The sequence below is a fragment of the Ranitomeya imitator genome, chromosome 6 (assembly GCF_032444005.1).
Source record: "Ranitomeya imitator isolate aRanImi1 chromosome 6, aRanImi1.pri, whole genome shotgun sequence".
In the NCBI taxonomy this organism is placed as follows: Eukaryota; Metazoa; Chordata; class Amphibia; order Anura; family Dendrobatidae; genus Ranitomeya; species Ranitomeya imitator.
The window spans coordinates 177,331,212-178,484,644 of NC_091287.1; the positions used below are offsets into that span (position 1 = coordinate 177,331,212).

At 44.1% G+C, this 1,153,433-nt stretch overlaps 3 protein-coding genes, 1 long non-coding RNA gene and 1 pseudogene across 7 annotated transcripts in view; 3 read left to right on the top strand and 2 right to left on the bottom strand.

Annotated features, from left to right (window-relative positions):
- The first annotated feature begins 916 nt into the window (after window positions 1-916).
- On the top strand, window positions 917-642,538 carry COBL (cordon-bleu WH2 repeat protein). 4 transcript variants are annotated; one of them, XM_069730332.1, is made up of 16 exons: window positions 917-1,060; window positions 4,271-4,422; window positions 182,965-183,165; window positions 211,371-211,581; window positions 240,821-241,049; window positions 299,233-299,327; window positions 332,497-332,580; window positions 376,319-376,513; window positions 397,174-397,291; window positions 408,663-408,836; window positions 516,850-517,117; window positions 565,550-565,659; window positions 569,113-571,208; window positions 573,964-574,071; window positions 577,470-577,712; window positions 637,317-642,538. In XM_069730332.1, exons 2-16 carry the CDS (start codon window positions 4,394-4,396, stop codon window positions 637,341-637,343), a joined length of 4,188 nt encoding a protein of 1,395 aa, XP_069586433.1. In that variant the 5' UTR covers window positions 917-1,060; window positions 4,271-4,393; the 3' UTR covers window positions 637,344-642,538. The 4 variants fall into 4 exon arrangements, with proteins under 4 accessions (XP_069586433.1, XP_069586436.1, XP_069586432.1 ...); XM_069730335.1 differs by lacking the exon at window positions 408,663-408,836; XM_069730331.1 differs by lacking the exons at window positions 917-1,060; window positions 4,271-4,422 and adding an exon at window positions 173,915-174,164.
- LOC138642268 (uncharacterized) lies at window positions 416,513-418,917 on the bottom strand. The gene is made up of 3 exons (XM_069730336.1): window positions 418,346-418,917; window positions 417,788-417,944; window positions 416,513-417,697 (listed from the first exon to the last, which is right to left on the bottom strand). The coding sequence occupies exons 1-3, from the start codon at window positions 418,524-418,526 to the stop codon at window positions 416,713-416,715; spliced, it is 1,323 nt and encodes a 440-aa protein (XP_069586437.1). The 5' UTR covers window positions 418,527-418,917; the 3' UTR covers window positions 416,513-416,712.
- A 71,204-nt stretch (window positions 642,539-713,742) lies between the features above and the next one.
- Window positions 713,743-715,141, top strand: LOC138643334 (piwi-like protein 1 pseudogene; annotated as a pseudogene).
- A 38,817-nt stretch (window positions 715,142-753,958) lies between these two features.
- LOC138643632 (uncharacterized) lies at window positions 753,959-754,436 on the bottom strand. The gene is made up of 3 exons (XR_011314221.1): window positions 754,367-754,436; window positions 754,219-754,287; window positions 753,959-754,094 (listed from the first exon to the last, which is right to left on the bottom strand). It is a non-coding gene; the product is annotated as an uncharacterized lncRNA (long non-coding RNA).
- Window positions 754,437-1,083,808: 329,372 nt separating this feature from the next.
- The window catches only part of GRB10 (growth factor receptor bound protein 10), a 424,392-nt gene continuing 354,767 nt past the window's right edge, over window positions 1,083,809-1,153,433 (top strand). Inside the window, exon 1 of the mRNA XM_069730339.1 lies at window positions 1,083,809-1,084,024. The gene's annotated coding sequence lies outside the window, so the exon portion shown is untranslated. The remainder of the gene's footprint in view (window positions 1,084,025-1,153,433) is intronic.

A 1,153,433-nucleotide genomic window follows, 5' to 3' on the forward strand; every position in this document is an offset into this window, starting at 1 on the left:
GCGGCTCCGCAGCGTTTTTGCTGTGTTTTTTTGGCGGATTTGCTGCGTTTTTTACCCCTGCGGTTTTCTATAATGGAATGGGTACAAAAACGCTGCAGATTCACAAAAAAGTGACATGCTACTTCTTTTAAACCACAGCGTTTCCGCAGCGGATTTTCTGCAAAGTGTGCACAGCATTTTTTTTTCTCATTGATTTACATTGTACTGTAAATCAATTTCGGATCTGCAGCGTTTCTGCACCTCATATAATGCTGCGGATCCGCAGAGAATCAGCAATGTGCGCACATAACCTAAATGTGCACACGTAAGAAAAGAGGTGCAGAATTTTCTGCACAAAATCCGCACCTCCTGGCAGAATCCGCAGCTGCAGATTTGCTGCAGTTTTTATGCGGTTTCGTTTTTTGTGCGGAATTGATGCGGATTTTGTGCAGTTTTTGTGCAGATTTTACCACTGCGGATAATGGAGGGGTGCAGAAACCCTGCAGAACTGCACAAAAGAAGTGACATGCACTTTTTTTGAAAACTGCAGCGTTTCTGCGCGGATTTTTCTGCACCATGTGCACAGCTTTTTTTTCACATTGATTTACATTGTACTGTAAATCACAGTGCAGTTCTGCAGTGTTTCTGCGCGGAATAAAACGCTGCAGTTCTGCAAATCTGCACTAAATCTGCATCGTGTGCACACAGCCTAACGCTGACGGCGTCTTTAGTTTCCAGTCTTTGGTCCAGCAGTCAGCTAGAGTGGGGCTCGTTCCAGTGCAGGGACACGGGGGGCTTCTCAGCGTGGTGCTATCGCCCCCCATACCATGCCCCCGTACCCTGCAGGAGTCACCCTCACACGGTGCAGCCTGGAGGGGAGGGCTTGGGAAAGTAAGCTGCTCTTCCACAGGGCTGGCAGCTGCTGCCAAGGGGCGGGGGAAGGGATACAGTCTCCGGAGATTACAGGGAGACAACAGTACGAGGAGGTCTGATAATAACACCGAGCAGGAGCCGGTGCCCCGACTGACAGCTGACGGCTTCCAGCAGCTCCCTCTCACACTCAGTGTCCGGCTGCTGCCAGGTAAGCTCCTCGCCCCTGAGGCTGTGGGTTGGCAGGGACACCTGTTGCCCGGCCGTGTGTGAGCTGGGTGTTCTGTTACCATGTGCCTGTGTTGTCTGCAGGTTGCTGGGGGCAGGTCCTGTGCAGGTTCTCAGGGCACCTGGTGGTCAGTGCAGACATGGGGCAGCTCTGTGACTGGCACCACCTCTGCCAGTGTGACTGAGGGAAGTTTCCAGTGCTGTGAGCAATGCCAGGTATCGGTAGCACCTTGTGCCACATCACAGATGTTTCTCGGGTCCTCATGGCATTTTTGTGGGCACATTTTCAATTTTCCTTTATTTTTCATGCCCAGCCCCCAGTGTTATCGGTGGCGGGCGTCTTTACGCGTCATTCTGTCAGTGACATATTTATTATTTATGTTATATTTGCTACAGATACAATAAAGAATGAAAAGCAAAGACTGGTGCTGTGCACCTCATACTGATGGCTTCCGGCCTGAAAGTTCTCAGTATATGTTCCTGTCAAGAATTCTTGGTGCCATACTTGTGCACCACTGCAGCCCTCTCAGGTTCTCTAAGACCCCCTGAATCTTAGGAACCACCTCCACACTGTGACCCACATTTCCAAGGAATTGGAGTCCATGTACCAAATGCTGTAAAGCATTCAAAGTGAATGGAGCTTTTCTGTGCCCGTCATTAGGGACCCATAGGCATCCACCACAAGCCTCTCAGGAAAACGGAGCCGTTCATCATAGCCACCAATCAGATGTCAGCTTTCATATTCCTAAAGCACATTAGAAATGAAAGCAGAGCTGTATTTGGTTGTTGTGGGCAACTGCTCATCTCCTTTTTGATACACCTTTTTCTTTCTTCTCTTCACCTTGCAGCACTTTCAGTAAGGCCGGTTTCACACGTCAGTGGCTCCGCTACGTGAGGTGACAGTTTCCTCACGTACCGGAGACACTGACTCACGTAGGCACATTCAAATCAATGTGTCTCTGCACATGTCAGCGTGTTTTCACGGACCGTGTGTCCGTGTGCAAAACACGGAGACATGTCATTGTTCGTGGGAGCGCATGGATTACACGGACCTATTAAAGTCAATGGGTCTGTGTAAAATACGTACCGCACACGGACGTTGTACGTGTGCAGTCCGTGTGCTGTGCAGGAGACAGCGCTACAGTAAGCGCTGTCCCCCAACATGGTGCTGAAGCCGCGATTCATATCTTCTTTCCAGCAGCGTTCGCTGGAGAGAAGATATAAATAATCCTTTTTTTTTGTTTTTCTCGTGTTTAAAATAAAGATCCCTGTCACCACCCCCCTCCCACCCTCTGTGCGCCCGCCCGCTGTTAATAAAATACTCACCCGGCTCCCTCGCAGTGTCCTGTCTTGGCCACAGCTTCTCCTGTATGCGGTCACGTGGGGCCGCCCATTACAGAAATTAATATGCGGCTCCACCCTGTTTCGCAATGAAATGCTTTGTCCCCTTGACCCCTGGACGAAGCATTTCATTGCGAAACGCGCGTCGGGTGTGGTGGACTCCTGGCTACTCCTCCATTGTCTGGTAAATATGTGTTGGTGTGCTATATAATATGCTAGATGAATGTCTGTATAGCTAACTATAGTCTTTTGGACACTGTTTTTATGTGGATTTACATGGCATATTAGCCCCTTATACTGAGACCATATACTGAATCCTTATATAATACTTCATTAGGCTTTTTTGTTAGACTGCCACGCTATATTTAACCATTTCTTGAAATGTTTCATGTAATTTGTATGCAATGTGAGCTTTATGGATTTACCAGTATATTTATGTATATATCTCTGTGACCTTTTGCCAGGTGTCTACCTTTTTTTCTGTGTTTACCTTTTTTTCTGTGTTTGTCGTCTCTCACCTGCTGCCTATTTAGGCTCTTTTATGACCATTTATGGTTTTTCTTTGATACTAATAAAGTGGTTTTTCATATTATCAATGTGTGGTGCCTTTTTCTATAGGTATATATTTGATGTGCAGCTAACCACCGTAGGGTATATTATTGGTGTTGTGACTAATGTGAACGTAGCCATAGGACTCTGTCAGAGGGACGTGCAAATTGGCCCGAGATCGGAACGCAGTGCACAGGCTGGCGGCTCTCCTGACCGGAGTGTGAAAGCTTCATATATTACTACACAGCTGTCACGTTTGGGTCGGGAGACCCGTGCACTGCGTTCCGACCTTGTCTGATTTATATACCTATCTGACTGCTCCCTTAGCCTGAATTCTGGTGTAAAAATATTTGAAATGTTGCAAAAATGTTGTGACTTGTAGCATTATTATGCCAGTCCCATGACTTTTTAAAAATGTGGTGGATATTAGTTGAGAGTTCTGAGCTGAGCACCGCTGACCTGCTCATTACTGGAGTGGCGTAAATTACGACTGAAATGCCCTCCAGACTTCTCCTTCCTGCACATTTGTCAATCGTGCCCCTGTGGGGGAGCTATCAGCAGAGATGAGTGATGGCGCCCCTAGACTTGTCACCAAGATTAAACATTATTTTTACTGCAGTCACAGTTGTAATGAAGGTATCTTTAAAAAACATTATTAGGAGCCTGTTAAAGCTCTCCTAATAATATTATATGGGTAAATCCCATTGACCGGTTCCCTTTACGTGTTTGTCAGAAATAACCTGATCACATGGTGTGACTCCCAGAGATCATCTGTAATCTGTGGGGAAAGTGAGCAGCAAGTGTTTAATTGCCCTGCAGACTCAACACAGGGGAAATTAACATTAAATGATACCATCCATGTAATGTGATTCTCCGGAGAGTCGGAGACTTTCCCCACTCCATCTAATTGATAGATCCCCTATAAAAATCCCAATGCCTCAACGGGGTACTTCATAATGTTTCCATCTTGCAGCATACTAGGTAATCCTACTGGGTGATGGTTGTTCTCACGAATGTCTAGCTTTATCTATTTTCCTGTGGCAGATATCACATGCTGCTGTGCCGCACAGAATTCTCCGCATGTGTATCTGTATTTTAAGTAAAGCATGTGATCCTCTTATTCAGAATAACCGGTCATGGCGTTCTGAGTTTAGAGAGGAGGTAATGAAGCATGCCAAATTGACTATTTTAACTTGTGCAAACATTATATAACTGAATGTGCCTTTGTCTTACAGATGTAGGAAGATGAAACACTCATCAGAATAAAAAGCCTCACAGCTTTCTCTATACTTTTCTGTTTCAGCTCAGGGATGTCCCATAATTTCAGGTGACAAGCCACAGTCGCTGGGAAGGAATACTATGGTGATTGTATGCTCCTCGATTTGAAAAAAAAGGATTTTATAAAAATATTTTCCAAGAGATCATCATGGAAATGTCACAAAAGCAGCCAGTTGGGTAAGTAGCACATCTGCTCTCACAGCATTCATACCTGGCTGGATAGCAAAGAAATAGACGTGATGTCCTATATCACTGGTGCTATAAACCGGTGTATAATGCTGCATGTGTCTGACAGCTAGATAGGTCTCATTTGAGTTTATTATCTAAGAGAAAATGTAAATGTTTCTTGCAATGTAGATGAGGCAACAATCATGTATCAATTGGCTCTCAATAACACTGTGTCCAATACGCGGTACTTTAAGTGGATTGTCTTTACATGAACCTTGCAATAAATTCTTTTTAGTGTTTTTATATATTGTACATTTATTACACCATTGAAATGCATTCCTGATGTGTTTAGGATCTGTGTGATATGAGCCTGAAATACAGTCATGTACATGGGGCCTTACATTTGAGTTTATATTTGCCAATGAAGCTGCTTAATATATGGTCAATGTGCTAAACATTATATTAGCATAATAGGTGCTGGGATCTATTTTGTGGCCACAGTGGTAATTCTATCCTAATCAATGTCATAACTAAAGGTGGGCAATGATTGTTGTTCAGATATGTGTTAACAGATTTCTTAAAGGGGTTGTACACAACTTGGGAAAAACTCTTCTCAATCCACGTTTACAAATAACACTTCTACTAACCTCCGTTCGAGCGGTGTCGGCACTGTCTCTCCTGGTGATCACGCATCAGTATGATGTCACGCAAACACTGTGGCCAATCAGAGGCCATTTCTCTCTAACCGCCTTCAGAGATATCACATACATCCAGAAGAAGATAGAGAGCAGCAGCGCTCACTTCCTCTGGATGTAAGCGATGTGTCCTAAGGCGGGAAGATTAGCTATCATCTATCGGTAAAGATGAAGGTTTGGCGTGCGGGCCCACTTGAAAGTCTGGGTCTCCATGTATGACTTAAATATACATTATATGTCATGAATGGGTGAATGGTATGCAAGTGATAAAAAAATTAAATCAAAATTTAGAGTATTAAGTATGAGCTCACAAATACATGCACTTTAACTGTTTGACATGCTATAAATTAGATTATTAATGGTTGTCTGAGGACTGTTCTGCCATGCTAAATGAATTTGGGTTTGCAGATCATCAAGGTCCGCTGCTGGCAGCTCTCTTTGCAATTGCTGGAGTTCGGAGATGTTGTAATCCATGATAGCATGTTTGGACCTCTCAGTCTGCTCACAGAAACATCAGCAACATGCAGTTTTGGTTTTGTCTTGTTGGAAAACAGCTCCTGGAGCACTGGAGAAATGGCCACACAATTTTGACAACTAAATCATTTTAATGCCTTTACAATGGAACGTCACACAGGTCCTGCTCCTTGGATTATGGTCTGAGGTGGCATACTTTTAACACCAAGTACTTCAACAGCTCTGCACTACATTGACTGGGTATAGCCATTTCTCCAAAGTGTCCAAAGAGCTATTTAAAAAAAAACAACCCCAGACGATATGTTCTACTATATAGCCCGCAGTGTCTCAGGCTTGTTTCCCATCAAACACATCTGGGAGCTGATAGGTCAACAATTTCAGGAAGCTACCAACATTGGAACGTGATCATTTGCTTGCCTAGGTGCATTCAATGTGGCAGAATATTCCTCGGACAACAATTAATACCCTCACTGATAGCAGCCAAGGCCAAGGCGTGTAAGTGCGTGAATTTCTGCTTGTGGCTCAAAACTGAATAAATTAAGATAGTTTGAAAATGTTTTCCCTGTTTATTCATCATTTGCATATCATTAACATGTCTAATAATCCTTTGATTTTCATTCCTCCTTGACTTTTCCTTCTTGGTATAGCAATTTCAGTGTTGAGGAGTGTAAATAACAAAAATTCCCCTTACTTCTGAATATTGTGATCTTACTGATGGATAGGGCTGGCATTTAAGGTGCCCATACAAATTAGACTAAGACTGGCTCAACCCTCAATTTTTGTGAAAACTTCAACATGCTTGATCCTTTCATTCTCAATGGACATAATCTGCTATCAAAGTTGTCTGGCAGTGGCTTTCTTCCCTCTCCCCATACAGAAAACTGTGCATTCATATGCATTGAGAGTTCAGTGTTGTATTTAAAAGTCGGCTGCTCATTTTAGTGCAACGATACCTTTCATTACATATTTTGTTAGTGGCAGAAAACTGCACCTATGTATGAATACAGTTGCATACATTTGACTGAATGCAGCGTGAATTTAGCCTAAAAGAACATTAGTATCTGCACTGTTTTTGAACTGTGCTCTGTGCTCCTATACTTACTTGATTACTGGTCATTCCTACTATTTTATGGATTCTACAAAATGTTTCCTGTACAGTCTTTGGCCGGCGTCACACTCAGCGTATGAAAATACGGTTCGTTTTTTACGGCCGTAATACGCAGACATGTCCCCAAAATAGTGATCCGTAGGCAGGGTGTGTCAGCGTATTTTGCGCATGCCATCCTCTGTATGCAATCCGTATGGCATCCGTACTGCGAGATTTTCTCGCAGGCTTGCAAAATGGACACATACAATGGATCCATGGGCTCAAATATTCGTTAAAACATATATACTGTCTATATATATATTACGGTAATAGGGTTGAGCGAAACAGATCGTTCATTTTCAAAAGTCGCCGACTTTTGGCAAAGTCGGGTTTCATGAAACCCGACCCGATCCCTGTGTGGGGTCGGCCATGCGGTACGCGACTTTCGCGCCAAAGTCGCGTTTCGTATGACGCGCTTGGCGCCATTTTTTTCAGCCAATGAAGGGGCATGGGCAGAGTGATGACATAGGTCTTAGGGGCGTGGACGCCTATCGCCATGTTGTTGCTTGTGCGCTGTAGCGATTTGCACTGTGTAACACCAGCTTTTCAGTTCAGGGACGGACGGAGGGGAAAATTCCCATTGGCTTTGCATTGGGTTTCGTGTTTCGGTCGATCCTCGACTTTTCGCCATAATCGGCCGATTTCACTCGACTCGACTTTTGAGATAGTCGGGTTTCGCGAAACCCGGCTCGACCCTAAAAAAGTCAAGGTCGCTCAACCCTATACGGTAATATTTCATACAGAGCTAGATAGCTGAAAAGCCGGTAATTCAATCGCCGCCTTTTGCTATCTTCTTCCAAAACCCGACATGATATGAGACATGGTTTACATACAGAAAACCATATCATATCCCTTCTTTTATTACATATTCCTCTTTAGTAATGTAAGGAATGTCTTGGGTTAAATTTTGGGGACTCTAGCTATTAAATTAAAAATTAAATCGCTGAAAAAAATTGGCGTGGGCTCCCGCGCAATTTTCTCTGCCAGTGTGGGAAAGCCAGTGACTGAGGGCAGCTATCAATAGCCTGGAAAGGGTCCATGGTTATTGGCCCCCCCCTGGCTAAAAACATCTGCCCCCAGCCACCCCAGAAAAGGCACATCTTGAAGATGCGCCTATTCTGGCACTTAGCCTCTCTCTTCCCACTCCCGTGTAGCCGTGGGATATGGGGTAATGAAGGGTTAATGTCACCTTGCTATTGTAAGGTGACATTAAGCCAGATTAATAATGGAGAGGTGTTAATTATGACACCTATCCATTATTAATCCAATAGTACGAAATGGTTAATAAAACACACACACATTATTATAAAGTATTTTAATGAAATAAGGACACAGGGTGTTTTAATACTTTATTATACTCTTAATCCACCTGAAGACCCTTGTCACCTGAAACAAAGTTAAACAAAACAAACAACAATGTTCCATACCTTCCGTTGTTCAGTCTTGTCCCATGCTGTAAATCCATCTGAAGGGGTTAAAACATTTTACACCCAGGAGCTCTGCTAATGCAGCTGTGCTCGTGGCTGTAAAAACCTGGGGAATGAATGGAATGCAGGGAAATGACCTGTAGTTACCTCGAGTCGCAGTGATGCGCCCTCTGCTGGATGTCCTCATATGAACTCGAGCGTGGGAAAATATTCTGAAAAGTTCCCAGAATTCCCAATTACAATACTTTGTAATAATGTGTGTGTGTTTTATTAACCATATATATATATCTACTATATAATTGTCTAAGGGTCACTTCCGTCTTTCTGTCTGTCTGTCCTGTCTGTCACGGATAGTCATTGGTCGCAGCCTCTGTCCGTCATGGAAATCCAAGTCGCTGATTGGTCGCAGCAAAACAGCCACGACCAATCAGCGACGGGCACAGTCCGGAAGAAAATGGCCGCTCCTTCCTCCCCGCAGTCAGTGCCCACTCTGTACTCCCCTCCGTTCAGCGCTCACACAGGGTTAATGGCAACGTTGACCGCGGTGTAAAGCACTCGGTTAACGCTGCTATTAACCCTGTGTGACCAACTTTTTACTATTCATGCTGCCTATGCAGCATGAATAGTAAAATGATTTAATGTTAAAAATAATTAAAAAAAAAAAAAATAGTTACATACTCACCCTCGGTTGGCCCCTGGATCGAAGCGATTAGTTACCGATGCTCCTCGCGACGCCCCGGTGACTGCTCCATGCATTGCGGTCTCACGAGATGATGACATGCGGTCTCGCGAGACCGCTACGTCATCATCTCGTGAGACCGCAATGCACTCTTCAGACCAGAGCGCGCGAGGAGCATCGGTAACCGGCCGCTTCGATCCGGAAGGTGAGTATGTAACTATTTTTTATTTTAATTCTTTTTTTTTTTAACAGGGATATGGTGCATACTACGTAACTGGCCAATATACTACATAACTGTGCTGTATACTACGTGGCTCTATGCTGTATACTACGTGACTGGGCAATATACTATGTGGCTGGGCAATATACTATGTGGCTGGGCAATATACTATGTGGCTGGGGAATATACTATGTGGCTGGGCAATGTACTATGTGGCTAGGCAATATACTATGTGGCTGGGCAATACACTACGTGGCTGGGCAATATACTATGTGGCTGGGCAATATACTATGTGGCTGGGCAATATACTATGTGGCTAGGCAATACACTACATGGCTGGGCAATATACTACGTGACTGGGCAATATACTACGTGTCTGTGCTGTATACTACGTCACTGGGCAATATACTATGTGACTAGGCATTATACTACGTGGCTGGGCATTATACTACGTGGCTGGGCAATATACTACATGGCTGGGCAATATACTATGGCTGGGCAATATACTACGTGGTTGGGCAATATACTACGTGACTGGGCAATATACTACGTGGCTGGGCAATATACTACGTGGCTGGGCAATATACTACGTGGTTAGGCAATATACTACGTGGTTAGGCAATATACTACGTGGACATGCATACTGTATTCTAGAATACCCGATGCGTTAGAATCGGGCCACCATCTAGTATATATATATATATATACCCCTATACTATGTGTAGACTAGACATTTATTTTAGCTATTCTAACCTGTCAGTGTGATTTTACTGTACACCGCACTGAATTGCCGGCTTTTCTCTAGAACACCGCTGCGTATTTCTTGCAAGTCACACTCTTGGTCCGTGTGTAATCCGTATTTTTCTCGCCCCCATAGACTTTCATTGGCAATTTTTTTTTTGCGCAATACGCTGACAAACGCAGCATGCTGCGATTTTCTACGGCCATAGAAGACCGTATAATACGGATCAGTAAAATACGGCAGATAGGAGCTGGGCCATAGAGAATCATTGTACCGTATGCAATCCGTATTTTCTGCACCTCTCATACGTCCGTAAAACTCGCTAGTGTGACGCCGGCCTTTTACTGTTAGCACATTTGTTTTAAACACCATAGGTTGTTTTTTTTTTTAATTTTAAGACTGTTTCAACTTTCCAGTGCTTGAATTGCACATTGACTGAGAGACACAAAAATAACTTGAAGCTCTTTAGGAAACAAAGCCGACATTGTATAGAGAACTACATTCATATAGATGTTGCACCTGCTCCCCACAGTTCATGGGTTCTTAGCCCTCCCAAATATAGAATCAATATGTCAAAGTCTCTACGTAAAAGGTCTGAGCTAGACATTCTGTAACATTGATATAATTAGTTGCATGCTTCTCAAAGTATGGTAACATTTTCAGAATATTTTAGCTTACTAAAGGACCCAAAACCAAAGTTTGAAAACAGATAAAAGTGTAGCTGTAAAACGAGCAAATACGATTTCCATGTATTGCCAAAGATTTTCAGCAATATAGATATTTGTATGAAAGCATGGTGGCATTAGCGCACATATCAAAGAGGAACCCAATGTAGCTGCTATGAGATGGAGGCCCATTCCAGACTGGCCTCTGCACCATTTATATTGCTACATTCTCTAGTTCAGTAGTTGTTATGTTGGAAGGCCTTTTTTTCCCAGACAGAAAGCATTCTTGTTATGAATAGTGGCCTCAGCAATGAGACCGCCATCGATCCCACTTTTATCATCTATCCTATGGATAGGAGATACATGTTCTTAGTGGACCAACCCGACAATGTGAGCTGTCTGGAGTTTATGGAGTTTATTAGGACCGAATACTAATATCAAATAAATTACAGGCTGCAATCTCTTTAATGCTCTTTAAAGGGGTTTCCACTACTCGGACAACCCGTTTTTAATTGTTATATTCCACTTATAAAATAACATCAGCCTATACTCACCGCCATTGCCGTTCCTGCACTTTCTTCGGACATAACAGACATTCATCCCGTTGTCAGTTTTGTCCAAAGAAAGTGAAAGTGGTGCAACTGCTAATTAGCTGCAGGGCTCACATGACATAACAACGTCACGCTAGTCAGTGCCCTTATTGCTGGAACGTGCCGAAACCGGAGGTGAGTATTGGCTGTTTTTATTTTAGAAGTGTCAGAGTTGTCAGAGAAGTGGACAAACCCTTTAATGCTGGCTGCAGACTAGCGTATGAAAACTCGACTGACATGAAAAAACCGACATGACTGGCTCAGAGTGCAGATCCGTGGGCTCTTCTGACTATATCAAACAAGTCCAGGAGCTGACAGTCATTTACATGCACTATTCTGGTACGTAAATAGGACTTAAGTAATGAATGCTGTAGTTTTTTTTCTCACAGATGGTTGGAATGAGAGAAAAATCATTCAACTGAACAGCCCCATTGAATGCTGTGGTTATAATGAGAAGCCCATTTATTTCTGTGAGGCTGCCATCCTGAGAAGGCAAAAAAAGTAAATAATCTATTTTCGTTTCACACCGGTCATGCTGACATTTTTGCTAGTCTGTCAGGGGATCCAAGATTTCTGACAGTAATAATAGTAGTCTGCAGCAGTATTCTTACCATCAGAAATACCAGATCTCTCCACCCCCTGACTTCAACTGGGGTCTATCAAGGCTTGAAAACATGTCTGGAATACAGTAGCTGTCATCATTTTTTGGCACTGACTGGGTCCTCAGAGAGTAACGGTCGTTTTATTATTTCGTTTTCTTTCATAAATCAATAGTGCGTGACTAGTGTTGAGCATTCCGATACTGCAAATATCAGGTATCGGACGATATTCGCTGTATCGGAATTCCGATACCGAGTTCTGATACTTTTGTGATATCTGATACCGGAATCGGACGTTCCCATAGTGCAATGATGCACTATAATGGAGTGTGGGCGGTGCGTGGGCGGAGACTGTTTGTGTGTGTGTGTGCGGGCAGGCTCTGTGCATGACCGTGGGGGGGTCTGTGCGTGCCTGCCGGGGGTCTGTGCGTGCCTGCCGGGGGTCTGTGCTTGCCTGCCGGGGGTCTGTGCGGGCCTGCCGGAGCTCTGTGCGGGGCTGCCGGGGGTCTGTGCGGGCTGCCGGAGGTCTGTGCGGGCCTGCCGGGGGTCTGTGCGGGCTGCCGGGGGTCTGTGCGGGCCTTCCGGGGGTCTGCGGGCCTTCCGGGGGTCTGTGCGGCCTGCCGGGGGTCTGTACGGGCCTGCCGGGGCGCTATGCGGGCTGCCGGGGCTCTATGCGGGCTGCCAGGGGTCTGTGAGTGTGTGCAGGCATCGTCCGATGGGACTACAAGTCCCATCGGATGATGCCTGGTACAGTGACAGTGATTGACACATTAGCCAAGGATGGGAGAGTAGTAGTCCCATCATCCGGCTAATGTGTTGAATGTACAAAAAAAAATACTATACATACTACATACATACATACAACATACTACATACATACTGCATACATACATACATACATACATACTACATACAGTACATACATACATACATACTACATACATACATACTGCATACATACTACATACATACTACATACTACATACATACATACTACATACATACTACATACATACATACTACATACATACTACATACTACATACTACATACATACTACATACATACTACATACATACTACATGCATACTACATGCATACTACATATTACATACATACTACAGACATACTACATACTACATACATACATGCTACATACATACTACATACATACATACTACATACATACATACTGTATTACATACAATCTACATACTACATACATACTACATACATACTACATACAATACATTCATACATTACATACATACAGACATACAGTACATATAACATAGATTACATACTCACCATCACTTGTCACTTTGTTCCCCAAAGCCAGTGTCATCTGTAAAAAATATTAAAATAACAAGCAACCAATATACTCCCTGATCCGCAGAAATCCACGAGTGTCCCACAACGATCTCCCGTGGAGAACGGTATTTAATTTGTTTTATTTTTAACAGGAGAAAATGGACCCCAAAAGTTGTACAATTTGTCCTGAGTACGCAGATACCCCATATGTGGGGGTAAACCACTGTTTGGGCGCATGGCAGAGCTTGGAAGCGAAGGAGCGCCATTTGACTTTTCAATGCAAAATTGACTGGAATTGAGATGGGACGCCATGTTGCGTTTGGAGAGCCCCTGATGTGCCTAAACATAGAACCTCCACCCCAAGTGACAGCATTTTGGAAAGTAGACCCCCTAAGGAACTTATCTAGATGTGTGGTGAGCACTTTGACCCATTAAATGATTCACAGAAGTTTATAATGCAGAGCCGTAAAAATAAAAAATCATATTTTTTCACAAAAATGATTTTTTTGCCCCCAATTTTTTATTTTCCCAAGGGTAATAGAAGAAATTGGACCCCAAAAGTTGTTGTACAATTTGTCCTGAGTACGCTGATACCCCATATGTGAGGGTAAACCACTGTTTGGGCGCATGGGAGAGCTCGGAAGAGAAGGAGTGCCATTTGACTTTTCAATGCAAAATTAACAGGAATTGAGATGTGACGCCATGTTGCGTTTGGAGAGCTACTGACGTGCGTAAACATTGAAATCCCCCACAAGTGACACCATTTTGGAAAGTAGACCCCCTAGGGAACTCATCCAGATGTGTTGTGAGACCTTTGAATCCCCAAGTGTTTCACTACAGTTTATAACGCAGAGCCGTGAAAATAAAAAAAAAATTTTCCCACAAAAATTATTTTTTTGCCCTCAGTTTTGTATTTTTCCAAGGGTAACAGTTGAAATTGAACGCGAAAAGTTGTTGTCCAATTTGTCCTGAGTACGCTGATACCCAATATATGGGGGGGAACCACCGTTTGGGCGCATGGCAGAGCTCGGAAGGGAAGGAGCGCTGTTTGACTTTTCAATGCAAAATTGACTGGAATTGAGATGGGACACCATGTCACGTTTGAAGAACCCCTGATGGGCCTAAACATTGAAACCCCCCACAAATGACACCATTTTGGAAAGTAGACCCCCTAATGAACTTATCTAGCTGTGTTTTGACAGCTTTGAACCCCCAAGTGTTTCACTACAGTTTATAATGAAGAGCCATTTGGAATGCAGACTTAGATGGATTGGTCTGCAGACGTCACGTTGCATTTGCAGAGCCCCTCATGTAACTAAACAGTAGAAACCCCCCACAAGTGACCCCATATTGGAAACTAGACCCCCCAAGGAACTTATCTAGATGTGTTGTGAGAACTTTGAACCCCCAAGTGTTTCACTACAGTTTATAACGCAGAGCCGTGAAAATAAAAAATCTTTTTCCACAAAAATTCTTTTTTAGCCCCCAGTTTTGTATTTTCCCAAGGGTAACAGGAGAAATTGGACCCCAAAAGTTGTTGTCCAATGTGTCCTGAGTACGCTGAGACCCCATATGTTGGGGTAAACCCCTGTTTGGGCACACTGGAGAGCTCGGAAGGGAAGGAGCACTGTTTTAATTTTTCAACGCAGAATTGGCTGGAATTGAGATCGGACGCCATGCCGTGTTTGGAGAGCCCCTGATGTGCCTAAACAGTGGAAACCCCCCAATTATAACTGAAACCCTAATCCAAACACACCCCTAACCCTAATCTCAATGGTAACCCTAATCACACCCCTAAACTTGACACACCCCTAACCCTAATCCCAACCCTATTCCCAACCGTAAATGTAATCCAAACCCTAACTTTAGCCCCAACCCTAGCCATAACCCTAATTGGAAAATGGAAATAAATACATTTTTTTAATTTTTTTATTTTTCCCTAACTAAGGGGGTGATGAAGGGGGGTTTAATTTACTATTAATAGCGGGTTTTTAGCTGATTTTTATGATTGGCAGCCGTCACACACTAAAAGACGCTTTTTATTGCAAAAAATATTTTTTGCGTTACCACATTTTGAGAGCTATAATTTTTCCATATTTTGGTCCACAGAGTCATGTGAGGTCTTGTTTTTTGCGGAACGAGTTGACATTTTAATTGGTAACATTTTCGGGCACGTGACATTTTTTGATCGCTTTTTATTCCGATTTTTGTGAGGCAGAATGACCAAAAACCAGCTGTTCGTGAATTTCTTTTTTGATGGGGGAAGGGGGGGCGTTTATACCGTTCCGCGTTTGGTAAAATGGATAAAGCAGTTTTATTCTTCGGGTCAGTACGATTACACCGATACCTTATTTATATCATTTTTTATGTTTTGGCACTTTTATACGATAAAAACTATTTTATAGAAAAAATTATTATTTTTGCATCACTTTATTCTGAGGACTATAACTTTTTATTTTCTCACTGACGATGTTGTTTTTTGCGGGACAAGATGACGTTTTCAGCGGTAGCATGGTTATTTATATCCGTCTTTTTGATCACGTGTTATTCCACTCTCTGTTCGGTGGTATCATAATAAAGCGTTTGTTTTTTTTACGATGTTCACTGAAGGGGTTAACTAGTGGGACAGTTTTATAGGTCGGGTCGTTATGGACGCAGCGATACTAAATATGTGTACTTTTATTGGTTTTTTTTTAATTTAGATAAAGGAATGTATTTATTGGAACAATATATATATATTTTTTTATTTAGGAATTTTTTTTTTCACACGTGTAATTTTTTTTTTTAACCTTTTTACTATGTCCCAGGGGGGCACGCAAGGAGCCGAAACACTGCGATCATGTTTAATCGCAGTGTGCCGGGGGTTAATGTGCCGGGGGCGGTCCGTGACCGCTCCTGGCACATAGTGCCGGATGTCAGCTGCGATAGTCAGCTGACACCCGGCCGCGATCAGCCGCGCTCCCCCTTGAGTGCGGCTGATTGCTCTGGACGTACTATTCCTTTCTTGGGAAGTAGGGCCCACCCCACATGGACGGAATAGTACGTCCAATGGTAGAAAGGGGTTAAAATAGGGGGACCCCAAAAAAATGACGTGGGGTCCCCCTATATTTTATAGCCAGAAAGGCTATGCAGACAGCTGCGGGCTGATATTCATAGCCTAGAGAGGGGCCATGAATATTTCCCCCTCCCCCCCGGCTACAAATACCAGTCCGTAGCTGCCCCAGAAATGGCGCATCTGTAAGATGCGCCAATTCCGGCACTTAGCCCCTCTCTTCCCACTCCCGTGTAGTAGCATATGGGGTAATAAGGGGTTAATGTCACCTTGCTATTGTAAGGTGACATTAAGCCGGGTTAATAACGGAGAGGCGTCAATAAGACGCCTATCCATTATTAATCCAATAGTAATAAAGGGTTAATAAAACACCCACATTAGGACAAAATATTTTAATATTCTTCATTTAACCATACTTACCATACTTCAGCGCCTGCAAAAAAAGTAAAATAATAAACCGTATACTACCTGTCCGCCGTAGTCCAATTAATAATGAGTGTCCCACGACGATCTCCCCTATAGAACAGTGACATCGGGTGATGTCACTGCTCTATAGGACCCTCAGTGACACACTGACAGGAGACAATGGCTCCTGCAGTGCATCACTGAAGTTACTATAGTTCAAAGTCTCACTTTATGGCAATTGCTGTGTGTGAAAATTTCTCACACAGCAATGCCAAAAGTGAGACTAGGGACTATTTTTTTACAGCGGCGGAGGAATACAGTGCGGAAGGATACCTTCCTCCCGTCATTGAATTCCTGGAGCCCCTGGGGAGCAGTCGCATCAGCTGATGCTGCCTTTCTCCATGGGAGATCGTCGTGGGACACTCGTGGATTTCTGCGGACAGGGAGTATATTGGTTGTTTGTTATTTTAAAATTTTTTACAGGTGACACTGGCTTCGGGGATCAAAATGACAAGTAATGGTGAGTATGTACTCTATGTTTAATGTACTGTATGTCTATATGTATGTATTGTATGTAATGTATGAATGTACTGTATGTAGTATGTATGTATGTAGTATGTATGTTTTTTTTTTTTTTTTTTTCAACACATTAGCCGGATGATGGGACTACTACTGTCCCATCATTGGCTAATATGTCAATCACTGTCACTGTAGCAGGCATCGTACGATGGGACTTGTAGTCCCATCGGACGATGCCTGCACACACGCACAGAACCCGGCAGCCCGCACAGACCCCCGGCAGGCCCCCACAGACCCCCGGCAGGCCCGCACAGACCCCCGCAGCCTGCACAGAGCCCCGGCAGGCCCGCACAGACCCCCGGGAGCCCGCACAGACCCCCGGCAGGCCTGCACAGACCCCTGGAAGGCACGCACAGACCCCCGGCAGCCCGCACAGACCCCCGGCAGCCCACACAGACCCCCGGCAGGCCCGTACAGACCCCCAGCAGCCGGAACAGACCCCCGGCAGTCACTCACAGACCCCCGGCAGCCTGCACAGACCCTCGAGAGGCCCGTACAGATCCCCGGCAGGCACGCTCAGACCCCGCCTGCACACACAGACACGCACAGTGTCCGCCCACGCACCGCCCACACTCTTACCCCCTCCGGAACAGGATGTAAAAGGACAGAAAGGGCTTATTTACATTCCGATATTTGTGTCCCATTGACTTGCATTGGTATCGGGTATCGGTATCGGCGATATCCGATATTTTTTGGATATCGGCCGATCGAATCCGATACCGATACTTCTGGATATCGGAAGGTATCGCTCAACATTTTACGTGACTAATAAGAAACTTTGTAATATATCTTATCAGAGAAATATGCTTATTTCTCCTCCAGGACTGATCAATCATAGTTTTCAATTCACAGGTAAAAATCTCTCTTCAGTGAGCGCAGATTTTCCCATTAGCGAGAGAGAAAATGATAGTTGGTGCTTATTAAATTCTGCACAGACGGCGACAACCCTGGCACACGCTGCAAACACGTGCGAACATCTGTAGAGAAAATCCAATGTACCCGAAGATGTCATCCACTATAAGTTTATGCTTAAAACATACAACACTGCCCTTCACCTCTCCAAACAAACCTATTTCAACACCCTCATCATCTCACTATCCAATAACCCTAAACGTCTCTTTGACACTTTTTGTTCCCTAATCAATCCAAGAGTGCAGGCCCCAACCATGGATCTCCGAGCTGAAGATCTGGCTAATTACTTCAAAGAAAAAATTGACCATATCCGACAAGAAATTTTCCCCCAATCTCCTCATTCCAAGCACTGTCCTCCCTCCCCCACTGCATCTAGCTCACTCTCTGATTTTGAACTAGTCACAGAAGAAAAAGTAATCAGGCTCCTTGCATCTTCTCACTCTACTACTTTCACAAATCACCCCATTCCGTCACATCTCCTCCAGTCCCTTTCCCCTGCTGTCACCACTCACCTAGCAAAAATATTCAAACTCTATCTTCTGGTATCTTTCCCTCCTCATTTAAGCATGTCATCATACATCTATTACTTAAAAAACACACCTCAGCCAAAACTGTGCCGTTATCTATAGACCTGTCTCTAATCTTCCCTTAATCTCAAACCTCCTGGAACGCCTGGTCCACTCCCGTCTCATCGCTATTTCTCAGATAACTCTCTTCTCGACCCTCTACAATCCGGTTTACGCTCTTTACACTCTACTGAAACTGCCTTCATTAATGATCTACTAACAGCTAAATCTAATGGTCACTACTCCATGCTAATTCTCTTGGATCTCTCTACAGCATTCAACACTGTGGATCATCAGCTCCTCCTCACTATGCTCCTCTCCATCGGCCTTATGGACACCTTTCTCTCCTGGTTCCCCTCCTATATCTCTGACCGCTCCTTCACTGTATCTTTTGCTGGCTCTTCCTCCTCTCATCTTCCCCTTACTGTTGGGGTTCCTCAAGGATCGGTCCTAGGCCTCCTCCTCTTCTTTTTGAATACTGCCTCTGTTGGACAAACAGTCAGTAGATTTGGTTTCCAGTACCATCTCTATGCTGATGACACCCAATTATACACTCTTCCTGATATCATGCCTGCCTTTTTAGAAAACACCAGTGATTGTCTTACTGCTGTCTCTAACATCATGTCCTCCCTCTATCTGAAACTGAACCTGTCAAAAACTGAACTCCTTGTGTTTCCTCCCTCTACTAACCTACCCAACATTTCCATTTCTGTGTTTGGATCTATCATTACTCCCCAGCAATATGCCCGCTGTCTTGGGGTCATACTTGATTCCGATCTTTCATTCACCCCCATATCCGATCACTGGCTCGCTCTTGTTATTTGCACCTCAAAAACATTTCTAGAACTCGACCCTTTCTTACTTTTGACTCTGCAAAAATTCTCACTGTTGCTCTCATTCATTCTCGCCTGGACTATTGTAACTCTCTACTAATAGGTCTCCCTCTTACCAAACTCTCCCCTCTCCAATCTGTCTTGAATGCTGGAGCCAAGATCATATTCATCACCAAACGTTATACCGACTCCTCTACCTTGTGCCAGTCATTACACTGGTTACCCATCCAATCCAGAGTCCAGTATAAACTTATTACCCTCATACACAAAGCACTCCATAGCTCAGCATCAACCTATATCTCCTCCCTCATTTCAGTCTACCACCCTACCTGTGCCCTCCGTTCTGCTATTGACTTGAGGTTAACATCCTCAATAATCAGAACCTCCCACTCCCGTCTCCACGACTTTTCACGTGCTGCGCCAGTTTTTGTTATGCACTACCCAGGTTAATTCGATTAATCCCCAATACCCACAGTTTTAAGGGTGCCCTAAAAATGCATTTGTTCAGACTGGCCTGCCGCCTCAACGCATTAAACTAAATATCCCTGTGTTGCCCATTCAAAATTTTTACCATAACTAGGTTCCTCGTATCATGTTACTACATGCTTTGTGCATTTAATAGCCCTCTGTGTCTGTACTGTTACATACTTAGGCCGATAACCAGTTCATTCAGAATTACATGAACACCTGATTCTTACACTATGGCTGGTCTGAACAAAGAAAGCAATTGTTGCCACCCTCCTTTTGTGTCTTCCCTTTTTCCTCATAGATTGTAAGCTTGTGAGCAGGGTCCTCATTCTGCTTGTATCTGTTTTGATCTACCGTATATACTCGAGTATAAGCCGACTCGAGTAAAAGCCAACACCCCTAATTTAGCCACAAAAAAACTGGGAAAACTTAATGACTCAAGTATAAGCCTAGGGTGGAAAATCTGCAGCAGCTACCGGTAAATGTCAAAAATAAAAATAGATACCAATAAAAGTAAAATTAATTGAGACATCAGTAGTTTAAGTGTTTTTGAATATCCATATTGAATCAGGAGCCCCATATAATGCTCCATAAAGTTCATGATGGGCCCCATAAGATACTCCATACAAAATATACCCCATATAATGCTCCATAAAGTTTATGATGGGCCCCATAAGATGCTCCATATTAAAATATGCCCCATATAATGCTGCACAAATGTTGATTATGGCCCCATAAGATGCTCCATACAGAAATTTGCCCCATATAATGCTGCACAAATGCTGATTATGGCCCGATAAGATGCTCCATAGACACATTTGCCCCGTATCATGCTCCACAAATGTTGATTATGGCCCAATAAGATGCTCCATAGACTATTGTGCCCCATAGAATGCTGTACAAATGCTGATTATGACCCCTTAAGATGCTCCATAGACTATTATGCCCCATATGCTGTTGCTGCGATTAAAAAAAAAGACATACTCACCTCTCGTCGCTCAGGCCCCCGCCACTTGCTATAGTCACCTTTCCCGTTCCACCGCCTGGCTCCGCTGTGTCTTCCCCATCCTCCACACTGACGCTCAGGCAGAGGGAGCGCACTAACCACGTCATCGCGCCCTCTGACCTGAGCGTCACAGGCAGATGACGCGGAAGACGGCGCCCAGCGGTGGAACGAGGACAGGTGAATATCTCCGTTCTCCACCTCCCCATTATACTCACCTGCTCCCGGCGCGGTTCCTAGCAGCTTCTCTGATGGACTCTCCGAGCGCGGCAGCTCTTCCAGCTTTGAGCGGTCACTGGTACCGCTCATTACAGTAATGAATATGCGGCTGCACCCCTATGGAAGTGGAGTCGCATCCATATTCATTACTGTATTGAGCGGTACCATGTGATTGCTCAAAGCTGGAAGAGCTGCCGCGCCAGAGAGTCCATCAGAGATGCAGGAACCTCGCCAGGAGCAGGTGAGTATGTCACAGCCGCCGCTCCCCCTCCCCCGCCGACCCCCCAGGGACAATGACTCGAGTACAGTTAGGTCCATATATATTTGGACAGAGACAACATTTTTCTAATTTTGGTTATAGACATTACCACAATGAATTTTAAGTTTAAGTTAGTTGAAGTTCAGGCTTTCAGCTTTCATTTGAGGGTATCCACATTAAAATTGGATGAAGGGTTTAGGAGTTTCAGCTCCTTAACATGTCCCACCCTGTTTTTAAAGGGATCAAAAGTATTTGGACAATTGACTCCAAGGATATTTCATGGAAAGGTGTGGGCAATTCCTTCATTATGTCATTCTCAATTAAGCAGATAAAAGGCCTGGAGTTGATTTGAGGTGCGGTGCTTGCATTTGGAAGGTTTTGCTGTGAAGTAAACATGCGGTCAAAGGAGCTCTCCATGCAGGTGAAACAAGCCATCATTAAGCTGCGAAAACAGAAAAAAACCATGAGAGAAATTGCTACAATATTAGGAGTGGCAAAATCTACAGTTTGGTACATCCTGAGAAAAAAATAAAGCACTGGTGAACTCATCAATGAAAAAGACCTGGGCGCCCACGGAAGACAACAGTGGTGGATGATCGCAGAATAATCTCCATGATGAAGAGAAACCCCTTCACAACAGCCAACCAAGTGACCAACACTCTCCAGGAGGTCGGCGTATCAATATCCAAATCTACCATAAAGACAAGACTGCATGAAAGTAAATACAGAGGGCTCGCTGGACGGTGCAAGCCACTCATAAGCATCAAGAATAAAAAGGCTAGACTGGACTTTGCTAAAAAACATCTAAAAAAGCCAGTACAGTTCTGGAATAATATTCTTTGGACAGATGAACCCAAGATCAACCTCTACCAGAATGATGGAAAGAGAAAAGTATGGCGAAGGCGTGGTACAGCTCATGATCCAAAGCATACCACATCATCTGTAAAACCCGGCGGAGGCAGAGTGATGGTTTGGGCATGAATGGCTGCCAGTGGCACTGGGTCACTAGTGTTTATTGATGATGTGACACAGGACAGAAGCAGCCGAATGAATTCTGAGGTATTCAGAGACATACTGTGCGCTCAGATCCAGCCAAATGCAGCCAAACTGATTGGTTGTCGTTTCATAGTACAGATGGACAATGACCCAAAACATAAAGCCAAAGCAACCCAAGAATTTACTAAAACAAAGAAGTGGAATATTCTTGAATGGCCAAGTCAGTCACCTGATCTCAACCCAATTGAGCATGCATTTCACTTGTTAAAGACTAAACTTCAGACAGAAAGGCCCAAAACAAACAGCAACTGAAAACAACCGCAGTGAAGGCCTGGCAGAGCATCAAAAAGGAGGAAACACAGCGACACAGCGTCTGGTGATGTCCATGAGTTCAAGACTTCAGGCAGTCATTGCCAACAAAGGGTTTTCAACCAAGTACTAGAAATGAACATTTTATTTAAAATTATTTAATCTGTCCAATTACTTTTGGTCCCTTTAAAAACAGGGTGGCACATGTTAAGGAGCTGAAACTCCTAAACCCTTCATCCAATTTTAATTTGGATACCCTCAAATGAAAGCTGAAAGTCTGAACTTCAACTGCATCTGAATTGTTTTGTTTAAAATTCATTGTGGTAATGTCTATAACCAAAATTCGAAAAATTATGTCTCTGTCCAAATATATATGGACCTAACTGTATAAGCCGAGAGAGGCACTTTCAGCCTAAAAAAATGGGCTGAAAATCTCGGCTTATACTCAAGTATATACGTTATGTGTTTTTTTTATGCTGTAATGTCTACTGTCTGTACAGGTCCCCTCTAAAATGTAAAGTGCTACGGAATATGTTGGCGCTATAGAAATAAAATTATTATTAAAATTATTATAATTATGGGCAACTGTCATTTAAAGGGAATCTGTCATATTCATGAGCTCTGTATAACCTCATCCACACCACTGATTGACAGCTCTCTGCCCATATAGAAAGAAAGCTACCAACCAGTGGTAGTGGCTGGGTTATACACAGAAAGCTGCCAACCAGTCGTAATGGCGGAGTTATACACAGAAAGCTGCCAATCAGTGGGCGAGTTTATACAGAGTTCAGCTTTCAGAAAACTGAATCTGCAGCAAGTAAAACAGGGATTTTATCAAAATTGCAGCAAGTAGCTTAACAATTGACACATCACTGGACTCATGGTCTCTGCCCCTACATCAGGCTGCTCTCACATCGGTGGCAAAAACCTGCTGCTAGATTCCCTTTAAGTAGAACTTACAGCAGAATATCTGTGTCTTCTGATACTTTTCAAGTCTGGTCACTCTTTAAGAATTTTGTTATGTGTATATTTATCCTAAGCTGCTATGTATATTTTCTTCATCTTTGCACACTCCACATAGAGTTTTGATGACTATGTAAGGTGCCCGAGCAGGGTAGTTGGGGGTGAGCGGCTGCTTCTGCATGTTCTGGCACCCTACAGGAAAATTGTGTCCCATACCCAGTGTGCTGTTAGGTATGGGGTGCACTCACTTGTGGGCTATAGGCCTCCACTGACTCCTGGCTTCCATCTTCAGGAACCACCGCACACAATACAGGGATACCAAGTGCTTTTCAACAGTCAAACTTTTACTGAACAGTTCACAGTCATTACAGTGGAACATGTTGGATAGGGTCAGTCTTTCCATCAGGTACCTGACATAATTTCAGTCCTAGCACTCGTCCCGAGAGAGCATCTCTTTTCCTCCTGTCCCCACTACCTCTAGGGATCCTTCTCAAACGGTGGCAGTGCATTTGAATTCCATCATCCTCTGTCTTTGAGGATCCATGTCCATTTTCCAATTTAGACCTGCAAATGCGATCTGCCCAATGGCCCCAGTGACAATCTCGAGGTCCCAAACCTGATGAAGGGATCCGAATGGAGGAGTTGTATGGTAATCCACTGCCCCGAGAGATAGCCCCATGTTGAACCTAGCAGCCCACTATACTTGAACTCCACAAATAACTTGCTTACACCTTCCTCTGCTCCTAACCACCCATAACCAGGAAGTTCTTCTCCTTTTATTAACACTCTGCCCCTCCCAACTGTGGGCCTGTACCTAACATTAACTATTTCTTATTTATTTCCTATCTTCTACAGTATATTTATAATAATCCGTGCTTCCTTTTCTGTCTGTCTGTCTGTCCTGGAAATCCCGCGTCTCTGATTGGTCGAGGCCGCCAGGCCTCGACCAATCAGCGACGGGCACAGCATGGCGACGATGATGTCATAAAGGTTGCCTCGACCAATCAGCGATGGGCACAGTCTGCCGCGAATTCGCCTCGACCAATCAGCGACGGGCACAGTATCGACGTAGATGTCATAATGGTTGCAGTGGCGACGATGATGTCATAAAGGTTGCCTCGACCAATCAGCGACGGGCATAGTCTGCCGCGAATTCGCCTCGACCAATCAGCGACGGGCACAGTATCGACGTAGATGTCATAATGGTTGCAATGGCGACGATGATGTCATAAAGGTTGCCTCGACCAATCAGCGACGGGCACAGTCTGCCGCGAATTCTGGAATCATCATTGTCCATATACTACAGGGACATGCATATTCTAGAATACCCGATGCGTTAGAATCGGGGCACAATCTAGTATATATATATATATATATATATATATATATATATATATATATATAAACTTATGTTAATAAACACTAGCTTGGGGTTTCAGCATTTGGCCTGCTATTCTACACGTTACCATAACATATTACATAGGGATTATACACATATTAAATACATAAAGCGCATGACACTGTTCACAATTCAGGGTAGGAACAGCGTAAGACAGTCCACATCGTCACAACTATACATGTACTCATACTTGTGATAAACAGGTTTATAAATGGATATAGAAGAGATGTTTTGGGGGTTCAGTATGTGTCATACACCACGTGTAGTATTGACCTTGCTCTGGCATAGAAATTTATGATCTCCCCTGTGCATTTTCTGCCAACAGACTCAAATGTAAAGTTGCTGCATGAATGCACACTAGCTGAGGATAAAGGAGCCTTGTTTAGTACAGCAGGTGGAGAGGTGTGTTGCCATCATTCGTTCTGCAAAGGAAAAACCTTTTTAAATTTAATTTTGTTTTTATAGACAGTAAGCCAGAATCTTCCTGTAGTCCCTTTCATAAAATTGTAAAACGTCTTTTGAGTTTCATGGCACAAGACCAGATGCCATTAATGAGCATAGTTGAAATTGGCACAACAATTCATCATTGAAGACATTTATTCTAATGTTCAAGGGGAACTGTCCCCAAAATCTAACAGCTCATTGTTTTTTCAAAGCTGTTTTTATTTTCAGGAAATGTTTCTTTGCTTGACAATTTACGGTATATTAATATTTGTTCAAAAATTGTTCAGGGTTAACACATATAAAGGGGTAACCTATTTTAAATATGGCAGATTTTCATAGACACTTCTGCAGCTGTCCCCTTCATTTAACTGGGTTGTACATAATTCTATTCACCATGCTCCATTTAGATCTCTATTTTGATGTAGGCAATGGAATTTTCGTTAGTCGAAATCTCTGAAACAAGTCTGCCATGAGAGAACACAACCTTAAGGCCGGCGTCACACTTGCGAGTTTTACGGACGTATGAGCGCAGAAACTACGTCCGTAAAACTTGCAAAACATACGGCACAATTATTCTCTATGCCCCTGCTCCTATCTGCCGTATTAAACTGATCAGTATTATACGGCTTTCTACGGCCGTACAAAATCGCAGCATGCTGCGTTTGTCACCGTACTGCGCAAGAAATACGCCAATGAAAGTCTATGGAAGCGTGAAAAATACGGATTACACACGGACAAGCAGTGTGACTTGCGAGAAATACGCAGCGGTGTTAGAGAGAAAAGCCGGCAATTCAGTGCGGTGTACAGTAAAATCACACTGACAGCTTCCAGTCCAGTAGGTAAAATAAATGTGTACACATAGAATAGGTATATATATATATATATATATATGTATATATATATATATATATGTCAGTGAGACACATATATGTATATATATTAATATTTTTTCCAGCGCTATACAGCTTGAAAGCCGGTTATTAAATTACCGGCTTTTTCTTTCTCCTTCCTAAACCCGACATGATTTGAGACATGGTTTACATACAGTAAACCATGTCTTCTCTCCATTTTTTTTGCAGATTCCACACTACTAATGTCAGTAGTGTGTATCTGCAAAATTTGGCCGTTCTATCTACTAAATTAAAGGGTTAAATGGTGGAAAAAATTGGCGTGGGCTCCCGCGCAATTTTCTCCGCCAGAGTAGTAAAGCCAGTGAGTGAGGGCAGATATTAATAGCCTGGAGAGGGTCCATGGTTATTGCCCCCCCCCCCCGGCTAAAAGCACCTGCCCCCAGCCACCCCAGAACAGGCACATCTGGAAGATGCGCCTATTCTGGCACTTGGCCACTCTCTTCCCATTCCCGTGTAGCGGTGGGATATGGGGTAATGAAGGGTTAATGCCACCTTGCTATTGTAAGGTGACATTAAGCCAAATTAATAATGGAGAGGCGTCAATTATGACACCTATCCATTATTAATCCAATTGTAGTAAAGGGTTAAATAAAACACAAACACATTATTTAAAATTATTTTAATGAAATAAAAACAATGGTTGTTGGAGTATTTTATTCTACGCCCAATCCAGTCATTGAAGACCCTCGTTCTGTAACAAAAAAAACATAATAAACCAACAATATCCTTACCCTCCGCAGATCTGTAACGTCCAACGATGTAAATCCATCTGAAAGGGTTAAAATAATTTGCATCCACGAGCTTTGCTAATGCAATGATGCTCATGGCTGCAAAAACCCCGGAAAATGAAGGTAAAGTAGGTCAATGACCTATATTTACCTTCATTTGCGGTGAGGCGCCCTCTGCTGGATGTTTCTAGATCGTGGGAACTTTCCTAGAAAGCTCCCAGGCTCGAGTTCATATGAGGACAACCAGCAGAGGGCGCCTCTTATGAACTCGAGCCTGGGAGCTTTCTAGGAAAGTTCCCACGATCTAGGAACAACCAGCAGAGGGCGCCTCACCGCAAATGAAGGTAAATATAGATCATTAACCTACTTTACCTTCATTTTCCGGGGTTTTTGCAGCCATGAGCATCATTGCATTAGCAAAGCTTGTGGATGCAAATTATTTTAACCCTTTCAGATGGATTTACATCGTTGGACGTTACAGATCTGCGGAGGGTAAGGATATTGTTGGTTTATTATGTTTTTTTTGTTACAGAACGAGGGTCTTCAGTGACTGGATTGGGCGTAGAATAAAATACTCCAACAACCATTGTTTTTATTTCATTAAAATAATTTTAAATAATGTGTTTGTGTTTTATTTAACCCTTTACTACAATTGGATTAATAATGGCTAGGTGTCATAATTGACGCCTCTCCATTATTAATTTGGCTTAATGTCACCTTACAATAGCAAGGTGGCATTAACCCTTCATTACCCCATATCCCACCGCTACACGGGAATGGGAAGAGAGTGGCCAAGTGCCAGAATAGGCGCATCTTCCAGATGTGCCTGTTCCGGGGTGGCTGGGGGCAGGTGTTTTTAGCCGGGGTGGGCCAATAACCATGGACCCTCTCCAGGCTATTAATATCTGCCCTCACTCACTCTCACTGGCTTTACTACTCTGGCGGAGAAATTGCGCGGGAGCCCACGCCAATTTTTTCCGCCATTTAACCCTTTAATTTAGTAGATAGAATGGCCAAATTTTGCAGATACACACTACTGACATTAGTAGTGTGGAATCTGCAAAAAAAATGGAGAGAAGACATGGTTTACTGTATGTAAACCATGTCTCAAATCATGTCGGGTTTAGGAAGGAGAAAGAAAAAGCCGGTAATTGAATTACCGGCTTTCAAGCTGCATAGCGCTGGAAAAAATATTAATATATATACATATATGTGTCTACTGACATATATATATATATATATATATATAGACAGTATATATATATATTTTTTTATTTTTGGGACACATGGATCACTTCTATAGCGGTATGTTGGTTTTGCAAGCCTGCGAGAAAACCACGCAGTACGGATGCCATACGGATTACATACGGAGGATGCCATGCGCAAAAAACGCTGACACACCCTGCCTACGGAGGAGCTACGGACCACTATTTTCGGGACTTTTCAGCGTATTACGGCCGTAATATACGGACCGTATTGTTTTACGCTGTGTGTGACGCCGGCCTAAGGCTATGTGCACACGTTGCGGATTTGCCGCTGCGGATTCGCAGCTGATTTCCATGCGGTGTACAGTACCATGTAAACCTGTGGAAAACCAATTCCGCTGTGCCCATGATGCGGAAAATACCATGCGGAAACGCTGCGTTGTATTTTCCACAGCATGTCAATTCTTTGTGCGGATTCCACAGCGTTTTACAACTGCTCCTCAATAGGAATCCGCAGGTGTAATCCACACAGAAAAACGCAGGAAATCTGCGGTAAATTCGCAGGTAAAACGCAGTGTGTTTTACATGTTTATTTTTCAAAAATGGTGCGGAAAAATCCGCACACGAATCCGCAACGTGGGCACATAGCCTTAATGTTCAGTTTCTTTACAATTTGACATGGTCACTACTGAGTAAACTGTGTCAGTGCGTGAAGAGACTTTTCCATTGGCAATGGGAATGATAATACCCAGTCATCAATGTATTAATACATCTCCTGGAGGAAGACACAGATGTATCCTTCCTTACCTTTCCTCTTGGCTCAAGAGATCTCAAAATGTCCATTAAAAAATTGCATTTTTTTTTTGGTGAAGCTGGTATTCTTGGACAACTCACCTATTAATGCCTCTAGCCAAGAGGAAATCTAAGTACCATAAGGACACATATAGAATCCACACCTGGGCACAAATTATTGTAGTCCCTAGAAGTCAGTGAAGCCATTTGAGAAGCCAGTTTAAATTTAGTAGCTAACAAAAGCTTCCATAGACAATTACGAAACACAATGAAAGAAAATCAAAGTCCGCGCCAAATTTCTAGGAATGTTGGATGTGAGCTCCTGGGATTAGTTCAGCCCCTACTGGCCCACACACTACAAAATTTGCTAAAATCTTATTCTCGTGGTACATTGATTGATGTTTTAACACCTTTAAGCCAAAAAGGTGGGTCTTTAATTGATCAAAATGCCTAAATTCTGCTTCTTCTTTTGTGACTTCAGAAATATGGCATTCAGTATGATCAAGAGCGTAACAATTGCAGTCGGAGAGGTTACGACAGTGACCAGGCTTGTGGAGTCAGGGGGCCCACTGATGTCAACGTTGGTTTCAGCTGAATATACGTCCTCAAACACCTATTCAACTGAAATGTATTACAGCAGCTATGTTCAATGCAGGCAAATCCAGGGCTGGCAGCTGACTTCAGCATGTCCGTCAGGGATGGCGCATGATGTCACTGCCATGTGCCATCCACCTTACTGCTCTGACTACAGATAAGAAAGAGGATGCTGCAGTGCTCACCGCGGGAGCAAAGACAGGTTAAGAAAAGTAGTTTATTTAAAAAAAAATCTTTTGGAGAGGCGCACCAGGCAATGGGACATTATTAGAGGATAGGGGGCAGCATGTTTGTCATTCTTAAATTGGGGACATAACAGAATACTTTATTGCAGGATGAGGGACATTATTACAGGAAGGGAGCCAGGATCGGGGACATTATTACAGGAAGCACCCATGATAGGGGACATTGGTATAAGAAAGGGCCCAGAATGGGGGATATTTTTACAGGATGGGGACATAATTACAAGAAAGAGCCAGGATAAAGGTCAGTATTACAGGAAAGGGCCAGAATGGAGGACATAATTACAGGATGGGGTCATGATAAAGAGAATTATTACAGGATTGGGAACACTATTGCAAGATGAAGGACATTATTACAAAATGTGATTTTGGCTAATAGACATTATTATATGATGTTGACATTATTGCAGGATGGAAGCCTGGATGGGGAACGTTATTACAGGATAGGGGCCAGGATGGAGAAATTATTATATAAAGGGACCAGAATGGAGGACATTATTACAGGTGACATTATTAAAAAGTGGGTCCAGGATGGAGGATATGGCCTGTGCCATTTACTGAAACGATGAGTAAGAAGGGCTTCCGGGAGGTTGCTTTACTGAACAACTTTAAATCAGCACCATTTCCACAGAATTGCTGCTTTTATCTTTGCACGTACATGCCCAGACAGTGACATAGATAGTGCTCAATAGAATAATTGAAGTTAATGCTGTAAACATTTATTTTCTCTGATTTTTCTCAGTCACTTTTGAAAAGTAGGCAAGGTCCTGTAAAGCAAAGCTTGTGGCCAAGATGAAAGATTTCATACCCTATAATGTGCTTGTGACAGTCTGCTTTATCAGCGGTGTGAATGAAGAGTTGTCCAGAAAGCAGGGTGCTTTTCTTTAACCCCTTCATGACCCAGCCTATTTTGACCTTAATGACCTGGCCGTTTTTTGCAATTCTGACCAGTGTCCCTTTATGAGGTAATAACTCAGGAACGCTTCAACGGATCCTAGCGGTTCTGAGATTGTTTTTTCGTGACATATTGGGCTTCATGTTAGTGGTAAATTTAGGTCAATAAATTCTGCGTTTATTTGTGATAAAAACGGAAATTTGGCGAAAATTTTGAAAATTTCGCAATTTTCACATTTTGAATTTTTATTCTGTTAAACCAGAGAGTTATGTGACACAAAATAGTTAATAAATAACATTTCCCACATGTCTACTTTACACCAGCACAATTTTGGAAACAAAATTTTTTTTTGCTAGGAAGTTATAAGAGTTAAAATTTGACCAGCGATTTCTCATTTTTACAACGAAATTTACAAAACCATTTTTTTTAGGGACCACCTCACATTTGAAGTCAGTTTGAGGGGTCTATATGGCTGAAAATACCCAAAAGTGACACCATTCTAAAAAATGCACCCCTCAAGGTGCACAAAACCACATTCAAGAAGTTTTTTAACCCTTCAGGTGCTTCACAGCAGCAGAAGCAACATGGAAGGAAAAAATGAACATTTAACTTTTTAGTCACAAAAATTATCTTTTAGCAACATTTTTTTTATTTTCCCAATGGTACAAGGAGAAACTGAACCACGAAAGTTCTTGTCCAATTTGTCCTGAGTACGCTGATACCTCATATGTGGTGGTAAACCACTGTTTGGGCGCACGGCAGGGCTTGGAAGGGAAGGAGCGCCATTTGACTTTTTGAATGAAAAATTGGCTCCACTCTTTAGCGGACACCATGTCACGTTTGGAGAGCCCCCGTGTGCCTAAAAATTGGAGCTCCCCCACACGTGACCCCATTTTGGAAACTAGACGCCCCAAGGAACTTATCTAGATGCATAGTGAGAACTTTGAACCCCCGGGGGCTTCACAAATTGATCCGTAAAAATGAAAAAGTACTTTTTTTTCACAAAAAAATTCTTTTAGCCTCAATTTTTTTCATTTGCACATGGGTAACAGGATAAAATGGATCCTAAAATTTGTTGGGCAATTTCTCATGAGTACGCCGATACCTCACATGTGGGGGTAAACCACTGTTTGGGCACATGGTAAGGTTCGGAAGGGAAGGAGCGCCATTTGACTTTTTGAATGAAAAATTATCTCCATCGTTAGCGGACACCATGTCGTGTTTGGAGAGCCCCCGTGTGCCTAAACATTGGAGCTCCCCCACAAATGACCCCATTTTGGAAACTAGACCCCCCAAGGAACTTATCTAGATGCATATTGAGCACTTTAAACCCTCAGGTGCTTCACAAATTGATCTGTAAAAATGAAAAAGTACTTTTTTTTCACAAAAAAATTCTTTTCGCCTCAGTTTTTCATTTTCACATGGGCAATAGGATAAAATGAATCCTAAAATTTGTTGGGCAATTTCTCCCGAGTACGCCGATACCTCATATGTGGGGGTAAACCACTGTTTGGGCACACGGCAGGGCTCGGAAGGGAAGGCGCGCCATTTGACTTTTTGAATGGAAAATTAGCTCCAATTGTTAGCGGACACCATGTCGCGTTTAGAGAGCCCCTGTGTGCCTATGCATTGGAGCTCCCCCACAAGTGACCCCATTTTGGAAACTAGACCCCCCAAGGAACTTATCTAGATGCATATTGAGCACTTTAAACCCCCAGGTGCTTCACAGAAGTTTATAATGCAGAGCCATGAAAATAAAAAATAATTTTTCTTTCCTCAAAAATGATTTTTAGCCTGGAATTTCCTATTTTGCCAAGGGTAATAGGAGAAATTGGACCGCAAATGTTGTTGTCCAGTTTGTCCTGAGTACGCTGATACCCCATATGTGGGGGTAAACCACTGTTTGGGCGCACGGCAGGGCTCGGAAGGGAAGGCACGCCAATTGGCTTTTTAAATGGAAAATTAGCTCCAATCATTAGCGGACACCATGTCACGTTTGGAGAGCCCCTGTGTGCCTAAACATTGGAGATCCCCCACATATGACCCCATTTTGGAAACTAGACCCCTAAAGGAACTAATCTAGATGTGTGGTGAGGACTTTGAACTTCCAAGTGCTTCACAGAAGTTTATAACGCAGAGCCATGAAAATAAAATAAAAATTTTATTTTCTCTAAAATGATTTTTTAGCCTGCAATTTATTATTTTCCCAAGGGTAAAAGGAGAAATTTGACCCCAAAAGTTGTTGTACAGTTTCTCCTGAGTACGCTGATACCCCATATGTGGGGGTAAACCACAGTTTGGGCACATGTCGGGGCTCGGAAGTCAAGTAGTGACATTTTGAAATGCAGACTTTGATGGAATGCTCTGCGGGCGTTACGTTGCGTTTGCAGAGCCCCTGATGTGGCTAAACAGTAGAAACCCCCCACAAGTGACCCCATTTTAGAAACTAGACCCCGAAAGGAACTTATCTAGATGTGAGGTGAGCACTTTGAACCCCCAAGTGCTTCACAGAAGTTTATAACACAGAGCAGTGAAAATAATAAATACGTTTTCTTTCCTCAAAAATAATTTTTTAGCCCAGAATTTTTTATTTTCCCAAGGGTTACAGGAGAAATTGGACCCCAAAAGTTGTTGTCCAGTTTCTCCTGAGTACGCTGATACCCCATATGTGGGGGTAAACCACTGTTTGGGCACACGTCGGGGCTCAGAAGGGAAGTAGTGACTTTTGAAATGCAGACTTTGATGGAATGGTCTGCGGGCGTCACGTTGCGTTTGCAGAGCCCCTGGTGTGCCTAAACAGTAGAAACCCCCCACAAGTGACCCCATTTTGGAAACTAGACCCCCCAAGGAACTTATCTAGATATGTGGTGAGCACTTTGAACCCCCAAGTGCTTCACAGACGTTTACAACGCAGAGCCGTGAAAATAAAAAATCATTTTTCTTTCCTCAAAAATGATGTTTTAGCAAGCAATTTTTTATTTTCTCAAGGGTAACAGGAGAAATTGGACCCCAGTAATTGTTGCCCAGTTTGTCCTGAGTACGCTGATACCCCATATGTGGGGGTAAACCACTGTTTGGGCACATGTCGGGGCTCGGAAGTCAAGTAGTGACGTTTTGAAATGCAGACTTTGATGGAATGGTCTGCGGGCGTCACGTTGCGTTTGCAGAGCCCCTGGTGTGCCTAAACAGTAGAAACCCCCCACAAGTGACCCCATTTTGGAAACTAGACCCCCCAAGGAACTTATCTAGATATGTGGTGAGCACTTTGAACCCCCAAGTGCTTCACAGACGTTTACAACGCAGAGCCGTGAAAATAAAAAATCATTTTTCTTTCCTCAAAAATGATGTTTTAGCAAGCAATTTTTTATTTTCTCAAGGGTAACAGGAGAAATTGGACCCCAGTAATTGTTGCCCAGTTTGTCCTGAGTACGCTGATACCCCATATGTGGGGGTAAACCACTGTTTGGGCACATGTCGGGGCTCGGAAGTCAAGTAGTGACGTTTTGAAATGCAGACTTTGATGGAATGGTCTGCGGGCGTCACGTTGCGTTTGCAGAGCCCCTGGTGTGCCTAAACAGTAGAAACCCCCCACAAGTGACCCCATTTTGGAAACTAGACCCCCCAAGGAACTTATCTAGATATGTGGTGAGCACTTTGAACCCCCAAGTGCTTCACAGACGTTTACAACGCAGAGCCGTGAAAATAAAAAATCATTTTACTTTCCTCAAAAATGATGTTTTAGCAAGCAATTTTTTATTTTCTCAAGGGTAACAGGAGAAATTGGACCCCAGTAATTGTTGCCCAGTTTGTCCTGAGTACACTGATACCCCATATGTGGGGGTAAACCACTGTTTGGGCACACGTCGGGGCTCGGAAGGGAAGGAGCACCATTTGACTTTTTGAATGAAAGATTGGCTGGAATCAATGGTGGCGCCATGTTGCGTTTGGAGACCCCTGATGTGCCTAAACAGTGGAAACCCCTCAATTCTAACGCCAACACACCCCTAACCCTTATCCCAACTGTAGCCGTAACCCTAACCACAACCCTAACCGCAACACACCCCTAACCACAACCCTAACCCCAACACACCCCTAACCCTAACCACAACCCTAATTCCAACCCAACCCTAACCCTAAGGCTATGTACCCACGTTGCGGATTCGTGTGAGATTTTTCCGCACCATTTTTGAAAAATCCGCGGGTAAAAGGCACTGCGTTTTACCTGCGGATTTACTGCGGATTTCACCTGCGGATTCCTATTGAGGAATAGGTGTAAAACGCTGCGGAATCCGCACAAAGAATTGACATGCTGCGGAAAATACAACGCAGCGTTTCCGTGCGGTATTTTCCGCACCATGGGCACAGCGGATTTGGTTTTCCATAGGTTTACATGGTACTGTAAACCTGATGGAACACTGCTGCGGATCCGCAGCGGCCAATCCGCTGCGGATCCGCAGCCAAATCCGCACCGTGTGCACATAGCCTAATTCTAAAGGTATGTGCACACGCTGCGGATCCGCAGCAGTTTCCCATGAGTTTACATTTCAATGTAAACCTATGGGAAACAAAAATCGCTGTACACATGCTGCGGAAAAACTGCACGGAAACGCAGCGGTTTACATTCCGCAGCATGTCGCTTCTTTCTGCGGATTCCACAGCGGTTTTACAACTGCTCCAATAGAAAATCGCAGTTGTAAAACCGCAGTGAAATGCGCAGAAAAACCGCGGTAAATCTGCCATAAATCCGCAGCGGTTTAGCACTGCGGATTTATCAAATCCGCTGCGGAAAAATCCGCAGAGGACCAGAATACGTGTGCACATACCGAAACCCTAACCCTACCCCTAACCCTACCCCTACCCCTACCCCTAACCCTACCCCTAACCCTACCCCTAACCCTACCCCTAACCCTACCCCTACCCCTAACCCTACCCCTAACCCTACCCCTAACCCTAACCCTAGTTCTAACTCCAACCTTAGTGAAAAAAAAAAAAAATTCTTTATTTTATTATTGTCCCTATCTATGGGGGACAAATGGGGGGGGTCATTTACTGTTTTTTTATTTTGACCACTGTGATAGATTATATCACAGTGATCAAAATTCACATTGGAACGAATCTGCCGGCCGGCAGATTCGGCGGGCGCACTGCGCATGCGCCCGCCATTTTGGAACATGGCGGCGCTCGGGGAAGAAGACGGACGGGACCCCGCCAGGATCGGTAAGTATAAGGGGGGGAGATCAGGGCACAGGGGGGGGAGATCAGGGCACGGGGGGGCGTCGGAGCACGGGGGGGGAGGGATCGGAGCATGGGGGAGAGTGATCGGTGTGCGGGCGGGTGGATCGGTGTGCAGGGGGGGTGGATCGGTGTGCAGGGGGGGTGGTTCGGAGCACGGGGGGGGATCGGAGTGCGGGGGGGTTTGATTGGAGCACGGGGGGGTGTGATTGGAGCACGGGGGGAGCGGGCAGGAGGACGGCGGAGCGGAGCACAGGACGGAGGGGAGCGGGCCACAGATCGGGGGGCTGGGGGGGCGATCGGAGGGGTGGGGTGGGGGCACATTAGTATTTCCAGCCATGGCCGATGATATTGCAGCATCGGCCATGGCTGGATTGTAATATTTCACCATTTTTTTAGGTGAAATATTACAAATCGCTCTGATTGGCAGTTTCACTTTCAACAGCCAATCAGAGCGATCGTAGCCACGAGGGGGTGAAGCCACCCCCCCTGGGCTAAACTACCACTCCCCCTGTCCCTGCAGATCGGGTGAAATGGGAGTTAACCCTTTCACCCGGCCTGCAGGGACGCGATCTTTCTGTGACACAGCATATGCGTCACAGGTCGGATTGGCACCGACTTTCATGACGCATACGCTGTGTCACAGGTCGGGAAGGGGTTAACAATCGTATCTTGTTAGTGCCACACACATTAAATTCCATTAGAACAAGATAAAATTCATAATTTATTTGCAGACACGTTCACACCTCATTCCAAGGCCAAAGTTGTATATGTTAAAAAAATATGTGAAAATACATGCAACCATTTTCAATAAAAACTAGATTTTATTGTTAAGGTTCTCCCACTTAACTTTTTGTATTTTGCATGGTTGAATTTCATACATTTTTGTGATTATTCAGCTATACATTTCTGTGTTGTTTTTTTTTATTGTGTAGCAAAAACATGGCATGAAAGAGTCTAAATTCCAGATATTAGTTCAAATCACTAGAGGAATAGTGATAATATGGCCAACACCCAGATCCAGATCTATTGCCAAACCCGCCAATGCAAATAAGATAAATGCAGGGTGTAAAAGGCAACTTCTGCTGTCTGTTTGCAAATCTCGCACCTGATGTCTAAGGCTGCCGTCACACTATCAGTATTTGGTCAGTATTTTACATCAGTATTTGTAAGCCAAAACTAGGAGTGGAACAATTAGAGGAAAAGTATAATAGAAACACATCGCCTTTTCTGCATTTATCACCCACTCCTGGTTTTGGCTTACAAATACTGATGTAAAATACTGACCAAATACTGATAGTGTGACGGCAGCCTAACTGGGAAGCTGCTTTCTATCTCAAGGCCTAAATGCTCTGAGATCATAACATGCTTAGCAAAAGCTTGCTCTCTGCAAATATGCTTGTGACTTTTGTCTTTTCATGTCTGTGTGCAATGAAGCTAGGTGTATGTTCCCCCGGCTTCATAGACTCACTATGCATGGACAGGGAGAATAGCTATGCTTTCAGTGTTCTTCTTCCAGATAGTCTCTTCGGCTACTCCGTGGACTGCATACTATGTTCATCCCAGACATGCGAAGTCTGCCTATGAAGCCAGGGAATGTAGACTTGGTTTCATTGCACACTGACATGAAAGGACAAAAGTCGTGAACAAGCACAATATTTGCAAAGGTCACTCAAACAAAGTTTCATGCCCACAGGAGAGTGATAACATGATGGGTGGGAAGACTATCCAAGCAGCGACTTCAGTCGCACTATACATGCGCCGACGTGAGGATTCCCTGCTTCATCCAGGCTACTCTATCGCTATTGGAACCTATAGAGCCAGGATATATGTTTTTCCCTGCACCAGTATATTTGTTCTGATGAAGGACCGGATGTGGACCGAAAACGTTCAATTTAACTTGCCTTTATGGATGCACATCAATAAAACTTTTTCTGCATATGACAATCCCTCAACCAGAGTGCCAAGTTTTTTCTCATTTGGATTTCTAATCTGGGGAAACACACAGCTCCTCGACTAACCTAGCAATAATCAGTATGTCAGATTTATTAGATAAACAAATTTATTAAATACACGTTTCTAAAATCCAGTCTTTATTGTGACGATTTAAAACATCTTCAGCAGGGGGAGTGTAGAACGGGAAGAAAAAAATTGAACAACGGCCGTTTCGCGCTCCCTTGTGCTTCTACAGGTCCTGTTGGTACTGGGAAGTGACGAGGCAGAACAAATACCCTATGGCAAATAGGGTCCTCCCCCATTTTTTTTTCTCTCTCTTCTCCACCCTTACAGTGACCCTTACAATTCCCAATATACCTGTAACATACCTAGTGCAATAAATATATACTATTTCACATTTAAAATAGCAAGATCGATACACAAATCCTCAAGGGACCAGAGCTTATAAATTCTTCAGAGAAATTCACCCCAAAAACTTTTTTCAAAAAACTTTTCAATTTTTTCTTTCAGTCAAAAAAACCTTTTCACAAAAAAACAGACATGTCTAATTTATCATTGAAGCCTGTAGCTTCTAAAGCCCATGTACTCATTATCCACCTGGCTTCTCTTTTCAGGAGTAATATATGTAAATCTCCCCTTTGCGGTGGTGGAGTAACCCTTTACAAACCTGCAAAATGTAGGACACCTGAATCCCCTTCATGTTGTTCTCTAATATGTTTAATAAGTTATGGAACTCCTTTACCTGTACGAATTGAATTTACGCGTTCCCGAAATCTAATGAATAAAAGGCAACATGGGCAAAATACATGGGCAAAATAAATCATAAACTACATAATTAGTCCTGCATGAAATAAAGTCCCGTACAACATGATGAATGGAACCTATTTGCAAAGAATGACCTACAAGGTGTTGAGAACAAAAGGAACAATGGCCACATTAAAAATTACCCTAAAGGTACCGTCACATTTAGCGATGCTGCAGCGATATAGACAGCTCTCCAGCGACCAACGATGCCGAAGTCCCCGGGTAACCAGGGTAAACATCGGGTTACTAAGCGCAGGGCCGCACTTTGTAACCCGATGTTTACCCTGGTTACCATTGTAAAAGTTAAAAAAAACAAACAGTACCTACTTACATTCCGGTGCCTGTCACGTCCCTTGGCGTCAGCTTCCCTGCACTGTGTCAGCACCAGCCGGCCGTAAAGCAGAGCACCTGCTCCATTGCCTGTTTTTCAAAGTCCCTATCATCAGAGCATAGCCTTCGAAGGCGTAAAAATTGTCCTATAGGGATGGATTTTATCATTGCTGGGGGGTGTGATGAAGTGGCGTGTAACAAAGCGTTAACTGAGGTGGATTTACGATATAAATCAGTTTGCAAACAGTCATCCTCTCCTCTTTTCACCACAACATCTAGGAACTCAATCGTATTTTTGTCAAATTTTTATGTTAGATGTATATTTTGACCATTCTGATTCAGAAGGGACATAAAGGAATGGAGTGCCTCCTCTGAATCCTGCCAAATAATAAAAATATCATCTATGAATCGCACCCACAATGGGATGCGATCCACAGACGAAAATAAATCAGATGAGAAGAGGTCCCTCTCCCACAGCCGCAGGAATAAATTAGCGTAAGCGGGCGCAAAGGACGCCCCCATAGCAGTGCCCTGGAGCTGTAGGTAGAGGGACCCCTTAAAAAGAAAAGAATTTTTATCCACGCCTAGGAATTATGGACCCTCTTCATCACTATATATATATATATTTTTAATATATTTCCACTTATTCTCTACATAATTATTGTGCTATTTTTTAATTATTTGTACTCAGTGATTGCGCGTTCCGGGTTGTGCGCATGCGTGGTCTGTGCCCCCGATGCCCTGGAGTGTAGCGTCGCTGTGGCCTTGGTTACGCCGGCTCCACAATGCCGTGCGTCCGGTCATGTGACGTGGCGCTCCGGGACTTCCGGGACCTCCTGGCTGCGCATGCGCCGTGGATACTCGGACCGCGGCTAATCACGAAAGTGCACACGTTATAAAAACCTGGCGTTTTACTGTTATTTACTCCACCTGACGAAGGAAATGTTACCGAAACGCGCGTCGGGGCGCGTTGTGCACTAGGACAGTAATCCTACTAAGGTACCTGTATGCTCTTAACTACTTTTTTATCACTTTTTTATTCACAGTGGTGTTCTGATATTTATACTGGCCCTGGTATATAATATATTGGACCAGTGCAAACATTATTTATTTATCACAGCACTTGAGCACTTTATTCATTTATTGATATATATATGTGTATGTGGTTCATACAGATATATATATATATATATATATATATATATATATATATATATATATATATACCGGTATGTGTTTTTAAAAAAAATTTTTTACACAAAAAACATTTTTCTTTTTTCAGCATCAGGTTTTACCTATTGAGGGTTACTACTTTATACATATTTATATAATGTTTATAGCAGTATATGTCCTGCAGTGCACATCTTTTTAATAATTTTATATTTCTGTATTATCATTTGTTACCATAATAAATAATTAAATTGAATATTTGCACATCCTAGCCTGGTGGTACTTCTTTTCTGTGATCCTTGCTTTAGGTTTGGTGTTCTCTATATATTGAGTGGGCTCCACTTCTTCTGTGTCACACACCTTGTGCACTATATATATCGATTTTATAGAAAGTATTTTAATGTTCTATAAATTTTAGATTATTATTCTATTTCTTTATTTTATGTATACTGTGGATATAGTGTATATGTGTGCCTTTTTGACTATTATAATGTAGAATGGAGTTCGTCAAGGTAGGCTTGCAATAAACTTCCGTGGTTATTGTACCCTGATTAATGTGAATTGTAACATCCAAAAACTCAAGGAATAAACCTCCAAAATTGGAAGTGAATTTCATGTTCATGTTCTTGGATAGATTGAGGAACTCCACGAATCCCTGGAAATCCTCCCTGCTTCCATCCCACACCATGAACACGTCATCCACAAATTGCATATATAATTTGATATGTTTCAAAAAACTGTTTTGTTCAGAATAGACATATCTCTCTTTGAAAACTGCCAAAAAAAAGATTAGCAATAGTGATGAGCGAGTATACTCGGTACTCGAGATTTCCCGAGCACGCTCGGGTGTCCTCTGGGTACTTGTAAGTACTCGGAGATTTAGTTTTCATTGCCGCAGCTGAATGATTTACATCTGTTAGCAAGCTTGATTACATGTGGTTGATTCCCTAGCAACCAGGCAACCCACACATGTACTTATGCTGGCTAGCAGATGTAAATCATTCAGCTGCGGCGATGAAAACTAAATCTCCGAGTACTTACAAATATTCGGAGGACACCTGAGCGTGCTCGGGAAATCTCGAGTACCGAGTATACTCATCACTAATTAGCAAACGTACATGCTGCCTGAGTTCCCATAGCAGTACCGATTCTTTGGAGGTACCACTTGTCCATGAACTGAAAAGCATTATGTTTCAAAACAAATTCTAATCCCTCATAAATAAAATCAACAAAAATAGAAGTTTTGCCTGTGTTAGATAATACTTCTCTAACTGTTCTTACCCCTATATCCTGTGGTGTAGAGACTCTCAACATCTATGGATACTAGATGGAAACCTTCCTGCCATGTGAAATCTCTCAAAGAGTCCAAAAAATATTTTGTATCTTTTATATACGAGGGAACATCCTGTAATAATGGGCGAAGAAGCCAGTCCATGTATCGGGACAGGTGTTCTGTCAAGGATCCTATCCCTGATACAATGGGGGCATCCTGGTGGTAAAGTGCGGGATTTATGAATTTTAGGAATATGGTGCCAATGCGGTTTACGGGGTAACTCCGGTAGCAGTTTTTCTCCCTTCTTTTTGGAAATGATCCCCATTTCCACATATTTCCTCAAAAAAGTGTGCAATTCATTTTTAAATTTAAATGTGGGGTCCTGTTGTAAAGTCTGATACCTAACCTCATCCAATAGCTGTTTAAAGGCTTCGGTAAGGTATTGTTCCCTAGACAGCAAAACTGTATTCCTGCCTTTATCGGCGGCTCTGACGACCGTGTCTGACCAACCCTTTATTTCCATCAAAGCCTGTTTCTCCTGCAAAGTCAAATTAGAGGGTAATCTTTGATATATCTGCACCTCTATATCTTTGACTACTTGAGCCTCAAATAAATCAATCACATTCACCGGAGATATCGGTGGCATATAAGAGGATTTTACTCCTCCTGTGAAGGGGGAAAAATCTTTTTCCTGCTGTATTATATTTTCTCACTCACATGTGGAGTAGATAATTCCGATAGTAACGTTGCATCATCTCTTGTGTCAGCTAGGGAATTAGTGCCTGCCATAAATCCTAAGGGACCCACTGTGCATAGACAATCCCTTTCTAACTGCAAATCTGTTGATACTTTGGTGGAAGCAAAAGATTTATAAAGATGGATTTCCTGATAGCTGAAGATATTTTAAATTGTCACAATAAAGATTGGATTTTAAAAACGGTGAGTGCCACCCTTTTTTCTCTTCAGTATATGGATAGTTTACCTAGGGGCGGTTTCACAAGTCCAGATATTTCTGATACCGGAAAAATTGGTACCGGAGATGTCTGTGTGCTCACCTGGTCCATCCATGCAGCAGCCGTGTCCCGCCCGTGTGCTGCATCAGGACCACACGGACAGCCGCCGGGAAGCAGCGCTACAGTAAGCGCTGTCCCCTGCTTGTGGTTCAAGCAGCAGCGCGAGCAAGGGACATTGAATGAAAGAAAACCTGACGTGCAGCCTCCCTATATTTTCCAACCACCCCGGCAAAACTCACAGGTGCGGGCTGCTATCCTCAGGCTGGTTAGGGGCCGTGGCCCCCAGCTTTAAAAAAGCAGCCCGCAGCTGCCCAGAAAAGGCGCATTTATTAGATGCACCAATTCTGGAGCTATGCCCGATTCTTCCCACTGCCCTGTAGCATTGGCATATGGGGTAATAAGGGGTTAATGTCACCTTGCTATTGTAAGGTGACATTAAGTCGGCTGTTGTGAATTCTGTTGTCGAACTCCCTCCTGTGGTCGTGAATGGTACTTCGGCGAGTTCTGTCTATGGGCTCCCTCTGGTGGCTATGAGTGAAGCTGCTGCTTCTGAGGTTCCTTACACAGGTGACGTGGTTTATCCTTTGGTTGGCTTCTCTATTTAACTCCACTCAGATCGTTACTCCATGCCAGCTGTCAATGTTTTAGCATTGGTTCAGTTCGCTCCTGGATCTGCCTGGTGACCTGTCTTCTCCTGCAGAAGCTAAGTTCCTTATTGTTATTTTTGCTCATTGTTTCTTTGCCCAGCTGGTTATCCTGATTTTGTCTTGCTAGCTGGAAGCTCTGGGATGCAGAGTGGCACCCCGCACCGTGAGTCGGTGCGGAGGACCCTTTTGCACACTCTGCGTGGTCTTTTGTAGGTTTTTGTGCTGACCGCAAAGATTCCTTTCCTATCCTCTGTCTATTTAGTAAGTCTGGCCTCCCTATGCTGAAACCTATTTCATTTCTGCGTTTGTGACTTTCATCTTTACTCACAGTCATTATATGTGGGGGGCTGCCTTTTCCTTTGGGGAATTTCTCTGAGGCAAGGTAGGCTTTATTTTCTATCTCTAGGGCTAGCTAGCTCTGAGGCTGTGACGAGGCGCCTAGGGAGCGTCAGGAGCGCTCCACGGCTATTTTTAGTGTGTGCGATAGGATTAGGGCTTGCGGTCAGCAGAGCTCCCACATCCCAGAGCTTGTCCTGTATGAGCTTAACTATCAGGTCGGGTGCTCCTAACCACCAGGTCATAACAGCCGGCTTAGTAATGCAGAGGTGTCAATAAGACACCTATCCATTACTAATTCCACAGTTGTTAAAGAGTTAATCAAACACACACACAGTAAGAAAATAGTATTTTAATGAAACAATGAAACACACAGGTTTTTAATATCTTTATTGCACACTCAATCCAAGCAAAGCCCTCATTCTCCTGTAAAAAAAATCCGAAATTAAAAAGCAACAATATCCCATACTTGTCCACTGTACAGTCAAGTCCCACGCAGTAATCCATATCTGGGGCATTTACATTTTACAACTGGGAGCGCTGCTAGTGCTGCCGCTCCCGGTTGTAAACGACTACGGAATGAATGAAATGCAGGGAGCAGAGCTTCGGTGACTAGTGGTGCCGTCACCGAAGCTGCGCCCCCTGGCGGCATGAACTCAAATTAACTCTTGAGCATGGGAAAGTTTCTGAATATTTTCTCACGCTCAAGAGTTCATATGAGTTCATGCCGCCATTTGTTCTCATGGCAATTGCATATGCAGATTGTTGATTTGTCGCCATTGACTTTGGCTCATTTGGATGAGGGAATGACTCACAGACTTCCAAAAACTCTGACATGGGACAACAATTGTATGGGAATGATTTTAATTTTCCACCACCACAACCTCTTCCTAACACTGAAGGACCACCAATGCCGTTTGTTATAGTTGGGGATGAAGCCTTTCAAATGTGGGCCTACCAAATAAAACCGTACTCAAGTCTGGACTTGATTCACACAAATAGGATATTCAACTACCGACTGACAAGGGCACGAAGAACTGTTAAGTGTGCCTTTGGTTTGCTGGCATCTAAATGGCGCATTTTGGGAACACCAATCAATCTTACAATAGAGACAATTGATGAGGTTGTGAAAGCATGTGTTGTTCTGCATAACTACATCCTGTCAAAAGAGCAACCCCACTTTGAACTTGAGGAAACTGTTAATACCACATTGCAGGATTACCAACATCACCCTCTGACGACTATAGTAGAAGTTGCCCAAATGAGGGATAAATTTGCAGCCTATTTTGTATCTGATATTGGACGTGTCATGGCAAGATGAAATGGTTTAACCTGTAACTAAAATGTACCTGTAATGTTGTGTACCTGTAATGTTATTTACCTGTAATGTTATGTACCGGTAATGTTTTCTGACTCTAATAATAACACCTTGAATGTAACTTGTATAATAAACACCTTAACTGTTACACCCGTTTATACTTCACTCAACAATACGCACGTGGTTAAATAAAGAGATAAAGAAAACACAGTGAGACCGGTATTGTGAATCAAGACAAATTTTACTAACAAAAATAAAAAATGTACAATTTTTATAAAAAAAGCAAAAAATGATTTAATGAATATTTACTTTCGGGGTCTGTCGGAGGAAGTAACATGGTGGACCAGGGGGGGTGTTGGGCTGTGATGATAGGTTAGGAGTGGTTGGGGAAGTTGTAACAGGGGAAGTGCAAGACAATTGGAGGATTGGCCAATATTGGGTATATTACTAATATGAAAAAATCTTTATTGGTACAAATATACATACATTGATATAAATACAATAAAAATGAGAGAACACACAGATCCCTGGACTACAATGATACAGGTAGAAAAAATGGTGGCGGCAACTGCAACAAATCGCCACTATACAAAAGAGGACGCGCAGACCGGAAAACCCAGACAGCCATATACCATCTAATGTCGACATACGTCAGTAACTAAACACATGTTGTAAACAGATAGCTAGCTAGTCAGTACATGGAGCACCTGCATAGAAATAAGTAACACATGCAGCGAGTAGAAGTCAAACATAAGACTGTATACCACCGTGGGTTATTATAATGCTACACTAAATTAAGCAGGGCCGAAATCTAGCAAAGTGCTGAACAACAGCGGCTAAACCATATACATGAGAGTTACTGTGTTAGAAAAAATGTCTAAGTCCCCCTGAACACACATAATCATGCAGCTGATAGCTTAAATGTCAGGAATATAGTCCGGCAAAATTGCCGTGGACTCAGCTCGTAGTTACCTGAAACGTAGGGGCATAGCATGTATCTGGGTCCGGCGTGCACGTCCGCCCGACGCGCGTTTCGGAGCGGAAGCTCCTTCTTCAGGGGGCATGCCGGCTAGTACTAATGACGGGGTTTAAATACAGGCGAGACTAGTGATCGCTGGGGCGGCAGCCGGAAGTGACGCAGGCGCTACCATGGATACTGGAGACGCCAGGCGGCGGCGGCGTCATGCATAGGCGTCACCAAGCATGGTAACTGTCCACGCATAATGACGCCACGAGCCGCCAGGGGTCGCCGATCCAGGTGCGCATGCGTACAAGCAGCGCTCCAGCGATCAGACCAAACACATCATAGTGAGGATAGATCTTCGTACAAAATAGAACAGTGCATACGCGTGAGTAAGAATTAATACAGAAGGACATATAAGAAAAAAAGAAAAAGAAAGGGGACAAATAGCATATTTAACCCCTTCCCGACCCATGACGCCACGTCATGGAAAGATCGCGTCCCTGCAGATCGGGTGAAAGGGTTAACTCCCATTTCACCCGATCTGCAGGGACAGGGGGAGTGGTAGTTTAGCCCAGGGGGGGGGGCCCGTGGCTACGATCGCTCTGATTGGCTGTTGAAAGTGAAACTGCCAATCAGAGCGATTTGTAATATTTCACCTATTATAACTGGTGAAATATTACAATCCAGCCATGGCCGATGCTGCAATATCATCGGCCATGGCTGGAAACACTAATGTGCCCCCACCCCACCCCACCGATCGCCCCCCAGCCCCCGATCTGTCCGGTACACTGCTCCGGCTCCCCTCCGTCCTGTGCTCCGCTCCCCCGTGCTCTTGTCCGCTCCCCCCATGCTCCAATCACCCCCCCGTGCTCCAATCACCCCCCCTGCACTCCGATCCACCCCCCCGTGCTCCGTTCCACCCCCGTGCTCCGTTCCACCCCCCGTGCTCCGTTCCACCCCTCCCGTGCTCCGTTCCACCCCTCCCGCGCTCTGATCCACCCCCCCATGCTCCGATCCCCCCCCCGTGCTCCACCCCACCCCACATACTTACCGATCCTGCCGGGGTCCGTCCGTCTTCTCCCTGGGCGCCGCCATCTTCCAAAATGGCGGGCGCATGCGCAGTGCGCTCGCCGAATCTGCCAGCCGGCAGATTCGTTCCAAAGTGCATTTTGATCACTGAGATACATTATATCTCAGTGATCAAAATAAAAAAAAAAAATAAATGACACCCCCCCCTTTGTCACCCCCATAGGTAGGGACAATAAAAAAATAATTTTTTTTTCCCACTAATGTTAGAATAGGGTTAGGATTAGGGCTAGGGTTAGGGGTAGGGTTAGGGGTAGGGGTAGGGTTAGGGGTAGGGTTAGGGCTAGGGTTAGGGCTAGGGTTAGGGGTAGGGTTAGGGGTAGGGTTAGGGATAGGGTTAGGGTTTCGGTATGTGCACACGTGTTCTGGTCCTCTGTGGATTTTTCTGCTGCGGATTTGATAAATCCGCAGTGCTAAACCGCTGCGGATTTATGGCGGATTTACCGCATTTTGTCTGCGCATTTCACTGCGGTTTTACAACTGCGATTTTCTATTTGAGCAGTTGTAAAACCGCTGCGGAATCCGCACAAAGAAGTGACATGCTGCGGAATGTAAACCGCTGCGTTTCCGTGCAGTTTTTCCGCAGCATTTGTACAGCGATTTTTGTTTCCCATAGGTTTACATTGAACTGTAAACTCATGGGAAACTGCTGCGGATCCGCAGCGTTTTCCGCAGCGTGTGCACATACCTTTAGAATTAGGCTATGTGCACACGGTGCGGATTTGGCTGCGGATCCGCAGCGGATTGGCTGCTGCGGATTCGCTGCAGTGTTCCATCAGGTTTACAGTACCATGTAAACCTATGGAAAACCAAATCCGCTGTGCCCATGGTGCGGAAAATACCGCGCGGAAGCGCTGCGTTGTATTTTCCGCAGCATGTCAATTCTTTGTGCGGATTCCGCAGCGTTTTACACCTGTTCCTCAATAGGAATCCGCAGGTGAAATCCGCACAAAAAACACTGGAAATCCGCGGAAAATCCGCAGCTAAAACGCAGTGCCTTTTACCCGCGGATTTTTCAAAAATGATGCTGAAAAATCTCACACGAATCCGCAACGTGGGCACATAGCCTTAGGGTTAGGGTTGGAATTAGGGTTGTGATTAGGGTTGGGTTGGAATTAGGGTTGTGGTTAGGGTTAGGGGTGTGTTGGGGTTAGGGTTGTGGTTAGGGGTGTGTTGCGGTTAGGGTTGTGATTAGGGTTATGGCTACAGTTGGGATAAGGGTTAGGGGTGTGTTCGGGTTAGTGTTGGAGGTAGAATTGAGGGGTTACCACTGTTTAGGCACATCAGGGGTCTCCAAACGCAACATGGCGCCACCATTGATTCCAGCCAATCTCGTATTCAAAAAGTCAAATGGTGCTCCCTCACTTCCGAGCCCCGACGTGCGCCCAAACAGTGGTTTACCCCCACATATGGGGTATCAGTGTACTCAGGATAAACTGCGCAACAATTACTGGGGTCCAATTTCTCCTGTTACCCTTGTGAAAATAAAAAAATGCTTGCTAAAACATCATTTTTGAGGAAAGAAAAATGATTTTTTATTTTCACGGCTCTGCGTTGTAAACGTCTGTGAAGCACTTGGGGGATCAAAGTGCTCACCACATATCTAGATAAGTTCCTTGGGGGGTCTAGTTTCTAAAATGGAGTCACTTGTGGGGGGTTTCTACTGTTTAGGCACACCAGGGGCTCTGCAAACGCAACGTGACGCCCGCAGACCATTCCATCAAAGTCTGCATTTCAAAAGTCACTACTTCCATTCTGAGCCCCGACGTGTGCCCAAACAGTGGTTTACCTCCAGACATGGGGTATCAGCATACTCAGGAGAAACTGGACAACAACTTTAGGGGTCCAATTTCTCCTGTAACCCTTGGGAAAATAAAAAATTCTGGGCTAAATAATTATTTTTGAGAAAAGAAAACGTATTTATTATTTTCACGGCTCTGCATTATAAACTTCTGTGAAGCACTTGGGGGTTCAAAGTGCTCACCACACATCTAGATAAGTTCCTATCGGGGTCTAGTTTCCAAAATGGGGTCACTTGTGGGGGGTTTCTACTGTTTAGCCACATCAGGGGCTCTGCAAACGCAACGTGACGCCCGCAGAGCATTCCATCAAAGTCTGCATTTCAAAACGTCACTACTTCAATTCCGAGCCCCGGCATGTGCCCAAACAGTAGTTTACCCCCACATATGGGGTATCACCGTACTCAGGAGAAACTGGACAACAAATATTGGGGTCAAATTTCTCCTGTTACCCTTGGGAAAATTAAAAAATTCTGGGCTAAATAATTATTTTTGAGGAAAGAAAACGTATTTATTATTTTCACGGCTCTGCATTATAAACTTCTGTGAAGCACTTGGGGGTTCAAAGTGCTCACCACACATCTAGATAAGTTCCTTTTGGGGTCTAGTTTCCAAAATGGGGTCACTTATGGGGGGTTTCTACTGTTAAGCCACATCAGGAGCTCTGCAAACGCAACGTGACGCCCACAGAGCATTCCATCAAAGTCTGCATTTCAAAACGTCACTACTTCACTTCCGAGCCCCGGCATGTGCCCAAACAGTGGTTTACCCCCACATATTGGGTATCAGCGTACTCAGGGGAAACTGGACAACAACTTTTGGGGTCAAATTTCTCCTGTTACCCTTGAGAAAATAAAAAATTGCAGGCTAAAAGATCATTTTTGAGAAAATAATTTTTTATTTTTTTATTTTCATGGCTCTGCGTTATAAACTTCTGTGAAGCACTTGGGGGTTCAAAGTCCTCACCACACATCTAGATTAGTTCCTTTGGGGGTCTAGTTTCCAAAATGGGGTCATTTCTGGCGGATCTCCAATGTTTAGGCACACAGGAGCTCTCCAAACGTGACATGGTGTCCGCTAATGATTGGAGCTAATTTTCCATTTAAAAAGCCAAATGGCGTGCCTTCCCTTCCGAGCCCTGCCGTGCGCCCAAACAGTGGTTTACCCCCACATATGGGGTATCAGTGTACTCAGGACAAACTGGACAACAACATTTGGGGTCCAATTTCTCCTATTACCCTTGGCAAAATAAGAAATTCCAGGCTAAAAAATCATTTTTGAGGAAAGAAAATTTTTTTTTTATTTTCATGGCTCTGCGTTATAAACTTCTGTGAAGCACCTGGGGGTTTAAAGTGCTCAATATGCATCTAGATAAGTTCCTTGGGGGGGTCTAGTTTCCAAAATGGGGTCACTTGTGGGGGAGCTCCAATGTTTATGCACACAGGGGCTCTCCAAACGCGACATGGTGTCCGCTAACAATTGGAGCTAATTTTCCATTCAAAAAGTCAAATGGCGCGCCTTCCCTTCCGAGCCCTGCCGTGTGCCCAAACAGTGGTTTACCCCCACATATGAGGTATCGGCGTACTCGGGAGAAATTGCCCAACAAATTTTATAATCCATTTTATCCTATTGCCCATGTAAAAATGAAAAAATTGAGGCGAAAAGAATTTTTTTGTGAAAAAAAAGTACTTTTCATTTTTACAGATCAATTTGTGAAGCACCTGAGGGTTTAAAGTGCTCACTAGGCATCTAGATAAGTTCCTTGGGGGGTCTAGTTTCCAAAATGGGGTCACTTGTGGGGGAGCGCCAATGTTTAGGCACACAGGGGCTCTCCAAACGCGACATGGTGTCCGCTAACGATGGAGATAATTTTTCATTCAAAAAGTCAAATGGCGCTCCTTCCCTTCCGAGCCTTACCATGTGCCCAAACAGTGGTTTACCCCCACATGTGAGGTATTGGTGTACTCAGGAGAAATTGCCCAACAAATTTTAGGATCCATTTTATCCTGTTGCCCATGTGAAAATGAAAAAATTGAGGCTAAAACAATTTTTTTGTGAAAAAAAAGTACTTTTTCATTTTTACGGATCAATTTGTGAAGCACCTGGGGGTTCAAAGTGCTCACTATGCATCTAGATAAGTTCCTTGGGGTGTCTAGTTTCCAAAATGGGGTCACTTATGGGGGAGCTCCAATTTTTAGGCACACGGGGGCTCTCCAAACGTGACATGGTGTCCGCTAAAGAGTGGAGCCAATTTTTCATTCAAAAAGTCAAATGGCGCTCCTTCCCTTCCAAGCCCTGCCGTGCGCCCAAACAGTGGTTTACCCCCACATATGAGGTATCAGCGTACTCAGGACAAATTGGACAACAACTTTCGTGGTTCAGTTTCTCCTTTTACCATTGGGAAAATAAAAAAATTGTTGCTAAAAATAATTTTTGTGACTAAAAAGCTAAATGTTCATTTTTTCCTTCCATGTTGCTTCTGCTGCTGTGAAGCACCTGAAGGGTTAATAAACTTCTTGAATGTGGTTTTGAGTACCTTGAAGGGTGCAGTTTTTAGAATGGTGTCACTTTTGGGTATTTTCAGCCATATAGACCCCTCAAACTGACTTCAAATGTGAGGTGGTCCCTAAAAAAAATGGTTTTGTAAATTTCGTTGTAAAAATGAGAAATCGCTGGTCAAATTTTAACCCTTATAACTTCCTAGCAAAAAAAAATTTTGTTTCCAAAATTGTGCTGATGTAAAGTATACATGTGGGAAATGTTATTTATTAACTATTTTGTGTCACATAACTCTCTGGTTTAACAGAATAAAAATTCAAAATGTGAAAATTGCGAAATTTTCAAAATTTTCGCCAAATTTCCATTTTTATCACAAATAAACGCAGAATTTATTGACCTATATTTACCACCAACATGAAGCCCAATATGTCACGAAAAAACAATCTCAGAACCGCTAGGATCCGTTGAAGCGTTCCTGAGTTATTACCTCATAAAGGGACACTGGTCAGAATTGCAAAAAACGGCAAGGTCTTTAAGGTCAAAATAGGCTGGGTCATGAAGGGGTTAAGTACCGCATCCGCAGTATCCGGGGGCAAATCAAGCCTACCACATGTATTAACCCTGATCTCGTGGGGTCCGCCACATATGATCCAAAAGAATATAGGGTCACTGCACATAAATCTAAACGGCGTCCTCCACCAAAAGGGTGCCCATATACCAGGCCTATTGCCGCAGGTAATGCTATATGCGGAATAAAGCAATCATAATGAAGGAAAATAAAAAATAAAAACAATTGTGATGTAGTGGCCTGAAAGTCAAAGGAATTGATATGATAGAAATGGGGATTAGGGGGGGCAATATCTCCCAACGGTTGGCACAGCTCGATTCGAAGTGGATGTGGACTCTAAATACTGTCCACCCCCATGAATTAAACGAAACTATAAGTTTTGCTCCTTTTCTGTGATCCTGGTTTCGGTATGGGTGGTGGTGGTGTCCTGGACAGTCGCTCCTGTCTTTGTTTTTAATTAATTTTTATTGTTTTATCCTTAGAAATTCTTTCTGTCCAGCTATGTCGTTATGACGTGATAATGGTATCCAAGTTTTTCTTCCTCTGGAGACTACCGAAGATATATGAAGATTGAGATCAGAAGGATTTGCTGTACACAACTATTTTATTTGTTTATTGTATTGTGTTGTTATGTTCACATTTTGATTTGCAGTGCACCTTAGTGTTTGTGTTTTCTTATCTTTAGTCTTTTCATTGTGTTTTTATTTTTTATTCTTTATTTTCCTTCATTATTATTGCTTTATTCCGCATATAGCATTACCTGCGGCAATAGGCCTGGTATATGGGCACCCTTTTGGTGGAGGACGCCGTTTAGATTTATGTGCAGTGACCCTATATTCTTTTGGATCATATGTGGCAGACCCCACGAGATCAGGGTTAATACATGTGGTAGGCTTGATTTGCCCCCGGATACTGCGGATGCGGTACTTAAATATGCTATTTGTCCCCTTTCTTTTTCTTTTTTTCTTATATGTCCTTCTGTATTAATTCTTACTCACGCGTATGCACTGTTCTATTTTGTACGAAGATCTATCCTCACTATGATGTGTTTGGTCTGATCGCTGGAGCGCTGCTTGTACGCATGCGCACCTGGATCGGCGACCCCTGGCGGCTTGTGGCGTCATTATGCGTGGACAGTTACCATGCTTGGTGACGCCTATGCATGACGCCGCCGCCTGGCAACTCCGGTATCCATGGTAGTGCCTGCGTCACTTCCGGCTGCCGCCCCAGCGATCACTAGTCTCGCCTGTATTTAAACCCCGTCATTAGTACTAGCCGGCACGCCCCCTGACGAAGGAGCTTCCGCTCCGAAACGCGCGTCGGGCGGACGTGCACGCCGGACCCAGATACATGCTATGCCCCCACGTTTCAGGTAACTACGAGCTGAGTCCACGGCAATTTTGCCGGACTATATTCCTGACATTTAAGCTATCAGCTGCATGATTATGTGTGTTCAGGGGGACTTAGACATTTTTTCTAACACAGTAACTCTCATGTATATGGTTTAGCCGCTGTTGTTCAGCACTTTGCTAGATTTCGGCCCTGCTTAATTTAGTGTAGCATTATAATAACCCACGGTGGTATACAGTCTTATGTTTGACTTCTACTTGCTGCATGTGTTACTTATTTCTATGCAGGTGCTCCATGTACTGACTAGCTAGCTATCTGTTTACAACATGTGTTTAGTTACTGACGTATGTCGACATTAGATGGTATATGGCTGTCTGGGTTTTCCGGTCTGCGCGTCCTCTTTTGTATAGTGGCGATTTGTTGCAGTTGCCGCCACCATTTTTTCTACCTGTATCATTGTAGTCCAGGGATCTGTGTGTTCTCTCTTTTTTATTGTATTTATATCAATGTATGTATATTTGTACCAATAAAGATTTTTTCATATTAGTAATATACCCAATATTGGTCGTCTTTTTGTGTGGTTTCCACACCCCTCTTTTGTGTTTAGCTGTCTAACGACTGGGTGCATATATATCCAATATTTGGCAACGGAGATATTATACTGGTGTTATTTTGTGATGTTGCTGTTTAATACCTTTATTATTCAATTGGAGGATTGGGTCAGACACATTGGGCAAAGAGGTCACAGGAGTGGAAAACAAGTTGGAAAAGATTGACACATTGTAAGGGAAAGAACCAAGGGAAGGTGTGGACAGACTAGTAAACACAGACACGTTATGAGGTGAGGGTTGAGGGGAGTGTATTTTTTTCCTGGTTTTTCTCCTCCGGGACTTTGGTTTTGCCGCTTGTTTTTCCTGGTGCTGCGTTGGTGTAGTAGACGTGTGGGCTGCTGCACTCGGCTTGATGGTCAAACATGATGGCTGGGCTGCTACACTCGGCTGCGTGGTGGTGGATGTGGATGGCTGGGCTGCTGCACTCGGCTGCATGGTGAAGCCGGGTATTCTTGGAAATGTCGTAATGTTCAGCGGTGGTGGTGGTAGATAAGTCCCTTGACGAGTCGTTGCTGGCTGATTCTGCCACAGCTGCTGTCCTGGAGCTTGTTGCCCTGTAGGGAATGAAGTTTGTGCCTGCTGCTGATATTGGGACCTCTGCATGGCCTCGGTATAAGCATCCAGACAGGCCTTCATCACAAACCGCTGGAGATCAGGACTAAGGTTTTCCATCACGCCCCATTCTTTAGTGGAAAAATAATGTCGCGCCAGTCTATTAAGGTCGCCTTCCAGGTGGTCAAGGCATTTGTGAACTTCCTCGAAACGTGTGTTCATACCAGCCTGGAAGACCGAGCTTAAGTGAATAAACTCGGGCATGACTGACCTGTCCCATGCCCTCAGCCGCTGGCGAGCAGACCCAAGTAAAGTAGTGGCAGAGGGCTGGGAGAGGGGAAAGCCAGAAGGACCGGCTTCCTATTCAACTTCTTGTGAAGCCTGCTTGGCTGCTCCATCGCTGGTGGATGATTGAGATGGTGCCAGTTTGTTGGCTGGTCGATGAGGAGCAGCTCCAACAGAAGATGATCCAGGTTCTTTGTGGAAATGAATTAAAAAAAAATTATTAAAAAACAAAAAATTTAAATAATAGTAAAAAAACAACACAAAAGATTTTCACGTTTGCTGAGCAACCGCTGGCTTCAGAAAAGAAAGCTGGTTGTGGTATTTGTATTTTCTGCTTTTTCAAGCTGCACCACTTCGAACCCGAAACTCCTCTCTCATGTCCTTATTGAAGCGATCCTTCAACAAACTTTTCCTCTTTTCTCTGTGAAGGGGGAAGAAAAAAAATTGTTAAAAGACAGCAAAATTTAAAGAAAAACAGATGCTTCCAATATTGCTATACTTACAAAAATCCTTTCTGACTTTTGGTGTTGCATGGTCCCAATCATCCAGCAGCGATCTGGCCACTTCTTCCCAGAGTCGTCAGATCAAGACTGAGTCGGAATGATTCTGATCATGGGGGTCCCACAACGCTGCTTGGTCTTGCACAGCTTGAATAAGTAAATCTTTATCTAGGTCACATTGTGAAACCTATAGATGAAATACAAAAAAATAATTTGTTAGTAAAAATGAAAACAAATTCAATTACAACTCTGATAAACGATACTTACACCCCGTCTTTCCTCCTCAGCAACTTGAGGCCGACGACCCTGGGAAGAATCATTTCCACTTGACTGCTCCTGCTCTTTTTGTCAGGAATCTGCAAAGAAAATATATGATTTAACACATGTATAGTATTGCCAGTCAATACATACCAATCAGTCAATCAAATGTGATTACATAATCTGTGTCATGTCCTGTCTGTGAAGCCTCATTGGAGGACATCTTGGAATCACAGGCAGCAGTCAAGTGAAACACTAGAGAAAAGAAAAAATATACTTGCTTTAGAACGCACACAATGTAGGCCAAAAGAAAAAAGGGACTCATATACTTATTGTACAGGCAGTAGTCCAACCACACATCAGGCAGGCACTACACAACAGGAACTGAAGCATAGCACCAGGAAGGACTGAAGAACAGCACTAGGACAGCAGCATCGGGACCAAATCAGCAGCACTGGGACCAAGACAGCAGCACTGGGACCAAGACAACAGCACAAGGACCAAGACAACAGCACCAAGACCAAGACAGCAGCACCAGGACCAGGACAGCAGCATCTAATCTACAAGGAGTGGAAACAAAAATCTGTACAGAGTGCAAAGACAGAAAGATATTTTCAAATCTATGCTTACATAAATGGCAGCATCAGGACCAAGACAGCTGCACCAGGACCAAGACAGCAGAACCAGGACCAAGACATCAGCACCAGGACCAAGACATCAGCACCGGGACAAAGACATCAGCATCGGGACCAAGACAGCAGCACTGGGACCAAGACAGCAGCAATGGGATGGCAGCAACAAACAGTCTAGAAGCAACAGAAAAAAACCATAAGTACAGAATGCTTTGAGAGACAGACAGACATTTTCAAAGCTTCTAAGCTCACATCCAGAGTCTTCTGCCTTCATCCAATGTCCTGTGCTCACATCCAGAGTCTTCTGCCTTCATCCAATGTCCTGTGCCTGCATCAAGAGTCTTGAGAGTAATAGACTACCTGTCTCCACACCCCTTTTATACATCAGTGAATTTGCAGGTGGTAACAGTTTCCTGGACATGATTAGTGTGAAGTACGCATTGCGTTTCGAATGCATTCGTATGCATGTTCTTGCGTACCAATGCATTCCCATAGACAGTAATGCATTTTTTTTTACGCAATCATCCACAATTGTCTGCATGCGAACGATTCCGCAATATTTGGGGCCTCAAAAAATGCAACATGTTGAGTTCGCCGGTCCCCGCCTCACACCTCAAAACGACGCATGCGTACGCATTCGCATGCGAACGCATGTCCCTGCGTACACCATGTTAAAGATATGTACGCATGACACATGCAGATCGTACGCTGCGCACACAGACGCAAATGTGAACCCGGCCTTAGTTAATTAAACTGTACTAATTCCAAGTGCCATTCTCAGGTGAGGAGACCAAGACATTATGGTTTAAACCTGGGAAAATAACAAAAATAAATGGGTTTCACATCCTGCTGCACGTTATTTTTTCCACTTAAATGAGCAAAAACTAACATCAATGTTTTTTGCTGCTTTTTTGCACGTATTCATTGCTTTCTCTGGGTGAGAACAAACTGCAAAGCCAAAAACTCGTAAAGAAGTGACATGCTGTATTTTTCAAAAACACAGCAGTTTTCCAATTCAGTCAGGGAAAAAAATACAATGTGTGTGCATGAGATTTCTGAAATATCATAGCTTTTGCTAGTACTGTAAAATGCAGCATTTAAATTGCATAAAAAATGCAGCAAAAACACAACATGTGAACATGGAATTAGACAGTTTTGTTATTATTAGTTATTGTTTAGTTCAGTGCTTAATTTTTGATTCTTATAGACAGTAAAAAAAATTAGCATAATTTAATATTGTGAAATGTTCTCAAATATAGCACTTTGGAAACATTTCTACTTTTCCATTCATTAACTATACATATTACTCAGTGTGCAAAACCCTGGCTGCATGGTAGAGAGTGAAAGGAGACCACAGGGGATAGATGGCTGAATATGTTAAATATTAAAATATTTCGAATTGAGAGTCCTCAGTGGTTGATACCTTTTAATGGCTAACTGAAAAGATGAGGACTCTCATCTTTTCAGTTAGCCATTAAAAGGTATCAACCACTGAGGACTCTCAATTTGAAATATTTTTCTATCTACTGGCTAACACGGTACCAAGATATATTTCTTTCCTGTATGTTAAATATTGTCATTTATTATTGTTATAACACATAAGCCATGCATTAAATTAAATCAAGCATCAGAAAACCACTTTTGCCGTTTAACCCTACGTGACTTGGCAATTTTCTGTTTTTCACTTCAGTTTTTTCCTCCCTTCTTAGAAGAGCCACAACTTTTTTTTATTTTTTTTCTCATACGTATAGTACTATATTAGCTAGTCTCATTGTGGACCCACTGCGCCAGGCTTACCCTGGATGACTAAGGGACTATCTGGTGTTCACAAGAGCCTCTGATAGTGAGGTTAGGCTTGGCCACAGTTAGTCACCATGTACCACTCCAGGGCAATCCCCAGGTTGTAGCAGCTGGCTGCAGGATCAGAGGCACTGTACAGGAGGGCAAATGCAAAGCATGGTCAAACGGTCCAAAGTCATCAGGCAACACAGGATCAGTATGAATTGCCAGGGTCAGGAGTGGAGAGGTCAGACAGTATGGGAAAATAGCCAGGTCGGTAACAAGAATCAGAATACAGTCTAGCATACCCAGGTACAAACTGGGCAGGAACTAATGTTCAGGCAATGAGTGGTGGAAAGAACTGCCAGATATAGAGCTTGCTGACATGGGATAGGCTGAGGAACCTAATCTCTGCAGGACACAGCAGGTTTAAATTCCTGCAGAGCCTGGTCACACCCCCAAAGACACAATGGAAACCACCCAAACATGCAGAAGTGCTGAAAAAGGCACACTGAGGAGGCATACAGGTTACCACTGTGACAAGTATGTAGGGAAATGACTTTCTTGAATGAAGTGCAGTCTGTCTCTAGTAACTGGGCTTCAGAGGAGGTCTAAAATGACAGAGACTGGGGTTGTTAACCTATAAGCACCCCCAAACTCATACTGAGGGAAGAGATAGGTGCAGGTGCATACACCCATCGGCAAGCCAGTCATTTAAATTGTGCTGTCAGTGTCTGACCGCAGAATATGCCAGCTGCTGTTACTCTTGTTACAGCCTGCTGCCTGTGGTGTCCCCTGCACTCATGTAATATATATTTGTTATTTTGTCGCAAAGGTATAAAAAACCCTCCAACATGCTATAGTGACTTAATAGAAATTTTGATTAGCATGGGCTCAAGAGAAGCAAGATTCACAAACTGTCACACATTTATCGCAACCTGTGGGATATGCTATAAATACCAATTATTTTTTATTTAAGAATCTCCTCTGGGAACCACCATACTTGGAATTGGGTAAAAAACACTTCCTTCTTGCCTTTCCTGTATAGTGTGCACAGAAGAGTGTGTGAGCTGTATGACAGCTGAAATGAATAGGAGTCAAATGATATGGAAATGTAATTCTCCAGGAAGTGATTGAATACAGCCACATTCCCCAGAGGCTAGGGGCTCAGATAGGTGTCAGTGATTTTCTCATAAGAGGAAATCAGTCCTAACTTAATCAGTTTTTTATTAGAATGTCATCAGTTTGGTCTGTATCAGTTTTCACCATCAGAGATTCAGCTGATGAAAAATGAACTGATGTAGGTTTTTCAAGTTTCTCCCATTGAACAGTCCGTAAAAAACAGCACACGGATGACATGTGAGTGTTGTCTGCTTTTTTACGGACCCATAGACATGCATTGGCGAGTTTGATCCTACACTCAGATCAATATTGGACAAGTCACCGTGCTGAGCACTTTGTTCTAAAAACATGGATAGCACTCGTACGAGAAAAATGATGACTGAATGATCCCTAAAGGAGTTGCATAAAGAGCCTACTGTTTACATGCCAGTTGCCACCAGTCTTGGCTGCTGTGGAAGAGGGTAATGGGACAGCATCACTGCAGCCATGTGAGCAAAAACTGTTCGAGACCATCAAATCAACAAGGCTTCATAGGAGAGCTGTAAAATAGCAGAAGTGCTGAAGTTCAAGGGTATATGCACACAATCTGGGGTTGCTGCGGGTTTGACGCTGCAGGCTTATGCAGCGGCAAACCCGCAGCGGCCAGCTTTTACAGCATAGTGGATGGGATATCTAGAAATCCCATGTCCATTATGCATCAACAGATGTTCGTAGATCACCTACGGAGACTGACGCGTGGCGCGTCTTTCCGACTGCAGTATGTCAATTTCTCTGCAACAGAAATTTCACCTATAGAATGCATTGAACGTGGTGAATCCGCACAGTTCAGTGAACACACGCGGATTCACCTGCGTTAAATAGACGGCAGCGCTTTGAATGCAGCGAACATGCAGTGCATCCAAAGCGCTATCCCCTTGACAAAGCTGGTATACTAAAAAGCGAAACGTACGTTGGGGCGCTCTTGGATGCGATCTAGTGCCACCTTCCCCATCTATCTTTTGGTGAGTGTTGTTCCTTTCGCATATTTGCACATTCTGACCACTTGGTCTGGACATAGATACTTTGTATTTGGAACATACTTTCCTCTGTACCTCTCACTATGTATTATATATTATTGGGGCATAGGTGGCGCTATTGATCTGGCACATCATCCGGTTTTAGTATTATATGTTTTTGGAATACATTTATATAACTTTATATGTTTTTGTAATAAAGCTTACTACTTTTTAACCCTAAATACTCCTGTTTCCTCCGATTTTCTACTTCTGGATCTTGTGCACCCAGCCATAGTGATTGCAGATTTAATTCCCCAATAGGGACTAATTCAAATTGTAAAAAAAAATAGTTAAAGACATGTAAAGAGAAATGCAAAAAATTAAATCACACCCTTTTCCCATTAGCTAAAATTTTAAAAAATCTACCCCTTCCCCCCATATTTGGCAAAAGACTATACAATTATGGTATCACCATAAGAGAACATTTTGAAAGCAAAAAAACTATTTGATGTTTTTTTCTTTTAAATTTAGCCATATAAATAATATCTCTTTCTGATTTCCAATACATTATAAAGTAAATTACCGTAAGTGATGCAACTAAATAATTCAACTTATCTTATAAAAAAACAAGCCTTCATAAAGCTCTCTCAACAAAAAATGTTATGACTTGAAAAACAAGTTCTTTTGTTGTTTATACTGTTCCCTCCCTCTAGCCATAATTTTGGAAATTTTGGAAAAACAAAACAAAAAACCTTTAAGGTCAAAGCTGTTTACCAAGGGGTCCTCATTGTTTAATGAAGGCATCACGAGAATCTGCTGAAGTCCTATTTATGATAGCCTACATATAGTATGAGAGAAGTCTGAGGCACTCTGATATCCACCTAAAGTCTCATCAATGTCTTACCATGCTGCTCTGTCCCCCTTCCAGGTTGCTCATTCTTTGTAGTTAAAAAATGCGTTGGAGACATAATTTTATGGAACTTACTAATTTATACTGTACTAGATGGTGGCCCAATTCTAACGCATCGGGTATTCTAGAATATGCATGTCCACGTAGTATATTGCACAGTATATTGCACTATATTGCCCAGCCACGTAGTGTATTACCCAGTGACGTAGTATATTGCCCAGCCACATAGTATATTGCCCAGCTACGTAGTATATTGCCCAGTCACGTAGTATATTTTCCAGCTACGTAGTATATTGCCCAGCCACGTTGTATATTGCCAAGTCACGTAGTATATTGCCTAGTTACGTAGTATATTGCCCAGTGACTTAGTATACAGCACAGAGCCAAGTAGTATATTGCACAGCGACGTAGTATACAGCACAGAGCCACGTAGTATATTGCCCAATGACGTAGTATATTGGCCAGTCACGTAGTATATTGCCCAGCTACGTAGTATATTGCCCAGTCACGTAGCATATTGCCCAGTCACGTAGTATATTGCCCAATAGAATAGATAGCGGCTGACAGCACTCTCAATAGGGGCGCCCGTTCAACATCCAGGGAACCGTCCCGGATCCAATATAGTCAGAGAAACGTAAAAAGAACAGCGCGCCATCCGGGTGTAGATTTTCTTAGAACAAATTTATTAAAGCCATAATCCAGCAACGTTTCGACCGGTATGCGGTCTTTGTCAAGCATGGCTTTAATAAATTTGTTCTAAGAAAATCTACACCCGGATGGAGCGCTGTTCTTTTTACGTTTCTCTGGTAGTATATTGCCCAGCCACGTATATTGCCCAGCCACGTAGTATATTGGCCAGCAACGTAGTATATTGCCCAGTTACGTAGTATATTGCCCAGTGACGTAGTATACAGCACAGCGCCACGTAGTATATAGCACAGTGATGTAGTATACAGCACAGAGCCACATAGTATACAGCACAGAGTCACGCAGTATATTGCCCAGTCACGTAGTATATTGCCCAGCCACATAGTATATTGCCCAGCCACGTAGTATATTGCCCAGCCACATAATATATTGCCCAGTTACGTAGTATATTGCCCAGTGACGTAGTGTACAGCAAAGAGCCATGTAGTATACAGCACAGAGCCACGTAGTATATTGCCCAGTGACGTAGTATATTGGCCAGTCACGTACTGTAGTATATTGCCCAGCCACGTATGTCACAGGTTAAAAAATAAACATATACTCACCTTCCGAAGAAGCCCTTGTAGTCATGTCGCCTGTGTGCGGTGCACTACTCAGCAGCTTCCGGTCCCAGGGTTGGTAGCGCAGGACCCGTGATGACATCGCGGTCACATGACCGTGACGTCATGGCAGGTCCTTCTCGCGCAGGCGCGCAGGACCTGTGATGAGGTCACGGTCACATGACCGTGACGTCATGGCAGGTCCTTGTCGCATACCATCCTTGGCACCAGAGCTTGCCGCTTGCATGGAGCGGTTACCGGAGCGTGGCGAGGAGCGGGAAAGGTGACGGAACGTGAGTATATAATGATTTTTTTATTTTTTTATTATTTTTAACATTAGATCCTTTACTATTGACGCTGCATAGGCAGCATCAATAATAAAAACTTGGTCACACAGGGTTAATAGCGGCGGTAACGGAGTGAGTTACCCGCGGCATAATGCGGTCCATTACCGCCGGCATTAACCCTGTGTGAGCGGTGACCGGAGGGGAGTATGCGGGCGCAGAGTAAGGAGCCGCCATTTTCTTCCAGACTGTGCCCGTCGCTGATTGGTCGTGGCTATTTTGCCGCGACCAATCAGCGACTTGGATTTCCTTGACAGACAGAGGCCGCGACCAATGAATATCCGTGACAGACAGAAGGACAGACAAAAGGACAGACAGACGGAAGTGACCCTTAGACAATTACAGTATATAGTAGATTACAGATTCTCGTACTTAGTGAAGCTAACCTGCCTTGAGAGAGGAAAAGAGGGTCAATTGATGACTAGTACATACAGAAAGCCAACAGCACCCAATTCTTTCCTGAGGTGGTAGTCCAACCATCCGGCCCCCCTCAGGAGAGACATTCCCAAAGGTCAGTATCTCCAGAAACAGAGAAATTGTTCGGACCCCATGGTGTATAAAAACAAGCAAATGATCTGATAGCGCGCGTTCACGAGCGTGGCTATCCAGATAATGTCTTGAAGGAAGCTTACAAATCTTCACTTGTGAGAGAGAGAAAGGAGTTACTCACTCCGGTTCAAAAAAGAGAAGACGATAATACCATTAGATTCATCACAAGGTACACGAATGGAGCAAAAGATCTAATAGAGATCATGCAACGGCATTGGTACATCCTTCACATGGATAATGATCTCAAAGATATCGTGACAACCACGCCAGAGATCACTTTTAGGAGAGGTCGTTCTATTAAAGATAGGATTGTCCACAGCCATTTTACCCCCTCTCCATCCAACCAACTCCACTTGGTTAGGCAACCAGACGAAGGGCTGCTACAAGTGTGGAGGTAGCAAATACTGTGGATCCGTGTACCAGGGAAAGGAATTCATAAGTAATGTGACAGGGAAGACGTATTATATACACCACTTCATCATTTTCAAGACTAGAGGAGTTGTATATAAAATGACCTGCGAATGTGGCCTAGAGTACATAGGTAAAACTAGTAGAGAACTTAGAAGAAGGGTGGGAGAACATCACAGAGACACCATAAATAAGAAGGATACCCCAGTGGCAAACCATATAAATAAGATACATAACGGAAACCTGATAGTTGTTAAATTTATGTGAATTGACAGAATTTACCAATCCCAAAGAGGAGGAGACTGGGACAAGTGCATCCTACAGAGGGAAAGCATGTGGATATTTCGCCTACAAACTACGGGTCCTAAAGGTCTTAATGAACAATTGAACTATTCTTCCTTCCTTTAGTCATAGATACACAGTAGGGCTCTAAAGAGCAAGGACATATGTCGTTGAGTGGGGGCGCCACTGCGCAGGTTTTAGGGTGCCAACCTCTGCGCCAGGTAGGATTTTTAATAGTCAGGGGTTGTGTAGGGAAAGAGGATAGTTTCACCCTTTTCTGTCTTTCCTCATTACATAAACTGTTTCAAAGGGGTTTGTCGTGTCGTAGCTGTTATTGTTCTAAAAAATTTCAATAATAGTATTAGAGATGAGATTAAGGAGATATCCCATAGATGATCTTTCTCTGTATAAACATACAAACATGTATTTAATGAACTGTGGAATATCTTAAGGACTTTTGTTCTTGATCTGCGTGTTTATGAGGTTGAATAGACTTCTAATAGGTCTTTATCCATTGAGGTATAGGAAAAATGTGGATTTTAACCCCTTCATGACCGGGGGATTTTTCGTTTTTCCGTGTTCGTTTTTCGCTCCCCTCCTTCCCAGAGCCATAACGTTTTTATTTTTCCGTCAATTTGGCCATGTGAGGGCTTATTTTTTGCGGGACGAGTTGTACTTTTGAATGACATCATTGGTTTTAGCATGTCGTGTACTAGAAAACGGGAAAAAAATTCCAAGTGCGGTGAAATTGCGAAAAAAGTGCAATCCCACATTGGTTTTTTGTTTGGCTTTTTTGCTAGGTTCACTAAATGCTAAAAATGACCTGCCATTATGATTTTCCAGGTCATTACGAGTTCATAGACACCAAACATGACTAGGTTATTTTTTATCTAAGTGGTGAAAAAAAATTCCAAACTTTGCTAAAAAAAAAAAAAAATTGCGCCATTTTCCGATACTCGTAGCGTCTCCATTTTTCATCATCTGGGGTCGGTTGAGGGCTTATTTTTTGCGTGCCGAGATGACGTTTTTAATGATAGCATTTCGGTGCAGATACGTTCTTTTGATCGCCCGTTATTGCATTTTAATGCAATGTCGCGGCGACCAAAAAAACGTAATTCTGGCGTTTCGAGTTTTTTTCCCGCTACGCTGTTTAGCGATCAGGTTAATACTTTTTTTTATTTGATAGATCGGGCGATTCTGAGCGCGGCGATACCAAATATGCGTAGATTTGATATTTTTTTTATTGATTTATTTTGATTGGGGCGAAAGGGGGGTGATTTAAACTTTTATGTTTTTTTTATTTTTTTCACATTTTTTTAAACTTTTTTTTTTAACTTTTGCCATGCTTCAATATCCTCCATGAGAGGCTAGAAGCAGGCACAACCCGATCGGCTCTGCTACATAGCAGCGATCTGCTGATCGCTGCTATGTAGCAGAATTGCACGTGTGCTGTGAGCGCCGACCACAGGGTGCCGCTCACAGCGACGGGCAATCAGTAACCATAGAGGTCTCAAGGACCTCTTTGGTTCCAATATACAAGCATCGCCGACCCCCGATCATGTGACGGGGGTCGACGATGACGTCATTTCCGGCCGCCCGGCCGGAAGCGGTAGTTAAATGCCGCTGTCTGCGTTTGACAGCGGCATTTAACTAGTTAATAGGTGCGGGCAGATCGCGATTCTGCCCGCGCCTATTACGGGCACATGTCAGCTGTTCAAAACAGCTGACATGTCCCGGCTTTGGTGCGGGCTCACCGCGGAGCCCTGCATCAAAGCAGGGGAGCCGGCATCGGACGGTATAGTACGTCCGATGCCGGTAAGGGGTTAAGATAAACCTGTATGCTTGTCCGTAAAATATTTAAATCCCGCGCCAATGTCGCTGATTGGTTGCGCGCGCCGGCTGGGCACGACCAATCAGCGAAGCGGGATTTAAATCCCGCGCGGCAATGTCGCTGATTGGGCTCGACCAATCAGCGAAGTGGGATTTAAATCCTACGGCAATGTCACTGATTGGTCGCGCCGGCTGGGCGCTACCAATCAGCGAAGCGGGATTTAAATCCCGCGCCAATGTCGCTGATTGGTCACGGGCGCCGGCTGAGCGCTACCAATCTGCGAAGCGGGATTTAAATCACGCGCCAATGTCGGCTGGGTGCGAGCAATCAGCGAAGCGGGATTTAAATCCCGCGCCAATGTCGGCTGGGTGCGAGCAATCAGCGAAGCGGGATTTAAATTCCGCGCCAATGTCGCTGATTGGTTGCGCCGGCTGAGCGCGAGCATTCAGAGAAGCGGGATTTAAATCCCGCGGCAATGTCACTGATTGGTCGCGCGGTGCCTTGCGATCTCGCGAGATGATGACGTAGGGGTCGAGATCGCAATGCATGGAGCGGTCACCGGAACGTCGCGAGCAGCGGGAGAGGCCTGTTGTGGATCCGAGGGGCCGACGGACGGTGAGTATATAATGATTTTTTATTTTTTTAAATTATTTTTAACATTAGATCTTTTCACTATTGATGCTGCATAGGCAGCATCAATAGTAAAAAGTTGGTCCCACAGGGTTAATAGCAGCGTTAATGGAGTGCGTTACAGCGCAGTATAACGCGGTGTAACGCAGCCATTAACCCTGTGTGAGCGCTGACTGGAGGGCAGTACGGAGTGAGCACTGACTGCAGGGAGTAAGGAGCGGCCATTTTTCCGCCGGACTGTGCCGGTCGCTGATTGGTCGTGGCTGTTTCTATGACAGACAGAGGCCACGACCAATGAATATCTGTGACAGACAGACAGACGGACGGAAGTGACCCTTAGACAATTATATAGTATATATATATACTGTATATGTTTTCACAAATATTTGAGCCCATAGATCCATTATATGTCCATTTTGCAAGCCAACAAGAAAATCTCGCCATACAGATGTCACACGTTGCTTATATGCGAGAAAATCACATCCTCGCACTGCACACGGATGACATACGGATCGCTGTTCAGGGAACATTTATGTGATTCTTGTCCATGTAAAAGGACCAATTTTTTATATGTTGTGTGTGACTCCAGGGTAATCCAGATAGTCATACCACACAAAAACAATAATAAGTAACATTTCCCTCATGTCTCCTTTATATCAGCACCATTTATAAAATGTTGTTTTTTTGTTTTTTTAGCATTATGGAAGGTTTAAAAATGTAGCAGTCATTTTAATTTTTTTAGGGAACTATTCAGTTTTGAAGTGACTTTTGGGGTCCTATATATTGGTAAACCCCCAAAGTGATACAATTTTTTAAAACCACAAACCTTATCATGTTCAAAATTGCTTTCAGATAGTTCATTAACCCTTCATGTGCTTTTCAGAAATTATTGCAAAGTGACATAACAAGAATGAAGAAGTTTATTTTTACCACCTATATTTCGCTAACTTCTGAACAGGCCAATGTAGCCGGCAGACTCTAAGGCCATTATTTGACCGTGATGTTCCATGGGAAACATCAGCACCACACAATCTCAGGGTGACAATGCGGTTAAAGAGGAAGCCCCACACTCTGTTAACCTTTTAGGTACTGTAGTCACTATTGACAGCAGCATTTAATGGGTTAAACGGCCAAGGTTGGTGCCAACACTGATCGTGGGTGATGCACCAAGTTGTCAGCTATAGTTTACATCCGACAGTTGCTGGATTATCACCTGTATGGGGATGCTAGTCTCTTATATCTCACATACTGTAGGTAAAAAGACGTATTGGTGATCATTAAGGGGTTAAAGTCTGGAGGAGGGAAATTTAATTTTTTTTTTTTTTAAACTCTTGACCCGGCTGCTGGCCCCTTCAACACATCGCTCTAGGCACCAGACATCCAGTGACTAGTGGCAAATACCGGCTTGGTTTTAGTTAAACTTTAGGGTTAAGGTTATTATGGCTGTAATAGAATAATGTAAGTGGCGATATTACAGCTGCATAAGACCACTCGAAAAATAAGTGTAAACAGTAATTGGTTCTACTACATGACCACTGTACTCCAGGCCATACAGTACTAACAGTTTTGGAATGTGAACTTAGGAACTGGTTGTAACGTTCATCAAAGTATTATCTAAGGTCAGTCACTGACAGGCCATAACCCATAAATATGATCTGTGTGGTGTAGATTTAGCATCTGAACTGTGTATGCCTGGTATTATGTGACATTCATTGAGTATTTTTAGGGCTCAGTCTCAGTAATGGGAATACTCGGATGACTCTGTGGAGTCTCATTATAAAATCTTCACTCCTAAATAGTCACTTAATTTAGGTTATTACAATTATCACTGGATGGTGGCCCGATTCTAATGCATCAGGTATTCTAGAATATGTATGTAGTTTATTTATGAAGATTTCAGAACAATGCAATGAATACACAGGATTCGGCCAGCCGGGCGCGACCAATCAGCGAAGCGTGGTTCATTTCCCGCGCCAATTCGCGGTCGGACTGCGTCTGTCGCTGATTGTTCGCGGCCGGCTGGGCGCGACCAATCAGTGAAGCCAGGGCGAGCTCCAGATTTTTGAGGGCCCCGGGCGAAAGAGTCTCACAGCCCACGTAGTATATAGCACAGCCACATAGTGTATAGCACAGCCACGTATTATACAGCACAGCCACGTTACACTATAGCTGGTCCGAATAACTAAAGCAATTGTTACCATCCACCTCTCGTGTCTCCCCTTTTCCCCATAGTTTGTAAGCTTGCGAGCAGGGCCCTCACTCCTCCTGGTATCTGTTTTGAACTGTATTTCTGTTATGCTGTAATGTCTATTGTCTGTACAAGTCCCCTCTATAACTTGTAAAGCGCTGCGGAATATGTTGGCGCTATATAAATAAAAATTATTATTATTATTATTATTATTATTATTATATAGCACAGCCACGTAGTATATAGCACAGCCACGTAGTATATAGCACAGCCACGTAGTATATAGCACAGCTACGTAGTATATAACACAGCCACGTAGTATATTGCACAGCCACGTAGTATATTGCACAACCACGTAGTATGTAGCACAGCCCGCGTAGTATATTGCACAGCCACGTAGTATATAGCACAGCCATGTAGTATATTGCACAGCCACGTAGTATATTGCACAGCCCACGCAGTACAGTTAGGGCCAGAAATATTTGGACAGTGACACAATTTTCGCGAGTTGGGCTCTGCATGCCACCACATTGGATTTGAAATGAAACCTCTACAACAGAATTCAAGTGCAGATTGTAACGTTTAATTTGAAGGGTTGAACAAAAATATCTGATAGAAAATGTAGGAATTGTACACATTTCTTTACAAACACTCCACATTTTAGGAGGTCAAAAGTAATTGGACAAATAAACATAACCCAAACAAAATATTTTTATTTTCAATATTTTGTTGCAAATCCTTTGGAGGCAATCACTGCCTTAAGTCTGGAACCCATGGACATCACCAAACGCTGGGTTTCCTCCTTCTTAAAGGGAACCTGTCACCTGAATTTGGCGGGACTAGTTTTGGGTCATATGGGCGGAGTTTTCGGGTGTTTGATTCACCCTTTCCTTACCCGCTGGCTGCATGCTGGCTGCAATATTGGATTGAAGTTCATTCTCTGTCCTCCATAGTACACGCCTGCGCAAGGCAAGATTGTTTTGCGCAGGCGTGTACTATGGAGGACAGAGAATGAACGTCAATCCAATATTGCAGCCAGCATGCAGCCAGCGGGTAAGGAAAGGGTGAATCAAACACCCAAAAACTCCGCCCATATGACCCAAAACCAGTCCCGCCAAATTCAGGTGACAGAGTCCCTTTAATGCTTTGCCAGGCCTTTACAGCCGCAGCCTTCAGGTCTTGCTTGTTTGTGGGTCTTTCCGTCTTAAGTCTGGATTTGAGCAAGTGAAATGCATGCTCAATTGGGTTTAGATCTGGAGATTGACTTGGCCATTGCAGAATGTGCCACTTTTTGGCACTCATGAACTCCTGGGTAGCTTTGGCTGTATGCTTGGGGTCATTGTCCATCTGTACTATGAAGCGCCGTCCAATCAACTTTGCAGCATTTGGCTGAATCTGGGCTGAAAGTATATCCCGGTACACTTCAGAATTCATCCGGCTACTCTTGTCTGCTCTTATGTCATCAATAAACACAAGTGACCCAGTGCCATTGAAAGCCATGCATGCCCATGCCATCACGTTGCCTCCACCATGTTTTACAGAGGATGTGGTGTGCCTTGGATCATGTGACGTTCCCTTTCTTCTCCAAACTTTTTTCTTCCCATCATTCTGGTACAGGTTGATCTTTGTCTCATCTGTCCATAGAATACTTTTCCAGAACTGAGCTGGCTTCTTGAGGTGTTTTTCTGCAAATTTAACTCTGGCCTGTCTATTTTTGGTATTGATGAATGGTTTGCATCTAGATGTGAACCCTTTGTATTTACTGTCATGGAGTCTTCTCTTTACTGTTGACTTAGAGACAGATACACCTACTTCACTGAGAGTGTTCTGGACTTCAGTTGATGTTGTGAACGGGTTCTTCTTCACCAAATTAAGTATGCGGCGATCATCCACCACTGTTATCATCCGTGGACGCCCAGGCCTTTTTGAGTTCCAGAGCTCACCAGTCAATTCCTTTTTTCTCAGAATGTACCCAACTGTTGATTTTGCTACTCCAAGCATGTCTGCTATCTCTCTGATGTATTTTTTTTATTTTTTCAGCCTCAGGATGTTATGCTTCACCTCAATTGAGAGTTCCTTTGACCGCATGTTGTCTGCTCACAGCAACAGCTTCCAAATGCAAAACCACACACCTGGAATCCACCCCTGACCTTTTAACTACTTCATTGATTACAGGTTAACGAGGGAGACGCCTTCAGAGTTAATTGCAGCCCTTAGAGTCCATTGTCCAATTACTTTTGGTCCCTTGAAAAAGAGGACGCTATGCATTACAGAGCTATGATTCCTAAACCCTTTCTCCGATTTGGATGTGGAAACTATCATATTGCAGCTGGGAGTGTGCACTTTCAGCCCATATTATATATATAATTGTATTTCTGAACATGTTTTTGTAAACAGCTAAAATAACAAAACTTGTGTCACTGTCCAAATATTTCTGGCCCTAACTGTATATAGCACAGCCCATGTAGTATATAGCACAGCCCACATAGTATATAGCACAGCCGATGCAGTATATAACACAGCCCACACAGTATATATCACAGCCCACGTAGTATATAGCTAATGTGTGCAACCTGTAAAGCGCTGCGGAATATGTTAGTGCTATATAAAAATAAAGATTATTATTATTATTATTATTATTATTATATAGCACAGCCCAAGCTGTATATAACACAGCCCACATAGTATATAACACAGCCATGTAATATATAGCACAGCCACGTAGTATATTGCACAGCCACGTGTATATAGCACAGCCAACATAGTATATAGCACAGCTACGTAGTATATAACACAGCCCATACAGTATATAATACAGCCCACATGGTATATGCCACAGCCCACGTAGTATATGCCACAGCCCACTCAGTACATAAAACAGCCCACGCAGTATATAACAGCCCACATAGTATATACTGTAGCAATGTGAGCACCATATCCCTGTTAAAAAAAGAATTAAAATAAAAAATAGTTATATACTCACCTTCTGGCGGCCCCCGGATCCAGCCCAGGCCTTTAGCGATGCTCCTCGCGACGCTCCGTTCCCAGTAATGCCTTTCGGCAATAACCTGTGATGATGATGTAGCGGTCTCGCGAAACCACTACGTCATTTGGGGTCATTGCCGCAATGCATTCTTGTGACCGGAGCGTTGCGAGGAGCTGGAAAGGCTGCCGCCGACACCGGAAGGTGAGGATATAATGAATTTTTTTAATCATTATTTTTAACATTATATGTTTTTACTATTGATGCTGCATAGGCAGCATCAATAGTAAAAAGTTGGTCACACTTACAGGGTTAATGGCAGTGTTAACGGACTGCGTTACACCGCGTTATGCCGCAGTGTAACGCAGTCCATTTATCGGACTGCTGAAACGCTATGTGGGCGCTGACTGGAGGGGAGTAGGGAGGGGGCACTGACTGGAGGGGAGTAGGGAGGGGCCAATTCGCGACCGGACTGTGCCTGTCGTTGATTGGTCGCGCCCAGCTGGCTGCGACCAATCAGCAACGCGAGATTTCCGTTACAGACAGACAAACAGACAGAAGTGGACCTTAGACAACTATACAGTTAGGTCCATATATATTTGGATAGAGACAACATTTTTCTAATTTTGGTTATAGACATTACCACAATGAATTTTAAAACAAAACAATTACATGCAGTTGAAGTTCAGACTTTCAGCTTTCATTTGAGGGTATCCACATTAAAATTGGATGAAGGGTTTAGGAGTTTCCGCTCCTTAACATGTGCCACCCTGTTTTTAAAGGGGCCAAAAGTAATTGGACAATTGACTCCAAGGCTATTTCATGGGCAGGTGTGGGCAATCTCTTCATTGTGTCATTCTCAATTAAGCAGATAAAAGGCCTGGAGTTGATTTGAGGTGTGGTGCTTGCATTTGGAAGGTTTTACTGTGAAGTAAACATGCGGTCAAAGGAGCTCTCCATGCAGGTGAAACAAGCCATCATTAAGCTGCGAAAACAAAAAACCCATCCGAGAAATTGCTACAATATTAGGAGTGGCAAAATCTACAGTATGTTACATCCTGAGAAAGAAAGAAAGCACTGGTGAACTCATCAATGCAAAAAGACCTGGGCGCCCACGGAAGACAACAGTGGTGGATGATCGCAGAATAATCTCCATGGTGAAGAGAAACCGCTTCACAACAGCCAACCAAGTGACCAACACTCTCCAGGAGGTCGGCGTATCAATATCCAAATCTACCATAAAGAGAAGACTGCATGAAAGTAACTACAGAGGGTTCACTGCACGGTGCAAGCCACTCATAAGCATTAAGAATAAAAAGGCTAGACTGGACATTGCTAAAAAAAACACCTAAAAAAGCCAGCACAGTTCTGGAAGAACATTCTTTGGACAGATGAAACCAAGATCAACCTCTACCAAAATGATGGAAAGAGAAAAGTATGGCGAAGGCGTGGTACAGCTCCTGATCCAAAGCATACCACATCATCTGTAAAACACGGCGGAGGCAGTGTGATGGCTTGGGCATGCATGGCTGCCAGTGGCACTGGGTCACTAGTGTTTATTGATGATGTGACACAGGACAGAAGCAGCCGAATGAATTCTGAGGTATTCAGAGCCATACTGTGTGCTCAGATCCAGCCACATGCAGCACAACTGATTGGTCGTCGTTTCATACTACAGATGGACAATGACCCAAAACATAAAGCCAAAGCAACCCAGGAGTTTATTAAAGCAAATAAGTGGAATATTCTTGAATGGCCAAGTCAGTCACCTGATCTAAACCCAATTAAGCATGCATTTCAATTGTTAAAGACTAAACTTCAGACAGAAAGGCCACAAACAAACAGCAACTGAAAACCACCGCAGTGAAGGCCTGGCAGAGCATCAAAAAGGAGGAAACACAGCGTCTGGTGATGTCCATGAGTTCAAGACTTCAGGAAGTCAATGCCAACAAAGAGTTTTCAACCAATTACAAAAAATGAACATTTTATTTAAAATTATTGAATCAGTCCAATTACTTTTGGTCCCTTTAGAAACAGGGTGGCACATGTTATGGAGCCGTAACTCGTCCTAAACCCTTCATCCAATTTTAATGTGGATACCCTCAAATGAAACCTGAATGTCTGAACTTCATCTACATCTGAATTGTTTTGTTTAAAATTCATTGTGGTAATGTCTATAACCAAAATTAGAAAAATGTTGTTTTTGTCCAAATATATATGGACCTAACTGTATATATAGATTATTATGAGGGAACTGTTCAAATTGATTGCATGTGGGTGAAATTATATCTGCTAGAGATTATAAATCATATCATGAAACATTAGATTAACTCTTGCCTTCGTAGCCATTTTTAATTTTTGCATTTGTATATTTCAGTCCCTTTCTTCAAAGAGTTTGCGCTTTTCTATCAATACAGATATATGAGCTTTTTTTTGACAGAACTAACAGAACAAGTTGTAGTTTTGAAGAACACCATCCATTTTACCATACAATGTACTGAAAAACATAAAAAAAACTTCCAAGTGAGAAAACATGGTGTTAAGGTTGGCAGATTGCACTGAATAAAAATAAATAGAGAAGTGCATTCGCAACCCGAGGTCCACCGTGCGGAGATTTATAACTGCTGCTAGAGAACAATGGTGGAACTAAACAGTGACCGATCGACAAAAACGCACTTTGTTAAACGCCACACAGTGTGAACAGGACTCAGAGTACCCAGCTCAATTACTGCACAGAGTACTACTTTGAGAAGTAATTACCTTACTAAACCCTGTTTAACGTCACAGGGGAAGTAACACAAAGGTAGAAGCTGCTCTGCAAGTAAGTTGTGCTAACCACGCACGGGAAGCAGAAGTGGAGAAACAGAAATTAACTCAAGTGGCGCTAGGTGCAAGATCCTGTCGCGTTCTCAGAGAAGTCTAGCCTGAGGGTTGGATTTACTCTGTAACTCAACTGTGCTAACTGAACACTTGAAGGAAGCAGATGCTAAGCCAAGGGATAATTACCCAGTCCTAACCCTACTTGCCCACATAGTACTCTCTGTGTATAGAACTACACACTCGAACATGCAACCAGAGTGGTAGATTATCCACTCACGCACACCACACCTTAGTGATACTAGCGCACCCACGTGCGCCGCTGGGGGCCTTTTATACACTAGACTCCACCCCAAACACTCACAACCCAGTCGGCCGAGTCATTGCCCGTGGGCCAATTCGGAGCTGCCACCTCACCGATGCAACAACTGTCTGACCACCAATGAGCAGACACCACATCACAGACATGCTCAGTAGGGAGATCTCTGGAATTAGACTCCCAAGCATTAGGCTGAACCTGCCTATCGCTGGTTACCATAGGCTTGACTGAAAAGCCTGAAGTAATCAAACGAATACCATTAGCCTGCTCAAGATGTTGGGACTGACGTCTGTGCTGAGCAGCACTTGCAGTGGCCGGACCGGAATGGAAGACCACAGCACCAGGCAATGCTTGGGATCTATCACATGCAGCGGGAGAATTCCGACACCTAACACATAGTGTAAAACCTGCAATTCCACAAATGTTTTTGTTTTGTTTCTACAGTATTCATTTTATGGAAAACATAACCTTGAAATATGATTCTACATACCAATATGATTCCAAACTTGTTTGGAATTTTTAAAATTTAAGTGCTAAAAACATTTCCAAATTTTGTAAAATTTTGTATTTTTATTAATTAGAATTTGGGGTACACATGACTTTTTGGTCATTTTTATTACATTGTTTTGTAGAGAGGTGTAGTGATCGAAAAGAGTCGGCATCTACAGTTTGTGGAGAGCTCAGCTTCTGAGACTCCTCCATACACGGTGATACCAGCATTGACAGACAGAATTTGCCTTCCCCACTTTGGATAACTTTGATTGTAAGGGAAACATAGTCTAAGAACAAAATAGTCTATTAATGCATTATAATCGGTTCCATCAGCTGGAGTCCTAGCCATCATAATGCCATTTGATCTTTTTCTGATCTCCAATGGGACCCACAAGGGGTGTTCTCCATTCCCTTTGTCATTCCCAGTAGTGATGGAGCAAAGACCAATTGGATGTAAGCAATATAAACTGGACCTATTTTTTCCTTTTTTTTCAAATCATGAACTCTATTAAAAATAAAATTAGAAATCTTGCAATTTTCATACTAGCAACCGGGGCTATTTTAGATTCATACCTGTCCTATCAGTAAAAGTTTTTAACAGGCGCTGCTTATCATCAGTGGCATCATAACAATGACAGATAACACATTTACAAGCAGATGATAACTAAGTAAGTAAGAAGTAGGAGACTAAAAAAGCTCCAGTGACCAGTGTGAAAATTGCCAAATTTCTGATTTTTCTTTTCAATACAGATTATGATATGGAAAATAATGTTTCCGAAATTTACCACAGAAGCTGATTTAAACAATAGACCTTTTTGCTGACACAATGCCTACAACACTATTCAAATTTTAATTCCTAACATGAATCTTTTGTCGTGAAGATTAGGAGTCATATATTAAGTTCAAGGTTTGCTTGAAACTTTATCAAGCCTTTTGCAGAACTAATTAAACGTTTTAAACTATAAGAGGAGTATTACAGATAGGCTCAAAATAAAAATTGCTTGCTTTGACAAGTATCCAGTTTACAAACAGTATTCTATTTCTTGAATAATGCCCCAAAATAAATACTTATATACATATGGAATATACACCAATGCATTGGAAAAGTTACAAGTTTTGTAAAATAAATAAATAAATTAGTAAAGTAGCTCACATTCTCAACTGGGAAAAGTATCTGTGCATCTCGATTAATACAGCGCAGTGGAGGTCTGCCATAAGGTCTGCATAAGGTCTGCCACAAAACTCTGAGGGTATGTGTCCACGATCATTCATTGTTGTGGGTTTGACGCTGCGTATTTATGCAGCATCAAACCCGCAGCAGACAGATGTTACAGCATAGTGGATAAGATTTCAAGAAATCACATGTCCACTATGCGTCCACAGATGCCTTCAGATTGCCCATGGAGACAGACATGTGGAGCGTCTTTCAGGACCGCAGCATGTCAATTTCTCTTGCGGGGACAATATTTTCCACAAGAGAATGTATTGGATGCGGTAAATCCGCACTGTTCAGTGAACATATACAGTACGGATTCACCTGCATTCAATAGAGGCAGCGCTTTGGACAAGGGGAAAAGAGCTGCCACTTCTGGATTTTGTGCACCCGACCTAACAAGTTGGTATATGATGACACCACATTAGCTATAATATATCCAAATGTATCTATGGCTTGCAGGAGGTATTATAAATAAGAAGACTCAATTTTCTCTATTTTCTGGGCTAGTCCCAATCTATCCTCATTTTGCTGAGATTTTTCTTCAATATAAAATAAATACATATGTTCAAACCAAACAATGCGTGTGATTTTGCTTGCCCTTGAATCTGTACCCACTATGTGCATGCTCAGACAAAGTGGCATTTTTAGAGTCTAATGGGCGCCCCAGTGCAAGATTTGCAAAGGCCCCCATCCTGGTATATATACATATGTCCCTTATCCTGGTATATGTACAGTCGGGGAAATTAAGTGCACTGTTCGTGCAATAGTAAGAAAACGGAAGAAATATAAAATGACTTTCAATAAACATTGATCTGGGGCACCATGCAAAATCTCACCTCCTGGGATATCCTTGATCATGAGGAAGGTGAGAGAGCAGCCTAAAACTACACGATGGGAACTTGTTAAAGATCTCTAGGCAGCTGGGACTACAGTCACCAAGAAAACCATTGCTAACACATTTCGCTGTAAAGGTTTAAAATCCTGCAGCGCCCGCAATGTCTCCCTGCTCAAGGAGGCACGTGTGTAGGCCCTCCTGAAGTTTGCCAATGAACACCTGGATGATTATGTGAGTGATTGGGGAAGGTGCTGTGGTCAGATGAGACAAAAATTTAACTTTTTGGCATTAACTCAATTCGCCATGTTTGAAGGAAGAGAAATGCTGCCTATGACCCAAAGAACACTTTCCCCACTGTCAAGCATGGAGGTGGAAACAACATGTTTTGGGGTTTTTTCTCTGCTAAAGGCACAGGACTACTTCACCGCATCAATGAGAGAATGGATGGAGCCAATAAAAGCCTGAGTGACAACCATCCTTCCCTCCACCAGGACATCAAAATAGGTTGTGGTTGGGTCTTCTAGCAAGACAATGACCCAAAACATACAGCCAAGGCAACAAAGGAGTGGCTCAAAAAGAAGCACATTAAGGTCATGAAGTGGTCTAGCCAGTCTCCAAACCTTAGTCTCATAGAAAACTTATGGAAGGAGATGAAGCTCCAAGTTTCCAAGCGACAGCTTCAAAATCTTAATGATTTAGAGATGATCTGCAAAAGAGGAGTGGACCAAAATTCCTCCTGACATGTGCGCAAACCTCATGCTCAATTACAAAAAAACATCTGACTGCTGAGTTTAGCCACCAAATATTAAGTCTTCTTTGCCAGAGGGATCAAATACTTATTTCTCATTGCAAAATGCAAATAAATTTATATTTTCTGGATTTATATATATATCCCCCCATCCTGATATATATACAATTGAAACTAATGGTTTACATACACTGTATAAAAAGACACATATGCAGAAGAAGCGAAGGGCCAGGGGACAGAGATAGAGGAACTGAAGGATGGCAGAGGTATGATAACCCTTTTGGTGCTTCACAGGAATTAAAACAATGTGAAAGTAACATTAAAATTAAAATTATCCTCACAAAAATGTTGTTTTAGACCCAAAGTTATTATTTTCACAGAAAGGCTGAGTCACTTCTCACAGACAAGCCGTGAGGTGGGGAAAGTCAAAAAGTCTGAGGTCAAATGCCAGGAGGGTACGTCATAGACAAAGGTAGTAAAATAGTACAATCTGGTTAGTCAAAGCTAAAGTTTCGGGTCAGGAAACCAAAGTCAGAGTGTATCAAGGAAAAAGGGGTAATACAAACGAGTAGTCAAAAATGCAAATCCAAGGACCAGCAAAAAAGATCAGAATACAGAGGAAACACACCATTGAGCTAAAATCTACAACTGGCATGGTCTGATAATAGTCAGCTGAATAGCCAGGTAATCATTCAGATCAGGTGACACCTGGAAGAGCCTAAAGGCCTGATACGATTTGACAGCTAAGCTGTCAATCACAATATCTACAGCCCAGCACGCTCCTGCCACAGATTGGCCGATTGGGTTGTCACTGCCAATACTGAAATCTCAGCACTCCCCTATCTTATAGAGCGGCTAAGCTGTCACTCACAGTGTGGTGGAATCATGAAAGGTAACAGCTTTTATTTTTTCACTTTTTAACAATTTTTATTTCACTTATTTTTTTTTTTAACTTAGTCCCAGGATTGGACATGAACTTTCCATCTTCTGATCACAGATCAAATACTCTGCAATGTTTTAGCATTGCAGGCTTTAGAGGTGTCAATCAGATTCAGAGAGGAGCTCAAGGCAGGACCTTACAGGAAACCATACCTGGGTCACCCGGCGCCAATTTTTTGGCTTTTGGTCACCATGTAGACCAACAGCACAAAGCGACTGCAATCGCACTGCGCCGATTGGAGCAGAGAGGGAGCTCCGTCCCTCTACATGCAGATCGATGTCACTGTCGCTATTGATAGCTTCCTGCTTGTGGGTGTTATTGCAGGGTGTCAGCAATCAGGGCCGGCTCCAGGTTTTCATGGGCCCTGGGCGAAAGAGTCCCAGTGGGCCCCTTTAACACATACCACAATTCATAATACACCGATACGGCAGAGAAATATAGGTATACAGTAGTACAATGCCAAAGATTTCACTTACGGTACTTCTTACATTAAATGAGTGATATCTATTGTACATTCTACATTAGCTCAGAAACCGGACAGTATAGTCCTCTATACAGAATAATGAGCCCCATATATTGCTCCAAACAGAATAATGAGCCTCATATAATGCTCCATACAGTATAATGGGCACCACAGAGTGATCCATACAGAATGAGCCGCATATATTGCTCCATGCGTAATTGGCCCCCTATAATGCTCCCTATAGAATTGGCTTCATAAGATGCTCCCTATATTATTGGTCCCATAAGATACTCCATAAAGAATTAGCCCCATATAATGCTCCATATATGGGCTCCTTCTGATGGTCCACATATGTTGCTCCAAATATAAAAAAAATGAAATACTCACCTCTCGTTGCTTGACGCTGCTCTGCTCTGGACTCCTCACGTCGGCGTCTTCCCGCTCTCTGTGCTGCGACTGCTCAGGCAGAGGGCGCGCACTGGTGACATCATTGCACCCACTGACCTGATCGTCACAGTCAGAGGATGGAAGACGCTGCAGCGCTGGAACCGGGAGAGGTAAGTATCGCAAGTGCCAGGGCCCGGAGCATGCACGCCAGTGTTCCTGACGGCGAGTGGGCCCCCTGCCTGCTCAGGGCCCCGGCACTTGACCGGGTGCGCCGAGTGCTGACGCCGGCCCAGTCAGCAATGATGTATCGCTGACACCCACTGATGATAGTGCAGGCTCTACTAGTGAGACAGCGTGATCTGCAAGCTGTGCATGTACAGCGCATGAAGAATGAGAAGCTTTGTAATTTAGTTATTTATTTATCCATACCAGAAAAACACTTATGACACAGTTATGGTAAAAACGGATCCAAAGATGTCACACACGGATCACACCTCTACCAGTTTTTTACATACGTGTTTAATACGGAAGCGTGAAGGTGACCTTAGTGGACACAGTAATTTTGAACAGTAAAACCATTATTATGCATATTAAGGTTCCCTGCTCTACAGCTGCTGCAGCTCCTCTTTTATGTGTGGCTGCTCACATATAGTTTACTTGTAAGACAAACACAGAATGGCAGGTAAATGGCATGGAGACCCTGAGCCCAGCTTGTGGACCTCTGATGTAAGAAAAATGTTGCAAATGCAATCAACTGAAAAAATAAATGCTACTAAAGCCTTGTGATAACACAAAGTAAAACTCTTGAAGATGAAAATAAAACCTGAAAGAAGGTGTGAAGGAGGCTTTAATGGGGCTGGCCACTTTATCCTTGATTTAACAGATGTGTTGAGGACACATATTATAGCTTCTGTTGGAGGAACATGTGACCAGACATGTCCATCAGTTTCCTACAATTGGAAAGCAGGTTTCCCATGTGAGGTGTTTAATTGGACGAGGCTGATGGACAGGTCTGTTCACATTCTCCGCCATCAGCTGCCTTTTTGTGATTAGACTCTTGGATGATAGTTGCACTAATAAGTGCAGGAGGAGAACCTGTCATTCCTATATGATAGTAAATGTACACAAAATTATGTTGTCAACACATCTGTTAAAATAGACCCTTTAACAGAGCTTGGGATGTTTTTATCTGAGCAATTGCAGCTTTTGAGAATAACTGTATTTTTCATGAAACAAAGCCAGATTGATTATGAAACAGTCAAATTAGGAAACATCTGATAACTTAGAAGCAGGAAGACAAGAATATAATTTGAAATCTCTGTGGTTAAGCCACAGTTTCCAAGATGTCTTTGTAACTTGCCTAAGGAATCCTACTGGAGGAAATCAATTTATACAGAGAAGCAAATTTATGCATGAAAATAACATTTTAGGCCAGGTTCACACACTTTTCAACACTGTTTTCATTTTATGCAATTGGAATCACTCCATTGAGCACCTGCTAAATAACTTGTAGCGTCCTAATGTTTAGACAGGAATAGGTGAGGCAGTTTATGCTGCCCAAGCTGCGGGCCACATGAATCGCAGCCTGGCTACACATTTGTAGTCAGGTACGGTATATTATGCTCTAGAATGCTCCAACATTTCTGAGAAAATGTACTTTGAAAATCCTGAAATGAGACAAGACTAGTCCGGCTCCGACCATCTCCCGCACAGCTGCAGATGATTGACTGGTCTCTCCCTCGTGACCTGTCAATCATCTGCAGCAGTGTTGGTTATTTTATTTCAAATTCTGGAGCATTTCAGACAATAATATACCATATTATGCAATCATATAGCCAGGCTGCAATTCAGGCCTGTGAAATGCCACACAGGTCTCCGCTGAATTGGAAGCCAGGCTGTGATTATACCCTTTCTGAGGAAGCTATTAGTGACATGTATGTTAGAGGGTTCAGGCTGGTAACTATACTTTGTTATATATTTCTGAAATGCTTTATATGTTCCTTATGTTGGGGAAGTGCCTTTTCTGAGCATGTGATTCATGCAGTCCGAGGTTACGCAAGAAAGAACCTGCAATGGATAATTCCTCTCTGTCCCCTGCGGAGTCTATACTTCTCCGCCGATACGTATGGGAATCTCTTGAATTCTCCCCTTTTCTTGTACAGAACTTTTTCCATTTTATTTATTTCTAATTTAGCTCCAACCACATATTCCTTGCATGAATCCTGCTCATATTTGTTTAGACTTTGGAGGTGCATCTTTCCTTTCAGTTAAGTTCTGTGCACATGATGTGGTTTTCAGGTGGGTGAACCAACTGTTTTAAGAAGAAGATACTTTAGGAAACACTAACATTCCTGAAGCGATTTTTGGGTCGTTTCCCGGTTTTCTTTTCAACGTTTTTGACTGCTGGTGTTTTTTTCTTAATGTTTTTCCAGCATTTTTGTGGCGTCTTTTCTACTTCCGTTTTTTAACAATGAAAATAAGACTGAAAAGGTGCTCAGGAAAACGATGAGCCTTCCTATTGCCTTCCGTTATAAAGTATACAGCATCTTCAGAGCTTACTTCTGATGTCTTTGGCAACCTGAAGCTTTTACCAAACTGTATGCATAAACAGCAAGTTATTCTCCAACAAAAATGCATATGTTCATTTTGGGGTGTTTAATTAGCGCATTTCAGATTGTTTGTTTTGTTCATGTGTTCTCTGTATCTGTCGCTGTATAGCATCCTGGCAAATAAAGGTTTTGGGAGGGGTTGTAGCACTCTGTGGGTTGTGCCCCATTTTAGCTCAAACCTGTTTGTGAGTTTTTGTATCCAATATGGAGCACTTTAAATCTAATTGTAATTTATTGGTTTCACCATTGTTGAAAATGCATAGTGCTGGTGTGGCACTCACCAGTACTGACTGTGCTTAGTATTGTGCCCTAGCTTTGAGAAATCCTAGAGCAGGACCTGTTTTTAAGTAATATATTTAAATGGAGTCCAACACCACCAAAATGCATTTTAAATGGACTAATGTACCTGTTCCTGACACAGAACATGAGAAAATTTTTTTTAATTCATATTCTAATGAGGGGCCTGTGCTACGCCTTTGGTGTGACCAATAGTTTGCTGTACCATTATGCCTCTTTATTTGCATATTGGGGGCCTTAGCCAACTTCTGATTGACAGTGCTGGCTTCACACAGTGAACACTGAATACTGCTGGCATGTGTGCGCATGTGTACTGACATTGCCTGTCCCCCGACATGCCCCCACATGCCCTCATGTTCTTTCTGCTGGTGCCACTTGCTACATTAATACAGATAGAAGTGCAAGTGCAAATGAGGAAGTGTAACGTCTAGTGGCACCGAACTGTGCTTAGTTTCATATGAATTAAAAGTATTTTTTCAGGCACTATTTCAGTAACAGGTATAGTGCTAGCCTGGTTGTTATAGAGGCTAAGTCCCCTACAAGACTGTATAGCCCATTGAAAATGCATTTTGGGGTGACCCTCCATTTCATTTAACATATGCTCTGTTAGCAGATTCTCATGCAGATCAGGCCCATAGCTTGGAACAGCTCATTTACATATAGGAAAAATGTGAATATCTCTTGAACAAGACATTGGATCTCCGATATCAAGGTATTTTATTCAGCTTCCTACATGTCCATATACAAAAAGCACAGGCCTATTTATGGCACTTCCTAAACTTCAATATAATCCTACCAAAAATGGGAAGTAAATGCCAAGCATTGAAAAAATAAAATGTACATCTTCATTAAATAATCACATTAAAATAGTAGTTAGCGGAGGTACAAGTGCAAAATATACTTCTTATTGCAGGTCAATAGCAAACCTATTGCATAGGGTCCTTGTATCAACAAATCACCATATCATATTGGTTTAAGTATATGTATACAGGAGATTAACCACCTATGAATTTACTATATATATATATATATATATATATATATATATATATATATATACAGTACAGACCAAAAGTTTGGACACACCTTCTCATTTAAAGATTTTTCTGTATTTTCATGACTAGGAAAATTGTACATTCACACTGAAGGCATCAAAACTATGAATTAACACATGTGGAATTATATACTTAACAAAAAAGCGTGAACCAACTTTAATTATGTCTTATATTCTAGGTTCTTCAAAGTAGCCACATTTTGCTTTAATGACTGCTTTGCACACTCTTGGCATTCTCTTGATGAGCTTCAAGAGGTAGCCACCGGGAATGGTCTTCCAACAATCTTGAAGGAGTTCCCAGAGATGCTTAGCACTTTTTGGCCCTTTTGCCTTCACTCTGCAGTCAGGGTTCAGGTCTGGTGACTGTGAAGGCCTGGTCATCTGGCATAGCACCCCATCACTCTCCTTCTTGGTCAAATAGCCCTTACACAGCCTGGAGGTGTGTTTGGGGTCATTGTCCTGTTGAAAAATAAATGATGGTCCAACTAAACGCAAACCGGATGGAATAGCATGCCGCTGCAAGATGCTGTGGTGGCCATGCTGGTTCAGTATGCCTTCAATTTTGAATAAATCCCCAACAGTGTCACCAGCATAGCACCCCCACACCTCCTCCTCCATGCTTCATGGTGGGAACCAGGCATGTAGAGTCCATCCGTTCACCTTTTCTGCGTCGCACAAAGACATGGTGGTTGGAACCAAAGATCTCAAATTTGGACTTATCAGGCCAAATCACAGATTTCCACTGGTCTAATGTCCATTCCCTGTGCTCTTTAGCCCAAACAAGTCTCTTCTGCTTGTTGCTTGTCCTTAGCAGTGGTTTCCTAGCAGCTATTTTACCATGAACGCCTGCTGCACAAAGTCTCCTCTTAACAGTTGTTTACTACAGCAAAAAAGCGGAGTAGAAAAATCCCAAACAACATAATAAGATAGATAAATTTTATTAATACAGAAATACAAAAAATATAAGACCAATTAAAATTACAAATATGCACCACAACTGGTGGAAGATAGAGAGGATGATCCCCTTTTGAAAAAGCTTGGCGGCGAAACGTGCGTCAAGGGGCTCCTGGTGCACAGTGGGTGAGCTATCCGGTTACAATATGGGTAAGCATGCATAGGCCATTGTTTATTTATATACTGATCCAGAATCTTTTCCATGAGGTATTATCCCTGACATGTAGGGACTTATGCAGGAACTATCTTGGTATGATGTGATAATGCATATGGCCATTTTTTGCTAGCACCTTTACCCCCGGAAACATTTAGTGCTCCCCGTGTACACCAGTTCATCTAGAGTTCTCTCTCTATCTTTTACCTGTTGTGGTGCATATTTGTAATTTTAATTGGTCTTATATTTTTTGTATTTCTGTATTAATAAAATTTATCTATCTTATTATGTTGTTTGGGATTTTTCTACTCTGCTTTCTTGCTGTAGTACATGACTTTTGGAGTGGCCCTGGTAAACCAGTTTATCTGGATATTGTGATTGGGAGAGTTATACGATATTACTCTCGGCCATATACTACATGTGTGCTTCATGATTTTTTCTTAACAGTTGTTGTAGAGATGTGTTTGCTGCTAGAACTCTGTGTGACATTGACCAGGTCTCTAATCTGAGCTGCTGTTAAACTGCGATTTCTGAGGCTGGAGACTCGGATAAACTTATCCTCAGAAGCAGAGGTGACTCTTGATCTTCCTTTCCTGAGGCGGTCCTCATGTGAGCCAGTTTCTTTGTAGCGCTTGATGGTTTTTGCCACTGCACTTGGGGACACTTTTAAAGTTTTCCGGACTGACTGACCTTCATTTCTTAAAGTAATGATGGCCACTCGTTTTTCTTTACTTAGCTGCTTTTTTCTTGCCATAATACAAATTCTAACAGTCTATTCAGAAGGACTATCAGCTGTGTATCCAGCAGACTTCTGCACAACACAACTGATGGTCCCAACACCATTTATACGGCAAGAAATCCCACTTATTGAACCTGACAGGGCATACCTGTGAAGTGAAAACCATTCCCGGTGACTAGCTCTTGAAGCTCATCAAGAGAATGCCAAGAGTGTGCAAAGCAGTCATCAAAGCAAAAGGTGGCTACTTTGAAGAACCTAGAATATAAGACATAATTTCAGTTGTTTCACACTTTTTTAAGTATATAATTCCACATGAGTTAATTCATAGTTTTGATGCCTTCAGTGTGAATGTACAATTTTCATAGTCATGAAAATACAGAAAACTCTTTAAATGAGAAGGTGTGTCCAAACTTTTGGTCTGTACTGTATATATATACAGCCGTTGTATATATTATGATACTCAAATGGACCAACAGTGAATGTCTTTCCAAGCAACAGATTTACATATAGATGACTCTTTCATATATAGTGCTGCACGAGTACTCAGTGCTTATACACACATAAGAGAGTGACTTATTTTACTTCTTTATTAATAAAAAGTAAATTTAACCAATTTCTAAGTCCTAAATAATTGCCCTATAATCATAGGTGCACCCTCTTCAACTACCAACTGAATTAACCAACATTTCCCAGTCTAAGTATACCCCAAGAAAAAAGAGGGTTGCTCACAAAATCATATAGTTTTAAATTAGTTTTATTAAATATCTTTAAAATATAGTCAATAAAAAAATTCAAGAGAAGATACACAAACAGAAAAAAAGAGGGATGAGGGAGTCAAAAAAGTAATCAACTGCTACATTGCAAAGGAAGAATCATGGTCCCACTAATAGTAAAGATTGCATTCATACATAGCTCTCTTTTGTATGGCAAAGAATAAATCACACTTATGAGAGGAGTACTCAGCTCGTTGAACAATTAAAGTGCTAAGTGCTTCACACATATATTTATGAATAGGGAGTTGAATTTCTCCTAAAATAGATTTACAGGTGTGTTTATAGTAGCTCAATAGATACAATCAATACATTTCTATCTCATAAAGATTAACCAGTGCACCAGGGCTGAGAGGCAAACATACCATTGTGCATAGTCACTAGCTGCAACAGCATAATTAGTAAAGCACATGTGCCTGTCAAGCCACTGCAAGGTAATCAATATGAGAAAACAGCTGAATTAACATCCAAATCACCTAATTTTGTTAGTTGCCATTACAATGTACTTGGAGCCAATTAAATGTAATGTAAATGAAGTAAATCAACAGGGGGCATGAAGCTTCCTTACCTGCATCCTATTAGCATGTAAGTAGTCAGACTCCTGTTCCTCTGCCTCGACTTGCACGTTTCGCCCTGCTTCTTCGGGGGGGGGGGGGGGGGTGATTCTTCCTTTGCAATGTAGTAGTTGATTACTTTTTTGACTCCCTCATCCCTTTTTTTCTGTTTGTGTATCTTCTCTTGAATTTTTCTATTGATTAAATTTTAAAGATATTTAATAAAACTAATTTTAAACAATATGATTTTGTGAGCAACCCTCTTTTTTCTTGCGGTATACTTACACCTGGGAAATGTTGGTTATTAATAAAAAGTGCCTAGTGCATAATCAAATTCTGGTAGGCGGTGTGTCTCCGTGGTAACGCGTCCAAAGCGTTGCTGACTCCGCCCCCTATCCTGACGTGTCAGATGGGGGTGTGGTCCAGTGACGTGGAATGCCGACCTGCGCTGAAATCACTTCCCCATGCATCGATGTGAGCGCCATCATCATACCGCTGCCACCACTGTAAAGACAGGACTATAAATAGACCCAACATCAATACCCCTTACAGACTCATCCACCAGGAAGAAGCAAACGCAAACAGGCGTTGAGGCTCTCGACTTAGTTTTAGGTAATATATCAACACGTGTGCTTTCTTTATTTTTTATGTATAGTTAACTTCAGCTGGTGGCTTTCACTCTAGCTCATGTCTTTAAATATCTTGGTGCTATAAACACTCATGCACTTTACTAACAGTCTGTACTGACCGCCACTGTTGTATCTACTGGTGAACTTTAGTATCTAGTATGCACTATGCAATATATATAACCTACCAGAATTTGATTATGCACTAGGCACTTTTTATTAATACCAGTTAAAGGGAACCTGTCACCCCATTTTTTCAAGAAGAGCTAAAAATAGCATTAAATAGGGGCAGAGCTGTGCTTTACATTAGTGTATTTTGGAGCCTTTATTCCCCACCTATGCTGCCGAAATACCTTTGTAAAGTCGCCGTTTTGGGCTGTCACTCACGCTGGTCAGGTCATATGGGCGTGGTGACAGCGCTGTTTCTCCCCCAGATCTCCGTTGGTGGCGTAGTGGTGTGCGCATGTCCAAGTGGCGAATCCACTGCGCAGCTTGAAGGAAAATAGCGCGATCTGCGCTATTCAGCCGTTTATCGGTGGACGTGGCCATCTTTGTGAGGCCGCGCGTGCGCAGATGGTTCTTCTCGGCTTCCCGGGTCTTCAGGAATATGGCCGCGGGATGCCGCGTGTGCGCAGATGGCGATCGCAGCAGCCATTTTCCTGAAGCCGAGTTCGCACCACTACGCCACCAACGGAGATCTGGGGGAGAAACAGCTAGGTCACCACGCCCATATGACCTGACCAGCGTGAGTAACAGCCCAAAACGGCGACTTTACAAAGGTATTTCGGCAGCATAGGTGGGGAATAAAGGCTCACAAAATAAACTAAAATAAAGCACAGCTCTGCCCCTATTTAACGCTATTTTTAGCTCTTCTTGAAAAAACGGGGTGACAGGTTCCCTTTAAAGAAGTCACTGTCTTATGTGTATATAAGCATGGAGTACTCATGCAGCACTATATATGAAAGAGTCAGGGGCGGACACAGACAGCTTGGGGCCCCTGTGTATGAAATGTGTCTGGGCCACCCTCCTTTTAAGGTGGCAAAGATATATATATATGTATATATTACATAGTCTTCGTTATTATGTCATATCTGACAGACCGAACATTCAGTGTCTCCCTTCCCCACGCCACCTCCTCACTTCGCTCCTTGTCTGTCGGTGTTCCTCAAGGCTCTGTTTTAGGACCCCTACTCTTCTCCATTTACACCTTTGGCCTGGGACAACTCATAGAATCCCACGGTATGCAGTACCATCTCTACGCCGATGACACTCAGGTCTACCTATCCAGACCTCCTTACTTACCAAAATCCCACACTGTCTGTCTGCTATCTCAACCTTCTTCTCTGCTCACTTTCTAAAACTGAGCATGGACAAAACAGAATTCATCATCTTTCCCCTATCTCACTCTACTCCTCCACCAGACCTATCCATCAACGTCAATGGCTGCTCACTTTCCCCAGTCCCACATGCCCAGGGCATCGGGGTGATCCTAGACTCTGCCCTCTCTTTCAAGCCACATATCCAAGCCCTTGCCTCCTCCTGCCATCTCAAACTCAAAAATATTTCCCGGATCTGCGCATTTCTTGATCGCAACACCACAAAAACACTGGTGCATGCCCTTATCATCTCCCTCCTCGACTACTGCAACCTCCTACTCTCTGGCCTCCCCTCTAGCACTCTGGCACGACTCCAATCCATCCTGCTGCCCGACTAATCTACCTGTCTCCCCGCTACTCCCCAGCCTCTCCCCTATGCCAAGCCCTTCACTGACTTCCTATCGCCCAGAGACTCCAGTTCAAACCCTCACAATGACATGCAAAGCCATCCACATCCTATCTCCTCCATACATCTGTGACATGGTGTCCCGGTATCTACCTTCATGCAACCTCTGATCCTACCATAGATACCTTCAAAAAGAACCTGAAGACTCACCTCTTCCGACAAACCTACAGCCTGCAGTGATCCTCAACGTACTGAACCGCCGCACAACCAGCTCTACCTTCTCCTAGTGTATCCTCTCCAATCCCCTGCAGACTGGGAGCCCTCGCGGGCAGGGTCCTCCCTCCTTATGTACCTGTGTGCCTTGTTTTTTGCTCATGTTCAATGTACTTGTCTATATTTGCCCCCTATTCACATGTAAAGCGCCATGGAGTAAATGGCGCTATATAAATGTATAATAATAATAATTATGTATATTGCCGTCCCTTATTTTACAGTGCCCTCTTTTGTAGGGACTATGTAATAAAATAGGGCACTGTGAATAGCAAAAATAACAAGAATACACTATGTAAGAGACAGCATTGTACATAACAGCAGAGGAAGCTATATAATAAGGGAGGGTATCATATATAACTAGAGAGGATGGTGCGTAATAAGGGACGGTGTTATACATAACAAATGGAAACTATGTAACTAAGGATGGTGTAATACATAATAAGTACACTATACACTAAGGGACTGTGCTATACATACGTGAGTACACTATATACTAAGGGACTGTGCTATACATAATAAGTGAGTTCACTTTATACTAAGGGACTGTTAGACATAATAATCGATAATAACATCTTCCTCCACCTCCACGTGTTCCTAAATCCATTATAAATCCTCCTTCCTCCCATCTCAATCCCCCACACCCCTCATTGTCCTCCTCCCCCCCACATCCCATTATTGCCCTCTCCCCCACCCCCATGATTGCACTCTTCACCACCTCCATCATTGCTTTCTCGCCAACCCATTATTGCCCATTCCACCACCTCCATCATTGCCTCCTCCTCCCCATCACCCCCATCATTGTCCTTTCCACTGCCACTATCTTTGCCCTCTCTCCCACCACCCCATCATTACTGATTCCACCAGCTCAATCATTTCCTCCTCCCCTACTCCCCCATCATTGTCCTTTCCACCGTCATCATCATTGTCTTCTCCCCCACCACCCCCATCATTACCCATTCCATGACCTCCATCATTTCCTTCTTCCACACCATCCCCATCATTGCCCTTTCCACCACCACCATCATTGTCTTTTCCCCACCACGCCCATCATTACCCATTCCACCACCTCCATCATTGCCTCCTCCCCACCACCCCATCATTGTTCTTTCCACTGCCATCATCATTGTCTTCTCCCCCACCACCCCCATCATTACCCATTCAATGACCTCCATTATTTCCTCCTCCCCCACCATCCCCATCATTGCCCATTACCCCGCCTCCATCATTTCCTCCTCCCCATCAACCCATTATTGCCCATTCATCACCTCCATCATTTCCTTCTCCTCCATTATTGCCCTTTCCACCATCCCCATTATTGCTTTCTCCCCCAGCACTCCTATCATTGCCCTCTCCTTCAAACCAATCATTGCCTTCTGACCCATCACCCCCATCATTGCCCTCTCCTCCACCTACACACACACACACACACAAACACTTCACCTCTGCACACGGTATCCTGAAGCCGCACCATCGCTGGCAGCTTCCTGTCTCGCACATCAGCGGTGCTGTATGAAGATGTCATTCAGCCGCTGCTTTGTGAGACAGGAAGCAGGATGGATCCCTGCAGCTCCGCTTCTCTGCCTTTCTCTCTTGCAAGCAGCGGAGCTGCAGGGATTGCTTCCTGCCCGCCGCACCTGAGGGCAATCTGGCCAAGGGACCCCCGGAGCCCCAGACTGGATAAACTGGCCAGATTGCCCTCATTATTAGCCACCCTGCAGGGGCCCCCCAGGAGCCTCCAGATCCAGGTGCAGCCGCATCGGTTGAACAGGCAACCGATGCCCAAGGAAAGAGTCCTCTGTATGTAAATCTGTTACTTGGAAAAGCATATTCACTGTTGGTCCGTTTGAATATCATAATATATATATCATGTACATTCATAGGTGGTTAATCTCCTGTATACATACAGCTATGGCAAAAATTAAGAGACCACCACATCAAAACCCTGTCATGGGCAGCCCAATCTCCAGACCTGAACCCCATTGAAAACCTATGGAATGTAGAAAAGAGGATGATGGATACTCACAAGCCATCAAACAAAGAAAAACTGCTTAAATTTTTGAGTCAGAAGCTGTGAAAGACTGGTGGAAAGCATGCCAAGATGCATGAAAGCTGTGATTAAAAATCATGGTTATTCCACAAAATATTGATTTCTGAACTCTCCCTAAGTTAAAACATTAGTATTGTTGTTTCTAGATGATTCTGAACTTGTTTTCTTTGCATTATTTGAGTTCTGAAAGCACTGTTTTTTTTGTTTTTTGTTTTTGAACCATTTTTCTTTGTCAGAAAAAAATACAAAATGTATTGTTTGGAAATTCAGAGGCATGTTGTCAGAAGTTTATAGAATAAAAGAACAATTTACATTTTACTTAAAAATATACCGTACCTATAAAGAGAAAAATCAAACAAACTGAACATTTTGCAGTGGTCTCATAGTTTTTGCCAGAGCTGTATACTTAAATTAGTATGATACGTTGATTTGTTGATACAAGGACCCCATAAATAGGTTTTATATTAACCTGCAATAAGCAGTATATTTTGAACTTGTGCCTCTGCGGACTACTATTTTAATGTGATTGTTTAATAAGGATGTACCTGTATATACTCGAGTATAAGCCGAGATTTTCAGCCCAAATTTTTGGGCTGAAAGTGCCTCCCTCGGCTTATACTCGAGTCACGGTAGCGGTGGGGTCGGCAGGTGAGGGGCTGAGGGCGCTGAGGCATACTTACCTAGTCCCAGCGATCCTCGCGCTGTCCCTGCCGTCCCACGGGCTTCGGCGCTGCAGCTTCTTCCTCTCTTCAGCGGTCACGTGGGACCGCTCATTACAGAAATGAATAAGCGGCTCCACCTCCCATAGGGGCGGAGCCGCTTATTCATTTCTCTATCAGCGGTGCCGGTGACCGCTGATAGAGAAAGAAGCTGCGGCACCGAAGACAGGAGGGGACAGCGCGAGGATCGCCAGGACTAGGTGAGTATGTTATATTCACCTGTCCTCGTTCCAGCCGCCGGGCGCCGATCCATCTTCCCGGCCGGCGCCTCCATCTTCCCGGCGTCTCTGCTCTCTGACTGATCAGGCAGAGGGCGCGATGACGCATATAGTGTGCGCGGCGCCCTCTGCCTGATCAGTCAGAGCAGAGACGCCGGGAAGATGGAGGCGCCGGAACGAGACGCCGGGAGCTGCAATCAAGGGAGGTGAGTATGTGTTTTTTTTTCTTTATTGCGGCAGCGGCGGCACAAATTTATGTGGAACATCTATGGGGCACAGTGAACGGTGCAGAGCACCGTATATGGCACAGCACAGCTATGGGGCACAATGAACGGTGCAGAGCACCGTATATGGCACAGCTATGGGGCACAATGAACGGTGCAGAGCACCGTATATGGAGCACAGCTATGGGGCACAGTGAACGGTGCAGAGCACCGTATATGGCACAGCACAGCTATGGGGCACAGTGAACGGTGCAGAGCACCGTATATGGCACAGCACAGCTATGGGGCACAGTGAACGGTGCAGAGCACCGTATATGGCACAGCACAGCTATGGGGCACAGTGAACGGTGCAGAGCACCGTATATGGCACAGCTAGGGGGGGCACAGTGAACGGTGCAGAGCACCGTATATGGCACAGCTAGGGGGGGCACAGTGAACGGTGCAGAGCACCGTATATGGCACAGCACAGCTATGGGGCACAGTGAACGGTGCAGAGCACCGTATATGGCACAGCACAGCTATGGGGCACAGTGAACGGTGCAGAGCACCGTATATGGCACAGCACAGCTATGGGGCACAGTGAACGGTGCAGAGCACCGTATATGGCACAGCACAGCTATGGGGCACAGTGAACGGTGCAGAGCACCGTATATGGCACAGCACAGCTATGGGGCACAGTGAACGGTGCAGAGCACCGTATATGGCACAGCTATGGGGCACAGTGAACGGTGCAGAGCACCGTATATGGCACATCTATGGGGCACAATGAACGGTGCAGAGCACCGTATATGGCACAGCTAGGGGGCATAATGAACGGTGCAGAGCACTATATGGTTCACACCTATGGAGAAATATGAACGGTGCAGAGCACTATATGGCACAGCTATGGGGAAATAATGATCTATTTTTATTTTTGAAATTCACCGGTAAATGCTGCATTTCCACCCTAGGCTTATACTCGAGTCAATAAGTTTTCCCAGTTTTTTGTGGCAAAATTAGGGGGGTCGGCTTATACTCGGGTCGGCTTATACTCGAGTATATACGGTACATTTTTTTTTCTCAATACTTTGCAACTACTTCCCATTATACAGTACATGCCCATATAATCGGCTCAGGAGGGTTCATCCTACTGACAGATTCCCTTTAAGAAAGCCATCTCTGCCAATTGTTTTCTTATATGTAAATATAAAGTACGTAGGTTAGATAGGATAATCAAGCAAAACCTGGCAACATAGTAATCCAAGAAGGGGAAAACATGTACTTATTGTGGAAAAGATGTTTTCCCCCTAGACACAAATGAACCAGTCAGTAATTCCCAGCTTACTATCTCCTTCAGAGTCCCCTGTGACATCTAATGATTACCTTTATATTTCCACACGGACCACTTATTACAATACTACACATGAGACTTAGCTTCCACGAATAATGCAATATATGTGGTATACTTTCACAGCTGTCACTTTACTTTTACCACATCTTTCATTTTCATAGCTGTGTATTATTTTTGTGGTTATCTTACTTATTGGCCACAACTAGTGAATGGTATTTTTAAGAGGATCATCATTAGCCAATTCCTGTACCTTACAACTACCAATTGTCACAGCAGTGATTTAGAGGCCCCCTATTAGCGCCACTCTGCTCACCATGCAGTTTTTCTCATGGCTGGCTGTCCCACATAGGCTACGTTCACATTTGCGTTGTGCGGTGCAGTGTCGGCGACGCAACGCACAACGCATGCAAAACGCAGCTTTTTGTGACGCATGTGTTCATTTTTTCATGATTTTTGGCGCAGAAAAAACTGCATCATGCAGCGTTTTCTGTTGCGCCAAAAAGACGCATGCGTCACAAAACGCAAGACAACGCATGTCCATGCGCCCCCCACGTTAAATATAGCGGCGCATGGTGCATGCGTCGCCGTGGCCGCGCCCGACGCAGCTCCGCACAACGCTAATGTGAACGTAGACTTAGTCTGCTGCATTCAGCAACGCAGCACCAGCCTGGTGTTTCCATGTGACCTTAAGGGGCATGGCAGGTCTCTGCAGGAATTTAACCATGCTGCGTCCTGCAGAGATTAGGTTTCCCGGCCAATCACATGTCTGCAGGCTCTTTATCTGGCCTCCTTGACTCCTTTCCCGAAAGTTTAACAAGAACAAATTACACAGCACTCTATAAATTTGTGAGTAGAGGTGCTCAAGTAGGGTTTCCAGCCCCTTAAATCAAATGTATCAAAAAGCTTGGCACTCAAAATTGCTTGTAGAAAATAAAGTCAATTATTTTACATCTGAACAAACAGATCAGCGGTAGCTCGTTTCTTGCTAAACGTTTTCGGTCCTTTGTGGACCTTCCTCAGAGCAAGTTTATCTGGAGCATAGGATCTGGACTTATAAGCAGATGTATGAGTATATTTGGCAATATATGTGGAGGCAAATTTCAAATGCAGTGATGGAGACTGGTGACTGAGCAGAATAAGCTGTTTGGACATGCTGTGTGTCCACACTGTGTGCGTTCTGTTGTTATTACCACGTATGTGTACATATGTACAGCACGTTTATATCATATATTTACACTATGTATTTATTTTTCAGTGAGGTTTTGACAAAGACCATCCTTGGTCAAAACGTTAACCCTAACTTATTGTCCGTCAAACTCTTCATACGCTATTGAGCACCTGGTGATGACTGTACGCACAAATAAAAGCATAATTTTTGCATAAACCTTCAAGTTTCATGTGTGCGGCTGTTTCACTGTAAACATTGAGACTATTCATTCAGCCTGCACCTTTCGCTCCTTGATACAGAGTGCACCACGTTTTTTCAGACTGAAAGACACTGCTTAGGCACCCGTTTGGCCAGGGTTGATACCATTTTCTTGCCGGAATACCCATCTGATTTTGAGGATGTGTTCTCGGAAGATGAAGATGGGTGTCAGGAACCTCTTCCTCATCATCCTCATGATTGCGCCATTAATTTAATATCTGGGGCCATATTGCCTAAGAGTAGGTTGTATAATGTTTCAGGTCCGGGGAGGCAGGCTATGAAGGACTAAATCTCATAAAGATTAAGGGTCATAGCAGACCTTCCTCGTCTCCTATTGCAGAAGAGTTTTTCTTTGTTAAGAAAATAGATGAGGGGTGATGCCCCTGCCTAAATTTCCATGAACAAAATTGAATCATGGTTCGGGATCGTCAGAGCTAAGTGGTTTTCTAAACTGGACCTCAGGGGTCATATAATCTCATCCATATAATGGAAAGGGATGAGTGGAATACTGATTTTAATACACCAGAGGGACACTACGAAAACCTTGTGAGAACCTGGGTCATCATGTCCAACCCCATGTTCAATGCCGGATTCACTAAACACTCTCAGACAGATGTCTATCCAGCCTCTGTTTGAAGACTTCAATTGAAGGAAAACGCACCACCTCTCGTGGCAGCCTGTTTCACTCATTGATCACCCTCACTTTCAAAAAGTTTTTTCTAATACCTAATCTGTATCTTCTCCTTTTCAGTTTCATTCCATTGCTTCTCGTGTTTCCATGTGCAAATGAGAATAAGGATGATCTCGCTACACTGTGACATTCCTTCAGATATTTGTAGACAGCTTTTAAGTCTCTTCTTAGCTTTCTTTTTTGCAATCTAAATATATCCAGATCCTTTAACCGTTCCTTGTAGGACATACTTTGCAGTCTGCTTCACCATCACTCACCATCACTAGCACTCCTCTGAACTTGTTCCAGTTTTTTAATTTCTTTTTTAAGATTTGGTGCCCAGAACTGGACACAGTATTCCAGATGAGACCTGACCAAGGAGGAGTAGTGGGGGGGGATAATTACGTCACGTGATCTAGACTATATGCTTAGTATATCCCAGAATTGTGTTTGCCTTTTTTGATGTTGCTGCACACTGTTTACTAATGTGTAGTCTGTGATCTATTAGTATACTCAAGTCTTTTTTGCACACGTGCTGTTGCTTGGTTCTATTTCTCCCATTATGTAGATGTAATTTTCCTTTTTATTGCTCAGATATAGAATCTTACATTTCTTCCAGATAAATAACAGTTTATTAGTCGCTACCCATTGGCTTAGGGTACCGTCACACAGTGGCACTTTGATCGCTAGGACGGCACGATCCGTGACATTCCAGCGATATCGTTACGATCTCGCTGTGTCTGACACGCTACTGCGATCAGGGACCCCGCTGAGAATCGTACGTCGTAGCAGATCGTTTGAAACTTTCTTTCGTCGCTGGATCTCCCGCTGACATCGCTGAATCGGCGTGTGTGACGCCGATTCAGCGATGTCTTCACTGGTAACCAGGGTAAACATCGGGTTACTAAGTGCAGGGCCGCGCTTAGTAACCCGATGTTTACCCTGGTTACCAGCGTAAACGTTAAAAAAACAAACACTACATACTTACCTTCAGCTGTCTGTCCCCGGTGCTGTGCTTCTCTGCACTCCTCATGCATCCTGTGTCAGCGCCGGCCAGCCGGAAAGCACAGCGGTGACGTCACCGCTCTGCTTTCCGAGTCACCGGCGCTGACAGTGCAGAGGAAAGCAGAGTGCCGGAGGACAGACAGCTGAAGGTAAGTATGTAGTGTTTGTTTTTTTAACGTTTACGCTGGTAACCAGGGTAAACATCGGGTTAACCCGATGTTTACCCTGGTTACCGGGGACCTCGGGATCGTTGGTCGCTGGAGAGCTGTCTGTGTGACAGCTCTCCAGCGACCACACAGCGACGCTGCAGCGATCGACATCGTTGTCGGTATCGCTGCAGCATCGCTTAGTGTGACGGTACCCTAATTCAGATCCTTCTGAATCCTTTCTCTGTCTTCCATATAGTGTTCTCTATCCTTCCTAGCTTTGCATCATCTGCAAATTTGATTAGTTTACATTCAATTCCCTTATCTATGTTGAACAACACTGGGGCCAGGACAGAGCTTTGTGGTACTCCACAATGTGCAACCATTTATCACCACTCTTTGAGTAGATCATTGAGCCAGTTATGAATCCACCTAACAGTATCCTTGCCAATATAATACTTGGTCACTTTTTCAATAAGGATAGTATCAGGTACTTTATTAAATGCGTTGCTGAAGTCGAGATATACTATATCTACAGCATTTCCCTGATCCACCCAGTCAGTTATTCCGTCATAGAAGGAAATTAGATTAATCTGGCATGACTTGTTTGCTACAAACCCATGCTAGCTCTATTTAATTACTGTATTCTTATTGAAGTACTTACATACATGCTGTTTAATAATTTGATCAAGGATCTTTCCTGTTACAGAAGTAAGGCTCACTGGCCTGTAATTTTCTGGCTCCATCTTTCCTTTTTTGAACATAAGGGCAACATTTGCCCTTCTCCAATTTCCTGGGACTTCTCCTGTTCTCCAGTATTTTTCAAAGATTCTGGCTAGTGATTATGCAGTACCCTCTGCTAACCATTTTCAGTACCTTAGGATGTAATTCATCTGGACCAGGAGATTTAAATTAGCTAAGTGTTCCCTCACCATCTCTCTGTTTATAGATAGTGAGGATTATTTTATTCTTTTGATAGCACTGTGAAGATCAATTGATGTTACAATTGCTTTCTTAGAGAAGACTGATGCAAAATATGAATTTAAAAGCTTTCTCAACCTAATTATTTACCACTTCACCTTTTTCATTTTGTAAAAATCCTATAGCGTCTTTTACTTTTCTTTTGCTTTTGAAATACCCCCCCCCCCCAATCCTTTCTTATTGCTTTTGGTCCTGCATTACCTGCAGACAGTATTATAATTGGGATTGTTACTGAGCAGTGGTGAGAATTTCATTTAGCAAAATCTCCCATCCTATTTGGACATTTCTGTCCTTTAGAGCATACAGCCATTGGACCTTTCTTACCCTCTTTCTGAGTCCATTAAAATCTGCCTTTCTGTTATCCAACCTTAAAGTCTGAGTCCTCGCTGGTCTTCTTCCTCTTGTAATCCAAAATTTGATGATAGCAAGATCGCTGCCTCCTAAATTACTGGCCACCTTTACTTTTTCAACCTTTCCTTCCCTGTTGGTAAGAATTAGGTCCAAGAATGTTCTCTCTTCTACCTTTTGAAAAATAAATTTGTCAGCAAGAGAAGATAAGAATTTTCTAGACCCATTTCCCTTACCTTAAATAGATTCCCAACAAATATCTGGATAGTTAAAATTTCTCATGATTACTATGTCATACTTTTTTGATAATAGAGACGTCTGATGTGAAAACAATACATCCATACCTTCAGTTTTTCCAGGTGGCCTATAGTAAACACCTACAATAGTGTTCTTTCTGTTCTTCTCTCCTTGTATTCTTGCCCAAACAGTTTTTGCCGAGCTACCATTCTCTGAAGATTGGATCTCTGGAAATATACTTTTTCATAACATTCAATGAAAGACATCCTCCCCTGTTGTTAATCCTGTTTCTAAGAAATAAGTTGTAGCCTTCAAGGTTTCTATTCCAATCATGTGTATCATCCAACCAAGTTTCAGTGACACCTATGACATCATATCTATCTTCCTGTACTAGCAGCTCCAATTCTCCTTGTTTGTTTCCCTTGCTCTGTGCATTTGTATAGACGCATTTTAGTTTGTAGTTGGTTTCTCTTCATTTAGAATTTGATGTTTTTGGGTTCACTCAGTATTTAACTAATCCATTAATATTTGGCATCATTCAATATCATAGGATGCTATATCCCCTCGCCATCTTCCCTTTGGTCACATGTTCAGCAATATAGGTCATCACAGTGACCTTTTTTTTTTATCATCCAGACTTCTGTAGAAAGAGTGTCTGATCTATTTGACGACTGGGCTAAAGCACCCATTATGGTAACAGCTACGAGCTATAATTGTGGCTATATTAATAAACACTTATACTCTACCTCTGAGCATGGAAACGTGTTGATGTTTCTGTCCTTTCCTATCCATTCACCCTTTCAGTCCTGTTCTTGCCATTTAGTCTTCACTTCTGGGCATTAACCCATTTTATGATAATCACTTTATCCTCTTCTATGTATCATCTGTCTTTAAATATTTTTATTTTAGCAAAATTCTATACACTTTTATTCATGCAAAGAATGAATATTTTTTTAAATAATATATTTTATAAATGCTTTTATGGCAAAAAATTGGTGTACTCCCAGTTTTATGTTTGAGCACTTTTCATGTCTTTAAAACGTCTGTTTAATGTATAGTTATATGATGTATTGTTTCTGACAAAGGGGTCAGTTTGACACAGAAACAAGTGGTTTTATACATCACAATAAAGGTTCACTGTGTAAACCATCTTTCCCTGGGCTCATTCACCACCACTATAGCAGCCAGAACATCCTATCTCATCAGCAATTCTTCAGTAAATGCACTTTGACTAATCATTGCTTTCTATAAGTATTGTGTCTTGCACACAACATGATAAGGTGAGCATGCAATTTTCAAAAGGTATTTTAAGCTACAATTTTTAGTCCCTCACATTATTTCCCTATGAGCTCTTTCTTCTACTAGCATTTAATGTCTGTAGTTATAAGTATATAATATATATATATATATATATATATATATATATATATATATATATATATATATATATATCCCCTTTACCCCCAAGGGTGGTTTGCACGTCAATGACCAGGCCAATTTTTACAATTCTGACCACTGTCCCTTTATGAGGTTATAACTCCGAAATGCTTCAACGGATCCTGGTGATTCTGACATTGTTTTCCCGTGACATATTGTACTTCATGGTAGTGGTAAAATTTCTTTGATAGTACCTGCGTTTATTTGTGAAAAAAACGGAAATTTGGCGAAAATTTTGAAAATTTCGCAATTTTCAAACTTTGAATTTTTATGCAATTAAATCACAGAGATATGTCACACAAAATACTTAATAAGTAACATTTCCCACATGTCTCCTTTACATCAGCATAATTTTGGAACCAATTTTTTTTTTTGTTAGGGAGTTATAAGGGTTAAAAGTTGACCAGCAATTTCTCATTTTTACAACACCATTTTTTTTAGGGACCACGTCTCATTTGAAGTCATTTTGAGGGGTCTATATGATAGAAAATGCCCAAGTGTGACACCATTCTAAAAACTGCACCCGTCAAGGTGCTCAAAACCACATTCAAGAAGTTTATTAACCCTTCAGGTGTTTAATAGGAATTTTTGGAATGTTTAAATAAAAATGAACATTTAACTTTTTTACACAAAAAATTTACTTCAGCTCCAATTTGTTTTATTTTACCAAGGGTAACAGGAGAAATTGGACCCAAAAAGTTGTTGTCCAATTTGTTCTGAGTACGCTGATACCCCATATGTGGCAGTAAACCACTGTTTGGGCGCATGGGAGAGCTCGGAAGGGAAGGAGCGCTATTTGACTTTTCAATGCAAAATTGACAGGAATTGAGATGGGACGCCATGTTGCGTTTGGAGAGCCACTGATGTGCCTAAACATTGAAACCCCCCACAAGTGACAACATTTTGGAAAGTAGACCCCCTAAGGAACTTATCTGGATGTGTGGTGAGCACTTTGACCCACCAAGTGCTTCACAGAAGTTTATAATGCAGAACCGTAAAAATAAAAAATCATATTTTTTCACAAAAATTATATTTTTGCCCCCAATATTTTATTTTTCCAAGGGTAAGAGAAGAAATTGGACCTCAAAAGTTGTTGTCCAATTTGTCCTGAGTACGCTGATACCCCATATGTGGCAGTAAACCACTGTTTGGGCGCATGGGAGAGCTCGGAAGGGAAGGAGCGCAGTTTGACTTTTCAATACAAAATTGACAGAAATTGAGATGGGACGCCATGTTGCGTTTGGAGAGCCACTGATGTGCCTAAACATTGAAACCCCCCACAAGTGACACCATTTTGGAAAGTAGACCCCCTAAGGAACTTATCTAGAGGTGTGGTGAGCACTTTGACCCACCAAGTGCTTCACAGAAGTTTATAATGCAGAACCGTAAAAATAAAAAATCATATTTTTTCACAAAAATTATTTTTTAGCCCCCAGTTTTGTATTTTCCCTAGGGTAACAGGAGAAATTGGACCCCAAAAGTTGTTGTCCAATTTGTCCTGAGTACGCTGATACCCCATATGTGGGGGGGAACCACCGTTTGGGCGCATGGGAGGGTTCGGAAGGGAAGGAGCGCCATTTGGAATGCAGACTTAGATGGAATGGTCTGCAGGCGTCACATTGCGTTTGCAGAGCCCCTAATGTACCTAAACAGTAGAAACCCCCCACAAGTGACACCATTTTGGAAAGTAGACCCCCTAAGGAACTCATCTTGATGTGTTGTGAGAGCTTTGAACCCCCAAGTATTTCACTACAGTTTATAACGCAGAGCCATGCAAATAAAAAAAAATTTTTTTTCCACAAAAATTATATTTTAGCCCCCAGTTTTGTATTTTTCCAAGGTTAGCAGGAGAAATTGGACCCTAAATGTTGTTGTCCAATTTGTCCTGAGTACGCTGATACCCGATATGTGGGGGGGGGAACCACCGTTTGGGCGCATGGGAGGGCTCGGAAGGGAAGGAGCATCATTTGGAATGCAGACTTAGATGGATTGGTCTGCAGGCGTCACATTGCGTTTGCAGAGCCCCTAATGTACCTAAACAGTAGAAACCCCCCACAAGTGACCCCATATTGGAAACTAGACCCCTCAATGAACTTATCTAGATGTGTTGTGAGAACTTTGAACCCCCAAGTGTTTCACTACAGTTTATAACGCAGAGCCGTGAAAATAAAAAATCTTTTTGTTTTCCCACAAAAATTATTTTTTAGCCCCTAGTTTTGTATTTTCCCAAGGGTAACAGGAGAAATTGGTCCACAAAAGTTGTTGTCCAATTTGTCCTGAGTACGCTGATACCCCATATGTTGGGGTAAACCCCTGTTTGGGCACACAGGAGAGCTCGGAAGGGAAGGAGCACTGTTTTACTTTTTCAACGCAGAATTGGCTGGAATTGAGATCGGACGCCATGTCGTGTTTGGAGAGCCCCTGATGTGCCGAAACAGTGGAAACCCCCCAATTATAACTGAAACCCTAATCTAAACACACCCCTAACCCTAATTCCAACGGTAACCCTAACCACACCTCTAACCCTGACACACCCCTAACCCTAATCCCAACCCTATTCCCAACTGTAAATGTAATCTAAACCCTAACCCTAACTTTAGCCCCAACCCTAACTGTAGCCCCAACCCTAACCCTAACCCTAGCCCTAACCCTAGCCCTAACCCTAGCCCTAACCCTAACCCTAGCCCTAACCCTAACCCTAGCCCTAACCCTAGCCCTAACCCTAGCCCTAACCCTAGCCCTAACCCTAGCCCTAGCCCTAACCCTAGCCCTAACCCTAGCCCTAACCCTAACCCTAGCCCTAGCCCTAACCCTAGCCCTAGCCCTAACCCTAGCCCTAATGGGAAAATGGAAATAAATACATTTTTTTTTATTTTTCCCTAACTAAGGTGGTGATGAAGGGGGGTTTGATTTACTTTTATAGCGAGTTTTTTAGCGGATTTTTATGATTGGCAGCCGTCACACACTGAAAGACCCTTTTTATTGCAAAAAATATTTTTTGCAATACCACATTTTGAGAGCTATAATTTTTCCATATTTTGGTCCACAGAGTCATGTGAGGTCTTGTTTTTTGCGGGACGATTTGACGTTTTTATTGAAAACATTTTTGGGCACGTGACATTTTTTGATCGCTTTTTATTCCGATTTTTGTGAGGAAGAATGACCAAAAGCCAGCTATTCATGAATTTCTATTGGGGGAGGCGTTTATACCGTTCCGCGTTTGGTAAAATTGATAAATCAGTTTTATTCTTCGGGTCAGTACGATTACAGCGATACCTCATTTATATCATTTTTTTTATGGTTTGGCGCTTTTATACGATAAAAACTATTTTACAGAAAAAATAATTATTTTTGCATCGCTTTATTCTCAGGACTATAACTTTTTTATTTTTTTGCTGATGATGCTGTATGGCGGCTCTTTTTTTGCGGGACAATATGACGCTTTCAGCGGTACCATGGTTATTTATATCTGTCCTTTTGGTCGCGTGTTATTCCACTTTTTGTTTGGCGGTATGATAATAAAGCGTTGTTTTTTGCCTCGTTTTTTTTTTTTTTTCTTACGGTGTTTACTGAAGGGGTTAACTAGTGGGACAGTTTTATAGGTCGGGTCGTTACGGACGCAGCGATACTAAATATGTGTACTTTTATTGGTTTTTTTTTTTATTTAGATGAAGAAATGTATTTATGGGAATAATATTTTTTTTTTTTTCATTATTTTGGAATATTTTTTTTTATTTTTTTTACACATTTGGAAAAATTTTTTTTTTACTTTTTTACTTTGTCCCAGGGGGGGACATCACAGATCAGTGATCTGACAGTTTGCACAGCACTCTGTCAGATCACTGATCTGACATGCAGCGCTGCAGCCTTCACAGTGCCTGCTCTGAGCAGGCTCTGTGAAGCCACCTCCCTCCCTGCAGGACCCGGATCCGCGGCCATCTTGGATCCGGGGCTGGAGGGAGCAGGGAGGGAGGTGAGACCCTCGCAGCAACGCGATCACATCGCGTTGCTCCGGGGGTCTCAGGGAAGCCCGCAGGGAGCCCCCTCCCTGCGCGGTGCTTCCCTGCACCGCCGGCACATCGCGATCATCTTTGATCGCGGTGTGCCAGGGGTTAATGTGCCGGGGGCGGTCCGTGAGCGCGGCCGATCGGCTATGACGTACTATCCCGTCCAGGGTCAGATAAGCCCAGGGCACCTCGACGGGATAGTACGTCTAAGGTCACAGAGGGGATATATATATATATACAGGTCCTTCTCAAAAAATTAGCATATAGTGTTAAATTTCATTATTTACCATAATGTAATGATTACAATTAAACTTTCATATATTATAGATTCATTATCCACCAACTGAAATTTGTCAGGTCTTTTATTGTTTTAATACTGATGATTTTGGCATACAACTCCTGATAACCCAAAAAACCTGTCTCAATAAATTAGCATACTTCACCCATCCAATCAAATAAAAGTGTTTTTTAATAACAAACAAAAAAACCATCAAATAATAATGTTCAGTTATGCACTCAATACTTGGTCGGGAATCCTTTGGCAGAAATGACTGCTTCAATGCGGCGTGGCATGGAGGCAATCAGCCTGTGACACTGCTGAGATGTTATGGAGGCCCAGGATGCTTCAATAGCGGCCTTAAGCTCATCCAGAGTGTTGGGTCTTGCGTCTCTCAACTTTCTCTTCACAATATCCCACAGATTCTCTATGGGGTTCAGGTCAGGAGAGTTGGCAGGCCAATTGAGCACAGTAATACCATGGTCAGTAAACCATTTACCAGTGGTTTTGGCACTGTGAGCAGGTGCCAGGTCGTGCTGAAAAATGAAATCTTCATCTCCATAAAGCATTTCAGCCGATGGAAGCATGAAGTGCTCCAAAATCTCCTGATAGCTAGCTGCATTGACCCTGCCCTTGATGAAACACAGTGGACCAACACCAGCAGCTGACATGGCACCCCACACCATCACTGACTGTGGGTACTTGACACTGGACTTCAGGCATTTCCTTCTCCCCAGTCTTCCTCCAGACTCTGGCACCTTGATTTCCGAATGACATGCAAAATTTGCTTTCATCAGAAAAAAGTACTTGGGACCACTTAGCAACAGTCCAGTGCTGCTTCTCTGTAGCCCAGGTCAGGCGCCTCTGCCGCTGTTTATGGTTCAAAAGTGGCTTTACCTGGGGAATGCGGCACCTGTAGCCCATTTCCTGCACAAGCCTGTGCACGGTGGCTCTGGATGTTTCCACACCAGACTCAGTCCACTGCTTCCTCAGGTTCCCCAAGGTCTGGAATCGGTCCTTCTCCACAATCTTCCTCAGGGTCCGGTCTCCTCTTCTCGTTGTACAGCGTTTTCTGCCACATTGTTTCCTTCCAACAGACTTACCATTGAGGTGCCTTGATACAGCACTCTGGGAACAGCCTATTTGTTGAGAAATTTCTTTCTGGGTCTTACCCTCTTGCTTGAGGGTGTCAATGATGGCCTTTTTGACATCTGTCAGGTCGCTAGTCTTACCCATGATGGGGGTTTTGAGTAATGAACCAGGCAGGGAGTTTATAAAAGCCTCAGGTATCTTTTGCATGTGTTTAGAGTTAATTAGTTGATTCAGAAGATTAGGGTAATAGGTCGTTTAGAGAACCTTTTCTTGATATGCTAATTTATTGAGACAGGTTTTTTGGGTTATCAGAAGTTGTATGCCAAAATCATCAGTATTAAAACAATAAAAAACCTGACAAATTTCAGTTGGTGGATAATGAATCTATAATATATGAAAGTTTAATTGTAATCATTACATTATGGTAAATAATGAAATTTAACACTATATGCTAATTTTTTGAGAAGGACCTGTATATATATATATATATATATATATATTCTGTGTACACAATGTGCAATATTATGTGTACAGTGATTAGATGTTATAAACTCAGGATAATAAGTGACTGATATACCATACCATATACTGTGACCTTTTTTCATTGTTGTGCAGTTCAGTTGTACATTGGTGAGTTGGTTGAAGTACTATTGGCTGGAAAAATCACAGCAAGATATTTAGACGTAACAATGTAGTACCCCTTTGTTTTTTTGAAAATGTTTATGCTTTGTATACACTTTACACTTAAAACTGTATACCCAGATAGTCATACATAAGCATAGGTGTACTACTTCTAACCACTACAAGTTATGGCTCTGCAGAGCGATACCTTTCAATCACTTTTTTGTGTTTTGTTTTTCACTTGTACTTGCTTTGCTAATGCTGAGTTGTTAACACGAACAACCCTTAATCTGGATTTGTACCATATTTCTAATTGTAACCAGGTCTACCACAAAGGAAGACTATAACTATGTAATTTATATTCTGCGGTTCGGTCCGAGGGGCGTTGCTGGTCATAGTCTGGCTTGTCCCTTCTTCTTGCGATTCCATTCTCCTTCCTACGTCATCCACCCAGGGCAGAGCAAGGTACTGCAGTGTGGATGCGCCCGGAAAGGTCAAAGTGCTCCGTCCCCTAGTCTTGGTAGAGAAGTACAACTGCGAAGGAGCACGATTTTGGGGAGACCGTGTGGATGACCTAGGGATGGGTCCTCCACGGGTCATCCACACAAAGCAAGACGAAAAACGGCATCGAAAGAAGAAGGGAGGCGCCGGACCAAGACCAGTGACACTCCTTGGACCAGACCACCCCGCAGGTGAGTATAATAAAAGGTCTTTTTCTTTTCTTACAGGTCAGGTTGTATATCAGCCCTGAAAGGTGGTGGCCATGTTTCATATTGTCCAAACCTGGTGACAGGTTTCCTTTAAGTGGATTATTTTGTCTATTTTACATTGGAGGTGAATGCATATGAATGAATACCATAACATATTTTCCAAGCCACATGCTTTTTTTAATGCTTTGCATGTATCTTTGCAGTATTTTCGCTTTTCTTTCATAGAAGTATTAAACTTAGAAGCAGTAGAAAACTTGGTTCTGTTACTATATCTGTAGAAAGCTTAGATCTGTTATTGCACCTATTACAGTGGCTTTCTGGGCTTTAGAAATATCTGCAATCAATTTGTGTGACTGCAGATTAACAAATAGTGACAGTATGCATTGCACACACTGTCACGATTTCTCTGTATTTCCAAGGTGAGTTACCGCAGTTATGCAATTTGCATAATTGCGGTCACGTGACAACTAGAATCTTAGCCAAGCAGATGCGAATCTAGATGGCACATGACTTCAGAAATGAAAATTACATACTTGTGGTCATGTGATCATCTGCTCACGCTGAGGATATAGGAGAATCATGATAGTGCATGAATAATTGACAGTGCAAAGAAATCTTTTAAGCTTGGATTTGGTGCCATGTTTATGTGGTAAGCTTGGTTCTTTTACTGCTTTTATGTAGGTAGTTTGGTTTTAGTACTGTATCTGTGTAGTGAGTGTCAGATTTTGGTGCACATGTCTCTATGTAGAGTGTGATGTTTTGAGCTCCCTCTAGGGTGAATTTCATACAGTGGTCAACTATGAGATTTCTCTTTTGGATGCTGATGTTCTACATCTTAGACAACTAGTTATAAAGTTATTATGATCTTATTTCATTGAACACTGCACCACCTTTACAATTATGATGGTACTTTCAGCTCAATGAATCTGGATTTGCACAAGCGTACGCGATTCCATCATCACACCAACGTTCGTCTTTTTAAAACCTTATATCCAGGGTAAGCATAATCTGGGTGGATCACTACTTATGGGCCACCACTTTGTGCTTCCCCCCACCTACATTTTTCAGCCATCCCTTGTCCATAGCAACTGAAATGGAAATCACCTTTAATTCTAAGATGACAGGAAACGTAAACTGTAATTATAGATGAAAAGCTGTGATAGCACGTAGCCAGTATAACTGCTTACAATTTGATTAAGCTTTGGAGTTTTAGAAACTTCTTCATGTGAAGTTGCATAAGATAGAAAGCAAACACGATTTGTGGAGCTCTCTTAACCCTTTTACCCTTTACCTTAGTTTGTTCATTCTCCTTTTACACAAAGTTTTAGTATATAGACGCTATAAGACTCATATATGACTGTGCTGTATTTATGCATTATTAAAATGTACAACAAAACTAATAAAAGCAATTAAAACTAATAAAGCAATTTTAAAAGAAATTAGGGAACCTGTGACAAGCTCAAGGGTAAGCAGTACATTCATTGAGGTAAAAACCTGCAGTGAGCTGGTTACATGTTTAGCCAAAGTACCACAACATGTAACCTTTTCACTGCTGGCTTCTTTCAATAAAATCTGAGCTCTTGCTCCTGTGCTGTGTAGTCCTATGGATGATGCAAAGGGTTAACAGCATTCCATCAGATAGCGAACACTGAGAGGGACAAACTGGGTAATGTACAAATTCCTCTCTGCACTCTGGGATGATAACCCAGGATGGTCAGATGTCCTTATGACAGGCTGTGAACTCTCACCTTACATCTGCAGAACTAGGCACAGCTCAAGCTATGCTGTGCATTTGAACCAATCAGCCACTTGCTGTTACCATGGTGAGATATACAAGAGGAAGGGGCTGGTTAGAGGAGGGACATGATCAGAGTGCAAAAGTACCTAAGTCAGGGGTGAACACTGACAGTCAAAGACAATGTGCCAAACACATGCCTGCCTCCATTATACCACATGTACTGTATATATAAAATATTTCCATGCAGTAAAAAACACATTTCCCTACGCGTTTCGTTGTATTAAACTCATCAGGGGAAATTTATGTACTGTCCCTCCAGCTCTGTGGGGGGTATAGAGGCAAACCTCTATACGAAACGCGTAGGGAAATGTGTTTTTTACTTTGGGGTTAAGTGAATTCTTTTGACAGCGTGGGCAGGTATGTGTGTGGCCAGAAGCGTGTGCCCCCCCCCAATATTGAGCGGTCTTACCCATACCAGAAAAAGGAAGTCCAGAGGTGAGATCGTTCCGATTTTATATAATAATCACTGTTACTGCAATTTCATCTGACGGATGGAGACAAGAGATATCTTGCCACGTGAGCACACGGACACGGATAATTCCGGTACCGATTTTTCCGGTATCGGAATTATCTGGACGTGTGAGACTGACCTTATGGGCAGCCCAATCTCCAGATCTGAATCCCATTGAAAACCTCTGGAATGTAATCAAGAGGATGGTGGATAGTCACAAGCCATCAAGCAAAGAAGAACTGCTTATATTTTTGCGCCAAAAGCAGTGTTAACCCCTTCATGACCCAGCCTATTTTGACCTTAAAGACCTTGCCGTTTTTTGCAATTCTGACCAGTGTCCCTTCATGAGGTAATAACTCAGGAACGCTTCAATGGATCCTAGCGGTTCTGAGATTGTTTTTTCGTGACATATTGGGCTTCATGTTAGTGGTAAATTTAGGTCAATAAATTCTGTGTTTATTTGTGATAAAAACGGAAATTTGGCGAAAATTTTGAAAATTTCGCAATTTTCACATTTTGAAATTTTATTCTGTTAAACCAGAGAGTTATGTGACACAAAATAGTTAATAAATAACATTTCCCACACGTCTACTTTACATCAGCACAATTTTGGAAACAAAATTTTTTTTTGCTAGGAAGTTATAAGGGTTAAAATTTGACCAGCGATTTCTCATTTTTACAACGAAATTTACAAAACCATTTTTTTTAGGGACCACCTCACATTTGAAGTCAGTTTGAGGGGTCTATATGGCTGAAAATACCCAAAAGTGACACCATTCTAAAAACTGCACCCCTCAAGGTGCACAAAACCACATTCAAGAAGTTTATTAACCCTTCAGGTGCTTCACAGCAGCAGAAGCAACATGGAAGGAAAAAATGAACATTTAACTTTTTAGTCACAAAAATGATTTTTCAGCAACAATTTTTTTATTTTCCCAATGGTAAAAGGAGAAACTGAACCACGTACGTTGTTGTCCAATTTGTCCTGAGTACGCTGATACCTCATATGTGGGGGTAAACCACTGTTTGGGCGCACGGCAGGGCTTGGAAGGGAAGGAGCGCCATTTGACTTTTTGAATGAAAAATTGGCTGCACTCTTTAGCGGACACCATGTCACATTTGGAGAGCCCCCCGTGTGCCTAAAAATTGGAGCTCCCCCACAAGTGACCCCATTTTGGAAACTAGACGCCCCAAGGAACTTATCTAGATGCATAGTGAGCCCTTTAAACCCCCAGGTGCTTCACAAATTGATCCGTAAAAATGAAAAAGTACTTTTTTTTCACAAAAAAATTCTTTTAGCCTCAATTTTTTCATTTTCACATGGACAACAGGATAAAATGGATCCTAAAATGTGTTTGGCAATTTCTCCTGAGTACACCGATACTTCACATGTGGGGGTAAACCACTGTTTGGGCACATGGTAAGGCTCGGAAGGGAAGGAGCGCCATTTGACTTTTTGAATGAAAAATTATCTCCATCGATAGCGGACACCATGTCGCGTTTGGAGAGACCCTGTGTGCTTAAACATTGGAGCTCCCCCACAAGTGACCCCATTTTGGAAACTGGACCCCCCAAGGAACTTATCTAGATGCCTAGTGAGCACTTTAAACCCTCAGGTGCTTCACAAATTGATCCGTAAAAATGAAAAAGTACTTTTTTTTCACAAAAAATTTATTTTCGCCTCAATTTTTTCATTTTCTCATGGGCAATAGGATAAAATGGATCCTAAAATTTGTTGAGCAATTTCTCCCGAGTACGCCGATACCTCATATATGGGGGTAAACCACTGTTTGGGCACACGGCAGGGCTCGGAAGGGAAGGCGCGCCTTTTAACTTTTTGAATGGAAAATTAGCTCCAATTGTTAGCGGACACCATGTCGCATTTGGAGAGCCCCTGTGTGCCTATGCAATGGAGCTCCCCCACAAGTGACCCCATTTTGGAAACTAGACCCCCCAAGGAACTTATCTAGATGCATACTGAGCACTTTAAACCCCCAGGTGCTTCACAGAAGTTTATAATGCAGAGCCATGAAAATAAAAAATAATTTTTCTTTTCTCAAAAATGATTTTTTAGCCTGGAATTTCCTATTTTGCCAATGGTAATAGGAGAAATTGGACCACAAATGTTGTTGTCCAGTTTGTCCTGAGTATGCAGATACCCCACATGTGGGGGTAAACCACTGTTTGGGCGCACGGCAGGGCTCAGAAGGGAAGGCACGCCATTTGGCTTCTTAAATGGAAAATTATCTCCAATCATTAGCGGACACCATGTCGCGTTTGGAGAGCCCCTGTGTGCCTAAACATTGGAGATCCCCCAGAAATGACCCCATTTTGGAAACTAGACCCCCAAAGGAACTAATCTAGATGTGTAGTGAGCACTTTGAACCCTCAAGTGCTTCACAGAAGTTTATAACGCAGAGCCATGAAAATAAAAAAAAAAAATTATTTTCTCAAAAATGAATTTTAGCCCGCAATTTTTTATTTTCCCAAGGGTAACAGGAGAAATTTGACCCCAAAAGTTGTTGTCCAGTTTCTCCTGAGTACGCTGATACCCCATATGTGGGGGTAAACCACTGTTTAGGCACATGCTGGGGCTCGGAAGTGAAGTAGTGACGTTTTGAAATGCAGACTTTGATGGAATGCTCTGCGGGCGTCACGTTGCGTTTGCAGAGCCCCTGATGTGGCTAAACAGTAGAAACCCCCCACAAGTGACCCCATTTTGGAAACTAGACCCCGAAAGGAACTTATCTAGATGTGAGGTGAGCACTTTGAACCCCCAAGTGCTTCACAGAAGTTCATAACACAGAGCAGTGAAAATAATAAATACGTTTTCTTTCCTCAAAAATAATTTTTTAGCCCAGAATTTTTTATTTTCCCAAGGGTTACAGGAGAAATTGGACCACAAAAGTTGTTGTCCAGTTTCTCCTGAGTACGCTGATACCCCATGTGTGGGGGTAAACCACTGTTTGGGCACACGTGGGGGCTCAGAAGGGAAGTAGTGACTTTTGAAATGCAGACTTTGATGGAATGGTCTGCGGGCGTCACATTGCGTTTGCAGAGCCCCTGGTGTGCCTAAACAGTAGAAACCCCCCACAAGTGACCCCATTTTGGAAACTAGACCCCCAAAGGAACTTATCTAGATGTGTGGTGAGCACTTTCAACCCCCAAGTGCTTTACAGAAGTTTATAACGCAGAGCCGTGAAAATAATAAATACGTTTTCTTTCCTCAAAAATAATTTTTTAGCCCAGAATTTTTTATTTTCCCAAGGGTTACAGGAGAAATTGGACCACAAAAGTTGTTGTCCAGTTTCTCCTGAGTACGCTGATGCCCCATGTGTGGGGGTAAACCACTGTTTGGGCACACGTGGGGGCTCAGAAGGGAAGTAGTGACTTTTGAAATGCAGACTTTGATGGAATGGTCTGCGGGCGTCACGTTGCGTTTGCAGAGCCCCTGGTGTGCCTAAACAGTAGAAACCCCCCACAAGTGACCCCATTTTGGAAACTAGACCCCCCAAGGAACTTATCTAGATATGTGGTGAGCACTTTGAACCCCCAAGTGCTTCACAGACGTTTACAACGCAGAGCCGTGAAAATAAAAAATCATTTTTCTTTCCTCAAAAATGATGTTTTAGCAAGCAATTTTTTATTTTCTCAAGGGTAACAGGAGAAATTGGACCCCAGTAATTGTTGCGCAGTTTGTCCTGAGTATGCTGGTACCCCATATGTGGGGGTAAACCACTGTTTGGGCACACGTCGGGGTTCGGAAGTGAGGGAGCACCATTTGAATTTTTGAATACAAGATTGGCTGGAATCAATGGTGGCGCCATGTTGCGTTTGGAGACCCCCTGAAGTGCCTAAACAGTGGAAACCCCTCAATTCTACCTCCAACACACCCCTAACCCTTATCCCAACTGTAGCCGTAACCCTAATCACAACCCTAACCCCAACACACCCCTAACCACAACCCTAACCCCAACACACCCCTAACCCTAACCACAACCCTAATTCCAACCCAACTCTAAGGCTATGTGCCAACGTTGCGGATTCGTATGAGATTTTTCAGCATCATTTTTGAAAAATCCGCGGGTAAAAGGCACTGCGTTTTACCTGTGGATTTACCGTGGATTTCCAGTGTTTTTTGTGCGGATTTCACCTGTGGATTCCTATTGAGGAACAGGTGTAAAACGCTGCGGAATCCGCACAAAGAATTGGCATGCTGCGGAAAATACAACGCAGCGTTCCCGCGCGGTATTTTCTGCACCATGGGCACAGCGGATTTGGTTTTCCATATGTTTACATGGTACTGTAAACCCGATGGAACACTGCTGCGGATCCGCAGCGGCCAATCCGCACCGTGTGCACATAGCCTAATTCTAAAGGTATGTGCACACGCTGCGGAAAACGCTGCGGATCCGCAGCAGTTTCCCATGAGTGTACAGTTCAATGTGAACCTATGGGAACCAAAAATCGCTGTACACATGCTGCGGAAAAACTGCACGGAAACGCAGCGGTTTACATTCCGCAGCATGTCACTTCTTTCTGCGGATTCCGCAGCGGTTTTAGAACTGCTCCAATAGAAAATCGCAGTTGTAAAACCGCAGTGAAATGAGCAGAAAAACCGCGGTAAATCCACGATAAATCGGCAGCGGTTTAGCACTGTGGATTTTTCAAATCCGCTGCGGAAAAATCCGCATAGGACCAGAATACGTGTGCACATACCGAAACCCTAACCCTAGCCCTAACCCTAACCCTAACCCTAGCCCTAACCCTACCCCTACCCCTAGCCCTAACCCTACCCCTACCCCTAACCCTACCCCTAACCCTACCCCTAACCCTAACCCTAGTTCTTACCCCAACCTTAGTGAAAAAAAAAAAAATTCTTTATTTTTTTTATTGTCCCTATCTATGGGGGTGACAAAGGGGGGGTCATTTACTATTTTTTTTATTTTGATCACTGAGATAGGATATATCTCAGTGATCAAAATTCACTCTGGAACGAATCTGCCGGCCGGCAGATTCGGCGGGCGCACTGCACATGCGCCCGCCATTTTGGAAGATGGCGGCGCCCAGGAAGGAAGACGGACGGACCTCGGGCGGCCAGGTAAGTATAAGGGGGGGGAGATCAGGGCACGGGGGGGGGCGTCGGAGCACGGGGGGGTGGATCGGATCATGGGGGGTGGTGGATCGGAACACGGGAGGGAGGATTGGAGCACGGGGAAGGATTGGAGCACGGGGTGAGGGATCGCTGTGCGGGGGGGGTGGATCGGAGCACGGGGGGGGGGGGTCGCTGTGTGCGGGGGGGGGATCGGAGTGCGGGGGGGTTTGATTGCAGCACAGGGGGTGTGATTGGTGCACGGGGAAGCGGACAGGAGGACGGGGGAGCGGAGCACAGGACGGAGGGGAGCGGACCACAGATCGGGGGGCTGGGGGGGCGATCGGAGGGGTGGGGTGGGTGCACATAAGTGTTTCCAGCCATGGCCGATGATATTGCAGCATCGGCCATGGCTGGATTGTAATATTTCACCAGTTTTTTAGGTGAAATATTACAAATCGCTCTGATTGGCAGTTTCACTTTCAACAGCCAATCAGAGCGATCGTAGCCACGAGGGGGTGAAGCCACCCCCCCTGGGCTAAACTACCACTCCCCCTGTCCCTGCAGATCGGGTGAAATGGGAGTTAACCCTTTCACCCGGCCTGCAGGGACGCGATCTTTCCATGACGCATATGCTGCGTCATGGGTCGGAATGGCACCGACTTTCATGACGCAGCGTATGCGTCAAAGGTCGGGAAGGGGTTAAAGCATGCCAAGACGTATGAAAGCTGTGATAAAAAATTATGGTTATTCCACAAAATATTGATTTCTGAACTCTTCCTGAGTTAAAACATTAGTATTGTTGTTTCTAAATGATTATGAACTTGTTTTCTTTGCATTATTTGAGGTCTTAAAGGGAACCTGTCACCTGAATTTGGCGGGACTGGTTTTGGGTCATATGGGCGGAGTTTGGGGTGTTTGATTCACCCTTTCCTTACCCGCTGGCTGCATGCTGGCTGCAATATTGGATTGAAGTTCATTCTCTGTCCTCTGTAGTACATGCCTGCACAAGGCAAGATTGCTTTGCGCAGGCGTGTACTATGGAGGACAAAGAATGAACTTCAATCCAATATTGCAGCCAGCATGCAGCCAGCGGGTAAGGAAAGGGTGAATCAAACACCCCAAAACTCCGCCCATATGACCCAAAACCAGTCCCGCCAAATTCAGGTGACAGAGTCCCTTTAAAGCACTGTTTTTATTTTTTTTATATTGACCATTTCTCCTTTTCAGAAAAAGAATACAAGATGTATTGCTTGGAAATTCAGAGACATGTTGTCAGAAGTTTATAGAATAAAAGAACAATTTACATTTTACTCAAAATATAACTATAAAGAAAAAAATCAGACAAACTGAACATTTTGCAGTGGTCTCTTAAGGCTGCTTTCACATTTGCGTCTGTGTATGTCTCGTTTCATCCTCATACATCCGCATGCGTCCCGCGTACATATCTTTAACATGGTGTACGCAGAGACATATGTTTGCATGTGTTCACCTGTGGATGCGTACGCATGCGTCGTTTCGCGGTGTACGGCGTGGTCCGGCAAACGCAACATGTTGCATTTTTTAAAGTGTCAAAAATTCCTCAAATATGCGCATGCGGATGAGTGCGTTAAAAAATGCATTACTGTCTATGGGAACGCATGCACATGTCCAGGAACTGATTGAGACATGCCCTACTGGAGATATCGAACGCATACGCATAAAAAACGCAAACACAGGCAGAAAACACATACAAACGCATGCACACGTAGCGTTTTTTTTGCCGTGATGCATAACGTGATGCTGATAAAAAACGCTGCGTAAGCATGCGTTTTTGAATGCGTTTGCGCATGCGGATGATACACTGTGGACTCAAACGCTAATGTGAGCTTAGCCTAAATTTTTGCCAGAACTGTATATGGAGCCTTTTGCGGCCAGCAAAACAATTAAGAGCACTTTATATGCAAAAAAAATGTAAAAATTATTATAATTAAATGCACTGCACTTTATTTGGCACATATTTAGCTTTTTTTCTTGATATTTTTGATTGCAAATTTTGGAATATTTATTATATATTTTTTTAATTAACTCCTTGATCATACAAAAAATGTGTGTGATGGCCTGCTTCTTTTGCCTTTTTAAATATATTTTAAATTGTCTAATATGTCTTGTCTATTTTTGGTATTAGTATGTCATGCTTTGTGTCTCTAATACTATTTATACATTTCTCTTTAATTTATATTTTTTCCTTGGTTCATGTGGTTTTTCTCTTGGTTAAATAGTACTTTTTGACCAGTTGAACCCATTATAGTATGATATTTTTTGTTACTCGATTACAAAAATTACTCCTATAGCTTTTGTTTGAAGTAGAGCTATGCAAGAGGCAGGAAGAGTTTGCAACTCTTTTGTAAATAATTCACAGACAGGCAACTCATTAATATTCAGGAGGAAATATAGTTTTGTATTTTGACAGTCAAAGCACAATTACTTGTTCGATCCTGACAAGATTAGTCTTTACATCTTTTAAGAATCCATTAAAATCATCTCATCTCCTGAAGATAAAGAAAATAAAAATAGTAGTGATTGGACTAAAGGAAACGCTATCAAGAACAATGTTTTTTAACCCCTTCATGACCTTGGGATTTTCCGTTTTTCCGTGTTCGTTTTTCGCTCCTCTCCTTCCCAGAGCCATAACTTTTTTATTTTTCCGTCAATATGGCCATGTGAGGGCTTATTTTTTGCGGGACGAGTTTTACTTTTGAATGACATCATTGGTTTTACCATATCATGTACTGGAAAACGGGAAAAAATTCTAAGTGCGGTGAAATTGCAAATAAATTGCAATGCCACACTTGTTTTTTGTTAGGCTTTTTTGCTAGGTTCACTAAATGCTAAAATTCATCTGCCATTTTGATTTTCCAGGTCATTATGAGTTCATAGACACCAAGCATGTCTAGGTTCTTTTTTATCTAAATGGTGAAAAAAAATTCCAAACTTTGCTAAAAAAAAAAAAAAAAAAAAGTGCCATTTTCTGATACCCGTAGCGTCTCCATTTTTCGTGATCTGGGGTCGAGTGAGGGCTTATTTTTTGCGTGCCGAGCTGACGTTTTTAATGATACCACTTTTGTGCAGATACATTCTTTTGATCTCCCGTTATTGCATTTTAATGCAATGATGCGGTGACCAAAAAAACGTAATTCTGGCGTTTCAAATTTTTTTCTCGCTACGCCATTTAGCGATCAGGTTAATCCTTCTTTTTATTGATAGATCATGCGATTCTGAACACGGCGATACTAAATATGTGTAGGTTTAATTTTTTTATATTGTTTTATTTTGAATAGGGCGAAAGGGGGGTGATTTAAACTTTTATATATTTTTTTTTTCACATTTTTTTAACTTTTTTTTTTTTTACTTTTGCCATGCTTCAATAGCCTCCATAGGAGGCTAGAAGCTGGCACAACTCGATCGGCTCAGCTACATAGCAGCGATCATCAGATCGCTGCTATGTAGCTGAATTGCAGGCTTGCTATGAGAGCCGACCATAGGGTGGCGCTCACAGCAGGCAGGCATCAGTAACCATAGAGGTCTCAAGGACCTCTATGGTTACTATCCTGACGCATCGCTGACCCCCGATCATTTGACGGGGGTCGGCGATGCGCTCATTTCCGGCCCGATGGCCGGAAGCGCCGGTTAAATGCCGCTGTCAGAGTTTTGACAGCGGCATTTAACTAGTTGATAGCGGCGGGTGGATCGCGATTCCACCCGTCGCCATTGCGGGCACATGTCAGCTGTTCAAAACAGCTGACATGTCCTGGCTTTGATGCGGGCTCACCACCGGAGCCCGCATCAAAGCGGGGGTTCTGACCTCAGACGTACTATCCCGTCCGAGGTCAGAAAGGGGTTAAACTTTGTTTAAAAGTCATTATACCGAACAAATGAGTTTTTTACTTGTTCATGGTTTTACTGGCTGCCTTTTTTTTATCAGACAAGTATTCTTGTTATGTCAGTATTAGGAGAGCAAGCATCCTAGCTAATGTCCACTTTTACCTGAAAGATATTTTTTAAATTAGTATTATGGGACTCAGAGGCCTGTCACTCAACCTAATCAGACCTCCTGTTTTGCACTGATGAGGGGTAGTGTTGAGCGACTTTTACTTTTTTAGGGTCGAGTCAGGTTTCGCGAAACCCGACTATCTCAAAAGTCGAGTCGAGTGAAATCGGCCGATTATCGCGAAAAGTCGGGGATCTACCGAAACACGAAACCCAATGCAAGTCAATGGGGAAGCATAGTCGGCAGTGAGTGGAGGCCATGAAAACACCTACAGTGCCCATTTTAATGGCAAAAGCATCCATTCTTGGTACTGAAGCTTGTCAATCTTAATTTACCTTATAATAATAGTTATGCATTGGACATTGGGGGTCATTTGGCTAAAGTTGTGGGGGTTATGGCTGGGTCAAGTATTTAGTGGGCCCAGGAAACGTGGACCACGTCACGGCAGTGGAGCAGGGAGAGGTAAGTATTTCAACTTTGCAAGTGCTGTGGTCCTGAGCAAGCAGGGGGGCCCACTCATTCGCATTGGCACTGGCACAGGGCCCCTCAAAGTACGGCGGTGTGTTTGCACTGCAGGGGCGCCTCCCACCGGCAGAGACACTATTGCGTACTATGAGGGGCCCTGTGCCAGTGACGTCGCCAATGAGTATCCCCCCCACCTGATGAAGGAACCTGCACTTTCATCTGCACCTTCCTCTTTGTCCCCGTGTAAGGTGGTATAGTATGCGGGAAGGGGAACCTCACTTTCAGCAGGGTCAGAATCTGGCTGTGTAGCGTGCAAGGTGAATGTAGCGGTCTGGGTCAATGTACCAGCAGAGTCATCTAGCACTGGCTGGGCAATGGGCAGGATGAGGAGGAAACACAGATATAGTCCCAAATACAAAAGTAGGCTAAAAACAGTTAAAAATTGGTAACAGGACTAAACAGGCGGCATTGCTTTGTTCAGTGGAGGACAACTGTAATGAGAGGCTGACACAGTGAGTAGGCTCAAATCAGTAAGTAGTCTAAATGCAGTTCAAAATTGGTAACAGTAGTAAACAGGCGGCACTGCTTTGTTCAGTGGAGGAGAACAGCAAGGAGCGGCAGACACCGTTAGTGGGCCCCAACCCAACTAGTAGGCCAAATGCAGTGTAATATTAACAAGTACTTAACGAGAGCCTGAAGATCGAAGTTCAGGACAGGAAACCAGGAGAACAGCAAGGAGCGACAGACACCGTTAGTAGGCCCCAACCAAACTAGCAGGCCAAATGCAGTGTAATATTAACAACTACTTAACGAGAGCCTGAAAATGGAAGTTCAGGACAGGAAACCAGGAGAACAGCAAGGAGCGGCAGACACCGTTAGTAGGCCCCAACCCAACTAGTAGGCCAAATGCAGTGTAATATTAACAACTACTTAACGAGAGCCTGAAAATTGAAGTTCAGGACAGGAAACCAGGAGAACAGCAAGGAGCGGCAGACACCGTTAGTAGGCCCCAACCCAACTTGTAGGCCAAATGCAGTTGTTCCATTTAACAACTTTTTACCAAGAGCCTGAAAATAGAAGCTCAGGAAAGGCAACCAGGAGAACACCTTGGAGCGGCAGACACTGTTAGTAGGCCCCAAACAAAGTGGTAGCCCCCCTGCATTTGTTCCATTTAACAACTATTTAACAAAAGCCTAAAGATAGAAGCTCAGGAAAGGCAACCAGGAGAACACCTTGGAGCGGCAGACCCTGTTAGTAGGCCCCAACCAAACTAGTAGCCCCACTGCAGTTGTTCCATTTAACAACTATTTAACAAGAGCCTGAAGATAGAAGCTCAGGAAAAGCAACCAGGAGAACACCTTGGAGCGGCAGACACTGTTAGTAGGCCCCAACCAAACTTGTAACCCCACTGTAGTTTTAAAATTCCGATAGGCTGAAAACCTGATAATTGCAGGTCATTTTTTAAAGAGGACAGCTGTATTGAGTGGTGCAGCCAGACACTGCTAGTAGGCCATACACCACAAAGTTGGCTCGATGCAGGTTTAAAAAAGGTTACATGGGTACACGGTCAGCATTGGTGTGGTCAGTGGACCACAATTGGAAGGAGGGACCACAGACAGACTTAGTAGGCCTAAAAAAAAATACGCTCAATGCAGTTTCAATTATCTTGGAGGGGTACACAGGCAGCATTGGTGTGGTCAGCGTAGGACTATTAGAAAGAGGGACCGCAGACAGACTTGGTAGGCCTAAAATAAAAAAAGGTGGCTCTATGCACTTTTAAATAGGATCCATGGGTACACAGGCAGCATTGGTGTGGTCAGTGGAGAACTATTGGAAGGAGGGACCGCAGACAGACTTAGTAGGCCTAAATTAAAATAAGTAGGCTCTATGCACTTTTAATTAGGTTCCAGGGGTACACAGGCAGCATTGGTGTGGTCAGCGGAGGACTATTGGAAGGAGGGACCGCAGACAGACTTAGTAGGCCTAACATACAAAAAGTAGGCTCAATGCAGTTTCAATTATCTTGCAGGAGTACACAGGCAGCATTGGTGTGGTCAGTGGAGGACTATTGGAAGGAGGGACTGCAGACAGACTTAGTAGGCCTAAAATAAGAAAAAGGTGGCTCTATGCAATTTTAAATAGGATACAGGGGTGCACAGGCAGCATTGGTGTGGTCAGTGGAGGACTATTGGAAGGAGGGACCGCAGACAGACTTAGTAGGCCTAAAATAAAAAAAGTAGGCTTTATGCACTTTTAATTAGGTTCCAGGGGTACACAGGCAGCATTGTTGTGGTCAGCGGAGGACAATTGGAAGGAGTGTCTGACACAGTTAGTTGTTCTGAACAGGTAATTCAGAACCACAATGGACATTGAAGTTCAGAGCACACAAAGTGACCTGACAATTACCAAAAACATAGGACGAGCTCTGAGACGTGGGAACTCTGCTGACCGCAATCCCTAATCCTATCACACCACACTAGAGGTAGCCGTGGATTGCGCCTAACGCTCCCTATGCAACTCGGCACAGCCTGAGAAACTAACTAGCCCTGAAGATAGAAAAATAAGCCTACCTTGCCTCAGAGAAATTCCCCAAAGGAAAAGGCAGCCCCCACATATAATGACTGTGAGTAAGATGAAAATACAAACACATAGATGAAATAGATTTAGCAAAGTGAGGCCCGACTTACTGAATAGACCGAGGATAGGAAAGATAGCTTTGCGGTCAACACAAAAACCTACAAACAACCACGCAGAGGGGCAAAAAGACCCTCCGCACCGACTAACGGTACGGAGGTGCTCCCTCTCAGACCTTCCAGCAAGCAAGAAAAACCAATATAGCAAGCTGGACAGAAAAAATAGCAAACAAAAATAACACAAGCAAAACTTAGCTTATGCAGGATAGACAGGCCACAGGAACGATCCAGGAGGAAGCAAGACCAATACTAGAACATTGACTGGAGGCCAGGATCAAAGCACCAGGTGGAGTTAAATAGAGCAGCACCTAACGACTTAACCTCATCACCTGAGGAAGGAAACTCAGAAGCCGCAGTACCACTCTCATCCACCAAAGGAAGCTCATAGACAGAACCAGCCGAAGTACCACTCTCGACCACAGGAGGGAGCTTGGCCACAGAATTCACAACAGTTAGTACTCCAAAATAATACATAGATGTTAATGTATCGGAAAAAAACAAAACAAACAAAAAAAGGGTGGCATACTTAGGTACAGGGGTGGGCTCCTCTGCTGACTTTCAGACATTGTTATTTGGCGCAAGGTATTTACTGGTGTAAATGTGGGACAGGGCCACTGAATATTTTAAGTAGCATCATACATGTCAACAAATTGGTATTGTCAGTGCCAGGCATTGATGGATTTCACCGCATAGACTAAACAGCGGTGGAGCAGTGACAGATAATTTTGCAAGTGGTAGAGCACAGTTTGAGCTGGTGGGTGGGGGCACTCTCTCGTGCCCGGCGGTACTGGCCCAAGGCCCCTCATGTTACAACGGTGTGTCTGACGTTGGGTGCGTGCCACCACCGCCAGACACTTCATTGTACTATGAGGGACCCGGTGCCAGTGCCGTCGACCAAAAGAGGGCACACCCACCTCTTCAGACAAACGGCACTCTCACGGGTGCTTTTGCCAAGTGGCAAGACCTCGGCCACGTGTGGGGAGTCAGCCCATTTAGGGAGGTGTAAACATGTCGTATGCTGGACATACAGCAGCTGAAAATGGAGAAATTGGAACACTCAGTAAGACCAGTCCAAAAGCAAGACCTTTTTAAAGGAAAGCTAGGTGTCAGCTGGGAAAGGTGGGGCAAAATAATTAGAAATCCATGAGTGGTTCATTTTAATGAAGGTTAGATCATCAACATTTTGGGTAACCAAACGAGTCCTTTTTTCGGTCAGTATTGAACCAGCAGCACTGAATACTCTTTCTGATAGCACACTGGTTGCTGGGCAAGCGAGCTCCTGCAATGCATATTTGTACAATTCAGGCCAGGTGTCTATTTTGGATGCCCAGTAATCAAATGGGAATGACGGGTGAGGGAGAACATCGATAGGGGAGGAAAAATAGTTAGTAACCATACTGGACAAATGTTGTCTCCTGTCACTTTGAATTGATGCAGTACCTGTCCTGTCTGTGGTCATTGCGAAATCACTCCACAACCTGGTCAGAAAACCCCTCTGTCCAACGCCACTTCTGATTTGTGCACCTCTAACACCTCTGCCCTGTTGCCCCCTGCAGCTCGTGTGAGAACCATCACCGGCGCTGTGTGCTGGGAATGCCTGAATCAAACGGTCAACAAGAGTTGCTTGTTTGGTTGCCAATATTTGTTCAAGGTTCTCATGTGGCATGATGTTTTGCAGTTTCCCCTTATAGCGTGGATCCAGGAGGCAGGCCAACCAGTAATCGTCATCGGTCATCATTTTTATAATGCGGGGGTCCCTTTTTAGGATACGCAAGGCAAAATCCGCCATGTGGGCCTATGTTCCAGTTGTCAATTCACTGCTTGTGCTGGGTTGAGGAGCACTTTCGGGCAAATCAACGTCACTTGCCTCCCTCAAAAACCCTGAACCTGGCCTTGCAACGCCACCAGTTTCTATTGCCCCCTGAGAAGCTTCCTCATCCAAAAAATACTCATCCCCATCATCCTCCTCGTCCTCCTCCTCTTCGCCCGCCACCTTGTCCAGTAGACTTCCCTGAGCAGACAATGGCTGACTGTCATCATGGCATCCCTCGTCCTCGGCTGCAGACGCCTGCTCCTTTATGTGCGTCAACTTTGCATCAGCAGACGCATTAGGGGGATGCTCATGCTTATTATGGCGTTGTCTGCACTAACCAGCCGTCTGCATTCCTGAAAACACTGAAGGACTTGACACAGATCTTGTAGCTTCGACCACCGCACACCTGACAACTCCATGTCTGCCATCCAACTGCCTGCCCGTGTATGTGTATCCTCCCACAAATACATAACAGCACGCCTCTGTTCGCACAGCCTCTGAAGCATGTGCAGTGTGGAGTTCCACCTTGTTGCAACGTCGATGATTAGGCGATGCTGGGGAAGGTTCAAAGATCGCTGAAATTTCTGAATACGGCTGGAGTGTACAGGCGAACGGCAGATGTGCGAGCAAAGTCTGCGCACCTTCAGGAGCAGGTCGGGTAACCCCGGATAACTTTCAGGATGCACTGCACCACCAGGTTTAAGGTGTGAGCCAGGCAAGGAATGTGTTTCAGTTGTGAAAGGGCTATGGCAGCCATAAAATTCCTTCCGTTATCACTCACTACCTTGCCTGCCTCAAGATGTACACTGCCCAGTCATGACTGAGTTTCTTGCTGCAAGAACTCGGACAGAACTTCCGCGGTGTGTCTGTTGTCGCCCAAACACTTCATTGCCAATACAGCCTGCTGTCACTTGCCACTAGCTGTTCCATAATGGGACACCTCGTGTGCAACAGTGGCAGCTACGGATGGATTGGTCGTGCGACTGTGGTCTGTGGACGAGCTCTCGCTTCTGCTGGAGGACGAGGAGGAGGACGGGGGGCGAACGCCTACAGCCAACTGTTTCCTAGACCGTGGGCTAGGCAGAACTGTCCCAATATTGATGTCCCAATATTGCTGTCCCCTGTGGACCCTGCATCCACCACATTAACCCATTGTGCCATGATGGACACGTAACGCACCTGGTCCATGCATCTGTTGTCAGGTGCACCTTTCTACTCACAGATTGCCTGAGTGCATGGACAATGCGGTCTTTTACATGCTGGTGGAGGGCTGGGATGGCTTTTCTCGAAAAGAAGTGTCGACTGGGTAGCTCGTAGCGTGGTACAGCGTAGTCCATCAGGGCTTTGAAAGCTTTGCTTTCAACTAACCGGTAGGGCATAATTTCTAACGAGATTAGTCTAGCAATGTGGGCGTTCAAACCCTGTGTACACGGATGAGAGAATGAGTACTTCCTTTACCTAACGAGAGTTTCTTGTAGGGTGAGTTGGACTGGAGAGCTGCATATGGTGGAACTAGCGGGGGTGCCGGTGGACATGGCAGACTGAGAGAGGGTTGGTGATGGTATTCTTGCTGTTGGCCTACATACAGTGTTTCCTACCAAGAACCTGGTGATTCCCTGACTGCTTTTGGCCTTGCGACGAAACCTCCACGTTTGCTGCATGTGGTGTGGTAAATGGTGGGCTTACAGTGAGGGAAGGGATGTAGCGTTGCTGACTAGCTTCATTGTGAGAGGGTGCAACAACGTTAAGGGACGTTTGGTAGTTAGTCCAGGCTTGCAAGTGCATGGTGGTTAAATGTCTACGCATGCAACTTGTATTTAGATTTTTAACATTCTGACCTCTGCTGAAGGTCCTTGAGCATTTCTTACAGATGACTTTGCACTGATCATTTGGATCTTGGTTAAAAAATGCCAGACTGCACTCTTCCTACTATCGGATACCTTTTCAGGCATTGCACACCGAGCTACTTTAACCGGATGGCTACGCTGTCCTACAACTGTTTTTGGTTTTGACACACGTTTTTGGCCAGATACGGGCCTGCCAGATGGAACCTGTTGCGATGTTGATGCCTGCTGCGGCTCCTCCTCCTCCGCTTTAGAGCTACTGCCGGCTGCACCCTGTTCCCCCAATGGCTGCCAATCAGGGTCAACAACTGGGTCATCTATGACCTCCTCTTCTATGTCCTGTGCACCTTCCTCTGTGTCACCGTGTAAGCTGGTGCTATAGCAATCGTGACGGGGCTCCATAGTCTCATCTGGGTCAGATTCTGGATCAGTACACTGCGAGGGCAATGTTGTGATCTGAATCAAAGGAACAGCATAATAATCTGGCTGTGGCTCTGCATCTGTGCACTCCATGTCCGATTTATCTTGTAATGGGCATGGCCTGTTAACAATTTCCCTTTCTAACCCAGGAACGGTATGTGTAAAGAGCTCCATGGAGTAACCCGTTGTGTCGCCTGACGCATCCTTCTCTGTTGTTCTGGGTGAAGAACGCAAGGAAGCGACTTGTCCCTGACCGGGAGCATCCACTGACGACGCACTGCTTTTACATTTTGCACTTTACGAAGAGGAGGCAAAAAAGAGAGAGAGAGAGATTTCTCCATGCCAGAATCAAAAACAAAGCTTCTGGGCATGCTCAGTGTGTTAAAAATGGATTCGGTCGCCGGAAATGTTCTTTCACACATCAGTTCCATGCGTTTATTGCCGGCACAATCTGGCAGTAATACAACTCTATGGGGAAAAAACGGATCAGGCATCAGAAAAAAACTGATCCAGATTGTGCCTGAAACCAAAAACCTGATGTGTGAAAGCAGCCTTAGGTGCTATATTGCTTTTCCCACGACCACCTGATGCTCCACCACTACGATCATTACCAGCTGGCAATGACCGCCCACGGCCACGACTGTTGTGAATTCTGTTGTCAAGCTCCCTCCTGTGGTCATGAATGGTACTTCGGCTGGTTCTGTCCATGGGCTTCCTCTGGTGGTTGTGAGTGGGGCTGCGGCTTCTGAGGTTCCTTCCACAGGTGACGAGGTTAATTCGTTAGCTGGCTGCTCTATTTAACTCCACTTAGATCATTGCTCCATGCCACCTGTCAATGTTCCAGTATTGGTCTAGTTCGCTCCTGGATCGTTCTTGTGACCTGTCTTCCCAGCCGAAGCTAAGTTCCTGCTTGTTTTTCTCTGGTTTGCTATTTTTCTGTCCAGCTTGCTATTTTGATTTTGTCTTGCTTGCTGGAAGCTCTGGGACGCAGAGGGAGCGCCTCCGCACCGTGAGTCGGTGCGGAGGGTCTTTTTGCGCCCTCTGCGTGGTCTTTTTGTAGTTTTTTGTGCTGACCGCAAAGTTACCTTTCCTATCCTCTGTCTGTTCAGTAAGTCGGGCCTCACTTTGCTAAATCTATTTCATCTCTGTGTTTGTAATTTTCATCTTTACTCACAGTCATTGTATGTGGGGGGCTGCCTTTTCCTTTGGGGAATTTCTCTGAGGCAAGGTAGGCTTTGTTTTTCTATCTCTAGGGCTAGCTAGTTCTTTAGGCTGTGACGAGTTGCATAGGGAGCGTTAGGAGCAATCCACGGCTATTTCTAGTGTGTGTGATAGGATTAGGGATTGCGGTCAGCAGAGTTCCCACGTCTCAGAGCTTGTCCTGTATTATTAGTAACTATCAGGTCATTCCGTGTGCTCTTAACCACTAGGTCCATTATTGTCCTAACCACCAGGTCATAACACACGACCTCTTCCACCAGACTTCCTCATTCTTGGAAATATGTAACCAAACTAACAAACGATATTTGGTACTGTAAAACCAGTTACAAGGTGGACGCAAAATTGTTGTGAATTTAAATCTCCCTTCATACGTGTGTGAGACCGCAGGGAAAATCAGGCCCACTGTATTACAGTACACAGTTTCAGTGGCAGATAGTGGCTGACAGATATGCCACTAACAGGACTGGCGCAGATGCACACACTGGAAATAAAAATCTCCCCTTCTTTTTTTTTTATATGGAAGACTGTTGTGAATTCTGCTCTTGGGCTCCCTCCGGAGGTTGTGAGTGGTAGTGCGGCGGTAGTTGGATCGCAGCATTTATCAGGTGTATCTATTTTTTGCAATTTGGGCTGGGCTATATAGTCTTGCTTGATCCTTTAGTCAGTGCCAGTTGTCCATTGTTTTTGGAGGATTCTCATCCCTTCTGGTCTCTCCTCTTTGCTGTGCTTTTCTACAAAGATAAGTCCTGGCTTTGTTTTTGCTGTCCACCTGCTGTGGACCTTATAGTTCTGTGCATTTTTTTATGTTTTGTCTTGTCCAGCTTTGTCTGTGAAGGATTTTTTGCAGCCAAGCTGTGTCTCTGGAGATGCAGATATACCCTCCATGTCTTTAGTCAGATGTGGTGATTTGTATTTTCTGTGGTGGATATTTTCTAGTGTTTTAATACTGACCGCATAGTTCTCTGTCCTATTCATTCTTTTTAGCTAGTATGGCCTCCTATGCTAAATCCTGATTTCATGTCTGCGTATGTTATTTCCCTCTCCTCTCACAGTTAATATTTGTGGGGGGCTGTCTATCCTTTGGGGATTTTCTCTGAGGCAAGATAGGTTTCCTGTTTCTGTCTTTAGGGGAAGTTAGTTCTTAGGCTGTGTCGAGGGGTCTAGGGAGTGTTAGGTACCCCCCACGGCTACTTCTAGTTGCACTGCTAGTTCAGGGTTTGCGGTCAGTACAGGTACCACCTTCTCCAGAGTATGTCTCATGCTGCTCCAAGGCCACCAGATCATAACAGTACAACTGGCCTACAATGAGTTAATTGCATCTCAGAAGAAGGGAGGAAAGGTTTTGAGCCATTTTTTTTCCTTAGCCTGTTTGGTCTGTTCCTTTGTCTTAATCTCTGGGTGACTACGGAACCTAGTAATGACATGGATGTTCAGGAGTTGGTTTCTCGGGTGGATCAGCTTGCTGCTAGGGTACAGGGTATTGCAAACTGTTTTTTGCATTGAGACCCCGGTCTTATGGTGATCACATTCAGCAGGTTAAAATCATCATATCTCTGCTGCGTGGTGACCCACAGGATTTGGCATTTTCCCTGGAATCTGGCAATCCTGCTTTGTTTAATGTTGATTCTTTCTTTCAAGCATTGGGGTTATTGTATGATGAGCCTAATTCTGTGGATCAACCTGAGAAGATCTTGTTGGCCCTGTGTCAGGGTCAAGAAGCGGCAGAATCGTATTGCCAGAAATTTAGAAAATGGTCTGTACTGACTAAATGGAATGAGGATGCCTTGGCGGCAATTTTCAGAAAGGGTCTTTCTGAATCTGTTAAAGATATTATGGTGGGGTTCCCCACGCCTGCTGGTCTGAGTGATTCTATGTCTCTGGCCATTCAGATTGATCGGCGCTTGCGCGAGCGCAGAGTTGTGCACACTGTGGCGTTGTCCTCCGAGCGGATCCCTGAGCCTATGCAGTGTGATAGGATTTTTTCTAGAGCTGAACGACAAGGATTTAGGCGTCAGAATAGGTTGTGTTTTTACTGCGGCGATTCTGCTCATGTTATTTCTGATTGCCCTAAGCGTACTAAGAGAATCGCTAGTTCTGTTACCATCAGTACTGTACAACCTAAATTTCTATTATCTGTGACCTTGATTTGCTCATTATCGTCATTTTCTGTCATGGCATTTGTGGATTCAGGCGCCGCTCTGAACTTAATGGACTTAGAATTTGCCAGACGCTGTGGTTTCCCCTTGCAGCCTTTGCAGAACCCTATTCCTTTAAGGGGCATTGATGCTACACCGTTCTGCACCGTTCTACACCGTTCGTACACAGGCTAAAAATAAACCTCAGTTTTCGACACAGCTGACCATGCGCATGGCGCCAGCCCATCAGGAAGATTGTCGTTTTCTGGTGTTGCATAATTTGCATGATGATATTGTGCTGGGTTTTCCATGGTTACAGCTACATAATCCGGTGTTAGATTGGAAATCTATGTCTGTGACTAGTTGGGGCTGTCAGGGGGTTCATGGTCCCGTTCCTTTGATGTCAATTTACTCTTCCCCCTCTTCTGAAATTCCTGAGTTTTTGTCAGATTTCCAGGATGTATTCGATGAGCCCAAATCCAGTTCCCTTCCACCACATAGGGACTATGATTGTGCTATTGACTTGATTCCAGGTTGTAAGTTCCCTAAGGGTCGACTTTTCAACCTGTCTGTGCCAGAACATGCCGCCATGCGGAGCTATATTAAGGAGTCTTTGGAGAAAGGGCATATGCGGCCATCTTCTTCACCATTGGGAGCAGGTTTTTTTTTTGTTGCCAAGAAGGATGGCTCCTTGAGACCGTGTATTGATTATCGCCTCTTGAATAAGATCACGGTCAAATTTCAATAACCTTTGCCTTTGCTTACTGATTTGTTTGCTAGGATTAAGGGGGCTAGCTGGTTTACTAAGATTGACCTTCGAGGGGCATATAATCTTATTCGTATTAAACAGGGTGATGAATGGAAAACTGCATTTAATACGCCCAAAGGCCATTTTGTATACCTTGTGATGCCATTCAGACTCTCTAATGCCCCATCTGTGTTCCAGTCCTTCATGCATGATATCTTTCGGAGTTATCTTGATAAATTCATGTTGTATATTTGGATGATATTTTGATTTTTTCCGATGATTGGGAGTCTCGTGTGAAACAGGTCAGGATGGTATTTCAGATCCTCCATAATAATGCTTTGTTTGTGAAGGGGTGGAAGTGCCTCTTTGGAGTGCAGAAGGTTTCTTTTTTGGGCTTCATTTTTTCTCCCTCATCTATAGAAATGGATCCAGTTAAGGTTCAGGCCATTCATGATTGGATTCAGCCCACATCTGTGAAGAGCCTTCAGAAATTCTTGGCTTTGCCAATTTTTATCGTCGTTTCATTGCCAACTTCTCCAGTGTGGTTAAACCTCTGACCGATTTGACGAAGAAAGGCGCTGATGTGACGAATTGGTCCTCTGCGGCTGTTTCTGCCTTTCAGGAGCTTAAACGCCGATTTACTTCTGCCCCTGTGTTGCGTCAGCCGGATGTTTCTCTTCCATTTCAGGTTGAGGTTGATGCGTCTGAGATTGGGGCAGGGGCCGTTTTGTCTCAGAGAAATTCTGATGGTTCCTTGATGAAACCGTGTGCCTTCTTTTCTCGGAAGTTTTCGCCTGCGGAACGCAATTATGATGTCGGCAATCGGGAGTTGTTGGCTATGAAGTGGGCATTTGAGGAGTGGCGTCATTGGCTTGAGGGGGCCAAGCACCGTATTGTGGTCCTGACCGATCATAAGAATCTGATTTACCTCGAGTCTGTCAAACGATTGAATCCTAGACAGGCTCGATGGTCCCTGTTTTTCTCCCGTTTTGATTTTGTGATCTCGTACCTTCCTGGTACTAAGAATGTTAAGGCGGATGCCCTCTCTAGGAGTTTTTTTCTGATTCCCCTGGGGTTCTTGAGCCGGTCGGCATTCTGAAGGAAGGGGTGGTTCTTTCTGCCATCTCCCCTGATTTACCACGGGTTCTTCAGGAATTTCAGGCTAATAAACCTGACCGCTGTCCAGTGGGGAAACTGTTTGGACTAGTAAAATGATTTCTGAGGTTCATTGTTCTGTGTTGGCTGGCCATCCTGGGATTTTTGGTACCAGAGATTTGGTTGGTAGGTCCTTTTGGTGGCCTTCTTTGTCGCGGGATGTGCGTTCTTTTGTGCAGTCCTGTGGGATTTGCGCGCGGGCTAAGCCTTGCTGTTCCCGCGCTAGTGGGTTGCTTCTGCCTTTGCCGGTCCCTGAGAGACCTTGGACGCATATTTCTATGGATTATATTTCAGATCTTCTGGTTTCCCAGAGGATATCGGTTATCTGGGTGGTTTGTGACCAGTTTTCTAAGATGGTTCATTTGGTACCTTTGCCTAAATTGCCTTCCTCTTCTGATTTGGTTCCGTTGTTTTTTCAGCATGTGGTTCATTTGCATGGCATTCTGGAGAATATTGTGTCCGATAGAGGTTCCCAGTTTGTTTCTAGGTTTTGACGGGCCTTTTGTGCTAGGCTGGGCAGACCGAGCGAACTAATCAGACTTTGGAAACTTATTTGAGATGCTTTGTGTCTGCTGATCAGGATGATTGGGTGGCTTTCTTGCCATTGGCCGAATTTGCCCTTAATAATCGGGCTAGTTCTGCTACCTTGGTTTCGCCTTTTTTTTGTAATTTTGGTTTTCATCCTCGTTTTTCTTCTGGGCAGGTTGAGCCTTCTGATTGTCCTGGTGTGGATTCTGTGGTTGACAGGCTGCAGCAGATTTGGGCTCATGTGGTGGACAATTTGGTGTTGTCTCAGGAGGAGGCTCAGCGTTTTGCTAACCGTCGTCGGTGCGTTGGTTCCCGGCTTCGGGTTGGGGATTTGGTCTGGTTGTCTTCCCGTCATGTTCCTATGAAGGTTTCTTCCCCTAATTTCAAGCCTCGGTTTATTGGTCCTTATAGGATTTCTGAGATTATCAATCCAGTGTCTTTTCGTTTGGCCCTTCCAGCCTCTTTTTCCATCCATAATGTGTTCCATAGATCTTTGTTGCGGAAGTATGTGGTGCCCGTTGTTCCCTCTGTTGATCCTCCGGCCCCGGTTTTGATTGATGGGGAGTTGGAGTATGTGGTTGAGAAGATTTTGGATTCTCGTTTTTGGAGGTGGAAGCTTCAGTATCTGGTCAAATGGAAGGGTTATGGCCAGGAGGATAATTCTTGGGTTGTTGCCTCCGATGTTCATGCTGACGATTTGGTTCGTGCCTTTCATTTGGCTCGTCCTGATCGGCCTGGGGGCTCTGGTGAGGGTTCGGTGACCCCTCCTCAAGGGGGGGGTACTGTTGTGAATTCTGCTCTTGGGCTCCCTCCGGTGGTTGTGAGTGGTAGTGCGGCGGTAGTTGGATCGCAGCATTTATCAGGTGTATCTATTTTTTGCAATTTGGGCTGGGATTTATAGCCTTGCTTGATCCTTTAGTCAGTGCCAGTTGTCCATTGTTTTTGGAGGATTCTCATCCCTTCTGGTCTCTCCTGTTTGCTGTGCTTTTCTACAAAGATAAGTCCTGGCTTTGTTTTTGCTGTCCACCTGCTGTGGACCTTATAGTTCTGTGCATTTTCATGTTTTGTCTTGTCCAGCTTTGTCTGTGAAGGATTTTTTGCAGCCAAGCTGTGTCTCTGGAGATGCAGATATACCCTCCATGTCTTTAGTCAGATGTGGTGATTTGTATTTTCTGTGGTGGATATTTTTTAGTGTTTTAATACTGACCGCATAGTTCTCTGTCCTATTCATTCTTTTTAGCTAGTATGGCCTCCTATGCTAAATCCTGATTTCATGTCTGCGTATGGTATTTCCCTCTCCTCTCACAGTTAATATTTGTGGGGGGCTGTCTATCCTTTGGGGATTTTCTCTGAGGCAAGATAGGTTTCCTGTTTCTGTCTTTAGGGGAAGTTAGTTCTTAGGCTGTGTCGAGGGGTCTAGGGAGTGTTAGGTACCCCCCACGGCTACTTCTAGTTACGTCTCATGCTGCTCCAAGGCCACCAGATCATAACAGAAGACTAGTGAGTAACACTAGATGCACAGATTTGCCAATATTAATCTCCCCTTTTTGTTTTTATATGGAAGACTAGTGAATAAATCTGGCCCACTGTTTTTCAGTATTGTTTCTGTGGCACAAAATGACAGACCGATACCACAGACTGGACTGGCACAGATGCACAGATTTACCAATATTAATCTCCCCTTCTTTTTTTTTTTTGATGGGAGACTAGTGAATAAATCTGGCCCACTGTTTTACAGTATTGTTTCAGTGGCAGAAAATGACAGACAGATACCACAGACTGGACTGGCACAGATGCACAGATTTGCCAATATTAATCTTTCCTTCTTTTTTTTTTGGATGGGAGACTAGTGAATAAATCTAGCCCCCTGTTTTACAGTATTGTTTCAGTGGCACAAAATGACAGACCAATGCCACAGACTGGACTGGCACAGATGCACAGATTTGCTAATATTAATCTCCCCTTCTTTTTTTTTGATGGGAGACTAGTGAATAAATCTGGCCCACTGTTTTACAGTATTGTTTCTGTGGCAGAAAATGACAGACAGATACCACAGACTGGACTGGCACAGATGCACAGATTTGCCAATATTAATCTCCCCTTTTTGTTTTTATATGGAAGACTAGTGAATAAATCTGGCCCACTGTTTTACAGTATTGTTTCTGTGGCACAAAATGACTGACAGATACAACAGACTGGACTGGCACAGATGCACTGATTGGCAATATAAATCTCCCTTTTTAGGTGTGGGACAGTGCAGAAAATACAGGCCCACTGTTTCACACTACACAGTTTCAAGGGCAGAAAGTGGCTTGAAGATATATATATATATATATATATATATATATATATATATATATATATATATATATATAAAGGGACTGTACTACAATTACTATCTCCCTACAGTAATCTCAGAAAAGTATGGCAGGCAGCAATAAAAAGGACTGCTGCACACAAAGGTGTGGACAAACAAACAAGATAGCTGTGCAGAAAGGAAGGAACAACAGGATTTGTGCTTTGAAAAAAGCAGTTGGTTTGCACAGTGGTGTACACACAGCAATGCAGCTATCAGGGAGCCTTAGAAGGCAGCCTAATAAGCTACAGAGCTGATGCACAGAAATCTAGCCTCCACTGTCCCTGCAAGGAAAAGGCGGTGTTGGACAGTGGAAATCGCTACAGTACAAGCGGTTTGGGGGTTTATATTCCCTGCCTAACGCTATCCCTGCTTCTGACGACGCGGCAGCAACCTCTCCCTATGCTCAGATCAGCAGCAGTAAGATGGCGGTCAGCGTGCACGCCCCTTTATAGCCCCTATGACACCACAGAAAGCAAGCCAATCACTGTAATGCCCTTCTCTAAGATGGTGGGGACTGAGACCTATGTCATCACGCTGCCCACACTCTGCGTCCACCTTCATTGGCTGAGAAATGGCGCTGAACGCGTCATATGAAACGCGACTTTGGTGCGAAGGACGTGTACCGCATGGCCGATCCCACACTGGGATCGGATCGGGTTTCATGAAACCTGACTTTGCCAAAAGTCGGCGACTTATGAAAATGACCGATCCGTTTCGCTCAACCCTAATGGGGGGTAAAATCCTCAAAAAAAGTCTCTACAAATCCAGTGTCTAGTGTTAGGGCTAGCTGAATGCACCGAGTATAGATAGGTAGCTACAAGGTGCGTTCGCAGCACGGGTCCACTGTGCAGAGATATCTGCTGCAAAGTAATGGCGGATAACCTCTGAGCTCACAAGTGGGTTAAGCTTCACCCCGTGTGAACTGGAAGCGATCTCTGTTGACTCACAGAGTCGCGCTGTACAGAAAACTATTACCCTAACTAAGGGTTGTGCTTTATCTGGAACTCTTCTGTGCTAACCGCACACATGAAGGAACCAGATGCTAAGCCAAGGCTAATTGCCCCCACTGACGCTAGCTGCCTGTCTGAGTGTACAGTCCCAAAGCTACAGCCTCACACCACATATGAATAGAGTGGTGTAGTATCCACTGGCATAAGCCAAACACATTTGATACTAGCGCATGGCCGTGCGGCAATGCAAACCTTTTATAGTTGCAGCTCTACAGGACCTTCCTGGTGGACCAATAAGAGCTGCAACAGGGCCTGAGCGTGTGACCCCGACTTAGTCCCAGAACAGCTTGCTCGCCACTGACCAGTGCTCTCTACAAGGGCAAAGCCTGGAAAGGCAACAGTAACCATTTGCACAGTATCAGGCTGAGCCAGATGCTGGGACTTATGTCTCTGCTGAGCAGGTTCCACTGTGGCTGGAGGAGAATGGGAGACTGCAGCAGACATTCCCCCTGTGCAGCGGTGGGAACTCAACACCTAACAGATAGTTTGTCTTTTTATCCTAAGGATTGCTAAAGGGTTGAAATTGAGTTCTAAGATTGCTACCCCCAATAGGTGGCACTAAAGTTCAAGTTTTCTTCTTCTCTGAGGCTATTTGCATATTAAAATTCCCAGAGAAGCATTGCATGGCCTAGAAGTCTCCTTACGCCGACTTGGCACTTCTCATAAAGAAAAACATTATCCCTTAGAACTTACTGCAGAGTAAGTTCATAGAATTAATAAAATATAAATGTAATTGAATGAATAGTGCAATACTGTACAATAATCATGTATAAAATACATTAGTAACATTTCTGAAAACAGCAGCAATTTGCATAGGAACTAGCTGAGCATAAATTATCACATCATTTAATTTCTCATTTGGTCAGTGCACTACAGTTTCCCGTGGGATGCTGAATTCACACTTCATCTTCGAAATACCGCCATATTTACTAATCAGGTTATTTAATTTTGGCAGATATTTTACAGTTTCAAATATCGCTAAGTTATGCATAATTGCTTGATTTTTCGCTAAAATTTGCAGCACTTGTCTTATCACACTAATAAGGCTTCCTTAACATGTCCTGGTGATTTCTGTACTTTAAAAAACAGAACTGGTGAGATCTGTGGTCCTTGTCCATTTGCTATCATTATATATATATAACGTATGTGACATCCATGTATCCGTTTTCTCTCTGTGTGCCAGAGATCAACACGTCCACACGACAATGATGAGAGTTGTGTTATGCATCCGCAGTGTGCGTCTTGTGTAAAATTAAGAATTAAATAGAAAAAATAGCATGAGCTCCTGTGTAATTTTCATAACCAGCAGAGGGAAAGCCCATGGCTGGGAGCTGATGTTAATAATCTGAGAACGGGAACAATATCCCAAAAGGCTAATAACAGCTCACAGCTATTTGCTTAGTCTTTTTTGGTAAGTTTACGGCGGTCCCCATAAAAAAAAGAAATAAGGTCCTCCTATAAATTCAAACCAGCAAAGAGTAAACAGACAGCTGTGGGTTCATACTAATAGCCTCGGAAAAGTCCGGAAATATTTCGCCCTTCTCAGGCTACCAATATCAGCCCACAGCCGCCACAGAAATGGCGCATTCATAAGTTACACCAAATCTAGTGCTTTGACTCGCTCTTCCCACTTGCCCTTTAGTGGTGGCAAGTGAGGCAATATGGTTAGAGTTGATGTCAGCTTTGTATTGTCAGATGACATCATGCCCATGGCTTAGTAATGGAGAGGCATCTATGAGATGCCGCCATTACGAACCCTATAGTAAATTTTGAAACACACAACAAGAATAAAATCCTTTATTTGAAATAAAAACTCCCCAACCCTCTTTTTCTGTTTATTACTGAAAAAAAAGAATATAATAAACAACTATATTCCTCACCTGTACGATGAGAAGATAATCCATAGTTCCCTGTAAAAGATAAAAAATAATAAAACACCATGTCCCTCACTTGTCTGACAAGTGGATAATCCCATTGTTCCACTCCATAATCCATCTCTGCTACATCTGGATGTCTTGATGAACGGTGGCATGATGTGACCATTCAGCCTGATATGCATAAGATACTGAGCTAAGCTTGGGGCGCAGCTTTGATGACGAGCGGTAGCGTCATAGAGGTTACGTACGATCACTAAATTTGCGGTTCCCATACTCAGTTCACTGTGAGCCAGCCAAAGAACTGGGGTAACCATAATGTCACCGCTAGCTCTGTGCTAGTGGTGATCTCCTTGAGGTCATCATAGTTCATCGAGCTGGTTCACAGTGAACTGAGTGTGGGAACCGCAGCTTCAGTGACCCCCTGTAACCTCTACAATGTTACAGCTCATCACTGAAGCTGCTCTCCAAGCTCAGAGCTGTCTTCAGAAGCTGTCGACTGGGAACAGCGCAAACTGTACTGATTTTCTGAGGCGCTGATACATGTCACGCTGATGACACACAGATGTCATCCGTGTGTCATCAGTGTGCGGTATGCATTTGTTGTGTGTTGTGCATAAAAAACTGACATGTATGCTGGTTTTTCACATGGACACACGGTCTGTGTGAAAAACCTGATGTGTGCACCACTATTGAATACAATGGGTGTGCGTGTGTCCTTATTTGCGGTCCTTAGAAAATGGACTGCATAGGGACACAAAAAAGTGGATGTGTGAAGAAGGCCTAAGCAAAACAGGGGAAAAACTTGGGTGTAGTCATGCTTGAAATATATTTTTAGCTTCATTTATCTTAGGAAAATAAGTGTGGTTAGAATTAAAAAAATTCAGAGACTATTCCACGTGCTTCAGATTGGTGACGAGAGGGGTTTGTCTTTTTATAAATCAATATAGTAGCCCTTATTCATCAAGGATTTTTTTTGACAGTTTTCAGACTTAAAGGGAACCTGTCACCTGAATTTGGCGGGACTGGTTTTGGGTCATATGGGCGGAGTTTTCGGGTGTTTGATTCACCCTTTCCTTACCTGCTGGCTGCATGCTGGCTGCAATATTGGATTGAAGTTCATTCTCTGTCCTCCATAGTACACGCCTGCGCAAGGCAAGATTGCTTTGCGCAGGTGTGTACTATGGAGGACAGAGAATGAACTTCAATCCAATATTGCAGCCAGCATGCAGCCAGCAGGTAAGGAAAGGGTGAATCAAACACCCGAAAACTCCGCCCATATGACCCAAAACCAGTCCCGCCAAATTCAGGTGACAGAGTCCCTTTAAAACACTTTCAAATGTCACCACATGTTTGTGCAACTCGAAGTCGAAATTAGCGTCATTCCCGTTGGTCTCTGCTCAAAAGGCATGGGCAGGTGGCTTTGCCCACCTATCTATTTCATGAAAACGCACAATTTTGTCTAGTTTTGTGTGTTTTGCTAATTTTTCTTGGTTGCACTCATTCCATTATTCTATTTGCTCATTTTTTTTAAAGTCTATTTTATATGTGCACCGTCTGTTATTTTTTTGTTCTCTGCTTTACAGGCGACGTTTAGCTGTTCTAGATGTTGATGCCTAATTCATCAGTTGCAATTTTTTCAAAAGTGGCAAAATTTTGCGCAACTTCGCTTCAGTTTGAGCTGCCACAAAGATGCAGAAACAGCTCCACACCTGTCCAAAGGTTATAACTGTTGCATCAGCCTGGCTCAACTAAAGTTAATTGGAGTAATAATAATAATAATCTTTATTTATATAGCGCCAACATATTCCGCAGCGCTTTACAGCTGTAATACCACCCACAAACCATTTTAGAAGAATGTAGCCAGGTTTTTCAATTTCTGTATATTGCCTTTTTTGTCAGTTGGTTACATCAAATGTTTTTTTTTATTATCTATTATTTATTATGACCAATTTGTGTGTTCCTGAGAGCCATGACAAGGTGACTTTTCTTTTGATGGGACTCTAAGGCTGCCGTCACACTAGCAGTACTTGGTCAGTTTTTACATCAGTATTTCTCAGCCAAAACCAGGAGTGGGTGATAAATACAGAAGTGGTGCATATGTTTCTATTATACTTTTCCTCTGTTTATTCCACTCCTGGTTTTGGCTTACAAATACTGGTGTAAAATACTGACCAAATACTGCTAGTGTGACGGCAGCCTTACCCTTTTCCCTCAGGCCTGCCTTTTCCTAACCAAAATCCGACAAATTTAAATGGCCTGTAAGATCCAATTAAAATCAGCCTTTGAGCTTATTTACTGTATATGTCAGTTTGTCACGTAACGAGTTCTGCACAAAATCTTAGTGGCAAGTTCGATTTTGACTTGGATTAATTTAGCTAATGCACGTCCATGTGTTATTCATTTTTATCGTACTGTTTGATAGTAGTATTTGGTTAGTTTTTTGATGCTACATATGTTCTGCAGCATTTCTACACCTACTAGGTAAATTAGGTTAATTGCATTTTTTTCATTGTGTTTTTAGTGCGTTTTTTTACATGCGTTTTCGACTTTTTTTTTTAATTGTCATGTTTTAATTAAACTTTTTTGTTTTAGATAGTTCCTGGTATTTGAATTTGACAAAATGTTATATATAAGTGAGTAAAATAAATAAATAATAATTGATTTATCATGTGCGGATTACATGACTTGAATTCATTTTTGCAGTAGAAACGTACCATAATTACATATGTGGGTCTTATCTGCGGATTTTCCACATTTTAATGTAATTCTATGGGGAAAATCCGCTCATAAATCTCAACTTACCCACAAGAGAAATTTATATTCTCTGGATTTAAAACATGCACTACAATTTACCGTAGTTTACGTAGCATATAAAAAAACACAGGGGCATGAGATTGCAATAAATGTTATCCAGTTTGCTGGAACTATTATACACTATTTTTATGTGCAACAAAATTAAACAAAGTTAAAACTTCATCATAGCAACCTAACCTTACTTGTCAAAATATTCTCTAATGCCCACAGCAGGGACTTAGAAATGTATAGTCATATGCAAAGGCTATTATTAAAAAAATGGAGAAGGATCACTTAACAAAAGGGTTGCCTGTTTTACATTTTTTATGTCTACATAGTCTTGTGGCCTTTGCTGAGAGGCTTCAATGGGAACGTCACGGCTATGGCACACGTTATCACTTCAGACAATCCACAGGCTCAACACTGAAATTAATGTAGCTGGTATTAATTACTAAGCCTTGCTGTTGGCTGTAAAGACCATGTGCTTTGTAGTCATTATTACAACAAATCAACCTGCCAATAAAGATCTTGGTTAGCAGTTTCAAGAGCAGCGGTGAGGGGGAGTAACTGTAAGGCCATGTTCACACCATCCTTTTTTTCATGCGGAATCGCTGTTTTCCATGCAGGGTACATTACAATGTACCCTATGGAAAACAGGAACTGCTGTGCCCACATTGCGGAAAATCGCGAAAAAAGCCGCACTGAATAGCCGCGGTAAAAAAGAAGTACCATGTCACTTCTTTTTGCGGAACTGCAGCGGTCCTGCATCCATAGACCTCCATTGTGAGGTCAAACCCGCAGTAAAACCCGCAGATGAAAAAAATATCTGCGGGTTTTCTGCGGTTTGTGGTGCAGAACCGCTGCAGTGTGGCTGCCCCCCGTGCCCCAATCCCACCCCCCATGCTCCGATGCCACCCCCCGTGCTCCGACGCCCCCCCGTGCCCTCATCTCCCCCCCTTATACTTACCCGGCCTCCCGGTGTCCGTCCGGCCGTCTTCTCCCTGGGCGCCGCCATCTTGCAAAATGCCGGGCGCATGCGCAGTGCGCCCGCCGAATCTGCCGGCCGACAGATTCGTTCCAAAGTGCATTTTGATCACTGAGATAGGTTATATCTCAGTGATCAAAATAAAAAAAATAGTAAATGACCCCCCCTTTGTCACCCCCATAGGTAGGGACAATAAAAAAATTAGGAATTTTTTTTTTCCCACTAAGGTTAGAATAGGGTTAGGGGTAGGGTTAGAGGTAGGGTTAGGGGTAGGGGTAAGGTTAGGGTTAGGGGTAGGGTTAGGGGTAGGGGTAGGGTTAGGGGTAGGGGTAGGGTTAGGGTATTTTCAGCCATTTTAACCCTAAAAAACTTCCTAGAAAACACACCGACTCTGCATAGTTAACTGCATAAAAAACGCATCAAAAAACGCACCAAAAAAGCACCAAAAAAGCACCAAAAAAAGGACTTGCATTTTCTACCAAGAGCTGCGGTTTTTAGTCCTGAAAAAAAAAGGAGGGAAATCAGGAACGTGTGAACATAGCCTAAGTAATATCCCATCCGTTTTTTGTCCCACATCATCTATTGTTTGGAGGCCCCCATAAACATAGAGGTTGCCTGTAACCTCCAAAATGGTATTCCCTTGTATTTACAGCGGGGGAAATAAGTATTTGATCCCTTGCTGATTTTGTAAGTTTGCGCACTGACAAAGACATGAACAGTCTATAATTTTAAGGGTAGGTTAATTTTAACATTGAGAGATATAATATCCAAAATAAAATCCAGAAAATCACGTTGTATAAAGTATATAAATTTATTTGCATTTTGCAGTGAGAAATAAGTATTTGATCCCTCTGGCAAATAAGACTTAATACTTGGTGGTAAAACCTCTGTTGGCAAGCACAGCAGTCATTTTTTGTAGTTGTTGATGAGGATTGCGCACATGTCAGGATGTATTTTGGTCCACTCCTCTTTGCAGATCATCTCTAAATCATTAACCCCTTTACCACCAAGGGTGGTTTGCACGTTAATGACCGGGCCAATTTTTACAATTCTGACCACTGTCCCTTTATGAGGTTATAACTCTGGAACGCTTCAACGGATCCCAGTGAATGTTTTCTCGTGACATATTGTACTTCATGACAATGGTAAAAAACGGAAATTTGGCGAAAATTATGAAAATTTCGCAATTTTCCAACTTTGAATTTTTATGCAATTAAATCACAGAGATATGTCACACAAAATACTTAATAAGTAACATTTCCCACATGTCTACTTTACATCAGCACAATTTTGGAACCAAAATTTTTTTTGTTAGGGAGTTATAAGGGTGAAAAGTTGACCAGCAATTTCTCATTTCTACAATACCATTTTTTTTAGGGACCACATCTCATTTGAAGTCATTTTGAGGGGTCTATATGATAGAAAATACCCAAGTGTGAAACCATTCTAAAAACTACACCCCTCAAGGTGCTCAAAACCACATTCAAGAAGTTTATTAACCCTTCTGGTGCTTCACAGGAATTTTTTGAATGTTTAAATAAAAATGAACATTTAACTTTTTTTCACAAAAAATTTAATTCAGCTCCAATTTGTTTTACCAAGGGTAACAGGAGCAAATGGACCCCAAACATTGTTGTACAATTTGTCCTGAGTACGCCAATACCCCACATGTGGGGGTAAACCACTGTTTGGGCGCATGGCACAGCTCGGAAGCGAAGGAGCGCCATTTGGCTTTTCAATGCAAAATTGACTGGAATTGAGATGGGACGTTGTTTCGTTTGGAGAGCCCCTGATGTGCCTAAACAAGTTTATAATGTAGAACCGTAAAAATAAAAAATCATATTTTTTCACAAAAATTATATTTTCGCCCCCAATTTTTTATTTTCCCAAGGGTAAGAGAAGAAATTGGACCACAAAAGTTGTTGTACAATTTGTCCTGAGTACGCTGATACCCCATATGTGGGGGTAAACCACTGTTTGGGCAGATGGGAGAGCTCGGAAAGGAAGGAGCGCCGTTTGACTTTTCAATGCAAAATTGACAGGAATTGAGATGAGACGCCATGTTGCGTTTGCAGAGCCCCTAATGTACCTAAATAGTAGAAACCCCTCACAAGTGACACCATTTTGGAAAGTAGACCCCCTAAGGAACTTATCTGGATGTGTGGTGAGCGCTTTGACCCACCAAGGGCTTCACAGAAGTTTATAATGGAGAGCCGTAAAAATAAAACAAACATTTTTTCCCACAAAAATTATTTTATTATTTTGTATTTTCCCGAGGGTAACAGGAGAAATTGGACCCCAAAAGTTGTTGTCCAATTTGTCCTGAGTGCGCTGATACCCCATATGTGGGGGGGAACCACTGTTTGGGCGCATGGGAGGGCTCGGAAGGGAAGGAGCTCCATTTGGAATGCAGACTTAGATGGAATGGTCTGCAGGCGTCACATTGCGTTTGCAGAGCCCCTAATGTACCTAAACAGTAGAAACCCCCCACAAGTGACACCATTTTGGAATCTAGACCCCCTAAGGAACTCATCTAGATGTGTTGTGAGAGCTTTGAACCCCCAAGTGTTTCTCTACAGTTTGTAACGCAGAGCCGTGAAAATTAAAAAAAAAATCTTTCCCCCAAAAATTATTTTTTAGCCCCCAGTTTTGTATTTTTCCGAGGGTAAGAGGAGAAATTCGACCCCAAAAGTTGTTGTCCAATTTGTCCTGAGTACGCTGATACCCCATATGTTAGGGGGAACCACCGTTTGGGCGCATGGGAGGGCTCGGAAGGGAAGGAGTGCCATTTGGAATGCAGACTTAGATGGAATGGTCTGCAGGCGTCACATTGCGTTTGCAGAACCCCTAATGTATCTAAACAGTAGAAACCCCCCCAGAAGTGACCCCATATTGGAAACTAGACCCCCCCAGGGAACTTATCTAGATGTGTTGTGAGAACTTTGAACCCCCAAGTGTTTCACTACAGTTTATAACGCAGAGTCGTAAAAATAAAAAATCTTTTTTTTTTTCCACAAAAATTATTTTTTAGCCCCCAGTTTTGTATTTTCCCAAGGGTAACAGGAGAAACTGGACCCCAACAGTTGTTGACCTATTTGTCCTGAGTACGCTGATACCCCATATGTTGGGGTAAACCCCTGTTTGGGCACATGGGAGAGCTCGGAAGGGAAGAAGCACTGTTTTACTTTTTCAACGCAGAATTGGCTGGAATTGAGATCGGACGCCATGTCGCGTTTGGAGAGCCCCTGATGTGCCTAAACAGTGGAAACCCCCCAATTATAACTGAAACCCTAATCCAAACACACCCCTAACCCTAATTCCAACGGTAACCCTAACCACACCTCTAACCCTGACACACCCCTAACCCTAATCCCAACCCTTTTCCCAACTGTAAATGTAATCTAAACCCTAACTATAACTTTAGCCCCAACCCAAACTGTAGCCCTAACCCTAGCCCTAACCCTAGCCCTAACCCTAACCTTAGCCCTAACCCTAGCCCTAACCCTAACCCTAACCCTAGTCCTAACCCCAACCCTAGCCCTAACCCTAGCCCTAACCCTAGCCCTAGCCCTAATGGGAAAATGGAAATAAATACATTTTTTTAATTTTTCCCTAACTAAGGGGGTGATGAAGGGGGGTTTGATTTCCTTTTATAGTGGGTTTTTTAGTGGATTTTTATGATTGGCAGCCGTCACACACTGAAAGACGCTTTTTATTGCAAAAAATATTTTTTGCATTACCACATTTTGAGAGCTATAATTTTTCCATATTTTGGTCTACAGAGTCATGTGAGGTCTTGTTTTTTGCGGGACGAGTTGACGTTTTTATTGGTAACATTTTCGGGCACATGACATTTTTTGATCGCTTTTTATTCCGATTTTTGTGAGGCAGAATGACCAAAAACCAGCTATTCATGAATTTCTTTTGTGGGGACGCATTTATACCGTTCCGCGTTTGGTAAAATTGATAAAGCAGTTTTATTCTTCGGGTCAGTACGATTACAGCGATACCTCATTTATATAATTTTTTATGTTTTGGCGCTTTTATACGATAAAAACTATTTTATAGAAAAAAAAATAATTATTTTTGCATTTTTTTTTCATTATTTAGGAATATTTTTTTTTATTTTTTTTTTACACATTTGGAAAAAATTTTTTTAAACTTTTTTACTTTGTCCTGGGGGGGGACATCACAGATCGGTGATCTGACAGTGTGCACAGCACTCTGTCAGATCACTGATCTCACTTAGAGCAGTACAGCCTTCACAGTGCCTGCTCTGAGCAGGCGCTGTGAAGCCACCTCCCTCCCTGCAGGACCTGGATCCGCGGCCATCTTGGATCCGGGTCTGGAGCAGGCAGGGAGGGAGGTAAGACCCTCGCAGCAACGCGATCACATCGCGTTGCTGCGGGGGGGGCTCAGGGAAGCCCGCAGGGAGCCCCCTCCCTGCGCGATGCTTCCCTGCACTGCCGGCACATCGCGATCATCTTTGATCGCGGTGTGCCAAGGGTTAATGTGCCGTGAGCGCCGCCGATTGCGCTGGACGTACTATTCCGTCCGTGGTCATAGGGGCCCACCCCACCTCGACGGGATAGTACGTCTGATGTCAGAAAGGGGTTAAGATTTTGAGGCTGTCGCTTGGCAACTTGGACCTTCAACTCTGTCTATAAGTTTTCTATGGGATTACGGTCTGGAGACTGGCTAAGCCACTTCATGACCTTAATCTGCTTCTTTTTGAGCCACTCCTTTGTTGCCTTGGCTCTATGTTTTGGGTTATTGTCTTGCTGGCAGACCTAGCCATGACCCATTTTTAACCCCTTCATGACCTTGGGATTTTCCGTTTTTCTGTGTTCGTTTTTCGCTCCCCTCCTTCCCAGAGCCATAACTTTTTTATTTTTCTGTCAATTTGGCCATATGAGGGCTTATTTTTTGCGGGACGAGTTGTACTTTTGAACGACATCATTGGTTTTACCATGTCATGTACTAGAAAACGGGAAAAAAAATTCCAAGTGCGGTGAAATTGCAAAAAAAGTGCAAAACTACACTTGTTTTTTGTTTGGCTTTTTTGCTAGGTTTACTAAATGCTAAAAATGATCTGCCATTATGATTCTCCAGGTCATTACGAGTTCATAGACACCTAACATGACTAGGTTATTTTTTATCTAAGTGGTGAAAAAAAATTCCAAACTTTGCTAAAAAAAAAAATTGTGCCATTTTCCGATACTCGTAGCGTCTCCATTTTTCGTGATCTGGGGTCGGGTGAGGGCTTATTTTTGCGTGCCGAGCTGGCGTTTTTAATGATAGCATTTTGGTGCAGATACGTTCTTTTGATCGCCCGTTATCGCATTTTAATTCAATGTCACGGCAACCTAAAACCGTAATTCTGGCGTTTCTAATTTTTTTCTCGCTACGCCGTTTAGCGATCAGGTTAATGCTTTTTTTAGTTGATAGATCGGGTGATTCTGAACGTAGCGATACCAAATATGTGTAGGTTCGATTTTTGTTTTATTGATTTATTTTGAATGGGGCGAAAGGGGCACAGGGGGTGCACAAGATCGATATCGATTGACAGTCATTTTGAATTTCTTCCATTTTTTTTACTATTGCACCAACAATTGTCTCCTTCATAACCAGCGTCTTACTCATGGTTTTGTAACCCATTCCTGCTTTGTGCAGGCAGGTCTTTGATCTTGTCCCTGACATCCTTATAAAGCTCTTTGGTCTTGCCCATGTTGTAGAGGTTAGAGTCTGATTAATTGATTCTGTGGACAGGAGACTTTTATAAAGGTGACTATGTAAGACAGCTGTCTTTAATGCAGGTAACGAGCTGATTAGGAGTGTCTAACTGGTCTATAGAAGCCAGAACTCTTAATGGTTGGTAGGGGATCAAATACTTATTTCTCACTGCAAAATGCAAATAAATTCATATAATTTATACAATGTGATTTTCTGTATTTTATTTTTTTATTCTATGTCTCAATGTTAAAATTAACCTACCCTTAAATTTATAGACTGTTCATGTCTTTGTCAGTGGGCAAACTTACAAAATCAGCAACGGATCAAATACTTATTTCCCCCACTGTATATGGTTAATCTGCAGGTAAATGGTGCTGTAATGCTGCCCAGCGACCTAAAAGTGAGGTTACATGAAGAAAGTTTCTCCCTGGAGCTGTCGGCTTTCAGTCATAGGGGATGGTGCAGGGAGCGATTACAGTCATTGATTACAGCATCGCTCGGTGTACTGTGAGCGGAGGCTGGAAGCACGTTTTGATGTACAGCCATCCCAGCAGCACATCTGTGCAAGACAACCTGTCAATTAAAGTGCTGCTGAAAGTATCAAAACTTTTCTCTTTAACAAAGCCTAGAAATGGTGCTATTTTTGTTCCATAGGTATTTGTACAACACACTATGGATATGCGTCTCCTGTTTACAAACTTGATTATACAATTAATTTTAAAACTGGTAATTCCTTATGATCCTCAAAAGCAAAACTTAAAGAATCAGGGCTGCAAGACAAAATTTAAAATGAGCCCGCCTACTATCATGTGTAATTCTTGGTGGGCTTATATGATGCGCCCTGAAACTCTCAGGCCCAGCTACTTCTGCACTTCCTATAGCTACGTCCTTACCAAACTGGTGCGGATTCCAGATAAAGAAGAAAAGCATCTAGTGAACTAGAGGAAATATAAGCAGAATATGCTTATTATATTCAACATCAGAAAGACATGGTTTTTTATACATTGCAGCACTGTATCATAATTGCTTTATATAAAGATTACCCTACTTCAAGTGCAGTCACACCCGCAGCAATACATTTATCTGCCAAGGGACTGAAGCTCTCTGATTCATAGTTCAACCATCGCAAATCTCTCATCACGCTGCTATGTGCACGTCTAGTAAAATACACAGCATCTATTATTTCAGTAGAAACTGGTACCAGCAGTTCACAGAATGTTTTATATGTGGCATATATTGGGATCATATTCCTGCATGATCTCACAAAGTATTAAAATAGCCTGGGTGTGTGATATATGTTTACTCTGATTAAATTTAGAATGACTATTAATATCGTAGATCCAGGTTCACAAGAAAACTATTAGGCTACGTTCCCACGATGAACTTTTGGTGAGTTTTTGACACTGTTGAATTTCTGTGCCTATTATGTAAATTAGGTAACTTGCTGTTTTTAATTGCATTTTTTAGTGCATTTCTTAACATGCGTTTTTATTGCATTTTTGACTGCGGTTTTTGCCTTTCGCGTGTCATCCTTTAAAATAAATCTGCTTTGCTTTTTACATTTTTTGGTATTTGGCTATGACAAAACTTTATTGATATAGTTAGGTGAGGTATTACGTGTGTTTTTACCATCAACATTTAGCTAGTTTCATTTGTTTTTCTCAAATGAAAAAATGAACTGATAAAAGTTTCCCAAACGTCTCCTATGAAACAGTTAACTGTAACTAAATAGCACGAGGAAGGAATCTGAGTGTTGCCAGAACTTTTCCTCAGAACCATAGACTTGAATTGGCGAGTTTGAGCTGAGACTTGGATTAAAATTGGACATGTGTCCTTGACTTTGTGCGTACAACTCGGGTGCAAAAATATATGGACATGATAAATGATCCTTAAACTATAATAGGTCTGAGTTCTATTTGTGAAAACAGTACATTGAACTTGTATGAGTAAAATGTACATCTGAATGAGCCCTTATAGTGCAAGAGGTTTTTTTCGAATCTGATCATTTTTATTAAACATTTTCAAAGAAAAAAAAAGGTAATACGATACAAACATGACTTCAAACACCCTAACCCAAACCTCCCCACTCCACTCTCAGATTCAAGAAAAAGACTTATGTTGTTCCCTATACCTCCAGATGCCATTCATTTGTTATATTGGAAAGATCCCTTCTCATCCACTGAACGGTATTTATACCATGATGGAAAATAAGATGAAGTTATACATAGCTTCTTCGTTCATATACAAATTACATTCTATCCGAAATCTTCATTTACCGTATATACTCGAGTATAAGCCGACCCGAGTGTAAGCCGACCCCTTTAATTTTGCCACAAAAAACTGGAAAAACCTAATGACTCGAGTATAAGCCTAGGGTGGAAAATGCAGCAGCTATCGGTAAATGTCAACAGTAAAAATAGATACAAAATAAAAGTAAAATTAATTGACACATCAGTAGGTTAAGTGTTTTTGAATATCCATATTGAATCAGGAGCCCCATATAATGCTCCATAAAGTTTATGATGGCCCCATAAGATGCTCCATATTAAAATATGCCCCATATAATCCTACATAAAGGTTAATAATGGCCCCATAAGATGCTCCATAGACACATTTGCCCAATATAATGCTGCATAAATATTGGTTATGGCCCCATAAGATGCTCCATAAAGATATTTGCCCCATATAGTGCTGCACAAACCTTGATTCTGGCCCAATAAGATGCTCCATACAGACACTTGCCCCATATAATGCTCCACAAACATTAATTATAGCCCCATAAGATGCTCCATAAAAATATTTGTCCCATATAGTGCTGTACAAATGTTAATTATGGCCCCATAAGATGCTCCATAAAGATATTTGCCCCATATAATCCTGCACAAACGTTGATTATGGCCCCATAAGATGCTCCAAACAGACACTTGCCCCATTTCCTGTTGCTGCGATAAAAAATAAAAATCACATACTCACCTCTCCGTCGCTCAGGCTGCCGTCACACTAGCAGTATTTGGTCAGTATTTTATCATACACACCCTTGAATAACCTATTAACCCAATCATTAATGGATGAGACCTCTGCTATGATCAAGCTATTATACCCCGACCCTGATTCTGTCAACTAGTTTTGACCTGATATTTACCCTGAGGCCACGTTCACACATTCACTATTTGGTCAGTATTTACTGCCAGGGTGTGCCTACAGTCATTGTTCATTGTGTAGTAAGCAGTGATTGAAGCTGCTTTGGACATGTTTCTGTGACTGACAGCTGGCAGCTCCTGAGGGGAATAAAGTTCACTTTCTCCTGCTAGCAGCACTTTCAGTCAGTGTGGCTGGCTGCTGGCCTGGTAGGCTGTGGTTGGCTGCGGCTAGCTGCTGGCCTGGTAGGCTGCGGCTGGCTGCTGGCCTGGTGGGCTGCGGCTGGCTGCTGGCCTGGTAGGCTGCGGCTGGCTGCTGGCCTGGTAGGCTGTGATTGGCTGCGGTTAGCTGCTGGCCTGGTAGGCTGCGGCTGGCTGCTGGCCTGGTAGGCTGCGGCTGGCTGCTGGCCTGGTAGGCTGCGGCTGGCTGCTGTCCTGGTAGCCAGTGGTTGGCTGCTGGCCTGGTAGGCAGTGGCTGGCTGCTGGCCTGGTAGGCTGTGGCTGGCTGCTAGCTGCTGACAGTCTGTGGCTGGTTCCAGCTCTGGTGGCAGGTTTCTTTCAGCTCTGGTGGCAGGTTTCTTTCAGTCCTGGTGGCAGGTTTCAGCTCTGGTGGCAGGTTTCAGCTCTGGCACAAGGTCTGTGTCTTGATTGTATGCTGTCTGGCTGGTAAATGGATGAGAGAAGCTCTATTCGCAGACTTTATATACACCTTTCCTAATTGGGGGCTGGCCAATTGTATCTGAGCATACGCAGTTAAAAAAACGCCTTGCGCAGGCGTGTACTATGGAGGACAGAGAATGAACTTCAATCCAATATTGCAGCCAGCATGCAGCCAGCGGGTAAGGAAAGGGTGAATCAAACACCTGAAAACCCCGCCCCTATGGCTGAAGATTGTTCCCTCCAAATTCAGGTGACAGAGTCCCTTTAACTACATGTGCAAACAAAGCCTCATAGATCATCAATATCAAAGTAGTTGCCAACCCTTTTAAATAGTGATCTACATACCTGCTGTGTAAAACAATGTGCAATGTGCTTGGACATACTTGCACCACTATTTTATTAAACTGTGGTACCTAGATTGTTTATCTCTTGCTCAGGAAGGAAGGTCATTTAGATTTGCTTAGAGCTTTAGGGTATGTGCCCACGCTGCGTCAAGGTGTGCGGATTTTTCCGCACTGATTTTGATAAATCCGCAGGGCAAAATCACTGCATTTTTCTGGCGGATTTATCGTGGATTTGCTGCGGATTTTCAGCGGTTTTTGTGCGGATTCTACTGCGGTTTTACACCTGCGTTTTTTTTAATATGGAGCAGGTGTTAAACCGCTGCGGATTCCGCACAAAGAATTGACATGCTGCGGAAAATAAACCGCAGCGTTTCCGCGCGTTTTTTTCCCGCCCATGTGCACAGTGGTTTTTGTTTTCCATAGGTTAACATGGTACTGTACACCGCATGGAAAACTGCTGCGGATCCGCAGCGTCAAAAACGCTGCGGATCCGCAGTAAAAAACGCAACTTGTTCACATACCTTAACAAGCTTGCATAGTTTCAGATGATTTCACACATTGCATTCTCTGGGATATGCTATAGATCAAAAGCAGCTCCAGTTAGTGTCCCTTTCCTGGAAAAAAAACCATACAAATGCCCCTTAGGCCTCTTTCACACGTCAGTGTCTCCGGTACGTGTAATTACAGTGAGACACTGACACACGTAGACCCATTCAAATGAATGGGTCTATGCACATGTGTCCGTGTTTTCACGGACCGTGTGTCCGTGTGCAATACACGGAGACATGTCCGCTTTTCTCCGGCAGCACGTACCGCAATACACACGTGCACACGGAGAACAGTGTGCACTCTCCTCTGTGTGCACGTACCACCCGCAGGAGAGACAGCGCTACAGTAAGCTCTTTCCCCCATGCGTGTGGTGCTGAAGCCGGCATTCATTCCTTCTCCCCAGCTGCGTTCGCTGGAGAGAAGGAATGAAAAATCAAGGTTTTTTATTTTTGGTGTTAAAAATAAAGTTTGTGGGTCCCCTACCGCCTCCCATCCCCTGTGCGCCCGCCCGCTTGCCGAGAAATACTCACCCAGCTCCTGTGATGTATGCTCTCAGCGCCAGCAGCAGGTCCTGTGTGAGCGGTCACGTGGTACCGCTCATTACAGTGATGAATATACACAGTGATGAATATCACGGACTACAATGCATGTAGAAAAGCCGCGGTGACACCATCACGTGTTTCTCAACGCAAGCAATAAATAGCCAGGTCTTTCACCGGGAAGGAACAACCATGGGAAGGGCAGCATCCAAAAAAGGAAAACCACCTTTGCCAAAACATGGTATCCATCCACAGACAGCTGTTTCGGGGTATTTGCCCCTCATCAGTGTGGAGTAGGAAACTGGCTATTAGGAGCAGTGCCTAGTGAAAGGACTATAAACATAAGGATGAATGACCTCGGGGAGATCAAAACATCCAACACCGCAGAGACCCCATCACGTGTTTCTCAACGCAGTGATCCAGAACACTGCTCCCATCCCTTATGGGAAATATGCAAATGAATATAGAAAAGCCGCGGAGACACCATCATGTGTTTCTCAACGCAAGCAATAAATAGCCAGGTCTTTCACCGGGAAGGAACAACCACGGGAAGGGCAGCATCCAAAAAGGAAAACCACCTATGCAAAAACATGGTATCCATCCACAGACAGCTGTTTCGGGGTATTTGCCCCTCATCAGTGTGGAGTAGGAAACTTGCTATTCGGAGCAGTGCCTTGTGAAAGGACCATAAACATAAGGATGAATGACCTCGGGGAGATCAAAACATCCAACACCGCGGAGACACCATCACGTGTTTCTCAACGCAGTGATCCAGAACAATGCCCCATCCCTTATGGGAAATATGCAAATGCATGTAGAAAAGCTGCGGAGACTCCATCACTCCTATTTCTGATGCCTTTGTGAAACCCCCTCCTCTGGGATTATCTAAAATCTGACCTCTGGATAATCCTTTCATCTCTGCTACATAAGGTAATCCATGTCCTATTAACACCTTATCACCCTGGTTTAACTTCATGTACTTAAACCTTTGAACCTTATTACTGTAGTCCACCCCCTGAGGGGAATACATATCCAGCGCAAATACACGGTTTTGCATTGTATATATATTTATTTGCATATTATTTGGATAATTTTGCCACAATTACAAGTGCTTCTCACAAAATTAGAATATAATAAAAAAATTAATTTATTTGATTTCTTCAATACAAAAAGTGAAAGTCATATTATGTAATCATTACAAACAAAGTGATATATTTTAAGTGTTTATTTCTATTAATGTTGATGATTATGGCTTACAGCAAATGAAAACCCAAACGTCATTATCTTAGTAAATTAGAATAACACCAGCTTGAAAAATGATTTTAAAATCCAAAATGTTGGCCTACTGAAATTTATGTTCAGTAAATGCACTCAATACTTGGTCGGGGCTCCTTTTTCATCAATTCCTGCATAATTCCGATGTGGCATGGAGGCGATCAGCCTGTGGCAGAGCTGAGGTGTTATGGAAGCCCAGGTTGCTTTGATAGCAGCCTTCAGCTTGTCTGCATTGTTGGGTCTGGTGTTTCTCATCTTCCTCTTGACAATGCCCCATATATTCTCTATGGGGTTAAGAGCAGGCGAGTTTTCTGTCCAATCCAACACAGTGATACTGTTGTTTTTAAACCAGGTATTGGTACTTTTGGCAGTGTGGACAGGTACCAAGTTTTGCTGGATTATTAAATTTCCATCTCCAAAAAGCTTGTCGGCAGAGGGAAGCATGAAATACTCTAAAAATTTCCTGGTAGACGGCTGTGCTGACTTTGGTCTTAAAAAAAAAACACAGTGGACCTACAACAGCAGATGACATGGTTCCCCAAACCATCACTGATTATGGAAACTTTACACCAGACCTCAAGCAGCTTGGATTGTGTACCTCTCCACTCTTCCTCCAGACTTTGGGACCTTGATTTCCAAATGAAATGCAAAATTTACTTTAATCTGAAAACAAAACCCTGGATCACTGAGCAACAGTATAGTTCTTTTTCTCCTTGGCCCATGTAAATCGCTTCTGGCATTGTCTATTGGTCATGAGTAGCTTGACTTAAAGAATGCGACATTTGTTGCCCATGTCCTGGATATGTCTGTGTGTGGTGGCTCTTGAAGGAATGACTCCAATAGCCATTCACTCCTTGTGAATTTCTCCCAAATTTTTGAATGGTCTTTTTTAACAATCCTTTTAAGGCTGCGGTTATCCTTTTTCTACCACACTTTTTCCTTCCACTCAACTTTCCTTTAAAATGCTTGGATACAGCACTCTGGAACAGCCAACTTCTTTAGCAATGACCATTTGTGGCTTACTCTCCTTGTGGAGTGTGTCAATGACTGCTTTCTGGACATCTGTCAAGTCAACAGTGTTCCCCATGGTTGTGGAGCCTACTGAAACAGACTAAGGGACCTTTTTAAACACTTAGGAAGCCTTTGCAGGTGTTTTATATTAATCAGAACGTGTCAGCAGGATTGTGCATAGTAACCCACAGTGTCAGGTCGGCGCTGTTATACTGATTAAAATGATACCTTCGTTGATGAAATCCGTCTTGGTTGTTTTTTAATCTTTATTTTCAGTTTTGTGTTAATGATATGCTTGTGCCCTAAGACGGGTCTGGAGGGGGAGTCTGCATGTGGTGATCTGATTAGGTATTCATAATGCAGACTGCTGACAGGTCATTGAACCCTCAGTGACCTGCCACCTAGTTTGCATAATGAATACCTGTACGACTGAAGAAAAAAACAAAAAAAACGCTTCGTTGCACCTGCACTGCAGCATAATCGCATGTTTTGTGTCCAGTTAATAAGTATTCTTGATGTTATCGAGCAAGTGTAAAAAAAAATCAATTTGAAAATGGTGCATGCCACGCCTGCGCAGTAGCACCTATTGGTGTGTACAGCGATGCTATAGCTACTATTGCACAGGCGCTGGCAGTGCAATAAATAGCGGTCAGAGGTGACCGATGCTGCTTAAAGGGGTCCTCTGGGGGCGATATTGCTGCAGCAAAGATGGTGTCACTTCTCACAGGGGAAGCGGTGTCCCCAGGGCTCCTGGTGCGCTTGGCAGGAATGGTGAATGCCGGCAAATAAATGGAAGACACATGGTTGCAGTCTTTACCTGGTTTACTCTTGTTAAACAGCCTCCGTCCAGGGGACCGGCAACATGTAAAGATGGAGTCCAGGCAGCCCGAAGACAGGTGGAAATCCCCTTGACAGGTCAGTTTGGGGGCCTTCCACTATGCGCTGGTCTGTGGTCCCTTGCTCTCTAACAAGGCCCTCTTTCTTCACGGTCCAAGGACAGTACCTGCATGGTAGGCAACTTGAGCCATCTATTTGGGGTTTCTGTCCACGGTGACTCTGGACTCTGATTGCTGCTGTACCTCAGGTATTATGTGGGCAAGTCCCTTTTAGTTTCCTGCCCTCTGGTTCTGCCGTAGGACCTGTAATTCCTCATGACTGCGGGCTCACAATGCCCGGTTTCTGCACTCAGCTTAGAGAGGCCCAGTAACAGTCCTCCTCTAGCTCCTAAGTCCTTCTGTGCTCCTTCACTGTCTGCTACCAACTGTCAACTCTCTGCTTGTCTGCACCAGACTAACTGACTCCTCCTCCAGACCAGGATGTATATATAAAAGTTCCCTTTAAACCGGGATTAGAGCTCCCCCTTCTGGCCTGAAGTCAGAAAATGTTGCATGTAAGATTACCTGCCAAAAGGATCCCTCCTGTCTCCAGGCATGGCATTACCCTCCCCGAGATGAAGACAATACCACTGTGGTACCTGAACTCCTGGGGTACCACAGATCAGTGTCCCTATGTGCAAATATATCTACCTATATCTTGATCCAATAAAGCTTAATATATGTTTTACCGCCATATTGGCCTTTTGTCGGTTTTTCTTTCTCTTGTGGTTTACTATAGGTCATCTAAGGAAATTTAATGGATGTCCAACACTCAACACCCCCACTGATCAGCCGAAAACTGCTCTGACATCAGCCTTAACCCCACAAATTTCACATTGATGACCTATCCTATGGCTTGATTATCAATAGTTCAGTCCTGGACAACCCCTTTAATGTTTAAGTTTCACATCCAGCGTTCTGGACAATTGACTCATGTATAAGCCGAGGGGACGTTTTGCACCACAAAAAATGTGCTGAAAATAAGTATATACGGTACTTACGGTATATACTTTACATATGCTTTACATATGCTTTTGTAACGCCTTCAACACTTTTGTTCACATGTTGGAAACCTGCTCGGCAACTTAAGTATGTGCGACATGAACCTAATGGGAGGGTTGGAATCTGTTTGGATTTGGCATAGATTGTTAATAGATAAATGGTGTATCTCTTTATGACATGTTTTTCTATACAACATATTTTATTGTCTGCCTCCTTTATTTCACTGTTCACATTTTTATGCTTTCAAAATGTATTTTTGATCAGAAAGCTCTTTAAAATAGCTTGTAGGTTACAATCAAAAGGATTTTAGGTGTAATTACATAATGTATACAAAAGATATTTTTCATTTGTTGCATGTAAAATAGCACCTTTAGTATACGTGACGCCACATTGTCTCAGCTACCCTGGCATTTGTGCAACTGTATGATTTTTTTTAAGGAACAACAACAAAAATGCTAGAACACACAATTTAAAGGGGCTGTCCGGTCCAAATTAATAAGTCTGCAGTCACTGTGTGTGTGACTGCAAACTTATGAATCCCCCCAGAGCACGCACTGTGCACTGCGGGGATTCACCGGTTTATGTCCTGGGACCGGAGGGTTTATATGCATTATACATACTTTCGGCCAGAGGGCGCGACCTTGCTTCATACACTTGTATGGAGCGAGGCCACACCCTCTAGTCAACAACGCCCATTGGCCGGCCACGTCACTAGTCGGGGTGTGGCCTCGCTCAATACAAGTGTATAAAGCAAGGCCACTCCCACTGGACGGGCTCTGGCTAGGATTATGCATAACTCATACGTACCCCCGATCATGTCTCAGAAACCGCTGAATCCCTGCAGCACTCTGTGTTGAGGGGAGTCATAAGTCTGCAGTTACACAGAGTAACTGTAGACTAATCGATTTGGACCAGACAACCCCTTTAAGCAAATCATGATTGGTTTACTGAACTGTCTTTTAATATCAGAAGAAAAGAGCCAATACAAAGAGGAACCTCTGCTCTGGTGGTCTGCACAGTATTATATGGTTAGCTTACTGTTTTACTGTAAACAATGTATATCCTTTGGAAGAGCATGAATTTCTGCATTGATTACAGGTATCGACAAAGTCTAATGAGACTAATATGAACAGGTAAAACACTGAGAAAATGGAGTAGCCATAAACATCCAATGAAGTTAAAAAAATCTTTTTTGAAACAATTCATTTAAAAATAGTTACCATTAATTACAAATATATCAAATGAAGAGGAATAGAGGATGGAGAGGAGCAAATAGATTCAACATGTCAAACAGCACTCAATATATTTGTTGATATTTATACCAGTGCTAACTCTGTCCACAAACGCTGGCACTGGTGCCAGGACATAATTTCTCATTGCACACGCCTCATCGTTTAGTAGTGAACGTGCTCACAGAGTGAGAATAATGTAAAGCGCTGGTACAAGCACTATGGTCCCCGGAAATCGGCACTGGGGCTGGATAAAAGGTTATGTGGACAGTAATTGGCCCGCCGGCCTGCGCTTCCCCACCCCTGCACTCTCCGTGCAGCAGTCATTATTGGCACTGCTAAGGAAGCATTGTGTTGTGGGTAGGACCGTGATGCAGAAAGCAGTCAGGACAATTTGTGCTGCAGGATGAGACCTGCGGGGGTTAAGCAATATATTGGTTTCATTTTTATGTATGACAACATATTAGAACTACAGTCATGGCCAAAAGTTTTGAGAATGACACCAAAATTATATTTTCACATGATTTGCTGCCCTCTGGTTTTTATTAGTGTTTTTCTGATGTTTATATCACATACAGAAATATAATTGCAATCATATTATGAGTACCAATAGGTTATATTGACAGTTAGAATGAGTTAATGCAGCAAGTCAATATTTGCAGTGTTGACCCTACTTCTTCAAGACCACTGCAATTCTCCCTGGCATGCTCTCAATCAACTTCTGGACCAAATCCTGACTGATAGCAGTCCATTCTTGCATAATCAATGCTTGCATTTTGCCAGAATTTGTTGGTTTTTGTTTGTCCACCCGTCTCTTGATGATTGACCACAAGTTCTCAATGGGATTAAGATCTGGGGAGTTTCCAGGCCATGGACCCAAAATCTCTATGTTTTGTTCCATGAGCCATTTAGTTATCACCTTTGCTTTATGGCAAGGTGCTCCATCATGCTGGAAAATGCATTGTTGGGCGCCAAACTGCTCTTGGACGGTTGGGAGAAGTTGCTCTTGGAGGACATTCTGGTACCATTCTTTATTCATGGCTGTGTTTTTAGGCAAGACTGTGAGTGAGCCGATTCCCTTGGCTGAGAAGCAACCCCACACATAAATGGTTTCAGGATGCTTTACAGTTGGCATGAGACAAGACTGGTGGTAGCACTCACCTCTTCTACTCCGAATAAGCTGTTTTCCAGATGTCCCAAACAATCGAAAAGGGGATTCATCAGAGAAAATGACTTTGCCCCAGTCCTCAGCAGTCCACTCCCTGTACCTTTTGCAGTATATCAGTCGGTCCCTGATGTTTTTTTCTGGAGAGAAGTGGCTTCTTTGCTGCCCTCCTTGAAACCAGGCCTTGCTCAAAGAGTCTCCGCCTCACAGTGCGTGCAGAAGCACTCACACCATCCTGCTGCTATTCCTGAGCAAGCTCGGCACTGCTGGTAGTCCAATTCCGCAGCTGAAACAGTTTTAAGATACGGTCCTGGCGCTTGCTGGTCTTTCTTGGGCGCCCTGGAGCCTTTTTGACAACAATGGAAGCTCTCTCCTTGAAGTTCTTGATGATGCGATAGATTGTTGACTGAGGTGCAATCTTTGTAGCTGCGATACTCTTCCCTTCCTACAAAAATCCATGGAGTAAGAAAGTCCCATATACTCATATTAAGAAAATCAATAATTTTATTAATAATAACACATACGAATTAAATAACTACAGACTAATGACACAAAATCCAGAAATGATGCTAATACATAGAATACAGACAGCTGTAGTAACACCATGGGCTTAAAGAGCTATTAGCCTCATAATTAGATGAAATACGGTATGAAACGGAAAAGTGCTTAGTGCAGTAATAAAGTGCCAGAATATATATAACTGAAACCCTATCTGGGGTAAACGGCTCCGTATGCAATGTATCACCTATAAGGCCAACAGGTAAAAGATTGGGCAAAGTGCACCGCTCATCTTACCCATATCATCTGTGCCAGTGTCTGTCTCTTCAGCAGCCCCGACGCGCATTTCGCGTTGGGCTTCCTCGGGGGGCTGTAGAGATGTGTGTGCTGAGCGTGTATTTATGTAGTGTAGACACCTGTGTATGATAATCAGCGCCATTGTCGGCGCATGCGCGGCGTCACGCAGGCCCGTGCTCTCCGCATCAAGTCCTGCTCTTCCTGTGACCAGGCGGGGGGAGGGAAATCCCTCGTGACGTCACTACCCCGTCTCGTCTCATCCTGGATGCAGGAGAGGATGCGTGCCGGAGTCTGCCACACTGCGCATGCGCGCGCGCCGCGGTGGCCATTTTGGAAGAGGGCGAACATATAGGATGATAGGTATATAGTGTGTGATATGAATAGAAGAAGAAAAAAGGAAAAATAACAAGTGAATGTACAAGTGTTATCTCACTAACTTATCTATTAAGCTGGCAGACTAAAGTGACGTTGTGCCTCATGAATAACCCACAAAAAAAAGGGGTTACATGCTACATTTATAAACTTGCAAAAACTGGCATACATATTACTGATCAGCCAGACAAGACTTGGTGTAATATCATAGTGGTACTAAAGTGCATAAGGGGACATTCCCCAAAAGAATACATTATAAGGGGGTAATCAGACCCCAAATATAGTGCACCCTAGGTATAATTAAGTATACTAAAAAGAGCATGCTAATATAATACTCAAAAAGATGAACAACAACAAAAATAAATCATGAGAGACAAACAAATAAAGAAACATAAAAAACATAAATCAGTGTCCAGCTTCATTCCAATATTGGATCTTGAAAGATTATCATATGATGTCCCGCTCAAGGTGCCTCTTGATGTCATGCCGAAACACAAACACTCAGGAACTGAATTATTGGTGAGGATGTGATAATGGAACAACAATACTATAACGAAAAAGATTAAAACACACAAAATTAAAATCCAGAAAGAGACAACAGAAGACAATAAACAGACCATAATATCTTATAGGAAAGATGAAAAACTAAGTTGTTCATTTAGACCATGTGGGGACATGGTACCCAGAGTAGCTATCCAGCGACATTCCAATTGCGCCAATGTACGTTTCAAATCTCCCCCTCTAATCCCACCTCTCACATGGTCAATGCCACAAATCTTTAAGTCCTTAGGATTGCAGCCATGGTATGATCTAAAATGGCGGGGTATGGTTTTTAGAGAGGCAATGTCATCCACTCTGCCCGCCGCCATGATGTCTCGTATATGTTCACGTGTCCTGACCCTCAGTTCACGTGAAGTGAGACCTATATAAGCCAGGTTACATGAACATTTAGCCATGTATACCACAAATGTGGTGCTGCAACTGATGTAATCAGTGATTTTGAACTCTTTCTGGCCATCGGCCGAGTTAAACGACAACGCCCGTATATGGTTTCGACATGCCAGGCATTCTCCGCAGGGGTAAAACCCCCACCTCTGTCTGCCTGCCCCAAAAATAGTCGGGGTCTTAATGGTGTAGTGGCTTCTGACCAATATATCTCTCAGGTTCTTACCCCTCCTTGCTGTCATTAACGGTTCATCTGAGAGATATTTTGCGAGTGTGGGTTCAGTTTTGAGGATTGGCCAATGTCTGCTTAAGATTTTCCTCATTACTCCCCATTGGTGGTTAAACGTTGATATGTAACGAATTCTTCCTTCCTCCTCTTTCCTACTCTTATGAGATTGAGATAGCAGATCACTCCTTCTCTGGCTTCTAGCACGGCCCAGGCCTCGTCTGATACTCCTATTACTGTATCCGCGTGCGCGGAATCTCTCCCCAAGGTCCACAGACTGCCTGTCAAAAGCCTCCTCTGTAGAACATATCTGTCATGATCCCAATGGCAGGGGATCACTAAAGGACAAGCACAGATACAAACAAGCTCTGGGGCGATGGAACCTGAGCTGACCGCGACCCTGAACCTAACACACAAATAAAAGTAGCCGGGGAACGTGCCTACGATGATCCTAGACGTCTCGCTCCAGCCAAAGATCTAACTTCCCCTATTAGAAGAAACACAGACCTCTCTTGCCTCCAGAGAAATACCCCACAGAAATAGCAGCCCCCCACATATAATGACGGTGAAATGAGAGGAAAGCACATACGCAGTATGAAAACAGTTTCAGCAAAATGAGGCCCGCTAAAGCTAGATAGCAGAGGATACAAAAGTGAACTGCGCGGTCAGCGAAAAACCCTTCAAAAAACCATCCTGAAATTACTTGAACTCATGTGCCAACTCATGGTACATGAGGAGCAATTTCAGCCCACTAGAGCAACCAGCAGCAAAGAATCACATATCTGCAGGCTGGACTAAAAAACCAAATAAAGCAAAACACCAAAACAGGAAAATCCAAACTTAGCTTGACCAGAAGGTTCTAGGAGCAGGGAGCAGAGGTAACAAGACACACTGGATACATTGATAACCGGCGAGGAAATGCCAGCAAAGCCAGGTTAAATAGGAAACTCCCATATCCTGATGGAACAGGTGGAACCCAGAGACCCAGGAATGACAAGTCACCCAGTACCATCAGTAACCACCAGAGGGAGCCCAAAAACAGAGCTCACAACAGTACCCCCCCCTTGAGGAGGGGTCACCGAACCCTCACGAGAACCACCAGGGCGATCAGGATGAGCCCTATGAAAAGCGCGAACCAAATCATCAGCATGAACATCCGAGGCAACCACCCAAGAATTATCCTCCTGACCATAACCCTTCCACTTGACCAAATACTGGAGTTTCCGTCTGGAAACACGAGAATCCAAGATCTTCTCCACAACATACTCCAATTCTCCCTCCGCCAGCACTGGAGCAGGAGGCTCAAGCGAAGGAACAACAGGTACCTCATACTTCCGCAACAACGACCGATGGAACACATTATGAATAGCAAACGATGCCGGGAGATCCAAACGAAACGACACAGGGTTAAGAATTTCCAAGATCCTATAGGGACCGATGAACCGAGGCTTGAACTTAGGAGAAGAGACCTTCATAGGAACAAAACGAGAAGACAACCACACCAAGTCCCCAACAAGAAGTCGAGGACCCACGCGGCGATGGCGATTAGCAAACTGCTGAGCCTTCTCCTGGGACAACTTCAAATTGTCCACCACATGACTCCAAATCCGATGCAACCTATCCACCACCATGTCCACTCCAGGACAATCAGAAGGTTCCACCTGACCAGAGGAAAAACGAGGATGAAACCCCGAATTACAAAAGAAAGGAGAAACCAAGGTAGCAGAACTAGCCCGATTATTAAGGGCAAACTCGGCCAGCGGCAAAAAGGTAACCCAGTCATCCTGATCAGCAGAAACAAAACACCTTAAATAAGTTTCCAAGGTCTGATTAGTTCGTTCAGTCTGGCCATTCGTCTGAGGATGGAATGCAGACGAAAAGGACAAATCAATGCCCATCTTAGCACAGAACGTACGCCAAAATCTAGACACAAACTGGGATCCCCTGTCAGAAACGATGTTCTCAGGAATCCCATGCAAATGAACCACATTCTGAAAAAACAGAGGGACCAACTCAGAGGAGGAAGGTAACTTAGGCAAGGGTACCAGATGAACCATTTTAGAAAAGCGATCACACACAACCCAGATGACGGACATTTTTTGAGAGACAGGGAGATCCGAAATAAAGTCCATGGAAATGTGCGTCCAAGGCCTCTTCGGGATAGGCAAAGGTGACAACAATCCACTGGCCCGAGAACAGCAAGGCTTAGCCCGAGCACAAACCTCACAAAACTGCACAAAAGAACGCACATCCCTCGACAAGGAAGGCCACCAAAAAGACCTGGCCACCAAGTCTCTAGTACCAAATATTCCAGGATGACCTGCCAACGCAGAAGAATGGACCTCGGAGATGACTCTACTGGTCCAATTATCCGGAACAAACAGTCTCTCAGGCGGACAACGATCAGGTTTACCCGCCTGAAACTCCTGCAAAGCACGTCGCAAGTCTGGGGAGACAGCAGACAAAATCACCCCATCCCTAAGGATACCAGAGGGCTCAGAATTTCCAAGGGAGTCAGGCACAAAACTCCTAGAAAGAGCATCCGCCTTCACATTCTTTGAACCTGGCAGGTATGAAACCACAAAATTGAAACGAGAGAAAAACAGTGACCAACGAGCCTGTCTAGGATTCAGACGCCTGGCAGACTCAAGGTAAATCAAATTTTTGTGATCAGTCAAGACCACCACACGATGTCTAGCACCCTCTAGCCAATGACGCCACTCCTCAAATGCCCACTTCATGGCCAAAAGTTCCCGATTACCAACATCATAATTCCGCTCAGCCGGCGAAAACTTTCTAGAAAAAAACGCGCATGGCTTCATCACTGAGCCATCGGAGCTTCTCTGTGACAAAACCGCCCCCGCTCCAATCTCGGAAGCATCAACCTCAACCTGAAAAGGGAGCGAAACATCTGGCTGACGCAACACAGGAGCAGAAGAAAACCGGCGCTTAAGTTCCTGAAAGGCCTCCACAGCCGCAGGAGACCAATTAGCAACATCAGCACCCTTCTTAGTCAAATCCGTCAAAGGCTTAACAACACTAGAAAAATTAGTTATAAAACGACGATAGAAATTAGCAAAGCCCAAGAACTTCTGTAGACTCTTAAGAGATGTAGGCTGCGTCCAGTCACAAATAGCCTGAACCTTGACGGGATCCATCTCAATAGTAGAAGGGGAAAAAATATACCCCAAGAAAGAAATCTTCTGGACTCCAAAGAGACACTTTGAGCCTTTTACAAACAAGGAATTGGCCCGCAGGACCTGAAACACCTTCCTGACCTGCTGAACATGAGACTCCCAGTCATCAGAAAAAACCAAAATATCATCCAAATACACAATCATAAATTTATCCAGATATTCACGGAAAATATCGTGCATAAAGGACTGGAAGACTGAAGGAGCATTAGAAAGTCCGAAAGGCATTACCAAATACTCAAAATGGCCTTCAGGCGTATTAAATGCGGTTTTCCACTCATCACCTTGCTTTATTCGTATAAGATTATACGCACCCCGAAGATCAATCTTAGTGAACCATTTAGCCCCCTTAATGCGAGCAAACAAATCAGTCAACAATGGCAAAGGATACTGATATTTTACGGTAATCTTATTCAAAAGACGATAATCTATACAAGGCCTCAAGGAACCATCTTTTTTGGCCACGAAAAAAAAACCTGCTCCCAAAGGGGACAAAGATGGACGGATATGTCCCTTTTCCAAGGACTCCTTAACATAATGCCGCATAGCAGTATGCTCTGGCACTGACAGATTGAACAAACGACCTTTAGGAAATTTACTGCCTGGAATTAAATTTATAGCACAATCGCAATCCCTGTGAGGAGGAAGCGAACTGAGCTTAGGCTCCTCAAAAACATCCCGATAGTCAGACAAAAACACAGGAATCTCAGAAGGAGTAGATGAAGCGATAGAAATCGGAGGTGCATCATCATGAACCCCCTGACAACCCCAGCTTAACACAGACATCGATTTCCAGTCAAGGACTGGATTATGAGTTTGTAACCATGGCAGACCAAGCACTAGGACATCATGCAAATTATACAGTACCAGGAAGCGAATCACCTCCTGATGAACAGGAGTCATACGCATGGTCACTTGTGTCCAGTACTGAGGTTTATTCATAGCCAAAGGTGTAGAGTCAATTCCCTTCAAAGGAATAGGGACTTCTAGAGGCTCCAGACTAAACCCACAGCGATTGGCAAATGACCAATCCATAAGACTCAGGGCAGCGCCTGAATCCACATAGGCATCGACTGAAATGGATGATAATGAACAAATCAGAGTCACAGACAGAATGAACTTAGACTGTAAAGTACTAATGGCAACAGACTTATCAACCTTTTTTGTGCGTTTAGAGCATGCTGATATAACATGAGCTGAATCACCACAATAAAAGCACAACCTTTTTTTCCGCCTATAATTTTGCCGTTCACTTCTGGACCGAATTCTATCACATTGCATTATCTCAGGTGACGGTTCAGGCGACACCTCCAAATGATGCACAGGTTTGCGCTCCCGTAAACGCCGATCAATCTGAATAGCCATAGTCATAGACTCATTCAGACCAGTAGGCGCAGGGAACCCCACCATAACATCTTTAATGGCCTCAGAAAGGCCATCTCTGAACTTTGCAGCCAGGGCGCACTCATTCCACTGAGTAAGCACCGACCACTTCCGAAATTTTTGACAATAAATTTCTGCTTCATCTTGCCCCTGAGAGAGGGCCAACAAAGCTTTTTCAGCCTGAATCTCTTGGTTAGGTTCCTCATAGAGCAAACCCAATGCCAGAAAAAACGCATCCGCATTAAGCAACGCAGGGTCCCCTGGTGCCAATGCAAATGCCCAATCCTGAGGGTCACCCCGCAGGAAAGATATAATAATCTTGACTTGCTGAGCAGGGTCTCCAGAGGAGCGAGATTTCAAAGAAAGAAACAACTTGCAATTGTTCCTAAAATTCAGAAAACGAGATCTATCTCCAGAAAAAAACTCTGGGACAGGAATTCTAGGTTCAGACATAGGAGCATGTACAACAAAATCCTGTATATTTTGAACCTTAGCGGCAAGATTATTCAGGCTGGAAGCCAAACTCTGGACGTCCATGATAAACAGCTGGGATCAGAGCCATTCAAAGATTAAGAGGAGGAGGAAGTAGCCAGGCTGCAATAAGGCTAGGCAGCAAACTGAGGGAAAGAGAAAAAAAAAAAAAAACTTCCTCAGACTACTTATCCTCCTACTTCAGCCAATACAATTAACACTTTGTGGGCCGGTTATACTGTCATGATCCCAATGGCAGGGGATCACTAAAGGACAAGCACAGATACAAACAAGCTCTGGGGCGATGATCCTAGACGTCTCGCTCCAGCCAAAGATCTAACTTCCCCTATTAGAAGAAACACAGACCTCTCTTGCCTCCAGAGAAATACCCCACAGAAATAGCAGCCCCCCACATATAATGACGGTGAAATGAGAGGAAAGCACATACACAGTATGAAAACAGTTTCAGCAAAATGAGGCCCGCTAAAGCTAGATAGCAGAGGATACAAAAGTGAACTGCGCGGTCAGCGAAAAACCCTTCAAAAAACCATCCTAAAATTACTTGAACTCATGTGCCAACTCATGGTACATGAGGAGCAATTTCAGCCCACTAGAGCAACCAGCAGCAAAGAATCACATATCTGCAGGCTGGACTAAAAAACCAAATAAAGCAAAACACCAAAACAGGAAAATCCAAACTTAGCTTGACCAGAAGGTTCTAGGAGCAGGGAGCAGAGGTAACAAGACACACTGGATACATTGATAACCGGCGAGGAAATGCCAGCAAAGCCAGGTTAAATAGGAAACTCCCATATCCTGATGGAACAGGTGGAACCCAGAGACCCAGGAAAGACAAGTCACCCAGTACCATCAGTAACCACCAGAGGGAGCCCAAAAACAGAGCTCACAACACATATCCTCCTCATCCTCAAAAATTGCCCAATTGGTATTGCTCCAATTGTGGAGTCAAGATGGGATGAGGAGGCATGGAGGAGTGCGTTGACAGAGGTTTCCTTTCTAAACACATCTGTGTGTATATATCCGTTCTCCTGGACCAGCAGCATTATATCAAGAAAAGATATATTCTTATTACTATAGTTATAGGTGAGCCTGATGTTGAGGCTGTTGCGATTCAAATCCTGCATAAATGATTTCAGTTGTTCCACTGAGCCATGCCAAATAAACAAAATATCATCAATATACCGATACCACCCCAGAATCCGCGAGGCGGCGTGGTCGCCCTCCTGAAAGATGCCCCTCTCCCAGTGACCCAGGAAGAGGTTAGCATAGGAGGGCGCACACGCCGCCCCCATAGCTGTACCGCGGCTCTGGAGGTAGTATCGGTCCTTAAAAGTAAAAAAATTGTGTGTAAGGATGAATCGCAAGAGCCTCAACACCAGGTCACAAATATCCCGATCAATGCTGCTGGCCCTAAGAAAGAAATCAGATGCCAATAGACCATCCTCATGGCGGATAGAGGTGTAGAGTGTCTCTACGTCCGCCGTGACCAATAGCATATCAGGTTCCAGTGTTAGGCCATCTAGTCTCCTCAGGACGTCCGTAGTGTCCCTGACATAGGAGGGTAAAGTCTCCACCTGTGATCTAAGGTAGTGATCTATAAATTTACAAATCGGATCACACATCCCTCCTATGCCAGAGACAATCGGACGCCCAGGAGGATTGACAGAATCTTTGTGGACCTTGGGGAGGAGATAGAAGGTAGGCACTACCGGGTATTTGATCACCAATCCATCAAACAGTTTCTTACTGATGGTCCCCGCGTAAAGTGCCTCCTCAAGTACCTCGACCAGTTCCGACATGAAACCCGGAAGCGGGTTCTCAGTGAGCAACGTATAAGTTTCTCTATTGCGTAATTGTTTAAATGCCTCCTTCTCATATTTATCGGAGGGCCAGACCACCACGTTTCCACCTTTGTCAGAGGGTTTGATAACCACACCTTCTAATGCCTGAATCTCACGCAGTGCCTTCCTCTGATGCCCCGTGAGATTATCCTTTTTATTTTTGTTGTTGATGGTTTTCAAATCTGTGGCAACAAGGTTCGTGAAAATTTCCACCTGTGGACAAAGTGCCAAGGGAGGAAACGTGGTGGACTTAGCTGAAATGGGTGGAGGGGGGATACCTGTAGATGGACCAGCTGACTCACTCTCCAACTCCTCCAGAATAGAGATAGCTTCTTGTTCGGTGATATAATTGCTCTCCGTTACAGAACGGGAATGGAGCTTTTTCAAAACAAGTTTTCTTGAAAAAAGATGCAGGTCTTTCAACGCTGTAAAGTAATCAAAGTTATTACAAGGAGAGAAAGATAGACCAAGTCCTAACACCTCAACCTGTGCCTCCGTAAGTGGAATTTGAGAGAGATTAATTACCTCTAAATTGGCGTTTTTAGGTCTCTTTTCTTTCTGTGGTGACGTAGGAGTTTTCCTTTTATTGCCAAATCGAGTCACCTTCTGCCACCGGTCCCTATGTGTATCCTCTTTGTCAAGTCCATTTCTTCCCTTATCATTTACGGCTATTCTCTCCTCCACAGATGAAACTGATGAGAAGGATACTGATCTAGCCCTTGACATAGTTCTCTTATTAATCTGGTTCGTCCTCCACCTGTATACTCTATTGTTCTGGGCATCCGATACATCTCTTTGATATTTCTTGGTTTTAATAGTCACAATCTCCTTCTCCCATTTCTGAATCTCTGCGTCCAGATCACTTTTAAATGCAGTCCCATTTTCAGAAGTAAGCATGCTATTAATTTCCTCCTGAATATCGCCCAGATCTTTATCAATCTCATTCATAGTTGTTTCATTATTTTTAATCAGGAGTGTCATAAACCCTTTTGAACATGTGGCTGCAATCTCCTCCCATTGATTTTTAAATGTGTCATCTTCAATATAAAAAGAAGGAAAGACCTGGATACGGAGTCCTCTGGGAATCAACCCACATGCAATATATCTTTCCAAAAAGGACTTATTCCACCATAGGCCGGTCCTTTTTTGTAACAAGTCTTTATATTTACTGGTCAAATCAGATAAGTCTCTGGATCTGGAGTCTAAAACTGTACAAGCACCACCGCTGAAAACCTTGTCCAGCTGTAAAAGCCACGTCTTTTCACGTGCTTTGAAGTCCATTTGATCAATGGAAAAAGCTGTGGACACACAGAAAACTACTAAGAACAAGTACCACTGATGCATATCTTAGACAAACGTGGCGGGATAACATCCCATATAGGTTAGGACATTAGTAACCAGGACACTCCGAAACTACCAATCCTACAAAACTCCATGGAGTAAGAAAGTCCCATATACTCATATTAAGAAAAGCAATAATTTTATTAATAATAACACATACGAATTAAATAACTACAGACTAACGACACAAAATCCAGAAATGATGCTAATACATAGAATACAGACAGCTGTAGTAACACCATGGGCTTAAAGAGCTATTAGCCTCATAATTAGATGAAATACGGTATGAAACGGAAAAGTGCTTAGTGCAGTAATAAAGTGCCAGAATATATATAACTGAAACCCTATCTGGGGTAAACGGCTCCGTATGCAATGTATCACCTATAAGGCCAACAGGTAAAAGATTGGGCAAAGTGCACCGCTCATCTTACCCATATCATCTGTGCCAGTGTCTGTCTCTTCAGCAGCCCCGACGCGCGTTTCGCGTTGGGCTTCCTCGGGGGGCTGTAGAGATGTGTGTGCCCGTGTATTTATGTAGTGTAGGCACCTGTGTATGATAATCAGCGCCATAGTCGGCGCATGCGCGGCGTCACGCAGGCCCGTGCTCTCCGCATCAAGTCCTGCTCTTCCTGTGACCAGGCGGGGGGAGGGAAATCCCTCGTGACGTCACTACCCCGTCTCGTCACATCCTGGATGCAGGAGAGGATGCGTGCCGGAGTCTGCCACACTGCGCATGCGCGCGCGCCGCGGTGGCCATTTTGGAAGAGGGCGAACATATAGGATGATAGGTATGTAGTGTGTGATATGAATAGAAGAAGAAAAAAGGAAAAATAACAAGTGAATGTACAAGTGTTATCTCACTAACTTATCTATTAAGCTGGCAGACTAAAGTGACGTTGTAGACACAAAAGAGAATAGTAAAACCAAAAACACTCAGTTTGAAAAAATGTTGCAGTAATCCGCCAGTGCTAGTAAAAGATGTAAAAAACAGGGTATTTGGTTGATACGTTTTTTGCAAAAAATGTATACTAAGCTGCTCTACCAATCTTCACGGTATACCCTTATCAGAGCAGTCCTAACTAATGTATGCAATCCCTATCTGATGTATTTAAATACTTAATTTGCAAAAAATTACATTTTTTGCAAAAAACGTATCAACCAAATACCCTGTTTTTTACATCTTTTACTAGCACTGGCGGATTACTGCAACATTTTTTCAAACTGAGTGTTTTTGGTTTTACTATTCTCTTTTGTGTCTTCAGGTTTCTTGGTGGTGTGTGAACATGATCATACAGACTTGTTCACTGTGCAAGTAGCCCATGTGTTCCTGTTTCCATAAAGTGACGTTGTGCCTCATGAATAACCCACAAAAAAAAGGGGTTACATGCTACATTTATAAACTTGCAAAAACTGGCATACATATTACTGATCAGCCAGACAAGACTTGGTGTAATATCATAGTGGTACTAAAGTGCATAAGGGGACATTCCCCAAAAGAATACATTATAAGGGGGTAATCAGACCCCAAATATAGTGCACCCTAGGTATAATTAAGTATATACTAAAAAGAGCATGCTAATATAATACTCAAAAAGATGAACAACAACAAAAATAAATCATGAGAGACAAACAAATAAAGAAACATAAAAAACATAAATCAGTGTCCAGCTTCATTCCAATATTGGATCTTGAAAGATTATCATATGATGTCCCGCTCAAGGTGCCTCTTGATGTCATGCCGAAACACAAACACTCAGGAACTGAATTATTGGTGAGGATGTGATAATGGAACAACAATACTATAACGAAAAAGATTAAAACACACAAAATTAAAATCCAGAAAGAGACAACAGAAGACAATAAACAGACCATAATATCTTATAGGAAAGATGAAAAACTAAGTTGTTCATTTAGACCATGTGGGGACATGGTACCCAGAGTAGCTATCCAGCGACATTCCAATTGCGCCAATGTACGTTTCAAATCTCCCCCTCTAATCCCACCTCTCACATGGTCAATGCCACAAATCTTTAAGTCCTTAGGATTGCAGCCATGGTATGATCTAAAATGGCGGGGTATGGTTTTTAGAGAGGCAATGTCATCCACTCTGCCCGCCGCCATGATGTCTCGTATATGTTCACGTGTCCTGACCCTCAGTTCACGTGAAGTGAGACCTATATAAGCCAGGTTACATGAACATTTAGCCATGTATACCACAAATGTGGTGCTGCAACTGATGTAATCAGTGATTTTGAACTCTTTCTGGCCATCGGCCGAGTTAAACGACAACGCCCGTATATGGTTTCGACATGCCAGGCATTCTCCGCAGGGGTAAAACCCCCACCTCTGTCTGCCTGCCCCAAAAATAGTCGGGGTCTTAATGGTGTAGTGGCTTCTGACCAATATATCTCTCAGGTTCTTACCCCTCCTTGCTGTCATTAACGGTTCATCTGAGAGATATTTTGCGAGTGTGGGTTCAGTTTTGAGGATTGGCCAATGTCTGCTTAAGATTTTCCTCATTACTCCCCATTGATGGTTAAACGTTGATATGTAACGAATTCTTCCTTCCTCCTCTTTCCTACTCTTATGAGATTGAGATAGCAGATCACTCCTTCTCTGGCTTCTAGCACGGCCCAGGCCTCGTCTGATACTCCTATTACTGTATCCGTGTGCGCGGAATCTCTCCCCAAGGTCCACAGACTGCCTGTCAAAAGCCTCCTCTGTAGAACATATCCTCCTCATCCTCAAAAATTGCCCAATTGGTATTGCTCCAATTGTGGAGTCAAGATGGGATGAGGAGGCATGGAGGAGTGCGTTGACAGAGGTTTCCTTTCTAAACACATCTGTGTGTATATATCCGTTCTCCTGGACCATCAGCATTATATCAAGAAAAGATATATTCTTATTACTATAGTTATAGGTGAGCCTGATGTTGAGTCTGTTGCGATTCAAATCCTGCATAAATGATTTCAGTTGTTCCACTGAGCCATGCCAAATAAACAAAATATCATCAATATACCTATACCACCCCAGAATCCGTGAGGCGGCGTGGTCGCCCTCCTGAAAGATGCCCCTCTCCCAGTGACCCAGGAAGAGGTTAGCATAGGAGGGCGCACACGCCGCCCCCATAGCTGTACCGCGGCTCTGGAGGTAGTATCGGTCCTTAAAAGTAAAAAAATTGTGTGTAAGGATGAATCGCAAGAGCCTCAACACCAGGTCACAAATATCCCGATCAATGCTGCTGGCCCTAAGAAAGAAATCAGATGCCAATAGACCATCCTCATGGCGGATAGAGGTGTAGAGTGTCTCTACGTCCGCCGTGACCAATAGCATATCAGGTTCCAGTGTTAGGCCATCTAGTCTCCTCAGGACGTCCGTAGTGTCCCTGACATAGGAGGGTAAAGTCTCCACCTGTGATCTAAGGTAGTGATCTATAAATTTACAAATCGGATCACACATCCCTCCTATGCCAGAGACAATCGGACGCCCAGGAGGATTGACAGAATCTTTGTGGACCTTGGGGAGGAGATAGAAGGTAGGCACTACCGGGTATTTGATCACCAATCCATCAAACAGTTTCTTACTGATGGTCCCCGCGTAAAGTGCCTCTTCAAGTATCTCGACCAGTTCCGACATGAAGCCCGGAAGCGGGTTCTCAGTGAGCAACGTATAAGTTTCTCTATTGCGTAATTGTTTAAATGCCTCCTTCTCATATTTATCGGAGGGCCAGACCACCACGTTTCCACCCTTGTCAGAGGGTTTGATAACCACACCTTCTAATGCCTGAATCTCACGCAGTGCCTTCCTCTGATGCCCCGTGAGATTATCCTTTTTATTTTTGTTGTTGATGGTTTTCAAATCTGCGGCAACAAGGTTCGTGAAAATTTCCACCTGTGGACAAAGTGCCAAGGGAGGAAACGTGGTGGACTTAGCTGAAATGGGTGGAGGGGGATACCTGTAGATGGACCAGCTGACTCACTCTCCAACTCCTCCAGAATAGAGATAGCTTCTTGTTCGGTGATATAATTGCTCTCCGTTACAGAACGGGAATGGAGCTTTTTCAAAACAAGTTTTCTTGAAAAAAGATGCAGGTCTTTCAACGCTGTAAAGTAATCAAAGCTATTACAGGGAGAGAAAGATAGACCAAGTCCTAACACCTCAACCTGTGCCTCTGTAAGTGGAATTTGAGAGAGATTAATTACCTCTAAATTGGCGTTTTTAGGTCTCTTTTCTTTCTGTGGTGACGTAGGAGTTTTCCTTTTATTGCCAAATCGAGTCACCTTCTGCCACCGGTCCCTATGTGTATCCTCTTTGTCAAGTCCATTTCTTCCCTTATCATTTACGGCTATTCTCTCCTCCACAGATGAAACTGATGAGAAGGATACTGATCTAGCCCTTGACATAGTTCTCTTATTAATCTGGTTCTGGGCATCCGATACATCTCTTTGATATTTCTTGGTTTTAATAGTCACAATCTCCTTCTCCCATTTCTGAATCTCTGCGTCCAGATCACTTTTAAAATGCAGTCCCATTTTCAGAAGTAAGCATGCTATTAATTTCCTCCTGAATATCGCCCAGATCTTTATCAATCTCATTCATAGTTGTTTCATTATTTTTAATCAGGAGTGTCATAAACCCTTTTGAACATGTGGCTGCAATCTCCTCCCATTGATTTTTAAATGTGTCATCTTCAATATAAAAAGAAGGAAATACCTGGATTCGGAGTCCTCTGGGAATCAACCCACATGCAATATATCTTTCCAAAAAGGACTTATTCCACCATAGGCGGGTCCTTTTTTGTAACAAGTCTTTATATTTACTGGTCAAATCAGATAAGTCTCTGGATCTGGAGTCTAAAACTGTACAAGCACCACCGCTGAAAACCTTGTCCAGCTGTAAAAGCCACGTCTTTTCACGTGCTTTGAAGTCCATTTGATCAATGGAAAAAGCTGTGGACACACAGAAAACTACTAAGAACAAGTACCACACTCTTCCCTGTTAGGCCATTTTTGTGCAGTGCAATGATGGCTGCACATGTTTCTTTAGAGATGGTTAACTGAAGTTAACATGGTTAACTGAAGAGAAACAATGATACCAAGCACCAGCCTCCTTTTAAAGTGTCCAGTGATGTCATTCTTACTTAATCATGACTGATTGATCGCCAGCCCTGTCCTCATCAACACCCTCACCTGTGTTAATGGATCAATCACTAAAACGATGTTAGCTGCTCCTTTTAAGGCAGGACTGCAATGATTTTGAAATGTGTTTTGGGGGTTAAAGTTCATTTTCTGTGCAAATATTGACTTTGCAAGTACAGTAATTGCTGATAAACTGATCACTCTGACATTCAGGAGTATATGCAAATTGAAATTAGAAAAAATGAAGCTGTAGACTTTGGAAAAATTAATATTTGTCTCATTCTCAAAACTTTTGGCCATGACTGTATATTCCCTGGAATATCCTGTTACACAAAAGTGAGGATTCGGATGGCTTTAGTTGAAATGTAATTGTTTGCATAGTCTTATTAGGCCCACTTTTACAGCCAGATTTGAGAGCGCTGGCTGGATGGCTTTTCATAGCAAACTATCATTTAATAGCTCTTGAGAAACTGTGGGTTGTGATAACTTTATGTACTGCAATGTAATTATAATAATTAGAATTAAACAAATTAGTCATATAGTGTTACATAAGAGTTAGCTAACGCCTAAGAATAAGGAGGGCTGCAGTCACATCATTTATAAGTCAATATTAATGAGTAACCATCCGACACAAACACTCGGAGGACTTTGACTTTCCTAATTCAGCAACCTGCCGAAATGTCATGTGTGGTAGTGTGGCAGCCTGCACAGGACTATGTCTACTCGGACTCTGCTGGGCCTGGATTATCTGCTGCCAAAAAACTTTCCTTTTCACTGGGAGATTTAACTAAGGAGACAAAGAAGACTAGAGACATCGGGGTTACTCTAGGAACGTACTTTATCAATGCCAGGTATTTGTATGCACTCTATCTATTTCAGTGTATTGTCTGAGCAATGATGCTTGTAAATTACTGGGCCAGGTTACAAGCTGGCAGACTGGCTACTGGCTACAACAAGGGAGATTATATCTGGTGTGATAACAAGTTACATATATCAGCCCTGTTAGCAATGACCTTCACTTTGTCACTGAGTATTTCACACAGGTAGAATGAGTTCTGTAAATTCCTTACCAGCCCATAAAGTGTTCTATGGAAAGTTGGTGTTTTTATTACATATTTTTGGTTGTTCCCTTCTTTTAAATGTTCTTTCAAATCAAATGTTCAGAACCAGATGTAGGGATGGCGTAGAAGTGTCAGGGACTGTGAGAATGTCAGGTTGTGCACCTACTGTATGTGAGCTATAATAAGCTTGTTAGAACATAGATACCTTCTGTTTCCAAATGGTCAAGATATGTTAAGAATGTAAAGAATTACACTTAAGCAGGATCCATTGGCAGCAGAGGTTGTCCTACTGCCACTGATAGGAGTGGCAGTATGTAGTAAGTAAGTATGTAGTGTTTTTTTTTTTTTACATTTACAATGGTAACCAGGGTAAACATCGGGTTACTAAGCGCGGCCCTGCGCTTAGTAACCCGATGTTTACCCTGGTTACCATTGGACTTCGGCATCGTTGGTCGCTGGAGAGCTGTCTGTGTGACAGCTCTCCAGCGACCACACAGCGACGAAACAGCGACACTGCAGCGATCGGCACCGTTGCCTATATCGCTGCAGTGTCGCTTAATGTGACGGTACCTTTAGTTTATAGGCCGTTTTTGGGGTGAAAGATTCCCTTTAAGGCTCTCATAGAGAAGCTTTAAAAGACTTTTCATCTGAGTTTCTACTTCCACTACCTATTCAAGATGCTCAAAAACTGAATATCTGCGGTTGTCACCAAACTGAAATAAGATCTTAACAGAAAAAATGTCTGTTCATCTTTAAAGAAAAACAATAGGAGTAATTAAGAAATGTAAACTTCGTTTGCAGTTGATTCCATTTTTGATCCATTTGTAAGGATCTATTTTCAGTTGTAATACTGGATGTATTGCAAACCTATTACAAATGGACTTATGAACATCACATAAGAATTCTCTGAGACATTCAGTGCAGAGTGACATGACGCTGAGACATCATGGGTGCAGAGCTCATTTCTATTAACACCTAGCCCTTGTGGATGCACTCATACTCCCTGATTCTAACAATCTAAACTGATATATGCAAATGGTTATTTGATCATATTTGAAATTGTGTTTCTGCCTGAAAACTGATATTCTTTCACCCATAAAGGGGTTGTTTGTTACTTTTATATTAATGACCCATCTTTAGGCTAGGGTCACTCTACCATTTTTCTTTCTCCTGAGAAAATCGATCTGATTATGCTAATCAGTGGAACAGTACAGCTCCATCAACTGCACAGTGGCCACAGCCAGGTACTGCAGAACCACCCCTTAGCCTTAGGCTATGGTCCCACAATGGGTATTTTGTGGGGTTTTGATGTTGCAGATTTTCTGCAGCATTTGTGCAACTGTTGGCTACATTAGGTTTCTTTTATGTTTCATTGAGTTTTTGAGTGCATTTTTTTCTTGTGTATTTAGTGCGGTTTTGATTCCGTAATTTTGGTGTCATTTTGAAATGTCATGTTTTAAATATAGCTGGTTTGTTTGTGATACTTCTTTGTATTTGGCTTAGACAAAACGTAATTGATAAATAATAATGTGTAAATGTGCTAAAAATGCTCTAATGCAATTCTATGAGAAAAATCTGCACGTAAAACTCACAAGAGAAACTACCACATTGCAAATTCCGAAAATGCTGCAAGTCAGTTTGCAACCTAAAAAAAAATTCAAAGTAGGAATGAGATTTCTAAAACTTCCACCTATTTTTCTGGAAATGTAAAACCCTGAGATTTTTGCGTAGCGACAACACGGACAAAAACTCCTTATGGAAACTTAGCCTAAGGAGCCAATATGTCAGTAAAAACATCCAAACAAGACTTCACTGCATCTCTCAAAGCATGTAATACTGCATTCAAGAGGTTTCTCTTGACCTTTCTGGTGCTTCACAAGAACTGATGCAAAATAAAATTAAGAAAATAAATAAAATTGCATTTTTTTCCACTTAAATTGCATTAGTCTCAATTTTTTTATTTCACAACAAAGCAAAGGGAGCGGACATCGCAGTGTTAGGCCGGTTTCACATGTCCAGATAATTCCGGTATCGGAAAAAATCGGTACTGGAATTATCCGTGTCCGTGTGCCCCCATGTTTCTGTGGCACATCAGTGTGGCACACGTGCAGCACACGTGTGCCGCCCGTGTGCCCACTGGGTACCACACGCACCGTGCTGGGTACCACACGTACCCGCATCTGGTGCTGAAGCCGCGATTCATATCTTCCCTGCAGCAGCAGAGAAGATATAAACAATAGTGTTTAAGATAAAGATCTATGTGCCCTATGGGAGGTGGAGCCGCATATTCATTAGGCTTGGGTCACATTGCGTTAGTGCAATCCGTTTAGCGCTAGCGGATTGCGCTAACGCAATGTTTTTAACGGGGCCGCGTCCCGGGGTCGCGGTAACGTCCCCGCTCGCGCATATCCCCGATCTGCGAGAGCGGGGAACGGACCGCGGGCGCGCCTCGGACGCTGCAAGCAGCGTCCGCCGCGCGCCAGGAAACACCGGCGCGTCGCTAGCACATGCCGAACATGGCACGCGCTAGTGCTGCGCGTTCCCATTGCCGTGAATGGGCGCGCTAACGGACGCGTTGCACGGCGTTAATTTCGCCGTGCAACGCTGTCCGTTAGCGTGTTCCCATTAACACAATGGGAACCTAGCCTTACTGAAAATGAGCGGCCCCACGTGATCGCATACAGGAGAAGATGCGGCCAGAACAGGAAGCAGCGACAGCCAACGAGGGAGCTGGATGAGTATTTTCAGAACAGCTGGGGGGCGCACAGGGGGTGGGAGGGCACATAGATCTTTATTTTAAACACTATTATTCATATCTTCTCTGCAGCAAACGCTGCTGCAGGGAAGATATGAATCGCGGCTTCAGCACCAGTGGGGGGGGGACAGCGCTTAATGTAGCGCTGTTTCCTGCACGGCACACGGACTGCACACGGACAACGTCCGTCTGTGGTACGTGTTTTACACGGACCCATTGACTTTAATGGGTCCGTGTAATACGTGCGCTCCCACGAACACTGACATGTCTCCGTGTTTGGCACACGGAGACACGGTCCGCAAAAAATCAATGACATCTGCACAGATGCATTGATTTTTATGTGTCTACGTGTGTCAGTGTCTCCGGTACGTGAGGAAACTGTCACCTCACGTACCGGAGACACTGACGTGTGAAACAGGCCTTAGTGACGTCCATTTTGTTTTGCAGAAAAAAAAATAATAGTTACTACCGAGTAGCTTTATAGTTAGGGCATTAGTGTAGTGAACGTCACTGTAATTATTTTATACAAAGTTTTTTTTAACTTCTCCTGATTTTCTTTTTCTTTTTTCTTCTAAATTTTTCCATTTTCCTTTTTAACTTTTCTTTTCTACTTTTCTCTCTACTTCTTATAGCAAATGTAATAATAAATAGTACTTTTTATACAAGCCCCACACAATACACATATAAAAGCACCACTTACACACACATCCCCACTGTTTAGAAGAATAAAATAAAAATGGCCCAGTCGTCAAAAAGATGCTATTCAGCATTCTGTTTCGTTGCCTCCTACACAAATTCAGGAGGTGAGGAAGATCCCACATTCCTCTTAATTTTCTTCCTCCTTCTCCTCTTCTAGTGAAGAGAGATCCCCAGCAACGCGCCCTAGGTCTGAGGCAACCCCCTACAGCAATGGAACCCATCTGGACTCCACCCCCCGAAAATTATCACTCTCTTATTCTGGATTTCATGGGCAGCTCAGGAATCCAATTTGACAATACAGGCCTAACTGAAATTGACTATTTAAAATTATTCTTCAGTGAGGAAATAATAAATGTGGTGATGGCCTAGACAAAGTTATATGTCCATCAATTTTTCACCCAAAATCCAATGTCATCATACGCCAGATAGAACCCTGTAAATGCTGCAGAAATTATGACATTTTGGGGTATTGTGCTGCATATGGGCATAGTGAGAATACCAGAGCTTCGGCAATACTGCAGTACTGGTTTATTATACAGCATGCTAGTTTTCGGTATGGACATGAGAAGGATACAATTTGAAGCAATCTAAAAATGTTTGCATTATAGTGATAATATGCTTGATCCCAACTTTGGTCATCTATACAAAATTTGGCCAGTAGTAGTGATGAGCAAGTATGCTCATCACTCGAGATTTCTGAGCATGCTCGGGTGACCTCAGTATTTGGATGTGCTCGGAGATTTAGTTTGTGTCACCGCAGCTGCATGATTTATGGCTGCTAGACAGCCTGGACACATGTGGGGATTCCCTAAAAAACAGGCAATCCCCAAATGTATTCAGGCTGTCCAGCAGCCGCAAATCATGCAGCTGCGGAGATACAAACTAAATCTCCGAGCACGCCCACAATACTCAGAGAACACCCGAGCATGCTCGGAAATCTCGAGTAATGAGCATATGAAGCGATGGCCGGGGAACCACCACGGTGACAGAAGACTACTGTACACAAGATGAGGTGCAAACAACAAAGGGTTGATTTATTGGAAGGGAAGCATTGAAGTGGATGAGGAAGATGCAAACGGGTATGGCAAAAGATAATTTACAAGAGTTATATTCTTTAGCTTGTCCGTAAAATAGCACGGTGCTCCAACTGTTACAGACTCAATATATGTCACACAAGTAAATGCAAACAATAAACAAATATTGATGCTACTCTACGTATAACCTCCCAGGCCTTTACTAAGTAGGCCTCACGGCTACCGTGTTCTGACTATTGAAGCCTACACTAGGCCCTGACTTGTGCACACAACAGGAACAAACTCAGGGTGATGTTGGGGACTCAGATCCCATCCCGGGGGCCCCCTACAGTCTAGTATGGTGGTGCGCACAGCTTTCTACCAGCTCCGTGAAACGTGGTCTTCTCCTTGCTTCGGGGTCCTGGAGGTGCTCCTGGAAACTGTAAATCCCTTTCTCGGTATCTTCGTTGCTCCCCGAACTAACACAGCCACCCTGGCTGCACCCAGAAAAGTCTGTGAAATCTCACAAGTCCACTCCATTACAGGCAGGGGGTCCTCTCTTGCAGCTATATCAGGACACAAAGCTCTCTCTGCAGCAGCCTCAGCTCACACACGCTGTTCAAGCTCCACCCCTGCCATCTGCACAGTTCAGTTCATTCACATAGTATATACCAGGGGAGAAGCAGAACATTCCATCCTGCCAGACAAGGGGTGCAGTCTCTTAAAGTAACAGCATGTTCCTTACTGTCCCTAACTGCACCACCCTTCTACACATACTTGGTCATCACTAGCCAGTAGCTGAACACTTCAGCAGAAAATTTGCTGGGGCGTACAACCCCCAAAGGAACATCTCTATGGATGAATCTCTGGTTCCTTTCAAATGGAGGCTAAAATTCACAATACCTGCCCAGTAAGAGGGCCGGGTACGGAATTAAACTGTACAATCTATGCAAGAGTGCTTTAGGGTATAGGAACAGATTCAGGGTTTATGAAGGGAGGGAGACCCGGCTTGACCTCTCTGAATGCCCCCTGTCCTGGGTGTGAGGGGGAAAATTGTGTGGCAATTGGTGCACCCACTGCTGGATTAGGGTTATCACTTCTATGTAGATAACTAATACACCAGCATCCCAGACTTTAAAACCCTCTCTGCCAGAGGTACTGTTGCATGCGGCACCATGCGAAAAAATCAGAGAGATGTCCTTAACCCCTTCATGACCTTGGGATTTTTCGTTTTTCCGTGTTCGTTTTTCACTCCCCTCCTTCCCAGAGCCATAACTTTTTTATTTTTCCGCCAATTTGGCCATGTGAGGGCTTATTTTTTGCGGGACGATTAGTACTTTTGAACGACATCATTGGTTTTAGCATGTCGTGTACTAGAAAACGGGAAAAATATTCCAAGTGCGGTGAAATTGCACAAAAAGTGCAATCCCACACTTGTTTTTTGTTTGGCTTTTTTGCTAGGTTCACTAAATGCTAAAACTGACCTGCCATTATGATTCTCCAGGTCATTACGAGTTCATAGACACCTAACATGACTAGGTTATTTTTTATCTAAGTGGTGAAAAAAAATTCCAAACTTTGCTTTAAAAAAAAAAAAATTGCGCCATTTTCCGATACTCGTAGCGTCTCCATTTTTTGTGATCTAGGGTCGGCTGAGGGCTTATTTTTTGCGTGCCGAGATGACGTTTTTAATGATAGCATTTTGGTTCAGATACGTTCTTTTGATCGCCCGTTATTGCATTTTAATGCAATGTCGCAGCAACCTAAAAAACGTAATTCTGGCGTTTCAAATTTTTTTCTCGCTACGCCGTTTAGCGATCAGGTTAATGCTTTTTTTAATTGATAGATCGGGCGATTCTGAGCGCGGCGATACCAAATATGTGTAGATTTTTTTTTTTATTATTGATTTATTTTGATTGGGGCGAAAGGGGGGTGATTTGAACTTTTATATTTTTTTTATTTTTTTCACATTTTTTTTAACTTTTTTTTTTTACTTTTGCCATGCTTCAATAGCCTACATGGGAGGCTAGAAGCAGGCACAACTTGATCGCCTCTGCTACATAGCAGCGATCTGCTGATCGCTGCTATGTAGCAGAAATGGAGGTGTGCTGTGAGCGCCGACCACAGGGTGGCGCTCACAGCCACCGGTGATCAGTAACCATAGAGATCTCTAGAACCTTTATGGTTACCATCCTGATGCATCGCCGACCCCCGATCATGTGACGGGGGTCGGCGATGACGTCATTTCCGGCCGCCCGGCCGGAAGCGGTAGTTAAATGCCGCTGTCTGCGTTTGACAGCGGCATTTAACTAGTTAATAGGTGTGGGCAGATCGCGATTCTGCCCGCGCCTATTACGGGCACATGTCAGCTGTTCAAAACAGCTGACATGTCCCAGCTTTGATGCGGGCTCACCGCGGAGCCCTGCATCAAAGCAGGGGATCTGACCTCGGACGTACTATCCCGTCCGAGGTCAGAAAGGGGTTAAGCTGCTAATTAGGCAGCTGCTGGGAAAGGGTGAGGGCAGAGCTGAATGTAGTGGCAACAGTACAGTAGTTTTCCACCATATATGGGGCATCTGCATACTCAGAAGAAATTGAACAACAAATCAGGGTGGATTTGATTTAAATCTAACTGATTTAAATCACGATTTAAATCACGATTTAAGTCACTAGTCAGTAAGGCTTGATTTAAATCAGTGATTTAAATCAAAGTTTCTACCTAACTGAATTTGACTCCGCAGAGGTCCCAGCCTCTTCTTCACGGCAAAAATGTTACAACATGAACAGAGTTGAGAAAAAGACCTTAATCCTATTGTTCTACAAACCTATGAATACAGAATCAACCCCTTCAGTGCCAAATCCAAGAAGTTAGACAATATGTTTCTGATTGTTTGGAGTGGAATAGATCTGCACATCACAAGAAGAATGTGAATCTAAGTGTGAGGAGGAGGAAGGGCAAGCAGACAAGAAAATGAAAATGAAACTTTGAGCACAATACTGCAGCATAGCCACAGACAGACAAGTCTGGATCTGTTTGTGTGTACGATCTGAGGTTTATTACATTCTTTCCTTATAATGGCAGCAGGCCGTAAAAGAGACCCAGTTTGGGAATATTTTAATGAAGCTCCTTCGCCTATCAGTAAGGCAGGCATGCATGCAAAATGCAAACGATGCAACAAAGAGATGCAAGGCCTGGTGGCGCGAATGAGGCAACATCATGAGAAGTGCAGTGATGAAGATGACTCATCTTCATCACCGCACTTCTCATGATGTTGCCTCATTCGCGCCACCAGGCCTTGCATCTCTTTGTTGCATCGTCATCTTCATCACCGCACTTCTCATGATGTTGCCTCATTCGCGCCACCAGGCCTTGCATCTCTTTGTTGCATCGTCATCTTCATCACCGCACTTTGGATTTGAAGTGCCTTTAGGGGTCCAATATATTGGGAAACCCCCAAAAGTTATACCATTTTAAAAACAGCACCCCCTGACATTGTCAGGTAGTTTATTAATCCTTCAGGTGCTTTTCAGGAATTAATGCAAAGTGGCATTACAGAAATGAAAAAGTGTATTTTTACCACCTAAATGCCTCTAACTTCTGAACAGATTACTACAGCCGACAGACTCTAAGGCCGCTATTTGGTTGTGAATTGCCATGGCAAACATCAGGACCACAAAATCATGATCTGAGGACACCAATTGGGATAAAGAGGAAGCCCCCACACTCTGTTAACCATTTATAATGATGTAGTCACTATTGAAAGCAGCATCTAAGGGGTTAAACAGATTTGGATGGTGTAAACACTGATCGTGGCTGATACAGCAAGTTGTCAGCTATAGTGTATAGCCTTCAGCTGCTGGATTGTCACCTGTATGGGGAGGATATTCTCTTATATCTCAGGTCAGTTAAAAGACGTATTGGCTGTCATTAAGGGGTTAAAATATTAGCACATTACTGAATATAATTACAGAAAATGCTTACCTTATTGAGTGCCTATATATTCTGACTGTAGAAAAGCTATTTTATTTAAAGGATGAGGGCTATATTCAGCATAGCATAAAATGATTACCAATACAAATGTTATATTTAGAAGTAACTTTCTTAAAAAATCTTTTCTTGTAGTAAGAAAATAAAGGCCCCTGCTCCTCCTCCACCAATGCAATCTACCTCCAAACCACAAATGGAGCACATGTCATCAACAGAGTCTGAGGGGACGGGAAATGAAATCTCAGAAGAATCTAAAGAAAATCTTCTTCATAGAAAGGTGGATCTCACAATATATTTTCCAGATGGGCAGGAAAAACCAGTCACTGTTGATGGCAGGTAAGTCAATGTGCCAACTAGATTTATGCAACTTGCTTAAAATAACAACCCCTGCTGTGTTTACATCCACATCATATTCTTGAAGAATGATGAATAGTTCTGTGACCAGCTCAACAATGGAATTTAACAAACCTCATTATAAGTTAAAAAATTATAAGAGAAAACTCCAAAGTCAGCTCACCATTTGGGAGTCCACTGCACGGAGGCTACGGTGCATGGGGGGGATTTCAGAAAAGACAAATGATTTCCAGCAGCAGAAGGATCCAATAAGAAATCTAATATTTTATTAGAGTAAGTATAAAATCCCAAAGCAGCTATTTTCACAACCATGTATAAATTTAAAAAGTCTGGCAGACACGTTTTGGACACATGTCCTTAGTCATTACACTAGACTAATTCAATGACTAAGGACATGACTCCAAAACACGCCTGCCTGACTTTTTAAATTTATACATGGTGGTGGGAATGGCTACTTTTGATTTTTTATACTTTATCTAATAAAATGTTGGATTTTTTACCCAATACTTCTGCTTCTGGAAATCGTTTGTCTTTTCATTATAAGTTAGTTTGGATAGTGATGCACTGGTGGTATCAACAAATATGGCAGTGGTTTTCATTATAAGCAGAAACCACAACTTTTAGGGAACCTGTCACAGGTTTTTAGCATGTAAAGTAGGACCAGCACCTGTAATCCTTAAGGGACAGAATTCTAGAATGCTGTGTATATATGCCCCCAAAAACTCCCCATAAAAATAACTTTTATTATACCCACCTAGGATGCGGTCTGGTCCGATGGGCGTTGCTAGTCTTGCTCTGGCACCACCTCTCTTCTTGCTTCGTGTGAATGATAAGTTGTACGTCATCCACGCAGGGTCCTCAACGTTGCACTACAGCACGCAAACTACTGTAAGCCGCATGCTTGGGGAAAGGCCAAAGAACGTAGTCGTATGCACAGCACAATACTTTGGTCTGAACTCATAAGGGAAGAGAAGTGCACCTGCTTAGGAATGCAATGCCAAAGACGCTGCATGGATGATGAAGAATGCGTCGTCCACACAAAGCCAGAAGAGAGAATGTGCCAGATCAAGACCAGTGAAGCCCACTGGACTGGACCGCTCCATTTGTGAGTATAATGAAAGCTATTTTTTGTTTTATAGAGAATGCATTAGGGCATATAGACAGTGTTCCAGAATGCTGTCACATAGAGTTTACAGGTGATGTCCCTATTTTATATGGGAAAAGCTTTGTGACAGGTTCCCCCGGTTCCCTTTACTGCGGAAACCTTGTCTTATCATATATGTGTTCCAGCCATACATTTTTTAATATAGCACAATCTGTACAGAAAACATGCTAAAAATGTTCAGAATTTTCATAATCAGGTGTTTTCATATATGCAGCATATCTGGGTGTAAAATCAAATGCATATTACAGTACTGAATGAGAATAACTGCAGTTAAAATAAAATGCCTCTGTAGATTGAACATCAGAACTCTGTCAAATTTATGGTATGGATCGCCTCAGTACATTTTTCTAGTGAAATCTTCAGCTAAATCTTCACAATTTAGTGAATTCTATATTCTAGATTTGATCTTCCGCTGTAGAACATTTGCAGTAGATAAGTCCGGTGTGAACGTCTTGTTAGGCTACATTCCCAAAAATGAGCATTTGGTGAGTTTTTCATGTTGTAGATTTTTTGCTGCATTTCTGCACCAAGTAGCTAAGGTTAATTTCCCATGATGAGCTTTTAGTGAGCAGATTGTTTCCCTAAAGCAGCTTCACTGGGGAAAACTGAGCGGCTTCACTGGTGTCTAGATATCATCATGTGCTCATACCCTAATAAGCTTTATGTGGTGAATATTAAATGTCTTTGTCCCATTGGTTAGTGTTATGGTGCAACAACATGGCAAACGGAATAAGATTAGTCATTTTAATAATAGTCAAAGTGTTACTCTTTGCATAATTATCCCTATAAAAAAACACTATCATATCGTTAAAACAGCGTTCCCATTTATGTATATCCAAACATAGGACCCACACCCATCATCGAGGCATGCAATAAATATAGGGATAGCGTAGAACTCACACATCTTACTCAGTCCATTTATTAAAGGGAATCTGTCACCCCAAAAATCGTATATGAGCTAAGGCCACCGGCATCAAGGTGCACAGGCGCCGGGAAAAGTCAGAGAGGCCCGGCGCCTGAGCACTGCAGTACTTTGCTCTGCCCTCAACAGGACAGACAAAGTACGCCTGCGCCGGAGCTGCAGCAGGAAGACAAGAAGAGGACGTCATCGTATGAAGTTAGGAGGCGCCGGACCCGAACCGCAACGCCTATCGGACCCGAAACGAACCGGGACCGCCCCTGGGTGTGTATAATATAACCTGTTTTTCTTACCTTTCAGGTTACATCGAGGGCTTATCTACAGCATTACAGAATGCTGTAGATAAGCCCCTGATGCTGGTGGCCTTAGCTCATATACGATTTTTGGGGAGACAGATTCCCTTTAATGGCAGTTATGGAAACAAGAGTAGTGGGACTCATTCTTAAAAGTCTAGGAATTGATAACCTCGGGTATGTAGCTAAAATGCTGCCATGTTGTATACTTAAGATAAAATCATAAAATTTGATTTGACTTGGAAGCTAATAACTTCTTTTTATGCAGCACTTCTCCACCTTTTTTTATTCAGCCTGACTAGTAAACACGTGGCGAACCTGGGAAACATTGGAAAAAGTTTCTAAATTAGCTGGTTACGCAACCCAGAGCATGGGTGCTACAATACCACACCTTGTTTCCTAACTTAATTTAAGATCTGTGCAATCACAGTGTGCATTCAGTTGTCACATTGCAGCGTTCCATGGATGTCCTCTGTTATGTAAACCCAAGTCTAAGTTTGAAGCTTAGACAATAATATCAATGTCGTGTCCTGGCACATTATCCAATTGTAAGTACTGTATGTTTGGTAAAAAAAAAAATTCTGTGTTTGAAAAATGATTATTGCCCACTTAGTTACCTGTATATTAAAATGACACCAAATAAGTATGGCAATTTGTACCACACTCAGGATATATTAAAGGGGTTGTTCTTAAATTCTATAATCCCTCTTGCAAAATAAAAACATCACATCTCACCCAAACCGGCGGCATTCCAGTGATGTCAGGTCTACCGAGACTCGCGTAACATGGTTATGCCATGTAAGTGCTGCAGCCAACTTTGGCTGCTATGGAGTCACTGGGTTCTCACTTCCTTCTCACACACCTTGGGCTTCCAAGGAAGGTGTGAGCGTTGCATCCCATTACAAGCTGGCAATTGGCCACAGGACTAACATGGCATAATAATGTCACACGAGTCTTGGGAGACCCAGCGCCAACATTGCTAGTGTGGTAGAGAAGTATAAAGATTTTTACTTTACAAAGCGTAATATAATACTTAAGAAGGGATTGTCTGAGTAGTGGACAACTCCTTTAAGGCAATGTTCAAACTTTAATCATATAAAGCAGACCATACATGCACCACCAACCAATATACCAGGGGTGCTCGGATATATATTAGAGGTTCAGTGCGACGAAGAATGAACAGAAAAGCCTAAAGGAGCAGCACTACAAGAACCAAGTAAAAATATCAAAATCTTTATTAAATAGCTAATAAAAACACATCATGCGTATGTTGAAGGGATTACGAAAGATGACAAAGATCACCAAACAGAAAGCAGTGTAGAGACCAACAGGTAAATAGTATTCCAAAGGTATATACCGGATTATAGCCACAAATTTAATATAAAAGGTGCAAGTGCATTGTGCTATATAGTATACCAATCACATTGGCCCATTGTAATGCATAGTGTCACCCCCGAAAGAAGGCACCGCGCCGAAACGCGCGTTGGGGCTCGTGCCAGTGTGGTTTCCCCAGGTAATATGACTAATTAGTTTACATTTACTTACTTACTTACATTTCTGGCTTTGTTTTGCATGTTTGGGCAAATGTTAAACACTTTGCACTCATGCATTTTCTGATTATACATATCCCTATGCATTACAATGGGCCAACGTGATTGGTTACTATATAGCACAATGCACGGCTATAATCCGGTATATACGTTTGGAATACTATTTACCTGTTGGTCTCTACACTGCTTTCTGTTTGGTGATCTTTGTCATCTTTTGTAATCCCTTCAACATACGCATGATGTGTTTTTATTGGCTATTTAATAAAGATTTTGATATTTTTACTTGGTTCTTGTAGTGCTCTTCCTTTAGGCTTTTATGTTCAAACTTTGCAGCATGTTAAAAGTGCAATTGTGTTCACAGCAAAAAAAAAATGCTACGTGAGTATAACATTTGAATGTAGCCCCTAATATATCCTGGATGTGGTACAAATTGCCATACTTGTGTGGTGTCATGGCAATATACAGGAAATTATGTGTGCAATATGATGTGAAATTCTAACAAAATTAGGGAATCATACCCAATGTGATCTCAAAATATGGATTTATCAAAAAGAATAAAATGTAAGTATATGTATTTGCATTTAATGTATTCCATTAGTAAGTGGTTCCTGCACAGTGGAAACAAAATAATCCTTTAGTAATCGAGGTAATCTAAACTAGAGATTCTTTGTTTATGGATTGATACTGTCAGTTAAGATACAGTCACCGTGCATCCATTGCTTTAGAACACGTCATTCATGCAAAAGAATGAAGTTCTTTTTCAGCCTGGCTTCTGTCTTGGCAGAAATATCAGCTGTATCCTCATTTATTCAGTGCTTCTGGCTTCATTCCCAGTTTTCCCTGTTGAAAATGTGAGGATTCCACTGTGATACTTTCAATTCAATCTGATATGTGTCATTTTAACAGCTCAGGTCTTTTGCTTAGTTTTGTGCAAATAAAAATATAGCCAGTTTAAAAGTAAATAAAAAAGAAATAGAATTCCTTATGTGGCAGTTCTGTGGTCTTATGGTATGATTTTTGCAGACAGTTCTTTAATTTCCAGTCTTAGTTTTAAGTATCATCCTGTAAATAATGGAAGCAGGGCTCAGAGGCTGATTACAGAATGTTGCTAAGAATAGCTGGCAGACTATCTAGATTTTAATCATTATGTAGTTTCTCCTCTAGTCTCTAGCATTCCCAGTGAAAGTCAATATAACTATATCACAAGCTTGTTGGTTGTATTTAATCCTTTCACTGCCAAGGCTTTTTTTACATTTCGCTCATCTCGAGGCCAGAACAAATTTCATACTTTTGACATGTACAAGTAAAACTTGTATCATTAAATATTAACTTTATATTAACTCCTAGTAACTTCCTGCAATGTTGTGTCAAAGTGATCTTTTTTTAAATGTATAAAAAGTGAGAGTAGTGCTAAGAGTTTTACCCCAACAGAAAATTACATACGCCAGTGGAATGTGTCATCAACATTTATTTAATGATAGAAAAAATAAAAAATGGTTTAAAAGGTTTTGATATTTTCAACTTTTAAACACCGGGAGAGCAGCTGCTGAAATTTGCCATGGAAACCTAGTGTACTGTTAATTTGCATTACATCTGCAAAAAAGGTGAGCATAATCTGCTTGTCCATGTCTGATGTGACTCCTCCCCGCTCTGCAGACTGCATCACACATGCACATGTCTGATGTGACTCCTCCTGCCTCTGCAGACTGCATCACACATGATAAATTAAACATACGACTCTGTAGACTGTATCACACATGATAAGACTAGGTACTGTACACAGCTCTGCGGACTGTATTTCACATAGGTTTAAATACACAGCTCTGTGGACAGTTGCAGTGATCTGAGTGGAGCCCTCATGTCATTGCGGTGCTCAGATCATAGTGATAAGCATTGAGCGCTCACCAAGTGGGCATCAGAGCTGTGGCAGCGCTTCACAAGAATTATTGCAATGTGAAAGGAAAAAATGAACATTTTATTTTTTTATAACAAAAATTTAACTTAAGACCCACATGTTTTATTTTCACAAGGGTAACAGGTGAAAATGGACACTAAAATTTGTTTTGCAAATTCTGGGGAGTATGCCGATACCCCATATGTGGGGGAAAATTACTGTTTGGGCAGATGGCAGGGCTCGGAAAGGAAGGAGTTTGACATTTAGAAACAAAAATGGCTGGATTCCAGAGCAGATGCCATGTCGCGTTTGGAGAGCCCATGATGTGCCATTTTGGAAACTAGACCCATCAAGGAATTTATATAGATGTGTGGTGAGCACCTTGAACCCCTCAATGCTTCAAAGAAGTTTATAACAAAGCTGTGAAAATAAAAAAAATCTAATTTTTCCCACAAAAACATTTGTTTAGTCCCACTCCACTAGCCGCCACCGCATTCGTCCCACCGAATGCCCGCCCTCCTTTTAACGTGAGCATAACGCTACTCAGACAACACAGGGTGAGGGTAAAACAGTGTGTCAATACTTCACTGATCCATAAAACAGGCTGATAACACATAGAGCAGTCCCAGCACAGTAAACAAGATTGTGCACATTAGAGTCTCACCCTTCCGCTGCCTCACCAGGATAATAGCAGCTGTTACTTCAGGTCTTCCAGAGCTGATTACCCCACCTGTGGCACGCACACAGAGAGGAGGTAACAACAAATGTAGGAAGATGACAGTCCATTCCAGTGACCGAAGGGTCACAAACTGGCTACTCCGAACACCTCCATGGAGCCAAGCAACTAACGGGTCCCAATCCTGGCTTTTTCCAAACATATCCATGGATTCGCGATGATCAATTGAGCAGATCTGTAATCTTCCAGCCGGGGCCGTGGTCCCCTAAGCTGGATTCCTGTAGAATGATAAATCTGTGTCCCTTGTGATGGAGCCATGATGTCTTGGCTGCTGTCTTGTCTCTGGTCCTTTTGATGTTTGGATGTCTTGGCTGAATCTCTGTCTTTCTCTGTGTCTCTATACAGAGGCATATAACCTCTTTTTATAATTGTGTCCTTCATTCAGTATTTACAGGTAAATATTTGCATGGATTTTCTTCCTCTGTTTTGAATGCAATGCCAACAAACTTGCTGACTGGTACAATGTATAATTATCATATCAGCAAACATCACTAGTCATTAAGGATGCAATTCAAGGATAAAAGTACAATATGTTACATCAGATGACCACTTACAAGTCAATATTACAGGCTTATATAAGCAAAAGTTTGTTTTCTTGACCAACCAGAAAGAAATACATAGAGTAAAATACCCCTTCAAGTGACCTCATTTTGGAAATTATACCCCTTTGGAGTGTAGTGATGATTTGGGTGTTTTCCAGAAACAAGCAGCAGTTGATGTTGTTGAGTGAAAATTGCAAATCTTCTATTGTAGTGCCTGAACATTGTAGTGCTCTTACATTGTAGTGCCCAGTATGTTGTAGTGACCAGTACATTGTTATGGCCAGTACATTATGCCCAGTTTGTGCCTCTGGAGACATGCACCTGTAAGTTAGACAAATTTCTTGTGTATTGAGTTGAAGCTTTTATTGGGAACATTTTACATAACATTTTGGATCAGTTACCCTGTGCTCTACACTGAGCACTTACATTGGGATTTCCATCTAAATCTCTGAGTCATATCGTTCCGATGAAACCCATGAAATCAGAGAGGTCCATTCACTATAATGAGTCACCAGAGTTACTGTGGACTCTTTCTGGCCTCTGTTCAGCGTCTCCTTTATTCAGAAGTGTACAAAACTGTGGCACACCACGCTTTTATGCACGTTTAAAAAGATGGACACCTCTGGATTACAAGCTAGACGTTGTCCACAGTGCCTCTGTCTGCCTCATTATTGGGAATCTTTCATTGGGTGTTCAGTCTGAATCATGCATTTCAGAAATTAACACAGAAAACCCCGTATAATTGCTCAGCGTAGAGCACAGGATTTACGTTATTCGAGCATTACTGCAATCTTTGGGGGTAGAATGAACAAATCAATAGTAGACAAAGAATTGGTTTTATTTTATATTTTATTTTTTACTTTTTACGTTGTTCTTCTTGCGGTATATGTGATTAGCGACTTTCTTCTTCGGGACCGTGCTATTTTAGTGATACTAGATTTATATTTCTTTTTCTGTTTTGCTGCTGTCACACACTAAAAGATGCTGACAAACACCTCTCAATTACTACTAACACCAGGGCTTGATGTCAGCCAGATGCTGACATCAAACCTCAAAAACATTAACCCGATTTCCACCGCTCTAGGGCAATCGAGAAGAGCCAGGAAAAGCCCCAGAATTGGCAAATCTAATATGATGTGCCACTTCTGACCGGCTGTGGGCTTTTATTTTTAGGCTGGGAAAGGCCCAATTGCCAGGGACATTCCAAGCCTCATAATTTAATCCCGCAGCTGTCTGTTTTCCTTGGCTGGTTATTAAAAATGGAGGGGGACTCTACGTTTTTTTTTTTACTTATTTGTTTATTTAATACGCTAAAGGAAATCTGTCTGGTGATTTATCTTTTTAACTAAACTAATGGTATCCTGAAATATTGCTTGGGCAGCCCTTTCAGGATATGTAATGTTTTTTGCTCTCACTTCTCTGGTTTTGTTGATGTCAGAACAGGAGAAGTGAGTTACGCGCTGTCCAGTTAAGCAGATGTAAAATCAAAATATATTCTTACTGCTCCCCACGCTCATTTCTCGACGCTGGGTCAGTGATAGTAAAAATCTTCACAGACGCTGAGAGGTGGGCATGATTATGGGTGAGCGTAGCATTGAATATTCATTTTGAATTTACATTTGCTTAACTAGCACGGCTGCGTACTGTATCCAAACATTTCAGTGATTTTCTGCCGTCCCAGCTTGCCAGGTTAGCTCTGGCAGAAAAATGCTTGATTTTCACATTGTCTTCCATTATACTTGGTACTCAAGTTGACCCTGCTCGAGCATTCGACCTGCTAGATTCGAGTATCAAGCACTCAAGCATTTCAGTGCTCGATGATCACTAGTCACTGATGATCACTGTATTATCTGTACCCTTACACTACTGTATATGCTATGTACAGAACTTCTTTTTATAATGATACTGCTGATCACTGTTACCTGTACAATTACACTATATACAGAACTCCTGTGTATAATGTCACTGGTGGTAGTATTAGTGTTGCCCTGTATTGTGTTTTATCTTAATTATCAGTATTGTAGTATTTTATCACTATGTGGTAGAAATATGTAGTCTGGTCATAGTGTATGTGGTATTATTTGGTCACTATTTGGTGGTAATAAGTGGTCCGGTCATGGTGTGGTGTGGTATTTGTCCCATATATGTGGTATTATTGGTACATTGATCTTGGTTTTGTGGATTGTATAGTGTAAGGAGATCACTTGTTATCACTGATATCACTTTGGAGAAGATTCTTTATTTCTTTATTTTGATAAGAGATTAATACTTGCAAGTTTAAATTCTGACTGTTCTGTAACGTACTGTTGCACAGTGGCAAAGATGCACTTGCAGGGATTCTCCAATGAAAACAAGTAATCACCTATCCACAGAAGCTTTTGTCCCCATTAGAATGAAGCAGCATGTTTGACTTGACCACTAATCCTTTCATCCCCTAAATGGATGCGAGCGCTGTGCTAGGCTTTTCTGGCAGCCCCAGAGAGGATGACTTGATCGTTGGTCACATATCCGACCTGTTGCTCTATTTTAAAATGGGGATAAAAATGCACAGTCAAGGATAATAGTTCCCCCTTTTTCCTATTCATATGGTTCCCAATGGTCAGACACAACTGATCAATAAGATATCACCTATCCTGTAAATACTGTCACTAGGTGATAACTTGTCTTCACAAAATAACACCTTTAATTCAAACTACCATAATTGCACATCACTGCTATGGTGCACGCACAATAGAACAACCTGTATTTTATAGTAAACTCTCTACTATAACGTGGCTAATGTCTAACAGGTATTTTCATATACAGTGGGGGAAATAAGTATTTGATCCCTTGCTAATTTTGTAAGTTTGCCCTCTGACAAGCACATGAACAGTCTATAATTTTAAGGTTAAGTATAACATTGCGGGATAGAATATCAAAAACAACATCCAGAAAATCAGATTGCCTACATTATTTAAATGTATTTGCATTTTGCAGTGAGAAATAAGTATTTGATCCCTCTGGCAAACAAGACTTAATACTTGGTTGCAAAACCCTTGTTGGCAAGCACAGCAGTCAGATGTTTTTGGTAGTTGATGATGAGGTTTATGCACATAGAGAAAGGAAGGAGCAGCATCCATACCAGGTGAATAGTGTCCAAAAACGGTCTTTATTCTGCCATGGCAGAATAAAGACCATTTTTGGACACTATTCACCTGGTATGGATGCTGCTCCTTCCTTTCTCTTTGTGACTATGGGTCCTATTGGATCCTTGGACTTTTGAGCGTGCATCCTCTATCTGAGTGCTGGTGGTTGACTTTTTCTATATAGCTGAGGTTTACGCACATGTCAGGAGGAATTTAGGTCCACTCCTCTTTGCAGATCATCTCTAAATCATTAAGATTTTGAGGCTGTCGTTTCGTAGCTCAGAGCTTCAACTCCCTCCACAAGATTTCTATAGGATTAAGGTCTGGAGACTGGCTAGGCCACGCCATGACCTTAATGTGCTTCTTGTTGAGCCACTCCTTTGTTGCCTTGACTGTATGTTTTGGGTCATTGTCCCATTTTTTATGTCCTGGCAGAGTTAAGGAGATTGTCACTCAGGATTTTACTGTACATGGCTCCATCCATTCTCCCATTGATGCGGTGAAGTAGTCCTGTGCCCTTAGCAGAGAAACACCCCAAAACATAATGTTTCCACCTCCATGCTTGACAGTGAGGACGGTGTTCTTTGGGTCATTGGCAGCATTTTTCTTCCTCCAAACACGGCGAGTTGAGTTATTGCCAAATACCTCAATTTTTGTCTCATCTGAACACAGCACATTCTCCCAGTCACTAACAGAATCATCCAGGTGTTCATTGGCAAACTTCAGATAGGCCTGCACATGCGCCTTCTTGAGCAGGGGGACCTTGTGGGCACTGCAGGATTTTAAACCTTTACGGCATAATGTGTTACCAATGGTTTTCTTTTTGACTTTTGTCTCAGCTGCCTTGAGATCATTAACAAGTTCCCCACCGTGTAATTTTAGGCTGATCTATCACCTTCTTCATAATCAAGGATACCCCACAAGGTCAGATTTTGCATGGTTCGCCAAATCGATGTCGATTGACAGTCATTTTGTATTATTTCCATTTTCTTACTCTTGCACCAACAGTTGTCTCTTTCTCACCCAGCGTCTTACTTACTGTTCTGTAGCCCATTCCTGCTTTGTGCAGATCATAGAATCATAGAATGTTAGAGCTGGGACCTCCTGGGTCATCTGGTCCACCCCTTGCTCAAAGCAGGATTCACTAATTCATCCCAGACAGATGTCTGTCCAGCCTCTCGTGACAGCCTGTTCCACTCATTGATCACCTACCTATCAAAAAGTTTTTTCTAATATCTAATCTGTATCTCCTCCCATTCAGTTTCATCCCATTGCTTCTAGTCTTTCCTTGTGCAAATGAGAATAAAGATGATCCTTCTACAATGTGACAGCCTTTGAGATATTTGTAGACAGCTATTATGTCTCATCTCAGTCTTCTTTTTTGCAAGCTAAACATTCTCAAATCCTGTAAATGTTCCTCATAGAACATGGTTTGCAGACCAATCACCATTCTGGTCTCTCTTCTCTGAGATGTCTTTTTTAAAATGTGGTGCCCAAAACTGGACACAGTATTCCAGATGAGGTCTGACCAAAGAGGAGTAGAGTGCAATAATTACTTCACATGATCTAGACTGTATGTTTCTGTTAATACATCCCAGAATTGCATTTGCCTTTTCGCTGCTGAATAACACTGTTGACTCATGTTCAGTATATGATCTATTAGTATACCCAAGTGTTTTTCACATGTGCTGTTGCCTAGTCCTATTCCTCCCATTCTGTATATGCTTTTTTCATTTTCATTGCCAAGATGTAGTACTTTGCATTTTTCCCTGTTAAAAATCATTCTGTTAGTTGCTGCCCACTGCTCCAGTTTATTTATATCTGTTTGAATCCTCTCTCTTCTCTAGTATTAGCTATCCCTCCTAGCTTTGTGTCATCAGCAAATTTAATTAGTTTACCCTCAATTTCTTCATCTAAATCATTGATGAAGATGTTGAACAATACAGGACCTAGGACATAGCCCTGCGGTGCCCTACTTGAGACATTCTTCCAACTGGATGTGTAGCCATTTACAACCACTCTTTGGGTCCGATCACTAAGCCAGTTATGAATCCACCTAAGGCTACGTTCACATTTGCATTGATGGGCGCAGCATCGTCGACGCATACCGACGCATGCGTCATGCGCCCCTATCTTTAACATGGGGGGGCGCATGGACGTGCGCTAGTATGCGTTGTATTGCATTTTACGACGCATGCGTCATATTGACACACATACAGGGCGCAGAGGACGCTACTTGTAGCGTTTTCCCTGCGCCGAAATTCCTGCTCTGTATGATCTTATGACAACGCATGCATCGCAAAACGCTACGTTGTGTAAATGCGTTGTTGGTTGCATTGCTGATGCTGCGCCCAACAACGCAAATGTGAACGTAGCCTAACAGTTGCCTTGTCCATTCCGTACTTAGTCATTTTTTCAATAAGGGTTGTGTGAGATACTTTGTCAAATGTTTTGTCAAATGCTTTGCTGAAGTCAAGATATACTATATCTACAGCATTTCCCTGATCCACCCAGTCAGTGATTCTGTCATAGAAGGAAATTAAGTTAGCCTGACATGACTTATTAGTTACAAACCCATGCTGACTATGTTTAATCACTTTTTTCTTATCCAGGTACTTACATACATGTTGTTTAATAATTTGTTCAAAGATCTTTCCTGGTATAGACATCAGACTCACTGACCTATAGTTCCCTATAGGTCCACCTTCTTCCCCTTCTTGAATATAGGAACAACATTTGCTCTTCTCCAGTCTTCTGGGACTTCTCCTTTCCTCCAAGAATTTTCAAATATTATGGAGAGTGGTTCAAAAATTTCTTCTGCTATCTCCTTCAGTACTCTGGGGTAATTCATCTGGACCCGGAAGCTTTAATTCATTTATGTTAGCTAAGTGTTTCCTCACTATCTTTCTGTTTATAGATATCCTGGATTCTTCCATTCCCTTAATAGGACAGTGAAAATCAGTTGATGTTAGATTTTCTTTCTGAGAGAAAACAGATGCAAAATAGGAATGTAAAAGTTCAGCCTTCTCAACATCCTTTCTTACCATTTCATCATTTTCATCCTGTAAAAATCCTATAGCATCTTTGACTTTTTGTTTTACTTTTGACATATCTACAAAATCCTTTTTTATTGCTTTTGACGTCTCTTTCAAGCCTTAATTCATTGACAGCTTTAGCTAATCTGATTTGAGCCCTGCAGGTTCTGCAGACAGCATTATATTCTTCTTCTTCCTTTTTAGCATGCGTTTAAATTCTGTGTTCATCAATCCTGGTTTCCTTTAATGCTTCCTATTCTTTCCTCTTTTCGGAAGTGTTAACGATTGTGTTTTGAGAATCTAATTTTCAAGGTTTCCCATCCTTCCTGGACATTTTTGTCCTTAAGGATTTCCAGCCATTGGATCACTCCGATTCTCTTTCTGAGTACCTTAAAATCTGCAGATCTATGATCTTGTCCCTGACATCCTTATAAAACTCTTTGGTCTTGCCCATGTTGTAGGGGTTAGAGTCTGACTGATTAATTGAGTCTGTGGACAAGAGTCTTTATAAAGGTGACTATGTAAGACAGCTGTCTTTAATGCAGGTAATGAGGTGATTAGGAGCGTCTAACTGGTCTGTAGGAGCCAAAACTCTTAATGGTTGGTATGTGTTGTGAATTCTGTTATCGAACTCCCTCCTGTGGTCATGAATGGTACTTCGGCGAGTTCTGTCCATGGACTCCCTCTGGTGGCTGTGAGTGGAGCTGCTGCTTCTGAGGTTCCTTCCACAGGTGACGTCGTTTATTCTTTGGCTGGCTGCTCTATTTAACTCCACTCAGATCGTTACTCCATGCCAGCTGTCAATGTTCTTGTACTGGTTCAGTTCGCTCTTGGATCTTTCGGGTGACCTGTCTACTCCAGCAGAAGCTAAGTCCCTGCTAGTTTATTATTTGTTTTTTGTTTTCTTGTCCAGCTTGCTATTATGATTTTGCCTTGCTAGCTGGAAGCTCTGGGATGCAGAGTGGCACCTCCGCACCGTGAGTCGGTGCGGAGGTCTTTTTGCACACTCTGCGTGGTCTTTTTGTAGTTTTTTGTGCTGACCGCAAAGATACCTTTCCTATCCTCAGTCTGTTTAGTTAGTCTGGGCTCCCTTTCCTGAAACTTGTTTCATTTCTGTGTTTGTGACTTTCATCTTAACTCACAGTCAATATTTGTGGGGGGCTGCCTTTTCCTTTGGGGAATTTCTCTGAGGCAAGGTAGGCTTTATTTTCTATCTCTAGGGCTAGTTAGCTCTTAGGCTGTGAAGAGGCGTCTAGGCCGTGTTAGGTACGCTCCATGGCTATTTCTAGTGTGTGTGATAGGATTAGGGGTTGCGGTCAGCAGAGCTCCCACTTCCCAGAGCTTGTTCTGTGTTAGTTTAACCATCAGGTCGTTCCAGGTGCTCCTAACCACCAGGTCCATAACAGGTATGGGATCAAATACTTATTTCTCACAGCAAAATGCAAATAACTCATGTTACTATTCGAGAGGCCTGGATCTCTTCCTGGAGCGTAGCAGTATTGTATATTACAGTTATTAGGTTCTTTCGAAGGATGTAGATCTGGGGATTTATTCTAACAGAATATAGGCTGAACTGGATGGACAAATGTCTATTTTTGGCCTTGCTAACTATGTTACTATGTTCTATAATTTATACAATGTGATTTTCTGGATTTTATTTTTGATATTCTATTTCTCAATGTTAAAATTAACCTACCCTTAAAATTATAGACTGTTCATACATTTGTCAGTGGGCAAACTTACAAAATCAGCAAGGGATCAAATACTTATTTCTCCCACTATATCTGTATTGTGGGCGCTTGTAGTCAATTCCTTATGTGGGCCCCAGACACCCCAGTGCAACCCTGTGTAGAATAACTTTTTCCATATGCACTATTTTATAATTATTGTTCAAATAGGTAGTCTTTTTGAAAGTTCTCACTGCATAAGTAATGTGTAAAACAAGCAGACATTGTGCCATCTAAAACTTTTCCAGTAAATTACCTAATTTAAAATTGCTGTAATTATTGGCACGTTTGTCCTGTATAGATATTAAAGCAGATGTATCACTGACTTTATTTGTAGTTAACTTTAAAAAATGATTTCTGCTATTTATTTAATTACCGTATTTTCCGCTTTGTAAGACGCACTTTATTTCCCCCAAATTTGGGGGGGAAATGTGGGTGCGTCTAACAAAGCGGATATACCGCTTACCATTACAGGCTGGGAGGAGGGGGTGTCCGCCGCCGCTACCGCCTGCCGCCGCTGTCGTCCGCCGCCACTGCCGGGGTTGTCCGCTGCTGCCCCGGGTGATGCTGAAGGCTCCGGTGCTGCGGGGGGCTCTGGCGACATTTTGTGAAAGACCAGAGCCCCCCGGCAGTTCTTCCATGCGTTCCAGTATGACTAATTCCGGGAAAATGGCCGCCGGAATCTCGGGAGATGAGATTTCAGCGCTGAGATCTCATCTCTCGAGATTCCGGCGGCCATTTTCCCGGAGTTAGTTCCAGTATGACTGACTCCGGGAAAATGGCCGCCGGAATCTCGGGAGATGAGATTTCAGCGCTGAGATCTCATCTCTCGAGATTCCGGCGGCCATTTTCCCGGAATTAGTCATACTGGAACGCATGGAAGAACTGCCGGGGGGCTCTGGTCTTTCACAAAATGTCGCCAGAGCCCCCCGCAGCACCGGAGACAGCCCTACAGCACAGGAGCCCCCTGCAGACCCCTCATCCCAGCCTGCAGCAAAGGAGCCCCCTGCAGACCCCTCATCCCAGGCTGCAGCACAGGAGCCCCCCTGCAGCACAGGAGCCCCCTGCAGACCCCCTCATCCCAGCCTGCAGCAATGCTCCACTCCTGCCTCCGGCAACGAGCCTGGGACCCTGATCCACCACAACCACAACCCCTGGTAAGTAATAAGACGCATGGATTATAAGACGCCCCACCAATTTATTAAAAAATAGTTTTTTCCTATTTTTCTCCTCAAAATTTGGGGTGCGTCTTATAATCCGGAGCGTCTTACAAAGCGAAAAATACGGTAGTTGTTCCTAGCCCTTATTGAAATGTGTATGTTATCCTATATTAAATACTTAAAAAAATAACGAGTGTAGAATAGATCACTGTGAGTCATTTTCACATTTTCTCCTCTTCAATATATTTTCTATGTTGTGCAGAGCCATGCTTTAACCCCTTCGCGACATTGGATGTAATGGTACGTCCTATTTGCAGGGCGTTCCCACAAATGGATGTGCCAGTATTTTCTGGCGAGCTATGCCTGCACAATCGGCCCTAGAAGATTAGCCTAAGTGATAGCCGAGCCCTGGCTATCACAGGCAGGGGAGGTGCCCACGCCGGCCCCAGCTGTATAGCCCTCTAAATCGCAACATTTAGAAGACTAAGGGGGCATTCTTTCCCCTTGGATCGGCACCCCCCAACTTAATTGCGGACTACTGATGGTATTCAGTGCAAGTTCCATCAATAAACTAAGTAAAAAAGTTTTAAGAAAGTTGGTAAACTATTTTTAAAAAATTACAATATAGTGAACAAAAAAAATGGAAAAAGTTATACCAATAAATACACATATTTATGCAAGACTAAACATATAAAGTACACATATTTGATATCGCTGCATGACCCGACCTAGAAAACTGGCCCACTAGTTAACTTATTCAGTGAACACCGTAAAATAAAAAAGTAAAAAATGTGGCAAAAGCTATGTATTTTCATCGTACCGCCTGAACAAAAAGTTAAATAAAGCACAATTAAAATTTCAAATGGCATCACTGAAAATGTCATGTTCCACAAAAAGCACCATCAGCAGAGAAAGAAAAAAGCTATAGCTCTCAGAATACAGCGATGGAAAACAATTTGTTAAAAGTGACAAAACATAAAAAATGATATAAGGCGGCATCGCTGTAATCATACTGACCTAAAAAGTAAGTCTGAGTTGTTATTACTTTTACCATACAGAGAACGGCATGAAAAAGCAAACAAAAACAGTTCCTGTATTGCTGGTTTCGTAATTCAGAGTTTTAACTGGAAACCCTGATGTAAGTTCTCTGCATAGAGCACAGGATAAATGTGATCCAAAATGTTATGTAAAATGTTCCCACCTTAAGTTTCAACTCAATCCACAAAAAACAAGTCCCCATTCTGGTCTGTCATCTGTTAATGGAAATATAGGGAGCTTAAACGTTACTGCTAGCACAAAGGCTCTTTAATGTGTCAGATGGAGTCACTTTTGACTCTCTGGTCTATGATCTGGCGGTGTTCATCTTTTTAACCCCTTTCTGCCATCAGACTGAATAGTACGTCCAATGGCAGAACCCCCGCTTTGATGCGGGCTCCGGTGGTGAGCTCGCATCAAAGCCTGGACATGTCAGCATGTCATCTGTCAAACTCTGATATCTGCATTTAACCCCTTTACCCCCAAGGTTGGTTTGCACGTTAATGACCAGGCCAATTTTTACAATTCTGACCACTGTCTCTTTATGAGGTTACAACTCTGGAACGCTTCAACGAATCCCAGTGATTCTGATGTTTTCTCGTGACATATCGTACTTCATGATAGTGGTAAAATTTCTTTGATATTACCTGCGTTTATTTGTGAAAAAAACAGAAATTTGGCAAAAATTTTGAAAATTTCGCAGTTTTCCAACTTTGAATTTTTATGCAATTAAATCACAGAGATATGTCACACAAAATACTTAATAAGTAACATTTCCCACATGTCTACTTTACATCAGCACAATTTTGGAACCAAAATTTTTTTTTGTTAGGGAGTTATAAGGGTTGAAAGTTGACCAGCAATTTCTCATTTTTACAACACCATTTGTTTTTAGGGACCACATCTCACTTGAAGTCATTTTGAGGGGTCTATATGATAGAAAATACCCAAGTGTGACACCATTCTAAAAGCTGCACCTCTTAAGATGCTCAAAACCACATTCAAGAAGTTTATTAACCCTTCAGGTGTTTCACAGGAATTTTTGGAATGTTTAAATAAAAATGAACATTTAACTTTTTTTCACAAAAAATTAACTTCAGCTCCAATTTGTTTTATTTAACCAAGGGTAACAGGAGAAAATGGACCCCAAAAGTTGTTGTACAATTTGTCCTGAGTACGCCGATACCCCATATGTGGGGGTTAACCACTGTTTGGGCGCATGACAGAGCTCGGAAGCGAACGAGCGCCATTTGACTTTTCAATGCAAAATTGACAGGAATTGAGATGGGACGCCATGTTGCGTTTGAAGAGCCACTGATGTGCTTAAACATTGAAACCCCCCACAAGTGACACCATTTTGGAAAGTAGACCCCCTAAGGAACGTATCTAGAGGTGTGGTGAGTACTTTGACCCACCAAGTGCTTCACAGAAGTTTATAATGCAGAACCGTAAAAATAAAAAATCATTTTTTTTCACAAAAATGATCATTTCGCCCCCAATTTTTTATTTTTCCAAGGGTAAGAGAAGAGATTGGACCCCAAAAGTTATTGTACAATTTGTCCTAAGTATGCTGATACCCCATATGTGGGGGTAAACCACTGTTTGGGCGCATGGGAGAGCTCGGAAGGGAAGGAGCGCCGTTTGACTTTTCAATGCAAAATTGACAGGAATTGAGATGGGACGCCATGTTGCATTTGGAGAGCCACTGATGGGCCTAAACATTGAAACCCCCCACAAGTGACACCATTTTGGAAAGTAGACGCCCTAAGGAACTTATCTGGATGTGTGGTGAGCACTTTAACCCACCAAGGGCTTCACAGAAGTTTATAATGCAGAGCCGTAAAAATAAAACAAAAATTTTTTCCCACAAAAATTATTTTTTAGCCCCCTGTTTTGTATTTTCCCGAGGGTAAGAGGAGAAATTGGACCACAAAAGTTGTTGTTCAATTTGTCCTGAGTGCGCTGATACCCCATATATGGGGGGGAACCACCGTTTGGGCGCATGGGAGGGCTCGGAAGGGAAGGAGCGCCATTTGGAATGCAGACTTAGATGGAATGGTCTGCAGGCGTCACATTGCGTTTGCAGAGCCCCTAATGTACCTAAACAGTAGAAACCCCCCACAAGTGAAACCATTTTGGAAAGTAGACCCACTAAGGAACTCATCTAGATGTGTTGTGAGAGCTTTGAACCCCCAAGTGTTTCACTACAGTTTATAACGCAGAGCCGTGCAATTAAAATATATTTTTTTTCCACAAAAATTATTTTTTAGCCTCCAGTTTTGTATTTTTCCAAGGGTAACAGGAGAAATTGGACCCTAAATACTGTTGTCCAATTTGTCCTGAGTACGCTGATACCCCATATGTTGGGGTAAACCCCTGTTTGGGCACACGGGAGAGCTCGGAAGGGAAGGAGCACTGTTTTACTTTTTCAACGCAGAATTGGCTGGAATTGAGATCGGACGCCATGTCGCGTTTGGAGAGCCCCTGATGTGCCTAAACAGTGGAAACCCCCCAATTATAACTGAAACCCTAATCCAAACACACCCCTAACCCTATTCCCAATGGTAACCCTAACCACACCCCTAACCCTGACATACCCCTAACCCTAATCTCAACTCTATTCCCAACCGTAAATGTAATCCTAACCCTAACTTTAGCCCCAACCCTAACCCTAACTTTAGCCCCAACCCTAACTGTAGCCTTAACCCTAGCCCCAACCCTAACTCTAGCCCCAACCCTAACCCTAGCCCTAACCCTAGCCCTAACCCTAACCCTAATGGGAAAATGGAAATAAATACATTTTTTAATTTTTTAATTTTTCCCTAACTAAAGGAGTGATGAAGGGGGGTTTGATTTACTTCATAGCGGGTTTTTTAGCGGATTTTTATGATTGGCAACCGTCACACACTGAAAGACACTTTTTATTGCAAAAAATATTTTTTGCATTACCATATTTTGAGAGCTATAATTTTTCCATATTTGAGTCCACAGAGTCATGTGAGGTCTTGTTTTTTGCGGGACGAGTTGCCGTTTTTATTGGTAACATTTTCGGGCACATGACATTTTGTGATCGCTTTTTATTCCGATTTTTGTGAGGCAGAATGACCAAAAACCAGCTATTCATGAATTTCTTTTGGGGGAGGCATTTATACCGTTCCGCATTTGGTAAAATTGATAAAGCAGTTTTATTCTTCGGGTCAGTACAATTACAGCGATACCTCATTTATATCATTTTTTTATGTTTTGGCGCTTTTATACGATAAAAACTATTTTATAGAAAAAATAATTATTTTTGCATCGCTTTATTCTGAGGACTATAACTTTTTTATTTTTTGCTGATGATGCTGTATGGCAGCTCGTTTTTTTGCGGGACAAGATGCCGTTTGCAGCCGTACCATGGTTATTTATATCTGTCTTTTTGATCGCGTGTTATTCCACTTTTTGTTCGGCGGTATGATAATAAAGCGTTGTTTTTTGCCTCGTATTTTTTTTCTTTTCTTACGGTGTTTACTGAAGGGGTTGACTAGTGGGACAGTTTTATAGGTTGCATCGTTACGGACGCGGCGATACTAAATATGTGTACTTTTATTGTTTTTTTTTTTATTTAGATAAAGAAATGTATTTATGGGAATAATATATATATTTTTTTATTTATTTAGGAATTTTTATTTTTTATTTTTTTTTTACACGTGGAAATTTTTAAAATAAATTTTTTACTTTGTCCCAGGGGGGAAATCATAGATCATTGATCTGACAGATTGCACAGCACTCTGTCAGATCAGCGATCTGACTTAGAGCACTGCAGGCTTACCAAGCGCCTGCTCTGAGCAGGCACTTGGTAAGCCACCTCCCTCCCTGCAGGACCCAGCCATCTTGGATCCGGGGCCTGCAGCGAGGAAGGAGGTAAGAGAACCTTGCAGCAACGCGATCACATGTTTGTCAATGTGCCGGGGGCGGTCCGTGACCGCTTCTGGCACATAGCGCCGGTTGTCAGCTGCCATAGGCAGCGCGACCGATCGCGCTGGACGTACTATTCCGTCCTTGGGAAGTAAGGCCCACCCCACATGGACGGAATAGTATGTCCAATGTCAGAAAGGGGTTAACAAGCGCTTCTGGCCATCCGGCCTGAAATGCGCGCATTGGTGACCCCGTCACATGATCGGGGGTCATCGGTGCGTCGGCATAACCACCAGCGGTCTCCTGCAGACCTCTATGGTTGTTCATGCCGGATTGCTATGAGCGCCACCCTTTGGTCGGCGCTCATTGCAATGCTGTAATTTTACTAAATAGGGGGGATCTGAGCATAGCCTCTATGTAGTAGAGGCAATCGAGTTATGGCAAAATTTAAAAAAAAATGTTTTTAAAAATATGAAAAAAAGTAAAATAATATAAAAGTTTAAATCACCCCTCTTTTGCCCCATTCAAAAAAAAACAATAGAAAAAAAAATCAAACCTACACATATTTGGTATCACCGCGTTCAGAATCGCCCAATCTATCAACAAAAAAAAAGGATTAACCTGATCGCTAAATGGCGTAGCGAGAAAAAAGTAAAAACACCAGAATTACATTTTTGGTAGCTGCAACATTGCATTAAAATTCAATAACGGGCGATCAAATGAACATATCTGCACCAAAGTGGTATAATTAAAATCATCAGCTCATCACTCAAAAAATAAGCCCTTACCCAACCCCAGATCACGAAAAATGGAGACGCTACGGGTAACAAAAATTGCGCACATTTTTTTTTAGCAAAGTTTGGAATTTTTTTCACCACTTAGATAAAAAAGAACTTAGATATGTTTGCTGTCTATGAACTTGTATTGACCTAGAGAATCATAATGGCAGGTCAGTTTTAGCATTTAGTGAACATAGCAAAAAAGACAAACAAAAAAACAAGTTTAGGATTGCACTTTTTTTGCAATTTCACTGCACATGGAATTTTTTTCCTGTTTTCTATTGCACAGCATAGTAAAACCAATGATGTCATTCAAAGTACAATTTGTCCTGCAAAAAATAAGCCCTCACATGGCCATATTGATGGAAAAATAAAAAAGTTATGGCTCTGGGAAGGAGGGAAGCGAAAAATGAAAACGCAATACCGAAAAAAGCTCTGTTCATTAAGGGGTTAAGCATCTTTTTAGGAGTGCACAAACGTGTCATTAGCACTCGTTTTGTATGCCTCTGAAAAGAAGGACACTACTGAACAGAGGCCAGATGGAGTCCATAGTAACTTTGCTGCCTCATTATAGTGAATGGATCCCTTGGGAGTTTCATCTGGAACACATTATTCGGAGAGTTATATGGAAACCCTGATGTAAGTGCTGATCAAAGAGAGCATTATAAATGTGATCCTAAATTTAATGTAAAATATTCCCCCAAAACACTTCAACTGAATCCACTGCTATTACCGCTATATGATGATCATATAGTGGTAAATATCAGTCCTGCAGAACATACAGGTGATTACATAACAGCTGTATAGAGTGACTTACAGATGACATTTTTTCTGATGATTGTGTCCATTTTTCCTGTCTTTTCCTTCTGGCCCAGACCGACATGACAATTTCTTCCAGCCATGACTCATCTACAGAGATTGCAACAAAGACACATTTGACTTCTTACATTTCCAGCACCGTCCCCGTCCATTTCCAACCTGTATAAATGCCTCATCCTACTGTTACCCCAATACTGGGCCACTGCTGCCATGTGTCCCTTTTACTGCCCCTGCTGATTGGCACAATAACAACACTCCTCTTAGTGCCCCACATAATAATACCCACCCCTGTTAACCTTACATAGTAATAATGCCTCCTTTGTGCCCTCTAGATGGATAATTTCCCTCTAGAAAATATGAAAGCCCTGTGCAAGTGCCCTAGAAAACAGTGTCCACATTTTGCCCCTTTGACGGCCAAAGCACTCTGAATGCCTCTATAACAATAATGCTTCTTAAGGGCCCACTTAACATTTAATAATGTCTGAGTCCCCCAATGTACAGCTCCTCTAAACACAGTATGATGGATAAGCCCACAGCTTCCCTATGCCCAGTATGATACCCCACAGCTCCTCTATACATAGTATGATGTCCCCACGGTTCCCCCAAAGCATGGTATTATGACCGCCGCAGAAGCCTTCACACTGTATAATGGACGACACAGTAGAACTCACACTGTATAATGGCCCCCACACTGTATTATGACCTCCACAGTCGTCCCCATAATGTGTATAATGGCCCCCACGGTAAGCCCCAAACTGTATAATGACCCCCCACATTAGCTCCCATGCTGTATAATGGCTCCCACACTTTGAGGACCCCCACAGATGTCTCTACTATGCATGGGGATCCCCACACTGTTTGTGATTACCCCCATTGTAGGACCCCAAACGGTGTAATGGCCCCCTTATTAGCCTCCAAATTGTATAATTGCCCCCACATTATCCCGCAAACTGTATAATGACCCCCAAATTATCCCCCAAACTGCATAATGGCCATCGCATTAGACCCCAAACTGTTTAATGGCCATCGCATTAGCTCCCATCCGTATAATGGCCTCCAGGTTAGCATCCATACTGTATAATGGCCCCCGCATTAGCCACCAAACTGTATAACGATCATCTCAATAGCCCCCAAACTGTACAATGGCAGACACATTAGCCCCCAAACTGTACAATGGCCCCACATTAGCTCCCACACTTTGTAGTTGCCCCCACATTAGCTCCCACACTGTATAATTGCCCTCACATTATTCCCCTAACTGTATAATTGCCCTCGCATTAGCCCCAAACTGTATAATGGCCACTGCATTAGCTCCCAGCCTGTATAATAGCTCTTGCATTAGTCCCCAAACTGTATAATGTCCACTGCATTAGCTCCCACACTGTATAATGGCCACCACATTAGCTCCCAAACTGTATATTGACCTCCGCATTAGCATCCACGCTGTATAATAGCCACCCAAATTAGTCCCCAAACTGTATAATGACCACCGCATTAGCTCCCAAACTGTACAATTGCCGACACATTAGCCCCCAAACTGTACAATGGCCCCACATTAGCTCCCACACTGTATAATGGCCACCACATTAGCTCCCTCTGCATTAGCATCCACGCTGTATAATAGCCACCCACATTAGTCCCCAAACTGTATAATGACCATCGCATTAGCCCCCATACTGTACAATTGCCCCCACATTAGCCCCAAACTGTATAACTGCCCTCACATTATTTCACTAACTATAGTTGCCCCCACATTATCGCCCAAACTGTATAATGTCCACTGCATTAGCTCCCACACTGTATAATGGCCACCACATTAGCTTCCAAACTGTATACAGTGCCTTGCGAAAGTATTCGGCCCCCTGGAACTTTTCAACCTTTTCCCACATATCATGCTTCAAACATGTACATTTTTGGTGAAGAATCAGCAAGTGAAACACAATTGTGAAGTTGAACGAAATTTATTGGTCATTTAAAATTTTTGTGGAAATTCAAAAAGTGAAAAGTGGGAGGTGCAATATTATTCAGCCCCTTTACTTTCAGTGCAGCAAACTCACTCCAGAAGTTCATTGTGAATCACTGAATGATCCAATGTTTTCCTAAATGCCTAATGATGATAAATATAATCCACTTGTGTGTAATCAAGTCTCCGTATAAATGCACCTGCTCTGTGATAGTCTCAGGGTTCTGTTTGAAGCACAGAGAGGATCATGAAGATAAAGGAACACAACAGGCAGGGCCATGATACTGTTATGGAGATGTTTAAAGCTGGATTTGGATACAAATTGATTTCCAAAACGTTAAACATCCCAAGGAGCACTGTGCAAGCGATCATATTGAAATTGAAGGAGTATCATACCACTGCAAATAATAATAATCTTTAATAATCTTTATTTTTATATAGCGCTAACATATTCCGCAGCGCTTTACAGTTTTGCACACATTATCATCACTGTCCCCGATGGGGCTCACAATCTAGAATCCCTATCAGTATGTCTTTGGAATGTGGGAGGAAACCGGAGTACCCGGAGGAAACCCACGCAAACACGGAGAGAACATACAAACCCTTTGCAGATGTTGTCCTGGGTGGGATTAGAACCCAGGACCCCAGCGCTGCAAGGCTGCTGTGCTAACCACTGCGCCACCGTGCTGCCCAAAAAATCTACCAAGACCCGTCCGTCCCTCTAAACTTTCATCTCAAAGAAGGAGAAGACTGATCAGAGATGCAGCCAAGAGGCCCATGATCTCTCTGGATGACCTGCAGAGATCTACAGCTTAGGTGAGACAGTCTGTCCATAGAACAACAATCAGTCATACACTGCACAAATCTGGCCTTTATGGAAGAGTGGCAAGAAGAAAGCCATTTCTCAAAGATATCCCTAAAGAGTGTTGTTTAAAGTTTGAAACAAGCCACCTGGGAGACACACCAAACATGTGGAAGAAGGTTCTCTGGTCAGATGAAACCAAAATCGAACATTTTTTGCAACAATGCCAAACGATATGTTTGGCGTAAAGGCAACACAGCTCATCAGCCTGAACACACCATCCCCACTGTAAAACATGGTGGTGGCAGCATCGTGGTTTGGTCCTGCTTTTCTTCAGCAGGGACAGAGAAGATGGTTAAAATTGATGGGAAGATGGATGGAGCCAAATACAAGACAATTCTTGAAGAAACCTGTTGGAGTCTGCAAAAGACCTGAGACTGGGACGGAGATTTGTCTTCCAACACGACAATGATCCCAAACATAAAGCAAAATTAACAATGGAATGTTTCACAAATAAACGTATCCAGGTGTTAGAATGGCCAAGTCAAAGTCCAGACCTCAATCCAATCGAGAATATATGGAAAGAGCTGAAAACTGCTGTTCACAAACGATCTCCATCAAACCTCACTGAGCTCGAGGTGATTGCCAAGGAAGAATGGGCAAGAAATTCAGTCTCTCGATGTACAAAACTGATAGAGACATGCCCCAAGTGACTCGCAGCTGTAATCGCAGCAAAAGGTGGCGCAACAAAGTATTAAGTTAAAGGGGCCAAAGAATATTGCACGCCCCACTTTTCAGTTTTTGAATTTCCACAAAAATTTTAAATAACCAATAAATTTTGTTCAACTTCACAATTGTGTTCCACTTGTTGATTCTTTGCCAAAATTTTACATTTGGTATCTTTATGTTTGAGGCATGATATGTGGGAAAAGGTTGAAAAGTTCCAGGGGGCCAAATACTTTTGCAAGGCACTGTAATGACCTCCACATTAGCACCCAAACTGTATAATTTCCCCTCACAATATTCACCAAACTGTATAAATGCCCCCGCATTAGCCCCAAACTATTAACTGTCCACTGCATTAGCTCCAATGCTGTATAATGGCCTCCACATTAGCATCCTCGCTATATAATAACCATGCACTTCAAATTTATAATCTTTTCAAGATGAGGACTCTCTTCTATTGTTGCAGGGCAAAGAAAAGCCTGCATGGGTAGTATTCAAATTATTAGTGGTAAGTCATTTTTTGGGAAACTCAAGAGCATATAAATTTGAAGAATTGGTGGGAAATCTTGTCAAAACATAATAGGATCTTAGCTGCACTATGTTCTTAAAGTTTAATTTCTTACATTCGCATCTAGACTTTTTACCACCAAACTGCAGAGCAGTAAGTGACGAGCACGATGGAAGATTTCACCAAGATATTGTGGCTATCAAGAAAATATATCAATGAAAATGGAATCTATCAATGCTTGCAAATTACTGTTGGACAATTGTAATAGATGATCCTATGCAGGAGTACAAGAGACAAGCAAAAAAGAGTTGTCGCTGAATGAGGGCCAAATTTTATAGTAGTGCAATTTCTGCAACTGTTTATAATTTGCAATAATGCGTGTTTTAGTTACCGTATTTAAAATGTTGCTAAGTTGCCTCTAAAACATATCAGGAAATTGGTATAAAAAATGTTCTGCTTCTTTATATTTGCAAAAATAATAAATGTTTCAAACTACTGAAGCTTTTATGCATTAATTATATGTAGCAGCAAAAGGAAAACTTTGACTGCATAGAAACCAAAGCCGACTAAATATCGTTATTGTCATTGTTTGAATTCAGGAGGTCAAAATCATTGTGAAATGGCTCATTTCATAACTGAACCTGACAACTTTTGAAAATTTCTAGAACAGTAATATTTCTGTAGAAAAAAAACAAACAAACCGTTGCAATCGGAGTGCCTGAGAGGGCAGTTTAAAGGGAATCTGTCACCCCATGGGACACTTTTCAGCTGCTACTATGGGCATATAAGTAATAGTGTATGTGACGTGCAGCTGTGGTTCCGGAATCCCACACATACGCCCGGCACCTGCACAACAATCTGTACCATTTTCTTCTCTCTTTGGTGAGTGTATTCAGCGATCCTGTGCGCCTGAATACACGGACCATAGAAAGAAGGAAGAGGTACAGGATAGCGAGCGAGTACAGAGCGCATGCGCAGGATCCCGGTGCGGGATTCATGCACCACAGCTGCACGTCACAGGTCAGTGTGACGTGCATGGGAGGAGGGTGATAGTATAATGAAGAGAGGAGGCAGGGATATCTTCCAGGCAACGCACGCCCCGGAGCCTTAAAGAAATCATTAGCATAATGAATTAAAAGTCTATTTCTCTACTTCTAGACAGCAACTCTGAGGCATACAGGTAAGACTAGATTAACATTTCTGTTACCTGTATGCCCATAGTAATAGCTGAAAAGTGTCCCAGGGGGTGACAGATTCCCTTTAAACTTGCTGACAGATCCACTTATCTTTTTTTAGATTAAGGATTTATTCACTCTAGAGCCATTCTCTTTTCCTGAGGGTTTCTGCTTCTTTTTTAATGTCAAAAGTTGTTTAGTCAACAGTTCTGTAATTCAATAAAAAGGTAAACATGTGGGAACTGAATTAGATTTAAACACATCCTTATTCTTGAAGTAATTAAATACTTATATTTTATTTGGTAAATAGATAAATCCATTCTTTCTTTTTTTCTAGTAAAGCAGTGATGGACTTCTTGGTGGATCTGTGCAGTCAACATCATTTGAATCCCGTTCAGCACACTCTTGAGGTGCGCTCCGGTGTATCACAGCAACCCTTGACATTAAGGCCAAATACCCTCATTGGAATTTTAGACGTAGAATCTATATTTCTGAAGGAGAAAGTTACAGAAGTAAAAGTCCGAAAGCCACCTCCAAAGATTCCCGAGGTTAGTTAAGGAGACAATTTAAGCAAGTGTAAATGTTTCTGTGCTACATTTCTATAAGGCTAGTTTCACATTTGCGTTAGAATCCACAGCGTTTAATCCGCAACCGCAAATGAAAGAAAAACTGCATGGAAATGCGTACAAACGCAGCATTTTTTAGACGCATACGGTAACGCATGCGGTTTAAAAAACCGTGGCGTTTTCATGCTTTTGCATGTGTTTTGCATGCATTTGCGTTTTTTGTGCGCATGGTGGAAAATGTTACAGGAGAAAAATCTAGATAACCAGACACCGCCAATGGGACTACAGAGGGCGTGTATTATGGGATATCTATATTGTGATGCAGTGATCCCTGTAACAGATAGGGGGCGCTGCATGATCTCCCCAGCATGCGCACAGAGGTGTATTGAGGCCATGAGAGTGCATGGCAGTTGCATGCATGGCTGTGGTCATAAGACAAAGTCTAGCATTGTGATGAATGGACGATATGTGTGTCACAGAGGAGAAGACTCTGCGCTGCCATCCTGAAGTGATGTAGTGTTCTGAGACCTATAGTCCCACAAGTATGTTGCATATTGTGTAATAGTCATTGGAGGCTGGCTGGGCTAGTTATGTGAGATGGGCGGGACAAACTAGCCACACACACCAACACTCCCACCCAGGGGAGTGGTTAGTGATAATGTGACCAGGGTGTGGGTCACGTGGTCCTGTGCATGTTCCTGTGTGGTTCATGTGTTGGAAGACCTGGGAGTAGGCTTCCTGAAAAGCACATGCTGGTGTTGGGAGGTCCTGGGAGTAGGACCGGATCCCTCAGCTGCACTTAGTGAAATTGTGGACCTGGATAATCTGTGTTGGGGAAGCTACCGACCTTCGGTGGGTCTGGACTAACTAATATGTGCCGCCCAGGCAAGTTGGTGATCCCCATGGACTGTTTTCCCAGAAGAGTGTACTGACGAGGAGTCAGCAGGTGGAGCAGGAGCTCCCGTAAGGTACCTCCATAGACTGTTGGTCCTTATTGTTTCTATGAACTGTGTGGTAACCCACGGCAACTGGTCAAAGGAGGACCAGCGTGTTTAGTTGCTGCAACCAAAATGTCGTATGTTGGTGCCTGTTGTGCTCCATGGACATTAGTGAACTGTATGGCGTCCGGTCACCCACGATAACTGAACATAGAGGTTCGGTGTGTTTAGTAACCGTGTTTCAAAGCCGTGTACTGTGATGTAGAGACTGTGTGCTTGCTGTGTATATTTCTGTGGTTTATGATGCCATAATAAACGATGTGGACTGTTTTGTTTGGAAAAACCGTGCCCGTGTGCTTAAATCCCGCGCCAAGCGAGTGTCCCCCAATACACTCAGTAAGAGCAATCTTACAATATTAGCATGGAGAGCTTTTATTTCAACCTGGATTTAAGCATCAAGCTGTTTCTTGCCTGTGCGTTTGCTTGGGAGCAACAAAGAAATCGAGAAGGACACGGCGTCGGCGTTTTTGGCGACACCCCATTATCGAACTCCGGGAGAGCCGTGGAGCCCATCACATGCTATATGGCGAGCTTAATGCCAACCCGGACAAATTCTCGCAATACACCCGGATGTCGCAAGACTCTTTTCGGGATTTGCTTGGTCATGTCCAAGGAGCCATCCGGAGACAGTACACCCAGCTCCGTAGAGCGATTCCTGCAGAGGAACGTCTGCTGGTTACATTAAGGTACGTAATAATTCTAAACAAATGCCAGTCATATTTATTGTTGGTCTGACATTTATTCTTTGTATTTTCCATTATGTCTTTAGCTGAACAACTCGATAAATAGAATTGATTGTAATTTTTTTTTGATTTGTTTTATTACAGATTTCTGGCAACCGGAGAGAACTTATCATCCCTGCTCTTCCAGTACCGGCTTGGAATTTCCACCCTGTCTGGAATAATTGAGAACACCTGCTGGGCTTTGTGGAACGTTCTCCGGGATGAATTTATACTCCTACCCACCGAGGACATGTGGATGGTAATTGCAGAGAAATTCTAGAGTGTGTGTGATTTCCCCAACTGTTTTGGTGCAGTTTATGGAAAGCACATACACAGTATCAAACCCGCCAGAACTGGATCGGAGTACTTCAACTAAAAAAAAATATTTTTCTGTTGTGCTCATGGCAATAGCAGATGCGGACTGTCGCTTCATCGCCTTTGACATTGGAGCTTTTGGCCGTGGCAACGATTCCCAGACTTTCAAAAACTCGGAGATGGGCCGACGTATGTACGGCAAAAATTTTAATTTTCCACGGCCACAACCTCTCCCCAACACTCAAGGCCCACCAATGCCATTTGTTATGGTTGGGGATGAGGCCTTTCAGATGTGTGAAAACCTACTGAAGCCATATTCCAGTCGGGACTTGAACCACACTAAAAGGATCTTTAACTACAGACTGACCAGGGCCCGAAGAACAGTAGAGTGTACCTTTGGGATTCTAGTCTCAAAATGGCGCATTCTTGCAACAGCCATTAATCTAAAAATGGAGACAGTCGATGAGGTGGTCAAAGCCTGTGTGGTTCTCCACAACTACATTATGGCTAAAAAGCGACCCAACATTGAACTGGATGAACCAGTTGCAAATCCATTGCCAGATTACCAGCATCATCCGCTGCGGTCAACTGTTGAATTTGGCCACATGCGGGACCAATTTGCTGCCTTTTTTTATTCTGATATTGGACGTGTGGCATGGCAGGACAATATTGTGTAAAATGTCCTGTTGGGTTTGGGTCTGTACCAGTTATGTTTTAAATGTTACTATTATTTGTTGTTAATAAACTACGTGTTTTGTTATCTTGACCATGTCGCCTATGTATTTCCTCTACAAACCACTTAGGTTGTTAGTGGTAAGGTTGTTGACGTCATTGCGTCCTGATTCTGTTCTGCAGTATCTATTGGACGCAGACTGAAGAGATGATGGCTGTTTACAAAACAGATCAATACTCATCAAGTCAGGTGTCAGAAATAATGAATTCATGATGCACAAATAACAGCCTCATGAATTCACTATTTCTGACACATGTCCAGGTGAGTATAGATATGCCTTGTATGACCTCCACCGTCCCTTCACTTTGTGTGAAATAGATTACATACACAGAACAGAAAATGGAGGTTATACAAGGCAGTTCTCTACTCACCAGGTCAGGTGGCATAACTAATGTGTTTTTGGACACATGACCTGTTGAGTATGGTTCTGCTTTGTATTACCACCATTTTCTCTTCAGTCTGCAAAACAAAGTCACAGAGTAAGCAGAAGGAAGAGATTATGAAGAAAATACAAGTATTATTTTTTTGGGCCACCTCATATCTCTATACCAAACACACACAAAGCTGCAGTGTTGTACTTACTAACTACTGGAGCTATGAGGTGGCAAAAAAATAAAGTGTGCGGCCAGTGTTTTATTCGGTGCACAGTGTGTGTTGCCGGCAGCAAAATACACAATTAACCAAACATTATTGGGGGCAAAAAACATTATTATTTATATTTACACAAAAAAAATTAACTGCGCCTGCTTGGGGTAGAGTGCCGGAAATGGGGGGTATGTAGCTGTGAAGCTTGACTAACTGTGGACGACGCAGGGTGGCAGGAGAAGGGGCAATTAAATTACTGGGGTCTGGAAGTTCGGGGATGGGGCTTGACGCATGAGAGGGCAGAGTCAAACTGGAAGGGTGAGACAATCCAGACATTACAAACACATTGGGAGGTGAGGGATAGCGATAGTCCTATGTTTCTTCTTTCCTTTCTCTTTTTGGGATCGGTGCTGCGGTATGGAGAGCCTCATTGGACTCATTTCTAGCAGCCTGGCCGTGGTAGCCGACCTGTCAGGGTCTGTGTGCCGCTGCATGGTTGTGGTGGGGAAGGCCATGCCAGGGTCAGTGTGCCGCTGCTGCTGCATGGTTGTGGTGGGGAAGGCCATGCCAGGTTCCGGCTGCGGCTGCTGCTGCATGGTGGTGGTGGGGAAGGCCATGCCAGGGTCCGGTTGCTGCTGTTGCTGCTGCTGCATGGTGGTGGCAGTGGAGGAGGTCCAAGCAGGAGCAGCAGTTGTCATGGTGGTGGTGGTGGGCTGTCCAACAGCACTCGGCATGGTGGTGATGCTGTAGTGGTGTCCGGCAGTGCTTGGAATGGAGGTGGCCATGCAGTGGTATGCAGCAGAGCTCGGCATTGAGGTCAAACGTGACAGTGTTGGCACAGGTGGATATGCCGCCACTGTCTGCTGAAAATACCGACTCTGCTGCATAGCCTGCTCGTATGCAGCATTGCAGGCCTGCATGACACTAAGCTGGAGTTTAGGAGTAAGGTGTTCTGACATGCCCTGTTCAATTTGATTACAAAAATGATGTGCTGGATTGTGGAGGTCGGCTTTCACTTGATCAAGTGTATACGTGTATTCATATGGCTAATGGCAGTATCCAGTCGGTCACCCATCGCCTTGAGTCCATCATGAAAGACCGAGCTCAAGTGCAAAAACTCGGGCATGTCCGAGGCCCTCTGCCGCTGCCGGGAAGAGCCCCAAAAAAAGAGGCAGAGGACTTAGACAGGGGAACACCTGATGGACCAGCTTCCTGGTCTCCAGTCTGTGTGGCAGGCCCACTTGCTGCAGCGCTGCTGGAAGGCTGGGACGAGTCCGTGGCTGTTTGATGAAGGACCGCTCCAGAACCAGGGTCAAGAGTGCTTCTCCATGTGCTGTGAAAAAAGAAGAAAACACACATTACTATCAAACATTTACAAAAGTTAAGCGCCAACTCCTGTGGAATAGAAACATACGGATTAAGGCAATACAACCTAATACACCAAAAAATACTTACGTTCTCTGGGCAAGGACCAATCTCAAAAATGCCAGAATGCGGTGATATTTATATTTTCGGATCCTTGCTCCAGAACCACTAGGAACCCGGCTCTCTTGACGAAGGTCCTTGTTGAAGCGATCCTTCATCGAACGCCAACGTGTTTTGACTTTGAGCACTGTTGAAAAAACAAAAAAGAATGATTAGACAATGGACTTTTGGCCATGATCACACAACTGTGTGGGATGAGAGAAACTCCTGAGAGTTTCTCTCATCACACATAGTTGTGTGATCACGGCCAAGGTTACTGCTGCATCACATTGCATTGCAGTACTTACAAAATGCATTTCGAACCCGAGTTGGGGCGTTGTCCCAGCCATCCCACATCGCTTTGGCCACCTCATTCCTTAGCCATAACTACTGCAACATCCTTTTCTGCGGCCTCCCTGCTAACACCCTTGCACCTCTCCAGTCCATTCTTAACTCTGCTGCCCGATTAATTCATCTCTCTCCTCGCTACTCCTCTGCTTTCTCCCTCTGCAAATCTCTTCACTGGCTCCCATTCCCTCAGCGTATCCAGTTCAAATGACTAATACGGACCTACAAAGCTATCCACAACCTGTCTCCTCCATATATCTCTGAACTAATCTCCCGATATCTTCCCTCACGTGATCTCCGGTCCTCCCAAGACCTCCTTCTCTCCTCCACACTTATTCGCTCCTCATCCAACCGCCTCCAAGACTTCTCCCGAATATCCCCCATCCTCTGGAATTCTTTGCCCCAACACGTCCGACTATCAACCACATTCGGATCCTTCAGACAGAACCTGAAAACCCATCTCTTCAGGAAAGCCTACAGCCTGCACTGACCCCGCTGCCGCCTCATCACTACCGAAGCTACCGCCTCACCGACACCGGAGCTCCTGCAACCCTCAACCTACTGTCTTCATCCCCATAATCCTGTAGAATGTAAGCCCGCAAGGGCAGTGTCCTCACCCTTCTGTATCAGTCTGTCATTGTTAGTTTTTTTACTGTAAATTATATCTGTAACTTGTATGTAACCCCTTCTCATGTAAAGCACCATGGAATCAATGGTGCTATATAAATAAATAATAATAATAATAATAGCCGCCGGATCGTCACGTTGTCCGAGTGCTGCGGAGCCCGAGTGTCCCACAACGGGACTCGCTCATGGACCAGGGAGATAAGGAGGTCATTTTCAATGAGTTCCTCATCTCGTTCTGGAACCTAAAGAATAAATAAAGACATTAATGTTGGATACATTAACATAAGGAAAAGAAAGAATACAGAGACAGAAAACTAGCATAAGTATTAAAAGTCAAGAAACAAAAGGAGTCAAAAAGAAAAAGGGAAAGAAAGAGGAAAGTAAAGAAATAAACATCCAATAGTAAGGTGAGGATACAATAAACAGTCAGCCACGTATACGTACACGCTGCCGCCTTGCCACACGACCGTGACCCCGCTGCTCCTGCTCAGCCTCTGCCGCAGTGGAAGAAGTGCTCTAAAAAAAGGAAAAAAAATTCTCATATGATATGTGTATTTGTGACAGTAAATACTTACCAATCTGAGGAGGTGAGTACTCACTTCACTGACATGTTCGGCTTGTGCAGGCCCAGGCCGTTGCTCCTTTTCAGAAGAAGATGACATTCAGATGCACGCAGAAAGTAAGAAATGGCAGAAATTAGGACATATAGAGACAGAAAATAGAAAATAAATAAAATAAAGACATTGGCTAGGATATACTCACATTGTTCAGAGTGTAGATTCCCTCCTGTGTCTGGTCTGCTGCATCTGCTCTTGATCCCAGTCTGCTGAGTAGTGACCTGCAAATGTCCACTCCCTCCCTTTATCAGTTTGTATGTGGGGGGTTGCTAATCAGTGTCTATGTAAAGAAGCTGCGGAGACACCATCACGTGTTTCTCGACGCAAGCAGTGAATAGCCAGGCCTTTCCCCGGGAAGGAACAACCACGGGAAGGGCAACATCCTATGAAGGAAAGCCACCTATGCCAAGCATGGTATCCATCCACAGACAGCTGTCTGTGGATGGATACCATGCTTGGCATAGGTGGCTTTCCTTCATAGGATGCTGCCCTCCCCGTGGTTGTTCCTTCCCGGGGAAAGGCCTGGCTATTCACTGCTTGCGTCGAGAAACACGTGATGGTGTCTCCGCAGCTTCTTATTTACATGCATCTGCATATTTCCCATATGGGATGGGGGCAGTGTTCTGGAATTACTGCGTTGAGAAACATGTGATGGTGTCTCCGCGGTGTTGGATGTTTTGGTCTCCCCGAGGCCAATCATCTGTGCCTTTATAGCCTTTTTACTAGGCACTGCTCCTAATAGCCAGATTCCTACTCCACACTGATGAGGGGCAAAAACCCCGAAACAGCTGTCTGTGGATGGATACCATGCTTGGCATAGGTGGCTTTCCTTTATAGGATGCTGCCCTTCCCGTGGTTGTTCCTTCCCGGGGAAAGGCCTGGCTATTCACTGCTTGCGTCGAGAAACACGTGATGGTGTCTCCGCAGCTTCTTTACATGCATCTGCATATTTCCCATGAGGGATGGGGGCAGTGTTCTGGAATCACTGCGTTGAGAAACACGTGATGGTGTCTCCGCGGTGTTGGATGTTTTGGTCTCCCCGAGGCCAATCATCTGTGCCTTTATAGCCTTTTTACTAGGCACTGCTCCTAATAGCCAGATTCCTACTCCACACTGATGAGGGGCAAAAACCCCGAAACAGCTGTCTGTGGATGGATACCATGCTTGGCATAGGTGGCTTTCCTTCATAGGATGCTGCCCTTCCCGTGGTTGTTCCTTCCCGGGGAAAGGCCTGGCTATTCACTGCTTGCGTCGAGAAACACGTGATGGTGTCTCCGCAGCTTCTTTACATGCATCTGCATATTTCCCATAAGGGATGGGGGCAGTGTTCTGGAATCACTGCGTTGAGAAACACGTGATGGTGTCTCAGCAGTGTTGGATGTTTTGGTCTCCCCGAGGCCAATCATCTGTGCCTTTATAGCTAATCAGTGTCTAGACATGTTTTCCTGTGGTGCAACGCATGCGTTCACAAACGCAAGCAAATGCATATGCTTGCGAACGCATGCGTTCACATAGACAGCAATGTATTTTTTTGCCGCATTCCTTCCGCTAACAACCGTATACATTTCTAGGCGTTTCTTTGGTAGCGTTTACTGCGCCAAACTGCAGTTGAAACGACGCATGCGTCGTCAAACGCGGCAAAACGCAACCGATCGCAGACACATGCATCCCTAATTTTAAATATAGGAATACACGACGCATGCGGATAATTGCGGAAAAACGCTGCGTACACAACCGCAAATGTGAAACCAGCCTTACTCATTTCCAAAACTGAGTTCACACTTCTTAAGCGATTTCTGATGAAAATTAATAATAAAACATAAATGCGTGATGATAAATTTGGCAACTTTGTGTTATATACACCTCGTTTCAATTACTGGGAATCACAATTTTTAATATTTTTTTTTTCCGTCAGCGATCAAAACAGTCATGATGGTGTCCAGGGCCGGACTGGGACTAAAATTCAGCCGTGGCATTTGAAGTTACACAGGCCTACTTGTCACATGGTGACTGTATAATATCTTTGTACACTTGTAGGCAGGGCCGGTTTTAGGCAAAGTGGGGCCCTACGCCTAGGCAAAGTTTAAAATGGGGCCCCAAATGCGAATATATTGCACATCACACAAAAGCATTTCGGTTGTATTTACAAGCGCTGAGTTCAGGCCACTAAATGAGTTTGATCAACAATACTGAAGTTGTTCAACACTTGTTTCCCGGCCTCTTTCCACCAGCTGAGGAACAATGATGGGACAGAACATTCACTAACAGATCACCATACAGTATCATGTTCTCAGCAGCACATCTACAGTTTACACCGGCAATGTTCTGCTGAGAACAATGATTTGTGTTCCAGCAAAAACAATCTGAATATGCAGCATTTTACTTGTTTAGTAAAATACACCCCATAGTCCTCCATATATTATAATGTGCACCACATTCCTCCATATAGTATAATACACTCCCTATAGTCCTCCATATGTTAAAAAACACTGCTCAGTCCTCGATATAGCATAATACACTCCTCATAGTCCTCCATATAGCATTACACTCCTCATAGTGCTCCATATAGTATAATGCACCGCCGTAGTCATCCATGTAGTACAATTCACTTCCTATAGTATAATGCACCCCATAGTTCTTCATATAGTATAACGTATTCCCCATAATCCTTGATGCAGTATAATGCAGCCCACATATAGTATAATGCAGCCACCACCCTACAGAATATAATGCAGCCACCCCAGAGTATAATGCAGCCACCCCAGAGTATAATAGAGCTACCCCAGAGTATAATGCAGCCACCCCATAGAATATAATACAGTCCACCTCCCCATAATATATAATGTAGCCCCATTGAATATGATGCAGCCCCCCATAGTATAACACAGCCTCCCCCATAGAATATATACTATTGCGGGGGTATATTATAGCAGCCACATAGTATATAACACAGCCTCCTCCATAGAATATAGTATACCCCCCATAGTATATAGCACAACCCGCATAGCAGATAACAGCCCACGTAGCAGTATACAGCACAGCCCATGTAGCAGTATACAGCACAGCCCACATAGTAGTATACAGCACTGCCCACATAGTAGTATACAGCACTGCCCACATAGTAGTATACAGCACTGCCCACATAGTAGTATATAGCAGAGCCCACATAGTAGTATATAGCACAGCCCACATAGTAGTATACAGCAGAGCCCTCACAGTAGTATATAGCACAGTCCACATAGTAGTATACAGCACTGCCCACACAGTAGTATATAGCACAGTCCACATAGTAGTATACAGCACTGCCCACATAGTAGTATATAGCACAGCCCACATAGTAGTATACAGCACTGCCCACATAGTAGTATGCAGCACTGCCCACATAGTAGTGTATAGCACAGCCCACATAGTAGTATACAGCAGAGCCCACATAGTAGTGTATAGCACAGCCCACACAGTAGTATACAGCAGAGACCACATACTAGTGTATAGCACAGCCCACACAGTAGTATACAGCAGAGCCCACATAGTAGTGTATAGCACAGCCCACATAGCAGTATACAGCAGAGCCCACATAGTAGTGTATAGCACCGCCCACACAGTACTATACAGCAGAGCCCACATAGTAGTGTATAGCACAGCCAACAGTAGTATACAGCACTGCCCACATAGTAGTGTATAGCACAACCCACATAGCAGTATACAGCAGAGCCCACATAGTAGTATACAGCAGAGCCCACATCTCCCCTCCCCCCTAGAATGGCCCCACAGTCCAGTAAAAAAAAACACTCCTCACCTCCCCTCGTGCCTGCGGTGCTCCCTGCTCCTGTCTCGGCAGCTGCCGCCGCACTGCCTGGGACAGAGTGAGTGCGGGTGCACCCGCAGTGTCAGAGACAGAGCGGGGAATGATGGGAGAGGGAGCGTCAGGTGACGCTCTCTCCTCCATCAATGCATTCAACTGTACAGGCGTCTATGACGCCGGTATAGTTGAATGCGACAGTGGCGGCACTGGGGGAGGGGAAGGGTGAGTCGGCGCGCAGCGGCCCACTACTGCCACCGGCCCTTTTGGCATTTGCCAGAACTGCCCGATGGCCAGTCCGGCCCTGATGGTGTCTAACCGACAAGAGAGAGATCTGATACTCCTAAATGGGTTTACAAAAAAGGATGGCCAAAACAAGGCAATGTTATCATATGACAGAGTTATATGCACCATTCCATTCTTTTGCCTATCAAGCACAGGCCACTGTGGTGGTCTATGCTGGGATTGTGTCATGCTCCTGGATTCGAACCGATAGACTGTGTTTTGTTGTCGGCTTCTCTGCCTGAAGTGCGACAGCAGACACACTTTTTCTAAGTTTTCTAAGTTTTCAGGTTCTGTTATTCTGCTGATGATAGTTTATTGTGGATATTCAGCCTTTGTGCTATAGGTTAAAGCCATTCAGTAAAATTCCAGTTAGGGTTCATCTCCTTGCAGTTTCTGTTCCTTACTTTGCACCTACTTTCTGTCTCTTTTTAGGAAGTAGGCAGCATATAATCTAACAGTTTGTACTTTATATTTTATTTTGCATTTTGTGGTTTACTGTACTCACTCTGGGATTTATCCAGCACACTTTCCCTTTTGTAGGTAGTTTACACTCTGCACTGCCCACTGGTTATTAAGGAGGAAGGAGTTTATCAGCCTTATAGGCAGTTTAGGTCCAAGTTTCCATCTTCTAGTTTGTTGTTAGGGTTATATCTACTCATGCAGGAACCCTTTTAGGGACTGCTGGATTGGGATTTCTTGTCTGTACAGGAACTGGCAGGGTCAGTTGCAGTTTTTAGTTTGTTGCCTATTTTCCCAAGTGAGTTCTTACACAATCATAACAGACTGGAGTTGATGATGTACCATTTTATAGTCCCTGACTGCTGAGGCTATTTATTGGATGTAGAAGTCAGGTGAATTGTATTCTGCCAGTCCTGACAGAGAATGCCGGTGCAGTCTGTGCTTTAGCAACGACACTTTAAATAGCATTATCTGCCTTAAATCCAGATGTTATAGTTGTTTGGCAACTACTTAGAGCTGCATATCTGTATTTTCAATCTATTTATGAACATCAAGAAGACTCTTTCATCATACATTGATGTTCAATTTCATCAAATCCTTTAGATCTGAGCTACAGTCAACATCTTTTGATACTAACACCTAATGTACGACAACATTTACTTTGACAACATTCTGACAACTTGTAAGAGACATGAAGCTGATTGTAAACTGCTTATTTACTTTAGTTTAATAGTTTTCTAAATCTTTATCTTGAAGTATATAGTGCTATTTCATCCTCCCAAATCCCTAAATTGCTGTTTTAAAATGTGTAATGAACGTGATCTTAGTGCCATTTTTCTTTTCTACAGATGACAGGTGATATAATGTGTATCTTTGATTAAAGTTATGAGTAATGTGTTAGTATTGTTTACCATCATAGGAGGTAATAGCATACAAAAGACATTAGAAATAATTGGCCATGTACCCTTCAGCTTACCATGACTGTGCAAGTAGCCAATCCTAGGAGTGAGTTCACATGTAGTGACGCTATAGAAAACCGTGCTGAAATGCAGTTTTGCCACACTGTTGAAATTGGTATTGATTGATTCCTTCCTACACAATTGCATAACAATCAACAATATTCTTAAATACTGCCACAATTTCTGCTAAAAACACTAAAGAGCTCCAGTCATTTTGTTTCTTATACAGTGGGGAAAATAAGTATTTGATACACTGCCGATTTTTCAAGTTTTCCAATGTGCAAAGAGTGGAGAGGTCTGTACTTTTTATCATAGGTACATGTAAGCTGTGAGAGACAGAATCTTAAAAAAAATCAGAAAATCACATTGTATGATTTCAAAATAATTAAATTGCATTTCATTGCATGAAATAACTATTTGATCACCTACCAACCAGCAATAATTCTGGCTTTTAAAGACCTGTTATTTTTTCTTTAAGAAGCCATCCTACTCTGCACTTATTACCTGTATTAATTTAACTTGTCCACACAGTCAATCACACTCCAACCTCTCCACCATAGCCAAGAGCAAAGAGCTGTCTAAGGACACCAGGGACAAAATTGTAGAACTGCACAAGGCTGGGATGGGCTACAGGACAATAAGCAGCAGCTTGGTGAGAAGGCAACAACTTTTGTCACGATTACACAATTATTAGAAAATGGAAGAAACACAAGTTGACTGTCAGTCTTCCTCAGTCTGGGGCTCCTTGCATGATCTCACCTCGTGGGTTAAGGATGATTCTGAGAAAGGTCAGGAACCAGCTCAGAACTACACCGGAGGATTTGGTCAATGACCTGAAGAGAACTGGGATCACAGTCTCAAACATTGCTGTTAGTAACACACTACGCCATCATGGATTAAAATCCTGCAGGGAATGCAAGGTCCCATGCTCATGACAGCACATGTCCAGGCTGGTTTGAAGTTTGTCAATGAAAATCTGGATGATCCAGAGGAGACATGGGAGAAGGTCATGTGGTCAAATGAGACCAAAATAGAACTTTTTGATATCAACTCCACTCGCCATGCTTGGAGGAAGAAGAAGGATGAGTACAACTCAAAGAACACCTTCCCAGTCGTGAAGCATGGTGGGGTAAACATCATACATTGAGGGTGCTTTTCTGCAAAGAGGACATGATAACTGCACCATATTGAAGGGAGGATGGATGGGGTCACGTAGTCCCTTACAACACTGTATAGACCATTTAAAATGCATTTTGTGGGTCATGGACTCCCTTTGAGTGTGAGTGAAGAAACCTTAAAATACAGCAAACATTACAAAACTAAGTCTAATTTAAAGGGTTATTCCCAAAATAAAACATTTACCTTACTAATCGCTGGAGTCTGACTCCAGAAACGGCTCGGATCCTGGAAAGCAGACTTTACAAAATCCACTTGAATGGAACGGAGGAGTGCATATTTGATATCTGCTTCATTCATTGCATAACGGAAGACTGAGTACAGCACTCGGCCATTTCTGGCAACCCTATGAATAGGGTATACATTTGGATTCTGGAAATAACCTTGTAAGCAGCTAATCAGGATAACTGTAAAATATATTGTCATTGTAAATTATATTGGCATTGAGTTGCAAAACATTTTAAGTGTTTGCATGCCAGTCTCAACCACCTCCAGCAAAGTGGGTGGAAAATGGACAGGGCGTGGTGACATTGTCCAATTTCCTTATAAGGAACCATCATGGGGACTCGGTGGTTAGCACAGTTGTTTTGCAGGGCTGGTTTCCTGGGTTCAAATCCCACTAAGGACATCTGCAAGGAGTTTGTATGTTCTCCCCTCATTTGCGTGAGTTTCCTCTGGGTTCTCCAGTTTCCTCCCACACTCAAAAGACATACTGGTTGGGAATCTAGATTGTTAGCCCCAATGGGGACAGTGATTGCCTGTAAAACTCTATGGAATATGATAGCACTATGTAAGCAACGTATAATAAATAAATAAATAAGTTATGCCACTTAAGTGGCATAATTTACACCAGAAACTATACTCCAGTCTCTGATTGAAGTAGCATTTTTGGCTTGACACACCCCACTTAGTGCCATACGCCTTTTCATAATTTGGCACATCTTATCCTACCCCCCATTTTTATTAATACTGATGTGTGCAATGCTACTCTTAATGAATCAGCCCTTCATTTTTTTTCATAAAATGTCTTCGAAAATAAAACATACATTTTTTCAAAGAGAAGCCCTTTACGACCTATGATGTACAGGTATGTCATAGGTGGCTTCCCCCTGTTTGATGCGGACTTAGGCAATGCGCCCGCAACTTTTGGTTTTGATTTCATCAGCTGACATGTACCCTTAACATGATACATGCCGCTGTCAATCTCGGAAGCACGTCATTAGCTGAAGCCTTGCTATGTGTAGCACAGTGATTGAATTATTGCAGGTTGTAATCTCCCATGGAGATTATTGAAGCCAGTAAAAAGTAAAAAAAAAGTTTGAAAAAATATTTATAAAAGTTTTTAAAAAATATAAAAGTGTAAAATCAACCCCCCCCCTTTGCCCCATTCAAAATAAAACAATGAAAAGAAAAAAATGCACATACTTAGTATCGCCGAGTTCTGAATTGCCCAATCTATCAGTAGATAAAAAGAACTAAGCCGATCAGTAAATGGGGTAGTGAGAAAAAAAAGGTAAAACGCCCAAATAACTTTCTTTGGTCACTAACATTGCAATAAAATGCAATAATGGGTGATCAAAACATCATATCTACCCTCAAATGGTATCAATAGAAATGTCAGCTCTGCACGCCAAAAAATTGCATCTTTTTTTCACAAACTTTGGATTTTTGTTACCACTTAAATAAAAAAGAACCTAGACATGTTTGGTTTCTAATAAATCGCAATGACCTGGAGAATCATATTAGCAGGTCAATTTTAGCATTTAGTGAACATTAGAGTTGAGCGACCTTGACCTTTTTAGAGTCGAGCCGGGTTTTGCGAAACCCGACTATGTCCAAAGTCGGGTCGAGTGAAATCGGCCGATTATGACGTAAAGTCGGGATCGACCGAAACACGAAACCCAATGCAAGTCAATGGGGCAGCATAGTCGGCAGTGAGTGGGGGCCAGGAAAACACCTAGAGTGCCCATTTTAATGTCAAAACCATCCATTCTTCTTAATGAAGCTTGTCAAGCGTAATTTACCTTATAATAATTGGAAGGCATTTGAAATTGGGGGTCATTTGGCTAAAGTTGTGGGGGGTAGGGCTGGTTCAAGTAATTAGTGGGCCCAGGAAATCTGGACCACGTCACGGCAGTGGAGCAGGGAGAGGTAAGTATTTCAACTTTGCAAGTGCTGTGAACCTGAGCAAGCAGGGGGGGCCCACTCGTTGGCATTGGCACTGGCACAGGGCCCCTCAAAGTACAGCGGTGTGTTTGCACGGCGGGGGCGCCTCCCACCGGCAGCAACACTTTTGCGTACTATGAGAGGCCCTGTGCCAGTGACGTCGCCAACTAGTATTCCTCCCCCCACCTGATGAAGGAACCTGCACTTTCATCTGCACCTTCCTCTTTGTCCCCGTGTAAGGTGGTATGGTATGCGGGAAGAGCAACCTGACTTTCAGCAGGGTCACAATGTTGTTGTGTAGCGTGCACGGGGAATGTTGCGTTATGGGTCAATGTACCAGCAGACTCATCTATCACTGGCTGGGCAATGGGCACGATGAAGTGGAAACACAGATATAGGCCCAAAGAAGAAAGTGGGCTAAATGCAGTTCAAAATTGGTAACACAGGAATAACCAGGGGGCATTGCAGTGGAGGACAACTGGAATGAGAGGCTGACACAGAGAGTAGGGCCAAATCAGTAAGTAGTCGAAATGCAGTTCAAAATTGGCAACCGTAGTAAACAGGCGGCACAGCTTTGTTCAGTGGAGGAGAACAGCAAGGAGTGGCAGACACCGATAGTAGGCCCCAAACCAACTAGTAGGCCAAATGCAGTCTAACATTAACAACTACTTAACGAGAGGCTGAAAATGGTATTTCAGGACAGGAAACCAGGAGAACAGCAAGGAGTGGCAGACACCGATAGTAGGCCCCAAACCAACTAGTACGCCAAATGCAGTTGTTCCATTTAACCACAATTTAATGAGAGCCTGAACATAGAAGCTCAGGAAAGGCAACCTGGGGAACACCTTGGAGTGTAACACACCATCTCTCTCCACCCCATACCCATTTTGTAGGCCTAATGCTGTGTACTTTTCTACAACTACTAAACGAGAGTCGGAAGACCGAAGCAATGGCAAGGAAACCTGGGGAACACCTTGGAGTGTAACACACCATCTCTCTCCACCCCATACCCAATTTGTAGGCCTAATGCAGCCTACTTTCCGACACCTACTAAACGAGAGCATGAAGATCGAAGCTCAGGAAAGGCAACCTGGTGAAAACCTTGGAGTGTAACACAACCTGTCTCTACACCCCATACCAAATTTGTAGGCCTAATGCAGCGTAGTTTCCACCAACTACTAAACGAGAGCCGGAAGATCGAAGCTCATGAAAGGCAACCCGGGGAACACCTTGGAGTGTAACACAACCTCTCTCTACACCACGAAAGGGCTGATTCTTAGGAAGGAAGGCTGTTGTAAATAAGCATTGCGCGTCCGAGGGTGATTATATTCTTATTCGGTATCTACTCACCCTCGGACGCGCCATGCTTCTTGATTTGTAATTAATGTTTATTTGCAATGTGCTTTTGACTTACTCAATTATTTTTTTAATTATTGATTTTATTAAATTAATAGTTTAACATCTTATTGGAAATAATTTAAAGGAGACGCGACAGGACAACACTCGGTGGATGCCATATCTGTGTTAACAACTCCAAAAAACTTTCAGTTAACTTCTTGCAGGAGAAAGAAATTGTAGCTGTTGGACCTTTGTAGTACAGTTCCAGATATTTGTTGTGTGTTTGTTTTGATTGTTAAAATGTCTGCATTTGAGATCTCAACACGATCTTATTTTTTATAATCAAATTAATTTTTTAAATATTTTATTAGGTTGGTTCAAGGGGTACACGGGCCGCAGTAGACAGGTCAGTGGAGGCCTAGTGGAAGGAGGGACCGCAGATGCGCCACTGTTTCACCCATACACAATTAGTAGGCCTAATGCAGCGTAGTTTCCAACAGCTACTAAACGAGAGCCGGAAGATCGAAGCTCAGGAAAGGCAACCTGGGGAACACCTTGGAGTGTAACACAACCTCTCTCTACACCACGGAAGGGCTGATTCTTAGGAAGGAAGGCTGTTGTAAATAAGCATTGCGCGTCCGAGGGTGATTATATTCTTATTCGGTATCTACTCACCCTCGGACGCGCCATGCTTCTTGATTTGTAATTAATGTTTATTTGCAATGTGCTTTTGACTTACTCAATTATTTTTTTAATTATTGATTTTATTAAATTAATAGTTTAACATCTTATTGGAAATAATTTAAAGGAGACGCGACAGGACAACACTCGGTGGATGCCATATCTGTGTTAACAACTCCAAAAAACTTTCAGTTAACTTCTTGCAGGAGAAAGAAATTGTAGCTGTTGGACCTTTGTAGTACAGTTCCAGATATTTGTTGTGTGTTTGTTTTGATTGTTAAAATGTCTGCATTTGAGATCTCAACACGATCTTATTTTTTATAATCAAATTAATTTTTTTTATATTTAATGATGTTGGTTCAAGGGGTACACGGGCAGCAATAGACAGGTCAGTGGAGGCCTAGTGGAAGGAGTGACGGCAGACAGGCATCAAAGGCCTAACATTGGGCTGGCTGTAGGCAAGTTAAAATTGGTTCCAGGGGAACACGGCCATCAGTGGCCTGGTCAGTGTAGTTGTAGTTGAAAGAACGGGGCGCAGACAGGCTTCGAAGGCCTGACATAACAAACTTGGGCTGGCTGTAGGCACTTTTAAATTTGTTCCAGGGGTACATGGGCAGCAGTGTATGGTCAGTGGAAGTCTAGTGGAAGGAGTGACCGCAGACAGGCTTCGAAGGCCTAACATAACAAACTTGGGCTGGCTGTAGGCACTTTTAAATTGGTTCCAGGGGTACACGGGCAGCAGTGGTCTGGTCAGTGGAAGTCTAGTGGAAGGAGTGACCGCAGACAGGCTTCCAAGGCCTAACATAACAAACTTGGGCTGGCTGTAGGCACTTTTAAATTGGTTCCAGGGGTACACGGGCAGCAGTGGTCTGGTCTGTGGAAGTCTAGTGGAAGGAGTGACCGCAGACAGGCTTCGAAGGCCTAACATAACAAACTTGGGCTGGCTGTAGGCACTTTTAAATTGGTTCCAGGGGTACACGGGCAGCAGTGGTCTGGTCAGTGGAAGTCTAGTGGAAGGAGTGACCGCAGACAGGCTTCCAAGGCCTAACATAACAAACTTGGGCTGGCTGTAGGCACTTTTAAATTGGTTCCAGGGGTACACGGGCAGCAGTGGTCTGGTCTGTGGAAGTCTAGTGGAAGGAGTGACCGCAGACAGGCTTCGAAGGCCTAACATAACAAACTTGGGCTGGCTGTAGGCACTTTTAAATTGGTTCCAGGGGTACACGGGCAGCAGTGGTCTGGTCAGTGGAAGTCTAGTGGAAGGAGTGACCGCAGACAGGCTTCCAAGGCCTAACATAACAAACTTGGGCTGGCTGTAGGCACTTTTAAATTGGTTCCAGGGGTACACGGGCAGCAGTGGTCTGGTCTGTGGAAGTCTAGTGGAAGGAGTGACCGCAGACAGGCTTCGAAGGCCTAACATAACAAACTTGGGCTGGCTGTAGGCACTTTTAAATTGGTTCCAGGGGTACACGGGCAGCAGTGGTCTGGTCAGTGGAAGTCTAGTGGAAGGAGTGACCGCAGACAGGCTTCAAAGGCCTAACATAACAAACTTGGGCTGGCTGTAGGCACTTTTAAATTGGTTCCAGGGGTACACGGGCAGCAGTGGTCTGGTCTGTGGAAGTCTAGTGGAAGGAGTGACCGCAGACAGGCTTCGAAGGCCTAACATAACAAACTTGGGCTGGCTGTAGGCACTTTTAAATTGGTTCCAGGGGTACACGGGCAGCAGTGGTCTGGTCAGTGGAAGTCTAGTGGAAGGAGTGACCGCAGACAGGCTTCCAAGGCCTAACATAACAAACTTGGGCTGGCTGTAGGCACTTTTAAATTGGTTCCAGGGGTACACGGGCAGCAGTGGTCTGGTCTGTGGAAGTCTAGTGGAAGGAGTGACCGCAGACAGGCTTCCAAGGCCTAACATAACAAACTTGGGCTGGCTGTAGGCACTTTTAAATTGGTTCCAGGGGTACACGGGCAGCAGTGGTCTGGTCAGTGGAAGTCTAGTGGAAGGAGTGACCGCAGACAGGCTTCCAAGGCCTAACATAACAAACTTGGGCTGGCTGTAGGCACTTTTAAATTGGTTCCAGGGGTACACGGGCAGCAGTGGTCTGGTCTGTGGAAGTCTAGTGGAAGGAGTGACCGCAGACAGGCTTCGAAGGCCTAACATAACAAACTTGGGCTGGCTGTAGGCACTTTTAAATTGGTTCCAGGGGTACACGGGCAGCAGTGGTCTGGTCAGTGGAAGTCTAGTGGAAGGAGTGACCGCAGACAGGCTTCCAAGGCCTAACATAACAAACTTGGGCTGGCTGTAGGCACTTTTAAATTGGTTCCAGGGGTACACGGGCAGCAGTGGTCTGGTCAGTGGAAGTCTAGTGGAAGGAGTGACCGCAGACAGGCTTCCAAGGCCTAACATAACAAACTTGGGCTGGCTGTAGGCACTTTTAAATTGGTTGCAGGGGTACACGGGCAGCAGTGGTCTGGTCAGTGGAAGTCTAGTGGAAGGAGTGACCGCAGACAGGCTTCCAAGGCCTAACATAACAAAATTGGGCTGGCTGTAGGCACTTTAAATTGGTTCCAGGGTTACATGGGCAGCAGTGTATGGTCAGTGGAAGTCTAGTGGAAGGAGTGACGGCAGACAGTCTTCGAAGGCCTAACATAACAAAATTGGGCTGACTGTAGGCACTTTTAAATTGGTTCCAGGGTAACACGGCCAGCAGTGGCCTGGTCAGTGTAGTAGTTGTAGAAAGAAGGGACCGCAGACAGGCTTCGAAGGCCTAACATAACAAAAATGTCAAAACAATGGTATTGTCAGTGCCAGGCATTGAAGGATGTCAGCGCCTAGACTACACATTGGTGAAGCTGTGAGAGATAATTTTGCTAGTGGTAGAGCACTGTTTGAGCTGGGGGGGGAACTGTCTTGTGGCCGGCGGTACAGGCACAGGGCCCCTCATATTACAACGGTGTGTCTGACGTTGGGTGCGCACCACCACCGCCAGAGACACTTTATTGTACTATGAGGGACCCAGTGGCAGTGCCGTCGACCAAAAGCGGCCACACCCACCTCTTCAGACAAACAGCACTCTCAAGGGTCCAAGCGCAAAGTGGCGATAGCACGGCCCCGTGTGGGGAGTTTGGCCATTTCGTGAGGTGGAAACATGTCGTATGCTGGACAATCAGGTGAAGAAAATTACGAGATTGGAAAAGTCATTCAGAATAGTCCACAGGCAAGACCTTTTCATAGGAAAGCTAGGTGTCAGCCGGGCAGGGTGGGGCAAAAGATTTTGAAATCCAGTTGTGGTTCATTTTAATGAAGGTTAGATCATCTACATTTTGGGTAGCCAGACGAGTCCTTTTTTCTGTTAGTATTGAACCTGCAGCACTGAATACTCTTTCTGATAGGACACTAGCTGCCGGGCAAGCAAGCTCCTGCAATGCATATTCTGCCAATTCTGGCCAGGTGTCTAATTTGGATGCCCAGTAATCAAATGGGAATGACGGTTGAGGGAGAACGTCGATAAGGGATGAAAAATAGTTTGTAACCATACTGGACAAATGTTGTCTCCTGTCACTTTGAATTGATGCTGCAGTACCTGTCCTGTCTGCGGTCATAGAAAAATCACTCCACAACCTGGTCAGAAAACCCCTCTGGCCAACGCCACTTCTGATTTCTGCCCCTCTAACACCTCTGGTCTGCTGGCCCCTGGAGCTCGTGTGAGAACGATCACGGGCGCTGTGTGCAGGGAATGCCAGAAGCAAACGGTCAACAAGAGTTGATTGTTTTGTTGCTAATATTAGTTCCAAGTTCTCATGTGGCATAATATTTTGCAATTTGCCTTTATAGCGAGGATCAAGGAGGCAGGCCAACCAGTAATCGTCATCGTTCATCATTTTTGTAATGCGTGTGTCCCTTTTGAGGATACGCAAGGCATAATCCGCCATGTGGGCCAAAGTTCCCGTTGTCAAATCTGCGGTTGTGCTTGGTTGAGGGGCAGTTGCAGGCAAATCTACGTCACTTGTGTCCCTCAAAAAACCAGAACCCGGCCTTGCCACGCCACCAATTTCCCGTGCCCCCGGGAAAGCTTCCTCATTAAAAATATACTCATCCCCATCATCCTCCTCATCCTCCACCTCCTCTTCGCCCGGTACCTCGTCATGTACACTGCCCTGACCAGACAATCGCTGACTGTCATCAAGGCTTTCCTCTTCCTCTGGTGCAGACGCCTGATCCTTTATGTGCGTCAAACTTTGCATCAGCAGACGCATTAGGGGGATGCTCATGCTTATTATGGCGTTGTCTGCACTAACCAGCCGTGTGCATTCCTCAAAACACTGAAGGACTTGACACATGTCTTGAATCTTCGACCACTGCACACCTGACAACTCCATGTCTGCCATCCTACTGCCTGCCCGTGTATGTGTATCCTCCCACAAAAACATAACAGCCCGCCTCTGTTCGCACAGTCTCTGAAGCATGTGCAGTGTTGAGTTCCACCTTGTTGCAACGTCTATGATTAGGCGATGCTGGGGAAGGTTCAAAGAACGCTGATAGGTCTGCATACGGCTGGAGTGTACAGGCGAACGGCGGATATGTGCGCAAAGTCCACGCACTTTGAGGAGCAGGTCGGATAACCCCGGATAACTTTTCAGGAAGCACTGCACCACCAGGTTTAAGGTGTGAGCCAGGCAAGGAATGTGTTTCAGTTGGGAAAGGGAGATGGCAGCCATGAAATTCCTTCCGTTATCACTCACTACCTTGCCTGCCTCAAGATCTACAGTGCCCAGCCACGACTGCGTTTCTTGCTGCAAGAACTCGGACAGAACTTCCGCGGTGTGTCTATTGTCGCCCAAACACTTCATAGCCAATACAGCCTGCTGACGTATGCCAGTAGCTGCCCCATAATGGGAGACCTGGTGTGCAACAGTGGCAGGTGCGGATGGAGTGTTTGTGCGACTGCGGTCTGTGGACGAGCTCTTGCTTCTGCAGGAGGACGAGGAGGAGGAGGAGGAGGAGGGGGTGCGAACGGCTACAGACAACTGTTTACTAGACCGTGGGCTAGGCAGAACTGTCCCAAACTTGCTGTCCCCTGTGGACCCTGAATCCACCACATTTACCCAGTGTGCCGTGATGGACACGTAACGTCCCTGGCCATGCCTACTGGTCCATGCATCTGTTGTCAGGTGCACCTTTGTGCTCACAGATTGCCTGAGTGCATGGACGATGCGCTCTTTAACATGCTGGTGGAGGGCTGGGATGGCTTTTCTGGAAAAAAAGTGTCGACTGGGTAGCTCGTAGCGTGGTACAGCGTAGTCCATCAGGTCTTTGAAAGCTTCGCTTTCAACTAACCGGTAGGGCATCATCTCTAACGAGATTAGTCTAGCTATGTGGGCGTTCAAACCCTGTGTACGCGGATGCGAGGCTAAGTATTTCCTTTTTCTAACCATAGTCTCATGTAGGGTGAGCTGGACTGGAGAGCTGGAGATCGTGGAACTAGCGGGGGTGCCGGTGGACATGGCAGACTGAGAGACGGTGGGAGATGGTATTGTTGCCGCCGGTGCCCTAGATGCAGTGTTTCCTACTACGAAACTGGTGATTCCCTGACCCTGACTGCTTTGGCCTGGCAAAGATACCTGCACAGATACAGCAGGTGGTGCGCTAAATGGTGGTCCTACACTGCCGGAAGGGATGTTGCGTTGATGACTAGCTTCATTGGCCGAGGGTGCAACAACCTTAAGGGACGTTTGGTAGTTAGTCCAAGCTTTCAAATGCATGGTGGTTAAATGTCTATGCATGCAACTAGTATTGAGACTTTTCAGATTCTGACCTCTGCTTAAGGAAGTAGAACATTTTTGACAGATGACTTTGCGCTGATCAATTGGATGTTGTTTAAAAAAATGCCAGACTGCACTCTTTCTAGCATCGGATACCTTTTCAGGCATTGCAGACTGAGCTTTAACCGGATGGCCACGCTGTCCTCCACCAGGTTTTGGCTTTGCCACGCGTTTTGGGCAAGATACGGGCCCGGCAGATGGAACCTGTGGCGATGTTGATGCCTGCTGCGGCCCCTCCTCCTCCTCTGCTTCAGAACTGCTGCCGCCTGCACCCTGTTCCCCCAATGGCTGCCAATCGGGGTCAAGAACTGGGTCATCTAATAACTCTTCTTGTACCTCCTGCGCAACTTCGTCTGTGTCACCGTGTCGTTCGGTGGTATAGCGTTCGTGATGGGGCAACATAGTCTCATCAGGGTCTGATTCTTGATCAGCACCCTGCGAGGGCAATGTTGTGGTCTGAGTCAAAGGACCAGCATAGTAGTCTGGCTGTGGCTGTGCGTCAGTGCACTCCATGTCAGATTCAATTTGTAATGGGCATGGACTGTTAACTGCTTCACTTTCTAAGCCAGGGACGGTATGTGTAAAGAGCTCCATGGAGTAACCCGTTGTGTCGCCTGCTGCATTCTTCTCTGTTGTTGTTTTTGCTGAAGAGGACAAGGAAGTGACTTGTCCCTGACCGTGAACATCCACTAACGACGCGCTGCTTTTACTTTTACCAGTTTCACGAGATGAGGCAAAAGAGCTAGAGGCTGAGTCAGCAAGATAAGCCAAAACTTGCTCTTGCTGCTCCGGCCTTAAAAGCGGTTTTCCTAATCCCAGAAAAGGGAGCGTTCGAGGCCTTGTGTAGCCGGACGACGAACCTGGCTCCACAGCTCCAGACTTAGGTGCAATATTTTTTTCCCCACGACCACCTGATGCTCCACCACTACCACTACCCTCATTACCAGCTGACAATGAACGCCCCCGGCCACGACCTCTTCCACTAGACTTCCTCATTGTTTTAAAAACGTAACCAAACTAACGTTATTTGTTGCAGTCACACAACTTACACGGTGAGCTATAACTTCAGTATGATTTAGCTACCCCTTTACAGGTTGGTGAGACCACAGCGAAAATCAGGCCCAATGTTACACACTCTTTTTTTGGTGGCTGCAAATTAGAGAGATGCCCCACACGCAGGACTGTCACTGAAGCACAAATGTTAATATTAATGTCACACTATTATTTTTTTTTAATTTTTATTTTTTTCAGGAACACTTTAGAAACCCCCCAAAAAAAAAAAAATAGATTTTTGCAGGGAGAATTTAGAAAACAAATGTAAAAAACTATATGCTTTCTATGGGCCACTGAGTGAGAGATGACGCACACAGGAATCAGGAGTGGCACACAAGCCCAGAGGCCAATATTTTTCTACCAATGATTGATGGAGTTATTTTCTCTGGTAGATTTTGGAACCCAAATCAAGGAAAAAAAATGTAGGCTTTCTATGGACCACAATTGGAGAGAGAGAGAGAGAGAGAGAGAGATGGCACACCCAGGAGTCAAGACTGGCACACAAGCAGAAAGGCCAATATTAATCTCCCATTTTTTGGGGGGTTTTGTTTTTTTTTTTTGTTTTTTTTTTTTTTCAGGGAGACTTTAGAAAAAAAAATAATAAAAAAAATATGATTTTATCAGGAAGAATTTAGAAACCAAATAAAATAAAATGATTTTTCCAGGGAGAATTTATAAAACAAATAAAAACAAAAATAGGCGTTCTATGGCCCACTGACTGAGAGATGACGCACACAGGAGTCAGGAGTGGCACACAAGCCCAGAGGCCAATATTTTTCTACCAATGATTGATGTAGTTATTTTCTCTGGTAGATTTTGGAACCCAAATCAAGGAAAAAAAATATAGGCTTTCTATGGACCACAATTGGAGAGAGAGAGAGAGAGAGAGAGAGATGGCACACCCAGGAGTCAAGACTGGCACACAAGCAGAAAGGCCAATATTAATCTCCCACTGTTTTTTTTGTTTGTTTTTTTTTTTTTTTTTTCAGGGAGACTTTAGAAAAAAAAATAATAAAAAAAATATGATTTTATCAGGAAGAATTTAGAAACCAAATAAAATAAAATGATTTTTCCAGGGAGAATTTATAAAACAAATAAAAACAAAAATAGGCGTTCTATGGTCCACTGACTGAGAGATGACGCACACAGGAGTCAGGAGTGGCACACAAGCCCAGAGGCCAATATTTTTCTACCAATGATTGATGTAGTTATTTTCTCTGGTAGATTTTGGAACCCAAATCAAGGAAAAAAAATATAGGCTTTCTATGGACCACAATTGGAGAGAGAGAGAGAGAGAGAGAGAGATGGCACACCCAGGAGTCAAGACTGGCACACAAGCAGAAAGGCCAATATTAATCTCCCACTGTTTTTTTTGTTTGTTTTTTTTTTTTTTTTTTTCAGGGAGACTTTAGAAAAAAAAATAATAAAAAAAATATGATTTTATCAGGAAGAATTTAGAAACCAAATAAAATAAAATGATTTTTTCAGGGAGAATTTATAAAACAAATAAAAACAAAAATAGGCGTTCTATGGCCCACTGACTGAGAGATGACGCACACAGGAGTCAGGAGTGGCACACAAACCCAGAGGCCAATATTTTTCTACCAATGATTGATGTAGTTATTTTCTCTGGTAGATTTTAGAACCCAAATCAAGGAAAAAAAATATAGGCTTTCTATGGACCACAATTGGAGAGAGAGAGAGAGAGAGAGAGAGAGAGATAGATGGCACACCCAGGAGTCAAGACTGGCACACAAGCAGAAAGGCCAATATTAATCTCCCACTGTTTTTTTTGGTTGTTTTTTTTTTTTTTTTTTCAGGGAGACTTTAGAAAAAAAAAAAATAAAAAAAATATGATTTTATCAGGAAGAATTTAGAAACCAAATAAAATAAAATGATTTTTTCAGGGAGAATTTAGAAAACAAATAAAACCAAAAATAGGCGTTCTATGGCCCACTGACTGAGAGATGACGCACCCAGGAGTCAAGACTGGCACACAAGCAGAAAGGCCAATATTAATCTCCCACTGTTTTTTTTTTTTTTTTTCAGGGAGACTTTAGAAAAAAAAATAATAAAAAAAATATGATTTTATCAGGAAGAATTTAGAAACCAAATAAAATAAAATGATTTTTTCAGGGAGAATTTAGAAAACAAATAAAACCAAAAATAGGCGTTCTATGGCCCACTGACTGAGAGAGAGAGAGAGATGGAACGCTTAGTACTGGCACACAAGCCCAAAGGGCAATATTAATCTCCCTTTTTTTTTCCAGGGAGAATTTCTAAAACCCAAAAAAAAAAAAAAATAGGCTTTCTATGGCCCACTATTTGTGAGAGAGATGGGACGCTCAGGACTGGCACAGATGGCACGCTCAGGACTGGCACAGAAGCCCAGAGGCCAATATTAATCTCCCTTTTTTTCTGGGAGAATTTATAAAACCAAAAAAATATTTAAATAGGCTTTCTATGGCCCACTATTTGTGAGAGAGATGGCACGCTCAGGACTGGCACAGATGGCACGCTCACAACTGGCATACAAGCCCAGAGGCCAATATTAATCTCCCTTTTTTCAGGGAAAATTTATAAAACCAAAAAAAAAATTAAATAGGCTTTCTATGGCCCACTATTTGTGAGAGAGATGGCACGCTCAGGACTGGCACAGATGGCACGCTCACAACTGGCACACAAGCCCAGAGGCCAATATTAATCTCCCTTTTTTCAGGGAAAATTTATAAAACAAAAAAAAAATTAAATAGGCTTTCTATGGCCCACTATTTGTGAGAGAGATGGCACGCTCAGGGCTGGCACAGATGGCACGCTCAGGACTGGCACACAAGCCCAGAGGCCAATATTAATCTCTCTTTTTTTCAGGGAGAATTTATAAAACCAAAAAAAAAAATAAATAGGCTTTCTATGGCCCACTATTTGTGAGAGAGATGGCACGCTCAGGGCTGGCACAGATGGCACGCTCCGGACTGGCACACAAGCCCAGAGGCCAATATTAATCTCCCTTTTTTTCAGGGAGAATTTATAAAACCCAAAAAGAAATAAAATAGGCTTTCTATGGCCCACTATTTGTGAGAGAGATGGCACACTCAGGACTGGCACACAAGCCCAAAGGCCAATATTAATCTCCCACTGTATTTTTATCAGGGAGAATTTATACACCCCACAAAAAAAAATACAGAAAAATGAAAAGGCTTTCTATGGCCCACTATGTGAGAGAGATGGCACACACAGGGATGGCACTCTAGCAGAAATGCCAAATTGCCAATCTTAATCTCCCACCAAAAAAAAAAAAAAAAAAAAAAAACAGGGAATGTCCTACAATTACTATCTCCCTGCCTGCAGTAATCTCAGCCAGGTATGGCAGGCAGCTACTATCTCCCTGCCTGCAGTAATCTCAGCCAGGTATGGCAGGCAGCAATAAGGAGTGGACTGATGCACAAATGAAATAAAAAGTGTGGACAAACAAAAAAGATAGCTGTGCAGAAAGGAAGGAACAAGAGGATTTGTGCTTTGAAAAAAGCAGTTGGTTTGCACAGCGGCGTACACACAGCAATGCAGCTATCAGGGAGCCTTCTAGGGCAGCCCAATGAGCTACAGCGCTGAGGGGAAAAAAAAAAAAAAAAAAACTTCCACTGTCCCTGCACACCGAGGGTGGTGTTGGACAGTGCAAATCGCTGCAGCACAAGCGGTTTTGTGGTTAATGGACCCTGCCTAACGCTATCCCTGCTTCTGACAAAGCGGCAGCAACCTCTCCCTAAGCTCAGATCAGCAGCAGTAAGATGGCGGTCGGCGGGAACGCCTCTTTATAGCCCCTGTGACGTCGCAGACAGCAAGCCAATCACTGCAATGCCCTTCTCTAAGATGGTGGGGACCAGGACCTATGTCATCACGCTGCCCACACTCTGCGTTTACCTTCATTGGCTGAGAAATGGCGCTTTTCGCGTCATTGAAACGCGACTTTGGCGCGAAAGTCGCGTACCGCATGGCCGACCCCGCACAGGGGTCGGATCGGGTTTCATGAAACCCCGACTTAGCCAAAAGTCGGCGACTTTTGATAATGTTCGACCCGTTTCGCTCAACCCTAGTGAACATGGTAAAACTTGGTAAAACTTTTTTGTTTTACCATGTTCACTAAATGCTAAAATTGACCTGCTAATATGATTCTCCAGGTCATTGCGATTTATTATATTCGTCCCTCAAAAAAAAAACAAGCCCTCACATGGCCATATTGACCGAAAAATAAAAATGTTGTGGCTCTAAGAAAAGGGAGCAAAAAATGAAAACTCAAAAACTGAAAAATCCAAGTTGGTGAAGGGATTAACATTACCACTTTCTTTTTCAACTGTAAAATACTGTTTTTTTTAATTACAGTAATTAACCCCTCAGCTTAAGTCTTATAGGATTTGTCTGCAGTATATAGGTCAGTTGTACACACAGAAGTAAAGAAAATAGTGTAAGCAGGATTTCGCAGCCTATCAGATGCTAAACTGTTTTCTTTTTTGTCTATTAAAAAATGTAATACATGACTATTGTCCATCATGGGGTTGCCAAAAGCTTGCCTTAGGAGACATATTTAGTGTGTATGCTACTGCTGAAGTAATTTACTATTGTGTCAAATTCATTTCACTTTATGTAAGCAGCAATGCCTGTCAAGAATAGCTTCTGTTTCATGCTCTGTCATTTGTTTTCTTCTGGTTTAGTCTATTCTTTAGAATCAGTGAACCATTGACATTTTCATACTCCACTTCCACTCATGCGAGACTTTATTCTAAACCCTTTGTCAACTTGTCACAGTGTAACAGATGTAAAAAAAAACCCAGGTGTGATTGTACTTTTCAGCTGTTTGCTGAGCCCCTAGCAGTTGGCTGCTGAATAAGTCAGCTCCTTTTACAAGTCAACTGGTCCATCCCTTTTTTCAAAGCAAAATGCTAATGAGTCACTAGATCTGGATGACAGGGATCAGGTGAAACTAGGAAGCCCATTCTGCATTCCATTACAGTGCATGGTAGCTAAGCCTTGGCAAAGAGGACTGATTCCAATGGTTCGGCCTTTCATTTTTGTCTTCACCAGAAAACAATCCGACTTGTTGTCAACTTCCTTGGCACTCAGAAAGCTGTTGTGAGAGTCAATCCGGCGGTGCCCTTGAGGAACATCCTCCCAGCTGTGTGTGAGAAATGTGAACTTAGCCAAGAGAATGTGACTCTTTTAAGAGACGCAATCAGCAAAGAAGAGCTAAACATGTCCCGGTCACTAAATGAGCTGGGTATCAAGGAATTGTATGCCTGGAGCAGTAAACAAGGTAACTACCAATCTTTAATCATTGTCCTTCTTATAAAGTTGTTCAATTAAATAATTAATAATTAGTTCATGTTAATTTCATTAATAGATGTCACCTTTGTAGCGCAATGATGTGCTATGATGCTGCTGGTTTTGCATTCCCTATCCTCTAAGTATCCTAAGAGATATGTCACTGGCGATGTGCACTATACACACCAGTATGCCATGTGCATAAGTCAATAATACAAGGAAATATCTTATCAGATTTTTTTTAACTCCACTGATGAGCCACTTCTTATTTTCCTCCTGCCTCCTGAACTGATTTACAAATACAGCTAAACTCCATTTTGCTCATGTTAAGACAAACCCTGGCCTCACTAAGGGATCAGATTAGAGCTGGTTATTGAACCGTATAGAGACTGATGGGGGACAGGAGTTAGGAGCAGTAAGTGCTATGCTGCTAAGCACTGATGTACTTCACTGATGCATATGATGCTGTCTATTGTAGGTGTGTACAATATATTATCAAGACATTTTGGCAATGCTTGTAGATGTGCTGTGATTTTGGCAATCCTCCATCTTTTCTTGTAATCAGTTTGAATCATATTCTAAATGCATGTATTTTTAATATGTACTTTCTTTGTTTGTGGTGACTCGAGGAGTCATTTTGGTAGGAAAGTACTGCGGTGTTATGTCTTTCACACCTGCTGCGGTTTCTGAACATGTCCTGTATTGAAACAGGAAAGTAGGAATCCCTTATATCTGTGTATTCGTATGGGAGACATGACAGCATCTGCTCTCCAACCACCAGCTCAGAGACAGAGTGTAAAACTGGTGAAAACCGCAGGAACGTGTAAGATAATAGCCAGACATTGTGGTATTCCTTGTGTACACACATGACAGCTTACTCTGAAAAGTCTTCTAAAAACACAGGTATTATTTACATTCTCTCCTCTCAGTCCATGGAAAAGCCTGTAGCGTGGTGAAGGGAGAACCATAAAAGCAAACACACTTATGTGATTTTGCTCCAAAATGCCTTTTTTATTCTTCTTATGTAAATATAAATACTCCCCTACCTGGTGCTTTCATTTATCTCTTTACAACAAAACATCAAATTCTAAATACCTGAAGTGAGAAAACTCCAATCCCGGTTTAATTGTAAACATTAGAATTTGTAATGACGACATTGCTGACAAAGTGAGAAATACCTCATGGTTCAATACTGACCTGACAAAGGGGCCTCAGGGCTTCCCCAGTTTCCTCTAATAGATGCAATGATGGAATTTCATGTACGAATATAACAAAACAGAGTGTTAATAATATATACAATTCACCTGAGGTTTCAGGTAAGTAATTTTTTAGAATAAGCTGTCCTGTATTTACAGATGAAGAATGACACTATTTCACTTTTCACATTTTTCACTAATTATTCTCTCTGCTTGCTCTTTCTTTAACCCCTTCCTCAGAAGGTGATTTTTTTGTTTCTGCCCTTTAGGTTTCTGTCGATACATCTGTACAAGGTTTTTTTTAGTTTTACATTTTGAATGGCACCATTCTTTTTACTATTCAATATTCTGGAAAATGGGGAAAAATAGAATAACAGTGCAATTGCATAAAAAGCATAATTCCGCAATTGTTTTTCAGTTGTTTTTTTTTTACTGTGTCCATTGTACTATAAAAATGACCCAAGAAACAGGATTTACACCATTTACCGATTGGGATAATTAATTTTATATTTCGATAAACCTGACTGTTACGAAGGCGATGATGCAAAATATGTTTACTTGTTTTAAAAAAATTCTTTGTTTTTAATAAGAGACAATTGGGAAAAAATTGAATCTTTATACAGTGTCCATAAAGTCATGGTGCACTTTTATAGTTTACATTTTGGCGCCCTTTCTCTGGCCCAATCATATCAGACCTGTTCATGATGAGAGATAACAAGAACCAATCAAACAACACAAGCTCATTTAAGCTGTTGCTGAGCCCCCAGTCAGATAAACCCCTGATAGACTGAACTCTGATTAATACACTGCCAGGTCTGTGACATCATGCAACCACAAGCTTATGCTATCGTTTGGATGTGTGTAAGGCAACAAATGGAGCCCACATCGAACTGCACTGAATAGGTATGAAACTGGGAGAGAGCAGATTTCACATTTCTATTATTTTTTGTTGTTTTCCAGTGACTTCAAAAGTGCACCATGACTTTACGGACACACTGTATTTCATTGTTTTAATTTTATTCTATTTTTAAGTCATTTTAAGAGACTTGAATCTACGGTTGATAAATCACTTGTTCTGTATACTGCAATTCCGCAATGTTGCTGTCATGATCCGTTCCGCGGTTTTGTCCTGTCTTCCCTTTTGCCAGTGGATCATGTCAAGGGTTAACTTTGCTCTGCCTCATTCTGGGTTTAGTTTTGCTATTTAGCTCCGATACATCCTGCTGGCAGTGTCAGCTATAGTTCTGCCTTCGGCATGTGTAGCTGATTCTGGTAGATCTTGATTTGTCCTGCTGTGATCCCTGACTTGCTCTGTGTCTGTTGACTCCCTCTGTCTGCTCTTTCCCATTGTTCCCCTGTAAGTTTGTTTGATTCCCTAGTTTTGACTTTGCTTGTATTCAGACTCGCTTCTGCCTTCTGTCTTTGTCTTATCCGCTTCCAACCGTTGCTGAACCCCCTGGCTTGTTCCTGACCACGTACTGCTGCAACCTGGTACTTCTGCTTCTGACTGTGTTTTGACTCGGTTTGTCTGACCACTCTCTCGCCACCGGGTGGCGCCTGTGCTGCTTCTCTGTGGAGCTACTCTGTGTGTGCAGCCTCACTTCCGTCATTAGCTCCTTCTGGTGGAGGTTGTGCTCTACTGCACTGCAGCAGCATGACAGTTGCAGTATATGGTGAAAAATCTGTTCTATGAGATCCACCTATAGGTTGGGCTTCATTAACAGATCAAAATGGCTGGCCATCGGTTCCTCACGATTGCAAAACCGGGGAAATGGTGCAAGGGATTGACTATGGCATTTAAAGGGACTCTGTCACCTGAATTTGGAGGGAACAATCTTCAGCCATAGGGGCGGGGTTTTCAGGTGTTTGATTCACCCTTTCCTTACCCGCTGGCTGCATGCTGGCTGCAATATTGGATTGAAGTTCATTCTCTGTCCTCCATAGTACACGCCTGCGCAAGGAAATCTTGCCTTGCGCAGGCGTGTACTATGGAGGACAGAGAATGAACTTCAATCCAATATTGCAGCCAGCATGCAGCCAGCGGGTAAGGAAAGGGTGAATCAAACACCCAAAAACCCCGCCCCTATGGCTGAAGATTGTTCCCTTCAAATTCAGGTGACAGAGTCCCATTAAGTAGTTATACGACAACTTTCAGAGCATGATTGGTCCAATGTACCATATTTTTCTGATTATAAGACGCACTTTTTCCCCCAAACTTGAGAGGGGAAATGGTGCTGTGTCTTATAATTCGAATGTAGTTTACTGGCTGCGGTGAAGCGGGGTCCCAGAGTCGCTGCTACAGGAAGCTTCTGGAGGCCGCAGGAGTGGGGTGATGCTGGAAGCCCCAAGCTGGTAGGGAGGTGGTGATCAGCAGTGCCGGGGCTCTGCCAACATGTAGTGAAAGCCCGGAGCCTTCGCGCTTTCCATGCTTTTCAATGCAATGGACTCCAGGAAAAATGGCCGCCAGAGACAGCGCATGTGCAGATTGAGATCTCGGCACCGAGAACTGATGTCCCAAGATCTCAGCTCCGAAGGTCACAATCGCAGATACTTCGTCACCGGCGGCACACCACATTAAAAAGCATGAAAAGTTCAGGGGCTCCAAGCTTTTGAAAAATTTCAGGAGAGCTCCTGAACCGCCAAACACCACTTCCTACCAGCCTGGGGCCTGCAGCATAACCAGACTCCTACCTTCGCTGAACACCACCTCCTACCAGCCTGAGGCCCGCAACATCTCCTGCCTACACTGCTGCTAGCTTCCTCCAGAAGCTATCCTACCAACTGGGACCCCGCTCTACTACTGCCGCCCACCCAGGTAAGCAATTGTAAAAGCAGATTATAAGACTCATCACCATTTTATTAATAACATTTTTTCCTATTTTCCTCCCCAAAATTTGGACTTATAATCCTCAAAATATGATAGTTATAAGTAGTTGCCAATTTCATATTACAACTGGCATCTACCTTGTAGGGTGCATGCTCAGCTCCTGACCCAACATTAGACATAATATTATGCATTGTGTTAGGAAGGAATACATTTTAAGTTGTCTCTGACCTCGTCGGTGACTATCTGCTATGATGTCTTCCATAAAAAGTAGAGAATAGTGGATAAATGAACATATACCTGACCACGCTGCTGTTATAGAAGAAGTGGTTCCAAACTTGGAGTTTTCTTGAAGTATTTTTATTACATGTTTTTAGTCTGTACTGGTCGGTTTCCCAAACCAAACTGCATATTGTCATGACTCTATTGACAGGCTCCTTCCCTGTCCCTAGCGCTAGGGGATGCCCTATCTATCTTTGCTCTTTGGATGACTTTTAAGGCTATTTTCACACGGTGCATTTTTGATGCATGTTTTTCCTCAGGCAAAAGTTGCTCATTTGGCAGTAAGAAACCTGCATCAAAAAAGGAGGTTTTGCTTAGTTTGTGTTGCGTTTTTGCTGTTTATTTGCCAAGTTTTTTTCCTGTGTTTTTGTCATGGTACATTTGTCTCTTGTACATGCTGATAAGGTTTAGTGCATAAAAAAAAAATCTTTATTCTACTTCATCAGGTGTTTGCACAAAAACGCAGCAAAAACTGATACCTGCATTTTTGAAAAAATACTGAGAGAAGTGACATGCTGTATTTGGCAAAAACCAAAGTATTGCACAAAATACTAAGGATAAAAAACAAGCTGTGTGCATGAAATTTCTGAAATCCCATAGACTTTGCTGCTGCTGTAAAATGCAGCTGAAAATTTGCATTAAAGGGACACTGTCACCTGAATTTGGAGGGAACAATCTTCAGCCATGGAGGCGGAGTTTTCGGGTGTTTGATTCACCCTTTCCTTACCCGCTGGCTGCATGTTGGCTGCAATATTGGATTGAAGTTCATTCTCTGTCCTACATAGTACACGCCTGCGCAAGGCAAGATTGCCCCCGTGCAGGCATGTACTACGGAGGACAGAGAATGAACTTCAATCCAATATTGCAGCCAGCATGCAGCCAGCGGGAAAGGAAAGGGTGAATCAAACACCCGAAAACCCCGCCTCCATGGCTGAAGATTGTTCCCTCCAAATTCAGGTGACAGTGTCCCTTTAAAAAGTGCATTAAAAAAACGCTGAAAAAACACCACGTGTGAACATCATACTTAATGGTGAAGACGCCGAGGCCACGTGCCATTCTGAGCTCCTGAATCAGCCCTTAGTCTATTGTCTTCTCCTACCCAGAGTAGCGGGGAGTAGTAGTGTATGCAAATGCACCAACCAGAGAATACATACAGGGAATCAGACGAAATGAACACACCAACAACACAGGGGAGTGAAGGATGGGAAAAATAAAAGTAGGAGAAGAGAATTTGCGAAAATCTAAAACCAAGCAACAGTCTCTAGATCAATTCACCAAATGCCTCCTGAAACCACAAAACTCCAACTCCTGAACCATGCAGCATGAATGTAACTCTGGCAAAGCATGCTTTACAGAGGCCAGTATCAATAGAAAAGGGGAGTGGCCAACCCTGAACAGCTGAAAGTATAAAGCAGGTAAGCCTCCAGGAGCTCTCAACCGAAATAGATTAACCCCTTCACTGCTAGAAGAAGCATACACTGTTTAATATGAAGGTGAAGTGCTTCTAATCAGTGCAGGAGCAGGACAAATCAGACAGCGCGGTCTTCTGGCTCCTCTCTGTCACGGTAAACCCATAACACATATGGTGTATGTAGTTTGGTTTGAGAAAGAGGCCAGTGCGTACTCTAAACGTGTAATTTAACTAATTTAAGCACAACTACAAGTTTGGAGCCACTTCTACACAGCAGTGCGGTCAGGTATATGTCAATTTCTCCACTATTCTCAACATTTATGCAGAAGAGGAACCACTTCTTTCAACAGGCGTGACTGTAGCAACTTTATTTTATATAGGCATTTATTGCAGTTGTGACATACACCCCAAACAGGTGAGCATCATGCTCACCCCCCTACCCGTTGTTACTAAATGTTATTTTCCCATGAGTGCTTGTCTTCATAAAAAGTACAGAGAGACATGATAGATTTCTGGTCTTCTTTCTCTGTGGCACACAAAGTAACATCATGGAAAACATTATACAGCAGTATTGAACTGTATGGCTGTGAATCCAGCACTAAAGTGAAATACATTTACTAGAAACTCCAGCTCAAACTACCTATGACCACCTGTTTTCTCACTGAGCTGAGTGCTCCTCACTTCTACTTCATCTTTCTCTTTTTATATAGTCCCAGCTGGAATTCTTTGTACAAGCATGTTCAAGTGGAGAAAGAAGCAAATTTTGCTTATAAGTTAAATGTGATAGTTTCTTATATCCACTTGTACTAGTGATTTTTGCAAAGTTTGTTTAAACTACAGGGTTGTGCATTATGAATCAATACAATAAATACATTTTTTTTGTTAATCAAAATAATTTGATAGTGTGAAAAGGCAAAACTATTTTTTAGGGGTATACTTCTCCTTAAAGGGACTCTGTCACCTGAATTTGGCAGGACTGGTTTTGGGTCATATGGGCGGAGTTTTCGGGTGTTTGATTCACCCTTTCCTTACCCGCTGGCTGCATGCTGGCTGCAATATTGGATTAAAGTTCATTCTCTGTCCTCCATAGTACACGCCTGCACAAAGCAATCTTGCCTTGTGCAGGCGTGTACTATGGAGGACAGAGAATGAACTTCAATCCAATATTGCAGCCAGCATGCAGCCAGCGGGTAAGGAAAGGGTGAATCAAACACCCAAAAACTCCGCCCATATGACCCAAAACCAGTCCCGCCAAATTCAGGTGACAGGTTCCCTTTAAAAGGGTTTTTAATTCTCATAAAGTGATAAATAATGGGTAGGATGTTCAATCAGTTTATGATTGGTGAGGACCAGCTTCTGTGTCATCCACTTATCCTAAAAAAGGAACAGGACACATTTACGCCCACTGTACTGTTTATGCGCTACACAGTGGCCTTAGTATACCAGGCTATATGTTATGATAAGATAATTCAGTACCACAATGGACATAGAGGTCAGAGCACATACAGTGACCTGACAATAACCCAAAAACATAGAACGAGCTCTGAGACGTGGGAACTCTGCTGACCGCAATCCCTAATCCTCTCCAACAACACTAGAGGCAGCCGTTGATTGCGCCTAACGCTCCCTATGCAACTCGGCACAGCCTGAGAAACTAGCTAGCCTGAAGATAGAAAATAAGCCTACCTTGCCTCAGAGAAATACCCCAAAGGAAAAGGCAGCCCCCACATATAATGACTGTGAGTTAAGATGAAAAGACAAACGTAGAGATGAAATAGATTTAGCAAAGTGAGGCGCGACTTTCTGAACAGAGCGAGGATAGGAAAGGTAACTTTGCGGTCAACACAAAACCCTACAAAAACCACGCAAACGGGCAAAAAGACCCTCCGTACCGAACTAACGGCACGGAGGTACACCCTCTGCATCCCAGAGCTTCCAGCAAGCAGGAAAAAACAAATAGACAAGCTGGACAGAAAAAACAGCAAACAAAATAGCAAAGCAGAACTTAGCTATGCAGAGCAGCAGGCCACAGGAACGATCCAGGAGGAAACAGGTCCAATACTAGAACATTGACTGGAGGCCAGGATCAAAGCACTAGGTGGAGTTAAATAGAGCAGCACCTAATGACTTCACCACATCACCTGAGGAAGGAAACTCAGAAGCCGCAGTACCACTTTCCTCCACCAACGGAAGCTCACAGAGAGAATCAGCCAAAGTACCACTTGTGACCACAGGAGGGAGCTCTGCCACAGAATTCACAACAGCTATACAGGGAACCGCAAGTACACTGGTTCCCTTCATTAAGTTGGATAAACCCTTTTAAACGCTTAATAATGAACACCATATGTGTGCTACACTTGTTGTGATCTGGCTTAGAAGCTGAACCTGCATCTTTACTGGCAGATGATGATTGTATAATACAGTCATTATCTATCTCTAAGGCTCGTTTCACACATCAGTGGCTCCGGGACGTGAGGTGACAGTTTCCTCACGTACCGGAGACACTGACTCACGTAGACACATTAAAATCAATGTGTCTCTGCACATGTCAGCGTGTTTTCACAGACCGTGTGTCCATTTGGAAAACACGGAGACATGTCAGTGTTCGTGGGAGCGCACGTATTACACGGACCCATTAAAGTCAATGGGTCCGTGTAAAACATGTACCGCACACGGATGTTGTCCGTGTGCAGTCCGCGTGCCGTGCAGGAGACAGCGCTACAGTAAGCGCTGTCCCCCCAGCGTGGTGCTGAGGCTGCCATTCATTTCTTCTCTCCAGCAGCGTTCGCTGGAGAGAAGATATGAAAAATCTTTTTTTTTTTTTTTTTGGTGATTAAAAAAAAGATCCCTGTCCCCAATCCCCTCCCGCCCCCTGTGCGCCCCCTGCTGTTAATAAAATACTTACCCGGCTCCCTCGCTGCTTCTTCTCCTCGCCGCAGCTTCTCCTGTATGAGCGGTCACGTGGTGCCGCCCATTACTGTGATGAATATGCGGCTCCACCTCCCATAGGGGAGAACACGATCAGGGCTGGTTTTTCTGGTCCTCGATCACGTGATCGCTGTTATTCATTGAATAACCGCGTTCACGTAAATAAAAAGTGTGATCAGTTATTAAAATAAATTCTCTATCTTCTGACATGATATAGCATGTCATAGGAGAGAGAAATGATGTCCCCAAGCCACCCACCGGATCTGCCATCCCCTGGTCCGCCTTCTCCATGCCCTGGCCATCCACCTACTCTCCATGCATGCTCAGTGTGCCCGCTGAGATCCGATGGCCCGCACTCAGCAACGGCAGGAATTTTTCTTATTGGTTCCTGACTTTTGATCACTGTGATAGACTATCACAGTGATCAAACACCCAATAGTTAGTAAATCATCCCCCCTATGTAATCTCTTTAGTCAGCTTAAATATTTTTTATTATATAATTTTTAATTTCTTTCATTCTTGTATGTTAGGGTTAGGCTTAGGGTCAGGCTTAGAGTTAGGATTGGTCTAAGGTTAGGGTTAGGCTTAGTCATAGGTTTGGGCTTAGGGTTAGGCTTAGGGTTGAGATTTTTTTCAAAAGTAAAAAAATGATGACCATATGATGACATTTTTAATATGAGACCTACCTAATGTTATCAAATTCTGTGTAGTACCTTTGGGTTCAAAATCTTCACTATACCACTGGATAAAATCCTTGAGGGGTGTAGTTTCCAAAATGGGGTAACTTGTTGGAGTATCTGCTGCTTAGTCAACTCAGGGGCCCTCAAACTTCATCATGGTGCCCGCAGTATATATTTCAGCCAAATTTGTGTTCCAAAATTCAATTATTGCTCCTTCTGTTCCGAGCCCTGCCGTTTGTCCAAAGAGAACTTTTTGACTATATGTGGGTTATCCTTGCTCTCATGAGAAAGTGGTTAACAAACTGTGGGGTCCACTTTTTGGTGTTACCTCTTGTAAAAGTGAAAAAATTGGGGCTAAAGCAACATTTTAGAGCAAAAATTATTTTTTCATTCTCCTTTGCATTAATTCCTGTCTAGCATGTGAAGGGTTAAATAATTTCCTGACACCAGTTTTAAAGTGTTTGAGGGGTGCGGTTTTTAAATTGTTATCACTTTTGGGAAGTTTCCAATATATCGGCCCATTGAAATCTGAGTAGGTTCCTAAAGAAACAGGTTTTGTAAATTTGTTGAAAAAATAAGAAATTGCTCCTAAAGTTTTGACTCCTCTAGTATCCTAACAAAATAAATTGATGTTTAAAAAATGATGCAGATATAAAGTATAAATGGGAAATGTTATTTAATAATTAATTTGTAGAGCATGACTAACTGGTTTAAGGATATAGGGATTGAAAGTTTGAAAATTGCAATTTTTTTTTTCATTTTAGCCAAAATTTCTGTATTTTCACAATTAAAATCGTCATATTGAACAATTTTTACCACTAACATGAGTTACAATGTCAGGATCAGTGGGATCAGTTGAAGAGTTCCAGGGTTATTACCACATATAATGATTATGGATTATCTTAGGACAGTATTTAGTGCCTTTGTTAGGCCCAGGACTACCCATGAGCATATACATCAGACCAGTGTTATCCAATGTTTTATCGGATAGCATGATGGTCAATCTTATTCAATGAGACAATGCTAATTCCAGATTTTTTTCACTGACATAATTTGTCAGTTAAATAAATGGCAACATGCTGCAGTTTGCCACACAAATCAGATGCCACTCACCCACTCAAGTCTATGGGTGCATGAAAATCATCAGACTGCACTCAGATGACATTTGACTGCAGTCCAATTTTTGTGGGCTCTCAAAGTGCAGAGGATGGAGAAATATTGTTCTCCATCTTCTGACTTTTTGCTCCTATTCTCTAATCTGAGAGAATCGGAGCATACTAAGCTGATACTCGGATAAAACTGTGGTCAGAGTTTGAAAAGTGTCATTTACATAATTGATCTGATTCTCTTGGAAAAGAGACTCTTCATTCGAGCGACTGTAGACTTATGCCGGGATCACACACAGCGAGATACGGCCGAGTCTCACAGGTTAAAACCAAGCTCTAGCACCGGCACTCCGGAGCGGAGCGTGCGGCCGCACAGCAATACATGGAGCTGCACGCTCCGCTCTTGAGTGCCGGTGCCAGAGCTGGGTTTTAACCTGCGAGACTCGGCCGTATCTCGCTGTAGTGTGACTCCGGCCTTACAATGTTTGTTGGAGCTGACATATTGACAAATGGACCTCTTTCTCTTTTCTGCTCATTAAATACCTCAGTTCTCTATGTATTTTAATTTATTGGGATATTTTCTATAAAGGACTAGTTATTTGTACCCAGTGCAGCCACAATGAAGAGTTGTAGATATGGGGTAATGGTTTGGAAGATTTCTGTAGTGACTTCACACATGTAAGAAAGCAATGGATTCAATCCCAGCAATTGTAATTCCTTTGTGTTTGCTAATAAACGTGACACGTCAGGCATGCAGCCAGTGTGGGCGAACAGCTGTCTATGAAATGTGCTGTGGACTTTGTATATAAGGTGTGTCCGTGTACGGCAGCCAGCACCCTGCACCTCCTTGGGTGTCTCCCTAACGAGCATCTACAGATTCCTTCAGCTGTGTGCGCCACTTTCATTTTAATCCAGCTGTCTGCCCTTTTATCCATCCATCTCACTTTTTTTTGTAATAGCTTTGTTTTCCATTATATCTTATTCAGTTTGTTAGCTTATTTATAATATAAATGCAGATTTCATTACCTTTAAGTGTACCGTAATTATATTCCTTGAAATTTATAGTATGAACTTTTAAATTACGCCTTATTCCCTTTGCTCTTGAGCACCTCTAAGTGTTAAAAAGTAAATAGAGAATATAGTGACATGTATGAAAGCTTTCCTTTCATGACTTTTTAATATGTCACGGAGAGGAAAGTACACAGGATTTATGAAGGTTATGTAAATATTAATAGGAGACTTGGAACACAAAGCTTCTTAATCTTTTGTCTCCAATTTCAGCTTTAGGCTGCCGTCACACTAGCAGTATGTGGTCAGTATGTTACATCAGTACTAGCTGAAGAGCCCGGCGTTGCCTGGGCATAGTAAATATCTGTGGTTAGTTATAGCACCTCACTTCTCTTATTTTCCCATCACGCCTCTCATTTTCCCAATCACATCTTTCATTTTCCCCTCACATCTCTCATTTTCTCCCTCACACCTCTCATTTTCTCCCTCACTCCTCTCATTCCCCCCTAACACTTGTCATTTCAACCTCACATCTGTCATTTTCTGATCACTCCACTATTTTTCCTCACTCCTCTCATTTTGCACTCACACCTTTTCATTTTCACCTCATCACCTCAGTATATACATGTTTGTCATCTCCCTTATATATAGTATACATCTGTATGTCATCTCCTGTATATAGTATATACCTGTATGTCATCTCCCCTGTATATAGTATATACCTGCTGTGTGTCATCTCTCCCCTATATATAGTATATACCTGAATGTCATCTCCTTCTATATATAGTATATACCTGTATGTCATCTCCTCCTGTATATAGTATATACCTGTGTGTCATCTCCCCTGTATATAGTATATATCTGTGTGTCATCTCCTCCTGTATATAGTATATACCTGTATGTCATCTTCTATATATAGCATATACCTGTATGTCATCTCCTCCTGTATATAGTATATACCTGTAGGTAATCTGCTCCTGTATATATATATACCTGTATGTCATCTCCTCCTGTATATAGTATGCACCTGTATGTCATCTCCTCCTCTATATAGTATATACCTGTGTGTCATCTCTCCTGTATATAATATATATCTGTGTGTCATCTCCCCTGTATATAGTATATACCTGTGTGATCTCCTGTATTAGACCTCGTTAACACGTTATTTGCTCAATATTTTTACCTCAGTATTTGTAAGATAAATTGGCAGCCTGATAAATCCCCAGCCAACAGGAAGCCCTCCCCCTGGCAGTATATATTAGCTCACACATGCACATAATAGACAGGTCATGTGACTGACAGCTGCTGTATTTCCTATATGGTACATTTGTTGCTCTTGTAGTTTGTCTGCTTATTAATCAGATTTTTATTTTTGAAGGATAATACCAGACTTGTGTGTGTTTTAGGGCGAGTTTCATTTGTCAAGTTGTGTGTGTTGAGTTGTGTGTGGCGACATGCATGTAGTGACTTTTGTGAGATGAGTTTTGTGTGGCAACATGTGTGCAGCAACTTTTTGTGTGTCGAGTTGCATGTGACAGGTTAGTGTAGCAAGTTGTGTGCAGCAAGTTTTGCGCATGGCGAGTTTTGCGCGTGGTGAGTTTTATGTCTGGTGCCTTTTGAGTATGTGCAAGTTTTGTGTGAGGCAACTTTTGCATGTGTTGCAAATTTTGTGCATGTGGCAATTTTTCCACGTGTGCAAGTTTTGCGTGTGGCGAGTTTTCCATGAGGTGAGTTTTGCACTTGTGGCAAGTTTTGCGTGAGCCTAGTTTTTGCATGTGGCGAGTTTTGCGCGTGGCGAGTTTTGAGCGGCGACTTTTGTGTTTCGACTTTTATGTGGCGAGGTTGGTGTATGTGTGGTGAAATGTGTGCTGAGGGTGGTATACGTGTTCAAGCACGTGGTAGTGTTTGGCGCATTTTGTGTGTGTGTTCATATCCCCATGTGTGGTGAGTATCTCATGTCGGGGCCCCATCTTAGCAACTGATCGGTATATACTCTTGCAATCGCTCTCATTCTTTAAGTCCCCCTTGTTCACATCTGGCAGCTGTCAATTTGCCTCCAACACTTTTCCTTTCACTTTTCCCCATTATGTAGATAGGGGAAAAATAGTTTGGTGAATTGGAAAGCGCGGGGTTAAAATTTCACCTCACAACGTAGCCTATGACGCTCTCAGGGTCCAGACGTGTGACTGTGCAAAATTTTGTGGCTGTAGCTGCGACGCCTCCAACACTTTTCCTTTCACTTTTTTCCCCATTATGTAGATAGGGGCAAAATTGTTTGGTGAATTGGAAAGCGCGGGATTAAAATTTCACCTCACAACGTAGCCTATGACGCTCTCAGGGTCCAGACGTGTGACTGTGCAAAATTTTGTGGCTGTAGCTGCGACGCCTCCAACACTTTTCCTTTCACTTTTTCCCCATTATGTAGATAGGGGCAAAATTGTTTGGTGAATTGGAAAGCGCGGGGTTAAAATTTCACCTCACAACATAGCCTATGACGCTCTCAGGGTCCAGACGTGTGACTGTGCAAAATTTTGTTGCTGTAGCTGCGACACCTCCAACACTTTTCCTTTCACTTTTTTCCCCATTATGTAGATAGGGGCAAAATTGTTTGGTGAATTGGAAAGCGCGGGGTTAAAATTTCACCTCACAATGTAGCCTATGACGCTCTCGGGGTCCAGACGTGTGACTGTGCAAAATTTTGTGGCTGTAGCTGCGACGGTGCAGATGCCAATCCCGGACATACACACATACACACACACACACACACACACACACACATTCAGCTTTATATAGTAGATTTGTAGCCAAAACCAGGAGTGGGTGATAAATGCAGAAGTGGTGAATATGTTTCTATTACACTTTTCCTCTATTTGTTCCACTCCTGGTTTTGGCTTACAAATACTGATGTAAAATACTGACCACATACTGCTAGTGTGATGGCAGCCTTAGACAGTTATAGAAATATGTGACTGGATCTATGATAGATAACAACGATCTGGGCACAAAAGCCTGGTGCAGGGCAGTTGGTCATCTCAGCAAGCAGTTAATGGAGTCCAGGCAAGTTCAAACATCATGTTATCCGATCCCTGGTGCCTTAGGGGTCACAAAAAGATACCTACGGTATATTATGAAAGACATATTACATATATGTATGCGCTTTCTTCCATGAAAAAATAATTCTTTTTTTTTTTTTTTTAGTTAAATTTAAGTGCCCTTGTCTGTTTGGATGATTGACACAAAGGGAAAGAGGAACACAGTCGTAAAGATAGCGCATGTAAGGGTAGAGGGAGTATGAAGCTCACACACACTAAAGGTGACAATTAGGGCAGCCCCACACGTCCAGATAATTCCGGTACCGGAAAAATCGGTACCGGAATTATCCGTGTCCGTGTGCCCGTGCGTTTCTGTGGCACATCAGTGTGGCACACGTGCGGCACACGTGTGCCGCCCATGTGCCGACTGGGTACCACACGCACCGTGCAGGAGACAGCGCTAGAGATAAGCGCTTTCCCCCCCACGTGGTGCTGAAGCCGCCATTCATATCTTCTCTGCAGCAGCGTTTGCTGTAGAGAAGATATGAATAATCCTTTTTTTTTGTTTCTCGTGTTTAACATAAAGATCCATGTCCCCTCCCCCCTGTGCGCCCGCCCGCTGTTATTAAAATACTCACCCGGCTCCCTCGCTGCCGCTGCTTCCTGTCCTGGCCGCACCTTCTACTGTATGAGCGGTCACTTGGGGCCGCCGATTACAGTCATGAATATGCGGCTCCACCTCCCATATTCACCCATTGACTTTAATGGGTCCGTGTAATCCGTGCGCTCCCACGAACACTGACATGTCTCCGTGTTTGGCACACGGAGACAAGGTCCACAAAAAATCAATGACTTCTGCACAGATGCATTGATTTCAATGTGTCTACGTGTGTCAGTGGCTCCGGTACGTGAAGAAACTGTCACCTCATGTACCGGAGCCACTGACGTGTGAAACCGGCCTTAGCTATAGAGCTAGAATAATATACTTGATACAAATAATTGAAATGAAAGAAGATAACAAAGTATCAAGTGTAGAGGCGAAACAACCAGTAAGGATGGAAATAAAAGTGCAACTAGGTAATCTATATAACTAAAGGTAGGAAATTTTCATTTATTTTCAAGTTATGTCACAGATGAAGAGAAGAAAGCCATGTAATACTCCATGTGCCTATAATAAATGAATTCATATGGTGGTTGTGAAAGACATAAACTGGCAATTAAACAAGAAGGTGTAGCAACAGAACAGTGCAATATATTAATTATATTTTATGCAAAGATATTTTTATGATGCAACATAATGTTTATAGGATAATTATTAGTTTAGTTCTATAGGGACATGAAATAATTATAACATTTAGAGATGCCACATAATTTACTCTGGGCCACTCATTTGTGCTTTTAGTTGCAGGGCTGAGACTCATAGCAAATTCTTATATCCTATAACTTTGTGACTTCACATTTGTTATACACAGTGACATAAATATCAATGTCTACATAAAGTGTGCACATTATTGTGGCTGGTGATTTGCACACTCAAAATGACCTACTAGTATGGCAGCAGTGTCAGACTAGGGTACCAAGGGCCCACCAGTAACATTGACTTTGAGGGCCCACTTTTTACCTGCATATAAATATTACACTACCCTTGTTCACAAATTTACCTATATCTCTATATAATAATAAACTGAGTAGTTTGGTTAATGAATAAAGGGATGCTTCTTTTTTCTGTACAGAGTGAATGAAGTGAATTATGCCAAGTACTTCCCATGCAGTGGGGATGGTGGCCCAAATCTGCACAGGGGCCCACAGGGAGATTGCCCTGTTACCTTATGGGCCAGTCCGAGCCTGGCAGCAGATATGTTTTTGCATTGGGATTTTAACTTCTGGTAGTTCTTCTCTAGAGCTACAGCAATGTGAAAACAACTAGATGATGGCCCGATTCTAACACATTCTAGAATATGTATGTAGTTTATTTATGAAGATTTCAAAATAATGCAATGAATACACAGGATTCGGCCGGCCAGGCGCGACCAATTAGCAAAGCGTGGTTCAAATCCCGCGCCAATCCGCTGCCGGACTGCGTCTGTCGCTGATTGTTCGCGGCTGGCTGGGCACGACCAATCAGTGAAGCTAGGGCCAGCTCCAGGTTTTTAAGGGCCCGGGGCGAAAGAGTCTCACAGCCCACGAAGCATATAAAACAGCCCACGTAGTATATAGCACAGCCACGTAGTATATAGCACAGCCACGTAGTATAGAGCACAGCCCATGTAGTATATTGCACAGCCACGTAGTATATTGCACAGCCGCATAGTATATAGCACAGCCATGTAGTATGTTGCACAGCCACTTAGTATATTGCACAGCCACTTAATATATAGCACAGCCCACGCAGTATATAACACAGCCCACGCAGTACATAACACAGCCACATAGTATATAGCACAGCCACGTAGTATATTGCACAGCCACGTAGTAAATAACACAGCTCACGCAGTATATAACACAGCCCATGCAGTATATAACACAGCTCACGTAGTATGTAACACAGCCCAAGTAGTATATAGCAATGTGGGCACCATATCCCTGTTAAAAAAAGAATTAAAATAAAAATAGTTATATACTCACCTTCCGGCAGCCTCTGGCACCAGCCCAGGCGATGCTCCTCGCAACGTTCCGTTCCCAGTAATGCCTTGCGGCAATAACCCGTGATGATGTAGTGGTCTCGCGAGACCGCTACGTCATCTGGGGTCATTGCCGCAATGCATTCTTGGGCCCGGAGTTTCGCGAGGAGCGGAAAAGGCTGACGCCGGAAGGTGAGAATATAATGATTTTTAAAAAAATTATTTTTAACATTATATGTTTTTACTATTGATGCTGCATAGGCAGCATCAATAGTAAAAAGTTGGTCACACATAGGGTTAATGGCAGCGTTAACGGACTGCTAAAACACTATGTCGGCACTGACTGGAGGGGAGTATGGAGGGGGCACTGACTGGAGGGGAGTAGGAAGGGGCCAATTTGCGGCAGGACTGTGCCTGTCGCTGATTGGTCGTGCCCAGCCGGCTGCGACCAATCAGCGACGCGGGATTTCCGTGACAGACAGACAAACAAACGGAAGTGGACCTTAGACAATTATATATATATATATATATATATATATATATATATATATAGATAGATAGCTTTCTGCACCTATACGATGCTGGGTACTGGTATTTGTAAGTAGAAATTCTTTAGAAAGAAGTGATAAAGCCTTGTCATCAGTTCATGGCGCTTCTGCATTATAGTGGATGGCAAGTGTGGGGCCTGAAGACCCAGGATAGCAATGCAATTCCCAAGGCTTCTATTGCTCCTTGCATCTCTACTTATTTGGCGCTCGTGGATGTGTTCACCTGGCCTTAGTAATGAAATGTTAACTTCACAAAAGAGTTTATGATGCTGCTTATTTTCACTTTGTAAAAAACTTGGCATTTTACAGTTCCAGCAAAGTGGATGGGATTTATAGAAATCTCCTGACCATTGTGCTTTTTTTACTCAGGATAAACTGACTGCAAGGAGGGTAATCATCACCCTCTTCTCTTAATACCGTGGAGCTGCCTTAATGACACCAAATACCCATATGATCTCCTCTGAATAAGAAAAAACACTCTTCTCCATTGATGGGTTATGTGGGTTTGCCACAGCTTTTATTTAACCCAAAAACCAAAACACAGAATCATCCCTCGTCTATGGTCATTTTATGCTCAAACAAAAAATACCGACCGCCAACCGCTGCAGTACAGCGGGCCTTGTGATTAAAAACTTATTGAGCATGGACGAGAACCGTAATGCAGTACCAACTACCAAACATACTTCTGTAATAAAAAACATTTATTTCACTTTCTTCTCCTCACCATAAATAAGGCAGGGTGGGTGAGATCTTCTGCTCCAGGTACCCGCTGCCAGAATGACTGTTAGTGCCTTTTCCTTTCTTGTCCTCCCCTATCCAACACCCCAAAATCGTAGTGCAGCCCCATTATTTCCCCGCACGTTTAGTAACCTGTTATGATCTGGTGGTTAGGACAAATAGTGGACCTGGTAGTTAGAGCACCAGGAAAGACTTGATAGAACATTAACATAGGACAAGCTCTGGGAAGTGGAACCTCTGCTGACCGCAATCCCTAATCCTATCACGCACACTAGAAATAGCCGTGGAGCGCTCCTATCATGACCTAGGCGCCTCGTCACAGCCTCAGAACTAGCTAGCCCTAGAGATAGGAAAAATAAGCCTATCTTGCCTCAGAGAAAATTCCCCAAAGGAAAAGGCAGCCCCCCACATATATTGACTGTGAGTTAAGATGAAATCACAAACACAGAGATGAAATAGATTTAGCAAAGAGAGCCCCGACTTACTAAACAGACAGAAGATAGGAAAGGTCACTTTGCAGTCAGCACAAAACCCTACAAAACCACACAGAGAGTGCAGGGAAAAATACCTTCCGCACCGACTAACGGAGCGGAGGCGCCCCTCTGCGTCCCAGAGCTTCCAGCAAGCAAGGCAAAATTCACATAAGCATGCTGGACAGAAAAAAATAGCAAACAAGAAAAAAAGCAAAGCGAAACTTAGCTACTGCTGGAGGAAACAGGTAACCAGAAAGATCCAGGAGCGGACTAGACCAATGCTACAACATTGACAGCTGGCATGGGGCAAAGATCTAAGTGGAGTTAAATAGAGCAGCCCACTAACGAATTAGCCTCGTCACCTGTGAAAGGAAACTCAGAAACACCCACAGGCACCAGAGAAAGTCCATGGACAGAACCAGCCGAAGTACCATTCATGACCACAGGAGGGAGCTCGACAACAGAATTCACAACAGTAACCCTTAAGGGCCCAAAACACAACTCCCACACAGTCCAAGGCCCTTATTTAGTTCAGGGCCATATAGACCTGCGGTGCGCATTTGAGTTCCGCACCATGTCAGTTTCTCTTCAGGTATGCTGAGTTTCATGTGTGGATAGAATGGCATTAGATGCGGAAAATCCGCAGGTAAAAAAGCGCATTTATGTTTTTAGTGAGTTTCTCCTGCAGAAGTGCACTACAATGCAGGCAATCCTGACAAGACTGTAGTGATAAAGTTTTGTCAAAGCCAAATATCAGGATGTATCAAAAATAGTGATGAGTAAGTGTGCTCAGATAAGGTGTTATCTGAGCATTCTCGGGTGCTAATCCAGTATCTTCTGCGTGCTCTGATACTATGTTTGATTCCCGCGGCTGCATGTCTCATGGCTGTTATACAGCTGCAACACATGCAGGGATTCCATGTATGTTAGGCAATTCCTGCATTTGTTGCATCTCTTGAACAGCCACGAGACACGCAGCCACAGGGAGTCGAGCATAGTATTAGAGCACGCCGAAGATATTCTATTAGCACACGAGCATGCTCAGATAACACCTTATCTCAGCACACTCGCTCATCATTAATCAAAAACAAAGCAACTTTATTTAAAACATCGGATAAAGAATACCCAGAAATACTAATAGAAACCAGCACTGTCAAAAACAGGCATAACACATACTCCAATAAGGATATAAACATAAAAGAGAAAGGAGTACAAGACCACCCGTAAATAAAATCTAATATTTATTGATAATAAATCTAAAAATATGTAACATACACTATAGTACAGGATAGTATCAAAAATTGTATATTTCTTATGGACAAACACATAAAATTGTGAAGGACACAAACAAGAACCAACCACATTTCATAGTCTACACAGGACCCTATATATCTGGTATTACATATAGCAGCATCTAACACTAGTTAAAAGGAAAGATCCAGGGAAAAACCACATAGATCACCACAGTTGTGGCCCAAAACTAAGTATCCCAGACTGAGTGTGATGTGTGCCAATCAAATGTACAGATATCTCACCCAGATGGATCCATGTGTGTGGTCAGACGTAGCCCCAACGCACGTTTCGCGTGGGCTTCCTCAGGGGGCCGTGCTCGCACATGTATGTCTCCGCTCTTTATATACCTTACACACCTGTCCCAAATGTGGATACAATCAGCGGCGCATGTCGGCGAAGTCCGCAGGACCGAAAATGACATCACCGCAAAGTGTCCCGTGCGACGCGTGCTGGCCCCGGCCATTGCCATGGTAACCGCAGCCAGCACGCGCCGCAGTACAGACGCCGAGGCAATGCCACCGCCCGCACACACCGCAGACATGTCTCCACACAAGATCAGCGCCGCATTATCCCACATCAACACAGTGATCGCCGGACATGACGCACCACCACAAATCCCGTCGAGGTGCGTCCTCAGGACTTCGCCGACATGCGCCGCTGATCTGTACATTTGATTGGCACACATCACACTGAGTCTGGGATACTTAGTTTTGGGCCACAACTGTGGTGATCTATGTGTTTTTTCCCTGGATCTTTCCTTTTAACTAGTGTTAGATGCTGCTATATGTAATACCAGATATATAGGGTCCTGTGTACACTATGTAATGTGGTTGGTTCTTGTTTGTGTCCTTCACAATTTTATGTGTTTGTCCATAAGAAATATACAATTTTTGATACTATCCTGTACTATAGTGTATGTTACATATTTTTAGATTTATTATCAATAAATATTAGATTTTATTTACGGGTGGTCTGGTACTCCTTTCTCTTTTATGTTTTTATTTAAAACATGACCAAATTCCATGGAGACACACTTTGCAGCATCACATATGTGATAAAACCGCGTGTAAAGAAAAAACGCACTCTAAAACACAATGAAAAAAAAAATCCAAGCAACTTAATTTACCTAACAGGAGCTAAAATCTGCAACATCAAAAACTTACCAAACACTTATCGTGGGAACGTGGCCTAATAGATTATTCTGGAGAGGTGGCAATGTTTTCTCTTTTCTGTTTTGTTTTTTACAGTACACAAATAATGTGATAAAGAAAATGCAATCCTGACACTGCATGAATTACTCTGTGGGTGCTGAGCACTTTCTGTACATTCCTCTGTCGAGATGGTTCACATTATATGTATGATATTTACTTAGTGTGCACATGCCACATCAGCTGTCAGGATTCTTGCCATTATGTGCCTGCTCTGTAATCAAGATACAGCTTGCCAAGGAAACACTTGCCAGTTGGCAGGAGCCTTTGGATAAATGTATTTCTTAAAGAAACTATTTGGACTGCTAAATTGCTGCATTTAATAGTAATGCCATTGTATGTATGTGTGTGTGTGTGTGTGTGTTTCTTTGTGTGTATGTGTCTGTGTTTCTTTGTATGTGTCTGTGTGTTTCTTTGTAGGTGTTTGTGTGTGTCTTTGTGTGTATGTGTTTGTTTTGTATGTGTTTGTGTTTCTTTGTGTGCATGTGTTTGTTTCTTTGTGTGTATGTGTTTCTTTGTGTGTATGTGTTTGTATGTCTTTCCTTGTGCTTTTGTGTTTGTAAGTGTTTGTGTTTCTTTGTGTGTGTGTATTTTTGTGTGTGTATGTGTGTTTCTTTGTGTGTATGTGTTTTGTATGTGTTTGTTTCTTTGTGTGTTTGTGTTTCTTTGTATGTATATGTTTGTGTATGTTTCTTTGTTCGTATGTGTGTTTCTTTGTGTGTATGTGTTTGTGTATGTTTCTTTGTGTGCATGTGTGTTTTTTGTGTACGTGTTTGTGTTTATTTGTATGTATATGTTTGTGTATGTTTCTTTGTGCATATGTGTGTTTCTTTGTGTGTATGTGTTTGTGTATGTTTCTTTGTGTGTATGTGTGTTTCTTTGTGTGTATGTGTTAGTGTATGTTTCTTTGAGTGTATGTGTGTTTCTTTGTGTACGTGTGTGTTTATTTGTATGTATATGTTTGTGTATGTTTCTTTGTGCATATGTGTGTTTCTTTGTGTGTATGTGTTTGTGTATGTTTCTATGTGTGCATGTGTGTTTCTTTGTGTGTATGTGTTTGTGTGTTGGTGTTTTTGTGTGTGTGTGTGAATTATGCTAATTATGCTGTGCTTCATAAGAGACCATACAGCAATTTGTGTTATGTACTGTAGTACAGATGCTTTGCAGTATATAGAACAAACTATCAAACTTTAACCCCTTAACGACCACCGATACGCCTTTTAACGGCGGCAGTTAAGGGTACTTAAACCACAGCGCCGTTAATAAATGGTGCTGTGGAAAAAGTGAATAGTGCCCCCCAGAGTCGGATTTTCTCTGGGGTCTCGGTTGTCAGGGGTAGCCGAGACCCCAGAGAACATGATTTGGTGTTTTTTTTACCGACCCCCGAGTTGCGATCGCCGGTAATTAACCGTTTACCAGCGGTCGCAAAAAAAACCGCGATTTACCATTTAATTTCTTTGTCCTCCGATGTGATCGCACATCAGAGGACAGAGAAATGGGTTCCCCGATAGCCCCCCGATACTCACCTGTCTCCCTCGGTGCTCCTCGTGGCTCCCGATGGGCGCAGCCATCTTTTCCCGGCCAAAAAAATGTACATGTGCCTGCCGGCTGGCACCCCGAAGATCTTTGGGGTCTCAGCTGCCGGGGGTAGCCGAGACCCCAAAGAACATTATCAGGGTCGGTTTTTACCGACCCCTGTTTTGCGATCGCCGGTAATTAACTGTTTACCGGCGGCCGCAAAAAGAAAAGTGATGTGTTATTCTCTGTCCTCTGATGTGATCGCGGATGCGACGTCCAAAAAAGTTACATTGAACGTTTTTTTGTGACGACGGTCTGCCAAAACACAATGGATCCAGTGCACGACGGACGCGACGTGTGGCCATCTGTCGCGATCCATCGGCAATACAAGTTTATGAGCAAAAAACGCATTCTGCGGGCACATTTGCAGGATCCGTTTTTAGTCCAAAACGATGGATTGCGACAGATGCCACACAACGCAATTGGGAAAGTAGCCTTAGGGTTGGGGCTAAAGTTAGGGCTAGGGTTAGGGTAGGGTTAGGGCTAGGGTTGGGGCTAAAGTTAGGGTTAGGGTTGGGGCTAAATTTAGGGTTAGGGCTAGGGTTAGGGTTGGGGCTAAAGTTAGGGTTAGGGCTAGGGTTAGGGTTGGGGCTAAAGTTAGGGCTAGGGTTGTGGCTTAATTAAGGTTAGAGTTGGGATTAGGGTTAGGGTTTGGATTAGGGCTGGTATTAGGGTTAGAGTTGGCATTAGGGTTACGTTTGGGATTAGGGTTAGCTTTGGGATTAGGGTTAAGGTTAGGGTTGGGATTAGGGTTAGGGGTATATTGAGATTAGGGTTAGGTTTGAGGTTAGGGTTGAGATTAGGATTCGGGGTGTTTTGGATTTAGGGTTTTGATTAGGGTTATTGTTAGGGTTGTTTTGGGGTTAGGGTTGTGATTATCGTTAGGGTTGTGATTAGGATTATGGATCGGGTTGGGATTAGGGTAGGGGTGTGTTGGGGTTAGGGTTGGAGTTAGAATTGGGGGGTTTCCACTGTTTAGGTACATCAGGGTGTCTCCAAACACGACAGCCAATTTTGCACTCAAAAAGTCAAATGGTGTTCCCTTCCTTCTGAGCTCTGCCGTGCGCCCAAACAGTGGTTTACCCCCACATATGGGGCATCAGCATACTCGGGATAAATTGGACAGCAACTTTTGGGGTCCAATTTCTCTTGTTACCCTTGTGGAAATAAAAACTTGGGGGCTAAAAAATCATTTTTGTGGAAAAAAAATATTTTTTATTTTCCCGACTATGCATTATAAACTTTTGTGAAGCACTTCGGCATTCAAAGTTCTCACCACACATCTAGATAAGTTCCTTGGGGGGTCTAGTTTCCAAAATGGGGTCTTTTGTGGGGGGTTTCTACTGTTTAGGTACATCAGGAGCTCTGCAAATGCAACATGACGCCCGCAAACCTTCCCATCAAAGTCTGCATTCCAAGCGGCGTTCCTTCCCTTCTGAGCCCCGATGGGTGCCCAAACAGTGCCTCCCCCCACATGTGGGGTATCTGCATACTCAGGACAAACTGGTCAACAGATTATGGGGTCCAATATCTCCTGTTACCCTTGAGAAAATAAAAAATTGCAGGCTAAAAAATAATTTTTGAGGAAAAAAAAAGGATTTTTTATTTTCACGGCTCTACTTTATAAATTTCTGTGAAGCACTTGGGGCTTTAAAGTGCTCACTACACATCTAGATAAGTTCCTTAAGCGGTCTAGTTTCCAAAATGGGGTCACTTAGGCACATCAGGGGCTCTCCAAACGCGACATGGCGTCCGATCTCAATTCCAGCCAATTCTACATTGAAAAAGTAAAACTGCACTCCTTCTCTTCCAAGCTCTGCGGTGCGTCCAAACAGTGGTTTACCCCCACATATGGGGTATCGACGTACTCAGGAGAAATTGCACAACAACTTTTGTGGTCTAATTTCTCCTGTTACCCTTGTGAAAATAAAAATTTGGGAGCAAAAATATAATTTTTGTAGAAAAAATGCGATTTTTTTATTTTCACGGCGCTACATTATAAACTTCTGTGAAGCACCTGAGGGTTTAAAGTGCTCACCACACATCTAGATAAGTTCCTTAAGGGGTCTAGTTTCCAAAATGGTGTCACTTATGGGGGGTTTCCACTGTTTAGGCACACCAGGGGCTCACCAAACGCGACATGGCGTCCTATCTCAATTCCAGCCAATTCCACATTGATAAAGTAAAAGGGCACTCCTTCTCTTCTAAGCTCTGCGGTGCGCCCAAACAGTGGTTTACCCCCACATATGGGGTATCGACGTACTGAGGAGAAATTGCACAACAACTGTTGTGGTCTAATTTCTCTTGTTATCCTTGTGAAAATTAAAATTTTGGGGCAAAAAGATCAGTTTTGTAGAAAAAATGCGATTTTTTTTATTTTCACCGCTCTACGTTATAAACTTCTGTGAAGCACCTGGGGATTTAAAGTGCTCAGCACACATCTAGATAAGTTCCTTAAGGGGTCTAGTTTCCAAAATGGTGTCACTTATGGGGGGTTTCTACTGTTTAGGCACATCAGGGGCTCTCCAAACGCGACATGGTGTCCGATCTCAATTCCAGCCAATTCTACATTGAAAAAGTAAAACGGCACTCCTACTCTTCCAAGCTCTGCGGTGCGCCCAAACAGTGGTTTACCCTCACATATGGGGTATCGACGTATTCAGGAGAAATCGCACAACAACTTTTGTGGTCTAATTTCTCCTGTTACCCTTGTGAAAATAAGAATTTGTGGGCGAAAAGATCATTTTTGTGTAAACAAATGCGATTTTTTATTTTCACGGCTCTACATTATAAACTTCTGTGAAGCACTTGGGGGTTCAAAGTGCTCACCACACATCTAGATAAGTTCCATAAGGGGTCTAGTTTCCAAAATGGTGTCACTTGTGGAGCGTTTCCACTGTTTAGGCACATCAGGGGCTCTCTACGTGACATGGCATACGATCTCAATTCCAGCCAATTCTGCATTGAAAAAGTCAAACGGCGCTCCTTCTCTTCCAAGCTCTGCGGTGCGCCCAAACAGTGGTTTACCCCCACATATCCTAGGGATCCTAGTTAATGATGAACTTACCTGGGCAGCCAGTGCCAGGCAGCAGCTGCCAAGGCAAACAGGATCATGGGGTGCATTAAAAGAGGTCTGGACACACATGATGAGAGCATTATACTGCCTCTGTACAAATCCCCAGTTAGACCGCACATGGAGTACTGTGTCCAGTTTTGGGCATCGGTGCTCAGGAAGGATATAATGGAACTAGAGAGAGTACAAATGAGGGCAACAAAATTAATAAAGGGGATGGGAGAACTACAATACCCAGATAGATTAGCGAAATTAGGATTATTTAGTCTAGAAAAAAGACGACTGAGGGGCGATCTAATTACCATGTATAAGTATATAAGGGGACAATACAAATATCTCGCTGAGGATCTGTTTATACCAAGGAAGGTGACGGGCACAAGGGGGCATTCTTTGCATCTGGAGGAGAGAAGGTTTTTCCACCAACATAGAAGAGGATTCTTTACTGTTAGGGCAGTGAGAATCTGGAATTGCTTGCCTGAGGAGGTGGTGATGGCAAACTCAGTCGAGGGGTTCAAGAGAGGCCTGGATGTCTTCCTGGAGCTGAACAATATTGTATCATACAATTATTAGGTTCTTTAGAAGGACGTAGATCTGGGGATTTTTTATGATGGAATATAGGCTGAACTGGATGGACAAATGTCTTTTTTCGGCCTCACTAACTATGTTACTATGTTACTATGTATGGGGTATCGGCGTATTCAGGAGAAACTGCACAACACAATTTATGGTTACATTTCTGTTTTTACACTTGTGAAAATAAAAAAAAATGAAGTAAAATGTTTGCAAAAAAAAGTTAAATGTTCATTTTTTCCTTCCACATTGTTTCAGTTCCTGTGAGGCACGTAAAGAGTTAATAAACTTCCTGAATGTGTTTTTTTTCAGTAAATATATTTATTGAAGTTTTAATGAAATTTTAAACAGGAAAAACAATAAATAGAATCATTACAATGTCCAGAGCTATACATTACGCCTCTGAGAACACAGCACAAGTGTAGTTGAACAAGGACTCTGGCACATAAAGGGTACATGCTTCTCATCTTGAGAATCACCTCTGGACATGGACCTTATACACAGAATACAGAACCTGTAAGAAAAGCAATTGTAGAGATAGGAGAAAAGGAAAAAAAGAGAAGAGAAAAAAAAATGGGGGGGGGGGGGGGAGTGGGGGAATGGGGGAGAAGGGGAGTAAGGAGGGGGGGGGGGGTAAAGGGAGACCCAGCAATGTACACGCCCATGTATTGAGAATTATGAGTATGTACGCAGCCAAGTCAGGAACCCTGTGCTCTCCTTGAAGGATTGCCAGAGGAACTAGGTGCGTCCCTGGTCATATGCAGCATCACCATCACCCGCCACCAGCGACTCCAGACGATGTAATCTATCCATTTCAGCTATCCATTCCTCCGTGGAGGGGACCTCAGTGGACCTCCAATGTCGGGGAATAACTGCCCTGGCAACTATGAGGTTAAATCTCATGATCCCCTTTTTAACGGAAGCTATCGAACTGGGTATCAGGGACAATAGGGCCATTTGGGGGGAGGGCTCGTGGTGGACCCCAGTCATCAAATGAAAGGCATCAAAAACTGAGTTCCAGAAGGGTTGCAGGGGACCACAGGACCACCAAACATGAAGCATAGAGCCTGTGGCGGAGCCACATCTCAAGCAGGCGTCCGAGATCTCCGGGTTAATCCTGTGGAGAAGGGTGGGACACCTATACCAGCGAGCGTGTCAGTAATTTATAATTCCTCTCCTGCGCCTGACTGGACATCGTCATCTTATGTGCAAGAGTGAAGATTTTCAGACTATCCGCCTCAGAAAAGGTGATCCCCAGGTCCCTCTCCCAAGCCTCCATAAATCCAAGTGGAGTAGGGAGAAGTGAATTCATGACCAGGCCATAGAGCACCAAAACCACGTGGGAGGGACCCTCGGTAGGGAGCATCAGGGACTCAAATGGCGTCAGCGCCCCCATTGGCACACTGGAAAGAAAGCTCTGCAATTGCAGAAACTCTAGCCAGGACAGCGGTGTCATAAGACCAGAACCTTGTAACCCCCGCACGCCGGAGAACCCCGCAAGCTTATCCTTCACCTGACCCAGTCACACCCTGTCAAGTCATGACTAACACAGATACGTAGATCTATTCATTGCTGGGGGAAAGGCCGGATTGTCAAAAAGGGGACTCAGTCTGCTCAATCGGGAGGTCAGGCGTAAGTTCACATAGGATCTATCCTAGAACCTCAAAACAATCTGTGTGAGTGGAGCAAAACTCGACACAGGTGGGCGTCCGGTCCCCCCCAGCCAAGGCAGCCAGTACAAAGAAGAGGGCGAAAAAAGTTTCTCCAGGAGCACCCACTGTTTATGAGAATCACTGAACCTCCAGTCGACAATTCTAGAGAGCAAGACTGCCTGATAATAACGTTTAAAATCAGGAAGGCCAACCCCCCCTTTAGTCTTGGGTCTCACTAACAGTGAGAATCGAGTCCGCGGCTTCTTAGTTCCCCAAATAAAGCTATTGATGGCCGACTGCAGGCGCCTGAAAAAGCAATCCGGAACCTGCACTGGAGCAGTCTGAAAAAGATAGAGGAATCGGGGTAAAATATCCATTTTGACCACTCCCACCCGTCCGAACCAAGATAGCTAAGGTCTACCATACTGTTTAAGGTCCGAGATAGTTTTCTGCAGGAGCGGGACGTAGTTCAGAGCATATGTTGTGCTAATGTCAGCAGGTATCAATACTCCTAAATATTTTAAGGCATCGGTCTTCCACTTAAAAGAGAAAGACGCCTGGAGCTGAGAGACTAGATCATCAGACAGGGAGATATTGAGCGCCTCCATCTTGGAGTAGTTGACTTTAAAGTTTGAAACCTCCCCGAGCCTACGGAACTCTCGGAGGAGTACAGGAAAAGCCACGGTCGGGTTGGTAATGTACAGCAATAAATCATCCGCATACAGGGATATCTTAAACTCATGTTGGCCAATCCGCAGACCCTCAAAATCAGGTGTCTTCCGTAATGCCACTGCCAGATGCTCCATCGCAGGGATATAAAGTAAGGGGGAAAGGGAAGGGGGCAACCCTGACGGGTCCCGTTTCTTATGTCAATGGGCGGGGAAAGTGTTGTGAATTCTGTTGTCGGGCTCCCTCCTGTGGTCATGAATGGTACTTCGGCAGGTTCTGTCCATGGACTTCCTCTGGTGGGTGTTTCTGAGTTTCACAGGTGACGAGGTTAATTCGTTAGCTGCTGCTCTATTTAACTCCACTTAGATCTTTGCTCCATGCCACCTGTCAATGTTCCAGTATTGGTCTGTTCACTCCTGGATCGTTCTTGTGACCTGTCTTCCCATCAGAAGCTAAGTTCCAGCTTGTATTTCTTTGGTTTGCTATTTTTCTGTCCAGCTTGGTATTTATTTGTTGTCTTGCTTGCTGGAAGCTCTGGGACGCAGAGGGAGCGCCTCCGCACCGTGAGTCGGTGCGGAGGGTCTTTTTGCGCCCTCTGCGTGGTCTTTTTGTAGGTTTTTGTGCTGACCGCAAAGTAACCTTTCCTATCCTTGGTCTGTTCAGTAAGTCGGGCCTCACTTTGCTAAATCTATTTCATCTCTGTGTTTGTATTTTCATCTTTACTCACAGTCATTATATGTGGGGGGCTGCCTTTTCCTTTGGGGAATTTCTCTGAGGCAAGGTAGGCTTTATTTTTCTTTCTTCAGGGCTAGCTAGTTTCTTAGGCTTGCCGAGTTGCATAGGGAGCGTTAGGCGCAATCCACGGCTATTTCTAGTGTGTTTGATAGGTTTAGGGATTGCGGTCAGCAGAGTTCCCACGTCCCAGAGCTCGTCCTTTATTATCAGTAACTATCAGGTCATTCCGTGTGCTCTTAACCACCAGGTCCATTATTGTCCTGACCACCAGGTCATAACAGTACAGGTGGCCCAAAGTACTAATTCATCTCAATAGAGGGATAAGAGAAGTTATGAGACCATTTTTTTTTCTTTGCAGTGTGTTTTGTCTCTATTTTCCCCTTTACCTCTGGGTGGTTCAGGACACTGGTGTAAACATGGACATTCAAGGTCTGTCCTCTTGGATGGATAATCTCACTACAAGGATACAAAACATTCAAGATTTTGTGGTTCAGAATCCGATGTCAGAGCCTAGGATTCCAATTCCTGATTTGTTTTTTGGTGATAGATCTAAGTTCTTGAATTTCAAAAATAATTGTAAATTGTTTCTTGCCTTGAAACCTCGCTCCTCAGGTGACCCTGTTCAACAAGTAAAGATCATTATTTCTTTGTTACGTGGTGACCCTCAAGACTGGGCATTTTCCCTTGCGCCAGGAGATCCGGCATTGCGTGATGTTGATGCGTTTTTCCTGGTGCTTGGATTGCTTTATGACGAACCTAATTCAGTGGATCAGGCAGAGAAAATCTTGCAGCCTCTATGTCAGGCTCAGGATGAAGCGGAGATATATTGTCAGAAGTTTAGAAAGTGGTCTGTGCTCACTCAGTGGAATGAATGTGCCCTGGCAGCAATCTTCAGAAAGGATCTCTCTGAAGCCCTTAAGGATGTCATGGTGGGGTTTCCCATGCCTGCTGGTCTGAATGAGTCTATGTCCTTGGCCATTCAGATCGATTGACGCTTGCGTGAGCGTAAAGCTGTGTACCATTTGGCGGTACTATCTGAGCATGGGCCTGAGCCTATGCAATGAGATAGGACTTTGACCAGAGCTGAACGGCAAGAACACAGACGTCGGAATGGGCTATGTTTTTACTGTGGTGATTCCACTCATGCTATCTCCGATTGTCCTAAGCGCACTAAGCGGTTTGCTAGGTCTGCCACCATTGGTCCGGTACAGTCTAAATTTCTATTGTCTGTTACTCTGATTTGCTCTTTGTCATCCTATTCTGTTATGGCATTTGTGGATTCAGGCGCTGCCCTGAATTTGATGGGCTTGGACTTTGCTAGGCGCTGTGGGTTTTTCTTGGAGCCCTTGCAGTATCCTATTCCATTGAGAGGAATTGATGCTACGCCTTTGGCCAAGAATAAGCCTCAATATTGGACCCAATTGACCATGTGCATGGCTCCTGCACATCAGGAGGATATCCGCTTTCTGGTGTTGCATAATCTGCATGATGTGGTCGTTTTGGGGTTGCCATGGCTACAGGTTCATAATACAGTATTGGACTGGAAATCTATGTCGGTGTCCAGCTGGGGTTGCCAGGGGGTACATGGTGATGTTCCATTTTTGTCTATTTCGTCTTCCACTCCTTCTGAAGTTCCAGAGTTTTTGTCGGATTATCGGGATGTATTTGATGAGCCCAAAGCCAGTGCCCTACCTCCTCATAGGGATTGCGATTGTGCAATTAATTTGATTCCTGGTAGTAAGTTTCCTAAGGGCCGATTGTTCAATTTGTCTGTGCCAGAGCACGCCGCTATGCAGAGTTATATAAAGGAATCCTTGGAGAAAGGCCATATTCGCCCGTCGTCATCACCGTTAGGAGCGAGGTTCTTTTTTGTGGCCAAGAAGGATGGTTCTTTGAGACCTTGTATTGATTACCGCCTTCTTAATAAAATTACAGTCAAATTTCAGTATCCTTTGCCGTTGCTGTCTGATTTGTTTGCTCGTATTAAAGGGGCTAGTTGGTTCACCAAGATAGATCTTCGAGGGGTGTATAATCTTGTGCGTATTAAACAAGGCGATGAATGGAAAATAGCATTTAATACGCCCGAGGGCCATTTTGAGTACCTGGTTATGCCATTCGGGCTTTCCAATGCTCCATCAGTATTTCAGTCCTTTATGCATGACATCTTCCGAGAGTACCTGGATAAATTCCTGATTGTGTATTTGGATGATATTTTGGTCTTTTCGGATGATTGGGAGTCTCATGTGAAGCAGGTCAGAATGGTGTTCCAGGTCCTTTGTGCGAATTCCTTCTTTGTGAAGGGGTCAAAGTGTCTCTTTGGAGTTCAGAAGGTTTCATTTTTGGGGTTCATATTTTCCCCTTCTACTATCGAGATGGACCCTGTTAAAGTCCAGGCCATTTACGATTGGACTCAGCCGACATCTGTGAAGAGCCTGCAAAAGTTCCTGGGCTTTGCTAATTTTTATCGGCGCTTCATCGCTAATTTTTCTACTGTTGCTAAACCGTTGACTGATTTGACCAAGAAGGGTGCTGATGTGGTCAATTGGTCTTCTGCGGCTGTAGAGGCTTTTCAGGAGTTGAAGCGTCGTTTTTCTTCTGCCCCTGTGTTGTGCCAGCCAGATGTTTCGCTTCCGTTTCAGGTTGAGGTTGATGCTTCTGAGATTGGAGCAGGGGCTGTTTTGTCGCAAAGAAGTTCTGAGGGCTCGGTGATGAAGCCATGTGCTTTCTTTTCTAGAAAGTTTTCGCCTGCTGAGCGTAACTATGATGTTGGTAATCGTGAATTGTTGGCCATGAAGTGGGCATTCGAGGAGTGGCGTCATTGGCTGGAAGGAGCCAAGCATCGCGTGGTGGTCTTGACAGATCACAAGAATTTGACTTATCTTGAGTCTGCCAAACGGTTGAATCCGAGACAGGCTTGATGGTCATTATTTTTCTCCCGTTTTGACTTTGTGGTTTCGTACCTTCCGGGCTCTAAGAATGTGAAGGCTGATGCCCTGTCAAGGAGTTTTGTGCCTGACTCTCCGGGTGTTCCTGAGCCGGCGGGTATTCTCAAAGAGGGGGTAATTTTGTCTGCCATCTCCCCTGATTTGCGGCGGGTGCTGCAAAAATTTCAGGCTGATAGACCTGACCGTTGCCCAACGGAGAAACTGTTTGTCCCTGATAGATGGACTAGTAGAGTTATCTCTGAGATTCATTGTTCAGTGTTGGCTGGGCATCCTGAAATCTTTGGTACCAGAGATTTGGTGGCTAGATCCTTCTGGTGGCCGTCTTTGTCGCGGGATGTGCGTTCTTTTGTGCAGTCCTGTGGGACTTGTGCTCGGGCTAAGCCCTGCTGTTCTCGTGCCAGTGGGTTGCTTTTGCCCTTGCCGGTCCCGAAGAGGCCCTGGACGCATATTTCTATGGATTTTATTTCGGATCTCCCCGTCTATCAAAAGATGTCGGTCATTTGGGTGGTTTGTGATCGCTTTTCTAAGATGGTCCATTTGGTACCTTTGTCTAAATTGCCTTCCTCCTCTGATTTGGTGCCATTATTTTTCCAGCATGTGGTTCGTTTACATGGTATCCCGGAGAACATCGTTTCTGACAGAGGTTCCCAGTTTGTTTCAAGGTTTTGGCGATCCTTTTGTGCTAGGATGGGCATTGATTTGTCTTTTTCCTCGGCTTTCCATCCTCAGACAAATGGCCAAACCGAACGAACTAATCAAACTTTGGAAACATATCTGAGATGCTTTGTTTCTGCTGATCAGGATGATTGGGTGTCCTTTTTGCCGTTGGCTGAGTTCGCCCTTAATAATCGGGCCAGCTCGGCTACTTTGGTTTCGCCGTTTTTCTGCAATTCTGGTTTCCATCCTCGTTTCTCTTCAGGGCAGGTTGAGTCTTCAGACTGTCCTGGTGTAGATACTGTGGTGGATAGGTTGCAGCAGATTTGGACTCATGTGGTGGACAATTTGACATTGTCCCAGGAGAAGGCTCAACGTTTCGCTAACCGCCGGCGCTGTGTGGGTCCCCGACTTCGTGTTGGGGATTTGGTTTGGTTGTCGTCTCGTTATGTTCCTATGAAGGTTTCCTCTCCTAAGTTTAAGCCTCGTTTCATTGGTCCGTATAAGATTTCTGAGGTTATCAATCCTGTGTCATTTCGTTTGGCCCTTCCTGCTTCTTTTGCCATCCATAATGTGTTCCATAGGTCGTTATTGCGGAGATAGGTGGCGCCTGTGGTTCCATCCGTTGATCCTCCTGCCCCGGTGTTAGTTGAGGGGCAGTTGGAGTATGTGGTGGAGAAGATTTTGCATTCTCGTGTTTCGAGACGGAAACTCCAGTACCTGGTCAAGTGGAAGGGTTATGGTCAGGAAGATAATTCCTGGGTTTTTGCCTCTGATGTTCATGCTGCCGATCTGGTTCGTGCCTTTCATTTGGCTCATCCTGGTCAGCCTGGGGGCTCTGGTGAGGGTTCGGTGACCCCTCCTCAAGGGGTGGGTACTGTTGTGAATTCTGTTGTCGGGCTCCCTCCTGTGGTCATGAATGGTACTTCGGCTGGTTCTGTCCATGGACTTCCTCTGGTGGGTGTTTCTGAGTTTCACAGGTGACGAGGTTAATTCGTTAGCTGCTGCTCTATTTAACTCCACTTAGATCTTTGCTCCATGCCACCTGTCAATGTTCCAGTATTGGTCTGTTCACTCCTGGATCGTTCTTGTGACCTGTCTTCCCATCAGAAGCTAAGTTCCAGCTTGTATTTCTTTGGTTTGCTATTTTTCTGTCCAGCTTGCTATTTATTTGTTGTCTTGCTTGCTGGAAGCTCTGGGACGCAGAGGGAGCGCCTCCGCACCGTGAGTCGGTGCGGAGGCTCTTTTTGCGCCCTCTGCGTGGTCTTTTTGTAGGTTTTTGTGCTGACCGCAAAGTAACCTTTCCTATCCTCGGTCTGTTCAGTAAGTCGGGCCTCACTTTGCTAAATCTATTTCATCTCTGTGTTTGTATTTTCATCTTTACTCACAGTCATTATATGTGGGGGGCTGCCTTTTCCTTTGGGGAATTTCTCTGAGGCAAGGTAGGCTTTATTTTTCTTTCTTCAGGGCTAGCTAATTTCTTAGGCTTGCCGAGTTGCATAGGGAGCGTTAGGCGCAATCCACGGCTATTTCTAGTGTGTTTGATAGGTTTAGGGATTGCGGTCAGCAGAGTTCCCACGTCCCAGAGCTCGTCCTTATTATCAGTAACTATCAGGTCATTCCGTGTGCTCTTAACCACCAGGTCCATTATTGTCCTGACCACCAGGTCATAACAGGAAAGGGTGCCGTTCACTCTAAGACGGGCCGTAGGCCTATGATACAGAGCAAAAATCCTCTCCAACATGTTAGGTCCCACTCCCAGTTGCTTCAGGGAGGCACGTAGAAAGGTCCAGCCTACGCGATCAAACGCCTTCTCAGCGTCAATAGATAATAAACATGCTGGTATTTTTCCTGTGCGCATGTATGAGGTCAGAAGCAATGTCTTCACCGTGTTATCCTTGGCCTCCCTGTGCGACACAAAGCCAACCTGATCACTATGGATGGACCCAGGGAGAATAGGGTTCAGTCTACCAGCTAACCCTTTCGCGAACACCTTCACATCCACATTAATGAGGGATATGGGCCTATAGCTTGCACACAATAGGGGATCTTTTCCCGGTTTAGGAATCACGGTGATTGTGGCCATCAGTGTTTGGGGGGCAAAGGGGCAGCTGGCCGAGATGGAGTTAAACAGTTTGGTCATGAAGGGGACCAGGGAATTCGCATATAACTTATAGAAGGTGGCTGAGAATCCGTCAGGACCAGGGCTTTTACCATTAGCCAAAGATTTTATCGTGTCTAAAACCTCATGTTCCGAGAGAGGACTCTCCAGGGCCTCAGACTCCTCCACCGACATAGACGGGAGCTCAGTGTCCCGGATGTAGTCGTCCACCTGTGCTTGAAACTCAGAAGGGGACATATCAGACAACAGGCAGCTTAAATTGTAGAGAGAGTCGTAATATGCTCTGAATGAGTCCACAATCTCCTCAGGAAAATGGACCAGTTCACCCGTAGCAGACCTCATGGTAGGGATATAAGTGGTGGGGGCATGGGGGTGCAAAATCCTCGCTAGAGCTCTCCCGGGTTTATAACACAGGCCACGCAGTATCTAACACAGCCTGCATAGTATATAACACAGCCCACATAGTATATAGCAATGTGGGCACCATATCCCTGTTAAACAAAGAATTAAAATAAAAAAGTTATATACTCACCTTCCGGCAGCCCCTTGGTCCAGCCCAGGCCTTTAGCAATGCTCCTCGCGACGCTCCGTTCCCAGTAATGCCTTGCGACAATAACCCGTGATGATGTAGCGGCCTCACGAGACCGCTACGTCATTTCCGGTCATTGCTGCAATAGATTCTTGGGACTGGAGCATCGCAAGGAGCGTTAAAGGTGCCGGAAGGTGAGACTAGAATGATTTTTTATTTTTTTGTTATTTTTAACATTAGCTCTTTTTGCTATTGATGCTACATAGGCAGCATCAATAGTACAAAGTTGGTCACACAGGGTTAATAGCAGCGTTAAGGGACTGCGTTACACCGCATTATGCCGTGGTGTAACACAGTCTGTTTAACGGACTGCTAAACCGCTATGGGGGGGCACTGACTGGAGGGCAGTAGGGAGGAGGCACTGACTGGAAGAGAGTATGGAAGGGGTATTTGCCGCCAGACTGTGCCCATCGCTGATTGGTCGTGGCCAGCCGGCCGCGACCAATCAGCGAATGCGAGATTTCCGTGACAGACAAACAGACGGAAATACCCCTTAGACGATTATATAGATACAGTCATGGCCAAAAGTATTGACACCCCTGCAATTCTGTCAGATAATACTCATTTTCTTACTGAAAATGATTGCAAACACAAATTATTTGGTATTATTATTGCCATTTAATTTGTCTTAAATGAAAAAACACAAAAAGTATTGTCCTAAAGCCAAATTGGATATAATTCCACACCAAACATAAAAAAGGGGGTGGACAAAAGTATTGGCACTGTTCGAAAAATCATGTGATGCTTCTCTAATTTGTGTAATTAACAGCACCTGTAACTTACCTGTGGCACCTAACAGGTGTTGGCAATAACTAAATCACACTTGCAGCCAGTTGACATGGATTAAAGTTGACTCAACCTGTGTCCTGTGTCCTTGTGTGTACCACATTGAACATGGAGAAAAGAAAGAAGACCAAAAAATTGTCTGAGGACTTGAGAAACCAAATTGTGAGCTTGAGCAATCTCAAGGCTACAAGTCCATCTCCAAACACCTGAATGATCCTGTGTCTACCGTGCGCAGTGTCATCAAGAAATTTAAGGCCCATGGCAATGTGGCTAACCTCCCTAGATGTGGACAAAAAAGAAAAATTGACAAGAGATTTCAATGCAAGATTGTGCGGATGTTGGATAAAGAACCTCGACTAACATCCAAACAAGTTCAAGCTGCCCTGCAGTCCGAGGATTGTTGTGAATTCTGTGGCCAAGCTCCCTCCTGTGGTCGTGAGTGGTACTTCAGCTGGTTCTGTCTATGAGCTTCCTTTGGTGGATGAGAGTGGTACTGCGGCTTCTGAGTTTCCTTCCTCAGGTGATGAGGTTAAGTCGTTAGGTGCTGCTCTATTTAACTCCACCTAGTGCTTTGGTCCTGGCCTCCAGTCAATGTTCTAGTATTGGTCTTGCTTTCTCCTGGATCGTTCCTGTGGCCTGTCTGTCCTGCATAAGCTAAGTTTTGCTTGTGTTATTTTTGTTTGCTATTTTTTCTGTCCAGCTTGCTATATTGGTTTTTCTTGCTTGCTGGAAGCTCTGGGACGCAGAGGGAGCACCTCCGTACCGTTAGTCGGTGCGGAGGGTCTTTTTGCCCCCTCTGCGTGGTTGTTTGTAGGGTTTTGTGTTGACCGCAAAGCTATCTTTCCTATCTTCAGTCTGTTCAGTAAGTTGGGCCTCACTTTGCTAAATCTATTTCATCTCTGCGTTTGTATTTTCATCTCAACTCACAGTCATTATATGTGGGGGGCTGCCTTTTCCTTTGGGGTATTTCTCTGAGGCAAGGTAGGCTTATTTTTCTATCTTCAGGGCTAGCTAGTTTCTCAGGCTGTGCTCGAGGCGCATAGGACTGGTCAGTAGCGCTCCACGGCTACCTCTAGTGTGGTTGGATAGGATTAGGGATTGCGGCCAGCAGAGTTCCCACGTCTCAGAGCTCGTCCTATGTTTTTGGTAATTGTCAGGTCACTTTGTGTGCTCTGAACTTCAAGGTCCATTGTGGTTCTGAATTACCTGTTCATAACAGTACTGGAGGCCCAAAGTACTAATGCTTCTCAATAGAGGGAAAAGAGAAGTTCTCAGACCATTTTTTTTTCTTTGCACTGTGTTCTGTCTTTCTTTTCCCCTTTACATCAGGATGGTTCAGAATACAGGTGTGGACATGGACATTCAGGGTCTGTTTTCTTTGATGGATAATCTCGCTATAAATGTACAGAATATTCAAGATTTAGTGGTTCAGAACCCTATGTTAGAACCTAAAATTCCTGTTCCTGAGTTATTTTCTGGAGATAGAGCTAAGTTTTTGAATTTTAAAAATAATTGTAAACTATTTCTGGCTTTGAAACCCCGCTCCTCTGGTGACCCAGTTCAACAAGTTAAGATCATTATTTCTTTATTACGTGGCGACCCTCAAGACTGGGCATTTTCCCTTGCGCCAGGAGATCCTGCATTATGCGATATTGATGCGTTTTTTCTGGCGCTCGGATTGCTGTACAATGAACCTAATTCAGTGGATCAGGCAGAGAAAAATTTGCTGGCTCTGTGTCAGGGTCAAGATGAGATAGAGATTTATTGTCAGAAGTTTAGAAAGTGGTCCGTGCTCACTCAATGGAATGAATGTGCGCTGGCAGCTATTTTCAGAAAGGGTCTCTCTGAAGCCCTTAAGGATGTCATGGTGGGATTTCCTATGCCTGCTGGTCTGAATGAGTCTATGTCTTTGGCCATTCAGATCGGTCGACGCTTGCGTGAGCGTAAATCGGTGCACCATTTGGCGGTGTTATCTGAGCATAAACCTGAGCTTATGCAGTGCGATAGGACTTTGACCAGAGCTGAAAGGCAAGAACACAGACTTCAGAATGGGCTGTGTTTCTACTGTGGTGATTCCACTCATGCTATCTCCGATTGTCCTAAGCGCACTAAGCGGTTCGCTAGGTCTGCCACCATTGGTACGGTACAGTCGAAATTTCTTTTGTCCATTACTTTGATCTGCTCTTTGTCTTCCTATTCTGTCATGGCATTTGTGGATTCAGGCGCTGCCCTGAATTTGATGGACTTGGAGTTTGCTAGGCGCTGTGGGTTTGTCTTTGAGCCCTTGCAGTGTCCTATTCCATTGAGAGGAATTGATGCTACGCCTTTGGCCAAGAATAAGCCTCAGTATTGGACCCAGCTGACCATGTGCATGGCTCCTGCGCACCAGGAGGATATTCGCTTTCTGGTGTTGCATAATCTGCATGATGTGGTCGTGTTGGGGTTGCCATGGCTACAAGTCCATAACCCAGTATTAGATTGGAAATCTATGTCTGTGTCCAGCTGGGGTTGTCAGGGGGTACATGGTGATGTTCCATTTCTGTCTATCTCATCATCCACCCCTTCTGAGGTCCCAGAGTTCTTGTCTGATTACCGGGATGTATTCGATGAGCCCAAGTCCAATGCCCTACCTCCGCATAGGGATTGTGATTGTGCTATCGATTTGATTCCTGGTAGTAAGTTTCCTAAGGGTCGATTGTTTAATTTATCTGTACCTGAGCACGCCGCTATGCGGAGTTACATGAAGGAGTCTTTGGAGAAGGGTCATATTCGCCCGTCATCGTCGCCATTGGGAGCGGGGTTCTTTTTTGTGGCCAAGAAGGATGGTTCGCTGAGACCTTGTATTGATTACCGCCTTCTAAATATAATTACGGTCAAATTTCAGTACCCCTTGCCGCTGCTGTCTGACTTGTTTGCTCGGATTAACGGGGCTAGTTGGTTCACCAAGATAGATCTTCGTGGTGCATATAATCTTGTGCGTATTAAGCGGGGCGATGAATGGAAAACAGCATTTAATACGCCCGAAGGCCATTTTGAGTACCTGGTTATGCCATTCGGGCTTTCTAATGCTCCATCAGTGTTTCAGTCTTTTATGCATGACATCTTCCGAGAGTACCTGGATAAATTCCTGATTGTATACTTGGATGATATTTTGGTCTTCTCGGATGATTGGGAGTCTCATGTGAAGCAGGTCAGAATGGTGTTCCAGGTCCTGCGTGCTAATTCTTTGTTTGTGAAGGGGTCAAAGTGTCTCTTTGGTGTTCAGAAGGTTTCATTTTTGGGGTTCATTTTTTCTTCTTCTGCTGTCGAGATGGACCCTGTTAAAGTTCAGGCCATTTATGATTGGACTCAGCCAACATCTCTGAAGAGTCTGCAGAAGTTCCTGGGCTTTGCTAATTTTTATCGTCGCTTCATCAATAATTTTTCTAGTATTGCTAAACCGTTGACTGATTTAACCAAGAAGGGTGCTGATGTGGTCAATTGGTCTTCTGCTGCTGTGGAAGCTTTTCAGGAGTTGAAGCGTCGTTTTTCTTCTGCCCCTGTGTTGTGCCGACCAGATGTTTCGCTTCCGTTCCAGTTCGAGGTCGATGCTTCTGAAATTGGAGCAGGGGCTGTTTTGTCGCAGAGAAGTTCTGATTGCTCGGTGATGAAACCATGCGCCTTCTTTTCCAGGAAATTTTCGCCTGCTGAGCGAAATTATGATGTTGGCAATCGAGAGTTGCTAGCCATGAAGTGGGCATTCGAGGAGTGGCGTCATTGGCTTGAAGGAGCTAAGCATCGCGTCGTGGTCTTGACTGATCACAAGAACTTGACTTATCTCGAGTCTGCCAAACGGTTGAATCCTAGACAGGCTCGTTGGTCGCTGTTTTTCTCCCGTTTTGACTTTGTGGTTTCGTACCTTCCGGGCTCTAAAAATGTGAAGGCGGATGCCCTGTCTAGCAGTTTTGTGCCCGATTCTCCGGGTTTGCCTGAGCCGGCGGGTATTCTCAAAGAGGGGGTAATTTTGTCTGCCATCTCCCCTGATTTGCGGCGGGTGCTGCAAAAATTTCAGGCTAATAAACCTGACCGTTGCCCAGCGGAGAAACTGTTTGTCCCTGATAGGTGGACGAATAAAGTTATCTCTGAGGTTCATTGTTTGTTGATTTGGTGGCTAGATCCTTTTGGTGGCCGTCTCTGTCGCGGGATGTGCATTCTTTTGTGCAGTCCTGTGGGATTTGTGCTCGGGCTAAGCCCTGCTGTTCTCGTGCCAGTGGGTTGCTTTTGCCCTTGCCGGTCCCAAAGAAGCCTTGGACACATATCTCTATGGATTTTATTTCGGATCTCCCCGTCTCTCAAAGAATGTCGGTCATTTGGGTGGTTTGTGATCGCTTCTCTAAGATGGTCTATTTGGTGCCCTTGTCTAAATTGCCTTCCTCCTCTGATTTGGTGCCATTGTTTTTCCAGCATGTGGTTCATTTACATGGCATTCCAGAGAACATCGTTTCTGACAGAGGTTCCCAGTTTGTTTTGAGGTTTTGGCGAGCTTTTTGTGCTAGGATGGGCATTGATTTGTCTTTTTCCTCGGCTTTCCATCCTCAGACAAATGGCCAGACTGAACAAACCAATCAGACCTTGGAAACATATCTGAGATGTTTTGTTTCTGCTGATCAGGATGATTGGGTGTCCTTTTTGCCTTTGGCTGAGTTCGCCCTTAATAATCCGGCCAGCTTGGCTACTTTGGTTTCGCCGTTTTTCTGCAATTCTGGGTTCCACCCTCGTTTCTCTTCAGGGCAGGTTGAGTCTTCGGACTGTCCTGGTGTGGATACTGTGGTGGATAGGTTGCAGCAGATTTGGACTCATGTAGTGGACAATTTGACTTTGTCCCAGGAGAAGGCTCAATGTTTCGCTAACCGCAGGCGCTGTGTGGGTCCCCGACTTCGTGTTGGGGATTTGGTTTGGTTATCATGTCGTTATATTCCTATGAAGGTTTCCTCTCCTAAGTTTAAGCCTCGTTTCATTGGTCCATATAGGATTTCTGAGGTTCTTAATCCTGTGTCTTTTCGGTTGACTCTTCCAGCTTCTTTTTCCATCCATAACGTGTTCCATAGGTCATTGTTGCGGAGATACGTGACATCTGTGGTTCCATCTATTGATCCTCCTGCTCCGGTTTTGGTTGAAGGGGAGTTGGAGTATATAGTGAAGATTTTGGATTCTCGTGTTTCGAGACGGAAACTCCAGTATCTGGTTAAGTGGAAGGGTTATGGTCAGGAAGATAATTCCTGGGTCTTTGCCTCTGATGTCCATGCTGCCGATCTGGTTCGTGCCTTTCATGTGGCTCCTCCTGGTCGGCCTGGGGGCTCTGGTGAGGGTTCGGTGACCCCTCCTCAAGGGGGGGGGTACTGTTGTGAATTCTGTGGCCAAGCTCCCTCCTGTGGTCGTGAGTGGTACTTCGGCTGGTTCTGTCTATGAGCTTCCTTTGGTGGATGAGAGTGGTACTGCGGCTTCTGAGTTTCCTTCCTCAGGTGATGAGGTTAAGTCGTTAGGTGCTGCTCTATTTAACTCCCCCTAGTGCTTTGATCCTGGCCTCCAGACAATGTTCTAGTATTGGTCTTGCTTTCTCCTGGATCGTTCCTGTGGCCTGTCTGTCCTGCATAAGCTAAGTTTTGCTTGTGTTATTTTTGTTTGCTATTTTTTCTGTCCAGCTTGCTATATTGGTTTTTCTTGCTTGCTGGAAGCTCTGGGACGCAGAGGGAGCACCTCCGTACCGTTAGTCGGTGCGGAGGGTCTTTTTGCCCCCTCTGCGTGGTTGTTTGTAGGGTTTTGTGTTGACCGCAAAGCTATCTTTCCTATCTTCGGTCTGTTCAGTAAGTTGGGCCTCACTTTGCTAAATCTATTTCATCTCTGCGTTTGTATTTTCATCTCAACTCACAGTCATTATATGTGGGGGGCTGCCTTTTCCTTTGGGGTATTTCTCTGAGGCAAGGTAGGCTTATTTTTCTATCTTCAGGGCTAGCTAGTTTCTCAGGCTGTGCTCGAGGCGCATAGGACTGGTCAGGAGCGCTCCACGGCTACCTCTAGTGTGGTTGGATAGGATTAGGGATTGCGGTCAGCAGAGTTCCCACGTCTCAGAGCTCGTCCTATGTTTTTGGTAATTGTCAGGTCACTTTGTGTGCTCTGAACTTCAAGGTCCATTGTGGTTCTGAATTACCTGTTCATAACAGAGGATACAACAGTATCAACCCATACTATCCGTCGGCATCTGAATGAAAAGGGACTGTATGGTAGGAGACCCAGGAAGACCCCACTTCTTACCCCAAGACATAAAAAAGCCAGGCTGGAGTTTGCCAAAACGTACCTGAAAAAGCCTAAAACGTTTTGGAAGAATGTTCTCTGGTCAGATGAGACAAAAGTAGAGCTTTTTGGGCAAATGCATCAGCGTAGAGTTTACAGGACAAAAAAAGAGGCATTCAAAGAAAAGAACACGGTCCCTATAGTCAAACATGGCGGAGGTTCCCTGATGTTTTGGGGTTGCTTTGCTGCCTCTGACACTGGACTGCTTGACCGTGTGCATGGCATTATGAAGTCTGAAGACTACCAACAAATTTTGCAGCATAATGTAGGGCCCAGTGTGAGAAAGCTGGGTCTCCCTCAGAGGTCATGAGTCTTCCAGCAGGACAATGACCCAAAACACACTTCAAAAAGCACTAGAAAATGGTTTGAGAGAAAACACTGGAGACTTCTAAGGTGGCCAGCAATGAGTCCAGACCTGAATCTCATAGAACACCTGTGGAGAGATATAAAAATGGCAGTTTGGAGAAGGCACCCTTCAAATATCAGGGACCTGGAGCAGTTTGCCAAAGAAGAATGGTCTAAAATTCCAGCAGAGCATTGTAAGAAACTCATTGATGGTTACTGGAAGTGGTTAGTCGCAGTTATTTTGGCTAAAGGTTGTGCAACCAAGTATTAGGCTGAGGGTGCCAATACTTTTGTCTGGCCCATTTTTGGAGTTTTGCGTGAAATGATCAATGTTTTGCTTTTTGCTTCATTCTCTTTTGTGTTTTTTCATTTAAGACAAATTAAATGAAGATAATAATACCAAATAATTTGTTTTTGCAATCATTTTCAGGAAGAAAATGAGTATTATCTGACAGAATTGCAAGGGTGCCAATACTTTTGGCCATGACTGTAGATATGTGGAACATATGAACATAGCAAGGTAGCTTCTATACGATGTCCATATGTTCTACATATAGTATGCCATCTTTTATTGATGTAAATGCTTTTTCTGGCTAACACTGTACCACAATATCATTTGTCACTGTACATCATATACTGTAGTTTATAATAAAGCCACCACTACGTCTCTAATGTGCTGCCATCTAGTGATTAAGCTTGGTATTACAGCATAACATAACTAGTTTGTGTTTCAGCTTCAGCCTTTTCCTGTTTGTATGCTCCTACATGCATGTTTTTCATATTAATTGTGTCATGTTTTTAAATAAACTGTTATGTACTTTTCTCCATGTATTATTGGAGTAAACTTTATTTGGTTTATAGATTGGTTCTGGTTGCTCCTGTCTTTATTTTGGATTAGCTTTTTGGTATATGGGTTTAATGAACTAATTTAGTAGCCTGTGTTTCTGTAATGTTCTAAATTGACATGCAACATTTCCAGGGCACATTAACTAACATCAGCACATCATTTACACTGCATATACTGAGCAGACATACCCACTAGGTAAATATTGAGCCTCTGCAAATGTAATGTGGATCTAATGAGATACAAAGTATACAAACATATTGTAGCATATACGTAGCAGGATCACCTTGGTTTTGTTGCCCTCTTCTGTCCATTGTGTATAATATTCATGCCTTCTGAGCAGTGCCAGCACACTAGGCTATATACACGGATAATAAAGATGAGAAAATTTATGCAAGTAGAATTGAAATCTACACAAATCTTACAAAACTTTGTATTCTCAGGATACAGATTTGTTTGTAATTCGATCGTCATAAATTAAAAAAATAGCATCCAGCTGTAGCTGCCATTTTGCTGAGACATAGAGGGCCAGGCAAATGGTTAAAAAAAACCCTCACCTCATTTTTCAACTGTCCCGCCATTCACGCAGCTCACTGTTTGGTCAGCCTTCCTATTCTTTTCCCCTTCTTCTGTCGTACTGATCCTCTTTGGCCTCTTCACTTAAATGGAATCTATCTGTTGGATCAAATGTCCTAAGCCATCTACATGGGAATGTAGGTCATAGGGAGCGGGATAGAATGTTATCTTGATATCTCTGATCTGATGTCTTATTCCAGAGAAATCCACATTTTTCTTAATATGTAAATGGGCTGTTAAGATCTGTGGGCATAGAATCCCATAGAATCCCCCAAGAATCTGCCTCCAGAGCTTATTTTAACTAAAAAATGGAGTTACCAGTGTGGGACATGTAGATCAGGAGAGTAGGCTGTCAGTCATTACATGTCTCACACTGGTAATGCCACCTTTTATTTATAATAAGCTCTTGAGGCAGATTCTCAGAGAGATCTATGTCTGGTCCATAGATCTTAACAGCTCATTTGCATATTAAGAAAAAGGTGAAATTTTCTGGAATAAGTCATTGGATCACAGATATCGGTATATCACAGATATAAATGTATTCAACTTTCAGTGACCTGAATGCCCATGATAGCTTGGAAGGGTTGTCCCTACTGTCAGATTCCCTTTAAGGCCACAGTTTCCAGCATAAATAGGCCTTTAACGTTCCTGCACCATCCTGGCACATACCGTGATGTTAAGACACACGTCTCCTGACTGACTGCATGGCGTGCAGCAATGTTAAACACATAGTTGTCCTGGCTAGGTGTGAAGAGCTGAAGAGTATCTATGCAATGGCAAAGAGGAAAAGAAAAGACATGGAGGACCAGATAAAAAGCTGCGGGAAAGGGAGGGACAGGTAAGTGGTGAGGTAAATATTCTCCGTATATCAAGCTCTGGAGTCAGAAGAAACCCCAGAGGTCTACTATAGGTGTTAAATCATCATGGAAAAATGTAAAAAACAACGGAAATAAAAAAAATAAAAGCCACTACAACCCAAAAAATAGTATAACCTAATAATACTACAATAGCATTTTATTATATAATAAATAACAAAAAAAATATTGATATGTATATCAGCATTACACACCTTCATCCACTCTAGTGCTTGATCTTTCTTTACAGGCTGCAGCAGTAACATCATCTCTATAGTTCATGTGACCGCTGCAGCCAATCGCAGAGCTCAGTACTGATGCTGCTGAGCTCACTGAATGGCTGCCACAGTCACATGCGCTCTAGATTTTACGTCATAACCGCAGCCTGTAAGCAGAGACCAGAGCAGTGGCGGGGAACTGGCACTGGAGCATCGGAAGGTGAGTTATGCTTCTGTTTTAACACATGCACATAATATATAGAAAGTTGAAAGGGGAAAATCTCTTTAAAGAGTTGTCTATGATGACAGCTCATTTTAAGATGCTCCTCTCTGCTCTTGGTCCACGGCCCAGTATGATGCGACGTGACTTGGCCAAAGGGCACAGAGGAGCAATAAGGAGAGGAACTCTAAGGAGACAATTCGGGCACAGATGAATACTGAGGAGTTGGCCTGAGCAGGGACGTATAAGAGCAAGAACTTACTTTGGAAATATGATGGGAATCTTGGCAGAAAGTTGACTGCGCTCATTAAAGTCAGTGGGAACAGTTAGGCTTTGCTGCTGTGCATATAATACTGAATCTGTCTCCAGCTGCTTTCCATTCCTCTGGTCCTGTAATGGGACAGGACACCAGAAAGATTTAGCAGTAGTTTGAATACAGTCTTAAAGGGGTTGTCCCTCACTTTCTAACATTCTATTTATATGACAAAGGGAGACTGAAATGGTTCATGGGTGTGGCTATGAATGTGGTTAAGGTAGTGGCTTAAAATTTTGCCATGTGCTTTGCAAATCCTTTGATCCTTTTTCTCTTCTTTGATAGTTGGGACATATGAGTATGATATCCCCCCACAGTACATCTCCTCTAACACAGCATACTGTCTCCACAGTACATTGCCTCTCAAAGTGTAATGCCACCATAGCACATTCCCCCACACATACTGTAGTATGTTGCTCACACAGTTCACTCACGCACCCCCAAAATTATGTCCTCACAGTATATTCTGCCACACATTTTATGATGCCCTCTACAGTACATTCTCCTGCACACAATATGATACTCCCCACAGTGTACACACTATGCATCAACACACAGATTGACTACATCAAAACACTCAAAGACAACACACTCTGCTTCATGGACACTCAGTGCTGCCTATCATCACCACACAGATACATGCACAGCGCTGCTACATCAACATGCAACTCTGCTACATAACCACACTCAGAATTCTGCTACATAAATAAACACAAGTCTGACACATCAACATATCAATCCTGTTACATCAACATATCAATCCTGTTACATCAACACACATACAACTTTGCAACATGAACTATGCTACAGCAAATCTAAATTGGATCTAATGATAAAATGTATCTTTATAGTAAGTAGACTTGCATTGATCTTTTCAGCACAATGACGAGTGAGGCCGGTAAACACGGTACCGAAGATGTCCGTGTGATACATCCGTGTGGCACATGTGTGGCAACCGTGTGCCGCGCGTGTGCCACATCAGGACCACACGGACGGCCGCCAGGAAGCAGCGCTACAGTAAGCGCTGTTCCCGTGTGTGGTGCTGAAGCAGCGCAAGCAGGGAGAAGGGATGAAAGAAAAAACTGATGTGGGGTCCCCCTATATTTATACACCAACCCGTCAAAACTCACAGGTGCAGGCTGCTAATCTCAGGCTGGTAAGGTGATGCCACCGCTATTCACCCAAGCTCCGCTCCCAGCATTTCATTCATTCACCAGTAGTTTACAGCCGAGAACGGTCGCATTAGCAGCGCTCCCGGTTGTAAACTGTACATTCCCCTAGATATGGATTACGGCGTGGGACTGACTGTACGCCAGACAGGTATGGTATATTTTTGGTTTATTTTGACATTTTTTCCAGAAGATAGCTTGGAATGGCAGACTAATAAAGATGGAAAAAATGTGTATATTGTTTTATTTAATTAAAATAAAATATTTTTTTCTGTGTGGTGTGTTTGATTAACCCTTTAACAACTATAGGATTAGTAATAAATAGGTATCTTATTGACACCTCTCCATTACTAAACTGGCTTAATGTCACCTTACATTAGGAAGGTGACATTAACCCCTCATTACCCCACTTGCCACCACTACAGGGCTCCTTTTCTGGGCAGCTGAGGGCTGCTTTTTATAGCCTGGGGGGCCCATATCCATGGCTCCTACCAGCCTCATCATAGCAGCCCGCACCTGTGAGCTTTGCCGGGTTGCTTGTAAAATATAGGGGGGACCCCACATCGTTTTTTTCTTTTATTCATCGTCCCCTGCTCGCACTGCTGCCTTTGCATTTACTGCACGCCATAGTGCCATGTTCTTCACAACTTCTTGCAGTCATTGCAAACAAATTTTGTCTTTTGTCCTTCGATCGAGGATAAACATAGCACCATTTGCGCTGTCCTGTAACACTGCTGGTGTCACTTGGAAGTGACTAGCCATTGTTTATTTACAATTATATTACAAAACCTGTGAATAAACAGAAAATATTAATAAAAAAAAAAGTCAGACAATAAATTACTATGGGGTCAGGAGTGTCCCAAAAACAGAAAATTGAAAATAACTTTGAAACAAATTTGAAAAACAAATTCAAAATATAACCATAAGCAGAAATATGTTACTTAAAAATACATAGAAGGTTAATGTCTTAGATGGACCAGTTTTAGAAATATTTCAATTTATTCAGCACTGGGGTCTATATGACCCCATGGTTTCACAGCAGGGTTAAAATATTGTTCTCGGCAGCACATTGTCTTGTGTAAGCTGTTCTATGCCCAAGCATCAACTTATTATCAGTTGTTCTGTGCCCATGGAAGTGCAAATTGCATGACTAAATAGACTATGAAAAGCTGTACCTATCGGATTACATTTAGTCGATCAGTGGGCATTTAACCCCTTTCTGACCTCGAACGGGATAGTACGTCCGAGGTCAGAACCCCAGATTTGATGCGGGCTGCGGCGGTGAGCCCGCATCAAAGCCAGGACATGTCAGCTGTTTTGAACAGCTGACATGTGCCCTCAATAGCGATGGGTGGAATCGCTACATACAGTATGAGCCACCACATAACCTCCTGTATACAGTGGGAGCCCTCACATAGCTCCCCATGTACAGGCTGAGTGTTGGTTCGTGAACTTTGGGTAACAGCTGGGAGATAATTGTGTGCTCTCCCGGCTGTTGCTTGACAGCATATCACATAAAATTAAAATAAAAAACATTTAACCCCTTCCCGACCTTTGACGCCACGTAGGCGTCATGAAAGTCGGTGCCATTCCGACCCATGACGCCTATGCGGCGTCATGGAAAGATCGCGTCCCTGCAGATCGGGTGAAAGGGTTAACTCCCATTTCACCCGATCTGCAGGGACAGGGGGAGTGGTAGTTTAGCCCAGAAGGGGTGGCTTCACCCCCTCGTGGCTACGATCGCTCTGATTGGCTGTTGAAAGTGAAACTGCCAATCGGAGCGATTTGTAATATTTCACCCATTATAACGGGTGAAATATTACAATCCAGCCATGGCCGATGCTGAAATATCATCGGCCATGGCTGGAAATACTAGTGTGCCCCCACCCCACCCCACCGATCGCCCCCCCAGCCCTCCGATCTGGCCGGTACACTGCTCCGGCTCCCCTCCGTCCAGTGCTTCGCTCCCCCCCGTGCTCTTGTCCGCTCCCCCCGTGCTCCAATCACCCCCCCGTGCTCCAATCACCCCCCCTGCACTCCGTTCCACCCCCCCGGTGCTCCGTTCCACCCCCCCGTGCTCCATTCCAGCCCCCCCGTGCTCCGTTCCACGCCCCCCGTGCTCCGTTCCACCCCTCCCGCACTCCGATTCCCCCCCCCCCCGTGCTCCGATCCCCCCCCCGTGGTCCCCCCCCACCCCATCATACTTACCGATCCAGCCGGGGTCCCGTCCGTCTTCTCCCTGGGCGCCGCCATCTTCCAAAATGGCGGGCGCATGCGCAGTGCGCCCGCCGAATCTGCCGGCCGGCAGATTCGTTCCAAAGTGCATTTTGATCACTGAGATATAATCTATCTCAGTGATCAAAATAAAAAAAATAATAAATGACCCCCCCCCCCCTTTGTCACCCCCATAGGTAGGGACAATAAAAAAATTAAGAAATTTTTTTTTTCCACTAATGTTAGAATAGGGTTAGGGTTAGGGTTAGGGGTAGGGTTAGGGGTAGGGTTAGGGGTAGGGTTAGGGTTAGGGCTAGGGGTAGGGTTAGGGCTAGGGGTAGGGGTAGGGTTAGGGTTAGGGCTAGGGGTAGGGGTAGGGTTAGGGTTAGGGCTAGGGTTAGGGTTTCGGTATGTGCACACGTATTCTGGTCCTCTGCGGATTTTTCCGCTGCGGATTTGATAAATCCGCAGTGCTAAACCGCTGCGGATTTATGGCGGATTTACCGCGGTTTTTCTGCGCATTTCACTGCGGTTTTACAACTGCGATTTTCTATTTGAGCAGTTGTAAAACCGCTGCGGAATCCGCACAAAGAAGTGACATGCTGCGGAATGTAAACCGCTGCGTTTCCGTGCAGTTTTTCCGCAGCATTGGCACAGCGATTTTTGTTTCCCGTAGGTTTACATTGAACTGTAAACTCATGGGAAACTGCTGCGGATCCGCAGCGTTTTCCGCAGCGTGTGCACATACCTTTAGAATTAGGCTATGTGCACACGGTGCGGATTTGGCTGCGGATTCGCAGCAGTGTTCCATCAGGTTTACAGTACCATGTAAACATATGGAAACCAAATCCGCTGTGCCCATGGTGCAGAAAATACCACGCGGAAACGCTGCGTTGTATTTTCCGCAGCATGTCAATTCTTTGTGCGGATTCCGCAGCGTTTTACACCTGTTCCTCAATAGGAATCCGCAGGTGAAATCCGCACAAAAAACACTGGAAATCCGCGGAAAATCCGCAGGTAAAACGCAGTGCCTTTTACCCGCGGATTTTTCAAAAATGGTGCGAAAATATCTCACACGAATCCGCAACGTGGGCACATAGCCTTAGGGTTAGGGTTGGAATTAGGGTTGTGGTTATGGTTAGGGGTGTGTTGGGGTTAGGGTTGTGGTTAGGGGTGTGTTGCGGTTAGGGTTGTGTTTAGGGTTATGGCTACAGTTGGGATTAGGGTTAGGGGTGTGTTGGGGTTAGTGTTGGAGGTAGAATTGAGGGGTTACCACTGTTTAGGCACATCAGGGGTCTCCAAACGCAACATGGCGCCACCATTGATTCCAGCCAATCTCGTATTCAAAAAGTCAAATGGTGCTCCCTCACTTCCGAGCCCTGACGTGTGCCCAAACAGTGGTTTACCCCCACATATGGGGTACCAGCATACTCAGGACAAACTGCGCAACAATTACTGGGGTCCAATTTCTCCTGTTACCCTTGTGAATCAAAAAAAATGCTTGCTAAAACATAATTTTTGAGGAAAGAAAAATGATTTTTTATTTTCACGGCTCTGCGTTGTAAACGTCTGTGAAGCACTTGGGGGTTCAAAGTGCTCACCACATATCTAGATAAGTTCCTTGGGGGGTCTAATTTCTAAAATGGGGTCACTTGTGGGGGTTTCTACTGTTTAGGCACACCAGGGGCTCTGCAAACGCAATGTGACACCCGCAGACCATTCCATCAAAGTCTGCATTTCAAAAGTCACTACTTCCCTTCTGAGCCCCGACGTGTGCCCAAACAGTGGTTTACCCCCACTCATGGGGTATCAGCGTACTCAGGAGAAACTGGACAACAACTTTTGGGGTCCAATTTCTCCTGTAACCCTTGGGAAAATAAAAAATTCTGGGCTAAATAATTATTTTTGAGGAAAGAAAACGTATTTATTATTTTCACGGCTCTGCATTATAAACTTCTATGAAGCACTTGGGGGTTCAAAGTGCTCACCACACATCTAGATAAGTTCCTTTCGGGGTCTAGTTTCCAAAATGGGGTCACTTGTGGGGGGTTTCTACTGTTTAGGCACATCAGGGGCTCTGCAAACGCAACGTGACGCCCACAGAGCATTCCATCAAAGTCTGCATTTCAAAACGTCACTACTTCAATTCCAAGCCCCGGCATGTGCCCAAACAGTAGTTTACCCCCACATATGGGGTATCACCATACTCAGGAGAAACTGGACAACAAATATTGGGGTCAAATTTCTCCTGTTACCCTTGGGAAAATTAAAAAATTCTGGGCTAAATAATTATTTTTGAGGAAAGAAAACGTATTTATTTTTTTCACGGCTCTGCATTATAAACTTCTATGAAGCACTTGGGGGTTCAAAGTGCTCACCACACATCTAGATAAGTTCCTTTGGGGGTCTAGTTTCCAAAATGGGGTCACTTGTGGGGGGTTTCTACTGTTTAGGCACATCAGGGGCTCTGCAAACGCAACGTGACGCCCACAGAGCATTCCATCAAAGTCTGCATTTCAAAACGTCACTACTTCACTTCCGAGCCCCGGCATGTGCCCAAACAGTGATTTACCCCCATATATGGGGTATCAGCGTACTCAGGAGAAACTGGACAACAACTTTTGGGGTCAAATTTCTCCTGTTACCCTTGGGAAAATAAAAAATTGCAGGCTAAAAGATCATTTTTGAGAAAATAATTTTTTTTTTTTATTTTCATGGCTCTGCGTTATAAACTTCTGTGAAGCACTTGGGGGTTCAAAGTCCTCACCACACATCTAGATTAGTTCCTTTGGGGGTCTAGTTTCCAAAATGGTGTCATTTCTGGGGGATCTCCAATGTTTAGGCACACAGGGGCTCTCCAAACGTGACATGGTGTCCGCTAATGATTGGAGCTAATTTTCCATTTAAAAAGCCAAATGGCGTGCCATCCCTTCCGAGCCCTGCCGTGCGCCCAAACAGTGGTTTACCCCCACATATGGGGTATCAGCATACTCAGGACAAACTGGACAACAATATTTGGGGTCCAATTTCTCCTATTATCCTTGGCAAAATAGGAAATTCCAGGCTAAAAAATCATTTTTGAGGAAAGAAAAATTATTTTTTATTTTCATGGCTCTGCGTTATAAACTTCTGTGAAGCACCTGGGGGTTTAAAGTGCTCAATATGCATCTAGATAAGTTCCTTGGGGGGTCTAGTTTCCAAAATGGGGTCACTTGTGGGGGAGCTCCAATGTTTAGGCACACAGGGGCTCTCCAAACGCGACATGGTGTCCGCTAACAATTGGAGCTAATTTTCCATTCAAAAAGTCAAATGGCGCGCCTTCCCTTCCGAGCCCTGCCGAGTGCCCAAACAGTGGTTTACCCCCACATATGAGGTATCGGCGTACTCGGGAGAAATTGCCCAACAAATTTTATGATCCATTTTATCCTACTGCCCATGTGAAAATGAAAAAATTGAGGCGAAAATAATTTTTTTGTGAAAAAAAAGTACTTTTTCATTTTTACAGATCAATTTGTGAAGCACCTGAGGGTTTAAAGTGCTCACTAGGCATCTAAATAAGTTCCTTGGGGGGTCTAGTTTCCAAAATGGGGTCACTTGTGGGGGAGCGCCAATGTTTAGGCACACAGGAGCTATCCAAACGCGACATGGTGTCCGCTAACGATGGAAATAATTTTTCATTCAAAAAGTCAAATGGCGCTCCTTCCCTTCCGAGCCTTACCATGTGCCCAAACAGTGGTTTACCCCCACATGTGAGGTATTGGTGTACTCAGGAGAAATTGCCCAACACATTTTAGGATCCATTTTATCCTGTTGCCCATGTGAAAATGAAAAAATTGAGGCTAAAAGAATTTTTTTGTGAAAAAAAAGTACTTTTTCATTTTTACGGATCAATTTGTGAAGCACCTGGGGGTTCAAAGTGCTCACTATGCATCTAGATAAGTTCCTTGGGATGTCTAGTTTCCAAAATGGGGTCACTTGTGGGGGAGCTCCAATTTTTAGGCACACGGGGGCTTTCCAAACGTGACATGGTGTCCGCTAAAGAGTGGAGCCAATTTTTGATTCAAAAAGTCAAATGGCGCTCCTTCCCTTCCAAGCCCTGCCGTGCGCCCAAACAGTGGTTTACCCCCACATATGAGGTATCAGCGTACTCAGGACAAATTGGACAACAACTTTCGTGGTTCAGTTTCTCCTTTTACCATTGGGAAAATAAAAAAATTGTTGCTAAAAGATCATTTTTGTGACTAAAAAGTTAAATGTTCATTTTTTCCTTCCATGTTGCTTCTGCTGCTGTGAAGCACCTGAAGGGTTAATAAACTTCTTGAATGTGGTTTTGAGTACCTTGAGGGGTGCAGTTTTTAGAATGGTGTCACTTTTGGGTATTTTCAGCCATATAGACCCCTCAAACTGACTTCAAATGTGAGGTGGTCCCTAAAAAAAATGGTTTTGTAAATTTCGTTGTAAAAATAACAAATCGCTGGTCAAATTTTAACCCTTATAACTTCCTAACAAAAAAAAATTATGTTTCCAAAATTGTGCTGATGTAAAGTAAACATGTGGGAAATGTTATTTATTAACTATTTTGTGTCACATATCTCTCTGGTTTAACAGAATAAAAATTCAAAATGTGAAAATTGCAAAATTTTCAAAATTTTCGCCAAATTTCCATTTTTATCACAAATAAACGCAGAATTTATTGACCTAAATTTACCACTAACATGAAGCCCAATATGTCACGAAAAAACACTCTCAGAACCGCTAGGATCCGTTGAAGCGTTCCTGAGTTATTACCTCATAAAGGGACACTGGTCAGAATTGCAAAAAACGGCAAGGTCTTTAAGGTCAAAATAGGCTGGGTCATGAAGGGGTTAAGTTTGTGGGTGTAATATGAAAAACTGTGGAAAAGTTCACCGGGTATTAATACTTTTTTTAAAGCATTGTAAATAATATTTATTTTTATGCAATTATAGGGTGACTTCTTTGACCCATTTTTTTCATTCTGTAAGACCTGATTTAGATATTGGTGATGTTTCTCTTTCTCAAAAAAATAGTCCAATTTTCATCATCGTATTTTGCGTCTGCTTTTTATCAATATCTGGTCAGCATGTCAGTTTTTCCTTCAGTGTTTCGTCAATCAATTTCTTCTATGAAAAAAAAAAATCACAAAGCTTCTTCTACCCAATGCAACGGTTAAAAATGGCATACGGATTGCACATGGATGTATACATTCATCGGTGTTTTTTTACGAACCCATGGACTTGCATGGGTAATAGTGATCCGTGACTCAAATCACAGATCTCAGATCAAAAACTGACACAGCTTTTGCTTTCTGCTAAAAAAGTACAGACATGTAATGGGTATATTTTCTATCTGTGAAAAACATAGATAGAACATAAAAATAGAAAAAGGACTTCTAAATGAGACCTAATCATTGTTTGGTTCTGAAATTGTAGTTGTCAGTACCTGTGATTATAGATTATCTGGAATGATTATGCTTACAGTGCTTGAAATCTATGTAGAAATGTTAACCATCTTTTTAAACATCTACTATATAAAGCTGAATGTGTGTGTGTGTGTATGTGTGTGTGTATGTCCGGGATTGGCATCTGCACCGTCGCAGCTACAGCCACAAAATTTTGCACAGTCACACGTCTGGACCCCGAGAGCGTCATAGGCTATATTGTGAGGCGAAATTTTAACCCCACGCGTTCCAATTCACCAAACAATTTTGCCTCTATCTACATAATGGGGAAAAAGTGAAAGGAAAAGTGTTGGAAGCGTCGCAGCTACAGCAACAAAATTTTGCACAGTCACATGTCTGGACCCTGAGAGCGTCATAGGCTACGTTGTGAGGTGACATTTTAACCCCGCGCGTTCCAATTCACCAAACAATTTTGCCCCTATCTACATAATGGGGAAAAAAGTGAAAGGAAAAGTGTTGGAAGCGTCGCAGCTACAGCAACAAAATATTGTACAGTCACACGTCTGGACCCTGAGAGCGTCATAGGCTACGTTGTGAGGTGACATTTTAACCCCGCGCTTTCCAATTCACCAAACAATTTTGCCCCTATCTACATAATGGGGAAAAAAGTGAAAGGAAAAGTGTTGGAGGCGTCGCAGCTACAGAAACAAAATTTTGCACAGTCACACGTCTGGACCCTGAGAGCGTCATAGGCTACGTTGTGAGGTGAAATTTTAACCCCGCGCTTTCCAATTCACCAAACAATTTTGCCCCTATCTACATAATGGGGAAAAGTGAAAGGAAAAGTGTTGGAGGCAAATTGACAGCTGCCAGATGTGAACAAGGGGGACTTAAAGAGTGAGAGCGATGGCGCCAAAGAGTATATACCGTACAGTTGCTAAGGTGGGACCCCGACATGGGATACTCACCACACACGGGGATATGAACACACACACAAAATGCGCCACACACTACCACGTGCTTGAACACATATTACCCTCAGCACACATTTCACCACACATACACCAACCTCGCCACATAAAAGTCGAAACACAAAAGTCGCCGCTCAAAACTCGCCACGCGCAAAACTCGCCACATGCAAAAAATAGGCTCACGCAAAACTCGCCACAAGTGCAAAACTCACCTCATGGAAAACTCGCCACACGCAAAACTTGCACATGCGGAAAAATTGCCACATGCAAAAGTTGCAACTCGACACAAAAAGTTGCTACACGCATGTTGCCACACAAAACTCATCTCACAAAAGTCGCTACATGCATGTCGCCACACACAACTCAACACACACAACTTGACAAACGAAACTCGCCCTAAAACACACACAAATCTGGTATTAGCCTTCAAAAATAAAAATCTGATTAATAAGCAGACAAACTACAAGAGCAACAGATGTACCATATAGGAAATACGGCAGCTGTCAGTCACATGACCTGTCTATTATGTGTATGTGTGAGCCAATATATACTGCCAGGGGGAGGGCTTCCTGTTGGCTGGGGATTTATCAGGCTGCCAATTTATCTTACAAATACTGAGGTAAAAATACTGAGCAAATAACGTGTTAACGAGGTCTAATACAGGAGATCACACAGGTATATACTATATACAGGGGAGATGACACACAGATATATACTATATACAGGAGAGATGACACACAGGTATATACTATATAAAGGAGGAGATGACATACAGGTACATACTATATACAGGAGGAGATGACATACAGGTATATACTATAAACAGGAGGAGATAACACACAGGTATATACTATGTACAGGAGCAGATTACCTACAGGTATATACTATATACAGGAGGAGATGACATACAGGTATATGCTATATATAGAAGATGACATACAGGTATATACTATATACAGGAGGAGATGACACACAGATATATACTATATACAGGGGAGATGACACACAGGTATATACTATATACAGGAGGAGATGACATACAGGTATATACTATATATAGAAGGAGATGACATACAGGTATATACTATATATAGGAGGAGATGACATACAGGTATATACTATATATAGGAGGAGATGACATACAGGTATATACTATATATAGGAGGAGATGACATACAGGTATATACTATATACAGGGGAGATGACACACAGCAGGTATATACTATATACAGGGGAGATGACATACAGGTATATACTATATACAGGAGATGACATACAGGTGTATACTATATATAAGGGAGATGACAAACATGTATATACTGAGGTGAAAATGAGAGGTGTGAGGTGAAAATGAAAAGGTGTGAGTGCAAAATGAGAGGAGTGAGGGAAAATAGTGTAGTGATCGGAAAATGACAGATGTGAGGTCGAAATGACAAGTGTTAGGCGGGAATGAGAGGAGTGAGGGAGAAAATGAGAGGTGTGAGGGAGAAAATGAGAGATGTGAGGGGGGAAATTAAAGATGTGATTGGGAAAATGAGAGGCGTGATGGGAAAATAAGAGAAGTGACGTGCTATAACTAACCACAGATATTTACTATGCCCAGGCAACGCCGGGCTCTTCAGCTAGTATCTCTATAAAAACCTGCAGTGAGAATAAACATGAGCTGTAAATTATTTTATGGTATCAGGACCTTGCACATCGACTATGCACCAATTGTAGCTAATCTGTCTTGCAAAGTCCACCTTGTAAAAGTAAAGTACAAGTTTCCAATTAGATCTGTTTTAGTTGTTCCGTAACAAAGGTTTAAGGTACACACGAAGGTAGGCAGTGGGGAAGAAATCATGTTTTATAGGAATGCTGCAAAAGTGTTTTGTATTCCTCATTTTACCTCAACACTTATAATTAATACAACATACTGTATATTTGTAATATTGTTTGATCTGTTATTATGCATCAATACTAACTGTATTACTCTTTTCAGAAAAGAATCGTAACCTTTCCTCAAACAGCGACACAACAGAAAAGGAGAAAAAGGGAATCTTTGGATTTTTCCGAAGCAATAAGAAAGTAAACAAGGTAAATGATTCCAGTCTTTATTGTTTGCTTTGCAAGAGAGAGCTTCTATCGGCATTATATCCATTCTAATGCTGTCATACATGGATTGTGGGCGATGGATTGCTCGGAAAAGACTGTTCCTGATCAATTCCTGTTGGTTTTCCTCTAGGTGTTTACTACTTGTAAGTTAGGTTCTAGTATTCTTTTTATAGTTTATGTACTAGTGCCACCTTTAAGTTCTGAACACTGATGTATTCACACAGTGTTTTTGCCATCTTGAAGAGTGCATGATAGCTTGCTAAATGTTTAGTTCAATACCTTGTAGTGAAGATTTTATAGACATCTAAGCTCAGTGATAGTGACGTCAATTTGGCCAGTATCTTAGAAATGTAAAATCTGTGACCTCCATAAACCCTTTGAATAAGCCTATAGTGAGACGTGTTGTCATTAAGGTCCTTCTGGCTTCAGTTTATACTCTCCTACTATAAAAAAATAGGTTTGCTTTTTGCTGACAAATCTCCTTTTTTGGTTGAACATTTATTGTATATATGAAGACATTTTGGTCAATTTACACTTAAACATTATTTGTCTGTCCCGTAACTATTAACTCGTGGTGTAGTTTGTTTATTTTGTAAGGCAGTTTGTATTAGATTGTAGACATTGTAGACAATAGCTTCCCTTGATAGGTGGTCAATATTTTCATCATTTTGTATTTCAGACTACACTTTCAGGAAATTACCTTTTATATGAATAATTGATAAACCTTTAATTTTTATGTTCAGGTAATTCATGTTTCTTTGTATAGTTTGTAGGCTTTTTTGTTTTTTGAAATCTTGTACTTTTTTCTACCTCTTTGTCAACTTTAATAACTTATGTCTTGCATTATCAGCTTACCTGTGCCAGCTTCAGTTTTTTTTTCTGTTTAGCAAATTCAATTTATCATTGACTAGGATAACCTAGTACTGCAAATATGGCTGGTAAATGTCAATTCAACAAACTTAGTATAGTATGAGTGTAACATAGTAACATAGTAACATAGTTAGTAAGGCCGAAAAAAGACATTTGTCCATCCAGTTCAGCCTATATTCCATCATAATAAATCCCCAGATCTACGTCCTTCTACAGAACCTAATAATTGTATGATACAATATTGTTCTGCTCCAGGAAGACATCCAGGCCTCTCTTGAACCCCTCGACTGAGTTCGCCATCACCACCTCCTCAGGCAAGCAATTCCAGATTCTCACTGCCCTAACAGTAAAGAATCCTCTTCTGTGTTGGTGGAAAAACCTTCTCTCCTCCAGACGCAAAGAATGCCCCCTTGTGCCCGTCACCTTCCTTTAAAGGTTTATATTTAGAGTGAATATAAGAAACTTTGTTAAACATCTTATGAAAAAAAAATTAGACTTTTTTTCTTATCAGCACTTAATCTCTAACCCCCTGTCTCCTTATGTCATCATTGACTCTAAAGGTACCTTCACACTCAGCGACGCTGCAGCGATACCAACAACGATGTCGATCGCTGCAGCGTCGCTGTTGAGCTGTCACACAGACAGCTCTCCAGCGACCAACGATGCTGGTAACCAGGGTAAACATCGGGTTACTAAGCGCAGGGCCGCGCTTAGTAACCCGATGTTTACCCTGGTTACCATCGTAAAAGTAAAAAAAGCAAACACTATATACTTACCTTCCACTGTCTGTCCCCGCCGCTGTGCTTTCCTGCACTGACTGTGAGCACAGCGGCCGGAAAGCAGAGCGGTGACGTCACCGCCCTGCTTTCCGGCTGGCCGGCGCTCACAGCCAGTGCAGAGAAGCACAGCGCCGGGGACAGACAGCGGAAGGTAAGTATGTAGTGTTTGTTTTTTTTACTTTTACGATGGTAACCAGGGTAAACATCGGGTTGCTAAGCGCGGCCCTGCGCTTAGTAACCTGATGTTTATCCTGGCTACCAGTGAAGACATCGATGAATCGGCGTCACACACGCCGATTCAGCGATGTCTGCAGGGAGTCCAGCGACGAAACAAAGTGCTGGACTTTCTGCAGCGACCAACGACATCACAGCAGGATCCTGATCGCTGCTGCGTGTCAAACTGAACGATATCGCTAGCCAGGACGCTGCAACGTCACGGATCGCTAGCGATATCGTTCAGTGTGAAGGTACCTTAAAAAAGCAGCTATAATCTGCCTTGATCAAAACAAGATTTTCTACCAGTTTACTGAAAGATCAGATTACAGCTGCCTAATGTATTTTAAAGAGATAGAGGATTATAGGAGGAAGACGTAAAATAAAAAAAGAGCACTGTTGCTGCTTTCTAATACGTTTTTTCGTTTTTTATATCACCATAGAGCTACATTGCTCATTAATGCTGAATAATGTGCTCAATGTTTCTGTTGCTTCTGCACATGTGCTACATAGAGACTGGAGAATATGGATCCCTCTTCTCTGTGTGCTTTGTTTTAGAGACTTTAATTTAGCAGTTAGTCTCTAATGACAAGCTTATAAACCACTGAAAATTAAAGTCAGATAATGCAGATGACAAAACTGATGAAGACTGCTAAATGCATTCATGTAAGGCTGGCGTCAAACTAGTGAGTTTTACGGACTCCAAACTTCCAGATTTGGACAAAGTACAGGAGGAGAAGTACAGGAGGATTGTCTCCCAAGTAGGAAGGGAAAAGATTGTAATGCAGAGGAAACTAGAAGGAAAGAACGGCCAGCAAGCAATGAGGAGAATAAGAGAAATCTTTGGAAGTTTAATTTTATAAAAACTTATAATAAAGGGAATGTATTGATAGGAGAATTTAAAAAAAAATATTGGTATATTTTAAAAAAAGATGTGATTCTTGGGAAAATGCTTCCAAGGGAACCGGGGGTAACTTTTAGGAGAGGGGCGACAGTGAAAAATATTGTAGCTCTGAGTAAATTAAGAGAGGTTCCAAAAATAGAAAATAAGATTGGAAACAATACCAATGTGAATGGAGGGAAGGTAAATACAGGAGTATACAGATGCTCTTTAAACAAATGTAAATGTTGTAAGATCATTAACCATGGAGCTAGGAGTATTCAATCTAATACTACTGGGGAAACAATTAAGATTAAGTAGAAATTCACGTGTAGAACGGATTTTGTCATCTACGTAGTGCGGGCTCCAATGCGTGGGACGAACTTCCCAGGAATTGAGTGCCCGGATGAATAATCACCGCTATAATGCAAAAAACAGGCAGACTAAACATAGTCTGTCCCGTCACCTCCTGCTGAAGCACAATAAATGCTTCTGCATTATGGTCACACCGTTGGAGCATATACCAAACGGGGCTAATAACAGGAACAAATTATTAAACCGTAAGGAGTCATATTGGATATATAGCTTACAAAGCCTTTATCCAAATGGACTTAATGATGTAGTAGAGAATGTGTAAGGGTTTGTCATAAATAGCTCAGTCGTTTGCACATGGGTTAACATAACAACTAAATCCTTTTTTTTATTATTATTATTTTTTTTTTAAATTCAAATTTTTTCAATTTTTTTTTTATTTTTTTTAATGTATTTTTTATGGGATGAATTGATTCATGTAGAGACGATAGCAGTAAAATTGATAAAGTATTAGAGTGAATCATATTTATAATTATGTGTATACCTATACCTATACTTACATTGTTACGAACAAACATAACATTATAACACCATGTATTTAAAAGCTCATTTTGGATAGAATAGAAGTACTAAATTGTTCTATTATTTATATAAGAAAAATGAGTCTCTTTAGAGGCTACCATGTAGTTAAAGGAGAACCTGATCCCCGGTCCCGCCCTGCTAATCCCTTCTAGGAACCCTCATGAATAAGAAAACTTGGAGGTTGTAACATCACGTTATAGTGCTTATTGTATGCCTGTTCTTTTTGTTTTTTTTGTTGTTTTTTTTGCTACCTGATGAAGGCTGCACTGTAAAAATAGCAGCCGAAACGCGTTGTACTGTATTTTAAAAGTATTTTACAAATATATTTATTTTTTTATTTTGAGAAAATAAATGAATTTTTATTAACATTTTTCACTGGAAGTGGATGCATTCGAAAAATCTGTAGGTGCTTAGCGCCACATTTGCTTGGAGTTTATTTTCCCATTGAAACCAATGATAGGCAAGAGTTATACATATTAAATGGGTTGTTTCATCTTCTTAAATGGGTAAAATTGCAAAGTGCCTATAAGAACAAATAACTTTGAAGTTTAAGATATGTTAAAAATCCTATCCTTTCTCAAGAACAGTGGGGTTTTCACCTCCTTACTTTACTTCTCATTGTCTAGTTTATCAGCCACTTCTGCAATTTATCAGCAATGGCCGGTCTCTGAGGAAAAAAGGTCAGTGCTTGCAAGCTGTTTGCTGTAGATCATTGGATCACGCCACCTTTTGGTGACCCTGCACTCCTCCATTGCTGCAGAGGCAAAGCAGTCTCAGTACCAGAGATACCACAGTTTGGGACAATGATGCAGCCATGCTGTTGGCCCAAACTTGTCATTCAGCGTGAGTGTATCCACCCATCCCACCTTTCCAAGGCTGAGGAGCAACGTACTCCTGAAGATAAAAGATGAGACATCTACCTTAAATGTCAAGACAGATAAGAGAGGCATATAATGAATGGTGATATATTAAGAGTTAAATGAAAGAATTTTCAGATTCATATAAAATTCCTGAATATATAATGTGACATCAAAGGAAATAGTATGTTTATGATTAAGATGATAAGGAAGTGGCCTTGCAGATTCTATTTATGGAAACTTTAAGGAGTGGCTTTTCTTTATTTCTGACATAGTATTCCTTTGCACACACTATCTTTGCACATGAACAAATGTCAAAAACAGAAATAATTCTATAGCTATTGGGTAGTGGAGAACACTTTATACTCAGCGACCTTTTGCATGTTTAGAGTGAAAAAATGGGCCATATTGCTCACGGTAACCATGAGAGGCCATGCTTCATTTTCTTTGGCTGTTTAAAGGGAACCTGTCATATTGAAAATGGTATCTGATCTGGCCGGATGATATAAAGAACGTGAAGATGAAAAGATAGATATACATTTTTGTGGGAAAATTCTTCTATGAGGCCAGTAGGTGGTCCTATTCAGTGATTGTCAGTCTGCCCTGTATGCCTCTGCATGAGTGAAATGTCAATCATTGGCTAGAACTACCCATTGTCCAATTTTACATGCAAACCCTAGGCATTTCATTGAATAAAATTCAGATTGTACTGAATTTCTTCCACCAAACCTATATGCCATTCTATTCAGCTTCTTCTCTATACCATACTGTCCAAAGATCAGACTGCATGTGCAGCGCCAAAGATTTCCATTTAAAAATGAAACTGAACTCCAATGTACAGTGGGTATGGGAAGTATTCAGACCCCTTTAAATTTTGCACTCTTTGTTTCATTGCAGCCATTTGGTAAATTCAAAAAAGTTCATTTTTTTCTCATTAATGTACACTCTGCACCCCATCTTGACTGAAAAAACAGATATGTAGAAATTTTTGCAAATTTATTAAAAAAAGAAAAACTGAAATATCACATGGTCATAAGTATTCAGATCCTTTGCTCTGTAAAAGACGGATTGTGACTGATTCTAAAAATCTGATGTGTAAAAGAGCCCTTAGAATCAGTCACAATCCGTCTTTTTTAGAAAAAAACGGATCCATCAAATGTTGCTGCTGGATCCGTTTTTTTCACATAGACTTGTATAAGCAACGGATTGTTGACAGATCCGTCGTATAGTCTTTGTCCGTCGTCCGGAGACAACAGACAAAGAAACATTTTTTGTGTACATCGAAAAGTCGGACAGCGACGGATCCTGCGCCATCCGTCTTTGGCCATAATGGAAGCCTATGGGCGCAGGATCCGTCGCTGTCTGTCAAAAGACGGAATCCAGCGACGGATTCCGTTTTTTGAAACTGAGCATGCCTGGAAGAATTTATGTTCCTTTAATTTTACTAATTTTTCCATTCAGGGAAAATCCCCCCCTCTCTCTCTTTTCAATTAAATTTCTCCTGCAGCTGCTTCGACAGATCCGTAAAAAAAATGGATCCAGTGCATCAGTTTTTTACAATGTGCACAGGGTCCGTCTTTTCAACACTTTGACGGATTGTGACTGATTCTAAAAAAATGATGTGTGAAAGAGGCTTAAAAAACTGATGTGTGAAAGAGGCCTAGCTGAAAAGATGGTAACAAATTGCAAGGGACCACTCAGGTCCCTTCGTCAGGCATAGACTAATAGAAGTTCAAAAGAATCACATATTTATACACAACACAGAACAGAAATAATGCCATAGATTAGACAGGTGGTGTGAAGCAGAACTACCATTATGTAAGTGATAAACAGTTATGTCCATAAATATTGGAACAGTTCATAGATAAGGAGTGTGAATGGTTTATTGTCCTCTGATTGGGGTCTGGTTCTATGTTATGATGCCCTCACATGGTCTGAGGAGCAATTTCCTTATTTGATGTAAAAAGACATACATAATTCTGCTTCCACGGTTACCTTCTGCATGAGCTTTAGCGGCATTGTTCGTCAAACATGTTTTTCGTCTACATCGCATGCCTGACAAAATTGTCAGTGACCGTGGTCCTCAGTTTGCATCTCGGTTTTGGAGAGAACTATGTCGTTTACTCAGCAGTGAGCTGAATCTCTCTTCTGCATACCATCCCGAGACGAATGGGTTGGTAGAGAGGGCCAACCAAACTCTGGTCACATACTTACGACATTTTGTCTCCACTAGGCAGGATGACGGGGCATCTTTGCTACCTTGGGTGGAATTTGCTTTGACCAACGCCGTGGGCGACTCTACCGGGCAGACTCCTTTTCTACTTAATTACGGCGAGCATCCGCATGTTCCTGTGCCCATGCCCGTGTCATCCACTGATTCTAGGGTGGCAGACTGGGCGGTGGAGGCACATGACATTTGGAACTGCACACAGGATGCCATCCGGGCCTCCAAGGAGAGAATGAGGGTTTCTGCTGATGCACTTCGGCGCCCTGCTCTGACCTTTGCTCCTGGCGACTTAGTGTTGCTCTCCGCCCATAACATCAGGCTGCGAGTTGAGTCCACTAAGTTTGCGCCTCACTAAATAGGCCCTTTCAAGGTTCTGGAACAGGTCAACCCTGTGGTGTACCGTTTGGCTATTCCTCCTCACCTTGGTATCACCGACACCTTTCATGTCTCTCTCTTACAGCCTGTGTATTTGTCCCAGTTTTCCGAGTCATCTGCCGGGACATCGGGTTCATCCATGGATGAGTTTGAGGTGAATGCTATCGTGGGGTGCAAGGTGGTACGTGGCAAGAAATATTATCTTGTGGACTGGAAGGATCACGGCCCAGAGGACAGAACCTGGGAACCTGTGCAGCACATTCGGGCTCCGCTCCTCACTGCAGCCTTTGAGCGTAGTGAGGCCCAAAGAGGGGGGCCCTAGGAGGGGGGGTAATGTTAGGAGTCGAGTTCCTGCCGCTGCACAGGGGGAATCTCTAGCCATGTCTGCTGCGGTCTCCCATTCTACATCGACCGCGGTGGAGCCTGCTCAGCGGAGACGTCGGTCCCAGCGTCTCGCTCAGTCTGATACTGTGCAAAGGGTTACTGCTGCCTTTCCAGGCTCTGCTGTTTGTAGCCTGCACTGGTCAGCAGGGAGCAGGCTTTTCTGGGACTAAGTCCTGCATTGCACACACTGAGCATGCCCAAGGTATGACCTCTCATTGGAGGTCAGGGTTCACATGCTCAGTTACTGCAGCAGCTATCATTGGTCCTCTAGGAAGGTCCTGAAGTTGCTCAGGTACTGTAGCATCCTCCATTGGTTCCCTAGGAAGGTCCTGAAGCTGCTGCAGCTATAAAAGGTTCGCATGGCAGCACGGCCATGGGCTAGTATCACCTCATGTCTTGAGCTTGTTATTTGTGGTCGCGCCTATATGTGTGTATTCAGGTACCCGGCTGAAATAAGCCCATAGAATATCGGCACCTCCGGTGAGGAGTTTGCATGTATGTATTCAGGTACCCGGGTGAAATAAGCCCCTAGAATACCGGCACCTCCGGTGAGGAGTGTTTCTGTGCTTTTCTGGGTGCGTGACCACTGACTGCCATCAGCTCAGCAGTTAGCTGTGTTCCCCTGTGACACTAACAGGGCACAAGATCTTATTTCTAGCCACTCTGTGGAGTTAAGAGTTCACTTATACCGCCATATAGCGCCGCCATTTGCCAGCAGCAGGTTCCTCTCCTGCACGGTGGACCCCGGGTTGTGAACGCACCTATTTATACATATATATATATATATATATATATATATATATATATATATATATACTCGGTGCGTTCCTCCAACCCTAACATAATACTAGTGCCAGGGTCTGGCTAGTAAATGGCGGACAAACAGCAATCCTTGCTGTACATCCAGCAGCTGGAAGGTAGGGTGGCGGCTCTCGAGTGCACAAACTCAGCTGTGGATGTTACCGCAGTTGCTGTTCAGGCTGCTAGCGTGGCTGCAGCAACCTTGTCTATGGCCACCCCTGTTCCGACTCTATCTCGCCTCCCGCTGCCAGGAAAATTTTCTGGTGATAGTAAATCTTGTAGGGGTTTCGTGAGCCAGTGCTCTATACACCTTGAGCTCCTGGCTGCACGTTTCCCCACAGATCGGGCAAAGGTGGGATTTATTGTGTCTCTCCTGTCGGACAGGGCCATGCATACAAGGGCAGGGATGGGTAGCCATGCATACCAGGACAGGCAGGGATGAGGGGACAATGCATATCCGGCTTATACTCGAGTCAATGCGTTTTTCCAATTTTTGTGGCAAATTTAGGTGACTCGGGTCGGCTTATACGATATTTTTTCATTTTAACGGCTCAATGCTATAAAATTCTGTGAAGCACCTGTTCAAGGTGCTCGCCACACCTCTGGATAAGTTCCTTAAGGGGTGTAATTTCCAAAATGAGGTCACTTGGGGATTTCCACTGTTTAGGCACATCAGGGGCTCTGCAAACGCTTTTGATTCCAGCCAATTTTGAGCTACAAGAATGAAACGGCACTCCTTACTCCTTCCCTTCCAAGCCCCGTGCATCCAAGCAGTAGTTTTCCACCACATATCAGGAGAAATTGCACTGGAAATTCCATTCTCTATTTTCTCTTGTTACCTTTGTGAAAATGCAAAATTTGGAACTAAATCAATATTTTGGTGGGAAAAAGTAAAATTTTCATTTTTTCCTTTTTACACTGCTTTAATTTTGGTGAAGCTTTAAAAGGTTGAAAAAGTTCTTGAACATGGTTTTGAGCACTTTGGGGGGCATAGTTTTTAATATGGTCTTGTTTGGTTATTTTTGTCACATAGGGCCCTAAAAGTCACTTCAAATTGGATATGGTCCCTAAAAAAATGGTTTTGTAAATTTTGTTGGAAAAATAAACAAAATGCTGATAAACGTTTAACTCTTCTAACTTCTTAAGAAAAAAATATGTTTCAAAATTGATGTTAATGTAAATATAAAGTATGGTAAATGCTATTTATTATCTATTTTGTATGGTATAACTTTCTGGTTTAACCCCTTTCTGACATCGGACGTACTATCCCGTCGAGGTGGGGTGGGCCCCTATGACCACCGACGGGATAGTACGTCCAGCGCGATCGGCGGCGCTCACGGGGGGAGCACGGCCGATCGTGGCCGGGTGTCAGCTGCCTATTGCAGCTGACATCCGGCACTATGTGCCAGGAGCGGTCACGGACCGCCCCCCGCACATTAACCCCCGGCACACCGCGATCAAACATGATCGCGATGTGCCGGCGGTGCAGGGAAGCATCGCGCAGGGAGGGAGCTCCCTGCGGGCTTCCCTGAGCCCCCCGCAGCAACGCGATGTGATCGCGTTGCTGCGAGGGTCTTACCTCTCTCCCTGCCTGCTCCAGACCCGGATCCAAGATGGCCGCGGATCCGGGTCCTGCAGGGAGGGAGGTGGCTTCACAGTGCCTGCTCAGAGCAGGCACTGTGAAGCCTGCAGTGCTGCAAGTCAGATCGGTGATCTGACAGAGTGCTGTGCAAACTGTCAGATCACCGATCTGTGATGTCCCCCCCTGGAACAAAGTAAAAAAGTTAAAAAAAAAAATTTCCAAATGTGTAAAAAAAAATTTAAAAAAATATTCCTAAATAATGAAAAAAAAAAATATTATTCCCATAAATACATTTCTTTATCTAAATTAAAAAAGCAAAACAATAAAAGTACATAAATTTAGTATCGCCGCGTCCATAACAGCCCGACCTATAAATCTGGCCCACTAGTTAACCCCTTCAGTAAACACCGTAGGGAAAAAAAAAAAAAACCGGGGCAAAAAACGCTTTATTATCATACCGCCGAACAAAAAGAGGAATAACACGCGATCAAAAAGACAGATATAAATAACCATGGTACCGCTGAAAACGTCATCTTGTCCCGCAAAAAACGAGCCGCCATACAGCATCATCAGCAAAAAAAAAAAAGTTATAGTCCTGTGAATAAAGCGATGCAAAAATAATTATTTTTTCTATAAAATAGTTTTTATCGTATAAAAGCGCCAAAACATAAAAAAATGATATAAATGAGGTGTCGCTGTAATCGTACTGACCCGAAGAATAAAACTGCTTTATCAATTTTACCAAACGCGGAACGGTATAAACGCCTCCCCCAAAAGAAATTCATGAATAGCTGGTTTTTGGTCATTCTGCCTCACAAAAATCAGAATAAAAAGCGATCAAAAAATGTCACGTGCCCGAAAATGTTACCAATAAAAACGTCAACTCGTCCCGCAAAAAACAAGACCTCACATGACTCTGTGGACCAAAATATGGAAAAATTATAGCTCTCAAAATGTGGTAACACAAAAAATATTTTTTGCAATAAAAAGCGTCTTTCAGTGTGTGGCGACTGCCAATCATAAAAATCCACTAAAAAACTTGCTATAAAAGTAAATCAAACCCTCCTTCATCACCCCCTTAGTTAGAGAAAAATTAAAAAAAGTATTTATTTCCATTTTCCCATTAGGGCTAGGGCTAGGGTTAGGGCTAGGGTTAGGGCTAGGGTTAGGGCTAGGGTTAGGGCTAGGGTTAGGGCTAGGGCTAGGGCTAGGGCTAGGGTTAGGGTTAGGGCTAGGGTTAGGGCTAGGGTTAGGGCTAGGGTTAGGGCTAGGGCTAGGGTTAGGGCTAGGGTTAGGGCTAGGGTTAGGGCTAGGGTTAGGGTTAGGGCTACAGTTTGGGTTGGGGCTAAAGTTAGGGTTAGGGTTGGGGCTAAAGTTACAGTTAGGGTTTAGATTACATTTACAGTTGGGAACAGGGTTGGGATTAGGGTTAGGGGTGTGTCAGGGTTAGAGGTGTGGTTAGGGTTACTGTTGGGATTAGGGTTAGGGGTGTGTTTGGATTAGGGTTTCAGTTATAATTGGGGAATTGGGGGGTTTCCACTGTTTAGGCACATCAGGGGCTCTCCAAACGCGACATGGCGTCCAATCTCAATTCCAGCCAATTCTGCGTTGAAAAAGTAAAACAGTGCTTCTTCCCTTCCGAGCTCTCCCGTGTGCCCAAACAGGGGTTTACCCCAACATATGGGGTATCAGCGTACTCAGGACAAATAGGACAACAACTTTTGGGGTCCAATTTCTCCTGTTACCCTTGGGAAAATACAAAACTGGGGGCTAAAAAATAATTTTTGTGGAAAAAAAAAGGATTTTTTATTTTCACGGCTCTGCGTTATAAACTGTAGTGAAACACTTGGGGGTTCAAAGTTCTCACAACACATCTAGATAAGTTCCCTGGGGGTCTAATTTCCAATATGGGGCCACTTGTGGGGAGTTTCTACTGTTTAGGTACATTAGGGGTTCTGCAAACGCAATGTGACGCCTGCAGACCATTCCATCTAAGTCTGCATTCCAAATGGCACTCCTTCCCTTCCGAGCCCTCCCATGCGCCCAAACGGTGGTTCCCCCCAACATATGGGGTATCAGCGCACTCAGGACAAATTGGACAACAACTTTTGGGGTCGAATTTCTCCTCTTACCCTCGGGAAAATACAAAACTGGGGGCTAAAAAATAATTTTTGGGGGGCTTTTTTTTTTAATTTTCACGGCTCTGCGTTACAAACTGTAGTGAAATACTTGGGGGTTCAAAGCTCTGATAACACATCTATATGAGTTCCTTAGGGGGTCTAGTTTCCAAAATGGTGTCACTTGTGGGGGGTTTCTACTGTTTAGGTACATTAGGGGCTCTGCAAATGCAATGTGACACCTGCAGACTATTCCATCTAAGTCTGCATTCCAAATGGAGCTCCTTCCCTTCCAAGCCCTCCCATGCGCCCAAACAGTGGTTCCCCCCCACATATGGGGTATCAGCGCACTCAGGACAAATTGGACAACAACTTTTGGGGTCGAATTTCTCCTCTTACCCTCGGGAAAATACAAAACTGGGGGCTAAAAAATAATTTTGGGGGGGAAAGATTTTTTTTTTAATTTTCACGGCTCTGCGTTACAAACTGTAGTGAAACACTTGGGGGTTCAAAGCTCTGACAACACATCTAGATGAGTTCCTTAGGGGGTCTAGTTTCCAAAATGGTGTCACTTGTGGGGGGTTTCTACTGTTTAGGTACATTAGGGGCTCTGCAAATGCAATGTGACACCTGCAGACTATTCCATCTAAGTCTGCATTCCAAATGGAGCTCCTTCCCTTCCAAGCCCTCCCATGCGCCCAAACAGTGGTTCCCCCCACATATGGGGTATCAGCGCACTCAGGACATATTGGACAACAACTTTTGGGGTCGAATTTCTCCTCTTACCCTCGGGAAAATACAAAACTGGGGGCTAAAAAATAATTTTTGGGGGGAAAGATTTTTTTTTAAATTTTCACGGCTCTGCGTTACAAACTGTAGTGAAACGCTTGGGGGTTCAAAGCTCTGATAACACATCTAGATGAGTTCCTTAGGGGGTCTAGTTTCCAAAATGGTGTCACTTGTGGGGGGTTTCTACTGTTTAGGTACATTAGGGGCTCTGCAAATGCAATGTGACACCTACAGACCATTCCATCTAAGTTTGCATTCCAAATGGAGCTCCTTCCCTTCCGAGCCCTCCCATGCGCCCAAACAGTGGTCCCCCCCCACATATGGTGTATCATCGCACTCAGGACAAATTGGGCAACAAATTTTGGAGTCCAATTTCTCCTGATACCCTCGGGAAAATACAAAACTGGGGGCTAAAAAAATAATTTTTGTGGGAAAAAAATTTTGTTTTATTTTTACGGCTCTCCATTATAAACTTCTGTGAAGCACTTGGTGGGTCAAAGTGCTCACCACACCTCTAGATAAGTTCCTTAGGGGGTCTACTTTCCAAAATGGTGTCACTTGTGGGGGGTTTCAATGTTTAGGCACATCAGTGGCTCTCCAAACGCAACATGGCGTCCCATCTCAATTCCTGTAAATTTTGCATTGAAAAGTCAAACGGTGCTCCTTCCCTTCCGAGCTCTCCCATCCGCCCAAACAGTGATTTACCCCCACATATGGGGTATCAGCGAACTCAGGACAAATTGTACAACAAGTTTTTGGGTCCAACTTCTTCTCTTACCCTTGGGAAAATAAAAAAATTGGGGGCGAAAAGATAATTTTTGTGAAAAAATATGATTTTTTATTTTTACGGTTCTACATTATAAACTTCTGTGAAGCACTTGGTGGGTCAAAGTGCTCACCACTAGGGTTGAGCGAAACGGGTCGTTCATTTTCAAAAGTCGCCGACTTTTGGCAAAGTCGGGTTTCATGAAACCCGATCCGACCCCTGTGCGGGGTCGGCCATGCGGTACGCGACTTTCGCGCCAAAGTCGCGTTTCAATGACGCGAAAAGCGCCATTTCTCAGCCAATGAAGGTAAACGCAGAGTGTGGGCAGCGTGATGACATAGGTCCTGGTTCCCACCATCTTAGAGAAGGGCATTGCAGTGATTGGCTTGCTGTCTGCGGCGTCACAGAGGCTATAAAGGGGAGTTCCCGCCGACCGCCATGTTACTGCTGCTGATCTGAGCTTAGGGAGAGGTTGCTGCCGCTTCGTCAGAAGCAGGGATAGCGTTAGGCAGGTTCCATTAACCACCAAACCGCTTGTGCTGTAGCGATTTCGACTGCCCAACACCACCTTCGGTGTGCAGGGACAGTGGAAGCTACTTTTTTTTTTTTTTCCCCCTCAGCGCTGTAGCTCATTGGGCTGCCCTAGAAGGCTCCCTGATAGCTGCATTGCTGTGTGTACGCCGCTGTGCAAACCAACTGCTTTTTTCAAAGCACAAATCCTCTTGTTCCTTCCTTTCTGCACAGCTATCTTTTTGGTTTGTACACACTTTTTATTTAATTTGTGCATCAGTCCACTCCTTATTGCTGCCTGCCATACCTGGCTGAGATTACTGCAGGGAGATAGTAATTGAAGGACACTCCCTGTTTTTTTTTTTTTTTTTGTGGGAGATTAAGATTGACATTTCTGCTAGAGTGCCATCCCTGTCTGTGTCATCTCTCACTCAGTGGGCCATAGAAAGCCTATTTATTTTTTTGCTTGATTTGGGTTATAAAATCTACCTGAAAAAATCACTACATCAATCAGTGGGAGAAAAATATTGGCCTCAGGGCTTGTGTGCCACTCTTGACTCCTGTGTGCATCATCACTCACTCAGTGGGCCATAGAAAGCCTATTTATTTTTTTGCTTGATTTTGGTTCTAAAATCTACCTGAAAAAATCACTACATCAATCAGTGGGAGAAAAATATTGGCCTCAGGGCTTGTGTGCCACTCCTGACTCCTGTGTGCATCATCACTCACTCAGTGGGCCATAGAAAGCCCTTTTTTTTTTTTTGTGCTTTATTTGGGTTCTAAATTCTACCTGAAAAAATCAATAAATCAATCAGTGGGAGATTAATATTGGCCTTTGGGCTTGTGTGCCAGTCCTAAGCGTGCCATCTCTCTCTCTCAGATAGTGGGCCATAGAAAGCCTATTTTTTTTTTTTTTTTATTGGGTTTATAAATTTTCCCTGGAAAAAAAAAAAAAAAGTGGGAGATTAATATTGGCCTCTGGGCTTGTGTGCCAGTCCTGAGCGTGCCATCTCTCTCACAAATAGTGGGCCATAGAAAGCCTATTTATTTTTTTTTTTTTGGTTTTATAAATTCTCCCTTAAAAAAGAAAGGGAGATTAATATTGGCCTTTGGGCTTGTGTGCCAGTCCTAAGCGTGCCATCTCTCTCTGTCTCTCAGATAGTGGGCCATAGAAAGCCTATTTATTATTTTTTTTATTGGGTTTATAAATTTTCCCTGGAACAAAAAAAAAAAAGTGGGAGATAAATATTGGCCTTTGGGCTTGTGTGCCACTCCTGACTCCTGTGTGCGTCATCTCTCACTCAGTGGGCCATAGAAAGCCTTTTTTTGTTTTATTTGTTTTCTAAATTCTCCCTGAAAAAATCATTTTATTTTCTTTGGTTTCTAAATTCTTCCTGAAAAAATTATTTTATTCTATTTTTTTTTTTTCCTAAAGTCTCCCTGAAAAAAAAAAAAAAAACAACAAATCAGTGGGAGATTAATATTGCCCTTTCTGCTTGTGTGCCAGTCTTGACTCCTGGGTGTGCCATCTCTCTCTCTCTCTCCAATTGTGGGCCATAGAAAGCCTATTATTTTTTTAGCTTGATTTGGGTTCCAAAATCTACCTGAAAAAATCACTACATCAATCAGTGGGAGATAAATATTGGCCTCTGGGCTTGTGTGCCACTCCTGACTCCTGTGTGCGTCATCTCTCACTCAGTGGGCCATAGAAAGCCTTTTTTTGTTTTGTTTTCTAAATTCTCCCTGAAAAAATCATTTTATTTTATTTGGTTTCTAAATTCTTCCTGAAAAAATCATTTTATTCTATTTTTTTTTTTCCTAAAGTCTCCCTGAAAAAAAAAAAAAAAACAAACAAATCAGTGGGAGATTAATATTGCCCTTTCTGCTTGTGTGCCAGTCTTGACTCCTGGGTGTGCCATCTCTCTCTCTCTCTCCAATTGTGGGCCATAGAAAGCCTATTATTTTTTTTAGCTTGATTTGGGTTCCAAAATCTACCTGAAAAAATCACTACATCAATCAGTGAGAGATAAATATTGGCCTCTGGGCTTGTGTGCCACTCCTGACTCCTGTGTGCGTCATCTCTCACTCAGTGGGCCATAGAAAGCCTTTTTTTGTTTTATTTGTTTTCTAAATTCTCCCTGAAAAAATCATTTTATTTTCTTTGGTTTCTAAATTCTTCCTGAAAAAATCATTTTATTCTATTTTTTTTTTTTCCTAAAGTCTCCCTGAAAAAAAACAAAAAAAAAAACAAATCAGTGGGAGATTAATATTGCCCTTTCTGCTTGTGTGCCAGTCTTGACTCCTGGGTGTGCCATCTCTCTCTCTCTCTCCAATTGTGGGCCATAGAAAGCCTATTATTTTTTTAGCTTGATTTGGGTTCCAAAATCTACCTGAAAAAATCACTACATCAATCAGTGGGAGATAAATATTGGCCTCTGGGCTTGTGTGCCACTCCTGACTCCTGTGTGCGTCATCTCTCACTCAGTGGGCCATAGAAAGCCTTTTTTTGTTTTATTTGTTTTCTAAATTCTCCCTGAAAAAATCATTTTATTTTATTTGGTTTCTAAATTCTTCCTGAAAAAATCATTTTATTCTATTTTTTTTTTCCTAAAGTCTCCCTGAAAAAAAAAACAAAAAACAAATCAGTGGGAGATTAATATTGCCCTTTCTGCTTGTGTGCCAGTCTTGACTCCTGGGTGTGCCATCTCTCTCTCTCTCTCTCTCTCTCCAATTGTGGGCCATAGAAAGCCTATTATTTTTTTTAGCTTGATTTGGGTTCCAAAATCTACCTGAAAAAATCACTACATCAATCAGTGGGAGATAAATATTGGCCTCTGGGCTTGTGTGCCACTCCTGACTCCTGTGTGCGTCATCTCTCACTCAGTGGGCCATAGAAAGCCTTTTTTTGTTTTATTTGTTTTCTAAATTCTCCCTGAAAAAATAATTTTATTTTCTTTGGTTTCTAAATTCTTCCTGAAAAAATCATTTTATTCTATTTTTTTTTTCCTAAAGTCTCCCTGAAAAAAAACAAAAAAAAAAACAAATCAGTGGGAGATTAATATTGCCCTTTCTGCTTGTGTGCCAGTCTTGACTCCTGGGTGTGCCATCTCTCTCTCTCTCTCTCCAATTGTGGGCCATAGAAAGCCTATTATTTTTTTAGCTTGATTTGGGTTCCAAAATCTACCTGAAAAAATCACTACATCAATCAGTGGGAGATAAATATTGGCCTCTGGGCTTGTGTGCCACTCCTGACTCCTGTGTGCGTCATCTCTCACTCAGTGGGCCATAGAAAGCCTTTTTTTGTTTTATTTGTTTTCTAAATTCTCCCTGAAAAAATCATTTTATTTTATTTGGTTTCTAAATTCTTCCTGAAAAAATCATTTTATTCTATTTTTTTTTTCCTAAAGTCTCCCTGAAAAAAAAAACAAAAAACAAATCAGTGGGAGATTAATATTGCCCTTTCTGCTTGTGTGCCAGTCTTGACTCCTGGGTGTGCCATCTCTCTCTCTCTCTCCAATTGTGGGCCATAGAAAGCCTATTATTTTTTTAGCTTGATTTGGGTTCCAAAATCTACCTGAAAAAATCACTACATCAATCAGTGGGAGATAAATATTGGCCTCTGGGCTTGTGTGCCACTCCTGACTCCTGTGTGCGTCATCTCTCACTCAGTGGGCCATAGAAAGCCTTTTTTTGTTTTATTTGTTTTCTAAATTCTTGATGCCTGTCTGCGGTCACTCCTTCCACTAGGCCTCCACTGACCACACCACTGCTGCCCGTGTACCCCTGTAACCAATTTAAAATTGCCTACAGCCATGTGTTATTATTTTAGGCCTTCGATGCCTGTCTGCGGTGACTCCTTCCACTAGGCCTCCACTGACCACACCACTGCTGCCCGTGTACCCCTGGAACCAATTTAAAATTGCCTACAGCCATGTGTTATTATTTTAGGCCTTCGATGCCTGTCTGCGGTCACTCCTTCCACTAGGCCTCCACTGACCACACCACTGCTGCCCGTGTACCCCTGGAACCAATTTAAAATTGCCTACAGCCATGTGTTATTATTTTAGGCCTTCGATGCCTGTCTGCGGTCACTCCTTCCACTAGGCCTCCACTGACCACACCACTGCTGCCCGTGTACCCCTGGAAGCAACATCAGAAAATATAAAAATAAGTATTTTGCTTATAAAAAAGAAAATACTGGAGAGATATCAAATGCAGACATTTTAACATTAAAAACAAACACATACAACAAAAATCTGGTACAGTACTAAAAATGGCCACCAGCTACAATAACTTTCTCCTGCAAGTAGTTAACTGAAAGGTTTTTTCAATTTTAAACACAGATATGGCATCCACCGAGTGTTGTCCTGTCGCGTCTTCTTTATATTATTGCCAAGAAGATGCAAAACAATGAAAATAATAAAATCATTATTTACCAAAAAAATAGAGTAAGTCAAAACCACATTGCAAATAAACATTCATTACAAATAAAGAAGCAGGGCGCGTCCGAGGGTGAGTATATACCTAATAAGAATATAATCACCCTTGGACGCGCCCTGCTTCTTTCCGACAGCCTTCTTTCCTAAGAATCAGCCCTTCCGTGGTATAGAGAGAGGGTTTGTTACACTCCAAGGTGTTCCCCAGGTTGCCTTTCCTGAGCTTCGATCTTCCGGCTCTCGTTTAGTAGTTGTTGGAAACTACGCTGCATTGGGCCTACAAATTGGGTATGGGGTGTAGAGAGATGGTGTGTTCCACTCCAAGGTGTTCCCCAGGTTGCCATTCCTGAGCTTCGATCTTCCGGCTCTCGTTTAGTAGTTGTTGGAAACTACGCTGCATTAGGCCTACAAATTGGGTATGGGGTGTAGAGAGATGGTGTGTTCCACTGTAGAGAGATGGTGTGTTCCACTCCAAGGTGTTCCCCAGGTTTCCTCTCCATTGCTTCGATCTTACGGCTCTCGTTTAGTAGTTGTTGGAAACTACGCTGCATTAGGCCTACAAATTGGGTATGGGGTGTAGAGAGATGGTGTGTTACACTCCAAGGTGTTCCCCAGGTTTCCTCTCCATTGCTTCGATCTTCCGGCTCTCGTTTAGTAGTTGTTGGAAACTACGCTGCATTAGGCCTACAAATTGGGTATGGGGTGTAGAGAGATGGTGTGTTACACTCCAAGGTGTTCCCCAGGTTTCCTCTCCATTGCTTCGATCTTCCGGCTCTCGTTTAGTAGTTGTTGGAAACTACGCTGCATTGGGCCTACAAATTGGGTATGGGGTGTAGAGAGATGGTGTGTTCCACTCCAAGGTGTTCTCCAGGTTGCCTTTCCTGAGCTTCGATCTTCCGGCTCTCATTTAGTAGTTGTTGGAAACTACGCTGCATTAGGCCTACAAATTGGGTATGGGGTGTAGAGAGATGGTGTGTTACACTCCAAGGTGTTCCCCAGGTTTCCTCTCCATTGCTTCGATCTTCCGGCTCTCGTTTAGTAGTTGTTGGAAACTACGCTGCATTAGGCCTACAAATTGGGTATGGGGTGTAGAGAGATGGTGTGTTCCACTGTAGAGAGATGGTGTGTTCCACTCCAAGGTGTTCCCCAGGTTTCCTCGCCAATGCTTCGATCATCATGCTCTCGTTTAGTAGTTGTTGGAAACTACGCTGCATTAGGCCTACAAATTGGGTATGGGGTGTAGAGAGATGGTGTGTTCCACTCCAAGGTGTTCTCCAGGTTGCCTTTCCTGAACTTCTATCTTCAGGCTCTCATTAAATTGTAGTTAAACGGAACAACTGCATTTGGCGTACTAGTTGGTTTGGGGCCTACTATCGGTGTCTGCCGCTCCTTGCTGTTCTCCTGGTTTCCTGTCCTGAAATTCCGTTTTCAGGCGCTCGTTAAGTAGTTGTTAATGTTAGACTGCATTTGGCCTACTAGTTGGGTTGGGGACTACTATCGGTGTCTGCCACTCCTTGCTGTTCTCCTCCACTGAACAAAGCTGTGCCGCCTGTTTACTACTGTTGCCAATTTTGAACTGCATTTCGACTACTTACTGATTTGGGCCTACTCTCTGTGTCAGCCTCTCATTCCAGTTGTCCTCCACTGCAATGCCCCCTGATTAGTCCTGTGTTACCAATTTTGAACTGCATTTAGCCCACTTTATTCTTTGGGCCTATATCTGTGTTTCCTCCTCATCCTGCCCATTGCCCAGCCAGTGATAGATGAGTCTGCTGGTACATTGACCCATAACGCAACATTTCCCGTGCACGCTACACTGCAAGATTGTGACCCTGCTGAAAGTCAGGTCCCCCTTCCCGCATACCATACCACCTTACACGGGGACAAACAGGAAGGTGCAGATGAAAGTGCAGGTTCCTTCATCAGGTGGGGGGAGGAATACTAGTTGGCGACGTCACTGGCACAGGGCCTCTCATGGTACGCAAAAGTGTTGCTGCCGGTGGGAGGCGCCCCCGCCGTGCAAACACACCGCTGTACTTTGAGGGGCCCTGTGCCAGTGCCAATGCCAACGAGTGGGCCCCCCCTGCTTGCTCAGGTTCACAGCACTTGCAAAGTTGAAATACTTACCTCTCCCTGCTCCACTGCCGTGACGTGGTCCAGATTTCCTGGGCCCACTAATTACTTGAACCAGCCCTACCCACCACAACTTTAGCCAAATGACCCCCAATTTCAAATGCCTTCCAATTATTATAAGGTAAATTACGCTTGACAAGCTTCATTAAGAAGAATGGATGGTTTTGACATTAAAATGGGCACTCTAGGTGTTTTCCTGGCCCCCACTCACTGCCGACCATGCTGCCCCATTGACTTGCATTGGGTTTCGTGTTTCGGTCGATCCCGACTTTACGTCATAATCGGCCGATTTCACTCGACCCGACTTTTGAGATAGTCGGGTTTCGCGAAACCCGGCTCGACTCTAAAAAGGTCAAGGTCGCTCAACTCTACTCACCACACCTCTAGATAAGTTCCTTAGGGGGTCTACTTTCCAAAATAATGTCACTTGTGGGGGGTTTCAATGTTTAGGCATATCAGGGGTTCTCCAAACGAAACATGGCGTCCCATGTGTTATGTTTGCTAATGACAGGTGTTATGAAGGCAATCCAGAAACACAGTGTGCTTAGCGATCAGAGCGCACACAGTGATCTGACAAATACCCAAAAATACAAGAACGAGCTCTGAGACGTGGAAACTCTGTAGACTGCACACCTGATCCTATCCTAAACACAACTAAAAGCGGCTGTGGATTGCGCCTAACAACTACCTAGGCAACTCGGCACAGCCTAAGAAACTAGCTAGCCTGAAGATAGAAAAATAGGCCTGACTTGCCCCAGAGAAATTCCCCAAAGGAAAAGGCAGCCCCCCACATATAATGACTGTGAGTAAGATGAAAAGACAAAACGTAGGGATGAAATAGATTCAGCAAAGTGGGGCCCGATATTCTAGGACAGAGCGAGGACAGTAAAGCGAACTTTGCAGTCTACAAAAAACCCTAAAGCAAAACCATGCAAAGGGGGCAAAAAAAAACCACCGTGCCGAACTAACGGCACGGCGGTACACCCTTTGCGTCTCAGAGCTTCCAGCAAAACAAAAGACAAGCTGGACAGAAAAAAAGCAACAAAAAAAACAAAAAGCACTTAGCTATACAGAGCAGCAGGTCACAGGAACAATCAGGAGAAGCTCAGATCCAACACTGAAACATTGACAAGGAGCAAGGATAGCAGCATCAGGCGGAGTTAAGTAATGAAGCAGTTAACGAGCTCACCAGAACACCTGAGGGAGGAAGCTCAGAAGCTGCAGTACCACTTGTGACCACAGGAGTAAATTCAGCCACAGAATTCACAACAGTACCCCCCCCTTGAGGAGGGGTCACCGAACCCTCACCAGAGCCCCCAGGCCGACCAGGATGAGCCGCATGAAAGGCACGAACAAGATCGGAAGCATGAACAGCAGAGGCAAAAACCCAGGAATTATCTTCCTGAGCATAACCCTTCCATTTAACCAGATACTGGAGTTTCCGTCTAGAAACACGAGAATCCAAAATCTTCTCCCCAATATACTCCAATTCCCCCTCCACCAAAACCGGGGCAGGAGGCTCAACAGATGGAACCATAGGAGCCACGTATCTCCGCAACAACGACCTATGGAATACATTATGTATGGAAAAGGAGTCTGGGAGGGTCAAACGAAAAGACACAGGATTGAGAACCTCAGAAATCCTATACGGACCAATAAAACGAGGTTTAAATTTAGGAGAGGAAACCTTCATAGGAATATGACGAGAAGATAACCAAACCAGATCCCCAACACGAAGTCGGGGACCCACACGGCGTCTGCGATTAGCGAAAAGTTGAGCTTTCTCCTGGGACAAGATCAAATTGTCCACTACCTGAGTCCAGATCTGCTGCAACCTATCCACCACAGAATCCACACCAGGACAGTCCGAAGACTCAACCTGTCCTGAAGAGAAACGAGGATGGAACCCAGAATTGCAAAAAAATGGAGAAACCAAGGTAGCCGAGCTGGCCCGATTATTAAGGGCGAACTCAGCCAACGGCAAAAAGGACACCCAATCATCCTGGTCTGCAGAAACAAAACATCTCAGATATGTTTCCAAGGTCTGATTGGTTCGTTCGGTCTGGCCATTAGTCTGAGGATGGAAAGCCGAGGAAAAGGATAGGTCAATGCCCATCCTACCACAAAAGGCTCGCCAAAACCTTGAAACAAACTGGGAACCTCTGTCAGAAACAATATTCTCAGGAATGCCATGCAACCGAACCACATGCTGAAAGAACAAAGGTACCAAATCAGAGGAGGAAGGCAATTTAGCCAAGGGCACCAGATGGACCATTTTAGAAAAGCGATCACAGACCACCCAAATGACTGACATCTTTTGAGAAACGGGAAGGTCAGAAATGAAATCCATCGAAATATGTGTCCAAGGCCTCTTTGGGACCGGCAAGGGCAAAAGCAACCCACTGGCACGAGAGCAGCAGGGCTTAGCCCTAGCACAAATCCCACAGGACTGCACAAAAGTACGTACATCCCGTGACAGAGATGGCCACCAGAAGGATCTAGCCACTAACTCTCTGGTACCAAAGATTCCAGGATGACCAGCCAACACCGAACAATGAAGTTCAGAGATAAGTTTATTAGTCCACCTATCAGGGACGAACAGTTTCTCTGCTGGACAACGATCAGGTTTATTCGCCTGAAATTTTTGCAGCACCCGCCGCAAATCAGGGGAGATTGCAGACACAATGACTCCTTCCTTGAGGATACCCGCTGGCTCAGATAAACCCGGAGAGTCGGGCACAAAACTCCTAGACAGAGCATCCGCCTTCACATTTTTAGAGCCCGGAAGGTACGAAATCACAAAGTCGAAGCGGGCAAAAAATAACGACCAACGGGCCTGTCTAGGATTCAAGCGCTTGGCAGACTCGAGATAAGTCAAGTTCTTATGATCAGTCAATACCACCACGCGATGCTTAGCTCCTTCAAGCCAATGACGCCACTCCTCGAATGCCCACTTCATGGCCAGCAACTCTCGATTGCCCACATCATAATTACGCTCAGCGGGCGAAAACTTCCTAGAAAAGAAAGCACATGGTTTCATCACTGAGCAATCAGAACCTCTCTGTGACAAAACCGCCCCTGCTCCAATCTCAGAAGCATCAACCTCGACCTGGAACGGAAGAGAAACATCTGGCTGACACAACACAGGGGCAGAACAAAAACGACGCTTCAACTCCTGAAAAGCTTCCACAGCAGCAGAAGACCAATTAACCAAATCAGCACCCTTCTTGGTCAAATCGGTCAATGGTTTGGCAATGCTAGAAAAATTACAGATGAAGCGACGATAAAAATTAGCAAAGCCCAGGAACTTTTGCAGACTTTTCAGAGATGTCGGCTGAATCCAATCCTGGATGGCTTGGACCTTAACTGGATCCATCTCGATAGTAGAAGGGGTAAAGATGAACCCCAAAAATGAAACTTTCTGCACACCGAAGAGACACTTTGATCCCTTCACAAACAAAGAGTTAGCACGCAGGACCTGAAAAACCATTCTGACCTGCTTCACATGAGACTCCCAATCATCTGAGAAGATCAAAATGTCATCCAAGTAAACAATCAGGAATTTATCCAGATGCTCACGGAAGATGTCATGCATAAAAGACTGAAACACAGATGGAGCATTGGCAAGTCCGAACGGCATCACTAGATACTCAAAATGACCCTCGGGCGTATTGAATGCAGTTTTCCATTCATCTCCTTGCCTGATTCTCACCAGATTATACGCACCACGAAGATCTATCTTAGTGAACCAACTAGCCCCCTTAATCCGAGCAAACAAGTCAGATAACAATGGCAAGGGATACTGAAATTTAACAGTGATCTTATTAAGAAGGCGGTAATCAATACACGGTCTCAGCGAACCATCCTTCTTGGCTACAAAGAAGAACCCTGCTCCCAGTGGTGAAGACGATGGGCGAATATGTCCCTTCTCCAGGGATTCCTTCACATAACTGCGCATAGCGGCGTGTTCGGGCACGGATAAATTAAATAATCGACCTTTAGGGAATTTACTACCAGGAATCAAATTGATAGCACAATCACAATCCCTATGCGGAGGTAGAGCATCGGATTTGGGCTCTTCAAATACATCCTGATAATCAGACAAGAACTCTGGGACCTCAGAAGGGGTGGATGACGAAATCGACAAAAATGGAACATCACCATGTACCCCCTGACAACCCCAGCTGGATACCGACATGGAATTCCAATCCAATACTGGATTATGGGTTTGTAGCCATGGCAACCCCAACACGACCACATCATGCAGATTATGCAACACCAGAAAGCGAATAACTTCCTGATGTGCAGGAGCCATGCACATGGTCAGCTGGGCCCAGTATTGAGGTTTATTCTTGGCCAAAGGTGTAGCATCAATTCCTCTCAATGGAATAGGACACCGCAAAGGCTCCAAGAAAAACCCACAACGTTTAGCATAATCCAAATCCATCAGATTCAGGGCAGCGCCCGAATCCACAAACGCCATGACAGAAAACGACGACAAAGAGCATATCAAGGTAATGGACAGAAGGAATTTGGACTGTACAGTACCAATGACGGCAGACCTAGCGGACCGCTTAGTGCGCTTAGGACAATCAGAAATAGCATGAGTGGAATCACCAGAGTAGAAACACAGACCATTCAGACGTCTGTATTCCTGCCGTTCAACTCTAGTCATAGTCCTATCGCACTGCATAGGCTCAGGTTTAACCTCAGGCAGTACCGCCAAATGCTGCACAGATTTACGCTCGCGCAAGCGTCGACCGATCTGAATGGCCAAAGACAAAGACTCATTCAAATCAGCAGGCATAGGAAATCCCACCATGACATCCTTAAGAGCCTCAGAGAGACCCTTTCTGAACAAAGCTGCCAGCGCAGATTCATTCCACTGAGTGAGTACTGACCATTTCCTAAATTTCTGACAATATACTTCTATATCATCCTGACCCTGGCACAAAGCCAGCAAATTTTTCTCAGCCTGATCCACTGAATTAGGCTCATCGTACAGCAATCCGAGCGCCAGGAAAAACGCATCGACACTACTCAATGCAGGGTCTCCTGGCGCAAGAGAAAATGCCCAGTCTTGAGGGTCGCCGCGCAAAAAAGAAATAATAATCAAAACCTGTTGAATAGGATTACCAGAAGAATGAGGTTTCAAGGCCAGAAATAGCTTACAATTATTTTTGAAACTTAGAAACTTAGTTCTATCTCCAAAAAACAAATCAGGAATAGGAATTCTTGGTTCTAACATAGATTTCTGATCAATAGTATCTTGAATTTTTTGTACATTTATAACGAGATTATCCATTGAAGAGCACAGACCCTGAATATCCATGTCCACACCTGTGTCCAGAATCACCCAAATGTCTAGGGGAAAAAAAAAAGTGAACACAGAGCTGAGAAAAAAAAAAAAAATGATGTCAGAACTTTCTCTTTCCCTCTATTGAGAATCATTAGTAGGGCTCCTTGTACTGTTATGTTTGCTAATGACAGGTGTTATGAAGGCAATCCAGAAACACAGTGTGCTTAGCGATCAGAGCGCACACAGTGATCTGACAAATACCCAAAAATACAAGAACGAGCTCTGAGACGTGGAAACTCTGTAGACTGCACACCTGATCCTATCCTAAACACAACTAAAAGCGGCTGTGGATTGCGCCTAACAACTACCTAGGCAACTCGGCACAGCCTAAGAAACTAGCTAGCCTGAAGATAGAAAAATAGGCCTGACTTGCCCCAGAGAAATTCCCCAAAGGAAAAGGCAGCCCCCCACATATAATGACTGTGAGTAAGATGAAAAGACAAAACGTAGGGATGAAATAGATTCAGCAAAGTGGGGCCCGATATTCTAGGACAGAGCGAGGACAGTAAAGCGAACTTTGCAGTCTACAAAAAACCCTAAAGCAAAACCACGCAAAGGGGGCAAAAAAAACCCACCGTGCCGAACTAACGGCACGGCGGTACACCCTTTGCGTCTCAGAGCTTCCAGCAAAACAAAAGACAAGCTGGACAGAAAAAAAGCAACAAAAAAAACAAAAAGCACTTAGCTATACAGAGCAGCAGGTCACAGGAACAATCAGGAGAAGCTCAGATCCAACACTGAAACATTGACAAGGAGCAAGGATAGCAGCATCAGGCGGAGTTAAGTAATGAAGCAGTTAACGAGCTCACCAAAACACCTGAGGGAGGAAGCTCAGAAGCTGCAGTACCACTTGTGACCACAGGAGTGAATTCAGCCACAGAATTCACAACACCCATGTCAATTCCAGTCAATTTTGCATTGAAAAGTCAAATGGCGCTCCTTCGCTTCCGAGCTCTGCCATGCGCCCAAACAGTGGTTTACCCCCACATGTGGGGTATTGGCGTACTCAGGACAAATTGTACAACAAAGTTTGCGGTCCATTTTCTCCTATTACCCTTGGTAAAATAAAACAAATTGGAGCTGATTTAAAAAAAATTTTTAAAAAGTTAAATGTTCATTTTTATTTGAACATTCAAAAAATTCCTGTGAAGCACCAGAAGGGTTAATAAACTTTTTGAATATGGTTTTGAGCACCTTGAGGGGTGTAGTTTTTAGAATGGTGTCACACTTGGGTATTTTCTATCATATAGACCCCTCAAAATGACTTCAAATGAGATGTGGTCCCTAAAAAATAATGGTGTTGTAGAAATGAGAAATTGCTGGTCAATTTTTCACCCTTATAACTCCCTAACAAAAAAAAATTTTGGTTCCAAAATTGTGCTGATGTAAAGTAAACATGTGAGAAATGTTAATTATTAAGTATTTTGTGTGACATATCTCTGTGATTTAATTGCATAAAAATTCAAAGTTGGAAAATTGCGAAATTTTCATAATTTTTGCCAAATTTCCGTTTTTTTCACAAATAAACGCAGGTACTATCAAATAATTTTTACCATTGTCATGAAGTACAATATGTCACGAGAAAACGATGTCAGAATCACTGGGATCTGTTGAAGCGTTCCAGAGTTATAATCTCATAAATGGACAGTGGTCAGAATTGTAAAAATTGGCCCAGTCATTAACGTGCAAACCACCCTTGGGGGTAAAGGGGTTAAGGGCATAAAAATTAAAAGTTTGAAAATTGCTGAATTTTCTAATATTTTTCAAATTTCTCATGCATTCATAAATAAGCGCAAATAATATCGACATCAATTTGCCACTAATATGAAGTACAATATGTCACGAAAAAACAGACTCAGAATCACTGAGATATGTTGATGCATTCCAGAGTTATTACCTCATAAAGTGACACTGGTCAGAATTGAAAAAATCGGCCTTGTCACGAAGACTTAAACAGGTGGGGGGGGTGAAGGGGTTAAGGTGCTGTACAGCTGCATATCACAGATCAATTATTTCTTAGTCACACAGGCTCTGCTGCTCCTGCTCTTCAATATCACTTGAATCTGTAAATTATTATTTACTGACTTTCACTTCTGGATTCTATGTTGTTTGGCTGCAATATTGCACCACACTCTGATTTATCACTTTATAGCTCTAAGGGTATGTTTCCACGTTCAGGAAACGCTGCGTGTTTGACGCCGCGTAGAGCCGCAGCGTCAAACACGCAGCGTCCAGATGTTACAGCATAGTGGAGGGGATTTCATGAAATCCCGGCTCCACTATGCGGTAAAACACGCAGGTGGCAGACCCGCGTAAACGGCGCGCCCCTGGCACATTAACCCCCGGAACACTGCGATAAAATATGATCGCACTGTTCCGGCGGTACAGGGAGGCATGCTTCCCTGAGACCCTCAGTACAATGCGATGTGCTCCTCCTTGCAGGCCCCGGATCCAAAATGGCCACGGGGCTACATCCGGGTCCTGCAGGGAGGTGGCTTACCAGCGCCTGCTCAGAGCAGGCGCTGGTAAGCCTGCAGCCCTGCATGTCAGATCGCTGATCTGACATAGTGCTCTGCAAAGTGTCAGATCAGCAATCTGACCCTATAATATGATGCCCCCCCCCCCCCCCCCTGGGGCAATGTTATAAAGTAAAAAAAAATATTCACATGTGTAATAAAAAAATAAAATTCCTAAATAAAGAAAAAAAATATATTGTTCCCATAAATATAAGTCTTCTGGGTAATTTCGCAATGCATCGCCGGGAACAGAAGATGGCGGCATGCGCGTGCGGCTCGGCAGACTATGGAGGGTGAGAATAGCAGGTTTTTTTTTATTATTATTATTTTTAACATTACATTTTTTTACTATTGATGCCGCATAGGCAGCCTCAATAGTAAAAAGTTGGGGACACACAGGGTTAATAGCAGTGGTTACGGAGTGCATTACCCGCGGCATAATGCGGTCCGTTACCGCCAGCATTAATCCTGTGTGAGCGGTGACTGGAGGGGAGTATGCGGGCGCCGAGCACCGATTGCAGGAAGTAAGGAGCGGCCAATTTCTTCTCGACTGTGCCCGTCGCTGATTGGTCGTGGCTGTTTTGCTGCAACCAATCAGCGACTTGGATTTCCATGACAGACAGAGGCCGCGACCAATGAATATCCATGACAGACAGACAGAAGGACAGAAAGACGAAAGTGACCTTTTAGACAATTATATAGATTATGTAGATGAGGTGATGAAGGTGTTGATGTTTGGAGAGGTGAAGGGCAGTGTTGTATGTTTTAAGCATAAACTTAAAATGGATGAAATCTTCGGGTAGATTAGATTTTCTCCACAGGCTTTCAGCGCACCTGGAGCACCGCTGCAGGAAACGTGTTTGCAGCGTGTGCCACGGTTGTCACCGTCTGTGCAGTTGTTCTATGTATTGGAGGTGCAATTTCATCCAGGGCACTTTGCAGGGTTTTATTGTAATGCTTCAGTGCAGAATCAGGACATGAGAGGGAGGAGATTTGGGCCAATGATGACTTCACGTTCTTCATACGTGCCTGGGTGTTAATGGCCTGTATGTTTCTATAAGTGTGAAAAGTGGGGGTGACCTGAGCGGGATGGTAATTCTTGATAGAGAATGAAAGAATGTTGTGGTCAGAGAGCAGGAGAGGGGAGTTTGTGAATTCATCCACTGAGTAAAGCTGGGAGAAGACCAAGTAGAGGGAGTTTCCATCTTCATGCGTTGGAGAGTTAGTGTGCTGCGAGAGTTGAAAGAGGAGGTTACAGATAAAAGGTGAGAAGCAGATGGGAAGAGGGGAAAAGCAATGGGGATGTTGAAATCACCCATGATGAGAGTGGGGATGTCACTGGAGAGAAAGTGTGGAAGCCAGGTGGCAAAGTGATCCTGGAACTGATGGGAGGGGCCCGGAGGACGATACACCACCGCAACTCGCATGGAGAAGGGGATGAAGAGTCTGACCGCATAGACCTCAAAAGAAGGGAAGACAAGTGAGGGTACTTGGGGGATAACCTGAAAATACTTTTGGGTGAAAGGAGCAGACCAACACCTCCACCTGCTCTGTTGTCCGATCTTGGGGTATGAGAAAAGTGTAGTCCACCATATGAAAGAGCAGCGGTGGCGTCTGACTGCTGGATCCAGGTTTCAGTAAGAGCTAGAAGGTTAAGAGAATTAGAAAGGAAGAAGTCAGAGTTTATTACACACTGAGCAAGAATTCCAAAGGGCACAATTGAAAGAGACAGAAGGCATTCCGGGGATATTAATAAGGTTAGAGTGGTTTCTGAGTGTAGCAGTTGAGAGGTTTCACTTGCTATAACATGGGGGGCTGGGTTTGGGAGAGATGTCTACTGCGACTAGGAGAAGGAGGATAGAAAAAGTGAGCAGATGGATAAGTGATTTGTGAGAGTGTCTCTTGTGTTGGATGGTGGGACTGAATGGATCTGCGCTGTTTAGCAATGTGAACAGAGCGTGAGTCCTATACATAGAGGAGAGGAGTGAGGGGCCAATATGGATGGAGTGTAAAGAGTTAGTGCAAGGGCAGTGAATGTGAGTGAATGCAGCAGCCAAGATATAGATTATACAAATGCATATGGTGCATATTTGTTATGTTCCAAATGAACAGGGAATAGATTTATTTAATTGCCAGTACTTCGATAAATGTACTTTGATTAAATGAACAGAAATGCTAGCCCCCTGCATAAATGCTTCCCCAGGCTATGTCTGAATACATAGGAGACTGAAGTTGAGGCAGCAGGACACAATAACATGTTGTCAGAAGTTTATAGAATAAAAAACAATTTACATTTTACTAAAAAATATATCTATAAAGAGACAAATCAGACAAACTGAACATTTTGCAGTGGTCTCTTAATTTTTGCCAGAGCTGTATATGTGTGTCACTGACATCTATATACAGTCATGGTCAAAAGTATTGACACCCCTGCAATTCTGTCAGATAATACTCATTTTCTTCCTGAAAATGATTGCAAACACAAATTATTTGGTATTAATATCTTCATTTAATTTGTCTTAAATGAAAAAACACAAAAGAGAATGAAGCAAAAAGCAAAACATTGATCATTTCACACAAAACTCTAAAAATGGGCCAGACAAAAGTATTGGCACCCTCAGCCTAATACTTGGTTGCACAACCTTTAGCCAAAATAACTGCGACCAACCACTTCCGGTAACCATCAATGAGTTTCTTACAATGCTCTGCTGGAATTTTAGACCATTCTTCTTTGGCAAACTGCTCCAGGTTCCTGATATTTGAAGGGTGCCTTCTCCAAACTGCCATTTTTAGATCTCTCCACAGGTGTTCTATGGGATTCAGGTCTGGACTCATTGCTGGCCACCTTAGAAGTCTCCAGTGCTTTCTCTCAAACCATTTTCTAGTGCTTTTTGAAGTGTGTTTTGGGTCAGTGTCCTGCTGGAAGACCCATGACCTCTGAGGGAGACCCAGCTTTCTCACACTGGGCCCTACATTATGCTGCAAAATTTGTTGGTAGTCTTCAGACTTCATAATGCCATGCACACAGTCAAGCAGTCCAGTGCCAGAGGCAGCAAAGCAACCCCAAAACATCAGGGAACCTCCACCATGTTTGACTGTGGGGACCGTGTTCTTTTCTTTGAATGCCTCTTTTTTTCTCCTGTAAACTCTATATTGATGCCTTTGCCCAAAAAGCTTTGTCTCATCTGACCAGAGAACATTCTTCCAAAACGTTTTAGGCTTTTTTAGGTAAGTTTTGGCAAACTCCAGCCTGGCTTTTTTATGTCTTGGAGTAAGAAGTGGGGTCTTCCTGGGTCTCCTAGCATACAGTCCCTTTTCATTCAGATGACGACGGATAGTACGGGTTGACACTGTTGTACCCTCGGACTGCAGAGCAGCCTGAACTTGTTTGGATGTTAGTCGAGGTTCTTTATCCAACATCCGCACAATCTTGCGTTGAAATCTCTTGTCAATTTTTCTTTTCCGTCCACATCTAGGGAGATAAGCCACAGTGCCATGGGCTTTAAACTTCTTGATGACACTGCGCACGGTAGACACAGGAACATACAGGTCTTTGGAGATGGACTTGTAGCCTTGAGATTGCTCATGCTTACTCACAATTTGGTTTCTCAAGTCCTCAGACAGTTCTTTGGTCTTCATTCTTTTCTCCATGCTCAATGTGGTACACACAAGGACACAGGACACAGGTTGAGTCAACTTTAATCCATGTCAACTGGCTGCAAGTGTGATTTATTTATTGCCAACACCTGTTAGGTGCCACAGGTAAGTTACAGGTGCTGTTAATTACACAAATTAGAGAAGCATCGCATGATTTTTCGAACAGTGCCAATACCTTTGTCCACCCCTTTTTATGTTTGGTGTGGAATTATATCCAATTTGGCTTTAGGGCAATTCTTTTTGTGTTTTTTTCATTTAAGACGAATTAAATGAAGATAATAATACCAAATAATTTGTGTTTGCAATCATTTTCAGGAAGAAAATGAGTATTATCTGACAGAATTGCAGGGGTGTCAATACTTTTGGCCATGACTGTATCTATGTATTCTATCCTATTCTAACCTGTCAATGTGATTTTACTGTACACCGCACATGAATTGCCGGATTTTCTTCTATCTATCAATCTATCTATGTAACATTAATACATATATACAATATATATGTGTGTCACTGACATATATATACATATATATATATATATATATATATATATATATATATATATATATATGTATATGCATTCTATGTGTATATATCTATTCCATCTATTTTATTCTAACCTGTCAATGTGATTTTACTGTGCGCGGCACATAAATAGCTGGCTTTACAAAGGACACCAGAGCGTAAAAATCGGACAGCATTCGCATAGTCTTAGGGCTGTACGATTTATTTTCTCGCACCCATAGGCTTGCATTGGCGAATCTTGGCTGAGTCTCAGTGACAATCGCAGCATGCTGCGATTTTACACGCACGCTGAATGCGGCTGAGAAAATAAACGGTGATGTGAGCTGCCCCATAGATTAACACTGGTCCGAGTGCTATGCAATGTTTTCTCACATAGCACAAACCCATATTCTACGGTGGTGTGACGCCGGCCTAAGCCTTGTTGTTCTAATTGGACAATTAATACTGTTAAAATAACCAAATAACCGTTCTTTTTTTTCAGAATGAGGGAAGCATAGGGAATGTCGAAAGTGATGATTATGAGGAGGTTTTCAGAACTGCATCTATTAGTGGAAACAGATGTGAGGTGAGTGTGACATTAGTCTACCTAAAACGTTATACTATTAGAAATAAGGAAAATATGTAAATTAAAAGGCTGATTTGCGAATAACAAAAATTGCTGACCTCACCTGAAATAGTTTTTCGAACTCTCATACATCATTGACATATAGCTAGTTATGCCCCATAATGTATTTTATAAGCATTGTTCACAGGTTTTTACCTTAAGTGTATATATGGGTGGATAGAGAGAATATTTACAAGCGAGTGCATAAAAAACCCTAAAAATTCATAGCCCCAATGGGATTGATTCTGCAGTTTGTAGAAGTATTTGCATTGATGGAATTATATATACATTTTCCTTTCACAATTTTGAAATTCGTAAAAACTGCGGTATCCGGTTGATACGCAATTCTAAATTAGAAAAATGAATGCTCTCTGAAAGAACTTTTCTAAATACAGATTTAAACTGTGCACACGTTGCAGAATTGCCGCGGAAATTTCTGCGGCAATTCTGCAACTCCCTGCTGCGGGTATAACGCATGCGAAATTGGCATTATTATTCCCGCTAAACACTAGCGTTTTGCAAACGTAATTAGCTTGCAGAATGCTAGCATTTTCCAAGCGATCTGTAGCATCGCTTGGAAAAATGATTGACAGGTTGGTCACACTTGTCAAACATACTGTTTGACAAGTGTGACCAACTTTTTACTATTGATGCTGCCTATGCAGCATCAATAGTAAAAATATATAATGTTAAAAATAATAATAATAAAAAAAATCGTGCTATTCTCACCTTCCGGCGGCCCCCGCAGCCTTTCCGCTCCTCACGATGCTCCCGGCATCTCCCGTTCCCAGTGATGGCTCGCGACAATGACCCCAGATGACGCAGCATCACGCGAGACCCGGGTACCATCCGCACATGATCCACTTACTTCCCGCATGGTGGGCGTAGCCCCATGCGCGAACTAAGTGGATCAATGCATTCCTATGTGTGCGGAACCGCCACAATTCCGCACAAAGAATGGGCATGCTGCGTATTTTTCCGAGATGCGATTCCGCTGCGTAAAAATACGCAGCTTTAGCACAGCATTGCGGAATCCCATTGAATTCAATGGGCTGTGTTGTGTATGTGTTTTCGCAGCGAAAACGCATACAATCTACAACGTGTGCACATAAGCCTTATACAGAGGCGTCGTCATTCCCAGGAGCATTGCTTCTAACCAGGAGGATGATGCCACACAGGGAGCATAGTGCTCTGCACACTCTTCATTCACTCGACCTTGCTCCTCTGCAAGAGACCTTAGTATGTAACATGTTGTCTTCACTGTACACATTTTGTAATTAAATATATTTAATGTTTTATGTTTATGTCACTTGTATACATTCATTAAAAATTGGGAGCTTTAGTGGATTACAAGATAAAATTCTGGAGATGTGGGCCTACAAAGCCTGGATACTTACAATTGAAAGTCTTGTTGTAAAATGGCATTACAGTTCTATTCGCTACAGCATATCAACATTAATAAAGATCACAGGGGATAAATATAATAATCTGGCTAGTAGCATGTTGCAAAACAAGATGATCCCCCTTATTCTCAAAGATGAATATAACAATACACTCCGGCAAATACTCAACCTGCAAGTGTCCAACAGACTGAAGTACTGTATTCAATTAATGTAAAAAAAAAACAAACATTTTTATTGGTGTACAAAAGATAAAAATTTACAGAAATAGCAAACATTACAAGGGTTTCTAAGGAGGAAACCAAGAAACCCAGAGTTGCACAAAAAAACAATGAGTAAGTATATAGCAATAATGGTACATATATAGCAAAGTCACATAGGATATGTTGTCTCACAGTCAGCAATGAAATATAAAAGTGCTAAATACAATGAGAACCATAATGACATGGACTGTAAAAACTACATCAAAATATATCTGTGACAAAATAAATGCAGGACCATTAATGAATGGGAAGCTGGCCCATAGAAATGATGAATAGTAGCTAATGTTAAATAGATATATATGGAACAGAGGGCATAGCAACAGTGATGGAAAAGTGAATAAAATGGAAGGCTTACCCTTAATGATAAAGTGCTGGTGCAAGGTCTAGGGTAAGACCCCAACACTCAGTTCTCAAGGGAAAGCACAAGAAAAACTTGCATTGGGGCCTCCTCCTGGACCTCGCACCAGCACTTTATCATTGTAGCATCATTATAGTCAATGGCCATGTCGGCGCATATTCCTGAATCCAATTTTTGGACATAAAACACGAGAGAGCCACTGATTGTAGTTGACTACGTGAACCCAGCCCTAATAATTTAGTCACTGTGTTTCCCAAATGTTTCAAACAATATTACTTATGTGCCATAACTTTTGTCCATGCTTGCAAGAAAAAGCAGCTGTTCTCTAGATAGCTAACTTAGTATTGAATTTCTCATTTTTCCCTCCAAAGTCCATGTGTTTTGTATTTATACCTCTTGCCACCAGAGGGCGGCCTACTATTACAAATAGCCTCATTGTTGACTGCAGTAAAATGTGTTGCTTCATTTTAAAGGAAGGCGCACTCAAGCAATATATCAAGGCTATACCAGGACAGCAGAGGGGCAGACTTCTCCTACATAGATGTTTGTCATAAATCAATAAAAGTACTTATTCAGACAGTTATTTTTGGTCGTACTCCTGTGATGTAAGCCAAAACTACTGAGACAGGATACTCAGAGTCAACGTGTTTATGATTATGCTACTGAACTAGAAGTACTGAGAACTGAAGGCTGCTTCCAGGGATTAAATACTTGGATTTGCGTCTACCATATTGTATGATAACACTAGCGCTGATTGCTGCTTTATTGTGACGTTTATTAAAGGCATACAATTATTAACATGGTTAAAAATGATTATTAATAACCCTGTTAGCTTACAACCCCGAGGCCCTGGTTCAGGCTGACTAAGAACAGCAGGTATACGGAGTTTGTGTGTTCTCCATGGTAATATTCAGTTTCCTCTCACACTCCAGAAACATAGACTAAATGATAAGCTGTTACTGTATTGTAGAATATACTATTGCAGAATACATTGATCAGCCATTATAGGGACTTTTTTCCACTACCGTATATGGTCTGCACAAACTTTTTTGTGTTGTCCGATTTGACTCTACCACTCAAATAACAGAGTCTGTGAAAAAGACTGTGAAAATTTTAGCAGCTGATTCTTTACGTTTTTGAGTTGCGAAGTTTAGCCTTTATGACTGGTCTTTACATATTATGCAGATGCTTAAAAAGATTGAGATCTAGGGAAATGGGAAGCCAAATCAACACCTTGTAGTTGTTGCTAAACTAGACAATTTTTGTAGTGTGGTTGAGGTCATTATTCTTCTTAAAGAGAAAAAGGAACGACCTTCTGGAATCCCTGATGAATCAGTAAATCTCTAAGTCCCGCCAAAATCCGCCAGAAATAAGGGATTCTGGAAGATTTCTTGAGCCATGGCATCTAATTGCATATTTGGGGAGACCTAGGGAGTGGAGGGGTGAGAATGTGCAAGTAGAGAGTGAGTCTTCTAATTAAAGGCATCAGAGGCGTAGCTAGGGTTTTGGTCCAGGGGGGCAAAGCTTCTGAGTGGGCCCCTAAACAGGTAACCTTGATTACAATTCGGTGACGCACCGTAATAGTGGAGGAGAACCTCAGCAGATGGCCGCGCTAATGCTGAAGATAATCTTTATATAAAGACCAACATTGATATTACCGCCATATGGTCAGTTGGAGATACCAGCCCTACAGAACATATAAGAGATCACAGTACAGTTACAGATAATGTCTTACCGCTGACATTCTCTGATGGAATCGTCACTTTTTCCGTCTTTTCCAGCTGGCCCAGACCGACATGACAACTTCTTCCAGCCACGACTCACCTGCAGAGAATATAACAAAGACACATTTCACTTCTCATATTCCAGCCCCATCACCATCTATTCCCAACCTGCACAAATTCCTCATCCTGCTGATACCCCAATACTGAGCCACTGCTGCCGTATCTGTCCTTATTACTGCCCCTGTTACCCCAATACTGAGCCGCTGCTGCCGTATGTGACCCTATTACTGCACCTGATACCCCAATACTGAGCCGCTGCTGCTGTATGTGTCCCTATTACTGCACCTGATACCCCAATACTGAGCCGCTGCTGCCGTATGTGTCCCTATTACTGCCCCTGATACCCCAATACTGAGCCGCTGCTGCTGTATGTGTCCCTATTACTGCACCTGATACCCCAATACTGAGCCGCTGCTGCTGTATGTGTCCCTATTACTGCCCCTGCTGTGTAAATTCTAAAGCACCCCTCTATAATATAGTAATGCCGGGTGCAAGTGCCCTAGAAAACATTGCCCCTATTTTGCCCCCTAGAAAGTAATACTGCCCTGTGGGCCCCTTTGATAGTCACAGTAACCCGAGTTCACCTATAACGATAAGTGCCCACTTTACATTTAATAATGTCCCGAGTCTCCCCCTGTACAGCTCCTCTATACACAGTATGATGCCCCCTCACTGTATAGTATCACCCACACAGTATACTGACCCCTTAGTAGACTCCCAACTGTTTGATGGCTCCAACACTGTATGATGGCCCCTTCACTGTAATCCCCACACTGTATGATGGCCCCATAGATAACCTCCATATAGTATAATGTGCCAGATAGTCCTCAATATAGTACAAGACCGTACCCCTATAGGCAGACCCTGTAGCATAAGGCAGTATCCCTAAAGGCAGACCCTGTAGTATTAAGCAACACCCCATAGTCAGACTCTGTAGTATAAGGCAGCACCCCCATAGGCAGATCCTTTAGTATAAGGCAGCACCTCCCATAGGCAGATCCTGTAGTATAAGACAGCACCCCCATAGGCAGATCCTGTAGTATAAGACAGCACCCTCCCATAGGCAGATCCTGTCGTGTATAAGGCAGCACCCCCCATAGGCAGATCCCGTAGTGTATAAGGCAGTACCCCCCCATAGGCAGATCCTGTAGTGTATAAGGCAGCACCCCTCCATAAGCAGATCCTGTAGTGTATAAGGCAGCACCCCCCATAGGCAGATCCTGTAGTGTATAAGGCAGCACCCCCCATAGGCAGATCCTGTAGTGTATAAGGCAGCACCCCCCCAAAGGCAGATCCTGTAGTGTATATGGCAGCCCCCATAAAAAAAACACAATAAATATATACTCACCTTTCTTCCTCCTTGTTCCAGCGGTGCTCCCTGCTCCCGCTCTTGTCTTGACAGTGGGTGCCGGGCGGTGACATCATCGCGCCTGCTGTCAGTGTCGGCGTCTGCGACGTCAGGCACTGACAGGGGAATGATGGGAGAAGGTGCGCTGCGCAGTGCTCCTTCCCTCATGAATGTGGTGAGCTGTATCGGCTAGTGAGCTGATCGCTGCACCGATGCAGTTACAGTAGCGTAGCTCCAAATGGGGGCCCCATCAGAGCGCGGGGCCCGGGGTGCCCGCACCCTCTGCCCCCCGGTAGCTCCGCTACTGAAAGGCATGTATGGGACCTAGTTACCGTTCTTAGTGTAATTATCAGAGTTCTAAGGTTTTTACAGTGCATCAGCCAAGAGACAAAACACACTCTCAAGTAAGTATGTAGGAAAGTCCAGATTTCCCTTATCTCCATGTTTTATTATATAGTTCTATAAATCCAATTAGCAAACAGTGAACAAGTCATTGCTTCCAATTATATTAATATCTGAAGAATGAGTTGGGGGTCACATAATGATTACAAGCCCCCCAGGACATACTGTCAGTGACATTGTATGTTATTTAATTTCACCTACTGTATCCTCACCCATCCCCTGTACATTGTGAGCCCTAGCGGGCAGGGTCTTCTCTCCTCCTCTACCAGTTGTGACTTGTATTGGTTAAGATTACTGTACTTGTTTTTTTTTTATTATGTATACCCCTCCTCACATGTAAAGGGCCATGTAATAAATGGCGCTATAATAATAAGTAATAATAATAATTTATAGACACCAGAATCTTTAGAGTCTGAACAATATGTGTACTCATGTATGACTTCTACACATAATGGTGTCTTTATACAAAATGGATCCCGGTTCTCATAAAGGGGAGCGCTTGATTTGTAGTGTTTAGCTAGTTGGTATGTGTCAGAGTAACCATCATATTTTGGACTTTGGTGTCTTAGATCTTTCGTCAATTTCCTGCTTTCAAAGTATCAGCTTCCGCACAGATGACGTTAGCTAATCTGCTAGTAACCACTGATACGGAGCTGACAGGTTGATACCTGGTGCTGTACATACTTTCTAATATTTTATAAATTAATACAATCCTTGTCTGTTCCTGCCACCCTGTGTAAAGGTCTCTAATCTGCAATTCTGCATATGTTTCAGAAATATTTCCCCTATATGTACCCTCCTGGCTCCAAAGTCTGTCTTTGTTGTCCATATCAACCAATCACAGTGCAGCTTGCATTTTACCAGAGCTATTTAAAAAAAAAAATTAAGTTGAGCTCTGATTGGTTGCTGTGGGCAACACAGTTTCTATTTTAGGCATTATAATATGGTCTAGCTGTATTTATATTGCATTTATGGATAGAAGGTGTCCATTATAACATAAATAGTCAAGCTTTTAAGGGGTTTCCCCACAAACAAAGTATATTTTAATCAACACATCTTGAAATATTAATAATTTCCACAACTGAATGTGATTAAGTAAAATGTTTTTGTGCTGAGATAATCTAATAACTGTGCCCCTGCTATCTGACTGTGATCATACCACAGCTCCTGGGCAGTGGGGGACACAAAATAGAGTATACAGACATTACAGCATGGGATCATACAGCTCTGGCAAAAATTAAGAGACCACCACGTCAAAACCCTGTCATGGGCAGCCTAATCTCCAGGCCTGAACCCCAATGAAAACCTCTGGAATGTAATCAATAGGATGATGGATAGTCACAAGACATCAAACAAAGAAGAACTACTTACATTTTGGCGCCAGAAGCAGTGTGAAAGACTGGTGGAAAGCATGTCAAGACGCATGAAAGCTGTGATTAAAAATCATGGTTATTCCACAAAATATTGATTTCTGAACTCTTCCTGAGTTAAAACATTAGTATTGTTGTTTCTAAATGATTATGAACTTGTTTTCTTTGCATTGTTTGAGGTCTGAAAGCAATCTGTTTTGTTTTTATTTGATTTTGACCATTTTTCTTTGTCAGAAAAAAAACAAAAATTATTACTTAGAAATTCAGAGATATGTTGTCAGAAGTTTATAGAATAAAAGAACAATTTACATTTTACTCAAAAATATACCTATAAAGAGAAAAATCAGACAAACGGAACGTTTTCCAGTGGTCTCTTAACCCCTTTCTGACCTCGAACGTGTGTGAGCCCACATCAAAGCCGGGACATATCAGCTGTTTTGAACAGCTGACATGTGCCCGTAATAGGCACGGGCAGAATCGCGATCTGCCCGTGCCTATTAACTAGTTAAATGCCGCTGTCAAACGCTGACAGCGGCATTTAACTACCGCTTCCGGCCGGGCGTCCGGAAATGATCGCATCGCCGATCCCCTGTCACATGATCGGAGGTCGGCGATGCTTCTGAATAGTAACCATAGAGGTCCTTGAGACCTCTATGATTACTGATCGCCGGTAGCTATGAGCGCCACCCTGTGGTCGGCGCTCATAGCACACCTGCATTTCTGATATATAGCAGCGAACATCAGATCGCTGCTATGTAGCAGAGGCAATCGTGCTGTGCCTGCTTCTAGCCTCCCATGGAGGCTATTGAAGAATGGCAAAAGTAAAAAAAAAAGTAAAAAAAAATGTGGAAAAAATATATAAAAGTTTAAATCACCCCCCTTTCACCCCATTCAAAATAAATCAATAAAAAAAATCGAACCTACATACAGGTCCTTCTCAAAAAATTAGGATATAGTGTTAAATTTCATTATTTACCATAATGTAATGATTACAATTAAACTTTCATATATTATAGATTCATTATCCACCAACTGAAATTTGTCAGGTCTTTTATTGTTTTAATACTGATGATTTTGGCATACAACTCCTGATAACCCAAAAAACCTGTCTCAATAAATTAGCATATCAAGAAAAGGTTCTCTAAACGACCTATTACCCTAATCTTCTGAATCAACTAATTAAATCTAAACACATGCAAAAGATACCTGAGGCTTTTATAAACTACCTGCCTGGTTCATTACTCAAAACCCCCATCATGGGTAAGACTAGCGACCTGACAGATGTCAAGAAGGCCATCATTGACACCCTCAAGCAAGAGGGTAAGACCCAGAAAGAAATTTCTCAACAAATAGGCTGTTCCCAGAGTGCTATATCAAGGCACCTCAATGGTAAGTCTGTTGGAAGGAAACAATGTGGCAGAAAACGCTGTACAACGAGAAGAGGAGACCGGACCCTGAGGAAGATTGTGGAGAAGGACCGATTCCAGACCTTGGGGAACCTGAGGAAGCAGTGGACTGAGTCTGGTGTGGAAACATCCAGAGCCACCGTGCACAGGCGTGTGCAGGAAATGGGCTACAGGTGCCGCATTCCCCAGGTAAAGCCACTTTTGAACCATAAACAGCGGCAGAGGCGCCTGACCTGGGCTACAGAGAAGCAGCACTGGACTGTTGCTAAGTGGTCCCAAGTACTTTTTTCTGATGAAAGCAAATTTTGCATGTCATTCGGAAATCAAGGTGCCAGAGTCTGGAGGAAGACTGGGGAGAAGGAAATGCCAAAATGTCTGAAGTCCAGTGTCAAGTACCCACAGTTAGTGATGGTGTGGGGTGCCATGTCAGCTGCTGGTGTTGGTCCACTGTGTTTCATCAAGGGCAGGGTCAATGCAGCTAGCTATCAGGAGATTTTGGAGCACTTCATGCTTCCATCGGCTGAAATGCTTTATGGAGATGAAGATTTCATTTTTCAGCACGACCTGGCACCTGCTCACAGTGCCAAAACCACTGGTAAATGGTTTACTGACCATGGTATTATTGTGCTCAATTGGCCTGCCAACTCTCCTGACCGGAACCCCATAGAGAATCTGTGGGATATTGTGAAGAGAAAGTTGAGAGACGCAAGACCCAACACTCTGGATGAGCTTAAGGCCGCTATTGAAGCATCCTGGGCCTCCATAACATCTCAGCAGTGTCACAGGCTGATTGCCTCCATGCCACGCCGCATTGAAGCAGTCATTTCTTCCAAAGGATTCCCGACCAAGTATTGAGTGCATAACTGAACATTATTATTTGATGGTTTTTTTGTTTGTTATTAAAAAACACTTTTATTTGATTGGATGGGTGAAATATGCTAATTTATTGAGACAGGTTTTTTGGGTTATCAGGAGTTGTATGCCAAAATCATCAGTATTAAAACAATAAAAGACCTGACAAATTTCAGTTGGTGGATAATGAATCTATAATATATGAAAGTTTAATTGTAATCATTACATTATGGTAAATAATGAAATTTAACACTATATGCTAATTTTTTGAGAAGGACCTGTATATTTGGTATCACCGCGTTCAGAATCACCCGATCTATCAATAAAAAAAAGCATTAACCTGATCGCTAAACGGCGTAGCGAGAAAAAAATTCGAAACGCCAGAATTATGTTTTTTTGGTCGCCGCGACATTGAATTAAAATGCAATAACGGGCAATCAAAAGAATGTATCTGCACCAAAATGCTATCATTAAAAACGCCAGCTCAGCACGCAAAAAATAAGCCCTCACCCAACCCCAGATCACGAAAAATGGAGACGCTACGAGTATCGGAAAATGGCGCAATTTTTTTTTATTTTTTAGCAAAGTTTGGAAATTTTTTTCACCACTTAGATAAAACATAGTCATGTTAGGTGTCTATGAACTTGTAATGACCTGGAGAATCATAATGGCAGGTCAGTTTTAGCATTTAGTGAACCTAGCAAAAAAGACAAGCAAAAAACAAGTGTGGGATTGCACTTTTTTTGCAATTTCACCGCACTTGGAATTTTTTTCCCTTTTTCTAATACACGACATGGTAAAACCAATGATGTTGTTCAAAAGTACAACTTGTCCCGCAAAAAATAAGCCCTCACATGGCCAAATTGACGGAAAAATAAAAAGGTTATGGCTCTGGGAAGGAGGGGAGCAAAAAACGAACGCGGAAAAACGGAAAATCCCAAGGTCATGAAGGGGTTAATTTTTGCCAGAGCTGTAATTAAATCTTTCTGTGAGATAAAACATTTCCCTGCTTGTTTAAAAACCTTATTACTTAACTTTAAAAACAGGCAAGGAAATGTTTTTCCTTAGGCCGGGGTCACACTAGACCGTAATACGGACGAGTGCAATGCGATAAAAAATCGCATAGCACTCGTCCCAATGTTAATCAATGGGGCAGCTCCCATCATCCGATATTTTCTCGGCCGTATTCAGGATCCGAGTGAAATCGCAGCATGCTGCGATTGTCAGCGTTTCTCGGCCGAGAATCGCCAATGAAAGTCTATGGAAGCCCCAAAAATACGGATTACACACGGACCAGCAGTGTGACTTGCGAGGAATACGCAGCGCTGTTAGAGAGAAAAGCCGGCAATTCAGTGCGGTGTACAGTAAAATCACACTGACAGCTGACATTAGAATAGGTAGAATAAATGTGGACACATAGAATAGGTATATATATATATATATATATATATGTCAGTGAGACACATATATATATATATATATATTAATATTTCTTCCAGCGCTAGACAGCTTTAAAGCCGGTAATTCAATTACCGGCTTCTGCTTTCTCCTTCCTAAAACCCGACATGATATGAGACCTGGTTTACATACAGTAAACCATCTCATATCACCATTTTTTTGCATATTCCACACTACTAATGTCAGTAGTGTGTCTATGCAAAAATTGGCCGTTCTAGCTAGTAAATTAAAGGGTTAAATGGCGGAAAAAATTGGCGTGGGCTCCCACGCAATTTTCTCCGCCAGAATGGTAAAGCCAGTGACTGAGGGCAGATATTAATAGCCTGGAGAGGGTCCATGGTTATTGCCCCCCCCCTGGCTAAAAACACCTGCCCCCAGCCACCCCAGAAAAGGCACATCTGGAAGATGCGCCTATTCTGGCACTTGGCCACTCTCTTCCCATTCCCGTGTAGCGGTGGGATATGGGGTAATGAAGGGTTAATGCCACCTTGCTATTGTAAGGTGACATTAAGCCAAATTAATAATGGAGAGGCGTCAATTATGACACCTATCCATTATTAATCCAATACTAGTAAAGGGTTAAAAAAATACACAAACACATTATTAAACATTATTTTAATGAAATAAACACAAAGGTCGTTGTAGTAATTTATTCTACTCTCAATCCACTCACTGAAGACCCTCGATCTGTAAATCAAAAAAACATAATAAACCAACAATATACTTACCTTCCGAGGATCTGGCACGTCCAACGATGTAAATCCATCTGAAGGGGTTAAACTATTTTGCAGACACGAGCTCCGCTAATGCAGGATGCTCATTTCTGCAAAACCCCGGCGAATGAAGCTAAATATAGATCAATGATCTATATTTAGCTTCATTTGCGGTGAGGCGCCCTCTGCTGGCTGTTCCTAGATCGTGGGAACTTTCCTAGAAAGCTCCCTGGCTCGAGATCATATGAGGACAACCAGGAGAGGGCGCCTCACCGCAAATGAAGCTAAATATAGATCATTGATCTATATTTAGCTTCATTCGCCGGGGTTTTGCAGAAATGAGCATCCTGCATTAGCGGAGCTCGTGTCTGCAAAATAGTTTAACCCCTTCAGATGGATTTACATCGTTGGACGTGCCAGATCCTCGGAAGGTATGTATATTGTTGGTTTATTATGTTTTTTTGATTTACAGATCGAGGGTCTTCAGCGAGTGGATTGAGAGTAGAATAAATTACTACAACAACCTTTGTGTTTATTTCATTAAAATAATGTTTAATAATGTGTTTGTGTATTTTTTTAACCCTTTACTAGTATTGGATTAATAATGGATAGGTGTCATAATTGACGCCTCTCCATTATTAATTTGGCTTAATGTCACCTTACAATAGCAAGGTGACATTAACCCTTCATTACCCCATATCCCACCGCTACACGGGAATGGGAAGAGAGTGGCCAAGTGCCAGAATAGGCGCATCTTCCAGATGTGCCTTTTCTGGGGTGGCTGGGGGCAGGTGTTTTTAGCCAGGGGGGGCTAATAACCATGGACCCTCTCCAGGCTATTAATATCTGCCCTCAGTCACTGGCTTTACCATTCTGGCGGAGAAAATTGCGCGGGAGCCCACGCCAATTTTTTCCGCCATTTAACCCTTTAATTTACTAGCTAGAAAGGCCAAATTTTGCATAGACACACTACTGACATTAGTAGTGTGGAATATGCAAAAAAAAATGGGGATATGAGATGGTTTACTGAATGTAAACCAGGTCTCATATCATGTCGGGTTTTAGGAAGGAGAAAGCAAAAGCCGGTAATTGAATTACCGGCTTTCTGCTATATCGCGCTGGATGAAATATTAATATATATACATATATGTGTCTACTGACATATATATATATATATATATATATATAGACAGTATATATGTTTTTTTTTTTGTCACATGGATCCCTTATATAGCCGTATGTTGGTTTTGCAAGCCTGCGATAAAAACACGCAGTACGGATGCCATACGGATGTCACACGGATCATTTGATGCGAGAAAATCGCATCCTCGCACTGCACACGGATCAATGTTTTGGTAACATTTGTGCGATTCTCGTCCATCAAAAACGGTCCGTTTTTTTATACGTTGTGTGTGTCCCCGGCCTTACAGAAAGAATCAGCTGTGACACCATGCTGTAATGTCTGTATACTCTCTTGCTTCCCCCCCTGCCCAGGAGCTGTGATATGATCAGACCAAGTCCCTGAATGGTCAGACATGGCCATTACACAGTACACAGCAGGAGCACATTCATAAGATTATCTCAGCATGGGAACATTATTTTTTAACACATCCAATTGTGGAACTTATTTTTCTTAAAAATATAATCGAATGATTAAAATGTACTTTGTTCGGGAGACAACCCCTTTAATTTAAGTATTTCTGTGCATGTGTGGGCCCGGTCTAGCACACTGCTGAGGAGAGGATTTATTCCCCTCCTTTTACAGTATTGGGCACACAGTACTTATGGCCACCATGTACAGAGCAGACGATGCAATCAAGCCTGTGCTGTCTCACTGCACAGTAAGGAAATCCTTCCCACTATATCAGATATCTGTGCTGTCTAGACAGTCTTAGGATATGTGCACACGTCAGGATTTTTTCCTGACAAAATCCTGAGAATTCTGCCAGAAATCCGCGTGCTTTTTTCGCGCGGATTTCCCACGGAATTTGCGCATTTTTCGCCGAATTTTTTGCGGATTTTTTTTTTTTCCGGAATGACCTTTTTGATAGGAAATCCGCAATAAATCCAGAAAAAGATAGAGCATGTTCGGATTTTTTGCGGGATGCGTTTTTTTTGCGGAGAAAAACGCTAACATCTGCACAAAAAATGCGGAATGCATTCTAAAAGATAGGATGCATAATGTTAGCGGTTTTTTACCGGATTTATAGCGTTTTTATGGCGAAATTCCGCAAAAAAAACGCTAAAAATCCTGACGTGTCCGCACGAAAAAAGCACGCGGATTTCTGGCAGAATTCTCAGGATTTTGTCAGGAACCTTAGGGTATGTGCACACGTCAGGATTTTTAGGTACCTTTACACTGAACAACATTACAATGATAACGATAGCGATCCGTGACGTTGCAGCGTCCTGGATAGCGATATCATTGTGTTTGACACGCAGCAGCAATCAGGATCCTGCTGTGACATCGCTGGTCGGAGCTAGAAGGCTAGAACTTTATTTTGTCGCTGGATCACCAGCTGACATTGCTGGATCGGCGTGTGTGACGCCGATCCAGCAATGTGCTCACTGGTAACCAGGGTAAACATCGGGTTACTAAGCGCAGGGCCGCGCTTAGTAACCCGATGTTTACCCTGGTTACCATTGTAAATGTAAAAAAAAATGTAAAAAAAAAACACTACATACTTTCCGGTGTCTGTCACGTCCCTCGCCGTCAGCTTCCCGCACTGACTGTGAGCGCCGGCCGTACAGCACAGCAGTGACGTCACAGTGACGGGAAGCTGACGGCGAGGGACGTGACAGACACTGGAATGTGAGTATGTAATGTTTTTTTTTACATTTACAATGGTAACCAGGGTAAACATCTGCCGCCGCCACAACACTGCCGGTAAGCCTGCATTACGACTTTAAGATGCACCCCCCATTTTCCCCCCTTTTTTGGGGGGAAAAAGTGCGTCTTATAGTCGGGAAAATACGGTATTTGCCAAGTGTTGTGAGCATCCATGTGTCTCATCACAAATCTTACTCCAGTCAGAGACTTGAGTAAGATTTCTGGTATATCTTACACCACAGCATGTCATCAATAACTTTTTGTTTTTCCATCAATAAACCTATTTGTGGGCTTCTTTTTGTGCATTGATAGCTAACATTTTGATACTGCTGTGGAGTATATGAAACTTGTTGATAATTTTTTAGTGAATTTTTTTAGGAAAATAGAGTGACCGAAAAAGGACAATTCTCACATTTCATTTTTTTTTTCCTTTTTTTTAGCGTTCACGATATGGGATAAATATATTTATATCCTATTAGTTCAGGCAATTATCCATGCAGCAATATCATATATAATATTTTATTATTATATTTTTATTTTATAATATAAAATTCCTTAAGTAATTATGTTTGGGGAAAATAAGGTATGATTTGAACATTTCCATTTTATAAAATATTTTTACATTTTTTTTTCCCTTTTTAATTAGTCATCTTAGGGGATTTGAACCTGCAATTTCTTGTCGCCATTGCAATACACTGTAATCCCATAATATCGCAGTATATTGTAAAATAGATGCTCTCCTATTAAGCCTAGCCATGGGTAGGGTTTCCTTTGATTAAAACCATGGCAGACATGGAGGTCTTCATTAGGCCGCCATCTGCCATGACAACGATTGGAACCCTGTGAGTAAGGCTACGTTCACACTTGCATCGGGCCGACGTACCGACGCACGTTGTGAAATTTGTGCACGACATGAGCAGCGGATGCAGTTTTTCAACGCATCCGCTGCTCATTCTGAAGTCCGGGGAGGAGGGGACGGAGATCCGGCCGCGCATGCGCGGTAGAAAATGTCGGACGCGACATACAAAAAAACGTTACATTGAACGTTTTTTTGTGACGACGGTCTGCCAAAACACGATGGATCCGTTGCACGTGTGGCCATCCGTCGCGATCCGTCGCTAATACAAGTCTATGGGCAAAAAATGCATCCTGCGGGCACATTTGCAGGATCCGTTTTTTGCCCAAAACGACGGATTGCGATGGATTAAAAAAAATGTTAGTGTGAAAGAAGCCTAAGTGTGGTTGGCCATCAGGAGGTGAAGAATTGTAAATGTTAAACGCATGCGATCAGAGAAAGTTCTTATTGAACCAGTACAGTTGGGTGCCAACAAGGTATGTACCTGTAACCAAAAATAGGTATATACCTTTGCGCTAGTATGTCTGTCCCAGGAACACGTAGGACCCACAGCTAGTGTGCTAAATTGCAAAAAACTTTATGTATACATCAACAGCACAATAGGTATTTACTGTATGTAAATGAACACCAATAAAAACATAATAAAAAAGGAGGGCTAGAGGAGCTATGAGGGAGATATATCGTAGCTGAGGGACTAGAGTATAATCCCTCAACAGATTTAAAAAAAGGGCCTTCTATGCCATATGTCCCAAGGGCTTTACGCATAAAAAGCCAACTGAGGCGACCAAACGGCTTCTCGGTGTCCAAACTCAGGAGGACTTTAGATTCTCTAGATTTTTTGACTATTACTATGAGATCAATTGCCCTTCTGCTGCTGTCACTGCCTTGTCTAAAAAGGAGAAATCCCACTTGGTCTTTGTGGATCATATAAGGTAACCATTGATAGCAAACTAAATTTTAAAATTTTCTTTTTCACAAATATGTCCTTATACTATGCATAACAATAAAAACAATATTGTACTTGCAGAAAAATGCTCTAAAATGTAATAGAAACAATTTCATTCCAATTATGGAACCCTATAGGTTCCCTGGGACTTTTTGGAGAAGACAAATTTAAATGTGAAAGCTGAAATTTTAAATATTTATTTGAAGTTCTGAACACCTTAAACTGGGTGATAGGTTAAAAATATCTGGATTATACAAGGTCTACCTTTACAGATGCGCAATTCAATTTGCACTGCCCTGGCCACAGTCCGCTCCTCTGTAGCAGTGTTTCTTCACTTCTGCAGATGGCATCCTAGGCCCTCCAAATATTGACTCCAAGGGACCGTTAGCTTGTCAATATTTTAGGAATGAGGACTGGTTAAGTGAGGGATGGATCTTCCCATAAAACCATGTATTGGAAAATGTGGCTATATGGACATTAGATACTGCCATGCTTATTGAGTGGATTGACTTTGCCCTGTGACCTGGGGACGCTATGTAACCCAATAGAAACCATAAAAATAGGATCTATAATAAATAGGGTAATTAAGCAAAAAGACAGTGGCCATGCAATGAGAATTTCTAATTACTACTCCGAAGGGGTTCTCACCACATAAGTCTTGCAGGTTCTTGATTATAAGCCTAAAGTATTCACAGTGCAGTTTGTACATATAAGATTTATGTCATTGAGGTTCCATGACTGGCATATAAATGAGTCAATAATGAGTCACATCCTCATTAAAACTGAACTGCTTAATGCCTGGAATATCGTAATGAGGTACAATAATCTTTTACAGCCCTGAAAATTGAGATATTTTCATTCAGGTCAGTGATGAAGTCACCGTCAGCTGTTCAATAACCTGTCTCACCTTCATTTTCTCTTGGCATCAGGCATTCGCAGAGATGTATGTTTTGTCATGGCCTTAACTGTAAATGGATAAAGATCAGCAATTAGAATTATAAGAGCCTTAGTTCTAGTCCTTCTGACTATAAGAAAAGGGTGGGGATAAAGGTCACTTAAGATATAGGTTATAGCTTTGTTAGCAAGAAATATCAAAGGCTAACAACAAATATTTCACATATGTAACAATCATAATGTAAGCATTTTAGGAATGCTCTGTACCTATCATAATCATAAAGATCTCTAGCTCAAAGCTAGGGTTTCCAGCCATCATTGACCAGGTATACTTACTCAATTATTCTTACAGTGGTTTTACACTTTTCTGCCCTTAGTCATAAAAGCAATTTGAAAAGAATTCTGGCATAAATTTATTTTGGTGTTTTCATGCCAGTTTCTCCCAGCTGTTCCAGAATGATGGAGCAAGGTGCAGGACTCCACAGATCGTTTAATTCATGATGACCTGGGGCTTATTTTGTAAAGTGACCTGAAAGTGCAGTTACACTTTAAGACTTCCATGTTATAAAAGAATTTCAAGACAGGGCTATGATAATAATTAAAACCGTTTCATTAAAATTTCTCCACTTTTAGTTAACCCCTTTACGACCTTTGATGTATATTTACGCCAAAGGTTGTGTCCATGCCTTTGACGAGAGCTCACACGTTGAGCCCACATCTTTCCCTCAACATCATGGCTCATTTAATTGTGTGCTCCACCCATGGCTCTTAACCAGTTAGGGTACCGTCACACAGTGGCATTTTGATCGCTACGTCGGCACGATCCGTGACGCTCCAGCATCGTAACAATATCGCTCCAGCGTCGTAGACTGCTGTCACACTTTGCAATGTACAATGCTGGAGCGATAATTTCATGACGTATGTGCGATGTAGAAGCCGTTGGTTACTATGCGCACATCGTATACAATATCGTGCACACCTTTGTTACACCATGCGATCATGCCGCCACAGCGGGACACTAGACGACGAAAGAAAGTTTCAAACGATCTGCTACGACGTACGATTCTCAGCGGGGTCCCTGATAGCAGGAGCGTGTCAGACACTGCGAGCTAGTAACTATATCGCTGGAACATCACGAATCGTGCCGTCGTAGCGATCAAAATGCCACTGTGTGATGGTACCTTTAAATCCCACTTTCAATCACAGACAGGAAAATTTAAAAAGCACCTTCAGGAAGCGCGTCATACATCCCGCCTATTGGGTTGTGATTGTGGGACACTGATGGGTTGTCATGACAGCTGGATATCTGAAGAAGACCTCCATGCCTTTCATTATGAAACTCCTGTGAACGCCTGCTCGTGACCGGTGTTCATAGGAGATAGTCATTTATGCTGTAAATTGCAGGGCTGAAACACTTCTATGTATAACACGGGTGATCGGATGATCAGCAAAAAGTGAGAAAATTAAAAGAATAATATGAAAAAAGTTAAAATCACCCTCCTTTTGTTCCATTAAAAACAAAACGGTTAAAAATAAAAAATACACATATTTGGTCTTGCTGCTTTCAGAAATGTCAGATCTATCAAAATATAAAATAAATTAATCAGATCAGAAAACTGTGTAACGTAAAACAAAAATCAAAATGTCAAAATTAAGGTTTTTTTAGCAACTGCAACATTGCAATAAAATGCAATAAGAAGCGATTAAAACATTGTATCTAGTCCAAAATGGTATGAATAAAACCGTCAGCTCAGGGCACAAAAATACTCAATCACCCAGCCCCAGATCAACACAAAATGAAAATGGTCTTGGAAAATGGCGACATAAGCAAAAACATAATTTTTTTCAAATTTCTGAATTTTTTTTTCATTAGTTAAATTTAAAAAAAAAACTACATGTTTGTAGTGCATACTCATACTGACCTGGAGAATCATATTGCCACATCTGTTTTTCCATATAATGAACATGGTAAATAAATAAAAAAAAAAAAAAACATTGTGGAATTGCACTTTTTTTTGTAATTTCATGCACTTGGAATGTATTCCCCCTTTCCAGTACGCTATATGGTAAAATCAATGCTGTCATTAAAAAGTACAACTCAGCTCCTGGAATAAGGGGAGGAAAAAACAAAATCGGAAAATCGCAAGATCATGAAGGGTTTAACCCCTTAGTGACAGAGCCAATTTGGTACTTAATGACCGAGCCAATTTTTACAATTCTGACCACTGTCCCTTTATGAGGTTATAACTCTGGAACGCTTCAACGGATCCCGCTGATTCTGAGATTGTTTTTTCGTGACATATTGTACTTCATGATAGTGGTAACATTTCTTCAATATTACTTGCGATTATTTATGAAAAAAATGGAAATATGGCGAAAATTTTTAAAATTTTGCCATTTTCAAACTTTGTATTTTTATGCCCTTAAATCAGAGAGATATGTCACGAAATATAGTTAATAAATAACATTTCCCACATGTCTACTTTACATCAGCACAATTTTGGAAACAAAATTTTTTTTGTTAGGGAGTTATAAGGGTTAAAAGTTGACCAGCAATTTCTCATTTTTACAACACCATTTTTTTTTAGGGACCACATCACATTTGAAGTCATTTTGAGGGGTCTATATGATAGAAAATAATGAAGCGTGACACCATTCTAAAAACTACACCCCTCAAGGTTCTCAAAACCACATTCAAGAAGTTTATTAACCCTTTACGTGCTTCACAGGAACTGAAACAATGTGGAAGGAAAAAATGAACATTTCACTTTTTTTTCCAAACATCTTAATTCAGAACCATTTTTTTTATTTTCACATGTGTAAAAACAGAAATGTAACCATAAATTTTGTTATGCAATTTCTCCTGAATACGCCAATACCCCATATGTGGGGGTAAACCACTTTTTTGGCGCACCGCAGAACTTGGAAGTGAAGGAGCGCCGTTTGACTTTTTCAATACAGAATTGGCTGGAATTGAGATCGGACGCCATGTCGCGTTTGGAGAGCCCCTGATGTGCCTAAACAGTGGAAACCCCCCACAAGTGACCCCATTTTGGAAACTAGACCCCTTAAGGAACTTATCTAGATGTGTGGTGAGCACTTTGAACCCCCAAGTGCTTCACGGAAGTTTATAACGTAGAGCCGTGAAAATAAAAAAACGCTTTTGTTTACACAAAAATGATCTTTTCGCCCACAAATTCTTATTTTCACAAGGGTAACAGGAGAAATTAGACAACAAAAGTTGTTGTGCGATTTCTCCTGAATACGTCGATACCCCATATGTGAGGGTAAACCACTGTTAGGGCACACCGCAGAGCTTGGAAGGGAAGGAGTGCCGTTTTACTTTTTCAATGTAGAATTGTCTGGAATTGAGATCGGACGCCATGTTGCGTTTGCAGAGCCCCTGGTGTGCCTAAACAGTGGAAACCCCCACAAGTGACACCATTTTGGAAACTAGACCCCTTAAGGAACTTATCTAGATGTGTGGTGAACACTTTGAACCCCCATGTGCTTCACAGAAGTTTATAACGTAGAGCCATGAAAATAAAAAATCGTATTTTTTTCTACAAAAATGATCTTTTTGCCCCCAAATTTTTATTTTCACAAGGGTAACAGGAGAAATTAGACCACAAAAGTTGTTGTGCGATTTCTCCGGAGTACGTCGATACCCAATATGTGGGGGTAAACCACTGTTTGGGCGCACCGCAGAGCTTGGAAGAGAAGGAGTGCCGTTTTACTTTTTCAATGTAGAATTGTCTGGAATTGAGATCAGATGCCATGTCGCGTTTGGAGAGCCCCTGATGTGCCTAAACAGTAGAAATCCCCCACAAGTGACCCCATTTTGGAAACTAGACCCCCATGGAACTTATCTAGATGTGTGGTGAGAACTTTGAATGCCCAAGTGCTTCACAGAAGTTTAGAATGCAGAGTCGTGAAAATAAAAAATATTTTTTTTTTCCACAAAAAAGATTTTTTAGCCCCCAAGTTTTTATTTTCACAAGGGTAACAAGAGAAATTGGACCCCAAAAGTTGTTGTCCAATTTGTCCTGAGTATGCTGGTACCCCATATGTGGGGGTAAACCCCTGTTTGGGTGCACGGCAGAGCTCGGAAGGAAGGAGCACCGTTTTGGAATGCAGACTTTGATAGAATGGTCTGCGGGCGTTATGTTGCGTTTGCAGAGCCCCTGATGTACCTAACCAGTAGAAACCCTCCACAAGTGACCCCATTTTGGAAACTAGACCCCCCAAGGAACTTATCTAGATGTGTGGTGAGAACTTTGAATGCCCAAGTGCTTCACAGAAGTTTATAATGCAGAGTCATAAAAATAAAAAATATTTTTTTTTCCACAAAAAAGATTTTGTAGCCCCCAAGTTTTATTTTCACAAGGGTAACAGGAGAAATTGGACCCCAGAAGTTGTTGTCCAATTTATCCCGAGTACGCTGATGCCCCATATGTGGGGGTAACCCACTGTTTGGGCGTACGGCAGAGCTCAGAAGGGAGGGAGCACCATTTGACTTTTTGAGCGCAAAATTGGCTGTCGTGTTTGGAGACCCCCTGATGTACCTAAACAGTGGAAACACCCCAATTCTAGCTCCAACCCTAACCCCAACACACCCCTAACCCTAATCCCAACCTGATCCATAATCCTAATCACTAACCCTAACGATAATCACAACCCTTACGCCAAAACAACCCTAATGTCAACCCTAACCATAACCCTAATCAAAACCCTAAATCCAACACACCCCTAATCCTAATCTCAACCCTAACCTCAAACCTAACCCTAATCCCAATACACCCCCAATCACAACCCTAACCTTAACCCTAATCCCAAACCTAACCCTAATCCCAAGCGTAACCCTAATACCAACCCTAACCCTAATACCAACCCTAATCTAAACCCTAACCCTAATCCCAACTCTAACCCTAACTTTAGCCCCAACCCTAGCCCTAACTTTAGCCCCAACCCTAACCCTAGCCCTAAGGCTACTTTCACACTTGCGTCGTTTGGCATCCGTCGCAATCCGTCGTTTTGGACAAGAAACGGATCCTGCAAATGTGCCCGCAGGATGCGTTTTTTGCCCATAGACTTGTATTGCCAACAGATCGTGACGGATGGCCACACGTCGCGTCCGTCGTGCACTGGATCAGTGTTTTGGCGGACCGTCAGCACAAAAAAACGTTCAATGTAACGTTTTTTTGTACATCGCATCCGCCATTTCTGACCGCGCATGCGTGGCCGTAACTCCGCCCCCTCCTCCCCAGGACATAGATTGGGCAGCGGATGCGTTGAAAAACTACATCCGCTGCCCACGTTGTGCACAATTTTCACAACGTGCGTCGGTATGTCGGGCCGATGCATTGCGACGGCCCCGTACCGACGTAAGTGTGAAAGAAGCCTAACCCTAAATTTAGCGCCAACCCTAACTCTAAATTTAGCCCTAACCCTAAATTTAGCCCCAACCCTAACCCTAAATTTAGCCCTAACCCTAGCCCTAATCCTAGCCCTAACCCTAGCCCTAACCCTACCCCTAACCCTAACCCTAGCCCTAACCCTACCCCTAACCCTACCCCTAACCCTACCCCTAACCCTAATTTTAGCCCCAACTGCTCTTCTCCTGCCGGCCGGCAGATGGAGACAGATGGCGGGCGCACTGCCCATACGCCCGCCATTTTCTTTTCCCCAGAAGACGCCGGCGGCCAGGAGGAGCAGCAGGAGGACCCAGGGACACCGGTAAGTATGATACGGTCCCCGAATCCCCCTATTTCTCTGTCCTCTGATGTGTGATCACATCAGAGGACAGAGAATTACACTTAGCTTTTTTTTTTTTTTGCGGTCACCGGTAAACAGTTAATTACCGGCGATCGCAAAACAGGGGTCGGTAAAACAGACCCCGATCATGCTCTTTTGGGTCTCGGCTACCCCCGGTAGCCGAGACCCCAAAGATTCTCCCGGGGCCGGCCGGCGGGCGCACTGCGCATGCGCCTGCCATTTTGAAGATGGCGGCGCCCACCGGGAGCCACGAGGAGCACCGGGGGAGATAGGTGAGTATCGGGGGGCGATAGGGGACCCCTTTTCTCCCCTTTTCTCTGTCCTCTGATGTGTGATCACATCGGAGGACAGAGAAATTAAAAAGGAATTGCGTTTTTTTTTTTGCGATCGCCGGTAAACGGTTAATTACCGGCGATCGCAAAAGCGGGGTGGGTAAAAAAAACCCCGAATCATGTTCTCTGGGGTCTCGGCTACCCCCGGCAGCCGAGACCCCGGAGAAAATCCGACTCTGGGGGGCGCTATTTACTTTTTCCACAGCGCCGTTAATTAACGGCGCTGTGGTTTAAGTACCCTTATCGGCCGCCGTTAAAAGGCGTATCGGCGGTCGCTAAGGCGTTAAGCATATTATGTGTATCACAGTACCAGATATTGTTGCCTGCAGTCATCTGTAGTGCCATTTGTGGAAATATAATTGATTCGCTATAAGTCTTGAGAGTCCACTGGATGAGACCCTTGTTTATTTTTCTGCTGTAATATTTTTTGGGATTCCAGAATCTGTTGCATACTTCATGATTTCATACCAGTTTGGATTCTTCATTTTCTAGGAAAGGTGGAAATCTAGTGTTTATGTGAGGGAATATGCATCTATTAATGTTAGTTTGTTGCAGTGTGCTCTTTTCAGAACTAGCATGTACTTCCATACATACTAAATTATGTATATTATATACAGTAGCTATTGCAGTGTATTGTTCTTTAACTGGCTAATCTAATTGCTTTATGGGAAATACAATGCTTTTGGGAATATGGTTTCACTTGGCACATGTAAGCAAAATATAAATCAAGTCAAAATCTGTTTTCTACCATATTCGAGGTTTAGTGTATAATGCCTGCTAGAAATTTACTCAAAAATACTGGAGTAACCTTATTTTAGAGTCATGTAAGGTCTCTTCCTTATTCTGAGACCTCATATGCTCTCAGGGTTTTGTTTGTTCAGAAGCATGTCTGTCATTCTTATTGCAGTGACTCTTAAGATAAATTTAGTTGCTGACTTAAAACTTAATGTGCACATGAGCTTTGCCATCTTGCTGTAAAAGCAGATCCTTTCGTGACCACATACAGTACATGTTGCTGACATAATAGTTCTCAACCATCCCAGGTGTTCTGCTAAGGGTTATTCACCAGAAGGTTGTATGTCTCTTTCTAAAGATTATTTAGTCAGTAGCCAACCACCTGCAGAGTGAAAGCCTTGATAGTTATGAACCCTAAAACTTATCCAATAATGCAAACGCAGATTCCACCCTTACCAACAGCTAATTTGGCAATACATTTGTTAGAAATTGTACTTTTATAGGTTAAGATGCCCCAGTGTGTCAGTTTTGCTCTACCTTCTCCTCTTGTGCAGTTGCTAGCTATTGGTGTAAAAAAAATAATCCACCAAATAATAGCTTAACATGCTGAACAAATTTGTCTAAATGTTTAGATCAGTGATGGTGAAACACCCAACAATAAATTGATCATTCAGAAAAAAATAAAATTTAAATTATTGTAGTAGAGTGGAACCATATTATTATTATTACTATTACTATGTTACTCACTGAGGCCTCCTTCACACATCCTGGTGATTCCTGGTGAGATCCCTATCTGTGTGCCATTCGTATGTACATATGTGACATCTGTGTGACATCTGTGTATCCGTTTTCTGTCTGTGTTTCACATCCGTGTGCTGTACATGTGACACATACAGGGCTGGTGTTAGGGGCAGGCAGTCAAGGCAGCTGCCTAGGGCCCCCGCTGTCCTAGGGGCCCCCAGCCAGGGGCGGACATACCGCTGGTGCCACTGCTCTGGGGCCGAGAGGTGGAGGGTGGTCTCTGCAGGCAGGCCCCATATCATGTAGCATCGGGCCCCTCTCACTCCCTCCTGTAATCATGCTAACACCCAGTGCCAGGGAGAGAGCGGCGCGCGGAGTGCAGGAGTTCAAAAGGGGGGCGTGTAATGCAGGGAGAGACGCTGGCCAATGAACGCTTTCCTCACCAGACTGAAGAGAGCACTCATTGGCTGCTGTCTCTCTGTTCTCCTGCATGGCGTGTCCCAATGGAGACTGGTGAGTACTCACCTACAGTCAGAGGCCCCGCCGCACAGCAGCACATAGGGAGTCAGGGACAGCAGTGGAGGAAGAGCAGGACTTAAGTTGTATATCTGCTCCCTCCACTGTTCTGTTCCCAGCAGGCTGTGGCATCTCCTCACTGTGAAGAGATGGGGAGGAGGCTCACTGCACGGGACAGCACGGCAGCACCAGGGGGCTAATATCAGTCCTGTCTGCTCTGTGCCCCATCCCCCACAGTGAGTTCTGCAGCCCTCTCCAACTGAACTGACCTCCTCCAGGGCTCATCTGATCACCTGATATACAAGATTAGTATGTGTGTATGTATATGCTTGTAGATGTATGTATGTGTATCTGTGTATGTACAGTGTGTGTGTATCTATGTATATGCATTTACAGTATATGTGTATGTCTGTGTGTATCTGTGTATGTTCGATTTATTTGTATGTATATATGGTATATATGTATGTTTATGTGCATGTATGTACAGTATATGTGTATGTATATGTGTGTACGGTATGTGTATACTATATGTGTATATAACTGTGTGTGTATGTACAGTATATGTGTATGTATATATGGTATATGTGTGTATATGTACGATATGTGTGTATATGTATGTACGGTACAAGTATGTGTATCTGTATGTTTGTGCGGTATATGTGTGTATGCATGTATGTTATATGTATGTGTATCTGTGTATGTACGTATATGTGTGTATGTACAGTATATGTATGTATGACAGTATATGTAGGTGTGTCTGTGTGTATGTATAGTATGTGTGTGTTTGTATATGCTTATATGTATGTATGGTATGTCTGTATGTACGGTATATGTGTGTGTATGCATAGTACATGTATGTATGACTGTATATGTATGAGTATCTGTGTGTATGTATAGTATATGTGTGTGTTTGTATATACGGTATATGTGTGTGTATTTTCAGTATATGCATGTGTGTATGTACAGTATGTGTATGTATGACGGTAGGTGTATCTGTGTGTATGTATGGTATATATGTGTGTTTGCATGTATGGTATATGTATGTGTATCTGTGTATGTATGTACGGTATATGTATGTGTATCTGTGTGTATATATGTACAGTATGTGTTTGTATGTATGTACGGTATATGTATGTGTATCTGTGTGTATGTATGTACAGTATGTGTGTGTTTGCATGTACAGTATATGTATGTGTATGTATGTACGGTGTAATGAGCATTTATATATATATATATATATATATATATGTTTATTACAAACACAGTATTATATCATGTTGGGGACTGCTTTATATTCTATGGGGGGCTGCATTATATGCTATGGGGGGTTGCGTTATACTATATGAGGTCAGAATTATATTCTATATGGGGACTGCATTATACTCTATGGAGGACTATGGGAGTGCATTATACTCTATGGAGGACTATGGGGAGTGTATTATACTCTATGGAGGACTATGGGGGTGTCTTATACTATATGGAGGACTATGGGGAGTCTATTATACTATATGGAGGACTATGGGGAGTGAGTTATACTATATGGAGGACTAGAGGGAGTACCTTATACTATATGGAGGACTATGGAAGTGTATTATACCATATGGAAAACTAGGGGGAGTGCAAAATGCTAGATATTTATCGAGTGATTGGATTGGTTATGCCGCAACAAAAATCATTGTTCTCAGCAGCACATCGCCCGGTGAAAACTGCAGATATGCTGCTAAGATGGTACTGTATGTGGACAGATTGATCTACTAATGATTATTCTGTCCCCATCATTATTCCTCAGCCGGTGTAAAGTGGCCGGAAACAAGTGGCGAATGACTTCAATATTGTTAATCACACTCGTTTAGTGGCCTGAAATCGGCGCATGTAACTGCAACCGAAATGCTTCTGTGTGATGGTGCAATTTGTTAGCATTTGGGGCCCCATATTAAATTTTTGCCTAGGGCCCCACTTTGCCTAAAAACGGCTCTGGACACATACTGGCCCCTGGAAAAAGCAGTACAGTGATCCCAGGCGCCGGCGGCAGCTCTCATGATTGTCGCCTGGTCTCCCTGTGATCAGCACAACCAGGCAATAATGATGGGAGTTTTATTTAGCAGCAGCTGCATGACTCCTGTGTAAAATAAAGAATTGAATGCAAAAACATAATCCTTCTATGCAATATCTGGTTTACAACCTGAACGGTGGCATAATGTGACCTTCCAGGCTGAAAACCGTGAGACAATGAGGTGCTGCGAGCACAGCTTCAGTGATGGGCGGTGACATCATAGAAGTTACCACCGGTCATTGAAGCTGTGTTCCCACAATTTACTGTGATCAGCCCAATGAACTGCGGTGACCTCAGTGAGATCATCATAAGCACTCAGAATCTGCTTTTGTTACTTTCCTCACTGCCAGGATTATGCCCTTATGTTTCAATCTGTCGTGGTAAATATTCCATCTTATAGCAGTTTATCTTCTCTCTTTTGGCAAACACACATTTCACTGGCACGAATAAGCCTCTGTGCTCCCTCTGTAATGACTAATTTCTTACACATGTGGAAGACTACATCGACTGCAGTGCAGGCTGGAGCATTTTACATGCTCCTTTTTGGCACACCAATTGGCAAGTTTTATACTCCTCTTACTTGCTAGCTTAATATGTTTTAGAACACCTCATGAATACGCATATCACAGTAGTAATAACATAGATATTAAATATTAAAATAACTGTGATTGCTTCTGGACATAACAAGGAATGTCGCAATATGGAACACAACAAAGAAAAAACATACGACAAAAGACTTCCAAAGTACAATGTATGAAAAAAATATAAATTTTATTACTAAAATCCAATACAGGTACCACACGGAGGAGGGGAACAGAACACCCACTCGCACGTGTTCAGAAAAAGACGCCCACAGTAACGCAATTATAAATAGATATACCCTGCACAAGTAGTGACATCCTTCTATTGCGCACTCAACCCAATAGGTCTAAAGCATAATATACCCCATGCACGGTATAATAACCACCTAAGTTGGAGCAGCCATAATAGCTGTATAGTTACCTATGGAGTTAGTAAATGCTGCGGGCGTCCTCCCCGACGCGCGTTTCGGCGATTCATCGCCTTTCTCAAGGCGAAGGGGGACTACTTGTGCAGGGTATATCTATTTATAATTGCGTTACTGTGGGCGTCTTTTTCTGAACACGTGCGAGTGGGTGTTCTGTTCCCCTCCTCCGTGTGGTACCTGTATTGGATTTTAGTAATAAAATTTATATTTTTTTCATACATTGTACTTTGGAAGTCTTTTGTCGTATGTTTTTTCTTTGTTGTGTAGCTTAATATGTTGCAGATAATTCTTTTTCTATTTTTTTTTTCGCCTGGTTGCTCATCTGCATGAGTCTGTGCTCTATAGGCACAGAAGAATACAGCTCTCTGTACAAACATATGGGATTTGGGTAACAATGCTAATGATTAGTGATGAGCAAATATACTCGGTATTCGAGATATCCCGAGCACGCTCGAGTGTCCTCAGAGTATTTGTAAGTACTCGGAGATTTAGTTTTCAGCACCGCAGCTGAATGATTTAAATCTGTTAGCCAGCATACGTACATGTGGGGGTTGCCTGGTTGCTAGGGAGTCCTCACATGTAATCAAGCTGGCTAACAGATGTAAATCATTCAGCTGCGGCACTAAAAAACTAAATCTCCGAGTACTTACAAATACTCAGAGGACACCCGAACGTGCTCGGGAAATCTCGAGTACCGAGTATATTCGCTCAGCACTACTAATGATAACTCCACCATCCTCATGACTCATCATCTCACACAGCAATCCAACGCATTCATGGTTTCACAACTCATTAAAACTACTCAGTAGCACCCTCACTAGGCATGTCAAAACCAGGATTTTTCTAACAAAATGGATTCATTCAAACATCACCAATCTCCTACATGCTGGATTTCTAGCACATTGGTCGCATCATACATATACAGTTGGGTAAAATAGTGTTTGCCCCCTTCCTGATTTCCTATTCTTTTGCATGTTTGTCACACTTAAATATTTTAGACCACCAAAGAAATGTAAATATTATACAAAGATAACACAAGTAAACACAAAATGCAGTTTTTAAATGAAGATATTTATTACTAAGGGGAAAATAAATTCAAACCTACAGGGCCCTGTATGAAAAAGTGATTGCCCCCCCCCCCCCACCCCTTAAAGCATAAATTAACTGTGGTTTATCACATTTTTGGGAAGCTGACTTCAAATTCCCTAGCCAGATCCAGGCATGACTAATGCCACACCTGTTCTCAATCAAGAAATCACTGAAATAGGACCTGCCTGGTGAATTGAAGTAGACCAAAATGTTTTCAAAAGCTAGATACTTATGCCGCAATCCAACAAAATTCTGTAACAAATGAAAAACAAATTAATTGAGATATATCAGTCTGGAAAAGGTTATAAAGCCATTTCTAAACCAAACCATTTCTAAAGCCATTTATTTGGGAGTTGGCTTCTGGGAAGGAAAAAATGTATTTCCTGTTTGCAGATAGGGTACCTGCACACAGTCAGTAAAACGTGTACATCTGCAGCGTCCAACTTGCAGCGGTCAGATGTTACAGAGTACAGATTCTGCATTTCTTGGCAGAAAATGCAGGTCAGAATCTGTGCTTTTTTGCATTTTCTGTGCTTTTTTTGCGGATTTGCTGCGGATTTTGTGCAGATTTCTTCCTTTTTTTACCCTTGTGGATTTCTACTATGGAATGGGTGCAGAAACGCATCAGATCTGCAAAAAGAATTGACATGGTCCTTTTTTTAATCTGCTGCGTTTTCCGTGCGGATTTTTCCACACCATTAGAACAGCATTTTTTTTTTGCCATTGATTTACATTGTACTGTAAATCACTTGCGGATGTGCAGCGTTTCTGTGTGGGAAAAAAACGCTGAGGAAATCTGCAACGTGTGCAGATACCCTAAGACCACTGTTGCATTTTTAAAGAACAGTGATTTGATGTTCAAGTATGTCTCCTAATCTGATCCCAACTGAAACACCTCTGGGGAATTCAGAAGGGTCAAATTGAGCATCACTCTCCATCTAGCATCCAAGATCTAAAAGAAGTCATTCTTGAAGAAAATGGAAAAAGACAGATGTTGCAATATGTTGCAAACTTGTTCATTCCTTGTCTAAAAGACTTTCTGCTGTCCTTAAAAATCACAGAGGTCATGCAAAGTACTTCGTGCAGTAGTATTTGATGTGGGGTGTATTCATATCTGCATCAACTAATTTGAGTAAAACTAAATATTTTGTAATGAAAGTTATATTATTAACCTTACTTTCAAGTTATGGTTTGAATAATGTTCTATGGAACTCAGTCTTGTCAAAATTTTGGAAATTGGTCGTATGTTCAGTGAGATATTGATTAAAATATTTATTTTCAAACGATGACTATATGTTTGCATCCACCTTATATTGACTTGAATTCTAAGATTAAAAATTTCAGTTAAGCTATTAGATTTTTCATAATCACAAACAAGGATTAAGTATGCTTACTACTAGTTTTAAAAAAGTTATCCCGATGTAAACTTTCAAATATATACTAAAAGGACAGGTTCTTCCCACCAGAAATGTGCGGAAACTATGTATACATCTTCTTGGTATGCATACACACACATACACCTACTATAGGTCAAAAACATGGTGTGAACAGAACGTGTGGATCATGAACCAAATGTCAAATTTAAGTAGACTTCTTGCTTATGTGACACAACAGCTCTGAGGGTGCAGACAATGTTACCTTGCTTTAGGACAGCATGAAAAATAGACTCAGGTTAAATAGGGGTGCCGAACACATTGCCTTAAGCTGAAGCTTAGTTTATTCAGCAGCTGTTTACCTACAATAATTCTCATGTACTCTCAGGAGTTGTTCAGTCAGTCAGGAATGTCACTGTTTTAATCTCTGCAAGAGTTCATTCACTTCTAAATCTCTTCAGAGCTTACATTTGGCTGCCATTAGCAGAGCTACTTGTCTATAAGCAAATAATGAACTTCGCTGAATAGCATACTTTGTTCTGAACATTTTTTTTATTGTAGCTCCACTACACAAAAACTACATCTTGTAGTAAATAAATGTATTGGTTCAAAGGGCATAACCTTTGCTGTGAATTCACAAAAGAGACTTTGTGTGTTTTAGGAACGTGGCAAAAAGGTAAAGATGTTTACTTCTCTTCTAAAATTCTCAAACCTTAACCCCTTTCTGCCATTGGACGTACTATTCCGTCCATGTAGGGTAGACCTTAATTCCCAAGGACGGAATAGTACGTCCAGCGCGATCGGCCGCGCTCACGGGGGGAGCACAGCGGATCGCGGCCGGGTGTCAGCTGCTTCACGGACCGCCCCCGGCACATTAACCCCCGGCACACCGCGATCAAACATGATCGCGATGTGCCGGCGGTGCAGGGAAGCATAGCACAGGGAGGGGGCTCCCTGCGGGCTTCCCTGAGACCCCCGCAGCAACGCGATGTGATCCCGTTGCTCCGGGGGTCTCCTACCTTCCTTCCTGCAGCAAGGCCCGGATCCAATATGGCCGCGGCATCCGGGTCCTGCAGGGAGGGAGGTGGCTTACCAAGTGCCTGCTCAGAGCAGGCACTTGGTAACGCTGCAGCGCTGTTTGACAGATCGGTGATCTGACAGAGTGCTGTGCAAACTGTCAGATCACCGATCTGTATTGTCCCCCCCTGGGACAAAGTAAAAAAGTTTAAAAAAAAATTTTCAAGTGTGTAAAAAAAAAATATATATATTATTCCCATAAATACATTTCTTTGTCTAAATAAAAAAAACAAACAATAAAAGTACACATATTTAGTATCGCCGCGTCCGTAACGACCCGACCTATAAAGCTGTCCCACTAGTTAACCCCTTCAGTAAACACCGTAAGGAAAAAATAAAACGAGGCAAAAAACAAAGCTTTATTATCATATCGCCGAACAAAAAGTGGAATAACACGCGATCAAAAAGACAGATATAAATAACCATGGTACCGCTGAAAGCGTCATCTTGTCCCGCAAAAAACGAGCCGCCATACAGCAACATCAGCAAATAATCCTCAGAATAAAGCGATACAAAAATAATTATTTTTTCTATAAAATAGTTTTTATCGTATAAAAGCGCCAAAACATAAAAAAAATGATATAAATGAGGTGTCGCTGTAATCGTACTGACCCGAAGAATAAAACTGCTTTATCAATTTTACCAAACGCGGAACGGTATAAACGCCTCCCCCAAAAGAAATTCATGAATAGCTGGTTTTTGGTCATTCTGCCTCACAAAAATCGGAATAAAAAGCGATCAAAAAATGTCACGTGCCCAAAAATGTTACTAATAAAAACGTCATCTTGTCCCGCAAAAAACAAGACCTCACATGACTCTGTGGACTCAAATATGGAAACATCATAGCTCTCTAAATGTGGTAACGCAAAAAAATTTTTTTGCAATAAAAAGCGTCTTTCAGTGTGTGATGGCTGCCAATCATAAAAATCCGCTAAAAAACCCGCTATAAAAGTAAATCAAACCCCCCTTCATCACCCCCTTAGTTAGGGAAAAATTAAAAAATTTAAAAAAATGTATTTATTTCCATTTTCCCATTAGGGTTAGGGCTAGGGTTAGGGCTAGGATTAGGGTTAGGGCTAAAGTTAGGGTTAGGGTTTGGATTACATTTGCGGTTGGGATTAGGATTAGGGGTGTGTCTGGGTTAGAGGTGTGGTTAGGGTTACCATTGGGATTAGGGTTAGGGGTGTGTTTGGATTAGGGTTTCAGTTATAATTGGGGGGTTTCCACTGTTTAGAGACATCAGGGGCTCTCCAAACACGACATGGCGTCCGATATCAATTCCAGCCAATTCTGCGTTGAAAAAGTAAAACAGTGCTCCTTCCCTTCCGAGCTCTCCCGTGTGCCCAAACAGGAGTTTACCCCAACATATGAGGTATCAGCATACTCAGGACAAATTGGACAACAACTTTTGGGGTCCAATTTCTCCTGTTACCCTTGGGAAAATACAAAACTGGGGGCTAAAAAATTATTTTTGTGGGAAAAAAAGAGATTTTTTATTTTCATGGCTCTGCGTTATAAACTGTAGTGAAACACTTGGGGGCTCAAAGTTCTCACAACACATCGAAATAAGTTCGTGGGGGGGTCTAGTTTCCAATATGGGGTCACTTTTGGGGGGTTTCTACTGTTTAGGTATATTAGGGGCTCTGCAAATGCAATGTGACGCCTGCAGAGCATTCCATCTAAGTCTGCATTCCAAATGGCGCTCCTTCCCTTCCGAGCCCTCCCATGCGCCCAAACGGTGGTTCCCCCCCACATATGGGGTATCAATGCACTCAGTACAAATTGGACAACAGCTTTTGTGGTCCAATTTCTCCTTTTACCCTCGAGAAAATACAAAACTGGGGGCTAAAAAATCATTTTGAGGGGAAATTTTTTTTCTTATTTTCATGGCTCTGCGTTATAAACTGTAGTGAAATACTTGGGGGCTCAAAGTTCTCACAACACATCTAGATAAGTTCCTTGGGGGGTCTAGTTTCCAATATGGGGTCACTTGTGGGGGGTTTCTACTGTTTAGGTACATTAGGGGCTCTGCAAACACAATGTGACGCCTGCAGACCATTCCATCTAAGTCTGTATTCCAAATGGCGCTCCTTCCCTTCCGAGCCCTCCCATGCGCCCAAACGCTGGTTCTCCCCCACATATAGAGTATCAGCACACTCAGGACAAATTGCACAACAACTTTTGGGTCCAATTTCTCCTGTTACCCTCAGGAAAATACAAAACTGGGGGCTAAAAAATAATTTTTGTGGGAAAAAATGTTTGTTTTATTTTTACGGCTCTGCATTATAAACTTCTGTGAAGCTCTTGGTGGGTCAAAGTGCTCACCACACATCTAGATAAGTTCCTTAGGGGGTCTACTTTTCAAAATGGTGTCACTTGTGGGGGGGTTTCAATGTTTAGGCACATCAGTGGCTCTCCAAACGCAACATGGCGTCCCATCTCAATTCCAGTCAATTTTGCATTGAAAAGTCAAATGGCGCTCCTTCCCTTCCGAGCTCTGCCATGCGCCCAAACTGTGGTTAACCCCCACATATGGGGTATCGGCGTACTCAGGACAAATTGTACAACAACGTTTGGGGTTCATTTTCTCCTGTAACACTTGGTAAAATAAAACAAATTGGAGCTGAAGTAAATTTTTTGTGAAAAAAAGTTAAATGTTAATTTTTATTTAAACATTCCAAAAATTGCTGTGAAGCACCTGAAGGGTTAATAAACTTCTTGAATGTGGTTTTGAGAACCTTGTGGGGTGAAGTTTTTAGAATGGTGTCACACTTGGGTATTTTCTATCATATAGACCCCTCAAAATGACTTCAAATGAGATGTGGTCCCTAAAATGAAATGGTGTTGTAAAAATGAGAAATTGCTGGTCAACTTTTAACCCTTATAACTCCCTAACAGAAAAAAATTTTGGTTCCAAAATTGTGCTGATGTAAAGTAGACATGTGGGAAATGTTACTTATTAAGTATTTTGTGTGACATATCTCTGTGATTTAATTGCATAAAAATTAAAAGTTGGAAAATTGCGAAATTTTCAAAATTTTTGCCAAATTTCCATTTTTTTCCCAACAAAAGCAGGTAATATCAAAGAAATTTTACCACTATCATGAAGTACAATATGCCATGAGAAAACGTAGTCAGAATCACCGGGATTTGTTGAAGCGTTCCAGAGTTATAACCTCATAAAGGACAGTGGTCAGAATTGTAAAAATTGGCCCGGTCCATAACGTGCAAACCACCCTTGGGGATAAAGGGGTTAAAGGGACTCTGTCACCTGAATTTGGAGGGAATAATCTTCAGCCATAGGGGCGGGCTTTTCGGGTGTTTGATTCACCCTTTCCTTACCCGCTGGCTGCATGCTGGCTGCAATATTGGATTAACGTTCATTCTCTGTCCTCCATAGTACACGCCTGCGCAAGGCAAGATTGCCTTGTGCAGGCATATACTATGGAGGACAGAGAATGAACTTCAATCCAATATTGCAGCCAGCATGCAGCCAGCGGGTAAGGAAAGGGTGAATGAAACACCCGAAAACCCCGCCCCTATGGCTGAAGATTGTTCCCTCCAAATTCAGGTGACAGAGTCCCTTTAACCGCATTGTGCATCCACGCTGGTGTGATAAAGTGTTTGCACCCTTCCTGATTTCCTATTCTTTTGAATGTTTATCACACTTAAATGTTTCTGATCACCAAACAAATTTAAATATTAGACAAGATAACACAAGTAAATACAAAATGCAATTTTTAAATGAAGGTCTTTATTTTTAAGGGAAAAATAAATGCAAACCTACCGGGCCATGTGTGAAAAACTGATTTCCCCCTAAATCTAATAACTTTTTGAGCCTCCCTTAGCAGCAACAACTGAATAGGGGGACAAAGATAGATGAAAAAGAAGTAGGTTCGAAGGTCCACTTAAATGTTTGGTTCCTTCAAGGTGCTTCGATCGACTGTACTTGGTTTGAACAGTCATTCTGTGCTGACAGAGTCCCTTTAAATGGGTAGTCTAGGGAAATAAAAAAAAATTGTACTGTCCCTGTCCTCATAAACTATAAAGATGAGATGTCCAGTTCAGTTCTATTATCTTTAATCCCTTCACGACCTGTGACGCCACGTAGGCGTCATGAAAGTCGGTGCCAATCCAACCTGGGACGCATATATGGCATCAGGGATGGATCGTGTCCCTGCAGATCGGGTGAAAGGGTTAACTCCAATTTCACCTGATCTGTGGGGACAGGGAGAGTGGTGCTTCAGCCCAGGGGGGTGGCTTTTCCCCACGTGGCTACGACCACTCTGATTGGCTGTTGAAAGTGAAACAGCCAATTAGAGCAATTTGTAATATTTCACTAACGAAACTTGGTGAAATATTACAATCCAGCCATGGCCGATGCTGCAATATCATCGGCCATGGTTAAAGACCCTGATCTGACCTCCCCACCGACTGACAGCGGTGATCTGAAGCTGCTGTCAGTGTTTCCTACCCCTCCGTCCAGTCCTCCGTGCCCTCCTCTCCCCTCCGTCCTGTCTTGGGCCCCCGCTGTCTGATCCCACCCCCGTACCTCTGGGGCCCCTCCCGATGTCCGTTCGGCATCTAGGATGGGCGCCACCATATTCCAAAATGGCGGGCGCATGCACAGTGCGCCCGCTGAATCTGCTGGCAGATTCGTTCATTAATTTTGATCACTGTGATAGGTTCTACCACAGTGATCAAAATAAAAAAATAGTAAATAGCCCCCCTCTTTATCACCCCCATAGGTAGGGAACATAATAAAATAAAGAAAATATATTTATTTTTCCACTAGGGTTAAAATTAGGGTTAGGGTTAGAATTAGGGTGAAAATGAAAAAATTGAGGCTAAAATAAATTTCTTGGGAAAAAAAAAGTACTTTTTCATTTTTGCGAATCAATTTGTGAAGCACCTGGGGGTTTAAAGTTCTCAATATGTATTTAGATAAGTTCCTTGGGGGGTTTAGTTTCCAAAATGGGGTCACTTGTGGGGGAGCTTCAATCTTTAGGCACACAGGGGCTCTCCAAACGCGACATTGTGTCCACTAACGATTGGAGCTAATTTTTCCAAAAAGTCAAATGTGCTCCTTCCCTTCCGAGCCTTGCCGTGTGCCCAACCAGTAGTTTACCCCCACATATGAGGTATAGGTGTACTCAGGATAAATTGGCCAACAAATTTTAGGATTCATTTTATCCTTTTGCCTATTTAAAAATGAAAAAATTAAGGCTAATAGAAATTTTTTGCGAAAAAAAGTACTTTTTCATTTTTACGGATCAATTTGTGAAGTACTTTGGGGTTCAAAGTGCTCACTATGCATCTAGATAAGTTCCTTGGGGGGTCTAATTTCCAAAATGGGGTCACTTGTGGGGGAGCTCCAATCTGTAGGCACACATGGGCTCTCCAAACGCGACATGGTGTCCGCTAAAGATTGGAGCCAATTTTTCACTCAAAATATAAAATGGCGCTCCTTCTCTTCTGAGCCTTGTCGTGCACCCAAACATTGTTCCCCCCCCCATATGGGGAATCAGCTTACTCAGGACAAATTGGACAACAACTTTTGCTGTCCACTTTCTCCTTTTACCCTTGGGAAAATACATTTTTTTTTGCTAAAATCATTTTTGTAACTTTCATGTTGCTTCTGCTGCTGTGAAGCTCCTGAAGGGTTAATAAACTTCTTGAATGTGGTCTTGAGCACCTTGAGGGGTGCAGTTTTCAGAATGGTGTCACTTTAGGGTATTTTCAGCCATATAGACCCCTTAAACTGACTTCAAATGTGAAGTGGTCCCTAAAAAAAATGGTTTTGTAAATTTTGTTGTAAAAATGAGAAATCGCTGGTCAAATTTTAACCCTTATAACTTCCTAGCAAAAAAAAAAATTGTTTCCAAAATTGTGATGTAAAGTAGACATGTGGCAAATGTTGTTTATTAACTATTTTGTGTCACATAACTCTCTGGCTTAACAGAATAAAAATTCAAAATTTGAAAATTGCGAAATTTTCTAAATTTTCGCCAAATTTCCCAAATAAACACAAAAATTTTCGACTTAAATTTACCACTAACATGAAGTCCAATATGATGGGAGACTAGTGAATAAATCTGGCCAACTGTTTTACAGTATTGTTTCAGTGGCACAAAATGACAGACCGATACCACAGACTGGACTGGCACAGATGCACAGATTTGCCAATATTAATCTCCAATTAATTCCAAAAACAATTGTGGAATTGCACTTTTTTTTGCAATTTCACCGCATTTGTATTTTTTTCCCATTTTTCAGTACATGATATGGTATCACTAATACCATTCGAAAGTACATGATATGATATGACTACTACCATTCGAAAGTACAACTCGTCCTGCAAAAAACAAGCCCTCACGTGGCCATATTGATGAAAAAATAAAAAAGTTATGGCTGTGGGAAGAAGGGGAGCAAAAAATGGAAACGCAAAAACAGAAATAACCCTGGTCTTTAAGGTCTTTAAGAGGTTAACTGTACGGTCCAGCCTAATGTAATAAATAGGGTGTTCATGTAATGTTGCATGAACAGTAACCAACTAGTATGTATAAAAATACAGACACAAAGGGCTAGTAAATGCACAAAGTGTGTGAGAACAGATTATACAAGGGTCCTAGTTTTGAAGAAAATTTTGAATGGTACGCACAGGGATAGTTAGATTAATATGTTGAGGCGGTAAGCGAGTCTGAAGAAATTTGTTTCTAGGGCACGCTTAAAACTGTGGGTATTGGAGATCAATCGAATTGTCCTGGGTTTTGCATTCCAAAGTATTGGCGTAGCACGTGACAAGTCTTGGAGACAGGAGTGGGATGTTCGGATTAATGAGGATGTTAATCTTTGGTCATTAGCAGAATGGAGGGCATGGGAAGGGTGGTAGACTGAGACAAAGGAGGAGATGTAGGGTAGTGCTGAACCGTGGAGTGCTTTGTGGGTGAGAGTGCTAAGTTTATATTGAACTCTAGAGTGTATGGGTAACCAGTGCAATGACTAGCACAGGGTATAGGTATCAGTGTAACGATTGATGAGGAATATGATCCTGGCTGCTGCATTAAAGACATATTGGAGAGGGGAGAGTTCAGTAAGAGGGAGACCGATTAGTAGAGAGTTACAATAGTCCAGACGATAATGAATAAGTGCCACAGTAAGAGTTTTTACAGAGTTGAACATAAGAAAAGGTCAAATTCTACAAATGTTTTTAACGTGTAGTTGACAAGAGCAAGCCAGTGATCAGATGTGAGGAGTGAATGAAAGGTCTGAATCAAGTATGACCCCAAGACAGCCGGCATGTTGTTAGGGGGTAATGGTAGAACCACAAACGGAATTGGCAATGTCGAGTATTGGTAGGTAGGTAATGGAGGGAAAAACATAAGGAGTTCAGTTTTTGAGAGGTTCAGTTTCTTCGTTGTTCAGCTGAGTTCAGAAGCCAGGGTGCGTAAATGGATGGCGTTTTGGCCTGCAGACAGACTGTCCTGTTTCATAAAATACTTTGCCAGGGCCTCCCCTCCAAGATGAGACATTTGAAAGGCTACCTTCACCCGATCGAAGGGAAACTGGTGGGCCAACAGTTCAAAGTGCAGTGAGCACTGTTTGATAAAACCACGGCATTGTTTTGGGCCTCTATCAAAATGTGGTGGTGCAGACAGACAGGGTCTAGGAATTGAAGCTTGACTTGTGTATTGAATTGTTACTGCCGAGGTTGCCGCAGCTTGAACCAGAGTGGATGTAGCTGCTGATGTCAGAGCCTGCAGACAGGTGTTGACAATCCGCAGGTAAAATAGGATGTTGCCTTGCTGACCTTTTTGAAGGGTCATCTTATGGTACAGGTCTGAGACGGAAGGGGCATGAGAGTAAGCGGGTTCCTTGTCCTTAGCAAAAAGTTATGCATGTGGTTTTTGATTGTGGAACCACTGTGCCACGGTACGAGGAGAGTCTAGAGGGATATAACTCAGCGTCCACCTGACTCTTCGCTAGAACCCCTGATGGTGAGGTTAAATTTGGCACCAGATGGATGCCAGGTACTACTTTAGGATGGATCCACAGGCTGCTGACCCCCAAGGGGGACAATGAGGCAGGACCAGCCAGGAACTTGTTAGCAGGAGATTACAGCTGGTAGACAGGTGCAGGATCAGAAACACAGGATGACTACAGGTATGGGATCAGGTGCAGGATCAGGCAGATCAGGATCAGGACTAGGCAAGTCATGATGAATATGGGTATGGGTTCAGCAGGATGTATTGGAACCAGTGCAGACAGGGTGGACAGGATCAGGTAAGCAGGGAAGACAGGATCAGATGTGTGGGGACCTAACAAATAGCTAGCAGGAGAAATATTGATTACTAAAGTTGCTAAGGCACCTCCCAATAGGGGAGAATGCCATGTATACCAAACACCTCCCATCTATTGGCTGGGGACGTTTTTATCAGCTCCCGTGCTTGCCCTTTAAGGGACAGAGAGCGCTCGCACTAAGCAAACTCCCAGGAGGCCTGCATGCCGTACACATGTCCTGGGAGGAAGCATATGCCCGAGAAGTGCAGATAGGTAAACTAACATGCTGGCTTCCCTGCAGGGGGGAGGAATAGGACCCATGAGGTTTTTTAAATCCCAGACTACTATAAAGCAAACACAGGTTTAGGAAAATTATTTCTTCGGCCTATAAATGGTAACATGATGGCTGATGCAAATTATTTATTTCCCAAACTACTAAAAAACACAGTTTTCTTGAAAAATTATTTCCTCGGCTTATATAAATGACAGCAAAGATGGCTGATAACAATATTTATTTCCCAGACTACTAGAAAACACTCATAGGCTTAAAAGCACAGTGGTCCTACAGGCAGGGATGCAGTGTACACACATCGGCTTAAAGGCACAGAACTAACACAGGCAGGGGGAGGCAAAGTACACACAGTCGCTTAAAGGCACAGTACTCCCACAGGCAGAGTGTGCAGAGTACACATAGCAGCTTTTTGTTACAGTACCCTAATAGATAGGTGGGGCAGAGTACACACAACGTTTTAAAGGCGTAGTGCTCCCACACATGGGGATGCAGAGTACATACAGCTTCTTAAAGGAACAGTACAGATATGGGTTGCAGAGCACATACAGGGGCTTTTAGCCAGGGCTGTGGAGTTGGTAAGCCACAGTTGCGACTCCGACTCCTGGATTTTATCAGGTTCCGACTCTGGCTCCGACTCCGACTCCTTCATAAATGGCCAATTCGTAACAATAAATTTACTGTTGTCAAATATTAACATTATGCTTATTCAGTTTCTCACCTGTTATGATCAGGTAATTCAGAACCACAATGGACATTGAAGTTCAGAGCACACAAAGTGACCTGACATTTACCAAAAACATAGGACGAGCTCTGAGACGTGGAAACTCTGCTGACCGCAATCCCTAATCCTATCACACCACACTAGAGGTAGCCGTGGATTGCGCCTAACGCTCCCTATGCAACTCGGCACAGCCTGAGAAACTAACTAGCCCTGAAGATAGAAAAATAAGCCTACCTTGCCTCAGAGAAATTCCCCAAAGGAAAAGGCAGCCCCCCACATATAATGACTGTGAGTAAAGATGAAATACAAACACAGAGATGAAATAGATTTAGCAACGTGAGACTTACTGAATAGACCGAGGATAGGAAAGATAGCTTTGCGGTCAACACAAAAACCTACAAACAACCACGCAGAGGGGCAAAAAGACCCTCCGCACCGACTAACGGTACGGAGGTGCTCCCTCTGCGTCTCAGAGCTTCCAGCAAGCAAGAAAAACCAATATAGCAAGCTGGACAGAAAATATAGCAAACAAAAATAACATAAGCAGAACTTAGCTTATGCAGGATAGACAGGCCACAGAAACGATCCAAGAGGAAGCAAGACCAATACTAGAACATTGACTGGAGGCCAGGATCAAAGCACCAGGTGGAGTTAAATAGAGCAGCACCTAACGACTTAACCTCATCACCTGAGGAAGGAAACTCAGAAGCCGCAGTACCACTCTTATCCACCAAAGGAAGCTTATAGACAGAACCAGCCGCAGTACCACTCACGACCACAGGAGGGAGCTTGGCCACAGAATTCACAACACTCACCATCATATAAGTAATCAGACCACTTAGAGCAAAAACTATATTTATTAGAATACAATTATAATAATAACTGTTATAAACTTTTCTATACTCTTGTAAGTAAATATGCAATAAACACTGTTATGCAGTTAATAAGAAGAAATCTATACACTGTCAGACATAATGTTTTCTATCTTGAGTGATGGTGAAATGTTCAAATACAGCTGATTTAATGTGACGCTTCTTTGACATTCTCAGGTTTTTAATTCTGCATTCACAATCCAAATGACAATTGTTTTTCCTAAAATCCTAATTATTGCCAGGTCGTACAACTGATATAGTGGTCAGTAATACTGTTATTCCTCATGTACTCACAGTTAACTGATGCAAAGTTTGTTGAAAGGATAATACTTCTTACAGTCTTCCTCTTCTGAGTAGCAGCTGTGAGATGCTTGGAAGACGCACACCAAACATCTAGTCTAGAGGAGGAGCTTTGCTACTAAGAATTTGCAACACATTTTCACTTTCAGTTTCATACATTATAAGTAGGGGGGTTGGGGCAGCATGAGGTTAACCAAGTATAAGATTAGATAAGGGCAGTGGAGAACTGTGACACACAAGAAGTAAGAAATGTCTCTAACTCCAGCAGAACTGCTTATCACTGTTGTTCATAGTTTGATAGAACATATATATTTGAGTAACATTTATAAAATTCATATGAAAGTTCAATTATGAAATATTAATACTTTTTTTTAAAGCTGGAGTCGGTACATTTCTAACGACTCCGACTCCAACCAAAACTAACTCCGACTCCTACTCCACAGCCCTGCTTTTAGCGCAGTACTCCCACAGATATGGGTTCCAGTTTTTTGCTGAATGCACAGTCCAATCTGTCCCTCACTCTTGTTGCGTCCTATCCCTACACTAATGAGAACATGGTGGCGACACTCAGGTGTCAGCCTGTATACAGGATGAGTTACGTGCTCCGCCTGTCAATCACTGGCTTTGGAAGTGTCCACAGTTTAAAATCTTGTTGATTGAATACGCATCAGCCTTTCAACAAGCTTTAGTAGACTGGTGACTAGAACAGGATACTGGATGTACAGTAAGAGGTCTGTGTACAGTGTAATAATAATAATCTTTATTTTTATTTTACATACAAACTCTTTGCAGATGTTGTCCTTGGTGGGATTTGAACCCAAGACTCCAGTGCTGCAAGGCTGCAGTGCTAACCACTAAGCCACCATGCTGCCCCTGACCCAGAACTTTACCATTTGGGATTGCTCATCTCTACCAGCCATACCCCTTGCATAAACTGGTTAATTTTTCACAGCACATGGGTAAATTTTTCACAGCACAGTCGCATACTTCTTATGAAGAAAAAATTGTACAGATAACAAAAATACATCAATGTAAATCGGTGAGACTAAGAACCTACATCAGAAATTCGGTCAAAAAAATTGAGTATAGAAGTTCTATTACTATTGTGGTTAAATTTGAGGTTTTATATGGTAATATGCATGAACCTTTGATCACATGGTGGCTATGTGCAGTCAAGATGTTTCCAATAAAAAAAAATTAGTAATAGCCAAAAAACTGCTTAAGCAGGTCTTGTTTTCATTTTCCAAAATGGCATTTTAATACTATTTTTTATGGACAGAACACAACCTGGGTAGATCGGAATGCTTCCAGCTTCACAGTATTAGTCGATAAAGTGCAGAGATGCAGATCAGTAATGTTTTTATGTTAAGGATGGTATATATGTAAATGACATTAATAGTTTAGACAAACATTATAATTAAGATAAGTAATGCATATTGGTTAATATGAATTTTGCTAAATAATAACTCCATGTAAAAATTCCTTATAAATTACAATTGAAATAATTTACCATTCATATTATTTTTTTACCATGCTGTCAGCAAAGTAAATGGCAATTGTTTTAGAGCTGCATGCTGTTTGTTATAATGTAAAATGTGTCACCAAGAGCAGTGAACAATATTTCACGTCTTGCTTATGTTCTCATTTTCCTTTACAGGGCTTTTCAACCGCTCCAAGCTCCCCATCTTTGAATTCACATTCTAGTGTACTTGGTGCTTCATTGTCACTGAGCAATATTTCTGGGATTGGTGCTAGAACTGAGGTAAAGAAGCGTAGAGCACCTCCTCCTCCAGAACCAACATCCCCAATAGTTGCTGTTGAGAAAACTCCTGAAGATATGTCAACTGGGCCGGTATGCTATTATTCACTATAGAACTGGTGTACTGCAAAGTATTAAGAAATTTATAACAAATATCAATATTCTGACATTTCGGAAAGATGCGTGGATGTCAATCATCTGATCAAATTATGCTTAAAGAGGTTTGCTTGTCTCGGTTTGAGGATTAAACTCCATGGTCGATTCTCCGGTCTTCTGAGCTGTTGCCCTTTTCTTCCCTGTCCTTATGCTGATGGTTCCTATTGCCTTTATTTTTATTTTTCCTTTCTGGGACTGTTCCTTCAGGTGTTTCCCATTGTCCTGTTTTGGTTGCCCTATCCCATTCTGGGTTGGGCTATATACATTTTCCCTTCACTACAGTTCCTTGCTGTCTATACTTCTAAGTGGAGTAGTGCTAAGGAGTACCAGCTCTTCAGATAAAGGATTTTCCCTCCTAGGCAAACACTGTTTGTATTTCTGCTGTGTTTTTGTCTGTCTGCCAGCTCCTTTCCTTTCTCCTCAATTTGGTTGGTGGGAGATTATTCTTGTTTCATTTATTATGCTCCTTAGTTCTCTTTATTTCCCCTTCATGCACATGTTTAAAGTTTCCTCACTCTGGGCCTTCGTATCCCTCTGCACACATTCCCTCTCCTGTGCACAGCGGTGCCCCCTCCGGTTCCTCAGGAGGTACGAGAAACCACTCGACAGCCTTTTTGGGATCCAGGTCTAAGGAGCTGTTTTTAAGTTGTGCATTTGGGTATAGTCTAGTCTGTACAGGAACCAGTGGGGTGTGGATGTGGTTTCTCTGTGTTGTAGACTATATTATTCCTGTTACCCTTGCATGAGTGTCAGAGGCATAGCTAGGGTTTTGGTTCAGGGGGGGCAAAACTTCTGAGTAGGCCGCTAACTAGGTAACCTTGATTACAACTCGGTGACGCACCCTAATAGTGGAGGAGAACCTCAGCAGATGACCGCACTGTTACTGAAGATAATCTCTAAATAAAGACCAATATGGATATTACCGCCATATGGTCAGTAGTAGATACCAGCCCTACAGGACATATAAGAGATCACTGCACAGATACAGATAATGACTTACTGCTGATGTCCTTTCTGATGGAATCATTCACTTTTTCCGTCTTTTCCATCTGGCCCATACCGTCACCGCTCTGCTTTCCGGCTGCCCGACGCTCACAGCCAGTACAGGAGGAGTGCAGAGCACAGCGCTGGAGGACAGACAGCGGTAGGTAAGTATGTAGTGGTTGTTTTTTTTACTTTTAGGATGGTAACCAGGGTAAACATCGGGTTACTAAGCGCGGCCCTGCGCTTAGTAACCCGATGTTTACCCTGGTTACCAGCGAAGACATCGCTGAATCGGTGTCACACACGCCGATTCAGCGATGTCTGCGGGGAGTCCAGCGACCAAATAAAGTTCTGGACTTTCTTCCCCGACCAGCGACAGCACAGCAGGGGCCTGATCGCTGCTGCCTGTCACACTGGACGATATCGCTAGCGAGGACGCTGCAATGTCACGGATCGCTAGCGATATCGTCTAGTGTGACGGTACTTTAAGTGACATTTTTATGAAAGTAGAGAAATAAATCTTACGTTCTAATCAATCTTTCAATCTTGGTGGCGCTTGGATCCTGGCTTAGTTAATGCAGATTGAGCAGGTGGCTGTGTGCTCCTGTCCATGCATAATAAGACATACAATACATACTCTTCCATTATTTTGCCAAAGTTTTTTTAATATAAAAATTAGCACTTTTCTTGACTGACTGGTTTCATACTAATGATTGATGGTATTTTACTATGATGTGACATGTATGGCCTCATTTACATGTTCAGCATTTGGTCAGTATTTTATATCAGCCTTTGTAAGCCATTTGAAAGGGCAGGAGTTGTGCATATGTTTCTATCATACCTTTTCTCTGATTGTTCCACTCCTGCTTTTAACTTACAAATATCGATGTGAAAAACTGACTATATACTGAACATGGCCTAAATGTGATTACCACAACTGTAGAGCTCCACTGCCCTTTCCGTTTCTAGCAAGAACAACTCCATGCAAAGTTCAAGCAAACAGGTCCAAAGACGTGTTACAACAATGGTGGAAGCTTTTCAAGCTCAGAGCTTATCAGAAGACACTTTAACGAGAATGTGTCAGCAGGATTTTGGTATATAAACTACAAACAGGGCCATATTAGTGCTGTACTACTGATTAAAATGATACATGTGGTGAAGAAATCAGTTTATTTTTTTTTGTGAGTGTAATAAGTGGCAGACCAGAGCAACAAGAAAAGAGGCTGCCCATAGTTCCACCCCAAAGCATGAAGACATGATTACAACAAAACTTTAAACACTCATTACATAAGAAAAACAAAATGGATTTCCTCACCGCAGGTATCATTTTAATCAGCAGGACAACACTAATATGGCCCTGTCTGTAGTTTACATAGCAAAATCCTGCTGACTGATTCTCTTTAAAAGAAGTGACTTAAAGAATATAAAGTAAGGGTACCGTCACACAGTGGCATTTTGATCGCTACGACGGCACGATTTGTGACGTTCCAGCGATATATCCGTGACGTTCCAGCGATCTCGTTGTGTCTGACACGCTCCTGCGATCAGGGACCCCGCTGAGAATCGTACGTCGTAGCAGATCGTTTGAAACTTTCTTTCGTCGTCTAGTGTCCCGCTGTGGCGGCATGATCGCATGGTGTAACAAAGGTGTGCACGATATTGTATACGATGTGCGCATAGTAACCAATGGCTTCTACATCGCACATACGTCATGAAATTATCGCTCCAGCGTCGTACATTGCAAAGTGTGACCGCAGTCTACGAAGCTGGAGCGATATTGTTACGATGCTGGAGCGTCACGGATCGTGCCGTCGTAGCGATCAAAATGCCACTGTGTGACGGTACCCTTAGAGGCTTAAATAATTTAAAGTTTTGTGATTTAAATATGTTAGGTCGGGTGCACACGATCCAGACCTAGCAACACATTGGAAGCATTGCATATTTGCTGCATCCAAAGCGCTGCAGTTTATTGGACGCTGGTGAATCTGCATGTGTTCACTGAACCATATGGATTCACCTTGTCCAATACATTCTATGGGTGAAATTTCTCTTGCAGAAACTAGTGTCTCCGCAAGAGAAATTGACATGCTGCGGTCTGGAGAGACGGGCCCCATGTCAGTCTCATTTGTGGATGCATAGAGGACTTGGGATGTCTTGAAATCCCATCCACTTTGCTGTAACATGTGGATGCTGCGGGTTGGACGCTGCACAAGTACTCAGCATCCAACCAGCAGCGTTTACTGATCGTGGGCAAATACCAAAAAGTTGTAAATAAGGTTCAAAGCAAAGTGGTTTCATAGAGGAATTAACCACAGCAGGGATCACACTGCTGTAAAATTACATAGTTGGAAAACAGGGACATAGTTGGGGGAGACAACTAGGGCATGTAGGCATGTATCCCAGGTGCTGAGAGTGCTGTGACAAGCCTATGGCTAGTATATTTACACACAACAGGTGAAAGAAAGCTTACCTACGGCTCTAGGAAACATCGGGAGAAATCAGAAAATTGTGGATGCTTAGAACAAAGTGACAGAAGATGTGGCTTGAAAATCTACAGAAACTGAATTTAAACCCTTGTCGGAAAAACATTTTCAGCATCAAAATAAAAAAGGGAATATTATAAGATGAATCATGGGGTCTTTTTGGCCTTTAGTCTTATGTTTATATTTTGTGGTTGGTATTTACATGTATCTTTAATATTTTTACTCTTTAGTATAGCTAGTGCACCTGTGACAAAAAGCAATTTTATGACATTTTAGTTGATATTTTTTACATAGCAAAAAAATGTTCATGTAGATTTGACCTTCAACTTTTGATTTGTAGGAAGTCAAATGCTTATTTATCAGTAGGGAAGAACGTCAATTCCTCCTTAGTGGAGCTTCCTAAAAAAGATAACATGTTTGTTTAGTACGTTTTACTGCCACTGTTGCTAACAGGAAAATCCTGTAAGAGAGCAACTAGTTTATATTTGTAGTGACGCATGAGTAAAGCCTGCTTTTCAAGATTCGGTTTTTTTTTAAATTAGAACCAGGCAAAATGTTCCCATGCAGCTCCCAGTTTGACAATGTATAAAAGTTGTCATACTGTGTGATGAATGTACTGAAGAGCAGCTGGCAGCAAACTGTTGTCAGAATCCAAAGGGTGATGTAGTGTATTATTCATTACCAATGACATATAAAAATAGCGTTCTTGGTAAGGCCTGGGTCACATACACCATGTTCCAAATTATAATTCAAATGACATTTTTCTCGGATTTTTTAAATGGTCGGTACATCTGACAGACAGTCTAATAAAAGTCATCACCTATTAGAGTATACATCGAATTTTATTGAAGAAACCTCCCAATGATAACAGTATAATCTACAAAATGAATAAAAACTCAAAATGCGATGTTCCAAATTATTAGGCACAGTAGAATTTCTAAACATTTGATATGTTTTAAAGAACTGAAAATGCTCTTTTGTGGAATTTGCAGCAATAGTAGATCACATTCACTGAACAAAAAGCTATTTAACTCCAAAACATCCTAACAGGCCAAGTTACATGTTAGTATAGGACCCCTTCTTTGGTAGTAGTTTTATGCACCACAGCTAGCCTTTGAAGGATCCTACACCTTGAAGTTCGAGGGATTCCAGAGGCACCAGCAGCTTCAAATAACTGTTTGCTGCTTTGTAATGGTGTTTTGGCAGCTGCTCTCTTAATCCAATGAATTTGTCTGGCAGAAACCTTCCTCATTGTGCCTTTATCTGCATGAACTCTGTCTGTTCTCTGTTTCAGTCACAAATCTCTTCACAGTATGATGATCACTCTTAAGTTTTCATGAAATATCTAATGTTTTCATACCTTGTCCAAGGCCTTGCACTATTTAATGCTTTTCAGCAGCAGAGAGATCCTTATTATTTCCCATATTACTTGAAACCTGTGGCCTGCTTAATAATGTGGAACATCATTTTTAAGTAGTTTTCCTTTAATTAGAGTCACCTGGAAAACTAACCACAGTTGTAGATTGAATTCAGTGATCCATTGAGCCCTAAGAAACAATACCATCCACGAGTTTATTTGAAAAACAAAACAATTAAATCTTTATGACACTTAAATCCAATTTGCATAATAATTTGGAACATGGTGTGTAAGGTTTTAAAGTTTTTGTATTATTATTCTAAAGAAGATTTAGAAAAGGTTTAAGGTATCACCCATTCATGTTTCAGCAGCTAAAAGTACAGTAGAAGTCTAAAGGCATTCACACAAATTAAAGTCGGCCAAACATGCCGGCCATCTCATCTGTATCAAAGCCCGATCTTTTCCTGTCATGTCTCTGGCAGCGGCTATGGTACAGCTCACTATTCTTTCCCCATAGAGAACATAAGAAGGTTAAGCCATGTGTTGATGTATATGGGAGGGATAGCTATTGGCCAACAGATATCTAAGAAGTATGGGCTTTATAAAGAATCTCATACACATAAGTTTAACCCCTTCCCGACCTGTGACACAGCGTATGCGTCATGAAAGTCGGTGCCAATCCGACCTGTGACGCATATGCTGTGTCACAGAAAGATCGCGTCCCTGCAGATCGGGTGAAAGGGTTAACTCCCATTTCACCCGATCTGCAGGGACAGGGGGAGTGGTAGTTTAGCCCAGGGGGGGTGGCTTCACCCCCTCGTGGCTACGATCGCTCTGATTGGCTGTTGAAAGTGAAACTGCCAATCAGAGCGATTTGTAATATTTCACCTAAAAAAATGGTGAAATATTACAATCCAGCCATGGCCGATGCTGCAATATCATCGGCCATGGCTGGAAATACTAATGTGCCCCCACCCCACCCCTCCGATCGCCCCCCCAGCCCCCCGATCTGTGGCCCGCTCCCCTCCGTCCTGTGCTCCGCTCCCCCGTCCTCCTGTCCGCTCCCCCGTGCTCCAATCACACCCCCCCGTGCTCCAATCAAACCCCCCCGCACTCCGATCCCCCCCCGTGCTCCGAACCACCCCCCCTGCACACCGATCCCCCCCCCCTGCACACCGATCCACCCGCCCGCACACCGATCACTCTCCCCCATGCTCCGATCCCTCCCCCCCCGTGCTCCGACGCCCCCCCGTGCCCTGATCTCCCCCCCCTGTGCCCTGATCTCCCCCCCTTATACTTACCGATCCTGGCGGGGTCCGTCAGTCTTCTTCCCCGAGCGCCGCCATGTTCCAAAATGGCGGGCGCATGCGCAGTGCGCCCGCCGAATCTGCCGGCCGGCAGATTCGTTCCAATGTGAATTTTGATCACTGTGATATAATCTATCACAGTGGTCAAAATAAAAAAACAGTAAATGACCCCCCCATTTGTCCCCCATAGATAGGGACAATAATAAAATAAAGAATTTTTTTTTTTTTTCACTAAGGTTGGAGTTAGAACTAGGGTTAGGGTTAGGGGTAGGGTTAGGGGTAGGGTTAGGGTTAGGGTTAGGGTTAGGGGTAGGGTTAGGGGTAGGGGTAGGGTTAGGGGTAGGGGTAGGGGTAGGGTTAGGGGTAGGGTTAGGGGTAGGGGTAGGGGTAGGGTTAGGGGTAGGGTTAGGGTTAGGGTTTCGGTATGTGCACACGTATTCTGGTCCTCTGCGGATTTTTCTGCAGCGGATTTGATAAATCCGCAGTGCTAAACCGCTGCGGATTTATGGCAGATTTACCGCGGTTTTTCTGCGCATTTCACTGCGGTTTTACAACTGCGATTTTCTATTGGAGCAGTTGTAAAACCGCTGTGGAATCCGCAGAAAGAAGTGACATGCTGCGGAATGTAAACCGCTGCGTTTCCGTGCAGTTTTTCCGCAGCATGTGTACAGCGATTTTTGTTTCCCATAGGTTTACATTGAAATGTAAACTCATGGGAAACTGCTGCGGATCCGCAGCGTTTTCCAAAGCGTGTGCACATACCTTTAGAATTAGGCTATGTGCACACGGTGCGGATTTGGCTGCGGATCCGCAGCGGATTGGCCGCTGCGGATCCGCAGCAGTGTTCCATCAGGTTTACAGTACCATGTAAACCTATGGAAAACCAAATCCGCTGTGCCCATGGTGCGGAAAATACCGCACGAAAACGCTGCGTTGTATTTTCCGCAGCATGTCAATTCTTTGTGCGGATTCCGCAGCGTTTTACACCTATTCCTCAATAGGAATCCGCAGGTGAAATCCGCAGGTAAAACGCAGTGCCTTTTACCCGCGGATTTTTCAAAAATGGTGCGGAAAAATCTCACACGAATCCGCAACGTGGGTACATAGCCTTAGGGTTAGGGTTGGGTTGGAATTAGGGTTGTGGTTAGGGTTAGGGGTGTGTTGGGGTTAGGGTTGTGGTTAGGGGTGTGTTGCGGTTAGGGTTGTGGTTAGGGTTACGGCTACAGTTGGGATAAGGGTTAGGGGTGTGTTGGCGTAAGAATTGAGGGGTTTCCACTGTTTAGGCACATCAGGGGGTCTCCAAACGCAACATGGCGCCACCATTGATTCCAGCCAATCTTTTATTCAAAAAGTCAAATGGTGCTCCTTCCCTTCCGAGCCCCGACGTGTGCCCAAACAGTGGTTTACCCCCACATATGGGGTATCAGTGTACTCAGGACAAACTGGGCAACAATTACTGGGGTCCAATTTCTCCTGTTACCCTTGAGAAAATAAAAAATTGCTTGCTAAAACATCATTTTTGAGGAAAGTAAAATGATTTTTTATTTTCACGGCTCTGCGTTGTAAACGTCTGTGAAGCACTTGGGGGTTCAAAGTGCTCACCACATATCTAGATAAGTTCCTTGGGGGGTCTAGTTTCCAAAATGGGGTCACTTGTGGGGGGTTTCTACTGTTTAGGCACACCAGGGGCTCTGCAAACGCAACGTGACGCCCGCAGACCATTCCATCAAAGTCTGCATTTCAAAACGTCACTACTTGACTTCCGAGCCCCGACATGTGCCCAAACAGTGGTTTACCCCCACATATGGGGTATCAGCGTACTCAGGACAAACTGGGCAACAATTACTGGGGTCCAATTTCTCCTGTTACCCTTGAGAAAATAAAAAATTGCTTGCTAAAACATCATTTTTGAGGAAAGAAAAATGATTTTTTATTTTCACGGCTCTGCGTTGTAAACGTCTGTGAAGCACTTGGGGGTTCAAAGTGCTCACCACATATCTAGATAAGTTCCTTGGGGGGTCTAGTTTCCAAAATGGGGTCACTTGTGGGGGGTTTCTACTGTTTAGGCACACCAGGGGCTCTGCAAACGCAACGTGACGCCCGCAGACCATTCCATCAAAGTCTGCATTTCAAAAGTCACTACTTCCCTTCTGAGCCCCGACGTGTGCCCAAACAGTGGTTTACCCCCACATATGGGGTATCAGCGTACTCAGGAGAAACTGGACAACAACTTTTGGGGTCCAATTTCTCCTGTAACCCTTGGGAAAATAAAAAATTCTGGGCTAAAAAATTATTTTTGAGGAAAGAAAACGTATTTATTATTTTCACTGCTCTGTGTTATAAACTTCTGTGAAGCACTTGGGGGTTCAAAGTGCTCACCTCACATCTAGATAAGTTCCTTTCGGGGTCTAGTTTCTAAAATGGGGTCACTTGTGGGGGGTTTCTACTGTTTAGCCACATCAGGGGCTCTGCAAACGCAACGTAACGCCCGCAGAGCATTCCATCAAAGTCTGCATTTCAAAATGTCACTACTTGACTTTCGAGCCCCGACATGTGCCCAAACTGTGGTTTACCCCCACATATGGGGTATCAGCGTACTCAGGAGAAACTGTACAACAACTTTTGGGGTCAAATTTCTCCTGTTACCCTTGGGAAAATAATAAATTGCAGGCTAAAAGATCATTTTAGAGAAAATAAAATTTTTATTTTATTTTCATGGCTCTGCGTTATAAACTTCTGTGAAGCACTTGGAAGTTCAAAGTCCTCACCACACATCTAGATTAGTTCCTTTGGGGGTCTAGTTTCCAAAATGGGGTCATATGTGGGGGATCTCCAATGTTTAGGCACACAGGGGCTCTCCAAACGTGACATGGTGTCCGCTAATGATTGGAGCTAATTTTCCATTTAAAAAGCCAATTGGCGTGCCTTCCCTTCCGAGCCCTGCCGTGCGCCCAAACAGTGGTTTACCCCCACATATGGGGTATCAGCGTACTCAGGACAAACTGGACAACAACATTTGCGGTCCAATTTCTCCTATTACCCTTGGCAAAATAGGAAATTCCAGGCTAAAAATCATTTTTGAGGAAAGAAAAATTATTTTTTATTTTCATGGCTCTGCATTATAAACTTCTGTGAAGCACCTGGGGGTTTAAAGTGCTCAATATGCATCTAGATAAGTTCCTTGGGGGGTCTAGTTTCCAAAATGGGGTCACTTGTGGGGGAGCTCCAATGCATAGGCACACAGGGGCTCTCTAAACGCGACATGGTGTCCGCTAACAATTGGAGCTAATTTTCCATTCAAAAAGTCAAATGGCGCGCCTTCCCTTCCGAGCCCTGCCGTGTGCCCAAACAGTGGTTTACCCCCACATATGAGGTATCGGCGTACTCTGGAGAAATTGCCCAACAAATTTTAGGATTCATTTTATCCTATTGCCCATGTGAAAATGAAAAACTGAGGCGAAAAGAATTTTTTTGTGAAAAAAAAAAGTACTTTTTCATTTTTACAGATCAATTTGTGAAGCACCTGAGGGTTTAAAGTGCTCAATATGCATCTAGATAAGTTCCTTGGGGGGTCTAGTTTCCAAAATGGGGTCATTTGTGGGGGAGCTCCAATGTTTAGGCACACGGGGGCTCTCCAAACACGACATGGTGTCCGCTAACGATGGAGATAATTTTTCATTCAAAGAGTCAAATGGCGCTCCTTCCCTTCCGAACCTTACCATGTGCCCAAACAGTGGTTTACCTCCACATGTGAGGTATTGGTGTACTCATGAGAAATTGCCCAACAAATTTTAGGATCCATTTTATCCTGTTGCCCATGTGAAAATGAAAAAAATTGAGGCTAAAAGAATTTTTTTGTGAAAAAAAAGTACTTTTTCATTTTTACGGATCAATTTGTGAAGCCCCCGGGGGTTCAAAGTTCTCACTATGCATCTAGATAAGTTCCTTGGGGCGTCTAGTTTCCAAAATGGGGTCACGTGTGGGGGAGCTCCAATTTTTAGGCACACGGGGGCTCTCCAAACGTGACATGGTGTCCGCTAAAGAGTGGAGCCAATTTTTCATTCAAAAAGTCAAATGGCGCTCCTTCCCTTCCAAGCCCTGCCGTGCGCCCAAACATTGGTTTACCCCCACATATGAGGTATCAGCGTACTCAGGACAAATTGGACAACAACTTTCGTGGTTCAGTTTCTCCTTGTACCATTGGGAAAATAAAAAAAATGTTGCTAAAAGATAATTTTTGTGACTAAAAAGTTAAATGTTCATTTTTTCCTTCCATGTTGCTTCTGCTGCTGTGAAGCACCTGAAGGGTTAAAAAACTTCTGGAATGTGGGTTTGAGTACCTTGAGGGGTGCATTTTTTAGAATGGTGTCACTTTTGGGTATTTTCATCCATATAGACCCCTCAAACTGACTTCAAATGTGAGGTGGTCCCTAAAAAAAATGGTTTTGTAAATTTCGTTGTAAAAATGAGAAATCGCTGGTCAAATTTTAACTCTTATAACTTCCTAGCAAAAAAAAATGTTGTTTCCAAAATTGTGCTGGTGTAAAGTATACATGTGGGAAATGTTATTTATTAACTATTTTGTGTCACATAACTCTCTGGTTTAACAGAATAAAAATTCAAAATGTGAAAATTGCGAAATTTTCAAAATTTTCGCCAAATTTCCGTTTTTATCACAAATAAACGCAGAATTTATTGACCTAAATTTACCACTAACATGAAGCCCAATATGTCACGAAAAAACAATCTCAGAACCGCTAGGATCCGTTGAAGCGTTCCTGAGTTATTACCTCATAAAGGGACACTGGTCAGAATTGCAAAAAACGGCCAGGTCATTAAGGTCAAAATAGGCTGGGTCATGAAGGGGTTAAAGGGGTGTTCTAAAGATTAAAAGTTATCCCTATCTAATGGATAGGGGATAACTTTCCAATCACTGTGCGTCCGACCGCTGTGACCCCCATTGTTCCTAAAAACCAAACCCCTAAAAAGTCACGACTGAATGGAGTGAAGATTGATCATATGCACTACCGCTCTATTTATTCTTAATGGGAGTGCCAAAGATTGCTGAGTGCAGCGTTAGACTGATCTTCTTAGCTCTTATTGGAATGGATGGAGAGGCAGTGTGCATGATTGACTTCTGCACCATTCAGCTGGGACTTTAAAGAATCCCGATTCTTGAGATCAGTGGGGACGATTGTGGTCGGACCCTCAGCAATCAGAAAGTTGTACCCAATAGGATGGATTGTGTAAAACTTTTAAATTTCAGAACACTCATTTAAAATCGGCCAAACCTGCTGATATTGGTGGGATCTCCATACAGTCTAATGTGGGGGATTTCAACTCTCTCTTGTCCAATAGAGAAGGATCCAGAACTTCCAATTTACAACTGCCAGTCGTTTTATTTTATTTTCTGTGAGATAAAATATTGCCAGGGGAGTCTGACTGTGGCTCGCTCCAGAGAACGCAGGAGCACTTGGCTCTCAGCCACTATATTGTGTCACCTCTGAACTGTGCTGCCTAAATCGTGACTAGATTGACTCTCTGGTCACTGTGACCACATAATTTATGTGTGTTCATCATAGGGAAGAGGGCATTTTTAAAATAAAAAGTGGGATCAGTATTGAGAAACAGTGCTATCATTGTAAAGGAGGGCATTAAGCATGTTGTTTGCACATCTACCATGCACAGTTACATTTTCAATATGGACAATGGGATCACTTTTAGACTAAGGACCAGACTTATTGTTTATCCTCATTGTACCAAAAGAGAATTATGATCATACAGGACAGCTTTTCCATATGTGCAGGAAACAGTACTTGTATCGGCTGGCAGAGTAGTCAGACATCTCGAGTCAGATTTCATGCTGAAGATCAACAGCATCATAACAGCGTGACACGAAATTGTGATATGGCAAGGTAGGAAATTAATAACCAAGGAGATCCACAGTGCTAAGAATAAGACAACTCAAGTCAAACTTTACTCAGGGCTAAAGCTGAAGAGTAGAACCTGTAAACAGCAGTGTATTGCTATACTGATGATAGAATTTGGCTTATTGTGTTAGATGTCACCTGATTGATTAGTGCATGTGGTATCTGTTATAAAGCCATCTCTTGAGCATACAGCCAGGGGCAATGATAATTTTCAGATTAGTAAAGTTTATTAGAATAGTGATTATGATTGTTTCATAGCTTTTATGATATCATGTGCCATAGGGAATTTATTGAAAGGTCAAGTGCTCTATCATTTTGTCCTGAGCATTATATTTCTTAATTCATTTCCAGCACAGGTTATAAACTCTGTGATGAGATCAGTGCCATTGGCCGCCATGATGTCACCTCTATTAATAGCCTCCTGATATACAAAGATATTACAGAAAGCATTGCCAACTTTTTAGAGCGATAATACATAAATCCTCATAATAAGTGTAATTTAAATTGCATTGATTATTTTCTGCAGCATATGTAAGAGGGACATCTACAGGAGAGCCATTTATCATATTCTTAGGAGTACGTAACCTAAGAACTCTGTAAAAGCAAACTGAAGTGGACAGGCAGTTAGTCAAGGAGACAAACATCATCTTTAAAAAGACAATGAACTCATTTAGTAGAAAAATTGTATAACATTTGTCTCTCTATGGATGATGCTATGGTTTTCTTTAAGTAATTTTAGAGTTAAAAGGTTTTCAGATTGGTTTACGATTAGCAAAGGGAAAACTGGACTTTTCTAGAAATGGTTATGGCAAGTGAAATCCTACTAAGGAATAAAAACCACATCTGGACGTCCAATATAAAAGATGGAAATCTTAGGATGATAATTTTGTTTATTGGACTGTGACTGTGACTGCACACAGAATGGCCTGTCTTGTGGAGCACATCATGATGTGTGTGAGAGGTTATCAGACAGGTGGAAAACAAGCTAAATTTATGGTACTGGAAACATTAGAGGAAGCCAATGCAGTTGTCAAAACAATCATTCATGACTTCCTGTCAATGAGGATGTGAAAGAACAGCACAGACCGATTTCCTCAGCTGAATGGAGACGGCGGGGAAATAGTGAGACGCATGAAGTATAGGAAATCTCAGTTATTTTAATCATTTAATAGCCTGTCTTGTTTATGGGCAACTTCCTACCTGACACATCCAGTACTTGGTGAATTGTTTGATAAAGATTACGCACTTATTAATGTTTAACAGCCACTGACCTTGACATTTCAGCAAGCATGAATGGAATGAGAACATTTGTGACTGAAAGGAAATGAACCTTTTCCTTCATTTTTAGTCTGAACGTGATTTGGGAGGACTGACATAGTAAAGGCCAAGGATAAAACAGTGTAAATGTTCTCAAAGTCAGAATGTATACATGTGATTGTGGGGGCAAAAGTAGTGGTAATTGGGTATCTTCTGAGATGTCATGTTCTGCCTAAGTACACATACATTTTTCAGCCCTCCTTTTTTGTGACAGTAATGGGGCACGTCTTTCTGTTTCCACTATGTGTCACAGATTAATTATAGTTTTCATCACTTTTCCATTTAGAGAAAAAAAACTATACTCTCCCTGCTATGACCATGTCATTAAATTTGGCACAATGAATTTCATCTTTTATTTAATTTATTGATATTTTATGTACACATTTGTCATTAAATTGTCTAGCTGTTCTTCATTATTTGTGACATTTTTTGCATTGAGCAAGGCCACAGCTATCTAGTCTGAATATAATAATAATCTTTTATTACATAGCACCAACATGTTCCGCAGCACTTTACAATTCAACAGTTCATATACAAGTAACAAGTAACTATATTAAAGATAATACAATAATTAAAGCAAAATTATGACGACCCTGCTCATAAGAACTTACAATCTACAATGAATATGGCCAGGAGTACACATATCGCATACTTGCTTTCACATGATGGGCTTTTCCTTGCACTGACACTGAATAATCCTCACAGTGCACATAATATGAGAATTCACAGGTCTGCAGTCATATAGAGTGACTGCAGACTTGTAGTTTAAGAATGGTCAACCCCTTTAACCCCTTCATGACCTTTAAGGGCCATATGCTGTACGTCAAAGTTGTGTCTCTGCCGTCACATGCCAAGCCCGCATCTTTCCCGGCAGATGATGGCTGATTTAATCAGCCATTATGTGCCATCAACAGCCAGTGGTGGAGCAGAGCTGTACCTGCAGCTGCTAACATGGCAAATGATGCTGTCAATCTCTGACAGTGGAATTTAATACACACCAGCAGGGAGCACATTCATCCACACACCTATGATTGTGTGTTGCCACAATGGATTGCTACGACAGTTAGGGGTCTTATGAAGACCCCGTGCCTATCACTATGATACGCCTGTGAATGCCAGTGTTTTTCTGGCGTTCATAGGAGATCGTGATCTTAGCCATACATAAGAGTGCGCTGATCAGCTTTACTGAGGTGACGAGACTAAGGAGAACTGCACGCCTGGTTATATGCAGGTCAGCCAGGTGATCTAATCAACACCTGTACAACTAGGAATTAACCCTAGCCTACCTGTCTTTGCTACCATATATATACAGTGTGTATATATATATATATATATATATATATATATATGGTATATATATTGCCAAGCAAGTGTAGGGAAAAGAAGGGGGTAGTGGAAGCTACTGATTTCAGGTCAGCCTCTGTGCTGTTGCTGACTATTGCCCGTGAAAGCCACTAAACATAAAAACACCTGCGCTTGCAATGGTCGCTGTTTCCCTTATAACCACCCAGTATGGTTAACCAAAGAAATATGTGTATGAAAAATCATATACTAAGAACCTATGGAACACACCTATAGGGAAACCAAAAAAATATATAGTGTGTGAGGAGGCAAAAACTTACATTTGTTCACTAGATGTGCAGAAATGGCTGCAGGCTGGATTAGTGTGCAGTTTGCGCTTCACAAGATGCCCTCAGTCGATAATTGCGCTGCTCAGCTGGAGGAGTGAGTCCGGTGGAACACCAGGGAGCGTCCTCCCTGGTTGATGGATCAAGCCTCCGTGATTGCAGAGCAGCTAGATGACTGTGCGGGAGCGTGCTTCGGCCGAGAGACGCTGCCGTGAGATCGCATTGAGTGTGGGGGGCGGGGCTTAATGGTAGTGACGTCACCGAAAGACAAGCTTAGGGATAAAAGGCAAGACATGTACTAGGTCAGTATCCCTGATGAAAAAGGTCCGAGTACCTTGGAAACGCATCAAAAATCTGACCTCTCTGAGAGCTTGTCTTTCGATGATGTCACTACCATTAACCCCTTAATCCCATATGATGCACTATCCCGTCGAGGTGACCTGGGACTTAATTCCCAGTGATGGGATAGTATATTATATGCGATCAGCCGCGCTCACGGGGGGAGCGCGGCCGGGTGTCAGCTGACTATCGTAGCCGACATCCGGCACTATGTGCCAAGAGCGGTCACGGACCGCCCCTGGCACTTTAACCCCCAGAACACTGCGATCAAACATGATCGCAGCGTTCCGGCGGTACAGGGAAGCATCACGCAGTGAGGGGGCTCCCTGCGTGCTTCCCTGAGACCATCGGTACAAGGCGATGTACTCACCTTGTACCGAGCGTCTCCTCCCTGCAGACCCCGGATCCAAAATGGCCGCGGGGCTACATCTGAAAATGAAATTCATGAATAGCTCATTTTTGGTCATTCTGCCTCACAAAAATCAGAATAAAAAGCGATCAAAAAATGTCAGGTGCCCAAAAATGTTACCAATAAAAACGCCAACTCGTCCCACAAAAAACAAAACCTCACATGACTCTGGACAAAAATATGAAAACATTATAGCTCTCAAAATGTGGAGACGCAAAAACTATTAAAAAAAAAAAAACGCTATAAATAGTAAATCAAAACCAAAAAAGTCTGGCTGGTATATAATGGTACAATACTACTTCACTCTTCCCTGGGTGGGGGAAGGATACAGGCTGAGCTAAGGAAAGGTGCATGGCCCTGGCATCTTCACGATCAGAAGTAATCTGGGGAACAGGGCAACCTAGGGCACCCCTAGAGTTAGGGACAGGAAAGATGGGCATTGTTCTTCACTAGGTTTAACTTTTTTGTTACATATAGGCCGGGGAACAAGAACATTAAGGCGAATGCCTTATCTTGCTGTTTTCCTGGGGGTGAAGATAATTTTGGACCGGGGAGGTTATTGCGTCTATATGCTCCGATCTTGAAAAAGAGGTTGTTGATTCTCAGGGGGTTGCACCAGCTGCCTGTCCATTAGGGAAACTGTACCTATGAATCTCTGTCTGAGAGTTCTTAGTGAACATCATAAATCAGTCTTGGCCGGACATCCCAGTATTAAAGCCACCACGGATCTTCTTGCTCAACGTTTTTGGTGGTCATGGGTACATCAGGATGTCCGGGAGTATGTAGCCACCAGCAGTGTCTGTGCGCGCTCTAAAACCTATCATACCCGTCTATCTGAGTCTCTCCAACCATAGGCAATTCTCAGTAGACCTTGAACTCATGTATCGGTCAATTTTATCACTGATCTACCTGTGTAATTTGGTCCTGGTGGACAGATTCAGTAAGATGTCACATTTTATTATGCTACCCACTTTACCTAACGCTAAAACCTTGGTACAAATTTTCATCAGTGAGATTGTAAAATTACATGTGATCCCTATCGATATTCTGTCTGATCAGGGGGTGCAGTTTATTTCCAAATTTTGGAGGGCGTTTTGCATTCGTTTGGTGATCTACCTGTCATTCGCTTCAGTATTTCACCCGCAGTCTAATGGGCAAACTGACCAGAATCTTGAAACTTGCTTTCTGTCTGAGAAGCAGGAGGATTGGGTTACCTACTTACCTCTAGCTGAATAGGTAAATAATCGTTGTCATGAGTCTACTGGTAAGTAACCCATTTTTCGAGGCATACGGGTTTCATCCTCAGTTCAGCTCATTTAATAGGAATCGTTCTTCTGGAATACCTGAAGACAGTGCCAACATTGCTGAAAAGGCGCTGTTAAGGAAGATGAGCATAGATTGTATTTATTTTTTTAGAGGCTCCTGAAGTGATACTATAGAAGAGAGAGAGGATTCAAAAAAATATAAATAAACTGGAGCAGTGGGCAAAAACTAACAAGGAAAAATGCAAAGTACTACATCTGGGCAATAAAAATGAAAAAAGCATATACAGAATGGGAGGAATAGGGCTAAGCAACAGCACATGTGAAAAAGACTTGGGTTTACTAATAGATCATAAACTGAACATGAGTCAACAGTGTGATTCAGTAGCCAAAAAGGCAAATGCAATTCTGGGATGTATTAACAGAAGCCTACAGTCTAGATCACGTGAAGTCATTATTGCCCACTACTCCTCTTTGGCCAGACCTCATCCGGAATACTGTGTCCAGTTTTGGGCACCACATTTTAAAAAAGACATCACCAAACTGGAGCAAGTTCAGAGAAGAGCGACCAGAATGGTGACCGGTCTGCAAACCATGTCCTATGAGGAACAGGATTTGGAAATGTTAAGTTTTCAAAAAACAAGACTGAGAGGAGACTTAATAGCTGTCTACAAATATCTCAAGGGCTGTCACATTGTAGAAGGATCATCTTTATTCTCATTTGCACAAGGAAAGACTAGAAGCAATGGGATTAAACTGAATGGGAGGAGACACAGATTAGATATTAGAAAAAACTTTTTGACAGGGTGATCAATGAGTGGAACAGGCTTCCACGAGAGGCGGTGAGTTCTCCTTCCATGGAAGTTTTCAAATAAAGGCTGGGCAGACATCTGTCTGGGATGATTTAGTGAATCTTGCTTTGAGCAGGGGCTTGGACCAGATGACCCAGGAGGTCCCTTCCAACTCTACCATTCTATTCTATGATTCTATAATTGGCACCAAAAGATTAAAAAAATCATAAATGTGATATCGTTGTAATTGTATTGACCCAAAGAATAAAGCTCCCTTATCAATTTTACCACATGCGGAATGATATAGAAAAAAAAATGAAAAAAAAAAATCTGCAATTGCTGGTTTTTGTTCATTCTGCCTCCCAAAAATAGAATGCTATCAAAAATGTCATGTGCCATTTTTGATAGCTTTCATGTGACCGAGAATTGTACCAATAAAAACGGCACTCATCCTGCAAAAATCAAGCGTTCACATGTCTGTCAGACGAAATATGGAAAAGTTATAGCTCTTAAAATATGGAAACGCAAAAAACTTGTTGTTGCAAAAAATTTGTCTTTTAGTGTGTAATAGCATCCAAACAGAAAAAAATATAAATTTGGTATAGCTGTAATCAAACCAATCCGAATAAATAAATAATCACAAGGAAAAGTGTAAAAAGTAAATAAAACCAATTATTAACCTACTACTGATTTGGTCATTCTGCCTCCCAAATGATCGCAGTTAGGCTCTGCTCACATTTATCCTGTGCACTGCACTGACGCTTACACCGGGTTTAGTTATAAGACAATCTACAAAATTTAAAGTTTCGACCCTGGGTCTTTATCAATCTCAAATTGCTAATGTGGATAGATATGGTTAGCATTTTGTGGATTGCTGTATAAATAAAATATTCATTTGATTGGCGTGCCCAGTACTTTACATTTTATCTGAATCATGTCATTCGGAGATTTAGATGGAAACCCCAATGTATGTTCTCAGCATAGAGCTAGAGCCAGTTTTAGACAAATTAGGGCCCTAGGCAAAATTCAAAGTGGGGCCCTTAATCTTGATATATTCCACAAACACTGTTTGGCCCCCTTCACATGTCCATAGAAAACAAGTACGTGTTATCGGTGTCACCAGTGTTTTCAATCAGTGTGTCGTCCATGTGCCATCTGTGTTTTTCCGGTATGGATATGGGAAATTAAATTACAAAGTTTCTCACATATTTTCCATGTTAAACACGGACGGCACACAGACGATATTTCAGGCCGGTGTCTGTGTCTGGCTGCTGTACTGGGATAACGTGGAATAGTATAATAGACTGCATTATTCCATACCATAGTATATTAAGCCCTGTTCACACTGCGCTTCTGCCTGAATCCCCCTAAAATAGGATTCATTTAAATCCCCGACGGTGCCACAGACTGCACTGACACAAGCAGAGTTCAAATGAATTTGAATTTTTTCTTGAAATTCACCGTTTGATTTATTTTCTAAGGGTATGTTCCTATGGTCAGAAATCAGCAGCGCTTTGGATGCAGCACGTGTCTGCTGCGTCGAAAGCACGTCCATCTATTGAACGCAGGTGAATCCTCTGTGATCATTGAACCGCGGGGATTCACCACGTCCGATAAATTGGACGGGTGAATTTCTCTTGCGGAGGCTCGCGTCTCAACAAGTTAAATTGACATGCTGCGGTCTGGAAAGACTCTGCAGGCGTCTGTGGACATAGAGTGGACATAGGATTTCTTGAAATCCCATCCACTATGCTGTAACAGCTGGACGCATTCTGTAATGTTGTAGATAAGTCCCCGATGTATCCTGAAAGGTAAGAAAAACAGGTTATATTATACTCACCCAGGGGCGGTCCCGGTGCGGTCCAGTCCGATGGACATTGCAGTCTGGGTCCGGCGCCTCCCATCTTCATACGATGTCATCCTCTTGTCTTCCTGCCGCAGCTCCTGTGCAGGCGTACTTTGTCTGCCCTGTTGAGGGCAGAGCAAAGTACTGCAATGCACAGGCGCCGGGCCTCTCTGACCTTTCCTGGTGCCTGCACGCTGCAGTACTTTGCTCTGCCCTCAACTGGGCAGACAAAGTACGCCTGCACAGGAGCCGCAGCAGGAAGAAAAGAAGAGGATGACATCGTATGAAGATGGGAGGCGCTGGACCCGGACCGCGACGCCCATCGGACCGGACTGCAGCGGGACCGCCCCTGGGTGAGTTTAATCTAACTTCATTTTCTTATCTTGCAGGTTACATCGGGGGCTTATCTACAGCATTACAGAATGCTTTGGATAAGCCCCTAATGCCGGTGGCCTTAGCTTATAGGCCAATTTTGGGGTGACAGATTCCCTTTAAATTCCCAACTAGGACTATATTCTGACTGACATGTGTTGACTACTTTGCCAAGCATCTTTAATTTGATAGAAGTCAATTTACCAACTGTACTGTTAAAATGACTGCTCTTGATTCATTGCTTTGAGGAACCCATAGCCAGGCTCTACGAAATGTCAGGATTTCAAGAAGCCCCGGTCTAGAAACACAGGGCTAAACACATCTTTGGTCAAGTTAAAAATCATGAAAAATATCACATTGAATGCAGTAGCTTAAGAGCTGTTAGAACAGAAGAGAGGAATGTATTACATACACTAATAGATTATACAGGTTGTTGTAACACTTAAGAGAATACAGTTATTTGCAGTTACTTTAACATAATTTAATTTGTTTTTATTATTTTTGAATAAAAATGTCAATGAACAATTAGATGCTTATAAGTGAGTTCTCAAACAATGTTTCTCTTCATTCAGCTATATGCTGCAGTTCAAAAAGAAGAGCAGAAAAAGAAAAGAAGAGCTCCACCACCGCCAACCTCTCAGATGCCAAATCAAAAACATAAAGATTTGGAAAACAGAAAAAGCTACACTGGTAAGTAGTAACAGTTGTGAAGACAGCATGTTCTAACGATTGGCTGTAAAAATGTACTGCAGTGTTGTTTGCCCCCAATTTGTAGAGCATGCAGTGAAATGACCTGTATATTGCATGTGATTACAGATTGTTCAGATTGTTGCCAACCTATAGGTTGGATGAGTGACATAACTGCATTTTAAGATGTATTTTTGTACTCTTCCTCCATGTTCAGACTGCTTTATTTTAGAGCATTTACTACTATTTTTTATAATGTAGCAGTGCAGGTGCTTTTTAAATTTGGGCACTAATGTAGGTTAAGTTTAAATTAGATTAGTGTACAGAAGACTCCCAAACTATCTGTGATCTGAAGTCTATAAGAAGCTGCTGTCTTGTTACAGAAGATCCTGCATTTATAGTACAAGTCCTAGCTTTATTGGCTTACATCCACACATTGCAATGAGGAAATGTATTGCTCAATATGGCTGTTTGTATTGATCACATTAGATAGGCATGTATGGTTTATGCATAGTTTTGCATAGTTTCAAAACTACATTTGAATGTGTCTTGAGACAAATTTCAAAAAAACTTTACCTTTAAAAAAGAAAATCGTCAACCGTATATAATTGCACCATTTTTTCCTGATAAGTCATATCAGAAAGTACCATAAGTGTATTTTTGTAATAGTTAAAGGGTTTAACCAGGATTTTTTTTACTGTGGCCCTAAAAACTAACAGGCAGGTAACAGGCTAACTACCTGCCTGATCTGTCTTGCACAGAATGGTCACCGACCGCTGCTATCGCCGATTCAGATCCTCCACCTCTCCAGAGCAGCCCTTCTTCTTCTGGACTGCTCTGTCGACATAGCAGGCACTGGGGAGCTGGCTGTCAGTCAGCATGACGTTAGCAGTCACAGTTGTTGGGACATTAATGTAAGCTGCTAAATTGCTGGCAGGCGCGGTCTATGACTGTACTGAGCTGGCAGAGATCAGCGCCTGGCAAAACAGGCTGGTAGTATGCCACTACCTGCCTGTTAGATTTTAGGCCCATAGTAAATTAAAAATGGCATTGATAAACACTTTACGTTATACATCTTTTACAGTTAATGGACTTTTCACTAAATTTTACATGTTGAACTGGACACTTTTGTCTAGTTTAACATGTAATGTCTAAGGCTGCGTTCACATTTGCGGTGCGTCGGGAGCAACTGCGGCGACGCATGCGCCATGCGCCCCTATATTTAACATGGGGGGCACATGGACATGCGTTTAGTTGCGTTTTGTGACGCATGCGTTTTTTGGGCGCAAGCGTCAGGGCGCAGAGGACGCTGCTTGTTGCATTTTTTTTGCGCTATAAAAATGAACGCATGCATCACAAAACGCAGCGTTTTGCTGTGTTTTGCATGCGTTTTTGCGTGCGTTGTGCGTTGCATCGCCGACGCAGCACACAACAACGCAAATGTGAACGTAGCCTAAATGGGTGTTTTCACTGGGGCCGTGTACATACTCTGTGTATGAGTTGCTATCTAATAACACTCACTTGGACTTAATAAAAGTTAATGCATTAGGTGCCAAATAGTTTCATTGCTAATATTTTCACAAACGTAGAGGCAATATTAAAAAAACACAAGTTTTTGCTCCGCTTTGCAGCCACTATTACATTATGTGTCCAGTACAACATGAAAAATTTGATGAAAGGTGACTTTTTCTTCAACCCCCGATTAGATTCCCGTTAACCGTACTGCTTGGGCCAGCAGTTGCATTTTTAACTGATTTCTGCTTGCTCTGCAAGAAAATGTAGGTATAATTCAAAGCTGAATGCTGCGGCACATGCAATGAAACATTATGTCCCCATGCTGGCCAGTGACAAGATGAACTTTGTGGGTGGAGTTACCACATATTGTGCTCCCATCTCACAGAAGATGACAATTGCTGCAAGCCCAACGTTTCCCATGATATCTGTACCACAGCTCCAGTGTCTGCTGTAATGTCTATACCACAGCTCCAGCGTCTCATGTGATGTCTATATTGCAGCCCCAGCGTCTCTTGTGTTGATTATACTATAGCCCCAGCGCTTTCTATGATGATGATTATACCGCAGCCCCAGCATCTCTTGTGATGATTATACCACAGCCCTAGCATGTCGTGATAATTATACCCCATGTCTCCTCTGATATCTATACTGCAGCCTCATGTCTCCTGTGATGTCTATAATGCAGCCCCATGTCTCCAGTGATGTCTATACTGCAACCCCATGTATATTCTTCATCTCCCATGTCTCCTGCAATGTATATACTCCAGGCCCAGTGTCTCCTATGTGATGTATATACAACAGTCTCAGTGTCTCCTATGTGATGTATATACTCCAGCCATAGTGTCTCCTATGTGATGTATATACTCCAGCCTTGGCATCTCCTATGTGATGTTTATAAAGCAGTCACAGTCTCCCCCTGTGTGATGTATATACAGCAGTCTCAGTGTGCTCTATGTGCTGTATACTGCAGATCTCCTGCTACTTGAGTTCTATAAATGTTTTATGAGCAGTGATGATTTTCCCACTGTGAAGAGACTTGCATTTGTGTTCAGTACCACTTACTGCTGAGAGTTCTTTACAAAATTTATCATCGCAAGAATTCACCTGTTCTCCAGACCAACTCAAATCTTGAAAAGAAGTTACATGTAGCAACATCATCAATATGACCCAAGATCACAGCCACACCTAAGAGCTAATTGTATTGGATTGACAGAGAGTGCAGATAAAAATGACATATTTGGAGTCAGCTTTGCTTCAACTATGCAGCCACAACAGCTGCTAACTGGGGTGTAACCTAGTTTAAAGATTTCCTTATACAACTCTATGTGACTTCATACTTCTGAATCCTGACAGCTTGCCGTGTGCATTCTGTCAAAATTCATCGAGTGTTACTGATGAGAGGAAGTGGTCACGTGACCACATGTATGCAATTTGCATACTTCTGGTCCCATTCCTACCAGATGTGCTCGGCTTCTCTCAATCAGCACATATAGTTGGAAAGTGACTGCAAGTATGCAAATTGCATACATGTGCTCACGTGACCACCCACTCTCATCAGTAACACCAGTATATCTTAACAGCGTGCACACCTCAGTCTGTCAGGATTTAGAAGACTTAAGTTACTTAAGGTACCTTCACACATAACGATATTGTTAACGATATCGTTGCTATTTGTGACGTAGCAACGATATCGTTAATGAAATCGTTATGTGTGACAGCGACCAACGATCAGGCCCCTGCTGGGAGATCGTTGGTCGCTGAACAAAGTCCAGAACTTTATTTCGTCGCTGGACTCCCTGGAGACATCGCTGGATCGGCGTGTGTGACACCGATCCAGCGATGTCTTCACTGGTAACCAGGGTAAACATCGGGTAACTAAGCACAGGGCCGCGCTTAGTAACCCGATGTTTACCCTGGTACCATGCTAAAAGTAAAAAAAAACAAACACTAGATACTTACCTACAGCCGTCTGTCCTCCAGCGCTGTGCTCTGCTCTCCTCCTGCACTGGCTGTGAGCCGGAAAGCGGAGCGGTGACGTCACCGCTCTGCTTTCCGGCTCACAGACAGTACAGGAGGAGAGCAGAGAAGCAGAGCGCAGCGCTGGAGGACAGACAGCTGTAGGTAAGTATCTAGTGTTTGGTTTTTTTTACTTTTAGCATGGTATCCAGGGTAAACATCGGGTTACTAAGCGCGGCCCTGCGCTTAGTTACCCGATGTTTACCCTGGTTACCGGCATCGTTGGTCGCTGGAGAGCGGTCTGTGTGACAGCTCTCCAGCGACCAAACAGCGACGCTGCAGCGATCCGAATCGTCGGTATCGCTGCAGCGTCGCTTAATGTGAAGGGGCCTTTAGAGTGACTGCCAAATTGGTGCTCAAACCAAGGATTTTTCTAGGTAGAGTTTCCAGGAGAAAATAGCTTACTCGAGGGAGGCCTATCTTCTAGCATGTAATAACTGTAGATATAAGAGGGATCTGTAGGATATATTACCGTTTTTGTGTAACAAAAGAATGTGTTGTCCTTAACCATATTGACCTAGTGAGGTAAATGGAGTGGCTGCGAATAAAGGCATAGTTTTGCACTGTAGATTTAGATAATTATCTGGATATCAAGTTACATTATCCATGCTATCCTTAGTTGAACTGCTTTTGAACAAGCTAAATACATTCATTAGAACACATTAGAGATACCCATGTGTGTAGCAAACAATATGTAACAGCTACATGTTAAAGATGATGACAACTATTTTGTCACCTATTTGTTTTACATTTTCCTTTTTACATTTTTAATTACATTTGAATCGTGAAGATCAAAGCAAAACTGCAGTTATTCATAGCTGTGGTGTAAATCAGGGGCATGATAAGCCAGAATTCCATGCAGACTGGCTCCACTTTTATACAACAGCTTTATTAATAGGGCTCTGAACACACTATTGCTGGGTCTCCCACAGTGTTTTGCAATGGCAGAACAAGGAAGTGTTTACTACTATTCTTGGATTAAAAAAATACAAAACCTTATTAGAAACTTGATGGATAGATCTGTTATAAATGGAAGCTATAGTGTCTAACTGTTGTAAGACATTTTTGGGGTTGAGGTGTGTTGTGTTTTCTGGTTTGCAATGTATTATAGTTATGTACTATAAAATTAGTTTTACTTAAAGATAACCTATCACCAGGTTTAGCATGCTAATCTGGACAAATCATGGAATTGTGACTACAGTGCTCAATAAAACGTAATTTTTATTTTTTAATTTCCCATCTCCGTTGTGGATATATTAGCTTATAAGGTTTATATGCTAATTTCCACTACAATGTATGTACAATTTTTACCATGCTTGACATTGACTAATTATAAGCAGGCAGCATCATGCTGGAAAACAAGAAAAAACGCCCCAGAGAATGTCAGAATCTGCTTTCTCTGTGTGATATGGAAATGTAATAACTCACAGCTTTGCTCTTCTCAATGATCTTCCAACGCCTACTGTAATTACAAGAGTAGGAGATAATCAAGTAAAGCTGTATCGTTACAAACACTTCTACAGCTTTCATTCCACAGCACTGTCAGTGTGGTGGTAGGGATAGTAGAGTATGATGGTGCTGTGGGATGAAAGCTATTGATGCAGAGGTGTTAGGCTACGTTCACATTTGCGTTGTGCGGCGCTGCGTCGGCGACGCAACCCACAACGCAAATATGAACGCATGCACAAACGCTGCGTTTTGCGATGCATGCGTCGCTTTTTGCATGGTTTTGGGCGCAGGAAAAACTGCATCATGCTGCGTTCCCTGCGCCCTGACGCATGCGCTGCAGCGTCGCATGCGTCGCAAAACGCAAATGCAACGCATGTCCATGCGCCCCCATGTTAAATATAGGGGCGCATGGCGCGTGCGTCGCCGCGGCTGTGCCCGACACAGCCGGGAGCGGCGCCAATGTGAACGTAGCCTTAGTAATGACACAGCTGTTTAACTTCTCTCCCCCACTTGGAATCACAATAGACTTCCAGCAGTAAGATAAGTGAAGACAGCTGAGCTATGAGTCTTTAAATGTCTTTCCATATCACACAGAAAAAGCCGATTCTGACTTATGATGAGTCAACTTTATGCAGAGGAAAAAGTAAATGCCCCCAGAAAAGATTTTATGCTATCTGGCTTATAGTGAAAATTAGCATATAACATTTACCAGCTAATATCTCTGCAATGGAGAAGAGAAATCAAGAAACAAAAACTGTTTTATTCAGCACTGTTCCATGATGTTGCCAGTTTAACATGACAAAACTAGTGAAAGGCCTTCTTTAAAGCAATAATTCATATTGCCATTGGAGAACATACATACCGTATGTAAGATATGGAAAATTTACTATTAATAGACAAGAAAAAGTCTATGTGAGATCTCACTAATTGGCAGTCTTCGTTTATGGATTTATTGTTTTATAAACATTCTCACAACTTTATTAGACTAATTTTCTATTCATTAGATTTTTCATAATTTTCTAAATCATATTGTAATCTTGACTCAATAACTGAAATCTCAGTTCTGCCCTTATTATGGCGTCATGTTTTGGCTCATCTTGCACACACTTTAATGCCTGCTTCCTACATACACATTCATTGCTGAAATTGCTGGCATCACGGACATGGTAGAAACATTAATAAGAAAACTTGTTTATTATACTAATAAAATTCGGGAAAGAATGCTACCTATAGAAATGTTTAAAGGGACACTGTCACCTGAATTTGGAGGGAACAATCTTCAGCCATGGAGGCGGGGTTTTTGGGTGTTTGATACACCCTTTCCTTACCCGCTGGCTGCATGCTGGCTGCAATATTGGATTGAAGTTCATTCTCTGTCCTCCGTAGTACACGCCTGTGCAAGGCAAGATTGCCTTGTGCAGGCATGTACTACGGAGGACAGAGAATGAAATTCATTCCAATATTGCAGCCAGCATGCAGCCAGCGGGTAAGGAAAGGGTGAATCAAACACCCAAAAACCCCGCCTCCATGGCTGAAGATTGTTCCCTCCAAATTCAGGTGACAGTGTCCCTTTAAAGAGAGTCGGTCATTAGGATCAACCCCTTTAAGCCGTTTATATTTGCATGTATGTCATGAATAAAATGATACAACAGAGCTGAGCCTTGGCCCATAAATAACAATAAATAATAGTAATAATAATAATAATAGATCTGAACAGTTCAACTACCTTACCTCAGCTTCTTGGTACGTTGCACAGCTTTCCACACTGACTTTCCCCTACCTCATCTTGGTATGCTTTTCAACTAACCCCTGCTATGCCCCCAATGTTATTTATGACCTCCTGTTTATCCTGCCTTGATCATCCTGGATCCGGCTCACTCTTAATTATCTGACCAAGATGAGCACAGACCACTCTCCTCAGCTCCACACCTGAATGCATTCTCAAGCAAATATATTGCAAACCATACGTCTGCAAGACGTCAGTCTGCCTAGTTCATCTTAGAAGTGTGAGCTATGAAATAATCCAGAATTGACCAGAAGGGAACTGAAGGTAGCTGGATACTTAGTCACTGTAAACAATGTTTCTGTTTGTCTTCACTCTCACCCCTATAATCCTTCACTTTTTTTCTAACCCCCTAATCCCTGCACCTAATAATGAACTGGTCATTGCTCCCTCCATCCTCCCATCCATCTCACCTCCTCCTCAGAACTGTCACTCAACATCCAATCCTTTGTCTACAAACACAGACAGACCTCTCTTTCCTGCTCTCCTGTTATCACTATCTCTGTTCCTCCTCACTGCCTGCGATATCTCTCCAAATCCTGGTCCTCCTCACCACATCCCCACAGTCATTTCTACCTCCCATCCACGCTCTATCACACATTTCCTTAACCTCTATAACCTTATACCCATTTGCCCAGCTCCCGCTTCCCAAGTCCCACTAACAGGAGCTCTATGGAACGATCGCTCTGTAACAAACTTTCCTACATCCATGATCTTTTTATTGCTAACAAACTTTCCTTCCTCACCATCACCGAAACCTGGCTCACCCCATCTGACACAGCCTCTCTTGCTGCACTTTCATATGGTGGATTCCACAAACAGTCCCTCACTGCTTTCAAGGCCACACTCACCACAGCAAAACAAACTGTCTCATCTCTCATTTCCTCCCTGTCTCACAACCCTAAACAGCTAAACCTCCTCCCTCTCTATTCATCTCACCTGAAGACTTTACCTCATTCTTCAAGCAGAAGATTGATAACATCAGAAAAAGCTTTGGCCTGCAATCACCACAGACCCCCCTCATAACTGCTCAACCCTCCTCTTCCAAAACCAACTTCTTCATCATTACAGAAGATCAACTTTCAGCCCTGCTCAAGATCATATCTCACCACCTGTGCACTGGACCCAATCCCAACCAACTTCATCCCAAACCTCGCCACAGTCTTCATCCCAACCCTAACCCATCTTTTCAACCTATCACTAACAATTGGTGTTTTCCCCTCATGCTTCAAATATGCCTCAATCACACCGAGCCTCAAAAAGCTCTCTCTTGACTCATCCTCTATATCCAGATATCGCCCTATATCACTTGTCCCCTATGCCTCCAAACTACTGAAACAACACGTCCAATTTGAACTGTCCTCCCACCTCTCTTCCTTCTCCATCTTCGACCGCTTACAATCTGGCTTCCAACCGCTTCACTCCATTGAAACTGCCCTAACTAAAGTCATTAATGACCTACTAACTGCCAAAGCTAAGCGACACTACTCTGTCTCGCTGCCTTGGGGTAACCCTTGACTCTGATATCTTCTTCAAACCACATATCCAAACCCTTTCCACTTCCTGCTGACTTCAACTCAAAAATATTTCCTGGATCTGTACATTCCTCAACCAAGAATCTGCAAAAACCCTAGTCTATGCACTCATCATCTCAAACCTTGACTACTGCAACCTCCTGCTCTGTGGCCTCCCCTCTAACACTCTCTCACCTCTCCAATCTATTCTAAACTCTGCTGCCCGACTAATTCACCTGTCCCACCCGCTAATTCACCAGCCTCTCCCCTCTGTCAATCACTTCACTGGCTCCCTATTACCCAGAGCAGGGCCGGCATCAGCACCCGGCATACCCGGGCAAGTGCCGGGGCCCTAGCGAGACAGGGGGGCCCATTCAAGGCCGGCGTTAAGGGCAGGCAGCTGCCATCCACAACCTGTCTCCTCCATACGTCTGTGAGCTCATCTCCCGGTATTTAGCTCCCAGCTTTACTTGTCACTTATGTCCTCTTCCCACAATCGCATACAAGATTTCTCCCATGCATCCTCCCTACTCTGGAACTCTCTACCCCAACATATGAGACTCGCCTACCGTGGAAACCTTCAGAAGGAACCTGAAGACCCACCTCTTCCGACAAGCCTTCAACCTACAGTAAAAACCACTGCACCACAAGCTCTCCCCTCACCTATTGTATCCTCACCTATCCCTTGTAGATTGTGAGCCCTCGTGGGCAGGGTCCTCTCTCCTCCTGCATCAGTCGTGACTTGTATTGTGAATATCAACACATCCCAAATAAATTACTTTAGGAAAAGAGGATCCATTCAACCAAAATCATTTTAAAATAAATCTTTATTCCAATAATTTTAAAACAATATTAAAAATTCAAGCATGAATTGCAAAAGTGACAAGTGCAAGTCTATGTATTCATATTCAAAATCAAGTTTAGCCAAGTGGGTATTAGCTCCTTGGCATATCAAATGTATCAAATATTATTGAAAACTGTCACCAAAAGTCCATTTGTAGAGTAGATGAATATAGGTAAAGCTAGTGATTTTTATATATAAAGTGCATGTGCCAGTATCAGAGAGCTTAGTGCAGCCTATACACTGTTATGTAACAGAATATCTACTCTAAAGTAAATAGGACAGAAAGTTCAGTTCCGATATAAAAGTATTTACATAAGGTGCCGAGCGCTTCTATGAGGTAGACTAGCTCAGTGTCACCACCCCGTTTCGCCATATGCTTCTTCAAAAAAGGGGGCAATCTTCAAAAGGAACCTGAAGACCCACCTCTTCCGACAAGCCTACAACCTACAGTAACCACTGATTCACCAAACCACTGCACAACCAGCTCCCCCCTCTCCTATTGTATCCTCACCTATCCCTTGTAGATTGTGAGCCCCCATGTGCAGGGTCCTCTCTCCTCCTTCATCAGTCATGACTTGTATTGTGTAAGATTACTTAACTTGTTTTTTATTATGTATACCCCTCCTTACATGTAAAGCACCATGGAATAAATGATGCTATAATAATAAATAATAATAATAATTTACATATTTAGGGCTCACTCACACTACAGTATAAATTGGACTTGTGCAATCCGATAAAAGTTGGATTGCACACAGACTAATTTTATTCAGTGAGGTAGTGCAGATCTGTGTATTTTTTCCCAGCTGTATTCGGCATGAGAAAAACAATTGTAGCATGCAATGATTTGACTGTGAAATTGGTAGAGTGCGAGAAAAAAATTGGTTACCATACCAGTATGGTGTCCGATTTTTAGGGATACATTACAATTCTGTAACATAGGAAACTGTAAATAGTCCTGTAAATGATGAATAGCTGCTGAGTAAAAAAACGGATTGTATTCAGACAGCTAACGGATGAGAAGGGAGAAAAAAATCGGCCAACTTTTCTGGATGAGAATGGGGCCAATTTTTATATACTAGTGTGAGCATACCCTAGGAAAAAGTGGTTTTCTCTGGAATTACAGACATCAAAGCTATCATTTTATTCAACTTTCTATGACCTGCATGGCCATATAAGCAGGTTAGGAAGGTTGATCCTACTGCTAGATCTCCTATAAAGATGCTGTATTTCAATAGTACCTCACATTTCTGAGATTTTTTTTTTATTTCAGCATATTCTAAAAATTTCATTAAAACGTTTGTATATCTAAGAGCTCAGATAAGCGTATTTTACTTCCTGATGTTGTCCTTATGGAAAACGGAATGTAAGTAAACCTCACCACAGTCAATGAGGTAATTCACATGAGCACTTTAACACTCAGACTGAAGATCTATGTGTAAATAATCGCAGCATGCACTACTCTGATTCTTTGGGTCAGGGTCACCCATTGAACTCAATGGGTATATTAAAAACCAGACGCCATATGGACACCATTCCTAAGACATCCACTTTTAACTGATCCTTTGCAATTAATAACTTAGGAAACTGTATATAGTAACTTAATTTAATTGTTGATGTATAAAAACAGAATCCTTATAGATGTACATTTGTAAAAAAAAACACTGACAGGCTGTGTACTTCCTCCATTAAGCTCCGCCTACTTCCGCATACTTCTGCATGTGTCCTGCGTACCTGTCTTTAACATTGGGTACGCATGGATATGCGGATGTATGCAGATGCGTCTGCACAAAACGCAACTTGTTGCGTTCCCGCGCGGTCCGAGGGTGCGTCAAAACAACGCATCCGCATACATTCGCATGTCCTGCGTACCCAATGTTAAAGATAGGTACGCAGGACGCATGCAGAAGTATGCGGAAGTTGGCGGAGCTTAACAGTGGAAGTACGCAGCCCTCCACAAAGCCCTCGAATGCTAATGTGAACTTAGCCTTATGAATGGCATAAGAATGACATCACAGATGAAAAATTGTCCATTTTTTTCTGGAAGATTTTAAATATGCTCGGATAATCAAATCATACTACAATTGCCCCAATTACTCCTCACCTCACTTTAATAAACTATTTGATCCAGATTTCTTATTGAAATAATGATGCCCATTTTCTAATCTAAATGAGTTTGTCTCATTACAGTACAGTAGAAATAAGTTACAATTAATATATTCTGCATAAAATAACTTGTGTATCTTCATATAGGTAATGGACGGGAGGTACCACAAAAGCCCCCAAGAGGAAACTCCCGAAGCCCACCCCAGTTAATGATACCCCCACCCCCTCCCTACCCTCCTCCTGATCATGACATTGTGGACCCACCAGTGTTTGAAAATGGAGCTCCTCTAACAGGACCAACTAGACCCATACCTGCTAAACGTAGGTTCTGAACAAATCTAAATTTTGATATGCTCCTGTCAGCTCCACTTTTCCTTTGATATGTCCTGCTTCTCTTATAAGTGTCTATGCCCTTTCTCTTTCCCTTCACATCCTTCCTTTCTGGGGTCTTAACAGATCACTGAAATTTCTTATAGAACATAAGAAGCAGATATGTGATTGTCTGGCCACCTCTCATGGAAAATGCCAATAGCCAAAGTGATCTTGGAAGACTGCCTAGGTCTACATTCTATTACTTGGTGTCACTTTTTGTATATGCTTTTACCTTAATACTTTCTTTTAAAGGTTTAGTCTTGCTCTGCTCATCTCCACATCAACATGTGGACTGGGCAGGTGACGTCACATCTACACTTGCACTATCTGTAGATGTCTTGCACATTTCGTGTTCTAATGAATGGAGCAGATGCATGATACCTGCTAAATAGGACACGCGTCCTGACAAATACCAATAGCCATGATGTCATCTGTCCCAACTCACTAGCAGTACTAACTCTTTAAATAATTTTAATATATATTACTTTTTATGGTATTGTATATTTAGTTTATTACTTACATTTTGAACAAGTTCAGAAAAGAAATGTCTGATCTTCTAGAAAAAATTAAGAAATGTACAGTGTTGAGCACAAGATGATACAATAATTGTGTCTTGTATCAAGACACAAAAAATTATTATAAGCATCAACCGCAATTTCAGTATAACATTTCGCAGCAAATATAAATCATATTATGCATCTATGGAAACATTTTCAGTGATCAATATTAGACATTATATAGTCTACAATAAAACATACAGGGAGGATACTGGATGGAGTGTAAATCTCTGCCAAAAAATTAAGCTGGGCGAGATATTAAAAGTTGGGTAGTATTGGTTGGTGCAGCAGCTTAGGTGCTGAGCCATTTTATTTATGGTAGTTCCAGGAGGGTTTTACTAGAGTGATGAAGAAGATTTAGTTGTGTGACTCATCACTCCCATTCTCACTCCAGTACGGGTTTTGCTGAGGCTTAGCCAGCTCAGCTGAGATAGGTCGCCTCATTACAGACACAGAAAGGACTGAAGGAAAAGCTCCAGATAGCGAATGCCTCCAAACTGATATGGTGTGTTTCTGAAAAGGATATCCACGGCGGTTAAATGTGCTATACACTGATTTGCTGGAGACTGAAGATATGATGTATTAGCTAGCGCTTAGCCGAGCAAATTTTTGTTGTTTTTCGGGTGCTTTATTGTTTGCTACATTTTGGCTGAAATTTATATAGACTGTGTCTGCCTATGTCACTGCCATGCCGCCATACAATGTCATAGCGCATTACAATATATACACTTAAAAATATCAGGATGAAAAAAAAAATGCAACACTGGCATTCATGAGAAGTTCTTCGAGGGGTACAGTTTATGGTATATTTTTTTGATCGGCAGCATGTACAGCTGTGTGAAAAAGTGTTCACCCACTTCCTGATTTCCTATTCTTTTGCATCTTTGTCACACTTAAATGTTTCAGATCACCAAACGTATTTAAATATTAGACAAAGATAACATAAGTAAACACAAAATGCAGTTTTTAAATGAACGTCTTTATTATTAAGGGGAAAAATAAATCAAAATCTACAGGTCACTGGGTGAAAAAGTGATTGCCTTCCTCTCTAAAACATAAATAACCTTTGGTTTATCACATCTTTGGTAAGCTGAGATCAAGTTCCCTAGCTACACGCAAGCCTAATTACTGCCACACCTGTTCTCAATCAAGAAAACACTTAAATAGGACCTGCCTAACAAAGCTAAGTAGACTAAAAGATCCTCAAAAGCTAGAAATCATGCCGCAATCCAAAGAAATTGTGGAGAAAATGATAAAGTAATTGAGATCTATCAGTCGGGAAAAGGTTATAAAGCCATATCTAAAGTTTTTGGAATCCAGCAAACATTGAGAGCCATAATCTACAAATAGCGATAACATGGAACAGTAGTGAACCTTCCCAGGACTTGCTAGCTGACCAAAATTACCCGAAGAGCATAGTGACGACTAATCCAAGTGGTCACAAAAGACCCCACAACAACATTCAAAGAACTGCAGGCCTCCCTGCCTCAGTTAATGTCAGTGCATATGAATCTGCCATAAGAAAAGGACCGAGCAAAAATGGCCTGCATAGCAGAGTTCCAAGACGGAAACCACTACTGAGCAATAACAACATAAAACCTTGTATCAGTTTTGCCAGAAAACATCATAATGATCCTGAAGAGTTTTGGGAGAATACTTTGTGGACTGAAAAGACAAAAGTTTAACTTTTTGGAAGATGTACCGTATGTCCCATTTAATCTATTGTAGAACTAACACAGCATTTTAGAAAAGGAACATCATACCTGAAGTAAAATATGGTGGAGGTAGTGTGATGGTCTGGGGCTGTTTTGCTGCTTCAGGACCTGGAAGACTTGCTGTGGTAAATGCAACCTTGATTTCTGCTGTCTTCTAAAAAAATCCTGAAAGAAAATGTCTGGCCATCTGTTCGCGACTAAAAGCTGAGGTGCACTTGGGTTATGCAGCACCAACAAGTCCACCTCCAAATGGCTTAAGAAAAACAAAATTAAGACTTTGTAGTGGCCTTGTCAAAATCCTGACCTTAATCTGATTGAGATGCTGTGGCCTGACCATAAAAAGGCGGTTCTTGGTCAGAAATCCTCCAATGTGGCTGAATTACAACAATTCTGCAAAGATTAGTGGGACAGAATTCCTCCAGAGAGTTGTAAGAGACTCATTGCAGCTGTTGTTGCTAAGCGTGGCTCAACCAGTTATTAGGTTTAAGGGCAATCTTTTTTCACACAAGCCTCTGTAGGTTTGGATTTATTTTTCCCTTAACAATAAAGACCTTCATTTAAAAACTGCATTTTGTGATTACTTGTGTTATCTTTGTCTAATATTTAAATTTGCTTGGTGAGCTGAAGTATTTAAGTGTGAAAAACATGCAAAAGAATAGGAAATCAGAAAGGGGCAAAAACTTTTTCACACAATTGTATCAAGAGTTTTGTGTTTGCAGCATGAAAATTGTCATTTATCTGAGTTATTGTTCCTTGCTCATTGTACATATAGCATGTATATTTGAACACAAAATCCCCTTATTTATCCAAACACAACAACATGTACATGTGTCAGTGCTTTGCGTTCGTTGCAGTTCATCCATGTGTTTTCTGAAGATCAGTATTGATCATACAATGATCACTGTATATTCCCGGAAAAAAACATCAGAATGAAAATATTACATGCAAAATAAGCCACTGACAGGTTCAGTGGATAATATAATTATCTCATTACCATGGCACCTGTTAAGGGGTTAGATATATTAGGCAGCAAGTGAACAGTTAGTTTTTGATGTTGTCTTGAAGGCAAGTAAAATTGACAAGTGTAAAGGATATGAGCAAGTTTGACAAGGGCCAAATTGAAATGGCTAGAGGACTGGGTCAGGACATCTCCCAAACTAGAAGGACTTTTGGGATATTCCTGGTATGCCGTGGTAAAAGCCCATTAAAGGGAAGGTATCATCTAGATTATTTTTTAAGAAATAAAGAAAACATTGGGGGTGATGCATCAAATCTTTATCTCCAGATTTCTGTCAAAAATTGCTTTGAAAATGCAACGCTAGGCTGCGCAAAAAGATAGCAACTTTTTTGCTTGGCTCTGATAATGTGGATGTGATAGGAGCATGACAGCACTGCAATAAGATTTGTTCAAGGCACTACTATGCACCTCACCTGATTCATTAAGAAGCACTTTGTTGGTTTAAAGCTGTAGTGCACACTTTGTTTTGTTCCAAGGACCAATTTGCCATATAGAACCAATCCCAAGGGCCTCAAAAGAATATAAAGGGGTACTTAACTGAAGAAATCACTTAGATCACCATCAGTACATGAATAGATTACCAGAGTCAAGTTTTGAGTATTTGTGTATGATTTTGAGAGATCCAATGCTGCAAAAAAACACCCTAACTTGCATTGAGATTTTGGAAAAGAAACTCTCCAAATCTCAAGACTCCAAGTTTTGAGGATTTTTGAGCTTTAATAAAGTTGTATATTATGTCATCAGACCAGTTATGGATTACTTGTGTAGAATACTAGGACCACTGTCAGTACATGAATCCATTACCAGAACCACCATCAGTACATAAATGCTGTATCAGAACCACCATCAATTTGAGTACATCCGCACATGAATGCAGCAAGTTGGTATGCATGCTAAATAAGAGCATGTTCACAATGACCATCAAACAGACAAAACCCAAGACAGAAACAAAATGAACAAATTATATTATAAGTAAATAAGTAAAAGCAATACTGCATATCAATGTAGTGAAATATGTATATGTATGGATGTATGAACAGCAATAAATTAACATCTGTCTTAAGGTACCGTCACACTAGACGATATCGCTAGCGATCCGTGACGTTGCAGCGTCCTCGCTAGCGATATCGTCCAGTGTGACAGGCAGCAGCGATCAGGCCCCTGCTGTGCTGTCGCTGGTCGGGGAAGAAAGTCCAGAACTTTATTTCGTCGCTGGACTCCCCGCAGACATCGCTGAATCGGTGTGTGTGACACCGATTCAGCGATGTCTTCACTGGTAACCAGGGTAAACATCGGGTAACTAAGCGCAGGGCCGCGCTTAGTAACCCGATGTTTACCCTGGTTACCATCGTAAAAAAACAAACACTACATACTTACATTCAGCTGTCTGTCCCTTGCCGTCTGCTTCCTGCACTGACTGCTGGCCGTAAAGTGAAAGCACAGCACAGCGGTGAGTCACACAGCGGTGACTCACCGCTGTGGCTGTGCTGTGCTTTCACTTTACGGCCAGCAGTCAGTGCAGGAAGCAGACGGCAAGGGACAGACAGCTGAATGTAAGTATGTAGTGTTTGTTTTTTTATTCTGGTAACCAGGGTAAACATCGGGTTACTAAGCGCGGCCCTGCGCTTAGTTACCCGATGTTTACCCTGGTTACCGGGGACCTCGGGATCGTTGGTCGCTGGAGAGCGGTCTGTGTGACAGCTCTCCAGCGACCAAACAGCGACGCTGCAGCGATCCGGATCGTTGTCGGTATCGCTGCAGCGTCGCTAAGTGTGACGGTACCTTTAGACTGCAGCTCTCACAAAGGGTCATGACCTATGTTATCCTCAGCAGGCAGTCTTCTGGTCCTGTCCTGAACACACAAGTGGAAACATTTCACACCTTCTGACTCCTTTGAACAGACACGCCAATTGCAATATGACACTATTTACTGTGAGAAAGGTCACACAAATAGTGTTCAAAGAAAAGTAATGTATTCATTGGTAAAATATCCAGGATCCAGTCACAAACCAAGCATTAGAATATTAACCTGAAGTGCTGGTCTAGAAATTTGACCTCCACGTTGACTCTATAAATTAGGCCTTTGCACATAGAAAGCTGTTCACAGATTGAGGGGCAGCCAACTGATGTGAGCCATTCCATAGTCATTCCCCCTCAGGGAGCAGAATGCCAGACTGCAAAGTTTAGATATTTCTGTAAGTTTTCTCCCTTTATTTTTTATAACTATTTTGCATATTTGTATGTCACTTTTTATTTCCAGATTTGTATATCTTTTATTGTAAGCACTGTACCTTTTCTATTAAAGCTTAAAACTTCAATAAGTTTGAACCTTGTATGCTCTAAATAATCCATAGCCTTAGGCCGGCGTCACACTTGGCGTAAGACATTACGGTACGTTTTCTACGTCCGTAATACGCGCGTGATACGCCAAAATGTCTCCGTAATCTCTCTCCGTAGTTCTTGCGTCGCCTAGGTGTGGTCGCGTATTTTGCGCATGTACTGGTCCGTGTGTAATCCGTATGTGATCCGTATGGCGTTTTTACCACGCACCATTCCAAAATGGACATTTAACGGTTTTCTGGCCTGCAAATCATTTAAACCATCATTAACAACACTATTTAAGCCCTCGACAACAGGTGTACCCCTCCCATATGCCCTATATGTTCTCAAGCATATTTTGGCTGTGGTACTTGGAGCTCCCAAACATGTCTGACCATGTGTATTTAAGCACAACTCAGCGGGTGTTGCTTCACTGGGTGTTGTCTCGTCGCTTTGGCCAGCCATATACGGTCAATGCAGATCCGCGAAGGAGGAGACAAAGATTGTGGGTCCATCCTCTATTGACCCAACGCCCGAGTAAAGGACATTTCCAGAGACTCTATTCATCTTTGAGGGCCCATCCAGACAAATTTTTCCTGTATACTCGCATGTCCATCAGGACTTTTGACATGTTGCTGGAGATCTTACGTCCTGGACTCACCTATCAGGACACCTGGATGAGAAAAGCCATCTCTGCTGAGGAGCGTCTGCTCCTAACCTTACGGTATGTATTTAGACCTTTTAGATTTTGTTGTGTTGGCCAATGTGTTTTGTCCTACTATGTTTCAGTTCCTTAACTTAGACATGAGGCCACAAGCACATTTCTAAAAATGTGTTTAATATTTGATTAGAGTAATACTGTGAAATGTCCCTTTTTGCTTACTCAATAATCACAGAGAAAATTTACTAGACACTTGTGTTTCGTCCTGTTTTCATATTCCTCATGTTCCTTTATTTTGTTTTCCTTGTTTTTCAGCTTCCTGGCCACAGGCTTGTCCTATGCGGGTCTACACCTGGAGTTTCTCATTGGGCGTTCTACCATTTCAGTCATTGTTAGGACAACCTGTTCCCAAATATGACTGAAACTTAACGAAGTTGTGATGCCAGAGCCAAAAATGGATGATTGGCTCAAAATCGCCACTGGATTCCAAAACACTTGTGACTTCCCTAACTGCATTGGAGCTGTGGATGGGAAACATATCAGAGTGCGTAAGCCGCCGAACTCTGGTTCCCAATTCTACAATTATAAGCAGTTTTTCTCTGTAGTTATGTTAGCAGTTGCTGACAGCAACTACAGGTTTATAATTGTAGACATTGGGGCCTATGGCCGAACTGGAGACTCTAGGGTCTTCAATTCGTCCATAATGGGTCGCCGGCTACGTGACAACCAGTTGAACCTCCCACCACCACAACAACTCCCAGGCTCCAATGCGGAAGCAGTGCCTTTTGTTTTGGTTGGAGATGAGGCCTTCCAACTGACGAGGCACGTCATGAGGCCTTACCCCAGGCGCAACCTTGACCACCGGCGGAGGGTTTTTAATTTGAGACTTACCAGGGCACGGAGACTGGTTGAGTGCGCCTTTGGGATTCTTGTAGCCAAATGGCGTGTTCTTCAGTCTGCAATTCAGCTGAGTGAGGCTTCAATCAATGAAGTGATCAAAGCCTGTGTAATTCTACATAATTTCACCAGAATACATGATTGTTTGTCTACTAATTTGCAAAATCACGTCATGACCAATCATAGTAGGCCTCCCCCATATGTCCCTCCTCGGCGACGTCCCCTTTCTGGCCTAAAAGTTCGGGATGTGTTCACCAATTATTTTTTGAGTCCTCAGGGTGCCACTCCCTGGCAAGACTATGCAATTTTGCATGTGTAATTATTTATGTACCTAAATTTTGCCATTATCAAGTTTGAAAATATGTCTGCTGTGTTTAATTTGTTGACATATGGTTCTGATCATATCATGTGTGTGTGAGTTAAGAAGAATGAACAGAGTGCATACATAGTTTTTTGTTAAGTAAAGGCAATTTTACTTCTTAAACTTGTTTTTGGTTTTTTTGTTTGTTTTGGCATAACCAATCTTTGTGCACAAAAAAGAACAGCTTTTTTTTAACAAAAAAAAACAACAAAGTAAAATAAAAGCATTACAGCTTGCTTTTTAAGCACAAACCAAACCAAATGTCTTAAACAAATTAAAAAAAAGTTGTACCCAACATTACAAGTCCTGGTACGTAGGAAGGGGAGAAGTGGATTGGTCTGGGTCACCATCAGATGGCCTTTGCAGGCCCAATTGTCCAGCAGCCTGTGCGGCTGTTATAGTGGCTTGCGGGAAATTCTGCCTGCTCTGATGCTGGCCACTTTGATGAGTGGGGCCTGGATTTGGGAGATAACCCTGATGTTGCAGCCCATATGTGCGGGAATCATACCCCAACCCAAAATGACCATATTGTCCAAACCCAGGTTGGGACCAGCCTCCAGCACTGGGTGCGGACAAGTGGCCATATTGGGATGGTTGATGATATCCTGCAATATGGTGCTGATGTTGCCATTGTTGGTTAGTTGGTGGTTGGGGTGGAGGTGTTGGCTGACGTGGAGGGGGTGCTTCAGATCCTTGGTGCGCATGCTGGCCTTGTAGTCTCGGAGGCCGCAGAATATTTTCAGGTGACATCTGCCACTGTTCAATCATCTGCATCAGATTGTATGGGTTATTTGGGGGGGTGCATGCGTCAATAAGGATCTGAAAACACCCTCTCAAACGCAGCCTCAACTCCCGCTCTATGGAGCGTAAATACTGGGCAAGGCTCCGTGTGAATCCCTCCTCCCCATCATCCTCTCGAACCCGGGCCAAATAGTTCATGACCCCAGCATCCACGTTTTGCCTGCTTTGGCGAAGCTCTCTCCTGCGTCGTGCACGCTGGGGTCTGACTGCAGCCTGTGGGGATCGGTCCAGGGCAACAGTTGGGCTGCTGCTATTACCAGGGTCATCCTGGCTAGGTGCTGCTGCTGCAGAAGAGAACTGTGGGCCCTCTGGGTTTTCTTCAGAAGCAGCTGGAGCTGGGTGGGCAGATGATGAAGATGCTGTAGGTCTTGCGCAGGAGGGAGCAGCAGATGGACCAGCCACCTCTTCACCTTCTCCAACTGGGTCAATGACCAGTTCTGAGTCCGACCCTGTCTCCCTGTCAGTGAGGTTAGACTGAGTTCTGCAAAGATAAATTTGACCAGTTACTATGTTTTTTGGAATCATCTCTCAACATTCAAAAATTAACCCATTTTGAGATGTTTTTACTTACGGCCTGAGGTCCATGCTGGGGTTAAGGAAGGTTAGGCGGTCAAAGTAGATGTATTTTTTTTTTTTAGGAGGGGCCCCGGCTCCACTTCTCTCCCGCTGCTGCCTCTCCCTCCTATACTGGTCCCGGATACTCCGCCACCTTGTTGTAACATCATCCACTGAAACAACAAAAAATACACACATTGCTTAGACCATTATGCAGAGTGCTCACACAAGATGTAATGGAGTACACAGATTGCAATGTAGCATAGAAAGAGGCTTTTGTGGCTCACATTAAGCCAGAATTTCCTCAAAAAAATACAAATTAGGAAGAAAGGCCACAAGGACAGAGTCAGCTAACCTCTATCACAGAAAAACAAATTACTGGAAAACCATGTTATTAAGGGAACACCTGTTCTAAACCTTAATCAAATCCATTTATCATATCCAGCACCATGTATATACTGCTTGGATATATATAACTTTAAGGATGAATTAATAAATTAAGGTTTAGCAATTCAAAGTAGTAAGGGCCTGCTGTTTAGCAAGAACATTACATTGCAAACATGGGTGTACTTACTTATTTGTCGCTGGGCCGCACGTGGCTGCTGGTCATACTGGGGGAAGAGGGACCCACACACGCTCCTCCATGCAGCTTGTTTTACTGCCCTGTTGGCATAGTTGGGGTCTCTTTGGTCCCAGATTTCTGGCCTCTCCTGGATCAAAATGATCAGCATGTCAACATTAATTATGCGGGCCATGCTGAATCTCTCACTCCGTGGAGGCGTGCAGCAGACTTCCGGGTTCACTGTCTGGCTTTTTCAGCTAATTAGCATGTCTCACCTGCCTGATTGATGGCTTTCGAAAGTTCAGGACATCTGCCAGTGAGGTGCGTATTTCTCGCAATGCACACGCATGGTCCGTATGCATTCCGTATTATACGCTCTCCCATAGACTTGCATTGGCGTTTTTTTTGCGCAATACGCTGACAAACGCTGCATGCTGCGATTTTGTACGGCCGTAGAGGAACGTATAATACGGATCCGTAATATACGCCTAAAAGGACTAGACCCATTGAGAATCATGGTGCCGTATGTTTAGCGAGTTTTACGTACGTAGATTATGCGCTCTTACGCACGTAAAACTCGCATGTGTGACGGCGGCCTTAGAGTGTATTACCCTGCTGATTGGCAGACAGTAGCAATATTATTTCTGTGACTCATCGCCAGTGTGTTCGGTGAGTGGTGGCAGCATGTATGAGCGGGGTGCCCGATCTGTGTCGGGGTATGAGTTATGCTCCCATTGCAGCATAGGACATAGGCTGAATGCTGGACTGAGAAAGAGGAGATAGATTAGCCCTTGCAGGCGCAACCGCCAGTCATGTGCTGAGAAGCAGGTATGTGACAAATTGGTGGCAGAGCGGTGGGATAGAATTATATCTATTAGAGCATTAGTGCATGGTTTAAGCAATTATTACCCTGTACTAAAGAATTGTTATCGAGGAGTGCACCAGTTCTACAAGGTTCAACTCAGTGCTGTTAGGGCTAGCGGAACACACCAAATACAAAGACAGATAGAGTATGGTGCGTTCGCAGCCCGGGGTCCACCGTGCAGAGATGGAATCTGCTGCCAAGTAATGACGGACTATATGGCAGTACTCATAAGTATACACACGTGGGTTAAACTTCACCCAGCGTGAATGAAGCGATCCTGTTGCGTCACAGGATCGCGGTACCGCACATAGAGCGCGAGCAAGTAGTCAGCGAACTCAACCCCAACTAGGATTGAAGTCCGATTAGACCCTTGCTGGCACAACACCGCAACTGGGTGTGTAAGGAAGCTGAATAACAATATTAGGGCACAAGAGTGCATGCGGTGCCGCACTGACGAATGCCACTAACCACCCAGGCTTGGGTAAGGAAAGCACAGAGGAAGTGCACGGTGCCGTACTGGCGGTCACAGCAACTGGACGCTGTAATGTGTGATTCGTGCTGTAGGATAAGTCGGACGCTAGATAGCAACCATACACCTTCCGCGAACAGACATTCAATAGGGAAGGGGTATCCAAGGACGGCTTGCACTCACAACAAACACACATATGCAAATGTACACTAGCGCATGGCCGTGCGGTCATGCGCAGTTTATATAGTTGCAGCACAGGAAGTGGCCACAGAAACTTTGCCCTTCCAAGACCTGCCAAGAGGACCAATGGAATGTGCTGCAGGACCTGAGCACATGACCCTCGATCTCCAACGGGAGATCTTGCCCTGGGCATGCTCAGTGTGTGCAGACAAGGACTTAGTCCCAGAGAAGTCCGCTCGCTGCTGACCAGCACTGGCTTTAATGGCAGAAGCTGAAGAAGCAGCAGTAACTCTCTGTACAGAGTGAGACTGAGCAAGACGCTGGGACCGACGTCCCTGCTGAGCAGACTCCACTGCGGCTGGATAAGAATGGGAGACCGCAGCGGAGATGGCTCGAGATTCCCCCTGTGCAGAAGCGGGAACTCGAGACCTAACATTACCCCCCCTCCTAGGGCCCCCCCTCCTTGGGCCTCGCTACGCTCGAAGGCAGCAATGAGCTGTGGGGCCCGAATGTTTTCAGCAGGCTCCCATGACCTGTCCTCTGGGCCATAACCCTTCCAATCCACCAGATAGAACTTTTTGCCGCGTACCACCTTGCACCCCAAAATAGCGTTCACCTCGTAATCGTCCGTAGACGAACCCGATGTCCCGGCAGATGACTCGGAAAACCGGGACATGTATACGGGTTTCAAGAGGGACACATGAAAGGTGTCGGTGATACCCAAGCGTGGAGGAAGAGCCAAACGGTAGACCACAGGATTAACCTGTTCGAGAACCTTGAAGGGACCCAAGTAGCGAGGAGCAAACTTAGTGGACTCAACTCGCAGCCTGATGTTACGGGCGGAGAGCCACACCAAGTCGCCAGGAGCAAAAGTCGGAGCGGGGCGCCGATGAACATCGGCGGAGGACCTCATTCTCTCCTTGGAGGCCCGAATGGCATCCTGCGTGCGGTCCCAAATATCCCGTGCCTCCACAGCCCAGTCTGCCACCCTGGAGTCAGCAGAAGACACAGGCATGGGCACAGGAACACGCGGATGCTGGCCGTAATTTAGGAGGAATGGAGTCTGACCGGTGGAGTCAGCTACGGCATTGTTAAGTGCAAACTCTGCCCACAGTAGCAAGGATGCCCAGTCATCCTGCCTGGCAGAAACAAAATGTCGTAAATATGTGACCAAGGTCTGGTTGGCCCTCTCTACCAACCCATTCGTCTCGGGATGATATGCCGAAGAGAGATTCAACTCAATACTGAGTAGACGACAAAGCTCTCTCCAGAATCGAGACGCAAACTGGAGACCCCGGTCACTAACAATTTTGTCTGGCATACCGTGTAGGCGAAAGATATGCTTGACGAACAAGACAGCCAACGCCCGTGCAGAAGGTAGCCGTGGAAGAGGCACCAAGTGCACCATTTTGGAAAAATGGTCGGTGATCACCCAGATAATGGTGCAGTTACGAGACTTGGGTAAGCCCACCACAAAGTCCATCCCGACCATCTCCCAGGGCCTGTCCGCCACCGGCAGAGGATAAAGCAAACCAGCTGGCCGTTGCCGAGGAGTCTTGTTCTTGGCGCACGAGACACACGCCCGAACATACTCTGCGACATCACGAGCCATATGCGGCCACCAGTATGTCCTCGCCAGTAACTCAGATGTCCTTTTGGTACCAAAATGTCCACCCACCCTGGACGAGTGTGCCCAAGAGAGAACCTCCGGTCGCAAACTGGATGGTACAAAAGTCTTGCCCGGAGGCACAGACTCTAGCGAAAACGGGGCTACAGTTCTCAAGCTCTCGGTGGAGACAATAAGCCGAGGCTCCTCCTCCTCCGCAGATGACACAACGGAGCGAGAGAGAGCGTCGGCCCGAATGTTCTTCTCCCCAGAAAGAAAATGGAGGGTGAAATGAAACCGGGAGAAGAATAAGGACCATCTGGCCTGGCGAGAATTCAACCGCTGGGCTGTCTGCAGGTACACCAAATTTTTATGGTCTGTGAAGACTTGGAAGGGAAAACGTGCTCCCTCCAAGAGATGTCTCCACTCCGAGAAAGCCAACTTCATGGCTAGCAACTCCCTGTCCCCGATGGAATAATTCCTCTCTGCTGGTGAGAAGGTCTTGGAGAAAAAGAAGCAAGGATGCTTCCGACCTTGAGCATCCTTTTGGAAGAGGACTGCTCCAGCACCAACAGAAGAGGCATTCACCTCCATGATAAATGGCTTATCAACATCGGGGCAATGTAGGATGGGAGCGTGTTGTGGATTCTGTTTTTGGGCTCCCTCTGGTGGTTACAGATGGTACTGGGTGACTTGTGTTCTCTGCGGTCTCTGGTGTCCACCTGTTCTATCAGGATATGGGAGTTTCCTATTTAACCTGGCTTTCTTGTCATTTCCTCGCCGGCTATCAATGTAATCAGTGTGTCTTGTTACCTCTGCTTCCCGCTTCTGTATTCTTCAGGACAAGCTAAGTTTTTGATTTTCCTGTTCCACGTTTTGCTTAATTTTTGTCTTAGTCCAGCTTGCAGATATGTGATTCCTTTTTGCTTGTTGCTCTAGTGGGCTGATATTACTCCTCATGTTCCATGAGTTGGAACATGAGTTCAAGTAATTTCAGGATGGTTTTTTGTAGGGTTTTTCGCTGACCGCGCAGTTCACTTTTGTATCCTCTGCTCTCTAGCTTTAGCGGGCCTCATTTTGCTGAATCTGTTTTCATAACTACGTATGTGCTTTCCTCTCATTTCACCGTGTTGAGTCCTCTTCCGTCCCTGGCTTCCTGGATTGAGGAATCCAAGTAAATGACACGCAGCACAAAGGTTGTGTGTTCATAAACAGGGGTAGCCCCGGAGCACGCCTGCCTCACTGGGCGCTGCCCCTTCTTTATATAGTAAGAAGTTAGGCATTTACAGACATGCGCACATATTTCACAATCTCTTACAAAACAAGTCTATATTAGTGAAATGTTACAATATCTGGTATGTGGGTGAAGGACTATGATAACAAGAAGGAATGCGCGCGTGATTACTTCCATAAAAGGAAATGTCAAGTTTGCTGTTTAGAAGCAGATTTCTCAGGAGGAAGACAAGATGGATTCTTTGGTTCAGTCTGGTCTCCACAATTCCCCCCTTTGACATATTCTTTTATAATCTATCATAAATTCTTGCATGAAGTCTGTGCATTCTCTTCTTTATACGGCAGTATACTAAAACATAAAAGAAAATTAGTACGGCAATAATAAACTTTATACTCTTGCATCTATTACACAAAATTTATTTGTGCATACTGAGATACCCTTGAGTACAATCTTGAATAACACATATATGATTACAATAATCATAACTATATGTATTATGCTCTGCATAATCCCGGCAACCCACCCACCGATCCCTCTGAACCAGTTGGCTGGGTTAAGAAAAGAAAAGGTATCTGACCACCAGCTATCCTTATTCTGGTCATTGTCTTTGTCATACTGATCTCTGAGTCGTTGTACGTCCTTTAATTTGAATGTCATACTCATAGTACTATTCGGGTCTATATAATGACAGCAGGTGGGTCCAATGATTTGACACATACCCCCTTGTGAGGCAGTTAGGTAATCCAATACCAGGGTATGTTGGTTGACGACTATTATAAGCTGATTCTGTACAGCTACACTAGTGTTTAGTATATCTAATATATCCCAGATCTGATCATCTAGATAATCCGTGGCTCTAACTAATTTATCCCACATTTGTGTTAACATAGGATAAATAAAAATGGTACTAGCAATTTTGTTGGGAATTCCCATTTGTACTATATGTGGCCTCCCCGAGGGACGTGGTGAGTTATCTGCAGCTCTTTTATACAGTGTGTGCTTGGGCACGGCTTGCATATTCACTTGTTTATTTGAAATTATGAAAGTAGTCGGGGTTAGGCGTCCCAATGTACAAGTACCCTTTATACCTACGGGAAGCCATTTATATGCTCCTTCTCCGCATATCCAAAATGTACCCTCAGGCAGATCCCACAAAGCTGAGTGCTGCAATACCAATCTGTGAGCCAAATCCACAAAACTAGATACATTCTGAAGCATACACCAAGAGGGTTTTTGTCCCAAGGGGCTACAGTACCCGGCTGCGGGATTACCACATACATGCATTCCGTTGACATACTCATTGGATTCATTACAAACCAGGTTCCCCGGCTTACTTGTACAACTGTTATCATCACCTTGGGGGAACAACTCAGAATGTTCCCATTTTCTATTATGTATGTATCTTTCCAATACTACAGGTTTGAAAGCATCAGAGGGAGGGGCGGTTGTACTGAAACTGAGCTGTAGATTTTCTGTGGGGACCTGTCCTAAATTAGTTAATCCAGTCTTATTCCTAGGGACCCAGGCTCCACCCTTATAGGCCAAATATTGTAGATGTGTACTACTCCCTGAGAGATTACCCTGCCACCAAGGAAATTCTACCCATCCCACAATTGGTATGGCGATTGTAGTATTCCATAGTCTAGTATTGCCAGGTTGGTTGTTGGCCAGGTTGTCTGAACAATTAGGCCAAGCGAATATCTCTTCAGCTGACACGGGAACTGCTAGAAAAGGTATACTTGTGGCTGATACTGGTGAATGGATACAGATCCAACAATCTGCCAGGGGTTGCGTATTATTTAACAAGTCATGCACTAATTTTCTATGATGTTGCACGAATCTATTGTTAAAAGGGGCTAGAGAATTCAGTCTTTCCCATGCCTCCATTGAGGTTAACATTATTAACATCAATATCATGAGTCTTATACTGCCTTTTTGCAATGACTTGCATGTATCCATGATGCCTTTCCTTCAAGCTTGACTGATGTAGGTGTTGTCAATAGGACTTGGAAGGGTCCGTCAAATCTTGGTTCAAGAGCCTTTCTGGTGTGTCTTTTTACATAGACTTGATCACCTGGTTCCAACTTGTGACTTCCTTCAGTGTTGTCAGGATCTGGAAGGGAAGCAAAAACTTGTGCATGCACCTTAGTTAATTGTTTCTGAAGATTTTGCACATAAGAAGTCAATGACTCAATATTTAACACAAGTTGCTGTGGAAAATAACATCCTAAATTGGCAGTCCTGCCAAACAAAATTTCATATGGAGACAGTTTAGTCTTACCCCTTGGGGTATTGCGTATTGAGTAAAGGGCCAGTGGAAGGCATTCTGTCCAAGGCTTTCCTGTTTCAGCCATGGCTTTCTGTATTTTTAATTTTAAAGTTCCATTCATGCGTTCCACCTTACCAGAACTTTGAGGATGATACGGAGTGTGTAACTGACTTTCAACACCCAACATTTTCAGTACATTTTGAAATATTTCTCCAGTGAAATGAGTACCCCTATCTGACTCGATCACTTCAGGGAGACCATAACGGGGCACCAGTTCGGCAACTAGCTTTACAGCAGTGTTTTTAGCTGAAGCCTTCCGAACTGGATAGGCCTCTGGCCACCCCGAGAACATGTCCACACACACCAACACATACTCATACCCATTACTCTTTGGCAGCTGGATAAAGTCTATCTGTAACCGTTGAAACGGGTAGAGAGGTCGGACGTGGTGCTTCATAGGGGTCTTTGCTGTCTGTCCGGGATTATGTGCCAGGCATATAACGCATGCAGCACAATAGTCTCTTGCGTAGTTGCCAAAACCTGGAGCCAACCAGACTTGCTTTGCCAGTAGTGTCATTGCATTTGCAGACACATGCGTAGGGTGGTGCAATCCACCAACTACAATCGGGTACCAGGCTCTAGGTAGACATATTAGTCCATCTTTCTTCCAAATTCCCGCTTGTTCTTCTGCCCCTTCCTTTTTCCACCTGTCCCTCTCCTCTTCTCCTGCATCTTCCTGTGCTTGTCTCAGTCTATCTTCAGTATTTTCCGTGGGATTTACAGTATGGACCTGTTGTAAGGGTTTGACTGCTGCTGCTTTGGCTGCTTTATCAGCCCTATCATTTCCCCTAGATTCCCTAGTGTCGAGTCTCACATGTGCAGCTACCTTGATTACTGCTACTTCTTTTGTTTCTTGTGCAGCCTCTAAGATCTGTTTGATCAGAGAAGCATGTTTTACAGGTTGTCCTGACGCTGTCATGTAACCTCTAGCTCTCCAGATTACTCCAAAATCAAACACAATACCATGTGCATACCTAGAATCAGTGTATATATTAGCTGTCTGATTCTCAGCTATTTTTAGAGCTTCAATCAATGCTGTTAGTTCTGCTTCTTGTGCAGATTGTTTCGGTGGAAGCGGTTCTGCTTTGAGAGTTTCAGATTCTGACACAACTGCATACCCTGTATGGAAGTTACCTGTGTCATCTGCAAACCTATTACCATCTATAAACAGCTCTAAATCTGGATTTTGAAGTGGTGTTTCGGATACATTGGGTAAGCCTACCGTTTCTTGTAAAATGAGCTCTGTACAATCATGTGTGTCTGTAGGGAAAAAATTTGTGTGTGTATCAGTGTCCTTATTCCCCCCTTCAGACTCGAGAGGTAGCAGTGTAGCTAAATTGAGAGTCTGAAGCCTTGCAAATGTGATAGTGGAGGGTAGCAGCAAAGAACACTGAAGCCGCAAATGTCTGGCCATGGAGATGTGTTTTGGTTGGACCTGGTTTAATATCCCATAAACATCATGTGTAGTTTGAACTGTGAGTGGATGCTCTAGGACAATTTCTGATGCTTTGTCCAACAATAGTGAGACAGCAACAACTACACGTACACAGGTTGGCGCTGCTCTAGCTACGGGATCTAACCTTGCTGAAAGATATGCAATTGGTCTTTGTTTCCCTGCATGCTTCTGGGTAAGAACTCCTGTAGCATGGGAATCAACTTCTGCAGCCATAAGCTGAAATGGTTTGGTGTAGTCTGGTAGCCCTAACGCTGGAGCTGAAACAAGGGCATCTTTTAATTGTTGGAACGAAATCTGACCTTCTTTTGTCAACATGTAAGGTTCACTTTTTACACAGTCATACAGTGGTTGCATTAGTTGACTGGCATGTATAATCCATTGTCTACAATGAGACACTATTCCTAAAAATGCTCGTAGCTGTTTATGATTTCTAGGCTCATTCATCTGTCTTATTGCTTCAGTTCTTTGAGGTGTAAGATGCTTTTTACCTTGAGAAATACAATGACCTAGAAAGACCACTTTGGTCTGACAAACTTGTAGCTTTTGTCTATTCACTTTACACCCTTCTTTTTCTAGAAAACATAGTAAACTCACAGTGGACCTTTCTGCAGTTTCTAGATCTGGGCAGCAAAGTAGTAGGTCATCCACATACTGCAAAATTACTACCTGTGGTTCGGGTTCAAACCTCTGGAGGACTGTTTGTAGGGCATTTGAATAAAGAGTAGGGGAGTGTATCATTCCCTGTGGAAGGCGTGTCCACGCCAACTGTTTGCCCTTAAATGTAAATGCAAACAAATGCCAACTGTCTTGGTGTAAAGGAACCGAGAAAAATGCATTTGAAAGATCTATTACAGTAAACACTTGAGAACTGGCTGGTATCTGTGATAGTAACGTATGAGGATTGGGTACAACTGGGGTGATTGGATCTAGAACTTTGTTTATTTCTCTTAGATCATGTACCATACGATATTTGGGCATAGAACCCTTATCAAGAGTTCTCTTCTTGACTGGATACAGAGGAGTGTTAGCAGGTGATTGTATCTCTACCAAAACTCCTTTCTCTCTATATCCCTCTATCTGTTTTGTAATCGCTAGTTCCTGCTGGGCACTCACAGGGTATTGTCTGAGCTGTGGGAGAACAGTTCCTGGTTGCACAGATAGTTTTACAGGAGAGATATGCAATAATCCCACATCAGTGTCAACCTGTGCCCACAGTGTTTCTGGGACCGTTGAGAGGTCTAGATCTGTGGTGTACTCTTTTTCTTCAGTATAATCCTCAAAAGCCTGAATTCTGACATATTGTTCTAATGTTTCTGCATCATCAGGGATAGTCAGCATGACTGTGCCATCTTCCCTAAAATTGATGTTAGCTTCTAATTTCTTCAAGACATCAGTTCCCAACAAACATGTTGGGGCACCTCTGGCATACAAAAATCTGGATGCAAAACATTTAGGTCCTAATGAGACCTCTAGGGGCACAGTGTATGGTAGTGTTTGAATTACCCCATCATAACCCTCAGCAAAAGTTGTTTGTTGTGAAATATCTTCCGGGTTTGGAAGAAAATCTTGATTCAAAATTGAGGAAGTTGCACCTGTATCTATTAAAAATGGAATCTCTCTTCCCCCCACATTCACCTGTATTATAGGTCTTCTAGCTGGTAGGGAAGTTTGTAACACATTGAGTCAATCTGAATCTGGTATGGGACCATCCACTATGGATGTCTGTTGGATGTCTGAGGGCTTATTCTTTGGTACAAATTTTCCTGATTTTATGTCTGCCTGCTTCTTTCTACATTCTTTCTGGAAATGTCCTGGTTTCTTGCAGTAATGACAGGGAAAATTATGTCTTGCCCTTCCACCTGTTGTGTTTGCTTGCGCTATTCTGACAGGCTTATGATTTTCTCTTAAATCCAACTCTATCCCTACGGCTTTTTGCCTGGCCAAGTGTGGGTCTTCCAAGGTTCTCCAATCAGGAGTTGCAGCCTTAAGTTTTTCCTTTACTTTTGGAGACAATCCATCTATAAAGGTTTTTGTAATTAACCTCATCATTCCTGGAGCGGTTAGATCTATTCCTTCATCTCTAAAATTATTCTCTACCCCTAGATAATATTCATCTACCGATTGTCCAGGTCTCTGAGCCACCACTCCCGTTGTTCCTCTCTGCCTCTGTTTCTGCCTCATGAAAACTATTAAATGGTCTACAAATTGTGTTCCTGATTCTATCGTTTGTAAGGCACCTTGTCCCGCTTGTCCCTCTTGTAGCTCCTGTCCCACCTGTGGCCTGTGTCCCTGTAGATGTGTTAGCAGTTCCTGGAAGAGACCAGGAGTCATTTTCATTCTACATAATTCCTCTCCATCTGCCCAGACTCCTGCATGAGTCTGCATAATTTGCTGTATATACTGTGAGAATCTAACTGGGTACTGGGTAGGATCTGGTGCATTATGTAGAAGAGACATTCCTTCAGCGGGGGACCAAGGGAAGTATTGTCGGGTTTGGTGATATCTAGTTGCCATTGCTCCATCTACACCAGTTTCTCTGAAGGGTTTCGGTACTATCCTAACAGGAGCTAACAATTGATGACCTCTGGGGGCCCCACAGGCAGAACATTCAGTTCTCCAGTCTGGATTCTGCTGGCCACAATTTTTGCACACCCATCCTTCCACCCCATTTAACCCAGGATATAAATTTGGTTTGGTTTGTCCTCTTTCAGAAGGTACAAATGGTTGAACATTCGGATCTAGGTAAGGAGGAGGAACTGAATGAGTCGTGGCACAACATTTTCTCGTACCCATACTCCATTTGGAAGTGTCTGGATCATACTTCCAATTCTCCTCTTTAGCTGTTTTTGAGACCTTTATCATACAGTGTATGATTTCTTCCCACCCATTGTCTTTGATAATTCCACCTCGTTCTTTACTCAGTCTTTCCCATTCAGTGCTAAACATAAGTGCTTCTGAAATTCCCAATTTTTCTCTTACCCTTCTGATCTGCCTTCTGACTGTCTTTCCACATCTTTCCTGTATGATATCTTTTGCTTCTACTTGTCCTAAGACGGATTTTGTCTGTTTATTTCCCATTTTTCTTTTCAATAATAGCTACACTTATCCTAGGTGACGTTTGGACAACCACCTCTCTGGAGTGATGTCTCGTTGCCTTCTTCCTAGGGAGCTAAAATATTGAAGGGCTGATCTGCTCCGTTCTTTCTAATATGCAGAATAAACTTGATTCCTACAATGCATGCAAACAGGATCAGCAACACCAAACAGATCACCAAACTCTCCGTCTCTGTTATCATACTTGTCCCAGGCTCATGGACCCGTGTCCTGGGCTCATTCTATCAAACTCTTATCCAAAAATGAAGGAACAAGTTTCTCAAAGAGAGTCAAGCATGGGCGGAGGTCTCCCCGAAAGGACGCAACCACATGACCCAGTTAGGCTGACTTCACTAATAAGACTTGTCCTAACAATTTCGGCTTATTGTTCTACGTACTTTTATCCTTCTTTCATAACATGCCACAACCTTCACACTTGTTCACACACTGCCAGGGACAGGACTCATAAATCTATACAATATGGTAACCCGAGTTTTATAGGTATCTACTCACTACTAGACTAACCCAGCGTGACACGGCTCGTAGAGATCTTTCGGATAATACAGGGCAGATAAAAGAGAACTAATAATGTCTCTTACCTGGCCAGGTTTTTCAATTCATTTGCCGTCCATTATCCCAGATCTCCGTTGTCCGTATCCGCAGGTGAATCTCGAGTAGACACTCTCGCCTCGGGTCCCTGTTTCGGGCGCCAAGAAATGTTGAGTCCTCTTCCGTCCCTGGCTTCCTGGATTGAGGAATCCAAGTAAATGACACGCAGCACAAAGGTTGTGTGTTCATAAACAGGGGTAGCCCCGGAGCACGCCTGCCTCACTGGGCGCTGCCCCTTCTTTATATAGTAAGAAGTTAGGCATTTACAGACATGCGCACATATTTCACAATCTCTTACAAAACAAGTCTACAGGTCCTTCTCAAAAAATTTGCATATCGTGTTAAATTTAATTATTTACCATAATGTAATGATTACAATTAAACTTTCATATATTATAGATTCATTATCCACCAACTGAAATTTGTCAGGTCTTTTATTGTTTTAATACTGATGATTTTGGCATACAACTCCTGATAACCCAAAAAACCTGTCTCAATAAATTAGCATATTTCACCCATCCAATCAAATAAAAGTGTTTTTTAATAACAAACAAAAAAACCATCAAATAATAATGTTCAGTTATGCACTCACTACTTGGTCGGGAATCCTTTGGCAGAAATGACTGCTTCAATGCGGCGTGGCATGGAGGCAATCAGCCTGTGACACTGCTGAGATGTTATGGAGGCCCAGGATGCTTCAATAGCGGCCTTAAGCTCATCCAGAGTGTTGGGTCTTGCGTCTCTCAACTTTCTCTTCACAATATCCCACAGATTCTCTATGGGGTTCAGGTCAGGAGAGTTGGCAGGCCAATTGAGCACAGTAATACCATGGTCAGTAAACCATTTACCAGTGGTTTTGGCACTGTGAGCAGGTGCCAGGTCGTGCTGAAAAATGAAATCTTCATCTCCATAAAGCATTTCAGCCGATGGAAGCATGAAGTGCTCCAAAATCTCCTGATAGCTAGCTGCATTGACCCTGCCCTTGATGAAACACAGTGGACCAACACCAGCAGCTGACATGGCACCCCACACCATCACTGACTGTGGGTACTTGACACTGGACTTCAGGCATTTTGGCATTTCCTTCTCCCCAGTCTTCCTCCAGACTCTGGCACCTTGATTTCCGAATGACATGCAAAATTTGCTTTCATCAGAAAAAAGTACTTGGGACCACTTAGCAACAGTCCAGTGCTGCTTCTCTGTAGCCCAGGTCAGGCGCCTCTGCCGCTGTTTATGGTTCAAAAGTGGCTTTACCTGGGGAATGCGGCACCTGTAGCCCATTTCCTGCACACGCCTGTGCACGGTGGCTCTGGATGTTTCCACACCAGACTCAGTCCACTGCTTCCTCAGGTTCCCCAAGGTCTGGAATCGGTCCTTCTCCACAATCTTCCTCAGGGTCCGGCCTCCTCTTCTCGTTGTACAGCGTTTTCTGCCACATTGTTTCCTTCCAACAGACTTACCATTGAGGTGCCTTGATACAGCACTCTGGGAACAGCCTATTTGTTGAGAAATTTCTTTCTGGGTCTTACCCTCTTGCTTGAGGGTGTCAATGATGGCCTTCTTGACATCTGTCAGGTCGCTAGTCTTACCCATGATGGGGGTTTTGAGTAATGAACCAGGCAGGGAGTTTATAAAAGCCTCAGGTATCTTTTGCATGTGTTTAGAGTTAATTAGTTGATTCAGAAGATTAGGGTAATAGGTCGTTTAGAGAACCTTTTCTTGATATGCTAATTTATTGAAACAGGTTTTTTGGGTTATCAGGAGTTGTATGCCAAAATCATCAGTATTAAAACAATAAAAGACCTGACAAATTTCAGTTGGTGGATAATGAATCTATAATATATGAAAGTTTAATTGTAATCATTACATTATGGTAAATAATGAAATTTAACACTATATGCTAATTTTTTGAGAAGGACCTGTATATTAGTGAAATGTTACAATATCTGGTATGTGGGTGAAGGACTATGATAACAAGAAGGAATGCGCGCGTGATTACTTCCATAAAAGGAAATGTCAAGTTTGCTGTTTAGAAGCAGATTTCTCAGGAGGAAGACAAGATGGATTCTTTGGTTCAGTCTGGTCTCCACAACCGTCATTACATGTGGGGGGCTGCTATTTCTGTGGGGTGTTTCTCTGGAGGCAAGAGAGGTCTGTGTTTCTTCTAATAGGGAAAGTTAGTTCTTCGGCTGGCGCGAGACGTCTAGAATCATCGTAGGCACGTTCCCCGGCTACAGCTAGTTGTGTGTTGAGGTTCAGGATAGCGGTCAGCTCAGTTTCCATCACCCTAGAGCTTGTTTTGTTTTTTGTGCTTGTCCTTTTGTGATCCCCTGCCATTGGGATCATGACAGGAGCGCTAGCGAAGTGTGACTTTATAGAGTTAAAGGCCTTGGAGACCTCCTCAGACCAGAATTTGGGATTCACCCCCTTCTTGGTGAGGGCAACCAAGGGAGCTACCAAAGTTGAGAAGTGCGGAATGAACTGGCGATAATAATTAATGAACCCCATAAAGCGCTGCACCGCTTTAAGAGAATGGGGTTCCTGCCAGTCCATCACAGCCTGTAGTTTGGCAGGATCCATAGCCAATCCCTGGGCAGAGATGATGTAGCCTAGGAAAGGTAAGGACTCCTGCTCAAACATACACTTCTCCAACTTGGCATAGAGGGAGTTTGCCCGTAGGAGGTCGAAGACTTTGCAAACATCTCTCCGGTGGGAGTCAATATCTGGAGAGTAGATGAGAATATCATCCAGATAGACTACGACCGAGGTGGAAAGCATATCCCGGAAGATATCGTTCACAAAGTCTTGGCATCACCAGATATTCATAGTGCCCATCCCTGGTGTTAAAAGCCGTCTTCCATTCGTCCCCCTCACGGATGCGAATCAGGTTGTAAGCACCCCGCAGATCTAGTTTAGTAAATACCCTTGCTCCCCGAAGCCTATCGAAGAGCTCAGATATCAAGGGCAAAGGATACTTATTTTTAACGGTGATGGCATTAAGACCCCTGTAGTCTATGCATGGACGCAATTCCCCATTCTTCTTCTGCACGAAGAAGAACCCTGCCCCAGCAGGTGACACTGACTTCCTAATGAATCCTCTTGCCAGATTTTCCTGGATGTACTGTGACATTGCCTCCGTCTCCGGGAGAGATAACGCATAGACTCGACCCCGGGGAGGCTCAGCACCAGGCAAGAGATCAATAGGACAGTCATAGGGGCGATGGGGCGGAAGGATCTCCGCCGCCTTTTTGGAGAACACGTCTGCATAAGACCAATACTGCTTGGGGAGAGAGGAAAGATCTGTGGGTACCTCTGTAGTAGCAACCTGAATGCACTCCCTGTGACACCTACCCCCACAAGATTCGCCCCATCCCAGGATTCTGCCAGAGGACCACTCAATATGAGGAGAGTGGTACCGTAGCCAAGGTATTCCCAACAGGACCTCATCAATTCCCTCAGGAATGACGAGCAGAGATATAATCTCCTGATGAGATGGTGACATGGACAGAGTAAAAGGGATGGTCTGGTGTGTAATCTGTGAGGGCAGTGTCGACCCATTCACCACTCGTACTGTTACTGGTTGAGCTAGCATAACCAGGGGTATTGCGTGACGTTGGGCGAAGGCAGAAGACATAAAATTGCCCTCCACCCCAGAATCCACGCAGAGCTCTACCGAGTGGGAGAATGAGCCTATAGTAATTGTCCCCTTAAAGGACAATTTAGAGGCAAACGTCGCCGTGTCTAGTGTACCTCCACCTACTACCACTAGACGCTGATGTTTCCTCGACCGCTGAGGACATCTGGTGGCTAGATGTCCTGACTGCTGGCAAACATGACAGACCTTGAGTGCACAAGCGGTCCGGGACTTAGATCCCGCTTGTGACACTTCCCTGGCCTCATGTGACTCAGGAACCAGGACCGGAGATTCCAGAGGTTTGGCGAAGGTAGGAGCCAGCCGAAACCTCTGCCTACACTGGGCTCGCTCTAACCTCCGCTCGTTAAAACGGAGGTCAATTCGAGTGGAGACAGTTATTAACTCCTCCAGTGTGGCAGGAATCTCCCTAGTGGCCAGAGCGTCCTTAACGTGGTCAGCCAGGCCCCTCCAAAATATGAGGATAAGAGCTTTATCCGACCAATCCAGCTCAGAAGCTAAAGTGCGGAATTGGACGGCAAACTGACTGACCAAGGACTCACCCTGAGTTAATGCCAGCAGTTGGAGCGCAGTATCATGGGTGACTTGAGGTCCTAAAAAGACCTGTTTCAGAGTGCTCAGAAACAGCGGAGCACTCTGCACCACATGATCGCCACGCTCCCACAGCGACGTAGCCCATTCCAACGCCCTGTCCGACAAGAGAGACACTATAAATCCCACCTTAGCCCGCTCTGTGGGAAAACGTGCAGCCAGGAGCTCGAGGTGAATAGAGCACTGACTCACAAATCCCCTACAAAATTTGCTATCACCAGAAAATTTTTCTGGCAGCGGGAGGCGAGAAAATGTCGGAGCAGGGGTGGCAATGGACAGGGTTGCTGCAGCCACGCTAGCAGCCTGTACAGCAACTGCGGTAACATCCATAGCTGAGGTTGCGCTCTCAAGAGCCGCCAACCTACCCTCCAGCTGCTGGATTGCTGTTTGTCCGTCATTACTAGCCAGACCCTGGCGCTAGTGTAATGTTAGGGCTAGCGGAACGCACCAAATGCAAAGACAGATAGAGTATGGTGCGTTCGCAGCCCGGGGTCCACCGTGCAGAGATGGAACCTGCTGCCAAGTAATGACGGACTATATGGCGGTACTCATAAGTATACACACGTGGGTTAAACTTCACCCAGCGTGAAGGAAGCGATCCTGTTGCGTCACAGGATCGCGGTACCGCACATAGAGCGCGAGCAAGTAGTCAGCGAACTCAACCCCAACTAGGATTGAAGTCCAATTAGACCCTTGCTGGCACAACACCGCAACTGGGTGTGTAAGGAAGCTGAATAACAATATTAGGGCACAAGAGTGCATGCGGTGCCGCACTGACGAACGCCACTAACCACCCAGGCTTGGGTAAGGAAAGCACAGAGGAAGTGCACGGCGCCGTACTGGCGGTCACAGCAACTGGACGCTGTAATGTGTGATTCGTGCTGTAGGATAAGTCGGGCGCTAGATAGCAACCATACACCTTCCGCGAACAGACATTCAATAGGGAAGGGGTATCCAAGGACGACTTGCACTCACAACAAACACACATATGCAAATGTACACTAGCGCATGGCCGTGCGGTCATGCGCAGTTTATATAGTTGCAGCACAGGAAGTGGCCACAGAAACTTTGCCCTTCCAAGACTTGCCAAGAGGACCAATGGAATGTGCTGCAGGACCTGACCACATGACCCTCGATCTCCAACGGGAGATCTTGCCCTGGGCATGCTCAGTGTGTGCAGACAAGGACTTAGTCCCAGAGAAGTCCGCTCGCTGCTGACCAGCACTGGCTTTAATGGCAGAAGCTGAAGAAGCAGCAGTAACTCTCTGTACAGAGTGAGACTGAGCAAGACGCTGGGACCGACGTCCCTGCTGAGCAGACTCCACTGCGGCTGGATAAGAATGGGAGACCGCAGCGGAGATGGCTCGAGATTCCCCCTGTGCAGAAGCGGGAACTCGAGACCTAACAAGTGCTTACTTAGACATACTTGCAGTTTCCCATCCCCATTTTTCTTATCTATCTTTATTTGGCAAAAGCTGTTCATTGATATGGCAGCCCTGTACATGAAGCAGAGCAAAGAGGCTCTGATCGACCTCTGTGAGCAGAGATGAATAGAGACAGCCGACAAATCCATGGAACTGCTGATACATGCCTTGGTCGAGCAGGACATAGAGAACAAAATACTGAAGCATTTGGCCAAGGAGAGAGTCCACCTCAGAGAGACCCAGCAATGCCAGCTCTTGAATTGGAGATACCTTCTGGAAGCCTATGAGGAGCCTATGGACTTTACTTTACAAATGGCCTTACAACAGCTGGGAACAAGTGATCCCAATCTGCACCTGCAGCTCATTCTACAGTACCGACAGGCTGAGAGAGAGGCTTTAGAACGCCAGGCTGCTGCTGCGTAATTCTGGGAGGAGAGAGATTTCAAGCTTCAGATGGCTCAAATAGAAAGGGGTCACATCCCGCAGCTAACCCCCTCCCAGGACATAAATCCAAGGAAACCACATCTGGAAAACTTCCCTGTGATGGAAAAGGATACAGATTTATATACTTTCCTTCAGGGTTTGGAAAAACCTGCAGGCAAATCCATCTATCCCGTGAGCAGTGGGCACAGTATCTAAATCCAGGGTTGAGACGCAAAGCCCTGGAAGTTTTTGCTGGCCTCCCACCAGACGTAGATGGGAACTATGAGGCCATAAAAGAGGCCCTAATCAGGAAACCTAAACCTAACCTAACTTTTTTGAGGACGCTCATTCCAAGTCCAGGGAACCCTCCTAAAGAAACGTATATTCAAAAGGTAGAAAAAACAGCGCTCCAACCGGGTGTTATTGTCTAGTAGAAAAAGTCTTTATTCCTGCCATGGTAAGATAGCAACGTTTCGGCCGCACATCTGGCCTTTTTCAAGCATACAGCATAGTGCCATGGGCTGTCTTAAATAGTGTGTACTCCATGCAGGGAGCCAATCACCATCCAGTGTCAGCCCACTGCATAGGTAACCGAACTGCATAGGTAACCAATCCAGACTTTCCATACAATGGCATGTGGCTTAAGCTGCCAATACACTGCGGTCATTCAGCAAGACATACTTACATCATCATCGGTTGTCCCAGCCCTGGCATTCCCGCCGATCCCTCGGTCTCAACGCAGGTCGCGGTGTACGTGCATCAGCGCCCCACGTCATCGCCAAGCCCCCCGTCTAAACAGGGAGGAGCCCAGCGCAGACACGACGTGCATCAGCAACGCCCACCGTCGGCCCCACGTGACCGCAGATCACGCTGGTTGCCTAGGAGACACCGACGCTCCGCTCTGTTCAGCCATAGTGACTATCTCTTTTATTTAATGCAACCACATTTCTTAGTAATGCACCACTAATGGCTTGCGATTATATAACGTGATCAAAATCTGACCCGCATATAGAAGCATTCAGTGCAGAGGATATGACTAACCTATATGAAATCTCTATGTGTACATATATCTGATGTCTATTTCTGTTTTTATATTATGTTGTATATTTTAATAGTGGGCTGACACTGGATGGTGATTGGCTCCCTGTGTGGAGTACACACTATTTAAGACAGCCCATGGCACTATGCTGTATGCTTGAAAAAGGCCGGATGTGCGGCCGAAACGTTGCTATCTTATCATGACTGGAATAAAGACTTTTTCTACTAGACAATAACACCCGGTTGGAGCGCTGTTCTTTCTACCTTTTAAATATTCGTTTCTTCAGGAGGGTTCCCTGGACTTGGAACGAGCGCCCTAAAAAAAATGAGTGCTGTTGGTCATCTGTATATTATACATGCTAGATTGAACCCAGACTGGCGTGCACCTGAACCATAAAGATGGATACTGCAACTAATTCAGAGATGGGTGACTCGCCATGACTTTTTCATACACTGACGATGACGCTGTACGTTTATTGGCTGGCTCTAATATGGACATTGCGTTCCTGAGTAAACCCACTAGTGAGATGCTGAGGAAAAAGTGGGAGAATGAGAGGAGGAAATTGATTTCATCTGAACTCCATGCCATGACTCTGACAGAGTATTTTAAGGTCAGAAGGATCCCACGTGGATTACGCCCACATCTAAGGCCGACCCTTTTTCCTGATAATACGCAATTTTGTACAAAATTCGAAGCTATCTCCAATAAATTTGCATTCGATATTATGCTACTCAATATTGAGTTTTTGAACAAAGAATTGGACACTGTTAAGAAAAATATAGTCGAGTGGGAGAATCAACTAAAGGCACAGCTCACTATACAGGAGTGGGGATCCCTTAGGACTAAGACCGATGAAAATTTGGCCAAATTTAGAATGGACATTGAAACTACTAAGAGGACTAAGTGGTTCAGAGATATGGAGGACTACAAGGCAGGTCGTGTTTTCTCCTGGCATATGGGCCCTAATCAACTCTCTAATAACATCAGGAGGGGTGAACATCAATCATCAAAAAGACGGAGGAGACCACAGGAAAGGAAACAATCCAATTTTGGTTTCACTACAGCAGAATCTGATTCTACGGATGACTCCACCACTGGAGGAGTGAGAGGAGCTCATTTTTTAGAGCCGGGAAGGTTAGACAAAACTACCCCAGGAGACGTGGCCGGAGAGGGGGACGGAAACACAGGAGGAGCACGCACCAAAGAACAGAGACAAGACAAAACAACTACAATGAAGACAAGGAATACGGGGAACAACTAACAGAAAATAAAGAACTAGTGCTAAATATCTCTTCACCGTACTTTCTGATATTGAACTTAATATAATATCTAACGGACTGTCATTTTGTCCATCAAATAATCCAGATTGGTTTGAGATTGAAATAGCCTTCTATAGGAGGTTGAGATTGTCGTCCTTTTTCTCTGAAAAAAACAAATAATACCAATATAGATGACAGAGATTCAACGCAAGGCTTTTCTCTAAAAGAACTGGGTCTCTACAATAAGAGCAAGTTTCAACCTCCGATCAAAAATCATTTTGTACAGTCATATATTGAGTTGATACAAGGTGAGATTGAGAAACTGAAAAGTTCTTATAAACCTCCTCTGCACCAGAATATGACACTAGCCGAGAGGAAGGCGGTTAATGATTTGGCAAATAACACTGCTTTAACTATTAAAAGGGCCGATAAGGGCGGGGCAGTTGTTATAATGGACAGTCCCAAATACAAAGCGGAGATTGTTAGACAATTAGGAGATCATTTGGTATATGAGAAATTACCCTGTAATCCAACCCTACATTTTCAGAGAGCTGTCTGAGTTTCTAACTGTGGATGCACCAATTGTGCCGGTGCTATATGTGCTACCAAAAATCCACAAAGATCTGTTTAAACCCCCCGGGTAGACCGATAGTCTCTGGGAGGGGGTCTCTGTTCAATAAAACTGCCATTTTCCTTGATCGGGTACTACGTCCCTTGGCAATGTCTGCAAGGTCCTATATCAGGGATACAAATGACTTTTTGGATAAGATTGAGAATATAACGATTTCTGAGGATATGATCCTGGCGTCGTTTGACGTTACGTCGTTATATACATCAATCGAACATGCGAAGGGCCTTGAAGCAGTTCGGTGTGCGCTATCAGGCTCTGATGTGGCCCCGGAGTGTGCACAGCTTGTCCTCACACTGTTGGAGCTCATCCTCAGGAGAAATTATTTTCTCTTTGGGGATGAGTACTACCTACAGTCGAGGGGTACCGCCATGGGCATGGGGTCCAATGTGGCCCCCACTTATGCCAACATCTATATGGCGGTATTCGAGGACAGGTTTATGTACCAATCCATCCTCTGGCGCCACGTCAGAGCCTGGTGGCGTTACATTGACGACATTTTTGTGGTATGGGATGGGAGCCTGACAGCATTAGATGATTTTCATAAGAACCTGAATGGGGTGTACCCAGAATTACAATTTACGCTAGTACATTCAACCGTTCAAATACAATTTTTAGATACTTTGGTGTACAAGGATGGAGAAAGATTAAAAACTGGCATATTTGTGAAAGAGACAGACAGAAATAGTCTGTTACTATATGACAGTAATCACCCAAGGAGGATGATTGATTCTCTTCCTTGGAGTCAATTGCTAAGAGTACGGAGGATTGTATCCGATGAGAATGTAGTAAATAGACGGTTGGATGATATGTGCGCTAAATTTGTGATGAGAGGGTACCCAAGGAAAGAAGTGAACAATTTCAAAATGAAGGCTCTCAATGTCTCACGTGAAAGTGTTAGAAAGAAAAACTCTTAAACCCATATGTGAACGGGTCCCGTTTGTTTCCACATTTAGTTCAGTGAGCAACCGTATTGGTGGATTTATAAAGAAGCACTGGGCCCTTTTACAACGAGGTTTACCCCAGATCCCTAGTTTTAGATCATTTCCCATGATGTCTCATAGGAGGCAATGAATCTAGGTGACAAATTAGTTAAATCTGATTTTGGCACCTCTAAGGTGTCATACCAGCAAACTCTTAGCGCACCAAGACTTGGGAATTTCCCATGTCTTGGTTGCGCTTGTTGCAATAACATGCTAAAAGGAGATTTCTTTTGTCTCCCTTTGACGGGGAAGAAATTCTATCTGAAAGAGAGATACACCTGTGCATCGAGTTACGTCATCTATATGATCACGTGCCCGTGTGGATTGGTGTATATCGGTGAGACTACCACTGAACTAAGAACTCGTATCAGTAAAGATAAAAGCACAATCAGAACGGGGCTTACAGAGTTGCCGGTTCCTAAGCACTTTTTAGAGAACAAGCACTCAGTGAACCAATTAAGATTTAGAGTCATTGACAATGTTCCAACCTTGAGAAGGGGAGGGGATAGGTTGAAAATATTAAAAACTAAAGAAATGAGATGGATCTATACCCTGAATTCATTGCAACCCAGGGGTTTAAATATAGATTTTAATCCACATATCTGTACCCCCATATAATTTGATATTCCCCCTCTGAGGATTGAGGATTGTTATCGTCTTTGTTTTTATTATGTATAGACATGGTTTTTAATATGTTTTTTTGCTTCTGTGTCACCAGATGGACAGCAAATGTGACAGTCGGTGCACGAAAGATTGGGATACCTTATCACTATTAAGTGCTGGATTGGCACAGTACAATATTGGGTATATTAATATCTTAATTTCCATGCCCGGGATGTACCCCGACTGTCCCATTTGAACTGTCATCTTGATGTATATACTGATGTTTCATGATATCTTATATGTGTCCTATTGCTTTATGAATATATTATCTCCTTAGATACTGTATATGCTATTATTGATATAATGGCGTTTGATGAGATCTACTGCTATAGGTTCCGGTTGCCCCTTGAGAGGAGTTGCGTTTCCATTATAGATTACAGTTAGTCATATCCTCTGCACTGAATGCTTCTATATGCGGGTCAGATTTTGATCACGTTATATAATCGCTGATGCACGTGCACCGCGACCTGCGTTGATACCGATGGATCGGCAGGAATGCCAGGGCTGGGACAACCGATGATGATGTAAGTACGTCTTGCTGAATGACCGCAGTGTATTGGCAGCTTAAGCCACATGCCATTGTATGGAAAGTCCGGATTGGTTACCTATGCAGTTCGGCGCCATTAACTTTGATTGGTCAGTATAACACAGGAAGTCCACCGTGGAGCTGGATTTATTGGCGAATGATTGCCATGGAGATGAGGACACATCGTGGAAGCATATGGATAGAATTAGATAAACATCGCACATTTCTGTATTTATGGAGTGATTATTACACTGGTATATATGGCGGTGATTCACTTATATGAAATATGTATGTGTATATATATCTGATGTCTATTTCTGTTTTTATATTATGTTGTATATTTTAATAGTGGGCTGACACTGGATGGTGATTGGCTCCCTGCGTGGAGTACACACTATTTAATACAGCCCATGGCACTATGCTGTATGCTTGAAAAAGGCCGGATGTGCGGCCAAAACGTTGCTATCTTACCATGGCTAGAATAAAGACTTTTTCTACTAGACAATAACACCCGGTTGGAGCGCTGTTCTTTCTACCTTTTTAATGGATCTTATGGTCAAGGATCAATTTCTTCATATGTGCTCCACTGATGTAGGACAATTTGTGTGTGACCGAGATCCATAAACTGCGGATCAGGCTGCAAAGATTGCTGACGGTTATGTGGCTAACAGGATGCCTGACGTGTGGAAGCCATCGGTATTCAGCTGGAAGGGAGGTAAGCCAAACAGGGACCCTTCTCCCTCTGGCGGCCGATCATCAGTGCTGTCCAAGCCCACCTCATATAGGGTCCTGGGGACTAGACATTCTTTAGGTGATGCACGCTGGTACTTCTCCTGCATCAAATTGGGACATGTCAGTGCAGTTTGTCCTGATAGGGAGAAACACCCAACCACAACCACAAAGCCGCCTGGGCCCCCACCCTCCGTCCTCTTTGTGGCTGGCTCTGATGTGAGGACCAATGAGATCTGTCAATCTGTCTTTGTTGGCAATAAAGTCAGCATTGGCCTCAGAAACACTGGGACAGAGGTGACTCTTGTCCACTCGGCAATGGTAAACCCTGCCGATATCATACCAAGAATCTATAACCGGATTGGAGCGGTGAGCCCTTCTGTGCCCATGGCCCGTGTGTACCTGGATTGGGGAGCAGGAAAGGAGTGAGAGAAGTGGGAGTATCAGAGGCTATTCCCACCAATGTGTTGCTAGGCACAGACTTGGGGAGGATGGTGTCCCACTATGTCTCTCCCTTACAAGTAAATGCTACAGAGAAGGTGGAAGCAAGTAACCCACCTGAGATCTCGTGCGAGGAGGGAACATGTACCAATTCACAGGACTGAACGTATGTGGCAGCTGTGACCCGGAGTCAGGCTGTGGCTCAAACTCAACCCCAGAGGTTAGAGGATGAGTCTCAAATAGAACTGCCAGATCAGGAGACACATACTATGGCCTGGGGGCCTCCTCACATGGCAGACCCACCAAGGTCCCTGATAACTGACACTGGAGACTCAGCTTCAGACCAAAGAGTGGCAGTCACACTAGGCCGGCACCTGCAGACTGACAGTCAGTTTCCATGAGGCCCTGCGGACAGATGTCAGTCTGGAGAAGCTCAGATGTCTTGCAGACAACCCCCTGCTGCTTCTGATAAAGAGAGAATATACTGGGACCAGGGCAAACTGTAGAAAGAGACTCTCCCCATGGATACTACAGAACCGTGGGACTGTGAAAAGCAGCTGGTCTTTCCTTTTCTATTTAGGGAACAATTATTGAGAATTGCTCATGAAATTCCTCTGCCTGGAGACCTTGGAATACAAAAGACTGAAGCTCGCCTGACACATAACTTTTATTGGCCCAAGATGGGAACAGATATAGCCAATTACTGTCGATCCTGCGTAGTTTGTCAGAGAGTTGGAAAGTCCAGGAATATACAGAAAACCCCATTGATAAAACTGCCAGTGATGGATGAGCCTTTCCAACGAGTGGCCGTGGATATCATAGGGCCACTCTCAATACCTAGCAGCTCTGGCAAAAAGGTCATCCTCACAGTGGTGGACTATGCTACACGATACCCGGAAGCTGTGGCACTGTCCTTTATCCGAGCAGACAAAGTGGCGGATACTTTACTGACTGTTTTCTCTCGTTTAGGTTTCCCCAGGGAAATGTTAACCGATCATGGAACCCAATTCATGTCCAGTCTGATGGAAAGGCTCTGCGAAAAGATACATTTACAGCATTTTGTGGCCAGCGCCTATCGTCCCCAAACCAATGGACTACGCAAGCGTTTTAACGGAACATTAAAACAAAAGCTCAAAATGCTGGTGGATACTGAAGGGAGAGACTGGGAGCGGTACCTCCCCATCTGTTGTTTGCGTGCAGAGAGGTACCCCAGGCATCTACAGGATTCTCCCCTTTGATCCGGTTTATGGGAGGAGGGTCAGGGGGCCACTTGATTTGATTAAGGACTGTTGGGAGGGTGACCACAAAACTACGGGCGTCTCGGTGGTCGAATATGTACTGTGACTCAGAGAAATACTTAGCAACCTGGCCCGTGAGAACATGACCCAGGTGCAAATCAGCCAGAAAGTCTGGTATGACCGTAATGCCAGACTGAGGGCCTATGAGGAGGGGCAGAAGGTTTGGGTGTTGGTCCCTATGTTGCAGAATAAATTACAGGCCGCATGGGAGGGACCATACACTGTACACAAGCTGCTAAATGATGTTAATTATGTGGTGACCCTAGATGAACATGCAAAGCGTCAGAAAGTATTCCATGTAAATATGCTGAAGGCTCATCATGACAGGGAAACCTGTGTCTTACCTGTCTGTTGCATGCCTGAAGAGGGGGAGGCTGATCTGTTACTAGATGTGGGGGCTGGGACTCAGTATATAGAGCCCCTGGAGTCAGCAGAATTTAACCCTGAGCTATCCCACAGTCAGAGGTCTGAGCTGATAGGGGTGCTCTGCGAATTCACAGAAGTCTTCACAGGGCAGCCTGGGAGGACTCACATAGCAACTCACCATGTGGACACTAGTACTAATCCTTCAGTTCAGCAGTCTGCATACCTGCTCTCAGCAGAGGTGAAGGCACACATGAAGGAACAGGTACAGGAGATGCTAAACCTCGAGGTAATACAGATATCCCGGAGTGCCTGCGCCTCGCCTGTGGTTCTTGTCTCTAAAAAGGACCATACCACCAGGTTCTGTATAGACTATAGGAAATTAAATCTACTGACTACATGTGAGGTCTACCCCATGCTGAGGATAGACGAGCTGTTAGAGCAGCTAGCTAAAGCATCGTACCTCACTATCTTGACTTAGGGGATATTGGCAGATACCCCTGACCAAAGAAGCTCAGGAGAGGTCTGCCTTTACAACGCCACTCAGGCTGTTTGAGTTTCTGGTGATGCCATTTGGTATGAAGAATGCCCCTGCCACCTTCCAGAGATTGGTCAATCATTTATTGGAAGGATTTGATGGTTTTGCTGTTGCTTATCTTGATTATATAGTCATTTTCAGTAATTCTTGGGAGGAACACCTTGTACATCTTTCTCAGGTGTTACAAAGGCTTAATGCTGCAGGTCTTACTGTTAAGCCGGGGAAGTGTCAGGTAGCATGTGAGAAGTCCAATACCTCGGATACCGGGTGGGGAGAGGACTGCTAAAACCTGAGCCAGGGAAGGTAGAAGCCATTACAATCTGGCCCACCCCACAAACCAAGATGCAGGTACTGTCCTTCCTGGGTGCGGCTGGCTACTGTAGGAGGTTTGTACCAAACTACAGTGGTCTGGCTAAGCCGTTAAGTGATCTGACAGGAGGAAGCTTCCCCAAATTGTTTCCAGGACTCCTGAGTGTAAGGAATCATTTTCTGCCCTAAAGTCAGCATTGGATAGTTCACCCGTCCTTCAGACCCCAAATTTCACTCGCAGGTTTGTAGTGCAGTGAGGAGCACCCAATTCTCTACCTAAGCAAGAAACGTCTACCCAGAGAAGTGGCTTATGTCATCATGGAAAAGGAATGTTTAGCAATTGTGTGGGCTCTGCAGAAACTGAAACCATACCTCTATGAACGCAACTTAACCGTGATAACAGATCATACCCCATTGAGTTGGCTCAACAGGGTAGTAGGGGACAACGGGAAATTGCTTAAATGGAGTCTGATATGACAGCAATATGATTTTGCAATTCAGCATAAGAAAGAATCGATCACGGCAATGCTGATGACTTATCTCGCCAAGGCGGGGCGGAACCAGATATGTGCTCGGGAGCTGACCGGTAAGTCATCCCCCATGCACGTTCATAAGGAGGGAGGTGTAGTGAAATATGTATATGTATGGATGTATGACCAGCAGTTAATTAACATCTGTCTTAGGCTATGTTCACATTAGCGTTTGAGTCCGCAGCTTGTCATCCGCATGCGCAAACGCATGCAAAAACGCCTGCTTACGCAGCGTTTTTATCCGCATCATCTTCCGCATGATGGCAAAAAAAACGCTGAGTGTACAGGCATTTGCATGCGTTTTTGCATGCGTTTGTGTTGTTTATACGCATGCGTTCGATATTTCCAATGTTTTTAATAGCTTTTCCTTGATATCAGACACCCAATGGGCGTGTCTCATTTGATTTCTATATATATAGACACGTTGCACTGATGAAATCCTCATCTTTTGCTGTTGTATCCTGCTGCAAGATGAATCTTGACATGGAGAACTTCTATGCTAATCTGAATTTACAATTGAAATTGGCTGTTGCCTTTGCTTTTGCTTGTGAAGAAGAAAGAAGAAGACAAAGACTGAGAAGACGTCGTCATCACTACTGGCAACACCCTGTCCTTGAACTCCGAGAGAGCTGTGGAGCCTACCACTCGTTATACACCAAGCTGCGTGCAAAACCTCAAATTTTTTTTACTACATGAGGATGACTTGCTGCAACGTGTCCGATGATCCATTACCAGGCATAACACACAACTTCGTAGAACAATTCCTGCTGAGGAACTTCTGTTGGTGACCCTGAGGTACATAATTGTGAAAACAAACACATGTTCATAGTATTATTGTTAGAAAACCCATGTATTAATTTTTTAATTTCCTTTTTCTGTTCGACAGATTCCAGGCTACCGGAGAGACCTTATCATCTCTGCAGTTCTAGTCCCGGATTGGAGTGTCCACTCTTTCTGGGATTGTTGGAGACACCTGCAGGGCTTTATGTGACATTCTGCATCAAGAATTCCTCCCCCAACCCACAACTGAACTCTGGTTTGAAAATGCTGAAAAATTCAAGGACATTTGTAATTTTCCTAACTGACTGTGTGGGGACTGTGGATGGCAAACACATTCGGATTATGAAACCGCCTGGAAGTGGAACTGAGTAATTTAATTACAAAAAGTACTTTTCTATTTTTATGGTGATTGCAGATGCTGAATGTCGATTTGTCGCTGTGGACGTTGGCTCATTTGGACGAGGAAATGATTCTCAGACTTTCAAAAACTCTAACATGGGCCAACGTTTGTATCATAATTCAATTTTCCACAGCAACAACCTCTTCCCAACACTGGAGGCCCGCCAATGCCATTTGTTGTGGTTGGGGATGAAGTCTTTCAAATGTGTGCCAATCTCCTTTAAACCTTACTCAAGTAGGGACTTGAATCACACCAATGGATTTTCAATTACCGACTGACAAGGGCACGAAGATCGGTGGAGTTTGCCTTTGGCTTGCTGGTATCTAAATGGCGCATTTTTGGAACAGCCATAAATCTAAAAATTGAGACCATTGATGAGGTTGTGAAAATGTGTGTTGTTATGCACAATTACATCCTGGCAAAAGAGCGACCCAACTTAGAACCTGAGGAACCTGTTACATTGCATGATTACCAAGATCACCCTCTAAGGACAACAGTTGCCCAGATGAGGGATAAGTTTGCTGCATACTATATTTCTGATAATGGACGTGTGGCATGGCAAGACGGAATGGTTTAAGCTGCTAAGTATGTTCCTGTAATGTAAAAATGTACCTGTAATGTAAAAATGTACCTGTAATGTTTAAATGTACCTGTAATGTTTAAATGTACCTCTAATGTTTGCTGAATTAAATAATAAAATACCTGTAGTAAAACACCCGTTACAAGTTCCCTCAACAATACAATACATACAGGTGTGTGTTTGCGGTGGCGGCACTTAAAGAGACAAAGAAAACACAGATATTGTGTAAAGAAAATAAACATTTATTTAACAAAAAAATAGCTGGGTTTAGGATCAGGGTCTATCTGAGGGTGAGATGTGGTGGACCTTGGGGGTGTGGAACTGTGAGGATTGGGTGGTAGTTGATGAAGGGGTTACAGGGGAAGTGGCAACAAATTGAAGGATTGGATAATGGATGGGACTGGACACATTTGGTGTGGACAACACAGTGGAATCATGGGAATAGATTGACAAACTGGAAGGGACAGACACAAGGAAAGGCAGTGACACATTTGACAACATAGACACATTGGTAGGTGAGGATGGAGGTGGTGGGTCCAATTTTAGCAGGGCTTTTTGACTCTGGGTCTTCGTCCTGGTGGGAATGTTTTTAGTTTTGGACCTTTGCTTTTTTGGCCGAGTGGGAGTAATGGCCTCTGTAGCAGTCTTCTGGCGTGCTGCTGGACTGGGCAGCGTGGTGGATGCTGCTGTCTGCAGGGGTGCTGAGCTTGCAAAGTAGTGGTGGATGCTACTGGCTGCAGGGGTGCTGAACTTGGAAGCTGGTGGATACTTCCAGCTGCAGGGGAGCTGAACTTGGGAGCATGGTGGATGCTGGTGGCTGCAGGGATGATGAAGTCAGCAGCGTGGTGGATCTGTGAACTGGAGATGGTGGTGGATAATTTGGTGCTGTGGCAGTTTGAAAATTGAGGTTCGGCTGCTGGTAATATCCTCCTGACTGTGGATTGTAGCCTTGAGACTGCTGCTTCTGCGATGCGTGGCTGTTAGCAGCCTGGCAGGCCTGCATGACGTTCATCTGAAATTGAGGCGTCAGGTTTTCCGAAACTTCCTGCTCTTTTGAAGAAAAAAAATATCATGCTGGTCTCTTAAGGTCTGCTTCCAGTCAGTCAAGGCGTTTGTTGACATCCTGTAGAAGTGTGTTCACATGGATTAACCCACTCTTTAGTCTATAACCAAGCACCTTAATCCCATACCGGAAGACCGAGCTTAAGTGCATAAACTCGCACATGAGTGACTTCTGCCAGGCCCTTTGCTGCTGGTAAGACCCAACCAAAGTAGCGGCAGAGGGCTGGGAGAGCGGAAAACCTGATGGACCTGCGGCTGCCTGTTCCTCAGCCTGTGAGTCCTGACAGGTTTCTTCATTGCTGGTGGATGATTGGGATTGTGCCTATTTGTTTGCTGGTCGATTAGGGTTCGCTCCAACAAAGGACGATCCAGGTTGTGTTGTGCTGCACCAGGTTCTGTGGTGAAAAAAAAAATAGTAAAAACAAAAAAAGGTTAAATAATAGTAAGACAACACAAAAGATACTCATGTTCGCGTAGCAAGCGCAGGCCTCAAAAAAGCAAGGTTCCGGTGGTATTTGTATTTTCAGAGTATCCTTTGAGCAGCACCACTTTCAAACCTGGTTCTCCTGTCTCATGTCCTTGTTGAAGCGATCCTTCATCAAGCGCCAACGCACTCTTATTCTCTTCACTGTGAAGGGAAAAAAAGGAAAAAAATAATTGTAAAACAATGCACCTACATTTACAGCTTCACTGGCGCACCACACCACATTGCAATAATTACCAAAATCATTTCTGGTACGTAGCGTGGCATGGTTCCAATCATGCAGCAGCGATCTGGCCACTTCTTCCCCGAGTCTCCAAATCACAGCAATGTCGGAGTGCTGACGATCACAGGTGTCCCACAACGGTACTCGCTCTTGCACAAAGTGAACTAGTTGCTCATTTTCAATGTCCTGTTTGGCTTGTTACCATTGTGGAACTTATAGATCCAATAAAACAAAATAATTTTAAGTAAAATGAAAAAAAATCAATTACAACTCTGATGAAAAGAATACTTATACCATGTCTTTCCTCCTGAGACACATGAGCCCGATGACCCTGGGAAGAATCATTTCCACTCAACTGCTCCTGCTCTTCATCCGTGGAAGGTATCTGTAAAGAAATTACATGATTTAACACAGGTATAGTATTGCCAGTCAATACATACCAATCAGTATAGCAAATGTGATTACATAATAGGTGTCATGTCCACCCTGGGAAGCAGTCAGTTCTTCACTTGAGGACATGGTTGAAGAGCAGGCAGTAGTCAAGTGAAACACTACAGAAAAAAAAGAAAACAAATTTTAAACTTGTTAAGAGCCAAACACAATGAGGCCAAAAAAATGGACACCAATACTTACATTACAGGCAGTAGTCCAACAGCACAGCAGTCAGCACAGGACAGGGACAGATGGCAGCACCAGGACAGATGCCAGCACCAGAGACAGCAGCACCAGAACAGATGGCAGCACCAGGAGTGATGCCAGCACCAGGACAGATGGCAGCACCAGGAGACAACCAGTCTAAAGGAACAGAAAAAAACAATTAAGAGACACAGACATTTTCAAAGGTTCTATACTTACATAGCCAGTGTTGTCCTCACCAGGAAAGCAACACCAGGATAGACATCAGAACCAGAGACAGCAGCACCAGAGACAGCAGAACCAGGACAGATGGCAGCACCAGGAGAGATGCCAGCAACAGGAGAGATGCCAGCACAAGGAGAGATTGTAGCACCAGGAGACAACCAGTCTTGTGCTTCCGTCCAGAGTCTTGTGCTTCCGTCCAGAGTCTTGTGCTTCCGTCCAGAGTCTTGTGCTTCCGTCTGGCGTCTTCTGCTTCCGTTGAGAGTCTTGTGCTTCCGTCCAGAGTCTTCTGCTTCCATCCAGAATCTTGAGAGTAATGGACTACCTGTCTCCACACCCTCTTTTATACAGTAGTGATTTTGGAGGTGGTAACATAGTTTCCTCGACATAATTAGTGTGAAGTACGCATTGCATTTCGATCACATGTGGACACATGTCCTTGCGTACCAGTGCGTTCCCATAGACAGTAATGTGTTTTTTGATGCAATCATCTGCATGCACAATATTTGATGCCTCCAAAAAGGCAACATGTTGCATTTGCCGCACTCCTCCGCACACCGCGAAACGAAGCATACACAAAAGCATGCGAACGCATGCAAACGTATTTCCTTGTGCATACGATGTTACAAATATGTACACATGACGCATGCAGATCTATGCAGATCAAACGCTGTGTGCACAGATGCAAATGGTAAACCAGCCTTAGACTGGAGCTCTCACAAAGGGTCATGACCTATGTTATCCTGAGCAGGCAGTCTCCTGGTCACCAGTCACCCCAGGGGAGATGTTGTGGAAACATTTCACACCTTCTGACTCCTTTGAACAGACAAGCCAATTGCAGCATGACACTATTTACTATGTGAAAGGTCACACAAATAGTGTTCAAAGAAAAGTAATGTATTCATTGGTAAAATAGCCAGGATCCAGTCACAAACCAAGGATTAGAATATTAACCTGAGAGGCTGGTCTAGAAATTTGACCACCAGGTTGACTCTATAAATTAGGCCTTTACACATAGAAAGCTGTTCACAGATTGAGGGGAAACCAAACTGATGTGCAAAGTTTAGATATTTTTGCAAGTTTTCTCCCTTTATTTTTATAACTGTTTTACATAGTTGTATGTCACTTTTTATTTCCATATTTTTATATATTTTATTGTAAGCACTGTACCTTTTCTGTTGAAGCTTTAAACTTTAATAAGTTTGAACCTTGTATGCTCTAAATAATCCATAGCCTTAGAGTGTGTGACCCTGCTGATTGCCCGGCAGTAGCAATAGTATTCCGGGACTCATTGCCCGTGTGTTCTGTGAGTGGTGGCAGCGTGTATGAGCGGGGTGCCTGGTCTGTGCCGGGGTATGAGTTATGCTCCTATTGCAGCATAGGACAGAGGCTGAATGCTGGACTGAGACAGAGGCGATAGATTAGCCCTTGCAGGCGCAACCTCCAGTCACATGCTGAGAAGCAGGTACGTTACAATCAATAACATTGTGTACTTAGTAAACATGTTTTTTGATCAAAAAAGCGTAAAAGCCATACCACCAATGTCAAGTTGTACCCAATTTCTAGATGGTCCTAACCTCTAGCATTAAATCCTTACCATGTGTCATAGTGATGTCCTGTATAAGGGCAGAACAGGGCAGGGTCCCATACATGGACACACAGCTAGTGGGGAGTTTTTTAAATGTGATATCAAGCTCAAAGGAAGGGAGGCCACACCGTTACCTGCACTAAATGCAGAACTTTAGAACTAAACTGAAAAAAACTGAAGTACAAGTTGGTATGCATGCAAAATAGAAGCAATACAGACAAACCCCAAGATAGAAGCAACATAAACAAATACCTTACTGTCAGTAAGTAAAACAATAGTGCATATAAATAACATTGGGTACTTAGTAACCAATGTTTTTGATTAAAAATAGCGTAAAAGCCACTTGTGTATTTGAGTAGGATTTCGAGAGTTTTTGCTGCAAAAAAACAGCCTAACTTGCATTGAGTTTTGAAGCAGAAACTCTCCAACTCCTCATAATCTCAAGACTCCAAGTTTTGAGGATTTTTGAGCTTTAAAAAAGTCATATATCACATCATCTGACCAGTTATGGATTACTACATGTGTAGAAGATTAGAAGCACTGTCAGTACATGAATCCATTAGCAGAACCACCATCAGTACATGAATGCTGTATAAGAACTGCCATCAATTTATGAATACATCACCAAAATAATCAGTATATGAGTACATAATCAGAACCACCATCAGTACATGAATGGGCTACTGTAACCATGTCATTGTATGAATGCAGCACCAGAACCACCATTAGTACATTCATGCAGCAACAGAAACACCATTAGTATGTGAATCCTTCACCAGAACCACTGCTAACACACAAATGCAGCACCAGAACTCCTGTCAGTAAATTAATGCATCACCAGAACTATTGTCAGTACATGAATACATCACTAAGCTTAGTACAGTGATCAATTGCAATGTCAGATCAGCCCAATATACAGGTGCTTCTCACAAAATTAGAACATCAAAAAGTTAATTTATTCTAGTTCTTCAATGCAACAAGTAAAACTCATATATTATATAGCGTTATTACAAACAGAGTAAAGAGCGCCAAACTTGCAGGACGGCGACCCGAGCTTCCGCCGAGCAACCCCCGAAATAAATGGTGAGCTCCAAGCATCTCGAGCAGTGAGATGCTTGGGTGAGTACCGAGTAGTGGCGAGCATGCTCGCTCATCACTAGACTGCAGTAAACGTACATTATCTGTACTCACAGTTTGTGCTAACTGTGATTTTACATAGGACTGCAGTTAATATCTGTACTCAGACATTTATCACTGGTAATTGATGATATTTTATAGCTATCATCATAGATAGATAATGTTGATAACTGATTAGTTTTCTTTGGGGGTGGAGATAATAATAACAATAATAAATTTTATTTATATAGCTCCAACATATTCCGCACCACTTTACATTATAGAGGGGACAATAGACATTACAGCATAATAATAAACACAGATCGAAACAGATACCAAGAGGAATGAGGGCCCTGCTCGGAAGCTTACAAACTATGAGGAAAAAGGGGAGAGGTAGATGGTAAGGTAACAGTTGCAAAACTTATGCCTTGAGGCATGTGTCCATGATTTTCTCTGACCCTATCAATGCACTAACAATACTAATATTATCACAATAACAATCTGGAGAAGGTTTCAAAAGGAGGTCCAAACAGGAGGTTGTCTCTTCTAAAATGTCGTGTACTCCAAATGAAATAACAATTCTTGTATCTTTTTGTAAGACTCTAGATTGTACTGTTCCTATGTTATTCCACCTGAAAATAAATAAATTGACAACTCGATATTATCCACCAGGAGTGTTCAATTTATTCATAAATATCCAGGAGGATTACCAGGGTAAAGGTACAGTATAAAGTTCTAGGAAAAGTAGTTTAAGCATTATTTTATGACACATATAAATATTTACAAAAACAGATATTTATAGATAGTTGACAGTTGTGCTTTAAAGAAAAATATTATTGTTCGAAAAAAAATCCATATTTAAACATTTATATTGTAGTTTTTCTTTTTAAAGTAAAAATCTTCTGTTTCATAAATTTGTTTTACTTATACACAAATATAAGTTTAAACGTGTAAAGAATAATTGTAGCCAGGAAAACGTATTATTTAGCTAAGTAACATTGTAACTGTTTAATGTTATTTCTCACTTGTAATCCTGGCTTTACCCTTAAATGAGCACTTGCTGAATTTAATAAAACCTCCAAAAGGAATTATTGAGCAATTCATGCATAGCTTTCATGCAAAGTTGACCAGTCTCTATAGCATTTTTTCTTACACATCTGGTCACAGTATCTTTCGATAGTTGTCTAAAAACAGTGGAGTCTGGAAACAGTTAAGGCTACTTTCACACTAGCGTTTTTTTAAATCCGTCACAATGCGTCGTTTTGCAGAAAAAACGCATCCTGCAAAAGTGCTTGCAGGATGCGTTTTTTCCCCATAGACTTCTGTTGACGACGCATTTGCGACGGATTGGCACACTTCGCATCCGTCGCGCGACGGATGCGTCGTGCTTTGGCAGACCGTCGGGAGAAAAAAACCCTACATGTAACGTTTTTTTCTCCCGACGGACCGCTTTTTCCCACCGCGCATGCGCGGCCGGAACTCCGCCCCCACCTCCCCGCACCTTACAATGGGGCAGCGGATGCGCCGGAAAAATGCATCTGCTGCCTCCATTGTGCAATGCAGCAAACGCTAGCGTCGGAATCTCTCCCCGACGCATTGCGACGGGGAGATTCCGACGCTAGTGTGAAAGAAGCCTAAGTAGCCATTAGATATAACCCATGACTGGACAGTGGATAAAAAGAAACTGGAAGCTATACCTATAAAAACAGGAGTTGAGTTACTGGTTTACTAAGGTCTGTGGTCTATGTTACTAAGTCACTATTACCTGCACACTGTACTGTCTGCAATTTGACAATCTAATGTTTGCAAGTACAATGTTTGGGTGTAGAATACACCGTGATGTATTGACCTGCAGGGGGACAGCACGTATTACTAAGCTAAAAAAGACCTGATTCTTAATGTAAACCTCTCATATGTTACATGATAGTTATTAAAAAATTCCTGTCTAGTCTTGAAAACAATGTTAGGAAAATTATTTAAAATTATTGAAATTGAATCATTTAAATGGGTATTCCCATCTCAAGGATCCTATCCCAAAAATTAATAGCTGTATAATCATAATATTAGCAAATGCCTCCAACTACAAACATGTTTACTCCAGCATACTGTTTTTCAAAAGTGCCATGCAACGCTCCAGTCTTGATGAATCAGGGCCAAAGAAATTTAAAGGGGTAATCCCATCGCCAAGATCCTTTCCCAATTTGTAGCAGGTGTAATAAAAATAACATTAGCAAGTACCTCCAAATAGAAATGTAGTATAGTTTTTCTGATTCTCTGTGTCTCTTTCCTCTTGTTAAGGCATTGCAGGACCTTGTTGCTTTGTGTCCTCAGATAACTTTGACCAAGGATTTAGACCATATTTAACCTGTTAGGGTTATGGCTTATTCACTATTATCGTTAGGAAAGGCCAGGTGATGCAAATTTCAAAGCTTTATAAAAACTCAGCCTTCTTTATCCTTGTACCAAAAAACAGCAGCCATAGATGCTTCTAAGCAGCTGCCTAGCACGCTGAAAATGAAAATGGTGGAGACACACAAAGGAGGAGAGGGCTATAAGAAGATATCAAAGCATTTTCAAATTGCCCTTTCCTCATAACGAATTGTAATTAAGAAATGGCAGTTAACAAGAACAGTAGAGGTCAAGATAAGGTCTGGTAGACCAAAATTTCAGTGACAGCTGCTTGTAGGATTGCTAGAGAGGCAAATCAGAACTCCCGCTTGACTGCAAAAGACCTCCAGAAAGATTTGTTCTATTATATACCTGTACAAATATGACCTTGGGTCATCAGAAGTAAACCTCTCCTGTGTCCACACCATAAAATTCAATTTCAGAAGTATGCAAAAGAACATCTAAATAATCCTGATGCATTTTGCAAACAAGTCCTATGGACCAATGAGGTTAAAATAGAACTCTTTGGCCACAATGATCAAAGGTATATGTATAGAAAAAAGGGCTTAGAATTTCAGGAAAAGAACATCTCGCCAAACATTAAGCATGGGGGTGGATCAATCATGCTTTGGGGTTGTGTTGCTGCCAGTGGCACTGGGAACACTCAGGTAGAAGGAAGAATGGATTCAATGAAATTTCAAATATAACACCATCTGTAAAAAAGCTGAAGTTGAAAAGAGGAAGACTTCTACAAATAGATAATGATCCTAAACACACGTCAAAATACACAATAGACTACCTCAAAAGTTTCAAGCTGAAGGTTTTACAATTGCCCCCACAGTCCCCTGATATGAACATCATTGAGAATGTGTGACTAGACCTAAAAAAAAAACAGTGCATGCAAGACGACTCAGGAATCTCACAGAACTAGAAGAATTTTCCAAGGAAGAATTGATGAAAATCACTGAAACAAGAATTGAAAGACTCATAGTTGGCTACAAAAGGCATTTTCAAGGTGTGATACCATCAAAAGAAGGTACTACTAGGTACTAGTAATGCAGGGTACCCAAACTTTTGCATCAGCCCTTTTTCCTAGTTGTAATTTTTAAAATGTAAACAATGAAAATCTATTTTTTTTTTGCATAAAATGCAAAGGAAGTGTGTCATCTTTAACTTTAGGCCTTTTAGAGATAATTTCATATTATACTTAACTGTTCACAATAGCAGTAATTTTGACTAGGGATACCCAAACTTTTACGTGCCACTGTATCACTACCTACATATGTGACATTGTGATATTTATTTGTTTTATCATTGCTGTAATTTTTCTGTCAGCTTTACTAAAAACACTTTGGCCATCAAGACTGGAGATGTTCACTCCAGTTTTGTTGAAGGAGCGTGTTGGAGTCAGATGCTCCTGATTCATTAAAAGGCATAGGCCTCTTAATAAATTAAGGGTGTCTGACAATTGGCGTGCGCCTCACCACTAATTTCAATTCCGGTCAGGGACTGAAATAGGATTTCTACCGTAAGGTACACCACAGATCATCATGAATTAGATGAGCTGTGGTGTCACAAACCCATTGCCTCCCAGCTCCTCTCATTATGGTGTAGTTGAGCAAAAATTGTGTAAAAATGCTAAAAGTTGCATCATTTTTGCGCAGTTCCATGTTTCGCAAACATTTTTTGACTTTTCAAAACAATTTGCAACAAAATTCTGGCAAAATTACCTTAATGAACCAGGGCCTTATATTTTACAATCAGAACAAAATGTACTATTGTACTAAAAGTGGCTTTTTGCTCAAAGGAAATGAATGAGAAAGTGCCACCAGTTCTGCTGAGAGCCACATGTCATTCCAGTCCCAAATTTGTATTCTGTATGTTTGAGGTCTTGGGTAGTGATGGGCGAGTGTACTCGTTGCTCGGTTTATCCCAAGCAAGTTCGGGTGATCTCTGAGTATTTGTAAGTGCTTGGAGATTTAGTTTTCATTGCCTCAGCTGCATGATTTACAGCTGTTAGCTTGAATACATGTGGGGATTCCCTAGCAAACAGGCAACCCCCACATGTACTCAGGCTGGCTAGTAGCTGTAAATCATGCAGCTGTGTCAACAAAAACTCAGTCTCCACACAGTTACAAATACTCGATGACCACCCGAGCATGCTCGGGAAAACCCAAGCAACAAGTACACTCACTCATCACTAGTCTCCAGCCTTGTGAGATTGCTCTTGGCTTCTGTATGTGTGTTCTTTTGTACTTGATTTTGTAAGGTTATTGCATGTGTTTCACTTCCTGTAACTCATTGTGTTTTTGGAATGTTCTGATTTCAATACCAAAGCCTAACTAACCATGAGTGGTTTGCTGATGATGGCCTGATGTGACCCTTACAGTTACTTATTTTGCATTCTATCTTGTTTCTCTTCTCCACAGTTTACTGTTGTGCATCATTCCCTTCACAAACCGAGCGCTGCTGAAAAGGCTCTATCCATACACTTCCCATTTTTCACCTGATCTCTACTGTTCCTGTCCTGTTCTTTCAGATTTATGGGCTACAAAGAATATCTTGGAATGAATGTGTCCTTTCTTTATATCACACTTTCTTATGTAACTTAATCACACAAATTTTCTTGCACCGTAAAAGTTCTGAAATGTATTTGCAAAGTCATATACCAAAGTTGTTTTATTTTCTAATTTCACAATATATAGATATGATGATTTTTTGATGTGGTGGTCACATTGTAAAACTTCCTAAAAGACTGAGTGATGAAGTAAAGTTATATACTCTGCACCTAAGAGTATTAATTATTATTTTCACCAGAAAGTTCGTAATTTAGCTGCTAGGAACTTTGTTCTAAAAATAATAAAGTAATAAATATGGTGGGTGACGTTAAATAGACCTGCTTTACCATTTCTGAATTCTAAAGTGCTTTTTCTGCATTTATTTTTAAAATGATACATTATGATATTTAATTATGTGTATATGAATGCAGATGTGTATACACACACAAAAAGTAAAAAAATCATATTAGCGCTCACAAAGAACAAGAACTGAGAATAGTTCTGTACATTTATAAAACAACTAGATGGTGGCCCGATTCTAATGCATCGGGTATTCTAGAATATGTATGTCCACGTAGTATATTGCCCAGCTACGTAGTATATTGCCCAGCCATGTAGTATATTGCCCAGCCACGTAGTATATTGCCCAGCCACGTAGTATATTGCCCAGCCACGTAGTATATTGCCCAGCGATGCAGTATATTGCCCAGCCACGTAGTATATTGCCCAGCCACATAGTTCACGTACTATATTGCCCAGTGACATAGTATATTGCCCAGTTACGTAGTATATTGCCCAGCCACATAGTATATTGCCCAGCTACGTAATATATTGCCCAGTCACATATAGTAGATAAGGAGTCTAAGGGGTTAATGGTGGGGCGGTGACGTCAGAGGACGGGGCTGTGTGTCCGCCACTCCCGTCTGTCTGGGATCACTGATCGTTGAGGTCACGTGGTTACCTGGGGAGGAGGCGAAGTTCCGGCCGGCGCCGCTCACAGCCTGGATGTGTAAGTGTCGGACGTGCAGGGTGATGTCCGCCTGCAGCCCCGACCCCCACACCAGGCTCCGCTCCGGGCTCACAGCCTCCGGACACCCGGCAGCGCAGAGGCTCCCTGCACAGAACAACAGGAGCAGCGGCGCCATCCTCCTCCTGGTTGCATTGCGGTCTCGCGAGATAATGACGTAACGGTCTCGCGAGACCGTATGTCATCATCTCGCGAGACCGCAATGCATGCAGCGGTCACCGAGGCGTTGCGCGGAGCAGAAAAGGCCGGTTCCTGATCCGGGGGGGCCACCGGAGGGTGAGTATGTAACTTTTTAATTTTTTTTATTATTTTTAACATTAGATATTTTTTCTATTCATGCTGCATAGGCAGCATGAATAGTAAAAAAGTGGTCACACAGGGTTAATAGTGGCGGTAACCGAGTGCGTTACACCACGATCAACGCTGCCATTAACCCTGTGTGAGCGCTGACCAGAGGGGAGTATGCGGATGCCGGGCACTGACTGCGGGGAGGAAGGAGCGGCCATTTTCTTCCGGACTGTGCCTGTCGCTGATTGGTCGCGGCAGCCATGACAGGCAGCTGCCGAGACCAATCAGCGAATGAATAACCGTGACAGACAGAAGGACAGACAGACGGAAGTGACCCTTAGACAATTATATAGTAGATAGCTTTTCATTTGTATATACAGGTGCTTCTCACAAAAATAGAATATCATCAAAAAGTTCATTTATTTCAGTATTTCAATACAAAAAGTGAAACTCATATATTAGATAGTCAATACAAACAGAGTGATCTATTGCAAGTGTTTGTTTATGTTACTGTTGATGATTATGGCTTACAGCCAATGAAAACCCAAAAGTCATTATCTTAGTAAACTAGAATACTTTATAACACCAGCTTGAAAAATGATTTTAAAATCCAAAATGTTAACATACTGAAACGTATGTTCAGTAAATGCCCTCAATACTTGGTCAGAGCTCCTTTTGCATCAATTGCTGCATCAATGCGGTGTGCCTTGGTTTTCCTCCCTTCTTATGTACTCGTGTGCCTTGTTATCTGCTCATGTTTAATGTATTTGTCTATATTTGCCCCGTATTCACATGTAAAGCGCCATGGAATAAATGGCGCTATAAAAATGTATAATAATAATAAAAAGGTGGGGTGGGCCCGTATGACCACCGACGGGATAGTACGTCATATGCGATCGGCAGCGCTCACGGGGGGAGCGCCGCCGATCGTGGCCGGGTGTCAGCTGCCTATCGCAGCTGACATCCGGCACTATGTGCCAGGAGCGGTCACGGACTGCCCCCGGCACATTAACCCCCGGCACAACGCGATCAAAGATGATCGTGATGTGCCGGCGGTACAGGGAAGCATCGCGCAGGGAGGGGGCCCCCTGCATGCTTCCCTGAGCCCCCCCCCGCAGCAATGCGATGTGATCGCGTTGCTGCGAGGGTCTCTTACCTCCCTCCCTGCCTGCTCCAGCCCCGGATCCAAGATGGCCGTGGATCCGGGTCCTGCAGGGAGGGAGGTGGCTTCACAGAGCCTGCTCAGAGCAGGCACTGTGAAGCCTGCAGTGCTGCATGTCAGATCGGTGATCTGACAGAGTGCTGTGCAAACTGTCAGATCACCGATCTGTGATGTCCCCCCCCGGGACAAAATAACAAAGTTAAAAAAAAATTTTCAAAATGTGTAAAAAAAAATAAAAAAAAATTCCTAAATAATGAAAAAAAAAAAAAATTATTCCCGTAACGACCCAACCTATAAAACTGGCCCACTAGTTAACCCCTTCAGTAAACACCGTAAGAAAAAAAAAAAACGAGGCAAAAAACAACGCTTTATTATCATACCGCCAAACAAAAAGTGGAATAACACGCGATCAAAAAGACACATATAAATAACCATGGTACCGCTGAAAGCGTCATCTTGTCCCGCAAAATCGAGCCACCATACAGCATCATCAGCAAAAAAATAAAAAAGTTATAGTCCTGAGAATAAAACGATGCAAAAATAATTATTTTTTCTGTAAAATAGTTTTTATCGTATAAAAGCGCCAAAACATAAAAAAATTATATAAATGAGGTGTCGCTGTAATCGTACTGACCCGAAGAATAAAACTGCTTTATCAATTTTACCAAACGCGGAACGGTATAAACACCTCCCCCAAAAGAAATTCATGAATAGCTGGTTTTTGGTCATTCTGCCTCACAAAAATCGGAATAAAAAGCGATCAAAAAATGTCACGTGCCCGAAAATGTTACCAATAAAAACGTCAACTCGTCCCGCAAAAAACAAGACCTCACATGACTCTGTGGACCAAAATATGGAAAAATTATAGCTCTCAAAATGTTGTAACACAAAAAATATTTTTTGCAATAAAAAGCATCGTTCAGTGTGTGTCGGCTGCCAATCATAAAAATCCGCTAAAAAACTCGCAATAAAAGTAAATCAAAACCCCCTTCATCACCCCCTTAGTTAGGGAAAAATTAAAAAAATGTATTTATTTCCATTCTCCCATTAGGGCTAGGGTTAGGGCTAGGGTTAGGGCTAGGGTTAGGGTTAGGGCTAGGGTTAGGGCTAGGATTAGGGTTGGGGCTACAGTTAAGGTTGGGGTTTAGATTACATTTACAGTTGGGAAAAGGGTTGGGATTAGGGTTAGGGGTGTGTCAGGGTTAGAGGTGTGGTTAGGGTTACCGTTGGAATTAGGGTTAGGGGTGTGTTTGGATTAGGGTTTCAGTTATAATTGGGGGGTTTCCACTGTTTAGGCACATCAGGGGCTCTCCAAACACGACATGGCGTCCGATCTCAATTCCAGCCAATTCTGCATTGAAAAAGTAAAACAGTGCTCCTTCCCTTCCGAGCTCTCCCGTGTGCCCAAACAGGGGTTTACCCCAACATATGGGGTATCCGCGTACTCAGGACAAATTGGACAACAACTTTTGGGGTCCAATTTTTAATGGTACCCTTGGGAAAATACAAAACTGGGGGCTAAAAAATAATTTTTGTGGGAAAAAAAAGGATTTTTTATTTTCACGGCTCTGCATTATAAACTGTAGTGAAACACTTGGGGGTTCAAAGTTCTCACAACACATCTAGATGAGTTCCCTGGGGGGTCTAGTTTCCAATATGGGGTCACTTGTGGGGGGTTTCTACTGTTTAGGTACATTAGGGGCTCTGCAAACGTAATGTGATGCCTGCAGACTATTCCATCTAAGTCTGCATTCCAAATGGCACTCCTTCCCTTCCCAGCCCTCCCATGCGCCCAAACGGTGGTTCCCCCCACATATGGGGTATCAGCATACTCAGAACAAATTGGACAACAACTTTTGGGGTCGAATTTCTCCTCTTACCCTCGGGAAAATACAAAACTGGGGGCTAAAAAATAATGTTTTGGGGAAAGTTTTTTTTTTTTTATTTCACGGCTCTGCGTTACAAACTGTAGTGAAACACTTGGGGGTTCAAAGCTCTAACAACACATCTAGATGAGTTCCTTAGGGTGTCTAGTTTCCAAAATGGTGTCACTTGTGGGGGGTTTCTACTGTTTAGGTACATTAGGGGCTCTGCAAACGCAATGTGACACCTGCAGACCATTCCATCTAAGTCTGCATTCCAAATGGAGCTCCTTCCCTTCCGAGCCCTCCCATGCGCCCAAACAGTGATTCCCCCCCACTTATGGGGTATCAGCGCACTCAGGACAAATTGGACAACAAATTTTGGGGTCCAATTTCTCCTGTTACCCTCGGGAAAATACAAAACTAGGGGCTAAAAAATAATTTTTGTGGGAAACAATTTTTGTTTTATTTTTACTGCTCTGCATTATAAACTTCTGTGAAGCCCTTGGTGGGTCAAAACGCTCACCACACATCTAGATAAGTTCCTTAGCGGGTCTACTTTCAAAAATGATGTCATTTGTGGGGGGTTTCTACTGTTTAGATACATTAGGGGCTCTGCAAACGCAATGTGACACCTGCAGACCATTCCATCTAAGTCTGCATTCCAAATGGCGCTCCTTCCCTTCCGAGCCCTCCCATGCGCCCAAACAGTGGTTCCCCCCAAATATTGTGTACTAGCTGAAGAGCCCGGCGTTGCCTGGGCATAGTAAATATCTGTGGTTAGTTATAGCACCTCACTTCTCTTATTTTCCCATCACGCCTCTCATTTTCCCAATCACATCTTTAATTTTCCCCCTCACATCTCTCATTTTCTCCCTCACACCTCTCATTTTCTCCCTCACTCCTCTCATTCCCCCCTAACACTTGTCATTTCAACCTCACATCTGTCATTTTCTGATCACTCCACTATTTTTCCTCACTCCTCTCATTTTGCACTCACACCTTTTCATTTTCACCTCACACCTCTCATTTTCACCTCATCACCTCAGTATATGCATGTTTGTCATCTCCCTTATATATAGTATACATCTGTATGTCATCTCCTGTATATAGTATATACCTGTATGTCATCTCCCCTGTATATAGTATATACCTGCTGTGTGTCATCTCCCCTATATATAGTATATACCTGAATGTCATCTCCTTCTATATATAGTATATACCTGTATGTCATCTCCTCCTGTATATAGTATATACCTGTGTGTCATCTCCCCTGTATATAGTATATATCTGAGTGTCCTCTCCTCCTGCATATAGTATATACCTGCATGTCATCTTCTATATATAGCATATACCTGTATGTCATCTCCTCCTGTATATAGTATATACCTGCATGTCTTCTCCTCCTGTATATATATGTACCTATATGTCATCTCCTCCTCTATATAGTATATACCTGTGTCATCTCTCCTGTATATAGTATATATCTGTGTGTCATCTCCCCTGTATATAGTATATACCTGTGTGTCATCTCCTCCTGTATTAGACCTCGTTCACATGTTATTTGCTCAGTATTTTTACCTCAGTATTTGTAAGCTAAATTGGCAGCCTGATAAATTCTTCTATATATAGCATATACCTGTATGTCATCTCCTCCTGTATATAGTATATACCTGTGTGTCATCTCCCCTGTATATAGTATATATCTGAGTGTCATCTCCTCCTGCATATAGTATATACCTGCATGTCATCTTCTATATATAGCATATACCTGTATGTCATCTCCTCCTGTATATAGTATATACCTGTATGTCATCTCCTCCTGTATATATATGTACCTATATGTCATCTCCTCCTCTATATAGTATATACCTGTGTGTCATCTCTCCTGTATATAGTATATATCTGTGTGTCATCTCCCCTGTATATAGTATATATCTGTGTGTCATCTCCTACTGTATTAGACCTCGTTCACACATTATTTGCTCAGTATTTTTACCTCAGTATTTGTAAGCTAAATTGGCAGCCTGATAAATCCCCAGCCAACAGGAAGCCCTCCCCCTGGCAGTATATATTAGCTCACACATACACATAATAGACAGGTCATGTGACTGACAGCTGCCGTATTTCCTATATGGTGCAATTGTTGTAGTTTGTCTGCTTATTAATCAGATTTTTATTTTTGAAGGATAATACTAGACTTGTGTGTGTTTTAGGGCGAGTTTCGTTTGTCAAGTTGTGTGTGTTGAGTTGCGTGTGGCGACATGCATGTAGCGACTTTTGTGAGATGAGTTTTGTGTAGCAACATGCGTGTAGCAACTTTTTGTGTGTCGAGTTGCATGTGACAGGTTAGTGTAGCAAGTTGTGTGCAGCAAGTTTTGCGCATGGCGAGTTTTGCGCGTTGCGAGTATTATGTGTGGTGCCTTTTGAGTATGTGCAAGTTTTGTGTGAGGCAACTTTTGCATGTGTTGCAACTTTTGTGCATTTGGCAATTTTTCCGCGTGTGCAAGTTTTGCATGTGGCGAGTTTTTCATGAGGAGAATTTTGCACTTGTGGCGAGTTTTGCAAGAGCCTAGTTTTTGCATGTGGCGAGTTCTGCGCGTGGCGAGTTTTGAGTGGCGACTTTTGTGTTTTGACTTTTATGTGGCGAGGTTGGTGTATTTGTGGTGAAATGTGTGCTGAAGGTAATATGTGTTCAAGCACGTGGTAGTGTGTGGCGCATTTTGTGTGTGTTCATATCCCCGTGTGTGGTGAGTATCCCATGTCGAGGCCCCACCTTAGCAACTGTACGCTATATACTCTTTGGCGCCATCGCTCTCATTCTTTAAGTCCCCCTTGTTCACATCTGGCAGCTGTCAATTTGCCTCCTACACTTTTCCTTTCATTTTTTCCCATTATGTAGATAGGGGCAAAATTGTTTGGTGAATTGGAAAGCGCGGGGTTAAAATTTCACCTCACAACATAGCCTATGACGCTCTCGGGGTCCAGACGTGTGACTGTGCAAAATTTTGTTGCTGTAGCTGCGACGCTTCCAACACTTTTCCTTTCACTTTTTCCCCATTATGTAGATAGGGGCAAAATTGTTTGGTGAATTGGAACGCGCGGGGTTAAAATTTCACCTCACAACGAAGCCTATGACGCTCTCAGGGTCCCGACGTGTGACTGTGCAAAATTTTGTTTCTGTAGCTGCGACGCCTCCAACACTTTTCCTTTCACTTTTTTCCCCATTATGTAGATAGGGGAAAAATTGTTTGGTGAATTGGAAAGCGCGGGGTTAATATTTCACCTCACAACGTAGCCTATGACGCTCTCAGGGTCCAGACGTGTGACTGTGCAAAATTTTGTTGCTGTAGCTGCGACGCTTCCAACACTTTTCCTTTCACTTTTTTCCCCATTATGTAGATAGGGGCAAAATTGTTTGGTGAATTGGAACGCGCGGGGTTAAAATTTCGCCTCACAATATAGCCTATGACGCTCTCGGGGTCCAGACGTGTGACTGTGCAAAATTTTGTGGCTGTAGCTGCGACGGTGCAGATGCCAATCCCGGACATACACACATACACACACACACACACACATTCAGCTTTATATAGTAGATAATCGCACTCAGGACAAATTGGGCAACAAATGTTGGGGTCCAATTTCTCCTGTTACCCTCGGGAAAATACAAAACTGGGGGCCAAACGGCGCTCCTTCCCTTCCGAGCTCTCCCATGCGCCCAAACAGTGGTTTACCCCCACATATGGGGTATCAGCGTACTCAGGACAAATTGTACAACAACTTTTGGGGTCCAATTTCTTCTCTTACCCTTGGGAAAATAAAAAATTGGGGGCAAAAAGATAATTTTTGTGAAAAAATATGATTTTTTATTTTTACGGTTCTGCATTATAAACTTCTGTGAAGCACTTGGTGGGTCAAAGTGCTCACCACACCTCTAGATAAGTTCCTTAGGGGGTCTACTTTCCAAAATGGTGTCACTTGTGGGGGGTTTCAATGTTTAGACACATCAGTGGCTCTCCAAACGCAACATGGCGTCCCATCTCAATTCCTGTCAATTTTGCATTGAAAAGTCAAACGGCGCTCCTTCCCTTCTGAGCTCTCCCATGCGCCCAAACAGTGGTTTACCCCCACATATGGGGTATCAGCGTACTCAGGACAAATTGTACAACAACTTTTGGGGTCCAATTTCTTCTCTTACCCTTGGGAAAATAAAAAATATGATTTTTTATTTTTACGGTTCTGCATTATAAACTTCTGTGAAGCACTTGGTGGGTCAAAGTGCTCACCACACCTCTAGATAAGTTCCTTAGGGGGTCAACTTTCCAAAATGGTGTCACTTGTGGGGGGTTTCAATGTTTAGGCACATCAGGGGCTCTCCAAACACAACATGGTGTCCCACCTCGATTCCAGTCAATTTTGCATTGAAAAGTCAAACAGCGCTCCTTCGCTTCCGAGCTCTGTCATGCGCCCAAACAGTGGTTTACCCCCACATATGGGGTATCCGCATACTCAGGACACATTGTACAACAACTTTTGGGGTCCATTTTCTCCTGTTACCCTTGGTAAAATAAAACAAATTGGAGCCGAATTAAATTTTTTGTGAAAAAAAGTTAAATGTTCATTTTTATTTAAACATTCCAAAATTCCTGTGAAGCAACAGAAAGGTTAATAAACTTCTTGAATATGGTTTTGAGCACCATGAGGGGTGCAGTTTTTAGAATGGTGTCACACTTGGGTATTTTCTATCATATAGACCCCTCAAAATGACTTCAAATGAGATGTGGTCCCTAAAAAAAAATGGTGTTGTAAAAATGAGAAATTGCTGGTCAACTTTTAACCCTTATAACTCCCTAACAAAAAAAATTTTGGTTCCAAAATTGTGCTGATGTAAAGTAGACATGTGAGAAATGTTACTTATCAAGTATTTTGTGTGACATATCTCTGTGATTTAATTGCATAAAAATTCAAAGTTGGAAAATTGCGAAATTTTCATAATTTTCGCCAAATTTCCGTTTTTTCCCACAAATAAATGCAGGTACTATCAAAGAATTTTTACCACTATCATGAAGTACAATATGTCACGAGAAAACAATGTCAGAATCACTGGGATCCGTTGAAGCGTTCCAGAGTTATAACCTCATAATGGGACAGTGGTCAGAATTGTAAAAATTGGCCCGGTCATTAACATGCAAACCACCCTTGGGGGTAAAGGGGTTAATGAATCAGTAGCATCTGACAAGTGACCTGCAGCGCGGTGTGCTACCCACCACAAATGTTACTACAATAACTACACAACAGCTTGGTATGAATTTGACAAGCTGTGACATAACGTCCACCCATTTTGGCAGAGCTAGAAAAAATTGATGTAAAACCACCAATAGTCATAGTCATGTTTGTACAACTTTGAGTTGCACAAAAATCTTGCAACTTTTCAAAGTAATTTATGTCAAATTTGGAGAAATATCTCTTATGAATCAGGGCAATAGACAAGAGCTGTTACTGAAGTTGTAGTCACTTTTTCTGCAATCTCATTTCACTTCCAGTTGCTCCATCATCAGCCCATTTACACTACAGAAACTGCTAACATGGATTACGAATGAGGCTGCTTTGATCACAAAACTTTTAACATGCTGTGACGGTCTTCTGTAAGGAAGGGGGTCTCAAACTGTCCCTGAAACTGGGACCCTAACTATTCCTGTCCTGAGTGTACTCTGGAAGGTAGAGAGGCCTGAGTCTCAGACCTTTCTCTGGTACAGTTAAATCCTGATCTGTCCGCTCACCCACCCCATGATGCAAGGGACAGAAATGTAAGGTAAACAAGACGCAAAGACAAAACAGGGATAACAGAAAGCCTCTATCATATGAAAGCACCAACCAACAATAGAGAGGAGGATGGGGACAGGGAGGAATTAAATGGGAACAAGTACCAAGATATAAACACACATGTGCTACAGCAAACCACATATCACTACTACAACAACTCCCCTCCAACCACTTAGCTTTAGCACACAGCACAGGAAGACAAATCTTTCACAGGCAGGAACAAGGAGATCTGGCCAGTTTTTATAGGAAGAGGTCTTCATAGGAGAGCATCTATTTTACAATATACTGCAATATTACAATATTACTATGTATTGCAGTGGTAATCAAAAGATTGCAGGTTCAAGTCCACTAAGTTGACTAATTAAAAAGAAAAAAATGTAAAAATATTTGTAAAAATTTAAAAGTTTAAATTCATTAGTTTCTCCAAACATAAATAGTGAAACATAAGGAAATTTGTATATTTGATATTGCTGCATGCGTTATTGCCCGAACCAATAGGATATAAATATATTTATCCCATATCGTGTACACTAAAAAAAGGGGGAAAAAATTGAGATGTGAAAATTGGCATTTTTCAGACTCTGCATTTCCCTAAAAAAATGCAATAAAAAATTATCAAACAGTTTTATATACTCCACAGTAGTATCAATAAAAATGTCAGCTATCAATGCACAAAAACAAGCCACCAAACAGGTTTATTGACGGAAAAATATAAAGTTATTGGCCTTAGGCATGCAAAATATTATTGCCATGATCCCAGAGACTTTGCCCTAGCAGGGTCTTATAACATAAATGCTTCTGGAGACTAAGGGCCATACCTGAGATCGTTGCCCCTCCACACCAGGGGGCAATGCCATAGATGGTTAACCTTCACACCAGGGAGCCATACCCAAGATGACCCCTCTACACCAGGGGGCCATACCTGAGATGGTAACCCCTCCAAACCAGGGGTCATACTGTGATGGACACCCCTCCAAACCAGGGGGCCTTACCCGAGATAGTTACTCCTCCACACCAGAGGGTCACACCCAAAGCGGTCACCCTTCCATACCAGGCAGTCAAAGTGTGGTGGACACCCCTCCAAGCCATACCTGAGATGGTTACCCCTCTATTGAACAAATTATAAGTACCTTCTAGGACCCACTAAAAGGGTTAAAAGCAAATAACTTTTTTTTTCTTTATATATATATATATATATATATATATATATATATATATATTATAGATACGTATAATGACCAGTAACTGTGTATTAACATGACAGTCTATTCTGAAGTTTAATTGAAAAAGTAGGTATCTTTCCCTAAACATTAATTTTGAGGACTCTTTATAAGAAGTGGGATAAGTGAGGATGAAACACCATGTATGATGTACATATAAGTTAGAGTTCACAGTCAAGCCATACAACAGGTTGATACTGTGAAATATCCCATCATAAGGTCAGATATAGTCAGTGGTGGGCAATGCTGTGCTATATGCTGTAACAATAAATGAGAAGCTGCCTGCTCTTCCACAGCAGTTACAGACAGGCTCGCTAATCACCAGCTGCAATAGTAAATAATATAATATGTAGGTCTAGTATAAGCTGCCTGGGGCCATAGGTGTATGTGCAGAAGACTGAAAGGTCTGTACCCCAGTCAGTTACACTACCTACATATAGTACACAAGAAATAGGGCTGAAAATATTTTATATATGATAATAAAACATATACAATAAGGCTCCAGGTAATCCTCTCAGGCCTGTGCTATCCACCATCTTAGGTAATATAAAACAAGCACATGGTGGGTATACACCGATCCTGCAAATATATGAGGGGGACAATATATAGAAACAGAATGGATATATCAAGCAGGACAGCATGTAATATAAGATGGCTAAAGGCTGCCATAAACTACAGAAATAAAGCACTGAGCTGGAAGTCATGTACAGATTATATGTACAGCCAGGAAAATAACCTATTTACACAGGAACTTTATACACAGCATCATTCATAATTCATATATAGAAGACATGGGGGTCACATACTGATGCCACATATAAAGTAAGGAGTGATAACCTGTACCACAGGATCTGTATGCATAATAGGTATACAGCACAGGTATGGAGCCTGTACCCAGATACCACATACATACAGTGGGTACAGAATGTATTCAGACCCCTTTAAATTTTTCACTCTGTTTCATTGCAGCCATTTGGTAAATTCAAAAAAGTTCATTTTTGTCACATTAATGTACTGGGACCTACTCCTTCCTGAGTGCCAAATATCAGGGCCTTAAACCACTACCTCCTGGAACTGAAGGTACGATGTATCGGTGTGGTGTGCACATTGTGACATCAGGAAAGCGTTGAGCATTGCCATTTGCACAATGTGCACTGCCAGCTTTTTGTACCACACCCTGGCCTTTCTCAAAGCACTGTACGTTTGGAGTTGATCGGAGAGATCAACACCCCCCGTGTTTTTATTGTACCCCAGTACACAGTCCGGTTTGCTGACATGTGTAGAGATACCTCGTACAGTGCTGAGGGCGCTGCCATCACCATGTATCGTGGTCAAGAGAAGGACATCCCTCTTGTCCTTGTACTTGACCACCAGCAGGTGGTCACTACTATGGGTTCTGCTGTCAGCCCTTCTGAGCATCTGCCCAAGTAGCGTTTTCGGGAGGCCTCTGATTTTTGCAGACAGTACCGCAGACTGCGGTACCTTGTGCAGAGAGGGATCTGAAGAGTGGGATGCTAGAATAAAAGTTATCGGTGTAGAGGTCAGAACCTTTATCCAGCAGTGGGTGCACCAAATCCCACACAATTTTCCCACTGACTCCCAGGACAGGGGGACACTCAGGGGTTCAATCCTGGTGTCCTTTCCCTCGTACACTCTAAAGATGTAGGTGTACCCTGAGGTACCCTTGCACAGCTTATAGAGTTTGATTCTGTACCTGGCCCTCTTGCTGGGCAGGTACTGACGGAATCCGAGCCTTCCCTTAAAATGAACCAAGGACTCATCCACGCAGATGTCCCTTTGGGGCACGTACACTTCAGCAAACTTTTTGCCGAAGTGTTCGATGATCGGCCGAACTTTGAACAGTCAAAGTTGGGGTCATCTCATGGGGGACACTGTGCATTATCGGTATAATGCAGGAATTTGTGGATGTCCTCAAAACGCGTCCGGGCCATGACCATTCGAAACACTGGAGTGTTGTATAAAATATCAATACTCCAATATTGCAGCCGAAGTTCTGGCTTCTTCAGGATCCCCATATGATGGACCAGGCCCCAAAACTGCATCATTTCAACTGCGTCTACAGGAGACCAGTTAGAAAATGATGAACCGGGGTTTTGCACCCAAAATTTACGAGCATACAAATGTTTGCTCCACCATGTGGTTAACAAAATCCTCAGAAAAAAAAATTTGAAAAAGTCTATTTCTGTGAGGCCGGTGGTGTCAAACTTGATTCCTGATTCTGCCACAAAATCAGGAATCAGTGTGTTAGGGTTGGTGGAATGCACCGAATATATTTATTAAATGAGATTGGTGCGTTCGCAACCCGGGATCCACCGTGCTGGAAAGAACCTGCTGCTAAGCAAACGGCGGCACTATATGGTGGTATGAACCAGCTCTGTTAGCTTCACAGAGCAGCTGAGAAGGCAAGGCTCTGTGCCCTGTTAGACTTTCACAGAGGCACAGGCTAACTACCCAAATGAGAGCAGTCAGTGGTCATGCATGCACACAAAACTCCTCGCCGGAGGTGCCAGCATTCTAGGGGCTTATTTCAGCCAGGTCCCTGAACACACATAACACAATCTCCTCGCCGGAGGTGCCAGCATTCTAGGGGCTTATTTCAGCCGGGTCCCTGAACACACATAACACATGACCACACTGGCGCAAAGCACATAACCTATGAAGATACTAGCGCATGGCCGTGCGGCCATGCGAGTCTTAAATAGCTGCAGCACGTTCAGGACCTTTCAAAGAAGGAACAATGGAGTTGCTGCAGTACCTCAGCATGTGACCCTAGATCTCCACTGAGAGATCTTGCCTTGGGCATGCTCAGTGTGTGCAAAGCAGGACTTAGTCCTAGCACCTAAAGGACCTTTCAAAAATGACCAATGGAAGTTGCTGCAGTACCTGAGCATGTGACCCTAGATCTCCACTGAGAGATCTTGCCCTGGGCATGCTCAGTGTGTGCAAAGCAGGACTTAGTCTCAGAAAAGCCTGCTCGCCGCAGATCAGTGCAGGGTACAATAACAGAGCCTGGAGAGGCAGTAGTAACCCTTTGCACAGTATCAGTCTCAGTGAGACGCTGGGAGCGACGTCTCCGCTGAGCAGGCTGCACTGCGGCCGATGCAGAATGGGAGACTGCAGCCGACACAGATCGAGATTCCCCCTGTGCAGCAGAGGAAACTTGACTCCTAACATTACCCCCCCTACGGCCCCCCCTCCTTGAGCCTTGCTACGCTCAAAAGCTGCAATGAGCAGCGGACCCCAAATGTGCTCCACAGGCTCCCAGGTTCTATCCTCTGGATCGTGGCCCTTCCAGTCCACCAGATAAAATTTCTTGCCACGTACCACCTTGCACCCCACGATAGCATTCACCTCAAACTCATCCGTGGATGAACCTGATGTCCCGGCAGATGACTCAGAAAACTGGGACAAATTAACGGGCTTTAAGATGGAAACGTGAAAAGTAGTGATACCAAGGCGTGGAGGAATAGCCAAACGGTAGACCACAGGGTTGACCTGTTCCAGAACCTTGAACGGGCCAATGTAGCGAGGCTCAAACTTAGTGGACTCAACTTGCAGCCTGATGTTACGGGCAGAGAGCCACACTAAGTCGCCAGGTTCAAAGGTCGGAGCGGGGCGCCGGTGTGTATCAGCCGAAACCCTCATTCTCTCTTTGGAGGCCCGGATGGCATCCTGTGTGCGGACCCAGATGTCACGTGCCTCCACCGCCCAGTCTGCCACCCTAGAATCGGTGGATGACACAGGCATGGGCACAGGGACACGCGGATGCTGGCCGTAATTAAGTAGAAAAGGAGTCTGACCAGTGGAATCGGCTACAGCGTTGTTCAATGCAAATTCCGCCCAAGGTAGCAAAGATGCCCAGTCATCCTGCCTAGCAGAGACAAAATGTCACAAGTATGTCACCAGAGTCTGGTTGGTTCTCTCTACCAACCCATTCATCTCGGGATTATATACAGAGGAGAGATTCAGCTCTATGCTGAGTAAACGGCAGAGCTGTCTCCAAAACCGAGACGCAAACTGGGGACCCCGGTCGCTGACAATTTTATCAGGCATTCCATGTAAGCGGAAAATATGTTTTATGAACAACTCCGTGCAGAAGGCAACCGTGGAAGCGGCACCAAATGCACCATCTTAGAAAAATGATCGGTGACTACCCAGATAATGGTGCAGCTACGAGACTTGGGTAAGCCCACCATGAAGTCCATCCCGACCATCTCCCAGGGCCTGTCTGCCACCGGCATGGGGTAAAGTAACTTAGTGGGCCTTTGTCGAGGAGACCGATTCTGGGCGCAGGAGACACACGCCCGAATATAGTCCCCGACGTCACGGGCCATATGCGGCCACCAGTACGTCCTCGCCAAAAGCTCAGATGTCCTCTTGGTCCCAAAATGTCCACCCACTCTGGACGAGTGAGCCCAAGAGAGAACCTCCGGTCGCAAATTCGCTGGTACGAAAGTCTTGCCCGGGGGCACGGACTCTAGCAAAACCGGAGCCACAGTTCTCAGGCTCTCAGAAGGGACAATAAGCCGAGGCTCCTCCTCCTCAGATGACACTACGGAGTGGGAGAGAGCGTCGGCATGAATGTTCTTCTCCCCAGAGAGAAAATGGAGAGTAAAATGGAACCGGGAGAACAGGGACCATCTAGCCTGACGAGAATTCAGCCGCTGGGCCGTCTGTATATATACCAAGTTCTTGTGGTCAGTGAACACTTGGAAGAGAAAGCGAGCTCCCTCCAAGAGGTGTCTCGACTCTGAAAAAGCCAAGTTTATGGCTACCAACTCCCTGTCCCCGATGGAATAATTCCTCTCCGCTGGTGTGAAGGTCTTGGAGAAGAAGAAGCAAGGATGCTTCCGACCTTGAGCATCCTTTTGGAAAAGGACTGCTCCAGCACCAACGGATGAGGCATCCACCTCCATGACAAATGGCTTATCTACATCGGGGCGATGTAGTATGGGAGCGCTAGCGAAGTGTGACTTAATCGAGAGAAAGGCCTTGGAGACCTCCTCTGACCACAACTTGGGATTTGCTCCCTTCTTGTTGAGGGGAACCAATGGAGCTACCAAAGTTGAGAAGTGTGGAATGAACTGGCGATAGTAATTAATGAACCCCATAAAGTGCTGCACCGCTTTAAGAGAATGGGGTTCCTGCCAGTCCATCACAGCCTGTAGCTTTGGATCCATAGCCAAAGCCTGGGCAGAGATGATATAACCAAGGAAAGGCAAGGACTCCTGCTCAAACACACACTTCTCCAACTTGGCGTAGAGGGAGTTTGCCCGTAAGAGGTCGAAGACTTTGCGAACATCTCTCCGATGGGAGTGAATATCTGGAGAGTAGATGAGAATATCATCCAGATAGACTACGACCGAGGTGGTGAGCATATCCTGAAAAATGTCGTTCACAAAGTCTTGGAAAACGGCTGGAGCATTACAGAGCCCAAAGGGCATCACCAGATATTCATAATGCCCATCCCTGGTGTTAATTGCCTCCATCTCCGGGAGAGATAACGGATAGACTTGACCCCGGGGAGGCTCAGCACCAGGCAAGAGGTCAATAGTACAGTCATAGGGGCGGTGAGGCGGAAGGGTCTCCGCAGCCCTTTTGGAGAACACGTCCGCATAGGGCCAATAGTGTTTGGGGAGAGAGGATAGATCTGCGGGCACCTGTGTTGTAGCAACCTGAACACACTCCCTCTGACATCTACCCTCGCAGGATTTACTCCATCCCAAAATTCTCCCTGAGCACCACTCTATATGAGGAGAATGATAGCGTAGCCATGGTATCCCCAATAGGACCTCATCAATTCCCTTAGGAATGACTAATAGGGAGATAATCTCCTGATGTGATGGAGACACAGAAAGCGTGATAGGAATGGTTTGGTGGGTAATCTGTGAGGGTAGTGTCGACCCATTTACCACTCGAACAGTTACTGGTTTGGCGAGCACAACCAGGGGTATTGCGTGACACTGGGCGAAAGCGGATGACATAAAATTTCCCTCCGCCCCAGAGTCCACGCATAGCTCTACCATAAGTGTGGATGGGCCTAAGGTAATTGTCCCCTTGAAGGACAACTTTGAGTCAAACGTCGCCGTGTCTAGTGTACCTCCTCCAACTGCCACTAGACGCTGACGTCCCAGACCGCTGAGGACACTTGGAGGCAAGATGTCCTGACTGCCGGCAAATATGACAGACCTTATGTGCACGAGCGGACTGGGACTTGGATCCTGCTCGTGTCACCTCTATGGCCTCATGTGACTTGGACGCCTGGACTGGAGATTCCAGAGGTCTGGCGAAGGTGGGAGCCAGCCGAAACCTCTGCCTACACTGGGCTCGCTCCAACCTTCGCTCGTGAAAACGAAGGTCTATGCGAGCTCCTCCAGTGTGGCGGGAATCTCCCTAGTAGCCAAAGCATCCTTCACATGGTCAGCCAGCCCCCTCCAAAATACGGGAATGAGGGTTTTATCTGACCATTCCAACTCAGACGCTAATGTCCAGAAGTGAACAGCAAAATGGCTGACCATGGTTGAACCCTGAGTCAAAGCCAGCAGTTGGAGCGCTGTATCGTGGGTGACTTGAGGTCCTACAAAGACCTGTTTCAGAGTGTCCAGAAACCAAGGAACACTCAGCACCACATGATCGTTGCGCTCCCACAGCGGCGTAGCCCACTCCAACGCCCTGTCCGACAAGAGAGATATTATGAATCCCACCTTTGCCCGCTCTGTGGGAAAAGATGCAGCCAGAAGCTCGAGGTGTATACCACACTGGCTCACGAAACCCCTACAGGGCTTACTGTCCCCAGAGTATTTCTCAGGCAAAGGGAGGTGAGATAGAGTCGGAATAGAGGTGGCAGTGGGTAAAGCTGCTGCAGCCACGCTAGCAGCCTGAACAGCAATTGCGGTAACATCCACCGCCGAGGTTGCACGCTCAAGAGACGCCAACCGGCCCTCCAGCAGCTGGATGTACCCCTGCAATCGCTGTTCATCCGCCATTACTTAGCCAGATCCTGGCGCTAGTTTACTGTTAGGGTTGGCGGAACACACCGAATATATTTATTAAGTGAGATTGGTGTGTTCACATTTCGGGATACACCGTGCAGGAAAGAACCTGCTGCTAAGCAAACGGCGGCACTATATGGCGGTATGAACCAGCTCTGTTACCTTCACAGAGCAGCCGAGAAGGCAAGGCTCTGTGCCCTGTTAGACTTTCACAGAGGCACAGGTTAACTACCCAAATGAGAGCAGTCATTGGTCATGCATGCACACAAAACTCCTCGCCGGAGGTGCCAGCATTCTAGGGGCTTATTTCAGCCTGGTCTCTGAACACACATAACACATGACCACACTGGCGCAAAGCACATAACATATGAAGATACTAGCGCATGGCCGTGCGGCCATGCGAGTCTTAAATAGCTGCAGCACGTTCAGGACCTTTCAAAGAAGGACTAATGGAGTTGCTGCAGTACCTGAGCATGTGACCCTAGATCTCCACTGAGAGATCTTGCCCTGGGCATGCTCAGTGTGTGCAAAGCAGGACTTAGTCCCAGAAAAGCCTGCTCGCCGCAGATCAGTGCAGGGTACAATAACAGAGCCTGGAGAGGCAGTAGTAACCCTTTGCACAGTATCAGTCTCAGTGAGACGCTGGGAGCGATGTCTCCGCTGAGCAGGCTGCACTGCGGCCGATGCAGAATGGGAGACCGCAGCAGACACGGATCGAGATTCCCCCTGTGCAGCAGAGGAAACTCGACTCCTAACACAGTGGCTCGTAATTTTTTGGAGACGTGGTCCATACAGGGTCCGAAGAGGGGTGCGCTGGTTCATCTTCAGGAGTGGGTGCTGCCTCATCTTCTGTCCTGGGATGTCTGCATGGTGGACCCGAGGAGGAAGATGAGGAGGAGGAAGAGGAAGAAAAGCATGATGAAGAATCTGAAAAGTATAAAAATCTGGGATTCTCTCCCTCGCTATCAGTGTTGGAGGCACTCCTCCAATGAATAGTTCTGTTGGAACCAACGTGATGCGTGGGACTTTTTTGTGAATATGGTGCTTTGTGTGTACTTTATTTATAACTGTATGTGTATGTGTGGGGGGGATAGTGATTGGTGCAAACTATTATGTGAAAAGAAAAAGCTAAAAGAAAAAATGCAAATAGGGAGAAAAAAATTCCTGTGAAAAGAAAAGTCTAAAACAGCAGGCCCTAGCTCTGATAAGTAAACTGCATCACTTATCAAAATTCAGCGGCTGCTGAAGAGGAAGAGTGATGGGGGTGGATGAAAAGAGATCGGGCAGGGATCAGGGATCAATACTTACAGTTGTAGTCAGGTGGCGCAAAGGGGTATGAAAAAAAGGGAAACGGCAGGCACGAGGAGTTCTGATAAGTGAACTGTGTCACTTACCAAAGCTCAGCGGCTGTCGGATGTGCGTACGTAGTTGGCACAAAGGGGGCTGAGAAAAAAAGCGAGCATGAATGTTGATCGGTGAACTGCATCACCGATCAACGCTCGGCGGCTGCTAAATGTGCGTACGGAGGTGGCGAAAAGGGGGGAGGAGGGGGGTAAAAAGAGGGGGATGGGGGATTTGGGTGGATGAAAAGAGATTGGGCAGGGATCGGGGAACAACACTTAGGATTGTAGGCTCTCCTGTCTTTCTTATTTCTTCAGCAGGAATCGCGGTGTCACAGGCCACTGTAGCACCCCAAGTCCCAGCACATGAGGAGATCTAGCTGTGTAACCGCTCTGCAGGAATCCTCAGCTAGTGTGAGGTTTCCTGCAGAGCAATCAGAAAGGTCACACACAGGTGACAGACAGGTCACAGAGTGGTCATACTGCTGCTGTGACCTGACATTGGTGGGATCAGTGATCACATCGATCCCACCAAACATAGGTGGCCTTGGTGATGAAGGTGTTGCTAGGCACCAGCCTAGGATTGGAGCTCACAGCTCCGATCCTAGGCAGGTCGCCAGCAGGTGACTGGCAGGTCACCGGCAGGGTACAGCACGGTCACACTGTAGCTGTGCACTGTGATTGTCGCGATTGACGATTACATCAATCGCGCCAATTAGCAGCTGGAGGCCATACTAGGCCTGTCCTCGATGCTATTACAGCACTGATCCAGGCCGATACAGGCAGGGCACAGTGCGGTAGCACCACTGCTGTGCCCTGTGATTAGCGCAATCAATGCGATAAGTCGATCATGGCAATCTAAGCAGTTTGGGATTATGTACGGCATTGCCAGGAACCGGCCTAGGATCAAGTACATCGGTACTTGATCCTAGCCTGGGACCTCACTGTTTCAGCTAATCTGATTGGCTGAAACAATAAGAAAGGCTGCGATTGGCTGTTCAGAATTGAACAGCCAATCACAGCGATTGGGGGGCAGGATGGGGAGGATGCAGCCCGGGATGCTGACACCATCTTCCCTGAGGTAAGATGGCGTCGGAATTTTAATGCGATCACCGTTACTTAAGTCACAGTGTCACATTAAAGGGCATGATGTACTATTCCATCTATGGGGATTAAGTCCTAGGTCACATGGATGGAATAGTACATCCAATGCCAGAAAGGGGTTAACTAATAGAGGATTTAACAGGCTCGGCTTTGGTGGCCAGCCTCAAGGTCATTGTAATGGTAACATCAATCAGTGGCGGGAACAGTGGTTAAGCACAGGAGTGAGGATAATAGGGTCATTGGTACCCTGAAAGTTTACTGGCTCTGCTTGAATGGCAAGCCCATTATGGCTGTCTATCCTGGTGGTGTATGTCAGACAGTTGGGGATATCACAGTACTTGTGAATCCCAATGTACTAGCACTTCACTTGACTCCTACTGTGATTATTTTAATCCTGTGATTAAAAAAAAAAGCTGAGGCCATTTTGACAACTAAAATAATGTGTTTTGTGTATTTATTCCAGTTTCTAGGTTTACTGTATTTATGGTTGTTTTAAAGATGTATTCGGGATCCGTCCCATATCCAAAAGTCATGCATCACTACTCCATGAGCATTTTAGTGTAGCAAATAAGTGGTACAACATTCTACTGTGTATCCCTGTATGCACTATCTGTTTTCTCATCAGTGTTCTGTCAGCCCATGGAGGGCATGGGTGGAGAATTGTTTTTCAAGTGCCTAGAGCAGTCTTAATTGTGGTCTTGTGGACAGCTACTTCTTGTCAATTTACAGATTGTGAAAGTCTATTGCTACATTGGCATTCTTTTCAACGTTTTACTGTTTTTGAAGACAAGTTCAATGAGCTAGAGATATTAAACATTTCTTGGTTCTGAAATAATCTTCTCTTATTAAGTATTATCTTTAAGATATAATCCCACTAAATACATACTTAAAATAACTTCAGAATGAAAAAAAATTTAAGAATTTTCAGATAGTTGTCAACATAAATGCTTCAATATTATTTTTTTCATGCATTGTTTTTTACATCAGTGTTATTTAAAAAAATAAATGTCCTCCATAGTTGATATGCTCCATCCATGAATCTGCTGGTACAATAGATTTGTGGTCTTGGCTGTTTCTTTTTGGTAAAATAAAAAGCCAAAGCAATAAAAGGAACTTTAAAAATTACCAAAATAATTCAATTATTGACGTAGCAAAAAGGCAGGTGGGTTACTGCATAGTATTAGAATTGCACATAGATGAAGCTTGCAATTAGGCGCATGTCTCACACATTTGTAGCACAGTGCCCAGGTAACAGCCTACTACATGCCCCTACTACTCATTTTGGCGGACTGCCCAGCACTCTACCAGTGCATCCCAGGAGGTGCAAGCCATTACTTTAAAAGGTCACCATTGATGGGCTTGGCTGCACCGTGTAAAGATCAACTGTGCAAAATAATTTATATAATATAATATTTTACCAAAATATGCATGCTCTGCCCATGTCAAGTGTCCTCAATGTCTTGCAAGTCCTTACAGTAAGTTAATTTTTTGCTTTGTGTTATGCTAGCGTAGCAACTCACTCGGGATAATAGGTAAAGCTAAAAAACTGCAACTGAGCCTACCTGTTTCTGTACAAACTACGATCTTAGCGCTTCAGTCCCTAATAGTTTCTGCTTGAGCCAAGATAACCCTAAACTCAGACCTATGCTGCCTTGAAGATCGTTGAGCGCTTCACATTCCTCCTGAAGAACCAGAGGGTAAAGCAGAGTGTGAATTAACCAACGAAAGGGAAAGTGTGCTGAAAACGGAAAGATCCCACAGTGAACAAAATAAACCACAAAATACAAAATAAAGTATAAAATGCGTTCTGATAGATAATATGCAACCTACTTCCTAAAAATAAACAGAATATAGGTGCCGAGTATAGAAAAGAAATAGCAGAGAGATAAACACTAGCTCCATTTTCACTGACTGGCTTTAAACTACAGCAGCATGCCTGAGCATCTAAAGAGACTATCGCCAGCAGAAAACGCCAGCAGGGGGAAAAAATACAAAGCCGGACGCGACAGGTGATAGGGTAGACAAATGAAGACACCTGTGTGACGCTAAACAGACTGCAGTCAGAAAACACCAATTGAAAAGGTGTCTGCTGTGGCTCAGCGGGCAGAGAAGCCAACCATGAACATAGGCTAAAATGTTTGAACCCAGGAGCATGACACTTTAGCTGTGATTTTTGTTTTACTGTAGTATAGGGACTCGCAAGACAATCACAACAACTGACGTGGGTTGCAAGCGCTGCTGCTGCTTCTCTTCCCTCTCCTCACAGGCCACAGCCTGTCTCCTGTCAGTGATTTGGAGCGTCGGCTAGTGCGGTGTGATAGTCGGTACCAGGCTGGTTTCTAAAAGGGATGTGTCATGACAGCAATGACCCGGTCCGTGGCCCTGGGCATCCAATAAAATATGAAAAAGGGTAATAAAGTTTATGGGATAAATGTTCATGACACCACATGTGGTACTCAGCAAATAGGAGATGTTAGCCGATGCTGCTTGAAGGGACCTCTGGGGCTGATGGTGACGCAGCAGAGTTGGTACAGCTCTCCACAGGTAGAGCTTAGTCCTCAGGGCTACCGGTACAGTTGGTAAGAGGGATGATTCACGGTGGGGTGCAGGAAATAATGGAAGGACACAGGGATAGCAGTTTCCTTTACCCTTTACTGATGAAATGCAGGTACAGTACAGGGTACAGGTAGCAGGTGGTGATGGGGTCCGGGCAGCCTGGAAACATCTTGCGATCCACCTAACTAGGTGGGTTTGGAGGCCTTCCTTCTGCGCTTTGTACTCTGACCCTTGCTGCCTGAAGCTCTGCACAAGTCCTCTCAGTGTCTGTACTTCCAATCCGTTTGGCTGACAGCCTGAGCCTGTCTTGGGCACTGCCTTCTCACTGACAGCCCCCGGCTCCTGACCTGCTGTGTTGCCTCCGGATGTCAGTTGGGGCCAGGAGACTTGGAATCTCCTGCCCTCTGGATTCGGTGGCTGAGTATGAAATCCTCTCACCACCACATACTCCGGTGTCGGTCTCTTTGCGCTTTATCTTGGAGTGAGCTCAATCGCAGCTCCAGACCCCAGGCTCCTCTCTTGCTTCCTTTCTCTTCAGTGCCTCACACTCAACTCACTAACCCCGCCTCCAGACCAGAACTTATAGGGAATCAACCCTAAAACCGTGTTTAGAGCTCCCCCTTCTGGACTGGAGTTAGGAAGGTGTTATATGCTTGTATTACCTGATTAGGATATCCCTCCTTGCTCCCAGGCATCACCCCCCCCCCATGAGAAAGGCAGTGCCATTGTGGCACCTGGGCTCCTGAGGTGCCACAGATTGACAGGTCACTTTTCTATCTGTGACCTAAGTCGCATGCCTGCAATCTACTTCAAGTTCCGTCATTCCCTCTGGTGTGACAGAAAGTTATTGATGAGGAAGACTGTCAGTGTCTGGTGCAATCTGCATAGTTTTTAGATCTTGAGAGAAAGTGACCATTTTTTTAACTAGGATGACCAGTGTCGGAGTGAGCAGCAAGAGTAAAGAAGACTGTTTGCGTGATACCACATTGGTCATGCTACTGAAAATGAAGGTGAGTGTCTGGCATGATTTATAAACTATGCAAGTCACACCAGACACTGACAGTCTTTCTCAACAGGAGCATTATGTGCATGCACTGCCCCATGGATAATGACAATGTGAGTGTGGGAGACAGGACACTGAAGTAAAAGTTGCCTGTCAATGTCTGAGATGCAGTTGCAGTTCATTTGCCTGACTATTCAATAATTAATTTATCTGAAACAGCACAAACTTCTAAAGTAAAACTATAGATGTAATCAGTCTTACAGTACCTATAAGTAGTTTGGGGTAGAAAAACCTGATGCCAGGTTCCCTTTAAGTAAATTTATTTATTATGCTTTACTTATATAGCGCTATCATATTCTGCAGCGCTTTACAGACATTATCATTGCTGTCCCTGATGGGGCTCACAATCTAGGTTACCTATCAGTAGGTCTTTGAAATGTGGGAGGAAACCAGAGTACTCGGAGGAAACCCATGCAAACAGGGGAAGAACATACAAACTCCTTGCAGATGTTGTCCTTGGTCAGATTTGAACCCAGGACTCCAGCAGTGCATGGCTGCAGTGCTAACCACTAAGGCACCGTGCTACTTTAGTATGTTTGGAGGTCCATTCAAAATGTCCATAATAGAAAAACAAGTGCCGCAAATGTCTATGTCAGCATAATGCTGAATTAAAGCTAATACCTCTCAGAATAGCACCATCACATTGTTACTGCTGAAGGGTAAAAAGCTGGCTTTGTCTGTGTGCAATATTTAGGCCATAAATGTTGGATTTTTTCCCACCACATCCCACCAAAATTACGGCCCTAAAGAGTAATCCTTGGTTTTTATGGGGGGTTTTTTCTCATCAATCAATATTACATGTGAAAACTACTATGAAATATACCTACACAGAACCAAAAACAATTCTCAAGAGGGTTTACTTCAAAGAAAACACCAACCCAAAAGCCAAAAAAAACCTTAAAATTTAACTTTTAATTATTAGGTTAAAATTAGATTAGATAAACAAAAATAGATGAACATAACATCTCCAAAAACCCTCAGAAAAATAGGGAAGATATCTTAGTAGTTTTTGGATTTAAGGTAAAAAAATGGTATGATGTGAATACAGTCAAACCTCCACTGACCCTATTGGGTCCCTTAAATCTGTCACATTACCTGACTGCGGAGGTTGGCACCCTAAAATTCAACATGGCGCCCCTCACTCAAGGTCGGCAGTCCCTTCAAATCCCTACTTGCCACTAATTCTAGAGATATATAAATAATTCAAACCTGCATCCAATACCATATAACTGCATCACATCATACCATTTTTTTGTACCTTAAATCTAAAAACTGCTAAGATATCTCCCCTATTTTTCTGAGGGTTTTTGGAGACATTATGTTCATATATTTTTAAGGTTTTTGGGTTGGTGTTTTCTATTAAATACTGTATATCTACCGTATATACTCGAGTATTTCAGCCCATTTTTTTGGACTGAAAGTCCCCCTCTCGGCTTATACTCGGATCATACCCGGGGGTCGGCAGGGGGGGGAGCGGGGGCTGTCTAGTTATACTTACCTACTCCCGGCGCGGTCCCTGCAGTCCCTGCTTCTTCCAGCGCAGCAGATTCTTCCTGTGCTGAGTGGTCACATGGTAAAGCTCATTACAGTCATGAATATGCGGCTCCACCTCCCATAGAGGTGGAGCCGCATATTCATGACTGTAATGATCGGTAACTGTGATCGCTCAATACAGGAAGAAGATGCAGCAGTGGAAGAAGCAGGGACGTCCAAGGACCGCGCCAGGAGCAGGTAAGTATACGGGGAGGGGAGCTCTGGGCGATATTTACCTGCTCCTCATTCCGATGCGGCTCCGTCTCCAGCGTCCTCTGGCTGTGACGCTCAGGTCAGAGGGCACGGTGACGTAATCAGTGCGCGCCCTCTGCTGAGCGTCAGTGCTGGAGACAGAGACGCACGAGGAGCAGGTAAATATTGAATGCGCCGGCGTCCTGAGCAAAGAGAGGTGAGTATGTGATTTTTTTTTTGCAGCAGCAGCAGCATTATATATGGCACAGCTTTATATGGAGCATCTATGGGGCCATAATGAAGAGTGTAGAGCATTATATATGGGGCACAGCTTTATATGGAGCATCTATGGGGCCATAATGAATGGTGCAGAGCATTATATATGGGGCACAACTTTATATGGAGCATCTATGGAGCCATAAAGAATGGTGCAGAGCATTATATATGGCATAGCTTTATATGGAGCATCTATGGGGCCATAATGAACAGTGCAGAGCATTATATATGGGGCACAGCTTTATATGGAGCATCTATGGGGCCATAATGAACGGTGCAGAGCATTCCATATGGCACAGATTTCTATGGAGCATCTATGGGGCCATAATGAACGGTGCAGAGCATTATATATGGGGTACAGCTTTATATGGAGCATCTATGGGGCCATAATGAATGGTGCAGAGCATTATATGTGGCACAGATTTATATGGAGCATCTATGGGGCCATAATGAACGGTGCAGAGCATTCTATATGGCACAGATTTTTATGGAGCATGTATGGGGCCATAATGAATGGTGCAGAACATTCTATATGGCACAGCTTTCTATGGAGCATCTATGGGGCCATAATGAACGGTGCAGAGCATTCCATATGGCACAGATTTCTATGGAGCATCTATGGGGCCATAATGAACGGTGCAGAGCATTATATATGGGGTACAGCTTTATATGGAGCATCTATGGGGCCATAATGAACGGTGCAGAGCATTCTATATGGCACAGATTTTTATGGAGCATGTATGGGGCCATAATGAATGGTGCAGAACATTCTATATGGCACAGCTTTCTATGGAGCATCTATGGGGCCATAATGAACGGTGCAGAGCATTCCATATGGCACAGCTTTCTATGGAGCATCTATGGGGCCATAATGAACGGGGCAGAGCATTCTATGTGGCACAGATTTTTATGGAGCATCTATGGGGCCATAATGAACGGGGCAGAGCATTATATATGGCACAGATTTCTATAGAGCATCTATGGGGCCATAATGAATGGGGCAGAGTATTATATATGGGGCACAGCTTTATATGGAGCATCTATGGGGCCAAAATGAACAGTGCAGAGCATTATATATGGCACAGCTTTATATGGAGCATCTATGGGGCCATAATAAACGGTGCAGAGCATTCCATATGGCATAGATTTCTATGGAGCATCTATGGGGCCATAATGAACGGTGCAGAGCATTATATGTGGCACAGCTGTATATGGAGCATCTATGGGGCCATAATGAATGGTGCAGAGTAGGGTTGAGCGAAACGGGTCGTTCATTTTCAAAAGTCGCCGACTTTTGGCAAAGTCGGGTTTCATGAAACCCGATCCGACCCCTGTGCGGGGTCGGCCATGCGGTACGCGACTTTCGCGCCAAAGTCGCATTTCAATGACGCGAAAAGCGCCATTTCTCAGCCAATGAAGGTAAACGCAGAGTGTGGGCAGCGTGATGACATAGGTCCTGGTCCCCACCATCTTAGAGAAGGGCATTGCAGTGATTGGCTTGCTGTCTGCGGCGTCACAGGGGCTATAAAGGGGAGTTCCCGCCGACCGCCATGTTACTGCTGCTGATCTGAGCTTAGGGAGAGGTTGCTGCCGCTTCGTCAGAAGCAGGGATAGCGTTAGGCAGGGTCCATTAACCACCAAACCGCTTGTGCTGTAGTGATTTCCACTGCCCAACACCACCTTCGGTGTGCAGGGACAGTGGAAGGTACATTTTTTTTTTTTTTCCCCCTCAGCGCTGTAGCTCATTGGGCTGCCCTAGAAGGCTCCCTGATAGCTGCATTGCTGTGTGTACGCCGCTGTGCAAACCAACTGCTTTTTTCAAAGCACAAATCCTCTTGTTCCTTCCTTTCTGCACAGCTATCTTTTTGGTTTGTACACACTTTTTATTTAATTTGTGCATCAGTCCACTCCTTATTGCTGCCTGCCATACCTGGCTGAGATTACTGCAGGGAGATAGTAATTGAAGGACACTCCCTGTTTTTTTTTTTTTTTTGTGGGAGATTAAGATTGACATTTCTGCTAGAGTGCCATCCCTGTCTGTGTCATCTCTCACTCAGTGGGCCATAGAAAGCCTATTTATTTTTTTGCTTGATTTGGGTTATAAAATCTACCTGAAAAAATCACTACATCAATCAGTGGGAGAAAAATATTGGCCTCAGGGCTTGTGTGCCACTCTTGACTCCTGTGTGCATCATCACTCACTCAGTGGGCCATAGAAAGCCTATTTATTTTTTTGCTTGATTTTGGTTCTAAAATCTACCTGAATAAATCACTACATCAATCAGTGGGAGAAAAATATTGGCCTCAGGGCTTGTGTGCCACTCCTGACTCCTGTGTGCATCATCACTCACTCAGTGGGCCATAGAAAGCCCTTTTTTTTTTTTTTTTGCTTTATTTGGGTTCTAAATTCTACCTGAAAAAATCAATAAATCAATCAGTGGAGATTAATATTGGCCTTTGGGCTTGTGTGCCAGTCCTAAGCGTGCCATCTCTCTCTCTCAGATAGTGGGCCATAGAAAGCCTATTTATTTTTTATTTTTTTTATTGGGTTTATAAATTTTCCCTGGAAAAAAAAAAAAAAGTGGGAGATTAATATTGGCCTCTGGGCTTATGTGCCAGTCCTGAGCGTGCCATCTCTCTCACAAATAGTGGGCCATAGAAAGCCTATTTATTTTTTTTTTTTTTGTTTTATAAATTCTCCCTTAAAAAAAAAAGGGAGATTAATATTGGCCTTTGGGCTTGTGTGCCAGTCCTAAGCGTGCCATCTCTCTCTGTCTCTCAGATAGTGGGCCATAGAAAGCCTATTTATTATTTTTTTTATTGGGTTTATAAATTTTCCCTGGAACAAAAAAAAAAAGTGGGAGATAAATATTGGCCTCTGGGCTTGTGTGCCACTCCTGACTCCTGTGTGCGTCATCTCTCACTCAGTGGGCCATAGAAAGCCTTTTTTTGTTTTATTTGTTTTCTAAATTCTCCCTGAAAAAATCATTTTATTTTCTTTGGTTTCTAAATTCTTCCTGAAAAAATCATTTTATTCTATTTTTTTTTTTTCCTAAAGTCTCCCTGAAAAAAAAAACAAAAAAAAACAAATCAGTGGGAGATTAATATTGCCCTTTCTGCTTGTGTGCCAGTCTTGACTCCTGGGTGTGCCATCTCTCTCTCTCTCTCCAATTGTGGGCCATAGAAAGCCTATTATTTTTTTAGCTTGATTTGGGTTCCAAAATCTACCTGAAAAAATCACTACATCAATCAGTGGGAGATAAATATTGGCCTCTGGGCTTGTGTGCCACTCCTGACTCCTGTGTGCGTCATCTCTCACTCAGTGGGCCATAGAAAGCCTTTTTTTGTTTTATTTGTTTTCTAAATTCTCCCTGAAAAAATCATTTTATTTTATTTGGTTTCTAAATTCTTCCTGAAAAAATCATTTTATTCTATTTTTTTTTCCTAAAGTCTCCCTGAAAAAAAACAAAAAAAAACAAATCAGTGGGAGATTAATATTGCCCTTTCTGCTTGTGTGCCAGTCTTGACTCCTGGGTGTGCCATCTCTCTCTCTCTCTCTCCAATTGTGGGCCATAGAAAGCCTATTATTTTTTTAGCTTGATTTGGGTTCCAAAATCTACTTGAAAAAATCACTACATCAATCAGTGGGAGATAAATATTGGCCTCTGGGCTTGTGTGCCACTCCTGACTCCTGTGTGCGTCATCTCTCACTCAGTGGGCCATAGAAAGCCTTTTTTTGTTTTATTTGTTTTCTAAATTCTCCCTGAAAAAATCATTTTATTTTATTTGGTTTCTAAATTCTTCCTGAAAAAATCATTTTATTCTATTATTTTTTTTTCCTAAAGTCTCCCTTAAAAAAAAAAAAAAATCAAATCAGTGGGAGATTAATATTTACATTTGTGCTTCAGTGACAGTCCTGCGTGTGTGGCATCTCTCTCATTTGTTGCCACCAACAACAGAGTGTGTAACATTGTGCCTGATTTTCGTTGTGGTCTCACTCACCTGTAAAGGGGTAGCTAAATCATACTGAAGTTATAGCTCACCGTGTAATTTGTGTGACAGCAACAAATACCGTTAGTTTGTTTACGTTTTTAAAACAATGAGGAAGTATGGTGGAAGAGGTCGTGGCCGGGGGCGTTCATTGTCAGCTGGTAATGAGGGTAGTGGTAGTGGTGGAGCATCAGCTGGTCGTGGGAAAAAAAATATTGCACCTAAGTCTGGAGCTGTGGAGCCAGGTTCGTCGTCTGGCTACACAAGGCCTCGAACGCTCCCTTTTCTGGGAGTAGGAAAACCGCTTTTAAATCCGGAGCAGCAAGAGCAAGTTTTGGCTTATCTTGCTGACTCAGCCTCTAGCTCTTTTGCCTCCTCTCGTGAAACTGGTAAATGTCAAAGCAGCGCGTCGTTAGTGGATGTTCACGGTCAGGGACAAGTCGCTTCCTTGTCCTCTTCAGCAAAAACAACAGAGAAGAATGCAGCAGGCGACACAACGGGTTACTCCATGGAGCTCTTTACACATACCGTCCCTGGCTTAGAAAGTGAAGCAGTTAACAGTCCATGCCCATTACAAGTTGAATCTGACATGGAGTGCACTGATGCACAGCCACAGCCAGACTACTATGCTGGTCCTTTGACTCAGACCACAACATTGCCCTCGCAGGGTGCTGATCAAGAATCAGACCCTGATGAGACTATGTTGCCCCATCACGAACGCTATACCACCGACCGACACGGTGACACAGACGAAGTTGCACACGAGCTACAAGAAGAGGTAATAGATGACCCAGTTCTTGACCCCGATTGGCAGCCATTGGGGGAACAGGGTGCAGGCGGCAGCAGTTCTGAAGCGGAGGAGGAGGGGCCGCAGCAGGCATCAATATCGCAACAGGTTCCATCTGCCGGGCCCGTATCTTGCCCAAAACGCGTGGCAAAGCCAAAACCTGTTGGAGGACAGCGTGGCCATCCGGTTAAAGCTCAGTCTGCAATGCCTGAAAAGGTATCCGATGCTAGAAAGAGTGCAGTCTGGCATTTTTTTAAACAACATCCAATTGATCAGCGCAAAGTCATCTGTCAAAAATGTTCAACTACCTTAAGCAGAGGACAGAATCTGAAAAGTCTCAATACAAGTTGCATGCATAGACATTTAACCACCATGCATTTGCAAGCCTGGACTAACTACCAAACGTCCCTTAAGGTTGTAGCACCCTCGGCCAATGAAGCTAGTCAGCAACGCAACATCCCTTCCGGCAGTGTAGGGCCACCATTTTCCGCACCACCTGCAGTATCTGTGCAGGTTTCTTTGCCAGGCCAAAGCAGTCAGGGTCAGGGAATCACCAGTTTCGTAGTAGGAAACACTGCATCTAGGGCACCGGTGGCAACAATACCATCTCCCACCGTCTCTCAGTCTGCCATGTCCACCGGCACCCCCGCTAGTTCCACAATCTCCAGCTCTCCAGTCCAGCTCACCCTACATGAGACTATGGTTAGAAAAAGGAAGTACTTAGCCTCGCATCCGCGTACACAGGGTTTGAACGCACACATAGCTAGACTAATCTCGTTAGAGATGATGCCCTACCGGTTAGTTGAAAGCGAAGCTTTCAAAGCCCTGATGGACTACGCTGTACCACGCTACGAGCTACCCAGTCGACACTTTTTTTCCAGAAAAGCCATCCCAGCCCATCCACCAGCATGTTAAAGAGCGCATCGTCCATGCACTCAGGCAATCTGTGAGCACAAAGGTGCACCTGACAACAGATGCATGGACCAGTAGGCATGGTCAGGGACGTTACGTGTCCATCACGGCACACTGGGTAAATGTGGTGGATGCAGGGTCCACAGGGGACAGCAAGTTTGGGACAGTTCTGCCTAGCCCACGGTCTAGGAAACAATTGGCTGTAGCCGTTCGCACCCCCTCCTCCTCCTCTTCGTCCTCCTGCAGAAGCGAGAGCTCGTCCACAGACCGCAGTCGCACAACCACTCCATCCGCAGCTGCCACTGTTGCACACCAGGTCTCCCATTATGGGGCAGCTACTGGCAAACGTCAGCAGGCTGTATTGGCTATGAAGTGTTTGGGCGACAACAGACACACCGCGGAAGTTCTGTCCGAGTTCTTGCAGAAAGAAACGCAGTCGTGGCTGGGCACTGTAGATCTTGAGGCAGGCAAGGTAGTGAGTGATAACGGAAGGAATTTCATGGCTGCCATCTCCCTTTCCCAACTGAAACACATTCCTTACCTGGCTCACACCTTAAACCTGGTGGTGCAGTGCTTCCTGAAAAGTTATCCGGGGTTATCCGACCTGCTCCTCAAAGTGCATGGACTTTGCTCACATATCCGCCGTTCGCCCGTACACTCCAGCCGTATGCAGACCTATCAGCGTTCTTTGAACCTTCCCCAGCATCGCCTAATCATAGACGATGCAACAAGGTGGAACTCAACACTGCACATGCTTCAGAGACTGTGTGAACAGAGGCGGGCTGTTATGTTTTTGTGGGAGGATACACATACACGGGCAGGCAGTAGGATGGCAGACATGGAGTTGTCAGGTGTGCAGTGGTCGAAGATTCAAGACATGTGTCAAGTCCTTCAGTGTTTTGAGGAATGCTCACGGCTGGTTAGTGCAGACAACGCCATAATAAGCATGAGCATCCCCCTAATGCGTCTGCTGATGCAAAGTTTGACGCACATAAAGGATCAGGCGTCTGCAGCTGAGGAAGAGGAAAGCCTTGATGACAGTCAGCCATTGTCTGGCCAGGGCAGTGTACAGGACGAGGTAGCGGGCGAAGAGGAGGAGGAGGACGAGGAGGATGATGGGGATGATTATATTTTTAATGAGGAAGCTTTTCCGGGGCCACTGGAAATTGGTGGCACGGCAAGGCCGGGTTCTGGTTTTTTGAGGGACACAAGTGACGTGGATTTGCCTGAAACTGCCCCTCAACCAAGCACAACCGCAGATTTGAGAACTGGAACTTTGGCCCACATGGCGGATTATGCCTTACGTATCCTCAAAAGGGACACACGCATAACTAAAATGATGAATGATGACGATTACTGGTTGGCCTGCCTCCTTGATCCTCGCTATAAAGGCAAATTGCAAAATATAATGCCACATGAGAACTTGGAACTAATATTAGCAACCAAACAATCAACTCTTGTTGACCGTTTGCTTCTGGCATTCCCTGCACACGGCGCCCGTGATCGTTCTCACACGAGCTGCAGGGGCCAGCAGACCAGAGGAGTTAGAGGGGCAGAAATCAGAAGTGGCGTTGGCCAGAGGGGTTTTCTGACCAGGTTGTGGAGTGATTTTGCTATGACCGCAGACAGGACAGGTACTGCAGCATCAATTCAAAGTGACAGGAGACAACATTTGTCCAGTATGGTTACAAACTATTTTTCATCCCTTATCGATGTTCTCCCTCAACCGTCATTCCCATTTGATTACTGGGCATCAAAATTAGACACCTGGCCAGAATTGGCAGAATATGCATTGCAGGAGCTTGCTTGCCCGGCAGCTAGTGTCCTATCAGAAAGAGTATTCAGTGCTGCAGGTTCAATACTAACAGAAAAAAGGACTCGTCTGGCTACCCAAAATGTAGATGATCTAACCTTCATTAAAATGAACCACAACTGGATTTCGAAATCTTTTGCCCCACCTTGCCCGGCTGACACCTAGCTTTCCTATGAAAAGGTCTTGCCTGTGGACTATTCTGAATGCCTTTTCCAATCTCGTAATTTTCTGCACCTGATTGTCCAGCATACGACATGTTTACACCTCACTAAATGGCCAAACTCCCCACACGGGGCCGTGGTATCGACACTTGGCGACAGCACCCGTGAGAGTGCAGTTTGTCTGAAGAGGTGGGTGAGCCCGCTTTTGGTCGACGGCACTGCCACTGGGTCCCTCCTAGTACAATAAAGTGTCTCTGGCGGTGGTGGTGCGCACCCAACGTCAGACACACCGTTGTAATATGAGGGGCCCTGGGCCTGTACCGCCGGCCACAAGACAGTTTCCCCCCACCCCAGCTCAAACAGTGCTCTACCACTTGCAAAATTATCTCACAGCTCCACCAATGTTTAGTCTATGCGCTGACATCCTTCAATGCCTGCCACTGACAATACCATTGTATTGACATTTTTGTTATGTTAGGCCTTCGATGCCTGTCTGTGGTCACTCCTTCCACTAGGCCTCCACTGACCACACCACTGCTGCCCGTGTACCCCTGTAACCAATTTAAAATTGCCTACAGCCATGTGTTATTATTTTAGGCCTTCGATGCCTGTCTGCGGTGACTCCTTCCACTAGGCCTCCACTGACCACACCACTGCTGCCCGTGTACCCCTGTAACCAATTTAAAATTGCCTACAGCCATATGTTATTATTTTAGGCCTTCGATGCCTGTCTGCGGTGACTCCTTCCACTAGGCCTCCACTGACCACACCACTGCTGCCCGTGTACCCCTGGAACCAATTTAAAATTGCCTACAGCCATGTGTTATTATTTTAGGCCTTCGATGCCTGTCTGCGGTCACTCCTTCCACTAGGCCTCCACTGACCACACCACTGCTGCCCGTGTACCCCTGTAACCAATTTAAAATTGCCTACAGCCATGTGTTATTATTTTAGGCCTTCGATGCCTGTCTGCGGTGACTCCTTCCACTAGGCCTCCACTGACCACACCACTGCTGCCCGTGTACCCCTGGAACCAATTTAAAATTGCCTACAGCCATGTGTTATTATTTTAGGCCTTCGATGCCTGTCTGCGGTCACTCCTTCCACTAGGCCTCCACTGACCACACCACTGCTGCCCGTGTACCCCTGTAACCAATTTAAAATTGCCTACAGCCATGTGTTATTATTTTAGTCCTTCGATGCCTGTCTGCGGTCACTCCTTCCACTAGGCCTCCACTGACCACACCACTGCTGCCCGTGTACCCCTGGAACCAATTTAAAATTGCCTACAGCCATGTGTTATTATTTTAGGCCTTCGATGCCTGTCTGCGGTGACTCCTTCCACTAGGCCTCCACTGACCACACCACTGCTGCCCGTGTACCCCTGGAACCAATTTAAAATTGCCTACAGCCATGTGTTATTATTTTAGGCCTTCGATGCCTGTCTGCGGTCACTCCTTCCACTAGGCCTCCACTGACCACACCACTGCTGCCCGTGTACCCCTGGAACCAATTTAAAATTGCCTACAGCCATGTGTTATTATTTTAGGCCTTCGATGCCTGTCTGCGGTCACTCCTTCCACTAGGCCTCCACTGACCACACCACTGCTGCCCGTGTACCCCTGGAACCAACATCAGAAAATATAAAAATAAGTATTTTGCTTATAAAAAAGAAAATACTGGAGAGATATCAAATGCAGACATTTTAACATTAAAAACAAACACATACAACAAAAATCTGGTACAGTACTAAAAATGGCCACCAGCTACAATAACTTTCTCCTGCAAGTAGTTAACTGAAAGGTTTTTTCAATTTTAAACACAGATATGGCATCCACCGAGTGTTGTCCTGTCGCGTCTTCTTTATATTATTGCCAAGAAGATGCAAAACAATGAAAATAATAAAATCATTATTTACCAAAAAAATAGAGTAAGTCAAAACCACATTGCAAATAAACATTCATTACAAATAAAGAAGCAGGGCGCGTCCGATGGTGAGTATATACCTAATAAGAATATAATCACCCTCGGACGCGCCCTGCTTCTTTCCGACAGCCTTCCTTCCTAAGAATCAGCCCTTCCGTGGTGTAGAGAGAGGGTTTGTTACACTCCAAGGTGTTCCCCAGGTTGCCTTTCCTGAGCTTCGATCTTCCGGCTCTCGTTTAGTAGTTGTTGAAAACTACGCTGCATTGGGCCTACAAATTGGGTATGGGGTGTAGAGAGATGGTGTGTTCCACTCCAAGGTGTTCCCCAGGTTGCCTTTCCTGAGCTTCGATCTTCCGGCTCTCGTTTAGTAGTTGTTGGAAACTACGCTGCATTAGGCCTACAAATTGGGTATGGGGTGTAGAGAGATGGTGTGTTCCACTGTAGAGAGATGGTGTGTTCCACTCCAAGGTGTTCCCCAGGTTTCCTCGCCAATGCTTCGATCATCATGCTCTCGTTTAGTAGTTGTTGGAAACTACGCTGCATTAGGCCTACAAATTGGGTATGGGGTGTAGAGAGATGGTGTGTTTCACTCCAAGGTGTTCCCCAGGTTTCCTCTCCATTGCTTCGATCTTCCGGCTCTCGTTTAGTAGTTGTTGGAAACTACGCTGCATTAGGCCTACAAATTGGGTATGGGGTGTAGAGAGATGGTGTGTTACACTCCAAGGTGTTCCCCAGGTTTCCTCTCCATTGCTTCGATCTTCCGGCTCTCGTTTAGTAGTTGTTGGAAACTACGCTGCATTAGGCCTACAAATTGGGTATGGGGTGTAGAGAGATGGTGTGTTCCACTCCAAGGTGTTCCCCAGGTTGCCTTTCCTGAGCTTCGATCTTCCGGCTCTCGTTTAGTAGTTGTTGGAAACTACGCTGCATTAGGCCTACAAATTGGGTATGGGGTGTAGAGAGATGGTGTGTTCCACTGTAGAGAGATGGTGTGTTCCACTCCAAGGTGTTCCCCAGGTTTCCTCGCCAATGCTTCGATCATCATGCTCTCGTTTAGTAGTTGTTGGAAACTATGCTGCATTGGGCCTACAAATTGGGTATGGGGTGTAGAGAGATGGTGTGTTCCACTCCAAGGTGTTCCCCAGTTTTCCTCTCCATTGCTTCGATCTTCATGCTCTCGTTTAGTAGTTGTTGGAAACTACGCTGCATTAGGCCTACAAATTGGGTATGGGGTGTAGAGAGATGGTGTGTTACACTCCAAGGTGTTCCCCAGGTTTCCTCTCCATTGCTTCGATCTTCCGGCTCTCGTTTAGTAGTTGTTGGAAACTACGCTGCATTAGGCCTACAAATTGGGTATGGGGTGTAGAGAGATGGTGTGTTACACTCCAAGGTGTTCCCCAGGTTTCCTCTCCATTGCTTCGATCTTCCGGCTCTCGTTTAGTAGTTGTTGGAAACTACGCTGCATTAGGCCTACAAATTGGTTATGGGGTGTAGAGAAATGGTGTGTTCCACTCCAAGGTGTTCCCCAGGTTGCCGTTCCTGAGCTTCGATCTTCCGGCTCTCGTTTAGTAGTTGTTGGAAACTACGCTGCATTAGGCCTACAAATTGGGTATGGGGTGTAGAGAGATGGTGTGTTCCACTGTAGAGAGATGGTGTGTTCCACTCCAAGGTGTTCCCCAGGTTTCCTCGCCAATGCTTCGATCATCATGCTCTCGTTTAGTAGTTGTTGGAAACTACGCTGCATTAGGCCTACAAATTGGGTATGGGGTGTAGAGAGATGGTGTGTTACACTCCAAGGTGTTCCCCAGGTTTCCTCTCCATTGCTTCGATCTTCATGCTCTCGTTTAGTAGTTGTTGGAAACTACGCTGCATTAGGCCTACAAATTGGGTATGGGGTGTAGAGAGATGGTGTGTTACACTCCAAGGTGTTCCCCAGGTTTCCTCTCCATTGCTTCGATCTTCCGGCTCTCGTTTAGTAGTTGTTGGAAACTACGCTGCATTAGGCCTACAAATTGGGTATGGGGTGTAGAGAGATGGTGTGTTACACTCCAAGGTGTTCCCCAGGTTTCCTCTCCATTGCTTCGATCTTCCGGCTCTCGTTTAGTAGTTGTTGGAAACTACGCTGCATTAGGCCTACAAATTGGGTATGGGGTGTAGAGAGATGGTGTGTTATACTCCAAGGTGTTCCCCAGGTTTCCTCTCCATTGCTTCGATCTTCCGGCTCTCGTTTAGTAGTTGTTGGAAACTACGCTGCATTAGGCCTACAAATTGGGTATGGGGTGTAGAGAGATGGTGTGTTCCACTCCAAGGTGTTCTCCAGGTTGCCTTTCCTGAGCTTCGATCTTCCGGTTCTCGTTTAGTAGTTGTTGGAAACTACGCTGCATTAGGCCTACAAATTGGGTATGGGGTGTAGAGAGATGGTGTGTTCCACTGTAGAGAGATGGTGTGTTCCACTCCAAGGTGTTCCCCAGGTTTCATCGCCAATGCTTCGATCATCATGCTCTCGTTTAGTAGTTGTTGGAAACTACGCTGCATTAGGCCTACAAATTGGGTATGGGGTGTAGAGAGATGGTGTGTTCCACTCCAAGGTGTTCCCCAGGTTTCCTCGCCAATGCTTCGATCATCATGCTCTCGTTTAGTAGTTGTTGGAAACTACGCTGCATTAGACCTACAAATTGGGTATGGGGTGTAGAGAGATGGTGTGTTCCACTCCAAGGTGTTCTCCAGGTTGCCTTTCCTGAACTTCTATCTTCAGGCTCTCATTAAATTGTGGTTAAACGGAACAACTGCATTTGGCGTACTAGTTGGTTTGGGGCCTACTATCGGTGTCTGCTGCTCCTTGCTGTTCTCCTGGTTTCCTGTCCTGAAATTCCGTTTTCAGGCGCTCGTTAAGTAGTTGTTAATGTTAGACTGCATTTGGCCTACTAGTTGGGTTGGGGCCTACTATCGGTGTCTGCCACTCCTTGCTGTTCTCCTCCACTGAACAAAGCTGTGCCGCCTGTTTACTACTGTTGCCAATTTTGAACTGCATTTCGACTACTTACTGATTTGGGCCTACTCTCTGTGTCAGCCTCTCATTCCAGTTGTCCTCCACTGCAATGCCCCCTGATTAGTCCTGTGTTACCAATTTTGAACTGCATTTAGCCCACTTTATTCTTTGGGCCTATATCTGTGTTTCCTCCTCATCCTGCCCATTGCCCAGCCAGTGATAGATGAGTCTGCTGGTACATTGACCCATAACGCAACATTTCCCGTGCACGCTACACTGCAAGATTGTGACCCTGCTGAAAGTCAGGTCCCCCTTCCCGCATACCATACCACCTTACACGGGGACAAACAGGAAGGTGCAGATGAAAGTGCAGGTTCCTTCATCAGGTGGGGGGAGGAATACTAGTTGGCGACGTCACTGGCACAGGGCCTCTCATGGTACGCAAAAGTGTTGCTGCCGGTGGGAGGCGCCCCCGCCGTGCAGACACACCGCTGTACTTTGAGGGGCCCTGTGCCAGTGCCAATGCCAACGAGTGGGCCCCCCCTGCTTGCTCAGGTTCACAGCACTTGCAAAGTTGAAATACTTACCTCTCCCTGCTCCACTGCCGTGACGTGGTCCAGATTTCCTGGGCCCACTAATTACTTGAACCAGCCCTACCCACCACAACTTTAGCCAAATGACCCCCAATTTCAAATGCCTTCCAATTATTATAAGGTAAATTACGCTTGACAAGCTTCATTAAGAAGAATGGATGGTTTTGACATTAAAATGGGCACTCTAGGTGTTTTCCTGGCCCCCACTCACTGCCGACTATGCTGCCCCATTGACTTGCATTGGGTTTCGTGTTTCGGTCGATCCCGACTTTACGTCATAATCGGCCGATTTCACTCGACCCGACTTTCGAGATAGTCGGGTTTCGCGAAACCCGGCTCGACTCTAAAAAGGTCAAGGTCGCTCAACTCTAGTGCAGAGCATTATATATGGCACAGCTTTATATGGAGCATCTATGGGGCCATAATGAATGGTGCAGAGCATTATATATGGCACAGCTTTATATGGAGCATCTATGGGGCCATAATGAATGGTGCCGAGCATTATATATGGCACAGCTTTATATGGAGCATCAATGGGACCTTAATGAACGGTGCAGAGCATTCTATATGGCACAGCTTTATATGGAGCATCTATGGGGCAATAATGAACGGTGCAGAGCATTATATGTGGCACAGCTTTATATGGAACATCTATGGGGCAATAATGAACGATATGGAGCATTATATGTGGCACAGCTTTATATGGAGCATCTTATGGGGCCATAATGAACGGTGCAGAGCATTATATGTGGCACAGCTTTATATGGAGCATCTTATGGGGCAATAATGAACGGTATAGAGCACCTATTTTTATTTTTGAAATTCACCGGTAGCTGCTGCATTTCCTACCCTAGGCTTATACTCGAGTCAATAAGTTTTCCCAGTTTTTTGTGGCAAAATTAGGGGGGTCGGCTTATACTCGGGTCGGCTTATACTCGAGTATATACGGTAATCAGAAAAATCTGCTCCTTTATCCTCTTTACTGATAATTCATTCTTATAATTCTCTATTCACAGGAAAAATCTGTTTTCATTGAATGTAGATTTTTCCTTTACTCTGTGGAGACCTGTAACTAGCATTTCAGAAGAACTTGCAGCAGAATGTCTTTGCCTCTAGCTCTTCCCTCTTCCTCCAACCTAGATAGATTTTTAAAAGCTCCACCTCTTCACTGAACACAAATTTTACAAATTATACCCATGGATTGCGATGCTTCTATATGAAACAGCTTTGCCTCTGCAACATATGAGGAGAGAATTAGCACTGAAGATTGCCAGGATTGGGACCTTAGAGTGCTCTCCATTAATCCCAGCTAATTGAGTGAGGTGCTTACAAGCTCAATATAAAGAACTTGTAAGCACTGTACATGTTTGGCTGCTTGGCAATCCTTGCCAATGAGCAGTAAACAAATAAAAATACAATTTTCATTGAAAGGGGATGTGAGATTTAAATGAATATTAAATTGGAATGTTGCTTGATTTTGCAAACACTTTTCAATTATGCCATCTTTAAAGATAAAAATAATCCCTTACCGCTTATAAGCACCTTGTAATTTACGTTCACTAGCAAAGCATGTCAGTGTTGCACCCACTGAAACCTTACATGGTATGTGCATTTAGTGTAAAAATTGTGCTGAAGATTGTTCTTGCTTGGCACAATAACTCTCAAAGGATCTGAAATGACCCCTGTGTAAAAACCTCATCTTACAAGCAGAGCCACAATGGAAATTGCCTAATGTTCTCATTTATATCAATTCTTGTCAGCCTTTACAGCTGTAGTGGTGATTTACAACTGAATACATTTCATTGGTTTGCTGTCATAAAAAAATTTGCTGCCAAAAGGCAATGTATAACCTCTGCTGAATTTTCTAACTTTCTTAGTGGAATGTAATACTTTCAATTATTAAGCACTTATAAAATTGCCTTTACATAACTTGTGTATTGTGAACATGTGTTTCACAAATAGTTTTATACGGTCAAAAAATAGCTGCACAGTCAATATACAGATGTTGTTTTAAATTCCCTGATGATATTTGTCTTTATTTGGCCAGAATAGCAGAAAAATGCCTTTAATTCTTGTTTGTAGCGCAGTTATGCTAGAGATTGTCTTTTTTTATAAATTATTTGACATGTGTAATAAAAATTTTGTACGTATGTTCAGATCAAGGGTTCATGGATACTAAAGAGTTAGTGTATATCTCTGCAATTCCATGTTGAAAACTCTTAGGCCGGCTTCACACTTGCGAGTTTTACGGACGTAAGAGCGCAGAAACTACGTCCGTAAAACTCGCAAAACATACGGCACAATTATTCTCTATGCCCCTGCTCCTATCTGCCGTATTAAACTGATCAGTATTATACAGCTTTCTACGGTCGTAGAAAATCGCAGCATGCTGCGTTTGTCACCGTATTGCGCAAATAAAACGTCAATGAAAGTCTATGGAAGCCCCAAAAATACGGATCACACACGGACCAGCAGTGTGACTTGCGAGAAATATGCAGCGGTGTTAGAGAGAAAAGCCGGTAATTCATTGCGGTGTACAGTAAAATCACACTGACAGCTTACAGTAGAATAGGTAAAATAAATGTGTACACATAGAATAGGTATATATATATATGTATATATATATATGTCAGTGAGACACATATATATATATATATATATATATATTAATATTTCTTCCAGCGCTAGACAGCTTTAAAGCCGGTAATTCAATTACCGGCTTTTGCTTTCTCCTTCCTAAAACCCGACATGATATGAGACATGGTTTACATACAGTAAACCATCTCATATCACCATTTTTTTTGCATATTCCACACTACTAATGTTAGTAGTGTGTCTATGCAAAATTTGGCCGTTCTAGCTATTAAATTAAAGGGTTAAATGGCGGAAAAAATTGGCGTGGGCTCCTGCACAATTTTCTCCGCCAGAGTAGTAAAGCCAGTGACTGAGGGCAGATATTAATAGCCAGGAGAGGGTCCATGGTTATTGCCCCCCCCCCCCCCGGCTAAAAACACCTGCCCCCAGCCACCCCAGAAAAGGCACATCTGGAAGATGCGCCTATTCTGACACTTGGCCACTCTCTTCCCATTCCCGTGTAGCGGTGGGATATGAGGTAATGAAGGGTTAATGCCACCTTGCTATTGTAAGGTGACATTAAGCCAAATTAATAATGGAGAGGCGTCAATTATGACACCTATCCATTATTAATCCAATACTAGTAAAGGGTTAAAAAAATACACAAACACATTATTAAAAATTATATTAATGAAATAAAAATAAAGGTTGTTGTAATATTTTATTGAACGCCCAATCCAATCACTGAAGACCCTCGTTCTGTAACAAAAAAAACATAATAAACCAACAATATCCTTACCTTCCGCAGATCTGTAAAGTCCAACGATGTAAATCCATCTGAAGGGGTTAAAATATTTTGCAGCCACGAGCTTTGCTAATGCAACGTTGCTCATGTCTGCAAAACCCCGGAGAATGTAGGTAAAGTAGGTCATTGACCTATATTTACCTGCATTTGCGGTGAGGCGCCCTCTGCTGGCTGTTCCTAGATCGTGGGAACTTTCCTAGAAAGGCTCGAGATCATAAGAGGGCGCCCTCTGCTGGTTAAGGATATCGTTGCAACATCATGCTTTTTTGTGACGTAGCAACGATGCTGCTAACGATATCTTTATGTGTGACAGTGACCAACGATCAGGCCCCTGCTGGGAGATCGTTCGTCGTGGGGAATGATCAGGACCTTTTTTTGGTCGCTGATCACCCCGCTGTCATCGCTAGATCGGCGTGTGTGACGCCGATCTAGCGATGTGTTCACCTGTAACCAGGGTAAACATCGGGTTACTAAGCGCAGGGCCGCGCTTAGTAACCCGATATTTACCCTGGTTACCATTGTCAAAGTAAAAAAAAAAACACTACATACTCACATTCTGATATCTGTCACGTCCCCCGGCGTCCACAGGGTTAAAACTGCTTTCGGCAGGAGCGCTGCTAATGCACGCGCTGCTGCCGAGAGCTTCCCTCCACTGACTGTCAGTGCCGGCCGTAAAGCAGAGCAGAGCGGTGACGTCTCCGCTGTGCTCTGCTTTACGGCCGCCACTGACAGTTCCCCTGATCGTTGGTCGCTGGAGAGAGCTGTCTGTGTGACAGCTCCCCAGCGACCACACAACGACTTACCAACGATCAAGGCCAGGTCGTATCGCTGGTCGTGATCGTTGGTAAATCGTTTAGTGTAACGGTACCTTTAACTAGGCCACTCGAAAGTCTTTTGTTTTTCTTAAGCCATTCAATGGGGATTTGATATGTGCTGGACCCTGAGCTGCATGACAATCAGCTTCAAATGATTATATTTAATGAAAGGGAGTGTTACCAATGTGAGATATGCAATGACTAACAGTCTGCTTTTTCTGATCATGTTTCGCACTGGTAATGCCCCCTTTCATTTAAAATAATCTTTGGAGGCAGAATCTCATACAGATCAGTGTCCAACCCATAGCCTGGTACAGCTGATTTAAATATAAGAAAAACGTGAATTTGGCTGGAATAAAATACAATTGTGCTGAAAAGTTTACATGCCCTGGCAGAATTTTTGCTTTCTTGGCCTTTTTTCAGAGAATATGAATGATAACAACAAAACTTTTTCTCCACTCATGGTTAGTGGTTGGGTGAAGCCATTTATTGTCAAACTACTGTGTTTTCTCTTTTTAACCCAATTCTGCCATCTGACGTACTATGCCGTCAAGGTGACCTGGGACTTAATTCCCATGGCCGGGATAGTATGTCATGGGCGATCGCCGCCGGCTGTCAGCTGATTATTACAAACATGATCGCAGCATTTTGGTGGCATAGGGAAGCATCACGCAGGGAATGCAATCGCGTTATTCTGAGCATCTCCTCCCGTCCGGATCCTGCAGGGAGTTGGCTTGCCAGCGCTTGCTAAGAGCAGGTGTCGGCAAGCCTGCAGCACTGCCTGTCAGATTGCTGATCTGACACAGAGCTTTGCAAAGTGTCAGATCAGCGATATGACACTATATAGTCATGTCCCCCCCTGGGACAAGGTAGAAAAGTAAAAAAAAAATATTTACATGTGTCAAAAAAAATAATAATAATAATAATTCCTAATTAAAAGAAAAAAAATATTGCTCCAATAAATACATTTCTTTATCTAAATAATAAAAAACAATAAAAGTACACATATTTAGTATCGCCGCATCCGTAATGACCCGACCTATAAAACTGTCCCACTAGTTAACTCCTTCAGTGCACACCATAAAAAAAAACCAAGGCAAAAAACAACGCTTTATTATCATATGGCCGAACAAAAAGTGGAATAACATGGGATCAAAAAGACGGATAAAAATAAACATGGTAACGCTGAAAACGTCACCTTGTCCCGCAAAAAAACGAGCCGCCATACAGCGTCATCAACCAAAAAATAAAAAGGTTATAGTCCTCAGGATAAAGTAATGCAAAAATAATTATTTTTTATATAAAATAGTTTTTATTGTATAAAAGTTACACCAACTTGAGTGAAGTTGCCATTCCACCTGTGAGATCTTCCCAAGTCTGGCTATTTTTTAAAGACTCTGCCGATAACCCCAAACAGGCCATTTGCAGCACCTGCCATGCCCACATCAGCAGGGGTAACAAAACAACCAGCCTGACCACCACCAGCATGATCAGGCACATGCAAGCAAAGCACCCAACTTTGTGGGCTGAACCCCAGGCTCCAGGATCACTGCCTGCTGGTCACACCACTGCTTCTTCCCCTGTTTTGCGTAGAAGCCAATCCCCAGTACACCGTGCATGTGAAGATGCCTCTAGCCCTGCACCTGTTGTGGCCCACAGTGAAGCAGCACCATCAGCAAGCGCGTCCACGTCCTTGTCCCAGCACAGCGATCAGCTGTCTATAACCCAGAACGCATTCAGAAATACCCCGCCAATGCCCCACAGGCCACAGTCCTCAATTCTAATATTTCTCTTCTGCTTGCGCTAGAAATGCTGCCTTTTAGACTTGTTGAGATGAAAGCTTTCTGCAACCTGATGGTGGCGGCCGTCCCAAGGTACTCAGTCCCCAGTTGCCACTATTTCTCTCGTTGTGCCGTACCGGCATTACAACAGCATATGTCCCACAACATTAGCCATGCCCTCAACAATGCTGTTAACGGGAAAGTCCACCTAACCACGGACACGTGGACAAGTGCTTGTGGGCTGGGACGGTACATCTCAATGACTGCACACTGGGTTAACATAGTGGAAGCCGGGTCCCAGTCCGACCTTGGGATGGAACACATTCTCCCCACGCCGAGGATTGCTGGCCCTACATCAATCAGGGTTGCCCCCACAGTCTACAGCTCCTGCACCTCCTCCTTCTCTTCATCCTCCATGTGTGAAATCAGCACATCAGTCAGAAGCTGGAAGCACTGCAGCACTGCCTCAGCCAAGTGGCAACAGGCTGTGCTGAAGCTAATCTGCATAGGTGACAAACCGCACAATGCAGAAGAGGTGTGGACAGTGCTGAAAGAGCAGTCAGATGTTTGGATGACACCGCTGAAACTACAACCAGGCATGGTCGTGTGTAACAATGGCCGTAACCTGGTGGCGGCTCTGAGGCAAGGTGAGCTCACACATGTACCTTGCTCATCCTATGTGCTTAACCTCGGGGTTCAACATTTTCTGAAAAGCTACCCGGAGTTGCCGGATCTGCTAGTGAAAGTGTGCCATCTGTCTGCCCATTTTAGAAAGTCAGCTACAGCTTCAGCCGCACTTGCCGTGCTTCAGCAGCATTTTCAGCTTCCAGCTCACTGACTGTTGTGTGATGTCCCCACTTGCTGGAACTCTATGCTGCATATGTTGGAAAGGATTTGTGAGCATAAGAGGGCCGTTGTTGACTATCATCATCAACAAGGCCGTCGAATTTCAGGTCAGACTCCACACATAAGGAGTGGACATGGATGTCAGACATATGTAACATCCTCCAAAACTTTGAGGACTGCACCAAGATGGTGAGTGGCGATGACGCCATAATTAGCATCACCATCCCGCTTCTCAGAATTCTGAAAAAAGCTCTCACAATCAAAGAGGATGCATTGCAGGCAGAGCACGACGACATGGAGCAAGGAAACATACAGGTGGATTACACTCAGCCCAGCCTCATGTCTGCTCAACGTAGATTGGTAGGCAATGAGGAGGAGGAGGAAGAACTGGAGCTACTTTAATGCGCTATAGACGGTACTACAAACACATCTATATTAGCTTCTATTCAGGGGGATGGCCTGAGGACAGGGAGGAGGAGGATGAGGAGGAGGAGGACAGCATGGTCAGTTATTCTGTTGGTGAGGACACGGAAGTCTTGCCTGTTAGCAGTCTGGCACGCATGGCTGACTTTATGTTGCGCTGCATTTCACATGACCCTTGGATTATCAAAATTTTGAGTGACACTCATTACTGGTTGGTGACACTTCTAGACCCACGCTGCAAGGAGAACTTTCAATCTTTTCTGCCTGAGGCAGAGAGGTGTACTAAAATGTTGCAGTACCACAGGGCCCTTGTAGCGGAATTACTTAGAAAATTCCCATGTGAGAACGCTGGCAGCAGACATCAGAGTTTGTTATACAACCAAGGACTCCAAGCGAGAGAGACAGAAGTACAATCCAGCTCAGGCAGGGGAACAATGGCCAAGTTCTGGGACAGTTTTTCCAGACCCTCCCATCGTGGCGGCACAGAGGTAAAGGATGCTGTCACAAGCAGTGCAATGTTTGGGAAAATGGTGAGGGAGTACCTTGCAGATCATACAAACGTCCTCAGTGATTCCTCTGTGCCTTTTAATTATTGGGTATCCAAGCTGTACACGTGGCATGAACTGGCTCTCTACGCCTTGGAGGTCCTGGCCTGCCCTGCTGCTAGCATTCTGTCAGAGAGGGTTTTTGGTGCCGCTGGTGGAATTATAACAAATAAGCGCATCCGCCTGTCAACTGAAAATGCTGACAGGCTGACTCTTATAAAAATGAACAAGGCCTGGATTGGGAAAGACTTCTGTACATCACCAAGTGAAAACAGCAAAACATGTCCTCAAATACATTCTCTCTTTTGGGGAGGTGTAGTCTTATGCACCTCTTCACAACCCCACATGGGTGTATGCTTCCACATTTGGTCTGTTTGTTGTTCTCCTCCTCCTTATCCTCATCCTCATCCAGAACCACTAGATGACCAGAGTGAACATGCTCTGTACTGTTATAGGCCGGTGATTTTTGGGCACGGGGGCTGTGAAGGCATTATTTTATTTTGTAAAAACAGGACCCCACATTGGGGAATCGGGCATTACATAACATTGGGCCTACTTCTTAAGTCTGTCTCCTGCAATGTGTCCTTTAACTGCCATTAGATGACCAGGGTGCACTTGCTCAGTACTGCTATAGGCCGGTGAATTTTGGGCAAGTGGGCTGTGATGGCACTATATTTTTAAGTCCAAAAAGGACAACACATTGGGAAATTGGGCATGCCATTTCTTTGGGCCTACTTCTTAACTCGGTCTCCTGCAATCTGTCCTGTACCTGTCACTAGATCACCAGGGTGAACGTGCTCTGTACGGTGCATTTTGGCCAAGGGGGCTGTCATGCCACTCTTTTATTTAAAAAAAAAAAAAAAAGGATTTTACATTGGGGAATTGGACATGACATTACTTTGGGCCTACTTCTTAACTCAGTCTCCTTCAATCTGTCCAGTTCCTGCCAGTAGATTACCAGGGTGAACGTGGTCTGTACGGGGCATTTAGAGCTAGGGGGCTGTGATGGCACTATTTTAATCAGTCCAAAAAGGACCCCACGTTGGGGAATTGGGCATGGCTTTCCATTGGGCCTACTTCTTAACTCTGTCTCCTGCAATGTCTCTTGTTTAACTGCCACTAGATCACCAGGGTGAAAGTGCTTTGTACTGTTATAGGCCGGTGAAGTTTGGTCAAGGGGGGCTGTGATGGCACAAGTCTATTTTTACAAATGGTACCCCCCATTGGTGAAACCACATCCTTGTTGGCAAACACTTTATAACATTTGTGTACGTTAAAGAGCTCACTTGAAAAGCTCCTTTTTGTGTTGCCTGGTTGCGAACATTGAACACAATACAACTCATATAAATTTTATAAAGTAATGCTGTTACTTTGCCTCAGTAGTTCATTAAAAATATAGCTTTGTCCACTATATTAGTTTCTCTCCTTGCAAGCCTTAACTTTGTCTGCCTCAAATGTACAAATGGAGAATATGTAAATGGTGATTTGTAAATTGAAATACTGTATACCGAATGCATTCAGAAATTCACATAGCTGCATTTCGTGTAAAACATTTAGAGATGTGACAGACAATGCTCATTGTGACACAATCTTGATAAATGTTTGTTTATTCACTTCACAAACAGTTCTAAGCTTCTATATGTTTGCTGTTTGTCATTGTAAAACATTAAGGTTTACTGAAACTATGCCAGTGGTGGTTTGATCTAAATCCTTGCGGCTTTTATTTTCTAGGAGATTATGGCCCCTCGTCTGATGACTCCATGATATGTCAGTTTCATCCAACTTTGAAAAGTGGCCACTTGAAGGTGTGGGTGAAACTAGAGTTACTACATAGTGTTATTCACTATATAAGACCAGAGAAACATGACTAAGACAGATGCCAAAACTGGGGTACATGTACATGTACAGTGTGCTGATACCTACATAATTGGGGACGCCTGTGCAGTGTAGGTAATCTCCCAGGGGTTCTCTGTCTTGGTGTTGCTTCTCTGATATTCCAGAGGGATGATGTTTAAAAGCCTCTTGGTGATGATCTAACTATACTGTATGTAGTTAGTCTTCAGATATACGTAATCACTATATTTATTTAATCCTTATATGTACGTATTAACCTGTGTATGTTAACACATACAAAAGTGTACACACTCACACTATTCAATCATACTATTCCTTGAATTTTGTAGTTTGCAATAAAATTGTCTTGTATTGCAAGTATTTGCCTTTTTTAAAGCCGTATCTGAACCTTAGTGTTAAAAACATGTCAAATAAAATTGCAAAAGTCTCCTCTAAATAATTGTGCAAAGAGGGAGCCATCATACCATTAAAAAATATGAGTGAATTATCCTGGGCCCATCCAGTATGTGGGTTCCAAGGTCTAATGGGGTGCATAGAATATAAAGTGACTAGCACACTCCAGGGTGTTGTGATGCAAAAAAGTGGGGATTTATTACATACAGTAAATCACAAACGTTTCGGTCGATACTGGACCTTCATCAGTGTGCTAGGTATAATTGTATACTTGTATGGCCCCAAAAACAATAGACTACTCGGATTTGCATCAATCAGACATGCTGGAAAAAAAGCAACAAGCCGGGAAGAAACAGAACCAGGCTGGTCAACTGACGGTGAGTCAGAATAATGGGTGGCGCTGAGGCTCAAAAGAGCTGTCAGTACGCCGGGACACTAGGGATAAATGCGGTATCCACCGCTAATAGAGTGTCACTGACACTCTGACACTGACACTCTATTAGCGGTGGATACCGCATTTATCCCTAGTGTCCCGGCGTACTGACAGCTCTTTTGAGCCTCAGCGCCACCCATTATTCTGACTCACCGTCAGTTGACCAGCCTGGTTCTGTTTCTTCCCGGCTTGTTGCTTTTTTTCCAGCATGTCTGATTGATGCAAATCCGAGTAGTCTATTGTTTTTGGGGCCATACAAGTATACAATTATACCTAGCACACTGATGAAGGTCCAGTATCGACCGAAACGTTTGTGATTTACTGTATGTAATAAATCCCCACTTTTTTGCATCACAACACCCTGGAGTGTGCTAGTCACTTTATATTGTATACGTTCAGGTTTGGGCACCTATGACTGTGCACCTCCCCTATTTAGGCTGTGCTTAGCATCTTCTATATCACAGTAATGGGGTGCATAGGACTGACTATGCAGCAGGGCAGGCCTTGCTGGCAATGTGTAAAACTAAGGAGTACGGGAGTACAGCATGCATATTGTGAAGTGGATTTTCATGGGCCCATGCACTATGTGGGTTCCAAGACCTAATGGGGTGCATATGACTGACTATGGCTGACTATGCAGCAGGGCTGGCCTTGCCACCAATATGTAAAACCAAGGAGTACTGGAGTGCAAAATGCATATTGTGAAGTGAATTTTCCTGGGCCCATCCAGTATGTGGGTTCCAAGGCCTAATGGGGAGCATATGACTGACTATGCAGCAGGGCAGGCCTTGCTGGCAATGTGTAAAACAAAGGAGTATGGAGCACAAAATGCATATTGTGGAGTGGATTTTCTTGGGCCATCCACTATGTGGGTTCCAAGGCCTAATGGGGTGCATATGACTGACTATGCAGCATAGCTTGCCTTCCTGCTAATGTATAAAACAAAGGAGTAAGGAGCACAAAATGCATATTGTGAAGTGAAGTTTCCTTGGCCCATCCAGTATGTGGGTTCCAAGGCCTAAAGGGGTGCATATGACTATGCAGCAGGGCTCGCCTTCCTGCTAATGTGTAAAACAAAGGAGTAAGGAGCACACATTGCATATTGTGAAGTGAATTTTCCTCGGCCCATCCAGTATGTGTGTTCCAAGGCCTAATGGGGTGCATATGACTATGCAGCAGGGCTCGCCTTCCTGCCAATGTATAAAACAAAGGAGTATGGAGCACACGATGCATATTGTGAAGTGTATTTTCCTGGGCCATCCACTATGTGGGTTCCAAGGCCTAATGGGGTGCATATGACTATGCAGCATGGCTCGCCTTCCTGCCAATGTATAAAGAAGGATTATGGAGCACAAAATGCATATTGTGGAGTGGATTTTCTTGGGTCCATCCACTATGTGGGTTCCAAGGCCTAATGGTGTGCATATGACTGACTATGCAGCAGGGCTCGCCTTCCTGCTAATGTATAAAACAAAGGAGTAAGGAGCACAAAATGCATATTGTGAAGTGAATTTTCCTCGGCCCATCCAGTATGTGGGTTCCAAGGCCTAATGGGGTGCATATGACTATGCAGCAGGGCTCACCTTCCTGCCAATGTATAAAACAAAGGAGTATGGAGCACACGATGCATATTGTGAAGTGTATTTTCCTGGGCCATCCACTATGTGGGTTCCAAGGCCTAATGGGGTGCATATGACTATGCAGCATGGCTCGCCTTCCTGCCAATGTATAAAGCAAAGGAGTATGGAGCACAAAATGCATATTGTGAAGTGGATTTTCCAGGGCCCATCCACTATGTGGGTTTAAAGACTTAATGGGGTGCATATGACTGACTATGCAGCAGGGCTCGTCTTCCTGCCAATGTATAAAACCAAGGAGTATGGAGCACAAAATGCATATTGTGAAGTGGGTTTTCCTGGGTCCATCCACTATGTGGGTTCCAAGCCCTAATGGGGTGCATATGACTATGCAGCAGGGCTGGCCTTGCCTCCAATGTGTAAAACAAAGGAGTACGCAGTACAAAATGCATATTGTGAAGTGGATTTTCATGGGCCCATCCACTATGTGGGTTCAAAGGCTTATTGGGGTGCATATGAATTAGCAGCAGGGCAGGCCTTGAATTCAATGCAACACTTTTTCAGGAGTTCCCCCTGGACATCTTATGACAGGGTATTGTGATGCGTCGTAATTGTTGGCAGCCCATCCACTCACAGCATAGGCTACAACAGCTTAAGAGACCCACTGTTTCACAATGGCTCTTTAAGAAGATTAATGCCGCCTGATGCACTAGTAAAAATAGACTCTCTGACTTTAAGGGTAAAGTAAATGAAACAAGATGGGTCTGCTTATGTGTCACACACCACATGGCCAGCTAGCGTTGTTAAATGTTACAATGACATTTCCCAGTGAATGCATTCATAGTGGTTGAAAGCAATGTTAAAGTTGAAAAACGCTTCAAAAACGCAGCGTCTGAACTAAGCCTAAGTGGGAGAGGAAATTTTTTGTTCTGGGGTTAAATATTTGGCCTTACAGGCAAGTCATTAACCTGCAAAAGATGTACCTTGACATATTTCCAAGCAAAACCCGTTTTGGTTTTGTTTTCATGTGTTTTTTTGTGGCAACTGGAAAAATGGCATGAATCTCGGAAAAAAATGATTAAGGCTGTGAACTAGGAGTCAGGAATGCTTCCAGAGGCGATCTCCATGATGTCCCTGTGTCATTTGAGCAGTGTTTCCATTATTTTCAAACGTTTTTAGACCTTAAAAGGACCCCTGGAGGGGATCGCGGTAAAAAAACTCGGGTCTCCCATAGACTTACATTGGGTTCATTGTTCTGTCCGAGTACCCGAGTATTCCAATCTGCTCGACCCGAGCAACGAGCACCCGAGCATTTTAGTGCTCGCCTATCACTAGTTATAAACTGTAGTGAAACACTTGGGGGTTCAAAGTTCTCACAACACATCTAGATAAGTTCCTTGGGGGGTCTAGTTTCCAATATGGGCTCACTTGTGCGGTGTTTGTACTGTTTAGGTACATCAGGGGCTCTGCAAATGCAACGTGACGCCTGCAGACCAATCCATCTAAGTCTGCATTCCAAACGGAGCTCCTTCCCTTCTGAGCTCTGCCATGGGCCCAAATGGTGGTTCCCCCCCACATATGGGATATCAGCGTACTCAGAACAAATTGGACAACACTTGGGGTCCAATTTCTCCTGTTACCCTTGAAAAAATACAAAACTGGGGGCTAAAAAATAATTTTTGTGGAAAAAAAAGAATTTTTATTTTCACTGCTCTGCGTTATAAACTGTAGTGAAACACTTGGGGGTTCAAAGTTCTCACAACACATCTTGATAAGTTCCATAGGGGGTCTACTTTTCAAAATGGTGTCACTTGTGGGGGTTTCAATGTTTAGGCACATCAGGGGCTCTCCAAACGCGACATGGCGTCCTATCTCAATTCCAGTCAATTTTTCATTGAAAAGTCAAAACGGCGCTCCTTCTCCTCCGAGCTGCCATGTGCCCAAACAGTGGTTTACCCCCACATATGGGTTATCAGCATACTCAGGACAAATTGTACAAGAACTTTTGGGGTCAAATTTCTTCTGTTACCCTTGGGAAAATAAAAAATTAGGGGAGAAAGCATCATTTTTGTGAAAAAATATGATTTTTTATTTTTACGGCCCTACATTATAAACTTCTGTGAAGCACTTGGTGGGTCAAAGTGCTCACCACACATCTAGATAAGTTCCTTAGGGGGTCTACTTTCCAAAATGGTTTGTCGCTTGTGGGGGTTTTTAATGCTTAGGCACATCAGGGGCTCTCCAAACGTGACATGGCGTCCTAACTCAATTCCAGTCAATTTTGCATTGAAAAGACAAACGGCGCTCCTTCCCTTCTGAGCTCTGTCATGCGCCCAAACAGTGGTTTACCCCCACATATGGGGTATCAGCGTACTCAGGACAAATTGTACAACAACGTTTGGTGTCCAATTTCTTCTGTTACCCTTGGTAAAATAAACAAATTGGAGCTGAAGTAATTTTTTTTGTGAAAAAAGTTAAATGTTCATTTTTGTTAAACATTCCAAAAATTCCTGTGAAACACCTGAAGGGTTAATAAACTTCTTGAATGGGGTTTTGAGCACCTTGATGGTTGCCATTTTTAGAATAGTGTCACATCTGGGTATTTTGTATCATATAGACCCCTCAAAGTGATTTCAAATGTGATGTGGTCCCTAGAAAAATGGTGTTGTAGAAATGAGAAATTGCTGGTCAACTTTTAACCCTTATAACTCCCTAAGAAAAAAAAATTTTGGTTCCAAACTTGTGCTGATGTAAAGTAGACATGTGGGAAATGTTACTTATTAAGTATTTTGTGTGACATACAGTAGAGAGCAAAAGTTTGGACACACCTCATTTAAAGATTTTTCTGTATTTTCATGACTATGAAAATTGTAAATACACACTGAAAGCATCAAAACTATGAATTAGCACATGTGGAATTATATACTTAGCAAAAAAGTGTGAAACAACTGAAAATATATCTTATATTCTAGGTTCTTCAAAGTAGCCACCTTTTGCTTTGATGACTGCTTTGCACACTCTTAGCATTCTCTTGATGAGCTTCAAGATGTAGTCACCAGAAATGGTCTTCCAACAATCTTGAAGGAGTTCCCAGAGATGCTTAGCACTTGTTGGCCCTTTTGCCTTCACTCTGCGGTCCAGCTCACCCCAGACCATCTCAATTGGGTTCAGGTCTGGTGACTGTGGAGGCCAGGTCATCGGGCGTAGCACCCCATTACTCTCCTTCTTGGTCAAATAGCCCTTACACAGCCTGGAGATGTGTTTGGGGTCATTGTCCTGTTGACAAATAAATGATGGTCCAACTAAATGCAAACCGGATGGAATAGCATGCTGCTGCAAGATGCTGTGGTAACCATGCTGGTTCAGTATGCCTTCAGTTTTGAATAAATCCCCAACAGTGTCACCAGCAAAGCACCCCCACACCATCACATCTTCTCCTCCATGCTTCACAGTGGGAACCAGGCATGTAGAGTCCATCCGTTCACCTTTTCTGTGTCGCACAAAGACACGGTGATTGGAACCAAAGATCTCAAATTTGGACTCCTCAGACCAAAGCACAGATTTCCACTCGTCTAATGTCCAGTCCTTGTGTTCTTTAGCCAAAACAAGTCTCTTATGCTTGTTGCATGTCCTTAGCAGTGGTTTCCTAGCAGCTATTTTACCATGAAGGCCTGCTAAACAAAGTCTCCTCTTAACAGTTGTTGTAGAGATGTGTATGCTGCTAGAACTCTGTGTGGCATTGACCTGGTCTCTAATCTGAGCTGCTGTTAACCTGCGATTTCTGAGGCTGGTGACTCGGATAAACTTATCCTCAGAATCAGAGGTGACTCTTTGTCTTTCCTTTCCTGTTTCATGTGAGACAGTTTCTTTGTAGCGCTTTATGGTTTTTGCAACTGCACATGGGGACACTTTCAAAGTTTTCCCAATTTTTCAGACTGACTGACCTTCATTTCTTAAAGTAATTATGGCCACTCGTTTTTCTTTAATTAGCTGCTTTTTTCTTACCATAATACAAATTCTAACAGTCTATTCAGTAGGACTATCCGTTGTGTATCCACCAGACTTCTGCACAACACAACTGATGGTCCCAACCCCATTTATAAGGCAAGAAATCCCACTTATTAAACCTGATAGGGCACACCTGTGAAGTGAAAACCATTTCCGGTGACTGCCTCTTGAAGATCATCAAGAGAATGCCAAGAGTGTGCAAATCAGTCATCAAAGCAAAAGGTGGCTACTTTGAAGAACCTAGAATATAAGACATATTTTCAGTTGTTTCACACTTTTTTGTTAAGTATATAATTCCACATGTGCTAATTCATAGTTTTGATGCCTTCAGTGTGAATTTACAATTTTCATAGTCATGAAAAAACAGAAAAATCTTTAATTGAGAAGGTTTGTCCAAACCTTTGCTCTGTACTGTATCTCTGTGTTTTAAGGGCATAAAAATTCAAAGTTGGAAAATTGCGAAATTTTCAAAATTTTCGCCAAATTTCCGTTTTTTTCACAAATAAGTGCAGGTAATATAAAAGAAATTTTACCACTATCATGAAGTACAGTATGTCACGAGAAAACTGTGTCAGAATCATCAGGATCCATTGAAGCATTCTAGAGTTATAACCTCATAAAAGGACAGTGGTCAGAATTGTAAAAATTGTCTGGTTATTAACGTGCAAACCACCTTTGTGGGTTAAGGAGTTAAATCATAATGACAACCCAAAACATCCAAATGACTCTGATCAAAAGTTTATTTTAGTGATTTGGGCCTGATAAGATGCACAGAAGTTAACACAAATGGGTTTGAATGTCACCTGTGACCTGTTTACTTGTAATCAGTGTGCATGCATAAAAGCTGAGTGAGTTTCTGGTATTCAGACAGACTCTTGCATCTTTCATCCATTGACTGATTTTGCTGGATTGTGAGTCATGGGGAAAGCAAAAGAATTGTCAATGAATATATGGGAAAAGGTAGTTGAACTGTATAAAACAGGAAAGGGATACAAAAAGATATCCAAGAAAGTGATAATGCCAATCAGCAGCGTTCAAACTGTGGTTAATAAATGGAAAATCAGGGGCTCTGTAAAAACAAAACCACAGTCAGGTAGACCAACAAAAATGTCATCCACAACTGCCAGGAAAATTGTTCGGGATGCAACGAAAATCCCATATATAACATATGCTGAAATACAGGACTCTTTGAAAACTAGCGGTGTGGCTGTTTCAAGATGCACAATAAGGAGGTACTTGTAGAAAAATGGGCTGCATGGTTGAGTCGGCAGAAGAAAGCCATTATTGTGCAAATGCCACAAAGTATCTCGCCTACAATATGCAAAACAAGAGACAAGCCTCAAAACTTCTGGAACAAGGTAATTTGGAGTTATGAGACCAAAATTGAACTTTTTTGGCCACAACCATAAACGTTACATTTGGAGAGAGGTCAACAAGGCGTATGATGAAAGTAATACCATTCCTTCTGTAAAGCACAGAGGTGGATCGGGGATGTGTGAGCTACAAAGACACAGGAAACTTGATCAAAGTTGAAGGAAAGATGAATGCAGCACATTATCAGCAAATACTGGAGGCAATTTTCCAATCATCAGCCCGGAAGCTGTGCATGGGACGTACTTGGATGTTCCAACATGACAACCATTCAAAACACAAGGCCAAGTCGACCCATCATTGGCTACAAAAGAACAATGTGAAGGTTCTGGAGTGGCCATCTCAGTCTCTTGACCTCAATATCATTGAGCCACTCTGGGGAGATCTCAAGCGCGCAGTTCATGCTATACAGCCAATTAATTTACAAAAGCAGGGGGCTTTTTTGCTAAGAAGAGTGGGAAGCTTTACCATCTGAGAAAATAAAGAACATAATCCACACTACCACAAAAGACTTCAAGCTGTCATTGATGTTAGTTAGTTGATGTTAATACACGGTATTAAGAAATGGGGTATGTAAACTTTTGATCAGGGTCATTTGGATGTTTTGGGTTGTCATTATGAGTTAATAAGAGAAAACACAGTAGTTTGACTATAAATGGCATCACCTAACTACTATCCATGAGTGGAGAATAAGTTTTGGTGTTACCATTCATATTCTCTGAAAAAAGGCCAAGAAAGCAAAAATTCTGCTGGGGTATATGTAAACTTTTGAGCACAACTCTATCAACGTATATCAAGCAGATATACAGATATCAACGTATATAGCAGATATCAACGTATCATGTTGTTCAGTTTCCTATGACCAATATACCCAAGTAGACAGCGTTGGATGAATGATTATATTGACAAATTCACTTTAAGTAACGTAACAAACCATAAAAAAACACATTATTTATATGTATCACCTTTAGATTGCTTTGTAAATTCTATAAAAAAATATTGTAATATACAAAACATTATACAGTGTGTAATAAACCTTAAAACTTTAATTTAATACTGCAGTTTTATATCAGGTTGCGTTCTCAATCAGTGATTATGTAACAGCTTTAGATCGCAGCAGTCATGTGCCGTTGTGGTCTTTCCACGGTTTTCCTGCACAATCACTTGCAGATGAAACAGCTCTTTCCTTTGAGGATTAAGTGATTGTTCAGGAATACAGTGGAAAGACCACAGCAGCACAAGACTGCTGAGATTTAATGCTACTAAATGACTGTCTCATAAGACCCATTAGGACTTCATCTGTAGCCATCTAAGATCAGATTTATTACACACAATAGAAATGAACAGCTATTAGATGTAATGTAATTTAGGGTACTAAATGTTGTGTGTCTGCAGGCCTCAGCTGTATGTGTTCATCCTTACAACTAACCTTTAAGTGTATATGTAAGAAAAATGGGGAAAATGGACCAAGTAGAACTATGATTTGATATCATCATGCTTGTGTAGGTGTAATTGAACACAATTAACCAGATAATTGTTATAATTGGTGTATTTTACATGTGTTGCATTTCTTTTAGAAACAAATTATGATTAGATATTGCCTATGGTAAATCCATTGCTTGCCTTGTTCTCCAGGGCTGGAGATGCTCTTTGTAGGCAACCTGCACTATGGTTACTAGATAAGGCTAGGTTGACATTGCGTTAACAGCAGCCCGTTCAACACATACGTTAACGGGCTGCTGTTAACGCAAGTGCCGATATGTCCTCGCGCTAGCGCAGATAGAGCTAGCAGATGCTCTATCTGCGCTAGCAGTGATGGACCCGGAAACGCAGCAGCCCGCGTCCCAGGGTCCGTCACTCAATGACGGCACATCACTAGTGCACGCCCATTATGCGTCCAACATAGGACTTAATGGCGGTGTTAATGGACTATGGTTATGCCGCGGTGTAACGTAGTCCGTCTAACGGACGCCTCTAACGCAGTGTGAACCCAGCCTAAGGGTTCTGAAGGATGGAGTCCAATCTATTAACTGAGAATGCATTGTAAATATCTGAAGTAGTAAAGACAAGTTTGTACTCACAATTGTTCTATTTTTGCTTGTCATATAGTCCAATATTCTTCAAATATTTTTATTTTTTCAAATATTAATCAGCATTACTAACATTTTCTTTAATTAAATCAACATGCAGGTGAAAAACACTTATCTCTATGCAACAGTGTTTCATCAGAGGAACTTTTGACAACAGATGATGCTGGATCTGTAAATAGTTACAGAGAGGACTCAGGCATTGTGAGCTCCCCATCAGACAACACTTCACTAGATTTGCAAATTCATAGTAGCAAAAGAAAAGATAAAATTGAGAAACAGTTGAATGAATGCAAGACCCCTACAGGCAATGTGCACCCTGCCAGAGCTGGATCTTTTAACAGTGACGACTCATGGAGACTAAATACAAGGTAGGTATTTTATGCTTTAAAAACATCTGATGGTAATATAAGATATTGTATTTAATTTTGTATGATTTTTAAACAGAATGTTGCACACTTTGCTTAAATGGGTTATTTGGGAAAAGAAAAAAATGGAATTATAGAGTGGATATAAAAGGTCTACACACCCCTGTTAAAATGACAGGTTTTTGTCATGTAAAAAATAAACATACGAAAAAGATTTTGTTCAGAACATTGTCCTCCTTTAATGTCACCCATAATCTGTACAAATGCATTGACAAACAAACAAATCATTTTATGGGGAAAGTAAAAATAACAAAACTTTAATAATGTGGTTGTATAAGTGTGGACACCCTCTTATATTTGGGGATGTTTTTGTGTTCAGAATTAGGCAATCACATTTATTATACTCATGTTAAATAGTAGTCAGTACACAGCTGCCATAATGTAAAGTTATTCTGCTTAATCAAATATAAAGTTCAGCTATTTTAGTAGGATTTTCTTGACATTTTCTTAGTTGCATTTTACAGGAAATGCCATGGTCCATTAACATATTATAACACAACATAGGGATCTGATTGTTAAAAGTTATGTCAGGAGAAGGATGCAAAAACATTTCCAAGGCATAAGATATATCTTGGAATACTTTGAAACTGGTCATCATGAAATTGCTTAAATTTGGCACAATAGCTACGTTATCTAGAACTGGATGTCACTCAAAAATTTATGAAAATACAATTAGGCGATTGGTATTGGAGGCTGTCCAGAGGCTTGCAGAACCATTAAACGAGCTGTAGGAATTTTTGGCAAAGTTGTGTTCTGCATGTGACAACCATCTCTGATATTCTTCATTTGTCCGACCTTTGGGGTAAGTTGGCAAGACAAAAACCTTTATTTTTAACAAAGAAAAACATCCAAGTCTGGCTATGTTTTGTCAAAACCAACATCAAGTCTGCCAAAAGCATGGTCTGATGAGACTAAATTTCAATTTTTTGGCCATAATTTCAAAAGGTATATTTGGTGCAAAGCCAACACTGTGCATCACCAAAGGAACACTATAATCACAGTGAAGCATGGTGGAAGCAGCATTATGCTTTGAGGTTGTTTTTCAGCAGCTGTAACTGGGACTTTAGTTAAGGTGTAAGGAATTATGTATGAACTGTTCCAAATATCAGTCAATTTTACATCAAAACCTTCAGACCTCTCCTAAAAAGCTGAAGATGAAAAGAAATGTCATCTTTTAGCATTACAGCAACCCTAATCATACCTTCATATCAGCTGAATAATGGCTTCACCAGAAGAAGTTCAAAGTTCTGAAATGTCAGTGCCGGGAATGGCTGTCATGTGACCATAAGTATGCGATATACATACTCCCTGTCAGAATCCGACTAGACTGTTTCCAGCGCGCTTAATGTAAGTGAAGTGTGTTGCGCAAGACCACAAACAATCTAGTCAGATTCTGGCTGGGAGTATTTATGTCCCATAGTTGCGGGCACATGACCGCCGTTTCCAGCGCTGATACTGGGGAATCCTCACAGTCCGACTGTAGACTTGTCCTTTTAGACCGGACAACCCCTTTAAGACACACCTTCAGGAAATGTCTTTTTTAAAATAGATGAGCCATCATTACACAAGCCCATATATATTTGTCTTTCTCTATTTTTAAATAGTTATGTCATACATATTTAACTTTTACATTACTTAGAAATAGTGATGAGCGAATCTACTCGTTACTTGAGATTTCCCGAGCACGCTCGGGTGTCCTCCGAGTATTTTTTAGTGCTCGGAGATTTAGTTTTTATTGCAGCAGCTGAATGATTTACATCTGTTAGCCAGCATACTGTAAGTACATGTGGGGGTTGCCTGATTGCTAGGGAATCCCCACATGTACTTATGCTGGCTAACAGATGTAAATCATCCAGCTGCGGCAATAAAAACTAAATCTCCGAGCACTAAAAAATACTCGGATGACCCCCGAGCGTGCTCGGGAAATCTCGAGTAACGAGTATATTCGCTCATCACTACTTAGAAACAATGTTTTATATATTTGGAATGAAAAGTAAGAAAAACAAGCAAGCAGGATTCCCACCATAAAGATTCCCACCATTCATGACAAATCATTAAGCTCTGCCATCAATGTTTATGCAGTCCAACCAATATGTCCCTTGTTTTATGGCAGAACAAAGTGTTAACAGTGCTAGGAAAGCAACTTGGCATTTTTGATTGTGTTTGATTCCCTTGTCTATTTAAAGAGGCTTCATGTCTTACTTTTTCTAGTGATTACTGTGTGTCACATTGGCTGAACATCAGCAATCATTTGTAACGTTCTTTCTCAAATAATTGTCAGCAATGTTGGATCACGAAGAGTCTGCCGCACTGGTGTAGAAGTGCCTACGCCTCCCTCTGCAGTGAAAATTTAAGATAGAAACAAAATGAATATATAAGTAAATAAGTAAAAGCAATAGTGCATATAAATTACAGGGTACTTATTAAACACCATTTTTACTTTAAAAAAAAAAAAGCAGAAAAGCTAAAATCAAGGTGTACCCGAATCCCGACGTTCCTAACTTCTAATATTAATTTTAAACCTTACCATATGTCACAATGATGTCAATGTAAATAAGGGCCGAGGAGGGCCGAGTCCTGAATATGGATAACCAACAATGGGAAGCTATATAAACGTAATTCCTAGCTCAAAGAAAGGGAGGTCACACCCTTACTTGCACTGAGTGTATAAATCTGAAACTTAACCGAAAAAAATGAACTGGAGTATAAGTTGGTATACATGCAAAATATAGGAGCATGTTCACACTGGTCATCAAACAGACGAAACCCAAAGCAGAAACAAAATTAACATATACCCTGCAGTAAGTAAATAAGTAAAAGCAATAGTGCTTATAAATAATGTAGGGTTCTTAGTAAACCAGTTTTTGATTAAAAAAAAAAAAGTGTAAAAGCCATCCCACAAACGTAAAGGTGTGCTCAAATCAGGACAGTCCTAACGTACAGTCATGGCCAAAAGTATTGATACCCCTGCAATTCTGTCAGATAATACTCATTTTATTCCTGAAAATGATTGCAAACATAAATTATTTGGTATTATCATCTTTATTTAATTTGTCTTAAATGAAAAAACACAAAAAGAATTGTCCTAAAGCCAAATTGGATATAATTCCACAGCAAACATAAAAAGGGGGTGGACAAAAGTATTGGCACTGTTCAGAAAATCATGTGATGCTTCTCTAATTTGTGTAATTAACAGCACCTGTAACTTACCTGTGGCACCTAACAGGTGTTGGCAATAACTAAATCACACTTGCAGCCAGTTGACATGGATTAAAGTTGACTCAACCTCTGTCCTGTGTCCTTGTGTGTACCACATTGAGCATGGAGAAAAGAAAGAAGACCAAAGAACTGTCTGAGGACTTGAGAAACCAAATTGTGAGGAAGCATGAGCAGTCTCAAGTCCATCTCCAAAGACCTGAATGTTCCTGTGTCTAATGTGCACAGTGTCATCAAGAAGTTTAAAGCCCATGGCACTGTGGCTAACTTCCCTAGATGTGGACGGAAAAGAAAAATTGACAAGAGATTTCAACGCAAGATTGTGCGGATGTTGGATAAAGAACCTCGACTAACATCCAAACAAGTTCAAGCTGCCCTGCAGTCCAAGGGTACAACAGTGTCAACCTGTACTATCCGTCGGCATCTGAATGAAAAGGGACTGTATGGTAGGAGACCCAGGAAGACCCCACTTCTTACCCCGAGACATAAAAAAGCCAGGCTGGAGTTTGCCAAAACTTACCTGAAAAAGCCTAAAACGTTTTGGAAGAATTATATCTGGTCAGATGAGACAAAAGTAGAGCTTTTTGGGCAAAGGCATCAACATAGAGTTTACAGGAGAAAAAAAGAGGCATTCAAAGAAAAGAACACGGTCCCTACAGTCAAACATGGCGGAGGTTCCCTGATGTTTTGGGGTTGCTTTGCTGCCTCTGGCACTGGACTGCTTGACCGTTTGCATGGCATTATGAAGTGTGAAGACTACCAACAAATTTTGCAGCATAATGTAGGGCCCAGTGTGAGAAAGCTGGGTCTCCCTCAGAGGTCATGGGTCTTCCAGCAGGACAATGACACAAAAAAGCACTAGGAAATGGTTTGAGAGAAAGCACTGGAGACTTCTAAGGTGGCCAGCAATGAGTCCAGACCTGAATCCCATAGAACACCTGTGGAGAGATCTAAAAATGGCAGTTTGGAGAAGGCACCCTTCAAATATCAGGGACCTGGAGCAGTTTGCCAAAGAAGAATGGTCTAAAATTCCAGCAGAGCATTGTAAGAAACTCATTGATGGTTATCAGAAGTGGTTGGTCGCAGTTATTTTGGCTAAAGGTTGTGCAACCAAGTATTAGGCTGAGGGTGCCAATACTTTTGTCTGGCCCATTTCTGGAGTTTTGTGTGAAATGATCAATGTTTTGCTTTTTGCTTCATTCTCTTTTTTGTTTTTTCATTTAAGACAAATTAAATGAAGATAATAATACCAAATAATTTGTGTTTGCAATCATTTTCAGGAAGAAAATGAGTATTATCTGACAGAATTGCAGGGGTGTCAATACTTTTGGCCATGACTGTATAATATTATACCCTTATCATGTGTCATGATGACTGTTTCTAATATTAGAGATTAGGACCGTCCAGATTTGGGTACACCTTGATGTTGATGGGATGGCTTTTACACTTTTTTTTAAACAAAAACGGTCTTTCCTAGGTGCCCCATGTTATTTATATACACTATTGCTTTAACTTATTTACTTACAGCAGAGTATATGTTCATTTGGTTTCTATCTTAAGTTTTGTCTGTTTAATGGCCAGAGTGAACATGTTCCTATATTTTGCATGTATACCAACTTATACTTCAGTTAATTTTTTTCAGTTAACTCCCTCTGCAGTGAATTGTAGTTCAGCACCATTCAAATGGTTCTGGTTGCAGTTCCCAGCACAGACAGGTTTCCAGGAACACCATTGTGCAGGGAAAAATTAGAAAGGTACAAAATGCTAAACCAGCACTTTAGCTTCTACATTTCAAGCAAGTGTTTATAGAAAGCGATCCTAGGAAAATGCTATCAGCTTATTAGATGGGGTAAAGCCTTAAACAGAACCTTGTTGTCACGGGGCTCCGCGACAGAGAGGTTCCAGAGAACCGCAGCGCTCTGCGCCTCGTTCACACACAGTGAACAGAAGCTCTTCTCCTGTATTCTGACCTGGCTGCTTTGTGCCAGCAGTGCAGGAGTTAACCCTAAGTCAAAGATTAGCAGGAACGTACAGTTTACCTAAAGGACAGGCTGCTGGGGCATCCCCCTGCGCCTCTACCACCTCTCTCTCAAGATCCGAATTAATTGCGGTGACAATTACACCCTTCTGCAGTATAGGACCTGGCTCACAGTTATCCCCACCTCCTGGAAAACAACGGGATAACACATCGGCCTTGACATTCTTGCTTCCCGGCCTATACGTAATGTAGAAATTGAACCTGGCGAAGAACAGAGACCACCTAGCTTGCCTAGGTGTGAGACGCTTCGCAGGTTCTAAATACAACAGATTTTTGTGATCTGTGATCACCATGACTGGGTGAAGTGCTCCCTCCAAAAAATGGCGCCATTCTTCAAATGCCCATTTAATTGCCAACAGCTCCCTGTTACCAATATCATAATTCCTCTCAGTAGGAGATAATTTTTTCGAGAAAAATGCACATGGACGCCACTTACTCGGAGAAATCCCCTGAGACAATACAGCTCCCACCCCCACCTCAGAGGCATCCACCTCTACCACAAATGGCTGCGTGATGTCAGGCTGTATTAGGGTACGTTCACATTTGCGTTGTGCGGTGCTATGTCGGCGACGCAACGCACAACGCAAACCAAAACGCATGCAAAACGCATTGTTTTGCGACGCATGTGTCCTTTTTTGGCATGATTTTGGACGCAAGAAAATGCAACTTGCTGCGTCCTCTGCGCCCAGACGCGTGCGCCAAAAAAGACGCATGCGTCACAAAACGCAATGCAAAGCATGTCCATGCGCCCCCATGTTAAATGTAGGGGCGCATGACATATGCGTCGCCGCGGCTGCGCCCGATGCAGCCCGGCAGAATGCAAATGTGAACGTAGCCTAAGTATGGGTGCAGTGGAAAAACACTTCTTCAAAGTCTCAAAAGCCTGGCAGGCAGCACTGGACCAGGCAGAGAAGTCTGTGCCTCTCTTGGTCATATCTATTAAAGGTTTGGCTACTACTGAAAAGTCTTTAACAAATTTGCGATAGTAGTTTGCAAAACCTAAAATCCTCTGTAAGGCCTTAAGGTCCTCAGGATGCTCCCACTCCAGGACCGCCTTGACCCTAGCCGAATCCATACGAAATCCTGTGGAGGATAAAAAATAACCCAAGAACGGAATCTCTTTGACCGCGAACATGCATTTCTCAAGTTTGGCAAATAGTTTATTGTCCCTGAGTACCCGAAGGACCTGCCTTACATGAACCTGATGGGACTCAAGGTCAGGAGAATTAATTAAGATGTTATCGAGATATACCACCACAAACCTACCTATCAGATGACTAAGTATATCATTGACAATTCGTTGGAATACCGCAGGAGCACCACACAACCCAAAAGGCATGACCAGGTTCTCGTAATGTCCCTCTGGAGTATTAAACGTTGTTTTCCATTCATCCCCCTCATTCATCCGAATGAGATTATATGCCCCCATTATATGCTGGGTCTATATAGAAGAGGAGATTACAAAATCCACTTCAGCTGAGAGACCCAGCTCACAGCAACTCAGCAACAAGGTTAACTCCTGCACTGCTGGCACAAAGCAGCCAGGTCAGAATACAGGAGAAGAGCTTCTGCTCACTGTGTGTGAACGAGGCCCAGAGCGCTGCGGTTCTCTGGAACCTCTCTGTCGCGGAGCCCCGTGAGACTTGTATTCTGGTGACAAGCTTACAAGACAATGGTAAAAGACGTGGATTCTCTGTTTTGCTTATTTCATAATAGACATCTGTTATTACATACTGCAAGTAGGTTCCACCAAGAGAGACACAGCACTTTAAAGACTTTCTAGTTGCTGAGATTTTTTTCACAACATATAAAAACTTAAAATTTTCTTCTTAGCAACAAACTTAAAACTGCTATATTATCAGTATCCACTGTTACTAAATAGTGTCATCTATTGATAATCCCTCCACACCGGATAGTAAATGTGACCCTACATTTCTAAGGTTCTCTGTTCTGCTGCCTCTATCTCCCTTTCTGTTAGGCTCTTCATTTTTTCATCTCAAAGAGGTATGTGGATCATGACTCCCCTGCCCTTCCCATTCTTGCGATGGACACAGCACCGTCACCATCACTGCTTGTCCATCCCATTGCAATAAATAGGCATGGGAGGTGTGGTTCAAACTTTCCTCAGTGCTCCCCATGCTTCTGCTATCAGGCCCATGCCTCTTTTGGAGATGAAGAAAATGGGGCTGACAGCGAGGTAGCGGCAGCTGAGCAGGAGACCTTTAACATTTGACAGAAATTCTTTATTAAATGAAAACAAATGTCAGAGCTGATCCCTAAAGGTCTTCAGGGTCTGTAATCTCACCACTATTGAAAATATTGTAGAAATGTACTGATATATAAAAAAAATGTGAGTCAACTAACTCTACAATTCTACAGCTGTGTACGTTATCAGACATTACAACCATGAAAGATACAGAATTACCGTATATACTCGTGTATAAGCCAAGTTTTTGAGCACATTTTTTGTGCTGAAAATGCCCCCTCGGCTTATACACGAGTCACGATACAGAATGCCAGCAGGGAAGGAATGGGGGAGGCATGCAGATGGGCAGGGACGAGGAGGCATTCATACCAGGACAGGGAAGAGGGAGGCATGGATACAGGGACAGGGGAGGCATGGAGACAGGGATGGGGAGGCATTCATACCAGGACACGGAAAGGGGACAATGCATACCCGTCTTATACTCGGGTCAATAAGCTTACCCAGCTTTCTGTGGCAAAAGTAGGTGCCTCGACTTATACTCGGGTCGGCTTATACTCGAGTATATACGGTATATGTTTGCCAAACAGTAGGATATTATTATTCACTCTGTTAGACATGAAGCATTTAGGAGACAAGGTCCTTTGATCTCATGATGATAGAATATTTCAGAAGGAAGTGACATTGAGGATAAAGTTTATTACCGTAGATATTTCAATATTTTGTTCCTCTCAAACAATAGCGTAATCATAGAATAGTACAATTGACTGATCAGTTGTTCTCTGACCAAATAGAGAATGTTCTGCTAATGTTCTGACGAAGTAAAACATTTATTGGTTGTGTACTGTAGATATTGTGCGTAATCTTCTTATCCAAGTGCGGTTTGTGTCTGGAAAAGCCACCCTCTGCCTCTGTCTAGTTTCTGGCAGTCAGTATGGTAATTTTAAGTCTAGACAGACGCAGGGAAGAGAACATCATATCTTCATAACATGAACAACATACTCTTGATCCTGAACTGAAGCTCTATAAATCAGGTGTTTCTATACAATCTCTTGATTTTTTTCTTTTTGCCTTCTCATTTTTGCGTAAAAATGCCTTTGATATTACATTATTTGCTAAATGAGATCAATGAAAAAAAGATAATTAGTAAAATAAAGGAAGAGCAATTCATTTGACTGGTCTTATACTGTCAAATGTTAAAGTATTTTCCTTTTTCAGATTCTATTCAAGGCTACCACTCCTACATATGTTCTCTTTCTTCATGTCATAGAAGTACAGATACTAAAAATAATTCAGGATTGTTTTATTGCAGTCATCCTTGCAAAGCATTTGAAAATAAAAATCTTTTTCATTTATTTCTATTCACTTTGATTTACAGAAAAATGTAATACAAAATAACATTCCACTTACATTTAGATCCAAAAATAATTGGACAGTGACACAAGTTTTGGATTGTTATCTGTTTATCAAAACATATTAACATATTCAAGGTACAATTATATAATCAATATTGCCCTAAAGTGCAGGCTCTTGGCTTTAATTTGAGGGTATTCAGATTACAGTTCAAGAATTACAGTTATTTAAAATGCAGTTGCCTCTTTTTAAAAGGACCGAAGGTAATTGGACAACTATCTCTAAAGCTCTTTAATGGGCTGCTTGGGCTATTCCCTCATTAATCCATCATCAGTTTAGCAGGTGAAAGGCCTGAATCTGATTCAAGTTGTGGCATTTCCTTTTGGAAGCTGCTGCTGTGAACTGACAACCCAGTTTTGGAAAAGCATTCTTTGGACAGATGAAACTAAGATAAACCTGTATAAGAATGATGGGAAGAATAAAGTATGGCGAAGGCTTAGAACAGCTCATGAGCCAAAGCATACCACACTGGCTTTGAATAGCACTGGGACACTAGTGTTTATTGAGGATGTGACTGAAGACAGAAGCAGCCATATTAATTATGAAGTGCACAGGGTGATACTTTCTACTCAGATGTCAACCTAATACAGCAAGGTTGGTTCGACAGCTCTTGACAGTACAGATGGACAATGACCCAAAGCATGCTGCAAAAGCAACCCAGGAGAGTTTTAAGGCAAATAAGTGGAATATTCTGCACCAGATCTCAACCCCATTGAGCAGCATTTCACATGCTTAAGACAAACCTTAACGCAGAAAGACCCACAAAAAAGCAGCAAATGAAGTCAGCTGCAGTGAAGGCCTGGCAAAGCATCACAAAATAGGAATCCCAACGTTTGGTGATGTCCATGGCTTCCAAACTTCAGGCAGTCATTGCTTACAAAGAATTCTCTATAAAGTATTTAACATGAACATGTTATTTATGGTAGAGTTAATTTGTTTAATTAGTTTTGAACCCCTGAAATGAGGAGGCTTTGTATAAAAATGGTTGCAATTCCTAAACATTTCACAGGATATTTTTGTTCAAACCTTTAATTTAACCCTGAAAATCTAAACTTCTAGTTGTTTTTTGTTAAATAAAAATAGTGGCATGTAGAGACCAAATCAAAAACGTTTGTTCACTGTCCAAATATTTCTGGACCTAACTGTACATCTACATATTAAATAATGGTGAACTCCCTAGTCTAAAGCTGATATTACAATTTATTGCTCACAATTCCACTCTTAGAACTACTGATCTTTCTATGAGTAACCAAACTTCCTCTCTGGCTCTTAACAGTCAGTAGTGTAATGAAAATTAGCAATTTAATGTAAAATACACATAGTTACATGTTTTTGTTCTTAAGGGAACATTGTAAATTTAAAGGGCTTTAACAGGACTGTCATCTTAATGACTGATCCACTACATAGGTCAGTGTTCCCCAACTCCGGTCCACAAAAGCCACCAACAGGTCATGTTTTCAGGATTTCCTTAGTATTGCACAGGTGATAATTGCATTACCTGGACAGGCAAGCATTCAATCACCTGTGCAATACTAAGGAAATCCTGAAATCATGACCTGTTGGTGGCTCTTGAGGGCCGGAGTTGGGGAACACAGACATAGGTCATCAATATCATGTTAGAGGAGGTCTGACATGGGAACAAACATACTTGTCTTCATGCAAGCAAAACATGCAATGACTAGGCTGCTCAAATGATTTTCGTGCAAATTAATTATTGGGATGTCCATCTGTTCAGAACCAAGATGTGAACTGTGATATGGCAAAACTGTGGTAGCAAAGATCTGGTCTACACAAGTGTCTTGAATAAAATGGTACCGTAATTTATTTAGAGTAAAAGTTGCAATGAAAAAGGGATAAAGACAACACATAAAAAAATGTATACAGAAACTCCTATGAATATGAGACACAGGTTTTTACCTGTTTCAAAAGGTTGCAGTATTTCCATATAAATTCTGACTCACATCCCTGGAGTTTATACACATGCTCACATCAAAAAATGTTGAACATCAGTAATAATGAAAGAATTTGTAAGCAAAACATAAGCAATTTTTAGTTTTCAAAGATAATTCTGTCATAAAAGATTTTCAAGTTGTCTCATTTCCATGAGAACATCTTATCTATTGAACAGCTTCATCCAGAACTTTCTAAGAACAGAAATTTCAGGACAGTCCCTAAAAATAAGGCACTTTTGACCTGTCTGTTAAAAAATTGAAGACGTTAGTAATTTTTTTTATCTGAGTAAATTTACAGATTGTTTTGACTGTAATTATCAGAATTATGGGCTGTAGACAAGGGACACTTATAATTATAAAGGTTTATTATGTTTTTTCAAAGTGTCTATAAAAATATTGTCTCTCTGGGATTTTTTGATAAACTGACCAGAAAAAAATTAAAAAGTCAAGTTGGCAACCCTGCTGCTAATGACAGTTTAGCAAAAGTCTGGATTCCTTGATTGCAACCATTCTGGTTTGCTGTGCTACTTCCTGATTCATATTGATTTTATTCTACTTTAAATAGATTTGACATATGGGTTTAATGTTTAATTTTAACAGTTAATTAATATGCAAATAGAAACTAATATTTTTGCCAGGTCATGTTTACCAATAACTTTCAAAAAACCTATGACAGCTTTGCAATGCAAATTACTATATACTGCTGCAGAGACATACTAGATACTGTAGAATTCATGATAATCTTCATGCACTGGCACTTGTGAAGTAGCTATTTTAGGGAAAAGTTTATCAAACACTGAAGCAGACCATAATCAGTGGCTGGCTTCCAAGCCTGGCACTCACCCAAAGTATGCACGACTAAACAGAGCTTATTATCTGGCCCTGAAAGCTTACTAAACTAGGATCTAGTTCTGCAAAACGTCTCCTTACTGAGCACAAGTCCCTTAACTTTTAGGCTGCCGTCACACTAGCAGTGTTTGGTCAGTATTTTACATCAGTATTTGTAAGCCAAAACCAGGAGTGGAACAAATAGAGGAAAAGTATAATAGAAACATATGCACCACTTCTGCATTTATCACCCACTCCTGGTTTTGGCTTACAAATACTGATGTAAAATACTGACCAAATACTCCAGGCATGATGGCAGCCTTACTCTCAGCTTCATTCTGTGATTCAATGAACCTCCTTCATCTATCCAATGTTAGATTTATTTGGAAAAAGACTTTTTAAAAAACGAATATCCACCTTGTGTAGGAAGCCATATTTGTATCATTTGACTATATGATCGAAATAGGTGACAGATCTCTTTCATAGTGTTAAGACCCCTATAAAAATATGGTATTAAGTTTAAAGGGTTATCCGGGATTTTAGGAAATTTGCCTAACAGCAGGTCAAGTTATAATGTAATAAAATAACATAAAAATAGCATTTAATTTCACCATTAAAGAACTGTCCTTCTGATAGTCCTTAATGGTCCTGCAGCTGATCACATGCCATTCATCATTCGCATGAGTGATGCAGCCAATCACTAACCTCAGCAGTCATGTGACTGATGCATGGCATGTGACCAGTTGCAGAACTGGGACCACTGGACCACCAACTCTAGAGCAAATGGAAGTTATGTTATTGATTTAATGCTTGATTTTAGGAAATTTTCATAAAATCCAACAAAATCCTTTTAACGATCAACTTTAGTTAAAAAAATAATATTCAAAAAATAAAAACAGTATAAAAGTACATCCAGACACACACATTCAAATATAGGGAATTCTTTGGGCTCTCAAATATAATCCCTTATGTGTATGCACTAAAACGAAGCCTAAAATGATGAGAAACCACAGAGACAAGGGCCAGACGAAGTGCAAAGTGAGTGATTCCATTGGGGTTTTCATCTGAATTGGATTTTTTGGTGATTAACACGGAAACCCCAATGTAAGTGCTCAGTGGAGAGCACAGGATAAACATAAGCCAAGCTTTATTCCGATTTTTGAGAGGCAGAATTAACAAATAAACAGCAGTTAAAGAATTTATATGTTTTTTTAATGTGTTCCTAATTTTACACTCTAAAAATGCTTTTAACCCTTTTCCGACATCGGGCGTAATACAACGCATAATACAACGCCAATGTCAGACTCCCTCTCTTTGATGTGGGCTCCAGCACTGAGCCCACATATTTTCTGGCACATGTCAGCTGTTTTGAACAGCTGACATGTGTCTCAAACAGCCATGGGTGGAATCGCGATCCACCCGTGGCTGTTAACTAGTTTATTGCCGCTGTCAATCTCTGACAGCGGCATTTATTTCACGCTTCTGGCAAACATGCCGGAAATCCTGCCCATCGGTGACCCCGTCACGTGATCGCAGGTCACCAATGGGTTGGCACGAAAACAAGAGGTCTCCAGTAGACCTCTATGAGTGCCACTGCCGGATTGCTATGAGCGCCACCCGGTGGACGTCGCTCATAGCAAGTGAGCAATTCTGCTACATACAGGCGATCTGATCTTCGCCTGTATGTAGCAGAGCCGATCAGACAACTGCAGCTTCTAGTCTCCCATAGAGACTATTGAAGCATGCAAAAAGTAAAAAAGTTTTTAAAAATATAAAAAAAATCTAAAAGTTCAAATCACCCCCATTCAAAATAAAACAATAAAAAAAATCAAACATACACATATTTGTACTGCTGCATTCAGAATTGCCCAATCTATCAATATAAAAAAGAATTAACCCGAACGCTAAACAGCGTAACGAGAAAAAAGTAAAAACTACTGAATTAAGTTTTTTGGTTGCCGCAACATCGCACTAATAAAATGAAAAAAATGAAAATGAAAAACAAAAAATACCTCTGGTCGTTAAGGGGTTAAAAAGATTGTCAACATATCCTGACAGCTATCATTTTTTTTTAGATGAACAGATGTAGGAGAGCTTATTTTGTAGATTTTTCTTGGGGCACATTTTTATTCACATTTTCCAACTGTTGAAAGAACAAAAAACATCAATTCAGTTATTGTTTTTATATTGTTTGGGGGTGCAATTGTTCCTCCATGTGGTATGAATAAATAGCAATATCAGATTTATAAGACTTTTAAGTCTCTGCTACTTTTGCATACTAAAAACAATATTTTACAAAACAATTTCTCCAAAAGAGCCATATTAGGGTTTGTTTTTTGTGGGATGATTTGGCATTTTCATTATACATCTTTCTTTAAAATGACTTTTTGATCGCTTTTTATTTCTTTATTTACATTTTTTGTGAGTCAGTATGATGAAATTGCTACATTTTATGATTTCTTTTCTTACTTTTTTTATGAGTTTTTCTTACACATTTTGTTTATTTTTTTTTTTAGGCCACATTCACACATTCAGTATTTGGTCAGTATTTTACATCAGTATTTGTAAGCCAAAACAAGGCATTGAACAATCAGAGGAAAAGTATAATAGAAACATGTCACCACTCCTGTTTTTCTCACCCACTCCTGGTTTTGATTCTTAAAATATGGATGTGACCCAAGTCTCACTGTGTGACATGAATTTTTTTAAATTTTATTGCTTATCTCATTAAACCTGTCAGTTTTTCACTGATACATACAGTTTGACCCTTATTGCAGGGTCTAAAAGGCCACCATTCCCCGAAGTTATCAGATGATCTCTCATTTTGATAGCAGATATCAGCACCCACGATGACGTGGAGCCAATAGTGTTAAAAAGGGAGCTCTCTTTTAACCATTTGAATGCCGCTGTTACAGTTGACAGCGGTATTTAAGGGGTTAATCAGCAGTGTTCGGTGCCAAAACTGGTCTAGACCAATGACGTAGGGTGTCAGCTGTCATATACAACTGAAACCCACTGCATTTTTGCTTACTGAGGAGCACTACCCACTTATTCCCCACTGAGGAATAGGGCTACTTTATGACCACCGTGAAAAGGCGTCTCAGCGGTCGGTCAGGGGCTAATAATGCTATCCTGTTGTAACCCTTATACTGTCAATTTACTATACTTGCATCTCTTATGCTCCCAATAATGTGCTACTTCATTCTTGATACTGTACTGCAGAAATAACAGTGCCCCCACAAGCATAGAAATCTTACAGATAGTGACCTCATAAGATATAATGCCATTACACATAGTGCTCTTACACATAGTGACCGCAAAAGCTATTATGCCTTCACTCAGGGCCCCAAGTTAGGGTTACTCTAAGTAATAGAGTAATGTAGACTCCAACATGGTATGTCACAGGCAATAGGTCAAATAAGGCCTACTGCAACATCTTTCTTCATCTTTGTCTCTGTTTCTTCCAATGTTCTCAGGATTCCTAGTCGATGAAAGCAGGCATTCCTAACAGTCTCCCATGCTGGTTCTTGCCTCAAGCTTTGTAATGTCTGCGATCTGATGAGGGCAGGTATATTCAGTTTAGTATGGTGTTGTGAATTCCGCTCTTGGGCTCCCTCCGGTGGTTGTAAGTGGCACTTTTGTGAGTTCTGCTCTTGGGCTCCCTCTTGTGGTTTCTAGTGGTATGGCTGCTCCTTGGAGTTAGCAGTCATCAGCTGCCTCCACTTATCGTCCGCTATTTAAGTCTGGCTCTTTCTTCACCCTGTGCCACTTGTCAATGTTTCCTGGCTGGATTCACATCTCTGCTTGGATTCTCCTGGTTTCCTGACCAGTTCTGCAAAGATAAGTTCTGGCTTTGCTCATTTCAGTCCACATGTTGTGGACTTATTGTTCTGTGCTTTCTATATTTGTCCAGCTTGTCAGTATGGATTTTTTTCTGTTAGCTGGAAGCTCTGGGAAGCAGATTTACCCTCCACACCTTTAGTCAGGTGTGGAGATTTTGTAAACTCTGTGTGGATTGTTTTGTAGTTTTTATACTGACCGCACAGTATCCTTTCCTGTCCTATCTATCAAGCTAGACTGGCCTCCTGTGCTAAAATCTGATTTAATTTCTGCGTATGTTATTTTCCCCTCCTCTCACCGTCAATATTTGTGGGAGGCTATCTTTCCTTTGGGGATTTTCTCTGAGGCAAGATAGGTTTCCTGTTTCCATCTTTAGGGGAAGTTAGATCTTAGGCTGTGCCGAGGGGTCTAGGGAGCGTCAGGTACCCCCCACAGCTATTTTTAGTTGCTAGGTTCAGGGTTTGCAGTCAGTACAGATACCACCTCCTTCAGAGCTTGTCTCATGTTGTTCCTAAACCACCAGATCATAACAGTATGGCCATCCTGGTGTGTTTACTGTTCTGGTTAGCCTCTCTTCATACACATGGCATGTTTACATTGGATATTTGTATTGTATTACTGCCATGTGATTTTATTACACTATAATATGTAGGGCTTTACATTTTCTATTAACACTATGTGTCTAATGCACAGCCAGTTTATTTGCTGAAGAATTGAATACAAATCTTTTATACCATACCCATATCTGATACGTTTTCCATGAACTTTCTTTGGTATGAAGTTCCTCACATATTTTAATGTAATTCTTTTCTGATATTTAATACTTTAACTCCTTAGTTACTGAGCAAATTTTTTACCTTAATGACCATTCCACATTTTTGAAACCTGACCAGTGTAACTTCATGTGGTAATAACTCTGGAATGCTTCATTGTGTGCAAGTGATTCTGAGATGGTTTTTTTGTGACACATTGTACCGTATGTTAGTGGTAAATTTAGGTCAATATGTTTTGCATTTATTTGGAAAAAATTGGACTTTGCAATTTTCAAACTTTCAATCTTTATATCCCCAAACCAATAACAAAAAAATGACTAGCACTTCCAAATCAGAACACTGGTGTTTACAGGTGTGAACTAAGAGTAGCTATCTCTATGTACAGTTGCGCTCGAAAGTTAACATCCCCCGGCAGAATTTTTTCTTTCTTGGCCTCTTTTCAGAGAATATGAATGATAACAGCAAAACTTTTTCTCCACTCATGGTTAGTGGTTGGGTGAAGCCATTTATTGCCAAACTACTGTGTGTTCTCTTTTTAAATCATGACTACAGCCAAAAACATCCAAATGACCCTGATCAAAAGTTTACATGCCCTGGTGATTTTGGCCTGATAACATGCACAGAAGTTGACACAAATGGATTTGAATGGCTACTAAAGTTAACATCCTCACCTGTGATCTGTTTGCTTGTAATCAGTGTGTGCCTAAAAGCTGAGTGAGTTTCTGGGATCCAGACACAGTCTTGCATCTTTCATCCAGCCACTGATGTTTCGGATTGTGAGTCTTGGGGAAAGCAAAAGAAATGTGAATAGATCTACGGGAAAAGGTAGTTGAACTGTATAAAACAGGAAAGGGATACAAAAGATATCCAAGGAATTAAATGCCAGCCAGCAGCGTTCAAACTGTGAGTAACAAATGGAAAATTAGGTGCTCTGTAAAAACAAAACCACGATCAGGTAGACCAACAAAAATGTTGTCCACAACTTACAGGAAAATTGCTCGGGATGCAAAGAAAAACCCACAAATAACATCAAATGAAATACAGGACTCTCTGAAAACTAGCGGTGTGGCTGTTTCAAGAAGCACAATATGGAGGCACTTGAAGAAAAATGGGCTGCATGGTCGAGTCGCTAGAAGAAAGCCATTATTGCGCTAATGCCATACAGTATCTCACCTACAATATGCAAAACAGCACAGAGATAAGCCTCAAATCTTGTGGAACAAGGTAATTTGGAGTGATGACACCAAAATTGAACTTTTTGGCCACAACCATAAATGTTACATTTGGAAAGAGGTCAACAAGGCCTATGATGAATGGAACACCATTCCTACTGTAAAGCACAGAGGTGGATCGCTGATATTTTGGGTATGTGTGAGCTACAAAGGTACAGGATACTTGGTCAAAGTTGAAGGAAAGATGAATGCAGCACGTTATTAGCAAATACTGGAGGCAAATTTGCAATCAGCCCATAAGCAGAGCATGGGACGTACTTGGACGTTCCAACATGACATTGATCCAAAACACAAGGCCAAGTCGACCTGTCATTGGCTACAGCAGAACAAAGTGAAGGTTCTGGAGTGTCCATCTCAGTCTCCTGACCTCAATATCATTGATCCACTCTGGGGAGATCTCAAGCGTGCAGTTCATGCTGGACAGCCCAGGAACTTACAGGTACTAGAGGCTTTTTGCCAAAAAGAGTGGGCAGCATTACCATCTGAGAAAATAAAGAACCTCATCCACAATTACCACAAAAGACTTCAAGCTGTCATTGATGTTAGAGGGGGGCAATACACAGTATTAAGAAATGGGGTATGTAAACTTTTGATCAGGGTCATTTGGATGTTTTGGGTTGTCATTATGATTTAAAAAGAGAAAACACAGTAGTTTGACAATAAATGGCTTCACCCAACCACTAACCATGAGTGGATTAAAAGTTTTGGTGTTATCATTCATATTCCCTGAAAAAAGGCCAAGAAGGCAAAAATTCTGCCAGGGTATGTAAACTTTTGAGCACAACTGTATAACAAACAAGTAAAGTTGCACTGTAGTGCTAAAGCATTTAAATATGAAATATATTTAAAATACTGTTTTAGCACAAAATGTATAATTTTATAAAAATTTTTTACCAAACTTGATAGTACCCCATATGTAACCACATATGTGACCTCATATGCACACTACTGTTTCAGCACACAGCAGGGTCAGATGGGTAGGAGCACTACTTGGCTTTTAGAATGCAGATTTCATTTGAATAGATTGTGATCTCCATTTGCTGAGCCAACTTCACTGTTTAAGAATTTCATCTGGGGTTTAGTGAATAATAATAATAATAATTAATAATCTTTATTTTTACATAGCGCTAACATATTCCGCAGCGCTTTACAGGTTGCACACATTATCAGCGCTGTCCCTGTTGGGGCTCACAATCTAAATTCCCTATCAGTATGTCTTTGGAGTGAATATTTTGAACCCACAGGCACATCACAAAATTTTATAATATTGGGACATATAAATCTAGCATTTTGGTTATAAAAATGTAATTTTTGTAGTTGCTGCAAATTTGTCAGGTACACAAGGATTTATAGTTGTAACTGGACCCCACAATTTATTGCGCAATTTATCCAGAACACAGTGATGCCCCATATGTCATCAGAAGCTACTGTTAGGCCACATGTCAGGGCTGAGGCGGAATAAGCGCTATTTGGCTTTTGAAGAACTGATTTTGCTAGAATAGTTTGCGGCCTATATTTGCTGAGCTGTTTTTATGCCTCTCGGTGGTCATTAAAGGATAACTTATTATTTATAGGTTTTGATGGCTATATTTGTGTCAAAAAACCTATAAAGAGTTCAGCACAGTCCTAGGAAACTAGAATTTAATAACAAGTCATGGGAATAAAATATAAAGAGGTTGCTCTTGTTCATAGGTTTAACCCCTGAATCCCATATCACGTACTATCCCATTGAGGTGACCTGGGACTTAATTCTCAGTGACGGGATAGTACGTCATAGTCGATCGGCCGCGCTCCTGGGGGGAGCGCGGCCGTTCGCCGCTGGGTGTCAGCTGATTATTACAGCTGACATCCGACACTACGTGCCAGGAGCAATCACGGACCGCTCCCGGCACATTAACCTTCGGCACATTGAGATCAAAGATGATCGCAGTGTTTCGGCAGCACAGGGCAGCATCGCGCAGGGTCTGCGTGCTTCCCTGAGACCCTCGGAGCAACGCGATGTGATCGCATTACTTCGAGGGTCTTCTACCTCCTCCTCCCTGCAGGCCCGGATCCAAAATGGCCGCGGGGGCCTTCTGAGTCCTCAGAGCAGGCGCCGGAAAGCCTCCCTGCATTGCCTGTGTGATCTCTGATCTGACACAGTGCACTGCAAAGTGTCAGATCAGCGATTTGTCACTATACAGTGATGCCTCCCCCTGGAGCAATGGAAAAAAGTAAAAAAAAAAAAAAATTACATGTGTTAAAAAAAAACCTAAATAAAGAAAAAAATACATATTGTTCCAATAAATACATTTCCTTATCTTAATAAAAAAAACAATAAAAGTACACATATTTAGTATCATCGCGTCCGTAACGACCCGATCTATAAAACTGTCCTACTAGTTAAGCCCTTCAGTGAACACCGTAAAAAAAGAGGCAAAAAATAACGCTTTATTATCATACTGCCGAACAAAAAGGGGAATAATACGCGATCAAAAAGACGGATATAAATAACCATGGTACCGCTGAAAACTTCATCTTTTCCCTCAAAAAACGAGCTGCCATACAGCATAATCAGCGAAAAAATAAAAAAGTTATAGTCCTCAGAATAAAGTGATGCAAAAATAATTATTTTTTATATAAAATACTTTTTATCGTATAAAAGCGCCAAAACATAAAAAATGATATAAATGAGGAATCGCTGTAATGGTACTGACCCGAAGAATAAAACTGCTTTATCAATTTTACCAAAGGTGGAACGGTATAAACGCTCCCCCCTCCCCCCCAAAAAAATCATGAATAGCTGGTTTTTGGTCATTCTGTCTCACAAAAATCAAAATAAAAAGCGATCAAAAAATGTCACATTCCCGAAGATGGTACCAATAAAAATGTCAACTCGTCCTGCAAAAAAACAAGACCTCACATGAGTCTGTGGACCAAAATATGAAAAAATTACAGCTCTCAAAATGTGGAGACGCAAAAACTATTTTTTTGCAATAAAAAGCGTCTTTTAGTGTGTGACGGCCGCCAATCATAAAAATCCACTAAAAAAATCCGCCATAAAAGTAAATCAAACCCCCCTTCATCACCCCCTTAGTTAGGGAAAAATAATAAGGGTTGGAGCTAAAGTTAGGGTTAGATTTGGGGCTACAGTTAGGGTTGGGGCTACAGTTAGGGTTGGGGCTAAAGTTAGGGTTAGGACTAAAGTTAATGTTGGGGCTACAGTTAGGGTTGGGGCTAAAGTTAGGGTTGGGGCTACCGTTAGGGTTGGGGCTACAGGTAGGATTGGAGCTACAGTTAGGGTTGGGGCTAAAGTTAGGGTTAGGGTTGGGGCTAAAGCTAGGGTTAGGGCTAAAGTTAGGGTTGGGGCTAAAGCTAGGGTTAGGGTTGGGGCTAAAGTTAGGGTTTGGATTACATTTACGGTTGGAATTAGAGTTGGGATTAGGGTTATGGGTGTGGATAGGGTTATGGTTGGGATTAAGGGTAGGGGTGTGTTGGAGTTAGGGGTGTGGTTAGGGTTGGAATTAGGGTTAGGGGTGTGTTGGGGTTAGGGGTGTGTTGCGGTTAGGGGTGTCATTGGGATTAGGGCTAAGGCCATGTTCGGGTTTAAGGGAGTGGTTACGGGTTATGGTTAGGGTTGGGTTTAGGGTCAGGGGTGTGTTTGGGTTCGGATTTCAGTTAGAATTCGGGTGTTTCCACTGTTTAGGCACATCAGGGGCTCTCCAAACGCGAAATGGCGTCCGATCTCAATTCCAGCCAATTCTGCGTTGAAAAAGTAAAACAGTGCTCCTTCCCTTCCGAGCTCTCCCGTGCGCCCAAACGGGTTTACCCCAACATATGGGGTAAGAGCGTACTCAAGACAAATTGGACAACAATTTTTGGGTCCAATTTCTCCTGTTACCCTTTGGAAAATACAAAACCAGGGACTAAAAAATAATTTTTGTGGAAAAAAATTAGATTTTTTATTTTCACTGCTCTGCATTATAAACTGTAGTGAAACACTTGGGGGTTCAAAGTTCTCACAGCACATCTAGATAAGTTCCTTGGGGAGTCTAGTTTCCAATATGGGGTCACATGTGCTGGGTTTCTACTGTTTAGGTACATCGGGGCTCTGCAAATGCAACGTGACGCCTGCAGACCAATCCATCTAAGTCTGCATTCCAAACGGCGCTCCTTCCCTTCCGAGCTCTGCCATGCGCCTAAAAGGTGGTTCCCCCCACATATGGAGTATCAGCGTACTCAGGACAAATTGGACAACAAGTTTTGGGGTCCAATTTCTTCTGGTACCCTTGGGAAAATAAAAATTTTGGGGCGAGAAGTTAATTTTTGTGAAAAAATATGATTTTTTATTTTTACGGCTCTACATTATAAACTTCTGTGACTCATATGTTGGGTGAAAGTGCACACCACACATCTAGATAAGTTCCTTAGGGAGTCAACTTTCCAAAATGGTGTCACTTGTGGGGGGTTTCAATGTTTATTCACATCAGGGGCTCTCCAAATGCAACATGGCGTCCCATCTCAATTCCAGTCAATTTTGCATTGAAAAGTCAAACGGCGCTCCTCCCCTTTCAAGCTCTGCCATGCACCCAGACAGTGGTTTACCCCCACATATAGGGTATCGGAGTACTCAGGACAAATTGCACAAAAATTTTTGGGGTCCAATTTCTTCTGGTACCCTTGGGAAAATAAAAAGTTGAGGGCGAAATATTCATTTTTGTGAAAAAATATGATTTTTTATTTTTACGGCTCTGATGTGTGCACAGTGCGGTACGGACCTCTATCTTACGCGTTTCAGAGACACTGGTCTCCTGAGGAAGGAGACCCGTGTCTCTGAAACGCGTAGGATAGAGGTCCGTACCGCACTGTGCACACATCACCGGGTTGTAGTATCGGTCACGTGGGTCACTACGTCAGACAGGTCCTGCACACCAGCCGGAACTGCCGCTCGTACTACACGCGGCGCCGGCATTACTGGACCCCGCTATCATCTGCAGCCTGGTGAGTGGTGTCTGCTACCGGCCGGGGCAGACACTAATTTTGCTAAAGACTTTGCTTGATCGTATATTTTACCGCACTGGAGACTTACCTGCATCCAGGAGAATCCCAACACGGCGGGTAAGAGCAAATTTTCCCACCAGCATGCACTAACACTGCCTGCAGGTTAATTACTGTCAGCCAGCTTTTAGGGATATACTTTTTGCCCGATTTTATGGATACCTTTTTATATATTGGAGCTTCTGTATACATGAACCATTTAGATTGAATGATTACAGGCACTACTAAATTATGGATACCTATCTAACACATTAGTGGCTTTTTCCTTAGCGCGAACCTTATATACTTACGTATATTTTTTGGAGTATTGAAGTTCCTTAGGGGGTCTACTTTCTAAAATGGTGTCACTTGTGAGGGGTTTCAATGTTTTGGCACATCAGGGGCTCTCCAAACGCGACATGACATCCTATCTCAATTCCAGTCAATTTTGCATTGAAAAGTCAAACGGCGCTCCTTCCCTCCCGAGCTCTACCATGCGCCTAAACAGTGGTTTACCCCCACATATGGGATATCGGCGTACTCAGGACAAATTGTACAACAACTTTTGTGGTCCAATTTCTCCTGTTACCCTTGGTAAAATAAAACAAATTGGAGCTGAATTAATTTTTTTGTGAAAAAAAGTTTTAAATGTTCATTTTTTTTTTTTAAACATTCAAAAAATTCCTGTGAAACACCTGAAGGGTTAATAAACTTCTTGAATGAGGTTTTCAGCACCTTGAGGGGTATAGTTTTTAGAATGGTGTCACACTTGGTTATTTTCCATCATATAAACCCCTCAAAGTGACTTCAAATGTGATATGGTCCCTAAAAAAAATGGTGTTGTAAAAATGAGAAATTGCTGGTCAACTTTTAACCCTTATATTTGTTATAACCCTAACAAAAAAAATTTTGGTTCCAAAATTGTGCTGATGTAAAGTAGACTTGTGGAAAATGTTACTTATTAAGTACTTTGTGTGACATATCTCTGTGATTTAAGGGCATAAACATTCAAAGTTGGAAAATTGCAAAATGTTCACCAAGTTTCCGTTTGTTTCACAAATAGACGCAAGTAATATCAAAGAAATGTAACCACTATCATGAAGTACAATATGTCACGAGAAAACAGTGTCAGAATCATCAGGATCCGTTGAAGTGTTCCAGAGTTATAACCTCATAAAGGGACAGTGGTCAGAATTGTAAAAATTGGCCCATCATTAACATGCAAACCACCCTTGGGGTTAAGGGGTTAAAGAGATCTTTTAGAAAGATGAAACATTTACAAGTTCTCTGCTAAGAAAAAGTCTCATTAGACATGGGCAACTACTTCCTCTTTTGATGCAAGCTCTGTTTTTGAATATTAGTGCTCCCTTTTTTGTCATTTAAAAATACTACTATGGGTCAAATCGATCCAATATCACTCCCACTGCAATGCAAATCAGTCAGGCTGGGAGTGCATAGGTAAAATAAATTTGTAATAGTTCAAATGGTGGCTAGAAACTATGTAATGTAATTATATGCCCAAATGGTTTATTCTGAAAAGTTATGTGAATTGACAGTTATACTTTAAAGTGAATCTATAGATCACCTATAGAAAAGTCCTACAATTTAAGATCTGGAAGTAAAACTATAATTTCCTGGTAGACGGCTGCGCTGACTTGGTTTTCATAAAACACTGTTTACCTACACCAGCAAATGATATGGCTCTCCAAACCATTGCTGATTGTGGATATTTCACACTAGACCTTGGAAATCAAGGTCCATGAGTTTGGAGGAAGAGTGGAGAGGCACACAATCCAAGCTGCTTGAGGTCTAGTGTAAAGTATCCACATCCATCAGTGATGGTTAAGGGAGCTATGTCATCTGCTGGTATTGGTATACTGTGGTTTATCAAGACCAAAGTCAGCGCAGCCGTCTACCAGGAAATTTTAGAGCACTTCATGCTTCCCTCTGCCGACAAGATTTTTGGAGATGGAAATTTTATTCTCCAGCAAGACTTGGCACCTGTCCACACTGCCAAAAGTACCAATACCTGGATTAAAAACAACAGTATCACTGTGCTTGATTGACTAGTAAACTAGCTTGACCTTAACCCCATAGAAAATATATTGGGTATTTTAACCCCTTAGCGACCGCCGATACGCCTTTTAACGGCGGCCGCTAAGGGTACTTAAACCACAGCGCCGTTAATTAACGGCGCTGTGGAAAAAGTAAATAGCGCCCCCCAGAGGCCGATTTTCTCCGGGGTCTCGGCTGCCGGGGGTAGCCGAGACCCCAGAGAACATGATTCGGGAGGTTTTTAACCCACCCCGCATTTGCGATCGCCGGTAATTAACCGTTTACCGGCGATCGCAAAAAAAAAAAAAAAAGCGATCTCTTTTTAATTTCTCTGTCCTCCGATGTGATCGCACATCGGAGGACAGAGAAAAGGGATCCCAGGTGGCCCCCCAATACTCACCTAGCTCCCCCGATGCTCCTCGTGTCTCCCGGTGGGCGCCGCCATCTTCAAAATGGCGGGCGCATGCGCAGTGCGCCCGCCAGCCGGCACCGTGAGAATCTTTGGGGTCTCGGCTGCCAGGGGTAGCTGAGACCCCAAAGAGCATGATCGGGGTCGGTTTTACAGACCCCTGTTTTGCGATCGCCGGTAATTAACTGTTTACCGGCGACCGCAAAAAAAAAAAAAAGTAAAGTGTAATTCTCTGTACTCTGATGTGATCGCACATCAGAGGACAGAGAAATAGGGGAATTCGGGGACCCTACAATACTCACCTGTGTCCCTGGATCCTCTTGCTGCTCCTCCTGGCCGCCGGCAGAAGAAAATGGCGGGTGCATGCCCAGTGCGCCCGCCATCTGTCTCCATCTGCCGGCCGGCAGGAGAACAGCAGTTGGGGCTAAAATTAGGGGTAGGGTTAGGGGTAGGGTTAGGGGTAGGGTTAGGGGTAGGGGTAGGGTTAGGTTAGGGTTAGGGGTAGGGGTAGGGTTAGGGTTAGGGGTAGGGTTAGGGGTAGGGTTAGGGGTAGGGTTAGGTTAGGGGTAGGGGTAGGGTTAGGGGTAGGGTTAGGGGTAGGGCTAGGGTTAGGGCTAGGGTTAGGGCTAGGGTTGGGGCTAAATTTAGGGTTAGCTTTGGGGCTAAATTTAGGGTTAGGGTTGGGGCTAAATTTAGGGTTGGGGCTAAATTTAGGGTTAGGCTTCTTTCACACTTACGTCTGTACGGGGCCGTCGCAATGCGTCGGCCCGACAAACCGACGCACGTTGTGAAAATTGTGCACAACGTGGGCAGCAGCTGTAGTTTTTCAACGCATCCGTTGCCCAATCTATGTCCTGGGGAGGAGGGGGCGGAGTTACAGCCACGCATGCGCGGTCAGAAATGGCAGATGTGACGTACAAAAAAAGTTTCATTGAACGTTTTTTTGTGCCGACGCTCCGCCAAAACACAACTGATCCAGTGCATGACGGACGCGACGTGTGGCCATCCGTCACGATCCGTCGGCAATACAAGTCTATGGGCAAAAAACGCATCCTGCGGGCACATTTGCAGGATCCGTTTCTTGTCCAAAACGACGGATTGCGACAGAATGCCAAACGACGCAAGTGTGAAAGTAGCCTTAGGGCTAGGGTTAGGGTTGGGGCTAAAGTTAGGGCTAGGGTTGGGGCTAAAGTTAGGGTTAGAGCTGGGATTAGGGTTGGGGTTTGGATTAGGGTTGGTATTTGGGTTAGGGTTGGCATTAGGGTTACGCTTGGGATTAGGGTTAGGTTTGGGATTAGGGTTAAGGTTAGGGTTGTGATTAGGGGTGTATTGGGATTAGGGTTAGGTTTGAGGTTAGGGTTGAGATTAGGATTAGGGGTGTGTTGGATTTAGGGTTTTGATTAGGGTTATGGTTAGGGTTGACATTAGGGTTGTTTTGGGGTAAGGGTTGTGATTATGGTTAGGGTTAGTGATTAGGATTATGGATCAGGTTGGGATTAGGGTTAGGGGTGTGTTGGGGTTAGGGTTGGAGCTAGAATTGGGGGGTTTCCACTGTTTAGGTACATCAGGGGGTCTCCAAACACGACAGCCAATTTTGCGCTCATAAAGTCAAATGGTGCTCCTTCCCTTCTGAGCTCTGCAGTGCGCCCAAACAGTGGGTTACCCCCACATATGGGGCATCAGCGTACTCGGGATAAATTGGACAACAACTTCTGGGGTCCAATTTCTCTTGTTACCCTTGTGAAAATAAAAACTTGGGGGCTACAATATCTTTTTTGTGGAAAAAAAAAATATTTTTTATTTTCACGACTCTGCATTCTAAACTTCTGTGAAGCACTTGGGCATTCAAAGTTCTCACCACACATCTAGATAAGTTCCTTGGGGGGTCTAGTTTCCAAAATGGGGTCACTTGTGGGGGGTTACTACAGTTTAGGTATATCAGGGGCTCTGCAATCGCAACATAATGCCCACAGACCATTCTATCAAAGTCTGCATTCCAAAAAGGCGCTCCTTCCCTTCCGAGCTCTGCCGTGCGCCCAAACAGTGGTTTACCCCCACATATGGCGCATCAGCGTACTCGGGATAAATTGGACAACAACTATTGCAGTCCAATTTCTCCTGTTACCCTTGTGAAAATAAAAACTTGGGGGCTACAATATCTTTTTTGTGGAAAAAAAAATATTTTTTATTTTCACGACTCTGCATTCTAAACTTCTGTGAAGCACTTGGGCATTCAAAGTTCTCACCACACATCTAGATAAGTTCCTTGGGGGGTCTAGTTTCCAAAATGGGGTCACTTGTGGAGGGTTTCTACTGGTTAGGTACATCAGGGGCTCTGCAAACGCAACATAATACCCGCAGACCATTCTATCAAAGTCTGCATTCCAAAACGGCGCTCCTTCCTTCCGAGCTCTGCCGTGCGCCCAAACAGTGGTTTACCCCCACATATGGGGTACCAGCATACTCAGGACAAATTGGACAACAACTTTTGGGGTCCAATTTCTCTTGTTACCCTTGTGAAAATAAAAACTTGGGGGCTAAAAAATCTTTTTTGTGGAAAAAAAAATATTTTTTATTTTCACGGCTCTGCATTATAAACTTCTGTGAAGCACTTGGGCATTCAAGGTTCTCACCACACATCTAGATAAGTTCCATGGGGGTTCTAGTTTCCAAAATGGGGTCACTTGTGGGGGATTTCTACTGTTTAGGCACATCAGGGGCTCTCCAAACGCGACATGGCGTCCGATCTCAATTCCAGCCAATTCTACATTGAAAAAGTAAAACGGCACTCTTTCTCTTCCAAACTCTGCGGTGCGCCCAAACAGTGGTTTACCCCCACATATTGGGTATCGACGTACTCAGGAGAAATTGCACAACAACTTTAGTGGTCTAATTTCTCCTGTTACCCTTGTGAAAATAAAAATTTGTGGGCAAAAAGATCATTTTTGTAGAAAAAATGCAATTTTTTTTTTTCACGGCTCTACGTTATAAACTTCTGTGAAGCACATGGGGGTTCAAAGTGCTCGCCACACATCTAGATAAGTTCCTTAAGGGGTCTAGTTTCCAAAATGGTGTCACTTGTGGGGAGTTTCCACTGTTTAGGCACATCAGGGGCTCTCTAAACATGACATGGCGTCCGATCTCAATTCCAAAAAGTGGTTTACCCCCACATATGGGGTATTGGCGTATTCTGGAGAAATTGCATAACAAAATTTATGGTTACATTTCTGTTTTTACACTTGTGAAAATAAAAAAAATGGTTCTGAATTAAGATGTTTGCAAAAAAAAGTTAAATGTTCATTTTTTCCTTCCACATTGTTTCAGTTCCTGTGAAGCACGTAAAGGGTTAATAAACTTCTTGAATGTGGTTTTGAGAACCTTGAGGGGTGTAGTTTTTAGAATGGTGTCACACTTCATTATTTTCTATCATATAGACCCCTCAAAATGACTTCAAATGTGATGTGGTCCCTAAAAAAAATGGTGTTGTAAAAATGAGAAATTGCTGGTCAACTTTTAACCCTTATAACTCCCTAACAAAAAAAAAATTTGTTTCCAAAATTGTGCTGATGTAAAGTAGACATGTGGGAAATGTTATTTATTAACTATTTTTCGTGACATATCTCTCTGATTTATGGGCATAAAAATACAAAGTTTGAAAATTGCAAAATTTTAAAAATTTTCGCCATATTTCCATTTTTTTCATAAATAATCACAAGTAATATCGAAGAAATGTTACCACTAACATGAAGTACAATATGTCACGAAAAAACAGTCTCAGAATCAGCGGGATCCGTTGAAGCGTTCCAGAGTTATTACCTCATAAAGTGACAGTGGTCAGAATTGCAAAAATTGGCCTGGTCATTAAGTACCAAATTGGCTCTGTCACTAAGGGGTTAAAGAGGAAGATGAAAGACACCAGACCCCAGACAAGCTGAATGCTGCTATCAAAGCAATCTGGGCCTCCATAACACCTCAGCAGTGTCACAGGCTGATCGCCTCCATTCCACGCCACATGGATTCAGTAATTGATGCAAAAGGAGCCCTGACCAAGTATTGAGTGCATTTACTGAACATACATTTCAGTAAGCCAACATTTTGGATTCTAAAAACATTTTTTCAAGCTGGTGTTATAAAGTATTCTAATTTACTGAGATAATAACTTTTGGTTTTTTTACTGGCTGTTCTGTTAGCCATAATCATCAACATTAACAGAAATAAACACTTAAAATAGATCACTCTGTTTGTAATGACTCTATATAATATGAGTTTCATTTTTTGTATTGAAGAACTGAAATAAATTAATTTCTCGATGATATTCTAATTTTGTGAGATGCACCTGTAAACAAGACAGCACAGTGCACAATATAAAATCAATTAAATGAAAATATATAAGGCAAAAATAAAAACTGGTTATGGGAGATTAATACAGTTAATAGTAATTAAACATAATGTTAGGACTGATCACACATATCCAGAATTTAATAGTACAAGGTAATGATTACATATCCTAATAGATGCTAAGTGAGGTAATTCAAGTAAATGAGATATCACATGTGCCATTAAAGTGCAGCATGCCATGCAAAAGCTTGTAGAATTCACATATAAATACAACAGCTGTTACCAAAGTCAGTATATCTCCTGTGCGATTGGTTGGCTGTTCCTTAAATAGCCAACTGACCAGCGTCTAACCACCCCTGGATGAAGCAGTAATTGCGAACCGTATGTCGGGTGTGGTGGATGCTTGTACCGGTGGCACGTACGTAGTTAATAACTGTTGTACATATATGTGAATTTTATAAGCTTTTGGACAGGACTATGTACTTTATTGGCACATGTGATATCTCATTTACTTGAATTACTTCACTTGGCAGCTATTAGGCTATGTAATCATTACCTTGTACTATTAAATTCTGGTTGTGTGTGAGCAGTCCTAACATTATATTTAACTGTATTCCTAACACATACTCCATTTTTATTTTTACTTTATATATTTTCATTTAATTGATATTACCGTATTTTTCGTTTTGTAAGACGCTCCGGATTATAAGACGCACCCCAAATTTTGAGGAGAAAAATAGGAAAAAACTTTTTTTAATAAATTGGTGGGGCGTCTTATAATCCATGCGTCTTATTACTTACCAGGGGTTGTGGCTGCGGTGGATCAGGGTCCCAGGGTCGTTGCTGGAGGCAGGAGTGGAGCATTGCTGCAGGCTGGGATGAGAGTGGTCTGCAGGGGGGCTTCTGTGCTGCAGGGGGCTCCTGTGCTGCAGGCTGGGATGACAGGGTCTGCAGGGGGGCTCCGGTGCTGCAGGAGGCTCCTGTGCTGCAGGCTGGGATGAGGGGGTTTGCAGGGCTGTCTCCGGTGCTGCGGGGGGCTCTGGCGACATTTTGTGACAGATCAGAGCCCCCCGGCACTTCTTCCATGCTTTCCTGTATGACTGACTCTGGGAAAATGGCCGCCGGAATCTCAGGAGATGAGATCTTCCATTCGTTCCTGTATGACTGACTCCGGGAAAATGGCCGCCGGAATCTCGAGAGATGAGATCTCAGTGCTGAAATCTCATCTCCGGAGATTCCAGCGGCCATTTTTCCAGAGTCAGTCATACAGGAACGCATGAAAGAAGTGCCAGGGGGCTCTGGTCTTTCACAAAATGTTGCCAGAGCCCCCCGCAGCACTGGAGCCTCCAGCATCACCCGGGGCAGCAGCGGTGGCGGGCGAGGTGACAGCGGTGGCGGGCAGCGGCGGCGGACACCCCCTCATCCCAGCCTGTAAGTGGTATATCTGCTTTGTAAGACGCACCCCCATTTCCCCCCCAAATTTGGGGGAAATAAAGTGCGTCTTAAAAAGCGGAAAATACGGTATATGGTGCACTGTGCTGTCTTCTTTACTTATTATTCTATTTTTGGTATTATTATTTTTGCTAGTAGTTTTTTTTCACATCTTGTAATTGTTATCTGGTCTTGGTCTACACCTTTTTTCATCTGTGATTTCTCTTGTTTTTAATATATATATATGTATGTATAATATGTATATATATATATATATATATATATATATATCATGTTCATATTTTTAGATTATATTCAATAAAAAATTATTTTAGCGTACTATGGTACAATTATGAAGTATTTCTAACTTGGTGTTTTTAAAGTGAATCTGTCAACAGGATTTCATCCCCCAAACTATTTATATGTGAATGTAGCTCATTCAAAGACTAGCCCAGCAATACCTTTACAAATCAGTGTTTTCATTAATATGCATCTGAGGCTGAAGAGCTATTGTAGCTCTGAAGCCTCTGTCACTCCAGTTCTATTCCCTGTCATATGCTAGTTCAGTGAGTTCCATGTCACACATTGTGCCGACCTCTTCTCCCTAAAGATGAGCTTGACAAAGACAATTTGTGGTTGAAGCATTGGAAATTGATGTCTACATACACTTGTCAGATTAAATAAATGTCACTTATGCCACAATATTGAATTTGTTCATATTTCAGTGCCAAAGTAGCCTCAGAGAGCTTTAGACTTATGTTTTTCTTCTAAGTACAAGCTTATGCAGTAGAGCAGGGGTCCCCAAACTGTAGCTTGAAAGCCACATGTCGCTCGCGGGTCCATCATGTGTTGCTCGCGGTTGTCTGTCAGCTTGGTGTATTAGCACCAGGTGTAGCAAAAAGCTATGAGTATATCTCTAGATGGTGACTTTTGTTTGTAGACCAGTAATAGAGGGGTCTGGGAGTCACTACTGTGAGTGGGGCAGGAGCTGGCAGAATCCTCTCTCAGAGCTGAATGTGGCCCACTACCCTTTTTCATAGCTGAATGTGGCTCTCAAGGTCACAAATGTTAGTGACCTCTGCAGTAGAGTATACTTGTCCATTATTATTTTTATTCCCTGCCCAGTGCTGCCTCCAACTGCTTGACTAACAGCCTCTATGCTGTGTGACTTCAGGCAAAGTAGCTGTCAGTCAAGCAGGAGGAGACAGCAACAGGTGGTGTATAGAGCTGCAGTGACAGAGACTTTGGATCTACAGTAACTTTTCAGCCTCATTTTCATATCAATTCAAATGCTTATTTCTTAGTAACAAAGGATGGAACTGGCCACCTAAAGGTATTGCTGGACTTGTCTTTGAAAGAGCTAAATGCACATATAAATAGTTTTGGTGGTAAAATGCTGCTGACAGATTCTCTTTAAATGTTAACTCTTCTTACTAGACAGTTACAGTTGTGCTCAAAGGTTTACATACCCCAGCAGTATTTTTTATTTCTTGGCCTTTTTTCAGAGACAATTAATGATAAAACCAAAACTTTTCATCCACTCATGGTTAGTGGTTGGGTGAAGCCATTTAGTGTCAAACTACTGTGTTTTCTCTTTTTAAATCTTAACAACAACCTAAAACATCCAAATGACCCTAATCAAAAGTTACATACACCATTTCTTAATTTCTTATATTGCCCCCTCTAACATCAATGACAGCTTGAAGTTTTTTGTGGTAGTTTTGGATGAGGTTCTTTATTTTCTCAGATGGTAAAGCTGCCCACTCTTCTTGGCAAAAAGCCTCCAGTTCCTGTAAATTCCTGGGCTGTCCAGCATGAACTGCGCGCTTGAGATCTTCCCAGAGTGGCTCAATGATATTGAGGTCAGGAGACTGAGATGGCCACTCCAGAACCTTCACTTTGTTCTGCTGTAGCCAATGACAGGTCGACTTGGCCTTGTGTTTTGGATCGTTGTCATGTTGGAACGTCCAAGTACGTCTCATGCGCAGCTTCCGCGCTGATGAGTGCTAATTTGCCTCCAGTATTTGCTGATAACGTGCTGCATTCATCTTTCCTTCAATTTTGACCAAGTATCCTGTGGCTTTGTAGCTCACCCATCCCTAAAACATCAGCAATCCACCTCCATGCTTTACAGTAGAAATGGTGTTCCTTTCATCATAGGCCTTGGTGACCACTCTCCAAATGTAACTTTTATGATTGTGGCCAAAAAGTTCAGTTTTGGTCTCATCACTCCAAATTACCTTGTTCCAGAAGTTTTGAGGCTTGTCTCTGTGCTGTTTTGCATATTGTAGGTGAGATATTTTGTGGCATTTGTGCAGTAATGGCTTTCTTCTGGCACCTCGACCATGCCACCCATTTTTCTTCAAATGCCTCCTTATTGTGCATCTTGAAACAGCCACACTGCTAGTTTTCAGAGAGTACTGTATTTCAGCTGATGTTATTTGTGGGTTTTTCTTTGCACCCCGAACAATTTTCCTGGCAGTTGTGGATGATATTTTTGTTGGTGTGCCTGACTGTGGTTTTGTTTTTACCCAGAGCCCCTGATTTTCCATTTGTTAGTCACAATTTGAACGCTGCTGACTGGCATTAGCAATTCCTTGGATATCTTTTTGTATCCCTTTCCTGTTTTATACAGTTCAACTACCTTTTTCCATAGATCCATTGACAATTATTTTGCTTTCCCCCATGACTCACAATTCCGAAACGTCAGTGACTGGATGAAAAATGCAAGAGACTGTCTGGATCCCAGAAACTCAATCAGCTTTTATGCACACACACTGATTACAGGCAAACCGGTCAGAGGTGAGGATGTTACCTTTAGTAGCCAGTCAAACCCATTTGTGTCAACTTCTGTGCATGTTATCAGGCCAAAATCACCAGGGTATGTGAACTTTTGATCAGGGTCATTTGGATGTTTTGGGTTGTCATGATTTAAAAAGAGAAAACACAGTAGTTTGAGACTAAATGGCTTCACCCAACCACTAACCATAAGAGGAGACAAAGTTTTGTTGTTATCATTCATATTCTCTAAAAAATGCCAAGAAAGGAAAAATTCTGCTGGGGTATGTAACCTTTTGAGCACAACTGTAACTGAAAATCAGTCCATGGTAGGACTAAACCCTATACAGGTATGATGAGATGGAGTCCATCAATCTAAGGGTACCGTCACACAGTGCCATTTTGATCGCTACGACGGTACGATTCGTGACGTTCCAGCGATATCCATACGATATCGCTGTGTCTGACACGCAGCAGCGATCAGGGATCCTGCTGAGAATCGTACGTCGTAGCAGATCGTTTGGAACATTCTTTCATCACTGGATCTCCTGCTGTCATCGCTAGATCGGTGTGTGTGACACCGATCTAGCGATGCGTTCGCTTGTAACCAGGGTAAACATCGGGTTACTAAGCGCAGGGCCGCGCTTAGTAACCCGATGTTTACCCTGGTTACCAGCGTAAATGTAAAAAAAAAAAAACAGTACATACTTACATTCCGGTGTCCGTCAGGTCCCTTGCCGTCTGCTTCCCGCACTCACTGACTGCCGGCCGTAAAGTGAAAGCAGAGCACAGCGGTGACGTCACCGCTGTGCTGTGCTTTCACTTTACGGCCGGCAGTCAGTGAGTGCGGGAAGCAGACGGCAAGGGACAGACACCGGAATGTAAGTATGTACTGTTTGTTTTTTTTTACGCTGGTAACCAGGGTAAACATCGGGTTACTAAGCGCGGTCCTGCGCTTAGTAACCCGATGTTTACCCTGGTTACCCGGGGACCTCGGCATCGTTGGTCGCTCGAGAGCTGTCTGTGTGACAGCTCTCCAGCGACCACACTACGACTTACCAACGATCACGGCCAGGTCGTATCGCTGGTCGTGATCGTTGGTAAATCGTATAGTGTGACGGTACTCTGATGGTAAGCTTTCTCTTGGTTTATCTCTTTACAGACAGTCGATGTGACAGGTCATTATTTTTTTATATTCGAACAGTAAAGTCTGAAGGAAAAGATATTGTACTTTGTCATACATCCATTCACTGCACATATTTTCCAAATTTTTAAAGTGTCTATACAAATGTAGCAGCTAAGATGTATGCTTCTTTTGTATAAATCTTATTAGATAAACTTAGTGAATACAATGGCAGTCCTTTATTGGTGCCAGTAGGAAGATAACCATAGTACTTATACAGCAGTCAATAAGATTGGCCCACATTATTGTAAGAACCCACCTCTCATCTATTGAACTTTTCTGTAGAAAGCTAGTGCCCATATTTTGTCTGCTTCTGGCAGTCGGAGCCCCCTACATAAGACCTGGGTGTTTCAGACCATTAATTCAGTCTTTCTACTAACCTAAGAAAGCTCAATTTCACAGAAATTAGACAAAAGTAACTTGAGAAAGTGTGATCATAGTGGAGTTATTATTTAGTAATATTGTTGGCAGTTTGATACGTTAAATGTAACAGTAGCCTAATAGTAAGTAATAGTAGAGTAAAGGACATATTTTTCCTCAGAGCAAACCAAAGATACACTGTCAACTCAGATAACCACTGCAAAGTGTTCTGCATAGAAAAAAAACATACTTTCCTGTGGTTTTCATGGAAGCCTAGACTTGCATGAAATGGAATGTTAAATTGTGTTTATGAAATGTGCTGAAATTTGAAGCCAAAACAATGTTTTGCTGCAGTATAGTCTGTCAGAATTTATCTTAAAAAGAAGTATATTTTAAAGGGAACTTGCTGTCATTTTGCCTTACTAAACTGCCCCCCAACTCTGTAGCAAGTTATTTAATGTGTCCACATAAAGCTAAGTGCTCCTGTATATAAGTAGAAAAAAACACTTTTAATCTTTACTCCCCTTCTATGTAAATCCATGGATGCCAGGCAGAGTGGCTGCGCTGGATGTTGGTTCAGTCCCGCTCCAATAGCAAACAGGCATCGGGTATTCTAGAATATGCATGTCCACGTAGTCATATTGCCCAGTCACGTAGTATATTGCCCAGTGACGTAGTATATTGCCCAGTAACGTAGTATATTGCCCAGCTACGTAGTATATTGACCAGTCACATAGTATATTGCCCAGCCACGTAGTATATTGCCCAGTCACGTAGTATATTGCCCAGTCACGTAGTATATTGCCCAGTCACGTAGTATATTGCCCAGTCACGTAGTATATTGCCCAGCCACGTAGTATATTGCTCAGCAACGTAGTATATTGCCCAGCCACGTAGTATATTGCACAGCCATGTAGTATGTAGTATATTGGTCAGCTACGTAGTATATTACTCAGTCACGTAGTATTTTGCCCAGTCACGTAGTATATTGCCCAGCCACGTAGTATATTGCCCAGCCACATAGTATATTGCCTAGCAACGTAGTATATTGCCCAGTAACGTAGTATTTTGCACAGCCACGTAGTATGTAGTATATTGTCAGCTACGTAGTATATTGCCCAGACACGTAGTATATTGCCCAGTCATGTAGTATATTGCCCTGCCACATAGTATATTGCCCAGCCATGTAGTATATTGCCCAGCAATGTAGTATATTGCCCAGCAACGTAGTATATTGCCCAGCCATGTATTATATTGCACAGCCATGTAGTATATTGGTCAGCCACGAAGTATATTGCCCAGTAATGTACAGTCACGTAGTATATTTTGTTGTCACTGCTGAGCGAGGACCAACTGCTTCAAAAGCTCCTCTATCTTGTCAGCAGGCTTGAGCTGTAGCACTGCAGGATTGATTACTGACATGCAACACGCTTTGGGGTATGCCTCAGTTCACACTGCCGCATTCTCCACCATATGTGGAGCAGCAGTGTCTACACTGTGCAGTGATGAGGCAGTGACCAAGGAAAAGTTCAAAGTAAGGTCTCTTTTAATCATCAGCGTACTCACAAACTGAAAGTAAATTGGATCTTCCGGATCACAGCTGGGAAAGCAAAGACAGTCCGTGATCAGCTGACGTGGGCGACTGTACCGCCGTGTACGCTGAGGATGCCAGGCCTTTTGGCTCTGCTTGGCGCTGTGCTGCCTCACACAGGTTGAGCTCTGCAGAGCCTTATGCTCTGCCTGCTTGCAAGATCAAAACGGACACACCCAACCCTCTGCTGCAGGAGTTTTTACAACAGAACCTGTGGCCATCAGCCACATGGAAAACCCGGGTCGGGGGAGGAAATGGACTGCCCCACTAACATCCTGTAGTCCGTTTCAAAAATAAAAGCCCTGAGCAGGTTTTCCTAATTCTGCCTTGGACATATAGCTTGCCCCAAGACCAGCACTAACTTTTATTTTGCATTGCAATCACAGCTATGCCTTTGACTGCAATGCACTCCCACTGCCTCAGTATGCTTGTGAGCGCATCCTGGGGGACACATAGCAACCCACACATATGACCTCGGCCACTGCCTCATAATATATATTCAGAGAGAGAGATACATTTCTGGTTAGCAAGGGATTATTAGAAACCCATTATGGGTTGCTTGGTTTGGTCTTACAGTCATGGGCATTTTTAATTTTTCTTAATCATGTTTTTGCTTGTTATGTACCAAATAAAAATGTTTTATTATGTGATCCATGAATTTGCATACTTCTTTCTTTCTTTGGATGTATGTCTAAAGGCTCTATTGACATGAAACTCTCACCAGACATAGGTAAAAAAACAACTAATCTACACAGGCAAAGAAATCTAACCATAAACGTCCATAAATTAAGTTAGTAAACTGGTGACGTGTTTAATACTTATTTCACCCACTGCATATGAGGTAAGTGAGGAAAAGCAGCGGTGCACTAAATAAAAGCAAGTATCGTTTAGAAAATAAATGAGATAGTGCAGGGCAATCATCATCTAAAACAAATCCTTTACTCCATTACATTAAAAACCGTAGAAAGCAGCATTGCATGGGAGAGATCCAGAAACGGTCGTTTCGCTTCACATAAGCTTCAACAGTTCTCTGAATCGAAGCTGAGTGTACATCTCCAGCTTCATTTACAATCTGTACACGCTCCAGAAGTCGCTGTTACTCTGAGGTTTTATGAAAGCTGTGAGTGCGCAGAGCGATGTAATGACCATCAATATGACTAGAAGAAAGGGATGGGGGCATGGTTTGCAAGGGGAAGGGAGCAGACCTGTTTCACAGGAGCTCCTGAGAATCCCCTTAATTAAGCAACATTAGCTTACTTTAAAGTGGACTTTTATAAGCTTATTGAAGCTGAAGACCTGTGGGAACATACCTAGAACATTAAATAAGAACCAAAACATGGTCTTAACTAAGAAAAAAACATTTCCAGAACAGAGATCATTTCCTGCTTTGTCTATGGGGAAGAAGACAACTAAAATGGCCGCTGATGCAGGACCAAAGATGAAAGCCCACACTAGACTCATCACCTCCAGCCTGACTGGACGTAAGATGCCCGGAGTGACACCGACTGAGCCAGCAGGGAGAGAGAAATCCGACTTACAAGCGGCTCACACATTAGCCGCTGAAAAGGTTCCAGACAACCGACAGACAGCAGCGTTTCCGGGGACGACAAGGAGGAGCGATGCGACATTATTGCGGAAAGACACCGGGACTCTCCTGAGTCACCGAGACCTGTAGAGTTCAAAGACGAATACTCTGACATCCTCTCTGCCAGTTGCCAGAAAGGAGGACAGACGCAGGGAAATCGCCGCGATGACGAAGCAGAAAATGAAGATGGTGCCGCTGCTGAAAAGACAAGGAGAATCACTGCGGACTCCGACAGAGGCGAGTCTCCCCAGAGCCTTGCTATACTGCCGGGTACCCGGGAAAGAAACACTCCAGCCTGTGACACCCACACTGAAGAGGAAGCAGGATGAGAGCTGCGCTGCCATTCAACATGTCTCTGATGCAGTGAGTACAATCCCGCTCCAACACCGCCATGGAATACAGCAGTCCCACTCATTTCAAAAGAGCTGTGCCACCCCTAAACCCCCTTATAAAAGCCTAAAAACTTTGGGGCATATGCAGGGGGATAAGGACTATCCAGTGCCACCAGATAGCAGCTTAATGGATGCAACAGATTTATTTGAAAGCTATGGCAGCTGGATATCATTCTCTAAACTAGAGTCAAATAACGAAAAGGATCTATATGATGTCTCAGTAAATGTCACTGCTGAGAAGTATGACAAAAAAAGGATTATGTAATGTCTCCATAGATGACACTGCTGAAGAAACACAGCTTATTGACACCATGGGTCCTTCTGCAGAGACCAGTGAAATTGCTGACAAAAATGCGGTAATATCTCTTGATAATTCCCCTTACCCTAATGGGTCAAACACCATTGATTTCTTAAAGCCTTTATTGGACGCACAAAGATAATGGCTGGATTATTTGAAGCATCTTAATAAACTTTCTATTATACCACTCCATAACATAAATACAAAATTTACCTCTACTATATATAACAATAATGACATAGAGGATCATTCAAAACCAGCAGTTTCCCTCCATGTCTCAAATTCTGAATCAGATGCCTTTTTAGGCTCGCATGAGGAACTAGAGAGTGTCCACTCGGAAGACTTTACTGATGTGGCAGAATCTTCCTCTCTTGGGAGGAGGGACTCTATGAAGGAGATTGTTCTAATACCTCATCTCTCCATTCCTATTCAGAAGATTCTAGTGATCCCAGTGAGCCCGATCTCCCAGAAAATTTTTGATACCCCTTAAATACAGATGACTCTAATTTGAAGTAAATTCTCACGGAGTCTGAGATACGCCACTCCAACCTACCTTTAGTGGACAATATTCCCGCCTCTGAAGATTCTCCATCTGAAGGATTTATAATCAAAATTTGTAAAGCCTTTCTAACATCGGTGGACATTTCAGGAAGGGGATTAGATTCTGATGTTGATTTGACAGTTTTATCTGGGACTAATACAAAGATTTCTGACTCCCAACAAACAGATGAAACAAAGGCCCATGAGTCCTTTATCAAAAAACTACTTTAGACACTCTATCACATATTCTCAAAATTCTCAAACCGAATTCTATTACGTCCCCTAACACTTCGCTACCCTTCTCAAAAACAGACGATTAGACAATCAAAAATTCAACATCTACACCTTCAAAAGATGTCAAAAATTATTCTCTGATCTCAGACTCCGTAGAAAAGATCAAAAAAGATATTCACTCTTTTAAGGACGGCTTAGCTAATTACGAAGATTTTAAAAGGAAGAATAACCTAAAAATTAGAGGAATTCCGGAATCGGTCCAGCCATCTCAATTAAAAGATTATATCTCTACAATGATATTTAATCTGTTACCTAATACCAAAGTAAAGAACTTGGTTGAGAGGGCTTTTAGAATTCCCAGACCACTCTCTCTCCCTCCAAATATAGCAAGAGACGTTATTGTGTCCTTTTACCATGGGTGGGTGAAGAATGATCTTCTCGCTCTGACTAGAAATTCAAAAATCCTCGCATCTCCATACGACAAAATAACTCTGTTCAAAGACTTTTCCAAGGCCACAATTCAAAAAAGGAAATAATTCCAATACACGACTCGAGAACTCCTACGCGCAGGAATACCCTATAACTGGACCCAGACTTCCACCATACAAATAAAATATGCAATGAAACGAATAGTTATCTCTTCACCAGAGGAAGGAATTGTCTTTTTGGAAAAACCGGAATAATACCCCCATCGATCTCACATAGACTCTCCTCTTCGTCCTCATCAGACTTATATTCTACTTGATAAAACGAGTTGCTAATTTAGTACAATTCCCACGGGGTCTTCATATTCCAGACTACAAAGTACAGCGGACTTTATTGAAGCAAATAGTAAAATCTTATACCACTAACTACTGTTTTAATTGAACCGAACTTTCCCTCCACAGAGTCTCAGGGTCACCCATAGGTGTTCCCGGACGTGACAAGCTCTCACATTTTACATATATTACTCAAAGTATTTGTATGATTAATACTTTTGATTTTCAGGTGCTGTAATAATAAGCAACAGTTAACTATGTATATATCTACAGAAATGTATGATTGCTTGTCTCTCCCCTATTTCCATAGGGGAATTTCCTTTTATCCCTCCTTTCCTTCATTCACTACCCTTCCCTATCTTCCCCCCCTTCTCTCCATTTCCCTCCCTCCCCAGAGTTATTAAAAAACTTTCAACAAAAATTATTTGAAAAAGAAAAAAAAAAGAAGAAAGGGATTTACAGAGAAAGTGAGCTAAGTGTTTTTCCCTTGTATGATGTGGTGTTAGAGATGCACATCACGTGACCTCTACACATTGGAGGCAGTTCACTAAGGAAAAATGACGTAACAGTTTTCCTTTAACTGCATAGTAAAATATTAATTTTAATGTGACATGCCATTAAATACAAAAGAACTCACTCTGACATCAGAAGTTCTCACTTTTATGTTTGATACCCTCACTGATAGCTACAAAAATAGGCACTAATTGTGTTGTACTTTAGAAGCTAAAATAAAAAAAGCAATATAGCTTTTCTCAATGAAATAATTATATTTTGATTGACAAAATTTACATCAAATTACTGTTTTTGCTAGTTACAATCACAACGGTTATCTGTTCTTTTGATACAATAATCAAATTCTAGTGGTGCTAAAGTAGAGCTAGATACCGTAAACTGTCACATACCATAACTATAACTGAACTGAATGGGAGACGTACATCTCAGTTAACATGTTTCAAACTTTTATTTTGTATGAAGGTTCACGGAATCAGTGGAAAATTATTGAGCATGACTAAGAAGAAAAAAATTACAAAATTAGGTATAAAGGGAATTTAACTTAGGTATAAAGTAATACACTGACAATATAAATATAAGAAGTTAAACTGTAACTCCAGCGGTTATGCTTTCACACTGCAGCCACTACTTCCTTGACGAGCCACTTTGCCCAAGATCTCCAGTGTGCAGATGTTGGCAACAATACAATTAACTCCAGTGTTAAACATTTTGCTCGGAGAAATGCCCAGCATGTCAAGAATTCATTATCGGAAAGAAATGCTTCCTTATCCTTCCCTGTGTGCCTGACACATGAGAAAATGTTTATGCACAGTCTGATGTGAAATCCATTTCTATGATTTATCTGATTTCTATTTTAAGCTTTACAGAGGTTTCAGAAATGTTCTGTACATTTTTACATTTTAAGTTTTCATATTCTCGACCTCTACTAGAGAAAATACAGCATGAACAAGCTTCTTTAATAAAGCAACAAAGAAGCCAAGTGTAAACATGTTCATGTTTGTTCATAAAAATTAGTACAATTAAGTTACTGCAGTTATGGGAGCTGCCTAAGTTTACATACACACCATAATATTGATATTTCAAAATTGAAATCGCCTTACCCAGTTTTAGATCCTTTTCACAGACTGTTAAAGCTATACTGTATATAGGCCTGTAATTGTGACATGGGTAACGGTGTGCTGTTATACTAGGCATCAGTGAGATGGGTTTCTCTGTGTGTGTGATGTAATTTGCAGTAGATATTTCCCATTCGGGCCGCATACCCTTAGATGACACAGGAATTCCAGATGTAGTGCATTACCAAGGAAAGATTAAGTCGATTTTATGACAATAAAGTGAACTTTACTGTTGGAATTGATATAACACATGTACAGTAGGTAGCCAGTACAAAGTTTGATTTTTTTAATCCGCTTTTGTCTTACACAGAGGTACAGACATATTTGTTTCATGTGACAGCACATAATTTGTAAATAATATTTCAGCAGTACAGCATAGGTGACTTGACATTCATTTTATCTGTCCTTCACTAGGCTCAGCAGACTTTCAGTTGTACCTCCAGTCCAGTATTTCTTCACCTAGGTCTGGCCTACACATTACCTCTTGAAACTCACTTCACCTGTGCTAACTCAGGGCTATCCATGACCCGCAATTTTACTTTCTTGTGCTCCTGGCTGTACCTGGCTGTATCCACTGCAATTGAGCTCTACTTCTGTCTGTTCCACTTCCTAGCTTCCCAGGTTCCAGGATCTTCTGGCTAGAATAAGATCCAGACTACCATTTTATCCATTACAGTTTCAGAGCTTGCTACCTCAGAAAATCTCCTCCTTGCACTTACACCCAGTATACGGCCTAGTCTTGCACACTCCCTGTGACTGGCCTCACTCTCTTCACATAACTAACTGCTGACTCACTGTAACCTGGAAATATCTTTCTTCTTACTCCCCAAAACTTCTCCAATTTGTAGGACTGGCTCATTATTAAGGCTATATTCTTATGATGAGTTTTGGAGTGTGTTTTTTGAGGATGCATGTTTTTACTGCATTAAAAATGCAGTATCTTACAGTTCTAGCAAAGTGGATGAGATTTATAGAAATCTCATGCCCATTGTACTTCTTTTTAATGCTGCGTAAACTCACCTGTGGTGCATTTTTCAATTCCACAGCATGTCAAGTTCTCTTGCAGGCTTTGGCTATGTTCACACATTGCGTTTTTGCTGCGCATATTAAAAGCTGCGTTTTACAGTACCAGCAAAAGCTAGGAGATTTTAGAAATCTCATACACACACATTGTTTTTTTTCCTGACTTTATTGGAAAAATGCTGTGTTTATGAAAAATGCAGCATGTCACTTCTTTCAGCGTATTTGCACAAAGGCAATGTGAGGGCAAAAACACAGGTGTTGCTGCAAGTTAATGAAAAAAAGTATGTAAAACCCATTTATTTTTGTGATTTTCAAAAGTTTAAACCATAATGTTTTGGTCTCCTCACCGGAGAAAGGAAGTTAGGATTAGTACAGTTTATTTAACCACTTAATGACTGCCGATACGCCCTTTAATGGCGGCAGTTAAGGGTACTTATGCCACAGTGCCGCTTTTTAACGACAATGATGAATAAGGGTATAGCGCTCCCAGAGAAAGAATTTCTCCGGAGTCTTAGCTACTGGGAGGTAGCTGAGGCCCCAGAGAACATGATTTGGGACGGTTTTTACCGACCAAGATGTTGTGATTGGCGTTTCTAGCGGTATAACGGCGACCACAGAACAAAAGTCTGATTTTCCATTTAATTTCTCTCTCCTCTGATGTGATCGCACATCAGAGGAAAGAGAAATAGGGTCTCTTGATACCCCCCGGTACCTCTGTTGTCCCTGCAATCCCCCATGAAGCCCCACGGCCCACCGGCGTATTCTTATGGGAGAAAATGGCGGGCGCATACACAATGCGCTCGCCGAGATCTGCTGGCCGGCACCCGGCAACAATTGGAAATTTTTCCTATTGGTTCATTTTGATCACTGTGATAGACCTTATCATAGTGATCACAATAAAAAAAGAATAGTAAATCAACCCCCCCTTTATCACCCCCTTAGTTAGCTAAAAATAATAAAATAAAAAAATGTATTTATTTATATTTTTCCATTAGGGTTCGAGTTGGGCTAACGTGAGTTGGGCTAAAGTTGGGGTTAGGGTTGGTCTAAAGTTAGGGTTGGGCTAAAGTGAATTTGGCTAAAGTTAGGGTTGGGCTAAAATCAGTTGGGCTAAAGTTAGGGTTGGCATAAAGTTAGGGTTAGGGTGGGCTAAAGTTAGGGTTGGGCTAGGGTTAGGGTTGTGGTTATGGTTGGGATTACGGTTAGGGTTGGGATTAGGGTTAGGGGTGTGCTAGGGTTAGGTTTGTGGTTAGGGTTATGGTCAGGGTTGGGATTAGGGTTAGGGGTGTGTTGGGGTTAGGGTTGGAGTTAGAACTGGGGAGTTTCCACTGTTTAGGTACATCAGGGGGTCTCCAAATGCAGCATGGCACCCGCCATTGATTCCAGCCAATTTTGCATTCAAAAAGTCAAACGGTGCTCCCTCCCTTCTGAACCCTGCCATGCACCCAAACATTGGTTTTTCCCAACATATGGGGTATCAACGTTCTCAGGAGAAATTGCACAATACATTTTGTGGTCAATTTTCTTCTGATACTCTTGTAAAAGTAAAAAAAATTGGTTCCAATGTAAATTTTTTGTGAAAAAAGTAAAATGTTAATTTTTCCTTCCACATTGCTTTAGTTCTTGTGAAGCATCTGAAGGGTTAATAAACTTCTTGAATGTGGTTTTGCGCACCTTGAAGCTGCAGTTGTTAGAATGGTATTTTCTGTTTTGTTGATTCCCCAAACTCACCTCAAACGTGAGGTGGTCCCCCCAAAAAAAAATTTTTGTTGGAAACATGAAAAATCGCTGGTCAACTTTTAACCTTTATAACGTCCTAACAAAAAAAATGTTTCCAAAATTGTGCTGATATAAAGATGACATGTGGGAAATGTTATATAACGCAAGTTATCTCAAAGAAATTTTACCACTAACATGAAGGACAATATGTCACGAAAAAAGAGTCTCAGAATCAGTGGGATACATTGAAGCATTCCAGAGCTATAACCTCATAAAGTGACAGTGGTCAGAATAGTAAAAATTGGCTTGGTCATTAAGTACCAAATTGGCTCTGTCACTAAAGGTACCTTCACACTGAACAACATTACAATGATAAAGATAGCGATCCGTGACGTTGCAGCGTCCTGGATAGCGATATCGTTGTGTTTGACACGCAGCAGCGATCTGGATCCTGCTGTGACATCGCTGGTCGGAGCTAGAAGGCCAGAACTTTATTTAATCGCTGGATCACCCGCTGACATCGCTGGATCGGCGTGTGTGACGCCGATCCAGCGATGTGTTCACTGGTAACCAGGGTAAACATCGGTTACTAAGCGCAGGGCCGCGCTTAGTAACCCGATATTTACCCTGGTTACCATTGTAAATGTAAAATAAAACACTACATACTTACATTCCGATGTCTGTCGCGTCCCTCGCCGTCAGCTTCCCGCACTGACTGTGAGCGCCGGCCGTAAAGCACAGCGGTGATGTCACCGCTGTGCTCTGCTTTACGGCCGGCCGGCGCTCACAGTCAGTGTGGGAAGCTGACGGCGAGGGACGTGACAGACACCGGAATGTAAGAATGTAGTGTTGGTTTTTTTTTTTACATTTACAATGGTAACCAGGGTAAACATCGGTTTAGTAACCCGATGTTTACCCTGGTTACCCAAGGACTTCGGCATCGTTGGTCGCTGGAGAGCTGTCTGTGTGACAGCTCTCCAGCGACCACACAAGGACTTTCCAACGATCACGGCCAGGTCGTATCGCTGGTTATGATCGTTGGAAAGTTGCTGAGTGTGACGGTACCTTAAGGGGTTAAATTAGTGATGAGTGTAAAGTAAACATTGGCCAAGGTGTGAAATTGAATAATACCTGACCAAGGTGTGAAAGTCCTACAACCTCAATGCTCTGTATTAGTCTTAGGCAAACTATTCCAGACCAATTCAACTCCCCTCTGTTACATTTGTAATTGTGTATTTTTTCATGAACTCATATGACATTTTTTGTTTAGAACAGTCACTATTTTTTCCAGACATAAAAATCTTTTTACACGAAATAATTTGATCAAATTTCCCTTTTTACCAAAAACAGTTTTATGGGTTCACATATGTCTTGCATTGGTGACCTAACACCTTGCATTGTTCATGCTTGCATGGTGGGAGCAAAGCTGTACTTTGGGATCCTGAAAAATGCTGAAAAAACACAGCAAAACCTGATTTTTCTAAGCAGCTTCTTTATTGCCAAGAGAGTGGGTTTTCCCTGCAGAAAAAAAATGCATCAAAAACATGTGAACTTAGCCTAACTCTTCTATATCCTACATTTAAACTGTTGCTTTCATTTTCCCAACACAAGTGTGCATAGGGGTGTTAATCCCAAATTAAACAATTGCATAAAACATCAATATATATAAAATTCAGCAGTATAACACATATCAGCACTATAAAGTCTTCAAGATGGTGTTTCTTCTCTTTCCACATTCTTACACATCCCCTCTTTGTTGTTACTGTACTCGGCAACTGGACCTAGAAAGCAAAAACAGCAAAGTAACTGTGTAATACATTACATTTCTTTATAAACAAGGCAAGCAGGACAGTCCCTCCTGATGGTAGTCAGAATCGTTACATAGAACAAAGTCTTCTCTTTCAATATGGTAAGACATACTCGTAAGAGCATTCCAATTTTATTAATATGTATACATAACTCTCACCATCTGAAAGGGAAGACATATTAGTCAATGTGTTGTTGGTACAGCAAGGCATAGACTGCATTAATAGGGAGCAGAAATAGCCACACCCTATACCATCAACACACCACTGACAGAGTATATTGGCTTAAAGGGGTTGCCAGTAATGATACCCGGTGAGGGAAGCAACATCAGTAATCTCAAAACTCTGTCTAAGTGGTCGTATGGTTTGTTTCTGCACTGTTTTTAGCACTTTAAGCATAATTGGGCTCTATTCTGTGTTTGTCTCAAGAATATTTGAATGAAATTGATTAAAAGTTAATTTTTATATTTATCACCCATTCTTCTATTGCACAGAAGAACTGACACCAATAATAAACAGCTCAATACAAGGATAAGGATAATAACCTCAAAGCTGGGGTTATGAAAACGTAACCTGCTTATATCTCATAATAAAATGACTTTTATTTGCAACATACCGTAAATCACAATGTACGTAATAGGAAACTTAACGTTTAGCTGCTTGTGCCTTAGGGCTACTGGTGTCATTGATGGTATCATACATTCACAGATATACTGCTCTATATTGAAAGAGCTTCCATCACTTCATACTCTTGTTAGACATGCACTTTTCTAACATGACAATGATCCAAAATGCACATCTGTTGTATTTTTGAAGAACAAGTGAGAGTGAAAGTGATTCAGTGGCCAAGTATGTCTGCTGATCTGAGCCAAATCAAAACACCTATGGGGAATTCTGAGGAGACAAGTTGAACATCACTCTCCATCCAGCATCCAGGCTCTAAAAGACATTGCGCTTGAAGAATGGAAAAATATAAATGTTGTAATATGTCGTCAACGTGTTAATTCCGTGACTAAAAGATTTGGTGTTGTCTTTAAAAATCATGGACATCATCCAAAATACTAGACATGGTAGTTTTTCATGTGAGGTGTATTCATTTTTATATCAGGTAGTTTGAGTGAGGTTATGGTCACATGACCGTATTTTCTCTCATACTGTTGTCTGTACAAGAACAGACAACAGAGTAAATTTTAAAGTTGATTTTAATCAACAAATCATGGAATAATAGTAATTTCCACAATTGGACGTGGTAAAAAAAATGTTCCTGTGCTGAGATAATCTTCTACTTGTGCCCCTGCTGTGTACTGTGTAATGGCCGTGTCTGACTGTGCAGGGATATGGTCTGATCGCACCACATCTCCTGGGCAGGGGAGGAAGCAAGAGAGTATACAGACATTACATCATGGGATCACAGCATTTCCTTGCCTGTTTTTTTTTAAATGTTTTACCTCAAATAAATATTTATTTGTGATCCTGTACTGTAATGTCTATATACTTTTTACTTTTTTACTTCCTCCCTGCCCAGGAGCTGTGGCATGATCATACATCGTGATTTTCTGTTTTTTATTTTTAGATTCTGTCTCTCACAGTTGAAGTGTATCTATGATAAAAATTACAGACCTCTCCACTCTTTGTAGGTGGGAAAACTTGTAAAATCAGCAGTGTATCAAACACTTATTTTCCCCACTGTACATATGTATGTTTGTATGTATTAAATTTAACACAAATGTTTTGTAGTTCTATCAGAACAGAAGATGAAGTGGCACTAGTAAAAGATGGAGAAGAAGAACATTTTATAGCTGAGCAATTCCAGAAGACATTAGCAGAGCTTGATGAAGACTCAGAAGGTACTTTATATTTTCACCAATACCTACCGTGGTCCTTCAGTAATCTATAAGATTATAGATAAACAGTAATTTCCTGATCTGCGCAGGTTCAGAACTTACAAAGTACTAATTCCTTTACCATACAATATGCCTTTTCCCTGTTGCCCATTGGCTTTTAATTGTGCCAAAATATTGCTTCCATATAGTGTGTAATATAGAGAGAGTAGTCTCAAATACAGTATGTAAAAAAGGCCCTACTATTTTAATACAGTGCCCAATTTATAATAGTATATATTTAATAACAATATTCTGTGCTCAAAAACAGTGCATGTATTGTCAACTTTAGTACATTTCTTGTCAATGTATATATTGTTTTAGTGCACAAATTGTCAATGTATATGTGTTTTTTTTCATTACTACATCTGATTGACTACAATTTATGGAAGACTTGGAGGTCTTTTTCAGGCCTCCAGTTGCTAATGTGCTGACAGAGGGGCTGCTCCCCACCTGTCAAACCTCTCATGAGGGTTTAAAGTGATCAGGAGCAAGGCTATTTATATCAATCGGACTCATACAGCTGACCTCTCCAGTACAAAAGCCATACCATGTGATCAGATTGACATACATAGCAGTCATGGAGCACAAAGTGACACATGCCCAGGACCAATATTTAGATCAAATAGCTTTAAAGGGGTTATTATGTTTGTAAGGGCCCATTTGGAAGAGCAAACAATCTAGAAGAGCATTTGTTGGAATGCCCATTCATCGATTATCTGTTTGCGAAAGCATGACAGCAGGCAACTGATGAATTAGAAAAATGCCCATTCATCGGGTTACTGGGTTGTTCTTATTGCTATTAATCCCTTACTGTCAGGGACAATATTCAGTTTTGCACTTTCATCCTCCCTCCCCCTTCCAGAAAGTTGTAACATATTTATTTCACCATCAGAGAATCAAGAGATTATAGTGGGTCAATATTCCGTGTCATAAAGTGTTATAAGTAGTTTTATCATACTGACAAATGAACATGTTCAAATTACATTTAAAAACAATCCATGTAGTTATCACAATCACCCAGACTTGAGTTTCGCCTGCCATCTTTCTCTGGTGTCCAAGACTAGATAAAGCATGAGTTCTTTTTCTACCATGAATATTTTATATTTCCATTGGATAAAGATATCAAAACAGGGTTGTCTAAATTTATGGGATTTTTACTTCAGTCTGCTAGAGAACCTCAATATTATACCAAAACTGTGCTGCACAAAATGTGCACATTCAAAAACTGCTATAAATCTGTAAGCTTATAAATATCATAAGTATGGCTTTCCAGTAAAAATATGAAAAAAGAAGAACTGCGGCAGCACTCACCAGATAGCGTAGGTCAAACCTTTATTGAAGGTAAAAAATCCATCATGACGTGTTCACGGCTCGGGGGAGTGCGGACATAGTGGAAGTGAGCAGGGGAAGACAACAGCTGTTTCACGCTCTACCAGCGCTTCTACAGGTCTAGCAAACTGGGAAGTGACGCCGACTGAAGTAGGTGAGTCACAAATGGACCCTCCCACTCAAACCATGCACACCAGATCCAGTAATTGCCAGGTACACCTTTGTGAAAAGACAAACACATGACTACATCAATTACATCATGTTACAAAACACATTTACAATAAAAACAAACGTACAGAAGACACCTGGATAAAATTAGTACAACCAATAAGAGGACCAACTGATGAAAAATCATCTTTCCCTATAAAATAGTCTGAAACTAATCCAAAATAATTATAAGCATTACAAGGGATAATAATGAACCTGAATACAAAGGACAACCTTCCTCCTGACTAGCCTAATTTCAACGAATCTTCTATGAAAATGCTGCGCAGAGACACTATGCATATGGTAGCAGGGAAAAAAAAACAAAAAAAAAACACCTTTTTCCAGCAAAGTAGCAATATACGGCACCAATCATAAGAACACCGACAGGTCAGTTCTTTTATTCAGCCCGGCAGCACCTGCTGCTTGTGTCTGTAGGATCCACCATGCTTCACGTCTCAGGAGAAGTCTATGGAGGTCACCACCTCGAGCAGGTAATTTAACCCTCTCTATCCCCGCAAAAGTGAGGACCTCAGACTTACCATCATGTGTGTCCCTAACATGGTCAATCAGCCGAGGTACCCCCTTACCTGTACGGATAGATCTAAGGTGCTCTCTAAAGCGCACAAACATCGGGCGTTTAGTTTTTCCCACATAAAATCTCCTGCAAGGACAGAAAATGACGTAAACAACATAGTCCGTCCTGCATGAGATGAATTGTTGAACTGTGTGTTGTACCGGACCCACACTAATAGTACACCCAGTAATATGGCAACTGCAATAGTTGCAATGGCCGCAACAAAAATTGCCTTTAGGAGGCAATTGTTCCAACCAATTAGACCGTGTATCTGACAACCGATTATGGACCAATATATCCCTGATCCGAGTGCTCCTTCTGTTAGAGATCAAAGGACCCCCTACAGCCTTCCCCGCAAGATCTTTATCTCGTTCTAAAATGTGCCAATGCCTACGGAACGAGGCTCGTAATGCTTGATCTAATGGGCCATACCTAAAACAAAAATTGAACCGTGGTTCATTACTTTTTTTTTTTTGTTTTTCCCTGCTACCATATGCATAGTGTCTCTGCGCAGCATTTTCATAGAAGATTCGTTGAAATTAGGCTAGTCAGGAGGAAGGTTGTCCTTTGTATTCAGGTTCATTATTATCCCTTGTAATGCTTACAATTATTTTGGATTAGTTTCAGACTATTTTATAGGGAAAGATGATTTTTCATCAGTTGGTCCTCTTATTGGTTGTACTAATTTTATCCAGGTGTCTTCTGTACGTTTGTTTTTATTGTAAATGTGTTTTGTAACATGATGTAATTGATGTAGTCATGTGTTTGTCTTTTCACAAAGGTGTACCTGGCAATTACTGGATCTGGTGTGCATGGTTTGAGTGGGAGGGTCCATTTGTGACTCACCTACTTCAGCCGGCGTCACTTCCCAGTTTGCTAGACCTGTAGAAGCGCTGGTAGAGCGTGAAACAGCTGTTGTCTTCCCCTGCTCACTTCCACTATGTCCGCACTCCCCCGAGCCGTGAACACGTCATGATGGATTTTTTACCTTCAATAAAGGTTTGATCTACGCTATCTGGTGAGTGCTGCCGCAGTTCTTCTTTTTTCATATTTATACTGGATTGTTTGTTTTTTCGTATGCGAGCACCTCCAGTTACTGAAGCCCTACACCCACAAGTGACTGTGTTCTTACCAGTACGTTACATTCAGGCTGTGCAGCAATACTTTTTTCTCTTCATTGATAAGTATGGCTTTAATGCTTTGTTCATTGACAAAGTTTCAAATGTATTTAATGGGAATAATATATTGACGATATCTATATTGGCAATATCTATTAGCTCAGTACTATAATGATTTTTACTTCACAGATATGGATGATGGAGACATTGGAGAGAGGAATCATATTGGTACTAGATCGAGTCCTGTAGGTGAAGAGTCAAGTCATTATAATGACTCCAGTGAACACAGTACTGCTGTTCCTGTAACAGTTATTGATGAGGTTCCCGAAATTAACACTTTAAAGTATAATCCACGCAATCTCACAACAGTGAAAGAATACAGTAAAATATTCAATTCGTCTGCCGTCAGTAACAGGCAGAGTATTAATAAGCCTCCAGAAGTAGAAAAAATAGAAAAGAAAAATAGTCAAACATACAAAATTCCCCAACCCACTTCACAGGAAGTAAAATTGAAGGCTGAACATTTGAAACTTGAGGAAAATCACAGCACATCAAATATGGCAATGCGTAATAATTCACAAAAGCAATCTGCTGGTAAAGAAAGTCAATCAAGTAATACAGTTGCTTCTTCGATCAAAGTATTTCAAGAAACAAGACAAACAAAGGAAAAAAGTGATATATTGCCAGAAAAAATTCAAATCAAAGAAAACCATGCTTCAAGTAATGTTCATAAGATAACAGAGCCATCTAAACCAGTACTGAGGCGACAACAAACATATGAAGCAAAAGCAGGCATGACCACTTTTACAGTTGTTCCTCCCAAACCAGATATAAGAAAATATGACAGAGAAGTTTCTATTTCAGCCAGTGCCATTAAGATAGATGATCAGGGAAACCTGATAAGCCCCCAGTCTTCATTTGATAAAAAAGATACGAAAAATAATATCATTAATGAATCCGAGGGAACCCTTATTGAGAAGCCTCTTTTAGAAAAAGCTAAAGAGTTCTGGAGATCAAATTCTATGGAACCACAAGTTATGGACTCAAAAGAACAAACTATAAAAAAGTTAGACACAATTAAAAGCTACAGGCCAAATCAAGCTCTAGAAAATAAAGTAAATCCTACATCAGTTATGGGTTTCATTCAAGAGATTCCTGGAAATAAGGTAAATGATACTAATAACCAGTTGCTGATGACAAAATCAGCAACTGCTCCAGAGAAGATTATTATAATTGAAAATACTAGCAAGGGAAGAACAAACATGGTAAAGTCCACAGTTCATGATAAATTTAATGGAGTACAGCAAACAAAATCTACAAAAGGTCCTAGTGAAAACAGGAGCATTATTGAAAGCACAATTAAGGAGAAAACTAACCTACAAAGTCCTGTTAATGAAATGTCTAAAGTCTCACAACACACCAAACCAGTTTACTTTCCAGCAGCTTCACAGGAAAGAGTAACTATAGAGCAACCAAACATGGAGAGAAAAGATTTGCCATTTCTGAAGTCTTCCAAGCGGACATCTAGCCAATATGTTGCATCTGCTATATCCAAGTATACCGAACCTGTAGATATAAAAGCTGAACAAACTTCAGAGGCCAAACAGAATACTAACTGTGGTAATAGTGACAACATATTAAAGAACAATAGGAACTTTATAGCAGAAAAGCCAAAAGTAGAAGTCAATGTTATAAATAAGGAAGAAGTAAGTGCAGATTGGAAGAAAAACTTCAGCAACAGTAATGATGGAAACATAATAAGTAGAAATCTCCAAATAGAACCAACATCTAAAATGAATTCTGATGGCAAGCAAGGTATGGCATTTAAAATAGAAAGATCGTTGTCAGAACAAAATGGTTTAATTGGATCACAAAGTATTTGGGGAAACACATCTGTAACTAAAAGGACAAGCATAAATTACTCTACTCCAGAATCTTCTCGGCTTTCTCGACCAATATCTGGCCTGCCGTTGAATGCCTTTTTAAAAGCTGTTAGAGAGAAGTCTGGTAAAATAGAAGAGAACAATTCTATTGTCTACATAAAAGCAGCACCTGCTACTGCAGCAACCCCCGAGATTGAAGAAAAGCATGAGGTAGATAATGATGTCATACCTTCAACAGTAATAGATGAACCAGACAATCCCAGTGACAGTAATATTTTTGGACCTAAGGCTAGATTCCGACCAATTGTACAGAAGCCTATGCAAAAAGATACCTCAGTCCACAGTGCCTTAATGGGAGCTATTCAGTCTGGAGAAGGCAAAGAGAAGCTTCGAAAAATTCAGGTACGGTAATCTGTTCCACTTATTGCTGAGCTTATGGCTTCTATATATTGTTTAATTAAACATATGCATATACCACAATGTAAAAATAATACAGTATATGTACAGCTCTGGCTAAAATTAAGAGACCACTGCAAACTGTTCAGTTTGTCTGATTTTTCTCTTAATAGGTATATTTTTGAGTAAAATGTAAATTGTTCTTTTATTCTATAGACTTCTGACAACATGTCTCCGAATTTCCAAGCAATAATTTTTGTATTTTTTTCCTGACAAAGAAAAAGGGTAAAAAAAAAAACAGTGCTTTCAGACCTCAAATAATGCAAAGAAAACAAGTTCATAATCATTTAGAAACAACAATACTAATGTTTTAACTCAGGAAGAGTTCAGAAATCAATATTTTGTGGAATAACCATGATTTTTAATCACAGCTTTCATGCATCTTGACATGCTTTCTGCCAGTCTTTCACACTGCTTCTGCCGCTAAAATGTAAGCAGTTCTTCTTTGTTTGATGGCTTGTGACTATCCATCATCCTATTGATTACATTCCAGAGGTTTTCAATGGGGTTCAGGTCTGGAGATTGGGCTGCCCATGACAGGGTTTTGATGTGGTGGTCTCTTAATTTTTGCCAGAGCTGTATGTAGATAAATAGGTCCATGTACTCCCTGATGAAGCAAAGTGGGAAATGTACGTTGGAGTGTGGAGGAGCGGTATCCACACACACACCATGAATCTCGGTTAGTATATGGACCTATTTATCTACATATATGGAGTTTTTGAGGCCAGCATTACAATTAAGAGCACTTTATATATGAAAAAAGTAAAAATTACTATAATTAAATGCACTGCACTTTATTTGGCACATTTTTTTTTTTCTTGGTATTTTTGACCGCAAATTTTGGAATATTTATTATATTTATTTTTTTATTAACTCCTGGATCATGTTACAAAAAAATGTGTGTGATGGCCTGCTTCCCTTGCCTTTTTTAATATATTTTTAAATTGTTTGTCTAATATGTCTTGTCTATTCTATGATGCAATAGTTTAGTGAATAATTCGGATATTTCAGATACTACTTACATTTTCGTAGTTTAAATATTTCCTGTTTAATTGCAGTATATAACTTTAGGTAGACATGACAGCAAACATGGTAGAATGAAGGTAAAATATTTAATAAACATTGAATGATTCTGATTATTTTTATGACGTTTAGATAGCAAGGACCTCTGAGGTTAGAACTCTAAATGTCTTGCCTTATCATATTTTCTGTAAAGTCTAGGAAAATTAAACTGGAAGAGATTGGCTGCAGAGGTTAACACGCAGGTCTGGAATGGGACTGAAATTTATTCCTGGCATTTTTAGGACAAAATGTTGGTCTTGCACACACTTTAGTAGATGGCATCTCTAATGCAAATTGCCTACTTTACATTATAGGCAATCAAAATCAAAATTGACAGTAATGTAAATGTAATTCCTAAATATACTGTACCAGATGGTGGCCCGATTCTAACGCATCGGGTATTCTAGAATATGCATGTCCACGTAGTATATTGCACAGCCCATGTAGTATATTGCCCAGTCACGTAGTATATTGCCCAGTTACGTAGTATATTGCCCAGCCACGTAGTATATTGCCCAGTCACGTAGTATATTGCCCAGTCACGTAGTATATTGCCCAGCCACATAGTATATTGCCCAGTCACGTAGTATATTGCCCAGCTACGTAGTATATTGCCCAGCTACATAGTATATTGCCCAGCTATGTAGTATATTGCCCAGCCACGTAGTATATTGCCCAGCTACGTAGTATATTGCCTAGCCACGTACTATATTGCCCAGTCACGTAGTATATTGCCCAGTCACGTAGTATATTGCCCAGCCACATAGTATATTGGCCAGTCACGTAGTATATTGCCCAGCCACGTAGTATATTGCACAGCGACGTAGTATACAGCACACAGCGACGTAGTATACAGCACAGACACGTAGTATATTGCCCAGTTACGTAGTATATTGCCCAGTCACATAGTATATTGCCCAGTCATGTAGTATATTGCCCAGCGACGTAGTATACAGCACAGAGCCACGTAGTATATTGCCCAGCCACATAGTATATTGCCCAGCGATGTAGTATACAGCACAGAGCCACGTAGTATACAGCACAGACACGTGGTATATTGCCCAGTCATGTAGTATATTGCCCAGTCACGTAGTATATTGCCCAGTCACGTAGTATACGAGTCACGGCCTCGACCAATCAGAGACGCGGGATTTCCAGGACAGACAGAAAAACCCTTAGACAATTATATATATAGATCCTAGGCCTCTTTTCTCCTGATTAGCAGGCCATACTGAGATACTCTGTTTCAATCTCAAACTGATGTACTGACACAACAAACATAGCCATGAGATAATTTTTTATATACAGCTCTGGAAATAATTAAGAGACCACCACATCAAAACCCTGTTGTGCACCTTCTATGCACCTACATTGTAATGTCTGAGATTTGCTAGAATTAGATGAGCTGCTTACACCCTGTAGCATGAGGTCCACTATATTGTCAAAGTTATTTTTGTCTTAATTTGCAAGAACAAATGTGTTGTTGTTAGTTTTGTTCATGTATTGGCCTTTGATTCTCATTAAAATTCTATTTTATTGTGACTCTTGTTAAAATGCAATTTTATCATGATTCATTGACATGAATTTTTAACTGCCTAAAATATTAATTTAAGACAACATTTTTATATGTTTTCATTAGAACTCACCAACAGATGGAGATGAGAGAAAGTTTGCTGAGCCAGAGAATGAAAGGTCTGCATTACTTTCAGCAATTCGAGCTCATAATGGCATCTCAAGGCTGAAAAAGGTAGGTGGAAACCAATACTGGATAAGTGTTATTGCTGTTTATAATGTCTGCACATCTACTAAGCATCTCACAAAATTAGAATATCATCAAAAAGTTAATTTATTTCAGGTCTTCAATACAAAAAGTGAAACTCATACATTAGATAGAGTCATTACAAACAGAGTGATGTATTTCAAGTGTTTATTTCTGTTAATGTTGATGATTATGGCTTACAGCCAATGAAAACTCAAAAGTCATTATCTCAGTAAATTAGAATACTTTATAACACCAGCTTGAAAAAATGATTTTAAAATCCGAAATGTTGGCCTACTGAAATGTATGTTCAGTAAATGCATTCAGTACTTGGTTGGGGCTCCTTTTGCATCAATTACTGCATCAATGCGGCATGGCATGGATGCGATCAGTCTGTGGCACTGCTGAGGTGTTATGGAAGCCCAGGTTGCTTTGATAGCAGCCTTCAGCTCATCTGCATTGTTGGGTCTGGTGTCTCTCATCTTCCTCTTGACAATACCCCAGGCGAGTTTGCTGGCCAATCAAGCACAGTGATACTGTTGTTTTTAAAACCAGGAATTGGTACTTTTGGCAGTGTGGACAGGTGCCAAGTCTTGCTGTTGAATGAAATTTCCATCTCCAAAAAGCTTGTGGGCAATGGGAAGCATGAAGTGCTCTAAAATTTCCTGGCAGACGACTGCGCTGACTTTGGTCTTGATAAAACACAATGAACCTACATCAGCAGATGACATGGCTCCCGAAACCATCATTGATTGTGGATACTTCACACTAGCCCATGGAAATCAGGGTCCAAGAGTCTATAGGAAGAGTGGAGAGACAAACAATCCAAGCAATTGGGAATAAAGTAATAGCGCCCCCCCAGTATCAGAAAATCTTCGGGATTTCAGCTACTTGGGGGTAGCTGAGACCCTGGAGAACACAATCATGGCCTGTTTTTCTAGTCCCTCATCACGTGCTCGCCATTTTTCAATGAACAACAGTGATCACGTAACAAAAAAAGTGTGCCTGCTATTAAAAACATTTCTTTGTCTTCTGACATGATATACATGTCAGAGAAGAGAGAAATGAGATACCCAAGCCCCCAGTAAAAGAATGTAAAAGTAAAAGAAAAAAATTATGACAATATGATGGCTAGTGTTGAGCGCAAATGGGTGACTTGAGCACATCCGATACTTGGTGCATACTGGAACACCCTGATGCAAACCCGAGAAGCAAGCACTTGCGCTCAACACTAATGATGACATAGTCAATATGACAACCTAACATTTTCAAATTCTGTGTGATACTTTGGGTTAAACATCATCACTATACCCCTGGATAAAATCCTAGGGGTGTAGTTTCCAAATTGAGGTCGCTGGTGGGTTTTTTTTTTTACTGCTTAGGCATATCAGGGGCTCTCCAAATGCGACATGCAGCCTGCTATTGCTTCCAGACATTATTGTGTTCAAAAAGTCAAACAGTGCTCCTTCCCTTCCGAGCCCTGCCATGTGCCCAAACAGTAGTTTTCCCCCACATATGGTGTATCGGAGTACTCAAGAGAAATTGCATAACAAATTTTGACGTCCATTTTTTCCTCTTACTCTTGTAAAAGTAAAAAAATTGGGGTTAAAGTAACATTTTTGGAAAAAAGTAATATATTCATTTTTTCCTTCCATTAATTCCTGTGAAGCACCTGAAGGGTTAATAAACTTCTTGAATGTGATTTTGTGGAGTTTGAGGGGTGCAGTTTTTAGAAGGATGTGACTTTTGGATATTTTCTGTCATGTAGGCACCACAAAGTCCCTTTAAATGTGATGTGGTCACTAAAAAAATGGATTTGTACATTTTGTTGCAAATTTGAGAAATTGCTGATCAATTTTAAACACTTCTAATTTCAAAACAAACAATTATTATCTTTACAAAATTTTGCTGATGGAAAGTAGACATGTGGGAAATGTAATTTATTAATTATTGTGTGTGGTATATTAATGATCTGATTTAATGGCATAAAAATTTAAAGTTTGAAAATTGCAAAATTTCTGGTCAGATATTAGAAATTTTCATAAATATGTGCAAATCACATCAACCAAAATTTACCACTAACATGAAGTACAATATGTCACGAAACAATAATCTCAGAATCACAGAAAGTGACATTGGTCAGATTTAAAAAATTAGACCTTGTCATTAAGGTCAAAATTAGCTCCTTCACTAAAGAGTTAAACTAACGTGATTTTTTTTACATTCTTGTCATCACTTATCCTCTATTGGAGTTATTAACTTCCAGCATGCTCTGACTACTGTAGACTTTCATGACCTGCTGGAAGTTGTAGTATTCTCAACAGATTGCTTTCCGCAAAAAAGTGCTTCTTAAAATAATACTGAAGGTCAAATTCAGATTAGAGTGATATGAGATGGTCATATTACATTTAGGTATGGCCACGGAACAAATTTTATTTTCATTCATAACATCAAAAGGATGTATATAAACTCAGCACTCAGGGTTTCAGCAGTAGAATAGTGAAAATATTTTATTCAGACAATCCAATTGCTATCACCATTGCGTGTGCGACTGTTGTCACAATCCCACTGTGCTACGTTTCCTAGGATTTCTCTATCTATGGTAATCTGTTGGTTTCTGGTGAAAGTCTGGAGCTGAGGAACAAAGCATCAAACATATTGTGCTATTGGAATGACTGAATAAAATATTTTCACTGTTCTATTGCTCAACCCGTGTGCTGAGTTTTTCCTCTGTTTATGTTACAGACTGGATCCCTACTCAGTTCTTTTGGACTCGTGTATAGTACTATATAATTCAAAAGGATATATGATCAGATTATGTAGTGTAAATGCAGATAGGCAAGTGTAAGGACTCGTGCACATGTCCGTATTATTGTTCCAAGTGCAATCTGACAAAACGTCAGTTTGCATCTAAAGCAATGTTAGGCTATGGTTCCATGCACATGTCAGTTTTTTTCTCATACAGAGCCAGTCCGGCGGAAAAATCGCAGCAAACCCAAGTTTGATCCAATGTTTGGATCGCACTTGGCTATGCAAGTCAATGAGTCTGTAAAAACCACCGGACAGCACTTGGATGAGATCTGAGTGCGGTTCGATTTCCCCAGACTCGGCCATCAGTCACTGCGGAGTGGTGGTGGGAGAGTGCCCTCCTTATGAATACATTTATATCCGTGGATAGCTCCTATTAGCTAGAAATGTGTGGTTTTAATTAGTTGCAAAGACACGTTGGAGAAACTCCGTTTAGTTGGTCATCGCGCAGAACTTTTTATTAGTGTCACTGCATGATGAGAACAAGGATTTTAGATATGCAAGTGACTCTTGTTTGACAAGATGTATAACATTCTCTTCTATTTTTGAAACTTAATAAATATGTTTTCTTTGGCTAGGTATCTTCTACTGCATCGGATGAACTCCAGACCTTAAGAAGCATAGAAACATTGCAGAATAATGATTTTGTAGGAATGAATACATCAATTCCCCCTCCACCTTGTTCACCACCTCCTCCACCACCATCATTACTAAATACAACAGCAAAATCGCCAGCAACCTCTCTTAACAGTTCGGTGGATGCAAGAGAAGAGTTATTAGCAGCAATTCGTTCAGGTGCAGGGGCTTCCAGATTGAAAAAGGTAATGTATTCAAATTAGGTTGTCAAAGAACTAATTTCACTGCAATCTTCTCATGTTAGAATAATAATGTTGTGTGATAGAAGTTTTCAATGTCATCAAATTGAATGTCCAACCTTAAATATAATTAAACTAGATGGTAGCCTGATTCTAATGCATCGGGTATTCTAGAATATGTATGTAGTTTATTTATGAAGATTTTAGAATAATACATTGAATACACAGGATTCGGCCGGCCGAGACCAATTAGCGAAGCGTGGTTCAAATCCCGCGCCAATTCGCGGCCGGACTGCGCCTGTCGCTGATTGTTCGCGGCCGGCCACCTAGTATATAGCACAGCCAAGTAGTATATAACAGCCACGTGGTATATAACAGCCCACGTAGTAAATAGCACAGCCACGTAGTATATTGCACAGCCATGTAGTATATTGCACAGCCACGAAGTATATAGCACAGCCATGTAGTATATAGCACAGCCACGTAGTATATAGCACAGTAACATAGTATATAGCATAGCCAAATAGTATATAACACAGCCCACGGAGTATATAGCACAGCCATGTAGTATATAACACAGCCCACGGAGTATATTGTTCAGCCCTCATAGTATATTGCACAGCCCATGTAGTATATTGCACACCCTACGGAGTATATTGCACAGCCCATGTAGTTTATTGCACAGCCCACGTAGTATAGCAATGTGGGCATCATATCCCTGTTAAAAAAAGATTTAAAATAAAAAATAGTTATATACTCACCTTCCGGAGCCCCCGGATCCAGGCAAAGCGTTTACCGATGCTCCTTGCGCACTCCGGTCTCGACTGCATTGTGGTCTCGCGAGATGATGACATAGCGGTCTCACGAGACCGCTATGTCATCATCTCGCGAGATCGCAGTGCATGGAGCGGTCACCGGGGAGTCGCAAGGAGCGGGAAAGGCCTGTTCTGGATCCGAGGGGCTGACGGAGGGTGAGTATATAACTATTTTTTATTTTTTTATTATTTTTAACATTAGATCTTTTTACTATTGATGCTGCATAGGCAGCATCAATAGTAAAAAGTTGTTCACACAGGGTTAATAGCAGTGTTAACGGAGTGCGTTACACCGCGGCATAACGTGGTCCGTTAACGCTGCCATTAACCCTGTGTGAGCGCTGACTGGGGGGGAGTATGGAGCGGGCACTGACTGCGGGGAGGAAGGAGTGGCCATTTTGCCACCGGACTGTGCCCATCGCTGACTGGTCGTGGCTGTTTTGCCGCAACCAATCAGCGACGCGGGATTTCCGTTACAGACAGAAAGAAAGACAGACAGACAGAAAGACAGACAGAAAGACGGAAGTGACCCTTAGACAATTATATAGTAGATAATACTATTCTGCTTCTTTCTATAATATACAGTACAGACCAAAAGTTTGGACACACCTTCTCATTTTAAGATTTTTCTGTATTTTCATGACTATGAAAATTGTACATTCACACTGAAGGCATCAAAACTATGAATTAACACGTGGAATTATATGCTTAACAAAAAAGTGTGAAACAACTGAAATTATGTCTTATATTCTAGGTTCTTCAAAGTAGCCACCTTTTGCTTTGATGACTGCTTTGCACACTCTTGGCATTCTCTTGATGAGCATCAATTTTAACCATCTTCCCCGTCACTGCTGAAGAAAAGCAGGCCCATACCATGATGCTGCCACCACCATGTTTGACAGTGGGGATGGTGTGTTTCGGGTGATGAGCTGTGTTGCCTTTATGCCAAACATATAATTTGGAATTGTTGCCAAAAAGTTCAATTTTGGTTTCATATGACCGAAGCACCTTCTTCCACATGTTTGGTGTGTCTCCCAGGTGGCTTGTTGCAAAACTTTAAACAACACTTTTTATGGATATCTTTGAGAAATGGCTTTCTTCTTGCCACTCTTCCATAAAAGCCAGATTTGTGCAGTGAATGACTGATTGTTGTCCTATGGACAGACTGTCCCACCTCAGCTGTAGATCTCTGCAGTTCATCCAGAGTGATCATGGGCCTCTTGGCTGCATCATTGATCAGTCTTCTTTTTGTTTGAGATGAAAGTTTAGAGGGACGGATGGGTCTTGGTAGATTTGCGGTGGTATGATACTGCTTCCATTTCAATATGATCGCTTGCACAGTGCTCCTTGGGATGTTTAAAGTTTTGGAAATCATTTTGTATCCAAATCCGGCTTTAAACTTCTCCACAACAGTATCACGGGCCTGCCCGTTGTGTTCCTTGGTCTTCATGATGCTCTCTGTGCTTCAAACAGAACCCTGAGACTATCACAGAGCAGGTGCATTAATACGGAGACTTGATTACACACAGGTGGATTATATGTATCATCATTAGGCATTTAGGACAACATTGGATCATTCAGAGATCCAGAATGAACTTCTGGAATGAGTTTGCTGCACTGAAAGTAAAGGGGCCAAATAATATTGCACGCCCCACTTTTCAGTTTTTGAATTTCCACAAAAATTTAAAATAACCAATAAATTTCGTTCAACTTCACAATTGTGTTCAAATTGCTGTTGATTCTTCACCAAAAATGTACATTTTTATGTTTACAACATCTTTATGTTTGAAGCATGATATGTGGGAAAAGGTGGGAAAAGGTTGAAAAATTCCAGGGAGCCGAAAACTTTCACAAGGCTCGGTAATTTTTTTATACGCTCGTCTCACCCATGCCTAAATGTATATAGAATTAGATATAATGTAGGCATTTTTGTTTTCATGTGGGTTCCCAGTGGAAAGAGAAGCCATTATCTATCTTTTGCTTTTTTGGTTTTCACATTTTGCTCTGTACTCTGACTTTAAACTCATTTGTTTTGTTAAAATTGTCTCTTAGCTTGCATGAGCAGTCAAACTCTTATTCTCCTTGACAAGAACAAGATACACGGCACTCTATAGATTTGTGAGTAGATGTGCTCAAGTAGGGTTTCCAGCCCCTTAAATCAACTGTATCAAAAAGCTTGGCACTCAATAATGCTTGTAGAAAATAAAGTCATTTATTTTACATCTGGACAAACAGATCAGCTGTAGCTCGTATCTTGCTAAACGTTTTCGGTCCTTTGTGGACCTTCCTCAGAGCAAGTTTATCTAATGTAATACAGAGATTATACTGTACAAAATAGAAAAAAGGAAAAATGAGGATCAAAATAACAATCTGTCAATGTCAAAACACATTACATAACTCAATATAAAACAAAAAACATAAATAACTGCAATATATGTCAAAATGCTGAAATAACAGTGACTGCAGCTGTTAGACTAGTTTCCGGAGAGACAAGCACAGAGTGTATCCAGGGTGACAAAATGCAAAGCGTGACGTCCATTAACTACAGAGTCATCAGTACCAACTTGAGATCCTAATGGAAAGGATATTGTGGAACGGAGAGACGAACATATGTGCTCCTTACGGATCTATTGTATGTGGGTGACGTAGATAAGCTGAGGTATCGTGATGCGTACTAGAGACGTGCCTAAAAGAACAATGTCATAATCGTGCTCTGGTGTATCGTGCCAACATCTCATGATCTGGAGAAAAGAACGTAGTGTCAAAAGCAGAGTAATAAAACACAGAGGCAATCTCATCAGTTCAGGAGAAGTAGGATTACAAGGAAATACAGGGACAATGGGATTGCTGCCTTATTCTCCTTGAGGCTGTATTTATATGTTGTGACTGTGTTATATTTTTTTTGTCACAGTCATGGAAAACAATGCATTGTTTGGCAACGATTTTCCTAAACAGTGGCAAAAACTTTGTGGTTCTATTGCAAGTATGAAAAAAAACACAACACAACTGCATTTTTTCATGCAGTCTGAAGTTAGTAATTAGGCTCTAATGTGTCATATAAGTTTATAATTTCAGCTGTGGCTATTATTTAACCAGCATTTACAATCCTTCAGTCGGATAATGACAGCATTTTGTTTATGTTAAATTGGAGAAGAAAAGAAAAAAAATCAAATTCAGTGAGTGCATAATTTAAAGACATTGGTTTTATTGCAAAGCTTTGAAGATCAGTAAATTACTGCCTATCATATTTTTGGACTATAGGAATTACCTTACTATAATGCCGGCATCACACCTAACGTATAAAAATACGGTCCATTTTTTACGGTTGAGATACGCAGAAATGTTCCCTAACAGTAACCCGTTTGTCATCCGTGTGCAATGCGAGGATGCGATTTTTTTTATCACAACAGTATCTGTGTGTCATCCGTATAGCATCCGTATGGCATCGGTATGCCGAGATTTTCTCGCCGGCTTGCAAAATGGACATAAAATGGATTCATGGGCTCAAATATTTGTGAAAACATGTATATATATATATATATATATACATATATATATATATATATATATTTTTATTTATTTATTTTTTTTTTTACTTTTGACATTTACCAGTAGGTGCTGCATTTTCCACTCTAGGCGTATACTCGAGTCATCAAGTTTTGCCAGTTTTTTGTGTATATACTCGAGTATAAGCATACCTGAGTATAAGCCCCTAATTTTGCCACAAAAAACTGGCAAAACTTGATGACTCGAGTATACGCCTAGAGTGGGAAATGCAGCAGCTACTGGTAAATGTCAAAAGTAAAAATAGATTGTTAGATTGTTAAACTTTTCAATAAAATATTGAAAACAAAAAAAAAAGTTAAATAGATACCAATAAAAGTAAAATTTATTGAGACATCAGTAAGTGTTTTTGAATATACATATTGAATCAGGAGCCCCATATAATGCACCATAAAGTTTATGATGTCCCATAAGATGCTCCATATTAAAATATGCCCCATATAATCCTGCATAAAGGTTAATAATGGCCCCATAAGATGCTCCATAGACACACTTGCCCAATATAATGCTGCACAAATGTTGATTATGGCCCCATGAGATGCTCCATAAAGATATTTGCCCCGTATAATGCTGCACAAACCTTGATGATGGCCCCATAAGATGCTCCATACAGACACTTGCCCCATGTAATGCTCCACAAACTTTAATTATGGCCCCATAAGATTCTCCATAAAGATATCTGCCCCATATAGTGCTGCACAAATGTTATGGCCCCACAAGATACTCCATACAGGCATTTGCCCCATACAATGCTGTACAAACGTTAATTATGGCCCATAAGATGCTCCATAAAGAAATTTGCCCCATATAGTGCTGCACAAACGTTGATTATGGCCCCACAAGATGCTCCATACAGACACTTGCCCCATATAGTGCTACACAAACGTTGATTATGGCCCCATAAGATGCTCCATACAGACACTTGCCCCATATAGTGCTGCACAAACGTTGATTATGGCCCCAGACACTTGCCCTATATAGTGCTGCACAAACGTTGATTATGGCCCCATACAGACACTTACCCCATATAATCCTGCACAAATGTTGATTATGACCCCATAAAATGTTCCATACAGACAACTGCCTTATTTGCTGTGGCTGCCATAAAAAAAAAAATCACATACTCACCTCTCTGCCGGCACTTTCAATATTCACCTGACTTTGTTCCGGCGCTGCTCCATCTTCAGCGTCTTTTGTACTGACGTTCAGGCAGAGGGCACGCACTAACCACGTCATCGCGCCCTCTGACCTGAGCGTCACTGCAGAAGACGCTGAAGACGGTGCGGCGCCCGGAACAGGGAGCAGGTGAATATCATGCAGCGCTCCCCTCCCCGTTGTACTCACCTGCTCCTGGTGCTGTGCAGTCCCTGCTTCCCCAGAGCCGCAGCTTCTTCCTGTACTGAGTGGTCACTGTTACCACTCATTACAGTAATGAATATGCAGCTCCACCCCTATGGGAGGTGGAGCCGCATATTCATTACTGTAATGAGTGGTACCATGTGACCGCTCAGTACAGGAAGAAGCTGGGCCCCTTGGGAGCCAGGGACCGCGCCGGGAGCGGGTGAGTATAATTAGACAGCTCCCCCTCCCCTGCTGACCCCTGGGTATGACTCGAGTATAAGCCGAGAGGGGGACTTTCAGCCCCAAAAAATGGGCTGAAAATCTTGGCTTATACTCGAGTATATGCGGTATATATGTCAGTGAGACACACAAATATATATATATATATATATATATATATATAATTATCTAAGGGTTTTTCCGTCTGTCTGTCTTTCTGTCTGTCTGTCTGTCTTGGAAATCCCATGTCTCTGATTGGTCAATCAGCAACGGGCACAGTATCGACGTAGAAATCCCGCGTCTCTGGAACGACGGGAGGCCGATTTGGTGGGCGGGGCCCCTCAGGGTCCGATTTGGTGGGCGGGGCCCCTCAGGGTCCGATTTGGTGGGCGGAGCCCCATCAGGGTCCGATTTGGTGGGCGGGGCCCCTCAGGGTCCGATTTGGTGGGCGGGGTCACTCTGGGTCCGATTTGGTGGGCAGGGCCCCTCAGGGTCCGATTTGGTGGGCGGGGCCCCTCAGGATCCGATTTGGTGGGCAGGGCCCCTCAGGGTCCGATTTGGTGGGCGGGGCCCCTCAGGGGCTCAGGGTCCGATTTGGTGGGCGGGGCCCCTCAGGGTCCGATTTGGAGGCCTAGCGGCCTCGACCAATCAGCGACGGGCACAGTGACGATGATGTCATAAAGGACGTAGACATCCCACGCCTCTGATTGGTCGAGGCCGCCAGGCCTCGACCAATCAGTGACGGGCACAGCAACGATGATGTCATAAAGGACGTAGAAATCCCACGTTTCTGATTCAGCGACGGGCACAGTATCGACGTAGATGTCATAATGGTTGCCTCGACCAATCAGCGACGGGCACAGTCTGCCGCGAATTCTGGAATCATCATTGTCCATATACAACGGGGACATGCATATTCTAGAATACCCGATGCGTTAGAATCGGGCCACAATCTAGTATATATATATATATATACTAGATTGTGGCCCGATTCTAACGCATCGGGTATTCTAGAATATGCATGTCCCCGTAGTATATGGACAATGATGATTCCAGAATTCGCGGCAGACTGTGCCCGTCGCTGATTGGTCGAGGCAACCTTTATGACATCATCGTCGCCATGGCAACCATTATGACATCTACGTCGATACTGTGCCCGTCGCTGAATCAGAAACGTGAGATGTCTACGTTCTTTATGACATCATCGTCGCTGTGCCCGTTGCTGATTGGTCAGAGACGCGGGATTTCTATGTCGATGCTATGCCGGTCTCTGATTGGTCGAGGCCTGGCGGCCTCGACCAATCAGAGACGTGGGATTTCCAGGACAGACAGACAGACAGACAGAAAGACAGACAGACAGAAAGACAGACAGACGGAAAAACCCTTAGTCAATTATATATATAGATATATCATACAGAGCTAGATGGCAGAAAAGCCGGTAATTCATTTGTCGGCTTTGGCTAAATCATTACTGAACCCGACAGGATATGAGACATGGTTTACATACAGTAAACCATTGCATATCCATTATATTTTTATATATCCCTCCCTAATAATGTTAGTTGTGTGTGTGTGTGAAATTTTGGAGCTGTAGGTGTTAAATTAATTCACGGAAAAAACTGGCGTGGGCTCCTGTACTGGCGCCAGAGAGGGAAAGCCAGTGACTGAGGGCAGATATTAAGAGCCTAGAAAGGGACCATGGTTATTGCCCAACCCCCCCCCCCCCCTCCCCAGCTACAAAAATTTGCCCCCAGCCACTCCAGAAAAGGCACATATGTAAGATGTTACTTTTCCGGCACTTAGCCTCTCTATTCCCATTGCCCTGTAGCATTGGCATATGGGGTAATAAGGGGTTAATGTCACCTTGTTTATGTAATGTGACATTAAGCCTTGTTAATAATGGAGAGGTGTCAATAAGACACCTATCCATTATTAATCCAATAGTATGAAATGGTTAAAAATACACACATAAGAATAAAGTTTTTTAATGAAATAATGAAACACACGGGTTTAACATCTTTTTTGCACTCAATCCAAGCGAAGCCCTCATTCTCCTGTAAAAAATTCCAAAATAAAAATCCAACAATATCCCATACCTGTCTGCCGTACAGTCAAGTCCCACGTTGTAAATCCACACAAGGGGTTAACTAGTTTACAACCTGGGGCAGTGCTAATGCTACTGGCCAGGCTGTAAACCAGGGAGGAATGAAAGAAAAGCTGCCTGTGCAGCCTCCCCGCCTGACCGGACATGAACTCTGTAGCGTGGGAAGGTTTCTGAACATTTTCCCACGCTGTCAGTTCACTGCGGTCAGGTGGGGAGTCAGTGCAGCCTAAGTGGTCAGCGGTAGTCACTGAGCATGCACTGACTCCCCGCCTGACACGGTGAATTTGACAATGGAAAAATGTAAACTTTCCAACGCTAACGAGTTTTTCTTGCAGCCATAGACTTTCATTGACGTATTTCGGGCATAATACGGTGACAATCGCAGCATACTGCAATTTCGTACGCACGTATAATACGGCCGAGAAAACAACGGATGATAGGAGCTGCCCCATAGATTAACATTGGGCCGAATGCTATGCTTTTTTTTTTTTGCATAGCACTCGTATTACGCTCTTGTGTGACTCCGGCCTAAGCCTCATCCCAGGTTTAGACTACAGATAATAGTAAGAACATATTTTATTTACAACAGAAAATAGAACACATATCAGAAGTTGAAATTTAGACATTTTTCTATTTACTGGTAATTTAAAAAAACTGACTCATTTAGAAATTGATGGCAACAACACTTCTCAAAAAAAGCCCACGCCTCTGCAGCACCATCGCTTCTTTTTACAACAGTCTGTAAACGTCTGGGAAATTAAGAAACCAATTGAGTTTTGTAAGAGAAATATTGTCCCATTCTTGTCTGATGTAGGATTCTAGTTTATCAACAGTCCTGGGACTTCTTTGCTGGGTTTTTTTGTTTCATAATACGCCAAATGCTACAATTGTGCCCTTGATTGCAGCTAATTAGAGATGAGGTGTTCTATTGAATTTAAAATTTGCCAGAATCGAAAAATTTCCCAGAAAATTTGATTTGTACTGCCATTGTTATGTAATGTATAAAAGAAAATAAACCATTATACTCATCAGGGGCTTACATAGAAGTCATGGGAATCTATATAAGAAGTATAATGCACCCTCAGGCTGCTGTCACACTAGCAGTATTTGGTCAGTATTTTACATCAGTATTTCTCAGCCAAAACCAGGAGTGGAACAATTAGAGAAAAAGTATAATAGAAACATATGAACCACTTCTGCATGTATCACCCACTCCTGGTTTTGGCTGAGAAATACTGATGTAAAATACTGACCAAATACTGCTAGTGTGACGGCAGCCTCATAGTTCTCCTTATAATATAATGCACCCCATAGTCCTCTATATAATATACTGCACAGTTCATAGTCCTCCATATTGTATTATACACTCCTCAGTCCTACATATACAGTTAGGGCCAGAAATATTTGGACAGTGACACAAGTTTTGTTATTTTAGCTGTTTACAAAAACATGTTCAGAAATACAATTATATATATATAATATGGGCTGAAAGTGCACACTCCCAGCTGCAATATGATAGTTTCCACATCCAAATCGGAGAAAGGGTTTAGGAATCATAGCTCTGTAATGCATAGCGTCCTCTTTTTCAAGGGACCAAAAGTAATTGGACAATGGACTCTAAGGGCTGCAATTAACTCTGAAGGCGTCTCCCTCGTTAACCTGTAATCAATGAAGTAGTTAATAGGTCAGGGGTGGATTCCAGGTGTGTGGTTTTGCATTTGGAAGCTGTTGCTGTGAGCAGACAACATGCGGTCAAAGGAACTCTCAATTGAGGTGAAGCAGAACATCCTGAGGCTGAAAAAAAAGAAAAAATCCATCAGAGAGATAGCAGACATGCTTGGAGTAGCAAAATCAACAGTTGGGTACATTCTGAGAAAAAAGGAATTGACTGGTGAGCTTGGGAACTCAAAAAGGCCTGGGCGTCCACGGATGACAACAGTGGTGGATGATCGCCGCATACTTAATTTGGTGAAGAAGAACCCGTTCACAACATCAACTGAAGTCCAGAACACTCTCAGTGAAGTAGGTGTATCTGTCTCTAAGTCAACAGTAAAGAGAAGACTCCATGACAGTAAATACAAAGGGTTCACATCTAGATGCAAACCATTCATCAATACCAAAAATAGACAGAAAAACACCTCAAGAAGCCAGCTCAGTTCTGGAAAAGTATTCTATGGACAGATGAGACAAAGATCAACCTGTACCAGAATGATGGGAAGAAAAAAGTTTGGAGAAGAAAGGGAACGGCACATGATCCAAGGCACACCACATCCTCTGTAAAACATGGTGGAGGCAACGTGATGGCATGGGCATGCATGGCTTTCAATGGCACTGGGTCACTTGTGTTTATTGATGACATAAGAGCAGACAAGAGTAGCCGGATGAATTCTGAAGTGTACCGGGATATACTTTCAGCCCAGATTCAGCCAAATGCTGCAAAGTTGATTGGACGGCGCTTCATAGTACAGATGGACAATGACCCCAAGCATACATCCAAAGCTACCCAGGAGTTCATGAGTGCCAAAAAGTGGCACATTCTGCAATGGCCAAGTCAATCTCCAGATCTAAACCCAATTGAGCATGCATTTCACTTGCTCAAATCCAGACTTAAGACGGAAAGACCCACAAACAAGCAAGACCTGAAGGCTGCGGCTGTAAAGGCCTGGCAAAGCATTAAGAAGGAGGAAACCCAGCGTTTGGTGATGTCCATGGGTTCCAGACTTAAGGCAGTGATTGCCTCCAAAGGATTTGCAACAAAATATTGAAAATAAAAATATTTTGTTTGGGTTATGTTTATTCGTCCAATTACTTTTGACCTCCTAAAATGTGGAGTGTTTGTAAAGAAATATGTACAATTCCTACATTTTCTATCAGATATTTTTGTTCAACCCTTCAAATTAAACGTTACAATCTGCACTTGAATTCTGTTGTAGAGGTTTCATTTCAAATCCAATGTGGTGGCATGCAGAGCCCAACTCGCGAAAATTGTGTCACTGTCCAAATATTTCTGGCCCTAACTGTAGTATAATACACTCCTCATAGTCTTCCATATATTAAAATACACTCCTCATAGTGCTCCATATAGCATAATACACTCTTCATAGTGCTCCATATATTATAATACACTGTTCAGTCCTCCATATAGTATAATACACTCCTCAGTCCTCCATATAGTATAATACACTCCTCAGTCCTCCATATAGTATAATATGCTTCTCATAGTGCTCCATATAGTATAATGCACCCCTCATAGTCCTCCATATAGTATAATACAGTCCTCAGTCCTCCATATAGCATTATACACTCCTCATAGTCCTCCATATATTAAAATACACTGCTCAGTCCTCCATATAGTATAATACACTCCTCATAGTGCTCCATATAATGCACCGCTATCGTCATAAATGTCATACAATTCACTTCCCAAAGTCTAATGCACCCCATAGTTCTTCATATAGTATAATGTATTCCCCATAGTCCTCGATACAGTATAATACAACCCACATATAGTATAATGCAGCCAGCCCACAGAGTATAATGCGGCCACCCCACAAAGGTATAATGCAGCCCTGCCATATAATATAATGTAACCCCCATAGAAGATAATCCAGTCCCCCCTCATAGTATAATGCAGCCCCTCCATACAGGGGCAGTGAAAAAGATGGGCAAATGATGACTAGGGGGCAGGGGAGAAGGGCACAACGGGGCTGGGGGAGACACTCACAAGGGTGACACAGGGGGGCTAGGGAGCAAGGAAGACAGGCACAAGGGGACACAAGGGGGCTGGGAGGGCACAATGGGACTAGTGGGCAAGGGAGACTGACACAAGGGGACAAGGGAGACTTACACAAGGGGACACATGGGGACTGCTTGGTCTGGGGGAAAATGTGTGTAAATGGGTTAGTAACTGGCTTAGTGATAGAAAGCAGAGGGTGGTTATAAATGGTATAGTCTCTAACTGGGTCGCTGTGACCAGTGGGGTACCGCAGGGGTCGGTATTGGGACCTGTTCTCTTCAACATATTCATTAATGATCTGGTAGAAGGTTTACACAGTAAAATATCGATATTTGCAGATGATACAAAACTATGTAAAGCAGTTAATACAAGAGAAGATAGTATTCTGCTACAGATGGATCGGGATAAGTTGGAAACTTGGGCTGAAAGGTGGCAGATGAGGTTTAACAATGATAAATGTAAGGTTATACACATGGGAAGAAGGAATCAATATCACCATTACACACTGAACGGGAAACCACTGGGTAAATCTGACAGGGAGAAGGACTTGGGGATCCTAGTTAATGATAAACTTACCTGGAGCAGCCAGTGCCAGGCAGCAGCTGCCAAGGCAAACAGGATCATGGGGTGCATTAAAAGAGGTCTGGATACACATGATGAGAGCATTATACTGCCTCTGTACAAATCCCTAGTTAGACCGCACATGGAGTACTGTGTCCAGTTTTGGGCACCGGTGCTCAGGAAGGATATAATGGAACTAGAGAGAGTACAAAGGAGGGCAACAAAATTAATAAAGGGGATGGGAGAACTACAATACCCAGATAGATTAGCGAAATTAGGATTATTTAGTCTAGAAAAAAGACGACTGAAGGGCGATCTAATAACCATGTATAAGTATATAAGGGGGCAATACAAATATCTCGCTGAGGATCTGTTTATACCAAGGAAGGTGACGGGCACAAGGGGGCATTCTTTGCGTCTGGAGGAGAGAAGGTTTTTCCACCAACATAGAAGAGGATTCTTTACTGTTAGGGCAGAGAGAGTCTGGAATTGCTTGCCTGAGGAGGTGGTGATGGCGAACTCAGTCGAGGGGTTCAAGAGAGGCCTGGATGTCTTCCTGAAGCAGAACAATATTGTATCATACAATTATTAGGTTCTGTAGAAGGACGTAGATCTGGGGATTTATTATGATGGAATATAGGCTGAACTGGATGGACAAATGTCTTTTTTCGGCCTTACTAACTATGTTACTATGTTATATGAACAGCATATCCAAGCTGTGTTTTATATGCTAAGCACCTTGACCTAAAAAAACAGGTATATAGAGAGATTTAGTATTCCAATAGCTGGCTGATAGCAGAGAACCCAGTAGTTAAATAAATATACATTGACAATACTGAGTAAACATCACATGACTCTGTATATGGCCATACTCACAGTATTCACACAAAATGGTGTGTCTCCCTGAGATGTACCTGCTTATAAAGGAGCCTGAATAGCCACATAACAAACACTGAGTACAAATCAGAAGTGAAAAAACCTCACACGGGGAGTGAGTTAACCCCCCTAAATATGCTCAAAAAGGTGCCAGCTGGACATATGCCACTAAAGGCAATAGCATGAAATGGCAGTATTAGTATGAGCTACCCATGAGGAATAAAGTAAGGGTGGAACAAGTGCCCAATGCATGTCGCCACCTTCAGTGGCTTCGTCAGGGGTCATTCTGCCAATATGGCGGCTGCCATTACCTGTGCAGATGCTGCACTGCCTGGGCCCCGCACACAGCGGGTGTGCGATGAAGTGATGTCATCGCGCACCCACAGTGTCAGAGGCAGAGGGGAATGATAGGAGAGGGAGCGCCAGCTAATGCTCTCCCCCCCATCATTGCTTTGAACTGCAACGGCGTCATAGACCAGTATAGTTAAATGTGGCAGTGGGGGGAGTCGGGTGCCCCTGACCTGCCGGGCCACTGACCTGCCAGGTAGTTACGCCCCTTCCTCACACACACACACACACACTACAGATATCATACGCACATACTACAGATATCACTCACATACTACAGATATCACACACACACACACCAGATACCAGCTCATACACACTCACAATCTCCTCTCTGGTACAGGGGAGGCTCATATAAATGAGCAGCTCTCAGGTACAAACTGGGGCTGAAATTCAGTCCTGGCATTTGAAATCACGCAGGCCCGTGTTGTTCCCTGTCCCCATGAACCAGATGGGATATATTACTAATATTACCCTGGATGGAGAAAAGGAAGATTTTCTACAAGACCAATATTTCTAATGACACCGGTGGCCTGCTGGGGTAAGTGACGGAGTCAGCAACTTTGTGCTCCATCACAACTCTTAACAGTACGGGTCTCTTGAGAACACCGATTCTATTAACAACATACCAGACAAGGCAGCTCATGACCAGACAGGCCCTTCTGGCATTTGCCAGATGGCCAGTCCGGCCCTGGCAGCTTCTCAGCTTCCCCTGCTTACAGCAGCTCTGTCCTGTCCCGCACCTCTCCTGCTCTCGCCTTCTGTCCCAGGGCTGCAGAGCAGGAGAAGCTGTCTCACTGTGCTGACTGGAGCTGCTTCCTATCTCTCACATGCCCCGGCTGCCCCCCTCCCCCTAGATACGCCTCTGACTGTTGCCATGCAGGAGGAATCTCCTGCACTGCAACATGGTGTCGGGATCACACTCAGTCGGAGCAGCCTTTGGAAGTGGGGAATCACCAGAAATAATACACAAGACACGTCTTGTATAGTGTATCACTGGGAAGTCTCTGAAGCACGCCTGCCTTCAAAGTGCTATCCCTTCTTTATATAGTTGTTTCAGTAGGTTTAGTGGTTATACAAGTTTTGCATGTTTAAACAAAGAGACAAAACAGGAGAGAAAGAAAAGAAAAGAAAACAGTTTCGTGGGCGGCAGTTTCACAACAAACAGTACAAAGGCAATTCCACAGACAAGAAAAACAGGATTTCATACTATAGCTAAAATGTCCTTGAATGGACAGGTCAATATTTATCACAAATTCTTTTTTTTTTTTTTTTTGTTCATTGAGGTAATCATTTTTGTTCTGCTCTTCACAATCCCCCCTTTGACATATTCCATTCAAAACCTTGTCGATCATTTTAGTCATTCTTTTTGTGATATTACAAAAAAAACTATATATTCTCGCATCCATTACACAAAATTTATTTGTGCATACCGAGATACCCTTGAGTACAACCTTGAATAATACATATATAATTACAATAACCATAACTGTATGTATTAGGCTTTGCATAATCCCGGTAACCCACCCACCGATCCCTCTGAACCAATTGGCCGGGTTAAGAAAAGAAAAGGTATCTGACCACCAGCTATCCTTATTTTGGTCATTGTCTTTGTCATACTGATCCCTGAGTCGTTGTACGTCTTTTAATTTAAATCTCATACTCATAGTACTATTCGGGTCTATATAATGACAGCAGGTGGGTCCGATGATTTGACACATACCCCCTTGTGATGCAGTTAGGTAATCCAATACCAGGGTATGTTGGTTAGTTACTATTATAAGCTGATTCTGTACAGCTATACTAGTATATAATATGTCCAATATATCCCAAATCTGATCATCTAGATAATCCGTGGCTCTAACTAATTTATCCCACATTTGTGTTAACATAGGATAAATAAAAATGGTACTAGCAATTTTGTTGGGAATTCCCATTTGTACTATATGCGGCCTCCCCGAGGGACGTGGTGAGTTATCTGCAGCTCTTTTATACAGTGTGTGCTTGGGCACGGCTTGCATATTCACTTGTTTATTTGAAATTATGAAAGTAGCCGGGGTTAGGCGTCCTAATGTACAAGTACCCTTTATACCTACGGGAAGCCATTTCTATGCTCCTTCTCCGCATATCCAAAATGTACCCTCAGGCAGATCCCACAAAGCTGAGTGCTGCAATACCAATCTGTGAGCCAAATCCACAAAACTAGATACATTCTGAAGCATACACCAAGAGGGTTTTTGTCCCAAGGGGCTACAGTACCCGGCTGCGGGATTCCCACATACATGCATTCCGTTGACATACTCATTGGATTCATTACAAACCAGGTTCCCCGGCTTACTTGTACAACTGTTTGCATCACCTTGGGGGAACAACTCAGAATGTTCCCATTTTCTATTATGTATGTATCTTTCCAATACTGTAGGTTTGAAAGCATCAGAGGAAGGGGTGGTTGTACTGAAACTGAGCTGTAGATTTTCAGTGGGGACCTGTCCTAAATCAGTTAATCCAGTCTTATTCCTAGGTACCCATTTTCCTCCCTTGAATGCTAAATATTGTAAGTTGTCTATTTTTCCTGTAAGATTGCCCTGCCACCAAGGAAATTCTACCCATCCCACAATTGGTATGGCGATTGTAGTATTCCATAGTCTAGTATTGCCAGGTTGGTTGTTGGCCAGGTTGTCTGAACAATTAGGCCAAGCGAATATTTCTTAAGCTGACACGGGAACTGCTAGAAAAGGTATACTTGTGGCTGATACTGGTGAATGGGTACAGATCCAACAATCTGCCAGGGGTTGCGTATTATTTAACAAGTCATGCACTAATTTTCTATGATGTTGTACGAATCTATTGTTCAAAGGGGCTAGAGAATTCAGTCTTTCCCATGCCTCCGTTGAGGTTAACATTATTAACATCAATATCATGAGTCTTATACTGCTTTTTGCAATGGCTTGCATGTATCCATGATGCCTTTCCTTCAAGCTTGACTGCTGTTGGAGTTGTTAACCCCTTCCCGACCTTTGACGCCACGTAGGCGTCATGAAAGTCGGTGCCATTCCGACCCATGACGCCTATGCGGCGTCATGGAAAGATCGCGTCCCTGCAGATCGGGTGAAAGGGTTAACTCCCATTTCACCCGATCTGCAGGGACAGGGGGAGTGGTAGTTTAGCCCAGGGGGGGTGGCTTCACCCCCTCGTGGCTACGATCGCTCTGATTGGCTGTTGAAAGTGAAACTGCCAATCAGAGCGATTTGTAATATTTCACCCATTATAACGGGTGAAATATTACAATCCAGCCATGGCCGATGCTGAAATATCATCGGCCATGGCTGGAAATACTAGTGTGCCCCCACCCCACCACTCCGATCGCCCCCCCACCCCCCCGATCTGGCCGGTACACTGCTCCGGCTCCCCTCCGTCCAGTGCTCCGCTCCCCCCCGTGCTCGTGTCCGCTCCCCCCGTGCTCCAATCACCCCCCCGTGCTCCAATCACCCCCCCTGCACTCCGATCCACCCCCCCCGTGCTCCGTTCCACCCCCCCGTGCTCCGTTCCAGCCCCCCCGTGCTCCGTTCCACGCCCCCCGCGCTCCGTTCCACCCCTCCCGCGCTCCGATTCCCCCCCCCGTGCTCCGATCCCCCCCCCCGTGGTCCCCCCCCACCCTATCATACTTACCGATCCAGCCGTGGTCCCGTCCGTCTTCTCCCGGGCGCCGCCATCTTCCAAAATGGCGGGCGCATGCGCAGTGCGCCCGCCGAATCTGCCGGCCGGCAGATTCGTTCCAAAGTGCATTTTGATCACTGAGATATAATCTATCTCAGTGATCAAAATAAAAAAAATAATAAATGACCCCCCCCCTTTGTCACCCCCATAGGTAGGGACAATAAAAAAATAAAGAAATTTTTTTTTTTCCACTAATGTTAGAATAGGGTTAGGGGTAGGGTTAGGGTTAGGGGTAGGGTTAGGGTTAGGGTTAGGGGTAGGGTTAGGGGTAGGGGTAGGGTTAGGGTTAGGGTTAGGGTTAGGGGTAGGGTTAGGGGTAGGGTTAGGGGTAGGGTTAGGGGTAGGGTTAGGGCTAGGGTTAGGAATGTGCACACGTATTCTGGTCCTCTGCGGATTTTTCCGCTGCGGATTTGATAAATCCGCAGTGCTAAACCGCTGCGGATTTATGGCGGATTTACCGCGTTTTTTTCTGCGCATTTCACTGCGGTTTTACAATTGCGATTTTCTATTGGAGCAGATGTAAAACCGCTGCGGAATCCGCACAAAGAAGTGACATGCTGCGGAATGTAAACCGCTGCGTTTCCGTGCAGTTTTTCCGCAGCATGTGTACAGCGATTTTTGTTTCCCATAGGTTTACATTGAACTGTACACTCATGGGAAACTGCTGCGGATCCGCAGCGTTTTCCGCAGCGTGTGCACATACCTTTAGAATTAGGCTATGTGCACACGGTGCGGATTTGGCTGCGGATCCGCAGCAGTGTTCCATCAGGTTTACAGTACCATGTAAACATATGAAAAACCAAATCCGCTGTGCCCATGGTGCGGAAAATACCGCGCGGGAACGCTGCGTTGTATTTTCCGCAGCATGTCAATTCTTTGTGCGGATTCCGCAGCGTTTTACACCTGTTCCTCAATAGGAATCCGCAGGTGAAATCCGCACAAAAAACACTGGAAATCCGCGGAAAATCCGCAGGTAAAACACAGTGCCTTTTACCCGCAGATTTTTCAAAAATGGTGCGGAAATATCTCACACGAATCCGCAACGTGGGCACATAGCCTTAGGGTTGTGGTTAGGGTTAGGGGTGTGTTGGGGTTAGGGGTGTGTTGGGGTTAGTGTTGTGGTTAGGGGTGTGTTGCGGTTAGGGTTGTGATTAGGGTTATGGCTACAGTTGGGATTAGGGTTAGGGGTGTGTTGGGGTTAGTGTTGGAGGTAGAATTGAGGGGTTACCACTGTTTAGGCACATCAGGGGTCTCCAAACGCAACATGGCGCCACCATTGATTCCAGCCAATCTCGTATTCAAAAAGTCAAATGGTGCTCCCTCACTTCCGAGCCCTGACGTGTGCCCAAACAGTGGTTTACCCCCACATATGGGGTACCAGCATACTCAGGACAAACTGCGCAACAATTACTGGGGTCCAATTTCTCCTGTTACCCTTGTGAATCTAAAAAAATGCTTGCTAAAACATAATTTTTGAGGAAAGAAAAATGATTTTTTATTTTCACGGCTCTGCGTTGTAAACGTCTGTGAAGCACTTGGGGGTTCAAAGTGCTCACCACATATCTAGATAAGTTCCTTGGGGGGTCTAGTTTCTAAAATGGGGTCACTTGTGGGGGGTCTCTACTGTTTAGGCACACCAGGGGCTCTGCAAACGCAACGTGACACCCGCAGACCATTCCATCAAAGTCTGCATTTCAAAAGTCACTACTTCCCTTCTGAGCCCCGACGTGTGCCCAAACAGTGGTTTACCCCCACATATGGGGTATCAGCGTACTCAGGAGAAACTGGACAACAACTTTTGGGGTCCAATTTCTCCTGTAACCCTTGGGAAAATAAAAAATTCTGGGCTAAATAATTATTTTTGAGGAAAGAAAACGTATTTATTATTTTCACGGCTCTGCATTATAAACTTCTATGAAGCACTTGGGGGTTCAAAGTGCTCACCACACATCTAGATAAGTTCCTTTCAGGGTCTAGTTTCCAAAATGGGGTCACTTGTGGGGGGTTTCTACTGTTTAGGCACATCAGGGGCTCTGCAAACGCAACGTGACGCCCGCAGAGCATTCCATCAAAGTCTGCATTTCAAAACGTCACTACTTCAATTCCAAGCCCCGGCATGTGCCCAAACAGTAGTTTACCCCCACATATGGGGTATCACCGTACTCAGGAGAAACTGGACAACAACTTTTGGGGTCAAATTTCTCCTGTTACCCTTGGGAAAATTAAAAAATTCTGGGCTAAATAATTATTTTTGAGGAAAGAAAACGTATTTATTATTTTCACGGCTCTGCATTATAAACTTCTATGAAGCACTTGGGGGTTCAAAGTGCTCACCACACATCTAGATAAGTTCCTTTGGGGGTCTAGTTTCCAAAATGGGGTCACTTGTGGGGGGTTTCTACTGTTAAGCCACATCAGGGGCTCTGCAAACGCAACGTGACGCCCACAGAGCATTCCATCAAAGTCTGCATTTCAAAACGTCACTACTTCACTTCCGAGCCCCGGCATGTGCCCAAACAGTGATTTACCCCCACATATGGGGTATCAGCGTACTCAGGAGAAACTGGACAACAACTTTTGGGGTCAAATTTCTCCTGTTACCCTTGGGAAAATAAAAAATTGCAGGCTAAAAGATCATTTTTGAGAAAATAATTTTTTTTTTTATTTTCATGGCTCTGCGTTATAAACTTCTGTGAAGCACTTGGGGGTTCAAAGTCCTCACCACACATCTAGATTAGTTCCTTTGGGGGTCTAGTTTCCAAAATGGTGTCATTTCTGGGGGATCTCCAATGTTTAAGCACACAGGGGCTCTCCAAACGTGACATGGTGTCCGCTAATGATTGGAGCTAATTTTCCATTTAAAAAGCCAAATGGCGTGCCATCCCTTCCGAGCCCTGCCGTGCGCCCAAACAGTGGTTTACCCCCACATATGGGGTATCAGCGTACTCAGGACAAACTGGACAACAATATTTGGGGTCCAATTTCTCCCATTATCCTTGGCAAAATAGGAAATTCCAGGCTAAAAAATCATTTTTGAGGAAAGAAAAATTATTTTTTATTTTCATGGCTCTGCGTTATAAACTTCTGTGAAGCACCTGGGGGTTTAAAGTGCTCAATATGCATCTAGATAAGTTCCTTGGGGGGTCTAGTTTCCAAAATGGGGTCACTTGTGGGGGAGCTCCAATGTTTAGGCACACAGGGGGCTCTCCAAACGCGACATGGTGTCCGCTAACAATTGGAGCTAATTTTCCATTCAAAAAGTCAAATGGCGCGCCTTCCCTTCCGAGCCCTGCCGTGTGCCCAAACAGTGGTTTACCCCCACATATGAGGTATCGGCGTACTCGGGAGAAATTGCCCAACAAATTTTATGATCCATTTTATCCTACTGCCCATGTGAAAATGAAAAAATTGAGGCGAAAATAATTTTTTTGTGAAAAAAAAGTACTTTTTCATTTTTACAGATCAATTTGTGAAGCACCTGAGGGTTTAAAGTGCTCACTAGGCATCTAAATAAGTTCCTTGGGGGGTCTAGTTTCCAAAATGGGGTCACTTGTGGGGGAGCGCCAATGTTTAGGCACACAGGAGCTATCCAAACGCGACATGGTGTCCGCTAACGATGGAAATAATTTTTCATTCAAAAAGTCAAATGGCGCTCCTTCCCTTCCGAGCCTTACCATGTGCCCAAACAGTGGTTTACCCCCACATGTGAGGTATTGGTGTACTCAGGAGAAATTGCCCAACACATTTTAGGATCCATTTTATCCTGTTGCCCATGTGAAAATGAAAAAATTGAGGCTAAAAGAATTTTTTTGTGAAAAAAAAGTACTTTTTCATTTTTACGGATCAATTTGTGAAGCACCTGGGGGTTCAAAGTGCTCACTATGCATCTAGATAAGTTCCTTGGGGCGTCTAGTTTCCAAAATGGGGTCATTTGTGGGGGAGCTCCAATTTTTAGGCACACGGGGGCTCTCCAAACGTGACATGGTGTCCGCTAAAGAGTGGAGCCAATTTTTGATTCAAAAAGTCAAATGGCGCTCCTTCCCTTCCAAGCCCTGCTGTGTGCCCAAACAGTGGTTTACCCCCACATATGAGGTATCAGCGTACTCAGGACAAATTGGACAACAACTTTCGTGGTTCAGTTTCTCCTTTTACCATTGGGAAAATAAAAAAATTGTTGCTAAAAGATAATTTTTGTGACTAAAAAGTTAAATGTTCATTTTTTCCTTCCATGTTGCTTCTGCTGCTGTGAAGCACCTGAAGGGTTAATAAACTTCTTGAATGTGGTTTTGAGTACCTTGAGGGGTGCAGTTTTTAGAATGGTGTCACTTTTGGGTATTTTCAGCCATATAGACCCCTCAAACTGACTTCAAATGTGAGGTGGTCCCTAAAAAAAATGGTTTTGTAAATTTCGTTGTAAAAATGACAAATCGCTGGTCAAATTTTAACCCTTATAACTTCCTAACAAAAAAAAATTTTGTTTCCAAAATTGTGCTGATGTAAAGTAAACATGTGGGAAATGTTATTTATTAACTATTTTGTGTCACATATCTCTCTGGTTTAACAGAATAAAAATTCAAAATGTGAAAATTGCGAAATTTTCAAAATTTTCGCCAAATTTCCGTGTTTATCACAAATAAATGCAGAATTTATTGACCTAAATTTACCACTAACATGAAGCCCAATATGTCACGAAAAAACAATCTCAGAACCGCTAGGATCCGTTGAAGCGTTCCTGAGTTATTACCTCATAAAGGGACACTGGTCAGAATTGCAAAAAACGGCAAGGTCTTTAAGGTCAAAATAGGCTGGGTCTTGAAGGGGTTAACAGGACTTGGAAAGGTCCGTCAAATCTCGGTTCCAGAGTCTTTCTGGTGTGTCTTTTCACGTAGACTTGATCACCAGGTTCCAACTTGTGGCCTCCTTCGAGATTTTCTGGATCTGGAAGGGAAGCAAAAACTTGCGAATGCACTTTAGTTAAACGTTTTTGTAATTCTTGTACATAAGCAGTTAAAGTCTCAGTATTCAACATCAGTTGTTGTGGAAAATAACAACCCAAATTTGCTGCTCTACCAAAAAGAATCTCATGTGGTGACAGCTTAGCCTTCCCCCTTGGGGTGTTTCGGATGGAATACAGGGCAAGTGGTAGACACTCGGTCCAAGGCTTTCCTGTTTCTGCCATGGCCTTCTGGATTTTTAATTTTATTGTCCCATTTAATCTTTCCACTTTACCTGAACTCTGTGGATGATATGGAGTGTGAAACTGGTTTTCTACTCCCAACATTTTCATAACATTCTGGAATATTTCCCCAGTAAAATGGGTACCCCTATCTGACTCGATCACCTCAGGCATGCCGTAACGGGGTATCAGTTCATGTGCTATTTTAATGGCAGTAGTTTTTGCTGAGGCTTTACGAACTGGATAAGCCTCTGGCCACCCTGAGAACATGTCCACACACACAAGCACATATTCGTATCCATTGTACCTAGGAAGTTGGATGTAGTCGATCTGGAGTCTTTGAACGGGATACAGTGGTCTTACATGATGCTTGGTTGGGGTTTTAATGGCCTGACCTGGATTGTGTGCCAGGCATATAGCGCATGCAGCACACATGTTCCGAGCAAAATTACCAAAGCCTGGAGCCAACCACCTTTCTTTTACCTTGAGCGTCATACCATTTGCCGACACATGCGTGGGTAGGTGGAGGTCACTTGCCACTGCGGGGTACCAGGCTCTGGGTAAACACAACAAAGTTCCTTTTTTCCATAATCCTTGCTGATCTTCTGCCCCTTTTTTCTGCCACTGCCCTCGTTCTTCGTCGTCTACCTGTTTCTGAGCTTCCTTCAATCTTTCCTCATCATCTTCAGAGCTATCTAGTGTGTGGGCATGATGTAAGGGTTTACGTGCTGCCTGTTTTGCTGCCTTATCGGCTTTATCGTTACCCCTGGCTTCCTCGGTGTCGAGTCTTACATGTGCAGCTACCTTTATCACCGCTATTTCTTTAGTTTCTTGTGCTGCCTCCAGAATCTGTCTAATGAGGGAGGCATGTTTAACAGGTTGGCCTGAAGCAGTCATATAACCTCTGGCTCTCCATATTACGCCAAAATCGAAAATAATGCCATGTGCATATCTAGAATCAGTGTATATGTTTGCTGTCTGATCTTTGGCTATTTTTAGAGCTTCAACTAATGCCGTAAGTTCTGCTTCTTGTGCAGACTGATTAGCAGGGAGAGGTTCTGCTTTCAGCACTTCATGCTGAGTTACTACCGCATAACCTGTATGAAATTGTCCATTCATATCTGCATATCTACTGCCATCAATGAAAAGTTCAAATGTAGCATTACAGAGTGGCTTGTCACGTACATTACATAAGCCCTGAGTCTCTTGTTCCATTAATTGTACACAATCATGCATTGACTTTGATGGGTCAAAGGAGTTGGAGAGTGCAGTTTCCTCAGGTATGGTACCCCCCTCAGACTCTAAAGGGAGCAAAGACGCGAGATTAAGAGTCTGAAATGTTGGGCGGCAGTAGTAGGGAACATTGGAGACGGAGGTGTCTGGCCATTGAAATATGTTTAGGTTGGACCTGGTTAAGAATGCCATGTACATCATGAGTGGTCTGAACTAGAAATGGGTGATCAAGAACAATCTCAGAAGCTTTATCTAATAACAGTGAAATTGCGGCTACTACTCTTACACAAGAAGGTGCGGCTCTAGCTACAGGGTCCAGATGAGCTGATATGTATGCCACAGGTCTCTGTTTGTTTCCATGTTTTTGTGTGAGCACCCCTGTAGCATGTGAGGATATCTCAGCTGCCATCAATTGAAAAGGTTTAGTGTAGTCTGGGAGTCCCAAAGCCGGAGCTGATACCAGTGCTGTTTTCAAAGAGGAAAATGACTGTTTAGCCTCTTCACTGAGTGAATATGGTGTGTTGGCAATACAGTCATATAAAGGCTGCATGAGTTGACTTGCATGTATGATCCACTGTCTACAGTGTGAAACAATACCTAGGAAAGCACGCAGCTGTTTGTGATTCCTGGGTTCAAGCATGTTACGTATGGTTTCCGTACGTTGAGGTGTGAGGTGTCTGATGCCCTGTGATATGCAGTGACCTAAAAACACGACTGTTTGTTGACAAGCCTGGAGTTTCTGTCTATTTACTTTACAGCCTTCTTGCGCTAGGAAAATTAAGAAATTAACAGTTGAGGTAACTGCCGTCTGCTCATCAGGGCAACAAATAAGTAAGTCATCTACATACTGTAGAATGACTACTCCTGGTTCTGGGATGAAATTTTTTAGCACGGTCTGCATTGCTTCAGAGTACAAAGTTGGTGAGTGTACCATACCTTGTGGCAATCTTGTCCATGCTAATTGTTTACCCTTGAATGTAAAGGCAAACAAATGCCAACAGTTCTTATGTAGTGGCACAGAAAAAAATGCGTTTGATAAGTCAATTACCGTAAAATATGCAGCAGTGCTGGGAATTTGAGACAGTAAGGTATGAGGATTCGGTACCACAGGGGTGACCGGTGCCAAAACCTTATTGATTTCCCGTAAGTCGTGCACCATGCGATATTTCACCATAGTTTCTTTGGAGGACACTTTCTTTTTAACAGGATATAAGGGTGTATTGGCGGGTGACCTGATTTCTACCAAAACACCTTGTAACACATAATCCTGAATTTGTTGAGAAATCGCCTGTTCTTGCTGGGCGCTGATGGGGTATTGCCTAAGCTGAGGTAATATGGTTCCCGGGGCAGTTTCTAACAGTATAGGAGCTACTGATAAAAATCCTACATCAGTGTCTCCTTTTGCCCATAGGCTGTCAGGAACCCGAGACAAGTCAATTTTTGCTTGTTGAGTGTAAATTTCGGGAAAATCCTCCATTGCCTGTATTCTAACATATGGTTCCAGAGTTTCTGCATCTTCAGGGATGGTCAGCATAACTGTGCCATCTTCTCTAAAATGGATGTTTGCATGCATTTTACTTAAGACATCAGTACCCAACAAGCAGGTAGGTGCACCTTTAGCAAATAAAAATTTGGATACAAAAGTTTTAGGGCCAAAGCTCACATTTAAATGTTTTGTAAAGGGCAACGCCTGAATTTTACCATCATACCCTTCTGCATATGTAACCTTTAAGGATATATTGTCAGGATATGGTAAAAAGTCCTGATTTAAAATGGAGGATGTTGCTCCCGTATCTATCAGAAAAGGTACATTTTTACCCTCAACTTCAACTTGTATTATTGGTCTTCTAGAAGGAAGAGAGACCTGCATAACTTTCAGTCATTCTGAGCTGTCTGTTTGATCAGGCACTGGGTTATTTATCCTATTTTTGGGTACAAAGGTTCCTGAATCTATATCTGCTTTTCTCTTCCTACATTCCCTTTGGAAATGTCCTGGCTTCTTACAGTAATGACAAGTAAACTTTTGATTAGCAGAGCCAGTATTAGCCTGTGCAATTCTTACTGGCTTAGAATTTTCTCTTAAGTCCATTTCTATCCCTACAGCTTTCTGTCTAGCCAGGTGTGGGTCTTCCAAGGTTCTCCAATCAGGGATTGCGGCCTTAAGCTTTTCCTTCACTTTTGGAGACAATCCATCTATAAAGGTTTTTGTAACTAACCTCATCATTCCTGGAGCGGTTAGATCCATGCCTTCATCTCTGAAATTATTTTCTACACTTAGATAATATTCGTCTACTGATTGTCCAGATTTCTGAGCCACCACTCCCGTTGTTCCTCTCTGCCTCTGTCTCTCCCTCATGAAAACCATTAAGTGATCTACAAATTGTGTACCTGATTCTATCGTTTGTAAGGCACCATCTCCTGCTTGGGGCCTATGTACCTGTAGATTTGCTAATAGCTCCTGGAAGAGTCCAGGAGTCATTTTCATTCTACATAATTCTTCTCCATCTGCCCAAACTCCAGCGTGAGTCTGCATAATTTGCTGTATATATTGTGCAAATCTAACTGGACACTGGGTGGGATCTGGTGCGTTATGCAAGAGAGACATGCCTTCAGCGGGGGACCAAGGGAAATATTGTCGAGTTTGGTGATATCTAGTTCCCATTACTCCGTCAGCACCAGGTTCCCTAAAGGGTCTTGGTACTACCCTAACAGGGGCAAGTACAGCGCCATGTCTAGGTGTACCACAGGCTAGGCAATCATTTCTCCAGTCTGGATTTTGTTGTCCACAGTGCGGACATACCCATCCTCCTGGTCCGGCTAAACTTTGAGGTGGTGTTTGGAGAAAAGATGGGGCATGTGGGTTAAGGTATGGGGGTGGGGTATTTTTAGATTCCACATTTTGTTTTTCTCCACAGCCTGTGGGTCTAATACACCACTTTTTACTCTGTTGATTATATGTCCATCCCTCATTTTCTGCTACCCTAGAGACATCAATCAATGCTTGGATCTGATCTATCCATTTCTTGTCTCTGATTATGCCTTTTTTCCTTTCCTGAATTCCTTCCCATAGTTTTCTACTAAAAGCTTCTGCCCTAGTAACTCCAAACTTACTAAAAATCTTTTTCAGCCCCTTAGTGGCATCTTCACCACTTCTCTCCTTTATGATAGTATAGATATCTAATTCTTCTGGTTCCGACTTTGTTTGCTTATTCCCCATTTTCTTATCCTGAGCTTTCTTGCCCTAGGTGGCGTTTGGGTATGAGAATACCTCGTTACCTTCTTCCTAAGGAGCTAGGATGTCTTTTTCTTGCCCTAGGTGGCGTTTGGGTATGAGAATACCTCGTTACCTTCTTCCTAAGGAGCTAGGATGTTTAAACTGTGTTGATGTAAGAAAATCCTGATTCCTACACCTATAGCAAACAACACAAATGCAACCAGACAGAAAAAGAAAAAGAACATACAACGTATCTTGTCCCAGGCTAATTTATCTGTCCTGGGCTTATACTATCACATACAACGTATTCTTGTCCCAGGCTAATTTATCTGTCCTGGGCTCATACTATCATACACTTATCCGTCACCAGGTTTTTGTCAAAGACAGGATCAGAGATTGAACATAGGCGCGGAGGTCTCCCCGAAAGGACGCAACCACGTTGCCCAGTGGGACAGTCACTTCTTCTGTTTCAACCCCCTGGGCGGCTTATAGGGCTATTCCCAACTTCCACACACCTTCTATTCACATTCACTCTCATTCAATGCCGTACTCCGTGAGGTGATCAATTCCTAAATAGTTCAAGAACCCGAGCTATAGGTATCCTCCTCTACTAGAACTACCCGCTAAAGAACACGACACAGAAAATCTTACGGACAGTGCAGGGCAGATATAAGAGATCTAACAGTGTCTCTTACCTGGCCAGGTTTTTGTTCATCTGCCGTCCATTATCCCAGATTCTCTTTTCGTTCGTATTCTGCCGGTGTTCTTGAACGAATACACAGACCTCGGGTCCCTGTTCAGGCGCCAGGAAATGTTGGGATCACACTCAGTCGGAGCAGCCATTGGAAGTGGGGAATCACCAGAAATAATACACAAGACACGTCTTGTATAGTGTATCACTGGGAAGTCTCTGAAGCACGCCTGCCTTCAAAGTGCTATCCCTTCTTTATATAGTTGTTTCAGTAGGTTTAGTGGTTATACAAGTTTTGCATGTTTAAACAAAGAGACAAAACAGGAGAGAAAGAAAAGAAAAGAAAACAGTTTCGTGGGCGGCAGTTTCACAACAAACAGTACAAAGGCAATTCCACAGACAAGTAAAACAGGATTTCATACTATAGCTAAAATGTCCTTGAATGGACAGGTCAATATTTATCACAAATTCTTTTTTTTTTTTGTTCATTGAGGTAATCATTTTTGTTCTGCTCTTCACAATGGTGAAGGGTGCCTCTGACCTAACGGGCCCCTGACCCACCAGGCCCGGTCGCAGGGGCGGCTCTTGTGACCGCGGTAGTTACGCCCCTGGGTATAGCCTATTTAATCATTGGCATCAGCTTACAGTGCCTGAAAAACTGCAGTAATCCATGCTTGTTTTATTTTGACAATTATTAGTTTTTTTTCATGCTTGTAGTGGATAATCTGGTGCACGTAAGTGTGAAAAATCTACCAGCCATGCTAAACACTGTCTCTGACATTACAATGGAGGCTGGACATGATTATACACCCATAGCAAACTGGGCCTGTTCTTGACACTGGTCCAATTGGTTGACCCAGAAATCCATGGGATCGGTGTGCAGTGTACCTGCTTGAAGACATAGGACTGAACCTGGCTGTTTAGGTGGTGCAATCCAAACAAAAAATGGAATAAAAAGTGAACAAATAATCGAATGTAAATAAAAATGGTTTAGCTAAATAGTCATCTTGTCCCTTAATAAAACAATCCACAATACAGGAGAAATAAAACAGTTACAGCTCTCAAAATATACCAATGCAAAAATAAAAAAATAGTTTTTATTGCGTAAAAGCACAAAACATTAAAAATTATATAAATGTGGTATCATTGTAATCGTACTGACCCGAAGAATAAAGCTGTCTAATCACTTTGCCACACGGAAAATGTCATTTAAAAAAAATCCTGAATTTTTGTTTTTTGTTGATTCTGTCTCCCAAAAATCAGAATAGAAATCAATGAAAAATTGTCCTGTGCCTGAAAATAGTATCAATAAAATCGTCAACTCATGCTGCAAAAAAACAAGCCCTCAAATGACTCTGTCAGCTGGAATATATAAAAATTATATCTCTTAGAATATGGCAATGCAAAAACATTTTTTAAAAAGAGCGTGTTTTAGTGTGTGACAGCAGCCAAACAGAAAAAAATATATAAATCTGGTAGTGCTGTACACGCACAGACCTGTAGAATAAAGTCCTCTATTCACTTATACCACACGAAGGACGGAATAAAAATAAATAAAAACCAATTCTTAAACTGCTGTTGATTTGTTCATTCTGCTTCCCAAAGATCACAGTAAGGCTTGGCACACATTTATTCTGCTCTCTATACAGGGAGTGCTTACACCCGGGTTAGAGTATAAATTTCTGAAATATGTTTCCCGGTGGAAGATTCCCTAAAATGATGGGGACAGTTTTCAGACTGCATATACAGACCCCCTAAGTGCTAGAAAAGCAGAATACCTCCCTCACATGACCCCATTTTGAAAATTACACCATATTGGGAATTTATCTACAGGTGTAGTGATGATTTGACTGGGTATTTTCAAGAAACAATCAATACAAATGAACCAAAAAGGAGAGTGCAATATTCTGAATAAAAATGAGTTTATTATATAGCTACAAATAGATAATGACATATACCAATACAAACAGTCACATTTAAGACAAAGTGAAAAAAGCCTGACTTCACAGGTGTAGCGCCCAGGATCAACATGTGTAAGTGGATGGGAAAGGAGTATTAACATATGAGGCTCAGAGAGCAGATATTGCTATCCACTCAATCATATTACAACCAGTTAAAATAATTAGAATAGCAAGACGAACCTACAAAAGTGCCAATGTGCAAAAAAGTACTAGTAATGCAAGGACATCTGGTCAGTCATAGACTGAGTAATTAAAGTAAGAAACCTAATCATAGTAAAAGATTGAGAATCTTATAAATGGCCACGCTATAATCCTCACCCATAAGTCTCCACTGTTAGAGCCTGAGCGATGCAGCCCCAACGCGCGTTTCGCGATGCAGCCCCCCGAGGAAGCCAACGCGAAACGCGCGTTGGGGCTGCATCGCTCAGGCTCTAACAGTGGAGACTTATGGGTGAGGATTATAGCGTGGCCATTTATAAGATTCTGCTATTCTAATTATTTTAACTGGTTGTAATATGATTGAGTATATGTCATTATCTATTTGTAGCTATATAATAAACTCATTTTTATTCAGAATATTGCACTCTCCTTTTTGGTTCATTTGTATTGATTGCTGTTTGAGAGTATTCTGGGCTAAATTTAGCACCCCTATGATGACATTAGAGGGGATTTGATATTTTGGAATATGTTTTCTGTCTTGAAGATTTTGTTGCTTATTTTCGAGAAACAAGCAGTAGTGGATGTTGCCGAGTGAAAATTGCAAATCTGCTATTGTAGTGCCAGTACATTACAGTGCCTAGTACGTTGTACTGCCCAGTACTTTATGCCCAGCTTGTGCTTCTGGATACACACCTGTAAATTAGGCAGTCCTTCATTGCTGCAGAAATGTGTGGATGCTAAATGTGGTTTAGACACACTGTGGGACTCAGAAAAGAGGGGGCATTTGGATTTGGGAGAGCAGAATTTGCTGAATATCTTTTGGGGGCAAGGAGACATAGCTTTTCCAGAGCCTTTGTACTACCAGTAACGTGAAAGTCCCCTATGTTTCCATTAGAAGATGACGGACCTGAGTCGGGACTTGCTTTTTTGTGAATTTAGTTGAAGCTCTTATTCTCTTATTAGGAACATTTTACAAAACGTTTGGGATCACATTTATCCTGCGCTCTATGCTGAGCACTTATATTGTGATTTCCATCTAAATCTTCAAAGTACATGATTCAGATGAAACCCCGAGGGAACCACTCACTATAATGAGGCAGCAGATTTAGTCTCGACTCCGTCTGGCCGCTGTTTAGCGTTTTCCTTCTTTTCAGTAGTGCACAAAACTGTGTCGGGCCGTGCTTTTATGCATGTCTAAAAAGACGGACACCAACGGATCATAGGCCAGACAGAATCCACAGTGCCACCATCTGCCTCACTATAGGGAATCTTCCTCTGCAAGTTCCGTCTGAATTATGTATTTAGATACTTACATGGAAGCCATGTTGTAAGCACTCAACGAAGACTGTATGAAAAAAGTGAGCCGAGCCTTACTGCGATCTTTGGGCGGCATAAGGAACAAATCAACTGAAGGTGAAGAATTGTTTTTATTTATTTTTTTACACCATTCCTCTTGCTGTATAAGTGATTAGATGAATTTATTCTTCCTGCCTGTGTGATTACAGTGATACCAGATTTACAGTGGGTACGGAAAGTATTCAGACCCCTTTAAATTTTTCACTCTTTGTTTCTTTGCAGCCATTTGGTAAATTCAAAAAAGTTCAATTTTTTCTCATTAATGTACACTCTGCACCCCATCTTGACTGAAAAAAAAAACTGAAATGTAGGCATTTTTACAAATTTATTAAAAAAGAAAAACTGAAATATCACATGGTCATAAGTAGGGTTGAGCGAAACGGGTCGGCCAGATTCAGAAGTCGCCGACTTTTGGCAAAGTCGGGTTTCATGAAACCCGACCCCTGTGTGGGGTCGGCCATGAGGTCGGCGATCTTCTGATCTGGAATCGGAATTCCGATATCGAGTTCCGATATGTTTAAGATATCGGGAATCGGTATCGGAATTCATATTTAAGTGTAAAATAAAGAATAAAAATAAAAAAAATATTGATATACTCACCCTCGGACGCGCCCTGGTTCTCACCGGCAGCCTTCCTTCCTAAGAATGAGCGCCTGAAGGGCCTTCGATGACGTCGCGGCTTGTGATTGGTCGTGTGAGCGGTCACATGGGCGGTCACGCGACCAATCACAAGCCGCGACGTCATCTAAGGTCCTTCAGGCGCTAATTCTTAGGAAGGAAGCGTCCGAGGGCGCGTCCGAGGGTGAGTATATTCCTAATAGGTATATACTCACTCTCGGACGCGCCCTGGTTCTAACCCGCAGCCTTTCTTCCTAAGAATGAGCACCTGAAGGACCTTCGATGACGTCGCGGCTTGTGATTGGTCGCGTGAGTGGTCACATGGGCGTCATGCGACCAATCACAAGCAGCGACGTCATCTAAGGTCCTTCAGGCGCTGATTCTTAGGAAGGAAGGCTGCGGGTTAGAACCAGGGCGCGTCCGAGGGTAAGTATATCAATATTTTTTATTTTGATTCTTTATTTTACACTTAAATTTGGATCCCAGGGCCTGAAGGAGAGTTTCCTCTCCTTCAGACCCTGGGAACCATTGGAAACCCAATGCACTGCATTGGATTTCGTGTTTCGGCCGACCCCGACCCCGACTTCTATAGGATCGGCCGATTTCACACGACCCGACTTTTGAAAAAGTCGGGTTTCGTGAAACCCGACCCGATCCTATAAAAAGAAAAGTCGCTCAACCCTAGTCATAAGTATTCAGATCCTTTGCTCAGTATTGAGTAGAAGCACCATTTTGAGCTAGTACAGCCATGAGTCGTCTTGGGAATGATGCAACAAGTTTTCACACCTGGATTTGGATTTGGGGATCCTCTGCCATTCTTCATTGCAAATCCTCTCCAGTTCCGTCAGGCTGGATGGTGAATGTTGGTGGACAGCCATTTTCACGTACCTCCAGAGATGTTCAATTGGTTTTAGGTCAGGGCTCTGTCTGGGCCAGTCAAGAATGGTCACAGAGTTGTTCTGAAACCACTCCTTTGTTATTTTAGCTGTGTACATTTTTTTAAAATATTTAAATAACTATAAATTTTCCATATTTTGGCTGACAGAGCCATGTGAGGGCTTCTTTTTTTGTGGGATGATTTGACTTCTTTATTGGTACCATTTTTAGGCATACTACATTTTTTGGTTCTATTTCGATTTTTGTGAGGCAGAATTTATTTTCATATTTTTACAATTTTTATTAACTTTTTTAAACTTTTTTTTACATTGTCCCAGGCTGGAACATCACCCTTTCCCTGCCCTGATACCTGATCTAATACTCTGCAATACTTTTGCAGTCCAGGGCATTAGATCTGTGCATCGCAGTCAATGTGGAGGCGTATCAGATCCTGCTCTAAACAGGAGCTTACAGACCACCACTCCTGGGTGACCCCGTGGCCATTTTTCAGCCCGGGGTCACCATGGAGACCATCGGCACAAAGCAATTGCAATGGCGTTTTGCCAAGAGGGAGCTCCCTCCTTCTGCGATGCCCATCAATATTGCTGTCACTATTGACAGCAGCATCAAAGGTGTTAAACGCATACGATAGCTAGCACCGATCATGGATGTTGCTGCAGGGTGTCTGCTTTCATATAGAGCTGATACCCACATCTGATTTCTGTGTCACTCTGCGTGAGCCCACTTGATCTTGAAGCAGTATATGTACGACATTTTGCTCCCACAGTGCCATACATATACGGCGCGTGTTGGGAAGGGGTTAAATAGAGGCAGCTACATGTTAAAGAGCTGTAATTGCTAAACCCTTACCCCAATTAGGATGTGCATACCCTCAAATTAAAGCTGAGAGTCTGCACTTTAAGCCCATATCGATTAAATAACTGTATCATGAATATGTTTTGGTAAACAGCTGAAATGCCAAAACTTGTTTCACTGTTCAAATATCTCTGGACCTAACTCTCTCTCTCTATATATATATATAGAGAGAGAGAGAGAGATTCTCTCTCTATATATAGAGAGAGAGAGAGAGAGAGATTTAGGTTCAGAGATATTTGGACAGTGAAGCAAATTTTGGCATTTCAGCTGTTTACCAAAACATATTCATGATACAGTTATGAATATATATATATTGTACTTTTTACAGTTGCATTAAAATTTCAATATTTCAATACAAGAGTATCCATAGTGTTGAAACTAAGGTGTACTTCATATGTACCAAACATATGCAAAAATGATAGTATTTGCCTGCCTATGAGAAGTCGAGAGAAAACCCTAAACATGCACACCATAGGGTGAAATCTGATTTATAATTAGTTTAAATGGTTTTCACTTGACTATAAGATTACACTAGTAAAATACTTTTAAAGGTATCAAATAAGTTATGAGGTTTAAATCTCATTTGGATTCCCTGAAGTCTTCTGTCAACCTTTCCAGATCATTTAAATGAAGACTATCAGTATTCCATAGCTCCCCCTTGTACTCAGAGATGCTTTCGCCCTCAGCAGAACTATAATGTCCTGGCTTGTGATTTAGAGATAAGGTGTAGCTGATGATTGAAAGGATTATGAGGAAAAGACTGTAGAGGCTCAAGGCAGACAGTAATGGATGTAGTTAGGTAATTGGGGGGTTGGAGCTTAATAGGCAAGGATTAAGATATACATTATGTAGGGACTATATTATCTCTTATTATTAGTCTGCTGAGAATGCAGTTCTTCAAGTAGATGATAAGATTTTCCTGTGGTGAATAAAGAGATAATAGTTGTAGGCTATGAAAAGCTTATCTGTACATTAAGAATACACATTTGTTTTAGTTATTGTTATTGTTACTGTGTTAATTAAAATAAAACATTAGGCTGCTATACACCTTAAGGTACCTTCACAGTAAAAGACGCTGCAGCGATCCAGACAACGATCCGGATCGCTGCAGCGTCGCTGTTTGGTCGCTGGAGAGCTGTCACACAGCTGTTTACCCTGGTTACCAGCGAAGACATCGCTGAATCGGCGTCACACACGCCGATTCAGCGATGTCAGCAGGAAGTCCAGCGACGAAATAAAGTTCTGGACTTTCTGCAGCAACCAACGACATCACAGCAGGATTCTGATCACTGCTGTGTGTCAAACTGAACGATATCGCTAGCCAGGACGCTGCAACGTCACGGATCGCTAGCGATATCGTTCAGTGTGACGGTACCTTTAGACAAGTGTCCATGGACTGAGCAAACTATGTTTTGTGCAAGAGACCTATTTTCCCCAACAGAGGAAGTCAGGAAGATGAAGTATAGTACATGTTGAATTGCAGTGGTATTTGGTAGTGATTTTTTTCCTCTTTACTAATGGAGAACAAATTATGAGTTGACCCTGCATATGGGTGTACAAAGGGTGTTTGGGAAGGAACATGCACATGGGTTTAATGCTGAGCTGAAAGTACATGTTTGTTGTGGGCAGCACTTTAGGAGGCATATGGGTTTAATACTGAGCCAAGTGTTCATGGATTTGTGTTTGTGTGTGTGGTGGTATATCTGGAGGGATATGTTTATGGACATTTGAACATCATAATTCCTTTTCAAAATGACATTCTACAGATCAGAGAATGTACAGGAAACCACATGCAGATGGGTAAGGAACTGGATAAAAGACAGGGAAAAAAGAATTGTCATAAATGGTACAGTGGCATGTAAAAGTTTGGGAACCCCTGGTCAGAAATACTGTTAGGGTATGTGCACACGTCAGGATTTCTTGCAGAAATTTTCCTGACAAAAAATGGACATTTCTGCCAGAAATCCGCATGCGTTTTTACCGCGATTTTACAGCGATTTTACCACGTTTTTCACGCGTTTTTCCCCAAATGTATAGAATAGCGGGAAAAACGCAGAAAATCTGCAAAATTAATGAACATGCTGCTTTTTTTACCGTGATGTGTTTTTTTCGCGGAAAAAAACGCATCATGCGCACAAAACATGCAGAATGCATTCTAAATGATAGGATGCATAATGTATGCGTTTTTAATGAGTTTTTACAGCGTTTTTACCGAGAAAAACGCGAAAACACCTGAACGTGTGCACATAGCTTTATTGTGAACAGTTAAGCAAGTTGATGATGAAATCATTTCTAAAAGGTCTAAAGATAAAGATGACACATTTCCTTTGTATTTTAGGCAAAATCATATATATACTGTATATACAGTGGGGCAAAAAAGTATTTAGTCAGTCAGCAATAGTGCAAGTTCCACCACTTAAAAAGATGAGAGGCGTCTGTAATTTACATCATAGGTAGACCTCAACTATGGGAGACAAACTGAGAAAAAAAAATCCAGAAAATCACATTGTCTGTTTTTTTATAATTTTTTTTGCATATTATGGTGGAAAATAAGTATTTGGTCAGAAACAAACAATTAAGTTTTTTGGCTCTCACAGACCTGTAACTTCTTCTTTAAGAGTCTCCTCTTTCCTCCACTCATTACCTGTAGTAATGGCACCTGTTTAAACTTGTTATCAGTATAAAAAAGACACCTGTGCACACCCTCAAACAGTCTGACTCCAAACTCCACTATGGTGAAGACCAAAGAGCTGTCAAAGGACACCAGAAACAAAATTGTAGCCCTGCACCAGGCTGGGAAGACTGAATCTGCAATAGCCAACCAGCTTGGAGTGAAGAAATCAACAGTGGGAGCAATAATTAGAAAATGGAAGACATACAAGACCACTGATAATCTCCCTCGATCTGGGGCTCCACGCAAAATCCCACCCCGTGGGGTCAGAATGATCACAACAACGGTGAGCAAAAATCCCAGAACCACGCGGGGGGACCTAGTGAATGAACTGCAGAGAGCTGGGACCAATGTAACAAGGCCTACCATAAGTAACACACTACGCCACCATGGACTCAGATCCTGCAGTGCCAGACGTGTCCCACTGCTTAAGCCAGTACATGTCCGGGCCCGTCTGAAGTTTGCTAGAGAGCATTTGGATGATCCAGAGGAGTTTTGGGAGAATGTCCTATGGTCTGATGAAACCAAACTGGAACTGTTTGGTAGAAACACAACTTGTCGTGTTTGGAGGAAAAAGAATACTGAGTTGCATCCATCAAACACCATACCTACTGTAAAGCATGGTGGTGGAAACATCATGCTTTGGGGCTGTTTCTCTGCAAAGGGGCCAGGACGACTGATCCGGGTACATGAAAGAATGAATGGGGCCATGTATCGTGAGATTTTGAGTGCAAACCTCCTTCCATCAGCAAGGGCATTGAAGATGAAACGTGGATGGGTCTTTCAACATGACAATGATCCAAAGCACACCGCCAGGGCAACGAAGGAGTGGCTTCGTAAGAAGCATTTCAAGGTCCTGGAGTGGCCTAGCCAGTCTCCAGATCTCAACCCTATAGAAAACCTTTGGAGGGAATTGAAAGTCCGTGTTGCCAAGCGAAAAGCCAAAAACATCACTGCTCTAGAGGAGATCTGCATGGGGGAATGGGCCAACATACCAACAACAGTGTGTGGCAACCTTGTGAAGACTTACAGAAAACGTTTGACCTCTGTCATTGCCAACAAAGGATATATTACAAAGTATTGAGATGAAATTTTGTTTCTGACCAAATACTTATTTTCCACCATAATATGCAAATAAAATGTTAAAAAAACAGACAATGTGATTTTCTGGATTTTTTTTTCTCAGTTTGTCTCCCATATTTGAGGTCTACCTATGATGTAAATTACAGACGCCTCTGATCTTTTTAAGTGGTGGAACTTGCACTATTGCTGACTGACTAAATACTTTTTTGCCCCACTGTGTATATATATATATATATATATATATACATATATATATATATATATATATACCGTACATACCAAAAGTTTGGAGACACCTCATTTAAAGAATTTTTCTGTATTTTCATGACTATGAAAATTGTACATTCACACTGAAGGCATCAAAACTATGAATTGACACATGTGGAATTATATACTTAACAAAAAAGTGTGAAACTGAAGATATATCTTATAGTCTAGGTTCTACAAAGTAGCCACCTTTTGTTTTGATGACTGCTTTGCACACTCTTGGCATTCTCTTGATGAGCTTCAAGAGGTAGTCACCAGGAATGGTTTTCACTTCACAGGTGTGCCTTGTCAGGTTTAATAAGTGGGATTTGCAAAAGTGTGGTGGATACACAGCTGATAGTCCTACTGAATAGACTGTTAGAATTTGTATTATGGCAAGAAAAAAGCAGCTAAGTAAAGAAAAATGAGTGGGAATTTATTCAAAATTGAAGGCATACTTTACCAGCATGGCTAACACAGCATCTTGCAGCTTCATGCAATTCCATCCGGCATGCGTTTCATTGGACCATCATTTATTTTTCAACAGGACAATAACCCCAAACACACCTCCAGGCTGTGTAAGGGCTATTTGACCAAGAAGGAGAGTAATGGGGTGCTATGTCAGATGACCTGGCCTCCACAGTCACCAGACCTGAACCCAATCGAGATGGTTTGGGGTGAGCTGGACCGCAGAGTGAAGGCAAAAGGGCCAACAAGTGCTAAGCATCTCTGGGAACTCCTTCAAGATTGTTGGAAGACCATTCCCAGTGACTACCTCTTTAAGCTCATCAAGAGAATGCCAAGAGTGTGCAAAGCAGTCATCAAAGCAAAAGGTGGCTACTTTGAAGAACCTAGAATATAAGACATAATTTCAGTTGTTTCACACTTTTTTGTTAAGTATATAATTCCACATGTGTTAATTCATAGTTTTGATGCCTTCAGTGTGAATGCACAATTTTCATAGTCATGAAAATACAGAAAAATCTTTAAATGAGAAGGTGTGTCCAAACTTTTGGTATGTACTGTATATATATATATACAGTATATACTTATATATATATATAAATAAAAAATAAAGGGAACACTAAAGTCCCACATCCTAGATATCACTGAATGAAATATTCCAGTTGTAAATCTTTATTCATTACATAGTGGAATGTGTTGAGAACAATAAAACCTAAAAATTATCAACGTAAATCACAACTAATATCCCACGGAGGTCTGGAGTTGGAATGATGCCCATAATCAAAGTGGAAGTTACAGGCTGATCCAACTTCAGTGGAAATGCCTCAAGACAAGAAAATGATTCTCAGTAGTGTGTGTGGCCTGTATGATCTCCCTACAATTCCTGGGCATGCTACTGATGAGGCGGCGGATGGTCTCCTGAGGGATCTCCTCCCAAACCTGGACTACAGCATCCGCCAACTCCTGGACAGTCTGTGGTGCAACGTGACATTGGTGGATGGTGCGAGACATGATGTCCCAGATGTGTTCAATTGAATTCAGGTCTGGGGAACAGGCGGGCCAGTCTATAGCTTCAATGCATTCATCTTGAAGAAACTGCTGACACATTCCAGCCACCTGAGGTCTGGCATTGTCCTGCATTAGGAGGAACCCAGGGCCAACCGCACCAGCATATGGTCTCACAAGAGATCTGAGTATTTCATCTCGTTACCTAATGGCAGTCAGGCTACCTCTGGCGAGTACATGGAGGGCTGTGCGGCCCTCCAAAGAAATGCCACCCCACACCATTACTAACCCACTGCCAAACCGGTCATGCCGAAGGATGTTGCGGGCAGCAGATCGCTCTCCACGGCGTCTCCAGGCTCTGTCACATCTGTCACATGTGCTCAGTGTGAACCTGCTTTCATCTGTGAATAGCATATGGCGCCAGTGACGAATTTGCCAATCCTGGTGTTCTGCGGCAAATGCCAAGCGTACTGCATGGTGTTGGGCCGTGAGCACAACCCTCATCTGTGGGCGTTGGGCACTCAGACTATCCTCATGGAGTCGGTTTCTAACCGTTTGTGCAGACACATGCACATTTGTGGTCAGCTGGAGGTCATTTTGCAGGGCTCTGGCAGTGTGCCTTCTGTTCCTCCTTGCACAAAGGCTGAGGTAGCGGTCCTGCTGCTGGGTTGTTGCCCTCCTATGGCCCCCTCCATGTCTCCTGGTGTACTGGCCTGTGTCCTGGTTGAGCCTCCATCCTCTGGACACTTAGCTGACAGACACAGCAAACCTTCTCGCCACAACTCACATTGATGTGCCATCTAAATTCACTATTAGTATGACTTTGAAGTGTGGGAAGAAACCTACGTAAACATGGGGAGAACATACTAACTTCTTGTAGATGTTGTCCTTGGTGGGATTGGACCCCAGCAACAAAAAAATGCACCATTTTCCGATACCCGTAGCATCTCCATTTTTTGTGATCTCGGGTTGGGTGAGGGCTTATATTTTTGCGTGCTGTGCTGATGTTTTTAATGATACCATTTTGATGCAGATACGATCTTTTGAATGCTAATTATTGCATTGTAATGCAATGATGCTGCACCAAAATAATGTAATTCTGGAGTTTTTACTTTTATTATCGTTACGCTGTTTAAGGCCAATTAATACATAAATATTTATCTAAAAACAAAAATAAACGAAAAAGTACAGGGTGGGCAACATATATGGATACACCTAAGTAAAATGGGAATGGTTGGTGATATCAGCTTCCTGTTTGTGGCACATTAGTATATGGGAGGGGGAAAACTTTTCAGGATGGGTGGTGACCATGGAGGCCATTTTGAAGTCGGCCATTTTGGATGCAACTTTATTTTTTCCAATGGGAAGAGGGTCATGTGACGCATCAAACTTACTGAGAATTTCACAAGAAAAACAATGGTGTGCTTCATTTTAACATAACGTTATTCTTTCTTGAGTTATTTTCAAGTTTCTCTTTGTCTTCAGCCATTGACATGTTGCAGAGGTTAACACGTGAGGAGCGGATAGAAATTGTGTTGATGTCTGGTCATCACAGTACCCAGGTCATTGCAGCATATTTCAATGCAAGACACCCTACGCAAGAAAACTGTCACCATTCCCATGTTATTTAGGCATATCCATATAATGGCCCACCCAAAAAAGTTTGCCTCATCACTGAATATGTTCTGTGTAAACTGAGGGTCCTGTTCCAATTTTTGTTTTGCCCATTGTGCAAATTCAGCGCACCGATATAGGTCATCCTCGTTCAGATGCTGCTGCAGCTGGATTTTGTAAGGGTGCCATTTGTGAGTAGGTAATATCCGCCGAAGGGATGATCGACTGATGCCTGATCGGCGTGCTGAATTTGCAGGATGGGCAAAACAAAAATTGGAACGGAGACCTGGGCAGGTAAGGGGTGCTGCCCTTCTTCAGCTGTCTTTTTGAATTTTTGGAGGTACTAAGTTTAGTGATCGTAGATACAGTCCTCCAATCAGAAAACATGTTTTCAATACATTATACCCTCAATACACCAATAATGGGGGCTATAGTAGCCGAGGACACTCTCAAAGAATATAACCACACCAAGAAGAAACAAAGAGAGCACAAAAAATTACCAAATAAAATCCAATTTATTATAGAACAACAAAATACAGATAAAAGTAGTAATAATCAGTGGAAGATAAAGCAAGATAGTACATGTCCTAGGTGTCAAGCACTGGGTCCAACAGAATTCTAATGGGGGGCAAGGAATAAGAAATAGCAGCAATTCAAAATAATATATAAATATAAAGTGCAAGTGCTACCCAACATTGGGTGTTCCCTTATAGTTATAAATCAAAAAAGCACACACCATCTAAAGTCCAACTTCTTAACACGTGCCAAAAAACAAAAATTGATATGTGCACAAAGCCAAAAGAATAGGAAGTCATGGAAGACCAACTCAAAAAAGTGTGTATGTCACTTTAAGGGAACAACAATCAATTTGAAAAACGCCGAGCACCATCCTTACCCATATTCACCATCTGAGGACCCAGTAAACACTTAATGATGGCCTTACAGTCCTTAGCAAGGTGGTCTGAGGAGGCGTAACACTTTGTAACAATATTAGTGGTACACTCAGGAATCTCTTGGATTGAGACAAATAAGGCAGCAGAACCAAAGTAAAGTGTAAGTCTGTATTATTGAAAACAAACACAGGTGCAATGCGTGAGCAAGTTAAAAAACACAGCAAATAAGGCGAAATTAGGAGAAGTTCCTTTGCAGCTCCTCTGCAGGCAAAGCCAATATTTAAATGCACAAACGTAGGTGCAGCACGTGTACAACAGTTCAAGTGAACGGCATGCGAAACAGTTCAAGTGAATGGCAAACAGGACCCTTCTTAGGAGTAGTTCTTTTGCAGCTCTGCTGCAGGCAAAGTCTTATAGGCGTAGCACTCTATGGGGAAATGCAGATCATAAGACACAGTTCATCCCAGGGCTGGCAGTACTAGAAAAGAGTCCAGAAGCAGTGCAGAGCTATGAGTCCAGAAGCAGTCAAATAACTGGCAGTGGATACCAAACAAGATTAGCTGTAGCAGGCTGAGCTTATGTGTCCCAGCAGACAGGAGAAGAATGCAGAGTAACACAGGCAAAAACAGCTTGCAGCACAAGAACCTCTGCAAGCTGAGAAGCATACCCCCCAACTTTTGAAGCTGGGAAAGAGGGACAAAGTTAGCGGCGCGCAACGCGCGCCGTGGCAAATTTTAGGCCACGCCTCTGACCACACCCATTCACTAGCCACACCCATATCCACGTCTCAACCACACCCATTTAGCAGTGCTGATCACACTGTTCATAAAGAATAATTATAAACAAAAAAATATGGCCACACAGTGCTCCATACTGTATAATGGCCACACATGATGCTCAATACTGTATAATGGCCACACATGATGCTCAATACTGTATAACGGCCACACATGATGCTCCATACTGTATAATGGCCACACAGTGCTCCATACTGTATAATGGCCGCACATGATGCTCCATACTGTATAATGGCCACACAGTGCTCCATACTGTATAATGACTGCACATGATGCTCCATACTGTATAATGGCCACACATGATGCTCCATACTGTATAATGGCCCTACATGATGCTCAATACTGTATAACGGCCACACATAATGCTCCATACTGTATAATTGCCGCACATGATGCTCAATACTGTATAATGACCCCACATGATTCTCAATACTGCATAATGGCCCCACATGATGCTCCATACTGTATAACAGCCACACATGATGCTACATACTGTATAATGGCCACACATGATGCTCAATACTGTATAACGACCCCACATGATGCTCAATACTGTATAACGGCCACACATAATGCTCCATACTGTATAATTGCCGCTCATGATGCTCAATACTGTATAATAGCCACACATGATGCTCCATACTGTATAATAGCCACACATGATGCTCCATACTGTATAACGGCCACACATGATGCTACTGTATAACGGCCACACATGATGCTCCATACTGTATAATAGCCACACATGATGCTCCATACTGTATAATAGCCACACATGATGCTCCATACTGTATAACGGCCACACATGATGCTACTGTATAACGGCCACACATGATGCTCCATACTGTATAATAGCCACACATGATGCTCCATACTGTATAATGGCCACACATGATGCTCCATACTGTATAACGGCCACACATGATGCTCCATACTGTATAATAGCCACACATGATGCTCCATACTGTATAATGGCCCCACATGATGCTCCATACTGTATAATGGCCCCACATGATGCTCCATACTGTATAATGGCCCCACATGATGCTCTATACTGTATAATGACCGCAGATAATGCTCCATACTGTATAATGGCCCCACATGATGCTCCATACTGTATAATGGCCCCACATGACGCTCCATACTGTATAATGGCCCCACATGATGCTCCATACTGTATAATGGCCCCACATGATGCTCCATACTGTATAATGGCCCCACATGATGCTCCATACTGTATAATGACCGCAGATAATGCTCCATACTGTATAATGACCGCACATGATGCTCCATACTGTATAATGGCCACACATGATGCTCCATACTGTATAATGGCCCCACATGATGCTCAATACTGTATAATGGCCACACATGATGCTCCATACTGTATAATGATCGCACATGATGCTCCATACTGTATATTGGCCGCACATGATACTTCGTACCGTATAATGGTCACACATAGCTACTCCTACACACGCGGCTGCGCTCCATACACTTTGCATACACGGCTCCGCTCCATACACACGGCTCCACTCCATACATCTCAAACACACACGGCTCCGTTCCGTTCACCTCGTAGACATTCAGCTCCGCTCCATACACCTCATACACACACGGCTCCGCTCCATACATCTCGTACACATGGTACTACATACACCTCATACACACACCGCTCCGCTCCATACACATTGCAGAAGCTACTCCGCTCCGTATACCTTGCACACACACGGCTCCGCTGCGTACACCTCATACACATACGGCTCCTCTCCATACATCTCGTACACACACGGCACTACTCCGAAAAACCTCGTACACACACGGCTCCGCTCTATACACATTGCACACACTGCTCCACTCCGTATACCTTGCACACACGTGGCTCTGCTCCGCACACCTCGTACACACGTGGCTCCACTCCATACACCTTTCACACTCTGCTCTCATCCGAACACCTCTTACACGACTCCGCTCCGTACACCTCGTACACACGCGGCTGTGCTCCGTACACCTCGTACACACGACTCCGCTCCGTACACCTTTCACATGCTGCTCCGCTCCGTACACCGTGTACACAGGCGGCTGTGCTCTGTACACCTCGTACACATGGCTCCGTACACCTCTTACACACGACTCCGCTCCGTACTCCTTTCACACGCTGCTCCGCACACCTCGTACACACGCGGCTGTGCTCCGTACACCTCGTACACATGCGGCTGTGCTCCATACACCTCTTACACACGACTCCGCTCCGTACACCTTTCACATGCTGCTCCGCTCCGTACACCTTGTACACACGCGGCTGTGCTCCGTACACCTCATACACATGGCTCCGTACACCTCATACACACGACTCCGCTCCGTACACCTTTCACACGCTGCTCCGCTCCGTACACCTCGCACACACGCGGCTGTGCTCCGTACACCTCGTACACACGCGGCTGTGCTCCGTACACCTCGTACACACGCAGCTGTGCTCTGTACACCCCTTACACACACGGCTCCGCTCCGTACACCTTCCACATGCTGCTCTGCTCCGTACACCTCGTACACACGCGGCTGCGCTCCGTACACCTCATGCACACGGCTCCGTACACCTCGTACACACGCGGCTGCGCTCCGTACACCTCATGCACATGGCTCCGTACACCTTGTACACACGCGGCTGCGCTCCGTACACCTCATGCACACGGCTCCGTACACCCCTTACACACACGGCTGCGCTCCGTACACCTCATGCACACGGCTCCGTACACCTCGTACACACGCGGCTGCGCTCCGTACACCTCATGCACACGGCTCCGTACACCTCGTACACACGCGGCTGCGCTCCGTACACCTCATGCACATGGCTCCGTACACCTCGTACACACGCGGCTGTGCTCCGTACACCTCATGCACACGGCTCCGTACACCCCTTACACACATGGCTGCGCTCCGTACACCTCATGCACACGGCTCCGTACACCTCGTACACACGCGGCTGCGCTCCGTACACCTCATGCACACGGCTCCGTACACCTCGTACACACGCGGCTGCGCTCCGTACACCTCATGCACACGGCTCCGTACACCTCGTACACACTCGGCTGCGCTCCGTACACCTCATGCACACGGCTCCGTACACCCCTTACACACACGGCTCAGCTCCATACACCTCGTACACACACGGCTCTGCTACATCCACCCTGTAAACACCTCCTGACCTCACACATACGCTGCCTTACCCTCCTCCGGCGCCATGGCAACCAGCAAAGTCCTGTACACGGAGGTCCTCCTCCTGAATCCGATCATGTGACCCCTGACTCCTCCCATCCTGTGACCTCATCACAGGTCCTGTGCACAGAGAAGCCATTATGTGCTGCTGTGCTGGCCGGGTGCAGGGAGCTCTCAGCTGACCGACCGGGTGATTCACATACCTCCCAACCAGTGCGGGACAATTAATGTCCCGCCCGGGATCGCGGGGCTGACTGTCAAAATCAGGACAGTCCCGCTGGATCCGGGACAGTTGGGAGGTATGTGAGAAGGTTTGCTGAGAAGGCGGAACTGGAGTATCTGAACAGGAGAAGTCTCTTGCAGCACAAGCCAGGAATTCTAGCAAAATAGACAAGCAAGGAGTAAGAGGCAAGCCGGGGTTATAAAGACTGGGAAGACAAAAAATGAGGGCAGAGGCGAGGCAGCAGACCCCATCTTGAAAAATGGCAATAAAGCACTATGAACAGGGTATTCAGAGTCCTGACACAATTATAACAAATCCCAAGCTCCTTGAGAGTATCTGCGCTCTTGCAAAGTCTTTGCCTGAGTCCACGACATTCCTTAAGTGGGTGAGGTCTCTTGTGGATAGGGTACATACGGTTACCGTCCATAACCTTAGGAGCAACAACATTTGTTTTAGTGAAGGCGGGTTCAGTAAGTGGAACATCAGTTTTTCTCACGGATACTGTACCTACTAACTCTGTTTCATGGTAATGTTATCATACCTTTAGATGATGACGATGAAGCTGGATGAGTTGATTCAGTGAAATCGAAGCTGGGATCATTCTTCTTTAGAGCTTGATCACTGACAAATCTACAAAAATGTGAAAAGGGAGGAAAAGACACATTATGCTGTCTTTTATATATTGAGCAGTAGTCTGCCCATTTATCCTGCATGCCGCATGGCAACTAGGACACTACTGGATTTAAGCCATGAGCAGTATCAAGGTAACTCAGTCCTGAAAGATGTGGGTCTAATTTTGCCAATTCTAATTCCTTTAGCAGTTCGCTTAGGACTTGAAGTTTTCAGTGTCCTTGTTAGTCTTTGGGAAGGTTCACAGTCTCTTAAAGGCACACTCTATGGCTTCTGAGATGCTGTATGTTTGCTCCAGTCTCTCCCATGCTGCAACAAGACCTGCATCTGAATAGTCCACGTGAACTGCCCTTATTGTCTTGATGTGCTCTGCTGATTTAGGGCCTAACCGGTTAAGAAGCAAATTCAGTTGTTCCTTGCCGATGAGGTTAAGGTCTTGGATTACTGCTTGAAAGGTCAACTACCAGGTTCTATAATTTTCAGCATAATCATCAAACTTTGAGAGACTGATGTTTATTAACACCATGTGAATCATTTATCTGGTGAAGTCAGACATGTCCGATCTCCCGGTCATAGTTGCAGGATTAACTTGTGGTATCCCTGGGGAATGTAAGCTCTCTGGCTTATATGACTGCGATGAAACAGGACAAAATGATGCAGCATGAGGGTTAAGCTGCAGTTTAGTCTCTATAGGTTCTGCTGGCTGCGGCCTAAATTGTGGTTTAGTACTGTAAGTTACCTTGTCGGCAGTAGGTGGCGACATCTCTTGGCTTGCGTGACAGTATGGATAGGGCTGCCCTATTTTTGGACAACTCCATACTGCCATGCTATCATCTAGTTTCTCCTGAGGAACCCATGTGTGGGGGAAACGCGTCGAGTGTTTTTGAGAGTTTTTGCCTTCAGCCATCTAAGGAGTCACTCTATCTGGACCCGTAACCACTCGTATATCATGAATACAGCAGATGAGTATATGATTATATCTTCTCTTCAGATGCATTATTTGCACTTATTGGTCGGCTGCTATTCGTGGATGGGTATAGTGACAAATTCAGATATCTGTTGTGTCAGGGTCAAACAAACTTGGATATAGGAGTATCATCCAGCACAGAATGACTTTATTATTTGCATCTTGGTACTGTACTTGTTGAGGGTACTATTATGCTGCAGTTAGCCTGGACCTCTGCTATATGGGTTTATTGATGCATAGGTTATTATCTATAATTTCTATCCCCTTTTCTCACATCACATTGGAGGGGGGGGCCTTATATATTGTTAATAGAACATCACATATGATCATATGATATTACAAGCCACCTGGCCTTCTTTTTCTGTCTTTATTCCTTATAGGGAGTAGATAGGAGATTAGGGACAGCCATCGCACGAGCGGGAGCGCCAGCTTCTAGGGATACCTCACATATATCCGCACACCCTTGGTACTAAGTATAGGACAACACGTGTGTATCACTGATATTACCTTATATTTTAAGTAGGATACATATATTTTTCTTATTTGTCAACTAAGGTTGTCTTTCACTGTGTTTTTATCAGTCCAGATGTTTTTCTGGGGGATTACATCCCCTGCTGGTGTTTGATTCATTACGTGGGGTAATTTTTCTGGGTATAAAGTAATTTATTTATTTTGTTTTTTTCATTTGTTATTTAATAAAGTATACAAGTTTACGGGGTTTTTTCCTTTGTAAAACTTGTCTTTTCCCTTGTTGGATATGTACGCTTTGTGAGCCTAACAATGTTATAAAGTAAAAAAAAAATATTTACATGTGTAAAAAAAAAAATCCTAAATGAAGAAAAAAAATATTGTCCCAATAAATACATTTCTTTATCTAAATAAAAAATAAATAAATAAAAATACACATACCGTGTATACTCGAGTATAAGCCGACCCGAGTATAAGCCGACCCCCCTAATTTTGCCACAAAAAAACTGGGGAAATGACTCGAGTATAAGCCTAGGGTGGAAAATGCAGCTACCGGTAAATTTCAAAAGTAAAAATAGATACCAATAAAAGTAAAATTAATTGAGACATCAGCAGGTTAAGTGTTTTTGAATATCGATATTGAATCAGGAGCCCCATATAATGCTCCATAAAGTTTGATGGGCCCCATTAGATGCTCCATATTAAAATATGCCCCATATAATCCTGCATAAAGGGTAATAAGGGCCCCATAAGATGCTCCATAGAGATATTTGCCCTATATAGTGCTGCACAAGCGTTATGGCCCCATAAGATGCTCCGCACAGCCACTTGCCCCATATAGTGCTGCACAAGTGTTATGGCCCCATAAGATGCTCCGCACAGCCACTTGCCCCTTATAGTGGTGCACAAGTGTTATGGCCCCATAAGATGCTCCGCACAGCCACTTGCCCCTTATAGTGCTGCACAAGTGTTATGGCCCCATAAGATGCTCCGCACAGCCACTTGCCCCTTATAGTGCTGCGCAAGTGTTATGGCCCCATACAGATGCTCCGCACAGCCACTTGCCCCATATAGTGCTGCACAAGTGTTATGGCCCCATAAGATGCTCCGTACAGCCACTTGCCCCTTATAGTGCTGCACAAGTGTTATGGCCCCATAAGATGCTCCGCACAGCCACTTGCCCCCTATAGTGCTGCACAAATATTATGGCCCCATACAGATGCTCCGCACAGCCACTTGCTCCATATAGTGCTGCACAAGTATTATGACCCCATAAGATGCTCCGCACAGCCACTTGCCCCTTATAGTGCTGCACAAGTGTTATGGCTCCATACCAGTGGCGTAGGAGGGAGGGTGCGGGGGGGCGGGCCACCCCGGGTGGCACAATGCGGGGGGGGCGGGTATCAGCGTGGCTGCGCACACTCATTCTCTGCTCCTTCCTCTCTGCATAGTGAGGACTGGAGCAGAGCGCTGGCAGTGCGCGCAGCCGTGCAGAGAGTTGCTGGCTGAAGTGTAGTAGACTAGCAGGGGCACACAGTCACACACGCTGTGACTCACCCCCGCACCTGCAGTCAGCAGCAGAAGCATCCGATCCCTCCCCTCCAGCAGCGTCACAGCTCTCACACTGTGAAGAGCCATGGAGGGGCGGGGCTAAATGTCGGGGGTGGAGCCACAGACAAGAAGGCAGAAAGGATTAAGGAAATATAAAAATCAGAGAGAAAAGATGTAAGAAGAGAGACAGAAAACACAACAGAGAGGCAATGCTGGGAGCATCACTCTGTCCAAAGCCTTTATAGACTGCGCAGGCGCAAGCGCCGGCGCAGTCTGGCCCCCACAGAGTGACGCTCCAGGAGATCGCGGTAAGCGTAAACACTGAACGCATACCACGATCTCCACCGGAGAGTCAGGGACCGCCAGGAGGGTAAGTATATTCACCTTTCCCCGTTCCAGCGCTGCGTGCGGCTCCGTCTCCCGGCTCCTCTGCTGTGACAGTTCAGAGGGCGCGATGACGCGCTTAATGCGCGCCGGCGCCGCCCTCTGATATACCAGTCACAGGCAGAGGAGCTGGAGTGTGTCTTCAAGAAAATGGCACCGGAAAGCGCGGACTGCGCAGGCGCCGATTCCTGCTGCCAGAATCGGCGCCTGCGCAGTCCGCGCTTTCCGGCGCCATTTTCTTGAAGACACACTCCGGCTCCACTGCAGGTGTGTCTTCAAGAAAATGGCGCCGGAAAGCGCGGACTGCGCATGCGCTGATTCCTGCTGCCGGAATCGGCGCCTGCGCAGTCCGCGCTTTCCGGCGCCATTTTCTTGAAGACACACCTGCAGTGGAGCCGGACGATAGGTGAGTATGGTATTTTTTTTTTTTAATATGGCAGCAGCATACGGGGGCATACACACTGGAGCGTCTTATGGGGGGCATATCATACAATGGTGGCGCAGGATGGGAGCAGCACATGACAGAACGGGGGCAGGATGGCAGCAGCACATGACAGAACGGGCGCAGGATGGCAGCAGCACATGACAGAACGGGCCCAGGATGGCAGCAGCATATGACAGAACGGGCGCAGGATGGCAGCAGCACATGACAGAACGGGCGCAGGATGGCAGCAGCACATGACAGAACGGGCGCAGGATGGCAGCAGCACATGACAGAACGGGCGCAGGATGGCAGCAGCACATGACAGAACGGGCGCAGGATGGGAGCAGCACATGACAGAACGGGCGCAGGATGGCAGCAGCACATGACAGAACGGGCGAAGGATGGCAGCAGCACATGACAGAACGAGCGCAGGATGGGAGCAGCACATGACAACGGGCGCAGGATGGCAGCACATGACAGAACGGGCGCAGGATGGCAGCAGCACATGACAGAACGGGCGCAGGATGGGAGCAGCACATGACAGAACGGGCGCAGGATGGCAGCAGCACATGACAGAACGGGCGCAGGATGGGAGCAGCACATGACAGAACGGGCGCAGGATGGCAGCAGCACATGACAGAACGGGCGCAGGATGGCAGCAGCACATGACAGAACGGGTGCAGGATGGGAGCAGCACATGATAGAACGGGGGCGCAGGATGGGAGCAGCACATGACAGGATGGGAGCAGCAAATGACAGAATGGAGGCGCAGGATGGGAGCAGCACATGACAGAACGGGGCGCAGGATGGGAGCAGCACATGACAGAACGGGGGCGCAGGATGGGAGCAGCACATGACAGGATGGGGATGCAGGATGGAGCAGCACATGACAGAATGGGGGCGCAAGATGGAGCAGCACATGACAGGATGGGGACGCAGGATGGAGCAGCACATGACAGGATGGGGACGTAGGATGGAGCAGCACATACCAGGATGGAGACCATATATCAATAAAAATGCTCGCCACCCGGGCGTAGAACGGGTTCAATAGCTAGTATATACAGTGGGGCAAAAAAGTATTTAGTCAGTCAGCAATAGTGCAAGTTCCACCATTTAAAAAGATGAGAGGCGTCTGTAATTTACATCATAGGTAGACCTCAACTATGGGAGACAAACTGAGAAAAAAAAGTCCAGAAAATCACATTGTCTGTTTTTTTAACATTTTATTTGCATATTATGGTGGAAAATAAGTATTTGGTCAGAAACAAAATTTCATCTCAATACTTTGTAATATATCCTTTGTTGGCAATGACAGAGGTCAAACATTTTCTGTAAGTCTTCACAAGGTTGCCACACACTGTTGTTGGTATGTTGGCCCATTCCTCCATGCAGATCTCCTCTAGAGCAGTGATGTTTTTGGCTTTTCGCTTGGCAACACGGACTTTCAACTCCCTCCAAAGGTTTTCTATAGGGTTGAGATCTGGAGACTGGCTAGGCCACTCCAGGACCTTGAAATGCTTCTTACGAAGCCACTCCTTCGTTGCCCTGGCGGTGTGCTTTGGATCATTGTCATTTTGAAAGACCCATCCACGTTTCATCTTCAATGCCCTTGCTGATGGAAGGAGGTTTGCACTCAAAATCTCACGATACATGGCCCCATTCATTCTTTCATGTACCCGGATCAGTCGTCCTGGCCCCTTTGCAGAGAAACAGCCCCAAAGCATGATGTTTCCACCACCATGCTTTACAGTAGGTATGGTGTTTGACGGATGCAACTCAGTATTCTTTTTCCTCCAAACACGACAAGTTGTGTTTCTACCAAACAGTTCCAGTTTGGTTTCATCAGACCATAGGACATTCTCCCAAAACTCCTCTGGATCATCCAAATGCTCTCTAGCAAACTTCAGACGGGCCCGGACATGTACTGGCTTAAGCAGTGGGACACGTCTGGCACTGCAGGATCTGAGTCCATGGTGGCGTAGTGTGTTACTTATGGTAGGCCTTGTTACATTGGTCCCAGCTCTCTGCAGTACATTCACTAGGTCCCCCCACGTGGTTCTGGGATTTTTGCTCACCGTTCTTGTGATCATTCTGACCCCACGGGGTGGGATTTTGCGTGGAGCCCCAGATCGAGGGAGATTATCAGTGGTCTTGTATGTCTTCCATTTTCTAATTATTGCTCCCACTGTTGATTTCTTCACTCCAAGCTGGTTGGCTATTGCAGATTCAGTCTTCCCAGCCTGGTGCAGGGCTACAATTTTGTTTCTGGTGTCCTTTGACAGCTCTTTGGTCTTCACCATAGTGGAGTTTGGAGTCAGACTGTTTGAGGGTGTGCACAGGTGTCTTTTTATACTGATAACAAGTTTAAACAGATGCCATTACTACAGGTAATGAGTGGAGGAAAGAGGAGACTCTTAAAGAAGAAGTTACAGGTCTGTGAGAGCCAGAAATCTTGATTGTTTGTTTCTGACCAAATACTTATTTTCCACCATAATATGCAAATAAAATGTTAAAAAAACAGACAATGTGATTTTCTGGATTTTTTTTTCTCAGTTTGTCTCCCATAGTTGAGGTCTACCTATGATGTAAATTACAGACGCCTCTCATCTTTTTAAGTGGTGGAACTTGCACTATTGCTGACTGACTAAATACTTTTTTGCCCCACTGTATATATATACTATATAATTGTCTAAGGGTCACACTTCCATCTTTCTGTCTGTCCTTCTGTCTTTCTTTCTGTCACGGATATTCATTGGTCGCGGCCTCTGTCTGTCGTCGCTGATTGGTCTCGGCAGCTGCCTGTCATGGCTGCCGCGACCAATCAGCGACGGGCACAGTCCGATTAGTCCCTCCGCTGCAGTCAGTGCCCGGCGCCCGCTCCTTCATCCCCACAATCAGTGCCCGCTCCATAATCCCCTCCAGTCACCACTCACACAGGGTTAATAGCAGCGGTAACAGGCCGCGGTGTAACGCACTCCATTACCGCTGCTATTAACCCTGTGTGTCCCCAACTATTTACTATTGATGCTGCCTATGCAGCATCAATAGTAAAAATATGCCATGTTAAAAATAATAAAAAAACAAAAAACCTGCTATACTCACCCTCCGTCGCCTTTCCTGCTCCTCGCAACGCTCCGGTGACCGCTCCATGCAAGCCACTGGGGCAATGCTGACGTCATTGTCAGTCGCTGGCGAGTGCACGCTTCAGCTGCGTGGAGAGAGCAGGAGCGCGGTCAGGTAAGCAGAACTTGTTTTTTTTTTTGCAGTTCCGATCATGCGTGTTGTCCTGACTATTTTTGGTAACCTTTGTGTGTATTGAGCCGGGAAGGGGGGGCGCCAAACTCGGGAACAGCCCCGGGCGGCAAAAGCTCTAGCTACGCCCCTGCCCCATACAGATGCTCCGCACAGTCACTTGCCTCATATAGTGCTGCACAAGTGTTATGGCCCCATAAGATGCTCCGCACAGCCACTTGCCCCATTTGCTTTTGCTGCCATTAAAAAAAAAAAAAAAATCACATACTCACCTCTACTCGCTCAGGACCCCTGGCACTTTTACCTGCTCCTCGTGCGGCTCCGTCTTTGGCACTGACGTTCAGCAGTGGGCGCGCACTGACTACATCACTGTGCCCTCTGACCTGAGTGTCACTGCCAGAGGACGCTGAAGACGGAGCCGCACCGGACCGAGGAGAGGTAAATATCGCGCAGCGCTGCGCTCCCCCTCCCCGTATACTTACCTGCTCCTGGCGCTGTGTCCCTGCTTCTTCCACCGCTGCATCTTCTTCCTGTATTGTGCGGTCACCGTTACCGCTCATACAGTTTTGAATATGCGGCTCCACCACTATGGGAGGTGGAGCCGCATATTCATTTCTGTAATGAGTGGTACCAAGTGACCACTCCATACAGGAAAAAGCTGCAGCGCTGGAAGAAGCAGGGACATCCAGGGACCGCACCGGGAGCAGATGAGTATAATTACACAGTCCCCACTCCCCCTCCCCTGCCGACCCCCGGGTATGACTCGAGTATAAGCCGGGAGGGGGACTTTCAGCCCCATAAAATGGGCTGAAAATCTCAGCTTATATTCGAGTATATACGGTATTTAGTATCACCGCATCCGTAACAACCCAACCTATAAAACTGTCCCACTAGTTAACCCCTTCAGTCAACACCAAAAAAAACTAGGCAAAAATCAACGCTTTATTATCATACTGCCAAACAAAAAGTGGAATAACATGCAATCAAAAAGACGGATATAAATAACCATGGTACCGCTGAAAACGTCACTTTGTCCCGCAAAAAACGAGCCACCATACAGCATCATCAGCGAAAAAATAAAAAGTTATAGTCCTCAGAATAAAGCGATGCAAAAATAATTATTTTTTATATAAAATAGTTTTTATCGTATAAAAGCGCCAAAACATTAAAAAAAGATATAAATGAGGTATCACTGTAATCGTACTGACACGAAGAATAAAACTGATTTATCCATTTTACCAAATGCGGAACGGTATAAACGCCTCCCCCAAAAGAAATTCATGAATAGCTGGTTTTTGGTCATTCTGCCTCACAAAAATCGGAATAAAAAGCGATCAAAAATTGTCACGTGCCCGAAAATGTTACCAATAAAAACGTCAACTCGTCCCTCAAAAAACAAGACCTCACATGACTCTGTGGACCAAAATATGGTAAAATTATAGCTCTCAAAATGTGGTAACGCAAAAAATATTTTTTGCAATAAAAAGCGTCTTTCAGTGTGTGACGGCTGCCAAACATAAAAATCCGCTAAAAACCCGCTATAAAAGTAAATCAAACTCCCCTTCATCACCCCCTTAGTTAGGGAAAAAAAATTTAAAAAATGTATTTATTTCCATTTTCCCATTAGGGTTAGGGCTAGGGTTAGGGCTAGGGTTAGAGCTAGGGTTAGAGCTAGGGTTAGGGCTAGGGTTAGGGTTAGGGCTAGGGTTAAGGCTACAGTTAGGGTTGGGGCTAAAGTTAGGATTGGGGCTAAAGTTAGGGTTAGGGTTGGGGCTAAAGTTAGGGTTAGGGTTCGGATTACATTTACGGTTGGGAATAGGGTTGGGATTAGGGTTAGGGGTGTGTCAGGGTTAGGGGTGTGTTTAAGGTTACCGTTGAGATTAGGGTTAGGGGTGTGTTTGGATTAGGGTTTCAGTTATAATTGGGGGGTTTCCACTGTTTAGGCACATCAGGGGCTCTCCAAACGCGACATGGCGTCTGACCTCAATTTCAGCTAATTCTGCGCTGAGAAAGTAAAACAGTGCTCCTTCCCTTACGAGCTCTCCCGTGTGCCCAAACAGGGGTTTACCCCAACATATGGGGTATCAGCGTACTCAGGACAAATTGGAAAACAACTTTTGGGGTCCTATTTCTCCTGTTACCCTTGGAAAAATACAAAACTGGGGGCTAAAAAATCATTTTTGTGGAAAAAAAAAATAAATTTATTTTCACGGCTCTGCGTTATAAACTGTAGTGAAACACTTGGGGGTTCAAAGTTCTCACAACACATCTAGATTAGTTCCTTGGGGGTTCTAGTTTCCAATATGGGGTCACTTGTGGAAGGTTTCTACTGTTTAGGTACACTAGGGACTCTGCAAACGCAATGTGACGCCTGCAGACCAATCCATCTAAGTCTGCATTCCAAATGATGCTCCTTCCCTTCTGAGCTCTGCCATGTGCTCAAACGGTGGTTCCCCCCCACATATGGGGTATCAGCGTACTCAAGACACATTGGACAACAATATTTAGGGTCCAATTTCTCCTGTTACCGTTGGAAAAATACAAAACTGGGGGCTAAAAAATAATTTTTGTGGGAAAAAAAATATTTTTTATTTGCACGGCTCTGCGTTATAAACTGTAGTGAAACACTTGGGGGTTCCAAGCTCTCACAACACATCTAGATGAGTTCCTTAGGGGGTATACTTTCCAAAGTGGTGTCACTTGTGGGGGTTTCTACTGTTTAGGTACATTAGGGGCTCTGCAAACGCAATGTGACACCTGCAGACCAATCCATCTAATTCTGCATTCCAGATTATGCTCCTTCCCTTCCGAGCTCTTCCATGTGCTCAAACGGTGGTTCCCCCCCCCCCCCACATATCGGGTATCAGCGTACTCAGGACAAATTGGTCAACAATATTTAGGGTCCAATTTCTCCTGTTACCCTTGGAAAAATACAAAACTGGGGGCTAAAAAATAATTTTTGTGGGAAAAAATTTTTGTTTTATTTTTATGGCTCTGCATTATAAACTTCTGTGAAGCCCTTGGTCAGTCAAAGTGCTCGCCACACATCTAGATAGGTTCCTTAGGGGGTCTACTTTCCAAAATGGTGTCACTTGTGAGGGGTTTCAATGTTTAGGCACATTAGGGGCACTGCAAACGCAATGTGACGCCTGCAGACCATTCCATCTAAGTCTGCATTCCAAAAGGCGCTCCTTCCCTTCCGAGCCCTCCCATGCGCCCAAACTGTGGTTCCCCCCCACATATGGGGTATCAGCGTACTCAGGACAAATTGGACAACAACTTTTGGGGTCCAATTTCTCCTGTTACCTCGGGAAAATACAAAACTGGGGGCTAAAAAATAATTTTTGTGGGAAAAAAATGTTGTTTTATTTTTACGGCTCTGCATTATAAACTTCTGTGAAGCCCTTGGTGGGTCAAAGTGCTCACCACACATCTAGATAAGTTCCTTATGGGGTCTACTTTCCAAAATGGTGTCACTAGTAGGGTGGTTTCAATGGTTAGGCACATCAGTGGCTCTCCAAATGCAACATGGCGTCCCATCTCTCAATTCCTGTCAATTTTGCCTTGAAAAGTCAAACGGCGCTCCTTCCCTTCCGAGCTCTCCCTTGCACCCAAACAGTGGTTTACCCCCACATATGGGGTATCAGCGTATTCAGGACAAATTGTACAATAACTTTTGGCATCCAATTTCTTCTCTTACCCTTGGAAAAATAAAAAATTGGGGGTGAAATTATATTTTTTGTGAAAAAATATGATTTTTTATTTTTATGGTTCTGCATTATAAACTTCTGTGAAGCACTTGGTAGGTCAAAGTGCTCACGACACCTCTAGATAAGTTCCTTAGGGGGTCTACTTTCCAAAATGGTGTCACTTGTGGGGGGTTTCAATGTTTAGGCACATCAGTGGCTCTCCAAACGCAACATGGCGTCCCATCTCAGTTCCTGTCAATTTTGCATTGAAAAGTCAAATGGCGCTCCTTCCCTTCCGAGCTCTCCCATGCGCCCAAACAGTGGTTTACCCCTACATATGGGGTATCAGCGTACTCAGGACAAATTGTACAACAACTTTTGGGGTCCAATTTCTTCTCTTACCCTTGGGAAAATAAAAAATTGGGGGTGAAAATTAATTTTTGTGAAAAAATATGATTTTTTATTTTTACGGTTCTGCATTATAAACTTCTGTGAAGCACTTGGTGGGTCAAAGTGCTCACCACACCTCTAGATAAGTTCCTTAGGGGTCTACTTTCCAAAATGGTGTCACTTGTGGGGGGTTTCAATGTTTAGGCACATCTTTGGCTCTCCAAACGTAACATGGCGTCCCATCTCAATTCCAGTCAATTTTGCATTGAAAAGTCAAATGGCGCTCCTTCGCTTCCAAGCTCTGTCATGCGCCCAAACAGTGGTTTACCCCCACATATGGGGTATCGGTGTACTCAGGACAAATTGTACAACAACTTTTACGGTCCATTTTCTCCTGTTACCCTTGGTAAAATAAAACAAATTGGAGCTGAATTAAATTTTTTGTGAAAAAAAGTTAAATGTTCTTTTTTATTTAAACATTCCAAAAATTCCTGTGAAACACCTGAAGGGTTAATAAACTTCTTGAATGTGGTTTTGAGCACCTTGCGGGGTGCAGTTTTTAGAATGGTGTCACACTTGGGTATTTTCTATCATATAGACCCCTCAAAATGACTTCAAATGAGATGTGGTCCCTAAAAAAAAATGGTGTTGTAAAAATGAGAAATTGCTGGTCAACTTTTAACCCTTATAACGCCCTAAAAAAAAAAGTTTGGTTCCAAAATTGTGCTGATGTAAAGTAGACATGTGGGAAATGTTACTTATTAAGTATTTTGTGTGACATATCTCTGTGATTTAATTGCATAAAAATTCAAATTTGGAAAATTCCCAAATTTTCAAAATTTTCACCAAATTTCCATTTTTTTCACAAATAAACGCAGGTAATATCAAAAATTTTTACCACTATCATGAAGTACAATATGTCACGAGAAAACAATGTCAGAATTACTAGGATCTGTTGAAGTGTTCCAGAGTTATAACCTCATAAAGGGACAGTGGTCAGAATTGTAAAAATTGGCCCGGTCATTAACGTGCAAACCACCCTTGGGGGTAAAGGGGTTAAATCTTTGCAAATAGAGAGTTCCTCTTTAAAATCACAAATGACTTATTTTAAAAATATTTCTAAGAAGAATAACCTTAAATTAAAGCGACTGCTGAAAAAGATCAGACCACCATAAAAGGCTACATTTCTCAGATGATATCTCATTTAATTCCAGATCTTCCTAAAGAAAACCCTGTGATTAAAGCTTTCAGAATCCTAAAACCAAATAGCCTCCCAACAGGAATCGCAAGAGATGTAATTGTAACTTTTAAATCTACACGATTAAGAAACAACTTACGGTACTTGCTTTAAGGAAGAATGCTGCGAAACTTCAAATTCCATACAAATCCATCATCCTTTTTAAAGATCTATCTAAAAAAATTCAAGATAGAAAATCCTTCTCTTTCACAACCAAGGCCCTTCTTCATGCAGGAAAAAAATACAAATGGTACCAATCCACGTCGTTGCAAGTCCAACTTGGCAACAATTTCCATACTATTGACTCGACAGAGAAAGGTTTGGATCTCCTTCGTTAGTTGAGAATTCTAGCAAACAACCAATTTACTCTCCCTACATAACTTAAAGGGAATCTGTCACCCCCAAAATCGATGATGAGCTAAGCCCACCAGTATCAGGGGCTTATCTATAGCATTCTGGAATGCTGTAGATAAGCCCCGATGTATCCTGAAAGATAAGAAAAAAAGGTTAGATTATACTCACCCAGGGGCGGTCCCGCTGCGGTGGGCGTCACGGTCCGGTCCGGGGCCTCTTATCTTCTTACGAGGATGTCCTCTTCTTCCAGCGCAGACTTACTTTGTCTGCCCTGTTGAGAGCAGAGCAAAGTACTGCAGTGCGCAGGAGCCGAGCCTCTCTGACCTTTTTTGAAGAAAATGTGACACTGGTCAAAATTGAAAACTTTGACCTGGTCAGGGAAGTGAAAATTGACTTCTGCAGTAACGATTAATTTCCATTATATTACTTGTAATTAATTGTTGATGTAACTTGTAACTCATTTGTTTTGGGCTTAGTTGACTTTCTTAAAAAATAGTTATGTTTAGAGCCAAATACTAATAACAATAATCTACATCGAGCTGTTGCCAAACTTATATCCTGATTTTTACATTAAATATGCTGATTTAATTGAACATTTCTTTTATTCCAGGTCTCTGCTTCAGTGCGTACATTGTAGAACAAAATAACTGAAGAAAGCAACTGTACCTATCTGCAATGCCCAGTCAATGACACACTTGAGAAGTACAACACAGCAAGTCTGCCTTGGTTATTTTGTCAACTGGCCAAATTTTTTTCTTGGTTTGCCGTTTCAAAATAATGGTTCAAAAGGGAAACTAATGTATCGCTATGTTGCACAATATACGTGCCAAGGAAAATGTGTTTTGCCTTGAAATGCATTCAGAGTTTGCCAATAAAATATTCTTGTTGGCAAGATAAATCCTAGAAATTAAACAATACACCTTTTGCTGAAAGCAACACTGGTAAAATAATTTTATTTTTACCAGGATTGGAACTGTCTTTATGCTTTCAGCTAACTGTAGAAAGAATTAAGAAGGAAATAATCAGAACATATTCAAGCTTGAGATTCAACCATGTGTTTTATTATTAGATATTATGTCTAAATAAGAAGAAATATTGAGTTGTACAGTATATAATATAGAAAGCGCTCAACTGCCAATTTTAGTAAGTTACATAACTTTTAAGATCAGATTCATATAATTAGACAGAATACTAAATTCACAAAAGTAAATCTGAAAATTCAATTATAATATACTTCAATTATAATTGATAATTATCTGTATAGAACTGACGATGTTGTGTAAACAATGTGTTTCCTGTTGCACATTATTCATAGAGTCCATTTCCACTGTGTGATGCACAGCAATGAACAACGACCATCTGTCCACATGTCTGCTGGTCGGCAGTAGTTTATAATCTGTTTAGACAGACCGAAACCATATTTGGATACACATAGAATAATAAGTAATAGATTGTTTTGTGAACATAGGTTGCCATTATTCCTGGCAATGCAGTCCTATTTACAGGAGGATTTGCTGCTGATGATGATCTTTTGTGCAAACCAAGCAATCATTTCACCTGACAAACGAGCGTTTTGCTTATGTATCGAGTGATATGCAGAGATAGTACAATTATCGAGAATCACTATGATAATTGTACATTGTAAATGAATCTTTAGCTATCAGCCTCTTTTTAGCAATTTTGGGTCTCTAGGTTTAGTGCATATTCGTCTACTTGCATCTTAAACACGATTAGCTTATTAGTTAAGTTGCAGGTAAAAAGAAAGCATCTATTAAAAATAATTGGAAACTGACATAGTACGGAGCAAATATAATCAAAGATGGATTTCCGCCCTTACATTCTCAGTGGTCATCTCATTGTCATCACACACAGGATAAAAATGACAGATAACTCCTCTATATAAGGAACACAGGATCACACCATTAAAGAAAATCAGACACAATTTTTTTATATATAGAATAGTTGTATGGCTGTATAGGCTTTCATTCCCCAATAAAAGTGTTACCTTTCTTGTAGAAACCATATGCAAATAAGGCTGGAATGTGCTGACCGGTTCCTTTTAACATTACATAATGTTCGCAAATCACCTTCTCCCCCTTCCTGTGCAATGAATTGTGTTAGAATTGCACTTCCTGTTTAGAAAACTTTCCTACCGAAGTTAATTACTATATCCAGACACTAATTGGTTATGGTCCATGTGCCTTTTATACAGCTTATCTCTAATTGTTGCTAACAGCTGCCTTGGCAAGATGGTGGCCAGCAATCGTACAGAAATTAGAGTAAAAAAACTCAACAATCGAAAAAGAACAAATTAGGACAATAGAGTTTGGATGGCACACTTTAAAAAAAGCAACTTTGTAAAATATCTTAATAGAGAAATGAGCTTCTTTTCCATCTTGGATTGATATTTCACTCCCATTTCATGTGTACAATATGTAGTCAGTGAATAGAGATTTTCCTGTTTCTGAGATAAGAGATGACTGTAGGTGTTCTTAAAATGTTATGAATATGGAAGTGAGGAAGAGCTGAAGGCCGACACAGACATTCTGTTGAACTGTGAGTGGTTTTCCAGAGATCTTTCTGAGCATCAGCTGCCATCTCCTGTTTCAGTAGTGGCAATATCTGTGTTCACTGAAGACACATTGAGAACATTTAGAATGAATGATCAGTCCAGGAAGAGAAAACAGCAAATTACTCTTTTAAAATATATTATAAAGCTTCTTATTTTCATATATACTTTTGATTTATGGAAAAAAACAATGGTTACTGTAAAACTTCTTTTCAACATTACATTTAAAGTAAGGCAAAATCTCTTTAACCTTCTTTTTAATTGGTCATACTGTGGACAATAAAAAAACCTCCTATACTCACCTTCCAAAGCGGCGCTACTCTGGCCCCCGCTGGTCTCAGGGCCTCTTCCTTTTTCCAGTCAGAGAAAATGGCCTCTGACTTCTTCCAGTCAGAGAAAATGGAAAGACTGCTGTCTTCTGGATGTTGATGCCCTGAGACTGGCAGGGACACAGTAGCAATGGCAGAGGAGATTTGGGAGCTGAATAGTGGATAGGCCTCTCTCTGGGCCTGTTTGCAGTAATTTTAAAGTGAGGATAACTCCATTATTAATATTCTTGTAGCCTTATCACCATGGAAAGATACAGCCAGTACCAGTATATGACTTAGCAATGCCATCCAATTTTTTAGTGGCATAGTTATCTGTGCTGTCTGGCATTATACAGAAAAAGCAACATAATATTACTTGATTGATATTCCCTAAACTATAGGAGGAGAAGAAGATTACTAAAAAAATTGCCTACCCCATTGCTGCCGTTGTAATCAAGAAGATATCCGTACAATGGGTGCTAATTATGGCTATAATAATTATACATCAGTGGAACCTGCTGATTTAAGTGTGTGTAGCCCACCATTTATTGTGTATGGAGGCCTTCTGATACTAAGAGAGAGAAGGATTCTGCATGTGTTGGGGTAACATAGCGGTTGGTCGGTATCTCATGTTTGGCCCAACTCCTCTTAGTCAAGAAATTCGACCTTAGATCTTGAAAACACAAAAAAAATGCTACAGACCAACAAAGCCATCTTATGCTTGTGTTATTCATTGAAAAACCACTCTGTGAATACTATTTGCACCCCATAAATTAAGAGTTTTACATTCACTGATTGTCTTTTTGTGATAAAGTTGCAGTTTGTGATTTCATTGTGTAGTGGCGAAGAAAGTTGTTATATGACCAAAAATTATTGGCAGTTTCTGGCATGCTTCAAAATTGGATAAGGAAGAGGGCATCATTCTTTTTTAAGTTTGAAGAATTTGTTCTTCATGGTATTTTGTAATAGTCAATGAAGATCAAAATGAATGGATGTCAACTATTTGTTTACAATTTAAAATTCTTTCTTCTGTTAATCTAGCTGTTCTTGGGTTTGTGAAATGTAGTTTCAATATAGAAAGATTATCTACAAGAATATCAACCTTTTTGAAGGTTAACAGTAAAATCTCTTTTTGCAGAAGTACTGGCCATTTGGTAAAACCATGTCTGTTGAACAAAGATGAATAATGGTCCCATATAGGACACATTCAATGAGCAGATCTACTGATCAACTCAGATTATATTACTACGATCTCATAATTTTAGTAACATTTTGGGTCCAATAAAATATTGTGCAATCAGTTGTAAATATTCGCTAGATCTTGAATTGTCTTCCTGTTTTTTTTTAAGTTAGAATATACAATATTAAATAAATTAAACATAGTGAAACTTCTATATCAGATATTTCTGTGCTAGTTTTTCCCTATGAAATACTACTTTTCAATGCAGTCATGGCTTGTCTTCTCATCTCTTATTGTAAACTATACTTTTTATTTTAAATATGAGACAATAAGCTCAAATGTAAGGCTTGGCCTGTTTTTGTAACTTTTCTTCTGGCTGGCAAAGCAGAATAGAATTGGTGAAATATTGGTTCTCATCATGTAGGGTATTACTCTTTCTCACTGCCTCCTTTGTACTGTATGTAGGTTATGCATGATCTTTAAACATTCCAGCATGCACGCTGCCCCGATTTTGCCTCTTCTACACTGTTGTGGTGCTTTTCCTGGAACGGGGCAGCAGTGCATATGAAAAAACGCAAGTAAAGGACATCTTATGATTTCTCATCTCATACATTTTCAAAATTATCGATGTAATCACTTCCTGAACAAGAAATCTACAAATTTCCTTCTTGAATCTGCACTTCTACTGATCGCCATGCAAGCCTTGTTTGATGCTCCCATTTTATACATGTACATAACATTCCAATTCCTGCAATTTGAAACTGTAGGACCCCTTTAAAGAAATCCACAGAGAAGTGCAGTTGTCTGATGTATGTGTCAGTCTCCTGAATTATCCCAGTATTATAAAACACACATACGTATATGATTTATGTGATATATTTGTACATGTCGCCCATATTTTTGAAGGAAAATGAAGTATCTCATGTCATAAGATATGACTTGCTGACTCCTAGTTTGTTCTTTATTATTAAAGTTTTTTTTATTAAATGATAAGGGAATATATCCACACTTAATTATTTTATAAGTTAAAATTGTACAGCTGTAGTAGTGCTTAGTTTGTCAATCAGCAAACAATATCATGATATAACATGTGGTTTATGATAGGGCTTCAGGAAAACCTGTGGAGTGTTCTTGAATCAGTGAGTTTTAAAGAAGTACTCACGTAAATTATTTTATTCCCTAAGCCTGTGTAAATGTTAGTGGAGGGCTAGTGTGTTACTGTACTCACCGATTTCTATATTCTCCAGTCTCCAGCACCTCTCCAGTCCTCTTCTCAGTCACGTGATGTCTCTCCAGATCACTCTATGCCTGAGTTGGAAGTCTCTTTAAGGTTCATACGTTCAGTATTTGGTCAGTATTTTACATCAGTATTTGCAAGCGAACATAAGGAGTGGAATAATCAGAGGAAAAGTATAATAAAAACACGTCACCACTTCTGTATTTATCACCCACTCCTGGTTTTAGCTTTGATATACCGATGTAAATACTGACCAAATGCTGAACATGTGAATGTGGCCTTACAATATAAGGCTATGGCACCTCGTTCTGATGCTCCATAGACTTGCATTGTAAAACTCACTTCCATATCACTCAGATCACAGTGTGAACCAGAGAGTCTAAATCGCTGTCACGTGACTGAGAAGAAGACTGGAGAGGCGCTGGGTATTGGGAAGACAGAAATCCGTATGTATACTATCACACTGATACTACACTACACTATCATTTGCACAGGTTTAAAGGGAACCTGTCACCCGCCCCGGGGGTTTGTAACTAAAAGAGCCACCTTGTGGAGCACTAATGCTGCATTCTGACAAGGTGGCTCTTTTAGTTCGGGTCCCTGGCACAGCTGCAATAATCGCTTTTGAAATTTGTCCCTCATACCTGTGAAATCGTCCGGGGGCAGGTCTTTCCCCTAATCCAGATGCCTCACACCCGTCACTCATGGCCTCTGCGTGCCGGGCGCCGCCTCCTCTTCCTTCAGTAGCGTCCCCGACTCCTGCGCTGTTATTTTTTTTTCGGGCATGCGCAGTTGCGCTGCCCTTCGAACTTACAGCGCAGGCGCCGGGGATGCTACTGAAGGAAGAGGAGGCGGCACCCGACATGCAGAGGCCATGAGTGACGGGTGTGAGGCGTCTGGACTAGGGGAAAGACCTGCCCCTTACGATTTCACAGGTATGAGGGACAAATTTCAAAAGCGATTATTGCAGCAGTGCCAGGGACCCAAACTAAAAGAGCCACCTTGTCAGAATGCAGCATTAGTGCTGCACAAGGTGGTTCTTTTAGTTACAAACCCCTGGGGGGTGACAGGTTCCCTTTAAGGAATAAAAAAATAGCAAGAGTGCTTCTTTACAGGCATGTAACAGTTTACTGATGAATTTAGCAATGCTGTATCTGAGTAATAAGTATTGGGTATTACTTACAACTGTATGTTGATGACTATGTAATAGTCTGTGGTTTTAGAATGCAGGAAGACAATGGTATTAGCTATACTATCAATATGATGCACAGTCTATATTATAAGTGCCCAGTAGCTGGTTATTGATATGTGCTCCTCAGGGGGTTTTCATATACTGTAGATCAGGCTGCCTTCTCAGAAATTCTGAGCCATTTGGAAGAACGTGCACTGGAATTTATCACGGCTGTAGTGAGGTGTTGAAGTAGTTTTTTTTCCCTTTGTATATTTGAAATTTTTAATTCTGAACTGACAGCAACAAATTGCCTGCAGCACAATGCAGAGAGGACATAGAGATGAGGCTAGGCCAATTTTTTTATGAAATATTACCCAGGACCAGAATTTTCTATTAGAAAAAAAAAATGCTCACAGCATTTAAAGAAGCAAGCACTTCCATTAAAATGTGTATTGGCTTCATAATGGGCCTTCAGTGCCTTATGCATGGAGGCTGTGGTGTCTCTCCAACCATCTGTGGCCTCTGTAAGCATTGTCGTACTGTTTTCTTCCCGAGAAGCAATGCTTCTAATAGAGAAAATATCTATATTATCCAATGAAACATTGCATCATTTATTTTCTGTTGAATCGTTGCAATACACCACCACCCCCAAAAAGAAAACCCTTCCAGATGTAATGTGACACATAGAAAGGCACACTACACCTCATAGAAATGTATAGGTGCTGTATGCATACATACACATGCTTATATGACCTGTTCAATGCCTTAATAGATGTAGTTCGTCGTCCCTACTTGTTTTTCTAGATTGTTGTGTTGGATACCTCTAACAGATGCAATTCGTCAGTCATAGGCTCCTATGTTAAAAAAAAATATACATGTTAGGAGATTTTTTTATTAGATGGGGTGAGAGTGTATTGAATTGGTATTATAACAAATTGTATAACTTAAAGAATAAGTATACTATAATTTTTTTCATTGTTGTGCTCAGCATGGAAAGCTATGAAATTTTGTAATTCACTTTATTAGACGGTTTGGCTTCTTTCTAGTGTAAAAATATGGCCAAAGACGCCTTCTAACGCATAGCTTTCTCCAGGGTTTTCTTATTGATGTGCAACATATGGACTCCATGTCTATGTGACTGGAGTACGGATACAGATTCTATCTGAGGAGGGGTTTGGCACCTGAAGAGCATTCTTGCTCCTGAGGGAGGTAATGCTCTGTTGTGTAGTCTTCACTGAGCGCTATGCCTCCTGCACTTTGTACCATGCACTATTAGTGAAAGATGCCGACACAGCAGCGAGAGAGGAGCACTGGATAAACAAAAGATGTCCTCCTCTCATGCTGTTGTTCCAGTGAAATCATTTTTATGGACATGAAAGAAGCCAAATAGCCTAATGTAGTGAATTACAAAGTTTCATAAATTTTCATGCTGTACTTAATAATGAAAAAAAGAACATCCAGTTACTCTTTAACGTAATTAAAGAAAAGTTTAGGGTAGAGACATACTTGTGTGCATAAACCCTTAGCCGCATCCTAGTCTTCTCTTCAGCACAGTTATACATATTTTCTGCTTGGTGTTTTTCATACCTGATTGAAAACATTTACAAAACAAAATGCCGCAAAGGATTTCCATGTTAATAGCATGCCTTATCAAGTAATGCCTGGCAGGTTAAGGCACTGGAGAGCAGGGACTGTGTTAATAGGAGATTAATAGTGCCAGCTTATGGCTGGAGCTGCCAGAAGGCACTGTAATGTCCTCTATTTCTACACTAGACAATTTCTCATGCAAGGTCTTTGATCCAACAAATTAAGTGATTGACAACTGGAAAAATAACAGATGAATTACATTATATTAGTTTCAAAATGCATTTGTCTATGCTGCTCCATAATAAGGGTAGTCCAATGCACCAACTACAATGTGCCGCTTAAAAAAACTATTTGGAAAGTAGACTTTTCAAGAAGTGCTCCTGACCAGAAGGTGTGTTCATGCAGTCTGTTTGTGTAACTGTCCTTGTGCTAATATAGACTATATGTTGTACTAGGAGTTGGTTAACAGTATTTGCTGTTGTTAGCTATATTAATACATTGACCAAGAAGTTTATATTTAAATGCATTAAATTAAAATTATAACTTAAATGTTAATATGACTTATTTTTGTTAAACTAAGATACTAGAAATTGAGATCTGAAAATGTCTATAAACATATATTATATATATTTTTCTGCAATTGTTTCGTAAAAAAAATTATTTTTAGATCTAATACCTGTACTGGAAAAGTTGTAAACTGGAGCAAGAATGTATGAGCCAAATATAGGAAATTAATGTTGTCTTCTGAATTGTGCCACTAATAAAGAAATCGGAAATCAAATTGTGGTTTAGATTTTTCTGTCACAAGCTATAATATAATTCTATACATTAATAGAATAAACACTATTATAGTTATTGAGTAAAATGCTGCATGGTGGAAGGACAGCTGCCAAGTGACACGCTGGTGATGGAACAGCTGGAAACAACACACGTATTCAAAAGCTGTATAAGGTATATCCTTTGATAAGTATTGCAGGTATATTGCACACATATCAAGCATGGGTGACTGTCAAGTTGTATTTTAGATTGACGTGAGCAATGTTATTGTTAAACAAACCATATAGAAAATGCACACAAGATTTGAATCTTATATTTGACTTACAAATAACACAATATATTTTGGGGCTTGATGATCAATATGCGGGTATTTCACAAATTACTTTTTTACAAAGATTGACAATATTATCTGGATCTTTATTAATGGTTAAAACAGTAAAATGATTTAATAAGGGTTAGCGTATTTACCCATATTTTAGGAACAAAGGTATAACTCCCAGCACCATCAGGCACATTGCAGCTTTGCTTCTGTAAATGCAGCTGACTCACTGCATGTCACTCTAGATTTAAATGTGCAAAACTCAATATTCATATGTACATTCTAACAAGGATGTTTCTGTGTTCATGGTAACCCTATTTTGACCTTAGGACCACTTCAACACCTTGTGTTATTTGAAGGTGCTGCGATAAAATATTGACATAATGGGAGAAATTTATCAATCTATAAACAACAGAATTCTTTTGAAATGTGCACCAAAAAACATCTTCTAACATCTGTATTTTAGATAATTTTTCCAACTTGTCCAATTAGGAGGCGTGAGTTGCCTGAAAAGGGCATGATGTATCATGCAGCACAGTGTTCTAAAAATGCACCCAAATTGTGTCCCATTTTTCTGGGAAAATATAGGCCAACTAATAGACAGCGTAAACTTAGAGTAGGCAGTCTTAAAATTAGACAGATTTATCAAGCCACATGAACAACTATGATAAATTTGGCACATTTAATGACTTAAGCTAGATAGTAGAGATGATTTCATCTTTTGGAAATTCTCTTTGAATTCAATGGGAGGCAAAACCAAACTCATAGACAACACCTTCAGGGAGGGCAAAAATCTGCACAAAAAGTTCAAATTAGGGGCATACACCCACAATTGACCCACAGTACAAATTTGATAATGGCACAGAAGCAGTCAGCCATTTGAATTTAAGATTCAATTAAGACAAGGTGGGTGAAGGATCCGGTGTAAGCTTGCTGTGCTGGGAACCTTGATAACCTCATACAACAGCATAAATGTGATTTTTGATCAGCCACACTCAGGTGGCACAAATATCAACTTGGTATACCACAAGTGTTATAAAAATTTAAGGATATTAACACAGGTAGTTGACTGAAAGTAATTGCAAGCCTGCCAGTCTGGGAGCCCTACTGCTACAGGCAATGCACATGATGGAGACCCATCTTGGAGTACAAACATTTCCAAAAATTATTGACACACAGCACTAAAATGTCATACATTTTCCAGAGTAGAAATATTATAATTATGCAGTTTTTAAAAAAACTTCATTTACTGTACAGTCTACTCTTCACGACTCCCTTTCTTATGGCGTCATTTATCTATAAAGGATATAAATAATGCATACAAGTACAATAATCTTAAACAATATAAGTCAATATACTGGAGGAGAGAGGACCCTGCCCATGAGGGCTCACAGTCTATAAAGGATGGGTGAGAATGCAATAGGTGAGGGTAGAGCTGCTTGTGCAGTGGTATGGTGGAGCAATGGTTAGCTCAGGTTTTAGGCTTGTCTGAAGATGTATTTCTTCAGGTTCCTTTTGAAGGTCCAAATGGTAGGCGAGAGTATAATATGTTGGGGTACACAGTTCCAGCATAGAGAGGATCTACGGGAGAAGTCTAATATGTGATTGTCGGAAGAGGAGATAAAAGGGGAGTAGAGAAGAAGATCTTGTGACAATCATAGGTAGTGTGCACATAAGTACCAGGAGACTAGGTCACAGATGTATGGAGGAGACAGGTTTTGGATCACTTTGTATGCCAAAGTTAGGATTTTGAACAAAAGTCTCTGGCAATGGGTAGCCAGTGCAGGGATTGAAAGAAGGGAGAATCCGGGAAATAATGGGGTGAAAGATGGATTAGTCAGGCAGCAGAGTTTAGGATAGATTGGATTGGTGCAATTGTTAGGACTGGCGAAATGCACCAAATAATAATTAGAGATGATATAAGGTGCGTTCGCAGTCTGGGGTCCACCGTGCAGCTAAGACACCTGCTGCTTGGTAATGATGGACTATATGGCGGTATAATGTGAGTTCACACACGAGTTAGCTTCACCGAGTATGAAGGAAGCACACCCTGTTGCGTCACAGGGCCACGATGCCGCACAGAGAGCGCAAGCAACGCCACACAGAACTCTGCCCCAAGACTCAGGGTAAGAGTCCCTCTACATCTCTTGCGCTCGACACCGCTACTGCGGTGCCAGGGAAACAAGGTAAATATTTACAGCACAGGAGTGTGTGCAGCGCTGCTCTGGCGAACACCACTTGCCACCCTAACTAGGGCCAGGAAAGCACACTATCTGCGCATGGCGCCCCTTTGGCGGTCACTGCTAACTGGTTTCAGCAACTTGTGCAATTGTGCAGGATAGCACTGTCAGGCGCTAGGTAGCTCTACCATTCACGAGCAGGAAACAACACTAGGGATGGGAATGATTTGGAGCTTTCATCCATCGACAGGCATTCATTCACACATACACAAGTTAATAAGTTTACACTAGCGCATGGCCGATTGGCCCTGCAAACCTTTTATAGCAGTAGCGCTCTGAGACCTTACTGATGGTCCAATAGGAGCCACAACAGGACCTGGGCATGTGACCCCCGACCTCCAATGAAAGGTTTTCCCATGGGCATGCTCAGTGTGGGAAAAGCAGGACTTAGTCCCTGAAACACCTGCCCGCTGCTGAACAGTGCTATTTACAAAGGCAGAGCCTGGAAAGGTAGCAGTACCCAAGCGCACAGTATCGGCTTGAGCCAGATGCTGGGATCGATGTCTCTGCTGAGCAGGTTCCACTGCGGCTGGAGGAGAATGGGAGACTGCAGTGGACATGGTTTGAGATTCCCCCTGTGCAGCGGCGGGAACTCGACACCTAACAGCAATAGGGTTAAAAGGAAGGCCACAGAGCAGGAGTTGAGGCGGGAGATAATGAGGGCATGCACTAGTGTTTTTGCCATGGTTGAGAAATCTGTGGATTCAGGGGATATTTTTGAGTTGTCTGTAGGAAGGTGAAAGGGCTTGGATCTCAGATTTGAAGGAATGATCAGAGTCAAGCCATTAAATTTGATGGATAGGTCAGTTGGGGAGTTGAAGAAATGGTGGAAAGAGGATGAATTCAGTTTTATCCATGTTAAGTTTTAAAAATCTAGCAGAGAACAAAGATGAAATAGACTACTGACATTGTGGGATTCTGGTTAGTAAGGAGGTGATATCAGATCAGATCTGTGTGTCATCACCATAGAGGTGATTCTGAAAGCTGTGAGTCATGAGCTGTACCCTGCCAAAGATGTAGATGGAGAAGAGCAGGGGTTCTAAAACTGAACCTTTGGGGATAATGACAGATAGGGGCAAGATGTGGAGGTAGTGTGTGAGTGGGAAAGACTGAATGTCTTCTCTGTTAGGTATGAGGAGATCCAAGATAGGGACAAGTCTGTGATGCAAAGAGATGAGACAGTCTGTAGTAAGAGGGAATAGTCCACTGTGTCGAATGCAGATGACAGGTCCAGGGGGAGGAGCCAAAGTAGTGTCGCTTTGATTTGGCAGTTAGTTTGCTGTTGTTAACTTTAGTCAGGGCAGTTTCAGTGAAATGGTGCGTTTAGAAGCTAGATGGTAAGCAGTCAAAGCGGCAGCAGAAGAGGTTTGAGGACAGTTCAAAGGGAAAGTGTTCCACTATTTTTGAGGCTTAGGGGAGAAGTGATATTGGGCGATAGCTATACACAAAGGATGGGTCAAAGGAGGACTTTTTGAGGATGGGTGTGATCAAGGAATGTTTGAAGCATGGGGGAAGAAAACAGTTGTTAGTTACATGTTGAAGTGATTGGTTAGTTTCAGGATGAATACTGTTGTAAGGTTTGGAATGAGGTGGGATGGAATGGAGTCATGTTCACAGGTAGTGAGACGTGATTTGGAGAGTAATGAGGAAAGTTGATCTGTGATGGTGGAGAAGTTAGTTTTGGAGTAGAGTTGAGTAGTTATGAAGAGTGGCTGTGGGGTCTTTAGGCATAATCTTTGACTGATGTTGTCAATCTTCTGCTGAGCCCCTTTCTGACATCGGGCGTAATAATACGCTGATGTCAGACACCCTCTCTTTGCTGTGGGCTTTGGCGGTGTTCGGCGCTCATAACAAGTCAGCAATTCTGCTACATACAGGAGATCTGATCATTGTTTGTATGTAGCAGAGGTGACCGGGTTATGGCAGCTTCTAGTCTCCCGTGGAGACTACCGAAGCATGCCAAAAGTAAAAAAAAAAACACGTTTTTAAAAATATTAAAAAATAAAAGTTCAAATCACCCCCCTTTTGCCCCATTCAAAATAAAACTATAAAAAAATCAAACATACACATATTTGGTATCGCTGTGTTCAGAATCGTCCGCTCTATCAATATTAAAAAGAATTAACCCGATCTCTAAACAACGTTACGAAAAAAAAATAAAAACGCCAGAATTACGTTTTTTTGGTCGCTGCAACATTGCATTAAAATGCTATAACGGGTGATCAAAAGATCGTATGTGCACCAAAGTGGTATCTTTAAAAACATCAGCTCGGCACACAAAAAATAATCCCTCACCCAACCCGAGACCACCAAAAATTTAAACACTATTGTTAAGTGGCACAATGTTTTTTGACAAACCTTGGAATTTTTTTTCACCGCTTAGATAAAAAAGAACCTAGACATGTTTGGTGTCTATGAACTCGGAATGACCTGTAAAATCATAATGGCAGGTCAGTTTTTGCATTTAATGAACATAGTAAAAAAGCAAAACAAAAAACAATTGTGGAATTGCAATTTTTTGCAATTTCATTGCACTTGGATTTTGTTCCCGTTTTCCAGTACACAATATGTTAAAAACAATGGTGTCGTTCAAAAGTACAACTCGTCCCGCAAAAAAATCAAGCCCATATAGTCATTTTGACTGAAAAATCAAAGTTATGGTTCTGGGAAGAAGGGGAGCTAAAAATGAAAATACATCCGGTCATGAAAGGGTTAAAGAATGAGGCAAAGTCTTAGCAGAGATGAGTGGATAGGAAGGTAGAGCTAGTGGATGAGAGAATTGAAAGTACTGAATAGCTATTTAGTGTTGTGAGAAAGAGATGATATTAGAGATGAGAAATGAGAAGTATGTTTTGCTGCAGTTGAGTAATTGCACAGCATTTTGACAACTTCTGTCACTGGACAGGCTACTCGATTCCCTTTCCTTGGCAGCCATACAGGGGTATGACTTGTAGATGAGGGCCAGAATGTGCCCTAGTGGATGGCAAGCACTGCACAAAGTGACCTCTCCTTCTCTTCGTCCTTAACATCACACAGAGTACAGTCCTCATAAGTGGCACCCCAATTACCCTTGTTTCCCTCAGTGTCACAACTCTTCAACCGCCCAACTCACTGTGGGGAACCACAGATGGATGATTCTTCAGAGCTGTTTGCACATTGTATTCCTTGGGCATCAGAGGTCTGCTCCAAAGATTCACAGACTCAAGAGGAGGAAAGCATCTGCAGCGATGGGCAAAATATTTGTCATGCCATTCTGTCTGTCTCTGGTTTTCGGCATGACAATGCATATGTTTGCTTTAACCCTTTACTCTTTTCCCCTTAATTTGAGCTGGGATACTGCTGGCTGTTACCTTAATGGAGCCTTCTTAGTTCCCTGCTTTGCTGCGCAGTCGTACATGGGCATTTAAGTATTTGCCCTGCTGCATACCTTCCCCTTGTGCGGTCCCTGGTTGCTGCTGTGAAGCTGTCCACGGGTTGTTAGGTCATTTGCGGCCGGTGCATGACTTTCCACGTGGCTCATTGCATGCAGTCTCAGCCAGGTGCCCTGAGCCTCAGATCCATCCTGCACTGTGTGTCTGTGTGTGCTTAGGGCATGCGCAGCCACACCTCCCCTGCTTTTATCAGGGTGAGGGTGTGTACTTCAAATATTGTCCCCAGCCAATTGCTGAGGGGCAGCTCATATATAAAGCTCCCCTACCCTATGTACTTTGCTATGTGTGTTTGTGTTCATGCACCTCTCCTGTCTATGTTTTGGTACCAAAGTCCTTGCCTTGATTCCTGTTTTGTCCTGTTCTGGCACCTGTCCTGGAGGCGGTATATCCAGGCCCGAATCCTTGATCCTGTACCTGCCCTGTACCTGAACCTGTCTGAACTGTGTCTGCTGTGATTATGTCCTGGAATCCCTCTGCATCTGGAGCCTCACTCCCAGTGACTTTGAGTGTCTTGAAACTGGTGTTTCTGCTGAGCATCTACTACTCTGTGCTCTGACTACCATGCGGTGTTAACCCCGTCTGGCTCATGGCCAGTACGGCGGTGTCTGCACCATCACGCTTGAGTTCCTTCCTAGGTCCTATGCCCGGAGCCTGACGACCGCAGTCTGGAACCTGATGACCGCTGTCTGGAGCTTAGAGCCTGATGTCTCTGGTGGTGCCTGTAGGTGGTGTCGGATTTCCAGAACCGAACGACTCCTGTCTGATGTCTGCCGGTAACCTTTCCTGCCTCTTGTTGGTAAGTGGAAGCCTATTTATCGGTGCCATTCCTGGTAGCATTTTTCGGAGATAGTTCCAGTCTCTGGCTTGAGCAGCTGACCTGTATACCCTAGTGATCCTTCTGCCTCTGACTACACATATTTGTGCCTGACCTGTTCTCCCTTTCTTAGTGTGTGTTTGGTTGTTTACTACAGTGTATGACTCGGCTTGAATTCTGAACCCTGCCTCCTGTTTTCCGTCTCTGTTACTACATTTCCTGTCTGACTTTGACTCTCTGGCTCGTACCCTGACTATGTCTTCTGTCTCACGTTTTGGATCCCACGCTCCCATCTGGTTCTGATTTCTGGCTTGTTTCAGACCACGTGCATTGCTGTGGCCTCTGGTATTTTGTTTTCCTGTTTGTTGCTGACTGGCCTGTCTGACTACTCTTTTAGTGCCTTTTAGTGGCGCTCCGCGCTTTACACTGTGGTACTACACGGTAAGTGCTACCTTTTTCCCCTTACCTGCGCCCCCTGGGGGAGGTTGCATGCAACTTACTGGCAGTTGCATTACAAGTTTCTTTTGCTTTGTACTAACAAGCAAGTGGCCCCCCTTTCTGAGCTATGCATTTCATCTATATACTTCCCACAGATGGGTGTCTGAACAGATGGGCCCCTGTCCTGATCTGCCCTTAACCCCTTCATGACCCAGCCTATTTTGACCTTAAAGACCTTGCCGTTTTTTGCAATTCTGACCAGTGTCCCTTCATGAGGTAATAACTCAGGAACGCTTCAATGGATCCTAGCGGTTCTGAGATTGTTTTTTCGTGACATATTGGGCTTCATGTTAGTGGTAAATTTAGGTCAATAAATTCTGTGTTTATTTGTGATAAAAACGGAAATTTGGCGAAAATTTTGAAAATTTCGCAATTTTCACATTTTGAATTTTTATTCTGTTAAACCAGAGAGTTATGTGACACAAAATAGTTAATAAATAACATTTCCCACACGTCTACTTTACATCAGCACAATTTTGGAAACAAAATTTTTTTTTGCTAGGAAGTTATAAGGGTTAAAATTTGACCAGCGATTTCTCATTTTTACAACGAAATTTACAAAACCATTTTTTTTAGGGACCACCTCACATTTGAAGTCAGTTTGAGGGGTCTATATGGCTGAAAATACCCAAAAGTGACACCATTCTAAAAACTGCACCCCTCAAGGTGCACAAAACCACATTCAAGAAGTTTATTAACCCTTCAGGTGCTTCACAGCAGCAGAAGCAACATGGAAGGAAAAAATGAACATTTAACTTTTTAGTCACAAAAATGATTTTTCAGCAACAATTTTTTTATTTTCCCAATGGTAAAAGGAGAAACTGAACCACGTACGTTGTTGTCCAATTTGTCCTGAGTACGCTGATACCTCATATGTGGGGGTAAACCACTGTTTGGGCGCACGGCAGGGCTTGGAAGGGAAGGAGCGCCATTTGACTTTTTCAATGAAAAATTGGCTGCACTCTTTAGCGGACACCATGTCACATTTGGAGAGCCCCCGTGTGCCTAAAAATTGGAGCTCCCCCACAAGTGACCCCATTTTGGAAACTAGACGCCCCAAGGAACTTATCTAGATGCATAGTGAGCCCTTTAAACCCCCAGGTGCTTCACAAATTGATCCGTAAAAATGAAAAAGTACTTTTTTTTCACAAAAAAATTCTTTTAGCCTCAATTTTTTCATTTTCACATGGACAACAGGATAAAATGGATCCTAAAATTTGTTTGGCAATTTCTCCTGAGTACACCGATACTTCACATGTGGGGGTAAACCACTGTTTGGGCACATGGTAAGGCTCGGAAGGGAAGGAGCGCCATTTGACTTTTTGAATGAAAAATTATCTCCATCGATAGCGGACACCATGTCGCGTTTGGAGAGACCCTGTGTGCTTAAACATTGGAGCTCCCCCACAAGTGACCCCATTTTGGAAACTGGACCCCCCAAGGAACTTATTTAGATGCCTAGTGAGCACTTTAAACCCTCAGGTGCTTCACAAATTGATCCGTAAAAATGAAAAAGTACTTTTTTTTTCACAAAAAATTTATTTTCGCCTCAATTTTTTCATTTTCACATGGGCAATAGGATAAAATGGATCCTAAAATTTGTTGAGCAATTTCTCCCGAGTACGCCGATACCTCATATGTGGGGGTAAACCACTGTTTGGGCACACGGCAGGGCTCGGAAGGGAAGGCGCGCCTTTTAACTTTTTGAATGGAAAATTAGCTCCAATTGTTAGCGGACACCATGTCGCATTTGGAGAGCCCCTGTGTGCCTATGCAATGGAGCTCCCCCACAAGTGACCCCATTTTGGAAACTAGACCCCCCAAGGAACTTATCTAGATGCATACTGAGCACTTTAAACCCCCAGGTGCTTCACAGAAGTTTATAATGCAGAGCCATGAAAATAAAAAATAATTTTTCTTTTCTCAAAAATGATTTTTTAGCCTAGAATTTCCTATTTTGCCAATGGTAATAGGAGAAATTGAACCACAAATGTTGTTGTCCAGTTTGTCCTGAGTATGCAGATACCCCATATGTGGGGGTAAACCACTGTTTGGGCGCACGGCAGGGCTCAGAAGGGAAGGCACGCCATTTGGCTTTTTAAATGGAAAATTATCTCCAATCATTAGCGGACACCATGTCGCGTTTGGAGAGCCCCTGTGTGCCTAAACATTGGAGATCCCCCACAAATTACCCCATTTTGGAAACTAGACCCCCAAAGGAACTACTCTAGATGTGTAGTGAGCACTTTGAACCCTCAAGTGCTTCACAGAAGTTTATAACGCAGAGCCATGAAAATAAAAAAAAAAAATTATTTTCTCAAAAATGAATTTTAGCCCGCAATTTTTTATTTTCCCAAGGGTAACAGGAGAAATTTGACCCCAAAAGTTGTTGTCCAGTTTCTCCTGAGTACGCTGATACCCCATATGTGGGGGTAAACCACTGTTTAGGCACATGCTGGGGCTCGGAAGTGAAGTAGTGACGTTTTGAAATGCAGACTTTGATGGAATGCTCTGCGGGCGTCACGTTGCGTTTGCAGAGCCCCTGATGTGGCTAAACAGTAGAAACCCCCCACAAGTGACCCCATTTTGGAAACTAGACCCCCAAAGGAACTTATCTAGATGTGTGGTGAGCACTTTCAACCCCCAAGTGCTTTACAGAAGTTTATAACGCAGAGCCGTGAAAATAATAAATACGTTTTCTTTCCTCAAAAATAATTTTTTAGCCCAGAATTTTTTATTTTCCCAAGGGTTACAGGAGAAATTGGACCACAAAAGTTGTTGTCCAGTTTCTCCTGAGTACGCTGATGCCCCATGTGTGGGGGTAAACCACTGTTTGGGCACACGTGGGGGCTCAGAAGGGAAGTAGTGACTTTTGAAATGCAGACTTTGATGGAATGGTCTGCGGGCGTCACGTTGCGTTTGCAGAGCCCCTGGTGTGCCTAAACAGTAGAAACCCCCCACAAGTGACCCCATTTTGGAAACTAGACCCCCCAAGGAACTTATCTAGATATGTGGTGAGCACTTTGAACCCCCAAGTGCTTCACAGACGTTTACAACGCAGAGCCGTGAAAATAAAAAATCATTTTTCTTTCCTCAAAAATGATGTTTTAGCAAGCAATTTTTTATTTTCTCAAGGGTAACAGGAGAAATTGGACCCCAGTAATTGTTGCGCAGTTTGTCCTGAGTATGCTGGTACCCCATATGTGGGGGTAAACCACTGTTTGGGCACACGTCGGGGTTCGGAAGTGAGGGAGCACCATTTGAATTTTTGAATACAAGATTGGCTGGAATCAATGGTGGCGCCATGTTGCGTTTGGAGACCCCCTGAAGTGCCTAAACAGTGGAAACCCCTCAATTCTACCTCCAACACACCCCTAACCCTTATCCCAACTGTAGCCGTAACCCTAATCACAACCCTAACCCCAACACACCCCTAACCCCAACCCTAACCCCAACACACCCCTAACCCTAACCACAACCCTAATTCCAACCCAACTCTAAGGCTATGTGCCAACGTTGCGGATTCGTATGAGATTTTTCAGCATCATTTTTGAAAAATCCGCGGGTAAAAGGCACTGCGTTTTACCTGTGGATTTACCGTGGATTTCCAGTGTTTTTTGTGCGGATTTCACCTGTGGATTCCTATTGAGGAACAGGTGTAAAACGCTGCGGAATCCGCACAAAGAATTGGCATGCTGCGGAAAATACAACGCAGCGTTCCCGCGCGGTATTTTCTGCACCATGGGCACAGCGGATTTGGTTTTCCATATGTTTACATGGTACTGTAAACCCGATGGAACACTGCTGCGGATCCGCAGCGGCCAATCCGCACCGTGTGCACATAGCCTAATTCTAAAGGTATGTGCACACGCTGCGGAAAACGCTGCGGATCCGCAGCAGTTTCCCATGAGTTTACAGTTCAATGTGAACCTATGGGAACCAAAAATCGCTGTACACATGCTGCGGAAAAACTGCACGGAAACGCAGCGGTTTACATTCCGCAGCATGTCACTTCTTTCTGCGGATTCCGCAGCGGTTTTAGAACTGCTCCAATAGAAAATCGCAGTTGTAAAACCGCAGTGAAATGCGCAGAAAAACCGCGGTAAATCCACGATAAATCGGCAGCGGTTTAGCACTGTGGATTTTTCAAATCCGCTGCGGAAAAATCCGCAGAGGAACAGAATACGTGTGCACATACCGAATCCCTAACCCTAGCCCTAACCCTACCCCTAACCCTACCCCTAACCCTAGCCCTAACCCTACCCCTAACCCTACCCCTAACCCTACCCCTAACCCTAACCCTACCCCTAACCCTACCCCTAACCCTAACCCTAGTTCTTACCCCAACCTTAGTGAAAAAAAAAAAAAATTCTTTATTTTTTTTATTGTCCCTATCTATGGGGGTGACAAAGGGGGGGTCATTTACTATTTTTTTTATTTTGATCACTGAGATAGGATATATCTCAGTGATCAAAATTCACTCTGGAACGAATCTGCCGGCCGGCAGATTCGGCGGGCGCACTGCACATGCGCCCGCCATTTTGGAAGATGGCGGCGCCCAGGAAAGAAGACGGACGGACCTCGGGCGGCCAGGTAAGTATAAGGGGGGGGAGATCAGGGCACGGGGGGGGCGTCGGAGCACGGGGGGGTGGATCGGATCATGGGGGGGGTGGATCGGAACACGGGAGGGAGGATTGGAGCACGGGGAAGGATTGGAGCACGGGGTGAGGGATCGCTGTGCGGGGGGGGTGGATCGGAGCACGGGGGGGGGGGTCGCTGTGTGCGGGGGGGATCGGAGTGCGGGGGGTTTGATTGCAGCACAGGGGGTGTGATTGGTGCACGGGGAAGCGGACAGGAGGACGGGGGAGCGGAGCACAGGACGGAGGGGAGCGGACCACAGATCGGGGGACTGGGGGGGCGATCGGAGGGGTGGGGTGGGTGCACATAAGTGTTTCCAGCCATGGCCGATGATATTGCAGCATCGGCCATGGCTGGATTGTAATATTTCACCAGTTTTTTAGGTGAAATATTACAAATCGTTCTGATTGGCAGTTTCACTTTCAACAGCCAATCAGAGCGATCGTAGCCACGAGTGGGTGAAGCCACCCCCCCTGGGCTAAACTACCACTCCCCCTGTCCCTGCAGATCGGGTGAAATGGGAGTTAACCCTTTCACCCGGCCTGCAGGGACGCGATCTTTCCATGACGCATATGCTGCGTCATGGGTCGGAATGGCACCGACTTTCATGACGCAGCGTATGCGTCAAAGGTCGGGAAGGGGTTAATCACATTGAGGTCAGTTGACACAAGGTAAGGTTTCATACTAGAGACAGGATAGTACCTCCTCGCTTTTACGCTTTTTTAATCAAAATAGTGTTAACTAAGTATCCTATGTTATTTACATGTTCTATTACTATTTACTTATTTACTTATGATAGGGTACTGTATATGCTCATTTGTTTATTTATAGGGTTTTATTTGTGGAATTGCCAGAGTGTGGATGTGCCCTTACACACGTATACCAGCATATGCTCCTGCTCATTTCTATGGTTTTGCTGTAGTTTCTTGTACTTTGTACAAATAGAGATGTGGCCTCCCTTTCTGAATTAGGCATTTCATCTATATAGCTTCTTATGGACAGGTGTCTGAACAGTCAGGCCCCTGTCCTGCTCTGCCCTTATTCACATTAAGGTAGGGTGACACAAGATAAAGTTTCAATACTAGAGACAGGATGGGACAGTCCTGTTTGGGTATACTTTGTCATGGCGGGATTTCTTTTACTCTTTCTTGATCACAATAGTGTTAAGTAAGTACCCTATCCTATGTTATTCAAATTAACAATTACTATTTAGTTATTTGCTTACTATTGGGTATATGCTCCGTTTCTTTAAATTTAAAAAACTGACATGGAGTCCTCCCATTTTTGAAAACCAACCAAGCTAAAGCTGGCAGCTGGGGGCTGGTATTATTAGACAGGGAAGGGGCCATGGATATTGGTCCTCCCCAGCCAAAAAATAGCAGCCCGCAGCCACCCTAGAAAAGTCGCATCTATTAGATATGCTAATTCTGGCGTATAGCCAGCTCTTCCCACTTGCCCAAGTGTGATGGCAATTGGGGTAATAGGTTAGTTTAGGAGTTGATGTCAGCTGTTTTTTGTCGGCTTGCATCAAGCCCAAGGGTTAGTAATGGAGAGGTGTCTATCGGATACCCCCATTACTATTAGGCTGGAGTCACACTGCCATATTTCTCCAGCGAGAATCGCATTGTAAACTTACTTTACTTGTACTGGCTGATGGCTCTCCTGGCCTGAGCTTGACAGCTGCATAGTAATCCATCATGCTGTCATGCTCAGGTCAGGAGAGGTGCCAGCCAGTCCGTGCAGTGTGATACGATTATCGCAGGAGAAATACGACAGTGTGACTCCAGCCTTAGAGAACAAATTCCCTGACGAAGGACACAGTATGAAACACGCGTCATGGAACCTCCCTCCTCTCCGGTCACATTTATGCAGTTGGTACGGAAAGTATTCAGACCCCTTTAAATTTTTCATTCTTTGTTTAATTGCAGCCATTTGGTAAATTCAAAAAAGTTCATTTTTTTCTCATTAATTTACACTCTGCACCCCATCTTGACTAAAAAAAACCCCGAAATGTAGAAATTATTGCATACTTATTAAAAACGAAAAATTGAAATATCACATGGTCATAAGTATTCAGATCCTTTGCTCAGTATTGAGTAGAAGCACCCTTTTGAGCTATTACAGCCATGCAGTCTTCTTGGCAATGATGCAACAAGTTTTTCACACCTGGATTTTGGGATCCTCTGCCATTCTTCCTTGCAGATCCTCTCCAGTTCCGTCAGGTTGGATGGTGAACGTTGGTGGACAGCCATTTTCAGGTCTCTCCAGAGATACTCAATTGGGTTTAGGTCACTGCTCTGGCTGGGCCAGGCATGAATGGTCACAGAGTTGTTCTTAACCCCTTCGCGCCAGCCGCCGTACTAGTACTGCGCTGCCGGCACTGCATAAGTGCCAGCAGCAGTACTAGTACGGCGCACCGATCACCGCGGTCTCGCGCTGAGCGCCGCGGTGATCGGGTGCGGGTGTCAGCTGTATATGACAGCTGACACCCCGCAGCAATGCCCACGATCGGCGCTATCGCCGATCGCGGGCATTTAACCCCTCTGATGCCGCTGTCAGTAGTGACAGCGGCATAGAGGGGGATCACGCAGGGACGGGGGCTCCCTGCGCTCTCCCACCGGAGCAACGCAATGAGATCGCGTTGCTCCGGTGACCCGGAAGGAGTCCCCGGATCCAAGATGGCCGCCGGACTCCTTCCGGGTCATGAAGTGACCTGGCTAGCCGGCGCCTGCTAAGAGCAGGCGCTGGAAAGCCAGCTAAGCTGCCTGTCAGATCGTTGATCTGACAGTGTGCTATGCACAGTGTCAGATCAACGATCTGATCTAATACAGAGATGTCCCACCCTGGGACAATGTTAGAAAGTAAAAAAAAAAAAATAGAATGTGTAAAAAAAAATTTTTAAAAAATCCCCAAATTAAAAAAAAAAAAACATTTCCCAATAAATACATTTATTTATGTAAAAAAAAAAAAAAACAATAAATGTACACATATTTGGTATCGCCGCGTCCGTAACGACCCGCTCTATAAAACTATCACACTAGTTAACCCCTTCAGTGAACACCGAAAAAAAAAAAAAAACAAGGCAAAAAACAACGCTTTATTATCATACAGGCGAACAAAAAGTAGAATAACACGCGATCAAAACGACAGATATAAATAACCATGGTACCGCTGAAAACGTCATCTTATCCCGCAAAAAAAAGCCGCCATACAGCATCATCAGCAGAAAAATAAAAAAGTTATAGCTCTCAGAATAATGCGATGCAAAAACAATTATTTTTTTATATAAAATAGTTTTTATTGTGTAAAAGCGCCAAAACATAAAAAAATTACATAAATGAGGTATCGCTGTAATCGTACTGACCCGAAGAATAAAACTGCTTTATCCATTTTACCACACGTGGAACGGTATAAACGCCCCCCCTAAAAGAAATTCAGGAATTGCTGGTTTTTGTTCATTCCGCCTCCCAAAAATCGGAATAAAAAGCGATCAAAAAATGTCATCTGCCCGAAAATGTTACCAATAAAAACATCAACTCGTCCCACAAAAAACAAGACCTCATATGACTCTGTGGGCCAAAATATGGATAAATTATAGCTCTCAAAATGTGGTGATGCAAAAACTATTTTTTGCAATAAAAAGCGTCTTTTAGTGTGTGACAGCTGCCAATCATAAAAATCCGCCAAAAAAACGCTATAAAAGTAAATCAAACCCCCCTTCATCACCCCCTTAGTTAGGGAAAAATAATAAAATGTAAAAAAATGTATTTATTTCCATTTTCCCATTAGGGCTAGGGTTAGGGCTAGGGTTAGGGCTAGGGTTAGGGTTAGGGCTAGGGTTAGGGTTAGGGTTGGGGTTAGGGTTTCAGTTATAATTGGGGGTTTCCACTGTTTAGGCACATCAGGGGCTCTCCAAACGCGACATGGCGTCCGATCTCAATTCCAGCCAATTCTGCTTTGAAAAAGTAAAACAGGGATCCTTCCCTTCCGAGTTTTCCTGTGTGCCCAAACAGTGGTTCCCCCCAACATATGGGGTATCAGCGTTCTCAGGACAAGTTGGACAACAACTTTTGGGGTCCAATTTGTCCTGTTACCCTTGGGAAAATAAAAGCATAGGGGATAAAATATCATTTTCGTGGAAAAAATTTTTTTTTTATTTTCACCGCTCTGCGTTATAAACTGTAGTGAAACACTTGTTGGTTCAAAGCTCTAACAACACATCTAGATAAGTTCCTTGGGGGGTCTAGTTTCCAATATGGGGTCACTTGTGGGGGGTTTCTACTGTTTAGGTACATCAGGGGCTCTGCAAATGCAACATGACGCCTGCAGACCATTCCATCTAAGTCTGCATTTCAAATGGCGCTCCTTCCCTTCCGAGCTCTGCCGTGCACCCAAACAGTGGTTCCCCCCAACATATGGGGTATCAGCGTTCTCAGGACAAGTTGGACAACAACTTTTGGGGTCCAATTTGTCCTGTTACCCTTGGGAAAATGAAAGCATAGGGGATAAAATATCATTTTCGTGGAAAAAAATATATTTTTTATTTTCACGGCTCTGCGTTATAAACTGTAGTGAAACACTTGTTGGTTCAAAGCTCTCACAACACATCTAGATAAGTTCCTTGGGGGGTCTAGTTTCCAATATGGGGTCACTTGTGGGTAGTTTCTACTGTTTAGGTACATCAGGGGCTCTGCAAATGCAACATGACACCTGCAGTCCATTCCATCTAAGTCTGCATTTCAAACGGTGCTCCTTCCCTTCCAAGCTCTGCCATGCACTCAAACGGTGGTTCCCCCCCACATGTGGGGTATCAGCGTACTCAGGACAAATTGGACAATAACATTTGTGGTCCACTATCTCCTGTTACCCTTGGGAGAAAAAAAAATTGCGGGCTAAAACATCATTTTGTGGAAAGAAAAAATGATTTTTTAATTTTCACAATGCTACATTCTAAACTTTAGTGAAACAATTGGGGGTTAAAAGTGCTCACCACACATCTAGATAAGTTCCTTAGGGGGTCTTCTTTCCAAAATGGGGTCACTTGTGGGGGGTTTCCACTGTTAAGGCACGTCAGGGGCTCTCCAAATGCGACATGGCGTCCGATCTCAATTCCAGCCAATTTTGCATTGAAAAGTCAAATGGCGCTCCTTCCCTTCCGAGCTCTGCCATGCGCTCAAACAGTGGTTTATCCCTATATATGAAGTATCGACGTACTCAGGACAAATTGCAAAACAACTTTTGGGGTCCAATTTATCCTTTTACCCTTGGGAAAATAAAAAATTTGGGGCAAAAAGATCATTTTTTGTGAAAATTAAATATAATTTTTTTTTACGGCTCTACATTATAAACTTCTGTGAAGCACTTGGAGGTTCAAAGTGCTCACCACACATCTAGATTAGTTCCTTAGGGGGTCTACTTTCCAAAATGGTGTCACTTGTGGGGGTTTCCACTGTTTAGGCACATCAGGGGCTCTCCAATCGTGACATGGGCTCCGATCTCAATTCCAGCAAATCTCGCATTGAAAAGTCAAATGGCGCTCCTTCCCTTCCGAGCTCTGCCATGTGCCCAAACAGTGGTTTACCCCCACATATGGGGTATCAGCGTACTCAGGACAAATTGTACAACGTCTTTTGTGGTCCAATTTCTCCTGTTACCCTTGGTAAAATGAAACAAATTGGACCTGAAGTAAAAATTTTGTGAAAAAAAAGTTAAATGTTCAATTTTTTTAAACATTCAAAAAATTCCTGTGAAGCACCTGAAGGGTTAATAAACTTTTTGAATGTGGTTTTGAGTACCTTGAGGGGTGCAGTTTTTAGAATGGTGTCACTTTTGGGCATTTTCTGTCATATAGACCCCTCAAAGTCACTTCAAGTGTGAGGTGGTCCGTAAAAAAATGGTTTTGTAAATTTTGTTGCAAAAATGAGAAATCGCTGGTCAACTTTTAACCCTTATAACGTCCTAACAAAAAAAAATTATGTTTCCAAAATTGTGCTGATGTAAAGCAGACATGTGGGAAATGTTGTTTATTAACTATATTATGTGATATAACTCTCTAATTTAAGGGCATAAAAACTAAGAGTTTGAAAATTGCTAAATTTTCATAATTTCCGACAAATTTTTGTTTTTTTCACAAATAAATGCAAGTCGTATCGAAGAAGTTTTACCACTATCATGAAGTACAATATGTCACGAGAAAACAATGTCAGAATCACCAGGATCCGTTGAAGCGTTTCAGAGTTATGACCTCATAAAGTGACAGTGGTCAGAATTGTAAAAATTGGCCCTGTCACTTAGGTGAAAACAGGCTTTGGGGTGAAGGGGTTAAGCCACTCTTTTGTTGTTGTTTTTTAGCAGTGTGCTTAAGGTAATTCCACAAATTAAGGGTGGTTTCACATTTGCGTTTTTTTTTTGGCGTTTTTGCGGTAAAAAACGCAAAAAAAGCATGCGTTTTTTTCCCCTATACTTAACATTAAAAACGCATGCTTTTTTTGCATGCGTTTTTATGCGTTTTTGCAATGCATGCGTTTTTTCTCTGCATGCGTTTTGTTGCAGAAATGCAACATGTAGTAATTTTAGCGGCGTTTAGCGGCGTTTTTTGCCGCGAAAAAAACGCAGGCGTTTTTTCGCGGTAAAAAAACCCATTGATGTCTATGTAAACACATGCGTTTTTAAGCACATGCATTTGCATGCGTTTTTATAGAAAAACACAAGAATACACACTTATAAGCCATCCCCCAACCCTAACCCTAAAACACAAACTGTAACACAAACTGTAACACAAACTCTAACACAAACTCTAACACAAACTCTAACACAAACTCTAACACAAACTGTAACACAAACTGTAACACAAACTCTAACCCTAACCCTAACCCTAGGGATCCTAACCCTAACACAAACCCTAACCCTAGGGATCCTAACCCTACCACAAACCCTAACCCCAACACACAAACTCTAACACAAACTGTAACACAAACTCTAACCCTAACCCTAGGGATCCTAACCCTAACACAAACCCTAACCCTAACCCTAGGGATCCTAACCCTAACACAAACCCTAACCCTAAAACACAAACTCTAACACAAACTGTAACACAAACTCTAACACAAACTGTAACACAAACTGTAACACAAACTCTAACCCTAACCTTAACCCTAGGGATCCTAACCCTAACACAAACCCTAACCCTAAAACACAAACTCTAACACAAACTGTAACACAAACTCTAACACAAACTCTAACACAATCAAATTCAAATTCAAATTCAAATGAGCTTTATTGGCAGGACTAAGTACATGTTAGCATTGCCAAAGCATATGGTAAAAATACGGGGGTGGGGGAGGGGGGGCATATAGAGGTCCAGGGAATATCAAATTCCTTTTAGAGGATAGGGGATGTTTCCAGGGTGGGGTATAGGAGTCCATGACATATCGGGCTCTTTAGTCGGGGGATAGGGATATGTCCAGTGTTGGGGTACGGGAGTCCATGACATATCAGGCTCCTCTTAGTCTGTGGCAGGCACTGACATATTCCCAATCTCTAACACAAACCCTAACCCTAAGGATCCTAACCCTAACACAAACCCTAACCCTAACCCTAGGGATCCTAACCCTAACACAAACCCTAACCCTAAAACACAAACTGTATCACAAACTGTAACACAAACCGTAACACAAAATATAACACAAACTCTAACCCTAACCTTAACCCTAGGGATCCTAACCCTAACAGAAACCCTAACCCTAAAACACAAACTGTAACACAAACTCTAACACAAACCCTAACCCAAACTGTAACCCTAACCCTAACCCTAGGGATCCTAACCCTAACCCTAGGGATCCTAACCCTAACCCTTGGGTTAGGGTTAGGATCCCTAGGGTTAGGGTTACGGTTAGAGTTAGGGTTTGTGTTAGGGTTAGGATCCCTAGGGTTAGAGTTTGTGTTTTAGGGTTAGGGTTAGAGTTTGTGTTAGGGTTTGTGTTAGGGTTAGGGTTAGGATCCCTAGGGCTAGGGTTAGGGTTTGTGTTAGGGTTAGGGTTAGAGTTTGTGTTAGGGTTAGGGTTAGGATCCCTAGGGTTAGGGTTAGGGTTTGGGTTAGGGTTAGGGTTAGAGTTTATGTTAGGGTTAGGGTTAGGATCCCTAGGGTTAGGGTTAGGGTTTGTGTTAGGGTTAGGGTTAGAGTTTGTGTTAGGGTTTATTGTTAGGATCCCTAGGGTTAGGGTTAGGGTTTGTGTTAGGGTTAGGGTTAGGATCCCTAGGGTTAGGGTTTGTGTTAGGGTTAGGATCCCTAGGGTTAGGGTTAGGTTTAGAGTTTGGGTTAGGGTTAGGGTTTGTGTTAGTGTTTGTGCTAGAGTTTGTGTTAGAGTTTGTGTTAGAGTTTGGGTTAGTTTGTTTTACAGTTTGGGTTAGAGTTTGGATTAGGGTTAGAGTTTGTGTTAGGGTTAGGGTTTGTGTTAGGGTTAGGGTTAGGATCCCTAGGGTTAGGAGGTAAACTCATGGTGTGGCCACCATCTTCCCCTGATCTCAACCCTATAGAGAACCTTTGGAGTATCATCAAGCAAAAGATCTATGAGAGTGGGAGGCAGTTCACATCAAAACAGCGGCTCTGGGAGGCTATTCTGACTTCATGCAAACAAATACAAGCAGAATCTCTCCAAAAACTCACAAGTTCAATGAATGCAAGAATTGTGACGGTGATATCAAAGAAGGGTTCCTATATTAACCTGTAACTTGGCCTGTTAGGATGTTTTGGAGTTAAATAGCTTTTTTGTTCAGTGAATGTGACCTCCTAATGCTGCAAATTCCACAAATGAGCATTTTCAGTACTTTAAAGAGAATCTGTCATCCCCCCCCCCCCAGGCGTTTTTAACTAAAAGAGCCACCTTGTGCAGCAGTAATGCTGCATTATGACAAGGTGGCTCTTTTAGTTCTGGGTGCTGTATCTGCCGAAATAATCAGTTTTGTAATTTGTCCTAAATACCTTTCTTCAGTCCTGGAGGCAGGCCTTTCCCCCCTGCTGCAGACAGCCATCACTCAAATCTTCTTGGCGCCGGGCACCGCCTCCTCACCGCTGTTTTGAAATGAGCCGGCGCCTGCGCTCTTTTCTCCTGCCTTGGGCAGGCGCAGTGAGCGCTGCCCGACTGTCCTCATATGCAGTCTAGCTGACTGCGCCTGTGCGGACGCCCTGCCTGTGAATCCTAGCCCCGTAGTATGAATAAATAAGAAGACACTGAGGGGCTGGGATTCACAGGCAGGGCGTCCGCACAGGCGCAGTCAGCTGGACTGCATATGAGGACAGACGGGCAGCGCTCATTGTGCCTGCGCAAGGCAGGATAAAAGAGCGCATTTCAAAACAGCGGTGAGGAGGCGGCGCCTGGCGCCAAGAAGACTTGAGTGACGTCTGTGTGGTGTCTGCAGCAGGGGGGAAAGGCCTGCCTCCTTGACTGAAGAAAAGGTATTTCGGACAAATTACAAAACTGATTATTTCGGCAGTTACAGCACCCAGAACTAAAAGAGCCACCTTGTCAGAATGCAGCATTACTGCTGCACAAGGTGGCTCTTTTAGTTACGCCTGGGGGGTGACAGGTTTCCTTTAAAACATATCAAATGTTTAGAAATTCTACTGTGCCTAATAATTTGGAACAGTGCATTTTGAGTTTTTATTCAATTTGGAGATTATACTGTTATCATTGGGAGGTTTCTTCAATAAAATTCAATGTATACTCTAACGGGTGATGACTTTTATTAGACTGACCTTCATTTGCACCGACCATTTAGGAAAATCCAAGAAAAATATAATTTGCATAATAATTTGGAACATGGTGTATAGTATACATACTCAAACTGAGTCGTACATGGTGCAAATGTCACATCACCCCAAGTATAACAATCAGACCTATAGTGCAATGGCATAAAATAAAAAGGAAACCAACCTGCAATAAATGTGGGTAGGGAGCCCCAACACGAATTTCGCGATGTGCTTCTTCGCGGAGCATCTGCCTCATGGTTCTAATTTTTTTATTTTTGGTTATTTTCTGATACACCCATCACATATCTTTTTGATGGCTTATTGCTTCAAAATACATTAGAATGTATAGTCATTAGTCATGGCTAAAATTTTTGATTTTCACAAAGTTTGCTGCTTGAGTGTTTTCATATCTTTCCATGTGCAATTTTTCACTAGATGAGGACCCCTTCCATGAATAGTAGGTGTGCATGTGTTTATTTCATCAGTATTTTACACCTATGGTGCCTCCACCTTTATCATGGAGATTTTGTGACCTAATGTTAGCAAATATGGCTGCTTTTTCTGCTATATTTCTCAAGACCAGGGTTGTACTTGCCCACCAGAACACTGGTTAAATGCCCGGTTGGCCCCAGACAGAAGGAAGATGAAAAAAAATTTTTTCGGGACGTGGACTCTTTAAAACTGCAGGCGGCAGAGGCGCGCACAGGGCGCGTGCACACAGTTCTGACACACTGCCACGACCAGGGCTGGCAACACCACCCGGTGAACCCAGGTAAGTGCTGGGGCCCTGGGTGAACGGGGGGTGGGACACAAGCTAGGGTGTCCGTGAGTCGGGGGAGCCAGGTGCCAGAGCTGGCACCGGCCTCCTCTTATACTCATCTCTCCTCGTTCCCAGCAGCTGTAGTGTCTTCAATGCCCTCTGACTCTGCATTGTCTCAGGTCAGAGGGCACGATGGTGTCTCTCTGTCCTGAGCATTGCAGAGCCGGGAGAGATACTGAGTATACCGGAGCAGCAGCGGGAACGGGAGAGGTGAGTACTTGATTTTTTTTTTATGCATGCAGCATTACATGGAGCCCATAATACTGTATGGACGACCATAAAATAGGGCCCATAATACTGTGTAGAGGAGCATGGGGCCCATAATACTGCATGGAGGAGCATTACATGTTGCTTATAATACTGTATGGAGGAGCATTACATGGGACCCATAATACTGTGTAGAGGAGCATGAGGCCCATAATACTGTATGGAGGAGCATTACATGGGGCCCATAATACTGTATGGAGGAGCATTACATAAGGCCCATAATACTGTGTAGAGGAGCATGAAGCCCATAAAACTGTATGGAATAGCATTAAATGGTGCCCATAATACTGTATGGAGGAGCATTACATGGGTTCATAATACTGTATGGAGGAGCATTACATGGGGCTCAATACTGTATGGAGGAGCATTACATGGGGCCCATGATGTGCTGTATGAAGGAACATTACATGGAGCTCATCATATGCTGTATGGAGGAGCATTACATGGGGCCCATAATACTGTGTAGAGGAGCATGAGGCCCATAATACTGCATGGAGTAGCATTACATGGGGCCCATAATACTGTATGGAGGAGCATTACATGTTGCTTACAATACTGTATGGAGGAGCATTACATTGGACCCATAATACTGTGTAGAGGAGCATGAGTCCCATAACACTGTATAGAGGAGCATTACATGGGGCCCATAATACTGTACGGAGGAGTATTACATAAGGCTCATAATACTGTGTAGAGGAGCATGGGACCCATAACACTGTATGGAGAAGCATTAAATGGTACCCACAATACTGTATGGAGGAGCATTACATGGGGCTCATAATACTGTATGGAGGAGCATTACATGGGGCCCATGATGTGTTGTATGAAGGAACCTTACATGGGGACTATGATATGCTGTATGGATGAGCATTATGTGTGGCCCGTGATGTGCTGTATGGAGGATCATTACATGGGGCCCATAATACTGTATGGACGAGCATTACATGGGGCCCATAATACTGTATGGACGAGCATTAAATGAGACCCATAATACTGTAGGAGGAGCATTACATGGGGCTCATAATACTCTATGGAGGAGCATTACATGGGGCTGATGCTGTGCTGTATGAAGGAGCATTACATGGGGCCCATAATACTGTATGGAGGAGTATTACATGAGACCCATAATACTGTATGGATGAGCATTACATGGGCCCATAATACTGTGTAGAGGAGCATAGATGAGCATGGGGCCCATAATACTGTATGGAAGAGCATTAAATGGGACCCATAATACTGTGTAGAGGAGCATGATGTGCTGTATGAAGGAGCACTACATGTGGCCCATGATATCCTGTATGGAGGAGCATTACATGGGGCCCATAATACTGTATAGAGGAGTATTACATGCAGCCCATAATACTGTATGAAGGAGCATTAGATGGGGCCCATAATACTGTGTAGAGATGCATGGGGCCCATAATACTGTATGGAGGAGCATTAAATGGGACCCATAATACTGTATGGAGGAGCATTACATAGGGACCATGATGTGCTACATGAAGTAGCATTACATGGGGCCCATGATGTGCTGTATGGAGGAGCATTACATGGGGCCTGTGATGTGCTGTATGGAGGAGCATTACATTGGGACCATGATGTGCTACATGAAGTAGCATTACATGGGGCCCATGATGTGCTGTATGGAGGAGCATTACATGGGGCCTGTGATGTGCTGTATGGAGGAGCATTACATGGGGCCTATGATGTGCTGTATGGAGGAGCATTAATTGCGAACCATAATACTGTATGGAGGAGCATGGGGCCCTCAACTCTGTATGGAGGAGCATTAAATGGGACCCATAATACTGTATGGAGGAGCATTACATGGGGCTCATAATACTGTATGGAGGAGTGCTACATGGAGCCCATGATGTACTGAATGAAGGATTATTACATGGGGCCCATGATACGCTGTATGGAGGAGCATTACATGGGGCCCATGATATGCTATATGGATGAGCATTACATGTGGCCCGAGATGTGCTGTATGGAGGAGCATTACACGGGGCCCATAATACTGTATGGAGGAGCATTAAATGAGACAAATAATACTGTATGGAGGAGCAATACATGGGACTCAATACTGTATGGAGGAGCATTACATGGGGCTCATGATGTGCTGTATGAAGGAGCACTACATGTGGCCCATGATATGCTGTATGGAGGAGCAATACATGGGGCCCATAATACTGTATACATGAGTATTACATTGGGCCCATAGTACTGTATGGATGAGCATTAAATGGGGCCCATAATACTGTATGGAAGAGCATTACATGGGGCCCATAATACTGCACGGAGGAGAATTACATAGGGACCATGATGTGCTGCATGAAGTAGCATTACATGGGGCCCATGATGTGCTGTATGGAGGAGCATTAGATGGGGCCCATGATATGCTGTATGGAGGAGCATTACAAGGGGCACATAATACTGTGTGGAGGAGCATTAAATGGGACGCATAATACTGTATGGGGGAGCATTACATAGGGACCATGATGTGCTACATGAAGTAGCATTACATGGGGCCCATGATGTGCTGTATGGAGGAGCATTACATGGGGCCTGTGATGTGCTGTATGGAGGAGCATTACATGGGGGCCATGATGTGCTACATGAAGTAGCATTACAAGGGGCCCATGATGTGCTTTATGGAGGAGCATTACATGGGGCCTGTGATGTGCTGTATGGAGGAGCATTAAATGGGACCCATAAAACTGTATGGAGGAGAATGGGGCCCTTAACACTGTATGGAGGAGCATTAAATAGGACCCATAATACTGTATGGAGGAGCATTACATGGGGCTCATAATAATGTATGGAGGAGTGTTACATGGGGCCCATGATGTACTCAATGAAGGATTATTACATGGGGGCCATGATATGCTGTATGGAGGAGCATTACATGGGGCTCATGATGTGCTGTATGGAGTAGCAATGCATGGGGCCCATGATATGCTATATGGATGAGCATTACATGTGGCCTGTGATGTGCTGTATGGAGGAGCATTACACAGGTCCCATAATACTGTACGGAGGAGCATTAAATGAGACATAAAACTTTATGGAGGAGCATTACATGGGGCTCATAATACTGTATGGAGGAGCATTACATGGGGCTCATGATATGCTGTATGGAGGAGCAATACATGGGGCCCATAATACTGTATACATGAGTATTAGATGAGGCCAATAATACTGTATGGAGGAGCATTAAATGGGACCCATAATACTGTATGGAGGAGCATTACATAGGGACCATGATGTGCTACATGAAGTAGCATTACATGGGGCCCATGATGTGCTGTATGGAGGAGCATTACATGGGACCTGTGATGTGCTGTATGGAGGAGCATTACATGGGGCCTATGATGTGCTGTATGGAGTAGCATTAAATGGGACCCATAATGTATGGAGGGAGGAGCATGGGGCCCTTAACACTGTATGGAGGAGCATTAAATGGGACCCATAATACTGTATGGAGGAGTATTACATGGGGCTCATAATGCTGTATGGAGGAGCATTACTTGGGGCTCATGATGTGCTGAATGAAGGAGCATTACATGTGGCCCATGATACTGTATGGAGGAGCATTACATGGGGCCCATAATACTGTATGGAGGAGTATTACATGGGGCCCATAATACTTTATGGAGGAGCATTCCATGGGGCCTATTATTATTATTATTATTATTATTTATTGTTATAGCGCCATTTATTCCATGGCGCTTTACATGTGAGGAGGGGTATACATAATAAAAACAAGTACAATAATCTTAAACAATACAAGTCATAACTGGTACAGGAGGCGTGAGGACCCTGCCCGCGAAGGCTCACAATTTATAAGGGATGGGTGTAGAGGAGCATGGGGTCCATAACACTATATGTAGGAGCATTAAATGGGACCCATAATACTGTATGGAGGAGCATTAAATTGGACCCATAATACTGTATGGAGGAGCATTACATGGGGCTCATAATGCTGTATGGAGGAGCATTACTTGGGGCTCATGATGTGCTGAATGAAGGAGCATTACATGTGGCCCATGATACTGTATGGAGGAGCATTACATGGGGCCCATAATACTGTATGGAGGAGTATTACATGGGGCCCATAATACTGTATGGAGGAGCATTGCATGGGGCCTATCATACTGTGTAGAGGAGCATGGGGTCCATAACACTATATGGAGGAGCATTAAATGGGACCCATAATACTGTATGGAGGAGCATTAAATTGGACCCATATTACTGTATGGAGGAGTATTACATGGGGCTCATAATGCTGTATGGAGGAGCATTACTTGGGGCTCATGATGTGCTGAATGAAGGAGCATTACATGTGGCCCATGATACTGTATGGAGGAGCATTACATGGGGCCCATAATACTGTATGGAGGAGTATTACATGGGGCCCATAATACTGTATGGAGGAGCATTGCATGGGGCCTATTATTATTATTATTTATTTTTATAGCGCCATTTATTCCATGGCGCTTTACATGTGAGGAGGGGTATACATAATAAAAACAAGTACAATAATCTTAAACAATACAAGTCATAACTGGTACAGGAGGAGTGAGGACCCTGCCCGCGAAGGCTCACAATCTATAAGGGATGGGTGTAGAGGAGCATGGGGTCCATAACACTATATGTACTGTAGGAGCATTAAATGGGACCCATAATACTGTATGGAGGAGCATTAAATTGGACGCATAATACTGTATGGAGGAGCATTACATGGGGCTCATAATGCTGTATGGAGGAGCATTACTTGGGGCTCATGATGTGCTGAATGAAGGAGCATTACATGTGGCCCATGATACTGTATGGAGGAGCATTACATGGGGCCCATAATACTGTATGGAGGAGTATTACATGGGGCCCATAATACTTTATGGAGGAGCATTGCATGGGGCCTATCATACTGTGTAGAGGAGCATGGGGTCCATAACACTATATGGAGGAGCATTAAATGGGACCCATAATACTGTATGGAGGAGCATTAAATTGGACCCATAATACTGTATGGAGGAGTATTACATGGGGCTCATAATGCTGTATGGAGGAGCATTACTTGGGGCTCATGATGTGCTGAATGAAGGAGCATTACATGTGGCCCATGATACTGTGTGGAGTAGCATTACATGGGGCCCTTAATACTGTATGGAGGAGTATTACATGGGGCCATAATACTGTATGGAGGAGCATTGCATGGGGCCCATCATACTGTGTAGAGGAGCATCAGGCCCATAACACTATATGGAGGAGCATTAAATGGGACCCATAATACTGTATGGAGGAGCATTACATGGGGCTCATAATACTGTATGAAAGAGCATTACATGGAGCTCATGATATGCTGTATGGAGGAGCATTACATGGGGCCCTTAATACTGTGTGGAGGAGCATTACATGAGGCCCATATTACTGTATGGTGTTACTCCCAGTCCTGGTCCTGTACCCCTGCACCATCCTGCTGCAGCCCCTGCTTCCTCTCTTCCCCCTGCTTCCTGGTGCGCGCCCAGCAAGTCCTCGGGTTGAGTGCTGAGGTTGCGCGCACTCCCCGTCTCTTAAAGAGAAAGCGCGCATTTTTCAAAAAGAACTTCTGACCTACGATGTGTTAGTGATTACTATTTCAAGCCCCTCCTCCATAGGGAGGGTGCCGGAGCAACAAGTATCCTCTTTTGCTAGTTTCCAGTTTCAGCTAGTGTGTGCTTAGCTTCTGAAGTGTTTTGCCAGTACTCTGCTTACACTGTTTGTCTCCGCAGACTATCATCCACCTGCTACCCGGCTATCCTGGAACGATCTCTGTTCTGTCTACGCCAGTTCCGTGATGTCCCGCCATTCAGCCTTCCGTACCTCTGGACAACACCTGTACCACTGTTGCTAGCTCCTACTCGTACACCCAGAATCCACCAGTCAGCTCCACATCTGCTACCTCTGCTTGTCCATTTGTCCCGCTGGAACAGCTGCCACATGTCCGGGGTGTAACTGGACGTAGCACCCGTGTCCTCCAGGCATTCCATTCTGACCCCGCTCGAGGGGACTTACCACGGGTGTCTGTGGCCCCTCTGACAGTGGTCCCAAGGTTCTACAGATTTATCAATAAAAACGAATGTGAACTTCACCGCCAGTGCCTCCGTTTCCGTTCGTTACAGATTGCTCTGGCCATGGAACCCGCTGGATCCAAGGCACCTCCGGTCATGAAGCTATGTCAAGAAGTTACTCGTCTGAGGAATCAACAAGACAAGATCACGACCTATCTGCACAACTTGTCTACCCGCTTGGATTCCCTGATTTCTTTGACTGTACCTGTCTCTCTTACCGGCATCCAGCAAGTAAAGATCCTCGCCTGGTGGCCCCTACCCGCTTCTATGGTGACCCCGTCCAGTGTCGAGGGTTCATTAACTAGTGCTGGCTGAACTTTGAACTCCTGGAGCATATGTTTGCTTCTGATTGGGCCAAGGTGGGCTTCATTATGTCCCGCCTTGCTGGACAGGCCCTTGCCTGGCTGAATCCGCTGTCGGAGAGAAGGAATCCTCTGGTTACTAATATCCAGTCTTTTCTAGAAGAATTCCGCAGGACCTTTGAGGAACCCGGTTGTGCCACGTCGACAGCTTCAGCTCTTCGGCTACGCTAGGATACTCTTACTGTGGCTCACTATGCTGTTCGATTTCATACCCTTTCGTCTGAGTAATCCTGGAACAACGAAGCCTTGGTGTCCGCATTTTGGGAAGGTCTTTTTGGAAGAGTAAAGGATGAGCTGGCGGGACGAGTCATGCCTACAACTCTGGATGACCTGATTTCCCTGGCAGTCTGGCTCGGACTACGGTTTCAGGAACACTCCAAGGAGATTAGACGCGATAAGAGGCCCTATCGCCTTCTTTCTAGTTCTCCGTAACCTGCACCCTCCCTGACTTCGCCCTCCTCTCCTGAGGCTATGGAAGTGGATCAAGTAAGCTTGGCCAACCGCCGCCAGGAGGTGTGTCACCTGGAGGGGGCTGTTTCTACTGTGGCAGTTCAGAGCATCAGATCTGCTCTTGCCCAAAGAAGTTGGGAATCTCAAGTGCCTAGGGTCTGTAAGAGAGGCTACCCTAGGTAAGGAACATCTCTCTCCATCTCTGCATCTAACGGTCTTTCGGCACGGTAAAATTTTCGAAACCCTGTCACCTGCACTTTGGAGCCACCAGGAATCTCATTCAGCAGGCGGTCGTGGACCGGTACCAGATACCAGTTCAGCATCTTCCAGATCTGTTGCAGGTGACATCCGTTGATGGCAAACCCCTGACTGAGCCCGTGCAGTTCCAGACATTGCCAGTGGAACTTCGGGTAGGTCTAACGCATTTGGAAATAATCCGTTTATATGTGTTGCCTGGTTTGTCTCAGCCCTTGCTTTTAGGTCTACCCTGGCTCCAGATGCATGAACCAGTCTTAAATTAGAAGACCGGAGAGATTCTGCGCTGGGGGGACTCCTGCTCAGACCGGTGTATCATCCCTGTTCAACCTGTTCTACTTCCAGTCCAGCCTACTGCCCTGCCGGGTCTACCTTCCTCTTACTGGGCTTTCGCTGATGTCTTCGGGAAAAGGGAAGCAGAGAGACTACCTCCGCACAGGTCGTGTGACTGTCCGATTGATCTGCTCCCCGGAACGTCTCCTCCTCAAGGGTCGAATCTATCCTCTTTCTCAAGCAGAGACCCAGTCCATGTCTGATCACATCCAGGAGAACCTAGCCAGAGAATTTACCCGGAAGTCATCTTCGCCAGCAGGGGCAGGATTCTTCTTCATGAAGAAAAAAGATGGATCTCTACGGCCCTGTATCGATTACAGGGGCCTGAACCAGATCACGGTAAAGAACAGGTGCCCGTTACTTCTTATTTCAGAGCTGTTTGATCAACTCAGAGGGGCCAAGATCTTCACTAAACTGGATCTCAGAGGGGCCTACAACCTGATTCATATATGTAAAGGAGACGAGAGGAAAACAGCTTTTAACACCCGGGATGGACACTACGAATACCTGGTAATGCCGTTCGGCCTAAGTAATGCACCCGCAGTTTTCCAGGAATTCAAAAATGACATTTTCAGAGATCTGCTCTATTCTTGTGTTGTTATTTATCTGGACGATATCCTGATCTCCGCATACTTAGCCTCAAATCGGAGGCAAGTACTTCAGGGCTTACAAAGACTTAGGGAGAACAGACTTTATGCCAAATTTGAAAAATGTCTCTTTAAACAATCCTCTCTGCCTTTCCTTGTTTCGTCCACAGGGATGAAGGTGGATCCGGAGAAGGTGTCTGCCATCCTTAAGTGGTCTCTGTTATGTTTGCTAATGACAGGTGTTATGAAAGCAATCCAGAAACACAGTGTGCTTAGCGATCAGAGCGCACACAGTGATCTGACAAATACCCAAAAATACAAGAACGAGCTCTGAGACGTGGAAACTCTGTAGACTGCACACCTGATCCTATCCTAAACACAACTAAAAGCGGCTGTGGATTGCGCCTAACAACTACCTAGGCAACTCGGCACAGCCTAAGAAACTAGCTAGCCTGAAGATAGAAAAATAGGCCTGACTTGCCCCAGAGAAATTCCCCAAAGGAAAAGGCAGCCCCCCACATATAATGACTGTGAGTAAGATGAAAAGACAAAACGTAGGGATGAAATAGATTCAGCAAAGTGGGGCCCGATATTCTAGGACAGAGCGAGGACAGTAAAGCGAACTTTGCAGTCTACAAAAAACCCTAAAGCAAAACCACGCAAAGGGGGCAAAAAAAACCACCGTGCCGAACTAACGGCACGGCGGTACACCCTTTGCGTCTCAGAGCTTCCAGCAAAACAAAAGACAAGCTGGACAGAAAAAAAGCAACAAAAAAGCAAAAAGCACTTAGCTATACAGAGCAGCAGGTCACAGGAACAATCAGGAGAAGCTCAGATCCAACACTGAAACATTGACAAGGAGCAAGGATAGCAGCATCAGGCGGAGTTAAGTAATGAAGCAGTTAACGAGCTCACCAGAACACCTGAGGGAGGAAGCTCAGAAGCTGCAGTACCACTTGTGACCACAGGAGTGAATTCAGCCACAGAATTCACAACAGTACCCCCCCCTTGAGGAGGGGTCACCGAACCCTCACCAGAGCCCCCAGGCCGACCAGGATGAGCCGCATGAAAGGCACGAACAAGATCGGAAGCATGAACATCAGAGGCAAAAACCCAGGAATTATCTTCCTGAGCATAACCCTTCCATTTAACCAGATACTGGAGTTTCCGTCTAGAAACACGAGAATCCAAAATCTTCTCCACAATATACTCCAATTCCCCCTCCACCAAAACCGGGGCAGGAGGCTCAACAGATGGAACCATAGGTGCCACGTATCTCCGCAACAACGACCTATGGAATACATTATGTATGGAAAAGGAGTCTGGGAGGGTCAAACGAAAAGACACAGGATTGAGAACCTCAGAAATCCTATACGGACCAATAAAACGAGGTTTAAATTTAGGAGAGGAAACCTTCATAGGAATATGACGAGAAGATAACCAAACCAGATCCCCAACACGAAGTCGGGGACCCACACGGCGTCTGCGATTAGCGAAAAGTTGAGCTTTCTCCTGGGACAAGATCAAATTGTCCACTACCTGAGTCCAGATCTGCTGCAACCTATCCACCACAGAATCCACACCAGGACAGTCCGAAGACTCAACCTGTCCTGAAGAGAAACGAGGATGGAACCCAGAATTGCAAAAAAATGGAGAAACCAAGGTAGCCGAGCTGGCCCGATTATTAAGGGCGAACTCAGCCAACGGCAAAAAGAACACCCAATCATCCTGGTCTGCAGAAACAAAACATCTCAGATATGTTTCCAAGGTCTGATTGGTTCGTTCGGTCTGGCCATTAGTCTGAGGATGGAAAGCCGAGGAAAAGGATAGGTCAATGCCCATCCTACCACAAAAGGCTCGCCAAAACCTTGAAACAAACTGGGAACCTCTGTCAGAAACAATATTCTCAGGAATGCCATGCAACCGAACCACATGCTGAAAGAACAAAGGTACCAAATCAGAGGAGGAAGGCAATTTAGCCAAGGGCACCAGATGGACCATTTTAGAAAAGCGATCACAGACCACCCAAATGACTGACATCTTTTGAGAAACGGGAAGGTCAGAAATGAAATCCATCGAAATATGTGTCCAAGGCCTCTTTGGGACCGGCAAGGGCAAAAGCAACCCACTGGCACGTGAACAGCAGGGCTTAGCCCTAGCACAAATCCCACAGGACTGCACAAAAGTACGTACATCCCGTGACAGAGATGGCCACCAGAAGGATCTAGCCACTAACTCTCTGGTACCAAAGATTCCAGGATGACCAGCCAACACCGAACAATGAAGTTCAGAGATAAGTTTATTAGTCCACCTATCAGGGACGAACAGTTTCTCTGCTGGACAACGATCAGGTTTATTCGCCTGAAATTTTTGCAGCACCCGCCGCAAATCAGGGGAGATGGCAGACACAATGACTCCTTCCTTGAGGATACCCGCTGGCTCAGATAAACCCGGAGAGTCGGGCACAAAACTCCTAGACAGAGCATCCGCCTTCACATTTTTAGAGCCCGGAAGGTACGAAATCACAAAGTCGAAGCGGGCAAAAAATAACGACCAACGGGCCTGTCTAGGATTCAAGCGCTTGGCAGACTCGAGATAAGTCAAGTTCTTATGATCAGTCAATACCACCACGCGATGCTTAGCTCCTTCAAGCCAATGACGCCACTCCTCGAATGCCCACTTCATGGCCAGCAACTCTCGATTGCCCACATCATAATTACGCTCAGCGGGCGAAAACTTCCTGGAAAAGAAAGCACATGGTTTCATCACTGAGCAATCAGAACCTCTCTGTGACAAAACCGCCCCTGCTCCAATCTCAGAAGCATCAACCTCGACCTGGAACGGAAGAGAAACATCTGGCTGACACAACACAGGGGCAGAACAAAAACGACGCTTCAACTCCTGAAAAGCTTCCACAACAGCAGAAGACCAATTAACCAAATCAGCACCCTTCTTGGTCAAATCGGTCAATGGTTTGGCAATGCTAGAAAAATTACAGATGAAGCGACGATAAAAATTAGCAAAGCCCAGGAACTTTTGCAGACTTTTCAGAGATGTCGGCTGAATCCAATCCTGGATGGCTTGGACCTTAACTGGATCCATCTCGATAGTAGAAGGGGTAAAGATGAACCCCAAAAATGAAACTTTCTGTACACCGAAGAGACACTTTGATCCCTTCACAAACAAAGAGTTAGCACGCAGGACCTGAAAAACCATTCTGACCTGCTTCACATGAGACTCCCAATCATCTGAGAAGATCAAAATGTCAGCCAAGTAAACAATCAGGAATTTATCCAGATACTCACGGAAGATGTCATGCATAAAAGACTGAAACACAGATGGAGCATTGGCAAGTCCGAACGGCATCACTAGATACTCAAAATGACCCTCGGGCGTATTGAATGCAGTTTTCCATTCATCTCCTTGCCTGATTCTCACCAGATTATACGCACCACGAAGATCTATCTTAGTGAACCAACTAGCCCCCTTAATCCGAGCAAACAAGTCAGATAACAATGGCAAGGGATACTGAAATTTAACAGTGATCTTATTAAGAAGGCGGTAATCAATACACGGTCTCAGCGAACCATCCTTCTTGGCTACAAAGAAGAACCCTGCTCCCAGTGGTGATGACGATGGGCGAATATGTCCCTTCTCCAGGGATTCCTTCACATAACTGCGCATAGCGGCGTGTTCGGGCACGGATAAATTAAATAATCGACCTTTAGGGAATTTACTACCAGGAATCAAATTGATAGCACAATCACAATCCCTATGCGGAAGTAGAGCATCGGACTTGGGCTCTTCAAATACATCCTGATAATCAGACAAGAACTCTGGGACCTCAGAAGGGGTGGATGACGAAATCGACAAAAATGGAACATCACCATGTACCCCCTGACAACCCCAGCTGGATACCGACATGGAATTCCAATCCAATACTGGATTATGGGTTTGTAGCCATGGCAACCCCAACACGACCACATCATGCAGATTATGCAACACCAGAAAGCGAATAACTTCCTGATGTGCAGGAGCCATGCACATGGTCAGCTGGGCCCAGTATTGAGGTTTATTCTTGGCCAAAGGTGTAGCATCAATTCCTCTCAATGGAATAGGACACCGCAAAGGCTCCAAGAAAAACCCACAACGTTTAGCATAATCCAAATCCATCAGATTCAGGGCAGCGCCCGAATCCACAAACGCCATGACAGAAAACGACGACAAAGAGCATATCAAGGTAATGGACAGAAGGAATTTGGACTGTACAGTACCAATGACGGCAGACCTAGCGGACCGCTTAGTGCCCTTAGGACAATCAGAAATAGCATGAGTGGAATCACCACAGTAGAAACACAGACCATTCAGACGTCTGTATTCCTGCCGTTCAACTCTAGTCATAGTCCTATCGCACTGCATAGGCTCAGGTTTAACCTCAGGCAGTACCGCCAAATGGTGCACAGATTTACGCTCGCGCAAGCGTCGACCGATCTGAATGGCCAAAGACAAAGACTCATTCAAACCAGCAGGCATAGGAAATCCCACCATGACATCCTTAAGAGCCTCAGAGAGACCCTTTCTGAACAAAGCTGCCAGCGTAGATTCATTCCACTGAGTGAGTACTGACCATTTCCTAAATTTCTGACAATATACTTCTATATCATCCTGACCCTGGCACAAAGCCAGCAAATTTTTCTCAGCCTGATCCACTGAATTAGGCTCATCGTACAGCAATCCGAGCGCCAGGAAAAACGCATCGACACTACTCAATGCAGGGTCTCCTGGCGCAAGAGAAAATGCCCAGTCTTGAGGGTCGCCGCGCAAAAAAGAAATAATAATCAAAACCTGTTGAATAGGATTACCAGAAGAATGAGGTTTCAAGGCCAGAAATAGCTTACAATTATTTTTGAAACTTAGAAACTTAGTTCTATCTCCAAAAAACAAATCAGGAATAGGAATTCTTGGTTCTAACATAGATTTCTGATCAATAGTATCTTGAATTTTTTGTACATTTATAACGAGATTATCCATTGAAGAGCACAGACCCTGAATATCCATGTCCACACCTGTGTCCAGAATCACCCAAATGTCTAGGGGGAAAAAAAAAGTGAACACAGAGCAGAAAAAAAAAAAATGATGTCAGAACTTTTTCTTTCCCTCTATTGAGAATCATTAGTTTGGCTCCTTGTACTGTTGTATGTTTGCTAATGACAGGTGTTATGAAAGCAATCCAGAAACACAGTGTACTTAGCGATCAGAGCGCACACAGTGATCTGACAAATACCCAAAAATACAAGAACGAGCTCTGAGACGTGGAAACTCTGTAGACTGCACACCTGATCCTATCCTAAACACAACTAAAAGCGGCTGTGGATTGCGCCTAACAACTACCTAGGCAACTCGGCACAGCCTAAGAAACTAGCTAGCCTGAAGATAGAAAAATAGGCCTGACTTGCCCCAGAGAAATTCCCCAAAGGAAAAGGCAGCCCCCCACATATAATGACTGTGAGTAAGATGAAAAGACAAAACGTAGGGATGAAATAGATTCAGCAAAGTGGGGCCCGATATTCTAGGACAGAGCGAGGACAGTAAAGCGAACTTTGCAGTCTACAAAAAACCCTAAAGCAAAACCACGCAAAGGGGGCAAAAAAAACCACCGTGCCGAACTAACGGCACGGCGGTACACCCTTTGCGTCTCAGAGCTTCCAGCAAAACAAAAGACAAGCTGGACAGAAAAAAAGCAACAAAAAAGCAAAAAGCACTTAGCTATACAGAGCAGCAGGTCACAGGAACAATCAGGAGAAGCTCAGATCCAACACTGAAACATTGACAAGGAGCAAGGATAGCAGCATCAGGCGGAGTTAAGTAATGAAGCAGTTAACGAGCTCACCAGAACACCTGAGGGAGGAAGCTCAGAAGCTGCAGTACCACTTGTGACCACAGGAGTGAATTCAGCCACAGAATTCACAACAGTACCCCCCCCTTGAGGAGGGGTCACCGAACCCTCACCAGAGCCCCCAGGCCGACCAGGATGAGCCGCATGAAAGGCACGAACAAGATCGGAAGCATGAACATCAGAGGCAAAAACCCAGGAATTATCTTCCTGAGCATAACCCTTCCATTTAACCAGATACTGGAGTTTCCGTCTAGAAACACGAGAATCCAAAATCTTCTCCACAATATACTCCAATTCCCCCTCCACCAAAACCGGGGCAGGAGGCTCAACAGATGGAACCATAGGTGCCACGTATCTCCGCAACAACGACCTATGGAATACATTATGTATGGAAAAGGAGTCTGGGAGGGTCAAACGAAAAGACACAGGATTGAGAACCTCAGAAATCCTATACGGACCAATAAAACGAGGTTTAAATTTAGGAGAGGAAACCTTCATAGGAATATGACGAGAAGATAACCAAACCAGATCCCCAACACGAAGTCGGGGACCCACACGGCGTCTGCGATTAGCGAAAAGTTGAGCTTTCTCCTGGGACAAGATCAAATTGTCCACTACCTGAGTCCAGATCTGCTGCAACCTATCCACCACAGAATCCACACCAGGACAGTCCGAAGACTCAACCTGTCCTGAAGAGAAACGAGGATGGAACCCAGAATTGCAAAAAAATGGAGAAACCAAGGTAGCCGAGCTGGCCCGATTATTAAGGGCGAACTCAGCCAACGGCAAAAAGAACACCCAATCATCCTGGTCTGCAGAAACAAAACATCTCAGATATGTTTCCAAGGTCTGATTGGTTCGTTCGGTCTGGCCATTAGTCTGAGGATGGAAAGCCGAGGAAAAGGATAGGTCAATGCCCATCCTACCACAAAAGGCTCGCCAAAACCTTGAAACATACTGGGAACCTCTGTCAGAAACAATATTCTCAGGAATGCCATGCAACCGAACCACATGCTGAAAGAACAAAGGTACCAAATCAGAGGAGGAAGGCAATTTAGCCAAGGGCACCAGATGGACCATTTTAGAAAAGCGATCACAGACCACCCAAATGACTGACATCTTTTGAGAAACGGGAAGGTCAGAAATGAAATCCATCGAAATATGTGTCCAAGGCCTCTTTGGGACCGGCAAGGGCAAAAGCAACCCACTGGCACGTGAACAGCAGGGCTTAGCCCTAGCACAAATCCCACAGGACTGCACAAAAGTACGTACATCCCGTGACAGAGATGGCCACCAGAAGGATCTAGCCACTAACTCTCTGGTACCAAAGATTCCAGGATGACCAGCCAACACCGAACAATGAAGTTCAGAGATAAGTTTATTAGTCCACCTATCAGGGACGAACAGTTTCTCTGCTGGACAACGATCAGGTTTATTCGCCTGAAATTTTTGCAGCACCCGCCGCAAATCAGGGGAGATGGCAGACACAATGACTCCTTCCTTGAGGATACCCGCTGGCTCAGATAAACCCGGAGAGTCGGGCACAAAACTCCTAGACAGAGCATCCGCCTTCACATTTTTAGAGCCCGGAAGGTACGAAATCACAAAGTCGAAGCGGGCAAAAAATAACGACCAACGGGCCTGTCTAGGATTCAAGCGCTTGGCAGACTCGAGATAAGTCAAGTTCTTATGATCAGTCAATACCACCACGCGATGCTTAGCTCCTTCAAGCCAATGACGCCACTCCTCGAATGCCCACTTCATGGCCAGCAACTCTCGATTGCCCACATCATAATTACGCTCAGCGGGCGAAAACTTCCTGGAAAAGAAAGCACATGGTTTCATCACTGAGCAATCAGAACCTCTCTGTGACAAAACCGCCCCTGCTCCAATCTCAGAAGCATCAACCTCGACCTGGAACGGAAGAGAAACATCTGGCTGACACAACACAGGGGCAGAACAAAAACGACGCTTCAACTCCTGAAAAGCTTCCACAACAGCAGAAGACCAATTAACCAAATCAGCACCCTTCTTGGTCAAATCGGTCAATGGTTTGGCAATGCTAGAAAAATTACAGATGAAGCGACGATAAAAATTAGCAAAGCCCAGGAACTTTTGCAGACTTTTCAGAGATGTCGGCTGAATCCAATCCTGGATGGCTTGGACCTTAACTGGATCCATCTCGATAGTAGAAGGGGTAAAGATGAACCCCAAAAATGAAACTTTCTGTACACCGAAGAGACACTTTGATCCCTTCACAAACAAAGAGTTAGCACGCAGGACCTGAAAAACCATTCTGACCTGCTTCACATGAGACTCCCAATCATCTGAGAAGATCAAAATGTCAGCCAAGTAAACAATCAGGAATTTATCCAGATACTCACGGAAGATGTCATGCATAAAAGACTGAAACACAGATGGAGCATTGGCAAGTCCGAACGGCATCACTAGATACTCAAAATGACCCTCGGGCGTATTGAATGCAGTTTTCCATTCATCTCCTTGCCTGATTCTCACCAGATTATACGCACCACGAAGATCTATCTTAGTGAACCAACTAGCCCCCTTAATCCGAGCAAACAAGTCAGATAACAATGGCAAGGGATACTGAAATTTAACAGTGATCTTATTAAGAAGGCGGTAATCAATACACGGTCTCAGCGAACCATCCTTCTTGGCTACAAAGAAGAACCCTGCTCCCAGTGGTGATGACGATGGGCGAATATGTCCCTTCTCCAGGGATTCCTTCACATAACTGCGCATAGCGGCGTGTTCGGGCACGGATAAATTAAATAATCGACCTTTAGGGAATTTACTACCAGGAATCAAATTGATAGCACAATCACAATCCCTATGCGGAAGTAGAGCATCGGACTTGGGCTCTTCAAATACATCCTGATAATCAGACAAGAACTCTGGGACCTCAGAAGGGGTGGATGACGAAATCGACAAAAATGGAACATCACCATGTACCCCCTGACAACCCCAGCTGGATACCGACATGGAATTCCAATCCAATACTGGATTATGGGTTTGTAGCCATGGCAACCCCAACACGACCACATCATGCAGATTATGCAACACCAGAAAGCGAATAACTTCCTGATGTGCAGGAGCCATGCACATGGTCAGCTGGGCCCAGTATTGAGGTTTATTCTTGGCCAAAGGTGTAGCATCAATTCCTCTCAATGGAATAGGACACCGCAAAGGCTCCAAGAAAAACCCACAACGTTTAGCATAATCCAAATCCATCAGATTCAGGGCAGCGCCCGAATCCACAAACGCCATGACAGAAAACGACGACAAAGAGCATATCAAGGTAATGGACAGAAGGAATTTGGACTGTACAGTACCAATGACGGCAGACCTAGCGGACCGCTTAGTGCCCTTAGGACAATCAGAAATAGCATGAGTGGAATCACCACAGTAGAAACACAGACCATTCAGACGTCTGTATTCCTGCCGTTCAACTCTAGTCATAGTCCTATCGCACTGCATAGGCTCAGGTTTAACCTCAGGCAGTACCGCCAAATGGTGCACAGATTTACGCTCGCGCAAGCGTCGACCGATCTGAATGGCCAAAGACAAAGACTCATTCAAACCAGCAGGCATAGGAAATCCCACCATGACATCCTTAAGAGCCTCAGAGAGACCCTTTCTGAACAAAGCTGCCAGCGTAGATTCATTCCACTGAGTGAGTACTGACCATTTCCTAAATTTCTGACAATATACTTCTATATCATCCTGACCCTGGCACAAAGCCAGCAAATTTTTCTCAGCCTGATCCACTGAATTAGGCTCATCGTACAGCAATCCGAGCGCCAGGAAAAACGCATCGACACTACTCAATGCAGGGTCTCCTGGCGCAAGAGAAAATGCCCAGTCTTGAGGGTCGCCGCGCAAAAAAGAAATAATAATCAAAACCTGTTGAATAGGATTACCAGAAGAATGAGGTTTCAAGGCCAGAAATAGCTTACAATTATTTTTGAAACTTAGAAACTTAGTTCTATCTCCAAAAAACAAATCAGGAATAGGAATTCTTGGTTCTAACATAGATTTCTGATCAATAGTATCTTGAATTTTTTGTACATTTATAACGAGATTATCCATTGAAGAGCACAGACCCTGAATATCCATGTCCACACCTGTGTCCAGAATCACCCAAATGTCTAGGGGGAAAAAAAAAGTGAACACAGAGCAGAAAAAAAAAAAATGATGTCAGAACTTTTTCTTTCCCTCTATTGAGAATCATTAGTTTGGCTCCTTGTACTGTTGTATGTTTGCTAATGACAGGTGTTATGAAAGCAATCCAGAAACACAGTGTACTTAGCGATCAGAGCGCACACAGTGATCTGACAAATACCCAAAAATACAAGAACGAGCTCTGAGACGTGGAAACTCTGTAGACTGCACACCTGATCCTATCCTAAACACAACTAAAAGCGGCTGTGGATTGCGCCTAACAACTACCTAGGCAACTCGGCACAGCCTAAGAAACTAGCTAGCCTGAAGATAGAAAAATAGGCCTGACTTGCCCCAGAGAAATTCCCCAAAGGAAAAGGCAGCCCCCCACATATAATGACTGTGAGTAAGATGAAAAGACAAAACGTAGGGATGAAATAGATTCAGCAAAGTGGGGCCCGATATTCTAGGACAGAGCGAGGACAGTAAAGCGAACTTTGCAGTCTACAAAAAACCCTAAAGCAAAACCACGCAAAGGGGGCAAAAAAAACCACCGTGCCGAACTAACGGCACGGCGGTACACCCTTTGCGTCTCAGAGCTTCCAGCAAAACAAAAGACAAGCTGGACAGAAAAAAAGCAACAAAAAAGCAAAAAGCACTTAGCTATACAGAGCAGCAGGTCACAGGAACAATCAGGAGAAGCTCAGATCCAACACTGAAACATTGACAAGGAGCAAGGATAGCAGCATCAGGCGGAGTTAAGTAATGAAGCAGTTAACGAGCTCACCAGAACACCTGAGGGAGGAAGCTCAGAAGCTGCAGTACCACTTGTGACCACAGGAGTGAATTCAGCCACAGAATTCACAACAGGTCTCGTTCAACCGTGCTGAAAGCCATACAATGGTTCTATTCATTTCACACTTCTCTACCCGAGTAGCACCCATCTCGGTTTTGACCCGGAAAGGTGCAAACGCCAAGGATTGGACTCCCGAGGCAGAGGAAGCTTTTGGTTCTCTAAAACAGGCCTTCTCTTCCGCAACTGTTCTCCATCAACTGGACTCGGATAAGCAATTCTCACTTAAGGTTGACGCTTCCTCCATAGGCTCTTGGGCGATTCTCACCCAGAAGTCATCTACCGGTCGTATGGTCACCTGTGTTTTGTTCTCAAAGGTTTTTTCAACTTCTGAAAGGAACTATTCCATGGGAGATCGAGAATTGTTGGCAATCAAGTTGGCTCTGCAACAGTGGCGAGTCCGGCGAAATCTCCTCGAGGGAGCAGTCCATCAGGTTGTCATCTTCACCTATCATTAAAATCATGTGTGCCTCCTGATTCTGAGGAAGAACCACAGCACATCATCGAGCCATCCAGGTTGGTGCCCATAGCCTCAGTTAATCATACTCGGCTTCTCCGGGAAAGACTCTCGTGCCCACTTGGGACCGGAGTCGTGTCCTCTGGTGGTGTCACTCTTCCAAATTGGCTGGTCACGCAGGTCAGAAAAGACTCTGCAACTCATCTCCCGTTACTACTGGTGGCCCACCATGAGCAAAGATATCCTGGAATATGTTGCAGCCTGTCCTTCATGTGCCCGCAACAAAACTGCTAAACATCTTCTCTCTGAGTAGCTATTACCTCTTTCTATTCCTTCAGCTCCATAGCAGCACATCGCGATGGACTTCGTTGCGGACCTTCCCATCTCTTCCGGAATCTGGGTAGTGGTGGATCACTTCTCGAAGATGGCCCACTTTATTCTGCTACCCAATCTTACAGCTGCTCCTGAGCTTGCTGTCCAATTCATACAGCACATCTTCAGTCTTCAGGGGTTTCCTCTCCACGTTGTGTCCGAACAGTGGCATCCAGTTCACCTCCAAGTTGTGGAGAGCGATTTGTAAATTAGTGAAAGTGGAACTGGGCTTTTCTTCTGCATACCACCCTCAATCCAATGGGCAAGTGGAGAGGACCAATCAAATCTTGACCAGATTCCTGCGTCACTTTGTCAATGCGCATCATGATGACTGGGTCCAGTGGCTGCCTTGGGCAGAATTCTCATATAACAATCAAGTAAGTGAATCCTCCGAAAGATCTCCCTTTCAGATTGTGTTTGGACTCCAACCCGGGATCCCTCTTCCCATCTCTGGGTCTCCAGGCATTCCTGCAGCTGACACCTTTACAGAGGAATTCTCAAAAGTGTGGAGCGACACCAAGGTCGCCTTGGAGAAAGCCTTTCAACATATGAAGAGGCATGCAGACCAAAGATGAATGGATGCTCCAATCTTTTGGCCCAGAGATAAGGTGTGGCTCTCCTCCAGGTACATCCGTCTGAAAGTGCCCTCCTACAAACTGGATCCCTGCTTCATTGGTCCTTTTGAAGTCTTGAAACAGATCAACACAGTGTTAGGACTGGCGGAACGCACCAAGACAGATGATATAGATGCGTTCGCAGTCCGGGTCCACCGTGCAGGTGAAAACCTGCTGCTAGCAATTTGCAGACTATATGGCGGTACACTAAAGTATACACGCGTGGGTTAAACCTCACCCAGCGTGAAAGAAGCAATCCTGTTAAGTCACAGGACCGCGGTACCGCACCTAAAGCGCGAGCAAGTAGTCAGCGAACTCAACCCCAACTAGGATTGAAGTCCGATTAGACCCTTGCTGGCACAACACCGCAACTGGGTGTGTAAGGAAACAGAATAACAATATTAAGGCACAAGAGTGCATGCGGTGCCGCACTGATGAACGCCACTAACCACCCAGGTTTGGGTAAGGAAAGCACAGAGGAAGTGCACGGCGCCGTACTGGCGGTCACAGCAACTGGACGCTGTAATGTGTGATTCGTGCTGTAGGATAAGTCGGGCGCTAGATAGCAACCATACACCTTCCGCGAACAGACATTCAATAGGGTAGGGGTATCCAAGGACGACTTGCACTCACAACATACACACATTAGCAATTGTAAGACAATACTAGCGCATGGCCGTGCGGTCATGCGCAGTTTATATAGTTGCAGCACAGGAAGTGGCTACAGCACTTTTGCCCTTCCAAGACCTGCCAAGAGGACCAATGGAAAGTGCTGCAGAGCCTGAGCACATGACCCTCGATCTCCAACGGGAGATCTTACCCTGGGCATGCTCAGTACGTGCAGACAAGGACTTAGACCCAGAGAAGTCCGCTTGCTGCTGACCAGCACTGACATTAATGGCAGAGACTGGAGAAGCAGTAGTAACTCTCAGAACAGAGTGAGAATGAGCAAGACGCTGGGACCGACGTCTTTGCTGAGCAGACTCCACTGTGGCCGGATAAGCATGGGAGACCGCAGCGGAGGTGGTTCGAGATTCCCCCTGTGCAGAAGCGGGAACTCGACCCCTAACACACAGTCTCGTAGAAATTGAAATTGCCTGCTTCTTTACGTGTGCCTAACACTTTCCATATTTCCCTCCTCAAACCAGTAGTTTTGAGTTCCTTCTTTAAGGACCCAGGTTTTACCCCTGATCCCGTCAGTGAGGAAGATGTCTTTTGAGGTAGAAAATATCTTGGCCACTTAGAAAGTAAGGGGTAAGACCTATTATTTGGTGGATTGGAGGGGCTTTGGTCCCGAGGAGAGGTCATGGGAGCCTAAAGAGAATATTCATGCCCCTCTCCAACTGAAAAGATTTTACACAGGCTTGAAAATGAGGGGGGCGTAAAGAGGGGGATACTGCTACACCCAATCCCGGACCCGTTCCTTTGCGGAGTCCCCAACTTCCCCTCTTCCTCCTGCTTCCTGATGCGTGACCAACAGTTCCTCAGGTAGAGTGCTGAGGTTGTGTGCGCTCCCAGTCTCTTAAAGAGACAGTGCGCATTTTTCATAAGTACTTCTGACCAATGGCGTGTTAGTGATTACTATTTCTAGCCCCTCTGCCATAGGGAGGGTGCTGGAGCAACAAGTATCCTCTGTTGCTATCTTCCGGTTTCAGCTAGTGTGTGCTTAGCTTCTGAAGTGTTTTGCCAGTACTCCACTTACACTGTTTGTCTCTGCAGACTAACATCTGCCTGCTACCCGGCTATCCTGGACAACGTTCATTCTGCCTACACCAGTTCCATCACGTCCTGCCATTCAGCCTTCCGTACCTCTGGACAACACCTGTACCATTGGTGCCAGCTCCTACCCATACACCCAGAATCTACCGATCAGCTCCTCGATATCTGCTACCTCTGCTTGTCTGTTTGTTCCACTGGGACAGCTGCCACGTGTCCAGGGTCTAACTGTAGGTAGAACCCGTGTCCTCCAGGCATTCAATTCTGACCCCGCTCAAGGGGACTTACCACGGGTGTCCTGAAGTTCCACAGATTTATCAATAAAATCGAATGTAAGCTTCATCAACTGTGCCTCTGCACATTGGTTACATATGAAGGAGCATTACATGGGGCCAATGATGTGCTGTATGGAGGAGCATTACATGGGGCCCAAGATATGCTGTATGGAGGAGCATTACATGTGGCCCTTGATGTGCTGTATGGAGGAGCATTACATGGGTCCCATAATACTGTATTGAGGAGCATTACATGGGGCCCATAATAATGTAGGGAGGAGCATTATATAGGGCCCATAATACTGTATGGAGGAGCATTACATGGGTCTCATGATACTGTATGGAGGAGCATTACATGGGGCTCATGGTGTGCTGTATGGAGGAGCATTACATGAGTCCCATGATATGCTGTATGGAGGAGCATTACAAGGGGCACATGATGTATTGTATGGAAGAGCATTATATGTGGCCCGTGATGTACTGTATGGAGGAGTATTATATGGGGCCTGTGATGTACTGTATGGAGGAGCATTATATGTGGCCCGTGATATACTGTATGAATGAGCATTATATGGGGCCCATAATATTGTATGGAGCATTATGTGGTGCCCATAATACTGTGTAGAGGACTATGTGGTTGCCCATAATACTGTATGGCGGACTATCTGGTGCCCATAATACTATATAGAGGACTATGTGGTGCCCATATATTGTACTATAACTGTATTTTTTATCTGGGCATCAGGAATCGTGGCATGTGTTTAAGGGGCCCACTGATACTCTTTCATCCGAGGCCCACGAAAACCTGGAGCCGACCCTGATGCACATCAAGATGAATGCCGGCTGCAGCTGTGACAGGGCATGAGTTGACGTCACTTAGCAGTTACATTAAATGACTCCTGCAGCCTTTGATAGTCTGGCAGCCTTTCAATGTTACTGCTAGTGCCGGGGCCCTGGTGAGATGGGGGGCCCACTCACGCTGTCTGGGATACAGGTGACTCACCACCCACCAGCGCTGACTCACCCCCCGCCAGCGCTGACTTACCCCCCACCAGCACCGACTCACCCCCTCACCAGCGCCGACTCATCCCCACGCTAGCGCCTCCGCCAGTACAGTTCAATGCAATGATGGAAAAGAGAGTGTCAAATGACGCTCCCTCTCCCATCATTCCCTCTGCCACTGACACTGCGGGTGCATGATGATGCCATATTATCATGTACCTGCTGTGTGCTGGGTAGATTGCAGCCGCTGAGACCGGAGCCGGAGCCTGGAGCAGCGCGAGGCACGAGGAGAGGTGAAGATTGTGGGTTTTTTTAAATCTATCAATGAGTGATAACGATTGTGGGGCCATTCTCGGGGGGCTACATTATATTCTATGGGGGGTTGATGGGAGGCTGTATTCTATGGGAGGGCTGTATTATATTGTATGGGGGGCTGTAGTACATTACATTCTATGGGGGGCTGTATTACATTACATTCTATGGGGTGCTGTATTACATTTTATGGGGGCTGTATTATATTATATGGGGGCTGTATTAGATTCTGTGGGGGTTGTATTATATTCTATGGAGGGCTGTGTTATGATCAGGTGACCTTGGAGCAGCATGAAAACTTTCACTGGAGTAGGTGGTAACTATACCGACTGCAAACCCTGATCCTATCAGCGCAACTAGAAGTAGCCGTGGGGTGTGCCTAACAAAACCTAGACACCTCGACACAGCCGGAGGACTAAATACCCCTATAGATGGAAATAGGAATTTCTACCTTGCCTCAGAGCAGAACCCCAAAGGATAGGTAGCCCCCCACAAATATTGACTGTGAGTAGTAGAGGAAAAGACACACGTAGGCAGAAAACAGGATTTAGCAAATGAGGCACACACTAGCTAAATAGGAAAGGATAGGACAGGATACTAAGCGGTCAGTATTAAAAATCCTTCCAAAAATATCCACAGCAGAAAATACAAAAACTTCACCATCTAACTAAAGATGTGGAGCGTATATCTGCATCTAAGCTGGACAAGAGAAAAACAAATGAATAGCACAGAATATAAGCACACTGCATGTGTGCCACTGAAACAAAAACCAGACACTTATCTTTGCTGAATTGACAGCTGAGCAGGAGAAGCCAGAAAGTGAACCAACACTTCAGAAGAAACATTGACAACTGGCAAGGGCTAATGAATCCTGCACACCATATACTCCAACTCACCATCAACCAACACAGGGGCCGGAGGATCAACAGAGGGAACAACGGGCACCACATATTTCCGCAATAAAGATCTATGGCAGACATTATGGATAGCAAAAGAGGCCGGAAGCGCCAAACGAAAAGACACTGGATTAATAATCTCAGAAATCTTATAAGGACCAATAAACCGAGGCTTAAACTTAGGGGAAGAAACCTTCATAGGAACATGACGGGAAGACAACCAGACCAGATCCCGAACCCGAAGCCGGGAACCAACACACCGACGACGGTTAGCAAAACGTTGAGCCTCCTCCTGAGACAACACCAAATTGTCCACCACATGAGCCCAAATCTGCTGCAACCTGTCAACCACAGAATCCACACGAGGACAGTCCAACCTGCCCAGAAGAAAAACGAGGATGAAAACCAAAATTACAAAAGAAAGGCGAAACCAAAATAGCCGAACTAGCCCGATTATTAAGGGCAAACTCGGCCAATGGCAAGAAGGCCACCCAATCGTCCTGATCAGCAGACACAAAGCATCTCAAATAAGTTTCCAAAGTCTGATTAGTTCGCTCGGTCTGGCCATTTGTCTGAGGATGAAACGCAGAAGAAAAAGACAAATCAATGCCCAGCCTAGCACAAAAGGCCCGCCAAAACCTAGAAACAAACTGGGAACCTCTGTCGGACACAATATTCTCTGGAATCCCATGCAAACGAACCACATGCTGAAAAAACAACGGAACCAAATCTGAAGAGGAAGGCAATTTAGGTAAAGGCTAGTGTTGAGCATTCCGATACCGCAAGTATCGGGTATCGGCCGATACTTGCGGTATCGGAATTCCGATACCGAGATCCGATACTTTTGTGGTATCGGGTATCGGTATCGGATACATAGAGATGTGTAAAATAAAGAATTAAAATAAAAAATATTGATATATTTACCTCTCCGGCGGCCCCTGGACTCAGCGCGGGTAACCGGCAGGCTTCGTTGTTCAAAATCAGCGCTTTTAGGACCTGAGAATCACGTCCCGGCTTCTGATTGGTCGCGGGCCGCCCATGTGACCGCCACGCGACCAATCACAAGCCGCGACGTCACCGCAAGCTATTAACGCGCTCATTTTTAAAAATGAGCGCGTTAATGGCTTTCAAAGACGTAGCGGCTTGTGATTGGTCGCGTGGCCGCGACCAATCACAAGCCGCGACGTCACCGCAAGCTATTAACGCGCTCATTTTTAAAAATGAGCGCGTTAATGACTTTCAAAGACGTAGCGGCTTGTGATTGGTCGCGGCCACGCGACCAATCACAAGCCGCGACGTCACCGCAAGCTATTAACGCGCTCATTTTTAAAAATGAGCGCGTTAATGGCTTTCAAAGACGTAGCGGCTTGTGATTAGGCGCGTGGCCGCGACCAATCACAAGCCGCGACATCACCGCAAGCTATTAACGCGCTCATTTTTAAAAATGAGCGCGTTAATGACTTTCAAAGACGTAGCGGCTTGTGATTGGTCGCGGCCACACGACCAATCACAAGCCGCTACGTCTTTGAAAGCCATTAACGCGCTCATTTTTAAAAATGAGCGCGTTAATAGCTTGCGGTGACGTCGCGGCTTGTGATTGGTCGCGTGGCCGCGACCAATCACAAGCCGCGACATCACCGCAAGCTATTAACGCGCTCATTTTTAAAAATGAGCGCGTTAATGACTTTCAAAGACGTAGCGGCTTGTGATTGGTCGCGGCCACACGACCAATCACAAGCCGCTACGTCTTTGAAAGCCATTAACGCGCTCATTTTTAAAAATGAGCGCGTTAATAGCTTGCGGTGACGTCGCGGCTTGTGATTGGTCGCGTGGCCGCGACCAATCACAAGCCGCTACGTCTTTGAAAGTCATTAACGCGCTCATTTTTAAAAATGAGCGCGTTAATAGCTTGCGGTGACGTCGCGGCTTGTGATTGGTCGCGTGGCCGCGACCAATCACAAGCCGCCACGTCTTTGAAAGTCATTACCGCGCTCATTTTTAAAAATGAGCGCGTTAATAGCTTGCGGTGACGTCGCGGCTTGTGATTGGTCGCGTGGCGGTCACATGGGCGGCCCGCGACCAATCAGAAGCCGGGACGTGATTCTCAGGTCCTAAAAGCGCTGATTTTGAACAAAGAAGCCTGCCGGTTACCCGCGCTGAGTTCAGGGGCCGCCAGAGAGGTAAATATATCAATATTTTTTATTTTAAGTCTTTATTTTACACATCCCTATGGATCCCAGGGCCTGAAGGAGAGTTTCCTCTCCTTCAGACCCTGGGAACCATGAGAATACCTTCCGATACTTGATGTCCCATTGACTTGTATTGGTATCGGATATCGGTATCGGCGATATCCGATATTTTTCGGGTATCGGCCGATACTATCCGATACCGATACTTTCAAGTATCGGACGGTATCGCTCAACAGTAGTAAAGGCACCAAATGAACCATCTTAGAGAACCGGTCACAAACAACCCAGATAACAGACATTTTCTGGGAGACCGGAAGATCAGAAATAAAATCCATCGAAATATGCATCTAGGGCCTCTCAAGGACTGGCAATGGCAAAAGCAATCCACTAGCACGTGAACAACAAGGCTTGGCCCGCGCACAAGTCCCACAGGACTGCACAAAAAAACGCACATCATGCGACAAAGAAGGCCACCAAAAGGACCTACCAACTGTTATGACCTGGTGGTTAGGAGCACCCGGAATGACCTGATAGTTAAACCTCATACAGGACGAGCTCTGGGATGTGGGAGCTCTGCTGACCGCAAGCCCTAATCCTATCACACACACTAAAAATAGCCGTGGCGCGCTCCTGACGCTCCCTAGGCGCCTCGTCACAGCCTAAGATCTAGCTAGCCCTAGAGATAGAAAATAAAGCCTACCTTGCCTCAGAGAAATTCCCCAAAGGTAAAGGAAGCCCCCCACATATATTGACTGTGAGTAAAGATGGAAGTCACAAACGCAGAGATGAAACAGGTTTCAGCAAAGGGAGGCCAGACTTACTAAATAGACAGAGGATTGGAAAGGTAACTTTGCGATCAGCACAAAAACCTACAAAAGACCACGCAGAGTGTGCAAAAAAGACCTCCGCACCGACTCACGGTGCGGAGGGGCCACTCTGCATCCCAGAGCTTCCAGCTAGCAAGGTAAAATCATGATAACCAGCTGGACAAGAAAACAATAAACAAATAATGACTATCAGGAACTTAGCTTCTGCAGGAGAAGGCAGGTCACCAGAGAGATCCAGGAGCGAACTGAACCAATGCAAAAACATTGACAGCTGGCATGGAGTAACGATCTGAGAGGAGTTAAATAGAGCAGCCAACCAAAGGATAACCCACGTCATCTGTGTAAGGAACCTCAGAAGCAGCAGCTTCACTCATAGCCACCAGAGGGAGCCCATAGACAGAACTCGCCGAAGTACCATTCACGACCACAGGAGGGAGTTCGACAACAGAATTCACAACAGTACCCCCCCTTGAGGAGGGGTCACCGAACCCTCACCAGAGCCCCCAGGCCGATCAGGATGAGCCAAATGAAAGGCACGAACAAGATCGGCAGCATGAACATCAGAGGCAAAAACCCAGGAATTATCTTCCTGACCATAACCCTTCCACTTGACCAGGTACTGGAGTTTCCATCTCGAAACACGAGAATCCAAAATCTTCTCCACCACATACTTCAACTCCCCCTCGACCAACACCGGGGCAGGAGGATCAACGGAGGGAACCATAGGCGCCACGTATCTCCGCAACAACGACCTATGGAACACATTATGGATGGCAAAAGAAGCTGGAAGGTCCAAACGAAATGACACAGGATTAAGAACTTCAGAAATCTTATATGGCCCAATGAAACGAGGCTTAAACTTAGGAGAGGAAACCTTCATAGGAACGTGACGAGATGACAACCAAACCAAATCCCCAACACGAAGTCGGGGACCAACACCAACAGCCGGCGGTTAGCGAAACGTTGAGCCTTCTCCTGGGACAATGTCAAATTGTCCACCACATGAGTCCAAATCTGCTGCAACCTGTCCACCACCGCATCCACACCAGGACAGTCCGAAGGCTCAACCTGCCCTGAAGAGAAACGAGGATGGAAACCAGAATTACAGAAAAAAAGGAGAAACTAAAGTAGCCGAGCTGGCCCGATTATTAAGGGCGAACTCAGCCAAAGGCAAGAAGGATACCCAATCATCCTGATCAGCAGAAACAAAGTATCTCAGATATGTCTCCAAAGTCTGATTAGTTCGTTCGGTTTGGCCATTAGTCTGAGGATGGAAAACCGAAGAAAAAGACAAATCAATGCCCATCTTAGCGCAAAAGGACCGCCAAAACCTCGAAACAAACTGGGAACCTCTGTCCGAGATGATGTTCTCTGGAATGCCATGCAAACGAACCACATGCTGGAAAAACAATGGCACCAAATCAGAGGAGGAAGGCAATTTAGATAAAGGTACCAAATGGACCATATTAGAGAAGCGATCACAAACCACCCAAATGACCGACATCTTTTGAGAAACAGGGAGATCAGAAATAAAATCCATGGAAATATGCGTCCAGGGCCTCTTCGGGACCGGCAAGGGCAAAAGCAAGCCACTGGCACGAGAACAGCAGGGCTTAGCCCGAGCACAAGTCCCACAGGACTGCACAAAAGAACGCACATCCCGTGACAAAGAAGGCCACCAAAAGGATCTAGCCACCAAATCTCTGGTACCAAAGATTCCAGGATGACCAGCCAACACCGAACAATGAACCTCAGAGATAACTCTACTAGTCCATCTATCAGGGACAAACAGTTTCTCCGTAGGACAACAATCAGGTCTATCAGCCTGAAACTTCTGCAGCACCCGCCGCAAATCAGGGGAGATGGCAGACAAAATTACCCCCTCTTTAAGAATACCCGCCGGCTCCGGAACACCCGGAGAGTCAGGCACAAAACTCCTTGACAGGGCGTCAGCCTTCACATTCTGAGATCCCGGAAGGTATGAAACCACAAAATCAAAACGGGAGAAAAAGAGCTACCATCGAGCCTGTCTAGGATTCAACCGTTTGGCAGACTCGAGATAAGTCAAATTCTTGTGATCCGTCAAAACCACCACGCGATGTTTAGCTCCTTCAAGCCAATGTCACAACTCCTCGAATGCCCACTTCATGGCCAACAACTCTCGATTGCCCACATCATAATTGCGCTCAGCAGGCGAGAATTTTCTAGAAAAGAAGGCACAGGGTTTCATCACCGAGCCATCAGAACTTCTTTGAGACAAAACAGCCCCTGCTCCAATTTCAGAAGCATCAACCTCAACCTGAAAAGGGAGCGAAACATCTGGCTGGCACAACACAGGGGCAGAAGCAAAATGACGCTTCAATTCCTGAAAAGCCTCTACAGCCACAGAGGACCAATTGACCACATCAGCACCTTTCTTGGTCAAATCAGTCAACGGTTTAGCAATACTGGATAAATTAGCGATGAAGCGATGATAAAAATTAGCAAAGCCCAGGAATTTCTGCAAGCTCTTCACAGATGTCGGCTGAGTCCAATCGTGAATGGCCTGAACTTTAAAAGGGTCCATCTCGATAGTAGAAGGGGAAAAAATGAAACCCAAAAATGAAACCTTCTGAACTCCAAAGAGACACTTTGACCCCTTCACAAACAAGGAATTCGCACGAAGGACCTGGAACACCATTCTGAACTGCTTCACATGAGACTCCCAATCATCAGAAAAGACCAAAATGTCATCCAAGTATACAATCATGAATCTATCCAGGTACTCTCGGAAGATGTCATGCATAAAGGACTGAAACACAGATGGAGCATTAGAAAGCCCGAATGGCTTAACCAGGTACTCAAAATGGCCCTCGGGCGTATTAAATGCCGTTTTCCATTCATTACCCTGTTTAATTCGCACAAGATTATACGCACCACGAAGATCTAACTTGGTGAACCAACTAGCCCCCTTAATCCGAGCAAACAAATCAGACAGCAGCGGCAAAGGATACTGAAATTTGACTGTGATCTTATTAAGAAGGCGGTAATCAATACAAGGTCTCAAAGAACCATCCTTCTTGGCCACAAAAAAGAACCCTGCTCCCAATGGTGACGACGACGGATGAATATGACCCTTCTCCAAGGATTCCTTTATATAACTCCGCATAGCGGCGTGCTCTGGTACAGATAAATTAAACAGACGACCCTTAGGAAACTTACTACCAGGAATCAAATTAATAGCACAGTCGCAATCCCTATGAGGAGGTAGGGCACCAGATTTGGGCTCTTCAAATACATCTCGGTAATCTGATAAAAACTCAGGGACTTCAGAAGGAGTGGAGGGCGAAATTGACAGCCATGGAACATCACCATGTACCCCCTGACAACCCCAGCTGGACACAGACATAGATTTCCAATCCAACACTGGATTAAGGACCTGTAGCCATGGCAACCCCAAAACGACCACATCATGCAGATTATGCAACACCAAAAAGCGAATATCCTTCTGATGTGCAGGAGCCATGCACATGGCCAATTGAGTCCAGTACTGAGGTTTATTCTTGGCAAAAGGCGTAGCATCAATTCCTCTCAATGGAATAGGACACTGCAAGGGCTCCAAGAAAAAACCACAGCGCCTGGCAAACTCCAAGTCCATCAAATTCAGGGCAGCGCCTGAATCCACAAATGCCATTACAGAATAGGACAAAAGAGAGCAAATCAGAGTAACGGACAAAAGAAATTTAGACTGTACCGTACCAATGGTGGCAGACCTAGCGAACCGCTTAGTGCGCTTAGGGCAGTCGGAGACAGCATGAGTGGATTCACCACAGTAAAAACACAGCCCATTCCGACGTCTGTGTTCTTGCCGTTCAGCTCTGGTCAAAGTCCTATCACACTGCATAGGCTCAGGCCTATGCTCAGAGAATACCGCCAGATAGTGCACAGCTTTGCGCTCACGCATGCGCCGATCGATCTGAATGGCCAAAGACATAGACTCATTCAGACCAGCAGGCATGGGAAATCCCACCATGACATCCTTAAGGGCTTCAGAAAGACCCTTTCTGAAAATTGCCGCCAGGGCACATTCATTCCACTGAGTAAGCACAGACCACTTCCTAAACTTCTGACAGTACACCTCCGCTTCATCCTGACGCTGACACAAAGCCAGCAAGATTTTCTCTGCCTGATCCACTGAATTTGGTTCATCATAAAGCAATCCAAGCGCCAGAAAAAAACACATCAACATCACGCAATGCAGGATCTCCTGGCGCAAGGGAAAATGCCCAGTCTTGAGGGTCACCACGCAACAAAGAAATAATGATTTTTACCTGTTGAACGGGGTCCCCACAGGAGCGGGGTTTCAAAGCTAGAAACAGTTTACAATTATTTTTGAAATTCAAGAACCTAGATCTATCCCCAGAAAATAAGTCAGGAATAGGAATTCTAGGCTCTAACATAGGATTCTGAACCACAAAATCTTGAATGTTTTGCACCCTTTCAGTGAGATGATCCACACAAGAGGACAGACCTTGAATGTCCATATCTACACCTGTGTCCTGAACCACCCAAAGGTCTAGGGGAAAAGAAAGACAAAACAGAGTGCAAAGAAAAAAAAAGGTCTCAGAAGTTCTCTTATCCCTCTATTGAGATGCATTAATACTTTGGGCCAGCTGTACTGTTATGACCTGGTGGTTAGGAGCACCCAGAATGACCTGATAGTTAAACCTCATACAGGACGAGCTCTGGGATGTGGGAGCTCTGCTGACCGCAAGCCCTAATCCTATCACACACACTAAAAATAGCCGTGGCGCACTCCTGACGCTCCCTAGGCACCTCGTCACAGCCTAAGATCTAGCTAGCCCTAGAGATAGAAAATAAAGCCTACCTTGCCTCATAGAAATTCCCCAAAGGTAAAGGAAGCCCCCCACATATATTGACTGTGAGTAAAGATGGAAGTCACAAACGCAGAGATGAAACAGGTTTCAGCAAAGGGAGGCCAGACTTACTAAATAGACAGAGGATAGAAAAGGTAACTTTGCGATCAGCACAAAAACCTACAAAAGACCACGCAGAGTGTGCAAAAAAGACCTCCGCACCGACTCACGGTGCGGAGGGGCCACTCTGCATCCCAGAGCTTCCAGCTAGCAAGGTAAAATCATGATAACCAGCTGGACAAGAAAACAATAAACAAATAATGACTATCAGGAACTTAGCTTCTGCAGGAGAAGGCAGGTCACCAGAGAGATCCAGGAGCGAACTGAACCAATGCAAAAACATTGACAGCTGGCATGGAGTAACGATCTGAGAGGAGTTAAATAGAGCAGCCAACCAAAGGATAACCCACGTCACCTGTGTAAGGAACCTCAGAAGCAGCAGCTTCACTCATAGCCAACAGAGGGAGCCCATAGACAGAACTCGCCGAAGTACCATTCACGACCACAGGAGGGAGTTCGACAACAGAATTCACAACAACCAACCAAGTCTCTGGTACCAAAAATGCCAGGATGACCAGCCAACACGGAACAGTGAACCTCAGAAATCACTCTACTAGTCCATCTGTCAGGAACAAACAGTTTCCCCACAGGACAGCGGTCAGGTTTGTCAGCCTGAAATTCCTGAAGAACCCGTCGTAAATCAGGGGAAATGGCAGAAAGGACCACCCCTTCTTTCAGAATACCGACCGGTTCTAAGACCTCAGGAGAATCAGGCAAAAAACTCCTAGAGAGGGCATCAGCCTTAATATTCTTAGAACCCGGAAGGTACGAGACCACGAAATCAAAACAGGAAAAAACAGGGACCATCGAGCCTGTCTAGGATTCAGCCATTTGGCAGACTCGAGGTAAATAAGATTCTTATGATCGGTCAAGACCACAATGCGGTGCTTAGCTCCCTCAAGCCAATGTCGCCACTCCTCAAACGCCCACTTCATAGCCAACAACTCCCGATTGCCGACATCATAATTGCGTTCAGCAGGCGACAACTTACGGGAAAAAAAGGCACACGGTTTCATCAAGGAACCAACAGGATCCCTCTGAGACAAAACGGCCCCTGCCCCAATTTCAGAAGCATCAACCTCAACCTGAAATTGAAGAGAAACCCCGGAGCAGAAGTAAATCGACGTTTAAGCTCCTAAAAGGCAGAGACAGCCGCAGAGGACCAATTCGCCACATCAGCGCCTTTCTTCGTCAAATCGGTCAAGGGTTTAACCACACTGGAAAAATTAGCAATGAAACGGCGATAAAAATTCGCAAAACCCAAAAATTTCTGAAATCTCTTCACGGATGTGGGCTGAATCCAATCATGTATGGCCTGAACCTTAACCGGATCCATCTCTATAGATGAGGGAGAAAAAAATAAAGCCCAAAAAATAAACCTTCTGCACCCCAAAGAGACACTTAGACCCTTTCACAAACAAAGCATTGTCACAAAGGATCTGAAATACCATCCTGACCTGTTGCACATGAGACTCCCAATCATCTGAAAAAATCAAAATATCGTCCAAATATATAATCAAGAATTTATCAAGATAAGTCCGGAAGATATCATGCATGAAGGACTGAAAAACAGATGGAGCATTAGAGAGTCCGAATGGCATCACAAGGTATTCAAAATGGCCTTCAGGCGTGTTAAACGCAGTTTTCCACTCATCACCCTGCTTAATACGAACAATATTATATGCCCCCTGAAGGTCAATCTTAGTAAACCAACTAGCTCCCTTAATCCTAGCAAACAAATCGGAAAGCAAAGGTAAAGGGTATTGAAACTTGACCGTGATCTTATTCAAGAGGTGATAATCAATACAGGGTCTCAAGGAACCATCTTTTTTAGCAACAAAAAAGAACCCCGCTCCCAACGGTGAAGAAGATGGCCGAATATGCCCTTTCTCCAAAGACTCCTTAATATAGCTCCGCATGGCGGTATGTTCAGGCACAGACAGGTTGAAAAGTCGACCCTTAGGAAACTTACAGCCTGGAATCAAGTCAATAGCAGAATCGCAGTCCCTGTGCGGTGGAAGGAAACTGGACTTGGGCTCATCGAATACATCCTGAAAATCAGACAAAAACTCTGGAATTTCAGAAGAGGAAGAAGAGGAGATTGACATCAAAGGAACATCATTATGAACCCCCTGACAACCCCAACTAGTCACAGACATGGACTTCCAATCCAACACAGGATTATGTACCTGCAACCACAGAAAAACCAGCACGATAGCATCATGCAAATTATGCAACACCAGAAATCGACAATCTTCCTGATGGACTGGCGCCATGCGCATGGTAACCTGTGTCCAAAACGGGTTTATTTTTAGCCAAGGGTGTAGCATCAATGCCCCTTAAAGGAATAGGGTTCTGCAAAGGCTGCAAGGGAAAACCACAACGCTTGGCAAATTCGAAGTCCATGAAGTTCAAGGCGGCGCCTGAATCCACAAACGCCATGACAGAAAATGATGACAATGAGCAGAACAAGGACACAGATAATAAAAATTTAGGTTGTACAGTACTGATGGTAATTGAACTGGCGATCCTCTTTGTCGGCTTAGGACAGACAGAAATGGCATGAGAAGCGTCGCCACAATAATAACACAACCTATTCTGACGTCTGAAACCTTGTCGTTTCATTCTAGACAGAATCCTATCACACTGCATTGGCTCAGGAATTTGCTCTGAGGATAACGCCACAGCGCGTACAGTTCTTCGCTCCCGCAAGCGCCGGTCAATCTGAATGGCCAGAGACATAGAATCACTCAGACCGGAAGGCGTGGGAAACCCCACCATAACATCTTTAACGGTTTCAGAAAGACCCTTTCTGAAAATTGCCGCCAAAGCATCATTATTCCATTTAGTCAACACCGACCATTTTCTGAATTTCTGACAATACAATTCTGCCGCCTCTTGACCCTGAGACAGGGCCAACAAGGTCTTTTCTTGATCCACAGAATTAGGTTCATCATATAACAATCCCAAGGCCTGAAAAAAGGAGTCTACATCAAGCAAAGCCGGATTCCCAGATTCCAGGGAAAATGCCCAATCCTGCGGGTCACCACGCAGCAGGGAAATGACAATTTTTACTCGCTGAATGGAATCACTGGAGGATCGAGGTCTCAAAGCAAAAAACAGTTTACAGCTGTTTTTAAAACTCAAAAATTTGGACCTGTCACCAAAGAACAAATCAGGAGTAGGAATCTTTGGTTCTAAAACAGGAGTCTGAACAATATAATCAGAAATACCCTGTACCCGAGCAGCAAGCTGGTCTACACGAGAAGCTAATTCCTGAACATTCATGCTAGCACAAGGCTCTTCAGCCACCCAGAGATAAAGAGGGAGAATACAAAGTTGACTGAAGAAAAAAAAAATGGCTCAAGACCTTTCTTCCCTTCTTCTGAGATGCATTTAACTCATTACTGGCCAGTTGTACTGTTATAATCTGGTGACCTTGGAGCAGCATGAAAACTTTCACTGGAGTAGGTGGTAACTATACCGACCGCAAACCCTGATCCTATCACTGCAACTAGAAGTAGCCGTGGAGTGTGCCTAACAAAACCTAGACACCTCGACACAGCCGGAGGACTAAATACCCCTATAGATGGAAATAGGAATTTCTACCTTGCCTCAGAGCAGAACCCCAAAGGATAGGCAGCCCCCACAAATATTGACTGTGAGTAGTGGAGGAAAAGACACACGTAGGCAGAAAACAGGATTTAGCAAATGAGGCACACACTAGCTAAATAGGAAAGGATAGGACAGGATACTAAGCGGTCAGTATTAAAAATCCTTCCAAAAATATCCACAGCAGAAAATACAAAAACTCCACCATCTAACTAAAGATGTGGAGCGTATATCTGCATCGCCAGAGAATCCAACAAGCCTGAGAAAACACTGACACAGTCTAAGCTGGACAAGAGAAAAACAAATGAATAGCACAGAATATAAGCACACTGCATGTGTGCCACTGAAACAAAAACCAGACACTTATCTTTGCTGAATTGACAACTGAGCAGGAGAAGCCAGAAAGTGAACCAACACTTCAGAAGAAACATTGACAACTGGCAAGGGCTAATGAATCCTGCACACTTAAATATCCCAGTCAGAACTGCAATCAGTAGATACACCTGGCCAGGACTGTGACTCAGAGACAACTGCATTCCCACCTACAACCACTGGAGGGAACCCAAGAGCAGAATTCACAACAGGGCTGTATTATATTCTATGGGGTGCTGTATTATATTCTATGGGGGGCTGTATTACATTCTATGGGGTGCTGTATTATATTCTATGGGGGGCTGTATTACATTCTATGGGGGCTGTATTACATTTTATGCGGGGCTGTATTATATTCTATGGGGTGCTGTATTATATTCTTTGGGTGTTTTATTATATTCCATGAGGGAGGATTGCATCATAAGCTTTTATGGGGCTACATTATATTCTATATAAGGCTGTATTATATTCTGTGTATTAAATGTAGTCTATGTATTAAATTTATTACATTCTGTGAGGGGTGATTGCATCATACTCTATGAGGGGGCTATGTTATATTCTATGGGGGGCTGCATTATACTCTGAGGGGACTACCATATATTATATATGCAGGGGCTGCATTATGCTATATGAGGGGCTGCATTATATTCTCTGGGGGGTTGCATTATACTCAGGGGGCTACAATATATTCTGTGGAGTGGCTGCATTATACTCTGTGAGGTGGCAGCATTATACTATATCTGGGCTGCATTATACAGTATCAAGGACTATGGGAAATACATTATACTATATGAAGAACTATGGGGTGCATAATACTATGGGAAGTGAATTGTACTACATGGATGACTATGGCGGTGCATTATATTATATGGAGCACTATGAGGAGTGTATTATACTATATGGAGTACTGAGCAGTGTATTATACTATATGGAGGACTGAGGAATGTATTATACTATATGGAGGACTGAGGAGTGTATTATACTGCATGGAGGACTGTGGTGAACATTATAATATATGGAAGACTATGGGGTGTATTATATTAAACAAACAAAATGCTTCCTATTCATCAAGTTGTATGCATAGAGGTGCTGCTCACAAAATTAGAATATCATCAAAGTTAATTTATTTAAGTTCCTCAATACAAAAAATGAAACTCCATATTATATAGTCATTATAAACATAGTGATCTATTTCAAGTGTTTATTTCTGTTAATGTAGATGATTATGGCTTGCAGCCAATGAAAACCCAAAAATATTCTATAATGTTGATTTGCATCTAATATTACAGGTAGAGTTGAGCGACTTTTACTTTTTTAGGATTGAGTCGTGTTTCGCGAAACCCGACTTTGTCAAAAGTAGGGTCGGGTGAAATCGGCCGATTATTTTGAACAGTCGGGGGCCGACAAAACACGAAACCCAGTGCAAGTCAATGGGGAATCAAAGTTGGCAGTGAGTGGAGGACAGGAAAACACCTACATTGCACATACTAATGCCAAAGACATCAATTCTTATTTCTTAAGCTTGTCAATCTTAATTTACTTTATAATAATAGTTAAGCATTGAAAACAGGGGGTCATTTGGCTAAAGTTGTGAGGGGGGTAGGGCTGGCTCAAGATTTTCGTGGGCCCAGGAAACGCGGAATACGTCACGGCGGTGGAGCAGGGAGAGGCAAGTATTTCAACTTTGCAAGTGCTGTGATCCTGAGTAAGCAGGGGGGCCCACTCGTTGTCACTTGGCACTGGCTCAGGGCCCCTCATAGTACGGTGGTGTGTTTGACGGCGGGTGGTGCCTCCCACTGCCCGGGATACTTTTGCGTACTATGAGGGTCCCTGTGCCAGTGACGTCGCCAACAAGTATGCCCCCCACCTGATGAAGGAACCTGCACTTTCATCTGCACCTTCCTCTTTGTCCCCGTGTAAGGTGGTATAATATGCGGGAAAGGGAACCTGACTTTCAGCAGGGTCAGATTCAGGCTGTGTAGAGTGCAAGGAGAATGTAGTGGTCTGGGTCAATGTACCAGCAGACTCATCTAGCAGTGGCTGGGCAATGGGCAGGATGAGGAGGAAACACAGATATAGGCCCAAATAATAAAGTAGGCTAAATGTAGTTCAAAATTGGTAACAGGACTAAACAGGCGGCATAGCTTTGTTCAGTGGAGGACAACTGTAATGAGTGGCGCAGACACAGTTAGTAGGCCCAAAATAAAAAAGTAGGCTAAATGCAGTTCAAAATTGGTAACAGGACTAAACAGGTGGCCTAGCTTTGTTCAGTGGAGGACAACTGTAATGAGTGGCAGACACAGTTAGTAGGCCCAAATAATAAAGTAGGCTAAATGCAGTCCAAAATTGGTAACAGGACTAAACAGGCGGCATTGCTTTGTTCAGTGGAGAAAAACTGTAATGAGTGGCAGACACAGTTAGTAGGCCCAAATAATAAAGTAGTCTAAATGCAGTTCAAAAACTGTGGGGGGAGTCAGCCCATTTAGGGAGGTATAAAAATGGCCTATGGTGGACATTCAGCAGCTGCAAATGGAGGAATTGGAGAAGTCAGTAAGAGGAGGCCAAAAGCAAGACATTTTTCAGGCAAGCTACGTTTCAGCATGGGAAGGTGGGGCAAAATAATTTGAAATCCATGATTGGTTCATTTTAATGAAGGTTAGATCATCCGGCTTTAAAAGCTGTTTTACTACTGCCAGATAAGTGAGCCTTCATGGCCTTGTGTAGCCAGACTATGACGCTGGCTCAACACCTCCAGCCTTAGGTGCTATTGTAATTTTGCAACTACCACCAGATGCACCACCACCACCATCAGTACCAGCTGGCAACCACCGCCCACGGGCTTTTCCACCAGACTTCCTCATTTTTTGGAAAATCTAACCAAAATAACAACCGTTATATGGTACTGTAAAACAAGGTAGGAGGTGTCTATAAACTTGTTGAGAATTTAAATCTCCCTTTTTTGGGGGGGAGACTGAACCACAACTTAGATATAAGTTTGGTGGGGACCGAGACCTATGTCATCACGCTGCCCACACTCTGCGTCCTCCTTCATTGGCTGAAAAATGGCGCTGAAACCGTCATATGAAATGCGACTTTGGCGCGAAGATCGCCGACCTCATGGCCGATCCCACACTAAGATCGGGTCGGGTTTCATGAAACCCAATTTTGCCGAAAGCGATTTTTGAATTTGTCCGATCAGTTTTGCTCAACCCTAATTACAGGTACTGATACCCTGAGACCTGTGGACTTTAGATCACCAGAGTTAGCCATCTGCTAAAGCACAGGATCTACATGTCACCTACTCCAAGAGTGACACAGTGCAGAAACGCCACTATCAGGACTTATTTTCCAGAACACACACGTGGACTAGTAAGTGACTAAGTGACCAATCATTACTACACATTAAGTCGGACTCGGAGTTCCACTTGCGAGAGCCTCGCATCACTTCACCCTGCACAGCCGCCCTTTCTTTGGACAGGAGTGTGCAGCTGCATAGAAATATGGATGTTTCGGGTGATGCAATGCAAGGCTCGCGCATCACTCTCGCATAATTGGCATATAAGGGGTTGACTTATATAAAGCCCCTTTGCTGTATGGTATTGTAGAATTTACAATAGCTATCACTCATGTAATAAGTGAAATCTGGCATTGTACTATACCTACAGCATATTTCTCTGCTGTATCTGTGCATCATGAATCGTGGTAAGTGTTAAAGGGGGTGTCCCACTGAGACTCTTTCGCCCGGGGCCCTTAAAAACCTGGAGCCAGACCTGGTTACTGCTCTGTGACCTGGCCTGTCACAGAGCAGAGCACCCAGTCACAGCTGCAGTTGGCAGTCATTTTAATGACCACGCCGAATATGAAGCCACAAGAGGACACCGAGGAGCGAAAGAAGGTGAGAAGAATCCCCCTCCTCTGTGATTTGCCAAGGTAGCGGCCATAGGGGCGGACATAGGGGCCCAGGGAGGGGACATTATTAAAGTGGACATTGGGGCCTAGGATGGGGACATTGAATAAGGGGGCTCAGGATGGAGACAATATTACTGAAGGGGCCCAGGATGTGGGCCTTATTAAAGTGGACATTGGGGTCCAGGGACATTAAATAAAGGGGATCTGGATCTGACATCATATTAAATAAAGGGGTGACATAATTACTGTATGGAGGTCAGGATGAGGAACATACGAACTTACATTATTGGTTTATCCTGTCAAGTGGGGACATAATTACTGTAGGGGCCAATCAGTGGACATTATTATTGCTGTAATTTAATTTACTTTTGAGGTTACTTTCTTCCATCGGAGAGAACAAAAGGGGGTCCTGCTACTGTGAAGGACGAAACTATGTCTTTTTTTTCTTCACCTGACATAGTGTAGAAGTCGGGGAAAATAGTGGGGAATGTGTTCTGGAAGCAATAAGCTATAGATAACTGTTATTTTCTTCAAATATGAGTTCTGGCTGGAAGAAGTGATGGCGGTCTGCACTTGGATGAAGATGAAAGACTTTAACTACAGATGTCACCGGTGAGTCAGTGTATTACTTGTACATTTACACTATATACTGTGTACAGAGCTCCTGTGTATAATGTCACTGGTGATCACTGTATTACCTGTACACTGACACTATATACAGAGCTCCTGTGTATACTTTCACTGGTAATCACTGTGTTATCTGTACACTGACACCATATACAGAGCTCCTGTGTATAATGTAACGGGTGATCACTGTATTACCTGTACACTGACACTATATACAGAGCTCCTGTGTATAATGTCACTGGTGATTACTGTATTATCTGTACACCAGGGGTGTCAAACTGCATTCCTCAATGGCTGCAAACAGGTCATGTTTTCAGGATTTCCTTGTACTGCACAGATGATAATTTAATCACCTAAACACATAATGATTACAGCACCTTGTGCAAAGCTAAGGAAATCTTGAAAACATGCATGGTTTGCGGCCCTCGAGGAATGCAGTTTGACACCCCTGCTGTACACTGACACTATACAGAGAGCTCCAGTGTATAATGGCAATGGTGATCACTGTATTACCTGTACACTGACATTATATACAGAGTTCCTATGTGTAATGTAACCGGTGATTCCTGTATTACCTGTGCACTGACACTATATACACAGCTCCTATGTATAATGTCACTAGTGATCCCTGTCTTATCTGTACACTGATACTATATACAGAGCTCATTTGTATAATGTCATTGGTGATAACTGTATTATATGTACACTGACATTATGTACATAGCTTCTGTGTATAATATCACTGGTGATCACTGTAATACCTGTACACTGACACTATATACAGAGTTCCTGTGTATAATATTACTGGTGATCACTGTGTTACATGTACACTGACACTATGCACAGAGTTCCTGTGTATATTGTCACTGGTGATCCCTGATTTACTGGTTCACTGAAACTATATACAGGGTCCCTGTGTATAATGTCACCAGTAGTAATATTAGTGTTATTAGTATTGTGGTTTTTTATTAATGACTAGTATTGTAGTACTCTCATTATATGGTGGTAATGTGTGGTCTGGTCATGATTTTATATTATTTATCTTGTATGTGGTAGTATTTGGTCACTATGTGGTCTGGTCATGATGTGACTGCATTAAACAGCGGTATGCAGATTTATTTGGTCATTATGTGGTCTGATCATGATGTGAATGTATTAACCACCTGTATGTGGTATTATTCAGTCACTATGTGATGGTAATATGTGGTCTGGTCATAGTGTGGCAGTATTTGTCTCCTGTATGTGGTATGATTTGATCACTATGTGGTGGTAATATGAGGTTCAGCCATGGTGTGATTATATTTGTCCCCTCTATGTGATATTATTTGGTCACTATGTGGTGGTAATATGTGGTCTGGTCATAGTGTGGCAGTATTTGTCTCCTGCATATGGTATTATTTGATCACTATGTGGTGGTAATATGTGGTCTGGTCATGATGTGGTGACATTTGTTCCTCGTATGTGGTATCATTCAGTCACTATGCGGTGGTAATATGAGGTCTAGTCATGGTATGGTGGTATTTGTTCCTTTGTATGTGGTATTATTGGTATAGGGGATTGCTTTGTGTAAGGAGGTCACTTGTTCTCTCTGATATCAATAAGGAGAAGATTCTTGATTTCCAATATTTCCACTATTACACAGTAGCAAATATGCACTTACAGTGGTTCTATGGTGGAAACAAGTAATCACCTGTCCTAAGGCCATGTTCACACGTTCAGTGTTTGGTCAGTATTTTGTCTAAGCATTTGTAATCCAAAACCAGGAGTGGGTGATAAATACTCAAGTGGTGACGTGTCTCTATAATACTTTTCCTCTAATTGTTCCACTCCTGGTTTTGCCTTACAAATACTGATGTAAAATACTGACCAAATACTGAATGTGTGAACCTGGCCAAAGAATAAGGGATAAGTTATAGATTTGGCGAGGGTCCAACTGCTGGGACTTGAACAAATCTGCAGAATGTGAACTCTTATCCCCATTAGTATGGAGTGACATGTACGACTCGACCACTGATCCATTTATTCCCTAAGGGGCTGCACTTGGCTTTTTCTGGAAGCCCCCAGTCCGACCCTGCTCAAGACTTCTGCAATTCAATCTGACATGCTGCCTATTATCTTCTTTGCTAAATCCTCACTGATTGTTGCGATGGAGCTTTTAAAAGAGCATACAGGGAAGGAGGACTAATGAATAGTGATAAGCGAGCACTAAAATGCTTGGGTGCTCGTTGCTCCGGTCGAGCAAATTGGAATACTCGGGTACTTGACCCAAGCAACGAGCCCAATGCAAGTATATGGGAAACCCGAGTATTTTTACCTCGATCCCCCCCGGGGGTCCTTTTAAGGTCTAAAAACGTCTGAAAATGATGGAACCACTGCAGAAATGACATTGGAACATCATGGGGATCGCCCCTGGAAGCATTTCTGACTCCATGGTCACAGCTGTAAGCAATGTTGTTAGAGTTTCACGCCATTTTTACAGGTGCACCTGGATTTTGCTGGAAAATATGTTAAGGTACATCCTTTCCAGGCTAATGACTTGTATATAAGGCAAAATATCTAACCCAGACCAAAATGTTCCTCCACCACTTGGGCTATGTTCACACGCAGCGTTTTTGATGCGTTTTTCAACTTGAACATTGCTTTCAACCACTACAAATGCATTCACTGGGAAATGTCATTGTAACATTTAACAACCCTAGGTGGCCATGTGGTGTGTGACACCTAAGGAGACACATCTTGTTTCATTTATGAAGGAGGGACTCTTAAAATCACAAAGCCTATTTTTAGAGGGGCATCAGGTGGTATTAAAATTCTTAAAGGGCCATTATTAAACAGTGGGTCTCCTATGCTGTTATTGCCTATGAAGTGAGTGGCTGGGCTGCCAACAATTACAACGCACCCCAATACCACTTTCACAAGAGGTACAGGAGGGCTCCCTGAAAAAATGTTGCATTGAATGCAAGGCCTGCCCTGCTATCAAGTCATATGCACCCCCAAAAAGACTTTGAACCCAGGTACTGAATGACCACAGGAAAACCCACTTTATATTCTTCAGTTGGTCCTGCCATACTGTTTTCTTATGTATTAATTGCAAGGCCTGCCCTGCTACCAAGTCATATGCACCCCAATAAGCCTTTGAACCCAGGTACTGGATGGCCACAGGAAAACCCACTTCACATTCTTCAGTTGGTCCTGCCATACTGTTTCCTTATGCATTAAATGCAAGTGCCGCCTTGACCCAAATTTGCAAGCACCCCAATCCCACCTTGGAAGAAACATGGAGGAGGGCCTCATAAAAAAAACTGTCCCATTACAAAGGAGCGGGTCTCCTAGACTTGTAATGCCCATTCACTAAGTATATGGGCTGACAAAAATTTCCCCATGGGGGATACCTTTTTGTAAAAATATTTAATTGGGATCACAGACACCCTTGCCAAAAAAATTGACTGTCTGTAGCAGCACGGAACACGTGAACCCTGGTGATCTAGGGGTGGAAAATCATGAGATGTGGAGGAAGGCCTCATTAAAAACTAGGCCCAATTTAATGGAGTGGGTCTCCTAGACTTGTAATGCCCATACACTAAGTGTATGAGCTGACAAACATTTCCCCATGTGGGGTAAATTTTTTAAAAATATTTAATGGGAATCATATACACCCTTGCAAAGAAATTGACTGTCTGTCGCAGCACGGAACACGTTAACCCTGGTGATCTAGTGGCAGAAAATGATGAGACTTGGAGGAAGGCCTCATTAAAAACTAGGCCCAATGTCTCCTAGACTTGTAATGCCCATACACGAAGTGCATGGGCTGACAAACATTTCCCCATGGGGGTTACAGTTTCAAAAAATTATTTATGGGTATCAAAGACACCTTTGCCCAAAAATTGAATGGCTGTAGCAGCATACAACTTGTTCACCATGGTGATTTAGTGGTGGAGAATGAGGAAACATTGATGAAGGCCTCATTAAAAACTAGGCCCAATGTAAAGGAGCGTGTCTCCTTGACTTGTAATGCCTATACACGAAGTGCATGGGTTGACAAACATTTCCCCATGGGGGTTACAATTTTAAAAAATTATTTATGGGCATCATAGACACCATTGCCCAAAAATTGAATGGCTGTAGCAGCATACAATATGTTCACCATGGTGATTTAGTGGTGGAGAATGAGGAAACATTGATAAAGGCCTCATTAAAAACTAGGCACAATACACACTACTGCGTGGTTTGTGTGCGAAGTAAAAGATGAGCTGTCGAGCAAGATCTCGGGCCCGTGGCCAAGCTCGTGTGCAGGAGCAGGCCCCACAAAGACCACCTGGACAGGTACAGCAGCCCCAAGGACCCCGGCCAGTAGTCAGATCTCAGCAGCCAGCACCTGAGCCTTTGCTCGTCAGAAGAGGGCGCCAGAGAGGTCGGCCGGCAGCGGCAGCAGAGAGAACATCGCCTGAGGTTCTGCAAGTGTCAGCTGGACTTGCAGAAGTGTCTATCAGGGAATGGGGTGGCCATAGGGGTGAATTCTATGATGTCGGAGTGAACACCCGGCAGACTATCTAACACGTCCAAAAATCGAAAGCTGGCGCCTCTGGAACCAAGATTGCTCTTGTGACCAACCACATCAAGCTGGTGTTCCGACCACAGTGGGCCCTGTACCATACCAGTATCACGTTGACTTCTACCCCGCCATGGAGTCCAAAACATTTGCGGTATGGCCTCCTGTACCAGCATGAAGAAACCATTGGGAAGGTGCGGGCATTTGATGGAACCATGTTGTTTTTACCAAAAAGACTGAATAAGGTCACAGAGATTTTCAGCCAAACTCGAAATGGAGAGAACGTGCGGATAACAATCACCCTGACCAATGAGTTTCCACTGACCTCGCCCACCTGCTTCCATTTCTATAACATCATTTTCTGAAGACTCCGATGATAATAGATATGAAGCAGATATGATGCAATGATTACAACCACCGATGTCAGAGCCCACCGACTCGCCATCTGCCTGGGGTTTTCCACCTCCATCCTCCAGTATGAGTCCAGCATCATATTGAGCATTGATGTCGGCCATAAAGTCCTCAGGAACGAGACTGTGCACGAGATTATGAGCAGCGTCTACTCCTCGTGTGGCCCTCAGAGGTTTCAGGAAGTCAGCTGCAAGGAGCTGTTCGGACAGATTGTCCACCACTAAAACCTACTGTATAGACGAGATCGCCTGGAACATGACTACAGCATCCACCTTCAAGAAGGCAGACGGAAGCGAGATCAGCTTTGTGGACTACTGTAAGAACCAATACAATGAACAAGTGAAAGACATGATCCAGCCACTAATTGTGAACATCCCCTGGAGGCCCAAGCCGGGAGCCACAGACGGAGCAATCGTACTGGTGCCAGAGTTCTGTAACCTGACAGGTCTGAACGACAGAATGAGAAACTACTTCAATGTCATGAAAGACCTGGCCGTTCACACCCTCTTACCACCAGAACAGAGGGAGCGGCAAATTGGGAAGTTCATGAACTACATACACAAGTATGAGCGCGTTCAGAAAGAGCTACATGACTGGCGGCTGAATTTTGATACCGAACTGCTACAGTTCAAAGGGAGAATCGCACCTCCAGAAATAAATCATGCAAAAATACAAATCTGCTGAATACAATCCACAGTTTGCTGATTGGTTGTGAGAGTTGAGGGGTCCCGTCCTGATCAGCCCCACAAGGGGGATATATTTTTGAAAATATACTATGGGCATCATAGACACCTTTGCCAAAAATTGGACTGCCTGTAGCGGCACAGAAGACGTTAAGCCTGGTGATCTAGTGGTGGAGAATGAGGAGACATTGCTGAAGGCCTCAGGAAAAAATAGGCACAATGTAAAGGAGTGTGTCTCCTAGACTTGTAATGCCCATACATGCAGTGCATGGGCTGACAAACATTTCCCCAAGGGGGATACATTTTTAAAAGATATACTATGGGCATCATAGACACCCTTGCCTAAAATTGGACTGCCTGTAGAAGCACAGAAGTCATACAACAACAGTCGCACTCAAAAAAAGGTTTTCAGAATTTTGATTTGGCTGAAAAACGTGACTTTCTTTATTACAAACACTAAAATAAAGGTATCACCGCATTATTTCAAGGTAGGTAACGTTTCGACCCGCAGGGTCTTTCTCAAACCTTACTGAAACATAAACAAAAGGTACAAGGTATCACAAAATATGAACATAAAATATATACAAAAAAATTTATATACAAAAAAATAAATAACAAACAGGGTCTGGAGGGGTGTAGGAGTCCTGTTCGGGGCTATGAAAGAAAGGGCCACCGCATTAAGATGGTATGGAAAAGGCTACAAGACCATAGCAAGGTGAGGAATAGAAGCGGGCATAATTACCTGTAGCAGCGAAAGTAATGGTGTCTGCGGTGGTGGTGTGTGTGGAGGACCAGGGAACTGGGCGCCCTTTTGTACAGGGCGGCAGGAAGTGTGGGGAGCGCAGATGCACAGAGTGTATGGCGAAAACGAGGTGTGGTACGCTGGGAGCCAGGCGGCGGATGCACAGTGTGTGCACGGCAGTACTGGGGCTGAGGGAAGCAAGCGCATAAAGCAGTGGGCCGGGTTGGAGCGCTGGGGGAAGAAAAGCCAGGCCGCGCATGCGCACTATGGGCAAAGCTGCGCTTAGGGAGTAGGGGTGGAGAGAGCATTTCTGGACACCCTGGTGATTAAAAATAACATGGGTACCCTTTCCACCGACATCTTTACAAAACCCACTGATACCAACAATTTACTCCACTATACCAGTTGCCATCCTGCTTCAACTAAAAACAGTTTACCCCGCACTCAGTTCGCACGCATCAAGAGGATAGTATCTGATAGGAAACTTGTCCCCACTCGCCTCGATGAGATGGCCAATAAGTTTAGAAACAGACGATATCCTCAGGAACTTCTCATCAAAGAGAAAGCCAGGGCCTTGGAACCTCATTTGGAATCACCTACAACCTCCACCAGAGAAAGGGTTACATTCGTTCACACACACCATCCGATAATGCCCACAATCTACACCACCATCCATAAACATTGGTCCGTCTTGGCCAAATCCTACCCCAACATTGAAGCCTTCCAGACTCCGGCACTCATGTGCAAACGACGCCCACAGAACATCAGGGATAGCCTAGTCAGAGCAGACATAGGGAGCTTCTCCAGGGTCCCCAAACAGACCTTCCTTGGCACAGAACGCAGAGGCACATTCCCGTGCCTCAGCTGTGCATGTTGCTCCAACATCATCAAGGGTGATAAAATTACTCACCCCACTCGGGCAAATACTACAACATTAAAGGCTTCTACACATGTGATACCAACTATGCAGTATACCTCCTGAAATGCCCATGCAGCCTACTTTATGTGGGTGAGACCACCCAACATTTACGTGACAGAATTGCTAGTCACAAATCCACCATACGCTGCAAGAAGACTTGGCTACCAGTTCCACACCATTTCATCAGTGCGAACCACAGTGTCTCGCAACTGAGAGTGCAAGTAACTGAACAAGTCGAGAGGCCTCGAAGAGGTGGAAACCACATTAAACCATTGAAGGAGAGGGAGGCCTATTGGATCTACACCTTGCAAACATTGGCCCCAAGAGGCCTTAACAGAGAACTGGATCTCACATTCAAGTAACCATATGTCCACCTTGTGTGTATATATACTTTGACGTATGTAACTTTTTTATCTATACAGGTGGTGGATCTATATCTTTTGTCCAACTAACCAATACCTTATGTTTTCAGACACATTAGTCCTTTGCCTGCGCCTTGGGGTGAGTATGGTACATTGTGCAATTGTGATTTTTTCATATATTTTTCATCTACTTTTTTATTTTTATTTTTCTTTTGTTTCTTTCTTTTTTTTTATTTATATTTTTTACTTCATTATATTCTTATTTTCAAAAAATTCTTATTTTTTATTTTCTAAAAGTTTATTTCTTTATTTTTTTCATCATTTTGTCCCTTGTTTTGCTTTCCCCTGGTCTTTCATTTTTTTCGACTTCATGTTATTTTCATTTTATAGCTATAATTTTCAATTTTGTTTTATTATTTTTATTTTTTATTTTTATTTTTATTCTTATTTATTAGTTACATCATAACATTTTTTCGTAAAATCATCTTCCAGCCTCCATTATACATTTTCCTCCCAGCTCACATGGGTCCTTCAATAATAAAATAATTTTGTGTAATTTTTCTTTTCATTTTTATCATTTTTTCATTACATATTTTTATTTATATTTATTTTTATTTTTATTTACTTTCACCTTCTCCTTATTGATCCTTATGTCTATTATTCATCATTAAGTATTCATCACTATTCATGTCCCCTTTTTTCCATATATTTTTTCCACTATTTTTTTGCCATATATTTCTCATATTATTTCTTTAATTTTGCACAATGTCACCTTTAAACATTTTGGGCTTATCATCCTGCCCATACACCATGCCACATACTGTGAGCCCCAAGCGAGGTCCCCCTTTCATTTTCCACTTTGTCCCCATTGTGATTGCTTCCCCTCACTATAACAAAGGGTTAATACATCCAGCTTTCTCTCCCAGCTCACACACCATCACAAGCATCCTCCCCTGTACTTTTCTAGGCATTCTGCTTCTGCGCAGATTACTCTTCCTGCTCTCTCTACCCCTACTCCCTAAGCGCAGCTTTGCCCATAGTGCGCATGCGCGGCCTGGCTTTTCTTCCCCCAGTGCTCCAACCCGGCCCACTGCTTTATGCGCTTGCTCCCCTCGGCCCCAGTACTGCCGTGCACACACTGCGCATGCGCCGCCTGGCTCCCAGCATACCACACCTCGTTTTCACCATACACTCAGTACATCTGCGCTCCCCACACTTCCTGCTGCCCTGTACAAAAGGGCGCCCAGTTCCCTGGTCCTCCACACACACCACCACCGCAGACACCATTACTTTCGCTGCTACAGGTAATTATGCCCGCTTCTATTCCTCACCTTGCTATGGTCTTGTAGCCTTTTCCATACCATCTTAATGCGGTGGCCCTTTCTTTCATAGCCCCGAACGAGACTGCTACACCCCTCCACGGATTTATGCCCTCCGCTCTGTTCCTATAATCAAAAGGTTAGACTCCTATAGTTCAGAGATTCCACCACCTGGGTATTTCATTTTCACCTCTATAGTACTGTACCGATTTACCATGTCTGTTTATTGTGTCTTATATTATTTACCGCTGTGATACAGTGTATCCTGGTTTATTTTAATTGAACTTCTGTCTCCTTACGCTAGTGTTGCCACAACGCATCCTACTCCTGCAGCCGTCTGCTATTCAGATATTCGTTTATGCCTCTCAGCATTCAATGACGACCCTGATATCGTACACCATTGTACCCGTTTAGTCCTTTGTCCGATTTTGTCGCCTTGTCTTATAGTACTTTTGGTGACAGAGCATGTATCTCTAATTTATAGGGACCCTGTTTGCAATTTATTTTTTTGTATATAAATTTTTTTTGTATATATTTTATGTTCAGATTTTGTGATACCTTGTACCTTTTGTTTATGTTTCAGTAAGGTTTGAGGAAGACCCTGCGGGTCGAAACGTTACCTACCTTGAAACACTGCGGTGATACCTTTATTTTGGTGTTTGTAATAAAGAAAGCCGCGTTTTTCAGCCAAACCAAAATTCTGAAAACCTTTTTTTGAGTGCGACTGTTGTTGTATGACTATAGTCTGGAGTATCCCTCCATGTTCAGTCTGCACCACCATTAGCGAGAGTGCACGTCTTGTTCTTTAGTGTAGAAGCACAGAAGACGTTAAGCCTGGTGATCTAGTGGTGGAGAATGAGGAGACATACAGTTATATGAAAAAGTTTGGGCACCCCTATTAATCTGAAGCTTAATGTTTTATAAAAATTAGTTTTTTTGCAACAGCTATTTCAGTTTCATATATCTAATAACTGTTGGACACAGTAATGTTTCTGCCTTGAAATGAGGTTTATTGTACTAACAGAAAATGTGCAATCTGCATTCAAACAAAATTTGACAGGTGCATAAGTATGGGCACCCCACCAGAAAAGTGACATTAATATTTAGTAGATCCTCCTTTTGCAAAAATAACAGCCTCTAGTCGCTTCCTGTAGCTTTTAATGAGTTCCTGGATCCTGGATGAAGGTATTTTTGACCATTCCTCTTTACAAAACAATTCCAGTTCAGTTAAGTTTGATGGTTGCCGAGCATGGACAGCCCTCTTCAAATGATCCCACAGATGTTCAATGATATTCAGGTCTGGGGACTGGAATGACCATTCCAGAACAGTGTAATTGTTCCTCTGCATGAATGCCTGAGTAGATTTGGAGCGGTGTTTTGGATCATTGTCTTGCTGAAAGATCCATCCCCTGCGTAACTTCAACTTTGTCACTGATTCATGAACATTATTGTCAAGAATCTGCTGATACTGAGAGGAATCCATGCGTCCCTCAACTTTAACAAGATTCCCGATGCAGGCATTGGCCACACAGCCCCAAAGCATGATGGAACCTCCACCAAATTTTACTGTGGGTAGCAAGTGTTTTTCTTGGAATGCTGTGTTTTTTGGCCGCCATGCATAACGCCTTTTTGTATGGCCAAACAACTGAATCTTGGTTTCATCAGTCCACAGGACCTTCTTCCAAAAAGAAATTGGCTTCTCCAAATGTGCTTTTGCATACCTCAGCCGACTCTGTTTGTGGCGTGCTTGCAGAAACGGCTTCTTTCGCATCACTCTCCCATACAGCTTCTCCTTGTGCAAAGTGCGTTGTATAGTTGACCGATGCACAGTGACACCATCTGCAGCAAGTTGATGTTGCAGCTCTCTGGAGGTGGTCTGAGGATTGTCCTTGACTGATCTCACCATTCTTCTTCTCTGCCTTTCTGATGTTTTTCTTGGCCTGCCACTTCTGGCCTTAACAAGAACTGTACCTGTGTTCTTCCATTTCCTTACTATGTTCCTCACAGTGGAAATTGACTGGTTAAATCTCTGAGACAGCTTTTTGTATCCTTCCCCTGACAACTATGTTGAATAATCTTTGTTTTCAGATCATTAGACAGTTGTTTTGAGGAGCCCATGATGCCACTCTTCAGAGGAGATTCAAACAGGAAAACAACTTGCAAGTGGCCACTTTAAGTAGCTTTTCTCATGATTGCATACACCTGGCTGTAAAGTTCAAAGCTCAATGAGGTTTGAAAACCAAAAAAAGTGCTTTAGTAAGTCAGTAAAAAGTAGGTAGGAGTATTTAAAACAAGAAAATGATAAGGGTGCCCATACTTACTTCAAGGCAGAAATATTACTGTGTCCAACAGTTATTAGATATATGAAACTGAAATAGCTGTTGCAAAAAAAAACAATTTTTATAATTTTTATAAAACATTAAGCTTAAGATTAATAGGGGTGCCCAAACTTTTTCATATAACTATATCTGCTATAATTCCACCAGCAGCACTAAAACCCACTCTGACAGAACGCTAGCAGCAGGGCAGGCCAGGACCTCCAAGGCGTAGAGAGCCAGTTCATGCCATGTGTCCATCTTGGATACCCAATAATTAAAAGGCACAGAGTAATTATTATTATTATTAATACTATTATACATTTTTATAGCGCCATTCAATCCATGGCGCTTTACATGTGAACGGGGCAAATATAGACAAGTAGAATAAACATGAGTAAAACAAGGCACATACAAGTACAGGAGGAGATAGGACCCTGCCTGCGAGGGCTGACAGTCTACAGGGGATGGGTGAGGATACACTAGGAGAGGGTAGAGCTGGTCATGTGGCAGTTCAGTAGACTGGGGATCACTGAAGGTTGTAGGCTTGTCGGAAGAGGAGGTCTTCAGGTTCCTTATTGAAGATTTCCATGGTAGGAGAGAGCCTGATGTGTTGGGGTAGAGAGTTCCAGAGTATAGGGGAAGCACAGAAGAAGTCTTGAATGCGGTTGTGGGAGGAAGAGACGAGAGAGGAGTAGAGAAGGATATCATGAGACGATCGAATGTTGTGTGTAGGTAGGTAGCGGGAGACCATGTCACAGATGTATGGAGGAGTCAGGTTGTGAATGGCTTTGTATGTCACTGTTAGTGTTTTGAACTGTAGCCTCTGGGCAATAGGAAGCCAGTGAAGGGCCTGGCAGAGAGGAGAGGTTGGGGAGTAACGGAGAGACAGGTGGATTAGTTGGGCAGCAGAGTTTAGGATGGATTGGAGTGGTACCAGAGTGCTAGAGGGGAGGTCAGAGAGTAGGAAGCTGCAGTAGTCGAGGCGGGAGATGATAAGGACATGTACTAGTGTTTTTGTGGTTTCATAGTCAAGGAATGCACGGATCCAGGAAATGTTTTTGAGTTGGAATCGGCAAGAGGAGGCAAGGGTATGGATATGTGGCTTGAAAGAGAGGGTATAGTCAAGGATCACTCCGAGGCACCGAGCGTGTGGGACCAGGGAAAGTGAGCAGCCTGTTGTGAATTCTGTTTTCGAACTTCCTCCTGTGGTCATGAATGGTACTTTGGCGAGTTCTGTCCATGGACTCCCTCTGGTGGCTGTGAGTGGAGCTGCTGCTTCTGAGGTTCCTTCCACAGGTGACGTAGTTTATTCTTTGGCTGGCTGTTCTATTTAACTCCACTCAGATTGTTACTCCATGCCAGCTGTCAATGTTCTTGTACTGGTTCAGTTCGCTCTTGGATCTTTCTGGTGACCTGTCTACTCCAGCAGAAGCTAAGTCCCTGCTAGCTAATTATTTGTTCATTGTTTCCTTGTCCAGTTGGCTATCATGATTTTGTCTTGCTAGCTGGAAGCTCTGGGATGCAGAGTGGCACCTCCGCACCGTGAGTCGGTGCGGAGGTCTTTTTGCACACTCTGCGTGGTTTTTTGTAGTTTTTTGTGCTGACCGCAAAGATACCTTTTCTATCCTCAGTCTGTTTAGTAAGTCTGGCCTCCCTTTGCTGAAACCTGTTTCATCTCTGTGTTTGTGACTTTCATCTTAACTCACAGTCAATATATGTGGGGGGCTGCCTTTTCCTTTGGGGAATTTCTCTGAGGCAAGGTAGGCTTTATTTTCTATCTTTAGGGCTAGTTAGCTCTTAGGCTGTGAAGAGGCGTCTAGGTCGTGTTAGGTACGCTCCACGGCTATTTCTAGTGTGTGTGATAGGATTAGGGGTTGCGGTCAGCAGAGTTCCCACTTCCCAGAGCTTGTCCTGTGTGAGTTTAACCATCAGGTCGTTCCGGGTGCTCTTAACCACCAGGTCCATAACAGCAGACATTGACATTGATGGATAGGTCGGGTGGAGGGGTAGAGTGAGATGGGGGAAAGATGATAAATTCTGTTTTGTCCATGTTCATTTTTAGAAAACGAGCAAAAAAGAAGGATGAAATAGCAGACAGACATTGTGGGATTTTGGTCAGTAAGGAAGTGAGGTCGGGTCCAGATAGGTAGATCTGTGTGTCATCAGCATAGAGATGGTATTGCAAACTGTGGGATTCTATGAGCTTTCCCAGGCTGAAAGTGTAGATGGAGAAGAGTAGGGGTCCTAGAACTGAGCCTTAGGGAACACCGACAGACAGGGGGCGAAATGAGGAGGTGGTGTGGGAGAGGGAGACACTGAATGTCCGGTCTGTTAGATATGATGAGATCCAGGATATGGCCAAGTCTGTGATGCCAAGAGATGAGAGCATCTGTAACAGGAGGAAGTGGTCCAAAGTGCCCAAGGCAGAAGATGGGTCCAGGAGGAGGAGGACAGAGTAGTGTTGCTTGCTCTTGGCAGTTAGTAGGTCATTGGTCACTTTAGTTAGGACAGTTTCAGTTGAGTGATGTGGTCGGAAGCCAGATTGTAACCGGTCAAAGAGGGAGCAGGAGGAGAGGTGGGAGGACAGTTCAAGATGGACATGCTGTTCCAGTAGTTTTGATGCATAAGGGAGAAGGGATATTGGGCGATAGCTGGACACAGAGGATGGGTCGAGGGAGGGTTTTTGGAGGATAGGTGTGATTGATGCGTGTTTGAAGGATGAGGGGAAGACACCGCTTGTAAGTGAGAGGTTGAAGAGTTGTGTTAGGGTTGGGATGAAAACTTTTGCGAGGTTAGGGATGAGGTGGGACGGGAGTGGGTCAAGCGTGCAAGTGGTGAGATGTGATCTTGACAGAAAGATGGAGAGCAGATCGTCTGTCATAGTGGAGAAGCTGGCTTTGGAACATGTCTTAGAAGTCAAGAGGAGGGGCATTAGGGGCTGCGGGCCAAAGGTTTGCCTGATGATGTCGATCTTCTGCTAAAAGAAAGAGGCAAATTCTACAGCAGAAATGAGAGGGGAGGGTGAAGATGCTGGGGGATGGAGTAGAGAATTGAAAGCATTGAAGAGCTGTTTAGGGTTGTGAGTCAGGGAAGATATGAGAGATGAGAAGTAAGTTTATTTTGCGTCAGTGAGCGTGGACTTGAAGCTGGCGAGGGACTGCTTGTATGCAGTGAAGTGCTCAGCAGAACGAGATCTCTTCCATCTCTATTTAGCGACCCTGGAAGCCCGTCTCAGTTCTTTGGTCAGGCTGGTTAGCCAGGGCTGCCTGTTGATTCTACGAGTTTTGCTATGCATGAGCAGGGTGGCCGAATCGAGTGTTGCTGTTATTGTGGTGTTATAAAAAGTGGCAGCAGCATCTGAGTCATGGAAGGAAGCCATGTCTGTAAGAGTGAGAAGGGACTCAGAGAGTGAGTGTAAATTGAGGTGTTTGAGATTTCTGCAAGGGTGAGGGAGTTTGTGGAGTGGAGGTTGCACGCTAGGAGGGGAGAGGGACGAAAATGTCAGTAGGTTGTGGTCAGACGGGGGGTGACTTAGTGAGATTAGTAAGGGAACAGAGGAGGGTGAAGATGAGGTCCAATGTGTGCCATATTTATGAGTGGCTACGGATGACCATTGAGTGAGACCAAAGGAGGCAGTGAGCGATACAAGTTTAGAGGCGGCTGAGGTGGAAGTGTCAATGGGGATATTGAAGTCACCAATAATGATAGTGGGGATGTTGGCTGAGAGGAAATGAAGTAGCCAGGTGGTGAAGTGGTCAAGAAAGGTGGAGATGGCTAGTTCTGGGGGGCAGTAGATGACAGCCAGCTGGAGGTTGGAAGGGGAGTAGATGCAGACGGAGTGCACCTCAAATGAAGGAAGAGTAGCGGAGGGTGGTAGTGGAATTGGTGTAAAGGAGCAGGTATCGGACAGGAGTAAGCCAACTCCTCCACCACGTTTGTTGCTGGGGCGAGGGGTGTGAGAGGTGGAATCTACCATAGGAAAGCGTGGCTGAAGAGGCTGAGTCAGAGTGCGTTAGCCAGGTATTGGTGATGCCGAGGAAGGAGAGTTTGTTATTGATAAAGAGGACGTGGATAAATGACAGTTTATTGCAGGCAGAGTGTGACAGAGGAATCATGGAGGACGTTTGTACGATCTGTAAGGTACTCCCTTAGCATCTTCCCAAACATTGCACTCCTTGTGACAGCACCCCTTTCCTTTGTGCCAGCATGATGGGAGGGTCTGAGAAAACTGTCCCAAAACTTTGCCATTGTTCCCCTTCCTGAGCTGGATTGTACTTCTGTCTCTCTCGCTTGAACTCCTAGGTTGTACAACAAAGTCTGATGTCTGCTGCCAGCATTCTCACATGGGAAGTTTCTAAGTAATTCCGCTACACGGGCCCTCTGATACTGCAACATTTTAGTACACCTCTCTGCCTCTGGCAGAAGAGATTCAAAGTTCTCCTTGTAGGGTGGGTCTAAAAGTGTCACCAACAAGTAATGAGTGTCACCAAAAAAGTTATAATGCGAGGGACATGTGAAATGCAGCGCAACATAAAGTTAGCCATGCCTGCCAGACTGCTAAAAGGCAAGATTTCCGTATCCTCACCAACAGGACAACTGACCATGCTGTCCTCCTCATCATCATCCTCCTCCTCCCTGTCCTCAGGCCATCCCCGCTGAACAGACGGTATGACAGCTGTGCTTGTAGTACCGTCTATAGCGCATGATAATGCCGGCATGGCACATCAGGAGAAATAGTGGTGACTGGGGACCGAGTACTTTGGGATGGCCGCCGCCATCAGGTTCCAGAAAGCTTCCATCTCAATGAGCCTAAAAGGCAACATTTCGAGCGCATGCAGAAGAGAAATGTTAGAATTTAGTACTGTGACCTGTGGGGCATTGGTTGGGTATTTCCGCTTGCATTCCAATGACTGGGGTACAGACAACTGAAGGCTGTGCTGGGACAAGGACTTGGACGGGGATGCTGCTGCTTGACTGGGCAACAACAGGTGCAAGGCTAAAGGCATCTTCACATGCACGGTGGACTGGGGATTGGCTTATATGCAAAACAGTGGAAGAAGGAGTGGTGTCACCTGCAGACAGTGTTCCTGGAGCCTGGGGTTTGGCCGACAAAGTCAGGTGCTTTGCTGCCATGTGCCTGATCATGCTGGTGGAAATGGCCTGTTTGGGGTTATTGGCAGATTCTTTAAAAAACAACCAGACTCGGGAAGACCAAACACTTGTACTGGCAACTTCCGTTGCATTGGTGTTATGGGGAATGGTTGCCCATCTTCTGCCTGTGGCCACCACACTGCTTCCTCCTGCCCGTTGGGTTACTATGCCTCCCTCTGCCTGTGTGCTGCTGTCCTCGCTCTGCAAGTCCGCCTGCCAGGTTGGGTCAGTCACTATGTCATCCACCACTTCGTCTTCCACATCTGCACCCTGCTCCTCCTTCTGACTTTCTGGCCATTGTGTCTCATCATCGTCCACCTCTTGTAACACTTTCACACCATCACCTTTGTGTAATCTTGGCTGGTCAAAGCTTTGGGCATCACTTTATGCGATCTCATCTGGCCCCACTTCAAGTTGACCAGCCAAGAGTCCAAAATGTTGATAAGGGAAAACTGAACAGCTCTTCGGAGTATCCAAGTGTGGGATCAGTTGTCTCAGGGCACTCGGCATGGTGGGAGGAAGGAGGATCAGGGTGAGGAATATCCAGTCCACACTGATGGCTACTCAGCCTTGAATGTGTGGAAAACATGATGGTGGTGGTGGCGGTGGCTAAGTGACTGGAAGCATCATCCGCTATCCAACAAACAACCGTTTCACACTGCTCTGGCTTCAATAGTGGTGTGCTGCGATCCCCTAGAAACTGGGACAGGAAGGTCGAGCGAGAAGATGTGGGTCTTTGTTGTGTCCCACTTTCAGCTTGGCCACAGCCTCGTCCTCTGCATGCACCATCAGCATCACGTACACTTCCCCATCCCATGCCCCTTGCTTTACCCATTTTAAAAGGACTACTGAACTATTTCAAAAGCTCAACACAAAGGTATTTATTTGGAGCAAAATTATATGTGATCAGAATGCCTTCAAAGCTACAATTTTTCCACCACAGATATACCAGGCTGCAGCCACAGATAACAAACTGTATAAAATATTTTTTGTTTATTGGGTGAAAAAAAGTAGAACAAAGCTAGCACATAGAACTATGATATGTATGCCTGTGAAACTATGATTTTTCCACCACAGATACACCAGGCTGCAGCCACAGATAACAGACTGTATAATTTTGTTTTCTGTTGTAGGTGAAATTTGCCAAAAAATTAAAAATGAGTACAATAAGACAAGCAGAATGAACTATGAAACTTATGCCTGTGAAGCTATGATTTTTCCACCACAGATACACAAGACCTCAGCCTGACATACCAGACTGTATAAAAATGTATTTTGGTTTTTGGTGAATTTTTGAAAAAAATAAGAAAAGAATAGAGCAAGGCTAGCACAAAGAACTTTGCTACGTATGCCTGCGAAACTACGATTTTTCCACCACAGATACATCAGGCCCCAGCCTGACATAACAGACTGTATAAAATATTTTTTGTTCTTTGGTGAATTTTTGAAAAAAAAAAGTAGATCAAGGCTAGGCTACAGAACTATGATAGGTGTGCCTGCGAAAGTATGATTTTTCCACCACAGAAACACCAGGACACAGCCACAGATAACAGACTGTTTAATTTTTTTTCTGTTGTAGGTGAAATTTGTCAAAAAATTATAACTGAGTACAACAAGGCTAGCAGAATGAACTATGAAACTTATGCCTCCGAAGCTTCGATTTTTCCACCACAGATACACAAGGCCTCAGCCTAACATAACAGACTGTATAATAATTTATTTTGGTTTTTGGTGAATTTTTGAAAAAAATAAAAAAAGAGTAGAACAAGGCTAGCACACAGAACTATGCTATGTATGCCTGCAAAACTACGATTTTCCACCACAGATACACCAGACTGCAGCCACAGATAACAGACTGTATAAAATATTTTTTGTTCTTTGGTGAATTTTTGAAAAAAAAAACTAGATCTCGCTACACTCATCAGGAGGGCGTTAAACTAGAAGAAGAGGGGACGGGAAGAAAAACATTAGACTCGAACAAAGACGACCCAGGAAAACATACTCAGAAGGGAGGTAAGAACATTTCTAAAATAATCCACAGTGAGGAGATTGGAACAAAACAAAATCCTCTAAACTGCATGCTCGCAAACGCCAGAAGCCTGACAAACAAGATGGAAGAACTAGAAGCAGAAATATCTACAGGTAACTTTGACATAGTGGGAATAACCGAGACATGGTTAGATGAAAGCTATGACTGGGCAGTTAACTTACAGGGTTACAGTCTGTTTAGAAAGGATCGTAAAAATCGGAGAGGAGGAGGGGTTTGTCTCTATGTAAAGTCTTGTCTAAAGTCCACTTTAAGGGAGGATATTAGCGAAGGAAATGAGGATGTCGAGTCCATATGGGTTGAAATTCATGGAGGGAAAAATGGTAACAAAATTCTCATTGGGGTCTGTTACAAACCCCCAAATATAACAGAAAGCATGGAAAGTCTACTTCTAAAGCAGATAGATGAAGCTGCAACCCATAATGAGGTCTTGGTTATGGGGGACTTTAACTACCCGGATATTAACTGGGAAACAGAAACCTGTGAAACCCATAAAGGCAACAGGTTTCTGCTAATAACCAAGAAAAATTATCTTTCACAATTGGTGCAGAATCCAACCAGAGGAGCAGCACTTTTAGACCTAATACTATCTAATAGACCTGACAGAATAACAAATCTGCAGGTGGTCGGGCATCTAGGAAATAGCGACCACAATATTGTGCAGTTTCACCTGTCTTTCACTAGGGGGACTTGTCAGGGAGTCACAAAAACACTGAACTTTAGGAAGGCAAAGTTTGACCAGCTTAGAGATGCCCTTAATCTGGTAGACTGGGACAATATCCTCAGAAATAAGAATACAGATAATAAATGGGAAATGTTTAAGAACATCCTAAATAGGCAGTGTAAGCGGTTTATACCTTGTGGGAATAAAAGGACTAGAAATAGGAAAAACCCAATGTGGCTAAACAAAGAAGTAAGACAGGCAATTAACAGTAAAAAGAAAGCATTTGCACTACTAAAGCAGGATGGCACCATTGAAGCTCTAAAAAACTATAGGGAGAAAAATACTTTATCTAAAAAACTAATTAAAGCTGCCAAAAAGGAAACAGAGAAGCACATTGCTAAGGAGAGTAAAACTAATCCCAAACTGTTCTTCAACTATATCAATAGTAAAAGAATAAAAACTGAAAATGTAGGCCCCTTAAAAAATAGTGAGGAAAGAATGGTTGTAGATGACGAGGAAAAAGCTAACATATTAAACACCTTCTTCTCCACGGTATTCACGGTGGAAAATGAAATGCTAGGTGAAATCCCAAGAAACAATGAAAACCCTATATTAAGGGTCACCAATCTAACCCAAGAAGAGGTGCGAAACCGGCTAAATAAGATTAAAATAGATAAATCTCCGGGTCCGGATGGCATACACCCACGAGTACTAAGAGAACTAAGTAATGTAATAGATAAACCATTATTTCTTATTTTTAGGGACTCTATAGCGACAGGGTCTGTTCCGCAGGATTGGCGCATAGCAAATGTGGTGCCAATATTCAAAAAGGGCTCTAAAAGTGAACCTGGAAATTATAGGCCAGTAAGTCTAACCTCTATTGTTGGTAAAATATTTGAAGGGTTTCTGAGGGATGTTATTCTGGATTATCTCAATGAGAATAACTGTTTAACTCCATATCAGCATGGGTTTATGAGAAATCGCTCCTGTCAAACCAATCTAATCAGTTTTTATGAAGAGGTAAGCTATAGACTGGACCACGGTGAGTCATTGGACGTGGTATATCTCGATTTTTCCAAAGCGTTTGATACCGTGCCGCACAAGAGGTTGGTACACAAAATGAGAATGCTTGGTCTGGGGGAAATTGTGTGTAAATGGGTTAGTAACTGGCTTAGTGATAGAAAGCAGAGGGTGGTTATAAATGGTATAGTCTCTAACTGGGTCGCTGTGACCAGTGGGGTACCGCAGGGGTCAGTATTGGGACCTGTTCTCTTCAACATATTCATTAATGATCTGGTAGAAGGTTTACACAGTAAAATATCGATATTTGCAGATGATACAAAACTATGTAAAGCAGTTAATACAAGAGAAGATAGTATTCTGCTACAGATGGATCTGGATAAGTTGGAAACTTGGGCTGAAAGGTGGCAGATGAGGTTTAACAATGATAAATGTAAGGTTATACACATGGGAAGAGGGAATCAATATCACCATTACACACTGAACGGGAAACCACTGGGTAAATCTGACAGGGAGAAGGACTTGGGGATCCTAGTTAATGATAAACTTACCTGGAGCAGCCAGTGCCAGGCAGCAGCTGCCAAGGCAAACAGGATCATGGGGTGCATTAAAAGAGGTCTGGATACACATGATGAGAGCATTATACTGCCTCTGTACAAATCCCTAGTTAGACCGCACATGGAGTACTGTGTCCAGTTTTGGGCACCGGTGCTCAGGAAGGATATAATGGAACTAGAGAGAGTACAAAGGAGGGCAACAAAATTAATAAAGGGGATGGGAGAACTACAATACCCAGATAGATTAGCGAAATTAGGATTATTTAGTCTAGAAAAAAGACGAATGAGGGGCGATCTAATAACCATGTATAAGTATATAAGGGGACAATACAAATATCTCGCTGAGGATCTGTTTATACCAAGGAAGGTGACGGGCACAAGGGGGCATTCTTTGCGTCTGGAGGAGAGAAGGTTTTTCCACCAACATAGAAGAGGATTCTTTACTGTTAGGGCAGTGAGAATCTGGAATTGCTTGCCTGAGGAGGTGGTGATGGCGAACTCAGTCGAGGGGTTCAAGAGAGGCCTGGATGTCTTCCTGGAGCAGAACAATATTGTATCATACAATTATTAGGTTCTGTAAAAGGACGTAGATCTGGATATTTATTATGATGGAATATAGGCTGAACTGGATGGACAAATGTCTTTTTTCGGCCTTACTAACTATGTTACTATGTTACTATGTTAGATCAAAGCTAGGCTACAGAACTGTTATGTGTATGCCTGCGAAATTGTGATTTTTCCACTACAGATACACCAGGCCGCAGCCACATATAACAGACTCTATAATTTTTTTTTCTGTTGTAGGTGAAATTTGCAAAAAAATTAAAAATGAGTGCAACAAAGCTAGCAAAATGAACTATGAAACTGAAGCCTGCGAAGCTACGATTTTTCTACCACAGATACACAAGGCCTCAGCCTGACAAACAGACTGTATAAAAATGTATTTTAGTTTTTGGTGAATTTTTGAAAAACAAGTGTAGAACAAGGCTAGCACAAAGAACTTTGCTAGGTATGCCTGCAAAACTACAATTTTTCCACCACAGATACACCAGGCCGCAGCCACAGATAACAGACTGTATAAAATATTTTTTGTTTTTTGGTGAATTTTTGAAAAAAAAGTAGAACAAGGCTAGCACACAGAACTATGATACGTATGCCTGCAAAACTACAATTTTTCTACCACAGATACACCAGGCCACAGATACAAAACTGTATAATTTTTTTTCTGTTGTAGGTGATATTTGCCAAAAAATTAAAAATGAGTACAACAAGGCTAGCAGAATGAACTATGAAACTTATGCCCGTGAAGCTACGATTTTTCCACCACAGATACACCAGGCCTCAGCATGACATAACAGACTGTATAAAATATTTTTTATTTTTTGGTGAATTTTTGAAAAAACAAATAGGAGAACAAGGCTAGCATACAGAATTATGATACGTATGCCTGCAAAACTAAGATTTTTCCACCACAGATACACCAGGCCGCAGCCACAGATAACAGACTGTATAATTTTTTTTCTCTTGCATGTGAAATTTGGCAAAAAATTAAAAATGAGTGCTACAAGGCTAGCAGGCAGAACTATGAAACTTATGCCTGCGAAGCTACAATTTTTCCACCACAGATACACCAGCCATCAGCCTCAGATAACAGACTGATCTAAATGTGGCCTTGATTTTTTTGGGCACAACTAAATTGTGTCTACAAGTTGGCTATGACGCAAAAAAAAAGATCTTTTGGCGCACTCACATCTGGTGCCTGGGACAAAAAAAATTGTAGATTTGCATGTTCTTCAATTACAATAACCTGGCTGTAGTAGGCAGCGTGACCAAGCAAATAAATGTTGAAATAAGGGGGCTATGTATTGCTTTAGAATAAAAGGAGCAGGTATAGGGTGAAGAAAAAATCCCACAGAAAACTGCAGCTAGGTATATATTAAATAAGCAGCAGCAGACAGTAATGGAGCTTTTGGAGGTATGCAGTGAGAGCTATGTACTCGCATACAGTATAAACACAGAGAGAAATGGAGTTCCATACACAGATATATTAAAAAGTAAACTTTATTGAAACATATGAAAAGACGTATAACAGTATAAATGAAGAAAGGACAAAAAAACCTAGTTGGAAGACAAGTAAAGCCTCAGCACAAAAATGAATATATATCTATATTCACACCCAGGTATAAAGTGTATACTGCTCAGTAATCATCATATGGCACTCAGTAAGTCAAACAACGTATATATCAAAGAAATCACTGAATGCATGCATATAAACACGCATCCAGTAAGTAAATCGACGCATTAATAGAAAATCACTGAGTGCCTACATATAGATGTGTGCCCTAGTAATTGTCATAGTGACCAGAACACAAAGGAAAACCGAGCAGTCTAACTTAATCTGAAATAGTTTTCTTACCCATGGTGGAAAAACGTAAGGTGCCGAGGTACCAGGTCAACCCCCCTGACGCGCGTTTCGCGTAGGCTTGTTCACAAAGAGGGTAGTGAAGTGAGCCTCTAACGAACAGTTCCCCACTACATCAAGTCAATCTGATGATAAAAAAAAGAAATCGGGTACTCTGGAGGTAATTAACCTATCGAGTCATAAATTGACTGATGCACAACTCGAGGTGCTTTCTCTCGGTCTTACGTTTGTGCCCACTAATCCATTTAATTATTTTTCAGCCGTAAAGGATGTGCACCTGTTTGCTCGTAAATTGGTTTTAAAAAAACTACATAACAAAAGGGAATATGAAGAGCATGGTCTGACCTCTATGGCTGAAAAAGAGGCATTGGATATTCTTGTGGATTTGCTAAAGGAGCAAGAATCTGATGAACAAGGTACGTTCCCGAAGTCAATCCTACCCAAATCAACGACATTCCCTCCCTTGTCTTTATGCCCACAAGTTGAGATCTTCACCAAATTGGTGCTTGATGATCTTAATAAACTTCCCAATTTTGTTGTGAAAGACAACATCACTAAATCTCAGCGTCAGGCCCTTGGTGAACTAGGGGCGCTGGACGACGTTGTAATCAAAGTGGCCGACAAGGGAGGGAATGTCGTTGTATGGCCCACTGTAAAATACGAGAGGGAGGCATTTAGACAGTTGGGTTGTAAAGACACTTATACTAGACTGTCTCATTGTCCCTTGGTCACTTACAAAGTGGAGCTGGACTGTATTTTGCAAAATGCAGTGGATAAAGGAATTATTAATAAAAAGATCTTCGATGGGCTATCGGTGAAATTTCCAAAAATCCCCACACTGTATCTACTGCCTAAGGTGCATAAAGATTCTAAAAATCCTCCCGGGAGACCTATTGTCTCCGGGATAGATGGCCTCTGTGACCCAGTGTGCAAATACATTGACTTCTATCTGAAATCCATGGTCGAGATTTTGCCATCATATGTGCGCGATACGGCGGATATGTTGACCAAGGTGGAGGGCATGGTCCTGGAGCGGGACATGTGGCTTGTTACAGCTGATGTCGAGTCTTTATACACTTGCATATCCCATGATGATGGCATTGAGGCGGTCCGCTTCTTCCTGGGAAACAGCAACTGGGATGGCCAGGTCAGTGATTTTGTTGTTGAGCTGTTGCGGGTTGGGCTGACCCATAACCTGTTCGCTTTTAAGGACAGATATTATTTACAAAAATGTGGTACTGCCATGGGGGCAGCTTGTGCCCCAGCCTATGCCAGCCTGTTTCTTGGTCTATGGGAGAGATCCCTTTTCCAATCGGACGGGGTCTCCTCCATGGACCGAGTGCAGTGTTGGCATAGGTATATTGATGATATTTTCTTTATTTGGCAAGGCAGTGAAACTGGTATCGATGAGTTTGTGGGTCGGCTCAACCGCAACCTGCTCAACATCAGATTGACACACAAGGCTCATAGACGCAGAATTGACTTTTTGGATATATGTCTTGAGGTTGATGAGACGGGGACGCTGCATACGGATGTCTATAGAAAAACAACTTCAGTGAATTCCTTATTGCATGTGTCCTCCTCTCATGCCTCACATACCATCAAGGCCATCCCAGTTGGGCAATTTCTCAGGATGAAGCGGATCTGCTCAACTGAACAAAAATTCGAGGTGCAAGCTGAAAACCTTTTAAACCTACAAAAGAACCGGAGTATACTCTCATAAGGTATAGATATAGAAGAGAATGTATATATATATATAGAGCCAGACAGTCTACAAATAGTAATGTTCAAAAGTGAATATTTATTAGACACATAGCTCTTAATACAGTACAAAAAACGGCTAAAAAAAGCCCAAATGTTACAAAAACATGATAAGACGACGAGGGAAAACACACATATATAAAACAACGTCAGTCTACCGAAAAAGGTCCATCCCTATATGTAGGTACAGGAAAGGATAGGTTTAAGGCTCGCGGGTACAGTAACCGCTGCATTAAACATGGATACTTAAGAGCAAAAAATACTGAGAGACACGAATTACTCTTTGGGAAAAAAGAAAAAACAACATCCGACAATTGTATTAGGTTTGTTTCGACCCACAATTGTCAATGGAAATGAATACAGGAAATAATCAATACCCATTGGTCAGTACTACGTACTGATCCAATCCTGGCGTCCAATATTCCCATAAAACCACAGTTCACGGCAAAACGTGGTAAGAGTATCAAAGATTTGTTGGTGAAAAGCCACTATGTGGCAAAAATCATTAATCCTCTAAATCCGAAGAATCGGGGCCCGACAAGGGGATGTTTTCCCTGCGGGGACTGCCCTGCATGTAAGGAAAAAAATCTAATTAGGGGTACCCAATGTTAGGTCTCGAATTCCCGCTTCTGCACAGGGGGAATCTCGAGCCATCTCCGCTGCGGTCTCCCATTCTTATCCAGCCGCAGTGGAGCCTGCTCAGCAGGGACATCGGTCCCAGCGTCTTGCTCAGTCTCACTCTGTACAGAGAGTTACTGCTGCTTCTTCAGCTTCTGCCATTAAAGCCAGTGCTGGTCAGCAGCGAGCGGACTTCTCTGGGACTAAGTCCTTGTCTGCACACACTGAGCATGCCCAGGGCAAGATCTCCCGTTGGAGATCGAGGGTCATGTGCTCAGGCTCTGCAGCACATTCCATTGGTCATCTTGGCAGGTCTTGGAAGGGCAAAGTTTCTGTGGCCACTTCCTGTGCTGCAGCTATATAAACTGCGCATGACCGCACGGCCATGCGCTAATGTACAATTGGTAATGTGTGTATGTTGTGAGTGCAAGTCGTCCTTGGATACCCCTACCCTATTGAATGTCTGTTCGCGGAAGGTGTATGGCTGCTATCTAGCGCCCGACTTATCCTACTGCACGAATCACACATTACAGCGTCCAGTTGCTGTGACCGCCAGTACGGCGCCGTGCACTTCCTCTGTGCTTTCCTTACCCATGCCTGGGTGGTTAGTGGCGTTTGTCAGTGCGGCACCGCATGCATTCTTGTGCCTTATTATTGTTATATAGTTTCCTTACACACCCAGTTGCGGTGTTGTGCCAGCAAGGGTCTAATCGGACTTCAATCCTAGTTGGGGTTGAGTTCGCTGACTACTTGCTCGCGCTCTATGTGCGGCACCGCGGTCCTGTGACGCAACAGGATCGCTTCCTTCACACTGGGTGAAGTTTAACCCACGTGTGTATACTTATGAGTACCGCCATATAGTCCGTCATTACTTGGCAGCAGGTTCCATCTCTGCACGGTGGACCCCGGGCTGCGAACGCACCATACTCTATCTGTCTTATTATTTGGTGCGTTCCGCTAGCCCTAACATTACACTAGTGCCAGGGTCTGGCTAGTAATGGACAAACAGCAATCCTTGCGGTATATCCAGCAGCTGGAGGGTAGGTTGGCGGCTCTTGAGAGCGCAACCTCAGCTGTGGATGTTACCGCAGTTGCTGTACAGGCTGCTAGCGTGGCTGCAGCAACCCTGTCCATTGCCACCCCTGCTCCGACATTTTCTCGCCTCCCGCTGCCAGAAACATTTTCTGGTGATAGCAAATTTTGTAGGGTATTTGTGAGTCAGTGCTCTATTCACCTCGAGCTCCTGGCTGCACGTTTTCCCACAGAGCGGGCTAAGGTGGGATTTATAGTGTCTCTCTTGTCGGACAGGGCGTTGGAATGGGCTACGCCGCTGTGGGAGCGTGGCGATCATGTGGTGCAGAGTGCTCCGCTGTTTCTGAGCACTCTGAAACAGGTCTTTTTAGGACCTCAAGTCACCCATGATACTGCGCTCCAACTGCTGGCATTAACTCAGGGTGAGTCCTTGGTCAGTCATTTTGCCGTCCAATTCCGCACTTTAGCTTCTGAGCTGGATTGGTCGGATAAAGCTCTTATCCCCATATTTTGGAGGGGCCTGGCTGACCACGTTAAGGACGCTCTGGCCACTAGGGATGTTCCTGCCACACTGGAGGAGTTAATAACTGTCTCCACTCGAATTGACCTCCGTTTTAACGAGCTGAGGTTAGAGCGAGCCCAGTGTAGGCAGAGGTTTCGGCTGGCTCCTACCTTCGCCAAACCTCTGGAATCTCCGGTCCCGGTTCCTGAGTCACATGAGGCCAGGGAAGTGTCACAAGCGGGATCTAAGTCCCGGACCGCTTGTGCACTCAAGGTCTGTCATGTTTGCCAGCAGTCAGGACATCTAGCCACCAGATGTTCTCAGCGGTCGAGGAAACGTCAGCGTCTAGTGGTAGTAGGTGGAGGTACACTAGACACGGCGACGTTTGCCTCTAAATTGTCCTTTAAGGGGACAATTACTATAGGCTCATTCTCCCACTCGGTAGAGCTCTGCGTGGATTCTGGGGCGGAGGGCAATTTTATGTCTTCTGCCTTCGCCCAACGTCATGCAATACCCCTGGTTATGCTAGCTCAACCAGTAACGGTACGAGTGGTGAATGGGTCGACACTGCCCTCACAGATAACACACCAGACCATCCCTTTTACTCTGTCCATGTCGCCATCTCATCAGGAGATTATATCTCTGCTCGTCATTCCTGAGGGAATTGATGAGGTCCTGTTGGGAATACCTTGGCTACGGTACCACTTTCCTCATATCGAGTGGTCCTCTGGCAGAATCCTGGGATGGGGCGAATCTTGTGGGGGTAGGTGTCAGAGGGAGTGCGTTCAGGTTGCTACTACTGAGGTACCCGCAGATCTTTCCTCTCTCCCCAAGCAGTATTGGTCTGATGCAGACGTGTTCTCCAAAAAGGCGGCGGAGATCCTTCCGCCCCATCGCCCCTATGACTGTCCTATTGATCTCTTGCCTGATGCTGAGCCTCCCCGGGGTCGAGTCTATCCGCTATCTCTCCCGGAGATGGAGGCAATGTCACAGTACATTCAGGAAAATCTGGCAAGAGGATTCATTAGGAAGTCAGTGTCACCTGCTGGGGCAGGGTTCTTCTTCGTGCAGAAGAAGAATGGGGAATTGCGTCCATGCATAGACTACGGGGGTCTTAATGCCATCACCGTTAAAAATAAGTATCCTTTGCCCTTGATATCTGAGCTCTTCGATAGGCTTCGGGGAGCAAGGGTATTTACTAAACTAGATCTGCGGGGTGCTTACAACCTGATTCGCATCCGTGAGGGGGACGAATGGAAGACGGCTTTTAACACCAGGGATGGGCACTATGAATATCTGGTGATGCCCTTCGGGCTCTGTAATGCCCCAGCCGTTTTCCAAGACTTTGTGAACGATATCTTCCGGGATATGCTTTCCACCTCGGTCGTAGTCTATCTGGATGATATTCTCATCTACTCTCCAGATATTGACTCCCACCGGAGAGATGTTTGCAAAGTCTTCGACCTCCTACGGGCAAACTCCCTCTATGCCAAGTTGGAGAAGTGTATGTTTGAGCAGGAGTCCTTACCTTTCCTGGGCTACATCATCTCAGCCCAGGGATTGGCTATGGATCCTGCCAAACTACAGGCTGTGATGGACTGGCAGGAACCCCATTCTCTTAAAGCGGTGCAGCGCTTTATGGGGTTCATTAATTATTATCGCCAGTTCATTCTGCACTTCTCAACTTTGGTAGCTCCCTTGGTTGCCCTCACCAAGAAGGGGGCAAATCCCAAATTGTGGTCTGAGGAGGTCTCCAAGGCCTTTAACTCTATAAAGTCACACTTCGCTAGCGCTCCCATCCTACATCACCCCAATGTTGATAAGCCATTTATCATGGAGGTGGATGCCTCTTCTGTTGGTGCTGGAGCAGTCCTCTTCCAAAAGGATGCTCAAGGTCGGAACCATCCCTGCTTCTTTTTCTCCAAGACCTTCTCACCAGCAGAGAGGAATTATTCCATCGGGGACAGGGAGTTGCTAGCCATGAAGTTGGCTTTCTCGGAGTGGAGACATCTCTTGGAGGGAGCACGTTTTCCCTTCCAAGTCTTCACAGACCATAAAAATTTGGTGTACCTGCAGACAGCCCAGCGGTTGAATTCTCGCCAGGCCAGATGGTCCTTATTCTTCTCCCGGTTTCATTTCACCCTCCATTTTCTTTCTGGGGAGAAGAACATTCGGGCCGACGCTCTCTCTCGCTCCGTTGTGTCATCTGCGGAGGAGGAGGAGGAGCCTCGGCTTATTGTCCCCACCGAGAGCTTGAGAACTGTGGCCCCGGTTTCGCTAGAGTCTGTGCCCCCGGGCAAGACTTTTGTTCCATCCAGTTTGCGACCGGAGGTTCTCTCTTGGGCACACTCGTCCAGGGTGGGTGGACATTTTGGTACCAAAAGGACATCTGAGTTACTTGCGAGGACATACTGGTGGCCGCATATGGCTCGTGATGTCGCAGAGTATGTTCGGGCGTGTGTCTCTTGCGCCAAGAACAAGACTCCTCGGCAACGGCCAGCTGGTTTGCTTTATCCTCTGCCGGTGGCGGACAGGCCCTGGGAGATGGTCGGGATGGACTTTGTGGTGGGCTTACCCAAGTCTCGTAATTGCACCATTATCTGGGTGATCACCGACCATTATTCCAAAATGGTGCACTTGGTGCCTCTTCCACGGCTACCTTCTGCACGGGCGTTGGCTGTCTTGTTCGTTAAGCATATCTTTCGCCTACACGGTATGCCAGACAAAATTGTTAGTGACCGGGGTCCCCAGTTTGCGTCTCGATTCTGGAGAGAGCTTTGTCGTCTACTCAGTATTGAGTTGAATCTCTCTTCAGCATATCATCCCGAGACGAATGGGTTGGTAGAGAGGGCCAACCAGACCTTGGTCACATATTTACGACATTTTGTTTCTGCCAGGCAGGATGACTGGGCATCCTTGCTACCGTGGGCAGAGTTTGCACTTAACAATGCCGTAGCCGACTCCACCGGTCAGACTCCATTCCTCCTAAATTACGGCCAGCATCCGCGTGTTCCTGTGCCCATGCCTGTGTCTTCTGCTGACTCCAGGGTGGCAGACTGGGCTGTGGAGGCACGGGACATTTGGGACTGCACGCAGGATGCCATTTGGGCCTCCAAGGAGAGAATGAGGTCCTCCGCCGATGTTCATCGGCGCCCCGCTCCGACCTTTGCTCCTGGCGACTTGGTGTGGCTCTCCGCCCGTAACATCAGGCTGCGAGTTGAGTCCACTAAGTTTGCTCCTCGCTACTTGGGTCCCTTCAAGGTTCTCGAACGGGTTAATCCTGTGGTCTACCGTTTGGCTCTTCCTCCACGCTTGGGTATCACCGACACCTTTCATGTGTCCCTCTTGAAACCCGTGTACATGTCCCGGTTTTCCGAGTCATCTGCCGGGACATCGGGTTCGTCTACGGACGATTACGAGGTGAACGCTATTTTGGGGTGCAAGGTGGTACGCGGCAAAAAGTTCTATCTGGTGGATTGGAAGGGTTATGGCCCAGAGGACAGGTCATGGGAGCCTGCTGAAAACATTCGGTCCCCGCAGCTCATTGCTGCCTTCGAGCGTAGCGAGGCCCAAGGAGGGGGAGGCCCTAGGAGGGGGGGTAATGTTAGGTCTCGAATTCCCGCTTCTGCACAGGGGGAATCTCGAGCCATCTCCGCTGCTGTCTCCCATTTTTATCCAGCCGCAGTGGAGCCTGCTCAGCAGGGACGTCGGTCCCAGCGTCTTGCTCAGTCTCACTCTGTACAGAGAGTTACTGCTGCTTCTTCAGCTTCTGCCATTAAAGCCAGTGCTGGTCAGCAGCGAGCGGACTTCTCTGGGACTAAGTCCTTGTCTGCACACACTGAGCATGCCCAGGGCAAGATCTCCCGTTGGAGATCGAAGGTCATGTGCTCAGGCTCTGCAGCACATTCCATTGGTCCTCTTGGCAGGTCTTGGAAGGGCAAAGTTTCTGTGGCCACTTCCTGTGCTGCAGCTATATAAACTGCGCATGACCGCACGGCCATGCGCTAGTGTACAATTGGTAATGTGTGTATGTTGTGAGTGCAAGTCGTCCTTGGATACCCCTACCCTATTGAATGTCTGTTCGCGGAAGGTGTATGGCTGCTATCTAGCGCCCGACTTATCCTACTGCACGAATCACACATTACAGTGTCCAGTTGCTGTGACCGCCAGTACGGCGCCGTGCACTTCCTCTGTGCTTTCCTTACCCATGCCTGGGTGGTTAGTGGCGTTCGTCAGTGCGGCACCGCATGCACTCTTGTGCCTTATTATTGTTATATAGTTTCCTTACACACCCAGTTGCGGTGTTGTGCCAGCAAGGGTCTAATCGGACTTCAATCCTAGTTGGGGTTGAGTTCGCTGACTACTTGCTCGCGCTCTATGTGCGGTACCGCGGTCCTGTGACGCAACAGGATCGCTTCCTTCACGCTGGGTGAAGTTTAACCCACGTGTGTATACTTATGAGTACCGCCATATAGTCCGTCATTACTTGGCAGCAGGTTCCATCTCTGCACGGTGGACCCCGGGCTGCGAACGCACCATACTCTATCTGTCTTATTATTTGGTGCGTTCCGCTAGCCCTAACACCCATTTTTCGTCATCGGATGGGAAGACTAGGTTTCAGATTCGACACCATATAAGCTGTACAAGTACGTATATTGTATATTTGGCCACATGTCCCTGCTCCAGGATATACGTAGGACTTACGTCACGCCAGCTCCGTATTCGCGTTAGGGAGCATGTAAGGGACATTGCTAATGCGAGGGAGGCTGAGGATATTCGTGTCTTAAAAACTCTCCCAAGGCATTTTCGCATGTCACATGCATGTGATCCCAGGGGTCTACACATTTTGGGAATTGACCAGGTGCACTGTGGTAGTAGGGGAGGGGATATGAAACGGCTGTTAGCCCAAACGGAATGTCGGTGGATTGTGACTTTGAACTCAATGACCCCGGTGGGACTCAATGAGCAATTGAGTTTCGCCTCATTCTTATGATCTCCCTTGCCTACATGTATCTCTAGCCTCTGCAGCAATTAGTGGTCCTGGTGGATAATATATTGGTTTTGATCCTTGAAGACGGCGCTTTGCACAAATGTTGGAAGATGCATCGCTCTTGATTTCCAAAAATGACGTTCTGTGTAAAAAGAGGAGCATGGAATTAGTCTCTCACACATACTTTTTTCATATGTGTTTGGGACTTTTATGCACTATAGCACTTTATCACCTTTGTAATTTGTATTAGATATAGATGCGGTACAATCGATTAGTGGTGTGCCAATATTGTATTATTATCTTCCTGATATCTTAATGAATTGTTAACGGTTTTGTTAATGGGTTTTATTATCCATTAATATGTATATGCATCAATAATGTTTCAAGTTGTATCACTTTTTCACATATTGTTCATATATTCATTAGGAATTATATGGTGTGTGTATTTTTTTATTATTGTGCTCCTGACTTGCCATTTATTGTGGCATAATTGTTTATATTCGTGCACTTTTTGTCTTTTATTAGCACTGATACTATCTGTGTTCTGTGAAGACAATGTATCTTTTTCACTTTAGTATGTTCTGTACGCGTTCCTCTTTTTCTCATTTATTTTTTCAGGTCCCCATTTTAGTTTATGCGGTTGTATCTATTGGGTCATATTTGGATTTGCATAACTAGTGGGGTTGAGCCACAATCCGGGCGTCTTTTTTTCATAATACTTACATTTGGCTGGAGCTTATTTGCAGATGTCCCGTCTTCTTGCCAGCATCCAATATGGCGGATCTTGTCTTGCGCGTGCGCCCTGCACCCGTGGGAGGGCCCCGCGCCTTCAGCTTCATTACTTCAAGTACGCATGTCCTCTGAAGTCATGAGGGGATTTCCCCTGACATGCGTCCTTGATGAATGCCGGCGACGCGGGCATGTTGCCTCCCATGGTGGCGGTGGTGCGCACGCGCACTACGGACAAGCCGCATACAAACGCCCTCCGGTGATGGCAAAGGGATTCTCTCTGACGTGTCTGTTTCATTAGGGCCAGCTGTGCGTGTGCGCCGCTTCCGGTTGCGGCGGTGGGACGCACGCGCACATGAGACGGGCCACATATGATGCCACTACTTAAGGGGGGAACTGTTCGTTAGAGGGTCACTTCACTACCCTCTTTGTGAACAAGCCTACGCGAAACGCGCGTCAGGGGGGTTGACCTGGTACCTCGGCACCTTACGTTTTTCCACCATGGGTAAGAAAACTATTTCAGATTAAGTTAGACTGCTCGGTTTTCCTTTGTGTTCTGGTCACTATGACAATTACTAGGGCACACATCTATATGTAGGCACTCAGTGATTTTCTATTAATGCGTCGATTTACTTACTGGATGCTTGTTTATATGCATGCATTCAGTGATTTCTTTGATATATACGTTGTTTGACTTACTGAGTGCCATATGATGATTACTGAGCAGTATACACTTTATACCTGGGTGTGAATATAGCTATATATTCATTTTTGTGCTGAGGCTTTACTTGTCTTCCAACTAGGTTTTATTGTCCTTTCTTCATTTATACTGTTGTACGTCTTTTCATATGTTTCAATAAAGTTTACTTTTTAATATATCTGTGTATGGAACTCCATTTCTCTCTGTGTTTATACATATTCTGGGAGTATACACCTACTAGTCCTTTTTATATATGGGCATATACATCTAGTCAAATTTGACTGTAATTGAGTACTATATGGGACCCATGTTTTTTTCTGTGAGTTTATATATAGTACTCGCATACAGTGCCTGCAGGCCTTGAATTGCTGTGGATATGTGCACATAGACTCCCCTGCCTACCTAGCGCTGCAATTTCTGGACCCCCAAATTAGCTCTAAAAAGGACTGTTGGTTTCTCAAAAGTTGTGGACTGAACAGTTACAGACCTACACTAACTATTAAAAGGACAATTCTGACCACAGCAGCAGGTCTCCCTACACTCGCTATGTCGGGAGCAGAATGCTGGAGAAGGGCGGCGCCAAGTCTCTTATAGACCTAATGACGCAGTGCGGCCAGCCAATCACTGTAATACTACAACAAAGATGGCTGCGGCATTACAGTGCATGGCTGACAATCCCTGCACTTTCATTGGTGGCCAAAAGAGTGGCAGAATTGCAGGGCGGAGACCCGAGCTCCCGTTGAATAATCCCGGAAATACTCGGTGCTTGCCAAGTACACCGAGCATAGTGATACTCGGGCGAGTACCGAGTAGTGGCGAGCACGTTCGCTCATCACTAGTGTTGAGCGATACCGTCCGATACTTGAAAGTATCGGTATCGGATAGTATCGGCCGATACCCGAAAAATATCGGATATCGCCGATACCGATATCCGATACCAATACAAGTCAATGGGACATCAAGTATCGGAAGGTATTCTCATGGTTCCCAGGGTCTGAAGGAGAGGAAACTCTCCTTCAGGCCCTGGGATCCATAGGGATGTGTAAAATAAAGAATTAAAATAAAAAATATTGATATGCTCACCTCTCCGGCGGCCCCTGGACATCATGCTGCTAACCGGGAGGCTTCTTTGTTTAAAATGCGCGCCTTTAGGACCTGGGAATGACGTCCCGGGTTCTGATTGGTCGCGTGCCGCCCATGTGACCGGCACGCGACCAATCAGAAGCCGTGGCGTCATTCGCAGGTCCTCAATTCCTAGAATTAGGAGTTTTTGTGAATGAGAATGACGTCGCGGCTTCTGATTGGTCGCGTGCCGCCCATGTGACCGGCACGTGACCAATCAGAAGCCGCGACGTCATTCTCATTCACAAAAACTCCTAATTCTAGGAATTGAGGACCTGCGAATGACGTCACGGCTTCTGATTGGTCGCGTGCCGGTCACATGGGCGGCACGCGACCAATCAGAACCCGGGACGTCATTCCCAGGTCCTAAAGGCACGCATTTTAAACAAAGAAGCCTCCCGGTTAGCAGCATGATGTCCAGGGGCCGCCGGAGAGGTGAGCATATCAATATTTTTTATTTTAATTCTTTATTTTACACATCCCTATTGATCCGATACCGATACCCGATATCACAAAAGTATCGGATCTCGGTATCGGAATTCCGATACCGCAAGTATCGGAATGCTCAACACTACTCATCACTACTAATGAACAATCAAACAACCTTGGAAAATATTCTACCAAACATATATATAACTCCTTGGCTATATGCAGCAAAGATGTGTGCTGGCACCATCCTCAAATACTTCCTTTAATACATAAGATGAGCGTGGAACCAGAACTTGCAGGAACACGAGTGCGTACAAAATAGCACATACAGTATAGCAGAAAAAAGTAGAGGAAAAATCACACTCACTGTCCTTTAAAATGTTTGTGAATGGAATGCTTGTAGGATGACAGCTGTATCTCACCAAGGACCTGTTGAATGTGCACAAGGACCTGTTGTTTGTATGTACACAAGGACCTGTTGTATGTATGTACACAAAGACCTGTTAAAGCACCAGTTGGTGAGAAACGACTGTCGTACTGCAAGCATTCCTTTCACCCCTGCAAACTCTGTTTTAATTTTCCTATAAAGAAGAAACATTTGAAAGGATGGTGAGCGCAATTTCTCCTCTACTTTTTTATATATATAATTCCCTGGAGTCTGTAACACAGCAACAGGGATAAATCTGGGGGAACCACCAAGTAATTAAATGCCAAGGAAAATAAAACACTGACCCTTTGGGCTCATACTCATTTGTGAGAAAAATGGAGTGCAATCCGATAAAAAAATTGAATTTCACTCTGACCAATATTATTCAATGAGTTACATCTCACCTATGATTTTTTTTCTCAGTGATTTGCTGCATATCACGGACTAGACTTGCCAATGCAAGTCAATAGATGTGAGAAAAAAATGCACAGCACTCGCACCATCCGTTTTTACGCATCGGTGTCCTTTGAAAAGCCGGTAATTCATGTGTGGTGAACAGTAAAATCACACTGAGAGGTTAGAATAGAATAGATAGAATAGAAATATACACATGGAATACATAGATATATACATGTCAGCAACACACAGATATACTGTATATATATATATATATATATATATATATATATATGTATTTATATTGCGCAGAAATATAGATAGAAGAAATGCCCGGAATTTATCTGCCGACTTCTGTAAAATCACTGCAGGAGCGGACAGGATAGAAAAGAATAATTACATACAGTAAATACATATAGAATAGGTAGATATATAGATGTCAGTGGCAAATACAATTAGTACAGTGTGTGTGCAAATTACTGGACATGTATTTAATTAATAAATGATTATTTATTGGAAAAAAAAATGGCGTGGGCTCCCACGCAATTTTTGGAACCAACAGAGGGAAAGCCAGCGACTGGGGGCAGATGTTTATAGCCTGGGAAGGGGGTGTTCTGCCCATTCATGAGCAGCAAGATAAATTAATAGCGTAGTACAAGTTACAACCCTTAGGCTGCTGTCACACTAGCAGTATTTGGTCAGTATTTCACATCAGTATATGTAAGCCAAAACCAGGAGTGGGTGATAATTGCAGAAGTGGTGCATATGTTTCTATTATACTTTTCCTCTATTTGTTCCACTCTCGGTTTTGGCTTACAAATACCGATGTAAAACACTGACCAAATACTGCTAGTGTGACGGCAGCTTTAGGCTATGTGCACATGTAGGAAGGGGGCTGCGGGTTCTCCCACAGGTTTTCCCGCAGAGGATTTGATAAATCTGCAGGGCAAACCCGATGCGGTTATCCCTGCAGATTTATCGCGGTTTGTGTTGCGGGTTCCGCTGCGGGTTTAATCCTGCACTTGTTTTACTATTGATGCTGCATATGCAGCATCAATAGTAATGTTAAAAATAATAAAAATAATGATATACTCACCCCCTGACGTCCCGATCTCCTCGGCACTGCATGCGGCGGTCCGGTTCCAAAGATGCTATGCGAGAAGGACCTTCGTGACGTCACGGTCATGTGACCGCGGCGTCACCGCAGGCCCTGCTCGCATAGCAACCTGAGACCGGACGGCTGCGTGCAGTGCTGAGAGGTGAGTAAATCATTATTTTTTATTTTAATTATTTTTTTTTTACACAAATATGGTTCTCATGGCTTGGAGGAGAGTCTCCTCTCCTCCACCCCGGGTACCATCTGCACATTATCCGCATTACTTCCTGCATGGTGGGCACAGCCCCATGCGGGAAGTAAGCAGATCAATGCATTCCTATGGGTGCAGAATCGCCGCGATTCTGCACAAAGAAGTGACATGCTGTGGATTGTAAACCGCTGCGTTCCCGCGCGGTTTTTCCCACAGCATGTGCATAGCGGTTTGCGGTTTCCATAGGGTTTATATGTTACTGTTAATGCAATGGAAACTGCAGCGGACCCGAAGCAGCAAAATCGCTGCGGTTCCGCGGTAAAAACCGCAAAGTGTGAACATGGCCTTAGAGGTCATTATTTAGCCATTTATCCTGTTTCTACATACAGGAGTGTTCTGCTTTAAGTAAGCAGTGTATTCTGGTTAGAAACGCCCCCCTCAGCTCTGCAGGAGAAAGAGTTTTGCAGACATGTTTTCCTGGGCTTTCTGAAAAGATACATGTCTATCCTGGCTTTATCTCTTCACTACAATCACCCCCCTTATCAGTGGTTCCTATTTTTATCATTGTCATCCACTATCATCCATCAATATCATTATCAATACCGTTCACTACGATTATCATCCATTATCATCCGTTATCGTTCACATTATCATCTCAATAAATATAGACTTAAGAATCCATACAGTCTGTTTACTAAGAAGTGGATGAAAGGTTTATCTGTACGCTGGAATCCACACAGCATCATATGTGAAGGAAGGCAGAAAAGGAGGTAATACCCATGGAGCTTCCCAGGCTATTAATATTAGCTTACAGCTGTATACTTAGCCTTTACTGGCTATTAAAATAGGGGACCCCCCCAAAAAATGGTGTGGGGTTCCCCCATAATTCATAACCAGCAAAGGCTATGCAGACAGCTGCGGGCTGATATTAATAGCCTAGGAAGGGACCATGGATATTGGCCTCCCTGGCTAAAAAATCAGCACTCAGCCACCCCAGAAAAGGCGCATCTCTAAGATACGCCAGTTCCGGCACTTTAGAGTTTAGCGTACACCGCACATTAATTACCGGCTTTTCTTCTATCTATCTATCTATCTATCTATCTATCTATCTATCTATCTATCTATCTATCTATCTATCTGTGTTGTAACGAATATTTCCTTTGAAAATGATGTGTAAATGACATAGGGAACTACTGTATGTAAAAGCTCCTTAAATCCAAGAGGTTTGGCAAAGCGAGTAACAATACTGCTTGGTAGATGACTGAGAATGCTAATTGTGGGTCTGATTGTATTATGGTCCATGGAGGCCGATTGGGGAGAGACACTGTTACAATGGTAAACCATTCTTGATTTATTAGTGCTTAGAGATTATCACAATTTTTGTATTTTTGTTTGTCCACTTGCTTTTTGAGGATTGACCACAGATTCTCAATAGGATTGAGTTATCGTAATGTTCTCAGTCGTGTACCCAAAATGTCAATGTTTTATTCACCGAGTCATGTAACTATCACTTTTGCCTTGTAACATGGTGCTCCATTATGCTGGGAGAAAACATTGTTTATCACTAAATACTCTCGTATCTTTAAGAGAAGTTGCACTTTGGGATGCTTAGATACCATTCTTTATTTATGGCAGTGTTCTTGGGCAAAATTGTGAGTAAATCCACACCCTTGGATGAAAAGCAACTGCACACATGAATGTTCTCAGGATGCTTTAAAGTTGGCCTGACAGGAGACTCATGGAAGCACTCACCTTTTCTACTCCAAACAATTATTCCTCCAAATGTCCCAAATAGTCTGTAGTGAGCTTCATCAGAGAAAAAACTTAACCAAGTCCTCTATAGTCCAATTCATGTATTTCCTGCATAATCTCCATCTGTAGGAAGTACAGGGATTGGAGGGCAGAGGACTGGAAGAATGATTGCCCAGATAAGAAAAGATGAGCACTGGCATGAGTCCTGTGTCATGCCAACAATAAAGAAACATGAGACCATTCATCCATGGGGTTGCATTTTATCCAAGCTAGTGGGTTCACTCACAGTTTTTCCTAAGATCACTACCATCAATGAAGAATGGTATCTAAACTTTTATCAAGAGCAACTTCTCACAATAATCTAGAAGCAATTTGGTGATGAACACTGCCTTTTGCAGCATGATGGAGAACCATGTCACAAGTCAAAAGTGAAAACTAAGTGGCTCTGTGAACTAAGCATTGAAATTTTGGGTCCATTGCAAGGAAACTCCCAAGATTTAAATTCCACTGAGAACCTATGGAATAATCTTCCAATAACTGGTGGTCAGTTAAAACACATGGGTTGTCATTAGCGTGGATTTGGCCCAGAAGCTGATATCCAGCATACCAGGGAAAATTGCAGAAGTCTTGCAAAATGAGAGTCAACACTGTAAATATTGCATCTTTGTATAAACTTGATTAATTTTTCAAAGTGTTAAACGTATGAAATTATTAAAATTGTGCACTTCAGTAGCTATACAAATATCTAACTTAAGCTGGTTTCACACTAGCGTTTTTGAACGCATGCGTTTTTTTAAAAAAACGCATGGTACAAAAACGCATGTAAACGCGTGTAAACGCGTGTAAACGCTGCGTTTTTTTGACGCACGCGTTTAACGCGTGCGTCAAAAAAACGCAGCGTTTACACGCGTTTACATGCGTTTTTGCATGCGTTTGCGTTTTTTGTGCATTTTTGGGAAAAAAAAAAAAAAAAAAAAGGTTACAATAACCAACCAATGAGAATAGAGTGGGCTAGAGAGGGCGTACATGATTGGGACTCAATATATAGACCCTAGGGGTACATAAAGTTTCAGAGCTTGCTACTGTTTCCGGTGTCACGATGGATCTTTCAATAGCGAACTTTAATTTCCAACTGGAGTTCAGCTTCAAGATTTTCCTTGCCTGTGTTTTTGCTTGGGAGCAAGACCGAAACCGCCAAAGATGGAGAAGGAGACAGCGTCGGCGTTTTTGGAGGCACCCCATCATTGAAGTGCGTGAGACCCGCGGAGCATATCACACCCTGTATGCGGAGCTGAATGCCAACCCGGAGAAATTCCAGGATTACACCAGAATGTCGCAAGATTCTTTCCGTGAATTACTGTCTCGTGTCGAAGGTTCCATACGGCGACAGGACACACGGCTCCGTAGAGCAATTCCACCCGAGGAACGTCTGTTGGTGACATTACGGTACGTTCCAAAAATAAACCAATGATAGTCAAATTTTGGGGTTATGACATGTATTTTGGGTTGTTTTTTTAAAATTTTTCTTATTGAAAAACAACATAAAATAAGAGCCGTTTTATAATGTTTTTTTTGGTTTCTTTTCCTTCTAGATTTCTGGCCACAGGAGAGAGTTTATCTTCCCTGCACTTCCAATACCGCCTTGGAATCTCAACCCTGTCCGGAATTGTTGTGGACACCTGTCGTGCGTTATGGAATGTACTCCGTGAGGAGTTTATACCCGTACCCACCGTGGACATGTGGCGGGAAATATCCAAAACATTTTTGAACGTGTGTGATTTTCCAAACTGTTTAGGGGCGGTGGATGGGAAGCACATCCGCATTGTTAAACCTGCAAGAACCGGATCTGAGTTTTTTAATTATAAAAAATATTTTTCGATAGTGCTCATGGCAATAGCGGATGCGGAGTGTCGCTTCATCGCCGTGGACGTTGGAGCTTTTGGCCGTGGCAATGATTCCCAGACCTTCAAGAGCTCTGATATGGGCCGCCGTGTGTATGGCAACAATTTTAATTTCCCACCTCCACAGCCTCTCCCCAACACTCAAGGGTCACCGCTGCCATTTGTTATGGTTGGGGATGAGGCCTTCCAGATGTGTTAAAATCTCCTGAAGCCATATTCTAGTAGGGACTTGGACCATACTCGCAGAATATTCAACTACAGACTGACAAGGGCAAGAAGAACCGTAGAGTGCAGCTTTGGCATTCTGGTTGCAAAATGGCGCATTCTCGCAACAGCCATCAATCTAAAAGTGGAAACAGTGGACGAGGTGGTCAAAGCCTGTGTGGTTCTACACAATTATATAATGGCTAAGGAGCGACCCCACATTGAACTTGATGAACCAATTTCACACCCATTGCCCGATTTTCATCATCACCCGATGAGGTCAACTGCAGCCGTTGGTCTTATGCGTGACCAATTTGCGGCCTATTTTGTGTCCGATATTGGACGGGTTTCATGGCAGGACAATGTTGTTTAAATGTCCTGTTGTATGTTAATGTTTACCAAATATTAAATACTGATACCAATTTTTCAAATTAATAAACTTTTTTGTGTTCACCAGGTCTCCTGTCTTTTTCCTCTCTAAAGGTTGAACAAAGATGGGCAGTAGTAGTATATCATAATTTGTAATCCAAAACAAGGAGTGGGTGATAGTTGATGAGGTAATAATTTGATTTTTTTAATCATAATTGACCTCTGTTGCACTCCCTATTTTGGTTTACAAACAATGATATAAACACGCATACTTATAATGTAACCAGATTTAAATTTCTTTATTGGTAATCTTCTTGACGTCATTGCGTCACGACTGGCACGCTCTCTATTCCCGTCAAGTCAAGTGTAAGAAATAATGAATTCATGATGAACATAAACATGATCATGAATTCAAAATTTCTTACACCTGCCAAGGTGAGGATAGATAGTTAGCGTGTGCCAACCATTGTCCCATCAGTTTGACAAACATTGTCACATAATGTGCTATATAGAATATGGTGAATATACAAGTCAGTAATCAACTAAACAGGTCAGGTGTCTATTTTGACATCTGACCGGTTCAGTTGAGTTCTGAACTTGATTTACACCATTTTCTCTTTGTACAGTGACACTACACCAGTTAAAAATTAAAAATAAGAGTATGGAAATAACTACTATTTTTTTGGCCAACTCATATCTGTATACTAAAGAAACACATATAGATGTTGTCTGGTATTTTATACTACTGGAGATATGTGTAGGCCAAAAGAATAAAAGTGTGTAAACGCAGTTTATTGGTGTGTATTTAGAGCGGTGAAAGACACAATAAACCAAACATAATTGTTGAAAATAAACTTTTTTTATTGGGGAAAAACACAAATTTATTTTTTTTTACCGCGCCGGGTTGAACCACGCCGGCTTGGGGTTGAGTGCCGTAACTGGGGGGTATTTAGAACTGAAGCCTGGCTCACCGTGGAGGAGGCAGAGGTTGCAGGAGAATGGGCAACAAAACTTGAAGGGTCTGGAAGTTCGGGGATGGGGCTTAAAACATGAGGGGCTTGAGACAAACTGCACGGTTGAGACACATCGGAAGGTGATGGGGGAGGAATAAACAAAGTTTTCTGTTTCTTATGGGTTTTGCCAGTTTTCTGTGTTTTCCGGGTTGGGGGAAGTCTTTTGGGGCTAGGGTGTAAACTTTGGGTGGGAGACACGTCAGGACCCGGCTCCACAATTTCACAGTCAGTCTCCATTGTGGAGCGCTCGGCAATCTCTGAGTCCAATGGGGGGAAAGATAAAGTCCCGCCTGGGTCCTGGTGCCTCGTTGGGGGGGGGGAAACAAAAACCCTCCCAGGATCCTGGTGCCTCGTTGGGGGGGGGGGGAAATTAACACCCTCCCAGGGTCCTGGGGCATCGTTGGGGTGGGGGAAACAAATCCCATACCAGCGTCCTGCTGCATTGCTGGTGGGGGGGAACATAAAGCCATGGATGGTTCTTGGTGCATCGGGGTGGGTCCTGCCCGGAAACGTATGGCTTGGTCATGCATCATGGGGTGCCCGGTGCGATACGCCATGGATGTGTCCTGCTGCATCGGGGGGTTTCCTGCCCGGAAAGCAACGCCTCGGTCCTGCTGCATCGGGGTTGGTCCGGTCCGATATGCCAGGCCTCGGTCCTCCTGCATCGGGGTGGATCCGGTCAGATATGCCAGGCCTCTGTCCTGCTGCATCGGGGGTGGGCCGGTCCGATATTGCATGGATGGGTCCTGCTGCATCGGGGGTGGGCCGGTCCGATATTGCATGGATTGGTCCTGCTGCATCGGGAGGTTGCCGGGCCGATAAGCCACGCCAGGGTCCTGCGTCATAGAGGTGTCAGCGGAGGAGGTCCAAGCCGGAGCAGCGGTCGTCACGGTGGTGGCGGTGGGATGTCCAACAGCACTCGTCATCGTGTTGGCGCTGTACTGGAGAACACCTGTTGAGGGAATAGAGGTGGCCGTGCAGTGGTATGCAGCAGAGGTAGGAATGGTGTTTACTTCGGACAGTGACGGCACAGTTGGATATGCCGCCACATTACGACTCTGACTCTGCTGCATAGCCTGCCCCAAAGCAACATTGCAGGCCTGCATCACACTCAGCTGGAGATCAGGGCTAAGGTGTTCCGACATGCTCTGGTGGATTTTATTAAAAAAATGATGAGCTGGCTTCTGGAGGTCGGCTTTAACTTGATCAAGGCTTTTAGCGACATCCTGGATGCGGCACTGTAACAGGTTATGGGACACATCCATTTTGTCACTTAAAGCCTTGATAGCTTCGTGTAAAACCGAGCTCAAGTGCAAAAACTCGGGCATGAGGGACCTATCCGAAGCCCTCTGTCGCTGCCGGGATGAGCCCGCAAAAATGGGTGCAGCGAAAGAGGACTGCGAAAGGGGAAGACCTGATGGGCCAGCTCCCTGGTCTCCAGTGACTGTGGAAGACCCACCTGGTGCTGCGCTGCTGGATGGCTGGGACGGGTCCGTGGCTGTCGGCTGAAGGACCGCTCCAGAACCTGTGGCGACAGTCGTGCAGTGTGTGCTGTGAAAAAATAAAACAGAAAATTAATACCAAACGATAACAAGACGGTACATCCTATGGAATTAAAAATGGCAGATTATGTCAATGCAATACAACCGGAGGCATGTGACAAATACTTACGTTCTCAAGAGAAGGACCGGTCTCAGGAAGGCCAGCACACGGTGGTACTTGTACAGCCGGTGCCTTGCTCCGGAACCACTAGCTGCACTCTTCTCTGCACGCAGGTCCTTGTTGAAGCGGTCCTTCATGGAACGCCAACGTGTTCTTACTTTGTCCACTGTGAAATAACAATAAAATATAATGGTCAGAATCAGGACTTTTGGCCATGCTCTCGTGACTGTGTGTGATGACAGAAACTACGAAAAGTTTCTGTCATCACACACAGTCAAGAGAGCATGGCCAAGGTCTGTTTCTTCACACTATCGTGCAATACTTACCAAATGCATTACGGACCCGTGGCGTTGAATTCTCCCAGCCATCCCACAACGCTTGGGCCACCTCACTCCACAAACGACGGATAACACTATTGACGGAGTGCTGTTGATCCCGGCTGTCCCACAACGGGACTCGCTCCTGTACCAGAGTGATTAGCAGGTCATTATCGATGTGGTCATCGTCCCGTTGTGAAACCTAAAATTTAATTAAAAAAAATTAAGTTTGCTCAACCACATTTAAAAAAAAAAAAAAAAAAAATGAGAAAGGGCAGAAATATGAAAGACAACTTAAATAAGGACAGTCTGCCTGGTATACATACCCGCTGCCGTCTTCCACCTGGACCTTGACTCCGCTGCTCCGTACCTCTCTGTCCCTCAGTTGAAGTGCTCTATAGAATAAAAAAAATATAATTGCCTCGTGTCGATGTGACAGTCAATACTTACCAAGCTGACGGAACAAAAAATTACCTCGCTCACGTGATCCACTTCTGATTGCCGTGGCTGGAATTCATCATCAGACGAAGAAACCGGAGAAGACATTCTGATGCGTGTTGAAAGAAAAACATTGAAAAAATTAGGACATGTAGATCCAAAAAATTGAAGAATAATGCATTGGCAAGGATATACTCACATTGCTCTGTGTCTTGTCCAACAATGCGTCCGGGCAGGGTGCTGTCTTCCTTGGAGTCTGATGAGAAGTGACCAGAAACTTCCCCCAGCCTTCCTTTTATAACCCTTCAGCTATGGGGGAGCCTTATCAGTGTCTAGACAACCTTATCTTAACTATGGTGCCAAAAAAAACGCATGCTTCAAAAAAACGCATGCGTCAAAAAAAACGCATGCAAACGCATGTCCAAAAAAACGCATGCGTCTCCATTGACTCCAATGCAATTTTTTTCCAAAAAAAAACGCATGTAAACGCATGCGTTTTTTTGGAAAAAAAAAACGCTTTGCAAAATACTACATGTTGCATTTTAGAAAGTGAACGCATGCAGTTAAAAAACGCATGCGTTCAAAAACGCGGACAAACGCGGACATCAAAAAACGCACGCGTTTTTAATGTTAAATATAGGGAAAAAAACGCATGCGTTTTTTTTTGTATAAACGCATGCGTTCAAAAACGCTAGTGTGAAACCAGCCTAAAAGATTTAAAAATACTGAAGGAAAACCTTTGCAAAAAAAATAAATAAATTGTGCCAATCTCAAAACTTTTGGCCAAAACTATGTTTTCACAATTCATGAAAAAGTACCACACTTCGTAACTTTTGTCAACTCTGCCTTGCTTTATTTGTTCTTATAGCTATACAACATAAATGCCCCCCACCTATTTAGTTTAGTAAGAAAGATTCATTAATTTACCCCAAAACAATAAACAACATATTGGTAGGAATGAATATACAATTATGTGTTTCCAAAAGATAAAACTGTTTTGGTTGCAACCTCCCAAGAAAAACACAGTCATGAAAACGTTAATTAATAAGCAATACAAAGAATTGATTCTGTTGTGAGCTCTCATGGGAAATTTTCTTATATTGCAGATGAGGTCATCCATAAGTAAATAGGTTTTTAGTGTCAGCCAAGGCAAAGAATGCAATATAAGGGGTTTATCGAATTAGAACTGCATAACAAGCAACATTTTGGGGGGGTAAAACAAATTGTAATATGGTACTGAATAATGTTGATTCAAGATACAGAATAATCAATTACTATACAATTTAGATAAAATGATGTAAATAATGAATACAGGATACAGGATTTCTTCATCATTTTTTGTAATTGTGATGCAATATTATTTGACTCTTTCACAGAAATGGCTATGAAATGATATTTCAAATTATCACAAACCTAAAAACTTGGCCAGTAAGAGAACACTAAATAAAAGCATAATGTATACATATGTCTAGTAGTTCAAATCTCACTCACAAGGTCACATCGAATTCAAGATTGCTAGCGCTGAGATGCAGCTTGACTATTTTAATAAGAGGATTAATGTAAATTAATTTAATTAAAGTATAAGCCAAAAGCATTTTCTATTTGCCGAGTGGCTAAAATTCTCATTTAAATTACCTGTTATAAATAATTCAAATTGTTTGCTATGACTTTTCTAAGAAATATAATTTAAATATAGGACATATCCAACAATATGAAATATATGTTCCTACTCCTTCACAGCTGTCTCATCATATACCTTCTCTTTCAGGAACACTAAAGGGCAGTAAAGGCATCATCTGTTACCTGTTCTTTAAATCAGGTTTTTGTGTTAAATATTTTTATTTTATTTTAGGCATATATTTTTTATATCACAATATGTTTTAAAAATTCAGGAAACTTCAAATTTTCATATTGGCCATTGGGGATATTTTAACCCCTTAATGACCAGAGGTATTATTGGTTTTGCATTTTCATTTTTTGCTCCTCTTCTTCCAAGAGCCATAACTTTTTTGGGGGGGTCAAAATGGCCATGTGAGGTCTTGTTTTTTGCAGGACGAGTTGTACTTTTGAACGAGACCATTGGTTTTACCATGACATGTACTTGAAAATGGGAAACAGATTCTAAGTGCTGTGAAATTGCAAAAAAAGTGCAGTCCCACACTTGTTTGGCTTTTTTACTTGGTTCACTAAATGCTAAAAAACTGACCTGCCATTATGATTCTCCAGTTCATTACGAGTTTACAAACACCAAACATGTCTAGGTCCTTTTTTATCTAAGTGGTGAAAAAAGTTCCAAACTTTGTTAAAAAAAAATTGTGCATTTTCCGATACCCGTAACATCTCCATTTTTCGTGATCTCGGGTTGGGTGATTGCTTTTTTTGTGTGTGCCAAGCTGATGTTTTCAATTATACCATTTTGGCGCAGATACGATCTTTTGATCGCCTGTTATTGCATTTTAATGCAATGTTGTGGCGACCAAAACGTGCAATGCTGTTTTCTTTTCTCGCTACGCCATTTAGCGATCAAGTTAATGCTTTTTTTTATTGATAGATCGAGCGATTCTGAACACGGCAATACCAAATATGTGTGTGTTTGATTTTTTTTATTGCTTTATTTTGAAAAATGCAAAACTTTTATATATTTGTTATTTTTTAATATTTTTAAAAACATTTTTTTAAAAACATTTTTTTTTACTTTTGGCATGCTTCAATAGTCTCCATGGGAGACTAGAAGCTACCATAACCTGATCGGCTCTGCTACATACAGGCGATGATCTGATCACCTGTATGTAGTAGAATTACTGGCTTGCTATGAGCGCTGACCACAGGGTGGAGCTCATAGCAATCCGACAGTGACAAGCATAGAGGTCTTCAAACCTCTGGTTGTCATGCCAACCCACCAGTGACAGGGGCCACCGGTGGGAAGATTTCCGGGCTGATGGAAGGAAGCGTGCATTAAATGCCGCTGTCAGAGTTTGACAACGGCATTTAATGGGTTAATAGCCATGGGTGGCTCGCAAATCCACCCATGGCTGTTCTGGGCATATGTCAGCTGTTCAAAACAGCTGACATGTCCTGTGAAAGATGTGGGCTCACCACCGGAGCCCAGATCAAAGGGAGGGAGTCCGACATCAGTGTAAGGCCGAAGTCACACTAGACCGTAATACGGACAAGTGCAATGCAATAAAAAATCGCATAGCACTCGGCCCAATGTTAATCTATGGGGCAGCTCCTATTATACGTTATTTTCTCGTCTGTATTCAGGATCCGAGAGAAATCGCAGCATGCTGCGATTGTCAGCGTATCTCGGCCGAGAATCACCAATGCAAGTCTATGGGGGCGAGAAAAAATCGGATTACTCACGGACCATCACTGTGACTTGCGAGAAATACATATAAAGAAAAGACCTTGCACTCAACTTTTAATGCTCTGGTGAGATTAAATGTAGTACCCAAAAAAAGTTTCGGTCCAACAAACAGGACCTTCATCAGTTACGTACTGTAAGGAAAATAGAGGAGACAACCGTGTCTCTGGGCACATTAAACGCAGCGTCTTAGGTTAATATAGGACCAAGGATCTAATCCCACTTGTGTGAGTAGAGGAGGTACGTGCCCGGGAAGCAGACGCGGAATCCTCCGCGGAGGATTCCGCGTCTGCTTCCCGGGCACGTACCTCCTCTACTCACACAAGTGGCATTAGATATTAACCTAAGACGCTGCGTTTAATGTGCCCAGAGACACGGTTGTCTCCTCTATTTTCCTTACAGTACGTAACTGATGAAGGTCCTGTTTGTTGGACCGAAACGTTTTTTTGGGTACTACATTAAATCTCACCAGAGCATTAAAAGTTGAGTGCAAGGTCTTTTCTTTATACATTACAATGTGTGGGAACCTACCTTTGCACCATCAGCAGTTGTGCACACGTGTTTTACTATTGCGAGAAATACGGACCGGTGTTCTATAGAAAAGCCGGCAATTCAGTGCGGTGTACAGTAAAATCACACTAACATGTTAGAATAGAACAGATAAAATTAATGTCTACACATAGTATAGGTGTGTATATATATATATATATATATATATATATATATATAATATATATATGTATATATATGTCAGTGAGACACGTATATAAATATATTTATATTTATTACAGCGCTAGATAGCAGAAAAACCGGTAATTCATTTGCCGGCTTTTGCTATCTCCTCCCCAAACCCGATAGGATATGAGACATGGTTTAGATACAGTAAACCATTTCATATCCCTTATTTTTTTACATATTCCTCACTACTAATGATAGAAGTGTCTGTGTGCAAAATGTGGGGGCTCTAGCTGTTAAAATAAAGGGTTAAATCATGGAAAAAAATGGCGTGGGCTCCCAATTTTCTCTGCCAGAGTGGGAAAGCCAGTGACTGAGGGCAGATATTAATAGCCTAGAGAGGGACCATGGTTATTGGTCCCCCTGGCTAAAACCTTCTGCCCCCAGCCACCCCAGAAAAGGCACATCTGTAAGATGCGCCTATTCTTGCACTTAGCCTCTCTCTTCCCACTCTCGTGTAGCAGTGGGATATGGGGTAATAAAGGGTTAATATCACCTTGCTATTGTAAGGTGACTTTAAACCTGGTTAATAATGGAGAGGTGTCAATAAGACACCTATCCATTATTAATCCAATATTAATAAAGGGTTAAAAAACACACGTTAGGAAAAAAGTATTGAAATAAAGACACATGGTGTTGTAATACTCTCAATCCAATTGAAGACCCTTGTCACCTGAAACAAAGTTGAAATAAAAAAACAACAATATCCCATACCTCTCCGACATTACAGTCAAGTCCCACAATGTAAATCCATCAGAAGGGGTTAAATAATTTTACAACCAGAAGCCTGCTAATGCAGCCGACACTGCATGTAAAAACTAGGGAATGAATGGGAAGCAGGGGATCGTAGCTAACTAGACTTGCGGTGCTGCTCCCCCTGCTGGCAGAAACTCATATGAACTCTAGCGTGGGAATTTTTCTGAATATTTTCTCACGCTCGAGTTCATGAGTTACTCTTAATTACCCATCTTGTTCCGTTTGCCACTCTTTTTGTGTATCTCACACTCCTTTCCCTGAGTTTACATATTCTGTGGGATACACTTATCCTCATCTGATCGTTGTTCCATCGGTCTGAGTCTTTTTATTATCATGGCTCTCTTTGAGCCCATCATTAGTATACACAGGTGCTCTATGCACTGAGATAAGTGGGCAGGTTGTTTTGGGGTTGATTGACAGGCCACTAGCATAAATAGCTGAGAGCATCAAGGGACTGATTACCCTGACGAAGAAGGATGCAGTTCCTTTGAAATGCGTTGGTACTCTTTTGGTCCCAGTGATGCTCCGTAGTTCCTGTGATGTTACATGCTAGGCACCTCTGTCGCCATCTTTCCCCCACGCTTGCATCCAGAGATGCCACCGGCTGGGGCTTTCTCTGGCTCTGCGTAGCCTTCCCACAGTGCACAGCTGCGACTGTCCCAAGCTCACCTGCCCGCGCTCCCATCCGGTACCCATACCCCGGATGCCCCTCCGCAGCACCGGACGAGCACATCATCTCTGCTAGCGCCACACCTGCCTCTGGTGAGTTTGAGCCTATGTACTAACCCTTTGGTGCTCACACGCCATATACTGTTGTATGGGGACATTGTATTGACTCTGTTTTACACTCACGTTTTTGCAGCCTGCTGGAGCCCATACACTAGGTCAGCATCCATTCAATGCGGACCTTGCATATCATTAGCTACGTCGCTTTGGTATTTATTTTGTTCACAGGTTGCAACAGACACGGCACCGGCTCCAGGCACGTTACCCTGTTTTCACAGTAATGCATGTGCAGCCTGCAGGAGCCTATATACTAGGTCAGCATTCATCCACTGCGGGCTTTGCAGCAGGGCCGTATATAGAGTTTCTGCTGCCCTATGCACTTTTCGTGCTGCCTCCCCCATTGGTGAGTATGATGCACACACACATACAGCTGCGCACACACACAGTCATACAGCGCTGCACACACACAGCTCCACGCACACTTACAGCTCCACACACGCATACAGCACCGCACAGACACACACATACATACAGCTCCACGCACACACACACAGTTCCGCACACAAACACGCAGCTCTGCACACACACACAGCCCCACACACACACATACAGCTCTGCTGCCTACACACACACACATAGAGCTCTGCACACACACAGCTCCGCACACACATATAGCCCCACACACACATACAGCTCTGCACACACACACAGCTCTGTGTGCACGCACAAACATACAGCTCCACTGCCCGCACACACACATACACATACAGCCCCACACACATACAGCTCCGCACACACACACATACAGCACCCAACAGACACACACATACATACAGCTGCATGCACACACACACAGCTCCGCTCCGCACACACACATACAGCTCCGCACATACACACACACACATACAGCGCCACACACACACAGCTCTGCACACACATAGAGCACCGCACAGACACACACATACATACAGCTCCACGCACAAACACAGCTCCACACACACACACAGCCCCACACACACAGCTCTGCGCACACACACATACAGCTCCGCTGCCCGCACACACTCACAGCTCCGCACACACATACAGCCCCACACACTACACTTACAGCTCTGCACACACACAGCTCTTCGCGCACTCACACACAAACACACACAGCTCCGCACACACACACAGCCCCACACACACGTACAGCTCCGCTGCCCGCACACACACACATACAGCTCTGCACACACGCATACAGCTCTGCACATACACACACATACAGCTCCGCTGCCCGCACACACACACATACAGCTCTGCACACACACAGCTCCTCACACACATACAGCTCCGCTGCCCGCACACACACACATACATAGAGCCCCACACACATACAGCTCTGCACACAGCACCACACAGACACACACATACAGCTCCGCGCGCACACACACATACATTTGATACAGCCACACACACGTATGATACAGCCACACACACCAACACTGGTAATGTTTGCTCCCAGGACCAGATAGAGTGAGTGGGGGTGTATTGTACCCCACCACTCACTCTCTGGGTCCGTCTGCCGGGAGCAAAGATCAAACATCAAACATTAAGGGCTGCTGACTGTATTTTCATGGCTCCTCCAGCATCAGGCACTACAGGCAGAAATGAGGCTGAAGAATGTGAGGGAAGGGGTGAGGACCGTGAGGTCAGTCACAGACAGAGCCGTGCAGCAGACAGTGCGCGGGCAGGAGCAAGGAGGGAGATCATTATAGACAGAGAAAGTGGACACTACTTACTGTGTATGTACTGCTCTACTGTCTGCGAGTCCTCCAGGACACGATCCAGGGTCGGGACACAGGGCGCCGCTGCTCCACCTCAGCAGTCAGCCACAGTCACATTCTGGCCGGGCACCAGTTAGGCTGTGAGCAGGGGCATCACTGTGTCTCAGCAGGGGGAGTAGGGAGAGAATCGGCACTGGCACCACATGTTCTGACTGCTGCTGCCGCCCCCTGTCTTCAGGGAGGGACGCACAGCCAGAGCCAGGACTAGTATTGAAAAAAACAAAAAAACCTTGCTTTGCTCAGGTGCCACCCCCCCCCCCCCGCTTGTTCCCTCCCTAGGCACGTGCCTTCAAGTGCCTAGTGGCAAATACGGCCCTGATAATAGGCCTCTGACACACCTTCCACTACAGGCAACCCACCTGATGAAGACTCAATTTGGAGTCTCCACATTTCAAAAAATTGTTTGCAACATCAGCAGCAGTAGCAACAGCAGTCACAGAAGACACCACAAAGATGTCACAGACTGCTATTACGCAAGATCAATACATGACACTAAAAGCGACATCATCGCCTAGTCTGCCCAATCTGCAACTGGGATGCAAAAGTCATTGGAGACCATGACTTGCTTATTTTTATGAAAGTTAGGTGGTTTTCACTTTCAGGGGACATCCAAATGCGGTTATCTATCAGGCTACCACCAGCAGTGCTGAAGACACTGTCTGAGAGAACGCTGGCTTCCGGGCATGACAAAACCTCCAAGGTGTGACAGGCGAGCCCAGGCCACTCTTCAATTTTTGAAGACCAAAATGCAAAAGGGTCCAACCCCCCATGATGGTATTGATATTGAACTCCAGATACTCCTGCACCATCCTCTCCAGTCCTTCAAAACATGTCAGACTTGCACTCTGTCCTGCTGGTGCTCGGGCTGTTCTAAAAAAATGTGTGAAACAATTCAGAAATTGCTTATGCCACTTACATTTTTGCTGGTAATGTTTTTGCGATGGCGCCTTGACGTCCCCAGGGTTGGACTATGTGAGATAGCGCTTACTGCATGTGTTGGGGTACACTCGCTTAGCAATGGGACTCCGTCACACAGGCACGTTTTTCTCAAAAAAACAGTCCATGCTGTTTATTATGACATCATAAACCGGGTCATGCACAGTCCATTACGCTTCATGGAACACAATAGGCATCAACAGATGACATTTAGTTGCAGCTTTAATTTAGATACTTCTTATACGGCTTTAACTCACAGTTCAGACACCACACCAGCCAGCCCTCCTTGACTAGTTCCTGGTGGTGTCCGTATGCCGTATCAATATCTCTAGTCATATAGCACACACGACAGTTGTTCACTGTCTCTAAACACGCTGGACCTCACATTGTCCTGTTACCATGGGAGACACCACAGTTCAACAGTTCATTACTGACCCCCTGTCAGTGCACACAGTTCCCCATACTCTGGGTCACCTTCCAGGAGCTCCTGCTCCATAAGCTGACTCCTGTCAGTCCTCTCTCTTTCAGGGAAGCTGCCGATCTGGGATCACCATCCCGGACAATGCCTTTCTTACTTGGCCACCTGACAGTCCAGATCCTCAGATGGGCTGTAGCTCCCCCAGTGCAGTGCCATTGCAGACTCTGCCTTCACTCCTTCCCATGTGCTCTTCAGTAATCCTACTCCCAGGACTTCCAACACAGGTTGTGCTATTCAGGATGTCCTACTCCCAGGACTTCCAAAACAGGCCACTGCGTGTGCTGTTCAGGACGTCCGTCCCCACCTGGGACCGTCCAACACACAAGTCTCTCAGTGTGCTTAACAGTGTCCTACTCTCAGGATCTCATAACACACAAGTTTTCCAGATCCACAGCCTCTCAGTTTGCTGTTCAGGGATCCAGTCCACACACAGGACCTCCCAACGCACAAGCCGTCCAGCATCTCACACACTCTCCATTACAGAGAACATTCAGGAACCATAGATGGGAGGTTTGTGTGGCTAGTTTGACCCACCCAGCTCTCATAACTAGCCCTGTAAGCCTCCCTTCACAACTATGCAAACACTTGTGGGACTACAGGTCCCAGAACAACATTACTTCAGGCTTACAGCGCAGACTCTCTCTGCGACACATATCGGCCATTTACAATTCTGCCAGTTACTGTTTCATCATCATTATAACCACAGATACGCCTCCATGCATATCCTGAGGAGCACACACATCGCCCCCCAGCTGTAACAGGGGTCACTGCATCACATACCCCCTCTGTTCAAACTTGTGGAGTTGAACACCTGTCATACATCCGGGGTCTCGAGACAGGTCATGCACGCTATCTTGCCCTACCAGTCGAGAGAACCGTCTCAGTCAGTTTTGAGCATCATACATCATCACACCTAGCGACTTGTCTGCGTCTGACCCTTCATTACTACATCTGCTACAGGGGCTACTGTCCATGTCCCTTAGCTTTGAACTGAGAGTAGAACTGCCACTTTTAGATATTCAACCTCCTTGTCTCTCTGAACGTCTTTGGCAGTCAGCCATTTCATTATTTGGAGGTTCCCTTTTGTTCCCTTTTCCTTGGGTTGAAGGCGTCTGCCACCTTATGTTCTGCAGCTGTTTATTATACTGCCGTTGGTACAGTTTTAGCTGCTCTATTTCTTTCAGGTACACCATGCGATACCCCAGGAGCATCTGGATATTCCCTAGACTCTCCATGGACCCGACAACAAGGAATGGAACCATCCCATCTTCACCCACAACCTGGGTCTCGTCATCAGCCAGAATCCTGTCTCTTCACACCGGATCTATTCACCATCTCCTGCATCACTTTCCCAAATCTTTCGATGACTTTCCCCACCAGATTTCTGGGTACTTGCACTATGTCTTCCACCAAGCCCAGCCGACTTTGAGCTTTCCTTGCATGCTGCAGACGTCGAGCGGCTTCCTTATTCCTCAACAGGATCATCCATTTCGTGTGGAGGTATTGTAGGTGCATATCCTTCAAGATAGCAACCCGCTTCACTGTGACTTGCCTAGTCGAGAGTATCACCAACTTTTTCGTCTCTGGTGCCCAGTGCACACTACATGCTTCTACTGCCTTTTTAAAGGCCTCATGTACACCCTCACTGGTACATGCATCCCACACGTCCTCGGGTATCTCTATCACGCACTTGAAGAGCAAGGTCTCACTTTCTTCACGGACAGACGGCTTCCGTTTTGCCTCAGACATTTCCATCAAGACATCTCTCATGACCGGGTGACTGTCTTGTTCTGCTTTTAGTGCCAACTCTTCCTCTACTTTATTATTATTATTATTATTTAGCGCCATTTATTCCATGGCGCTTTACATATGAGGAGGGGTATACATAATAAAAACAGGTACAATAATCTTGACCAATACAAGTCACAACTGGTACAGGAGGAGAGAGGACCCTGCCCGTGAGGGCTCACAAACTATAAGGGATGGGTGAGGATACAGTAGGTGAGGATAGAGCAGTGGTTTGGTCGATCGGTGATTACTGCAGGTTCTAGGCTTGCCAGAAGAGGTAGGTCTTCAGGTTCTTTTTGAAGGTTTCGATGGTAGATGAGAGTCTGATATGTTGTGGTAGAAAGTTCCAGAGTAGGGGTGATGCGCGAGAGAAATCTTGTATGCGATTGTGGGAAGAGGAGACAAGAGGGGAGTAGAGAAGGAAATCTTGTGAGGATCGGAGGTTGCGTGCAGTAAATACCAGGAGACGATGTCACAGATGTATGGAGGAGACAGGTTGTGGATGGCTTTGTATGTCATGGTTAGGCGTTTGTACTGGAGTCTCTGGGTAATTGGGAGCCAGTGAAGGGATTGACAGAGGGGAGAGGCCGGGGAATAGTGGGGGGACAGGTGGATTAGTCAGGCAGCAGAGTTTAGAATAGATTGGAGGGGTGCGAGAGTGTTAGAGGGGAGGCCACAAAGCAGGAGGTTACAGTAGTCGAGGTGGGAAATGATGAGGGCATGGACTAGGGTTTTTGCAGATTCTTGGTTTAGGAATGAAAGGATCCATGAAATATTTTTGAGTTGAAGGCGGCAGGATGTTGAAAGGGCTTGGATATGTGGTTTGAAGAAGAGATCAGTGTCAAGGATTACCCCGAGACAGCGAGCTTGTGGGACTGGCGAGAGTGGGCAGCCGTTTACTGTAATGGATAGGTTCGTTGGGGGGTCGCGTGAGATGGGGGAAAAACAATGAATTCTGTTTTGTCCATGTTAAGTTTTAGAAATCTAGCAGAGAAGAAGGATGAAATAGTGGATAGACATTGAGGGATTCTAGTTAGTAGGGTGGTGATATCTGGTCCAGAGATGTAGATCTGTGTGTGTCATCAGCATAGAGATGATACTGAAAACCATGAGATTCTATGAGCTGTCCCAGGTCAAAAGTGTAAATGGAGAAGAGCAGGGGCCCTAGAACTGAACCTTGCGGGACTCTGACAGATAGGGGGCGAGGTGAGGAGGTGGTGTGTGAATGGGAGACGCTGAATGTTCGGTCAGTTAGGTATGACGAAATCCAGGATAGGGCCAAGTTTGTGATGCCAAGGGATGAGAGGGTCTGTAGTAATAGGGAATGGTCAACTGTGTCAAAGGCAGAGGACAGGTCCAGGAGAAGGATAGAGAAGTGTCGCTTGCTCTTGGTGGTTAATAGGTGACCTTATCTAGGGCAGTTTCAGTGGAGTGGTGTGACCGGAAGCCTGATTGTAAGGGGTCAAAAAGGGAGCAGGAAGATAGATGGGAGGACAGTTCAAGATGGACGTGTTCCAGTAGTTTTGAGGCATAGGGGAGAAGTGATATAGTGCGATAGCTAGATACAGAGGATGGGTCAAGAGAGGGCTTTTTGAGGATAGGTGTGATTGAGGCATGTTTAAAGCTTGAAGGGAAAACACCAGTTGTTAGTGATAGGTTGAAGAGATGGGTTAGGGTTGGGATGAAGACTGTGGCGAGGTTTGGGATGAAGTGGGAAGGGATTGGGTCAAGTGCACAGGTGGTGAGATGCGATCTTGAGAGTAGAGTAGAGAATCAATCTTCTGTAATGGTGGAGAAAGTGGTTTTGAAGGTGGAGGGCTGGTGTTATGGACCTGGTGGTTAGGAGCACCCGGAACGACCTGATGGTTAAACTCACACAGGACAAGCTCTGGGAAGTGGGAGCTCTGCTGACCGCAACCCCTAATCCTATCACACAACTAGAAATAGCCGTGGAGCGTACCTACCTCTACCTAGACGCCTCTTCACAGCCTAAGAGCTAACTAGCCCTAGAGATAGAAAATAAAGCCTACCTTGCCTCGGAGAAATTCCCCAAAGGAAAAGGCAGCCCCCCCACATATATTGACTGTGAGTTAAGATGAAAGTCACAAACACAGAAATGAAACAGGTTTCAGCAAAGGGAGGCCAGACTTACTAAACAGACTGAGGATAGGAAAGGTATCTTTGCGGTCAGCACAAAAAACTACAAATAGACCACGCAGAGTGTGCAAAAAGACCTCCGCACCGACTCACGGTGCGGAGGTGCCACTCTGCATCCCAGAGCTTCCAGCTAGCAAGGCAAAATCATGATAGCAAGCTGGACAAGGAAACAATGAACAAATAATTAACTAGCAGGGACTTAGCTTCTGCTGGAGTAGACAGGTCACCAGAAAGATCCAAGAGCGAACTGAACCAGTACAAGAACATTGACAGCTGGCATGGAGTAACGATCAGAGTGGAGTTAAATAGAGCAGCCAGCCTAAGAATAAACTAGGTCACCTGTGGAAGGAACCTCAGAACCAGCAGCTCCACTCACAGCCACCAGAGGGAGTCCATGGACAGAACTCGCCGAAGTACCATTCATGACCACAGGAGGGAGTTCGATAACAGAATTCACAACAGACTGGGTAGTTTTGAGGAAGGGCTCTGGGGGTTGTCGACTAAAACTGTCCCTGATGTTCTCAATCTTCTGCTTGAAAAATGAGGCAAAGTGTTCAGCTGAGATGAGTGGGGAGGGAGGAGGTGCTGGGGGACGGAGGAGAGAGTTGAAGGTGTTGAATAACTGTTTAGTAGGGTTGAGCGACCTTGACCTTTTTAGAGTCGAGCCGTGTTTCGCGAAACCCGACTATCTTAGAAATCGAGTCGAGTGGAATCGGCCGATTATCGCGAAAAGTCGGGTATCGACCGAAACACGAAACCCAATGCAAGTCAATGGGGGAGCATAGTCGGCAGTGAGTGGAGGCCAGGAAAACACCTACACTGCCCATTTTAATGGCAAAAACATCCATTCTTGTTACAGAAGCTTGTCAATCGTAATTTAGCTTATAATAATTGGAAGGCATTTGAAATTGGGGGTCATTTGGCTAAAGTTGTGGGGGGTAGGGCTGGTTCAAGTAATTAGTGGGCCCATTAAAATCTGGACGACGTCACGGCAGTGGAGCAGGGAGAGGTAAGTATTTCAACTTTGCAAGTGCTGTGATCCTGAGCAAGCAGGGGGGGCCCACTCGTTGGCATTGGCACTGGCACAGGGCCCCTCAAAGTACAGCGGTGTGTTTGCACGGCGGGGGCGCCTCCCACCGGCAGCAACACTTTTGCGTACTATGAGAGGCCCTGTGCCAGTGACGTCGCCAACTAGTATTCCTCCCCCCACCTGATGAAGGAACCTGCACTTTCATCTGCACCTTCCTCTTTGTCCCCGTGTAAGGTGGTATGGTATGCGGGAAGAGGAACCTGACTTTCAGCAGGGTCACAATCTTGCTGTGTAGCGTGCACGGGGAATGTTGCGTTATGGGTCAATGTACCAGCAGACTCATCTATCACTGGCTGGGCAATGGGCAGGATGAGGAGGAAACACAGATATAGGCCCAAAGAATAAAGTTGGCTAAATGCAGTTCAAAATTGGTAACACAGGACTAACCAGGGGGCATTGCAGTGGAGGACAACTGGAATGAGAGGCTGACACAGAGAGTAGGCCCAAATCAGTAAGTAGTCGAAATGCAGTTCAAAATTGGCAACCGTAGTAAACAGGCGGCACAGCTTTGTTCAGTGGAGGAGAACAGCAAGGAATGGCAGACACCGATAGTAGGCCCCAACCCAACTAGTAGGCCAAATGCAGTCTAACATTAACAACTACTTAACGAGAGCCTGAAAATGAAATTTCAGGACAGGAAACCAGGAGAACAGCAAGGAGCGGCAGACACTGTTAGTAGGCCCCAAACTAACTAGTACGCCAAATGCAGTTGCTCCATTTAACCACTATTTAACAAGAGCCTGAAGATAGAAGCTCAGGAAAGGCAACCTGGAGAACACCTTGGAGTGGAAGACACCGTCTCTACACCCCATACCCAATTTGTAGGCCTAATGCAGTGTAGTTTCCAACATCTACTAAACGAGAGTCGGAAGACCGAAGCAATGGCGAGGAAACCTGGGGAACACCTTGGAGTGGAACACACCGTCTCTACACCCCATACCCAATTTGTAGGCCTAATGCAGTGTAGTTTTCACCAACTACTAAACGAGAGTAGGAAGATCGAAGCAATGTGGTCGAAACCTGGGGAACACCTTGGAGTGTAACACACCGTCTCTCTACACCCCATACCAAATTTGTAGGCCTAATGCAGTGTAGTTTGCAACAACTACTAAACGAGAGTAGGAAGATCGAAGCAATGTGGACGAAACCTGGGGCACACCTTGGGGCGGCAGACACCGTTAGTAGGCCCTACCAAAGTTGTAGCCCCAATGCAGTTTTAAAATTCCTAGAGGCTGAAAACAAGACTATTGACGCTCAGCTTTTTTCAAAGGAACACAGCTGTATTGAGTGGCGCAGACAGACACAGGTAGTAGGCCTTAAACCAAAAATGTGGCTCACTGCAGCTTAAAAAAGGTTACAGGGGTACACAGGCAGCATTGCTCTGGGCAGTGGAGGACAATTTCAATAGTGGACCGCAGACAGACTTTGTACGCCTACTATTAAAAAAAGGATGCTCTATGCAATTAAAAATAGGTTCCAGGGGTACACGGGCAGCAGTGGTCTGGTCAGTGATGGAGTAGTAGAAAGAACAGGCCGCAGACAGGCTTCGAAGGCCTAACATAAAAAAATATTGGGCTGTAGGCACTTTAACATTGGTTCCAGGGGTACACGGGCAGCAGTAGACTGGTCAGTGTAGTTGTAATAGAAAGAACGGGCCGCAGACAGGCTTCGAAGGCCTAACATAAAAAAAATATTGGGCTGTAGGCACTTTTAAATTGGTTCCAGGGGTACACGGGCAGCAGTGGTCTGGTCAGTGTAGGAGTAGTAGAAAGAACGGGCCGCAGACAGGCTTCGAAGGCCTAACATAATAAAATATTGGGCTGTAGGCACCTTATAAATAGGTTCCAGGGGTACACAGGCAGCAGTGGTCTGGTCAGTGTAGGAGTAGTAGAAAGAACGGGCCGCAGACAGGCTTCGAAGGCCTAACATAAAAAAAATTGGGCTGTAGACACTTTAACATTGGTTCCAGGGGTACACGGGCAGCAGTAGACTGGTCAGTGTAGGAGTAGTAGAAAGAACGGGCCGCAGACAGGCTTCGAAGGCCTAACATAAAAAAATATTGGGCTGTAGGCACTTTTAAATAGGTTCCAGGGGTACACGGGCAGCAGTGGTCTGGTCAGTGTAGGAGTAGTAGAAAGAACGGGCCGCAGACAGGCTTCGAAGGCCTAACATAAAAAAACATTGGGCTGTAGGCACTTTTAAATAGGTTCCAGGGGTACACAGGCAGCAGTGGTCTGGTCAGTGTAGGAGTAGTTGAAAGAACGGGCCGCAGACAGGCTTCGAAGGCCTAACATAAAAAAATATTGGGCTGTAGGCACTTTAACATTGGTTCCAGGGGTACACGGGCAGCAGTGGTCTGGTCAGTGTAGGAGTAGTAGAAAGAATGGGCCGCAGACAGGCTTCTAAGGCCTAACATAATAACATATGGCTGTAGGCACTTTATAATTGGTTCCAGGGGTACACGGGCAGCAGTGGTCTGGTCAGTGGAGGCCTAGTGGAAGGAGGGACCGCAGACAGGCTTCGAAGGCCTAACATAATAAATTGGGCTGGCTGTAGGCAATTTAAAATTGGTTCCAGGGGTACACGGGCAGCAGTGGTATGGTCAGTGGAGGCCTAGTGGAAGGAGGGACCGCAGACAGGCTTCGAAGGCCTAACATAATAAAATTGGACAGGCTGTAGACACTTTATAATTGGTTCCAGGGGTACACGGGCAGCAGTAGACAGGTCAGTGGAGGACTAGTGGAAGGAAGGACAGCAGACAGGCTTCGAAGGCCTAACATAATAAAATTGGACTGGCTGTAGGCACTTTATAATTGGTTCCAGGGGTACACGGGCAGCAGTAGACAGGTCAGTGGAGGCCTAGTGGAAGGAGGGACCGCAGACAGGCTTCGAAGGCCTAACATAATAAAATTGGGCTGGCTGTAGGCAATTTAAAATTGGTTCCAAGGGGTACACGGGCAGCAGTGGTCTGGTCAGCGGAGGCCAATTGTAATGAGTGTCTGCAAGTTAGTAGTCCAAAACAATAAATAAATGTGAATGTCTCGCATTAAAACAAAACGAAAACACTAAAGGGTGCAATCATTAGGTACAGGGGTGGGATCCTCTGCGTAGTTTCAGACCTACTAATTTGGCGCAAAGTATTTACTTTGGTAAATAGAGGACACTGCCCCTGACTATGTTAAGTACCATCATACATGTCAACACAATGGTATTGTCAGTGGCAGGAATGGAAGGATGTCAGCGCATAGACTAAACATTGGTGGAACTGTGAGAGATAATTGTGCAAGTGATTTAGCAATGTTTGAGCTGGGGGTGGGTGAACTCTCTTGTGGCTGGCGGTACAGGCCCAGGGCCCCTCATGTTACAACAGTGTGTCTGACGTTGGGTGCGCACCACCACCGCCAGAGACACTTTATTGTACTATGAGGGACCCAGTGGCAGTGCTGTCGACCAAAAGCGGGCACACCCACCTCTTCAGACAAACAGCACTCTCACGGGTGCTTGCGCCAAGTCGCGATACCACGGCCCCGTGTGGGGAGTTTGGCCATTTAGGGAGGTGTAAACATGTTGTATGCTGGACAATCAGCTGCAGCAAATAAAGACATTAGAAAAGTAATTCACAGTAGTCCACAGGCAAGAGCTTTTCATAGGAAAGCTAGGTGTCTGCCGGGCAAGGTGGGGCAAAAGAATTCGAAATCCAGTTGTGGTTCATTTTAATGAATGTTAGATCATCAACATTTTGGGTAGCCAGACGAGTCCTTTTTTCGGTTAATATTGAACCTGCAGCACTGAATACTCTTTCTGATAGGACACTAGCTGCCGGGCAAGCAAGCTCCTGCAATGCATATTCTGCCAATTCTGGCCAGGTGTCTAATTTGGATGCCCAGTAATCAAATGGGAATGACGGTTGAGGGAGAACATCGATAAGGGATGAAAAATAGTTTGTAACCATACTGGACAAATGTTGTCTCCTGTCACTTTCAATTGATGCAGCAGTACCTGTCCTGTCTGCGGTCATAGCAAAATCACTCGACAACCTGGTCAGAAAACCCCTCTGTCCAACACCACTTCTGATGTGTGCACCCCTAACACTCCTGGTCTGCTGCCCCCCGGAGCTCGTGTGAGAACGATCACGGGCGCTGTGTGCTGGGAATGCCTGAAGCAAACGGTCAACAAGAGTTGATTGTTTGGTTGCTAATATTAGTTCCAAGTTCTCATGTGGCATAATATTTAGCAATTTGCCTTTATAGCGAGGATCAAGGAGGCAGGCCAACCAGTAATCGTCATCGTTCATCATTTTTGTAATGCGTGTGTCCCTTTTGAGGATACGTAAGGCATAATCCGCCATGTGGGCCAAAGTTCCAGTTGTGAAATCTGCGTTTGTGATTGGTTGAGGGGCAGTTTCAGGCAAATCTATGTCACTTGTGTCCCTCAAAAAACCAGAACCCGGCCTTGCCACGCCACCAATTTCCAGTGCCCCTGGGAAAGCTTCCTCATTAAAAATATACTCATCCCCATCATCCTCCTCGTCCTCCTCGTCCTCCACCTCCTCTTCGCCCGCTACCTCGTCCTGTACACTGCCCTGACCAGACAATGGCTGACTGTCATCAAGGCTTTCCTCTTCCTCTGGTGCAGACGCCTGATCCTTTATGTGCGTCAAACTTTGCATCAGCAGACACATTAGGGGGATGCTCATGCTTATTATGGCGTTGTCTGCACTAACCAGCCGTGTGCATTCCTCAAAACACTGAAGGACTTGGCACATGTCTTGTATCTTCGGCCACTGCACACCTGACAACTCCATGTCTGCCATCCTACTGCCTGCCCGTGTATGTGTATCCTCCCACAAAAACATAACAGCCCGCCTCTGTTCGCACAGTCTCTGAAGCATGTGCAGTGTTGAGTTCCACCTTGTTGCAACGTCTATGATTAGGCGATGCTGGGGAAGGTTCAAAGACCGCTGATAGGTCTGCATACGGCTGGAGTGTACAGGCGAACGGCAGATATGTGAGCAAAGTCCACGCACTTTGAGGAGCAGGTCGGAGAACCCAGGATAAGTTTTCAATAAGCACTGCACCACCAGGTTTAAGGTGTGAGCCAGGCAAGGAATGTGTTTGAGTTGGGAAAGGGAGATGGCAGCCATGAAATTCCTTCCGTTATCACTCACTACCTTGCCTGCCTCAAGATCTACTGTGCCCAGCCACGACTGCGTTTCTTGCTGCAAGAACTCGGACAGAAGTTCCGCGGTGTGTCTGTTGTCGCCCAAACACTTCATAGCCAATACAGCCTGGGACAGCTGGTGTGCAACAGTGACAGCTGCCGATGGAGTGGTTGGGCGACTGCGGTCTGTGGAAGAGCTCTCGCATCTGCAGGAGGACAAGGAGGAGGAGGAGGGGGTGCGAACGCCTACAGCCAACTGTTTCCTAGACCGTGGGCTAGGCACAACTGTCCCGAAATTGATGTCCCCTGTGGACCCTGCATCCACCACATTCACCCAGTGTGCCGTGATGGACACGTAACGTCCCTGGCCATGCCTACTGGTCCATGCATCTGTAGTCAGGTGCACCTTTGTACTCACAGATTGCCTGAGTGCATGGACGATGCGCTGTTTAACATGCTGGTGCAGGGCTGGGATGGATTTTCTGGAAAAAAAGTGTCGACTGGGTAGCTCGTAGCGTGGTTCAGCGTACTCCATCAGGGCTTTGAAAGCTTCGCTTTCAACTAACCGGTAGGGCATCATCTCTAACGAGATTAGTCTAGCTATGTGGGCGTTAAAACCCTGTGTACGCGGATGCGAGGATAAGTACTTCCTTTTTCTAACCAGAGTCTCATGTAGGGTGAGCTGGACTGGAGAGCTGGAGATCGTGGAACTAGCGGGTGTGCCGGTGGACATGGCAGACTGAGAGACGGTTGGAGACGGTATTGTTTCCGCCGGTGCCCTAGATGCAGTATTTCCTCCTACAAAACTGGTGATTCCCTGACCCTGACTGCTTTGGGCTGGCAAAGAAACCTGCACAGATACTGCCGGTGGTGCGGAAAATGGTGGCCTTACAGTGACGGAAGGGATGTTGCGTTGCTGACTAGCTTCATTGGCCGAGGGTGCTACAACCTTAAGGGACGTTTGGTAGTTAGTCCAGGCTTGCAAATGCATGGTGGTTAAATGTCTATGCATGCAACTTGTATTGAGACTTTTTAGATTCTGACCTCTGCTTAAGCTAGTTGAACATTTTTGACAGATGACTTTGCGCTGATCAATTGGATGTTGTTTAAAAAAATGCCAGACTGCACTCTTCCTAGCATCGGATCCCTTTTCAGGAATTGCAGACTGAGCTTTAACCGGATGGCCACGCTGTCCTCCAACAGGTTTTGGCTTTGCCACGCGTTTTGGGCCAGATACGGGCCCGGCAGATGGAACCTGTTGCGATGTTGATGCCTGCTGCGGCCCCTCCTCCACCTCCGCTTCAGAACTACTGCCGCCTGCACCCTGTTCCCCCAATGGCTGCCAATCGGGGTCAACAACTCGGTCATCTATAACCTCCTCTTCTAGCTCGTGTGCAACTTCGTCTGTGTCACCGTGTCGGTCGGTGGTATAGCGTTCGTGACGGGGCAACATAGTCTCATCAGGGTCTGATTGTGGATCAGTACCCTGAGAGGGCAATGTTGTGGTCTGAGTCAAAGGACCAGCATAGTAGTCTGGCTGTGGCTGTGCATCAGTGCACTCCATGTCAGAATCTACTTGTAATGGGCATGGCCTGTTAACTGTTTCACTTTCTAAGCCAGGGACGGTATGTGTAAAGAGCTCCATGGAGTAACCCGTTGTGTCGCCTGCTGCATCCTTCTCTCTTGTTGTTGTTTTTGCTGAAGAGGACAAGGAAGCGACTTGTCCCTGACCGTGAACATCCACAAACGACGTGCTGCTTTTACATTTACCAGTTTCAGAAGAGGAGGCAAAAGAGCTAGAGGCTGAGTCAGCAAGGTAAGCCAAAACTTGCTGTTGCTGCTCCGGCTTTAAAAGCGGTTTTCCTACTCCCAGAAAAGAGAGCGTTCGAGGCCTTGTGTAGCCAGACGACGAACCTGGCTCCACAGCTCCAGACTTAGGTGCAATATTTTTTTTCCCACGACCACCTGATGCTCCACTACCACTACCATCATTACCAGCTGACAATGAACGCCCACGGCCACGACCTCTTGCACCAGACTTCCTCATTGTTTTAAAAACTTAACCAAAGTAACTTTATTTGTTGCTGTCAAACAACTTACACGGTGAGCTATAACTTCAGTATGATTTCGATATCCCTTTACAGGTTGGTGAGACCGCAAGGAAAATCAGGCACAATGTTACACACTCTGTTTTCTGTGGCACCAAATTACAGAGATGCCACACACGCAGGACTGTCACTCAAGCACAAATGTCAATTTTAATCTCCCATTTTTTTTTTTTTTTCAGGGAGAATTTAGAAACAAAATAAAATAAAATGATTTTTTTCCTGAAGAATTTAGAAACCAAATAAAATAAAATGATTTTTTCAGGGAGAATTTAGAAACCAAATAAAAAAAAAATAGGCTTTCTATGGCCCACTGAGTGAGAGATGGCACACACAGGAGTCAGGAGTGGCACACAAGCCCAGAGGCCAATATTTATCTCCCACTGATTGATTTATTGATTTTTTCAGGTAGAATTTAGAACCCAAATCAACCAAAAAAATAAATAGGCTTTCTATGGCCCACTATTTGAGAGAGAAAGATGGCACACCCAGGAGTCAAGACTGGCACACAAGCAGAAAGGGCAATATTAATCTCCCACTGTTTTTTTTTTTTTTCAGGGAGACTTTAGAAACAAAATAAAATAAAATGATTTTTTCAGGAAGAATTTAGAAACCAAATAAAATAAAATGATTTTTCAGGGAGAATTTAGAAACCAAATAAAAAAAAATAGGCTTTCTATGGCCCACTGAGTGAGAGATGGCACACACAGGAGTCAGGAGTGGCACACAAGCCCAGAGGCCAATATTTATCTCCCACTGATTGATTTAGTGATTTTTTCAGGTAGAATTTAGAACCCAAATCAACCAAAAAAATTAATAGGCTTTCTATGGCCCACTGAGTGAGAGATGGCACACACAGGGATGGCACTCTAGCAGAAATGCCAATCTTAATCTCCCACAAAAAAAAAAAAAAAAACAGGGACTGTCCTACAATTACTATCTCCCTGCAGTAATCTCAGCCAGGTATGGCAGGCAGCAATAAGGAGTGGACTGATGCACAAATTAAATAAAAAGTGTGGACAAACAAAAAAGATAGCTGTGCAGAAAGGAAGGAACAAGAGGATTTGTGCTTTGAAAAAAGCAGTTGGTTTGCACAGCGGCGTACACACAGCAATGCAGCTATCAGGGAGCCTTCTAGGGCAGCCCAATGAGCTACAACGCAGAGAAAAAAAAAATGTAGCTTCCACTATCCCTGCACACCGAAGGTGGTGTTGGACAGTGGAAATCGCTACAGCACAAGCGGTTTGGGGGTTAATGGACCCTGCCTAACGCTATCCCTGCTTCTGACGAAGCGGCAGCAACCTCTCCCTAAGCTCAGATCAGCAGCAGTAAGATGGCGGTCGGCGGGAACGCCTCTTTATAGCCCCTGTGACGCCGCAGACAGCAAGCCAATCACTGCAATGCCCTTCTCTAAGATGGTGGGGACCAGGACCTATGTCATCACGCTGCCCACACTCTGCGTTCACCTTCATTGGCTGAGAAATGGCGCTTTTCGCGTCATTGAAACACGACTTTGGCGCGAAAGTCGCGTACCGCATGGCCGACCCCGCACAGGGGTCGGGTCGGGTTTCATGAAACCCGACTTTGCCAAAAGTCGGCGACTTTTGAAAATGAACGACCCGTTTCGCTCAACCCTACTGTTTAGGGTTGTGAGACAGGGAGGATATGAGAGACGAGAAGTAGGTTTGTTTAGCTGTGGCAAGTGTGGTCTTGAAAGTAGTGAGGGACTGTTTGAATGCGATAAAGTGCTCATTGGAGTGGGATCTTTTCCATCTCCGCTCTGCAGCCCTGGAAGCTCGCCTCAGTTCTTTGGTCAGGCTGATGTGCCAGGGCTGTCTGTTGATTTTGCTAGCTTTGGTATGTGTGAGAGGGGCAAGAGATTTTAAAGCTGCAGCTATTGTGGTCTTATATAGAGCGGCAGCGTCATCCGCATTGTGTAGGGAACTTATGCCTGTGAGAGGGAGGAGGGATTCAGAGAGTCAATATAGATCAAGGTGTTTAAGATTTCTGCGAGGGTATGCAAATTTGTGGGGTGGGGATTGTAGACAAGGAGTGGAGAGGGAAGAGAATGTGAGTAGATTGTGGTCAGAAAGAGGAAGAGGTGAGTTAAAGAGGTTAGCTAGGGAGCAGAGGTGGGTGAAGATGAGATCCAATGTGTGACCATCTATGTGAGTGGCTGCAGAAGACCATTGAGTGAGACCAAAGGAGGAAGTGAGAGATAGAAGTTTAGTGGCAGCTGAGAGGGAAGTGTCAATGGGTATGTTGATGTCTACTACTCTACTTTATACTCTTCTGCACATGCCTTCGCCAAGATGGGCATTGGCAGCTCTGCCTCATTACTAGAGTTGAGCGACTTATTTTTTTAGGATCGAGTCGGGTTTCGCAAAACCTGACTTTGTCAAAAGTCGGGTCGGGTGAAATCGGCTGATTATTTCGAAAAGTCGGGGACCGACCGAAACACGAAATCCAATGCAAGTCAATGGGGAATCAAAGTCGGCAGTGAGTGGAGGACAGGAAAACACCTACAGTGCCCATTTTAATGCCAAAAACATAAATTCTTATTTCTTAAGCTTGTCAATCTTAAAGGGAACCTGTCACCCCCGTTTTTTGAGATTGAGCTATAAATACTGTTAAATAGGGCCTGCGCTGTGTGTTCCTATAGTGTATGTAGTGTACCCCGATTCCCCACCTATGCTGAGAAATAACTTACCAAAGTCGCCGTTTTCGCCTGTCAATCAGGCTGGTCAGGTCGGGAGGGCGTGGTGACATCGCTGGTTCTTCCTCAGCTTTACGTTGGTGGCGTAGTGGTGAACAAGCAGCGCGCGATCTGCGCTGTAATCCCTTGCATCGGTGGGGGCGGCCATCTTCCTGGGGCCGCGCGTGCGCAGATCGAGTGCTCTGCTGCACGGGGCTTCAGGAAAATGGCCGCGGGATGCCGCGCGTGCGCATTAGAGATCGCGGCGGCCATTTTCCCAAAGCCGAGCTGGCATCTCGGCTTTGGGAAAATGGCCGCCGCGATCTCTAATGCGCACGCGCGGCATCCCGCGGCCATTTTCCTGAAGCCCCGTGCAGCAGAGCACTCGATCTGCGCACGCGCGGCCCCAGGAAGATGGCCTCCCCCACCGATGCAAGGGATTATAGCGCAGATCGCGCGCTGCTTGTTCACCACTACGCCACTACGCCACCAACGTAAAGCTGAAGAAGAACCAGCGATGTCACCACGCCCTCCCGACCTGACCAGCCTGATTGACAGGCGAAAACGGCGACTTTGGTAAGTTATTTCTCAGCATAGGTGGGGAATCGGGGTACACTACATACACTATAGGAACACACAGCGCAGGCCCTATTTAACAGTATTTATAGCTCAATCTCAAAAAACGGGGTGACAGGTTCCCTTTAATTTACTTTATAATAATAGTTAGGCATTGAAAACAGGGGGTCATTTGTCTAAAGTTGTGGGGGGGTAGGGCTGGCTCAAGATTTTCGTGGGCCCAGGAAACGCGGAATACGTCACGGCGGTGAAGCAGGGAGAGGTAAGTATTTCAACTTTGCAAGTGCTGTGATACTGAGCAAGCAGGGGGGGCCCACTAGTTGGCACTGGCACAGGGCCCCTCATAGTACGGTGGGGGGGTTTGACGGCAGGTAGCGCCTCCCACTGCCAGAGACACTTTTGCGTACTATGAGGGGCCCTGTGCCAGTGACGTCGCCAACGAGTATGCCCCCCACCTGATGAAGGAACCTGCACTTTCATCTGCACCTTCCTCTTTGTCCCCGTGTAAGGTTGTATAGTATGTGGGAAGGGGAACCTGACTTTCAGTGTGTAGATTGCAAGGGGAATGCAGTGGTCTGTGTCAATGTACCAGCAGACTCATCTAGCAGTGGCTGGGCAATGGGCAGGATGAGGAGAAAACACAGATATAGGCCAAATAATAAAGTAGGCTAAATGCAGTTCAAAATTGGTAGCAGGACTAAACAGGCGGCTTTGTTCAGTGGAGGACAACTGTAATGAGTGGCACAGACACAGTTAGTAGGCCCAAAATAAAAAAGTAGGCTAAATGCAGTTCAAAATTGGTAACAGGACTAAACAGGTGGCATTGCTTTGTTCAATGGAGGACAACTGTAATGAATGGTGCAGACACAGTTTGTAGGCCCACAATAAAAAAGTAGGCTAAATGCAGTTCAAAATTGGTAACAGGACTAAACAGGCGGCATTGCTTTGTTCAGTGGAGGACAACTGTAATGAGTGGCGCAGACTCAGTTAATAGGCCCAAAATAAAAAAGTAGGCTAAATGCAGTTCAAAATTGGTAACAGGACTAAACAGGCAGCATTGCTTTGTTCAGTGGAGGACAACTGTAATGAGTGGCACAGACACAGTTTATAGGCCCACAATAAAAAAGTTGGCTAAATGCAGTTTAAAATTGGTAACAGGACTAAACAGGCGGCCTAGCTTTGTTCAATGGAGGACAACTGTGATGAGTGGCGCAGACACAGTTAGTAGGACCAAATACAAAAGTAGGCTAAAAGCAGTTCAAAATTGGTAACAGGACTAAACAGGCGGCATAGCTAGGTACTGGAGTGGGCTCCTCTGCTGAGTAGCAGACAGTGGTAGTAGGCGCAAAGTATTAACTGGTCTAAATGGAGGCCAGGGCCCCTGTATATTTTAACTATCATCTATCATTTCAACAAATTTGTATTGGCAGTGCCATTGAAGGATTTAACAGCACAGACTACACAGTGGTGGAGCAGGGAGAGATAAGTATTGCAAGTATTAGAGCACTGTTCGAGCTGGGGGGGAACACTCTCTCGAGGGCGGCGGTACTGACACACGGACCCTCATATTACGACGGTGTGTCTGATGTTGGTTGTGCACCACCACCAACAGAGAGACACTTCATTGTACTGTGAGGGACCCTGTGCCAGTGCCGTTGCCCAAGAGTGGGCGCACCCACCTGTCCAGGCAAACGGCACTCGCACAGGTGCTTGCGCCAGGTGGTGACCACAGCCCTGTGGGGGACATTCAGCAGCTGCAAATGGCGGAATTGGAGAAGTCAGTAAGAGGAGGCCAAAAGCAAGACATTTTTCCGGCAAGCTACGTGTCAGCAGGAGAAGGTGGGGCAAAATAATTTGAAATCCATGATTGGTTCATTTTAATGAAGGTTAGATCATCAACATTCTGGGTAGCCAGACTTGTCCTTTTTTCGGTCAGTATTGAACCAGCAGCACTGAAGACTCTTTCTGATAGCACACTAGAAGCAGGACAAGCGAGCTCCTGTAATGCATATTCTGCCAGTTCAGGTCAGGTGTCTATTTTAGATGCCCAGTAATCAAAGGGGAATGACCTGTGATGGAGAACATCGATAAGGGAGGAAAAGTAGTTCGCAACCATACTGGACAAATCCTGTCTCCTGTCACTTTGAATCGATGCAGCACTACCTGTCGTGTCACCGGTCATTGCGAAATCACTCCACAATCTGGTCATAAAATCCCTCTGTCCAACGCCACTTTGGATTTGTGCACCTCTAACACCTCTGCCATGTTGCCCCTACGGCTCGTGTGAGAGCCATCACCGCCGATGTGTGCTGGGAATGCCTGAACCAAACGGTCTACAAGAGTTGCTTGTTTGGTAGCCAATATTTGCTCAAGGTTCTCAGGTGGCATGATATTTTGTAATTTTCCTATATATCGTGGATCCAGGAGGCAGGCCAACCAGTTATCATCATCGGTCATCATTTTGATAATGCGGGGGTCCCTTTTTAGGATACGCAAGGCATACTCAGCCATGTGGGCCAATGTTCCCGGTGTCAATTCACTGCTTGTGCTGGGTTGAGGAGCACTTTCTTGCAAATCAACATCACTTGTGTCCCGCAAAAACCCTGTACCTGACCTTGCAACGCCACCAGTTTCTATTGCCCCCTGAGAAGCATCCTCCTCCCATAAATATTCATCCTCATCATCCTCCTCCTCCTCTTCGTCCGCCACCTCGTCCAGGACAGTTCCCTGAGCAGACAATGGCTGACTGTCATCAAGGCTTCCCTCTTCCTCGGCTGCAGACGCCAGCTCTTTAATGTGCATCAAACTTTGCATCAGCAGACGCATTACATAGTTACATAGTTATTAAGGTTGAAGGAAGACTATAAGTCCATCTAGTTTAACCCATAGCCTAACCTAACATGCCCTAACATGTTGATCCAGAGGAAGGCAAAAAAAAACCATGTGGCAAAGAGTAAGCTCCACATTGGGGAAAAAAATTCCTTCCCGACTCCACATACGGCAATCAGACTAGTTCCCTGGATCAACGCCCTATCAAGGAATCTAGTGTATATACCCTGTAACATTATACTTTTCCAGAAAGGTATCCAGTCCCCTCTTAAATTTAAGTAATGAATCACTCATTACAACATCATACGGCAGAGAGTTCCATAGTCTCACTGCTCTTACAGTAAAGAATCCGCGTCTGTTATTATGCTTAAAGGGACACTGTCACCTGAATTTGGAGGGAACAATCTTCAGCCATGGAGGCGGGGTTTTTGGGTGTTTGATTCACCCTTTCCTTACCCGCTGGCTGCATGCTGGCTGCAATATTGGATTGAAGTTCATTCTCTGTCCTCCGTAGTACATACCTGCACAAGGCAATCTTGCCTTGCGCAGGCGCGTACTATGGAGGACAGAGAATGAACTTCAATCCAATATTGCAGCCAGCATGCAGCCAGCGGGTAAGGAAAGGGTGAATCAAACACCCAAAAACCCTGCCTCCATGGCGGGAGATTGTTCCCTCCAAATTCAGGTGACAGTGTCCCTTTACACCTTTTTTCCTCCAAACGCAGAGGATGCCCCCTTGTCCCGGTTTCAGGTTTCTGATTAAAAAGATCATCAGAAAGGTCTTTGTACTGTCCCCTCATATACAGTTAGGTCCATATATATTTGGACAGAGACAACATTTTTCTAATTTTGGTTATAGACATTACCACAATGAATTTTAAACAAAACAATTCGGATGCTGCTGAAATTCAGACTTTTCGCTTTCATTTGAGGGGATCCACATTAAAATTGGATGAAGGGTTTAGGAGTTTCAGCTCCTTAACATGTGCCACCCTGCTTTTAAAGGGACCAAAAATAATTGGACAATTGACTCCAAGGCTATTTCATGGACAGGTGTGGGCAATCCCTTCTATATGTCATTCTCAATTTAGCAGATAAAAGGCCTGGAGTGGATTTGAGGTGTGGTGCTTGCATTTGGAAGGTTTTGCTGTGAAGTAAACATGCGGTCAAAGGAGCACTCCATGCAGGTGAAACAAGCCATCCCTAAGCTGCGAAAACAGAAAAAACCCATTCGAGAAATTGGTACAATATTAGGAGTGGCAAAATCTACAGTTTGGTACATCCTGAGAAAGAAAGAAAGCACTGGTAAACTCATCAATGCAAAAAGACCTGGGCACCCATGGAAGACAACAGTGGTGGATGATCGCAGAATAATCTCCATACTGAAGAGAAACCCCTTCACAACAGCCAACCAAGTGAACAACACTCTCCAGGAGGTAGGCGTATCAATATCCAAATCTACCATAAAGAGAAGACTGCATGAAAGTAAATACAGAGGGTTCACTATACGGTGCAAGATACTCATGAGCATCAAGAATAAAAAGGCTAGACTGGACTTTGCTAAAAAACATCTAAAAAAGCCAGCACAGTTCTGGAAGAACATTCTTTGGACAGATGAAACCAAGATCAACCTCTACCAGAATGATGGAAAGAGAAAAGTATGGTGAAGGCGTGGTGCAGCTCATGACCCAAAGCATACCACATCATCTGTAAAACACGGCGGAGGCAGTGTGATGGCTTGGGCATGCATGGCTGCCAGTGGCACTGGGTCACTAGTGTTTATTGATGATGTGACACAGGACAGAAGCAGCCGAATGAATTCTGAGGTATTCAGAGACATACTGTGTGCTCAGATCCAGCCAAATGCAGCCAAACTGATTGGTTGTCGTTTCATACTACAGATGGACAATGACCCAAAACATAAAGCCAAAGCAACCAGGAGTTTATTAAAGCAAAGAAGTGGAATATTCTTGAATGGCCAAGTCAGTCACCTGATCTCAACCAAATTGAGGAGGCATTTCACTTGTTAAAGACTAAACTTCAGACAGAAAGGCCCAAAACAAACAGTAACTGAAAACCACTGCAGTGAAGGCCTGGCAGAGCATCAAAAAGGAGGAAACACAGCGTCTGGTGATGTCCATGAGTTCAAGACTTCAGGCAGTCATTGTCAACAAAGGTTTTTCAGCCAAGTAATAGAAATGAACATTTTATTTAAAATTATTGAATCTGTCCAATTACTTTTGGTCCCTTTAAAAACAGGGTGGCACATGTTAAGGAGCTGAAACTCCTAAACCCTTCATCCAATTTTAATGTGGATACCCTCTCATGAAAGCTGAAAGTCTGAACTTCAACTGCATCTGAATTGTTTTGTTTAAAATTCATTGTGGTAATGTCTATAACCAAAATTAGAAAAATGTTGTCTCTGTCCAAATATATATGGACCTAACTGTATTTATACATTAAAATAAGATTACCCCTTAGTCTTCGTTTTTCCAAACTAAATAGCCCGAAGTGTACTAACCTATCTTGGTATTGCAGACCCCCCAGTCCTCTAATAACCTTGGTCGCTCTTCTCTGCACCCGCTCTACTTCAGCTATGTCTTTCTTATACACCGGAGACCAGAACTGTGCACAGTATTCTAAGTGTGGTCGAACTAGTGACTTGTATAGAGGTAAAATTATGTTCTCCTCATGAGCATCTATGCCTCTTTTCATGCATCCCATTATTTTATTTGCCTTTGTAGCAGCTGCCTGACACTGGCCATTGAATATGAGTTTGTCATCCACCCATACTCCCAGGTCTTTTTCATTGACGGTTTTGCCCAGAGTTTTAGAATTAAGCACATAATTATACATCTTATTACTTCTACCCAAGTGCATGACCTTACATTTATCCCCATTAAAGCTCATTTGCCATTTATCAGCCCAAGCTTCTAGTTTACATAAATCATCCTGTAATATAAAATTGTCCTCCTCTGTATTGATTACCCTGCAGAGTTTAGTGTCATCTGCAAATATTGAAATTCTACTCTGAATGCCCCCTACAAGGTCATTAATAAATATGTTAAAAAGAAGAGGGCCCAATACTGACCCCTGTGGTACCCCACTGCTAACTGCTACCCAGTCCGAGTGTGCTCCATTAATAAACACCCTTTGTTTCCTATCCCTGAGCCAGCTCTCAACCCACCTGCACATATTTTCCCCTATCCCCATTATTCTCATTTTATGTATCAACCTTTTGTGTGGCACCGTATCACAAGCTTTTGAAAAGTCCATACACACTACATCCACTGGGTTCCCCTGGTCCAATCCGGAACTTACCTCTTCATAGAAACTGATCAAATTAGTCTGACATGAACGGTCCCTAGTAAACCCGTGCTGATACTGAGTCATGAGGTTATTCCTCTTCAGATACTCCAGTATAGCATCCCTTAGAATGCCCTCTAGGATTTTACCCACAGTAGAGGTTAAGCTTACTGGCCTATAATTTCCGAGTTCAGTTTTTGTCCCCTTTTTGAATATTGGCACCACATTTGCTATACGCCAGTCCTGTGGTACAGACCCTGTTATTATGGAGTCTTTAAAGATTAAAAATAATGGTCTATCAATGACTGTACTTAATTAACATAGTAACATAGTAACATAGTTAGTAAGGCCGAAAAAAGACATTTGTCCATCCAGTTCAGCCTATATTCCATCATAATAAATACCCAGATCTACGTCCTTCTACAGAACCTAATAATTGTATGATACAATATTGTTCTGCTCCAGGAAGACATCCAGGCCTCTCTTGAACCCCTCGACTGAGTTCGCCATCACCACCTCCTCAGGCAAGCAATTCCAGATTCTCACTGCCCTAACAGTAAAGAATCCTCTTCTATGTTGGTGGAAAAACCTTCTCTTCTCCAGACGCAAAGAATGCCCCCTTGTGCCCGTCACCTTCCTTGGTATAAACAGATCCTCAGCAAGATATTTGTATTGTCCCCTTATATACTTATACATGGTTATTAGATCGCCCCTCAGTCGTCTTTTTTCTAGACTAAATAATCCTAATTTCGCTAATCTATCTGGGTATTGTAGTTCTCCCATCCCCTTTATTAATTTTGTTGCCCTCCTTTGTACTCTCTCTAGTTCCATTATATCCTTCCTGAGCACCGGTGCCCAAAACTGGACACAGTACTCCATGTGCGGTCTAACTAGGGATTTGTACAGAGGCAGTATAATGCTCTCATCATGTGTATCCAGACCTCTTTTAATGCACCCCATGATCCTGTTTGCCTTGGCAGCTGCTGCCTGGCACTGGCTGCTCCAGGTAAGTTTATCATTAACTAGGATCCCCAAGTCCTTCTCCCTGTCAGATTTACCCAGTGGTTTCCCGTTCAGTGTGTAATGGTGATATTGATTCCCTCTTCCCATGTGTATAACCTTACATTTATCATTGTTAAACCTCATCTGCCACCTTTCAGCCCAAGTTTCCAACTTATCCAGATCCATCTGTAGCAGAATACTATCTTCTCTTGTATTAACTGCTTTACATAGTTTTGTATCATCTGCAAATATCGATATTTTACTGTGTAAACCTTCTACCAGATCATTAATGAATATGTTGAAGAGAACAGGTCCCAATACTGACCCCTGCGGTACCCCACTGGTCACAGCGACCCAGTTAGAGACTATACCATTTATAACCACCCTCTGCTTTCTATCACTAAGCCAGTTACTAACCCATTTACACACATTTTCCCCCAGACCAAGCATTCTCATTTTGTGTACCAACCTCTTGTGCGGCACGGTATCAAACGCTTTGGAAAAATCGAGATATACCACGTCCAATCACTCACCGTGGTCCAGTCTATAGCTTACCTCTTCATAAAAACTGATTAGATTGGTTTGACAGGAGCGATTTCTCATAAACCCATGCTGATATGGAGTTAAACAGTTATTCTCATTGAGATAATCCAGAATAACATCCCTCAGAAACCCTTCAAATATTTTACCAACAATAGAGGTTAGACTTACTGGCCTATAATTTCCAGGTTCACTTTTAGAGCCCTTTTTGAATATTGGCACCACATTTGCTATGCGCCAGTCCTGCGGAACAGACCCTGTCGCTATAGAGTCACTAAAAATAAGAAATAATGGTTTATCTATTACATTACTTAGTTCTCTTAGTACTCGTGGGTGTATGCCATCCGGACCCGGAGATTTATCTATTTTAATCTTATTTAGCCGGTTTCGCACCTCTTCTTGGGTTAGATTGGTGACCCTTAGTATAGGGTTTTCATTGTTTCTTGGGATTTCACCTAGCATTTCATTTTCCACCGTGAATACCGTGGAGAAGAAGGTGTTTAATATGTTAGCTTTTTCCTCGTCATCTACAACCATTCTTTCCTCACTATTTTTTAAGGGGCCTACATTTTCAGTTTTTATTCTTTTACTATTGATATAGTTGAAGAACAGTTTGGGATTAGTTTTACTCTCCTTAGCAATGTGCTTCTCTGTTTCCTTTTTGGCAGCTTTAATTAGTTTTTTAGATAAAGTATTTTTCTCCCTATAGTTTTTTAGAGCTTCAATGGTGCCATCCTGCTTTAGTAGTGCAAATGCTTTCTTTTTACTGTTAATTGCCTGTCTTACTTCTTTGTTTAGCCACATTGGGTTTTTCCTATTTCTAGTCCTTTTATTCCCACAAGGTATAAACCGCTTACACTGCCTATTTAGGATGTTCTTAAACATTTCCCATTTATTATCTGTATTCTCATTTCTGAGGATATTGTCCCAGTCTACCAGATTAAGGGCATCTCTAAGCTGTTCAAACTTTGCCTTCCTAAAGTTCAATGTTTTTGTGACTCCCTGACAAGTCCCCCTAGTGAAAGACAGGTGAAACTGCACAATATTGTGGTCGCTATTTCCTAAATGCCCAACCACCTGCAGATTTGTTATTCTGTCAGGTCTATTAGATAGTATTAGGTCTAAAAGTGCTGCTCCTCTGGTTGGATTCTGCACCAATTGTGAAAGATAATTTTTCTTGGTTATTAGCAGAAACCTGTTGCCTTTATGGGTTTCACAGGTTTCTGTTTCCCAGTTAATATCCGGGTAGTTAAAGTCCCCCATAACCAGGACCTCATTATGGGTTGCAGCTTCATCTATCTGCTTTAGAAGTAGACTTTCCATGCTTTCTGTTATATTTGGGGGTTTGTAACAGACCCCAATGAGAATTTTGTTACCATTTTTCCCTCCATGAATTTCAACCCATATGGACTCGACATCCTCATTCCCTTCGCTAATATCCTCCCTTAAAGTGGACTTTAGACAAGACTTTACATAGAGACAAACCCCTCCTCCTCTCCGATTTTTACGATCCTTTCTAAACAGACTGTAACCCTGTAAGTTAACTGCCCAGTCATAGCTTTCATCTAACCATGTCTCGGTTATTCCCACTATGTCAAAGTTACCTGTAGATATTTCTGCTTCTAGTTCTTCCATCTTGTTTGTCAGGCTTCTGGCGTTTGCGAGCATGCAGTTTAGAGGATTTTGTTTTGTTCCAATCTCCTCACTGTGGATTGTTTTAGAAATGTTCTTACCTCCCTTCTGAGTATGTTTTCCTGGGTCGTCTTTGTTCGAGTCTAATGTTTTTCTTCCCGTCCCCTCTTCTTCTAGTTTAACGCCCTCCTGATGAGTGTAGCGAGTCTTCTGGCGAATGTGTGTTTCCCAGTACTCGAGGGTGTATCCCATCCGGGCCCGGAGATTTGTCAATTTTAGTGATTTTTAGACGCCGCCGCACTTCCTGCTGGGTTAAGCAGGTGACATTTAATTGGGAATTTTTATCACTAGTCATTTTGTCTGCCATGGGATTTTCTTGTGTAAATACTGATGAAAAAAAGTCATTTAGCATATTGGCTTTTTCCTCATCCTCATCCACCATTTCACCCAGACTATTTTTAAGGGGGCCGACACTATCATTTTTCAGTTTCTTACTATTTACGTAGTTAAAGAATATTTTGGGATTATTTTTACTCTCTCTGGCAATGAGTCTCTCTGTCTCAATCTTTGCTGCCTTGATTTGCTTTTTACGGAATTTATTTAATTTTCTGTATTTATTTAATGCCTCATCACTACCTACTTCCTTTAATTCTCTAAATGCTTTCTTTTTGTCACTTATTGTGCCCCTTACAGCTCTATTTAGCCATATTGGTTTCCTCCTATTTCTAGTATGTTTATTCCCATACGGTATATACTGTGCACAGTTCCTATCCAGGATGCTAATAAATGTCTCCCATTTTCTTTGTGTATTTTTGTGTCTCAGGATATCATCCCAGTTAATTGCACCAAGATCCTCTCTCATCCGTTGGAAATTTGCCCTCCTGAAGTTTAGTGTACTTGTAACCCCTCTATTACACATCTTTTGAAAGGATACATGAAAACTTATTATTTTGTGATCGCTATTACCCAAGTGACCCCCAACCCTTATATTTCATATGCGGTCTGGCCTGTTGGTTAATATTAGGTCTAGCAGTGCCCCCCTTCTTATTGGGTCCTGAACCAGTTGTGAAAGGTAATTGTCTCTTATAGTTGTCAAAAACCGATTACCTTTGATGGAACTGCAGGTTTCTGTTCCCCAATATATTTCAGGGTAGTTGAAGTCCCCCATAATAATGACTTCTCCTTGAGTCGCAGCTTCATCTATTTGCTTTACGAGGATATTCTCCATTGCTTCCATTATTTTTGGAGATTTATAACAAACCCCTATCAGTAATTTATTATTTTTCCCCCTCCCCTTATCTCCACCCACAGGGATTCTACATTTTCATTAGATTCACCAATATTATCACGCCGGATGGGTTTTAAGGACGATTTTACATATAGACACACCCCTCCCCCTCGCTTATCTGTACGATCATTTCTGAACAGGCTATAGCCCTGCAAGTTAACAGCCCAGTCATGGCTCTCATCCAGCCATGTCTTCCCCTCCTATAAAATGAATACCCTCCCCCCAATCCCTAGCTTAAACACTCATCCAACCTTCTAGCCATTAGTGGGATGCTCATGCTTATGATGGTGTCGTCTGCACTTACCAGCCGTGTGCATTCCTCAAAACACTGAAGGACTTGACAGAGGTCTTGGAGCTTCGACCACTGCATACCAGACAACTCCATGTCTGCCATCCAACTGCCTGTCCGTGTATGTGTATCCTCCCACAAATTAATTACAGCACGCCTCTGTTCGCACTGCCTCTGAACCATGTGCAGTGTGGAGTAGGGTTGAGCGACTTTTACTTTTTTAGGGTCGAGTCAGGTTTTGCGAAACCCGACTATCTCTAAAGTCGAGTCGAGTGAAATCGGCCGATTATGGCGAAAAGTCGGGGATCGACCGAAACACGAAACCCAATGCAAAGTCAATGGGAATTTTTTTTTTTTTCTTCTCTCTCTCTCTCTCTCTCTCTCTCTCTCCCCTCCGTCCCTGAACAGAAAAGCTGATGTTACACATTTCAAATCGCTACAGCGCACAAGCGACAAGATGACGATAGGCGTCCACGCCCCTTAGACCTATGTCATCACTCTGCCCACGCTCCTTCATTGGCTGAAAAAATGGCGCCAAGCGCGTCATACGAAACGTGACTTTGGCGCGAAAGTCGCGTACCGCATGGCCGACCCCACACAGGGATCGGGTTGGGTTTCATGAAACCCAACTTTGCCAAAAGTCGGCGACTTTTGAAAATGAACGATCCGTTTCGCTCAACCCTAGTGTGGAGTTCCACCTTGTTGCAACGTTGATTATTAGGCGGTGCTGGGGAAGATTCAGCGATGGTTCAGCATACGGCTGGAGTGTACGGGCGATTGGCAGATGTGCGAACAAAGTCTTCGCACCTTCAGGAGCAGGGCTGGTAACTCCGGATAATTTTTGAGGAAACACTGGTTCAAGGTGTGAGCCAGGCAAGGTATGTATTTAAGTTCTGAAAGGGCTATGGCAGCCATAAAATTCCTTCCGTTATCACTGACTACCTTGCCTGCCTCAAGATGTACACTGTCCAGCCATGACTGAGTTTCTTGCTGCAAGTACTCGTCCAGTACTTCCGCGGTGTGTCTGTTGTCGCCCAAACACTTCATTTCTAACACAGCCTGCTGACGCTTACCACTAGCTGTTCGATAATGGGACACCTCGTGTGAAACACTGGCAGCTGCGGATGGAGTGGTCGTGCGACTGCGCTCTGTGGACGAGCTTTCGCTTCTGGAGGAGGAGGAGGGGGGTGGCAAACGCCTACAGCCAACTGTTTCCTAGACCATGGGCTAGGCAGAACTGTCCCACTATGGCTGTCCCCTGTGGACCCTGCATCCACCACATTAACCCAGTGTGCCGTGATGGACACGTAACGTCCCTGGCCATGCCTACTGGTCCATGCATCTGTTGTGAGGTGCACCTTTCTACTGACTGATTGCCTCAGTGCATGGACAATGCGGTCTTTGACATGCTGGTGGAGAGCTGGGATGGCTTTTCTCGCAAAGAAGTGTCGACTGGGTAGGTCATAGCGTGGTACTGCATAGGCCATCAGGGCTTTGAAAGCTTCACTTTCAACCAATCGGTAAGGCATCATCTCTAACGAGATTAGTCTAGCAATGTGGGCGTTCAAACCCTGTGTACGCGGATGAGAGGATAAGTAATTTCTTTTCCTAACGAGAGTCTCTTGTAGGGTGAGCTGGGCTGGAGAGGTGCATATGGTGGAACTAGCGGTGGTGGTGGTGGTGGACATGGCAGATAGAGAGAGGGTTGGTGATGGTATTCTTGATGTTGGCCTACATACAGTGTTTCCTACCAATAACCTTGTGATTCCCTGACTGCTTTGGCCTTGCGACGATACCTCCACATTTGCTGCTGGTGGTGTCCTAACCGGTGGCCTTACAGTGAGGGAAGCATTGTAGCGTTGCTGACTACCTTCATTCTGAGCAGGTGCACCAACGGTACGATGTTTGGAAGTTAGTCCAGGCTTGCAAGTGCATGCTGGTTAAATGTCTAAGCATGCATGTTGAATTTAAATTTTGAAGATTCTTCCCTCTGCTAAAGGTCTTTGAGCATTTCTTACAGATAACTTTTGACTGATCATTCGGATCTTGGTTAAAAAATTACCACACTGCACTCTTCCTACTATATAATACCTTTTCAGGCATTGCAGGCTGTACTACTTTCACCGGATGGCCACGCTGTCCTAAAACTGTTTTTGTTTTTGACAAACGTTTTTGGCCTGATACGGGCCTGTCAGATGACAGCTGTTGCGATGTAGATGGCTGCTGCGGATCATCCTCCTCCGCTTCTGAGCTACTGGCAGCGGCACCCTCTTCCCCCAATGGCTGCCAATCTGGGTCAACAACTGGGTCATCTATCACCTCCTCTTCAATGTCATGTACACCTTCCGCTGTGTCACCGTGTAAGGTGCTATAGCATTCGGGACTGGGCACCATAGTCTCATCAGGGTCAGATTCTGGCTCAGTACACTGCGAGGGCAATGTAGTGGTCTGAGTCAATGGAACAGCATTATAATCTAGCTGTGGCTGTGCATCAGTGCACTCCATGTCCGATTCATCTTGTAATGGACAGTTAACAATTTCCCGCTCTAACCCAGGCAGGGTATGTGTAAAGAGCTCCATGGAGTAACCTGTAGTGTCGCCTGACGCATCCTTCACTTTTGGTTTGGGTGAAGGACACAAGGAAATGTCTTGTTCCTGACCGGGAGCATCCACTGACGACTCGCTGCTTTTATATTTGGAACTTTCAGAAGAGGAGGCGAAAGAGCTAGAGGCTGAGTCAGCAAGGAAAGCCAAAACTTTTTCCTGCTGTTCTGGCTTTAAAAGCCGTTTTCCTACTCCCAGATAAGGGAACCTTCGAGGCCTTATGTAGCCAGACGATGACGCTGGCTCAACACCTCCAGACTTACGTGCTATTGTGCTTTTGCCACTACCACCAGATGCACCACCGTGATGGTGGTCATCAGTACGAGCTCACCACCACCATCAGTACGAGCTCGCAACCACCGCCCACGGTCTCTTCCACCTGACTTCCTCATTTTTTGGAAAATCTAACCAAAATAGCAACCGATATATGGTACTGTAAAACAAGGTAGAAGGTGTATATAAACGTGTTGAGATTTTAAATCTCCCTTTTTTTGGGGGGGAGACTGAACAAAAAATCAGGCCCTGTGCAAAAAACAACACAATGTAAGTGGCTGAAAGTGGCTGGCTGATATACGACAAACTAACAGGACAGAAGTATATCCACTTTGTGAGAATTTGAATCTCCCCTTCATTTGTGGTACAGGAAAGAAATATATCTTGGTACCGTGTTAGCCAGTAGATAGAAAAATATTTAGAATTGAGAGTCCTCAGTGGTTGGTATCAACCACTGAGGACTCTCAATTCTAAATATTCTTCTTTTTTGGGAAACTGAACCACAACTTAGGCCCAGTGTATATAACAACGCTCTCTAAGTGGCAGAAAGTGGCTGTCTGATATACGACAAACTAACAGGACAGAAGTATATCCACTTTGTGAGAATTTGAATCTCCCCTTTTTTTTGGGAGACTGAACCACAACGTAGGCCCAGTGTATATAACAACGCAATCTAAGTGGCAGAAAGTGGCTGGCTGATATACGACAAACTAGCAGGACAGAAGTATATCCACTTTGTGAGAATTTGAATCTCACTTTTTTGGGGGAGACTGAACCAAAACTCAGGCCCAGTGTATAAAGCAACACAATGTAAGTGGCAGAAAGTGGCTGGAAGATATATGGAAAAAATACAAGGACTGTAGTACAATTTCAATCTCCCTACAAAGATCTCAGGTATGGCAGCAATAAAAAGGACTGCTGCACACAAAAATGTGGACAAATAAACAAGATAACTGTGCAGAAAGGAGCAACAGGATTTTTGCTTTTAAAAATGCAGTTGGTTTGCACAGCGGCATGCAAACAGCAATGCAGCTATCAGGGAGCCGTATAAGCCAGCCTAATAAGCTACAGAGCTGATGCACAAAAATATAGCCTCCACTGTCCCTGCAAACAAATGGTGGTGTTGGACAGTGGAAATCGCTACAGCACAAGCAGTTTGGGGGTTAATCTTCCCTTCCTAACTATATCCCTTCTTCTGATGAAGCTGCGGCAACCTCTCCCTATGCTACGATCGGCAGAAGTAAGATGGCGGTCGGCGTGGACACCCCTTTATAGCCCCTGTGACGCTGCAGAAAGCAAGCCAATCACTGTCATGCCCTTCTCTAAGATGGTGGGGACCGAGACCTATGTCTTCACGCTGCCCACACTCTGCGTCCACCTTCATTGGCTGAAAAATGGCGCTGAAAGCGTCATACAAAACGCGACTTTGGCGCGAAGATCTCATGGCCGATCCCACACTAGGATCGGGTCGGGTTTCATGAAACCCGACTTTGTCGAAAGTCGGCGATTTTTGAATTTGTCTGATCCGTTTCACTCAACCCTAGTCATATATCTCTGTGCTTCAAGTTTGGGCATTGGAGGCTGGTGTATTTATCTTTTGGCTGTGAGATACTCAAATTCTATACAGCGCTATTTTGCATTAAAAAAAATTCAAAGGCCACAGATTTGCCAGTGTAGTATTTCCGTTACAGCAGTCACGTATCTCTGTGCTCCAAGTTTGGGCATTGGAGGCCGGTGTACTTATTTTTTGGCAGTGTGATACTCAAATTCTATACAGCGCTATTTCGCATCAAAAAAATTCAAAGGCCACAGATTTGCCAGTGTGGTATTTCCGTTACAGCCGTCATATCTCTGTGCTCCAAGTTTGGGCATTGGAGGTTGATGTACTTATTTTTTGGCTGTGAGATACTCAAATTCTATACAGCGCTATTTAGCATAAAAAATTGAAAGGCCACAGATTTGCCAGTGTGGTATTTCCGTTACAGCCGTCATATCTCTGTGCTCCAAATTTTGGCATTGGAGGCTGATGTACTTATTTTTTGGCTGTGTGATACTCAAATTCTATACAGCGCTATTTAGCATAAAAAAATTCAAAGGCCACAGATTTGTCAGTGTGGTATTTCCATTACAATCGTCATATATCTGTGACGCCCAGGAGACCGGGATACCCAGCACCGGACCAATGGAGTCTGTCTCTTGAGGGGGATGTCACGGGTGGCTTGACCCGGTGCTGTGGCCTCAGGCAATGCACAGTGTAAGGGGTATCATGAGGGGACAGGCACTTACTTGATCAGCAGCAGGTTCTCCCAGCGGTGACGATCCTGATCCTGGATAGATGGCTATTGTCCAAATGAAAGACTGAGGCACTGAAACGTTTAACCAGTTTACTTTAACATAAAAGGATTTACAACCAGTCCTGTCACCGGAGTCTGTATGGGAACTCTGAGTTACTTTGACCCTGCCGGGGTCTTCGCCTCTTATTGTGCGCAATTTCTGTGTGGCCCTGCTGCTGTATGTGAACTGGCTGCCAGCCCAATCTGTCCCCTCCGGGTCCTGGTTCGACGGGCAACCCGAGTCCTTTTATCGGTTTACCCCCTCTGGGAGTACTGCTGAACTCTGTGTCTGTTGCTGCATCCGACCCTAGTGAAGCTGATATCACCTCACGTTTTTCCGGTTGCTGTATTATATATAATGAATACAGCCACGGATCCGGTATCCGTCTTTGCGCCTGTTCTGGGTAGTGATTAATGCTACCCGGTTCTCACAATGCCCTTTTTCTCTATCCCTCTTCTCCTCAGGCCGGTGATTTAGGCCTGGTAACAGTCACAGGGCTGTTAGAGATTCAACTGTATGACCTCTCACTATCAGCTCCTTGGCCCAACTGCCATTTCTTCTCTCAGACCAGAATGGATCAAGGGGAGTCTCTGGAGCTCCCCCTTCTGGCCGGAGGTAGTAGTGCAGTCTTGCTATTTTAGTATTTGTACTTACTGTCAGTAACTATTTTTGTGGCAAATACCCCTAGGGGTGCCACATTCCCCCTTAGTTAAGAACAGTACTCCGGGACTGTGGGACAATAACATTTTGAAATAACAATTAATATGTACAGAGTCTTAAAAATGAAAAGTTACAAAAACCACTCAAGGAAACAAAAATAGAGTTCTGTAAAAAGTCACTTCAAATAGCGTCCATTAATACAGTTCTATCCTTGAAGGTATTAGGAACGGCACTGTACTTAGTGTCCAGGAATTTAGTTCCATTTTTCCAACGGAGTTATCAATATAAAGTCTAAAGAAAGTTCAAAAAGAGCAAAAAGCAAAGTTCCAAATGCAGTCTTTCCGGAGCTTTGATTTAGTGCCTCCGGGCTGATAAAAAGTTCAAGAATATGCAATAAGTTCATACAGACAAGTCTCTGTAGGCACTGGGCTTAAACGTTGCAGACTGATAGCAATGACTATACTACATTTTCTGTTTAACTATATACGGCATAACATATATACAATTCACATTATGAGCTTTATAGTTGGTAATCTGCATACCTGGCCGGTAATTGACCCTGGGTACTACGCTGTGATCTACGTAATAGCGGTGTCTCTTCATGTGGTGTACTACTGTCTACTGCGGATGTAGTATCTGCCCGCTCTGCTAAAGATAATTCCACGACTATGGAGTTGGCAAGTCCACCGTGAATGGGATTACTCTGACCAGGAATCTGTTCTTCCTGGCCTGGAACCTCCTGTAGTACGGGGTCAGCCTCTTCCTGTCTTGGGACTTCTGGTATTGGGTTCGGTGTTGGGTAAAAGGCCACCATGGGAACCACTACTGCACCATGGTATGTTAGTAGGGTTTTGGGAAAGTCTCCTATACAGGTGTGATACACTTCCTCTTCTTTTTCCTTTACTGGTTGAACCTGTATGGGTTGAATAACTTCTGGTTCTGGCTGGACAACGTCTGGCTCTTTCAATGCTTCCGGACATAATTTAAGATTGTCTCTTGACACTAGTACAGATGTTAAGCCTCCGTTTTTGCTAATGAGACACATTTTGGGATTATCCACTCTTGTTGGTAAAACTGTGTAGGGTACGGCTTCCCACTGATTGTCCAGTTTATTGGTTCGACGATTTCTCTTGAGCACTTGGTCACCCGGTCTTAATGGGGTCGCTAGAGCATTCTGGTTGAAAGTTCGCTCTTGTCTTTCTCTAGTTTGCTGAAGGCTTCTTTCCACACTCTCTTGCACTTGGCGATACTGCTTTTGCCGTATGATATCCCAATTGGAGTCTTGAACTTCTGCGTCTGGTTTCAGAATTCCCATTTCTAGATCGATTGGTAATTGGCCGGGTCTTGCACGCATAAGGTAAGCTGGGGTGCAGTTGGTGGAGCTCACCGGGACATGATTATACAGATCCACCAAGTCAGGCAATTTCTCTGGCCATTGATTCCTTTCTGTCTCAGGTAAAGTCTTTAGTAGGTCTATTACAATATGGTTCATCTTCTCGCATAAGCCGTTTGTTTGTGGATGATAGGCCGTCGTCCGGATCTTTTTGCAACCATACATATTACAGAATTCTCTGAAGATCTCTGATTCAAAGGCTGTACCTTGGTCGGTGAGAACCTGTTCCGGATATCCATGGGGTCTACAAAAGTACGTTTGGAATGCTTTGGCTGCTGTTTTTGCTGTCAGATCTTTTACGGGTACTACTACCAAGAAACGTGAATAATGGTCCACGATGGTCAAGGCATAGACATAGCCGGACCGGCTTGGTGTCAACTTCACGTGGTCCATGGCTACAAGTTCAAGTGGTTGTTTGGTGATTATGGGCTGCAGTAGTGCTCTTTGGTTCTTTTGATTGTTTCTTCTGAGGTTACACGGGCCACAATTTCTGCACCACTGTTCGATTGATTTTCTCATCCCGACCCAATAAAATCTTTCTCTTAGAAGTACTTCTAACTTTTTCCAACCGAAGTGACCAGCACCATTATGGTAAGCTTCGAGGACCATCTTCACATCTTGTTTAGGCACAATAATCTGCCAAACCAATTCATGTGTTTTCGGATTGGTGTATCTTCTACAGAGCTTCCCTTGATACAGGAACATTTTGCCTCTCTCTTTCCAGAGTTGATGCGTCTCTTCTGGGGCATCCTCATAGAGATATGCACTTTGCTCAGTCAACAGTTCCTTCACCAACTTCACAGCCGGAATGCTGTCTTGGGTGTCAGCCCATCTATGGTGTGCTAACGGATTAAAATTCACCTCTTGTTGTTTCTGATAGGTACTTGACTGATGATGTTTTGCCTTGGGACGATGGAAGGCTGGTATTTCAATTTCTTCAAGCTCCCCCGTTTCCTCTTCTACATCTCTCAAGTGTGGCATCCGGGATAGGGCATCGGCATTTCCATTCTTGCGACCTGCTCGATACTTGATTATGAAGTTGTAATTAGATAACCGGGCTATCCATCGCTGTTCTAACGCACCTAATTTGGCTGTGTCCAGGTGGGTCAACGGATTGTTGTCAGTATAGACAATAAATTCTGCAGCGGCCAGATAGTGTTTGAAACGCTCCGTCACAGCCCAAACTACTGCCAGTAGTTCCAATTTGAAGGAGCTGTAATTTTCTGAATTTCTTTCAGTAGGCCGGAGCTTTCTACTTGCAAAGGCGATGACTTTCTCCCGACCTTCTTGCTTTTGTGACAGCACCGCTCCTAGTCCCACATTACTGGCATCGGTGTAGAGGATGAAAGGTTTATGGTAATCTGGGTATGCCAGAACCTCTTCTCCGGTTAGTGCCTTCTTTAGTTGTTCAAAGGAGTCTTCCCTTTCGTCGTTCCACTGAAAAGGAGGGTTTCGGTTTGAAGGTTTCTTCGTCTGCCCTACCAAGGTGTCTTGCAAGGGTGCTGCCAACTTGGTAAATCCTTTTATAAATCTGCGATAGTAACCCACCAATCCCAGGAATTGTCTCACTTCTTTTGCGCTGGTAGGTCTTGGCCAATCCCTTATGGCGCTTATTTTCTCGGGATCTGGTGCTACTCCCTCCGAACTCACGATGTGTCCCAGGTACTGTACCTTTGGCTTGAGAAGGTGACATTTGGATGGCTTGACTTTCATGCCATACCTGGATAAGGCTTCGAACACTTCTGCCAGGTCTATTAAGTGTTGTTTGTAAGTCTTTGAGTAGACGATCACATCATCTAGGTACAGGAGGACGGTCTCGAAGTTCTTGTGTCCGAGGCAGCATTCCATCAGCCGCTGGAAGGTACCGGATGCGTTGCAGAGTCCGAACGGCATGCGATTAAATTCACATAGACCCATTGGTGTGGTGAATGCCGTCTTTTCCTTATCTCTCTCAGCCACAGGGACTTGCCAATACCCGCTTGTTAAGTCTAAGGTGGAAAAATAATTAGCAGATTTCAAAGCAGTTAAGGACTCTTCTATCCTAGGCAAAGGGTAGGCGTCTTTATGGGTGATGTTATTAATCTTCCGGTAGTCTACGCACATTCTCATGGTTCCGTCCTTTTTTTTGACAATCACTAGAGGGGCCGCCCAGGGGCTACAGCTGTCTCTTATTACCCCGGCCTGTTTCATTTCCCTCAGCATATCTTTTGCACATTGATAGTGAGCGGGCGGTATGGGTCTATATCTTTCTTTTATTGGGGGATGGTCACCTGTGGGGATTGTGTGTTCTACCCCTTCTATCCGTCCGAAGTCCAATGGGTGTTTACTGAAGACTTGTTCATATTCCGTCACTAGCCTATACACCCCTTGTTTTTGATGGGTAGGTGTTGAATTTATGCCCACGTGTAGCTGTTGGCACCAATCCTCCATTTCTCCATCTGAGCCATTGCCTTCCACCTGACAGGTTGGTTCTAAGGGCTCAATGGTTGTGATGGCATTGTTGTCAACAGTATATAGCTTTGCCATTGTAGCATACCTTGGCAAAGTGACCTCTTCCTCTCCACAGTTCAAAAGTCGTACCGGCACTCGTCCCCGGTGTACCTCGACTATCCCTCGTGCTGTGAGTATAGTGGGCCTGCTGTCGGTGTACACTGGTTCTATTAAGGCTTGATAATCTCGTCCCTTAGTACCAATGGCTGCTCTACACCATACCAGCATTTCTGTTTTTGGTGGGATTACAATAGACGTTGGATCACTTACCCTCACACTGCCGATTTCTCCACCTGCAACTTCTACCTGTTGCCTTAACATCAATACTTTTATTTCCCTCCGGAGAACTCTCTGCTGGCAGGATTGGGCAGTTTCAGCAATTTGCTGTAAGACAGAAATGACTTCGGAAAAGCAGTTCTCTAACACATTCATTCCTATCAATACAGTTGGTTCACAGTTCCGCCGGTCAACATCAACAACAATTATACCCTGTTTCTTCAGTTCTACTTTACCAATCTTTATGGTCATCTCACTGAATCCTAGTTTCGGTACCAACTTACCATTACTGGCCCATATATCTAGTTCAACATCAGAGGGCCCTTTATCAATATCTGTATCAGCCCAGTACCTCTTATAAAGGATATACGGTATAGATGAAATCTGGGAACCTGTGTCCAGCAAAGCGTTGAGGGGAATTCCGTCCAGCACGATAGGGATAATGGGTCGTCCTCCGATGTACCTGTCGTGCCAGGGTGTTGGGCCTTGAAAGTTCATTCCTGCGAAGCGGCCCGCATTCCCAGGGGATTCCCGTTTAAATCACAATCTCGTGCAAAGTGGCCCGGCTGCTGGCAACGGCGGCAAATGGGCTGTCCATCCGGTTGGTAGCGGTCGCGGGGTCGTCCTCTCCATGTCGGGTATCTCCGGGGTCTCATCCATGGAACATCCTCTCTACAGTTTGCCAACTCCATCTTGTGTCCTCTCATCTCCTGCATGGTTTTAGCCATTGAAGCAACAACATCAGCTAAAGAGTCAAGCTTTTGTTGAAGAGCCTCATTAGTACTGGGCCCCAGGGGCTTAGCAATGGCCCCGGACATAGCTGATGTCACTGGCACTCCCTGTTGTTGAGGTGCCTCTGCCATGGGTTGCGCAGGATCCTGATCCCGAGGTGCCTCTGCCAGCTGGAGACGTATAGCGCTCTCCTTTAATTGGGCAAATGTCAATTCAGGGTTCTTAAAAACAAGCATGCTCACATGCCCCCGGTGAGAAGGGGTGTAGAGTCCCTCAATAAATTGATCTCTTAGCAGTTTATCTGCTCCGGTGTTAAAAATGGGTTCAGCCAGTGTAAGTGATTTAAGGGCTTCCTGCAGGTTTAAGGCAAAGTCTCTCACGCCCTCATTAGCTTTTTGTTTGCAACTAAAGAATCGTATTTTAGCTTTGCTGCTGGCCGTGGTTTCAAATGTAGCTTTTAATCCAGCAAATATGCGTTCAACAGTGCCTTTTAGATCAGCTGCCCATGCTGTGACTTCTCGCTTAGCATGGCCACTTAACTGCATCATCAGGAGACTAACACGCTGAACTTCACCCACAGGGAACATGTCAAAATGGGCCAACATCTTTTCTCTGAAATCGTCAAGGGTATTAGGCTCACCTTCATACATTGGAAGCCATGGGCCACCCGGGGTATATGGCATCAGCACCGGCATGATGGGCGCCACTCCTTGCACCGCTGCGCTGCCGGACTCTCTATTGACACTCTGTCTTTCAGCTGCATTAGCGTTGCCGAGTGCTGCGGCGTCTCCGTGCTGCGACATACTGTGCCCCCTTAGTTAATCTGGACCCTTCCGGTCCTCCGCTTCCGTCGGGATAGTGTAGATTCGTTCCGCTGTGCAGCAGGATCGATTTTCCCCTTGCTCTGATGTCAGAGCGCTCAGCTTGGTGCCGCCCACAATGACACGCCCCCTGCTGCTCCCACCCACCGCGCTCTGTAATGGCGGATTCTGAAGTTTTTCAGTTAGACTGGGGCTCAGGTGATGGCGTAGCTCAATTAACAGTCTCGTGCCTAACGGTTATGAAGTGATTACCTCAGGGGATGGCGGCCATCTTTACTCCATTATAACCAATGGGGAAAAGTCACTTTCAATAGTTTTCAATGGGGAATGGATTTTTCTTTAATAAAGTCAATTTTCAAGATTTTTCATCCCAGTTTTCACAGTTTTGGGCTCCAATCACGGCACACAATACCCGGTATACGGGCTGGCTAGATCCTGTTCGTGACGCCAATTGTGACGCCCAGGAGACCGGGATACCCAGCACCGGACCAATGGAGTCTGTCTCTTGAGGGGGATGTCACGGGTGGCTTGACCCGGTGCTGTGGCCTCAGGCAATGCACAGTGTAAGGGGTATCATGAGGGGACAGGCACTTACTTGATCAGCAGCAGGTTCTCCCAGCGGTGACGATCCTGATCCTGGATAGATGGCTATTGTCCAAATGAAAGACTGAGGCACTGAAACGTTTAACCAGTTTACTTTAACATAAAAGGATTTACAACCAGTCCTGTCACCGGAGTCTGTATGGGAACTCTGAGTTACTTTGACCCTGCCGGGGTCTTCGCCTCTTATTGTGCGCAATTTCTGTGTGGCCCTGCTGCTGTATGTGAACTGGCTGCCGGCCCAATCTGTCCCCTCCGGGTCCTGGTTCGACGGGCAACCCGAGTCCTTTTATCGGTTTACCCCCTCTGGGAGTACTGCTGAACTCTGTGTCTGTTGCTGCATCCGACCCTAGTGAAGCTGATATCACCTCACGTTTTTCCGGTTGCTGTATTATATATAATGAATACAGCCACGGATCCGGTATCCGTCTTTGCGCCTGTTCTGGGTAGTGATTAATGCTACCCGGTTCTCACAATGTCCTTTTTCTCTATCCCTCTTCTCCTCAGGCCGGTGATTTAGGCCTGGTAACAGTCACAGGGCTGTTAGAGATTCAACTGTATGACCTCTCACTATCAGCTCCTTGGCCCAACTGCCATTTCTTCTCTCAGACCAGAATGGATCAAGGGGAGTCTCTGGAGCTCCCCCTTCTGGCCGGAGGTGGTAGTGCAGTCTTGCTATTTTAGTATTTGTACTTACTGTCAGTAACTATTTTTGTGGCAAATACCCCTAGGGGTGCCACATATCTCTGTGCTATAAGTTTGTTCATTGGAGGCCGGTGTATATATTTTTTGGCTGTGTGATACTCAAATTCTATACAGCACTCTTTTGCATAAATTATAAATGGCCAAGTTCTGGGACAGTTTTCTCAGACCCTCCCATTGTGGCGGCACAGAGGCAAGGGGTGCTGTCACAAGAAGTTCAATGTTTGGGAAGATGGTGAGGGAGTACTTTGCAGATCGTACAAATGTCCTCCGTGATTCCTCTGTGCCTTTTAATTATTGGGTATCCAAGCTGGACAAGTGGGATGAACTGGCTCTCTATGCCTTGGAGGTCCTGGCCTGCCCTGCTGCTAGCATTCTGTCAGAGAGGGTTTTTAGTGCCGCTGGTGGAATTATAACAGATAAGCGCATCCGCCTGTCAACTGAAAATGCTGACAGGCTGACTCTTACAAAAATGAACAAGGCCTGGATTGAGAAAGATTTCTGTACACCACCAAGTGAAAACAGTGAAACATAACCTCAAATACATTCTCTCTTTTGGGGAGGTGTATTCTCCTGCACCTCTTCACAATCACACATGGGTATACACTTCCTCATTTGGTCTGTTTGTTGTTATCCTCCTCCTTATCCTCATCCTCATCATCCAGAACCACTAGATGACCAGGTTGAACATGCTCTGTACTGCTATAAGCCAGTGATTTTTGGGCACGGGGACTGTGAAGGCACTATTTTATTTTGTAAAAACAGGATCCCACATTGGGGAGTTGGGCATTACAATACATTGGGCCTACTTCTTAACTCGGTCTCCTGCAATCTGTCCTGTACCTGCCAGTAGATCACCAGGGTGAACGGGCTCTGTACGGTGCATGTTGGCCAAGTGGGCTGTGATGGCACTCTTTTGTTTTTTTAAAAAGGATCCCACATTGGGGAATTGGGCATGACATTGCATTGGGCCTACTTCTTAACTCGGTCTCCTGCAATCTGTCCTGTACCTGCCAGAAGATCACCAGGGTGAACGTGCTCTGTACGGTGCATGTTGGCCAAGGGGGCTGTGATGGCACTCTTATTTTTTAAAGAAAGATCCCACATTGGGGAATTGGGCATGACATTGCATTGGGCCTACTTCTTAACTCGGTCTCCTGCAATCTGTCCTGTACCTGCCAGAAGATCACCAGGGTGAACGTGCTCTGTACGGTGCATGTTGGCCAAGGGGGCTGTGATGGCACTCTTTTATTTTTTAAAGAAAGATCCCACATTGGGGAATTGGGTATATTGTGAAGTGGATTTTCATGGGCCCATCTAGTATGTGGGTTCCAAGGCCTAATGGGGTGCATATGACTATGCAGCAGGGCTCACCTTCCTGCCAATTTATAAAACAATGGAGTATGGAGCACATAATGCATATTGTGAAGTAGATTTTCAAGGGCCCATCCAGTATGTCGGTTCCAAGACCTAATGGGGTGCATATGACTGGCTATGCAACAGGGCTCGCCTTCCTGCCAATGTGTAAAACAATGGAGTATGGAGCACATAATGCATATTGTGAAGTAGATTTTCAAGGGCCTATCCAGTATGTCAGTTCCAAGGCCTAATGGGGTGCATATGACTGACTATGCAGCAGGGCTCGCCTTCCTGCCAATGTGTAAAACAAAGGCATACGGGAGTACAAAATGCATATTGTGAAGTGGATTTTCATGGGCACATCCACTATGTTGGTTCCAAGGCCTAATGGGGTGCATATGACTGACTATGCAGCAGGGCTGGACTTGCCGCCAATGTGTAAAACAAAGGAGTACGGAGTACAAAATGCACATTGTGAAGTGGATTTTCATGGGTGCATCCACTATGTGGGTTCAAAGGCTTATTGGGGTGCATATGAATTGGTAGCAGGGCAGGTGTATCAGGATGGAGATAAGGGGACTATGTATACCAGGGTAGGGGATATTACGTACAGTATTGACCATATTTTTTCTTCATTGTTTTTTTTCCCAAATTTTCTCCTCTAAAACCTAGGCGCACCTTATGGTTCAGTGCATCTTATAGTCTGAAAAATGCAGTACTTTTTATTTAAAACACATTGAGGGGGATTTATCATGATAGGAATTTTTTAAGACAATATTGTCTTTGCCCATCTTCTTGTTATTTTTCCATCAAATTCATCAAAGTGTCACACAATGTTTGATAAATTTGGTGTAAAACTTTTGTTTTTCTACTTCCTAAGCCACATCTTTACTGAAGTAATTCTCCTCTACTGGAGTGACTTTGCAACATCTTGTAGGACATTTTAAAAAGTTGTACTTCATAAATCTAATATATAAAGCTGAATGTGTGTGTGTGTGTGTGTGTGTGTATGTGTATGAAATTTTAACCCCGCGCCTTCCAATTCACCAAACAATTTTGCCCCTATCTATATAATGGGGAAAAAGTGAAAGGAAAAGTGTTGGAGGCAAATTGACAGCTGCCAGATGTGAACAAGGGGGACTTAAAGAATGAGAGCAATGGCGCCAAAGAGTATATACCGTACAGTTGCTAAGGTGAGGCCCCGACATGGGATACTCACCACACACGGGGATATGAACACACACACAAAATGCGCCACACACTACCACGTGCTTGAACACATATACCACCCTCAGCACACATTTCACCACACATACACCGACCTCGCCACATAAAAGTCGAAACACAAAAGTCGCCACTCAAAACTCGCCACGCGCAAAACTCGCCACATGCCAAACTAGGCTCACGCAAAACTCGCCACACGTGCAAAACTCGCATCATGGAAACTCGCCACACGCAAAACTAGCACACGTGGAAAAATTGCCACATGCACAAAAGTTGCAACACATGCAAAAGTTGCCTCACACAAAACTTGCACATACTCACAACGCACCACACATAAAACTCGCCACGCGCAAAACTTGCCATGCACAAAACTTGCTGCACACAACTTGCTACACTAACCTGTCACATGCAACTCGACACAAAAGTTGCTACACGCATGTCGCCACACAAAACTCATCTCACAAAAGTCGCTACATGCATGTAGCCACATGCAACTCAACACACACAACTTGACACATGAAACTCGCGCTAAAACACACACAAGTCTGATATTATCCTTCAAAAATAAAAATCTGATTAATAAGCAGACAAACTACAAGAACAAATGTACCATATAGGAAATACGGCAGCTGTCAGTCACATGACCTGTCTATTATGTGTATGTGTGAGCTAATATACACTGCCAGGGGGGAGGGCTTCCTGTTGGCTGGAGATTTATCAGGCTGCCAATTTAACTTACAAATACTGAGGTAAAAATACTGACCAAATAACGTGTGAACGAGGTCTAATACAGGAGGAGATGACACACAGGTATATACTATATACAGGAGGAGATGACACACAGGTATATACTATGCACAGGAGAGATGACACACAGGTATATACTATATACAGGAGGAGATGACTTACAGGTACATACTATATACAGGAGGAGATGACACACACATATATACCATATAGAGGAGGAGATGACACACAAGTATATACTATATACAGGAGGAGATGACACACACATATATACTATATACAGGGGAGATGACACACAGGTATATACTATATACAGGAGGAGATGACATACAGGTATATACTATATATAGGAGGAGATGACACACACATGTATACTATATACAGGGGAGATGACACACAGGTATATACTATATATAGGAGGAGATGACACACTGGTATATACTATATACAGGAGAGATGACATACATTTACATACTATATACACTGAAGATGACACACAGGTATATACTATATACAGAAGAGATGACACCCAGGTATATACTATATACAGGGGAGATGACACACAGGCATATACTATATACAGGAGGAGATGACACACAGGTATATACTATATACAGGGGAGATGACACACGTATATACTATATACAGGAGATGACACACAGATATATACTATATACAGGAGCAGATGACACACAGGTATATACTATATACAGGAGGAGATGACACACAGGTATATACTATATACAGGAGGAGATGACATACAGGTTCATACTATATACAGGAGAAGATGACACACAGGTATATACTATATACAGGAGCAGATGACACACAGGTATATACTATATACAGGAGGAGATGACTTACCGGTATATGCTATATACAGGAGGAGATGACATACAGGTATATACTATATAAAAGAGTAGATGACACATAGGTATATAGAGGAGGAGATGACATACAGCAGGTATATACGATATAGAGGGGAGATGACATACAGGTATATACTATATACAGGATATGACATACAGGTATATACTATATATAGGAGGAGATGACATACAGGTATATAGTATTTACAGGGGAGATGACATCCAGGTATATACTATATACAGGAGATGACATACAGGAATATACTATATACAGGGGAGATGACACACAGGTATATACTATATACAGGAGGAGATGACACATAAGTATATACAATATACAGGAAGAGATGACATACAGCAGGTATATAGTATTTACAGGGAGATGACATCCAGGTATATACTATATACAAGGGAGATGACACCCAGGTATATACTATATACAGGGGAGATGACACACAGGTATATACTATATACAGGAGGAGATGACATACAGGTACATACTATATACAGGAGGAGATGACACACAGATACATACTATATACAGGAGGAGATGACACACAGGTATATACTATATACAGGGGAGATGACACACGTATATACTATATACAGGAGGAGATGACACACAGATATATACTATATACAGGAGCAGATGACACACAGGTATATACTATATACAGGAGGAGATGACACACAGGTATATACTATGTACAGGAGGAGATGACATACAGGTACATACTATATACAGGAGGAGATGACACAGGTATATACTATATACAGGAGCAGATGACACACAGGTATATACTATATACAGGAGGAGATGACTTACAGGTATATGCTATATACAGGAGGAGATGACACACGTATATACTATATACAGGAGGAGATGACACACAGATATATACTATATACAGAAGGAGATGACACACAGGTATATACTATATACAGGAGGAGATGACATACAGGTACATATTATATACAGGAGGAGATGACACACAGGTATATACTATATACAGGAGCAGATGACACACAGGTATATACTATATACAGGAGGAGATGACTTACGGGTATATGCTATATACAGGAGGAGATGACACACATATTTACTATATATAGGAGGAGATGACATACAGGTATATACTATATAAAAGAGTAGATGACACATAGGTATATAGAGGAGATGACATACAGTAGGTATGTACGATATAGAGGGGAGATGACAAACCGGTATATACTATATACAGGAGATGACACACGGGTATATACTATATACAGGAGGAGATGACATACAGGTATATAGTATTTACAGGGGAGATGACATCCAGGTATATACTATATACAGGAGATGACATACAGGAATATACTATATACAGGGGAGATGACACACAGGTATATACTATATACAGGAGATGACATACAGGAATATACTATATACAGGAGATGACATACAGGTATATACTATATATAGGAGGAGATGACATACAGGTATATAGTATTTACAGGGGAGATGACATCCAGGTATATACTATATACAGGAGATGACATACAGGAATATACTATATACAGGGGAGATGACACACAGGTATATACTATATACAGGAGGAGATGACACATAAGTATATACAATATACAGGAGGAGATGACATACAGCAGGTATATAGTATTTACAGGGGAGATGACATCCATGTATATACTATATACAAGGGAGATGACACCCAGGTATATACTATATACAGGGGAGATGACACACAGGTATATACTATATACAGGAGGAGATGACATACAGGTACATACTATATACAGGAGGAGATGACACACAGATATATACTATATACAGGAGGAGATGACACACAGGTATATACTATATACAGGGGAGATGACACACGTATATACTATATACAGGAGGAGATGACACACAGATATATACTATATACAGGAGCAGATGACACACAGGTATATACTATATACAGGAGGAGATGACACACAGGTATATACTATGTACAGGAGGAGATGACATACAGGTACATACTATATACAGGAGGAGATGACACAGGTATATACTATATACAGGAGCAGATGACACACAGGTATATACTATATACAGGAGGAGATGACTTACAGGTATATGCTATATACAGGAGGCGATGACACACGTATATACTATATACAGGAGGAGATGACACACAGATATATACTATATACAGGAGGAGATGACACACAGGTATATACTATATACAGGAGGAGATGACATACAGGTACATACTATATACAGGAGGAGATGACACACAGGTATATACTATATACAGGAGCAGATGACACACAGGTATATACTATATACAGGAGGAGATGACTTACAGGTATATGCTATATACAGGAGGAGATGACACACATATTTACTATATATAGGAGGAGATGACATACAGGTATATACTATATAAAAGAGTAGATGACACATAGGTATATAGAGGAGATGACATACAGCAGGTATGTACGATATAGAGGGGAGATGACAAATTGGTATATACTATATACAGGAGATGACACACAGGTATATACTATATACAGGAGGAGATGACACATAAGTATATACAATATACAGGAGGAGATGACATACAGCAGGTATATAGTATTTACAGGGGAGATGACATCCAGGTATATACTATATACAGGGGAGATGACACCCAGGTATATACTATATACAGGGGAGATGAAACACAGGTATCTATATATATAATTGCCTAAGGGTTTTTTCGTCTGTCTGTCTGTCTGTCCTGGAAATCCCGCATCTCTGATTGGTCGAGGCCACCAGGCCTCGACCAATCAGCGACGGGCACAGCGACGATGATGTCATAAAGGACGTAGAAATCCCACGTTTCTGATTCAGCGACGGGCACAGTATCGACGTAGATGTCATAATGGTTACCATGGCGACGATGATGTCATAAAGGTTACCTCAACCAATCAGCGACGGGCACAGTCTGCCGCGAATTCTGGAATCATCAGTGTCCATATACTACGGGGACATGCATATTCAAGAATACCCGATGCGTTAGAATCGGGCCACAATCTAGTATACTATATACAGGAGGAGATGACACACAGGTATATACTATATACAGGAGGAGATGACATACAGGTACATACTATATACAGGAGGAGATGACACACAGATATATATTATATACAGGAAGAGATGACACACAGGTATATACTATATACAGGGGAGATGACACACGTATATACTATATACAGGAGGAGATGACACACAGATATATACTATATACAGGAGCAGATGACACACAGGTATATACTATATACAGGAGGAGATGACACACAGGTATATACTATATACAGGAGGAGATGACATACAGGTACATACTATACAGGAGGAGATGACACAGGTATACACTATATACAGGAGCAGATGACACACAGGTATATACTATATACAGGAGGAGATGACTTACAGGTATATGCTATATACAGGAGGAGATGACACACGTATATACTATATACAGGAGGAGATGACACACAGATATATACTATATACAGGAGCAGATGACACACAGGTATATACTATATACAGGAGGAGATGACACACAGGTATATACTATATACAGGAGGAGATGACATACAGGTACATACTATATACAGGAGGAGATGACACACAGGTATATACTATATACAGGAGCAGATGACACACAGGTATATACTATATACAGGAGGAGATGACTTACAGGTATATGCTATATACAGGAGGAGATGACACACGTATTTGCTATATATAGGAGGAGATGACATACAGGTATATACTATATAAAAGAGTAGATGACACATAGGTATATAGAGGAGATGACATACAGCAGGTATGTACGACATAGAGGGGAGATGACATACCGGTATATACTATATACAGGAGATGACATACAGGTATATACTATATATAGGAGGAGATGACATACAGGTATATAGTATATACAGAAGAGATGACATACAGGTATATACTATATACAGGAGGAGATGACATACAGCAGGTATATAGTATTTACAGGGGAGATGACATCCAGGTATATACTATATACAGGAGATGACATACAGGTGTATACTATATATATAATGGAGATGACAAACATGTATATACTGAGGGGAAAATGAGAGGTGTGAGGTGAAAATGAGGGGTGTGAGGTGAAAATGAGGGGTGTGAGGTGAAAATGAAATGGTGTGAGTGCAAAATGAGAGGAGTGAGGGAAAATAGTGGAGTGATCGGAAAATGACAGATGTGAGGTCGGGAATGAGAGGAGTGAGGGGGAAAATAAGAGGAGTGAGGGGGAAAATGAGAGGTGTAAGGGAGAAAATGAGAGATGTGAGGGGGAAAATGAGAGGCGTGATGGGAAAATAAGAGAAGTGAGGTGCTGTAATTAACCACAGATATTTACTATGCTCAGGCAACGCCGGGCTCTTCAGCTAGTAAAACTATAAAAATGCCAGGGACATGTCTCTTTATTAAATTAAAAATAAATATGGGCATATTGTGGGTTTACAGAAAATGTTTTAAAATGGAGCTTGATTTTTTATAAATTTGTCTAAACACTAAAAACAAACAACACATAAAAAACATATGATAAATTCCCACATTCTCTTAGAATGTTGATAGATCCTATTTGTTTTGGGGAAGTGGAGCTGTGAATATGAGAAAGCACCTAACATGTACCAGATATTCCTGAGCATCAACAAAAATCTAAAAAATCTAAAATGTTACTAAAGGTGGTTTGATAATAGAAAATGAGCTACCTTATCGTTCTATTATACGTACACAAATGTAATTAATGAGATTTTAAAGAGGGTAATTAGGGAGTTTCCATGTAAGCAACAAATTAACAAAAGTAAAGAGCACAGTGAAAACTGATACCACAAAGTTCCTAGGATACAAAATGAACTATTGAATAGGTCTAGGAAATATAAACACGTTAGCAATCACCAAGATAAGTAGTTCTTTATCCCGGCTTATTTCTGTGGTGATTAAAAGCTTGATTAACAATAGCAACTAGAGTTGAGCGACCTTGACCTTTTTAGAGTCGAGCCGGGTTTTGCGAAACCCGACTATGTCCAAAGTCGGGTCGAGTGAAATCGGCCGATTATGACGTAAAGTCGGGATCGACCGAAACACGAAACCCAATGCAAGTCAATGGGGCAGCATAGTCGGCAGTGAGTGGGGGCCAGGAAAACACCTAGAGTGGCCATTTTAATGTCAAAACCATCCATTCTTCTTAATGAAGCTTGTCAAGCGTAATTTACCTTATAATAATTGGAAGGCATTTGAAATTGGGGGTCATTTGGCTAAAGTTGTGGGGGGTAGGGCTGGTTCAAGTAATTAGTGGGCCCAGGAAATCTGGACCACGTCACGGCAGTGGAGCAGGGAGAGGTAAGTATTTCAACTTTGCAAGTGCTGTGAACCTGAGCAAGCAGGGGGGGCCCACTCGTTGGCATTGGCACTGGCACAGGGCCCCTCAAAGTACAGCGGTGTGTTTGCACGGCGGGGGCGCCTCCCACCGGCAGCAACACTTTTGCGTACTATGAGAGGCCCTGTGCCAGTGACGTCGCCAACTAGTATTCCTCCCCCCACCTGATGAAGGAACCTGCACTTTCATCTGCACCTTCCTCTTTGTCCCCGTGTAAGGTGGTATGGTATGCGGGAAGAGCAACCTGACTTTCAGCAGGGTCACAATGTTGTTGTGTAGCGTGCACGGGGAATGTTGCGTTATGGGTCAATGTACCAGCAGACTCATCTATCACTGGCTGGGCAATGGGCACGATGAAGTGGAAACACAGATATAGGCCCAAAGAAGAAAGTGGGCTAAATGCAGTTCAAAATTGGTAACACAGGAATAACCAGGGGGCATTGCAGTGGAGGACAACTGGAATGAGAGGCTGACACAGAGAGTAGGGCCAAATCAGTAAGTAGTCGAAATGCAGTTCAAAATTGGCAACCGTAGTAAACAGGCGGCACAGCTTTGTTCAGTGGAGGAGAACAGCAAGGAGTGGCAGACACCGATAGTAGGCCCCAAACCAACTAGTACGCCAAATGCAGTTGTTCCATTTAACCACAATTTAATGAGAGCCTGAAGATAGAAGCTCAGGAAAGGCAACCTGGGGAACACCTTGGAGTGTAACACACCATCTCTCTCCACCCCATACCCATTTTGTATGGCCTAATGCAGTGTACTTTTCTACAACTACTAAACGAGAGTCGGAAGACCGAAGCAATGGCAAGGAAACCTGGGGAACACCTTAGAGTGTAACACACCCTCTCTCTACACCCCATACCCAATTTGAAGGCCTAATGCAGTGTAGTTTCCAAGAACTACTAAACGAGAGCCGGAAGATCGAAGCTCAGGAAAGGCAACCTGGGGAACACCTTGGAGTGTAACACACCCTCTCGCTACACCCCATACCCAATTTGAAGGCCTAATGCAGCGTAGTTTCCAACAACTACTAAACGAGAGCCGGAAGATCGAAGCTCAGGAAAGGCAACCTGGGGAACACCTTGGAGTGTAACAAACCCTCTCTCTACACCCCATACCCAATTTGTAGGCCTAATGCAGCGTAGTTTCCGACAACTACTAAACGAGAGCATGAAGATCGAAGCTCAGGAAAGGCAACCTGGGGAACACCTTGGAGTGTAACACACCCTCTCTCTACACCCCATACCCAATTTGTAGGCCTAATGCAGCGTAGTTTCCGACAACTACTAAACGAGAGCCGGAATATCGAAGCTCAGGAAAGGCAACCTGGGGAACACCTTGGAGTGTAACACACCCTCTCTCTACGCCCCATACCCAATTTGTAGGCCTAATGCAGCGTAGTTTCCGACAACTACTAAACGAGAGCCGGAATATCGAAGCTCAGGAAAGGCAACCTGGGGAACACCTTGGAGTGTAACACACCCTCTCTCTACACCCCATACCCAATTTGAAGGCCTAATGCAGTGTAGTTTCCAAGAACTACTAAACGAGAGCCGGAAGATCGAAGCTCAGGAAAGGCAACCTGGGGAACACCTTGGAGTGTAACACACCCTCTCGCTACACCCCATACCCAATTTGAAGGCCTAATGCAGCGTAGTTTCCAACAACTACTAAACGAGAGCCGGAAGATCGAAGCTCAGGAAAGGCAACCTGGGGAACACCTTGGAGTGGAACACACCATCTCTCTACACCCCATACCCAATTTGAAGGCCTAATGCAGAGTAGTTTCCAAGAACTACTAAACGAGAGCCGGAAGATCGAAGCTCAGGAAAGGCAACCTGGGGAACACCTTGGAGTGTAACACAACGTCTCTCTACACGACGGAAGGGCTGATTCTTAGGAAGGAAGGCTGTTGGAAATAAGCATTGCGCGTCCGAGGGTGATTATATTCTTATTAGGTATATACTCACCCTCGGACGCGCCCTGCTTCTTTATTTGGAATGAATGTTTATTTGCAATGTGGTGTTGACTTTCTCTATTATTTTGGTAATTAATGATTTTATTATTTTCATTATTTTGCATCTTCTCGGCAATAATATAAAGAAGACGCGACAGGACAACACTCGGTGGATGCCATATGTGTGTTTTCAATTTAAAAAAACTTTCAGTTAACTACTTGCAGGAGAAAGTAATTGTAGCTGGTGGCCATTTTTAGTACTGTACCAGATTAGAGTTGTGTGTTTGTTTTTAATGTTAAAATGTCTGCATTTGATATCTCACCAGTATTTTCTTTTTTATAAGCAAAATACTTATTTTTATATTTTCTGATGTTGGTTCCAGGGGTACACGGCCAGCAGTGCCCTGGTCAGTGTAGTAGTAGTTGAAAGAATGGACCGCAGACAGGCATCGAAGGCCTAAAATAATAACACATGGCTGTAGGCAATTTTAAATTGGTTCCAGGGGTACACGGACAGCAGTGGTGTGGTCAGTGGAGGCCTAGTGGAAGGAGTGACCGCAGACAGGCATCGAAGGCCTAAAATAATAACACATGGCTGTAGGCAATTTTAAATTGGTTCCAGGGGTACACGGGCAGCAGTGACCTGGTCAGTGTAGTAGTAGTTGAAAGAATGGACCGCAGACAGGCATCGAAGGCCTAAAATAAAAAAATTGGGCTGGCTGTAGGCAATTTTAAATTGGTTCCAGGGGTACACGGGCAGCAGTGGTGTGGTCAGTGGAGGCCTAGTGGAAGGAGTGACCGCAGACAGGCATCGAAGGCCTAAAATAATAACACATGGCTGTAGGCAATTTTAAATTGGTTCCAGGGGTACACGGGCAGCAGTGACCTGGTCAGTGTAGTAGTAGTTGAAAAAATGGACCGCAGACAGGCATCGAATGCCTAAAATAATAACACATGGCTGTAGGCAATTTTAAATTGGTTACAGGGGTACACGGACAGCAGTGACCTGGTCAGTGTAGTAGTAGTTGAAAGAATGGACCGCAGACAGGCATCGAAGGCCTAAAATAAAAAAATTGGGCTGGCTGTAGGCAATTTTAAATTGGTTCCAGGGGTACACGGACAGCAGTGGTGTGGTCAGTGGAGGCCTAGTGGAAGGAGTGACCGCAGACAGGCATCGAAGGCCTAAAATAATAACACATGGCTGTAGGCAATTTTAAATTGGTTCCAGGGGTACACGGACAGCAGTGACCTGGTCAGTGTAGTAGTAGTTGAAAGAATGGACCGCAGACAGGCATCGAAGGCCTAAAATAAAAAAATTGGGCTGGCTGTAGGCAATTTTAAATTGGTTCCAGGGGTACACGGGCAGCAGTGACCTGGTCAGTGTAGTAGTAGTTGAAAGAATGGACCGCAGACAGGCTTAGAAGGCCTAACATAACAAACTTGGGCTGGCTGTAGGCACTTTTAAATTGGTTCCAGGGGTACACGGGCAGCAGTGGTCTGGTCAGTGGAAGTCTAGTGGAAGGAGTGACCGCAGACAGGCTTCCAAGGCCTAACATAACAAACTTGGGCTGGCTGTAGGCACTTTTAAATTGGTTCCAGGGGTACACGGGCAGCAGTGGTCTGGTCAGTGGAAGTCTAGTGGAAGGAGTGACCGCAGACAGGCTTCCAAGGCCTAACATAACAAACTTGGGCTGGCTGTAGGCACTTTTAAATTGGTTCCAGGGGTACACGGGCAGCAGTGGTCTGGTCAGTGGAAGTCTAGTGGAAGGAGTGACCGCAGACAGGCTTCCAAGGCCTAACATAACAAACTTGGGCTGGCTGTAGGCACTTTTAAATTGGTTCCAGGGGTACACGGGCAGCAGTGGTCTGGTCAGTGGAAGTCTAGTGGAAGGAGTGACCGCAGACAGGCTTCCAAGGCCTAACATAACAAACTTGGGCTGGCTGTAGGCACTTTTAAATTGGTTCCAGGGGTACACGGGCAGCAGTGGTCTGGTCAGTGGAAGTCTAGTGGAAGGAGTGACCGCAGACAGGCTTCGAAGGCCTAACATAACAAAATTGGGCTGGCTGTAGGCACTTTAAATTGGTTCCAGGGGTACATGGGCAGCAGTGTATGGTCAGTGGAAGTCTAGTGGAAGGAGTGACGGCAGACAGTCTTCGAAGGCCTAACATAACAAAATTGGGCTGACTGTAGGCACTTTTAAATTGGTTCCAGGGTAACACGGCCAGCAGTGGCCTGGTCAGTGTAGTAGTTGTAGAAAGAAGGGACCGCAGACAGGCTTCGAAGGCCTAACATAACAAAAATGTCAAAACAATGGTATTGTCAGTGCCAGGCATTGAAGGATGTCAGCGGCTAGACTACACATTGGTGAAGCTGTGAGAGATAATTTTGCTAGTGGTAGAGCACTGTTTGAGCTGGGGGGGGAACTGTCTTGTGGCCGGCGGTACAGGCACAGGGCCCCTCATATTACAACGGTGTGTCTGACGTTGGGTGCGCACCACCACCGCCAGAGACACTTTATTGTACTATGAGGGACCCAGTGGCAGTGCCGTCGACCAAAAGCGGCCACACCCACCTCTTCAGACAAACAGCACTCTCAAGGGTCCAAGCGCAAAGTGGCGATAGCACGGCCCCGTGTGGGGAGTTTGGCCATTTCGTGAGGTGGAAACATGTCGTATGCTGGACAATCAGGTGAAGAAAATTACGAGATTGGAAAAGTCATTCAGAATAGTCCACAGGCAAGACCTTTTCATAGGAAAGCTAGGTGTCAGCCGGGCAGGGTGGGGCAAAAGATTTTGAAATCCAGTTGTGGTTCATTTTAATGAAGGTTAGATCATCTACATTTTGGGTAGCCAGACGAGTCCTTTTTTCTGTTAGTATTGAACCTGCAGCACTGAATACTCTTTCTGATAGGACACTAGCTGCCGGGCAAGCAAGCTCCTGCAATGCATATTCTGCCAATTCTGGCCAGGTGTCTAATTTGGATGCCCAGTAATCAAATGGGAATGACGGTTGAGGGAGAACGTCGATAAGGGATGAAAAATAGTTTGTAACCATACTGGACAAATGTTGTCTCCTGTCACTTTGAATTGATGCTGCAGTACCTGTCCTGTCTGCGGTCATAGAAAAATCACTCCACAACCTGGTCAGAAAACCCCTCTGTCCAACGCCACTTCTGATTTCTGCCCCTCTAACACCTCTGGTCTGCTGGCCCCTGGAGCTCGTGTGAGAACGATCACGGGCGCTGTGTGCAGGGAATGCCAGAAGCAAACGGTCAACAAGAGTTGATTGTTTTGTTGCTAATATTAGTTCCAAGTTCTCATGTGGCATAATATTTTGCAATTTGCCTTTATAGCGAGGATCAAGGAGGCAGGCCAACCAGTAATCGTCATCGTTCATCATTTTTGTAATGCGTGTGTCCCTTTTGAGGATACGCAAGGCATAATCCGCCATGTGGGCCAAAGTTCCCGTTGTCAAATCTGCGGTTGTGCTTGGTTGAGGGGCAGTTGCAGGCAAATCTACGTCACTTGTGTCCCTCAAAAAACCAGAACCCGGCCTTGCCACGCCACCAATTTCCCGTGCCCCCGGGAAAGCTTCCTCATTAAAAATATACTCATCCCCATCATCCTCCTCATCCTCCACCTCCTCTTCGCCCGGTACCTCGTCATGTACACTGCCCTGACCAGACAATCGCTGACTGTCATCAAGGCTTTCCTCTTCCTCTGGTGCAGACGCCTGATCCTTTATGTGCGTCAAACTTTGCATCAGCAGACGCATTAGGGGGATGCTCATGCTTATTATGGCGTTGTCTGCACTAACCAGCCGTGTGCATTCCTCAAAACACTGAAGGACTTGACACATGTCTTGAATCTTCGACCACTGCACACCTGACAACTCCATGTCTGCCATCCTACTGCCTGCCCGTGTATGTGTATCCTCCCACAAAAACATAACAGCCCGCCTCTGTTCGCACAGTCTCTGAAGCATGTGCAGTGTTGAGTTCCACCTTGTTGCAACGTCTATGATTAGGCGATGCTGGGGAAGGTTCAAAGAACGCTGATAGGTCTGCATACGGCTGGAGTGTACAGGCGAACGGCGGATATGTGCGCAAAGTCCACGCACTTTGAGGAGCAGGTCGGATAACCCCGGATAACTTTTCAGGAAGCACTGCACCACCAGGTTTAAGGTGTGAGCCAGGCAAGGAATGTGTTTCAGTTGGGAAAGGGAGATGGCAGCCATGAAATTCCTTCCGTTATCACTCACTACCTTGCCTGCCTCAAGATCTACAGTGCCCAGCCACGACTGCGTTTCTTGCTGCAAGAACTCGGACAGAACTTCCGCGGTGTGTCTATTGTCGCCCAAACACTTCATAGCCAATACAGCCTGCTGACGTATGCCAGTAGCTGCCCCATAATGGGAGACCTGGTGTGCAACAGTGGCAGGTGCGGATGGAGTGTTTGTGCGACTGCGGTCTGTGGACGAGCTCTTGCTTCTGCAGGAGGACGAGGAGGAGGAGGAGGAGGGGGTGCGAACGGCTACAGACAACTGTTTACTAGACCGTGGGCTAGGCAGAACTGTCCCAAACTTGCTGTCCCCTGTGGACCCTGAATCCACCACATTTACCCAGTGTGCCGTGATGGACACGTAACGTCCCTGGCCATGCCTACTGGTCCATGCATCTGTTGTCAGGTGCACCTTTGTGCTCACAGATTGCCTGAGTGCATGGACGATGCGCTCTTTAACATGCTGGTGGAGGGCTGGGATGGCTTTTCTGGAAAAAAAGTGTCGACTGGGTAGCTCGTAGCGTGGTACAGCGTAGTCCATCAGGTCTTTGAAAGCTTCGCTTTCAACTAACCGGTAGGGCATCATCTCTAACGAGATTAGTCTAGCTATGTGGGCGTTCAAACCCTGTGTACGCGGATGCGAGGCTAAGTATTTCCTTTTTCTAACCATAGTCTCATGTAGGGTGAGCTGGACTGGAGAGCTGGAGATCGTGGAACTAGCGGGGGTGCCGGTGGACATGGCAGACTGAGAGACGGTGGGAGATGGTATTGTTGCCGCCGGTGCCCTAGATGCAGTGTTTCCTACTACGAAACTGGTGATTCCCTGACCCTGACTGCTTTGGCCTGGCAAAGATACCTGCACAGATACAGCAGGTGGTGCGCTAAATGGTGGTCCTACACTGCCGGAAGGGATGTTGCGTTGATGACTAGCTTCATTGGCCGAGGGTGCAACAACCTTAAGGGACGTTTGGTAGTTAGTCCAAGCTTTCAAATGCATGGTGGTTAAATGTCTATGCATGCAACTAGTATTGAGACTTTTCAGATTCTGACCTCTGCTTAAGGAAGTAGAACATTTTTGACAGATGACTTTGCGCTGATCAATTGGATGTTGTTTAAAAAAATGCCAGACTGCACTCTTTCTAGCATCGGATACCTTTTCAGGCATTGCAGACTGAGCTTTAACCGGATGGCCACGCTGTCCTCCACCAGGTTTTGGCTTTGCCACGCGTTTTGGGCAAGATACGGGCCCGGCAGATGGAACCTGTGGCGATGTTGATGCCTGCTGCGGCCCCTCCTCCTCCTCTGCTTCAGAACTGCTGCCGCCTGCACCCTGTTCCCCCAATGGCTGCCAATCGGGGTCAAGAACTGGGTCATCTAATAACTCTTCTTGTACCTCCTGCGCAACTTCGTCTGTGTCACCGTGTCGTTCGGTGGTATAGCGTTCGTGATGGGGCAACATAGTCTCATCAGGGTCTGATTCTTGATCAGCACCCTGCGAGGGCAATGTTGTGGTCTGAGTCAAAGGACCAGCATAGTAGTCTGGCTGTGGCTGTGCGTCAGTGCACTCCATGTCAGATTCAATTTGTAATGGGCATGGACTGTTAACTGCTTCACTTTCTAAGCCAGGGACGGTATGTGTAAAGAGCTCCATGGAGTAACCCGTTGTGTCGCCTGCTGCATTCTTCTCTGTTGTTGTTTTTGCTGAAGAGGACAAGGAAGTGACTTGTCCCTGACCGTGAACATCCACTAACGACGCGCTGCTTTTACTTTTACCAGTTTCACGAGATGAGGCAAAAGAGCTAGAGGCTGAGTCAGCAAGATAAGCCAAAACTTGCTCTTGCTGCTCCGGCTTTAAAAGCGGTTTTCCTAATCCCAGAAAAGGGAGCGTTCGAGGCCTTGTGTAGCCGGACGACGAACCTGGCTCCACAGCTCCAGACTTAGGTGCAATATTTTTTCCCCCACGACCACCTGATGCTCCACCACTACCACTACCCTCATTACCAGCTGACAATGAACGCCCCCGGCCACGACCTCTTCCACTAGACTTCCTCATTGTTTTAAAAACGTAACCAAACTAACGTTATTTGTTGCAGTCACACAACTTACACGGTGAGCTATAACTTCAGTATGATTTAGCTACCCCTTTACAGGTTGGTGAGACCACAGCGAAAATCAGGCCCAATGTTACACACTCTTTTTTTGGTGGCTGCAAATTAGAGAGATGCCCCACACGCAGGACTGTCACTGAAGCACAAATGTTAATATTAATGTCACACTATTATTTTTTTTTTATTTTTATTTTTTTCAGGAACACTTTAGAAACCCCCCAAAAAAAAAAAAAATAGATTTTTGCAGGGAGAATTTAGAAAACAAATGTAACAAACTATATGCTTTCTATGGGCCACTGAGTGAGAGATGACGCACACAGGAATCAGGAGTGGCACACAAGCCCAGAGGCCAATATTTTTCTACCAATGATTGATGGAGTTATTTTCTCTGGTAGATTTTGGAACCCAAATCAAGGAAAAAAAATGTAGGCTTTCTATGGACCACAATTGGAGAGAGAGAGAGAGAGAGATGGCACACCCAGGAGTCAAGACTGGCACACAAGCAGAAAGGCCAATATTAATCTCCCACTGTTTTTTTTTTGTTTTTTTTTTTTTTTTTTCAGGGAGACTTTAGAAAAAAAAATAATAAAAAAAATATGATTTTATCAGGAAGAATTTAGAAACCAAATAAAATAAAATGATTTTTTCAGGGAGAATTTATAAAACAAATAAAACCAAAAATAGGCGTTCTATGGCCCACTGACTGAGAGATGACGCACCCAGGAGTCAAGACTGGCACACAAGCAGAAAGGCCAATATTAATCTCCCACTGTTTTTTTTTTTTTTTTTCAGGGAGACTTTAGAAAAAAAAATAATAAAAAAAATATGATTTTATCAGGAAGAATTTAGAAACCAAATAAAATAAAATGATTTTTTCAGGGAGAATTTAGAAAACAAATAAAACCAAAAATAGGCGTTCTATGGCCCACTGACTGAGAGATGACGCACACAGGAGTCAGGAGTGGCACACAAACCCAGAGGCCAATATTTTTCTACCAATGATTGATGTAGTTATTTTCTCTGGTAGATTTTAGAACCCAAATCAAGGAAAAAAAATATAGGCTTTCTATGGACCACAATTGGAGAGAGAGAGAGAGAGAGAGAGAGAGAGAGAGAGATGGCACACCCAGGAGTCAAGACTGGCACACAAGCAGAAAGGCCAATATTAATCTCCCACTGTTTTTTTGGTTGTTTTTTTTTTTTTTTTTTCAGGGAGACTTTAGAAATAAAAATAATAAAAAAAATATGATTTTATCAGGAAGAATTTAGAAACCAAATAAAATAAAATGATTTTTTCAGGGAGAATTTAGAAAACAAATAAAACCAAAAATATGCGTTCTATGGCCCACTGACTGAGAGAGAGAGAGAGATGGAACGCTTAGTACTGGCACACAAGCCCAAAGGGCAATATTAATCTCCCTTTTTTTTTCCAGGGAGAATTTCTGAAACCCAAAAAAAAAATAAAATAGGCTTTCTATGGCCCACTATTTGTGAGAGAGATGGGACGCTCAGGACTGGCACAGATGGCACGCTCAGGACTGGGCACAGAAGCCCAGAGGCCAATATTAATCTCCCTTTTTTTCTGGGAGAATTTATAAAACCAAAAAAATATTTAAATAGGCTTTCTATGGCCCACTATTTGTGAGAGAGATGGCACGCTCAGGACTGGCACAGATGGCACGCTCACAACTGGCACACAAGCCCAGAGGCCAATATTAATCTCCCTTTTTTCAGGGAGAATTTCTAAAACCCAAAAAAAAAATAAAATAGGCTTTCTATGGCCCACTATTTGTGAGAGAGATGGGACGCTCAGGACTGGCACAGATGGCACGCTCAGGACTGGCACAGAAGCCCAGAGGCCAATATTAATCTCCCTTTTTTTCTGGGAGAATTTATAAAACCAAAAAAATATTTAAATAGGCTTTCTATGGCCCACTATTTGTGAGAGAGATGGCACGCTCAGGACTGGCACAGATGGCACGCTCACAACTGGCACACAAGCCCAGAGGCCAATATTAATCTCCCTTTTTTCAGGGAAAATTGATAAAACAAAAAAAAAAATTAAATAGGCTTTCTATGGCCCACTATTTGTGAGAGAGATGGCACGCTCAGGGCTGGCTGGCACAGATGGCACGCTCAGGACTGGCACACAAGCCCAGAGGCCAATATTAATCTCCCTTTTTTTCTGGGAGAATTTATAAAACCAAAAAAATATTTAAATAGGCTTTCTATGGCCCACTATTTGTGAGAGAGATGGCACGCTCAGGACTGGCACAGATGGCACGCTCACAACTGGCACACAAGCCCAGAGGCCAATATTAATCTCCCTTTTTTCAGGGAAAATTGATAAAACAAAAAAAAAAATTAAATAGGCTTTCTATGGCCCACTATTTGTGAGAGAGATGGCACGCTCAGGGCTGGCTGGCACAGATGGCACGCTCAGGACTGGCACACAAGCCCAGAGGCCAATATTAATCTCCCTTTTTTTCTGGGAGAATTTATAAAACCAAAAAAATATTTAAATAGGCTTTCTATGGCCCACTATTTGTGAGAGAGATGGCACGCTCAGGACTGGCACAGATGGCACGCTCACAACTGGCACACAAGCCCAGAGGCCAATATTAATCTCCCTTTTTTCAGGGAAAATTTATAAAACAAAAAAAAAAATTAAATAGGCTTTCTATGGCCCACTATTTGTGAGAGAGATGGCACGCTCAGGGCTGGCACAGATGGCACGCTCAGGACTGGCACACAAGCCCAGAGGCCAATATTAATCTCCCTTTTTTTCAGGGAGAATTTATAAAACCAAAAAAAAAAATAAATAGGCTTTCTATGGCCCACTATTTGTGAGAGAGATGGCACACTCAGGACTGGCACACAAGCCCAAAGGCCAATATTAATCTCCCACTGTATTTTTATCAGGGAGAATTTATACACCCCACAAAAAAAAATACAGAAAAATGAAAAGGCTTTCTATGGCCCACTATGTGAGAGAGATGGCACACACAGGGATGGCACTCTAGCAGAAATGCCAAATTGCCAATCTTAATCTCCCACCAAAAAAAAAAAAAAAAAAAAAACAGGGAATGTCCTACAATTACTATCTCCCTGCCTGCAGTAATCTCAGCCAGGTATGGCAGGCAGCTACTATCTCCCTGCCTGCAGTAATCTCAGCCAGGTATGGCAGGCAGCAATAAGGAGTGGACTGATGCACAAATGAAATAAAAAGTGTGGACAAACAAAAAAGATAGCTGTGCAGAAAGGAAGGAACAAGAGGATTTGTGCTTTGAAAAAAGCAGTTGGTTTGCACAGCGGCGTACACACAGCAATGCAGCTATCAGGGAGCCTTCTAGGGCAGCCCAATGAGCTACAGCGCTGAGGGGAAAAAAAAAAAAAAAAAAACTTCCACTGTCCCTGCACACCGAGGGTGGTGTTGGACAGTGCAAATCGCTGCAGCACAAGCGGTTTTGTGGTTAATGGACCCTGCCTAACGCTATCCCTGCTTCTGACAAAGCGGCAGCAACCTCTCCCTAAGCTCAGATCAGCAGCAGTAAGATGGCGGTCGGCGGGAACGCCTCTTTATAGCCCCTGTGACGTCGCAGACAGCAAGCCAATCACTGCAATGCCCTTCTCTAAGATGGTGGGGACCAGGACCTATGTCATCACGCTGCCCACACTCTGCGTTTACCTTCATTGGCTGAGAAATGGCGCTTTTCGCGTCATTGAAACGCGACTTTGGCGCGAAAGTCGCGTACCGCATGGCCGACCCCGCACAGGGGTCGGATCGGGTTTCATGAAACCCCGACTTAGCCAAAAGTCGGCGACTTTTGAAAATGTTCGACCCGTTTCGCTCAACCCTAATAGCAACTAAGCTAGGTTATAAATATTATTTAGAATGTTACTGGAAATGTGATATTGAGAAATACACAAAATGTAAATAATTATTTGAAATAATAAAACATTTTGTATATAAAATTTAACTAATTAGAAGCTGTTGGAAAATATTTATTATTGCTTATTTGCTTTAACTAAGTTAACTTTGAGCAGCAGAGATTTGACACAAAAGAATTCTAACTTTGATTAAGTTTAAGTTACTAGTGAAAAGCTTAAAAGAGTTCTCTCATTACAGAAAAACACCATGATCAGCTGGGTTCTGCTCTCCGGCAATCAAAAAAATTAATTTCACTGGAAAAAAAACTATGAGCAGCCAGCTATTTGCCCTGCAGCGGTAACTGCAAGAAAAATGTAACATGAAATGGGAAGCATTCAGACTACGTAGACAGCCCAAGTGCACAGTTTTTCTTTTCTGTGAAGGATGCAGCCAAGTCCACCCCCATCAAAGTTAGCTTCCTAAGGTGTATGTCCTTGTGGGGTGCACTGATATAGTGCTGGGCAGCCCACTTACCGTAATTTAATAATATGGAAGTTACTAATAGGCTGTAAGCCGGACACTTTGAGCTACATCTGTGTGACTAGCGCCCTATTGAAACCTTATACGTGTGCATTTATAATACTAGACGACCACCCCCTCCATGTACTGATCAGTGTGTGAGTGGTTGTTTCATCAGTATTTTGTACCTGTGTTGCCTCCACCTTTATCATGGGAACAGAATCATAGAATGTTACAGTTGGAAGGGTCCTCCAGGGTCATCGTGTCCAACCCCCTGCTCAATGCAGGTTTCACTAAACTATCTAAGACAGATGCTGATGCTGCATCCTGTGGTGCATCAGTTTCTGTGACCTGTGTCGGTAAATACGGCTGCCTTTTTTTAAAATAGAAAAAAAGATAACTTAATTCTCACTTTGTATTCCTTGTACTTGCAACTCTACAACATGGAGAACAGGTGAATTACTCATTTCACTCGGAATTCTGCCAGATTTTGGCACAAAACTCTATCATTCGGAGTCTGTAAAGAATCACAATTGGCTTCTACAAGAGAAAGGAATCTCACTGTATTTTGCTCTCACTAGGGTAAAATAAAAATTGCATTCCTGCAGTATTAAGGTAATTAATTTGATTTGAAACGATGTATGTGTTTGCAACAAGTCTTCCTTAAGTAAGTGCTTTGTGAAGGCTTTCAGTTGACTAGTGTATTGATTGTGAGTCCACAATATTTATATTTTCCTTTACTATTGCTTTCATAGAAAAGATAGTATGTAAGAATCTACAGATCTGTTTAATAATTACATCATAGTAGAGAGCTGTCTGCATGTGCATTTATGAAATGATGCCATGAGTTTACATGACCACAATCTCTCTTTCATTTAGGTTGTCAGGAAAGATGAGTGAATCTTTTACAATTCGAATTCGCCGACTTGGCCAAATTTTCCCAAAAAATTAGAGCCAATACTGGAAAGATTATAAATAATTACTCAAAAAATACATATGGGGGAGAGGAGAGAGAAAGAGAGATAGAGAACCCTGCTGAGCATAAGAGCTTACACTCTACGAGAGATAGAGGAACACGCTAATCATAAGAGTTTACACTGTACAGGAGATAGAGGAACCCGCTAATCATAAGAGCTTACACACTACAGAAGAGAGAGACTTAGGCTGGAGTCACACTTAACGTATAAAAATATGGTCTGTTTTACACGGACGAGAATCACAGAAATGTTTCCTGAACAGTGATCCATATGTCATCCATGTGCAATGCAAGGATGCGATTTTCTCGCATCTAAGCATCCATGTGACATCCGTATGGTGAGATTTTGTCGCCGGCTTGCAAAATGGACATATAATGGATCCACAGCCTCAAATATTCGTGAAAACATATATGCAGTTTATATATATATATATATATATATATGTATATATATATATATATATACATATATTGTATATATATCAGTGAGACACATATATACAGGATGGGCCATTTATATGGCTACACCTAAATAAAATGGGAATGGTTGGTGATATCAACTTCCTGTTTGTGGCACATTAGTATATGGGAGGGGGAAAACTTTTCCAGATGGGTGGTGACATGGCGGTCTGTTTGAAGTTGGCCATTTTGGATCCAACTTTATTTTTTCTAATGGGAAAAGGATCATGTGACACATCAAACTTATTGTAAATTTCACAAGAAAAGCAATGTTGTGTTTGGTTTTAACGTAACTTTATTCTTTCATAAGTTATTTACAAGTTTATGACCACTTATAAAATGTGTTCAAAGTGCTGCCCATTGTGTTGGATTGTCAATGCAACCCTTTTCTCCCACTCTTAACTCACTGATAGCAACACCGCAGAAGAAATGCTAGCACAGGCTTCCAGTATCCGTTGTTTCAGATGCCGCACATCTCATATCTTCACAGCATAGACAATTGCCTTCAGATGACCCCAAAGATAAAAGTCTAAGGGGGTCAGATCGGGAGACCTTGGTGGCCATTCAACTGGCCCACGATGACCAATCCACCTTCCAGGAAACTGTTCATGTAGGAATGCTCGGACCTGACACATTATGTGTGAAATCAAACTGTCCACTTAGGAAGCCACACTGTTTGACAATCAATTTCACATGCTGTTGTGCAAATGGAATAAACAACAGATGGAAATTATTGGCAATTATCAAGACACCCTCAATAAAAGAGTGGTTCTGCAGGTGGGGACCACAGACCACATTTCAGTACCAATGCTTTCTGGCAGATGTTTTGGTCACTTTGAATGTTGGTTGTGCTTTCACACTCGTGGTAGCACGAGACGAACTCTACAACCCACACAAGTGGCTCAGGTAGTGCAGCTCATCCAGGATGGCACATCAATGCAAGCTGTGGCAAGAAAGTTTGCTGTGTCTGTCAGCACAGTGTCCAAGGAGGAACAGGAGGAGCACTGCCAGAGCCATGCAATTGTGCATGTGCCTCCACAAATGGTTAGAAACCGACTCCATGAGGATGGTCTGAGTGCCCAACGTCCACAGATGGGTATTGTGTTCACAGTCCAACATCTTGCAAGATGCTTGGAATTTGCCACAGAACACCAGGATTGGCAAATTTGCCACTGGTGCCCTGTGCTCTTCACAGATGAAAGCAGGTTCACACTGAACACATATGACAGAAGTGACAGAGTCTGGAGAGACCTTGGAGAGCGATCTGCTGCCTGCAACATCCTTCAGCATGACCGGTTTGGCAGTGAGTCAAGAGTGGGAGAAAATGGTGTGGGGTGGCATTTCTTTCGAGGGCCGCATAGACCTTCATGAGCTCACCAGAGGTAGTCTGTTAGGTGTTGAGTTCCCACCGCTGCACAGGGGGAATCTTGAACTATGTCCGCTGAGTTCTCCCATTCTCCTTCAGTCGCAGTGGAGCCTGCTCATCAGAGACATCGGTCCCAGCGTCTGGCTCAAGCAGATACTTTGTGTTGGGTTACAGCTGCCATTCCAGGCTCAGCCTTTGTAACCAGCATTGATCAGAGGCGAGCAGACGTTCCAGGGACTAAGTCCTGCTTTTCTTTTACTGAGCATGCTCACAGGACGACCTCTCATTGTTAGTCAGGGGTCACATGCTCATGTCCTGTAGTGGCTCCGATTAGAGCACTAGGAAGGTCCAGGAAGGCTACAGATATAAAAGGTTTGCATGGTCGCTCAGCCATGTGCTATATATAAATCAGTTATTGTGTGTGTGTGGATGTGTTCCTGTTCTGGTGAAAGCTCCGAATCATTCCTATCCCTAGTGTTGATGAATGCTCAGGAATGTTAGAGCTGTCTAGCGCCAGTTAGTGCCATTTAGCACTAGGCACAATCTATAGCATCTAACAGCAGCGTTAGCCAGTGCAGCACCATGTGCAACCAGTGCGCTTACCTGTCCCTAGTTAGGGCGGTTAGTGGTGTTCGCCAGAGCGGCGCTGCACACACTCAGTGCGGAAAATCATTATTTAGGTTTTTCCCTGGCACCGCAGTTGCGGCGCCGAGCGCTAGTGGTCTAGAGGGACTCTAACCCCGTGTCCTTGGGGCAGAGTCCTGTGACCCAATACTAGTGTTCACTCTGCGGTATTGTGGCCCTGTGATGCAACAGGGTTCACTTCCTTACATACCGGGTGAAGCTAACCCGTGTGTGTTCACATTATACCACCATATACTGTCCGCCATTACCAAGCAGCAGATGTCATCTCTCAGGAGACCATCTACCGCCTCATCAGTAGCATGCCCAGGCATTGTAGGGAGGTCATACAGGCACATGGAGACCACACACTACTGAGCATCATTTCCTTGTCTTCAGGCATTTCCACTGCAGTTGGATGAGCCTGTAACTTCATTTTCCACTTTGATTTTGAGCATCATTCCAACTCCAGACCTCCGTGGGGTATTACTTGTGACTTATGTTGATAATTTTTAGGTTTTATTGTTCTCAACACATTTTACTATATAATGAATCAAGATTTACAACTGGAATATTTCATTCAGTGATATCTAGGATGTGGGATTTTAGTGTTCCCTTTATTTTTTTGAGCAGTGTATATATATATATATATATATATATATATATATACCTATACTATGTGTAAACACTACCGTTCAAAAGTTTAGAGTCACTTAGAAATTTCCTTATTTTTGAAAGAAAAGCACATTTTTTTCCAATGAAGCTAACATTAAATGATTCAGAAATACACTCTATACATTGTTAATGTGGTAAATGACTATTTTAGCTGCAAACGTCTGGTTTGTAATGCAATATCTTCATAGGTGTATAAAAGCCCATTTCTAACAACCATCACTCCAGTGTTCTTATGGTACTTTGTGTTTGCTAACTGTGTAAAAAGGCTAATGGTTGGATAGAATATCCTGGAAAACCATTGTGCAAGTATGTTAGCACAGCTGAAAACAGTTTGGCTGATTAGAAAACCTATAAACCTGACCTTCCTTTGAGATAGTTGAAAATCTGGAGCATTACATTTCTTGGTTCCATTAAACTCTCAAAATGGCCAGAAAAAAAAACTTTAATGTGAAACGCGACAGTCTATTCTTGTTCTTAAAAATGAAGACTATTTCATGCGAGAAACTGCCAAGAAACTGAAGATTTCCTACAACGGTGTATACTACTCCCTTCAGAGGAGAGTACAAACAGGCTCTAACCAGAGTGTAAAGAAAAGTGAGAGGCCCCACTGCACAACTGAGCAACAAGACAAGTACATTAAAGTCTGTAGTTTGATAAATCGACACCTCACAAGTCCTCAACTGGCAGCTTCATTAAATAGTACACGCAAAACGCCAGTGTCAATGTCTACAGTGAACAGGTGACTTCGGGATTCTGGCCTTTAGGGCAGTGGCAAAGAAAAAGCCATATCTGAGTCTGGCTAATAAAAGGAAAAGATTAATATGGGCTAAAGAACACAGACATTGGACAGAGGAAGATTGGAAAAAAGTGTTATGGACAGACGAATCCAAGTTTGAGGTGTTTAGATCACACAAAAGAACCTTTGTGAGGCGCAGAACAACTGAAAAGATGCTGGAAGAGTGCCTGACGCCAATGTGATGGTCTGGGTTTGCTTTGGTGCAGGTAAAGTGGGAGATTTGTACAAGGTAAACGGGATTTTGAATAAGGAAGGCTATCACTCCATTTTGCAACACCATGCCATTTCCTGTGGACAGCGCTTGATTGGGGCCAATTTCATCCTACAACAGGACAATGACCCAAAGTACACCTCCAAATTATGCAAGAACTATTTAGGGAAGAAGCAGGCAGCTGGTATTCTATCTGTAATGGAGTACCAGCGCAGTCACTAGAATCGGGGTTGTCAAACTGCATTCCTCGAGGGCTGCAAACAGGTCATGTTTTCAGGATTTCCTTGCATTGCACAGGTGATAATTTAATCACCTGCAGAGAATGATTCCAGAACCTTGTGCAATGCTAAGGAAATCTTGAAAACACGCATGGTTTGAGGCCCTCGAGGAATGCAGTTTGACACCCCTGCACTAGATCTCAACCCCATTGAGCTGTTGTGGGAGCAGCTTGACCGTATGGTACTTAAAAAAAGGCCCATTAAGCCAAACCAACTTGTGGGAGGGGCCTCTGGAAGCATGGGGTGAAATTTCTCCAGATTACCTCAGCAAATTAACTGCTAGAATGCCAAAGGTCTGCAATGCTGTAATTGCTGCAAAGGGAGCATTATTTGACGAAAGCAAAGTTTGAAGGAGAAAATTATTATTTCAAATAAAAATCTTCTTTTCGAACCTTGTCAATGTCTGAACTAGATTTTCAATTCATTTGGCAACTCATTTGATTAATAAAAGTATGAGTTTTCATGGAAAACACAAAATTGTCTGTGTGACCCTACACTTTTGAACGGTAATGTACATTTATTTTACCTATTCTATTTTAAGCTGTCAGTGTGATTTTACATTACACCACACTGAATTTGCCAGCTTTCCTAAAGGACACCAGTGTGTATTTCTCTCAAATCACACTGATGGTCCGTGTGGTGTGTGAGTTTTTCTCATACCCATAGACTTTCATTAACGAGTCTCGGGCGATATATGGTGCAAATTGCAGCTGCTATTTCACTTGCACATATAATACAGCCGAGAAAAAAACGGTGATGGGAGCTGCCCCAAAGATTAACATTGGTCCGAGTGCTATGCGATTTTTTATAGCATAGCAGTCGTCCATATTATATGGCAGTGTGACGTAAGTAGTCATAGCTATAAGGCATTATAGAGTACCTTCGTGGCAATGCAAAATGCTGATGCTTCAGCAGTGAGGGAGATGGTACCAGGAATGTTTTTTTTTTTTTTGCAAACCGCAAAATGAAATTGCAAAATGTTTGAATTTTTGTGAAACCGCAGATTCCGGGAAATTTGACTTGAACTTTATCCTCCACAAATTGATCCACTCATCTCTAGTTGTCAGCATACATATATAGCAACACTATAGCTCCAAGTGATAGCTCACAGAAGCCTGTAATGTTAAAGGGACACTGTCACCTGAATTTGGAGGGAACAATCTTCAGCCATGGAGGCGGGGTTTTTGGGTTTTTGATTCACCCTTTCCTTACCCGCTGGCTGCATGCTGGCTGCAATATTGGATTGAAGTTCATTCTCTGTCCTCCGCAGTACATGCCTGCACAAGGTAATCTTGCCTTGCACAGGCGTGTACTATGGAGGACAGAGAATGAAATTCAATCCAATATTGCAGCCAGCATGCAGCCAGCGGGTAAGAAAAGGGTGAATCAAAAACCCAAAAACCCCGCCTCCATGGCTGAAGATTGTTCCCTCCAAATCCAGGTGACAGTGTCCCTTTAAATACTTTACTCAACACAGAAGTGCAATCAGGTCGGCTCATTTTCTATTAAGGATTATTCATTACATTGCTTTGTTGGGTATTCCCACAGTTGTTCATGTTGCATTATACATAAATTACACTTTTTATGCTTGTTTAACAACTGTACGAAGTAGATGTATTCTTTTATTTACAGGCAGACAACGAAATGTAGAAAAGTGTTATTTCTTTAATGTTTGGCTGCTTTACATCTAGATACCTAAGATGATATATTTTTGCTATAGGCAAGATGCTACAAAAAATGTCTAAAATATTTTATTGTGATTTATGGCAGACAAATCCAAATATATGGTTGTATGCTTGTATATGTTTGCATGGTATACTTTAGCATATGTCTGGAAAGAAAAGGCTTTTTTAGGGTTTCTGAGAAGTTGAGTAAGCTCTTTATTGTTACCATATGGTATCTAGTGACAGATTAATATAAATGTGAATAAGCAATGGATTATTAAATAAAAAAAATATCTAATCCGCACTTCATTCTCAATAGAGATTTAGAATGATAGCCAATTTACAGTTTCAGGATCCAGAATAATCCCTAATTAACAATCTTGCTTCATTTCAATGTAGATTGGCATTCTTGGATCTGGAAAGAATGGCTAGACAGTCTCTGCTCAAATTTCTATAGCTGATTATTCATGCCCTTACTTTCTTTTTCTTAGAACCTTTACAGAGAATAGAAGAAGACTTTCTTAGGGTTTTAATTATACATTGAACTCTATTCACCGACTTATGTTCAATGCCACAATACTTTTCTACTTATCCATTTATGTAGTGAAGAGCTATCCAGGCTGGCTGACCAGCCCCGTGTATATTTCAGGAGGGGCACTCAACATAGTAACATGTCCACTTAGTACAGTACATTTCAATCTATTGTTTTCTGATTACTTAGGCACCTTGCCAACTAATGCTGACAAAATGGACTGATTCAAAGTGAATCACACAAAGCTTAAGAGGGTCAAATCAGGCAAAGAGGTCATAATTCTTAACAAAAAGATAAAATCCCTCATGTCTTTCGACCTTTCTGTTTAATTGTCAGACAAATACAGAAGAGAAAATACTTAACTGTTCCTTTTATAATATTGTCTTTTTAATACAGCACGTTAAAGGTTAAAGTTTTTTGCTGCTTCTATATAACCTAAGAATTTGTATTTAAAAGCTAATCTCCCTAAACAGCATTTCAGGCATTCATAGTCAAATTCACTGGATAAGTGATTAGGTGATAAGTGTTATCCAAATATGGGAGAAGCCAGCATAGATGAATAAAACTACTTTATTTTCTTCTTATTAAAATAGTACATATAAAAGCACAGTGGAAAGTATACTCTGAATTCCACCTTTTAGGCTCTTTCAGCCCTTAGTCATAGCCTTTAGTCAATACTATTAGTCAATACTATGACTAAAGATCCCAAAACGCGTTAATTCAGAGTAAATTTTCTCCTGAGTTTTTATGTGGCTCGTATAACGCAAGTCACAACCCACGGACAGGCCATGAGTCAGCGAAGTCAGATGTTCCGGGGTCAATACCAAAAGAGCATGTTGTAAACCAAGGGAAAATATGAAGTCGTAAGTCAGGTCATATTCCAGGGTCAGAATACAAGAGAAATAGCAGAGAAGCAAAGCGGCAATGACAACCGAGTTGTCAGAATACGGTCCAAAGGTCAGCAGCAGAAGATCAGAAGCAAATGCACAATAACAAATGGGTAGTCAGAACACAGTTCAAAGGTCAACAGTAGTGATGAACTAGTGAACTCGTTATTCGGGTTTCCACAAGCATGCTCGGGTGGTCTCCAAGTATTTGGATGTGCTCGGAGATTTAGTTTTCGACCCCGCAGCTGCATGATTTGCGACTGCTAGACTGCCTGAATACATGTGAGGATTGCCTGTTTGTTAGGGAATTCCCACATGTATTCAGCCTGTCAGCAGCCACAAATCAGCTGCGGAGAGGAAAACTAAATCTCCGAGTATGCCGAAATACTCGGAGACCACCCGAGCATGCTCGGGGAAACCCGAGTAACGAGTACACTCGCTCATCACTAGTCAGCAACAGAAGATCACAACTTACAGCACAGAGATCAGGAAAACACACACCAGAGAGCATAAGCTTTTGACTGGCACTTATCTGGGTCAGACAGCTCACCTAAATAGCAGGGCAATTACCAAGTACAAGGAGCACCTGTGGAAATCTATGCACCTCCCAGTGTCAGATAGGTTAACCACACTGTCAATCAAAGCACTGACAGCTCAGCATGCCTCAGTACAAGATAGAATGACAGAGCTGTCCATCATTGAGTCCCAGACACTCTGAGCACAGGAATCATGATAGTACCCCCTCTTCAAGGGGGGAGGAGCCACAAACAGGTTTCCCAGGAAACCTACGATGAAAAGTTCCAACCAAACGAACAGCCTTCACCAAATGAGCTGGAATCCCGGATCTCTCCTCAGGTTTATATCATCTCTAGTGAACAAGATATTGGAGGGTATTTTGGAACCTCCAAGAATTGTTAGAAGAGGGATTTCTAACCTACTCATGTGTTCTCTGTCTTAGGTACCCAAGCGATGAAGCAATAATCACAGAGACAGACTGATCATTGTCTTTCCAAATAGTGTATGTTTAATGGGGGAGTTAGAGTGTTCTTTCATAGTACAAGATCAAAGAGAAATGAGACATTACACAATTATCTGGCAGAAATTTGAGTTATACAATGGGTTGTAAAACACATCCTGGGATATGAGATAAATTACATAAGAAAATGTGGGGGTACTTCCAGCATGTCAATGTGTTCTAGTTCAAAAGTTAAAGTTCTCAGCAGAATCTGTCTGAAGAAATAGATTTTTTGGGTGATTACAGACCATATTGAAAACAACAACAACAACATGTCTTTGACAATTTCTGGGAATCTAAAACTGAACACCGGCCATGTGGATATCAGCATGTAGACAGATGATAACTGGAACATAGGCGATTATTGCATAATACTATTTTCAACTATTTTATTCAGAATAGAAATTAACCACTCCCCTCTTTTTGTCATCTAATCTACCTTGCCCTAGCTAATCCCTTCCTGGTACTCAGGTCTGCAAGATAACCCTACTTCACAAAATACAAGTCTTATCCTATGTATATCATGGGATGCCAGTCTTGCTGTGTAGCTATTCAGATTTTATTTGTGGGTCAGACCTTCTGTTCCTTTTAACCCTATTTCTATCAAGGGATTATTATGAGGGGATAATATAGGCATATTTTTATGACATTTTATAATATGGACATTTTTACTAATATATTAAAATATGTGTTAGAATATAGTTTTATTTGTTACTATAATTCATAAAGTCCATATTGTCAACGAGTCTTTGTAAGTTCTCTGTGGGTTATTTGTCTTGTATCAGACCATCGGTCTTCCGCAATACATACAATCAGCCAAATCTACAGAAGTTTGCTCGTTGCTGAATATATATTCACGTTAGAGTGCAGTTATCAAGGTAGTCATCATTTGGGTTTGCTTTATTATCAAGGTAGTCATCACTTGAGTTTGCCTTAACTCAGAATCAGTATGGATTTTAGCTTTATGTTCACCTGGAAAACATTTGCATATTTATCAATCCATCCGGCATGCTTCTTACTTAAATGCTTCCATCTCTCAGCATCCAAACATCCATTCCTTGGCATTCCTGCCTTTCTAGAATTATTAGCGGTATTCTTATCTGCTTTATTCCGCTGCTAAAGGCGAACCAGGTCCTCCATCTTATATCTCGGATCTGTAGTCTGTCCTGACCTGGTTAGTCTAGCACCCATAACAGCTGTCAAAGGTAGTGATCCATATTTTCAGCCCTGTTATGTATAAGCTGGATCCCACTAGTCTACTATGATAGCCAGCAATCCTGCTTCCAAAGCAATAAGCTAAACCGCAGTCCTCTGTTCTGTCCTGATGCTGATGCACACCCTCCTGAAAAAAGTAGATCACTATGAACAACACAGTTCCAACAACATGTGCTAAATACCCCTCATACATCTGGATCTGAGTCCTCACTAGACTCTGAATATGCAAGGTCTATTCCTGAATCCACTCCGAGTTCAATAAGATAATATTCATGCGTGATATTATCTTGCCACCTTGGCATATACCATCTAGAGTCTAATATATCTAACCAGCTTTTGAACAATCCATGAGGGTGAGTTACTATATGGCAAGAGTACTCTCTGCGCCTATACAGTACTGGTGATCTGAACATAGACACTTTTCACACAGCATGTGGTACACACATGGTAAGCATTTGTCTGATATTTCAATCACATCCATACACACATTACTTCTGCACTTTCTCGCTCCCCACATCTTATCAAAATGCTCTAGTGCCAATAAACAAAAACGTAAATTACATATATCTGTGGAATCTCTTACTTGGTTCACTGTATCCTCTTATTCATGTCCTATCTGAGTACCAGGTTGCATACAAAAATGAGCATTTAAGTTCACATAGATTGTCTTCATGTGCTTTTTCCCACTTCACTATGAACTCCCACCCGGGACCTTCCTGTAAGTTTTTTCGAGTAGCAACTAACTGGAGAGTTTTATCTTGCTCACTGCTTTTAATGAGAAGGCTATTTATGCACTAAGCACACATAATTTAGTCTCCATACATCACCAGAGCTACTTAGAACCCCACAACACAGATTCAGCAATATATCAGGACCACAGTATAATCAGAACAGTTCAGCACAGGACTATCAGTACTACTTATTAATTAACAACTGACAAGGCACCAATAAACCGAACTAATATAATTAGCTAACAAAAGCAGAATAAAAATAATAAAGAAGGAAAGAAACATAGACCAAACATATGACAAGTATAGCAGAGCATAGCAGAGCAGGATCAGGATCAAGACAATGCAATTACAATATTTACAGTATTAACAATTTACATAATTACAAACAGACAGACAGTAACTCTTATTATAGATACAGACCCAAAAAATGGTGGAAAATCATCGCACTTCATAAAACAAAAACAATTGTTAACAGCACTTAAACAACTGACAAATAAGAGACAACAAATAACAGATTCTTTCTTTCACCTGAGGGTTTTACCATTAGAAATCCCCAAAGACTGACTCTAGAAAGCCTCCTTTCCCCGGATAGAAAACTGTGTGAGTAATAAATCTACTCAATTACCCGGGATCTAGTTCAGGAGGAAGGAAGTAAATTGTTCATTCTGAGATGAAAGTTGAAGGAGAATATTATATCCTACTGAAGGCCTCCAAGTTGTTAGAGGAGGGATTTCTAACCTACTCAGGTGTTGTCTGTCTTGGGTACCTAAGCGATGAAGCAATAATCGCAGAGACAGACTGATCGCTGTCTTTCCAAATAGTGTCTATTTAATGGGGGAGTTAGGGTGTTCTTTTATAGTACAAGATCAAAGGGAAATGAAGCATTACACAATAATCTGGCAGAAATATGAGTTATACAGTGGGTTGCAAACACATCCAGAGATAAGAGATAAATTACATAGGAGAATGTGGGGGTGCTTCCAGCATGTCAATGTGATCTGGTTCAAAAGTTAAAGTTCTCAACAGAATCTGGCTGAAGAAATATAATTTTTAGGTGATTACAGACCATGTTGAAAACAACAACATGTCTTTGACAATTTCTGGGAATCTAAAATTGACCACCGGCCATGTGGATATCGGCATGTAGACAGATGATAACTGGAACATAGGCCATTATTGCATAATACTATTTTCAACTATTTTATTGAGAATAGAAATTAACCACTTTTTTCACAGAATCCAGTATCCTCTGCAACTCATACTGTACTTCAAACCTCCATCAACAGAGACTCAGGGAGGAGGGCATGAGACAGACAGCACAGAATAAACAATCTTCTTTAACAAGGATCTGTAAAAACATTGGGGCATGAAGGGACTGTGAAATCTTTAATTTATGTGGTATATCCTGAAGAAGGAATTCTTTGAAAATCCGAAACGCGTCGAATAAAGACCACTTTCAATAATACCTTTGGACTACTTGATTCAGCAGCCCAGAATTTGACCACGCTCTCCTACATTGTATTCTCAATGGCCAGTCCCTCGTGGATCTGGGATAGTGAATCTCTCCAATGCTTGTCTTAAACTACGTCTGGTGAATGCTTTTACCTTGCATTGACTGCTTAATCTCGGATAAAACCCTATGGCGGTATTTTCCTCCAACAATTTTTATAGCAAATTCCTGGAGGAAGAATGGAGGATGGAGGTCCTGGAGGAGAAGGAGAAATGGAATCAAGGCTGCATGACAAAGCGTCAAACCTAACATTATTAGACTCCGGACTGAACGTGATAGAAAAATTGAATCTAGAAAAAAATAAGGACCACCTGGTCTGTCTTGGGGTTAGCAGGGCCGCGCTTAGTAACCCGATGTTTACCCTGGTTACCAGCGTAAAAGTTAAAAAAAAACAAACACTACATACTTACCTTCCGCTGTCTGTCCCTCGGCGCTCTGCTTCTCTGCCCTGTGTAAGCACAGCGCCCGGAAAGCACAGCGGTGACGTCACCGCTCTGCTTTCCGGCCGCTGTGCTTACACAGGGCAGAGAAGCAGAGCGCCGAGGGACAGACAGCGGAAGGTAAGTATGTAGTGTTTGTTTTTTTTTTACTTTTACGCTGGTAACCAGGGTAAACATCGGGTTACTAAGCGTGGCCCTGCGCTTAGTAACCCGATGTTTACCCTGGTTACCAGCGAAGACATCGCTGAATCGGCGTCACACATGCCGATTCAGCGATGTCAGCAGGAAGTCCAGCGACGAAATAAAGTGCTGGACTTTCTGCACATCACAGCAGGATTCTGATCGCTGCTGTGTGTCAAACTGAACGATATCGCTAGCCAGGACGCTGCAACGTCACGGATCGCTAGCGATATCGTTCAGTGTGACGGTACCTTAAGTGTGAATTCTACCTGTCATGGCTCTGGACGGAGATCCTGTTAGTGCAGCTTGCTCTCTGCAGCAGGTATATATACTTCTATTAGTTAATGCTGTCTCCCCATTCACTCCCCCTAGCGTTCATTCCCTGGACACAATCTTTGTATCCGTAACAACATACACCGTGTGTCATTACACCACAATTTCCAGCTGGATAAAGTTCTGAAATAACAGTGTCCTGCCAATGGCGACAATTTGAATGGGTCTACTAAAATTTAACTGTCCCTAATAGGGTTGAGCGAAACGGATCGGACAAATTCAAAAATCGCCGACTTTCGGCAAAGTCGGGTTTCATGAAACCCACCCAATCCTAGTGTGGGATCGGCCATGAGGTTGCCGATCTGCGCGCATAAGAAGTGTTTCATATGACACTTTCAGCGCCATTTTTCAGCCAATGAAGGAGGACGCAGAGTGTGGGCAGCGTGATGACATAGGTCTCGGTCTCCACCATCTTAGAGAAGGGCATGACAGTGATTGGCTTGCTTTCTGCGGCGCCACAGGGGCTATAAAGGGCGTGCACGCCAACCGCCATCTTACTTCCGCCGATCTTAGCATAGGGAGCGGTTGCTGCAGCTTCATCAGAAGAAGGGATATAGTTAGGAAGGGAAGATTAACCCCCAAACTGTTTGTGCTGTAGCGATTTCCACTGTCCAACACCACCATTTTTTTGCAGGGATAGTGGAGGCTATGTTTTTGTGCATCAGCTCTGTAGCTTATTATGCTGCCTTATAAGGCTCCCTGATAGCTGCATTGCTGTTTGCACGCTGCTGTGCAAACCAACTGCTTTTTTAAAAGCAAAAATCCTGTTGCTCCTTTCTGCACAGTTATCTTGTTTATTTGTCCACACTGAGTTTTGGTTCCGTCACCCCCAAAAAAAGTGAGATTCAAATTCTCACAAAGTGGATATACTTCAGTCCTGTTAGTTTGTCGTATGTCAGCCAGCCACTTTCTGCCACTTAGATTGCATTGTTATATACACTTGGCTTGAGTTTTGGTTCAGTCTCCCAAAAAAAAAGGGAGATTCAAATGCTCACAAAGTGGATATACTTCAGTCCTGTTAGTTTGTCGTATGTCAGCCAGCCACTTTCTACCACTTACATTGTGTTGTTTTATGCACAGGGCCTGAGTTTTGGTTCAGTCTCCCCCCCCCAAAAAAAAGGGAGATTTAAATTCTCAACAAGTTTATATACACCTTCTACCTTGTTTTACAATACCATATATCGCTTGTTATTTTGGTTAGATTTTCCAAAAAATGAGGAAGTCTGGTGGAAGAGCCCGTGGGCGGTGGTTGCCATCTGGTACTGATGGTGGTGGTGGTGCATCTGGTGGTAGTGGCAAAAGCACAATAGCACCTAAGGCTGGAGGTATTGAGCCAGCGTCATCATCTGGCTACACAAGGTCTCCAAGGCTCCATTATCTGGGAGTAGGAAAACAGCTTTTAAAGCCGTATGATCTAACCTTCATTAAAATGAACCAATCATGGATTTCAAATTATTTTGCCCCACCTTCCCCTGCTGACACGTAACTTGCCGGAAAAATGTCTTGCTTTTGGCCTCCTCTTACTGACTTCTCCAATTCCTCCATTTGCAGCTGCTGAATGTCCACCATAGGCCATTTTTATACCTCCCTAAATGGGCTGACTCCCCCCACAGGGCAGTGGTCACCACCTGGCGCAAGCACCTGTGCGAATGCCGTTTGGCTGGACCGGTGGGTGTGCCCACTCTCGGGCAACGGTGCTGGCACAGGGTCCCTCATAGTACAATGAAGTGTCTCTGATGGTGGTGGTGCACAACCATCAGACACACCGTCGTAATATGAGGGGCCCTGTGACAGTACCGCCGCCCACGAGAGAGTGTTCCCCCCAGCTTGAACAGTGCTCTACCACTTGCAATACTTACCACTGTGTAATCTGTGCTGTTAAATTCTTCAATGGCACTGCCAATATAAATTTGTTGAAATGATAGATGATAGTTAAAATATTCAGGGGCCCTGGACTGTCTGCTACTCAGGAGCCCACCCCTGTGCCTAGCTATGCCACCTGTTTAGTCCTATTACCAATTTTGAACTGCATTTAGCCTACTTTATTATTTGGGCCTACTAACTGTGTCAGCCACTCATTACAGTTGTCCTCCACTGAACAAAGCAATGCCGCCTGTTTAGTCCTGTTACCAATTTTGAACTGCATTTAGCCTACTTTAGTATTTGGGCCTACTAACTGTGTATGCCACTCATTACAGTTGTCCTCCACTGAACAAAGCAATGCCGCCCGTTTAGGCCTGTTAACAATTTTGAACTGCATTTAGCCTACTTTAGTATTTGGGCCTACTAACTGTGTCTGCCACTCATTACAGTTGTCCTCCACTGAACAAAGCAATGCCGCCCGTTTTGGCCTGTTAACAATTTTGAACTGCATTTAGCCTACTTTAGTATTTGGGCCTACTAACTGTGTCTGCCACTCATTACAGTTGTCCTCCACTGAACAAAGCAATGCCGCCCGTTTTGGCCTGTTAACAATTTTGAACTGCATTTAGCCTACTTTAATATTTGGGCCTACTAACTGTGTCTGCGCCACTCATTACAGTTGTCCTCCACTGAACAAAGCTATGCTTCCTGTTTAGTCCTGTTACCAATTTTGAACTGCATTTAGCCTACTTTATTATTTGGGCCTATATCTGTGTTTCCTCCTCATCCTGCCCATTGCCCAGCCACTGCTAGATGAGTCTGCTGGTACATTGACCCCGACCACTGCATTCCCCTTGCACTCTACACAGCCTGAATCTGACCCTGCTGAAAGTCAGGTTCACCTTCCCGTATACTATACCACCTTACACGGGGACAAAGAGGAAGGTGCAGATGAAAGTGCAGGTTCCTTCATCAGGTGGGGAGGCATACTCGTTGGCACTGGCACAGGGCCCCTCATAGTACGCAAAAGTGTCTCTGCCAGTGGGAGGCGCCACCCGCTGTCAAACACACTGCCATACTATGAGGGGCCCTGTGCCAGTGCCAACGAGTGGTCCCCTCTGCTTGCTCAGGATCACAGCACTTGCAAAGTTGAAATACTTACCTCTCCCTGCTCCACCCAGTTTTCAATGCCTAACTATTATTATAAAGTAAATTAAGATTGACAAGCTTAAGTAATAAGAATTGATGTTTTTGGCATTAAAATGGGCACTGTAGGTGTTTTCCTGACCTCCACTCACTGCCGACTTTGATTCCCCATTGACTTGCATTGGGTTTCTTGTTTCAGTTGGCCCCCGACTTTTCGCAATAATCGGCCGATTGTCAAAAGTCGGGTTTCGCAAAACCCGACTCAATCCGGAAAAAGTAAAAGTCGCTCAACTCTAGTCATTACAAGTACCTGGTTATGCCTTTTGGTCTGTGCAACGCTCCCGCTGTGTTCTAGGAATTTGTGAACGATGTGTTCCAGGATCTACTTTATTCTTGTGTGGTGGTGTACTTGGATGATATTCTTATATTTTCTCCAGATCTTTCTTCCCATAGAAGTGACGTCCGGCAAGTCCTCTTACGCCTAAGGCTGGGATCACACATGCGAGAAATACGTCCGAGTCTTGCATGGTAATACCCGGCATTGCCGCCGTCACTCAGGAGCGGAGCATGCGGCCGCATGTATTGCTATGCAGCTGACGCTCCGCCTTAGATCCCAGCCTTAGAGCGAATCGTCTGTATGCCAAGCTTGAGAAGTGCGCCTTTGAACAGTCGTCCCTACCATTCTTAGGGTATATCATATCTGATTCTGGTCTACATATGGATCCAGGAAAAGTGTCCGCCATGCAGAACTGGCTGCGTCCTCAAGGCGTCAATGCGAACCAACGGTTCCTTGGATTCGCTAATTACTACCGGCAGTTTATCCCACACTTTTCTACCCTGTCTAGCTCCATCTCCGCTTTTATCCGCAAGGGAGCTAACCCTCACTCCTGGTCCCCGGAGGCCGAAAATGCCTTCCAGTCTTTGAAACAAGCCTTTGCAACAGCTTCCGTTTTCCATTGTCCAGAGATTAGCAAGCCCTTCATTTTGGAGGTGGATGCTTCTGCTATCGGAGCCGGCGCAGTTCTTTCCCAGAAGTCTTCCTACTGTCGGCTGGCCACCTGCAGCTTCTTTTCTAAGACCTTCTCTGTGGCTGAGAGGAACTATACCGTTGGAGACAGAGAGTTGCTGGCTATCAAATTAGCGTTGGAGGAGTGGCGGTATTTGTTGGAAGGAGCTGTTCATCCTTTTAAGATCTACACTGACCACAAGAATGTGGCTTACATCTGCTCTGCACAGAAACGTAATCCTCGGCAATCTAGGTTGTCTCAGTTCTTTGCCCGATTTGATTTTGAGTTACATTTCTGTCCTGGCAATAAGAACTTCAAAGCTTACACCCTATCCAGATCCTTTCTGACTGCCAATGTTGAGGAGAGACCTTCACATATCGTGGATCCTAGCAAGGTCATCTCGGTTGCTCCCGTTACCTTGACTTCATTGCCTCCGGGTAAGACTTTTGTTCAAGAGCGCAACAGGAAGCAAGTTTTATGTTGGGGTCATGCTTCCAAGCTGGCAGGTCATGTCGGTTTTATGAAAACCCTTTCTTTGGTGTCGCGGTACTACTGGTGGCCATCTCTTCCTCAAGACACCCAAAGTTTCGTCGCTTCCTGCCCATCCTGTGCTAAGAACAAAGTTCCTTGACATTTACCCTATGGTCTATTGCATCCACTTCCAGTGCCCTCGGCTCCTTGGCGACACCTTGCAATGGACTTTATCACTGATCTGCCTCGGTCCTCAGGTCATACAGTTATCTTTGTAGTCATGGATCGATTTTCCAAGATGGCTCATTTCGTTCCTCTTTCTGGATTACCTTCTGCCCCCGAATTGGCTAAGATCTTCATCGCTCATATTTTTCGGATTCACGGCTTTCCTCAGCACATAGTTTCAGACAGAGGAGTTCAATTCACCTCGCGCTTCTGGCGTGCATTATGCAAACTTATGGATGTGACTTTGGATTTCTCCTCTGCCTACCACCCTCAAACTAATGATCAGGCAGAGCGCACAAATCAAATCCTGGTCACCCATCTTCGTAATTTCTCCAACGTCCAACAAAATGAATGTTCTAGTCTGCTCCCTTGAGCCGAGTTTGCATACAACAACCACACTAGTGAATCCTCTTCCAAGTCGCCTTTCTTTGTCATCTATGGGCAACATCCTGGTGTACCTCTGCCAGTACCCCCTGCTTCGGGTGTGCCGGCAGCCGATCTTCTGTCTGAGGAGTTTTCTAGGGTCTGGCAGGAGACCAAACCCGCACTCGAATGATGGAGACAGAGTTAAAAGACATACTGATAAGAGGCGTCTGGATTCTCCGTCTTTTCAACCTGGTGATAAAGTATGGTAATCTTCCAAGTTTATTTGGCTTAAGATTCCTTCATATAAGTTAGTTCCACGATATATTGGTCCATTCGAGGTGTCAGCTCGTATTAATGATGTTGTTTACAAGTTAAGGTTACCCGCCTCGCTTTGCATTCTAAATTTGCTTCACGTTTCTCTACTCAAGCCAGTCATTCTCAACCAATTTCACCTTACCATTGGCCTGTCGCCTCTACCTATTTCCGCACAAAATGTCTTTGAAGTTTGTGACAGTCTGGCTATGAAGAAATCTCGAGGTAGGACCCTCTTTTTAATTGATTGGAAGGGCTTTGGTCCAGAGTAGGGTTGAGCGACCTTGACTTTTTTAGGGTCGAGCCGGGTTTCGCGAAACCCGACTATCTCAAAAGTCGAGTTGAGTGAAATCGGCCGATTATGGCGAAAAGTCGAGGATCGACCGAAACACGAAACCCAATGGGAATTATTTCTTCTTCTTCTTCTTCCTCTTCTTCTTCTTCTTCTTCCTCTTCTTCCTCCTCTTCCTCCTCTTCCTCCTCTTCCTCCTCTTCTTCCTCCTCTTCTTCCTCTTCTTCCTCTTCCTCCTCTTCCTCCTCTTCCTCCTCTTCCTCCTCTTCTTCCTCTTCCTCCTCTTCCTCCTCTTCCTCCTCTTCTTCCTCTTCTTCCTCTTCTTCCTCTTCTTCCTCTTCTTCCTCTTCTTCCTCTTCTTCCTCTTCTTCTTCTCTCTCTCTCTCCTCCGTCCCTGAACAGAAAAGCTGGTGTTACACATTCCAAATCGCTGCTGCGCACAATGTACAAAATGACGATAGGCGTCCACGCCCCTAAGACCTATGTCATCACTCTGCCCACGCTCCTTCATTGGCTGAAAAAAATGGCGCCGAGCGCGTCATACGAAACGCGACTTTGGCGCGAAAGTCGCGTACCGCATGGCCGACCCCACACAGGGATCGGGTCGGGTTTCATGAAACCCAACTTTGCCAAAAGTCGGCGACTTTTGAAAATGAACGATCCGTTTCGCTCAACCCTAGTCCAGAGGAGAGATCTTGGGAGCCTCAAGAGAACATCCAGGCTCCTTGAATTCTTGCTAAGTTTCTTCCTAATCTTAGGAAGAGGGGACGTAAGGAGGGGGTACTGTCATGCCTCCCGCATCCCCCTCTGGCTCTTTTCATAATTACCTGTCCCGGTGCGCCGCTGCTGCCGCTTCTGCTGCATCTTCTTCTGGCTCCCGGCGTGCGTTTCTGTCTCTGCGTGCTCCCAGACTATCCGCGTGCCGCATGGACTCCTCTCTTCCTCTCTCTGCGCTGAATCCTAGTCCTCGGCTCGTGCGCGTGCACACTTCACCTTCTCGCTCTGGCGGCACACACGCATTCCCTCAGGCTGGTCTTCACTCTCTCCGCTCCTCCCCTTCCTGATCCTGGAGGTTCTTGACCCGGAAGTGCTCACTACTCCTTCTATATCAGGTAGCCTCTCCCCATACTCCTTGCCTGATTGTCATTTGTCCTCATTTGACCCACGTCCTCCATACCTTGCTCTGTCCTGTGCTCATTACCTTGCTCAGTCCTGGGCTTCCACCATGTCCAGTCCATCCTGTGTTTCCGCCATTCCCTGCCTGTCCTGGGTGTCCACCATATCCAGTCTGTCCTGTGTCTCCGCTATTCCCTGCTAGTCCTGGGTGTCCGCCATATCCATTCCGTCCTGTGTCTCCGCCATACCCTGCCAGTCCTGGGCGTCCGCCTTATCCAGTCCACTCTGTGTTTCAGTCACTGTCACCCTGTCCTGTGTCTCCGCCTTAGCCACTTCCACATCTTTCCTCTCCTGCTTCCAGTTCCCCGGTATCAGCTTCCGCAGCAATAGTCTCCCTCGGGCCTGCCCCTAACGCTCCCTGTATAGGAGGTGGTCCATCTAGTTACCTCACCCTTCGGAGGTTTGTTGTCGCGGTACTGTGGGTCCACTCTAGGGGTTCGGGAGTTCTGACACGATAGAGATGTACCCAAGGCCACTTTATGGCTGCAAAATTTGCAAACGCCCTACATATGACAAAAACATACCCCAGTCCACAGAATAGTGCATGGGTAAGAATCTTAACCAAGCCAAATTTTGAAAGTTTTTTTGTACTGTTATATACCACCAAAATGTGACGAAAGCATAATCTATGGATGAGTAATCTAATCAACAATTATTTTTTTAAATAAAATGCGGAGCGGGTCCCAGAAGTGAACTAGATAGCATGACATTGTATAGAAATAGAGCAACTATTTAAAACGATCCCACAATAAAGGATCACATAGAAAAATAAAATAAAACCAGTCCCCAAAGTGGGCTGAGTGGCTCCACAATGTATGAATATAGAATGATTAATGTATAAAGTACCTCACGGAGGGTTGCCACTTCAGGCGCTGAAGTCCATAGTCAAAAGTTCTTTCTTCGTAGCAGCCAAAAAAACGAAGGGAAGGAAAAAATAACTTACAGGAGCGCGGTCCCGGCCGGTGACACACGCTTCCCGGGCCTGCTAACCGCCAGCGTAGGAGCGTGGATATGCTCATGTTTGAAGTCTGGAGGAGTAGGACCTTGCGTGACGTAGGTAGTCGCGTGACTGGCGGAGTACGAGGCAGGATGAGGACCTCGACTACCTATGTCACGCAAGGTCCTACTCCTCCAGACTTCAAACACGAGCATATCCACACTCCTACGCTGGCGGTTAGCAGGCCCGGGAAGCGTGTGTCACCGGCCGGGACCACGCTCCTGTAAGTTATTTTTTCCTTCCCTTGGTTTTTTTGGCTGCTACGAAGAAAGAACTTTTGACTATGGACTTCAGCGCCTGAAGTGGCAACCCTCCATGAGGTACTTTATACACTAATTGTTCTATATTCATACGTTGTGGAGCCACTCAGCCCACTCTGGGGACTGGTTTTATTTTATTTTTCTATGTGATCCTTTATTGTGGGATCGTTTTAAATAGTCGCTCTATTTCTATACATTGTCATGCTATCTAGTTCATTTCTGGGACCCGCTCCGCATTTTATTTCATGTGATTTATCACTTGGTTTTATCTGTTAGTGGTTTTCAGCTGTGATTTTTACATTAAAACTGTTCACTAGTTATTTTTGTGCACATAACGTACTTGTATTTATTTATCTTTTACTTGACAATCTGTTGGTATTGTCCTTTATGTTGCGGCAGATACCTGGGCATTGGAATATTTTGCGCCAACCCATTTGTATTTTTATTAACAATTATTTTTTAACAATTTTTGTGAGTTTTACATACCACCATAATGGAATAATAACTGTGTTAAACTATATGAATGACTCATTGAATCCCTAAAGAATTTAGAACGTTAATATCTTGAAAGTGATGTACTTATACATTCATAAAGGAATTGCAGAAAGTGCAAAGCCAGTAATAAATTATAAGGAGGGTAATCCATAGACCCCCTGAAAATGCTTTAAAGGTGTACTTGCTGTACTTTTATACTCATAAAGGCTTGCAGACAGTGCAAAGCCTGGAACAAATTATAAGGACGGACGGTCATCCATAGACCCCTGAAAGACAACAAATGGCCAGCCTCATTCAAATATTTAACAGTGTACTTGCAGTACTCCTACAGTCATAAATGCATTGCACAAAGAACAAAGCCAGTAAAAAAAATATAATCAGAGTAATAGAGTAATCATCTTCAGGTGTCTGCTTCTTCTTCACCTTCCAATTGAGGCTGGGTAGACTGTCTCCACCTGCTACCTGGAGCCCGATTCCTAAGGCTGTACGTGACCTGACTTCAGGTAGTACCAGAGCCCCCAACATATAGAAATGGGAAACAGCCCCCTGTGTCACCTGCACCATCAGTTGCTCCACCATAGGAGGTGGGGAACCTCAAGGGCAGTTCGATCTCTAGGTGGTGGTAGAGTGTCTCGATCCTCCACAAGGAGCCTCTCCCAGGCCCGTTCATTCCCCCAGAAGGGTTCATCATGCTCCCTTCCATCTGAGATACTGCATACCAGTGATGTTGCCCCTCCATTTTGAGGAACGTGAACCTAGTTCCAATCGTCAACCCTTGCAGCCAACAAGGCAAGTATTCTATCTCTATTGCTCGATGGTTGAAAGAGATGTGATGATGGGTCACAAACTCTTCAATGGACCCCCCTCTCCAATGATGATGAAAAGTAATTTCCACCCCACGAACCACCGGGATGCAAATTCTCACTACCTTATGGCTAGCGGGCCTGATAAAATTTGTCCAGTCCACAAGAACCCCAGCGGTGAAAGATTTGGCCTGAGTTCAGGCCTTGGTGGTTCCTGGATATCAGCAGGATTAGGACCCTAGGCACCTGCCATCTCTTCTGTTGCGCCTGCTTCCTATGGCTCATATATTCATCCAGTCACTCCTTCGGGAGTCTCGTGTGCTTCTGCTATCTATGTCGCCCACTAACCACGTTACACTGTATGGAAGACTAATTGAATACAGAGTGTTATAAATCACAGAACTTTACCCCAGACTGCATAATTCTGTATTGCTGAAAAATATAACTCTACAAAATTGTTAAATGCTTTTTCTCAGTTTTAAAGATCACAGAAAAGTACCTAGACCGCAAGATTCTGTATCGCTGAGAAATCTAACCTTACAAAATTTTAAAACGCTTTTCCTAAGTTTTAGAGATCACAGAAATGTACCCAGACCAAGTAATACTGTATGGCTGAGAAATATAAGCGAGCAATTTTTTTAAATGCTTTTTTCAGTTTTATAGATCACATGGAATGTACCCCAGACCACCAAAAAGTGTAAGGATAGAACTGTAATCCAGACATTTTTTAACGCTTTTTTGTAGCAATGAATCCCCATCTGTTACACTACATACTTTACACAGAGAAAGTGGCCACCTGCGTGCTTGCGGTCTGCTTGACAGAGGTGATGAGTCACTTCCGGTAGAGCGACGGAAGAGATTAGTGCGTCGCATCATGATTCCATGGTAACTCTGGCCGCTCATGTGACAGATTTCAGTGCAGCTCATGGGCAGCGGCGAATATTTAGGTTCCAGTGTCCCTCTTCCCCGACATGGCCCCTGATGAAGTGAGGTTGATACGTGCATCGGGGTTGAGGAATGCTGGCGTGGATGCCATACACTTTCAGAAGGTAATGGCCATGGGTATTTGCCCCTTTGTTTATATGATATGTAGCAGTATAGCAGGTTGATACTGTGCCAATAGAGTCTGCAGTGGTGACATGACATTTTAGTATACAGCGGGGTCCCTGGACATCCATCACTGGGTGCCTGAGTATATCTGCACGCTCCTGATACACACATGTCACCATTACAGACCCCCTATATAAGCACTGCACTTTAAATAACTTTCTAATCATGGAGGCACTATATAGCATTGTTGATATTTGAACTGCACTGATTTATTAAGCATTGCTAACTGGTTTATTTACGATCATCAAAGTGTTTAATTGGTGTCCCCAGCCAATAGCGTTCCTCACATTTGAGGCATTCATTTTAATCATGTTATCATTGAATGTTTATTCTTGAATCTACTATATAATTGTCTAAGGGTCACTTCCGTCTTTCTGTCTGTCTGTTTTTCTGTCTGTAATGGAAATCCAAAGTCGCTGATTGGTCGCGGCAAAACAGCCACGACCAATCAGCGACAGGCACAGTCCGGTGGCAAAATGGCCACTCCTTATTCCCCTGCAGTCAGTGCCCGCTACATACTTCCCTCCAGTCAGTGCTCACACAGGGTTAATGGCAGCGTTAACGGACCACGTTATGCCGCGGTGTAACGCACTCCGTTAACGCTGCCATTAAAACTGTGTGACCAACTTTTTACTATTGATGCTGCCTATGCCTATGTTAAAAATAATAAAAAAAATAAAAAATCATTATATACTCACCTTCCGGATCAGCCCAGGCCTTTCCCGCTCCTCGCGACGCTTCGGTGACCGGTCCATGCATTGCGGTCTTGCGAGATGATGACGTAGCGGTCTCATGAGACCGCACGTTAACATCTCGCGAGACCGCAATGCACTCTTGGGAGCGACAGGCACAGTCCGGCCGCTCCCTACTCCCCTGCAGTCAGTGCCCCCTCTATACGACCCCCAAGTCAGCGCCCGTCACCCACATAGCGCTGTAGCAGTCCGTTAAACTGACTGCATTACACCGCGGCATAACGCGGTGTAACGCAGTCTGTTAATGCTGCTATTAACCATATGTGACAAACTTTTTACTATTGATGCTGACATAGCGGTCTCGTGAGACCGCTACATCATGATCTCGCGAGACCGCATTGCACTCTTGGGACCGGAGTGCCGCGAGGAGCATTGGTAAACGCCTCGGCTGGATCTGGGGGGCCGATGGAAAGTGAGTATTTAACTATTTTTTATTTTAATTCTTTTTTTAACAGAGTTATGGTGCCCACATTGCTATATACTATGTGGGTTGTGTTAGATACTGCGTGGGCTGTGTTATATACTACATATCTGTGCTATATACTACGTGGCTGGGCAAAATACTACATGGCTGGGCAATATACTACGTCGCTGGGCAATATACTACGTAGCTGAGTAATATACTACGAGGCCTGTGCTATATACTACATGGGCTGTTCTATATACTATGTGGCTGTGCTATATACTACGTGGGCTGTGCTATATACTATGTGGGCTGTGCTATATACTACGTGGCTCTGCTATATACTACATGGGCTGTGTTATATACTACATGGCTGTGCTATATACTACGTAGCTGTGCTATATACTATGTGGCTGTGCTATATACTACATGGGCTGTGTTATATACTACGTGGCTGTGCTATATACAACGTGGGCTGTGCTATATGCTACGTGGCTGTGCTATATACTACGTCGCTGTGCTATATACTACATGGGCTGTGTTATATACTACATGGCTGTGCTGTATACTACGTGGCTGTGCTATATACTATGTGGATGTGCTATATACTAGGTGGCTGTGCTATATACTATGTGGCTGTGCTATATACTATGTGCCTGGCTATATACTACATAGGCTGTGTTATATACTACGTGGACTGTGCAATATACTACGTGGGCTGTGTTATATACTTTGTGGCTGTGCTATATACTATGTGGCTGTGCTATATACTACATGGGCTGTGTTATACACTGCGTGGCTGTGCTATATACTACATGGCTGTGCTATATACTACGTGGCTGTGCTATATACTACATGGGCTGTGTTATATACTACGTGGCTGTGCTATATACTATGTGGCTGGGCAATATACTACGTGGCCTGTGCTATTTAATAATAATAATAATAATGATAATCTTTATTTTTATATAGTGCTATCATATTCCGCAGCGCTTTACAGGTTGCACACATTATCATCGCTGTCCCTGATGGGGCTCACAATCTAAATTCCCTATAAGTATGTCTTTTGAATGTGGAAGAAAACCGAAATACCCGGAGGAAACCCATGCAAACACGGAGAGAACATACAAACTCTTTGCAGACGTTGTCCTTGGTGGGGTTTGAACCCAGGACTCCAGCGCTGCAAGGCTGTGGTGCTAATCACTGCACCACCATGCTGCCCACATGGGCTGTGCTATATACTACATGGCTGTGCTATATACTATGTGGCTGTGTTATATACTATGTGGGCTGTGTTATATACTAAGTGGCTTTGTTATATACTACGTGGGCTGTGTTGTATTCTACGTGGGCTGTGTTATATACTACGTGGCTGTGTTATATACTACGTGGGCTGTGTTATATACTACGTGGGCTGTGTTATACGCTACTTGGCTGTGCTATATTTCTCTTCTGTATCTGTGCATCATGAATCGTGGTATGTGTTAAAGAGGTGGGCCCACTGAGACTCTTTCGCCCGGGCCCTCAATAACCTGGAGCCAGCCCTGGCTTCACTGATTGATCACACCCGGCCGCAAAAAATCAGTGACAGTCGCAGTCCGCCCGCGAATTAGCGCAGACTTTGAACCACGCTTCGCTAATTGGCCGTGGCTAGCCGCCTGAATCCTGTGTATAAATTGTATTTTTCTGAAAACTTCATAAATAAACTACATACATATTCTAGAATACCCGATGCGTTAGAATCGGGCCACCATCTAGTAATTAATTTTTTTTATTTATTCCCTATTGTCTTGTGCTTTTCTGGCCACTTTCTCTGTGTAAAGCATGTAGTGTGACAGATGGGCATTCATTGCTAAGCTATAAGCATGGGATACTACAAGGATCAAAAAAGTTTTGCTTTTTTATAGTGTAAGACAATATCACAGAAATTTACCCCAGATCGCCGAATAGAGTATCTCTTTTTTTGAGTGTTAGTTATCACTTAAATGTACCACAGAACGCGTGAAACTGTATTGCTGGGAAATTTAAGACTGCAATATTTATGTAATATACACTTTTTATTACCGTAGTTTTATAGGTTACAGGAAATGTACCCCAGACCATGTAATACTACAGTGGGTACGGAAAGTATTCAGACTCCTTTAAATTTTTCACTCTTTGTTTCATTGCAGCCATTTGGTAAATTCAAAAAAGTTCATTTTTTTTCTCATTAATGTACACTCTGCACCCCACATTGCAGAAAAACAGAAACGTAGAAATTTTTGCAAATTTAATTTAAAAAAAAAAACGGAAATATCACATGGTCATAAGTGTTCAGACCGTTTGCTCAGACACTCATATTTAAGTCACATGCTGTCCATTTCCTTGTGATCCGCCTAGAGATGGTCCTACTCATTCATTGGAGGCCACCTGTGTTTAATTAAACAGATAGGACTTGATTTAGAAAGGCACACACCTGTCTATATAAGACCTCACAGCTTACAGTGCATGTCAGACCAAATGAGAATCATGAGGTTAAAGGAACTGGCCAAGGAGCTCAGAGACAGAATTGTGGCAAGGCACAGATCTGGCCAAGGTTACAACAGAATTTCTGCAGTAATCAAGGTTCCTAAGAGCACAGTGGCCTCTATAATCCTTAAATGTAAAACGGTCGGGACCACTAGAATTCTTCCTAGACCTGGCCATCCAGCCAAACTGAGCAGTCATAGGAGAAGGACCTTGGTGAGAGAGGTAAAGAAGAACCCCAAGATCACTGTGGCTGAGCTCCAGAGATGCAGTAGGGAGATGGGAGAAAGTTCCACAAAGTCAACTTTCACTGCAGCCCTCCACCAGTCAAACCTTTATGGCAGAGTGGCCCGACGGAAGCCTCTCCTCAGTGCAAGACATATGAAAGCCCGCATAGAGTTTGCTAAAAACACATGATGGACTCCCCAACTATGAGAAATAAGATTCTCTGGTCTGATGAGACGAAGATAGACCATTTGGTGCTCATTCTAAGTGGTATGTGTAGAGAAAACCAGGCACTGCTCATCCCTCGCCTTCAGCTTCCCTCGCACTGACTGTGAGCGCCGGCAGGCCGTAAAGCAGAGCACAGCGGTGACGTCACCGCTGTGCTTTACGGCCGGCGCTCACAGTCAGTGCAGGAAGCTGACGGCGAGGGACGTGACAGACACCGGAATGTAAGTATGTAGTGTTTTTTTTTTTACATTTACAATGGTAACCAGGGTAAACATAGGGTTACTAAGCACGGCCCTGGGCTTAGTAACCCGATATTTACTCTGGTTACCAGTGAACACATCGCTCGGTCGGCGTCACACACGCCGATCCAGAGATGTCAGCGGGTGATCCAGCGATGAAATAAAGTACTGGCTTTCTAGCTCTGACCAGCGATGTCACAGCAGGATCCAGATCGCTGCTGCGTGTCAAACACAACGATATCGCTATCCGGGACGCTGCAACGTCACGGATCGCTATCGTTATCGTTGTAATGTTGTTCAGTGTGAAGGTACCTTTACTCTGCTTACTGTCACTGAATGGAAATATTGATACCTGAGGATGAACTGATGAGAAAACAAATCACTAATAAAACACAGCAAGCAAATATCTAATAAATTACAATATTATCAATGTAACCGATGCTCCATCCTGAAAAGCAAATACAAATAGCCAAAAAATGGAGTTCCATACATTGTAGTAAAATCAATAGAAAAATACTTTATTGTACATAAACAAATACAAAATAATCCAAGATTATATAAATAGAATGCAACAAGGAAAAAAGACCCTAGTAAACCACACATAGGTCCGAGGCATAGAAAAATGTATTCACCATACAGTTGTGGCCAAAAGTATTGATACCCCTGCAATTCTGTCAGATAATACTCAGTTTCTTCCTGAAAATGATTGCAATCACAAATTCTTTGGTATTATTATATTCATTTAATTTGTCTTAAATTAAAAAAACACAAAAGAGAATGAAGCAAAAAGCAAAACATTGATCATCAAAATATAAAAGGTAGAACGGCACTAGGGTAGAGCAAATCCAGGTAGATAGGACTATTAGCGGACAGCTATGTGTTCAGGCGCCACAATCGCTAAGGGGACCGGTGCTCAGCATAAACGTCCACAAAGTAATCCAAGTATAATAGAAGAGAAGAAAAAATGCGGCACTCACCCCGAGATAGCTGTGAAGATTGTGGTCTTTTATTGGAGAACAAATGAAAATAACATCCGTCAGGACATCAGGTATGTACGAGGGTGCGGTATAGGAGCTCTGACGACGGCCGTTTCGCACACGCAGGTGCTTCGACGGGTCCGGACCCGTCGAAGCACCTGCGTGTGCGAAACGGCCGTCGTCCGAGCTCCTATACCGCACCCTCGTACATACCTGATGTCCTGACGGATGTTATTTTCATTTGTTCTCCAATAAAAGACCACAATCTTCACAGCTATCTCGGGGTGAGTGCCGCATTTTTTCTTCTCTTCTATTATACTTGGAAAACATTGATCATTTCACACAAAACTCCAAAAATGGGCCAGACAAAAGTATTGGCACCCTCAGCCTAATACTTGGTTGCACAACCTTTAGCCAAAATAACTGCGACCAACCGCTTCTGGTAACCATCAATGAGTTCCTTACAATGCTCTGCTGGAATTTTAGACCACTCTTCTTTGGCAAACTGCTCCAGGTCCCTGATATTTGAAGGGTGCCTTCTCCAAACTGCCATTTTTAGATCTCTCCACAGGTGTTCTATGGGATTCAGGTCTGGACTCATTGCTGGCCACCTTAGAAGTCTCCAGTGCTTTCTCTCAAACCATTTTCCAGTGCTTTTTGAAGTGTGTTTTGGATCATTGTCCTGCTGGAAGACCCATGACTAGGGTTGAGCGAAACGGATCGGTCATTTTCATAAGTCGCCGACTTTTGGCAAAGTCGGGTTTCATGAAACCTGACCCGATCCCTGTGTGGGGTCAGCCATGCTGTACGCGACCTTCGCGCCAAAGTCGCGTTTCATATGACGCGTTCAGCGCCATTTCTCAGCCAATGAAGGAGGACGTAGAGTGTGGGCAGCGTGATGACATAGTTCTCGGTCCCCACCATCTTAGAGAAGGGCAATACAGTGATTGGCTTGCTTTCTGTGGCGTCACAGGGGCTATAAAGGGGCGTGCACGCCGACCGCCATCTTACTGCTGCTGATCTGAGCATAGGGAGAGGTTGCTGCCGCTTTGTCAGAAGCAGGGATAACGTTAGGCAGGGAATATAAACCCCCAAACCGCTTGTGCTGTAGCGATTTCCACTGTCCAACACCACCTTTTCCTTGCAGGGACAGTGGAGGCTAGATTTCAGGGCATCAGCTCTGTAGCTTATTAGGCTGCCTTATAAGACTCCCTGATAGCTGCATTGCTGTTTGTACGCCGCTGTGCAAACCAACAGCTTTTTTCAAAGCACAAATCCTGTTGTTCCTTCCTTTCTGCACAGCTATCTTGTTTGTTTGTCCACACATTTGTGGGCAGCAGTCCTTTTTATTGCTGCCTGCCATACTTTTCTGAGATTACTGTAGGGAGATAGTAATTGTAGTACAGTCCCTTTTATATATATATATATATATATATATATATATATATATATATATATATATATATATATATATATCTTCAAGCCACTTTCTGCCCCTGAAACTGTGTAGTGTCAAATAGTGGGCCTGTATTTTTCTGCACTGTCCTACACCTAAAAAGGGAGATTTATATTGCCAATCAGTGCATCTGTGCCAGTCCAGTCTGTTGTATCTGTCAGTCATTTTGTGCCACAGAAACAATAATGTAAAACAGTGGGCGAGATTTATTCACTAGTCTTCCATATAAAAACAAAAAGGGGAGATTAAAGGGCCACTGTCACCCCCCTCCAGCCTTTATAAACTAAAAGAGACACCTTGTGCAGCAGTAATGCTGCATTCTAACAAGGTGGCTCTTTTAGTTTTTGTTTCTGTTATTCCCACAATAAATGTATTTATAATTCTGCTGAAATACCTATCTTTGTCCATGGAGGCGGGACTGAAGCCTCCTCTTAGAAGCGCCCAACTGCCGTCAGTCATCTCTTGTGTAGATTTTTGCCGCCCCCTCAGCGCTGTTATTGTGTGAATTCCAGCGCCTGCGCTCTGCTCTTCTGCCTTGCGCAGGCGCATAGAGCATTTGCCATCCTAGCGCTGGTGCCGGGTTCCGTTCTGTGCCTGTGCGGGCAGTGCGGCCACCCTGTTACTGAATCCCTGCCCCGCACTGTGTTATGCATTATGCACAGTGCGGGGCTGGGATTCCTGGGCATGCGCACTGCGCTTCCCAGATGCTCCCCAGGTCCCCCGCCTTTCAGCGTTGCCGGAATAAACAGGTATCCTTGCCGGCGTTTGGAACAGCCGCACAGAACAACACTGGAAGGCGGGGGACCTGTGGAGCGTCTGACAAGCGCAGTGCACATGCCCAGGAATCCCAGCCCCGCACTGTGCATACTGCATAACACAGTGCGGGGCTGGGATTCAGTAACAGGCTGGCCGCACTGACCGCACAGGCGCAGAAAGGAACCCGGCACCAGCGCTCGGATGGATAATGCTCTATGCGCCTGTGCAAGGCAGAAGAGCAGAGTGCAGGCGCCGGATTTCACACAATAATAGCACTGAGGGGGCTTCAGTCCCGCCTCCAGGTACAAAGATAGGTATTTCAGCAGAATTATAAATACATTTATTGGGGCAATAACAGAAACAAAAACTAAAAGAGCCACCTTGTTAGAATGCAGCATTACTGCTGCACAAGGTGGCTCTTTTAGTTTATAACGGCTGGAGGGGGGGTGACAGTGGCCCTTTAATATTGGCAAATCTGTGCATCTGTGCCAGTCCAGTCTGTGGTATCGATCTGTCATTTTGTGCCACTGAAACACTACTGTAAAACTGTGGGCCAGATTTATTCATTAGTCTCCCATCAAAACAAAAAAAAGAAGGGGAGATTAATATTGGCAAATCTGTGCATCTGTGCCAGTCCAGTCTGTGGTATCGGTCTGTCATTTTGTGCCACTGAAACACTACTGTAAAACTGTGGGCCAGATTTATTCACTAGTCTCCCATCAAAACAAAAAAAGAAGGGGAGATTAATATTGGCAAATCTGTGCATCTGTGCCAGTCCAGTCTGTGGTATCGGTCTGTCATTTTGTGCCACTGAAACACTACTGTAAAACTGTGGGCCAGATTTATTCACTAGTCTCCCATAAAAAAAAAAAAGAAGGGGAGATTAATATTGGCAAATCTGTGGATCTGTGCCAGTTCAGTCTGTGGTATCGGTCTGTCATTTTGTGCCACTGAAAATATACTGTAAAACAGTGGTCCAGATTTATTCACTAGTCTTCCATATAAAAAAAAAAGAATGGGAGATTTTTATTTCTAGTGTGTGCATCTGCGTCAGTCCTGTTAGTGGCATATCTGTCAGCCACTGTCTGCCACTGAAACTGTGTACTGTAATACAGTGGGCCTGATTTTCCCTGCAGTCTCACACACCTATAAAGGGAGATTTAAATTCACAACAATTTTGCGTGCACCTTGTAACTGGTTTTACAGTACCAAATACTGTTTGTTAGTTTGGTTACATATTTCCAAGAATGAGGAAGTCTGGTGGAAGAGGTCGTGGCCGTGGGTGGTCATTGCCAGCTGGTAATGATGGTAGTGGTGGTGGAGCATCAGGTGGTTGTGGGAAAAGCAATATAGCACCTAAGTCTCAAGTTGTTCAGCCACCGTCATCGTCTGGCTACACAAGGCCTCGAACGCTCCCTTTTCTGGGAGTAGGAAAACCGCTTTTAAAGCCGCAGCAGCAGGAACAAGTTTTGGCTTTCCTTGCTGACTCTGCCTCTAGCTCTTTCGCCTTCTCTTCGGAAAGTGCAAAATGTGAAAGCAGCGCGTTGTCAGTGAATGTTCCCGGTCAGGGACAAGTCGCTTCCTTGCGTTCTTCACCCAGAACAACAGAGAAGGATGCGTCAGGCGACACAACGGGTTACTCCATGGAGCTCTTTACACATACCGTTCCTGGGTTAGAAAGGGAAATTGTTAACAGGCCATGCCCATTACAAGATGAATCGGACATGAAGTGCACAGATGCACAGCCACAGCCAGATTATTATGCTGTTCCTTTGATTCAGATCACAACATTGCCCTCGCAGTGTACTGATCCAGAATCTGACCCAGATGAGACTATGGAGCCCCGTCACAAACGCTATAGCACCGGCTTACACGGTGACACAGAGGAAGGTGCACAGGACATAGAAGAGGAGGTCATAGATGACCCAGTTGTTGACCCCGATTGGCAGCCATTGGGGGAACAGGGTGCAGCCGGCAGTAACTCTGAAGGGGAGGAGGAGGAGCCGCAGCAGGCATCAACATCTCAACAGGTTCCATCTGGCAGGCCTGTATCTGGCCAAAAACGTGTGGCAAAACCAAAACCAGCTGTAGGACAGCGTGGCCATCCGGTTAAAGTAGCTCAGTGTGCAATGCCTGAAAAGGTATCCGATAGTAGGAAGAGTGCAGTCTGGCATTTTTTTAACCAACATCCAAATGATCAGTGCAAAGTCATCTGTAAGGCTACGTTCACATTTGCGTTGCTGCGGGCGCAGGTTCGGCGACGCATAGCGACGCATGCGTCATGCGCCCCTATATTTAAAATGGGGGTGCATGGACATGCGTTGTATTGCGTTTTGTGATGCATGCGTCATTTTTGGCGCAAGCGTCAGGGCGCAGAGGACGCAGCAAGTTGCATTTTTTTTGCGTCCAAAATCATGCCAAAAAAGGACGCATGCGTCACAAAACAATGCATTTTGCATGCGTTTTTGTTTGCATTGTGCGTTGCGTCGCCGACGCAGCACCGCACAACGCAAATGTGAACGTAGCCTGTTATGATCTGGTGGTCAGGACAATAATGGACCTGGTGGTTAAGAGCACACGGAATGACCTGATAGTTACTGATAATAACGGACGAGCTCTGGGACGTGGGAACTCTGCTGACCGCAATCCCTAATCCTATCAAACACACTAGAAGTAGCCGTGGATTGCTCCTAACGCTCCCTATGCAACTCGGCACAGCCTAAGGAACTAGCTAGCCCTGAAGATAGAAAAATAAAGCCTACCTTGCCTCAGAGAAATTCCCCAAAGGAAAAGGCAGCCCCCCACATATAATGACTGTGAGTAAAGATGAAAATACAAACACAGAGATGAAATAGATTTAGCAAAGTGAGGCCCGACTTACTGAACAGACCGAGGATAGGAAAGGTTGCTTTGCGGTCAGCACAAAAACCTACAAAAAGACCACGCAGAGGGCGCAAAGAGACCCTCCGCACCGACTCACGGTGCGGAGGCGCTCCCTCTGCGTCCCAGAGCTTCCAGCAAGCAAGACAACAATAAAAATAGCAAGCTGGACAGAAAAATAGCAAACCAAAGAAATACAAGCAGGAACTTAGCTTCTGCTGGGAAGACAGGTCACAAGAACGATCCAGGAGCGAACTAGACCAATACTGGAACATTGACAGGTGGCATGGAGCAAAGATCTAAGTGGAGTTAAATAGAGCAGCCAGCTAATGAATTAACCTCGTCACCTGTGGAAGGAAACTCAGAAACACCCACCAGAGGAAGTCCATGGACAGAACCAGCCGAAGTACCATTCATGACCACAGGAGGGAGCCCGACAACAGAATTCACAACAGTACCCCCCCTTGAGGAGGGGTCACCGAACCCTCACCAGAGCCCCCAGGCCGACCAGGATGAGCCAAATGAAAGGCACGAACCAGATCGGCAGCATGAACATCAGAGGCAAAAACCCAGGAATTATCTTCCTGACCATAACCCTTCCACTTGACCAGATACTGGAGTTTCCGTCTCGAAACACGAGAATCCAAAATCTTCTCCACCACATACTCCAACTCCCCCTCAACCAACACCGGGGCAGGAGGATCAACGGATGGAACCACAGGCGCCACGTATCTCCGCAATAACGACCTATGGAACACATTATGGATGGCAAAAGAAGCAGGAAGGGCCAAACGAAATGACACAGGATTGATAACCTCAGAAATCTTATACGGACCAATGAAACGAGGCTTAAACTTAGGAGAGGAAACCTTCATAGGAACATAACGAGATGACAACCAAACCAAATCCCCAACACGAAGTCGGGGACCCACACAGCGCCAGCGGTTAGCGAAACGTTGAGCCTTCTCCTGGGACAATGTCAAATTGTCCACCACATGAGTCCAAATCTGCTGCAACCTATCCACCACAGTATCTACACCAGGACAGTCCGAAGACTCAACCTGCCCTGAAGAGAAACAAGGATGGAAACTAGAATTGCAGAAAAACGGCGAAACCAAAGTAGCCGAGCTGGCCCGATTATTAAGGGCGAACTCAGCCAACGGCAAAAAGGACACCCAATCATCCTGATCAGCAGAAACAAAGCATCTCAGATATGTTTCCAAAGTTTGATTAGTTCGTTCGGTTTGGCCATTTGTCTGAGGATGGAAAGCCGAGGAAAAAGACAAATCAATGCCCATCCTTGCACAAAAGGATCGCCAAAACCTTGAAACAAACTGGGAACCTCTGTCAGAAACGATGTTCTCCGGGATATCATGTAAATGAACCACATGCTGGAAAAATAATGGCACCAAATCAGAGGAGGAAGGCAATTTAGACAAAGGTACCAAATGGACCATCTTAAAAAAGCGATCACAAACCACCCAAATGACCGACATCTTTTGAGAGACGGGGAGATCCGAAATAAAATCCATAGAAATATGCGTCCAGGGCCTCTTCGGGACCGGCAAGGGCAAAAGCAACCCACTGGCATGAGAATAGCAGGGCTTAGCCCGAGCACAAGTCCCACAGGACTGCACAAAAGAACGCACATCCCGTGACAAAGATGGCCACCAAAAAGATCTAGCCACCAAATCTCTGGTACCAAAGATTCCAGGATGCCCAGCCAACACTGAACAATGAATCTCAGAGATAACTCTACTAGTCCATCTATCAGGGACAAACAGTTTCTCCGCTGGGAAACGGTCAGGTCTATCAGCCTGAAATTTTTGCAGCACCCGCCGCAAATCAGGGGAGATGGCAGACAAAATTACCCCCTCTTTGGGAATACCCGCCGGCTCAGGAACACCCGGAGAGTCAGGCACAAAACTCCTTGACAGGGCATCAGCCTTCACATTCTTAGAGCTCGGAAGGTACGAAATCACAAAATCAAAACGGGAGAAAAATAACGACCATCGAGCCTGTCTCGGATTCAACCGTTTGGCAGACTCAAGATAAGTCAAATTCTTGTGATCTGTCAAGACCACCACGCGATGCTTGGCTCCTTCAAGCCAATGACGCCACTCCTCGAATGCCCACTTCATGGCCAACAACTCACGATTACCAACATCATAATTACGCTCAGCAGGCGAAAACTTTCTAGAAAAGAAAGCACATGGCTTCATCACCGAGCCATCAGAACTTCTTTGCGACAAAACAGCCCCTGCTCCAATCTCAGAAGCATCAACCTCAACCTGAAACGGGAGCAAAACATCTGGCTGGCACAACACAGGGGCAGAAGAAAAACGACGCTTCAACACCTGAAAGCCTCTACAGCTGCAGAAGACCAATTGACTACATCAGCACCCTTCTTGGTCAAATCAGTCAATGGTTTAGCAACAGTAGAAAAATTAGCGATGAAGCGACGATAAAAATTAGCAAAGCCCAGGAACTTCTGCAGGCTCTTCACAGATGTCGGCTGAGTCCAATCGTAAATGGCCTGGACTTTAACAGGGTCCATCTCGATAGTAGAAGGGGAAAAAATGAACCCCAAAAATGAAACCTTCTGAACTCCAAAGAGACACTTTGACCCTTTCACAAACAAGGAATTCGCACGAAGGACCTGGAACACCATTCTGACCTGCTTCACATGAGACTCCCAATCATCCGAAAAGACCAAAATATCATCCAAATACACAATGAGGAATTTATCCAGGTACTCTCGGAAGATGTCATGCATAAAGGACTGAAATACTGATGGAGCATTGGAAAGCCCGAATGGCATAACCAGGTACTCAAAATGGCCCTCGGGCGTATTAAATGCTGTTTTCCATTCATCGCCTTGTTTAATACGCACAAGATTATACGCCCCTCGAAGATCTATCTTGGTGAACCAACTAGCCCCTTTAATACGAGCAAACAAATCAGACAGCAACGGCAAAGGATACTGAAATTTGACTGTAATTTTATTAAGAAGGCGGTAATCAATACAAGGTCTCAAAGAACCATCCTTCTTGGCCACAAAAAAGAACCCTGCTCCTAACGGTGATGACGACTGGCGAATATGGCCTTTCTCCAAGGATTCCTTTATATAACTCCGCATAGCGGCGTGTTCTGGCACAGATAAATTGAACAATCGGCCCTTAGGAAACTTACTACCAGGAATCAAATTAATTGCACAATCGCAATCCCTATGAGGAGGTAGGGCACTGGCTTTGGGCTCATCAAATACATCCCGATAATCCGACAAAAACTCTGGAACTTCAGAAGGAGTGGAAGATGAAATAGACAAAAATGGAACATCACCATGTACCCCCTGGCAACACCAGAAAGCGGATATCCTCCTGATGTGCAGGAGCCATGCACATGGTCAATTGGGTCCAGTACTGAGGCTTATTCTTGGCCAAAGGCGTAGCATCAATTCCTCTCAATGGAATAGGATACTGCAAGGGCTCCAAGAAAAAACCACAGCGCCTAGCATACTCCAAGTCCATCAAATACAGGGCAGTGCCTGAATCCACAAATGCCATAACAGAATAGGATGACAAAGAGCAAATCAGAGTAACGGACAATAGAAATTTAGACTGTACCGTACCAATGGTGGCAGACCTAGCGAACCGCTTAGTGCGCTTAGGACAATCGGAGATAGCATGAGTGGAATCACCACAGTAAAACATAGCCCATTCCGACGTCTGTGTTCTTGCCGTTCAGCTCTGGTCAAAGTCCTATCACATTGCATAGGCTCAGGCCCATGCTCAGATAGTACCGCCAAATGGTGCAAAGCTTTACGCTCACGCAAGCGTCGATCGATCTGAATGGTCAAAGACATAGACTCATTCAGACCAGCAGGCATGGGAAATCCCACCATGACATCCTTAAGGGCTTCAGAGAGACCCTTTCTGAAGATTGCTGCCAGGGCACATTCATTCCACTGAGTGAGCACAGACCACTTTCTAAACTTCTGACAATATATCTCCGCTTCATCCTGACCCTGACACAGAGCCAGCAAGATTTTCTCTGCCTGATCCACTGAATTAGGTTCGTCATAAAGCAATCCAAGCGCCAGGAAAAACGCATCAACATCACGCAATGCCGGATCTCCTGGTGCAAGGGAAAATGCCCAGTCTTGAGGGTCACCACGTAACAAAGAAATAATGATCTTTACTTGTTGAACAGGGTCACCTGAGGAGCGAGGTTTCAAGGCAAGAAACAATTTACAATTATTTTTGAAATTCAAGAACTTAGATCTATCACCAAAAAACAAATCAGGAATTGGAATCCTAGGCTCTGACATCGGATTCTGAACCACAAAATCTTGAATGTTTTGTACCCTTGTAGTGAGATTATCCATTCAAGAGGACAGACCTTGAATGTCCATGTTTACACCTGTGTCCTGAACCACCCAGAGGTAAAGGGGAAAAGAGAGACAAAACACACTGCAAAGAAAAAAAAATGGTCTCAGAACTTCTCTTATCCCTCTATTGAGATGCATTAGTACTTTGGGCCACCTGTACTGTTATGACCTGGTGGTCAGGACAATAATGGACCTGGTGGTTAAGAGCACACGGAATGACCTGATAGTTACTGATAATAAAGGACGAGCTCTGGGACGTGGGAACTCTGCTGACCGCAATCCCTAATCCTATCAAACACACTAGAAGTAGCCGTGGATTGCTCCTAACGCTCCCTATGCAACTCGGCACAGCCTAAGGAACTAGCTAGCCCTGAAGATAGAAAAATAAAGTCTACCTTGCCTCAGAGAAATTCCCCAAAGGAAAAGGCAGCCCCCCACATATAATGACTGTGAGTAAAGATGAAAATACAAACACAGAGATGAAATAGATTTAGCAAAGTGAGGCCCGACTTACTGAACAGACCGAGGATAGGAAAGGTTGCTTTGCGGTCAGCACAAAAACCTACAAAAAGACCACGTAGAGGGCGCAAAAAGACCCTCCGCACCGACTCACGGTGCGGAGGCGCTCCCTGTTGTGAATTCTGTTGTCGGGCTCCCTCCTGTGGTCATGAATGGTACTTCGGCTGGTTCTGTCCATGGACTTCCTCTGGTGGGTGTTTCTGAGTTTCCTTCCACAGGTGACGAGGTTAATTCGTTAGCTGGCTGCTCTATTTAGCTCCACTTGGATCTTTGCTCCATGCCACCTGTCAATGTTCCAGTATTGGTCTAGTTCACTCCTGGATCGTTCTTGTGACCTGTCTTCCCAGCAGAAGTTAAGTTCCTGCTTGTTTTTCTTTGGTTTGCTATTTTTCTGTCCAGCTTGCTATTTTTATTGTTGTCTTGCTTGCTGGATGCTCTGGGACGCAGAGGGAGCGCCTCCGCACCGTGAGTCGGTGCGGAGGGTCTTTTTGCGCCCCCTGCGTGGTCTTTTTTGTAGGTTTTTGTGCTGACCGCAAAGCAACCTTTCCTATCCTCAGTCTGTTCAGTTAGTCGGGCCTCACTTTGCTAAATCTATTTCATCTCTGTGTTTGTATTTTCCTCTTTACTCACAATCATTATATGTGGGGGGCTGCCTTTTCCTTTGGGGAATTTCTCTGAGGCAAGGTAGACTTTATTTTTCTATCTTCAGGGCTAGCTAGTTCCTTAGGCTGTGCCGAGTTGCATAGGGAGCGTTAGGAGCAATCCACGGCTATTTCTAGTGTGCGTGATAGGATTAGGGATTGCCGTCAGCATAGTTCCCACGTCCCAGAGCTCGTCCTTATTATCAGTAACTATCAGGTCATTCCGTGTGCTCTTAACCACCAGGTCCATTATTGTCCTGACCACCAGGTCATAACAGTACAGGTGGCCCAAAGTACGAATGCATCTCAATAGAGGGATAAGAGAAGTTCTGAGACCATTTTTTTTTCTTTGCAGTGTGTTTTGTCTCTCTTTTCCCCTTTACCTCTGGGTGGTTCAGGACACAGGTGTGGACATGGACATTCAGGGTCTGTCCTCTTGGATGGATAATCTCACTGCAAGGGTACAAAACATTCAAGATTTTGTGGTTCAGAATCCGATGTCAGAGCCTAGGATTCCAATTCCTGATTTGTTTTTTGGTGATAGATCTAAGTTCTTGAATTTCAAAAATAATTGTAAATTGTTTCTTGCCTTGAAACCTCGCTCCTCAGGTGACCCTGTTCAACAAGTAAAGATCATTATTTCTTTGTTACGTGGTGACCCTCAAGACTGGACATTTTCCCTTGCGCCAGGAGATCCGGCATTGCGTGATGTTGATGCGTTTTTCCTGGCGCTTGGATTGCTTTATGACGAACCTAATTCAGTGGATCAGGCAGAGAAAATCTTGCTGGCTCTGTGTCAGGGTCAGGATGAAGCGGAGATATATTGTCAGAAGTTTAGAAAGTGGTCTGTGCTCACTCAGTGGAATGAATGTGCCCTGGCAGCAATCTTCAGAAAGGGTCTCTCTGAAGCCCTTAAGGATGTCATGGTGGGATTTCCCATGCCTGCTGGTCTGAATGAGTCTATGTCTTTGGCCATTCAGATCGATCGACACTTGCGTGAGCGTAAAGCTGTGCACCATTTGGCGGTACTATCTGAGCATGGGCCTGAGCCTATGCAATGTGATAGGACTTTGACCAGGGCTGAACGGCAAGAACACAGACGTCGGAATGGGCTATGTTTTTACTGTGGTGATTCCACTCATGCTATCTCCGATTGTCCTAAGCGCACTAAGCGGTTTGCTAGGTCTGCCACCATTGGTACGGTACAGTCGAAATTTCTTTTGTCCGTTACTCTGATTTGCTCTTTGTCATCCTATTCTGTTATGGCATTTGTGGATTCAGGCGCTGCCCTGAATTTGATGGACTTGGAGTTTGCCAGGCGCTGTGGTTTTTTCTTGGAGCCCTTGCAGTATCCTATTCCATTGAGAGGAATTGATGCTACGCCTTTGGCCAAGAATAAGCCTCAGTACTGGACCCAATTGACCATGTGCATGGCTCCTGCACATCAGGAGGATATCCGCTTTCTGGTGTTGCATAATCTGCATGATGTGGTCGTTTTGGGGTTGTCATGGCTACAGGTTCATAATCCAGTATTGTACTGGAAATCTAAGTCTGTGTCCAGCTGGGGTTGCCAGGGGGTACATGGTGATGTTCCATTTTTGTCTATTTCGTCTTCCACTCCTTCTGAAGTTCCAGAGGTTTTGTCGGATTACCGGGATGTATTTGATGAGCCCAAAGCCAGTGCCCTACCTCCTCATAGGGATTGCGATTGTGCAATTAATTTGATTCCTGGTAGTAAGTTTCCTAAGGGCCGACTGTTCAATTTATCTGTGTCAGAACACGCCGCTATGCGGAGTTATGTAAAGGAATCCTTGGAGAAGGGTTATATTCTCCCGTCGTCATCACCGTTAGGAGCAGGGTTCTTTTTTGTGGCCAAGAAGGATGGTTCTTTGAGACCTTGTATTGATTACCGCCTTCTTAATAAAATTACAGTCAAATTTCAGTATCCTTTGCCGTTGCTGTCTGATTTGTTTGCTCGTATTAAAGGGGCTAGTTGCTTCACCAAGATAGATCTTCGAGGGGCGTATAATCTTGTGTGTATTAAACAAGGCGATGAATGGAAAACAGCATTTAATACGCCCGAGGGCCATTTTGAGTCCCTGGTTATGCCATTCGGGCTTTCCAATGCTCCATCAGTATTTCAGTCCTTTATGCATGACATCTTCCGAGAGTACCTGGATAAATTCCTCATTGTGTATTTGGATGATATTTTGGTCTTTCCGGATGATTGTGAGTCTCATGTGAAGCAGGTCAGAATGGTGTTCCAGGTCCTTCGTGCGAATTCTTTGTTTGTGAAGGGGTCAAAGTGTCTCTTTGGAGTTCAGAAGGTTTCATTTTTGGGTTTCATTTTTTCCCCTTCTACTATCGAGATGGGCCCTGTTAAAGTCCAGGCCATTTACGATTGGACTCAGCCGACATCTGTAAAGAGCCTGCAAAAGTTCCTGGGCTTTGCTAATTTTTATCGGCGCTTCATCGCTAATTTTTCTAGTGTTGCTAAACCGTTGACTGATTTGACCAAGAAGGGTGCTGATGTGGTCAATTGGTCTTCTGCAGCTGTAGAGGCTTTTCAGGAGTTGAAGCGTCGTTTTTCTTCTGCCCCTGTGTTGTGCCAGCCAGATGTTTCGCTCGCATTTCAGGTTGAGGTTGATGCTTCTGAGATTGGAGCAGGGGCTGTTTTGTCGCAAAGAAGTTCTGATGGTTCGGTGATGAAGCCATGTGCTTTCTTTTCTAGAAAGTTTTCGCCTGCTGAGCGTAATTATGATGTTGGTAATCGAGAGTTGTTGGCCATGAAGTGGGCATTCGAGGAGTGGCGTCATTGGCTTGAAGGAGCCAAGCATCGCGTGGTGGTCTTGACGGATCACAAGAATTTGACTTATCTCGAGTCTGCCAAACGTTTGAATTCGAGACAGGCTCGATGGTCGTTATTTTTCTCCCGTTTGATTTTGTGGTTTCGTACCTTCCGGGCTCTAAGAATGTGAAGGCTGATGCCCTGTCAAGGAGTTTTGTGCCCGACTCTCCGGGTGTTCCTGAGCCGGCGGGTATTCTCAAAGAGGGGGTAATTTTGTCTGCCATCTCCCCTGATTTGCGGCGGGTGCTGCAAAAATTTCAGGCTGATAGACCTGACCGTTGCCCAGCAGAGAAACTGTTTGTCCCTGATAAATGGACTAGTAGAGTTATCTCTGAGGTTCATTGATCGGTGTTGGCTGGTCATCCGGGAATCTTTGGCACCAGAGATTAGGTGGCTAGATCTTTTTGGTGGCCGTCGTTGTCGCGGGATGTGCGTTCTTTTGTGCAGTCCTGTGGGACTTGTGCTCGGGCTAAGCCCTGCTGTTCTCGTGCCAGTGGGTTGCTTTTGCCCTTGCCGGTCCTGAAGAGGCCCTGGACGCATATCTCTATGGATTTTATTTCGGATCTCCCTGTCTCGCAAAAGATGTCGGTTATTTGGGTGGTTTGTGATCGCTTCTCTAAGATGGTCCATTTGGTACCCTTGTCTAAATTGCCTTCCTCCTCTGATTTGGTGCCATTGTTTTTCCAGCATGTGGTTCGTTTACATGGCATTCCGGAGAACATCGTTTCGGACAGAGGTTCCCAGTTTGTTTCGAGGTTTTGGCGAGCCTTTTGTGCTAGGATGGGCATTGATTTGTCTTTTTCCTCGGCTTTCCATCCTCAGACAAATGGCCAAACCGAACGAACTAATCAGACTTTGGAAACATATCTGAGATGCTTTGTTTCTGCTGATCAGGATGATTGGGTGTCCTTTTTGCCTCTGTCTGAGTTCGCCCTTAATAATCGGGCCAGCTTGGCTACTTTGATTTCGCCGTTTTTCTGCAATTCTGATTTCCATCCTCGTTTCTCTTCAGGGCAGGTTGAGTCTTCGGACTGTCCTGGTGTAGATACTGTGGTGGATAGGTTGCAGCAGATTTGGACTCATGTGGTGGACAATTTGACATTGTCCTAGGAGAAGGCTCAATGTTTCGCTAACCGCCGGCGCTGTGTGGGTCCCCGACTTCGTGTTGGGGATTTGGTTTGGTTGTCGTCTCGTTATGTTCCTATGAAGGTTTCCTCTCCTAAGTTTAAGCCTCGTTTCATTGGTCCGTATAAGATTTCTGAGGTTCTCAATCCTGTGTCGTTTCGTTTGACCCTTCCAGCTTCTTTTGCCATCCATAATGTATTCCATAGGTCATTGTTGCGGAGATACATGGCGCCTGTGGTTCCATCCGTTGATCCTCCTGCCCCGGTGTTGGTTGAGGGGGGATTGGAGTATGTGGTGGAGAAGATTTTGGATTCTCGTATTTCGAGACGGAAACTCCAGTACCTCGTCAAATGGAAGGGTTATGGTCAGGAAGATAATTCCTGGGTCTTTGCCTCCGATGTTCATGCTACCAATCTGGTTCGTGCCTTTCATTTGGCTCATCCTGGTCGGCCTGGGGCCTCTAGCGAGGGTTCGGTGACCCCTCCTCAAGGGGGGGTACTGTTGTGAATTCTGTTGTCAAGCTCCCTCCTGTGGTCATGAATGGTACTTCGGCTGGTTCTGTCCATGGGCTTCCTCTGGTGGTGGTGAGTGGGGCTGCGGCTTCTGAGGTTCCTTCCACAGGTGACGAGGTTAATTCGTAAGCTGGCTGCTCTATTTAACTCCACCTAGATCATTGCTCCATGCCACCTGTCAATGTTCCAGTATTGGCCTAGTTCTCTCCTGGATCGTTCTTGTGAGCTGTCTTCCCAGCAGAAGCTAAGTTTCTGCTTGCTTTTCTCTGGTTTGCTATTTTTCTGTCCAGCTTGCTATTTTGATTGTTGTGTTGCTTGCTGGAAGCTCTGGGACGCAGAGGGAGCGCCTCCGCACCGTGAGTCGGTGCGGAGGGTCTTTTTGCGCCCTCTGCGTGGTCTTTTTGTAGTTTTTTGTGCTGACCGCAAAGCTACCTTTCCTATCCTCTGTCTGTTCAGTAAGTCGGGTGTTGTGAATTCTGTGGTCAAGCTTCCTCTTGTGGTCATGAGTGGTACTTCGGCTGGTTCTGTCCATGAGCTTCCTTTGGTGGATGTAAGTGGGGCTGCGGCTTCTGAGTTTCCTTCCTCAGGTGATGAGGTTAAGTCGTTAGGTGCTGCTCTACTTAACTCCACCTAGTTCTTTGTTCCTAGCCTCCAGTCAATGTTCCAGTATTGGTCTTGCTCTCTCCTGGATCGTTCCTGTGGCCTGTCTGCCCTGCATAAGCTAAGTTCTGCTTGTGTTACTTTTGTTTGCTATTTTTTCTGTCCAGCTTGCTATATTGGTTTTTCTTGCTTGCTGGAAGCTCTGGGACGCAGAGGGAGCACCTCCGTACCGTTAGTCGGTGCGGAGGGTCTTTTTGCGCCCTCTGCGTGGTTGTTTGTAGGTTTTTGTGCTGACCGCAAAGCTATCTTTCCTATCCTCGGTCTATTCAGTAAGTCGGGCCTCACTTTGCTAAAATCTATTTCATCTCTGTGTTTGTATTTTCATCTTTCGTCACAGTCATTTTATGGGTGGGGGCTGCCTTTTCCTTTGGGGAATTTCTCTGAGGCAAGGTAGGCTTATTTTTCTATCTTCAGGACTAGCTAGTTTCTCAGGCTGTGCCCGAGGCGCCTAGGTCTGGTCAGGAGCGCTCCACGGCTACCTCTAGTGTGGTGTGATAGGATTAGGGATTGCGGTCAGCAGAGTTCCCACGTCTCAGAGCTCGTCCTATGTTATTAGTAACTATCAGGTCACTTTGTGTGCTCTTAACCACCAGGACCATTGTGTTTCTGAATCACCTGTTCATAACAGTACTGGAGGCCCAAAGCACTAATGCTTCTCAATAGAGGGAAAGGAGAAGTTCTGAGACCATTTTTTTTTCTTTGCACTGTGTTTTGTCTTTCCTTTCCCCTAGACATTTGGGTGGTTCAGGACACAGGTGTAGTGATGGACATTAAAGGTCTGTCTTCTTGTGTGGATCATCTCACTGCAAGAGTACAAAAAATTCAAGACATTGTGGTTCAGAAATCTATGTTAGAACCTAGAAGTCCTATTCCTGATTTATTTTCTGGAGATAGAGCTAAGTTTCTGAATTTCAAAAAAAATTGCAAACTGTTTCTGGCTTTGAAACCCCGCTCCTCTGGTGACCCAGTTCAACAAGTTAAGATCATTATTTCTTTATTACGTGGCGACCCTCAAGACTGGGCATTTTCCCTTGCGCCAGGAGATCCTGCATTATGTGATATTGATGCGTTTTTTCTGGCGCTCGGATTGCTTTATGATGAACCTAATTCAGTGGATCAGGCAGAGAAAAATTTGCTGGCTCTGTGCCAGGGTCAGGATGAGGTAGAGATATATTGTCAGAAGTTTAGGAAATGGTCTGTGCTCACTCAATGGAATGAATGTGCGCTGGCAGCAATTTTCAGAAAGGGTCTCTCTGAAGCCCTTAAGGATATCATGGTTGGATTTCCTATGCCTGCTGGTCTGAATGAGTCTATGTCTTTGGCCATTTAGATCGATCGACGCTTACGTGAGCGTAAAACTGTGCACCATTTGGCGGTACTATCTGAGCATGGGCCTGAGCCTATGCAATGTGATAGGACTTTGACCAGGGCTGAACGGCAAGAACACAGACGTCGGAATGGGCTGTCTTTTTACTGTGGTGATTCCACTCATGCTATCTCCGATTGTCCTAAGCGCACTAAGCAGTTCGCTAGGTCTGCCACCATTGGTACGGTACAGTCGAAATTTCTTTTGTCCGTTACTTTGGAGTATGCTAGGCGCTGTGGGTTTTTCTTGGAGCCCTTGCAGTATCCTATTCCATTGAGAGGAATTGATGCTACGCCTTTGGCCAAGAATAAGCCCCAGTACTGGACCCAATTGACCATGTGCATGGCTCCTGCGCATCAGGAGGATATTCGCTTTTTGGTGTTGCATAATCTGCATGATGTGGTCGTGTTGGGGTTGCCATGGCTACAAGTCCATAACCCAGTATTGGATTGGAAATCTATGTCTGTGTCCAGCTGGGGTTGTCAGGGGGTACATGGTGATGTTCCATTTCTGTCTATTTCATCATCCACCCCTTCTGAGGTCCCAGAGTTCTTGTCGGATTACCGGGATGTATTTCATGAGCCCAAGTCCAATGCCCTACCTCCGCATAGGGATTGCGATTGTGATATCGATTTGATTCCTGGTAGTAAGTTTCCTAAAGGTCGACTATTTAATTTGTCTGTGCCTGAGCACGCCGCTATGCGGTGTTACGTAAAGGAATCCTTGGAGAAGGGTCATATTCGCCCGTCGTCGTCGCCATTGGGAGCAGGGTTCTTTTTTGTGGCCAAGAAGGATGGTTCGTTGAGACCTTGTATTGATTACCGCCTTCTAAATAAAATCACGGTCAAATTTCAGTACCCCTTGCCGCTACTGTTTGATTTGTTTGCTCGGATTAAGGGGGCTAGTTGGTTCACCAAGATAGATCTTCGTGGTGCGTATAATCTTGTGCGTATTAAACAGGGCGATGAATGGAAAACAGCATTTAATACGCCCGAGGGCCATTTTGAGTACCTGGTTATGCCATTCGGGCTTTCCAATGCTCCATCAGTATTTCAGTCCTTTAAGCATGACATCTTCCGAGAGTACCTGGATAAATTCCTGATTGTATACTTGGATGATATTTTGGTCTTCTCGGATGATTGGGAGTCTCACGTGAAGCAGGTCAGAATGGTGTTCCAGGTCCTGCGTGCAAATTCTTTGTTTGTGAAGGGGTCAAAGTGTCTCTTTGGTGTTCAGAACGTTTCATTTTTGGGGTTCATTTTTTCCCCTTCTACTATCGAGATGGATCCTGTTAAAGTTCAGGTCATTTATGATTTGACTCAGCCGACATCTCTGAAGAGTCTACAAAAGTTCCTGGGCTTTGCTAATTTTTATCGTCGCTTCATCAATAACTTTTCTAGTATTGCTAAACCGTTGACTGATTTAACCAAGAAGGGTGCTGATGTGGTCAATTGGTCTTCTGCTGCTGTGGAAGCTTTTCAGGAGTTGAAGCGTCGTTTTTCTTCTGCCCCTGTATTGTGCCAGCCAGATGTTTCGCTCCCGTTCCAGGTCGAGGTTGATGCTTCTGAGATTGGAGCAGGGGCTGTTTTGTCGCAAAGAAGTTCTGATGGCTCAGTGATGAAACCGTGTGCCTTCTTTTCCAGGAAGTTTTCGCCTGCTGAGCGTAATTATGATGTTGGCAATCGAGAGTTGCTGGCCATGAAGTGGGCATTCGAGGAGTGGCGTCATTGGCTTGAAGGAGCTAAGCATCGCGTGGTGGTCTTGACTGATCACAAGAACTTGACTTATCTCGAGTCTGCCAAACAGTTGAATCCTAGACAGGCTCGTTGGTCGCTGTTTTTCTCCCGTTTTGACTTTGTGGTTTCGTACCTTCCGGGCTCTAAGAATGTGAAGGCGGATGCCCTGTCTAGGAGTTTTGTGCCCGACTCTCCGGGTTTGCCTGAGCCGGCGGGTATCCTCAAAGAGGGGGTAATTTTGTCTGCCATCTCCCCTGATTTGCGGCGGGTGCTGCAAAAATTTCAGGCTAATAGACCTGACCGTTGCCCAGCGGAGAAACTGTTTGTCCCTGATAAATGGACGAGTAGAGTTATCTCTGAGGTTCATTGTTCGGTGTTGGCTGGTCATCCTGGAATCTTTGGTACCAGAGATTTGGTGGCTAGATCCTTTTGGTGGCCATCTCTGTCGCAGGATGTGCGTTCGTTTGTGCAGTCCTGTGGGACTTGTGCTCGGGCTAAGCCCTGCTGTTCTTGTGCCAGTGGGTTGCGTTTGCCCTTGCCGGTCCTGAAGAGGCCCTGGACGCATACCTCTATGCATTTTATTTCGGATCTCCCTGTCTCGCAAAAGATGTCGGTCATTTGGGTGTTTTGTGATCGCTTCTCTAAGATGGTCCATTTGGTACCCTTGTCTAAATTGCCTTCCTCCTCTGATTTGGTGCCATTGTTTTTCCAGAATGTGGTTCGTTTACATGGCATTCCGGAGAACATCGTTTCGGACAGAGGTTCCCAGTTTGTTTCGAGGTTTTGGCGAGCCTTTTGTGCTAGGATGGGCATTGATTTGTCTTTTTCCTCGGCTTTCCATCCTCAGACAAATGGCCAAACTGAACGAACCAATCAGACCTTGGAAACATATCTGAGATGTTTTGTTTCTGCTGATCAGGATGATTGGGTGTCCTTTTTGCCTTTGGCTGAGTTCGCCCTTAATAATCGGGCCAGCTCGGCTACTTTGGTTTCTCCGTTTTTCTGCAATTCTGGTTTCCATCCTCGATCCTCTTCAGGGCAGGTTGAGTCTTCGGACTGTCCTGGTGTGGATACTGTGGTGGATAAGTTGCAGCAGATTTGGACTCGTGTAGTGGACAATTTGACATTGTCCCAGGAGAAGGCTCAACGTTTCGCTAACCGCAGGCGCTGTGTGGGTCCCCGACTTCGTGTTGGGGATTTGGTTTGGTTGTCGTCTCGTTATATTCCTATGAAAGTTTCCTCTCCTAAGTTTAAGCCTCGTTTTATTGGTCCGTATAGGATTTCTGAGGTTCTTAATCCTGTGTCCTTTCGTTTGACCCTTCCAGCTTCTTTTTCCATCCATAATGTATTCCATAGGTCATTGTTGCAGAGATACGTGGAACCTATGGTTCCATCCGTTGATCCTCCTGCCCCGGTTTTGGTTGAGGGGGAGTTGGAGTATATAGTGGAGGAGATTTTGGATTCTCGTATTTCGAGACGGAAACTCCAGTACCTGGTTAAGTGGAAGGGTTATGGTCAGGAAGATAATTCCTGGGTCTTTGCCTCTGATGTTCATGCTGCCGATCTGGTTCGTGCCTTTCATTTGGCTCATCCTGGTCGGCCTGGGGGCTCTGGTGAGGGTTCGGTGACCCCTCCTCAAGGGGGGGTACTGTTGTGAATTCTGTGGTCAAGCTCCCTCTTGTGGTCATGAGTGGTACTTCGGCTGGTTCTGTCCATTAGCTTCCTTTGGTGGATGCAAGTGGGGCTGCGGCTTCTGAGCTTCCTTCCTCAGGTGACGAGGTTAAGTCGTTAGGTGCTGCTCTATTTAACTCCACCTAGTTCTTTGTTCCTAGCCTCCAGTCAATGTTCCAGTATTGGTCTTGCTCTTTCCTGGATCGTTCTTGTGGCCTGTCTGCCCTGCATAAGCTAAGTTCTGCTTGTGTTTCTTTTGTTTGCTATTTTTTCTGTCCAGCTTGCTATATTGGTTTTTCTTGCTTGCTGGAAGCACTGGGATGCAAAGGGAGCACCTCCGTACCGTTAGTCGGTGCAGAGGGTCTTTTTGCGCCCTCTGCGTGGTTGTTTGTTGGTTTTTGTGCTGACCGCAAAGCTATCTTTCCTATCCTCGGTCTATTCAGTAAGTCGGGCCTCACTTTGCTAAAATCTATTTCATCTCTGTGTTTGTATTTTCATCTTTACTCACAGTCATTATATGTGGGGGGCTGCCTTTTCCTTTGGGGAATTTCTCTGAGGCAAGGTAGGCTTATTTTTCTATCTTCAGGACTAGCTAGTTTCTCAGGCTGTACCCGAGGCGCCTAGGTCTGGTCAGGAGCGCTCCACGGCTACCTCTAGTGTGGTGTGATAGGATTAGGGATTGCGGTCAGCAGAGTTCCCACGTCTCAGAGCTCGTCCTATGTTATTAGTAACTATCAGGTCACTTTGTGTGCTCTTAACCACCAGGTCCATTGTGTTTCTGAATCACCTGTTCATAACAGTCGGGCCTCACTTTGCTAAATCTATTTCATCTCTGTGTTTGTAATTTTCATCTTTACTCACAGTCATTATATGTGGGGGGCTGCCTTTTCCTTTGGGGAATTTCTCTGAGGCAAGGTAGGCTTTATTTTTCTATCTTTAGGGCTAGCTAGTTCCTTAGGCTGTGTCGAGTTGCATAGGGAGCGTTAGGAGCAATCCACGGCTATTTCTAGTGTGTGTGATAGGATTAGGGATTGCGGTCAGCAGAGTTCTCACGTCTCAGAGCTCGTCCTATATTATCAGTAACTATCAGGTCATTCCGTGTGCTCTTAACCACCAGGTCCATTATTGTCCTGACCACCAGGTCATAACACGACCCCCGCATTATAAAAATGATGACCGATGACGATTACTGGTTGGCCTGCCTCCTGGATCCTCGCTATAAGGGGAAACTGCAAAACATCATGCCACATGAGAACCTTGAACAAATATTGGCAACCAAACAAGCAACTCTTGTTGACCGTTTGATTCAGGCATTCCCAGCACACAGCGCCCGTGATCTTTCTCACACGAGCTGCAGGGCGCAGCAGACCAGAGGTGTTAGAGGTGCACAAATCAGAAGTGGCATTGGACAGAGTGGTTTTCTGACCAGGTTGTGGCGTGATTTCGCAATGATAGCAGACAGGACAGGTACTGCAGCATCAATTCAAAGTGACAGGAGACAACATTTGTCCAGTATGGTTACTAACTATTTTTCCTCCCCTATCGATGTTCTCCCTTACCCGTCATTCCCATTTGATTACTGGGCATCCAAAATAGAGACCTGGCCTAAATTGTCCGAATATGCATTGCAGGAGCTCGCAGCTAGTGTGCTATCAGAAAGACTATTCAGTGCTGCTGGTTCAATACTGACCGAAAAAAGGACTCGTCTGGCTACCCAAAATGTTGATGATCTAACCTTCATTAAAATGAACCACTCATGGATTTCTAATTATTTTGCCCCACCTTTCCCGGCTGACACCTAGCTTTCCTTTAAAAAGGTCTTGCTTTTGGACTCGTCTTACTGAGTGTTCCAATTTCTCCATTTGCAGCTGCTGTATGTCCAGCATACGAAATGTTTACACCTCCCTAAATGGGCTGACTCGCCCCACGTGGCCGTGGTCTCACCACTTGGTGGAAGCACCCATGAGAGTGCCTTTTTTTTCTGAAGAGGTGGGTGTGCCCACTTTTGGTCGATGGCACTGGCACCGGGTCCCTCATAGTACAATGAAGTGTCTCTGGCGGTGGTGGCGCGCACCCAACGTCAGACACACCGTTGTAACATGAGGGGCCTTGGGCCAGTACCGCCGGGCACGAGAGAGTGCCCCCCCAGCTCAAACTGTGCTCTACCACTTGCAAAATTATCTGTCACTGATCCACCGCTGTTTAGTCTATGCGGTGAAATCCTTCAATGCCTGGCACTGACAATACCAATTTGTTGACATGTATGATGCTACTTAAAATATTCAGTGGCCCTGTCCTACATTTACACCAGTAAATACTTTGCGCCAAATAACAATGTCTGAAAGTCATCAGAGGAGCCCACCCCTGCACCTAAGTATGCCACCCTTTTTTTGTTTTGTTTTGTTTTTTTGCGAGACATTAATATCTATGTATTATTTTGGAGTACTAACTGTGTCAGACACTCCTTCCAATTGTCCTCCGCTGATCACACCAATGCTGCCTGTGTACCCCTGGAACCTAATTAAAAGTACATAGAGCCTACTTTTTTAATTTTAGGCCTACTAAGTCTGTCTGCGGTCCCTCCTTCCAATAGTCCTCCACTGACCACCCCAATGCTGCCTGTGTACCCCTGGCACCTAATTAAAAGTGCATAGAGCCTACTTTTTTAATTTTAGGCCTACTAAGTCTGTCTGCGGTCCCTCCTTCCAATAGTCCTCCGCTGACCACACCAATGCTGCCTGTGTACCCCTGGAACCTATTTAAAAGTGCATAGAGCCACCTTTTTTATGTTAGGCCTACTAAGTCTGTCTGCGGTTCCTCCTTCCAATAGTCCTCCGCTGACCACAACAATGCTGCCTGTGTACCGCTGGAACCTAATTAAACGTGCATAGAGCCTACTTTTTTTATTTTAGGCCTACTAAGTCTGTGTGCGGTCCCTCCTTCCAATAGTCCTCCGCTGACCACACTGTTGTGAATTCTGCTTTTGGGCTCCCTCCGGTGGTTGTAGGTGGTAATGCAGTTGTCCCAGGGCTGCAGTCATGGTCAGGTGTTTCTGCTGATTGCAATTCTGACTGGGGTATTTAGGTTTGTAGGATTCATTAGTCCTTGCCAGTTGTCAATGGTTCTTGGGAGGTGTTGGACCTCTGTCTGGTTTCTCCTGCTTAGCTGCCAATTCAGCAAAGATAAGTGTCTGGTTTTTTTTTCTATGGAACACATGCTGTGTGCTGGATTTTTGATTGTATTTCTGCTCTGTGTGTAGGATTCTCTGGAATTGCAGATATACGTTCCACGTCTTTAGTTAGATGGAGGAATTTTTTGTATAATCTGCTGTGGATATTTTTGGAAGGGTTTTAATACTGACCGCACAGAACTCTGTCCTATCCTTTTCTATTTTAGCTAGAGTGGCCTCTTTTGCTACGTGTGTCTTTCCTCTCCTACTCACAGTCAATATTCGTGGGGGGTTGCCTATCCTTTGGGGTTCTGCTCTGAGGCAAGATAGTATTCCTATTTCCATCTATAGGGGTATTTAGTTCTCCGGCTGTGACGAGGTGTCTAGGGTTTATTAGGCACACCCCACGGCTACTTCTAGTTGCAGTGTCAGATCAGGATTTGCGGTCAGTACAGTTACCACCTACTCTAGTGAAAGTTATTCATGCTTCTCCAAGGTCACCGGATCATAATACCACACCAATGCTGCCTGTGTACCCCTGGAACCTATTTAAAAGTGCATAGAGCCACCTTTTTTATGTTAGGCTTACTAAGTCTGTCTGCGGTCCCTCCTTCCAATAGTCCTCCGCTGACCACAACAATGCTGCCTGTGTACCCCTGGAACTTAATTAAAAGTGCATAGAGCATACTAGTAGTGTATAATCCATAGGTTTCGTCAAACTCAATCTGACAGGTGCCCCGCCCCTATCAAAGTGTATCAAAGTGTGTAACCCCCCCCCCTCCTCCTGTCAGCCAGCTGTCCCTGAGGCTGGCTGATTTCCCCTTTTGATATCGTTTGATATACTTTAATTTGTTGCAGTTTGATATTATTCACGTATTTTGTTTTTATACGTAGCTCGAGTTTTATTCTGTAAGCTGTGTGATTCTGCAAGCTGTGTTTTATTCAGTGTATTCATATAGTGCAGAACTTATAACACACCAAGCTGTTTATTTGTGGTCCTACAGAACATTAACTAAATGGTAGGGTTATTTGCGGGTCAGAGGTTTATAAAGCCTAGGTCAATTGCTGTTGTAATCGCTTTACCAATAAATGTTTATTTACACAAACAGAAAAGTTATTGTGTCCTGTAGCCGTCTATTTGTTTTTTGTATTCGCTTCCTTAGAAAACTTATTTGTAATTCTACTGAACATTAACAGTAAATTGTAAGCTGTGTTTATTCACAGTGTAGCAGATTTTCTCCTACAGAAAAGTTATTGTGTCCTGTAGCTGTCTATTTGTTTTTGTATTCGCTTCCTTAGAAAACTTATTTGTGTTTCGACGGATCATTAACAGTAAATTGTAAGCTGTGTTTATTCACAGTGTAGCAGATTTTCTCCTTGTGGCTGCCTTATATACACAAACAGAAAAGTTACTGGACAACTTATTTTATATATATATATATATATATATATAATATGCACCAATGTTACAACACAAGCTATAATATGACCCAATGTTACAACACAAGTAAGAAGCGGCGTGTTTTATACGAATATAAACCAAAGACACGATATTGTAAAAAATTTAAAAAGATTTATTTCTCACAATAAAACAACAGCTCAAAGACATTTCAATACTATAAAATTCCAGGAAGCACATTTTAAGTTAGCTAACAGCATGATGCTGACAAATGCATCTTTGCGGAATCTGATAACGACACGATGAACAAAGGACTGCGCCTGAAAATCTTGATGTCACAAAACCTGATACGGTTCGATCATTATTCTGCAAGTCAGACGTGAAATTTTGTAAAACCTTCTTAAATGGAAAGCCTCGAGCTAAATGGTATAATACATATATGCAATAATGACCGCATACACGGCTATACAAATCTTGAATTTGTGCGCTCTGATAACAATAAGAATAACAATTCTTGTTCAGGAATGTCACAAAAGCGCGTGGAAAGATAATATTATCCGCACGGAAGCCGTAACTGTCAAAAAATATGCCCGTCTTATCGTCGCAGAGTACGATTAATATCCAGTGGCGACCAGCTTGATTCGCCGGGTCTGTATTCACAATATATGCCGCGGGTCTCTGAGTCACTCTTTCTTCCGGATGCAAATCACACGGAAACACACCGGCGAATATGCGGTCTGTATAATTATCGGACCGCGCTACAACTGTAAGCTGCAGACGGTCCATCGTTGCTTAATTACAATCGTACAAGATCTCTCGCCTGTTATTAATTTCCAGAATGGTGTGGTTGACTGCAAAGACAATCATATTTATCGTATGGGGTGTCGCTATCGCAAAGCGGACTTCAGCACGCAGATTACCTGTTTTAATGAGCGAGAAATGGCCTCCAGGCTCTTGATCAGGCGATAAACCAAAAGCAAATAGCGTGAAGCCAGCCATAAATTCTTCACGATCTATCGCCATGGCACAATCAGCCTTTTGCTTGCCCGATATATGGGCAAGCGCCATATATTCTCTGATGGCTAAATCAGCATTAAAATTAGGATTATAAGGCCTCGCGGGTATCTGCTGACCATCCAGATATAATGCCGCGTGGTTGACGTGGTAGTGGTGAAAGTCCAGTGGGTTTTTTGTATAAGAACCGCTGAAGCCCTCATTATCTACAAACCCCAATATAACAGTTTTTGGTATCTGTCCTAGGAAGAGGTTCTCGTGGTTCGTGATCCGTGTCCCTGCGGCGATGCTGTACACTTTCAGGCATGTTCGGTCAACAGCGTACTTGGCTGTTGCGGCTAGGAGGGCCTGGCTGTGGCCGATTCGGACAGCCGGTGATACCTGCACTCTTTTCACATAGAGAGCCGCCTGCGAGATTTGTACCTTCAGCGGCTCAGCTTCTGCGGACATGAGGCAGAAAGTATCCTTATTTCTTGACAGCTTAACCTTAAGGTCAAGACCGTTCAATATTAACTTTGGTTGGTTAAATATATCCCCAAAAATGGGCCCCAAAAGATCGATGGGTTTTGAGCGAGAAGCGGCACTGGCTCTTTTGATAAATCCCGCATTTGCGCCATCCAGGCGCCTGTCATTATGATGCCCCGCAGTGTCTTTATAGAACAAACCGGCTGTAAATTGTGATGCCAGCGTCTGTGAACTGTAATTTAAAAGGGTCTCTATGTACGCTCTATAGCTGTAGAGATTGTCCGATTGTGAGATAAGTCGGTCTCCCAGAGTAATATCGACCTGGTTAAAAAGAGTGGCTAGAGGGTAGTTTATGAGCGCCACACGCGCACCATCGGCGATGGCCGTATTATCCTGCTTCACGATGCGACAGCTTATGTACAGAAGCGTGTTGTTCAGATCATAATAATAATCACCGCTACCAGATATGTAAAACTCCAATGGTCCATTGTCTGACAGAGCAGCAACCGGCTGTACTTCTACGAATAGAGATTTCTCGATACTTGTTTGAGTCGGTGGTACGGCAAAAATATCCAGTTCAGATTTTGCGCACTCTACAGAAGCGTCATGCAGGAAAGCCATGGTAACTGATTAGAAGATGTCGTCCGCAGAGCGTCTTACTCATTTCTGACGGGGACGTCTCTTGGATGTAGTTTTATTCATGAGCATCGGCGGTAAAGGAGGGCAAACGCGCCGCTTTCTTTTTTGGGCTTTTTTAGCGACATAGATTATCCCAGAGCCGTCTTGCTGGGTTGGTGTATTTATCCTTTTCATAAGGGCCGTCGATGCTGATGTCACGGCATCTGCAGCGATGTTCCGGGCAGCCGTCCGAACGTGTGGTTTTACTAATTCTAAGCCTTTTCTGAAAAGCGGTACGGTGCGACGAAATAAGCCTTTAAATAGCCCTGCCAGGCCAGAGCCATACATGTACTCGCTCCCGCGGAATCCCTCTAGCCCGTGCCCCGACTGGGCAGTATAGTAGCGGGCATAAACAGCTGGATCTCCATACACCCTTTGAGACAGCATTTTATCGTGTCAATGCTGACGAGGTCTAAAATGTAATCGCACTATACACTTTCCGTATCTGAATTTAACCGGCGTGCCCTGGTCCGACATGACTGTAATGTTTATGGAGTCAAAGTGTTGCTTGCACAGCGGTATGTAATCGGGCCATGAGTAGCGCACCGTGACAATATCATTATCATCGCCGCTAACTTCTACGGTTCGTAGCAGTTGAACGTAACTGTCACCTACAAGTTGATGTTGAATTATATCAGTGTATACAAAAAGCGAATAAAAACCAGCCTTTGAATCGGGGTAAAAGTGGCGATTCCACGGCATTAAAGCAACGGGGGAGTCATCGACGGTCTGCAGTCCGAAAATAAATTTTAGCTTAGTACCCAGAGCAAATTGTATAGGGGATGGGTCGGGCAGGATCACCTCGCGGCGTAGCTCATCATACCGTATTCTGTAGGCAGGCGTAGATAAATACAGCGCTTCTATTCGGGCATTGACCGCGCCAACTAGCTTAGGAATGGACGAGTAAAATCCTGATTTTATGTGATACTGTACTAACGGTTCGCCGTGTTTAGCCGCGTAGAAGCTCCCTTCAAAAGCATCAAACGTGTTCCACGTATGGGGGTACTGTATTTCCGTTAACGCCACCTCATAATCTGCCGAAAGATGAACGGCCCGCGCTAACTTGGTATTGTACTCCGATATTGTGTTTTCAGGGTAGATTTTAATTGACGAATTACTGGGTAATGTCACGAAAAATGAGCCCGCTTCCATGGTTATATATCTGTCAACTCCGAGGCCGGGATCCAACTATTGAATTTTTCGGGGTAGCCCAGCCATTTGACAAAGCAGTGACTCACACCCCTGACACGTTTTTTTTCTCAAAATTTTTTCTACTCTGTAGACACGATCCTCATCCACAGGTATTTTTTGCAGCTCTTCCTTATAAAATGACCCCTCTACAGGCTCCCCGGCTAAATCACTGATTTTATAAAGGGGTTTATGAAATTTATTGGAGACGCCGGTGATTAAAAAAATCTCATCGCTGTACGTCTTCTCATAGCCCTTACAGAAGGTCGACTTATAGCGAGATATTCTCACATGAGAGCCAACCGTTAAAGACGGTTTAATCGGTATATTAGTAATAGTAGAACTGTAAATATTGCGCCAGATTTGCATCACGTTTCTCTCTGACACAGACGCGGGACTACAGCGGATCGTTGAGTGGTACGTATGGTTGTAGCTATGCAGCAAATCCGGTAAAATATCAATATATCTAAAGGTATTATGATGCGTAAGATAGCGCCACATACGGGTTTTTAATGTGCGATTAAAACGCTCGACCATAGCAGCTTTTACATCATTGTTTGTAAAAAAGTGATGAATATTGTGCGTATTACATAGTTGCCTGAGTGATGAATTTATAAATTCTTTGCCGCGATCCGTCTGCAGTTTCTTCGGTATGCGCTTATCATTTTGAAATATTAATTCGAACGATCTGGCGACACTAGCGCCTGTCTTGTTTGTCAAGGCCACGCACCATGCGTATCTCGATAGAACATCAATCACCGTCAGGATGTATTTGACATTATCATTTTCCCTTGAATAGTCAATTAAACTTACGAGATCCACCTGCCACTGCGCATCAATGGCCGAGACGTAAATTTTATTTGTCAAAAAGCGTTTTCAAGCAGGCTTGTGTAGCGTGTAGGTGTCTTGCTTATTCAACCAAGCAATCACATCAGATTTCTTTATTCCGCGCGCTCTTGCAGATCTAAATAATTTGTCAATACCCGAGAATGATCCGGGTGCCTGGCTTGTAAAATATTGTTTTTCTAATATGGCATCATACGATTTAGACGTCATGATTGATTAAAATGATTGTGGCTCGTTAATCAAAAGCCTGCTTCTTTCAGAAATTCAGCTGTATAAAAATTCCTGTTTTAATCCGGATATATCTTGCGTGAGTTAATGCATGCATAATTGCATGTATGGTTGTGTTCTGGGTGTTAACAGAAGGCGTGTGATGGGGCGTAACTGGGTGTGTTTCTGGGTGTTAACAGGTGAGCTGATTTCTGACACTCAGGATAAATACAGCTGGCTGGACCACTAAGTACATCAGACATTCACCAGAAGTCCGACTAGACTAAAAAGCAGAGCTATTCTAAATGTAAGTATATAAGACAGTTGTCTTATTATTCGCAAATGCTTAATTATATTTAACTATGCATCTCTAAAACCATAATTAAGGGTGTTATTTGTTTAATAAGTTAGTGTTATACTGGAGGCTAGCTGCATATTTAGTATCGTTGTATAATATAGTTTTACTGCATAAACCATATTCTGTGGTCCATAATTAATATTGAAAGACTTAGCCGCAGACAGCTATTATAACATAATTTATGTAATACAGTAGTTAATAACTGTTAATACGCCCTAACTAGCGCATGCAGCGCTTACTTACTACCTGTGTTTTGTTTAACATAGACATATTTATAGTCATATTTATACAGTAGCGGTATATTTAGTGGGGCTGTATAATATAGTTTTACCGCATAAACCATATTTAGTGACGCTGTATAATATAGAAAGACTTAGCCGTATTACCCATGATTTGCTTAGTATAAGAATATTTATACACGGGCCGCAGTTTTATTTGTTGTGTATATAAATGAGTTTGACGAGTGGCGGTGTGTGGTTAATATAGATTGCACAAAAAATTTACACAGATAATTTATTTTAGATGGAATCCCAACATTTTTCGGCTTTTTCCAGCCAAGCTGAGGATTCGGTACTCGGTATGTTTCAAGATTTATATACATGTATCTGTTAGCGGCCCATTCTAAGTAAGGATTGTTTTATATATTATCTTTATATTGTTTATTCTTTCTTGTTTAAGATGAATTAATCAGGGCCCTCCCCGATAATCTAGATGAATTTACCAGGAACACCCCCGATGCTGTAGATGAATTTACCAGGAACACCCCCGATGCTGTAGATGACTTTATCAGGAGCATTCCCGATGAGTTTTTCAACGGCTTCAGCGTGCCTACTCTGGAGTGTGATACACCTGGAGCTGAGTATAGTAACACTAATGCAGGTGCCGCTGCTGTGTGGGATTTGACTCAGGACATCATAGGTGCGTTGTGTGTCTGCGTGTATGTATGTGTGTGTGTGTATATAGCTTTTAAGTATTTAGACGTGTAAATATATATATTAATTCTTTACAGATGTCGACATGCTTCCAGAACCAACCACCACGGAACACAATCAGCTGCCTGTTGAGGAACTGATGTACCAGACCCCCACGCCGAGAAACAGCCCTGATTCTAGAGCCCCTAAAAAACAGCTCGGACCGGGGTGCCGGAAAGGAAAAGGTGAGAATCGTATGAAAAGTTTTTGCACAACCGCTCTGAGAAAATCCACCACGCCTCTACTAAGTCCTGTATCTTTATTTATAGCTTGTAAACTGAAGCCTAGAAGAATCTTCACAAAAGAGAATATACCGGAGCTAATGGAGAGCCTCGCAGAAGCTACAGAAGACGCCACGGCAATCATTCACCACACATCGCTATCCTGTAAGTGTATATTTTGGTATACATGCACAGTCTCTGTACAATCAATGATACACGTGCTTCACCATTGAGATCCAGGGCCCACACATATCTGACACATGTATAATCTTGCCTGCAGCTAGGCGCAGCGGCCTGCGACGGTCTCGCACATATCTGACACATGTATAATCTTCCCTACAGCTAGGCGCAGCGACCTGCGGCGTTCACACACATATCTGACACATGTATAATCTTCCCTACAGCTAAGCGCAAAGTCATGAGAAAAACACCTCCAGCACCTCTACAGCCGCTACAGATCACCGAGAATGGCGCAGCATCAGCGTGGACGGCGATACAGACGGCTAATGGAGCTGTTAGAACATCGCAGCTATCACCGATCTGCGTGGTGCAGGACGCAGGAAACCCTGTACCGTCAGACCATCGTGAAATACCCCATTCAAGCACCGGACAGCCATCGACAATCCGTGTGAATGACCCCGCGCTACTATATCCAGAAGTGGTCGAGGCACCCCGAAAACATAAGCGAAAAACAAAACATGTTACAGAGCCACCAACCGCATCCTGCGCCGTGGGTGCAACAGCCACGATGACTCGTGAAGAGTATGATCGCGAGATTGATCAGCTCGCTGATGGTAAGCAACCATCCGTAGAACCGCTCATTATACGTATGTCCCACACTATGCAACCGTCAGCGCCATGTGTAACGGGGCCTGCTAATGCCTCTGGGGTCGGACCCTCAGGACCCTCTATATCTCATGTCTGTGTATCTAACTCTGTTAATGTTAAGAAACGGTCAAAGAGGTCGCGGCCGGCTGATGTTAAGGTGTGTAAAGAGCTTAAGGTGTGTAAAAAGCCACGGATTCATGCGCCAGCTATAGATCTGCAGCATGAATCCCACAGCTGGGGCCCCGTTGAAATGCTTGGGTTTCAGGAACACTTCGTCCGCTACTTACGCTACAAACGCTGGGTCCCCAAAATAATGTTTTTTTCCGATACTTTTGAAAAATTATTATCAACACAAAGACCAACACAGGCTAATAAGTCCGAACTATACGCACTTCGGAGCCTGCTGCTGGATGGCGAGATAACAACTACAGCGACCCCATTATGACTAGATATGGTCGGCTACGGCATGCATAAACCACCTAAACTAACACTACCCAGGTATAATAGGGCTAGAGTTATAAAGAGGGCTCTAAAACTGTTGGTCAGCGCTAGACGGGCGCTATGCTCTAGGAAGCCTCGTGGTGACATGTGTCCTGCAGGGCCTCTACAGACACCACAGACGTCGTCACAAGAGTCAGAACAGCACTCACATAGCCAAGGCAGCTCTGCAGATGCCGCACATGCATCTACACAAAATTCACAAGCCGCAGACGCTGACGCTGCTGGTAATGTGCGTCGCCCCGATCATACAGTATTTTTGCAACACATCCATCATCATGAAAGAGCCCTCCGCAATTTCAATGGCCATATACATACAGATCATTTTAGATTTGTAAATTTGGAGCGTGTACGATCATTTGAAGAGGGCTTGAATATTGTTCATGAAGGCATTCAGGCATTACTGGATAGAATCATCAGGGACATTGAACCTGGCGACTTTGTACAGTTAAGGTTTGATGCCGGCGATACTTTAGACCCTATTTTCACTACAAAACAAACCCGTGAAGATTTTAATTCAGAATCTTTTTTAAATGCTGTTGCCAGCGCACTTCAAAGTAACAATGAATGCATATCATCCAATTCGCTAAAGCTAGTCGTCACCATCATTAAAAACCGACGCGGTGATGTAAAACAAAAAAGGCGCTTGAAATCTATAGCGAGCAGTCAGATCATTAAACAAAAGAGACAATGGCTGTATGACTTTAACAATTACACGACAAATCTGTGTTTGGCTGCTAGTGTGTGCGCCCTGATGGACGACACGGATGTCACTGATGGTGTTTTACTGAGCCGCTCTAAAAACATACACGCAGCACTGGGCATCCCTGATGATCAATTAGTGAGTTTTAGCGACATCCCTGCATTTGAAAAATATTTGAGGGTCACCATTAAAGTACTGTACTATAGTCAGGGCGATTGGCGTTACTTTGAGAGCGGTAATACAGCTAATGGCAAAACCGTATTCATATTGTTCCATGATAATCACTACTACGGGATCAAAAATATGAAGGGTTTTATCGGTGCTAATTACTTTTGTGAGCTCTGCAATTCAGTGTTTCACCACAAAAACAACCATTCCTGTCAGTATTTTTGTAAAGCCTGTCAGAGAGAGAATTGCGTAGAAAGCGGTGCCGACCAACAGCCCAGATGTCCTGTTTGCAGAGTTTATTGCCGCTCGAGCGTGTGCCTAGATTATCACAAACAATTGGGATTAGGCGACCCAGCATTCTGCAGACTTAAAACATTTTGTGATAAATGCAACCTTTTTGTCCCCAGAAATAGCGAAACAGAGCATAAATGTAATAGTTTGCGCTGTCCTGTATGTCGCAGACATATAAATAAATTCGATGCCCATCTTTGTTACATGCGGAAGTATGTAGCACAGGATGAGTCAGATTGCTATATCTTTTATGATTTTGAATGTATGCAGGAGACAGGCACGCACATCCCGAATTACATTTATGCTACAACGCTGTATGGCCACCCCTCCTGGGAGTTTGAGGGTGATACCTGTACACATGACTTTGTACAGTTCTTTACAAGCGGTAAATTTTCAGATCATACATTTATTGCCCACAATGGTGGAAGATACGACGCATACTTTATTGTTAAGGAACTGATTTCTGAAAAACTACAAGTACAGTTGATAACCCAAGGTGGCCGTCTCTTGTGTGTGTCGCTACCCGATTTGTCTATAAGGTTCATAGACTCTCTAAATTTTATCCCCATGAAACTCAGTAAATTACCACAGGCCATGGGCTTTTCAGGAGGCAAAGGGCATTTTCCACACTTTTTCAATACCCGAGAAAACCAAAACTATGTAGGTCCCATACCTGATGTAAAATATTATGGGGTAGAGTACATGTCACCTGGTGAGAAGGTAGAGTTCCTGGAGTGGTATGAGACACAGGTAAATACAACTTTTGACTTCAAGGCCGAGCTAAAATCTTATTGCAAACAAGATGTTGAAATTTTGAGACACGCCTGCGCGATCTATAGAGAGCGTATTATGCAGATGACGCAGAAAAATGTTATTAAAAAATACTGTAAGCGTCAAAAGCAAAGGATTGTAGTGAGCAGGTGTGTTGATCCTTTTCAGCTCATCACCCTGGCCTCGGTGTGTATGACAATGTACCGGTTTAAATTTCTTACAAAAAAGACAATCGCCATTTTACCTGGTGATAATTATCACAAGGCAAAAAAGCGCTACTCGACACCCGCTATACAGTGGCTCATGTATGTAGCCCACTCTGAGAACATCGACATACAGCACGCTTTGAGAGGCGGTGAAAAACAGGTCGGGAAGTATTTTCTAGATGGTTATGCCTATGTTAGCGGTCAGCACATAGCCTTTGAATTTCAGGGGTGTTTTTACCACGGATGCCCCGTGTGCTATAATGAAAATGACACGAATAAGGTCACAAGTACGTCCTACGGTCAGTTATATTACACCTTTTTAGCTAAAAAGCGTTACTTACAGTGCTGCGGGTACACAGTAAGACTGATGTGGGAGCATGAGTGGAATGAAATGATTGAAAATGATTCTAACCTTCAAGCATTTCTCCGCCAGATGGAATTCCCCATTCCTTTAGACCCCCGTGATGCGCTTTATGGTGGGCGAACTAACGCCATTAAGCTCTATCACCATCTGGAAGAAGGGGAGACTTTACATTACTACGATTTCACCAGTCTGTACCCCTTTGTAAACAAAACTAAAACATACCCTGTAGGCCATCCAGACATCATCTACGACAATTTTGGATTCATTAAAAAATACTTTGGTATTGCTAGAGTCAAGGTCTACCCGCCGAGAGATTTATTTTTTCCAGTTCTACCGGTAAAACTCAACAAAAAATTAATGTTTCCCCTTTGCAACACATGCGCTGCAAATTCCCAGGTAGATATTTGTGCACACAGTGATGAAGAACGGGCGCTGACAGGCACCTGGTGCACTATAGAGCTCGAGATGGCTATAGAAAAAGGGTATCGGATCGCTCACATCTATGAAATATGGCATTTTCCTAAAACCACTGATGATCTGTTTGCTCCCTACATTAAATTACATCTTAGGGATAAGCAGGAAGCCTCTGGTTATCCTAGCTGGTGCACTGATGACGCCAAGAAACGGCAGTACATTGACTCTTTTCTTGAAAAAGAAGGTGTCCAATTACGGCCTGAAAATATAGCTGTCAATCCTGCTAAGCGACAGATCTCCAAGCTTTTCTTAAATTCTTTATGGGGAAAGTTTGCCCAGAGATCTAATCTATCATGTTCCAGCATTGTTAGGGATCCAGATGAGCTTTTTAAGTATTTGTTCCTGCCTTACTATGACATTTCGATGTTACATTTCCTTGATGATGACACCGCAACCGTTAACTGGAAATATGCAAAAGGCCACCACACACTCAACAAAAACACAAACATTTTTATAGCGTGTTTTACAACAGCGTATGCTCGGTTAGAGCTCTATTCGCTGCTGGACCGGCTGCAGGAGAGGTGCCTTTATCACGACACAGACTCAGTTATTTTTGTACAGAGAGATGGTGAGTGGCAACCGCCTTTAGGCGATTACCTGGGGGAGCTGACCAGTGAAATACCCGATGGTACACACATCACAGAATTTGTATCCGCGGGCCCCAAAACTTACGGCTACAAACTCAACACCGGTAAAACTGTCTTAAAAGTTAAGGGGATAACACTAAATGTTGGTAACTCTCAATCTATTAATTTCAACAGTCTGAAAGATCTAGTTCTGGACTACCCGCGCAATTCTGCCGCAGAAACTCAGAAACGTATTGTCGTACAGCAGGCGTCCATTGTGAGAAATAAAAAGTACTGGGATATTGAAACAAGGCCATTACGCAAAACACAAAAGTGCGTTTATACAAAGCGCCGACTATTAGACGATTTCACAACATTACCTTTTGGGTATTAGTCGAGTATTGTGATGGATACGCGTCTGCAGCACCCTTTCTCTTGCATTCTAGCAGGCCCGTCTAATTCTGGAAAGAGCTATTTTGTAAAACAGCTGCTATATAATATTGAAGCTAATTTTTCTCAGAAACCTGATAATATTGTATGGTTTTATTCGTGTTGGCAAAAACTATATGATGAAATCTCTCTCTCTTTTCCCCACGCCAGATTTGTGGAGGGTCTGCCGAATACATTCGTAGATGACGAATTATTCCCACCGGAGAAGGTGAATTTGGCGATTGTTGATGATCTCATGGAGAGTGCTAGTGAGAATTGTGAGATAGAAAAAGCCTTTACCAAGTATGTGCACCACAGAAATCTCAGCATTTTCTACCTGGTGCAAAACATATTTTGTCAGGGCAAGAAAAGCCGTACGATAAATTTAAACACAAAGTACATGGTGCTTTTTAACAACCCCCGAGATAAATTACAAATTTTAACTCTAGCTCGTCAGATGTATCCCGGAAAAACACGTTTTTTCCTAGAAGCTTTTGAGGATGCCACGCGGGAGCCTTACGGGTATTTGCTTGTAGATTTGCGAGCTAATACGCCTGAGGATCTGCGTTTAAGGACTGGGTTGTTTCCACCCGCGTTTCCCGCTGTCTATGTTCAAAAGAAAAACACTTCTAAAAAGTGAATTTTACCCGGTATCAGACATTCTACGCTGTGTGCGTTGTGCTGTAAAGATGTCTGAGAGGCTCCGGCGTAACTGGGCTCTCTTAAAAACCCTAGTGAAAGCAACCCCCGCTGTCAGAAAGTCTATTTTGCGCGATGCAAGCAATGATTTAATTACAGCCATAGGCGAGATTGCTTTAAATATCTTAAAAGGCAGGATTCCGCTGAAAGAGCGCCAAAAAGGTATATTAAAGAAGTGGCGTAAAGCTATAAGAACCCTGAGCGACAGATCTCAGCCCATAAAGAAAAAGAAGCGCCTACTAAAACAGGCCGGCGGGTTTATCGGCCCTCTTTTAGCTTTTGCAATTCCAATAATAACAAGCCTGATCGCCGGAAGATAATGGAGCATGCAACGAAAATGTATCTAGTCCCCAAACAGGAGCTAGACAAACTAAGACCCGGTACTACAGATAACATACGCGATAGTGTTATTCGACGCCTTGATGGTGAAATTAGCGACATTTTACAGCGTCGTGACATTCCCGATGATGTGAAAATTAAAATGTATAGCTCTGTGCTACAACGCTACTTGGTACATACGAGGCACAGCTCAAAAGAAGTAACGGCTTTAAATCTCGTTAGCCCTCCTGATCCCGGTCAGCAGCAATTGCCAAATACCGACTCTGATAAAAATCATGAGATCGCTGAAATTGTCGGACATATAAACCAAAGATATAAAAAGAATGCTGAATTTTTACTAAACAGGCTGCTGCAGAATAAAAATGTCACAGCATGGAATAATAATGCTGAATTTATTTTCCAAGGATCCGCAATACCCGGGTCTAACTTACTGGATTTGGTACGTAGTACAACGCAGAGTCATGCTCTGAACAGTAGAAATTTACCGCCGGGTTGGGATTCATTTATGCAGGCTATGGCCGAGCTAAATATGCCGTCTACAGTTGTGGGTAACCCCGCTACTAGGAAGCTTTTAGATGAATTAAAAATTACCAACAGTGAGACACGCTCTGTATCTACACCGCTGAAGTTAGCGGCGGCACCCCGTACAATTCAATCTTTACATTCCCCGTCATTAGGTACCACACGTGGAACTTTGCTACCTAAAAAAAGGTCTCTACCGATGCTACAAACCATGTGGCTCACGATGTAAAGAATGTACTAGATAAATGCTGTACTCGTCTTCTAACGCTATATTAATTATTTTGTGAGAAGTGTAATTGTTCATTGTACTATTTAATGTTTTTACTTTTTATATTCTGTAAGAATTTTTATAGTATTGAAATGTCTTTGAGATGTTGTTTTATTGTGAGAAATAAATCTTTTTAAATTTTTTACAATATCGTGTCTTTGGTTTATATTCGTATAAAACACGCCGCTTCTTACTTGTGTTGTAACATTGGGTCATATTATAGCTTGTGTTGTAACATTGGTGCATATTATATATATATATATATCTATATATATATATATAAAATAAGTTGTCCAGTAACTTTTCTGTTTGTGTATATAAGGCAGCCACAAGGAGAAAATCTGCTACACTGTGAATAAACACAGCTTACAATTTACTGTTAATGATCCGTCGAAACACAAATAAGTTTTCTAAGGAAGCGAATACAAAAACAAATAGACAGCTACAGGACACAATAACTTTTCTGTAGGAGAAAATCTGCTACACTGTGAATAAACACAGCTTACAATTTACTGTTAATGTTCAGTAGAATTACAAATAAGTTTTCTAAGGAAGCGAATACAAAAAACAAATAGACGGCTACAGGACACAATAACTTTTCTGTTTGTGTAAATAAACATTTATTGGTAAATAGATTACAACAGCAATTGACCTAGGCTTTATAAACCTCTGACCCGCAAATAACCCTACCATTTAGTTAATGTTCTGTATGACCACAAATAAACAGCTTGGTGTGTTATAAGTTCTGCACTATATGAATACACTGAATAAAACACAGCTTGCAGAATCACACAGCTTACAGAATAAAACTCGAGCTACGTATAAAAACAAAATACGTGAATAATATCAAACTGCAACAAATTAAAGTATATCAAACGATATCAAAAGGGGAAATCAGCCAGCCTCAGGGACAGCTGGCTGACAGGAGGAGGGGGGGGGGTTACACACTTTGATACACTTTGATAGGGGCGGGGCACCTGTCAGATTGAGTTTGACGAAACCTATGGATTATACACTACTCATACTTTTTTTATTTTAGGCCTACTAAGTCTGTCTGCGGTCCCTCCTTCCAATAGTCCTCCACTGACCACACCAATGCTGCCTGTGTACCCATGTAACCATTTTTAAACCTGCATTGAGCCAACTTTGTGGTGTAAGGCCTACTAGCAGTGTCTGTCTGTGCCACTCAATACAGCTGTCCTCTTAAAAAAAATGACCTGCAATTGTCAGGTTTTTCAGTTTTTCGGAATTTTAAAACTGCAGTGGGGCTACTAGTTTGGTTGGGGCCTACTATAACAGTGTCTGCCACTCCAAGGTGTTCTCCTGGTTGCCTTTCCTGAGCTTTCATCTTTAGGCTCTTGTTAAATAGTTGTTAAATGGAACAAATGCAGTGGGGCTACTAGTTTGGTTGGGGCCTACTAACGGTGTCTGCCGCGCCTTGCTGTTCTCCTCCACTGAACAAAGCAGTGCCGCCTGTTTACTACTGTTACCAATTTTGAACTGCATTTAGACTACTTACTGATTTGGGCCTACTCACTGTGTCAGCCTCTCATTACAGTTGTCCTCCACTGAACAAAGCAATGCCGCCTGTTTAGTCCTGTTACCAATTTTGAACTGCTTTTAGCCTACTTTTGTATTTGGGACTATATCTGTGTTTCCTCCTCATCCTGCCCATTGCCCAGCCAGTGCTAGATGACTCTGCTGGTACACTGACCCAGACTGCTACATTCCCCTTGCACGCTACACAGCCAGATTCTGACCCTGCTGAAAGTGAGGTTCCCCTTACCGCATACTATACCACCTTACACGGGGGCAAAGAGGAAGGTACAGATGAAAGTGCAGGTTCCTTCATCAGGTGGGGGTGGATACTCGTTGGCGACGTCACTGGCACAGGGCACCTCATAGTACGCAAAAGTGTCGCTGCCGGTGGGAGGCACCCCCCCGCCGTGCAAACACACCGCCATACTTTGAGGGGCCCTTTGCCAGTGCCAATGCGAATGAGTGGGCCAAAGTTGAAATACTTACCTCTCCCTGCTCCACTGCCGTGACGTGGTCCACGTTTCCTGGACCCACTAAATACTTGACCCAGCCATACCCCCCACAACTTTAGCCAAATGACCCCCAATGTCCAATGCCTAACTATTATTATAAGGTAAATTAAGATTGACAAGCTTCAATACCAAGAATGGATATTTTTGCCATTAAAATGGGCACTGTAGGTGTTTTCCTGGCCTCCACTCACTGCCGACTATGCTCCCCCATTGACTTGCATTGGGTTTCGTGTTTCGGTCAATCCCCGACTTTTCGCGATAATCAGCCAATTTCACTCGACTCGACTCTTGAGATAGTCGGGTTTCACAAAACCTGACTCGACCCTAAAAAAGTAAAAGTCGCTCAACCCTACCCATGACCTTTGAGGGAGACCCAGCTTTCTCACACTGGGCCCTACATTATGCTGCAAAATTTGTTGGTAGCCTTCAGACTTCATAATGCCATGCACACGGTCAAGCAGTCCAGTGCCAGAGGCAGCAAAGCAACCCCAAAACATCAGGGAACCTCCGCCATGTTTGACTGTAGGGACCGTGTTCTTTTCTTTGAATGCCTCTTTTTTTCTCCTGTAAACTCTATGTTGATGCCTTTGCCCAAAAACTCCAGCCTGGCTTTTTTATGTCTCGGGGTAAGAAGTGGGGTCTTCCTGGGTCTCCTACCATACAGTCCCTTTTCATTCAGATGCCGACGGATAGTACGGGTTGACACTGTTGTACCATCGGACTGCAGGGCAGCTTGAACTTGTTTGGATGTTAGTCGAGGTTCTTTATCCAACATCCGCACAATCTTGCGTTGAAATCTCTTGTCAATTTTTCTTTTCCGTCCACATCTAGGGAGGTTAGCCACAGTGCTATGGGCTTTAAGCTTCTTGATGACACTGCGCACGGTAGACACAGGAACATTCAGGTCTTTGGAGATGGACTTGTAGCCTTGAGATTGCTCATGCTTCCTCACAATTTGGTTTCTCAAATCCTCAGACAGTTCTTTGGTCTTCTTTCTTTTCTCCATGCTCAATGTGGTACACACAAGGACACAGAACAGAGGTTGAGTCAACTTTAATCCATGTCAACTGGCTGCAAGTGGGATTTAGTTATTGCCAACACCTGTTAGGTGCCACAGGTAATTTACAGGTGCTGTTAATTACACAAATTAGAGAAGCATCAAATGATTTTTCAAACAGTGCCAATACTTTTGTCCACCCCCTTTTTATGTATGGTGTGGAATTATATCCAATTTGGCTTTAGGACAATTCTTTTTGTGTTTTTTCATTTAAGACAAATTAAATGAAGATAATAATAACAAAGAATTTGTGTTTGCAATCATTTTCAGGAAGAAACTGAGTTATGTCTGACAGAATTGCAGGGGTGTCAATACTTTTGGCCACAACTGTAGATATCATCATGGTACTAGTGCAAAAACACTACTCTTTTATGCAGTTAATTATGGTGTCAGCCCCATATATTAATAATAGGCTTTAAATTTAATTCCATGATGTAAAACACCACACAAATCTGCGCTTTTCATATTAAATTTCCATAATGGCAAAGTGCCGTCCCCACAAGGAATAAATACATGCCTGGGACCCCGGAGTGGACCGGGGTCCCAGGCATTAAGTCACTTGGATCATGGGTAAGCAACTTTGTAACTAGTGGCACTTTGTTTATTTCATGTATTTATTCCTCTCCATGTGCCAAACCAGGCCTAGTCTATATGTACAAGTGCACAAATATTTATTTTCTTTTTTGTAGTACATATAAGGGGGTATGACCCCATACATGGCTCAGCACTCTTATACTATTGGACATGTTTTAAAAAAAAATGTTCCTGTGCTGAGATAATCTTATAAATGTGCCCCTGCTGTGAACTGTGTAATGGCTGTGTTTGACCATACAGGGACATGGTCTGATCATACCACATCTCCTGGGCAGGGGAGGACACAAAATAGAGTATACAGACAGGACAGCATGCGATTGCAGCCGGAACTTATTTTTAGTCTTCTTTTACACTTACCGGGCTTTTTGCGGGTTGTATTGCCGTGATTTTTGCTGCCCGCAAAAACGGGCAGCAAAAAACCTTCTCGCAAATACGGTGTACTGCAAAAACAAGCTACCATTGTTTTTACGGTACCATTGAAAAAAATGTATTGTGGCCGTGTCCGTAAGCCGTGAAAAATATCAAGCAAGCTCAATATTTTTTCAGGGCCGTATATACGGCCCTCACAGCCATACAGCACACAGCACTCCAATGTATTTTTGAGGGCCATTTTTGCGGCCCCATAGAAATCTATTAGGGCCGCAAAAATGGCCTGCAAAAACACGGCAAGTGTAAAAGAAGCCTTAGGCTGCCGTCACACTAGCAGTATTTGGTCAGTATTTTACATCAGTATTTGTGAGCCACGACCAGGAGTGGAACAATTAGAGGAAAAGTATTATAGAAACATATGCATCACTTCTGTATTTATCACCCACTCCTGGTTTTGGCTTACAAATAATGATGTAAAATACTGACCAAATACTGCTAGTGTGACGGCAGCCTTATTCCAAGATCCATTAATTAAAATGTACTTTGAAGTGGTATGATAGCTTTATTGCTCTGTAATAAAAAAAAACGCTAAAAAAAAACCTTTTATTTTTAACGTTTGCAGCAATATTGGAGTGCATGTGGTCATTGGACTCAGTTGTATGTACCGTATATCAGGGATGTCAAACTGCATTCCTCGAGGGCCGCAAACCATGCATGTTTTCAAGATTTCCTTAGCATTGCACAAGGTGCTGCAATCATTATGTGTGTAGGTGATTAAATTATCACCTGTGCAGTACAAGGAAATCCTGAAAACATGACCTGTTTGCAGCCCTCGAGGAATGCAGTTGGACACCCCTGCCGTATATGACTGAAAATTGGCATCTCACAGGAGCAATATAGTTAATTTTCTCATAATAGCAATGCTTTCAGCAATGCGTCTGGACAGCTTTAGGATTGCTTTAATCTGCAGTTTAATCCTAAACAGCGTTTGCAGCCATGACAGGTTCCTTTTAAAGGGTTGTCCAGGTTTTTCACATAAGTCTGCAGATACTTGGAGTGACTCCTTGTAACTGGAGACTTGTGAATCCTCACAACTTCAGCAGAGCAGTCTGCCAGGAATCTCCGATGCGGGCCGCGAGACTGAGCGGTCATGTGAATGCACTTATACAATATGCATACTCCCAGCCACATTTCAACTAGATGTGCATGGCCACGGTCAATTGTGGGCGACTGCTTTAACTTATGGTATGAATTGTATAAATAGAAGATAATCTGCATGAAGTTTAAAAGATGGGCTTTGACTTCACATTGTAACCTCTATTGTTTACATAATCTAGGTTTTAGACATTTTTATAGACCCTGAAAAAATGCAACACCTTTAATATCAGCCTTACTAGCATTTAATTTGATCATTGGCACCCCCGCATCATTGTACTTAAACTGTAGTATGTTTTTGTTTGAAAAAAGTGATCCAACATAACAAATTAATAATGCCCCTATGCATAAATCGTACAGCTCACTGTATAATATATGTTTACTTCTTTAGAGCCACCAAACTGGTTCTCTGTATCTAAAAGTGTTCCTCCAGGCTAGCACTGAGACCAAACCCTTTCACACAGGAGTGTAAAGAATCTGAGAAAATGTTTTTGACACAATAAAAAAATATAACATGAATCTTCCTCAAGACAAGGGACATGTCATGAGTCATGACAGTAAAACTAAGAACATAATTGCACATTAAAGCATTACTCCCCAAAACACAAGTCATCCCTTATCTATGAAATAGGGGATAATTTGTTGGTCATCAGGGGTCTGGGGGTCTGACCACTGGGACACTCATCAATTGTAAGATTTGGGATTTAGAACCCCAAGATAGGGGCTCTGCAGTGCCATGCTGAATGGAACAAAGGTACACATATGTGCCCCATAGACAGTGAATGGGGCGAAGACAAGAAATGTGCATCTCCTCCACACTCATAACCAGACTGTAGAGCCCTGTTCTCTATGTTGTAATACTGCAATCCAGGGCCACCATCAGGGTATTACGACCTTTTACTGCTGTAGCAGAAGCAAAGAGAGGGAGCCTGAACCCAGTCACCTTTCCCCAGGGTAAAATAAAGTATTGTGCACTGGCGCACGATCATCGGAGGTGCACATCTCGGCACAGGTAGCTTTCCTGGTGCTGCATGGCAATCAAAAGAGAACTGCAGAGAAGCTACAGGGCAGCTCCCTCCATCTTTTCTGTGACACGCTGGTGACGGTGCCTACACACCGGCATCTATGCGCGTCGCTCACCAGGATACCAGAAGTGGAGCTGCACCTGCAGCGATAAGTATTATGAGAGGTAGGCATGAAAAGCTTTTTTTTTAAATATAAAATTAATTAATTGAATGTGAATGATTACACAGGTCTGCGACTAAAAAGCTGTTTGATTTTTTTCATCTAATTTCCATGTATTTTGGTGTGCTGAAAACGAAAAAAATATTGAAAAAAATCCTGGACGTCAGGATTTGAAACAAAATGCAAAATTCTCTTCAAATTTAGTATATTTTTCTAAATTTTTGGTATTTTTTTTATCTTAGGGTTTTGAAACTCAAAATTGCTATTAATTAATTCACATCAATACATTGAAGTTATACAAGACCCTGACTACAAAAAAATCGTCAGACGAATGCTGAAAGCATTTCAAGCTTTAGGTTGCCTGATGAATTTTATAAGTGCATTTCCTCCATTCCCACCTTGACAACTTTCCTGAACATTTGGGAGCTGTGAGTGAAGAGCAAGGTGAACAATTCCACCAGGACATTAAAGAGATGGAAAGAAGATTCCAGGGAAGATGGAGCATTACAATGATGGTAGACAACTGTTGGACGCTTCATAGAGACATTCCAGATGCTACTCACAAGCATAAATGTACCAAGAGAAGCCTCACAGGGAAGAAGAATCGATTTTAGTGTGTGTTAGTGAGCTCATTGCCGTTAAAAATGATTTACATGAAACATTTGTAATAAAAAATTAATTTTATGAGTCTATTTTCATTTATTTTGAGGTATTGTCTTATTTAACATAATTACTTAAATTGTCAGAAAACGTGATGTCCTATGACAAAACGGAGGTCATTTTCGGATTCAGCACAAATAATGTATTTAGTGTGGGGAGAGCAAATTACCATATATACTTGAGTATAAGCCGAGGCACCTAATTTGGCCACGAAAAACTGGGAAAACATATTGACTTGAGTATAAGCTGTATGCATGACTCCTTATGCCTGTCCTTGTCTGCATGGTTCCCCATCCCTGTCTTGGTATGCATGGCTCCTCATCCTTATCCTTGTATGCATGGTTCCTCATCCCTATCCTTGAATGCATGCCCCCCATGAGAAAAGCAGCAGCTCCTGCGGCTGAGCGATCACATGACCCCGCTCATTAAGGTAATGAATATTCACCTCTCTCCACTCACCGAGGACATATGATTGCTCGGAGGTGCTGAAAGCTGGCGCAGGCTACTGCGAGGGAGCACAGGGAAGGTAAGTAGGAAGGGTCTTTTTCACAGCTGCTGGAAGCTGCAGCTGCGTCTGCAGCTGTAACTGTGAGTGCGATAAGAGAAATTAATATTCATTGCCAGTGCAGTGAATATTCATTTCTCTTTAGTAGTGGGATCAGTTACAGCCGCAGCCTCAAGCCTCCTGTGACCCACTGCTCCACCGCTCCCCTTCCCCCGCTGGGTTCTGGGACAATGACTCGTGTATAAGCCAAGGGGGTCATTTTCACCACAAAAAAATTGCTGAAAACTCAGCTTATACACAAGTATATACGGTATACTGTTTTGAGGGTGGGGGAGAGGAAATGATGAATTGAGGGTGGGGGAGAGCAGATGATAATGAATAGAGGGTGGGGGTGGGAGAGAGGACATAATATAAAGAATTGGGTTAGGGCATGTAAGTATAATCAATCTGGGGAGCGAGAGGTACAGAGTAGGGGACGTTGAGGATGCAGAAGTGTGACTGGTAATGATTTGAGGGAAAAAGTATAGATGCTAATTAATTTATATATTTATTGGGTGGGGAAAATGGCTATTTATAGTTAGTGGGGGCATAGTGGTGGATCACAATTTATATTTGAAATGGTAGGTTGCATAATAACTAATTATATATTAATGGTGGGTGCACGTCTGTATTCAGCTGTGCAATGTAGAAGTTGGGAAAAAGTGAATAATGTGCTCTGGAAGCAAAGCTCTAAATAACTCTATTTTCTTTTCTGCAGAGACGAGTCCTGTCTGGGAGAAGCGATGGCAGTCTGTGCTGGATGAAGAAGAAAAGTGAAGACGAATGACTTCAACTAGAGAAGTCACCAGTGAGTCATTTTGCACACTGCCATTGTACACTATATACTATATACAAAGCTCCTATGTATAATGGCACTAGCATTCCCTATATTACATGTACACTATACATTATATACTATTTAAATATCCTATGTGTAATGTCACTGGTGAGCGACTGCATTACTTGTACACTAACACTATATACAGAGTCAATGGTGATCCCTGTATTACCTAGACACTGACACTATATACTGAGCTCCTGTGTATAATGTCACTGGTGATCACTGCATTACATATACACTGACACATTACACTATATTCTATGTACAGAGCTCCTGTATATAATGGCACTTATGGTAATATTAATATTGTGTTCTTTTATTAATGATCAGTATTGTAGTATTACAGTCATGGCCAAAAGTATTAACACCCCTGCAATTCTGTCAGATAATACCCAGTTTCTTCCTGAAAATGATTGCAATCACAAATTCTTTGGTATTATTATCTTCATTTAAGTTGTCTTAAATGAAAAAACACAAAAGAGAATGAAGCAAAAAGCAAAACATTGATCTTTTCACACAAAACTCCAAAAATGGGCCAGACAAAAGTATTGGCACCCTCAGCCTAATACTTGGTTGCACAACCTTTAGCCAAAATAACTGCGACCAACCACTTCCGGTATCCATCAATGAGTTTCTTACAATGCTCTGCTGGAATTTTAGACCATTCTTCTTTGGCAAACTGCCCCAGGTCCCTGATATTTGAAGGGTGCCTTCTCCAAACTGCCATTTTTAGATCTCTCCACAGGTGTTCTATGGGATTCAGGTCTAAACTCATTGCTGGCCACCTTAGAAGTCTCCAGTGCTTTCTCTCAAACCATTTTCTAGTGCTTTTTGAAGTGTTTTTTGGGTCATTGTCCTGCAGGAAGACCCATGACCTCTGAGGGAGACCCAGCTTTCTAACACTGGGCCCTACATTATGCTGTAAAATTTGTTGGTAGTCTTCAGACTTCATAATGCCATGCACACGGTCAAGCAGTCCAGTGCCAGAGGCAGCAAAGCAACCCCAAAACATCAGGGAATCTCCGCCATGTTTGACTGTAGGGACCGTGTTCTTTTCTTTGAATGCCTCTTTTTTTCTCCTGTAAACTCTATGTTGATGCCTTTGCCCAAAAAGCTCTACTTTTGTCTCATCTGACCAGAGAACATTCTTCCAAAACATTTTAGGCTTTTTCAGGTAAGTTTTGGCAAACTCCAGCCTTGCTTTTTCATGTCTGGGGTAAAAAGAGGGGTCTTCCTGAGTCTCCTACCATACAGTCTCTTTTCATTCAGATGTAGACGGATAGTACGGGTTGACACTGTTGTACCCTCGGACTGCAGGGCAGCTTGAACTTGTTTGGATGTTAGTCGAGGTTCTTTATCCAACATCCGCACAATCTTGCTTTGAAATCTCTTGTCAATTTTTCTTTTCCATCCACATCTAGGGAGGTTAGCCACAGTGCCATGGACTTTAAACTTCTTGATGACACTGCGCACGGTAGACACAGGAACATTCAGGTCTTTGGAGATGGACTTGTAGCCTTGAGATTGCTCATGCTTCCTCACAATTTGGTTTCTCAAATCCTCAGACAGTTCTTTGGTCTTCTTTCTTTTCTCCATGCTCAATGTGGTACACACAAGGACACAGGACAGAGGTTGAGTCAACTTTAATCCATGTCAACTGGCTGCAAGTGTGATTTAGTTATTGCCAACACCTGTTAGGTGCCACAGGTAAGTTACAGGTGCTGTTAATTACACAAATTAGGGAGGCATCACATGATTATTCGAACAGTGTGAATACTTTTGTCCACCCCCTTTTTTATGTTTGGTGTGGAATTATATCCAATTTGGCTTTAGGACAATTCTTTTTGTGTTTTTTCATTTAAGACAAATTAAATGAAGATAATAATACCAAAGAATTTGTGATTGCAATCATTTTCAAGAAGAAACTGAGTATTATCTGACAGAATTGCAGGGGTGTTAATACTTTTGGCCATGACTGTAAGTCACTGTGGTGGTAATATGTGGTCTGGTCATGGTACAGACGTTTTCGTTCCTTGTATGTGGTACTATTTGGTCACTATGTGGTAGTATGTGGTCCAGCCATGGTTTGACAGTATTTGTCCTTTTTACGTAGTATTATTGGTCATTTTAAAAATGTATCGGTCACATTCCTTTAAAGAAAAAAATATATATATACCTAATAAGTGTATTGGATATTTTAAGAAATGCTTAATAGGTTATAGTATAGTAGGGCCCTGCCAAAAGAGTCTATCTTGTCATGGTGGCGGCTTAAAAAATCTTTTGGTTAAAACAAAAGCTGATAGCTATGCATGTGATTTCTTGTTCGATGGGAACTGTTAATGTGTGATTGATGACGACATGGTACAGAAGTGGAGTTTTTCAAAGAGAGGGCGATAGAAGGATCTAGGGGTAGAGACAGAGCTGGAGAGGACGCACAGCTGGTGCTGAGCCTGGACAGAGGGGGCCAAAAATGTTGCCAGTATGTGGCTCTAAAATTACTCTTGGCAGACCTGACCCAATCTCAGAATCATTGAGGTCCCTACAGTCAGCACATTATCTCTAGCCCAGAAAAGGGGATTTTTTTAAACTTTGTTAGTTGCATCAAAATGCTTACATTATTTAATACTTACACCTCTCTGGGGCATGTGTAGTTGACACCAAAACTCACGATGTCCCAAGGAGAGAGGGTCCCATAGTTAGGAAGCTACCAAAATGGATAATTACCTAGTTTCCATACTTGTGGAAATATGTCGAAAACCAACTCGCATGGGGTCCAATTCTTCCACTACCTATGAAATGTTCCTCTTGCCATTAGCTGCAACACAACCCCAAAGAATGATTGCTCCATCCCCGTGCTTAATGGTTGATGAGATGTTCTTCTCCTGAAATTCTGTGCCCTTTTTTCTCCACACATTCCTTTTACCATTGTGGCCAAAGAGTTCTAGTTTAACCTCATTGTCCACTTTACTTGTTTCCAAAATGAGTCTGATTTGTTTAGATGGTCTTTTGCATACTTCTGACTCTGAATTTTATGGCGAGGACGCAGGAAAGGTTTCTTCTTCTGATGACTCTTCCATGAAGGTCATATTTGTGCAGGTGTCTCTGAACAGTAAAACAATATACCACAACTCCAGAGTCTGCTAAATCTTTCTGAAGGTCTTTTGAAATCAAGCTGGGGTTTTGATTTGCCACACTAGCAATCAAGGTCATACTGGCCCACTAGAGAACTGGAGGATTCGCTGGTGGGCCCAGGCACTGACAACTGCTGGCATACTGGCATATGTGGTGCGGTGCTTTGTGTGTGAGTGTAAGAGAGTGGTGCCGTGGTGTGTGTGTATGTGGTGCAGTGCTTTGTGTGTGTATGTGTGTGAGAGAGAGAGAGTGGTGCGGTGCTGTGTGTGTGTATTGGAGATGTGTGTATGGGAGATTGGCAATGATGGGGTGATGGGGAAGGACGATGGGGGTGTTGGGGAAGAAGGCAATGATGGAGGTGGTGAAATGGGCAATGATGGGGTGGGGGGCAAGGTAAAGATGGTTGTGGTGAAAAGGACAATGATGGTGATGGGGAGAGGCAATGATGGAGGTGTTGAAATTGGCAATGATGGGGTGTTGAAATGGGCAATGAAGGGGGTGGTGGGGGAGAAAGCAATGAAAGTTGTGGTGGAAAGGACAATGAGGTAGTAGTGAAAAAGGCAATGGTGGTGGTGGAATGGGCAATGATGGGGGATGTGGGGGAGAAGGCAATGATGGAGGTGGTCGAAAGGGGAATGATAGGGGTGGTGGGGGAGAAGGCAATGATGGGGGTGGAAGGGTCGAACAATGATGGAGGTGGAGAGGGGTGCATTATACCCTATGAGGGAGGCTGCATTATACTTTACGAGGGGGCTACATTATATTCTGTGGGGGGACTGCATTATTCTCTCAGGGGACTACATTGTATTCTGGGGGCTACATCATACTATATGAGGGGGCTACAGTATACTCTATGGGGGGCTACATTATATTCTGTGGTGGGCCTGCATTATTCTCTCAGGGCACTACATGATATTCTGGGGGGGAGACATGATACTATATGAGGGGGCAGCATTATGCCCTATGAGTGTGCTACAGTATACTCTATGGGGTGGCTGCATTATACCCTATGAGGGTGCTACATTTTATTCTATGGTGGGGACTGCATTATACCTTATGACGGTGCTGCATTATATTTTGTGGGGTGCTGCATTATATTCTATGAGGTGGGCTGCATTATATTCTATGAGAAGGGGCTGCATTATATTCTATGAGAGAGGGCTGCATTATATTCTTTAAGGTGGCTACATTATTTTATGAGGGGGCTGCATTATATTCTATGAGGGAGGATACATTAAATTCTATGAGGGAGCTACATTATATTCTATGAGGGAGGCTACTTTATATTCTAATATCCAAAAGCTATAGACAAATAGATATATACGGTGTGCCTCCAGAATTACATATATCCAACAAAAAGGGAGTTGCAAACCAAGAATAAAATTTAAGATATTTTGTTTATAACAATTTAAAAGACAAAAATAATTTTTACTTAGAATTGTACAAAAAAAGGGGAGTTGAAACAAGGCAGAGTGAACTCAAAGCAATCAAAGCAAGTATATCCAACAAAAAGGGAGTTGCAAACCAAGAATAAAATTTAAGATATTTTATTTATAAGAATTTAAAAGACAAAAATAATTTTTACTTAGAATTGTACAAAAAAAGGGGAGTTGAAACAAGGCAGAGTGAACTCAAAGCAATCAAAACAAGTATATCCAACAAAAAGGGAGTTGCAAACCAAGAATAAAATTTAAGATATTTTATTTATAAGAATTTAAAAGACAAAAATAATTTTTACTTAGAATTGTACAAAAAAAGGGGAGTTGAAACAAGAGTGAAGTCAAAGCAATTCATATAGAAGTTGTAGAACCAAGTATACGCAAATAAGAAAATTAATATAAACAGTATTAAGCAATAATGCAACAGCAGGCTCAGGATTATATTGGAAAACTTCCACAAGTTGGTGGTGACCCTGGGGCGACCCCCAGGAAGAAGCTACGTTGCGAAACGCGCATCGGGGTTATCCTCCTCACGGCGATCCCCTTGTCAGCAGGTATGAACATGATGCCAATGTCTCGCTTATAACCTTTCTATGTCCCCTACATGAGTGTATATATACTTGAATCTAACTTAATGAATGCACTGGCACCTTATTAGGATCTAGCACGCTATGATATAGCTACTATAGCAAGCACACTGTGCGATTCCTTATGTATCCTTCATTTATTTAGGGGTTATTGGCACACATATTTCTGTGGTCTATACAATCACATCTTATTGGCGTTCTCTTGCCTATTTGTGGAAGTTTTCCAATATAATCCTGAGCCTGCTGTTGCATTATTGCTTAATACTGTTTATATTAATTTTCTTATTTGCGTATACTTGGTTCTACAACTTCTATATGGATTGCTTTGAGTTCACTCTGCCTTGTTTCAACTCCCCTTTTTTGTACAATTCTAAGTAAAAATTATTTTTGTCTTTTAAACTTATAAATAAAATATCTTAAATTTTATTCTTGGTTTGCAACTCCCTTTTTGTTGGATATACTTTATATTCTATGAGGGGAGCTACATTATGTTCTATGAGGGAGACTACCCCAACCCTGCTACATAATTAAAACGTGTACTACCTTATATTATACCCTGATATAAGCGTGTTTTACCCAATAATTGGTGGTCTTGTATTTATTTCTATGTAGCTACATAGTGGGCCCAAGAATGATTTTCTCTGGTGTGCCCAACATGCTCCAGTCCAACGCTGCTAGCAATCCTATGAGCAGCTCTCACTGAAATTTTGCTTGGTCTGCCAGACCTTATCTCTACCTCCACTGTTCCTGTTAACTGCCATTATATTTCAAGCTGAGAAAACTGAGAAAAAGCCAACTTGAAAACGATAGCCTACTCCTGCTTGGTGGGCCTCAACCAATTTTATTTTCAGAGTGCTAAGCAGCTGCTTAGAAGAACTCATGGCTGCTGTTTTTTTGGCGCAGGCCAGAGAAGGCTTTGTTTCTTTTATAACTGGGAAATTTGCATCACCTGGCCTTTCCTAACGATGGTAAGTGAACAAGCTTTAGGCTGTGTGCACACGTTGCGGTTTTTTCGCGGTTTTTCCCGATGAAAACGCTATAAAACCGCAAAAAAAAACGCATACAATAAGCATCCCATCATTTAGAATGAATTCCGCATGTTTTGTGCACATGATGCGTTTTTTTCCGTGAAAAAAACGCATCGCGGTAAAAAACACAGCATGTTCATTAATTTTGCGGTTTTTTTGCGGATTTCCCACTACAAAATGCATTGGGAAGTGTCCGGAAAAAAACGCGGCAAAAACGCATCAAAACCGCGGCAAAAACGCATCAAAACCGCGGCAAAAACGCATGCGTTTTTTTTGCGGATTTCTTGCAGAAAGTGTCCGGTTTTTCTCAGGAATTTTCTGCGAGAAATCCTGAACGTGTGCACATAGCTTTAACCCTGACAGGCTAATTAAGGTCTGAAACCTTGGTCCAAGTTCTGAGCACACAAATCTCCAAGGGTGCCCAACCGTTTGCAACAGCCCATTTTCCTTTTTGTAATTTTTAAAATGTAAAAAAAATGTCTAAACTACAAATGAAATGTGTCATCCTTAACTTTAGCCCTTTTAGAGATCATTTCAACATCAACTTGCTTAACTGATCACATTAACAGTAATTTTGATGAGGGACTCCCAAACTTTTACATGCCACTGTATACAACAATACTATAGTATTGCTGTACATAGTAGAAGTATTAGGCCATGTTCACACCATCCTTTTTTCCCTGCTGTTTTTTCTGCACTAAAAACCGCAGCTCTTGGCAGAAAACGCAGGTGCGTTTTTTGGTGCTTTTTGGTGCGTTTTTTGATGCGTTTTTTGATGCGGTTTTTAGTGCAGTTTCTGTGTGTTTTCTAGGAAGTTTTTTTAGGATTAAAATGGCTGAAAATACCCTAACCCTTCCCCTAACCCTACCCCTAACCCTAACCCTAACCCTAACCCTACCCCTAACCCTAACCCTACCCCTAACCCTAACCCTAACCCTACCCCTAACCCTACCCCTAACCCTAACCCTACCCCTAACCCTACCCCTAACCCTACCCCTAACCCTACCCCTACCCCTAACCCTACCCCTAACCCTAACCCTAGTTCTAACTGTAGTGGGGAAAAAAAAAATATTTTTATTTTATTATTGTTACTACCTATGGGGATGATAAGGGGGGTGGGGGCATTTACCTTTTTTTTATTTTGATCACTGTGAGGTTATCACAGTGATCAAAATGTGCCTGGAACGAATCTGCCGGCCGGCAGATTCGGCGGGCGCACTGCGCATGCGCCCGCCATTTTGGAAGATGGCGGCGCCCAGGGAGAAGATGGCCGGACGGACACCGGGAGGCCCGGTAAGTATAAGGGGGGAGATTAGGGCACGGGGGGCGTCGGAGCACGGGGGGGTGGCATCGGAGCATGGGGGGGGTGGGATTGGAGCTGGGGGGGGCAGCCACACTGCAGCGGTTCTGCACCACAAACCGCAGAAAACCCGCAGATATTTTTTTCGTCTGCGGGTTTTACTGTGGGTTTGACCTCACAATGGAGGTCAATGGGTGCAGAACCGCTGCAGTTCCGCAAAAAGAAGTGACATGGTACTTCTTTTTTACCGCAGCTATTCAGCGCGGCTTTTTTTTGGATTTTCCGCAATGTGGGCACAGCAGTTTCCTGTTTTCCATAGGGTACATTGTAATGTACCCTGCATGGAAAACAGCTGTGGACCCGCAGTGGGAAAAAAAGGATGGTGTGAACATGGTCTTATGGCTCGGGAAAGGATTAATGTATTATTTCTAGATAAGAAAATGCAAGAACAGAAGGATGTAAAGTTTTCTTAAAACTCTTAGCAGATAGTGGGTTAAAATAGTAACCTTGATTATTTTGTGAATTCTGCAAAGAGTGACTAACAAGTGATGTGTCAAAACATTCTCCAGCAATAATCAATAACATAAATCTAACCGTATGAATAAGCAACACAAGAAACACTTCCCAGCAAGCCACGTGATTTATTGTATCAATCTCATTATGGCATTGTGCAAGTGCAGGGTGGTGTTACATGATCTTACTGCAATTTCTGGAAATTTCTCTGAAACTTCCATTTCTTTCCCTGCAATCCTATGTACTGACTGAACTTGTGTCTGTAGTAGTGGCTGTAGATCTTCATTTTACAAGCACTACTCACAGACAGATGCACTTTATGGCCCTGTGCCAGCACTCATTAAAATATTTGAAGTCTGTACTGTTAACCCTCTGACAACTGTAATTTTTTTACATCTATATTTGTTGCAGTTAAGAGAAAACAGAATGAGCAAAATGATAAATAGAAGCGTGTGACCGGTATATACAATACTTTCAATGTCACTTGCTGTTTTATCAAGATTATATAAATTAAATTATTTTATATGTTTGAACAGTAAATAATGAGAAATAGTGTTGAGGGAAACGGATTGGACAAATTCAAAAATCGCCGCCTTTCGGCAAAGTCAGGTTTCATGAAACCCGACCCGATCCTAGTGTGGGATTGGCCATGAGGTCGGCGATCTGCGCGCAAAAGTCGCGTTTCGTATGACGCTTCCAGCGCCATTTCTCATCCAATGAAGGAGGACACAGAGTGTGGGCAGTGTGATGACATAGGTCTCGGTCCCCACCATCTTAGAGAAGGGCATGACAGTGATTGGCTTGCTTTCTGCGGCGTCACAGGGGCTATAAAGGGGCGAGCACGCCGGCCGCCATCTTACTTCTGCCGATCGTAGCATAGGGAGAGGTTGCTGCAGCTTCATCAGAAGAAGGGATATAGTTAGGGAGGGAAGATTAACCCCCAAACTGCTTGTGCTGTAGCGATTTCCACTGCCCAACACTACCTTTTCCTTGCAGGGACAGTGAAGGCTATATTTTTGTGCATCAGCTCTGTAGCTTATTAGGCTGCCTTATAAGGCTCCCTGGTAGCTGCATTGCTGTTTGCACGCTGCTGTGCAAACCAACTGCTTTTTTAAAAGCAAAAATCCTGTTGCTCCTTTCTGCACAGTTATCTTGTTTATTTGTCCACACTTTTGTGTGCAGCAGTCCTTTTTATTGCTGCCATACTTGTCCTGAGATCATTGTAGGGAGATTGAAATTGTACTACAGTCCTTGTATTTTTTCATATATCTTCCAGCCACTTTCTGCCACTTACATTACTTTCGCTGATTATGCTGTATGGCGGCTCATTTTTGCGGGACAAGATGACGTATTCAGCAGTACCATGGTTATTTATATCTGTCTTTTTGATTGCATGTTCTTCCACTTTTTGTTTGGCAGTATGATAATAAAGCGTTGTTTTTTGCATCGTTTTTTTTACGGTGTTCACTAAAGGGGTTAACTAGTGGGACAGTTTTATAGGTCGGATCGTTACGGACGCAGCGATGCTAAATAGTGTTTAGTGTTTTTTTGTTTTATTTAGATAAAGAAATGTATTTATTGGAACAATATTTTTTTTCTTTATTTAGGAATTTTTTTATTTTTTTTACACATGTAAATATTGTTTTTTACTTTAAAACATTGCCCCGGGGGGGACATCACTATATATTATCAGATTGCTGATCTGACACTTTGCAGTGCACTGTGTCAACGATCTGACAGGCACTGCAGGGAGGCTTGCTGGTGCCTGCTCTGAGCAGGCTCTTGCAAGCTACCTCCCTTCCCTGCAGGACCCGAAAGAAGCCCCGTGGCCATTTTGGATCCGGGGCCTGCAGGGAGGAGGAGGTAGGAGACCCTCTGAACAACATGATCACATTGCGTTGTTTCGAGGGTCTCAGGGAAGCACTCAGGCAGCCCCCTCCCTGCTCGATGCTTCCCTATGCCACCAGAGCGCTGCGATCAGTATTGATCGCAGTGTTCCGGGGGCTAATGTGCCAGGAGCGATCCGTGACAGCTCCTGACATATAGTGCCGGATGTCAGCTGTAATTCCCATCACTGGGAATTTAGTCCCTGGTCACCTTGACAGGATAGTACTTCATATGGGATATAGGGGTTAATATTAGTGATGAGCGAATATACTTGGTACTCGAGATTTCCCGAGCACGCTCGGGTGACCTCCGAGTATTTTTTAGTGCTCAGAGATTTAGTTTTCAGCTCCGCAACTGAATGATTTACATCTGTTAGCAAGCATAAGTACATGTGGGGACTTGACTGGTTGCTAGGGAATCCCCACATGTAATCAAGCTGACTAACATATGTAAATCATTCAGCTGCGGCACTGAAAACTAAATCTCCGAGCACTAAAAAATACTCAGAGGACACCCGAGCGTGCTCGGGAAATCTCGAGTACTGAGTATATTCGCTCATCACTAGTTAATATACATAGCAAAGATTGCCATGGGTGTCCTCAAATGCTGGGATTCCTCCTCTGTGATGCTTCGCCAGGCCTTTACTGCAGCCGACTTCAGTTGCTGCTTATTTGTGGATCTTTCTGCCTTTTGTTTTGCCTTAAGCATCTGAAATGCTGCTCGAAGGGGTTGAGATCTGGTGATTGACTAGGCCAATGAAGAATATTTCACTTCTTTACCTTAAAAACTCTTGGATGGCTTTCGCAGTATGTTTTTGGTCAGACAAAACATACTTCAGGCAATCAATGCCTGCAAAGGATTCTCTAGAAAGTATTATAAATGAGGAGGGCGCGAAATGGCCGTCATCAGGCCTGCCGCACTCTTTACACCTGTACCCCCGGCCGTGAAGATTTTTAACATGAATCGATAAAGATACCTGTCTTGGAAGGATCGGTGAGTGCTGCATTTGTTTATCTTCATTGGATTTACTAGCATTTGTTGTTGGCAGAAGCACCCGAGGTCCGGCGGTTATATCTCCATTGCAGGTGTGAAGGCTCAGCTATAATATAAGGAGGTGGTGCGGTCTACTGTGTTTCTTAGAGACTGACCTTTTTGCTAAAATATTGTTGTTCTTCTTTTCCCAGTCTGGGAGTACTGGATTTAACGGGGGGGGAGTTTGGCACCCCAGGGTCCTGGTCGTCACAGTAGCATTGCTTTCCTCATGGGGAGAGTGATGTTATGTTTGGAAGCGATGAAAGATAACTCACACCAGGTAATCACAAAGCACACAACATGTTCATACTCCAGGCCACAAGGGGGAGCTTTTGATCCTATTTCATAGGTGACTCCCCTATATATATATTGTGGTTTGGAGGGAAAGTAAGACAGTTAGTGCCAGACAGGAGACTGAAATGGTCTCTGGCAGGAGAAGGTGTAACGAGCTGTGTAGCCGCAGTGCTACAGCTTCGGGAAAGAGGAAACTTATAGAAAGACGGAACATTGTTCAGTGAGCGTGAAGGAGAGCGAAGCGCAGGCGAGTAATATCAGGGGAGACCAGCTAAGAGCAAGCTGCTTCCCTCTGAAGAGCAATTAACCGGTAGCCGGACCACCGAGGTTGTAAGGACTCTATGACTTACAGCAGAGAATGGCAAGACAGCTGAACTGCTTGTTACCTGTCCGCCATAATACCCAGGAGGCAGGGTGACACCTTTGGAGCCCGGGGCATGCTAGAGTCCCTATAAACAGGCTCAAGTCACCAGTCATACGGGTTATATCCTATCCTGTATGGGGGACAGAGAGAACATTTGTGAGGACCTTATGTGAAGCCATAGGCAGTAAGGAACTACAAAACCACATGGCTATAGGAAGGCTTTTACCTCCACCTGGAAAAGGGGGACTCTGGATTCGCTTCCAAGCTGGCCGGACCCTGCCTGCCCTGTGATCTGGTGCTCTGGACTGTGGCTGTCTGAAGTCTTCAATAAACAAGGTAAAGAGACTGCAAACCTGTGTCCTTGTTCTTTACTGCACCATCTTCCATCTACACATCGGGATTCCTGGGGATATACTTCACCTGTGGGAAGTTATACCATCTAGCTGCCATAACATCACCCCAGAGGACCGCTTAAAGCAGCGTCAGTCCCCACTGACCGAATACCACAGGTGGCGTCACGAACATAAACTTTATTCCCTTTAAAGACCTTTCCCTTTTACATGGGTGCCCCGGGCCACAGACCGGGTCGCCACCGTCACATCCCCCTGTGAAACACCGGACCCGGTACCGAGTACCCTAGTGCCTATGCAGCATCAATAGTAAAAAGATCTGTTAAAAATAATTTAAAAAAAAGAAAAAATCATTATATTCTCACCTTCCGGCGCCTTTCCCACTCCTAGCGACGCTCCGATCCATGCATTGCGGTCTCGTGAGATGATGACGTAGCGGTCTCGCAAGACCGCAATGTATTCTTGGGACCAGAGCATCGCATAACGCCTGGCCTGGATCCGGGGGCCGCCGGAAGGTGAGTATATAACTATCTTTTATTTTAAATTTTTTTTAACAGGGATATGGTGCCCACATTGCTATATACTACGTGGGCTGTGTTAGATACTACGTGGGCTGTGTTATATACTGCATGGGCTGTTTTATATACTGCGTGGGCTGTGTTATATACTACATCTCTGTGCTATATACTACGTGGGCTGTGCTGTATACTACATGGCTGTGCAATATATTACGTGGCTGGGCAATATACTACGTGGCTGTGTTATATACTGCGTGAGCTGTGCTATATATTATGTGGGCTGTGCTATATACTATCTGGCTCTGTTATATACTACGTGGGCTGTGCTATATACTACGTAGCTGTGCAATAAACGTGGCTGTTCAATATACTACGTGGCTGTGCTATATACTACGTGGACTGTGTTATATACTACGTGGGCTGTGTTATAAACTACATGGAATATGTTATACACTGCGTGGGCTGTGCTATATACTATGTGGGCTGTGCTATATACTATGTGGCTGTGCTATATACTATATGGGCTGTGTTATATGCTACGTGGGCAGTTATATGCTACTTGGCTGTGTTATATGCTACGTGGCTGAGCTATATGCTATGTGGGCTGTGCTATATGCTACGTGGGCTGTGTTAAGCTTAATGTTTTATAAAAATTGTTTTTTTTGTAACAGCTATTTCAGTTTCAAATATCTAATTTCCGGGCGGCCGGAAATGACGGCATCGCCGACCCCTGTCACATGATCGGAGGTTGGCGATGCTTCAGAATGGTAACCATAGAGGTCCTTGAGACCTCTATGGTTACTGATCCCCGAAAGCTGTAAGCGCCACCCTGTGGTCGGCGCTCACAGCACACCTGATTTTCTGCTACATAGCAGCGAACAGCAGATCGCTGCTATGTAGCAGAGCCGATTGTGCTGTGCCTGCTTCTAGCCTCCCATGGAGGCTATTGAAGCATGGCAAAAGTAAAAAAAAAAAAAGTAAAAAAAATGTGAAAAAAATATCAAATCAAATCTACACATATTTGGTATCACTATGTTCAGAATCGCCTGATCTATCAATTAAAAAAAGCATTAACCTGATCGCTAAACGGCGTAGCGAGAAAAAAAATTGAAACGCCAGAATTACGTTTTTTTTGTCGCTGCAACTTTGCATTAAAATGCAATAACGGGCGATCAAAAGAACATATCTGCACCAAAATGCTATCATTAAAAACGTCATCTCGGCACGCAAAAAATAAGCCCTTAACCGACCCCAAATCATGAAAAATGGAGACGCTACGAGTATTGGAAAATGGCGCAATTTTTTTTTTTTTTAGCAAAGTTTGGAATTTTTTGTCACCACTTAGGTAAAAAAGAACCTAGTCATGTTAGGTGTCTATGAACTCGTACTGACCTGGAGAATCATAATGTCAGGTCAGTTTTAGTATTTAGTGAACCTAGCAAAAAAGCCAAACAAAAAACAAATGTGAGACTGCACTTTTTTTGCAATTTCACCGCACTTGGAATTTTTTTCCCGTTTTCTAGTACACGATATGCTAAAGCCAATGATGTCGTTCAAAAGTACAACTCGTCCCGCAAAAAATAAGCCCTCACATGGCCATATTGACGGAAAAATAAAAAAGTTATGGCTATGGGAAGGAGGGGAGTGAAAAACAAACACGGAAAAACAAAAAATCCCAAGGTATTGAAGGGGTTAATCTAGTCAATTTACCCTTCAGTTAGGGAGAAAAAAAAACACAATACTATCACCATAAGTGCCAGTATTCACAGGAGATCTGTACTTAGTATGCAGTGTCTGTGTAGAGGTAATACAGTGATCACCGGTGACATTGTACACAGGACCTCTGTATATAGTATACAGTGTATAGTGTCAGTGTATAGGTAACACTGACTCACCAGTGACATCTCTAGATGAAGTCCTTCATCTTTCATCTAGCACAGACCGCCATCACTTCATCCAGCCAGGACTCGTCTCTGCAGGTAATAACACAGTTATCTCGAGCTCCACTTGCAGAACACATTACTTAATTTTTCCTAACTTCTACATTACACCACATGAAGAAAAAGAGGCAACATATTGTCACTCTACACAGTAACAGTACCGCCCCCCATTTGAAACAGTGTCCTCAAAAAATAAAATAAATACATCACTGCAGTAATAGTATCCCTTAATTAGCCCCTATGGTAATAATATCCCCCATCCTGGCCCCGTGTATCTCATTCCTGGCTTCAGCCATATGTTCTTGCATCCTGCCCTCATGAGTATCCATTCTGTCCCATATGATCTCCCCATCCTGCCCCATCAGTCTCCATCGTATCCATCCTGCCCCATGATTCTGCATGATCTGTCTCCAATCCTGCACCATGTCTTTCATTCTGCCCCGTGTCTCCAATCATGCCCTGTATCTACATTCTGCCCATGTCTCCAATCCTGCCCCATCTGTCTCCAGTCCTGCCCCCAGTGTGTCCAGCATCTCTGACCCCAGTGTCCAGCATCTCTGCCCCCAATGTCCAGCATCTCTGCCCCCAGTGTCCAGCATCTCTGCCCCGAATGTGTCCAGCATTTCTGCCCCAATATGTACAGCATCTCTGCCACCAGTGTCCAGCATCTCTGCCCCCAGTGTCCAGCATCTCTGCCCCCAGTGTCCAGCATCTCTGCCCTCAATATGTCAAGCATCTCTGCCCCCAATGTGTCCAGCATCCTGCCCCCAGTGCCCCCAGTGTGTCCAGCATATCTGCCCCCAATGTCCAGCATCCTGCCCCCTGTAAATCCAGCATCCTGCCCCAGTGTCTCCAGCATATTGCCCCCAGTGTGTCCAGCAATCTGCCCCAGTGTCTACAGCATATTGCCCCAGTGTGTCCAGCCTTCTGCCCCAGTGTGTCCAGCATCCTGCCCCCAGTGTGTCCAGCATCCTGCCCCCCAGTGTGTCCAGCTACCTGCCCCCAGTGTGTCCAGCATCCTGCCACCAGTGTGTCCAGCATATTGCCCTCAGTGTGTCCAGCATATTGCCCCCAGTGTGTCCAGCATATTGCCCCCAGTGTCTCCAGCATATTGGCCCCAGTGTCTCCAGCATATTGGCCCCAGTGTGTCCAGCATATTGCCCCCAGTGTGTCCAGCATATTGCCCCCAGTGTTTCCAGCATTTTGCCCCCAGTGTGTCCAGCATATTGCCCCCAGTGTGTCCAGCATATTGCCCCCAGTGTGTCCAGCAATCTGCCCCAGTCTCTCCAGCATATTGCCCCCAGTATGTCCAGCATACAGCCCCCAGTTTGTCCAGCATTCTGCCCCAATGTCCAGCATATCTGCCCCAGTGTGTCCAGCATATTGCCCCCAGTGTGCCCAGCAATCTGCCCCAGTGTCTCCAGCATATTGCCCCATGTGTCCAGCAATCTGCCCCAGTGTCTCCAGAATATTGCCCCCAGTGTGTCCAGCAATCTGCCCCCAGTGTGTCCAGCATCCTGCCCCCAGTGTGTCCAGCATACTGCCCCCAGTGTGTCCAGCATATTGCCCCCAGTGTGTCCAGCATATTGTCCCCAGTGTGTCCAGCATATTGTCCCCAGTGTGTCCAGCATATTGCCCTCAGTGTGTCCAGTAATCTGCCCCGGTGTCTCCAGCATATTGCCCCCAGTGTGTCCAGCAATCTGCCCCAGTGTGTCCAGCATATTGCCCCCAGTGTGTCCAGCATATTGCCACCAGTGTGTCCAGCATATTGCCACCAGTGTGTCCAGCATATTGCCCCCAGTGTGTCCAGCATTCTGCCCCAGTGTGTCCAGCATATTGCCCCCAGTGTGTCCAGCATATTGGCCCTGGTGTGTCCTGCATTCTGCCCCAGTGTGTCCAGCATATTGCCCCCAGTGTGTCCAAGCATATTGCTCCCAGTGTGTGCACCATATTGCCCCCCTGTATGTCAAGCATTCTGCCCCAGTGTGTCCAGCATATTGCCCCCAGTGCGTCCAGCATCCTGCCCCCAGTGTGTCCAGCAACCTGCCCCCAGTGTGTCCAGTATATTGCCCCAGTGTGTCCAGCATATTGCTCCCAGTGTGTCCAGCATCCTGCCCCCAGTGTGTCCAGCATATTGCCCCAGTGTGTCCAGCATATTGCCCCCAGTGTGTCCAGCATCGCTGCCCCCAGTGTCGAGCATTCTGGCCCGGGCCCCCCGGATTGCCGTTAAAAAAAAACAAAAAAATACGAGTTCTCCTCACCTGTCCACGCTCCTTCGGCGAAGCTCCCTCCAGCAGCGCGCACTCGCCGGCGACTGACAATGACATCAGATGCCGGCAACGTGCGTGCTGCGGCTGACGTCAGCTGCCAGCCTCCAATTGGCTTGCGGCTGTTAACTATTGACGTGCGGGTGCGCGCCCGCACATCAATAGCGTTAAACTGCCGCAGCGCCGGTAGGGGCCTGGTGAGCAGATGAGACGGGGCCCAATGTGGGCAACCTCTGCCCACCGGGCCCATACGCCAGTCAGGGCAGTAATGCCCTGATGGCGGCGGTCAATCTGAGCGGTTGCCCAGGGCCCCCCCAACAACTGGGCCCTGGGTTACCGCCCAAATTGACCTCATTATAATCCGCCACTGGGTGCATTGGAGGGGTTATGGACCAGAAGATAATTCATGGGAGTCAGAGGGTAACATCCACCCATCTAGGCTTACAAGAGCTTTTCATCTGAGACTTCAGAGAAGCCAGCACCTGAGATGTCCACAGACCATCCTGGAAGGTGGGGAGTACTGTCAGGACTTGAACCAAGCAGCTCTTGTGCACCACATGGTAACTTCTCCCTCTGAGCTCTTCAACTCTCTTCCGAGCTAACCCAGATACTTGTACCTGTATTGTTTCTGATTGTCTACACCCTGTGTTCCTGATTGACTCAGCCTGGTTGAACACCCTATTTAAACCTGGCATAGCACTCTCTTCCTTGCGAGATTATTGAGCTACCAGCTTCTAGTCAAGCTTCCTTTCACCTGTTCCTTCATTCTAATATTACATTGCTCCTCCTGTGTACCGACTTCTTGACTAACCCTGCAATGCAACATGATGCTCCTTAAAACTAAGTTGCTGTGTGGCGCCCCAGGGTCCTGCTCGTCACAGTAATGTTGCTTTCCTCTCGGGGAGAGTGATGTTACGTTTGAAGGCAATGAAGGATAACTCTTTGTCAGGTAACACAATGCATGCAACATGTTCACACTCCAGACCAGAAGGGGGAGCTCTAAGCCTGGTTACAGCCTGTAGAATGTAAGCCCGCAAGGGCAGGGTCCTCGCCCCTCTGTATCAGTCCGTCATTGTTAGTTTGTTTACTGTATGTGATATTTGTAACTTGTATGTAACCCCTTCTCATGTACAGCACCATGGAATCAATGGTGCTATATAAATAAATAATAATAATAATAATAACTCCCCTATAAGAACATCCTGATCTAGAGGGAAAGAGTTCAGTTCCTGTCAGAAAGTCAGAGGAAAAGGAAGCAGAGGAGCCATGTAGCCAGAGGTGCTACAGCTCCTGGAGGGAGACATTTCAGAAAGCAGAATACATTGCAGTGAGTGTGAAGGAAAGCAAAGCACAGGAGAGGGTACCAGAAGGGGACCAGCCCTGAGCAGGCTGCCTCCTTCTGAGGCACAGAACGCCGGTAGCCAGACCACCGAGGTAGTAAGGACCTCTACGCCTTACTTCAGAGACCGGCAGGACAGCAAATTGCATGTTACCTGTCCGCATGAGCACCCAGGAGGCACGGTGGCACCCCTCAGAGGCTGGGGCATGCCAGTCCCTATAAACCGCCTCAAGCCACCAGCCATACGGGTTTTGTCCTATCCGACTACAGGGAACAGAGAAAGAGACACAGCATCTGTGAGGACCTTATTTAAAGCTTATGCAGTAAGGGACTACACCCCTACAGCGCAAGGGAAGGCTATTGATTTACACCAGGGCAAGGGGACTCTGGAATTGCCTCCAAACCGGCTGACTCTACCTGCCCTGTGATCCGGTGCCCTGGACTGTGGCTGCTAAAACCAACAGTAAACAAGGTAAAGACTGCAATCCTGTGTCCTCGTCCTTCACTGCACCTCTCACCATTCTACCATCTACACACTGGGAAGCCCTGGGGATATACTTCACCTGTGGGAAGGTATACCATCTAGCTGCCATAGCATCACCCCAGCGGACCCCTTAATGCAGTGTCGGTCACCCTGACCGAATACCACAGGTGGCATCAGGAACAGGAACTACTCAAACGCCCACTTCATAGCCAACAACTCCCGATTGCCGACATCATAATTGCGTTCAGCAGGCGAAAACTTACGGGAAAAGAAGGCACACGGTTTCATTAAGGAGCCAACAGGATCCCTCTGAGACAAAACGGCCCCTGCCCCAATCTCAGAAGCGTCAACCTCAACCTGAAACGGAAGAGAAACATCCGGTTGGCGCAACACCGGAGCAGAAGTAAATCGACGTTTAAGCTCCTGAAAGGCAGAGACAGCCGCAGAGGACCAATTCGCCACATCAGCGCCTTTCTTCGACAAATCGGTCAAGGGTTTAACCACGCTGGAAAAATTAGCAATGAAACGGCGATAAAAATTTGCAAAACCCAAAAATTTCTGAAGGCTCTTCACGGATGTGGGCTGAATCCAATCATGAATGGCCTGAACCTTAACCGGATCCATCTCTATAGACGAGGGAGAAAAAATAAAACCCAAAAAAGAAACCTTCTGCACCCCAAAGAGACACTTAGACCCTTTCACAAACAGGGCATTGTTACGAAGGATCTGAAATACCATCCTGACCTGTTCCAGATGAGACTCCCAATCATCGGAAAAAATCAAAATATCGTCCAAATATACAATCAAGAACTTATCAATATAAGTCCGGAAAATATCATGCATGAAGGACTGAAAAACAGATGGAGCATTAGTGAGCCCGAATGGCATCACAAGGTATTCAAAATGGCCTTTGGACGTGTTAAATGCAGTTTTCCATTCATCACCCTGCTTAATACGAACAAGATTATACAGTGGGGCAAAAAAGTATTTAGTCAGTCAGCAATAGTGCAAGTTTCACCACTTAAAAAGATGAGAGGCGTCTGTAATTTACATCATAGGTAGACCTCAACTATGGGAGACAAACTGAGAAAAAAAAATCCAGAAAATCACATTGTCTGTTTTTTTAACATTTTATTTGCATATTATGGTGGAAAATAAGTATTTGGTCAGAAACAAAATTTCATCTCAATACTTTGTAATTTATCCTTTGTTGGCAATGACAGAGGTCAAACGTTTTCTGTAAGTCTTCACAAGGTTGCCACACACTGTTGTTGGTATGTTGGCCCATTCCTCCATGCAGATCTCCTCTAGAGCAGTGATGTTTTTGGCTTTTCGCTTGGCAACACGGACTTTCAACTCCCTCCAAAGATTTTCTATAGGGTTGAGATCTGGAGACTGGCTAGGCCACTCCAGGACCTTGAAATGCTTCTTACGAAGCCTCTCCTTCGTTGCCCTGGCGGTGTGCTTTGGATCATTGTCATGTTGAAAGACCCAGCCACGTTTCATCTTCAATGCCCTTGCTGATGGAAGGAGGTTTGCACTCAAAATCTCACGATACATGGCTCTATTCATTCTTTCATGTACCCGGATCAGTTGTCCTGGCCCCTTTGCAGAGAAACAGCCCCAAAGCATGATGTTTCCACCACCATGCTTTACAGTAGGTATGGTGTTTGATGGATGCAACTCCGTATTCTTTTTCCTCCAAACACGACAAGTTGTGTTTCTACCAAACAGTTCCAGTTTGGTTTCATCAGACCATTGGACATTCTCCCAAAACTCCTCTGGATCATCCAAATGCTCTCTAGCAAACTTCAGACGGGCCCGGACATGTACTGGCTTAAGCAGTGGGACACGTCTGGCACTGCAGGATCTGAGTCCATGGTGGCGTAGTGTGTTACTTATGGTAGGCCTTGTTACATTGGTCCCAGCTCTCTGCAGTTCATTCACTAGGTCCCCCTGCGTGGTTCTGGGATTTTTGCTCACCGTTCTTGTGATCATTCTGACCCCACGGGGTGGGATTTTGCGTGGAGCCCCAGATCGAGGGAGATTATCAGTGGTCTTGTATGTCTTCCATTTTCTAATTATTGCTCCCACTGTTGATTTCTTCACTCCAAGCTGGTTGGCTATTGCAGATTCAGTCTTCCCAGCCTGGTGCAGGGCTACAATTTTGTTTCTAGTGTCCTTTGACAGCTCTTTGGTCTTCACCATAGTGGAGTTTGGAGTCAGACTGTTTGAGGGTGTGCACAGGTGTCTTTTTATACTGATAACAAGTTTAAACAGGTGCCATTACTACAGGTAATGAGTGGAGGAAAGAGGAGACTCTTAAAGAAGAAGTTACAGGTCTGTGAGAGCCAGAAATCTTGATTGTTTGTTTCTGACCAAATACTTATTTTCCACCATAATATGCAAATAAATTGTTAAAAAAACAGACAATGTGATTTTCTGGATTTTTATTTCTCAGTTTGTCTCCCATAGTTGAGATCTACCTATGATGTAAATTACAGACGCCTCTCATCTTTTTAAGTGGTGGAACTTGCACTATTGCTGACTGACTAAATACTTTTTTGCCCCACTGTATGCCCCCTGAAGGTCAATCTTCGTAAATCAACTAGCTCCCTTAATCCTAGCAAACAAATCGGTAAGCAAAGGTAAAGGGTATTGAAACTTGACCTTGATTTTATTCAAGAGGCGATAATCAATACAGGGTCTCAAGGAACCATCTTTTTTAGCAACAAAAAAAGAACCCCGCTCCCAACGGTGAAGAAGATGGCCGAATATGCCTTTTCTCCAAAGACTCCTTAATATAATATAATAATCCTAAAGCCTGAAAAAAGGAGTCTACATTAAGCAAAGCCGGATTCCCAGATTCCAGGGAAAACACCCAATCCTGCGGGTTGCCACGCAACAGGGAGATGACGATTTTAACCTGCTGAATGGAATCACCAGAGGATCGAGGTCTCAGAGCAAAAAATAGTTTACAGTTGTTTTTAAAACTCAAAAATTTGGACCTGTCTCCAAAAATTAAATTAGGAGTAGGAATCTTCGGCTCTAAAACAAGAGTTTGAACAGTATAATCAGAAATACCCTGTACCCTAGCAGCAAGCTGGTCTACATGAGAAACTAATTCCTGAACATTCATGCTTGCACAAGGCTCCTCAGCCACCCAGAGATAAAGAGGGAAGAGAAGATAAAGCAGACTGAAGAAAAAAAAATGGCTCAACACCTTTCTTCCCTTCTTCTGAGATGCATTTAACTCATTATTGGCCAGTTGTACTGTTATGATCTGGTGACCTTGGAGCAGCATGAAAACTTTCACTGGAATAGGTGGTAACTATACTGACCGCAAATCCTGATCTTAACACCGCAACTAGAAGTAGCCGTGGGGTGTACCTAACAAGCCCTAAACACCTCGTCACAGCCGGAGGACTAAATACCCCTAAAGATGGAAATAGGAATACTATCTTGCCTCAGAGCAGAACCCCAAAGGATAGGCAGCCCCCCACAAATATTGGCTGTGAGTAGGAGAGGAAAGACACACACAGTCAGAAAACAGGATTTAGCACAAGAGGCCACTCTAGCTAAAATAGGAAAGGATAGGACAGAGTTCTGTGCGGTCAGTATTAAAACCCTTCCAAAAATATCCACAGCAGATTATACAAAAATTCCTCCATCTAACTAAAGACGTGGAACGTATATCTGCAACTCCAGAGACTACTAAACTCAGAGCAGGAATACAATCAAAAAACAAGCACACAGCTTGTGTGCCATAGAAAAAGAAACAGACACTTATCTTTGCTGAATTGGCAGCTAAGCAGGAGAAGCCAGACAGAGAACCAATACTTCCCTAGAAACATTGACAACTGGCAAGGACTAATGAGTCCTGCAAACCTAAATACTCCAGTCAGAGCTGCAATCAGCAAATACACCTGTCCAGGACTGCAGCCCAGAGACAACTGCATTACCACCTACAACCACCGGAGGGAGCCCAAAAGCAGAATTCACAACAGCTGACACAGTTACTAGGCCCAAGTAAGTAAGTAGGCTAAATGCAGTTCAAAATTGGTAAGAGGAGTACACAGGTGGCATAGCTTTGTTCAGCGAAGGAGGACAACTGTAATGAGAGGCTCACACAGACTTAGTAGGCCTAAAATAAAAAGTAGGCTAAATGCAGTTCAGTATTGGTAACAGGAGTACACAGGCAACATAGCTTTGTTCAGCGGAGGAGGACAACTGTAATGAGAGGCTCACACAGACTTAGTAGGCCTAAAATAAAAAAGTAGGCTAAATGCAGTTCAAAATTGGTAAGAGGAGTACACAGGCGGCATAGCTTTGTCCAGCGGAGGACAACTATAATGAGAGGCTGACACAGTTACTAGGCCTAAGTAAGTAAGTAGGCTAAATGCAGTTCAAAATTCGTAAGAGGAGTACGCAGGCGGCATAGCTTTGTTCAGCAGAGGACAACTGTAATGAGAGGCTGACACAGTTACTAGGCCCAAGTAAGTAAGTAGGCTAAATGCAGTTCAAAGTTGGTAAGAGGAGTACACAGGCGGCATAGCTTTGTTCAGCGGAGGAGGACAACTGTAATGAGAGGCTCACACAGACTTAGTAGGCCTAAAATAAAATAGTAGGTTAAATGCAGTTCAAAATTGGTAAGAGGAGTACACAGGCGGCATAGCTTTGTTCAGCGGAGGACAACTGTAATGAGAGGCTGACACAGTTAATAGATCCAAGTAAGTAAGTAGGCTAAATGCAGTTCAAAATTGGTAACAGGAGTACACAGGTTCAGTGGAGGACAACTGTAATATGTGGCTGACACAGTTAGTAGGCCAAAATAATAAAGTGGGCTAAATGTCAGCCAAAAAAATATTCCTAAAAAAACTGGTGGTATAGCTAGGTACAGGGGTGGGCTCCTCTGCTGAGTAGCAGACAGTGGTAGTTGGCGCAAAGTATTAACTGGTCTAAATGGAGGCCAGGGCTCCTGTATATTTTTACTATCATCTATCATTTCAACAAATTTGTATTGGCAGTGCCATTGAAGGATTTAACAGCACAGACTACCCAGTGGTGGAGCAGGGAGAGGTAAGTTTTGCAAGTGGTAGAGCACTGTTCGAGCTGGGGGGGGGAACACTCTCTCATGGGCAGCGGTACTGGCACACGGCCCCTCATATTACGACGGTGTGTCTGACGTTGGTTGTGCACCATCACCATCAGAGACACTTCATTGTATTATGAGGGACCCTGTGCCAGTGCCGTCGCCCAAGAGTGGGCACACCCACCTGTCCAGGCAAACGGCACTCGCACGGGTGCTTGCGCCAGATGGTGACCACGGCCCTGTGGGGGGAGTCAGCCCATTTAGGGAGGTATAAAAATGGCCTATGGTGGACATTCAGCAGCTGCAAATGGAGGAATTGGAGCAGTCAGTAAGAGGAGGCCAAAAGCAAGACATTTTTCAGTCAAGCTACGTGTCAGCAGGGGAAGGTGGGGCAAAATAATTTGAAATCCATGACTGGATCATTTTAATGAAGGTTAGATCACCAACATTTCGGGTAGCCAGACGTGTCCTTTTTTCGGTCAGTATTGAGCCAGCAGCACGGAAGACTTTTTCTGATAGCACACTAGCAGCTGGGCAACCGAGCTCCTGTAATGCATATTCTGCCAATTCAGGCCAGGTGTCTATTTTAGATGCCCAGTAATCAAAGGGGAATGACCAGTGAGGGAGAACATCGATAAGGGAGGAAAAATAGTTGGTAACCATACTGGACAAATGCTGTCTCCTGTCACTTTGAATCGATGCAGCAGTACCTGTCGTGTCTGCGGTCATTGCGAAATCACTCCACAACCTGGTCATAAAACCCCTCTGTCCAACACCACTTCGGATTTGTGCACCTCTAACACCTCTGCCATGTTGCCCCCTACAGCTCATGTGAGAACCATCACCGCCGCTGTGTGCTGGGAATGCCTGAACCAAGTGCTTCACAGAAGTTTATAATGCTGAGCCGTAAAAATAAAAAATCATTTTTTTTCACAAATATTATCTTTTTGCCCCCAATTTTTTATTTTCCCAAGGGTAAGAAAAGAAATTGGACCCCAACAGTTGTTGTGCCATTTGTTCTGAGTATGCCGATACCCCACATGTGGGGGTAAACCACTGTTTGGGCGCACGGCAGAGCTCGGAAGGGAAGGAGCGCTGTTTGACTTTTCAATGCAAAATTGACTGGAATTGAGATGGGACGCCATGTTGCGTTTGGAGAGCCCCTGATGTGCCTAAACATTGAAACCCCCAAGAAGTGACACCATTTTGGAAAGTAGACCCCCTAAGGAACTTATCTAGATGTGTGGTGAGCACTTTTACCCAGCAAGTGCTTCACAGAAGTTTATAATGCAGAGCTGTAGAAATAAAAAATCATATTTTTTCACAAATATGATTTTTCGCCCCCAATTTTTTATTTTCCCATGGGTAAGAGAAGAATTTGGACCCCACAAGTTGTTGTGCCATTTGTTCTGAGTATGTCAATACCCCACATGTGGGGGTATACCACTGTTTGGGCGCATGGCAGAGCTCGGAAAAGATGGAGCGCCATTTGATTTTTCAATGCAAAATTGACTGGAATTGAGATGGGACACCATGTCACGTTTGGAGAGCCCCTGATAGGCCTAAACATTGAAACCTCCCACAAGTGACACCATTTTGGAAAGTAGACCCCCTAAGGAAGTTATGTAGCTGTGTTTTGACATAAAAAATAAATAGAAATAGAAATAAATAGAAATAAAAAATCATATTGTTTCACAAATATGATCTTTTCGCCCCCCAAATATTTATTTTCCCAAGGGTAATAGAAGAAATTGGACCCCAAAAGTTGTTGTGCCATTTGTTCTGAGTACGCCAATACCCCACATGTGGGGGTAAACTACTGTTTGGGCGCATGGCAGAGCTCGGAAAAGAAGGAGCGCCATTTGACTTTTCAATGCAAAATTGAGTGGAATTGAGATGGGACACCATGTCACGTTTGGAGAGCCCCTGATAGGCCTAAACATTGAAACCTCCCACAAGTGACACCATTTTGGAAAGTAGACCCCCTATGGAAGGTTCACTACAGTTTATAATGCAGAGCCATGAAAATAAAAAAAAAAAATTTTTTCACAAAAATTATATTTTAGCCCCCAGTTTTGTATTTTCCCAAGGGTAACAGGAGAAATTCGACCCCAAAAGTTGTTGTCCAATTTGTCCTGAGTACGCTGGTACCCCATATGTAGGGGGGAACCACCGTTTGGGCACATGGGAGGGCTCGGAAGGGAAGGAGTGCAATTTGGAATGCAGACTTAGATGGAATGGTCTGCAGGCGTCACATTGCGTTTTCAGATCCCCTAATGTACCTAAACATACCCCCTAAGGAACTTATCTAGATGCGTTTTGACAGCTTTGAACCCCCAAGTGTTTCACTACAATTTATAACGCAGAGTCGTGAAAATATAAATTAATTTTTTTCCAACAAAAATGTTTTTTTAGACCCCCAAATTTTTATTTTCCTAATTCCCAATCTTTGTTGTCCAATTTGTCCTGAGTATGCTGATACCCCATATGTTGAGGTAAACCCGTTTGGGCGCACGGGAGAGCTTGGAAGGGAAGGACCACTGTTTTACTTTTTCAACGCAGAATTGGTTGGAATTGAGATCGGACGCCATGTCGCGTTTGGAGAGCCGTGATGTGCCTAAACAGGGGAAACCCCCAATTCTAACTGAAACCCTAACCTCAACACACCCCTAACCCTAATCCCAACCATAACCCTAACCACACCCCTAGCCCTGACACACCCCTAACCCTAATCCCAACCGTAAATGTAACCGTAACCCTAACTTTAGCCCCAACCCTAACTTTAGCCCCAACCCTAACTCTAACTTTAGCCCCAACCCTAACCCTAGCCCCAACCCTAGCGCCAACCCTAACCCCAACCCTAGCCCCAACCATAGCCCCAACCTTAACCCCAACCCTAACACTAACCCTAACCCTAGCCCTAACCCTAATGGGAAAATGGAAATAAATACATTTTTTTTATTTTTTTTATGTTTCCCTAACTAATGGGGTGATGAAGGGGGGTTTGATTTACTTTTATAGCAGGTTTTCTAGCGGATTTTTATGATTGGCAGCCATCACACACTAAAAGACGCTTTTTATTGCAAAAAATATTTTTTGCGTTACCACATTACCAAATTTGAGATAATTTTTCCATATTTTGGTCCACAGAGTCATTTCAGGTCTTGTTTTTTGTGGGACGAGTTGACGTTTTTATTGGTAACATTTTCGGGCACGTGACATTTTTTGATCGCATTTTATTCCGATTTTTAGTGAGGCAGAATGACCAGAAACCAGCTATTCATTAATTTCTTTTTTTTTTTTTTTTGGGGGGGGGGGGGCGTTTATACCGTTTCACGTTTGGTAAAATGAATAAAGCCCTTTTATTCTTCGGGTCAGTACGTTTACAGTGATACCTCATTTATATCATTTTTTATGTTTTGGCGCTTTTTATACGATAAAACCTATTTTACAGAAAAAATAATTATTTTTGCATCGCTTTATTCTGAGGACTGTAACTTTTTTATTTTTTTGCTGATGATGCTGTGTGGCTCCTTGTTTTTTGCAGGACAAAATGACGTTTTCAGCGGTACCATGGTTATTTATATCCGTCTTTTTGATCGCGTGTTATTCCACTTTTTGTTCAGCGGTATGATAATAAAGCGTTGTTTTTTTGCCTCGTTTTTTTTTTTTTTACAGTGTTCACTGAAGGGGTTAACTAGGGGACTGTTTTATAAGTCGGGTCGTTACGGACGCGGCGATACTAAATATGTGTACTTTTATTGTTTTTTTTATTTAGATAAAGAAATGTATTTATGGGAACAATATATTTTTTTTTCTTTATTTAGGATTTTTTTTTTTTTTTTACACATCTAAAAAAAAATGTTTTTACTTTTTTACTTTGTCCCAGTGGGGACATCACTGTATACTGACAGATGGCTGATCTGACACTTTGCAGAGCACTGTGTCAGATCAGCGATCTGGCGTGCCCTGCTGCTTGGTTACCAGAGCCTGCTCTGGACCTGGAAGTACTCCCTGCAGGACCCTGAAGTAGCCCCACGGCCATTTTGGATTGGGGCCTGCAGGGAGAAGACGCTCGGTACAAGGTGAGCACATCGCCTTGTACCGATCGTCTCAGGGAAGCACGCAGGGAGCCCTGCGCATGACATTGAAGAGGAGGTGATAGATGACCCAGTTGTTGACCCAGATTGGCAGCCACTGGGGGAAGAGGGTGCCGCTGCCAGTAGCTCGGAAGCGGAGGAGGATGATCTGCAGCAGCCATCTACATCGCAACAGCTTTCATCTGGCAGGCCCGTATCTGGCCAAAAATGTTTGTCAAAACCAAAAACAGTTTTAGGACAGCATGGCCATCCGGTGAAAGTAGCACAGCGTGCAATGCCTGAAAGGGTAATCCATAGTAGGAAGAGTGCAGTGTGGAAATTTTTTAACCCAGATCCGAATGATCAGTGCAAAGTTATCTGTAAGAAGTGCTCAAAGACCTTTAGCAGATTGAAGAATCTCCTAAATTTAACCCCTTAATCCCATATGATGTACTATCCTGTCAAGGTGACCTGGGACTTAATTCCCAGTGACAGGATAGTACGTCATACACGATCGGCCACGCTCACGGGGGGAGCGTGGCCGATCGCGGCCGGGTGTCAGCTGACAATCACTATGTGCCAGGAGCGGTCACGGACCGCCCCCGGCACATTAAACCCCGGCACACCGCGATCAAACATGATCGCGGTGTGCCAGCGGTATAGGGAAGCATCGAGCAGGAAGGGGGCTCCCTGCGGGCTTCCCTGAGACCCTCGGAGCAACGCGATGTGATCGCGTTGCTGCGAGGGTCTCTTACCTCTTCCTTCCTGCAGCAAGCCAGGATCCAAGAGGGCCATGGCATCCGGGTCCTGCAGGGTGGTGGCTTCACTGCGCCTGCTCAGAGCAGGCGCCGGGAAGCCTCACTGCTGTGTGCATGTCAGATCGCTGATCTGACACAGTGCACAGCAAAGTGTCAGATCAGTGATCTTACACTATAACATGATGCCCCCCCCTGGGGCAATGTTATAGTGTAAAGAAAAAATATTCACATGAGTAAAAAAAAATTTAAAAAAATTCCCCCCCCAAAAAAAAATATATTCTTCTTATAAATATATTTCTTTATCTAAATAAAAAAAATAAAATAAAAGTACACATATTTAGTATTGCCGCGTCTGTAACGACCCCACCTATAAAACTATATCACTAGTTAACCCCTTCAGTGAACATCGTAAAAAAAACGAGGCAAAAAACAACGCTTTATTCTCATACTGCCAAACAAAAAGTGGAATAACACGCGATCAAAAAGACTGATATAAATAACCATGGTACCGTTGAAAATGTCATCTTGTCCCGCAAAAAACGAGCTGCCATACAGCATCATCAGCAAAAAAATAAAAAAGTTATAGTCCTCAGAATAAAGCGATGCAAAAATAATTATTTTTCTATAAAATAGTTTTTATCGTATAAAAGCGCCAAAACATAAAAAAAATTTAAATGAGGTATCGCTGTAATCGTACTGACCCAAAGAATAAAACTGCTTTATCAATTTTACCAAACGCGGAACGGTATAAGCGCCTCCCCCAAAAGAAATTCATGAATAGCTGGTTTTTGGTCATTCTGCCTCACAAAAATCGGAATAAAAAGCGATCAAAAAATGTCACGTGCCCAAAAATGTTTTCAATAAAAACGTCAACTCGTCCCGCAAAAAACAAGACCTCACATGACTCTGTGGACCCAAATTTAGAAAAATTATAGCTCTCAAAATGTGGTAAAGCAAAAAATATTTTTTGCAATAAAAAGCGTCTTTCAGTGTGTGACGGCTGCCAATCATAAAAATCCGCTAAAAAACCCGCTATTAATAGTAAATCAAACCCCCCTTCATCACCCCCTTAGTTAGGGAAAAATTAAAACATTTAGAAAATGTATTTATTTCCATTTTCCCATTAGGTTTAGGGCTAGGGTTAGGGATAGGGCTACGGTTAGAATTAGGGTTAGGGTTAGGGCTGAGGTTAGGGTTAGGGCTAGGGTTAGGGTTAGGGCTAGGGTTAGGGCTAGGGTTAGGGCTAGGGTTAAGGTTAGGGTTAGGGCTAGGGTTAGGGCTAGGGTTGGGGCTAGGGTTGGGGCTAGGGTTAAGGCTACAGTTAGGGTTGGGGCTAAAGTTAGGGTTAGGGTTGGGGCTAAAATTAGGGTTAGGGTTGGGGCTACATTTACGGTTGGGAATAGGGTTGGGATTAGGGTTAGGGGTGTGTCAGGGTTAGAGGTGTGGTTAGGGTTACCGTTGGGATTAGAGTTCGGGGTGTGTTTGGATTAGGGTTTCAGTTATAATTGGGGAGTTTCCACTGTTTAGGCACATCAGGGGCTCTCCAAACGCGACATGGCATCCGATCTCAATTCCAGCGAATTCTGCGTTGAAAAAGTAAAACAGTGCTCCTTCCCTTCCGAGCTGTCCCGTGTGTCCAAACAGGGGTTTACCCCAACATATGGGGTATCAGCGTACTCAGAACGCATTGGACAACAACTTTTGGGGTCCAATTTCTCCTGTTACCCTTGGTAAAATACAAAACTGGGGGCTAAAAAAGAATTTTTGTGGGAAATTTTTTATTTTATTTTCACATCTCTCCGTTATAAACTGTAGTGAAACACTTGGGGGTTCAAAGTTCTCACAACACATCTAGATAAGTTCCTTGGGGGGTCTAGTTTCCAATATGGGGAATGTTTAGGTACATTAGGGGATCTGCAAACGCAATGTGACGCCTGCAGACCATTCCATCTAAGTCTGCATTCCAAATGGCACTCCTTCCCTTCCGAGCCCTCCCATGTGCCCAAACGGTGGTTCCCCCCTACATATGGGGTACCAGCGTACTCAGGACAAATTGGACAACAACTTTTGGGGTCCAATTTCTCCTGTTACCCTTGGGAAAATACAAAACTGGGGGCTAAAAAATAATTTTTGTGGGAACATTTTTATTTTTTTATTTTTACGGCTCTGCATTATAAACTTCTGTGAAACCCTAGGTGGGTCAAAGTGCTCACCACACATCTAGATAAGTTCCTTAGGGGGTCTACTTTCCAAAATGGTGTCACTTGTTGGGGGTTTCAATGTTTAGGCACATCAGTGGCTCTCCAAACCCAACATGGCGTCCTGTTATGATCTGGTGATTAAGGAGCGACATGCGTCTAGCTCTGAGCAGGTGGCAACTATACTGACCGCAGTCCCTAAGCTCAACACAACACTAGAAGCAGCCATGGAATGCTCCTAACTCTACCTAGGCATCTCGTCACAGCCTAAGAGCTAACTACCCCTAAAGATAGAAGCAGGAAAACTATCTTGCCTCAGAGAAAATCCCCAAAGGATAGATTAGCCCCCCACAAATAATGACTGTGAGAGGAGAAGGAAATGACATACGTAGTATGAAACAAGATTTAGCACAGGAGGCCACTTCTAGCTAGATAGAAAATAGTACAGGACAGAACGCTGTGCAGTCAGTAATAAAAACTAGAAAAAGTTCACCACAGAGAAATGCAAAAATCTCCACACCTGACTAAAGGTGTGGAGGGCAAACTCTGCTGCCCAGAGCTTCCAGCTTAGCTCAATAGATCCATACTGAAAAGCTGGACAAATGAACAAAAACAAAGAAAGTGCTGAACAACAAGTCCACAACAAGAGAACCGCAAAAGGACAAGCAAGGACTTAGCTTTGATGAACTGGCCAGAGTGTCAGGAAAGTCCTAAGAGCAATGACTCCAGGCTGGAACAATTGACAACTGGCATTGAATGAGGGATAAGGCCAGACTAATATAGCCAAGCCAGAAAGACGATCAGTGAAAACAGCTGCTGAAGCTAAATCCAAGAAGCAGCCATACCACTCAAAACCACAGGAGGGAGCCAAAGAGCAGAACTCACAAAAATGCCACTAACTACCACCGGAGGGAGCCCAAGAGCGGAATTCACAACAGCGTCCCATCTCAACTCCTGTCAATTTTGCATTGAAAAGTCAAACGGCGCTCCTTCCCTTCTGAGCTCTCCCATGCGCCCAAACATATGGGGTATCAGCGTACTCAGGACAAATTGTACAACAACTTTTGGGGTCCATTTTCTCTTGTTACCCTTGGTAAAATAAAACAAATTGGAGCTGAATTACATTTTTTGTGAAAAAAAGTTAAATGTTCATTTTTATTTATACATTCCAAAAATTCCTGTGAAACACCTGAAGGGTTAATAAACTTCTTGAATGTGGTTTTGAGCACCTTGAGGGGTGCAGTTTTTAGAATGGTGTCACACTTGGGTATTTTCTATCATATAGACCCCTCAAAATGACTTCAAATGAGATGTGGTCTCTAAAAAAAATGGTGTTGTAAAAATGAGAAATTGCTAGTCAACTTTTAACCCTTATAACTCCCTAACAAAAAAATTTTGGTTCCAAAATTGTGCTGATGTAAAGTAGACATGTGGGAAATGTTACTTATTAAGTATTTTGTGTGACATATCTCTATGATTTAATTGCATAAAAATTCAAAGTTGGAAAATTGCAAAATTTTCAACATTTTCGCCAAATTTCCATTTTAAAAAAAAATAAATGCAGGTAATATCAAAGAAATTTTACCACTATCATGAAGTACGATATGTCACGAGAAAACAATGTCAAAATCACTGGGATCCGTTGAAGCGTTCCAGAGTTATTACCTCATAAAGGGACAGTGGTCAGAATGGTAAAAATTGGCCTGGTCATTAACGTGCAAACCACCCTTGGGGGCAAAGGGGTTAAAACTTGGAGCCGGCCCTGGACAGCAGAATTTAACAAGGTCACTATTCCCGCCCATTGGTGCCCATGTCAAGCTGGGATGACAACCCGAGGTTTGCAGGAGACTCCTGTGGTTGTCATTGATGATCTGATGTGGCCGACACTCATAGCAGGGTCATAGCCCTGTAATGTGTAGCACAGGCAATCGTATGATCGCGGCTCTTAGTCTTCCATGGAGACTACTGAAGCAAGTCAAAGTAAAGAAAAATGATTTTAAAAATATTTTAAACATTTAAAAACTATAAAGGTTCAAATCACCCCCCTTTTGTTGCATTCAAAGAAAAACAATAATAATCATAATAATAATAATAATACACATATTTAGTATTGCTCAGTTCAGAAATGCACAATCTATTAAAATATAAAAAGAATTAATCTGATCGGCAGTAAATAGTGTAACGAGAAAAAAAAATCAAAAGTCATAATTACTTTTTTGGTAGATACAACCTTGCAATAAAATGCAATAATGGGCTATCAAAAGATCACATCTACACCAGAATGATACCATTAAAAATGTCTTTTCAGGGCTCAATAAATTAGCCCTCGGGGGCGTGGCTTAGGTGATGTAAAACCTCAAACTCTACATATACCGTGACTATTACGAATTTTTTTCCTATTTTGTAACACCTGGATTTATTAGAGGAAATTTTAGGGCACATTTTGAGACATTTGTTGCCTTCATCGGAAAATCCTAGGATAAGATATCCTGTTTCAAAGTTGACAGGTTATTAAGATTGCGTCTTCAGGTATCTTGGCCCTGTATAAGAGTGATATCCTGAGGTAAATAAATTCTACAGATACCGCATTTATAAAGAATTTTTTTATAGATTTATTAAGTCAATTTCACTGCACATTTTAAGACATTTTTTATCTTAATAGGATAATCCTGAGATTGGTTACCTAATCTGGAAGCCGACAGGTATTTAAGACTGCGTCATCGATCCTGTCAGCTTTGCATGGGTCTCCGTTACAATTCCTATTGGTCTGCAGTCTTTTCATATACTTTACAAGTTCATCATAAATACCTTATCATCAGAGTGACTGAGGAAATGAGGACGCAGCTGGAGGATTTCACCGGGACCACGGAAGCCTTTTGATGCGACGCGGCTGATAACGGACATCAGCGAGAACAACAGCTTCTTCTTCCATAACCGACAGCGTGGATCTTCCCTGGAGCCGACCCTCATAGACCGGAGGACCATTGATCTCTTTTGACCCCTTGGACGCTGAGCACAACATCGATACAGAGCCTGTCACATTCCGTACCGCCAACCTGCTTGTAACTGCTCCCTGGCATTTTCTTCCTGCTCGGTGAAGTCATCGCTGATAGCGGACATTTTATGACGAGGTTAGAGGGCATTGCTGCTGCCTTAGGGTATGTGCACACATCAGGATTTCTTGCAGAAATTTTCCTGACAAAAACCGGACATTTCTGCCAGAAATCCACATGCGTTTTACCGCGATTTTACCGCGTTTTTTTACGCGTTTTGGTGCGTTTTTTGTGCGTTTTTTCCCAAATGCATAGAATTGCGGGAAAAACGCAGAAAATCCGCAAAAATAATGAACATGCTCTTTTTTTACCGCGATGCGTTTTTTTCACGGAAAAAAACGCATCCATGTGCACATAACATGCAGAATGCATTCTAAATGATAGAATGCATAATGTATGCGTTTTTAATGAGTTTTTATAGCGTTTTTACCACGAAAAAAACGCGAAAAAACCTGAACGTGTGCCTTACTGTATGGGAGATAATTTGGGGATCCTATTGTCTCCTGTGCAGTGGAGAGTAGTGAGAGTAGTGAGAGAATATTGATATTAGTTAATTTAAGTTTGTTTAGCATTTTACACTACATATCACGGCTGATAACAGCGAGTAGCAGATTATTAACGCGATTCTTTTTTATGTCATGTACACCTAACAATTTCTCTCTTGACCATTGGTGCTGTTAGATCATTAACGCCTTTACCCCCAAGGGCTTTTTGCACGTTAATGACCGGGTCAATTTTTACAATTCTGACCATTGTCCCTATATGAGGTTATAACTCTGGAACGCTTCAACGGATCTTGATGATTCTGAAATTATTTTCTCGTGACATATTGTACTTCATGATAGTGGTAAAATTTATTTGATATTACCTGCGTTTATTTGTGAAAAAAACTGAAATTTTGCAATTTTCCAACTTTGAATTTTTATTCCCTTAAAACACAGAGATATATCACCCAAAATACTTAATAACTAACAATTCCCACGTGTCTACTTGACATCAGCACAATTTTGGAACCAAACTTTTTTTTGTTAGGCAGTTATAAGGGTTAAAAGTTGACCAGCAATTTGTCATTTTTACAACACCATTTTTTTAGGGACCACATCACATTTGAAGTCACTTTGAAGGGTCTATATGATAGAAAATACCCAAGTGTGACACCATTCTGAAAACTGCACCCTTCAAGGTACTTAAAACCACATTCAAGAAGTTTATTAACCCTTCAGGTGTTTCTTTGATATTACCTGCGTTTATTTGTGATAACTTTCACAATTTTTACATCATTGAATTTTTATGCCCTTAAATCACAGATATGTCACACAAAATACTTAATAAGTAACATTTCCCACATGTCTACTTTACATCAGCACAATTTTGGAACCAAAATTTTTTTTGTTAGGGAGTTATAGAGGAATTTTTGGAATGTTTAACAAAAAATGAACATTTAACTTTTCTTCACAAAAAAATTAACTTCAGCTCCAATTTGTTTATTTTACCAAGGGTAAGAGGAGAAATTGGAACTCAAAAGATGTTGTGCAATTTGTCCTGAGTACGCTGATACCCCATATGTGGGAGTAAACCACTGTTTGGGCGCTTGGCAGAGCACGGAAGGGAAGAAGCACCATTTGACTTTTCAATGCAAAATTACAGGAATTGAGATCGGACGCCATGTCGAGTTTGGAGAGCCCCTGATGTGCCTAAACATTGAAACCCCCCACAAGTGACACCATTTTTGAAAATAGACCCCCTAAGGAACTTATCTAGATGTGTGGTGAGCACTTTGACCCATCAAGTGCTTCACAGAAGTTTTTAATGCAGAGCCGTAAAAATAAAAAATCATATTTTTTCACAAAAATTATCTTTTCGCCCCCAATTTTTTATTTTCCCAAGGGTAACAGAAGAAATTGGACCCTAAAAGTTGTTGCACAATTTGTCCTGAGTATGCTGATACCCCATATGTGGGGGTAAACCACTGTTTGGGCGCATGGCAGAGCTCGGAAGGGAAGGAGCGCTTTTTGACGTTTCAATGTAAAATTGGCTGGAATTGAAATTGGACGCCATGTTGTGTTTGGAGAGCCCCTGATGTGCCTAAACCCCCCAATTCTAACTGAAACCCTAACCCAAACACAGCCCTAACCATAACCCTAACCACACCCCTAACCCGAACACGCCCCTAATCCTAATCCAAACCATACCCCTAACCCCAACACACCCCTAACCTTAATCCCAACCCTAACCACAACCCTAACTCCAACACACCCCTAACCGTAATCCCAACCATAACCCTAACCACACCCCTAACCCTGACACACCCCTAACCCTAATTCCAACTGTAAATGTAATCCAAACCCTATCCATAACTTTAACCCATCCCTAACTTTAGCCCCATCCCTTACTTTAGCCCCAACCCTAACCCTAACTTTAGCCCCAACCCTAACCCTAATGGGAAAATGGAAATAAATACATTTTTTTTATTTTATTATTTTTCCCTAACTAAGGGGGTGATGAAGGGGGGTTTGATTTACTATTTATAGTGGGTTTTCTAGTGGATTTTTATGACTGGCAGCTGTCACACACTAAAATGCGCTCTTTATCGCAAAAATTGTTTTTGCGTCTCCACATTTTGAGAGCTATAATTTTTCCACATTTTGGTCCACAGAGTCATGTGAGGTACTGTTTTTTGTGCGACGAGTTGACGTTTTTATTGGTACCATTTTCGGGCACGTGACATTTTTAAATCGCTTTTTATTCCGATTTTTGTGAGGCAGAATGACCAAAAAACAGCAATTCATGAATTTCTTTTGGGGGGGCGTTTATACTGTTTGGTAAAATTGATAAAGCAGTCAGTACGATTACAGCGATACCTCATTTATATAATTTGTTTTATGTTTTGGCGCTTTTATACGATAAAAACTATAATTATTTTGCATCGCTTTATTCTGAGGACTATAACTTTTTTATATTTTTTGCTGATGACGCCGTATGGCGGCTTGTTTTTGGCGGGACATGATGACGTTTTCAGCGGTATCATGTTTTTTTATATCACTCTTTTTGATCGCGTGTTATTCCACATTTTGTTCGGTGGGATGATAATAAAGTGGTTTTTTTTACAATGTTCACTAAAGGGGTTAACTAGTGGGACAGTTTTATAGGTCGGGTTGTTACGGACGTGGCAATACTAAATATGTGCACTTTTATTGTTTTTTCAATTTAGATAAATAAATGTATTTATTGGAACAATATTTTTTTTTTCTTTATTTAAGTTTTTTTTTTTTACACATGTAAATATTTATTTTTTACTTGTTTACTTTGTCCCAGGGCTAGACATGACTATATAATGTCAGATCGCTGATCTGGCACTTTGCAGTACACTGTGTCAGATCAGTGATTTGACAGGCACAGCAGGAGGCTTGCTGGCGCCTGCTCTCAGCAGGCGCTTGCAAGCCATCTCCCTGCAGGGCCCGGAAGGAGCCCTGTGGCCATTTTGAGTCCGGGGCCTGCAGGGAGGAGGCGGTAGGAGAACCTCTGAACAACGCGATCACATTGCGTTGTTCCGAGGGACTCAGGGAAGCACGCAGGGAGCCCCCTCCCTGCGCTATGCTTCCCTATGCCGCCGGAACGCTGCGATCATGTATGATCGCAGTGTTCTGGGGGTTAATGTGCCAGGGGCGGTCCGTGACCGCTCCTGGCACATAGTGCCGGATGTCAACTGTGATAGTCAGATAACAGCTGGCCCGTATCGGCCACGTTCCCCCCGTGATCACGGCTGATCGGTGATGACGTACTATCCCATCGGTGGTCATACGGGCCCATACCACCTCGACGTCATATGTCAGAAAGGGGTTAAGGGTGTGAGAGATCATAGGTTTAAAGATTATACAGATAGAATTAGTTATTTATTATAAATATCCCGGCTGATAACAGCGAGAAGTTGGTTAATAACGCGGGGGTTTTTGATCTCTAGTGTGACTCCCAGTTTCTCTCCATTCTCCAGTTTATCTTTAGACCCTTACTGCTGATAAAGCTTTGAAGGAGACCCCCTTATATTATAGTATATTGAACTATTATTTTTTCTTTCTTTTAAAGAACTTAGCTCTTCTGATAATTGTGTAGTTTTGAGTAATACTTGTATTGTTGACAGTAGCCTATTAATATTGTGATATACTTTTTTATATACTCTGCTCCTTCATACTAGAGTATACCTAATTTAATACCATCCTTTGTACTTTTGTATCCAAGTGATAATTAGAAGAAGATTCTTTCTAATTTAATTTTATTTACTCTTACATAATCTGATACTACTGATGTACCAAAACTCACAAAATAGGAAACTATAGTCAGTACAAGCCATGTATAGGGATACTGGACACTTTAATTGGAGCAAATTAAAACTCAAAGTTAATATAAGTTGTTTCGTTTTTTTGTTTGTTTGTTTTTGTTTTTTTAGGGGTATACACACAATAAGTATATTCTTAGTTTAAAGCATATAAGGCTACTTTCACACTAGGGTCGGAATCTCCCCGTCGCAATGCGTCGGGCAGAGATTCCGACGCTAGCGTTTAACGCACTGCACAACAGAGGCAGCGGATGCATTTCTCCGGCGCATCCGCTGCCCCATTGTAAGGTGCGGAGAGGTGGGGGCGGAGTTCCAGCCGCACATGCGCGGTCGGAAAAAGCGGTCCGTCAGGAGCAAAAAACGTTACATTTAACATTTTTTGCTCCCGGCGGTCCGCCACAACACGGCGCAACCGTCGCACGACGGTTGCGACATGTGGCAAAGCGTCGCAATGCGTCGCTAATGTTAATCTATGGGCAAAAACGCATCCTGCAAACAACTTTGCAGGATGCGTTTTTTGCCATAAACGACGCATTGTGACGTCTGGCAAAAAACGCCAGTGTGAAAGTAGCCTTACTCTTTTTCTGGGTAATCCCATTTATATATTTATTGTACAATCTGTGTATTAATCTCGGTAAGCCTTGAATTCTCATTTGAACCAGACCTTGGTCCTTCTAGTTTACCCATTTTCTCGTTAAACAATTAATTCTAGATATAGATAGATTTTGTCTCATTCTCGTACACATATTTTCTAATTAATCTTTGAACTCTAGTATACAAAATGAGCAACAGTGGTTCAGCTTCAAAATCCAATACTCAATCCATGTTAAAAACTCCTAATTCTCATAAAGGGATACATTCATACAGCAATCAGTCTGCAATAATAAATACTGTTAGATCCTCTCAGATCTAGATCCCTGAGAAGGGATGACGATAGAGCAGTAGATAAACCCAAACCATCTCAATCAGTTGATAAAATCAGAGGTGACCTTTCTAAATCTCAAAAGGAAGATACTTCTTTTAAAATCCTGCAAAGTAAAAATTTAGGGAAGGAAATTAAAAAAAACCTCACAAATTCCACCTCTAACAAAAACCTTGCAGAGGAGATGGATTTGTCCATCTCTTCTAAAAGGAAGAACTGGGACATTACTCCAAACAATCTTTCAGACCATGTGAAACAGATCTTTAAAAAGCGATCCCCACTCTCACTGATTCGGAGTTGATCATCGATAGGGTCCATAGATTACCCCGGCCTTCACACATCCCTTCAGACATACCAAGGAATACGATCATGCGTATCCACTTTTACAACACAAAGGAAAAGATATTGCAATTTCTGAAAGATGAGAAGCAATTCCCAAAACCATACAATATTTTAAAGGTATATGCAGACCTTTCTAAAGAAACTATAGAGGCTAGGAAAAGATTCAGGGAGACCACCTCTTCCCTTAGGGACAAGGGAATTTCATTCAGGTGGAGTTTCGCCATGAAACTCCTCATTTTTTACAGAGGAAAAACAATCCCTATATTCACCCCTGGGGAAGGCCTGGATTTCATCAAATCATTAGGGGACAATGCTCACTCAAAAAAAAGTCCCTCCATCATGTAATAATCGTTGACAGAAGAATATAAATACGTGGAGCATTCATGCCTGTCTTTATGAGGTTATTTTAATACCTTACGTTTTCTTAAAATGTGTTATAAATATATATCGCTCTGTAGCTATATGTTTACACTACAAGAGGTTGTACCTGGAGCCTCTCTTGCACGAACTTTCCCCAAGAAAAGGAAGAAGAAGAACTCACAAGTTGGTGAGACTCCCTTCTTCCAGAGGCCTCTAATTAGTACAGTTTAGTAGTATTTCTTTATTTATTGTTTGACTGTTTGATTAGCTGATATCAAGATTTAAGACCTTTAAAGTCTTTCTGTGTTTAACCCCTTTATGACCTTGGGATTTTTCATTTTTCCGTGTTCGTTTTTCACTCCCCTCCTTCCCAGAGCCATAACTTTTTTATTTTTACGTGAATTTGGCCATGTGAGGGCTTATTTTTTGCGGGACGAGTTGTACTCTTGAACAACATCATTGGTTTTAGCATGTCGTGTACTAGAAAACGGGAAAAAAATTCCAAGTGCGGTGAAATTGCAAAAAAAGTGCAATCCCACACTTGTTTTTTGTTTGGCTTTTTTGCTAGGTTCACTAAATGCTAAAACTGACTTGACATTATGATTCTCCAGGTCAGTACGAGTTCATAGACACCTAACATGACTAGGTTATTTTTTATCTAAGTGGTGAAAAAAAATTCCAAACTTTGCTAAAAAAAAAAAATAAATTGTGCCATTTTCCGATACTCGTAGCGTCTCCATTTTTCGTGATCTGGGGTCGGTTGAGGGCTTATTTTTTGCGTGCTGAGATGACGTTTTTAATGATAGCATTTTGGTGCAGATACGTTCTTTTGATCGCCCGTTATTGCATTTTAACGCAATGTCGCGGCGACCTAAAAAACGTAATTCTGGCGTTTCGAAATTTTTTCTCGCTATGCCGTTTAGCGATCAGGTTAATACTTTTTTTAATTGATAGATCGGGCGATTCTGAGCGCGGCGATACCAAACATGTGTAGATTTGATTTTTTTTTTATTGATTTATTTTGATTGGGGCGAAAGGGGGGTGATTTAAACTTTTATATTTTTTTAATTTTTTTCACATTTTTTTTAACTTTTTTTTTAACTTTTGCCATGCTTCAATAGCCTCCATGGGAGGCTAGAAGCAGGCACAACACGATCGGCTCTAATACATAGCAGCGATCTGCTGATCGCTACTATGTAGCAGAAATGGAGGTGTGCTGTGAGCTCCGACCACAGGGTGGCGCTCACAGCCACCGGTCATCAGTAACCATAGAGGTCTCAAGGACCGCTATGGTTACAATGGAGACGCATCGCCGACCCCCGATCATGTGACGGGGTCGGCGATGACGTCATTTCCGGCCGCCCGGCCGGATGCGGTAGTTAAATGCCGCTGTCTGCGATTGACAGCGGCAATTAACTAGTTAATAGGTGCGGGCAGATCGCGATTCTGCCCGCACCTATTGCGGGCACATGTCAGCTGTTCAAAACAGCTGACATGTCCCGGCTTTGATGCGGGCTCACCGCGGAGCCCTGCATCAAAGCAGGGGATCTGACCTCGGACGTACTATCCCGTCCGAGGTCAGATAGGGGTTAATAAACAGGTTTTCTTTTTTTGAGCAGCACAAGCACACACCTAATTTGATACACCCGAAAATAGTCATGAGCATTAAAATACTATTGTACAATGTCAGAGGTCTAAACAGCCCACAGAAAAGATTTTCTTTATGGAAAGAAATCTCTCACTCTCATGCAGATCTCATATTCATACAAGAGTCTAAATTCAAAAAGGATAGCCACCTAGTATTTTCCCACAAGAACTTCCCTAACATATATGAATCAGTTAACACAAAGAAGAAAGCCGGAGTCATCACAATTATTAAAAATAGTTTATCATATGAATTCATTGAGCGAAACGGATCGTTCATTTTCAAAAGTCGCCGACTTTTGGCACAGTCGGGTTTCATGAAACCCGACCCGATCCCTGTGTCGCATTTCAATGACGCGAAAAGCGCCATTTCTCAGCCAATGAAGGTGGACGCAGAGTGTGGGCAGCGTGATGACATAGGTCCTGGTCCCCACCATCTTACAGAAGGGCATTGCAGTGATTGGCTTGCTGTCTGCGGCGTCACAGGGGCTATAAAGGGGCGTTCCCGCCGACCGCCATGTTACTGCTGCTGATCTGAGCATAGGGAGAGGTTGCTGCCGCTTTGTCAGAAGCAGGGACAGCGTTAGGCAGGGTCCATTAACCCCCAAACCGCTTGTGCTGTAACGATTTCCACTGTCCAACAGCACCTTTTGTTTGCAGGGACAGTGGAAGCTACATTTTTTTCCTTAGCGCTGTAGCTCATTGGGCTGCCCTAGAAGGCTCCCTGATAGCTGCATTGCTGTGTGTACGCCGTTGTGCAAACCAACTGCTTTTTTCAAAGCACAAATCCTGTTGTTCCTTCCTTTCTACACAATTATCTTGTTTGTTTGTCCACACTTTTGATTTAATTTGTGCAGCAGTCCACTCCTTGTTATTGCTGCCTGCCATACCTTGCTGAGATTACTGCAGGGAGATAGTAATTGTAGGACAGTCCCTGTTTTTTTTTTTTAATTCTCACTGAAAAAAAATAGTGGGAGATTAATCTTGGCATTTGTGCTTGAGTGCCAGTCGTGTGTACCATCTCTCTCCAATTGTGGGGCACAGAAAGCCTAGTGTCTATAATCCTTTTTTAATTCTCCCTAAAAAAAAAATAGTGGGAGATTAAGATTGGCATTTCTGCTAGAGTGCCAGTCCTGTGTGTGCCATCTCTCTCAAATTTTGGAGCACAGAAAGCCTAGTGTGTAATACTGGGCCTGATTTCTTGGCAATTCTCCCTAACAAAATTAAGTAGTGGGAGATTAAGATTGGCATTTCTGCTAGAGTGCCAGTCCTATGTGTGTGCCATCTCTCTCCAATTTTGGGGCACAGAAAGCCTAGTGTGTAATACTGGCCCTGATTTCTTGGCAATTCTCCCTAACAAAAAAAAGTAGTGGGAGATTAAGATTGGCATTTCTGCTAGAGTGCCAGTCCTGTGTGTGCCATCTCTCTCCAATTTTGGGGTACAGAAAGCCTAGTGTGTAATACTGGCCCTGATTTCTTGGCAATTCTCCCTAACAAAAAAAAGTAGTGGGAGATTAAGATTGGCATTTCTGCTAGAGTGCCAGTCCTGTGTGTGCCATCTCTCTCCAATTTTGGGGCACAGAAAGCCTAGTGTGTAATACTGGCCCTGATTTCTTGGCAATTCTCCATAACAAAAAAAAGTAGTGGGAGATTAAGATTGGCATTTCTGCTAGAGTGCCAGTCCTGTGTGTGCCATCTCTCTCCAATTTTGGGGCACAGAAAGCCTAGTGTGTAATACTGGGCCTGATTTCTTGACAATTCTCCCTGAAAAAAAATAAATAGTGGGAGATTAATCTTGGCATTTGTGCTTGAGTGCCAGTCGTGTGTGCCATCTCTCTCCAATTGTGGGGCACAGAAAGCCTAGTGTCTATAATCCTTTTTTTTTTTCTTTTTTTTAAAATTCTCCCTAAAAAAAAATAGTGGGAGATTAAGATTGGCATTTCTGCTAGAGTGCCAGTCCTGTGTGTGCCATCTCTCCCAAATTTTGGGGCACAGAAAGCCTAGTGTGTAATACTGGGCCTGATTTCTTGGCAATTCTCCATAACAAAAAAAGTAGTGGGAGATTAAGATTGGCATTTCTGCTAGAGTGCCAGTCCTGTGTGTGCCATCTCTCTCCAATTTTGGGGCACAGAAAGCCTAGTGTGTAATACTGGCCCTGATTTCTTGGCAATTCTCCCTAACAAAAAAAAAGTAGTGGGAGATTAAGATTGGCATTTCTGCTAGAGTGCCAGTCCTGTGTGTGCCATCTCTCTCCAATTTTGGGGCACAGAAAGCCTAGTGTGTAATACTGGCCCTGATTTCTTGGCAATTCTCCCTAACAAAAAAAGGAGTGGGAGATTAAGATTGGCATTTCTGCTAGAGTGCCAGTCCTGTGTGTGCCATCCCTCTCCAATTTTGGGGCACAAAAAGCCTAGTGTGTAATACTGGCCCTGATTTCTTGACAATTCTCCCTAACAAAAAAAAGTAGTGGGAGATTAAGATTGGCATTTCTGCTAGAGTGCCAGTCCTGTGTGTGCCCTCTCTCTCCAATTTTGGGGCACAGAAAACCTAGTGTGTAATACTGGCCCTGATTTCTTGGCAATTCTCCCTAACAAAAAAAGTAGTGGGAGATTAAGATTGGCATTTCTGCTAGAGTGCCAGTCCTGTGTGTGCCATCTCTCTCCAATTTTGGGGCACAGAAAGCCTAGTGTGTAATACTGGGCCTGATTTCTTGACAATTCTCCCAGAAACAAAAAAAAAGTGGGAGATTAAGATTGGCATTTCTGCTTGAGTGACAGTCCTGCGTGTGTGGCATCTCTCTCAAATTGTGGGCCACAGAAAGCCTAGTGTCTGCAATACTGGTTTTTTTTTGGTTTTTAATTCTCCCTTTAAAAAAAAATGGGAGATTAATATTGGCATTTGTGCTTGAGTGCCAGTCGTGTGTGCCATCTCTCTCAAATTGTGGGCCACAGAAAGCCTAGTGTCTTTTTTTTTTATTTTGGTTTTTAAATTCTCCCTGAAAAAAAAAATAGTGGGAGATTAATATTGGCATTTGTGCTTCTGTGCCAGTTGTGTGTGCCATCTCTCTCAAATTGTGGGCCACAGAAAGCCTAGTGTCTGTTTTTTTGGGGTTTTTAAATTCTCCCTGAAAAAAAATAAATAGTAGGAGATTAATATTGGCATTTGTGCTTGGGTGCCAGTCGTGTGTGCTAGCTCTCTCAAATTGTGGGTCACAGAAAGCCTAGTGTCTGGTTTTTTGTTTTTTTTTTGGTTTTTAAATTCTCCCTGAAAAACAAAAATAGTGGGAGATTAATATTTGCATTTGTGCTTCAGTGCCAGTCGTGTGTGCCATCTCTCTCAAATTGTTGGCCACAGAAAGCCTAGTGTCTGTTTTTTTTATTTTGGTTTTTAAATTCTCCCTGAAAAAAAATAAATAGTGGGAGATTAATATTGGCATTTGTGCTTCAGTGCCAGTCGTGTGTGCCATCTGTTAGGGCTGGCGGAATGCACCGAGTAAATATAGAGATGTTATTTGGTGCGTTCGCAGCCCGGGGTCCACCGTGCAGGAAAAGAACCTGCTGCTGGCAAACAGCGGCACAATATGGCGGTAGAAGCGAACTCTGTTGCTTCACAGAGTCGCTATAAGGAAAGGACTGTGTCCTGTTAAACTCCACAGGAATACACAGTAACTGCTGAGCAGATAGCAGCTTGTGGTCACGCAGTCCAGGAGGCAAACATACAATCTCCTCACCGGAGGAGCCGGTATTCTAGTGGCTTATTTCAGCCGGGGCCCTGTAACCAAACACACAATCTCCTCACCGGAGGTGCCGGTATTCTAGTGGCTTATTTCAGCCGGGTCCCTGAATACACACAAGCGTGACCACACTGGCGCAAAACTCATGTCATGCATTGATACTAGCGCATGGCCGTGCGGCCATGCGAGCCTTATATAGCTGCAGCAAGTAAAAGACCTTCCTAGAAGGACCAATGAGAGACTGCCATACCTGAGCATGTGACCCTAGATCTCCACTGAGAGATCTTACCCTGGGCATGCTCAGTGTGTGAAAAGCAGGAGTTAGTCCTAGCAGCTATAGGACCTTCCTACCATGTGACCCTCGATCTCCACTGAGAGATCTTACTCAGGGCATGCTCAGAATGAGAAAAGCAGGACTTAGTCGCAGAAGCATCTGCTCGCCGCTGCCCAGCACTGACTTCAATGGCAGAAGCAGGAAAGGCAGCAGTAACTCTTTGTACAGAGTGGGACTGAGCAAGACGCTTGGACTGACGTCTCCACTGAGCAGGCTCAACTGCGGCAGGAGAGGAATGGGAGACCGCAGCGGAGATGGCCCGAGATTCCCCCTGTGCAGAGGCAGGAACTCGACCCCTAACATTACCCCCCCTCCTAGGGCCCCCCCTCCTTGGACCTCGCTACGCTCAAAGGCAGCAATGAGCTGCGGAGCCTGAATGTGCTCAGCAGGCTCCCAGGACCTGTCCTCAGGACCATAACCCTTCCAGTCCACCAAATAAAAATTTTTACCACGTACCACCTTGCACCCCAAAATAGCATTCACCTTGTAATCGTCCGTAGACGAACCCGATGTCCCAGCAGATGACTCGGAAAACCGGGACATGTATACGGGTTTCAAGAGGGACACATGAAAGGTGTCGGTGATACCCAGGCGTGGCGGAAGGGCTAAACGATAGACCACAGGATTAACCTGTTCGAGGACCTTAAAAGGACCCAAGTAGCGAGGTGCAAACTTAGTGGACTCCACTCGCAGCCTGATGTTACGGGCGGAGAGCCACACCAAGTCGCCAGGAGCAAAGGTCGGAGCGGGGCGCCGATGTGCATCGGCGGAGGACCTCATTCTCTCCTTGGAGGCCCGAATGGCATCCTGAGTGCGGTCCCAAATATCCCGTGCCTCCACAGCCCAGTCTGCCACCCTGGAGTCGGCGGAAGACACGGGCATAGGCACAGGTACCCGCGGATGCTGACCATAGTTAAGGAGAAATGGGGTTTGTCCAGTGGAGTCGGCCACGGCGTTGTTCAGTGCAAACTCTGCCCAAGATAGCAAGGATGCCCAGTTATCCTGCCTGGCTGAGACAAAATGTCGCAGATATGTGACCAAGGTCTGGTTGGCCCTCTCTACCAACCCATTCGTCTCAGGATAATATGCGGAAGAGAGATTTAACTCAATGCTGAGAAGACGACAAAGCTCTCTCCAGAACCGAGACGCAAACTGGGGACCCCGGTCACTGACAATTTTGTCCGGCATACCGTGTAGGCAGAAGATGTGTTTTATGAACAACGCTGCCAAGGCCCGTGCAGAAGGTAACCGTGGAAGCGAGACCAAATGCACCATTTTAGAAAAATTATCGGTGACAACCCAAATGATGGTACAGCCACGAGACTTGGGCAAACCCACCACAAAGTCCATCCCGACCATCTCCCAGGGCCTGTCTGCCACCGGCAAAGGATAGAGTAACCCTGCTGGCCGTTGTCGAGGAGATTTATTTTTGGCACAGGAGACACATGCCTGAATGTAATCTCTGACATCACGAACCATATGTGGCCACCAGTACGACCTCGCCAGTAGCTCAGATGTCCTTTTTGTCCCAAAGTGTCCACCCACCCTGGACGAATGAGCCCAAGAGAGAACCTCCGGTCGCAAATTAATGGGTACAAAAGTCTTGCCCGGAGGCACAGACTCTAGCGAAACCGGAGCTACGGTTCTCAGGCTCTCAGAGGGGACAATAAGCCGAGGCTCCCCTTCCTCCTCCTCAGATGACACAACAGAGCGAGAGAGGGCGTCAGCACGAATGTTCTTCTCCCCAGCGAGATAATGGAGGGTGAAGTGGAACCGGGAGAAGAACAAGGACCATCTGGCCTGGCGAGAATTTAGCCGCTGGGCTGTTTGCAAATATAACAAATTTTTGTGGTCCGTGAAGACTTGAAAGGGAAAGCGAGCCCCCTCCAAGAGATGTCTCCACTCTGAGAAAGCCAACTTCATCGCTAGCAACTCCCTGTCCCCGATGGAATAATTCCTCTCCGCTGGTGTGAAGGTCTTGGAGTAGAAGAAGCAAGGATGCTTCCGACCTTGAGCATCCTTTTGGAAGAGGACTGCTCCTGCACCAACGGATGAGGCATCCACCTCCATTATGAATGGCTTATCAACATCGGGACGATGTAGGATGGGAGCGCTAGCAAAACGGGACTTAATAGAAGAAAAGGCCCTGGAGACCTCTTCTGACCACAATTTTGGATTTGCTCCCTTCTTGGTGAGGGCTACCAAGGGAGCTACCAAAGTTGAGAAGTGGGGAATGAACTGGCGGTAATAATTAATGAACCCCATAAAGCGCTGCACCGCTTTAAGAGAATGGGGTTCTTGCCAGTCCATCACAGCCTGTAGTTTGGCAGGATCCATAGCCAATCCCTGGGCGGAGATGATATAGCCCAGGAAAGGTAAAGACTCCTGCTCAAACATACACTTCTCCAACTTTGCATAGAGAGAATTTGCCCGTAAGAGGTCGAAGACTCTGCCAACATCTCTCCGGTGGGAGTCAATATCTGGAGAAAAGATGAGAATATCATCCAGATAGACTACGACCGAGGTGGAAAGCATATCCCGGAAGATGTCATTGACAAAGTCTTGGAAAACGGCTGGGGCATTACAGAGCCCGAAGGGCATCACCAGATACTCATAGTGCCCATCTCTGGTGTTAAATGCCGTCTTCCATTCGCCCCCCTCACGGATGCGAATCATGTTATTAGCACCCCGCAGATCTAATTTGGTAAATACCTTAGCTCCCCTTAGCCTATCAAAAAGCTCAGAAATCAGGGGCAGCGGGTACTTATTCTTAACGGTGATGGCGTTAAGACCCCTGTAATCTATGCAAGGACGTAATTCTCCATTCTTCTTCTGCACGAAGAAGAACTCTGCCCCTGCTGGTGACACTGACTTCCTAATGAACCCTCTTGCCAAATTCTCCTGGATGTATTGGGACATGGCCTCCGTTTCCGGAAGAGAGAGGGGATAGACACGTCCCCGAGGAGGTTCTGCTCCAGGCAAGAGATCTATAGGACAGTCATAGGGGCGATGAGGCGGAAGGGTCTCCGCAGCCTTTTTGGAGAAGACGTCTGCATAGGACCAATAGTATTTGGGAAGAGAAGAGAGATTTGCGGGTATCTCAGTGGTGGAAACCTGAACGCACTCTTTCACACATCTGCCCTTACAGGATTCACTCCAACCCAATATCCTCCCAGAGGACCACTCAATATGTGGGGAGTGGAAACGGAGCCAGGGTATTCCCAGCAGAATCTCATCCATTCCCTCGGGAAGGACAAGAAGGGAAATTATCTCCTGGTGGGATGGGGACATAGCTAACGTGAAAGGAACAGTCTGGTGTGTGATCTGAGATGGAAGTGTCGACCCATTCACTACCCTAACAGTCACCGGTTTGGCGAGCATCACCAGAGGTATTGCATGGCGCAGAGCAAAAGCTGAGGAGATGAAATTCCCCTCAGCTCCAGAATCCACACAAAGCTCGACTGTTAGAGAGTAAGAGCCTAATGTGATTGTCCCTTTGAAGGACAGCTTGGAGGAAAATGCCGCAGTGTCTAGTGAACCTCCTCCAAGGGTTACTAGACGCGATCGTTTACTCGACCGCCGTGGACATTTATTGGCATAATGTCCTTCTTGTTGGCAATTTCTGCAAACCACGGGTACTCGAGTGGTCCGAGACTTAGGTCCCGCTCGAGAAACCTCCATGGCCTCATGGGAGTCGGACGCCTGAACGGAAGATTCCAGAGGTCTGGCGAAGGTGGGAGCCAGCCGAAACCTCTGCCTACACTGGGCCCGCTCCAACCTCCAATCGTTAAAACGGAGGTCGATGCGGGTAGATATAGAAATAAGCTCCTCCAGTGTGGCGGGAATCTCCCTGGTGGCCAAGTCGTCCTTCACATGGTCTGCCAGTCCTCTCCAGAACACCGGAATAAGGACTTTATCCGGCCATTCCAGCTCAGAGACCAGAGTCCGGAATTGCACGGCGAACTGGCTGACCATGGACGAACCCTGTGTTGTTGCCAACAATTGGAGCGCGGTATCGTGGGTGACACGAGGTCCCAAAAAGACCTGTTTCAGAGCGTCCAGGAAGAGAGGAGCACTCTGCGCCACACGATCATTGCGCTCCCATACCGGCGTTGCCCACTCCAACGCCCTGCCCGACAAAAGGGATAAAATAAATCCCACTTTCGCCCGTTCCGTAGAAAAACGTGCAGCCAGAAGCTCAAGATGTATAGAGCACTGACTCACGAATCCCCGACATAGCTTACTGTCACCAGCAAACTTGTCTGGAAGCGGGAGACGGGATAAAGTCGGAGCAGGGGTGGCAGAGGACAAACTGGCTGCAGCTACACTTGCAGCCTGAACAGCGACTGCGGTAACATCCACAGCTGAGGTTGTGCGCTCGAGAGCCGTCAACCTACCCTCCAGCTGCTGGATGTACCGCTGTAAACGCTGATTGTCCGCCATTTACCAGCCAGACCCTGGCGCTAGTATACTGTTAGGGCTGGCGGAATGCACCGAGTAAATATAGAGATGTTATTTGGTGCGTTCGCAGCCCGGGGTCCACCGTGCAGGAAAAGAACCTGCTGCTGGCAAACAGCGGCACAATATGGCGGTAGAAGCGAACTCTGTTGCTTCACAGAGTCGCTATAAGGAAAGGACTGTGTCCTGTTAAACTCCACAGGAATACACAGTAACTGCTGAGCAGATAGCAGCTTGTGGTCACGCAGTCCAGGAGGCAAACATACAATCTCCTCACCGGAGGAGCCGGTATTCTAGTGGCTTATTTCAGCCGGGGCCCTGTAACCAAACACACAATCTCCTCACCGGAGGTGCCGGTATTCTAGTGGCTTATTTCAGCCGGGTCCCTGAATACACACAAGCGTGACCACACTGGCGCAAAACTCATGTCATGCATTGATACTAGCGCATGGCCGTGCGGCCATGCGAGCCTTATATAGCTGCAGCAAGTAAAAGACCTTCCTAGAAGGACCAATGAGAGACTGCCATACCTAAGCATGTGACCCTAGATCTCCACTGGGAGATCTTACCCTGGGCATGCTCAGTGTGTGAAAAGCAGGAGTTAGTCCTAGCAGCTATAGGACCTTCCTACCATGTGACCCTCGATCTCCACTGAGAGATCTTACTCAGGGCATGCTCAGAATGAGAAAAGCAGGACTTAGTCGCAGAAGCATCTGCTCGCCGCTGCCCAGCACTGACTTCAATGGCAGAAGCAGGAAAGGCAGCAGTAACTCTTTGTAAAGAGTGGGACTGAGCAAGACGCTTGGACTGACGTCTCTGCTGAGCAGGCTCAACTGCGGCAGGAGAGGAATGGGAGACCGCAGCGGAGATGGCCCGAGATTCCCCCTGTGCAGAGGCGGGAACTCGACCCCTAACACCATCTCTCTCAATATGTTGGCCACAAAAAGCCTAGTGTCTGTTTTTTTATTTTGGTTTTTAAATTCTCCCTGAAAAAAAAATAAATAGTGGGAGATTAATATTGGCATTTGTGCTTCAGTGCAAGTCGTGTGTGCCATCTCTCTCAAATTGTGGGCCACAGAAAGCCTAGTGTCTGTTTTTTTGGGGGGGGTTTTAAATTCTCCCTGAAAAAAAAAAAAATAGTGGGAGATTAATATTGGCCTTTGTGCTTCTGTGCCAGTCGTGTGTGCCATCTCTCTCAAATTGTGGGCCACAGAAAGCCTAGTGTCTGTTTTTTTTTTTTTTTGGTTTTTAAATTCTCCCTGAAAAAAAATAAATAGCGGGAGATTAATATTGGCATTTGTGCTTCTGTGCCAGTCGTGTGTGCCATCTCTCTCAAATTGTGGGCCACAGAAAGCCTAGTGTCTGTTTTTTTTTGGGGGGGGGTTTAAATTCTCCCTGAAAAAAAAATAGTGGGAGATTAATATTGGCATTTGTGCTTGAGTGCCAGTCGTGTGTGCCATCTCTCTCAAATTGTGGGCCACAGAAAGCCTAGTGTCTGTTTTTTTGTTTTTTGTTTTTTAAATTCTCCCTGAAAAAAAAAAAATAGTGGGAGATTAACATTGGCATTTGTGCTTCAGTGCCAGTCCTGCGTGTGTGGCATCTGTCTCATTTTGTGCCACAGAAAACCGAGTGTGTAACATTGTGCCTGATTTTCCTTGCAGTCTCACCCACCTATAAAGGGATATCTAAATCCTACCGAAGTTTGACTTCACCTTGTAAGTTGTTTGACAGTAACAAATACCGTTAGTTTGGTGACGTTTTTAAAACAATGAGGAAGTCTGGTGGAAGAGGTCGTGGCCGTGGGCGTTCATTGCCAGCTGGTAATGATGGTAGTGGTGGTGGAGCATCAGGTGGTTGTGGGAAAAACAATATAGCACCTAAGTCTCGAGCTGTGGAGCCAGGTTCGTCGTCTGGCTACACAAGGCATCGAACGCTCCCTTTTCTGGGAGTAGGAAAACCGCTCTTAAAGCCGGAGCAGCAAGAGCAAGTTTTGGCTTTCCTTGCTGACTCAGCCTCTAGCTCTTTTGCCTCCTCTTCTGAAACTGGTAAATGTAAAAGCAGCGCATCGTTAGTGGATGTTCACGCTCAGGGACAAGTCGCTCCATTGCCCTGTTCAGCAAAAACAACAACGGATAAGGATGCGTCAGGTGACACAACGGGTTACTCCATGGAGCTCTTTACACATACCGTTCCTGGGTTAGAAAGTGAAACAGTTAACAGGCCATGCCCATTACAAGTTGAATCGGACATGGAGTGCACAGATGCACAGCCACAGCCAGATTACTATGCTGTTCCTTTGACTCAGACCACCACATTGCCCTCGCAGTGTACTGATCCAGAATCAGACCCTGATGAGACTATGGTGCCCTGTCACGAACACTATACCACCGGCTTACACGGTAACACAGACGAAGTTGCACATGAGATAGAAGAGGAGGTCATAGATGACCCAGTTGTTGACCCCGATTGGCAGCCATTGGGAGAACAGGGTGCAGGCGGCAGTAGTTCTGAAGCGGAGGAGGAGGGGCCGCAGCAGGCATCAACATCGCAACAGGTTCCATTTGCCGGGCCCGTATCTGGCCCAAAACGCGTGGCAAAGCCAAAACCAGTTGGAGGACAGCGTGGCCATCCAGTTAAAGAAGCTCAGTCTGCAATGCCTGAAAAGGTATCCTGTGCTAGAAAGAGTGCAGTCTGGCATTTTTTTAAACAACATCCAATTGATCAGCGCAAAGTCATCTGTCAAATATGTTCAACTACCTTAAGCAGAGGTCAGAATCTGAAAAGTCTAAATACAAGTTGCATGCATAGACATTTAACCACCATGCATTTGCAAGCCTGGACTAACTACCAAACGTCCCTTAAGGTTGTAGCACCCTCGGCCAATGAAGCTAGTCAGCAACACTACATCCCTTCCGTCACTGTAAGGCCACCATTTTCCGCACCACCTGCAGTATCTGTGCAGGTTTCGTTGCCAGGCCAAAGCAGTCAGGGAATCACCAGTTTCGTAGTAGGAAACACTGCATCTAGGGCACCGGCAAGAATACCGTCTCCAACCATCTCTCAGTCTGCCATGTCCACCGGCACCCCTGCTAGTTCCACGATCTCCAGCTCTCCAGTCCAGCTCACCCTACATGAGACTCTCGTTAAAAAAAGGAAGTACTCATCCTCGCATCCGAGTACACAGGGTTTGAACGCCCACATAGCTAGACTAATCTCGTTAGAGATGATGCCCTACCGGATAGTTGAAAGCGAATCTTTCAAAGCCCTGATGGACTACGCTGAACCATGCTACGAGCTACCCAGTCGACACTTCTTTTTGAGAAAAGCCATCCCAACCCTCCACCAGCATGTTAAAGAGCGCATCGTCCATACACTCAGGCAATCTGTGAGTACAAAGGTGCACCTGACAACAGATGCATGGACCAGTAGGCATGGCCAGGGACGTTACGTGTCCATCACGGCACACTGGGTGAATGTGGTGGATGCAGGGTCCACAGGGGACAGCAATATTGGGACAGTTCTGCCTAGCCCACGGTCTAGGAAACAGTTGGCTGTAGCCGTTCGCCCCCCCCTCCTCCTCCTCCTCGTCCTCCTGCAGAAGCGAGAGCTCGTCCACAGACCGCGGTCGCACAACCACTCCATCCGCAGCTGCCACTGTTGCACACCAGGTGTCCCATTATGGGGCAGCTACTGGCAAGCGTCAGCAGGCTGTATTGGCTATGAAGTGTTTGGGCGACAACAGACACACCGCGGAAGTTCTGTCCGAGTTCTTGCAGAAAGAAACGCAGTCGTGGCTGGGCACTGTAGATCTTGAGGCAGGCAAGGTAGTGAGTGATAACGGAAGGAATTTCATGGCTGCCATCACCCTTTCCCAACTGAAACACATTCCTGGCCTGGCTCACACCTTAAACCTGGTGGTGCAGTGCTTCCTGAAAAGTTATCCGGGGTTATCCGACCTGCTCCTCAAAGTGCGTGGACTTTGCTCGCATATCCGCCGTTCGCCCGTACACTCCAGCCGTATGCAGACCTATCAGCGGCCTTTGAACCTTCCCCAGCATCGCCTAATCATCGACGTTGCAACAAGGTGGAACTCAACACTGCACATGCTTCAGAGACTGTGCGAACAGAGGCGGGCTGTTATGTATTTGTGGGAGGATACACATACACGGGTAGGCAGTCGGATGGCAGACATGGAGTTGTCAGGTGTGCAGTGGTCGAAGGTACAAGACATGTGTCAAGTCCTTCAGTGTTTTGAGGAATGCACATGGCTTGTAAGTGCAGACAACGCCATAATAAGCATGAGCATCCCCTAATGCGTCTGCTGATGCAAAGTTTGACGCACATAAAGGAGCAGGCGTCTGCAGCAGAGGAAGAGGAAAGCCTTGATGACAGTCAGCCATTGTCTGGTCAGGGCAGTGTACAGGACGAGGTAGCGGGCGAACAGGAGGAGGAGGATGAGGAGGATGATGGGGATGAGTATTTTTTTAATGAGGAAGCTTTTCCGGGGCCACTGGAAATTGGTGGCGTGGCAAGGTCGGGTTCTGGTTTTTTGAGGGACACAAGTGACGTAGATTTGCCTGAAACTGCCCCTCAACCCAGCACAACCGCAGATTTGACAACTGGAACTTTGGCCCACATGGCGGATTATGCCTTACGTATCCTCAAAAGGGACACACGCATTACTAAAATAATGACTGATGACGATTACTGGTTGGCCTGCCTCCTTGATCCTCGCTATAAAGGCAAATTGCAAAATATTATGCCACATGAGAACTTGGAACAAATATTAGCAAGCAAACAATCAACTCTTGTTGACCGTTTGATTCAGGCATTCCCAGCACACAGCGCCGGTGATCGTTCTCACACGAGCTGCAGGGGGCAGCAGACCAGAGGTGTTAGAGGTGCACAAATCAGAAGTGGCGTTGGACAGAGGGGTTTTCTGACCAGGTTGTGGAGTGATTTTGCTATGACCGCAGACAGGACAGGTACTGCAGCATCAATTCAAAGTGACAGGAGACAACATTTGTCCAGTATGGTTACTAACTATTTTTCATCCCTTATCGATGTTCTCCCTCAACCATCATTCCCATTTGATTACTGGGCATCCAAATTAGACACCTGGCCAGAATTGGCAGAATATGCATTGCAGGAGCTTGCTTGCCCAGCAGCTAGTGTGCTATCAGAAAGAGTATTCAGTGCTGCTGGTTCAATATTAACCGAAAAAAGGACTCGTCTGGCTACCCAACATGTTGATGATCTGACCTTCATTAAAATGAACCACTACTGGATTTCGAATTATTTTGCTCCACCTTTCCCGGCTGACACCTAGCTTTCCAATGAAAAGGTCTTGCTTCTGGACTGCTCTGACTGAGTTTTCCAATCTCGTAATTTGCAGCAGCTGTTTGTCCAGCATACAACATCTTTACACCTCCCTAAATGGCCAAACTCCCCCCACGGGGCCGTGGTCTCGCCACTTGGCGCAAGCACCCGTGAGAGTGCCGTTTGTCTGAAGAGGTGGGTGTGCACGCTTTTGGTCGACGGCACTGCCACTGGGTCCCTCATAGTACAATAAAGTGTCTCTGGCGGTGGTGGCGCGCAACCAACGTCAGACACACCATTGTAACATGAGGGGCCCTGGGCCTGTACCGCCGGCCACAAGACAGTTTCCCCCCCCCCCCAGCTCAAACAGTGCTCTACGATTTGCAAAATCATCTCTCACAGCTCCACCAATGTTTAGTCTATGCGCTGACATCCTTCAATGCCTGGCATTGACAATACCAATGTGTTGACATGTATGATGCTACTTAAAATAGTCTGGGGCAGTGTCCTATATTTACACCAGTAAATACTTTGCGCCAAATTACTAGGTCAGAAACACAGCAGAGGAGCCCACCCCTGTACCTAAGTATGCCACCCTTTTGTTTTTTGGTTTTGTTGTATTGCGAGACATTAACATCTATTTATTTTTTGGGAGTACTAACTGTCAGACACTCATTACAATCGGCCTCCGCTGACCACACCAATGCTGCCTGTGTACCCCTGCAAGATAATTCCAAGTGCATAGAGCCTACTTTTGTTATGTTAGGCCTACTAAGCCTGTCTGCGGTCCCTCCTTCCAATAGTCCTCCACTGACCACACCACTGCTGCCCGTGTACCCCTGGAAGCTATTTTAAAGTGCCTACAGCCTACTTTTGTTATGTTAGGCCTACTAAGCCTGTCTGCGGTCCCTCCTTCCAATAGTCCTCCACTGACCAGACCAATGCTGCCCGTGTACCCCTGGAATCTATTTTAAAGTGCCTACAGCCTATTTTTGTTATGTTAGGCCTACTAAGCCTGTCTGCAGTCCCTCCTTCCAATAGTCCTCCACTGACCAGACCAATGCTGCCCGTGTACCCCTGGAACCTATTTTAAAGTGCCTACAGCCTACTTTTGTTATGTTAGGCCTACTAAGCCTGTCCTGTCTGCGGTCCCTCCTTCCAATAGTCCTCCACTAACCAGACCACTGCTGCCCGTGTACCCCTGGAACCTATTTTAAAGTGCCTACAGCCAACTTTTGTTATGTTAGGCCTACTAAGCCTGTCTGCGGTCCCTCCTTCTAATAGTCCTCCACTGACCAGACTAATGCTGTCCGTGTACCCCTGGAACCTATTTTAAATTGCATAGAGCATCCTTTTTTTAATTGTAGGCGTACTAAGTCTGTCTGCGGTCCATAATTGAAATTGTCCTCCACTGACCAGAGCAATGCTGCCTGTGTACCCCTGTAACCTTTTTTAAACTGCATTGATCCAAATTTTTTGTTTAAGGCCTATTACCTGTGTCTGTCTGCGCCACTCAATACAGCTGTCCTCCTCTGAAAAAAGCTGAGCGTCAATAGTCTGGTTTTCTGCCTATAGGAATTTGAAAACTGCATTGGGGCAACTACTTCGGTAGGGCCTACTAACGGTGTCTGCCGTTCCAAGGTGTTCTCCAGGTTGCCTCTCCATAGCTTCGATCTTCTAGCTCTCGTTCAGTAGTTGTTGAAACAACACTGCATTAGGCCTACAAGTTGGGTCTGGGTTGTAGAGACGGTGTCTGCCGCTCCAAGGTGTTCTCCAGGTTGCCTGTCCATAGCTTCGATCTTCTAGCTCTCGTTCAGTAGTTGTTGAAACAACACTGCATTAGGCCAACAAGTTTTGTCTGGGTTGTAGAGATGGTGTCTTCCGCTCCAAGGTGTTCTCCAGGTTGCCTCTCCATAGCTTCGATCTTCTAGCTCTCGTTCAGTAGTTGTTGAAACAACACTGCATTAGGTCTACAAGTTGGGTCTGGGTTATAGAGACGGTGTCTGCCGCTCCAAGGTGTTCTCCAGGTTGCCTCTCCATAGCTTCGATCTTCTAGCTCTCGTTCAGTAGTTGTTGAAACAACAAAGTTGGGTCTGGGTTGTAGAGACGGTGTCTTCCACTCCAAGGTGTTCTCCAGGTTGCCTCTCCACAGCTTCGATCTTCTAGCTCTCGTTCAGTAGTTGTTGAAACAACACTGCATTAGGCCTACAAGTTGGGTCTGGGTTGTAGAGACGGTGTCTTCCGCTCCAAGGTGTTCTCCAGGTTGCCTCTCCATAGCTTCGATCTTCTAGCTCTCGTTCAGTAGTTGTTGAAACAACACTGCATTAGGCCTACAAGTTGGGTCTGGGTTGTAGAGACGGTGTCTTCCGCTCCAAGGTGTTCTCCAGTGTTATGGACCTGGTGGTGAGGAGCACCCGGCACGACCTGATAGTTAAACTCACACAGGACAAGCTCTGGGATGTGGGAGCTCTGCTGACCGCAGGCCCTAATCCTATCACAACAACTAGAAATAGCCGTGGAGCGTTCCTGACTCTCCCTAGACGCCTCTTCACAGCCTAAGAGCTAGCTAGCCCTAGAGATAGAAAATAAAGCCTACCTTGCCTCAGAGAAATTCCCCAAAGGAAAAGGCAGCCCCCCACATATATTGACTGTGAGTAAAGATGAAAGTCACAAACGCAGAAATGAAACAGGTTTCAGCAAAGGGAGGCCAGACTTACTAAACAGACAGAGGATAGGAAAGATATCTTTGCGGTCAGCACAAAAAACTACAAAAGACCACGCAGAGTGTGCAAAAAGACCTCCGCACCGACTAACGGTGTGGAGATGCCACTCTGCATCCCAGAGCTTCCAGCTAGCAAGACAAAATCATGATAACCAGCTGGACAAGGAAACAATGAACAAATAATAACTATCAGGAACTTAGCTTCTGCTGGAGAAGACAGGTCACCAGAAAGATCCAAGAGCGAACTGAACCAATGCAGGAACATTGACAGCTGGCATGGAGTAACGATCTGAGTGGAGTTAAATAGAGCAGCCAACCAAAGGATAAACCACGTCACCTGTGTAAGGAACCTCAGAAGCAGCAGCTTCACTCACAGCCACCAGAGGGAGTCCATGGACAGAACTCGCCGAAGTACCATTTATGACCACAGGAGGGATTTCGACAACAGAATTCACAACAGTACCCCCCCCTTGAGGAGGGGTCACCGAACCCTCACCAGAGCCCCCAGGCCGATCAGGATGAGCCAAATGAAAGGCACAAACTAGATCGGCAGCATGAACATCAGAGGCAAAAACCCAGGAATTATCTTCCTGACCATAACCCTTCCACTTGACCAGGTACTGGAGTTTCCGTCTCGAAACACGAGAATCCAAAATCTTCTCCACCACATACTCCAACTCCCCCTCGACCAACACCGGGGCAGGAGGATCAACGGAGGGAACCATAGGCGCCACGTATCTCCGCAACAACGACCTATGGAACACATTATGAATGGCAAAAGAATCTGGAAGGTCCAAACGAAATGACACAGGATTAAGAACTTCAGAAATCTTATATGGCCCAATGAAACGAGGCTTAAACTTAGGAGAGGAAACCTTCATAGGAACATGACGAGATGACAACCAAACCAAATCCCCAACACGAAGTCGGGGACCAACACAGCGCCGGCGGTTAGCGAAACGTTGAGACTTCTCCTGGGACAATGTCAAATTGTCCACCACATGAGTCCAAATCTGCTGCAACCTGTCCACCACAGTATCCACACCAGGACAGTCCGAAAGCTCAACCTGCCCTGAAGAGAAACGAGGATGGAAACCAGAATTACAGAAAAAAGAAGAAACTAAAGTAGCCGAGCTGGCCCGATTATTAAGGGCGAACTCAGCCAAAGGCAAGAAGGACACCCAATCATCCTGATCAGCAGAAACAAAGCATCTCAGATATGTTTCCAATGTCTGATTAGTTCGTTCGGTTTGGCCATTAGTCTGAGGATGGAAAGCCGAAGAAAAAGACAAATCAATGCCCATCTTAGCACAAAAGGACCGCCAAAACCTCGAAACAAACTGGGAACCTCTGTCCAAGACGATGTTCTCTGGAATGCCATGCAAACGAACCACATGCTGGAAAAACAATGGCACCAAATCAGAGGAGGAAGGCAATTTAGACAAGGGTACCAAATGGACCATCTTAGAGAAGCGATCACAAACCACCCAAATGACCGACATCCTTTGAGAAACAGGGAGATCAGAAATAAAATCCATGGAAATATGCGTCCAGGGCCTCTTCGGGACCGGCAAGGGCAAAAGCAACCCACTGGCACGAGAACAGCAGGGCTTAGCCCGAGCACAAGTCCCACAGGACTGCACAAAAGAACGCACATCCCGTGACAAAGAAGGCCACCAAAAGGATCTAGCCACCAAATCTCTGGTACCAAAGATTCCAGGATGACCAGCCAACACCGAACAATGAACCTCAGAGATACAGTAACTCTACTAGTCCATCTATCAGGGACAAACAGTTTCTCCGTAGGACAACGGTCAGGTCTATCAGCCTGAAACTTCTGCAGCACGTGCCGCAAATCAGGGGAGATGGCAGACAAAATTACCCCCTCTTTAAGAATACCCGCCGGCTCCGGAACACCCGGAGAGTCAGGCACAAAACTCCTTGACAGGGCATCAGCCTTCACATTCTTAGATCCCGGAAGGTATGAAACCACAAAATCAAAACGGGAGAAAAAGAGCGACCATCGAGCCTGTCTAGGATTCAACCGTTTGACAGACTCGAGATAAGTCAAAATCTTGTGATCCGTCAAGACCACCACGCGATGTTTAGCTCCTTCAAGCCAATGTCGCCACTCCTCGAATGCCCACTTCATGGCCAACAACTCTCGATTGCCAACATCATAACTGCGCTCAGCAGGCGAGAATTTTCTAGAAAAGAAGGCACATGGTTTCATCACCGAGCCATCAGAACTTCTTTGCGACAAAACAGCCCCTGCTCCAATCTCAGAAGCATCAACCTCGACCTGAAACGGGAGCGAAACATCTGGCTGGCACAACACAGGGGCAGAAGAAAAACGACGCTTCAACTCCTGATAAGCCTCTACAGCCGCAGAGGACCAATTGACCACATCAGCACCTTTCTTGGTCAAATCAGTCAACGGTTTAGCAATAGTAGAAAAATTAGCGATGAAGTGATGGTAAAAAGTAGCAAAGCCCAGGAACTTCTGCAAGCTCTTCACAGATGTCAGCTGAGTCCAATCATAAATGGCCTGAACTTTAACAGGGTCCATCTCGATAGTAGAAGGGGAAAAAATGAAACCCAAAAATGAAGCCTTCTGATCTCCAAAGAGACACTTTGACCCCTTCACAAACAAGGAATTCGCACAAAGGACCTGGAACACCATTCTGACCTGCTTCACATGAGACTCCCAATCATCCGAAAAGACCAAAATGTCATCCAAATATACAATCATGAATCTATCCAGGTACTCTCGGAAGATGTCATGCATAAAGGACTGAAACACAGATGGAGCATTAGAAAGCCTGAATGGCATAACCAGGTACTCAAAATGGCCCTCGGGCGTATTAAATGCTGTTTTCCATTCATCGCCCTGTTTAATTCGCACAAGATTATACGCCCCTCGAAGATCTATCTTGGTGAACTAACTAGCCCCTTTAATCCGAGCAAACAAATCAGACAGCAGCGGCAAAGGATACTGAAATATGACTGTGATCTTATTAAGAAGGCGGTAATCAATACAAGGTCTCAAAGAGCCATCCTTCTTGGCCACAAAAAAGAACCCTGCTCCCAATGGTGACGACGACGGGCGAATATGACCCTTCTCCAAGGATTCCTCTATATAACTCCGCATAGCGGCGTGCTCTGGCACAGATAAATTAAACAGACGGCCCTTAGGAAACTTACTACCAGGAATCAAATTAATAGCACAATCGCAATCCCTATGAGGAGGTAGGGCACCGGATTTGGGCTCTTCAAATACATCCCGGTAATCTGATAAAAACTCAGGGACTTCAGAAGGAGTGGAAGGCGAAATTGACAACAATGGAACATCACCATGTACCCCCTGACAACCCCAGCTGGACACAGACATAGATTTCCAATCCAACACTGGATTATGGACCTGTAACCATGGCAACCCCAAAACGACCACATCATGCAGATTATGCAACACCAAAAAGCAAATATCCTCCTGATGTGCAGGAGCCATGCACATGGTCAATTGAGTCCAGTACTGAGGCTTATTCTTGGCCAAAGGCGTAGCATCAATTCATCTCAATGGAATAGGATACTGCAAGGGCTCCAAGAAAAAACCACAGCGCCTGGCAAACTCCAAGTCCATCAAATTCAGGGCAGCGCCTGAATCCACAAATGCCATAACAGAATAGGACGACAGAGAGCAAATCAGAGTAACGGACAAAAGAAATTTAGACTGTACCGTACCAATGGTGGCAGACCTAGCGAACCGCTTAGTGCGCTTAGGACAATCGGAGATGGCATGAGTGGATTCACCACAGTAAAAACACAGCCCATTCCGACGTCTGTGTTCTTGCCGTTCAGCTCTGGTCAAAGTCCTATCACACTGCATAGGCTCAGGTCTATGCTCAGAGAACACCGCCAGATGGTGCACAGCTTTGCGCTCACGCAAGCGCCGATTGATCTGAATGGCCAAGGACATAAACTCATTCAGACCAGCAGGCGTGGGAAATCCCACCATGACATCATTAAGGGCTTCAGAAAGACCCTTTCTGAAAATTGCCGCCAGGGCACACTCATTCCACTGAGTAAGCACAGACCACTTTCTAAACTTCTGACAGTACACCTCCGCTTCATCCTGACCCTGACACAAAGCCAGCAAGATTTTCTCTGCCTGATCCACTGAATTTGGTTCATCATAAAGCAATCCAAATGCCAGAAAAAACGCATCAGCATCACGCAATGCAGGATCTCCTGGCGCAAGGGAAAATGCCCAGTCTTGAGGGTCACCACGCAACAAAGAAATAATGATTTTTACTTGTTGAACGGGGTCACCAGAGGAGCGGGGTTTCAAAGGTAGAAACAGTTTACAATTATTTTTGAAATTCAAGAACTTAGATCTATCCCCAGAAAATAAATCAGGAATAGGAATTCTAGGCTCTAACATAGGATTCTGAACCACAAAATCTTGAATGTTTTGCACCCTTTCAGTGAGATGATCCACACAAGAGGACAGACCTTGAATGTCCATATCTACACCTGTGTCCTGAACCACCCAAAGGTTTAGGGGAAAAGAAAGACAAAACACAGTGCAAAGAAAAAAAAATGGTCTCAGAACTTCTCTTATCCCTCTATTGAGATGCATTAATACTTTGGGCCAGCTGTACTGTTATGGACCTGGTGGTTAGGAGCACCCGGCCCTACCTGATAGTTAAACTCACACAGGACAAGCTCTGGGATTTGGGAGCTCTGCTGACCGCAGGCCCTAATCCTATCACAACAACTAGAAATAGCCGTGGAGCGTTCCTGACTCTCCCTAGACGCCTCTTCACAGCCTAAGAGCTAGCTAGCCCTAGAGATAGAAAATAAAGCCTACCTTGCCTCAGAGAAATTCACCAAAGGAAAAGGCAGCCCCCCACATATATTGACTGTGAGTAAAGATGAAAGTCACGAACGCAGAAATGAAACAGGTTTCAGCAAAGGGAGGCCAGACTTACTAAACAGACAGAGGATAGGAAAAGTATATTTGCGGTCAGCACAAAAACTACAAAAGACCACGCAGAGTGTGCAAAAATGCCACTCTGCATCCCAGAGTTTCCAGCTAGCAAGACAAAATCATGATAACCAGCTGGACAAGGAAACAATGAACAAATAATAACTATCAGGAACTTAGCTTCTGCTGGAGAAGACACCTGTTCACACTTAGTCTATGTTTGGATGTGACGGTCAGGTTTTTGAAATGTATTCTTTAGCCTTCTGATCGAGCGCTCTGCCTCCAAGTCACAAGAGTTTTAATTACAGCAGGTCCAATACCCCTCCACAGAGAGAGAGAATTTTAGTCTAAGAAGAGGTTTCACAGGTACCCATTCAGATGGAGACGTTTATTCTCAGCGAGGAAAGGCAAGTGTAGGACCTGGTATAAGAGAGATGCCGTAAAGTGGCTACCAGGTACACATAAAATTGGCCATTTTTATGCGCTAAACGCTCTCATTTTTCATATTTCTGGTGCAGTAATGCATTTCAATTTTCGTGTTTCATGTTTGCATGTTTTAGCGTTACAGTGTGCTGCCTTATTTACTTAACTATATACGAGTTGGCGACTTTAGGTTCAGCACCTGTTCACACTTAGTCTATGTTTGGATGTGACGGTCAGGTTTTTGAAATGTATTCTTTAGCCTTCTGATCGAGCGCTCTGCCTCCAAGTCACAAGTGTTTTAATTACAGCAGGTCCAATACCCCTCCACAGAGAGAGAGAATTTTAGTCTAAGAAGAGGTTTCACAGGTACCCATTCAGATAGAGACGTTTATTCTCAGCGAGGAAAGGCAAGTGTAGGACCTGGTATAAGAGAGATGCCGTAAAGTGGCTACCAGGTACACATAAAATTGGCCATTTTTATGCGCTAAGCGCTCTCATTTTTCATATTTCTGGTGCAGTAATGCAGTTCAATTTTCGTGTTTCATGTTTGCATGTTTTAGCGTTACAGTGTGCTGCCTTATTTACTTAACTATATACGAGTTGGCGACTTTAGGTTCAGCACCTGTTCACACTTAGTCTATGTTTGGATGTGACAGTCAGGTTTTTGAAATGTATTCTTTAGCCTTCTGATCGAGCGCTCCGCCTCCTAGTCACAGGTGTTTTAATTACAGCAGGTCCAATACTCCTCCACAGAGAGAGAGAATTTTAGTCTAAGAAGAGGTTTCACAGGTACCCATTCAGATGGAAACGTTTATTCTCAGCGAGGAAAGGCAAGTGTAGGACCTGGTATAAGAGAGATGCCGTAAAGTGGCTACCAGGTACACATAAAATTGGCCATTTTTATGCGCTAAACGCTCTCATTTTTCATATTTCTAGTGCAGTAATGCAGTTCAATTTTCGTGTTTCATGTTTGCATGTTTTAGCGTTACAGTGTGCTGCCTTATTTACTTAACTATATACGAGTTGGCGACTTTAGGTTCAGCACCTGTTCACACTTAGTCTATGTTTGGATGTGACGGTCAGGTTTTTGAAATGTATTCTTTAGCCTTATGATCGAGCGCTCCGCCTCCTAGTCTACAGGTGTTTTAATTACAGCAGGTCCAATACCCCTCCACAGAGAGAAAGAATTTTAGTCTAAGAAGAGGTTTCACATGTACCCATTCAGATGGAGACGTTTATTCTCAGCGAGGAAAGGCAAGTGTAGGACCTGGTATAAGAGAGATGCCGTAAAGTGGCTACCAGGTACACATAAAATTGGCCATTTTTATGCGCTAAACGCTTTCATTTTTCATATTTCTGGTGCAGTAATGCAGTTCAATTTTCGTGTTTCATGTTTGCATGTTTTAGCGTTACAGTGTGCTGCCTTATTTACTTAACTATATACGAGTTGGCGACTTTAGGTTCAGCACCTGTTCACACTTAGTCTATGTTTGGATGTGACGGTCAGGTTTTTGAAATGTATTCTTTAGCCTTCTGATCGAGCGCTCTGCCTCCTAGTCACAGGTGTTTTAATAACAGCAGGTCCAATACCCCTCCACAGAGAGAGAGAATTTTAGTCTAAGAAGAGGTTTCACAGGTACCCATTCAGATGGAGACGTTTATTCTCAGCGAAGAAAGGCAAGTGTAGGACCTGGTATAAGAGAGATGCCGTAAAGTGGCTACCAGGTACACATAAAATTGGCCATTTTTATGCGCTAAACGCTCTCATTTTTCATATTTCTGGTGCAGTAATGCAGTTCAATTTTCGTGTTTCATGTTTGCATGTTTTAGCGTTACAGTGTGCTGCCTTATTTACTTAACTATATACGAGTTGGCGACTTTAGGTTCAGCACCTGTTCACACTTAGTCTATGTTTGGATGTGACGGTCAGGTTTTTGAAATGTATTCTTTAGCCTTCTGATCGAGCGCTCCGCCTCCTAGTCACATGTGTTTTAATTACAGCAGGTCCAATACCCCTCCACAGAGAGAGAGAATTTTAGTCTAAGAAGAGGTTCACAGGTACCCATTCAGATGGAGACGTTTATTCTCAGCGAGGAAAGGCAAGTGTAGGACCTGGTATAAGAGAGATGCCGTAAAGTGGCTACCAGGTACACATAAAATTGGCCATTTTTATGCGCTAAACGCTCTCATTTTTCATATTTCTGGTGCAGTAATGCAGTTCATTTTCGTGTTTCATGTTTGCATGTTTTAGCGTTACAGTGTGCTGCCTTATTTACTTAACTATGCACAAAGAAAGGGCTCATGAATTCATTATTTCTGACACATGTCCTGGTGAGAGTAGATATGCCTTGTATCACCTCCATCGTCCCTTCATATTCTACATCAGTATTTGGAATCCAAACCCAGGAGTGTAAATGCAGAAGTGGAGCATATATTTTTATTATACTTTTTCTCGTACTGTAGTACTCCTGATTTTGGCTTGCAAAGTGTGAGGTAAAACTCTGTCCAAATCCTGCTAGTGTGACCTCAGCCTTAATCTCTGTTTTTATTTCACAGGAATTTGCGTTTTGTAAATGTTTGGTCTTACATTTTTTTCATTCTTTTTTCACAGCACATGGAGCACCACTGTTGGCACAGTTTCTGGAGCGGTCCTGTTGTGAATTCTGTTATCGAACTCCCCCCTGTGGTCATGAATGGTACTTCGGCGAGTTCTGTCCATGAACTTCCTCTGGTGGCTGTGAGTGGAGCTGCTAGTTAATTATTTGTTCATTGTTTTCTTGTCCAGCTTGCTATCATGATTTTGCCTTGCTAGCTGGAAGCTCTGGGATGCAGAGTGGCACCTCCGCATCGTGAGTTGGTGCGGAGGTCTTTTTGCACACTCTGCGTGGTCTTTTGTAGTTTTTTGTGCTGACCGCAAAGTTACCTTTCCTATCCTCAGTCTGTTTAGTAAGTCTGGCCTCCCTTTGCTGAAACCTGTTTCATTTCTGTGTTTGTGACTTTCATCTTAACTCACAGTCAATATATGTGGGGGGCTGCCTTTTTCTTTGGGGAATTTCTCTGAGGCAAGGTAGGCTTTATTTTCTATCTCTAATGCTAGTTAGCTCTTAGGCTGTGAAGAGGCGTCTAGGTAGTGTTAGGTACGCTCCACGGCTATTTCTAGTGTGTGATAGGATTAGGGGTTGCGGTCAGCAGAGCTCCCACTTTCCAGAGCTTGTCCTTGTTAGTTTAACCATCAGGTCATTTCGGGTGCTCCTAACCACCAGGTCCATAACAGTACAGCTGGCCCAAAGTGTTAATGCATCTCAATAGAGGGATAAAAGAAGTTCTGAGACCATTTTTTTCTCTGCAGTGTGTTTTGTCTTTCTTTTCCCCTAAACCTCTGGGTGGTTCAGGACACAGGTGTAGCTATGGACATTCAAGGTCTGTCCTCTTGTGTGGATCATCTCACTGCAAGGGTACAAAACATTCAAGATTTTGTGGTTCAGAATCCGATGTTAGAGCCTAGAATTCCGATTCCTGATTTGTTTTCTGGGGATAGATCTAAGTTCCTGAATTTCAAAAATAATTGTAAACTGTTTCTTGCTTTGAAACCCCGCTCCTCTGGTGACCCCGTTCAACAAGTAAAAATCATTATTTCTTTGTTGCGTGGCCACCCTCAAGACTGGGCATTTTCCCTTGCGCCAGGAGATCCTGCATTGCGTGATGTAGATGCGTTTTTTCTGGCGCTTGGATTGCTTTATGATGAATCAAATTCAGTGGATCAGGCAGAGAAAATCTTGCTGGCTTTGTGTCAGGGTCAGGATGAAGCGGAGGTATATTGTCAGAAGTTAAGAAAGGGGTCTGTGCTTACTCAGTGGAATGAGTGTGCCCTGGCGGCAATTTTCAGAAAGGGTCTTTCTGAAGCCCTTAAGGATGTCATGGTGGGATTTCCCACGCCTGCTGGTCTGAATGAGTCTATGTCCTTGGCCATTCAGATCAATCGGCGCTTGCGTGAGCGCAAAGCTGTGCACCATTTGGCGGTATTCTCTGAGCATAGGCCTTAGCCTATGCAATGTGATAGGACTTTGACCAGAGCTGAACGGCAAGAACACAGACGTCGGAATGGGCTGTGTTTTTACTGTGGTGATTCCACTCATGCTATCTCCGATTGTCCTAAGCGCACTAAGCGGTTCGCTAGGTCTGCCACTATTGGTACGGTACAGTCTAAATTTTTTTGTCCGTTACTCTGATTTGCTCTTTGTCGTCCTATTCTGTTATGGCATTTGTGGATTCAGGCGCTGCCCTGAATTTGATGGACTTGGAGTTTGCCAGGCGCTGTGGTTTTTTCTTGGAGCCCTTGCAGTATCCTATTCCATTGAGAGGAATTGATGCTACGCCTTTGGCCAAGAATAAGCCTCAGTACTGGACTCAATTGACCATGTGCATGGCTCCTGCACATCAGGAGGATATTCGCTTTTTGGTGTTGCATAATCTGCATGATGTGGTCGTTTTGGGGTTGCCATGGCTACAGGTCCATAATCCAGTATTGGATTGGAAATCTATGTCTGTGTCCAGCTGGGGTTGTCAAGGGGTACATGGTGATGTTCCATTGCTGTCAATTTCGCCTTCCACTCCTTCTGAAGTCCCTGAGTTTTTGTCGGATTACCGGGATGTATTTGATGAGCCCAAAGCCAGTGCCCTACCTCCTCATAGGGATTGCGATTGTGCTATTAATTTGATTCCTTGTAGTAAGTTTCCTAAGGGCCGACTGTTCAATTTATCTATGCCAGAGCACGCCACTATGCGGAGTTATGTAAAGGAATCCTTGGAGAAAGGTCATATTCGCCCGTTGTCATCACCGTTGGGAGCAGGGTTCTTTTTTGTGGCCAAGAAGGATGGTTCTTTGAGACCTTGTATTGATTACCGCCTTCTTAATAAAATCACAGTCAAATTTCAGTACCCTTTGCCGCTGCTGTCTGATTTGTTTGCTCGGATTAAGGGGGCTAGTTGGTTCACCAAGATAGATCTTCGAGGGGCGTATAATCTTGTGCGTATTAAACAGGGCGATGAATGGAAAACAGCATTTAATACGCCCGAGGGCCATTTTGAGTACCTGGTTATGCCATTCGGGCTTTCTAATGCTCCATCTGTGTTTCATTCCTTTATGCATGACATCTTCCGAAGGTACCTGGATAGATTCATGATTGTATATTTGGATGATATTTTGGTCTTTTCGGATGATTGGGAGTCTCATGTGAAGCAGGTCAGAATGGTGTTCCAGGTCCTTCGCGCGAATTCCTTGTTTGTGAAGGGGTCAAAATGTCTCTTTGGAGTTCAGAAGGTTTCATTTTTGGGTTTCATTTTTTCTCCTCCTACTATCGAGATGGACCCTGTTAAAGTTCAGGCCATTTATGATTGGACTCAGCCGACATCTGTGAAGAGCCTGCAGAAGTTCCTGGGCTTTGCTAATTTTTACCGTCGCTTCATCGCTAATTTTTCTAGTGTTGCTAAACCGTTGACTGATTTGACCAAGAAAGGTGCTGATGTGGTCAATTGGCCCTCTGCGGCTGTAGAGGCTTTTCAGGAGTTGAAGCGTCGTTTTTCTTCTGCCCCTGTGTTGTGCCAGCCAGATGTTTCGCTCCCGTTTCAGGTCGAGGTTGATGCTTCTGAGATTGGAGCAGGGGCTGTTTTGTCGCAAAGAAGTTCTGATGGCTCGGTGATGAAACCATGTGCCTTCTTTTCTAGAAAGTTCTCGTCTGCTGAGCGCAATTATGATGTTGGCAATCGAGAGTTGTTGGCCATGAAGTTGGCATTCGAGGAGTGGCGACATTGGCTTGAAGGAGCCAAGCATCGCGTTGTGGTCATGACGGATCACAAGAATTTGACTTATCTCGAGTCTGCCAAACAGTTGAATCCTAGACAGGCTCGATGGTCGCTCTTTTTCTCCCGTTTTGATTTTGTGGTTTCGTATCTTCCGGGCTCTAAGAATGTGAAGGCTGATGCCCTGTCAAGGAGTTTTGTGCCTGACTCTCCGGGTGTTCCTCAGCCGGCGGGTATTCTCAAAGAGGGGGTAATTTTGTCTGCCATCTCCCCTGATTTGCGGCTGGTGCTGCAGAAGTTTCAGGCTGATAGACCTGAACGTTGTCCAGCGGAGAAACTGTTTGTCCCTGATAGATGGACTAGTAGAGTTATCTCTGAGCTTCATTGTTCGGTGTTGGCTGGTCATCCTGGTATCTTTGGTACCAGAGATTTGGTGCCTAGATCCTTTTGGTGGCCTTCTTTGTCACGGGATGTGCGTTCTTTTGTGCAGTCCTGTGAGACTTGTGCTCGGGCTAAGCCCTGCTTTTCTCGTGCCAGTGGGTTGCTTTTGCCCTTGCCGGTCCCGAAGAGGCCCTGGACGCATATTTCCATGGATTTTATTTCTGATCTCCCTGTTTCTCAAAGGATGTCGGTCATTTGGGTGGTTTGTGATCGCTTCTCTAAGATGGTCCATTTGGTACCCTTGTCTAAATTGCCTTCCTCCTCTGATTTGGTGCCATTGTTTTTCCAGCATGTGGTTCATTTGCATGGCATTCCAGAGAACATCGTCTCGGACAGAGGTTCCCAGTTTGTTTCGAGGTTTTGGCGGTCCTTTTGTGCTAAGATGGGCATTGATTTGTCTTTTTCTTCGGCTTTTCATCTTCAGACTAATGGCCAAACCGAACGAACTAATCAGACTTTGGAAACATATCTGAGATGCTTTGTTTCTGCTGATCAGGATGATTGGGTGTCCTTCTCCCCTTTGGCTGAGTTCGCCCTTAATAATCGGGCCAGCTCGGCCACTTTGGTTTCGCCTTTTTTCTGTAATTCTAGTTTCCATCCTCGTTTCTCTTCTGGGCAGGTTGAGCCTTCGGACTGTCCTGGTGTGGATACTGTGGTGGACAGGTTGCAGCAGATTTGGACTCATGTGGTGGACAATTTGACATTGTCCCAAGGAGAAGACTCAACGTTTCGCTAACCGCCGGCGCTGTGTTGGTCCCCGACTTCGTGTTGGGGATTTGGTTTGGTTGTCGTCTCGTTATGTTCCTATGAAGGTTTCCTCTCATAAGTTTAAGCCTCGTTTCATTGGTCCGTATAAGATTTCAGAAGTTCTCAATCCTGTGTCATTTCGTTTGGCCCTTCCAGCTTCTTTTGCCATCAATAATGTGTTCCATAGGTCGTTATTGCGGAGATACGTGGCGCCTATGGTTCCCTCCGTTGATCCTCCTGCCCCGGTGTTGGTCGAGGGGGAGTTGAAGTATGTGGTGGAGAAGATTTTGGATTCTCGTATTTCGAGACGGAAACTCCAGTACCTGGTCAAGTGGAAGGGTTATGGTCAGGAAGATAATTCCTGGGTTTTTGCCTCTGATGTTCATGCTGCCAATCTAGTTCGTGCCTTTCATTTGGCTCGTCCTGATCAGCCTGGGAGCTCTGGTCAGGGTTCGGTGACCCCTCCTCAAGGGGGGGGTACTGTTGTGAATTCTGTTATCGAACTCCCCCCTGTGGTCATGAATGGTACTTCGGAGAGTTCTGTCCATGGACTCCCTCTGGTGGCTGTGAGTGGAGCTGCTGCTTCTGAGGTTCCTTCCACAGGTGACTTAGTTTATTCTTTGGCTGGCTATTCTATTTAACTCCACTCAGATCGTTACTCCATGCCAGCTGTCAATGTTCTTGTACTGGTTCAGTTCGCTCCTGGATCTTTCTGGTGACCTGTCTACTCCAGCAGAAGCTAAGTCCCTACTAGTTAATTATTTGTTCATTGTTTTCTTGTCCAGCTTGCTATCATGATTTTGCCTTGCTAGCTGGAAGCTCTGGGATGCAGAGTGGCACCTTCGCATCGTGAGTCGGTGCGGAGGTCTTTTTGCACACTCTGCGTGGTCTTTTGTAGTTTTTTGTGCTGACCGCAAAGTTACCTTTCCTATCCTCAGTCTGTTTAGTAAGTCTGGCCTCCCTTTGCTGAACCTGTTTCATTTCTGTGTTTGTGACTTTCATCTTAACTCACAGTCAATATATGTGGGGGGCTGCCTTTTTCTTTGGGGAATTTCTCTGAGGCAATGTAGGCTTTATTTTCTATCTCTAGGGCTAGTTAGCTCTTAGGCTGTGAAGAGGGGTCTAGGTAGTGTTAGGTACGCTGCACGGCTATTTCTAGTGTGTGTGATAGGATTAGGGGTTGCGGTCAGCAGAGCTCCCACTTTCCAGAGCTTGTCCTTGTTAGTTTAACCATCAGGTCATTTTGGGTGCTCCTAACCACCAGGTCCATAACACGGTCCTTCATCAGTCAGCCACTGACCCGTCCCAGCCATCCTCCAGCGTTGCAGCAAGTGGGCCTGCCACACAAACTGGAGACCAGGAAGCTGGTCCATCAGGTGATCCCCTTCCCCAGTCCTCTGCCTCTGGCCAATTTTTTTTGGGCTCCTCCCAGCAGCGGCAGAGGGCCACTCATGCCCGAGTTTTTGCACTTGAGCTCGGTCTTCCACGAGGGACTCAAGGCGATGGGTAACTGACTGGATACTGCCATTAGTCATATGAGTACACGTATCCAGGAGGTTACCACAGCCCTTACCCAAGTGAAAGTCGACCTCCAGAGGCCAGCACATCATTTTTTTAATCAAATAGGACAGGGCATGTCGGAACACCTTATTCCCAATCTCCAGATTAGTGTTATGCAGGCCTGCAATGCTGCTTACGTGCAGGCTATGCAGCAGAGTCGGTATTTTCAGCAGACAGTGGGGGCATTTCCACCTGTGCCCACACTGTCACGCTTTACCTCTATGCCGACATCTGCTGCATACCACTGTACGGCCACCTCCATTCCAAACACTGCCGGACCTTATTATAGCACCACCACCATTCCGAGTGCAGTAGGACAGCCCACTGCCACCACCATGACAACTGCTGCTCCTGCTTGGACCTCCTCCACTGCCACCACCATGCGGCAGCCCCAAGACCCTGGCCTGTCGTTCCCCACCACCACAGGAATGCCGCTGCCGGACCCTGCTCTGGCGTTCCCCGCCACCATCACCACAGGAATGCCGCTGCCAGACCCTGCCCTGGCATTCCCCGCCACCACCACTACAGGAATGCCGCTGCCGGACCCTGCCCTGGCGTTCCCCGCCACCACCACTACAAGAATGCCACTACAACGGCACACGGACCGTCACAGGTCGGCCACCACGGAACCTCCACGGAGCCACCACGGCCAGGCCAATACCAAGTAGCCCAACGAGGCTCCCCGGATGGCAGAGCCGATCCAAAAAAGGGAAAGGCAATAAAAAAAAAAAGACAATAGCTATCCCTCCCCCCTCACCTCCCAATGTGTCTGTAATGTCTGGTTTGTCTCATCCTTCTAGTGTGTCTCTGCCCTCTCATGTGTCTAGCCCAATCCCGATTTTCCTGACCCCAGTAACATTTTTTGTGCCTTTTTCCTGCAGTTTTCTTGCGGATTTGTTGCGTTTTTTACCCCTGCGGTTTTCTATAATGGAATGGGTACAAAAACACTGCAGATTCACAAAAAAGAAGTGACATGCTACTTCTTTTAAACCGCAGCTTTTTCACATCGGATTTTCCGCAAAGTGTGCACAGCATTTTTTTTCTCATTGATTTACATTGTACTGTTTGTAAATCAATTGAGGATCTGCAGTGTTTCTGCACCTCAAAATCCGCAACGTGTGCACATACCCTTAATCTGGTATCGCTGCAATTGCACCAACCTGAAGAATAAATCCATTTTATCATTTCTGCGCATGGTGAACAGCGCAAAAATAAAAATAATAATTCTTGTACTGCTGACCAGGGCTGCCACCAGGAATTTTGGGGCCCCATACTGAAAACATTTTCGGGCCCTCTTGAGACCCCATCCAGGCTACACCCCAGCTTCGCCACCAGCCCTTGTACCTTTCAGAGTCCCACCGACCACTCATAGACAAACTCCACATCTGCACCGTGTCCTCACCAATCACACACTATCAATTCCCATCTAATACCAGATCACATACATAGCCAACAGCTTTTGTTTTGGTACGAAGATATTTTTAAGCCACCATCAGGACAATGTAGATTCTTGTGGCCAGGCCCTACTCCTCACTAAGCTATTAAAAATGGGTCAAAATATCCTATACTCTTTTAGGTATATTTTTATTTATGTCTCTTTAAGGAAATGTGTCATATATTTTTTAAAATGAACAACAATACCACAAATACTGTCACACTGTGACCAGACCACATATTACCACCACATAGTGACAGAATAATACCACATTCAAGAGACAAGTGCAGTGCCCCAGAGATCTGGTCGTTGCAGTATGACACTCTGCCGCTAAGGGGAGTGATGGTATGTCTGATTGTACTGAAGGAATTCTACTGACCAGGCATCACAAGCACACATTACACTTAACACTCCGGCCACTAGGGGGTGAAAAGGCTTTTTTTATTGGGCCACTCCTCACACTGGTAAAACTAGGGGTTGGGTAGGAAGTTAGTTAGAAGCTGACTGGGTTGGATTCAGGCAACACCTCACCGCAGAAAATACGGATCACCACATCTGACTAAAGACATGGGGGGTATATCTGCATCTCCAGAGAAATAGCTAGGCTGCAAAAAATCCTTCACAGACCAAGCTGGACAAGACAAAAACATGAAAATGCACAGAACTATAAGGTCCACTGCAGGTGGACAGCAAAAACAAAGCCAGGACTTATCTTTGTAGAAAAACACAGAAAACTGGAGAGACCAGCAGGGAAGTGAATCCTTCAAGAACAATGGACAACTGGAACTGACTAAAGGATCCAGCAAAGCTATATACCCCAGTCAGTTTTGCAATTAGTAGATACACCTGTCCACTCCTGCAGTCCAGGCACAACCGCATTACCCTCTACAACCACCGGAGGGAGCCCAAAAGCTGAATTCACAACACTCGTTATTGTCTGCACCTCACACCATCGCTATCTACATCATTGGGAAGCCCTGGGGACATACTTCACCTGTGGGAAGGTATACCAGCTGCCATTCCATCACCCCAGCGGACCCCAAACAGCGTCGGTCATCCTGACCGAACACCACAGGTGGCATCACGAAACCTTGACAGACTCCTATCACCTTTTATTGGACGACCCTTAGCAGGGTCACGGACCGGGTCCAGCCTCCGTGACATCCCCAGAACTGAGACAGAAAGGACCGGTATCGAGTGACCTGTGGCCCTGTGTCTGGGGGCGATCCACAAATACCGTCACATCATGACCAGACAACATATTACCACCACATAGTGACTCAATAATACCACATACAAGGGACAAATACCATCACACCATGACCAGACCACATATTATCACCACATAGTTACCGAATAATATCACATACAAGGGACAAATACTGCCACACCATGACCAGACCACATATTACCAGCCTATAAAAGGAACAAATACACCACACCATGACCAGACCACGTATTACTACGCCATAGTGACCAATAATACCACATACAAAGGACCAATATGGCCACACCATGACTGGACCTCTGTATATAGTGCATAGTGTACATGTAGTACAGCGATCAACAGTGACATTATACACAGGAGCTCTGTATATAGTGTCAATGTGCAGGTAATACAGAGATCACCGGTGACATTATACACAGGAGCTCTGTATATAGTGTATAGTGTACAGATAATACAGTGATCAACAATGACATTATACACAGGAAATCTGTATATAGTGTTAGTGCACATGTAATACAACGATCACTGGTGACATTATACACAGGACCTCTGTATAAAGTATACAGTGTATAGTGTCAGTGTACAGGTAACACACTGACTCACCAGTGGTTTCTCTAGTTGAAGAAAATAACAGTTATCTAGAGCACATTCCTGAATTTTTCCCTAACCTCTACACCACTCTAGATGAAGAAAAAAAGACATAGTGGACCTCTCCTCCCCCACACTGAAAACAGTATCCTCAAAATTAATATCCTTTAGTTAGCCCCTACAGTAATAATATCCCACATTCTAAAGCTCATGTGTCCTCCCATTCTGGACCCCAAGTATCCTCCCATTCAGGACCCCACATGTCATCCATAATAAAATAATGCATCCCATAGTCATATATAGTAGTATAAAGTACCCCAGTTATCCATAATAATATAATACACCCCATAGTCATCCATAGTAGTATAATGTACCCCAAAAGTCATATATAGTAGTATAATGCACCCCAGTCATTCATAATAGTATACAGGTCCTTCTCAAAAAATTAGCATATAGTGTTAAATTTCATTATTTACCATAATGTAATGATTACAATTAAACTTTCATATATTATAGATTCATTATCCACCAACTGAAATTTGTCAGGTCTTTTATTGTTTTAATACTGATGATTTTGGCATACAACTCTTGATAACCCAAAAAACCTGTCTCAATAAATTAGCATATCAAGAAAAGGTTCTCTAAACGACCTATTACCCTAATCTTCTGAATCAACTAATTAACTCTAAACACATGCAAAAGATACCTGAGGCTTTTATAAACTCCCTGCCTGGTTCATTACTCAAAACCCCCATCATGGGTAAGACTAGCGACCTGACAGATGTCAAGAAGGCCATCATTGACACCCTCAAGCAAGAGGGTAAGACCCAGAAAGAAATTTCTCAACAAATAGGCTGTTCCCAGAGTGCTGTATCAAGGCACCTCAATGGTAAGTCTGTTGGAAGGAAACAATGTGGCAGAAAACGCTGTACAACGAGAAGAGGAGACCGGACCCTGAGGAAGATTGTGGAGAAGGACCGATTCCAGACCTTGGGGAACCTGAGGAAGCAGTGGACTGAGTCTGGTGTGGAAACATCCAGAGCCACCGTGCACAGGCGTGTGCAGGAAATGGGCTACAGGTGCCGCATTCCCCAGGTAAAGCCACTTTTGAGCTACAGAGAAGCAGCACTGGACTGTTGCTAAGTGGTCCCAAGTACTTTTTTCTGATGAAAGCAAATTTTGCATGTCATTCGGAAATCAAGGTGCCAGAGTCTGGAGGAAGACTGGGGAGAAGGAAATGCCAAAATGCCTGAAGTCCAGTGTCAAGTACCGACAGTCAGTGATGGTGTGGGGTGCCATGTCAGATGCTGGTGTTGGTCCACTGTGTTTCATCAAGGGCAGGGTCAATGCAGCTAGCTATCAGGAGATTTTGGAGCACTTCATGCTTCCATCGGCTGAAATGCTTTATGGAGATGAAGATTTCATTTTTCAGCACGACCTGGCACCTGCTCACAGTGCCAAAACCACTGGTAAATGGTTTACTGACCATGGTATTACTGTGCTCAATTGGCCTGCCAACTCTCCTGACCTGAACCCCATAGAGAATCTGTGGGATATTGTGAAGAGAAAGTTGAGAGACGCAAGACCCAACACTCTGGATGAGCTTAAGGCCGCTATTGAAGCATCCTGGGCCTCCATAACATCTCAGCAGTGTCACAGGCTGATTGCCTCCATGCCACGCCGCATTGAAGCAGTCATTTCTGCCAAAGGATTCCCGACCAAGTATTGAGTGCATAACTGAACATTATTATTTGTTGGTTTTTTTGTTTGTTATTAAAAAACACTTTTATTTGATTGGATGGGTGAAATATGCTAATTTATTGAGACAGGTTTTTTGGGTTATCAGGAGTTGTATGCCAAAATCATCAGTATTAAAACAATAAAAGACCTGACAAATTTCAGTTGGTAGATAATGAATCTATAATATATGAAAGTTTAATTGTAATCATTACATTATGGTAAATAATGAAATTTAACACTATATGCTAATTTTTTGAGAAGGACCTGTAATGCACCCCATAGTCATCCATAGCAGTATAATGCACCCCCATAGTCATACATAAAGTATAATGCACACCCAAAGTTATATATACTAGTTTAATACACCCAATAGTCATATATAGCAGTATAATGAACCCAATAGTCATATATAGCAGTATAATGCACCCCCATAACAGTATAATGCCCCTCAATAGCAGCATAATGCACCCCACAGTAGTATAATGCACCCCCATAGGAGTATAATGCACCCTCATAGTAGAATGATGCACCCATAGCAGTATAATGCACACCCATAGTAGTATAATGCACAAAATAGCAGTATAATGCACCCCCATACTATAATGCACCACATAGGAGTATAATGCACCCCATAGCAGTATAATGCACCCCCATAGCAGTATAATGCACCCCATATGAGTGTAATGCACTCCCATAGTAGTATAATGCACAACCATAGCAGTATAGTGCAACCTCATAGCAGAATAATGCACCCCCATAGTAGTATAATGCAGCCCCATAGCAGTGTAATACACCCCCCACAGCAGAATAATGCACCCATGGTGCAGCTTCACAAAACAAAAACATTTCTCCTTATCTGGCCTAGGTGCAGCGGTGTCCTCTGCTCGAAACATCTGAGGTGCATTCTGGTGTATGACAGTGATGTCATAAGCCGGCGATGTGCGCGCTGACGTCAGCTGCCAGCCTGTGATTGGCTGGTAGTTGTTAACTGTTGCCGTGCGGAAGGAACCTCCTGCATGGAAATAGATTGTAACTGAACGTGGGTCTGAGGACGCACTCTGCTCGCCAGGCCCCATATGCCAGTAAGGGCAGTAATGCTCTGATGGCGGACCTGCTGCTGACTATTTGTTCATTCTGCCTCCCAAAATTCAGAATAAGGCTCGGCTCACATTTATCCTGCTCTCTTCACTTATTGCTTACAATGGAGTATATGTGTAAATTCCCCAAAACCGCAATTCAGATAAAATGGAACCAATCACTTATGAGGAAGATGGAGTCACTTTGGACTGGTCTGTGTTCCGGCAATGTCACCATTATTTTTGGCAACTTTTAAGCGCACAAGTGTGAGCGACTACAGATCTGTGTACGCCTAAAAAAGATGGATACCACCTGAGCAGACACCAAACTGAGTACGGAGTGTCTCCATCTGCCTCAGTATGGTGGGTGGTTCCGTTGTCGGCTTTGTGCGAATCATATTTTTGTGGAATTTACACGGAAACCCTCACACAATTGCTCAGCATACAACAAAAGAATGTGATCCCAGCTTCATACTGAAAATGATCGAAAAATACTATGTACCCCAAAATGTTACCAATAAACCCCCCAATTTATCCTGCATAAAACCAGCCCCTACTCAGGTCTGTTATCTGTCGCTCAAACTATAGGGGGTTCGAGTTTCTGGAAAAGTGACATGGCTCCCGCCCTCTCAAATAAAGTCCAGTGAATTATTCGCTCCCACATCCAAATGCCTCCCTTCTCCTTCTGAGCCCCACTGTGCCTAAACCACAGTAAGCGGCCACGTTTGCCATTATTGTAGTGGAGAGAGAGTACTTAAAAATGTACACAGTGAGTGTCACCAGAAGCAGAAACTGTCCACAATGTATTGGGGAGCTAAAATATATCGGGGTTCTACACTGTATGGGGACACACTGTATGGGTACTAGACTGGCAGATTTGCAATTCTTCAGAAAAAAAGCCTGGCATGGATGTTACAAAATAGTCACTGCAGCCGAAGATGAATTAATAATAATAATCTTTATTTATATAGCGCCAACATATTCCGCAGCGCTTTACAGTTTAACAGTTTCAAACACAAAAGTCATAAGTAACAACATTAACAATACAATAATTAAAGCAAAATAAGACGACCCTGCTCGTGAGAGCTTACAATCTACAATGAGGTGGAGGAGATACAAAGTACAGGTGTGTATTTACAATTATGTATTTACAATCATGGTCCAGCCATCTTTAGGCCATGTTCACACAGTGCGTTTTTTTCTGCGGAACCGCAGCGTTTTTGTTGCTGCGGTTCCGCAGCTGTTTTCCATGCAGGGTACAGTACAATGTACCCTATGGAAAACAGGAACCACTGTGCACATGATGCGGGAATCGGGAAAAAAAGCCGCGCTGAATAGCCGCGGTGTTGTGAATTCTGTGGCTGAGTTCACTTCTGTGGTCACAAGTGGTATTGCAGTCTCTGGGCTTCCTCCCTCAGGTGTTTTGGTGAGCTCGTTGGCTGCCTTGCTATTTAGCTCCACTTGAGTCTGTCTTCCTTGCTCCTTGTCAATGTTCCAGTGTTGGATCTGAGCTACTGCATCTTTCCTTGGGCCTGCTGCTCTGCTAGATAAGTGCTTCTAGTTTGTTTTCTGTTTTTTCTGTCCAGCTTGCTATTAACTTTTGCTGGAAGCTCTGAGAAGCAAAGGGGTGCACCGCCGTGCTGTTAGTTCGGCACGGTGGGTCTTTTTGCCCCTTTGCGTGGTTTTCGTTTTAGGGTTTTTTGTAGACTGCATAGTTCTCTTTGCTATCCTCGCTCTGTCTAGAATATCGGGCCTCACTTTGCTGAATCTATTTCATTCCTACGTTTGTCTTTTCATCTTGCTAACAGTCATTATATGTGGGGGGCTGCCTATTCCTTTGGGGTATTTCTCTGAGGTAAGTCAGGCTTGTATTTCCATCTTCAGGCTAGTCAGTGCCGAGTTGCATAGGTAGTGATAGGCGCAATCCACTGCTGCTTATAGTTGTGTGAGGATAGATCAGGTACTGCAGTCTACAGAGATTCCACGTCTCAGAGCTCGTCCTATTGTTTTTGGTTATTGCCAGATCTCTGTATGTGCGCTGATTACTGCACGCTGTGTTGCCTGATTGCCAGCCATAACAGTACAAGGAGCCACACCAATGATTCCCAATAGAGGGAAAAAAGAAATCCTGACATCATTTTTTTTTCTTAGCTCTGTCTTCAGTCTTTTTTTTCCCCTAGACATTAGAGTGCTTCAGGACACAGCTGTGGACATGGATATTCAGGCTCTGTGCTCCTCAATGGATAATCTCGTTGTAAATGTACAAAAGATTCAAGATACTATTGATCAGAAATCGATGCTAGAACCAAGAATTCCGATTCCTGATTTGTTTTTTGGTGACAGAACTAAGTTCCTGAGCTTCAGAAATAATTGTAAGCTATTTTTGGCCTTGAAACCTCATTCTTCTGGTAATCCTATTCAACAGGTTTTGATTATTATTTCTTTTTTGCGCGGCGACCCACAGGACTGGGCGTTTTCTCTTGCACCAGGAGATTCTGCATTGAGTAATGTTGATGCATTTTTCCAGGCGCTGGGATTGCTTTACGATGAGCCTAATTCAGTGGATCAAGCTGAGAAAAATCTGCTGGCTTTATGCCAGGGTCAGGATGATGTAGAAGTATATTGTCAGAAATTTAGGAAGTGGTCAGTACTCACTCTGTGGAATGAATCTGCGCTGGCAGCTTTGTTCAGAAAGGGTCTCTCTGAAGCTCTTAAGGATGTAATGGTGGGATTTCCTATGCCTGCTGGTTTGAATGAGTCTATGTCCTTGGCCATTCAGATCGGTCGTCGCTTGCGCGAGCGTAAATCTGTGCACCATCTGGCGGTATTGTCTGAGAGTAAACCTGAGCCTATGCAGTGCGACAGGACTATGACTAAAGTAGAACGGCAAGAACACAGACGTCTGAACAGACTGTGTTTCTATTGTGGTGATTCTACTCATGCTATTTCTAATTGTCCTAAACGCACTAGGCGGTTCGATAGCTCTGCCGTTATTGGTACTGTACAGTCCAAATTCCTTTTGTCCATTACCTTAATGTGCTCTTTGTCATCATATTCTGTCATGGCGTTTGTGGATTCAGGCGCTGCCCTGAATCTGATGGATTTGGATTATGCTAAACGTTGTGGATTTTTCTTGGAGCCTTTGCGGTGTCCTATTCCGTTGAGAGGAATTGATGCTACACCTTTGGCCAAGAATAAGCCTCAATACTGGGCCAAGCTGACCATGTGCATGGCTCCTGCACATCAGGAAGTTATTCGCTTTCTGGTACTGCATAATTTGCATGATGTGGTCGTGTTGGGGTTGCCATGGCTACAAACCCATAATCCAGTATTGGATTGGAACTCTATGTCGGTGACCAGCTGGGGTTGTCAGGGAGTACATGGTGATGTTCCATTTTTGTCTATTTCGTCATCCATTCCTTCTGACATCCCAGAGTTCTTGTCTGACTTTCAGGATGTATTTGAAGAGTCCAAGTCTGATGCCCTACCTCCGCATAGGAATTGTGATTGTGCTATCGATTTGATTCCTGGTAGTAAATTCCCTAAGGGTCGTTTATTTAATTTGTCCGTACCTGAACACACCGCTATGCCCAGTTATGTGAAGGAGTCCCTGGAGAAGGGACATATTCGCCCATCGTCGTCACCATTGGGAGCAGGGTTCTTTTTTGTAGCCAAGAAGGATGGTTCGCTAAGACCGTGTATTGATTACCGCCTTCTTAATAAGATCACTGTTAAGTTTCAGTATCCCTTGCCATTGATTTCTGACTTGTTTGCTCGGATTAAGGGGGCTAGTTGGTTTACTAAGATTGATCTTCGTGGTGCGTATAATCTGGTGAGAATCAGGCAGGGAGATGAATGGAAAACGGCATTTAATACGCCCGAGGGTTATTTTGAGTATCTGGTGATGCCGTTTGGACTTGCCAATGCTCCATCTGTTTTTCAGTCTTTTATGCATGACATTTTCCGTGAGTATCTGGATAAATTCTTGATTGTTTACTTGGATGACATTTTGATCTTCTCAGATGATTGGGAGTCTCATGTGAAGCAAGTCAGAATGGTTTTCCAGGTACTGCGTGCTAGTTCCTTGTTCGTGAAGGGATCAAAGTGTCTCTTCGGTGTGCAGAAAGTTTCATTTTTGGGGTTCATCTTTTCCCCTTCTACTATCGAGATGGATCCGGTTAAGGTTCAGGCCATCCAGGATTGGACTCAGCCGACATCTCTAAAAAGTCTGCAGAAATTCCTGGGCTTTGCTAATTTTTATCGTCGCTTCATCTGTAATTTTTCTAGCATTGCCAGACCATTGACCGATTTGACCAAGAAGGGTGCTGATTTGGTTAATTGGTCTTCTGATGCCGTGGAAGCTTTTCAGGAGTTGAAGCGTCGTTTTTGCTGTGCCCCTGTGTTGTGTCAACCTGATGTTTCTCTTCCGTTCCAGGTCGAGGTTGATGCTTCTGAGATTGGTGCAGGGGCGGTTTTGTCACAGAGAGGTTCTGGTTGCTCAGTGTTCAAACCATGTGCTTTCTTTTCCAGGAAATTTTCTGCTGCTGAGCGTAATTATGATGTGGGCAACCGAGAGTTGCTGGCCATGAGGTGGGCATTCGAGGAGTGGCGTCATTGGCTTGAGGGTGCTAAGCATCGCGTGGTGGTATTGACTGATCATAAGAACCTTACTTATCTTGAGTCTGCCAAGCGCTTGAATCCTAGACAGGCCCGTTGGTCGTTATTTTTTGCTCGTTTTGATTTTGTGATTTCATACCTTCCGGGCTCTAAAAATGTGAAGGCGGATGCTCTGTCTAGGAGTTTTGTGCCCGACTCTCCGGGGTTATCTGAGCCGGCGAGTATCCTCAAGGAAGGAGTCATTGTGTCTGCCATCTCCCCTGATTTGCGGAGAGTGTTGCAGAAATTTCAGGCTAATAAACCTGATCGTTGTCCGGCCGAGAAACTGTTCGTCCCTGATAGGTGGACTAGTAAAGTTATCTCTGAACTTCATTGTTCGGTGCTGGCCGGTCATCCAGGAATCTTTGGTACCAGGGAGTTGGTTGCTAGATCCTTCTGGTGGCCATCTCTGTCACGGGATGTGCGTGCTTTTGTGCAGTCCTGTGGAATTTGTTCTAGGGCTAAGCCCTGCTGTTCACGTGCCAGTGGGTTGCTTTTGCCCTTGCCGGTCCCGAAGAGGCCTTGGACACATATTTCGATGGATTTCATTTCTGACCTTCCCGTTTCTCAAAAAATGTCGGTCATTTGGGTGGTCTGTGATCGCTTTTCTAAAATGGTCCATCTGGTGCCCTTGGTTAAATTGCCTTCCTCCTCTGATTTGGTGCCTTTGTTCTTCCAGCATGTGGTTCGTTTACATGGCATTCCTGAGAATATTGTTTCTGACAGAGGTTCCCAGTTTGTCTCGAGGTTCTGGCGAGCCTTTTGTGGTAGGATGGGCATTGACCTATCTTTCTCCTCGGCCTTCCATCCTCAGACTAATGGCCAGACCGAACGAACCAATCAGACCTTGGAAACAAATCTGAGATGTTTTGTTTCCGCTGACCAGGATGATTGGGTGTCATTTTTGCCGTTGGCTGAGTTCGCCCTTAATAATCGGGCCAGCTCGGCTACCTTGGTCTCTCCATTTTTCTGCAATTCTGGGTTCCATCCTCGTTTCTCTTCAGGACAGGTTGAGTCTTCGGACTGTCCTGGTGTGGATTCTGTGGTGGACAGGTTGCAGCAGATCTGGACTCAGGTAGTGGACAATTTGACCTTGTCCCAGGAGAAGGCTCAGCTTTTCGCTAATCGCAGACGCCGTGTGGGACCCCGACTTCGTGTTGGGGATCTGGTTTGGTTATCTTCTCGTCATATTCCTATGAAGGTTTCCTCTCCTAAATTTAAACCTCGTTTCATTGGTCCGTATAGGATTTCTGAGATTCTCAATCCGGTGTCTTTTCGTCTGACCCTCCCAGACTCCTTTTCCATACATAATGTATTCCATAGGTCGTTGTTGAGGAGATACGTGGCACCTATGGTTCCATCTGTGGAGCCTCCTGCCCCTGTTTTGGTGGAGGGGGAATTGGAGTATATTGTGGAGAAGATTTTGGATTCTCGTGTCTCTAGACGGAAACTCCAGTATCTGGTCAAATGGAAGGGTTATGCTCAGGAAGATAATTCCTGGGTTTTTGCCTCTGATGTCCATGCCCCAGATCTTGTTCGTGCCTTTCATGTGGCTCATCCTGGTCGGCCTGGGGGTTCTGGTGAGGGTTCGGTGACCCCTCCTCAAGGGGGGGTACTGTTGTGAATTCTGTGGCTGAGTTCACTTCTGTGGTCACAAGTGGTATTGCAGTCTCTGGGCTTCCTCCCTCAGGTGTTTTGGTGAGCTCGTTGGCTGCCTTGCTATTTAGCTCCACTTGAGTCTGTCTTCCTTGCTCCTTGTCAATGTTCCAGTGTTGGATCTGAGCTACTGCATCTTTCCTTGGGCCTGCTGCTCTGCTAGATAAGTGCTTCTAGTTTGTTTTCTGTTTTTTCTGTCCAGCTTGCTATTAACTTTTGCTGGAAGCTCTGAGAAGCAAAGGGGTGCACCGCCGTGCTGTTAGTTCGGCACGGTGGGTCTTTTTGCCCCTTTGCGTGGTTTTCGTTTTAGGGTTTTTTGTAGACTGCATAGTTCTCTTTGCTATCCTCGCTCTGTCTAGAATATCGGGCCTCACTTTGCTGAATCTATTTCATTCCTACGTTTGTCTTTTCATCTTGCTAACAGTCATTATATGTGGGGGGCTGCCTATTCCTTTGGGGTATTTCTCTGAGGTAAGTCAGGCTTGTATTTCCATCTTCAGGCTAGTCAGCTCCTCAGGCAGTGCCGAGTTGCATAGGTAGTGATAGGCGCAATCCACTGCTGCTTATAGTTGTGTGAGGATAGATCAGGTACTGCAGTCTACAGAGATTCCACGTCTCAGAGCTCGTCCTATTGTTTTTGGTTATTGCCAGATCTCTGTATGTGCGCTGATTACTGCACGCTGTGTTGCCTGATTGCCAGCCATAACACCGCGGTAAAAAAGAAGTACCATGTCACTTCTTTTTTCGGAGCCGCAGCGGTTCTGCACCCATAGACCTCCATTGTGAGGTCAAACCCGCAGTAAAACCCGCAGATCAAAAATATATCTGCGGGTTTTATTGCGGTTTGTGGTGCCGAACCGCTGCAGCAGGAAGTGCGGGGAAGCGGGTGGAAGTGCGTGGGCGGAGTGTGGCTGCCCCGATCCCACCCCCCCATGCTCCGATGCCCCCCCGTGCTCCGATGCCCCCCCGTGCTCCGTTGCCTCCCCCGTGATCCGATGCCCCCCCCGTACCCTAATCTCCCCCCCCCCCTTATACTTACCCGGCCTCCCGGTGTCCGTCCGGCCGTCTTCTCCCTGGGCGCCGCCATCTTGCAAAATGGCGGGCGCATGCGCAGTGCGCCCGCCGAATCTGCCGGCCGACAAATTCGTTCCAAAGTGCATTTTGATCACTGTGATATAACCTATCTCAGTGATCAAAATAAAAAAATAGTAAATGACACCCCCCCCTTTGTCACCCCCATAGGTAGGGACAATAAAAAAAATTAAGAATTTTTTTTTTTTTCCACTAAGGTTAGAATAGGGTTAGGGTTAGGGGTAGGGTTAGGGGTAGGGGTAGGGTTAGGGGTAGGGTTAGGGGTAGGGTTAGGGGTAGGGTTAGGGTTAGGGGTAGGGTTAGGGGTAGGGTTAGGGTTAGGGTATTTTCAGCCATTTTAACCCTAAAAAAACTTCCTAGAAAACACACAGACTCTGCATAGAAAACTGCTTAAAAAAAGGATCAAAAAACGCATAAAAAAACGCACCAAAAAAGCACAAAAAAAGGACCAAAAAAAGGACCTGCGTTTTCTGCCAAGAGCTGCGGTTTCAGTCCTGAAAAAAAAAGGATGGAAATCAGGAACGTGTGAACATACTCTTAGGGGTTGGGGAATAGATGGGGATAGTGAATGGGCTACACACACACAAACATAACAACATAACTTTGATTAGTGAACGTGATAGGCCGCTCTGAACAAATGTGTTTTGAGCGAGCGCCTAAAACTATGCAAATTATGGATGGTCCTAATATCTTGGGGTAGAGCATTCCAGAGGATTGGCGCAGCACGGGAGAAGTCTTGGAGTCGGGAGTGGGAGGTACGGATTAGTGCAGAGGTTAATCGAAAGTCATTTGCAGAGCGCAGTGGTCTGTTAGGCTGATAGACAGAAATGAGGGAGGAGATGTAAGGGGGTGCCGCACTGTGGAGAGCTTTGTGGGTGAGAACAAGTACTTTGAATTGTATCCTGTAATGAATGGGTAGCCAGTGTAACGACTGGCGAAGAGCGGACGCGTCCGAGTAACGATTAGCCAGATGGACGACCCTGGCTGCTGCATTAAGGATGGACTGGAGAGGGGAAAGTCGAGTGAGGGGGAGGCCAATTAATAGAGCGTTACAGTAGTCCAGGCGGGAGTGGGTCAGGGCGACAGTGAGGGTTTTAGCTGTCTCCATGGTGAGAAAAGGGCGGATTCTAGAGATGTTCTTTAGGTGTAAGCGGCACGAGCGGGCAAGAGATTGTATATGGGAGGTGAAGGAGAGATCGGATTCAAAAATAACACCCAGACAGCGTGCCTGCTGCCGGGGTGTTATTATGGTGCCACCCACAGAAAGGGAAATGTCAGATTTAGGGAGGTTAGTAGATTGTTATGGCTGGCAATCAGGCAACACAGCGTGCAGTAATCAGCGCACATACAGAGATCTGGAAAAAACCCAAAACAATAGGACGAGCTCTGAGACGTGGAATCTCTGTAGACTGCAGTACCTGAACTGTCCTCACACAACTGGAAGCAGCAGTGGATTGCGCCTATCACTACCTATGCAACTCGGCACTGCCTGAGGAGCTGACTAGCCTGAAGATAGAAATACAAGCCTGACTTACCTCAGAGAAATACCCCAAAGGAATAGGCAGCCCCCACATATAATGACTGTTAGCAAGATGAAAAGACAAACGTAGGAATGAAATAGATTCAGCAAAGTGAGGCCCGATATTCTAGACAGAGCGAGGATAGCAAAGAGAACTATGCAGTCTACAAAAAACCCTAAAACGAAAACCACGCAAAGGGGCAAAAAAGACCCACCGTGCCGAACTAACAGCACGGCGGTGCACCCCTTTGCTTCTCAGAGCTTCCAGCAAAAGATAATAACAAGCTGGACAGAAAAAACAGAAAACAAACTAGAAGCACTTATCTAGCAGAGCAGCAGGCCCAAGGACAGATGCAGTAGCTCAGATCCAACACTGGAACATTGACAAGGAGCAAGGAAGACAGACTCAGGTGGAGCTAAATAGCAAGGCAGCCAACGAGCTCACTAAAACACCTGAGGGAGGACGCCCAGAGACTGCGATACCACTTGTGACCACAGAATTCACAACAGTAGATGGTGGGAGCAGAAGAAGTTCAGTTTTGGAGAGGTTGAGTTTCAGATAGAGAGCGGACATGATGTTGGAGACTGCGGACAGACAGTCAGTGGCGTTCTGTAGTACAGCGGGGGTAAGGTCAGGGGATGACGTATATAGTTGTGTGTCGTCGGCATAAAGATGGTACTGAAAGCCAAATCTGCTGATGGTCTGTCCAATTGGGGCCGTGTAGAGAGAGAACAGAAGGGGGCCAAGGACTGAGCCCTGAGGTACCCCAACAGTGAGAGGAAGAGGAGATGAAGTGGAGCCAGAGAACAGAACACTGAAGGAGCGGTCAGAAAGATAGGAGGAGAACCGGGAGAGAGCAGTGTCCTTAATGCCCAGTGACTGGAGCCTAGAGAGAAGGAGAGGGTGGTCAACAGTGTCAAAAGCTGCAGAAAGGTCGAGAAGAATGAGCAGAGAGTGGTCACCATTACGTTTTGCTGTCAGAAGGTCATTGGTCAATTAATTGAGAGGTGCAATTTCTTCAATGGCGTCACTTTTGTTTTTTCCCTGCTGTTCTGGCACCTTAGAGGCTCTGCAAATGTCACCTGCAAACTATGCTAGCAAAATCTATGCTCCAAAAGCCAAATAGCGCTCCTACCTTCTCAGCCCTGTCATGTAGCCTAACAGTAATTTCTGACAAGGTATCGGGCAGCTTCGCGATCAGGAGAAATTATATTTTTACCACTAGAATGACATATTTCCATGTCTCAATGTTATAAAATTCTGTGAGGCACCTATGGGTTCAAAATACTCAGTACATCCAGAGATTAATTCCCTAAGGGGTCTGTTTTTACATGTCTCTTCAAATGAGACATGGCATTCATAATCTATGCCAGGCAAAGAGCTCTCTTTCCTTTTCTAGCCCAGCCATATGCCCAAGCAGAAAACTTATCGCAGCTGACATCCGGCACTATGTGCCAGGAGCGGTGACGGACCGCCCCCGGCACATTAACCCCCGGCACACCGCGATCAAACATGATCGCGATGTGCCGGCGGTGCAGGGAAGCATCGCGCAGGGAGGGGGCTCCCTGCGGGCTTCCCTGAGACCCCCGCAGCAACGCGATGTGATCGCGTTGCTCCGGGAGTCTTCTACCTTCCTCCCTGCAGCAAGTCCCGGATCCAAGATGGCCGCGGATCCGAGCAGGCACTTGGTAACGCTGCAGCGCTCTTTGACAGATCGGTGATCTGTCAGAGTGCTGGGCAAACTGGCAGATCACCAATCTGTATTGTCCCCCCCTGGGACAAAGTAAAAAAGTAAAAAAAAAAATTTACAAGTGTGTAAAAAAAATGTAAAAAAAAAATCCTAAATAATGAAAAAAAATATATATATTATTCCCATAAATACATTTCATTACCTAAATAAAAAAAAAAAACAATAAAAGTACACATATTTAGTATCGCCGCGTCCGTAACGATCCGACCTATAAAACTGTCTCATTAGTTAACCCCTTCAGTAAACACCGTAAGAAAAAAAAAACGAGACAAAAAACAACGCTTTATTATCATAACGCCGAACAAAAATAACACGCGATCAAAAAGACGGATATAAATAACCATGGTACCGCTGAAAACGTCATCTTGTCCCGCAAAAACGAGCCGCCATACAGCAACTTCACAAAAAAATAAAAAAGTTATAGTCCTCAGAATAAAGAGATGCAAAAATAATTATTTTTTCTATAAAATAGTTTTTATCGTATAAAAGTGCCAAAACATAAAAAAATGATATAAATGAGGTGTCGCTGTAATCGTACTGACCCGAAGAATAAAGCTGCGTTATCAATTTTACCAAACACGGAATGATATAAACGCCTCCCCCAAAAGAAATTCATGAATAGCTGGTTTTTGGTAATTCTGCCTCACAAAAATTGGAATAAAAAGCGATCAAAAAACGTCACGTGCCCGAAAATGTTACCAATAAAAACGTCAACTCGTCCCGCAAAAAACAAGACCTCACATGACTCTGTGGACCCAAATATGGAAAAATTATAGCTCTCAAAATGTGGTAACGCAAAAAATAATTTTTGCAATAAAAAGCGTCTTTCAGTGTGTGACGGCTGCCAATCATAAAAATCCGCTAAAAAACCCGCTATAAAAGTAAATCAAACCCCCCTTCATCACCCCCTTAGTTAGGGAAAAATAAAAAAGTTAAAAAAAGTATTTATTTCCATTTTCCCATTAGGGTTAGGGCTAGGGTTAGGGCTAGGGCTAGGGTTAGGGTTAAGGTTAGGGTTAGGGATAGGGTTAGGGTTAGGGCTAGGGTTAGGGATAGGGTTAGGGTTAGGGTTAGGGCTAGGGTTAGGGCTGGGGTTAGGGCTAGGGTTAGGGTTAGGGTTAGGGCTAGGGTTAGAGCTAGGGTTAGGGCTAGGGTTAGGGCTAGGGTTATGGTTAAGGCTAGGGTTAAGGCTACAGTTAGGGTTAAGGCTACAGTTAGGGTTAAGGCTACAGTTAGGGTTGGGGCTAAATTTAGGGTTAGGGTTTGGATTACATTTGCGGTTGGGAATAGGGTTGGGATTAGGGTTAGGGGTGTGTCTGGGTTAGAGGCGTGGTTAGGGTTACCATTGGAATTAGGGTTAGGGGTGTGTTTGGATTAGGGTTTCAGTTATAATTGGGGGGTTTCCACTGTTTAGACACATCAGGGGCTCTCCAAACGCGACATGACGTCCGATCTCAATTCCAGCCAATTCTGCGTTGAAAAAGTAAAACAGTGCTCCTTCCCTTCCGAGCTCTCCCGTGTACCCAAACAGGAGTTTACCCCAACATATGGGGTATCAGCGTACTCAGGACAAATTGGACAACAACTTTTGGGGTCCAATTTCTCCTGTTACCCTTGGGAAAATACAAAACTGGGGGCTAAAAAATAATTTTTGTGGGAAAAAAAAGATTATTTTCACGGCTCTGCGTTATAAACTGTAGTGAAACACTTGGGGGCTCAAAGTTCTCACAACACATCTAGATAAGTTCATGGGGGGGTCTAGTTTCCAATATGGGGTCACTTGTGGGAGGTTTCTACTGTTTAGGTACATTTGGGGCTCTGCAAACGCAATGTGACGCCTGCAGACCATTCCATCTAAGTCTGCATTCCAAATGGCGCTCCTTCCCTTCCGAGCTCTCCCATGCGCCTAAACAGTGGTTCCCCCCCACATATGGGGCATCAGCGCACTGAGGACAAATTGGACAACAACTTTTGGGGTCCAATTTCTCCTGTTACCCTCGAGAAAATACAAAACTGGGGGCTAAAAAATAATTTTGGGGGGAATTTTTTTTTTATTTTCACGGCTCTGCGCTAGAAACTGTAGTGAAACACTTGGGGGCTCAAAGTTCTCACAACACATCTAGATAAGTTCCTTGGGGGGTCTAGTTTCCAATATGTGGTCACTTGTGGGGGGGTTTCTACTGTTTAGGTACATTAGGGGCTCTGCAAACGCAATGTGACGCCTGCAGACCATTCCATCTAAGTCTGTATTCCAAATGGCGCTCCTTCCCTTCCGAGCACTCCCATGCGCCCAATCGGTGGTTCCCCCCCACATATGGGGTATCAGCGCATTCAGGACAAATTGCACAACAACTTGGTCCAATTTCTCCTGTTACCCTCGAGAAAATACAAAACTGGGGGCTAAAAAATAATTTTGGGGGGAATTTTTATTTTTTATTTTCACGGCTCTGCGTTAGAAACTGTAGTGAAACACTTGGGTGCTCAAAGTTCTCGCAACACATCTAGATAAGTTCCTTGGGGGGTCTAGTTTCCAATATGCGGTCACTTGTGGGGGGTTTCTACTGTTTAGGTACATTAGGGGCTCTGCAAACGCAATGTGACGCCTGCAGACCATTCCATCTAAGTCTGTATTCCAAATGGTGCTCCTTCCCTTCCGAGCCCTCCCATGCGCCCAAACGGTGGTTCCCCCCCACATATGGGGTATCAGCGCACTCAGGACAAATTGCACAACAACTTTTCGGGTCCAATTTCTCCTGTTACCCTCAGAAAAATACAAAACTGGAGGCTAAAAATAATTTTTGTGGGAAAAATTTTTTGTTTTATTTTTACGGCTCTGCATTATAAACTTCTGTGAAGCTCTTGGTGGGTCAAAGTGCTCATCACACATCTAGATAAGTTCCTTAGGGGGTCTACTTTCCAAAATGGTGTCACTTGTGGGGGGATTCAATGTTTAGGCACATCAGTGGCTCTCCAAACGCAACATGGCGTCCCATCTCAATTCCTGTGAATTTTGCATTGAAAAGTCAAACAGCGCTCCTTCCCTTCCGAGCTCTCCCATGCGCCCAAACAGTGGTTTACCCCCACATATGGGGTATCAGAGTACTCAGGACAAATTGTACAACAACTTTTTGCTTCCAATTTCTTCTCTTACCATTGGGAAAATAAAAAATTGGGGGCGAAAATATAATTTTTGTGAAAAAAAAAGATTTTTTATTTTTAGCCCCTCACAAATAATGACTGTGAGTGGAGAGGAAAAAGACATACACAGAATGAAACCAGGATGAGCACAGGAGGCCAGTCTAGCTAAATAGATAGGACAGGATGGAATACTGTGCGGTCAGTATAAAACACTATAAAAATCCACGCAGAGTTTACAAAAAATCTCCACACCTGACTAAAGGTGTGGAGGGCAAATCTGCCTCCCAGAGCTTCCAGCAAGACAGAATTAATTCACACTGATAAGCTGGACAAACATAGAAAGCACAGAATGGATAAGTCCACAATCTATGGACAGAAAAGAGAAAGCAAAAACTTAGCTTAGCTGAACTGGTCAGGATAACAGGGAACTCCAAAGAGATGTGAATCCAACCAGGAACCATTTACAAGTGGCACTGGCTGAAGAAAGAGCCAGACCTAAATAGCCGAGCAGAAGAGACGATAAGTGGAGGCAGCTGATGACAGCTAACTCTGTTATGAACTGGTGGTTTAGAAACACAATGGACCTGGTGGTTAAGAGCACACAAAGTGACCTGATAGTTACTAATAACATAGGACGAGCTCTGAGACGTGGGAACTCTGCTGACCGCAATCCCTAATCCTATCACACCACACTAGAAGTAGCCGTGGAGCGTTCCTGACCAGACCTAGGCGCCTCGGCACAGCCTAAGAAACTAGCTAGCCCTGAAGATAGAAAAATAAGCCTACCTTGCCTCAGAGAAATTCCCCAAAGGAAAAGGCAGCCCCCCACATATAATGACTGTGAGTAAAGATGAAAATACAAACACAGAGATGAAATAGATTTTAGCAAAGTGAGGCCCGACTTACTGAATAGACCGAGGATAGGAAAGATAGCTTTGCGGTCAGCACAAAAACCTACAAACAACCACGCAGAGGGCGCAAAAAGACCCTCCGCACCGACCAACGGCACGGAGACGCCTCCTCTGCGTCCCAGAGCTTCCAGCAAGCAAGACAAACCAAAATAGCAAGCTGGACAAAAAAACAGCAAACAAGAAACACAAGCAAAACCTAGCCCATGCAGGGAAGACAGGCCACAAGAACGATCCAGGAGAGAGCAAAACCAACACTGGAACATTGACTGGAGGCAAGGAGCAAAGAAATAGGTGGAGTTAAATAGAGCAGCACCCAACGACCTAACCTCGTCACCTGAGGAAGGAAACTCAGAAGCCGCAGCCCCACTCACATCCACCAGAGGAAGCCCATGGACAGAACCAGCCGAAGTACCACTCATGACCACAGGAAGGAGCTTGACCACAGAATTCACAACAGTACCCCCCCCCTTGAGGAGGGGTCACCGAACCTTCACCAGAGCCCCCAGGCCTACCAGGATGGGCCAAATGAAAGGCACGAACCAGATCGGCAGCATGAACATCAGAGGCAAAGACCCAGGAATTATCTTCCTGACCATAACCCTTAGACTTAACCAGGTACTGGAGTTTCCGTCTCGAAATACGAGAATCCAAAATCTTCTCCACCACATACTCCAACTCCCCCTCAACCAAAACTGGGGCAGGAGGATCAACGGATGGAACCACAGGTGCCACGTATCTCCGCAACAATGACCTATGGAATACATTATGGATGGAAAAAGAAGCTGGAAGGGTCAAACGAAACGACACAGGATTAAGAACCTCAGAAATCCTATATGGACCAATAAAACGAGGCTTAAATTTAGGAGAGGAAACTTTCATAGGAATATAACGAGACGACAACCAAACCAAATCCCCAACACGAAGTTGGGGACCCACACAGCGCCTGCGGTTAGCGAAACGTTGAGCCTTCTCCTGGGACAATGTCAAATTGTCCACTACATGAGTCCAAATCTGCTGCAACCTATCCACCACAGTATCCACACCAGGACAGTCCGAAGACTCAACCTGCCCTGAAGAGAAACGAGGATGGAAACCAGAATTGCAGAAAAACGGCGAAACCAAAGTAGCCGAGCTGGCCCGATTATTAAGGGCGAACTCAGCCAAAGGCAAAAAGGACACCCGATCATCCTTATCAGCAGAAACAAAGCATCTCAGATATGTTTCCAAGGTCTGATTGGTTCGTTCAGTTTGGCCATTTGTCTGAGGATGGAAAGCCGAGGAAAAAGACAAATCAATGCCCATCCTAGCACAAAAGGCTCGCCAAAACCTCGAAACAAACTGGGAACCTCTGTCAGAAATGATGTTCTCCGGAATGCCATGTAAACGAACCACATGCTGGAAAAACAATGGCACCAAATCAGAGGAGGAAGGCAATTTAGACAAGGGTACCAAATGGACCATCTTAGAGAAGCGATCACAAACCACCCAAATGACCGACATCTTTTGAGAGACAGGGAGATCCGAAATAAAATTCATAGAGATATGTGTCCAGGGCCTCTTCGGGACCGGCAAGGGCAAAAGCAACCCACTGGCACGAGAACAGCAGGGCTTAGACCGAGCACAAGTCCCACAGGACTGCACAAACGAACGCACATCCCGCGACAGAGACGGCCACCAAAAGGATTTAGCCACCAAATCTCTGGTACCAAAGATTCCAGGATGACCAGCCAACACCGAACAATGGACCTCAGAGATAACTCTACTCGTCCATTTATCAGGGACAAACAGTTTCTTCGCTGGGCAACGGTCAGGTCTGTTAGCCTGAAATTTTTGCAGCACCCGCCGCAAATCAGGGCAGATGGCAGACAAAATTACCCCCTCTTTGAGATTACCCGCCGGCTCAGGCAAACCCGGAGAGTCGGGCACAAAACTCCTAGACAGGGCATCCGCCTTCACATTCTTAGAGCCCGGAAGGTACGAAACCACAAAGTCAAAACGGGAGAAAAACAGCGACCAACGAGCCTGTGTAGGATTCAACCGTTTGGCAGACTCGAGATAGGTCAAATTCTTGTGATCAGTCAAGACCACCACGCGATGCTTAGCTCCTTCAAGCCAATGACGCCACTCCTCGAATGCCCACTTCATGGCCAGCAACTCTCGATTGCCAACATCATAATTACGCTCAGCAGGCGAAAACTTCCTGGAAAAGAAGGCACATGGTTTCATCACCGAGCCATCAGAACTTCTTGGCGACAAAACAGCCCCTGCTCCAATCTCAGAAGCATCAACCTCGACCTGGAACGGGAGTGAAACATCTGGCTGGCACAACACAGGGGCAGAAGAAAAACGACGCTTCAACTCCTGAAAAGCATCCACAGCAGCAGAAGACCAATTGACCACATCAGCACCCTTCTTGGTTAAATCAGTCAACGGTTTAGCAATACTAGAAAAATTATTGATGAAGCGACGATAAAAATTAGCAAAGCCCAGGAACTTTTGCAGACTCTTCAGAGATGTCGGCTGAGTCCAATCATAAATGGCCTGAACTTTAACAGGGTCCATCTAGATAGTAGAAGGGGAAAAAATGAAACCCAAAAATGAAACCTTCTGAACACCAAAGAGACACTTTGACCCCTTCACAAACAAAGAATTTGCACGCAGGACCTGGAACACCATTCTAACCTGCTTCACATGAGACTCCCAATCATCCGAGAAGACCAAAATATCATCCAAGTATACAATCAGGAATTTATCCAGGTACTCTCGGAAGATGTCATGCATAATGGACTGAAATACTGATGGAGCATTGGAAAGCCCGAATGGCATAACCAGGTACTCAAAATGGCCCTCGGGCGTATTAAATGCTGTTTTCCATTCATCGCCCTGTTTAATACGCACAAGATTATACGCACCACGAAGATCTATCTTGGTGAACCAACTAGCCCCCTTAATCCGAGCAAACAAATCAGACAGCAGCGGCAAGGGGTACTGAAATTTGACTGTGATTTTATTAAGAAGGCGGTAATCAATACAAGGTCTCAACGAACCATCCTTCTTGGCCACAAAAAAGAACCCCGCTCCCAATGGCGACGACGACGGGCGAATATGACCCTTCTCCAAGGATTCCTTTACATAACTCCGCATAGCGGCGTGCTCAGGCACAGACAAATTAAACAGCCGACCTTTGGGAAATTTACTACCAGGAATTTACTACCAGGAATCAAATCGATAGCACAATCGCAATCCCTATGCGGAGGTAGGGCACTGGATTTGGGCTCATCAAATACATCCCGGTAATCCGACAAGAACTCTGGGACCTCAGAAGGGGTGGATGATGAAATAGACAGAAATGGAACATCACCATGTACCCCCTGACAACCCCAGCTGGACACAGACATAGATTTCCAATCCAATACTGGGTTATGGACCTGTAGCCATGGCAACCCCAACACGACCACATCGTGCAGATTATGCAACACCAAAAAGCGAATATCCTCCTGATGCGCAGAAGCCATGCACATGGTCAGTTGGGTCCAGTACTGAGGCTTATTCTTGGCCAAAGGCGTAGCATCAATTCCTCTCAATGGAATAGGATACTGCAAGGGCTCCAAGAAAAACCCACAGCGCCTAGCAAACTCCAAGTCCATCAAATTCAGGGCAGCGCCTGAATCCACAAATGCCATGACAGAATAGGATGACAAAGAGCAGATAACGGACAAAAGAAATTTTGACTGTACCGTACCAATGGTGGCAGACCTAGCGAAATGCCTGGTGCGCTTAGGACAATCGGAGATAGCATGAGTGGAATCACCACAGTAAAAACACAGCCCATTCCGACGTCTGTGTTCTTGCCGTTCATCTCTGGTCAAAGTCCTATCACAATGCATAGGCTCAGGTTTATGCTCAGATAATACCGCCAAATGGTGCACAGTTTTACGCTCACGTAAGCGTCGATCGATCTGAATGGCCAAAGACATAGACTCATTCAGACCAGCAGGCATAGGAAATCCCACCATGACATCCTTAAGGGCTTCAGAGAGACCCTTTCTGAAAATTGCTGCCAGAGCACATTCATTCCATTGAGTGAGCACAGACCACTTCCTAAACTTCTGACAATATATCTCTACCTCATCCTGACCCTGACACAGAGCCAGCAAGATTTTCTCTGCCTGATCCACTGAATTAGGTTCATCATAGAGCAATCCGAGCGCCAGAAAAAACGCATCAATTTCACATAATGCAGGATCTCCTGGCGCAAGGGAAAATGCCCAGTCTTGAGGGTCGCCACGTAATAAAGAAATAATGATCTTCACTTGTTGAACTGGGTTACCAGAGGAGCGGGGTTTCAAAGCCAGAAACAGTTTACAATTATTTTTGAAACTCAGAAGCTCTATCTCCAGAAAACAAATCAGGAATAGGAATTCTAGGTTCTAACATAGAATTCTGAACCACAAAGTCTTGAATATTTTGTACTCTTGCAGTGAGATGATCCACACAAGAAGACAGACCTTTAATGTCCATCACTACACCTGTGTCCTGAACCACCCAAATGTCTAGGGGAAGAGAAAGACAAAACACAGTGCAGAGAAAAAAAAATGGTCTCAGAACTTCTCTTTTCCCTCTATTGAGAAGCATTAGTATTTTGGGCCTCCAGTACTGTTATGAACTGGTGGTTTAGAAACACTATGGACCTGGTGGTTAAGAGCACACAAAGTGACCTGATAGTTACTAATAACATAAGACGAGCTCTGAGACGTGGGAACTCTGCTGACCGCAATCCCTAATCCTATCACACCACACTAGAAGTAGCCGTGGAGCGCTCCTGACCAGACCTAGGCGCCTCGGCACAGCCTAAGAAACTAGCTAGCCCTGAAGATAGAAAAATAAGCCTACCTTGCCTCAGAGAAATTCCCCAAAGGAAAAGGCAGCCCCCCACATATAATGACTGTGAGTAAAGATGAAAATACAAACACAGAGATGAAATAGATTTTAGCAAAGTGAGGCCCGACTTACTGAATAGACTGAGGATAGGAAAGATAGCTTTGTGGTCAGCACAAAAACCTACAAACAACCACGCAGAGGGCGCAAAAAGACCCTCCGCACCGACCAACGGCACGGAGGCGCCTCCTCTGCGTCCCAGAGCTTCCAGCAAGCAAGACAAACCAAAATAGCAAGCTGGACAAAAAAACAGCAAACAAGAAACACAAGCAAAACCTAGCCCATGCAGGGAAGACAGGCCACAAGAACGATCCAGGAGAGAGCAAGACCAACACTGGAACATTGACTGGAGGCAAGGAGCAAAGAACTAGGTGGAGTTAAATAGAGCAGCACCCAACGACCTAACCTCGTCACCTGAGGAAGGAAACTCAGAAGCCGCAGCCCCACTCACATCCACCAGAAGAAGCCCATGGACAGAACCAGCCGAAGTACCACTCATGACCACAGGAGGGAGCTTGACCACAGAATTCACAACATAACTCCAAGGAGCAGCCATACCACCAGAAACCACAAGAGGGAGCCCAAGAGAAGAACTCACAAAAGTGCCACTTACAACCACTGGAGGGAGCCCAAGAGCAGAATTCACAACAGTACCCCCCTTGAGGAGGGGTCACCGAACCCTCACCAGAGCCCCCAGGCCGATCAGGACGAGCCAAGTGAAAAGCACAAACCAAATCGGTGGCATGGACATCGGAGGCAACAACCCAAGAATTATCCTCCTGGCCATAACCCTTCCACTTGACAAGATACTGAAGCCTCCGCTTTGAAAAACGAGAATCCAAAATCTTCTCAACCTCATATTCCAACTCTCCCTCAACCAACACCGGGGCAGGAGGGTCAACCGAGGGAACAACGGGCACCACATATCTCGCATCATGTTCTCATTCACTTTATGCAGTTAATAGCCCTCTGTGTCTGTACTGCTACATACTTAGGCAGTTAACTGGTTCATGCAGCTTTACATGAACACCCGAGCCTTACACTATGGCCGGTCTGAATAACTAAAGCAATTGTTACCATCCACCTCTCGTGTCTCCCCTTTTCCTCATAGTTTGTAAGCTTGCAAGCAGGGCCCTTATTCCTCCTGGTATCTGTTTTGAACTGTATTTCTGTTATGCTGTAATGTCTATTGTCTGTACAAGTCCCCTCTATAATTTGTAAAGCGCTGCGGAATATGTTGGCGCTATATAAATAAAAATAATTATATATTATTATATCTCCGCATCTATGGAAAACATTATGAATGGCAAAAGAGGCAGGAAGAGCCAAACGAAAAGACACCGGATTAATAATTTCAGAAATTTTATAAGGACCAATAAACCGAGGCTTAACATTAGGAGAAGAAACCTTCATAGGAACATGACGAGAAGACAACCAAACCAAATTCCCCACACGAAGCCGGGGACCAACACACCGACGGCGGTTAGCAAAATGTTGAGCCCTTTCCTGAGACAACGTCAAATTGTCCACCACATGAGTCCAAATCTGCTGCAGCCTGTCCACCACAGAATTAACACCAGGACAATCAGAAGGCTCAACCTGCCCAGAAGAAAAACGAGGATGAAAACCAAAATTACAAAAGAAAGGTGAAACCAAAGTAGCCGAACTAGCCCGATTATTAAGGGCAAACTCAGCCAACGGCAAGAAAGACACCCAATCATCCTGATCAGCAGACACAAAGCATCTCAAATAGGTCTCCAAGGTCTGATTAGTTCGATCAGTTTGGCCATTAGTCTGAGGATGAAACGCCGAAGAAAAAGACAAATCAATGCCCATCCTAGCACAAAAGGCCCGCCAAAATCTAGAGACAAACTGAGAACCTCTGTCAGACACAATATTCTCCGGAATGCCATGCAAACGAACCACATGCTGAAAAAATAATGGAACCAGATCTGAGGAGGAAGGCAACTTAGGCAAAGGTACCAGATGGACCATTTTAGAGAACCGGTCACAAACAACCCAGATAACAGACATCTTCTGGGAAACAGGAAGATCCGAAATAAAATCCATGGAAATATGCATCCAGGGCCTCTCAGGGACCGGCAAAGGCAAAAGCAACCCACTAGCGCGGGAACAGCAAGGCTTGGCCCGGGCGCAAGTCCCACAGGACTGCACAAAAGCACGCACATCGCGCGACAAGGAAGGCCACCAAAAGGACCTAGCAACCAAATCTCTGGTACCAAAAATCCCAGGATGACCAGCCAACACTGAACAATGAACCTCAGAAATTACCTTACTTGTCCATCTATCAAGAACAAACAGCTTCCCCACTGGACAGCGGTCAGGCCTATCAGCCTAAAATTCCTGAAGCACCCGCCGCAAATCAGGGAAGATAGCAGAAAGAATCACCCCCTCCTTAAGAATGCCAACCGGCACAAGGACTCCAGGAGAATCAGGCAAAAAACTCCTAGAGAGGGCATCAGCCTTAACATTCTTAGATCCCGGAAGATACGAGACCACAAAATCAAAATGGGGGAAAAACAGGGACCATCGAGCCTGTCTAGGATTCAGCCGCTTGGCCGACTCGAGGTAAATCAGATTCTTATTATCGGTCAGGACCACAACACGGTGTTTAGCTCCCTCAAGCCAATGTCACCAGTCCTCAAACGCCCACTTCATAGCCAACAACTCCCGATTGCCGACATCATAATTGCATTCCGCAGGCGAAAACTTTCAGGAAAAAAAAGCACACGGTTTCATCAAAGAACCATCAGACTCCCTCTGAGACAAAACGGCCCCTGCCCCAATCTCAGAAGCGTCGACCTCAACCTGAAAAGGAAGAGAAACATCCGGTTGACGCAACACAGGGGCAGAAGTAAATCAGCGTTTAAGCTCCTGAAAGGCCTCAACAGCCTCAGAGGACCAATTCGTCACATCAGCGCCTTTCTTCGTCAAATCAGTAAGGGGTTAAACCACACTGGAAAAGTTGGCAATGAAACGGCGATAGAAATTAGCAAAGCCCAAAAATTTTTGAAGACCCTTCACAGATGTGGGTTGGATCCAGTCATGAATAGCTTGGACCTTAACAGGATCCATTTCTATAGACGAGGGAGAAAAAATAAAACCAAAAAAAGAGACCTTCTGAACTCCGAATAGGCACTTAGACCCCTTCACAAATAAAGCATTATCATGAAGGATCTGGAACACCATCCTGACCTGCTTCACATGAGATTCCCAATCATCGGAAAAAAATCAAAATATCATCCAAATATACGACCATGAATTTATCAAGATAATTGCGGAAAATATCATGCATGAAAGACTGGAACACAGATGGAGCATTAGAGAGCCCAAATGGCATCACAAGGTATTCAAAATGGCCTTCGGGCGTATTAAATGCAGTTTTCCATTCGTCACCCTGTTTAATACGAACAAGATTATATGCCCCTCGGAGGTCAATCTTAGTAAACCAACTAGCCCCCTTAATCTGAGCAAACAAATCAGTAAGCAAAGGTAAGGGGTATTGGAATTTGACCATGATCTTATTAAGAAGACGATAATCAATACAGGGTCTCAAGGAGCCATCCATCTTAGCAACAAAAAAGAAACCCGCTCCCAATGGTGACGAAGAGGGCCGAATATGCCCTTTCTCCAAAGATTCCTTAACATAGCTCCGCATGGCGGCATGCTCTGGCACAGACAGATTGAAAAGTCGGCCCTTAGGGAACTTGCCACCAGGAATCAAGTTAATAGCACAATCACAGTCCCTATGTGGAGGAAGGGAACTGGACTTGGACTCATCAAATACATCCTGGAAATCCGACAAAAACTCAGGGACCTCAGAAGAGGGGGAATAGGAAATTGACATCAAAGGAATGTCACTATGTACCCCTTGACAACCCCAACTAGTCACAGACATAGTTTTCCAATCCAGCACCGGATTATGTTCCTGTAACCATGGAAATCCCAGTACAACAACATCATGCAGGTTATGCAACACCAGAAAACGGCAATCTTCCTGATGTGCAGGAGCCATGTACATAGTCATCTGTGTCCAGTACTGAGGTTTATCCTTGGCCAAGGGTGTAGCATCAATGCCCATCAAAGGAATAGGGCTCTGCAAAGGCTGCAAGGAAAAACCACAGCGCCTGGCGAATTCCAAGTCCATTAAGTTCAGGGCAGCGCCTGAATCCACAAATGCCATGACAGAAAAGGACGACAATGAGCAAATCAGGGTCACAGATAAGAGAAATTTAGGCTGTATAGTACTAATGGTAACAGACCTAGCGACTCTCTTAGTACGCTTAGGGCAATCAGAGATAACATGAGCCGAATCACCACAGTAAAAACACAGCCTATTTTGACGTCTGAATTCCTGCCGTTCTGTTCTAGTCAAAATCCTATCACATTGCATAGGTTCAGGAGTTTGCTCAGAGGATACTGCCATATGGTCCACAGCTTTGCGCTCGCGCAGACGCCGATCAATCTGAATGGCTAGAGACATAGATTCGCTCAAACCGGCAGGCGTAGGAAAGCCCACCATAACATCTTTAAGGGTTTCAGAAAGACCTTTTCTGAAAATAGCAGCCAGAGCCTCTTCATTCCATTTAGTGAGCACAGACCATTTTCTAAATTTCTGGCAGTATAACTCTGCCGCTTCCTGACCTTGACACAAGGCCAACAGAGTTTTTCCTGCATGATCCACAGAATTAGGTTCGTCATACAATAATCCGAGCGCTTGAAAAAATGCATCTACATTCAATAATGCCGGATCCCCTGTTTCAAGAGAAAAAGCCCAGTCTTGAGGGTCACCACGCAGCAAGGATATGATGATTTTTACTTGCTGAATGGGATCACCAGAAGAACGGGGTATAAAAAAAAAACCAATTTGCAGTTATTTTTAAAGTTCAAAAACTTGGATCTGTCCCCAAAAAACAAATCAGGAGTAGGAATTCTGGGCTCTAAAGCAGGAGTCTGGACAACATAGTCCTGGATACTCTGTACTCTTGCAGCAAGGTGATCCACACGAGAAAACAAACCCTGAACATCCATGCCAAAGCATATATCCTGAACCACCCAGATATCAAGAGGAAAAAAAAAAGACAAACAAGAGCACAGAAAAAAAAATGGTTCAGAACTTTCTTTTCCTTCTTTTGAGATGCATTTAATTCATTTTTGGCCACTTGTACTGTTATGATACGGTGGTCTAGGAGCAACATGGAACGAGCTCTGAAGGAAGTGGTAACTGTACTGACCGCAGTCCCTAAGCTCAACACAACACTAGAAGTAGCCATGGAATGCTCCTAACTCTCCCTAGGCATCTCGTCACAGCCTAAGAGCTAACTACCCCTAAAGAAAGAAGCAGGAAAACTATCTTGCCTCAGAGAAAATCCCCAAAGGATAGATTAGCCCCCCACAAATAATGACTGTGAGTGGAGAGGAAAAAGACATGCACAGAATGAAACCAGGATGAGCACAGGAGGCCAGTCTAGCTAAATAGATAGGACAGGATGGAATACTGTGCGGTCAGTATAAAACACTACAAAAATCCACGCAGAGTTTACAAAAAATCTCCACACCTGACTAAAGGTGTGGAGGGCAAATCTGCCTCCCAGAGCTTCCAGCAAGACAGAATTAATTCACACTGATAAGCTGGACAAACATAGAAAGCACAGAATGGATAAGTCCACAATCTATGGACAGAAAAGAGAAAGCAAAAACTTAGCTTAGCTGAACTGGTCAGGATAACAGGGAACTCCAAAGAGATGTGAATCCAACCAGGAACCATGGCACTGGCTGAAGAAAGAGCCAGACCTAAATAGCCGAGCAGAGGAGACGATAAGTGGAGGCAGCTGATGACAGCTAACTCCAAGGAGCAGCCATACCACCAGAAACCACAAGAGGGAGCCCAAGAGCAGAACTCACAAAAGTACCACATACAACCACCGGAGGGAGCCCAAGAGCGGCATTCACAACAGGCCCCGTAAGATGCTCCATATAAAAATGAGCCACATATAATGCTCCATACAGTTCATTATAGCCCCATAAGATGCTCCATATAACAATGTGCCACATATAATGCTGCTGCTTCTGTAATAAAAACAAAAATGGCATACTCACCTGTCGTCACTGCCCGCTGCTCCTCAGCGTCCTGTCTCTCCACACTGACTGTTCAGGCACTAATATGTCATCGTGCCCTCTGACCTGAACAGTCACTGCAGAGGACGCGGAATACGGGGCAGCGGTGGAACGAGGAAAGGTGAATATGAAATACTCACCTGCTCCTGGTGCGGTCCCTGGCAGCTTCTCCCGGACAGATGGTCTCCGGCGTCTGCAACTTCTTCCTCTGTTCAGCGGTCACGTGGTACCGCTCATTACAGTAATGAATATGTGGCTTCACCCCTATGGGAGTAGAGTCCATATTCATTACTGTAATGAGCGGTGCCACGTGACCGCTGAACAGGGGAAGAAGCTGCCGGTGCCGGAGACCATGGGACATGTAGGGACCGCATCAGGAGCGCCAGGAGCAGGTGAGTATGTAACCGTTGTCGCTCCCCCTCACCCGACGATCCCCCCACCGACCATGACTTGGGTATAAGCTGAGAGGAGCACTTTCAGCCCATTTTTTGGGCTGAAAATCTCGGCTTATACTCGAGTATATACGGTATTTATATTTTTTATATTGCACATGCACTTTCTTTAATATTACACTCAGTAAATATTGATTATATATATATATATATATATATATATTCTTTGGACTGATTATATGCGCACACCATAGTAGAATATTTTATATGCTTCACATTTTATTTTGCATTCCTTTTTGGTCCGCTTCTTTGCCACTATTCCATTTATATTTTATAATACACTAGATGGTGGCCCGATTCTAATGCATTGGGTATTCTAGAATATGCATGTCCAGAAAGTATATTGCCCAGCCACGTAGTATATTGCCCAGCTATGTAGTATTTTGCCCAGCTACGTAGTATATTGGCCAGTGACGTAGTATATTGCCCAGCCACGTAGTATAATTCCCAGTCACGTAGTATATTGCCCAGCCACGTAGTATATTGCCCAGCTACGTAGTATATTGCCCAGTCACGTAGTATATTGCCCAGCCACGTAGTATATTGCCCAGCTACGTAGTATATTGCCCAGTCACGTAGTATATTGCCCAGTGGCGGATTATAATGAGGTCAATTTGGGCGGTAGCCCAGGGCCCAGTTGTAGGGGGGGCCCTGGGCAACCGCTCACATTGACCACCGCCATCAGGGCATTACTGCCCTGACTGGCATATGGGCCCGGTGGGCAGAGGTGGCCCACATTGGGCCCCGTCTCATCTGCTCACCAGGCCCCTACCGGCGCTGTGGCAGTTTAACGCTATTGACGTGCGGGCGCGCACCCGCATGTCAATAGTTAACAGCCGCAAGCCAATTGGAGGCTGGCAGCTGACGTCAGCCGCAGCACGCACGTCGCCGGCGTCTGATGTCATTGTCAGTCGCCGGCGAGTGCGCGCTGCTGGAGGGAGCTTCACCGAAGGAGCGTGGACAGGTGAGGAGAACTCGTTTTTTGGGGGGGTTTTTTAACGGCAATCCGGGGGGCCCGGGCCAGAATGCTGGACACTGGGGGCAGAGATGCTGGACACACTGGGGGCAATATACTGGACACACTGGGGGCAGGATGCTGGACACACTGGGAGCAATATGCTGGAGACACTGGGGCAATATGCTGGACACACTGGGAGCAGGTTGCTGGACACACTGGGGGCAGGATGCTGGACACACTGGGGGCAATATGCTGGACACACTGGGGCAGAATGTTTGACATACAGGGGGGCAATATGGTGCATACACTGGGAGCAATATGCTTGGACACACTGGGGGCAATATGCTGGACACACGGGGGCAGAATGCTGAACACACCGGGGCCAATATGCTGGACACACTGGGGGCAATATGCTGGACACACTGGGGCAGAATGCTGGACAGACTGGGGACAATATGCTGGACACACTGGGGGAAATATGCTGGACACACTGGGGCAGAATGCTGGACACACTGGTGGCAATATGCTGGACACACTGGGGGGCAATATGCTGGACACACTGGGTAGATTGTTGGACACACTGGGGGTAATATGCTGGAGACACTGGGGCAGATTACTGGACACACTGGGGGTAATATGCTGGACACACTGGGGACAATATGCTGGACACACTGGGGACAATATGCTGGACACACTGGGGGCAATATGCTGGACACACTGGGGGCAGTATGCTGGACACACTGGGGGCAGGATGCTGGACACACTGGGGGCAGATTGCTGGACACACTGGGGGCAATATGCTGGACACACTGGGGGCAGATTGCTGGACACACTGAGGGCAATATGCTGGAGACACTTGGGCAGATTGCTGGACACACTGGGGGCAATATGCTGGAGACACTGGAGCAGATTGCTGGGCACACTGGGGGCAATATGCTGGACACACTGGGGCAGAGATGCTGGACATTGGGGCAGAATGCTGGACAAACTGGGGGCTGTATGCTGGACACACTGGGGGCAATATGCTGGACATACTGGGGGCAATATGCTGGAGAGACTGGGGCATATTGCTGGACACACTGGGGGCAATATGCTGGACACACTGGGGGCAATATGCTGGACACACTGGGGGCAAAATGCTGGAAACACTGGGGACAATATGCTGGACACACTGGGGGCAATATGCTGGACACACTGGGGCCAATATGCTGGAGACACTGGGGCCAATATGCTGGACACACTGGGGGCAATATGCTGGACACACTGGGGCCAATATGCTGGAGACACTGGGGCCAATATGCTGGACACACTGGGGGCAATATGCTGGACACAATGGGGGCAATATGCTGGACACACTGAGGGCAAAATGCTGGACACACTGGTGGCAGGATGCTGGACACACAGGTGGCAGGTAGCTGGACACACTGGGGGGCAGGATGCTGGACACACTGGGGGCAGGATGCTGGACACACTGGGGCAGAATGCTGGACACACTGGAGGCAATATGCTGTAGACACTGGGGCAGATTGCTGGACACACTGGGGGCAATATGCTGGAGACACTGGTGCAGATTGCTGGACACATTGGGGGCAATATGCTGGACACACTGGGGCAGGATGCTGGATATACTGGGTGCAGGATGCTGGACATTGGGGGCAGATATGCTGGACACACTGGGGGCAATGGGGGCAGGATGCTGGACACATTGGGGGCAGAGATGCTTGACATATTGAGGGCAGAGATGCTGGACACTGGGGGCAGAGATGCTGGACACTGGTGGCAGAGATGCTGTACACATTGGGGCAGAAATGCTGGACACATTCGGGGCAGAGATGCTGGACACTGGGGGCAAAGATGCTGGACATTGGGGACAGAGATGTTGGACACTGGGGGCAGAGATGCTGGATACACTGGGGGCAGGACTGGAGACAGATGGGGCAGGATTGGAGACATGGGCAGAATGTAGATACAGGGCATGATTGGAGAAACGGGGCAGAATGAAAGACATGGTGCAGGATTGGAGACAGATCATGCAGGATCATGGGGAAGGATGGATACGATGGAGACTGATGGGGCAGGATGGGGAGATCATACGGGGCAGAATGGATACTCATGAGGGCAGGATGCAAGAACATATGGCTGAAGCCAGGAATGAGATACACGGGGCCAGGATGGGGGATATTATTATTACCATAGGGGCTAATTAAGGGATATTATTACTGCAGTGATGTATTTATTTTATTTTTTGAGGACACTGTTTCAAATGGGGGGCGGTATTGTTACTGTGTAGAGTGACAATATGTTGCCTCTTTTTCTTCATGTGGTGTAATGTAGAAGTTAGGAAAAATTAAGTAATGTGTTCTGCAAGTGGAGCTCGAGATAACTGTGTTATTACCTGCAGAGACGAGTCCTGGTTGGATGAAGTGATGGCGGTCTATGCTAGATGAAAGATGAAGGACTTCACCTAAAGATGTCACTGGTGAGTCAGTGTTACCTATACACTGACACTATACACTGTATACTATATACAGAGGTCCTGTGTACAATGTCACCGGTGATCACTGTATTACCTCTACACAGACACTGCATACTAAGTACAGATCTCCTGTGAATACTGGCACTTATGGTGATAGTATTGTGTTTTTTTTCTTCCTAAGTGAAGGGTAAATTGACTAGATTAACCCCTTCATGACCTTGGGATTTTTTGTTTTTCCGTGTTCATTTTTCACTCCCCTCCTTCCCAGAGCCATAACTTTTTTATTTTTCCGTCAATTTGGCCATGTGAGGGCTTATTTTTTGCGGGACGAGTTGTACTTTTGAACGACATCATTGGTTTTAGCATGTTGTGTACTAGAAAATGGGAAAATAATTCCAAGTGCGGTGAAATTGCAAAAAAAAGTGCAGTCCCACACTTGTTTTTTGTTTGGCTTTTTTGCTAGGTTCACTAAATACTAAAACTGACCTGACATTATGATTCTCCAGGTCAGTACGAGTTCATAGACACCTAACATGACTAGGTTATTTTTTACCTAAGTAATGAAAAAAAATTCTAAACTTTGCTAAAAAAAAAATAATTGCGCCATTTTCCAATACTCGTAGCGTCTCCATTTTTCATGATCTGGGGTCGGTTGAGGGCTTATTTTTTGCGTGCCTAGATGACGTTTTTAATGATAGCATTTTGGTGCAGATACGTTCTTTTGATCGTCTGTTATTGCATTTTAATGCAATGTTGCAGCGACCAAAAAAAAGTAATTCTGGCGTTTCGAATTTTTTTCTCGCTACGCCGTTTAGCGATCAGGTTAATGCTTTTTTTAATTGATAGATCAGGCGATTCTGAACGCGGTGATACCAAATATGTGTAGATTTGATTTTTTTTATTGATTTATTTTGATTGGGGCGAAAGGGGGGTGATTTACACTTTTATATTTTTTTTATTTTTTTCACATTTTTTTTTCCTTTTGCCATGCTTCAATAGCCTCCATGGGAGGCTAGAAGCAGACACAGCACAATCGGCTCTGCTACATAGCAGCGATCTGCTGTTCGCTGCTATGTAGCAGAAAATCAGGTGTGCTGTGAGCGCCGACCACAGGGTGGCGCTTACAGCTTTCGGGGATCAGTAACCATAGAGGTCTCAAGGACCTCTATGGTTACCATTCTGAAGCATCGCCAAACTTCGATCATGTGACGGGGGTCGGCGATGCCGTCATTTCCGGCCGCCCGGCCGGATGCGGTAGTTAAATGCCGCTGTCTGCGTTTCACAGCGGCATTTAACTAGTTAATAGGCGTGGGCAGATCGCGATTCTGCCCACGCCTATTACGGGCACATGTCAGCTGTTCAAAACAGCTGACATGTCCCGGCTTTGATGCGGGCTCACCGCCGGAGCCCGCATCAAAGCGGGGCTTCTGACTTCGGACGTACTATCCAGTCCGAGGTCAGAAAGGGGTTAATGGATGTTTGACAGGTTAGGCCGGCGTCACACACAGCGTAAAACAATACGGTCCGTATATTACGGCCGTAATACGCTGAAAAGTCCCGAAAAAAGTGGTCCGTAGCTCCTCCGTAGGCAGGGTGTGTCAGCGTTTTTTGCGCATGGCATCCTCCGTATGTAATCCGTATGGCATCCGTACTGCGTGGTTTTCTCGCAGGCTAGCAAAACCAACATACCGCTATAGAAGTGATCCATGTGTCCCAAAAAGAAAAGAAAATATATATATACTGTCTATATATATATATATATATATATATATATATATATATGTCAGTAGACACATATATTAGAGAGAAAAGCCGGTAATTCAGTGCGGTGTACAGTAAAATCACACTGACAGCTTACAGTAGAATAGGTAGAATAAATGTGTACACATAGAATAGGTATATATATATATATATGTCAGTGAGACACATATATGTATATATATTAATATTTATTCCAGCGCTAGACAGCTTGAAAGCCGGTAATTCAATTACCGGCTTTTTCCTTCTCCTTCCTAAAACCCGACATGATTTGAGACATGGTTTACATACAGTAAACCATGTCTTCTCTCCATTTTTTTTGCAGATTCCACACTACTAATGTCAGTAGTGTGTATCTGCAAAATTTGGCCGTTCTAGCTCTTAAAATAAAGGGTTAAATGGCGGAAAAAATTGGCGTGGGCTCCCGCGCAATTTTCTCCGCCAGAGTAGTAAAGCCAGTGACTGAGGGCAGATATTAATAGCCTGGAGAGGGTCCACGGTTATTGGCCCCCCCCTGGCTAAAAATATCTGCCCCCAGCCACCCCAGAAAAGGCACATCTGGAAGATGCGCCTATTCTGGCACTTGGCCACTCTCTTCCCATTCCCGTGTAGCGGTGGGATATGGGGTAATGAAGGGTTAATGCCACCTTGCTATTGTAAGGTGACATTAAGCCTAATTAATAATGGAGAGGCGTCAATTATGACACCTATCCATTATTAATCCAATACTAGTAAAGGGTTAAATAAAACACAAACACATTTTTTAAAATTATTTTAATGAAATAAAAACAATGGTTGTTGCAGTATTTTATTCAACGCCCAATCCAGTCACTGAAGACCCTCGTTCTGTGAGTAAAAAAACATAATAAACCAACAATATACTTACCCTCCGCAGATCTGTAACGTCCAACGATGTAAATCCTTCTGAAGGGGTTAAAACATTTTGCAGCAAGGAGCTGTGCTAATGCAGGCTGCTCCTCGCTGCAAAACCCCAGGAAATGAGGCTAAAAATAGATCAATGATCTATATTTAGCTTCATTTGCGGTGAGGCGCCCTCTGCTGGCTGTTCATAGATCGTGGGAAATTACCTAGAAAGCCAGGGAGCCAGGGAGCTTTCAAAAATTGTGCCAAAACAATATAAAAAAAGGGGGATTTCATATAAAAAAACAAATAGTGCAAAAATATTTATATATAAAAAGCAAATAATTTAGTGCACAAATATGCCCATATCCTTCAAAGGATAAATACGTTCCGAAACGCGCGTCGGGTGTGCACAGGCACAGGATTCAGCCCCCCCCAGGTATATGTAACGTATTTTTGCTGTACTATCTCGCACTTAGTTATATGTTTTCAGCATGTGCTGGCACACTATCTAAAAACCTCTTGGCAGGTCCCTGCACCTTTGCACTTTATATTCTGAGTGTTATATATTAAAATCAGATACCATCTGATATTGTGCACTTGGTCACTTTATTTGTGATATTACCATATTTGTGCACTAAATTATTTGATATATATATATATACTAGCTATTGAACCCGTTCTACGCCGGGTGGCGAGCATTTATATTGGTATATGGTCTCCATCCTGGTATGTGCTGCTCCATCCTGCGCCCCCATCCTGTCATGTGCTGCTCCCATCCTGCGCCCCCGTTCTGTCATGTGCTGCTCCCATCCTGCGCCCCCGTTCTGTCATGTGCTGCTCCCATCCTGCGCCTCCATTCTGTCATTTGCTGCTCCCATCCTGTCATTTGCTGCTCCCATCCTGCGCCCGTTCTGTCATTTGCTGCTCCCATCCTGCGTCCCCGTTCTGTCATTTGCTGCTGCCATCCTGCGCCCGTTCTGTCATGTGCTGCTGCCATCCTGCGCCCGTTCTGTCATGTGCTGCTGCCATCCTGCGCCCGTTCTGTCATGTGCTGCTGCCATCCTGCGCCCGTTCTGTCATGTGCTGCTGCCATCCTGCGCCCGTTCTGTCATGTGCTGCTGCCATCCTGCGCCCGTTCTGTCATGTGCTGCTGCCATCCTGCGCCCGTTCTGTCATGTGCTGCTGCCATCCTGCGCCCGTTCTGTCATGTGCTGCTGCCATCCTGCGCCCGTTCTGTCATGTGCTGCTGCCATCCTGCGCCCGTTCTGTCATGTGCTGCTCCCATCCTGCGCCCGTTCTGTCATGTGCTGCTGCCATCCTGCGCCCGTTCTGTCATGTGCTGCTGCCATCCTGCGCCCGTTCTGTCATGTGCTGCTGCCATCCTTCGCCCGTTCTGTCATGTGCTGCTGCCATCCTTCGCCCGTTCTGTCATGTGCTGCTGCCATCCTGCGCCCGTTCTGTCATGTGCTGCGGCCATCCTGCGCCCGTTCTGTCATGTGCTGCTGCCATCCTGCGCCCGTTCTGTCATGTGCTGCGGCCATCCTGCGCCTGTTCTGACATGTGCTGCTGCCATCCTGCACCCGTTCTGTCATGTGTTGCGGCCATCCTGCGCCCGTTCTGTCATGTGCTGCTGCCATCCTGCGCCCGTTCTGTCATGTGCTGCGGCCATCCTGCGCCCGTTCTGACATGTGCTGCTGCCATCCTGCGCCCGTTCTGTCATGTGCTGCTGCCATCCTGCGCCCGTTCTGTCATGTGCTGCGGCCATCCTGCGCCCGTTCTGACATGTGCTGCTGCCATCCTGCGCCCGTTCTGTTATGTGCTGCTGCCATCCTGCGCCCATTCTGTCATGTGCTGCGGCCATCCTGCGCCCGTTCTGTCATGTGCTGCTGCCATCCTGCGCCCGTTCTGTCATGTGCTGCTGCCATCCTGCGCCCGTTCTGTCATGTGCTGCTGCCATCCTGCGCCCGTTCTGTCTTGTGCTGCGGCCATCCTGCGCCCGTTCTGTCATGTGCTGCGGCCATCCTGCGCCCGTTCTGTCATGTGCTGCGGCCATCCTGCGGCCATTCTGTCATGTGCTGCGGTCATCCTGAGCCCGTTCTGTCATGTGCTGCTGCCATCCTGCGCCCGTTCTGTCATGTGCTGCTGCCATCCTGCGCCCATTCTGTCATGTGCTGCGGCCATCCTGCGCCCGTTCTGTCTTGTGCTGCGGCCATCCTGCGCCCGTTCTGTCATGTGCTGCGGCCATCCTGCGGCCGTTCTGTCATGTGCTGCGGCCATCCTGAGCCCGTTCTGTCATGTGCTGCTGCCATCCTGCGCCCGTTCTGTCATGTGCTGCTGCCATCCTGCGCCCGTTCTGTCATGTGCTGCGGCCATCCTGCGCCCGTTCTGTCTTGTGCTGCTGCCATCCTGCGCCCGTTCTGTCATGTGCTGCGGCCATCCTGCGCCCGTTCTGTCATGTGCTGCGGCCATCCTGCGGCCGTTCTGTCATGTGCTGCGGCCATCCTGAGCACGTTCTGTCATGTGCTGCTGCCATCCTGCGCCCGTTCTGTCATGTGCTGCTGCCATCCTGCGCCCGTTCTGTCATGTGCTGCGGCCATCCTGCGCCCGTTCTGTGATGTGCTGCTGCCATCCTGCGCCCGTTCTGTCATGTGCTGCGGCCATCCTGCGCCCGTTCTGTCATGTGCTGCGGCCATCCTGCGCCCGTTCTTTCATGTGCTGCTGCCATCCTGCGCCCGTTCTGTCATGTGCTGCTCCCATCCTGCGCCACCATTGTATTATATGCCCCCCGCTCCAGTGTGTATGCCCCCGAATGCTGCTGACATATAAAAAAAAAAAAAATACCATACTCACCTATCGTCCGGCTCCACTGCAGGTATGTCTTCAAGAAAATGGCGCCGGAAAGCGGGGACTGCGCAGGCGCCGATTCCGGCAGCAGGAATCGGCGCCTGCGCAGTCCGCGCTTTGCGGCGCCATTTTCTTGAAGACACAACTGCAGTGGAGCCGGAGTGTGTCTTCAAGAAAATGGCGCCGGAAAGCGCGGACTGCGCTGGCGCCGATTCCGGCAGCAGGAATCGGCGCCTGCGCAGTCCGCGCCCTCCGGAGCCGGGAGCAGAGGAGCCGGGAGACGGAGCCGCAAGCAGCGCTGGAACCGGGAAAGGTGAGTATACTTACCCTCCCTCCTGGCGGTCCCTGACTCTCCGGTGGAGATCGCGATATGCGTTCAGTGCTTACGCATACCGCGATCTCCCGGGAGCGTCGCTCTGTGAGGCCCAGACTGCGCCGGCGCTTGCGCTTGCGCAGTCTATAGAGGCTTCGGACAGAGTGACGCTCCCAGCGTTATATTATAGATATATATTTGCACCATTTGTTTTTTATATGAAATCCCCCTTTTTTTATATTGTTTTGGCACAATTTTTTTCACGTACAGCATAAACTAGAAAATCCTGGTATTGTGGTGGGGATTCTGTTGGGAATTATATACAATTTTATAATCCTGTTTTTCCGCAAAATTTGTATGTTCTTATACAATTAATATGTTTTTTGATTATTATGTAATCATTGCCATTCCTAATAATAAAGCTATATTTTAATATTCCCATGCTTATATATTTTTTCTGGATTTTGGTCCGTGTTGTATTGCTTTGGTTTTAACTCTTCCTTTGCAGTGGTCTCCACTGCAGTTTTGCACAGCGCACCCTGGTGGTCTATTTTATATTATCTCTATATATACTTTTCTATACATTGATATGTGATATGGTGGATTTATGATCAACTGTGGGTATACTGTGATATATACTTAATTTGCGTAGAAATGTATAGGTATAATAGATCTTTTGAAGATCCACATGGACGTTCAGTCGTTCACTCCCCGCACCCCTCTCCTCACCAGCAGCCGCAGAAAAATGTCTGTAAGGCTACGTTCACATTAGCGTTATGCGACGCTGCGTCGCCGACGCAACGCACGACGGATCGGAAACGCACACAAAAACGCACCTTTTTTGACGCAAGCGTCGGACGGATGTGTCGTAAAACGCAGCGTTTTTTGTGCGTTTTTGTTGCGTTTTTACAAAAAACGCAGCGTTTTACGACGCATGCGTTGTCAAACAATGATTATATCTTTACACACAATTTAGTGTCTAGACACTAGATAACACCACCAATGAATAGAAGAGGGTGGGTCTAGTGTCTAGACAATAGATAATGCCACCAATGGGTAGATGAGGGTGGGTATTAATGTAATAGTGGTATATATACCCCGGCATAGATTATTTCCAACCATACAGCATCAAGATGGATCGTCCCATGGAGAGTATCTACCTCAATTTTGAGCTGGAATTAGCCCTTGCTATTGCTTATGCTATTGCCTGTCATGAACAGAGGAAAAGAGACAAACTACGGAGAAGGAGTCGTCTGCGTTTTTGGCTACACCCTATAGTGGAAGTCCGGGAGAGTCGTGGAGCCTACCATTGTCTGTTTGGCGAATTAAATGAGAACCAGGAGAAATACTTTGAATACACCAGGATGTCACAAAACAGCTTCCGATATCTGCTGCGTCTGGTGGAAGGAACCATTGCCAGGCAGGACACGCAGCTCCGTAAATCGATTTCCCCCGAGGAACGTCTGCTGGTGACTCTACGGTACGTAATGCAATGTGATGGATTTATATGTTCTTGCCATTTTTTCAAGTAACTAACGTGTTTTGGTTTTGTGGGGTGGGGGATTGTAATTAAGAATGAAAAATTCTTTCATAACAATTTAATTAATTTCATTTATTTATTTTTCTTCTTGTCAGTTTCCTTGCTACTGGAGAGACCTTGAGATCACTGCATTTCCAGTTTCGGATTGGAGTCTCCACACTGTCTGGTATTATTGCCGACACATGCCGCGCATTGTGGGACAACCTCCGGGAGGAATTTTTACCTATCCCAACAACAGAATTATGGCAGGCCAATGCCCAAAAATTCGAACAAGTGTGTTCTTTCCCTAACTGTATTGGAGCCGTGGATGGGAAGCACATTAGGATTACCAAGCCTTCAAGAAGTGGATCTCTGTTTTTTCATTATAAAAAATACTTTTCCACCATGCTGATGGCAATTGCAGGTGCGGACTGCAGGTTTCTCGCTGTGGACATTGGAGCGTTTGGCCGTGCAAATGATTCACGGACATTTAAGGAGTCTGATATGGGCCGAAGATTGTACGATAACAATTTTAATTTCCCCCATCCACGACCTCTTCCCAATACCGAAGGCCCGGCCCTGCCATTTGTTGTTGTTGGGGATGAGGCTTTTCAAATGAGTGGCAACCTACTTAAACCGTACTCCAGTCGGGGGTTGGACCGCACCAAAAGTATATTTAATTATAGACTGTCCAGGGCCAGAAGAACTGTGGAGTGCGCCTTTGGAATCCTTGTCTCCAAATGGCGTATCTTAGGATCCGCTATAAATTTGAAAATTGAGACAGTGGATGAGGTGGTGAAGGCGTGTGTGGTTCTCCACAATTTTATTATTGATAAAGAGAGAGTCAACGTGGAACTCGATGAACCCATACCAAATCCATTGCCTGATTATCAAGATCATCCTCTGCGGACAACTGTGGAGATTGCTCATATGAGGGACCAATTTGCTGCATACTTTGTTTCAGATGTTGGCCGTGTTTCATGGCAAGATCAAATGGTTTAATTCATCTTGTTATTATGATGTCATGTAAACACTGTGGAGTCCATGTCATTTAACCATCCTATGTAAGGTTATTGTTATAATGTCCCCTGATTTTCTAATGCGTTGTGTTTTGAAATAAAGTTCTTGTGCCTTTCCGTTTTCACAAAAAAAATCTCCCATATGTTTTTCCATAGTAATTCAATTGTAAAATCCAATGTTATGTAAAGTAATGTGTGTCCCACAAAATTTATGTGAGCACCAGTACACAAATGGACTGTGACAAAACAAAAAAATATTTCAGCCGTGTGTTCCATAGTTTTGACGTATAACATAATCGGCTCCCACCTTGTCAACCATTTTTAATCCTGCAGACTATTTGCATATGGAACCTGGCTTGACAAGGAGGGAGACGATCATGTTTGCAAAACTCTACAGAGTTAACACTATTGCACTCAGGATGCTGGAATACGTCCAGAGTCAAATAGTGGCGACACTGTGAACATTGCTACCACCTCACCTGACCAATAATCTTAAGGTACATTAATAAAACTATTATCCAACGATACCGACCAGTGATACGACCGGACCGTGACCGTTGTTTAGTCGTCGCGTGGTTGCTGGAGAGCTGTCACACGGACAGCTCTCCAGCGACCAAAAAAGAGCAAGTCCCCGTGTAATCTGGGTAATGTTATGAAGCGCATGGCCGCACTCACGATGTTTTCCCTGTTTACCATTGTAAATGTAATATAAAAAAATAAAAAAAAACTTTCATTCCGGTGTGTGACACGTCCATCGCCGTCATCTTTCCGTACTGTGCCAGCCCTAAAGCACAGCGTTTAAGTCAACGGTGTGCTCTGCTTTACGGGCGGGAAACAGTGTCAGTGACTGCGGAAAGATGACGGCGAGGGACGTGGTTGACACCTTTATTTTTTTGGGGGGGTATTGTTCACTTATTTGAGTGTTTAAAACACTGCGCTAGTAACCCAATATTCCCTTGTTTAAAATAAAGACATTGCTGGATCGGTGTCAAACACGCCGATCCAACAATGACAGCGTGTGATCAGTTGCCCCAAGAAATTCCTAATCATTCGCTGACACCAAAAATCTCACAGCAGGGGCCTAATCGTTGTACGATTTCAGAAAAGATAACGTTGGTTACACACAAAAACCAACTATATCGTTACTGAAATCGTTGTGTGATGGTACATTTTAAACTTGACATATTGAGCAATGCTGTTTGTGTTTGTAACATCTCATAGTACAATGAACGACAGCCCTATAAAAAAATGAAAAAAAAAAAATGTATAAAATATTGTCAGACATTGCACATCAGTTGTTACAAAGACAAGATTTGTGTATTCAAAACACGGTGTGATTTGGTGCAAACTTTATTTGAGACAATAAAAAATAATTTTTAAAAAAAAAATTAACAATTTTATTAGGGACACAAAAAAAAAGAAATGGGAAATCTTAGGGGGTATCGATATCAGCAATTAAGGGGGATTGATATCCCCCACTTTTGGGGGGTGTTGAGGAGACCGAGGAGGAGGACAAGGGGGAGGAAGCAGCATAGTCTATGACACTAGACGGGATGCCGACATCAATCCAGCCAGTTGACAGTGGCGATCCTGCCAAAGCAGGAGGTGAGGGAGGAGGAGGGACGACCAGTGTCCTTGGCTGGCTACTCCGGCTACGGGTAGACCCAGGCTGTGTACTCGGTGTACTCCTTGTAGACCCAGGCTGGGTACTTGGAGTGCTCCGGGTCGACCCAGGCTGTGTAGTGGTGGTTGTTTTGGGAGCAGCCATAGCCAAGGTTGTAGTGCTTGTCGTCGTCGTCTTCTTCTTTTTTTTCCTCCTCTCTCCCTCTGGGTGTGGGTCGGCTTCCCGTCTGTGTGCCCTTGAAGGCCTGGCATGATCAGAACTTTGGGGCTCTGTTCTGTGGTGGCGGTGGCGGTGGACCTCGGCACGCGGAGCTCTGTGGTGGTGCTCTGCAGCAGGAGTCGGAGTCATGGCAGCCAGCGATGGTACTGCGGGCACATTTGTCGCTGACTGCATGACCCGAGCCTGCTGCAGAGCAGTGACATATGCGTTGTTGCAGCCCTGCATGACTGAAATCTGGAGTTCCGGCATAAGATGTTCAACCATGCCCTTGTGAATGGCACTAAAAAAATGTTTGGCCGGCCTCGAGAGCTCCGATTCGATGTTTTCAAGACGCCGGTCGATATTGGACATTTTATCGCACAGCGCCTTGAAACCATTCTGAAATACAGTGCTCAAATGTAAAAATTCGGGCATGACCGCCCTGTCCGAGGCCCGCTGACGCTGTCGGGAAGACCCGAAGGAAGGAGCGCCAGAGGCCTCGGCCAGGGGAACATCTGATGGACCGGCTGCCGGTTCGCCAGATTGTGGTGGTGCAGACCTGCTCTCGCTGTGGGATGGCTGCGACGGTTCAGATGGCGCTTCACAAAGGACCGCTCCAGAGGGTCGGACAGTCTCGCGGGTGCTGCTGTGTGTTCTGTGAAAACATAAGGAAACCATTAGTATACTAAATATAACATTTCACATGCGTCATTAATTAACTTTACCGCCGGTATCCATTTCCGCCGTTAATATTAACCTATTTTTAATATTGACACTGCATATGCCCCATCAATATTAAAAAAAAATGCATTTATTTAATTCAAAATAGTCACCCATGGTTGCGGTTTGTAACGCCAGACAATTATGCTTACGTTGGAACTGCCATGATGTCACGGTCATGTGACCGAGACGTCATCACAGGTCCTGCGAGCTGAGCAACCATGGGAACATAACCTGCCTTGCAGTAGAAGGTATGGCGTGTCTATTATATTTTAATTTTTTGTGTATAAAAAAGCTGGGATACACCTGGATGGGCACTATACTACTCCACTATGAAATATTGCCCGGGCATGGCCAATCTACTATCTTTCTGTGTTCTGTATACTTCTGATTTCAGGGAAATAACTAGTAAGTCAAGCTCACCATTGTAGTAATCCCAGAAGGGAGCCGCTGTGTCAAGTGTGAGAAGACCAGAAATGAATAAAAAATTCGAGGTCAACGAGGCGTGAAAAGTAAAAACTAAATACTTTATTCACTTCAATCAGAAGCAGAGGATGAAACATCTGCACAATACAATAAAAACACTATCTACGCGTTTCAGGTCTGATGTTCCCTGTCACCTGAAACGCGTAGATAGTGTCTATTGTATTGTGCTGATGTTTCATCCTCTGCTTATGATTGAAGAGGATAAAAGTATGTATTTTTTACTTTTCACGCCTCGGTGAGCTTGCATTTTTTTCTTCATTTCTATACTTCGTACTTGCCAAAATAAATGGCTGGGCAATAAGCTACGTGGCTGGAATATAGTAGGTGAATATGCATGTTGTAAAAACTAGGTGTGTGCATAGGTACTATACTTACTCTCTGCTTTCAAGGACCGGTCGCAAGAACTGCAATATACGGTTGTATTTGTACACAGAGGTCCTTGAAGCTGCAGCACCACTACGGGTCTGTCCCTCCTTTTTCAGGCCCCTCCTGAAACGGTCCTTCATGGAGCGCCATCTGGTCTTCAATTGTTTAACTGTGTATAAATTAAAAAAATAAAAAAGGTTTTAGAGAATATATTGAAAACGATTACGCAACCGTGTGCAATCCCAATAGAAGACATCACAGACGGTTGTGTAATCCTGGCATGATGGGTCACAGCAGCATTTTGGAAATACTTACGAAAACTAGCTTTGCCCTTGGGGGAAGCGCTGTCGAAGCCATCCCACAGCGATTGTGCCACCTCTATCCACAAACGGCGCAATATGCCCTGGTCCGCGTGCCGGGGGTCACGGCTGTCCCACAACGGGCCCCGTTCTTCTATGAATGCCACCATCATATCGATATCCAGTGGGTCATCATGGGCCCGTTGTGAAACCCAGAATAAATGGAAAATATTAATGTTTGCAAGATAAAAAAATGTTGTCCCTACCTCCTCCACCGCCACCTACCACACACACCACCACCCCCCATACCCGCAAAAACAAAAAAATTAACGAAAAAAAAAGGAATAGGTTTGAAATAAAAACTTACTCTCCGTCCTGCAACCACAGCTTGGCGTTGTGGTCTCTGCTCCTGCTCCCTCTGTTCCTCCTGGTTCTCCTCCTCACTTGAAGAAGCCTGCAAAATAGTTCACCAAAAAGTTGAGTGACCCATCTACAAATGACAGCGAATATAGTAAGCAATAGTAGATCATGTACTCACCGGACTCCTCAGCGGTGGGGTGTTGCTGGAATCGCTGGCCATAATGCAAATCTTATTCTGAAAAAAAGAACAAAATAACATTGATCCTATGCTCCTATGCACAATCCAGCAATATAAAAAAAACAAAAACATTTTCATTTCAACCGCAAAGAACATTGCACTCCAACTGAACTAACGCTGAGCAAACAACACTGCCACATTGATTAAAAGAAACAATGGCAGAGACAACCCAATGCCAGAGTAAACAAAAGCCTAAAGATAAGAAAACTAATCTACAACAGACCCTATGTAGTAATCCCAAAAGAGAGTTTTTTGTTTTTTTTTAAAAGTACAGTATGCATGGAGCAACCCAAAAACCACAATAGATTTTTGAAAGGAAAAAATTAACAACACCCAAAAATTAAGGGCAGAAACAGCAATAACACACCATACTTTACAATTAAACCGACAGGGACGGATACAATAAAAGGCCATACAACGCCATACATCACAACCAGAAACATACAACAATGTCTTTACATAACCACAGTGCAGAACATAATACACAACTTGCAATATAAATTATTACATTTAATAAAAGGGCGCAGAATCATTCTATACTACCATACTTTACAATAAAACCGACAGGGCCGGAGACTATTAAACGCCATCATATAACGCAAGAATAAAACATCACAACTAAATACAAAAAACACCACCAAACCAAAAAATGGAAAAGAAAAATCTATCCTGGAAAGAACAATAATCAAGGCCGCAGACAATGAAACGCCATTCTATACAACGCCATACATCACAACCAGACTAAAAATACAAAAATATCTTTAAACAACCAAAGTGCAGAATATAATACACAACTTGCAAAAACAATTTTAAAAAACATGTAGAAAATACAGAGAATCATTCTATACTTACATCTCTGGACAGCGGATGAATAAAAGTAGAAGTCGTCTGGTGTGATGTCTTGCCTCTAGATGCTGCAGCAGAAGTGACAAACAATCCAACATTTTCTTTATATATGGGGGATGTTTTTATCACTGTTTGCACTGTCTAGACACTGTCTAGACACTTTTTGGTTTAATTTTATCTAACGACGCATGCGTCGCACAACGCACGCATGATGCACACGCAAGTGCGTTGTCAATAGGTTTCAATGGGAAATTGTAACGCAATGACGACGCACGAGTGACGCAAGTGCGACGCGCGCGTTTTTTTGACGTTTCAAAAATGCAACATGTAGCGTCTCCGACGCCACCCAGGTGCGGTGAAACGACGCATGCGTCGTGCGTTTTACCGAAAACGCACGACAACGCAACGCATGCGTCCCCAATGATAAAGATAGGGGCGCATGACGCATGCGTTGTCGTGCGTCGACGACGCAGCGTCGCATGACGCTAATGTGAACGTAGCCTAACCTGCTATTTGCAAATAAAGGACAACACTTATACTGCTCAGAAGGGTGAGTGCCACTTTTCTTTTCTCATTTGTTATTATATATTTATATTGTTTTTACTATTTTTTTTTAGCTCCTACATTGGGTTTTTTTTTTTTTTGTGCTCCGAGTGGTCAGCCATTCTGTTTTTAAGCAATCATATTTTCCTTTATTTGACTTTATTGATAGTATAATTTTTATATATATTTTTTTATCTATTATTATTATTATCTGGCTGGGAAATAGGGTTGCTATTTTTTACTTGAGGATCTGGAGGCAGCCTAGTGCTAGTGGCGGTGGACAGCCGTGCAGGAGCAGAACTCGGCATGGTGGTGGTAGTGGAGTGGTCTTCAGCAGCACCCAGCATGGTGGTGGCAGTGTGGTGGTGTGTGGCATGACTGGGCATGGTGGTGGCCGTACAGTGGTATGCAATAGAACTCGGTATGGAGGTTAAGTGTTTAATTTGTGGCACAGATGGAAATACCACCTGTGGCTGCTGGAAGTACCGAGTCTGCTGCACAGCCTGAACGTAAGCAGCATTGCAGGCCTGCATCATTTTGAGCTGGAGTTCAGGCGTAAGGTGTTCCATCATGCCCTGCTCTATCTTATTATAAAAATGGTGTGCTGGTCTCTGGAGGTCGGCTTCCAGACGGTTAAGGTGCTGGTTGACATCCTGGAAAAGTGTGGTAATATGGGTCAGACCTCATTCCAGTCTATCTCGCAGCGCCTTCAAGCCATTCTGGAAGACCGAGCTCAAGTGAATAAACTCAGGCATGAGTGACCTGTTCGAGGCCTTCTGCTGCTGGTGGGAAGAACCCAAAAAAAAGAGGCAGGATACTGGGACAGGGGAACACCTGAAGGACCAGCTGCCTGATCTCCAGCCTGTGATGTCGGCCCATTTGCTGCTTCGCTGTTGGATGGCTGGGACCGGTCTGTGGCTGCTTGATGAGGGACCGCTCCAGAGGACGATCCAGGTTCGAGGGTGCTGCTACAGGTTCTGTGACAAGAAAAGAAAAGTAAAACATTACTACCAAAAAATAACAATTGTAAAAGCACCAACTCCTGTGGAAAAGAAAAATGCAGATTAGTGAATACACCACAATGGAATACAACACAAAAATACTTACGTTCTCTGAGCAAGGACAGGCTTCAGGAAAAACAGCATCGGGTGGTATTTGTATTTCCTGATCCTTGCTTCAGCACCACTGCGAACTTGGATCTCCTGTCTCAGGTCCTTGTTGCGATCCTTCATTGAACACCAACGGGTTTTGACTTTGTTCACTGTGAATAAAAAATTGTTAAACAAAGAAATAAGTATTTTGCCATATGTGTAAGGCCTCTTTCACACTTCCGTTTATACAATCTGCACAGGATCTGTCAAATGTTGAAATGACAAATCCTGTGCAGATTGTAACAAACGGGTGCACTGGGCCCATTTTTCTGACGGACCCGTCGAGACTATGTGCACCTGTTGTGTATGTGTCTTCGCAGCGGATTTTCGCTGCGAAAACGCATACACAACACAACCCATGTTAAAAATAAAAAAATCACAATATTCTCACCTTTCAGCGTCATGCGCAGCATTACCGATGCTCGCGATGCTCCCGGCAGCTGGCGTTCCCAGTAATGCCTTGCATTACAATGACCTCTGATGACGCAGTGATCTCGCGAGACCGTGATGTCATCCAGTCATTTTGCAAGGCATTAATTGGAACGGCAGCTGCCGGGAGCATCACGAGCATCGGTAATGCTGCGCCGGATGCCGGAAGGTGAGAATATTGCGATTTTTTATTTTGTTTTTTATTTTTAACATTATATCTTTTAACTACTGATGCTGCATAGGCATTTGCTCCATATAATGCTGCACAAACGTTGATTATGGCCCCATAAGATGCTCTATAAGGATATTTGTCCCATATAGTAATGCCCCACAAACGTTGATAATGGCCCCATAAGATGCTCCATAAAGATATTTGCTCCATATAAAGCTGCACAAACATTGATTATGCCCCATAAGATGCTCCATGTAGACATTTGCCCAATATAAAGCTGCACAAACATTTATTATGCTCCATAAGATGCTCCATGTAGACATTTGCCCCATATGCTGTTGCTGCGATAAAAAAAAAAATGTAAAAAATCACATACTCACCTCTCATCGCGCAGGTCCCCGGCACTTGCTACATTCACCTGCTCCCCGTTCCACCGCCGCCGGCTGCCGCTGCGTCTTCCCCGTCCTCTGCATTGACTGTTCAGGCAGAGGGCGGCGCGCACACTAATCGCGCCATCGCGTCCTCTGACCTGAGTGTCAGTGCAGAGGGCGCGGAAGACGGAGTGGCGGCTGGCGGCGGTGGAACGGGGAGCAGGTGAATATCACGCACTGCGTTATACTCACCTGCTCCTGGTGCAGTCCCTGACAGCTTCTTCCTGTATTGAGCGGTCATATGGTACCGCTCATTACAGTAATGAATATGTGGCTCCACCTCTATGGGAGTGGTGTGGGGTCCATATTCATTACTGTAATGAGCGGTACCATGTGACCGCTCAATACAGGAAGAAGCTGTCAGCGCCCGGAGAAGCAGGGAGGTGCAGGGACCGTGCCAGGAGCAGGTGAGTATGATTAGACAGCTGCCGCTCCCCCTCCCCTGCCGACCCCTGGGTATGACTCGAGTATAAGCCAAGAGGGGCAATTTCAGCCTAAAAAAATGGGCTGAAATTCTTGGCTTATACTCGAGTATATACGGTACTCTCTGGCTTCTAACCCATTAGTGCAAAGAAGGCCACACCGGTGAAGTCCTATCACCTGACCGATGCAGCTAACAACGGGCCTCTACAGCCAGGTGACAGATGAATTGGAGGTCATCATTTATTGGCTTCGGAGACCACCAACAGTAAAAAGATACATTTCGTACTTTCATGCTATTTTAAGTTGAATTTATAAAAATAATTTGCATGTATATATTATGTATTGCATTTCATCATTTCATATTTTAAACGTAAAACCAACATGTAGTATTTTTTGCCACAAAAGTTTTGCAAAAAAGCTGTGGAAAAATGCTGTATTTGAACAAGAAACAGTGTGCAACCACCCTACAGAGGTTTTTCTATCTATCTATCTATCTATCTATCTATCTATTTATCTATCTATCTATCTATCTATACATATTAAGATTATTTGCTGTATAATAAAGTGCTCTGAAACTTAATGATCTAAGCTTCTGGTCGTGTGCAGGACACACAGCTGCAAGGTTAATTACATAAGAGCTCTGATGTACTAAATATGTGCAGTACATGATAAAGAAGGATGGGATAAATTGGTGGAATGGCAGACTGCCCTTGAAATTCATCAAGGACTCGTTGACTGCAACATTCTGCTCTGGGGAATAGGAATTTAAAAATGAATATTGTAGGAGAAAATTAGGGGTCTCAATTTTCCTGGGTAAATTTCTTGGGGTGCTTGGGAATTATGACTAAAATAAAGGAATTTCATTAGTGCTTCATAGTGGGCTGGGGTCATGACAGCTACAAGTAAGGCCGGTTTCACACGTCAGTGGCTCCGGTACGTGAGGTGACAGTTTCCTCACGTACCGGAGCCACTGACACACGTAGACACATTAAAATCAATGCATCTGTTCAGATGTCATTGATTTTTTGCGGACCGTGTCTCCGTGTGCCAAACACGGAGACATGTCAGTGTTCGTGGGAGCGCACGTATTACACGGACCCATTAAAGTCAATGGGTCCTTGTAAAACACGTACCGCACACGGACGTTGTCCGTATGCAGTCCGTGTGCCGTGCAGGAGACAGCGCTACATTAAGCTCTGTCCCCCACACTGGTGCTGAAGCCGCGATTCATATCTTCCCTGCAGCAGCATTTGCTGTAGAGAAGATATGAATAATTGTGTTTAAAATAAAGATCTATATGCCCCCCCCCCCCCCGCTGTTCTGAAAATACTCACCCGGCTCCCTCGCTGGCGCTGCTTCCTGTTCTGGCCGCATCTTCTACTGTATCAGCGGTCACGTGGTGCCGCCGATTACAGTCATGAATATGTGGCTCCACCTCCCATAGGGGTGGAGCCGCATATTCATTACTGTAAATGAGCGGCCCCACGTGACCGCATACAGGAGAAGATGCGGCCAGAACAGGAAGCAGCGCCGGCGAGGGAGCTGGGCACATGGGCAGAACACGGACACGGATAATTCCGGTACCGATTTTTTCCAGTACCGGAATTATCTGGACGTGTGAGACTGGCCTAAAGGGGTGCTGTGGACAGACTCTGTTGCTCAGTAGGAACGGAGAGTGTATTTTTTTTTAACAAAACCACGTGTAATGGCTTTTACGTTTTTTTTTAAATATAAAAGGTGTTCACTAAGTACCCTATGTTATTTATATGCACTATTGCTTTCAGTTATTTACTTACAGCTGGTTATATGTTCATTTTGTTTCTGTCTTTGATTTTGTCAGTTTAACCCCTTAGTGACGGAGCCAAATTTTTGAAATCTGACCAGTGTCACTTTATATGGTAATAACTCTGCAACGCTTCAACAAATCCCAGTGATTTTGAGAATGTTTTTTCGTGACACATTATACTTTCTGATAATGGTAAATTTAGGTCAATATGTTTTGTGTTTATTTATAAAAAATATCAAAAATGTGAGAAAAATGTTAAAAAATTAGCAATTTTCAAACTTCGAATGATTATCCCTTTAATCCAGATGGCCATACCACAGCAAACCATTAATAAATAACATTTTCCACATGTCGGCTTTACATCAGCACCATTTGTAAAATGTTATTTTATTTTGTTAGCATTTTAGGAGGATTAAAAATGTAGCAGCAATTTTTCATTTTTTCAAGGAAATTTACTAAATTTATTTTTTTAGGGACTTATCCATGTTTGAAGTGACTTTAGGGGTCTCATATATTGGGAAACCCCCAAACGTGATAACATTTTAAAAACAGAACCCCCTGACATATTGAAAACTGCAGTCAGGTAGTTTATTAACTCTTCAGGTGCTTTACAGGAATTAATGCAAAGTGGCATGATAGGAATGAAAATGTGCATTTTTACCACCTAAATGCCTCTAACTTCTGAACAGATTACTAGAGCCGTCAGACTCTAAGGCCACTATTTGGTCATGAATTGCAATGGCAAACATCAGGACCACAAAATCAAGATCTGAGGGCATCAATTTGGTTAAATAGGAAGCCCCCACACTCTGTTAACCATTTATAATGATGTAGTCACTATTGACAGCAGCATCTAAGGGGTTAAACAGAGTTGGACGGTGCAAACGCTGATCGTGGCTGATACAGCAAGTTGTCAGCTATAGTGGACAGCCGACACCTACTGTATTGTCACCTGTATGGGGAGGCTATTCTCTTATATCTCAGGTCAGTTAAAAGACGTATTGGCTGTCACAAAGGGGTTAATGGCCAGTGTGATCATGTTCCTACTTTGCATGTATACCAACTTGTACTCCAATTAATTTTTTTCGGTTAAGTTGCAAGTGGGATTTGCAGAATATTAGTCAGGTGGTTTTAAACATATAGCTTATCACTACATGTAGTAAATATGTTCTATGAAGCAATAAGCGTGAGTCCACATGGGACATACTTAATGTGCTTGTATGGAGCTGGATTCAGAAACATGAATGTGGAGACATATGAAATCAGCAGGTGCTCTAGTCCACTAGCAGAAACTGCATGGACCAGGGCTCATCCCACTGAACGCAAGATCTTCTTTCTCGTGGGCAGAATACTACTCAGACAATACAGGGTGAGGGTAAAAAAGCGTGGCAATACTTTATTGAACCACATAACACCGCTCTGAAGCACGAGGAGAAGTCCCCTCGCTTCCCCACTCACCATGGCGTCCGTGGCCCAGGCCCTGGAGTCCCTGAGGAGAGCAGTGCAGAGCCAGCCGCCGGGCTGGCTGGAAGCACAGGTGGCGGCGATCGTCGTCGGTGGAAGCGGCGCTGCAGCGTCGGATTCCGGAACGCTGCGGCGTTCTCGCCGGGTACGTCCCCCAGCGCGGCTTTCTCCCGACGTCCCGTCCGGGCCTCAGCGCCGGAGCCCCTCTCGGGACCCTCCAGTCCGGGCGCCTGCATCCAAGCACCCCAGCAGGCCCCGGGCTGGGAGGAATCCACCGGCCAGGCTGAGGCCTGCAGCGTCGCGCGGCCCTTCCCCCCCTGTGTCTGGGGCTGTGTCAGCGGGCGCTGGGGCTACAGGAGGACCTGGGCTGGTTACAGCAGGCCGCCGGGGTAACTCACCTGGCAGGCGTCCTGCTTCGTCGTCGGGAATGACCCAGCGGTGGAGCGCAGCAGTGGATGCAGCGGCAGGTGGCCCCCCAGTGGTGTCGGGGTTGCTGGACCTGCCAGTGGATGGCGCTGATGGCGCTCTCGGCGCATGCCAGCACTGGAGTGCTGGCAGTGGATCGTCACATCACTCCCCGCAGCGTGGATCGGGCAGCGGGTCCGGAGTCAGCATGGACGCCCCGGTATTGGGGCCCGCTGGCTCATCTGCAAGCAACAGGCTCTCCGGTTCAAGGGCCGCCAGGCGCGCTGCAGCGTCGCCAGCGGGATCCTTGATGTCGGTCATCAGTGGACCTCTTCCCCCGGAGGGAGCTTCGAGATCACCCATCGATGGTATGGATGCACACCCAGCGGCTGGAGGGGTCACAGCTCTCTCGCAGCCCGGTGAGTATAACTCCATGTCTTGTTCGTCCAGTGCGGTATCTCAGTCTGTGGGGGTCGGTACGGTGGGGTCGTCGGGCGCAGTTAGTCAGAGCGCATCGGTGGTGACCGGTTTGGGGGAAGCTGGCGTTAGTGAACTGCTGGGTAACGTTAGAGAATTGATCGCGCGGCTGGATAGTGGGGTAGCGTTGCCTGGTCAGTTGGCCGCGTGGGTAGGGCCGCGGGAAGCCGGGCGAGTGTTTCCGGGTTGGGGCCTGGTGGCGCATAACAGCGCTGTTGAGCTGGTGTCTGTGTCAGTACAGACTGAGAAGGAGAAAGAATGCAGGATTCACTTAGATGACAGGGCGCATGGTGAAGTGTTTGTGTGCTTTGAGGGCCCGTTGGGGGTCCATTTGAAGAAGGAAGTGAGGGAAAAGATTTGGAAAGACGAATACGTTGAAATCTTTTCCCTTCTCCCGCTGGAAAAGTTTAACTTGGACAAGGGGAAAAAAGATGAGAGCAAGAAGGAGGAGGAAGAGAAACGTAGGTGGCGGCTTATGCCGCAGACTTTCGTAAATTGGTTACAGGCATTTGCTATCCTGGCCAGTGTTGTGGGTGAGAAGGCACCGGAGAATTGTTCTGGCCTTTTCTGTTACATGGACTCGATTGGGGAGGCGCATCGCGTATATGGAGGTCAGGCGTGGCTCAGATATGATGAGCAGTTCAGGCAGAGAAAAGCGATACGGCCGGCTATTCGTTGGGATCAAAAGGATATTGGCTTATGGCTTCGGGTGATGGCATCCACTCGGTTGGGGCAACCCTTTCAGGGTGGGGCCGGTGGGAGCGGCCAGTCTACATCCCAAGGGACCGCCAGGGGGTCCGGGAGTCAGTCGGGAGGGCAGAAGCATGGCTTGTGCTGGCAATTTAATGAGGGCCAGTGCAGATTCGGCGCTACGTGCAGGTTTAAGCACGTGTGTTCGCACTGCAGTGGTTCCTCACATGGCGCCGCACGATGCTTCAAAAAGAACAAGTCCAAGAACGAGTCTGGTAATTCCAAAGGGGGCGACGCCGGTGAAGCTGGGTGCGATGGCCCCCTATCTAAGTAGATACCCTGATAAGAAAGGGGCCGAACTGTTGCTGTCCGGGTTTCAGGACGGTTTTAGGATACATCCCCCCCCCCCCCCCCCCCCGTTTGCCATTCCTCGGTCTTTGAAAAACCTCAGGTCTGCTGAGGAATATGCTGGTGTCGTCACTGAGAAATTGTCAAAGCAGGTTGCTTTGGGCAGAATGTCGGGACCATTTCAGGATCCCCCCTTTGTGGATTTGGTGGTTTCCCCGTTGGGTGTCGTGCCAAAAAAGGAACCTAATAAGTTCAGGCTGATTCATCATTTGTCGTACCCGCGGGGTCGATCAGTCAATGACGGGATTGATCCGGAACTCTGCTCAGTTGTTTATACATCGTTTGACAAGGCGGCCCGTTGGGTGCGACGTTGAGGTAGGGGAGCGCTGTTGGCGAAGACGGACATTGAATCCGCTTTTAGATTGTTGCCGGTGCACCCGGAGAGTTTAAAGTTATTGGGGTGTTTTTGGGACGGCGGGTTTTTTGTGGACAGATGTTTGCCGTGGGCTGTTCCTTGTCGTGTTCGTACTTTGAAACGTTCAGTTCGTTCATGGAATGGGTCGTACGGGACGCGTCGGGTATTGATTCGGTTATACATTACTTGGATGATTTCTTATGCATTGGTCCGGCGGATTCCAGGTGCTGTGAACATGTTTTGAGTGCAGTTTGTTGGGTGGCTGATCTTTTTGGTGTACCGTTGGCTCCGGGCAAGACCGAGGGGCCTTGTACGTGCCTTTCATTCCTGGGCATTGCTATCGACACTGTGAATTGGGAATTTTGTTTACCAGAGGAGAAGGTGGTCGCGTTACGGCTTGAGGTCGCAAGGGCAAGGCGGGTGAAGAAGTTGCAGTTACGTGAGGTTCAGTCGTTACTCGGTAAATTAAATTTTGCGTGCCGCATCGTCCCGATGGGGAGAGCTTTTTCCCGTAGACTGGCGGCCGCCACGAGCGGAGTTCGCGCGCCGCATCATTTTGTAAGGCTAACAGCAGAGCACAGGGCAGATTTGGAGGTTTGGGATCGTTTCTTGGCGGATTACAATGGTAGGTCTTTGCTCATGGAGGACTTGGTGGTGAATGCAGAGTTGGATTTGTTTACGGATGCTTCCGGGGCATAGGTTTTGGGGCTTATTTCAGAGGACAGTGGTGCGCGACGAGGTGGCCAGCTGAATGGTTTGCGAACGGCTTGGTCAAAAATGTGACTCTGTTGGAGATCTTTCCCATTTTGGTGGCTGTGCATTTGTGGAAGTCGGAGTTTCGGAATAGGAGAATCCGTTTTAACTGCGACAATATGGGTGTGGTGTGTGCTATCAACAGCCTATCAGCATCCTCACCTCCGGTGATTCGAGTTTTACGGCAGCTAGTGTTGTCTTGTTTGTCTTTGAATGCGCACGTTACCGCCACTCATGTTCCTGGGGTGCAGAATTCCATTGCTGACTCATTGTCTCGTTTACAGTGGGATTGATTTCGTGTACTGGCTCCGACGGCGGAGGAACTGGGTCTGGATTGCCCACCGGAACTCTGGAGCGTGGTCTCAGGGCAGCGGACCATTTGATAAGGGCTTCATTGGCTCCCAGCACTTGGGCCGCGTATCAGTCAGTATGGGGTGCATGGGAAGGGTGGTTGGAATCCTGCCAGAGTGGAGGTTCTGAGGAAGATCAGGTGGGCGCCTTATTGTTGTGGTTGAGTGAAGGGGCTAAGGAGGGTTGGTCCTCAGCAAAGGCTGGGCGCATTTGTGCGGGCTTGGCTTTTGGCTTTAAACTTAGAGGGCTCAGGGATCTGACGAAAATGTTTCTGGTTCGGCAGGCGTTTAAGGGATTCGGGCGACAGAGTGGGGCGGGGGACCGCAGACGCCCGGTTTCTTTCCGGATGTTGGAATCTTTAGGGGGGCACATGTCAGAAATTTGTGTTTCGGATTTTGAGATCGCTCTTTTCCGTTTGGCTTTTTCCTTGGCCTTTTTTGGGGCTTTACGGATCGGGGAGCTGGTGGCTCCGAGCAGGCGTAGTTGCGGAGGTTTGCTGGCTAAGGATGTTGTGCTGGCTAACGGTCGTTTGGAATTCTGGATTCGGCGGTCAAAAACGGATCAGCTGGGAAGGGGTCGTAGAGTTGTGCTGGGGGCAGTGGCTAATTCATTGATGTGCCCCATTCGTTGTTTACAGGTGTTCCTCAGTTTTGATCCAGTGAGGTCTGGGCCTTTATTATGCCACGCGGATGGGTCATTTCTGTCAAAATTCCAATTCATAGCGGTTTTTAGACAAGGGTTAACGCTGATGGGTTTAGATACATCTCGTTTCGCCTCGCATTCTTTTTGGATCGGGGCTGCGACTGAGGCGGCGTCGGGCGGTTTGCTGCCTGAGGTGGTGCAGAGAATTGGTAGATGGGAGTCGAACCGGTATAGGAGTTACATTCGGCCCTGAGGGGCTGGAGGGCGTTACAAGGTTAGAGTTATAGTGTGTTTCTTATGTTAAGTTTCTTTTTCGTTGTAGGTGCCAAACCCTTCTTGGTCTGGATATTGGGACACTCATATGTCCATTGGGGCGCCTGACGGGCCGATGTGTGACGGGACGGACGGCAGCTCGGTTTTCATCGGGATGTGGCGGTCGTTCGGTGGTTAGGTTTCCGAGGCATGGAGTGGAGCAGGGTCAGCCAGGAGGTGCACAACAGCGCACAGCTAGACAGGCCTCCAGACATCTTGGTGCTCCATGCGGGAGGCAACGATCTTGGGGTTCGGCCTTTCCGGGAATTGTTGAGGGACATTAAGCACGACCTTTTGCGCTCATGGTTGGCGTATAGTGGCCTGACTATCGTGTGGTCAGATATCGTGCCGCGCAGGTATTGGCGCCACGCGAGATCGCCGACGAAGATCAATAAAGCGCGGATCAAACTCAATCGAGCGGTGTCCGGGTTTGTGCAGCGGAATGGGGGAGTGGCGGTGCGACATGTGGACCTGGAAGAAGGGGGCGAGAAATTTTTGTTGGGTGACGGAGTACACCTAAACGCTGTGGGGATTGATTTATGGGCGCTGGGTTTACAGCAAGGTATTGAGAGGGCCATAGCAATTCGGTGTGGTGGGGTCTCGGGTCCTTGAGGGGTCAAGGGACCCTCGTTGTGGCGGTTGGGAGGGGTCCTTGAAGTTGGTGCTAAATTGCGCTGGGGGGTCCATGGGCATATGGATTCCTCAGTTGGTCTTATGTGGTGGTTATTTGGTCTGGTGATTTGGGGGGATTTGGCCAGCGGTGGCTTGATCCTCAGGGGATCAGTGGACAATGGCACCCTTCGGGGTGATTTGGTGCTCCCGAGCCAGGGGGTAACGGCTGGGAGTAAGTTACGGTTGGTTTGTCCACTGTTTGTTACGGTTTTGTTTAATCGCCAGATTTTCAAGCTTCAAGGACCCACCCCTGATTTCTTGATTGGTTATTTATTGATTCGTTATTTATTTAATGTTAATTTGTTTGTTTAATAAAGGCTGCTGTGGCCAAAATTATCCAACAATAGTTGTAGTGTCATTTATGGTTATTGGGGGAGGGGGGAATTTCCAGGCCTGTGGCCAAAGAGGGGAAGCACCCTACATAAATTAACCATACCAATGTCAAGCACAGGCTGGAGCAGGCGCCCATCCCCCATGCAGCGCTTAGTGGAAGCCGTCATGACAGGGGTTGGGGAAGGTAAAGGGTGCATGGGTTAATGAGTCATGGGAGGGGGTGGCTATGGTAATAAGTGCGGGGTTTATAATGTGAGGGGAGGAGGAGCTGGGCACTTTCCCGCTCTGAAGCACGAGGAGAAGTCCCGCCCACCCGCCCTGTGTTTGTTATTTCTCCAAGGGTTAGTTTATTTTCGGGTCATTGTGGCTAGCGGTTGGGAGGGGTCCTTGAAGTTGGTGCTAAATTGCGCTGGGGGGTCCATGGGCATATGGATTCCTCAGTTGGTCTTATGTGGTGGTTATTTGGTCTGGTGATTTGGGAGGATTTGGCCAGCGGTGGCTTGATCCTCAGGGGTTCAGTGGACAATGGCACCCTTCGGGGTGATTTGGTGCTCCTGAGCCAGGGGGTAACGGCTGGGAGTAAGTTACGGTTGGTTTGTCCACTGTTTGTTACGGTTTTGTTTAATCGCCAGATTTTCAAGCTTCAAGGACCCACCCCTGATTTCTTGATTGGTTATTTATTGATTGGTTATTTATTTAATGTTAATTTGTTTGTTTAATAAAGGCTGCTGTGGCCAAAATTATCCAACAATAGTTGTAGTGTCATTTATGGTTATTGGGGGAGAGGGGAATTTCCAGGCCTGTGGCCAAAAAGGGGAAGCACCCTACATAAATTAACCATACCAATGTCATGTGGAGACATATGGAATCAGCAGGTGCTCTAGTCCACTAGCAGAAACTGCATGGACCAGGGCTCATCCCACTAAACGCAAGATCTTCTTTCTCGTGGGCAGAATACTACTCAGACAATACAGGGTGAGGGTAAAAAAGCGTGGCAATACTTTATTGAACCACATAACAGGCAAACAACACATAGAACAGTTCCAGCAAAATACCCAAGATGGTGCAAATTTACTGTCTCACCTTTCTGCTGACTCACCAGGATAAGAACAGCATGTAATGACAAGCTTATGAAGCTGACAGTCCATTGAGGTACAAGGCCAGGTGACCAGTCCCAATTCTGGCTTTCCCAAATGTATCCACTGGGGCTCAGGTGACTAGTGAGTCCACATCTTGACCACCCCAAACGCATCCATGGCTTCAGTGATGATCAATGGAGCAGATCTGTATTCTTTCAGCATGAGCCGTGGTCCCCTAAGCTGGCATTCAGTAGAATGTCAAATCGGTGTCCCTCGTGATGGAGCCATGATCTGGCAGCTGTCTTGTAGAGTGTTCCTGGCTGAGGTTTTGTAAAGAGTCCATGGATCTCTTGAATTACTTTTTACAGAGGAATATCCCCTTTATACAATTCACAACTATTGTCCTTCAAGCCAGTCATCATCCACAGGTCAAGGGGAAGGGGTGATGAGGTTAACCTGCAGTGTTTGATTATTTATAGATTTCCTTTAATGTTTGTAAGTCAGCAATTGTTCAATGATCCTGATTCCCTGTCTTGCAATGTTAACAGTACAATAAACTGTAGGAGCTGATATAAAAGGTAAATCACAAGCATTCATCAATTTACAAATATCATTTCAACCTACAAGAAGAGTCAGGGTATGTGCACATGCTGCGGATTTTGCTGCGGATCCGCAGCGTTTCCGCAGCTGTGGATCCGCAGCGTTTCCGCAGCTGTGGATCCGCAGCGTTTTCCCATGAGTTTACAGTACCATGTTAACCTATGGGAAACGAAACCTGCCGTGCACATGCTGCGGGGAAAAACCCGCGTAAACGCAGCGGTTTACATTCTGCAGCATGTCAATTCTTTGTGCGGATTCCGCTGCGGTTTTACACCTGCTCCAATAGAAAACTGCAGGTGTAAAGCCGCAGCGGAATCCGCAGTAGAAACCGCGATAAATCCGCAGGAAAAACCGCAGCGGTTTTGCACTGCGGTTTTTCCAAATCCGCTGCGGAAAAATCTGCAGTCCTCCAGAATACGTGTGCACATACCCTCAATATTCCAGACTCTTGACCAACCGAAGAAAGAAACACATAAATTCAAAAGTCAACATTTAGATAACAGACTATGCCTCCTGGTTTACTGAAAAAAGACCTCTGGATAATTAAGATAAATTGTTGTATCATCACAATTAGAGATGAAGGAACATCGTTGGCTTCTTCCTTGTTCGGCAAGCTATAGCACTTACCGAAGAAGCTGCAGCGGGAATCTGGATACCTGGAGCGCTCCCGATAATCAGGTGTCTGGAGCCGCAGCTACATGTGTCGCGGCAGTGTGACAGTCACAACACATGCATGGACAGCCCGTGTATTGTCACTGTCACACAGCTGTGACACATGCAGTTTCAACACCGGACACCTGATTAACGGGAGCGCTCCAGGTGTCCGAGTTGCCGCTGCAGCTTCTTAGGTAAGCGTTATAGCTTGCTGAAAAAGGAGGGAGCTGATGACATTCGCTCAGTCTAATCACAATATACATGCACACAGAGATTAACAAAAGTGCTAATCACTCATTCCTTGCAATGCATTACCGATGATCAATGCGCAGGTGCGTTCTTAATTTCTAACTGCACATTCAGCATCCATGGGTCTCGGTCCGATCACAGGCCAGCAGCGGGTCTCCCGACCCGAGCATGACAGCCTCATAGAAATATATTGAAGCTGTCGTGCTCCGGTCTGGAGTCTCACAGCCAATATCTGCATTGCAGTCTGTGATCGGACCAAGACCTATGGACGTCTGAACGAGCCCTTGTGTCACAAACTAGGTAAAGGGACCTAATTTCTTGGTAAGATTAGGAGTCTTAAACAGATCCTTGTAAAGAAATGCACGAATGCAATAGGGTCTTATCCATGTTTAAAAGGTTGATGAATAAAAGGTAGAACCACTGACCTTATAAGGCTGTGTAAGACACAACACTTAAAGAGCATGAAAACCGGATGCAGCAGCTTCCATGGAAAAAAGCAGATTTAAGTGACAGGATTGGAAGTGTTTCTGCTTTCTCAGAAGTACAACACAAGTTGTGGTGGATAAAATTGTAGGTTTATTGTCAAAGCGTTTCAGAGTCCACCGAGTTCTTCAGGGCAACCATGCAAAAATATTATTTATGTATGGTTGCCCTGAACAAGGAGTCGATGGACTCTGAAATATGTTGACAATAAACTTACACTTCTACTGTATTTGTGTTGTACTCCAGAGAGCACAAAAACACTTCCAATCCTGTCACTTAAATAGATCTTTGCACTTCAATGTATTCATTTGTCCAAAGGTCAACCAATGACTAGAAAGTGTGAATTAGTCGTTTTTTTTAGCTGTGCAATAGATTAGTAACAGAAGGTGGATTCAGGGTGATTCCAGAGGGAAGGTCAAATTTCCAGTTTGGCCGCATTTGTGCATTACCTGTCTCATTTCTCATTTCCCTGATTAAATCAACATATTACCAAAAATCGATTGCATCCTTGTCCTCCAAAGATAGCAACACAATAAACTGTAGGAGCTGATATAATAGGTAAACAGCAGTCATTCTGCGAGTCAACGTTTAGACTCATATGAACAAAAGTCTATGTGTCCTTGCCTACTGAAAATATACATTTGGCATAATCAAGACTAAATGCTGTGTCATCATAACCTATATACACAATCCATGTAGTTAACCCCTTTACCCCCAAGGGTGGTTTGCACGTTATGGACCGGGCCAATTTTTACAATTCTGACCACTGTCCCTTTATGAGGTTATAACTCTGGAACGCTTCAACGGATCCCAGTGATTCTGACAATGTTTTCTCGTGACATATTGTACTTCATGATAGTGGTAAAAATTCTTTGATAGTACCTGCGTTTATTTGTGAAAAAAACGGAAATTTGGCGAAAATTATGAAAATTTCGCAATTTTCCAACTTTGAATTTTTATGCAATTAAATTACAGAGATATGTCACACACAATACTTAATAAGTAACATTTCCCACATGTCTACTTTACATCAGCACAATTTTGGAACCAAAATTTTTTTTTTGTTAGGGAGTTATAAGGGTTAAAAGTTGACCAGCAATTTCTCATTTTTACAACACCATTTATTTTTTAGGGACCGCATCTCATTTGAAGTCATTTTGAGGGGTCTATATGATAGAAAATACCCAAGTGTGACACCATTCTAAAAACTGCACCCCTCATGGTGCTCAAAACCATATTCAAGAAGTTTATTAACCCTTCTGGTGCTTCACAGGAATTTTTGGAATGTTTAAATAAAAATGAACATTTAACTTTTTTTCACAAAAAATTTACTTCAGCTCCAATTTGTTTTATTTTACCAAGGGTAACAGGAGAAAATGGACCCCAAAAGTTGTTGTACAATTTGTCCTGAGTACACCGATACCCCATATGTGGGGGTAAACCACTGTTTGGGCGCATGACAGAGCTCGGAAGCGAAGGAGCGCCATTTGACTTTTCAATGCAAAATTGACTAGAATCGAGATGGGACACCATGTTGCGTTTGGAGAGCCCCTGATGTGCCTAAACATTGAGACCCCCCACAAGTGACACCATTTTGGAAAGTAGACCCCCTAAGGAACTTATCTAGAGGTGTGGTGAGCGCTTTGACCCATCAAGTGCTTCACAGAAGTTTATAATGCAGAACCGTAAAAATAAAAAATCATATTTTTTCACAAAAATTATCTTTTCGCCCCCAATTTTTTATTTTCCCAAGGGTAAGAGAAGAAATTGGACCACAAAAGTAGTTGTACAATTTGTCCTGAGTACGCTGATACCCCATAAGTGGGGATAAACCACTGTTTGGGTGCATGGGAGAGCTCGGAAGGGAAGGAGCGCCGTTTGACTTTTCAATGCAAAATTGACTGGAATCGAGATGGGACACCATGTTGCGTTTGCAGAGCCCCTAATGTACCTAAACAAGAGAAACCCCCCACAAATGACACCATTTTGGAAACTAGACACCCTAAGTAACTCATCTAGATGTGTTCTTAGAGCTTTGAACCCCCAAGTGTTTCACTACAGTTTGTAACGCAGAGCCGTGAAAATAAAGAAAAAACTTTCCCCCCAAAATAATTTTTTAGCCCCCAGTTTTGTATTTTCCCGAGGGTAAGAGGAGAAATTCGACCCCAAAAGATGTTGTCCAATTTGTCCTGAGTACGCTGATACCCCATATGTTGGGGTAAACCTCTGTTTGGGCACACGGGAGAGCTCGGAAGGGAAGGAGCACTGTTTTACTTTTTCAACGCAGAATTGGCTGGAATTGAGATCGGACGCCATGTCGTGTTTTGAGAGCCCCTGATGTGCCTAAACAGTGGAAACCCCCCAATTATAACTGAAACCCTAATCCAAGCACACCCCTAACCCTTATTCCAACGGTAACCATAACCACACCTCTAACCCTGACACACCCCTAACCCTAATCCCAACCCTATTCCCAACTGTAAATGTATTCTAAACCCTAACCCTAACTTTAGCCCCAACCCTAACTGTAGTCCCAACCCTAACCCTAACCCTAGCCCTAACCCTAGCCCTAACTCTAACCCTAGCCCTAATGGGAAAATGGAATTAAATACATTTTTAATTTTTCCCTAACTAAGGGGATTATGAAAGGGGGTTTGATTTACTTTTATAGCGGGTTTTTTTTCCGGATTTTTATGATTGGCAGCCGTCACACACTGAAAGACGCTTTTTATTGCAAAAAATATTTTTTGCGTTACCACATTGTGAGAGCTATAATTTTTCCATATTTGGGTCCACAGAGTCATGTGAGGTCTTGTTTTTTGCGGGACGAGTTGACGTTTTTATTGGTAACATTTTCGGGCACGTGACATTTTTTGCATTTGGTAAAATTGATAAAGCAGTTTTATTCTTCGGGTCAGTACGATTACAGCGACACCTCATTTATATCATTTTTTTATGTTTTGGCGCTTTTATACGATAAAAATATTTTACAGAAAAATAATTATTTTTGCATCGCTTTATTCTCAGGACTATAACTTTTTTATTTTTTTGCTGATGATGCTGTATGGCGGCTCGTTTTTTGCGGGACAAGATGACGTTTTCAGCGGTACCATGGTTATTTATATCTGTCTTTTTGATCGCGTGTTATTCCACTTTTTGTTTGGCGGTATGATAATAAAGCGTTGTTTTTTGCCTCTTTTTTTTTTTTTTTCCTTACGGTGTTTACTGAAAGGGTTAACTAGTGGGCCAGTTTTATAGGTCGGGTCGCTACGGACGCGGCGATACTAAATATGTGCACTTTTATTGTTTTTTTTTATTTAGATGAAGAAATGTATTTATGGGAATAATATTTTTTTTTTCATTATTTAGGAATATATATATATATTTTTTTTTTACACATTTGGAAATTTTTTTTTTTATTTTTTTATTTTGTCCCAGGGGGGGACATCACAGATCAATGATCTGACAGTTTGCATAGCACTCTGTCAGATCATTGATCTGACTTACAGTGCTGCAGGCTTCACAGTGCCTGCTCTGAGCAGGCACTGTGAAGCCACCTCCCTCCCTGCAGGACCCGGATCCGCGGCCATCTTGGATCCGGGCCTGGAGCAGGCAGGGAGGGAGGTAAGACCCTCGCAGCAACGCGATCACATCGCGTTGCTGCGGGGGACTCAGGGAAGCCCGCAGGGAGCCCCCTCCCTGCGCGATGCTTCCCTGTACCGCCGGCACATCGCGATCATCTTTGATCGCGGTGTGCCGGGGGTTAATGTGCCGGGGGCGGTCCGAGACCGCTCCTGGCACATAGTGCCGGATGTCAGCTGCGACAAGCAGCTAATGACACCCGGCCGCGATCGGCGGTGCTCCCCCCGTGAGCGCTGCCGATCGCATATGACGTACTATTGCGTCCATGGGAATTAAGGCCCACCCCACATGGACGGAATAGTACGTCTAATGGCAGAAAGGGGTTAAGGCTCTAATGCATGAAATTATAAAGAACACCAATATCAAAAAATGCAAGCCAATAAAATCAATACAAACTTTAGTATTATAATAATATAAAAACAAATGCACAAACACAGAAAATAATTAAAAAAAATTAATAGGGGGTGTGGCCGATTCCTCGCATGTAAAAAGCAGGAACCCTGAGCTCTGTGGGGACACCAGTGAAAGCGACCTATAACTCAACAAAAAGAAGCTGGTCTCATTTGGACCCTGTTTGGGTGTATTCAGAACTGCCTGTGGAGCAATCCAAGACCACCTGTGACCCTCTATGTGCTGGCACAGCCAAGATATTGGCTATAACGTTCAGGGCAGGGGAACGAGAGTGGACCCTCTGGACCCTGGAAAGACCTACCCCTGCGTGAGCGGACTGTTATCATCTGGTGATTAGGGAGCGACATGCGTCTAGCTCTGAGCAGGTGGCAACTATACTGACCGCAGTCCCTAAGCTCAACACAAACACTAGAAGCAGCCGTGGAATGCTCCTAACTCGGCCTAGGCATCTCGTCACAGCCTAAGAGCTAACTACCCCTAAAGATAGAAGCAGGAAAACTATCTTGCCTCAGAGAAAATCCCCAAAGGATAGATTAGCCCCCCACAAATAATGACTGTGAGAGGAGAAGGAAATGACATACGTAGTATGAAACAAGATTTAGCACAGGAGGCCACTTCTAGCTAAATAGAAATAGTACAGAACAGAACGCTGTGCGGTCAGTAAAAAAAACTAGAAAAAGTCCACCGCAGACAAATGCAAAAATCTCCACACCTGATTAAAGGTGTGGAGGGCAAACTCTGCTGCCCAGAGCTGGACAAATGAACAAATACAAAGAAAGTGCTGAACAACAAGTCCACAACAAGAGAACCGCAAAAGGACAAGCAAGGACTTAGCTTTGATGAACTGGTCAGAGTGTCAGGAAAGTCCTAAGAGCAATGACTCCAGGCAGGAACAATTGACAACTGGCATTGAATGAGGGATAAGGCCAGACTAATATAGCCGAGCCAGAAAGATGATCAGAGAAAACAGCTGCTGAAGCTAAATCCAAGAAGCAGCCATACCACTCAAAACCACAGGAGGGAGCCAAAGAGCAGAACTCACAAAAATGCTACTTACAACCACCGGAGGGAGCCCAAGAGCGGAATTCACAACAGTACCCCCCCCTTAAGGAGGGGTCACCGAACCCTCACCAGAGCCCCCAGGCCGATCAGGATGAGCCAAATGAAAAGCACGAACCAAATCGGCGGCATGAGCATCGGAGGCAACAACCCAAGAATTATCCTCCTGGCCATAACCCTTCCACTTGACAAGATACTGAAGCTTTCGCCTCGAAAAATTAGAATCCAAAATTTTCTCAACCACATATTCCAACTCTCCCTCAACCAACACCGGGGCAGGAGGATCAACAGATGGAACAACAGGCACCACATATCTCCGCAACAAAGATCTATGGAAAACATTGTGGATGGCAAAAGAGGCTGGAAGGGCCAAACGAAAAGACACAGGATTGATAATCTCAGAAATCTTATAAGGACCAATAAACCGAGGCTTGAACTTAGGGGAAGAAACCTTCATAGGAACATGACGAGAGGACAACCAAACCAAATCCCCCACACGAAGCCGAAGACCAACACACCGACGGCGGTTAGCAAAACGCTGAGCCTTTTCCTGGGACAACGTCAAATTGTCTACCACATGAGCCCAAATCCGCTGTAACCTGTCCATCACAGAATCAACACCAGGACTATCAGAAGGCTCAACCTGCCCTGAAGAAAAACGAGGATGGAAACCAAAATTACAAAAGAAAGGCGAAACCAAAGTAGCCGAACTAGCCCGATTATTAAGGACAAACTCGGCCAACGGCAAGAAAGTCACCCAATCATCCTGATCAGCAGACACAAAGCATCTCAAATAGGTTTCCAAGGTCTGATTAGTTTGCTCAGTTTGGCCATTGGTCTGAGGATGGAACGCCGAAGAAAAAGACAAATCAATACCCATCCTAGCACAAAAGGCCTGCCAAAACCTGGAAACAAACTGGGAACCTCTGTCAGACACAACATTCTCCGGAATGCCATGCAAACAAACCACATGCTGAAAAAACAATGGAACCAAATCAGAGGAGGAAGGCAATTTAGGCAAAGGTACCAAATGGACCATTTTAGAGAACCGGTCACAGACCACCCAGATAACAGACATCCTCTGGGACACTGGAAGATCCAAAATAAAATCCATGGAAATATGCGTCCAAGGCATCTCCGGGGACGGGCAAAGGCAAAAGCAACCCACTAGCGCGGGAACAGCAATGCTTGGCTCGGGCGCAAGTCCCACAGGACTGCACAAAAGCACGGACATCACGTGACAAGGAAGGCCACCAAAAGGACCTAGCAACCAAATCTCTGGTACCAAAAATCCCAGGATGACCAGCCAACACTGAACAATGGACCTCAGAAATCACCTTACTCGTCCATCTATCAGGAACAAACAGCTTCCCCACAGGACAGCGGTCAGGCCTATCAGCCTGAAATTCCTGAAGCACCCGCCGCAAATCAGGGGAGATGGCAGAAAGAATCACCCCTTCCTTAAGAACGCCAACCGGCTCAAGGACTCCAGGAGAATCCGGCAAAAAACTCCTAGAGAGGGCATCCGCCTTAACATTCTTAGATCCTGGAAGATATGAGACGACAAAATCAAAACGGGAGAAAAACAGGGACCACCGAGCCTGTCTAGGGTTCAGCCGCTTGGGCGACGCAAGGTAAATCAAATTCTTATGATCGGTCAAGACCACAATGCGGTGCTTGGCTCCCTCAAGCCAATGTCGCCACTCCTCAAATGCCCACTTCATAGCCAACAACTCCCGATTGCCGACATCATAATTGCGTTCCGCAGGCGAAAACTTTCAGGAAAAGAAGGCACATGGCTTCATCAAGGAACCATCAGAATTCCTCTGTGACAAAACGGCCCCTGCCCCAATCTCAGAAGCGTCAACCTCAACCTGAAAAGGAAGAGAAACATCCGGTTGACGCAACACAGGGGCAGAAGTAAATCGGCGTTTAAGCTCCTGAAAGGCCTAAACAGCCTCAGAGGACCAATTAGTCACATCAGCGCCTTTCTTCGTAAAATCGGTCAGGGGTTTAACCACACTAGAGAAGTTGGCAATGAAACGGCGATAAAAATTAGAAAAGCCCAAAAATTTCTGAAGGCTCTTCACAGATGTGGGTTGAATCCAGTCATGAATGGCTTGGACCTTAACAGGATCCATTTCTATAGACGAAGGAGAAAAAATAAACCCCAAAAAAGAGACCTTCTGAACTCCAAATAGGCACTTAGACCCCTTCACAAATAGAGCATCATCACGAAGGATCTGGAATACCATCCTGACCTGCTTCACATGAGACTCCCAATCATCGGAAAAAATCAAAATATCATCCAAATACACAATTAGGAATTTGTCAAGATAATTGCGGAAAATATCATGCATGAAAGACTGGAACACAGATGGAGCATTAGAGAGCCCAAATGGCATCACAAGGTATTCAAAATGGCCTTCGGGCGTATTAAATGCAGTCTTCCATTCGTCACCCTGTTTAATACGAACAAGATTAGATGCCCCTCGAAGGTCAATCTTGGTAAACCAACTAGCCCCCTTAATCCTAGCAAACAAATCAGAGAGCAAAGGTAAAGGATATTGGAATTTGACCGTGATCTTATTAAGAAGGCGATAATCAATACAGGGTCTTAAGGAGCCATCCTTCTTGGCAACAAAAAAGAATCCCGCTCCCAATGGTGACGAAGACGGCCGAATATGCCCCTTCTCTAAAGACTCCTTAACATAGCTCCGCATGGCGGCATGCTCTGGCACAGACAGGTTGAAAAGTCGGCCCTTAGGGAACTTACAGCCAGAAATCAAGTCAATAGCACAATCACAGTCCCTGTGTGGTGGAAGGGAACTGGACTTGGGCTCATTGAATACATCCTGGAAATCTAACAAAAATTCAGGAACATCAGAAGAGGGGCAAGAGGAAATTGACATCAAAGGAACGTCACTATGTACCCCTTGACAACCCCAACTAGTCACAGACATTGATTTCCAATCCAGCACTGGATTGTGTACTTGTAACCATGGAAAACCCAGTACAACAACATCATGTAAATTATGCAACACCAGAAAACGGCAATCTTCCTGATGTGCAGGAGCCATGTACATAGTCATCTGCATCCAGTACTGAGGTTTATTCTTGGCCAATGGTGTAGCATCAATACCCCTCAAGGGTATGGGACTCTGCAAAGGCTGCAAAGAAAAACCACAGCGCCTAGCGAATTCTGAGTCCATTAAGTTCAGAGCAGCGCCTGAATCCACAAATGCCATGACAGAAAAAGATGACAATGAGCAAATCAGGGTCACAGACAGGAGAAACTTAGGCTGCACAGTACTAATGGTAACAGATCTAGCAACCCTCTTAATACGCTTAGGGCAATCAGAAATAGTATGAACAGAATCACCACAGTAAAAACACAGCCCATTCTGACGTCTGTATCCCCTCTGTTCCGCTCTAGTCAAAATCCTATCACATTGCATGGGCTCAGGACTTTGCTTAGAGGACACTGCCATATGGTGCACCATACTGAAAAGCTGGACAAATGAACAAATACAAAGAAAGTGCTGAACAACAAAGCCCACAACAAGAGAACCGCAAAAGGACAAGCATGGACTTAGCTTTGATGAACTGGTCAGAGTGTCAGGAAAGTCCTAAGAGCAATGACTCCAGGCAGGAACAATTGACAACTGGCATTGAATGATGGATAAGGCCAGACTAATATAGCCGAGCCAGAAAGACGATCAGAGAAAACAGCTGCTGAAGCTAAATCCAAGAAGCAGCCATACCACTCAAAACCACAGGAGGGAGCCAAAGAGCAGAACTCACAAAAATGCTACTTACAACCACCGAAGGGAGCCCAAGAGCGGAATTCACAACAGCGGACCTAGTGATGTTCTGACCCCTATACAGGGACCGTCAGGGGCAGGCCCAGAGGTCACTTACCCATGGTGGAAGTACCAAGAGGGTCGGCTCCAAGAAGGAAAGAGAGACAGAAGGATCTGAGAGTAGGTTCCAAACGGGGGACCCAGGTAGACTGAGGACTGACTGGAGAGCAGGAAAGCCGGAACGGAGTGAGGCTGTGGAAAACAAAAGGTGAAGTTAGCAACTAGGAAAGGGAATAACCAAAACTGGAGAGGGATCCTAAAGAGCTAGAAAGGAACAAAAACGGACTAAGCAAAGCCAAGCACAGAACCAGGCGGAACGGAGTACAAGGCACAAGCACAGGGAAGAAGTGCCAGACGCACTAGCAAAGCTATAACAATCAGGCACCCAGATGCAGGATGGACTGCCTCTTATAGCAGAGGCAGAAGCGGGATTGGCTGATGCACCCGGACCCAGCAGCAGAGATGCGGCGACGTGCAGCAGTGGTAACAGTACCCCCCTCCTTACAATTCCCCCTACACAAACTGGCAAGAAATTTGTTAAGGATACGAGGATCTTTCCTCAGGACCAAAACCCTTCCAATCAACCAAGAAAAAATCCTTTCCACGAACTTTCTTAAAAGCTAAAATATCCCTCACCTCAAAGATGTTGTCAGTGCTGACTGGTTGAGAAGAGATACTAGATGAAGGATGGAAGCGGTTAAAGATAGCAGGTTTAAGTAGGGAGACATAAAAGGTATTAGGAATATGGAGCGAGGCAGGCAATCTCAGCTTGTAGGCGACATCGTTGACTCACGCAGAATCTCAAAAGGACCAATGTAGCGTGGACCAAGTTTGTAAGATGGAATCTTGAGTCTTATGAATCTTGAAGAAAGCCAGACCTTATCACCAGCCATGAAAGGAGAAGAATCTAAATGCTTCTTGTAGGCTTGTTTTTCCATTCTTAAAGATGCTTTATCGAGCGTTTCTTTAACTTCACCCCAGATCGAGGAAAACTTTAAAGCTAAAGAGTCGGCTACTGGAACACCAGAGGCAGGAGAGATTGGTAGGGGCATACCAGGATGCTGTCCGAACACAATGAAAAAAGGAGTTCTCGCAGAGGCTTCACTAGAGTGGTTATTGTAAGCAAACTCAGATCGACCCAATCATTATGATGAACATTAGTGAAGTGTCGCAGATAGGCGGCTAAAATCTGGTTAGTTCGTTCAGCTTGACCGTTGGTTTGAGGATGATATGCGGAAGAAAAATCTAGAGATACCTTTAGGAGTTTGCACAGAGCTCTCCAAAAGCGGGAAGTAAATTGGACTCCTCTTACAGACATGATGTGCAGAGGAAAGCCATGGAGTTTGAAAATGTTCTGGATGAAAATCTTCGCCAACTCAAGAGCAGAGCGTAATCCGGGTAGAGAAATAAAGTGAGCCATTTTGGAGAACTGGTCCACAACAACAAGGATGACTGTACATCCGGAAGAGCTTGGTAAGTCGTAATGAAATCCATGGCAATATGCTGCCAAGGCGCAGACGGAACTGGAAGAGGAAGTAGATTACCAAAAGGTAACTGTCTGGGTACTTTGTTCCTGGCACAGGAAGGACAAGATGTGACAAATTCTTTGACGTCCAGACATAACGTAGGCCACCAATAATATCGAGAGATGAGGAGGAAAGTCTTCTTGAATCCTGCTTGGCCAGCCAATTTAGATGAATGACCACAAGATAACACCCTCTCTTTGTCGCAGTCTGAGACAAGAGTTTTACCAGGTGGAGGACGAATCATTTGTAAAGGAGCCACGGTAATGACTTTGGAAGCTGGCTGGCTCTTCCACAGTATCTGGTGGCTGAAATGATCTAGACAGCGTGTCTGCTTTAACGTTCCTATTGCCCGGCCGGAAGTGTAGCTCGAATTCGAAACGGGCAAAAAATAGAGACCATCTGGCTTGTCGAGGGTTTAGTCTTTATACAGTCTGCAGATACGCAAGATTCTTATGATCAGAGAAAATTACAAATGGATGTACAGATCCTAAAAGCAGATACCTCCACTCCTCCAAAGCCAGTTTGATGGCTAACAACTCACGATCTCCAATCGTATAATTTCGTTCTGAAGTCGAAAATGCCTTAGAGTAGAAGCCGCAGGGAACCATCCGACCCTCAGAAGTCTTTTGAGAGAGTACTGCTCTGGCACCTGTGGCACCCCTAGAGGTATTTGCCACAAATATAGTTACTGACACTGAATACAAATACTAAAATAGCAAGACTGCACTACCTCCTCCGGCCAGAAGGGGGAGCTCCAGAGACTCCCCTTGATCCCTTCTGGTCTGAGAGAAGAACTGGCAGTTGGGCAGTTGGGCTAAGGAGTTGAAAGTGAGAGGTCATACAGCTGAATTTCTAACAGCCCTATGACAGTTTCCAGGCCCAAATCACCGGCCTGAGGAGAAGAGGGACAGAGAAAAAGGACATTGTGAGAACCGGGTAGCATTAATCACTACCCAGAACAGGCGCAAAGACGGATACCGGATCCGCGGCTGTATTCATTATATATAATACAGCAACCGGAAAAACGTGAGGTGATATCAGCTTCATTAGGGCCGGACGCAGCAACAGACACAGAGTTCAGCGGTACTCTCGGAGGGGGTAAGCCGATAAAAGGACTCGGGTTGCCCGTCGAACCAGGGCCCGGAGGGGACAGATTGGGCCGGCAGCCAGTTCACATACAGCAGCAGGGCCACACAGAAACTGCGTACAATAAGAGGCGAAGACCCCGGCAGGGTCAAAGTAACTCAGAGTTCCCATACAGACTCCGGTGACAGGACTGGATTGTAAATCCCTTTATGTTGAAGTAAACTGGTTAAACGTTTCAGTGCCTCAGTCTTTCATTTGGACAATAGCCATCTATCCAGGATCAGGATCATCACCGCTGGGAGAACCTGCTGCTGATCAAGTAAGTGCCTGTTCCCTCATGATACCCCTTACACTGTGCATTGCCTGAGGCCACAGCACCGGGTCAAGCCACCCGTGACATCCCCCTCAAGAGACAGACCCCATTGGTCCGGTGCTGGGTACCCCGGTCTCCTGGGCGTCACAATTGGCGTCACGAACAGGATCGAGCCAGCCCGTATACCGGGTATTGTGTCCCGTGATTGGAGCCCAAAACTGTGAAAACTTGGATGAAAAATCTTGAAAATTGACTTTATTAAAGAAAATTCCGTTCCCCATTGAAAACTATTGAAAGTGACTTTTCCCCATTGGTTATAATGGAGTAAAGATGGCCGCCATCCCCTGAGGTAATCACCTCGTAACCGTTAGGCACGAGACTGTTAATTGGGCTACGCCATTACTTGAGTCCCAGTCTGACTGAAAAACTTAAGAATCCGCCATTACGGAGCGCGCGGCGGGCGGGAGAAGCAGGGGGCGTGTCATTGTGGGCGGCATTTAGCTGAGCGCTCTGACGTCAGAGCAAGGGGAAAACCAATCCTGCTGCACAGCGGAACGAATCTACACTATCCCGACAGAAGCGGAGGACCGGAAGGGTCCAGATTAACTAAGGGGGCACAGTATGTCGCAGCACGGAGACGTCGCAGCACCCGGCAACGCTAATGCAGCTGAAAGACAGAGTGTCAATAGAGAGTCCAGCAGCGCAGCGGTGCAAGGAGTGGCGCCCATCATGCCGGTGCTGATGCCATATACCCCGGGTGGCCCGTGGCTTCCAATGTATGAAGGTGAGCCTAATACCCTTGACAATTTCAGAGAAAAGATGCTGGCCCATTTTGACATGTTCCCCGTGGGTGAAGTTCAGCGTGTTAGTCTCCTGATGATGCAGTTAAGTGGCCATGCTAAGCGAGAAGTCACAGCATGGGCAGCTGATCTAAAAGGCACTGTTGAACGCATATTTGCTGGGTTAAAAGCTACATTTGACACCACGGCCAGCAGCAAAGCTAAAATACGATTCTTTAATTGCAAACAAAAAGCTAATGAGGGCGTGTGAGACTTTGCCTTAAACCTGCAGGAAGCCCTTAAATCACTTACACTGGCTGAACCCATTTTTAACACCGGAGCGGATAAACTGCTAAGAGATCAATTTATTGAGGGACTCTACACCCCTTCTCACCGGGGGCATGTGAGCATGCTTGTTTTTAAGAACCCTGAATTGACATTTGCCCAATTAAAGGAGAGCGCTATACGTCTCCAGCTGGCAGAGGCACCTCGGGATCAGGATCCTGCGCAACCCATGGCAGAGGCACCTCAACAACAGGGAGTGCCAGTGACATCAGCTATGTCTGGGGCCATTGCTAAGCCCCTGGGGCCCAGTACTAATGAGGCTCTTCAACAAAAGCTTGACTCTTTAGCTGATGTTGTTGCTTCAATGGCTAAAACCATGCAGGAGATGAGAGGACACAAGATGGAGTTGGCAAACTGTAGAGAGGATGTTCCATGGATGAGACCCCGGAGATACCCGACATGGAGAGGACGACCCCGCGACCGCTACCAACCGGATGGACAGCCCATTTGCCGCCGTTGCCAGCAGCCAGGCCACTTTGCACGAGATTGTGATTTAAACGGGAATCCCCTGGGAATGCGGGCCGCTTCGCAGGAATGAACTTTCAAGGCCCAACACCCTGGCACGACAGGTACATCGGAGGACGACCCATTATCCCTATCGTGCTGGACGGAATTCCCCTCAACGCTTTGCTGGACACAGGTTCCCAGATTTCATCTATACCGTATATCCTTTATAAGAGGTACTGGGCTGATGCAGATATTGATAAAGGGCCCTCTGATGTTGAACTAGATATATGGGCCAGTAATGGTAAGTTGGTACCGAAACTAGGATTCAGGGACATGACCATAAAGATTGGTAAAGTAGAATTGAAGAAACAGGGTATAATTGTTGTTGATGTTGACCGGCGGAACTGTGAACCCACTGTATTGATAGGAATGAATGTGTTAGAGAACTGCTTTTCCGAAGTTATTTCTGTCTTACAGCAAATTGCTGAAACTGCCCAATCCTGCCAGCAGAGAGTTCTCCGAAGGGAAATAAAAGTATTGATGTTAAGGCAACAGGTAGAAGTTGCAGGTGGAGAAATCGGCAGTGTGAGGGTAAGTGACCCGACATCTATTGTAATCCCACCAAAAACAGAAATGCTGGTATGGTGTAGAGCAGCCATTGGTACTAAAGGACGAGATTATCAAGCCTTAACCCTGCTGTTCTGTTGGTCAAAAATGACCGACTTTGAACTTCAATATTCTTTAAAATATTCAAGATGCGGCTCTGAAACCCGTGGCCGACCGACCCATCCTCATTTAAGTCAATCAACCACAAGTTTCAGAACCGCATCTTGAACACCCCCAAAAATACCAATGTTCAAAATAGGTCTCCCCAGACCGAACAGAACAGCAGGGTTAATAGAACCAGTGTACACCGACAGCAGGCCCACTATACTCACAGCACGAGGGGTAGTCGAGGTACACCGGGGACGAGTGCCGGTACGACTTTTGAATTGTGGAGAGGAAGAGGTCACTTTGCCAAGGTATGCTACAGTGGCAAAGCTATATACTGTTGACAACAATGCCATCACAACCATTGAGCCCTTAGAACCAACCTGTCAGGTGGAAGGCAACGGCTCAGACGGAGAATTGGAGGATTGGTGCCAACAGCTACACGTGGGCATAAATTCAACACCTACCCATCAAAAACAAGGGGTGTATAGGCTAGTGACGGAATATGAACAAGTCTTCAGTAAACACCCATTGGACTTCGGACGGATAGAAGGGGTAGAACACACAATCCCCACCGGTGACCATCCCCCAATAAAATAAAGATATAGACCCATACCGCCCGCTCACTATCAGTGTGCAAAAGATATGCTGAGGGAGATGAAACAGGCCGGGGTAATAAGAGACAGCTGTAGCCCCTGGGCGGCCCCTCTAGTGATTGTCAAAAAAAAGGACGGAACCATGAGAATGTGCGTAGACTACCGGAAGATTAATAACATCACCCATAAAGACGCCTACCCCTTGCCTAGGATAGAAGAGTCCTTAACTGCTTTGAAATTTGCTAATTATTTTTCCACCTTAGACTTAACAAGCGGGTATTGGCAAGTCCCTGTGGCTGAGAGAGATAAGAAAAAGACGGCATTCACCACACCAATGGGTCTATGTGAATTTAATCGCATGCCGTTCGGACTCTGCAACGCATCCGGTACCTTCCAGCGGCTGATGCTGCCTCGGACACAAGAACTTCGAGACCGTCCTCCTGTACCTAGATGATGTGATCGTCTACTCAAAGACTTACGAACAACACTTAATAGACCTGGCAGAAGTGTTCGAAGCCTTATCCAGGTATGGCATGAAAGTCAAGCCATCCAAATGTCACCTTCTCAAGCCAAAGGTACAGTACCTGGGACACATCGTGAGTTCGGAGGGAGTAGCACCAGATCCCGAGAAAATAAGCGCCATAAGGGATTGGCCAAGACCTACCAGCGCAAAAGAAGTGAGACAATTCCTGGGATTGGTGGGTTACTATCGCAGATTTATAAAAGGATTTACCAAGTTGGCAGCACCCTTGCAAGACACCTTGGTAGGGCAGACGAAGAAACCTTCAAACCGAAACCCTCCTTTTCAGTGGAACGATGAAAGGGAAGACTCCTTTGAACAAGTAAAGAAGGCACTAACCGGAGAAGAGGTTCTGGCATACCCAGATTACCATCAACCTTTCATCCTCTACACCGATGCCAGTAATGTGGGACTAGGAGCGGTGCTGTCACAAAAGCAAGAAGGTCGGGAGAAAGTCATCGCCTTTGCAAGTAGAAAGCTCCGGCCTACTGAAAGAAATTCAGAAAATTACAGCTCCTTCAAATTGGAACTACTGGCAGTAGTTTGGGCTGTGATTGAACGTTTCAAACACTATCTGGCCGCTGCAGAATTTATTGTCTATACTGACAACAATCCGTTGACCCACCTGTACACAGCCAAATTAGGTGCGTTAGAACAGCGATGGATAGCCCGGTTATCTAATTACAACTTCATAATCAAGTATCGAGCAGGTCGCAAGAATGGAAATGCCGATGCCCTATCCCGGATGCCACACTTGAAAGATGTAGAAGAGGAAACGGGGGAGCTTGAAGAAATTGAACTACCAGCCTTCCATCGTCCCAAGGCAAAACATCATCAGTCAAGTACCTATCAGAAACAACAAGAGGTGAATTTTAATCCGCTAGCACACCATAGATGGGCTGACACCCAAGACAGCAATCCGGCTGTGAAGTTGGTGAAGGAACTGTTGACTGAGCAAAGTGCATATCCCGATGAGGATGCCCCAGAAGAGACGCATCAACTCTGGAAAGAGAGAGGCAAAATGTTCCTGTATCAAGGGAAGCTCTGTAGAAGATACACCAATCCGAAAACACATGAATTGGTTTGGCAGATTATTGTGCCTAAACAAGATGTGAAGATGGTCCTCGAAGCTTACCATAATGGTGCTGGTCACTTCGGTTGGAAAAAGTTAGAAGTACTTCTAAGAGAAAGATTTTATTGGGTCGGGATGAGAAAATCAATCGAACAGTGGTGCAGAAACTGTGGCCCGTGCAACCTCAGAAGAAACGATCAAAAGAACCAAAGAGCACCACTGCAGCCCATAATCACCAAACAACCACTTGAACTTGTAGCCATAGACCACGTGAAGTTGACACCAAGCCGGTCCGGCTATGTCTATGCCTTGACCATCGTGGACCATTATTCACGCTTCTTGGTAGTAGTACCCGTAAAAGATCTGACAGCAAAAACAGCGGCCAAAGCGTTCCAAATGTACTTTTGTAGACCCCATGGATATCCGGAACAGGTTCTCACCGACCAAGGTACAGCCTTTGGATCAGAGATCTTCAGAGAATTCTGTAATATGTATGGTTGCAAAAAGATCCGGACGACGGCCTATCATCCACAAACAAACGGCTTATGCGAGAAGATGAACCATATTGTAATAGACCTACTAAAGACTTTACCTGAGACAGAAAGGAATCAATGGCCAGAGAAATTGCCTGACTTGGTGGATCTGTATAATCATGTCCCGGTGAGTTCCACCAATTGCACCCCAGCTTACCTTATGCGTGCAAGACCCGGCCAATTACCAATCGATCTAGAAATGGGAATTCTGAAACCAGACGCAGAAGTCCAAGACTCCAATTGGGATATCATACGGCAAAAGCAGTATCGCCAAGTGCAAGAGAGTGTGGAAAGAAGCCTTCAGCAAACTAGAGAAAGACAAGAGCGAACTTTCAACCAGAATGCTCTAGCGACCCCATTAAGTCCGGGTGACCAAGTGCTCAAGAGAAATCGTCGAACCAATAAACTAGACAATCAGTGGGAAGCCGTACCCTACACAGTTTTACCAACAAGAATGGATAATCCTAAAATGTGTCTCATTAGCAAAAACGGGGGCTTATCATCTGTACTAGTGTCAAGAGACAATCTTAAATTATGTCCGGAAGCATTGAAAGAGACAGAAGTTGTCCAGCCAGAACCAGAAGTTATTCAACCCATGCAGGTCCAACCAGTAAAGGAAAAAGAAGAGGAAATGTATCACACCTGTATAGGAGACTTTCCCAAAACCCTACTAACATACCATGGTGCAGTAGTGGTTCCCATGGTGGCCTTTTACCCAACACCAAACACAATACCAGAAGTCCCAAGACAGGAAGAGGCTGACCCCGTACTACAGGAGATTCCAGGCCAGGAAGAACAGATTCCTGATCAGAGTGATCCCATTCATGGTGGACTTGCCAACTCCATAGTCGTGGAATTATCTTTAGCAGAGCGGGCAGATACTACATCCGCAGTAGACAGTAGTACACCACATGGAGAGATACCGCTGTTACGTAGATCACAGCGTAGTACCCAGGGTCAATTACCGGCCAGGTATGCAGATTACCAACTATAAAACTATAGTCGTTGTTATCATTCTGCAACGTTTAAGCCCAGTACCTACAGAGACTTGTCTGTATGAACTTCTTGCATATTCTTGAACTTTTTATCAGCCCGGAGGCACTAAATCAAAGCTCCGGAAAGACTGCTTTTTGAACTTTGCATTTTGCTCTTTTTGAACTTTCTTTAGACGTTATATTGATAACTCCGTTGGAAAAATGGAACTAAATTCTTGGACACAAAGTGCAGTGCCTTTCCTAGTACCTTCAAGGATAGAACTGTATTAACGGACGCTATTTGAAGTGACTTTTTACAGAACTCTATTTTTGTTTCCTTGAGTGGTTTTTGTAACTTTTCATTTTTAAGACTCTGTACATATTAATTGTTATTTCAAAATGTTATCGTCCCACAGTCCCGGAGTACTGTTCTTAACTAAGGGGGAATGTGGCACCCCTAGAGGTTTTTGCCACAAATATAGTTACTGACACTGAATACAAATACTAAAATAGCAAGACTGCACTACCTCCTCCGGCCAGAAGGGGGAGCTCCAGAGACTCCCCTTGATCCATTCTGGTCTGAGAGAAGAACTGGCAGTTGGGCAGTTGGGCTAAGGAGTTGAAAGTGAGAGGTCATACAGCTGAATTTCTAACAGCCCTATGACAGTTTCCAGGCCCAAATCACCGGCCTGAGGAGAAGAGGGACAGAGAAAAAGGACATTGTGAGAACCGGGTAGCATTAATCACTACCCAGAACAGGCGCAAAGACGGATACCGGATCCGCGGCTGTATTCATTATATATAATACAGCAACCGGAAAAACGTGAGGTGATATCAGCGTCACTAGGGCCGGACGCAGCAACAGACACAGAGTTCAGCGGTACTCTCGGAGGGGGTAAGCCGATAAAAGGACTCGGGTTGCCCGTCGAACCAGGGCCCGGAGGGGACAGATTGGGCCGGCAGCCAGTTCACATACAGCAGCAGGGCCACACAGAAACTGCGTACAATAAGAGGCGAAGACCCCGGCAGGGTCAAAGTAACTCAGAGTTCCCATACAGACTCCGGTGACAGGACTGGATTGTAAATCCCTTTATGTTGAAGTAAACTGGTTAAACGTTTCAGTGCCTCAGTCTTTCATTTGGACAATAGCCATCTATCCAGGATCAGGATCATCACCGCTGGGAGAACCTGCTGCTGATCAAGTAAGTGCCTGTTCCCTCATGATACCCCTTACACTGTGCATTGCCTGAGGCCACAGCACCGGGTCAAGCCACCCATGACATCCCCCTCAAGAGACAGACCCCATTGGTCCGGTGCTGGGTACCCCGGTCTCCTGGGCGTCACACACCCATAGAAGAAGAAGCGTCTGCTTCCAGAATGAAGGGTTTGTTAACCTCTGGATGATGCAAGACTGGAGCGGTGGAAAAATACTTCCTTAGAAATACAAAGGACCTCTTAGCCTCCGGGGTCCATACCTTTGAGCAGGAAATTTTACGTGTGAGAGAGGAAAGAGGTTGGATCACAGACGAGAAATGCGGAATGAATTGCCTATAATAATTGGCAAATCCAATAAATCGCTGGATGGCTTTCATTCCGCAGGGTTGCAGCCAATTAACAATGACATTCACTTTTTTGGGATCAATCTTAAGTCCAGAATCCGAGATGATGTATTCTAGGAACGGCAAGGAGGTCTGCTCGAACAGACATTTCTCGTACTTGGCATACAGGTGATTATCTCTTAAACGTTGCAAGACTTTGCGATCACGTTTTCGATGAGATGGGAGGTCTGAAGAAAAAACAAGGATGACATCCAAATATACTACTACAAATGAGTAGAGAAGATCTCGGAAAACATAATTGACGAATTCTTGGAAAACCGTGGGAGCGTTGCAAAGACCGAAAGGCATAACCAAATATTCGTAGTGACCGTCCCAGGTGTTAAAGGCGGTCTTCCACTCATCACTGGAGCGAATGCGGACTAAATTGTAAGCACCTCGCAAGTCAAGCTTAGTGAAGATACAAGTACCTTCAAGACAGTCGAAAAGCTCCGGAATGAGAGGCAGAGGATACCTGTTCTTGATTGTGATGTTGTTCAATCCTCGATAGTCAATAAGGAGCCATCCTTCTTTTTTACGAAGAAAAACCCTGCTCCAGCAGGAGAGGAAGATTTTCGGATGAATCTTTTGGATATACTCGGACATAGACTGGGTCTCCACCGCCGACAAAGGGTAGATTCTTCCTCTAGGTGGTGAGCAACCGGGAAGAAGATCAATCAGGCAGTCGTAGGAACGATGTGGAGGAAGATTTTCAGCCTCCTGCTTGTTGAAGACGCCCGCATAAGACCAATAAGAAGGTAATCCTGCAGGAACTCTAGTGGATTGAGGAGAGAACACTGGACAAACTGACCGTAGACATCGATCATGACAAGTAGGGCCCCATCGTAGCACGTCTCCAGAACGCCAATTAAGAGTGGGCTCATGGACTTGAAGCCACAGAAGACCGAGCAATAAGGCGTGAGAGAGATTCGGCAGAACATAAAAAGCAATCTTCTCATGATGAAGAGCCCCAATTTGTAATTCCATCTCTTCTGTAACCAAAGAAATTGCTTGTAAGGGTCTCCCATCCACCGATGCAATTAGACAAGGAGAGTCCAAAGAGAAAACTGGAATGCGAAGCCTCCGAGCCGCTTCAAGACTGATAAAATTACCTGCCGCGCCCGAATCCACATACGCGACTTTGGAGGAACGACCCTGGTTGAAAATAAGTAAAACAGATAGAGTCAAAGGTTGAGAGGAAGCAGGGAAACCTAGGGAGGCCTCTCTTACCTGTCCTAGGTAGAGGAGTTTTCCGGTCTCTCTGCGCAGCTACGTAGCAAGTGGGCAGCACTACCACAATAAAAGCAGAGACCATGAGTACACCTCTCTTTTCGGCGCTGCCCCGCCATCTTTACTCGATCCACTTGCATGGGTTCAGGTGTAGAAGAAGTATATGTAGTAGTAGCGGGGACTCGAGGACTACTGGACTGACGGAAGGAAGGCGTAGAAGAATTAGGTCTCCTCTCCCTAGCTGACTCACGAGATCGCTCTTGAAAACGGAGGTCTATGCGGGTAGCGAGGGAGATAAGATCCTCCAGAATAGTTGAAGTGTCACGTCCAGCAAGCTCATCCTTAATCCGGCTTGACAGACCCCGCCAAAAAGCGCCCACGAGAGCCACAATATTCCATCCTAGTTCTGAAGCCAGAGTACGAAAGCGGATGGCATACTGTCCGACAGATAGGGACCTCCTGATTATGTTAAAGAGAGACTCTGTTGTAGAAGCTAAATGTCCAGGCTCATCAAAAACCCTACGAAAGGTCTTGAGAAAATCCTCTAAGTGGGAGACTACGGGATCATCACGCTCCCACAAGGGATTAATCCAAGCCAAAGCCTCCCCCTCCACATGAGACACAATAAACGCTGCTCTAGCTCGATCCGTGGTGTACTGCTGGGGCAGAAGCTCAAAATGGAGACAATATTGATTCAGAAACCCTCTGCAGAGTTTGGGATCGCCACTGAACCTGGGAGGTCAACCCAGACGAGGAGGAGGATGGGAGGTGGATGAAAGACTGGAGTCAAGAGTAGGGCTGAGCGAAAACGGATCGGACAAATTCAAAAATCGCAGACTTTCGGCAAAGTCGGGTTTCATGAAACCCGACCCGATCCTAGTGTGGGATCGGCCATGAGGTCGGCGATCTGCGTGCAAAAGTCACGTTTCGTATGACGCTTTCAGTGCCATTTTTCAGCCAATGAAGGAGGACGCAGAGTTTGGGCAGCGTGATGACATAGGTCTCGGTCCCCACTATCTTAGAGAAGGGCATGACAGTGATTGGCTTGCTTTCTGCGGCGTCACAGGGGCTATAAAGGGGCGTGCACGCCGGCCGCCATCTTACTTCTGCCGATCTTAGCATAGGGAGAGGTTGCTGCAGCTTCGTCAGAAGAAGGGATATAGTTAGGGAGGGAAGATTAACCCCCAAACCGCTTGTGCTGTAGCGATTTCCACTGTCCAACACCACCATTTTTTTTGCAGGGACAGTGGAGGCTATATTTTTGTGCATCAGCTCTGTAGCTTATTAGGCTGCCTTATAAGGCTTCCTGATAGCTGCATTGCTGTTAGCACGCTGCTGTGCAAACCAACTGCTTTTTTAAATGCAAAAATCCTGTTGCTCCTTTCTGCACAGTTATCTTGTTTATTTGTCCACACTTTTGTGTGCAGCAGTCCTTTTTATTGCTGCCATACTTTTCCTGAGATCATTGTAGGGAGATTGAAATTGTACCACAGTCCTTGTATTTTTTCATATATCATCCAGCCACTTACATTGTGTTATTTTATGCACTGGGCCTGAGTTTTGGTTCAGTCTCCCCCCAAAAAAGTGCTATTCAGATTCTCACAAAGTGGATATACTGCAGTCCTGTTAGTTTGTCGTATGTCAGCCAGCCACTTTCTGCCACTTAGATTGCATTGTTATATACACTGGGCCTGAGTTTTGGTTCAGTCTCCCCCCAAAAAAGTGAGATTCAAATTCTCACAAAGTGGATATACTGCAGTCCTGTTAGTTTGTGGTATGTCAGCCAGCCACTTTCTGCCACTTAGATTTTGTTGTTTTATGGACAGGGCCTGAGGTTTGGTTCAGTCTCCCAAAAAAAAGGTGAGATTCAAATTATCACAAAGTGGATATACTTCAGTCCTGCTAGTTTGTAGTACATCAGCCAGCCACTTACATTGTGTTGTTTTATGCACAGGGCTTGAGGTTTGGTTCAGTCTCCCCAAAAATAAGTGAGATTCAAATTATCACAAAGTGGATATATTTCAGTTCTGTTAGTTTGTAGTATATCAGCCAGCCACTTTCTGCCACTTACATTGTGTTGTTTTATGCACTGGGCCTGAGTATTGGTTCAGTCTCCCCCCAAAAAAAGTGAGATTCATATTCTGACAAAGTGGATATACTGCAGTCCTGTTAGTTTGGTGTATGTCAGCCAGCCACTTTCTGCCACTTAGATTGCGTTGTTATATACACTGGGCCTGAGTTTTGGTTCAGTCTTCCCCCAAAAAAGTGAGATTCAAATTCTCACAAAGTGGATATACTGCACATGGGCGGACATACCGCCTGTTCAACCTGTGCAACTGCACAGGGGCCCAGTGCGGGAGGGGCCCCCGACGGGCATACAAAGCAATGAATGTGAATGACAGCCGGCGGTAGTATTACTGCTAACAGGAAAAGCAGAGGGGCCTGCTCTGCTGCATGCATGTGATATGACAGATAAACGGGCCCCCCTCCTCACCTGCTAGCATATATTATGCTGCTGTCACTGCTGCGGTCTGCGGTGAGGTGACGGGTAGCAGACACTGGACCAGGAAGAGAGGAGGGAGGGGGAGGGCCTCTGTCACAGTGAGTCACTGAAGCTTGCTCAGAGCTGCATCCCTCCACCCGCAGAGAGACGCACATCACATGTATGGCTGCCGCTGCTCTGTGCGCACAGGACCTGTGATGAGGTCACAGGAGGGGAGGAGTCAGGAGTCACATGATCAGGGGCCTCCGTGTATTGCAGGACTCTGCTCTGCTGTCATGATGCTAGACAGTAAGCTTATGTGTGGGGTCAGGAGTTGTTTACAGTGTGGATGTAGCTGAGCCATGTGTGTGCGTATGAGGTGTACAGAGCGGAGCCGTGTGTGTGTATGAGGTGTATGGAGCGGAGTCGTGTGTGTATGAGGTGTACAGAGCGGAGCCGTGTGTGTGTATGAGGTGTACAGAGCGAAGCCGTGTGTGTATGAGGTGTACGAAGCGGAGCCGTGTGTGTGTATGAGGTGCACGGAGTGGAGCCGTGTGTGTGTATGAGGTGTACGGAGCGGAACCGTGTGTGTATGAGGTGTACAGAGTGGAGCCGTGTATGCAAGGTGTATGGAGTGGAGCCCCGTGTGTAGGAGTAACTATGCGTGGCCATTATACTGTACGCAGTATCATGTGTGGCCATTATATAGTATGTAGTATCATGTGGGGCCATTATACAGTATGGAGCACTGTGTGGCCATCATACAGTATGTAGCATCATGTGTGGCCATTATACAGTATGGAGCACTGTGTGGCCATCATACAGTATGTAGCATCATGTGTGGCCATTATACAGTATAGAGCACTGTGTGGCTATCATACAGTATGTAGCATCATGTGTGGTCATTATACAGTATGGAGCACTGTGTGGCCATCATACAGTATGTAGCATCATGTGTGGCCATTATACAGTATGGAGTACTATGTGGCCATCATACAGTATGTAGCATCATGTGTGGCTATTATATAGTATGTAGCATTATGTGTGGCCATTATACAGTATGGAGCATCATGTGTGGCAATTATACAGTATGGAGCATCATGTGTGGCCATTATACAGTATGGAGCACTGTGTGGCCATATTTTATTGTTTATGAAACAGTGTGATCAGCAATGCTAAATGGCTGTGGTTGGGATGTGGATATGGATGTGACTAGTTGTGAAATGGGTGTGGTCAGAGGCGTGCCTTAAAATGTGCCACGGCACGCTGCGCGCACCTCAAACTTTATCCCTCTTTCCCCTCTTCAAAAGTTGGGAGGTATGGTTTAACTGCACCCTACTTGTATATGTTTGAGGAAAAGGTGCGTGTAAATGGGTGTGGCTTAAAAAATGTGTGTGGTTTTCCGACACACAAACACAGAACCTGTTGTTAAAAATTTGAATCCCACCTCTGCCTATATGTTTACATAAATTTGTTGCACTATGGAGGGGGGGCCGGGAAGATTTCTTGCACACGGGCCCTCTGCAGTCTGTGTCCGCCCCTGATACTGCAGTCCTGTTAGTTTGTAGTATATCAGACAGCCACTTTCTGCCACTTACATTGTGTTGTTTTATGCACAGGGCCTGAGGTTTGGTTCAGTCTCCCCAAAAAATAAGTGAGATTCAAATTCTCACAAAGTGGATATATTTCAGTCCTGTTAGTTTGTAGTATATCAGCCAGCCACTTTCTGCCACTTACATTGTAACATACATAGTAACATAGTAACATAGTTATTAAGGTTGAAGGAAGACTTTAAATCCATCTAGTTCAACCCATAGCCTAACCTAACATGTCCTAACATGTTGATCCAGAGGAAGGCAAAAAAAAACCCATGTGGCAAATAGTAAGCTCCACTTTGGGGAAAAAAATTCCTTCCCGACTCCACATACGGCAATCAGACTAGTTCCCTGGATCAACGCCCTTTCAAGGAATCTAGTATATACTGTATACCCTGCAACATTATACTTTTCAAGAAAGGTATCCAATCCCCTCTTAAATGTAAGTAATGAATCACTCATTACAACATCATATGGCAGAGAGTTCCATAGTCTCACTGCTCTTACAGTAAAGAACCCGCGTCTGTTATTATGCCTAAACCTTCTTTCTTCCAGACGTAGAGGATGCCCCCTTGTCCCTGTCTTAGGTCTATGATTAAAAAGATCATCGGAGAGGTCTTTGTACAGTCCCCTCATATTAAAATAATACATTAAAATAAGATCACCCCTTAGTCTTCATTTTTCCAAACTAAATAGCCCCAAGTGTAATAACCTATCTTAGTATTGCAGACCCCCCAGTCCTCTAATAACCTTAGTCGCTCTTCTCTGCACCCGCTCTAGTTCAGCTATGTCTTTCATATACACTGGAGACCAGAACTGTGCACAGTATTCTAAGTGTGGTCGAACTAGTGACTTGTATAGAGGTAAAATGATGTTCTCCTCATGTGCATCTATGCCTCTTTTAATGCATCCCATTATTTTATTTGCCTTAGTAGCAGCTGCCTGACACTGGCCACTGAACATGAGTTTGTCATCCACCCATACTCCCAGGTCTTTTTCATTGACGGTTTTGCCCAGAGATTTAGAATTAAGCACATAATTATACATCTCATTACTTCTACCCAAGTGCATGACCTTACATTTATCCCCATTAAAGCTCATTTGCCATTTATCAGCCCAAGCTTCTAGTTTACATAAATCATCCTGTAATATAAAATTGTCCTCCTCTGTATTGATTACCCTGCAGAGTTTAGTGTCATCTGCAAATATTGAAATTCTGCTCTGAATGCCCCCTACAAATTCATTAATAAATATGTTAAAAAGAAGAGGGCCCAATACTGATCCCTGTGGTACCCCACTGCTAACCGCGACCCAGTCCGAGTGTGCTCCATTAATAACCACCCTTTGTTTCCTATCCCTGAGCCAGCTCTTAACCCACTTACACATATTTTCCCCTATCCCCATTATTCTCATTTTATGTATCAACCTTTTGTGTGGCACCGTATCAAAAGCTTTTGAAAATTCCATATACACTACGTCCACTGGGTTCCCTTGGTCCAGTCCGGAACTTACCTCTTCATAGAAGCTGATCAGATTAGTCTGACATGAACGGTCCCTAGTAAACCCGTGCTGATACTGGGTCATGAGGTTATTCCTCTTCAGATACTCCAGTATAGCATCCCTTAGAATGCCCTCCAGGATTTTACCCACAGTAGAGGTTAAGCTTACTGGCCTATAATTTCTGAGTTCAGTTTTTGTCCCGTTTTTGAATATTGGCACCACATTTGCTATATGCCAGTCCTGTGGTACAGACCTTGTTATTATGGAGTCTTTAAAGATTAAAAATAATGGTATATCAATGACTGAACTTAATTCCTGCAGTACTCGGGGGTGTATACCATCCGGGCCCGGAGATTTGTCAATTTTAGTGATTTTTAGGCGCCGACGTACTTCCTGCTGGGTTAAGCAGGTGACATTTAATGGGGAATTTTTATCACTAGTCATTTTGTCCGCCATGGGATTTTCTTGTGTAAATACTGATGAAAAAAGGTAATTTAACATATTGGCTTTTTCCTCATCCTCATCCACCATTTCAACCAGACTATTTTTAAGGGGGCCAACACTATCATTTTTTAGTTTCTTAGTATTTACGTAGTTAAAAAATATTTTGGGATTATTTTTACTCTCTCTCTGGCAATGAGTCTCTCTGTCTCAATCTTTGCTGCCTTGATTTGCTTTTTACAGAATTTATTTAATTTTCTGTATTTATTTAATGCCTCCTCACTACCTACTTCCTTTAATTCTCTAAATGCTTTCTTTTTGTCGCTTATTGCACCCCTTGCAGCTCTATTTAGCCATATTGGTTTCCTCCTATTTCTAGTATGTTTATTCCCATACGGTATATACTGTGCACAGGTCCTATCCAGGATGCTAATAAATGTCTCCCATTTTCTTTGTGTATTTTTATGTCTCAGGATATCGTCCCAGTTAATTGCACCAAGATCCTCTCTCATCCGTTGGAAATTTGCCCTCCTGAAGTTTAGTGTCCTTGTAACCCCTCTACTATACATCTTATTAAAGGATACATAAAAACTTATTATTTTGTGATCACTAAATAAACGGGACAGAAAACAGCCGACCGCACCACCGCTTCAACAGGTCATAAACCTGTCAGACTACCATACCACAGCCAGCCTGCAGATCTCGGGTGCTTTAACCAGAAAAGACTACCATCATCGATACTGGAATGAAGAAAGACGGCAGTACTCACCAATCTTCGCAAACAGGTTCCTTTATTATAGCAAATCTTCACGGCACGGGGTGTATTTACATAAGAATGTGGCAGCCGAACGACGGCCGTTTCGCGCCCACCTCGTGCTTCAACGGGTTCATTCCAGTATTCCTGGCTTCATTCCAGTATTTTGTGATCACTATTCACCAAGTGACCCCCAACCCTTATATTTGATATGCGGTCTGGCCTGTTGGTTAATATTAGGTCTAGCAGTGCCCCCAGCCACTTTCTGCCACTTACATTGTGTTGTTTTATGCACTGGGCCTGAGTTTTGGTTCAGTCTCCCTCAAAAAAAGTGAGATTCAAATTCTCACAAAGTGGATATACTGAAGTCCTCTTAGTTTGTAGTATATCAGCCAGCCACTTTCTGCCACTTACATTGTGTTGTTTTTTGCACAGGGCCCGAGGTTTGGTTCAGTCTCCCAAAAAAATAAGTGAGATTCAAATTCTCACAAAGTGGATATACTTCAGTCCTGTTAGTTTGTAGTATATCAGCCAGCCACTTTCTGCCACTTACGTTGTGTTGTTTTATGCACAGGGCCTGAGGTTTGGTTCAGTCTCCCAAAAAAATAAGTGAGATTCAAATTCTCACCATGTGGATATATTTCAGTCCTGTTAGTTTGTAGTATAATAAAACCATCCCACAATGGACACCAATATACTTGGTCTTTCACACATCCGTAGTGGTACTGTGTATAAAGAAATGACCAAGATCAGAGCTCAATAGAGGACACTCCAACCATATATAGAAAACACCAGAGAAAAAAACGGAGTATAAGTCCCATTTAGAAATCGTATAAATACATATCTTTATTAACAAAAACCGTCAGATACAAATACGTATAGACAATAAATCACAGTAAACATAATATACACAGAGAGGAATCAGAGGACAACACTGAAAGAGTCACTGCAAGGCAGCAGCCCCTGTGAATCCCTGTCAATTGAACAATCATAAAGTGCCAATAGTGCATGTAAAGGCAAGAAACACTATGTAAACCGGATGCCTAAACGTCCATCCGTATTCCTCCCATAGTGGGATACTAATCGCCATGTTCGGCTACTATCATATTCAATCCGGTTCAATATCTCTTACCCATGGGACAGGAGCACAGGGGTCGCCGCCAAGGCCCCAACGCGCGTTTCGCGTCGGCTTCGTCAGGGGGCGTATGCATTTATACGATTTCTAAATGGGACTTATACTCCGTTTTTTTCTCTGGTGTTTTCTAGTTTGTAGTATATCAGCCAGCCACTTTCTGCCACTTACATTGTGCTGTTTTATGCACAGGGCCTGAGGTTTGGTTCAGTTTTCCCCCCAAAAAAGGAGATTTAAATTCTCAACAAGTTTATATACACCTTCTACCTTGTTTTACAGTACCATATAACAGTTGTTATTTTGGTTAGATTTTCCAAAAAATGAGGAAGTCTGGTGGAAGAGCCCGTGGGCGGGGGTTGCCAGCTGGTACTGATGGTGGTGGTGGTGGTGCATCTGGTGGTAGTGGCAAAAGCACAATAGCACCTAAGGCTGGAGGTGTGGAGCCAGCGTCATCGTCTGGCTACACAAGGCCTCGAAGGCTCCCTTATCTGGGAGTAGGAAAACAGCTTTTAAAGCCGGAGCAGCAGGAAAAAGTTTTGGCTTTTCTTGCTGACTCAGCTTCTAGCTCTTTCGCCTCCTCTTCAGAAAGTTCCAAATATAAAAGCAGCGAGTCGTCAGTGGATGCTCCCGGTCAGGAACAAGATGTATCCTTGTGTCCTTCACCCAAACCAAAAGTGAAGGATGCGTCAGGCGACACTACAGGTTACTCAATGGAGCTCTTTACACATACCGTGCCTGGGTTAGAAAGGGAAATTGTTATCTGCTCATTACAAGATGAATCGGACATGGAGTGCACTGATGCACAGACACAGCTAGATTATTGTGCTGTTTCATTGACTCAGATCACTACATTACCCTCGCAGTGTACTGAGCCAGAATCTGACCCTGATGAGACTATGGTGCCCCGTCCCGAACGCTATAGCACCTTACACGGTGACACAGAGGAAGGTGCACATGACATTGAAGAGGAGGTGATAGATGACCCAGTTGTTGACCTAGATTGGCAGCCATTGGGGGAAGAGGGTGCCGCTGCCAGTAGCTCAGAAGCAGAGGAGGATGATTCGCAGCAGCCATCTACATCGCAACAGCTGTCATCTGGCAGGCCCGTATCAGGCCAAAAACGTGTGTCAAAAACAAAAAGTTTTAGAACAGTGTGGCCATCCGGTGAAAGTAGCACAGCGTGCAATGCCTGAAAAGGTATTCCATAGTAGGAAGAGTGTAGTGTGGCAATTTTTTAACCAAGATCCGAATGATCAGTCAAAAGTTATCTGTAAGAAATGCTCAAAGACCTTTAGCAGAGGGAAGAATCTTCAAAATTTAAATACAACGTGCATGCTTAGACATTTAACCAGCATGCACTTGCAAGCCTGGACAAACTACCAAACGTCCCGTACCGTTGGTGCACCTGCTCAGAATGAAGGTAGTCAGCAACGCAACATTGCTTGCCTCACTGTAAGGCCATAGGTTAGGACACCACCAACAGCAAATATGGAGGTATCGTCGCAAGGCCAAAGCAGTCAGGGAATCACAAGGTTATTGGTAGGAAACACTGTATGTAGGCTAACATCAAGAATACCATCACCAACCCTCTCTCAATCTGCCATGTCCACCACCACCACCGCTAGTTCCACCATATGCAGCTCTCCAGTCCAGCTCACCCTACAAGAGACTCTCATTAGGAAAAGAAAGTACTCATCCTCTCATCCGCGTACACAGGGTTTGAGTGCCCACATTGCTATACAAATTTTGTTAGAGATGATGCCCTACCGGTTGGTTGAAAGCAAAGCTTTCAAAGACCTGATGGCCTACAAAGTACCACGCTATGACCTACCCAGTCAGCACTTCTTTGTGAGAAAAGCCATCCCAGCCCTCCACCAGCATGTCAAAGACCGCATTGTCCATGCACAGAGGCAATCAGTCAGTGGAAAGGTGCACCTCACAATAGATGCATGGAACAGTAGGCATGGCCAGGGACGTTACGTGTCCATCACGGCGCACTGGGTTAATGTGGTGGATGCAGGGTCCACAGGGGACAGCCATAGTGGGACAGTTCTGCCTAGCCCACAGTCTAGGAAACAGTTGGCTGTAGGCGTTCGCCACCCCTCCTCCTCCTCCTCCTCCTCCAGAAGCGAAAGCTCATCCACAGAGTGCAGTCGCACGACCACTCCATCCGCAGCTGCCAGTGTTGCACACGAGGTGTCCCATTATTGAACAGCTAGTGGTAAGCGTCAGCAGGCTGTTACAAATGAAGTGTTTGGGCGACAACAGACACACTGCGGAAGTACTGGCCGAGTACTTGCAGCGACAAACTCAGTCATGGCTGGGCAGTGTACATCTTGAGGCAGGCAAGGTAGTCAGTGATAACGGAAGGAATTTTATGGCTGCCATAGCCCTTTCAGAACTTAAACACATACCTTGCCTGGCTCACACCTTGAACCTGGTGGTGCAGTGCTTTCTCAAAAATTATCCGGAGTTACCAGCCCTGCTCCTGAAGGTGCGAAGACTTTGCTCGCACATCCGCCGGTCACCCGTACACTCCAGCCGTATGCTGAACCATCAGCGATCGCTGAATCTTCCCCAGCACCGCCTAATAATCAACGTTGCAACAAGGTGGAACTCCACACTGCACATGGTTCAGAGGCTGTGCGAACAGAGGCGTGCTGTAATTAATTTGTGGGAGGATACACATACAGGGCCAGGCACTTGGATGGCAGACATGGAGTTGTCTGGTGTACAGTGGTCGAAGCTACAAGACCTCTGTCAAGTCCTTCAGTATTTTGAGGAATGCACTTGGCTGGTAAGTGCAGACGACGCCATCATAAGCATGAGCATCCCACTAATGCGTCTGCTGATGCAAAGTTTGACGCACATTAAGGAGCTGGTGTCTGCAGCCGAGGAGGAGGGAAGCCTTGACGACAGTCAGCCATTGTCTGCTCAGGGAACTCTCCTGGACGAGGTGGCGGATGAAGAGGAGGATGATGGGGATGAATATTTATGGGAGGAGGATGCTTCTCAGGGGGCAATACAAACTGGTGGTGTTGCAAGGTCAGGTACAGGTTTTTGCAGGCCACAAGTGATGTTGATTTGCAAGAAAGTGCTCCTCAACCCAGCACAAGCAGTGAATTGACACCTGGAACATTGGCCCACATGGCTGAGTATGCCTTGCGTATCCTTAAAAGGGACCCCCACATTATCAAAATGATGACCGATGACGATTACTGGTTGGCCTGCCTCCTGGATCCACGATATAAAGGAAAATTAAAAAATATAATGCCACATGAGAATCTTGAGCAAATATTGGCTACCAAACAAGCAACTCTTGTAGACAGTTTGGTTCAGGCATTCCCAGCACACAGCAGCGGTGATGGTTCTCACAAGAGCCGTAGGGGGCAACATGGCAGAGGTGTTAGAGGTGCACAAATCCGAAGTGGTTTTGGACAGAGGGGTTTTATGACCAGTTTGTGGAGTGATTTCGTAATGACCGCTGACAGGACAGGTAGTGCTGCATCGATTCAAAGTGACAGGAGACAGCATTTGTCCAGTATGGTTACGAACTACTTTTCCTCCCTTATCGATGTTCTCCCTCACAGGTCATTGCCCTTTGATTACTGGGCATCAAAAATAGACATCTGGCCAGAATTGGCAGAATATGCATTACAGGAGCTCGCTTGCCCTGCTGCTACTGTGCTATCAGAAAGAGTCTTCAGTGCTGCTGGTTCAATACTGACCGTAAAAAGGACACGTCTGGCTACCCAGAATGTTGATGATCTAACCTTCATTAAAATGAACCAATCATGGATTTCAAATTATTTTGCCCCACCTTCCCCTGCTGACACGTAGCTTGCCAGAAAAATGTCTTGCTTTTGGCCTCCTCTTACTGACTTCTCCAATTCCTCCATTTGCAGCTGCTGACTGTCGACCATAGACCATTGTATACCTCCCTAAATGGGCTGACTCCCCCCACAGGGCCGTGGTCACCACCTGGCGCAAGCACCCGTGCGAGTGCCATTTGCCTGGACAGGTGGGTGTGCCCACTCTTGGGCGGCGGCACTGGCACAGGGTCCCTCATAGTACAATGAAGTGTCTCTGACGGTGGTGGTGCACAACCAATGCCAGACACACCATCATAATATGTGGGGCCCTGTGCCAGTACCGCCGTCCACGAGAGTGTTCCCCCCCAGCTCGAACAGTGCTTTACCACTTGCAATACTTACCTCTCCCTGCTCCACCACTGGGTAGTCTGTGCTGTTAAATTCTTCAATGGCACTGCCAATACAAATTTGTTGAAATGATAGATGATAGTTAAAATATACAGGGCCCCTGGCCTCCATTTAGACCAGTTAATACTTTGCGCCTACTACCACTGTCTGCTACTCAGCAGAGGAGCCCACCCCTGTACCTAGCTATGCCACCTGTTTAGTCCTGTTACCAATTTTGAACTGCATTTAGCCTACTTTAATATTTGGGCCTACTAACTGTGTCTGACACTCATTACAGTTGTCTTCCACTGAACAAAGCAATGCCGCCTGTTTAGTCCTGTTACCAATTTTGAACTGCATTTAGCCTATTTTATTATTTGGGCCTATATCTGTGTTTCCTCCTCATCCTGCCCATTGCCCAGCCACTGCTAGATGAGTCTGCTGGTACATTGACCCAGACCACTACATTCCCCTTGCACTCTACACAGCCAGAATCTGACCCTGCTGAAGGTCAGGTTCCCCTTCCCGCATACTATACCACCTTACACGGGGATAAAGAGGAAGGTGCAAATGAAAGTGCGGGTTCCTTCATCAGGTGGGGGGCATACTCATTGGTGATGTCACTGGCACAGGGCCCCTCATAGTACGCAAAAGTGTCTCTGCCAGTGGGAGGCGCCACCCGCCGTCAAACACACTGCTGTACTATGAGGGGCCCTGTGCCAGTGCCAACGAGTGGGCCCCCCCTGCTTGCTCAGGATCACAGGACTTGCAAACTTGAAATACTTACCTCTCCCTGCTCCACCGCCATGATGTATTCCGCGTTTCCTGGGCCCACGAAAATCTTGAGCCAGCCCTACCCCCCCACAACTTTAGCCAAATGACCCCCAGTTTTCAATGCCTAACTATTATTATAAAGTAAATTAAGATTGACAAGCTTAAGTAATAAGAATTGATGTTTTTAGCATTAAAATGGGCACTGTAGGTGTTTTCCTGGCCTCCACTCACTGCCGACTTTGATTCCCCATTGACTTGCATTGGTTTTCGTGTTTCAGTCGGCCCCCGACTTTTCGCAATAATCGGCCGATATCACCCGACCCGACTTTTGACAAAGTCGGGTTTCGCGAAACCCGACTCAATCCGAAAAAAGGAAAAGTCGCTCAACTCTAGTCCATACTTATATATATATTATATTTGATCGATCTTCAGTAATTTGCTTTTATGTTAGCTAAGGACTCTATATTTTTTGTCTTACCATTATTGGACATTATTTATCTATCTGCCCAACGTTTGTGTTTTTTCATCATTTGTTTTGTATGATGCCATCCCTTTTTAATGTGTTTTTAGAGATGGCTTAATAAAATTTATTTTTTATTAATTCTTTGGAGGACTTTTCTTGTATGTAGGTATTTGTATTGCTCACGGTCCTCCGTGTTTATGCTGCAGGACACTTTTTTATTGTTGCCATTCCCCTGAAGGCCTTGCTCCTATATATAGTTTTAGTGGGAGTCCTTGCTTTTTTCGTATTCCATATATACAAATTGATTGTTGACTCGATACTGGTAATATATGAAGTAGAGATTTTAAGGGGAAGAGTCCTCAAAATATACAAAATTTTTGGGAGGATAAAAGTTTTAATCGCTAAAGTCCTGAGTCGATCCGAAAAAAGTAAAATTCGCTCAAGTCTAGTCAAGACGCCGGTGCGGATCAGCAGGGGCAGACTGTAAACTAAAGAGGAGATCGTCAATTGACGCCATATAACTCAGCATGCAGGTCTGAGTGTCTCGCTTTTTGGGAGAGCTCCTGCTGAAGGCTCGCCAGCTGGACGGCATTCACCGGGTCTGCTGCTTGCAGAGAGGTCATCCGAGACTCCATAGTCTTCATGAAGGTCATTTATGCGCTGCTGGTTATCTCGCAAATGAGCCAACTCCTTCTGTGCCGAAAAGGGTGTACTAGCGGGGTCCATGGCCTGATTGTACTATAAAGTTCAGGGCAGGGGAACGAGAGTGGACCCTCTGGACCATAGAAAGACCTACCCCTGGGCGAGCGGACCTAGTGATGGTCCTACCCCTATACAGGGACCGTCAGAGGCAGGCCCAGAGGTCACTTAGCCATGGTGGAAGTACCAAGAGGCATGGCTCCAAGAAGGAAAGAGACACAGAAGGATCTGAGAGTAGGTTCCAAACGGGGGACCCAGGTAGACTGAGGACTGAACGGAGAGCAGGAAAGCTGGAACGGAGTGAGGCTGTGGAAAACAAAAGGTGAAGTTAGCAACTAGGAAAGGGAATAACCAAAACTGGAGAGGGATCCTAAAGAGCCAAAAAGGAACTAAGCGAAGCCAAGCACAGAACCAGGCGGAACGGAGTACAAGGCACAAGCACAGAGAAGAAGGGCCAGACGCACTAGCAAAGCTATAACAATCAGGCACCCAGATGCAGGATGGACTGCTTCTTATAGCAGAGGCAGAAGCGGGATTGGCTGCTGTAATTACTGACCTTGGTGACCCCGGGAAGAAGAAAGATGCGCCTGCACCCTCTGGAGAATCCAGAGTGCCTGTGCAGACACCGAATACCCCCAGGAGAGCAAGTCACCGGATTTGATGGGGAGAGAGTGGTGCGCCCGGACCCGGAAGCAGAGCGCCAGGAGCGCGCCGCTGCAGGAAAAGAGACACCGGAAATAGAGCGGCTGGAGCGCGCAGCAACGGCAGCAGGTACCACAGCAAGGGAGAAGGAGCTGACGTGCCCGGACCCAGCAGCAGAGAGGCGGCGACGCGCAGCAGTGGTAACATTGGTTTTGAAACCCAGTAGGACCGGACACTGCAGGCTGGTGAGTGGAGTCACACCACAGATCCATGCACCTCATTAAATTAGTTCCCTATCCCCAGCTCCTAGCACAGCCATCAGGTGATGATGGCGACAAAAATATACCCCACTCACTTCTGATCACTAGTGGGACTGTCACCAGCTCACTCTCACCCTATGCTACAGAGTCTGCCTATGGGGTGCTGCCTTATGCTACAGAGTCTGCCTATGGAAGGCTTCCTTATACTACAGGGTCTGCCTATGGGGGCTTCCTTATACTACAGAATCTGCCTATGGGGGGCTTCCTTATACTTCAGAGTCTGTCAATGGGGGCTTCCTTATACTACAGAGTCTGCCTATGGGGTGCTGCCTTATACTATATGGTCTGCCTATGGGGTCTTCCTTATACTAGAGTCTGCCTATGGGGGCTTCCTTATGCTAAAGAGTCTGCCTATGGGGGGCTGCCTTATACTACAGAGTCTGCCTATGGGGGCTTCCTTAAATACAGAGTCTGCCTATGGGGTGCTGTCTTATACTACAGGGTCTGCCTATGAGGCGCTGCCTTATGCTATAGAGTCTGCCTATGGGGGCTGCCTTATACTACAGAGTCTGCCTCTGGGTTCTTCCTTATACTACAGAGTCTGCCTATGGGGCTTCCTTATACTACAAAGTCTGCCTATGGGGTGCTGTCTTATACTACAGGGTCTGCCTATGAGGGGCTGCCTTATACTATAGAATCTGCCTATGGGGGCTTCCTTATACTACAGGGTCTGCCTATGGGGGGCTGCCTTAGGCTGGGTTCACATTGTGTTAACATCAGCCCGTTCAACACATGCGTTAACAGGCTGCTGTTAACGCAAATGCCGGTATGTCAGCGCGCTAGCAGTGACGGACCCGGAAACGCTGCAGCCTGCGTCCCAGGGTCCGTCACTCAATGACATCGCCTATTGTGGGCGTGCACTAGCGATGCATCCGACATAGGAATTAATGGCGCCGTTAACAGACTGCGTTACACCACATTATGCCACGGTGTAACTTAGTCCGTCTAACGGATGCCTGCAACGCAGTTTTAACCTGGCCTTACACTACAGGATCTGCCTATGGGGTGCTGCCTTATACTAGAGGGTCTGCCTATGGGTGCTGCCTTGTGCCATAGAGTCTGCCTATGGGGCTGCCTTGTGCTATAGAGTCTGCCTATGGGGGCTGCCTTATGCTATAGTCTGCTTATGGAGGCTGCCTTGTTCTATAGAGTCTGCCTATGGGGGTGCATTATACAATATAGAGTAGGCCTATGGGGAGTGCATTATACTATATGAAAGCCTATGGGGAGTGCATTATACTATATTGAGGACTATCTGGTGCATTATACTATATAAAGGCTATCTAGGGGCCATCATACAGTGTGGAGATTACAGTGAGGGGGTCATCATACAGTGTTGAAGCCATCAAACACTTTGAGGGCTACTAAGGGTCAGTATACTGTGTGGGTGGTACTATACAGTGAGGGGGCATTATACTGTGTATAAGAGATTCATACTGTGTATACAGGAGGTTACAAGGGGGAGACTCGGGACATTATTGAATGTAAAGTGGGCACTTATTGTTATAGGGGAACTCAGGTTACTGTAATTCTCAAAGGGGCACACAGAGGGCATTAATACTTCCCAGGAGGCAAAATATGGGCAGTGTTTTCTAGGGCACTTGCACCCGGAATTACTATATTATAGAGGGGTGCTTTAGAATTTAGAAGGCACAGAGAACCACACAGCAGGTGCAGTAATAGGGACACATACGGCAGCATCGGCTCATTATTGGGATACTAGATGGTGGCCCGATTCTAACGCATCGGGTATTCTAGAATATGCATGTCCACGTAGTATATTGCCCAACCACGTAGTATATTTCCCAGTGACGTAGTATATTGCCCAGCCACGTAGTATATTGACCAGTCACGTAGTACATTGCCCAGTGACGTAGTATACTGCCCAGTCACGTAGTATATTGCCCAGTCACGTAGTATATTGCCCAGTCACGTAGTATATTGCCCAGTCACGTAGTATATTGCCCAGTTACGTAGTATATTTCCCATCCACGTAGTATATTGCCCAGCCATGTAGTATATTGCCCAGCCACGCAGTATATTGCCCAGCCACGTATTATATTGCCCAGTGACGTAGTATATTGCCCAGCCACGTAGTATATTGCCCAGTCATGTAGTATATTGCCCAGTCCCGTAGTATATTGCCAGTTACATAGTATATTGCCCAGTGACGTAGTATATTGCCCAGCCACGTAGTATATTGCAAAGCGATGTAGTATACATCACAGAGCCACGTAGTATACAGCACAGACCAGTCACGTAGTATATTGCCCAGTGAAGTAGTATACTGCCCAGTCACGTAGTATATTGCCAAGTCACGTAGTATATTGCCCAGTCACGTAGTATATTGCCCAGTTACGTAGTATATTTCCCATCCACGTAGTATATTGCCCAGCCATGTAGCATATTGCCCAGCCACGTAGTATATTGCCCAGCCACGTATTATATTGCCCAGCCACGTAGTATATTGCCCAGTCATGTAGTATATTGCCCAGTCCCGTAGTATATTGCCAGTTACATAGTATATTGCCCAGTGACGTAGTATATTGCCCAGTGACTTAGTATATTGCCCAGCCACGTAGTATATTGCACAGCGATGTAGTATACATCACAGAGCCACGTAGTATACACCACAGACACGTAGTATACTGCCTAGTCACGTAGTATATTGGCCAGTCACATAGTATATTGCCCAGCTACATAGCATATTGCCCAGCTACGTAGTATATTGCCCAGCCACGTATGTAACAGGTTAAAAAATAAAAATATACATATACTCACCCTCCAAGGGCCCCTTGTATTCCTGTCGCCTGTGTGCGGTGCACGCGGCAGCTTCCAGTCCCAGGGTTGGTATGAGATCAGGACCTGTCATGACGTCGTGGTCACATGACCGTGACGTCATGGAAGGTCCTTCTTGCATAGCATCTTTGGAACCGTAAACCTGCCGCTTGCACTGTCGAGGACAGCACACATGTCGGAGGGTGAGAATAACCTTTTTTTTTAATTATTATTATTTTTAACATTAGATCGTTTTACTATTGATGCTGCATACGCAGACAGACAGAGGCCGCGACCAATGAATATCCGTGACAGACAGACGGAAGTGACCCTTAGACAATTATATAGTAGATGTTAGGGGTCGAGTTCCCACCTCTGCACAGGGGGAATCTCGGGCCATCTCCGCTGCGGTCTCCCATTCTTCTCCTGCCGCGGTGGAGCCTGCTCAGCGGAGATGTCAGTCCCAGCGTCTTGCTCAGTCTGACTCTGTACAAAGAGTTACTGCTGCTTTTCCTGCTTCTGCCATTGAAGCCAGTGCTGGGCAGCGGCGAGCAGACGCTTCTAGGACTAAGTCCTGCTTTTCTCGTTCTGAGCATGCCCAGAGTAAGATCTCTCAGTGGAGGTCGAGGGTCACATGTTCAGATACTGCAGCTAAAGTCATTGGTCCTCCAGGAAGGTCCTGTAGGTGCTCAGGCTCTGTAGCAGCCTCTCATTGGTCCTTCTAGGAAGGTCCTGTACTTGCTGCAACTATTTAAGACTCGCATAGCCGCACGGCCATGCGCTAGTATCTTTCTAAGTTATGTGCTTTGCACCAGTGTGGTCATGTAAGATTGTGTTCAGGGACCCGGCTGAAATAAGCCCCTAGAATGCTGGCACCTCCGGCGAGGAGATTGTGTGTTTGTATGTATTCAGGGACCTGACTGAAATAAGCCCCTAGAATGCTGGCACCTCCGGTGAGGAGTTTTGTGTGCATGCATGACCACTGACTGCTCTCTGTTGGGCAGTTAGCCTGTGCCTCTGTGAAGTCGAACAGGGCACAGTGCTTTGCTTTCACAGCTACTCTGTGAAATAACAGAGCTAGTTCATACCGCCATATAGTGCCGCCATTGCTAGCAGCAGGTTCTCCTGCACGTTGGCCCCCGGCTGCGAACGCATCAATTACAATAAAACATCTATATTTACTCGGTGCGTTCCGCTAGCCCTAACAGTAGATCAGCAGGATGAGGAGTTTGTGCAGGTTGGGAAGAGATGGTGATGGGGCTGGAATATGAGAAGTTAAATATGTCTTTGTTGTATTCTCTGCAGCTGAGTTGTAGCTGGAAGAAGTTGTCATGTCAGTCTGGGCCAGATGGAAAAGACGGGAAAAGTGAACGATTCCATCAGAAACAACGTCACTATCTGTAACTGTGCTGTGATCACTTATATGCTCTGTAAGACTGGTATCTACCACTGACCATATGGCGGTAATATCCATGTTGGTCTTTGTATAGAGATTATTTTCAGCAACATCGCTGTCATCTGCTGAGGTCCTCCTCCAGTATTAGGGTGCGTCACCGAATTGTCATCAAGGTTACCTGGTTAGGGACCCACTGAGAAGTTTCGCCCCCCTGAACCAAAACCCTAGCTATACCTCTGAATCCTACGCTGCTCAAATAAAGGACAGACACCATGCAATAGAGCAGATCCAGGAAAAATTCGATGACTTGGAGAATCGAAGTCGTCAAAACAATCTATGGATCATTGGCGTCCCTGAGTCAGTGAAAGACCTTCATCACTTTATTTCCTCCTGGCCCCTGCGAGCACTCAATTTGCCTGACCTGCCCGGCTCCATGGTAGTGGAACAAGCCCACAGGACTGAACCTGAGCGTTCTGATCAAAAAGCCCGCCCACGCTCTGTTATTTTTAAGTTGCTCAACTACCAGGACAAAATGCAACTGCTCCAGGCGTTTCAAGCCTCATTGAAGTATGAGGGTCACTCCCTTCTCATATTTCAGGACTTCTCCGCTTTGGTGGCGGCCAAGCGCCGTGCTTTCTCATCAGTTTGTAGACTGTTACATGACAGGGGCACACGTTTTGCCCCTCTATACCCTGCACGCCTCCGGGTGGTGCTTCACGGCAAGCCGGTGTTTATTGATGATCCTGATAAAGCCATGGAGGAAATAGAGCATTCCTCTCAAGCATCCTCTCCGGTAACTTAAATTTGGTTTGTAGTCATATGTCCTATTATCTTTGAGTACTGGGATCTGGGTGTTGATGTGGTTTTATTGCACAATTATTACCTAGGCTTTTTTTAGTATTGCACAATATTTGTTCTTATCTTGTAAATTTACTTTCTAAGAGATGCTATTAGTACCTCCCACTCCCGTCTCCAAGACTTCTCCTGCACTGCGCCTATCCTCTGGAATGCTCTACCCCAAAAAATTAGGACTATCTACAATTTGCATAGTTTTAGGTGTGCCCTGCCCTCAAAACATATTTGTTCACAGTGGCTTATCACGTTCCCTAATCAGTAATTTTAAGTGTAAGGGCGTGTGTGTAACCCATTCACTATCTCCTTCTATCCCCCACTCCCTTAAGATGGCTGAACCATCATTGTAAATGCATCATTGTAAATAAGCTCCTGTACTTTGTATCTCCCCTACCTCATTGTAAGCTCTAATGAGCAGGGTCGCCTTATTGTGCTTTAATTATTTTATTGTTAACGTTGTTACTTATGACTTGCATTTGAAACTGTTAAACTGTAAAACTTTGGGGAACATATAGGCGCTATATAAATAAAGATTATTATTATTATTAGTTGGGATAATTCAACCTGATGTTAGGTATTGTGGTTTATATGTTGTTTTTCAGTTTGTTTAGGGATTGGGGGCGTGGGGTGGGTTTCCCTTCCTTGGGCACACTCTTAATTCAGTCTTTTTGGTTAATTTGGGTATTAAGGTTTGCTCGCTGGGACGGACCTTTGCCCGTTTGTCCTTTTTTTTTTTACTATTTCTACTTTTTTGGCCTCCATGTGGGATAGGCTAACATGTCTACCTTCGATGATATAGCTTCTTATATTAATAAAAACTCTTTCAAACTTTTATCCTGGAATGTGGCTGGTCTTAATTCGCCGGTAAAGCCCAGAAAGGTATTAGACCATATTACCCGCTTTCACCCACATTTCCTCTTTTTATGAAAAACTCACTGGCTTTGCATAGGTCACCCAGCGCTCCATAATAGACATTATTTGGAGTGCTTGGAGGCTTCCTTTGCACGAAAGAAGTGTGGGGTGGCCATTTTATTTCATAAGGACGTTGAATACTCTATACAAGATGTAGTGAGAGATAAGGCAGGATGACATTTACTAGTCAGAGTCCTTATCGAACAGCAGAAATATTGCCTCATTAATGTTTATGCGCCCAACACTGCCAATCTTTTCTTTTTTGCTAGACTCTTGGAAGATTTTCATGGCTGGCATCCCACTAATATATTATTAGGTGGAGATTTAAATACCAGTCATGAAATCTTCATTGATAGATCTACACCTCTGCCTGCATTTCATTCTTCAACTGGAGCGATTTCTACCCTACTAGATAGGCTTGATCTAGTTGATGCTTGGAGATGCTGCCACCCTACAGAGAGACAATACACCTTTTATTCTAGAGTGCATGACGTTCATACTCATATTTATTATTGGTTAATCTCTGCCCCTCTTCTTTCCTACTTAAAAACAGTTGATATCCTCCCATCGGTTATTTCAGACCACTCTCTGGTTTTACTTACTTTGGAACTCCCCGCTAGTAGAACTGTATCTTTTCGTTGGCGTTTTCCCTCATATCTTTACACTTCGGATGACTTCAAACGCTATATGACTGTTTGGTGGGAGACTTTCATGGAGGATAACTTGGAACACCTAGACAATATCAACCTACTTTGGTCCACTGCTAAGACAGTGCTTAGAGGACATATTATCTCTTTTGTGTCCCAGAAAAAAAAGAAATTGTTGTCCTCCCTGGGGCTTCTCTTAGACCGGCTTACTCAATCATTCAGAGATTTTAAATTACATAATACTCCCTCCTTCAGAGAGGCTTACGTTATGGCTAAACAAAACTTCACACAATCAGTTAGCTCATCAACGCAATCGATATTTTCGGTGGGGTAATAATCCACGCCGTCTTTTGGCATTCCTAATGAAGCCATTCAAAGAGTCTCTAATATTGCATTACCTGGCTCTATCACCCATGACCTGACTCAAATCTGTGCATTTTTTACAGATTTTTACGCAGACCTTTATAGCCCATCCCTAGACTTCCGGGAGGATGGATACAAATTTTTACATAAGATTGATCAGCCAAAACTTTCCGCTTCCCAAAGGTAAATTTTCAATTAGCCGATCTCTCCTGGGGAGGTAGGATTAGTCATCAAGTCTTCAAAGTTGCTTAAAGCACCTGGCACGAATGGGTTTTCGGTTGAATTCTATAAAATGTTACAACCTTTACTCACTCCCCACCTTACTTCTCTTTTTAATATTATTTTAATATTATTATTATGGTTAGGGCTAGGGTTATAGTTTGGGTTGGGGCTAAAGTTAGGGTTGGGGCTAGGGTTAAGGCTACAGTTAGGGTTGGGGCTAAAGTTACGGTTAGGGTTTAGATTACATTTACAGTTGGGACTAGGGTTGGGATTAGGGTTAGGTGTGTGTCAGGGTTAGAGGTGTGGTTAGGGTTACTGTTGGGATTAGGGTTAGGGGTGTGTTTGGATTAGGGTTTCAGTTATAATTGGGGGGTTTCCACTGTTTAGGCACATCAGGGGCTCTCCAAATGCGACATGGCGTCCGATCTCAATTCCAGCCAATTCTGCGTTGAAAAAGTAAAACAGTGCTCCTTCCCTTCCGAGCTCTCCCGTGTCCCCAAACAGGGGTTTACCCCAACATATGGGGTATCAGCGTACTCAGGACAAATAGGACAACAACTTTTGGGGTCCAATTTCTCCTGTTACCATTGGGAAAATACAAAACTGGGGGCTAAAAAATAATTTTTGTGGGAAAAAAAAAGATTTTTTATTTTCACGGCTCTGCGTTATAAACTGTAGTGAAACACTTGTGGGTTCAAAGTTCTCACAACACATCTAGATAAGTTCCATGGGGGTCTAGTTTCCAATATGGGGTCACTTGTGGGGGATTTCTACTGTTTCGGTACATTAGGGGTTCTGCAAACGCAATGTGACGCCTGCAGACCATTCCATCTAAGCCTGCATTCCAAATGGAGCTCCTTCCCTTCCGAACCCTCCCATGCGCCCAAACAGTGGTTCCCCCCCACATATGGGGTATCAGCGCACTCAGAACAAATTGGACAACAAATTTTGGGGTCCAATTTCTCCTGTTACCCTCGGGAAAATACAAAACTGGGGGCCAAAAAATAATTTTTGTGGGAAAAAATTTTTGTTTTATTTTTACGGCTCTCCATTATAAACTTCTATGAAGCCCTTGGTGGGTCAAAGTGCTCACCACACATGTAGATAAGTTCCTTAGGGGGTCTACTTTCCAAAATGGTGTCACTTGTGGGGGGTTCCAATGTTTAGGCACATCAGGGGCTCTCCAAACGCAACATGGCGTCCCATCTCAATTCCTGTCAATTTTGCATTGAAAAGTCAAACGGCGCTCCTTCCCTTCCGAGCTCTCCCATCCGCCCAAACAGTGGTTTACCCCCACATATGGGGTATCAGCGTACTCAGGACAAATTGTACAACAACTTTTGGGGTCCAATTTCTTCTCTTACCCTTGGGAAAATAAAAAATTGGGGGCGGAAAGTTAATTTTTGTGAAAAAATATGATTTTTTATTTTTACGATTCTACATTATAAACTTCTGTGAAGCACTTGGTGGGTCAAAGTGCTCACCACACATCTAGATAAGTTCCTTAAGGGGTCTACTTTCCAAAATGGTGTCACTTGTGGGGGGTTTCAATGTTTAGGCACATCAGGGGCTCTCCAAACGAAACATGGCATCCCATCTCAATTCCAGTCAAGTTTGCATTGAAAAGTCAAATGGCGCTCCTTCGCTTCCGAGCTCTGCCATGCGCCCAAACAGTGGTTTACCCCCACATGTGGGGTATTGTCGTGCTCAGGACAAATTGTACAACAATGTTTGGGGTCTATTTTCTCCTGTTACCCTTGGTAAAATTAAACAAATTGGAGCTGAATTAAATTTTTTGTGAAAAAAAGTTAAATGTTCATTTTTATTTAAACATTCCAAAAGTTCCTGTGAAGCACCAGAAGGGTTAATAAACTTCTTGAATATGGTTTTGAGCACCTTGAGGGGTGTAGTTTTTAGAATGGTGTCACACTTGGGTATTTTCTATCATATAGACCCCTCAAAATGACTTCAAATGAGATGTGGTCCCTAAAATAAAATGGTGTTGTAGAAATGAGAAATTGCTGGTCAACTTTTAACCCTTATAACTCCCTAACAAAAAAAAATTTTGGTTCCAAAATTGTGCTGATGTAAGGTAGACATGTGGGAAATGTTACTTATTAAGTATTTTGTGTGACATATCTCTGTGATTTAATTGCATAAAAATTCAAAGTTGGAAAATTGCTCCCATTCTAGCAAACAGCCGGAAGCTTTAGGCTTTTTCACCAGAGACAAAAAACTTTGCTATGGACGTTTTTTCAAGAAATCGGAAGCGGCAGATTTGCCAAAATCAAACGAAACAAAATGTCATCCGGTGCAATCCGGCATTAATACAAGTCTATGGGAAAAAAACCTGATCCGGCGGCAACATTCGCCTGACCGGAAGCTGCTGCCTGCACCGCACACAGGCGACAGGACTACAAGGGGAGTATATGTTTATTTTTTATTTTAAGTCTTCTTCTGGTGTCCTGTCCTCCATCATGAACCTGACGAGTGGTGTCCGCCATGTCCTCATCCCACCTCTACCCACTTTGTCAGAGATGGGAAGGAATGGTGTGAAAACTCAAAAAGTCGCTAAATTTGAGTGCAACTTCAAAGTTATGCCAAAATTATGCAACTTTCAAAACTTTTTACACCAAAGCTTCAATGACTGGGGCCCACTGCCTGCACATAGCCACTGAGCACAGCCGCAAAGTTTTGAGGAGAATTTGGGAGAGTTTTCGCTTAGTTACCCTGCGCCCCCGGCACTCAGCCCGCCCGGATACCCTGCGCCCCCCGGCACTCAGCCCGCCCGGATACCCTGCGCCCCCGGCACTCAGCCCGCCCGGATACCCTGCGCCCCCGGCACTCAGCCCGCCCGGATACCCTGCGCCCCCCGGCACTCAGCCCGCCCGGGTACCCTGCGCCCCCCGGCACTCAGCCCGCCCGGATACCCTGCGCCCCCGGAACTCAGCCCGCCCGGATACCCTGCGCCCCCGGAACTCAGCCCGCCCGGATACCCTGCGCCCCCCGGCACTCAGCCCGCCCGGGTACCCTGCACCCCCGGCACTCAGCCCGCCCGAATACCCTGCACCCCCGGCACTCAGCCCGCCCGGGTACCCTGCACCCCTGGCACTCAGCCCGCCCGGATACCCTGCGCCCCCCGGCACTCAGCCCGCCCGGATACCCTGCGCCCCCGGCACTCAGCCCGCCCGGGTACCCTGCGCCCCCGGCACTCAGCCCGCCCGGATACCCTGCGTTCCCCGGCACTCAGCCCGCCCGGATACCCTGCGCCCCCGGCACTCAGCCCGCCCGGGTACCCTGCACCCCCGGCACTCAGCCCGCCCGGATACCCTGCGCCCCCGGCACTCAGCCCGCCCGGGTACCCTGCGCCCCCGGCACTCAGCCCGCCCGGATACCCTGCGTTCCCCGGCACTCAGCCCGCCCGGATACCCTGCGCCCCCGGCACTCAGCCCGCCCGGATACCCTGCGCCCCCGGCACTCAGCCCGCCCGGATACCCTGCGCCCCCCGGCACTCAGCCCGCCCGGGTACCCTGCACTCAGCCCGCCCGGATACCCTGCACCCCCGGCACTCAGCCCGCCCGGATACCCTGCACCCCCGGCACTCAGCCCGCCTGGATACCCGATGATAATGTGTGTAAAGCGCTGCGGAATATGTTAGCGCTATATAAAAATAAAGATTATTATTATTATTATTATTACCCTGCGCCCCCGGCCGGCACTCAGCCCGGGCTCCTGCCGTGTGCACGCACTTCCCACCCCGCGCTCGCTCCCGATCCTAGTGAGCCGAGGGGAGGGCTTATAAGGCCGGGCTGAGAGCGGGGGGAGGTGGCAGGATCGCATCCTGAGGACGGAGTCAGCTGAGCGCAGGACCAGAGCAGAGCGCTGTGCGGCGCGGACGACCTCCCGCGGTACGCTCGGACACTGCTGACTGGCAGCCTCACTGCTGCCACTAGTTGGAGTTGGCCACAAGAAGTGTAAAGTGGGCGACACTCGTGAGAGCCCCGGACACGAGCCTGCAGCAGGTACTGTACATAACGGTGTGTGCTGAAGTTTGTGCGGCTGTGGCCCGGGAGTCCCGCGTGCTGCAGGCCGGTCCCCGCCCGCTGCTCCCTCACGGCTCGCTGTCCTGAGTGACATGGAGCCCGTCCGGGCAGCTGCCAGCTCCTGCTTTTTAGGAACAGCCCGTGCAGCAGCTGGTGGCGGCGGTGCCCTCTCCACGTGTGCGGTCCGGGCTCCTGCTGCCACCACTGGTGTCTGTGCCAGTGGGTAGAGCGCCAGCGTCGTGGAACTCCAGAGCCGCACACTGCCCCCCCGTCCGCGGCTCCTGCAATGTGAGCTGAGGAATGGGGAGGCGGGAGCGCAGGCTGCTGGCGGAGGCTCCACAGCTCGGGGGTGGAGGCCGGGAGAAGCAACTTCACTTGTTTACACTCCTGGTGTGAGCCGCACTGCTGCCAGGCTCCCCGGGCACCGCGGCAGCGCCATGGCCACAGGCTGCCCAGGCAGTGCCATCTATACCTCACCTGTGGTGAATCCACAACTGTGCATGTCTTGGTGAGGTCTGCCCACTGACAGTGCCATGTCACACATGTGCCGTCTGCTATATATGTGTGCCCAGAAAGTGGGTGACACCGTCAGAAACTCCAGAGTTCTGTGCCCTAGTGAGGTCTTCCCACACATGGGTCACTGACAACTCATATACCACATGTACAGGGTGACAGTAATGACGCATCACCATTGTGCCCTAGTGAGGTCTGCCCACACATGGGTCACTCACCACTTATACCACATGTACAGGGTGACAGTAATGACACGCCACCATTGTGCCCTAGTGAGGTCTGCCCACACGTGGATCACTGACCACTCGTATACCTCATGTACAGGGCGACCGTAATGACGCATCACCATTGTGCCCTAGTGAGGTCTGCCCACACATGGGTCACTCACCACTTATACCACATGTACAGGGTGACAGTAATGACACGCCACCATTGTGCCCTAGTGAGGTCTGCCCACACGTGGATCACTGACCACTCGTATACCTAATGTACAGGGCGACCGTAATGACGCATCACCATTGTGCCCTAGTGAGGCTGCCCACACATGGATCACTGACCACTCTTATACCTCATGTACAGGGCGACCGTAATGACGCATCACCATTGTGCCCTAGTGAGGTCTGCCCACACGTGGATCACTGACCACTCGTATACCTCATGTACAGGGCGACCGTAATGACGCGCCACCATTGTGCCCTAGTGAGGCTGCCCACACATGGATCACTCACAACCTGTATACCACATGTACAGGGCGACAGTAATGACTCACCACCATTGTGCCCTAGTGAGGTCTGCCCACACATGGATCACTGACCACTCGTATACCTCATGTACAGGGCGACAGTAATAACACGCCACCATTGTGACCTAGTGAGGTCTGCCCACACATGGATCACTGACCACTCTTATACCACATGTACAGGGCGACAGTAATGACGCGCCACCATTGTGCCCCAGTGAGGCCTGCCCACACATGGGTCATTGACCACTCGTATGCCTCATGTACAGGGCGACAGTAATGACGCGCCACCATTGTGCCCCAGTGAGGCTGCCCACACATGGGTCACTCACCACTTATACCACATGTACAGGGCGACCGTAATGACACGCCACCATTGTGCCCTAGTGAGGTCTGCCCACACGTGGATCACTGACCACTCGTATACCTCATGTACAGGGCGACCGTAATGACGCGCCACCATTGTGCCCTAGTGAGGCTGCCCACACATGGATCACTCACAACCTGTATACCACATGTACAGGGCGACAGTAATGACTCACCACCATTGTGCCCTAGTGAGGTCTGCCCACACATGGATCACTGACCACTCGTATACCTCATGTACAGGGCGACAGTAATAACACGCCACCATTGTGCCCTAGTGAGGCTGCCCACACATGGATCACTGACCACTCTTATACCACATGTACAGGGCGACAGTAATGACGCGCCACCATTGTGCCCCAGTGAGGCCTGCCCACACATGGGTCATTGACCACTCGTATGCCTCATGTACAGGGCGACAGTAATGACGCGCCACCATTGTGCCCCAGTGAGGCCTGCCCACACATGGGTCATTGACCACTCGTATGCCTCATGTACAGGGCGACAGTAATGACTCGCCACCATTGTGCCCTAGTGAGGTCTGCCCACACAGGAACAGGGCAATAGATCAGGGCAATCAGCTTATCTGCATGAAAACACTGCATGTGACTATAACCTTAACTGAATGAATTACTGGGGCTCATCACAAGGACCACCTAAGCGCGGCCAGACCCTATTAGCTTGTGATGGTTTAATCATGTTTCCACCATGGTATGAGTCATGCTGCATGTTACTAAATGGACCTGAAGATAATGCTGTACTTATTTTGAAAATCATATTAGAACAGTGTTATGATTTATACCACTTGATGAGAACTTTTGTATAAAATGCTAATTTTCATGTCAGTATTAGTCATTCTGACACCATTATTGGGCTTCATTCAGACATTGAGACAAAATGCATTGTGTCTGTATTGCCTCCAAGCCTGACTGGGTTCATTGACTTGAACTAACTATGACCTATTCCATTTGCCAGTGATCGTAGAACAGATGGTAAAATGTGCCCACATGGCACCTGTTTGTTCTCGTGTCAGGAGCTACTGGAGCCTTATAGAGAAAGTCAGACCTTGTTCTTGTGTAAGTAGCTTGTGAGGCTTGGTGTCATTGCATTGCCCCAGTGAGTGTGCACTGGACATGGTGGGTTAATAAGTGAAGCGGTCCTGTTGTTTGGTAGTGCAGGGCTAGGTCCCTGAGCACTGTACCATCTCCTATCTGAACTTGGAAACCTGCCGTCTTGATTGCATTTTCAAGCTTTATCTCGTAGTTTTCAGATCACATCTGTTGAAATTTTCTGACTGCGTGCCTTAATGTAAGCCTCTAAACTGCGTGAAGCTCCTTGGCAAATGGGATTTTCAGTTGCATTTGACTATGATACTTATAGAATATTTTGGACTCTAAAGGGGTTCCCCATTACTGGAGAACCACTGCTTAATCCAGTGCCCCATATAAAAAGTGTATACTCTCCTCCTGCAGAGGCACTTTTCTAGCGATTGTTGGTGGCAATGGCGTCACCAGTGGGATCAGCAGCGCTGTTGCGGTAGGAGGGTAGTATACACTGTGTTCAGCTTGTATAGAGCTCTGAAACAAATAAACTTGAGTTACCAGTAGTGGAAAATATTTGTGACCTATCCTAGCACCAACCAAATACAACTGAGCGCATTGAAGCATATGTGGGAAATGAATATATGATTACATCTCACTACCGCTATAAAAACTACTTCTAAATGTGAAGGACTTGGTGCAAACAGGTGTCGAGTACCTCAAATGTAGAATGATCTGAAGAATGGCAGCAATGCAGTTCTAAATAACGTATTTAATGTTCACACCTTTTTGTACTTTGTACTGTTGTAGCTGTGTATTGTAGCAATGCAGTAACAGCGGTCTCCACACTTACAGTAATTTTGGCATGTCACTTTTGTTTCCCTTTATACCACTCATCAGAAAATGTCTTGGAGTAGCAATGCTGCACGTACGTATGATGTTAGGATGCTGGTCCATGTGGTGGATGCTTGGACTCTTTGCTCTGAAATTTCCTACAAGTGGTTGCTCTAGAGCTGCATGCTGACTGATACCAGTGTGAACTCTGAGCTATGGAACATCCTTTATGGATTGATGGTCAGCAGCTTTAGTATTCCAATGAGTAACGGCGAATGTGATCCTGAGTAACTCTGTAAACTCCCCGACTTTGGTACATTTTGGGATTAACGTGTGCAATTTCAGTGTATTGATTATGAATGTATATAGCTGTTAAGACTGTAGCTGACCTGCGTGGTGTGCACAATTCATTTTGGACACAGAACATCACTTAGCTCCTTTCCATTTTGGATGTCCCATTTAGGAAGGTGTTCCCCCAAATGGATATGCTAGTATGACTTGGTGATCTTGTGGGCACAGGAAATCCGCTTGGTACAATAACCACACAAGCTTGGCAGCTGAGCTACTGCAGCAATGGCCAGGGCCAGTGGCCTAGATGAAATCGCTGCATCTAGATGGATGAGAGAGAGGGGGCTTCCCTTTTTCCCATCAGCATTTTGTTCTGCAATTGTAGGGGTGCTGATGGGTCTACTATACACAGTGGCCTGAGGCATACTGACACAAGTAGGGTCTAAGGCTTCTTTCACACTTGCGTCGTGTGATGTACGTCGCAATCCGTCGTTTTGGGAAAAAAACGGATCCTGCAAATGTGCTCGCAGGATGCATTTTTTTCCCATAGACTTGTATTGCCAACGGGTCGTGACGTATGGCCATACGTCGCGTCCGTCGTGTTTTGGCGGACCGTTGGAAGGAAAAAGTTCAATGTAACGTTTTTTCGTACGTCGATCTGCCATTTCCTGCCGCGCATGCACGGCCGGAACTCCACCCCCTCCTCCCCAGACTCTAGAATGGGCAGCGGATGCATTGAAAAACTGCATCCGCTGCCCACGTTGTGACAAATTTTCACGTGTGTCGGTATGTCGCGCCGACGCTTAGCGACGGACCCGTACCGACGCAAGTGTGAAAGAGGGGGCAGCAGGAGGACCTACGACACTTGTAATCATGGGTGAGTGATGGCATCCGATTAATATATGTGCGGGGAGATTGTGGATTTTGGTGGCATCCGTAGTTGTTCATGCGCAGAACTTGGATGTTAGACCCATGTAGATTATGTCTCTCTTTCCCCCTCACTTGGCTTAGGATTAGCTGTACGTGCCCCTATATACATTGCATTATTGGTCCAAGCCTGCTGTGATAGCAGGTTCCTTTTATATTTATATGTATATTTTCTTCCTCTTTATTGTACTTTTGCCCTTCTTTTGGGCGGTCCTTGTACGTTTTTATGTACTAATAAAATGATTGTTATATTTTGCAATCGGTTGGTGTTTTTTATACTCCATGCTCTCTAGGTTTGCAAGTGTGAAAGAAGCCTAAGGCCGGAGTCACACTACAGTGAGATACGACCGAGTCTCTCTGGTTAAAACCAAGCTCTGGCACCGGCACTCCGGAGCGGAGCGTGCAGCTCCATGTATTGCTGTGCGGCTGCTCACTCCGCTCCGGAGTGCCGGAGCTTGTTTTTAACCAGCGAGACTCGGCCGTATCTCGCTGTGTGTGATCCCGGCCTAAGTCTTCCTGTCTGTATAAAACTGACAGGTGTAGTATGCTGCAACAGGTGAGCATTGCAGTCTTAGATCAGGGTTCCAACTAATCTGCATTCAACTCGCAAAGTGTCAAATGGGGGTAAAAACAAAATAAAAAAGAAAATAAAATCACTGAAATATTTCACCATTGAGCGGATATTTATCATTAAAATACAAAGTACACAGTTGATATTGCTGCATCCTGTAAATGCTGAACTAAACAGCTGTGCTATTTATCAATAAAGTAGACTGCATAAAAGCAACAGGCAAATATACTGTATTGAGTGGGTGAAATCAAGATCACCAATTTTCTAAGTAAATGTATTTCTAAAGGTGCTATTTACATGAAATTCTCACCAGATGAAATCAAACCATAGAGATGTAGAAGTTATGCATAATAATGAGAAATGACATCGGCAAAAAGTATTGAACACTCTTACTGAAATGTATCTAAGGCCGAGGTCACACTTGTGAGTGTGGTGCGACAACCTCGCACGAGTCTCTTGCATCAATACCCGTCGCTGCCGCTGGCCCTTGGGACAGGAATGTGTGGCTGCATGTATGCAGCTGAATGCTGAGTTCCAGCGGCAGTGCCAGGTATTGATGCAAGAGACTCGCGTGAGTTTCTCGCATCAAACTCTCAAGTGTGACACCGGCCTAATACTTTGTACAAAAGCCTTTGACAGCAACACGCATTCAGGCATGGACTGACCCACGGGAGAATGTCCCTGTGCATGAGTGGGCCAGCACCTGCTTATATTGGCAGTATGTTTAGAAAAGGAGGAAATACGGAGCATCGATGAGCAAAATAACATTTTATTTAATAAATAATCCGTAATAAAACATGTAGTTCAATAACATTAACATTATACAGTAACATGCATGAAAAATGCCTAGAAATGTTGAGAACCTCACCCTCAAATGATGCCCCCACAAAGGAGAGCATCAGATACCCCCCCCCCCCATAGTCTCATATTATAAGATGCTGTAAGGCAAAGGTTTCAATAGACCCAGTCCTAGTCCCAAATACCAATACCCCAAACAGACCTCCCAAGTGTTACTCTGTATCGTCACCAGTAGATAAGGGGCTGTATGAGTACAGGGCTTACCAATAACGGGGGCAAGGTGGGAGAACAGCTGGAAAGTGGACCCCGACGCGCGTTTCGTGGCAGCACCGTGCCGCTTTTTCAAGGGGATAGTAATTTGGTGCCAACAAGGACCTTAAAGTAGCCCCTGACCCCGGTCACATGGTGCTTAGCGGCAAATCACGGCGGCACTGTTGGCGCATGCGCACTGCATCCGTCAGGTCCTGGCCGTGGAACTCTGCGTCAAGCCCAGTGCGCACGTGCGGGGACAGATAAGCACCCGGAGCACGCGCACAAGGCCATGAGATGCCGGTCCACACCAGGGCACAGTGGACCGCAACGCGACGCGCACGGCCACCAATGGAAAGTACACATTTATCAAAAAAACAAATACATATTATGATATGCCATTAATTAAACCCAAAACAAGAGATCCAGCATAACAACTTCCAAATTACAATATCAAAAGGGTACAAATTAATTAAACATTATATCATGGTATGGCGAATCCACGCTTTAGTAAATGTTCATCCATTCAAAACAGGTAGAGAGAACTGTCCATCATGATCCCCCGTGGGGATTGATGGCATATCAATCAGGAGTGTTGGCAGGGCCAGAAGCACATCGATAAGGGAAACCTTGGGCACCAGATCTATTTAAAGTTACTAATAATGCAAAGAAAAAGAAAAACGTTAAAATCACATATAAAGATTGATAAAAACAACAACCCGGCTGAAACAAAGGGGAGGGGAAACAAAGGAGGGAGTTGATGGGAAACAGGAGGTACATGAACGTAGATTATGACCAGAGCAATAATAGAAGGCGTGGATCAAAGGCTGCTCATAAATAGGGAGCAAAGCTACCTACAGAAGTGTGGCACAGCCATTGGCGCGGCCTGTACACCAATCTCTTTCTGGGTTACTGGGAGAGATACATTTTTGGCGACGAGGGCCTACCGGCCGCCTCCCGTGTGCTGAGCTGGTATCGCTTCATTGATATTCATTTTTTTTTTTTGTGGGATGGGACGGTCCACCAGCTCGAGGATTTTGTGGGTACATTAAATGACAATATTTCTAACATCCAACTTGCGTACACGTACAGTAATGTTATGGTCGATTTCCTGGATGTACGCCTAGAGGTCGATACCAATCGGCGTATCCAGGCGGATGTCTTCAGGCAGTCGACCTCTGTTAATTCTTTATTACATGCTTCATCAGCACATGACCTGTCCATGATTAGGGTCGTCCCGGTCAGACAGTTCCTTAGGATGCGGCGAATCTGTTCCTCAGAATCCAAATTCGAGGCACAGGCCTCGGACTTGAGGAATCGTTTTCTGGTCCGGGGGTACAGGCGGAGATGTGTTAAGCATGGTTATGACCGAGCCAGAAAAACCCCACGTGACAGTCTGTTACATCCGCCCAGGAGATGGAAAAATATAGGTGGAGTTGCCTCTATCCGCTTCATCTCTACCTATAATCACGAGTGGAATAACATGCGCTCCATTCTGACTAAACACTGGTACGTTCTTGGGACGAAGCCCTCCCTGGCGGCCTCCCTGGGCTCTCTCCCACAAATGACCTCTAGGAGATGCAAAAATCTAAACGATTTATTGGTATGCAGCCACTATGTCCCTACCCCGAGCAATCCATTTTGTACCAATGGTCCTACTCGGGGATGTTTTCCATGCACTGTCTTGCCTGCACCAATGTCCTGCGCTGCTCCAGTTTCACCTCTACCGATGGAAATACCGATGGAACTAAAGAATTTCAAATAAGACAACGGATCTCTTGTAGCACAACCAACATGATTATGCTACATGCCCTTGCCCTATGGTGTATGTGGGGCTTACCACTCGGGAACTTAGACTCCGAGTTCGGGAGCATGTGCGGGACATTGGTGCGGCCAGGACCGTGTCCGACACGTCTGACCTTAAATCAATCCCCTGTCACTTTAGGTCGCACCATAAATGCGACGAGAGACTTCATCGGGTGAGGGGATTTGATGTTTTACACATGGGGATTCGTGGTGGTGACAATAAAAAAACTTTTAGCACAAATTGAAACAAAATGGATTGTGCAACTTGACACCATGTCGCCAAAAGGCTTGAACGAAATGCTTAGCTTTGCTCCCTATTTATGGACAGCCTTTGACCCACGCCTTCTATTATTGCTCTGGTCATAATCTATGTTAATGTAAGTCCTGTTTCCGATCAACTCCCTCCTTTGTTTCCCCTCCCCTTTGTTTCAGCTGGGTTGTTGTTTATATCAATCTGTGTGATTTTAAAGTTTTTTTTTTTCTATTTCTTTGCATTATTAGTAACTTTAAATAGATCTGGTGCCCAAAATTTCCCTTATCGATGTGCTTCTGGCCCTGCCGATACTCCTGCTTGATATGCCATCTTACCCCCCGGGGGATCTAAGCTAGGCTTTATGGATAAGAAATGTGATTTTCCCTTCGCTCATGATGGACAGTTATCTCTACCTCTTTTGAATGGATGAACATTTCCTAAAGTGTGGATTCGCTATACCATGATATAATGTTTAATTAATTTGTGCCCTTTTGATATTGTAATTTGGAAGTGGTTATGCTGGATCTCTTGTTTTGGGTTTAATTGATGGCATGTCATAATATGTATTTTTTTTTTGATAAATGTGTACTTTCCGTTGGTGGCCGTGCGCATCTCGTTGTGGTCCGCTGTGCCCTGGTGTGGACCGGTGTCTCCTGGCCTTGTGCGCTCGCTCCGGGTGCTTTTCTGTCCCCGCGCACTGGGCTTGACGCCGAGTTCCACGGCCAGGACCTGGCGGACGCAATGCGCATGCGCCAACAGTGCCGCTGTGATTTGCCGCTAAGCACCTTGTGACTGGGGTCAGGGGCTACTTTAAGGTCCTTGTTGGCACCAAATGATTATCCCCTTGAGGAAGCGGCACGGTGCTGCCACGAAATGCGCGTCTGGGTCCACTTTCTGGCTGTTCTCCCACCTTGCCCCCGTTATTGGTAAGCCCTGTACTGATACAGTCCCTTATCTACTGGTGACGATAGTTAAACTTGGGAGGTCTGTTTGGGGTATTGGTATTTGGGACTAGGACTGGGTCTATTGAAACCTTTGCCTTACAGCATCTTACTATATGAGACTATGGGGGTGGGGGGGTTATCTGATGCTCTCCTTTGTGGGGGCATCATTTGAGGGTGAGGGGGTGGGGTTCTCAGGATTTCTAGGCATTTTTTGTGCATGTTACTGTATAATGTTAATGTTATTGAACTTCACGTTTTATTACGGATTATTTATTAAATAAAAATGTGATCTTTTGTTCATCGATGCTCTGTATTTCCTCCTTTTCTAAACCTGATATTTTTGGAGCAGATTTAGTGAGTTTGAGGGTGGTTGCCATTTTGGGCCACGCTCCCTATCTCACATTATGCATTTGGGGTCTCTGTTATTTATATTGGCAGTAGTTGGCACAATATACATGAATCACTATGTACAGACAAAGGCAGCAGCTTATTCATTTAACAACCTACCCAGTTCATTGTTGAGGAGGATGTCACATATGCATGTAGCTGAATAGTGGGACCTTAGAGTTGGTTATTGTTGGGCCCTAAGGTTCTTGTACTTTTTAATGTTTCTGTTGATCTATTCATCACATGTGGGGTCTTCATATTATGACTATATAGGGGTTGTTGCACTAGAACATACTAGTGTGACTTATTACCATCCCTGCTTGGTCCTGGGATATCATATATATTTATTTTTACATATCATATTACAGCCTGTGTTACAACCTGGTCATACTTTGTTTTTGGTGGCGAGTGTCTTGATCAAACATTAGTCCTTTTGAAAACATTGCTTATTCCTTGCTTGTCAGCAACCCTGAACATGGCTTTCCCTCCTAGCACTCTGGGTTCATTTGTGGTCCCAGAGTTCTCCCATTGACCTCTTGTCATAGTGCACCCTATTGCCTGGGCTGTTATGCCTCTTTTTAGCACCAGGAGCTATAATACGCAGGCACTGATGTCAGCCATTCTCATACTAGCACGGCATGCATGAAGGCTTTATCCACGTCCATGGCAACGGGTGGTGATGATCTTCCGGACACCGCTGATGCTTGGGCTTTGCATGCAGCAGCATCTATTTGCAACATCGCTGAACACTCACATGGGACTGTCCTCCATTACCTCCATTAGTAGTGCGCCCACTGTCCTGACACTTCACCCAGACTACTTTCCTGATGAAGCTGTTACATTGATATGCGTTGGGGTGTTTGGGATGCACAACCTGATGACTTCCTATGGGTGATATGGACTGACATTGTCATAATATTCTCTCCCTATTTCTGTGGTTATTTTTGTTTGGGGGATTTGTTTGGATGACAGAAGTCGTTTGCTATAATTGCATGTTTACATCAGGTGCCTAATATGGCTATAAGATTATTGAACATCTGTATGTACAATTGTTGAACTGTGGATATACTGTTATTGGTTCTTTACTGCACATAGCACTTTATGCGAACCCTTCATGTTATGGTACACGTGTTACCTGTAGCGTGCCCCACAATATATTAAAGTCCATCTCCTGGAGATTTGAGATTTGATATTTACCTTCCATGTTATAATTCACTTATTGTGATTCTATATTGATTACTATGTATGGTTGGATGTGCTCATCAGGTTTTTTTTTATTTTTATAGGGTTTTAACAATTGTGTTAGTGTTACTTTTGCTATAATGCTAGGTGTTCATATCATTGTTTTTTTTTTTTTTTTCTTTTCCTTTTTCATGCTTGGTACACCAGTCCGACACTGCATGCATTGTTCAGTAATGATTTAGGCCTATGAATTGTATGAAAAGACCCTGAATTGCTGTTTGGTTATTCCTCCCTCCCAAAAATGAAGTGAAGGTGATAAAATGCTACAAAAACCCCAAATAGTATTGAATGTAACTCCTTCTGTAGAAAGTGGTACAATTTATTTTTTTTGTAAATGTTTGTGTCCACATGTATGGAATTGCAGTAGTGAGAAGTGTGGATTTGGCAACTTACGGAATGCATAGCTCCAGAAGCGCAAGAATTGAGCAACTAAATGTGGGATCAAAATAGTCAAACACCTATAGGTGTTTAGAGGGTTTGGGAATGTTCTGGCAGCTTGGTCATGGGCCCAAACTTTGACTGCATATCAGATACTGACGCATTCTTGACAAGTTGGGGTAACAATTTCAAGGGTCTATCTCCTTATAAAAGCCTTCCCATCAGGTTAATAGTAATCTTTATTTTTATATATAGCGCTAACATAGTCCGCAGTGCTTTACAGTTTTATCCTCATCTTAATGCAGTCATCATATTATATAGTACTGTGTGCTTTACAACTGCTAATACAGAAAAGTGGCAATGTTTCTACATAGAGCTTATGGCTCAGCTAGTCCTGTTTTTAATCACATGTCAGACCAAATGGAAAATATAAGCATTAAGTGGGTAGAAGGGGAAAATTATATATTGTAAGTACACAGTGCTATATAATATGACTGCAATATATTAAAAGGATCAAAACTTTGGTGGGAGGAGTTGTTCTTTAAACCCTTGTGAAAAATGAGAAACCTGGGGCTAAACATTTTGGTGGACACAATGTTGGACCGACTGGATAGAATTCTTTGAATAAACATGTGATATCAAAATGCTCCCTACAGTTCTACAATAACTTCAGTGTAGTTTGAAACATTTTTAAAGGGAACCTGTCACCCCCAAAATCGATGGTGAGGTAAGCTCACAGTCATCAGGGGCTTATCTTCAGCTTTCTGTAATAGCAACATAGTAACATAGTTATTAAGGTTGAAGGAAGACTTTACGTCCATCTAGTTCAACCCATAGCCTAACCTAACATGCCCTAACATCTAATGCTGTAGATAAGCCCCCGATGTAACCTGAAAGGAGAAAAAGATGTTAGATTATACTCGCCAAGGGGCAGTCCTGCTGCGGTCTGGTCAAATGGGTGTCTCAGGTCCGCTCCGGCGCCTCCCATCTTCATTCCATGATGTAAAAAAAAGAGCAAAGTACTGCAGTGTGCAGGCGCTGGGCCTCTCTGACCTTTCCGGCGCCTGTGCACTGCAGTACTTTCCTCTGCCCTCAACAGGGCAGACAAAGTACGCCTGCGCTGGAGCCGCGGCGTGAAGACCAGAAGAGGACGTCATGGAATGAAGATGGGAGGCGCTGGAGCGGACCTGCGACACCCATTTGACCAGACCGCAGCAGGACTGCCCCTTGGCGAGTATAATCTAACATCTTTTTCTCCTTTCAGGTTACATCGGGGGCTTATCTACAGCATTAGATGTTAGGGCATGTTAGGTTAGGCTATGGGTTGAACTAGATGGACGTAAAGTCTTCCTTCAACCTTAATAACTATGTTACTATGTTGCTATTACAGAAAGCTGGGTGAGTATAATCTAACGTCTTTTTCTCTTTCAGGTTACATGTGGGGCTTATCTACAGCATTACAGAATGCTGTAGATAAGCCCCTGATGCCGGTGGGCTTACCTCACCATCGATTTTTGGGGGTGACAGGTTCCCTTTAATCTTATTTTTTGCGTGATGCAGTCGGGCCCCTTCTTGTTGGCCGGGTGTACTGGGCAGTCTGTCCCTGTGGTGTGTGTCTATCTATCTATCTATCTATCTATCTAAAAACCAACCAGCACTCCTGATGTGAACACGTGCAAGCTGCATCATATAGATGAAGAACACAGCAGCACATGTACATGAATCTAGGCCATGTGAAAACAGACAAATATTCAATATGAATTATACTTCTCAAAAATATTTTTCATAAAACTTAGTTATAGATAAAATGAAGATTCTTAGCGCATAAATTGGCCAATTCATGTGTGCCCATCAACCACGGCAAGGTGATCTCCCTCTGATGGGTCCTACACTACTGTACATGCCACTTTTGGGCCACCAGCCTACAACTCTGGACAAACCATGTCACTTCAGGCTAAACCTACAATTTATGGGCAGGTAGAGTAGATTACCACCACCTGCAAGCTCAATGGGAGGAGTGCACAATCAGTGGGGATGCAGCCGCATCCATACATCAAATTGAGGAAAAAAAACAACCAGCACTCCTAATGTGAACACGTGCAAGCTGCATCATATAGATAAAGAACACAGCAGCACATGTACATGAATCTAGGCCATGTGAAAACACAAAAAAATATATATATATTTTTTTTCAAAAGTTTAGGGTCACTTAGAAGTTTCCTTATTTTTGAAAGAAAAGCATTTTTTTTCCAATGAGGCTAACATTAAATGATTCAGAAATACTGTCTACATTGTTAATGTGGTATGACCGCTAAGACCGCTAAGTCATCTGGGTTATTTCGCAATGCAACCGGGAATGGAAGATGGCGGCAGCCGCGCGCCTATCGCCGGAGCTCCGCTGGATCCCAGGAGGTGAGTATATATCTATTTTCTCTAGTCACCTTCCACAACAGCAGGATCGGAGGATGTCTCCCCGCCCTAATAGGGGACAGGAAATCAAGAGGTTAAATACCCTCCCCTTCCTGCAACCACCAGTGTTTTTCCTGTCCCCTATGGGGCATGAAGAGGTTCTCAGATGGTGCTGCCATGATCGGAGCACTAGTACCTTTATAGCCGGGCAGTTGAGGTCGGAGGGTTTCCGCTCTCCCTCTCTGTGACTGCTCCCATCTCCGCAGCTTCTGCGTGACTTGGGACCCTCCATCCCGCCCTTCCTGCGCCTCCCTCGTGGGGCAAAGCAGGGCAGTGAAGTTCTCCGGGGTCCTCTTGTAGCTCCCCGACTCTCCTCCTCGCTGCCGCTGGAAGCCGCGCACCGGAAGTGACACTTCCGGTCTAAGCCTCCAGGCTCTGGAGGCCTCGTGCGCGCCGGCCGGCGTCCCTCCCTATGGCCGGGGCTGGCGGCCGCCATGACAGGCGTTTCTATCAGCAATCCCTATGGACCTGGGAGGAGGAGGAGCATGAATCAGCTGACGACCTCGCTATGCACATATATTCCTGGTTGGGGGAAGCCTCCAGGTAAGGCCCATGTCTGTATCCCTCCTGACAGTGACTGACTGACCTTATGGACGGCGACAAACCCCTGCACTCTGCTTCTGCAGAGACCAGCGTACACCCTCCTACTGTAAGTAGAGGATGAGGTCCCTTGTTGTCCAGTGATGACACTATTTAAAAGACTTAGTCAGCCTCTCTCTCTCTTTTCTAAGGAGACAAGGCCTCTGCCCCCCAAAAATCCAGCCGCAAGTGTAGTACATGTGCGACCAAGCTTCCTTCGACTTATAAGAAAAAGCTTTGCCAACCATGCACAGATGAAGTGCTACGTAGTGAACAGCCCTCCCTCCTGGACAGTATCAGAACCCTCATCAAACAAGAGGTTCACTCCTCTATGGTGGCCCTGTCCCAGGCTCTGACTCCACAGCCTCCTCCTCCTAAGAAAAGGAAGATGGCTCCTATTATATGTGACTCTGACTCGGGCGAGATTCATACCTCGGGTTCAGAGGAGGTTTGGGAGAATGAGTTTTCTACTTCCAACCCCAAAACAGACAATAACAAATCTCTTCTTCCGAAGATATGGAAGAGCTGATCTCCATGGTGAGGGGCACTATGGGGGTGGAAGAGGAGGTAACAAGTCATTCCATTCAGGATGACATGTTTGGGGGGTTAAAACCTAGGACCCCGAAAGGTTTTCCCATCCACGAGAATATTGAGAACCTTATCCTTCAGGAGTGGGGCTTACCTGAGAAAGCTTTGAGTGTCCCTTCAGAACTGAAGAATCGTTTCCCTCTTGAGGGGGACTGTTATTTATGGGAGATGCCTAAAGTAGACATACAAGTGTCCAGGGTGACCAAAAAGACGGCTCTACCCTTTGAGGATGCCTCACAGCTCAAAGATCCTATGGATCGCAAAACTGAGCGCTTACTGAGGAAATCCTGGGACACATCTACTAATTTACTGAAGACAAACGTGGCCTCCACATGTGTTGCCAGATCTCTATTTCTTTGGTTACGTACCTTAGAAAATCCCCTTTCTCAGGGGACACCTAGGAAGGAAATTTTAGATTCCCTACCACTACTCCAGAAGGCTACAGGGTTCCTGGCGGATGCTTCAGCTGAATCTGTACGGGTAGGTGCTAGGTCCGCAGTTCTCTCCAACTCCGCTAGGAGGGCTCTATGGCATAAGTCCTAGGGGGGTGATTTAACTTCTAAATCCAGATTGTGCTCTTCCCTTCCAGGGACATTATGTGTTCGGGCCAGCCGTCGATGACATACTAGACAAAGCTACGGATAAAAAGAAAGCTCTCCCAGAGCAAAAAAGCTCAAGGAAACGCTTTTTTCGTCCCAACCCCCGGGAACAGGTTCCCCAGAGGGATTACAGAGGTAAGACAGGTCGGTCGAGTTACCCCAAAGGGGGTAAGGCTAGGAACATCTTTGTTCCTCAACCCCAGCAGACCACTGACAAACAATGACTGCCCTCCGGTCGGAGGTCGACTCTCAGGTTTCTTTCCCCAATGGCAGACAATCACCACAAATCAGTGGGTCCTGCGTACCATTCAGGAGGGATTAAGGTTAGAATTCGAGAGTCCTCCTCACCGTCTAAAAATTACATCCCTACAATCTCCATACCTTCGAGGATGCCTCAATGCAGACATTCTCGATCTGCTTCGGACAGGGGCGATCTCCCGGGTACCTCTTCAGGAAGTAGGAGAAGGCCACTACTCTCACCTATTTTTGGTGAAAAAACCCTCTGGAAAACATCGGGTTATCATAAACCTGAAACCCCTGAATCAAGTAATCAAATACCACAGATTCAAGATGGAGTCAATCAAATCGGCAATCCCGCTGATTGGCCAGGACTGGGTAATGGCTATGTTGGATCTGAGGGATGCTTACTATCATGTGCCAATACATCCCGACCACAGAAAATTCCTCAGATTCGCGGTGACCCAGAACCATCAAACCAGCCATTATCAATTCAACGTCCTCCCATTCGGGGGTCTCGTCAGCTCCACGGGTTTTTACCAAGATCCGGCATCAAGGGATTTGTATCATCCCATACCTGGACAATTTTCTAATTACCGCTCCATCTGTCCCTCGGGTAAATCAGGACGTAACGAGAGTCCTGGATATCCTGAAGTCACTGGGTTTGATTCCGAACCTGGAGAAGTCGGACCTCTATCCATCTCCAAGGAAAAAATTTCTAGGAGTTCTTCTGGACTCAAGGGAAAGAATGTCCTTCTTGCCCAGGGACCGTCGGGACGATCTAGTACACAGGATCGCCAGGTTAAGGAGCCAGAATTTCCCGACCCTAAGGGACTCAATGTCAATCCTGGGTTCGTTGACGTCCTGCATCCAGGCAGTCTCCTGGGCCCAGGCTCACACAAGAATCTTTCAGACCCACATCCTGAGACATTCAAGAGGAGCCCAGAATGCCCTGAACAAGAGGATTTCCCTTCCCAATCACGTGAAATCCTCCCTTTCATGGTGGCTGAACTCCCAGAACCTTCAAAAAGGAGTCAGCTGGGATCAGAGACCTCTGAAGGTGCTTACAACAGATGCGAGCCAGAGAGGGTGGGGTGCCATAATCGAGGGATCCCACTTCCAGGGGTTGTGGCCCCCAGACGTCAGATCAAGATCCTCGAATCTGAGAGAACTGAAGGCGGTGGAGGAGGCGCTAAAAGCTGCTTCGACCCTCATCCGGGGTCACCATGTACGGATCATGTCCGACAAAACAACTACGGTGGCCTACCTCCGTCACCAGGGAGGCACGAAAAGCACCAGCCTAAAATATACCGCTACAAGAATTTTTTTCCTGGGGAGAAAGACATCTCTTGTCCATCTCGGCACTGCACATAAAGGGGTCAGACAATGCCGAGGCGGACTTCCTAAGTCGGAAAGATTTCCATCCTGGAGAATGGTCCTTGAACCAAGAGGTGTTTCTTTCCCTAGTCCGGAGATGGGGAAATCCAGACGTGGATCTGTTTGCCAACAGCAGGAACATGAAGTCGAGCACGTTCTTCTCCCTCAATCTATCAGACGGGCCCAGGGATTGGACGCCTTCTCCCATCCTTGGAAGTTTACCCTGGCATATGCCTTCCCACCAATTCCCTTGTTGCCCAGATCTTTACAGAAGATCCGGACGGATCAGGTCACAACAATTCTGGTAGCACCAATGTGGCCAGGAAGGAGCTGGTACGGTGCACTAACAGACATGGCTCTGGAAGGCCCGATACCTCTACCTCAGATAGCAGACCTTCTTCATCAAGGACCACTGCTATACCCAGACATACACAGGCTAAAACTGGCAGCCTGGTTACTGAGGCCGAGATTCTGAGAGCTAGGGGTCTCTCAGATGACGTCATTAAAACCCTACAAAATAGTAGTAAGCCTGTAACTAATGCCATTTATGGCAAGGTCTGGAAAAAAATTTCTTCTTGGTGTGACCCAAACAAACCTGATCCATTCCATCCCAATATCACTCAGATATTAGAATTTCTCCAAAAAGGTCTGGAGCTAGGTCTCTCACCTAGCACCTTAAAAGTTCAGGTGTCGGCTCTAAGTTCCTTCTTTGATCAGGATTTAGCAGGCTACCGATGGGTTAAACGTTTTATGGTTTCCGCAGCTAGAATTCGTCCCAGATTTCAGGTCCAGATCCCTCCTTGGGAACTGAACCTTGTACTAAATAGTCTAACCCCTTTGAGCCTTTACCAGCCATTAGTCTTAAATTTCTGACCCTCAAGACTGTCTTCCTAGTGGCAATTACCACCGCTAGGCGGGTAGGAGAGCTGCAGGCCTTGTCAGTACAAGAACCAACCATGGATAGCATAAACCTTAAACTAGACCCTGCCTTTATGCTGAAAGTAGTCTCAGACTTTCACAAAAATCAGGATATTGTCTTGCCCTCATTCTGTCCAGATCCCTCTAATCCGAAAGAAACCTTTCACACCCTGGATGTCCGCAGGGTGGTCCTCTTCTACCTCCAACAAACCGAAGGTTGGAGGATAGACCAAAACCTTTTCGTTCAGTGGTCAGGACTAAATAAAGGCAAAAAAGCGGCTAAAAATACAATCGCTAACTGGATCAAGCAGGCCATCTGTCTTGCATACTCAACCCGGGGAATGGCTCCCCCAGCATCACTGAAAGCTCATTCCACCCGTTCAGTCTCAACATCCATACATTCACCAGGCACTACAGACTAAATTTCAATAGGGACCTATTGTTTGGCAGACGTGTTCTGCAGGCTGTTGTCCCTCCCTAGAGAAATTAGCTGTTGGTATATCTCCGATCCTGCTGTCGTGGAAGGGGACTAGAGAAAATAGAATTATTTCTTACCGATAATTCGGTTTCTAGGAACCTTCCATGACGGCATTAATTTCCCTCCCTATCTGATATTTTATTGGATGATTCCTGCACTTAAGTGGTAACTATACATGCTACTGTATCCAGAAAAAACACTGCTGGTTGCAGGAAGGGGAGGGTATTTAACCTCTTGATTTCCTGTCCCCTGTTAGGGCGGGGAGACATCCTCCGATCCTGCTGTCGTGGAAGGTTCCTAGAAACCGAATTATCGGTAAGAAATAATTCTATTTTTTGTTTTAATTATTTTTTTAACAGGGATATGGTGCCCACACTACTGTATACTACGTGGGCTGTGTTACATACCGCGTGGCTCTGTGCTGTATACTACATAGGCAGTGTTATATACTCCGTGGGCTGTGCTATATATTACATGACTGGGCAGTATGCAACGTAGCTCTGTGCTGTATACTACGTGGCTTTGTGCTGTATACTACGTGGCTGGGCAATATACTACGTGGCTGGGCAATATACTACGTGGCTGGGCAATATACTACGTGGCTCTGTGCTGTATACTACGTGGCTCTGTATACTACTTGGCTCTGCTGTATACGACGTGGCTCTGCTGTATACGACGTGGCTCTGTGCTGTATACTACGTGGCTCTGTGCTGTATACTACGTAGCTGGGCAATATACTGCGTGGCTCTGTGCTGTATACTACGTGGCTCTGTGCTGTATACTACGTGGCTCTGTGCTGTATACTACGTGGCTCTGTGCTGTATACTACGTGGCTCTGTGCTGTATACTACGTGGCTCTGTGCTGTATACTACGTGGCTCTGTGCTGTATACTACGTGGCTCTGTGCTGTATACTACGTGGCTCTGTGCTGTATACTACGTGGCTCTGTGCTGTATACTACGTGGCTCTGTGCTGTATACTACGTGGCTCTGTGCTGTATACTACGTGGCTCTGTGCTGTATACTACGTGGCTCTGTGCTGTATACTACGTGGCTCGGCAATATACTACGTGGCTCGGCAATATACTACGTGGCTCGGCAATATACTACGTGGCTCGGCAATATACTACGTGGCTCGGCAATATACTACGTGGCTCGGCAATATACTACGTGGCTCTGTGCAGTATACTGGGTGGCTGTGCAGTATACTGGGTGGCTGTGCAGTATACTGGGTGGCTGTGCAGTATACTGGGTGGCTGTGCAGTATACTGCGTGGCTGTGCATATTCTAGAATACCCGATGCGTTCTAATCGGGCCACCATCTAGTGTCTTCAGAAGTGCATAGAGGCCCATTTCCAACAACTATCACTCCAGTGTTCTTATGGTACTTTGTGTTTGCTAACTGTGTAAGAAGGCTAATAGATGGATTAATACCCTAGAAAACCATTGTGCAAGTGAAGTGACCGAGGGCAAGGTCGCCCATGTATATCCATGATCTGGCCCAGCAAAACTTCCACACTCAGATTCTATTTTAACAACCGTATCTTTACTGTTATACATTTTCTTTAACACAGCGGAACACAATAATATACAGTACAAAATATGCCTATTCACAGAGATAACGTGTAATAACAAACTGTCCCTCACTTTCCCTATCCACACGTTACCAGTTCCTTTGTTCCAAGAGGTTATCTTCCCACGTCGCAGGCCTGTCTGTCACTGCAGGGAGACGCTCCAGCCGAAGAGAAAAACAGGGATTGAACAAAACTCCGTCTCTCAGGTCCAGACTGTAGTCCTTGGGGTTCAACAGGTAAGGGTGGAATGTTCGGCCTCTCAACAGAGGACCCGCTTACAGTTCATGGGCTCCAGGATCTGTGAAGATGTCACCGTTGGGTGCTCCGCAGTGTGGGAGCTGGGAACAATCTGGATGTCGGCTTCCAAGAGATAGCGGTCATCCAGGCAATCTTCTATATCGCATCTACAGGAGGACGCCAGCAGACACAGACCTCTCTCTGCACACACCAGTTTCCCGGGCTTTCTCTTTTCCTCCCCTTCCTGTTCACATGACATCACAGGGGGAAGTTTTGCCAATACAGTTTGTCCCTCTGTAATCACATTTGGCATAGGTATAACTTCTGGCCACACGGGGGCAGTGTCTGTCACAGATTCTATGTCAATGATAACAGAACAGTCACAGCCGGCCAGCTCACTACACGCCCCCCTGCTTAAAGGTTGGCAGTCCCTGTCAACGACTGTCTCCAGGGCGGCGATGGCTGTGGAGGTTGTAGGACCCGGCTGCGAAAAGGGCCACACATATTGGTCTCTGTAGGACTGTCCCGGGGGCACTCCTGCGGTGGTCCTCGTTGTCCGCCTAACGGGTGCTAACCTCTCTTCCCGATCAGTCACCCCACTCTCTGCCCCAGTCGGTAAGTCAGTCGAGGAGGTAAGGGGTTCAGACGCTTCAGTCAGGCGAGCAGGGGTAGGGATGTCTTCCACCTCTACATCCCCGGTATCTGTGTCTCCCACAGTATTAGTGATATCCATCTCTCTAGGTATCACAGGAGGGGAGTCAGGCTGAGAACGACAGGGGCGCAACATGTTGCGGTGCAGGGTGCGGAGGCTGCCGCTGTCTTCGCCTTGTACTTGGTAGACGGGGCCACCAGGGTACGGGTGTCCAATTATTCGATAGACTTCGGTCTCCCACTTGGGCCGGAGTTTTCCTTGCGGTTTCTTTATACGAACTAGGACCAGTTGACCCACACTCAGTAGGTCTTCTTGTACTGGAAGTGGATCAGCGTGGACCTGGTCCTGGATTTGCTGTTCCACCAGCCGGTAGACAGTTTCCATCCTTTGACGGTGTGCTTGTAGCCAGGAAGGATAGGTACCACAGGTGTCTTCATCAGAGTTGGACAGGTGTAGCTCATGGATGCCTTTGCCTGGGCGGCCAAAAAGGAGGGTGTAAGGCGTGTATCCGGTGACAGAATGAACTTGATTGTTATAGGCCCACAGCAGTTCTGGGAGGAATCGAGGCCAGTCGGGCTTTTTGTCTTCTGCTAAGGTTCGGATCAGTTGTAAGAGGGTCCGGTTGAAACGTTCACACGCGCCATTCCCTTGCGGATGATACGGGGTGGTCCTGGACTTCTTGATTCCATACATCTGCTGGAGTTCTTCAATGACTCGCCCTTCGAAACACGCCCCCTGATCAGAGTGTAGCCGCTCCGGACACCCGTAGACCCGAACGAAGTGCTGACAGATGGCCTGTGCAGCTGATTCGGCAGTCTGATCTTTGGTAGCAACAGCGACGGCGAATTTCGTGAAGTGGTCTACCATCACCAGACAGTACTGGTAGCCACTATTCGCCGTTCCAATCAACAGATAGTCCACCATCAACAATTCGAGGGGCCTGGATGTGCTAATAGTCTGGACGGGTGCACGCTGCTCAGTAGACTTGTGGAGTTCACATGTACGACATCCTAGGCAGACGTTTTCAACCAGCTTACGGAGTCCTGGGCAAAAAATGAATTGCTGGGTCCACCGGAGGGTCTTGTCTATGCCGAAGTGGCCGTTCCTTCTGTGGGCTTCAGCCACCATCTCATGGGCCAGCTGCATCGGGACGACAATCTGCAAACATTCTTCCAGCATATGGGATAAAAGGGCCCTGCGATACAAGACTCCATCCTTCACGATCAGCCGATCCCATTGGGCAAGTAGGGCAGAGGTCCTGGTTGAGAGTCGGGCTCTTACTTCGGAGGGTGGTTTCTCTTGTGTCTTCACGTACTGTTTCAGTAAGACGTGTTCAGGGTCTCGATCTTGAAGCTTGGCCCATTCTTGTTGGGACAGGGGTGACCCCACTATGGCTTCGATCCCGCCTACAGCATACTGGCGGCTATCTTCTATTTGTTTAGCTAGCCGGGCAAAGTCGGGCAGTTCATCTTCCTCCAACTCTTCATCCCGGTCCCCCACTGGCGAGGATGATGTCACTCTGGAAAGGCTGTCGGCATTCTGATTCTCCGTCCCCGCTCTGTATTTAATTTTGTATTGAAATCTAGAGAGCCTTGCCATCCAGCGCTGTTCCATTGCCCCTAGTTTGGCATTTTCTAGGTGGGCAAGAGGATTATTGTCTGTCACGACCAGCACCTCCGCCCCTGACAGGTAGCCAGCAAATTTCTCTGTCATAGCCCAGGTCAGGGCCAGGAGTTCCAGGCGGAAAGAGCTGTAGTTGACAGGGTTCTTTTCGGTGTCACGGAGGGATCTACTGGCATAGGCTATTACGCGTTCCTTGTTATCTTGGACTTGGGAGAGGACCGCCCCGAGACCTTGAAGGCTGGCGTCTGTGTATAACTGGAACGGCAGGGTGTAATCTGCAAATGCCAGAATAGGGGGCGATGTCAAAGCAGCTTGAAGCGCCCGGAAGGATTTTTCTTGGTCGGGCCCCCAGCTGATGCGTCGTCCTCTGGGACTGTTTGCGGTCCCTCAGAGTCTCATGCAGTGGTTCCGCAAGCCGGGCAAAGTCCTTGACAAATCGGCGGTAATAGCCCGCTAGTCCCAGGAAAGCCTGGACTTCTTTGATGGTAGTTGGTTGTGGCCACTCTCGGACAGCTGCTATCTTCTCTGGAGAGGGTTGGACACCTTCGGCTGAGATCCGGTGTCCCAGGTAATCGATCTCCTGCTGGAATAGACGGCACTTGCTGGGCTTCAACTTCAAGCCGTGTCTCTTCAAGCGCTGGAGCACTTTGCCAAGCTTGTGAAGATGATCCTCAAAGGTGGCGGAGTATACCACGATGTCATCAAGGTATATCAGCGTGAATTCGAAGTTGAAATCTCCCACACAGCGTTCCATCAGTCTCTGAAAGGTCCCTGGTGCGTTACTCAAGCCGAATGGCATCCGGTCAAACTCGTACAGGCCCATGGGAAGGATGAAGGCGGTCTTTTCTCTGTCCTTCTCACTCATGGGGACCTGCCAATATCCACTGGCCAAGTCTAGAGACGAAAAATATTTGGCCTTCTTCAGGGCAGTCAGTGACTCCTCGATCCGGGGGAGTGGATAGGAGTCCCGGATCGTGCACGCGTTCAGCCGACGGTAGTCTACGCAAAATCTCAGGGACCCATCTTTCTTTTTGACTATCACCACGGGTGCAGCCCATGGGCTCTGGCTCTCCCGCACCACTCCAGCGTGTAGCATAGATTCTAAGAGGCTTTTCACCTCCTGGTATTGTTGAGGTGGTATTTGTCGGTACCTCTCGCGAATAGGGGCAGTATCGCCCGTGGGAATCTCGTGTTGTATACTGGTGGTGTACCCGAAGTCGGTGTCATGCTTTGCAAAGGAGTCTTGGTGTTCTCGCAGTAGTCCCTCCACTTGAGACACTTCCTGTTTTGTGTACTGGGACGGGTCCAGTTGCACTTTTTCCAGTAATTTTCGCCCAATATCTTCATCATCTGCTTGAGCATTTATGGCTGAGACAGTTACCGTCCAGCCATCTTCTGTAGACGGGGTGAATTGTAAGGGCCCCATTTGGTTCACTTCTGTGGGTAGAGCATATACTCTGGCAAGTTGCGTGCCAGCTTCGAGGGCTACACCTACGTCTGCGGTGGTGTTCAGCCGGACAGGGACTCTTCCGTTCCTCACGACGGCTAGGGTGCGGGCGACCAGTGGGTTTAGCTTACCCCCACTTGGAGCCCTCGGCTCGATTAACACTTCAACTCCTTCAAGCTGTCGGTTGGTGTTAAGAGGCAGGGAAATGACTGTCTCTTTTTCAGCGGGCAAAGTAATCCGGGTACAGCGGGGCACTTTAATGGCTGCTAGGGGTAGTTGTTCCTTTGCCATCTGTTGGAGTCCAACGGTCCGGATTACGCGCTGGAACGCCAGACGAGTCGGTTTATGTTTCGTAACTTTCTGCCAGTACTTGGGCCCTTTTCTTGTCAACAGCATAAGATCCAGGTCTTTCAAGATATTCATTCCGATTATTACTGGGGTCTCGGAGCCGAAGCCTTCCTTGACAATGACGATTCCTCGTTTCCCTAGGTCTTGTCCGCAGGCCTTCGTATCCATCCAGGCGACTCCGGTTACTGGAATGGGTAGGTTATTAGCCGCAATTATCTTAATGGCGGTATCTGGATCACAAGCAGTCCTTGGTTTGAGGTACTTTTCATAAAACTGTTCAGAGATCGTGGTCACTTGCGACCCAGTGTCCATCAATCCTTGTACTGCAACTCCCTCCAGAATAACTTCAAGTGTAGGACTATTCGAGGCAAGAGTACTCCGTTGCTGGCTCTGTTTTTCTACACCCCATTCTCTGTCCCCCCCTGCTGCTCGAACCTCAGCTGCAGGGGTGTCTAGTTTAACGGCGGCCATTGTGGTGAGACCTGGCGTGGCTGCTCTGCTCGTGGATGTAGCTGATATTCTGTTCGTCGTGGTAACTGATGGTTTGTTCGTTGAGGACAACGATTCGCCCTATGACGAGGATCACCACATGACCAACACGGTCCTGCGGGATGGCTAGGTTGCATCCGTTGGTCTCTCTGTCGTTCTAGTGTTAACTGTGACACCTGTTGCTGTAAATCTGCTACCATCTGTTTCAGCTCCTCGGTGTCACTGTTGGGCTGTTTAACGTCTAATATGGATCTGCACGCAGCGCTTTGAGTCCCCACATCCATGACGGGTCCCCTAGAACGTTCTATGGCCTCCTGCTTGACTTCAGCGAAGGTGAGAGTCGGCGTCATCCGAATCAAGTCCTGTAGTGTACGGTTAAGATACTGGTCTCTCAGCCCTATAACGAATTGGTCTCTCAGTACCAGGTCACGAGGAGCTATAGTAGTCAGTTGTTCCCCTTTTGCACAGACTTGTTCAAGGAGTACCTGAAGGGCATTTGCATATTGGGGGATGTCTTCCCATTCAAGCTGTGTCCGTCTAAAGAACAGGTATCGCAGTGTTCCCTGGTACGTAGTAGGTCCATAGGTCTTTTCCAGCACCCGCACCAAGTCCTCCAACGTACGCTGCCCCCTGACCGTCTCCAGTCTGACTGTCGTCCATGCCTCCCCCTCTAGCGTTAGTACCGCCATTTCTGCCAAGGTCTTAGGGTCAATATTATACATTTCTCCCAGTATCCGCACTTGTTCTGCCCATTCTGGTACGGGGTAGTTTCGCCCGCCAAACTTCCTGACCTGGTTTACAATGGACACCGGCGGCGGTTTCTGACTGTACACTGGGTGGGAATCCTGCTGGGCACAGATCCTGCCGACTACGCCAGATGAAGTGACCGAGGGCAAGGTCGCCCATGTATATCCATGATCTGGCCCAGCAAAACTTCCACACTCAGATTCTATTTTAACAACCGTATCTTTACTGTTATACATTTTCTTTAACACAGCGGAACACAATAATATACAGTACAAAATATGCCTATTCACAGAGATAACGTGTAATAACAAACTGTCCCTCACTTTCCCTATCCACACGTTACCAGTTCCTTTGTTCCAAGAGGTTATCTTCCCACGTCGCAGGCCTGTCTGTCACTGCAGGGAGACGCTCCAGCCGAAGAGAAAAACAACAGGGATTGAACAAAACTCCGTCTCTCAGGTCCAGACTGTAGTCCTTGGGGTTCAACAGGTAAGGGTGGAATGTTCGGCCTCTCAACAGAGGACCAGCTTACAGTTCATGGGCTCCAGGATCTGTGAAGATGTCACCGTTGGGTGCTCCGCAGTGTGGGAGATGGGAACAATCTGGATGTCGGCTTCCAAGAGATAGCGGTCATCCAGGCAATCTTCTATATCGCATCTACAGGAGGACGCCAGCAGACACAGACCTCTCTCTGCACACACCAGTTTCCCGGGCTTTCTCTTTTCCTCCCCTTCCTGTTCACATGACATCACAGGGGGAAGTTTTGCCAATACAGTTTGTCCCTCTGTAATCACATTTGGCATAGGTATAACTTCTGGCCACACGGGGGCAGTGTCTGTCACAGATTCTATGTCAATGATAACCGAACAGTCACAGCCGGCCAGCTCACTACACAAGTATGTTGGCACAGCTGAAAAGTTTGGCTGATTAGAGAACCTATAAACCTGACCTTCCTTTGAGCTAGTTGAGAATCTGGATCACTACATTTGTTTGTTCCATTAAACTCTCAAAATGGTCAGAAAAAAAGAAAAAACTTTCATGAGAAACTTGACAGTCTCTTCTTGTTCAGTTTCTTGGCAATTTCTCGCATGGAATAGCCTTAATTTCTAAGATTTCCTACAACAGTTTGTGCTCTCCTATGAAGGGAGTAGTATAAACTGGCTCTAACCAAAGTAGGAATGGGAGGCCCCGCTGCACAACTGAGCAACAAGACAAGTACATTAGTCTGTAGTTTGAGAAATTGACACTTCACCGGTCCTCAACTGGCAGCTTCATTAAATAGTACACGCAAAATGCCAGTGTCAACATCTACATTGAAATGGTGACTCCCGGATGCTGGCCTTCAGGACACAGTGGCAAAGAAAAAGCCATATCTGAGACTAGACTGGCTAATAATAGGTAAAAGATTAATATGGGCGCTAGAACAGACATTGGACAAAGGAAGATTGGAAAAAAGTGTTATGGACAGACGAATCCAAGATTGAGGTGATCACACAGAAGAACATGTGAGACGCAGAACTGAAAAGATGCTGGAAGAGTGCCTGACGCCATCTGTCAAGCATGGTGGAGGTTATGTGATAGTCTGGGGTTGTTTTGGTGCTGGTAATGTGGGAGATTTGTACAAGGTAAAAGGGATATTGAATAAGGAAGGCTGTCACTTCATTATGCCATGCCAAACCCTGTGGACAGCGCTTGATTGGAGCCAGTTTCATCCTACAACAGGAGAATGATCCAAAGCACACCTCCAAATTATGCAAGAACTATTTGGGGAGAAGCAGGCAGCTGGTATTCTATCTGTAATGGAGTGGCCAGCGCAGTCAGCAGATCTCAACACCGTTGAGCTGTTGTGGGAGCAGCTTGACCGTATGGTACGCAAAAAGAGCCCAGTGAGCCAAACCAACTTGTGGGAGGGGCTTCTGGAAGCATGGGGTGAAATTTCTCCAGATTACATCAGCAAATTAACTGCTAGAATGACAAAGGTCTGCAATGGTGTAATTACTGCAAAGGGAGCATTTTTTGACAAAAGCAAAGTTTGAAGGAGGAAATTATTTCAAATTAACTTTTTTTTTTTTCGAACCCTGTAAATGTCTGGACTTGATAATCAATTCATTTGGCAACTCATTTGATAAGGGAGTTCTCATGGAAAACAAAAAATTGTCTGGGTGACCCTAAACTTTTGAATGGTAGTGTATAGTGCTGGAGAGCTCGCCTGATATATTATGGGCGTCATCAATAGGTTGTAAGCTGGACACTACATCACACATACCTGTGACTGACTTTGTACGCAAGCCTCATTTGTGCGCTTTTTTTTTCTACTGAACAGCAAACCCTTCCATAATCTGGTAGGTGTGTGGGTGGCTGTTTCGATCAGTAGCTTGCACCTGTGCTGCCCCTGCCTGTATATTGGGGGCCTGCTGCAACACGCTAGTGCATTTATCATCTCTCAGGTTTTGATGAGGCTGTTTCATTGTGGTATATTTATCTTAATTTTTGTGTTGCTGTAGTTTGTAACATGAGAACACTTTTTGGGGTTCTGGCACCGAAGTGGTGTGGATTTGATATCCTCCCTCAATCTTAGGCTATGTGCACACGTTGCGATTAGGCTTAGGAATTTTTGGTGCGGATTCTGCATCTCTTGGCAGAAAACGCAGGTGCGGATTTGATTCGTGTTTTGTACAGATTCACTGCGTTTTTACCCCTGTGGATTTATGTAATGGAATGGGTACAAAAACACTGCAGATCCGCAAAAAAGTGACATGTTACTACTTTTAATCTGCAGCGTTACCGCATGGAGTTTTCCGCACCATTAGCACAGCATTTTTTTTCCTATTGATTTACATTGTACTGTAAATTACTTGCGGATCTGCAGCTTTTCTGCACGGCAAACGCTGTGGATCTTCAGGAAATCCACAACGTGTGTACTGAACCTTAGACTGTCAGCAGAGAATTACTGATAAAACAAAGTACAGGCGCTCGGTGCTTCATGGCGGCCAATCATTTATATACACCTTCCCACCTTCTTGGCTTCCCTGTGGTAAAGCACCAAGTGGCAGGACTTTTGAGCCTGTCATATACATGAGATGGGTGTCAGAGGATTGAGATATATATACCTCTATATCAGTCAGTACAGACCAAAAGTTTGGACACACCTTCTCATTTAAAGATTTTTCTGTATTTTCATGACTATGAAAATTGTACATTCACGCTGAAGGCATCAAAACTATGAATTAACACATGTGGAATTATATACTTAACAAAAAAGTGTGAAACTGAAATTGTCTTAAATTCTAGGTTCTTCAAAGTAGCCACCTTTTGCTTTGACTGCTTTGCACACTCTTGGCATTCTCTTGATGAACTTCAAGAGGTAGTCACTGAAAATAGTCTTCCAACAATCTTGGAGTTCCCAGAGATGCTTAGCACTTGATATCTCTTTTGCCTTCACTCTGCGGTCCAGCTCACCCCAAATAGCCCTTACACAGCCTGGATGTGTGTTTGGGGTCATTGTCCTGTTGAAAAATAAATGATGGTCCAACTAAACGCAAACCGGATGGAATAGCCTGTGCTGCAAGATGCTGTGGTAGCCATGTTGGTTCAGTATGCCTTCAATTTCGAATAAATCCCCAACAGTGCCACCAGCAAAGCACCCCCACACCATCACACAATCTCCACGCTTTACGGTGGGAACCAGGCATGTAGAGTCCATCCGTTCACCTTTTCTGAGTCGCACAAAGACACGGTGGTTAGAACCAAAGATCTCAAATTTGGACTCATCAGACCAAAGCACAGATTTCCACTGGTCTAATGTCCATTCCTTGTGCTTTTTAGCTCAGACAAGTCCCTTCTGCTTGTTGCCTGTCCTTAGCAGTGGTTTCTTAGCAGCTTTTTTACCATGAAGGTCTGCTGCACAAAGTCTCCTCTTAACTGTTGTTGTAGGGATGTGTCTGCTGCTAGAACTGTGTGGCATTGATCTGGTCTTTAATCTGAGCTACTGTTAACCTGCGGTTTCTGAGGCTGGTGACTCGGATAAACTTATCGTCAGAAGCGGAGGTGACTCTTGGTCTTCCTTTCCTGGGGCGGTCCTCATGTGAGCCAGTTTCTTTGTAGCACTTGATGGTTTTTGCCACTGCACTTGGGGACACTTTTTTAAAGTTTTCCCAATTTTTCGGATTGACTGACCTTCATTTCTTAAAGTAATGATGGCCACTCGTTTTTCTTTACTCAGCTGCTTTTTTCTTGCCATAATACAAATTCTAACCATCTATTCAGTAGGACTATCAGCTGTGTATCCACCAGACTTCTGCACAACAGCACTGATGGTCCCAACCCCATTTATAAGGCAAGAAATCACAATTATTAAACCTGGCAGGGCACACATGTGAAGTGAAAACCATTCCCGGTGACTACCTCTTGAAGCTCATCAAGAGAATGCCAAGTGTGCAAAGCAATCATCAAAGCAAAAGGTGGCTACTTTGAAGAACCTAGAATATAAGACATAATTTCAGTTGTTTCACACTTTTTTAAGTATATAATTCCACATGTGTTAATTCGTAGTTTTGATGCCTTCAGTGTGAATGTACAATTTTCAGAGTCATAAAAATACAGAAAAATCCTTAAGGCTAAGTGCACACGTTGCAGAATTGCTGCGGAAATTTCCGCAGCAACTCTGCGCCTCCTACCGCGGGTATATCGCATGCGGAAATGGCATGCATATTCCTGCAGAAAACTAGCGTTTTGCAAGCATAATTAGCTTGCAGAATGCTAGCGTTTTCCAAGCAATCTGTAGCATCGCTTGGAAAACTGATTGACAGGCTGGTCACACTTGTCAAACAGTGTTTAAGTGTGACCAACTTTTTACTATTGATGCTGCCTATGCCTCATCAATAGTAAAAGATTGAATGTTAAAAATAATTATAAAAAAAATTTGGTTATACTCACCTACCGCAAACAGCCGATCTCCTCAGCGGCTTCCGTTCCTATAGATGGTGTGTGTGCAGGACCTTCGATGACGTCGTGATCACTTGGCATCGTTAGTCGCTGGAGAGCTGTCTGTGTGACAGCTCTCCAGCGACCACACAACGACGCTGCAGCGATCGGGATCGTTGTCTAGATCGCTGCAGCGTCGCTTAATGTGACGGTACCTTTAGACTCTTTAGATGAAGTGTGGTCGGCCGTATGTACTAGCTGAGGATGTGGGGAAACTGCTTAAGCTAGTTAGATCAACATTGGGGGTTGAAACACCAAAAGAACATAAAACAACCCAGGATTCTGTTTTGCAACCTAGAGGTGAAAAAAACGCAGTTTTTCCCTTTCACGAAAATGTGTTAAATTTAATTAGTGGAAAAAAACAAATAAAAAAATGTCAGTTCCCCAGGCCCTTGAGTGGAAATATCCATTTGAGGAAGAAGTCTGTGATAAATGGGAAAGCATCTAAATTGGACTCTGCAATTGCAAGAACTTCCAAGGGCATAGCGCCTCCCTTCGAAGACATGAAGGCTTTAAAAGATTCCCTTGATATAAAAGGTGGATGCTTTCTTAAAATCTGCTTGGGAAACATCGACGTGGGCATTTAAGCCAGGAGTGGCCGCCACTTGTACAGCTCGGGCCATGATAAAGTGGCTAGAGAAATTGAGGTAACAAATAAGGGACAAATGTCCAAGGGAGAGACTCTTAGAAGTAATACCCTCACTTCAAAATGCAGCAGGCTTTTTGGCAGATGCTGCCATTGACTCAGTGCGTTTTTCTGCCCGTGCATGTTCCCTCTCCAACTCTGGTAGAAGAGCATTGGCTTAAAAATTGGTCGGCTGACTTTCAATCTAAAGTCAAATTGTGTGCAGTCCCTTGTGAGGGCCAATATCTATTTGGGAAGGCACTAGATGAGATTCTAGAGAAGGCTGCAGGTAAGAAAAAACATATCTCACCTCCCCCCTTCTGAAGACGGCGGTGGAATGATAACAGACATTCCTTTCGTGGTCGGCCAGGGGATAAATCCACACGTGGGAAGCCCTGGGGTGAGAAGAGAGAAAGGATATCTCTTTAATAAGCCTCCTCAGAAATCAGACCCTAAACAGCAATGATGCAGATATCCGGGTGGGGGGGGGGGGGGGTAGGCTTCGTTTTTTTGTCCACCAATGGGAAAAATTACAAACATCACAATGGGTAATATCCCTTTTAACCGAAGGCCTACATTTAAGCTTCACCTCCCTCCTCATCGTGTAAAAGTCACCCATGTCGCAAAAAGAAATCAGGCAACATTGGAAAGGGAAGTTCATCTCCTCAGGGAAAAACAAGTTCTTGTCAAAGTACCAGCACAAGAAATCGGGAAAGGGTTTAACAGTACCCTATTCCTTACGCCAAATCCGGATGATTTACGAAGAACAATCTTCAATCTAAAATCCCTAAATCAATACATCAAAGTAGACAAATTCAAAATGGAGACATTAAAAAACTACAACAAAACTGCTATATCCAGGCTGTTACATGGCTGTAATAGACCTCACAGATGCCCATCATGTTCCCATTTGTGTAGAACATCAACAATTCCTAAGACTGGTAGTAGAAATAAATCAAATCCCTACTCCTCTACAGTACCAATGTCTCCCTTTCGGGGTGTCAGTGGCTCCCAGAATCTTTTACGAAGATAATTTCAGAGATGGCATCGTTGGTGAAAAAGGAAAATATCTTACCAATACCCTATCTAGACTTTCTCCTTGTAGCGGACAGCCAGGGAGAATGCGAAATGGCAGTCTCAAAAGTACAAGAACTATTGTCCAAATTAGGGTGGTTGATCAACTTAAAAAAATCAGATGCTTCCAGTCCAGATACAGCAATTCCTGGGAATTCAACTGGACTCAACCAAGCAAATTTGTATCCTTCCGGACAGGAAAATCAACACCATAAAACAAAAAATAAATCAAACACAATCAGGCCAGCCCAACTCGTTAAGAGAAGCCATGTCCCTTCTGGGAATGTTGACAGCCACAATTCCAGCGGTTCGGTGGGCACAATTGTATTCAAGGGACCCTCAATGGCAAATACTTACAGAACAAGCAAAAAATCCCCACAATTTAAACCGGAAAATCGTTCTTTGGCCACAAGTGCAGGACTCTTTAGATTGGTGGCTAAAAATGGGAAATTTAAAAAACGGGGTGCCATGGTCAGTTCAAAATCCAGTGGTGCTAACCACGGATGCGAGCCGTCTCTGCTGGAGGCCACATCTGGAAGATCAGATTCTGCAAGGCAGATGGGATCCTCAGATGGTCGGCATCCTCCAACCTAAAGGAGCTAACAGCACTAAGGCTAGCAGTTCTGCAGACAGAAGAGATTATCAAAGGGAAACACCTAGTGCTCTTGTCCAACAGCACAGCAGTCTCCTACATAAATCGTCAAGGAGGAACAAGGTCAAGATCTCTGTTAGAAGAAACCAAAAGACTGTTTTCTTGGGCAGAAAATCACCTCCTATCATTGACAAGTACACATCTGAAAGGAACAAACAACCTTGTTGTGGACTTCTTGAGCAGGCATATACTAAATCAAAACGAATGGTCTCTAAATCAGGAAATTTGGGGGGAAATCTGTGCCCTTTGGGGTATCCCACAGATAGACCTCTTTGCCACAAAACAAAACCGGAAGGTAGAAAGGTTCTATTCCCTGAATCCACGAGAGAACCCAGGAGGAGTGGATGCGCTGTTACACCAATGGAACTTCCATCTGGCCTACGCATTTTCCCCGATTCCGCTAATACCGACAGTGTTGAAGAATATCCGGGAGGACGAGACACGAATAATATGATCGCACCCTTCTTGCCGAAGAGGGCCTGGTTCACCTGGCTCAGGCGTATGTCCATATCTGACCCATGGATCCTTCCAGATGTGCCAAATCTACTACACCAGGGTCCAGTGTTCCATCCTCAAGTGCACAGTCTACATCTCACTGCCTGGAACTTGAGAGGGGGCTTCTTCTAGCAAAGGGTTTCTCAGCTCCGTTAGTTTCTACTCTGCTATACAGCAGGAAAAAACTACATCCAATAAATACCAAAAAATCTGGAAACCACCACTCAAAGTCCCAATAAGGGAAGTCTAAGAGTTCCTCCAAAAAGGTCTGGAACGGTGGTTATCTACCAGCACCCTGAAGGTGCAAGTTTCAGCGCTTGGTGCCTTATTTGATCAAAAATTGGCAGATCACTCCTGGGTGTACAGGTTCATCCGAGCCTTCTTCACAGCCAGACCATTTAAACCTCGGCCAAAAGTTGCTCCCTGGGATCTAAATTTAGTGCTCCAGGCCTTAACTTCTCCTTTAGAAAAAAATCTAACCTTTAAAAACTGTTCACCTGGTTGCCCTGACGTTGGCCCGATGCATTATTGAGATCCAGGCTATCTCTATTGATCCTGCATACACTACAATTCTGGAGGACAGAGTAATAATCAAAACTGACCCGGCCTTCTTACCAAAGGTCAATTCAAAATTCCACAGGGACCAAGAGATGGCTTTACTCTCATTTTGTGCCAATCCAAAATCCCAGGGAGAACAAACTTTTCATTGCCTTGTTGTCAAACGTTGCCCCTAATCCAATACCTGGAAGTGACAAAATCATGGCGACAGTCTTCAGCCCTTCTTGTTTCCTTTCAGGGAGCAAACAGGGGTAAGAAAGCCACAAAATCTACTATTGCATGCTGGCTCCGCATGACTATTGCACTCTTACTCATCTGCAGGGCAATGCCCTCAATTAGGGGTGACGGCACACTCCACAAAAGCTATCGCCACATCCTGGGCGGAGAGGGCAGACGCGTCGATAGAGCAAATTTGTAATGCGGCAGTATGGTTTTCACCTTCTACCTTCTTTTGCCACTATAGTTTAAACTTGGGGCTTTCAAGTCTTGCCTTTGGGAGGAAAGTCTAATCGGCTGTTGTCCCACCCAAGGAGTCGTCTTCTATTTTGACGGCACCGTATTAATTCCCGCCCTATCTTTGTGATGGTTGTGTGGCACAAAAAGAAAAAAAACATTATATATACATACACACACACACACACACACACACACACACACACACACACACACACACACACACACACACATATATATATATATACACACATACACACATATACACACATACACACACATATACATATACACACACACTGAACTAACAAAGCGGTTACCTTACATACTCTGTCAACAAACTGAGGAGAGAGGTGCCGCTCCCATCTTTTATCTCCTATGCAGGTTTCCTGTTCCTGGGGGGGCTGGGACCATCTCTCACGTTGGGTTCCGTCATTGATCTGGAAAATCAAATTACCGGTAAGTAATTATAATTTTTCCTTCAGTGACGTCACCGCTAATCGGGCGGTGTGACAAACTACAATGGAACACTTCCCTGGACCTTCCTTGAGTGTGCCTCTACCCTACTGGGGGGCTTTGCCCCCTTTTAACTATTTGCACCTAGAACATCGGGGTGAAGCTTCTACCACTGACCGCTCCAGGCACCATCTTCCTCCCCTTCTGTGATGTCTTCACTGCTGCGATATTCTTGTAAGTGCTCAAATTGCTTCGGAACCACTTCAGAAGACTTCCTTGGGGTTGCCCCTTGTGATCCGGGGGGTCTGGTATCTATTTTGCTTCTGTTTTCATTGGGCACACCGCCACACTCATCTGAGCACATTGTGGTGGGACCTTGTCTTACCTTCAATCACTTTTTTATAGTACTGCTGGACACCATGAGTCATCTCACCTCTAAATTGCCTATGGCTAAATCTTCCGGTTCTTCTAGAGCGCAAGAACAAAATAAGGACTTACAGGCTAATCGTGGTTCTTCAAGGGAGTCTGTTAATTTGCTGAGTCCAGTTAAGTCTCGTTCTCCTATTGAGAGAGAGAAAGAGAGAGCTCTCACAGTCCTTTATCAGGGCCCTCTCTCATTCCTCATCCATGCCTAAAGCTTGCTTAGCAGAGCTCGGTGTGGAACTTCCCTCTTCACTCATTCCTACTGAGACCATGGACCTCTCTTCCTCTTCAAAGAGAAGGGTTCCTCGAGTTGGGGGGGAGGGGAACACTGTCCTCCTTTACCAATTCTTCAGAAGAGGACTCTACTAATTACTCTCCCAATCCTAGTCCAAAAAAGTCCCAACAAAGGAATGAAGAACCATCTGTCTTCCCTGTCTTGTACCTTTCATAATGCAATGTCGCATGAGGCGTGTATGAATACTTTGGTTGATAAGCTTAGTGCCAGATTGCGTCTTGATATGGACAACCAGACAAACATATTTCAGGAGACTCGAGTTTTTCACTTCTCGGTTGGATAACCACATGAAGGCACGCTGCCGAAACGCGCATGGGGGTAGTGGCACCACCATCTGGACTTAGGTAAGGCATTTGTTTAATATCATTTAGGTTTTTCTTGAACCAGTTTTCTGGCAGCATTGGCATCTTTGTATGTCATCTCTGGAACCCCTACTCCTTTGTCACATGACTATAAGTATATATTATTGTGTAATATGGATTACCATTTGTTTCAGGATGCATTTATATGTCTGTTTTAGACACTTAGTATAATATCGCCATTCTATGCCATCTAGTAGTATTTGTACTTGTCTTGCCTGATTTCCTAAGGTGGTGCCACCAAGATCTAACTTTGGCTGCTTTCAAGCACTAATGGCTATTTAAAAAAAAAAAATGTTTTTGTTGTCGATCAATACATTTTCTACCTTGTTCAAATTACGTTTTCTGTTTATATATTACAATTGTAAATATTTATGCTCCTAATAAGAGTCAAATTAAATTAAGTTGCTGAAAAAATTTAACCACTTAAAAAGGCATTCTTTTACTTTTAGGAGACTTTGATTTGGTCCCTGATAATATTCTTGATGCCTCCTCCTCAAATAGGCTTAACTTCCCCTGCTTAAATAATTTGTTCTTTACTCACGAACTTTGACATCTTTAGATGTTTAAACTCCACTTCAAGGGAATACACATTTTTCTGACTCCCATTTCTCAGCTTCTCGCATTGATCTGATATCAGATGTGTTCTCCCTTCCGAGATTTTCTTTTATATCCATTGGTAATAAATCCATTTCGGATCATGCCCGTCATTGCCAAATTGATTGAAGGTCACTCTATTAATAATCAACCGCTGTGGAAGTGTAATGCTTCTATTTTTCAAAATCCTACATACCTTGAGGAAATTTCTAGATCTCTTAACCTTTATTTTTCTAACAATGTGTATGACCCTTCCAAGCCATTCCTCCAGTGGAACGCGCACAAGGCGGTTCTACGTGGCACACTCATTCATATTTCCTCCCGTATTAAAAATTAACCGCCAAAAGATTAAACGTTTACAAGCCTTGATTAAAGAGGAGTTGGAGCTGGCATTGGCCAATAGCCCAACCCCTTGTTCCAAAACTGATTTATCCCATTTTAGGAATGAACTGAAGGCCACAATTTTTTCATTTTATGACTCTGTGGTCAAACAAACAAAACTCAATCATTTATATTTCCTTTAACAAGCCCCCTCGTTTTATGTTCAATAAAATGAAAAAGGTTAGAATACGTAACCGAATCGACAAGATAATTTCTCCTAAGGGCATTTCTCTCATCCACCCACAGGACATTGCAAATGAATTTGCACAATATTTCAATCAATTATATAATTTGCTGTCTGATCCCTCTTCCCATTCCAGGTGTGAGCTCTGTTGATAACTTTGTCTTCTGTCAATCTTCCACAAATTGATTCCATGGATGCAGATTTTTTGGCTGCTCCTTTTACTGCAGAAGAGATTAGTGACACAATAAAACAATTGAAATCTTATAAGGCCCCTGGTCCTGATGGTTATAGCAATAATTATTCTAAATCATTCTGTGATATTCTTGTCCCCCATTTAGTTCAAATTTTCAATGCTGCTGCGTCCATTGGTTCTTTTCCTAGGGAAAATTTGGATGCCACAATTATACTTATTCCCAAGCCTCATACTAGTCCTGATCAAATACTTAATTACTGTCCCATTTCATTAATTAATACTGATCTAAAAATTTATTCCAAAGTCTTAGCTAACCGCCTTAACCTTATTTTGCCCAAATTAATTTCCACTGACCAGATTGGATTTATCAAGCATCGGCTATCCATTGAAGGTACCAGGAGGCTAATATTATTAAATTAATTCCCCAAAAATTAACTGCACTTTAATTTCTTTTGATGCAGAGAAAGCATTTAATCGCTTAAATTGGACTTTTCTCAAATGTTCCCTACAAAAATTTGGCTTTGATTTGGACTTTATAAATAAAATTATGGCTTTATATTCCGATCCTCAGGCAAAAATTTATATTAATAATCACTTTTCCCATTTCCAATCTCTAATGGTACCCAGCAAGGTTGCCCTCTTTCTCCATTGCTTTTTGCCCTTGCCATAGAGCCATTAGCCCAGCTCATTAGAGATAATCCCTCCATAGAGGGAGTTCGCACGGATCGTAAGGAATTTAAAATCCGTTTATATGCTGATATTTGTTGTGAATTCTGTTGTCGGGCTCCCTCCTGTGGTCATGAATGGTACTTCGGCTGGTTCTGTCCATGGACTTCCTCTGGTGGGTGTTTCTGAGTTTCCTTTCACAGGTGACTAGGTTAATTCGTTAGCTGCTGCTCTATTTAACTCCACTTAGATCTTTGCTCCATGCCACCTGTCAATGTTCCAGTATTTGTCTAGTACTCTCCTGGATCGTTCTTGTGACCGGTCTTCCCATCAGAAGCTAAGTTCCAGCTTGTATTTCTTTGGTTTACTATTTTTCTGTCCAGCTTGCTATTTATTTGTTGTCTTGCTTGCTGGAAGCTCTGGGACGCAGAGGGAGCACCTCTGCACCGTGAGTCGGTGTGGAGGGTCTTTTTGCGCTCTCTGCGTGGTCTTTTTGTAGGTTTTTGTGCTGACCGCAAAGTAACCTTTCCATCCTCGGTCTGTTCAGTAAGTCGGGCATCACTTTGCTTAATCTATTTCATCTCTGTGTTTGTATTTTCAACTTTACTCAGAGTCATTATATGTGGGGGGCTGCCTTTTCCTTTGGGGAATTTCTCTGAGGCAAGGTAGACTTTATTTTTCTATCTTCAGGGCTAGCTAGTTTCTTAGGCTGTGCCGAGTTGTATAGGGAGCGTTAGGCGCAATCCACGGCTATTTCTAGTGTGGTTGATAGGTTTAGGGATTGCGGTCAGCAGAGTTCCCACGTCCCAGAGCTCGTCCTTTATTATCAGTAACTATCAGGTCATTCCGTGTGCTCTTAACCACCAGGTCCATTATTGTCCTGACCACCAGGTCATAACAGATATTCTCCTGTCCATTACTAATCCTTGTCATTCTATTCCACATTTACAAACCCTTCTTAAAAAATGTTCATGTTTTTCATATTTTAAAATAAACAAGTCCAAGTCGAAAATTTTTCAATTTAATCTCACTGATTCTGAAATCCGGAGTATAAAGGATATTTCGCCCTGGAGTTGGGCGGAGAGGGATATTGTTTATTTGGGTCTGAGGTTTTCTAGAAACCTTAGCTCCTTGATTCCCAGGAATTTGGATTCTTATTGCTTCCATTTCTAAAGAGTTTAGATTTTATGATAAAGTATTATCGTAGCGGATAAAGTGCCTTTATTGTAAAATCAATTATTCTTCCCAAGATTCCCTATGTCTTCAGGTCCCTTCCTTTACTTGTTTCTACTTCCTATTTGACCAGTTTGCAGGCACACCTCAATCTGTTTAGGGCAACAAGAGAGCTCGTATAGCCTCTAGTCAACTGTATAAACATAAATTGTGTGGAGGTATGGGTCTACCTAATGTTTCGGTCTATTATTTCTCTAATTTAATTAAACAGTCTATATTGGTTGTCTGCAGATCATACACCTTCATGGGTGGAATTGGAATTATATTTTAATAGAAATTCTCCACCTTGTAATATTATGAATTTATTCACCTCTACGTCTTTGCTTCGGTCTGATCATCCGATTTTTGTAGCTGTTCTTGTGGCATGGTGGAAATTTCTCAATTTAAAAGCGGTTTTGCCAAGATGGAGCTTATGCTGATGCTTTACCTCTCTTTTTTGGCTTTTGTTTTCTTGTTTGATCTGCATTCGAATAGGGCTGACTGGAGAAGCTCTAAACTACATGACATCTTTGATGGTAACAAGTTTGTCATTTACCCACCTTAAAGATAGGTTTGATGTTCCCGCATCAGCTTAAATGCAGTTTATTATTTTAAAGGATTTTTTGAGGCTGGTCGCCCTCCTATATCAGAGCCGGCGATAATATTTTATGCAACTTCGGTCATAGCATATCTTGGTCTACTCAATATATCTACCAGTGGTTTAATAATGATTTCAAAATTATAAAATCCCCATGCATGAGCAAATAAGAATCTACTTTGAATCTTTCTGTAGCTCTAGATGATTGGGAACTTGCCATGTCCTTGACTTATTTTGCCACCATGTCTATGGCTCTTCATGAGTGTAATTTTAAGCTTATCTCTAGTCTCGCTTAGCATTTATTAATCCTTCCAATTCCCCTCTGCTAGAGGAATAGTGGACATTATGGTAGCCTTTCCCATTTGTTTTGGTTTTGTCCACGTATTAGACCTTTTTGGGATGAAATCTCTTATTTGTATTATATTAAAACGTTTGGATTTTTCTGTCTCCTCAGTTGGGCCTGCTCTCGTTGAATGCAGATCAATTGACTCCACCTTTTAGGAAACTTGTTATACATCTGCTTTTAGTTTCTAAGAATGCTCTTGCTTTTTTTTGGGAAATCTTCTAAAGTACCCTCTTCACAAGAAATTGACAAACTGGCTTGCATAAATCCTATGAACAAAAATTGGCGTTACTGAATGGCTGCTTTCCTTCCTTTTTGAAAAAATGGTGTCGCAGGCTGGAAATATTTTCATAAGAATTTACTGTATTTTTTTTTTATTCTATTTTTACTGTTATGCTTCATGAATGTTTCATGTTAATGCATTTGTTAATCTTGCTCTGTCTTGTTTTGGTTGAAAATGTTAATAAAGTTGTTTGGAAAAACAAATTGGACTCGAAAAGCTTGTTGGTACCACGTCTAGTTTGCACAGGTCTTGAAGTGTCATGAAGCGCCAAAACTGCAGGATTCTATCTCCCCCACCCGTTTCCCAACAGTAACCCATTTTGGAAACAATATACCGTACCTCAAGGAATTGATATACGGTACTTCACCAAATTTTATAACATCTTGGTTATATCCTATCTTTACTGAAAATTAAACTCTTCTAAATTATTGCTTAAGCCCCAAATTTTTCACATTATCAAGGCTACAAAAAGATGAAACCTGCAATTTTTCTGTATGCGAAGTGGTCAGAAACTGGGCACACAGGGAAGGCGCACCATTGTGACATGCAGATTTTGCTGGAACAGTTTGAATTCCATGCCAAATTAACCCCTTCCCGACCTATGACGTGACGTAGGCGTCATGAAAGTCGGTGCCAATCCGACCTGTGACGCCTATGTGGCGTCATGGCAGGATTGCGTTCCTGCAGATCGGGTGAAAGGGTTAGCTGAAATTTCACCTGACCTGCAGGGACAGGGAGAGTGGTACGATTGCTCTGATTGACTGGTTCACTTTCAACAGCCAATCAGAGCAATTTGTAAGATTTCACCTATGAAAATTGGTGAAATATTACAATCCAGCCATGGCTGATGCTGCAATATCATCGGCCATGGGTGGAGACCCGATCTGACCCCTCCACCAACTGACAGCGGCGATCTGCATGCCCTTCTCTCCCCTCTGCCCCCCCCCCCGCTGTCCGATCCCACCCCCCCATACATTCGAGGTACATTTTGACCACTGTGATAGGTTCTATCTCAGTGATCAAAATTAAAAAAAAAATAAAAGTAAATAACCCTCCCTTTAATACCCCCATAGGTAGGGAACATAATAAAATAAAGAAAATATATTTTTAATTTTTACACTAGGGTTAGGGTTGGGGTTATTGTGCGGTTGGGGTTAGGGTTAGAATTAGGCTATGTGCACACGATGTGGATTTGGCTGCGGATCCGCAGCAGATTGGCCGCTGCACATTCGTAGCAGTTTTCCAGCACGTTTACAGTACCATGTAAACCGATTAAAAACCAAATCCACTGTGCCCATGGTGCGGAAAAAACTGCTCATTATTTTCCGCAGCATGTCAATTTTGTGCGGATTCCGCAGCATTTTGTTGCTGTATAGGAATCCGCTGGTGAAATCCGCACAAAAACCACTGGAAATTCGCGGTAAATCAAAAACTGTGCGGAAAAATCCGCACACAAATCTGCAACATGGGCACATAGCCTTAGGGTTGGAATTGGGGTTAAGATTAGGGTTAGGGGTGTTTTGGGGTTAGGATTAGGCTTGTGTTTAGGGTTAGGGGTGTGTTGGGGTTAGGGTTGTGGTTAGGGGTGTGTTGGGGTTAAAGTTATGATTACGGTCACGATTAGAGTTGGGATTAGGGTTAGGGTGTTTTGGAGGTTAGTGTTGGAGTTAGAATTGCGGTTTTTCCAGTGTTTAGGCACATCAAGGGGTCTCCAAATGTGACATGGCGCCAATATTTTATTCCAGCCAATCTTCCTTTAAAAAAGTCAAATGGTGCTCCCTCCCTTCCAAGCCCCTACGTGTGCCCAAACAGTGGCTTACCCTCACATGTGGGGTACCGGCATACTCGGGACAATCTGGACAACAACTTTTGGGGTATAATTTCTCCTTTTACCCTTGTGAAAATAAAAAATTGCGGGCTAAAATCATTTTTGAGGAAAGAATGATTTTTTTTATTTTCACGGCTCTGCGTTATAAAGTTATGTGAAGCACTTGGGGGTTCAAAGTGCCCACCACACATCTAGAGAAGTTCTTTGGGGGGTCTAGTTTCCAAAATTGGGTCACTTGTGGGGGAGCTCCAATGTTTAGGCACACAGGGGCTCTCCAACATGACATGGTGTCCGCTAACGATTAAAGCAAATTTTCCATTCAAAAAGTCAAATGGCGCTATTTTCCTTCCAAACCGTGCCGTGCGCCCAAACAGTGGTTCCCCCCTACATATGAGGTATCGGTGCACTTGGGAGACATTGCCCAACAAATTTTAGGATCCTGTTGCCCATGTGAAAATGAAAAAATTGAGGCTAAAATTTTTTTTGTGAAAAAGTACTTTTTCATTTTTATGGATCAATTTGTGAAGCACATGAGGGTTTAAAGTGCTCACTATGCATCCAGATAAGTTCCTTGGGGTGTCTAGTTTCCAAAATTGGGTCAATTTAGGCGGAGCTCCAATGTTTGGGCACACAGGGGCTCTCCAAATGTGACATGGTGTCCGCTAACGATTGGAGCCAACTCTTCATTCAAAAAGTCAAATGGCGCTCCTTCCCTTCCGAGCTCTGCCGTGCGCCCAAACAGTGGTTCCCCCCCACATATGAGGTATCGGCGTACTCAGGACAAATTATACAATAACTTTCGGGGTCCAGTTTCTCCTTTTACCCGTGTTAAAATAAAAAATTGTTGCTAAAAGATCTTTTTTGTGACTAAAAAGTTAAATGTTCATTTTTTTCCTGCCATGTTGCTTCTGCTGCTGTGAAGCACCTGAAGCGTTAATAAACTTCTTGAATGTGGTTTTGAGCACCTTGAGGGTTCAGTTTTTAGAATGGTGTTACTTTTGGGTATTTTCAGCCATATCGACCCCTCAAACGGACTTCAAATTTGAAGTGGTCCCTAAAAATGATTTTGTAAATTTTCCTGTAAAAATGAGAAATCGCTGCTCAAATTTTCACCCTTATTACTTCCTAGCAAAAAAAAAATTGTTTCCAAAATTGTGCTGATGTAGACATGTGGGAAATGTTATTTATTAACTATTTTGTGTCACAACTCTCTGGTTTAACAGAATAAAAATTCAAAATATGAAAATTGCAAAATTTTCAAAATGTTCGCCAAATTTCCATTTTTTTCACAAATAACCGCAAAAATTATCAACCTAAATTTACCACTAACGTGAAGCCCAATATGTCACAAAAAAAACAATCGCAAAATCGAGACTATCCGTTGAAGCGTTCCTGAGTTATTACCTCAAAGGGACACTGGTCAGAATTGCAAAAAGTGACCAGGTCATTAACCTTTTCACGACATGCGCTGTACTAGTACTGCGCATGTCGTGTCTCCCCCTTTGATGTGGGCTCCAGCAGTGAGCCCACATCAGTCGCACAGCTGACATGTGCACACAATAGCGGTGGGTGAAATGGCGATTCACCCGCCGCTATTAACCTGTTAAATGCCGCTGTCAAACGCTGACAGTGGCATTTAACTACTGCTTCCGGCCGTGCGGCCGGAAATTAGCGCCGACTGACACATGATCGGGGGTTGGCGATGCGTCAGGATGGTAACCATAGAGGTCCTTGAGACCTCTATGGTTACTGATGCCGGCCTGCTGTGAGCACCACCCTGTGGTCGGTGCTCATAGCAAGCCTGCATGCTATGTAGCTGAGCCGATCAAGCGGTGCCAGCTTCTAGCCTCCCATGGAGGTTATTGAAGCATGGCAAAAGTTAAAGTTTTTAAAAATATGAAAAAAATAAAAAAATAAGTTTAAATCACCCCCGCCTCATCCAAATAAAACGGTAAAAAAAAAAAAAAAAAATCAAATCTACACACATTTGGTATTGCAGTGTTCAGAATCGCCCGATCTATCAATAAAAAAAGCATTAACCTGATCACTAAGCGGCATAGCGAGAAAAAAAATCGAAACTCCAGAACTACGATTTTTTTTTTGGTCGCTGCGACATTGCATTAAAATGCAATAATGGGCGCTCAAAAGAACGTATCGGCACAAGTGGTATAATTAAAAATGTCAGATCGGCACGCAAATAAGCACTCACCTGACCCCAGGTCACAAAAATGGAGACGCTACAGGTATTGGAAAATGGCGCTTTTTTTTTAACAAAGTTTTGAATTTTTTTTCACCACTTAGATAAATAAATAACCTAGACATGTTAGGTGTCTATGAACTCGTAATGACCTGGAGAATCATATCAGGTCAGTTTTAGCATTTAGTTAACCTAGAAAAAAAGCCAAACAAAAAAACAAGTGTGGGATTGCTCTTTTTTTGCAATTTCACCACACTTGGAATTTTTTTCCAGTTTTCTAGTACAAGACTTGGTAAAACCAATGGTGGTGTTCAAAAGTACAACTCGTCCCGCAAAAAATAAGCCCTCACATGACCATATTGACAGAAAAAAAAGGTATGCCTCGGGGAAGGAGGGGAGTGAAAAAAAAAAAAAAAACACGCAAAAACGAAAAAGGGCTGCGGCGTGAAGGGGTTAAGGTCAAAATAGGCTGGGTAATGAAGGGGTTAACATGGCCCCTTATTTGCTTGGAAATCAGGACCCTTCTCTCCATCACCCACAAAGTACCCAAACTACACCCCTTAAGACCCATCCCGACATTTGCAATGTATATACATCATGGACAGGAAGGACTTCCCGAACAATGCAGTATATATACACTGCTCAATAAAATAAAGGGAACACTTACAGTAAACAACAGAATATAACTCCAAGTAAATCAAACTTCTGTGAAATCTAACTGTCCACTTAGGAAGCGACACTGTTTGACAATCAATTTCACATGCTGTTGTGCAAATGGAATAGACAACAGATGGAAATTATTGGCAATTATCAAGACGCACTCAAAGTAGTGGTTCTGCATGTGGAGACCACATCTCAGTACCAATGTTTTCCAGCTGATGTTTTTATCACTTTTGAATGTTGGTTGTGCTTTCACGCTTCTGGTAGCATGAGACGGACACTACAACCCACACAAGTGGCTCAGGTAGTGAAGCTCATCCAGGATGGCCCATCAATGCGAGCTGTGGCAAGAAGGTTTTCTGTCTGTCAGCGTAGTGTCCAGAGACTAAAGGGGACCGTAGGAGGGCAACAGCCTAGCAGCAGGACTGCTACCTCTGCCTCTGTGCAATGAGGGACAGGAGCAACACTGCCAGAGCCCTGCAAAACGACCTCCAGCAGGCCACAAATGTACATGTGTCTGCACAAATGGTTAGAAACATACTCCATTAGGATGGTCTGAGTTCCCTTTGTCCACAGATGGGGGTTGTTCTCACAGCCCAACACCGTGCAGGATGATTGGCTTTTGCCATAGAACACCAGGATTGGCAAATTCGCCACTGGTGCCTGGTGCTCTTCAGATGAAAGCAGGTTCACCTTGAGCACATGTGACAGATGTGACACACCGTGGAGAGCGATCTGCTGTCTGCAGCATCCTTCAGCATGACCGGTTTGGCAGTGGGTCAGTAATGGTGTGGGGTGGCATTTCTTTGGAGGTCGCGCAGCCCTCCATGTGCTCACCAGAGGTAGCCTGACTGCCATTAGGTACCTAGAGGAGATCCTCAGACCCCTTGAGACCATATGCTGGTGCGGTTGGCTCTGGGTTCCTCCAAATGCAGGACAATGCCAGACCTCATCTTGCAGGATTTGCTGACCCTCCAGCATGCCCAGGTGTTGTAGGGAGGTCATACAGGCACATGGAGGCAATGCACACACACACACACACCATTTCCTTGTCTTGAGGCATTTCCACTGTACTTTGATTTTCCACTTTGATTTTGAGTGTAATTCCACGCTGACGCTGGCTGCAGCTACAATGTGAGGTAATGGGGCATACTCCACTCACACTTTCCTGTGAGACGCCCCCTCCGTCATCGGGACCACTCCCCCCCCCCCCAAAAGGCACATTAGTCACCGGCCCTATAAGACGACATACAGCGTATAAGACCACCCCTGACTTTTAAGAAGATTTTATATTTTAACTGGAAAAGTTGGGGGGTCGTCTTATACGCCGGAAAATACGGTAATATGAATTTACTTAAGAAGAAAATGGTCACTAAAAACAGTAAAATAACATTATTCATACATTAATTATGGTACAGGTCATCAGGCTGTCTCTCATTTCTCTTCCATGTGAGTGTTCCTTGTGAGCCTCTCTCCCTGTTGCATGTCTTTTATATCTTATAATGTATTTCAGTAAAAGTTGATGGTCATTGGAATGCCAGGAAGAAACCTCCTTAAACCAGTCAGTTACTGACAACAAGTAGCTGGTCAGTTACTAACAACAGATACATTTACTAATGACAACTAACTGGTCAGTTACTAAACAACAAATGACCTTCTGCTAGATGGGTCATCTGGTTTGACATTTAGGCTATGTGCACACGCTCAGGATTTCTTGCAGAAATTTCCTGAGCAAAACAGGACATTTTCTGCAAGAAATCCGCATGTGTTTTTGGTGCAAATTTTTCCAGAGGTTCCCAATGCAATAATGTGGGAAATCTGCAAAAAATCTGCAAAATTAATGAACATGCTGCGTTTTTTACCACAATGCGTTTTTTTCGCGAAAAAAAGTGCATCATATTCCCCAAAATTGCGGAATGCATTCTAAATGATGGGATGCATAATGTATGCTTTTTTTTCGCGTTTTTTTTTTTTTTAACCAATCAGTATTTATTGAACATTTTTCACAATAAACAACATATCAGAATGAAAAGGGAAGGTGGGGGGGAGGGAAGGGGGGATCAGGGGAAAAATCCAATGCATACCGTATTAAGGACCACAATGTAATCAATACAAAATACATAAATACAGTGTCACATAGAGGATAAAAGAAATAAGCAGAAAACCAAAAAACAAGAGCAGAATTGTAGGAGCAAACAGTTTAAATAAGGGAAAGAGCAGACTGAGATACAAATGGCGAGGACGTCCAAGGGTCCCACCACGAGAGGACCTTAGCTCTTTTCGATAGACCCCCTGCCATTATGACCTCATAACAAAAATGTAAATCAATCCTGGAGATCAGCTCTGCTCTGGAGGGGGAAACGGAGGTCTTCCAATGCTTCGCGATACATTGCCTAGCAGCCACTAGGATATTAGAAACTATGGGGCGCAGGGGGGCAGGGAGATCGATGAGGGAGATGCCCAGGACAGCGAGTTGGCCACTCAGAACAAGGGGCATACGGATCAGATCCTCAATCAAAGTCTCTACCTCACGCCAGAAGGCCCGGACCTGCGGACACGACCACCAGACATGAGAGGAGGACCCAAGGGCGCCACATCCCTTCCAGCAGCGCGGAGAGGAAGCCGGGAAAACCCTCGCCAATCGGGCGGGGGTGAGGTACCAGTGGAGCTGAATTTTTTTCACCTGCTCCAAGTGGCCCAAACAAGACGAGAACCTAGAAGGGTGTACCATAGCAAATTGCCAATCCTCCAGGGAAGCCTCAAAGCCCAACGCTGACTCCCAGGAAGACATAAAAGGAAGTTTGTCAGTAGAACCAAATGAAATGAGGGCTTTATAAATTATGGAGATGCCATGTGGCACAATGGTGGATGGTCTGAAGAATCTATGGGCCGGGTCCTCTGTCAGAGGCGGGGGTGCACCGAATGACCGCCACGGTCTGAGGAAGCTGCGAATCTGCAGGTATTGAAAGAAGTCAGACCCAGTGAGGGAAAATCTCCCTGCAAGGTCCTCAAACGACAAGAGACCGTCCGAGCCGAAAAGGTCCGCCACCCGGTGCACCCCACGCCTCGTCCAGGAGGCAAGAGAAATGTGGACAATGGCACACTCCACAGCCTGCAAAGAGACATAGTCAAACATGAATGTTAGGAGAGAAGTGCTAAGGAGCGCCCATAGTTTAGATGCGTTCCTAATAGAACGGAGACAGGGGCCCACAGGAGGAACTTGAAGTAGTTGGAGCTCCAAAAGCAATCTAAGCGAGTTTTGGGGAGCAAAATGGGATTCAATCAGAAACCAGGGCAAACATGAGTTCCCCTCCCACCATATTTTAAGTGGCTCAAGGATCGCCGCCCTGTAATACGCCTGGACCGCAGGAGCTCCCAACCCCCCCGCAGAGTACGGAAGGGACATAATCCGACGCCTGACCCTATGGGGCTTCTTATTCCAGATAAATCGGTCTATCAAAGATTGAAAAGCCGAAATAAACTTCGAGGAGATAAAAAGGGGAAGGCACCGAAAGAGGTACATTATTTTGGGGAGGAATAGCATTTTCGCCGTTTGTATGCGGGCCATCCACGAGAGAGACGCGCTTGATATTTGCTCTATGCCCCTCCTGACCTCCGAAAGAGTTTCTTCGCAATTTACTCGGACTATGTTATCTAGCCTAGTAATCTTGATGCCCAAATATGTAAAGCCCAAGGGAGCCCAAATAAAAGCATATTGAGATTGAATTTGAATCTGAAGGGGGGGGGGGGGGAGAGGAAGAGGGGGAAAATTGTGGATTTGGTGAGATTAAGTTTATAATATGAAACCGCCGAAAACTCAGATAGGATGGTGGTGATTGCAGTCAATGAAGTTAAGGGAGAGGTGCAGGTCAGGACCACGTCGTCGGCATAAAGACCAATTTTATGTTCGGTTCCCCCCACCGCAATTCCCCTTATGTCCGCGCACTGCCTGACCATGGCGGCCAAGGGCTCCATGATCAGAGCAAGGATGATAGGGGAGAGGGGGCAGCCTTGACGAGTACCGTTCCTAATAGGAAACGTTCGAGACCCGAATCCCGCCGATTGAACCGACGCGCATGGGTTGGAATACAATGCCATAACCGCTTTGCTAATCTGCCCGGTAAGCCCAAATTTCTCCAATGTGAGCTCGATATAGCCCCAGTGCACTCTGTCAAACGCCTTCTCGGCATCGAGCGACAGGAATACACTGGGGAGACTCCCCCTCTCCACCACATCCAAGAGATCTATCAGTCGTCTGGTACCATCCCTCGTCTGTCTGCCAGGAACAAACCCAACTTGGTCGGGGTGAATGAGATCAGGAAGGACTGAGAACAATCTATTGGCCCAGACTTTTGCGTAGATCTTAACGTCGCAGTTTAAGAGTGCTATCGGGCGGAAGTTCCCCGGAGATGTTGTGGGTTTCCCTTGTTTGGGGAGAGTCGCAATGGCAGCCTCCTACCCCTCAGCCCTAATACTACCAACCGCCAGCCAATTATTAAAAAGACGCAACAGAAAGGGGGCAAGGGCAGGAAAAAACTGAGCATAGTAGGAGGAGGGAAAGCCATCAGGCCCCGGGGAAGAACCCTTATTGGCCTCTCTGATAATCTGCGAGAGTTCAGACTCGACAATGGGGGAATTTAGGAAGGAGAGCTGCTCCTGAGTGACCGAGGGGAGATTAGCCCTCTCCGAGAACGCCAAAATTGACTCCCGCGTAGGTTGAGGAATCCCCAGGTCAGACCCGAGGTCATAAAGCGAGGAATAATAAGAAGCAAACTCCTCCGCAATCTGAATCGGGTTGCGAACCTGGGAGCCGTCAGACCGGAGCAAGAATGGGATCTTGGATTGGGCCTCTCTCTTCCTAACACGTCTAGCCAGAACAGCACCCGCTCGATTCCCCCATTGTGTAGAATTTGGCTCTGGTTTTCCTCAGGGCCTTCTCAGCCTTATGGAGGAGGAGATTGCGAACATGTATGCGGGCTTTAGAAAGGTCAGAGAGAAGCGCTGGAGTAGGAGAAAGTTTATGAGCAGATTCCAGGCGAGATAATTCGTCTAAGGCTACCTGAAGTGCCGCATTGTATTTCCTCTTAGCCTTTGCCGCTAGCTTGATGAAGTGACCCCTAATCACCGCCTTGTGGGCGAACCAGAGGGTATCGTCACCAATGTCAGGAGTGTCATTGGAGGCAAAAAATTCTCCCAAGGCCTCCTCTATACATTGGGAATTGGATTGGTCAGCCAGGAGGTGGGCATTAAGGCGCCAACGCGCAGGGGGTCTGATGGCCAAGGGGTCCTTCAGGGTAAGGGACACCGGGGCATGATCCGACCAGGTGATACTGCCAATATCTGCTGCGATGCAGTGAGGGAGAGCCACGTCATTCACCAGCACAAAATCGATCCTGCTATAAGAACCGTGTCTGGGAGACAAAAATGTGTAGTCTCTCTCACCGCAGTGCAGGTACCGCCAGACATCATGCAAGTGGAAAGAGTCAGCTAGAGGACCGACTTCACATCTAGACAGTGAAGAGGCAGAGCAGTCGAGGACTTTGGACATTGGGGCATTGAAGTCACCAGCTATCAGCTTGTGCCCATGTTGAATATCATTAAGAGTTTTGAATACACCCTCCAAAATCTTAAGTTGGCCTACATTAGGGGCATATATCGAGGCAATAGTATATGGGGCATTATTAATGAGACACAACACCACAATGAATCTACCCAATGTATCCGCTATAGATCGAACCAGTTGGAAGGAGTTGGACCTGCTGAAGAAAATGGCTACACCCGCCTTTTTTGACGGCCATTGGCAAAAAACTGATGCGGGTACAGACCTGATTGCATTCTGGAGTTATCACATTCCAGCAAGTGCGTTTCCTGGAGACATAAAATATCATGACGGGATTTGCTCAACTGACGCCAAACCACAGACCTCTTACCCGGCGAGTTGAGGCCATTAACGTTAATTGAATACAGTGAGATACTCATTGAAAAGGTATAAGAACAGTTTTACAGTCCTCAAACACTGATAACCTGAGCAAAGGCAAAGAAAACATGTGGTCAATATAGCAGGACATAAAGGGCAAAACAGAAACAGAAGAGAAAGAACATAGGGAAACAAACAGGACATACAACAAAAAAACCAGCGGACCAAGGTCCATTCAGGAATATCCTGAGTCCAGAAGGTGAGAATCAAAAAAACAGTTCACCTATGGGGCAAACAGATGCTGCTGGAGCTCTCAAGCGAGAAACCAACGCAGCTTAAAAAAGGAAAAAAAAGAAAAACCAAGTAAATCCGTGCGGGAAAATAGCCAGGAACCAAAGATACAGTAGACTCAGGCCTCCTCCCAGTCCGGTGTGATACGGGCCCTGGGACCTCCGTCAGACCCATGCTTAGGAATGTTCACGGCACTCGAGGAGTCCGGAGTCGGGAGTCCCCATTTAGCGAGAGCCGAAGCCGCGTGGGACGGAGTTAGGCAGGTAGTGATTGATCCATCTTTGCGAATGAGCAGCTTCGTCGGAAATCCCCAGCGATACAGGATGCCTTTCTCTCTGAGGATGGTAGTGTAGGGGGCGAAGGTCCTCCGCAGAGCCAAAGTGCCCGGAGAGAGATCCGGAAAGACTGAGATGTTTGCAAATCGTTCAGGAAGCGCTGGGGTTCTCCTTAGGGCCTGTAGAAAGTCCTCCTTTATCTCAAAAAAATGTATGCGCGCCAGCACGTCTCTGGGAATGGAGGGCCCCAGGCCAGAGGGTTTAGGGATCCTATGCACGCGGTCTATTATGAAGTCCGTTGGCGCGAACTGCGGTAAGGCTGCCGCCATAGAGTCCTGCAGGAATGGCTTCAAATCCCCTGCCAGGACAGATTCCTCGATGCCTCTGTTTAACGTTATTTCTCCTGGACCTATCTTCCAGGTCCAGGGCTTTAGCGTGGGTTTTAGCAGCTAGGGTTTGCAGGGATTCATGTGCGTCCCAGAGCTCATTATGAGAGGAGACCAGTTCCGCCATCTTGCGCTCCAGGCGGTCCGTGCGGTTGCCCAGCTCCGCCACCTCTCCTCTTAGCTCAGCCAGCATAGAACGCAAGTCCTCTTGGATGGAGGATCTAAGGTCCCCAAGCAATCCCTTAAGGAGAGATGCGGTCACCGGGCCATCAGCTGCGTCAGACGCCGAGCCGCCTGAATTTAACGCTGCTCCGCCAAAATGCGACGCTGCTGCGTCCGAATGTAGCGCTGTTCCATCTGGATGCGACGCCGCAGCGCCGGACCGCGACGCCTGAGCGTTGCGTTGTGAGGAGCGGGAAGCCCTGGGGGAGGACGGCGCCATCTTGGATTCCGGCGGTGGCTGCGGGGTGGCTGCAAAGAAGTCGGGAATTCTCCTAGGGGGATCGCGGTTGGACGCTCTGGATTTCCCCATGCACTCACCGACGCTCCGGGAGCCAGCACCGATGTCGTGGAGGCAGAAGAGGACACCCGAGAGGTAGAAGTGTGCCGCTTTGAGGTTCCTGGCTGAGGAGCTCCCACTCTGTGCGACCTACTCCATCAGCAGATAGGCCACGCCCCTCTTTTTTCGCGTTTTTATAGCGAAAAAAGCATAAAATCTGCAACGTGTGCACACAGCCTTAAACTTCAATGACCTTATGCAAACTCCATACATTAAGGATATACTGAATATTATAACTGATTTAAACCATATCAATATATATCAATAATTAGTATTGATTAACCACTTCCCGACCTGTGATGCCACGTAGGCATCATGAGTCGGTGCCAATCCGACCTGTGACGTCTATGTGGCGCCATGGAGCGATCGCGTCCCTGCAGATCGGGTGAAAGGGTTAACTCCAATTTCACCCGATCGACAGGGGGAGTGGTACTTCAGCGCAGGGGCTACGCCCCCCCGTGGCTACGATCGCTCTGATTGGCAGTTTCACTTTCAACAGCCAATCAGAGCAATTTGTAATATGTCACCTATGAAAACTGGTGAAATATTACAATCCAGCCATGGCCGATGCTGCAATATCATCGGCCATGGCTGGAGACCGCGATCTGACCCACCCACCGACTGACAGCGGCGATCTGCCGCTGCTGACAGTCTTTCCTCCCCTCCGTTCGGTGCTCCGCTGCCCTCCGCTGCTTTCCACTCCCTTCCTCTCCCCTCCTTTCCTCTCCCCTCCTCTCCGGTGCCCCCCCCCCCGCTGTCTGATCTTACCCCCCGTACTGGAGTCCCAGGAGTTCCGTTGGGCATCTAAGATGGGCGCTGCCATCTTCCAAAATGGGCGCACGCGCAGTGCGCCCGCCGAATCGGCCAGCAGATTCGTTACAGGTACATTTTGATCACTGTGATAGGTTATATCACAGTGATCAAAATAAAAAAAATAGTAAATAAAGCCTCCCCCCCCCTTATAGCCCCCATAGGTAGGAAAAATAATGAAATAAAAAAATAAAATATATTTATTTTTTTTATTTTTCCACTAGGGTTGCAATTATGATTAGAATTAGGCTGTGCACACGGTGTGGATTTGGCTGCGGATCCGCAGCGGATTGGCCGCTGCGGATTCGTGGCAGTTTTCCATCACGTTTACAGTACCATGTAAACCTATGGAAAACCAAATCCGCTGTGCCCATGGTGCGGAAAATACCATGCGGAAACGCTGCGTTGTATGTTCCGCAACATGTCAATTCTTTGTGCGGATTCTGCAATGTTTTACACCTGCTCCTCAAAAGGAATCCGCAGGTGAAATCTGCACAAAAAACACTGGAACTCGGCAGTAAATCCACAAGTAAAACTCAGTGCGTTTTACCTGCGGATTTTTCAAAAACGGTGCTGAAAAATCCGCACACGAAACCACAACGTGGGCACATAGCCTTAGGGTTAGGGTTGGAATTAGGGTTAGGGTTGGAATTGGGGTTAAGATTAGGGTTAGGTGTGTGTTGAGGTTAGGGTTAGGCTTGTGGTTAGGGTTATGGTTGGGGTCGGGATTAGGGTTGGTTGTGTGTTGGGGTTAGGGTTGGGGTTGGGATTAGTGTTAGGGGTGTGTTCGGGTTAGTGTTGGAGTTAGAATTGAGGGGTTTCCACTGATTAGGCACACCAGGAAGTCTCCAATCACAACATGGCGCCACCATTGATTCCAGCCAATTGTTCATTCAAAAAGTCAAATGGTGCTCCCTCCCTTCCGTCCCCCGACGTGTGCCCAAACAGTGGTTTACCCCCACATATAGGGTATCAGCGTATTCAGGAAAAATTGTACAACAATTTTGGCGGTCTAATTTCTCCTGTTACCCTTGGAAAAAAAAAAAGGGGGCTAAATTATTTTGTAGGGGAAAAAAAAGATTTTTTATTTTCACGGCTCTGCAATATAAACTTTTGTGAAGCACTTGCGGGTTCAAAGTGCTCACCACACATCTAGATAAGTTCCTTGGGGGGCCTAGTTTCCATAATGGGGTTACTTGTGGGGGGTTTCTACTGTTTAGGTACCTCAGGAGCTCTGCAAACGTAACATGACGCCCGCAGACCATTCGATCAAAGTCTGCATTCCAAAACAGCACTATTTCCTTTCTGAGCTCTGCCATGCGTCCAAATAGTGGTTTACCCCCACATGGGGTATCAGCGTATCAACAACTTTTGGGGTTCAATTTCTCCTGTTACCCTTGTGAAAATAAAAAATTGTGGGCTAAAAAATTTGAGGAAAGAAAAAAAGATTTTTTTTCTTCATAGCTCTGTTATAAACTGTGAAGCACTTGGGGGTTCAAAGGGCTCATCACACATCTAGAGGAGTTCCTGGGGGGGTCTAGTTTTCAGAATGGTGTCACTTGTGGGGGAGTTCAAATGTTTAGGCACACAGGGGCTCTCCAAACGCGACAGTGACCGCTAACAATTTCCGCAAATTTTTCATCCAAAAAGTAAAATGGCGCTCCTTCCCTTCCGAGCCTTGCCGTGTGCCCAGTGGTTTACCCCCACATGTGAGGTATCGGTGTACTCATGAGAATTTTGCCCAACACATTTTATGATCCATTATATCCTGTAGCCCATAAGAAAATGAAAAAATTGAGGCTAAAGGAATTTTTTTGTGAAAAAAAAGTACTTTTTCATTTTTACGGATCAATTTGTGAAGCACCTGGGGGTTCAAAGTGCTCACTATGCATCTAGATAAGTTCCTTGGGGGTCTAGTTTCCAAAATGGGGTCACTTGTGCAGGAGCTCGAATGTTTAGGCACACATGGGCTCTCCAAACACGACATGGTGTCCGCTAACAACTGGAGCTAATTTTTTATTCAAAAAGTCAAATGGCACTCCTTCCCTTCCGAGCCCTGCCGTGTGCCCAAACAGTGGTTTACCCCCACATATGAGGTATTGGTTGTACTCAGGAGAAATTGCCCAACAAATTTTAGGATCCATTTTATCCCGTTGCCCATGTGGAAATTAACAAATTGAGGCTAAAAGAAATTTTTTGTGAAAAAAAAGTACTTTTTCATTTTTACGGATCAATTTGTGAAGCACCTGGGGGTTCAAAGTGCTCACTATGCATCTAGATAAGCTCATTTGGGGGTCTAGTTTCCAAAATGGGGTCATTTGTGGGGGATCTCCAATCTTTAGGCACACAGGGGCTCTCCAAACGCGACATGGTGTCCGCTAAAGATTGGAGCCAATTTTTCATTGAAAAAGTCAAATGGCGCTCCTTCCCTTCCGAGCCCTGTTGTGCGCCCAAACAGTGATTTCCCCCCCCAACATATGGGGTATCGGCGTACTCAGGACAAATTGTACAACTTTGGCATCCAGTTTATCCTTTTGTCCTTGGGAAAAAAGAAGCAGGCACAACCCGATCGCCTCTGCTACATAGCAGCGATCTTATGTTCGCTGCTATGTAGCAGAAAATCAGGTGTGCTGTGAGCGCCGACCACAGGGTGGCGCTCACAGCCACCGGCGATCAGTAACCATAGAGGTCTCAAAAACCTCTATGGTTACAATGGAGAAGCATCGCCGACCCCCGATCATGTGACGGGGTCGGCGTTGACGTCATTTCCGGCAGCCCGGCCGGATGTAGTAGTTAAATGCCGCTGTCTGCGTTTGACAGCGGCATTTAACTAGTTAATAGCGGCGGGTGAATCGCGATTTCACCCGCCGCTATTGCGGGCACATGTCAGCTGTTCAAAACAGCTGACATGTCCCGGCTTTCATGCGGGCTCACCGCGGAGCCCTGCATCAAAGCAGGGGAGCTGACCTCGGACGTACTATCCCGTCCGAAGTCAGTAAGGGGTTAAGGTCAAAATGGGCTGGGTCATGAAGGGGTTAATTGGAGTGTTTGAAACCATCTATATATATAATTGCCTAAGGGTTTTTCCGTCTGTCTGTCCTGGAAATCCCGCATCTCTGATTGGTCGAGGCCGCCAGACTATGTCATAAAGGTTACCTCGAACAATCAGCGACGGGCACAGTCTGCCGCGAATTCGCCTCGACCAATCAGCGACGGGCACAGTATCGACGTAGATGTCATAATGGTTGCCATGGCGACGATGATGGCATAAAGGTTGCCTCGACCAATCAGTGACGGGCACAGTCTGCCGCGAATTCTGGAATCATCATTCTCCATATACTACGGGGACATGCATATTCTAGGATACCCGATGCGTTAGAATCGGGCCACAATCTAGTTAACCCCTTCCCGACCCATGACGCCGCGTAGGCGTCATGAAAGTCGGTGCCAATCCGACCCATGACGCTTATGTGGCGTCATGGAAAGATCGCGTCCCTGCAGGCCGGGTGAAAGGGTTAACTCCCAATTCACCCGATCTGCAGGGACAGGGGGAGTTGTAGTTTAGCCCAGGGGGGGTGGCTTCACCCCCTCGTGGCTACGATCGCTCTGATTGGCTGTTGAAAGTGAAACTGCCAATCAGAGCGATTTGTAATATTTCACCTATTATAACGGGTGAAATATTACAATCCAGCCATGGCCGATGCTGCAATATCATCGGCCATGGCTGGAAATACTAATGTGCCCCCACCCCACCCCTCCGATCGCCCCCCCCAGCCCCCCGATCTGGCCGGTACGCTGCTCCGGCTTCCCTCAGTACAGGGCTCCGCTCCCCCCCGTGCTCTTGTCCGCTCCCCCCGTGCTCCAATCACCCCCCCGTGCTCCAATCACCCCCCCTGCACTCCGATCCACCCCCCCGGTGCTCCGATCCACCCCCCCCGGTGCTCCGTTCCAGCCCCCCCGTGCTCCGTTCCAGCCCCCCCGTGCTCCGTTCCAGCCCCCCCGTGCTCCGTTCCACGCCCCCCGTGCTCCGTTCCACCCCTCCCGCGCTCCGATTCCCCCCCCGTGCTCCGATCCCCCCCCCCCGTGGTCCCCCCCCCACCCCATCATACTTACCGATCCAGCCGGGGTCCCATCCGTCTTCTCCCTGGGCGCCGCCATCTTCCAAAATGGCGGGCGCATGCGCAGTGCGCCCGCCGAATCGGCCGGCCGATTCGTTCCAAAGTGCATTTTGATCACTGAGATAGATTATATCTCAGTGATCAAAATAAAAAAAATAATAAATGACCCCCCCCCCTTTGTCACCCCCATAGGTAGGGACAATAAAAAAATAAAGAAATTTTTTTTTTTCCACTAATGTTAGAATAGGGTTAGGGTTAGGGGTAGGGTTAGTGCTAGGGTTAGGGTTAGAGCTAGGGTTAGGGTTAGGGTTTCGGTATGTGCACACGTATTCTGGTCCTCTGCGGATTTTTCCGCTGCGGATTTGATAAATCCGCAGTGCTAAACCGCTGCGGATTTATGGCGGATTTACCGCGTTTTTTCTGCGCATTTCACTGCGGTTTTACAACTGCGATTTTCTATTGGAGCAGTTGTAAAACCGCTGCGGAATCCGCACAAAGAAGTGACATGCTGCGGAATGTAAACCGCTGCGTTTCCGTGCAGTTTTTCCGCAGCATGTGTACAGCGATTTTTGTTTCCCGTAGGTTTACCTTGAACTGTAAACTCATGGGAAACTCCTGCGGATCCGCAGCGTTTTCCGCAGCGTGTGCACATACCTTTAGAATTAGGCTATGTGCACACGGTGCGGATTTGGCTGCGGATTCGCAGTGGATTGGCCGCTGCGGATTCGCAGCAGTGTTCCATCAGGTTTACAGTACCATGTAAACATATGAAAAACCAAATCCGCTGTGCCCATGGTGCGGAAAATACCGCGCGGAAACGCTGCGTTGTATTTTCCGCAGCATGTCAATTCTTTGTGCGGATTCCGCAGCGTTTTACACCTGTTCCTCAATAGGAATCCGCAGGTGAAATCCGCACAAAAAATACTGGAAATCCGCGGAAAATCCGCAGGTAAAACGCAGTGCCTTTTACCCGCGGATTTTTCAAAAATGGTGCGGAAATATCTCACACGAATCCGCAACGTGGGCACATAGCCTTAGGGTTAGGGTTGGAATTAGGGTTGTGGTTAGGGTTGGAATTAGGGTTGTGGCTACAGTTGGGATTAGGGTTAGGGGTGTGGGGGGGTTAGTGTTGGAGTTAGAATTGAGGGGTTACCACTGTTTAGGCGCATCAGGGGTCTCCAAACGCAACATGGCGCCACCATTGATTCTAGCCAATCTCGTATTCAAGAAGTCAAATGGTGCTCCCTCACTTCCGAGCCCTGACGTGTGCCCAAACAGTGGTTTACCCCCACATATGGGGTACCAGCATACTCAGGACAAACTGCGCAACAATTACTGGGGTCCAATTTCTCCTGTTACCCTTGTGAATCTAAAAAAATGCTTGCTAAAACATAATTTTTGAGGAAAGAAAAATGATTTTTTATTTTCACGGCTCTGCGTTGTAAACGTCTGTGAAGCACTTGGGGGTTCAAAGTGCTCACCACATATCTAGATAAGTTCCTTGGGGGGTCTAGTTTCTAAAATGGGGTCACTTGTGGGGGGTTTCTACTGTTTAGGCACATCAGGGGCTCTGCAAACGCAACGTGACACCCGCAGACCATTCCATCAAAGTCTGCATTTCAAAAGTCACTACTTCCCTTCTGAGCCCCGACGTGTGCCCAAACAGTGGTTTACCCCCACTCATGGGGTATCAGCGTACTCAGGAGAAACTGGACAACAACTTTTGGGATCCAATTTCTCCTGTAACCCTTGGGAAAATAAAAAATTCTGGGCTAAATAATTATTTTTGAGGAAAGAAAACGTATTTATTATTTTCACGGCTCTGCATTATAAACTTCTATGAAGCACTTGGGGGTTCAAAGTGCTCACCACACATCTAGATAAGTTCCTTTCGGGGTGTAGTTTCCAAAATGGGGTCACTTGTGGGGGGTTTCTACTGTTTAGGCACATCAGGGGCTCTACAAACGCAACGTGACGCCCGCAGAGCATTCCATCAAAGTCTGCATTTCAAAACGTCACTACTTCAATTCCAAGCCCCGGCATGTGCCCAAACAGTAGTTTACCCCCACATATGGGGTATCACCGTACTCAGGAGAAACTGGACAACAAATATTGGGGTCAAATTTCTCCTGTTACCCTTGGGAAAATTAAAAAAATTCTGGGCTAAATAATTATTTTTGAGGAAACAAAACGTATTTATTATTTTCACGGCTCTGCATTATAAACTTCTATGAAGCGCTTGGGGGTTCAAAGTGCTCACCACACATCTAGATAAGTTCCTTTCGGGGTCTAGTTTCCAAAATGGGGTCACTTGTGGGGGGTTTCTACTGTTAAGCCACATCAGGGGCTCTGCAAACGCAACGTGACGCCCACAGAGCATTCCATCAAAGTCTGCATTTCAAAACGTCACTACTTCACTTCCGAGCCCCGGCATGTGCCCAAACAGTGATTTACCCCCACATATGGGGTATCGGCGTACTCAGGAGAAACTGGACAACAACTTTTGTGGTCAAATTTCTCCTGTTACCCTTTGTAAAATAAAAAATTGCAGGCTAAAAGATCATTTTTGAGAAAATAATTTTTTTTTTTTATTTTCATGGCTCTGCGTTATAAACTTCTGTGAAGCACTTGGGGGTTCAAAGTCCTCACCACACATCTAGATAAGTTCCTTTGGGGGTCTAGTTTCCAAAATGGTGTCATTTCTGGGGGATCTCCAATGTTTAGGCACACAGGGGCTCTCCAAACGTGACATGGTGTCCGCTAATGATTGGAGCTAATTTTCCATTTAAAAAGCCAAATGGCGTGCCATCCCTTCCGAGCCCTGCCGTGCGCCCCAACAGTGGTTTACCCCCACATATGGGGTATCAGCGTACTCAGGACAAACTGTACAACAATATTTGGGGTCCAATTTCTCCTATTATCCTTGGCAAAATAGGAAATTCCAGGCTAAAAAATCATTTTTGAGGAAAGAAAAATTATTTTTTATTTTCATGGCTCTGCGTTATAAACTTCTGTGAAGCACCTGGGGGTTTAAAGTGCTCACTATGCATCTAGATAAGTTCCTTGGGGCGTCTAGTTTCCAAAATGGGGTCACTTGTGGGGTTGCTCCAATGTTTAGGCACACAGGGGCTCTCCAAACGCGACATGGTGTCCGCTAAAGAGTGGAGCCAATTTTTGATTCAAAAAGTCAAATGGCGCTCCTTCCCTTCCGAGCCTTACCATGTGCCCAAACAGTGGTTTACCCCCACATGTGAGGTATTGGTGTACTCAGGAGAAATTGCCCAACACATTTTAGGATCCATTTTATCCTGTTGCCCATGTGAAAATGAAAAAATTGAGGCAAAAAGTACTTTTTCATTTTTACGGATCAATTTGTGAAGCACCTGGGGGTTCAAAGTGCTCACTATGCATCTAGATAAGTTCCTTGGGGCGTCTAGTTTCCAAAATGGGGTCACTTGTGGGGTTGCTCCAATGTTTAGGCACACAGGGGCTCTCCAAACGCGACATGGTGTCCGCTAAAGAGTGGAGCCAATTTTTGATTCAAAAAGTCAAATGGCGCTCCTTCCCTTCCGAGCCTTACCATGTGCCCAAACAGTGGTTTACCCCCACATGTGAGGTATTGGTGTACTCAGGAGAAATTGCCCAACACATTTTAGGATCCATTTTATCCTGTTGCCCATGTGAAAACGAAAAAATTGAGGCAAAAAGTACTTTTTCATTTTTACGGATCAATTTGTGAAGCACCTGGGGGTTCAAAGTGCTCACTATGCATCTAGATAAGTTCCTTGGGGCGTCTAGTTTCCAAAATGGGGTCACTTGTGGGGGAGCTCCAATTTTTAGGCACACGGGGGCTCTCCAAACGTGACATGGTGTCCGCTAAAGAGTGGAGCCAATTTTTGATTCAAAAAGTCAAATGGCGCTCCTTCCCTTCCAAGCCCTGCCGTGCGCCCAAACAGTGGTTTACCCCCACATATGAGGTATCAGCATACTCAGGACAAATTGGACAACAACTTTCGTGGTTCAGTTTCTCCTTTTACCATTGGGAAAATAAAAAAATTGTTGCTAAAAGATCATTTTTGTGACTAAAAAGTTAAATGTTCATTTTTTCCTTCCATGTTGCTTCTGCTGCTGTGAAGCACCTGAAGGGTTAATAAACTTCTTGAATGTGGTTTTGTGCACCTTGAGGGGTGCAGTTTTTAGAATGGTGTCACTTTTGGGTATTTTCAGCCATATAGACCCCTCAAACTGACTTCAAATGTGAGGTGGTCTCTAAAAAAAATGGTTTTGTAAATTTCGTTGTAAAAATGAGAAATCGCTGGTCAAATTTTAACCCTTATAACTTCCTAACAAAAAAAAAATTTTGTTTCCAAAATTGTGCTGATGTAAAGTAAACATGTGGGAAATGTTATTTATTAACTATTGTGTCACATATCTCTCTGGTTTAACAGAATAAAAATTCAAAATGTGAAAATTGCGAAATTTTCAAAATTTTCGCCAAATTTCCATTTTTATCACAAATAAACGCAGAATTTATTGACCTAAATTTACCACTAACATGAAGCCCAATATGTCACGAAAAAACAATCTCAGAACCGCTAGGATCCGTTGAAGCGTTCCTGAGTTATTACCTCATAAAGGGACACTGGTCAGAATTGCAAAAAACGGCAAGGTCTTTAAGGTCAAAATAGGCTGGGTCATGAAGGGGTTAAAGATAACTTACTACACATTCCACCCCTGGTTTCAACCAGTTTAATTAATCCTACCACTAAACTATTCACATTGTTCTATAAACTATTTTACATTGTTCCCTATATGTTTGTTTGCTACCAATAGAAAACCACGTTGGTACAAAAAAACAATGGACATAAAAATCAAAAATCAAAAACAAAACAATTGACCCAAAAGTACTGGAATAATGAAATGTCTTTACAGAAATCTTCTTTTCATCTTTAGACCATAAATCTAGATTGGTCTACGTTGCAGGGAAAGCACGGGATTATTGTGCCCTCATCTTGCCTAAAGGTCAAGATGACTTCACTGCTTTTCCCTAGTTGGCCAAAGGACAGACTCATAAACATAATCTGTCCCTGCCCTCATGACATTAACCCCTCGTTTCTTCCCAACAATGGGTGAGGGGGGGTGCAGGTGTCCATGGCCGAGTCCCTTTATCTTCTATTGCTGCAGCTGGTCAGGGCCTCTACTTTATACGCCATTTACATTCAGGCTTCTAGGGTTCTCCCCTCGCTTGTCATCAGCTGGTGGTTCTGAGGTTCACCCTGGTCACGGCTTAGCAGCATCTGGGCTCGGTCTTGGCACTCAATTAGACATTTGCTTTGGACTGAGTTTACATATGCTGCCACATTCCAAGATAGATTAACTTGGTCCATGATAAATCAGTCCAAAAGTTCTGGTCCTGGTGGCTTGTTGCTCCACCCCTTAATCAAATGAATAAAACAAAAATACCTGGTCCAATATAAATATGCCCAAAACAACCTTTGATATTTTCTACAGTAGCAAACAGATTTCCAATCTAAATCATAACTATATACTAAATAAAACATATATTTCATATATAAATTATATATGTCTGGACTTATACACTGAAATATATCATAAATCCAGAATATCAAACATCAGTTATTAAATGCATCAAATTCATATCAAATGAAATTTGCATAATAATGATCATCATAATTTCTAGTATCGTGTCAATATGAGTAACAAATTGTTAATTGAAAATCAAAATTAACGGTTTCCACATTTTTCATTAAAAACATAACCCAAACCAATATACTTTTAACTCAATTTAACTAATTATTTACATCAATAACAAACATATTTCATCCACACCCTGTCCCTGATTTTCAGCAATGCATTCATTTAGTACCCAGTAAAGTTTCTCATTTAAATATTAACAAAGAAAATAACACTTTGGGTAACTCACACATTTTGTATTGCATGCTAATACTGTGCTCAAGTGTAGATGCAAATCAAACAAAAGACTGATTTTTCACTAAAATCATTTCTTTTTAACATATACATTTTTCAAAAACCCAATATGCACGGGAGTTCCCCCCCCAAAAAAAAAATATAAAAACCTGAAAGACTCAAACAATAAAATAAGTCACATCTAAACTTAAAGGGAACCTGTCACCCCGAAAATCGTGGGTGAGGTAAGCCCACCGGCATCAGGGGCTTATCTACAGCATTCTCTAATGCTGTAGATAAGCCCCCAATGTTACCTGAAAGAGGAGAAAAAGACATTAGATTATACTCACCCAGGGGCGGTCCCGCTGCTGGTCCGGTCGGATGGGCGTCTCTGGTCCGCTGCTGCGCCTCCCATCTTCATTCCAAGACGTCCTCTTCTGATCTTCAGCCACAGCTCCAGCGCAGGCGTACTTTGTCTGCCCTGTTGAGGGCAGAACAAAGTACTGCAGTGCGCAGGCGCCGGAAAGGTCAGAGAGGCCGGCGCCTGCGCACTGCAGTACTTTGCGCTGCCCTCAACAGGGCAGACAAAGTACGCCTGCGCCGGATTAAAACAATAATTAAGACATTAACAAATGGCAAAACTGTTCAATCACAGTTCTCATGGAATGTTCCACAACTTTTATCTAAACATTTGTGTTACATTAGTCCATCAGGGAATACAGGCATGGTATTGGAGTAGTCAAAAGGGCGGGTGCAGTAGGGACCTGGGCCTGGCGATTTTCAATGTGCCTTTTCCCCTCAGATCGTGCCATCTGAACAGGTCACAAGTAGATGCCATCTATGTCCTGGAATGGAACCCCACTAGCTATCAGGTCATAAAATGGCTCCTTCCTGCTTTTTCTAACTTGGATATTATCCCCTTTCCTTGTCTCTTGATCTAATGTCCACTGACACTTTTTTTGTTTTTTCTAGAGCAGATAACTGAGAGATCAAACTGCATGCTGTATATACGTTAGTGGAGTTTCCCATGATCGCACTGAACATGGTGAATAATGGGGATTTGTAAGCAGCTGGGGCACCTTCTATGAACTTATTTTTCATCAGTACTGTCATCACTGCAGCATCTGGCCCCTTCCAATCCTCGACAACAGCAAAGTGATAATTCATATCTTGCAAAGGATTGCGAGTTATACCACCTATACATGTGATTTCTCTCAATCTCTGAACTGCATCTGCAAGAGATTCCCATCGTGTTTGTGGTATTAATTCAATAGGAGAATCATATACTTGTGCCACAGAATCCCTCACCAAATGCAATAGGGAAAAATTCTCTGCAGTGTCCCTTACATGACTCATTTTTAGACGCACCATGTGATCAATACAACTACTCCCAATTCCTATTACTTCAAGACTGTTCAAGATTATTGTATCCACTCCAAAATCCCATAACCTGAGAATCCATGTTAATAAATGCTTTCCTGCTTGCTATTGGTATCTGGTGGCTAATTCTGTTAGTTCCCCTGCTGTATAATTTCTAGTTTCCTCTGTCATGGCGGATTCTTTGCCAACAGCTGCATCTCCTGCATCCATTCTATCTCCACTATACTGAGTGACTTCTCTCCTAGTTTTTGTTACTACAATAGGTCTGGCATGCCTTTCTTCCTTTGTCTCACTGTCAGAGCCATCCCATTCTAGCAAATCTGACCATTTCTCATGTGCAATCATGGTTCTAACTTGTGCAATGCAAATAGCTGACACTGGCTGCTGTCTCCTCCTGCGCTTATTCTTATTTACATTTTTTACCACATAAGCTTCAAAATTCCTTTGCATATCATCATGCCATTTCACTTGATCTCTCAAGGCTGATTGCAAGCTGATCCTTTGCTCTTTAGCTGTATGCAGCTCTAAACGCAAGTTGTCAATCTCCTCCTGCAAACTTTGCAGTGCCTGGACACAGACCCATCCAACGGCCGCAGCTGTTTTTTGCTCCTTTGCATCATACCTTGAGAGATCAAATTTTGCAGGCACATCCTGGGGATTTGCTAAATGCTGTCCCTCCATATACTTATTACATTCCTGTGCCATTGGGGTCCACGGTCCTGACAACACCCATTCTGGCAAGGATCTGACACTCAATAGCTTTCCTATTCTTAACAAACTTTATTAAATTTTGCAAACATTTTTATTCAAGACACAATTCCCACTTGCTGCCACCACTTGTTTTGTCAAGGTTCAAAGAATTGTGATGAATAAATAAATGCTAACACGACAATTGAATAAACTAATATGAATTTACTTAATAATAAAAGTCACTAAAAACAGTAAAATAACATTATTCATACATTACATTATGGTACAGGTCATCAAGCAGTCTCTCTCATATCTCTCTTCCATGTGAGTGTTCCTTGTGAAACTCTCCAGGTTGCATGTCTCTTTTATATCTTATAATGTATTTCGGTGTAAAAACTTTGGTCATTGGAATGCCAGGAAGAAACGTCCTTAAACCAGTCAGTTACTGACAAGTAGCTTGTCAGTTACTAACAACAAATATTTACCGTATATACTCGAGTAGAAGCTGAGATTTTCAGCCCCCCAAAAATGGGCTGAAAGTGCCCCTCTCGGCTTATACTCGAGTCATGGAAGGCAGGGGGGTTGGTGGTTGAAGGGGAAGCGACGCCTGTCATACTCCCCTGCTTTCAGCACTCCTGGCGCGGTCCCCCGCATGTCCCACGGTCTTCGGGCGTGGCAGCTTCGTCCCCTGTTCAGCAGTCACTGGTACCGCTCATTAAAGTTATGAATATGGACTTCACTCCCATAGCGGTGGAGCCGCATATTCATTACTGTAATGAGCGGTGCCACGTGACCGCTCACTACAGGAAGAAGCTGCCGCTCCCGGAGACGTGGGACATGCAGGGATCGTGTGGGGAGCAGGTGAGTATGTCTTATTCACCTTTCCGCGTTCCACCGCCGCCTCGTCTTCCGCAGTGACTGTTCAGGTCAGAGGGTGCGATGACGTATTAGTGTGCGCGCCGCCCTCTGCCTGAACAGTCAGTGTGGAGAGACAGGACGCTGAGGAGCAGTGGGCAGCGACGAGAGGTAAGTGTTTTTTTTTCTTTTTAGGGCAGCAGCAGCATTACATGTGGCACAACGTTGTATGGAGCATCAATGAGGCCATAAAGAATTGCATGGAGCATTATATGGGGCATCTATGGGGCCATAACTGTATGGAGCATTATATGGGGCCATAAAGAACTGCATGGAGCATTATATGGGGCCATAAAGAACTGCATGGAGCATTATATGGAGCATCTATGGGGCCATAATGAACTGCATGGAGCATTATATGGGGCCATAAAGAACTGCATGGAGCATTATATGGAGCATCTATGGGGCCATAAAGAACTGCATGGAGCATTATATGGGGCCATAAAGAACTGCATGGAGCATTATATGGGGCATCTATGGGGCCATAAAGAACTGCATGGAGCATTATATTAAGCATCTATGGAGCCATAAAGAACTGCATGGAGCATTATATGGGGCCATAAAGAACTGCATGGAGCATTATATGAAGCATCTATGGGGCCATAAAGAACTGCATGGAGCATTATATGGGGCCATAAAGAACTGCATTGGAGCATTATGAGGCCATAAAGAACTGCATGGAGCATTATATGGGGCATATTTGTATATGGAGCATCTTATGGGGCCATAATGAACTGTATGGAGCATTATGTGGGGCCTATTTTGTATGGAGCATCTTATGGGGCCATAATGAACAGTATGGAGCATTATATGGGGCTCCTGATTCAGTATGGATATTCAAAAACGCTTAACCTACAATTAATTTTACTTTTATTGGTATCTATTTTTATTTTTTACATTTTCCGGTAGCTGCTGCATTTTCCACCCTAGGCTTATACTCGAGTCAATAAGTTTTCCTAGTTTTTTTGTTGCAAAATTAGGGGGGTCGGCTTATGCTCGGGTCGGCTTATGCTCGAGTATATACGGTACTAATAACTTACTGGTCAGTTACTAAACAACAAATGACCTCCTGCTAGATGGGTCATCTGGTTTGACATTTAAACTTCAATGACTTTATGCAAACTCCATACATTAAGGATATACTGAATATTATAACTGATTGAAACCAAACAAAACAAGTGTGGGATTGCACTTTTTGCAGTTTCACCGCACTTTGATTTTTTTTTTCCTGTTTTCTAGTACACGACATGGTAAAACCAATGGTGTCGTTGAAAAGTACAACTAGTCCTGCAAAAAAACAAGCCCTCACATGGCCATATTGACAGAAAAATAAGTTATGGCTCTGAGAAGAAGAGCAAAAAAAAAAAGCAAAACCGAAAAAAGCTCCGCAACTAAAGGACCGCGACCACCACCATTTGAACACTTATCCTTGATGGAACTGGACAAACTGTCTTGGAAGACCTGGTAGCGATCACTACTGCCAGATGAGGGTGAACATGCCCTATCAAGCAATGAACCATATTTCAGACAGTTGTTCTTTCTTGATCCATTCGCTTGCAAAGGTGGTCTGAGTTGCAGAGGCGAATTCTTCCCTCCCTCTGTCAGAATCCAGAAAATGGGAAGAGCTCCATTCTTTAACCCCTTTACCCCCAAGGGTGGTTTGCACGTTAATGACCGGGCCAATTTTTACAATTCTGACCACTGTCCCTTTATGAGGTTATAACTCTGGAACGCTTCAATGGATCCTGGTGATTCTGACACTGTTTTCTCGTGACATATTGTACTTCATGACAATGGTAAAAATTCTTTGATAGTACCTGCGTTTATTTGTGAAAAAAACGGAAATTTGGCGAAAATTATGAAAATTTCGCAATTTTCCAACTTTGAATTTTTATGCAATTAAATCACAGAGATATGTCACACAAAATACTTAATAAGTAACATTTCCCACATGTCTACTTTACATCAGCACAATTTTGGAACCAAAACTTTTTTTGTTAGGGAGTTATAAGGGTTAAAAGTTGACCAGCAATTTCTCATTTCTACAAAACCATTTTATTTTAGGGACCACATCTCATTTGAAGTCATTTTGAGGGGTCTATATGATAGAAAATACCCAAGTGTGACACCATTCTAAAAACTACACCCCTCAAGGTGCTCAAAACCATATTCAAGAAGTTTATTAACCCTTCTGGTGCTTCACAGGAATTTTTTGAATGTTTAAATAAAAATGAACATTTGACTTTTTTTCACAAAAAATTTAATTCAGCTCCAATTTGTTTTATTTTACCAAGGATAACAGGAGAAAATGGACCCCAAACATTGTTGTACAATTTGTCCTGAGTATGCCAATACCCCACATGTGGGGGTAAACCACTGTTTGGGCGCATGGCAGAGCTCGGAAGCGAAGGAGTGCCATTTGACTTTTCAATGCAAAATTGACTGGAATTGAGATGGGACGCCATGTTTCGTTTGGAGAGCCCCTGATGTGGCTAAACATTGAAACCCCCCACAAGTGACACCATTTTGGAAAGTAGACCCCCTAAGGAACTTATCTAGAGGTGTGGTGAGCACTTTGACCCACCAAGTGCTTCACAGAAGTTTATAATGTAGAACCGTAAAAATAAAAAAATCATATTTTTTCACAAAAATTATCTTTTTGCCCCCAATTTTTTATTTTCCCAAGGGTAAGAGAAGAAATTGGACCCCAAAAGTTGTTGTACAATTTGTCCTGAGTACGCTGATACCCCATATGTGGGGGTAAACCACTGTTTGGGCGGATGGGAGAGCTCGGAAGGGAAGGAGCGCCGTTTGACTTTTCAAAGCAAAATTGACAGGAATTGAGATGGGACGCCATGTTGCGTTTGAAGAGCCACTGATGTGCCTAAACATTGAAACCCCCCACAAA

What these genes read in the sequence shown, in the direction of transcription:
- COBL (XM_069730331.1), top strand. Translation starts at nt 173,992, where the DNA reads ATGTCATGTGTGGTAGTGTGGCAGCCTGCACAGGACTATGTCTACTCG. An exon ending in GCAATAAGAAAGTAAACAAG is followed by an intron (nt 299,328 to 332,496) that starts GTAAATGATTCC and finishes CTTTTTTTTCAG; the next exon opens with AATGAGGGAAGCATAGGGAA. An exon ending in GGGCTTCCAGATTGAAAAAG is followed by an intron (nt 577,713 to 637,316) that starts GTAATGTATTCA and finishes CTTTTATTCCAG; the next exon opens with GTCTCTGCTTCAGTGCGTAC.
- LOC138642268 (XM_069730336.1), bottom strand. Translation starts at nt 418,526, where the DNA reads ATGGCCCGCATAATTAATGTTGACATGCTGATCATTTTGATCCAGGAG. An exon ending in TGCGGCCCAGCGACAAATAA is followed by an intron (nt 417,945 to 418,345) that starts GTAAGTACACCC and finishes TTGTTGTTTCAG; the next exon opens with TGGATGATGTTACAACAAGG. An exon ending in CCCAGCATGGACCTCAGGCC is followed by an intron (nt 417,698 to 417,787) that starts GTAAGTAAAAAC and finishes TTATCTTTGCAG; the next exon opens with AACTCAGTCTAACCTCACTG.